Source organism: Microcaecilia unicolor, chromosome 3, assembly GCF_901765095.1.
Source record: "Microcaecilia unicolor chromosome 3, aMicUni1.1, whole genome shotgun sequence".
Lineage (NCBI taxonomy): Eukaryota > Metazoa > Chordata > Amphibia > Gymnophiona > Siphonopidae > Microcaecilia > Microcaecilia unicolor.
The window spans coordinates 232,346,555-233,499,987 of NC_044033.1; the positions used below are offsets into that span (position 1 = coordinate 232,346,555).

Genomic DNA, 1,153,433 nt, shown 5'->3' on the forward strand with positions numbered 1-1,153,433 from the left:
GTGGAAAAAAAAACATTAGGTAGGGAAGGTGAATTAACACAATCCATTTTTTACAAAAGTCCTGGCTGATGACCAAATGTAGCTACCTAGCAATAAGGGGGTAATGCATTTGGATATACCACCTTTCTGTGATGCAACCAAAAAAGGAAAACACAAAGTGGGAGAGAATTAAATAAGGTTCACTAAACTGTTATAAAAAATAGAAATATAATCCAGGAAAGCCCAGGAGAATAACCAGGTTGTGTGACTGATGCCCTCTGAGAACCATGGTATAGCTAGGTCACCTTGTTTTATTTGAAGACAAACAAAATATTCAGTCCTCACAAGTAGGAATTCCTTGCTAGAGGTTCTGCAGGGCATATGGCCTATACCACCATTTTATGTACATTGCAGAACCCAACCTGAATAAACATGCACTGCAAAGCCCTATGGAATTCTGACTAGAGGACGTAGGCTAGACAGCAATTTTGTCTGTATGTAAGGCCTGAGCACAATATAGCTTCTCTACTGAACCATGGATTATTACACTACAGTTGTATCAAGCCACTTAAATGTATAGAGGACCAAGGACTACGTTTCCTCATCCACCCTGAAACCAGAAAAATTCAGCTAGTTTCTCGTTTGGAAGAACAGACATTTTTTATGTTATTCCAGCCAGCTTGGAGACTTTCTGCATACATCGGTTGCATCTGAAGACTACATGGAGAATACCGTCCTGACTGGTGGTACTGGAGCAGATCAATTCTGCAGAGCCAAACAAAGACTATTTACAAAAGTTTGGGTAAACACTGATGCTGCAAATTTACTAACTGACTTTGCAGAACAAATTGGGCTTGTTCTTGTTTGCTCTCTTTTATCATTCTTATGCATTCTGATTTGGATGACAAGTTGCACTGCTACTTTAGCATCTGGTCATGTATTTATTCCTACAAGCATTTGCCTACAGGGTCGGCTTAACCATTGGACCAGGTGAGACTCTGGCCAAGGGCACTAGCGATTAAGGGTGCCAAAGTATCCAGCCTCTTACCTCATACGGTTTACAGGTTAAACCTTTTCTCCCGCCCCCACCCATTCTGGTCTCCCCTTCTCTCTCCACAAGTCACCAACACTGCTCCTTCACCCCTCTCATTCCCCCATGGTCCTGAAAGTTTACATCCATCACTAGCAGCAGCAGCACGACAGGCTGCCTTCAGCCAGTCTCTGGGTCTTCCCTCTACTGTGTCCTGCCTGCTCTGATGCAATTTCCTGTGGGCAAGAAGTGGCAAAGAGAAGGCCCAGGGGTTGGCCGAAGGCAGCCTGTTATGCTGCCACAGGCAACCAAGGTAATCTTTACAGGACCATTGGGGGGGGGGGGGGAACAGAGGAGGTGAGAAAGAGACAGGACCTGTGGGGAAAGATGCCGGGGGGGGCGGGCCAGAAGCAATGCAGTGGAGAGAGTCACCAAAGCAAGTTGGCTTAGGGCTCCATTATCGCTTCAGCCGGCCCCGTTTGCCTCAAACACTAAAGGGCATATGAAATATGAGCTGCCTTCTTAGTAGCCTGCCTGTAGTTAAAGATATCATTTGACATTTTACTTCTCCGCATATCTGCTCTTTTGCTTATTCCGGCACCTGTGCTCACTGACTAATACCAAGCCAGTGGGAGCCATGTTCCAGTCACCTTTGTGGGACCAGAGACATTCTTGGCTGCAGTGTTGGCACACACAGGTCGTATGACTTGGTTTTGTAAACTCCAGAGATCAGAGGATAGAGTCTCTAAGTGCGAGTCTAATGAAGTAATTATATGTTACTATAGAATATTTGGTTCTGGTTTTTGTTTATCTAAGATAGGACTTATATGGAACTGTTTGTAGAAATTTGATTCATGATTTATATTATTTATCTGCTATAATAAAATAAATCGCTATTTTTCCAGAAGCTCTGAATGTTTATTATCAACAGTTTATTATCAATAGCTAGTGAGCTCAGGGGCCAGGGAGGTGTGACCTGGATTGGCCACTACTGGAAACAGGATGCTGGGCTTGATGGACCTTCAGTCTGTCCCAGTATGGCAACACTTATGTACTTATGACAGTTACTTACTCTAGACCTGTATTTGCCATACCCTAATACACTTTCGTTTGCCTCTAACAAAAAAAGGGGGAAAAAAAAAAAAAAAACTGAATGCCAAGAGCAAACAGGCAAGTTTTTGTTGACAAGAGGCCCATTTTTACATAAGTCCCAGTATCATCCCCTACCATATGGACTCCATTATCAGTTGCCAAAACAGTTCTCCTTGTAAAGAGTCCAATATCTCCCTAGCTCAGGATTACACCACAGCCTGGATGTCTCAATCAACATCCAGCAATTTTATTCAGCTATAACACTCCCCCTTTTGTAGCAATTTAGCAGTTTCATTCTCTTTTCAGATAACACATCAGATCTGCCTAAGCCAATAAGAAGCTAGGAATCTCATAGTTCTTTGATCCTTCGCCACCAGGAAACTTGAGGGCTCCATACAGGAAGCCCTTTACCCAATCTGGAAGAAACGCATCTGAACTAATTTGCTATGTGTCCTTAGACTCAAACAAAACTGAGAAAGCTTCCTGATCAGGAGAAACACAAGAACTTCAATCGAGGGTGTTCTCCATTCACAGAACATCTTATTAGCTACCCTTCTGTCCTGTGTTCATTTATGATATTTTTACCCCACATTAGCCCTAGAGTAACTCAGGTTCAAAGTGGCTTACATAAACAATTAAATGAATGGTTCACTCTTATAATTGCAAAACTTGTTAGGAGAGTGTCCTCCACTGCCAGGTATGTGGCCGGTGGTCATCTTGTGTGAAATAACAAGAGTTCCACATCCTAAATCTCGCAATATAGGAGGTACCTTCTTGTTCCTCCCTACGTCGTCACATAAAACGCATCTGTGATTTCATTGGAACAGCTAGTCTTTGAAAGCCTTTAGGTCCCAGATCACCATTAGCTCTAGAAAATGGTGATCTTTCCTGAGCAGACCAGAGGCCCTGGGTGTGGTGTCCCTCTACACGATATTTCTTCCCTCAACATGTAATTAAACTAAAATTCATTGCCAGAGAATTTGGTAAAAGCAGTTTGCTTAGCAGGGTTTAAAAAAAAGGTTTGCACGAGTTCCTAAAAGAAAAGCTCATACAACACTATTAACATGTACTTGACAAAATCTACTGCTTATCCCTGAGATAAGCAGCATAAAATCTGTTCATTCTTTTGGGCTCTTTCTAGGTACTTGTGACCTGTTTGGCCACTGTTGGAAATAGGATACTGGGCTTGCTAGACCTTTGGTCTGTCCCAGTACAGGGATGGTTATCAGTGTTCCTCTCGGAAGAGATTCCTTGGAGAAGGGATGTCAGTGGCCTCATTCTCCTTGCTCCCTGCATCATCTACTAATTAGAGTCAATGTGTACACTTCATCAGCATCGAGATTCCTTCATGTCTGTGCCACAGAATCCTTTGCATTCATTGGGCAAGTTTGCCTTTATGGTATCTATTCATACTTCATGTCTATGGAGCCACTGAGCCTTTGGGGAATCAATGCTTCAGATGCTGAAGCACTAGTCTGGACATAATTAAACAAACAAGTTTTTCCTTCAGCTCGATGACCATGAAGATACATAGGAATCATGGATTATGATTGACAAGGATAATTTGTCTTTGATAAATTTGATTTATTGTTACATCCTACATTTTTCCTAATCTAGCTTATTTGTTGCAACCCGATATGAACTATATAAGGTGACACAATTAAGGGTGCTGTATTCATTCTCCAGGCATGTCAAGCAAAATTTATGAGTGTCAGTGAAACATCATCCTGCTATACCTTCTTGAAGCCTCTGGGATTCTTCTGTTTCTGGGACACTGGTAAAGACATATTTGATACTTGATGGTAAAAATCTCATTCAGTGCAAATGGCAGTCACGCAAAAATCAAGGATCTTAAAAAAATATGACTGAACACCCTCTCTAAGGAGTCTTCTAAGAGGAGGAGAAGCAGCAAAACTGAGGCAACCCAACATAAAAAAAGAAACTTTACACACCTACTCTACAGAAGAGCCCATGGAGAAGAAACTGTCTGGTGGTCTTTGTGAAAACACGAAGTAAGATATCTCCAAATGATGATGCCCTAAAGGGAGAACTTTAATATACACGTTATACCACCCTGGAAAAATCTTAAGAGCTTTGTTTATTTTTCTCTAGCCGGGCACTGCTCGGTGATATCACCCATGTATGAAAACTGAATATTGTGCTCGTCCTCAGAGAAATTCAAAATGTTCATTTACTTGTCTGTGTTCTCTACTGCTTCTAGTTTTATTACTCATATGTTGTCTGGGTTAACTGGTTTGAATGGGCAACTCTAGACAGCAGAGAAATGGAACCTGCCTTAGAGGCAATGGAGATCCAAAGCCAACAAAAGAGACCAGAAGTTACTTAGCCCTGGTTACAAGGGAGCACGATCTGCCTCTGGAAACACTGAGGACTAACACACTGATTAAAAGCTGTATAAAAGAAGAGCAGTAGAGAGATGCACCTAATAAAGCCTGTATCAGTCTTGCATTCCTGCTGCTCCACACCTGGCTCTCCATTCCAGTTCCTTGGTTTGCATGCCACCTTTGCTTCAGTGCGCCTGTTCTATGCAAATGCAGGTACTCCCAGACATCTAATCTCTAAGAAATGCTTTCCCTGAGAGTACTGTATAATTTTAATGAAAGTTCCCTGAGGGTTGCATTTTCAAAACCAGCAATAAGTGCCCAACTCAACTTTGGCCAGCTAAGTTAAACATTATCTCACACACCAACTAATTGGCTAGGTAGCAGCTGAAAAGGAACTTCAATCTACTATAGCTAGTCAAACTCTAACATCTAAAATTTAAGTCTGCAATTGTAGCTCTTAAGCTTAATATACATTTTGGGACGTGTAAGGAAAAGATTTATGCCTGCACTTTTTATACAAGCCAATATTCCCAAGTTTAATTCTACACTTTTCTGATTCCCTTTGTCAGCTATATTCTTCTTGTGAGTGATATCACATGAAAATTGGTACCCTCTCTAAATTTATAACAAGAGGGCGTGACCAAGGGCTTTCCAAAAATGTAAAATTGCCAAATATCCCCTCAGGACTGAAATAAAAACAGAAGGAATGCGATGATTTTAACTGCCATGTGAACTGTATAAAAACAGATATAACAGTAGCATAGTAAATGTCAACAGATAAAGACCTACACAGTCTATCCAGTCTGACCAACGAAGTGGCCAGAGTTGAATCTGGCACTCTGCACAGGTTCCACTTTTTCACGATTATGTCTATGTTTATTCCATACTTGATATACCATCTTTCTTCTGTAGATACAAAGTGGTTTACATATACTATTTTTGCAAGTACTGTCCCTAATGGGTTCACAATCTAAGGTTATTTGTACCTGGGGCATGGAGGGTTAAGTGACTTGCCCAGGGTCAAAAGGAGCTGCAGTGGGAATCAAACCCAGTTTCCCAGGTTCTCAACCCACTGCACTAACCAGACTGTAGATGTCTGCCCAGCGTGGTCTTACTTCCCAACCTCTGAAGTGCCATCAACACTCACTCCAGTTATGAGACCATTTAATTTTTGCTTTAATTGGATTCCATCCTTTTTCAATGTAGCGTTCCTCTGTGTTTATCCCATGTATTCTTGAATTCTGTCACCGTTTTTGTCTTCACCTCCTCCAACATAAGGGCAATTCTAGGCATCCACCACCCTTTCCTTGAAAAAGCATTTTCTGCTATTGCTTTTAATGTCATCCTGCAACCTCAACTCACGAATTCTAGTTATACCACTTCCCATCTCAGAGGGACACAGACAGACATGGAGCAAAGGGGAGGGAGAAGAGAAGGTTGACAGGGAGGGATGTGGGAAGAGATGGTAGACTGGGGGGGGGAGGGAAGAGAGGGAGAGGGAAGATAGGGGACAGATGTTGGACCAGCAGAAAGAGATGCCAGACCATGAAGGGTCAGAAGGAGTGCAGGGCGAAGGGAATCGAGAAGTTGGACATGAGGAGGGGCAGGGACACAGAAGACGTGCTCCTGGAAGTAACATAGGAACAACACTGGACACAAGAGGAGAGATAGGGACACAGAGAAGAGATATTGAACATGGGGAAGGATAGGAACAGGGACATTGGACAGGATGGATAGGGACATACAGAAAAGAAATGTAAAAAAATGACAAGAGAACCTGAAGAAAAAACAGAAAAGCAGGAGAGAGACACTAGGTCCAAAGCAATCCTCGGACAACAACGGTAGAAAAAAAAAGTTTATTTTTCTGAATTTATTAATTGTAATATGTCAGCTTTAAGTAATGTGCATTCTCCTCCTCCTCCCCCTCAGTCCCCACTACCTTGGGAGCAATGGTGTTATTTTCCACCCAGGGCTCATTCAGTCCTAGCTACACTACTGCGAGATACGTTGGTCCAAAACTTAACAAAATACTCCAAATTGGGCCTCAACAATGACTTGTACAGAGGCATTAACACCTCCTTTATACTACTGGATATGCCTCTCTCTACGCAGCCTAGTATCCTTCTGGCTACAGCCACTGCCTTGTCACATTTTTTCACTTTCTTAAGATCCTCCGATACTATCACCCCATGGTCCCTGTCCCAGTTTGTGCTTATCAACCTCTCACCCCCTAGCAAATAGAACTCTTTTGGGTTTCTACACCCCATGTGCATCTCTCTACACTTCTTTGCATTACATTTTAACTGTCAAACATTAGACCATTCTTCTAATCTTTTTAGATCACTTCACATATTGTCCACTCCCTCTAGGGTGTCCCCTCTGTTGCAAATCTTTGTGCTGTCTGCAAAAATGCATATTTTCCCTTCTAACCCTTGAGCAATGTCACGCACAAATATATTGAATAGAATTGGCCACAATGCCAATCCTTAGGGAACTCCAATTACTCACCTTTCTTTCTTCTGAGTGAATTTCATTCCCTACCACACTCTGGCCTCTGTCAGTCAACCAGTTTCTAATCCTGTTCAAAATTTTGGGTCTAACTTCAGTCCACTCAATTTGTGAACAAGCCTCCTATGAAGAACTGTGTTAAAGGCTTTGCTGAAGTCCAAATAGACCACATCTAGTGCATGCCCTCGATCCAGTTCTCTGCTCACCCAGTCAAAGAAAATCAATCAGATTTGATTGACATGATTTTCGTTTGGTAAAGCCCATGTTGCTTTGGATCTTGTAAGCCATTGGATTCTAGGAACTGTACTATCCTTTCCTTCAGCACCTCCATAATTTTTCCTACCAACAAAGTAAGGCTTACCAGCCTGTAGATTCCCACTTCTTCTCTGGCACCATTTTCGAGGAGAGGGACCACATCTGCCCTTCTCCAATCCCAAGGAACCTCCCCCATCTCCAAGGATCTATTACACAAATCTTTAAGAGGACCCACCAGAACCTCTGAGATATTGAAGGATCTCATCAGTCCCCATGGCTCTGTCCACTTTGTTTCAGGGACGTAGCCAGACCTCGCGGTGGGAGGGGGCTAGAGCCCGAGGTGGGGGGGGGGCACATTTTGGTCTGCTGCCCCGCCACTCCTCACCCACAACCGCAGCAAATACCTTGGCTGGTGGGGGTCCCCAACCCCCGCCAACTGAAGCATTGTCTAGCGCTGGTTTCTGGCACCACCGTGTTACCTGCCCTGCTCTGTCTTCCCCTCACGTCCTGCATGCTCCTTTTAGTGAAATTGAGCAAGCTCAGTTTCACTAAAAGGACCGTGCCAGACGTGAGGGGAAGACAGGGCAGGGCAGACAACGAAACGGCGCCGGAGACTTGGCAAAACCAGGAGCCCAGAGGAAATTTAGGGGGGTCCAGGCCCCCGTGGCCCCACTGCTTTGTTTTACACTTGTTCATAAACACTTTCTTCTGTGAACAGTGTGATATCTACTCCACTCCCATATATGTCAGTCAGCCAACAGAGGTCCTTCTCCAGAATTTTCTTCCATAAACAGAGAAGAAAAGTATGTGTTTAGTATATTTGCTTTTTCCTCATCACTCTCCACATATTGGTTCGCAGCAGTTTTCAGCCTCAATTCCATTTCTAGCCTTCCTCCTTTCCTTGGTATACGGCTGCTACCTGTGCTTTCATCAGTTGTATTTCTCTCTTCACTTCCTTGAATTTTATGTGGTATTTTTTCTATGTTCCTCTTTCTGCATTCTTCTGTACTTCACAAATGTCACTTGTTTTGCCTTTATTCCTTCAGACATTTGTTTGGTGAACCATATAGGTTTCTTATATGTTTCCTAGTGTTGTTTACAACTATTTATTTATATGGATTTGCATGCCTCATTTTTTAATAAATGAACCCAAGGCTATTATTCATAGAATTTGATTGGGAGGAGTGGCGAGATCAATTATTATACTGCCTCAGCTGGTGGTTAATATTGCTGTTACTATAAAAACTGCCCAGAAAACAACCCACATATGACTTGAAGGATGCTCAGCTGCCATAGCAGACATTTTTTATGAATGTCTAATACTGCGCACATACCTTTCATATCGGCTGCCTCCTTGGGACAAACAAAGTCTGGTTTCAGTACCTCAAAGCAGAGGAAGAGCTCAGCCAGAAAAGCACCAATGTTAACCTGCAAGAGAAAGATGGGAATGGAGGGGTTAGCAAGGTTTTGTAGTATTGAGCTCCAACCAAGGCCTGTACATCCAGGATTCAATGTCATTGCTGCCAGCAACTCACTGTGAACAAAACTGAAAACAGTGAGCTAGGACACCTGCAGACTAGCTTCAATACCTGCCTAAAAAGAAATATTAAGGTCTATGATAAGAAAGCTAGAACAATGGGTAAGAAGTTTCAAGAGCTAGTAGAAAGGGTTTGTTTTCAACCAGATACTAAGACCTGGAACAGTATAGACTCTCCTGATGAAAGATCAAGTGCTTGGCAAACAAAAGTGAAAGGGGGGGGGGGGGGGGGATGGTGGTGGTGGAAAACAAAAAACAGTACAGAGTATGGCAAATGGGTGCAGAAATCTAATGGAACGGTACACGATGAGGGGTAAAATACTGATTTTTTTTTTTTGTTACATTTGTACCCCGCGTTTTCCCACTCATGGCAGGCTCAATGCGGCTTATATATACAGGTACTTATTTGTACCTGGGGCAATGGAGGGTTAAGTGACTTGCCCAGGGTCACAAGGAGCTGCCTGTGCCTGAAGTATGAATTGAACTCAGTTCCCCAGGACCAGAGTCCACCACCCTAACCACTAGGTCACTCCTCCACTCCTATTCACCAAAACAAGCAAGAAATGATGGGATGACCATATCTGATCATCACAAGGTAGAAAAAAAAAAAAAAAAAAGAGTAATTTTGAAACAGATCACCAAGGTCAGGAAGTCAAATAGGCACCTATGTGTGTTTATAAAATATCAGCAAAAAAGCTGCCAAAATTGCAACTTTGGAAGCTGATGTAAATGATCACAGATGTATATTTATACTTTGTGGCTCCAGCAAACCTCCTCCCACAAACACACCTTTGGCATGTACTTACACATCTGGGGTAATTTTATAGGACAATAAACCAACACGAGCAAAATTATTCAGCACATGAAAATCAATAAATCTTAACTCATACGCATGTAGCGACATTCAATGAAATATAAGCCACAGAACACTATTCCTCAGTTCAAACTGACACAGTATTGTAATCCGCTTTGCTAAAGGCTGTCTTCATTTCTTCAATCAATACATCACATGAAGTTTATCTCCAGAGTCCAAAACTTGTCTCTAATAACTGACAGGGAATTCCCATTTCACCGAGGCTGCATCAGGGGTTATTATACTGTGTCGCGATCACTGCACTTTCAAACAGGGCAACTGGCAAAAGACACCAACTCAAAATTTAATAATATGGCTCCACTCCCAAAACAGAGGATAACTATCACATAAACATGCTATAAAGCAGACCTCCTAAGTTGTCAAATGATACAAGCTAGTCCTAAAAAGGGGAGACCATTCAATATGAATATTGAGTCCACTGGGCTCTACAGAATTAAAACAAAATAGATCCATTTTTGTTCTGACATAGAAACCTCTCAAAAATTGCCCCTATGATTAGAACAATGCAATTGTTCCACTACCGTACATTGTAGCATATCAAAGTGATGATTCATCAGCACACAATGTGTTAAAGGAGCTTCCAAGTTCAATTTCAAGCATGCTCAATAAGTTGGAGTCTTTAAACTCCTCGAGGTCTTCCCAATATATAGGAGATCACAAGGACACAATCAAATAAATGACACCATGAGAATTACAGAGTCATATTTTATAATATGCATTTCCTCCCAGACTTAGAATGTTCAAAGACAGTTCCCTCCAGCATAACACGGCATACTGAACAATGGCCACATTTTTTTATAGCCTCCTGGCCCCCACCCCCCACTGGTCGGTCCTCAATCCACTCGAGGTCCACACGTCATTACGGATCAACTGGTCTCCTATTCTGTTGATTAAAAAAAAAAAATTCTAACATTGTCAAATACGTCATGTACTTTCAACAATGCAACGTGTTTTATGATAACCTTACACAGCTTATCTGCAGCAGCATTATAAACCATAACAAAAGATACAATACCACCTTCTTACCGTATAGCTTTATATTGTAACAGAGCCTCCTGTGGACTATTGTCTGAACGTTTTACCAATTTTTCGGGATATCCCCGCTGTGTGAACCTCTGGCTTAATTCTTGCACCTGCACCTTAAAGTCAGCATCCGAAGAACAAATGCGACGATAGCGCAGAAATTGAGCATAAGGAATACTGAGTTTCATATGGGGAGGATGCATACTTGAAAACTGCAACAGCGAATTCCTATCAATAACTTTTGAAAAAAAAAAACAGTAGTTGCAAATCTATTTGACTGTAACTCCACCAAAACATCTAAAAATGTGATCTTAAACTTATGTTTTACCTCAAATTTAATCATTTGATGACAGGTGTTCAAATACAGTTCAAATTGTTTCAAAGCTTCAAACCCAGTCCGAATATAAAAAACATCAATAAAACAAACCCAACAATATATGTGTTAGTAGTTGGACACATACACCATTGTTCTTCAAAAGCTGCCATAAATAGATTTGCAACAGTGGGGGCAAAAGAAGCCCCTATTGCTACTGCAGAAACCTGCTGATAGAATCTGTCATTAAAAATAAAAAAATTAGACCCATGGCTATATGGCTAAGCTGAATCAAAAAATTAGATGGCGGCGGTATGGGGGGGGGGGGGGGGGGGGGTCACGTGATGCAACTGAGTTAGGAGGATGTGTTCTCTTTGAGCTCCTCGGTCCCCTCCTTTCTCGAGCATCTTTGCACTATAAACTTTACTCTTTTCCCTTTTTTTGTGGCGGAAGGCAGAATAACTCACTATCTACAGACAAATATTTTCTGAAATCTGGGGTGGAAAAGGCTTCTAAAGGCGCTAAAAAGGACAATGCTAAAGCACGCTCCATATCAGCGGGTGAGCACAAACAGAAGGCCCTGTGATTACTGATACACTAATCAAGAAACTTACAGTGGCGGTGGTATCGGTGTTGGGTACAAAGCTCGATGTGTTCACTTCCAGTGTTCAAAGCCTTTCGCAGGCAGTGGCTGAGTTTAATACCAGAGTGACCGAGTTAGAATCTAGAGTCTGCGCCACAGATGAAGGAGTTACTGGAGTACTGAAGGAACTTGCTAGACTCAAGAAAGAAGTGCTGGGCTGCGCTAAAAAGATGGATGATCTGGAAAACAGGGCGCACTGCAATAATATTCAAGTGGTGGGTATTCCAGAGACTTTGAAAGATAAGGACCTTAAGCATTTGCTAGAAAAATGGTTCACAGACAAGCTGCTGTCTGATTCAACGCTGGGGCCTATCTATATAGAACGTGCGCACCGCATGGGCAGACTAGTGGAAGGTCCAGCCCGATCTCGTATTGTGGTGGCCCGGATATTAAATCCTGCGCACAAGGAAAAGATTCTACAGAAATATAGAACGGTGTTCCAGGATTACTCGGCTTCTGTGGCACAGCTTCGGAAAGACTACTCAGAGATTTGCAGATGTTTGGTGGAAAAACAAATAAGATTTACTCTACAGTTCCCAGCACAACTTTGTGTAGTTAAGGATGGTAGAATCCATATTTTTGAGTCCAGTGAAGCAGCTAAGCTACAAGTGCGTCAGTGGTTTCCGAACTGATTCCGATATGGAACATCATTCAGGATTATTTTTCTTCTTCCTGTCAGGGTCGGCAGCTCCACTGGTTGGACTCTAATCACTATGGGTTTGATCGTTCAAAGTTTTTGTGATTATAACTGGAAACCGTGTGGGTATTTTTGTTTGGGCTTTTTTTCTCTTTTCTCTCCCTTTGGACTATAGTTATAACGTATTGATATTTATATTTTTGAAATACGTACGCCTTCAAGATTTCGGAAACTAGTCAGATTGTTATGTGTATATATGTGTGACTGTGGGGTTTTGAGTATTTGGAATGACTGGAGAGGGGAATGTGTGTGCTGGGGGAGGGGGGAGGGGACTGAGCATATCAAATGTTGACCTCTATGGCCACACTGTATTCTACTTGGGGAGAAGGGAACAGGGAGGGTCAGGAGGAGGGTACTTAAGAACTACTGGAAGCATACATGGGGTATCATAAGAGGAGTACGATTGTCACTGGTTTTACAATGCATATTTAGTTGTCTGTCTGCGGGGGGGAGGGGGGGTGTTATGCAAATATTTTTTCGGTAATTGTCCTTCTGAGTGATTATGATGGCACGTAAAGGTATGAAGTTAGTTTCGTGGAATGTGGTGGGTATTAACTCACCAATTAAAAGATCTAAGAGATTTTGCAATATTTCCATAGACAAAGCTAGTATTGTGGGTCTGCAGGAAACTAAACTCAATGATATTGAACATCAAAAACTGCAACATTCATGGGTTGCACACGAGCTCTACCTCACTCCAGGTCGGCCACTTAGATGAAATCACCCCCAATAATTCTTGGCTTGTCCGAAAACTGATGGGAGTTGCAACATCAACTGCTGATAAAATGATTCCCAATAGTCATTAGGGGCATAAACATTGCACAAAACTAAAGGCTGTCTGTCAATGGTCACTTGGGCTACTATAAAACGACCTGCTGGATCAGAAAAAAACTTTCTGTGTCTCAACATGTAATGATTTATGAAAGAGAATAATTACCCCCGCTTTCTTCTCTACTGCAAGTGCCTCTATATATATATTTACCCACCCACTATGTGAGAAGCTTTTTATGTTCCTCTAAAATAAGGTATGTTTCCTGGAGAAAAGCAATCTGAGCTTTTTTATGCAAAGTGTGAAGAATCTTCTTTTCTTTTTATGGGGGGGAAGAAATACCTCCCAAATTTCAGGTAAATAGTTTAACGGGCATTACGCAGCACCCCAGTAAAGTGTTTGCCAAGTGTCACAGCGAACAAAAGCAAATCTGGGGGATCCCATCCCAGCCTCCAGGATCCTCTTCTCCAAAGAAGTCGCAGTCACCTCTCTCCACCAAAACATCCACTCAAATAAGTCAAATCTTATTACTCCAATACTCCATAGGACATATAAACCCAAAGATCCCCACTGCCTCAAAAAGTACCTGGTAAGTCCCTCCCCACCCCCTTTCCAGAATCTTCCCATGCCTCCCACCATCCCTCAATCCCCCTATCAGAACCCTAGAAAACCCCATCAAAGAGGCCTGATCACTTAACGATCCCCCTCCCCATTCCTCTCGCCAGTGAATGCCACATCCAATATATATATCCTGCTATCAACGTTAATCCACAGCCCACTTGGGCCTTGCGACAGTACAAAAAACATGGTCTCCCTCTACTTCAGCTATGCCCCATCATCCGCCTAATCCTAAAGAAGGAGAAAGAGGAAGAAAGAAGAGACAAAAACAATTATTCCCTTTGTAAGTCGAAAGGTAAATCCTGTGAACCCAATGTATCAGATAAGTAACCATTCATAGGGAAGGAGAGTCCTGGGCTCAGATCAAATTACACTCATTGACAAAGTGTCTGAGCACAAAAGCCCAAATTTCTCCAGGGTAGATTACCATCCACAAAGAAATGACCATGGTGTCTCCAAGTATGAACAAATAGATTCTGGTGGACAGCAAATGGTGATCTGTGGGGAACAAACGCGCACACGCCATAGCGGGAGATACAAAGGTACACAATAGCGGTTACATGCACAAATATACACACATCCAAGTCACAGACATACAACCATTCAATCATATATACATACACACATATATATGTTAAAGATGGCACCCTGACATAATAGCCCCGACAAAACAGCCTTGTAATAAAATCGCCCCTCCCACAAAATAACCCTTGACAAAATAGCCCCTAGACAAAATAACCCCCTATAAAAAAATAAGACATCACAAAGAAAGATGATAAACTACAAGAGAAATCTTCACTGATAAAGGCTCCTACCAACATTGCATTGTACAAAGCATATATAAATAAACAAAATTCTATAGCTACCAATTGGTATTCATGATCTGTTCTGCTGTTTAAGAAACTATTCTTCCATCAACTTGCTAATTAAAAAAAAACAAAACAATATTGTCATCATATTCATAGTCTTACCTACCTTATCCCGTCTGGCAAGGTAAGATTATTAGGAAAAGAAATGGTGTCATATTCTCGGCAACCTGATCAGGCCCTTTTGTCAGGGGGCGAATTTGTCAAGGGCTATATTGTGGGTAGGCCGTTTTGACAGTAGCTGTTATGTCAGGGGTCATTTTGTCGGGGGCCGTTAAAGACTTCCCATTCCTATTGTGGACTTGAGGACCCGGAACATAACCACTTGTGGGACAAAGACCTTTGTCTACGATGTCAAATCTCTGTGGGTACTTTGATTCATCAACTCCTAGAGTGTGTGCGATTGCGAGACTTCTGGCATGGAGTGACAGCTGCACTGGAGCTGATACTTCGTCTTTCTCGAGTGGTCCTATCGGGCGCTGTTATTGGGTGACGTTGTCGCTCTTAAAAATCAGGGGTTCCATGAATATTAGGCTCACTTTATCAGCTTGGCCTTAGTACTAGCTAAGAAAGTTATCTTGGCCCATTGGGTAGCAGAGTGTCTACCACCATTATGGCAGTGGCATGCAGCCATGCTCCACAAATGGTTTCCGCATACCCATAACCTGAAATGCTGCCTGTAGTGCTCCTTGTGGCGATGATATGCTGATGCATTTCTGGGGACCCTGGGGGTAGGGGGAGAGGAGTTATGGTGCTTTGTTTGATTATTAGATGGTTTGTTTGCTTGGTTGTTGATACATAAGAAAACTTTGTATAAAGAGTGTTCGGCTATTGCCGTGACGGATCAATTCATGGCCTGCATGTTCAGCTTTTTGACTGCTGCTGCTTTCTTTCACTTTTCTTGCACGCTGCTGTATTTGTATACACATTATTAATATACTGTACAGCACGTGGACATTTTGTACTATAATAAAGATATTTTCAAGAAGAAAACCAAAACAAAGGTGGCTGTGTCAGGTCATCATTCAGTAGATACAGTCAAGAGACTGTATATATGGATTTGAATTAAATTTTGGTGGACTTCTATGGTTGGTTGTCACTTCTCCCCTATTTCCTAAAGTACTACAATGGTCATCCTTTATTAGGATAGGAAATAACCATGCAAACATGATGGGTAGCCTGAGAAGAATAAGCTCAGGTACTCAGCAGCACTTACTTCATGAACACGAGCAAGACTATTGTCCATAGAGAACAGTCACGAAAATGCCTGTAAATAATGTGGGATTACCACTTTTTCGATAAGGGGAACAACTGAGTTTATTAAAATCTGGAGCTAATTCAACTTTGTTGTTCTTTTCCAATTGCCTGAAAAACAGGTGGATAATAAGTGGAGTCGGGCAAATATAGAGGTGCTTGCTAGCAAGAAGTAATAAACTGAAGCCATAATGATAATTTTGGGGCTTCTTTCTCTTTAAAGATGATCAAGATAGAATGTCTGATGCCATTTGCTGAAGCAAAACAATAATGCCTTAACCCTCCCACCCCCCCCCCCCACCACATCAAGATCAGAGCAACCCTATGCAAGAGAAATACAGAATGGGCTGGAAATCTCCAAAGAAGTAGAACAAGGAGAAGAAAACTCCCTTATTGCTCATTGTTCCTCTGTGGGCCTTGTGGGCCCCTGTGTAGCTGGCAGCATATCAAGGTGACTGTCAACAATGATCCCCATATGACATGTTCGTTGGTGAGACACTGCTGCGGACAAAGTCACCGAGCTGGTCACGGTAATGGCAGAGTACTTCAAGTCTGTTATTTCAAGGGCTTTACACACAATAATTCAGAAAATTCAGCTTTCTGCATCATGACTTGACCCCAAGCAACCTTAGCAGAGCAGGAGAATATCCTCCATGTGGAAGTTTCCAGCCCAGAAGGCATGACCAAAGTATTGACATACTAAGAAAATATGTGCTTGAAAAAGATGATAAATACCAATAAATTTTAACATTACATGCTATAAAAATAAGAAAAAATAAGAACAATAAGAATTAAATTCTTTTGGGAGAGCTTTGCTACACATTTATTTGACAGAGTGGAAAAAATTAAATCGAGGAGATTTGAGACCACTATGCGGAAAGGTCCAAACATGTTCGGAGCTTTACACTAAAGTTCCAATTTTTGGTAGACCATTTCTATCCCAGCACCATCAGATGACTTTCCCCATTTGTACATCTAACTCAATCCTGCTAGTCGATAGAAAAAAAAAAAAAAAAAAGAGGATTTCTCCCTGTCACTTATGTGTGACAAGCACAAAGGGAGGGCACTCCTGCTATATCACTTAGTAGCAGTAACTTTGACTTCTATAATCAGGAAACCTATTTGCTGTATTGATTATGACAACATCACAAGGGCTATTAGTATACACCTGACAGTCAACTATTACTTCCAACTCTGCAGCTATCTTCTGCAGTAAATTAAAATTAGAAACCAAAGCATGTCTGTGACAAAACTCTATATTTTTAAATCTGTAACTTGTATTATTTCTTGAAGTGTATTTCTCTAGTTTGGCCAGCAGGTGGTGTATGTTTATGTTTAAAACTGTTACAGTGGAATGACCATTCCTTCTTTTAGTTAGCACACAGATAATAGGAAGTGTTTGCAGTGATGTAACCAGCTATTTTCAAATGTTGTTGTTCTGGGCTTTTATTGGCCTGGAGTTTGAAATTACCTAGGAGCCTGCAAAGAGGTGGTATAAGGTGGGATACAAATGCAACAAATAAATAAATAAATAAATAAATAAAGTACTGGCTTTTGCTCCTGTCTTAGCCAGGAAGAAAAGAGAGCAGGATCTCTTTGCTGAGGCTCAGTAAACAATTATATATCCCGATCTTCCCAGGTACTTTTTAGAAAGTAAACAAATGTTCAGATAGTTTTATAATTGATCCATATTTCAGATATCTGTTATTGTTCTGCTAATTGTACTTTTTCTGTTTCACTGTTCGATATTTTTAGGACAGTAAACACTTTTCAGTTTGTTGACTCTGCTGTATGGACTGATAAAGAATCCTGGTGGTTTGTGTGTTGGGTCTATGAGTGCTTTCTGGAAACTGTGGGACCACTAGGAGTGTGGCCCCAGTAAACTAGAAATCACTGGAGATAATTTGAGAGTGGGAGACTTGCCCAGAGGCAAGTAGGAGACTCACCCAGAGGCGGTTGGGACCCAGTCAGTGGGAGGAGGGTGCTAGTGTAGAGCATAAGTGACAGGAGCAGGCGGACCTGAGCTATGCTGGGGATAGACCCTCTAAGTGGCTGCGGAGTAACCCCAGGTGGGTAGCTAGGCATTTCGTGACAATGTCCATTCTTCAAGACCTCTTAAGTCCAGAGGTCCACAGTAAGAGTCACTAGCATCTATAGTTGATACAAAGCTAATGGTGGTCCTCCTTGCTTCCCAACGCAAATTTCCCAATTGCACTACACCTTCTGGGCTCATCAGGAAGACAGTAGTATTCTTACATTCTCTTCTGGTCCCTCTATGGACTGCAACCGAGGATGGGGAAAGATAACGCCCCTTATGAGGCTATTGGTGTTTTTGTTTCAACCATGCACATACTTCTGCTGGTGAAACTAAGTTCTGCCCCCACTACAAACACTTCTTTCAATCTGCTAGACAAATGGAAGTCTGTCAGTGGGGTCCATTGTTCAGCAAGCATTTCTGTTTCCATTGAAAAAAATATTAAATACCCCATTTAGGTTTAGGCTAACCAGATGTGCAAAAGAGGAAAAAGTTTTCAGAATTCTGCTGACAATAACAAGAATATAGGTGAAGAGATGTGGAGGGGCATAATCGAACGTCGTCGGCCAAATAGATCATCGGCGATCTATGTTGGCGGCAGCGCTACAGCTGGCCGGAACCATATTATTGAAAAAGATGGCCGGCCATCTTTTTTTTTCCTATAATACGGTTTAGCCCGGCCAAATGCCATGGAGTTCGCCAGGTTTGAGATGGCCAGGTTTGTTTTTCAGCGATAATGGAAAGTTATGTCGGCCATCTCAAACCCCGGCCAAAATCAAGGCATTTGGTCGTGGGAGGAGCCAGCATTTTTAGTGCACTGGCCCCCCTGACATGCCAGGACACCAGCCAGCCACCCTAGGGGTCACTGCGGTGGACTTCAGAAAAGCTCCCACGTGCATAGCTCCCTTACTTTGGGAGTTGATCCCCCCAAACCCACTACCCACAAATGTACTGCACCCACTAAAATTGCTCCAGGGACCTGCATACAGCCTCTAGGACTTATTGCTGCTGTGTAACTTTGGCACACCAGTTCACACCTGAAGACTAATCTCTCTGAAAAAGTCCTTTCTTGAAATAAGCATGTTTACTCACAGTTAACTGCAGATCAGAGGTTGTGCCCCATTGGCAAAGAGTCCCAAGGTACTAAGATTAGCAGTATGTCAGAGCTGGCACAATGGTGTACAATGCCCTCTTTCAGCACCATTCAAGGTAAGAACTACGTTCTCTAACGTGGGTAACACAGGAAAGGGAACTAAAACTGGCTTACAAAAATGGCCACTACCGCATGGACTACAACAGGATACAAAACAGGGCATACTCTGACCCAGTTAGCAGGGGGGATAAGCACCATGGGAGTACAGCCCAGTACCCTACACCCACCACAATGCATTGCTAATGTGACTCTGCAGGGCACCTAACAGAAAAGGTGTCACACTCACCCGAGAGCCACATCGCAACCAGGGAAAGGCTGTCGGAGGATACAACACATTCTGCTGTCATGGAGGTGGGTACGGCATTTGAGGCTGGCATACAGGCTGGCAAAAAAGGTTTTTAGTTTTATTTTTTTTTAGTTTGGAAGGGGATTGGTGACCACTGGGGGAGTATGGGGAGGTCATACCTCATTCCCTCCAGTGGTCATCTGATCAGTTGGGGCACCTTTTTGAGGCTTGGTCGTGAAAATAAAAGGATCAGGTAAAGCCGGCGAAATACTGTTTAACGCTGCTTTTTTATTTCCCCGTTATCGGCGAAAGCCGGCCATCTGGTAGCCACGCCCATGCCCACCCATGTCCCGCCTTCGCTAATCTACCGACACGCCCCCTTGAACTTTCGCCGGCGAAGCAACGGGAAAGCGGTGATGCTGTCAAAAATGCCACTTTCGATTATACCGATTTCGCCGCTTTTAAGAAATCGCCGGCCATCTCCCGATTTGTGTCGGAAGATGGCCGGCAATCACTTTCGATTTTAAGCTGGATAGTGTGCTGGGACTACATCTATAAAGTTAGCACTATCTTGCTCCTCCCAACACATATACACATTTTAGAGAGAATAAGATGGATTGGAGAGTCAAAAGATGAGCAGTACCAGACTGTAGCTTACCTTGAGCACTGGAGGGACATAGAGCAGGTCTTCCAGTGCCAGTGGACAGCTCCCACTCAAGTAGTCCCTGCAGAAATCCCGGATTAGCTGCAAGTTGTACAGACTATCAGCCACTGACATGGTCTCTTTCAGGCACACATCTGTGAAGGAAGAGCAGTAGTTAGTGGATACACTCCATACCTCCTCATCAGCACTTAGGGTTTCTTTTACAAAGCCGCATTAATGATTCCCACACGCAAATGAGAAGCCGCCCATAGGAACTGAATGGGCTTCCTCTCATTTAACACACCGAAAATCAGTAGTGTGGTGAGAGAGGCCCTTAAGTCATGCTCCCTCTTCTACTCTCCACCCCCAACATTAACTATCCATCTGAGCAGAGACAACAGGAAAACAGCCCGTTGTTGGAATCTAACCTTAAAATCCAAGCAGCTCCTTTGAAAAAGCTCCTTATTCCTTTTAATGCTGCCACCAAGCAGATTGAATTACTGGAGCAAGAATACAATTATAGACTTCACACAGGTCATCCATCCAATTTACCTTCTAGTTGCAGGACCTTAGGGCAGTAGTAGTGGATGGTGGCTGCAATGGCACAGCCATTGGCAAGGTCTTTCATGCTAGTAATGCCAGGGAAGCAGGGTGTCTGCTTTGGAAGTACTTTGTCCTTCCTGTATCGGATCTGCCAGGAAAAGAAGGAATTAAAAAAAAAAAAAGAGCTATCAGTGGCAACTTCTACGAGGACATTCAAAAAACACTGGGGAGAACAGGGAAGAAAAAAAAAAAAAGAGACCTGCCCTCAGGAAAAAACATGTCTCCCCACCCCTACCCCATGGGCTCATACACATTTCACAATCAAACCAAAACAATAGGTCAATTAAAAAGGGCAACTAAAAAGAGCAGTGATGTGTAACCTGGCTGATTCACTGATACTCAAACACTGTGGGTCGAGGTGGATAGTATCATTAGTCTAAAACCTCATATAAATATTTTTTTTTATAAAGAAGTGTTTCTTCTTGTTAAAGAGACTTAGGCTTGTAAGGAAATATTTTGATCCCCCTACATTTCAATTAGTAGTTCAATCTTTAATATTGTCAAGGATTGACTATTGTAATGTAGTCTTTCGCACGTTGTACTAAAGCTTCATTAAGAAGCCTTCAGATAGTGCAGAATCAGAATATGGCTAACACATTGATTTTGGGTAAATTTGATTCAATAACTCCATATATGTTAAAGCTGCACTGGTTTTCTGTTGAATCGCGAGTACGATTCAAACTTGGGGTTATAGTTTTTAAAAATATTTTATGGTATAGCTCCATCTTATTTGGGAAAGATAGGTAAATCTGAACAATTAAGTAATCAGGTTCTTTTAAGTCATCTTTCTGTGTGTAACATTAAGTACATTAGATTTTTGTCCATATCTATTTCATATCGAGCAGTTACTTTATGGAATTCTCTTCCTCTTGAACTCCAAGTAATTAGAGATTAATGTACCGGAAGTTATTGAAGACTTTTTTTTACTAAGATAATTTATCTGCTCTGATTCTTACTAAGATTTTTTTTTTTTAATTTTAGAAAGGTTGTCAAATGTATTGTTGATTAGTATGATCTATTAAGAGGTATTATGTGAATTTCTGAACTGGTTCAGTCTTACGTTATTGCTACCCGCAGGGAACCATAATATGGTATTTGCTGGCTATAAGACTTGTGTAATATAATGTACACAGGGTGAGCAAAACTTTTGATGAGAACAAACATTTCCCATTGGTGCCAACTATCATCATCTCTCTGTTCCCTCTTCATGTTAACTGTGTCAGAAGAAGTACAATGTCCTTCTGTGACTGATACATAGAAGTTATTAATAGTGAAACTCTTCTCTGTGGTTTCATCACAAATCATGGCAAGGAACCACAAATTCCTTCTATGGCTCAGTTAACACTATAACCTATTTTCCAACCTCTATTAACTGATATGCTGCTGTTTGAAATCCCCCTCCCCCAATATCTTCTCTCTCTACCTTATTCGTTGTCCCTCTTCTCTCTCCTTAGTCATTTTTCCACCAGATCTTCCCCTTCCCTCCTGCCTCTCTTCTAAGAGGTCAGAGAAGTAAACCTTGAACACAGAGTTTTTGCCAAACTTTTCACCACAGATGGCATTAACAAACAATAGCAGACATTAAAAAACATTAACACCCCACTAAAAATATGGTCAACATAACTGAATCTGAGCTAACAATGGAGAAAAAAAAACTGAATAACAATGGAGCACAACACTGTGCTTTCCAGTTTCAGTCATTGGCAGAAAAAACCTCCATGAAAGATCAATATCATCTTGGACCATGATCTATTGCCAACTATGATAGAGCTCACTTACCCACCCCTTTACAAAGCCGCGCTAGGGGCTGCCGGTGTAGTAATGCCAACACAGCCCATTCAAACAGCTTTGTAAAATAAAGGGGGGGGGGGGTGAGAGATCCTGCAATATCCTGCAGTAACCATGTGCAGGTAAGTTTAAGTATATTTTGAACCTTTTGGACACACAGCATATTTTTGTCATTTTGAATGTATTAAATTATACTGCTCATTGGATTCTTGATCTTTCACAGAGGTTTTTTTTCCTACCGATGACTGAAACCGGGAAGCACAGTGCTGTGCTCCATTGCTATCCCAAAACTTTTTTTCTCCGTTATTAGTTCAGATCTGATTATATTGAATTGTTTTTAGTGGAGTGTTATGTTTTTAATATCTGATATTTTTGTTCCTCACTCCTTATTGATTAACAATAGCTACAGCAATTCACAAGTCCAGATCCTTCTGTTTTTCTGTGAACAAGATTTCTAGCATGATCAGAAATGTATATGGGGAAATCAAACATCTGCTTCAGAGGTCTTTCAGCTCCCTTATATAGCAATAAGAGTTTTGTTATTTCAAAGTAAGCCCAAAGTTCACCAGTGTACATTATTGCACATCAGTGTGTATTATTTAATGCAGGTCCAATTATTTTCAACGAGGCCTATTTATTAATAACTTCGTTAATCACAATAACATGCATTAAGAGTCCTAGTTACTATGCTGTGGAAATAAATAATGTACAACAGCAAAATTTGTCACAAGCACCACTATCCTGCAGTACATGGCATATTTTCAAAGCACTTAAGTCTTCCAAAGTTCCATAGGTTTCTATGGAACTTTGGAAGGCTAAGTGCTTTGAAAATATGTCTCATAATCTGGTAGGCCCACTATCATTTAAAAAAGGGCTGTGCTTTGAAAGTATCTCCGCTCCCTCCCCCCCCCCCCCCAACTCCCACTGGTACCTACCAGAGGTCTCCTGGAAGGGTCAGGGGAGGAGAAATCCAATGCCTGTCCTCCCCCTTGTAGTAGCCTAACAGTACTACTATTAGGGGTCAAGCTTGCCAAATAAAGCTATGGAAGTATGGCAATACCAATAAGTTTATGAGTTCTGTGGAGTAGTAGCAGAGGAGCCAGCACACCAAGAGAGGTAACTGCTTTTCTGTCTGAGAAAAGATGACAATAGAGACTAAAACTTGAAGGAACGACATGACACCAGTGCATCCCTACACTGTGAACTGAGGACTCAGCACTATGCGTGTTTTCTTTAGTTCAGGCCTTGAGTTCAGCCTCCCCTTATCCTCCAGGACTACGTACATTTTAAATAGGTGCCCTGTTTCTCCACTTAAAGCAATAGGCACCTTTACAAAATATCTTTAGTACAGCTATCTTCACCCCTTTCAGCCCCACCCCTTTGAAAGAGGTCAGCTAATCTGTAAATGCAAATTAATGTGTGTCAATGGAGATTAGCAAATCTAGCCAGAAACTTTCATTTCACAGTGCTTTGCAGTGCAAACTTAAAGAGCAAAACCTAGGAAGACTAATGGAACTAGCAAACAAATGCATCTTTTCCTACACCTTCTGTGCTTGTTCTGGCACAGCAGGAAATTCCAAACCAAGGGAAGAACATGAATGGCAGAGAATAGAACCAGAAAGACACAGGCAGAGACAAAATGACTTTTCATGCATGCAATATGACAAGGAGAAATCAGCAGTACAGGAAAGCAGTCATTCAGCAAGCCCAAACCATGAGCAGGGGGGAAAGGAAAACAGTGACAGCACAGAAGAGTAAGCAACTAGTCCCCTCCCTTACCCCAAGCAAAAAAAACAAAACAAAAAATAAAAGGGTAAAATAAGTGACAGAAGTAGGCAGCTCCAATTCTTCTGCGAGGTGGGAAATTTCAAACTTTAGTAATTACAAGGTCTGTTAGATCGCAGGTCCATGGAGTTCAGCTTTCTTCTTAGCCTTTTTCTCTAATGGCGCAATGTAATAATCTGGGATGCATCATTAACACACACTAACACAAGTTATCAAATACTGCCTATGATATAAAACGCATGTTGGTGTCATAAATGGGTCATAAATGTTAAGTCAGTAAAAGTGAATACACACAACTGAATCCACAGTCAATTCTGCAACAGAATGGAAAGCTTCTATGAGGAATCAGTTTAAATCCAGGATCAGCACTTTTCTCAAGTCTGAATATTACATCAACAGACTTATAAAAACTGAAATGGCTTATTTACTCTGCCCAGCAAGGTTAGGACTGTAATTGAACTCCATGCTGTTTTGCATTGAAGGGCTCAATGCTTAGTTTCTATCCTCTTGCCTTTTAAGGGATCTTCTCTACATAACATACTCCACTAAGAAATTTACATGCTAACAGGATTTCCAGTTTACTTGTACATTTTGTAGGACAGAAGTTCCTAAGATCTCTTCCAGACAGACAAATAACTTCAAACAGGGATGAGTATAGTCTAGGAGCTAAGATCCCTATTAATATATGTTTAAATTGAACAAGCATAGCATAAAGCTTTTCCCCTAATTAGATGAGACTGAAAAAGTTCAATGTAAGAGATGGAACTTGTAAATACTGTGGTCAAAAGAACTCTAGTTGGTGCTCTTTCTGTGCAGCCGAGTGTGAGGGGGCACGTGATTCAGTCTTATAGTGCTACCCAGTTTATGCTGTGTCACATTTACAAGTCTTCTACTCTGTGCATCCCATGCAGTCTGAATAGTAGCACCGACATGCTATGTGCCGGATGCTCTAAGGCCAGGGGTGGACAACCTTCAGCCCACTATTGAATGTTATGCAGCCCATGAGATCATGGGAAATATACACAGAAAACGTTAACCAGAGAGTTTTATTGATTTGAAATACTGTATTTCTCAAATATTTTCATAATAGCCACTTTAGCAGATTACTACACTGGGCATGGAGCTCTGTGCATTTCTAGTTACATAATGTTGCGGCCTGCAAGGGGTAGTACTGACATTCATTCATGTGGCCCTCTGTATATAAAGGTTGTCCTCCCTTGCTCTAAGCCTATGGTGTCAGCTTCCCAAGCACCTCCAATACTGCCCTTACACACCCCAGGAGACCAATGAGGGAGTTAGGAGCTGCATCACCCGGCATGCATCATCCACCAACCATTCTAAGTGTGCCTCACATGTTCAGACTAGGTGTAAGCACAGACTTCCTAGGATTCACAATACATTAAAAGCAGCAGTATAGGTTGGTCCTTTCCTAGCTACCTTTATAAAGATGGGAAATTTGGGGATTTCCTTGTAAACAAGTGGAAGGATTATTCACATAATAATGAAGAGATGAAAGATAGGGCTGTTTTATTTTGGGAAGCTGCAAAAGCGGTACTAAGGGGAGACATAATCAGTTATGTCAGTCATCACAAGAAAGCCAGAGATAATGAAATTTTACGCTTGGAAAAACAGTTAACTGGTTTACGGAAAAATTTGGGGAACAGCCTACTCACCAGATTAGACAAAACATTATAAGTGCCCAGACTGCGTTGAATACTTTATTACATGATAGGGCAGTTAAGTCGCAGGCATATTACAAATTCCAACTTTATAGACATGGGAATAAAGGGGGCAAAATGCTCGCGAATTTGATTAATTCCAAGAACGTATCTAGACATATACTAACTATTAGAGATGATGCGGGTAAACTATGTCACGCTGATGAAGAAATAAGAGATGTTTTTCAGAAATTTTTCCAGCAACTGTATAAGCCAGGAGAGGAGAGTGGAATTAGCGAAGCCCTCTATTTAGAAAATGTCTTGCTACCACATATATCACAGGAAGAACGTAAGGCCTTGAATGCTCCTATTAGCAGCGATGAGGTGAGCTGGGCCATAGGCAGCTGCAAGATTGGCAAAGCTCCGGGCCCGGATGGCTTAAGGGCAGAATTTTACAAAGTATTGGGGGACTCTATAGTCTCACCTTTAACTGCAGCATTTAATTCCTGGGTAGAGGATGGCCAGTTACCAAAACATCTTAATTTAGCCCAAATAATAGTACTGCCTAAACCTAAAAGAGATCACACCCTAGTAACATCTTATAGGCCAATCTCGCTTCTGAACCAAGAGGTCAAGCTTTTTGCAAAAATCGTGGCGAACAGGTTGAGACGTGTGCTTCCAGGTATTATCCACGAGGCACAGGTGGGTTTTGTTCAAGGAAGGTCGGTAACTCGGAACCTTAGATGTATCTTAGCTTCCCTAGAACGTTTAGAGAACACGGGTGACCCAGCCATTATGATCAGTTTTGATGCCGAAAAAGCATTTGATCGGGTGGAGTGGCCTTTTTTATTTTCTGTCCTAGGAAAATACGGATTTCAGGGGTGGTTTATGAGGGCGATAACAGTTCTATACGAAGCACCGCAGGCTAAATTGTGGGTGAATGGGCTGCAATCTGAAGTATTTAAAGTTCAGCGGGGAACTCGGCAAGGTTGCCCACTCTCACCCTTGCTTTTTGCACTATACATGGATCCTTTGATCCGCGATATCTATTCGTGTAGGTCAATTGGTGGGGTGAGATTTGGTGATCAAGAATTTAAAGTGGCAGCCTTTGCTGATGATCTGCTAGTGGTGCTCACTAAACCTCGGGAATCACTGGCAGACTTATTGGAAATATTCTTAGAATTTGGAACATACTCAGGATTTAAAATTAATTACGACAAGTCAGAAGCACTGGCTATAACAGCAGAGACCCGTAGAACTTGGGTGGGACAGTTTCCATTACGTTGGGTGGAGAGCTCCTTTCGATATCTGGGTATACTACTGACTGCAAGGACGGTGGATATACAAAGAACCAACATGCAATGGCTGTTAGAGAAAACAAGGCAGCAGTTGGATGCTTGGAAGGCGTTGACACTGTCATTGTCAGGTCGACTGTGTTTGATACGCATGGTAATTCTTCCTAGATGGCTATATGTTATGCAAACATTGCCAATAAGATTAGTACAGAGAGATATACGACTGTTCTATAGATTGGTGACGAGGTTTTGTTGGGCTTATAAAAAGGCAAAGATACGGTTGCCCTTACTTTTGGGGGGATGGAAACAAGGTGGTATAGGATTGCCCAATATTAAATTTTATAACATAGCATGTAACTTGAGACAGGTGCGCGACTGGATTTGTCTCTCTGATTACTATACACCACTGGGCATAGAAAGGGAATTGTTTAAACCATACCATTTGGTCTCGTTGTTGCATGGGGATGGTCCATCATTGGCACAACTGGGAGGTAACTCTGTTCTTTTGGGACCAGTACGAGATGCATGGAGGTTTTTGGGGAAACTTCTGGGAGGAGACCCACAGGTGTCGGAACTTTTAACGATTAGAGGGAACCCGATGTTTGGACCCGGACAGGAAAATTCAGTTTTCGTGCGTTGGGAAGCACAGGGCTTCAATAGCCTGGGGAAAGTGGTAAGCCACACAGGAGAGCTTAAACTTTTAAATCATCTAATCCCTCAAGAGTTAATTCGGTGGGGTGACACTTTTGCACATTGTCAGTTGAAACACTATGTTAATTCTCTTAATAAGGTGTCACTTCAATTTTGTTTGGGAGAAAAAATTATAGACCTATTTGCTGAAGTTTCTAATGAGGCTCCCTCCATCTCGAATTTACAAAAGAAAATTTGGTCATTAGTACCTGGAAAAGAGCTGGCTCAGCTTAAGAGGCGTTGGGAGGTAGATGTAGGCCAAGATTTAGCATCTTGGGATATAGCAGCACATCTTAAGAATGTAACACACTTAATTACTGGCGCAGGATATAGAGAATGCGCGTACAGAGTTATACACAGAGCCTACTTTTCACAAGTGCAGCTATTCCGTGCAGGTGGAATAAGGACGCCCACTTGCTTGAAGTGTAACCTAGCCGACAATTCTCTATATCATGGGTTTTGGGGATGTCCGCTTATAAGATGTTTTTGGAAGAGGGTGGTGGCTTTTCTTTCTCTCATGATGCCAAATTGTATACAGGGTACACCGGCTCAGGTAGTGCTCGATTGTCCGGACGCATTTAGTGGGTTCAGAACAGGTGAAGCTTTGCTATGCCGTAAACTCTGCTTAATAGCAAGAAAATGCATTTTGCAACAATGGACCTCACAGAATAAACCAGAATACTGGCATTGGCGAAACCAAATACATCAGGTACTTACTTGGGAAGCACAAGAGGCCAGAGGCTCTTATAAACGTAAGCGGCGATTTCTTGGGATTTGGAACCCCTACTTGGCCAAGTTAACACAACGGGGAAGAAGCCTAATCCTTAATAAACTATGATTAATAGTACACTTAAAGAGGGTGCACGGGGGGGGACACATTAGTGGGGGTACATAAGAAGGGAGGAGGGAGTAGAAAAGGGGGGGGGGAAGGGGGGGGGGAAGTTATAAACAATTGATGGCTACACGAAGGTATTAATTCTGAAATGTTAGTTTATTGAGTTCTGTTGATTTGTATTGAAACAAGTTATGTTAAGATGGATTGTGCTTTTCTATGTGTCATCAATAAAAACCATTGAAACATAAAAGCAGCAGTATTAGCTAAACAAAATCATCATTAGCTTTTTTTTTTCTTGGTGTTTCCCTTTCTGCTCAGTGTAGTGATTTCAGCCTGCAGCTATACAATTCTCACTTTTTATACAATTCATTTAATGGAAGTTTGATGTCAAAAGAATGATTGTTTTGTGGTCTGAATCTCTTCTAATAGAAAATTGCTCTGAAATGCTCATCACTGCTGACATTCTTGTAAGAGACAGGAAGAGGAGAAAACCCATCCTCAGATTTGCTATGTGGGATGTATTTGCAGCATTTCAGGATTGCTCTGTTCTGTTATTGGAGAGAAAGCCTGCAATATAAAGTCTGCTACAGTCCCAGGCTTTAAAGTCCAAGCCAGAACAGAACAAAGCCAATTGCTGCTAATTTGTCCGATTCACTACGTCACATGTAGAGAGATGTGATGAATTTATTGGATTATTAATTTTGCTGGATCTAGGAATTACTATAAAAAAGGGGGAAACTTCTAGCTAAAACTTGTTCTGAGAAAGCAGATTACCTCTACCCTTCCCGACAATGGTTAAAATACACCTTCTATCAGAAAAGCAGAACTCATGAACAGGAGGGTCATTGAGAAATAAATTCCTTTTAAGTTTCAGGCCTTAACAAGATGAAGAACTTGGTTAGCATTACCACCATTCCCCAGGTACATGATATGCCTACCCCCAGATAATAGTCTTCAGCTCTAAGCATACTGACAATTAAAAAGCTTGAGTTATACCAAAGACAGTCTGTCCTGAAGTTCTCACATGTTTATCTGAGAACATGGCTGCCAGGAAATGTGACCAGCTAAACCAGTTCAAACTGATTTTTCCTCCAAACTTCCATTTCAATACCCAGAAAGAACCAGTTTCCAGTGTCCCTGAATTGTGACTGAATTTGCTACACATCAGGACCCATAGCCCAATGAGAAATTATAAGCAGACTTCACTTCTTTCTGGCTGGACCCTCCTTCATCTCTATCCGAGACAAGACCCACTTTATGTTCCCACCCATTCTACAAATAGAAAACTTTCTCTGCCAGAAAAAGGATCAACATCAGGCTTCCCTCTGCAAGCAAGAGAGCCTCTCTCTCCACCCTGACTGACATCAGAGAGAAGAAAAAATAAATCTGGACCCCAATCAGAGTGAGTTCATACTGATCCATATAAGTAATTCAGGGTTTCTATCAATATTTATCTTAATACACTTCTTGCGTAAGATCCCAAAGATGAGTGCTGTAATTAATGCATTGCCTGTAAATAAAACTTGTCCTGCACACAGAATAAGAATTTAGTCCTCCTTTAACTTTCTGAATATTTTCCCTTTGCACAGTGCAGGTTGGTGCTGTTCTGCAACACATTTATATATACTCCTCTCACATAAATGTAGAAATTAAGTCTTAACTGATAATTTCCTTCCCTTTAGTCCTACCAGACCAGTCCAGAACCAGTGAGATGCAGCATAGCAGTCCTCAATATGGGTGGGAAAAGAGAATTACCCAAAGAGCCTGTATTAGAGAGACAGTCTATGTGCCTTGTAGAATTTTCAAACTACAGAGAATCAAAGAACAAATGCATAGGATGACACTGCAATTAGTCAATGCAAACTGTGCATTAAGTCCCAGCATCTCCAGACCAGGAAGTTCATTGCCAGATAAATACATCTTGTATAAGGGGCTAAACTGACAGATTTCTTATGAGTATCAAAAATAGATTCTCTTGTAGAGGGAATCCGAACATATTGGAAAGATGAATATATACGCATTCTCCCAACACCAGCTCCTTGCTGTAGCACTCTAGATAAGAATTCTTTAGTCTTGCTTGGTCTCCTTAACTCAGGCTCTCATTAAAACCTGGTGAAACTGACAGCCAAAGTTATATAGTCACTTCCACTAGACTACAGCTTCAAGGCTAGATATCACCAGCTTCAAGTCCAGGAACTTGAGCTGTATTTTCTCATCGTTAGTGCTTAAGAATGCAGACTCATGTAGTTGGAACAGCCTCCTGTCATATCATGTTGACCTCTTCCCAGTACATCCATCGACCTAATGATGAAAACAGAGCGGTTGTGGGATCATCACCCTTCAAGACTAGGGCTACCAACCGGCTTGGTTTAAGCCAGCCTGGCTGGCTTTACAAAGGCCAGGCAGGCTGCTGACACACCCTTATTGGCACTCAAAAAGCTGAGGTCTCTTTTGCTGCTCCAGGCTCCCTGCCCCGCAGTCCAGCAGTGCTCTCTTTCCCTCCCACCTCTCGTTCCAGCGGCATCCCTTCTTCCCTCCTGGTCCTGGAAAACCAACGCACTGCTTCAGGCTGCCCTGGTGCTTCTCTCTTCTTGGTCCCACCCTTTTTTATGCAACTTCCTGTGCGTGAGACCAAGCAGAGAGAAGCACAAAGGCAGCTGGATGTAGCACATCCTTAGTACTGCCTGTGACTTATTGGTTTTACAGGACCCAGGAGGGAGGAAGCAATACTGACGATGAGGTGAGGAGCGTGACACTAAGAGAGAATAGTTGTATCAATCAGCCTCACAGCAAATACCATTAAGGCAAAAATAATGAACTGTATTTTGGCATTGAGTTCCGAGGCAGAGTCTGCCCATGGTAGAACTCTCCCCCCTCCCCCCTTGTTAATCTCTATATGTACAAGCCAGTGTTGAACCTGTGGCTACCTTACAACCTGAAGCTAGTTTGGCCTTTTTTTTTTTTTTAATGTTCTTAATTTTCAGTATCCAGAGAGCAGTATAATAGTCTGGCTGAGTTACTCTACATCACTAAAAGCCTGGGTCTGTAAGACCCCAACTCCATCTCCCCTGCCAAACCTGTAGCCCAATGTTAACAGTCACCATAGAACTGGAATTCTGGAATTGTAGAACTCCATGCACTCAGTAACACATTTCCCCAACACTACAAAGCTGAAAAAAGGAGTGAAAATACATCTTACCACAGACAAAGGGAGAGAAGGAAGGTATGGGAGGAGGAGGGGGAAGAGATTCAACATGCTCTGAGTAAATCCCAGAAACAGCATCCAAGCTGGCTCCTCTACGCTTGTTCAGTTTACAGCATTGAAGAAAAGACACCCTGCGAAGACTTCAGCTGCACCTCAATCCCAGTACAACACCTACCAGGGGATATGGGGAGATAGAGGAAGGGATCTGGAGGTCCAATAAACCACCAAAGTTTTCTCCTCACGCATCAGCCCTTTTCCTTCATGATTACAGGGAAAAAAAGGGACTGGCAGGGGAATTTCAAATCCTTAAGGAGCTCAAACCTTTTAGAAAGATACCCCCTGTTTATAATGAAACCCAGATGCCAACTGGCAGAGCTGTTATCAGTATCAGACCAGAAGCTGCATGGTGTGTCTGCAACCATCTACTGGAAACAGAGAAATACTGAACATTCTAAGGTGCATGGCACCCTTAAGGGGTGAATCATACAGAACTACTTTGTTTCTTTATCGCCACACACTGGTCAACGGACATAGCCCACTGGTTCTGTGCTGGTCTGGTACAGATGTTAAAAGAAAAAATCTTTTTAACATATATTCATCCTGTAGGACGTAAGTAGAGATGTCTACAGCATCTCTTATTTACAGGTCAAAGAAGTGCCAAAGTAGATGCATGAAAATTATTCCCAGTTTTTAATGGGCATGAACTGAATCATAGATTATTTCACTTGGCATTTCAATCACATAAAAACAATTTGGAACTCTCTTCCATAGATTGAGGGATTCCTGTATCATTCTTTTTGGGCTGAAGGGTAGGGAATACTGTGTGTGCATGTCTCTTACTGAGGACAGCTTTCAAAGCCATTTATGCAGGTAAATAGTTTTGCATATATTAATTGGGTGCATTGCCCTACATCAATGCAGCTAAGGTATATGTGATGTCTCACAAAATGTGTACTTTTATCCATAATTAAGGAGGCACTCCTCTGGGCGCTTTTAAGTACAGGGATAAAATTTACACATGTAGATTTCATTTTCAACTCTCCATTTTCTAGGCAAAGTAACGCATACACGAAAATGCGAAATGTCCTCAGGTTGTGTGTGTCTGTGTACACAAGTTGTTTTACAACAATTAAAGAGAAAATAAACAACAATTAAACATTACAATAATCAAATACATTGAGTACAACACATTGAATGCATAAAAACACTTAAAAGCCTTAACAAAACCCAGTCCCACTTTCATTAAAAATGAACAAATCACAACTCCAACAATTAAATCTAATATGTCACTAACCACTTAATGCAGTAAATCACCAACAGAAAATAGTAGGGGCAGACAATGCTCTTCCACATATACTGTAGAAGAAAATTCATTGAAAAGGCACCAAATATGTACAGATCCAACACGGAACCGTGTTTTGGCGATAAGGAACCACCTGCCTCAGGGATTACAAGTTGTGTGACCCCTGTGGCAGGCGGCTCCTTACCACTGAAACACGGTCATGTGTCGGGTCTCTATGCAAGTGGTGCCTTTACAATGCATTTTCTTCTATATGTGGAAGAACAATGTCTACCTCTACTATCCACTTAACACTAAGTCAAACCCACTCAATTTCCTCACGCTACTTAGCGGCCCACCCACTGCTTTATAAACTTCCCAAATATCGGGGGAGGAGTTTAGAGGTTCTTTGTGGGCTTTATGATGTACAGTTATGACTATGCAAAGTGTGCTGTTTTTCATATTTCAAAATTCAATAAAAACTTATTGTTAAAAAAACTTCCCCAAAATCTCAGTCTTCTAGTTACTTCCAAAAAAGGTGGCCTCCCTAGGTTTGCCCTTTCAGGGACAATTTGCCCTGTGATAACCCATCCAAAAACAGTGGGATACTTGCAGAGAAATTGTAACCAAGTGTTTCTCATTAGCTGAGGGAGCTGTATTCCTGTTTGACAAATATCAGGAGTGATACCACCACACTGGGCTCTAATGATCAGTACTCACACAGATCTCCAATTTATTTAGACCATAATGGCTGCAGCAACTATGTAGGAGCAGCTTTCAAAAATTGTTCAAAAATATTTTTTTTTCTGGAATAAAATAGTTAGAAAACAGGAAAGGAGGGGAAGCTCTAAAGTTTGTCTTGCTAGTACTGCTGCTTTGAATGTCTCTCTGTGAGGCTGGCACTGTTGACAATACAAAAGTGTGTGTTTTTATTATGAATGAGCCATAGATACTCAAAGCCTTATTCAGGATAGTTTTTAACCTTAATGTTATTTCATCCTACAAAGTTGGATAGATATGCTAAGTGTGTTTCTCCCTCCCCACTCCATCCATAGTGGTCTCTGATATTATGTACATAAAATTAAAGTGAGAAACCAGAAGCCGAAAAGAGGCTGAAAAGTCAAAGTTGGGGGAGGAAAAAAAAAAGGGGGGAGACAGACATGTACATTTTGTCTGTTCTGCAATCCAGGCAAGTGATACATTACCACAGGAGGCTTATTCCCAGACTCCTTCAAACAAAAAGCGATGGCATGCTGCGTGCAGAGCAAAAGAAAGAGAAAGCACAAATGTATCAAACTGAGCTGCCAAAGGGGAAAGAGAAAAAGAAAAATAGAACAAGAAGGGGTAGAAAACAGCAAGGAAGAACAAAGACAAGAAAGAGAGCAGGCAGAGTACTTTCATATGATTCTTGCATGCTGCCCTGGGACTGACTGCTCAGAAAGCAAGCAGCATTCTGACTATGTCCAAGGGCAAGGGTAACTAACCTTGGACCTCGCCAGGTCATGTTCTCAGGATTTCCCCAATGAATATGCATGAGATCTATTTGCATATAATGGAGACAGTACATGCAAATAGATCTCATCCATATTCATAACAACATAGTAAATGACGGCAGATAAAGACCTGTACGGTCCCATCCAGTCTGCCCAACAAGATACACTTATTTACATGGTATGTGATACTTTATATGTATACCCGAGTTTGGTTTGTCCTTGCCTTTCTCATGGCACAGACCACAGAAGTCTACCCAGCACTGTTCTTGTACTAAGTTTTGGGGCTAACGTCGAAACCCCTTAAAATTTACACTCCAGCCCATCCCTATCTATTCAGTGACAATCAGAGCATAGACCGAAGAAGTCTGCCCAGCTCTCATTTTGTTTCCCCAATTACCGGCGTCGCCACACAATCTCCGCTAAGATTCATTGGGGAAATCCTGAAAACTCAAATGGATTGATGCCCTCAAGTACCCTTCACCAAATAAGATGGCCCACTTAAACTAGGTTCCTCCTCTATATGAGGGGGGGGGGGGGGATCCTCAAGAGAGGGAAAGTTTGGAAAACCTGTGGCTTCTGTTGAGGAAGGTTCCCAGACCAATATCAGTGATATATATACACACATCAACTCTTGAAAAGTGTTTTACTGAGCTGGCCCACTAGCTTGGCGAAGTGCTGTGAACTGCAATGTAGTTCTCCAGTCTGATTTTACAATTGGGCCTCTAAGACAGCTGAGGATACTGTGAAGGTGACTTTCACAGCTCTAGAAAAGGGGTCCATGGGGTGGGGGGGAGGGAGGAGTATCAGTGTTATCACTGAGGGCAAATCCAAATAGTAAGACTAAGAACCAAAAATACAGGGTTTTTATTATGCGTGCAGCAGAGGGATGTGCATGGAATGTTCAGATTCTGTATGTAAATACATATTCTTGCAGACCTGCCAAGTCTCTCACATTAAGCGGAAAGTCCTCATTTTGGAAGACCATCTCTGCCCCAAATCAGGAATCTCGCATGGAATGCACAGGAGAAACAGCTTCAAACCTCACAGGCAGGGAGAATCAGATGTGAACTTTGAAGCTGTTCATAATTCTACAGCTAGCAGAAGTGTAAAGTGGGGGCAGGGAACAGGCAGAGCATGGGTTGGGAAGCCGGATCAAAATCTTCCACTGAAAAAATGCTCCCCCTTGGCATCTCTTGTACCCATTTTCTTTTTTTCTCTTTGTTGATGTGCAGCTTTTGCTCTAAGTGGGTGCACGTATATAAAAAAAGATTTAAGAATCTGCCAAATCCACCAAACACTACACCCTTTTTCCGGCGAAGAAAATAGAATCCTGCAGCTATTGATGTATTGGGACAGCAGAGTGTACAATTGGTAAGTCCAGCAAAATTAGCCAGTACTCAGAGGGGAAGGCCATGCGTAGAAATCAAAGCACCAGTGGGTATGGCTATTGTAGCTCATATAAATGCACTATGTGGTGGTGGAAGTAGCTACATAACATATATTAATATTGATAACTTCCACTGCTATTTGTAAAAAGGGATGGTATATGGTCACTTGTAGTTCTTAAGGTACAGAAGAATTTGTTCTTCTGATTCAGAGTATAAACAGCAATCAGGATCTCTACAAGTAACATTGGCTACCAGATGATATCCTCAGTATGTGATTCAGAGAGCATATCATAGAACCAAGTACAATTACCGCGTGCTGCTATTGGCAGCACCGACATGTGAGCAGGAGGAAGAAAGGAGCCTCACATATGTTATACAATATATGACTCATTCATCACGGATAGTGCATGCCATTCGGAAACATTGGCCGTGATAGAAACTATTTCAACATTTAAGGACTATTCAGTGAGAATTGAACACAGTAGGGGACGGAATCTGAAAGAGCTTCTATGTCCCTCTGCTCTTTCCCCTATCCCGGAGAACTTAGATTCATTGGAAGGAGGGGGGGGGGCATAGGAAATGCAACGATTGCTCTGTCATGTCATGACAGAAACAAGAACTTTCCAGCATCCAGACAATGCTAGGATTTATCATTTGAGGCATTTGACCACCTGTAAGACGACAGGAGTTATATATTGTTTGAAATGTCCCTGTAATAAATTATATGTGGGGCAAACAGCGAGGGCATTACACTTTCACCTGATAGAACATCGTAGCTCCATTGTAACTAGGAAAATGAACCTCCCTTTAGAAGTACACTGCACAAATCAGCACAGTTTTGACGATCTTCAGTGCTAGGTAATCCAGCGGGTTTTCCCTCAGAAAAAGGGCGGGGATTACAGGAGACTACTTTTACAAAGGGAACAAAAGATGGATTTTCTGTCTGGACACTATGGAACCGAAAGGGTTAAATTCATGAATAGAATGGAGCCATTTTTTGTGATTGGCTCGAACTTCCTCAGGCGTCTGACGTCATAGATTGAGAAGGTTCAAAAGCACCATTTTTAAATACATTCAGTGTTGCTGGTTAACCAGGCAGATGTCATTGTTCATGTAAGAAGTGCGAGTGGTTCTTGATACAGTTTAGGTGAATCTGACAATTATAGTTAGGTTTTCTATTTTTCCACAGTTATGCCATTGGTCTTCCTATGCGGATCCTGAAGCAGCTAGAGCTTGTTGTAAGCACAGCGAAACGCTGGCCAACGTCGGTCGAGGAAGAGGAAGCTGTGGAACGGTGTTGATGAAAGACCAACAAAGAAGCTAAGTGCTTTGTCATTCATCTTCTTGTTGAATTGTGTATGTGAAGAATTGATAGACACGGAGCAGCAACCTATACTGTGTTACAGACTTTAACGATGGACAGTAACGAGTGAGGATCAATTAGGGAGGTTCCCAGTACTTTTCCTCTTCTGTTTTTCATTTTTCCTTTGTTTTGCATTTGGAACTTTGGGGTGTTTTTTTTGCCCATGATGAGGAGCGGATCCCCTTAAGACTGAGCGATTGGTCAACAGGATCTATTATTGCTTGTGAGATCGTTTTGATCCAGGCACCTTGAGGCTTCCCCCCCCCCATAAGTTATCAATGATACAAGATATGTAGTTACACTACGTGACCATATACTATCCCTTTTTATAAATAGCAGTGGGAGTTATCAATATTAATATATGTATTGTAGGTCATAGTCAGGAATTTGATACAGACTCGCAACAGAGACAGTCACTTGATTTTAGAAACATATAAGATTGAGATCCCTGAACAGAAACGGGTATTGTCAAATGCTAAAATTTATTAGAAGTTATAAACTTTGCCAAAAACCCATTTCTCACATACACCATCAGTTGTCGTTTAAGTAGAATCAGGGTTGTAGTGAGAGCATTGCCAACTATATAGCTGAGGCATGGAAAATTGTGGGGCAGTACAGATTCAGAACTTTAAAAATAATATTCTTTGTTGTAGAAGTAGAAAAGGTTTAGGGAAGGGAGACCTGCCAAGAGGAAAGAACGATCTGGAAAAAAAAAAAAAAAGACTAAACAGATTAAGGATCATCAACTTGGAGAAGACAACAGGGGATACAATACAAGTTTATAAAACCATGGCGTGGTGTAGACATGCACAACAAAGGCTGATCGAAGCCATCAGTTTTGGTTCCAGCCAAAACTGAATCTGTAGATGAATTCCGCAGTTCTGTTTTTACCAACATAACTAGCCCTATTCCTGCCACAAGCCAGCCTCCCCCAACAGTAAAGGCTGTGGTGATCTAGTGGTGTCTTTGGGGCAGGCAGATGTATACACAGAAGAAACAAATCCTCACAGAGTAGGAAATATATATAGCACAACAGCAAAGATGACAACAACTGGCAGATGATGCTTCAGATGGTCTAAATTTTTATTGTAAAGCAAATGAGACTCGACACAGCTGTGTTTCGACCAAGAGGGCCTGCATTAGGAGTCTTATCATAAAAATACATATAAATAAATTTTGAAAAATAAAAACATTAAAATATAAAGAAATAATCATTAAAAACATCATGTAATTAAATATAAATATAAGACTATGACAGTAATCTAGAGAAATAAAAAAATATCTTACAAAAAATTATGTTTTCAAATACAGAAAAGAAAAATGTATACATCAAATTTTTCCAAGCAAAAATTTTTTTTTGCAAATACAGAGAGGAAAATCAGTATGTATGCTATATCGAATAAAAAATATATATAGGTAAGTACCTCTTAAATTGCACTGAAAAGTCCACTTGGAATGACTAGCAGAAAAATAAGTTAGAACGCAATGGGTCAAAAAACATGTCGTTAGTCATTATACAGTCACATGATGTGAAAAACAGAGTGGATGAACAAATGGGTGGAGTCCTCATTGAATGTAAAGCAAACGGGGCTCTTGTGTGTTCACAGAGATCAACTATAATTATAACGCTATCACTGTATGTGAGAGGGACATATGTTTCATATGAGAGAAACATATGGAAAAATACACAAAGGTCGCTTAAGAGTTGTGCCAACTATACTAAAGAAGTAAATTAGCAAATGGACTGTGATGTGAAAAAGGTTACCCTTGACCAAAACAAGTGCCTACAATCCAAGGATATTGCTGTGATCAAAGATAGTGTTGGTTAAATATGGGGAGAGAAAAATAACAAAGCACTAAAAGACTGCCTATTTATAAAAACAACTGACATGATGTGCACGAAAGGAATATGCAGGGGCTGTGCGAAGAAATATGACAGAAAATGAGAATACTTTCTGTCTGTATTCAATGTGGAAAAAACAAAGTGCACCATGCGCCAAAACAGGTGAAAGCTATATGTTAAAAGAAATATGGTGAATGAATAAAGATGTAAAAATGTAAAAAAGGAAAATTACAATCCTTAAGCTGGCTTACAAAATCTAAACAGCGGCACATCTACTTGTGCTATTGTTTTTTTAGCGCCAAAAGAGACGTCACTGGTGATAAGAGTGCCAATGGTGCTGTTTTAATGAAGTGATACTACATAAAAATATAGTGAAATGTTATACTGAAGTGGTGAGTGTTATGTGAGTAGTAAAAATGTGCAAGCCGTGATACAGACAAACAAGCACAAAGAAACCTTAGAACCACTTGAGTGTTTGATTTACTCCGGGTTCACAATTGATTGGTTTTTAGTGATGCCAAACAGAACCTGGAAAAAGAGAGCTGTGTGAAAACCAAGATAAACTAATCATCTTGTAAAAAATTGATAGTGTATACATGTTTTTCCTTTTCTGTATTTGTAAACAATTTTTTTGCTTGTAAGATATTTTTGGTTGATTTGGTGTGTCAGTCTTATATTTTATATTTATAGTTAATTACATGATGTTTTTAGTGATTATTTATATATTATTTATTTTAATGTTCTTATTGTTGAATTTCTATGTATTTTTATGATCGACTCCTGATGCAGGCCCCGTTGGTCGAAACACAGCTGTGTCGAGTCTCGTTTGCTCGCTCTCTCTCTCCCCCTGCTTACTACAGCCCCAAGCCTCAGTGGGCCCTCCCCAGTCCTATCTTGAAGGGCCCTGGTGATCTAGTGACCTCTGCGGGGGCAGGAAAGAACCCAACTCTTTCCTGCCTGCTGCTGCTACTCTCCCTGGCGCTGCCACGTTTTCAAAATGGCTGCTGAGACTTTCTGTGGCAGTCTCACGAGACTGCAGAGACCCACACGACTACCATGGAAAATCTTGGAAGCCATTTTGAAAACACGGTGGCGACAGGCAGATTAGCGGCAGTCAACAGGAAAGAGTGGGTTCTTTCCTGCCTCTGAAAAAGCTACTAGACCACCAGGGCCCTTCAAGGTAAGACCAGAAAGAGCCCATTGAGGCTCAGGGGTCTGTAGTGTGAGAGAAGAGGCGGCAGCAGTAAGTGCAGCGATGGGGGACAGAAGGCAGTGGCCGGGGGGTGGTGGCCCAGATTGTTTTTACTGCCCAGGGGCCCAGATCACTTGTCAGTCCTCCCCTGACTGTAGTCGACGACTGAAGACGCTCAATTTTCTCTACAAAAAATGAAGCAAGACATTCCACAGGGGGGAGCTACAACCTTTTTGCCTGTGCACCTTCAGAAAGAATTGGAACTACCAAAAATAACTTCCTTGCAGGACATACATATTGCTGCACGAAAGTAGAGTAGTAAGAACATTTAGCCATTTTTACCTAGAGCATATAATGCTTCTGCAGACTTATACACTGAGTATATGATTCAGCTATTTGGTATTTTCGCCATATGCGTTCATATCTCTGCATCTGATTTTTTCAAAAGCTTCAAGCCTGCCAAACAGTCACAACATACCTCAATTCTATATAAAGGTGCAACATCATTAAGAACATAACTTGACGAATCATTCCAGGAACGTGTCTTATCCACAAAGATGCTGAAACAGTGGCAGCACAGCTGACAGATCCACTCTCCCTAAACCCTCCTGAAATCGATCAACAGTATTTTTCACACCTTGCATCCTAAAAGATACTGCCATATGACCAGTCCAAGTTAGTGGTTTTACAAAACACCCAAAAAATAAACTCAGCAAATATATTAGAAAAAAAAAAAGCTCTTTATATTAAGTCTAGTATCCCTACTACCATAACAAGGTTTAATTAAATAACTCACCAATAACATTTAAACAACAGTCCAGCAAAAGGCACTATGTGCAGCACAAAGTTATATAGAATTAATACATGGCACTTTCCAGTTGCTTCATAGGCCTTAGCTTGCTTATAGAGGGACCCAGTTAAACATGGCCAAGGCTACATAACTGATGGGCCAATGATCAGAAGTAAACACAGGCGCTAGAGGCTGTTAGCGCCATACTAGCACCTGTGTTTCCTACCGCCCCATGATCAGAGCCCCCTAGTGCGTGAAACAACATGCTTGCGGGCTCTGAACGCAACTAGCATGCAGATGCAAAACAGGATCTCTAGCCCCCTGAAACTTTGTGTCGGGGGGGGGGGGGGGGGTTCGAGGGGACTGGAGGTCTTGGCTTGGCTCGGGGTACTTGGGTGTTCTGTCCTCTGACAGCCTTGAACTAGTGACCCTAAAATGTGTTTAATGCCTTTACTGTCATTCTCACTCCTAAGGATCTTCTTTGCTGCAGTTTCCACTGCAAAGATACGTGAGCAATGCATTGTGTGTAATTTAGTTCACAGGCAATGCAGGCACACTTGCCTATCTGTATAAGAACTGTTACCATTGGTTTGTGTCGCTGCATAGACCTCCTCTCCATCTCAGCCAAGCTTGGCTCCTTTGTCTATCTGCTATAATTTCCTGGTCATTCTTACTATCTCTGTCCTGAGAGGTCAGCCAGGTACGACCTTTCCTTCCAATCAAGGGCTGTCCTCTAGGACCACCCCTTGCTACCCGATGGCAGGTTCTGTCCCCATTGGTCCTCCTCCTCTTCCCTGGGCCTGGTGTGAGCCTTCTTAACCTCCCTGTCCTTCTCGCCACGAGGCATTCTCCATCTTGCTTCAGAAAAGCACTTATCCTGCTTCACTCCTTGGAACGAACTTGGTTTTTTACCTTGAAAATATCTTCCTAATGAGATATCGCACTCTCCAGTCACCCAGCTCTGAGTCACTTCTCTCTACTCAACTATTTCTCACCTCTGCAATAAAGCTGCCTCTCTTCAGATTTCTACCTCCAACCACTGCTACAGCTCTCAGAATTACGGAGTCTCTGTGCCCTGAGGCAACACTTCTGAACATCTGACTGTGAGTAAATTACCTGTATTTATTCAATAAAAGGAAACTTCAGAAAATACAGATACTTCAGGTGTGCCAAGGTTATACTTCAAGTTATTGAGACTTTAAAATTAAACAAGTCTTAAGAGGCTTGACAGTAAAAAAACAAAAAGTAACAACTAAATAGCTATTGAAGGAATTGAAGAAAGTTGCAGCAGGACAAGCATGCCTTTAAAAGAGACATCTGAACTGCATTTAAAGAAGACAGCAGAAGAGTTAAGTTGTGAAAAGGCAGATGTGTTCGAGTTAATCAAACCAGAAAGAGAAAGTGAGGCAGTTTTTCACGTAGGGGTTTTGCGCTTTCAAATCACGTTTTTCCAAATATAAGCCTGGCTGCCGTGTTTTGAGCGGTCTGAAGTTTCTTTTAAGATTTGTACTTTGCATCCCGCATAAATTCCATTGCATTAGTCTATGTGGCTTAGTACCATTGATTGTATCAAGATGCGAAATGTTTTCCTCGGGAAGAATGGTTTCACACATTTGAGTTTCCACATTGAGTGGAACATTTTCTTTGTTGTGGATTTCACTTGGCTCTCTAGTGTAAGGTTACGGTCCATTGGAACGCCAAGGATTTTCAGGCTGTCTGAGATAGGGAAGGTGTAATCTTGAGTGTTAGCAATTATAGAACAAGCTAGTTTTGATAATACAGTCTATGCTCTATGAAATGCTTTAACGTTATGGTACAGGATAACAAGCAGATCAGAAAACCACTAATGGTACTGATTAACAGTATTTATGTTGACTCAGTCATACTGCATCAATAGGAGTAGGAGAAAGTTCTTCGATGAAAGCTGCTGGGTTCCATGAAATCGGTTGTTCAAAGTAACTCTCATTCATGAGGGATAAAATTATCCGAATCAAGTGGAAGTTTCAGACGAAATTCCAGAAACTGTTTACAGATCTTTGCAGTATTCTTATGTAAATCTGGCAAAAACTGAAATTGTAAATCCATCTTTTTTAATCGGTGCGTGAAGATGAGCACACACTGCATTATGGTGACCACGTGGTTAAGTACATAAGTATTGCCATACTGGGACAAACCAAAGGTCTATGAGGCCCAGCATCGTATTTCCAACAGTGGCCAATCCAGGTCACAAATACCTGGCAAGATCCCAAAAAAGTACAAAATATTTTATTCTGCTTATCCCAGAAATAGTGGATTTTCCCCAAGTCCAATTTAATAATGGTCTATGGACTTTTCCTTTAGGAAGCCATCCAAACCTTTTTTAAACTCTGCTAAGCTAACCGCCTTTACCACATTCTATGGCAAAGAATTCCAGAGTTTAATTACATCATGCTCAGTACATGACAGTATTAATTTTCCACAGTTCTTCTCATTTTATTATAGTCTCCTTTTTCAAACTTAAACGCTAACGTATTTGATTTCCTATGTATACTTACTTCAAAGCTAATATCACTGTTATCAAGTGGCCCAAGCACCATTACCTCCCGCACCAGATCATATGCTCCACTAAGCACTAGGTCTAGAATTTTTCCTTCTCTCGTCGGCTCCTGTACCAGCTGCTCCATAAAGTAGTCCTTGATTTAGTCATGGAATTTTACCTCCCTAGCATGCCCCAATGTTACATTTACCCAGTCAATATAGGAGTAATTGAAATCACCCATTATTATTGTGATGCCCAGTTTGTTTGCACCTCTAATTTCCTTTAATATTTCTGCATCTGTCTGTTCATCCTGGCTAGGCGGACGGTAGTACACTATCCTTTTCCCCTTTACACATGGAATTTCAATCCATAGTGATTCCAAGAAGTGTTTTGTTTCCTGCAGAATTTTCAACCTATTTGATTCAAGGCCCTCCTTAACATACAATGCTACCCCTCCATCAATTCGATCCACCCTATCAATACGATATAATTTGTACCCCGGTATGACTGTGTCCCACTGGTTATCCTCCTTCCACCAAGTCTCAGAGATGCCTACTATATCTAATTTTTCATTTAGTGCAATATATTCTAACTTTCCCATCTTATTTCTTAGGCCCCTGGCATTCGCATATAGACATTCAAACTATGTTTGTTGTTCCTATTTACATCATGCTCAGTACTTGACAGTATTAATTTGCAATCTTTTGTCTGATGTTTGTTTTAAGGACACCTGATCTACTATGGTCTCTTTTGCTCCCCCTTCCCCAGAATATTGCCTAGTTCCTAACAAATCTAAAACCCTCCTCCCTGCACCGTCTTATCCACCCATTGAGACTCCAGAGCTCTGCCTGTCTCTTGGGCCCTGCTATTATGTAACTTTGTAAGTCTAAGTGCTTTGAAAATACACCTCTATATCATTCTTATTACATCATATCTTTTCATTCAAGCATCCCCATCATGTCATTTTGTGCAATCTTACCTGTACCTCTGCCTTCCTCAATTAAACTAGAAACACGTAATTCTGCCTTTTATTATACAGCACCTTAACTTTGGAAGCCAATACCACATGAGTTAAAGCACGAGACTGTTTGTTTAAATTTAAGAAGGGAATTAAACCCCAGCTTCATTTTTTCTCAGGCTTTCAAGGAGGGTGTGAGTTAATTTTAAGCTAATTTATGCCTTAAGGATGGTGTGCTTATCTTGGGTCCCATGCTCAAAGGTTTGCAGTAGAGTCTTCACACTATCGTGAACTTTGCGCAAAAAAAAAAAAATAGCTGAAGCAAGCTCAAACTAATCAGCATGAAATTACTGTTGCTTTAAAATCGTGGCGGTAATATGCGGTTTAGCATTAAATGTCAACTTTCCTGTCTCAATACTCCTGGCAGTGCATTCCATAAAACCAGCCCTGCAACAGAATAAGCTATCCTAGTTTCAGCACAGTGAATCCTAAACGTCTTGTGACTCGACAGTCACATAGCTGTCTCAGGTTGCCCTGACAGTTACGGGGCTGTACACGTTAGTTCAGGTAGTGTATGCCGTATGCTGTTTACTATGCACAGAAATCAGACAGTAATCTTTACGTTTATTTATCTCGATATACCACTATTTCTTTGAAAAGGTCAAAGCGGTTTATAGGAAATAATAGTAAATTAAAATTAGAGATGAAAAGAATGTCAATGATTGAAAAGAAACAAAAATACCAAGGCAGCACAATTTAACAAGGCAAGTAAAACTGAAAGGAAGCTCTGAAACAAGAGGGTATAGGACGAAGGCGAAAGGGGGTAGAATCAGAAGTAATTAGAGGAAATACTTCTTCACAAAAAGGATGGTGAATTCATGGAGTGGCGGAATGGTGGAAACAAGTACATAGGACCTCTAAGGGCATGACAGGGAGAGTAGATGACATAGATGGGGAGACTGGATAGGCCATATGGTCTTTATCTGCCTACTTTTTTCTACGTTTCTAAAGAGGCTAATCTGTCCACAATGTTTATTAAGTCAATCTGAAAAACTGAGTTTTCAAATGGATTTTAAAATTTTTCTAAAGGCAAGTTCCGAGGATAAAATGAATGTGCTCAACAAATATTTCTCTTCAGTGTTCACAGAAGAAAATGTGAGTATCTGGAAATGGAGTGGAAATTGTGCCATTCATGGAAGAAAGCTTTTATAAACAGTTTGAGAATCTGAAAGTGAACAAAGCTATAGGGCTGGATGAGATACATCCCAGGATACTGGGGGAGCTCAGAGAAGTCCTGGTGGGACCTCTTAAGGATTTATTTAGAGACGGGAGAAGTTCCTCAGGACTGGACACAAGCTGATGTGGTCCCTTCTTCACAAAAGCGGAGCCTTACATTGGTGGTAGGAAATATAATGGGGTCACTGCTGAAGGAAAAGGATAGATACCTTTCTAGAAGCCAACAGGATACAAGATCCGAGGAAATAACAGCTTTACCAAAGGAAAATTCTGCCAAACGAATCCTACTAACTTCTTCGACTGGGTTATCAAAGAAATGGATGAAGGATATGTGCCAGATGTAATCTACTTGGATTTCAGCAAAGCCTTTGATACGGTACCTCACAGAAGACTCATGAATAAGCTGAGAGTGCTGAACTTAGGACCCGAAGTGGTAAATTGGATAGGAAACTGATTGACCAACAGGCGGCAAAGAGTGGTGGTAAATGGAATCTGTTCGGAGTAAAGGAAGGTCAGTAGTGGAGTGCCTCAGGAGTTGGTACTGGGGCCGATTCTGTTTAATATATTTGTGAGAGAAAGGGTTAGAAGGAAAAATTTGCTTTTTTGCAGATGACACGAAGGTAGCCAATAGAGTGAATACCCTGGATGGACTAGAAACCATAAGAAGAGATCGCCAAATGCTAGAAGAATGGTCAAGGGTCTAACAGTTAAACTTTATTGCCAAGAAATGGGGTGCAGAAATCCAAAAGCGATATACCAGACAGGAGGGGAGAGACTGGTAAGTTCAGCTCAGGAGAGGGACCTTGGGGTGATGGAGGATCAGAAGGTGACAAGGCAGTGGCCATGGCCCAGAAGGATGCTAGGCTGCATAGAAAGGTTTATAACCAGTAGAAGTAAGGAGGTTTTGATGCCCCTCTACAAGTCATTGGTGAAGCCCTATTTGGAGTATAGTGTTCACTTTTGGAGGCCATATCTTACTAAGGATGTAAAAAGACGAAGTGGTTCAAAAAAAGCGACGAAAATGGTATGGTATTTGAGTTGCAAGATGTATGAGGAGAGACTTACTGACCTGAACATGTATACCCTGAAGGAAAGGAGAAACAGGGGTGATATGATACAGGCGTTCAAATATTTGAATGGTATTAATCCTCAAATAAACCTTTTCCAGAGATGGGAAGGTGCTAGAACTAGAGGACATGAATTGAGGATGAAAGGGGGGCAAACTCAGGAATAATGTCAGGAAGTATTTTTTCACGAAGAGGGTGGAAAATACCTCGAAAACCCTCCCGTGGGAAGAGGTGTAGCTGAAAACGGTAACAGAATTTAAAAATGCATGGGATAAACACAAAGGAATCATGTTTAGAAGGAATGGATCCAAAGAAGCTTAGTGGAGATTAGGAAGCAACACTGGTAATGGGAAGCAAAGCCAGTATTGGGCAAACTTCTATGCTCTATGCCCCGATTGTGGCTGAACAGATTTGGATGGGCTGGAGTGGAGCTTTTTGACGTTCACTTCAGAAATTTTAAAACAAGGACAGTACTGGGCAGACTTCTACGGTCTATGCCCTGAAAATGGCAAGGACAAATCAAGACCAGGTATACATATAAAGTATCACAATATCATATGTAATGAGTTTTATCTTTTTAGGAAGACTGGATGGACGGTATATTTATCTGCCGTCATCTACTATATTGATATATGTAACACCATAGCACAGGTTTTGGTGAATGGGGTGCTCTTAGATACTACAGAGATTGCCTATAATATCTGATGGACTGCCCTATGTCCCCAACATTATCTTTCTTGTGCTCTGCTTTCAACTGCCCTTCCTCTCCTGTGGCCTGTATGTTAATTATTTACCTAACCCTGTTCTTTCAAACAGCAAAGTATCAGAACTAGATGGTGCCTTCAAAATGTGGTACCAAAAACAACTGCTTATGTTGTCTGTGCTTAAATCTGGGCCTATACTTTAGGTAGCAGAAGTTACAGGGATAAGATTATACTTAATACCTCATTAAAATGCAGTAATCATTCAGTTTCACCAGAAGCGGGTCAAGTTTCAAACCCATTATCCCCTTCCCCCCCCCCCCCCCCCCCAAAAAAAAAAAAAAAAAATTCACACCACCAAGATGTAGCAATTTTTGAGAAAAAGTTTTCGTACACACCCTCAGTCCCACCCCACTCTGCCTGCTGTCTCCAGCCCCTGCTACACCTTCAGCCCATGGTTATTCCACAAAATACTTTATTCACACTGGTGACAACAGGTAACCATTTCCTGTACTCTTATCTGTATTCTCACAACTCATCTTAATTTAGCTTCCCTAGCAGTCGCTTTCCCTGTCTTATGATAGCACTGTAAAAATTAACCCAGGTCCTAGACACCTATAAAGCTACTATTGGGAAACTAGACCAAGCTAGACTGTTACAGATCTACACGCTAACAAAACATTTTGTCACACATACAGTACACTGGCATAAATTAGAAAAACAGGAAGACAAAAACAGAAATGGAAAACCCTAAGAAAGCCAGACTGTATAAGCAGTGCAGTACTGGTAAGGGAGAAACAGAAGTGCATTTCCTTCTGTATAAAACAAAAACACAAAAAAGGTACACTTTTCCCAAAGCTAACACATTCCAGTTCCTACAGCTTAATAAAATTTATTTTCTACCTTTGTCATCTTTATATTTTTCGAACCAGGTTGGTTTCAATCTCTTTTCCACTTTCCTTGTGCTTTTCTTCCCCTTTAAATATTTTTTTCAGTGTCACCTTTCCATTTCATCTCTCCCTTCTTTGTCAACATCTGATCTTCCCTTTCAGCTTTTTCTCAAAATTTTTTCTCTGATCTTCTCCACTCAAAATTAGGCTCATTTTCCCCTTCTTTCTCTTTCCAGTCCTTAGTCTCACTTTTCACACCTCATCTCTCACTTTTACACCATCTCCAGCTCTCACATATCTCTTTCCTTTACCAGTCTGTCACCCCACCAAGATGTTTTTCCTCTTACCACGCACCCAAATGATGCTCCTTCCCCCATTCTCAACCCCCCCCCCTCCCTCATTCCCTGTGGAGGCTTTTTCCCCCCTTAGTTCCTTAGTGACTTCTCTTTCTTGCATCCTCCACCTTTCAATCCATTAGCGACTTCCTCCAGACCCAAGTGAGCTGATTCCTCATGGTGACTCCAGTATGCAGTCTCATTCTGTATCTGAAGTGCTAAGATGTCGCCTCTTACTGCTGAGGCCTATTCTTGTGTTCAAGAGCTGTGAGATTTTGCAGCTTTTATTGCAAGACTGGTCCTGTGGCAGCTGGAGATGTCTCACTAATGCTTCTTCTGCTGCCAACAGAAAGGTGGGAAAGATAGAAGGGGCTGGGCTCCCTGCTGTACTGTACTACACCAGAATATGTGGCAATAACCAGGCCAGTCCTGCTGAGTGGAGTTTTTGCATGCTCAGTTGGAGTGTGGGCTAACCCACTGAATGGAGTAGACTTGGCAGGTCGGAAACAGGAAGAGCAAATGATCCTGTACCACGAATATTAGTTACAGCAACAACTAGTGGAAGGTAAAGAGGGAAAGTCTAGAAGAGACAGTATTATTGGGCCTATTACCAAACACTGACAGCACCCCAATCCCAGCGTCCTTCTCGCCACAGATTTTTATACATATATTAACCACATAACATGGTAAATAACGCAGCAAGAGACAAATAAAACCCACTTACAGGAACCAGCTTCCAGTACCAGCGTGTGGGGCACTGCCCATGAGACAGCATAAAGCACAACAGGAAGAAGAGGGAGAGAGAGAGAGGAGGAAAATAAGGAGCATGAAAAAAATCCAGCCTAGCAGCAACAGACATGGAACTCGAGACTTCTACACAGAGGCAAAGACAAGAGAACAGTTAGAGTATTTTCATGAGCATTTCCTGTTTCTGCATAGAAAGGCATCATTTTAAAAATGTTCCCTCTGAATTAATCTGAAATACAGTCATCTGTACTCCATCTCCCAGAGACCTCAAGAACCAAGAGGTTATCTGATGAGGGAGAAACAAGGACGGCAAACTGAGCTTCAGAAGCTATGGCCACTCTGTAGCACCTCAGTATGTAACAAGTTATGCAAAAATGTACTAGACACTATAATTGCCATTTACTCACCTTTCTTGGAGATCCTCCTCCACCCACAACTTAACATAGCTTTCATTTTCTCTTTCTTAAAAGTTTTAACTGATATACATGCAGCAAGGGTTCTCATCCCAAAACCTCATCTTGATAGTCACCATGTGCAAAATCAGGCATTTCAAGACTCACTTTTCATTAGAATGATACAGAGGAAAATTTCCTCCTTTGGACACAATTTTATAAGGGTTTTTCCAAAAGTAAAGCCCATTTTTAAAGCCCTTTTCTGCATGTAAAAAAATTATACAGTGGTGTATGCGCATAAGTACATGCCCTAGTGTTCCCAAAAGTCATAGTTGTGATGCATGCGCATACTTTATAAAACATCTAGGCACATTTACAACTTCTTCAGATAAAGTGTAAACGTGCAAGAGAACAGCATTGTTGCTCACCCATAATAGATACTTTCCATAGAGGATGACTGAGTCAGTCATACATGGATGATGTCATCACACATCACCAGAACCAACAACTCTCAAAGTTCAGAGCTTAGTCCAAAGATCTGAGTGTGCATGGCAGTATTCTCAGCTCCTCAAACAGTTCCAAAGTTCAAGAACTGATATAGCTCTCAAGGATGCAGAAAGGATCAATCCTGCTGTCTATGAGAGAGCACCTGTTACAGGTGACCAACCATGCTTTTTCCCCACAGACATGCAGGATTGAGTGTAGCACACAAGTGATGACTCCCAAGCAATGCTGCTCATCTCTATGTATTGTCCATTATTCAGGAGCAGCTTGCAAACAAAAACAGTGTGAGTTATCACTGCACAAACAGGTGATGCACAATCTTATTGTGTACTAGTCTGAGGAGTAGTACGACTTGAAAGTATGAAGCGAGGCCCAGGTAACAACTTTACAACAGTATCCTGCAAGATGGCTACTTCTAAATCACAGATGGAAAACTTTTTCTGTTTGAACATACAGTGGGGGAAATAAGTATTTGATCCCTTGCTGATTTTGTAAGTTTGCCCACTGACAAAGACATGAGCAGCCCATAATTGAAGGGTAGGTTATTGGTAACAGTGAGAGATAGCACATCACAAATTAAATCCGGAAAATCACATTGTGGAAAGTATATGAATTTATTTGCATTCTGCAGAGGGAAATAAGTATTTGATCCCCCACCAACCAGTAAGAGATCTGGCCCCTACAGACCAGGTAGATGCTCCAAATCAACTCGTTACCTGCATGACAGACAGCTGTCGGCAATGGTCACCTGTATGAAAGACACCTGTCCACAGACTCAGTGAATCAGTCAGACTCTAACCTCTACAAATGGCCAAGAGCAAGGAGCTGTCTAAGGATGTCAGGGACAAGATCATACACCTGCACAAGGCTGGAATGGGCTACAAAACCATCAGTAAGACGCTGGGCGAGAAGGAGACAACTGTTGGTGCCATAGTAAGAAAATGGAAGAAGTACAAAATGACTGTCAATCGACAAAGATCTGGGGCTCCACGCAAAATCTCACCTCGTGGGGTATCCTTGATCATGAGGAAGGTTAGAAATCAGCCTACAACTACAAGGGGGGAACTTGTCAATGATCTCAAGGCAGCTGGGACCACTGTCACCACGAAAACCATTGGTAACACATTACGACATAACGGATTGCAATCCTGCAGTGCCCGCAAGGTCCCCCTGCTCCGGAAGGCACATGTGACGGCCCGTCTGAAGTTTGCCAGTGAACACCTGGATGATGCCGAGAGTGATTGGGAGAAGGTGCTGTGGTCAGATGAGACAAAATTGAGCTCTTTGGCATGAACTCAACTCGCCGTGTTTGGAGGAAGAGAAATGCTGCCTATGACCCAAAGAACACCGTCCCCACTGTCAAGCATGGAGGTGGAAATGTTATGTTTTGGGGGTGTTTCTCTGCTAAGGGCACAGGACTACTTCACCGCATCAATGGGAGAATGGATGGGGCCATGTACCGTACAATTCTGAGTGACAACCTCCTTCCCTCCGCCAGGGCCTTAAAAATGGGTCGTGGCTGGGTCTTCCAGCATGACAATGACCCAAAACATACAGCCAAGGCAACAAAGGAGTGGCTCAGGAAGAAGCACATTAGGGTCATGGAGTGGCCTAGCCAGTCACCAGACCTTAATCCCATTGAAAACTTATGGAGGGAGCTGAAGCTGCGAGTTGCCAAGCGACAGCCCAGAACTCTTAATGATTTAGAGATGATCTGCAAAGAGGAGTGGACCAAAATTCCTCCTGACATGTGTGCAAACCTCATCATCAACTACAGAAGACGTCTGACCGCTGTGCTTGCCAACAAGGGTTTTGCCACCAAGTATTAGGTCTTGTTTGCCAGAGGGATTAAATACTTATTTCCCTCTGCAGAATGCAAATAAATTCATATACTTTCCACAATGTGATTTTCCGGATTTAATTTGTGATGTGCTATCTCTCACTGTTACCAATAACCTACCCTTCAATTATGGGCTGCTCATGTCTTTGTCAGTGGGCACACTTACAAAATCAGCAAGGGATCAAATACTTATTTCCACCACTGTAGGTGCATCTGTCAGCAGCGCTGGATCAACCATTAGCAAAGAATAGCAGTCACCTAAGGAAGCAAAGAGCAGCTGCAATCAAAAGAAAAGCAATAGTCTTGAAGCACAGGCTCAAAGGAACTGTCAGTCTATGCTTTTGATCATTTCTACCAAAAATGTAAAGAAGGACTTATAACACCTCTTCTTTTTCACTTGCTTTCCCTGCACCTTGAGGTTGTTGGGGAGCATAAGGTATGACAGCTTGTCTCATTTATCTTGATCTGCATTGTCTGGTATACCTCATGGTCTCTTGCTACTTATTCTTTACTTTTCTGTCAATTAAGAACATAAGTGTTGCCATACTGGGACAGACCAAAGATCCATCAAGCCCAGCATCCTATTTCCAACAGTGGCCAATCCAGGTTATAAATACCTAGCGAGATCCCAAAAGAGTACAATACTTTTTATGCGGCTTATCCTAGAAATAAGCCGAGGATTTTCACCAAGTCCATCTTAATAATGGCTTATGGACTTTTCTACCCCCCTTTTTTAAAAATTAGTAGTAGTAGTATTGTAAACTGCTCTGTTACGAATGGCTGTGTGTATATTTATATATTTTTTTAATTAAGGCAGATAAAGACCATTTGGCCTATCCAGCTTGCCTGGCCATCCATGCTATCTACTACCCAATCCTCTCCTTTAGAGATCTACATACAAGGCACGTCCAGAAAGTAAGAAATCGGTCGAATGTAAAACGTTTTAAGAAATGTTTTTAAATCACATTTATTCTAATATACTGGTACATATTTTTAAACCTGATGCAAACTATCTGGAACCTTAGAGCTTGTCCTGTCTCCAAATATCAGCCTTGAAAGAAGAGATCAACAAACTCAAGAAGGAATTAACTACAATTAAAGAAGCGTCCAGGATTACTCATTTCCGAGCTAATTTACCACCACCACTGCCTCACAGAATGAAACATCAGAGGAATAGATGGGTCACAGTAGGCTCTGGTAGACTAAAATCTGTGACACAGAAACACTCGCCCTTCCAAGCTTTGTTCCTGTCAAATTCTTTTGCAGCGTTGCATCATTATGATGGCGAAAAAAGAAGTACTGTGGTAGAACCAGAGGCAATGAAAAAAGCACAACCCCAGAAACATCCCTCAACTAATGACAGAATTGTGAAAAGCAGAAAATTATTACTGCTCGGAGACTCTATTATCAGAGGTATTAACTTAGGAGCACAGTTCATGGGTTCCAACGTAGTGGAATGTCTTCCAGGATCTTCAGCTACAAGATGTACCGACCAAATACTGAAAGTGATCCGAGAAGAGAGTGAGGCTTCTAACGCTGTTGTTGTAATTCACCTGGGGACAAATGACCTGGCCAACAATAGCAAGTTTACAGCACAGAGAGCATTCCAGAAGTTTGGGGAGGGACTGAAATCTGATTCGGCTGTGGCTTTTTCTGAAGTAATTCCTACGTTGGGGAGGGGAGAGGAAAGACTACGCAAAACAAAGGAATTCAATAAGTGGCTTGAGTCTTGGTGTAAAGAAGAAGGTTTTAGATACATAGAAGAATGGGGTAATACGTGGAAAAATAACAGGCTGTACTGTAATGATGGGCTACATCTTTCTGTGATGGGAAAAAGGATACTTGGGGAGAAATTTAGACAGTATGTTTCTAGACATTTAAACTAGAGAGTGGGGGTGACAAAAGGAAACGGGATTTCCGAAAGTCACCCCCAGAATAAACATGATGGCAGAGGGAAAGGTCATGTAAATATAAAAAAACACCCAAACTCACTAAGCACTTGGAAAGCTATGTGCACAAATGCTTGTAGTCTAAGTAAAAAGGTTCAAGAGTTGCAAGCCGATGTTTGAAGAAAACTTGGATATTGTTGCTATTAGGGAGACGTGGTTCAACGATTCTCATGAATGGGATGTGACCGTACCGGGCTATAATCTTTTTAGGAAGGATAGAGAGGGCTGAAGAGGTGGAGGAGTGGCGCTCTGTATGTTAGCGGCTGAAATGCAGGGAACCTGGGAAAAAAAAAGAAGCTTTATGAATCGTCCTGGAAAGAGAAGACGGAACCTGTATCCACACGTGAGTTATCTACAGACCTCCTGCGCAAACGGAGAAGTTAGAAAAGGATCTGATAGAAGATATTCAAAAGATTGGTATGAAAGGGGAGGTGCTACTGTTGGGAGATTTCAATTTGTCTGACGTGGATTGGAACGTCCCATCTGCAGAATCTGAAAGAAGTAGGGAAATTGTGGATTCTTGTCAAAATGCCTTGCTCAGACAAATGGTGACGGAAACCACGAGGGAAGGGTCGATGCTGGATCTAGTGCTCACTAATGGAGGTAGTGTTTCCGATATCCGGGTGGGTGCCCACCTATGTAATAGTGATCACACCGTATGGTTTGATATAAGGGCGGAGTGTGGAGGACACACAAAACTCAAAGTACTGGATTTCAGACGTACTGATTTTGATAAAATGGGGGAATACCTGAAGAAGGAACTGTTGGCATGGGAAGGCACAGGAGAAGTGGAAAAACAGTGGTCCAAGCTAAAGGCTGCTATAAATATGGCAAATGATCTTTTTGTGAGGAAAGTAAACAAAAACAAAAGAAGCAGGAAGCCTATATGGTTCTCCAAACAAGTAGCTGCAAAAATAAGGGCAAAAGAGGCTTTGTTCAAGAAATACAAAAGAGCGCAACAAGAGGATCACGAAAAAGATTATCGGATTAAATTCAAAGAAGCGAAGAGGGAAATACGGCTAGCGAAAGCACGAGCGGAAGAAAAAATGGCTAAAGATGTAAAGAGAGGTGGCAAGACTTTTTTCAGATATATTGGAGAAAGGAGAAGAGATAGGAATGGAATTGCGAGACTGAAAGATAATGAGAATGGCTATGTGGAGAGTGATGAAGATAAAGCAAATGTGTTAAACAATTATTTCTCTTTGGTGCTCACGGAGGAAAATCCTGGAGAAGGACCGCGGTTGGCTGCAGAGGGAATGTCTGGGAATGGAGTGGATACTGCGCCATTTACGGAAGAAAGAGTTTATGAACAGCTGAAGAATCTGAAGGTGAACAAAATTATTGGGCCGGATGGGATACATCCCAGGATACTGAAGGAGTTCAGAGAGGTCCTGGCGGGACCTCTTAAAGATTTATTTAACAGATCTTTAGAGACGGGAGAGGTTCCGCGAGATTGGAGACGAGCGGATGTGGTCCCTCTTCACAAAAGTGGAGACAGAGAAGAAGTGGGAAACTACAGGCCGTAAGTTTCACGTCGGTGGTAGGAAAAATAATGAAGTCGCTTCTGAAAGAAAGGATAGTTAACTTTCTAGAAACAGACGGGTTACAGGACCCGAGGCAACATGGCTTTACGAAATGAAAATCCTGCCAAATGAATTTTGACCGGGTGACCAAAGAACTGGATGAGGGACGTGCGCTAGATGTAATCTACTTGGACTTCAGCAAAGCCTTTGATACGGTCCCCCACAGAAGACTCGTGAATAAGCTGAAAGGGTTGAACTTAGGACCGAAAGTGGTGAACTGGATAAGAAACTGGTTGACCGACAGGTGGCAGAGGGTGGTGGTAAATGGAATCCGCTCAGAGGAAAGGAAGGTGAACAATGGAGTTCCTCAGGGATCGGTGCTGGGGCCTATTCTGTTTAATATATTTGTGGGAGATATTGCTGAAGGGTTGGAGGGAAAGGTGTGCCTTTTTGTGGATGACATGAAAATAGCCAATAGAGCGGATACCCTGGAGGGAGTAGAAACGATGAGAAGAGTGGAGGAGTGGCCTAGTGGTTAGGGTGGTGGACTCTGTTCCTGGGGAACTGAGGAACTGAGTTCGATTCCCACTTCAGGCACAGCTCCTTGTGACTCTGGGCAAGTCACTTAACCCTCCATTGCCCCAGGTACAAATAAGTACCTGTATATGTAAGCCGCATTGAGCCTGCCATGAGTGGGAAAGCGCGGGGTACAAATGTAACTAAAAAATAAATAAATAAATAAATAAAGGGATCTCCGAACGTTAGGAGAACGGTCGAGGGTCTGGCAGTTAAAATTTAATGCAACTGTTAGGGATCCCTAATATTCCAGCTGTTGCTGATCTTGTATAATAATGATTAAAGTTTCACCAGTAATGGTTAATCAAATCAAATATCATTCTCCAATCAGATAATTATTTTCATTTTATTTTTTAATATGCAGTGCTCAGACTACGCTATTGTGCCTTACAACCATGTGTCATGGAGTTGGCCAGCAGCATCCAACTATCACAGCACTGACCCTACCTACCATCCAGTCACCTTGGATGATATAACAGTTAAATCACTATGCTGGTATTTACTTGCAAATATATGCAGATAGGTAGAGGCCCTTATCTCAATCTGGCTGTGACGGATCTTATGTTTGTTCTCGCTGGACTCCTTCACCCTCTTTGTGGGTAAGAAACTGATTTGAGACACAGAATCATATATTTGCAAATAAATACCAGCACAGTGATTTTTACAATCAATTTTTCCTTCAAATCATTGTGAGCAAAGACAGGCACCCATTTCATTTGTTGTCATGCACATTTGTCCTGCCTTCATTAAACAACCGACACCATTTCCTCACATTCCCCTTGTTCATTGCATCTTCACCACACACACTTCAACAACCTGCCTGTGAATTTAGCGGTTGTGAAGATGACACTACTGCCTAAATTGCTATACTTATTTATGGCTCTACCAATTAGTCTACTACACTCATTCTTTAAGTCACTTAACAGAAAAGTCTTTGGTTTTTCTGGCGCAAGAGACCTCCAAGAGTAAATAGGAATATTCTTTATCAGACTAAAAAGGATGGTGGCATGGGGGTTCCAAATTTTGTATTGTATCATAGAGCAGCACTATTTCAAACAGTGGCTATATGGCGGAAAGGGTTTTTTAAACCTTGGACATACATTAAGATATCCCCCTTTGGGCAGTTCCTTGGCTCCCCTTGCCAACTTTGCAGAGGCTCCTGCCCCGGGTAGGAGGGCAAATGGGTGTGGTGTTGGAGGCCTGGGTGAAATGTAGATCACATATGTTTGCCAATTGGAGATATCACTTAACAACCCCTATCATGTATGCATTGGGTTTCCTCCCAGGTAAAACTGACTCTACATACCACATGTGGGCAGCAGCATCTCTTAAGGAATTGGGTCAGATCTGGGAGGAGGGAGATTGTATTATGTTTGAAGCATTGAAAGAGGAATATGGATTGTTAGATAGAGATAATTTTCATTATATGCAAATCAAAGATTTTGTACACCATTGAACTAAGTCAGATTTAATGTTAGCAGAGACGGAACTGGAAAATGCAATGCATTCTGGCAATGGCAGGGGAGGAACTTCTAGGATATATCTTGCTGTACTCCACAGATCTCAGCCTCTGCTTAGGTATCAAAATAAATGGGAATTGATGTTATCTTCTAATTATGATCCCACAAAATGGACAAAGACATTTAAGTATTTGTTGAGATTCTCTGTGGCAACCCCTCTGGTGGAAAATGGCTATAAGATGTTATATATATATATATATAAGCTTTCTCAAATATTTAAGTCGGGTTTGGCAGCATGCTGGTGCCAATGTGGGGAAACTGGTACTTTTTGGCATATCTGGTGGTCATGTCCTATCATTCAAGACTTTTGGACAGATCTTCATTCTCCATTGTTGAAAGGTTTTTCGGGGCTTCCAAGCCCTGTGCCTGATGCTTGCCTCCTGAATGTACAACAACCAGGCATTAAGAAGGACCTTCACTATCTTTTATCCCATATCTACACAGCAGCCCGGATAGTGATCGCGAAATAATGGAAGCAAGTTACAGTACCGTCAGTTAAATAAGTCTTCAATAAGGTGGACTACTGTTGTCTTATGGCTAAGCTTACAGCTAAAAAGCGTGGACATAAGGTGCAATTCTCTAAAATATGGGCTCCCCATATGAAATGGCAGGACATATCTGCCTGCCAGTATAGTATTGGCATAGTGATTGGTTTCTCTTGAGTCACCACATCTGATCTTATTGTTTTGCTTTGTTAACCTAGTTAGGGTAGGAAGGGGGGAGGGATTTCAATGGGTGGGGGGACATATGATAATGTAAAAATGCAACAGATGTGAGGGTTGTTGTTTTTTCTTTGTATACATGAATATAATGATTGAAGAGAATTAAAAAAAAAAAAAAAAAAAAAGCAAATTCACCTCTTAATCATGATCTCTTGTTAATTTGATATCCTAGGACCATGATGGCGAACCTATGACACGCGTGTCAGTACTGACACGCTTAGCCATTTTCGGTGACACGCGGCCGCATGTGGCCGCATACAGAGAAGCAGCGGCGTTCCCCGAGGCGGATCGCCGATGCGTCCCCCCCCCCGGCGAAATCACCCCCCCCCCGGTGCATGTTTACCCGCTGGGGGGGTGCCGTGTGCGCTCCTATTGGCTCCCTCAGAGTCCTCCGCTTGTTCCCTCCCTGCTGCTCCCTCTGCCCCGGCTCCTGCACGGCCGTTAGGGGATCTTTGACCTCACTTCCGGCCGGCGGAGCAGAGAGCAGCGGAATGCCGTGGGGGACGCATCTCTGGGGGCCCTGTGATCGCCATTACCACATAACCACAGCAACCATCATCCAATCTACTGTTCTGGGGTGTCGTGGATTTCTAATTGACCATCATTGCTGAGATAGGTGAGGGGGAGGCTGGGAGAGGCGAGGGCATGTGCTATGGGTGCCGTTTCCCGCCATTAGAAATAGCGGCAGCCATCTTAATTTACATAAGGTGGTCAGTTAGGCTAGTTAACCCCTAATTGCCTGCAGGGCTAACAGGCTATCTATAATTCTATCTTCTGTCACTGCCCCCCTGATGGAGAACCCAAAAAATAAAAAACCAAGGTTAAGTAAAGGAAGTGGTAGTAGCAGTAGCCGACCCTTTCGAGAGACATGGACCGAGATGTATGGCATTATAGAAAAAAATGGCAGATCATTTTGCGTTCTATGTACTGAAACGGTAGTAAGCAGAACGTGGAATATAAATAGACATTTTGAAACTAATCATTCCCAGCTCTTGAAAAAAAGTGAGGATGAAAGGAAGGAATACATTTCCAGGCAGCTACACTTTTATAAGAGCCAATCTAAGTCCATCCTTAAATTTGTAAAAGGTTCTACAAATTTAACATCTGCAAGTTTGAGCATTGCTCACTCCATAGCTCAGCATGGAAAAGCACTCAGTGAGGGAGAATTTATTAAAGAAACTCTCCTAAGATGTGCACCAGTTCTATTTCACGATATGCAGAATAAAGATGCAATTATTAAGAGAATATCTGAGTTACCAGGAAATTTGGAGTGCCTGGATCCGATTACCAGACACTTTTAGCACCCTGAAAAATATAGCAATGGCTTTACTCACAATTTTTCCCTCTACGTAGTTTTGTGAAACCTTATTCTCAGCGTTAAATAATATCAAAACCAACAAAAGAAACAGATTGAAAGATGAAGTTAGTAGTGCTTGCTTGGGCTTGAAGTGTACAAAATACCAACCTTCAATTGAAGATTTAGCCAATGAAATTCAGCAACAAAAAAGTCACTAATAGGCAGATTAGTTAAAGAATTCCCCCTCCCCCTCACTTATCTTAGTTCACGGCACCCCACACAAGTTAAATAATATCAAGACCAACAAAAGAAACCGACTGACAGATGAACAAAGAAGTCACTAAGCAGGTAAGTTAAATAAATAGGTTTTGGTTTATTAAATACAGTTATATATTACAATTATACATTTTTGTTATTTAAACTATAAATATCGCGAAATTATGGTTTTTTTCTCGAAGTGACACACCACCCGAGTTATGCTCGGTTTTTTGGCGAATTTTGACACACCAAGCTCAAAAGGTTGCCCATCACTGTCCTAGGAGAATGTCCTAGCACTACTACTACTACTTATTTCTATAGTGCTACTAGACGTCTTGTTATATGTAACCCATTAAGTTTAGGCTTTCCCACAGTTAAGAGTGTGTTACTTTAAAGATTTCATGAAAGTTCATTCAGCTATTAATCTAGTAGGCTGTGGAACATTCTCCCAGTATCTATATGGGCAACGCCAATTGCATGTTCCACAATTTGTTGAAAAACTTACTGATTACTTTGATTTTATAAAAACTTTTTTTCCCCAATAGTTCACCATAAGTAGGTTTTAATTTTGTGACCCACTTTGATTCTTATATTGAAATAGGCGGGATACAAATGCAAGGTTACATAAGAACATAAAAGTAGCCATATACTGGGTCAGACCAGTAGTCCATCTAGCCCAGTATCCTGTTTTCCAAACAGTGGCCAAGCCAGGTCACAAATACCTGGCAGAAATACAAATCATGGCAACAATCCATACTACAAATCCCAGGGCAAGCAGTTGCTTTCCCATGTCTGTCTCAATAGCAGACTATGGACTTTTTCTCCGGGAATTTGTCCAAACCTTTTTCAAACCCAGGTAAGCTAACCACTGTTACCACCTCCTCTGGCAAAGGGTTCCAGAACTTAACTATTCGTTGAGTGAAAAAATATTTCCTTCTATTTGTTTTAAAGCATTTCCATATAACTTCCTCGAGTGTTCCCTAGTCTTTGTACTTTTGGAATGAGTAAAAAAAAAAAAAAATGAATTTTCTTCTACACCAGTCAGGATTTTGTAGACCTCATTCATATCTCCCCTTATCCATCTCTTTTCCAAGCTTTGACAACCAGAACTGAATGCAATACTCAAGGCGCAGAAGCACCATGGAGCGATACAAAGGTATTATAGTATTTTTGGTCTTATTCACCATCCCTTTCCTAATAATTCCTATCATCCTGTTTGCTTTTTTTTTTGGCCGCCAACGCACACCGAACAGAAGATTTCAGCATATTATCTACGACGACACCCAGATCTTTTTCTTCAGCACTGACCCCCCAAGGTGGACCCTACCATCAGGTAACTGATTCGGATTATTCTTTCCAATGTGCATCACCTTACATTTGTCCACATTCAATTTCATCTGCCGTTTGGATGCCCAGTCTTCCAATTTCCTAAGGTCTTCCTGCAATATTTCACAGTCCGCATGTGTTGTAACAACTTTGAATAGTTTTGTATCATCTGCAAATTTACATAGTAACATAGTAACGGCAGAGAAAGACCTGCACGGTCCATCCAGTCTGCCCAACAAGATAAACTCATATGTGCTACTTTTTGAGTATACCTGACCTTGATTTGTATCTGTCATTTTCAGGGCACAGACCGTAGAAGTCTGCCCAGCACTAGCCCGCCTCCCAATCTCCGCTAAGCTTCTGAGTACCCATTCCTCAGAATTCCTTGGTGACTAAAAAATTTGATCACCTCACTCATTGTTCTGATTTCCATATCATTTATAAATATGTTAAATAGCACCGGTCCCAATACAGATCCCTGCGGCACTCAGCTGTTTACCCTCCCCCATTGAGAGAAATGACCATTTAACCCTACCCTCTATTTTCTGCCCAATAACCAATTCCTAATCCACACCAGAACCTTGCCTCCTATCCCATGACTTTAATTTTCTCAGGTGTCTCTCATGAGGAACTTTAGCAAAAGTTCTCTGAAAATCTAGATACACTATATCAACTGGGCTCACCTTTATCCACACCTTCAAAGAAATTAAGCAAATTGGTGAGGCAAGACTTCCCTCAGCTGAACCCATGCTGACTCTGTCCCATTAAACCATGTTTGTCTGCATGTTCTGTAATTTTATTCTTTATAATAGCTTCCACTATTTTGCCTGGCTTACCGGTCTATAATTTCCCAGAGCACCCCTAGAACCCTTTTTGCAAATCAGAATCACACTGGCCACCTTCCAACGTTCAGGTACTACGGACATATTACTAATAGGTTTAATATTACTAACAGGTTATCTATCTATATCAATTTTCAAGTTCCTTTCCTTTTCCTTGTATGCAGTGAGCAATAATATGGGCTACCCAGTTTACGTTTGATGCACCTATTTTTTTAAGTGCTTTAATATACTTTTGGTGACTAAAACCATCTCCTGCAACTTTGAGTTTTGTTGCAACAGAAAAGCTACTTATGATATTTCTCCACATATAAGATTTTTTTTTTCTCGCTGGAGAAAGAGAGGGATCAGAAGGAATTCCTGTAGAACATTATCTTGCCTCCTTAAAAGAACCCAGGTTGACAGTCATTGGATTCAAAAGCTAATATATTGGAGATATGTTCAATCTAGGAAAGAAGGAAGGTGAAGAATGTGCTGGTCCAGGCTTTGAATTTGAAGCAAATATTGTTGGATCCTGAAAAGATTGTAAAGCATTCTGGGCTGGAGTAATGCCTGTTGAACAAGAGCTATACTAGATTGCTGGTACAGAATGTTTAGGTGAACCCTTGGTCTTCCCAATATAATGAAACTAGGATTACTAGAGGGTAAAGAAAAATCTTTTATTATATAAAAAGGCCAAAGACTTAAAATCAAACAATCCAACACTACACCATGTGGCTTGCTATGATAATCTCTCCCCACCCCCCATCCATGCCGAAATGACAGCAGATACTGAGATACTCTCAGTGATATTGATATTCAATTAATCTGTACCTTGATTGAGGCAACTACAGAGGCACTCTAAGCCCTACTTTGAGACCCTCTAGATGTTGTGACGCCCGATGCAGGCATACTTGCCAAAACACGGACCCATATCGAGACTATCATAGCAAGCCTTAAAAGTACAGTGTTGTATTGTTTATGATTTTCAGCCTTTGGCCTTTTTATATAACATTTTTTTTCTTTATCCTCTGCCAATCCTGGTTTTCATTATATTGAGAAGACCAAGGATCCACCCCTAATCTTTTAGGTTTTTTGTTTTGCTTGATTTAAGTAGGGTTTTTTTCTTTTTCTTGCTTGGTACAGAATGTAGCAGGTCTTTGGTACAGAATGTAGCAGGTCTTTGAAATAATCTATGACAAACTTGTTAAACATCTTTTGTAGAAAGGAATGCGACTGCTTTGGAAGAGATGGAGAAAACTGATGGTGAAGATTCATTATCTTCACCAACACCAGAATTGATGAAAACAGGATTAGGTCTTCTGATGTTTTTGTGACATCTATGCATTCTGCCCAGAATGTACATTATAATTGCTGCATGGTTGTCTTGTTGATGGTGCTTGGCTTGAGAAGATACAATGTTGACAGGTTTATACTTTGCAAGCGGTTTGGAAGGGACTGAGCAAAACACCCTCACTTCAGGACTCTGCAGACATTGAGGTCGTGATTGTTCTAGGCCTGGAAACCTCATGGAAATGCAAACCAGTTTCACTGGTACCTGGCAAACCTTATAGGCACAGTGAATCCACTGTGCTGGGAGGTTAAGGGCCATTCTATGGATGACTCGACTCTAATGTGCAGAGCTCCAATACTTTTACACAGAGGAGACTTCTACAAACGGAATAACTTCTTTTTGGCTACATTAGAGCAGGGCATGGCAAACCCTAGGTGCCAGGTCACCATGGTGACTAAAAAATGGGACCTGGAACCCAGGTTTTGCAGTCCTAAGCCTATGGGCATTTCAGATGGGTCTGCAGGAAACAAAAGCGAGCAGTAGCAGCATCTCTACATTCCCCTTCTTCCTCCCCCTCCCCCAGAACTGCACGTCCAAAGCAGGGCATGCACACACACGTAGACCTCCCCCGATCAAGAGTGTAAGATGTAAGGAAAGAGTGCATCAGGCCACAGTATCCTCTTCTGCCACCTGGTACTGCATGTAAAATTAAACCATGTGTGTTGCTAAAGCAGTAGTGCAGGAGGATGTGGCCTGATGCCCAGCCGCTCCTTTCCTTACATTTCACATCAGCACCTGGGGAGAGGGGCGGGGCAGTGGAGTTCATTGAGAGAGCAGGAGGTGAGTGTCTGTATGATTGGGGAGATATAGGGGAGCAGAATGGAGCAAGAACTAGGCTGGAGGGGGGACCGCTGGGGGAAAAAGGAGGGAGCAGCTGTGTGCCAGTAGGGAGAGGGAGCAGGAAGGAGCAAGAGGTAGATGTCTGTGTGCAAGGGAAGCGAGAACTGGGTGTCTTTGTGCTTTGGGGGAGGGGCGAATGGAGCAAGAAGTAAGTGTCTGTGTTTTGGTGGAGAGAGGGAGACCTGGATGTCTGTGCTGTGGGGGTGGGATAGGATAGGGAGAGAGCTGTTGCATCTGTGTGTCACAGAGGTAGAGAGCAGATGCATCTGTATACAGACGGGGAGGGGGAATATGGAGGAAAGGAGAGATCTGAGTGTCTATGTTCTGGGATGCAGAAGCTGGGAAGGGATGTACAGATGAAGGAGAGACAAAGCTGGAGAGGGGTATGGAGAAATTCAGGTATGGGCGTGGTCATTAGGAGGCAGCTATGAATAAGACTGTATCCACAGGAGGGTATATGGTTGAGATACTCAATTCCGAATTTCAAGGTCCACAGGCAGGCCATGTTTTCATGACATCTGCAATGAATATGCATGAAAGATTTGCATACCAAGAAGGCAGTGCATACAAATCTCTGTCATGCATATTCACTGCAGATGTCCTGAAAACCTGGCCTGCCTGTGGACCTCAAGGACTGGAACTGAGAAGCCCTTGTATATGGTCTAGTGGCCATTAAGAGTATACTGTGGGGAATAGAGAGAGTGAGAGAGAAAGAGTTGCTCTCTGCCTTCCCCACAGCACTCTCTCTTATCCACTCCTTCCCTGCTAGTTTATTAAAAAGTTGCTGTGCATCACCTTGAGCACATTATGAATAAGTGATTTATAAATGTGCATAAATAAAAATTCCAGTAGTTACAAGGCTGGCTCCTAGATCCTAAGAAATTCGTTGAGCCCTGTCATAAAGGCAATTAAGGAAATCCTTTCATGCTTTAGGGAGCATACTAACAATGCTTGCATTCATTCTGATTCTGCTACACACCCAAGCATGCTTGGAGTGTGTAATGAAATTCTGATGCATTTGGGCACAGTTGGAATCTAGATTTTAGAGCCAAGAAGAAATTTATTTTAAAAATCCCATTTGACATACACACACACACACACACACAAAATAAATAAAAAAAATCAGAAGTAGTTATAATTTGAACACAGAAAAAAATTTGATGTTTGTGAAACACACACAACTGAGAAGCTGAGACCAAAACTGAGAAGCTGAGACCACTGCACATTAAAAGGGCTGCACATTCTAGCTCTGAGAGGATTAATCCATCCTGATGAAACGCAATAGACCTCACCCACTTGTGTGTCTGACTCAGTCCTGCTTGATGGAATAAGGAAAGATTCCTTTCCGTGCTTCAGTAGGGCTCTAATTTATATGCAGGGTTACTCAGGAACAGGCTGAGCCCAGTTCTGCCCCTACCAGATTCATATACTATTTCATTTACTAAAAACTAAAGAGATGCATGACCAATTTACACAGTATCTGACAACTTAACTAATGCTTAATAACGGAGTTCCCTGACCTAACCCAGAAGAGGAGCTACCACAGAAGGACTTACTGGTGAAGGGGACTGCCCATCAGAATCTGGTATATGCTTCTGGTTCAGATTTCTTTCTGCACTCTCCTGAAGTTTGCGGTTAATCTACAAAGGGGAAAGAGACAAAACAGCAGAATTAATTTATCACCATCCATATGAGAGCGACTGAGCACAAAGCATACTATAAGTGCCAATGTTAGTGCCAGGCATGGGGATCCACAATGCCTCCCCCTCTGGTTACATGGTAGGCAAAGACATCTGTATTTCCTGGATGAAAGAAAGTGAAATTACAATACGAAACATTTGGTTATTTTACAACCTTCAACAGGTGAAAATACCATAGAAAAGTAAATTCAGCCAACAAGGCACCATGATACGAAGTTACATGGAGGAGGATTCAAATTCCTTTACTGACAGGGTAGTAGATTTGTGGAAATAAGTGTCATGTTAAAATTCAAGTATGCTTTGGAGATTAACAGACGACGGAGGGAAGGGACAAGCTCAGGAGTACTGCAAACAATCCAGCCTTCACACCCTCAAGAATAAGAGGGGAACGGAAGAGACGATAGAACAAGTCATGGATAAAGGAATCATGAACTGCTGACAAGCCACAGTGAAGCTGAGACTGGGAGGGAGGGGGAGGGGAAGTGTACCACACTACAATTCTTAATTTGTATGGAAATGTGTATGCTATTCAGGATGTCACAATTGATTTACCTAGAAACATTAGAACTGCGAACACCCATCTAAAATTTCGAAACGACCTCAAGACTCACCTCTTCTGGAAAGCCTATCCAGCAAACCCGAACTAATACATGGAACAATGCATCACATCTTTCAATCTAAGAAATGACCATTACCCCTTCCACATAATCCTATTACTTCAAACTGTACGAATTTTACCACTGCAGTTATAATTAAGTGTACCTCAACCCTTATCCTACTTTATATTGCTCACTAGAAGCTGTAGTCCCATCCCCGGACACTTATCAGCCTCATTGGGATTACTTCTCTCTATATGCTACTATATATTCGTCCCAGAGTTGTATTCTCTTTTCCGGAACCTTATCAGCTTCCTTGCACCTACTGTTACTCTATTTTCCACTCTGTATATATTCCCGGAGTTGGTACTCTCCACTCCGGAACCTGTAAGCCACATTGAGCCTACTGGTATGTGGGAAAATGTGGGATACAAATGTACTAAATAAATAAATAAATACATTTGGATAGTGAGCAACATCCTCCCAGTGATCAGGCAGTTGGCATATATAACACAGCATTCACCAGATAACTGGGCAAACTGGATTGGTCAGTTGGTCTATCTACCTTCATCTGAAGCTTGCCAAAGAGACACCCCTCTCTAAGCAGAAGCTCTCACTGCCTAGCCACACTGCACTACAGGAAGTGCTACTTTGAAGATATTCGCAGTGATGAAACAGAGGTGCTGTAAGGAAACGCACCCTGCTGACTGCAGGTTGCACCAAGAGTAGTATTGCTATGAGAATGAAGCTTCAGGTGAGGATGCAGTCAATACATACATTTAAATAAACAGGAATACAGAATGAAGGGAAAGCAGTAAGCGGCAGTAGGAATATAGCAACAGACAAAAAAATAAAAAAAAAAGACAATTGATACCTTATCTATCCAGTGAAGGAGTTGAGGTTCCCAGCTGCCAGGACCCTGTTCTATACCTCCAGGAGCTCTCAACATGTTCATAGACTCTTTAGCAAAGGCATCCATCAACGAATCAATCACTGCCAAGTGTGATCCCTGCAGAAAGGAAACCAGAAAAATGCTGAATTAGGATAATAATATGTAGAAAACAGGGCTGGGAGATTTCCACACTTTCATAGGTAGAGATTTTTAACCTAGATTTGTGGTATATCAAAAGTGAAGTATGAGATGGGAGAAAGGATAGGGTATTATCCCTGATAGCTAACTGGCAAACTAAATGTTCATGAGCTATCATAGTTAAAACAAAAAAAAGGGGGGGGGGGGGACCTGTGCAGGAGCATTCAAGTCTTCACATTATCTTTGTATTTTTAGTTTGGTTCAATAAAAGTTAGAGAAACAGAGAAAATGGCAGTGGATAAAAACCATATGGCCTATCCAACCCATCCATCCATGCCAACCACTAAGTTCTACAGTCCCTTCCTCTCCCCTTAGAGATCTGTGCTTGTTCTCATCTCCATCACATTCACTGGAAGGATGTTCCACATATCAGTCATCCTTTCTATAAAGAAATATTTCCTTATATTACTCCCAACAGGCTCATTTTCAAAGCACTTAGCCTCCCAAAGTTCCATAGAAACCTATGGAACTTAGCCTCCCAAAGTGCTTTGAAAATATGCCTCCAAGTGTACTCCCTTTCACCCATATCTTATGATCCCTTGTTCATTTTCAAAGAACTCATTTTCAAAGTAAAGAAGGCCACGGCATATCCATTTGTGCCATGGAAGCATTTAAGCTTCTATCATATCTTCCCAAGGACAGGCCTGGTTCTTCCATGGATGGGATTTTTTCAGAGTATTCTTTTTGGGTTCCAGAAAGGGATCTGGAACTCGACATCTTCAGTATCTGTCCTTATTACACAGAACACAAAGGCCAAACAGAACATAATAGCATATAACCAGTGCTTTTTTTTTTTGTAGGAAAAAAGGTACCAGTACTCATTATAGGCGGTGTCACCATATATGGCTCCGCCCCTATGGTAGCCACACCCCTTATACCAGCCATGGTGAATATAAAGAGGTATCATTAAAAGTACTATATTGGTATAGGAGAAAAAAAATAACTTGTGATTTGTTTTCATTATAAATAATTTCTGTAAGCTGTTACAGCTCCAGTATACCCACTGCAAAATAAGACAGATGTAAATTCTCAAATTGGACTTATTCCAAACATGAAAAAATTAAAATAAAATTATTTTTTCTACCTCTATTGTCTGATGACTGTTTTTCTGATCATGTTGGTCCCAGTCTCTGATTCTGCTGCTCTCTATCTGTTCTCTTAACTCCATTTCCAGGGCTTCCTTTCCATTTATTTCTTTTTCTTTTCTTACCCTACATCCATAAGTAAAAGCTGGGTCCTCCGTGGAATTGACTGGAGGAGGCATAACGTGGATCCAGCTTTTGCCTATTTTCTCCATCCATGTGCAGTCCTTTCCCTCATTTCCATCCATGTGCATCTTCTTCTTTTCACTTTCCTCCCCCCTCCATCCATGTCCAGAATTTCTCCTCTCTCACATCTCTTGCATCCATGTCCAGCATTTTCCCTTTCACTCCATCCATGTCCAGCATTTCTCCTCTCTTTCCTCCCCTGTATCCATATCCAGCAATAATTCTCTCTCCCTTCTCCTCCACCTAAGTGCAGCAATTCTCTTCTGCCCCCTGTCCTTCCATGTCCAGTAATTCTCCTCTCTCTCCTGCTCTCCTCTCCATCCATTTCCAGCATTTCTCCTCTCTCCCCTCCCCTCCATGTCCAGCATGTCTCCTCTCTCCCCTGCCCTCCCCTTCTCCTCTCCTCCCTGTCCGCTCCTGCTATCCATGTCCAGCGATTCTCCCTCCTCCTTCTCCCGCTGCCTGCCTGCTTGAGAGTCCGGGCCCCAGCATCAGTCAGTACAAGGCCCGGCACAAGCACTAACAAGCCTTTGCGCCAAAGCCATGTGCTCGCGAAGGCAGTTAGTTCTGCCCTCTTTGACGTGTCACTTATGCGTCAGAGGGGTGGTACTAACAGGGCGTCCACGAGCGGATGGCTTCGAATGCTAAGTGTGCTGGTGCCGGCTGGGTCTTGTACTGACTAATCGGAGACCTGGACTCTCAAGAGAGGAAACAGGAACAATGAGAGGGGGACTCGGGAGTTTAAAAAAAAAACGATGCTGGTACACTGCACAAAAAAAGCAATGCATACAACGCATTTCACCTTGTCCTCAGACAACAATATAAATGGTTGGTATATAGCTTTAAACAAAAAAACAGCACCACAGGCCTTTAAAAATGGAACACAGTTCTTTAATGAATGAGCCTTGACAAAAAGACCCGACACGGGCCGTGTTTTGGTGACTAGCACCTGCATCAGGGGTCACAGTGATGACGTGGAAAACTTGGGGAATAACTCAAATATATTCCTCACCCCACGTCTCATATAGTAAAAGCTACAAAGCAACAAACGGATACAGAAAGTGAAAGTGCCCCCCCCCCCCCAATATTCAAGCCCTCTCTCCGTGTCTGCCACTTTTCTGTTTTCTATTGCCCTGTAGAAAAGTGGCAGACACGGAGAGAGGGTTTGAATATTGGGGGTTCGGCTCCTAAGGAAGCGATAGCAAAACAGGAGCTCACTGTAGAGCGAACCTACCAAAAAACGCCCAAAGAAAACGCCCAGTACAAGGTAAGTGCTAATTCCTATATATAAAAATATAAAAAAAATAGGAGATTTAGCATTTAACAGAGGGAGAAAGACTAGTGAGGATTCCTGCTGGTTACCGCACTGGAAATACAGAGATCCAGCGGTACAGCAGAACGGTGCTTTTCCATATGGAGTGAAACTGCCCCAGGAATCTGAAGTCCCTTATCTCTAACAACAATAAGCTATATGAGGTATAGCAGTTTGCAACTGTGTGGTCAAAGCTTGTATATTACAATAATCTAAGCACATTAACACCAGACTCTGAACCACAATCCAAAATCCTCAAATTGTTCCTATTCAAACAAATCCTCATAAAGAACAACCATATCTCAAACAATTAATTATTACCTGATTTGGTTGTTACTCTATTTGTCTTATAATATCTGCTTGTTATACTACTATCATGTTTTACCATTATAATGTTACCAAAATTACTAATCAGGGGATACTCTTAATTCCAGAGTCACTTTTAATATCGACTACACAAAAACTCCAGTATTTTTTATCACAAAAATATATTTTATTATATTGCAATGCCCGCTAACCTCACTAGCACTGGTGCCTACTATTAAAACCTCACACATTCACTCCTCCGCTCACCTTGCACACCTGTATTTAATTTAAATACAAAACAGTTGATTTTACATTTTAAACTGCATACTTATACTGTTTCGTATTGTGCATATGTTTTGCCATGCTTATACATTATATCATACTCAAATAATCAAAACTCAGTCCTGCCAGCAAAATAGTCCTTTTCCTACAAACGCCACACCTTCCGCATGGACGTAGTGAAAATGTTTCCACATAAACGCTGGATGACTGTTCTTCATGGATAAACTCTGTATGTCCGTTAAACCTCCGTTGGCTGTTCAAATACGCCACCTCCAATCATTTGTATGCATCACAATACAGGTGCTGTGTGCTCGGTGACTAACTCAACAGGCCACCATATCTGTTTCATGTTATGCCGGCTCCTCAATGCAGGACCGCATTTCACAAATCTTCCTCAGGAGGAACCACCATCAAATTTGTTCTACACCTCCAGTGGCTGCATGCCGGATTGAAACTCCCTTAGGGCTGAGCCACAGACGCCGCACAGGAAATCACTCCAGCAATTCCGAAATACGGTCGTCAGTTATCCCAGCCTTGGATTCCCATCCGGCTGCAGCCATACCCCTATGTCACTTGATACCAAAATTACTAATCAGGGGATTATAATGTTAACCATGATCCTTCTGTAATACTAAATGTCTACTTTCTTATATATTTCCACCATTCATGATGTATTGTAAGCCACATTGAGCCTGCAAAGAGGTGGGAAAATGTGGGATACAAATGCAATAAATAAATACCATTAACTTTCCCTTTTCTTCATATACAATTTCTCATTCATAATAGATTTTCTAAATGTTAAACTTCCATAGCTATCCCAGTATGTTTACGATACGGTATTGTAAATTTGAATTCTTACAACAAATTACTTTCCTATGTATTATTCTTGTTATATATCCTATACTGTTTATTGTAAGCCACATTGAACTCAAACTTGTTTGGGATAATGTGGGATATAAATGTCACAAATAAATAATTTATTGGCTTTCTTACCATGTTCAAATCAATTCAGATCACAATGGATTATGCCAACCTGGAGAGTCTGGAGATTTCCCCTCTCAACCTGAAGTTGTTGTAGGATTTTCTCATTATCCCTCCCCATGCTTATGACATTTCTCCAAATTCTTTATGGAAGACTTAAGTTGATCTATTTGCAAAAGATACTCCTCTTTTATTGTTTTTTGAGAAACTACCATTTTGTATTCCAGACGACATTCATTAAGCCTCCAATACTTTAATCCTTGGAGGCATATTTTCAAAGCACTTAGCCTTCCAAAGTTCCATAGGTTTCTATGGAAATTTGGAAGGCTAAGTGCTTTGAAAATATGCCTCTTGGTCTCCTGTCAATAAGTTTATGTTTTGCTCTACACAACCCCTACAAAATATGGTACAAGTGATATCAAAGTGGCAACAAAAGCAGCATGTCTTGATAAAACAAATATTTGTGTTTTCCTGTAGGACATATCACATTCACATCACATGCTACAACTGTGTGAACTGTGTATCAGAATCAGTGGTGTGCTGGTAAATTTTTAACAACAGGCTCTCTCCCCGGACCACCTCAGCGCCCCCCCCCCCCCCCCCCCCCGTCCACCACTGCGCCCCCCTGTCCACCTCTGCGCCTCCCCGTCCAACTCTGCGCCCCCCAAAATTGCAGAGCTGGCTATAGCCAGTGGGGGGGGGGGGGGGGGGGCAATGCATTACTCTCTCCAGGAAAAAAAAATTAAATGATCCCAGGTTCCAATCTAATTCATGTTTAATGTGGGATAAAATGCCATAAATAAGTAAATAAATATAAACTTTTAATGTTGAGCACCTGATTCTCAAAGTGAACATATTCCAAACACTATAATGAAAATAAAATGATTTTTTTCTACCTTTGTTGTCTGGTGACTGTTTTTCTGATCATGCTGGCCCAGTATCCAATTCTGCTGCTATCTGTCCTCCTAACTCCGTTTCCAGGGCTTCCTTTCCACTTATTTCTTTTACTTTCCTCCTTTCTTCTTCATTTCTGGTCCTCACCTTCTGCCTATTTTCTTCATCCATGTGCAGTTTTTCTCCTTTCTTCCTTTTCCCTTATCTTATCTCCTTCCTCACTCTTCCCTCCCCCCTCCATCTATGTCCAGCATTTATTCTCTCTCCCCTCCTCTCCCCCTGCCCTCCATTCACCCATGGCCAGCGACCCTTCTCTCCCCTGCCCTCCATCCACCCATGGCCAGCAGCTCCCTTCTCTCCCCTGCCCTCCATCCACCCATGGCCAGCAGCTCCCTTCTCTCCCCTGCCCTCCCATCCACCCATGGCCAGCAGCTCCCTTCTCTCCCCTGCCCTCCATCCACCCATGGCCAGCAGCTCCCTTCTCTCCCCTGCCCTCCATCCACCATGGCCAGCAGCTCCCTTCTCTCCCCTGCCCTCCATCCACCCATGGCCAGCAGCTCCCTTCTCTCCCCTGCAACCCCCTCCCGACTTGTTCCGCAAATTCTCCTGCTTCCTCCCTCCCTCCCGATCAGGTCCCTCACCGACCCTACCATGGCCATCAAATTCTTCGGGGCAGGCAGTGTTGCCTGCCCGCTGCCATCGCTGACTTTCCTCCGCTGCCCGATCGCGCTTCAAAATGGCCGCCGAGACTTACAGAAGTCTCGCGAGGCCGCCTCTGGAAGTCTCGGTGGCCATTTTTAAAGCGCAAACAGGCGGTGGAGGAAAGTCAGCGATAGCAGCGGGCAGGCAACACTGCCTGCCCCGAAGAATTCGATAGTCAAGGTAAGATCGGTGAGGGACCGGATCTGGAGGGCAGAGGGAGAGAGAGCCGGCTCGCCCTTTCCAACAACCGGCTCGCAAGTCCGGCCAAAATTTAACAACCGGATCTTGCGAGCCGCAGCAAGCCGGCTCCAGCACACCACTGATCAGAATGGAGAAGGGGAAGATATCGTAAGATTGAAATTGGTAAATAAAATGTTAGCAAATACTGTTAGATTGTTGGTTTAATCATGCATTGATAATGAATTTAAGTACACTGCAGCCATCTTTGGCTGCCTTGTTGAGCAGACTGGATAGACCATGCAGGTCTTTTATCAGCCATCATTTATGGCAGTTGAGATGTGGAGTACCTCAATGTTTGGCGTATCGCCTATCCTGTTCAATGTGTTTTTAAGTCCTATGTTGGTAGTGGTGCAGTCTTATGTTTATGCCAATGATTTGCTTCTTGTGGTTTCAATTTCACAGGTGGATGTTGCTTTGGTGCAGACACAAGAACGTGTGTATGTGATGGTTATCTGGTTACAAGAACATCGAATGGTCTTAAATACAAAAAAGATGGAGGTTTGTTGGATTACTGGTGGGATGGATCGTCCATACCTAGAGATAAAATTGCTGGATGAAATTGTTCCTGTGGTTGACAAGTTTAAACTATTTGGGTGGAAGCTTTAGTTCATCAGGGTTATATTGAGGTATATTTTCAAAGCACTTAGCCTTCCAAAGTTCCATAGGTGGAGGAGTGGCCTAGTGGTTAGAGTGGTGGACTTTGGTCCTGGGGAACTGGGTTCGATTCCCACTGCAGGCACAGGCAGCTCCTTGTGACTCTGGGCAAGTCACTTAACCCTCCATTGCCCCAGGTACAAATAAGTACCTAAGCCGCATTGAGCCTGCCATGAGTGGGAAAGCACGGGGTACAGATTTTAAAAAATATATATGCCTCATGATGTTGTGTAAATTGCGGGCCATTCAAGATTATGTTGATGAGAAGATTTGTGATTCTTTTTATATCCTAGCTTTGACTATGCAAATGTGGTGTATGCAGGGATGATTCAAATTAATTTGCTTAAGGTGCAAACCTTGCAGAATACTGTAGTTTGAGTTTTGGGACTTGCTCTTAAAGTCATTCTGCCATATGTTTATCATAATTTGTTGCCTGTACATTATAGAATTTTGTTTAAATTGATTCTTACTCATCGGGTATACTATGAAAAAATTCCACAGCCCCATGCAGAGTTCACACACCCTTATATTTCAGCTAAGAACCTGCGTCCCTAGGATTTCTTATTGTTGAGTATTTCTCCTGTGACTAGTTACTTGTTTGATGGCTACAAGGAAGTCTGCTTATTTTTACTTAGCACCTTTCTTGTGGAACAAGTTCCCAGTGGAAATTCAGAAGGAACAGTCTTTGAAACGGTTTAAACATGTACTTAAAGCCTATTTTACTCTTGTGTTTGGGGTTTCTATTTTAGAAAATGAGGGATAAAGTCTGTTTTAGATATTATTCCAGTGTTTTAATGAGTGTTTGTTTTATGTGGTTTTTTGTCGTATTGTTCGTCTTCTTTCCTATTTGAAAATTGTAGTTTTTATGTTTTTACTTTAACCTTGGACACCTTTGATCTCTCTGTGGTAGAGAGTCAAGCAGTACAGCAAATCTAATAAACTGTAACGGTACGTTAAAATATTCTCCAGTTCCCCAAAACACTGTATCCTGACATTCCTACTAGTTAACTTCACTGCTCTTTTCCTTCATTCTTCTCAAGAAGTTTCTTTTATCACAGTTTGTATTGCTCACAGTGCCTTAAACCATTTGGGGATACAATGGTACCTCAGAAGCCACAGGCTACAAAACTTGTATCATAAGTACATAAGCATTGCCATACTGGGAAAGACCAAAGGTCCATCAAGCCCCGCATCCTGTTTCCAACAGTGGCCAATCCAGGTCACAAATACCCAGCAAGATCCCAAAAATGTACAAAACATTTTATACTGCTTATCCCAGAAATAGTGGATTTTCCCCAAGTCCATTTAATAACGGTCTATGGACTTTTCCTTTCGGAAGACGTCCATACCTTTTTTAAACTCCGCTAAGCTAACCGCCTTTACCACATTCTCTGGCAACGAATTCCAGAGTTTAATTACACGTTGAGAGAAGAAAAATTTTCTCCGATTCGTTTTAAATTTGCTACATTGAAGCTTCATCGCATGCCCCCTAGTCCTAGTATTTTTGGAATTGCTGAGGATTCTGCCACAATCAATAAGAAAAGCAGACCAGAAACCCAGTCATCAATGGAAGACACAAAAATTAATCTGGTCATAAAATACTTAGGCAACCAAATGACCATGAATCTTGTAAGGATTTCCAATATATTTTGTGGGGGAAAAACTGCTCTGCTAGAGATCCTGAAATATGTTCTTATACAGAAAGGGTGGGGTGGAAATACCATTTTGATGGGCTTCTGCTTTAGATCCTCATCCTTCACCATTTTTTCTTGGTCAATAGGTGCCAGGCCCTGGTGACTCAAGAGATGCAGCATACTAGCATTGTCCCGTGGTGCAGCAGCATTATCCTCTGAAGGTTGGAGCATGTTTCGGTACACTCTGCAGTAGATATCAGAGGACAGCAGCAAGCGGATGACCGGGGGCTTGATGTGTTCCTGATCATACTGATCTGTGTAGTAGGGCTCCTTCAGTTCTTCAGGAATGCTCTCTGCAACAAAAGCCAAAATAAGAGATGTGGTTAAAATTCAAAGATATATTCATTTCTTAGCATTTTTATGCTGCTAAATTAAAAATCTGGGCAATTAACAGTAAACAGGCAGCAGCATAGTGAAATAAAAAAATATACAGACCTTTATATAAAATTAATATCGCTATATATACTAGAAAATACAGAAATCAGATTAGAAAGCATACATAAATTTATAGGCAACATGCTCCACATACATGGACCCTTCATAACAAATGGCAACACAAAAAGCAGAACAGATGGAAAAAAATATATCTATATAAAATTTATTCAACCAATGATATCCGACAGAGGCTGTGTTTCGCCCATACATGGGCTACCTCAGGGGCTATAAATAAACAAAATCATATCACCACATAATACAATAACAGGATAAAAAAAGAATAAATCAAAACATGAATAAAATACATATGAATAAAAATATATGTAAGTAGGGAGAGTTGGCTCTTCTCAAACAACGAAAGAGAATTACAGATGGATAAAGGTCTTTACTGCAAAATATCAAAATTGACTTGACAGCAGCTGTATTTTGGCATCTAAACACCTGCTTCAGGAGTTTACAAAATATACAGTAAACATAGAAAGATAAAAATACAATAAAATAATACATGTAAAGAGTGTACACACATATATAAAAGATATATAGGTTAAAAGTATACAAATGTATATATATTATATAGACCATGAATAAATATAAAAAATGAAATGTCATACGAATCAACATGAGATATATGTATAATATTGTACCTTTAGAAAGTTAATTTAATAAATTAATAATGTATTCCAAAAACACATTAAATTGGTGCTGAGAATTAAATTCTACTGACCATATGTATTGCTGATTTTGAAAAGAGATATTCTTATCGTAACTTTGTACATAAAGGGGAATCAACTTAACCCTATAAATGAAAAACAGAAAAAAAAACCCAACTCACCCATTATTGATATATAGGGCGATACCATTGAAAAAAAAAGAAATTTGATCTCAAATTCAACTGAGAAATGATGATTCACTGGGTCTGCAGAATCCCTTAGGGGTATACAGAAAGACTTAGATGTTGTTAAAAAACGTTACTACAAAAGTCCCTTATGGTGTAAGCACTAATAGTAATGTTGATATGGAAAAGAAATATCCTTGTCTAAGTTTTAAATGGGTTATCATAGCCCTATGAGAGAAAACGACATGAACCCTCTAAAATGTGATGATTATTCACGTGTAAAAATTCTCTTGAGTGGGTAGGAAATGCCTTTCAGTGGAAATCTAAAAAATGCCTTTGAGAGATTTTGTATGACATCACCACAAGAGGTAATGGTATCAAAAAATCCCCCTTTAGGTGGTTAACCAGTACCGTTCAGTGTGGGTCTAAAATGTGCTTTTGTATATGACATCACTGCTAAGAGTAATTTTATTTAAAAAAAAAAAAAAAAAAGAGAGAAAGAAGAGGTGACTTTTCAAACTCCAAAACAATCTTTGTGATCTGTCAAAATGGTCTCTATGAAGTATCCAAAAAGCACCCAAAAGCGCGCCAAAAAGAAATCGGTGCATGTCTCAAAGGTTGAAATATCTGAAGGGGAGAGTAAAGATATATCTGGATTCTCAAAAAAATGGGGAATGTATCTTAAAACATCTGTATTTTATTGTACTGAAGTATCTGGACCAAAAAAAAGGTTTTAATCAATTAAATTATGCATAAATATGAAGAATGACTGCCCTATGTTGTTTCTATTGAAATATAATCATGGTTGAAAACTTACGTTGTGTTTCAAAAGCAATTAAAATATATATATATATATATATTTGTTGCTTTTGTATCCCACATTTTCCCACCTATTTGCAGGCTCAATGTGGCTTACATATTACCGTTAGTGGCATTACGATCACGGTTAAAAAAAACTTGTCAAATTGTACCTCAGAAAAGCCTTAGCAAACAAAAATTTAAAAAGATAAGACCTTGAGGTTCTGTCTCAATCCCCACCTCGTCCCCATCCCCCCACCATGGGCTCTGTCCTCATCTACAGAAGCCTTGAACACTTATGATTTTATATTTAAATCTTTTTATTGAAGTATAAAAAGGAGCAATATGCTGTGCATCTGTTGCATATAAATTACAAATACAAAACAATAATAACAAAGAGCAGCTATAATAACCTCCTTCCCACCACCACCCTCTACCCTTCCAACCCCAACAATAGGTGATCTCTACTACACCAAGAAATCCTAATTCACACTGTTAAAATGTCCAGGGGTATAAAATACAATCCGTTCTATATACCCTAGAGGGGAAAATATGCCCTATGAAGCACTGCTATGTTTTTTTTAATCTGTGGATAAATAAAATGTCAACAATCTCTGGATTAAATCTAGCTCTCCTGTCTTCCACAGTCCTTCCTGGAATAGAAGTTGTCTTCTTAGATGTGCTGGTAGCAGGATGTATAGGATCCTCCATGCAAATTTTGCTAGTTGTGACCAGTATGTTTGCTTGTTTTTCCAAAAAATCAAAATATCTTTGTAGGCATCACTCAAACATAAATAACAGTCCAGTTCATTAATAGGCTTCAAAGTAGAAAATGGGCTCTGTCCCCATCCCTGCCCCGTCCCCATGGGATCTGCCCCATCCCCATGGTTACTGCGGTTGCCTGTCCCATTTTCTACCTAACAATCTATTTGCTTTCTTAACAGAAGGTTTCAACGTATCATCAACGACACCTAGATCCCTTTCTTAGTCGGTGACTCCTAACGTGGAACCTTGCATGACGTAGCTATAATTCGGGTTTCTCTTTCCCACATGCATCACTTTGCACTTGCTCACATTAAACATCATCTGCCATTTAGATGCCCAGCCTCCCAGTCTCGTAAGGTCCTCTTGAAATTTTTCACAATCCTCTTGCAATTTAACAATTTTGAATAACTTTATGTCATCAGCAAATGAGGTCAGAGAGATGGTTAACATATAGATAGATAAGAGAGAGTAAGTGGAGTTAGAAAATAAGGTGACTAATTTAAAGAAAGGTGCACATGAGGTCAGAGAGATGGTTAAATATTCTATCAGCTAGGGTAGGAGTGGATAAACATGTCCTGTTGTAGTGTGCGCAGCACGTGTCACTCCTTGTGTGTGTGAGTGAGACTAACAACTTAGTTACTTCTTCTATTAAAGGCTTGGTTGAAGGGTCAAGCTTTCACCTGCTTCCAGAAGTAGAAATAGTCTTGTGTTAAGTGGCGCCTTTCACGCAGTGCATTCCAGAGTGTGGGGGCTACTCCAGAGAAGGCTCGCTTGCAGGTATCACATCGTGCAATGTCTTTTGGAGAGGATATGGCTAGTGAAAGTCCTTGAGAGGACCTTAGTGTCCTTGCCGGTGTGTAGAGGGTCATCCTGTTCTTCTACTCAGGGCCATTTCGTTTAAGGGCCTTGAAGATCAGACTAAGTTTTAAATTTAGCCAATAAAGTTTTTATAAAAATGGTGTGATTTGGTCACGTCGCTTGCAACCTTCTTCTAGTCTTGCTTCAGCATTCTAAATCAATTGAAGCTGGTGCAGGCTCTTCGTAGTCAGACCGTTGTATAGTGCATTGCAGTAATCCAGTCTTGATGTTATCATGGCATGCACAACTGGGAAAAGATTTACCATCTTGATGTAAGGAGAGAGGCAGCTTAGCTGTCGCAAATAGTAGAAGCAGCTTTTAAAGTTTGCTTGAATTTGGGAAATCAAAGTGTTGAATCTAATTGTATTCCAAGGTTCCTGACTTGTAATTTAAGGGGTAGTTCGTACTTCCCAAAAGAGATTTTGATGTCAGGTATGTATTCACTTGTGTTAGGGACCCAGAGAACCTCAGTTTTACTTGGGTTCAGGCAAAGTTTGTTGTGTTTAGCCCATTCCTGAATTGATGTTAGACAGGTAATCAGTTTATTCAAGGCTGTAGGTAAGTTAGGTTCAATGAGTATGAGTAGCTGCACATCATCCGTGTAGATGAGTGTCCATTGACCGAATCAGCTCAGCTAGTGGCTTGAGTGTAGAAATGTACTGTAGTTTATGCCCTGCAAGCATGACCAGGTTTAAGGATTTGAAGTACTGAATAAAAATGGATGGGTCAACTAAGTTCCCATATGTCAACAGTCTGGCTAGCCGTGGGCAACCATGTGCTGGAGAGATAAGCTATGCTGGAGAGATAAGTGGTTAATAGCAAACAAGACAAAGGGATGGTCTGAAGAAATCTCTAGGGTATTGTGTGTAAGGAATCTAGGTGGTTAGAACAGAATGAGCCGAGTATGCGAAATGACACATACACATGTTTATGCAAGGGGGGAAGCTGATGTTGAGCAGGTGAGTGGAAAAGAAAGGTCCATGCAGTAATCATGCTATGAAGCCAACCAATGACAATGGAGGAAAACAATGGCAGGCTGGTTGGTGGAAATTATGTTTCCACAAAAGTCATGTAATATGGTCACGTACACACAGTAAGATAAACATATAAAATGAATGTTTTATTACTGCAGAAAAGGGAATCTTGCTAGCACTGCGTAACACTTTTGCTCCAGGCTGGTAATTCCTCCACAGGAACAAGAAAAAAAAAAAAAAAAGACTTTTTGTATATACTACTTATGAAATGTAATTGGCAAACCAGCAATTAGATGTCTATTTTCCTATTTGTAATAAATAACCTTCTATGATAAATTTATGATTGGCTAATGGTGTCTCTCTTCCTGTGTTCTTTAATCCAAATTATTTTATCCAGGGAATAATGTCTGAAAGTTTAGCCTTGCATCTTGCAGCCTGTCTGATAAGGAGTCATAGGTATAAGGTTAAAGACAGTCAAGGAGTTTTCCTTCAAGGAAGGAGAACTTCTCTAAGACTGTAGTCCCCTCCCAAGGGGCAGGGGTCAAGATTACATTAGATGTATATTGAACAGAATAGGTTACAATCATATGACTGCAATCATATGACTAAAAAAAAAAAAAAAAAACCTGAATATCACGGTCTAAAAACATGTCATTACATCGGTGTGACTAGATCATCTTTACACTATGAACAAGCAAACAGTCCACAATTATACAATACACAATACTTAGTTTAAACTACTACTACTACTACTATTTAACATTTCTAAAGCGCTACCAGGGTTGCGCAGCGCTGTACAATGAACAAAGAAGGACAGTCCCTGCTCAAAGGAGCTTACAATCTAAAGGACAAAAAGTGCAGTCAATCAAGATTGAGGCAGTCTAGATTTCCTGGATAGAGGTACAATGGTTAGGTGCCGAAAGCGACATTGAAGAGGTGGGCTTTGAGCAAGAATTTGAAGATGGGTAGGGAGGGGGCTTGGCATATGGGCTCAGGGAGTTTATTCCAAGCATAGGGTGAAGCGAGGCAGAAAGGGCTGAGTCTGGAGTTGGCGGTGGTGGAGAAGGGTACTGAGAGGAGGGATTTGTCCTGTGAGCGGAGGTTACGGGTAGGAGCGTAAGGGGAGATGAGGGTAAAGAGGTAGTGAGGGGCTGCAGATTGAGTGCATTTGTAGGTTAGTAGGAGAAGCTTGAACTGTATGCAGTACCTGATCGGAAGCCAGTGAAGTGACTTGAGGAGAGGGGTGATATGAGCATATCGGTCTAGGCGGAAGATAAGACGCGCAGCAGAGTTCAGAACGGATTGAAGGGGGGATAGATGGTTAAGTGGGAGGCCAGTGAGGAGTAGGTTGCAGTAGTCAAGGCGAGAGGTAATGAGAGAGTGGATGAGAGTTCGGGTGGTGTGCTCAGAGATGAAAGGGCGAATTTTGCTGATGTTATAGAGAAAGAAGCGACAGGTCTTGGCTGTCTGCTGGATATGGGCAGAGAAGGAGAGGGAGGAGTCGAAGATGACTCCGAGGTTGCGGGCAGATAAGACGGGGAGGATGAGGGTGTTATCAACTGAGATAGAGAGTGGAGGGAGAGGAGAAGTGGGTTTGGGTGGAAAGACAATGAGCTCGGTCTTGGCCATGTTCAGTTTCAGGTGGCGGTTAGACATCCAGGCAGCAATGTCGGATAAGCAGGCCGATACTTTGGCCTAGGTTTCCGCAGTGATGTCTGGTGTGAAGAGATAAAGCTGGGTGTCATCAGCATAAAGATGATATTGGAAACCATGAGATGAGATCAGCGAGCCCAGGGAAGAGGTGTAGATTGAAAAAAAGAAGGGGTCCAAGGACAGATCCCTGAGGAACTCCAACAGAGAGCGGGATGGGGGTGGAGGAAGATCCATGAGAATGTACTCTGAAGGTACGGTGGGAGAGATAAGAGGAGAACCAGGAGAGGACAGAGCCCTGGAACCCAAATGAGGATAGTGTAGCAAGAAGTAAATTATGATTGACAGTGTCAAAAGCGGCGGATAGGTCGAGGAGGATGAGGATGGAGTAGTGACCTTTGGATTTGGCAAGGAACAGGTCATTACAGACTTTAGTGAGTGCCGTTTCTGTCAAGTGTAGAGGGCGAAAACCGGATTGAAGCGGATCGAGGATGGCCTGAGAGGAGAGAAAATCAAGGCAGCGGCTGTGAACAGCGTGTTCAAGTATCTTGGAGAGGAAGGGTAGGATTTTAATGTGCATTACCAGAGGTCATCAGCTCTGTTTTCTTTTTTTATAATGGGATTGCAATGTATAAGCCTAACGTGGAATACATTATGGACTTTATGACATTTCTTTATATACTTTTTTTATTGATATACTGATGTTTGTATTTTTTTAAATGGAAGACTGGATTATCAGTATAAAGGAATGTTTTGTTTTATATAAGGCATGTAACTTATGTTAGACTGCAATTTCAATGCACACCACCAGAGGTTGTCAGCTCCCTGTCTCCTTTTTTACATACTGAAACACAATAGATTATGTGGAACACATTTATGTCATTCTTCCATTTTGGCATGTTCCATATATTTTTATTTCGTTGATTGAGGATTTCCAATGTTTGATTTTTTAATGCTACCACTTTATATTAGAGTATTATTTTATATATATTGTCTATATTTGAATTTTGGTGCGTACACATGGTGGCAGCGTTTAGCAAAATAGTACAATTTATTCACTATATATTGAAGGATTTTTTAAAAATATAAGACATTGGTTATTAGTAAACTGGTTATTGAGATGTATGTATTAATTCTCTATCGATTCATCACCTTTGACCTTCCTTGAAGTGCTATAATTGGTCAGTAACAGTGTATGAAATCAATGCGGTTCAGCAATGATGCTGGTGAATTCTCTGAGCCATCATATGGATTCCCTTGGTAAGTTAGCAGTATATATTTTATGTTACTTTGCTGCCATCTTCTGGATTGAGTAGATTGTTTCTTATGAACTATTTGGTCGACTTGGCTGTTGCACCACTTAATTTCAAACTGATGTAATGACGTGTTTTTAGACCACGATATTCAGGTTCTTTTTGTTTCTTCATTTTGTAGTCATATGATTGCAGTCATAACAGGTACCCTATTCTCAACATAATTTGGTAGACTTGATGATGCTTCTCTATACATATACTTGAGTAGCCGCCTAGTGGTTAGTGCAATGGACTTTGATTCTGGGGAACTGAGTTCAATTCCCACTGCAGCTCCTTGTGACTCTGGGCAAATCACTTAACCCTCCATTGCCCCTGGTACAAAATAAGTACCTGAATATATGTAAACCGCTTTGAATGTAGTTGCAAAAACTTCAGAAAGGCGGTATATCAAGTCCCATTTCTGGTATTCATGTGTGTCTGTTTTTTATTTTCAATTTTCTATTTGATATAGGTTAACATGCATGACTTTACATATAAGTTATTTCCGTATTCTTGTGATGCTATATGTTATGGTGTAGATATATTTTATTCATGTTTTGATTCATTTATTATTTTTATCCTGTTATTGTATTGATATATGTATTGTTGCTATGATGTTATTTGTTTGTTTATAGCCCCTGAGGCACCCCATGTCTGGGCTATGGGCGACATGGCCTGTGTTGGGCACTGTTGGTTAAATACATTTATATATCGTCCCCCCCCCCCCCCCCCCCTACGTCTGTTCTGCTTTTTGTGTCACCATCTTGGATCTTGCAGATAGACTATCATGTAGTTTTCTTGACCCTTCATAGTCAATACACATGACTTGTGCTTACATGGATGATTTTTGGGCTGTTCTGCATTGTTCTTTGCAAAGCACCATTGAAGAAAAAAAAGAGAGCTCACAGTTTGCGAATAGTGTACACTCAGGGTCGGATTAACATAGTAAATGACGGCAGATAACGACCTGTACGGTCCATCCAGTCTGCCCGACAAGAAACTCATTTTACATGGTATGTGATACTTTATACCCAAGTTTGATTTGTCCATGCCATTCTCAGGGCACAGACCCTAGAAATCTGCCCAGCACTGTTCTTGTACTAAGTTCTGAAGCTAACGTGTGGAGGAGTGGCCTAGTGGTTAGGGTGGTGGACTTGGGCCTGGGGAACTGAGGAACTGAGTTCGATTCCCACTTCAGGCATAAGCAGCTCCTTGTGACTCTGGGCAAGTCACTTAACCCTCCATTGCCCCATGTAAGTCGCATTGAGCCTGCCATGAGTGGGAAAGCATGGGGTACAAAAGCAACAAAAAATAAATAAACGTTGAAACCCCTTAAAATTTGCACTCCAGTCCATCCATATCTATTTAGTCACGATCAGGGCATAAACCATAGAAGTCTGCCCAGCACCAGTTTCACTTCACAATTACTGGCGTCGCCACCTAATCTCCGCTAACATTCCGTGGATCCATTCCTTCTAAACAGAATTCCTTTGTGTTTATCCCACACATGTTTGAATTCCATTACCATTTTCATCTCCACCACCTCCCGCGGGAGGCCATTCCACATATCCACCACCCTTCTCTGTGAAAACATATTTCCGGACATGCCCCCCCCCCCTTCAACCTCAATTCATGTTTTCTAATTCTAGCGCCTTCCCGTCTCTGAAAAAGGTTCATTTGCGGATTAATACCTTTCAAATATTTGAACGTCTGTATCATGTCACCTGTTTCTCCTTTCCTCCAAAGTATACATGTTCAGGTCAGCAAGTCTCTCCTCGTACAGTTTGCAACGCAAATCCCATACCATTTTGGTAGCTTTTCTTTGCACCGCTTCTAGTCTTATTATATCTTTAGCAAGATACGGCCTCCAAAACTGAACATAATACTCAAAGTGGGGCCTCAACAATGACTTGTAGAGAGGCATCAACACCTCCTTTCTTCTGCTAGTTATACCCCTCTCTATGCAGGCTAGCATCCTTCTGGCCACGGCCATCGCCTTGTCACATTGTTTCTTCACCTTTAAATCCTTAGACACCAACACCCCAAGGTCTCTCTTTTGGGTTTCTGCACCCCAAGTGCATCACTCTACACTTCTTGGCATTAAGTTTTAACTATCTTATAAATATATTGCCCAGTGGGGTAACAAAATCCGTTTGGTTTCTACCTGCTATTTCTAAAAATCAAACAAAGAAACTAATCCACTCAAAATAATCAAAAGTGCATGTAAGTGTGAAATATTTTTTCCTTTTTATTGCTAACAGTGCTCAGTAGGAGGGGTCGTATTCACAGAACCACCATATTCAAAAACGTTTCATTTTACCGATAACACTGAACTTGTGCTTAAGTTGTACTTAGCTTGTCTAGGAGTGCAAGGAGTCACTGTCGAAACAGAAGTCCTGTGGGGATATGGTGGTGATGTGGCAGGGAGGAAGGAGTGCGATGATGTCCTAAGGGAGTCAGCAATGATACACTGCATGAAAGTTCTGTGAACACGACCCCTCCTACCGAGTACTATTAGCAACAAAAAAGAAAAAATATTTCACACTTACATGCACTTTTGATTATTTTGAGTGGATTGGTTTCTTTGTATGATTTTTATTAAGTTTTAACTGCCAGACCCTCGACCATTATTCTAACGTTCGGAGATCCCTTCTCATCGTTTCTACTGCCTCCAGGGTATCCACTCTATTGGCTATTTTCGTGTCATCCGCAAAAAGGCAAACCTTTCCATCCAACCCTTCAGCAATATCTCTCACAAATATATTAAACAAAATAGGCCACAGCACCAAACCCTGAGGAACTCCACTGCCCACCTTCCTTTCCTCAAAGCGAATTCCATTTACCACCACTCTTTCCTCCAAGCGAATTCCATTTACCACCACTCTCTACCACCTGTCAGTCAACCAGTTTCCTATCCAGTTCACCACTTCCGGTCCTAAGTTCAACCCTTTCAGCTTATTCACGAGTCTTCTGTGGGGGACCATATCAAAGGCTTTGCTGAAATCCAAGTAGATTACATCTAACACATGTCCTTCATCCAGTTCTTTGGTTGCCCAGTCAAAGAAGTCAATAAGATTCATTTGGCAGAATTTTCCTTTGGTAAAGCCATGTTGCCTCACATCCTATAACTCGTTGACTTCTAGAAAGTTAACTATCCTTTCTTTCAGCAGCAACTCCGTTATGTTTCCTACCACTGACGTGAGACTTATCGGTCTGTAGTTTCCCATTTCTTCCTTGTCTCCACTTTTGTGACGAGGGACCGCATCGGCTCATCTCCAATCCCATGGAACCTCTTCCATCTCTAAAGATCTATTAAATAAATCTTTAACAGGTTCCACCCCACCAGGACTTCTCTGAACTCCCTCAGTATCCTTGGATGTATCCCATCCAGCCCCATTTCTCAAGCTGTTTATAAATGCTTTCTTCCATAAATGGCGCAATATCCACTCCATTCCAAGCTATTCCCTTGGCAGCCGACCTAAATCCTTCTCCAGGATTTTCCTCCGTGAACGCCAAACAGAAATAATTGTTTAGCACATTCACTTTATCCTCCCCACTCTCCACATAGCCAGCCATTCTCATTATCTTTCAGTCTTGCAATTCCATTCCTATCTTTTCTCCTTTCTCCAATATATCTGAAAAAGGTTGTCACCTCTTTACATCTTTAGCCATTTTTTCTTCCGCTCCCGCTTTCGCTAACCATATTTCCCTCTTCGCTTGAGTTTAATCCGATAATCTTTTCCGTGATCCTCTCATTGCTCTCATTGCTTTCGCTAACCATATTTCCCTCTTCGCTTGAGTTTAATCCGATAATCTTTTCCGTGATCCTCTCATTGCTCTTATTTTTTCAGCTACTTGTTTGGAGAACCATATAGGCTTCCTGCTTCTCTTGCTTACTTTCCTCGCATAAAGATCAGTCGCCATATTTATAGCAGCCTTTAGCTTGGACCACTGCTTTTCCACATCTCCTACGTCTTCCCACACCAACAGCTCCTTCTTCAGGTATTCTCCCATTTTACCAAAATCAGTACGTCTGAAATCCAGTACTTTGAGTTTTGTGCGTCCGCATTCCGCCTTTATATCAAACCATATGGTGTGATGATCACTATTACATAGGTGGGCACCTACCAGGATACTGGAAACACTTCCTCCATTCATGAGCACTAGATCCAGCATCGACCCTTTCCTCGTGGATTCCGTCACCATTTGTCTGAGCAAGGCACTTTGACAAGCATCCACACAATCTCCCTACTTCTTTCCGATTCTGCAGACGGGACTTTCCAATCCATGTCAGACAAATTGAAATCTCCCAACAGTAGCACCTCCCCTCAGTGGCGTACCTAGCATACTTGACACCCAGGGCCAACCTTTTTTTTAACCCCACCCCACCCCCACGAAAAAATTATTTTTAGCAATAATCATGAAATGAGATAAATGGTCAGAAAAGAAACAGACAGTGAACATTTTCTTTTATTGAAACTTGAAGACGTAATCATCATGCCAGACCAGTAAAAACAAAATAAATATTACAATACAAAAAAGGGAAAGTAAAGGATTAATACTTTTCAATTACATTAATGTATTTTTTGAAAAAAAAAAAAGTGAAAAGCCTACATATTGGTCTGTTGCAGCAACGAACAACATCATATCTTCCGTTTTCGAGCCTTAACTTCACCTCCTTTCTCTGCCCCTTTCCATCCAGTGTCTGGTCTGCCCTTTCTTCTCTCATTTCCAGAGCTGTCCGCCCCTCTGTCTGTCCCCTCCATCCATCAGCATCATGCCCTCTTTCTCTCTCATCCAGAGTAGTGTTCTTGCCCACCCCCACCCCCCGGTCCTTCCTTTTCACATTTTATGACCTCTCCTCCCCCCAGCTGCAGCTTGCTGCTCTTGTCAAACTAGCAGCAGCAGAAAATGCAATCAATTTTTTTTATTTTAAAGTCAAGGCAGCACAATTTAAATAAATAAATATTAGATTGCACCACAGGGCCTAATTACCTGGCTGCCGAGTACAGACCTGGAACAGAAGTGATCCAAGATTCTTCTGCCGACAATAGACTAGTGGCCAGCAGGGGTGGAGGAGTGCAATAGTGCAGGACGCTAGAAGCAGAAGGCGCTAGCTCGCGGCTGCACTGAAGAGGGCGAACAGCCGCAAGCTGGGACGGAGAGAGCAGCCAAACACCCGGAGACGTTACTGCAGCAGGAAGGCCGCAAGGCGCACTGGCATGCAGGGGGAGGAAGATGTGACGTGAATAGTCCAGATGGGCAGGACTCGAGAGAGAGAGAGGAGCCGCTGGGAGGAGTCAAGTGAACCGTGGAAGTGTAAGGCGTGCACCAGTGCAGCGTTAAAGGAAGGCCTGCCAAACTGACAGACGAAGCAGACATTAGAAGAGCACCCCCATTGGTTTGTGTGCGGGGCAGTCCGCCCCCACTGCCCCGCCCTCGGTACACCACTGCCTCCCCTTTCATACCTATCTTTTGAATATCTTCTATCAGATTCTTGTCTAACTGCTCTCTTCTCGGATCACTTTCAGTATTTGGTCTGTACATCTTTTAACTGAAGATCCTGGAAGACATTTCACTGTCCTGTTTGTCCTAATTAGAATGTAAGCTCTGTCGCTTCATGTTCAAGTGTACAGCGCTGCGTACGTCTAATAGCGCCATAGAAATGATAAGTACTAGTAGTAGGTTGGAACCCCTGAACTGTGTTCTTAAGTTAATGCCTCTGATAATAGAGTCTCTGATCAGTAAGAATTTTCTGCTTTTCACCAATCTGTCATTATTTGGGGGATGTTTCTTGGGTTGTGCTACTTTCATTGCCTCTGGTTCCACAACAGTACTTTTTTCAGCATCATAATGATGCAACACTGCAGAAGAATTTGACAGGGGCAAAGCTTGGGAGTGTGAGTGTTTCTGTGTCATGCTCTTAGAGCATGACACAGAAACACTCACACTCCCAAGCTTTGCCCCTGTCAAATTCTTCTGCAGTTTTGCATCATTATGCCCCTCAGCCCATCCATTGTTAACTGAGAACACATCAAGACTCAAAGTGTTGAGAAATATCACTGTGTGAAACAAAACATCATATATATTTATAATGATTAGAAAAATACAAATTTATGTTGGATAATGGGTGTGGCAGATGGCAGTGAAAAGAGTTAAGGGCATGATAGATAGGAGAGAAAAAAAAAAACTCTGGTGCCCCTCTCCCTTCCCTTATTTTGTTTAATGGTTAATTCAGGGCTGTGTACATTAACACTGCCCCCAAAACCAAAAGTTAAACACATACACACAATACTACAAATATAGAAAATTAAACAAAAATCTTGCCCTACACACCCCCTACAAAATACTGCACCTAAAGTACGAGTGATATTAAGTGGCAACAAAAGCAGCATGCTGTCTATAGGTTTTAGCTATAAAGTTGTACTTCAGGTATGCAGCACTATTTCCCATCCCCCATCTTTCTTTGATATCAGCCACATGCAGGAATTTCTGGCTGGTCACAAATTCTGATGGTGCCTCATGTTGCTGGATGCTCACCACAGCCTATAAAACCACGCTGCAGACAAAGAAACTCTGAAAAAACTAGGCATGCTTGGAAAGAGAGTTTCAGATCCGCCCAAGGTAAAATTATGTATAATCATACCTGATAATTTTCTTTCCATTAATCATAGCTGATCAATCCATAGACTGGTGGGTTGTGTCCATCTACCAGCAGGTGGAGATAGAGAGCAAACTTTTGCCTCCCTATATGTGGTCATGTGCTGCCGGAAACTCCTCAGTATGTCGATATCAAAGCTCCATCCGCAGGACTCAGCACTTAGAGAATTACACCCACGAAGGGACACTCTGCCCAGCTCACCACCGCCGAAACGGGGGAGGGGAATTAACCCAGCTCATCCCCACACAAGTGGGGGAGGGGAATCCGTCCAGCTCATCCCCGCGGAGCGGGGGAGGGACACCACACCCGCCGATGCGGGGGGATCTGGCTTATCCTGCAACCGCAACCGCGGGAGGAGCTGACTGACCCTAACACCGCCGAAGCGGGAGGGGTACAAAGCTGCCCTACAGCCGCACGAAGCGGGAGGGAGTGCCGGCAGAATTTATGTCTCAATCCAGCCCCGTAAAACGGAGGGGAGAGGAATGCAGCAGCTCACTGTAACACAAACTCGTCTCAACTCTTGAAGAATCCAAGTGAAAGAAGAACTTGAACACAAAGTCCTCCTGAAGTAACTGAAGGCTAAACTTGAACCTAAAATTCAACCAGAATATAAACAGTACAGATATCTGGGAGGGGCTATGGATTGATCAGCTATGATTAATGGAAAGAAAATTATCAGGTATGATTATACATAATTTTACCTTCCATATCATCAAGCTGATCAATCCATAGACTGGTGGGATGTACCGAAGCAGTACTCACCCAGGGCGGGACATAGAAATCCCTGACCTCAACACTGAAGCTCCAAACCGGGCCTCCGCCCGTGCAGCCACAGTCAAACGGTAATGCTTGGAGAATGTACAGTGGGGGAAATAAGTATTTGATCCCTTGCTGATTTTGTAAGTTTGCCCACTGACAAAGACTTGAGCAGCCCATAATTGAAGGGTAGGTTATTGGTAACAGTGAGAGATAGCACATCACAAATTAAATCCGGAAAATCACATTGTGGAAAGTATATGAATTTATTTGCATTCTGCAGAGGGAAATAAGTATTTGATCCCCCACCAACCAGTAAGAGATCTGGCCCCTACAGACCAGGTAGATGCTCCAAATCAACTCGTTACCTGCATGACAGACAGCTGTCGGCAATGGTCACCTGTATGAAAGACACCTGTCCACAGACTCAGTGAATCAGTCAGACTCTAACCTCTACAAAATGGCCAAGAGCAAGGAGCTGTCTAAGGATGTCAGGGACAAGATCATACACCTGCACAAGGCTGGAATGGGCTACAAAACCATCAGTAAGACGCTGGGCGAGAAGGAGACAACTGTTGGTGCCATAGTAAGAAAATGGAAGAAGTACAAAATGACTGTCAATCGACAAAGATCTGGGGCTCCACGCAAAATCTCACCTCGTGGGGTATCCTTGATCATGAGGAAGGTTAGAAATCAGCCTACAACTACAAGGGGGGAACTTGTCAATGATCTCAAGGCAGCTGGGACCACTGTCACCACGAAAACCATTGGTAACACATTACGACATAACGGATTGCAATCCTGCAGTGCCCGCAAGGTCCCCCTGCTCCGGAAGGCACATGTGACGGCCCGTCTGAAGTTTGCCAGTGAACACCTGGATGATGCCGAGAGTGATTGGGAGAAGGTGCTGTGGTCAGATGAGACAAAAATTGAGCTCTTTGGCATGAACTCAACTCGCCGTGTTTGGAGGAAGAGAAATGCTGCCTATGACCCAAAGAACACCGTCCCCACTGTCAAGCATGGAGGTGGAAATGTTATGTTTTGGGGGTGTTTCTCTGCTAAGGGCACAGGACTACTTCACCGCATCAATGGGAGAATGGATGGGGCCATGTACCGTACAATTCTGAGTGACAACCTTCTTCCCTCCGCCAGGGCCTTAAAAATGGGTCGTGGCTGGGTCTTCCAGCACGACAATGACCCAAAACATACAGCCAAGGCAACAAAGGAGTGGCTCAGGAAGAAGCACATTAGGGTCATGGAGTGGCCTAGCCAGTCACCAGACCTTAATCCCATTGAAAACTTATGGAGGGAGCTGAAGCTGCGAGTTGCCAAGCGACAGCCCAGAACTCTTAATGATTTAGAGATGATCTGCAAAGAGGAGTGGACCAAAATTCCTCCTGACATGTGTGCAAACCTCATCATCAACTACAGAAGACGTCTGACCGCTGTGCTTGCCAACAAGGGTTTTGCCACCAAGTATTAGGTCTTGTTTGCCAGAGGGATTAAATACTTATTTCCCTCTGCAGAATGCAAATAAATTCATATACTTTCCACAATGTGATTTTCCGGATTTAATTTGTGATGTGCTATCTCTCACTGTTACCAATAACCTACCCTTCAATTATGGGCTGCTCATGTCTTTGTCAGTGGGCAAACTTACAAAATCAGCAAGGGATCAAATACTTATTTCCCCCACTGTATGAGCCGAAGCCCACGTTGCCGCCTTGCATATCTCTTCCAAGGAGACGGATCCGGCCTCTGCCATCGAGGCCGCCTGAGCTCTCGTGGAGTGAGCCTTCAGCTGGATAGGCGGCACCTTCCCCGCGGCCACATAAGCCGCTGCAATGGCTTCCTTGACCCATCTTGCCACTGTAGGCTTAGCAGCCTGCAGACCCTTACGAGGACCTGCAAACAGGACAAACAGATGATCCGATTTCCGGAAATCATTGGTCACTTCCAAGTATCTGATGATGACTCGTCTCACATCCAGATATTCAAGAGCGGAGTACTCCTCTGGGTAGTCCTCCCTACGAAAGGAAGGGAGACAGAGCTGCTGATTCACATGGAAGCGAGAACCAATCTTGGGCAGGAAGGAAGGCACTGTGCGAATAGTCACTCCTGCCTCAGTGAACTGCAGAAAAGGCTCTCGACATGAGAGCGCCTGGAGCTCGGAAACTCTTCTGGCTGAAGTGATAGCCACCAAAAAGACTGCTTTCAACGTCAGGTCTTTCAGAGATGCCCTCGACAAGGGTTCCAAAGGCGGCTTCTGCAATGCTCTTAGCACCAGGTTGAGATTCCACGCAGGCACCACTGAGTGCAGAGGAGGGCGCAGGTGATTAACTCCCTTGAGAAAGCGCACCACATCTGGCTGCGAAGCCAGGGAAGCACCCTTCAGGCGGCCCCTGAAGCAAGCCAGAGCCGCTACCTGGACTTTAAGGAAACTGAGCGACAGGCCTTTCTCCAGACCTTCTTGCAGGAACGCCAACACTGAAGAAATTGGAGCAGTGAAGGGAGAAAGTGAGCCTGCTTCACACCATGCTGCAAAGATACGCCAAACCCTGGCGTAAGCAGTAGAAGTAGAGCGCTTCCTCGCTCTCAGCATAGTGGCGATGACCTTGTCTGAGAAGCCCTTCTTCCTCAGACGCTGCCGCTCAATAGCCAGGCCGTAAGACCAAAGGGAGAGGGATCCTCCATCACCACGGGACCCTGATGTAACAGGCCCTGCTCCACTGACAGCCGCAGAGGATCGTCGACTGAGAGCCTGAACAAGTCCGCATACCAGGGACGTCTGGGCCAATCCGGACCCACCAGGATTACCCTGCCGGGATGCTTTGCCACCCGGTCTAGCACCCTGCCCAACATGGGCCAGGGCGGGAACACATAGAGGAGCTCTTGTGTCGGCCACTGGAGAAGAGCATCTACTCCCAGGGATCGAGGGTCCCGTCCTCTGCTGAAAAAGCGCGGCACTTGGCCATTGGCCGATGACGCCATCAGATCTAGGCTCGGCTGGCCCCAGCGCTTCGTGATGTCCAAGAACGCCTGAGCAGATAGTTGCCACTCTCCGGGCTCCAAGGTATGGCGACTGAGAAAGTCCGCCTTGACATTCATGACTCCGGCAATGTGGGCCGCTGAAAGCTGCTCCAGGTTCGCTTCCGCCCACTGGCAAAGACTCATAGCCTCCTTGGCTAGAGGGGCGCTCTTGGTACCTCCCTGGCGGTTGATATAGGCCACAGCCGTGGCATTGTCCGACAGGACCCGTACAGGCTTCAACACCAGTACCGGGATGAACTCCAATAACACCAACCGAATGGCTCTGAGTTCCAGGAGGTTGATAGACCACTTGCCTCTGCAGGAGACTAGAGCCCCTGCGCTGTCCTTCCCAAGCAGTGGGCTCCCCAGCCCATCAAAGAGGCGTCTGTCGTGACGACAATCCACTCCGGGGTCACCAGAGGCAATCCTGCAGACAACTTGTCTGTCTGCGTCCACCAGCTCAGCGCCTTGCGCACTGCTGGGTCCACGGGAAGGCGCACAGCATAATCCTCCGACATCGGAGTCCAGCGCAGCAGCAGAGATAGCTGTAGTGGTCTCATATGAGCCCTGGCCCAGGGCACTACTTCCATCGTGGCCGTCATAGAGCCCAACAGCTGCACGTAGTCCCAAGCCCGAATAGGAGAGGCTACTAGGAACTAGTCCACCTGAGCCTGAAGCTTGACAATCCGATTGTCTGGCAGGAACACTCTGCCCACTTGGGTGTCGAATCGAACTCCCAGATACACCAGGGACTGAGTCGGGCGCAGCTGGCTCTTCTTCCAGTTGATGATCCATCCCAGGGAGCTCAAAAGAGCAACTACCCGGTCCATAGCTTCGCCGCACTCTGCATAAGAGGGGGCTCGGATCAACCAGTCGTCCAGATAAGGATGGACTTGTACTCCTTCCTTTAGCAGGAAGGCCGCTATGACCCCCATTACTTTGGAAAAGGTCCGCGGAGCAGTAGCCAACCCGAAAGGGAGGGCTCTGAACTGGAAGTGTCGTCTCAGGACTGTAAAACGCAGAAAGCGTTGGAGAGGAGGCCAGATGGGAATATGCAGGTACGCTTCCTTGATGTCCAAGGAAGCCAAGAACTCTCCTGCCTTCACTGCCGCTATAACAGAGCGGAGAGTCTCCATGCGAAAGTGCCTCACTTTCCAGGCCCGATTGACCCCTTTGAGGTCGAGGATAGGCCGGACAGAACCTCCTTTCTTTGGAACCACAAAGTAAATGGAGTAACGTCCCTTGCCAATCTGATTTTTTGGCACCGGAACAACCGCACCCAGGCGGATCAGGTTGTCCAAGGTCTGCTGCACTACCACAGCTTGACCGGAGACTTGCAGGGAGAGAGTACAAACCCGTCTCTTAAGGGTTGGCAGAACTCTAGCTTGTAGCCGTCTCTGATGACTTCCAGCACCCACGCGTCTGAAGTTATAGTGGTCCACTCGCCCAGAAACGAGGACAGCCGTCCTCCAATCTGCACTGGGGCGTGGACCAAGGCCCCGTCATTGGGTACGAGACCCTGGGGGAGGACCGGAGGGAGCACCTCCGGGACGGCGGTCTCTGCGAAAGGAATGCTGCTTGGGGGAGAAATTCCTCTTGAAGGAAGAGGGGGCAGAGGAACCCGACTTGCCCGGGCGGTACCGATGGGCTTCCTGCAACCGTCCTCTGGAGGTATCGGGACGAGTACTAACCCGAGCCCTGACCTCTGGTACTTTCTTGCCCTTAGACGTGCCGAGATCGGTCACGATTTTGTCCAGCTCGACCCCAAAGAGCAGCTTGCCTTTAAAAGGCAATCTAGCCAGGCGGGATTTAGAGGCGTGGTCAGCAGACCAATGTTTCAGCCAAAGCCACCGCCGCGCAGAGACTGTCTGAGCCATGCCTTTAGCTGAGGCTCTCCAGACATCATACAGCAAGTCTGCCAAATAGGCTAAGCCCGATTCCAGGGCCGGCCAATCAGCCCTCAAGGAATGATCCGAGGGGGAAGCCCGCTGCACCATAGTCCGGCACGCCCTGGCCACATAGGAGCCGCAAACTGAGGCCTGCAAACTTAAAGCAGCTGCCTCAAAGGACGACCTTAAGGCCGCCTCCAATCTTCTGTCTTGGGCGTCCTTTAGGGCCGTGCCACCTTCCACCGGCAACGCCGTTTTCTTAGTCACCGCAGTGATTAAAGAATCCACGGTAGGCCACAGATAGGCCTCACGTTCACTCACAGCCAAAGGATAGAGGCGGGACATAGCCCTAGCCACTTTAAGGCTCGTTTCCGGGACATCCCATTGAGCCGCAATTAAGGTGTGCATGGCATCATGCACGTGGAAGGTTCTAGGCGGGCGCTTCGTCCCCAGCATAATGGCAGAGCCAACAGGGGCTGAGGGAGAGACGTCCTCCGGAGAGGAAATCTTCAAAGTGTCCATGGCCTGTAACAACAGGTTGGGCAAATCCTCTGGGCTAAAAAGCCGCGCTGCAGAGGGGTCATCCGCTCCATCCGAGCGGGGATCTATCTCCTCCAAGGAATCCGCAAAGGATCGTTGGGAGACCTCAGACACGCTGCCCTCATCTACATCGGAGGAGACAAAAGTCCTCCAAGGCCTGGAAATCAACCCGAGGGCGTTTACCTCTGGGAACCTCAACCTCTTTATCAGAAGAGGGAGCAGGGGCAGCGTTTTGCATGAGGAAAGCCTGATGCAGCAGCAAAACAAACTCAGGGGAGAAACCCCCCAGACTGTGCACTTCCGCAGCCTGGGCAACAGCCCTAGACGCACTCTCAACCGGCGCTCGCAATAGCGGGGGAGAGACATGCTGCGCATCCAAAATGGCGTCCGGCGCGAAACTCCGTGAAGGAGCCGCGCGGGAAGAACGGCGCTTAACTTTAGCCGCTTTTGTGCCGTCGCCCACATTAAGGGCGTTCATGGCATTAATGTCTCCAACCTCAAGGGCGGCCCCGAAGAAGCCGTCCGAGCCGCGTGGCCAGCCAAGATGGCGGAGGCGAGGAGCGGGGGATGGGCGTTTATGGCGGGAAAAAACCGCCCCGCCGGAGGAACGACCGGGACATTCATCGGTCACTAAACTATCACCCATCAAGGGCGAATCAGGTTGTAAAACCCCCGCATCCCCTCTAGAAGCGCTCCAGCGATCCGGGGAGCGACCCTTTGCGCCCTCGCCCTCCGACGCCATTGCCACGAGAAGAATCGGGGAACCCCCTGCCCGCTATAAAAAGGTAAAATTACCTGCTTGCCGCTCCGAGCTGTAACGAACTGGTGTCCCAGTGAGTAGCTGCAATGAACGTTTAAAGAAACGTCGAATTAAACGCCTTTAAAGACGTTTAAAAATTTTTTTATTTTATTTTATTTTTTTTTTAAACGGAGCCAGCGGGAGGGGGGAGAAAAGGAGGGACCTGGCACCACCAGGTTTGCACTTGCTCAAAAGAGCCCTCAACCCCAGGCCTCAACAAAACCTAAGGATTAGGCTTGGAGGCCTAGCCAGAGCTGCTGCTGTGTGTGACCACCACCTGCTGAGATAGAGAACATACTGGGGAGTTTCCGGCAGCACATGACCACATATAGGGAGGCAAAAGTTTGCTCTCTATCTCCACCTGCTGGTAGATGGACACAACCCACCAGTCTATGGATTGATCAGCTTGATGATATGGAATGGCCTATTCCTTTTCCCGAAGGGGGTGCTCTCCCCCCTCCGTAGAAACTAATTCTTTACCGCTAAGAATCTGTATTTCATTCTCTTTCTTTCTTCCTTTCTCTCTGTTCTGTGACCTTTGTATGAGGGGGGGGGGGGGGGGGGAACTTTCCTTCCTTCTTTTTCTCTTCTTTATATAATTAGTCTGATTACTTATAATTACCAGAGGTACTGATGTTAGATTTTGTAAGTTTGTTATAACTTTACAACTGATATCTGATGCTAGTGGAGGAGTGGCCTAGTGGTTAGAGTAGTGGACTTTGGTCCTGGGGAACTGGGTTCGATTCCCACTGCAGGCACAGGCAGCTCCTTGTGACTCTGGGCAAGTCACTTAACCCTCCATTGCCCCAGGTACAAATAAGTACCTGTATATAATATGTAAGCCGCATTGAACCTGCTATGAGTGGGAAAGCGTGGGGTACAAATGTAACAAATAATAATAATAATGCTGGTGGGTGAGTAATAAAGGACTTGTAATTCTCTGATTCCTGTACAGTTTTTCTATTATATTTTGTAATATTTGTAAGTTGTTTAGAGAATAGCAAACCAAATGCGCAGCCTAGTACAATGTCTAAAAAATAAGGCTATTTGTGTTTTCTTGTAGATTAAGCATCAATTCATTAAAAGACAACTAGTTGGAAACCTTTGTTATTATATCCCCAAATCCAAAGTGGTAGAAACATTATCTTTTCAAAGAAGGTAGATCTTAACATCAGCAACATATAGTCTAAATGATATAACAAGCTTAACAAGCTCAGTACAGTAGCTGTAAATAACACAGAGGCAGAGAAATGACTCCTGCAGGACCCCACACAACAGCAGACCAATTAGAATTTTCAGTACCATGCTGAACACTCTGCACCCTCCCATTCAGATTCTGTAGACACTGCAAAAGGACCTCATGACTTCAGACCAAAGGCAACAGAGATAACACTACCAACACAGGTAAATGAAAGTCAATATGCATACAGCAGTCCACAGTGCTGACCAATAATGTATCAGTGCTGTATTATTTATTACATTTGCACCCCGCGCTTTCCCACTCAAAGCAGGTTCAATGGGGCTTACATAGTAATTGGGATTACAAAGTATTGATGGAGAGAAATAAGTATCATTCATGAAACCTATATTGGCGCTTATGAAATAAAGCCCAAGCCACATTATGATCTCTTAATTCACATACATACCTTTTCTGTCTGAGCTGATTGAATATGCAGAGTAGAAACATGGCTATAGAAAGAGAGATCCAAACCATCCTCCTTAGGCTTCAAAACAAGTTGAATAGCAACTCTCCTACGGAGATGGTAAATGGCCCTCATATAGCAAAAATAATAGACCGCAGGTAAAAATATCCTCTTTCATCAACATTAGTGGAACTAGAAATTACCTATAGTTGAGGAGGAAGTGACGTCACCTGGGTGATGGCAGCTTAGAAGCAGAGCTCCTCCAGACCCCGATGTAATTTGCTATAATTTGCGCAGTAGATGATTTAAGAATTGCAACAAACGCACTCTTTTGGTGTCCCTGAGGCTAGCAGTGATGGCAGGAAGAAAATCTAAAGTGGATTTAAAGGCATATGCTTACCACAACTTGGAACCAGGAGCTTGACTGTGCAGAGGAAAATGGCACAGCTGAGGCAGGTGAGCTTCAAGATTTGCAGCCAGCAAGCAGTGCGGAATCACAAGAATGGGTGGCGGATTTAAAATCCACCATGGTAACGATACAACAGGAACTACATAACAATGTCGAGGGTGTACGCAAATCCACTGAGGATATGGGTCAGCGTCTTGACAAATTCGAAGAGCGTGTCATAGACCATGATGGCGATATTATATCTTTGCAGACATGCTGTGCCAATCTGGAAGCTAAACAGGAGGATTTCCTTGCTAAATTGGAAGATGGTGAGAATAGAGCCAGACATAATAACTTAACAGTTCAGGGTGTACCAGAGGCACAGGGAGAAAAATCTGTAGAAACCCAAATGCGAAACATCTCCAATCAGTTTTTGAGTGCAGCTAATCCCAGGGTTGAATTGCTAGTGATAGACTATGAATGAGTGCATAGGGCCCTGGGTCCACAACCAGATCATCCACGAGTCATTGTGGCCTGCTTTCTTCACCACCCAATCAAAGAGTGCGTCCTACGAGCTGTGAGGCAAGTGGGTCATATCACTTGGGAAAATGCTAAAGTAGAAATCTTTGAAGATATCTCACCTATCACATTGCATAGGCGCAGAGATTTTCGTGAAGTGACGAAATGACTTACCTCCCATAATATTCACTATAGGTGGTTATATCCCTTTGGCTTATCATTTGCGATACAAAAATCAACTCCACAAGGTCACCACGCTGCAGGCGGTTCAGACAGTATTAATAGATGCAGCATTATGGAAAGAAGGAGAAGATTGCAGAAATCCAAGGAGCATCAAAGCAGGTGCCTCAGGGCAACGGTGGCACTGGGGTAACTCCAGGACTGGACGACTGAAGCAGCATTCTGTTGCTACATCAGGTGGTCCCACCTGAACAGATCTGGTGATTCAGTTTTGATGGATATCAGTATAAGTTTTTCCTAATATATCTATGAAGAGACACTTTTTGCTTCATATAATGCGATTTGCCGGTGATGAAGGAGGAGGAGGTACAGGGAAGTTGTATTCTCCTAAAAGGCCGGATTATGCTGGGCCCTTCTGTTGAAATGGGGGGTGGGGGGATGGAGAATGGTTGGGGGTATGTTATGGTTGGTGAGCAAGGGCAGAGGAATTTTTATGTTATATGCTGTTTGGGAAACAGGAGTCAGCTCTTTGACTTGGGATTCACAGTTTTTGCAGTTAATGCTGGTATCTTTTTATGTCATTATCAGTTAATCAGCTAGTTCTTTTCACCCTGAATGTGCGTGGCCTTAATGTCCCCCGCAAACAAACATCAACTGTTGTTTAAAGAGGTGAAACAATTACAGGCAGGCGTGCGGTTCATTCAGGAAACACATCTTCAGCTCAAACAAGAATACCTACTCCGCCATAACAAAATATCCCCATATATTTCTGACATCGAACAAATCCAATGCTAGAACTAATGGGGTGGGGATCATTATTGCGCGCTCTCTTAACTCAGTGGTGCGAGAGGTCTTACGAGATAAAAACGGAAGATATAGTCTTCTTAAAGAACTCTTGGGCAAATCCCTTCACACTCTGGTTAATATTTATGCTCTGAACTCGGTGCAAAAGAGCTTTTATTTGGAAATTGAGAAATGAATAGTTCCAAATTGGAGGGCCAACTGCTTTTGGGGGGGGGGGGGGGGGTGAATTCAATTCGACTCCTGACCTGATGTTGGATAATTCGGCTGAAACAACTGAAAAAAGTTGTTTGCTAACTGGAATTTGGTGTATCCCTGGAGACACTTTAATCCCACTGCACGTGATTATACCTGCTACTTAGGAGTCCATGATACCCACTCCTGTACTGATTACTGAGGGATAGATGCCTCGCTCATTCTTAGATTACAGGAGGCTGTCACTGAACCACATTAATGGTCAGATCATGCACCAGTCTGGAGTTTGCTCCTAGAGATTTTTGACTGCTCTGGCCAACAGTACTGGAGGTTTAGTGATGGCCTCCTATGAGACCCTCAAAATATAACCCAGATAGAAACAGCCATTAAAGAGTATATTGCATTTAATGACTTGCCCGACATATCTCAGGCAACCTTTTAGAAGGGATTGAAGATGGTCATACGGGGACAGGTGATCTCATTAGGAGCTTATAAACAAAAACAAAGATCCCAGAAGTGGGCAGAATTGATTCGGAGATTGGGGATTCTTGATCAGCAGCACAAGGTAGAGGGACTAAGACTACAGTGGACCAATTGGAGTCTATACGTCATTTCATCCAAGAATTAGACTTAGAAGATATAGGCCAAGATGGCGCCCGTATAGGACGGGTCTGTGCAAGCTCCAGGCTCGAGGGCAGAGCGGTGACTGATCCCCGACCTGGACGAGTCGCACCCACCTGGCGAGGCAGCAAGATTGAGGGCGAGACCAACAGTGCAAAAAGGCGAATCCTGGTGAAGCAGCGGACGGCCTCTGGCCACGGGTCTCGGAATCCACGTGGATCCGCCGGTGCTGGCAGTACGCCAACTCAACCCCCGCCCACCAGATGAGACCAGACACCCCAGCAGACGTAAGATGCCCAAGGTGAGCTAGGCCAAGCCACACAGAAAAGCTATCTGCGATCGGCAAGCGACCATTGCTGCTCGGAGCGGAGTCGCGCGGGTCCGTCTAATGCTGGCCACGGGAATCAGAATGCCCGAGAGAGCCAATCAGGTCCAGACAGAAAAAAGGCCGATGAACGACCTACTACCACCCCGGTACGAAGACCCCACGAGTCCGCCTGGAGTTGCCCTTTCACCGGCCCGGCCTCACCTGACGGTGTCGCCCCTGCACACACCAGATATCCGTGGGAACGCCGAGCGGACGGCCCCCTGACACAGCTGCAGGAGAGAGAGAGAGGCAGCGCGGGCGAAGTAAGGGAGCTGGCAGCAGTCGCAGGGCGCAGCCCGACGGCAGCTCTTGGGGCCAGGACCGCGTGTGGCCGGTGCAATGACCCCTAAAACCAGGGCATGCAGCAAGCATCCCTCTCATTCAAGGTACAGATCAGGATCCAAGCACTGCCTATCCAACAAAAACAGCGTTAGACAGTACTTGATACAGATGGACCGACAATAAAGAATGACAACGTGGATGCAGAAGCTCACAGACTCGCCACGGAAAGAGAGAATAGAGAATTGCAGCGCTGGGTTATGACTGGTGATCGCTGAAGCGTACTGTAGCAGCAGCGGCCTTCAACTCAAAGCCGTGCCCAGCCTTAACTTCGTACTTGATCCAGAAGATCCGGAGGAACCCGTAGATCTGGCTGGTTATGACATGATCGCTACAGCGTACTGTAGCAGCAGTGGCCGTCAACTCAAAGACATGTCCAGTCTTAAGGTCGTACCTGATCCAGAAGATCCTCAGGAACCCATAGATCTGGCTTTCACACCGTCCCCCTAGTACACGACCCAAAGATATGGATTGAACCCAGCACCCATGAGTAGCGGCGACCCGAGCTGCTAAACGACGTGACTCTTGTTAAATACCACGACTCCTCCTATCACCACTGAAGCAACACATACACCTCAAGAACCCCAGCTTACAACTCAAAGCTGCCAACTGTGATGGGTTGGGGACAGACAAGCCCCTTCAGACAGTCTGCCCAAATGTTTGTCTCTTTTGATCCCAACAGAAGGGGAGTCGCAGTCGAGAAACGCACCATCTCTAATTGGCTAGCAGATTGCGTTTCCTTCACTTATGCCCAAGCTGGGCTGAATCTTGAGGGTCATGTCACGGCTCATAGTGTTAGAGCCATGGCAGCATTGGTGGACCACTTGAAGTCAGCCTCCATTGAAGAGATTTACAAGGCTGCAACGTGGTTTTCAATCCACACATTCACATCTCACTACTGCCTTCAGCAGGGCACCCGATGCGACAGTCTGTTCGGGCAGTCGGTGCTGCAGAATCTGTTTGGGGTATAGAATCCAACTCCACCCCCCCAGGCCCATTTTTATTCTGTTCCAGGCTGCACTCTGTTAGATGTTCTAGTTCGTAGGTCAATCCTTGTTATGTCCTCTCCGTTGCGAGGCCCAATTGACCTTTCTTTGTTGTTTTGAGTGAGCCTGGGTGCTAGGGATACCCCAATTGTGAGAACAAGCAGCCTGCTTGTCCTTGGAGAAAATGAAGATACATACCTGTAGCAGGTTTTCTCCAAGGACAGCAGGCTGATTGTTCTCACATACCCACCCGCCTCCCCTTTGGAGTTGTCCTTCTCCTTCTTATTGCTTTGTTATCGAACTGATCGGGGCTCCCTAACTGATCGGGCTGTAAGATGTGCGCGCACCCCGCACGCTCGAAGGCTCTAGCAAACCTTTTGTTGCTATGGAAGATTTCCGTTCCTGGGCCGCCGTGGACGCCGACCCAGTCGTGAGAACAATCAGCCTGCTGTTCTCGGAGAATACCTGCTACAGGTATGTTGTATCTTCATTATTTCACAAATTGAAGAGTAGCAAATCTTTAAAATCAAGCATGGTACAGAAATTTTACAAAATACTGCAAGATCAGTGCATACCAGCTTTGGTAGATATGTATGACGTCTTACAGCATTTTGTTTTGTTAGCAGTATGTATGCATGATTTGTGATCTGCCTAGAACATTTGGATTGTGTGGAATAGATGATTTTGGGGTTTAAACATTTTTATTGAACATATAAAAAGTAATTTCCATCACAGAAACACAGGAGTTGTTCAATATTTGACAATAACATTCCCTACCCAAATTTCCACCACCCCCCTTTTCATCAACATGTACTACAACTTACTATTAATTTATACAGATAAAATGATAGCAACAATGTAAATGTGTACAGTTCAATCTTGGCTTCCTAAATACCTTATAAAAGGCTAAACTAAGTGTGGTGCTTTGTAGAAGTTTTTTTTAAATAAATAAGCACAGCTAATAACATTTGTGGGTTAGTTTTTAACATTATGAGGGATGACTATCGCCAGTATATTTAAAAATCTTAATATCATTGCACATTTCTGGTCAGACAATACAGAATTGTTGGCAGTGCCATCATAAAGAACTGCTAAACTTTTGCTCACTCTGTGGTGGGGTACCAGGCCTAAGTTTATTTTGAGTTTTCTTCCCTTCACTTAATTCATTTCATTATTTTATTTGGCTAAACGCAATGAATAAAAGCAACTTTGTCTCCCTGCACTTTACAAGCAAGCAACCTTTCTCTTTGCTTGTCATCTGAGCTGAATCTACAAAAAAAAAGCCTCCGTTGACCTACATCAATTGGCTCAAAGGACATCAGGATCAGAGACTGCAAATGATGAAACTAACTGCAACTCCATGAGTTGAGGTTCATAGCTTTAACTTATATTACCCCTACATTTCTGATAACCTGCTGAACCTCCCTCTGCATTAAACTTCCAAATAATTTCACCTGAGTTAAATATTGTCATTTGATCTATGTTTCTAGTGAACAGAAGTGTCTGTAGATATTAGATACTGGATCTTTAAATCTTGAAACAAGGTAAAATAGATTTTTAAAAGCATAAAATATAAATAGAATAAGCAGTTCTGCTGATGCCTTGCCACAGATCTGTTAGAGAATCTCAACTTTCCTAGTAAGCAAATACTTCAAAGGGACTCAAACCCTCATTAAGCACTGTCTGCATAATTAACACTCCACTATTAACTGCTGCCAAAGACAAACTGGCTTTTTTTTTTTTACATTAAATTTTTATTGACAAACTCACAATTGTACAGTCATTATAAACTTGACAAAATCTTTTATCCCTCCCCATCTCCCACCCCACAATCCCCCCTCCCCTCGACAACTGGCTTTTTGTTATACTGAATAGCTAGAGAGCTCTGTAATCTTACCTACTTTAAACAAGAATGTGCTTTCGCCTAGTAAACCAAAGATTCTATTCTATTCACTTAATTTGTATTCCGCCTTTAACTGCAGCTACAAAGCAGATCACACTACGAGTCACTTCAAATTAGAAGGGAATTACATTAATATATCTAATACTTAGCCCAACAGAGATATTACAAAATTGAATACAGTGAAAATAAATAAGCTTAAGAAATTATTTATTTGTTACATTTGTACCCCACATTTTCCCACCTATTTGCAAGCTCAATGTGGCTTACATGGTACCGTATAGGCTGTTGCCGGTTCGGTTGGTAACAGATACAAAGTTATGATGTGAGCAGATAAGGTGGGTTTGGATCAAGTATCGTGGGGTCAAAAAAAGGTGAAGATTAAATTGTCCAGTACAATCATTAGTTATGTTGTGTCGCTGGGTGCTGACGTTTTATGTTGGACTGTTGGGATAGGCTTTTTTGAATAGGTGAGTCGAGTGATTTTCTGAAATTTAGGTGGTCCTGGATTGTTCTCACTGTACTTGGGAGTCCGTTCCATAGTTGTGCACTTATGTAGGAGAAGTTGGATGCCTGGGTTGTTTTGTATTTTAGTCTTTTGCAGATTGGGTAATGTAGGTTTAGGTATGATCTTGATGATTTTGGAGAGATGGGACCCACCTATCTGAAATTATTAAAGTATGAAGCTGTCTAAATGTATATTGATCGGAACACTCTTCCAAATGTTAGCGCTTTGATACACAAAAGAGCATTGCCAGCGTTACTGTCAGAAAGATAGTCCAGAGCAGGCCAATGGCCTGGACAGACAACTAAGAACGAAACAGAGGATTGTGCAGACCTGGGCTGTCACATAAGGGGAGATGCACTAAAAAAAATCGTTAAAGCCCTTCCCGATTCCCTTAGCGAATCGGAAAGAACGGGCATGCATCAAGGAAAAGGAATGCAAATGAGCTGCTCGTTGTAACTCACTTGCATTCTCTATTCCATCAGTAAACAGTCAGCCAGTCGAGCATGCACAGGGCAGCCAAGCGTTATGCTGGCTGCTCTGCGCATGCCAAGGACTTCCTTCACTCTTTAAAAAAAAAAAAAAAAAGTTAGCAGCACATCCGATCCCGCTGCACAAGAGCTTAGCTGCCCCCCAGCACAGTCTCCGGTTTCCTGCCTGTGTATCTCTGTGACTACTCCTTGCCCCGCTCCCTCCCCATCTGTGACGGTCTCTTTCTCTCACTTGATCCCTCCCTTCCTCCTGCCCCCGGTGTCCTGGCTCCCTCCCTCCATGTGTGATCCAGTCCGCTGCCCAGAACTTTCAGCCTGTCAGCGGCTGCTGTAACAGGAGAGATTGCTCTAGTCCAGGGATCCAAGAAGGCACAGCTCCCTCCCTCCAGGTCTCTCTCAGCCAAACACAGTGCGTTTAGCTGTCACTGGTGTCAGCTAAACCCGCTGTGATTGGCTGAGAGAGACCTGGAGGAGGGGCATAATCGACAGGGACGTCCTTCTAAAGTGCCTAACAAGGACGTTCCTGATGAGCACCCCCGGAGGTCCATAGCAGAAAACCCTCCAACACTGATCCAGCAGTAGTGCAGAGCGACCACAAACCCCCCGTTTTATGACTGGGATGAATCGCCCCCTCCCCTCCCCCTTGTGTGTGCGTGTGTACAGGAGATGAGTGCTCTATTAGGGCTCTGCTGCTGCTGTCCTCATCCTGAGCTGTAAAGGACGTCCAAAAAGAACGTCTTTGGAGTGGGGTTTTTTTTACAGGTGAAGGATGTCCAAAAAGGACATCCCTGACGACACTTTTTTTCCTTCAGATTCTTTGGCCCAACGAGAGGTGTAGACCTCCCGTTAGGTTTTCCACGGTAAAGGGATCGGAAAATGGTAGTGCATCTCATTATAATAACCTTGCAGTAGCCTCTAGATCACCTGCATTCCGTTTTCGTTAGCTGCTACCGTGATCGGAAAATGGCTCGGTTTACTACTTGCTCGTTAATAGCTTGTTTTTAGTGCATCTGGCCCATAGTTTAAAAACATTAAAAGACACAACCAGAGACTAGGATCTTGGATCCAGTCTAGGTGAACTGCGACCGTGCTCACAGGCATACAGGAGTCATATATCCTTAACATTGCAGATGGCAACATTGTAAGCTCATATAGGATAGATAAGTGAGATAGATAAGATAGCTATAACGAGATAGATAAGATATAGAGATATATAGGATAGATAAGGGAGAGAGACTAAATGGAAAATATGTACTTTAACACTGTTCATTTTTAAGCTTCCATTTTAAGCACGTAAGAAATGAACCAGAAGAGGCCGAGAGCAGAAGAAAAAATAGGATGCTGCTAACTACAGAATGTTAGGAATTTAGAAAAAACAAACCTGTAGCTGTACGTGAACAGGAACAAGACAGAGGGTGAGAAAGATTGTTCTGGAACATGGGAGGGATGAAGACTAGGTGAGAGATGATAGGTGAAAAGGATTGATAGGCAGATAAGAGGGAAGGGATAAAGTAAAAGACCTATAAAAATAAGGGAACATCTTAAGCTCAAGGGGAGAGTCTGGTGGATAGTTGGAGTCAAGTGTCTGCTAGCCCCCACTTCTAATCTTTTCTCTTCTTACAAGTGAGTATGGAAGAGCTGAGCTCCACCCGACAAGACTAACATTTTTCAAGGCTAATCCAAAATTAATCTAGAGCTATTTCTAAGAGATGATCGTACTGGTGGAATAGATAGAAGATGGTCACATTCTCCGAACCAAAATCATAAAAAAACCTCTTATATACCAAGCAAGCTATCTTAAAATAGATACGCTGCTCCACCTTCAAGCAATGCAGCTTATACAGAAGTGGAGAACTTACTGAAATTTATCCAACTTAAAAAACAGCCTAGCTGATGTATTCTGTAAAAAAATTTCCTATGATCCATGATGTCATCAGAGAATACCACTTTAGACATCTTGGGAATAACTAAGACTTAGCTGGATGAAAGCGGAGGAGTACCATTGGCTGAACTATTACCCACAGGATTCACTATCCTGCACCAATCAAGACAAGGGAAGTGGATGTGGAAGGGTAGCAGTCATGATCCAAGAGACAATTAAACTGTACAGAGTCTGCATCCCCCTTCTGTGTGTCAGAATTCCTCCTAACCCAGTTGGGAAATAAGGAACCAGTGTGGCTGTTTGTGGTCTACAGAGCACCTCGCAACACATCTGTGCAAGAACTGCTGAAACTGGTGACTGAGGTAACCCTGAGCTACCCTAGGTTACTGATCATAGGAGACTAACCTACACATTGACACTCCAGACACCACTACTACCACCTTCCTTGATACATTTGGCAACTCTAGGATTCATTCAGGTGATCAAATCTCCAACCCACGAAAAGAGCCATATGCTATCTGCAGTGGCGTACCAAGGGGGGGTGCCGTGCGCCTGTCGGCTCTTCGTTTTCATGCTCCCTCTGCCCTGGAACAGGTTACTTCCCCCGGGGGGGGGGGGGCGGGGCGCATCGGCGATCCGCCCCGGGTGTCAGCGCCCCTAGGAACGCCACTGGCTATCTGCAAAGGGGTTGACATCATTGAATACAAGGCTGACGGCATCGAGATAACACCCATATCATGGACTGATCATTTTCTAATCAAATTTTCTGTTAAGGACAACTTAAAACAGATACGCCAATCAAAGTTTGGAAGGAAATCAGAGACATAAAAAAATCTGACTGCTGATAACTTCCTGGAGGCCTTTTCCTACCCCATGTGGATGAAAAGATGACTGTGTCGGGACAGATTGATATCTGGAATGCACGCTTAGCAATGGCATTAGAAAAAAAAAATAAGCCCCTCTAAAGAAAGTCCTATGTCCTACAAACAAGCTTTCCCTGTGGTTCTCCTCAGAACTACAGGTCCTTAAGCATCAAGGACGTCAACTCCAAAGAAAATGGCAAAAATCTCACCTAGATGAAGACAGGCTCAACTGTAAGAAACACATAGCAACTGTCACAAACCTGGAATGTCAAACAGAGCCAGATGTATGAACCTGAGACGCACTTAATACTTATGAGTATCTCCAGTTTGTGCACACTTACACTCTGGGTGCGCCTACGTCTGGGTGCGCCTACTCTAACGTCAGACACCTTCACTTTAAAACCAGGAACTTCTCACTACTTCATTGCCTCAGCTACTACCTTCCTGGTGTCTGGTGCATTTTTTTCCATTGCTGTTCTTACTTGCTGACCACTGCCTGGACCTGACCTCTGCTGGATCGCTGCCTGCCCTGACCTCTGCTGAATCGCTGCTTGCCCCGACCACTGCCTGGACCAGACCTCTGCTGGTTTGCCGCCTACCCTAACTACTGCCTGGTCCTGACTTCTGCCAGCTCTGAGCTCGCTTCCTCTTGTCTGAGCCTGAGTCCATCTCACCACCCGACTCCTTAAGTCCTGTTGGCCACCCAAAACCAGGGGCTCAACCGCTGGGGAACGGTGGTCACTGCAGGTGAAGCGTTGGGTTTCTGACTGCTGGTCTCCGGATCAGAACAAGGGCTCACTTACTTTTCCTGATATCTGTGACAGATAGCTGAGGCCATGAGCTCATCAGACAAGCCCGACCTACCTGACCTGGCACAACTGGTGCAGCAACAGCAAACTCAACTGCCTCATTTATCGGGAGTTCTCCAAGATGTTTGCTCCCAGCTCTCCACAATCTGGACGCAGCAGCAAATGGTAACATCACCGGCAAACGCCTCTGCACTGAGCCCTGTCCCTCCAGGTTCCTGAACCTCCTCATTTCAATGGCTCTCCAGCAGCCTAATGTGGATTCCTCAACCACTACCTCATGCACTTTGAGCTCCAGTCGTCTTTCCCTTCGGACTGCGCTAAGGTAGTCTACATCATATCCCTATTATCGGGTCAAGCCCTAGCTCGACCTCTCCCCTATGGGATCAACAGTTTCCTATCCTTATGGATCTCGCAGCGTTTCTTCATCAATTCAGGATGGTGTTCGACGAGCCTGGACGTCCTTCGGCCGCTAGTGAGCTCCCCTTGCTTCTCAGTTGTGCTGGAATCAAGAAGCTGTAACTGCCATGTTTTGGCAGGAATTAGCTGAGTGGATAAAGGATGAGCTCGCGGGGCGGAATGGGACAGACCGGCCATTCTCGACAAACTTATAGCCTTATGTATTTGAATTGACATTCGGTTCCAGGAGAGGGTTCAAGAATTAGCAGCCCAGCAGCGGCCCCCTCGCCTAGCTCCTCACTTTCAGAGGCCCCTGCTTTCACCTCTTAGTCCGGATCCCTCACTGGAGAAATCTGATGAACCCATGGTGGTTGGCCATTATCGCCTATCTTGCCGCAATCCATTCATCCCATAGTGCTAGGCCTTCCTTGGCTCCACCTGCACTCTCCTAGCATTGACTATGCAATGAGCCTGCTGTCTTCCAAAACTTCAAATCAATCAATCACATTCTCCAGGATCTTCTATATGCCTCTGTTGTAGTGTACCTGACAATATACTCATCTTTTCTTCGTCCCCTCAAGAACATCCGACCCATGTACGAACTGTGCTGCAACAACTTTGGGACAAACAACTATATGCTAAACTCGAGAAGTGTTCCTTCCATCAAATCGCCATTCCATTTTTAGGGTGCATTATTTCCGCTACTAGTCTACAGATGGATCCGGACAAAGTACAGGCGATTCAAAAATGGCCTCAACCCCAAACCCTGCGAGTTTTACAACATTTTTTGGGCTTTGCCAACTATTACAGACAATTCATCAACTGATACTCTCCTATCGCAGCACCCCTTACTGCTCTCACCGAAAAAAGGGCAGATGTTAAGAATTGATATCCTGAAGCCCTGAAACTGGCCTTTCTTTCTGCTCCGGAGCCCGGACGTGACTCGAACCTTCATACTGGAAGTGGATGCCTCTTCTCTGAGGGATGGAGCAATTTTGTCCCAACCCTCCTTGGCAGGGAAACTCCATCTATGTTTCTTCTTTTCCAAAAAGTTTACACTCACCAAACGCAACTATACCATTGGAGACCAGGAATTATTAGCTTTGAAGCTCGCTCTTCATGAGTGGAGTTATCTCTTAGAGGGAGAGAGTCATCCATTCACAGTCATAACAGATCACAAGAACCTCCTATATCTACAAGACGCTAAATGTCTGAATCCGAGACAGGCTCAATGGTCTTTGTTTTTTGCCTGCTTTAATTTCCCCCGGCGAAGAATACTCGGGCTGATGTCTTGTCCAGGGCCACTGAACCACAAGAAGACAACGAGGAACCTAGACCAATGCTAAATCCTGCATGTATTGTAACTTTGGCTAATCTCCCCATTCCTCCAGGTATTACTCCAGTTCCCTCCAGACTTCGTCGTTCTGTCCTGCAACGGGGTCACTTCACGTCTGGCTAGACATCCAGGGTTTTGTAAGACTCTGCATCTCATCCAACTGTACTACCAATGGCCTCAGATGGCTCAGGACATCCGACACTTCCTGCCCCACCTGTCCACGTAACAAAACTCGTGGCTAAACCCTGGGGGCTCCTTCAACCTTTGCCTGTTCCTAACCTTCTTTGGCAGGATCTCTCCATGGATTTCATCACCGACCCTTCCTGCTTCTGAAGGGAACACTGTAATCTGGATGGTGGTGGTGGATCATCTCTCCAAGATGGCTCAATTCGTTCCTAAGCCCTCTCTTCGGTCTGCAACAAGGTTGGCTCGGGCCTTCATCCGATATATATTCGTGAGTGACCAAGGCCCTAAGTTCACTTCTCGATTCTGGCTTCTGTGTGTACTTGGTGTTCTGGCAATAATCCTTGATTGAGCTCAGGCCTGCCTGAGGCTCTGCTAGATCCATCTGCTGTTTCCTTGTCAGGCTGTGGCCTGAAGCATTGCTGCAGCTTTCTCCTTCTTGCTGTGTTCCAGTGAAGCCTGCTTCCAAGCCTTGAAGTCCTGAGAGCTCTGTTCCAGTGAAGCCTGCTTCCAAGCTTTGGAGTCCCAAGAGCTTCTTGCCCTTCAGCCGAGTCCCCAACTGTCCACAGTGAGTCCCTGGTCGCTGGCTGCAGTGAGTAGGCCTGTGCTATGTTTTGGACTGTGTATACTGGGATGAGAAGTATCCCTGGACGAGGTGACTGTGCTTGGAGCACGGAGGGATCCGCATGGGCTGTTCCTGGTGCCTGTTTGCTGTGCTGTGCCTGTGTGTCTTTTGCCTTGGGAGCATTCGGCTCAGGCATTTCAGAGACTGATAATGACCTGCTTGCCTTGGAAGCATTCGGCTCAGACATTTTAGAGACTGTGTTTTCTTCTACAAGAGACTATTTTGAGTTCCTTTGCTTTGCTGCTGCTCATCTCCTGCTTCTGAGAGAGCTTGCCACGGAGATCCTGCTGCTTACATGAGAGTCCTGACAGAATGAACCTTTATCTGACCGCCAGCGGTCTCACTGCTTCCAGCTAAGTGCTACTGCTTTCTGTCACCTGCCAGGGCAGGCCTTTTGCTTAGACTCTTGTGCTATTTGCCAATATTGAATGCTTAAGGTTTTGTTTTGCTTTAGCTAGTGTTAGGATGTGCAGATAGGCTGCTTATTGTCCTCTCTTCCCTTACATTATTGCTGAGCCATTTGTTTGCCTTTTGCCTTGTGTTTTTTTGCTGCCATTAAAACTACCTTAGTTCACCTCCACTTGCAATCCAGTTCAGTTCTTTGGGATACTCTTGGGACTCCGTCTACCCAGAGGTGGTTGAGTGATCCTCACGCGGCCTCCTCTGGGCCAAGGGCTCACAAATGTCACAGCGCCTTCTCAGACGTCAGATGCCTTCACTTTAAAATCAGGAGCTTCTCACTACTTCATTGCCTCAGCTACTACCTTCCTGGTGTCTGGTGCATTTTTTCCACTGATGTTCTTCCTTGCTGACTACTGCCTGGACTTGACCTCTGCTGGATCGCCGCCTGGAACTGACCTCTGCTGAAATCGCTGCCTGCCCTGACCACTGCCTGGACCTGACCTCTGCTGGCTAACCACTGACTGGTCCTGACTTCTGCCAGCTCCGAGCTCGCCTCCTCTTGTCTCAGCCTGAGTCCGTCTCACTGCCCGACTCCTTAATTCCTGTTGGCCATCCGAACCCAGGGGCTCAACCACTGGGTAACGGTGGTCGCTACAGGTAAAAGCGTTGGGTTGCTGACCGCTAGTCTCTGGATCAGCACAAAGGATCACTTACTTTTCCTGATATCTGTGACAGCAACGTACCACCAAGCTTTAACAGCCAAACAATAATATTTTTCTCAACACAGAACAAGCCACAAATTCAACCAATAACTATTTAAAATAGTAAACAGCCTACTCACAAACCCCACAACAGAACCGGCCTTCCCAGTCACAACTAACCAGCAATGATTTTGCCACATACTTTGCCAACAAAATTAAACGTCTCCATCAAAGCTCGAAAGATCTAATGAAAAGAACACTCCCTGTTTCCCACCATGCACAGCCATCTCGGACTCAACCAGGTCACAGAGGAAGGTCTTGAAAAAATCCTGAAAGGCCTATGACCTACCACCTGCCCGCTTGACCACTGCCCAGCAAAGACAGTACAATCAGTGACCACAGGTCTCATTGAAGGGGGCCATTAAAATGTTAACACCTCTCTTGAGGAAGGGCACAACACTAAAAAGGGTTCAGGTGCGCCCTCTACTGAAAAAGGGCTCACTTGACTAGGACAGCTCAAAAACTATTGACCAGTCTCAAATATTCCTTTCCTGGCAAAAAAAAGTTATAGAACAGTCTGCATTCAACTAAATGCAGTGGCGTACCAAGGGGGGGGGCGCCATGGCGCGCGCCTGTTGACCTGCCTCCGAGTTCGCAATTCGCAGGTTACTTCCTGTTCCGGGGCAGACTCAGAGGGAGCAATGAACACATGCGAATTGCGAACTCGGAGACAGGTCAACAGGCGTGCGCCACGGCACCCCCCCCAGCAGCGTGCACCCGGGGGGGGGTGTCATTTTGCCGGGGGAGGGGGGAGAGGTGTCATTTCATCGGGGGGGGGGGGGGTTGCGCTGCACCCGGGGGAGGGGGGCACATCGGCGATCCGCCCCGGGTGTCAGCCAGCGTCGGAATGCCACTGACTAAATAACTAACTGAATAAGTGGCTAGATCCACCTGGTTTCAGACCTGGGTATGGAACAGAAGACAGTTCTTGTGTACCTTCTTGATGATCTGCACAGAACCCGTGACACGGGATCTGCCTCATATAACATACAAGTACATAAGTATTGCCATACTAGGACAGACCGAAGGTTCATCAAGCCCAGCATCCTGTTTCCAACAGTGGCCAGTCCAGGTCACAAGTACCTGGCAAAATCCCAAAATAGTACAATATATTTTGTGCTTCTTATTCTACAGATAAGCAGTGGATTTTCCCCAAGTCCATTTTAATAATGGTCTATGGACTTTTCCTTTAGAAAGCCATCCAAACCTTTTTTAAACCCTACTAAGCTCTCTCTGGCAACGAATTCCAGAGTTTAATTACATGTTGAGTGAAGAAATATTTTCTCCAATTTAATTTAAATTTACTATTTTGTAGCTTCATCACGTGCCCCCTAGTCCTAATATTTTTGGAAAGAGTAAATAAGTGATTCATGTCTACCACTCCACTCATTATTATTGTTGCTGGATTTCTCAATAGACTTCGGCACTGTGGATCATAATATCATGATTAAAAGACTGGCAAAAACTGGCATCAACGTCACAGTATTTACATGGTTCAAATCCTATTTGTCAGACAGACAACAAATCAGTTCTGTTCAGCAACAGCACATCATTACCTTGGGCAGTAAACTGTGGGGTGCCACAGAGATTCATACTGTCTCCCATTTTATTTAATATCTACCTCAAGTCTCTGGATAAGCTGCTTTGGTCTACAGACACAAAATTCAACATCTATGCTGATGATGTGCAACTACTCATTTTTTAGATTGTAAGCTCTATCGAGCAGGGACTGTCTCTCCTTGTCAGGTGTTCAGCGTTGCGTGCGTCTGGTAGTGCTATACAAATGTTAATAAAAATAATAATACTCTACGACTGCTGAATTTTCCCAGACAGACTACTAAACCTCCCCGGGAAATGTTGAAAAAATATATAATAGAGATCTTGGGAGTAAAAGAGGAATTAATTCCTCCTTTTACCCAAGTGTACTATCTTCCGCCTAAGGAGAGTAGTGAACAAAAAATTGAAGTACAAGAACAACCACTCAATGTTACTGAATTGCTTGAATTAACAGATCCTGAAGATGTGATTCCTACAACTCTGATGGTAACATTGGCATTGGCACCAGATAAACAATGGTTAATGTCTATGTACTTTAAGAATAAACATAAAACATTTCTCGGCCAGAAAATACAAATTTTTCCAGATATTTCCAGAGACACGCAAAAGCGTCGGAAATCATTTCTTTTAATGAAACCAGCTGTAATTCAACTGGGTGCAACATTTTACTTGCGATATCCATGCAAGTGTGTGGTGAGATACCAATCAAATAAATATGCATTTTTTGATCCGGCTCAATTAACAGCATTCCTTACCTCAAGGCAAAATCGGGGATCTTAGAACATCTATACCCTTTAAAATATAGTTTGCACTGATCAATGTTGGCTGTTACCATTTGTTGCTCTATTATTGATAAATTTCGTTATAATATATATTCCATTTCTTAACATCTTGCCTTCAAAATGTGGACTTGAGCAAGAAATTTCAGTACCTTCTTCTTTTTGTTTCTTTCTTCAAATAAGTTGAAATGTATTGCTTTTCAAACAAGTGTATTGCTTGATTTAAATGTTAAAAACTTGAAAATAAAACAATAAAAAAAAAAAAAAAATACTCATACCCACTGAACCAGATCTACCCACAGCTCTGAGTAAACTGATTGCCAACCTAACCACAACTCAGGAATGTGAAAACAACAAACTCTGCCTAAACCCAAGCAAAACAGAGATTCTTTGGGTAACTAACACAAATGGACACATATCTGACTTCAAAATACCTTTTTGGAATTATGAACTCCCCCCTAAAATTACAGGTCATGACTCTTAGGGTACTGCTAGATTCATCACTCAATCTGATCCTACAAATTCAAACCATCTTTAAAAATTGTCTCCATCACCTACAAAATCCCCTTACATATATTGAAAAGAAGAGTGACCACAGTGGTCCATGTTAACATCATGACTAGACTATTGTAATGCCCTGTACACTGGGTCAAATCAAAACGAGTTAGCATCAGCTCCAACTAATTCAGAATGCAGCAGTACGACTGATAGGCTACAAGCAATGTCAAAAACTACACTGGATACCAGTACCTTACAGGGCTAAATTTAACAAATTTGTGTTTGATTTTCAAGGCTGTCAGACAAAATGAGCCAGAATACTTAAAAAATGTTAGCCCTTTACACTCCTTTGAGATCTCTAAGATCCTCTCAAGGATCATCACCACCTGTCCCCTCATCAAAAGAAACTGTACGATGAGATACCTGCCAGCGAGCCTTAGGAGTAGCCCCTATGCTCTGGAATTTACTCCCAGAGGGGCTATGTATAACTGGAGACTACCTCTACTTCAGGAAGCAGGTGAAAGCCTGGCTCTTCTCCCAAGCCTTTAATATATTGGGTGACTGACTATAAATCATTCTGCACCTGGACTAGTTTGTAACACACTGTAACTTAGATCAGTTCCTTATATCTTGTTTAACTGTACAAAGAACTTGCCATGAGTTTAGCCACCCATTAATTTATCCCAACTGACTCTGGAGCATGCATCTTGTCCCTATATATATCTGCACTTGGCCCTTCAGCTACATGATAAGCTGTACTGTAGAAAAACATTAGTATCATAGCTAAGTTATTTGAATGTTCTAATGCATGCTTATTAGATATTTCATTAGTATTATGCTGACATATAATTTGTTATTTGAATTTCAGTGCTGTTAAATATGTTTATTTTTTATCCTGTTTCATGGTAGTTCTATTATTAGGTTTCAATATGCTGTTTTCAAGTTTACCTCATTTATTGTATTTATGTTTGTACTTGGTCATTTTATGATGTTATGCTGTTAACAAAATTGTAAATGTTAAAAACTGTACCTGCTGTATACCACCCTTGGGTCAATCTCTTCATAAAGGCGGTTAATAAACCCTGATAAACACATTCTACAGTTCTCTGTGGCTGCTCCAACACTAAGGAATAAGCTATCATTAGCTACTCAGACGGCGTTGATAGGAAGCAACAAGAAATGATTAAAAATGCTCTTGTTTTTAAAACAATCTTTTATGTTAAAATTAATGAATAGTGATAATGTAATCAATTTTTATTAAGGTTTTATTAGATGGTGACATTGATGGTTTGACTTGTAAGTTTTATGGGCGGGTAGCGATGTAAACTGAATGTTTTAAAATCAGTCCTGCATTAAAAGAAATGGGTTTTAAATTTAAAAAGTAAATAAATAAAAATCTCATTCTTTGGGATAGCCCACCCCTGGCATCTCTAGAAAATGAGATGTCTTTTCCAGAAGTCTTACCTGCTATAAAAGATTAACTAGATTATAAATGCCAGAGAAACAGCCATTGCCATATCAGGAATGTTGATCCTCCCTTCCTAGACCACATTAATACAATGACAAGATGCTTAAGAATGCCAAATCCTTTCCTCGGGGCATGAATGAAATAAATTACCCTGGTAATTAACCAGATAATATGCAACTCAATTAAATCTGGGCACATCTGTGCATTCTTTCCCATGTCAAGAGAGTCATACATGGGAGAGATATCCACAGCTAATTTTGGTATTAGAATCAAGAATGAGCTTCTAACCCTCACGTGACAGTCACAAGACACTAACTTCCTGTAAGGGAGACTCAGCAGTAAGCATGCACTTTGGCTGTAGTACAATACTAAGATTTATGGAATACTAGTAAAAAAGGTCCGTTTCTGACACAAATGAAACGGGCGCTAGCAAGGTTTTCCTCAGAGTGTGTATGTTTGAGAGAGTGTATGTGAGATTGACTGTGTGTGAGAGAGAGAGTGAATGTGCGAGAGAGTGAATGTGCGTGTGTGTCTGTGAGAGAGAGTGTGTGCGTGAGAATGAGAGTGTGTGCAAGTGCGTATGTGAGACAGAGTGTGAGAGAGAGTGTTTCACACAGATACAGTGTGTGCGAGACACAGACTCTCTGTGAGACTGAGTGTATGAAACCAAGAGAGTGTGTGACTGAGTGACACATAGAGAGTGAATGTGATACAGTGTGAGAGTGTGTGAGAGACAGTGTGAAAGAGAGAGAGAGAGAGAGAGAGAGAGAGATACCTCCCCCCTCTCTGGTGTCAGGCCCCCCCCCTCTCTGGTGTCTGAGCGTTACTGTGCAGGACGCTGAGCTCTGGCTGTGCTTCAAGGAACTGACCAATCCTATTTAATAAAATGCACCTCCAACATTCTGAAGCCGAGAAACCTCGTGTGGTTGGTCACTTCTGCTTGTGACGAACCCAGAAGTACGTGATGTCAATTCAGGAGATGGATACAGAGAGCAGGAATGCCTCAGCCATGCAGTCAGCTTCAGAATGTTGGAGGTGTGTTTTATTATATAGGATTTGTCAGTAAACAATGTAATTTTCAGGTTGCAATAACAGTTTATACAGTAAGAGAGATGCAGAACTCTTCATACTAAGATTAGTTTATGTATATATTACAGAACACACACGCAAAAGAGACTATTATCCACAGAAACCAATAGTCACCACCAGAGCACGAACGGATAAGAAAGGGCACACAATCTTATTCAAAAGCTTTAATGACATCAATTAAAAAATATATACAACCTGACACAGCCATGTGTTGGTATAAACCTGAACCAGTGGTGCATAAAATACATAGGGATCTGTTTACGAAGCAGCACTAGCAGCTGTCCATGCACTAGTGCCAACACTGCCCATTTAAAGTCCCTCATAAGTAGAGAGGTGTGATAGCCGTGTTAGTCCACTTTTAGAGGTAATCAATAGAAATCAAACAAAATAAAACATGGAAAAGAAAATAAGAGGATACCTTTTTTATTGGACATAGCGAATGCTACATACCTGTACAAGGTATTCTCCGAGGACAGCAGGCTGATTGTTCTCACTGATGGGTGACGTCCACGGCAGCCCCTTCAATCGGAACACTTTCTAGCAAAGTCCTTTGCTAGTCCTCGCGCGCCGATGCGCACCGCGCATGCGCGGCCGTCTTCCCGCCCGAACCGGCTCGTGCCGGCCAGTCTCATATGTAGCAAGACAAAGAGAAGGGAAGACACAACTCCAAAGGGGAGGCGGGCGGGTTTGTGAGAACAATCAGCCTGCTGCCCTCGGAGAATACCTTCTACAGGTATGTAGCATTCGCTTTCTCTGAGGACAAGCAGGCTGCTTGTTCTCACTGATGGGGTATCCCTAGCCCCCAGGCTCACTCAAAACAACAACCATGGTCAATTGGGCCTCGCAACGGCGAGGACATAACTGAGATTGACCTAAAAAATTTACCAACTAACTGAGAGTGCAGCCTGGAACAGAACAAATATGGGCCAAGGGGGGTGGAGTTGGATTCTAAACCCCGAACAGATTCTGAAGCACTGACTGCCCGAACCGACTGTCGCGTCGGGTATCCTGCTGCAGGCAGTAATGAGATGTGAATGTGTGGACAGAAGACCACGTCGCAGCTTTGCAAATCTCTTCAATAGTGGCCGACTTCAAGTGGTCTACCGACGCTGCCATGGCTCTAACATTATGAGCCGTGACATGACCCTCAAGAGCCAGCCCAGCCTGGGCTTAAGTGAAGGAAATGCAATCTGCTAGCCAATTGGATATGGTGCGTTTTCCCACAGCCACTCCCCTCCTGTTGGGATCAAAAGAAAAACAATTGGGCGGACTGTCTGTTGGGCTGTGTCCGCTCCAGATAGAAGGCCAATGCTCTCTTGCAGTCCAATGTGTGCAGCTGACGTTCAGCAGGGCAGGAATGAGGACGGGGAAAGAATGTTGGCAAGACAATTGACTGGTTCAGATGGAACTCCGACACAACCTTTGGCAAGAACTTAGGGTGAGTGCGGAGGACTACTCTGTTATGATGAAATTTGGTGTAAGGGGCCTGGGCTACCAGGGCCTGAAGCTCACTGACTCTACGAGCTGAAGTAACTGCCACCAAGAAAATGACCTTCCAGGTCAAGTACTTCAGATGGCAGGAATCTAATGGCTCAAAAGGAGGTTTCATCAGCTGGGTGAGAATGACATTGAGATCCCATGACACTGTAGGAGGCTTGACAGGGGGCTTTGACAAAAGCAAACCTCTCATGAAGCGAACAACTAAAGGCTGTCCTGAGATCGGCTTACCTTCCACACGGTAATGGTATGCACTGATTGCACTAAGGTGAACCCTTACAGAGTTGGTCTTGAGACCGGACTCAGACAAGTGCAGAAGGTAATCAAGCAGGGTCTGTGTAGGACAAGAGCGAGGATCTAGGGCCTTGCTGTCACACCAGACGGCAAACCTCCTCCATAGAAAGAAGTAACTCCTCTTAGTGGAATCTTTCCTGGAAGCAAGCAAGATGCGGGAGACACCCTCTGACAGACCCAAAGAGGCAAAGTCTACGCTCTCAACATCCAGGCCGTGAGAGCCAGGGACCGGAGGTTAGGATGCAGAAGCGCCCCTTCGTCTTGCGTGATGAGGGTCGGAAAACACTCCAATCTCCACGGTTCTTCGGAGGACAACTCCATAAGAAGAGGGAACCAGATCTGACGCGGCCAAAAAGGAGCAATCAGAATCATGGTGCCTCGATCTTGCTTGAGTTTCAACAAAGTCTTCCCCCTCCAGAGGTATGGGAGGATAAGCATACAGCAGACCCTCCCCCCAGTCCAGGAGGAAGGCATCCGATGCCAGTCTGCCGTGGGCCTGAAGCCTGGAACAGAACTGAGGGACTTTGTGGTTGGCTCAAGATGCGAAGAGATCTACCAAGGGGGTGCCCCACACCTGGAAGATCTGACGCACTACACGGGAATTGAGCGACCACTCGTGAGGTTGCATAATCCTGCTCAACCTGTCGGCCAGACTGTTGTTTACGCCTGCCAGATATGTGGCTTGGAGCACCATGCCGTGACGGCGATCCCAGAGCCACATGCTAACGGCTTCCTGACACAGGGGGCGAGATCCGGTGCCCCCCTGCTTGTTGAAGTAATACATTGCAACCTGGTTGTCTGTCTGAATTTGGATAATTTGGTGGGACAGCCGATCTCTGAAAGCCTTCAGAGCGTTCCAGATCGCTTGTAACTCCAGACGATTGATCTGCAGATCGCGTTCCTGGAGGGACCAGCTTCCTTGGGTGTGAAGCCCATCGACATGAGCTCCCCATCCCAGGAGAGACGCATCCGTGGTCAGCACTTTTTGTGGCTGAGGAATTTGGAAAGGACGTCCCAGAGTCAAATTGGACCAAATCGTCCACAAATACAGGGATTTGAGAAAACTCGTGGACAGGTGGATCACGTCTTCTAGATCCCCAGCAGCCTGAAACCACTGGGAAGCTAGGGTCCATTGAGCAGATCGCATGTGAAGGCGGGCCATGGGAGTCACATGAACTGTGGAGGCCATGTGGCCCAGCAATCTCAACATCTGCCGAGCTGTGATCTGCTGAGACGCTCGCACCTGCGAGACGAGGGACAACAAGTTGTTGGTTCTCGTCTCTGGGAGATAGGCGCGAGCCGTCCGAGAATCCAGCAGAGCTCCTATGAATTCGAGGTTCTGCACTGGGAGAAGATGGGACTTCGGGTAATTTATCACAAACCCCAGTAGCTCCAGCAGGCGAATAGTCATCTGCATGGACTGCAGGGCTCCTGCCTCGGATGTGTTCTTCACCAGCCAATCGTCGAGATATGGGAACACGTGTACCCCCAGTCTGCGAAGTGCCGCTGCTACTACAGCCAAGCACTTGGTGAACAATCTGGGCGCAGAGGCGAGCCCAAAGGGTAGCACACAGTACTGGAAGTGACGTGTGCCCAGCTGAAATCGCAGATACTGTCTGTGAGCTGGCAGTATCGGGATGTGTGTGTAGGCATCCTTCAAGTCCAGAGAGCATAGCCAATCGTTTTCCTGAATCATGGGGAGAAGGGTGCCCAGGGAAAGCATCCTGAACTTTTCTTTGACCAGATATTTGTTCAGGGCCCTTAGGTCTAGGATGGGACGCATCCCCCCTGTTTTCTTTTCCACAAGGAAGTACCTGGAATAGAATCCCAGCCCTTCTTGCCCGGATGGCACGGGCTCGACCGCATTGGCGCTGAGAAGGGCGGAGAGTTCCTCTGCAAGTACCTGCTTGTGCTGGAAGCTGTAAGACTGAGCTCCCGGTGGACAATTTGGAGGTTTTGAGGCCAAATTGAGGGTGTATCCTTGCCGGACTATTTGGAGAACCCACTGATCGGAGGTTATGAAAGGCGACCTTTGGTGAAAAGCTTTCAACCTCCCTCCGACTGGCAGGTCGCCCGGCACTGACACTTGGATGTCGGCTATGCTCGGCTGGAGCCAGTCAAAAGCTCGTCCCTTGCTTTTGCTGGGGAGCCGAGGGGCCCTGCTGAGGCGCACGCTGCTGACGAGAGCGAGCGCGCTGGGGCTTAGCCTGGGCCGCAGGCTGTCGAGAAGGAGGATTGTACCTACGCTTGCCAGAAGAGTAGGGAAAAGTCTTCCTTCCCCAAAAAAATCTTCTACCTGTAGAGGTAGAGGATGAAGGCTGCCGGCGGGAGAACTTGTCGAATGCGATGTCCCGCTGGTGGAGCTGCTCTACCACCTGTTTGACTTTTTCTCCAAAAATATTATCCGCACGGCAAGGCGAGTCCGCAATCCGCTGCTGGATTCTATTCTCCAGGTCGGAGGCATGCAGCCATGAGAGTCTGCGCATCACCACACCTTGAGCAGCGGCCCTGGACGCAACATCAAAGGTGTCATACACCCCTCTGGCCAGGAATTTCCTGCACGCCTTCAGCTGCCTGACCACCTCCTGAAAAGGCTTGGCTTGCTCAGGGGGGAGCTTATCCAACAAGCCCGCCAACTGCCGCACATTGTTCCACATGTGTATGCTCGTGTAGAGCTGGTAAGACTGAATTTTGGCCACGAGCATAGAAGAATGGTAGGCCTTCCTCCCAAAGGAGTCCAAGGTTCTAGAGTCCTTGCCCGGGGGCGCCGAAGCATGCTCCCTAGAACTCTTGGCCTTCTTTAGGGTCAAATCCACAACTCCAGAGTCGTGAGGCAACTAAGTGCGCATCAGCTCCGGGTCCCCATGGATTCAGTACTGGGACTCAATCTTCTTGGGGATGTGGGGATTACTTAATGGCTTGGTCCAGTTCGCCAGCAATGTCTTTTTGAGGACATGATGCATGGGTACTGTGGACGCTTCCTTAGGTGGAGAAGGATAGTCCAGGAGCTCAAACATTTCAGCCCTGGGCTCGTCCTCCACAACCACCGGGAAGGGGATGGCCGTAGACATTTCCCGGACAAAGGAAGCGAAAGACAGACTCTCGGGAGGAGAAAGCTGTCTTTCAGGAGAGGGAGTGGGATCAGAAGGGAGACCCTCAGACTCCTCGTCAGAGAAATATCTGATGTCTTCTTCTTCTTCCCACGAGGCCTCACCATCGGTGTCAGACACAAGTTCACGAACCTGTGTCTGCAACCGTGCCCGGCTCGACTCCGTGGAACCACGGCCACGGTGGGAGTGTCGAGAGGTAGACTCCCTCGCCCGCACCGGCGAAGCTCCCTCCGCCGACGTAGTCGGGAAGCCTTCCTGGGAGGCTACCACAGTCGGTACCGCACGCGGCACCGACGCCGGAGACCTCACCCCGGGCAATGGGCCAGCCGGCGCCTCGCTCGACGGTACCGGTGGCGCAAGCACCCCCAGTACCGGAGGGGTAGGGCGCAACAGCTCTCCCAGGATCTCTGGGAGAACGGCCCGGAGACTCTCGTTCAGAGCGGCTGTAGAAAAAGGCATGGAAGCCGATGCAGGCGTCGATGTCAGAGTCTGTTCCGGGTGTGGAGGCTGTTCCGGGCTGTCCAAAGGGGAGCGCATCGACACCTCTTGAACAGAGGGCGAGCGGTCCTCTCGGTGCCGATGCCTACTGGGTGCCGACTCCCTCGGCGACCCAGAGCTCTCGGTGCTGATACGGGAAGGGGACCGGTGACGATGCTTCTTCGACTTCTTGGGATGAAGCATGTCACCGGAGCTTCCCGGCACCGACGAGGAGGACGTAGAATCTAGCCGTCGCTTCCTCGGGGCCGAGACCGAAGGAGGTCGGTCTCAGGGAGCCTGTACCGCAGGAGCCCTCGGAATGGGGGGAGACCCACCCGAAGGCTCACCGCCACCAGCAGGGGAATGGACAGCCCTCACCTGCACTCCAGACGAAGCACCACCGTCCGACATCAGCAGCCGAGGAGGTCTCGATACCGACGCCGACGCAGCCTTCCGATGTCGCCCCGATGCAGAGGGCCGATGCCTCGATGCACTCGATGCAATCGGGGGCGAAGATGAAGGTCCAGGCGCCGACGACGTCGAAGCAGTCGATACTCCCGGTGCCGATGCCGACGAAGAGCCCGAGAACAAAACGTTCCACTGGGCTAACCTCGCTACCTGAGTCCGCTTTTGTAAAAGGGAACACAGACTACAGGCCTGAGGGCGGTGCCCAGCCCCCAGACACTGAAGACACGACGCGTGCCTGTCAGTGAGCGAGATTACCCGGGCGCACTGGGTGCACTTCTTGAAGCCGCTGGAAGACTTCTATGTCATGGGCGGAAAAATCGCACCGGCGAGATCAAAACTCGAAATGGCGAAAATGGCACCGCAAAAATAGGGGGAAGAAAAACTTCGACCGAGGCCTAAATAGGGCCTACCCCGACGACGAAAGAAAACTTACCGGGGCAAAAACTGGAAGTACGGGAAGGGAGAAAACCATAAAGGTCTCCTTTCGACACCTCTTTTTTTTTTTTAAACGAAGTCGATAAAACGACGCGCGATGTCAACTTTGGGGCGCGAACGGCGAAACACGACCGTACCGAGCGCGGACAAAAGAAGACTGGCCGGCACGAGCCGGTTCGGGCGGGAAGACGGCCGCGCATGCGCGGTGCGCATCGGCGCGCGAGGACTAGCAAAGGACTTTGCTAGAAAGTGTTCCGATTGGAGGGGCTGCCGTGGACGTCACCCATCAGTGAGAACAAGCAGCCTGCTTGTCCTCAGAGAAAACTTAATACGTTTCTTGATTAGCTTTCGAAGGTTGCTCTTCTTCGTCAGATCGGAAATAAGCAAATGTGGAAGATGACAGAATATATAAGTGAAACATCCAAGCATTTCATTGACAGTTATTAAAGTCCCTCATGAAAGACTCCCAAGGAAATTAAAGAGTCATGGGTCAGAAAACAATGGGCCTGATACACAGACTGCAGGGGGTAGCCACGTTGTCTCCCGTGATTGGCGCTGAGCCCGGATACCGAATGCCAGGCCGTTTCCGGTGACCAGCACTGAATATGCAGATGTATTTTGGCTGGTTTAAATTTAATCAGCCAAGCCGATATTCAGTGCTGGCCAATTAAGTTTAAACTGGCCAAAGATATACCTGCTATTCTGGCAGTCAAAGTTAGCTGATGCGCTAAATATTGGTGGATAGCCAGTTATAAAGTGCAACATAACTGGAAATCCACTAAGCGCTAACTGGCATTATTTAGCAGGAGATAACCAGTTAAGTGATTTTAAATAATCGGGCAGAATGTCTTATAGTGGTTTGGGAACTGATTAATAGAGAGTAGGACGAAACAGTCAATTTACTCGGTGCAGAAGAAAGATGAATAGTGGAGTGCCCCAGGGATCTGTACTGGGACTATATATATTTGTAAATGATCTAGAAACAAGTGAGGTGATCAAATTTTCAGGAAATATATTATTCAAAGTTATTATATTACAGGTGGATTGTGAGATATAGCAAGATACCTTGCAAGTTGAGAGACTGGGCATCCAGATGTCAACATTACATTTCTTTTGTCAAGTGTAAAGTGATGCACATGGGAAAGAATTACCTAAACTATACCTACATAAGCTACATTAAAAATCACCACACAGTAAGAGAATCCAGGTGTCATCACAAAACATAAGGCAAAATCCACTGCTAATGGTGCAGTGGCAGCCATTACATTCTGTTTGGATTTAGGAATTATTAGGAAAGGAATGGAGAATAATCACAGAGCTCTGCTTGATGAAGGGCCAATGTATTTGAAATCACTGTTACAGTTTTACGTGATTGGAAGGAATCTTAGGCCATCGACAGGTTCTTCTGGCAGTGTTATTTGACAGCTGAGCCTCAGAAATAGTGGGAAGGACTAAAGGAAAGAAAGTTATCAGGCAAGACCTAACTTCTCCTTTCATTATGTAGCTTCCTACTATTCCAGAACCTGTCAGATGTTCAAAAGCAATCCCTAGAGCAGATGGGATCCTGGCTCCACCACCCTGAGGGCTGAAGCCCCAAAACTGACTTCCAAGTACACCACAACATCCATCCTGTAGTGCCTGGCAAAAGTGTGCAGCATCAACCAAGTTGCTGCCTTGAAAAAAATATGCCAGAGACAGTAAGGTAGTCTCCACCCCAAGATGTCGCTGTACACCTCATAGAATAAGCGTGCAAAGCCTAAGGAGCCCGCTTCCCTGCGAGCAAATAAGCTGACATGATAGCGTTCAGTCATCTAGCAACTGTGGGCTTGGAAGCCATGTCTCTGTTTACCAAAAAGCACAGGCAGGCTGTCCAATTTGCAAACTCTTTTTTGACTTCCAGCTATCTAATGAGAACTTGACATACATTGAGAAGCTTCAAGGAAGAATACTGAGCCTCTTCATCCTCTCTGGGAAATGACAAAAGCTGTACAGTGATTGAGATGAAATGCTGGTACTACTTTCGGACAAAAGGAAGGAACCGTGCGCATGGAGACCCTCGCCTCCAAAACACAAAGAAAGGGATCCCGACAAGAGAAGCTGAAGCTCTGAAACCCTATGTGCAGACACAACAGTCACCAAGAACACTGTCTTTAGAATAAGTAGATCTTTCAAGACTACATTATTTAACAAAAATTGTACCAGTTTAATTTAACCACCAACTGCAGAGTTCTCTTTATTATATAGCCAGGAATATAAGTTACATCATTCGGGGTGAGGGGGGGGGGGGACTACCTGGCTGGTGTTCTAAGTAAGGGGACGATCCCTCCCTCCCTCAAAGTTCTGAGGAGGCTTTCCATTTTGTTTATTGGGGGGGGGGGGGGGGGGAGGGGAAGGCACATGGTTGAAGGTTACCTAGGATGTCAGATTCTTCTAGGACCAGCCCAAGGGTATGAAAACTATTCAACTTGTCCGGGAACCCAAAATCATTCAAAGGGAACAAGGGTGTTCTAGGAAAGTGTGAAATAAAGGATCAGAAACCCTTTTAAAAGTGTATCCTAGGAAAACTGCAATGATTCTCACATTTGCAGAGTTTTGCACTGAAGTTCATTTTCTCAACAAAGACTAAATTCTAAAACACCAAAACTGTGTACAGTGTCTCCTTGGATTGCTTATTTATATACCTTGAGCCCTAAAGGGCAGATCTCTTCTTCATATTGGGTAATCCACAACAGGGTTTGAAGTTGATAGGACTTAGGTCTAGTATCAAGTAAGGCCCTCTTTTTTTTTTTTTTTTACATATACAGTATGTGGGAAATTGCTACATTTTGAATTTAATAGACATGACTTTACAGTTTTCTTGCACTGAAGTACTGCTTCCAGACCCATTCTTCCTGTTTTTGCGGATCACATTTTATTTCTTCCCATCCCATAGTAGGTTTTTATGATATGGGCTAACAAGCATATTTTACCTTTAAGTCCTTTGAACTGTACCGTCCCCCGAGACAAGGAATTAACATATTTACATTTTAGAAAGACAGTGAAGACATGGCCTTTTTTACATCATTTTAAGGATGTGAGTTGTGTTGCTGGTACTACTTGGGTTAGTGGTTGGGGTGCCTGGAGGTTGAGTTTTATGGGTTATGAATTTTTCATTTTATATTTGTTGCAGAAAGTAGAATATCAAATGTAGATAAAAGTTACAGCATAGTGGATGCAACTGACTATCACTCTGAGTTCTGTTACTTAACTAGCAATTTTGACACAGGCTTACCAAGAGAAAAAAAATACATTATCTTTCCATCTACTTTAAAGAAGAAAAGGGCGATTGGGGAGGGAGATATTTATGGATAGTGAATGAGTTTCTGATCATGGAAATGGCAACAAGCTTAAATCTAGCACCAGTCCAAGGCCCTTGTGGCCCCACCCCCTCAAGACTTCCACAGGATTGGAAAAGAGAGAAAGGGAAATGGGACTTCATATACTGCCTTTCTGAGGTTTTTGCAACTACATTCAAAGCGGTTTACATACATTCAGGTACTTATTTTGTACCAGGGGCAACGGAGGGTTAAGTGACTTGCCCAGAGTCACAAGGAGCTGCAGTGGGAATCGAACTCAGCTCCCCAGGATCAAAGCACACTGACTAACCACTAGGCTACTGCTAGATATGATCCCTCTTCACAAAAATAACAGAGAAGAAGTGGGAAACTACAGGCCAGTAAGCCTCAATTTGGTGGTCAGAAAACTAACAGAGATATTGCTGAAGAAAAGGATAAAGAACATTAGAATCTAATGGGTTACAAGATCTGATAACACTGTTAATGAGCAGAGATGCTCTGTACTGAATGCTCTATTTTCCTGGGTGTTGGTAGTACCCTACCCCGGGTTTTCCACCTTAAGGAAAATGACAGGATTACACCTGGAGGTACTGTATCACCCCAGAAGCAGCTCAGCAGGGCGAAACACAGCCATGTTAGGCACCCTTTTACATGCATTTTACAATAAAGGTAGTCATTCATCTCTCACCACATCTGCTTCTGCATCTTCCATTCTACTGGAACTAGCAGACAGCTTGCCCACTTGTTGTCTAGGATCAAGTTGATGGTGAGGCCCCACTTGGAGTATTATATTCAGTTTTGGAAGCTGTACCTCACTAAGAACATAAAAAGGGTTTGAAGTGGTTCAGAGGAAGGCAAAAAAAAAAAAAAGCCAGTGTTTATACCAAGAGACGTACGAGAAGAGACTTGATGACAAGAATAATGCATACCCTAGAGGAAAGGAGGGTAAGGGAGATACGATACAGACATTTAAATACTTGAAAAGGTATTTTTCAGACACGGGAAGTGGTAGAACCAGGGGACATGAACTGAGATTGCAGGAGTACTTTTTCCACACAGAGAGTGATGGATGCCTGTGCTGTACATTGATCTTGATTTGTACTCGTCTAGACAGATGCAATAGAAACTGTTGAAAAGATATAGCCTTGTGATCTCACATTTTCACAGTGAGCACTCTTCTAACAAATTTACAGCAGGGCCAGAGCAGCAAGCCTGGTGGAATTTTTACAGGTCCTAGCAGTAAAAAACTAAAGGAACCACAATGGACAGTGCACAGAGGCAGACAAGGATACCAGGGATCAGGAAGAGAAAACCAAGACTGAAGCAGAGGAAGAAGCCTGTGCTACTACTTTCTTTTTGTCAGCATACCTCCAATATTAACATGCTGTGTGTTATGTTTGTTTTAACCCTTTATTATAAGCCACCTTGGTGTTACTCTTGATAATCCAGTTACAAGTTATGCAAATAAAATATAACATTTAAAAGCTAATAGTGTGCTGGAAGACAGAAGAAAAAGTGGTGAGAAACATAGGCATAGGTTCCCACCACTCAGGTAACCTGAGAGAAAGACAACTGGCAAATAAAGGAGGAAGAAAGAAAGAAAACAGGCAAGAGATGCATGTAGATTACTGTAGAAGTGGAGCACTTAACTGAACAAATGTGGAGTAAGAGACTAGAGTATCAACAGAGCAGGAGATAAATGAGTGGCTGGGACCTAAAGTTGAGAAAATGGTGCAGTAGAACCAGAAGCTCATCAGAAGTTGCAACAATAAAGTAACACAGTAACATAGTAGATGACGGCAGAAAAAGACCTGCACGGTCCATCCAGTCTGCCCAAGAAGATAAATTCATATGTGCTACTTTTTTTTTTTTTTTTCTACTGCCCTCTTCAGGACACAGACCGTATAAGTCTGGCCAGCCCTATCCCCACCTCCCAACCACCAGTCCCGCCTCCCACCACCAGCTCTGGCACAGACCGTATAAGTCTGCCCAGCACTATCCCTGCCTCCCACCACCGGCTCTGGCACAGACCGTATAAGTCTGCCTAGCACTATCCCTGCCTCCCACCACCGGCTCTGGCACAGACCGTATAAGTCTGCCTAGCACTATCCCTGCCTCCCACCACCGGCTCTGGCACAGACCGTATAAGTCTGCCCAGCACTAGCCCCGCCTCCCAACCACCAGCTCTGCCACCCATTCTAGGCTAAAGCTAGGCTAAGGAAAGAAGAAAAGTAAAAATGGCAGAAAAGGAGCAAGAGGAACTGGTACAGCTGGACTGGGTGTTGTCAAATTGAATAAAACCAAAGAAAAGTAAATATTACACATATGCTTTTCATTTGCAAAGCAATACAAACATGTCTATTTGGATTAAAACTCACATCACCGCAAAAAATCTCACTCTTAATGAGCGACACTGAAGCCTAACTTTTTAGGAAGGGCCACCTTGGTGTTACTGTTGTTCCTCTTTTGGACTTCCAGCCTAATCAAAACCAACCTCTGGTGTGCTAAGTACAACTACCTAGGGCGGATCTAAAAATAGGATGGGCTACCTTGGTGTTGCTGCTGCTGCTCATTTGGTCTTCCAGCCTGGTGAGCTAAGTACAACTACCTAGGGCGGATCTAAAAACAAGTGACATCTCTTTAATTCAGCTCAGCCATCACAATAGTCCTTGGCTAGGAATCAAACCATACCTCCTAGAATCTGGCTGACATGGACCCTAAGACTGGTCAACTGGTATCATTAAAGAGATAGCAGAGAATCACTGTATCCAAGGGCTGTGAATATAACCTCTGACTTCCTCAACCAGCTAGAGAGCAGAAGCCCATCAAACCCATGTCTTGTGCAGCATTGTGCTCACCTGGCAATTGAGCCATTAGGCCTAAGACTGAGCACTATAAATTCCTCACATTTAGAACATTCACATACTGAAGTGATTTATAACTAGTACTCCATAAGAAGTGCCATAATAAACATGTTTTGCAACATTTAACTGCGCAAAAGGATCAAGAGCCACTGGTAGGGTCGCACCTAGAAGATACACCTTGTACACCCTGCTTTTAACCATCTATATTCAAGAACTAGTAAAAAAGGCCAGTTTCCGAAACCAATGAAACGGGCGCTAGCATGTGGTTTTTTTTTTTGTGTGTGTGTGTGTGTGTGTGAGGGTGCGGTGTGTGTGGAGGTTGTTGATGTGTGTCTTTTTTTGTTTTATTTTGTTTTTTTGCTTGGGGGATGTGCTGTGCTGTGCTGGCAAAGTGGGTTGGATTGGTGTGTGGCTTTGAGGGTGTGTTTCTGTTGTGTTGTATTGTGTGTGTGTGTGGTTTTGTCTGTCAAGGAGGTTTGTGGAGGGGGGTCTTTCTGTTGGTGAAATGTAAATGTGGTTGTAGGGGGGTCAGCCTTTGTTGAGTGTTTTTTTTTTCCATGTTTTTTTTTTTGTGTTGTGCTGAGGCAGCAGTGTTGTTTTAGATGGGCGGAAGGTAGAGGAGCACGTTCTTTGTCTGTTGGTATTTTTTGGCTGTTTCAGTGCTGCTGTAGGGGAATGCTGGAAGAGAAATGTGCTGTTGGAAGCAGCGCCATCTTTTCCATTGGGCTGGGGTTCTGGGCATCCTGGAGGTGGGGTGACGGCTTGCCTGAGGAAGGGGATGGTTGTTTTAAGTTGGCGGAAGGGAGAAGAGCACAGTCTCGGGCCATCGGGGGGGGGGGGGGGGTGATCCGATATGTTTGGTCCATTTCAGGCCGGCTGCAGGGGACTGCTGGAACATTTATGCGCTGCAGGAATCAGCGCTGTCTTTTTCCGGGTGCTCGGGGGAATCCCCGAGGTGGGAGACAGCTTGCCTGAGGCTGGGGATGGTTGGGCACGTCCTGGCCGCTTCGGCAAAAGGGGAAGAGGAAGGGGGTGGGGAGTTACCTGCAGCCGCCTGAGAAACCATGTATTCTTTGTTTGCTTTGTATTATTAGTTTGCATTTCTGTTGAAGAAAGAGTGGATGCCTTTCGAATGATGGAGGTGGTGCGTCGGTGTGCGGTTGTTTCGTTAGTTTGGCCAGCCAGTCTCCAGCGATTCCTGGGCAGGGAAGGAGTAGGGAAACACGCTCCGCGTGTTTCCCTACTCCTCCCCCTTCTTGGTCGCTGTTTGCTGCTGGCTGGGTCGCCGGGTAATCCTTCCAGCTGGGCCGCAGCTTGTCCTGTTCGCCCACGTCCCAGATGGTGACGGGCACGTTGTTTCCAGCTCCTCTGACTCCATGTCAAGCGATCCCAAATATAGTCTGTGCTATAGGCCCTCTGGCACTCTTCAGTACTGGCATTAGGCATTTAAAAATTTCCCCCCCCCCCCCCCCCCCCCCCCCCCCCCCGGGTCTATTTTTGCACATACCCACAGCAGGAATATTCTTCTCTCGTTCCAGCGGTGGTTCTGTGCTCTCCGTGCTGCACAGATAATGAGCCATTCTGCTGGGGAATGCTCCTCCCTTATTGTCACGTAGTTTCCTCTGATTGGTCCGTCTTACGTTGCCTAGTGTTGCCTGGGAACGGGGTTGTGATGGTCCTTTGTTTCAGAATGTGAGTGTGTTTTTTCTGATTGGTCCGTCATGCGAGGGCGGGGCAGAGAGAGACATGGTCAGTGTTCTGGCTTCACCACCATGAATCCATGAACCCTTCAGTGAGTGACTGAGTGACTTCAGAACGTGTCTTCAGAACGTTGAGGGTGAGTTTTATTATAGTAGATGTATGAAAAAACCTGCATTGCTTCTCCTACCCATGGTGTATGAAGGCTGCCATTTCAATTTGGCACATTTCACCAGCATTAAAAACAAAATACTACTACTAATAAAGCAAGCTGCAGGAACACGTTGACAGACTAGTGTTTTGATTTCTTGACTCCCCTCTAATTAACTTGGGGCTTTCAACACTTTCCACTGCATACACCATGCATGTGCATGTGTTAGATAAACACTCCCCCATCTCACACCCAGTCACCTTCATATACTATGCACAATTCTACTAGCAATTTGCCAAACATTCATGATCACCAGCAAAGCAGATTCCACCCAGGCAAACCTAAAAGAAAAACATTTAAAAAAAAAATAGGGAACACACCAAAGCTCAATTATTTGAAGCAATCAGTTTCACTGCTTTCACAATTGAATCATTCTTCATCCTGCCCAAGACAGGACACTGTAGACCCACCCAATCTCTTCTAATAACATCTGAGATCATGAAGTCACCACCAGCCAAAATCAACTCCTTTCCCATTCTCTCCATTGCAGTCATTCCCATGTTACTTGATACCACATAGCGCACATTCAAACCAGAATATATTGGGATATAAAAAACACCAAACAAGAGCCTTTCCCAGTGGTGCACAACACACAATGAAGAGACAAAAACACCACACCAAAATTTACCCCTCTCCCATCCCACTAACCAAAAAACATCATCCGTCATCTCTGATTAACTTAAAAATACTATCCCACAATCATCCAGATCTCAGACAAGCAGCAATTTTACCTCTCAAAATGACTCAATCATATGTGCAGAAATAACCAGAAAAAGCATAAAACTGCAGACAGCATAAAAATAATGACCTACTTTCTCAGGATAACTCTAAAGGTTGTTAAGGAGAATTAGACCTTACCTGCTAATTTGCTTTCCTTTAGTCCCTCCGGACTGGCCCAGAATTGGACTGATGTGTTATGCACGCCTTCCAGCAGATGGAGACAGAAACTTCAGACTCTAGAGAGCCAATAAGAGCCCTGGCCATGTGACCCTAGCCTCAGTATTTGACTAACAGAGCAGGAAATAAGAGATTGGACTGATGGGAAGTAACAAAGCAGGTAGTCTTAAGGGAGGGACCTAAGTAAACCCACTGTGAGTACTCAAGTCGCAAAGATCGCCTCCTGATGACACTGGACATCCAGTCTATAGTGCTTAGAAAAGGAATGCAGAGAAGCACACGTTGCTGCCATACAAATGTCTGCGGGCGGGACAGAGAATCGCTCCGCCCATGAAGCTGCTTCTCCCCTTGTGCAGTGAGCCTTAACCCCCTCAGGGACTGATCTGCCGGTGAGAATGTAGGCAAAAGCTATCATCTCCTTGAACCACCAAGATATAGTGGGCTTAGACGCGGCAAAGCCCTTCTGCGAACCGGTCAGGAGTACAAACAGATGGTCTGAGCACCGAAAGTCAGCAGTCACTCTCAGATAGTGCTTAAGAACCCTTTTAACATCCAACTTACAAGACCCAAGGACAAGTAGAAAGACCGATTGAGATAGATGAAACCTTGAAACTACCTTAGGCAAGAAAGAAGGTACTGGACGCAAAACCATGCGCTCTTTAGAACTCCAAAAACGGAGGCCTATAGGAAAAGGCTTGGAGTTCAGAGACTCTCCTAGCTGAAGCAAATGGCCACCAAAAATAAGGCCTTAACTCTCAAGTCCTTAAGTGAACAAGAAGACAACGGGCCTTGAGACAGAAGATCCCTGTGAACAGGGAGACAAAGAGGAGGCGCAGATCGAAGACGCTGGAGGTCTGCGTACCACAGATGGCGAGGCCAATCCAGTGCCACTACGGCCACTGGACCCTCATGAGCCTCGATCCTTTGTAAAGACGATCCAGAGGGCAGGGGCGTAGCTACGGGTGGGCCTGCGTGGGCACAGGCCCGCCCAATCTCAGCTCAGGCCCACCCAGTTTAAAAGCAGCAGCCACTGTCTTTCTGCCTCGCGGCGGCGCGGCCCACTTAGCCACATCCCACCTGCGTTTAGTCTCAGGCGGCACTGGCATCTCTTTTTCTTAGTGTGGACTTCAATTGCCATCCCGCGTCGTCTCGTCCATTGCGTGTGCGCCACTCTAACGTGTTAAAAAGGGCTACCGGCCTTCCCCCTATGACGCAACCCGCGGCGCCGCCTCCTCTTGACTGCTTGCTTCGGTTCCGTGAGGGTGGGACGCCGACGTGTCACAGGAAGATGACGTCTGAATCCCCGAGGTAGGCCTGCTGTAATTAGTAAGATGGAGACCGCTACCAGCAGCACTTTATGCTCCAGACTAATCTACATCGTAGAAACGAAGCGAAGCAAGTATCCAGCGAGTCCGATTGCTTCTTTGGGGGAGGGGTTGGGGAGGAGCGGGACAGAGGGAGAGATGGAGCCAAGGAGGGAGGAAGGAGCAAGGAGTGGGACTGGTAGCATTCCACTTATATTTTTAAACGTGCCAGCCAGCTTGTGTAGCATGAGGATGTACATAGAGGAAGTATTGGTTTTATCTGTAGAGTACCCAATTTGTTCTAAATTTTAATTCATTGTGTCATTGGAGGTGCTGCTGGCTATAGGGACTCCCTGTATTTATGCAGAGATGTTTTCACTCAATAAAAGGCCTCCGAAACAGATATCATGTTATGAGAATCAGATGCTTAACAATCAGGCTATTTATGAGTATAATTTTAAAAAATATTAACTAGATGAAGGAGCCTACATCAAAAGAAAAGATGGCATTTGGGAACCTGCTTCTTTTGTTTTGTGGATTTTTTTTTTTGTTTTGTAGATTGCAGTGGTATATTATAAAAATCCACTTGCCTTTTTTATACTACTGTTTCACAAAGAGGTATTGAATAATGAGGGAAGGGCTTCCGTCATGCGGAACGTCTGTCGAGTCAGTCTAATGTGCCAACATTGTTCAGTTTAGCACACTATTAGCTGCCAAGTTCATTCAAAGTTAATTATGTTCAATGGAAAATAAATCTGTTGGCTCAAGCTGCTTGCTATGTGAATATTCCAGCACTGTTTCATTACTGCTATCAAGTATTATATATTAAGGGCATTTGCTTTAAACTTAGTTTAATTTGTTTATCCAGTCCTTACATGCAAATGGTTTTGCTTTTTAAACCTAAAGGTGAAGCCTAAGGTTGGTTAAGCAATGAGGTGTAAACTATGCCATTTCTGATTTTACTTGTTTTGGACTGCTTTGGGTCCTGCTCTGTACATCTGTTGTCTAGAATTTTGGAAGATAGAAATGAGAAAATAAAAATAGTTATGGATGTAAGCCCCGCCTCTGACCCTGCCCCCTTTAGCCTCCCCAAACAGCTGGGCTACAGACCGCCTTCTGCCTACTCCCTGCAGTGCGCATGGCACAATGGCGCCACGGCCACATGCAGTGCCGCATGGGAAATGGTGCTGCCAGCCTAGCTGTGCCGAAGGCTCACCTCCTCCACAGTGCCTGCCTGCCGGCCAGTTCTAGATTTAGTCTTTCAGTGCTGGTGCAGTTCTCCAGTGATCATCACACATCATCACAGCAGCAGCAACAACACTCCCCCGCCCAGTCCCACTCAACACTGGTACAGGACTGGAGCCAGGGTGCTCTGCAGTCTGCACCACGTGCAACTACAAGCAGCTGCCTAGCAGGTAACATATATTTATTTTAAAAAAATTTTTAACATGTAATTGTACTCAAAATGCTGGCTGATGGTGGTGGGCTTCTGGGTGGAGTAAGCATGTCACTGCCTACAGGGCAAAAAAAGGTATATTTATATACAAGAGTAATCAAAATGAGGCTCTGGTGGTGGGTTCTGGGTGGGGAGTGGACTCTTCATTGCCTAGGGCAAAAAAGAAAAAGATATATTTAATCACTAATATATCTCTTTGCTCTAGGCAATGAAGAGCCCATCCCCACCCAGAAATTCACCAACAATAATGTTAATAGAGCCCAGGTTAATTTTTAAAAAGCTGTCTATTTCTCATGTTGGTGGGTTTTGGGTGGGGATGGTCTCTATAGTGCCTAGGTTAAATTAAAAAAACAAAAGTAGTAGGCAGTTTCTCTGGGTGGACTGATGCGGTGGTGGGTTCTGCAGTGCCCAGGACATTAAAAACGTCTTATATTGATGCCATGGGGGGAGGATAGGAAGGCTGATGGTAGGCTACAGGGAGGAGTGGGGTGGTTGATAGAGCTGGTGCTTAGCTATGGGATGGATGGTGGGGAAGGGAAGGATTGATACTGGACTACAGGGATGGAGGGAGTAAGGTAGGGAAGGGTGTGCCAGGCTGCTGGGATGGATTGGGGGGGCGGTAGGGAAGAGAAGGTCTTTATGTTTATGTTTTAAAATTGTGTGTGTGAATTGTGATAGAACTGCAGAGATAGTGTGGCATAGAATTTAGAAAATAATAAATTTCTAATTTTTGGTCCTGTATTATGTAATTGATGAGGGTTGGTCTGTGGTCTGCATGTGACTGAGCAAGGGAGAGTTCTGCTGGCATGTGGTTTGTGTGGGGATCTATGAGTTGACTTGTCTGGCTTGTCCAATGGTATGCGTATTACTGTTGTGTATATTCACTGCTGCCTTTTAAAGGTACTTTTATTGGAACTGGTGTTATGGTTTGCAATATAGGCTCTAAGAAGTCTCTTTGAAGGATTTAGTGTTACTTCACAAAGTACCTGGCAGTGACGGGATTTTGTTGCTATTATTGAGGTGCTACCAGAATTTGAATACATGGTTATATGTCATTGCTGTAATTATAATGCAGGATCCTGTCATATGTGTTGAGATGTTTGACATTATAGTAGACTTATGTCTGGTCAAGTTTGATATGGCATAATGTAGCTATAATTACAAATACCGGTTTTTTTTAAGTATGTATGTGGTTTATATTGATGCAGGGCAGCATTCTAAGGCCTTATTTTGTAGTATCCCAAGAAACACTACACATACCTATATACATAGTGCCCACCCATATTAGCTCTGGGCCCACCCAAAAAGTCAGGTCTGGCTACGCCACTGCAGAGGGACCAGGGAAGAAACGCGTACAGAAGAACAGGAGGCCACAGTTGTAAGAGGGCATCTATAACCGCCGCTGCTCTTCCAATGACTGAAAAAGTGGGGCACCTTACTGAGACCGGAGGCAAAAATATCCAGAACCAGAACTCCCCACTGTTGCACTATCAATTGAAACGCACGAGTGCTGAGAGACCATTCTCCCGGATCGAGCGTGTGACGTCTGGAGAAAATCTGCCTGAACGTTTTTGACTCCTGCCACATGGAAAGCCGAGATGGCGGTCAGGTGAAGCTCCACCCATGCCATGAGGCTCGCTGCCTCCCTCTGCAAGAGTTGACTCCTCGTTCCTCCCTGGCAGTTGACATAAGATACTGCTGTTGGCATTGTCCGATAGGACTCGCACCGCCTGGCCTTTCAACAAATTGATGGACTGAGACATTTCAGAGGAGGACCATGACCCAGAGCAAGCCTCCCTAACAATAAGCTTCCCAGCCTCAGAGATGACATCCGTCATTAACACTATCACTGGGAGACTCCAGCAGTACCCCCTGGTGAGACTGTCCACCCGCAGCCACCAAAAAGGGCTGCTGTGCTCCGGAGAATGCAGAGGCAGCCTCACCTGAGGGAATCTGTCTGAGGAGACCATCTGGATAGAAGAGAAGATTGAAGAGGCACATGTGAGCCCTGGCCCAAGGGACCACCGCTACCGTTGCGGGACATGGAGCCCAGAACCTGAAAAATAATCCCGAGCAACATAGGACACATCTGTGAAGTAACCCCTGAACTTGAGACCGAAGCTTGAGCACTCTGCCCTGGGGAAGATAAACACGACTCCGCGCAAGTGTCGAAGGTAACTCCTAAGTACTCCAGAGACTGCAAATTAACCAGACGACTCTTGGCTAAGTTCAACCACCCAAACCGAGGGACTGCAGGAACAAACCACCCGACCCGTGTCCTGCACACTCTCCTGAAAAGATTTCGCCCTGATGAGCCAGTCGTCCAAGTACGGGTGGACAAGGATACCTTCCCGCCTGAGGGCCGCTGCCACTACAACCATGATTTTGGGTGACGTCTGAGGAGCTGTAGTCAAACCAAACGGTTAGAGTGCGAAACAAAGTGCTGGCCCAGAATCGTAAACCGCTGGAACTTCTGGTGAAAGGGCTTGCACAGGAATGTGAAGATAAGCTTCCGTCAGATCCAAGGCCATTAGAAATTCTCCGGTACAGACGGCCTATGATCACTGATCTAAGGGTTTCCATGCGAAAACTTGAGACTGGGAGCCCAATTGACAGCCTTCAGATCTAAAATAGGACGAAAGGAGCCCTCCTTCTTGGGAACCCACAAAGTAAATGGAATACTGGCCTTGTCTGTACTCCGAAGAGGGACCGGACAAATAGCCTGCAGATCCAAAAGCCTGCGTAGCGTGTCTCGTACCGCGGCCCACTTTGAGGCGAGAGCGACAGGGAGATTCTAGAAAGGCGTCTGAAAGAGGCTTGGTTAATTCTAAAGGCATACCCATCTCAAATAACCTCCAAGACCCACTGGTCGGTGACGACTTGGGCCCACTTGGAAAGAATTGGGACAAACGAGCTGCTACAAGAATCAGAGGCAAGACCCACGCACCTTCATTGGGACGGACGGGAAGGGGACTGGAAAATGGAACCTGAGGCAAGACCCATGCACCTTCATTGGGACGGACGGGAAGGGGACTGGAAAATGGAACCTGAGTCCCGACCTCCCTTACAGAGTTCTTTGAAAAAAATCTGGACCTCTGAATCTGAGCTCCCCCCGACTGGTGCGAAATCTACGGAAATCCCTTGAACGACCACGGCCAATGAAAGAACCCGAATAGCCAGAAGATGGCCTATCCTCCAGGAGATGAGGGACCTTCGTGTCCCCTAAACTACTAACCAACTTATCCAAGTCACTGCCAAACAAAAGAGAACCCTGAAAGGAAACAGACAACTTAGATTTGGAGGCCAGCATCCCCGTAGCCACAGGGACCTGCAAGGCAGCAACCCCAAAGCCAAGGACTTGGAGGACAGTCTGAGCAGATCATACAAAGCATCTGCCAGAAAATCAGAGCCCATCTCAATCTTGGACACCTCTGCATCAATAGAAGACAGGATCATCTGAGGTCCTATCTAGAACTCCCTCTGCCAGCGGAAACAGGCCCTGGCTACTAAGGAACCGCAGATGGCCGCCTGTACCGTCAGAGAGGACACATCAAAACTGTTCTTAAGGACAGCATCCAACCCCTAACCAGGATATCCCGGAGAGCTTTTCCGCCGTCCACTGAGACCGTATTACGCTTGGTAACCGCCGAGATCAGCGCGTCAACCACAGGAACCTTCAGGAGAGACCTGTCCATCTCTGGCACTGGGTAAAGATGAGTCATCGATCTGGCTGGACGAAAGGGAGGAATCGGGAACATCCTACTGCGCCTGAATAATATCTTGAATGTTCTGATGCATGGGAAAGGTTCTCCCAAAAGATCTGGTGCCTTTGACTAACAGGTCCACCTTGCGGACCTTGGAGGTTGGGGTCTGTTCCTCTTCAAAATGGAGAGTTGAGGAGACTAAGGCGATGAGTTCCTTTTAGATCCTCTTTATAAAGATCCTGCCCAGCAAGGGATCTTCTCCTGGAGGTAAGGGGTCAGCACTTGCTTCTGACAGACCATTGGTCCTCCCAAAGCCCCTCTGCCAACCCTTCCTTCTCCAAAAACAAGGCGGCAAACGATCTGCAAATTCCAACGTGGAAAAAAAAAAAAAACAGCAGATCAGTATAACATACAAAGATTTTATTAATGATACCAGAATGCCTGACACTGGCCATGTTTCGCCCAAAAGGGTATTGGCTAGCAGGCATGGAAAAACCAAGACTGTCCGGACATTCCTGTTTTGTTAGAAAAATGGAATACATCACTTAATGTCCAAACTTATTGCCCTGAGAAAAGGGAGCATGGCTCAGCAACAGAAAACCTGGGATCTTACACAGCCTGGAGGGCAACCACTGTAAATCCTAATGCCATTCACTTGCTAGGGGGGGGGAAGGGAGGAGAAACCTGAAAGGAATACCAGATGGCATATTACTGATATGATTTAGAACTGTACTGTATATATCTGATAGGATGTTGTATTCAGGAGAAACTTAATATTTGGAACACTGGTTTTGTAATACTTTGGAAAATGCATAAATAAAATACGAAAAAGAAAAGTGTGACAGGCAGAAAAATTGAGAAGTCATGGAGGAAAAGAAGGGTGATGTGGCAAAACAGGAGATTATGTCTGTGATTTATTATGTGGCTGTATGACATTTTTCCCAGTGCATTTCTCTTGTTTGGCCAGCAGGTGGTTGTCTGTCCTCTGCTTTAAGCTGTTGTAGAGGTGACTGTTTTCCTTCCAGCTTAAGCCTGAGGGAAAGAAATCTGCACTGCTATTGGCCAAATACCCCCCTCAGTGTTATTGCTCTGGGTTCTGACTGGCCCTGAAGTTCAAAATCCAGCCAGTATGTGCAGGAAATCCCCAGTCTCAGAGGGGGAGTGTGAAGAATAAGGATCTCTGCACTGAGACCCTGTTCAAAACCTGTGCGCAGTTATTTTCCTGAACCCCCTTGGTTCTACTCAGGTAGTAAGAAAAATGTCTAGTTAGTTTTACTGTTGATACCAGTTTTACCAGCTATCGTTTGCTGTTTTCACCTCTTTTCAATGTTCACTGCTCCACTTTTCTGATAATAAACCTATTAGTTTATTAGATCTGTTGTCCTGAACTAAGAATCCTAGCGGTTTGTGTTCTTTGTCTATGGGTGTTTTCTAGGATTGTAGCCCCAGTGTCCTTAGAAGCCACCAAGGAATTAACTTGCGGGTGGGAGACTTGCTCAGAGGCAAGAGAAACCCGGTGCAGTGAGGTGGAGAGTATGCCAGTGTAGAACACATGCACAGGTGCAGGCAGGCCTGAGCAGTGCTGGGACAGATCCTTTAGGTGACCGCAGGGTTACCCCCAGGTGGGTGCCAGGCATTTCGTTACAGGTGCGAAGTGAAACAAGCAAGATCTTACCACTTCAGAAAATTGCTTTTTTTTTTTTTTAAAGGACAATTGGGGATCAAACTAACACCTAGATATTTAAAGTAGTAACTGGGGGAAACTGGATAGCCATATAATCCAGGAACAAAAGTAAAAAAAAAAAAAAAAAAGGGGGGGGGGGGACGGGGACAGTGCACCGTAAATCCAGCACATTGTAATCTTACTGGATTCAAGACCAATCTTTTGGAAGAAAGCCAGAAAAGGGAAATTAGGTTCTTATGATAATTTTCTTTCCTTTAGTCATAGCAGATGAAGCCATTACGTATGGGTTGTGTCCATCAACCAGCAGGGGGAGATAGAGAGCACTCAACTTTTCACAGTGCCTCATGGCCAGCTAGCTTCACTGCCTCTTCAGTATTTGAAGCTTCCAAAGCAGTATGGCAAACCGCAATGGGAATAACATGAACTTTCCTCACAGCGAACGATGGCCACTTAACAAGGGCATAAAATCAAAAAAGGAGGGAATGAACTCATCCTCCTGGAGGGAATAAACTCATCCTCCCAAAACATGAACTGGAGGGAATGAACTCATCCTCCTACAACTGTAACAAGAATCCTGAAGACTGTCTTCCGACTCCCCAAGGAAGGAATATAACTTCAGGAAACAAGAACAGCACCTAAAATCAGAATCATTGCAATACAGACAATCATACAGGGAGGGCTCATGGCTTCATCTGCTATGACTAAAGGAAAGAAAATTATCATGGTAAGAACCTAATTTTCCCTTCCTTGTCATCAAGCAGATGAAGCCATTATATATGGGATGTAACAAAACAATCCCTAAATAGGGTGGGAACAAGCCACACCACGCGCTAGCACCTGTGCTCCAAAATGCACATCCCTCCTGGCAGCCACATCCAGCCTGTAATGTCGGGCGAAAGAGAGCTTAGAAGCCCATGTTGCAGCACTGCAAATCTCATGAAGAGATAGTGCTCCAGTTTCCGCCCAGGAAGAGGAAATCGCTCTTGTGGAATGTGCCTTAAAGGCTTCAGGCGGAGCCCGGCCAGACAGCAGATATGCTGAAAAGATAGCTTTTTGAGCCAACGGGCAATAGTGGCTTTAGACGCTGAAGACCCTCTGCGAGGACCTGCAAACAGCACAAAAAGATGATCAGAGGTCCTGCAACAGAGTCCTGCGCACATCCAAAAGGTGCAACTGCCCAAATGAATCTGGAAAATCCTCCTCAACAAAGGAGGGAAGAAAAACAGGCTGGTTTAGGTGAAACGCTGAAACCATCTTAGGCATGAAGGAAGGCACGGTCCGAACCGTGACCCCGGACTCTGAGAATTGCAGAAATGGGTCTCTACAGGACAGCGCCTGGAGCTCTGACACCCGTCTCGCCGAAGTAATGGCCACAAGAAAAACGGCCTTTAGTGTCAAATCTTTCTCCGATGCTCGCCGAAGCGGCTCAAAAGGAGAAGCCTGCAGGGCCTTTAATACTAACCCCAGGTTCCAAGCTGGACAAGGTGCCCGCACGGAAGGACGGAGCCGAAGCACCCCTCTAAGAAACCGTGCCACATCTGGATGAGCAGCTAAGGACACGCCTTCAACCTTGCCACGCAGGGAGGCCAATGCTGCCACTTGCACCCGCAGGGAATTATAGGCCAACCCTTTGAGTACACCATCCTGCAAAAAGTCCAGAATCGGCGAGACAGGAGCCTGCAACGGAAAAAGCGCTCGTGAAACACACCAGACTTCAAACTGGCGCCAAATCCTGGTATAAGCCACGGAAGTAGAGCGCTTACGGGCCTGCAGGAGAGTGGAAATTACCTTATTTGAGTAGCCTCTCTCTCTCAATTGCGCCCTCTCAATCGCCATGCCATAAGACCAAAGCGGCAGGCGTCCTCCATGGCCACCGGACCCTGTGACAACAGGTGCGGAACCAGAGGTAACGGAAAGGGAGCCTCCAACAGCATCTGTCAGAGGTCCGCATACCAAGGCCTCCTGGGCCAATCCAGGGCGATGAGCACCACTTCCCCTGGATGCAGCCGAATCCGCAGGAGCACTCGCCCTATCAAGGGCCACAGAGGGAAGACATACAGCAAGCCCAGGGGCCAGAGTTGAGCCAAGGCATCCAACCCGGCAAAGCGAGAATCCCTCCGTCTGCTGAAGAAGCACGGAAGTTTGGCATTGGAACTGGTCGCCATAAGATCCATCACTGGCTTGCCCCAGTTGGCACATATCTGCAGGAATACATCGTCTGCTAGTTCCCACTCCGCTGGATCGATCTGATGCCTGCTTAGATAGTCGGCTTGCATGTTGCTCTGTTCTGCAATGTGAGCTGCTGACAGGGACTGTAGATGCAGCTCGGCCCAGTGGCAAATTTGTTTGGCCTGCGCGGCTAGAGCTCTGCACTGAGTGCCACCTTGTCAATTTATGTAGGCCACTGCTGTCGTGTTGTCCGACATCACTCGGACAGCCAATCCTTCCAGGGTCACTTGAAAGGCCAGAAGAGCCAGAAACACCGCTTTCAACTCCAGGCGGTTGATAGACCACTACGACTCGTCGGGCGTCCACAGACCCTGGGCATGCTTCCCCTGGCAATGTGCGCCCCAGCCCTTCAGGCTGGCATCTGTCACCACTAGGCACCAATCGGGGAGTGCCAGCGGCATTCCCCGCCGCAACATGCTGTCCGAGAGCCACCACTCCATACTGAGGCGGGCCGCAGGGAGCCAAGAAAGTCTGCACTGATAATCCTGAGATACTGGAGACCATCGTTGAAGTAGAGAATACTGTAGAGGTCTCAGGTGCGCTCTCGCCCATGGCACCACTTCCAAGGTGGCTGTCATCGATCCCAACAGCTGGACAATGTCCCAAGCTCTCGGGCGGGGCATCCTCAGGAGCAGACGGACCTGATTCTGAAGCTTGCACCGCCTTTGCTCGGGAAGAAACACATAGCCCGAGGCTGTGTCAAACCTGGCCCCCAAATATTCTAGAGATTGCGAGGGGGTTCGGTAACTTTTGGCCATATTGACGACCCAGCCCAGAGATTGAAGGACTGAAATCACTCTGGCTGTAGCTAGATGACTTTCTTTTTCTGAGTCTGCTCTGATGAGCCAGTCGTCTAGGTACGGGTGAACCCGGATACCCTCTCGCCTGAGAAAGGCAGCTACTACCAGCATTACCTTGGAGAAGGTTCGGGGAGCTGTGGCAAGGCCAAAGGCAAGGCCCGAAACTGGAAATGTTTTCCCAACACCGCAAACCGCAGAAACTTCTGGTGCGGGGGCCAAATTGGTATGTGCAAGTAAGCTTCTTTCAGGTCCAGAGACATGAGAAACTCTCCTGGCTGTACCGCCGCAATGACAGAGCGCAGGATTTCCATGTGAAAATGCCGCACTCTTAAGGACTTGTTTAGCTCTTTTAAGTCCAGGATCAGACGAAAAGACCCGCCTTTTCGTGGCACCACAAAGTAAATGGAGTAGCGGCCTAGACCTTGTTCGGCGGGAGGCACAGCCCCTATCCGGCAAAGACTGTGCAAAGTCTCCTCTACCGCCACCCGTTTGGTGGCAGAACCGCATCGGGACTCCACAAACATGTCTCTCACCGGGGCATCAAATTCTATTCGGTATCCATCTCTGATCAGGTCCAAGACCCACTCATCTGCGGAGATTTTGGCCCACTCCTCGAAAAAGAGGGAAGTCTTCCTCCGATGACAGGAAACGAGGAGGGGGCCGGCGCACCATCATTGAGAGGGTCGCCCCTGAACTCCATGCCTTGAACCGGCAGCTGCGGAACGTTTGTCCGAGCGAAAGGAGTTTCTCTGCTGAAAGCGGGCACACGAAGTGAACCCAGCAGCATGCCCCGGGCGGTACCTTCTAGCTTCACGGAAGCGAGATCTGTAAGAGGAGCGGTCCGCCTGACCCTTAGAGGAAGGCTTCGGCCTATCTTTGGGCAAGCACTGAGGTTTGGAATCCCCCAGGCCTTTAACAATGTTTTCCAGCTCCTCACCAAACAGGAGAAGGCCTTGAAAGAGCAACTTCACCAACCTTTGCTTAGAGGCCATGTCCGCCGCCCAATGTCGTAGCCAAAGAGTGCGGCGAGCTGCCACTGCTACAGCCATTTGTTTAGCCGAAGCTCTGACCATATCATAAAGGGCGTCAGCCAAAAAGGACAAGGCCGACTCCATCCGCGGAGCCACTTCAGAAAAGGTCTCCGCTCCATCACCGGGCTGTTCCACTGCTTGCTGTAACCAAGCCAGGCAGGCTCTAGCAGCATAACAACTGCATGCAGACGCCCGAACAGCGAGACCTGCCAAATCAAAGGACCGCTTCAGAACTGAATCAAGCCTGCGGTCTTGAATATCCTTCAGGGCAACACCTCCTTCAACAGGGAGGGTAGTTCTCTTTGTCACAGCCGTGACCAGGGCATCGACTTTAGGCATTGCAAAGCGAGCCAAATGTTCCTCACTCAGAGGGTATAATTGCCCCATAGCCCTGGCAACCTTCAAAGGTTCCTCGGGGTCAGCCCACTGAGCCGAAATAAGCTCTTGGATGGAGTCATGCAAAGGAAAGGCTCGAGCAGGCTTTCTGGTACTAGCCATCCTTGGATTAACAGAGGAGGCTGTGCCACTCCCAGGATCTTCAATCGAGAGGGCTTGTAAGGCATCTGAAATAAGTGCTGGCAGCTCCTCGCGGTGGAAAAATCCTCACCGCAGACTGATCATCAAGCTCTTGTGGCAATTCTGCACCCGACTCTGGCTCCTCAGCCCAAGAAGTTCTGCCAGACCCCTCAGAATCCTCATAGCCCGACCACGGGGGGGGGGGGGGTGCCACACTCAGAAGGGGAATTAGCCCTTCTGCGTTTACCAGGAGGATAAGAAACAGGCAGCCAACTCCAAAAGGCCAGGATCCACCGGGGGGGGGGGGGGGGGGGGTGTGCCACACTCAGAAGGGGAATTAGCCCTTCTGCGTTTACCAGGAGGATAAGAAACAGGCAGCCAACTCCAAAAGGCCAGGATCCACCGGGGGGGGGGGGGCAGGCAGAGGGTCCGAAGATCCCTGTGGAAGAGCTCTTTTAAGCATGTATGCCCTATGTAGCATTAAAACAAAATCAGGGGAGAAAACCGCTCCCTGACCGCCCGGATCCTGCCCAGGGCTATCAGCTCTATTATTAGCCTCACTCAGAGGACCCCCCCCCCCCCCCGGATTCAGGGCAACAGAGGCCACGCCATGTGGAAAATCCAAAATGGCGTCCGCTGCCAGCTCAGAGCGCAAAAGATCGCCGCTCGCCATGCTCGGGCCGGCTCTACCATCTGTACAGCACGAATTACAGAGCCCCGCTGCTGATTTGCGCTTGCCACATTTAGAACAGCGCTTTACAGTCTCCGCAGCCATCACTGAAAACGGCGGTAAAATTCAAAAATGGCGGTTCGCGCCAAAAACGTCCCGATCGCGGGCCCAGCCCGGAGGAGTCAGAAAACACTCTTACCTCACTAGACCGAGTATCACAGCTCCAGTCCTGCAGAAGAATCTCAAGAAAAAAATCTCTTTTCCAAGATCGCTGCGCTAAAGCGCGATGCGACTAATTTTTTTTTTTTTTTTTTACACTGTGAGGAAAGCAGAGGCAAAAGAGGTAAATAAAAAACACTCCAGAGGCTCAGATAAGTGGCAAAGGCAGGGAAAGGTGAACCAATGTGCCTGCATCCACTGAGTGGGAAAGGACAGGGAAAAGCAAGCTAATATGTCCACATCCACAGGGGCATGGGTAAGGCAGGGAAAGGGCTGACCTATGTGCCTTCAAAGTGAAGCTGCTATAGCCTCTAACACCCCGGCTAACGAGCCACCCCCAGGCAGACTTTTGATGGAGCTCGAAGAAGCTGCAGCCACCCTTCTTGGGGAGATAGAGAATACTGAAGAGGCAGTGGAGCTAGCTGGCCATAAGGCACTGTGAAAAGTTGAGTGCTCTCTATCTCCCCCTGCTGGTTGATGGACACAACCCATACGTAATGGCTTCATCTGCTTGATGACAAGGAACAACATATTCAAACTACTAAATTGAAAATATTTTTCTACCTTCGCTGTCTTGCCATTTTATTGTTCTAATCATGTTGATCGACTCCGGTTTCTGCTTTCTTCCGTCTTCTCTTAACTTTCCTTCCAGGATCTCCAGTCCATCTGACACTACTTCTATCCCCTTGTGCTTCCTCACTTTCTCTCCTATATTCTCCTCAGACAATGACCTCTCTCGCTCAGCTTCCTTCCATTTAAGGTTTAACATTTTTTATTCAGGATCAAAAGAACTACATAGCAAAGCAAATGAACAACAAGTCTAAGCAATGACAGCAATTTGTGACATAAGAATAGGCAGGAAAAAAAAAAATAGTGATTAACATGCCTTACAAAACAGAACAAAAAAAAATCTTAAGATCCTGAGTTTATGAACCACCCCCCTCTTTCCCACACTTCCTTCCATTTAATTTTCTATCCACTAAAACTTCACTCCTCCTCTTTACTATCCACTCCTCAATCTCCCTCTTTTTACTGCATCTACCTACAAGCTTTTCATCTCTTTCCTTGAACCCAAATTTCAGTCACTTTGTAAATGAACGTTAACATCTTTTTATTGTTAATTGCCTTAAAGAATAGATAAGTTAGCAGATGAGAGTCTCTTGACCTAGAAGCTTCTCAATGCAGGAAGTATCACTAACTGAAATAAATTATCTGGAGTTAGTTACCATTCCCCATCTCTCTTCTGCGTCCTCCTCTATGTCCAGCATCTCTCCCCTTCTGTCCAAAATCTTCCTCCTCACTCTCCTCCATTTAGTATCTTCTCACTTTTGCATTCTCTCCCCTTACTTATGTCCAAAATTTGCCTTCAATCTCACTATGGCCCTTAAGCTCAGCACCTGCACTCTTTCCCTATCCCTCCCAATATCCAGGTTTCTGTTTCATCTTTCTGTGTCCCTATATCCAACATTCCCCCTCCATCTCTGTTTCCCTCCATGTTCAGCCAGCTCTCCTCAATCTCTTTATATTACCCTGTCTCCCTATTCTCCCCATGTCCAATATCTCCCCTCCATCTACGGGCCCCCATCTCTTTTGCCCTTGTGTTCAACATCTTATGCCCCCCATGTCCATGATCTCTCTTCCATCTCCCCACCTCCCCCTCCCCATATGTGGCATCTTCACTCTCTTCACATCTCACCCCATATCCAGCTTCTCTCCATTTCCCTCTCCTTTCCTCCACCTCTGGATCTGGGACCAGGTCCATCATCTCTCCTTCCCTTCCACCCTGGGAGAAGTGTTGGACCCGCCACCTTTAGTTCCTCCCTCCCGTTGTCCAACATCTCTCCCTCCCCTTCCCTCCACCTCTAGGTCTGGATTCAACATCTCCCTATTCCCTCCCCCCTCTCCTCTACACCAAGTCCAATATCTCTGCTTATCTTTCTCTTCCCTCCCTCCCTCTGTGCTCAGGTTGGGTAACTCCCACCCCCTTTCCCCTGGTCTACCTTTAAATGTGTTGCTCCCCTCCTGAGCATCGGCAACTTTTCACATAATATTCTGTGCCATCCCCAGGGTAGGCAGCATTATGTAAAATGTTACTGCTGCCAATGCTCAGTAGGAGATAAATGATCTAAAGGTAAACTGGAGGGCGGGAACAACTGAACCATGGGTAGGGGTAGAGATTGAAAGAAAGTAGGGTTTCCAGACCTGGGGACAGAGAAAAATGAGATAAGCTGGTGGAGTGGGCGATGCTAGTTCTAGCCAGAGGAGCAGGGACATGGGGAAGCTACTGATTTTCCAAGGATTGGTAGCATGAAATGTTGCTACTAAGGAGAAATTAGATCTTACCTGCTAATTTGCTTTCCTTTAGTCCCTCCGGACCGGACCAGGATTGGACTGTTGGGTTGTGCCCGCCTACCAGCAGGTGGAGACTGAGAAAAAACTCTGACTCTAGAGAGCCAATAGGAGCCCTGGCCATGTGACCTTAGCCTCAGTATTTGAATAACAAAGCAGGAAAGAAAGAAAGAACTTCTGTGCTGTATGGAATCCTAGCAGCCACAAATTCCTCGGCAAAACCGAGTACTAGAGCTCACCAGCAACTCTCACCAGAGAAGTGGTATGGCCCATTTGTATTAGAGCTCGCCAGCAACTCTCACCAGAGAAGTGGCATGGCCCATTCATATTAGAGCTCACCAGCAACTCTCACCAGAGAAGTGGTATGACTCACTTAAGGTTTCATATATATTCCATCAACTGAGCTCACCAGCAACTCTCACCAGAGAAGTGGTATGACATATTTAAGGCTTTATATATATTCCAGCAACTGAACTCACCTGCAACTCTCACCAGAGAAGTGGTATGACCCATTAAGGTTTTATATATATTCCAGCAACCGAGCTCACCAGCAACCACCAGAGAAGTGGTATGGACCACGCAAAGTCTTTTTTTTTTTTGTTGTTTTTGTTTTTTAAACATTCCACGTGTGGTAAAGGAACGAATACACTTCCAAACTTAATAAAAGAATCTAAAGAGTTGATAGAACATGGGAGGGGCCTGGTCCGGTCCGGAGGGACTAAAGGAAAGCAAATTAGCAGGTAAGATCTAATTTCTCCTTCCTTAGCATCCCTCCGGACCGGACCAGGATTGGACTGTTGGGAAGTACCAAAGCAGTAATCTTACGGGAGGGACAGACATTGAGAATGTGGTAGAGTCCCTGAAGACACCCAAACTAGGATGAATACGAAGCCAAAGCTTGACGATCCAAGAACCGCCAATAAACTAAATAGAATGACTACAAAGCAAAAAAGCTGAAGCTGAAAAGTCCAAGCGACTCTGAACATTGTCCCCTACCGCACTATCAGTGCAGCGCAAAGGACAGAGAGACTCGAGAAAAAACGACTGAAAGGATGACAAAGGTAGAAGCAGAGCCGCCTGGCAACAAAAAACTGCAATGAATCTACCTCAGCTGAGAAAGTGGAAACCAAAATCCTGAAGTACAATACTCCAGATATTGTAGACTATTGCTGACCTAGCAACAGATTGGAAGTATGTAAAGCCTGTCAGTGAAAAAGTACCTGATCACTAGAAGCTAAATAGGTAAAAACAAGAATGCAGTTAAATACTATGCAGAAGAAGAAGGTACCTAAATCCTTGCTGCAAATTAGACTGAAGGTCCAAATAAACTGACAGCCGCTGCAGTTACCCAACATGAAAAAAAAAAAACATATCTCAGAGCGCAATTCAACTGAGAGAGAAAGAATCATCTGTAGCTGTTGCCTCTGCAAGCCAATCACCTGAGACTCTTGTCGTAGACCCCAATTAGTGAAAACGGGAATAAATCAACAGTAGACACTTGTTAGTACCTTTCATCTGTTAGAAACATATAGAAGTCCATAAAACACTACACAGTTCCAGGAACATGTATAGAATGTTTGTACGTTTAGGAATCTAGCCAGGTGCTCATGGTCTGGATTGGCCGTGGACAGAAAGGTGGGCTCAATAGGACCTTTGAGCTTTTCCCAGTGTGGAATTACATATGTACTTATGTAGTAGAACTATAAAATATACATATATATTTTCACAGATGCAGCCACCAAAAAACTGGTCACTGTGTATATGCTCCCGGCATACCTGCAGGAAGAATGCTCAATCTCAACCACCAGACCACTAGTGAGAATACAGAGGCCAACTGAGCGGAGGGATTCCATCAGAGATAAATATCTGGATACGAGAGGGCATCTATCTCTGCCGCTGACAAGTCTTTTTAGCAAGAGAGTAAGCGAGGCACATGGAAGGTCAGAGCGAAAAGAAATAGTTGTAGAACTGGGACCTCTCCTTAAGGTACTATCCACTGAGAACTCTTTTTTTTTTATTTTTTTTTTCAATGGTCACGAAATTGACAGAGTGAAAAGCTGCCCAAAAAAGACTACCGAGACTCCAAAGCGAATGAAGAAAAAATTCCTTCTTGGGAGCTAGAAAGTAAAATTTTACTCTGCAAAATAGAGCAAGGTAATGGCCGAAGGCCCAAGAACATCCAGAGAAAACAGAAAGTGGGACGCTTGTAGAGAAGACAAAAACAGTCTGCGCCAACGACTAAACAAAGAGAGAAAAAATAGAAACATGCTATGAAATCTAATGAGATCACACGAGAGCTCAAAAGAGAGCTCAAATGACAGACCTGGCTACATGCACCCCATAACCTAGGGTGTGCCCGAAATGCACCACCCGTTGCTTGACCTGACAACTCTGCCAATAAGACTGTCTGTAATGAACCAGACATCTATGGAAAGGATGAAACGACGAGACGTAGTTTCATGAGCGCCGCTGCTACTACGACCATAACTTAAGAAAAAAGTGCGCGGAGCCGACACGAGACCGAAGAGCAGGGCAAGAAAACTGGTAATGAGGACCTTATCATCCTCGTATCACGGACATTACTCCTCCTATACTGAGATGTACTAAGATGTACCGACCCACATCCATAAGAAATGAATGTGGTACTTGCAACCTGGATTGACCACAACTGAGAACAGGATGCTGGGCTTAATGGACTCTTAGACTTTCCCCGTATGACCATACTCATATACTAATAGCAAAAATGCACAGGAAGTGAAAGAATCCCCTTCCAATTGAAAGGAAGGTCTGGAATGAGGACATATAGAATGAAAATGAAAGGATCACCATATGTTGAGCGTGGACTGAGACACACTGACCTTTAATTTTACCGGATCTCCTCAAACCTCGTATCATGTCATGCCTCCTTCCTCACTGAGATGTACAGAGATGAACAGATGCACACTCACAAGATATGAATGTGGTATTTGCAATCTGGATTGACCCCATCTGAAAACAGGATGGGGACTCTTGGCCTTTCCCATTATGGCAACACTTATGCCCTTATGGCAAAAAATGCACAGAAAATGAGTGAATCTCTTTCCAAGAGAAAAAAACTCTGGAGAGAGGAAGAATAAAATGAAAATGAAAAAGAATAGACTTGGAAAATACCTATTACGGAAAAGGTGGTGAATTTGTGCCACAGGAGACAAGACTGTACCTGACGTCAAGAAAGCTTGAAACAAGACCCTAAAATCTGTAAGGAAGAGAAAGGGATAGCAGATGTTATGGATGGTCATACTGGACAAAACCAGAATGTTTACCATGTGCCCAGGCTGAATAGATAGAGGAAACAAAAATACAAGTAGATGGCGTGAGGACCTCCCACTATCCTTAAGTGGGAGAAAATGCAAATTGACCTGATAACTTTACTCCCTAAGTGGACATATATCTTGTAAGTCCTAGAAGAAAACTAAGATAACACATGAGAAACTCCAAGACAGTTGGAAAGTAGAGAAGACGTGAATAAAACATGCCTTCTAAAGCAGCTGAGAAAACTGGGTGCTCAGTAGACAGGACTGAGTCTCCTAGAATATGAGAACCATCTGAACCATGTAGCCTATGCAGCTGTCATCTGCTATGCCAAAGAGAACGCATAGCCATGAAAGAAAAATGCTGAAAGGAAGTAAGACCTTATGTCTAGAATTGCAAAGTACGCAACAATTGAGTATCAGACAATGTATTTCATTGCACATGGCATCTGAACCATATAGCCTAGGCTCTAGAGAACGTTTGTTAAGATCTTAAAACACTGTATAAGAACATAGCCACGGAGGAAAATTTCCTGAAAGGAATTAAGATCTTATGTCCAGCATTGTAAAGTACCAAACAATGGTACCTGAACCAGATAGCCTATGCCATAGAAAATGTTTGTTAAGTTCTTAAAACTACTTCCTTTAAATTCCTTTCATTTGAATTATTTTTTTTAATTTTCTTTTACTTGATTTAATTCTTTAAAAACAGCTGCCTATTAAAAGTGGCTGCCTCTCCCAAAGACGGTACACCTTTCCAGAGAAAGGGACGGCCCTTCCCTGCTAAGCCAGAGAGATGGGGAGGAAGGGGGTGGACTCGAGACACCCGAGTTTAACACCCCAGAGGCTGTCAAAGAAAGAAAAGAAACCCTGTCAAGCCTCTAATTATGATTCCAGGCACAGAAAAAGTATTATAAATATATCTGTAATATCTTATAGAGAAAGAGAAAAAGAGAGAGAGAGAGAGAGACTAATGGGCTCACTTCCTACCTGCTGAGAGACTGAGAAAATACTAAGGTCACATGGCCAGGGCTCCTATTGGCTCTCTAGAGTCAGAGTTTTTTCTCAGTCTCCACCTGCTGGTAGGCGGGCACAACCCAACAGTCCAATCCTGGTCCGGTCCGGAGGGATGCTAAGGAATCGAGTTTTTGCCAGGCGCTTGCGACCTGGATTGGCCACTGCTGGAAGTAGGATACTAGGCTAGATGGACCCAGTATAGTTATTCTTATGTTCTTATAAGTTGGTTTCTGCAAAGGAAGCCAGAGAGGCTTGGCGCCCCGAGCCGGCCCTGCATACTGCTTTGTAGACTACCCTTTAAGTATCTTGTAAAGCTGGATGTACAAACAAGAAAACTCCTCCATACCAAAGGTAATTTAGTGTATGCATGGACTCTGCATTCCTAGAAGTGAGGAAACAACAGAATAGAAATAGATTATGTACTTTCACCTGTTTTCAACATAATCCATGGACTTCATTATATTGCATAATTCTTCACTATCTTTTTGTTATCTGTTGTTTCAAATGTTACCAATATGCTAATAACCTACTACTACAATATTTAATTATATTTTCTGAACCGTAGCCTACCCTACGGTTATGTGTAAGCCACATTGAGCCTACAACTAGTGGGAAAATGTGGGGTATAAATTTATTAAATAAATTATACATGCAGAACTACTATCACAGGCTTACACATATACTTACAAGCAACAACAGACAAACACATTTAAAGTGTGAAGTATCAAATGTCCAGAATCTGGTTCCACTCTTAAATCTGGACAAGCATTCTAATAAAAATGTTTGTCCAGATTTAAACAGCACACATAGGAAAGGAAGCAACAATCTGCAAAAACTAAATGGAACAAAAATCTTTTAAAGAACTAGACCAGCACCAAGGAAAAAACAAATGGCAAGTGCATAAATAAGGAATTACTGCAGGAGCAACATATGAATCAAAACTGTGCACATGAATGTCTACTGAGAAGTGAACCAAAAGCTTAAGGGTGGGAGACTAATAGTTGCAGCCCAGGACAGGTAAGATTAAGGGCAAGATGGGTCACAGCAAGTGCAGGAAAAAAAAAAAAAAAAAAAAGACTGGCGAAACAGATATACATATATTCTGTAGGAAAGAGCTAGTTTAATAGTTACTCGGGTCACAGCTGGCTCCAAAGTTTTGATCGGAGAAGTTACTATACAATAAAGGCACAATAAGGTGATACATCTTAACTTTGTAAACAACTACCACAAATCAATGTACTGGAAAAGCACTGATCAACCCCAACAGAATTATATAGAATGACAAGGTTATATTAACTGGACATAGGTAAAGGAGAGCAATCCTGTAAAAAGGAAAAAAAAAAAAAAAATCTTCAAATACCAAAAGACCAGAGAGCAAAAAAACCACAACAAAGGTAGCAAAGTACAGAAGTATTTCTCATCATACTTGGGACCAGCAACACAGAGACTCAGAAGGCTGCCTATACATGTTACATCCTATGAAGCTCCCTTTGGCACAATACAAGTACTGCTGCAAGCATTAGAAGTGAATTTGAGAGAAAGGCTCAGGAGTGCGGTTATTTCAGAATAACTAGCCCATTTGGAAAAATACCCCCCCAGAAACGTAATTACAACCCTGCAGAAGCAATGTAAGACTTAGGCTTTACCCTGCCCTTTGCAGCCACTGCCTGCAACCTCAACTTCAAGCACAGGCAGCTCCTTGTGACTCTGGGCAAGTCACTTAACCCTCCATTGCCCCATGTAAGCCACATTGAGCCTGCCATGAGTGGGAAAGCGCGGGGTACAAATGTAACAAAAAAAAAAAAAAATTTTGGTCTGTTGCTCCATGTGCTTCATGCTCTCTGCACAGCTCCTGGAGTGTGAGAGGAAGGGCACTTTGCATGGATGCATGCAATGACACTCAATTTTGTATGTCACATGCTCAATTCATGTGACTAGGTACCTCTCCAAAAATGCTATATACATCAGCTGTTGCTCTTCACAGCCAGCAGCAGCCATGACTTTTCTCCTCGGCCTCTTGGTCTACATGAACACTAGATACCTCTCCTGGATACCCAAGTGTCTCTCCTGCAAACCTAGGCACATTCCTAGGATGAGAGGAGAAGGGAAGACATCCCCCCTCCACCCACATGGGCAAAATTAGTTTTACCAACCCCACTTATATCACAACTCTATAATCCCTGAAGCCCACAGCTGCACCACATGAACTTGAGCTTAGTCAAAACAATACCTAATTTTCTGGTACCACATTTACAGATTATGGCTTCGTCCGGCAGCCTTGAACATGGTACAATACCCAGTCTTTGGAAATCTACCTTTACTTGTCCTCAATTAAAGAGCCCAAATGAAAAGCAGAACATTAGTATCCACAGTGGTACACACCATGGTATCAAGGCTGAATTACTGTAATACACTACTTTTGTCCAACTACAAATGGTTTGCATCAGCTCCAACTGATTGATAATGCCACAGCATGAGTAAGATTATATGATAACATCACACCATTTCTGCAAAATTGTCACTGTTACCACTACAATACAGGGCTAAATTTAAACCTTTGCTCTTCAAGGCCCTTAAAGGTAATGAGCCAGGGTGCTAAGGTCCTTCCAAGGAATATTCCTAACCACAGCTTCTTCAAAGAAAATCATACAACACCCACTCTGGAATACACTCCCAGAAAGATTTCGTTTAATGCAAGACTCATTATTTCAGGAAGAAGGTGAAAGCTTAATTGCCCTTTCTATAAAAGGCTTGTGAAAAGAGCCAACTAGCTAAACACACACACAGGGACTAACACCACCTGCTCATACTTGATTATCCACTAGCTGAGATCATTTTCATGCATCTTTTCTGACTCCACGTGCAAAGTTTTCTTTGAGTTAGTCATCAACCTTATTTTCTAGTTCCTGTTATTTAATCTATATGTTCCATTCTGTTTACACCCTAGGCTGTGTATTAAAGATTTTTTTAAATATATATTATGTTGTCATTATCATATTATGCCATATGTACAATTATTTTAACATTTTTACTGCTGCAATTGTCTATTGCTCATGGCCAGCTTATGACTTCTTGGTTTTAGTCTTCACAGAGGAAGATGTAGAGGACATATGTGTCCTAGAAATGGTACTGCATTCAATAGTGATGAGGTGTAGGAACTGAAAGAAATCTCTGTAAGGTTGGTAGCAAATCACCTGAACTGGATATACATTCCGGAGTACAGAAAGAACTAAAAAATGAAATCTATTAGATATTTCTAAATTATCTTTAAAATTAAGCATGGAGCTGGAGACCTGGAAGGTGGCCGATGTAACACCCAATTTTTAAAAAGGGTTCAAAAAGTGACCTGGGAAATTATAGACCAGTGAATCTGCCATCTGTGCTTAGCAAAACAGTACAGATTATTATGAAGAACAAAACTGATGAATATATACATAGGCAAGGATTAAAGGGATAAAGCCAACATAGATTTAGCAAAGAAAAACCTTAAATCACTACTCTGGAAAAATTAGACCTTACCTGCTAATTTGCTTTCCTTTAGTCCCTCTGGACTGGCCCAGAATTGGACTGATGGGTTGTGCACGCCTTCCAGCAGGTGGAGACTGAGAAACTTCTGACTCTACAGGGCCAATAAGAGCCCTGGCCATGTAACCCTAGCCTCAGTATTTGACTGACAGAGCAGGAAAGAAAAGAAAGACCAACCTTCTGTGCCCCCTGGAATCTAAGCAGCCACAAAAGCACTCATAAAATGTGTTTCAAGGATGGCAAAGCCGTAATACAATGCTCACGCGCAACTCCAAATGGAGATGAGGTATGGCATAACATTTTGAGTGATTTATTTATTGTATTTTGTCTTGTAAAGAACTGTAAACTAGCAGAGCAACTCCGTCGTAGGACTCTTTAAAAACTGTGCTCCGGAACTACGTATAACCACTGTTCAAAGAATACGGGAGGGACCTGGGCCGGTCCGGAGGGACTAAAGGAAAGCAAATTAGCAGGTAAGGTCTAATTTTTCCTTCCTTAGTGTCCCTCCGGACCGGCCAAGGATTGGACTGATGGGAAGTAACGAAGCAGTAGTCTTAAGGGAAGGACCCAAGTAAACCCGCTGTGAGTACTCGAGTCGCAAAGATCGCCTCCTGATGACACTGGACATCCAGTCTATACTGCATAGAAAAGGAATGCAGAGAAGCACACATTGCTGCCTTATAAATGTCTGTGGGCGGGACAGAGAACCACTCCACCCATGAAGCTTCTTGTTCCCTTGTGCAGTGAGCCTTAACCCCCTCAGGGACTGATGTGCAGGTGAGAATGTAGGCAAAAGCTATCATCTCCTTGAGCCACCGAGATATAGTGGGCTTAGACGCAGCAAAGCCTTTCCGCGAACCGGTCAGGAGTACAAACGGATGGTCTGAGCGCCGAAAGTCGGCAGTCACTCTCAGATAGTGCTTAAGAACCCTTTTAATGTCCAACTTACACAACTTCCTCTGACTCTCCATACCCGAGGAAGACCCAAGGACAAGTAGAAAGACAGATTGAGATAGATGAAACCTTGAAACTACCTTACGCAAGAAAGAAGGTACTGGGCACAAAACCACACGCTCTTTAGACAACTCCAAAAAACGAGGCATACAGGGAAAGGCTTGGAGTTCAAAGACTCTCCTAGCTGAAGCAATGGCCACCAAAAATAAGGTCTTGAGAGTTAAGTCCTTAAGTGAACAAGACGACAACAGCCTTGAGACAGAAGATCCCTGTGAAGAGGGAGACAAAGAGGAGGCGCAGACCGAAGACGCTGGAGGTCTGCGTACCATGGATGGTGAGGCCAATCAGGCGCTACTAGGACTACTGGATCCCCGTGAGCCTCGATCCTTTGTAAAAAAAAAAAAAAAAAAAAAAAAAAAGATGACCCAAGAGGGGCCATGGAGGAAACGCCCGACCACGGCCAAAGAAAGAATCCAGACTAGCCAGACGAGGCCTATCCTCCGGGAGACGAGGGACCTTCGTGTCCCCTAAACTATGAACCAACTTATCCAAGTCATTGCCAAACAAAAGAGAACCCTGGAAAGGAAACTAAGACAACTCAGATTTGGAGGCAGCATCCCCGTAACCACAGGGACCGGCGGGCAGCGACCCCCAAAGCCAAGGACTTGGAAGGCGGTCTGAACAGATCATACAAAACATCTGCCAGAAAGGCAGAGCCCATCTCAATCATGGACACCTCCGCATCAATAGAAGACAGATCATCCGAGGTCCTATCTAGAACTCTCTCTGTCCAGCGGAAACAGGCCCTGGCTACTAAGGACCCGCAGATGGCCATCTGTACCCGCCATCAAAACTGTTCTTAAGGACAGCATCCAACCTCCTATCCTGGACATCCCGGAGAGCTTTTCCGCCATCCACCGGGACCGTATTACGCTTGGTAACCGCCGAGACCACCGCGTCAACCGCAGGAACCTTCAGAAGAGACCTGTCCATCTCTGGCACTGAGTAAAGATGAGTCATCGATCTGGCTGGACGAAAGGAGGAATCGGGAACATCCCACTGCGCCTGAATAATATCTCAAATGTCCTGATGCATGGGAAAGGTTCTCCCAGAAGATCTGGTGCCTTTGACTAACAGGTCCACCTTGCAGACATTGGAGGTCAGGGTCTGTTCCTCTTCAAAATGGAGAGTTGAGGAGACTAAGGTGATGAGTTCCTGTAGATCCTCTTTATGAAAGATCCTGACCACCGAGGGATCTTCTCCTGGAGGTAAGGGGTCAGCACTTGCCTCTGATGGACCTTGGTCCTCCCAAAGCCCCTCTGCCAACCCTTCCTCCTCCTCCTCCAGGAAGGGCATCTCGACCTCGTGGTTTGAAGCTGGTTCCTCTTCTGGATCCCAGCAAGCTCGAACGCTTTTTGGAAGAGCTGAGGATCTGGAGGCGGACTCCCCCGTACCCCTGACTCCAACACCTGACTTGTGCATCAAGAAAGCCTGGTACACTTGGAGGACAAACTCAGGGGGGGAATCCCCCCCTCCTGAGACCCCCCCAGCATGTACCAGGGACACTGCCTCTGATTGCACAGAAGGCTGTGCAGGAGAAGAGAGCTCTCAGGCTGCAGGGACTGCCTGAGACAAAATGGCGGACTTCCCTGCCAAAACTGAAGGTCCAGCCACCTCCGCAATTAAACGGGCAGCTGCAAACATGGGCGGAGGAAGAGACACTGTAGGAGTATCAATGTTGGTGCAAAACGTGCAAGACCCGAGTGCTCCCACTTCCCTGCGCTGGCAAACAGATCATCTTTTGAATTTCTCTGCCATAGCACTGATCTGCAGCTCTCCGCGCCTCTTTGTCTTCGTTTTTTTTTTTCACTCAAACAACCGCTGCAGGACTGAAGAAAGAGGGAAAAAAAACCGCCGAAACTGCTTGCTAGTGCGAGTGTCGTGGAACTTCTTTTTTTTTCTCAAGAGCTGCTAAGAGGTGGGAGGAATCGAAGAGCAAGCAATGCCAACAGAAAACCAGTAGAGCACGATGGAGCTGACTGCTCATTTGTGCCTCGGTGATTTTTTTGTTGTTGTTGTTTTACAACTAAAGAAATGGCTGCCTCTCCCAAAGGCTAAAACACCTTTCCTCCAAAAGGGTTGGCCCTTCCCTGACAACGAAGGGAGATGGAGAGGAAGGGGGAAGGAACCTGGGAACCCCAGAGTTTACCACCCTAGAAGCTGGAGACCTTTATCTCCTAGCCTCCCAACAAGATTCCCCAGGTATAGAAGGAAACAATCCCTTCCCCCTCCCCCCCAGTAAAGAGAGAGAGACTAATGGACTCACCGCCTGCCTGCTGGAGACTGAGAAAATACTGAGGTTAGGGTCACATGTCCAGGGCTCTTATTGGCTCTCTCGAGTCAGAAGTTTCTCAGACTCCACCCGCGTGCACAACCCATTAGTCCAATCCTGGGCCGGTCTGGAGGGACGCTAAGGAAGCTACTTTTTTTTTTTTTTCCAAAGGGTGAGCATGAAGATAAAAGCGGGCCAGTTTACATTGTGTATCTGGTTTTATAGAAGGCATATGACAAAGTACCTCATGAACGACTTCTAAGGAAATAAAAAAAGTAATGGATAGGAGGCCATGTCCTATTGTGGATTAAGAATTGTGTGTGGGGGGGGGGGGGGTTATGTTGCTGTTATTGTTATATTATTTACGTATGCTTTATTGTAACCCATCTAAATAATAAAGTCGGGAAAAAAAAAGAAAATAGTATTAAATGGTCAATACTTTCAATGGAAAAGGGTGGTCCCCACGGATCTGTGCTGGACCTGGAAACAGGAATAATCGGTGAGGTGACCAAATTTGCTGACAACAAAGTTATTCAAAGTTGTTAAGTCACAAGAGGATTGTGAAAAATTGCAAGAATACCTTAAACTGGGAGACGGATTCCAAATGGCAGATGAAATGTAATGTAAGAAAGTGCAAAGTGATAATACATGAGACATACTTTACATGCTTTCCTTGTCTATGTAGCCCTTCCTCCAAGTCTCCTCCACATACCCCATTTCACAGATGGGGGGCAATGCAGGCTATTCCTGCTCACTTAATACTGAGGCCCTTGTAAAGTTGAGCACACAAGAATATCCCTCTGAACACCATGCCTAGGACCTATGAAAGTACCACTGTACTTACATACTAAATGCAACATACAATTACCCCTTTCTGGCCACACTGAAGGAACTTTTGAGCTCTCTCAATTTTAAGGGTGTTCGGCACCCATAGAGCTGGCTCCTATGTTAATGACTGGATTGAGGATGAGGACAGCCTACAGTAATACTGTAGTCCATACACAAAGACCCCCAGCCATGAGCACCAATGCTAGGAGCTCATGCTACAGCCACACCATGACAGTACAGCAGTTCAAAACACAGTTTCAGCCTTACTGAACTGGCTATAATTGCTATAATTCCACCTTTAGATCAACACTAGAGAATGACATGGGGACAGGGACAGACCCCACGGGGACAAACTTTGTCCCTGTGTCATTGTCTACTTTGAAGCCAGTTAATGAACTGGACTGTTATTTATGTTTCAGTGTTACAGACATCAAATATTTTGATTTTTTTGGAAAAACAAGCAAACATGCTGGCCACAGCTTGCAAAATTTGAATGGAGGATCCTGTACATTCCTGCTACCAGCACATTTTCTGAAAAGGCATCTTCTATTGCAGGAAGGACTGTAAAAACAGAGAGTTAGACTGAATCCTGAGATTGTTGATGACTTACTCATCTAAAGATTAAAAAATCTTAACAGTGCTTCATAGGGCATATTTCTCCCCTGCTAGGGCATTCAAAACAAGTTATATATTTTGTACCCCTGGATATTTTAACAGGGTGAATTAGGATTCCTTGGGGTGGTAGAAGTCGGCTATTGTTGGGGTTGGAAGGGTACAGGGTAGTGTGGGGGAGGTTATTATAGTTGCTCATTGTTGTTTTCTATTTGTGATTTATAAACAGTTGCATAGCATATTTTCCTTTTTATACTTTAATAAAAATATTTAAAATATAAAATCATAAGTGTTTTAAGGCTTCTACAGATGAGGACAGAGCCCACCCGGGGATGGGGCGAGGACAAGGACAGAGACAGGGCCTGCAGGGACAGGTCTGGGCTGGAGACAGAGCCCACGGGGACAGGGTGGGGAAGGAAACACACTTTGTCTTCATGTCATTCTTCAGCATTTCATGAATAGTCTGGCCTCTCCTACCCCTCATGGGCGCAGTGAATAGCAAGTGCCTCTAGTGGCTGAAGTTTGCTCCACCCCTGGCACATACAAGCAGGTTTCACTCAGTTTTATCATTAACTTGACTAGTAGTGACAGTTTCTATGTTACAGCAGAGCCATCCCTTCATTGTCTTGTCCCCAATTCTCCTCTTCTCCGCATGAGAAAAGGAAGGGTATATAAAAACGGAAGACAGCAGTATTGCCACACACTCCAAAGAACTGGTACAGCAAGGGCAGCAGCACTGTCAGCTCACCCTACCTCCACCCTAGGTATACAAGCAGGCACGGCACCAGCAATTGTGCAGATTTCCCCTCCAATACACGTGAACTTCCCCAAAACAGAACAAGTATAGCACACAGGCAAAGTTTTCAATTAAATACACCCATTCACTTTTTAATATGACACATTTCATCTGACTTCCTCCTCACTCTACCACACCTCCCTCCCACTCTCATTGTCCTTACCATCTGAAAAGCAAGGAAAAAGCAGCATCAGTCATCTAATCTCTTTGTACATATAATCCCTTTAAGTGTTTCCCGTGTAAATCCGCTCCCTCAATCCCAGCTTTGTACCAGCTAAAGTAACTTTCTAACCTTGTTAATACATACTGACAATGGAACAGCAAAATTTAAGATGTGGTCCTTTCTGTGGTCAACACCATAGCACAAATGCAGTAAGCTTGCATCAGTCATTCATTGATGGCTTTAGCACACAACTTCCAACACAAGTATAATGCCAAATTTCAGTGCACCAATGTAGTAAACAAATTATATGCAAATAGGACCTACACCAAACTCGTGTGCATCCGAGTTCTGCGCTAAGGGATACTAGTGCTCTGTGCATATCTGAGCAAAAAGCCATGTACAGCACCTTGATAGAATGCATAACATTTTTGCATTGCTGATTCAGCACATGCTTAGATTTTTTAACCTGCTCAAATCTGTAGAGCCCTGAGCACAGAACCAGCTATTCAAATAGACACTTCCCCCTGTTCTTCTTTATCCATGCCCTTCTTGAGGGGGGAGGAGGAGAACAAAAACTATACTTGAAGCAAAAAGCAGGTATTAAATCCTGAGATACGGGGGGCGTGTCAAGATGGCGCCGTGAGCGGTTGTGCTCGAAGCAGTCTCCTGCCTTCCTTGCCGAAATAACTATATATTCTTCTTTGAATTAGATATGCCGCACACAAAACGCAAAGGGACGGTCCGGGGAGTTCCCCTACCTTCCGGGTCATCCACTCCGGCGAGGATAGGTTTGGAGCGCTTCTTCCCCGCGGTTTCCCGTGTTAGCGGAGCGGAGTCCTTAGCGGGGGGAGCCGGTGAAGCGATTCTCCCGCTGGACATAGAAACATCATTATCCCCGCTATGCTCTACAACTCCTCCTTGCCCAGCAACGCTCGCCAGTCGAACGGGGTTTCCTCTTGGACCCGGAAAGGGTGAATTTGAGGAGCCCACAGGGGAGCTTGACTTGACGGGGAGATCCGAAGCTGCTGGAGAGACGGAGGTGAATCTAAGTCAGATCTGGCAGAAGCTATTAGAAATTGAAAGGACCCTGAAACAATCTTCAGATGAGGTAAAGACTCTTAATTTTTCGATACAGGAAGTGAAGAACTCTATGGAAATTGTTAACCAAGATTTCTCAAAGAAAATTGAGGCCTTACAGGCAGACTCTAAGCAAATGGAAGAATTTAAAGTGGCTGTGATTAAAGATAGTATGGAGACTAGAAGAAAAATGGAACAAATGGAGAACTATAATAGGAGATTAAATCTCCGATTACTAAATTTTCCTAGAATGATGGGAGTCTCTCCAAATGATATGTTTTGCAGACAAGAAAATCTGAATTTTCCCCAAGAAATATTTCCTCCTTTGAATAAAATTTATTACATTTCAAGAACAATGAATAAAGTACCAGGAGAAGACTCAGTGGATTTACAAAATGTCACAGCCATCTTGGAACAATCAACTACAAGTGCGAGTGAAAGAGGAACGTTGATAGTTTCTTTTGTTTTCCAACAGGATTTAAATGCAGTAATGAGACTTTACTTTAAGTCAACTAATCGTATTTTTATAGGCCAAAAAATCTGGCTTTATCCTGATGTGACTAAAATCACTCAGGAGAAAAGGAAAAAGTTTCTGTCAATGAGATCAAAAATTTTAGAAATGGGTGGTTCCTTCCTTCTTGTGTACCCTTGTAAATGTGTTATCAGGATAAATCAAACAAAATATATATATTATATGCCTGATCAGCTTCAGAACTTCTTAGATACTAAACAAGCTTAGAGATAAAAAGATAAGAAGAATGGGAATAACGATGTCATTATTTTTCTTGTTTAAATATGTGAAAATGTGTTAAAATACTTCACTAATTCCTACCCCCCCAAATTATTATATTGTGGTCTAAGGAAGCCAATAGCAAATAATTGAATATAATTTTATTTTTCCTAAGTTTGTAAAGTCATTACAATTGTGGCTGTATTACACTTTGCAGTTGTACTTTCTGTGTAAGTACCGTATTTTTCGGACTATAAGACGCACCGGACCATAAGACGCACCTAGGTTTTAGAGGAGGGAAATAGGAAAAAAAAATTTTTCCTCTTTCCCTCCTCTAAAACCTAGGTGCTCCGGTGCGTCTTGTCCGGGTTTTGGACCTCCGTTCCGTACTTACAGGATTCCGTGTTCCCTGGTGGTCTAGTGACGTCGGAGCAGGAAAGAGCCCCCTCTTTCCTGCCCATCGCGCTGCTCTCCATGCTTCTCAATGCTTTCCGACGGTCTCGGCGAGATTCAAAATGGCCGCCGAGAATCTCGGCGGCCATTTTGAATATCGCCGAGACCGTCGGAAAGCATTGAGAAGCACGGAGAGCAGCGCGATGGGCAGGAAAGAGGGGGCTCTTTCCTGCCCCGACGTCACTAGACCACCAGGGAACACGGAATCCTGTAAGTACGGAACGGAGGTAAAAAAAACGCTACCTTCGGACTATAAGACGCACCCCCCATTTTCCTCCCAAATTTTGGGGGAAAAAAGTGCGTCTTATAGTCCGAAAAATACGGTATATGATAAAATAATAAAAAATTCTTTAACAATAAATCCTGAGATACTGCTGCAAAAAAAATTTAACTTCTACACCTCCTCAGACTTGGTATTAGATCTCCAATGTTATGCTCAGCCTTGGAATCTTCTATCTAAAGTTCCTTCTTATTCTAGACACTAGGAGTAGCTATTACACACTGGCCAAGGCTTCCTCCAAGATTCATTTAAGAGCAGAAGCCAGGTTTGCGACTCAAATTAGATTGTGAGTCCTCAAGGGACAGGGAAGTACCTAGTCTACCTGAATGTAACTCACCTTCAGCTACTACTGAAAAAGGTGTGAGCAAAATCTAAATTAATAATTAAAAAAATAAAACAACATTCAGTTCTCCAAAATGGTCTGTGCAGAATAGCTAATAACCTCGTTACCATTGATTTAATATGATGTGTACTGGAGCCTTAACACAAAGCTTACTGCAGGGTTGCTTCTGGGCATCCATAAAATTGTATGCTAAAAACCACTCACCCTACACTAGTTCTGCACAAAGCCTTGCGCACTTTACTGCACTGGCCCCATAGTGATGGCTAATCCATTATTTAAATGAGACGGCTTACATGCAAACCACCTTGGCACACTTCATGTACTCTGTGCAGAAACAGCATGCATGTGACTGATTGGAAAGCTAAGCAGATACAAACTAGGGGTAACAGAACACACACATTCTTACACAGCAGCTCCTCACCAAATGTCCAATATTTGTGGCTAAACACTCCCCGCCTCATACCTCAACTGTTTACACAATACAAGAAGAAAGCATTAAAACAAAGGATGCCGCCTGGAGTCAGCCAAGTTTCCAAGTAACTATTTAGACAATGCACAGGTGGAACTGCCGAACATGCATCTCGTGTTTTACAGATGACAGAATGCACTTGACCACACGTGCCAGCTCAAGTAAACCCACAAAATGGAAAGATGATTGATAAAATAATATGGTTGATTAAAAAAAGTCCTATATATGGTAAATCTGCATATGATGTATATCCAGTGTGTAACAGTATCCATAATCACACATAGTTATAAAAATATCTCACAGAAAATCTGTATTATCATTTGTCAGACAAATCACTACTGCGAGACAGAATGGGCATTCGTTTACCATGCTGCTAAGCCTAGGGCCAACCTTTCAAAACAATGGAGGTTCCTGAACGCAAAACAAATAACCCCTCCCTGGACACTGAGGAGTTTACTCAATACTGGGTGTGCTCAAACACCCACAAAATTGGCACCTATGCTACTCAGCATGGAGTTCATGTAAGTGCCATCATTCTTTTCACAATGTAATGCATCATCATTGTTAAACATTTTACTATCGTTATAGCATAAAGTGTTCCAGCTTCCGTGGGACATCTGTTCAGATGACTGAAACAAAGAATTAAAAACTGGCTTTTCATTTAAAAATTACAAATGTCAAGAGTGACAGGCTGGTGGCACCTTAAGTCTAACCAATTTATTGAAGCATAAGGTTTTGATGATCAGAGTCCACTTTGTCAGATCACTGAAGTATTAAGTTCAAGGTTCATTAAATAAATACACATTAAGATGGAGTGGATACCTGGGTGTGGAGGACCACACTAGAATAGGCACTAAGAAGTGAAAACATAGTGTGGAAAGGAAGTGATAAGTAGCAGTATAATTAATCTAATAATGAAAAGGCATGAACTAAATCCAATTAAGCAAATTGACAGTTGTACTGGCAAGATGATCTAAGAATAGTTAAGTCCATTGAAACTCATAGTGAGCTTGACAACAACCCTTCCCTCCAATGTAGTGAGGACCCAGGGCCAGATGCACTAAACAATCGTTAGAGCCCTTCCCTTAGCGAATCGGTAAGGAACAGGCATGCATTAAGGAAAGGGAATGCAAATGAGCTGTTCATTGTAGCTCACTTGCATTCTCTATTCCATCGTTAAACGGTCAATCGGCCGGTCGAGCACGTGCAGAGCAGCCAAGCGTTATGCTGGCTGCTCTGCACATGCCAAATATGCCTCCCTGTGCCGCCCGAAGACGCCGTGCTGCTCACCCCCTCCGATGCGGCTCGATCCAGAAGACAATGCAGTTGGACGCCCATCCAAAAAAAACGTCCATTTTGGCTGTCATTCCCCCCTCTGCAATAATAAAAACATCTTTTTTGGCAGTGCTTCACTCAGCTGAGAGACCAGGAAGTCTCTGAGCCAATCACAGCGCGTTTAGCTCAGCTGAATGCGTTGTGATTGCCTCAGGGACTTCCAGGTCTCAGATGAGTGAAGCACTGCCAAAAAAAAGACGTTTTTATTATTAAGGGGGCCAAAATGGATGTTTTTTTTTTTTGGATGGGCACCCATTTTGGCCACCTTCCCCCCCTTGCAATAATAAAAACGTCTTTTTTGGCAATGCTTCACTCAGCTGAAGACCTGGAAGTCTCTGAGCCAATCACAACGCGTTTAGCTGAACTAAACGCGCTGTGATTGGCTCAGACTTCCAGGTCTCTCAGCTGAGTGAAGTACTGCCAAAAAAGACATTTTTATTTTTGCGGGGGGGGGGGGGGGGGGTGATGAGCAGGGAAACCTCTTCTTCTTCAGGGTTCAAGACTGCGGGGGGGGGGGGGATGACTTTTTTTGAAGCGGAGCGTTTTGTTCCCCGATTTTTTTTGTTACTTTGGGCCAAGTTTTATCCCGCGCAGCCCCAACGAGAGGCACAGACCTCTTGTTAGATTTTCCAGCGGTAAGGCAATCAGAAAAGGTTAGTGCACCTCATTACAATAGGGTTTCTACACAATTTGCTCATCTGCATTCCATTTTCGGCTTCACTAGCTCCCTGCTCCCTCTGCCCCAGAACAGGAAGTAACCTGTTCCGGGGCAGAGGGAGCAGGGAACCAGCGGAGCCAACAGGCACACGGCTGCTCTCTGCATCCTCCAGCAGCCAAGAATGCACCCGGGCCAAACCGCCCCCACCGCCCCGCCCTTCCTACGCCACAGACAGCCACATTAGGGAATCGGAGAATGGAAGAGTTGTGTTATGTCCATTGCGTGCTTTAGTTTGGTTGTGTTGCAGAGATTAGACATTTAAGTTGGATCCGTAGGGTATGCCTTTTTAAACAGGTTGATTTTAAGTGATTTCCGGAAGTTTAGGTGGTCGTACGTCGTTTTCAAGGCTTTTGGTAATGCGTTCCATAGTTGTGTGCTTATGTAGGAAAAACTAGATGCGTAAGTTGTTTTGTATTTAAGCCCTTTGCAGCTTGGGTAGTGCAGATTTAAATAAGATCATGTTGATTCGGATGTATGTCTAATTGGTAAGTCGCTCAAGTCTGTCATGTAACTCGGAGTTTCTCCGTAGATGATTTTGTGAACCCGGGTGCAGATTTTGAAGGCGATGCGTTCTTTGATTGGGAGCCAGTGTAGTTTTTCACAGAGGGGTTTTGCGCTTTCAAATCACGTTTTACCAAATATAAGCCTAGATGCTGTGTTTTGAGTGGTCTGAAGTTTCTTTAAGGTTTGTTCTTTACATCCGCCATAAATTACACTGCAATAATGTAAGTGGCTTAGTATCATTGATTGTCTATCAGGTTGTGAAATGTTTCCCTCAGGAAGAATTGTTTCACGCGTTTGAGTTTCCACATTAAGTGGAACATTTTCTTTGTTGTGCATGCCACTTGGCTCTCTAGTGTTACGTTACGGTCCATTGTAACACCGAGGATTTTCAAGCTGTCCGAGATAGGAAGGGTGTGATCTGGGGTGTTGATACTTGTGGGGATGTCCGCGCTGTGTTGGGATGAGGGGATGAGACAATAAGTTTTTTCTTTATTGAGTTTTAGTTGAAATGCATTTGCCCATGAATCCATGATGTTCAGGCCGAGCTTGATTTCGTTGGTGATTTCTGTCAGTTTGGTTTTGTAAGGAATGTATATTGTGACATCGTCTGCATATATGAAAGGGTTAAGGCCATGGTTGGATAAGGACTTGGCAAGTGGGGTCATCATTAAGTTGAATAAGATCGGTGATAGTGGTGATCCTTGCGGTACTCCACAGTCTGCTTTCCACGGTGATGATATGTTTGAATTTGATTTTACTTGATAAGTTCTTGTGGTTAGGAAGCCCTTGATCCAGTTAAGTATGTTTCCACCAATCCCGAACTTATCTAGTAATCTTAATATATTATGGTTTACCATGTCAAATGCACTAGACATGTCAAATTGGAGAAGGATGTTTTTGCCTGTTGCTATTTCCTGCTTGAATTTGGCTAGAAGAGTGAGTAATACTGTTTCCGTGCTGTGGAGGGGGTGAAAGCCTGACTGCAATTCGTGTAGTATTGAGAATTTGTTTATGTAATCTGTAAGTTGTTTGGTTACCATGCTTTCCATCATTTTGACCACCAACAGGTTAGATGCTACTGGACGGTAGTTAGTGATTTCGTTTGTTTTTTTCTTGGTATCTTTTGGTATTGGGGTGAGTAGGATGGGAAAATTAGGTTCTTACCATGATAATTTTCTTTCCTTTAGTCATAGCAGATGAAGCCATTACGTATGGGTTATGTCCATCAACCAGCAGGGGAGATAGAGAGCACTCAAACTTTCTCAGTGCCCTCTTGGCCAGCTAGCTCCACTGCCTCTTCAGTATTTGAAGCTTCCAAAGCAGTATGGCAAACCTCAATGGGAATCACAAGAGCTTTCCTCACAGCGAACGATGGCCCATCACAAGGGCATGAACTCATAAAGGAGGGAATGCACATCCTCCTGGAGGGAATAAACTCATCCTCCTTATTGTAGAAGTGGAGGGGAACACACGCACCTCCTGGAGGGAATCACACATCCTCCCAACACACTGGAGGGAATGAACTCATCCTCCTATTTATAGAACTGGAGGGGAACACAGGCGCCTCCTGGAGGGAATCAACACATCCTCCAAAAAAACATACTGGAGGGAATGAACTCATCCTCCTAAAGTTAAACTGAACATGAATCCTGAAGATTGTTTTCCAACTTTCTCCCAAGGAAGGAACTTCAGGAAATCAGAACAGAACCTGAAAAAACCCAATTTACAGCATACTGACAATCCAACAGGGAGGGCTCATGGCTTCATCTGCTATGACTAAAGGAAAGAAAATTATCATGGTAAGAACCTAATTTTCCCTTCCTTATCATCAAGCAGATGAAGCCATTACGTATGGGATGTAACAAAGCAATCCCTAGATAGGGTGGGAACAAGCCACACCACGCGCTAGCACTTGTGCTCCAAAACGCGCATCCCTCCTGTAATGTCTGGCAAAGGAGAGCTTAGAAGCCCATGTTGCTGCACTGCATATCTCTTGAAGAGAGAGTGCTCCAGTTTCAGCCCAAGAGGAAGAAATCGCTCTAGTAGAATGCGCCTTAAAGGCTACAGGCGGCACCCGGCCGGCCAGCAGATAAGCTGAAAAGATAGTCTCTTTGAGCCAGTGGGCAATAGTGGCTTTAGACGCTGAAGACCCTCTGCGAGAACCTGATAGTAAAACAAACAGATGATCCAAAGTCCTGAAAGAGTTAGTAACTCGCAGATACTGCAGCAGAGTCCTGTGCACATCCAAAAGGTGCAGCTGCCCAAAAGATTCTGGAAACTCTTCCTCTGAAAAAGAGGGCAAGAAAATAGGCTGGTTTAGGTGAAACGCTGAAACCACCTTAGGCATAAAGGAAGGCACGGTCCGAACCGTGACTCCGGACTCTGAAAATTGCAGAAATGGGTCTCTACAGGACAGCGCCTGGAGCTCTGACACCCGTCTCGCCGAGGTAATGGCCACCAGAAAAACGGCCTTCAGTGTCAAATCCTTCTCCGATACTCGCTGAAGCGGCTTAAAAGGAGATGCCTGCAGGGCTTTCAAAACTAGCCCCAGGTTCCAAGCTGGACAGGGTGCTCGCACGGGAGGTCGGAGCCGAAGCACCCCTCTAAGAAACCGTGCCACATCTGGGTGAGCAGCCAAAGACACGCCTTCCACCTTACCACGAAGGGAGGCCAACGCTGCCACTTGCACCCGCAGGGAATTATAGGCCAAGCCTTTTTGTACGCCTTCCTGCAAAAACTCCAGAATCGGCGAGACAGGAGCCCGCATTGGTGCAATGGCTCTGGAAGCACACCAAGACTCAAACAGGCACCAAATCCTAGCATAAGCTACGGAAGTGGACCGCTTGCGGGCTTGCAGGAGAGTGGTAATCACTTTATTGGAATAACCTTTATCCCTCAATTGCGCCCTCTCAATAGCCATGCCGTAAGACCAAAGCGGCAGGCGTCCTCCATGGCTACCGGACCCTGAGTCAACAGGTTCGGTACCAGAGGTAACGGCAGAGGAGCCTCCAGGAGCATCTGTCGGAGGTCTGCATAACAAGGTCTCCTTGGCCAATCCGGGGCGATGAGGACCACTTCTCCTGGGTGCAGCCGAATCCGAAGAGCAGGCGCCCTATGAAGGGCCATGGGGGAAACACATAAAGAAGACCCGGAGGCCAGGGTTGAGCCAAGGCATCCAACCACGCCGAGCGAGGATCTCTCCGTCTGCTGAAGAAGCATGGGAATTTGGCATTGGAACTTGTCACCATGAGATCCATCACGGGCTTGCCCCATTTGGCACAGATCTGCAGGAATACTTAGTCTGCCAGATTCCATTCTGCTGGATCGATCTGATGCCTGCTCAGATAATCGGCCTGCACATTGCTCTGACCTGCAATATGAACTGCCAACAGACACTGAAGATGCAGCTCGGCCCAGTGGCAAATCAGTTCGGCCTGCGCGGCTAGTGCTCTGCACCTTGTTCCGCCTTGTCGATTTATATAGGCCACTGTTGTCGTGTTGTCCGACATCACTCTGACAGCCAATCCTTACAGGGTCACTTGAAAAGCCAGAAGCGCCTGAAACACCGCTTTCAACTCTAGGCGGTTGATGGACCACTCCGACTCCTCGGGTGTCCATAGACCCTGGGCATGCTTCCCCTTGCAATGTGCGCCCCAGCCCTTCAGGCTGGCATCCGTTACCACCAGGCACCAAATGGGGAGCGTCAGCGGCATTCCTCACCGCAGCATGCTGTCCGAGAGCCACTACGCCATGCTGAGTCGGGCCGTAGGGAGCCAAGTGAGTCTGCATTGGTAATCCTGAGAAATAGGAGACCACCTCTGGAGTAGGGAATACTGTAGCGGTCTCAGGTGCGCTCTCGCCCAGGGTACCACTTCCATCGTGGCTGTCATCGATCCCAGCAGCTGGACAATGTCCCAAGCTTGCGGGCGGGGCATCCTCAGGAGCAGACGGACCTGATTCTTAAGCTTGCACTGCCTTAGCTCGGGTAGGAACACATAACCCGAGACTGTGTCGAACCTGGCCCCCAAAAATTCTAGAGATTGTGAAGGGGTCAGGTGACTTTTGGCCATATTGACGATCCAGTCTAGAGATTGCAGTACTGAGACCACTCTGGCTGTAGCTTGTAAGCTCTCTGTTGCAGAGTCTGCTCTGATGAGCCAGTCATCTAGGTACGGGTGAACCCTGATACCTTCTCACCTGAGAAAAGCAGCTACTACCACCATTACCTTCGAAAAGGTTCGGGGAGCTGTGGTGAGGCCAAAAGGCAAGGCCCTGAACTGGAAATGTTTTCCCAACACCGCAAACCTCAGAAACTTCTGGTGCGGGGGCCAAATCGGTATGTGCAAGGAAGCTTCTTTCAGGTCTAGAGACGTGAGAAACTCTCCTGGCTGAACCGCCGCAATGACGGAGCGCAGGGATTCCATGTGGAAATGCTGCACTCTCAGGGACTTGTTCACTTCTTTTAAGTCCAGAATAGGGCGAAAGGACCCACCTTTTCGCGGCACCACAAAGTAGATGGAGTATCTATCGGCTGCAGCCTTGCTCGGCGGGAGGCACCGGGGTCACCGCCCCTAACTGAATCAGACCTTGTAAAGTCTCCTCCACCGCCACCCGTTTGACGGCAGAACCGCATCGGGACTCCACAAACACGTCTCTTACTGGGGCGTTGAATTCTATTCTGTATCCATCTCCGATCAGGTCCAGAACCCACTGATCTGAGGAAATCTTGGCCCACTCCTCGGCAAAGAGGGAAAGTCGTCCTCCGATGACAGGCATCAAGGAGAGGGTCGGCGCACCATCATTGAGAGGGTCGCCCCTGAACTCCTGGCCTTGAGCCACCAGCTGCGGAACGCTTGTCCAAGCGAAAGGAGTTCCTCTGCTGACCACGGGCACGTGAAGTGAACCCAGCCGAACGCCCCGGGCGGTACCTTCTAGCTTCACGGAAGCGAGGTCTGTACGAGGAGTGGACCGCCTGGCCCTTAGAGGAAGGCCTCTGCCTATCTTCGGGCAAGCGCTGGGGTTTTGGATCACCCAAGCCTTTCACAATTTTCTCCAACTCCTCACCAAATAGGAGAAGTCCTTGAAAAGGCAACTTCACCAACCTTTGCTTAGAGGCCATGTCCGCTGCCCAGTGTCGTAGCCACAGACGACGGCGAGCCGCCACTGCTACTGCCATTTGTTTAGCCGAAGCTCTGACAAGGTCATAAAGAGCATCAGCCAGAAAGGACAAGGCCACCTCCATCCGCGGAGCCACATCCAAGAAGGGCTCCAGTCCATCTCCGGGCTGTGCCACTGCCTGTTGCAGCCAAGCTAGGCAGGCTCTATCAGCATAACAGCTGCATGCAGACGCCCGAACAGTGAGACCTGCAATTTCAAAGGACCGTTTCAATGCTGTTTCCAGCCTACGGTCTTGAACATCCTTCAGGGCAACACCTCCTTCAACAGGGAGGGTAGTTCTCTTTGTCGCCGCAGTGACTAGGGCATCCACTGTAGGCATTTGAAAACGAGCCAAATGCCCCTCACGCAGAGGGTATAACTGCCCCATAGCCCTGGAAACTCTCAAAGGTCCCTCGGGGTCAGCCCACTGAGCCGACACAAGCTCTAGGATGGAGTCATGCAAAGGGAAGGCCCGAGCAGCTTTCTTGGTACTAGCCATCCTGGGATTACCCGAGGAGGCCATGCCATTGTCAGGATCTTCAATCGAGAGGGCCTGCAGGGTATCTGAAATAAGCGCTGGCAGCTCATCACGGTGGAAAATCCTCACCGCGGAGGGATCATCCAGATCCTGTGGTAAATCCGCACCTAACTCCGGTTCCTCAGACCAAGAACGTCTGTCAGAGTTCTCCGAATCCTCACACCCCGACCACGGGGGGGGGGGGGGAAAAGGTGCACCACAATCTGAAGGGGAATTAACCCTTCTGCGCTTATCTTTGGGCCAATCATCTGGGAAAACCTCACTGGGCAGTCCCAGGCCAGAATCCATCGGGGGGGCCATCAAAGGGGCCTCAGGCGACCCTTGAGGGAGGGCTCTTTTCATCATGTATGCTTTATGCAGCAAAAGCACAAAATCCGGGGAGAAAATCTCACCCTGGGCACCCAAATCCTGTCCGTTGCTAGCCACTCCTGAAATAACCTCATCTCGAGGTGCCCCACCCGGCTCAGGTCTCTCCGTGTCCACGGAGACCGCGCCATGCAGTATAAGCAAAATGGCGCCCGCTGCCAGCTCAGAGCGGGAAGAAACATCGCTCGCCATGCTCGGGCCGGCTCCTACGCCTGTACAGCACGATTTACAGAGCCCTGCTGCTGATTTGCGCTTGCCACACGTGGAACAGCGCTTTACATTGTCCACAGCCATCGCCGAAAAATGGCGGTAAAATCCAAAATGGCGGTTTCGCGCCAAAATCGCCCCGATCGCGGGCCCACCCCGGAGGAGTTGGAAAACACTCTTACCTCAAAGGATCTAGCGTACAACTACGATCCTGCTGAAAATCAGGTCAGAAACCTCTGTTCCAGCGTCTCTGCGTTTAAAAACGCGACGCGACTTTTTTTTTTTTTTTTTAATGCTGTGAGGAAAGCAGAGGTATTGAAGACTCCGGAGGCTCAGATGAGTGGGAAAGGCAGGGAAAGGGCGAACCTATATGCCTGCATCCACTGTTGGTGGGTAAGGACAGGGAAAGCAATGCAATATGTCCACATCCACGGAGGTATGGGTAAGGCAGGGAAAGGGCTAACCTATGTGCCTTTAAAGTGAAGCTGCTATAGCCTCCAACACCCCGGTTAACAATTGGCAAGCCAGGAACCACCTCCCGGCAGATTTTTCTGGAGCTCGAGAAGCTGCAGCCACCCTGCTGGGGGAGATAGAGAATACTGAAGAGGCAGTGGAGCTAGCTGGCCAAGAGGGCACTGAGAAAGTTTGAGTGCTCTCTATCTCCCCTGCTGGTTGATGGACATAACCCATACGTAATGGCTTCATCTGCTTGATGACAAGGAAATTGCCATTTTCCTTAGGGAAGAGGCCTTTCTGAAGCACGTAATTTAGATGGGATGTGAGGTCTACTATGAAGCGGTCAGGGGCGGATTTCATTAGGTAGCTGGGACAGGTATCTAGTTTACAGTGAGTGTTGGAAAACCAACTAATTGCCTGCGTAACTGTTTCAACAGTAAGGAGAGCGAAGTTTAACCAGGTTTGATCTGCCGGGTATTCTCCAATGGTTGGGTCCAATTCATTAAGGAAGTTTTCAATGTCGGTGTTGTTCTGAGGTAGCGTGTTGCATAGGTTTACAATTTTTTCATTGAAGTACTTCGCAAGTTTATCTGCAGATGGGATGTCTGTATTCGTGGTAGTGACCAAGTTGGTGTCTAGGAGTTTGTTCACGAGTTGATATAATTTCTTCATGTCTTTGTAACCTGTCCCTATTTTGATTTTATAGTATGATCTTTTGGCCTGTCTTATTGCGTATTTGTATTCATGTGTTGAGTGTATGTTCATCTTTTGTTTTATTCCATGCTCGTTCGAGTTTCCTGGTTTGTGTGTAACTTTTTCAGTTCATCGTTGAACCATGGTGTCGAGTTATGCTTGCGTAGGGTTCTTGTTCGTAAGGGCGCAATTTCATCTAGTATGCTTTGCATCTTTTGTCCGATTCTATGAGGTAGTATATGGAGTCTGTTTGTGTTGCCCATTCGTTATTGTATATTAGTTGCCAGAATGTTTATAGGCTGCACAGACTTCCTTCCGTTTCTAAAATACAACAAAACCGTCTATTTAAAGTGAAACATTCTGAAGAAATGTTCTTTCCAAAACCTTCAATGCTATCCCTGAGCTGGCAGTAAGTTTCCAGCTTTAAGGGTAGCATACATCTCTGCACTGTTCTCCAAGCACTGGGAGGAAATATTAAATAACCTCATTAACATTCATTTGAGTACATTTAAATACAATTTGTGGCTATTTTTGGCATGTATGTTTCATGCAATAGAGTCCTTTGAACATTCTACACATACTAACATGCAGACAAGTCCAGCACTAATTGACTAATACAGATGTTAGGTTTTCAGCGTCAGCCCCCTGGTTCTCAGCCTGTTGCTCTATTAGGCTATGGCTCAGCAGAGCCCATCCAGTCTGCCCCACAAGGTGCACTACTCTTGCACCCCCCACCCCCACCATACAATTCTGTTTAGGGTTGTTAACTGTCATGTTATTCTTTTACAAATCTCAGTGTGTAGAATTTTCAGGTGAAGGAAAAACTAGACCGCGGTGAACCAGATGTTAATGGGGAAAAAGGAGGACTAGATACAGTTAAGTTGGAGTGGAGAACTGCCCTAGTGGTTAGTGCAGTGGACTTTGATCCTGGGGAACTGGGTTCGATTCCCACTGCAGTTCCTTGTGACTCTGGGCAAGTCACTTAACCCTCCATTGCCCCTGGTACAAAAATAAGTACCTGAATATATGTAAACATCAATCACAGCTTCCAAATTATGCACTCATGGGCGGATGCATTTCAATTGAAACTTAATGAAGTGAAAACACAATGTCTTTACTTACATCACAATACAAATAACTTCACCACTATATCCACACCAAACTTCACCCTTCCCATTTCAAATAACCTGAAAATTCTCAGAATAACCATTGATCGGAATCTCACACTGGAAAGCCATGTTAAGAATACAACAAGGAAGATGTTCCACTCAATGTGGAAACTCAGAGTTAAACCTTTCTTCCCTAGGGGAATCTTTCGTAATCTAGTACAATCAATGGTACTGAGTCACTTAGACTATTGCAATAGTCTTCTTGCTGGCTGTAAAGAACAAATCATTAAAAAAAAAACTGCCCAAAATACCGCAGCCAGACTTATATTTGAAAAAACAAAATACGAAAGTGCTAAGCCCCTAAGAGAAAACTTACACCGGCTTCCTCTTAAAGAACGTATAACTTTCAACATATGTATTCTGGTGCATAAAATAATTCACGGTGATGCCCCAACCTACATGATAGACCTCATTGACCTATCACCCAGGAATGCTAAAAGATCAGCACGCACATTCCTAAATCTTCATTTCTCCAGCTGTAAAGGTCTAAAATAGAGAGTAATATATGCGTCCAACTTTTCATACTTGAGTTCGCAAATGTGGAATGCTTTACCACTTGACCAGGAAATAATTCACAACCTAATTAACTTCCGTAAAGCACTGAAAACACATCTCTTTAACATGACATACCATAATGACATAATTGGAACCGTAATTCTCCATCATCTACTTAATCGGATTATTTTCTCCCTATTATCGTACTGCCTAATTTATCATGTAATCCATGTTCAATATGTGATACCAATTGCATGTTCTCCCCTTTTTTACCTGATTGTTCATCATATCACCTATGTTTCTATATATATTACCAATTGTATCTGTACTCTGAAATGGCATAAGTCATGACGGAAAATTGTAAGCCACATTGAGCCTGCAAATAAGTGGGAAAATGTGGGATACAAATGCAACAAATAAAAAAAAAAAAAACGCTTTAAATGTAGTTGCAAAAAAAAAAAAAAAAAAGAAATACAGAAAGGCGGTATATCAAGTCCCATTTCCCTTTCCTTAAAGGGGGAGGGGAAGAAGATAATGTACTGCTATTTTTAAAAATAGAGTTTTTAAACACAACATCAAGAGGTCAAGAGGTTAAATAAACTGGAGGCCAAAAATGTAAAAAAAAAAAAAGATGGATATTTTTCACAGTATAAACTCTGGGAAGTGGTAGTGGAAGCATTCTAAGGCTAGGTAGATTACCCTGATCTCCAAGCTGTTTACAGGCCAACATTGTTCCTCCAAGGTCCACAGTCCTGATAATGTGCTTCCTATTCCTGACCACTGCCTCCTATGGAAGAGGTAGTCTCTACAGAGCCATCATATAAAGCTCCATCTATCTATTCCCTTAGAGACAATATGCTCCATCTTACTCCACTCCATATGACTACTGAAACAAAAAGGTTTTTAAATCTCTTGTCCCATAGTGTGACCTCTCTAATGTTCATGGGCAGAGAATTCCATAGTCTAGGACCAATCATATATGACCTATACTCCTCCAATATGACCATCTGAAATTAACACATCTAACAAGTGATTATGTGCCAACTGTAATGATCTCGATGGTTGATAAAAGTTTAAGACTGGAAGAAACTTAAACAGTAGTTAAAACTTTAAAAGCAATAACAATATTGAAACAGCACTGTCAGTGGCAAGAATGTAAGTAGAGGACTATCGCATAGCTTAGAGAACTGGTTCTTCAGGAAGTCAGGTTTTTAGGATATCTTCAATGAATATTAATTCACTAACCCCCGAGTGAACTTAATTTATTAACTGTTATTCTTGTTAACTAGTATTTCCAATAACAGTACATACACCTTTTGTTTTCTTTTATTATTTATTCAAATTCTCCTGAATATATTATCTAATACATATTAGTATTTCATGCCTAGTGCTGTTATTGGAGATACTAGCAATGAATATTGATGAGAAATGTGCATGTAGTGGAAACCGTGTATGCAAATCTCTCTCATGAATATTCATTGTGGGTATCCTGAAAACCTGACTGGCTGGGGTCCCTCCAGGACCAGGTTTGGGAACCACTGGCTTAGAGAGAACATTGAATAGGACCAGCTTCAGTGATGCCATCATGGACCTTAACACCTAATCTGACAGTTCCTGAATCTGAAGCTACAATTTAGTTAACCTGATCTTGGTGAAATATTTTACCCTTACTGGAGTATTTTGAGGCATTCTTAGACACCAAAGTCTGCAACACTGGCTTGCTCTTGGCCTTGCTGGCCCTTCTTTTTCCAGGTTATTTCTTTTTTTTTTTTTTCCATATCTTTTTTTTTTTATTATTATAAACTAGTAAGAAATGCCTGTTTCTGGCAAAAATGAAACGGGCGCTAGCAGGGTAATCCCCACCCCCCGTCCTCCCTCCCGAGTTGCAGACACCCCCTCCGTGCCTCCGTTCAGAGTTGCACACCTCTCCTCTTCGTCCCTTCGTCCCTCAGTGATGTGGTTGCGAGGGCCGCCCCGCCCTCAACGTCATCGCGTTTTGACGCGAGGGCCGCCCCACCCTCAACATCATCGCGTTTTGACACGAGGGCGGAGCTAGTGACTGGAGCCTGCAGGCCAAACCGGATATCTCAGGCGCCTCAATTTCCGGCTTGAGGCCTCAAAGTGCCTTTTATATATATAGATTTTATGATACACATTAGTTAACCCTTAGATTACAACTTATCTTCTATCAATACAGCTTATGCATCTTTAACGTCCCTTACCCTCCCTCCCTCCCCCTCCCCATCATGGTGGTGCTGTAGTCTGTTCCTGAAATTGTTCATAAGGTTGCCACAGTTTGTCAAAGGCTCCCATTCGCCCTCTTCTAACAGCTGTCAGTTTTGTCATTTGGTACATAAAATCCGCTTTTTGCATCACTCTTTGCACATCTGGCGGCTGTTGCTGTTTCCAGTTTCTGGCTATTGCTATTTTAGCTGCTACCAAATATTGTATAGCCAGCCTGTGTTGTATCCCTGTCGTTGACACTGGTTTGAGATGTAGCAGACAGTGTTCTGGCTTACATGGATAGGGCTGTTGAAGCACTTTAGAAATCAGTAAAGTCACTGTCCTCCAGTATACTATAATTCTTGGACAGTCCCACCAAATGTGCATGAATGTTCCCCCCTAGCTCCACAATTCCGCCAACAGTCTGCTGATACCTCTGGGTAAATATGTTGCAATCTATCTGGCGTGTAATACCACCAGTAATAGATTTTAAAACCATTCTCAATTGCACTCTGAGCTATTGATGGTTTAAAAAAAGATATCGATACCCTCTCTTCCAACTCTCTTTGGGGATTGTGCTTTGTAGGGCTCTTTCCCATCTATTAACATAAAATGTCTGAGGGTCTGTGCGTTTTAGCAATGCAAGGTAGATGCGTGATATGCTTCCTCTACCCCCTCCTTTTCCCATCGCTAGTTCCAAAGATGTTTCCCCCAATTCTAGTTCTTCTCGTGCCTTGGTTAGCATATAATTACGCATACAACAATAGAATACTTGATCTCTAGCCTGCAGTCCATATTCCTTTTCCAGGTTATTTCAACAGTGAAGCACCCTTACTTCCCCTGTTACAGCATCTCCTTGTTCAGATGGTTCATACTGCCTTTCATCCAATTCAGATTTTTGTTCTTAACATTTTAAAAAAGTGCAACCTAGGAATTCCAATAAAATAAAAAGATTATAATGCCTCTGCAACCTCGCCTCGAGTATTATGTGCAATTCTGGTCACTGCAGAATTAGAAAAAGGTACAAAAGAAGGACAACCAATTGATTATGGGGATGAACTCTTTTCCTAAGAGAAAAGGCAGGCTAGAGAACTTGGGGTTCTTCAGCTTGGAAAAGAGATGACTGAGGTGCGGGATATCAGAGATCTTTGAAATCCTGAGTGGAGTGGAACAGAAACGCAAATCAATGTATTTTTCAAAAAAAGTACAAAGATTAGGGTACATGCCATGACGTTACATTCAAATGTCCTCCAGCATCCACAGCTAGCAGACTACCAAGTAAATACCGACCATAATCAGAGAAGATCAAAGAAGAGAATAAGAGTTCTAACACAGATATTGTTCTCCACCTGCGCACAAATTATGTAGCCAATAGTACTCAACTTGTAGCCCAGAGAGCTTTCCAGAAGTTGAGGAAGAGGATAAAACCTTTGGTGCAGACTGTAGCTTTTTCTGAAATTCTAGGGAGAGGAAAGATTACAAAATACTGAGAGGGAAAGGAAAAATTGCAAAATACTGAGAACAATAAGTGGCTCAAAGCCTGGTGTCACCAAGGAGGTTTTAAGTACATTGGAATATGGTGCAATACATAGAAAAACAAAATATGATACTGTAATGATGAGCTGCATTTCACTGGCAGGAAAAAGAATCCAGATATTTGCTTAGGCCGTGGTTCCAAAACCTTGTCCTGGAGGCACCCCAGCCAGTCTGGTTTTCAGGATATCCACAATGAATATTCATGAGAAGATTTGCATGCACTGCCTTCACAGCATAGAAATCTCCCTCATGAATATTCATTGTGGAAATTCTGAAACCCTGACTAGCTGGGGTACCTCCAGGACCCAAGTCTGGGAACCACTGGTCTAGGCATTTAAACTAGAAGCTGGGAGCGGCAGAATTCAGGTAGTCACCCCCAGCAAAAGCCAAGCAATGAAAACAATCTTAGCTATTCACTTGTTAGCAATACCACAGTAGGTGAGACTAAACAAAAAAAAAATACACAGAAGAAACAGCATAAGGAATGTCAAGTCAAATGCAAAGGAAGGCTAAGAGGGCCTTCGGGGAAAAAAAAAAAATTGCGTTGGAGGCAAAAACACATAGTAAAACTTTTTAGATATATTAAAAGCAGGAAGCCGCAAAAGAATCGGTTCTACCGCTAGATGACCGAGTAGAAGGGGCGATCAGGGAGGAGAAAGCCGTAGCTGAGAGATTAAATGAATTCTTTGCTTCGGTCTTCACCGAGAAAGATTTGGGTGGGATACCGGTGCCGGAAATGGTATTTGAAGCTGACGAGTCGGAGAAACTTAATGAATTCTCTGTAAACCTGGAGGATGTAATGGGGCAGTTCTACAAACTGAAGAGTAGCAAATCTCCTGGACCAGATGGTATTCATCCCAGAGTACTGACAGAACTGAAAAATGAGCTTGCGGAGCTACTGTTAGTAATATGTAATTTATCCTTAAAATCGAGCGTGGTACCGGGAGATTGGAGGGTAGTCAATGTAACACTGATTTTTAAAAAAAGATTCCAGAGGAGATCCGGGAAATTATAGACCGGTGAGTCTGACGTCGGTGCCGGGCAAAATGGTAGAGACTACTAAGAACAAAATTACAGAGCATATTCAAAAGCATGGATTAATGAGACAAAGTCAACATGGATTTAGTGAAGGGAAATCTTGCCTCAATCTACTACATTTCTTTGAAGGGGTGAATAAACATGTGGATAAAGGTGAACCAGTTGATGCTGTGTATCTGGATTTTCAGAAGGCGTTTGACATGAAAGACTCCAGAGGAAATTGGAGAGCCATGGGATAGGAGGTAGTGTTCTATTGTGGATTAAAAACCGGTTAAAAGATAGAAAACAGAAAGTAGAATTAAATGGTCAGTATTCTCAATGGAGAAGGGTAGTTAGTAGGGTTCCCCAGGGGTCTGTGCTGGGACCGCTGCTTTTTAACATATTTATAAATGACAAAGAGATGGGAGTAACTAGTGAGGTAATTAAATTTGCTGATGACACAAAGTTATTCAAAGTCGTTAAATCGTGGGAGGATTGTGAAAAATTACAAGAGGATGAGACTGGGAGTCTAAATGGCAGATGACGTTTAATGTGAGCAAGTGCAAAGTGATGCATGTGGGAAAGAGGAACCCGAATTATAGCTACGTCATGCAAGGTTGCACATTAGGAGTCACGGACCAAGAAAGGGATCTAGGTGTCGTCGTCAATGATACGTTGAAACCTTCTGCGGCTAAGAAAGCAAATAGAATGTTAGGTATTATTAGGAAAGGAATGGACAACAAAAATGAGGATGTTATAATGCCTTTTATCACTCCATGGTGCAACTGCAACTTGAATATTGGGTTCAATTCTGGGAATGGAGTGGATATTGCGCAGAAAGCATTTATAAACAGATTGAGAATCTGAAGGTGGACAAAGCTATGGGGTTGGATGGGATACATCCAAGGATACTGAGGGAGCACAGAGAACTCCTGGCGGGACCTCTTAAAGATTTAAGATGGGAGAGGTTCCATGGGATTGGAGATGAGCCGACGTGGTCCCCCTTCACAAAAGTGGAGACAAGGAAGAAGTGGGAAACTACAGACTGGTAAGTCTCACGTCGGTGGTAGGAAACCTAATGGAGTCGCTGCTAAAAGGATAGTTAACTTTCTAGAAGCCAACGACTTACAGGATCTGAAGCAACATGGCTTTACCAAACGAAAATCCTGCCAAACTAATCTTATTAACTTCTTTGACTGGGTGACCAAAAAACTGGATGAAGTACGTGCAATAGATGTAATCTACTTGGATTTCAGCAAAGCCTTTGATACGGTCCCTCACAGAAGACTTGTGGAATAAGCTGAGAGGGCTGAACTTAGGAATAAAAGTGGTGAACTGTATAGGAAACTGGTTGACCAACAGGCGGCAGAGGGTGGTGGTAAATGGAATCTGCTTAGAGGAAAGGAAGGTGAGCAGTAGAATTCTTCAGGGGTCAATGCTGGGGCCGATTCTATTTAATATATTTGTGAGAGATATTGATGAAGGGTTGGAAGGAAAGGCTTGCCTTTTTGTAGATGACATGAAGATAGCCAATAGAGTGGATACCCTGGAGGGAGTAGAAACCCTGAGAAGGGATCTTAAAATATTAGAAAAATGGTTGAGGGTCTAACAGTTAAAATGTAATCATCCACCTACTCATCAGGTTTTTATATTTATACAATCACTATAAAAAATATATATTTTTTTTACATTTGTTAGTGCTCAGTGTGTAAAGTGCATATCACCTCTTATCGCACATTTTCTTTACATCATTGCATCATCCGCCTACCACTTTTTGATTTTAATCTGTACTGTTATGTTTTTATTGTCCATTCTGTAACTTTCAGTAGAACAAACAATATCAAGTTCTTAGTTCAACTTCAGGATTATATTTTGTTTTGTGCCAACTAACCGTTATGATGCCTTCAAGGTAAGAAAACCTTTATACAGATTTTTTCGTAATCCTAGATTGTGGGTGTTTTTTGGGAAAGAGAACAAATGAATAAACAATGAGGAGGGTGATACTATCACCTCAACATTTATATCCAATCATCATTTGCCTTCAGTGTGGATGCCTCCTGGCCTTAATGATCCAGTACTATAAATATTTCAAAAGCTGGTAATGAGGGATGTAGAACAATTAGAAAAACACATAAAAACATGTTGTAAGAATTTGACAAAGGATCAACAGTCAGCCTTATTTGATTTACAGCACGATAACTCTATTATAATATCAAGAGCAGATAAAGGGGGAGGAATTGTGGTTCAAGATAAGGTGGATTATTATAGAGAGGCCCAAAGACAGCTAACTGATCACCGGTTTTATGTAAAACTAGAAGCTGATCCTACTAAAGAATATCAGAAAATAGTGCAGCATATCCTTATGGACATATATCAACATTACAGAGAATTCAAATATGTATCAATCATTTCCAGTAGTGCCAAGAATCTACTTTACTCCTAAAATACACAAGTCTAGGAACAGTCCTCCGGGGAGACCTATAGTAACAGGAAAACAGTCCATCTCTGAACCACTATCACAGTATCTTGATTACTATCTACAACTGTTTATTGTAAATATTCCCCTCATACATAAGAGATTCTACTCATTTATTGTATCTCTGTCTCTATTCGAGGGAATACAGACAACACATACGGAGACCCTGATGATGGTCACATTAGATGTACAAGCACTATATACAGATCTCTCTCGGAGACAGGCAATACAGATTATACAAAACTATATTCAACAATTGGATATATCTATACAAAAACCAACAATTTCTGAATAACATTGCAGAATTGATTATGAAAAACTATTTTAGATTTCAGGAACAGCTGTATTTACAAAGAAAGGGAGTCACCATGAGGGCTACAGTACACGGTGGCGTGTTTATACATGGCAGAGTATGAACAGAAATTTGTATATCCAAAGCAATAAGCACAGAATATAGTGCTATGGAAGAGGTTTAAAAAAATGGCGTGATTATTAATATGGTCGGGGGATCAGCAACAGTTGAGTTTATTTCTGGAACATTTAAAAGGTTGTGATCCTAATATAAAGTTTTCCACTCATATAGAAGTAACACAAATTGAATTTCTTGATGTGCAGATAACTTTGGGTAATGGAGGTATACACACTGAAGTTTACAGAAAACCAACAGATCTAAATGCTCCGCTGCATTATAAGAGTCATCACCCAAAACGGTTAAAAGACAGGAGGACAGTTTTTGAGACTTCGGCTGTACAGTACAAAGGATGCCTTTAAAGCACAAGCTAATAATCTGGTAGCTAGATTCAAAAGAAGAGGTTACCCTTCAAAAGTAATTCAACCCGCTTATAAGCGCGCCATAACGCACACAGATGCTGGTTAACTATGAAAAATAGAAATCAACAAACACAAGAAAGAATAATTAAATATATTCTTCCATTTAATCCCCAGGGGGTAGAATTAACATATATTATACGGAAACATTGGTCAATATTACACTTGCAAACCTCACTAATAGAACAACCACAAATAGCATTTAATAGAACGAGTAATCTAAGGGAATTGTCAGAAAGAACTCAAGGGCAACAAGAAGTTACAACGGTAAGAGGTCATAACCAATACCAACAATGTGTGTATTGCCAGTATGCTATAGTAACACAAACAGTCATGCACCCAAGAACAGGGAATCAATCCATTTCATTTACGGAACAGTACTGATTGTAACTCAGATCAGGTGATATATGGAATTGTATGCCCATGATCAAAATGATATATAGGCCAGACTCTAGTGGACTATTGGTCTGAATATAATCATATGGAACATGAGTTGCGATTCACAGTACTGTCACAAATTAAATGACAGTGGAGGGGAGATGTGTCAACAGCGTTGATACAAATAGAACAAAGGTTTATTTTTGATTGGGCAACTGTGGCACCCAGAGGACTGAATAAAGAGATTGAATGGCTCACAGTTGTCAAACAATTCAGGTTGAGCCAATCCCTGCGTATTTGCAAGGGTATAAAGGATAGGTTGGGAACCAATGAGTTAACAGGAAAAATAAAGTTATAACAGTGCATGTGTTGGCGTGCGAGTCGCCATTTCAAGTAAGCTGTAAGATTTGATTAAAAATAAGAACTTTAGATGTTGTGATATCTGTGATAGAAGTGGCAACAAAGTGTTTATGAATGGTAATAATAACATTAAAGGGGAGTATTATATTTCAGAATAACGTTCTTCTGAAGACAACAAAGGCCAGGATGCTACGCTGCATAGAGAGGGGTATATAACCAGCAGAAGTAAGGAGGTGTTGATGCCCCTCTACAAGTTGGTGGTGAGGCCCCACTTGGAGTATTGTGTTCAGATTTGGAGGCCATATCTTGCTAAAGCTGTAAAAAGACTGGAAGTGGTGCAAAGAAAAAAAGCTACAAAAAATGGTACGGGACTTGCACTGCAAACCGTACCAGGAGAGATTTGCCGACCTGAACATGTATATCTTGGAGGAAAAAAAAACAGGGATTGACATGATACAGACATTAAAATATTTGAAAAGTATTAATCCGCAAACAAAACTTTTCTGGAGATGGCAAGGCAGCAGAACAAGAGGATGTGATTTGAAGTTGAAGGGGGGGGGTGGGGGACGGGACAGACTCAGTAGTAATGTCAGGAAGTATTTTTTCTCAGAGAGGGTGATGGATACATGGAATGCCCTTCCACATGAGGTGATGGAGATGAAAACGGCAACAGAATTCCAACATGGGTGGGATAAACACAAAGGCATCCTGTTTAGAAGGAATGGATTCATGGAATCTTTGCAGAGATTGGGTGGCAACACAGGTATTTGGGAAGCAAATCAGTGTTGAAAAGACTTCTACAGTCTGTGCCCTGATCAAGACTGAATAGATATGGATGGGCTGGAGTGTACATTTTAAGGAGCTTCAACATTAACTTCAGAAATTTTAGTACAAGAACAGTGCTCGGCAGACTTCTACAGTCTGTGCCCTGAAAATGGCAATGACAAATCAAACTTGGGTATACATATAAAAGTACCGCATACCATGTATAACTAGTTTATCTTGTTGGGCAGAATGGATGGACAGTACAGGTCCTTTATCTGCTGTCATAGACTATGCTACTATATGTTACTCTTATGGTGATTCAAAATATATATTATTTTCTGCTTGTAATCAGGTTCTGTTTTTCTATTTAGCTGAAGGTGCCCCTGTTCAGTTTACTGAAAAAAAAAAAAAATAACTTCCTACTGTCCTTTTGTTTGTTAACTGGTTAGTGTTCAGAATCCGTCGTGAATATTAAGAGGCTTTTGTTGCTAAACATGTGACCGTTTATGACCAGTTAGACATTCGTGTGTTTTACAGTGACTCAGTAACAAAACAGGGAAAAAAAAAAGTCTACTTTGTACAAAGGATCAGGGTAGAACTTTTCTGTCATCACACCTGCGTAACGCGAGGCTTACAAAATACCTGGCTCTGAGTCACCATTACCCAGAATCCTTCAATACAATTTCATTTTAACTACAATTCCAATCCCAAAACTTTACGATCGTCAGTCAAGACAATTACAAAAAAAAAAATACAAATACAGCACGTCAGGAAACCTAGGCCAAGAAGTAGGAAAAACATACACAGTGATATTTGCACAGTAATTTATGATTAAGCTCACACTAGGTATTAAATAACAATGATTAGAACAGCGGCTAACCAGTCTAAAGATCATCGTTTATTTTCAATCGCCCCAACATCATGAAACAAACCAAATATCAGATGGATTATTTATAGCCTCCTCTCGGGAGTGGGGGGGGGGGGGCGTTTATTAGAAAACACATGGGAGCCGGGTCCAACAAGCATGCTTCCAGCCTGGGCACGGTATACGAAAGGTTGCAGTTGTAAATGCAAGAAAATAAAACACCAACCCATATGGGAACTCCCCTCCCCATGTACCCCCCCCCCCCAAACAATAAAAACCCCACTGTATCCAGGAAAAAATTACAACATCTATTACAAAGCAGAAGGAAAGACAAGGGGAATGTTTTTAACAAATTACTTTCTTTCAGTTCCCACCCCCATTTGACTCCGGCACATTTCAAACCCAAACATCCAATCCTAATCCATGTCCCCCCACCTCAAATCTCAATATTTTATTCATGCGCCTTTAGAACAAAGGAAAATCACAAGCAGCTACAGCGCCGAAGACTGAGAGGAAGACCAATAACGAAAATGAATTAGACGAATAAATCGAATTCAAGGAATAACGTCACTAGTCATGCCTGGCTGTTTCCTTATAACAAGGAAGGGCCAACACGGGGAGGGAGAGGGTGATACAAGGTGCAGCTGCAGGTGAATTGCCCTGAAACCATATAAGGAAGAGAAAAAAACCCCCCACAGATTCTATTACCCACCCCTTCTCCCCTCTACAGGGACCGCCAAATACCTCTCCCTAAAATACATTTACATACCTTATAGAAAATATATCAATACATCTTTAACTACTCGATGAGAAATTATATAAAAAAAAAGTGATTGCTAGTGGGAGTTTTTTTTATTGTACCACGACCTGAATCTATTTAAAAAGTAATCAAATGTAAACATTATGAAAGCAATTTAACCTTTATGCTCGCTTAATCCCTCTACATCCATTTCCAAGGATCGAGAGTGGAAGGACAGAAAACGGGAGAAGAAACATCCATATCCCAATCGAACCTATTACCAGTGAATCTGCGAGATTTCAAACATTTTACTCTAGCATTGAGATAAGATTCATTCTTGTGGCATGCGCAAAATAAAACCATTTGGAAATATTACCCGTCCCCGAGTGAAATAATTAACAACAAAAATTCAGGCCCCCTCAATGATCACACCCGCTAGTGCCCCCTCTGCATTAATCACCCTTTTAATCCCTTTGCAAAATAGCTTGTAATCCAACCTTTTTGCCCCTCCACCAGACGTGACATGAGGTGTGTGCCGGAACACAGATCATACAAACGTGAAGAAACTGGAAATTGCTTTCACCGTCCCCCACCCCCTATGCATTTCTTATTTCCTTCTCCCATCAAACATTTCATTTAATCCGTTCAGGCAGGCAGCCTGCCAGCCTGCCCTCCCCCCTACCCTGCACCGTTCAAGAGCACCTATGAAGCCAGCTCCTACCCTGTATCGTACCTGCTCCATAAGATTTGGCCAGCACCCATGTTAGGTTAGCTAAAATCTTAGCCCTGCTGAAGTCGTACTGGTCCAGCGGCTTGATCTCCGGCACAAGGAAGGATTTCTTCATTGCCTTTGTCGCATCCACCATAGCCCAGCCGGCAAGATCAGTGGTGCTCCATAACAGACAGCCAAGCTGCGTACACGACTCCTAAAGACATTGGTAGAAACCCTCCAGTATACTATTTTTTTCCTCCCTCAGAACCAGGGAAGGCCAGGATCAAACCTAAGGACACGGCGTCAAAAGCAATCACACACCAAACCCGACATTTAAATCCAGTATCTGAGAATTCCCTTCCTCTTCCCCACTACTCCCTGTTCTCAGGTGCTTTTCTCCTCCCCCTTCACATGTGATCGCTGCCATCACCTATCAATCAAGAGAGGGAGGAGGAACAACAACAGAAGCAGCCTCTTTGCAGGTGGTTATGTGAGCTAAGACTACAAAAATCATCAGACCTCCCTCTGCTGCTTTTTTTTTTTTTTTTTTAATTTTTAACTTGTTTTAGCAACGGTACCGATCTGACACGGACAGCTGCAATGATAACTTGATGCTGTATGACTGCTGTGTAGTCTCTGCATAGTCATGCAATCAAGAAACTCCCTGAGAACAGTTTACTGTATTTTGTCAAATACCATCGAGTGAGCTGATGCTCAGAACTCCTGCGGTAAAAGCCAACAGTGTAGAACCCATACCACCGGAATATTGCAGAAAACTAACGCGCCAACGCTCAAATGAAATTATATGGGCACTGTAAAAGTGAAAGCAAGGGGGGTGGGAGGGAGACATGCTTGGCGCATGCACAGAAGACCTTCAAGGTAAGCTCAGCTCTTGTGTGCCTGAAAAGTGAAGCACACACTAACGCCTGTTTTCTGCTCTTAAAAATATAAGCTTTTCAAACTTTTTATTTTTGCTCAAAAGGCTTATATTTAAGTGCAGAAACTGGCACCAATGTGTGCTTTCACTTTTGGGTTTGCTCAAACCAGTGGCGTAGCAGGGGGGGGGGGGGGGGCTGCCATCCAGGGCGGGGCGGTTCGCCGTTGCACCCCCCCCCCGGGTGCAGCACGATGACACCCCCCGACCAGCTCCCGCACCCTACCTTTAAAAGGAATATCGGGAGGCGAGGCGCAGCGCCTCGCACCTGCCCTGCACATAAAAGAAATGTGGACCGTCGGGCCTTCTCTCGCTCTGTCTGTCCCGCCCTTGCGGAAATAAGAAGTTGCATCAGCGGAGGGCGGGACAGATAGAGCGAGGGAAGGCCCGACGGTCCACATTTCTTTTACGTGCAGGGCAGGCGCTGTGCCTCGCCTCCCGATATTCTTTTTAAAGGTAGGGTGCAGGAGCTGGTCGGGGGGGGGTGTCGAATCGCCGAGGGGGGGAGCTGGCAGGGAGCACCCCCCCTGAGCTGACACCCGGGGCGGACCACCCCCCCCCCCCCCCCCCCCCCCCCCTTGCTACACCACTGGCTCAAACTTACACAAATGTATTTCTTAATACCAGCACTTACAGGCTTGCATGGGCTTTCCTCCACCCCCAAAATCTAAACTGGCAGATTTTAAAACAAATAGGAGGAAATATTTTTTCACACAAAGAAAAGTTAAGCTCTGAAACTTGCTACTGGAGGATGTGGTAACGGTGGTTAACTTATCTGGGTTTTAACAAAATTTGGACAAGTTCCTGGAGGAAAAGTCCACAGTCAGCTATTGATATAGACATGGGGAAAGCCACTGTGTGGTTTGGTAGCATGGAATGTTGCTGCTATTTGGGGTTCTGTCAGGTACTTGCAGGATTGGCCACTGTTGGAAGCAGGACACTGGGCTAGATGGACCATTGGTCTGACCCAGTATGGCTATTCTTATGTTCTTAAACAAACAAACAAAAAAAAGAATCATGAGAAATCCTCTCTTCAAACACCATAATGCCTGTTCCAAGCTGGCGTTAGGTTTTCACTGGCAAAGGCGGCTTTGTTTTGTGCACAGTTCTCTAAGCATTGGGAGGAAATAGGAAATGACCTAATTAACATCCATTCGACTACATTTGCATGCACATTGTCTCCTGCCCTCTGAGCATTCTGTGCTCACTAACGCCAGTGCTAGTCCAGCGCTAATTGCCTCTAGCCCCACCATTATGTTTTCAGCATCGGCCTGTAGGTCAGCTACTTGTCCAGTGATCCATCATGATGGGCAACACAAACAGGAGTGCAGTTTTACATCTGAAATATCTGACAGACATACAAAGGTGGACAGGCTAACTGCAATCACACTTACATCAGGGTTTTCCAAACCTAACCTGGTAACCTCATAGTACTACTACTACTACTACTTAACATTTCTAGAGCGCTACTAGGGTTACGCAGCGCTGTACAATTTAACAAAGAGAGACAGTCCCTGCTCAAAGAGCTTACAATCTAATAGACAAGTGAACGGTCGGTCCGATAGAGGCAGTCAAATTGGGGCAGTCTGGATTCAGTGAACGGTAAGGGTTAGGTGCCGAACGCAGCATTGAAGAGGTGGGCTTTAAGCAAAGACTTGAAGACGGGCAGGGAGGGGGCTTGGCGTAAGGGCTCAGGAAGGTTGTTCCAAGCATAGGGTGAGGCGAGGCAGAATGAGCGGAGCCTGGAGTTGGCGGTGGTGGAGAAGGGTACTGAGAGGAGGGATTTCTCCTGTGAACGGAGGTTACGGGCGGGAACGTAAGGGGAGATGAGGGTAGAAAGATAGTGAGGGGCAGCAGACTGAGTGCATTTGTAGCCAGTCATGTTTTCAAGATACATTTCTATACATTAGAGACGTGGAGGAGCATTTTTTAAAGAACATCCAAGTCAGAGTGTGGATGTCCTGCTCATAATAACATCCATAAGAAAAGTCCACCTGACAGCCATTTTCAAACAGAAAAAAGGATTTTCTGTTCGAAACATATGAGAGGGATGTTCTTGCTCTGAAAACCTCCAAAATTAACAGACGTTTTCCCCAAATTAAACATCCAAAATACAAATGCCAACAAAGCAGGCACAAAAACGTCTGTCTGGTATAATTTGTACAAAAAAATGGCCACACGGGAAAGGAGAAGGAGTTGCTTCAGCTGGCAAATTTAGGGGTCAGCAGCACCATGTCCCTGTAGTAGTTCCTGTATTTTGCTCCTAGCAAGCGAAAGGGGCAGCTGTCGCTACCAGCTTTCCCTCCATTTCTGATTGTGCTGAACATACCACACCTCCAGCTATACAACACATGCAGCAAGCGGAGCCCATACAACTTCGGCCACTGCTCTATGTCTCACCAGAAGTATACTCAAAATTTGTGGTTGGAAGTCACTGGAACTGTTCTCACAATTAATGTGGCCAGCCAAGGGGGAGGGGGGAGGAAACAAAAAAAAAAAAGGCAACAGTCTATCCTGAGAAGGAAGAGATGAGGAGAAGGTGAGGTGGGGAGTTAAATAAGATACAAAAGACTATGACAGGGGCAAGAGAGAAAGAGACCTGTCAGAGATGTTGATAGGGGAAGAGAAAGATAAATAACAGAGGGAGAGGCAGGGGGGCATATTTTTGGGGGGATGAGTAGTGACTAAGCAGAGACTTAGATAGGAGAATGGGCCTGGGAGATGTGATGGAGGAGAGGCGCCCCGGTATAAGAGGCTTGGACAGGCTAAGCCTCTCCTGCTGTGCTCTGAGAGGTTTAAATTGTTGATTTACCTCCATCCTCACAGCAGGAGCTGCAGTGAAAGCCCTCTAGCCTTGTGTAACCAATTGTAGAAATTGGTTTATGGTTTGTTTACCTTACTGCTGGGAGAGCAGGGGGAGGGGGGGGGGGTTGGCTGGGTTGCCAGGGAGATATTTAACGAGGATGACTTCCTGACCTGCACTGAGAACAGATAGCAGCAGAATCGGACAACCAGACAACAAAGGTAGAAAAGATCATTTTATTTTCATTATAGTGTTTGGAATATGTCCACTTTGAGAATCAGGTGCTCAACATTAAAAGTTTATATTTATTTACTTATTTATGGCATTTTATCCCACATTAAACATGAATTAATGAATTTGTGGCTCTATATGAGAATTGTGATGATATGATCCCTTGTTTCATATTGTTGACGGTCTGCATTTTCCGTATGGGTGGTATATTGGGTGTATTAGGTTCTGCCCAGTGTAATATTTATGGTACAGTAAGGTTCTGAGTGTGTTTTTGCACAAAGTTGTGCCTAGTGTTTTGCAGTTGAGCGATTGTGCTTAGAATATGCTTTGAGCAACCACTTTAATCTTTGACATATGATACATATCTAATATCTAAATTTAATAAAAGGTATTAATTGTGACTTTTATTTTTATTTATTTATTTTTTTCTGTGTGTTATCAGACAATTATGGATTTAAGCTCCACCCTGGCCCCACCCCCTAACCCCGCCCCCTTTAGCCTCCCCAAACAGTTGGGCCACCGACTGCCTAAGGAGGAGAAAGAGATGTCTAAGAAGATACTGAAGAGATTCAGAAACTGGGTGGGGGCATGTAGAGACCGGAGAAATTTGGGGGTGAGAACAGGAAAGAGACGGACATCAACTGTCAATGGGAGAGTGGGGACTGCTCTCCCATTGACAGTTGCCAAGCTATCCAGTTTCAGGAGGCAGACTTTTTGGTTTTGAACTTGCATCCCAAAAAAGTAGTGTGTTCTTTTTGTAGTCCTTGATTCTACCCATTTAAACCAATGCTACAGGTCCAACAATTCATCAGGATAGGGTTGACCGACATCCAGGAGCGGACCACAATCTTCCTATCGGAACTGAGTACCTTGGCAGCTCTCAGAAGAAAGAGAGGCCTGGAAATAGTAAAGCAGGAACTTAGTAATTGGGAGATGGGAGACTGCATGGAAAAGCAGTTCATGGAGACTGAGATGGTGAAAGAGATAGGAGAGAAAGATGCCTGGGAGAAGAGAGCACAGAATCAGGAACTGGATTTGGGGCAGAGGAAGAGGGGGTAGGACTGAATATGAGAATGAGAACTTGTAACCAAAATTAAAACTGTCATTGTAAGCCATCACTATAAGTCTCAAACGAACTGTAACATTTAAACCAATATTGTAACTTTTAACCAGAATGTAATTTGTAAACCACTTTGATACAAGAATTAATTAATACATAAATAAAGGGGGAGCAAGGACTCTGGGTCTGAGACAGAGAGAGTGTCTGTGAATGAAGAAGGGTTAGCAAAGATTCGGATTTGAGGAGGAGGAGGATAAGGGATTCTGGAATTGGGGTTAGAAAGAAAGTCTGACATGAAGAGAGTGGCCGAGGTAAAACTGGAGAAATAAAATGTCCAGACATCGAAAGTAAACGGCTTGCAACATATTCATGTTGGGACTGCTATACGTTTACATGATGAACAGTACAAGATGAAATATGTTTCTGTTTCTCTACTGTTGCACTGTATGTAGAGTCTGGTTTCTCAAGGTCTCCATTTCAGGCTTTGCCTGCACAATTTCTAATTCAGTGGTTCCCAACCAATTCAAACCCGAAGCACAGCTACATTTCCAAAGATATTGTGTGGTATACTAACATCAATGGAGCGGACTCATATGGCCATAAGAAAAGATATGTAGTAAACCAGTAAATCACAGCAGATGTCTAGAGTTGTACCTGGCACTCCATGCAGGTTACACCCCTCTATTATTTTGTTTAAGGTTGTACCTGTAGCTCTGTGTAGGTTACACCCCTCTTTGCCTTTGTTTAGGGTTGTACCTCCTATTCTATGCAGGTTACACACCTAAATTACATTCCTATTTCAAAGAAGGCTTAGAAATTTTGCTTTGATTCATAGTAACATAGTAGATGACGGCAGAAAAAGACCTGCATGGTCCATCCAGTCTGCCCAACAAGATAAATTCATATGTGTATACCTTACCTTGATTTGTACCTGTCTTTTTCAGGGCACAGACCGTATAAGTCTGCCCAACAGTACTTCCCGCCTCCCAACCACCAGTCCCGCCTCCCATCACCGGCTCTGGCACAGACCGTATAAGTCTGCCCTCCACTATCCTCGCCTCCCAACCAACAACCCCTCTTCCCCCACCTGCTCCGCCACCCAATTTCGGCTAAGCTTCTGAGGATCCATTCCTTCTGCACAGGATTCCTTTATGCATATCCCACGCATGTTTGAATTCCATTATCGTTTTCATCTCCACCACCACCCGCGGGAGGGCATTCCAAGCATCCATCACCCTCTTTGTGAAAAAATACTTCCTGACATCTTTCCTGAGTCCTTCCTTCCTTCCTTATCCAATCAGTTGAGTATGTCTCTCGGTCACTCTATGGATCAGTGTTCGCCATGCCTTCCAATCTCTCACAGCATCTTTCAGTTCTGCTACGTTCATTCTAGTATCTTCCTTGATAATATCTATCCAGTGAATTCTTGGACGGCCTCTTTTTCTTTTGCCACTAACCATTCCAAGCATGATGTATGACAATGTATATGCTTTGAATCCATCATCTTACTCTGTGTCAAAGTCAGTGTGTGTGGGGGGGGGGATAGGGCAGCTGCCCTGGTCCCTACAGCTCCAGGTGGCCCCGTGGTCCAGGCATCTTTTCCCTTTCTCCCCACTATAGTTCATCTCCTCCTCCCTTCCTGATCTTCTTTAAAAATGTATTTCCCTTCTCAGAGGGGCTCTGGCATGGCAGGCCATTCTCACAAGCTGCCTCTCTCTGTCCTGAAGCTTTCCCTCTCTTCTGCAATCCACCCCCTCTGATGCAATTTTCTGTTTCTGCCAGGGTGGGTCGCTGCAGAGAGGGAAAGCTTCACGACAAAGGCAACTTGTGAGAATGGCTGTTGCGCTGGGGCCCCTCTGAGAAAGGAAATAGAAATGTTAAAGAAGACTACTACTACTTAACATTTCTAAAGCGCTACTAGGGTTACGCAGCGCTGTACAATTTAACATAGAGGGACAGTCCCTGCTCAAAGAGCTTACAATCTAAGAGACAAGTGAACGGTCAGTCCGATAGGGGCGGTCAAATTGGGGCAGTCTGGATTCACTGAACGGTAAGAGTTAGGTGCCGAATGCAGCATTGAAGAGGTGGGTTTTAAGCAAAGACTTGAAGATGGGCAGGGAGGGGGCTTGGCGTAAGGGCTCAGGAAGTTTATTCCAAGCATAGGGTGAAGCGAGGCAGAATGAGCGGAGCCTGGAGTTGGCGGTGGTGGAGAAGGGTACTGAGAGGAGGGATTTGTCCTGTGAACGGAGGTTACGGGCGGGAACGTAAGGGGAGATGAGGGTAGAAAGGTAGTGAGGGGCAGCAGACTGAGTGCATTTGTAGGTAAGAAGGAGAAGCTTGAATTGAATGCGGTATCTGATTGGAAGCCAGTGAAGTGACCTGAGGAGAGGGGTGATGTGAGTATATCGGTTCTGGCGGAATATGAGACTGAAAGGTGAGGGGAAGAAAGGGAGATGGACTGTGGTGGGGAAAAGGGGAAGAGATGCCTGGACTGTGTAGTAGCCCTGCTCTGTGTTATCTCACATCTTTTTGAATTCCATCACTGTTTTTGTCCCCACCATCTCAGAGGGCATTCCAGGCATTCACCACCCTTTCTGTGAAAATATATTGCATGATATTGCTCTTACCCCTCTGGGCAAGTCATTTAACCCTCCATTGCCCCTGGTACAAATAAGTAACTGAATATACTATGTAAACCGCTTTGAATGTGTATGGTGTACAGCACTGTGTATGTGTGTATGCCTTGTAGCGCTATAGAAGTGATAAGTAGATAGAATTAGTTGCAAAAAAACACAGAAAGGCGGTATATAAAGTCCCATTTCCCTTTCTCTTATGTTTGCCTTCTTACAGCTTAATTTCCTTTACTCTAGCTCTACAGCTGTCCTGTCTTTTATAAAGATGTGTTCTTGTAACCGAGCTCTGCTATCCTGGGTTAGAGGGGTCTCAAGAGGCTGGCAGTCATTTACTTAGGTTCAGGTCCCGTCAGCTCATCCACTCAGGAACCACATGACACTCAGAGGATTAAAAGTAACTGGAACATTTATTTAACTGCTTAACTGATGGTTTCACTGCATTGAGATTTATATAGTTCAGATTTAATTAATAATTGCTTTCAAGGTGGTCACAAGCAAGGAGTGGAGGAGTGGCCTAGTGGTTAGGGTGGTGGACTTTGGTCCTGGGGAACTGAGGAACTGAGTTTGATTCCCACTTCAGGCACAGGCAGCTCCTTGTGACTCTGGGCAAGTCACTTAACCCTCCATTGCCCCATGTAAGCCGCATTGAGCCTGCCATGAGTGGGAAAGCGCGGAGTACAAATGTAACAAAAACAAATAGTACATTTCTGGGTTAACACGTGCACAACCGTATGCCTGTCCTGCAGTCTAATTGAAATCCAGAACAGATTTCACTCTCCCGATGTATCAGGCCCAGATTCATTGTGATATGTCTTCTCCCTTTGGCTGCCACCCTGAAGGTCTCGCCTCAGCCAGTGAAAGACCACATTCCACCTGATCCCTGGTTACAGCTGGACTCCCCAATCCAATGAGTTTCTGGCTCCTCAATTGTCTGAGGCAATGTAACAGCTCACTGTCTATAGCTTCAATCCACTGGCTACAGCACTGCAAGACCCCTCCTTCATTTCAGTGGGTCACCTGGCAGGTAGCTCAGAACTCAGGCAACCAAAGACATAGTTACTCTATCAAGAGGCAGAACCAGGGACAATTCTTTTCCTCTGAGAGTCCCTTTGCTCCAGTCACTCCCCTAATGACCTGCTACCCAGGGCTCACTCTATCATATTCTTAAACAAACCAAGGGTTACATTTGCTTATTAATAATGCCTTTCAAGTATTAAACATCTGTACTATATCTCCCTTGTCCTTCCTTTCTTCTAGATAAGTAGCCTCCTGTTAGAGCACCAGATTGATAACCAGTAAAACCAGGTTCAAATCTCATTGCTGCTCTTTGTGATCTAACTCTCTGTTGCCTCAGACACAAACTTAGGGGGGGGGGGGGGCGATACAGAAATCCTCGCAGTAGAGAGACAAAGTGCAAACCTCACAGCATACCCTGAAGAAAGCTTCAGCACAATGGCTGAAATGTTTGTTCCAACCAGCGCATCAATCACCTTGTTCCATTGTTTCACCACCTTGATAGCCTCAGACAGGTCACCCCAAGGTCCCTCTCCTGGTCTGTGCACATCAGCCTCTCTCCTCCTACTACATATAGCTCCTTTGGATTTCTATATAAAAAAAATCCATCATTTTGCATTTCTTCACATTAAAACTTAACTGCCAAATATTAGCCCATACTTTTAATGTTTACAAATTACTTTTCATGTTGATCACTCCCTTCAGATTGTCCACTCTGTTGCAAATCTTCATGTATGTGTGAAAAGACAAACTTTTCCTTCTAACCCTCAAGAAATATCACTTGCAAAAACATTGAATAGGACCAATCCATGAAGCACTCACCTTTCTTTCTTCCAAGTTAATTCCATTTACCACCACCCTCTGTTGTGTGTCAGTCAACCAGTTTCTAATCCAGTTCGCCACCTTATGGTTTGTTTTAATATACCATCTTTCATGGAAACAGCAAAGTGGAATTAAAATAGGTAACTTGAAATTAGAACGGGAACCACAAATTAAACAGGAAATAAAGTAAAGTAAAGAAGGAAGAAAGTAGGTAGGTAATGAAAGGAAAAGCAGTAGCAACATTATTGTTCCTGGTGGAGAGCATAGTCATCAGGGGATGGAAGGTTGGGAAAATCATGAGTCTAAAGCAGAAGAAAACAAGCATGTTTTAGTGCATTTTTAAATTTAGGTTAGGAAAGTTCTAGGCATAGGTATTTTGGGAGTGAGTTCCAGAGACTAGGTGCTGGACAGAACAGAACATGGCAGATGCGCAAGTTGACTCGAAGTGGGCGGAAGACACTTTAGGGTACAAAGTAAACAATCATCAAGGGATCCATCCTCAGGCTGTTCAGTTTCAGTGGCGTAGCCAAGGGTAGGCATGGGTGGGCCAAGGCCCATCCAATTTGGGCTCAGGTCCACCCAGTAGCAGCACACCTATGATGTGGCTGGCAGAGATCCCCAAGCCCTACTAGCCAAAAACTCCCAACAACTGTCCCTCCTGCATACTTTTTAAATAGCAGATCTTCACCTGCAGCGAGCAGCAACTGATACATACTGCTTGCACCGGCCCCACATCCTTCCCTCTGATGTATTCCCTCCTATGTGGAAACGGTAAGTTGCATCAGAGGGAAGGCTGTGGGGCCAGCATGAGCAGTGTGTATTCACAGACAGATTTTCCCAGTGAAAATCTGATATTTAAAAGGTATGTGGGGGAGGGGGTATATTTGAGAACTATATGGCATGCAGGTGAGAGAGGGAGAGACCAAATCACTTGTGGGACACGGCGCAGTTCTGCCAGCCACATCATAGGTGTGCTGCTACTGGGTGGACCTGAGCCCAAATTGGATGGGCCTTGGCCCACCCGTGCCTACCCTTGGCTACGCCACTGAAACTGAACAGCCTGAGGATGGATCCCTTGATGATTGTTTACTTTGTACCCTAAAGTGTCTTCCGCCCACTTCGAGACAACTTGCGCATCTGCCATGTTCTGTTCTGTCCAGCACCTAGTCTTGGGCCCAGATCCACCCAAAATTGGGTGTCTGGCTACACCACTGTTCAGTTTATTCATGAGCTTCTTATGAGGAACTGTACCAAAAGGGTTTGATGCAATCCAAGTAGACTGCACATAGCAGATGTCCTCAATCTAGTTGTCTAGTCACTGATAAAAACAAAAAAACCCACCGACATATTTTACCATTTTGTAAAGAAGGATTACATCTGTCCTTCTCAAGTTCTGTAGAACCTTTCCCATCTTAACCAAATCTTTAAGAGGACTAGCCAGAACCTAAGGAGAGGTAAAAGTAGGAGATTCTATATGCATTGTGTATGCAGCCCGAAGAGGTACCCTGTTATCTATGCCCCCACCCCCGCTGACTGTTAGTTCTCATATAGTGAAGCTCATGCTGTACCTAGGAAGGAGAGTAAGCGTTACTACCAGGGCTTTTTTTGAGGGGGTACTTGGGGGTACTGAGTACTGGCATCTTTTATTTCTTTATTTCTTTATATCCCACATTTTCCCACCTATTTGCAGGCTCAATGTGGCTTACACAGTTTTGTTATGACATAGTCATTCCAGGATATCAGATACAATTGGTAGTGTACAAAGATTAAGTAGGTGAAGAGAGAAGGAAAGTGTTTGGCAGGTTAGTATAGAAGGTGGACTTTCATAACTGGGTGCGTTGGTGAGGTAGTTTTGTAAGGCTATGGGTTCTCTTTGTAGGCCTTGTTGAAGAGATGTGTCTTCAGTGATTTGCGAAAGATAGTTATTTCGTCAATAGTTTTCAAGGCTGTAGGTAATGCATTCCACAATTGCGTGCTCATGTAAGAGAAGGTAGTGGCATGTGTCAGCTTGTATTTTAGTCCTTTACAGCTGGGGAAGTGCAGGGAACAGGAACGAAGAGAAGGCTTTGGGGCAGAGCCGAAGGCAGCGTGTACATCGCTACCGCTGCCAGGAACGCTGAAAAAGACTGCTGCCTGCGCCGGAGAGAGGGAGGAAGAGAGAGGGGCAGACGGACACGCTCCTCTCCGTCCGCTTGGCTTCCCTGCCCTCTCTGTCTGCGTCCCGCCTTCCTCTGACGTTAGAGGAAGGCGGGACGCAGACAGAGAGGGCAGGGAAGCCAAGCGGATGGAGAGGAGCGCGTGCCTGGATGTGTTTTTTTTTTTTAAACTAATGGCGCGGCGGCGCCTCGTCATCGTTTGGGGGGGCATTGCCCCCCCCTCGCCCCCCCCAGTCTACACCTATGGTCTGCATATATGTAGGGGTTGAGGTTTTGATTGGCTAGAAGTTTAGCTAAAGGTATCATCATTAGGTTGAAGAGAGTTGGTGAAAGGGGGGATCCTTGGGGAACTCCACATTCAGGTATCCATGGGTATGATATGTCCGCGTTCATTGTTACTTGGTGTGATCTTGTGGTCAGGAATCCTTTGAGCCATTTGAAAACTGTACCTCCTACTCTGAAGTATTCTAGTATATATAATAGTATTCCATGATTAACCATGTCGAAGGCGCTGGACATGTCGAATTGTAGGAGGAGTATGTTGTTACCAGTTGCAATTGCTTGCTTGAATGAGTTAATTGCGGCAGTGGCGTACCTAGGGTAGTTGACACCCGGGGCCGGTCATTTTTTAACACCCCCCCCCCCAAATCCAGTACTAGGCATGCCGAGAATACAAAACACTCAGGACCTATAGAGCAATTCTACCATATCATAAGCAGTCATTTCTATGAGTCACACAAGGAAAAGGAAAGCATCTTAAACACTACAGTGAGCACTAGAACATCAATTCACCTATTGTAAAATGAAACCAGACAGAATAGCAGATCCTGCACAGTCAATGCCAACTGAAAGCCGTCTTTTTCACAAACACAGATACACCCTAATCCACTATAGAATAAGTAATCATAAACTTTCTATTTAGACAAAAATTAAACTGAACCCCCAATGCCAGACTCTGCATACAATGCAACACCACAGAAACTGTCCCCTACTACTGTGCAAAATATAAAGACAGCAGATGTAAAATTGAAAAAAACTAATAAGTACCAATCACCACTTTACAAATTAACAAATAGAAATAAAACAAATATAGAAAGTAAAATAATACCATTTTATTGAACTAATACATTTAGCTTTCAGAGGCCAAAACCTCCGTCCTCGGGTCAGTACAGTATAGTGCTGTTACAGTATCCTATCCTGACCTGAGGAAGGGGGTTTTGTTCTCCGAAAGTTAGTCAAAATGTATTAAAATTAGTCCAATAAAAAGATTACCTTATTTACATGTTCTATTATAAACATTTAACACATCTACAATACTTTATCCTAAAGCAAAAAAAATAAAAAAATATATTTTATTTACAGTTTGTTGTCTCTGGTTTCTGCTTTCCTCATCTTCTTTTCACTGTCTTCCTTCCATCCAGCATCTGTCTTCACTCTCTCTCTCTCTGCCATCCAGTGTCTGCCCTCTCTGCCGTCCCTTCCATCCACTGCCTGCCCTTTCAATCCACCATTTGCCCTCCCTCTCCCATCCATCCAGGGTCTGCCCTCCCTCTCGCTCTCCCTTCCATCTAGGATCTGTCCCCTCTCTCTCTGCCCCTTTTTTTCAGCCCCCAGTTCCAGCCCCCTTCTCCCCTCTGAACACCCCCACCCCAGTCCCCTTCTCCCCTCCCCTGTCTGAGACCCCCACCCCAGTCCCCTTCTCTCCTCTGAACATCCCCACCCCAGTCCCCTTCTCCCCTCCCCTTCCCTTCTCCCCTCTGAGATCCCCACCCCAGTCCCCTTCTCCCCTCCCCTTTTCCCCTCTGAACACCCCACCCCAGTCCCCTTCTCCCCTCTGAGATCCCCACCCCAGTCCCCTTCTCCCCTCCCCCTCCTGTCTGAGATCCCCACCCCAGTCCCCTTCTCCCCTCTGAACACCCCCACCCCGTCCCCTTCTCCCCTCCCCTTCCCCCGTCTGAGACCCCCACCCCAGTCCCCTTCTCCCCTCTGAACACCCCCACCCCAGTCCCCTTTTCCCCTCCCCTTCTCCCCTCTGAGATCCCCACCCCAGTCCCCTTCTCCCCTGTCTGAGACCCCCATCCCAGTCCCCTTCTCCCCTCTGAACACCCCCACCCGAGTCCCTTTCGCCCCTCTCCTTCCCCACCTCAGTCCCGTTAAAACCGGCGAAGCAGCGTCGCAGGCAGCGCCTCGTGCCCTGCTTGTAAAAAAAAAATCAAATCTCCTTCCTTCTCCTCGTCTTGACATCGACTCGGGCCTTCCAATCAAATTGATTGGAAGGCCCGAGTCGACGTCAAGACGAGGAGGAGAAGGAAGGAGATTTGATTTTTTTTTTTTTACAAGCAGGGCGCGAGGCGCTGCCTGCGACGCTGCTTCACCGGTTTTTTTAATGTGCGGCGCCGCGGGAACGGCCACAGGAGGCGGCGGGAGCGGAGCACCCCCCACCCACTGGCACCCGGGGCGGACCGCCCCCACCGCCCCCCCCCTTGGTACGCCACTGAATTGCGGACACTAGAACAGTTTTGGTGCTGTGATTTGACTGAAATCCTGATTGAGACTCGTGCAGAATTGAGTGTTTATTTAGGTATTCAGTGAGTTGTTTCGTCACTATGCCCTCCATGAGTTTGGTTATGAGTGGAATAGATGCTACTGGGCGATAATTGGTTAGGTCCATTGTGCTTTTCTTAGCATATTTTGGCAGTGGAGTAAGTAAGATGTTTCCTTTATCCGTGGGAAAGAGACCATTTTGAAGCCTGTGGTTTACATGATTTGTGAGGTCTTTTTTGAATTGTTTGGGGGCGGATCTTATTAGGCTAGTAGGGCAAATGTCTAATTTGCATTGTACCTTGGCGTATTTTCCAAGCCATTGTGAGATTTCATCTGACGGGAGCTTGTCAAAGTTGGTCCATGATCAATCTGCTGGGCATTCCCCAGGTTTTCGGTCTAGACATTCAAGGATGTTTGTGTACTTAGTGAGGAGGAGTAGGCTCTTGAGCAACACCAGTAGGCGACGTAGATAGGAACAATCTCTTTATTTAAATATACACTCGACTTGAGTCGAGTGTATATTTAAATAAAGAGATTGTTCCTATCTACGTCGCCTACTGGTGGTGCTCAAGAGCCTACTCCTCCTACTCCCCCTTTCCTCAGATTCTACTTTTCGTAGGAATTTGTGTACCTCCACCCTTGTGGTGGTTTGGCTTGCTGTGTACTTAGTGATGCTGGTAGGTATCATGAGTCGGAGCTTTATAATTTTTTCATGGAAGTAGTTCGCAAGATTGGTTGCGGATGGGGTGTCTGTATTATTGCCTGCTAAAATTGACCGATAGTCCCTGAGTTTTAATAAAACAGCTCAAGCTCTACACACCAATTCTGCCTTATCATAGATTCTGTGACTGGTTGCAGGGTGCCTGGCTGTTGTGGGGTGGATCCCTCAGTGATCACCCCACCCCTAAAGGGTGGCCTAGCATTTGAGTACTGGCACCTTTTTCGCTAGAAAAAATACACTGGTTACTACACATGTATCAGAAAGGAGTTCTTGCATGCTTAAGAACTATCACTGGTGTCTTTTGTTGCTACAAAGCAAAGAAAAAAGGCACAAAACTGCTTGCACAAAAGCATAAATCTCTTGTAGACCCTCCAGGGAGGCCAATCGAGTCAGGTATCGGCTCCCTCTTAGAACCATTGTCAGTATTCACAGATACATTTCTCAGACCCTTTATTCCTCTCATCCCTTCCTATGTTAGGGACTCGTCGCATATTATCAATATTTTAGATAAACTGACTCCTGTTCGTAATGATATCATCTTAGTGACATTTGATGTAGAATCACTTTATACTAATATCCCACAAGATGAGGCTCTAATAGTGATCCAAGAAGCACTGATGAAGAAAAAACTATATCAAAGAATACCCATTGAATCTATCTCCCACCTTACCCTCCTCTCTCTATCACCTGTCTCTACCTACCTACCCATCCTATTACTACCTATCCATCCTTCTATTATGTTTTACTTAATTTCCTTAATTTCCATAACAAAATTCTGTGTTACCTATTACTATGTAAGCCGCATTGAGCCTGCTTTTAGTGGGAAAGTGCGGGATACAAATATAATAAATAAATAACTATGCAACTAATAACCATATCCCTAAAAGAAATTTTTTTTCAATTTGATGGTCATTACTATAAGCACGGATGGAGGGCAAGAAATGAAGAAGAAAGGAGGAAAGTAAAGAAGTAAATGGAAAGGAAACCCTGGAAATGGAGTTAAGAGAACATATAGAGAGCAGCAGAATCAGTGACTAGGACCAATATGGATAGAAAAACAAAATCACCAGACAACAAAGGTAGAAAAAAATCATTTTATTTCCATTTTAGTGTTTGGAATATGTCCAATTTGAGAATTTACATCTGCTGTCTTATTTTGCACTGGGTATACTGGAGCTGTAACAACTTACAGGAATGATTTATAATGAAAGAAAATCATGTTATTTTTTTCTCCTATACTAGTATAATATTTTCAATTATGTCTGTTTATATGCGCCATGGCTGGTATAAGGGGGTGTGGCTATCATAGGGGTGGAGTCACCCCGCCCATAATGAGTACCGGCACTTCACGATAAATAATTAGATGTTGGGTTGCTGTTTGGGCACTCGGTCTCTGAAAGGTTCGCCATCACTGGCATAGAACAACAATGATTAAACAGAGACAATAGCTATGGAACACAAAAGGAAGGGAAGGCACATTAACCCCAAAGCAAATGAAGAATGTCAAACAGATCTCCCCAGACACACTTAACAGGACTCAGTATAGGGGAAATTCTATATATGACACTGAAAAAAAATTGGTGCCAAAAAATCCACACTTAGCATTAATCTATAAGCCTTACCTAGAGTTAAGTGTTGTTTATAGAAAACTAGTAAAAAAAAGCCCGTTTCTCATTGAAATGAAACTGGCGCTAGCAAGGTAATCACCTTCTGCCATTAATGTTTTTAAGGGAAGTTCCAGCGTCCCCCCTTCCTCCCTCCCAGTTCCAGGTCCCCCCTCCCCAGTTCCAGGGTCGTTGTCCCTCCCTCCCTCCCTTCCAGTTCCAGGCCCCCTCCCTCCGAATTTTAAAAGTCATCCTGACTTACCTCATCGGGGTTACGGCGGCCGGCAGCAGCAGTAAAAAGCGTGCAGGCTTGGCACTTCAGTTTTCCCTTCTCTGTCTCTCAGCTCTGGCCCCGCCCTCATTTCCTGTTTCCGCAAGGGCGGGACCAGAGCTGAGAGACAGAGAAGGGAAAACTGAGGTAAGTGCCTAGCCTGCATGCTTTTTATCGCGCGAGGTAAGTCAGGATGACTTTTAAAATTCGGAGAGAGGGAGGGAGGAGGCCTGTAACTGGAAGGGAGGGAGGGAGGGACGACGACCCTGGAACTCGGAGGGAGGGAGGGAACGAACTTCCGGTGGGTGAATATTATATGCAGCCTTCCCTTCCCTCCGAGGGCGGGGCACTGAGAGCGAGTGCGAGGCCTGTGGTTGGTCCCTTCTTCTGATGTCGCGTTTCTTTCCCTGGGTGATTACGAACCCTACGAACACTACACAGCTTCACTGCCACGGAGTCAGCTTCAGAACGTTGGAGGTGTGAATTATTATATTAGATGTGTACACTCGTCCCCACGATTACAATTTTGGCATGGCCATTTATACCATTTATAACACTGCATAATTTTAGGAATGTTCACAGCCTCCCAATGCCCTCCTATAGCCACGCCTCCTTTTGAGATCCGCACTTTAGAATTTACATGCACCACTTTACAAAATACACTTAGAAAGTTGGCAACGTAACTGCTAATTAGTGCCAATTAGTATCGATAATTGCTTGTTATTACCAAATTATCTGCACTGATTGGCTTGGTAAATCAATTAAGTTGCACACACAATTTGGTCATACTGTCAAATTTGCATGCATAACTTCAGTTGTCATATTTAGACACTAGACACCAGGGACTTGTTTTTGTTTTGTTTTAAATCTGGTGGGGCGAGGCAGGAAGAGTGCCACTACATACCAGGGCAATAGGTTTGTCAGGAAAGAGAAAGGGAGGGGGCCAGTCATGTTGGGGGGGGGGGGGGGTGCTACAGGGGAACTTTTTATATTACGGGAGTGATGTGTGGGAGGGAACAGAGTCAGGTGATTTCAGGGGATGGGATGGTGCTGGATTGGGCAGAGGGGAAGGAGATTGATAACCGCAGGGGATCTTCACTAGCCTCAGACCTGAAGGTAGGTTTTTGGCATTGAGCCCCTGTGGTAGACATCAGCACACAGCCCTCTTTATTGCGAGATAGCTGATTATCTCTTTAGCATGCATTTTAGTTTAAATCTTGTTTATTAACAGATGTAATGAACCGTTTACAAATACTTATCAAAGAAATTACATTACAACAAGACGTCCTCCAATGTCATGTCTTCAACAAATGAATTACAATACTGCATTTTTATTTCCCTCAATCTCCCTCCCTCCCTCCCTCCCACCCTGTTATTATCAACTAACATTCTTGGGCAGTGTCACAGTTCCTTTAATTTCCAAGGTAGCATGTAGAACTTGTTTAGTACCATGCTGTCTATAAACTGTGTCTCTGCTATTACCCGCCTGTCCTACTAATCCTTCCCTCCACCCTTCCCTTAGAGTTCCCTTTAAGTCCAACAATAAGGAATAACTGGGTCTCTCACTAATATCAGATGGGGTATTGTCTATCATAGCAGCTTATCTGCCCTCATTGACTGTCTGTACATCAGAATATGATCCAGGTCTCTCCTTGCCGTAAAGCACTGCTCTGCTTGTCACTCTGTCCCCAGTCTACCCGACCAATGTGGTGCCGAAGAGTACCAGATAAGAGTCAGAAATTTAACAGTAAACTTCGCGCTCTAGGCGGGAGAGTGTCCCACAATGGCTCCCATTGCGCCCTATACCTATGGCCTGCTGTACTGTCCAGATCCTGCACTCCGCACCTGTCAATTCTCATTTGCTTTACTAATTGGGATCGCCATACCTGTAAAGGGGGAGCTTCTTTCGCTCTCCAATATTGCAATATGGCTGTTATTCCAAAATATATTGCTATCTTTGCAAATGCCCTGAATCCCTCTGTGGGGTCTGTGGTATACCTAAAGATATTAAATAAGATTGTAGGTTCCCGCACAAGGGTGCAGTGCCATAATTGGTCTATCCCCCCTATAACTTGTTTCCAGAATAGTTCAATACAAGGACAGCTCCAGAACATATGGCCAAGTGAGGCCGCCTCATGGCTACATTTAGGGCATGCCCCTGTAGTGTTAAATCCCGCTTTTTGCGCTCTATGGGGCGAAATGTGTGTTCTGAGCGTCCACCGATATAGCCGTTCCCTCTGCGGAACAGAAAGTCTCTGTTTGTAAATAGATTTCATATGCGCCCTATACTCTTCCTCAGTAAGTATACACCCTAAGTCCTTTGACCACTCCTGCGCTAGTCGCCGGAAGTCTATCTCCTCTGTGGAATCTTTGAGTTGCTGATGGTGGAATTTCAGTGGCACCCTAAGCTGTGCTCCCAGGGTGAACTCCTCTGAAAGAACTTCCACCACATCTTCCGTGAGGTCTGTCCAGTCTAGGGAGGCTACATAATGGTGTAACTGATAATATGCAAACTGATGTGTCTTGGGAATCCCATATCGTGACTGGAGTTCCTGGTACGTGTATATGTGCCCCTCCTCTGTAACTATATGTGCCAGGTATATGATCCCCTTTTTTGCCCATCTGCTAAATATACTGGACCCTTGACCTGGGGGGAAAGCAGGATTATCGCAAATTGACATCCAAGGGGACACTCGGGGGGAGAAGCGACGACGTCTACACACCCATCTCCAAGTTTCCCTGAGGGATCTCAATAATGGGTGTGTCTGAAATGCCATGGCCGGCAGAGGGGTTCCAGAGTGTAGTAAGTGACTAAAGTGGGTACCCCTAAACATCGAGGTCTCCACTGATGTGACAGAAAAATCCGATGTTCCCCGATACCAATCGTTTATGTGCCGCATGGAGCTCGCAATTGCCAAAAATTTTATATTTAAAAGTCCCATGCCGCCCCCCTCTCTCGGGGCTGCTATCTGGTGGTAAGGTATTCTAGGCTTTTTACCCTGCCACAGGTATGCTTGTATTAAACGCTGTAACAGCCTATCGTCTCTATTTTTCAAGTAAAGTGGTAACTGTTGGAAGACATAAAGCCACCTGGGGGCTATCATCATGTTGAATAACGCTATTCTTCCCCAGATAGAGAGCGGTAGTTCCCTCCACATTAATAATTTACTCCTGGTCATTTCCAACAATGGAGAAATGTTTTCTTTATACAGGGAGCTTCTATCACAAGTAATGTATACCCCCAGATATTTCATTTTCACTGCCTCCCATCTAAGTGGGGATTCCCCTTTCCATTTTAAATTAATCCCGGTGTCCATATGCATCGCACAAGACTTGGAAAGATTGAGACTAAACCCCGATAACGCTCCATACTCCTCTATCAGAGTCAAAGCTACTTTAAAGGACTTTTGTGGGTTAGTCAGCACCAGGAGGATGTCATCTGCATATGCCAGCGCGCGAACCTCCTGTTCTCCCAACTGCACACCGCTGATTCTAGGGTCATAATTTAGATGACGTAATAGTGGCTCTAACGTTAAATCGAACAGTAGTGGTGATAAAGGGCATCCCTGTCTTGTTCCCCTGCCTATCTGAAATCTTGACGAGAGCCCCCCATTCGCTGCTATTTGTGCATCCATATTAGTGTATAAAGCCTCAATTGCTAGTTTTACTCCTAAAGGAATCCCAATCCAGTCTAACATATAGAATAGAAAGTCCCATCCTACCCTGTCAAAAGCCTTGGTAGCATCTAAGCTTACCAAGATCCCAGGAATCTTCTCGGTTCGGCATCGTGCCATTGCGAGCAAGACTCTCCGGGTATGTAACACGGAGTGTCTATTAGGTAGAAAACCCACCTGCGCAGGCTCGATCACGCTAGGCAAACACTTATTGAGTCGTGTGGCCAAAATTTTCGCTAGCAGTTTAATATCAACGTTAATTAACGATATGGGCCTGTAAGACTCTGGTTCCTCCACGGCCTTCCCTGGTTTCAGCAATAATGATATGCATGCAGTATTTTCATGTATTGGGAATCTCCCTTCTTGAATTACCGCTTGATGATATTCAAATAGGGGCCGTATCAATTGGGGTTGCAACATTTTATAAAATTCCCCGGAATACCCATCCATCCCTGGTGCTGAATATGCTTTTAACCCTTTAATCGCTTCTGATAACTCTTTGGGCAGGATGGGGGCCTCCAGGGTAGCAATATCAGATTCCCTGAGCTTTGGCATTTGGGCTTTTCTAAGAAATTCCTCCATGCATGCCTCCCCAGTCGGCTGATCAGCAGTGTATAATTGTGTAAAATGCTCCTGAAATATTTGAAGAATCTTATCTGGACTATTAGTAATGCCTCCCGATTTTCCTTTCAGGGCTGATATAGTTCTGCCTCCTCCCCTTCTCCGAACCACCCGGGCTAACATGCTTCCTACTCTATCGCCGAATCTATGAAACTTATATTTTAGGAAAGTCCTATTTTTTACCGCTCTTTCCTGTAACAATGAGTTGACAGCAGCCTGTACAGATAGATATGCCTCCCTGTTTACTGTGGTTTGTTGCTCCATGTATCGACGCTTGGCTTTCTGCAGTTGCTTATTCAAATGTAAGAGGCTAACTGCATTCTTTCTCCGCTTTCTTGCTATATAGGCAATTATGTCTCCCCGGAGCACCGCCTTACCAGTGCACCAGAACAATTGCGGATCAGACTTATGTTCTTTATTAAATGAGTCATATTCCTCCCATTTTTTAACCAGGTATTTTAGAAAAGATTTATCTTTAGCTAGGTGATTGGGAAATCTCCATTGTCTGTGTATTTGAAAGTTGTATGGCGCCCCTAATTCTAACCATACCGGACTGTGGTCAGAGATCAATACCTCTTCAATCTTTGTGTCTCTTATACACTGGAATAACGCTGATGATATCAGCATGTAATCTATCCTACCCCAAGTCCCGTGTGCTCTAGACTGATGCGTATACTCTCTTGAATCTGGATGTAAATTCCGCCAGGCATCTATCACTGAGAGGGAGTTACTAAACTCTTTCAACATCCGTGTGCCCTTCCTGTTCTCCATTCCCTTTTGTCCCTCCCCTGAATAATCCAGTTTGGGGTCCATGAGCACATTCATGTCTCCTGTAATTATCAAGTGTTTGTTTTCATAGGGAAGTAACTGTCTGGACAGTGCAGGAAAGAAAGTACTATCAGGGGGGGTGGGTGCATATACATTTAACAGGTATAATTCCCTCCCCTGCAACCACATTTTAACCAAAATGAATCGACCATTGGGATCTTGCAAAACTGTCTCCGCTGTGCAAGCGAGTTTTTGGTGTATGCAGATTGCCACCCCTCCCTTCCGTCTATCGGAGGACGCATGGATCACCTGGCCCACCCATCCCTGCTTGAGTTTCTCATGCTCTGTAGCTGTCAATTTTGTCTCTTGCAGGCAAGCAATGTCTGCGTTGAGGCGTTTTAAATGCGCTAAGATCTTTTTCCTTTTAATGGGAGACGTAATGCCTCCTACATTCCAGGTAACTACTTTACAGTGTGTTACCGCCAAGACATACTAGTTTCATAGTGGTATACCAGAAAAAACTCAGCTCCTGGGTCCCAGCCCTTCCCCAGAGGCTGTAAATGTTGCACCTTCTTTTTGTTTCAATATTCTGATTTTGACATCCTACCCATTCGTTATTCATGTGTGTGATCTGAGTGAGAGACCTGCCCTTTGTGTTCCTAAATACCCCCTTCCCTAAGTGTTGAATCCCATTGAATCCCCACCTCCCCCCGCCCGCTGCCATTCTCATGATGAGAACCCTTTCCCTCTTGCCGTGAACTTCCTCCTACTTATGGGTGTAAAACCGCTGTGTGGCTCGTCCCCCCTCACCAACCCCTCCCCCCCCTTTATTAAGGGGATCCCCCCCTCCCCCCGGCGATACCATTAAAGCTATTCCGGCTCTTGCCGGAGAGGCTCTTCAAATAGATATTAATACAGTTATAACTTTTTAACCCATCATTTCTTAATCAACATTTTCTTTGTTATAAACAACTTATCTTGCATGTTGTATCCCCGTCACATGCAGGGAACCATAAACAAGGTAAAGTCACTGTGCCTTCTGTATACTGCAAAATATAGAGTCAAGTTGGTCCTTCAGCTGGTGCAGGTAATTCGGATTCTATAAATTGTTGGGCCTCCTGGACAGAGTGGAACGATCGCCATCCATTTTCATGTTGAATCTTCAGCACAGCTGGGTAGATCAGCATAAATCTTGTTTTTCTGCTTACCAGCGTCGTGCAGAGGGGGTGGAACCGGCGTCGTTGCTCTTGCACCCCAGCCGAATAGTCCTGAAAAATTTTTATTGGTGCGTCGTCGTATTTTAAGGTGTCTCTTTTCAATCGAAAGCCCCTCATGATTTCTTCCTTGTGTAAATAATTGTGTACTTTGATTATCACCAGTCTGGGTCTTTGTTGCCCTTGTTGCCGACGGCCAAGCCTATGGGCCCGTTCTATGCACAGTTCCCCATAGCTGTCCGATAGGGCAAGTTCTTTTTTAAGCCAGCTTTCCAATAGATGTCCTAGTGATTTCTCAGGAATTGCTTCAGGTAGACCCACAATTCGCAGATTGCATCTCCTTGCTCTATTCTCCATGTCCTCAATCTTGTCTTGCTGTGCTTTAAGCTGCTCCATCAAGCGTGTGACATCTTGAACATTCTGCGCTCTCCTGTCTTCTGCCGTTGAAATTCTACTTTCCGCCTCACCCATTCGTCTCACCGTGTCAGCCATGGTGGTTTCTAGACTGCTCATTTGGCGTTCTAACATGTCGAATCTTGGGTTCAGTGCGGCGCTGACCGCCATGGTGATCTGTGCAAGTTGTTTTTCAGAAAAATCACCAAGCTTCTCGAGTTTACCTTCTGCCATCTTGTTCCCAGTGGATGGCGGGGAGTTTTTCCCTTTATCGTATTTAATACCACTTCTAGTTGTTCCTGCTAATTTGGGCCTCAAAAATTGCTCCATACAGAGGGTGTTACAATTCCTCTCTGGCCTTTACGCCACTGGTCTTGTTTGTTCAGCCCTTTTACCCAGGGGTAATTCGGCAGTATTGTGGGTCAGGCTTTTACCCACTCATCAGTGTTATCATTCAAGTTCTAAAAGTCTAGTGAGCCATTTCCCCACGTTGATCCAGCCCGCAGTTTTATTCTCTGTATGGGTTCTCCCTCAGTTAGCTGCCCAGGCTGAGGCCGCAAACACTAGTTGGCCATTTGCACCCGGCGTCGCCCTCTCTCAACAGCCAGAGTGCTGTGGTAATAATTTTTATTTGACTGTCCACACTATGATAAAACAGCGCCTTTTGCACTCTGGAGCATAAATTAGTGCACTCGGCCCCTTATATTGAGTTATTGTCAGAAAGTCTCTCAGCGTTTCAGTCAACGATCCCGTTTCTGTTCGCCGGGGGTGGGGGGGGGGAGAGAAAATGGAAGCGCGGGCGACTTCTCCCGCTTCCTATTGCACTGTCGCGCCTCCGAACTCCCCAGCAATCATCCCCTTCGTGCCAGTTATACTCGCCCTTCTTCCACGGCGCAAATACACTGTGCGCACTCACTCTGCACCTTTGGCCGCCATCTTGTTTCGTGCCGCGTGTGTCGCGATCATTAGCCTTTCCCGCTTATGAAGCGTATTGGGCGTCCTTCGGCGGAGTCCTCCGGTTCTGGAGGGCTTTGGACATCGTCTGGATGTTGCGTGGGGAGTCCGGAGAGCGGGGGATCAAAGAGCCTGACAGCGGAGTTGCGGAGCTCCTCTAGACCGCGGCCATCTTGCCGCTCAGCTCCGCCGGAAGTCCTCTTTAGCATGCATTTTAATATGCAGTGCGCTTATTGAATGTGATGAACAAAAAAAAAAGTTTTAAACTTAGATTTAAATTTGATAAAAGAGGCTTCTGAGTAAAGATCAGTTGGAAGAACATTCCATAAGGTAGGTGCCAGACAATTGAATGCAGTTGTACAAGAAGAGTCCCAACTGAAATTTTTTTTTGAAAGAAGATACAATCAAACAATGTGAGTTCAGAGAGTTAAGTAAGCCATGTGTTGAGATCTTATACTGTATTCTATTATACATGGGAAGCCAGTGTTGCTGGACCAAAAGAGGAGTAACATAATTAGACTTGTGTAACCCTGGTTTACCCCCCCAATCAGGGCTGCTGGCTAAGCTCCTCAGGTCAGGTACCTGGGACCAGGATTCACAAGATAATTCAGGCAAGATAAGCGCAGGCCAGGGCTGAAGAAACTATGGCAGGGAAAAGAACCAGGAATCATAGGGAAGCTGCAGTGGGAAACAAATAAAATTCCCTTGTCTTCAGAGGCCACAGCCTTAACCCTTAGGCTACACCTCACATATACCATAAAAAGTTGTGTTCAAGGAGGACTCAACAAGGACAACAGAAGGCTATCCGAGCCCACAAAGTCTAAAGTAATGTATATTTCAAAGTTTTTATTGATGGCATAAGAAAAAGACAAATAACAGATTGAGACTCTCTCTTTAACAACCAAACCTTGTACATAACAACACTACACATTCGCGTTGAGTCTCGCCATCCAGTACCATTTTTCAATTAAACTCCCCCATCCCTCTCCCCCCCCCCCAAAGTTCCCCTCTCCACACACCCCTCCTCCCCCCAATAATTAGATTATAACCTTTTAATTAGTTATATTAGACCTGGTCAATTTACCAAACATCTCATTGACAAACACACACATTTCAATAACAATGCCCCTACCAATTGTCATACCACAACATCTATTAAAGATACTCCAGTATAGAGTACATGCATGATATTAACCAATTGATGTCATTATCATAAATGAAAAAAGCTTATCCTTACCCCTCCCCAATCCCAACCATCCACCCCCCTGCCCAGCCCCTTGCCACATGTCACTCTACATTACTTTTTTTTTTTTAAAGTATTTTTATTAAGTTTTCAACAAATAAAGTACAAATGCTCATAACAACATCTAGTTCACCTTCTTACATGTTCCAACCTCCCTCCCTTCCCTCCCCCCCTGCATATGTTATTGATAATGACCATAATGTCCACATATTGTTGTTTGGGCCCAGTTCGATATCAAGGAGTTACTATTATTTTTGGTGTGTCTAAATCCACACCCGCTGTCCGTCTCCATGTCGAATATTTGTCCCATTGTTTATAAAATTGCGTGATCCGTCCTGACTTTATCGCTGTCATTTTAGACATTTGATAAAGATAGTCCATCTTGTGTGTCACCTTTATCACTGGTGGCATCGTGGGCTGCTTCCATGCCGATGCCAATGTAATTTTTCCTGCGACTAGCCACATCGATGCCAGCCGGTATGTTTCCATGGGGATGTTTGCTGGTTGAAAATGTAGTAGACATGTCTCTGCCTTAAAATCATATGGTTTCCCTATGATTTTTTCTAGCGTTTGGATTAGTTCACGCCAGTAGTTCTGTGCCTTAGGGCATGTCCACCATATGTGAGTCATATCACCCTTCTCCTCGCACCCCCTCCAACACCATCCATTACCTTTCTTATACATTTTTGCTATTTTGTGAGGAGTCATGTACCATTGGTAGAGCATTTTATATCCATTTTCTATCAGTGAGCTAGAGATAGAAACTCTTAGCATATTCCTCAGTGCCTTATCCCACTTGTTGGTATCGTAGCTTATCTTTAAATCTTTCTCCCACCTTTGGGTGTAATATGTTAATGGATTATTATATGATCCCAATGCTTTGTATAGCCGAGATATGCATCCTCTTTGATAACTTCCTCCCATAGCTATCTCTAAGGCAGTATCTTCCATATTCAATTCCTTTTTAGCCCTCCTATTTATATAATCGTGGATTCTAGTGTAATGATAGTGGTGTGACCCTGGAAGATCATATTCTTCTTGTATTTCTGCAAATGGAATCATAGTCCCTTCTTCCCATAGTTGGTTCAAAGCCTCTAATCCCTTATGTTTCCAACACTCTACATTACTTTAAGCATTCAGTATTCTACTACGTGCCACTGCGGTCAATGATTCCCAAAATGGGGACCACCTCTGACAAACATTCTCTCCCCCGGAGGATGACAAGTCCCCTATACCTCTGCGTTCCAATGCACAAAGAAAAATCATGCTAGATCGCCACTGCTGTAATGTTGGAGACTCCACAGTTATTCAATGCTGAAGAATGGATTTCTTACCAATAACAATTGCCCTTTTTAAAAATGGCCTCAAACCCTTAGGCAAAAACGGGGACACCCTGAAAATGTCAAACAATTGGGGTGGATTCGGATGCCAAGTAATCCCCCCTCCCCCCCCCCCCCCCAAGAAAAGAGACATGTTGACATACTTGCCTCCAAAACTAAAAAATCCGTGGGCAAGTCCAAAACATGTGTCCTAAAACTGCTGGAGACTGAGCGCATTTCGCACATACATCATCTGCCTTCATAGCCGCCCGGTAGGCCCTATGTGGGGATATGTACATCCGCAGTAAAAATTTATAATGTGCTTCTCACTATGTCACATTTTCAGTTAACTTTTGAATGCCCAAGAGACATGTCTTCATGTCTCCCTGAAGATTCACTGCTAATTCTCTTTTCCAACTGCACACTAATTTACCATAATCAATTTCACCCAAGTGTTCCCGCAGAATTGAATGATAATATTTGAGAGGGATTAACAACTGAGCATCAAGCCCAAAAATGGTGAGAAACTTCTCTCATACCTGTGGTGTTAAAGAAGAAGAAGGAAGGGACCTTACATAGTGGCGCAACTGAAACATAGAGAAAAAGTTCACGCCCTCTAAACCATACTCCACTTGCATGTCCTCCAAGGACTTAAGAGTTCCATCCTCTGTATATAACTGGTGCAAATACTTTAACCCCCTGGACGCCCAAGTAGCAAAATTCACTGAGGTGGATCCTGGCGGGAAGTCCGCATTACCCTGTAACGGCAACAATGGAGAAGACTCTGCTGACAAGCCATAAAAATGACAAATCCAACGCCACACTCTCCGCAGAGGGAGTAACAGTGGCGCAAAAGCGGCAGGTGTACACAGATTCCTTGACGACGCATGCAGCCAAGCACTGAAATGAAGTGGAGCAAACAACCCTGTCTCAGTTGCAGTACACGAGAAGTAAGAGGAATTACGAAATCAATCAGTAAGATGATGCATATTGCTTGCCACCGAATATAACTTTACACTAAGTAGCTCCATTCCCCCCTGAAGACGAGGGAGAAAGAGTTGTGACGCCTGCAACCTAGGTCTCTTACCCTGCCACAGATAACTCGTCACCAGTTTATCATCTCCATGTTTAAGGAATATAGGTAACATTTGTAAAACATGTTGGAATGTAATTGTATTTTACATGCATTGCCTGTCACCTATTATTTCTCTGTGATTACTCTGTGACCTCTGATGTGAATTACTTAGAGAGGTCACACAGCTATGCAACTTCCTGTGGGGGTTAGATGCAGCACATGCAGCACATGGAGCTCATGATCTCTCCTAACCTGAGAGGATCTATGGTGGTGTGAGCATCCATTACCATCTAAGCACATGGAAGGAGCTGATAATACAAATGTATAGTAATATGTATATATAAGCCTGTCTGATTATAATCTAACTACAAACTGTGAGTAAACAGATGTTTTGTTACTTCAACTTTAAAGTGACTCAGCAGTGAATTATTCAGGGGTGAATGAGAGAGAGATGAAGAAAGAAATTAACATTTCTAAAGCTGAAGCTGTGTGTACTAAAATCTGCTAATTATTTACTACAAATAATCCAACAAAAGGGTTATGGGCCCAGGGTCCAGGAATTGAAAAAGAAGAGAAATATTACCAGGCAGAAAAAAAGGCCACATTTTTCTCTTAAGTTTTAAAGGAAAGATTCAGTCTGTCTCTCTCTCCCCCCACACAGCAGACAGAAGGCTAAGAAAATGGCTGAGGGAAGAAATTCACCCTTTTTCTATTCTCTCAAGGTGCCTAAATTAACTGAGTTTAATTATCAGCAGTGGGAACTAAGATTCATATGTCTCCTTCGAGCAAAAGGATTAGATATGTGCTTAGACCAAGACAGAACAGCTGAAAATATGGCTGAATGGGACAATGCAAACTATTATGTGAAGTGCATGCTTTTGGAAGCTCTCTCAGAGAAACAAGCCATATTAGTGGAGGGAAAAGATACACCAAAGGACATTTTATATAAACTGAGAACTATGTATGCAACTACATATGCAAAGCAGCAACCAATTTGGTTAGCAGAGTTGAATGAAACCAAATTAAGGGATAAAAGTAAATGTAATGATCACATTATGCATCTTATGTCTTCATTTCAAAAGCTAGAACTTTCTGGAATTCCCATGTGTGATGCATTGAAAAGAGCATTTCTTTTTACCTCACTATCAAAGAAGTTTGATGTTTTTAGGTCTGTAAATGAGGCCATTGAAGGGCAATCTTTTGAACAGGCAACATCAAAACTAAGGCAGGAATGCATAATAAATGATTCTGAGGAGATGTGTTCTCAAAGCAAGTCAGAGAGAAATGAAACAAATTTCTTGGCAAAGAACAGAGGAAGGCGGAGCTATGGGAAAACTCCACCCAAGGGCAAGCTGATTTGCTACTCATGTGGAAAGGAGGGACATGTATCTAAATGGTGTAAGGAAACACAAAACACTCCCTCTAGCTCACCTAAGCCAATGGATCTAAAGAATTTTCAAACCAGGAAATGTATGAAGGACAAAGATAAACACAAGGGCTTTCTAATGGCAGAAAAATCTTTGACTATGGTAAATAATAATTCAAATGAAAGTACTTGGATTTTGGATTCAGGGAGCACATGCCATTTAACCAATTGTAAGGATTTCTTTCAGGAAATGTGTCCAGAGGAAAGTATTCTTAAAACTGCAAACGCAGGGACTGCTAAGATCCAAGCAAAAGGTATTGGATTCTTAAAATGCAAAGTGTCTAATGAAGTTAAAGAAATTCCTGTAAGTGATGTCTTGTATATTCCCCAAGCAGTTTGTAATATGCTTAGTGTATCTACATTAGATAAGAAGGGATTTGCGATTCATTTTGAAAACAGTAAGTGCACAATCTCTAAAAATGATGAAGTGTATGCTGAAGCTTTTATGCATAATGATGTTTATAAACTGAGCATTTCAGGTGAAGCCTCACATCTGGCGCAAGTAAGGAAGAATGATGGTAAATGTAGTTTGGAAATCTGGCACCGCCGCCTGGGACATCGTGATTTTAAGGTGATCCAGGATCTTTACAGTAAGCAACTGGCCACCGGCATTCAGATAAGTACAGATGCTGGTAAAATGGAGAAATGCATAGACTGTGTTACTCAAAAAGGTGTAAGACCCTCATTTCCTGCATACACAGGAAATAGGAGTAATAAAGTGCTGGACTTAATACACAGTGACTTATGTGGACCGTTTAATATCCCATCATTGGGAAATAACAGATTTGTGCTAATATTCTTGGATGATTTCTCTAGATACTGTGTGGCCTATTTGCTGAAAGAAAAAAGTCAAGTCACAGACATGCTGAAGAAATACGTAGCCATGGTGAGCAATAAATTTGAAAGAAAACCAAAGGTTCTTCAGACCGACAATGGTGGTGAGTTCACTTCACAAAGCATGCGCACATTTCTAGAACAAGAAGGCATTCAACATATCACAACAGTAGCTTATACACCAGAGCAAAATTCTGTTGCAGAGAGAAAATTTAGGTCACTTGTGGAAATGACCAGATGTATGCTGTCAGATAGCAATCTCCCTAAAAGACTATGGGGGGAAGCCATTCTCACAGCAGTGTACCTACAAAACAGAATGCCAACTAAAGGCGCTGAGCGCACACCACATGAGACATGGCATGGTAGGAAGCCAAACCTGTCACACATAAGAACATTTGGAAGTACAGCATATGCTCATGTACCAAAGCAAAGAAGGCATAAGCTGGATTCCACAACAGAAAGGGGCATTTTAGTTGGCTATGCTCCAGGACACAAAGGATATAGAATTTTGAATCTGAAAACTGGCATTGTTGGCATAAGACATGTTACATATTTTGATGAAAACAAAAGGGTTGATAAAGGCTGGATTATCCCAGATGAGCCTTATCATCCAGAATATGAAACTAGACCCATAATAGACATGCCAGTGTATATAAATGCCATACCAAGGCAGATGTCTGAAAGCAACTCACCTGTATCTAACGAGGAACAGGCAGAGGAAGCAGACACAGAAAGGATCATTGAAGAAGACAGTACAGTTGGAGAAGGGGAATCAATTGGAGAAGGACTCTCAGATTTAGAGGATGCAGAAAGGTCAGACCAACCTGTTGTCAGACGCTCATCCAGGGAAAACAAAGGTGTTCCACCCCCAAGACTGTCTTACCTAACAAAGTCAGCAGAAGCTCAAGAGCCCTTAACATGGGATGAGATTGAGAAAATGCCAGCAGAAGAAGCTGCTGAATGGCATAAAGCTGCACAAGAAGAAATTGATGCATTGGATAAAAATAATACTTGGATTCTTACAAAATTACCTCCTGGCAAGAAAGCTATAGGATGCAAATGGGTATTCAAGTTAAAAAGGAATGCACAAGGAAAAGTGGAAAGGTATAAAGCCAGATTAGTGGCAAAGGGATATCTTCAAAAATATGGAGAAGATTTTGATGAAGTGTTTGCACCTGTAGTGAAACACACGACAATCAGAACACTTCTGAGCATTGCAGTCTCAAAAGGCATGCAAGTCAAACACATTGATGTGAAAACAGCATTTCTTCACGGAGATATAACTGAAGACTTGTATATGGAACAGCCAACAGGTTTCATAAATACAAAACAAAGACAGCTAGTGTGTAAATTAAACAAAGGTCTTTATGGATTAAAGCAAAGTGCAAAATGTTGGAATGACAAATTGCATGAAATATTAACAAATTTAGGATTTAAGCAAGGTGAAGCAGATAAATGCTTGTACACTAGGTGCACAAATGGACAATATGCATACATTTTAGCTTTTGTTGATGATCTGCTCATTGCAAGCAAAAGTGAGCAAGAGTACAAGGACATTGTAAAATGTTTAAACCTCAATGTTGAGATAAAAGAACTTGGAAATGTGTCATACTATCTTGGTATAGAAATTGAGAAACAAAATGATGGTTCTTATCTTCTAAGCCAGAAGCAGAAAATAAATGAGCTTATTGAAAGTTTAGGTATGCAAGATGCCCAAGTTGTAAGCACTCCCATGATCACTGATTTTCTGAAGGATGAAACAGTAAGAGAACCTTTACCAGATAACATCCAATATAGATCAGCCATAGGTAAGCTTTTATATCTAGCTACCACATACAGGGCTGATATAGCAAATGCAGTAGGAATTTTGAGCAGAAGGGTCAGCTCACCTACCAAATCAGATTGGACTGCAGTTAAAAGGATGGTAAGGTATTTAAAGGGTACCATTGATTGTAAATTAAAGATTTCAGCCAATAGTAATCCAAAACTAATATGTTACTGTGATTCAGATTGGGCAGGGGATCATTCTGATTATAAATCCACAAGTGGATATGTGTTTATGTATGGAAATGTACAAATTTCATGGGCCAGTCATAAACAAAGTATTGTGAGTTTGTCTTCTACAGAAGCTGAATATGTGGCCGTATCGGAAGCGTGCAGAGAACTGATGTGGATTGAAAAACTTTTGCTGGATTTTGGAATAGCTGAAAAGAGACCAATCCAGATAATGGAAGATAATCAGAGCTGCATCCGACTGTCACAGAATGACAAGGTTCAGTCACGCACCAAGCACATCGCAACGAAATACCACAACGTGCGAGAGTTGGCAAAAGAAGGGGTCATCAGTCTACACTATTGTCACACCAGTGAGATGACAGCTGACATCATGACCAAACCGTTACCCAGAGAACATTTTGTGAATCTGCGTATAAAGCTTGGACTTTGTATGAATAAATAATTGCATGACAGTTATGCATGAGAAGGGGTTTGTTGGAATGTAATTGTATTTTACATGCATTGCCTGTCACCTATTATTTCTCTGTGATTACTCTGTGACCTCTGATGTGAATTACTTAGAGAGGTCACACAGCTATGCAACTTCCTGTGGGGGTTAGATGCAGCACATGCAGCACATGGAGCACATGGAGCTCATGATCTCTCCTAACCTGAGAGGATCTATGGTGGTGTGAGCATCCATTACCATCTAAGCACATGGAAGGAGCTGATAATACAAATGTATAGTAATATGTATATATAAGCCTGTCTGATTATAATCTAACTACAAACTGTGAGTAAACAGATGTTTTGTTACTTCAACTTTAAAGTGACTCAGCAGTGAATTATTCAGGGGTGAATGAGAGAGAGATGAAGAAAGAAATTAACATTTCTAAAGCTGAAGCTGTGTGTACTAAAATCTGCTAATTATTTACTACAAATAATCCAACAAAACATAAGTCCACTTGGGGACCAATATCATATTATAAAGAGCTATTCTTCCCATAATGGACAGAGGGAGTGAATGCCAACTTTGTAAAGTTTATCTAGTACATACTCGAAAAGGGTCTATATTAGCTTCATACAAGCGTGACAGATCCAAAGGTATAAACACCCCCAAATATTTTAAAGGGTCTGAAGACCACGAGGGGGGAAACTCTCCCTCCCAAGTCTTCCTAATCTGAGCTTGAATAGGAAAGGCGACAGATTTCTGCAAATTAAGAATAAAGCCCGAGAAATAACTAAATTCCTCTATAACATTAAGTAAATTACTTAACGACTGCCGGGGATTCGTCAGGGTCAGCAAAATATCATCCACAAATGCCTAATGTCTTAACCAAAAATGAGGGCACCGTAATCCCCAAAATTTCAGGATCTATTTGGATGGTACGCAACAGGGGCTCCAAATAAAGAAGGAATAACAAAGGCGATAATGGACATCCCTGTCGCGTACCACTGGCTATGGGGAACGAAGATGAACGCAATCCATTTACTATAAGAGAGGCTCTGGGCTGAGAGTAAAGAGCTGAGATTGCACGCAAGAACCAACCCGTCATTCCCACATACTCCAATACCCCAAAAAGATAGTCCCAGCGTACCTTGTCAACAGTCTTTTCGGCATATAAACTGACCAATAATAAAGGCTCCTCGGTATTGTGACTATGCGCAATTGCCATACAAACCCTGCGCACATTAATAGATGAGTGGCGACCTCTTACAAACCCCACCTGACCCTCTCTAACCAGGGCAGCAATGTGCGGCGCCAAACGTTCCGCCAGGAACCTAGCCAGTATCTTTAAATCGACATTAATGAGTGAAATCGGCCTATATGATTCTGGTCATTCCAACAGCCTTCCCGGCTTCGGTATAAGTGTAATCAACGCCTCATTCGCATCTCTGGAGAACACACCCTCTGCTACTAAGACTTCAAAAAGAGGCTAAGGGGCCACAAATCTGTGGCAGCATAAGCTGATAGTATTCAGTTGTACCCATCTAGCCCCGGAGCAGTGCCCCTTCTGAGTGATTTTACCGCGCTCTGGATTTCTTTGGCTCTCAGCGGAGCATTCAACTGATTCACAGCTTCTGCGGGCAAGCGCGGCATTCCCGAGTCCTCTAGGTAATCCACTACCGAGGGCCCAAACTGTGCCTCCGGCGCTGCATATAAAGAAGCATAAAAATCATGTAAAATCTACAAAATACCCGCTGATTGATTCTCTCTTGTCCCGTCCGGCTTCAACAAAGAAGGAACAAATCTATTACCGCCCTAACTCTTCGTGACTCTTGCCAGCAATTTGCCCGACAACATCACTTCTCGAGATGATGGGGAGGGAGTCGCCAAATACGTGCGTTTTGCTACCTTATACTTATGTTCCAAATTAATTATCCCTCTCGCGATGTGCTTTGCCCGCGCACACATATAAGAGATTATTTCCCCCCTCATCACTACCTTCAATATTTCCCAATACAGTTGAGCTTCCGACTCATGACAAGCGTTGGCATCCGCAAACATCGACCACTTCTGACAAATATAATCTTGAAAGTGAACATCATCCACTAAATATGAAGGAAATCACCACCGATTGCCTCGGAGCCTTGCTGGCCCCAAATCCATATCTACCCATATCAAAGTATGGTCTGAGATCTCCAGGGGCCCAATATCCGCCTTCAAAATCTGTGGAAAAAGAGTAGCATCTGTTAAAATATAATCCAACCTCAACCAGGTGCCATGAGCTCTTGAAAGATGGGTATAGTCAACCAAGTTTAGAGCTTTACACAAATATTGCAGACCTCTGCTTCCGCCCATTGCCACCCCCGCTGAGGGAACTGACCTGTCCTATTGACCATCCATCACCTGATTGAAATCCCCCACAAGAATCCAGGGGGCGGAAGAATGTTGGTTGCCCAAGCACACTATATGCTGAAAGAAGGAGTGATCATATACGTTCGGCCCATATATTGTCAGCCGCCCCTCCCGGCCGCGTAATTGTCTCTCTCACTTATCCGTGCTGTCTGCTTCCGACTCAACACTCATCCGTGCAGTTCGCTCTCACTGCCACACAGTTCCGCTAGCACGGCGATGCCACACAGTTCAGCTGGCCGGTCTTTTAAACAAAGTTCAGCTAGTTAGACTTTAAACCCAGTTCTGCTAGCCAGGCTTCAAACACAGTTCGGCTAGCCCAGCCTTCCCACAAAGTTCAGCTAGTCAGGTTTTAAACACAGTTCTGCTAGCCAGGCTTCAAACACAGCTCGGCTAGCCCATCCTTCCCACAAAGTTCAGCTAGTCAGGCTTTAAACACAGTTCTGCTAGCCAGGCTTCCCAACAATGCCCTCTTCAGCAAGGCCTCAAAACCGTTCAGCTTAGCTAGGCTTTTTTCCCCAGCACAGCATAGCCAGGCTTTTAAAGATCCACCACCCTCACTTGTCAACACTTTACCTCTTGACAACCACCCGCCAGATCTCTCCTGACTATTACTCTTTTCTGATACTTTTGGGCTCCTCTAGAAGTCACTCTTCTTCTCCAGCCACTTCCTCTCCCACCTCCATTTCCTCTTCCACACCTTCTCCTCCTACCTGCTCCAACTCCTCCCATTCCATCCCCCCATTCTCCACCCCCTCCCTCAGGTGTTCCACCCTCGCCTCAGCTGATTCCATCTCCCAATCAGACCCCTCTCCTTTCCTCTCATGTGGCTCAGGTACTCGTTTGTCCTCCTCTCTCCTATTCTTCCAGGCAGTCTGAAATCTGTGTTCTCTACGCTCCTGCCTCCACCCCTCCCGCAATGCATTCTGGGATCTGTAGTTTTTCCACTCTGGCTTTTCTCTCTTCCCCCCTGCATTCTGGGCTCTGTGGCTTCTCTGATTCTCACAATATGTTAAGCAGAAAAACCTCTTCTCCCATGATATTCAAATGTAAAAGTATGTACCTCCCCTTACCATCCTGTGTTACTACACGTGCTTTGCACTGCAAATTTTTATGAATGAGACCTGGTACCCCACCTCTCCTTCCCTGTGCTGAAGAAAAAAAAACACTCACCTACCCATCTTTACCTACGTTTCAGGTGTTCAGCGTCCGACAATTTTGTCTCTTGAAGGCATGCAATGAAAGCCGTATGACGTTGTAGCGCCGCCAAAATTTTGTTCGTTTTACAGGTGAGCTAATACCTGATACATTCCAAGAGATTAATCTAGGGGCTTGCAATTTAGCCAGGGTCCCAATTCTCCAGCATGCGATAGATCAAACCATCCAAAGCCAAACGAACTCCCAGGCGCCCAGCCCTCACAGTCTCCCCACGTTCCACAGCAGCACGTAGGAACCTGATCCCCAATAGTTACAATTTCATGTGGCAAATACACCAACCCCACAACTTTCAAAATCACAACCATAAGCCTTACACACAACCTCTCCCACCCCTCCAAGAACCCCTCCCCCCCCCCACTACCCATCTACACATCCCTCCCCAACAGCCAACCCTCCACATTACTCCGCTAAGGATTGAGTGATCACGTTATAATGCTTTGGGGGGCACCCTCTCAAGTGTGTAAGAAAATATTACCTCAGTAGGCACAGAGAAAAATTTACCCACAGCACTTCACTATACACTCATAACCTGCTATCCACACTCACACCCTTATCCCTTTTTGGGAGCACCTTAAGCGGGAATGATCAAATCTTAAACATGCATAATATTCCCATCACCCACTGACATTACCCACAGCGTGGCACAAATCCTCTAACACATTATTAAGTGTAGACTAGTTTGCGGACTTTCCATTCAACCAGTCCAACGCGCTTTCTGACGAGTTATATGAACGCCACTGTCCATTACTGAAAATTCTCAGGATCGCAGGGTATCTCAGCTGAAACTTTTGATTTTTTTCCACCAGCTTCGCACACACTGGAGTAAACATCCTGCGTCGTGACGACAATGCTGCAGAGTAATCTTGAAACACCCTCACCTCTATTCATTCAAACCGAACCTCTTCTCTGTGTGCACGGTAATACAAAAAGGAATCTTTCTGTGCTGAGTTGTGAAACTTAGCAATTACAACTCTCGGCCTCCGCTCACCTGGCTGTCAGGAACCTAATCTGTGCGCCCTCTCTAGCCGTACCGGCGTTGTCCCATCTTCAGGCGGCAACAAAGCATTAAGCCACTTTTCCAACGCTAATCGCAAAGACTTTTCTGAAACTTCGTACGGCACACCTACAAATCGCAGATTGTCTCTGTGTGCACGGTTCTCCAGCTCTTCAAGTTTCACTTGCTAGGCCTTGACCATCTCCGACAGCCGCGTGAGCTCCTCGCCCCGGGTCTGCATCCCATCTTCCAGGTCAGAAACTCTGCATTCTAGCTCACCCGTTCTCCGAGCCAGCTCTGAAGTAAGCTGCGATATTCCTTCAATCTGTTCTGACAGCTGTTGAAAGCGGGAGTCTAAGGCCCGCACCACCGAAGCTGTGAGCTCTGTTATTACCTCCTCTGTACAGGTTAGGTGCGGGGCCTGTGTAGATTCTGCCATTTTGTCTTCCGCCTGTTTAGTACGGTCCAGATCTTTTTTTGCTGACTTTGACGCCATTGTGGCTGGCAAAATCAAGAATTTGTCCATAAAAGCTAATGCTCTTACTCTTATTTAGCGCGTGTATAATTTATTTATATAATCCGCTCATGAAAAAAGGATTGAGGAGCGCACCCCCGAGCAGTTCCAGATTAACACGTCCGACACTCCTCACTGCATCACGTGACCTCCTAAAGTAATTTATGTCATCCTGTGAAACATTTAACAATCATACCTTGCACTGTCCACATTAGGGGCCAAATAGGCTGCCCCCCTCTATAGCTAAGGCACAGATTTGGAGAAATACTCCCCCCCCCTTGAAAATGTCCTATTGCCAGGCCAAACATTATATACATGAGTTAATGGGTGGTGTCCAGGCACTGCATTGGTGAGGGGCCCAAACTAATTGTCCTAATGCTCTCACAGTAAGATCTTCCCAAACATATGTTTCTTACTTCCAATCCAGTATTGTGACTATAACAAGGAGGTCATATCTCGCTAAGGACATAAATAGACTTGAAGCAGTTCAGAGGAAGGCAACAAAAATAGTATATGCTTTGTGCCAAAAGATGTATGAGAAGCGACCTAGAGGAACTAAGGGATAAGGGAAATATGATACAATTAAATACTTTAAATGTATTAGTTTAACAATAAATCTTGTTTTTTATAGAAAGGGCAGCAGTAGAACTAGAGGACATGAAATGAGGTTACAGGATGGTGGATGGTAGATTTAGGAGTAAAATCAGGAAATAGTTTTTCACGGAGAAGGTGGTAGATATTTGTAATCCCTACAGGTGGAGGTGAAGACAAAAATAGTGATGTAATTAAAAAATACATGGGATGGAAGGATCACGTGATGTGTTGAGGAGAGCGGTTGTATGCCGGCTCTTCTCCAGGGTTCCCGCACACCATTTTGCATCTAAAAGCACCATTTGGATTGAAAAAAACAGATCCAAAAGGCCACACTTACTCAGGCAAGTTTTATGGACAAATTTTTATCACCAAATACATGATCTATGCCGGGAAAGGGAACAAAAATAGATAAAGAAAGGTCTCTGGGTAAAAATGACAAGATGGTGCATGTCTGCGCTCCTGTCTATTACCCCACGTAGTTGCAGCAGATAACAGCGGTGGGGCAGGCTTTGGAAACGCACCTGGGACAATTATCCAGACAGCTGGCTAATTTAGAATCCCTGTTGTCTGAAACAAACCACTGGTCCATCGCCCTAGAAGAGCGAGTATCGGAGGTAGAGGATGCTAGGACTATTTTGGAGAAACAGCTGTTGGCCTGCGCAAATGGATGACCTGGAAAATCATTCTAGGAGGGACAATCTCAGAATAGTAGGTCTCGCCGAGGCCTTACCAGAAGCTTCCTAGGGTGTGCTACTGGAAAAATGGCTGAGCAAGGAATTTTCTTTATCTGATAGTATCGTCCCTATGTGCCTTGAGCACGCACACCAGGTGGGACGAGCCCAAAATGGAGCGAGTCATCCACAAGTGATTATGATTAAGATTCACAATTACATTCACAAAGTGGAGATTCTTCAAGGACTGCGACAACAAGTAAATACTTTTAAGTACAAGGGTGCCCCGGTACAAATATTTCAGGATTATTCTCAGGCCCTGCAGGAGAATAGGTGCAAATGTTATCCAACCTGCACATCACTTTGCGATAAGCAGGTGCACTTCATATTTCTCTACCCAGCCCTGCACAAGATTTTATATGAAGGGAAGTGGCATAGCTTTGACACTCCAACGTGGGCCCAGAACTTTCTCCAATCCATCTCTACCTCAGTAGAACCACAGTCAGGAACTTGAACGTAAAATGTTAGCTAATATGAATGTCCTGCTCTTATACTATTAGAGCTCTCTATAGGTAGAAGAGTTTAAATTATTAAGATTACAGATACAGAAGACTCAGCTACACAGTGAGGTAGTGAGACATTCTGGGTTATTTGGAAAGGAGGGGGTGTTGAGGGTGAGGGGACAAAGGTAATGGGAGAGGGTTACAAATTAGATGTAGTGTGGATGTAGTGGCTGTGTTGTGTGGATGTGAGGGTGGGCATTACGAGGAGAGGGAGAGTTCCTTCTAGGTGAGGCTGGGCACCTGGAAACTGGAATGTACAAAGGCGGTTGCATGCATATGCTATATTTTACTGAGGGTAAGCATTGTATTGAGGATAAGTAGGAAACAAACTGGAGCAGTGCGGATCCTCTCATGGAATGTTTGTGGAATAGGCTAATCAAAAAAACAGAAGAAAGTCTTGGGGGCTGTCAGAAAATGCCTAGCCACCCATCTGTGGTTACCCCTTGACCACATAGAGGGTCTATCCCCAGCACAGCTCAGGTCTGCCTGCACCTGCTGCTTGTGCTCTATACTTAGCACCCTCCTCCCACTGACTGGGTCACAACCACCTCTGGGTGAATCTCCCGCTCTCAAATTATTCCCAGTGATTTATAGGTTACTGGGGCCACACTCCCAGTGGTCTCACAATTCCCAGAAAGTACTTACAGACTCAACACACAAACCACCAATATTCTTTATCAGTCCAGACAGCAGAGTCAACAAACTGAACAGGTTTATGGTCACACTGGAACAAAAAAATGTGCAATCAGTAAACAATAACAGGTAACTGAAATATAGATCAATTATAACACTAACTAAACATCTATATACTGTCGAAGCAGTACCTGGGAAGGTCAGGACATATAAATCACCGAGACTCAGCAAAGAAATCTTTTCTCCTGGGCTAAGACTGAAGCAACAGCCAGTATCTACTGGGTAATTTCAAATTCCAGGCCAATCAGAGCCCAGAACAGTCAAGTTTCAAATAAAAACTGGTTACATCACTTCAGGCACTTCCTATTATCTGTGTGCTAACTAAAAGAAAGAGAATTCAGGGGATCTTTTACTAAAGTTTAGCTTGAGTTATCCGATGCAGGGCCTGTTCTGTCCTCTGACAGCCTCGCACCGGTTTATAATGTGATCCTAAAATGTGTTTAATGCTTTTACTGTTATTCTCATTTCTAAGGACTTTCACTGCTGCAGTTTCCACTGCAAAGATACGGGAGCAATGCATTGTGTGTAATATAGTTCACAGGCAATGCAGCCACCCTTGTCTGTCTGTATAAGAATGGTTACCACTGGTTGTGAGGCTGCCCAGACCTTCTCTCTCTCTCTCTGCCAAGCTTGGCCCTTTTGTCTACCTGCTATCATTTCCTGGTCATTCTTTCTATCTCTATCCTGAGAGGTCAGCCAGGTATGACCTTTCACTCCAATCGAGGGACGTTCTCCAGCACCTCCCTTGCCACCCGGTGGCAGGCTCTGTCCCTATTGGTCCTTACCTGTGCCTCCCTGAGCCTGTGTGAGGCTTTTTTTACCTCTTTGTCCCTTCAGCCATGAGGCATTCACCATCTTGCTTCAGACAGCACTGTCTTGCTGAAACTCCCTGCAATGAACTTGGTTTTTTACCTTGAATATATATTCCAGATGAGATATTGCACTTTCCAGTCACCCAGCGCTGAGCTACTTCTACCTGTTCAACTATCTCTCTCCTCTGCAATAAAGCTGCCTTCCTTCATATTCCTATCTCCAACTACTGACCCAGCCCTCAGCATTACGGAGTCTCTGTGCCCTAGAGCCATACTTCTGAACATCTGACTGTGAGTAAATTACCTGTGATTTATTCAATAAAAGAGACTTCATAAAAATAATAGAGACTCCAGGTGTGTCTGGTGTGCCAAGGTTATACTCCAAGATATCATAGACTTTACAGTAACAAGTCTATGAGAAGCTTGAACAGTAAAAAAACAAAAAGTAAAGAGGAGAGCGGTGATGTCATGCTGAGCAATGGCGGTGTGAGAGAACAGCTCCACATGCCATTCTGGAAGATACATAAAATATAACTGCCTATTGCAATAAACAAGATTACGGAACCTGTACCCACCTCACGGAAGAACTATAGCTTGCAGAGATGACCGGGAGAGACTCCGCAGGACCCCGTAAGTCCCTAAAACACTTTACATATATACCGCAACCTAGTGTGGACAAGATGGCACCCACAGAGGAGCGTGGTAAGAGCGCTAGTGCAGGGCGGAATACACCGCCACGTGTGAGGTCGGAGGAAGACGAGTTCTCAGCTAAAGATTTTTGGGCGTTGCTGGAAGAGATTCGCTCTGATATTAAAGGCGTTCGAGAGGATTTCTCGACGCTAGCTACAGACCTCCACGGAGAGCTGACAGAGATGGGACGTCGGGTGGAGGTAGATGAACGTGTGGAGGAACAGCAGGAAACTTTGAGTGCCATGGAAACCACTCTGAAAGAACAACAAGCCCTATGTAAGTCCCTGTGGGATAAAGTTGAAGATCTTGAAAACTGGGGAAGGCGGTCAAATATCTGCATTTGGGGCATTCCAGAGCAGGCGGACTATCTAGACTGTGACTGGATCACTCGGCAAATTGCTAGTATGATACTGTCAGAAGAAGGACAGGAGGTGCCCCCAGAAACTATCAAAGTGGATCGGGCCCACAGTGATGACTCGTTTGAGATCCAATGCACCACAAGATATCATCGCTTGCTTTTACATTACAAAATGAAGGAAGCCATTCTTCGCAAGGCTCGCAAACGGGAGACTTTGCAGTGAGACTCCTTCCCCATTGAATTATATCAGGATTTAGCTCCTGCTACACTAAAAAGGCGAGCGGAGATGAGGAATTTTACTAGATACCTCCGCGATCAAGGAGTCGTATATCGCTGGCAACATCCATTTGCTCTGGCTTATAATCAGGATGGAAAATGGTGCCGGATCCAGGGCGTGGAGGAAGCACGTGCAACTTGGCTGGAGGTGTAGGCACCCTCGGAGGGATCAGATGTACATGGGAGATCGGAGTCGGGACCTCGCTCTGTGCGTCAACGCTGGACCAGAGTGGCGAAAGGCAAGGGTCACCTCACCAGGCAACAAACAGAACAGAAGCTGCCATCTTCAAATACTAATATGACTTGAGCTGTCCGTGTGAGAGACTCAGTAATAACTATGTCTTTAGAAATGCCTTTGAGAGGGTGGGTATGTATGTGGTTGGAATGTGGACAGAATGGGGTTATATTTGTAGAAATGGGATAAGATTTGAAGGCATGTGTTTGGTTTCCGTTCTCTATTTCTAGTGGTGGGATAAGTTTGACCCACTGGTTGGTTATGAGGGGGGGGGGGGGAGTGGATGGGGAAACGGAGTAACTCAGGAGGAGGCTAGGAGTAGATGCATGCGCTGGAGACCCTAGAGCAGACATTGGAAGGAACATAGTGCTGCATGCTTTGAACCCCCATGACTCAGATAACTTGTCTGTCTTTGAATGCACGAGGCCTTAATTCCCCCATAAAGCGCAAGAGGTTGTTTAGAGAAACAAAACGGGTGGGAGTGGATATAATGCTGATTCAGGAGACACATTTGCTGCCTAGGCATGAACATCTATTGCACAATTCTGGATACCCCCATCAATACTTAGCGTCTAATAGGAAGCAGGCAAACACAGCGAGAGTGGGGATACTTTTTAAACAAGGCCACGCGTGGGAGATTCAGGCGGTTAAATTGGATTCAGGGGGTAGAGGTTTGAAATTGTGGTAGTAAACCTAGGGGGACAAGCCTATACTATAGTTAATATTTATGCCCCTATTCAATCCCAGGGGGAATTCTTTTAATTGCTTAGCACTCATTGATCAAAATATGTGCAAGGGGAGGCCTTGCTTGGTGGAGACTTTAACCTGACGATAGACCCCTCTGTGGATAATTTGACTGGGACGGCTGGCTACGCACAAGCTACTCCAATTCCTTAATCAATGGGGGTTGGTGGATATTTGGAGGGTAATGCATGGGGACGAGAGGGATTATACATGCTATTTGACCCCACATGATAACTACTCGAGAATAGATATGTGGCAGGGCAGTGCAGAACAGTCCTTCAGGCAGATTCGACAGAGATTCACATGCGCTCCTGGTCGGATCATGCTCCAATTACTATAACACCACGGGGATTGCAAATGACCAGGGGGTGCAGAGGATGGAAGTTCCCTGACGGATTGTTGGATGATCCTAAAAATGTTAAGCGAATTGAGGGGGAACTTAGGGAGTTCTTGCAATTTAACGATACTCCAGAAATTGCGCCAGAGACCCTGTGGGAGAGTCTGAAAGCGGTGATGAGAGGGAAAATTATCTCATTGCAATCATATATACATAAAGACACTAGGGAGAAAGAAGCAGAACTTAGACAAATTGTGCAACAGCTAGATAAAGTTGGTCAAACAACAACAAGCTACAGCTAGCCAGCATGAGGAGTTGCATAGGGCTAGAGTACAGTTACTAGCTTTGGAGCTTACAGTTATTAAGGAACAAATGCAACGGGTGCAACAAGAACATTATGAATTCAATAACAAGGCCAGTAAGCTCTTAGCCTATATATTGAAAGAACTAACGGGTCGTAATGCTATTGGTAGGGTGAGAGACGAGGAGGGGCAAAGCTGGGATCAAATTGATGACATTCAGAGAGTATTTGCACAATATTATCAGAAGCTATATCAGCCGGAGGATCATCTATCGGAAGAGGCTATTCAGTCTTTCTTAGATGGGGTGGACCTACCGAATCTGAGGGGGACTGAGCAGGAAATGCTGTCAGCTCCTATAAAGCTGGAGGAGGTGGTCTCGGCCATCAAGGGCTTACCCGGGGGGAAAGCGCCGGGAGTAGATGGCTATAGCAACCGGTTACATAAATGTTTTAATTCAATTTTAGCACCCATATTGCTTAGACTGTTTAATGTTATTCGGTCAGATACTACTCTTCCTCTGTCCTGGAGGTTGGCGAATGTGGTCTTGTTACTTAAGCCGCATAAGGACCTGCAAAGTTGTAGTTCATACCGGCCAATCTCTTTATTAGGGACAGATTATAAAATTTTAACTACAATTTTGGCTGGCCATTTGCAAAAAGTATTACCCCGCTTGGTCCATGAGGACCAGACTGGGTTTATAGCGAATAGACAAACCTTTGACAATACCAGACATGCGCAATACATACTAGACCGGATTGAGAAGGTGGGTCAGCCAGCGGTCTCTCTCTCTCATTAGATGCAGAGAAAGCATTTGATAGAGTGCTGTGGCCCTTCCTTTTTGAATTGCTGAAGAGAGTGGATTTTAGCTGGTAATTTTTGAGTTGAGTTTCAGCTCTCTATCGACACCCCCAGGGCCGTGCCTAGGGTCTCTGGTGCCCCCCTGCAGACTATCAGTTGGCACCCCCCCCCCCCCCCATGTGGCACAAGATGCAAAGGAAATAGGAGCTGAAAGATGGAGTGCATCTTTGTGGGATTGTTGAACAAATAGAGGGTTTACAAACACTTAGCTTTTCGTGCTTTTATGTTCACGAAATTAGTAATTAAATCTTTGATATCTAACTGGGCACATATATCATTCTTAATAGCAATCATGGCAAGGCTTACAAGCCTTTCTTGCGAAATACTTGATCGCAAATAATTTTTTATGATTTTTAACCGTGAAAATGATCGCTCACCACTTGCCACACTGACAGAAATTGTCAGCAATATTCTTAGAAACAAATTGCTATACATTGCAAACTAAGATAGCAGATGTAAATTCTCAAAGTGAACATATTCCAAACACTACCTTTGTTGTCTTGGTGACTTTCTTTTTCTGATCATGCTGGCCCAGTATCTGATTCTGCTGCTATCTGTCCTCTTAACTCCGTTTCCAGGGCTTTCTTTCCATTTATTTCTTTACTTTCCTCCTTTCTTCTTCATTTCTTGCTCTATATCCATAAGTAAAAGCTGGGTCCTCCACAGACTTGACTGTCCAGTGGATCCAGCTTCTGCCTATTTTCTCCATCCATGTGCAGTTGTTCTCCTCTCTTCCTTTTCCCTCATCTCATCTCCCTCCTCTCTCTTCTCTCCCCTCCATCTATGCCCAGCATTTCTTCTCTCTCCCTTCCCCTCCATCCATGTGCATCTCTTTCCTCTGTCTTCCCTTCCCTCCCCTCCATCCATATCCAGCAATTCTCCTCTCTCCCCTCCCCTCCATTTCCAGCAATTTCTCCTCTCTCCCTGGGCCCTGCCCTCCCATCCATGTCCATCCTTGTCCCTCTCTGCCCTTCCCTCCGCCATCCATATTCAGCAATTCTCCTCTCTCCCCTCCCCTCCATTTCCAGCAATTTCTCCTCTCCCTGGGCCCTGCCCTCCCATCCATGCCCCTCTCTGCCCTTCTGTCCTCCATCCATATCCAGCAATTCTCCTCTCCCCCTCCCCTCCATTTCCAGCAATTTCTCCTCTCCCTGGGCCCTCCCATCCATGTCCATCTTTCATTTAAATTTACCTCCAGCCTTCCCTTTGCACTCATTCATTCCTCCAGTGTCCCGCCTTCTTCTGATGTCATTTCCTTGCGACGGTGGGACACTGAGGGAACGAACGAGCGCAAAGGGAACGCTGAAGACATCGTCAGCGCTTTCACTGATGCTGCTCAGCTGCTGCGATGTTGGAGGTAAATTTCGTTTCTGTCTTTCAATATTCTGTTCTGTTCTTTCTCACCCTCTTTTCTTTCTTCTATCCTGTCTATCTTTTTTGATTTGCGTGATGTGCGCAAGAGTGTGCTTGACTGTGTGATTGGTGCATAACAACGAATCCAGGCGACTGCGATTTGGAGTTTGCTGACTGTTTATATCACGCTCAATTCTTTGGATTGGTCTTGATGCGAGCATTCTGGCTCAACGATCCTTAGAGGTTGCGCGTTCTCTTTTTCTCTTTCCTGGCATCTTCTCTCCTCTTTTATACCCCTACGCTCTCTGTATGCTTTCTGGCTCACTACAGATGTTCTGCCTGCTTCAGATGCGTTTTTGTTCCCTTCCCATTCTATTCTCGGTTTTCCTTTGTTCTCACATCTATTGTCTCTACCTATGAGCTCCCCTACTTGTCCTTCTGACTTCCTCTGTCCTTTTTCCTGGTGCGGTTCCTTCGCCGCCTCCTTTCTGTTCTTAACTTTTTGTCTTTCCCTCAATACACCTGTATTCGTGGGATGCAGTGCTTTCTCTCTGTTATGTCTTCTCTGTATGTCTGAAGATCTTGGGTTGAGTCTGATCCAGACACAGTTCTGTTCCGTCTTACCCAGAATCTACTTTCTGTTCCTTCATGTCCCTTATTTAAGTTTTTTTTCTCCTACTCTCTATGATTTCACTTTTTCCCTGTGGTTATCTCCTCGCCACTTGCTCTTCCGTTATACTTTTCTATTACTGTCAGTGAACTTTATAACCTTCGCATCTCCTGCAGTGCTCTCTATGCTTTCTCCGCTCCTTTCTCCGTACTTGGTTTTGTCATCTGTTCTTTGTCTGCATCTATGCAGCCCATTTGTCATTGTCATTTTTGACCCGGTGGTCTTACCCTGGTTTGCACCTCTAAAATTCCTTTAAACACTATGCCTATTCTTTAAAATCAATTAACTTTTCACACACTCCTCAGAGCTGACAGCCCCCACTTCCCTGCTTCTGCTTTTTCCTTTTTTTTTTTTTTCTGCGACACCAACTTTTACGGAGAGTGTTGTCCACGAGATCTGGGTCTATTTCCTGTATGCCGTACTTAACCCTCTGAGAGGTACTTAACCTCCCCCTTTTACGCTCTCTAATTCTGTTTCTGGCAACTTACACCAATATTTAGTCTTTCTGATTTCCTTGTACCCTCTTGCATGTCTCCTCACTCTGTTTGACTTTTTATAACTTGCTTTTACCATCAGCTGGAAGCACTGATTTGGGTGTGCAGCTCTCTAGTTACTTATGGCCGTTTTATCTCTGCTTTTCCTTTTTTCTCAGTACGCCATAGATGAAGGAAAAGCCTGTTTCCTCTCTACGGCTGTTTTACAGCTCCGCTTTTTATGACTGAGATCTCTCGCTCTATCTTTATTCAACGCCTGTACAAAACCCTATTTGCCTATATTTTTTGTTCGCTATTTACCGTCCCATTTTTCTATATCTTTAGCTTCTCCTTTTCTAAATGCGTGTAATGAATTCCTTTTTAGATTTTGATGGTGACCAGACCTCTCTTAAGAGAAATGCAGCTGTCTCAAATGCCTCTCTTTCTTTCTACTTCCTCGCTTATATCTTTAGGATTATGTCACAGTTTCCGTTCATCCCTAGACCTTTGCTTTCTAACCCTTTGGATAAGGTACCGAATTCTATAATGCTATAGTGTCTGTCCTTTTAATGCATTTTCCTTCTAAAAATGGGTTTTAAATTGTGCTAAGTTTGATTGTTCTGCTTCTATAACAGAGGAAGGCTCAAGAGAGTGCCAAAACAAAATACTTCTTAGCACATAAATTCAGTTGTAATCGTCTAGGAAGCCTTAGTCCGGAAACTAAAAATTAACCCTTACTTCACAGAATCAAGCGATATACTGGTAGTAATGAAATTTAGATTGCCGTTATTTTAAAGACACAGTAGAAGACATTAAAAAGTTTTTGCTTTGAAGGAGCTGCCGTATCAAGTGTAGAATCGACAGTTTCAGCTTTCATATGAACCCAGAAATAACGGCGGTCTATCTGAGCAAGTAAAGTAGCAACGTAGTTAGAATTGTCATACTTTCTCAAACATTAACTCCCTGGTTCCTTACACAATAGTTTCTAAGAACTTCAATACGTTTGATCTGATAAAATCCTATCCTGATTAATTATAACAGCAGAAAGTTTTAATATGAAAAATTAAACTTACAGTTTTTATGTGCTGTATAGTCCTATTTTCAGTAGCCGTAATGTCCGATGCTTGCAGTGAGCAGTAAACTCAAATTAAGCACAGGAAGCACACTTCCCTTCTGGTTTTTATTTTCCTTTTCCTATAACATCTACATCAACATTAAATCCTTATAACAATTTTCTGTAAACCCGTATATATCCTTGATTTTTGAAATATGTTCTGGTTCTTCTTAAACTCTCTACAGTATTACTGCTAAATCATATTAAAAGCTGTACTTTCCAGAAGCAGTCTCTTAACCACAATGTTTCCTCAGACTGTGCTGACTTCCTGTACTAGCCATGCTGAAACGGCACAGAAATGTGTTTTCTGCCTATGGATAGAACGGTAACTTTTCACCCCCCCTTCTCTCAAATGCTGAGCCTGTTCTGTTCGTAATCATTAAGCATTGTATTTGGACTGCTTGATTCAATATGTTATATACTGTAAACTTGAGGCTTATGATGAAAGAATTACACGTTTTAATTTGCTTTTCTAACCTGCTTTGCAACACCCTTTCTGTCAAACAGGAACATGCAAGTTTCTATTACTAACTAAAACTGTTGTTATAACACAGCCTTATTAAGGAACCATATTCAGAGCTGTAAAAGCATTTCAGCCGTACAGCTGGAAACGGACAAAACATTAACTTATGTGCTTTTTCCAAATGGTTGCTAGTCTTGATCTGACTTTGAATAATTCTATAGCCACTGGAAACCACAGGAAACCACAGATAATTTATAAGTGCATAGTTTCCCCGTAGCCACTTTAGATGCTTCCGGGTTTAATTTTCGCTGCATAGACCCCGTCTCTGCCACTTTCGACACCTTTCTGTCATACTCACTATATATGCAACTATTACTACGCTCTACGTCTTCTACCTTTGTATTTTGTCTTTGCTAAAAGTCCCAAAAGTCCTGCACCGATCCTGACGATCCTGACAGTAAGCTCCCGTTGTTACTGCTTCTCTGAGTGAATTTGCCACTTTTTTGCAAAAGGTCTCTTGTCCATTATACAGTATTCTCCTGTCCCCTGGCTCTGTGACTTGTTTTTCTACTCTATTTGGACTTCAGAAGCATGCTCTTCTCCTTCATGCATTGTCAGTGCTTTATACTGTAACTTATGGCTGGCTGTCAAACTATACGGCCATCCTCCGGTCTGATTAATGCTTTTTCTTCTCCTTTTACAGTTGTAATTTTTAATTTGTATTTGTCTTACTAGCTGTTATCACACCCTTTTAATTTACAATTTGTTTTGGGACAATGTTATACTTTCAATTAATAATGTTTAAGATTTGTCATTTATTTTCCTATTTGACATTTGCTTTTGGTCATTTCTAGCTTGTGTAATCGGTTCTGAATTCACTTTTATATTAAGGTTTCCTGTTGTTGACAATGCCAGCAGATGTTTCTTTCTCCCAAGCTGTGCATAATTTCATATATAATTGCCTAGGTTTCCCTGAATTTGTAGTTTGATATAGGGCTTTATTGTGACATAATTAGGAAACATACCTTTGCAGTTTGCTGTTTAGACGCTATATAGATTATATCCTGCTCCCTTTATAAGCTAGGGGGCTATGCTGTCCCCGCCCATCAGCTTCTATTGCTTGCATTATCTATTTTACTGTTTGTGTTATACTGCGCTAGATATGAGGAGATCTTATTCACTCTCTAGATTAGATTCTCATATGCTTTGTATTTCCGATACTCATATAGTTCAGGTGCTCTATTTTAATGGTGTACTCGTTTAAAAGAAATATAAGTTACAGCCCCAGCACCGTACTATCGTGTTAGTTTTTTTTCAGGATGCTTTTTAATACTTTTTAATCATCGGTGAGCCTGACTATATTATAACGTTATCTACAGGAAATACTGCACCTCCTCGCTTGCATTGTGGTTTTCGTCCTCCGAGTGCATACAGCCTGGACTGGCTTATTTTAAACACTTGCAGTAATGACTTATGTTATAATGTTTCCGGATGAATATTTCCACGTCCTGAGAATGACAATCGCTTTTAAATAATATGGTTCTATAAAGAATTAAATTGTGTAAGTCTTTATAACAAGTTTTCTGTTTGTAATCGACAGCATTGTGAACTCGGATCCAACACAGAAAGTCATATGTAATTACAATGGTTTATTGTTTCATTAAGAGCTAGATAACCCCTTGTATAACTTATATGATAGTAGAAGTATTATGTACTATATAGCAGCATTTCTTTGCTTTTACCTTAACAGATATGCATATAAAATATGTTTTACCTTTCCGGTTGAGAAGATGATGGCTGCGTACCATGAGAATACAGCGTTGCTTAACTTCTTCAGTTATTTCCTGTTGGTTCTTTATAACCCAACCTTCTCTTTCCTTCTAATGCTGCAGCTGTCCTGCTTGTCATCGTTTAGACATATCATTTCAGTCACTGATTAGTATGTATGTTTTATGCCGTATCATTGGAAGTTCTTGGTGTAAGAATCACATGTTTTAATTTGTTTTTTTTTCCCCTTTCACCTGTTTAGCCACAAAAGCTTCCTGCCATCGCATTCGGGTTTATTTTATTTACTATGTTCCTTTTCGGAGTGTATGGGTATTAATTTGTCATATTTATGGGTATTAACTTGTCATTTTTGCACCACGATTCTAGTGTCCTATTTCACAATTTAATGAATTATATGATTCTCTTATATTTTCCTGTTTAGATGCTACTTCCAACCTATCCGGTACCCGCCCCAAAAGCATTTAATATGTATTTATTTCTAGGGGTATAGCTCCGGACTACACATGTTATAATGCCTTTTTTTTTAATCTACATTTTCTTGCCTTTTGTTTAAATCGGTGTTTCCTTTCACTGGATTGTTGGCTGCAAAATTCTATTTTCCATTGCTGCATGACAAATGATGTCTTTGGCATTTTTGGTTCTGGCTAATGTGTTCCAACTAATGACTTTTTTATGGTTGTACCTTCCCCGAAGAGCTTACATGTGTTCATAAATTTTTCTTTCAATTTTCTTTTAACTAGATTTATTTTATTTTCACTATCTTTGCAGCTTGTTTCAGGGGTTCTTCCCTTTTATTCTACTATTTGTTCCTACCTTTCTTAAAATACCAGTGTCACGTTATAATTATTGGTTTCGATACCGATGTCCGGGACTTACATCCATTAGAGGCCACTAACCCTTCAATGGATGACGGTATCTCAATTAGTAGGAGCAGACTTCCATTCCATTTTCGGAGTGGCCTGCGGATTCGGCCTTATTGCCCACATATGAGTTACCTAGTCCAGATGACCGTGGGAGTAATATAGAGACGTCTGACGCTTTTCATTGCGAGTTTGGACATGTTAACGAGGGCTTCTTAATATTTTTTGAACTGTTAGTAGTAGACGAGCCAAACTCCTAACTTTTTCAAAGTTTTAGGCAGGTTAGTGGTAGAAGAGATGACTCCTAACCATAAATTTTTGCTTGGTTTATGAGGTCCATTGGGGAGGTTAGTTGCAGAAGAGTAAACTCCTAATCAGCGAAAACCCTGTGAACCACTGCTCCTTGATTCATGATACCTTGTTCGCTGGTTTTCTGAGTTCTTTTTGGGAGTGTTCGCAATGTCCCTTTTTGGGGGCTCTATCATGGGTTGGAACCCATGGCCAATCGTAGCAGGAATAACTCCTGGCAGGCAGTAGGAGCAGGAATCGCTCCTGTCTTTAGAAGCACACTCTGGGGAGCAGTTTTTAATAATTAGGGGTAGAGTAGTATACACACTGACACTATTCTCTTAAACACTTTATTCATCTTTGTGACTTTCATATGTCTGTTCCTTTAACCTGCGGCAAAAGCATTGAGCTTTCCGCCAAATAGTAATCCCTGTTCTAGGTCCCGCCACCTGGACGCTCTTGAAGACGCGTGAGTATAACAATGTTTTGTATACGCATGATGCATGTTTTTGTTTAGATAATTTTTACTTGCACGTTATTGTTTGTATACTTTAGTTGCCCCTGTTATAAATCTCAGATATTTGACTTGTACCATCTCACTTTGCCAATACAATTTGACACAACCCAGATATCAGTGTTCTACCATACCTGAATTCTGGTACCCAATTCATTATGCTGCCTCTTGAGAGAGTGCTAAATCACTTCCCAGGAGACCACATAAATCTTATAAAGTTTTGCCAAATATGGCATTCCTGGAATAAGTTTCAGCCTGGACTCTCGTGGCCCCGTAAGGGCACCTTTAAAACCAAAACTCTGCAAAGGTTATTAAACTTTATTTACACATACACACCCGATTCCACCCGTCATTTCCACTATCAGATTCTCAGTAGATGGGTATCGACTATCACTGATTACGTGATCCCAGACACTGTCGATCTGACATCGTTATTGATACATGGTGAGGCCAATCTTAATCCGCGGCCTAGTAGACGGCCCCCTGCAAGAGCCGATTCACCCATTCCACATAAATTCAATGGTCCTAGTGCTAACAATCCGTGCCGGGACTATCACTCTCAGCCTACTCCCAGCCACCGAGCTGAAGTCCAATTGGGACATTACGCCATGGAATGTCCATGCTGGCACTTTTCTCATGGTCAATACAGTCAACCTCCTTCAGATCCCCCATCGCTGCGTGTCTCCCGGATGCAGATACGACAGCCACAGAGAGACCGCAGGCGACCGAGTGACCTCCCCTCGCTAGATAACCCACATCGCCAAGACTGTAGGAATGATTACCCTGATAATCGTGGCCGCCGGTCCCAACCTGAAGAAGACCCACCCATCACTAATATACGACCCAGAGACTACCATTCTGGCCCTAGTCCTGATTGCTATGCCAATGTCCAGTGTTATCGCTGCCAGCAATATGGCCATTATGCCTTTCAGTGTTCTCAACCACTACGGCATCTGCCCAGAGCTCAAGTTCGGGCAATGCGGCTATTACGCAGCCGTCTGTCCACGACCACGACTACGCGTACCTAGAAAACACAGGAAATAATTCAGATTCAGCAAAACCTCAACTGTCGTGTCGACGTGGAATGTTGCCGTTGCCATTACATCGACCATTCTGCATCGCTGCATCGTTCAACGCTAGCCCTGGAATCATACTGACTGGGGGTAATCCGAACCCGATCTTATTTTGTAGTTCACAGTTACTCATAGTACTCAGCTCCTCATTTAGTATCCAGAAACCATTTCTCTGTATATGTGTTGGTGTGATGTTTCTGTTTCTATTGCAGGTAACATGTTTTTATTTTATATTTTTCTAGGTTTAATTGCATATGTATATTTATGGTACCATACAAATGACCTAACAAAGTCAGCAAGTTATTTATTTGTTTCTATGCATACCTTCCCTGGGGAGTTCTTATCAACTGCAGGGATGAGCGATCCCCAGAGGATATTCATTTTATGTTTTTTTTATATATACCTGAACTGACTTATTTATGCCATTTTACTTTATACGGGATCCCTTTTAAATAAAAGCTGTGTATTGCTCATTGTTAAAATGTTTTCTGCTTTAACTGTTACGCTGTTTACATTCACTTCTTTAGTTTTTTCATGAATATAAAGCCTTCATTTTTGAAATCTCTCTATGGTATGTGTGATATCTGAAAGCTTTTCATTATTTCCTTGACTAAGAAAAAAGAAATATTTAATAACCATTATCCATTCTATGGAATAAATGCGAAAAATGTTCCCTTGAACTGGCCATTTGGGGGAGCATTTTGCGTTGCTCATAGATTTTGTAGTATTCTTGAACAGAGAATTGGTGAAGCTTTCAGACATAAATAAGGAAAATTATGCTTTCCACTTTCTGATTCCTTCCTATTTAAAACAGGTTATCACAATTACCCCTGGAATGCCAACTATTGCTCTTTTTATCTCTCTGTCTTTCACTGTGAGTGATTGTGAGAAAAACTGGTATAAACTATTTGTGTGCAGCGGTCCTGGACTTTATGCTTTGTGTATTTAACTAACACCTTGCTTCAACTAACTCTTGCCACGTGGTGATTTTGTCTTGAAGCGATATGCTTCTTCCTACTTCTTTAATTGATTGAAAAGGGTTACTTAAACTCTATGTGAAGGTCAATCAAGGGTGGCTGCATTTTTTTTGAAAGTTCTTTTCTTCAATTTATGTTTTTCAAGGAACCTTTTTCTTGCATTGCCCTCTGAATATGCCTTGCTGCAATTCAGATGTATAATATTTTGTTTTATTTTTATTTATTTTTATCCTATTTTTATCTTACACCCCTCAGGGTGGTTTTTTTTTTAATTTTTCATTTTCTATGCTTTTTTATTTTGGGACGCACTATACTTGGGATACACCTCACGGTCATCCCCTCTGATGGTCTACCGACTCTTGCACCTTTTTATTTTCTTCCCTGATGCTCTCCTCTTACATAATTTCTTTAGTTTCCTCCTTCCAATTGCCCCTCATATCCTCCTCCCTGGCCCTCATTTATACCCACGACCCGCCTCCTAACCCCATGCCTAATTCTTGTATTCACGCTATGGTTTTTCATGACTCCCGCTAGCATTATGACTTCTTCCAATCAATTAAGCACATAAATTGCACTACTGGTCTGTTTACGTTTTACCTTTCCCCAGATGGATACAGGAATCCCGTTGACGTCCCTCACCAAGGAGACGACTGCTAGCAAACAAGAGCTAACCGATAATATATCTGATCTGAAGGCTATATTGCAGCAAAGAATCGCTAGAATAAAGGACAGATGCACAGACCCCAACATTACCCGGTGTGAGATACGAGACATTATTGAGTGTGAGTTTCAACAGATGCATCAATTGGTCCATGAACGAAAGAGACAGGCTCTCCAATGACTGGAGTTGGGACAAGCTTTGGCCTCTACCCTTCTTTCTGAATCATCTAACTCGTAAGTCCTGCTGGCCTTCTGCAGCTGAGGGCTCAACCCTTGGTGAATGTTAGTCATCGCAGGTGAAGATTCCATACCTATTGGCGATCGATTTCAATGCATTGACTATTTTTGTGCACCATAATCCTAACCCTCCATACCTCAATAACTTGAACAATCGACATCATCTCTAAATTTTAATTTTTACTCTTATCTTTTGTTCCATATACTTAACCATTGTTATTTGATCATGTCTTTGTAATAATTACCAATCTGTCTCGCACATTATGCAAGCCAGAAGTGGGGATATATTATATAGATCCCAATTCCTAGTATTAAGAGGGTTGCAGTTGAAGCTCTGATCCCTACCAATCAGGAGATATAAATTCATATATACTGTTGCTATTTATGTAAATTGGCTTTTCATTATTGAACCCTTATGGTTTCGCTTTTGTTTTTGCACTTAATTAGCACTGTTTTCTCCATGTTTACATTGTCTTTCATGTCTCTTGACATCTATATATTATTTTTGCTTATTCAGTTTACGCTGATTATGCCCACCAAGATATAGCAATGTATCATACAGGCATACAGTCATTTTGCTTATTCCTTTGCCAAACTCTGACTCTTGATGGACAAATTATGATTGTGCATGCCTAGAATAAAGACATGGAAAGATCCAAGTTTGTACACCACAAGTAAGTCTTCAAGATCTATCCAGGCCCAAATGATGTTAGATCCCCCAAGGTTGTGGCAATAATCTTTACACCTTGCAAACTACTGGACCACAGGTTTTGGGTCCATGTGACAGATATACGGGTTTACTCAGCCGCAGAACCAGATGTTACCAGCCTAACCATCTCAAGTCTGGCCACTCCCTTCAGCAGGCCAGCCTGAAAATCCAGCCCTGTTAGATCTTCCAGATCTCCGTCCAGATTCTTCAGCGCTTCCACCGTCTCAACCATGATCGATGAAAGAGACTTTAGAACTGATACTTAATTTGAGAATTACTGTTGCTGTTTATGGACATTATAGATTCATATTTTGTTTTATTTTCAGTTTAGCAGAAATCCTGTCTATATATTGAAAAGGTTTTGTTTTTTATTTTCCTATTATTTCCTTTATTGTACAAATTGTTTTTCTAAGAGTTTCCCTGTTATTTCTGTTTATGTAATTTAAATTGAAGTTGATATTGCTCAGATACAAGGGTAACATCAAACCCTAATACTGGCTATGATATCATAATGTAGATGTAAACCCTGTTAGTATCAACCTGTTATGCAATTGCTTAACTTTGGTGTAGGCTTACTTAGGCTTACTTAAGCTGCATGTCTTTCTGTAAGTTTGACTAAGCTCCAAGTGGGGTAAAGGATATATAAAATGCTTCCCATACTTCCAGGTCATTATACATATGTCAAGTTCCATGTATGACCTTTGTTAAATATAAATTTTCCTAGGATTGACCCTTTTTGCTGTATAAGACAACCTCATACCTGTTTAAGGATTCTGAATACCTACAACCTTAAACAGCCTACAATCTGAATACTAACCGTATATTTGTTGAGCCCATAACAATGCTTAATCAAAACCACTGTTCCTTCCCAAGACCACTGAGATAGATACATTAGATTATCTCCCCATGCACTATGCAACAGATACAATAGAAGCCATAGAAAGACCTGAAAGTGTTTATTAGTACGATCCACCTTAAATTGCTATTACCCACATACCTATACTTCATGAGATTTTGCAGATGAACTCATGGATTTGTCCCATTCATAAAACCTCTCTCACTACAGGTTTGAGTAAGCCTCAAGAGGGGTAACATCAAGATTAAGGCCCAAGGGATTGGGTAATATAAAGGGAATTCCATATGCCCAAATAATATATCACCTGAGAATGAAGTTTCCTATCTTGCACCATACCTTCTAACAATTAGTAAGACCAAAACTCCCCCTCTCGTTTGATAGCTTACTACCTTCTGGAATGGATGATGACGAGCTTGACGAGCTTTGTGTCACCCCTCTCCAGAGGGGGTGACAAGTGGGGAATGTATAATTATACTACAGCAAGAGGCCCTCACTGGATGCCCACCGGAAGGGTGGAAGGCTAGATTTTAGGACTCAGGCTGTAAAAATACCAGCTAGGTTTAAAAACCTATGACTGGCTGAGCAAGGACTTGCTTTTCCTGCAAGTTAATATGCGTTCTAGTTTAAGATCTATCCACTGGAATAGTGGTGGCCAAGCTACATAGCTTTGTGCAGCTGAAAAGCACTGACTAGGCCTGATAACCTACTAATGGCCTTATAGATGAGTCTTAACAAAATCAGGTACTAATTGAATGTAGCACTTATTAAAATGGAGTTTGTCTTTCTATAAGATGAAACTTAGATCATAAGATAATAGAAAAAGGGGAAGTGAAACTGAGATGCTAAGAATAAGATGTTCTGGCAGAGGAGAAAACATGTTGACAAAAGAGGAAGTTGCACAATAATTTGCAATAGCTAGAACAGATATTTTTGGTATTAAGGAACAAGTTGTTTACAAGAACGGAAGCAGATGGCAGGACGTGAAAGTACAACCGCAGAAATTGAGAAATAACTGACAAAAATTGTACCTCACCATAGACTTCTATGGAGAAGTAAGGGTATAAAAGAAGAGAGATTTTGGCTTAATTTGAGGAGTCGTCGTCCGCACTTCTCAGACGGCAGAGCGCTGTGCTATTGAACCCAGAATCTGTCTGATGCCTGTACTTGATTGAACACTTGGTAAGATTAAAGCCTTCTTTCTGAAACCTATCTCTGTCTTTATTTCCAATTACTCTTTACCTGTCATTTTAACTAGAAACTAAGACACACACACACTTTTTACACTAAATTTTATAGATTTCTAATACCATATATTTATAGACACTTAAATGTACAAGTATCTACTTAGATCCTGATAGACAGAAGACTATGGTCATGGACAGTATCCTAGAATTATGCCTTCTGGTATCTACACAAGAGACATATCACTGGAATGGAATATCAAAAGGATTTAGGCAGGCGGCCCAACACATAGTGGAAGAACAGACCCTTTGGCCCTACAGAAGGGTATTCCTGGGGCACAAAGAGGGCCCCTAGAATTTACAATTTAGATAACAGATTTAAAGCCTCCAGGGTGGCGCGGAGGTGGGGTAAGCGGCAAGGGTAAGCACCGCGGCGGCGCCCTCCAGAGGTCGGTGCTTACCCCACTTACTGTGTTGGCACGGCCCTGGACACCCCATGTCTCAATTGAGGATTAATGGGACCAGCACTGTACCATTTGAACTTTTCAGAGGTATACGACAGGTGTGTGCTTTGTTCCCGCTATTGTTTGCACTATTCATGGAACCTCTGGCGATTTTAGTTAGAAATGATCCCTTGGTGCAAGGCATCAGAATAGGGAGACAAGAAACCAAACTTATGCTTTATGCAGATGATGTTTTGCTCACATTATCACATCCTAAGACCTCTTTACGAGGGTGATGGAGATTCTTAAGCTCTATGGAGTGGCAGCGGGCCTTAAGGTTAATATTAAAAAATCAGAGCTTCTACCTATACAATTCCCAGAGGGGCTACAAGATGAGTTACAACCTCTCTTCCCTTTTAAATGGTCCCTTAGAGCTATTCGATACTTAGGGGTTAATCTGACGCCAAAAACTGGGGATTTGTTTCGGGAAAATTTCATCCCTAAGTTACAGGAATTGTTTTACGAATTAGAAAGGTGGGGGGGGGGGGGGGGGTGGCTATGAATGTCATGGATGGGCAGAATAGCAGCGGTAAAGATGGTGTTGCTTCCTAAGCTACTCTACCTGTTTATGGCTGTGCCGGTTTAAATCCCGCATACTTTCTTTCACACACTTAAGAAAATGTTTGCCTTTATTTGGCGCAAGAGACCCCCCTCCCCGAGTGAACCGAATGATTCTATATCAACTCAGGAAGGATGGGGGTATGGGGGTACCTAATTTTGGGTTATACTATCATCCAGCGAGTCTATTTTACGTTTAATAGCATTACAAAACTCTCTTATACTGTATGCAGAGGCATGTAGATGTTGGAAGGATTTTGTGTAGTTATATTTATCCATTAAAATTAGCAGGCGTAGAGGACAAGGATTTACCAAAGAAGCTTCAAAGGAGAGCCAACTGGGTGTATCCTTAATGACATCCCCTCTATAACCAATGTATGGACAGTGATAATTTAAAGACTGCATGGTAACTTCTGAAATTCAGATTTACTCCTCCTTTTTTTTTGCAAATATTTTTCCCCCTCCCAGAGAAATATGGGGTGTTTTGTTGTTTCCATAAAATTTGTTAGTAAGCAAGTCAATCTAGACCATTTATGTGGGAACCACATACAATTAAGTAATTGGGTATATGGTATACTAACACCATAGATAAATCAATGAAGCTGAGTTCTAGTATATAACAATTAAATAAAGTTGGAAATTTGTAAAGCTGTTCAGGTTATACTGGGCACTTGAGAACTTGGGTCTACAAATCTACCTCATCAAAACTCTTCAGAAAACCACACAAACTATCGTCCCACCTCTAAAAACCTACCTCATCAAAACCCCTCAGATAACTACATAAATAAATAAGTAAGTAAGTATCGTCCTACTTCCTTCAAAACAGCCCCTCAGAAAATTCTATGGAATATCGAAGTCTTTTACATGTCATAACGGTGGAATACCAATGTAATTGCAACAGTAAATTGTAAGCTATTTGAACCAAAACTTTTTTTTGTTGGCTAACAGTGGAATACAAGAATGCATAAATAAAGAAATAAAGGAATAAATAGATGTGAATGTCTCATACGTACACTAGAGGGCAGTACAGACAAAGCTACATGCCCAAAGAATCCTAGAAAAAATATTTTACTGTGAAGGCCGTATATGTCTTGCACTGCGCATGTTCAGGTGTCTCTTACCATCAGCCCGAGAGAGGAAGATACAGCCAGGCAAAAGGAAAAAGCTACAAGTTAGAAGAAGAGTTGTTTTGTGTTGAAGAGGATCAGAGCTGCGCAAAAAGGTGTGTATTTTTGTTCCCACTATCTCTTTAGCTAAGATTTTGCCATTCTCCTTTTCTGAATCCTTTACTTACTAAGCATATTTGGAAACTTGCCCTTATCTGGAAATCAAGTAGTAGTGTTTCTGTTCAAAAATGATTTATATGCAGAACTGATATTTGTCGACTTAGAGACTAAGGTTTTAGTTTTCTCTGCAGCATTAACAGAAAACCTGTAGAACTTAGCTGAATAAATGTGTGTGTCAGGTTTCCACAAGTGTTTGGAAAAATCATGTGACTCCTAATGAAAAAGAGTGAATTAGATCATTTACTGATCTTGACCATTTTGGCAACAAAAGCAAGAACAAGAAAAAAAAAAAAAAGCTAGGATTGAAGGACAAAGCGCCCTGGGCAATGGGGAGTGAGAGAAGTGATCAGGTTGCTCTTCAGTGGTATTGCTAGTCTGGCTCCTAAGAGTACAGTAAAAGATTTGAGTACAACCAATTTAAGTTGACTGCATAAATCATAATATTTCTATGGGCATCTGCATGATTAGTGCATGTTAAAAATTCTAGCATGCCTTTGTAAACAGGGTCCATAGGAAACAAGCATCAGGTTATGCTTTATTCAGTGTACTCTGTGGTCAGATGTAAAATCTTGTGGGTTGAATATGGCAGTGTTAGCAAGTTGTCAGGTTGGTGCTTCTGTAGTAAGCAAGCAAATATTTGAGCAAAAACTAATACATTTAAAAGGCAATTCTATACCAGAGCATCCACATGTATGTGCTATTTGAGTGCATTTAAGTGTGCAGAATACTGGAGCTTTTGTGGGTAAATGTACATTTACATACATAAGTGGCACCAAAACACATTCTGCATGTATGCACGTAAAGTGGCATTGCATTTAAATACAAGGAAGAGTTCACATGAGTGGAGCATGGAGCATGGGAGGGTCTTAGGCGGGGCTGCCACTTTTGCTCGACACATACTATACAAAGTTATGAGTGCCCTTGTCACATTTGTATGCCCACAGTTACACACCAGTGTAACTTCAAGTGCCTAAATCTAAAGCATGCCGTTTCCAGGTTATGCTAATATTCTGTAACAAAATCTGGGTGTCCAGGTGCTGTTATAGAATAGAGGGCTCACAATCTAAGGCACAGAGGAAGGGAGAGAGGACTAGGACAGTGGATGAGGAAGGAGAAATGAAAAGAGACAGAAAGAGACTGGATAGGAAGGGGGTAGGGGTCCAGGAGAGAGAGGGTAAGAACTGATGGACTCACAGGGAGGGAGGGAGGGAAGGATGCCAGACTGAGGGGGAGGGAGAGACATGGAGAGAATCCTGCCAGGCCTTGGGGGTGTGGAGAACGGGAAGAAATAGAGAGGGGAAGGACAGGCACACAGAAGAGATGCTGGGCAGAGAAGATAGGGGTACAGAGGGGCAAAGATGGCAAGGGGGGGAGATAGAGGGAGAGGGGCAGTGACAAGAAGATTAGGAAAAACTACAGTGGAGGAGTGGCCTAGTGGTTAGGGTGGTGGACTTTGGTCCTGAGGAACTGAGTTTGATTCCCACTTCAGGCACAGGCAGCTCCTTGTGACTCTGGGCAAGTCACTTAACCCTCCATTGCCCCATGTAAGCCACATTGAGCCTGCCATGAGTGGGAAAGCACGGGGTACAAATGTAACAAAAAAAAGAACAAAAAAAACTAAAGAGACGCTGGCATTATAACAAATGGAAACCTAAAATGCTCAGATAAGGTAGAAAATATATTTTATTCTGTATTTATTTATTTGAATATGTCAGCTTTGGCAGATGTGTATCTCTGATATTTTTAATGTTTATATTTCTAAAATATTGCTGTACATGCAGAGTATGACTTCTTGAGGTTTCCAATTAATATTTGTTTGCCTTCATATATTTGTCACTGATGTGTGGCCCCTTCATATTTGTTGAGGGTTTGTCTGTACCAAGGTATGGTATTTTGCTAGGGTTTAGTTTCTTTGCAGGGATCTGTTGCGGTATGACTTTTTCCTAGGGCTTTTTAAAAATGTTTTGATTGGTACAGTTGTAGCTATTTGAGTCCTGGAAGTTAGTTATGACAGGTTTTCCATATAGATCTGAAGTATTGTTTTGTTGAAGGGTTTGGTAACTGGAGCTCTATTTAATTTATGTGACGATTGTTTTATAATCATAGAGTGTACATATATGTGAGAGCTTTTTCTTCTGAGATAGGTTATCAATAGAAATCAAACAAAATAAAACATGGAAAAGAAAATAAGATGATACCTTTTTTATTGGACATAACTTAATACATTTCTTGATTAGCTTTCGAAGGTTGCCCTTCTTCCTCAGATCGGAAATAAGCAAATGTGCTAGCTGACAGTGTATATAAGTGAAAACATTCAAGCATTACTATGACAGTAAAATAGATATTATTGGAGATTCTACATGTAATGTTGCTACTATTGGAGATTCTACATGGAATGTTGCTATTCCACTAGCAACATTCCATGTAGAAGTCGGCCCTTGTAGATCAGCAATGTGGCCGCGCAGGCTTCTGCTTCTGTGAGTCTGACGTCCTGCACGTACGTGCAGGACGTCAGACTCACAGAAACAGAAGCCTGCGCAGCCTTCTACATGGAATGTTGCTAGTGGAATAGCAACATTCCATGTAGAATCTCCAATAGTAGCAACATTCCATGTAGAATCTCCAATAATATCTATTTTACTGTCATAGTAATGCTTGAATGTTTTCACTTATATACACTTATATACACTGTCAGCTAGCACATTTGCTTATTTCCGATCTGAAGAAGAAGGGCAACCTTCGAAAGCTAATCAAGAAATGTATTAAGTTATGTCCAATAAAAAAGGTATCATCTTATTTTCTTTTCCATGTTTTATTTTGTTTGATTTCTATTGATAACCTTAACAGTGTGAGCCGCCGGGTTTTCCTTTCTTTTTTTTCTAGCGCTGCTGCCGCCGGAGCCAACCTGCAAAACCGGACTTCTCATTCAATTTTTCTTTCAAAGCTTCCATCCTTCCTCTTCGTGCTGTTGGGGTTTTTTTTTTTTCATTGGCAACCTCTCAACAAGGAAGTTAGATTGAGAACAGGCAGAAATTTATGGCCTGACGATCAGAAGCAAACGCAGGCACTATACTATACTATTGCCATGATCAGAGCCCCCAAATGTGTGAAACAGTGCGCTCATGGGCTCTGAACACAACTAGCATGCAAATGCATGCTAAACAGGGCTCTTAGCGCAAGTAGCATGCAAATGCATGCTAAACATATTCGTCCCCAGTGATCAACTAACAGCGCACCAAACATTGGCGTGCTGTCCAAGGCAAACCTTATGCCAGCTCGGAGCCCCCCCTTTCAAGAACCCCAATCCTCAGCCAACGACACTGGGCCACAGGGTTTTTTTTGGGGGGGGGATTTATGGGGCTAGAGACCCACTGGATCTCCAGCCCCCCCTGAACTTGTGTCAGGGGAGGTCAGGGGGATTGGAGGTCCACCGGACCTAGAGCCCCCGTGTCGTTCGGTTGGGGTGGAGGTTCGGTGGAGGCACTAGGCCACCAGGGCCATGTTGTTTGGGTTCTACCTCTGTGTTTGATAGGTCCAGACCTGTCAGACAAGTGCAGGAGGATTTGCTCAGGCGCAATCCTCCCGCACTTTATCCTATCATCTAATAGTTCTCATAAATTTGCATGCTATTATCTCTGATCATAGGGGCAGTAAAGCCCCACACTGTTCCAGCGCTGTTTTTAGAGTGCTGTTTGGAACAGTGCGGGGATTTTGATCATCTGGGCATTTGTGCAGGAGACTTTGCCAGTGCTTCGGCAGATGCACCTACACTATCCACTGAAGTGTTTGATATGGGCCCTGTGCTAATGAAAACCTTACTGCATCCTACTCAATATCCACTCCATTCTGATTCCCCTAAGGAAATCCCCCACAGTTCTTCAGTCTCATGGCATTAAGTGCAGTTACGCTATTGGTAGCCATGACAACCAGTGTATAGTACTGTCCCACACACTAGTGTCAGTGCTGACCATGTCTTATTCCTGCCCATGTTCCACTTGGATCTTGCCCTTATCCGTAAGGCTAGCACAGGATTTTTTTTACCATGCTAGCAGGTTTTAGTGTATGGCAGTGTGATGTGTTCTCTGCTCTGGAGTCCTCTCAACAGTAGCTGGCTGTGAATATCCTCCAGCTGACCAACAGTTACTGTGTCTGAAATCTGGCACTCACACATAAAAATGGATTATCAACAGTCACCCAGTTTACCTCCAACACTTGAGTCCAGGTCCCCTTCTGGACTTAGGTTTCTTTATGCCTTTTCCCCAGGGTGAGCCGTTGTGGGAAGGTGAAAAGATCCTAGTCCTCCATAGGTTGCTAAGGAATTAACGCTGTTCACATCAATGTCCAAAATAATAATTTTTAAAAAAGCCTATGGCAATAATCCTCCGGGTTGCTTGATTTAAAAAAAAAAAGTTTCTAGTTAACTACAAATGAAAAAGAAAGGCCGGGCTTGCTAGCCAGCCTGCCTGCCTGCCATCACCCGCATATCTCCTGGAACCTATTCCTCCTTCCAGGGATACGTTCTCCCATAAAACAAAAAAAATTTCTGGTTAAGACTAAATAGTTCCCAAATAGTCAGTCGTAATGTCATGGTTCAAAAGATAGGAACGCTCAAGACAGGTCTGTACCTTCTCAAGTTTACAGGTTTTCTGGGTAGGAGCTCTGCACTCTTTGGTCTCTCAAAACAGACTGAGCTCTGCTCCTGTCTCCTCTCTTTTATAGCTCTGTTGATTTCTCTTCTTCCTCTTCCTGCTTCTTCTCCCTCTGATTGGCCAGGTCTGTGTTCCCTCCCAGCTCTCCTTGCTGAGGCTCTAACCCTTCTCCTTCTGTGATTGGCTTGGAATCCGCCCCAGCTAGCTCCCTCTGCTGAGGTTTTAATTATGCGGTTCCCACCTCCCTCCTAGCTTTCCTTTTGTCTCTCTTCTGGGGATTAAATTCTGTAGTTAAGGTCTCTTCTCCCCGGGTTTCCCTGATTTCTGTGATGGAATATACACCCTATCACATACTTCCCCCTTTTTTCCTGTGATTCTTTCCTCCTCAGACATACCACTCCCCATATCAGGTAGTTTTCATTAATATATTCTTTCCCAGTTTTGTGAACAGCTGTAAAATCATAGGCCTGTATTGCCAAATACCATCTAATTATCCCGGGGTTACCATTCTTCATTAAACCCAGCCATTTAAGTGGGGCTGTCCTGTGGTGGGTGTTGGTGAGCCCGTAGGTTCCCTGAGGCCCGGGAAGACCTCCGAGGACCGCCGCGCACCCCGAATCTTCACCCGCGGTGACCGCCGTTCACCGGGGGTTGAGCCCCCAGCTGCAGGCGGTCAGCAGGACTGCTGGAACCGCGGGGTGACGGTCGGCCTGGCTGGTAGTCAGCAACTCAGTCTCTGAAGGGCCGCTAGCAAGGACGGCTAGCTAAAAGGACACAGTCTCGGGAGTTGGCTAGCAAGGACGGCTAGCTGAAGGGAACACAGTCTCTGGAGTTGGCCAGCAAGGACGGCTAGCTGACGAGGATACCGTCTCTGGCGTGGGCTAGCAAGGACGGCTAGCTGAAGAGGATACAGTCTCTGGGGTTGGCTAGCAAGGACGGCTAGCTGAAGAGGATACAGTCTCTGGCGTGGGCTAGCAGGGACGGCTAGCTGAAGAGGAGACAGTCTCTGGGGTTGGCTAGCAAGGACGGCTAGCTGAAGAGGATACAGTCTCTGGCGTGGGCTAGCAGGGACGGCTAGCTGAAGAGGAGACAGTCTCTGGGGTTGGCTAGCAAGGACGGCTAGCTGAAGAGGATACAGTCTCTGGCGTGGGCTAGCAGGGACGGCTAGCTGAAGAGGAGACAGTCTCTGGGGTTGGCTAGCAAGGACGGCTAGCTGAAGAGGATACAGTCTCTGACGTGGGCTAGCAGGGACGGCTAGCTGAAGAGGAGACAGTCTCTGGGGTTGGCTAGCAAGGACGGCTAGCTGAAGAGGATGCAGTCTCTGGCGTGGGCTAGCAAGGACGGCTAGCTGAAGAGGATGCAGTCTCTGGCGTGGGCTTCTGACGAACGAAACGGAAGCCCTGGACTCTTCCTGCTTCGGGGTTTAAATCCCCCGCCCGTCCATCCCCTGGAAGCAGCTGGAGCCAATCCCCCCGGCCTAGGCAGGCAAGGGAGGTCTGGATTGGCCAGCGTGCCCGGCGGGCGGAGTCTCCTTATCCACGCGCCAATCCGGCGCGAGTAGGCGGGGCTGGCTCGCTGTTCTGCCCCTCGCGAGGGAGACGACGATGCCGGCGCCGCCATCTTGACCGGTGAATCCCCTTCTCCGAGGCCGGCGCTCGCTCCAGCGGATCGCCGGCCTCGGAGCGGCCTGCGGCAGCGCCGGCCTCGGCGGCGGCTTGTCTTCGCCGCCCCGGATCCCGCGGCCTCCGTTGGTCTTCGCCCCCCCGCTGGGGGCCCCCAGGTACGGACCCGGAACGGGACAGGGGCATGGTTGGTTACTAGAGTGAACGGTCTCCTTACTAAATAGTACTGAAGTGTTTCAACAGCCTACTTGACTTCTAAACACTCCTCAGTAGTGGAATATTTCTGTTCTGTATCCATTAACTTCCTACTGAGATATGATACCTCTGGACCTTCCCTTTGACTCTATGAGAAACAGTGTATTAAGACTAGTAAATGTTCCATAGCGTGCCACAGATCATTCCAGAGACAAGTGGGTAGTGTCCCTCTACCAGCAGGTGGAGATACAGAGAACCTCAGAGGTTTACTATATGTGGACCTGTGCATCCATCTTAACCTCAGTATTTTATCTCAACATAGCAACATAGTAAACGTTGTATGATAAAGACCTCAGTGGTCCATCCAGTCTGCCCAATAAGATAAACTAATTTTATATGGTATGTGGTACTTTATATGTATACCCGAGTTTGATTTGTCCTTGCCATTCTCAGGGCACAGACCGTAGAAGTCTGCCCAGCACTGTTCTTCTCATAGGCGGTCGGTGGCCCAACTGTTTGGGGAGGCTAAAGGGGGCGGGGTTATGGGTGGGGCCAGGGGTGGGGCTTAAATCCATAATTGTCTGATAACACACTGAAAAAAAAATAAAAATAAAAGTCACCCTAATTCATGTTTAATGTGGGATAAAATGCTATAAATATGTAAATAAATATAAACATTTAATGTTGAGCACCTAATTCTCAAAGTGGACATATTCCAAACACTATAATGAAAATAAAATGATCTTTTCTACCTTTGTTGTCTGTGACTTTGTTTTTCTGATCATGCTGGCCCAGTATCCGATTCTGCTGCTATCTGCTATCTGTCCTCTTAACTCCGTTTGCAGGGCTTCCTTTCCATTTATTTCTTTACTTTCCGCCTTTCTTAGATAGATTGAAACTCTGAATGTTGAGCACCTGATCCTTATAATATGACATCTAAGCTTACAATCTAAAAAAATACAGATAGACAAGACAATTAAGGGTGAGGAAAGTACTGGGTGAGAAGGAACAAGGATATGTATTTAGTGTGAATATCATTTATGCCTAGTATATTTATACACATATAATATATAGAATATAAATGTTCGAGCCCAACCACACAAGAGAAAAATGTTTATATACTTGTTAGATTAGTTTTGCACTAAGTTTAGAAAACTTGTAGGGAGGTAGTGGGGGAGGGGAAGGAAAAATTCACTCAGCTTTTCTGGTACATAATAATGGCTCAAAAGTTATGCAGGAATCAATGTGCCTTTTGTTAAAGCAGACATCAGCAAGGTTTGGGGAAAGAAAAAGTTAGACACCGATCCTACTGATAAGCACTTACATGCAAAAGCAGGGATGCCTAGTACTCTGTCCCAGTAATGTTCTGCATTCTCACCCAAGGTTTTCTTCCTCATTTTTATTTTTTTTACTCTCCCTTCCCTCCACCATTTCTGCCGTACTGTCTCCTCTCATTCCTTTCATCACTAGTTTTCTTCCAAGTATTATGCTCTCTCCCTCTCCTGTTTGGATCATTTTATCCTTCACTGTAGCTAGACCTTTCTTGCCACCGCCTCTCCTTTGATGATCTTCTCTCCCCCCCCCCCCCCCCCCCCCACAAACCGTACTGCCTCAAAGCTCATATGGAAAAACAGGCAGAAAAGTGCTGCTTTCGAGCTCTACTGTTCCAGCCTCAACAAGCTGCAGAAGGCAGCAGCAGCAGCAGCATTTTTAACAAGAAATTATTTCCTGCGTATTCCTTCAAACTGCTCATGCTTGAGCCACAGAACAGGTCACTTGTTCAAATTACAGCTGGCAAGATGCAGACCTGAAATTTTGCATCACAAATTCCTTACTAAAACTGAACTACTCTCACTCTGTTTACAACTCACAGCAACGGAAACAGACCAGAATAAGAGCCAGATTTTGTTTACTGAATCTTTCCTAAGCAGCAAGGCTATTACTTTTAACTTCTAACAAGAAGAGTACCTGCTAACATTACTGGTGGAAGTAAATGCATTACTAGAGGTTGCTGGAGAGCTGAGCACACTGTCTAATTCTGCTAGAGCTGCATACTTGTCTGTAGATGCACTTGATAGACTTGGAGCCGACACAGTTGACCCAGCTGATGCTGTAACTGCAGCGCTGTTCAAACCTTAATCTTCCAGCAGCTCTAGTGGTGGTCACTCAGAGCCTTGTCTCTGCCTAGTACTGCCCGCTGATGCAACACGGGTGGGTGGGGGCTGGGGGAGGAGGGAGAGAGGAGGAGAAAAACCCCCCAGATGTTTGTGTGCTCCCTGCCTGACTTAACAACTGGCAAAAACCAATAAAATTCAACAACAGGCTCGTGGGAGCCGGTGCGAACTGGCTCCAGCACACCACTGACAATAAGTGGTGCCTCACCAGTGACTTGTAGAGGCTCATCAACACCTCCTTTCTTCTGCTGGTTATACCCCTCTCTATGCATCCTAGCACTGTCACATTGTTTCTTCACCTTCATATCCTCTGACACCAAGACCCCAAGGTCTCTCACCTGAGTTGAGTTTACTAATCTCTCCCCACCTATTCTGTATCTCTCTTGGGTTTCTGAACCCCAAGTGCATCGCTGTACACTTCTTGCCGTTAAATTTTAACTGCCAGACCCTTGACTATTCTTCTAACTTTTGGAGATCCCTTCTCTTTGTTTCTACTCCCTCCAGGGTATACACTCTATTGGTTATCTTGGTGTCGTCTGCAAAAAGGCAAACCTTTCCCTCCAACCCTTCAGCAATATCTCTCATAAATGTATTAAACAGAATCGTCCCCCTTACTGACCCCTGAGGAACTCCATTGCTTACCTTCCTTTCCTCTGAGCGGATTCCATTTACCACCTGTGGAGGACCGTATCAAAAACTTTGCTGAAATCCAAGTAGATTACATCTAGTGCACATCCTTCATCCAGGTCTTTGGTGACCCAGTCAAAGAAGTCAATAAGATTCATTTGTCATGATTTTCCTTTGGTAAAGCCATGTTGCCTCGGGTCCTGTAACCCATTGGCTTCTAGAAAGTTAACTATTGTTTCTTTCAGCAGCAACTCCATGATTTTTCCTTCCACTGACGTGAGACTTATTGGTCTGTAGTTTCCCACTTCTTCCCTATCTCCACTTTTGTGAGGAGGGACCACATCCACTCGTCTCCAATCTTGCGGACCCTCTCCCGTCTCTAAAGATCTGTTAAATAAATCTTTAAGAGGTCCCATCAAGACCTCTCTGAGCTCCCTCAGTATCCTGGGATGTATACCATCCGGCCCCATAGCTTTGTCCACTTTCAGATTCTCCAGCTGTTTACAAACACTTTTTTCCGTAAACAGCGCAGTATCCACTCTATTCCCAGATATTCCCTCGGCAGCCAACCGCGGTCCTTCATCAGGAGTTTCCTCCGTGAACACCAAAGAGAAGTAATTGTTTAGCACATTCATTTTATCCTCCTCACTCTCCTTAGAGCCATTCTTATTATCTTTCAGTCTTGCAATTTCATGGCTATCTTTTCTCCTTTCTCCAGTATATCTGAAATAGGTCTTTTCACCTCTCTTTACATCTTTAGCCATGTTTTCTTCCGCTTGTGCTTTTGCTAGCTATATTTCCCTCTTCGCTTCTTTGAGTTTAATCTGATAACCTTTTCCGTGATCCTCTCGTTGCGTTCTTTTGTATTTCTTGCACAAAGCTTCTTTTTCTCTTAATTTTTTCAGCTACTTATTTGGAGAACCATATAGGCTTCTTCTTTCTCTTGTTTTTGTTTACTTTTCTTGCGTAAAGATCAGTTGCCATATTTATAGCAGCCTTTAGCTTTGACCACTGATTTTTCCACTTCTCCTATGCTTTCCCATGCCAACAGCTCCTTAATTTTATCAAAATCAGTACGTCTGAAATCCAGTACTTTGATTTGTTTGCGTCCACACTCCACCTTCGCTCTTATATTAAACCATATCGTCCGATGATCACTATTACATAGGTGGGCACCCACCCGGATATTGGAAAGACTTCCTCCATTCGTGAGCAGTAGATCCAGCATTGACCCTTCCCTCATGGGTTCTGTCACCATTTGTCTGAGCGAGGCACTTTGACAGGCGTCCACAATCTCTCTGTTTCTTGCCGATTCTGCAGAAGGGAACTTCCAATCCATATCAGACAAGTTGAAATCTCCCAACAGTAGCAGCTCTCCTTTCATACCAATCTTTTGAATATCTTCTATCAGATCCTTGTCTAGCTTCATCGTTTGTGCTGGAGGTCTGTAGATAACCCCCATTTGAATACAGGTTTCATCTTCTCTTGTCATGGCTGTGGCCGTGCCTTTACGTCCAGACCTTCTGATTCTCTGTATCTGGCTCTGTGACCCCTCCAGACTCTTTCCCTGCTGTTGATGTTCCTGCTAGCCAAGCCTCGCTTTGGCCTTTCTGCTTCCAGCCTTCATTGATCTCTTCCTTGCCAAATCCAAAGGCCACTATTCCATCCTCATCCTCCTCGACCTATCAGCCGCTTTTGACACTGTCAATCACAATTTACTTCGTGCCACACTGTCCTCATTTGGGTTCCAGGGCTCTGTCCTCTCCTGGTTCTTCTCTCTCCCACCGTACCTTCAGAGTACATTCTCATGGTTCTTCCTCCACCCCCATCCCGCTCTCTGTTGGAGTTCCTCAGGGATCTGTCCTTGGACCCCTTGTTTTTTCAATCTACACCTCTTCCCTGGGCTCCCTGATCTCATCCCATGGTTTCCAATATCATATTTATGCTGACGACACCCAGCTTTATCTCTCCACACCAGACATCACTGCAGAAACCCAGGACAAAGTATCGGCCTGCTTATCCGACATTGCTGCCTGGATGTCCAACCGCCACCTGAAACTGAACATGGCCAAGACCGAGCTTCTTGTCTTCCCACCCAAACCCACTTCTCCTCTCCCGCCACTCTCTATCTCAGTTGACAACACCCTTATCCTCCCCGTCTCATCTGCCCGCAACCTCGGAGTCATCTTCGACTCCTCCCTCTCCTTCTCTGCGCATATCCAGCAGATAGCCAAGACCTGTCGCTTCTTCCTCTATAACATCAGCAAAATTCGCCCTTTCCTCTCTGAGCACACCACCCGAACTCTCATCCACTCTCTCATTACCTCTCGCCTTGACTACTGCAACCTACTCCTCACTGGCCTCCCACTTAGCCATCTATCCCCCCTTCAATCCGTTCAGAACTCTGCTGCACGTCTTATCTTCCGCCTCGACCGATATACTCGTATCACCCCTCTCCTCAAGTCACTTCACTGGCTTCTGATCAGGTACCGCATACAGTTCAAGCTTCTCCTGCTAACCTACAAATGCACCCAATCTGCAGCCCCTCCTTACCTCTCTACCCTCATCTCCCCTTACGTTCCTACCCGTAACCTCCGCTCTCAAGACAAATCACTCCTTTCAGTACCCTTCTCCACCACCGCCAACTCCAGGCTCCGCCCTTTCTGCCTCACCTCACCCCATGCTTGGAATAAACTCCCTGAGCCCATACGCCAGGCCCCCTCCCCCACCTCTTCAATGTCGCCTTCGGCACCTAAACACTATATCTCTATTCAGGAAATCTAGACTGCCCCAACTTGACATTTTGTCCTTTAGATTGTAAGCTCCTTTGAGCAGGGACTGTCCTTCTTTGTTTAAACTGTACAGCGCTGCTTAACCCTAGTAGTGCTCTAGAAATGTTAAGTAGTAGTAGTAGTATTGCCCAGTGCAACATCATCAGCCATCTCCTTTATAAGGAAAGGGGGAAGCTTTCCTGGATTGCCTTTGCAACAGGTCTATTTCCTTTTTCTTGTTATAGTTGTATCTGTGTTTGATTCTGAGGGAACTGGTCGTCCTGGTTAGCTGTGCCTCGGCACAGCCTTGGGTTCTGTTCCTGCTATTTAAGCCAAGCTCTGTTCTTGCTCTCTGTTTATTTTTTAACTTCATCTTTATTTGGATGTGTCACAAGTATAAATAAAAAACACTGTCCAAACAAATGAGAACTTTCTAATCTTCGTGCCTCTCATACAAAAGCAACATTATTATGAAACATATGACAGAACCCGATAAATAAAACAATAACTCATGAAACATCCATGACATTTTTCATATATACCCCCTACCCCCATCCCCTCTCCCCCGTGACCAAAACAATACTGCTGATCTCTGTTTCCTATAACAATCTGAAAATCAAGCTAGTTTGCCAGAGCAAATTTGTCTTAAACCCAGATTGCTCTTATTCCTATGAAACATTTGACTTGGATAGACTATGGGGGAGAAGTTAGATTGCCAAGGGGAGGGGAAACAGAAGAGAGAGGGGATATTGCTGATCCATGGAGAGGGAGGGGAGGGGGAAGAAGCTGAACTAAGGGAGAGGGAGTGATGAGATGCCAGATCGTAAGGGGAATGAGATTCAGAGGAGGGTGCAGGAATAGGGGTTAGGGTGCCTAATATCCTTGCACCAGCTCAGGACTGCTTCTCCTTTGTTGATTCTGAGAACTTGTCATGTCTGGAAGTTTATACTGACTGTGTGATATTGTACTATCACTTAAATCTGATAAAATATTTTTTTTCACTAAACGCATAATTAAGCTCTGGAACTCATTGCTGGAAGATACGGTAACATGTTAGGATAGCTTTGGTCAAATTCCTGGAAGAAAAATCCATAAACCACTATTAAGGTAGGCCTGGGGAAAGCCACTACTTATCCCTGGGGGTAAGTAGCATAAAATCTTGCATTTTGTTTTTTTGTTAAGGATGTTGCTAGGTACTTGTAACCCAGATTGGAAACAGGATGCTGAGATAGATGGACCTTTGGCCTGACCCATTATGGCAAGTCTTATGTTCTTATCAGCTTCTGTTCTTTTATTATGCTTACATAGAGATGAGATGTTAGCCATTAACCAGTGAACTGGTATAACCCATATCCTTAGACTCTCTGAATAAGTGCTATGTCACTCAGTGTAACTTGAGTAAGGCAATCAGAACAGTAAACCCATGCATTCCATGGAGCAAAATTAGGACTAGACCAGCCTATTAGTTTGGTGGCTGAATATTGCTGTTATCCGGATCATTTTTTTAAGCCTGTTCTCAATCTTTCATTATATGGCTAGTATCAGGCCATTTAGATGGATACTATGCATATAGCATGCAAGATTCTAGAATACTGTCAGTTACGCCTACAACTGCAACATTTGGTTGCAATCATTTACACCAGGCATTGTCCTGGCATGAGTGGCCATGCCTAAATGTTGGCACATAAATGCAGACTAATGTTAGTATTCTATAATGGCAATTATGTGCGTAATTGTGATATATAATTCACATTTAGCTCGCAGCATCCTAATGACCTGAAATTTCAGTGACATGCTTTGAATATCAGCCCATAAGTTTTTAGGCTGGATTTGAACATGGTCAGAGAGAGACAGCGTGACGCACTAACATAGAAAGTCTAGTTCAGGCACCCAGTTAAGCAAAGTGGAAAGCATGGAGTCGGGAGCTGATAATGGAAGAGAAGGGCACACATTAGAATAGACACAATGTTATCGATTTGGCATAGTTTGCTGAAAAATAGCTACACAGTTATTGGCCTTTTTGGAGGAGACTGGGAGTTCTGATCCTTTTCAAGCAGGCTTTTGTGAAGGCTACAGTACAGATACTATTTTGGTTTCAGTGGCTGATGATAAAGGAGATGGATACATAAAGGAGAATCAATGATTTTGCTCCTTTTGGATTTGAGCTTGGCTTTTGATTTAATTGACCATGCTGGCCTGCTGGATAGATAAAATTGGCTGGGGTTGAAAGCAGGGCTGATGTTAGACATGCTGTGGCTGAGGCTGGGAATTTGGAAAGGAAACCCATGCCTACTAACAGGTTGTGTTTAGAAGCAAATTAGTTTGTAAATGCTGAAAACACATTGTTTAAATTAGGAGCAATGATATGGATAGCCCCATTGTTAATGAGAAATCAAGTTGTGTAGGAATTTCTATGCTGATTAAAAAGTTTAGAAGTCCAGTTGGACTCAGATTATCCTATATAATAATTTGCACCTCCGTCTGGATGCCTGGGTTCGTAACAAACTTCCCATTGGTCTGCCCTGGCGATGACGTCAGAGGGCGGAACAATGGGAAGGGAAGCCAGCACCAGCCAGCGGAGGTGAGTACAGAATCGGCCCCCCTCTCCTCCGAGTTCCAGCCCCCTCCCCTCCGAGTTCCATGCCCCCCTACCTCTCCTTCATCCCTCCCTCCCTCCGAGTTCCACGCCCGGCTTCTCCTCCAACTTCCACATCCCCGTGTCTCCCTCCCTCTGCCCTCCGAGTGGAAGCACGATCTGTCCTCCGGCAGCTCCTCGCCTTCCTAAGTGCCGGCTGTAATTAAAAAAAAAATCTTACCTCGGGGTCCAGCGCTTCAGACAGGCGAATGGCGCTTCAGACTGCCTTCGCATGTGTCTCAGCTCTGCCTGTGGTCCCGCCCTTCCGGAAACAGGAAATGAGGGCGGGACCAGAGGCAGAGCTGAGACACATGTGAAGGCAGTCTGAAGCGCCGCTCGCCTGTCTGAAGCGACGGACCCTGAGGCAACATTTTAAAAATTACAGCCAGCACTTAGGAAGGCGAGGGGCTGCCGGAGGACAGGTCGTACTTCCACTCGGAGGGCAGAGAGAGAGAGAGAGGGAGGGAGTTGCAGGGGTGTGGGACTCGAACGTGAGGGGGGGCATGGAACTCAGAGGGGAAGGGAGGGGGTCCTGGAACTCGAAGGGGAAGATGGGGTCCTGGAACTCGAAGGAGAGGGGGGCAGGGTGTCCTCAAACTCGAAGGGGAGGGGTGCCTGGAACTCTGAGGAGAGGGAGGGAAGCAGGTAGGGGGCATGGAACTCGGAGGGGAGGGGGGCTGGAACTTGGAGGAGAGAGGGAGGGAGGGAGGGAGGTAGGGAGGGGGCCCTGGAACCTTGCTAGCGCCTGTTCCATTTCTGTTGGAAATGGGCCTCTTTTACTAGTTTTATATAGTTTGTGGTATAAGAAATAAAAGTGAACTAAACTATTTTTAGAATCCTGTATTTCACAGAAGAGTAGGAATGCTTCTTTATGTCAAGTGTAATACCAAGGCTTCATCCATTTCTGGGTCAGAAATCATTGGTAATATTGCAGCGGGACTATTTATATGATAGCCTATATGTGGGCCTCACTTAGTGGCTCATGCATAGGCTACAAATTGTTCAAAATATTGCAGCAAAAGGAGTATGAAAAAAAAAACGTATCTCAATTACTTCAATTTATAGGTCGCTACACTGGCTTCCAATTCAGGCACACATAAATTTTAGGATGTTATCTTGAATTCTGTGAGTGATAACTTGAAGTAGTATATGCCTAAACACCAGTTGCATTCATGCCAAGGAACATTGCGTATGGTACCTACTATGAAGAACATTCATACCATATGACTGAGAAGAATAGCCTTTCCATCAGTGGTTCCTAATAGTAGGAGTAGGCTGCTATTATAAATACAAATTGGAACAGAATAATTTTGCCTATTAGCAGTGCATCTGTGATTTTTGTGCTTAAAGGAATTGGATTGTTTGGGATGCCTTATATAAAATAGACATAAAATAAGCACCTTTTTGACATTCCATATAGACACACTGTTATAAATTCAAGCCCTGTAGAGGCAATTCTGTATCTGGACACCTCCATTTAGCTATCCCAGTGGTGTGTCGTACCTAGGCACTTAGGTTCCATCATAGAATACTAGCATAACCCAGTAAATAATTAAATAAAATTACTTAATCAAATCAACAAATACATAGTGACACAGTTTTCCTTGATGTTGGTAGTACCCTGCACCAGGTCTTCTACAATGAGGAAAGTGACAGGATTGCTCCTTGAGGGTATGTAATAGAATTACAATTGGCTTTCCAGACGTTTTATATATACTTGCTTGTATAACTGTGTCATTATGTATTTGTTGATTTGATTAAGTAACTTTATCTAATTAATTAATTATCCATTTGATGATGTATATGGTTTTATGCATATTTTAATTTATGTATTTTATGTTCATTAGTATTGTATTGCCCCTGAAGCAGCCATGCAGGGCAAATCCCCGCCATGTTGGTCACCCTTTTTTCCGCATTTTACAATCAAGGTTGTCATTTATCTTTTACCGTGTCTGCTTCTGCATCTTCCATTCTACTGGGACTAGCGGACTGCTTGCCCACATGTTTCTAAGCGCTATTCTATAAATATCCATGCGCAGTACTTATAGCGTGCAACTCAAAGGGGGACGTGACCATGAGAGAGGCTATGGTGTTCATTATAGATGTGTGTAATGTTGCTGAATAGTGGGGATCAGTGCCTAACTCACACGCCAAGATTTATACCAGGTTTCAGTTGGTGTAAATCCTTGGGCATGGATCCTGGTGCTACGTAATTTTCTAGAGGGTGCTGATCCTGGAACACCTATTATAGAATACTGTTCAGCACAAGTTTTTCGGCACTGAATTTAGAATTCCATTTACTGAATCCAGCCGTGTACTACTGGCAGGCAGTGCTGTGCCTCCAACAACAGCAAAACAAAATCAAGATTACCCTAATCCTTCAATTTGCCTGTGTTCTGGACCAGTTTAAGTCATTTAAGAGAAGACAAAGGTAAGTTGTTTATAAATCATTACAGATATTATGCTTCAAACTCACAAGAGTAAGAAGAAGTTTAGATTACGCAGAGCCAGCTGAGGCTTTATCACTAGAAAAGAAGACTGAACCACCATAGAAAGTTGAGGTCTAAAAGAAAGACTGGAGCCTACAATGAAACCAGCGATGTAGCCATAGGGTTTAAGGGTATAACATGCCCAAGGCAGACCTTCAGCCATGCCCCTCCAATGGCAGCTGAAGACCTTTTGTTCCTCAAGGTATCCAGCATCTCCCCTTCCCATCTTTGCTCACCCCTGCCCCCAGAAATGATCAGCATCTCCAGTTTACTCCCGTCCTTTCCTATTTCTAGAATATCTCCTTCTCCCCATTTCCCTTCTCCCACTGGATCTTCTTTCTACTTGTTTTTGCTGCTGCTTTTAAATTCAGAGTCAGTATGGCCAGTGTGGGACCTTGAGCCTTCTTATATCGGTGGCAGTAGGAAACAGCAGGTCTTGAGCATGCTCAGATACTCAAGGCCCTGCGCTGGCCACGCCAACTTTTTTTTAGTGGCTATGACTGTTCGGCTGGTGCTCAGTGTTGCCAACTTTTCCACTGGACGTTCATCAGCAAATGGGGAGTGGAAGGAAATGTAAAATAACATATTTAAAAATATAAATGATAAATCAGCTTTTTCAGTCAACTTTTTATTTGTACAGGCCTTTCATCAAATCCCAAATCCTGGTACAAAATTAAATCAATCAAGACTATCCATATAGGGACAACAAAGCAATAAAAAAAAACTCCTCTCAAAATATAAATAATCAACACAAGTTAAAGCTTTTACAAAGTATTAAATTAAAGCAGTAGTAAATTAGCTCTAAGCCAATCCCCATCATATACTCTCTTCCTTTTCCCAGCCAGTCCTCATTATACGCTCTCTCCCTCTTCCCAGAAGTGGAGCGAAGACAGGGAGGGAAACCTGAAGAGGGAGAAAGGAGCTGTGCTGAGAAAATCCAAAGATTCAATTTGAATATGGGCAGAGTGGGACTGGATTTATGGAAAATGGGGAAGCAGGATACATGGAAAGGGGGATCTGAGATGGAAGAGTTTAAAGGTTTTCACTTTTGAGGGTCCCTGGAAGGAAAATTCAAATGTTTTTTTTTTTTTTAAACATAATGATAAGTTGTGTGTTTGCATAATAATAATAATGAAAGATTTAAATGAGAACATCCCTAAGAGGACCTGCCACAATCTAAGCAAAAAAAAAAAAAAAAAAAAGAACAACCCCCCCACCACCACTTATAATGAGCATAGAAATAACATATGAAAAATAATACACAATCAACTACTCACTATTTATTTTTTTGTGTCTCCCCTTACCACAGTTGATACTCCGGGCTGCTCTAATCCTCACTCCTCAAGCAAAGTTCAGATCAGGTCATGAGCAAGGAGGGAGGAGGATGGGACAACAGCACTTCAGTCTCAGGACTACAACTATGTGGGAGGGAGGTGTGGCCTGGCTGATTGGGAAAGCAAGTGATTGATACTTGGTGAGCCAGGTTCAGTGGCGACTCAGTTGGCAGTTAGAGCCTTGCTCAAGGACAGGATGCGCTTACACCCTGCACAGTCAACCACTAGGCAGTAGCAAAGCAACAGGTTGGTTCAGGCCTCCCTGACCCTCGTCCCCTTCAGAGCCGTTACAGGAGGAGCAGTGGCGGTTGCAGCCACTGGAGGCCAGCTGGGACAAAGGAAGGAAGGTGGATCAATTGCTAAGTGCTTTTCCAGTCCAGACTTCTTCCCTTGGCTTGCTTGTGGCAGATTGCTCACATAAGTACACAAGTACCGCCATACTGGGAAAAGACCAAGGGTCCATCAAGCCCAGCATCTTGTCTCCAACAGTGGCCAATCCAGGCCTCAAGAACCTGGCAAAAACCCAAAAACAGGAATCTGTCCAAACCCCTTTTAAACTCAGCAAGGCCAACTGCTGTCACTACATTCTCCGGCAACGAGTTCCAGAGTCTAACTACGCACTGAGTAAAGAAAAACTTTCTCCTATTTGTTTTAAATCTACCACATTATAGCTTCATCTTATGTCCCCTGGTTCTATTATTGTTAGAAAGTGTAAACAAACGCTTCACATCTGTCCGCTCCATTCCAGTCATTATCTTGTAGACTTCTATCATATCACCCCTCAGCCGCCTCTTCTCCAAGCTGAAGAGCCCTAACTGTCTTATTCCTCATAGGGAAGTCCTCCCATCCCTTTTACCATTTTCGTCGCCCTTCTCTGCACCTTCTCCAATTCCTTTTTATCTTTTTTGAGGTGCGGCGACCAGAACTGAACACAATACTCGAGGTGCGGTCTCACCATGGAGCGATACAACAGCATTATAACATCCTCGTGTTTGTTTTCCATCCCTTTCCTAATAACACTCAACATTCTGTGCGCCTTCTTAGCCGCCACAGCACACTGAGCAGAAGTTTTCAATGTCTTATCCACGATGACTCCCAGATCCCTTTCTAGGTCTGTAACTCCTAACTTGGAAACTTGCATGACATAGCTGTAATTCAGGTTCCTCTTTCCCACATGCATCACTTTGCACTTGTCAACATTGAACTTCATCTGTCATTTGGACGCCCAATCTCCTAGTCTCTTGAGGCGCTCCTGTAAAGAATTCATTTAACTTCTCTGCTACGGCTTTGTCTTCCCTGATCCTTTAACAGCACTGTCGTCCAGCGGCCCAACCGATTCTTTAGCCGGCTTCCTGCTTTTGATGTATCTAAAAAAACTTTTACTATGTGTTTTCGCTTCTAACGCTAATTTTTTTTCAATGTCCTTTTTCGCCCTCCTTATCTCAGCTTTGCATTTGGCTCGGCATTCCTTATGTTTTATCTTATTGTTTTCAGTCGGTTCTCTTCTTCATTTTCTGAAGGATTGTTTTTTGGCTCTAATGGCTTCCTTTACCTTACTGTTTAGCCACGCCGGCTGACGTTTTTCCTCTTTTTCTAATGCGCGGAATATATTTGTCCTGTACCTCTAGGATGGTGTTTTTGAACAGCTTCCACGCCTGATGCAAGTTTTTTACCCTGTGAGCTGCTCCTTTCAGTCTTTTTTTCACCGTTCTTCTCATTTTATCATAATCTTCTTTTCTAAAGTTAAACGCTAGCGTATTTGATTTCCTAAGATCACTTACTTCAAATCCAATATCAAAACTGATCATATTATGATCACTGTTATCCAGCAGCCCTCGCACCGTTACCCCCCGCACCAGATCATGAGCTCCACTAATGACTACGTCTAGTATTTTTCCTTCTCTCGTCGGCTCCTGAACCTGCTGTTCCATGAAACTGTCTTTGATTTCATCAAGAAATTTTATCTCCTTAGCTGTACCGATGTTACATTAACCCAGTCTATATCTGGATAATTGAAATCACCCATTATTATTACATTGCCCATTTTATTCGCTTCCCTAATTTTCTTTGACATTGCTGCGTCCGTCTGCTCGTCCTGGCCAGGCAGATGGTAGTACAGTCCTATCACCATTTTTTTCCCTTTTCACGTGGAATTTCAATCCACAAAGATTCCAATAGGGGTTTTGTATCCTGCAGTATTTGCAGCCTATCCGAGTCAAGGTTCTCATTAATATACAGTGCTACCCCTCCTCCAATCCTATCTACCCTATCAGTACGATATAATTTGTAGCCCAGTATGACTGTGTCCCACTGGTTATCTTCCTTCCACCAGGTCTCAGAGATGCCTATAATATCCAGTTTTTCATTGTGTGCAGTGTATTCCAGCTCTCCTATCTTATGTCTCAGACTCCTTGCATTTGTGTATAGACATCTCAATGCATGCTTGTTGCTCAGTTTTATATCACGTTTAATACATGGCATTATTAATGTTATCTTCTGTCTGGTTATTATTAATTTTGCACAAGGCCATCTGATCCACTACAGTTTCTTTGACATCCTTACTTACAAGCTCTTTCATTTTGGCTGCTTGAGTCTATGGAGCTGCATATAGATTTTGTGCTTCACGGTGTGTTTGGCAGTTTCTATTTCCTCTTTCTATTTTACTTTCTCCCCCCTTCATTAAGTTACTGGCAGCTTTCTACCACTACCCACACTGCTGTAGCAGCTTCCTGATTTGCTCTTCCTGCAGCTGAAAAGTGCTTCTACCATTACTGTCACTGTCCGCATCCCTCCCTCCCTCAACCCTAGGGCCTCCCCAGTTCTACTACCTTGTCTCTTCTGCAGCAGCCAGGAGAGATAAGGAGCCAAAAAGAAAATGCAAATGTTATCACCAGTTTGCCAGCACAGATATCCTAGATAGTCTTGGGAGGAAGGGGACACCATTGACCAAAAATTTGTGCACCATTCTGCTTCTGGAAATGATGATAATTGCAAGTTAATTAACTTGCATTATTACTGCTTCAGATGGGAATAGCTGAAAGAAATAATTTTCAGCATGATATTGACATAAGTACATACGTATTACCATATTGGGACAGACCCAAGGTCCATTAAGCCCATCATCCTGTTTTCAATAGTGGCCAATCCAGGTTACAAGTACCTGGCAAGATCTCAAAACAGTACAATACATTTTATGCTGCTTATTCTAGAAATAAGCAGTGGATTTTCCCCAAGTCCATTTTAATAATGGCTTATGGCTTATGGACTTTTCTTTTGGTACTCTGATCTCATCCCATGGTTTTCAGTATCATCTTTACGCTGATGACTCCCAGATCTACCTCTCCACACCAGAAATCTCAGCCGAAACCCAGGCCAAAGTATCAGCCTGCCTGTCTGACATTGCTGTCTGGATGTCTCAGCACCATCTGAAACTAAATATGACCAAGACTGAGCTTCTTGTCTTTCCCCCTAGACCAACCTCTCCTCCTCCCCCATTCTCTATTTCTGTGGATAACATTCTCATCCTTCCTGTCTCATCAGCTCGTAACCTTGGGGTCATCTTCGACTCCTCCCCTCTCCTTCTCTGCACATATTCAACACACTGCTAAAACCTGTCGTTTCTTTCTCTATAATATCAGCAAAATTCGCCCTTTCCTTTCTGAGCACACTACCAGAACCCTCATCCACGCTCTTATCACCTCTCGCTTAGACTATTGCAACTTGCTTTTCACAGGTCTCCCACTTAGCCATCTCTCTCCTCTTCAATTTGTTCAAAATTCTGCTGCACGACTAATATTCCACCAGGGTCGTTATGCTCATAATAGCCCTCTCCTCAACTCACTTTACTGGCTTCCTATCCGTTTCCGCATACAGTTCAAACTCCTCTTATTGACCTACAAGTGCATTCACTCTGCAGCTCCTCAGTACCTCTCCACTCTCATCTCTCCCTACATTCCTCCCCAGGAACTGCGTTCACTGGGTAAATCTCTCTTATCTGCACCCTTCTCCTCCACCGCTGACTCCGTTCCTTTTATCTTGCTGCACCATATGCCTGGAATAGACTTCCTGAGCCGTTACGTCAAGCTCCATCTCTGGCCGTCTTCAAATCTAAGCTAAAAGCCCACCTTTTTGATGCTGCTTTTAGCTCCTAACCCTTATTCACTTGTTCAGAACCCTTATTTTATCATCCTCACCTTAATATTCCCTTACCTCTTGTTTGTCCTGTTTGTCTGTCCTAATTAGATTGTAAGCTCTGTCGAGCAGGGACTGTCTCTTCATGTTCAAGTGTACAGCGCTGCGTACTTCTAGTAGTGCTATAGAAATGATAAGTAGTAGTAGTAGTAGGAAGCTGGCCAAACCTTTTTTAAACCCCGCTAAGCTAACTTCTTTTACTACATTCTCTAGCAATGAATTTCAGAGTTCAATTACTAATCATAGTTAATCATAGTTTTTGTGATGAATGATCACCTATGTGTTTGTTTATGAGCTTTTTTTAATGTTAATGAAAGACTTATTGTGATCATCAATAATCGTTCCCTCTGGCAAACATAAAACATGTTTAGATAGAAGAAAGTCACTTTTGCTTCAGTATTTAGATTAATATTTATCATTTATAGATAAACTGTAGACGTAATGATAGCTATCCCGAGGTTAATGTCCCATTGTCAATCACACTGCACGATAATAGAACACTCGTGGTAGAACCTGAAGCAAAAGTACTTGGAGTATTACTGGATTCATTGCTATCGCTCTCCTCCCACATCATTGGAGTTGAATGTTCAATGGCAACGGTAGAGCGAGGGATTTTGACAGATTTAGTTTAAAGCCCGAAATTTTGCCATAGTCCTTCATCAGCTGAAGTAGATAGACGAGAGAATTTTGGGGCTCACTCAGCATAAGCAGAAGATCATCTGCGTAAGCTAAGGCTTTAATACACTGGCCCCGGACTTGTATTCCGTGTATGCTATTGCTTGCCTGAATCGTACACAAAAATGGTTCTAGCGAGAGGAGGAACAACAGCGGGAACAAAGGACAACCCTGCCTAGTTCCTCGACCAATAGCAAAGTCCGCTGTCCTAATTCCATTTACTAATATTGCTGCCCGAGGGCACGTGTATAGTGCTTGAATGGCCTGCAAAAACCAACCTCAGAGGCCCACCCCCTGCAGTGTATCAAACATGAAGGGCCACAGCACACGATCAAAGGCATGTTCTGCGTCCAGGCTCACCACTACACATTGAGTTTCTGTTCCACGGCTCTCCAACATGGCCAGTATCAGCCTGTGGACGTTGACCACCGACTGGCGCCCCCGCACAAAACCAACCTGATTGCCTGCTACCAAGTTGGGCAATAGGGGCACCAGCCGATCTGCCAAGACCCTTGACAACAGTTTGACGTCCACGTCTATCAACAAAATCGGACGGTAGGAGCCAGGCAGGACTGAATCCCACTCCAGCTTCAGTATAAGACTAATTAGGGCAGTATTGGCATGCAAAGGAAATTTTATTTCTTCCACTACGGTGTTATAAAAATCCAATAGTGGGCCCATTGCATCATTTTATAAAATTCGCTTGTAAAACCATCTGTCCCGGAGGCTGAGAATAGTTTTAAAGCTCCTATAGCCTTTTGTAACTCCTTGGCTGTCAATGGTTGATTGATGGACCGTGAGGCCTCCGCAGTAAGCCTAGGCATTCCTGAGGCCTGAAGATATTGCTGTATGGCTTTATTCAAGTCTATTGGCGAGGTCTCTGAGTCATACAAAGTGGCGAAGTGTTTGTATATTATTTCTGCTATATCCTCCAGCTTGGTGGTAATATGACCCTTAGGGTTATGTAGGGCTGGAATAAAATGTGATTTTCTGGTACCTTTAACTATTCGTACTAGTAGCCTTCTGGCTCATTCCCCATGCTTATATAGGCTATACTTTCTGTATATTAACGTTCTCGTTAGCTTATGCAACAGGATATTTAAGGCTGCTTTAGTTGCCACAAGTGAATCTAGCAGCGAGGCAGTTGGGCCCTGAGCACAACAGCACCTGATGGCCCTCACTTTATGCTCCAGGGCCACAATGCCCTGTGCGAGTTGACGATTTCATGCACTTACATATGCTATAATGTTCCCGTGGAGTACCACCTTAGCCGTGGGCCAAAAAAGTAAAGGGTCATCCCTATGTTTTGTATTCGAGGTAGCAAACTCTTGCCATTTAGTATGTAGATATTTAGTGAAATCTTTAGAGGAGAATAAATACGTCGGAAAATGCCAACCCGGGGTTTGCTGAAAGTAAGATGTGGCCTCCAGGTCTACCCATATCAGTGCATGATCACAGATCTCCTGTGGGCCTATCTGGGCTGCAATTATCTGTGGCAGCATTTGCTGCGAGGTAAATATGTAGTCTAGGCGTGAGGATGTCTGATGCGCCCTTGAGACATGGGTAAAATCTTTGTCCTCTGGGTACAACAGCCTCCACCGGTCCACCAGATTCAAATTGGAGCAAAATGACTGTAACACTGAGGGACCCAGGGACCACCGTCTCTGAGAGGGGCCAGATCTATCTATGCAAGGATCAAATACAAGGTTCATATCTCCAGCCATCAGTATGGGTAGACTAGGATATCTCTGGCAACAAGAGAGAAGCCGGGGATAAAAGGTTTTGTCAAATATCACTGGCGCATATACTGTCACTATCAGAACCTCCCTTCCCTGTAAATTTAACTTAAGGCCTAAATATCTACCTTCTGAATTGTTAAAGAATAGCTGAGCCTGGCAAGCCAACAACTTCCGTATCAGAATGGCCACACTTCCCCTACGTCCTGACGCCGGGGAACAATGGACCTCCCCCACCCATTGGTGCTGTAATTTTTTATGTTCGTTCACTGTGAGCCTAGTCTCCTGAAGGCATGCTATATCCGCCTTGTGGCGGTATAGGGCTGATAGTATTTTTGTTCTCTTGACAGGGGAAGTGATTCCACACACATTCCATGAGAATACACGTACCGAGTTTCCTAATGTTTTAGCCAGGGTGTTCTAGAAAAGGATCGCCGTAGTTAGTTGAAGTAGTTGCTCCGCCGAGAAAGGCTGTCCTCCCTGCAGGGACTTTCCGGCCATCTTGCCCTCCGCCATGCGCAGTTGTTCTTTCTCCTTTTTTGCACCTTTGCCTACCATTCCTGTTGGCGAGACTGCCAAATACTTATCCCTCTGGTAGGCAGCTTGTTATAGAACCAATTTTAAGATAAGCCAGGTTATCAATAGAAATCAAACAAAATAAAACATGGAAAAGAAAATAAGATGATACCTTTTTTATTGGACATAACTTAATACATTTCTTGATTAGCTTTCGAAGGTTGCCAATTTTTAAATTGTTTCATATCTGGTCAAACTGAGATTTTTGGGAAGCTCATTTTTAATTTGTATGGAATGTACACCTGATGATTTTTTTTTTCAAATGTCAACAAACTGCAAGCATCTGTTAATAAAGATCTTAAATCTGAAAAAAAAAATAGAACTAAAATGCAATAGTGCCAAAATCCCCATATCAGAACACAATCCCAGCCTGTCTCAACCCTGAAATTAGAACAGAACCTCTCCTCCTTAACCTCCCCATCTCCCTCCTCAAACTCTATGGTGACTATGCACCCAGACGTAGTTGGATGCCCCGCACCTCCCCATCCTAGTATCAGAACGGACCACAGACCAAGCAACATGAAATTATGAACGACCACCCTGGCACCTAGAATAATCTAGAGAACAAAGCCGCCCCCCTCCCCCTCCCCAGTTAAACATTGAGCATTGTACAGACCCCAAATGCAAATTAGAAAGGGGCCCCTCTGGGGAGTGGAGGAGTCGCCTAGTGGTTAGGGTGGTGGACTTTGGTCCTGGGGAACTGAGGAACTGAGTTCGATTCCCGACACAGGCAGCTCCTTGTGACTCTGGGCAAGTCACTTAACACTCCATTGCCTACCGCATTGAGCCTGCCATGAGTGGGAAAGCGCGGGGTACAAATGTAACAAAAATAAAAGACAAAAGAACAAAGTGCATGAGGATATCTGAGAAGCTTAACCCTAAACTTGGCGATAATGTCAAGCAGAAACAAGAGTCACTCAGGACACAGGAGTCAGATGATCCACAAAGGCCCGTGCTTCAGCCCCTGAGGTAAAGGTGATCACTTTTCCATCATGTCGCACCCTCAGCTTAGCATGGTCCAGGAGCTGAAAAATCACCCGTTGATTATGTAGTTCCACGCACACTGGCGCCATTTTTTTTGTCTCTCTGCACTACCTGTGCAGAGTAATCATTGAATAAAAGTAGTTTATGCCCTTGGTATTCCAGCAAGCCTTTCTTCCTGTAGGCTTTTATGACCCGTTCTTTATACACTCAGTTCACAATAATAGGTCGTGGGCGCTGAGATCTATCCCGGGTAGGGCAAACTTGGTGGGCTTTCTTACACACATGGCTGCTCAGGGATTTGACACTACTAGATGGTCCAGGAGCCAGGAGTCAAAACAGAGAACACAGTTCTGACTTTCCGACCTCCTCCAGGAGCTCCACCAGGCACATGTTGTTCCTTCTGACCCGGTTTTCTTGGTCTTCCACATGCTCAATGAGTTCATTCATTGTAAACAATTCTTGAAAAAATTGGCATGCAGTAGATTTTACATTGTAGACTCCTAGTTTAGAGCCTAACTGTCTGTGTGGCCTCTTTTCACAGTTCATTCTCATCTTTGTAATAATTACTTCTTCACAAACACTGACCTTGACATGCTAGCTTTTTTTCAAGCTGTTCAGTTTCTATATTTTATTCTGTAAATAAAATATTTTAACCCTTAATATAATTTTGCACCTGTAACAACGTCTCAAAGTGCAGCATTTCCCAAAGAATCACGCAGCAGGGCCTCACAGTGCCGAGCTCCCCATGGTAATATGAAGCAGGGTGTTGCATTTCTGGAGTCTCCCCTGCCTTTACCTCTTTCTGGTTTCCTTCCTGCAGGATGTTTTCATTTGTGGATCGGATGCTGGATTTTTTGCACCTAGGTCGGACTCCATTCCGAGTATACATCATCTCTGTGCTCCTTCTCATGGTGCTCCTCCTGCTCTTTCGCACTGTTCAACGGGTACTTGTCTTCATGCATCACTATGCTACCAACATCAAGCGTCTGCGTTGCTTTCCTGAGCCCCCACGCCGAAGCTGGCTGCTGGGACACCTGGGAATGGTATGAGCCTTGATTTCTTCTGAGTAATGTCTAGAATATGTATACATGTATAAATATACTAAGCCATAATATAAACACATTGAGGGCAAGCCAGTCAGTGGTAAATTTAGATAACATTATTCATTTAGCAGGACTTATTTGGATACATAAGTCGCTGAAAATATTTAAGTCATCTAGATAACTTTAGGACAGCCTTTTGTGTGAACTGTCTTTAATGTTGGCAATGAGTTGTAAAATTTGCCACACCCTAGGATAAAATGCTATAGTAGCCATGTTAGTCCACTTTTAAAGGTGATAAAAAAGAAATTAAAACAAGTTCTATTTATTGCCACACCCTAGGAATGCCTCCAAGGCAGACAAAATGTATTGAGTGAGTGGGGGAAGGGGAAAGAGGAACATTCAGATCTTGGGTTGTGTTTTGTTCAAATAATGCCAAGTTAGGTAGATAAACTCTTCAAATATCAGCTCCACTTGAGTACGTTAATTGTTAAATTAGCTGGTAATTGGCTTTAACAGCCAATAATTGGTTATAATTAGTTTTAATTAGTACTAATTTGCAATTATGCACATAACTGTCTTTAGTTGGTATTATACATATTGAGTGCACAAAATCCATAGTGCTCAACTGAAAGTGGGGCATGGACTTGAGGGGGTTAAGGGTGCGTCATGGGCATGCCTAGCATTCTATAACTTGCATGTAGAAGTGCTATCAGTTATGCACTCGACAGCAGTTAGGCGTGAGCATTTACAGCAGCCACTGAGTTAACGTTAGGCATGTTGGTTCGAACTTACACTAGTAGTCTATAATGCAACTTTAGATGACCTATAGAGAATTACCCCTTATTTCTGTATAGTTTGATTCTTGTGGTTGATAAGTGAAAAAGAAATAAGAAAAATATATTGGGTCAATATTAAGGCAACAAGCTGAAAAGTTACCTAGAAAACACTCATATGCAGAAGTTAAAACACAAAAAACAAAATTTTAGTGGCTGAGAGGCCCCTTTCCCAGCCCCCAAAATCTAAGAAAATATGTAGAAGTCACACTGTACCAATCCACCCTTCCCATCTCCTAGCTTGAAAGAAGTGTGCAACAAATTTATTTATTTATTTGAATTTAATTTACATCTTTTTAGTAGTAGCTCAAGGTAAATTATATTAGGTACAGGTGTTTCTCTGAACCTGGAGGGCTTACATTCTAAGGACCCTACTTGTATAATGCAGTGGATAGTGCCAGCTGCTGTTGTCTGGATAATTGCCTCTTAATGTCCTGAGATCTGTAGCATTCCTGTAACTGGGAGTTGAGTAATGTCATATAGGAACTTGAAGAGCATATGTTTGCTACACTCTGGCCAGAGTGTTCCAGCAAGTGTAGAGAGCAAGGTACCTGAGAATTCAGTGAAAAATTAGGCTTTGCTCACTCCATGGGATACTTTACTCGCAATGATATCACAACGATAGAGAGGATCAAATTGGAGGGTGGGGTTGCGCTATATGTTAAAGAGGGAATTGAGTCAAATAAAATAAACATTCCACATGACACAGATAGCAGCTGTTAGTAATGTGACACTGATTTTTTTCAAAGGGTTCTAGGGGTGATTTGGGAAATTATAGACCGGTAAGCCTGACGTTGGTGCTGGGCAAAATAGTTGAAATTATTATGAAGTATAAAATTACAGAACATGTAGACAAACATGGTTTAATGGGACAGAGTCAGCATAGGTTCAGCCGAGGGAAGTCTTGCCTCACCAATTTGCTTCATTTTTTTGAAGGTGTGAATAAACGTGTGGCTAAAGGTGAGCCGGTTGATGTAGTGTATCTAGATTTTCAGAAAGCTTTTGATAAACTTCCTCATGAGAGACTCATGAGAAAATTAAAGAGTCATGGGATAGGAAGCAAAGTTCTGGTGTGGATTAGTAATTGGTTATTGGACAGAAAACAGAGGGTAGGGTTAAATGGTAATTTCTCTCAATGGAGGAGGGTGAACAGTGGAGTGCCGCAGGTATCTTTACTGAGACCAGTACTATTAACATATTTATAAATGATATGGAAATTGGAGAGACGAGTGAGGTCATCAAATCTGCAGATGATACAAAACTATTCAAGGTTGTTAAAACACATGCGGACTATATGAAATATTGCAGGAAGACCTTAGGAAATTGGAAGACTGAGCATGCAAATGGCAGATGAAATTTAATGTGGGTAAATGCAAGGTGATGCACATTGGAAAGAATAATCTGAATCATAGTTGCCTGATGCTAGGGTCCACCTTGGGGGTCAGCGCTCAAGAAAAGATCTGGTTGTTGTTGTAGATAATACGCTGAAATCTTCTGCTCAGGGTGCGGCAGTGGCCAAAGAAGCAAATAGGATGCTAGGAATTATTAGGAAAGGGATGATGAATAAGACCGAAAATACTATAATGCCTTTGTATTGGTCCATGGTGTGTCCACAGCTTGAGTATTGCGTTTAGTTCTGGTTTTTGTATCTCAAAAAAGATATAGCGGATTTAGAAAAAGTTCAAAGTAGAGCGACTAAAATGATAAAGGAGATGGAACTCCTCTCTTATGAGGAAAGGCTTAAGAGGTTAGGGTTCTTCAACTTGGGAAAGATGGATGAGGGGAGATATGATTGAGGCCCACAAAATCCTGAGTGGTATGAGTAGAAGTAAATTGATTTTTTTCTCATTCCTAAAGTACAAAGACTAGGGGATGCTCGAGGAAGTTACATGGAAATACATTTAAAACATGGAAATATTTTTTCACTCAATGAATAGTTAAGCTCTGGAACTCTTTGCCGGAGGATGTGGTAACGGCGGTTAGCGTATCTGGGTTTAAAAAAAAGTTTGGACAAATTCTTGGAGGAAAGGTCCATAGTCTGCTATTGAGACATACATGGGAAGCAACTGCTTGCCCTGGGATTTGTAGTATGGCGTGTTGCCACCATTTGGGTTTCTGCCAGGTACTTGTGACCTGGCTTGGCCACTGTTTGGAAAACAGGATACTGGGCTAGATGGATCATTGGTCTGACCCAGTATGGGTACTCTTTTTTTTTTTTTACATTAAATTGTTATTGAAAACATAGGAAATACATGCACAGTATGCCCATTACAACTGAGCACAATTGATCTTTCAAACATACAAATAGTATATTAAAATGTTGAACAACATCAGCTCTTAATTACCCAGCCAATTCCAGTATGGCTACTCTGATGTTCTTATGTACTAGCCCAGACTGCTCCATGAGAGGCTGACATAAGTATTACCATACAGGGACAGACTGAAGGTCTGTCAAGCCCAGCATCCTGTCCCCAACAGTAGCCAATTCAGGCCACAAGTACTTGGCAAGATCTCAAAACAGTACAATACATTTTATGCTGCTTATCGTAGAAATAAGCAGTGGAATTTCCCCAAGTCCGTTTTAATAATGGCTTATGGACTTTTCTTTTAGGAAGCTATCCAAACCTTTTTTAAATCTTGCTAAGCTAACTTATATTCTCTGGCAATAAATTCCAGAGTTTAATTACATGTTGAGTGAAGAAATATTTTCTCAGATTAGTTTTAAATGTACAGGATGGCACAATCACCACCTCAGGGGGCAACTGAACAAGATGAGAACTTGGCTGACCATAGGAGGAGAGAATAATCTTATACTAGCTAAGAACTCTTTTGATGTTTCTTCCCCAGAGTTCGTTACTGTGTATCTGATGTGTGTGGTCTATAGGAGGCATTGGTATCAGCCAGTCAAACTGTTGATGTTTGTGTTCCTATGTGGTGTCATCATGTTGCCATCAATGGGGAGATAGTTTGCAAGCTGTGACAGGTGACATACCTGAAGCTATGACCAGACATTTGTCTAGCTTAAGAGCTCTGGACCATCTGATCATAGCCTGGGATCTCTCAGAGGGAGCAAGAAAGCTAGAAGATTCAGGTACAGGGGATCTCATTTAGAATGTTTCATGGATGCTCCAATATGATTTGCCATTATTGAGCTCTCAGATGATCAGTCATTGAAGAGTGAGGAACCATTATGGAGATCTGTTAAATGTGGGGGTCCAAGAAAGCACACAGGCAGACGGTCTGCAAACTCCAATATGGAAAACAAACAGAGCAGATCGTTGAAAGACAAAATATATTTTATTAATGAAAACCAATTAGAATACGTGTACAATAGCCCGACACAGGCCGTGTTTCGCCCAGCAGGGCTGCTTCAGGGGATTTTGATGTTATATATTTTAATATGATGTCATTTTTATTACGTTATCTGCTATTTTTAACATTTATTTTTAATGTAATTTTATTTTTTAGCCCCTGAAGCAGCCCTGCTCTGTTTGTTTTCGATCTGTTAAATGTGCCAGTTCAATTAGGTTTTGCTGGCAAGCATTAGTTTGAGAAGTAACACTGGTAGAGGGGGGTAGTTATCAAGGTATGTTATACCCCTGTGCATTATATTACTATAACATGTTACTATTAGGTACAGCTGATACATAATAATGAGATATAAACATACAAATGCAAGCAAAACAGCTCATTACTATGTAAATTAATAATGTGGGAATTTAAGATGCAGTAAAAGTCCAACTTTTTACGCACCTTAGTAATTAGCTCCCTAGAGTCTTTAGGAGGATCACAAACTCCTAACCCAGTAGCTAGTGATACTTTTGAGCCCACTGGTGTTTGTGAAGATCCTAAATAAAGTGAGGATGCTAAAAGCAAGTTATTGCCCTGTGCTATTTTCTTCCTGAAATTAACTTCGGCAGAGAAAAACTATACCATCGGAGATTGGGAGGTGTTAGCCATAAAGTTAGATGAGTGGCGTCTTCTGCTGGAAGGAGCTAAGCATCCGTTCACCTTGACCACGGATCACAATAACCTCCTGTATTTACAGGAGGCCCGAAGACTCAATCCCCATCAGGCTCGATGGTCTCTTTTCTTTTCCCGATTTGACTTTCGGGTGGTCTTTCGTCCTGCTGAGAAGAGCATCCAAGCCGATTCACTTTCCCAGTCATTTGAGCCTACAGATAAGAGTTCTGATCTTCAGGCTATCATGGACCCAGCCAAGATCCTTGCAGCCATCTCAGTACCAGTGCCGCCAGCATGACTGTGGTACCTAAATGACCCTGGGTTGAGGTATTGAATTAGGGCCACGATTCTAAATTCACCGACCATCCTGGAGTTCATGGGATGTTGGAGCTATCCCGAGCTTACTGGTGGCCCCTATTAAGGAAGGATGTACAGGACTATGCAACTTCCTGTCTTGTCTGTGCTCACCACAAGCCATCTCAGTCACATACTGGGGCCTTCTTACTCCCCTGCTCATACCAGACACACCATGGGCCCATATAGCCATGGGTTTTCCACCTTTTGGGTATTTGTGGACCAGTTCTCTAAGATGGCCCACTTTGTCCCTTTGCCTGGGTTACCATTGGCGCCCATAGTAGCTCGGCACTTCGTTAATGAAATGTTTTGGTTTCACAGCTTACCAGAAACCATCTTCTTTGATCAAGGGGTCCAATTCATGTCCAGGTTCTGGTGCAGTCTTTGTAAGACTTTACAGTTTTGATTAGACCTCTCCTTTCCAAATCATATTCAGGTGGCATCCAAGGATACCCCTACCTGTTTCTATGAGGTCCACAACACCTGCTTCTGAGGCTGTAGTTAAGTTGCTTACCAATCTTTGTAATGGGTCGGGCCACTAAGAAGGAGAAGAAACAGCACCCAGCTCCTCAATTCCACCCTAGGGATTTAGTCTGGCTCTCCACCCAGCACCTCCATCTCAAGGCCCCGTCCCAATTCATTGGACCTGTTGAGGTCTGCTTATGATTATCACACATTAGTTAATTACCCCGTTAGAGCTTACCCCAACTGATTATTGCTGGAATACCCACATTCTTAGAGTTTATTTTCTTACACTAATAAAACAAATAATACTTACATACTTAGAAGTGAAAGAAAAGAAAAGTATATTCTGGAAACAAGTAAACAGTAGCTCAAGCAGAGGCCATTACAAGTCTGAAATACAGAAAATAAATAATTAGAGAGACCACTTTGTTTCCAAACCAGTTCACTGCCCTGGGAACAAAGTAATCCCACCCTGCATAGATTTCCCTCATTTTTATACAATTGATTTAGCATAAATTAGACAATAACCTGGAAACTAGTTACCATCTTAGCACATCCTACTAATTATTCATCTACTTTCCTGTTCTAATACATCTCGCTTCTATTTTATCAATTATTAGTTCATATCTAATTCCTAAAATAGCAGTTACGCCTCCTGGGTCACGAGGTCATGTTATCTTCACCCACCATCTGGCTTCTGTGGCTAAGGAGTATACCCTTTTTTGTCTATCTCTTTAAAAACACTATATTAGAATCAATAACTGTTTGTATAAGTCATGCCTTGGGTCATGACCGTTACACATAGGCCCCATCAGCAACAAAAATTCATGAACGCCAGCTTTCTTTCACATCCTGTATGCTGTTCTTTCCCAGATCTTAAATTTCTTCCCTAGCCACCAGTTGCATGCCCACCTCTCAATTCCCATCCTATGACTGCCTAAGGTGTCACACTTGATGCATAAACATGTTTGTACCCAGTTGATAAAGGAAATGTGGTAGCTATAGTTATTTTAGGTTATTTCACAATTGCAGCCTGCAAGCCAGGGCTAAAAACAGCAAATAGAGTAATATCTGTTGAGCCTCAAATACAATAGGGCCATGTCTCTGTTACATCATCTTCACTGGATCTTGATAGACTTAAGAGTAAAATTCAAGGTTCTCATTTTGATATTTAAAGCACTTCATTCAGCTACCCCATCTTACCTTGCAACCTTAACTATTCCTTACACACTACCGCGAACACTCAGTTCACTCACAGACAGTAGATTAGTGATCCCTCCACCCTGAAAGGCTAGATGGGAATCTACCTGTGCTTCTGCCTTTTTCTTTTTATCTCCTGCATTGTGGAATTCCCTTCCAAAATCAATTAGGTTAGAAGAATCGTACCCCCTTTTCCGTAAAGCTCTGAAAACTTACTTTTACTAAACAGCTTTAGAAATATAACATTTTTGGAGTAGGAAGACCACACAGGAATGAAAAAATGCTTTCCACTATACAAGGACATACAAATCATTAGATAATTGTGTTTGATGATGATTGTCTATGTTATTATCTTCAGTATGGAAGTTCTGTCTGTACTGTCCTATCATATTATGGAGTTCCTAGTTTAAACTATATTGTATGTTCTCCGAGGACAAGCAAGCTTCTTGTTCTCACTGATGGGTGACGTCCAGCGGCAGCCCAGGACCGGAAAATCTTCTCTAGCAACAAAAGTTTGCTAGTCTCGCGCTTCTGTGCGTACCGCGCATGTGCGGCCGTCTTCCCGCCCGATCGCGAGCGTGCTCGTCAGTCTTCTTTTTTCCGCAGTTCGGGAACGCTGCTTTGCCGCTTCTCTGCCCAGGATCGACTCTTGCTCTGTTTTATTGTTTCTTCGCCCGCTTTCGGTGAATATTTTCTCTGTGAGTCTTTGACTCCTCTTTTTCTCTCTCTCTGTTTAAAAAAAAAAATAAAAAGAAATTCCTTTACTTTCTTAGTTTTTTTTCCCCTTAAGTTTCCCCGGGCGGGTCCCTTTTTTTCTTTTGGTGTGTTTTTCTCAGGCACCATCGCGTTCGACCTCGCCGGCGCGATTTTTTCCGCCCATGTCCTCGAAGCCTACCAGCAGCTTCAAAAGGTACATGCGGTGCCGCCGGACCATCTCCCTTACTGACAGGCACGCTTCGTGTCTCCGGTGCTTAGGTGAGAGTCATCGACCTGACGCCTGTCTTCAGTGTCTCCAATTGAAGAAGCGGACTCAGGCGGTGCGTTTGGCTCAGTGGAACGTCTTGTTCAGAGCCCGGTCCGGTTCTTCGACGTCGACGGAGCCAGCGGTACCGAGGTCATCGCCGGTATCGATGTCGGCATCGGAGGGTGCATCGTTCTCCGGAGCACAGTTAATGGCTGTCCAGAGACCCCATGCTGGTAGTAGTGAGCCATCGAGTGGGTCTCCACCTGCCTCGAGGACTCCTGCTGTGCAGGCCCACCGGGACCGTCCTTCTTTGGACCTGGCCCCGAGGAGTCGTTTGGATTCGACGTCCTCAGCACCAGGCGGGTACCGAGCTTCTGAGCGAAGGCTAAGAAGCATCGGCACCGGTCACCGTCCCGACACAGTGCCGAGAGCTCCGGGGCGCCGAAAGACTCGGCACCCGAAAAGTGCCGATGCCGGATGGGACCGCCTCACCCTCGATTCAGGAGGGTGTCGGTGCGCTCAATCTCCGGACAGCCCTGTACTGCCTCCACACTCCAGACAGGTTCTCACATCTTCTCCTGTACCGGTGCCTTTGCCTTTCTCTACAGCCACTCTTAACGAGAGCCTCCAAGCCGTTCTCCCAGAGATTCTGGGAGATCTGTTACGCTCATCTCTGGTACCGTCGGTGCTTGCGCCGCCGGTGCCGTCGAGGGAGGCAGCAGTTGGCTCATCGCCCGTGGTGCGGTCTCTGACTCCGGTACCGCTTGCGGTGCCGGGGACGAGTGCCACCCAGGCAGATTCTCCGCCGTCATCGATGGAGGGGAGCTTCATCGCCTCCGGCGCGGGAGTCTTCCTCTTGATGACATCACGATGAACAACGATCCTTGGAGTCAAGACAGGCTAGGCTTCGGACAGAAGTTCATGAACTTATGTCCGATTCCGCAGAGGAGGGCTCGTGGGAAGCAGAGGCGGATGACAGGTACTTTCTCGGAGGAGGAGTCTTGTGGCTTGCCCTCTGATCCTACTCCCTCACCCCAGAGGAAACTTTCTCCCCGGAGAGTCTTTCCTTCTCATCTTTTGTCCGGGAAATGTCTACGGCCATTCCCTTCCCGGTGGAGACTGTGGATGAGCCCAGGACTGAGATGTTCGAGGTCCTGGACTATCTATCCCCTCCTAAGGAATCGTCCACTGTTCCTCTGCATAACATCCTCAAAGAGATGTTGTTGGAGAACTGGACGCATCCATTAACTAATCCCCACATTTCCAAAAAGATTGAGTCCCAGTACCGAATCCACGGGGATCTGGAGTTGATGAAGACTCAGTTGCCTCATGACTCTGGAGTGGTGGATTTGGCTCTTAAGAAGGCCAAGAGTTCTAGGGATTATGCTTCGGCGCCCCCGGGGCGTGAATCTAGTACTATGGATTCTTTTGGGAGGAAGGCCTACCATTCTGCTATGCTCATGTCCAAAATTCAGTCTTACCAGCTCTACACGAGCATCCACTTGCGGAATAATGTGAGGCAGTTGGCGGACTTGGTTGACAAGCTCCCGTCGGAGCAGGCCAGGCAGCTGAAGGCGTGTCATAAATTCCTGTCCAGGGGTGCTTACGATACTTTTGATGTTGCATCCAGGGCTGCCGCTCAAGGTATAGTGATGCGCAGACTCTCATGGCTGCGTGCCACTGACTTAGACGGTAGAGTCCAAAAACGTGTCACGGATGCTGCTTGCCGGGGGATAACATTTTTGGCGAGAAAGTCGAAAAGGTGGTAGATCAGCTCCACCAGCGGGATACCACTTATGACAAACTCCCCCTTCAGCATCTATCTCAGCTGGTAGACATTTTTTCAGGGGTAGGAGGACTGCTCCCTACGCTTATAATAAGCGCAGTTACAATCCGCCTTCCCGACAGCCTGCCCAGGCTAAGTCCCAGCGCGCTCGTTCACGTCAACAGCGTGCGCCTCCTCAGGCCCCTGCGGCTCTCCAGCAAAAGCAAGGGACGGGCTTTTGACTGGCTCCAGCAGAGTATAGCCGAAATAAAAGTATCTGTGCCGGACGATCTGCCGGTCGGAGGGAGGTTAAAGTTTTTTCACCAAAGGTGGCCTCTTGTAACCTCCGATCGGTGGGTTCTTCAAATAGTCCGGCTGGGATACTCCCTCAATTTGATATCAAAACCTCCAAATTGCCCACCGGGAGCTCAATCTTTCAGCTTCCACCACAAGCAGGTACTTGCAGAGGAACTCTCCGCCCTTCTCAGCTCCAATACGGTTGAGCCCGTGCCCCCAGGGCAAGAAGGGCTGGGATTCTATTCCAGGTACTTCCTTGTGGAAAAGAAAACAGGGGGGATGCGTCCCATCCTAGACCTAAGGGCCCTGAGCAAATATCTGGTCCAAGAAAAGTTCAGGATGCTTTCCCTGGGCACCCTTCTTCCCATGATTCAGGAAAACGATTGGCTATGCTCTCTGGACTTAAAGGATGCTTACACTCACATCCCGATATTGCCAGCTCACAGGCAGTATCTGCGATTCCGTCTGGGAACACGGCACTTTCAGTATTGCATGCTACCCTTTGGTCTCGCCTCTGCACCCAGAGTGTTCACGAAATGCCTGGCTGTAGCAGCGGCGTCTCTTCACAGACTGGGAGTGCATGTGTTCCCTTATCTCGACGATTGGTTGGTAAAGAACACCTCCGAGGCAGGAGCTTTACAGTCAATGCAGACGACTATTCAACTCCTGGAGCTACTGGGGTTTGTGATAAATTATCCAAAGTCCCACCTTCTGCCATTTCAAAGATTGGAATTCATAGGAGCTCTGCTGGACTCTCAGATGGCTCGTGCCTACCTTCCCGAGCCGAGAACCAACAATCTTTTGGCTCTCGTCTCTTGGGTGCAGGTCTCTCAGCAGATCACAGCTCGGCAGATGTTGAGATTGCTCGGCCACATGGCCTCTACAGTTCATGTGACTCCCATGGCCCGTCTTCACATGAGATCAGCTCAATGGACCCTAGTTTCCCAGTGGTTTCAGGCCACAGGGGATCTAGAAGATGTTATCCTACTGTCCACAGATTTTCTCAGATCCCTGCATCGGTGGACAATTCGATCCAATTTGACCCTGGGACGTCCATTCCAAATTTCTCAGCCACAAAAAGTGCTGACGACGGATGCATCTCTCCTGGGTTGGGGAGCTCATGTCGATGGGCTTCACACTCAAGGGAGTTGGTCCCCCCAGGAAACAGGTTTGCAGATCAACCTCCTGGAGTTACGAGCGGTCTGAAACGCCCTAAAGGCTTTCAAGAATCGGTTGTCCAATCAAGTTATTCAAATTCAGACAGACAATCAGGTTGCCATGTATTATATCAACAAGCAGGGGGGGCACCGGATCTCGCCCTCTGTGTCAGGAGGCCGTCAGGATGTGGCTTTGGGCTCGCCGGAACGGCATGTTTCTTCAAGCCACCTATCTGGCAGGCGGTAAACAACAGTCTGGCCGACAGATTGAGCAGGATCATGCAACCTCACGAGTGGTCTCTCAACTCGAGAGTCGTATGCAAGATCTTTCAAGCGTGGGGCACCCCCTTGATCGATCTTTTGCCACTCAGATCAATCACAAGGTCCCTCAGTTCTGTTCCAGACTTCAGGCCCACGGCAGACTAGCGTCGGATGCCTTTCTCCTACATTGGGGGGAAGGCCTCCTGTACGCGTATCCTCCCATACCTTTGGTGGGGAAGACTTTGCTAAAACTCAGGCAAGACCGCAGAACCATGATTCCGATTGCTCCCTTCTGGCTGCGTCAGATCTTGTTCCCTCTTCTTCTGGAGTTGTCCTCCGAAGAACCGTGGAGATTGGAGTGTTTTCCAACCCTCATCACTCAGAACGAGGGGGCACTTCTGCATCCCAACCTCCAGTCCCTGGCTCTCACGGCTTGGATGTTGAGAGCGTAGACTTTGCCTCCTTGGGTCTCTTGGAGGGTGTCTCCAGAGTCTTGCTTGCTTCAAGGAAAGATTCCACTAAGAAGAGTTACTTCTTTCTATGGAGGAGGTTTACCGTCTGGTGTGACAGCAAGGCCTTAGATCCTCGCTCTTGTCCTACACAGACCCTGCTTGAATACCTTCTACATTATCCGAGTCTGGTCTCAAGACCAACTCTGTAAGGGTTCATCTTAGTTCTATCAGTGCTTATCATTACCGTGTAGAGGGTAAGCCGATTTCTGTACAGCCTTTAGTTGTTCGCTTCATGAGAGGTTTGCTTTTGTCAAAGCCCCCCATCAAACCTCCTACTGTGTCATGGGATCTCAATGTCGTCTCACCCAGCTGATGAAACCTCCTCTTGAGCCACTGGATTCCTGCCATCTGAAGTACTTGACCTGGAAGGTCATTTTCTTGGTGGCAGTAACTTCAGCACACAAAGTCAGTGAGCTTCAAGCTCTAGTAGCTCATGCTCCTTATACCAAATTTCATCATAACAGACTAGTCCTCCGCACTCACCCTAAATTTTTTGCCAAAGGTGGTGTCGGATTTCCATCTGAACCAGTCAATTTGTCTTGCCAACTTTCTTTCCCAAGCCTCATACCCGCCCTGCTGAGCGTCAACTGCACACATTGGACTGCAAAAGAGCATTGGCCTTCTATCTGGAGCGGACGAGCCCAATTATTTGTTTTCTTTTGATCCCAACAAGAGGGGTGTGGCTGTAGGGAAACGCACCATATCTAATTGGCTAGCAGATTGCATTTCCTTCACTTACGCCCAGGCTGGGCTGACTCTTGAGGGTCATGTCACGGCTCATAATGTTAGAGCCATGGCTGCGTCAGTGGCCCACTTGAAGTCAGCCACTATTGAAGAGATTTGCAAGGCTGAGATGTGTCTTCTTTCCACACATTCACATCTCACTACTGCCTTCAGCAGGGACACCCGACGCGACAGTCGGTTTGGGCAGTCGGTGTTACAGAACCTGTTTGGAGTTTAGAATCCAATTCCTCCCCCCTAGGCCCATTTTTATTCTGTTCCAGGCTGCACTCTCTGTTAGTTGTTTCATGTTAGGTCAATCTCAGTTATGTCCTCGCCATTGCAAGGCCCAATTGACCATGTTTTGTTGTTTTGAGTGAGCCTGGGTTCTAGGGATACCCCATCAGTGAGAACAAGCAGCCTGCTTGTCCTCGGAGGAAAGCGAAAGCTACATACCTGTAGAAGGTATTCTCCGAGGACAGCAGGCTGATTGTTCTCACAATCCCGCCCAACTCCCCTTCGGAGTTGTGTCTTCCCTTACTTTAGCTATGTACTGGACTGACGAGCACGCTCGCGATCAGGCGGGAAGACGGCCGCGCATGCGTGGTATGCACGGAAGCGCGGAGACTAGCAAACTTTTGTTGCTAGGGAAGATTTTCCGGTCCTGGGCTGCCGCTGGACATCACCCATCAGTGAGAACAATCAGCCTGCTGTCCTCAGAGAATACCTTCTACAGGTATGTAGCTTTCGCTTTATTGTACTTTTTTTTATTTTATTTAATTATTTAAATTTTCCAATATATCACCACTTAAAGTGAATATGCAATCGGCATTATTTAACATTAGGAAACAAAATGATAAGTATATATCTTTACAGCCCATTTGTCCACAAGTTGAGGAAATTTGATTGCAAGATTAAGGAAATTAAAAAAAGAAAAAAATGTACAAAATTAATAATCAATAGATGCTTCCTCTGGTTCGGACCCCAGCCTGCTAAATTAGGGAAGGTTTACTATATTCACATCAACTCTTGCATCAATAAACTCTTTCAACTGTTTTGGATCTACAAACTGAAAATGTTTACCCTCAAGCATCACATTACAAAAACAAGGAAATCGCAAAACAAAATTTGCTTCCCAATGCCACCACCCTGGGGCGAAGTTCCAAAAAGGCCCTTCGTCTCATCTGTGTAGGCCGTGAGAGATTGGAAAGATACGGACCTTTGAGCCCAAAACAGATTTTCTAAGTGTCTCAACGAAAGCCGTAGTACGGTATTCCTATCAGGCTCCAACGCAAAAGTGGCAAGCAGAGTTAACCTCTGAGTAACTATTTCTAATGAGCTTTCTAGGAATGAGGTAAGATTCATTCCCCTCCCTATTACGGGGGGGTTTCTACCACCACTCCAGTACTCCCGATGTAATGAGCCCTTGTAATGGGAGGGAGGGAGTCCTTGTCCATTCCAGGATGTCCACCAAATATTTTTTGACCATCTCCAAAGGAGAAATTAACGGCGATTTGGGAAAATTAAGAAATCTAAGGTTAAGTCTTTTAGTCTGATTTCAAGGTATTCAAGTCGTTATGTAGGAAATTATTGTCTTTTTTTTTTAATTTTTTTATTCAATTATTCAAATTATTACAAGAAACATCTTGTTTAGGAAGTATCTTCTAATACATTTACATAATCTTTCTCAGAAGAACATAATCAAGAAAAGTAAACTAATTCACTCTTCATAAGAAATTGACACTCAGTCCATAAATCAGGAATCCAAAATGTAGGAAAAATACTGGGAATAAACAACAGAAAAAGAATATAACTGGATATCGCACTACATTAAGTGGGGTTGCCTAATTTCTTTATCGCTTATCCAATTTTGCTGAGGCTATAAGTGCAGATACATGAGCAGGTTCCATAAATACATATTTTTTCCCCCCAAGCCTTATTATGCATTTGCAAGGGTATCTTAAAAAAAAAGGTGCCCCCCAAGTGCAAAACTTCAGGCTTTAGGAGTAAGAATTGTTTCCGCCGCCATCTAGTCTCCTTAGAGACATCCGGAAACAGGAGAATTTTAAACCCTAAAAAAGGTTTTTCTTTATTACGGAAAAACATGCGGAATATCCAATTCTTGTCCGGCAATAATGCCACAGTCGCCACCACAGTGGCGGCTGAGGCAAGTTCAGAGTCAATAGTTTCAAGCAAAAGAGAAATGTCTATCTGTTTTTCAGGTATCGATTCAGGTCTTTCCCAGGAATATAATAGACCAAAGTAAAAGGTGGAAAATTCTGTTCAGGAATGTCTAAATCTCACGCATATAGCGTTTTAGCATTTCCTGAGGGGTTACATTTTGTACTCTGGGAAAGTTGACAAATCTTAAATTATGACTTTTAGTATAATTATCAAAACCTTCAGTTTTCATCCTAAGATTGGTCAAATCTTTATCATCGTAGATTGCATTACTTCAAAATTCGAATTTTTTGATCAACTTTTTCCTCCAATTTTCCAAGTTTGCCTTCCAGGACTTTAAAACTCCTCTTCTTTTTTTTGAAGATCAGTCTCCCAAGATTTTAATCTTGGTAACATCTCATTATTTTGCTTAAGAAAGGTTTGTCCCAAGTTAGACACCAAATCCCATAGAGTATCTAATGTCACTTCCTTTGGTTTTTCTACTAACGCTTTAGGAATTTCAAACCTTACAGAAGTCTGCTCAAGAATCGACTCTGTTTCCTCATCTCCTCTCCCCTCACTCCGCGGCGTCACATTGGGCAAATGCCCTCCGTTCCCTTCTCCGATGTTAGCTGTGCTTCCGATCGACGCTCTACAGGGCCCTCTGTACCTTCCGGGGTGGACCCTGTCGATCCGAGGAGGAAAGAACTTGCGCCAATTGGCTGGGGAGGTGGTGAACGCGTAGCAGGGCTTAGTGTGGACAGAGGCCAAGGGAAGCCGAAGTCTCCAGTTCAACGGCGTTCCCAGCTGGCGACATCCCGCTAACAGAGGCAAAACCCGGCGGTCTAAAGAATCGGGCGATAGGACCCGGTAATGGAGGGGGTAGCAGGGAAGCTCTAGCCGCTACTCTCCCTCGGCATTTAGGCATTATTTCTCAAAGGTAAGATCCCGACCCGCAGCGTCTTAGTGGAGTGCGGCCATCTTGGATTTCGAAATTATTGTCTTTAACCAAAGCTGTTTCTATAGATCCCATTTCTTGAATTTTGATAACCACACATTCCAATTTTTGGGTTTGCTGTGCAGTCACTTGTGCTTGAAGCAGGGCAGCCTCAGAAAGAACTTCAATATCAGAAGAATTCTGCTTTAAAGTAGTTTGCATAGAGGTTTGGATATTGTAAACCATGTCCCATAGTGACTCCAGTGTCACAATTGCTGGTCTAATCACTCCACTAGCCACAGGAGGAGATTGAGATAGACTATCATCCCGAGCTAACTTGGAAACAATAGCTTGAGGCAATACCTTTGAAGCCTGTTGTAGTAATGTTTCCCGAAGTTGAGAATCTAACTCCATTGCTGCAGTCACACCCTCAAACAGGACCAGCTGAGCCACTTCGGCGTCTGTCTCTGTTTGAACAGCCAGCAACTCTCTTCCAGGCTGGGGAGGTGCAATTCACTCCACAGGGCTCAAGGAAGCCCCGTTTCCACTCTCAATCGACTCCGAAGGGCCGAGAGCTGCAGTGGGGGTCGAAGTTCCCTGAGGACCCGGTTGCTGCCTGGGAAATTGCAGGGTTGTTTGTTTCAACGTTGAGGAGGTCACAGGAACTGAGGGAAATTCCTTTACCTTCCCCCTCCGCTTCCCCATGGTTAACGAGGCTACAGAGGCACCGAGAGAAACTCACAAACACAGCAGCCTCCAGGAGCAAACACAGGTGCGTCTATTCACAGAGCCATCTTGGAATCTCACCCTTTATTGTACTTTTTGATGTGTAAACCGTTCTGACTTGCTATGAAATAAGTGACGGTATAGTAAACAGATAAATGATAATTATGGGGGAGAATAGTTATGGAGGGAAGATAAATCTTACAGGTCCCTTGTTTCGTTATCAGAGAAGTGCTCTGAATATACGATATCAGGGCCTGAGCCCCCCCTAAGCTCCCCACAGACCCTATCCTATCATCCACCAGGTGGGAGCAGCCTCTTTCAGCTGACATTACCCACCACTCTGCGCATCCACAACACATTTTATATATCCCTCCTGAAACCCCTCGTACTGAGAAGAAGAGACAGCGTACCCTCAGCACCTATCCGTTAATCTGTTTGTGAGCCTTGCGCCTAGGCCGAGGCTTAGGGAAGGATCTTGGCCAAGGCCTAGGGTAGACAAACAGGCGCTACACAATACCACAGCCACAAAGCCCCGCACACTCAGAACACTCAACTAGCACCAGCAGAAAAGGGAGATAGATCACTCAGGGTGGGCCTCACGGCCAAACGGGAACCCACTCGTACAGAGTCCAAGCATATGGGCCTCACGGCCGAACTGGAATCGAGTCATATACCAGGGAAGGGCAAAAGAACAACGAGGGGTCCCAAAAGGGACTGGAGCACATGCAACGCACACAGTGCTAGCTAGTGATGCAAGGGAAGGGCGGACAGACAAAAAGCTGGCAGGTACAGGCTACGACCAGAGGAAGAGAATGCAAACAAAGGCTACACAGAAACACAGGTAGCAAGGCAAAGCCCATAGGGGAAAAAGGAAAGCTGAGGACAGAATGGGACACAGACTTTACAAGAGTGAAGCTCCACAGGAATACTCAAGGCTGTACTATACAGCACTCAATTACTCTAGGCTGTGCCACACAGCACTCAAGGGGGTACAAATGTAACAAAAAAAAAAAAAGGGAAGCCACTCATAAAAATACACAAGGCTGGCCATGCAACATTCAAGGGTAAAGGGGAGCCAACTATAGGAAGACACTCTAGGCTGTACCATATAGCACTCAGAGAAAAGGCAAGCCACTCATAGGAATACACTAGGCTGTGCCACATAGCACTCAAGGGAAAAGGGAAGCCACTCATAAAAATACACAAGGCTGGCCACGCGGAACTCAAGGTAAAGGGAAACCACTCATAAGAATACACAAGGCTGTGCCACAGAGTCAAATAACAGACACTAGAGACAAAGGGGAAAGCAAGCAAACAGGGAGTGCTGCCTTTATATACACCAACAGATAAGGAGCAATGCACACAAGAATCAGGAGACAACACAGTAGACAAAGAGTTAAAGCAGGCTAAAGGGAAGGGCTGCTTTAACACACAAGTCAGGAAGAAGCAGGGCTTACACTGCTGACAAAGGAGAAAAACAAACATTGTTCTTACTAGAACTCAGCAGCACACAGAGACAGAGGCAAACAGAGTACCCACAGCTGCACGAAAGTAAGGTAATCCAGGAAAGCAGCTAGGTTAGAAAAACAAACAGTCAAGCATACGCTGGGAACAGCCAGCACACAGAGAAGCTACAAGCAAACAAGAAGAGTAAGCAAACTCCAACGGATTCAGTGTGCTACTAGCACAGAAGAGAGAGGGCAAGAGGCTCAGCTGACAGGAATCAACGCTAAAGCAAAGGCTGTAGGGAGAGGTAAGCAGACTCAGAAAAATGTCAGGAAGTATTTTTTCACGGAGAGAGTAGTGGATGCTTGGAATGGCTTCCCGCGGGAGGGTGGTGGAAATGAAAACGGTAACAGAATTCAAACATGCGTGGGATAAGCATAAAGGATTCCTGTGCAGAAGGAATGGATCCTCGGGAGTTTAGTCGAGATCGGGAGGCGGGGCTGGTGGGTGGGAGGCGGGGATAGTGCTGGGCAGACTTATACGGTCTGTGCCAGAGCCGGTGGTGGGAGGCGGGACTTTGGTTGGGAGGCAGGGATAGTGCTGGGCAGACTTATACGGTCTGTGCCATAGCCGGTGGTGGAGGCAGGGATAGTGCTGGGCAGACTTATACGGTCTGTGCCAGAGCCGGTGGTGGGAGGCGGGACTTGTGGTTGGGAGGCAGGGATAGTGCTGGGCAGACTTATACGGTCTGTGCCCTGAAGAGCACAGGTACAAATCAAGTAGGGTATAAACAAAAAGTTGCACATATGAGTTGTCTTGTTGGGCAGACTGGATGGACCGTACAGGTCTTTTTTGCCGTCATCTACTATGTTACTATGTAAGGTTTATGTTTCAACGATTTTTTATTGATGAGTTCACATGGTAAACAAATCCAGATCAATCAATATAAATCTGATAACAAATAATTCTATCACATATAATTAGCCTAGGACTTCTATCATCAAAGTTTTTCAATCTTTCTCCTCTGTCCCTTCCCTCTTGTGTTCTTATATATTTATGAGTGTGTACATGTACAGTTACAGGTCAATTACAGAACTATTAACCATAAACTTTTATCTTAAACTCTAATAATTGTGTCTCGTGTGTGGTCTATGAACTAAACCCAATCACCTTATAATTCATATGAAATGGAATGACAACTCTGTTTGAACCACCTTTCCTGTGACCAGCCTGCTTCTGTTAGCTACTAGGTAACAGAAAGGGTTTTCTCCTGTCCTCTTCCATCTAGTAACTGCTGGGGCAATCTTGTGTCTTCCTTTTTAACATGTGACTGATTGTTTGCAGGCCAAGAGCACAGAAGAGGGGTTGCAGGCCGTGAACCAACTCCTCATCCATTATCCACAGTGCTGCCTCTGGTGGTTCGGTCCCTTTTCTCCCCATATTGAGGCTCTTCCACCCTTTCGCCACTGTCCCTTTAATGCGAGCATCAGGTAGTTATGGAGGATGATGGCTCATGATGGTTGGGATTCAGGGACATGGGTTGTCTGTATTTTGTTTGACATATTATACTTCTTTGGGCACTTATTTTTGATAGGGAAAACAGGATATAAAGCATTAAATAAACAAACCTGTTACCTTCATTGCAGCTGAAGGAGCCCTTGGTCTCTCCCAGGATTTGAGGCACTAATAGTACCAGTACTTGCCAGCAAACAGTAATACAGGAATAATGCTATCAGGCAACTTTGAGGATATCAGAGTACAACAATCCAACTCTTTTTGCATCCATTTTCCTTTCTGTTAAAACAGCAAATCCTAACTCCTTTGGATGGGAAATGAAGACTTATAGTAGTCATATTAGTCCTAGAGAAAACTAGAATTTTCTATAGTGTGTTGGGCTGGAGATGAAGCTTTGTATCTACAGAACGCTATAGGGTAGAATTCCCATACTAGAGGTTTCTAGGGGGGGTGTCTAGAGGAAACTGAATTAGAACCAATGAGAGAACTAGTAGAGGTGTTAGAATGCCACCTCCTTTGGACTCAGAGAAAACCCTAAAGGGTTAAAAATGAGGGGGGGGGAAAAACCTTGTCGGGGGTGGCGATTGCCACTGCGTTGTCAGCGTCGGCGGATCCGGAGGGTTTCAGCTGCGTTTGTTGCAGCGGCACGTTTTTTTTTAGGGAGGGTGAAAGGGGCTGAAGCAGTGATCCGGGAGCAGGCTGAGAAAAGGCCCGACGCCTACAGTGGCCAGTATTCTGTGCCGGGACTGGAGCAGCGTTGATCAGCTGCTTGGCTGCACAAGGGGAAAGCCTAGAAACCTGATTGGCCCTGCGTCAGTGTGATGACATCAGACGCACGTTTTGACGCAGGGGCCAGGGATTCCTTGTGCTTAAGGTTATCAATAGAAATCAAACAAAATAAAACATGGAAAAGAAAATAAGATGATACCTTTTTTATTGGACATAACTTAATACATTTCTTGATTAGCTTTCGAAGGTTGCCCTTCTTCGTCAGATCGGAAATAAGTAAATGTGCTAGCTGACACTGTATATAAGTGAAAGCCTTCAAGCATTACTATGACAGTCTGACAGGGTGGGAGGATGGGGGGGGGTCGGAGGTATGCATGGGGACATCAAAGCATATCATTGATATTCTAACAGGATGGGTGTGGATAGGTGAGGGGTGGGGTGATCAACAGAGACATACAGCTTTATGGTTATAATGGGCTAGGAACCCCAGGTCCTTGTTAAGTCTTTTCTGTTGGGTGTTAAAATATTCAATCATTCTGACTTCAAAGGGTCTTATGTTCTTGTATGGTTTTAAAGTTACCTTTCAGTATTCTCACTGTGAAATCACTGGTACAGTGTCCTGGTTCTGTGAAGTGCTGTCCCACCGGGGTGGGGGCCCTACTGGCTGTATTGTTCATATGATGTCTATGTAAATTGAATCTTGTCTTAAGCATCTGGCCTGTTTCTCCAATATAGCATCCTTCGTTACATTTTTACACTGAATGATATATACCACATTGGAAGATGAGCAAGTGAAAGATCCCTTTATGTTGAATATCTTTCCTTTGTGGGTAACTGTGGGGTCCTGTGAAATATTTTGGCATAGTTTGCAACTGGATAAATTACAGGGACGTGTGCCTTTCTGTTCCTTTTCAGTCTATGATGGAAGTTTACTTCTGATTAGCTTGTGTTTTAAGTTGGGTGGTTGTCGGAAGGCCAGTACTGGTGGGGATGGGAATATCTCTTTCAGTAATTCATCCTCCTGGAGTATAGGTTGTAGATCCCTTATGATTTTCCTCAGTTTTTCCAGCTCCTCTACTTGTGCTTAAGGAAACCGGCTCTTTTTAATGAATAGAGTCAGTTTCGAAGAGAGGAGAGGACCGGCGTGGGACCAGAGAGAGTGGGAGAAGTGCTCCGGTGCACTCTCCCTGTTTTTTTTTTGTGTTACAGTCGGGTTTGGGGGTGGCGCTGCACGCGCTGAAGAGAGATAAGGTCGGGTGCAGAGGGGAAGACACGAGCCAGATGCCGGCTCGTGCCAGAGCTGGGCAGGAGGCTCGTGCCAAGAATTAAAAGAAGATTTTCGGGCTCTGAGGACCCAAAGGTACAAACCTTTATATTAATCTAAAAAGCTGTTTAAATGTGGGTGATTTCAAAATGTTTATTATGATTTTAAAATGTTATTGTTTTGTGTTTCGAGGGTTTATTGTGGTTGAGGCTCGTGGCTAGAGCTCGAGCTCAGGGAGTGATGTAAAAAGATTCTAAACTGTGTGTTTGGGCAGTTGGGAGGTAGGTAAAACGCTGAAAGGACCTGTGTTGATGGTCTCTGAGCAGCTGTTCGAGAAATCCTGTTTTAAAAACGCATGAAAGGGATTTAAAGAATTTATTGTGTGTTCTGAAGTGTGACTGTATTAAATTAATTTAATTAATGAGCCTCTCGTGTTTTTTTAAGGCTCTTAATAGTGTGGTTGAGAGCTGTGGGGAATAGCTCTTGTCCAATATTAAAATAATTTAATATTGTAATAAAATAATTGGCACTGTGAGATCTGGTGTGATTTAATCTGCCAGAAAAATTTGTCACACTGAGAATTGTTAACTTATGTGAAATCTGGTGTGGACTTTTAAAACACCAATGTTAGAGATGGTTTTTGGGAGAAAATATTAACTAAGATTTTTCTCAGAACCTTTGGATAAAATGCTTTTGAAACAGCTGTAGGCTGTTCTTTTTGAGAAGACTTTAAAGTCTCTGATGTTATAGAATAATTTCTGTGGTTCTATATTGAGAGAAAATTATTCTGAGACAACCAAACTTTTGGGTAAATTATTGGTGGGAAGGGCTAGCATAGGGCTATATAATCATATTTTGTTTTCACTGGGAAAGCTAGATAGGGAAGTGGTTAAGGTATTATTATACCACACCAATTAAGTGAATACATTAGTTAGGGTTTAGGTATTTGTTTTGTTGATTTTAAAGTTTAGTGTAGTAGGTACCCTGGACCTGGTTTCCAGCTCCTGTTCCCATCTAAAATAAGGTACCCAACGATACAAGAAAGGAGAAGAGTTGAAGAATACCAAGAAAGTTCAGAATCCAGCTAAGTTTACTCAGAGAAAAAAAAGAGAAAAGAAGGACTGAGATTTTAAAGAAAAAGGGTTTAGAACATTAAAACTATACTTTGACTTTGTCTCGTATAACTCCTCACAATGTAATCCATAACCGAGTTGTAACAAATCGTATTTCCATCATTTACAATGTATTGTAAGCCACACTGAGCCCGCAAAAAGGTGGGAAAATGTGGGATACAAATGCAATAAAATAAATAAATAAATAAATACCTGCTCCGTTGTGGAACACCTTTTAAACAAAGGGAAAGAAAGAGCGCACAAAGTATCATTTCTTTGATTTTGAATACATTTGAGTTATTATAAACACACTAAAATTGGTTTAAATGAAGTTTGTTTAATACATAAAGATTATACTTATCTGATTGGATGTTGAAGAAATTCTGTAAAGTGATAAATTGACGATCTGTTAAAAATATTTTTAATCTAAATAATAGTATCATTTATTGACTTCCATAAATTATAATCATTTGTTATCCTGAGTTTAAAAAAATAGATGTCATTTCCCCTTCTATTTTAGAAATAGAATGGCGAGGTTAGTTTAAATAATTGTATTTCACCTCTGTTTGTTTTACGAGAGTTTACCTGAGGTATTCTTTAGGGTATTGTAGGGTAACAATCGTTCCTAGAGGTGAGGTCACATGTAGTAGCAAAAATATTGGGGAGAATGATGGCACTTGTTCTGGAAAGGCTATGCCTCAATAAATTTGTTAGGGGAAGGTGCTACAGACTTGCAGTTCTTGAGCCAGTCTTTTCCTGCATATTTAACTTGCTTTTAGTGGGAAATGAGTAAAGATAAAGCCTGGAAGGTCCTAGTATTTACAGAACTATCTGTTCATCTACAGAAATCCTAATACTTTGGAGATAGCAACGCGAGAGCCCATTATTGCTCAATGGTGACACCTGCTAGCTGCAACCAGTGTGCGCAAGGGTTCAGTCACAGCCAAGGATTATCACTACAATGGCTGAATTAGGAAAAATTATAAAAATAATTATAGTGATCTGTTTAGATTGACAGGGGTGGCTCAAGGCAATCTGCTGCCTGTGGTGAAGGATATGGCAGTGCTTCCCCAAGGCAAAAAGGGGGAGCCCTCCCCTCTTCAGAGCTGTGTTTAAAGAGTAGTGTGAGGTCCTAGAGTAACTGAGGCAAACAGAGAGGTATACAGAGGGAACATAATAGAGAAGTCTGAGCTCCAGTCTTACATCCTCTGGACTATCATGGAGAAGAAAGTCCATTTGAATTGAAGCATCTGGTATGTCAGGAAGTAATCCTATGGCCAGGATCTGCCCTTTTGCACCAAGGATGTGTCTCCATGTACATAACATATGCCCAGGAGAGAAGGGTTAGGATTATGGTTGTGGGTGGCTGTTAGATGTGAGGAACTCTTGGTAACTTGCCTGCTTGATGCAAACATGGTGGACTCCATGTGTGCCACCTAGATAGGATATTAACCAGTGCTCCGGAAAAGCTGGCTAACTTGGTATGTGAGAGAATAAATTACATAGGGCAATGAAGGAGGTTTGGAAGACAAATTTAGTTTAGGTAGAAAGCTGAAATTGAGAACTTCCAGGGTAGCACTCTCATAAATGCTTCCCATTCCATGTGCAAGACCCATGAGGTAGGCAGAGCTCTAGAGTCTTAGAGTGTCTTTTACAAAGGTGCACTAGTGTTTTTAGCACACGCTAAAAGCTAGAGACACCTATAGAAAATTTAGCCCCCTAGGTTTTTTTGTTTTGAGTGTAAAGTTTCAGATGACTGCCTTTTGGAATCGACTTCGGTCTAGTTTTCATAATATCTGAAGGACTCATTAATTCCTTTAAATTAGAATTTCTTGTAAAAGCAAAACGGAGATGTTTCTGAAAAAATATGGGTGACATTTCCAAAATCTGCCAATGTTGCCTATTAATAATATGCACCTTGGCTATGCCTGGTGTGTGTTTTAAAATGCAAGTGATATGGGGAGGGAGAAAGGGGGGGGGAGGGGGGAAGAGTGCTCCAAGTTGGAACGATTTGTGTTAGGTGGCTAAATTTGTATTGGTGAGGCTAGCCTCACATTGAAGTGCTGATGTATACATGCTAACTTTACATGAGTGATATTTTCAGTGGACAAAGAGGAAGGGAATTGTTAATAATCGGAGAGGTGGGGAGGAAATTAAAAAGGTATTGACGTTATGGAACTGTCAAAAGATTGTTATGGTTTTATGATGACACTGTATATGTGCCTTCGTATTGGCTGTATTGTTATTATCGTCAATAAAATAGATTTAAAATAAAATGCAAGTGATACTATCTTCTGGTTCTTCACCTCTCTGAGTCCCGATCTGAAAAACGTGCCCTTGTATAGGCTTGTTGAATCACATCCTTAGGGTAACCTTGTTCTGTAAGGCGTGTTCTAAATGCTCTAGACTCCAAAGACCACAAAACATTGGCACATCCTACATAACCATGAATGTTTAAAAAAAAAAAAAAAAAAACCAGTGCCCTACCATTGTCTACACCCGTGAAAGGAACCTCAGTGATAGGTTGGTCCCTTCTACCCTTCCTGTGCTATCAGGATAATATCACCCATATAGTACATTCTCCCTGTGGATCATGTTCCATCTGCAGTCAATATTTGGTCCTTTCCATCTTTACCCAGCCCTCTACTGGTCAGACCTACAAGTTGAACTTCTCTATCTATTGTAATATATGCTCTGTAGTTTACATTATCATTTGCCCATGTAAACTCGTTATATAGGGAAGACCAAAAGGATGGTCAGGTTGAGACTAATTGAGCATAGAAGCTGTATCGATAGATGCATCACATCAGCTTCTGTTGTTGAATGTTGAATTCAGGCTGGTCATGTCATTGATGACATGAAATATTTTGTGATCAGAGCTATTACCCCTAAATGGAGGGGTACGTGGATACATGTTATTGATATTTGTACTTATGTTTTTTATGATGTTCCATTTTTTTACGTTCGCATCCATATTTTAAGAGCCATTGTCTTTATTTATGCATATATGTTTTGGCATATTTATATTTTATATATATTTTGTGTGAATAGTGTTTTGGCCAGTGTTCATGAATTGTCACTTAGTCCTTCCTTCTGGCCTCTCCTTTTTATTAGCATTGCATTTGGTGGTACATTATGCATTAACTCATGGGTTGCATTTATGTGTCTTGCAAGATACATTCTTGTCAGCTCATTATTCATATACAGTGTCTATTTAACAATTTTTTGTTTGTCATTGGTTCATACATTTAATGCTCCATTTTCATTATCTTGTTTGTTGTGTCTTACAAATTGTATACATATTGTTTCTTTTTTTTAGAGTTCATAATATATTTAATTCTATGTAGGTTCTGTTCTCATACTGTGCATTAGTACTTGGGCTTTATTTGTTCATTATTTCCTATATTTTTATTATTTTTCATTTTTACTATTTATTCACCTGTCAATTTTATTTATCACCTTTATTCATTTTATCTCTCTTAGGATGTTTCTCTTGACACGCATTCATTTTTGCAGCGCTCTATCAGAATTTTTGATCCACTGTTTTTTTTAGGAATAGCGCTTTTTAATTTGTTTAATGTTTTGGGGTTTTTTTTTTACCATAGTGTTTTGGTTTTTTTTAATCATTTTAAAATTTGATTATAGTTTTCACTGTGTGTGTAAGTTTTCTGGAATAGTGGTTTATTTATTTAATTTACACTTTTCTTAACTCATATTGCACCTCTGTAACCTGTGCTGGCGCCGGTGCTTTTTTTCTGGTTTAAATGGCAATTTGACATGTTTGCTACTAAGTATATTCTTCAGTCCCTTTGGAATAGATTATGCTTGTTGCACCATGATACTTTTGTGGTATCTTTTCATTTGCCATTTATGCTATTAGGTTTATTTAGACTTGAGATAGTAACGTGGAGGGGCATAATCGAACGGGGCACCCAAGTTTTCCTGAGGACGGCCTCGCAGGACGTCCCCGCGAAGGGGTGGGGAAACCCATATTATCGAAACAAGATGGGCGGCCATCTTTCATTTCAATAATACGGTCAGGGACGCCCAAATCTCAACATTTAGGTCGACCTTAAAGATGGTCGTCCCCGATTTTTGTTGATAATGGAAACTGAGGATGCCCATCTGAGGAATTACCAAATCCAAGCCCTTTGGTCGTGGGAGGAGCCAGCATTCGCAGTGCACTGGTCCCCCTGACATGCCAAGACACCAACCGGGCACCCTAGGGGGCACTGCAGTGGACTTCAGAAAAAGCTCCCAGGTGCATAGCTCCCTTACCTTTTGTGCTGAGCCCCCCAGGCCCCCCCCCCCAAATCCCACTCCCCAAAACTTTACACCACTACCAGCCTTAGAGGTAAAGGGGGGCACCTATATGTGGGTACTGTAAGCATAGTGTGTTTGTGGTGGGTTTTGAAGGGCTCACATTTACCACCATAAGTGTAACAGGTAGGGGGGATGGGCCTGTGTCCGCCTGCCTGAAGTGCACTGCAGTACCCACTAAAACTGCTCAGGGACCTGCATACTGCTGTCATGGAGCTAGTTATGATATTTGAGGCTGGCGTAGAGGCTGGAAAAATATTTTTAAAGGGTTTTGTTTGTTTTTTAGGATGGGAGGAGGTTAGTGACCATTGGGGGAGTAAGGGGAGGTCATCCCCGATTCCCTCCGGTGGTCATCTGGTCAGTTCAGGCATCTTTTGAGGCTTGGTCGTAAGAAAAAATGGATCAAGTAAAGTCAGCCAATTGCTCGTCAGGGACGGCGTTCTTTTTTCCATTATTGGTTGAGGATACCCATGTGTTAAGCACGCCCCCAGTCCCGCCTTCCCTATGCTTCCGACATGCCCCCATGAACTTTGGTCGTCCCCGTGATGGAAAGCAGTTGGGGACGCCCAAAATCAGCTTTTGATTATGCTGATTTGGGCGACCCTGGGAGAAGGACGCCCATCTTCCAATTTGTGTCGAAAGATGGGTGCCCTTCTCTTTCGAAAATAAACCTGAAAGTAACATAGTAAGTGGCAGAAGGTAAAGACTTGAATGATCCATCCAGTCTGCCCGACAGTCACATTCATTATCAATTCAAAATTAGATCAACAATAAACTTGATATTATATACTTGATCATGGTCTTTCTTTGGTGTCTCTGGAACATAGACTGTAGAAATCTGCTTGGATCTGTTCTTATGTCCCAACTACTGGAGTTGCCGTCAAAGCCTAACCTCTAGCCTTTCCTCATATGAGAGGAGTTCCATCCAGTTTATCATTTTGGTCGCTCTGCTTTGAACCTTTTCTAATTCTGCTGTAACTTTTTTGAGATACAGTGACCAGCACTAAATGCAATACTTGAGGTTAGGTCGCACCAGGGAGCGATACAGAGGCGTTATAGTATTCTCGGTCTTATTTACCATCCCTTTCCTAATAATTCGTAGCATCCTGTTTGCTTTTATGGCTGCCGCTGCACACCAGGATTTCAACTTATTGTCTACAATGATACCTAGATGTTTTTCTTGAGTGCTGACCCCCAAGGTGGACCCTAGCATCAGGTAACTATGATTCGGTTTATTTTTCCCAGCGTGCATCACTTTGATCTGTCCACATTAAATTTAATCTGCTATTTGATATTGAGGAGTTCAGACTTAGACTTGCACCTCATGCAAGGGAAGTGATCGAAGTGGACTTCACAGTCCATATTTGAAGCATCTGTAGTCAGGACATTCCAGCAGAGCACAAGAAACATGGGCTAGTGCTCCTGTTTTGGTTCTTTTTAAGTAATCTTACGAGCCACGGTCTTCATTTAGCATTTTATCTACATAGTGCTCTCATTTTTTCAGAGGTTTTAGTTTATTTTATTTTTTTAACTTAAAAGTGGTGTTGGGAGCAGTACATTTAATCTTAGGCTTTGGGGTCTTTCTGTTTTTGATATTTGCAGCACTACATTTTAATATCAAACGAGGCATCACTGTTGCTGTTGTCATTTTTGGCTACTGCCCAGTATGTTTCCCCCTTTCTTACGTTCATTATTGTGAGGAATGCTTGAAGCAATAGCTGTTATTTTAGCTTTTGTTTTTTTTCTTTGGGGTCAGTAGTATCTCGTTTTTATTGGCTTCAAGTGGAAATTCATTGTTGCTGCTACCTGGTATATTGCACATATTATACTTTTGATCTACACTTTTCATCCATTTCTTCATATACTAGCCTTTGAGCCCGTAAAAATGGGCTATTATAGGAAGGGGGGGGGGTTGAAAGGCCCCCCCCCCCGAGCCGTCGCCACCCACCTTCTACCTGGCCGGGCCCCTCCGCTATTGAAACAGCCGACGTCGGCCTTCCTTCTTCTTCTCTGCCTGTCCCGCCCTCATGTGACCTAACGTCGTCGAGGGCGGGACACAGGCAGAGAAGAAGAAGGAAGGCCGACGGCAGCTCAGCAGAGCTCAGTGCTGCGTTCCCGGACCCTCGCTGTTTCAGTAGCGGAGCAAGGGCCCGACCGGGTGGAGGGTGGGTGGCGGTGGCGACTCCGGGTGGGGGGAGCGTTAGCGACGGCGGTGTCCCTCCCTCGCAAATGCGCAGTACAGACCCTCTCTGTTCCGCCCCCGTCATCATGTATTGACGTGGGGGCGGGGCAGAGGTCTCTACTGCACATTTGTGAGTGAGTACGACACTTGCCTTTTATATATATTGATTGATGATTTCTCAAGCACCATATATTGTCCACGCTCATGTTAACGCATGAATTCACTTGTACCTGTCTTTATTCACTTTCTAACTGGATGTATTTTAGTCACTTATCTTTACCACCTGTTATTATCACTTCCACTATATTTATTGATTTTTATATATTCATTAGTGCACTGTTCACACACCTCATTTTATTCCTCTGTATTTGTTTTTTTATTTTAATGGGTTTTGGATTTTTATAGCGATTCATCACTCTTCTGTCCTTCTATTGATGTTGACCTTTGTATATTTCATATATCTCATATATTTTATACTTTTCATTCAGGATTTATTTATTGTATAGTACTATTTTGTATCTGTTAAGGACTCTTCACAAAGGCTCTGGCCAAAACACAGTGTAGAGTCCTATCTTCAGTGATTGTCTGTGACCCGGTTTGATTGATTCATACAATAAAGACTTTTTTTTAACCACCCTTGTTTCATCGCCTTGGTCTTTCCCACCCTGTGTCCTGCTTTTTGCTGATTCTTGTGGGACTGCTTGTCTTTCTTTTTTGGACTTCCCTCTTTGTTAGCCCAGTGCTCTGACTGCTAGATTACTCTACTCTGCTTTTCTCTGATCTATATCATACATTTTTGATTCAGCTTATGGTGAAATATGATTGTTGAATTGTAAACATTTTTTTGAGACTTTCTTGGGATGATGACAAAGCTGCCAAAGTTACCCTTTTCCAAGAGGAAGATTCAGGCCGGTCCTATATTTCAGGCAACCTTAACCTGATGCATTATGCGACCTGCAGGGTGGATTTTAGTGGGTGGATCAGGGACTACAAATACCTTTTGGGATGTAGGTTCAAAATTGGCCAAAAAGTCTCCATTCTGGAAAAGGATAACTTGGCACTTCTGTGATGATTACATGGATGGCTACACTTTTGTACCGTAGGCCAGGCCTTCCCAAACTTGGAGATTCACAAACTACTGAGTTTCCATGATATCCACAGTGAATGTGTGTCAGTATATGTAGACTGATCCCATGAATATTCATTGTGGATATCTTGAAACTTTGACTGGCTGTCTGATCTGCAAGACAAGTTTGGAAAGATATTTCCCTTAGGGGCCCTTTTACTAAAAGGCATTAAGCCCCAACTCGCACTTAGATGGTCTTTTACAAAGCTGCGCTGGCCTTTGTAGCTTGTGGTAAAAATCAGCTGGCAGTAAACGCCGAGATGCCCATTATATTCCTACGGGTGTCTCGGTGTTTATTGCCAGCTGATTTTTATTGCAAGCTAAAAACGCTAGCTCAGCTTTGTAAAAGGCCCCCTTATTGCATAAGAAAATGCTTACAGCAAAATGCTTTAAGACATTTTGCAGTCATTTCCCCTTTAGGAGGCGGTAGGTGTATTAATTTTGTGCTAATAAAAACTTTTTAAACAGGACCTATAAAAACAATATATTTTTTAATAAGTCCTTAAATGCTACCGCATTTAATCTTGGTTTAAAATAAAACATAGAAAAGAAAATAAGATGATACCTTTTTTATTGGCTAACAATACATTTTTGATTAGCTTTTGAAGGTAGCCCTTCTTTGTCAGATCAGAAATAAGCAAATTTTGACAAGTAACAGCATATATAAGTGAAACATCAAAGTACTTCAGTGACAGTCTGAAAGGATGAGGGGGGGTGGGCTAGGTGAGAAACAGAGAGGGCTGAGAAGATAAGGGACAGGGAGATATGCATGGTGATCAGAGGGTGACAAAGCAGTGAAATTTCATGGTTTATAATGGGCTAGAAAACCCAGATCTTTGTTAAGTCCGGTCTGGTGGGTGTCAAAATATTTAATCATTTTGACTTCAAAGGTCTTGCGTTCCTGTATTGTTTTAAAGTTTCCTTTAAGTCAGTGTATGGGCGTATTCAGTTATTTCATATGATCCTGTTTCCCAGATGGTTATATACGCTGCAACTACTGCCGATCAAACTTACTAGGAGGGAACTTAATGCTCTATACAGAATGGTATCACACTTTTGTTGGCAAGGGAAGAAACCTAGAACTCCATTTAGATACTTGATCGGTACGTGGCGGCAGGGGGGGATTAGGGCTGTCGGATATGCAGAGCTATAACTGGGCATGTCTGCTCCGGCACCTGGGAGACTGAGTATTGGAAAGCCAAATATACACACCTAGGAAGTTGGAGCAGGCCATGTATGGTAAATGGAACGTTTTCTCCTTGGTCCACTGCCCTGTGGCTAAACTTCCCGAGAAGTTGCACTCCAACTTTCTCCTAAAATCGATTCGGATGTCATGGAAGTACTTGATAACTTTGTTAGAAGGGAATCCGCAGCAGTCAGTTCGGATACCCTTGGTGGGCAATGTAGATTTTGAACCGGGGATTGATAATATCTGTTTTAGACGGTGGGAAAGCAGGGGGATTAAGTATGTTGAAGACCTTTTAGATGTGGAGGGGAAATTAATGACGTGGGAGGCGATGTTGCTGTCAGGGAAGGTGGACGGGCGTGATCTGTTTGCCTATAGACAGGTACAACACTATATCTGCAGCATGGATTTGGAGGCCACGTGGTTTCCCCTTAGACAGCGACTATTAAACTTTTTTGAGCCCATTCAAGATAGAGGGGTCTCGGTATCCACCCTGAAACGAGCACTGGAGGCAATTCAGATGAGACAGGAGAAGGGGGAGTTGCAGCAACGATGGAGTCAGGATTTGGGCATACCGGCTGCATCGATAGATCTAAATCAATTAGTAGGGCGAATATCATTGGGGTCGGTGAGCGCGGAGCTTAGAGAATGTAATTTTGAGTGTTGCACAGAGCTTATTTTACACAGGAACGCCTTTTTAAAACAGGAGGAATAGAATCCCCAATCTGCAAAAAATGTAAGACAAGTGAATTCATTTATACATGCGCTCTGGAAGTGCATATGGATTCAGGATTTTTGGAAGGCTGTAACCTCTTATTTAGAGAGCTTGGGGGATAGGCCAATTAAGCTATCTCCTACGGGATTGCTGCTAGATAAATATGAGGATTTGGCCCGCAAAATAAACATTTTAAATTGTTGATCAGGAAGGCAGGGATGCTGGGCAAGCGAACCGTGTTGGGGGCGTGGATCAGTGACCAAGCTCCATCATATTGGCAATGGAGGAATAAGCTACATGGCCTGATGCTGTTAGAATCACAATATGCTCGCTTGACATTTAAGCGAAGGAAACAGTTTTTGTCCATTTGGGATAAATGTCCTTGTCCCACAGAGCCCGCAGCTTGGTGCTGAATTCGTTTTCCTGAGGCAAGGAAGGGGGATTATTGGAATAAGATTGGGAGGACCCGGGGCGTAGCCTGTGGCGGTCGGGGGGGTGCCTGCACTTGGAGGGTACAGAGCCGAAGGGGAGGAACGGGAGGAAGGGAAGGGGGAGAGGGGGGAAAAGGGGGTTTAACACTAAGCACTTGATGAAGAATAGTACTATCGGGACACCGATGAGGGGATTAATCACCTTAACATAGGATGATGGTCCTACACAGAGTCACCAGTTATAGGGTTGAGTAGTACATGAGAGTGGTCGGGGGGGGGGGGGGGGAATGGGAGAAAAGGTTGATGAAAGATCGTATTATTGTTTTGTTGAGGAGGAATACAACTTCAGCTTTGATCTGCATATCTGTTGTTATTTGGAATGTTCTTTTTGAATTATCATAAATAAAAATGTTAAAACCTTAACGTTTCCTTTAAGTATTCTCACCCTAAAATCATTAGTACAGTGTTCTGGTTTTACAAAGCAAGTATGTTTTGTTAAACCAGGACACTCTAAGGAGCTCTTTTATTATAAAAGAGAACAATTTTCAACAGCTTGCATATTGCAAAGTCCATGGGTATTTTTGAGCTATGGATCTTCTAGCTAATTATTAAAGGGAAACTAGATTAGTAGTCTGAAACTGCCTACATTACAATGTGTGTAGGTCAGAAGTACCATGAATCTGTTTTTTCTGCAAACAAGAAAACAAAACATACTTGCAGCTTACAGATTTGATGATTAAATCTATGTGCATGCTTTCCTAATTCACGTTTCCTACTCTGGCATTGCCTATTCTCTGCCTACCAAAAACATGCATGTTATGACAGCCAACATATATTTTTAGTAGTGCAAAAGAGGATAATTTTCAGATAGGCAAACATAATCAGCTGAATGAGTCTGAAAATTGCCCTCTTGATTGCACTCTGAAACATTTTTGTAACTTTACACCGTACATTTCTCAAATTGCTAAATCTTATTTCAAGTTTCCTTGATATTAATTTCTTAATTTCAGATGGAGAACTCGAAGGGAAATTTGCTTGAACAGATACTAACTTTTCTGGATATTTCCTTTGTAACCTTAGATTAAAATCATAGAGAATGATTTTTCCAGATCTTATGCTAACATTTCTTGATGTTTTGTTGTCTGACTCAGATTCAGAACACAGAGGAAGGTTTGCTGGTGGTGAATGGCCTGGTGAAATCCCACATTTATATGTGCTCCTGGTGGTTTAGCATCTTTTACCCCCTAGTGCGGATCTTCCATCCTGATTTCACCAAACCCCTTTTCCAGGCTTCAGGTAGACACAGTGCCATCAACTTCCACAAGCTTTCACTGCTTGTCTGCTCAGCTTCAGTCTGCTAATGCCACTTCCCCCTAGAGCTGTGACAACTAACACTCCCCATTTTACTTGTGAGCTGTAGAGGCATATTTTCAAACCTATGGAACTTTGTAAGTCTAAGTGCTTTGAAAATGAGCCCCATACTGTTTTAGATAATTTTACCCTGGGAGCTGAAGTGTTTCCTGTCTCTTCATGGAGTTGATACTCTTCCTTCTCAGGAGGGCAGCAGAGCAAAGGAGTAGAAGAGGAATGCATTTAAAAAGAAGGGTCCATGTTGCTGTCCAGTAGAGAAAGTGAGAGAGGCGAGGCCAGAGATATATTAGCTAGGCATGGACATTATCATCTGAGGAAGTGATAGAAATAAGATTTGTGAGCAAGGCTAGAGAATCACTAAGCCCAGGGGTCCATCTTGGCATCCATGAACTGAATATGTGGGGAACTTGTACTTCTGTGTGATAGGATGAAAGCTTGGGAAGGTATGGGGTAAGGAAATACATTTTATAGAGTGAAATTCTATATATGGTGCTGCACATTAGGCACTAAATTCAGTGTGGAAAAGTGTTCTAACTAGGGCTGTTCACCGATTAAAATTTTTAATTGCATAAAGTGTCCCCCTCACATTTTCACCTGTAAATTCTCAAAACTGACATACTGTATTTCAGTTACTAAACTGAAAATAAATGATTTCTCTTACCTTTGTTGTCTGGTGATTTTATTTTTCTAATTACTTATTCCCTGTCTCTGGTTCTGTTCCTCTGTCTGTGCTCTGAACTCTATTTTCAGGGCCTCTTCTCTCCTCTCTATTTTTCTCTCTTCCTCTCTTCTTCATTTCTTCCCCTATAACATCTTTCACATTCAGCTTTCTGCCATTTTTCTTCCTCCTTATATCTGTCTTGTTTCTATCCCTTCCCTCCCCCTTCATCCATGGGTGCCATCTCCTGTCTCCTTTGGCATCTCCTCCAGTCTCTCCTTCCACCCTGTGGGCACCATCGCCTCTCTTCTGTCTTTCCCTTCCTCTCTAAGAGCACCATTTCATCTATCTCTCTTCTCTTCCCTTCCTCTCTATGGGCACCATCTCTCTTCGCTTCCTTTCCCTTCCTCTCTGTAGTCAGTATCTCATCTCATTCTTTCCCTTCCTCTCCTCTCCATTGGCACAATGTCATTTCCCCTCCCCCCTTGGAGCTCCTGCAGCTTTTTCTCTCCAGCTGTCCAGTATTCTCACCTAACCCCCCCCCCCCACATACACCGCCAGCCTTTTCTTTCCTACCACCCTGTGATTTTTCTTAGACTCTTCCTCCCTCCTGCATATATTTTTCTCTCCTACCGCTCTCCTTCTCCCTCCCAGATGCTCCTGCAGCTTATTCTCTCCTGTCCACTGCACATCGCATACTGCAGCCTTTTCTCTCCTGTCACCGCACTTTCGGGCATCTCATCCCAACCCCACCCCGCCGCACGTGGCTCGCCAAACTTCTCTACTCCACTCCTCTCTGTAACCAGAGCCCTCCCTCTCTAGCATCCAACTCTTGAGATGCCAGAGAGTGGGGTGGCAGGAGAGGAAAGGCTGCTGGTGTATGGTGGCAGATAGGAGAGAACAAATGCAGGCGCACCAGGGAGGGAGGGGGGCAGCGGTTAGACAGAGCAGCATGATGCGATTAATCTCGTTAAAAATGTTAACGCGTTAATCATGTTAAAACGCTTTAAATGAACAGCCCTAGTTCTAACGGAATGCAAGGCGCCAAAACAGGGCAGAAATGGCAGCTCTGTGCAAAAACACATGCACCCATTTATAAAATAGTGCATAAATGTTTCCACGCAGATCTGCAAAGGAGTCATAGCCATGGAGGGTCAGGGGTGTTTCCTTAAATTGCGTGCAGTTATAGAATTCGGAGGATCTGCGCCTAGCTCACATGCTGGGTTATACACTGGTTTCAGCTGGTGTAACTCCTCGCGCCCAAAGTTGATTGCAAAACCTGGTGCTACATACTATTCTATAAAGGATGCTAATCTCAGAACGCCCATTATAGAATACCACTCATTGCAATTTCGTTGGCACAAATTTTGATCACCATTTATAGAATTTTCCCCTATTTGTGCTGGATAATATCTTTGCAGGATTGAAGATGTTTGGTGATATGATGGGGAGGAGTTGAATGGGTGTCACTGTGAGCTTGATGAAGTGAAGGGATAAGATAGTGGAAAGTGGTGCGTTAGAGGGTCAAGTGCGTGAGTTAATTTTCAGTACTGGACATACCCCCCCTGCCACTCTGAAGAGGTTGAGGTACAGCAAGGCTTTGAGGCACACTTCCCACTACCATTGAGAGGAAGCTGTAGGGTGGGACTGAGGATTACATTCCACCCCACCACTAAGAAGAAAAAAAGACACTTAGGATGGCCGTGGCAACAAGTTTTGCTTTTGTTCTCCTTTGGACTTTCATTTTGTTCAGATCAATCAGGTCTATTAAAGCAATTTTGCACTCTTAAATAATGGGATTTTCTGTCCATTTCAAATCAAATTTGTTTAAAATGGGAGGTAACATTCCAAGACTTTAGACTTGGCATTAAAACCCAAAAGAGCCAAAAGAGGGACAAAAGGCACTAACAATGGTATGAAGACTCCAAGACACCATCAGTGAAGCAAAGTAGCAAAGAAAGTGTAATTTATTAACTGCCTTTATGAAGAGGAGCACTCAAGGAATGAAAGCACTGGGTATGAAGCTAAGCAGCATCAGAATTGGTATGGGAACCCCAAGGCACCAAGAGAAGGGTCTAACACCACCAACATTGTCAGAAATAATCCAGAGCACCAGGAGAGGGGTAAAGTGGCATCAGAATTGGCAGGAAAATTCTACTTACTCTGGCGTCCTGTATGTTCCTTCGTGCAGGATGACTCACACAGAAACAGAATCCTTCCATTCAGATCAGCAACGCGCCGGCCCAGAGACTAGCGCTGAAGAGGACTTCGGCTGGCGGGGGTTGGGGACCCCCGCCAGCACAGATACCTGACGGCGGGAAGGGGGGTCGAAAGCGTCGGCAGCAGGGGCGGGCCAGGTCCAAATCTGGGAGGGCCCATGCCCCCCTGTCCCCACGTAGCTATGACCCTGGTCAGGAGAGGCAGCAATCCAGGAGGCAAAGTCAGGTTCAGGCAGAGGTCACGTCAGAACAAGTCGGCAAGAAGAAATGCACCAGCACTATCCAAGAAGGCGTCTGATGTCACTGTAGGTGCCCTGGAGGAAAGGGTCAACAACGTCGTGGGCGTGTGTGTCCGATTCCACACATGACATCCAGCACGTATTGTTTTGTGCTTCAGGGCTCCCATCCTTCTCCCCATATGGATATGGCAACTAGCTGCAGGTTTACTTTCCTTACTTCTGTGTTTGGATAGGATTCTCCCGAGTGATCTCTCCTTGCTTCTCCTCTGGTCACCTGGTGCTGCAGGGGTCAGCAGTGGATCAGATTTCAACTCTTCCTACTTTTCCCTCTCCTTTCTAATGGGCCCCACTTCTAGCCTTTTCCTTCTCTCCACTCCTCCTCTTAGTCTATGAGTTAGAGGACCAAGGTCCTGATCAGTTCCCGGATGAGAAACTGACCACACACCGTGACCCCACTACATCTTTTCTGTGAAGATCCCAGGGACTTCCCTACACCCAGGATTTATACTTCCCTCCTGTTCCCAAGGAATGCCTACTATTGGGCTTTCACAGACTAGATCAAACTTTCAGTAGTTTAGCACTAATCTGGGGCAGGGCCCCCAAATGTTCCTCCTGTTACTCCAATGAAGGCACATTGGGACATTCTGCTATAAATACGTAACACACATATATACAAGTAATGATGTTAGGGATCTAACAGCTTAACTCTGCTTGTAGCTGTGTGGCTTTTAACACTATATATAATATAGTGTTGTAATCTGTGGCTATTTTTATGCAATATGCAGCTGTCCTACGCGGCACAGATGATATTTAACAAATGGCTAAAAGTATTTAACATGTGGCTATCATATGTGGCACAGATGATGGTTATGTTTAACAAATAGCTGTATGCAACATGGCTGTACCTGTATGATATAACTACATAACTGTGGTCTTCAAATTTATTTTCTAGTACTCCAGAGGAAATACTCCTTTCCCCAGTCACTTCCCACATGTTTTTCTCTCTATCACCATCAGTTGTCTTCTCTCACTACAAATACTCTCTACTCTTTCCCTCCCAAGATCAACCCCACTACCTTCAGGTTCCCTTTTTCATTCTCTCCCCTGAATGAAACACATGGTTAATTGTGTGGGACATGAGACTAACATATCAGTAATTATAAGAGATACATGACAAATGAGTTGAAACACATGATTTAGCTGTACTTGTATGTTACATGGCGCATGATTAGGTTAAAAAGTATACATGACTTAACTGTTTCTAATCTATGCCTGTAACTGTTCACAGCTGCTGTTGCCCCCAAAGATGAGCTTTTCTATGGCTTTCTCAGGCCATGGCTGGGTAAGTGGATTAATATTATTTTGCACACACAAGTTATTTTTCATACCTGTGTTACTTTCTATTGTCTCTAGGTGCTATCTCTGCCCTCTTGAGGTCAAATGTTCCCCGAGGATGTTGTGCTTTTGTGGATGATCTCATTTTCTTCTGTTTCAGGAGATGGCCTGTTGCTAAGTCATGGTGAGAAGTGGGGAAAGCATCGTCGCTTGCTAACTCCAGCATTTCACTTTGATATCCTGAAACACTATGTGAAGATTTTTAATCAAAGCACGGACATAATGCATGTAAGTTTTGCTGTGTGCCACCAGAATTTTGTAAAGTTTGTTCTTTGATGTTTTGCCTATGAGTCAGGGGCGTATCTGAACTGCGGCGGTAGGGGGGGCCAGGGCCAGAGTGAGGGGGCACATTATAGCCCCCCCCGCCGCCGCCGCCGCCGCCGCCATTGCCGATCCCCCTCCCCCCAGCCGCTACCATTGCCAACCCTCCCCCTCCGTTGCTCGCTTACCTTCGCTGGCGGGGGACCCCAACCCCCGCCAGCCGAGGTCCGCGTCCTCCTGCCGCTGCCGGCTGCCTTTGGTGCTTTCATTTGTCCATTGAAGCTGGCGCCAACTAAAGTTTCTTTTGACTCTGACGTCGCTGCACGTTGTACGTGCAGGACGTCAGACTCATGTTTCTGAGTCTGACGTCCTGCACGTACAACGTGCAGCGACGTCAGACTCAAAAGAAACTTTCATCGGCGCCAGCTTCAATGGACAAATGAAAGCACCAAAGGCAGCCGGCAGCGGCAGGAGGACGCGGACCTCGGCTGGCGGGGGTTGGGGTCCCCCGCCAGCGAAGGTAGGCGAGCAACGGAGGGGGAGGGTTGGCAGCGGTAGGGGGGTCCAGGGCGAAATCTGCGGGGGCCCAGGCCCCTGAGGCCCCACGCAGATACGCCCCTGCTATGAGTATAAGCATGTTCAGTTTCCAATTTCAATTTTTTATGTACATATATGTTTCCTAGTCAGTAGTGTTCAAAAATGTCCTCCACTGCTAACTCCAGACTCCGTTCCTTTTATCTTGCTGCACCATATGCCTGGAATAGACTTCCTGAGCCGGTACATCAAGCTCCATCTCTGGCAGTCTTCAAATCTAAGCTAAAAGCCCACCTTTTTGATGCAGCTTTTAACTCCTAACCCTTATTCACTTGTTCAGAACCCTTATTTTATCATCCTCACTTTAATATTCCCTTATCTCTTGTTTGTCTGTCCTAATTAGATTGTAAGCTCTGTCGAGCAGGGACCGTCTCTTCATGTTCAAGTGTATAGCACTGCGTACTTCTAGTAGCGCTTTAGAAATGATAAGTAGTAGTAGTAATTTAAAGTCTTCTAAAAACAATAAGGGAGAGCTGACATGACTCGTGTTTTGGCCTAAGTGGCCTGCATCAGGGGTCTAAGAAAACATCATTCAATACATATTCTTAGATTAGTCACCAAACGGCACAATCTCCACTTGCTGTTTTCTCTAGCAAGCAAAAAAAAAAACTGACACAAGTGCAAAAACATGCGCTGTATCTACGTGAGGTTCTTTTCCTTTTCTCTGCTTTTACCCGTTTGATGTTTTTCCTTCAAGTGGAGCAACTTGCCTTCTGTTCGTGACTGTCTTAGTCAGTAGTCACACACATGAATGCAGAATTTAGTCTCTCATACATGCAAACACAGATTTGATTCTGATGGCATGTTTGTATACTGTAGCTCTGCTGATACTACATGTGAGTATGGTATATTACATGTGATAAACTGCTGATTTTACCTCCTTCTATTCTATCCTATTTAAAAAACAAAATAGACCTGTCTTTTCACTTGCAGAGGGTCTGGACCACCTATCACAAACTATCCACAGATAATAACCTATTAATAACAGACATCAAATCAGTGGTGTGCTGGTAAATTTTTAACAACAGGCTCTCTCCCCGGTCCACCTCTGCGCCCCCCCCCCCAAATTGCAGAGCTGGCTATAGCCGGGGGGGGGGGGGGGTGGAGGGGGCAATGCATTACTCTCTCCAGGAAAAAAACTATTAAATGATCCCAGGTTCCAATCTAATTCATGTTTAATTTTTTTTTTTTTTTTTGTTACATTTGTACCCCGCGCTTTCCCACTCATGGCAGGCTCAATGCGGCAATGTGGGATAAAATGCCATAAATAAGTAAATAAATATAAACTTTTAATGTTGAGCACCTGATTCTCAAGGTGAACATATTCCAAACACTATAATGAAAATAAAATGAGTTTTTTTCTACCTTTGTTGTCTGGTGACTTTGTTTTTCTGATCATGCTGGCCCAGTATCCGATTCTGCTGCTATCTGTCCTCTTAACTCCGTTTCCAGGGCTTCCTTTCCATTTATTTCTTTCCTCCTTTCTTCTTCATTTCTGGTCCTCAGCTTCTGCCTATTTTCTCCATCCATTTGCAGTTATTCTCCTCTCTTCCTTTTCCCTCTTCTCATCTCATTCCTCACTCTTCACTCCCCTCCACCCATATCCAGCATTTCTTCTCTCTCCCTTCCCTCTCCTCCACCCATGTCCAGCAGCCCTGCTCTTCCCTGCCCTCCATCCACCCACCCATGTCCAGCAGCCCTGCTCTCCCCTGCCCTCCATCCACCCACCCACCCATGTCCAGCAACCCTCCTCTCCCCTGCCCTCCATGCACCCATGTCCAGCAACCCTCCTCTCCCCTCCATGCACCCATGTGCAGCAACCCTCCTCTCCCCCCTCTCCATCCACCCACCCACCCATGTCCAGCAACCCTCCTCTCCCCTGCCCTCCATCCATGTCCAGCAGCCCTGCTCTCCCCTGCCCTCCATCCACCCACCCACCCATGTCCAGCAACCCTCCTCTCCCCTCCATGAACCCATGTCCAGAAACCCTCCTCTCCCCTCCATGCACCCATGTCCAGCAACCCTCCTCTCCCCCCTGCCCTCCTCTCCATCCACCCACCCATGTCCAGCAACCCTCCTCTCCCCTGCCCTCCATCCACCCACCCATGTCCAGCAGCCCTGCTCTCCCCTGCCCTCCATCCACCCACCCATGTCCAGCAACCCTCCTCTCCCCTCCATGCACCCATGTCCAGCAACCCTCCTCTCCCCCCTGCCCTCCTCTCCATCCACCCACCCACCCATGTCCAGCAACCCTCCTCTCCCCTGCCCTCCATCCACCCACCCATGTCCAGCAATCCTCGTCTCCCTCCTGCCCTCCTCTCCGCCATCTTCCAGCCCTCTCCGCTCCCCTGGTCGTCCATCTTCCGTCTGCCCTCTGCTCCCCGATAGTAGCCCTGCTGGTTTCCTTTCTGCGCTGCCGCCGCCGCCACCCTGCCTTTAAAAAATTTATTTTCCCTCGAGGCGCGCCAGCGTTGAAGCGAAGGCAGCAGGCTCAGCTCGGTTCCTGCCTTCGTTCCGTTCCTTCGCCTCATGGCTCCGCCCTTGCGCAAACAGGAAATACGTCAGGCAAGGGCGGAGCCATGATGCGAAGGAACGGAACGAAGGCAGGAACCGAGCTGAGCCTGCTGCCTTCGCTTCAACGCTGGCGCGCCTCGAGGGAAAATAAATTTTTTAAAGGCAGGGCGGCGGCAGCGCAGAAAGGAAACCAGCAGGGCTACTATCGGGGAGCAGAAGGCAGACGGAAGATGGATTGGCGGGGCGGGGGAGCGGAGGCGAGCCGGCTCGCACGGGCCAACAACTGGCTCACAAGATGCCAGAAAATTTAACAAACGGCTCTTGCGAGCCGGCTCCAGCACACCACTGCATCAAATGGACAGCAACACCTTGGACCGATCATTACAGATTGAAGCTAACTTTAAAATGGCAGAAGAACGGTTCAAACCATATACCAGAGCGTACAACTTACACTACAAGAGGGCAAATTGATCCACAAGTATTCTGGCAACAAATATACGACAACGAATGGATTACATATACTGATTCCATACTTTATCTAAACCTCTGGGATGACAATCCAGAAAACTTGAATGAGCATGGAGAAAGATAAAAAGTATTTTCCTATCTCGTTGTAAAATACATATCGGTAGATGTCTAAGTACATACAACCACCGTGGGAATATGATCATACTATTTCTGCCACATAACGACAAAGGCAAGCTGTGCCAATAAGTCAACTGTCGACTAGTATACTGCAATAGTTGTTCCAGATTGTTCTGATGAAATGATCTAGGATCCGCCATAACGATTATGCGCAAATATGCAAATTTCTCCGTAGCCCACCTCAAAGGAAACTCCCCTAACATCGACATCGGAGTGTTGTGTTGGTAGGCAAACCTTCTGATTTTTGCATATTCAACTTAAATCCCGAAAAGGCCCATATTTAGCAAAACGTTTGAGCAGTATTGGCAAAGATCAGACTGGAGAGGTTAAGTGTACCAAAAGATCATCAGCAAAGGCCAATATTTTAAATTCAAATGCTCCCATTGTAACTCCCAAGATTTCTGGGCTCCCTGTAATCTCACGAATTAGTGGGTCTAAGGATAAAGCGAACAATAATTGGTATAAAGTACAGCCCTGGTGAATTCCCTGTCTAATCCTGAAAAAGGTCCCTCAATACCATATCTATGCAGCACCCCAAATAAGAACTCCCAATTGACCCTATCAAATCCTTTTTCAAAATCGAAGCTGATCATTAAGGGGTCCTGTTGTGTATTACTTACCCACTCCAAGGATGCCAAGATCGTCCTGATATTCTTATCTACTTGTCTCTCCTTAATGAATCCCACCTAAGGGTCTGCTATGATGAATGGTAAGACCCCAGCCAGCCTGTTTGCCAGTATCGTTGCCAGTAGTTTTGCCTCATAACTAATTAAGGAAATAGGTCTGTAAGATTCTGGATGAACAGGGTCTTTCCCCAGCTTAAGGAAGACCATAACATCTGCCATTTGTAAGGACGGAGGCAAACTACAGTTTTCTATATAGGCATTAAAGAAGGCCGCAAGCGGTAGTTTATGATCTGCTATTAAGAGTTTGTAAAACTTCGCTCTCTAGCCATCTGGGTCCGGTGTTTAGCAAAGTGCACTTTTCCTTACCACCAGGTGTATTTCTTCAGGATCTATAGGCCTATGTAGAGTTGCTGTCCGTGTCTCTAAAAGTTTCGGCAGATCTAAGCTGCCTAAATAGGTAGCAGGATCCAAAGTAGCGTTAGGGTCTGCCTCATACAGTTGGATATAATAATTATGAAAGATCTGTAGTATGTCTGAGTCAGTATGCACCACGCGTCCTGAGGGCTGATGAAGCGAAAGAAACCTCTACACACCCTGCATTCGCTGCACCAAGCGGGCAAGGAGCCGGCCAGTTTTATTGCCATACTTACAAAGTTGATACTTAAAATATAAGGCCGACTTCCCAGCCCTCTGATGCAGCAATTCATTAAGAGCTGTCTGACTAGCAAGAAGCCTTTCCCTCAGGTGGGTTGTTGGAGTTGCCCCATATGCTCTATGCATCTGTATCAGGTGCTGTGCTAACCGAAGGATATCTCGATCTCTACGTTTCTTCTTTGCGCAGCTATAGGCAATTATCTCGCCCTGCAAGACAGCCTTGGCTGTTTCCCAGTATAAAATAGGATCATGACTATGCTCCCGATTATGATATTTATAATCTGCCCACTTCTGCCTTATGAAATTCAAAAAGTTCTGATCATGATATAATTTTAATGGAAATATCCACTTTCTATGTAGTGGCTGAGGACCTGACACCAGCAACTCTACGAATATGGCCGCATGATCCCAAATTACTGTTGGATCTATGTCAGCAGCTTGAACTTTAGAGAAACACTCTCAGTCTACCAAAATATAATCAATACGTGATTGAGTTTGATGCGCCCTGGATAAATGAGTGTAGTCTCGAACTTCCGGATGGAGCACCCTCCAAACGTCCACCACCCCTAGGGTTTCACATAGTAAAGGAATCCCCTTAGTAGTATCAATTTGAGCTCTATGTGGGTTGTGCGTTTTGTGAAGATCCGGTTCAGCTACCGCATTAAAATCAACTCCAATGACAGTAGTAGAATGAGTATTAGGTTAGATTCTGCGGATGATATTTCTAAAAAACACTTTATATATTAGGGACATAATATGTAATAATAAGTAATATGTAATTTATGCTTAAAATCGAGTGTGGTACCAGAAGATTGGAGGGTCGCCAATGTAATGCCGATTTTTAAAAAAGGTTCCAGAGGAGATCCGGGAAATTATAGACCGGTGAGTCTGACATCGATACCGGGCAAAATGGTAGAGACTATTATTAAGAACAAAATTACAGAGCATATTCAAAAGCATGGATTAATGAGACGTGGAGGGGCATAATTGAACAAAAACGTCTATCTCCATGGGCGTTTATCTCCGAGAACGGGTCCGTGAAGGGGCGGACCGAACCATATTTTCGAAAAAAATAGACGTCCATGTTTTATTCGACAATTTGTGAGCTGGGCGTTTTGTTTTTCAGTTATAATGGAAAATGAAAGCGCCCAGCTCAAAAACGAATAAATCCAAGGCATTTGTTCGTGGGAGGGGCCAGGATTCGTAGTGCACATGCCAGGACACCAACCGGGCACCCTAGGGGGCACTTTTACAAAAAAAAAAAAAAAAGGTAAAAGAGCTGTCAGGTGCATAGCACCCTTCCCTTGGGTGTTGAGCCCCCCAAATCCCCCTCTAAACCCACCACCCACAAGTCTACACCATTACTATAGCCCTAAGGGGTGAAGGGGGGCACCTACATGTGGGTACAGTGGGCTTGGGGGGCGGTGTGGAGGGCTCCCATTTACCAGCACAAGTGTAACAGGTGGGGGGATGGGCCTGGGTCTACCTGCCTGACGTCCACTGCACCCCCTAATAACTGCTCCAGTGACCTGCATACTGCTGCCAGGGAGGTGGGTATGACATTTGAGGGTGAACATAAAAAGTTGTGAAACGACATATTTTTGTGGTGGGAGGGGGTTTGTGACCACTGGGGGAGTCAGGGGAGGTCATCCCTGACTCCCTCCAGTGGTCATCTGGTCATTTAGGGCACTTTTTGGGGCCCTATTCGTGGAAAAACAGGGTCCAGGAAAAGTGCCCTAAATTCTCGCTAAAAACGCATATTTTTTTCCATTATCGGCGAAAGGCGCCTATCTCTGATTGGCCGATAACCACGCCCCAGTTCCGCCTTCACCACGCCTTTGACACGCCCCATCAACTTTGTCCGCATCCGCGATGGAGTGCAGTTGAAAACGTCCAAATTCGGCTTTCGATTATACCGCTTTATTCGTTTTTGTGAGATAAACGTCTGTCTCCCGATTTGGGTCGCAATATAGGCGTTTTTCTTTTTCAATTATAAGCTGGAAAGTCAACATGGATTTAGTGAAGGGAAATCTTGCCTCACCAATCTACATTTCTTTGAAGGGGTGAACAGATATGTGGATAAAGGTGAGTCGGTTGATATTGTGTATCTGGATTTTCAGAAGGCGTTTGACAAAGTATTTCATGAAAGACTCTAGAGGAAATTGGAACAGGAAAGGTCATTTTCTACAAAAAAAAAAAGTCTTATCTTTTCCTTTTGAAAATACTGTTTGGAAAAATGTTTTGTGATTTGGATGTTTTATTTTTTGGTCCATTTTCAAACAAATACATCCAAATACAAAACGTACAAAATACACAAGAAAATCCACAATAAAGTGAAACCATTCACATGTTCTAAGTGTGGTAAAAGCTTTGGTTGTAATGTAAATCTCAAAGTGCATCAGAAAGTCCACATGGGAGAGAAACCATTTGCATGTATAGAGTCTGGTAAAAGCTTTGGTCAGAAGGTAAACCTCACAGTGCACCAGAGAATACACACAGGAGTGAAACTATTTACATGTCCTGAGTGTGGTAAAAGCTTTGGTTGGAAAGAAAGCCTCACATGGCATCAGAGAATCCACACAGGGATGAAACCATTTACATGCACTGAGGTAAAAGCTTCATTTGCATTGGGACAGGTAATTAGGGAATGTACACTCTTGCTATGAAGTATGAAAAAATAGCACTCTGGTATTTAGATATATGTAATGAGACCTCCTTTTCATCTATAGATCTGAATTCAAAGCCCAAATCTAATGATAAACAATAGACACAAGGCTCAGATGTTATAAAAAAAAAAAAAAAATAGAAAGCTTGGCATCAGGTAGGATAGTGGAAAAGTGACATCCCAGGAAAGCAATAGGGCCTCCTTGGGGGCATCTGCAGTGGACTTTATAAAATGCCCCCAGGTACACATCTCACCATTGCTCCCTTACCTTGTCTGCTGAGCCCCCCCAAAACCCACTACCCCCAACTGTACACCACTACCATAGCCCTTACAGGTGAAGGGAGCACCAATATGTGGGTACAGTGGGTTTCTGGTGGGTTTTGGAGGGCTCACAGTTTTCTCCACAAGTGTAACAAGTAGAGGGAGGTAGAAGTCTGGGTCCACCTGTCTGCCGTGCACTACACCAGTACTAGACTACTCCAGGGACCTGCATGCTATTCTAATTGACCTGAGTATAATATCTGAGGCTGGCAAGTAATATTTGTAATCACATTTTTTGGGGTGGGATGGGGATAGTGACCACTAGGGGAGTAAGGGGAGGTGATCCCTGAGTCCCTCCAGTGGTCATCTGGTCATTTGGGGCACCTCTTGTGTGGAGTAGAGGAGTAGCCTAGTGGTTAGTGCAGCAGACTTTGATCCTGGGGAAGTGGGTTCAATTCCCACTTCAGCTATTCGCTATAAAAACGATCTAACTCAAAACATCTAAGTTTTAGTCTTGGACATCTTTGTTTTGTTCCATTATTGCTAAAAGACGTCCGTGTCTTAGGAACGCCCAAATCCCACCTTCAACACGCTTCTGGCACGCCCCCTTGAAATTTGGACATCCTTCTGACGGACTTCAGAGAAAGATGTCCAAAAAGAGGTTTCGATAATACTGATTTGGATGTTTCTGTGAGATAGATGTCCAAATGCTGACTTATGTCACTTTTTGGACATCTATCTCTTTTGAAAATGAGCCTGATAATGTACTTAGATAAACTGCAAAAATAACCCTATTGTTTGCTAGGTATTAATGCAGAAAAGGCCTTTGATAGAGTCTATTGGCCTTTTTTGTTTAAAGCCTTGAGTGGTTTTGGTCCAAGTTTCATTGGATGGATCAAAGAATTTTACTCTGAACCTTGAGCATGTGTTAAATGGAAGTAATTCACTTTTATTTGACCTTCAAAGAGGTAGGGATGCCCCATCTCACCCCTTCTCTTTGCTTTAGTAATGGAGCCATTAGCGATTAAAATCAGACATATAACAACTTTGTCCTTTGACTTGGGTGCCTAATGCTTTGCGGTGCTTGGGGGGGGGGGGGGGTCTGTATTACTAAAAAAAAACCTTGAAGATCTGAACTCTGCTAATTATGTCCCCTTGATTAAAGAGATTCAGCAGTATCTAGATTGCTGGACTCCTTGACTTTATCCTGGTTTAGAAGAATTGCCACATTGCTTTCTTTCTTTTTTCCAGTCCATACCAATGCCTCTTTGTGGCCAGCTACTTAAGTCCTTACAAGCACATCTTTTGAAATTCATCTAGCAGGGGAAGTGACCTAGGATCCCATGCTCTATTTTATACTGTCGGATTCTCGAGGCAGAACCGGAATTCGTGAGCCCTTGGGCCACTGCTAAGGAGCGGCAGAGGCAGGCAAGACCACCCTGGAACTGGATACAAAGAAGAGCAGGACTGGAACTCTGGACTGGAGTAGTAACTGAGGCAGGCAACAAGAGCAGGTAGAACAGGAACAGCTTCACCTGCGCTTGACCACTGTTGCTCAGGAGTTGAGCTCCCAAGTGCAGGTGGCCGGCAGGACTTGCAGGACAAAGCAGGAACTGAAGATCCAGAGGACCCACCCTGGGTCTGGGAAGCACAAGGGAAGCGAGGCTAGATACTAGACTAGCACTGAAAGCTGCTATGCAGCCACTAAGCAAGAAACACAAGACAGACTGAGCAGATAGGATGTGCACAAAGACTTGGCAGGAGCAGGGCTAGGATATACATACAAGCTTGGCAGAGGCAGGGGGTCAGGAAACACATGCAAGCTAGGCAGAAACGGGGTTCAGGATAAACCCTAGCTAGGCAGAAGCAGGAGTCAGGATATACACTAGCTAGGCAGAAGCAGGATTCAGGATATACACTAGCTAGGCGGAGACAGGATACAGGGTATATACATAAGCTGGGCAGAAGCACACAGAGAGTATCAGGGTTCAGGCAATAGTCAGAGACAGGCAGCAAGCAGAGAATATCCGGGTTCAGGCAATAGAGACAGGCAGCAAGCAGAGAATAAACCAGGCACTAGCAGAGGTCATGGCAATGGCTGAAGCTCAGGAGCTAACAACCACTGACAGGGAACAAACTGTTGCGTTCTCGAGGGCCTTTGGATTCTGTCAGGTCCTCAAGGCAGAACCGGGAATCGTGAGCCCTTGGACCCCTGCCGAGGAGCGGCAGGCAAGACCATCCTGGAACTGGACATACTGAAGGACAGGATTGGAAGTAGGCAACTGGAACCGGCAGAACAGGAACCGCTTCACCTGCACTTAGCCACCGTTCCGCTGGAGTTCAGCTCCAGCCTGCGGGTGGCCGGCAGGGCTTACAGGACAAGGCCGGAACTGGAGATCCAGAGGACCCACCCTGGGTCTAGGAAACATGAGGAGGCAATACTAAATACTAGACTGCACTGAGCGCTGCTCGCAGCCGCTAAGCCAGAAACACAAGACAGACTATGAAGACAAGATGTACAAAAGCTTAGCAGGAACAAGGACTAGGGCATACATGCAAGCTAGGCAGAACGGGGATCCGGGAACACCCACAGGGTAAACCCACTAGCTAGGTAGAGGCAGGATACAGGATAACCCCCCAGGAAATACACACTAGCTAGACAGAGACAGGATATACAAGCAGGGTTCAGAATATACACTCAGGATATACGTTAGCTAGGCAGAGCGGGAAACCGGATAACACTAGCTAGGCAGAAACAGGATTCAGGATGTACACTCAGGATATACAAGCAGGGTTCAGGATATACACTCAGGATGTACGTTTGCTAGGCAGAGCAGGAAACTGGATAACACTAGCTAGACAGAAACAGGCTTAAGGGTTGACACACAAGCTGGGCAAAGCAGGGCTCAGGGTTAACGTAAAAGCTGGGCAAAGCAGGGCTCAGGGTAAACGTAGAAGCTGGGCAAAGCAGGGCTCAGGGTAAACATAGAAGCTGGGCAAAGCAGGGCTCAGGGTTAACATAAAAGCTGGGCAAAGCAGGGCTCAGGGTAAAGAGAGCAAACCAGGAATAACAGGCTAAGGGTCTTGGGCTGAAGCTACAGCAGCTCCACACACAGCCAGAGAAATAACCCCAGGCTGTAGCTGATTATCTCCAAACGGAGGCTACAAACACTGAGGAAAGCACTAGAAAGACTAGCAGTCCCCAGACACTCAGAGAGGCAGAGCCCACCCGGAAGGACTAGCAGTCCAAAGGTACAGAAAGCAGATGGGTAGGAACCCAGAGACAGGCTTAGTAGCAGCACAACAGAACTCTCACTAACCTGCTGACCTTAAGGCATGACACCATGCAAAGGCCCTGACTGCAAGCACAGCACTTCCTTATGAAGGCTCTCACCGATGAGTCACCAGCAGCAGGACAGAAGCAGGAAGTACACTGACCCCAAAGAGAGGCCTGACACACATAGGAAGTGAGCCCACAGGAAAGACAAGCAGGAGCCATCTTGGAAGCTGGCATAGAGCCAGTGGCAGCCATCTTAGATGCTGGCTCCCTAGAGAGGCAAAGCCCACACAGGTGAGGTCTAGTGGAGCAATCAGCACACAAAGCCAGAGCCAACACTAACACAAAGACAGACAGAAGCCAGCAGAGCTGCTGACCCCCAGAAAGAAGGTAAGGCTGAGGGTGGTCACGGCCACAGACGTGACACAAAGGCTGGAAGCTAAATAGCTCCAAACACAAACAGGGATGAAACACAGGCTGAAGCTTCAGCAGCTGCCAACACAGACAGAGAACACACAAAGGCTGAAGCTACAGTGGCTCCAAACACAGAGTGGAGCACCAGAAGGACTAGCAGTCCACAGACACACAAGCAGAAGGACAAAAGCCCACACAGAAGGACTAGCTGTCCACAGACACAATAAGCAGATGGGCAAGAGCCCCAGAGACAGGCTATGTGGCAGCGCAACAGTACACTCACTAACCTAACGACCTTGTGGCATAACACATGCAAAGGCCCTGAGTGCCAGTACAGCACTTCCTTATGAAGGCTCTCACTGATGATGTCACCTACAGCAGGGCAGAAGCAGGAAACACACTGACACCAGAGAGAGGCTTGACACACATAGGAAGTGAACACACAGGAAGAACAGAGAGGAGCCATCTTGGAAACTGGAATAGAACAGGCGAAAGCCATCTTAGATGCTGGCTCCCCAGAGAGGCATAGCCCACATAGGTGAGGTCTAGTGAAGTAATCAGCACACAGAGACAAAACTAACACAGAAACAGACAGAAGCCAGCACAGATGCTGACCCCCAGAAATAAGGTAAGTCTGAGGGTGGTCATGGCCACAGACGTGACATATACCTTGCTGGAAAGACGGAGTGGTCTAGGTGTCCCCCATTTAGGGCTATATCACAGAGCTGCTCAGGCTAAAGCAGCAGTTGAATGGTATCAAGCTCATATTCATAAGCTATGGGTGCATTTAGAGCAACATATGGTTAGGGGCCCTTTGAATTTAGGGCAATTGCTGTGGCTTCCACCCGGACGCAGACACTTATAACCTGCCTTGTGTCTGATCATCTTGCATACATTTTCCTGTTGGGACAAAATGGATAGATCTAAGGGATTCTATATGTTCTGGTTATCTCCTGTTGCATACAATCTTGTTTTTCAACCGGGCTGTACTTCAGTTTTCACTAGGTGGAGGTATTATGGGTTGACATATTGGGGACAGATGGTAGATGACAACAGTTTTTTTTTTCCTTTGCAGACTTAGCCAACACCTATCAATTACCTCCGAGTGATTTCTGTGCTTACCATCAGCTCATTCACTTCTTCAGTTCCTCTAATTTGAAAGACAAACTGTTTGGGGAGGAAACTTTCTTGGAAGGTGTGTGTGCTGATTGTAAAGGTACTAGGTTTCTTATCGCCATTTGCGGGATGCCTTGCCATCTGTGTGTAGACATTGTTGGAGATGGGAGACCGAGTTGGTACGAGGCTGAGGATTGTCAGGTAATGAAGATCGTTTCTGTTAAGGTCTCCCCGGCTGTGAACATACAGGAGAATTGTACCAAACTAATTTACCATTGATATTTGACACCTGTTAGACTTCATCATATGTTTGCAGGGGTATCCCCACTATGCTGGTGGAACTGTGGTCATCCTGGAAGCCTGGGCCATATTTGGTGGTCCTGTAGAAAGGTAATGGCCTTTTGGAAATCGCTTCACAGTTGGGTGCAAACTTGGCTTGGACATACAGTTTCCTGGGATCCTGCTGTCTTCTTATTTAATAGGATCCTTCCAGGAATTAGTAGTGCATGCCGGGTATTCGCGAGGCATAGCTTCAGTGCGGCGCACCTGGTGATTGCACGGTCCTGGAACCAGATAAGTTGCCCTTCAACACTTAAATGGTACAACTTATTATGGTATATCTGTGATCTTAAAAAGTTATTGGCCACTGAACGGAAGATGATAACTAAGTGGGAAAAGATTTGGGCTCCTTTGCTTCTTTCCATAGTGTAATCAGGGTTGACACTGGCTTTGTATAGTTACTGAAGGTAATGTGGAGGGAGACAGGGGTGGGAGTTTGAGGTGTCCTGACTTGATTTGTATTTTTTTCCTCATTAACAAAAAGACATTGCTTTGTTTTTGTTCAATAGAGCACACAGTTGGCTCTTGTTTGCTGTAATGGATTTGTATTTCATGTTTCTTGTTTGAAGTTGTCTGTTTGTTGATTCATTTAATAAAGCTTCCTGCTTAAATTAAAAAAAAAAAAAAAAAAGAACATTGTCTGCATCTCTGTATGCTTTTTCTATTGTTTTTCTTGTGATATTGCCTCAGCTCTACAAGGACTATTTTCAGTGTGTATATATATATATATATATATATACATACATATACACACAAACTGCTTATGTGCAGAAAAAGGCAAGCTGAAAACTATCTGCTCCTCATTGTGGGTAGAAGTGTCTACATTGATTCAGGTGCTTTTACCTATGTCCAAAAAAGGTGAATACAATCTGCATTTGTTTTAAAGCATGTGCAAATGAACATGGGGGGGGGGGGGGGGGGGGGGGGGAAAGCAGCCTGCAAGCCTTGAGGAGCTGTATGAATATTATTCCGTATATCATTTTACTATTTGAAGGCTTAACAGGGACATTAATATTAATTTATACTTTTTAATTATTCATGTTTTTCTTAATTCATTATTTTTTTAAATTCAAGTGAGATTTTTTTCTAGTAATTGCAAAGCTTTGAATAAAATTAAAAAATAATTCCATATATGAATATTGCACCTTTGCTGATCAAACACATTGAGCCTTGTTTACTAAGGTGCACTAGCGTTTTTAGCATGTGCTAAAAATATGTAGATGCCCGTAGAATATTATGGGTGTCTACACTGCTAAGCGCACGCTAAAAACGCTAAAGCACTTGGTAAACAGGGCCCATTGTGGGGATAACAAGGCATCTAGAATTAAACATGTGTAGGGTGTGTGGTAGGAGCCTATTTTATAAAGGAATGTAGGTGCCTACTTTCCTTTATAGAATACTAGCATAACTCTTGGAGCTTTTTCATGCTAACTACAAGGGGTTAGGACGGGACATAGCGGCGGATCTGGAAAGGTGGGGGGACATGGTGTTCTCCTGGTACGGACGGATAGCTATAGTTAAATGAATGTGTTACCCCCGTTTGCTATATCTTTTTCAAGTGCTGCTTGTATTAATGCCCAGGCGATTTTTGCCAGCATTGCAGGATAAAATAATGCGGTTCGTCAGGGCAGGAAAGCGACCACGCTTATTGCATGCACTCTTATACCAAGATAAACGAAAGGGGGGGTTGGGGGTCCCGAACCTCATGTGGTATTATAGAGCGGCCCCAAGGGAAGGTAGCGGTCAAGTGGTACCAAGATTATCCAAACAGGCAGTGGGTCCACTTGGAGCAATACTCAATAGGGCAAACCCCCCTGGGGGCGCTTATATGGATCCCAAAATCATTTAGGACACACGGGATGGGAGAATGCTCAACCATTAGCTTAACTCTCCACTATTGGGATAGCCTCTTTCCACAGAAGAAATGCGTTCTCACTAGTCTATCTCCGATAGCGTATAAACCCCTTTTCATGCCAGGAACTACACCAGGGGCATTTACTCGATGGTACGCCAAGGGTTTGAAAATCTGGTGCCAAATGTTCGAAGCAGAGCAACTGCTCTTTTTCCAAAGCTTGAAATCACATTATCCTGGAGGAGGACACATATGCATACCTTCAGCATAGGAAGAGCTGGAATAGGGAGCTGGGGGTTGTGTGAAAATCTCAGTTTTATGTGTACTGTAGAATGGGGCTGTACTACTTTATTCTTTTTGCAAAATTTTGTATTGAGCGAATGGCATGCAGATCTATGTGTTATGCTTAAAGTTAAATAAAGACTTCTTGAAATGGAAAAAAAAAAAAAAAAAAGAGTACTAGCATAACCAGATGTTAATGTGCCTAACATTTAGGTGCAATCACACATGCTAGCCATAGAGTGTGTACATGCAAGCACTTAAGTGCAGCAAGTATGTGTGCAGATTAAAAGTATTCTGTAAGTTACATGTGTAAGTGGAAACCCCCATCTACTGTATGTTTCAACCATGTTCTGCTGTGTACACCCCTTGCAATATGCACTATTTAAGTTAATTGGATATTTGCTGAATAGTGCTTAGGGCGTCTTGCTTATATATGCGTGTATAGCTGTATTCAAAAATGCATTTATTCTAGAATTCTAAATATCTGCACAATGGGTGAGCAAATGTTAGAGCCTGTGTTATAGAACTGCCTCCATATCTATGTGTAAGCACATATAAAATGATACAGGAGCTGAAAACATGGGTACTGTTTGAATTCTGATTAAGACACTTTCCCTTCTAGGCTAAGTGGCGTAAACTGGCATCAGGGGGCACAGTCTCCCTGGACATGTTTGAAAATATCAGTCTGATGACCTTGGACAGCCTCTTAAAATGCACCTTTAGTTACAACAGTGACTGCCAAGAGTAAGTAACAAAGAATAAGGGAAAAGTGTGTCTGAGCTAGAGAGAGAGCACTACACTCTCTTATGATGAATACAGAGAATCAAGTCTAACTGCAGCGCTTTGGGTGTCTCACACCAGTCAAAAATAAAATGTATTTGTATGCTGCATTCTGGCTCTTATCCTGAGCAGAGAGGTACGCTAATATCTTTCTCCACTGATCTTACCTCACCTTGCCCCACCTTCCTACCACTACCAGAAAGATACGTCTGAGTCCAGTGCTCTGGGAGGGTGCACCCAAGCAGAATTAAAGAGAGGTGTGTCAGTGCTGAACTCTAAGGGTTTTCATCACAATGAAAGAGAGAGTTATGGATAAGTTGAGGTCTCACCTATGGAAAATGGAGTGAGTGTAACGTTCCAGGGGTCTTTATCTAGAGCAGCAAATTCTGTGTATGACAGCTGCATTCTGAGGGTCTCAGCCTGAGCAGAAACAGATATGTGTAACTGCTGTGCTCCAGGGCTGAAATCCTTGATGCGAGAGAGACTGAGACATATATCTGAGCATGTGCTTCTGTGCGTCTCACCCCCATATATGAGCAAGGTGATCCGGGTCTGTAGGATGATTCTGAGAAAAGCGCTTGTGAAGGTATGAAGGCATGAAGCTTGTTCTTATTGGCAACTTCATACTGAGCAGAGTGAATGGTGAAGTCAGGGTGGTGGAGTTGGTCTTACCATGAGCAAGGGAAAGTATGTTTGAGCATCAGAATCCACATACAGAGAGGTGCATGTGAGCACTGCATTCCAAGGATCTCACAGCAGAGAGCAGTATAGCTGTATATTGCACTCTGGGATACCCATCTTGATCAGAGAAAATAGGGGTCCCCTTCCTGCCAGTCTTACCTTGGTCTATTTTGTGGAAAGACTGTGGCATTAACCATAAGGGCAAACTCACAACGAAGGAGACAAAATGATGATGCCAAAAAAACGTCTACTGGACTCAAAAAAGTTCACAGCAAAAGTTTATTGAAACGATCTGGACTTGACATGAGTTGTGTTTCGGCCACTCTGGCCTGCCTCAGGAGTCTCTTCTGAGGAGGAAACTATAGGAGGTGTCTCACATCCAGTGCGTTTTTTTCTAGAAACAAAGTTGCCGGTACTCAAAAACTAGGCCACCCTTCAGAAGTTGCTTGATCACTGAGAAACCTACCCCATAATAGCCAGGCCCCCTGCAACCAGTCACAGAATCTATGACAAGACTGAATTGGTGTGCAGAGCCTGAGCTCTTTCATTAAAACTTGGGGTCCGTTTATCAATTTTAGCAGACAATGGAAAAGGTGCCAGTACTCAGTACCCCCAAGTACCCCCTCAAAAAAAGCCTGCTCACATCATTTACATCCTCAGTATATTTCGGGCACATCTTCAGACCTTCTTTTCTTAATGGATAGTAGTGATAACGAAATTAAAAGTATATTGCTATAAAACACCCAACTGGTTTAGCTTCACAGTCTTCCTCCAGAGGAGTACAAAGTCTCTCACCCACCGATAGCTGCCCAGTTGGGTGTTATATAGCAATAAACTTTTAATTTCGTTATCACTACTATTCATTAAGAAAAAGTGGTGCTGAAGAGAAAAGAAGGTCTGAAGATATGCCCGAAATATACTGAGGATGTAAATGATGTGAGACACCTCCTATAGTTTCTCCTCAGAAGGGACTCCTGAGGCAGCCCAGAGTGGCCAAAACACGACTCGTGTCAAGTCCGGATCGGTTCAATAAACTTTTGCTGTGAACCTTTTTGAGTCCAGTAGAAGTTTTTTTGGCATCATCTTTTTTGTCTCCTTTGCTGTGACTTTGCTCTTTGAGTATCCAAGTGCGGAGGCTAGCTTTCTTCTGTGTTTGTCGTGATTATTTATTTTATTATTAGGTTTTACCGCCTTTTTGAAGGAGTTCACTCAAGGCGGTGTACACTAAGAATAGATCAAACATGAGCAATAGGCAATTATAGCAGTAAAAATATTCAAAACAATACAAAGTATGGCATGGTATACTAGCAATAAGGGAGCATGGAAATGGGAAGAAATTTGATACAGCTTTTACTCTGCTTTTAACACCTGTACTTAGGCTGTGGGCTTGTGCTTACAGGCATATCATTATCACTCCAAACAAGCAAACCTCATGACCTGGGAGTTAGTTTGGGAGATCCTCTGTAAAGCAGGCTTTCTATGACAAAAGGAGAGCAATTTTATAATAGGGTGGTAAATAGGACAGAAAGTTGCCTAGCATAGAAAGACACTATAGCAGCCTAGCATTAATCCAGCAGCAATGATACCACATTAAAGATGGCTACATTACATTGCTAAGCATTTATGTGTGTATATTAGGGTATTTTATAATCAATGCCTATACTTTGCAACACCATCCACACACTGTCTAGACTGCACCCTGGCTCTGCCAGCAGTAAAAGTACATAAGTACTCTACACTGTCAATTAAAATGTTCTATTACATATTATGTTTGACATTGTAAGCAGTATACCATGGAGCTAATTTTCGAAAGAGAGGGACGTCCATTCTTTCGACATAAATTGGAAGATGGACGTCCTTCTCCCAGGGACGTTCAAATCAGTATAATCAAACCTGATTTAGGATGTCTCCAACTGCACTCCATTGCAAGGGTGGCCAAAGTTCAAGGGGGCGTGTCGGAGGCAAAGCGAAGGCGGGACTTGGGTTTGCTAACACTTGGACGTCTTTCACCCATGATCGAAAAAAAAACAAGGACATCCCTGACGAACACTTGGATGTTTTCACCCGGACCTGTTTTTTTTATGACTAAGGCACAAAAAGGTGCCCGAAATGACCAGATGACCACCGGAGGGAATCAGGGATGACCTCACGTTACTCCACCAGTGGTCACTAACCCCCTACCCACGCTCAAAAAAACATCTTTCAAAATATGTCGTGCCAGCCTCAGATGTCATTCTCAGGTCCATGACAGCGCATGCAGGTCCTTGGAGCAGTTTTAGTGGGTATTGCAGTGCACTTCAGACAGGCAGACCCAGGCCCATCCCCCCTACCTGTTACATTTGTGGAGGGAACAGCGAGCTCTCCAAAACCCACCACAAACCCACTGTACCCATGTATAGGTGTCCCCCTTCACCTGTAAGGGCTATGGTAGTGGTGTACAGTTGTGGGTAGTGGGTTTTGGGGGGCTCAGCACACAAGGTAAGGGAGCTATGTTCCTGGGAACAATTTCTGAAGTGCACTGCAGTGCCCCCTAGGGTGCCCGGTTGGTGTCCTGGCATGTCCGGGGGACAAGTGCACTACAAATGCTGGCTCCTCCCACAACCAAATGGCTTGCATTTGGCCATTTTTGACATGGACGTCTTTGGTTTCGAAAAATCGCCGAAAGTCAGAAACGTCCATTTCTAGGGACATCCAAATTTAAGGATTTGGACGTCTCTGACGGTATTTTCGAAATGTAAGATGGACGTCCATCTTGTTTCGAAAATACAGGTTTCCCCGCCCCTGGATTTCGCCATTTTGCAAGGACGTCCAAATTGCAACTTGGACGTCCCTTTCGAAAGTGCCCCTCCATGCCATACTTTGTATTGTTATTTTAATATTTTTACTGCTGTGTCTATTGCTCATGTTTGATTTATTCTTATTGTACGCTGCCTTGAGAGAATTCCTTCAAAAAGGCTGTAAATAAACCCTAATAAAAAATGAATTTATAATATTTCCCCCCCAAGAAGTGTAAGTAATTCAGAAATGTTAAGGCAAACATAACCTTGGTTTCTCACCTCTTAGGGAAGGGCACAGGTTGCCCATCATTTTCTCCCACAGGTATATTTGCTTGTGGTAGGAGTCCCATCCACCTCTTTGAATGTTGCCAGATTCTTTTGCTAGCCTCCTCATGTGGAGGGGTGACTTCCTGCATCATTCCTAATTTTTGAGTTTTAAAACTATCAAAGCTTCTTCTGGGGACCCCTGGCTTTTCCTGTGGGTTCCTACTTTTGAGGCTTCTTGCATTTTATTCCAGTTTTACTTAGATGATAAGAGGAAGATTGCGGATAACAATGTGTTCCTGTGTTCTTTACATTTCAGGAAGCCAAGTGACTACATTTCTGCTATCTACGAGCTTAGTGCATTGGTGGTGAAACGGGAGCACTTCTTACCATATCACTTTGACCTTCTCTATCGTTTCCTCTCCTGAAGGACGCCGTTTCCAGAAAACCTGTACCATTGTGCATGATTTACAGGTGGTGTAGTGCAGCAGCGGCGTGAGGCCCTGACAAAACTTGGTGCTGATGCCTGGTTGACATCTAAACAGGGCAAGACCACAGACTTCATAGACATTCTACTTCTATCAAGGTCAGTGAAGTAAATCAGAGATTTAACAACCTCCTAATTGTAAAACTGAGAGATGCGGGGCTGTGCGTGAGGTGGTTCAAAACCACACTGATGCTAGGGTCCCACCTTAGGAGTCAGACTCAAGAAAAAAATCTAGGTGACATTGTAGACAATACGCTGAAATCTTCTGTGCAGTGTGCGGTGGCAGCCCAAACAAGCAACAGGATGCTAGGAATTATTAAGAAAGGGATACAAGATAGGACCAAGAATATATAATGCCTCTTTATCGCAGCATGGTGCGACCTCATCTTGAGTATTGCGTCAATTCTGGTTGTCGTATCTCAAAAAAGATATAATGGAATTAGAAAAGGTTTGAACGAAGAGTGACCAAAATGATAAAGAGGATGGAACTTCTCTCATATGAGGAAAGGCTAAAGAGGTTAGGGCTCTTCAACTTGGAAAAGAGATGGCAGGGGGAGGGGGCATATGATTGAGGCCTATAAAATACTAAGTGGTGTAGAATGGGTAGAAGTGAATCGATTTATCACTCTTTCAGAAAGTACAAAGGCCAGGGGACACTCAATGAAATTACTTGGAAATACTTTTAAACAAATAGGAGGAAATATTTTTTCACTCAAAGAATTGTTAAGCTCGGAACTCGCAGCTGGAGGATGTGGTAACAACGGTTAGCATATCTGGGCTTTAAATAGGTTTGGACTAGCTCCTTGGACGTCTTTCACCCAAAATAAAAAAAAAACAAGGACGTCCCTGACGAACACTTGGACGTTTTCACCTGGACCTGTTTTCTTACTACTAAGGCACAAAAAGGTGCGTAAAATGACCAGATTACCACTAGAGGGAATCGGGGATGACCTCCCGTTACTCCCCCAGTGGTCACTAACCTACTACTAACACTACTAACAAACATTTCTAAAGCGCCTACTAGGGTTTACGCAGCGCTGTACAAATCAAACCATAGAAGGACAGTCCCTGCTCAAAGAGCTTACAATCTAAAAGACAAGAGAACAATCTAAAGACAAGTGAACAATCTAGAGGATGAGTGAACGTTAATCTGATAGGGTGGATGGATTGGGGCATTTATATTTCTCGAGCGGTTAGGCGCCGAAGGCAGCATTGAAGAGGTGAGTTTTAAGCAGAGATTTGAAGATGGATAGGGAGGGGGCATGGCGTATGGGTAAAGGAAGATTGTTCCAGGCATAGGGTGAGGCAAGGCCAGAATGCGCGGAGCCTGGAGTGGCAGTGGTGGAGAAGGGTACTGAGAGAAGGGCTTTGTCCTGTGAGCGGAGGTTGCGGGCGGGAACATAGGGGGAGATGAGGGTGGAGAGGTAGTGAGGAGCCGCAGACTGAGGCATTTGTAGGTAAGGAGGAGGAGCTTGAATTGTATGCGATATCTGATCGGAAGCCAATGAAGTGATTTAAGGAGAGGGGTGATATGAGTATATCGGTTTTGGCGGAATATAAGACGTTGCAGCAGCGTTCTGAATGGATTGAAGGGGGGATAGATGGCTGAGTGGGAGGCCAGTGAGGAGTAAGTTGCAGTAATCAAGGCAAGAGGTAATGAGAGCATGGACAAGAGTTCTGGTGGTATGCTCAGAGAGGAAAGGGCGAATTTTGCTGATGTTGAAGAGGAAGAAGGCGACAGGTCTTGGCAGTCTGTTGGATATGCGGCAGAGAAGGAGAGGGAGGAGTCGAAGATGACTCCGAGGTTGCGGGCAGCATGGGACGGGGACGGATGAGGGTGTTATCAACAGAGATAGAGAGTGGAGGAAGAGTAGAAGTGGGTTTAGGAGGAAAGACAAGGAGCTCGGTCTTGGACATGTTCAGCTTCAGGTGGCGGTTGGACATCCATGCCGCAATGTTGGATAACAGGCCGATACCTTGGCCTGAGTCTCCGCGATGATGGTCAGGTGTGGAGAGGTATAGCTGGGTGTCATCAGCATAAAGATGATACTGAAACACCATGAGACCGAGATCAGCGAGCCCAGGGAAGAGGTGTAGATTGAGAAGAGAAGGGGGTCCAAGGACAGATCCCTGGGGAACTCCAACAGATAGTGGGGATGGGAGTGGAGGAAGATCCATGCGGAGTGTACCCTGAAGGTGCGGTGGGAGAGATAAGAGGAGACCAGGAGAGGACAGGGCCTTGGAACCCATAAAAGAGGACAGCGTGGCAAGAAGTAAATCATGATTGACAGTGTTCAAACCCGGCGGAAAAGATCGAGGAGGATGAGGAATGGAGTAGTGACCTCTGGATTTGGCCAGGGAGCAGGTCATTGCAAACTTAAGAGGAGTGCCGTTTCAGTCGAGTTGCAGAGGGCGAAAACCGGATTGAAGTGGATCGGGATGGCATGAGAGGAGAGAAAATCAAGGCAGCGGCTAGAACAGCGCGCTCAAGTATTTTGGAAAGAGAAGGGTAAAAGAGAGATGGGGCGGTAGTTGGAGGGGCAGGTAGGGTCAAGTGAAGGTTTTTTGGGAGGAGAGGTGTGACAACGGCGTGCTTGAAAGTGTCAGGGACAGTTGCAGTGGAGAGAGGAGAGGTGAGGATGCGACAGATGGCGGGGGTGACAGTATGGGAGGTGGTGTTGAGTAGGTTGGTGGGGATGGGATCAGAGGAACAGGTGGTGCATTTCGAGGAGGAAAGAAGGCAGGAAGTTTCATCCTCGGTGATCTCAGGAAAAGAGGAGAAAGAGACCTGGGTAGGTTGGATGAGGGAGAGGGTTAAAGGGTGAAGAGGAGGTGGTGGCTTGGTCGTGAACTCAAGGTTGATCTTTGCACTTTGTCGGGCAGGAAATAGTCGGCCAGTGATATGAGGAGAGAGAGAAGGGGGAGAGTAGGAGCGTGGGGCACTTTTAGGAGGGAGTTAAGGGTGGTGAAGAGAGCGACGAGGGTTGGAGCTGAGGAGAATTGTCAATTGGGTGTATAGTCCTGTTTGCACGGAATAGGGAGGAGTGGAGGGAGGATTAGCATGAATTTGTTAGTGGAGGAAGTCTGAAAGGGTACGAGATTTCCTCCAGAGGCGCTCAGCGGATCGGGTGCAGGGAGCGAAGGTAACGGATGCAAGGAGTCAGCCAGGGCTGGGGATTGGTGCGTTTTGTGGGACGGGAGATCGATGGTGCGAGGGTACTCCAAAGCAGAGGAGGAGAGCGGTATTGTAAGCGGAGACCGCTTTGTCGACAGTTGCGGAGGACGTGATGGAGGGAGGGAAGTTAGAGATAGTAGATGATAGGTGGAGGGGCAATAGCTGGAGGTTCCTGGAGGTGTGTTAAAGTTGACGGGGTGGAGGGGGGGGTGAAGAAGTGTGAATGTGATCAGGTGATGGTTGAGAGAGGAAGGAAGAGCTGAGACGTGAAAATTGGAGGGTGAGCCGGGAGGAGGAAAGGACGAGGTCAAGACAATGGCCTGTCACGGTGAGTAGGGTGGTGGGAGCACAGCTGGAGGTTGAAGGAGGAGGTTAGGGTGAGGAACTTAGAAGCATGGGGGTGCGGATAGGTAATCAGCATGTACGTTAAAGTCTCCGAGGAATGAGGGACGGAGATGAGGGTCAAGAAAGACAGAGAGCCAAGCATCAAAGTCGGTAAGGAAGGAAGGGAAGGATTTATCAGGGGGGCGGTAAATGACTGCCACTCTGAGTGGTAGTGGTAGAATAGCCGGATGGAATGGGCTTCAAGGATGAGAAGCAGTGAGACTGCGGAAGGTGGAGGGGTGGAAACTACAGGAGGGTGAGAGTAGTACCCCAACGCCTCCGCCGCGGCCAACTAACCACCTCCTACCCTCAAAAAAACAATCTTTCAAATATGTTGTGCCAGCCTCAGATGTCATACTTGGGTCTATGATAGCGCATGCAGGTCCCTGGAGCAGTTTTAGTGGGTACTGCAGTGCACTTCAGACAGGCGGATCCAGGCCCATACCCCCCTCCTACCTGTTACATTTGTGGATGGGAACAGCGAGCTCTCCAAAAACCCACCACAAACCCACTGTACCCATGTATAGGTGCCCCCCTTCACCCGCAAGGGCTATGGTAGTGGTGTACAGTTATGGTAGTGGGTTTTGGGGGGCTCAGCACACAAGGTAAGGGAGCTATGTTCCTGGGAGCAATTTCTGAAGTCCACTGCAGTGCCCCCTAGGGTGCCCGGTTGTGTCCTGGCATGTCAGGGGGACCAGTGCACTACAAATGCTGGCTCCTCCCACAACCAAATGGCTTGTATTTGGCCGTTTTTTACATCAACGTCTTTGGTTTCGAAAATCGCCTGAAAGTCAGAAACGTCCATTTCTAGGGACGACCAAATCTAGGGACATCCAAATTTAAGGATTTGGACGTCCTCTGATGGTATTTTCTAAACAAAAGATGGGCGTCCATCTTGTTTCAAAAATACAGGTTTCCCCGCCCCTGGATTTCATCATTTTGCAAGGATGTCCAAATCGCAACTTGGACATCCCTTTTGAAAAATGCCCCTCTAAGTCTCTAAAATGGAATAAGGCATCTGGTAATTAGGTATTGATTTCTACATCCATATGGCTCCATTCATTTCATCCAGCTTCTCAAATTCTTTTCCAGTTCTGTTACCAACAAAAGCAGCAAGGGCTCTTTTATGGAAGCTACACTTATTGTACTAGAGAAACCTGGTCATGTTCTGCTGCAAATTAAAAATTATCACCCAGTCTCTCTCCTTAATTACAACTGTAAGATCTATTTAAAATGCTTGCAGAAAGATCAGCAAAGGTAATTCCTATTATAATTAATCCATCACAAATTGGCTTTATTAGAGGCCAATTATTAGCTAACAGTACCAGAGTCTTCTACCATGTGATTCAAGGTGATGGCTAGGGAAATCTGCATGCATAATTTCTCTAGACACTGAAAAAGTGCTTGATTGTATCGAGTGGAAATTCTTCTTTGCAGTACTACGATGGTTTCAGTTGGGTGATGCCTCAATGATATGGGTGAATATTTGTATTCTAACCCCCTATTATGTTTTCCTCTATATCGCTTACTAGAGGTACCAAACAGGGTGCTCTCTGACTTCCTTATTATTTATACTTGCTCTGGAACCCCCTCTTAATCTCTGTCAGGCAATCACAAGAAATTGAAGGTATGAAGATTGCAGGTCAATCTGTTAAGCTTTCAGCTTACGTATGTTATGTCACCTGAGTCTTCTGTCCCCAAACTCTTCCAGTTAATGGAAACATTTGGTTACCCTATCAGGATACACTATTAAACTGGACAAAAACCAAAGTTTTACCTTTGAATGTCCTCTGTGTCCAAGCTGATTTTCCCATTCCTACCTTTATATTGGTGTAGAACAGGCCTTCAATATGTGGGTTTAATATTTACTGCTTCTGTATCTGAAACTATGGATATTAATATTTCAAATATTATTAAGAAATTACAAATCTCTTGTTCTAACTAAACCCCTCTCCATTATCCTGGTGGGGCCGCATGGAAAGTATTAAAATGGTACTTGCCGCACAAGTATTGTATATTCTCTCCGTGTTCCCTTACCAATTCCCAGCTGGCTTCTTTTGTAAACTTGGTAAAATTTTGACTTCTTTTTTTGTGGCGCAATAAGACCCCAAGGATAGCCCTCCATAAAATGAAATTATCAAGACAGCATGGTGGGGTTAATTTCCCTAACTTTGAATTTTACAATTGTGCTTTTCTTGCAAAGGCTGTAGCATGGTGAGCAGTTGGATCCTCCTTGGACTCCCTTCCTATCTGGATACCTATAGAAATTGCATTATATGACCCAGTACCTTTTAAAATGAGATTTGGCTCTATGATAGTGTCACAGCCCAGTTCTGGCTAAGATGTATGTCATAGTGCTGTCCTTACTGTGAAGGAGTTGGACAGTATAATGAAGGTTCAAATTAATAATTCTTTTGATATTCCCTTTGGATTAACCCTTTATTCCATATAAATAATCAACCTATCTATTGGTCTGAATGGATAAACAGAGGTATTTTTATTTTACGTGGTGTAATTAAGGATTGTAAGCTTGCTTTATTTTAGCGTTTACCAAGGAAATGTAATTTAGAATTGACTCAATTTTTAAAAATATTTACAGCTCCATTCCTGTATAATGTGAGCTAAACTGTCCCCTGACATTTTTCAGAAGCTGACTGAGATGCTGATGTTGGGAGGAACAATATACAAGGATCTTGTAGTTTTTTTTATTGCATGCCACTTCTAACCCTACAGTCATCTCGAACTACAGATACTACAGTATTCCTCTCTTATAAGCAATGGTCATTGTTTTGGTTGGCTGTAAACAGGCCTCTCTCTCTGTGGCTATCTCTCAGGCATTGGTTTTTCTTATGCACAGGACTATCTGGACTCCAGTGCACCAAAACAGAATTAATGCTTCTTTATCTATTATCTAATAGGAGTTGGTCATGTGGCAAAGATTTGGGGACTCTAGAACATTTAATTTTCTCCTGTCGTCACCTCCAGCCTTTTTGGACTAATGTAATGGGAACGCATCAAGGAAATTTGTATGAATCCATTCTCAGTCCCTATCTCTTATAGGATAGTAATTTTTCGATCATTGGGTTTTACTCACACCTTATCTGATGAACAGGCAAAACTATTAGATATTCTATTAGCAATCACTTTTATTTTTCCTTTAAGTATGTTTTTTTGTCTTTTGATTTTGATAATTGGTAGGAGAAGCTATCCTCTGGTGGTCTTGCCATTCTCAAAGTGAGCTTTGTGTCCAGTTGTGACATGAATATACAAACTGTAACAGGAATCTGAGAAAAGTGTACACACATCAGTTATGATGTGGGAGCAAGGACTTGCATTTAGCTAGGAGGAACGCTACGTGGCACTGGGGTTTTCACTTTTGTGGGGTTTTCAACAATACAAGAGAAGTTGTTCAGAACATAAGAAACACAGATTTAGGGAACAACAGTTTTCTTCTGACTCCATCAAATTTGTTCCCTTTGAGCACACTAGATTCCAAAAGAATCAGAATGCATGGAGGGCAGGGCATAGTACTGCCAGATTAGAGTTTGTTGAATGTTAATTGCCTGAGGTTAAGTTCTATAGCAGCGTTTAAGTTGGAAGTGTCAGAGAGAGGGCTCTGGGGTTGGCATGAATAGGCTGTATGAAATTGTGGCGCGCTGCCATCTTGCTAGATACAAGAAAACTTTTAAAATGTACACGGAGGTGGGGGGGGGGGGGGGGAGAGTAGGGAATCAAGAGAGATGCCTGGTCACAAGCTGGAGAGGGGACAGGAGGGAGAGATGCTGGACTATTTTTGTGGTGGTTGGGGGGGGGGGGAGAAAAGGCAAATGCTGGACTGTTTGTGAGGGTGGGGGAAAGAGATGGTAAATGCTGGACTATTTTGAGATTGGGGGGAAGAGAAGATAAATGCTGGACTGTTTGTGAGAGGGAGAAGGTAAAATGCTGGACTATGAGTGGGAGGGGAAGAAGGTCAAATGCTGAACCATATTTGTATGTGCCGGTGGGGGGGGAGGAAAGAAGGTAAAATGCTGGACTATGTGTGGGGGTGGGAGGGGAAGGGGGAAGAAGTGTTCCATGAGATGAAAAAGGTTGAAAATTTCTATGCTATAGCAAGTAAAATAAACTGTAACTGTATTGCTTCAGAGCAGTGGTCAGAGTCTGCTTGCTACATATGCCTGCTATTCCTTTTTCATCACTGTTTGTTGTTTCCATCTTGGCAGGACATACACAGTGTATCTGAATGTAACTCACCTTGAGCTACTACTAAATGTGAGCAAAATCCAAATAAATAAATAATAAATTTCATAGTATTGGGTGAAACTGAGGTGTAGCCAGCTGATACAAAATCAGCTTTTTTAAAGACCAGCAGTTGTTACGTTCAACCTCAGTGTAACTGGAACAAGCTTATGTTGAGCAATGGTACTATGAGCTTTCATTTGCAGCTTCCTGGGAGATTTCCTTCTCTTTTTGCATTCATTGCTTCTCTTAAGAAATTAGTTTAATCAAGGTTACTGAAACCTTCTGCATGTTGCAATAGTGAGTTTGGAAAGGAAAATAGTGGATTGTAGTATATTATATAGTGCTATGTATGGAAAAAGAGAAGATCCAAAGTACCAAAAAATGAAGAGAACAAGAAAATGTGGCAGAAAGACACAAACTGTCCCAGTTGTATTGGATGCCACCAGCATAATTGAAAAGAATATCCAAGCACACTGTATCTTATAAACGCCAGAAGGCGGTTCTCTTTGGAGCACTGCAAGTGTTGAGACTAGTATTAGCAGTGAATCTGAGACTGTGAGATAATCTTCAATACGCCCTTGCATATTCATGGGGTTCATTCTTGTCATGGAATGCACAAAATGAACCAATCTGGGCATATTATTCTGGGAAAAATGCATGTTTAACAAAATGTTAAATGTAAATAAGTGATTACGTTCTAATCTATCACCACCAAGATCGATTATTGTAAGCCACATTGAGCCTGCAAAGAGGTGGGATAATGTGGGATACAAATGCAATAAAATAATAATAATAATAAAGAGAGGGAGAGATTTGTCAAAGAAAACGCCAAGGTGGCAAGCCAAAGGGACAGGGAAAGATGGTGATTATCTACAGAAACAGAAAAAATGGGAAGGACTGGGGGAAGGGAGTGTGCATGCCACTATTCTGCCTTCTTGAAACCTGCTACATATTTATATTGTGTCATCTTTTGGCTTGGTTTTCTACACTTTTAGCTCTTTTGATGGTCCTCCTTTGAATTACCTCATCTAAAATCTAAAATGCTGTCGTTTTGCAGAGTGGAAGTTAGTGGTTAGTGCAGTGGGCTGAGAACCTGGGGATCTGGGCTCAATTCCCACTGTGGCTCCTTGTGACCCTGGGCAAGTCACTTAACTTTTCATTGCCCTAGGTACAAAAACTTAGACTGTGAGCCCACTAGGGGCTAGGGACAGAGAAAAATACCTGCATATAATAATAAATGTAAACTGCTTTGGTTGTAACACAGAAAGGCAGTATATCAAATCCATGATCTCTACAGCTGGACACAATATGCAAGGTGGAATCTTACCAAATATATGTATAAAGATAGCATATTCCTCATCCTACTAATTGTACATGCCCCTGTAGATCCATCTACACTTTTAGCCTGCTCTACTGCTTTACCACATTGATTTGCAATCTATAGGTCATAGGTCATTACAGATTATCACCAATAGGCCATGTCTTTGGTGACTGCCAGGTCTTTCCTCCCACGCTGTATGTGGCCATTAAACATCTGTATCCTAAGTGCATGATTTATATTGACCAAATATAAAGAAACACATGCCCATTCTTTCAACTGCTTAAAAAATAAGAGCAAAGGGAACAGGAGGAAATAGTTGACTTTGGAGTTGGCGTTATTTATTTATAGGCTTTATTTACCGCCTTTTTAAAGGATTTCACTCAAGGTGGTTGTACATTGTGTATACTGTTCGATTTTAGTTTTGCGTAGTTCATATCTGTGTGTATTTGTTATATTTAATAAAAATGATTTCAATTAAAATGATAAGAACATAGGAACATAAGAAAAGTACTGCCATCAAGCCCAGTATCCTGTTTCCAACAGTGGCCAATCCAGGACACAAAGTACCTGACAAGATCCTAGAAGATTAAAACAGATTTTGTTCTGCTTATCTGAGAAATAAGCAATGGATTTTTCCAAGTCCATCTTAATAATGGTTTATGGACTTCTCTTTTAGGAACCTATGTGAACTTTTTTTAAACCCTGCTAAACTAACTGCTTTTATCCCATTCTCTGGCAATGAATTCCAGAGTCTATTACATAAGTGAAGAAATATTTTCTCTGATTTGTTTTAATGTACTACTTAGTAGCTTTATTGTATATCCCCGAGACCTGTGTCCTTCTCTTAATATCTCCTTGATAATCTGCTGACTTTACCTCCATCTAACCTATTAAAAAAAAAAAACTCCTTCCTTTCTTTTCACTTGCAGAGGTTCTGACTCTATAGTCCCTCCATGCTCAACCCTCTCCCACCCACCCCTTGGTTAATGCCCTCTGTATAGGAATATCAAGAGATAAGTATCTTCAATACAACCTAATGGTAAATCCTACTCATTCATATCTTTTCACACTTGTGAATCACATCAACATGACCTTCATTCAGTGCAATAGATGTGCTTTAATCCTAAGGCAAACCTAGATCACGTGGTGTGATGCAGGAGTGAAGTCGCGTTGGAACTGAGCTCCTGCGATTCCCCCATCATCTTACGCTATTAACAGCCTCAAAGGGGAAAAAACGAACTTTAGTATCGCCAGCCTTACAACTTGGAGACCGGTGTGGTTTTTGTTTGCTAGCCTGTGTAGAAGAATGGCGGCGAAAACGCTTCGAAAAGATAAGGAGAAAGGCAAGATCGCAGAATCCAAGATGGCGCCCGGACAGCAATCGCCGAATTCGAGCGTTTGCTCAGTATGGACGGCAGAGAATTACCGCGGAGGTGACAGCTGCGGTAGAGGCGGCCCTTGATAAAAACTGCAAGCGTTGTTTGATCGCGCAGAATCTGCCCATGAACGGCTTGATGGGTCCACCTCGATCTGGACCACATGCAACAGCGGATTAGTGACCTGGAAGACCGACAGCGACATCTGAGCAACCTGTGGATGGCACTACAGAAGAAAATAGTGGAGCTAGAAAACAAACTAGAGACCTTAGAGAACAGGTCTCGTCGAAATAATTTACGACTAATTGGGCTCCCGGAAACATATAAAAGACTCAGAGCTGGCAGTTTCCTAGAAACCTGGCTTCAGAGCACATTAAAAATGAATAATCTGCCGGGCCCGCTGCGCATCGAGAGAGCGCATCGGCTGGGGCCGAGGCGCCAAGGCGCGGCGAGGCCGCGGGCGGTGATAATGAAGATTCTCCACTATGGTCACAAACAGGCGATTTTGCAGGCTGTAAGGGCAGGAGGAGAGCTTCGTTGTGAGGGCCAACGGATCCTTTGCTTCCAGGATTATTCAGCACGTGTAGCAGCGGCTGCGAAAGGAGTTTGCGCCCGTGGTGTGCGGCTTTACATGAGAGAAAATCAGGTTTGCATTGATATACCCTGCCAACTGAAGGTGCAGTATGAAGGGGGGAGATAAACTCTTGAAGAGGTGGCTGCAGCTAAAGAATTCCTCAAGAGTATTGCACAGGAACCTGCAACCTGATGGTGAAAAAAATGGCGTCTTAAAGAAGAAAGTCTTTGACGGGGCATGTGAGTTGAAAGAGACTTGGAGACATGGACTAGAAGACTGTTAAGTATGTTTTAGAGACTATGCTCCATATCTAAACTTTTGTCTCAAGGGAATAATTGGACAGAGGGCATAAGGTAAACACCCGGTCTCGATAAATGGAGACAGGCATAAATACTACATAATGGGGTTTCCCCATGGAGCAGATGGTAAATTGAAATAGAGGGGGAAAGGACACTATACGTGATGAGTTCCCTGTTGGAACTCAAGGGTTTACAGATTGGAGGGGGGGGGGGAGGGAATTCACGGGGGGGAGGGGAGGGGAGTGGGGGAATAAGGGAGGGGGCGGGGAGCAGGTCTGTTTGAGCATGGGCATGTGAATGGGGTAGGAGAAGACAACTAGGAAGTGTCCGAGAGTATACAAAAGCAGCAGAGGGAGGTGTAGGCTGGGACACCTTTCTCTTTATTACAGGTTTCATAACATACGTGAGCCACCTAGGATAGGCTATGGTTAAGCTAATATCGTGGAATGTGGGGGTATTTCCTCCCCAATCAAAAGAAGTAAGATTTTACAGACTTTAAATAGACAAAAGGCACATATAGCAATGCTACAGGAGACACATCTAACAGCAATAGAACACAAGAAGTTGTGTAAATGGTGGGTGGGAGACTACGTGGAAAGCCCGTCACCAAATAGAAAGGCGGGAGTTATTATCTTATTCCGCAAAGGGCTTCATATTACAAAAAAACGAGTAATTGTGGACCCGCTAGGACGATATGTTTTCTTAGAAGCCATGTAAATAATCACCCTTTTTTACTAATTAATGTATATGCACCAAACCAATATGACAGGAGGTTCTATCAGACCCTGGTGAGACATGTGCACTCCTTTGATCAGATACCTATAACTTATGGGGGGAGATTTTAACTCAGTCTATGACCCACTGCTGGATAGTACTGGAGTCTCTAGAGTAGGGCCAGTGAACTTGACAAAGGGAGTCCCACGGCTGTGCTCGATGTTAGATCTAGTTGATGCATGGCGCCTGTACCATCCGGGAGAGAGGGACTATACCCATTTATCTAGGGCACATGATACACTATCCCGAATTGACTATATCTTGGTTTCGGCAAATAGGATTCCTTGGTTACAACAGGCTGAGATAGGGCCAACACAGGTCTCAGACCACGCTTTTGTGTGGATCACAATTGGGTGTGATGGGGATAGAACCCAGAAGCCCAGGTGGCGATTTCCCACAGAACTGTTCTACGACCCACAATTTGCCTCCTATATACAATCCCAGTGGAAAGAATACTCAGAGTTTAATGAGAATAGTTATCATTTAGACCCGATATTATTTTGGGAAGCGGCCAAGGCCGTGCTGAGAGGAGCCATAATTTCATACCATTCCTATAAGAAAAAATCTAGAAAGGCAGAGATAGTCAGGATGGGGAAGGTAGTGGGGCAGGCCCGCCAGAGATTTGGAACCAACCCAACGCCCTTAAATAAATCAAGACTTTTAGAAGCTCAGTCATCTTTGAACCAGTTAATACATGCCAAAGCCAAAAAATCCAATTTTTATTATCGTTATCAGTTATACAAACATGCAAATAAGCAAGGAAAATTGATGACACGACTGTTACAGCAAGTGGGAGGCTCCAGATATGTGTCACAAATCAGAGATACACAGGGGAATACTCAGCATACTCTGGAGGGAGTGAATGAAGTATTCCGGCAGTTTTATGAAGCCTTATATTCCCCTCCAGAGGATCAGGGGCTTCAAGCCGAGTGTTACCTAGCAGGACAATCACTGCCCCAGATCACAGAGATACAACAAAGTAGCCTTAATAGATTAATAACAGAGGACGAGGTGAGCTGGGGTATACGTGCCAGCCCATTGCATAAGTCTCCGGGAGTGGATGGACTCTCCTCTGAGTTTTATAAACTCCTTAGCTCGGATATTGTACCCTGCCTGACAGAGGTTTTCAATAAATGTATAGAGATGGGGGGTCTACCAGAGTCTTTAAGGAAGGCACAAATCATAGTCTTGTTAAAACCAGGCCGCGACCCACTCTTAGCCAGTTCATATAGACCTATCTCTTTGCTTCCTTTTGAAACAAAATTACTGGCAAAGATTCTGGCAAACAGACTGGCACGGATCCTGCCGGAGATAGTGGAGGAGTCCTCAGGTGGGCTTTGTACGAGAAAGATCAGTAGCTCGAAATATGAGGCAGATTTTAGGAGCGTTGGAAAGCCTACATGAATCATCAACCCCGGCCTAATAATTAGTTTTGATGCCGAAAAGGCATTCGATCGGGTTAACTGGGACTTCATGTTTGCCTCCCTGAGGGCATTTGGGATGGAAGGGTTTTTCCTACAGGCCATAGAAACACTGTACCAGGGACCTGTTGCGGAGGTATGGGTAAACGGACAGGCTTCCGCGACGTTCGGGATCGCCAGGGGTACCCGACAGGGATGTCCCCTCTCGCCCCTTCTTTTTGTGTTGGTGCTTGACCCTCTTATAAGAGAAATCCAGAATATGAGGGAGGTGAGAGGGTACAGATACAGCAAACTTCCTTAAGATCTCGGCCTTCGCGGATGACCTCTTGACTATAATACAGGACCCCCAGGTGTCCTTACCGTCACTACTGGACATTTTTGCTGAATTTGGGGATTACTCTGGTTTTCGTCTCAATCTAGACAAATCTGAGGTTATGACACTTCACATGAGAGAGGAGCAGTGGGAACGTCTATGTTGTCCACTTAAGAGAGTGGGGGATGCGTTTAAATATCTAGGGATCCAGCTCACCAAGGACCCCAAGATGCTATATAGTGCTAATGTAGAATACTTGCTAGAAGACACCAAGAGAACACTGGGAAGATGGGCAGGGCTTCCGATATCATTGATGGGCCGCATCTCCTTGTTTAATATGGTGCTTTTCCCTAAATGGCTTTACTTTTTACAGACAATCCCATTATATCTCAAGCACCAGGAAGTGAGATCTTTACAAAAATTGCTCTCAAAATTTTTGTGGGCTGGGAAACGACCTCAGATACGATTTTCACAACTGGTGAGGCCTTGGAGAAACGGGGGGATGGGATTGCCGGACATTAAACGCTATAATGTAGCATGTTTATTGCGCCACCTGGGGGACTGGTATCTGCAGAGGGAGGATTATACCCCATTGGAGATAGAAAAAGCAAGGTGTAGCCCCTTAAACCTGATGTATGTCTTACATGGGGCATTGAAGGACCTACCTACAAGGTTGAGGACTAGTGTATTGGTGTGCCCCTTAAAGGCCATATGGAAGGACTTGGCTAGGCTGTGGTCCTTTGATCCTAGATTACTACCCCTCCTAGGGAATGAGGCTTTCCGCCCAGGGGATGAAAATCCTATAGTGAGATCCTGGGGAGAAGGGGATAATGTACTTATACATTATTGGTTGGAGCCCAGTGGTAATCTTAAAACAATGGCCGAATTAAACCTAGACGTAGCAGATTGGGGGGTATGTTTGCATACGAACAGCTTAGACACTATATAGCGTCACTCCCCCGAGCTGCACTTGGTGTTGATCTGCCCACTAAGATGGGGGAATTATTTGAGATGATATCAGAGGATCCTATCTCGATATCTATATTACATAAAAGGCTGTTACTGGCTAGGCCACAGGGAGACCTCACACGAGTGGCAGCAAAATGGTCAGCAGATACACAAAGAGGGATCACCCCGGGAGATTTGTTAAAGGGTTGGAGGGGAGTTTTGAAATGGACGCAAAACGCAAACCTTCGAGAATGTCAGGTCAGAGTGATATATAGGGCATATACCTCTCAGTCTCGACTGAATCAGATGGGATACATAGAATCTGCCCAATGTAGACGCTGTGGGGCGTCGGACAATAACTTTTACCATGCTTTTTGGAAGTGCTCAGCTATAGCAGCCTTCTGGACCAGGATAGTTAAATACTTAGAAAGAATAGGAGGGAAAAAGGTTAATCAGCAGCCTACGAGTATTCTTTTGGGTTGCCATGCCCCAGTGGAGGGGGGTACGAGATACCAGAATATAATGGCCCATAAGGCTTTTTTGGTGGGCATGAAGTGCATACTTGTTAACTGGACACAAGAACTGAACCCCTCCTTTTGGCAATGGAGGAATCGCTTACATGATTTACTTACGATGGAGCTCCAGGACTCTCTGCTTAACACTCGGTCACAAAGCAATTTTTTCCTTACCTGGGAAGGTTATATTAACACCTTGTCCCATAGGGCGAGGAGTCATATTATTAATAAACTTGGAGCATTGCCCAAGCTTCCCTTGGCAACTAATGGAAACTAAATGGGAGTAGAGTCCTTTTTCTACCACCTTTTAGGATTTGGAAAGACAGTAGAGCAGACTAAGGCGGGGGGGGGGGGGGGGGAGGGAGGGTTTAGGAGGGGGGGGTAGTGGGGGGTAGTGGGGGGGGGAGGTTTAATTAGAGTTATATTAGCCCTTCCCCAGCACGATATGGACATCTTCCGGAGAGGGGTAGGAGGGCCATCAGACCACAGGCCCCCTGGCTCTCTTGCGGAGGGGAGTAAATTCACACAATATGATTTGATTTTAATTCAAGGCTTTGCGAATGCACAGCTGACACCTGAAGGTGGTTATATTTTTGGGGGTCAAGCATTTGAACATATGGTGTCAATTGGTAGAAGGGAAAGATGGGGAGGAAGGGTTGTTGGGAAATTGTTGTTAATAGATCTTGTTGATTAAATGTTAGTTAATAGTTTGAAAAAGGGGGGGGGGATAAAAGTTAAAAGATTAATGGAGACGAGTAATATTGTACAATTTCAGTACTTGGTGTGTGTTGATTGATTGTAGAGACATTTACATTATGTAAACACCATTTTTGTGCTTCATTAATAAAAATTGTTGAAATTTAGTCCTAAGGCAAACCATCGGGAACCTTAGAACGTGCCCCATCTGTCTCCAAATATCAGCTATGAAAGATGAGATCAACAACCTCAAGAAGGAATTGGCTACAATTAAGGAAGCGTGCAGGATTACCCAGTTCCCATCTATTTTACCACCAGCATTGCCATAGGGAATAAAGCAACAGAGGAATAGATGGGTCACGGTAGGCTCAGGTAGATTAAGACCTAAGTACATAAATATTGCCTTTATGGGACAGACTGCAGGTTCATCAAGCCCAGCATATTGCTTCCAACAGTGGCCAATCCAGGTCACAAGTACCTGGCAAGATCCCAAAACAGTACAATACATTTAATTTAATTTATTTATTAGGATTTATTTACCACCTTTTTGAAGGAATTCACTCAAGGTGGTGTACAGGAAGGAATAGATCAAACATGAGCAATAGGCAATTACAGCAGTAAAAATATTCAAATAACAATACAAAGTATGGCATAGTATACTTCTTACAATGTCAACACAAAACAACATTTTAATTGACAGTGAAGGGTATAAACAAAAATGTAACAGATAGGTAAGAAGAGTTAGAAAGTAAGGTGACTAATTCCAAAGAAAGTTGCACATGAGGTCAGAGAGATGGTTAAATATTATCTCAGCTAGGGTAGGAGTACTTATCCTAGAAATAAGCAGTGGATTGTCCCCAAGTCCATTTATTAAATTCTTATAGATTTTTCTTTTAGGAAGCCGTCCAAACCTTTTTTTAAACCCCGCTAAGCTAACCGCTTTTACTAAATTCTCTGGCAACAAATTCCAGAGTTTAATTACATGTTGAGTGAAGAAATATTTTCTCAGATTAATTTTAGATTTACTACTTTGTAGCTTCATTGCATGTCCCCTAGTCCTAGTATTTTTGGAAAGAGTAAACAATTGATTCATGTCTACCTTTTTAATTCTACTCATGATTTTATAGATCTCTATTATATCTCCCCTCAGCCATCTCTTCTCCAAGGTGAAGCATTCACCCTCCCAAACTTTGCCCCTGTACAATTCCTTTGCTGCATTGGAGCATTATGATGCTGAGAAAAGAAGTACTGAGGTGGACCAGAGGCAAGGAATGTAACTCAGTCCAGGAAACATCCCCAAAACAATCTCAGATCAGTGCAAAGCAGAAACTTCTTACTGCTAGGAGACTCCGTTATCAGAGACATTAACTTAGGAACACAGTTCAAAGGTGAAATGTCTTCTAGGATCCTCAGCTACCAGAAGTAACAACCAATGTGATCCAAGAAGAAAGCAAGGATTCTAATACTGAACTTGTAATCCACCAGGGGACAAATGACCTGGCCAACAATAACAAGTTTAGAGCACAGAGAACATTCCAGAAGCTTCAGAAGGGATTGAAGTCTTTGGTTCGGACTGCAGCTTTTTCTGAAGTAATTCCTACATGTGGGAAGGGAGAGGAAAGAATACGTAAAACTGAGGAATTCAATAAGTGGCTCAAATCTTGGTGTAAAGATGGTTTTAGATATATAGGAGGCTGGGGTAATACATGGAAAAATAACAGGTTCCACTGTAATGATGGGCTACATCTTTCTGTGACAAGAAAAAGGATCCTTGGGGACAAATTCTCCACCCTCATCTCTCCCTACATTCCTTCCCTAGAACTCTGTTCACTAGGCAAATCTCTCCTAATTGCACCCTTCTCCTCTATCGCTAACTCCAGACTCCGCTCCTTCTATCTCGCCACACCTTATGCCTGGAATAGGCTTCCTGAGCCATTACTTCTAGCTCCATCCCTGGCTGCCTTCAAATCCGGACTAAAGGCCTACCTGTTTGATGCTGCTTTCAACTCCTGACTTGTAACTTTTATCTTATCTTATCCTTATGTGTCCTTCTGTTTGTCCTTCCCTTATCCTTTTTGGTCCTGTCTGTTTGTCCTGATTTAGATTGTAAGCTCTTTTGAGCGGGGACTGTCTTCTTCATGTTGAATTGTAAAGCGCTGCGTACGACTGGTAGCGCTATAGAAGTGATTTATAGTAGTAGAGTAGTAGTAGATATGGGGGTGACAAAAGGAAACAAGGGAATTCAGAAAGTCACCCCAGAAAAATATGATGGCAGAGGGAAAAGTCATGTAAATATAGAAAACCATCCAAACTCACTTAGCACATGGAAAGCAATGAGCACAGATGCCCGTAGATTAAGGAAAAAGGTTCAAGATTTGCAAGCCCTGATGTTTGACGAAACTTGGATATTGTTGTTATTACAGAGACATGGTTTAATGATTCCCATGAATGGGATGTGACCATTCCGGCTATAATCCTTTTAGGAAGGATAGGGAGGGCCGAAGAGATGGAGGAGTGGTGATGTATGTGAAAACCAATATCAGAGTGGCTGAAATGCAGGGAACCTGGGGAAAGGAAGAAACTATATGGATCATCCTTGAAAGAGAAGATTGAACCTGTATCTACATGGGTATTATCTGCAGACCTTTGGCACGAAAGGAGAAGCTGGAAACGGATCTGATAGAAGATATTCAAAAGCTTGGTATGAAAAGGGAGGTGCTATTGTAAGGAGATTGCAACTTTCCTGGTCTGGATTGGAACCTCTCGGCAGAATTGGAGAGAAGTAGAGAGATCATGGATGCCTTGCTCAGTCAAATGGTGAAGGATCCCACGAGAGATCTAGTGCTCACAAATGGAAGAAGTGTTTCCAATGTCTGTGTGGGTGTCCACATATATAATAGTGGTCATCACACAATATGATTTGATATAACAGCAAAAGCAGAGTATGGACATACAATACTCTGGATTTCAGGTGTGCTGAAGAAGGAACTGATGGCGTAGGTAGGCATAGGTGACATCGAAGCGCAGTGGTCCAAGCTGAAAGCTGCTCTAAATATGGCAACTGATCTTTACACAACGAAAGTAAAAGAGAAACAGGAAGTCTATATGGTTCTCCAAACAAGTCGCTGAAAAAATAAGGGCAAAAGAGGCTTTGTTTGAGAAATACAGAACAAGAGAATCGCAGAAAAAATGATTGGATTAAACTCAAAGAAGAGAGGAGGGAAATACAGCTAGCAAAAGTGCAGGCAGAGTAAAAAAATGGCTAAAGATGGTGACAAGATCTTTTTCCGCTATATTAGGGAAAGGAGAAAAGAATGGAATTGGTAGACTGAAAGATGCTCAGATTGGCTATGTAGAGAGTGATGAGGATAAAGCAAACGTGAAAATCCTGGGAACGAACCCTGGTCAGCTGCCGAGGAAGTATCTGGGAATAGAGTGGATATTGTACTGTTCACAGAAGAAAGCATTTATAAACAGCTAGAGAATCTGAAAGCGGGCAAAGCTATGGGGCCAGATGGGATACATCCCAGCAGTGCTTTTTTTGTAGAAAAAGGTGCCAGTACTCATTATGGGTGGGGGGTCACCACATACGGCTCCGCCCCTATGATAGCCACACCCCCTATGCCAGCCATGGCGCATATAAACAGACATCATTGAAAATATTATACTAGTATAGGAGAAAAAAGTAACGTGATTTTTTTCGCTATAAATAATTTCTGTAAGATGTTACAGCTCCAGTATACCCAGTGCAAAATAAGACAGCAGATGTAAATTCTCAAATTGGACATATTTCAAACACTAAAATGAAAATAAATGATTTTTTCTACCTTTGTTGTCTGGTGACTTTGTTTTTCTATCCATATTGGTCCCAGTCTCTGATTCTGCTGCTCTCTATCTGTTCCCTTAACTCTGTTTCCAGGGTTTCTTTTCCATTTATTTCTTCTAACGCCCATTTTTAAAAAAGGCTCCAGGGGAGATCCGGGAAATTATAGACCGGTGAGTCTGACGTCGGTGCCGGGGAAAATGGTAGAGGCTATTATTAAAAACAAAATTACAGAGCACATCCGAGGACACGGATTACTGAGACCAAGTCAGCATGGCTTTTGTGTGGGGAAATCTTGCCTGACCAATTTACTTCAATTCTTTGAAGGAGTGAACAAACATGTGGACAAAGGGGAGTCGGTTGATATTGTGTATCTGGATTTTCAAAAGGCGTTTGACAAGGTACCTCATGAAAGGCTACAGAGGAAATTGGAGGGTCATGGGATAGGAGGAAATGTCCTATTGTGGATTAAAAACTGGTTGAAGGATAGGAAACAGAGAGTGGGGTTAAATGGGCAGTATTCACAATGGAGAAGGGTAGTTAGTGGGGTTCCTCAGGGGTCCGTGCTAGGACCGCTGCTTTTTAATATATTTATAAATGATTTAGAGATGGGAGTAACTAGCGAGGTAATTAAATTTGCTGATGACACAAAGTTATTCAAAGTCGTTAAATCGCGACAGAATTGTGAAAATTACAAGAGGACCTTACGAGACTGGGAGACTGGGCGGCTAAATGGCAGATGATGTTTAATGTGAGCAAGTGCAAGGTGATGCATGTGGGAAAAAAGAACCCGAATTATAGCTACGTCATGCAAGGTTCCACGTTAGGTGTTACGGACCAAGAAAGGGATCTGGGTGTCGTCGTCGATAACACACTGAAACCTTCTGCTCAGTGTGCTGCTGCGGCTAAGAAAGCGAATAGAATGTTGGGTATTATTAGGAAAGGTATGGAAAACAGGTGTGAGGATGTTATAATGCCGTTGTATCGCTCCATGGTGCGACCGCACCTTGAGTATTGTGTTCATTTCTGGTCGCCGCATCTTAAGAAAGATATAGTAGAATTGGAAAAGGTGCAGCGAAGGGCGACTAAAATGATAGCGGGGATGGGACGACTTCCCTATGAAGAAAGACTAAGGAGGCTAGGGCTATACAGCTTGGAGAAGAGACGGCTGAGGGGAGACATGATAGAGGTATATAAAATAATGAGTGGGAGAAAACTAAGATGGCTGCCGCACCGGGTGGACATGAAAACGCTCTGTGAGAATTGAGCTGAACAGTTCCTTTTTTTCCCCGTTGAAATGCCCCATAAACGTAAGGGAGTTTTGAGGGTAGTGCCTCCACCTACCTCAACTCCCTCTTCGGGTCAAACATCGCTGGAGCGTTTTTTCCCCGGTGCTCCCAGGATTCGGGGAGAGGATCCCGCTGTGGGGAGGTCCGGAGAAGCGGAATCCCCACTGGGAGAGGAAGTCTCCCTATCGCCACCATCGCTTTCACTGATCCCTCCCAGCCCGATGTCAAAAGTGGCCCTGGTGGGAAACCCCGACGACCTGGAAGGTGTATCGAAAGGAGTTTCTAGTGAGGACCCAGAGGCACAGGCAACGACTCGGGGAGCCAGGGGGAATACTTCCCCTATGGCACAGACTTTGGAGGTGACGCTGCAAACGCTGAAGGTGATGTTAGACCAGATCACCACTACACTTCAGAAGACTTCAGGTGATGTACAAATATTGAACACTAAGTTTGAGGACTTAAAAAAGACAGTAGACTCTGTTAAAGATGATATAACTACACAAGTTAAATCTGTACAGAAGGAGGTTGAAGCCCTGAAGGCCTTTAAAATCACGACAGTGAAGGACTCTACAAACATGAGGCAAAAAATTGAGCAAATTGAAAATTTTAATCGGCGCCTTAATCTCCGACTTTTAAATTTTCCATTGATAGCGGGGGTATCTCTGGTTGATACCTTTAAGAAATACCTGATAGAGACTCTTCATTTTCCTTCAGAGGGTGTACCCCCGCTAAACAAAATTTATTATATTCCTAAGAATAGAGAAGGAGTGCAAGGCCCTGAAGAAGATAACCTAAATTTACAAAATATTTCTGATATATTGGAACAATCCTCAGATATTATAACTAACAGAGTCACACCGATTATATCTTTGGTATTTGAGCAAGACTACAACGCTATTTTAAAGCTTTATTTCAGAAGTATGAATGCTCAATTCTATGGTTCTAAAATATGGATTTATCCAGACATCACCAAGGCTACACAACAAAAAAGGAAATTATTCCTGACTTTAAAACAAAAGACTATAGATATAGGGGCTTCTTTTTTTCTTGCTTACCCATGTAAGTGTGTGGTGAGGTAACTTGGGACAAACTAAGTACATCTTTTTTACACCGGAACAACTAAAATCGTTTGTAGAGATGAAACAAGTGAAGTAAACTTACTGAAGGAAAATGTAGCCTGAATTACTATCTTAAAAATTGCTTGTATATAATCTTCTCTAACTCTTTTCTCCCCCTTTGTTTATAATTGGGGTCTAAGAAAGGTTGTAATTATCTTAAGTGTATTATTTTCTTTAATTATTCCATTCTTCAAATAATTTTCATTGAAAATTAGTTTATGTGAATCCTTTGGAATAATATGTTTCTGATTTCTACCTGAATTTCTGTACAAGGTTTATCCTTGAATATATATAATTTAAAATCATAAATAAAGAATTAAAAAAAAAATAATAATAATGAGTGGAGTGGAACAGGTGGATGTGAAGTGTCTGTTCACGCTTTCCAAAAATACTAGGACTAGGGGGCATGCGATGAAACTACAGTGTAGTAAATTTAAAACAAATCGGACAAAATCTTTCTTCACCCAACGTGTAATTAAACTCTGGAATTCGTTGCCGGAGAAAGTGGTGAAGGCGGTTAGCTTAGCAGAGTTTAAAAAGGGGTTGGACGGTTTCCTAAAGGACAAGTCCATAAACCGCTACTAAACGGACTTGGAAAAATCAAAAATTCCAGGAATAACATGTATAGAATGTTTGTACGTTTGGGAAGCTTGCCAGGTGCCCTTGGCCTGGATTGGCCGCTGTCGTGGACAGGATGCTGGGCTCGATAGACCCTTTGTGTTTTCCCAGTATGGCATTACTTATGTACTTTCCTCCTTTCTTCTTCATTTCTTTCCATATATCCATAAGTAAAAGCTGGGTCCTCCTCCATGGAATTGACTGGAGGAGGTATAACATGGATCCAGCTTTTGCCTATTTTCTCCATCCATGTGCAGTTTTTCTCCTCTCTTCCCTTTCCCTCATCTCTATCCATGCTCATCTTCTTCTTTTTTTCTTTCCTCTCCTCCATCCATGTCCAGCACTTCTGCTCTATCTCCTGCTCTCCTGTCCATCCATTTCCAGCATTTCTCCTCTCTTCCCTGCCCTCCCATCCATGTGCATCTCCTTCCTCTCTTCCCTCCATCTATGTCCAGCATGTCTCCTCTCTCCCCTGCCCTCTCCTCCCATGTCCAGCGATTCTCCTCTGTTCCATGTCCTTCCCTGCCATCCATGTCCAACGATTCTCCTCTCTACCCTTCCCTCCACTCTCATTCATGTCCAGTTCTCCTCTCCCCCCTGCCCTCCCCTTCCATCCATGTTCAGCGAATTTCTCTTCCCTTATCTCCCCACCCATTCATGTCCAGTATGTCTCCTCCTTCCCCTGCCCTCCCCTCCCATCCGTGTCCAGTGATTCTTCTCTGCCCCCTGTCCTCCCCTGCCATCCATGTCCAGCAATTCTCCTCTCTCCCCTGCCTTGCCCTCCCATCCATGTCCAGCAGTTCTCTCCCCTGCCCTCTCCTCCCATCCATGTCCAGCAATTCTCCTCTCTCCCCTCCATGATCAGTGATTCTCCTCTCTCCCCTCCATGTCCATGTCCAGCAATTTTTTCATCCCTGCCATCTCCTCCCATCCATGTCCAGCGATTCTCCTCTCGCCCATCCATGTCCAGCGATTCTCTCATCCCTGCCCTCCCCTCCCATCAATGTCCAGCAATTCTCTCTTCCCTGCCCTCCCATCCCATCAATGTCCAGCAATTCTCTCTTCTCTGCCCTCTCATCCCATCGAAGTCCATCATTTCTCTCTTCCTTGCCCACCATGATGTCCAGCGATTCTCCTCTCTCCCCTCCATGTCCAGCAATTCTTTCATCTCTGCCCTCCCCTCCCAACGATGTCCAGCAATTCTCTCTTCCCTGCCCTCCCATCCCATCGATGTCCAGCAATCCTCTCTTTCTTGCCCTCTCCTCCCATCGATGTCCAGCGATTCTCCTCTCTCCCCTGCCCTGCCCTCCCTTCTCCCATGTCCAGCGATTCTTCTTCACCCAGCCCATCCTCCTTCTCCCAGCCCGTCCTCCTTCTCCACTGCCTGCCAAAGTCGGACTCAGCAGTGCGAACGGTGCAGGCAGTGGTTGAGAGAGGCTGGCAGCATCAGAGCTTCCCTTTGTGAGTCCCACCTATGCGGAAACAGGAAGTTGAAACAATGTAGGTGGGACTCGCAGAGGGAAGGTCCGACGCTGTAAGCCTCTCTCAATCACTGCCTGCACTGTTCGTGTTGCCGAGTCCGATGTAGTAGTAAGGGGAGTGAAAGGAAGGGTGCAGGACTCGCCGGGGGGGAAAAGGTGCCGGTACGCCGTACGGGTGCATACCGGCACAAAAAAAGCACTGCATCCCAGGATACTGAGGGAGCTCAGAGAAGTCCTGGCAGGACCTCGAAAGGATTTATTTAAGAGATCTTTAGAGATGGAAGAAGTTCATGGGGTCTGGAGATGAGCTGATGTCCCTCGTCATAAAAGCGAAGATAGAGAAAAAGTGGAAAACTACAGGCTGGTAAGGTTCACATTGATGGTAGGGAAAATAATGGTTCCGCTGCTTAAGGAAAAACTTTCTAGAAGCCAACAGGTTACAGGATCCAAAGCAACATGGTTTTACAAAAGGAAAATCCTGCCAAACAAATCTGATTGACGACTTTGACTGGGTGGCCAAGAACTGGATGAAGGATGTACACTAGATGTAATCTACTTGGATTTCAGCAAAGCCTTTTGATAATGGCCCCTCACAGAAGACTCATAAATAAGCTGAGAGGGCTGATCTTAGGACCCAAAGTGGTGAAATGGATAGGAAACTGGTTGATTGACATGTGGCAGAGGGTGGTGGTAAATGGAGTCTACTTGGAGGAAAGAAAGGTGAGTAGTAGAATGCCTCGGGTTGGTGCTGGGGCCAATTCTGTTTAATATATGTATGAGAAACATTTCTGAAGGATTGGAGGGGAAAGTTTGCCTTTTTGCGGATGACACGAAGATAAGCCAATAGAGTAGATACCCTGGAGGGAGTGGAAACCATGAGAAGGGATCTCCAAACGTTAGAATTATGGTCAAGGAACTTTAATGGGTTATGTAAGAATAGCCCTCTGTTTATAAGAGTTAGTCCCCTTGTGGATAGGATAGCAAGGAAATTTAATGCCAAGAAATGCAGAGTGATCCACTGGGGGTGCAGAAATCCAAAAGAGATAGAAGTGGATAGATTTTTAAGCTTTGCTCAGGAGAGGGACCTTGGGGTGATGGTGTCCAAGGATCTGAAGGTGACAAAACAATGCGACAAGTTCAGTGGTTGTGGCCAGAAGGATGCTAGACTGCATAGAGAGGGGTATAACCAGTAGAAGAAAGGAGGTGTTGATGCCCCCTCTACAAGTCGATGATGAGGCTCCACTTGGACTATAGTGTTCAGTTTTGGAGGCCATATCTTATTATGGATGTAAAAAAGACTTGAAGCACTTCAAAGAAAAGTGACAAAAATGGCATGGGATTTGCGTTGCAAGACGTATGAGGAGAGTTACTGATCCTGAAGGTAAGGAGAGACAGGGGTAATATGATACAGACGTTAAAATATTTGAAAAGTATTAATCTGCAAACAAACCTTTTCCAGAGATGGGAAGGTGCTAGAACTAGAGGACATGAATTGGGGGCAGACTCGGGCATAATGTCAGGAAGTATTTTTTCACGGAGAGGGTGGTAGATACCTGGAATGTCCTCTTGTGGGAGGTAGTGGAGATGAAAACAATATTGGAATTCAAAAATTCATGGGATAAACACAAAGGAACCATGTTTAGAAGGAATGGATCTAAAGAAGTTTAACAGAGATTAGGAAGCAACACCGGTAACTGGGAAGCAAACTTTTACAGTCTGTGCTCTGATAGTGGCTGGACAGATTCAGTTTCAGAAGTTGGAGAACAGGGACCGTGCTGGACAGACTTCTATGGTCTATACCCTGAAAAAAGCAAGGACAAATCAAGATCAGATACACATATGAAGTATCACATATCTTATGTAATGAGTTTATCTTGTTGAGCAGACTGGATGAACCATACAAGTCTTTATCTGCTGTCATCTACTGTGTTACTATGTTACCTTGTATTTTTGGAAAAAGTAAACAACAGTTCATGTCTACCCATTCTACTTCACTCAGTATTTTATAGACCTCTATCATACCCCCTTCAGCGGTCTCTTCTCCAAGCTGAAGAGCCCTAACTTCTTAAGCTTTTCTTCATAGGGAAGTCGCCCCATCCCCTGTATCATTTTTGTTGCTCTTCACTCAACCTATTCTAATTCCGCTATATTTTTTTTGAGATGCAGTGATCAAAATTGCAGCTAGAATACACTTAGTTAGTTTGTCATATATGGAGCTTATAATTACATTCTAGGCCAAATACTGAACAAGACTCTATAACAGGTAAATCTCTAGATCGCATGTATAAGAAGACTTGACTGACTATCAGGGCTCTGTGTACTGGAAAGAAAGCCTAGCTAGAGACCCAGTGCACTGGAGAGGAGGCCTGGCTATAATATGGAAAGATCAATCATTTTCTAGGCCTCAGAGAAAGGGAACAAGGCCTGACTGAGTCTTCAGGCCTCAAGCTCAGGAAAGGAGGCTTGTGGCTATGAGACAGGCAGGTCCATTGATGGTTTGCCAAAGAGCATGGAAAAGGCGGCCTTTTTATTTCATAGCCAACAGGATTTCTAGGGCAGTGTTTCTCAAGTCATTCCTGGAGTATCCCCAATGAATATAATAGATTTACCAGCAATGGAAGCAGTGCTTGCAAATCTCTATTATGTATATTCATTGTGAATATTCTGAATACCGAACTGCCTAGGTGTATCGCACATCCAGCCTGAGAAACATTGTATTACGTTGTGTTTTATGGCGCATTCTGTTGCTTTAATTCTGAGAAAATGGTCGGTGACTTTCCAAGCCCCCAGCATAGGTGGCCAGGCTATAATTTGGGCTGATCAGTGACTTTTAAGACCTTGTACAAAGGAAGGAGGATACTGTTAAGCTAGCATCCCTTCAGTACCAAATACAAGAAGGGAGGCCTATCTATAACCTGGGCTGCAGGTCAGTGACTCTAGGCCTGCTCTGTGAGAAAGAATGCTGTTAGTTTTAGGAAAATAAGACAGCAACGCTTTCACTCACAAATGTTTTTCTACAATTTGTTGCAGGATGAGGATGGGAATGGACTGTCTGATGAAGAATTGAGAGCAGAAGTTGATACCTTCATGTTTGAAGGTAAAGATTACAAAGAAAAAGCCAGAAGTCCTGAAACTTGAACTTGTTGTTTTGAGGGAAGGATCTTGAGGGGCTAGTCAGGGATAGAGAAGTAATATAAAGGGACAGGGGATTGTGGAAGCTGGCTGAGTGATTGTGGAAATCGTGTTAGGTGAAAATGGAGAGAGGCAAAAGGAAGCTGGATACAGGTAAGAGAATAGGTGGATGCCAGTTGTTGTTGAATGACAGAGAAGGATCTAGGGCTGGTAAGGGAATGAGCAGCAGAGGAAGGTTTGGAAGGTGGTGAGTACAGAAGATAGCAATGGGGGCTAGGGAATGAGTGAATAGAAAATTGAGAAAAAAAAGGAGGAGATGGGACAGTGTGAGACTGAGGAGAAGAGAATGAGAGATAAAACCCAACTGGGTTTGTTCTGGCCCCATTGCACGGGACAGCCTTTACTGTATATATGGTAATGGATTTCATGTCTGTACTTTTGATTCATATAAAATGGAACAGGCCCCTGTATTATGGTAGTCCTCAGTGATGAACATTTGTGAGCACCTGTTCTGTTCTCAGTACTTGATACTGCTTGTTGCTGCCTGCCTCTGGGCATGCTGGGAGGAGCAGGTTTTCCCCCTTCCTCTGAGTGATCTCTGAAGAGAAAAGCAGAAGGACAAGGCAACTGGCTGTTTGAGCTATTCCTTATGAATTAATCCAATGTGTAGAGTGCTTGAACACTCCACAATGAGGCAGCATCTGGCTGGTTAGTATCCCTTTAAAACATAGAAAGACAGTGATTTTTCACCTGTTGGTGGTTGCCGCCGTTACTGTGGACTGCTGCTGCTCCTGCTCCTTAGGGCTACCATATGTCCTGATTTACCCGGACATGTCCTCTTTTTGAGGGCATGTCCGGGCAACCGGGCGGGTTTTGCCAATCTGCCCGTTTGTCCAGATTTCTGGACAAACGGGCAGGCTGGTATATCCGTATACTGTACAAGCTGGCATGTTTGAAAATGAAAGCATGTTTAAATACAAAGAAAAATGCTACCATCAAAGAACGACGACACGGGTGCAGCAGATCATAGGTATGTTTGCCTTGTTTTGAGTGTACGCAGAACGACGGTTGAGCGGGTAAGGGGAAACAGTGGCTTCAACGTTTTGACGTCATGCCGCCTCTTCTCAATCAAACCTCCTTTAGAAAAACTCAGCAGCCATTCTCCCGCTCGTTTCCATAGCGGCCCAATCTCCCTCTCTTTCTTAGTTCTCTCCCCATCCTTATCAGAGGGCAGACCCTTGTACTACTAGTCCAGCCCCTGGAACCATTCTGACCAATCAGCACTAAAAGGGGTACGGCCAAGAAGACAAGATTATCTTAGCACAAAAGCTCCGCCCCTTCCATTGTGATGTCATCAGTCTGTGCAAACGAAGAGATCGAGCGGAGTCTTTTCTTTTTCTACCCTTAATTTATAGATTAAAACTTCCATCAACAAATCTCAGCTTCTGTCCTTTTGTCCCTTCTCCCATTCAGCTTCTTTCCCCAAGAGTCCCCATTCATTTTGAATCCTGCAAACTACAAAAGCAGAGGGGGAAAATGCCTGCAGGAACTTCTGCTCAGGTAAGGGGATTGTCCCCAACTTCTTATTTTGTTGCAAACACTGCTGGGCAGACTTGGATCTAGAGAATGGTAATTTGGGACCCTCCTGAGGGGATGGAGAGAACCCAGGGGTCCTACAAAGGGAGATTAGATGTTGTGTGTTAGGTTCTGGTAGGGTTACCATATGTCCGGATTTACCCAGACATGTCCTCTTTTTGAGGGCATGTCCAGGCAACCGGGTGGGTTTTGCTAATCTCCCCGGTTGTCTGGATGTCGAGCCTTGCTTCGCATCTGGATATCGGGCCTTCCTCATCACCCATCACGAGACATTGAGCCTTGCCCTATCACCGGACATCGAACCTTGCTCTTTTGCCATCGAGCCTTGCTCTGTCGCCAGACGTCAAGCCTGGCTCCGTCGCTGGATGTCACTCAATTTGCCGCTTCATCACTGGATGCTGGGCATTGTTCCATTTTGGTTTAGCGCATCTTGCGCCATCTCTGCCGGTATTATCCTCCTGTAGCAGGAGCACATGAACCCGTCTCTAGGTATTGAGGTGAGTGCCTTTGCTTGAGGTCAGGGCTTGCGCCGTCTCTGGTTGAAGGGTTTGACTAGGTCTCTAGATATCGAGCCTTGCTCTGTCTCTGCCGTTCCACCCTTCCTTCGGAGACAGATGCCAAGACTTCACCGTCTAAGGCTATCGGGCTAGACCCGGTCAAGTTGTGCGGCTGTTTCTGATTTTTGGCTGCAGCTCTTCGCTCTGTCTTGGACACATAGTCTTGCTCATTATTGGACGTTGAGGCTGGCTCCGTCTCTGGGGGTCATCCGTACTTCTGCATCTGGATGCCAAGTCTTACTCCATTTCTGGGATTTGAGCTTGCTCAGCTGTTCCAGGTAGTGCCTGGCCCATTTTGGCAGGTTATGCCTTGCTTTGATTCCTAGGAGTCAACTTTTGCTCTGCCTCTAGTTCTGGGTCCTTCCCCATTTATGGAAGTCAGGCCTTGTTCGGTCTCTGCAGTCTAGCTGGGCTTTGTCTCTGTCACTCGAGCTTGCTTCTTTCTCTCGCAGTTGAGCTGAGCTGATCTCCCTTCCTTCCTTTCACATCTAGATCTCGGGTCAGCTGTCACACCTGGCTCCTCTTTTCAAGCCTTGCTACGTCTCTGGTAAGCGAGCCTAGCCTTCTTTCTAGAGGTCGTGCTGGAAGAGATCTCTGGCTGTTGTGCTGGCTTTGAACTCTGGTCTTCTCACGTGAAGTTGAGCTAGGAGTTATCATTTCGAGGTGGCTGACTGATGAGTCTTGCTCTGTCTCTGATGGGCAATCCAGGCATTTTCTCCGGCTCTCGAGCATTGTGCCATTTCTAACTGGCTGGCTCTGCAGCTCTGACCACTGTTCCTTCCCTTGTAGCAGACTAGCATGGCATTTGTCACCTCTGTCTTTCAGGCTGGCTCTCTCTCTGGCTCATGTGTTGCTGAACTTTGCTCTGTTGTAGCTTCCCCTTTTACAGGCTGATGCAACTTCTTTCGCCGCTGAATGCCAGACTCCCACAATTTTGGGTTCTTCTGTGGTTCAGCCTGAAGAGTTCGGGCCTTGCTTTGCCACCAGGTGTTGCCTTTTCGCATTCATTTGGCATGAGGTATTGAGCCTTTTGTAAGCGCGGAGCTTCCCCTCCGCTGGTTGAGTCTGACGCCTTTCTCGTGACTCTAGTCTGCGCTCTGTTTTCTTGGAACTAGACAGAGTTTTTGTGCTCTGTTTGGTGATGGCGAGTTCTTTTCTACCTCTTCCTATCTCAGGTTCTGGCTCCAGTGTTGACCGTCGGGGCTTGGCCTGTGTCTGAGGTCACGCCCCACTTGGGAACTACTTTGGTAAATCCCACTCATCTCTGGATTGATATGTGGGATGCTATGGAAGGTAAAATTAGTTCTTACCTGATAATTTTCTTTCCATTAGTCCCAACAGATCAATCCAGAGGCTGAGTGTTGTTCGGTTCTATTTTTTCTTCCTGTTTCTGTTCCATCAGGTTCCCTAGTTTGTTTTTTGTTGGGGGGAAAAAAAAAAAGAAAGAGGAAGAACCAACAAGCTGCATTTTACCACTATGACTGTTTCCCTCATGTGGCTACGGTGGAGGAAGAGCCTACATGGGCTTTACTGAGGCAGGAGAGGACTTACATGTTGGATTTCCTCATTCTTCTTCTACTGCTTTGGTATCATCAATACTGAGGTTAAGGTTGCTACACATGTCCACATATAGTAAACCTCTGAAGTTCTCTCTGTCTCCACCTGCTGGTAGAGGGACATAACCCACTCATCTGTGGATTGATCTGTTGAGACTAATGGAAAGAAAATGATCAGGTAAGGACTAATTTTACCATATCTTCTCTTGGTGAAGAAAAAGTTGATCCTGGCTCTGGGTGCACAGAGAGACCTGGATTCTGTGAATACGATATTTTTCTTTCTTATTCCTACAGGACATGACACTACAGCCAGTGGCCTTTCTTGGATTCTGTACAATTTGGCCCAACATCCAGAACACCAACAAAAGTGCAGAGAGGAGATTAAAGAATTAATGAAGGGGAAAGAAGAACTCAACTGGTTAGTTGTTATATAATCTAAAAAGAGGTCTAATAAGTAATAAGAGGTGGTGTTGGGCACTTTGCTTTTTGTGATGAATGCTTCCCATCTGTAACTTCACTTCAGGTTCAAATCTGGAACACCTCTTAGTTCCTAAATAGATTACGCTTATTATTACATAGAAATATTGAAACAGAGAAAATTATGGCAGATTAAGAACATACAGTGGGGGAAATAAGTATTTGATCCCTTGCTGATTTTGTAAGTTTGCCCACTGACAAAGACATGAGCAGCCCATAATTGAAGGGTAGGTTATTGGTAACAGTGAGAGATAGCACATCACAAATTAAATCCGGAAAATCACATTGTGGAAAGTATATGAATTTATTTGCATTCTGCAGAGGGAAATAAGTATTTGATCCCCCACCAACCAGCAAGAGATCTGGCCCCTACAGACCAGGTAGATGCTCCAAATCAACTCGTTACCTGCATGACAGACAGCTGTCGGCAATGGTCACCTGTATGAAAGACACCTGTCCACAGACTCAGTGAATCAGTCAGACTCTAACCTCTACAAAATGGCCAAGAGTAAGGAGCTGTCTAAGGATGTCAGGGACAAGATCATACACCTGCACAAGGCTGGAATGGGCTACAAAACCATCAGTAAGACGCTGGGCAAGAAGGAGACAACTGTTGGTGCCATAGTAAGAAAATGGAAGAAGTACAAAATGACTGTCAATCGACAAAGATCTGGGGCTCCACGCAAAATCTCACCTCGTGGGGTATCCTTGATCATGAGGAAGGTTAGAAATCAGCCTACAACTACAAGGGGGGAACTTGTCAATGATCTCAAGGCAGCTGGGACCACTGTCACCACGAAAACCATTGGTAACACATTACGACATAACGGATTGCAATCCTGCAGTGCCCGCAAGGTCCCCCTGCTCCGGAAGGCACATGTGACGGCCCGTCTGAAGTTTGCCAGTGAACACCTGGATGATGCCGAGAGTGATTGGGAGAAGGTGCTGTGGTCAGATGAGACAAAAATTGAGCTCTTTGGCATGAACTCAACTCGCCGTGTTTGGAGGAAGAGAAATGCTGCCTATGACCCAAAGAACACCGTCCCCACTGTCAAGCATGGAGGCGGAAATGTTATGTTTTGGGGGTGTTTCTCTGCTAAGGGCACAGGACTACTTCACCGCATCAATGGGAGAATGGATGGGGCCATGTACCGTACAATTCTGAGTGACAACCTCCTTCCCTCCGCCAGGGCCTTAAAAATGGGTCGTGGCTGGGTCTTCCAGCACGACAATGACCCAAAACATACAGCCAAGGCAACAAAGGAGTGGCTCAGGAAGAAGCACATTAGGGTCATGGAGTGGCCTAGCCAGTCACCAGACCTTAATCCCATTGAAAACTTATGGAGGGAGCTGAAGCTGCGAGTTGCCAAGCGACAGCCCAGAACTCTTAATGATTTAGAGATGATCTGCAAAGAGGAGTGGACCAAAATTCCTCCTGACATGTGTGCAAACCTCATCATCAACTACAGAAGACGTATGACCGCTGTGCTTGCCAACAAGGGTTTTGCCACCAAGTATTAGGTCTTGTTTGCCAGAGGGATCAAATACTTATTTCCCTCTGCAGAATGCAAATAAATTCATATACTTTCCACAATGTGATTTTCCGGATTTAATTTGTGATGTGCTATCTCTCACTGTTACCAATAACCTACCCTTCAATTATGGGCTGCTCATGTCTTTGTCAGTGGGCAAACTTACAAAATCAGCAAGGGATCAAATACTTATTTCCCCCACTGTATGTCCTATCCAATCTGACCATCTGTACAACCTACTGTCCCTTCCTCTGCCTTAGAGCTCATGTGCTTGTCCCATGCTTGCTTGAATTCAGATACACTGTGTGCAGGCGTGAGTGAAGTGCTCCTCCCCAGTACGATATGTTGAGAATATCCACATGCATACTACTGAAATTGGCCCATGCTAGTCTGCTAATTTTATAGCTGATGGCAGAAAAAGCTCAGATGGGCCCATCCAGTTTACCTATTTATTTCTACCGCCCTGTGAGGATAAATCGGACCTGATATTCAGAAAAAAAATGAGCTCCTAAATTTAGGATTCTAAATTTGTGCCCTAGTTCCAGCCCAATTTAGGAGCCTAAATTGCATGACCAAAAAGAGCCTACCTTCAGGAATCAACATTTTTCTTTTTTTTTCGCTTTTGAGAAAGTTTTGAACACCAGAGAGTGGAGCACAATTCCCTCTACCATCACACTTCCAAACCATAGATTCAAACGAGCAGATAACTATTACTTATGTATTCTCCGTTTCAGAAGAGGAATGCATATGTATACCCTTCAAGATCAACTTTAGGATTAACAGCTGCTCCAGGTGATATCTAGGTTAATTAAATTTGCTCAATTTGAGCAATACTTTATTGGAGAAATTAGAGGAGGTCGCTCCCTTAATTCCTCAGTAATGTTTGGTTCCTCCCCCCTCAAGAGCAATACTGATAGATAAGAGCATAAGAACATAATAGCCATACTGAGTCAGACCATTGGTCCTTGTAGCCCAGTATCCTGACTCCAACAGTGGCCAATCCAGGTCACAAGCAACATTCCATGCTATCAATCCCGGAGCAAGCAGTGGCTTGAACTTTGAACTTCTCCTCTAGGAACTTGTCCAATCCCCAACAAGTTCCAGAGCGTAACTATTCTTTGAGTGAAAAAAAAAATTTCCTCCTATCTGTTTTAAAAGTATTTCCATGTGATTTTATTGAGTGTTTCCTGGTCTTTGTACTTTTTGAAAGAGTAAAAAAATTGATTCACTTTCACTTCTACTGCTAGGGTCCACCTTGGGGGTTAGCACTGAAGAAAAAGATCTAGGTATTGTTGTAGATAATACGCTGAAATCTTTTGTTCAGTGTGTGGTGGCAGCCAAAAAAGCAAACAGGATGATAGGAATTATAAGGAAGGGATGGTGAATAAGACCAAAAATACTATAATGCCTTTGTATTGCTCCATGGTGCGTCCGCACCTTGAGTATTGTGTTCAGTTCTGGTTGCCGTATCTCAAAAAAGATATAGCGGAATTAGAAAAGGTTTAAAGAAGAGTGACCAAAATGATAAAGGGGATGGATCGCCTCTCGTATGAGGAAAGGCTAAAGAGGTTAGGTCTCTTCAGCTTGGAAAAGAGACAGATAAGGGGAGATATGATTGAGGTCTACAAAATCCTGAGTGGTGTAGAACGAGTGGAAGTAAATCGATTTTGTACTCATTCCAAAAGTACAAAGAACAAAGACTAGGGGGACACTTGAGGAAGTTACATAAAAATATTTTTAACATAGTAAATGATGGTAGATAAAGTCTGCCCAACAAAATAAACTCATCCCATGGTTTTCAGTATCATCTTTACGCTGATGATTCCCAGATCTACCTCTCCACACCAGAACTCTCAGCAGGAATCCAGGCCAAAGTATCAGCCTGCCTGTCTGACATTGCTGCCTGGATGTCTTACCACCATCTGAAACTAAACATGACCAAGACTGAGCTTCTTATCTTTCCCCCTAAAACAACCTCTCCTCTTCCCCCATTCGCTATTTCTGAGGATAACACACTCATCAGCTCGTAACCTTGGGGTCATCTTCGACTCCTCCCTCTCCTTCTCTGCACATATTCAACAGACTGCTAAAACCTGTCGTTTCTTTCTCTATAATATCAGCAAAATTCGCCCTTTCCTTTCTGAGCACACTACCAGAACCCTCATCCACGCTCTTATCACCTCTCGCTTAGACTATTGCAACTTGCTTCTCACAGGTCTCCCACTTAGCCATCTCTCTCCTCTTCAATTTGTTCAAAATTCTGCTGCACGACTAATATTCCACCAGGGTCATTATGCTCATAATAGCCCTCTCCTCAAGTCACTTTACTGGCTTCCTATCCGTTTCCGCATACAGTTCAAACTCCTCTTATTGACCTATAAGTGCATTCACTCTGCAGCTCCTCAGTACCTCTCCACTCTCATCTCTCCCTACATTCCTCCCCAGGAACTGCGTTCACTGGGTAAATCTCTCTTATCTGCACCCTTCTCCTCCACCGCTAACTCCAGACTCCGTTCCTTTTATCTTGCTGCACCATATGCCTGGAATAGATTTCCTGAGCCGGTACGTCAAGCTCCATCTCTGGCCGTCTTCAAATCTAAGCTAAAAGCCCACCTTTTTGATGCTGCTTTTAACTCCTAACCCTTATTCACTTGTTCAGAACCCTTATTTTATCATCCTCACTTTTAATATTCCTTTATCTCTTATTTGTCCTGTTTGTCTGTCCTAATTAGATTGTACGCTGTATCGAGCAGGGACTGTCTTTTCATGTTCAAGTGTACAGAGCTGCGTACGTCTAGTAGTGCTATAGAAATGATAAGTAGTAGTAGTAGTAGTAATTTTATATGGTGTGTGATACTTTATAAAATAAATAGGAGGAAATATTTTTTCACTCACCGAATAATTAAGCTCTGGAACTCTTTGCCAGAGGATGTGATTACAGCAGTTAGTGTATCTGGGTTTTAAAAAGATTTGAACAAATTCCTAGAGGAAAAGTCCATAGTCTGCTATTGAGATAATGAGTGGAGTTGAACGGGTAGATGTGAAGCGTCTGTTTACGCTTTCCAAAAATACTAGGACTAGGGGGCATGCGATGAAGCTACAATGTAAATTTAAAACGAATCTAAGAAAAATTTTCTTCACTCAACGTGTAATTAAACTCTGGAATTCATTGCCGGAGAATGTAGTAAAGGCGGTTAGCTTAGCAGGGTTTTAAAAAAGGTTTGGATGGCTTCCTATAGGAAAAGTCCATAGACTATTATTAAATGGACTTGGGGGAAATCCACTATTTCTGGGATAAGCAGTATAAAATGTTTTGTACTTTTTTGGGATCTTGCCATTGGCCACTGTCGGAAACAGGATGCTGGGCTTGATGGACTTTTGGTCTTTCCCAGTATGGCAATACTTATGCACTTATGTAATGCTATTACTGTGAAAATAAAGCCATATAAAACCTTGTCCCAGTTGACCTGTGTCACCATTACTTCAGTTCCAATTCAACCTATTTACAATCTCTCTATAAATGCCTTTTCCTACCCTGTCAAAACTGAAGGTTGGAGGCAACATAACATATTGGTGACTTTTTTTGTCACAAAACATTTTATTATGCTTGCAATGTACATCTATCACAGAGCACCTTAAGATACCAGAAACTAACTTCTATAACTGAGCATCTCACGTTGACTGTTTTCTTTTTTTTTTCCACAGGGATGATCTTTCCCAGTTGCCCTTCACTACCATGTGCATAAAGGAAAGCCTGCGGCTACACCCTCCAGTCACCGCTGTATCCCGCTGCTGCACTGAGGACATCAAACTACCTGATGGAAGGGTCATCCCTAAAGGTAACAGGTTTTCTTCTGTAGGTGAAAATTATACCTACAACAAAAGCAAAAATTCCTTAACTATGTAATACATGTTCTTCATGACTGCAGCACTGTAAATGTAATTGAGTGGAACACAGATGGAAATTTTATCAGAAATTCAAGATTACCTGTATCATCATGGTTGCACAGGGACCTCTTCAGTTCTATATTTTGGCTATATGTATAATAACTAAATATTTGAGGGGGGAGTCTTTTACCATGGGTGTCTTGGTCAGTTGATTTCTACACTACCACAGCTTAGTAAAAGACCCCCTTGGGGATAAAGGTGAGCCGGTTAATTTTTAAAAGGCATTTGACAAAGTAGATCATGAAAGACTCCAGAGGAAATTGGAGATTCATGGGATAGGAGGTAGTGTTCTATTGTGGATTAAAAACTGGTTAAAAGATAGAAAACAGAGAGTAGGGTTAAATGGTCAGTATTCTCAATGGAGAAGGGTAGATAGTGGGGTTCCCCAGGGGTCTATGCTGGGACCACTACTTTTTAACATATTTATAAATGATCTATAGATGGGAGTAACTACTGAGGTAATTAAATTTGCTGACGACACGAGACTGAGCATCCAAATGGCAGATGATGTTTAGTGTGAGCAAGTGCAAAGTGATACGTGTGGGAAAGAGGAACTTGAACTATAGTTACGTGATGCAAGGTGCCACATTAGGAGTCAACGGCCAGGAAAGGGATCTAGGTGCACAGCGCTGCGTATGTCTAGTAGTGCTATAGAGATAATAAGTAGTAGTAGGTGTCATCGTTGATGATATGTTGAAACCCTCTGCTCAGTGTGGAGCGGTGGCTAAGAAAGCAAATAGAATGTTTGGTATTATTAGGATAGGAATGGAAAACAAAAATGAGGACGTTATACTGCCTTTGTATCACTCCATGGTGCGACTACACCTCGAATATTGTATGCAGTTCTTGTCACCGCATCTCAAAAAGATATAGTGGAATTAGAAAAGGTATAGAGAAGGATGACAAAAATGATAAAAGGGAATGGGATGACTTCCCTATGAGGAAAGTCTAAAGTGGCTAGGGCTCTTTAGCTTGGAAAAAAGACGGCTGAGGGGAGATATCATAGAAGTCTATAAAATAATGAGTGGAGTGGAATTGGTAGATGTGAATCACTTGTTTATTCTTTCCAAAAATACCCTAGTATTAACTAGGGGGCATACAATGAAGGTACAAAGTAGTAAATTTAAAACAAATCGGAGAAAATATTTCTTCGGTCTATATGTGATTGAACTCTGGAATTGAAAGGTTTAGACAGCTTCCTAAAAGAAAAGTCCATAAGCCGTTATTAAGATGGACTTGGGGAAAATCCACTGTTTATTTCTAGGATAAGCAGTATAAAACGTATTGTACTGTTTTGAGATCTTGCCAGATACTTGTAAACCTGGATTGACCACTGTTGGAAATAAGATGCTGGGCTTCATGGACCTTCGGTCTGTCCCAGTGTGGCAACACTTATGTTCTTAGGTATTGTCATCCTGTTTCCCCAGTCTTTGTTAACTCTCATTGGTGGCTAGAATTGCTTCTAAGGTCTTGATAGCTGTATTTAAGTTGCTGTAGTGGTGTGGCTTAGATCTTGGATCTAGAATTGTGTGCCAGCTCATTCCCTACACTCAAGGATGTTTTTCTTTCTATTGCTCACAATCATTCATTTATACAAGCACTTTCATTTATTGTGGAACAAATCCCCATAGGTCTTAAAATTGCTTAGATACCACTTAAATTTCAGGCCTGTTCTCACTTTGACCACTGCAATCCAGAGATAGACCTGTAGCAATGGACTTGGAAGTGGGAATTCGTTGTGTTTTTTTTTTTTAAACTAGTGGCACCTTCATTTAAGGGTTGCAAAGTTGCCTTGTTACCCATTTCCAGGACAGAGATTTCAGGCCATTCCTGGATTTCTGACAATCCCATCGTGATGCATTATGAATCCCGCAGCACCGATTTCAATGGGTAAAATCAGTGTCTACAAATAGCATACTTCTTTGAGAAGTAAGTTCAAAACCAGGACTGAATAAAAAAATTCGCTCCTAGAACTGGGTAACTCGGTAGGTTTGGGGTTGGAGGAGTGTATTCATGTTTAATTGAGTAAAGATTTGAAAGAGCGAAGCCTCCTTTCGATTGTAAGATATTCTATCCTTTGGAAGTCATTAGGTGGCATTTGGGGGATAGGTGGTTTGTCTACCAGTATTGTTATGTCTTTGTTACGTCTCATTGTGATTTCTGTTTTTATAATATCATTTTATAATGATCTTATCACCCATTCTGGCGTCTTTCATAAAATTGGATGCCAGACTCTCAGTCCTCTTCTTGCATTTGCACTCCAGTGAACAAGGAAAAAATTAACAGCAGGGAAATCTCATAATGATGGGAACCAAATTGATCCTTTTCTTAGTGACCAAGTTAAGGAGGTAGTGGACCACTGATCTACCTTATAATACCTCTTGGATGTGCCCTACCGTCTACATCATCCTCTAGACCAGTGGTTCCCAAACCTGGTCCTGGAGGTACCCCAGTCAGATTTTCAGGATATCCACAATGAATATTCAGGAGAGAGATTTGCATGCAATGGAGGTTTGGGAACTACTTCTGTGGAATATACACTATGGGTGCAGTGCCATTCTGCCTTAAATGAGCTAGTGTGTGGCCGGTTTTAAAGAGCACAACAATGGATGCTTGACTCCTAGTTCTTATTGCCCTATTTCTAACTTACCATTTTTAGCCAGACTGTGTCATATTATTCCAACTGCAGGACTGTATAAGAGTCATATTATCCTCGACCTACAGCATTATGGTTTAGAGAACATCGTGATGTACAGACTTTTTTTGTACTTGGCACAATAGAGTGTTAAGTGACTTTCTCAGGATCACAAAGAGTTGAAGTGGGAAGTGAAACCAATTCCCCACCTAGTATACTAACCATTAGGCTACTCCTCAATTTTACCCAGGTGAACTCCAGAGTGAATTAAGGAGAAGAAAAATTGATAAGTAAATCTTGAACATTTATCTCCGTAACTTTTTGCCTGGTTCTTCTATTTATTTTTATTTTTTTGATTGAGAAATATGGTTGGAGGGGTGCCTCCAGATGGGGCAGCTGAACTGCAGCCCATGGGATCTGTTAGCTGGAATTGCTAAGAGCTTATTTCACAAAGAGCTAGAGCCACTGAGCCTTGGACTTAGCTGTGATGTAAGCCATGGCAGTGGATAGCCTTCCCAGACAGGAAGGCATGGCAAGATATTGGCAGGCAAAACAGAGGGAACAACAACTCAAAAAGTCATCAAGTAGAAAAAAAGTATCAGTCCACAGATGGAACAAATGATGGGGACTCAGAAGTCAAAGCAAGCAGTGTTTTATTCAGAACCTGACACAGCCCTTGTTTTGGCTGTTGCCTGCATCAGACAGGGCTGGCATTGTGTGTGTGGGGGGGGGGGGGGGGGGGGGGGGGGGGAGGAACAGGGCATCTGCAGCGATCCAGTCATCACTTCCTCTTCTCCTCACCACAGTCCATCTCTTCCTTTCCCAATCTTCTTTAAAAATTTATGTCCCTTCTCAGAGAGGCTTTGGTTTGGCAGCCATTCTCACAAGCTGCCTGTGACTACCCCAAAGCTTTCCCTTTCTGCCACGATCTGCCCCTGGCTCCCTCTGATGCAATATTCTGTTTCCACCTGGGCAGATTGCGGCAGAGGGAAAGCTTCGGGACAACCGAAGGCAGTGTGTGAGGATAGCTGCCACACAGGTACCCCTCTGAGAAGGGAAATAAAAATTTTAAAGAAGACTCTAAGGTGTGGAATAGAAGGGAGGGAGATGGACTGTGGTGGGGAGAAGGGGAAGAGGTGCCCAGACTGTGTAGTAGCAATGCAGGTGGGGAGATTGGTGGAGGGGGATCAGGGGTCCCCCTTAATGTCTGCTCTGGGCCCCACCAGGTCTAAAACCGGCCCTGGCATCAAGGGGTCTATCATAAAAACAGTATCATACATATAAAGGTTAAAACACAAATAATAAAACTCAAATCACAAAGATATCAAAAATAAATGTACAAATACAAAGATAAAAAATCAAAGACGTCAGTTTGTGGACTCCACAATCACAAACAAAATACAAGAAAATGCTGCAAAGAATATATATGTATATGTGTAAAAAATGTATAAATAATGTTACATACAATAAAAACTAAAGGTCATCCAAAGTGTAAAAAACATACAAGGTATGAAAAACACACATTGCAACTTCAAAACACAAACTTACAGTGCATTTAGATAGGAGGTTAATTCTACATAGGGTATATTGGATTCCTGACCCAATTGGCTTATATATCGTGTGTATATACAAAATCCAACTTGGGTGTGGGGCATCAAATTCATAGATGGAAAGGGGACCATAGATTGAAAACTTTTGTTTAACCCTAAAGTATTTACTGAAACATGCTGCACTGAGAACAGGGATTGGCCAGTGCCAAGGGGCATGAACAGCGACAGAAATTGGGATTGATTGACGAACAGCACACTGAAGACAGGGGTGGGCAGTGACAGAAAAAGAGCACTGAAGGCATTGGATGGGCACTGATGAAGACAGTGCAAGTGGAAAGAGCAATGGCTGACAGATGGTGTGCTGAAGACCAGCACTGCCAGAGAGGCAGGACAAAGGACAGTCAGTGACAGATTGGACTCTAAAGAACAATATATTGAGGGCAGTAGATGGGTAGATGCCAAGAGATACAGATAAGGAGGTGAAAATGTAAACCCATTTTACCTGAGGTCTCAAAGTTTTCTGTGACTTTTGCTTTGCAGGGAACACATGTTTGATCAGCATCTATGGGACCCACCACAACCCCACTATATGGCCAGAGCCTGAGGTATTAGATAAATTTATATCATTCCATTTGCCTGCTGTGTCTGCCATATTGCTAAGAATTAAAGTTTTTTTTTAAGTATCTTAGCTGTTTTCGATCTGCTCTGTGTTCATCTTTTCTGTTTTAGCTTTAAAATGCTATAAATTTTGGTTTATTTTAAATTCTTACCTCCATATCCCATTAAGGGACAAGAATTTTGGATCAGCAGAATATGAATGTATCAAATGTATTTATTTTATTTTACATCTTTTTAAATAAAATGTGTGTTCAGTACTGATGTGGGAATTAACACAGTGGGCCAGATGCACTAAACTTAACGAGCCATTAACATGGGTTTTAAACTGGTTCTAGCCAGTTTAACGTGCAAGTAGTAAACCAGGACATGCACAAAAGGGCATTTTCCTATCACGGTAGCAGCTAATGAAAACGGAATGCACATGAGAAAATTAGTATTATAATGTGTATAAATCGTATTGTAATGAGATGCACTACCGTTTTCCGATTGCCTAACCATGGAAAATCTAACGGGAGGTCTGTTCCTCTCGTTGGGGCTGCGTGGGATTTATTCGCCTCTAAAAACTTCTATAAATTTAACAAAAAAAAAAAATCGGGAAAAAAAACATCCAAGTGCTCGTCAGGGCCGTCCTTCTAAAGTGCCTAACATGGACGTCCTTCACACCCCCCCCCCCCCCCCCCAAAAAAGGACAGCCCTGACGAGCACTTGGACGTTTTTCCCCCATAAGTTTTTGTGATGGGTGTCCTTCTAGTGCTGAGGACGTCCAAATCAAAACACTATTTGGACGTCTCTTTCGATTATGCCCCCTCCTCCAGGTCTCTCAGCCAATCACAGCGCGTTTAGCTGACACCAGTGACAGCTAAACGCGCTGTGATTGGCTGAGAGAAACCTGGAGGAGGAGCATCGGACGTGCTGCTAACACCTCGGGGCAGACTGAAAGGAGCAAGGTGGCTGGAGCAGAAGCCGCCGTTAGCTGCCAGCAGCATCGGGAGCCTCCTCGCAGCCCTTTCATCTCCCTCCCGATTATGGGGACGACTTTTTTTTCTTTCAGTGAAGGACGTCCATAAAGGACATCCTTGGCATGCACAGACCAGCCAGTATAACGTTTGGCTGCTCTGCGCATGCTCAGCTGGCCGACTGGCTTGGAAGGAAATCCCATGCAACTGAGCTAGCAGCAACCAGCTCATTTGCATGCGATTTCCTTGATGCATTCCTGTTGCTTACCGATTTGCTAAGGAATCGGTAAGGGAAGGGCTTTAGCGATGGTTTTAGTGCATCTACCCCACTGTCAGGCAGGCGTTAACAGAACAGCTTGACAGTGAGCATGTACTAATTCTCATTTAACTGAATAGCATGTGTTTTACAGCTAATCCATGCTAACTTATCTTCTGCTTTAATAGTTAATCTGCAGTAACGTGGAGCAGTAAATGCCAGCATTAAGGGTATTCACACTATCTGCAATACAGTGAATGTGCAATGAGTGCATTAAGAGGGCAATTTTATGACTGGGCGCCACAATTAGGCGCCTAGATGCAGCATGCTGAATACTAATTCTGTAATGGCATCTGGGTGCCAAGATTCTTTTATAGAATACTAGCATAAATTTCCATCAACGCATAAATGTATGTGACTAAATGTGGCATTTTAGCATGTAATTTACTGTATTCTATAAGTTACATGCATAAGTGTGACCCTGCCTATATTCTACCCACATATACACCCCCTTGCAGTTATGTACTAAGTAAATTGTATGCTTAAATTGTAGAATAGCACTGTGCACTTTGTTAGCATTCACACGTGTAAGTGTACATTCCTTTTATTTATAAGGTTTAAATAACAGTCAAGCATAATACTTGTACAGATAGGTTACCTGGTTCCATTATACAATATATAAATAAAATCGAAATTTTACATTAAGGAAAACATAAGGAAAATATTTTCACCAGATTATCCTCAAGTTCACAATTTGGAGATTCAAAATGTTACATATATGGATATTTAATTCAAATACCTAGAAAACAGAACAGGAATTTGCAGAATCTGATTCCCAAAAAAGGTTCCAGTTTATATTACACTGAGCTATTCTCACCCCTCCCAATAGGCCCCTTAGCTGTTAAGAATGCAGTGAGTTGAGGTGGATCGAAAAAAAACATACTTATTCATTCTGGTATTTAACAACACACTTACAGGGTATCTTAAAAAAATGTCGCCCCCAAATGAAGAACCCTTGGCTTCATCATAAGAAATTGTTGTCTACGCTTCTGAGTGTCTTTAGTCACATCAGGAAAAACACAAATTTTTAATCCAAGGAAACTTTTTTCCCTATTCTGAAAGAATAGTCTCATTAGCCAGTTTTTAACTGGAGTTAATGCCACAGTTGCAAGTAAGGTCGACGGTATTACCGTTTCACTATCAGACGCTTCTAGAATCTCTGAGACATCAAATTCTTGAATCTGACTCTCTCTTATTTTTGTTGGCAAATAATATATTTAAGAAAACGGAGGAATGGCCTCCTCGGCTACTCCCAGAATGTCTCTTATATATTTCCTTAGCATATCCCTTGGAGAAGTCGCAAATTGTTTGGGGAAATTCAAAAAACGAAGATTATTATTTCTTATAGCGTTTTCCAAGGATTCAGTTTTTCTTCTGAGGAATATTAGGTCTCTAGTCATACATTCTTGATGTGATTGTGTCTTTTTGACTTCATTTTCATATTCCTTATTTTTATTTACTATTGTGTCCATTTTAAGCTCAATCTCTTTTGTCTTTTGCTCTAATATTGATAAATCTTGAGTCAGTTTTTTAGGCTGCGGAGATATTGCTTTTCCCAACTCTATTAATGTCCATAGACTATCCAGCGTTACTTCACTTGGTTTATCCAATGATATAGGGAATAAAGTTGTTGTTACCTCTGTGTTAGTAGAAGAAAATCCATGTTCCTCACTCACGGCTGGAGTCTTTTTTGATGTTCTGAGAGTAGCTGATACTACTCTTTCAGTCTGGTTGTTTAAGTCTCCGGTCCGAATTCCTCCGGTTAGTTGCACCTCCAATCTCTCTTCCCTCGTTCCACTTGTGGGCTTCGGGATAGAGGACGCCATCCGAGGAGTACTACAGCCCGATGGTTGAGGGGGAGGAGCTCTTACATCGGGGCTGAGTGAAAGTTCTAGCCCTGGGAACGCTATGGGGGTCTCCATTCACCCCGGCACGGACCAACGGGCTATTCCCCGGTGTCTCTGGAGCCTAGTTCCTCTGAAGAAAAGTTTGTAAAGTAGACTGGTTAGAGGGAAAGTTTTGCCGCTGAGGAGCAGTGGAGGAGGGCCAGCCCCTTCTTTTCTGCTTCGCTAAAAGATAGGAACCTCAGAGAAACAGCAGGTACGTCAGAGTCATGCAGCGGCCATCTTGAATCTCACATTCACAAAATTTAAGTGTGCAAATGATGCGGTGCTTAAATGTAAGTGTCTTGTTATGGACTGAGGGGGTAACTGTATGTTAAGATGTTGGGTACATCCTGAACAATCCTCAACGCAGTTAATAAATCCCAATAAATAAATAATGTTGTACTGCTTAAGTTGTGTAAATAAATATGATTGAAACATAAATTTGGATTAAGGGTTGTTTGAGGACTTTGACCTTTGATTCAACATGTCCTGGTTTTATCATTGTTCAAAACTAACCGATCTGTTAACCTTCGAGATATAGTGGCTAGGCCTTGATAGATCCTTATTTAATGGTTCAATCTTGGCCATAATTAAAATGCCATCTGCTAAACAATACACCTTCATCCAATATTATTGAATAGTCAATAGTGGTACAACATAAATATTAAAAAGTACAGGAGAAAGGGCAGAGCCCTTTGGCACTCCACACTTATGGCACAATATTTAAAAAGTTAGTTGGCAGATTAGTGGCCACATAAGCAGTTATATCCACCAAAGCCAGCCAAAGTTAATATTTAGCAGGCGACAGACAACTAGATATTTGTGAACACCGGCTTTCGCAAGCTGGCTAAGATTGAGGGTATGTTTATAAGTTTGGCAGTGTGTCCAGTCCGCATCTGTGATATGGCCAGCTATATATAGGCCTGGTTTTCCACAGGATATTCTGATAGAGCTCGTAGTGGCTAAATCCGGCAGTGGGTATGTGAAGCTGCTATAATTCAGATTCAAATGTTCTCTCACTTCAAAAACATTTTTTTTTACACTTTCTGCCATTATGCTTCTTTCTCAATAAAGTTTCAGAGTGACCTTCATTTGATTGGGGGGGGGCAATGGGGGGGGGGGGACATGTACATGAGGAATGTTGAGACTGTGGCTTGCTGGCATGTGACTGTTGGGTTTTTTTGTCTATTATTATGCAAGTATTTATTCTGTGAGGCAGTAGATTATAATAGCAAGACAAAATGATAAGGGGGGGGGGGGGGGAACACCATTTTACAATAACTGGTTATTCCTTATAACTTGCTAAGTATTATTCCCAGTTTTCATTTTTAGCCTGTTATATTTCATATACCTGGCTGCCATTCTCAGCCATGTCATTTCCTTGGTTGCAATACAATCGGCTAGACCAGACGGCAAGGGCAGCAGAGCAGAGGTGACAGAGAAGGCAGCCTTTGTGGCAGCTCTGCAGGCACAGCCCCAAGCACAAGCCCCAGCATCAGAAACATAGAAACATACAAGGCCCACAGTGTGTACAGGCTGAGGCTGAGTTACCTCCAGCTCAGAGGAAGAAGCATTTCAGCGAACCCGCTTTAATAGAGCCCCCATTGCTGACCTCTGTCAACTGTTGAGAAATGTTCTTGAGGTGAGGAGCCATGCCTTGCCAGTGGCTATGAGGTTTACCACAGACCTAACCTTTCTGGCTATTGGCAGTTTCCAGCATGTCGTCGGTGGCACCACAGGCATCACACAGTCTGCCACCTGCCATTATATAGACTCCTTCCTGTGAGCTCAGCTCAGCCACCTGTGCAAATATGTCACCTTTCCACGCACCCCTGAGCAGAGGCAGCAGACCATGAGGGAATTTTATGGCATCGCTGGTTTCCCTCAGTATTGGGGACAATAAGACTGCACAGACATTGCCCTAAATCCACCTGGATGGGATGAGTGAGCCTACCAGAACAGAAAGATGTACCATTCAGTGAACATGCAAGGTAGTGTGCAGTACTAGGCTTCTCATCACTGATGTGTGTGCCAGATTCCCTGGTTCCTGCCACGATACCTTCATTCTGGACCAGTCCAGGCTGGGGCAGGACTGTGCCAACGGTCTCCTGGGGGATGCCTGGTTGTTAAGTAAGTACCAGCAACAACATCACCATCTCTGGTCACCACATAAGGTTTTTGAATGCATGTAGACATATGGTAGTCTGGCAGGCCTGATGTTTGCACCACACCTATGCACATACTGTAATCACTATCCATCTTTAGAAATGTATGCGGGGGCACACACATGAGTTCGCAATCACACTTGCATGATTGTGAGCACTGTCATAGATGCAGCCTAGCACTGGGCCCCACTCCAGTACTGCCTGTATGACTTCCACTAATGCCCACTGCCCTCACAGATAATGGTATTCACAGTGCTGTTTTCTTGGGGAAAAAAAAGGTGGTGGTACCCATGCAGAATCAACCTTGCTGGGCAATGTAACCAGGTTTTTTGTTCAGCCTTTACTGGCCACCTAGCTATGTGATCCACAATAGCCTGATCTGCAGGGCAGCTGCCACCCAATGTAAGGGTCATGGGTTCAAACCTAGCTGTCTGCCTGGCCCACCAAGGGGAGGGGGGGATTTTTGATATTTTGCCTGTGAAATCAAAGGTCATGATGAAGAATTATTTAGAATGCTGAAAAAAGGTGTCAAAGTATCAGTGCATACCAGCTGCAAGAAAACCCTGGTTGTGCTCCACAGAACTTTACCCAGCTCAGAATCCTTACAAAGTTCTCTTCTCTAAACTCTCCACTGTAGGTGATATGAGAAGATGGCTACTAGCACTGGTACAATGTCCTCAGACATACCAGGAGGAGCGCTATAATGAGGCTCACCAGGAGTTATAGTTTATTAAAAATTTGCTAAACTACTCTTACTGACAGGCAGAATAAAGTGGTGTACATACTCTAGTATCAAGAAAAGGAAAGGAACTCCATTAATTGACGGGAAAGAAACACAAACACTGAAAGACAAAAAGAAGAGAACAGGAAAATAAAGAAGGCCAAGGGAAAACGTATACAAGCATATTAATGACATGACAGTCTCATTAGTTGGAACTCCCATAGGTCTGCTGGAGTAGCAAAGATTTCAACTCTGTCCTAAAGTTTTTAAACTCGGTAATATTACGAACACGAAGCAGTAGACCATTCCAGATATGCAGTGTGAGAAAGAAAAAAGCACTACGACTAGTCGACTCATAGTGAGCTAGTCTTGGTCCAGGAAGGACGAGATGGTCATTAAAGAAATGCAGAATACAAGTGAGTATATAAGGTATAATATTCAGGATAGCCAAAACGGTGAGCTTTAAAAGTCAAAACTGCTATTTTAGGGATGATCCTTTGCTCCACAGGTAACCAGTGCTACTGTTTTAATAGAGGTGTCGTATGATCCATGTGATGAGTGCAGCAGAGTAAACTGATAGCCACATTTTGAAGAGTTTGCAATTTCTTAAGAGAAAAACTTGGTAATCCCGCATAGATTACATTACAGTAATCCAAATGGGATGTAAAGAATGAAAGAAGAAGTGAATGAAATCTAGTAGAATCAAACAGGCAACGATGGTGAAAATTGATGAAAAACAACAAAATGGATTTTTTGTTAGGTGAGAGATCTTGGGAAGGAAAGAAGGGGAAGAATCCGGTATAATTCCCAGATAACAAAAACTTAACACAGGAGTAATTAGTGTTCCAAAAAGTGTTAACGGGAAAGAAGGAGGATTCATAGACCCAGATAACCAACAAGCAATTGCCTTATCTTTATTGATTAATTTATGGTCTAATAACCATTTGGAAATAGAATCTAGGCATAATTGAAGTGGGACAAGGAGAAAAAGGATTAGTTGGATATAGAAGAAGGATGTCATCTGCATAAAAAAATATGCAGAAATACCAGAAGCTTGAATAAGAGAAGCAAGGTGGCTCAGAAGTAGATTAAAGAGAAGTGGAGAGAGAATGGGACCCTGGGGGACATCATAGTGTAAATCATTCTTATCTGAGCTAGAGTTTGATGTAAGAACCCAAAACGAACGGTGAGGTAGGAAAGAAGAGAACCAAGAGAGCACATTCTCAGATATCCCCAGAGAACATAAATGAGAAAGAAGCAAAGAATGGTTGACTAAGTCAAAAGCCGCAGAAAGATCAAGAGATATAGCCAGAACTATATTGTGCTGTTCAAAATGACCATCTGTAGTAACTGTCTCTGTACTGAAATAATGATGAAAACCAGATTGGTGGGGATGAAGTGCTAACGTCTTATCAGCAAAAGACATCAGCTGGAGGATGACTATTTTTTCCAGAACCTTGGACATATAACAAAGATTGGAGACAGGATGATAATGATTTAAAACTGAAGGATCAAGAGATGATTTCTTCAAAACTGGATGAACTATAGCTGACTTCCATATATCAGGGAATTGACCAGATGATAAACTAAGGTGGTTTATGGAAAGGAGGGATGGAAGTAAACATAGTTTAGGGACCCAAAGCCAAGGAGAAGGAAAAGGGTCAATGGAACAGTATGTAGATCTCATAGTAGTCATTATCTTCTTTATTGATGACAGTGTCTGAGTTTCAAAAGATGACCAAATGGTTGAACCAGTCATAGAAGAGGTATCTTGAAGATCTGAATCAGAAAATGAGGCGGCAAAATTTGATTGTGAGGTTGGCAAGAATGGTAATGATTGCCATAAAGAAAATGCCTCAGCTGTGGGGACAGCATCCGACAATGGTTTTCTCGGATTCACAAAGCGCTGATAAATAGAATAGAGCTCTCTAGCTGGATTAGGGTTTTTTTGAAGCAGCATTGAAATAGGATTCAATTTTGCCTTTTTAAGATGGAAATTATATTCACGATGGAGCATTTTACATTTTTGTAGGTCAGAAGATGTCCTAGAGCAAAGTAGAGGGTATAGAAAGATTGAAAAGAATAAGGAAATGGTCTGACCAAGGTAGGGGAGTTGTTGAAAAAGACTTGGGACAAAGAGGAATATTGGAGAGTGAGAACTAAATCCCAAGTGAGTGACTGGCAGTATGCGTGGGAAGAGAGATACATTGCGAGAGAGATAAGTCTGCTAGAAAACTTAGAAAATATTTTGCTCTTGGGTCTTTAGGATTATCTACATGAACATTAAAGTTACCTAAGATGAGCAGGTCAGGTAACAAATAGTTGGATCAGCAACAGCCAGTAAACAGAGGTCCCAATAATTAAAGCCATAGGGCAATAAAACAATATGATATACAAAGGACGAACCAAATCTATCTTGATAATCGACAGTTCAGACTAGGAGAAAGGTTTCGGAAACCTTCGGATCCTTAGAGAAAATAATAGCAACATCACCACCCAGCCTAAAAGCCCGAGTAGCATAGTTATTTGAAAAGCTACAAAGTAGTAAATTTAAAATAAATTGGAGAAAATATTTCTTCACAACATATAATTAAACTCTGGAATTCGTTGCCAGAGAATGTGATAAAAGCATTTAGCTTAGCAGGGTTTAAAAAAGATTTGGATAGCTTCCTAAAAGAACAGTCCACAAGCCATTATTAAGATGGACTTGGGGAAAATCCACTGCTTATTTCTATGATAAGCAGCATAAAATGTATTGTACTGTTTAGGATTGTGCCAGGTGCTTGTAGCCTAGATTGGCCACTGTTAGAAATAGGATGCTGGTCTGTCCCAGTATGGCAACACTTATGTACCTGAAAGGCAAGCATAGAGATTAGCGTCCTCCAGCTCTAACCTGTGTTTCAGTAACACAGAAAAGTGAACAGTTACTCTGCACAATTTTGTCACAAATCAAACATGACTTACAGTGTAAGGACCTACAATTCAAGAGACCAATTGGAAGAGAAAGTGGAGAAATAAGGACCAGAGTGTCTTTAACAGATTGAAGTGGTACAATTACAGGAGGAAAACGGTATTCATGACTCAGGTGGATAGGGTGATAACCCCAAAATACAGGAATAGAAAAACAAGGCGTTATAAACCATGGATGCATTACTTTCTTGAAAAAAACAGAAAAAGAACAAAATGCACAATAGCATAGACTCACACATAGAAAGAAGCACAGTGTCAGTAAAAGTAGGCAAAATAAAGCGTTCAGGAGGAAATAAATTTGGTGTGCATCAACAGATAATGAACGAAAGTGCGAGTCCCTAATATAGTGTTTAGATTAAAAGAGTTTCTGGATTGTGAAGCCTTGCAGGTCATGTGACTTGGGCAAGCAGGAAACAGCTTAGGTGGAACAGAGTTCAGCAGGGGCCAAGTAAAATCCTATAACACAAGTTAACACGTGCATATAGCAAAACAGTAGGCAACAGATAATGAACAAAAGTGCAAGAGTCCCTAATAAAGTGTATCCTTCCCATCCATGTGAGTGTTAAGCCTTCCCATTGCTCCAGTTCAGCAAACAGTTGGGCGTGTTTAGCAAGGAAATTAGCCTGGTATAATCCCGTCAGTTGGGCTATCACAGAAATGTCCAAATATTTAATATGTTTCTTTGCCCACAAAAAGGGGAAATTTTTGTTGGTTGCTGGATTGCCGGGGCCCCCAAACTTAGGTTCAAAATCTCAGACTTGGTTATATTTACTTTAAAACCAGACACCTTTCTACTACTACTACTGCTTGACATTTCTAAAGCACTACTAGGGTTACACAGCGCTGTACAATTTAACATAGAAGGACAGTCCCTGCTCAAGGAGCTTACAATCTAAAGGACAAATGTACAGTCAGTCAAATAGGGGCAGTCAAATTGGGGCAGTCTAGATTTCCTGAAAGGTATAAAGGTTAGGTGCCGAAAGCAACATTGAAGAGGTGGGCTTTGAGCAAAGATTTAAAGATGGGTAGGGAGGGGGCTTGGCGTAAGGGCTCAGGAAGTTTATTCCAAGCATAGGGTGAGGCGAGGCAGAATGAGCGGAGCCTGGAATGGCGGTGGTGGAGAAGGGTACTGAGAGGAGGGATTTGTCCTGTGAGCGGAGGTTTCGGGCGGGAACGTAAGGGGAAATGAGGGTAGAGAGGTAATGAGGGGCTGCAGACTGAGTGCATTTGTAGGTAAGAAGGAGAAGCTTGAACTGTATGCGGTATCTGATTGGAAGCCAGTGAAGTGACCTGAGGAGAGGGGTGATGTGAGTATATCGGTTCAGGCGGAATATAAGACGTGCAGCAGAGTTCTGAATGGATTGAAGGGGGGATAGATGGCTAAGTGGGAGGCCAGTGAGGAGTAGGTTGCAGTAGTCAAGGTGAGTAGTCAAGTCAAGGCCAGTAGTCAAGTCAAGGCGACTATATCTAGTCAATAGTTAGGAGACCCCTGCCAAGGACTCTGTTGGTTCAGTCAGCAAGATATCATCAGCAAAAAGCATAATTTTGTGCTCTTGTTCCTCTCTGGAGATTCCCCAAATGTTTGCTGACGCTTGCACCAACTGTGCCTAAGGCTGTATGGATACATCAAATAGGAGGGGGGATACTGCGCATCCCTGTCGTGTACCTCGATGAAGCTTGAAGGGATCAGTATAACAGCCATTAATTCGTAGGCTTGCCAACGGGGCCCTATATAACAACCTAATCCATGCCATAAAGCGGTCCCCAAACCCCATTTTCTGGAGCACCGAGAACAAAAAAGGCCAATGAACTCTGTCAAATGCTTTTTCAGCATCAATAGACAATAAAATTGCCGGAATTCAAGATTCATGTACCCATTGTATGATATGCAGGAGAGAGCAAATGTTATCAAAAGTTTGTCTACCAAAGACAAACCTGGCTTGATCAACATGAATAAGCCGTGGGTAGTACCCTCTGCAGCCAATGGGCCAATATTTTTGTCAAAAATTTGTAGTCGGTGTCCAGAAGCTAAATCGGTCTGTAAGACGCACACTGAGCTGGATCCTTCCCTGGTTTTAATAAGACTGTAATGGCTGCTAGGTGCCAAGTATAGGGGAGTTCCTCCACCTCGTCCAGTGCTCGGAAAGCACTAAGTAACAAGGGGGCTAAGTGTGCGCTATATCATTTATAGAATTTGTTAGAGAATCCATCCAGCCCCGGGGTCTTGCTAGGAGGGAGGTCCCTTATGGCCCAGAGCACCTCATCCACCTCAGATAGCTGATCGACCTCCCCTGCTGTGAGAGTAGGAAGAGAAACTGAGGACAAAAAGGCCTCCATCCCGGACTCCAGCGGAGAATGTTCTGGCTTGTATAAAGTGTCATAAAATTGAAGAAACCTATTATGGATATCTACAGTCTGTGTTAATGTAATCTCATCCCCCCTTGAATAGAGAAAATATAATTACGCTAAGATTGCTGTATGAGCTTATGCGCCAGTAACTTCCTAGAGCGATTATCAAATTCAAAATAGGCCTGACGAGTTTTTTGTAGTTGATCCGCTATTTCAACCAATTGAATCTCCCTAAGAGATAAGCGTAGCTCATGTAGTTTGTCAGTATAGGCTTGGTTTTGAGTATCAGCTTTATAGGCTCCCTCCACCCATGAGATCTCGTGGTGTATATTAGATTCCTGGGCTCTCTTTGCTCTAGTGACATGGACCACGCATCACTACCTTCATTCCTTCCCATAACGTGAGGGGAGGAATGTCTGCCTCTGTCATTCAACTCAATATACTCCTTTAAATATTGCTCCATGGCCGAGACATACTGGGGTTCTAGCAATAAGGCATCATTCAGTTTCCAGTACCTTTGACCCAGAGGGCTTACGTCCCAATTAAATGTTAAAGTAACTGGGGCATGATCAGACCATGTACGTGTGCGTATCTGAACATCTTGTGTCTCCTTTAAGATCTGGGAATCTGCCAGCCATAAATCTATAAGCGAGAAAGACCTATGATGGGGTGAATAATAGGTAATATCTTTATCTCCTGGGTGTCTCTGTCTCCACAAGTCAAAGAGACCACATCGAGGCAGAAATTGCTGCAGTGTTGTACGCTCCCCTCTGTGAGTATGAAATCCCAGCTGCACTGTTATCTCACTCAGGGTCAAGAGTAAGATTAAAATCCCCCCCCCCCCCCCAATAAGGAGACCTTCTCCCAGGTGCAATAGGATATGACTCAGGTCTTGCCAGAATGCACTATGGCCTTCATTAGGCGCAAATATGCATCCCAATGTAAAAGTCACACTGCCCAACTTCACCAATACAAAATGATATGTCCCCTCCCTGTCTGACACATCCTTCAGTATCTGCCAGGGATGGAAGGATGAGAGCGCTATCAAAAACCCTCTAGTTTTAGTTTGTGACTTATTAGAGGCGAAAAAACATGTGAATATTTTTTATGAACCACGTAACCCTCATGACATGACTTCAGGTGTGTTTCCTGAATGAAAGCGATATCCACCTGAAGTCTAATAAGTTCTTTGAACAAAAGTTCTCTCTTAACTGGCGTATTCAGGCCTCTAACATTCAAAATTAAACAGTTTAAATGAGACATACCATAAAAAAGAAAATCTTTGGCAAATGCCCTCTATCCCCAGTCTCCCACCCTAACAGACATACCCTGCATAGTGAAATTACAGGCCACACCCCCACCAGGGTTGCCAGGTGGAAATTTTTTTTCCAGCCCAATCCAGCCCAAAAAATAGCCCAAAACCCGCCCAAACACAAACCCCGCCCCTGACACCCCCACCCCCGCGTCATCACCCCCGCCCCCGCCGTCATCACCCCCGCCTCCCACGTCACCGGCCCCGCCTCCCACATCATCGGCCCCGCCTCCCACGTCACTAACCCCGCCCAAAACGTCATTAACCCCGCCCAAAAACGTCACTAACCCCGCCCCCCCGCGGCCGAAAAAACCGCCCTGAAGGCCAAAAACAGCCCAAAAAACCGCAACCCGCCGCGGGCAAAAATTTCCCGCGGCGGGTCGCGGAAAACCGCCCAATTGGGCGGTAAAACCGCCCACCTGGCAACACTGACCCCCACCCCAGTAAAGCACTTCCTGTATAAGTCATTGTTGTCTAAGATACACAATGATTAAGCTATATAGCTGAAGAGAAACAAAAATAGAAAAGAAACAATCATTACATCACTGGTCATTAATTACTACATCCAAGCAAAGACAGCAGTCTTTCGAGCAGGAAAAGCAATAACAATACATCATAATATACATACATCACTGGTCACATATCACCCAGGGTTTTTACATCAGCTGAGAGAAGCCCCTTTTTCAGTGAAGCCAGAGTTTCATAACCAGGCAGTTAGGTTCCTATGCGGTGTGTCTGCCCATAGGTGAGCTTTTGGCTTCACTGTTCCAAGCCTCCCTTTTTACTAGGTTAAAACTTTTTTCAGAGCCATGGAAAATTACAAAGACATGCATGAGATAGTCACATGCTCTTGGTTTCAAGTAAACAAACCACTGGCCAAATGTCTTCTCAAACCTTAAACATGCTCCACTTCCCTTTTGCACATACTAAATCAGTCAGAGACATGACTTCAGCTTGTTTTGCAAGAAAACGTTACTTTCAGTCAGAAAACAGGAACTTACAAAGAATATTGTCGGTCAAGGCAGAGTTGAAAAACAATCTTTAAAATCTTCCATTGCACAGGCCAGCCCTCCGGTGCACAGGATAGAGTTGCTGCTCATGGTGGAGGACTAGCCTGCACAATTCCAGAACCTCTGCTCTGCTGAAGTTGGCCAGTCTCTTCCCCTTCAACGTCTTCGCTGTATTGTGGATCTCAAAGCCACAGAGGGCACTATAGGACAGATTGAGAAACACTGATATCTGCCTAACATCACCAGTTACGTCAGTCAGTATACCCGGTTTTTGCATATAACCGGTTCTTAGCGGCTGACATGACTGGTTAACATGCATTTTGTATCCGCCTATAATGGCAACAGCGGCCAAGGACGTGGTCAGTCAAATCTGACCACCTCGCCATCAGCCCCTGCATACAGGGGTGTAGGAGACCTCACCTACCTGGGGCTTTGTCTAAGTTTTGGCCTGTGGGTTGTGCAGGTTGCCAAATTGTTCTACTGTCACATATCACATAACTCATTACGATCCCAAGTGATATTCAAAACTGACCTGCCACCATATTGCCGTATCGTCTGTCATTTTCAAAACTGAGCAAATTTGAGTGTGGCGAGTCTGATATGTATTATTGCAGTTACCTTCATGTAAGCGGCCATGTTTTCTGAGAAATATCCGCCAATATTCAGTCAGATAGACGCTTATCTTTAGCTGCTGAAAATGCAGGGCTATAAATGTCCAGTTTCATGAGCTTCACTAAGAAAACAGTTCAGAATTGTTTCTGTGCTATGTCCTACCCGAAAGCCCACCTGTCTTGGGTGTAGTACGTTAGTATCTTCCACAGAGTTTAACAACTGCTTAAGTACAAGTACTACCTGCTCCAGGACTTTAGTTGGAAAACATATATTAGAAATAGGCCTCTAATTTTGTACTTCCATGGGGTCCACATTGGGAGATTTCAAAATTGGATGTATTAAGAAATTCTTCCGTAAGACAGGAATCATTCTTTCTACTGGACTAGGACTAATCATAGCCAACAGCAATGGAGTCAGCCCATGGGTAGGCATCTTTAGCCACTGCACTAGTACTGGGTTTAATTGCCCACATGTGTTTTTTTTTTTTAAATCATATTTCTTACTTTTGACAATATAGTCAAAGAGCATGGCTCAAGAGCCTCCATTTTAGACATCAGAATGATATCTGGTTTCCTATCTTTCTTCTCTCCAGGGATTCCTAAATCAGTGTCAAACTTCACTCTTAAAACACTTATTTTTAATAAGAAATAATCCGCTAAAGCTCTACTGATCGAGCTTGTATACTCATCTTAGACTGCTTCCGTCCTGTCAGATTGTTAACAATAGCAAACAGCTGCCTAACATTATTACTACTATTGACAATTTATTAAAATAACGTGTCCTTGTCAAGTTTATTCATCTTGATATACCGCTGAAGTTCACATGAAATCACAGCAGTGTACAATTAAAAAATAAACAGAAAAAGAAAAGTACTCCAATATATGATAATAAAGTACAGTCAAACATAAAATGAAAACAGTAATCAAAAATAATAAGTACCCAAAGCATCAGACCTCAAGGAGAGCAGTATAAAATATAGCTGTATAATAATGTGCTTATAAAAGACATTTAAAACACGGGAGAGACTTTAGATAGGAAAGTGTCCTAGTAAACACTTGGCCATAAGACAGAGAAATGCACATTTGTTCCAGATACAAACACACTGACAGAATGAGTTGTAGATGGTGAATTTGATAGGCTGGAAAAACTACTTAGCTTGAAGCAGCGTCGTACTTGGGCATCCCCAACGGACCCGTTTCGCCAATGGGGCTTCTTCAGGGAAAGGACGCCCTGTCGGGAAGCACTGCTCAAAGTGGCAAGTAGTGGTGTCTGTTTGCCAGGGCTGCTGGCGGATCAGAAATCAGGACAAAAGTCTACCAAAACCTGCATGGCTTAAGGGCACAGGTTGCCAAAGGACACCTGGGGAACAGTAGAATCTGAGAGACTTGGGGGTGAAAGCAGCAGAGGACAGAAAATGTGTGTAGTGAGCATTGAGGTGCCCTGCAAACAGGAAATTTTATTAAGGAGAAAAGAGGTAGGAGTCCGGTGAGCACGGGGGAACTGCTTTCTGATGGGATCACCAGAACATAGCTTATCCACAAGAGAGAATGACTGACATATGTAGTTGCCAGGTGATAAAATTAATGCAGAGTAGTTGGAGGATTTAATATACTACTACTACTACTACTACTTATCATTTCTTTAGCGCTACAAGGCATACGCAGCGCTGTACACCATACACAAAAAGACAGTCCCTGCTCAAAGAGCTTACAATCTAGATAAGACAGGTAAACAGACAGAACAATAAGGGTAAGGGAATGAAGAAGTGAGGATAAAAGACAAGGTAAGTGAGTAGTGGTTAGGAGTCAAAAGTAGTGATAAAGAGGTGGGCTTTAAGTTTGGACTTGAAAACAGCCAAAGACAGGGCTAGACGTACGGGCTCGGGTAGTCTATTCCAGGCAAGAGGTGCAGCAAGATAAAAAAGGGGTACGCAGTTCTGGGCCTTGAGAGCCCCAGGCAGGTCAGGTTTTCAAGATGTCCACAATAAACATGCATGAGATAGATATGCATACCAAGGGGTTTTCTGCCAGCAATAAGGACCCACCATTTGAAGTATCCATGCAGCAATCTCACAGGATGTCACAGCACTTCCAACAAGAAAGGCCCTCAAGCCAATGACTGTTGTATCCTATTGACTGCTCACCAGGTTCTGGTTCTCCTTCTCACTTGAGGTGAACAAACCAATTCAAAATCCAAACATCAGCAAAACACTGTATATTTTAAGATCAGTTTGTATAAATCATAAGAATAGCCATACTTGGTCAGACCAATGGTCCATCTAGCTCAGTATCCTGTTTCCAGCAGTGGCCAATCCAGGTCTCAAGTACCTGGCAGAAATCCAGATAGTAGCAACATTCCATGCTACCAATCCCAGGGCAAGCAGCGACTTCCCTATGTCTGTCTCAATAGCAGACTATGAACATTTTCTCTAGGAACTTGTCCAAACCTTTTTTGAACCCAGATATGCTAATCGCTGTTACTACATCCTCTGGCAAAGAGCTCCAGGACCACAAGAATAGCTCCAGCCCTGAACTCCTCCCCCAACAACTTGTAATCCAGGGATTTTAAGTGTCCCACAAGTCATATGCAAATGAAATCTCAGAAAAATCCAGTACCTTCTTTGTAGTCTCTTCCCTGGTTTGGGCTCTCCCAGCTTTAAGAGCTGTGTGACACCTGACATCTCCTCCCTTTGGGATAGTTTTCTCACATAACAGGCACTATTCCCCGCCCCATGGCTTTCAACCAGAAAGTTGTGAGTTTTTCCTGTAAAATGGAATTCCCTCTATCTTTTCATATTTCCATACCTTGTAGTTCTACGAAATTGTCTGCATCAGAGCAGTCCATAAAAAGGAGTGTGCATAAGAAGCAGGACATGCTCCTTTGTATGCTCTTTCAGACATTCCTAGGACACCACCCCGCTATGCAGTTCTTTTCCTAATCTTGTGGTAAAATTCTAGTATGCTATGCTTATTAGTATTAACAATGTGTTTTTCTCAGCCAATTCCTTTATTTCGGGGACTTGGTCTTTTTCTGCCTTCATCTACTATGTTACTTGAGTTACTTCCCAAACGCTCTTCTTTGGCTTACTCACAACCAAGTCAGTTTATCTCTGTTCTGTTAACCAATACTTTTACTTCTGTCTCCTTAAGCAATACACACAAACTTTCAGCAGGACTTTTGAACTGTCGCTATGCATGCCACAAACACTCCCTTCTTTATAACCTTATTACTACTTACAAACTTGATTTACTTTCTTTTACAGAAACCTGGTTAACAGATACAAATGCATCATATTTAAACCAGGCAACACCCCCCCCCCCCCCCCCCCACCTGGTTACTGTTACTTGACTTGTAATCGCACCACTCGAAAAGGGAGTGGAGTCGCTATTATATTCTAACAACTTATTGGTTTCTCACTTTACACACTCTGCTCAGCCTTTTCTTGAATATTTGCAATTTCGAATTAATACTTCTCCTGCTCTTGATTTTCTTTTGATTTTGTCATCATCCACCGCCCACTACCATATCATATTACTTTCTCCAGGCATTAATCTCTGACTTTTGCCTACATTCTACTTATCCGATTGTCTTTTCCAATTCTGGTCGCCGCATCTCAAGAAAGATATAGTGGAATTGGAAAAGGTGCAGCGAAGGGCAACGAAAACGATAGCGGGGATGGGATGACTTCCCTATGAAGAAGGACTAAGGAGGCTAGGGCTTTTCAGCTTGGAGAAGAGACGGCTGAGGGGAGACATGATAGAGGTCTATAAATTAATGAGTGGAGTGGAACAGGTGGAAGTGAAGCGTCTGTTCACGCTATCCAAAAATAGTAGGACTGGGGGGCATGAGATGAAACTACAGTGTAGTACATTTAAAACAAATAGGAGAAAATGTTTCTTCACCCAACGCGTAATTAAACTCTGGAATTCGTTGCCAGAGAACGTGGTGAAGGCAGTTAGCTTGGCAGAGTTTAAAAAGGGTTTGGACGGTTTCCTAAAGGACAAGTCCATATAGACTGCTACTAAATGGACTTGGGAAAAATCCACAATTTCGGAAATAACATGTATAGAATGTTTGTACGTTTGGGAAGCTTGCCAGGTGCCCTTGACCTGGATTGGCCGCTGTGGGACAGGATGCTGGGCTTGATGGGCCTTTGGTCTTTTCCCAGTATGGCATTACTTATGTACTTATGTAATATGTTACTGACCCCACTCATAAGGGAGGTCACCCCATTCTTGCTGTTCCTGATCCCAGAGTTTCAGTTCGTCTCATCAATACAACCTCTACCCTGGTCGGATCACTTTGGGGCCCTTTTACTAAGCCATGGCAAAAAATGGCCTGTGGCAGTGCATCTTTTGGGTGCGCTCTGGGCCAGTTTTTACTGCATCCTGGAAAAAATAGCTTTTTTTTTAAAGGGGTAAGAAAATGGACGGGCAGCAAAATAAAAACCAGCGCGTGTCCATTTTCGGCCTGAGACCTTACCGCCACTTAGCAGTAAGGTCTCATGTGCTACCTGGGCAGTAGGCATGCAGCATGCGCCCACTGCTGTTTACCGCATGTTTTCGGTGCATGCCAAATTCAGAATTACCGCCAAGGGCATGCGGTAGCTGGGCAGTAATGCCAATTTGGTGCACGCTGGATGCACATAAGCCCTTACGCGCCTTTGTAAAAGGGTCCCTCTCTTACTCTCTTTAATTGCCAAGTTCAAGCAATGATTTCAGCGATATTGACTAAACAGAGTTCTCATCGAGACTTGACAGTGTTTGAGCCTAACTCCTTGATCTCGAATTCCAATCTGAACCTAGATGATTTTAATGGCCTCCCTCTTAATGATTTAGTCTCAGCACTAAATAAAATCACTCCTGTCAAAATTCGGAACAGTACAACACAAGCACAGACTGCGTAGCCCATGGTATACTCAAGATCTCCAATATCACAAGTGCCAACTTTGTCAAGCCAAAAGAAAATGATGTCGTCACTCTTCACCGATTAACCTTTCTATATATAAAAGTACAGAACATGCTTATAAACTTACCATTCTAGCAGCAAAAAAGAAATACTACACGAACCTAATTGAACAAGCACCAAACACTTCCATTCTTTATAAAACATTAAAATCATTGACTACGTATAACAAACTACCCATTGACAAATCTCATATTCCAAAACCTCAGACTCTAGCAGACCATTTCTTGACTAAAATTCAGTCTTTGCAAAGTACCCTTTCTTTGGTTCCATCTGCAGGTTCACCTTCTCTGACATCATCCGCGACTACTAAGCAGTGCAGTAGGTTTGATAATTTACGTTTTCTATCTGTAGCGGAATTATGCCAAACTCAATGAAGACGACTACAGCACCCACTGATCCTATCCCATCAGGATTACTTAAGTACTCATTAGATTCTCTTCTTCCCTTTATTCGCTTCATGATTAAACAAAGTTTATCTTTAGAGATCTTTTCTGAAACTTGGAAACAAGCAACTATTTTCCCTAGGCTTAAAGATACCACTGGTTTGCTCTGTGATCCCTGTAACAGTTGTCCAATCGCTAATTTGCCTTTTATTTCTAAAATTGTGGAATCAGTGGTACATTCCCAACTTCACAGCTTCATCTCTAATACTTCACTTTTACATCCTCACCAAACTGCATTCCGTAAATATCACAGTACCGAAACATCTTTACTAGGTATTACCACTTTCATTCGCCGCAAACTTGACCAACGTAAATCTGTTCTCCTATCATTGGATCTTTCTGCCGTCTTCGACCTAGTGGATCACTCTATTCTACCAGGCCATCTCCAATCCATAAGCATTGCTGGCAGTGTCTTGAATTGGTTTACCTCTTGTTTGTCCGATCGATTGTAGACTGTCACTTCTCATGATTCCAAATCTGCACCATTTGCACCAAATTTTGACGTACCACAAGGATCTATTCTGTCACCAACTCTTTTTAATATCTTTATAGCCCCTCTTCTGACACTGGCTCAGACACTTGCACTTACAATGTATGTCTATGCATATGACATCCAAATACTTTACACTATTGATTCCAATGCAACTTATGAACTTTCCCTTTTTAATCAAAAACTTACAGCAATCACAGACTGGATTAAAGACCATAAGCTGTTCCTAAACCCCTCAAAATCTAAGGTTATCTTTTTTTCTAATACAAAAGTTACCTCTTTACCAACACCAGTGATTCAGGAATTCAAATTCCTCAGGTGGATTTTTTTTTTTTTAAATTTAAAGAAGTCTTTATTAAGCATTGATAAATAATACAATACATATGTAACTCAATGCAGAACCATGAAGTCTGGTACAAACAATGTACATAACTCTAGCATCCTATAGTTACCAACACAATATCAATGCTATAACAGAAACTTATTATACTTCAACATTTATCCATTTTTGTAATATATGAACCACCCTTCCCCCCTTCAGTCCCTCCTCCCCACCTCCCCCCTCCCCCCCATCTATCCCCTAAAACCACCCATCCATAAACGAGCACATCTCTCAACCAGAGCACCTTTGTAGAAAGAGTTCCCAAACTCTTTTCCATTTAGGCATGGTTTTCCGTTTCACAGCAGTCAGTCTCTCTATTTCACACATGTATCTTACTTTAGTAATCCATCTTCCCATTGGGGGCACCAGTGGGGATTTCCAACTTTGAGCTAAGTTTACTCAGGTGGATTTTTTAAGTATTTTAGGAATTTTATTTGATTCAGAGTTTACATTCTGACAGCAAATTTCTAAAGTTATTCGCAACTTTTATAAATTCTGGCTTATTCGCTCTGTACAATCACTGTTTTCACCTTCCACACTCAGCTTATTGATCCATTCATTAATCATTTCACAATTACCGGAGAAGCTATGTTCTCGGTACAAGGCCCTCGACAATGGAATGCCGTCCCTAGTTCTCCGAGACTGCAATCTTCTATGACTCAATTTAAATCTTTTTACAGAGGCCTATAAATACATTTTTTGTTTTGTTAGTTTTGTGGTTCTGGGTATCCTGAATGTACCAAGCAACCTTGTGGTTTATCCCATCCTCTTTCCTATTGATTTTGTTCTATCCCACCTCTCCTTTTGTTTCTTGTCTGTGATGCATCCTTTCCCAGTTTTTAAATGCTTTCTATTGTTTTTACGTTTTTATTGTGTTTTAGATTGTAAACTGCACTAAAGGAATCCATAGGGCGGGGTAGTAAATTTAAATAAACTTGGATCATTGGATATTTGGTCCTCGTCATATATCTCGGGTACCTCTGCTTCCATACGGTGGGTTCCTCAAGCCTTTCATGTCTTGCTGAGATCTCCTCCTCCCTAAGTCTGTTGGGAGCCAATATATATTGTCTACAGATCCAAAGCAGCTCATCTTCCCCAGTGCTCTTTCCTTTGCTAGCTCCTCCCCTGCGAAGTCTCCTATGCAATTGTGACCCCCTCCATCTTTCCCCCTCACCAAGAATGTTCTGGTTTTTTTTTTTGATATGCCCTGTGTTCCCTGCACAATCATATCCCTGGGGATAGGGACTTTGGGGTCAGGCTCAAAAATTGAGGCTCGGGCAGCCTTCTGATTATGACAATATTTATTGAGGATATACCCACAAACTGACAGACTTGTGGCTTGCGAGGACCAGCATTACCTATCCCTGCCGTATACGACAGGTTAAATTCTCCTACTAATTAATTCTATCACCTGGCAGCTACCCATGTCAGTTATTCTCTCTTGTGGTATAAGAGAGATGTACTTAGTCTGAGGTGTCCTACAGTAGGATAAGGAGGCTGGGGCCCTATTCTTCCTGTATTTATGTTCATCTCTGCCTAGATCCAGCATTGCCTAGATCATACAGGGGCAAGCTGGTTGAGATTTGTTCTCATATGGGAAAAGATGGCAACTTTATTGACAAAGGAGAGGAAAGAAAGAACATTCTTGATAGAAAGATACTTAGTGGCGAAAAGTTCTTTGACAAGATGAAGAGATGGCCTAGTGACTGGGGGAGAGGGATTCAAGATGAAGCTAAAACTGAGAAATGATTGGTCAAAGACAGAGGAACAGTTTCAAATGAGGAAGGGTCAAAAGAAAGGTCCCTGCCAGCACATCATCTAGGCAGTGCCCCTTCATTTGGGAACTACAAAGTCAGGGCCGTGCCTAGGGTCTCTGGTGCCCCCCCTGCAGACTATCAGTTGGCGCCCCCCCCCCCCCCCCTCCGTCTAGCAGAGCAGGAACAGAAGGGAGCAGGCAAGTAAGCCGGACCTCAGGAAAAAATAGCACTGTATGTATCCCTTATTGATAAGTCTCTGACTCTAAAGTTTAGCAATTTCATTAAAGCAAAATGTATTTTCATAACACTTCAAAGATTTCCAACTCAAAATAGGAATGCTAATTCAAAATGTGAGCAAAGTCCTCTTAGTTTCCAAAGATTCTTTTTCTAATCTCCTTTGCACCAAAGGATATAATTCAGATCAAACATTTATCTCTGATCAACTATCTCAGATCAAATATTTATTTCAGATCAAATATTAAGGTTTTCTTGCTTACAGTCACTTAAATCTACCTAGCCTTTATAAACCTTATAGGATTTAAACACTCAAACTGAAATTCACCCTTTTCTATTCTTCATAAACTTCAAGTAATCCTGAAATATTCAGATCCTTTTCTCACTAGAGAAACCTCAAACTTCAATCTCCACCAGCCTCTTTTCATTCATATTTTCTCATTTACCACATAATCAGGCACTCTTTTATAATTTCAGTCAACACACACAGGAACTCACAACTGCATGTCTCTCTTGGCCAAACCGACGGTCAGTTGCTGTCTGTTCCCTTCCCGGCAGATTTCTAACAGAAGCTGATCATCCAATCAGAGAGCTCTATTTGAATGCAGATTAACATACAGACACTGTAATGGGAATTTTTAGTCAAAAACACTAGATAAACCCTTCGTTTTTGGATCAAACTTCACACTTTTGATCAGAACCATGACCTAACATTAAGGCTGTAAACATTTCCATCATTTTTATCCATAAATATGCAAAATAAGAACCTCCCCAAAACGGACTAATTTGCATATGATTTAAACAAATCTGAGCATATGACCACCAAGTACAGACTCCCAGCACCTGAATTCTGCAATTAGATTTAATGCAAATACTTTTAAAACTTATTTTTAGCACTTTTAAAATTTCAGGTTCTCTTTAATTTGAATGCTGTTCAAGCTCTGAAGCTCACCCTGAGTGAGGAGTTATCCCCAAACCAAAGCATATATAGCAATCTGGTTGCATTTTCTCAAATAACTTGAAGAGCCTGTCTGCCTCAGTGAATACTGCTGCGTTGCTTTCACTTCCGGTTTGCCATGAAAAGGAGGGCAGGGGAGATAGGAGAATCGCAACTTCAGGTAAAAGATTTTGCAAGTGAGCGGAAGGCAGGGAAGGCAGGGCAGCGGCGCCCCTCGAAGGCAGGCGCCCCCCTGCCTTGCTTATCCCGCTTACCGCATTGGCACGGCCCTGTACAAAGTAGCAGTTTATGTGTTCATATCTCCCCTCATGTTTATAAAAAGAGCTGAAGACATGCAAAATGAATTTTTAAAGAGAAATCCTTTAGAACTTAATTTTATTCTTTCCAACCCAATGGTGATTGAAAAGAATTATACAAAAGGGGTAGTGAATATCTGGGGGCAAAATAACTCTCAAGAATTCAATGAAATGGGATGAAACCTGGCATGAGGGAGAAAACAGCTAAAAGACACATCAGATTTGAAAATGGACTAAATTGGATTGGGGTTTCCAGAGAAATAAGCCCTTTTTAAAAATGGCCCAGTGCGTGGAAGGAGTTCCAGCTTCTGTAGGACAGACACTTCCATATAATGAAACGTAGCAGTTAAGGGAACACAAGACATTGCTTGTGACATCATTGGGTTATGTGAGGGTGTCATCTGATGAATTTTACAGCAGCACTTTAGGAAAGGCTATGTAATAGTTCAAGGATGTTCTGCAGAATGCTGGAAGTTGTGGACTAGAACTGGGAAAAAAAACTGTGTTGGTCTTTCTCAGATGAATGTATCCCCTGGGAGGTGTGGACTATCAAGGTCAATGTGGTGGACTTGGTCAATGAGCAAGAATAACAGATATGCCAAGAAAGGTGACCGGGGGGGGGGGGGGGGGGGGAAGAAATTTGGTGAAAAGATAACATTAGGAAGTGCTGAAGAGGCATGAATACCTGCCACAGATGGCAATGTAGTGAGAAGTGGAGAATGTATTTTTAAATTATTTCCTGATTTTAGATTTGGATTATTTGATTTTTGTTTGTAAACCTTGGATGCTTGCTTTCCCATTTATTTTATTTTCCTATTTTCCTTTCTAACTATATTGTTTTATTTTGTACACCGCCTTGACTTGTCCTTACAAAAAAAAAAGCAGAATAAAAAATCTTAATAAACCATTAAGGACTTACTCCTTTTAAATTGTTCTGTGCTTTCTCAAACCTTAAACTACCCCCCTTCATAAAAATAAATCTCCACAACTGCCCCAATATACATGCACCCACATGCAGAAGAGTCAGAAAGATTTCCATGTTCTGTATGAACTGGAGACTTACCATAAGAAAATTGATGTTATGTTTATGAAGTCCTACCCATAGGATCTCCTCCTACCTTTGGGGGGGGGGGGGGGGTTTAACAAAAAACTCTCTTTGCATTTTCTGTAAAACCTCTTCTGTGTGCTTGTATTCTATAAATCGATAAACAGTAAAGATGGAAAATTAGTGGTTAGGGTGATGGACTTTGGTCCTGGGGAACTGAGGAACTGAGTTCGATTCCCACTTCAGACACAGGCAGCTCCTTGTGACTCTGGGCAAGTCACTTAACCCTCCATTGCCCCATGTAAGCTGCATTGAGCCTGCCATGAGTGGGGAAGCGCGGGGTATAAATGTAACAAAAAAAATTGGCTTTTAAGATACCAATATCACTTACATGTTCTTTGTTTTTCTAGGTATTCAATCCATATCGCTTTGACCCTGAGAAGTGCAAGCAGAGGTCCCCTCACGCATTTGTGCCTTTTTCTGCTGGTCCCAGGTAACTAGTTTGTCCATTTGTTCCTTATATTCTTTAGGAAGATGCAATCTGTACAAAAGGCAGAGTGATCAATGACAGGTGAGGAACCCCTAAGAGCTATAAGAGATTTGAAGGGATAATTAGAATAAGATGATGTATACTGAGCCCCTGAGAGCCCTCAGAGACGTCAGGAGGTAACTAGGTTCAGATCATGTGTGGGAGGAGAGATGTTAGGAGGCAACATATAAGTGTCTGTATGGGACAAAATTTCAAAGGATTGGATGCTTACTACTACAAAGCAGGTACCAAAATCAGTCCCTTTAAAAACTGACTAGGACTGCACAGATAAATTTAGGAGCATATATTCTCTAAGTACCTAAGTTTAGGTGCCTAAAAACCAGGCAGATGAAGCTAGGGCACTGAAATAAATAGGGGCTCAGTTTTGATTTTCTGCACTAGGTACCTAGCTTAGGAGCCCTTTTACAAAGGCGCGCTGAAAAATGGCCTGCGGTAGTGTCGATGGAAAACAGACAAAGCAGATACGTATATGAAAAAAACAGTATTTAATAGAAATTGATGAAAATAAAATTAGAAAGCCCGACACAGGCCGTATTTCGCCCAACTGGATATCTGTGTGATCATGTAATTTCCACTTAAAAATCTATTTGTTGAACTCACAAATGTAAAGTGGAATAAAAGGACAACTTAACCGAAGGCACTTCAAAGAGAAGACTGTGTCGGGCTTTCTAATTTTATTTTCATCAATTTCTATTAAATACTGTTTTTTTTCATATACGATTCTGCTTTGTCTGTTTTCTATCTTGGAGTTTGTAGATCGGTTACCCTGTTATTTTCTTGGACCTGCGGTAGTGTAGATGCATGTTTTGGGCGCATGCAGAATCATTTTTCAGCACGCCTGTAAACAATTCCTTTTTAAAATTTTTGACAAAAATAGATGTGTGGCAAAATTAAAATTGCCGCGCGTCTGTTTTGGGTCCGAGACCTTACCGCCAGCCCACTGACCTAGTGGTAAGGTCTCACGCGATAATTGGGCAGTAATGGTCTATGTGCGTAAAATGCCGATTACCGCCCGAGCACCAGAAAATAAGAATATTTTCCGGCGCGCGTAGAGGACGTGCATCAAAAATGAAATTACCGCAAGGGCCATGCGGTAGTGGGGTGGTAACTCAAAACTGACGCACGTTGGGCGCAGCTTAGTAAAAGGGCCCCTTAGACATCTAAATCTAGGCACAGGAATTGCAGATCAAAATTTACTGGTCTAACTTTTAAGTGCCTTAAGTTAGGAAATTTTCAGCCAAGAATTTAGGTCCCTAGATTTTTTTATACATTTACCACTACATGGGTAATTTTGTAAGTGACACGAACATGCAGAGCACTCTTAAGTAGGCACTTATAAAATGTGCATATAGGTTGGTGCTCAGAAAACATAGCACTTAATGCATTGCAATATGGGTGTACTTGTATCAGTGGACATTAACATTTACATGCCAATTGTGGATGGAAATAAACTGAATAATGGACTTTGTGTACGTATGTGTACACATACATGTGTAAATGCCAAAATTCCACCTAAGTGCTATTTTGTAAATATGTGCACATTTTACATAGCACATATTTTACCAGTAGGTATACTATACACATAGGCATGTGTGGGACTCACACTTAACACATGTAACTTATGGAATACTGTAAGTTATGTGTATATCTACAGCATCTTGGCATGAGCACTTAAACACTAGGTCTATGGCATTCCTCAGGCAGAACATAGGAGGAATGGCACAGGATACACATTTATGCATGAATTTTTTTTTAATATGCATATATGCGCAGACTTCTTATTCATATACACAAAAAGCTACTTCTGCTTCAGAGCAGGTATAACTTTGTACAGGAGCTTTTGGGGAGGCTATTTTATAAAAGCATATAGGTGGATATGTTGTCTTTTATAAAATAGGTACAGCCTATGTACCTATGCATGTTCCCTTCCCAGGCGCTCTGTTATAACATTACCTTATGCTTAGCTGATGTGATGGTTAAATTGATTCTATTGTTGATCTCTCTGTGATCCAAACAACCATAGATAAACCTCTAACAAATGCTGTTGAGATAAGGGGGGTGGGGTGGGGAAATGTCCTAAATCTGCTACCTCATATTCAATCGTTGGTTATTTTTTTTAAACCGCTTTAATCAAAAAATGTTTGTTAATTATTTTTATTATAAAACATATTTTATGAATTTTAAATAAATTCATTCAGTAAAGAAACAGAGAATATGTAGTCAGTGACATGGCAATGTGAACTAGCAAGGTTGTTGAAAAACGTTGTGCCATATAAATTGAAAGCTTATCCGAGTTAAAAAAAAAAATGTCTTAACACCAAAAACAAACTTTGACATTGGCCACCATTTCACTATGCTGCATCAGGGAACCCAATTTGTATCCATATTCAAAAAAATCTGTACACAATAAACTAAAACACATACAACTATTTTTCAAATCAATATAAATAATTTAAAACATGTATCAATGTCATGACATTTTGGGAAAGGAGTCAGTCAACATAGCATTGTGAAGTTTGCTGAGTAAGCTTGGGAAGCACTTATGTAAGGTGGTTGTATGACTACTTTTAGGGGTTCACTTTGCTTTTTACTCCTATTAGTTTTTTTACACCCGACGCAGCCTGAGGGCGAAACGTGGCCACGTCGGGTAACTTGTAATAAACCACTTCTTCTGTTACCCTCCTGTTCTATTTTTTTTGTCTTTTTTGATCTGCTTTTTTTTCTTTTGATTTGCTATTTCTGTGGCAGATCTTTGCCTTTTTTTGTTTCTATCAAAAAGATGGCCGGCCATCTTTTTCTTTCGATAATACGGTTTAGACCGGCCAAATGCCTTGGATGTCGCTGGGTTTGGGATGGCCGGTTTTGTTTTTCAGCGATAATGGAAAAAAATGTCGGCCATCTCCAACCCAGCGAAATCCAAGCCATTTGGTCGTGGCAGGAGCCAGCTTTTGTAGCGCACTGGTCCCTCTGACATGCCAGGACACCAATTGGGCACCCTAGACATGTGGGTACAGTGGGTTTTGGAGTGCTCCCATTACCAGCACAAGTGTTACAGGTAGGGGGGGATGGGTCTGGGTCCGCCTGCCTTAAGTGCACTGCGGTACCCACTAAAAGTGCTCCAGGGACAGGATTTTTTGCTGCTGTATAAGCTTGCCACACCAGTTGACACCTGAAGACTAATCTCTTTGAAAAAGTCCTTTATTTGAATAAGCACGTTTACTCACTGTGAACTGCAGATCAGAGGTTGTGCTCCACTGGCAAAGAGTCTTCCTGGTACTGAGATTAGTAGTAGGTCAGAGCTGGCAGAATGGTGTACAATGCCCTCTTTCAGCCACATTCAAGGTAAGAACTAAGTTCTCTAATGTGGCTAACCCATGAAAGGGATCTAAAACTGGCTTACAAACATGGCCACTACCTCATGGACTAATGGAAGTAAAACAGGGCACACTCTGACCCAGTTAGCAGGGGGAAAAGCACCATGGGAGTACAGCCCAGTACCCTACACGCACCACAATGCATTGCTGATGTGACTCTGCAGTGCACCTAACAGAAAAGGTGTCACACTCACCCGAAAGCCACACATCACAACCAGGGAAAGGCTGTCGGAGGATAGAACACATTCTGCCATCATGGAGGTGGGTACAGCATTGGAGGCTGGCATACAGGCTGGCAAAAAAGGTTTTTTATTTTATTTTTTTAGTGTTGGAGGGGGTTGGTGACCACTGGGGGAGTATGGGGAGGTCATCCCCCATTCCCTCTGGTGGTCATCTGGTCAGTTGGGGCACCTTTTTGAGACTTGGTCGTGAAAATAAAAGGACCAAGTAACCCCGGCGAAATACTGCTTATTGCCGGGTTTTTTTTTCCATTATCGGCGAAAGCCGGCCATCTGGTAGCTACGCCCACGCCCGTCCATGTCCCGCCTTCGCTTAGCCGGCGACACGTCCCTTTGAACTTTTGCCGGCAAGGCAACGGGAAAGCGGCGATGCTGTCAAAAACGCAGCTTTCGATTATACCGATTTCGCCGCTTTTCCGAGATCGCCGGCCATCTCCCGATTTGTGTCGGGAAATGGCCGGCGATCACTTTCGATTATAAGCTGGATAGTCCTCTAGACCCATTTATATGCTGACCTATTTATGCCTATTATTTACAGGAACTGCATTGGGCAGAATTTTGCTATGGCAGAGATGAAGGTGGTTCTAGCATTGACTCTGTTGCGGTTTTTGGTGAAGCCAGATAAGACCAAGACAGTTCGTCGGAAGCCAGAGCTGATCCTGCGGGCAGAGGGAGGCCTCTGGCTGAAACTGGAAGCTGTAGAGTCTACAGAGTGACTAAAAACCCTTGCAATTATATCTTCTGCTTGGGTTTCTAATTCTTCATGTAATTTACAATAAAAAGATGCCAATATGAGATTATTTACCCACAGCTTTTCCTAAATGTAACTTCAACCACCACTTTAAAGCTCATTTTAACAGCAAAGATTAACTTGCAGGAAGTGCAAAGTCTGTGCAGTAAATGCAGGGGGTGTGTGCCCTGGATCTACCCTGCATTTATTGCAGAAGGCGTACAGTTAGACCATGAGCACCATGTTACATGCATGGGCTGATAGCATGGGTCTGGGTTACATGTGTGGGCACACTATCAGTTCATACAAGAGCTAGCCTGTCAAAATGATAGCTTCCTAGTATGTTGCAGTGCATTCCTGGACCCCCCTCCCACCCCTTGACTACATTCTCTATGGCCTCCTTCGATTTGATCGTCCCCCAACACCCCACACATATCCAATACTCATGATCTTCCCCACATGCATCCAGATTCCCCTTGAACCCCCCTCCCACCCCCACACACACATCCAATACCCACTCCCTTGAAAGTCCAATCGCCCCATACACAAACTCTGCCTTCTCCCCTTCAACCTACCTGGGGATCAGTATTGGTGGTCCAGTGATCCCTGTTAGCTGTGATCTTCTTTGTGGTACTACTGATAGGGGGCATCTCCATTTTTACCTATATTCGGAACTGTTTTCTTCTTATATCTGTCTAATTTTATTATGTCATCCATGTTCTCTATGTAACACCAATTGTTATCTTCCAATCTGGATTGGCGAATGCCATAACGGTACATTGTAAGCCACATTGAGCCTGCAAATAGGTAGGAAAATGTGGGATACAAATGCAACAAATAAATATATGTGAGACTGCTGCTAAAGGTCATTGGTGCCATTTTGGATCCCAACAAAGGAGGCTTGCTACCACTAGGGAGCACTAGACCACCAATGCCGACACCTGAATAGGTCCCGAGGAGGGGATCAAGGTTTGGGTCTCTGATGGGGGATTTTGCTGTCAGGGGCCGGGGTTTTTCAAGGGGAGACCTTGGAGAGGAAAGGATTGGATGAGTGTGGAGGAGTTCGTGTGTGTGTCGGGGGGGGGGGGGGTATCTAGTGGGCTCATGTGTGTGCAGAGCTTTCATTGTGTGGCACTGGAGGTATATGGGGCCTTATTTCCTCAAACTATAGTAAAACAAGAAATCTAGTATTTTTCACTAATAATAACTTGGCTGAATGTGAATAAAACAGAAAAATGGTCACCTATTCCTGAAACCCTTAGGGCCCTCTTTATTAAGCTGTGCTAAGGCACGGTAGCGTTTTTAGCATGTGCTAAACATTAAAGTCGCTCAAACGCACCTCCAACGTTCTAATGAAGCCAGAACTTCCGTAGTTGTGTAGATCGCTATTGCCCATGAGTGTGTGCCCCGCCCTTGCGTTACAACGTGATGACGTTGAGGGCGGACCACTCACACTCACGAACTCACCATCAGAGGGAGAGAAGGAGGGAGGGTGTGGGATTACCTTGCTAGCGCCCGATCGTCATGACGTCGAATCGCATCGCTCAGATGCATAATGGACTCAATCGCCGGCGCAAAGAAGAGGAGAAATGTGGCTGTCAGCACAGGTATGCGACGGCGAAGGGGAGGGTTTTCTGTGGGAAGGGGGGGTCGACAGGGTCATGGCACGGGGGTCAAGGCGTCAATAACGCCGGGGGGGGTGTTGAAATCGGAGGGAGGAGGAATCTGGAACTCGGTGGGAGGGGTGGGAGGAGCGTGAGGGGGCCTTGAACTGGGAGGGAGGGACGGGCGTCAGGGGACCTTGAACTGGTAGGGGGGGTCTGCAACTCGGAAACAAGGAAGGGAGGGAGGGAGGGACGGAGGGAGGGGGTCGAACTCAGAAGGAAAGGAAGCAAGGGAGGGAGGGAGGGGGGGGGGGGAATACCTTGCTAGCGCCCGTTTCATTGCCTAACAAAACGGGCCTTTTATACTAGTAGGAATATATAGGTGACTCAAGAGTTTAGCGTCTTCTGATTTTAGCGTGCGCTAAAAACACTAGCACACTTTAGTAAACAGGGCCCTTACTTTGGTACAGATGTACTAAACTGTAAAAACATTTTGCAAAAGTGTGCCTCAAGCAAAAAAAAAAAATCCCACAAAATGCCAAATATGTGTTTTGTGCCTTTTTCTATGTGAAGTCCATATATGTTGTGACAAATCCACAGGCTCAGCGTTTCTTAGACCTCTGGGCTGTTGCCAAACTTACAGCTTAGCAGATTTTTATAACTCCAAGTAAAGGCCTCAAACAGGTTTGTCTCTTATTGGGACCCAAAATATTTTGATACTTTTAGGCAACAACACAAGTCGTCAAAATAAAAAAGGCACATTCCGGTAAACAAAAGGTTAACAGTCTCCATGGCTCCAAACATTTCAGGGAAAATCTTCTTAAACGATACCTTCATGGGGTTCCCCTCAAGCCCCTCTGTTACAGGCTGGGTCTCTCTCCACCTTTCCCTTCAGGCTAGGCTTGCTTCCCACCTGCCCTTGGTTGGTAGCCCATTTACTCTCTCCCAGCTGACCAGGTCCTAGGGAGTTCCCTCCATTCCTTCTCTTCTCACCTCTTCTCCCTTCCTTCTGTTGTCTGCAAAACCTTTTTCTAGAGCAGAGGACTGGCAGGTGCTTCTAGAACTGTGCCCTTCTTCTCCTCCACGGGATGACATCGCCAGCCCTCTTACTTTCTGTGGGGCTGGACTACAATTCCCAGAAGACCTAACTACATTCCCTAAGCTTTAGCTACTGTGGAGTCAGGAGGCTATTCGCCCCTCCTCCACTGATCACAGACAGCTTTCTCCTATTATACGAGCACTCCCCATATGTCCTCTTTCTTCCTTTTGGACTTCTTGAGATATGTCCTCCAGGTTTAATTTTTAAGAAAATGTCCTCTTTTTTATGTGCCTACAAACAGCACACCCCCCACACCATTTCTAGCCTATTAGTCTGTACACAGGGGGTGTTAAAAGAGAAAGGCATAGCTGATCTCCTCTCTGTTTACCTGCTGGTTGAATCTGTCAAAGGAATTTTGTTCATGCAGCACAACTTTAAGCATTAAAGACTTTCATATGTTTATTAGAAGCCAGCTAAAGCTGTTGAGGGATATCCACTCTTTTGACAAGTATGCTTGGGCTCAGACTCAGTCAAACTCAAATCCGGAAATTTTTGAAAGTAGATTCTCTACTGCTGTACTGTAAGTCAGTCATTGTTTGATGTGTGTTCACTAACTGTCTAAAAGCCATTTACATATTTGCTATGATTAAATATTTCTTTAGCAAAGGTAGCAACCATTTTTAGTTTTTGGGTCCTCTTTTTTGTCTCTGCGATTATGATAACCCTTCCCGTGGAGAACACGAAAACCCTACACTCTGCTTTGGGCAACAGACACACAGCCCCAGAGCTTCCCACGCTTGGTCATTCTTTCCAGGTAAAAGCTTGTTTGCTGATTGTATCCTTATGGCTCCCCTCCTACTTAATGCTGAGGTTTCCCTTACAGATTCTGAGGGAAACCACCCTGTTCCATTAAGGCAGCACCACTCCAGGTTTTGAGCTGGTGCTCCCAATGCCATAGGGCGCTTCCAGGGCCGCTGAGAGGAGGGGGCAGGGGGGACAAATTCCCTGGGCCCGGCGCCGGGGTCAGGCCAGCGGCGCTGCAGTCCCCGGTCTCGCCTGCTCGGCTCCGGGCCCCCTGCATTCGAAGCGGCAGTCACAGATCGCCTCCCTTCGGACCTTCCCTCCCTGTGTCCTGCCCTCGCGGAAACCGGAAGTTACATCAGACGAAGGCGGGACACAGGGAAGGAAGGCCAGAAGAGAGGCGATCTGCGACTGCTGCTTTGAATGCAGGGGGCCCGGAGCCATGGAGGCAGGCAGGTGAGACCGGGGAGTGCAGCGGTGGGGGGGGGGGGGGGGGGGGGGGAGGGACGGGGGGCAGCGGCGGAAGTGGGGTGGCCTTGCCCCGAGCCCGGCCTAGTCTCTTGGTGGCCCTGGGCGTTTCCCCACTCTTATGACAAGCCTTTTCTACTGCCTTGTCACAATGTGAAGTAACCTCATAAAAGTAGACAGTAAAGAGCTTTTTTTTTTCTTCTTTTTTTCATAGTCAGCTATGTGTGAAGATTTATGCATATTCAGCATAAATGTGCTTCTTTGATGCAAACTCATGTGAAGCATCTCATTTATGTGAGATTTTGCATAAACGGGTAGAAAAGCTTGTTTCAGAAAAATGAAATAATATTTACACCTCCTTTTGGCCATGTCACCCCAAGTTAAACTTCATGCACAGCAATATGGAAAAGGGAAAATGGAAATGTGTCAATCAGCCCCTTCTACACTCTAAGGGTATCACAACCTTGGTGGACCAGTGATCCCTTCGTCTCCTTCCTACAAGCCCTGGGTGGCACTTTCAACAGTGAAAAAAAAAAAGCAAATAATCTGTTGTAAAGCCCTGCCTTCTTTTTCAAGTTCTACCCTAGTTGAACCCTCTTTACTGATTGGGGACATAAGTACATAAGCATCGCCATGCTGGGATAGACCAAGGGTCCATCGAGCCTAGCACCCTGTCACCGACAGTGGCCAAAAGAAAAGCAATCTGTCCCGCCCATCCTAGAAGTACTGTATTCCCTCGTCCATTCAATAACATTTTATGGCTTTTTCCTCCAGGAAGCCGTCCAACCCTTTTTTGAAGTCCACTAAGTTAACCGCCTTAACCACCTTTTCCAGCAGCGAATTCCAGTTTAACTATGTGTTGAGGAAAAAGTTCCTCCGATTCATTTTAAATTTACCACACTGCAGCTTTATCGCATGCCCCCTTGTCCTAGTATTTTTGGAAAGCGTAAACAGACGCTCCACATCGACCCGTTCCATTCCACTTATTATCTTAGACCTCTATCATATCTCACCTTAGCTGCCTTTTCTCCAAGCTGAAGAGCCCCAGCCTCTTCAGCCTATCCTGATAGGGAAGCCGTCCCATCCCCTGTATCATCTTTGTCGTCCTTCTCTGCACAGGACTTCATAATGGGAATAGTTTTTTTTTTTTTAATTCTTGGGGGTATTACAGGGCTCTGGAGGGAGTGGAAGGATTGGGAACAGGATTACGGTCCCTTTAAATTTTTGATACTGCTGTGCAACGAGTACTGTTTTTGTGTGTGTAGACAACTGTACAAAATGATATTTTGCAATATTTAGGTATAACTGTTACTAAACAAAATACTCCATGTACATCCATAGCCAAGTATTGTGGAAAATTATCATCCTCTTAAAAAAAAATTGAGATTCTGGCTGAATGTTATCTCATGCAGAAAAAGGGAGGTAATCCAAGTAGTTACTGGGAAGAGAAATCTTAAATGATATGTTTATAACAGAATGTTGAGTGAAATCATAACTTTCTCAAATTTGTTTTAAATCTACTACCTGTTGGACTAGGGGACACTCCATGAAACCTACTATAATTTGAAGGTGTAAATAATTATTCCCTATTAACCAGTTCCATAGCTTCCATGCTACTCATTATTTTATAAATCTCTATCACAGGCAGTAAGAGAGTGCATCAAACAGTCAAGGAGCACAATCTGCATGCGTGTGGCTGTCAGCTTCCTGCCATTCTCCTGCCCCGTCTGACGGGTCAGGAGACCGGCAGAGCCAACAGCTGCACACATGTAGACTGTGGCTCCACAACAGCTCAGTGCACCCCCTGGTACGCCACGGTTCTTCTCCAAGCTTAAAAGCCCTAATTTGTTCAGGCTTTATCCATGAGGAAGCCATCTCAGCCCCTTTATCATTTTTGTCACTCATCTCTCTATCTTTTCCAATTCCTCCTTTTTTACAGATCTTTGGGCCCCGATGCTCAAAACGCGCTTTTCTGAATACTGCTTAAAACCGGCGGAACAGCGCAGAAGAACAATGCGCTAATGCTCAGTGCTAATGAGATTCAAACATAGGCGCGCTCATAGTGTCGAGCATTAGGGAGTTCAGTGGGAGGATTGTGCTTGGCACATGCGCAGAAGAGTTTTGCAGTAAGCTTGGCTCCTGTGCGCATGCGCCCGGTAAAACCCAAACTCTCAATTATATAATCTCATCCTGTCTATGCATAAGTCTACCTAGTGCGCAAAAAATTAAAGTGTACTTACCTAGCTGGAGATCCCTAAGAAAGCGAGGCAAGCCCCCAGATGTTAGCCATGGTCCCCAGATGTCAGATGTGCACTTTGGCTTTCGTCTGGTTCTGGGTCCACTTGCCAGGGGCAGTGGGTTTTTGTATTACAATAATATAGCACACAAATGTGGCTTGGAAAAGGGTATTTTATATAGAAATAGGCTTACAGTACTTAGAAAAGTATTGCAGCGCTGCTTCCTTGTGTCTGTGTTTGCCTGTCCCTCTCGTTCTGTGTGTGCTAGTCAATGAGTCCTCCTGTTGGGGCTGAGGAGGGGTGTGTGTATCCTGTGTCTGAATGTGGGGATATCTGAAGATGTAGGGGGGTGTCTTGAGTGTAGGTGTATGTATGTCTGTGTGTCCCTGTCCTGTCCCTCTGTGAGTTTAAATATCTGCATTCTCCTTTTTCCCAGCATTACCAAAGTGGTATGAATTCCTTTCAAGGCCCAGTTTATGGAATCAGTGGTCTAGCTTCTATTGTTCTTCCTGAGCACTGGTTCTCAAGACATGTAAACTAAGCCAAAAGTATAGGAGACATCCTATCTGTACTGACATCACCAGGGATCAGACCGGGGTGGGGGGGGGGGGGGGGGGGAGGAATGTCAGAACTGTTTGCCTGATCTCCTCAAAGCCTCTGGATAGGCCCTGGATCCTTAGGCTAACTCTCATGTTAAACTCATGTGGACAGCATGAGGTAATGCTGACACCAAGCTACTACAGAAAATTGTTGTTGCTCACCTTTCCACTGTCTTAGATAAAAGTTTCAAGTTTATTAAGATTTGATATACCATCCATTAGTGGCCTTTCTGAGCAGTTTACATCATTATCAAATTAATCAGAAATGTAGGAAAAAAGGAAGATAAGTGACAATCTGATAGGACAGAAAGAGATAGCAATCACACAGAACCAGTCTGGCTACTGTATCCTTTGTGATGTCACCCAGAAGGCAACAAAAGCAGGACTAACAAGGAAAAAGAACCATTGACCAATTGCATCTCACAAAAATAAAGTCTGTAGACCAATTTTGAATTTCTTAAAAGAATACTCACAGTGTGGGGCCTCTAACACTAAATATTCAGTTCAAATATGGGCTAAAAACAACAAACTTTGCCTGAACCCAATTAACTGAGCTCTTGTGGGTTTCTAACACAAGTGGGCACATACCTAACATCAAAATTTTGAAACTCATATAAACAAATAGAAACGCCATAATAACAAAGGAATGAATAGAAACATTGAGGGGTCTACAACAAGGTAAGAAAGAGCGGCGTTAACAGCGACAATAGCAGACACAGCTGGAGTCCATTTTAGTTATGTTTTACCCCTACATATTAAGCAGTCTGCTGTGGACAACATGTGAAAAGCTTCCATATGTGACCAATGGCCTGACCGGGCACAGTATCTAAGTCAGTAAAGTATCGTTCTGCAGTAGCTTGGTGTAACATATAGGCCCTCCATTGAGCAATGGTAGGTACATCTAATGTCAACCAACCTGAGAATACATTTTTTACCGAACAAGACAGTTCTCCGTAAAAAAACCCTGAAAGCCCTTTGGAACATGGGGCTCTACAGTATACAAAGTCAAAGATGAGTCTAGGTGTCCGTAATTAATGAAGACTCCACAATGTAGAGACGTGTGCAAAAAGTGCTGTCCAGAATTGCTGAATAGCAGCACAGTGCCAGAACATGGGTGTATGTGTGTATCCTGGTTGCAGTATGTATCCTGGTAGCAGCTAGTTGATTACATTTAGGACACAGTCTGGTTACAGAATAGCTTTATAAGCATGGTAAGGAGACACATATAGTCTCATCAACATCTTATACTGTGTTTCCCAACGCAGAACACTGTAAGGTGGTTTTGCATAAAGAGAAGCTGTGTTTAAGTTGTTCCTCAGAAACAGACATGTGTAGATCAAGCTCCCATTTATGACAAAGGGTAACTCGATCATAAGGCCAAATACGGTCCAGCAAGGATTGATGATGACACAGATCTGCGCCTCTAGAGATAATGAGTCTTTCAACTGTTCAAACTTGTCCATATCCAATGAAGCTAATGGTATCTAAGTAACTGTAAATAAGCAAAAGTGTCAAAAGGCTGAAGTTGAAATTCCTCTTCAGGTATTGCGAGACTCTGACTGTCCAGTATCTGTAAGCACGTCAGAGATTAAAAAAAAAAAGATGGGTGAAAGCCAGAGCTGAAAGGTGGGAGAAGTGGAGATGGGCTCAAAATCACCATTGCCTGACAAAGCCAGTGCCAGACCTGTTGAATGGGTCTACAGGGCATGTTAATGTAAGTAATTTCAAGCAACAGGCTGGTGCATGTAAACCATAATTAAAATGGCAGCTGGGGGAAAGCCCGTCTCCATGGGAGTGCATGAATAATGGCAAATACCCCGGAACCAGTCATTTATATGGCCCATTTAACAGGCCACAGAGAAGTGCCTAAGATCTAAAAGACCAAAGCCTCCCTTTTCCAATGGATTAGAAATAACAGAATAAGGTAACCATGTCTGTACACCTGCCCTTACATAAAGGATTTCTTTGGAGAGTCGCTGAGCATGGCGGGACATAAGGAGTATTGGTAACATTTGAAAAATGTAGCGCTAACAAGGGAGAATCATCATATTATACAGAGCTACTTTCCCTATTAATGACACGGGGCAGGAGGCCCAAATGTGCAGATTCACAGTCGTGGATTCAAGTAGAGGGGTGATGTTACAACTACACATTGTGGCGAAAGATCTTAAGGTATAATTACACCCAAATATTTAATAGGGCCATCTACCCATCGTAATGGAAAAAACACCCTTCCAGTAGGTAGCAACTTCTCAGAGTAGTGGAAAAGACACAATTTAGAGTAAAACTAGAGTAAAATCCAAACTCATCCACTGTACCCAAGAACGATTAACACAAGCCAGTACTTTAACATAAAAATTTGTAAGATTAAGCTTCGTAAGACTAAAAAGGAGTATTTTTCAAAATTAATTATGTCCTCTACAAACCCTTCCAAACAGCTTTTTTAGTTTTGCCATTGTCAACACAGACCCCTCTACAGCCGCCCTGGGTCAGTATTTTTTGTTCAAGGTATCATTGTTGGAATATTTGTTTCCTCCCTTACCAGCATTTTCCTCTTCCTCACCAGATGCAGTAACAGAAATTTTTACGTGGAAGGAATTTAATATTCCCACATTTCAATGCTTTTCAAAAATTTTTATCTACCTTGAATACGACTACCTCTAAGTTAGATCCGCTTCCTTCAACATGGATAAAATGTCCTAATCATGAGTTACTACCGGTTGCACACAAACTAGTTTCTAATGATCTCTTTCAATATCTAGTTCTTACGGCTTGGGAGGCGGCAGTAGTTCTCCCACTTTTAAAGAACTCCAAATTGGATCTTGCAGTCCCTGCTCACTATCGTCCTGTTCCAAATTTAAGTTTTCGTTCCAAATTGACTTGTGTCTTATATAGAGGCCTCTCATATTTTACATCCCCGAAAATATGGGTTCCAAGCAGGTTATAGCACCAAGACCATTATAGCGTTACTGAGTGAGATTCATAGCAGACTTGATAGTGGGAAGGTAACCCTAATTGTGTCGCTAAACCTATCTTCCGTGTTCAATTTATTTAATCATATTTTGTTACTGAACAGACTGCAGGCTATTGGAATTACAGGTAAAGTCTAGAGCCGTGCGGGTCTCTATCTGCTGTTATTGTGCTACATCCACATCAGTCCAGCTTCAAACCAGGCACTAGCACAGAAACTGTTCTGGCAGCATTAGGGAGTGAGCTCCGTAGTTTTCTCAGTAGTGGTAAGACGCCACTGGTGGTCTCCGTGGATCTGCAACTTTTGATTTGCTGGACCATGGCCTTCTCCTTGCTAGGTTGGTTAACAGTTTGCTATCTGGACAAGTCCTACAATGGTTTACTTCTTTTTAGCATTTTGATGCAATTTTACTGTTACTTTGGCTGCTTCTTTATCTTGTCCTTACATCAATCTGCATTCTAGTATTGATACTATTACTAAATGGCTGTATGAGAATGACTTCTATTAAATTCGATTAAGATCACTGCATCTTGGATTACTGGTCAGCTATTTCCTTCATCCAATGCTCCCCCTTTTGCTTGGTTCACTGATTGGTTTCAATTGTCAATCCCATCAGTATCACATGCCTTTTTCTGCACAGCACCAGCCATCTGGAATGCCTTACCACCCTTCCTACCCTTGGAACCTTAAAATAAAAAGTTCAGTCTCACCTTAAAAAACTACTTATTTATGTGAACATTTGTCGGACTTTAGATGCCACAGTATGCTTTTTGTCACAGATGATAACTTCTGTAAGGTTGTCTAAGCAGTGGTTTTGTCCCTTGATGGACTACTGCAATGGCTTTTTTTATAGGCATTGAGTAGTTCTATTGAGGGTTTTTGAAGTTGCTAAGAACTCTATAACAAGTGTTATTACAGGGAAGTAATGTTATTTATTTATTTGTAACACTTATACCCCGCGCTTTCCTACTCATTAGCAGGTTCAATGCGGCTTACATAGGGGCTCATTTTCAAAGCACTTAGACTTACAAAGTTCCATAGATTTCTGTGCAACTTTGTAAGTCTAAGTGCATTGAAAATATGCCTGATAGTATAACAGGTTTACAAAGTAACATGGAATAAATAACAACTGTAATATAGTGTATAAAGAGGTGGTCAATTAGATGTGGGTAAGTAAGATGGATAAGGGAGGAGGGTAGTAGAGGTAGTGAAGTGGGAGGAGGGAGTGTATTGGGAAAGCGTGTTGTTAATTAAGAAAGAATGTATAGTGAGGGGTTGGAAGAGGGATGAATTAGAAAAGATTAAGTAGGGGAGCATATTCCAGGTTCTGTCTTTATAGTCTGATCCGAGTAGCACAGATGGACTCTTAATTTAAGTCAGGTCATTTGTGTAGGCTTGCTTGAAGAGGTAAGTTTTTAGCAGCTTCCAGAAGGGTAAGTGGTCATTGACTATTCTAATAGCTCTTGGTAAGGCGTTCCAGAGTTGGCTGCCTATGACGGAGAAGTTGGCTGCATAATATGTTTTGTACTTAAGTCCTTTACAGTTGGGAAGATGTAAGTTTAGATAAGTTCAAGAAGATTTAGAGCCGTTTCTGGATGGAAGGTCAATCAGATTGTACATGTAGCCTGGGGATTCTTCGTAGATAATCTTATGAATCAGCGTATGGACTTTGAAATTTATTCGTTCAGTAATAGGGAGCCAATGAAGCTTTACAGGGAGATGTGTTGCGCTCTCAAACTGCGACTTACCAAAAGTAAGTCTTGCTGCCGTGTTTTGGGCGGTTTGAAGTTTTTTCAGGATTTGGACCTTGCATCCAATGAAAATACTATTGCAGTAGTCAACGTGGGTAAGTACAGTGGATTGAACCAAGTTGCGGAAGGTTTTTAGGGGAAGATAGGATTTCACGCGTTTCAACGTCCACATCATGCTGAACATTTTCTTTGTCGTAGCTTTTGCGTGATTTTCCAGAGTTAGGTATTTGTCTAATAATACTCCTAAAATTTTTAGGTTGTCAGATAGGGGAATGTTGACGTCAGGGGTGTTGAGTGTAGTCGGAGTGAGTGTAGAGTACTGGGATGTGAGAATTAAACATTGTGTTTTCTTCTTATTCGATTTCATCTTAAAAGCGTTGGCCTAGGAGGCTAAGATGTTCATTCCATTGATTATTTTATCGGAGATTTCTGTTAAGTTGGATTTGAAGGGGATAAATATAGTGACATCATCTGCGTAAATGAAGGGATTGAGGCCAAATTTAGATAGTTATGATCACATTACTCCCATTATGAAATCTTTGCTTTGGCTTCCCTTGAAGTTCCGTATTTGAGTTTAATATTTTGGTTGTAGTTCCCCGACAATCGGTTCCACTCTAAGGTGCTATCAACCGTTTCACTCTCTGAGATCCTCCCAAAGAGAACTGCATGAAGTTCCATAATTTCAGCAGGTTCAATTGGAGGAGTATAGATCTTCTATATTTTATGTTAAGGGTCCTAAATTGTGGAACGCTTTGCGTGTGGAGCTTTGCTGTGTTCAGAAGATTGCTCAGTTCAAGAAAGAATTGAAAACCCATATGTTTGTGGAAGCATATGGATCGTGAGACTAATGATGCTGGTTTGCTGTTTAGTAATGAATTATCCTGTACTAGTTTTGATTTATATTATTTTGTGTTCCATGCTTAGAATACTTTAGATATAATGGGTTAGAAATAAAGTTTTACAATTATTTGGGACCACTACCTGTAATTCCTTTGGCTTTTGACTGGTCCTGGATAATTTCTGTCTTTTCTTTTTCTTCTGTTCTATTGGTTTTTGGAGTTCTTTTCTATTCTTTATTATTTAGCTTGTAAACTGCTTTGATATGCTTGTCATGAAAGGCAGTATAGTAATAATAAACAAACAGAACAGTGTGTTGAGAACCAAGGGAAACCAGGTTCAATCCCACAGCTATCCCTTGTAATCTTGGGCAAATCACTTAACCCTCTATTTCTACAAGTACAAATTTAGATTGTATGCCTTCTGGGTACAGTGAAATACCCACTATACCTGAATATAACTCACCTTGAACTACTGAGAAAGGTGTGAGCATAATCCAAAATCCCAACCAAAACCCTGGGACAGGTGCTGTTGAGAATGTCATCACCCATTTGTATGACTACATTCCCCTGCTGTCCAATTCCGCACATATCCTCAACAATAACACTTGCTAATCAGATGTCACGTTTTCAAAGCAGGAACCGGGTTGTGAGCCCTTGGGCCACTGCAGAGGAGCGGCAGTGGAAGGCAAAACCACCCCACACCAGAGACTAGGCAGAACAGGACTGGAACTCCGGACTGGAGTTGCAGCAGAGGCAAACAGGCAGGACTAAAGCAGAGCACGCACACTTAAACTTCACCTGCACTTGGCCACTTTTCACCCAGAGTTGAGCTCTGGGCTTCAGGTGACCGGCAGGACTTGCTGGACAGGGCAGGACTGGATAACAGCAAGGCAGCACAGGGACTGAGGGTCAGAGGGGAAAGGGAGGAACATGGGCAGCAAGGCAGGAGACTGGGCAAGGAAGGGAAAGCTAAAGGGCAGAACAGAAAGCTGCAGAACAGCCACTAAACAGGGAGCAAACACTGACTAACAAGACACAGAACTAAGAGCTGCAAGCAGCCCCAAAGCCAGAACACAGACAAACAGAAACTAAACACAGAATTACAAACAAGAAACCAGGCAAGGAAAGCAAGTAAAACCTAAACTAAACACAGACTAACTAGAAACAGGCAAGAATCTCAGGCAAACAACCGGACTAGCAGAAGTGCAACAAGCACCAACATACCAGGGCCTTAGATGCAATGCAAAGGCAAAGGCAGAGAAGTTCCAAATGGCTAATAAGCCCAGCAGGCAGCTGAGACTCAGGTGCAACAATCACCAGGCAACTAAGGGTCAGGCAGCCTGGAAGATCCAGACTGGACTGAGCTGAAATCTGGAACAGGTGACAGCACACCGACAATCTAATACAGCCAGCACACAGAGACAGAACTAACTCACAAAGAACAAACAGAAGCCAGCTCAGAAGCTGACCACAGGAAATAAGGTGAGTCTGAGAGGGGTCACGGCCACAGACGTGGCATCAGATTTCTGATATGTAGTAGGTTCTGTGAAAAGCTGTAGTTTGTGACTCTTGGCTATGGACTGCCATGCTCTGGATAAGTAAGAGTTCAAACTGAGGCCATAGTCCCAGTATAGGCTACTTCTAAATATAGTGAAAGATATGGAAGAAAACTGCTGGGAAAAAAGAGGCTAGAAACAAAGAATTAAAATACATTGATACAGTTTATTTACCAAATTCCAGAGTGTACTGCAGTAAAAAAAAATTCTGCAGCTCAAATCTGGTCTTGCAAACATTATTTAAAAGATGATCATGTCCCATTTGCGAGAATCCTGTCTCTGAGCTGTAACATAGTGGAAAACCTTGCTCTTTAGATCAGTTTTGAGAAAATAAATCCTTCTGTGGCATCTGCAATCTGCTCCCTGGATGTGCTGCTTTGAGCTGCAGTTGTTGAGGGGTACAGGGCAGAACATTAGGACACTGTCCAGAACCTGGGTCAAGAAGGCATATTGAGTTTTGCGCTCCCAAGAAAGAACTGAAGTATCCGATCTATGAGCCAGGCCAGGCAGAAGTCAGCCAGCAAGACCTTCGTAATCACAATTTTAAACTACAAACACAAATAGAAGAAAACTTCATTTACACAGGATAAACATGTGTCATTATAAACCACCTCAGACATTAATATTAAATCAAAATTAAGGTACAAAGGTCGCATATCGGTTTGCACAATTCTGAAATGTGGTCTTAGATTAAAATGACCTTCAATTCTTGTAAAATAAAAAAAAAAATTGTTAAGACATAACCTGGAGAGAGCACTGCAAGACTTTTGGGATAGGAAAGAGGAGGAGGTTTCACTGTTTATATTTATGTAAAATACTTGCAGAAACACCAGCAATTGCCCCCCTTCTCTCTAGTCAATATCACCGGTGCCACTATTCGCTTCTGTTGCTGTTTTCCTATTGCTAGCTTCTCCAGCTGGTGTTGCATGATCCAGATGTCTTCTGGATTCTGCTGATACCCAAATGCTGGAAGAACCAGAAGTAAGAGAATAGCAGCAGGAAAACGAGGTTGGGGGCACCAATATCTCTTGCCAGGAGTGGGGGGAGCACTGGGGCTGCCTCAAAAGTTTAGTGGCTGGCTGCAAGACCTGAAGGGGAGTTTCTTGGTGGAACATACATTCGCACTTCAGCACTTGCTAGTAAGCATACTATACATAAAACAAAATATTTAGAATTGATTTCAAGAACTTCTTAAAAAAAAAAAAAAGTTATATATCTGTAAATGCCTGTAATCCATAGACAGCAGAATAATCAGTCATACAAGTTGGTGAGTCATTTAATGAAGCTGACGTACAGTGTATTTCTGAATGAGGCACTTGTATAGCATCTGATAACAGATGTCCCCACAGTCTTTAGCCGCTTAAGCAGATCAACTCAAAGTGGGAGTGGAATGAAATGTGTGACTGATTTTCCTGTTGCCTAAGAAGATCTAGAGCAAAACTCTACAATACATAGATCCACATGGAGTAGAGGCAGCCAAAAGAAGGAGACACAAAAGATGTACACACAAGAGTTAATCCACCAGATCTGAACAATGGTCTTGGTTGTAGCTTCTTAGCAAATTGTGTCTGTGTAAATAAAATTATCCATTACAACTAAAGCAACTTAGTATTTTCTGTCAATAAGAAAGATCAATAAGCCATACGAATACAATCTTTGGCTAACAGTAGTCTTTAAAACTGTGGAAAACAAAAAAACTTCAAAAGAACATTTCTTAAGGGTAAGGTCCATTACAATTAAAAAGTTATGTAAACATAATTTTTTTTTTTTTTTAGGAGAACCCCCCCCCCCACAGGAAAAAAAAAAAACCCTATAAAACTGGGCTCTAGATGAGGGGATGAATTTGGATTTTGCCTCTCAAACCCTGATGGAAAGATGAACCTTACTATCAGGTTGAGTATCTCTAAACAATACTGGGAAACACTGAATTCCATGCTGTAACCATAAAAATCTCAATGGAAGCCAATCGTTATTGAAATCTATGTCTTTTATTGATTTTTAACATGCCACAAGAATCACAATAACATAACATCCACAGAAGTCCAGCATAGCAAATATAAATCTCCTTCTAGCTCTTCTGTACCCACCCTGAATCCCATTCCTCCTTATACCCCCCCCCCCCCCCAATACTGCTCATCATCCCCTCTCCCCCTCTGTCCAGTACCTCTCCAACTTGGACCATTCTTCAACATCTGTACAAAATCTTTGATGGATGATATCTATAAATTTCTCCATTCACATTATAAATTCTAATTGCTCCATCCATATTTGTAGGCTGGAGTTGTTCTAGAGGGTGGCTACTAAAATGGTCAGTGGTCTTTTTCATAAAGTGTATGGGGACAAACTTAAAGATCTCAATATGTATACTTTGGAAGAAAGGCAGAAGAGGGGAGAAGGGATATATATATATATATATATATATATATATATATATATATATAAAGCACAACTCTTCATTTATAGTCAGTTATTATAATTAGGATAACAAACAAGGAGTGCTCTTACAGAGTTTTAAATACATTTCATTAACTTCTAAGAAGAAAACACTAAATAAATCACACAATAAACCATATAAACTAAAGACATTTTTATTTTAGTCTAAGATCCTTAATACCTTAGCAAGTTTTAAATTACTGAAAAACTAAAAAATACTAAGATGGAGTCAGCAGTCCATCAGCGAGAGGGGTGCTATCCAGTCTTAAGAATTGAGTGTCACATGTATGATTATCTCCCAGTTGGTGAGTGGTTATATGTGTGTGCCCAATGCAAAGAGCTCCTAGCTCTCAGAGAATGGGTCCGTTCTCTTGAGGCTAGAGTAGCAGACTTGGTGGAGCTGAGGGAGACAGAGAGGTACATAGAGGAGACCTACAGGGATCCCTGTGCTGCCTTGGATGAGGGAGGTCTCCTAGAAGGAGAGCATCACCCTGGTGAAGTGCTCCTGTAGCCAGGACCTGCCCACCTGGGGATGCAATATCCTCTCGCACCGAGGATATGTCTCCAAGAAGTTCTACCCAGGAGGGAAGGGTTAGGACAGCTGTTGTAGTTGGTGATTCTATCATATAGATAGCTGGGTGGCTGGTGGACGTGAGGATCGCCTGGTGACTTGCCTGCCTGGTGCAAAGGTAGCGGACCTCAAGCATCACCTAGACAGGATCTTAGATTGTGCTGGGGAGGAGCCAGCTGTCTTGGTACACATGGGTATCAATGACATAGGAAAATGTGAGGTTTTGGAAGCCAAATTTAGGCTCTTAGGTAGAAAGCTGAAGTCCAGATCCTCCAGGGTCATTTTCAGAGATGCTCCCAGTTCCATGCGCAGGACCCAAAAGGCAAGCAGAGCTCCTAAGTCTCAATGCGTGGTTAAGACAATGGTGAAGGGATGAGGGATTTAGATTTGTTAGGAACTAGGTAACATTCTGGGAAAGGGGAACACTGTACCGAAAGGAATGGGCCTCCACCTTAACCAGGATGAAACCAGACTGCTGGCACTAACTTTTAAAAAGGAGACAGAGCAGCTTTTAAACTAGAATGGGGGGAAAGCTGACAGTTGCCCAGGAGCGCATGGCTCGGTGTGGAGTATCCTTGGAGGATACTATCGAAACAGGACATTTAGGGAATCCCAGTAGAGAGGTTTCAACAATGCTGAAAGTAAGCCAGGTGTGCTTAATAAGAGAGCAGGATAAAGGATGCACATTATCCCCTTCAACTTCTAAGCAGCTTGTAGATCAAAGGAAAAAAACACAATTTGAAGTGCCTATATACAAATGCTAGAAGCCTAAAAAATAAGATGGGAGAGTTAGAATATATAGCACTAAATGATGAGGTAGATATAATAGGCATCTCAGAGACTTGGTGGAAAGAGACAATCAATGGGACACTGTGTTAACAGGGTACAAATTGTATCGCAATGATAAAGAGGATCAAATTGGAGAGGGGTTGTGCTATATGTTAAAGAGGGAATTGAGTCAAACAAAATAAACATTCCACATGACACAGCAGCGTGGAATCATTATGGATAGAAATTTCATGTGTGAAGAGAAAGAGTATTCGTGCAGGGCTGTACTACCTTCCACCAGGACAGAATGAACAGATGGATGAAGATATGTTTAAAGAGATTAGAAAAGCTGGCAAACTGGGCAACGTTATAATAATGGGTTATTTCAATTACCTATAGAACAATCACTCTCCTACCCGTATGCAACGTGTTCGCGGGAAACTAGTAACATAACACTAAAGTGGAGAAAAAAAGACCTCAGGTTACTCGGCTAATCCTCGTTTTTAAAGGACAAGCCTTTTATATAATGAGGAGGCCTTATCAGTCATGGGTCTCAAAAAAAACTCCACTATATGACTTATAAATTTCTAGTCCCAACAAACAGAAGCATAAGAGACTCTGTTAATAATACATTCAAGCTTGGCAAGAGTACTTATCTCCATGTGAGAATGCTTTTGAAAGTCCAGCCGTGTTCAATATATTCTTTTTTCATTCGAAAGGTCCCGACAGGGAAGCCCTGTTTCGCTAAATGTAATAGCTGCTTCAGGGGAATCTTTCACACTGTACGCAATCCCAAGCCTGTAAAATATCTCCGTCTCCAATCTCACTGGAACAGAAAATGGCGGACAGCTTCTCCGTAACCGTGGAAGGTTTAAATACTCAGCGTCTGATGTCATCTCATTACCCTCCAGTCAGACGGAGCACTGTTCAAAGAAACGCTTTCCACTCAATCGCCACATTTAAACCTTTGGGAATGACAGTCTGTAAATTAAATATCCAACGTTGTTCTCTTTGTCTTAACGTTCGTCTGATGTCTCCCTTCCTTTCAGTCATTTTAATTTGTTCTAATACAATGCACTTTAACGCCGAAAATTGATGTTGATATTTCAAACAATGTGTGACCATGGGCTCATGCACTTTGCCCGTATGTATGCAATGTCGATGTTCAATTAACCTAGTTCTTAAATTCCGTGATGTTTGACCCACATAACATAAACCACACGGGCATGTGATAACGTATATTACATGCGATGAAGCACAAGTGGTGGTGGCATGGAGCGTATACGTTTTCTTTAACTGAGGATCCATGAACGTATGAGATTGTGTCATAATGTTACATACAGAACAATGTCCACATGGGCCATGGCCACCCTCATCTCTTCGTCCAGCGGTGTCTCTATTCCAAACATCCGCAGGACATAACACATCATTAAAGTTACTATTGCGTTGGAAGGCAAAAATCACGCGTAAATCCTGAAGACAAGGATGGACTTGTAACAGAGATAAATGGCGTTTGACAATTTTGATCATTTTATTAGAATGAACATTAAAACGTGTGACAAATGTCAATGTTTCTTCTCTCTCCTGAGTTTTCGGTGGAGGGTGTAACAGCCAATCCCTATGATTATGTCCAGCTCTTTTTTTGGCCTTAGCCACCAACTGTTCAGGATAACCTCGATCTATTAATTTAGATTGTAATTGGGTGGCTTGTTGTACATAACCCTCTCGAGAAGAACAAATTCTTCTGTATCGAAGAAATTGTGCAAAAGGGATGTTGGTTCTGCAATGATACGGATGCATGCTGGTATATTGTAAAGTCGTGTTTCTGTCAGTGGGTTTAATGTGCACAGAAGTGTTCACGTGGAGTTGGTCTAGATGAACATCTACATCTAGAAAAGCAATTGATGAAACACTATGTTTAACCTCAAATTTAATCGTGTTATGACATGTGTTTAGTTCTTGTACAAATATGTTCAACTGATCCAATGTCCCTCTCCAAGCCATAAAGATGTCATCTATATAGCGGAACCAACATATGGCATGAACAAATGATTCAGAAGTATAAATCCACCGATTTTCAAAGTATTCCATGAAAAGATTAGCGATGGTAGGAGAACAAGCAGCTGCCAACAAGCAGAACCAACATCCCTTTTGCACAATTTCTTCGATACAGAAGAATTTGTTCTTCTCGAGAGGGTTATGTACAACAAGCCACCCAATTACAATCTAAATTAATAGATCGAGGTTATCCTGAACAGTTGGTGGCTAAGGCCAAAAAAAGAGCTGGACATAATCATAGGGATTGGCTGTTACACCCTCCACCGAAAACTCAGGAGAGAGAAGAAACATTGACATTTGTCACACGTTTTAATGTTCATTCTAATAAAATGATCAAAATTGTCAAACGCCATTTATCTCTGTTACAAGTCCATCCTTGTCTTCAGGATTTACGCGTGATTTTTGCCTTCCAACGCAATAGTAACTTTAATGATGTGTTATGTCCTGCGGATGTTTGGAATAGAGACACCGCTGGACGAAGAGATGAGGGTGGCCATGGCCCATGTGGACATTGTTCTGTATGTAACATTATGACACAATCTCATACGTTCATGGATCCTCAGTTAAAGAAAACGTATACGCTCCATGCCACCACCACTTGTGCTTCATCGCATGTAATATACGTTATCACATGCCCGTGTGGTTTATGTTATGTGGGTCAAACATCACGGAATTTAAGAACTAGGTTAATTGAACATCGACATTGCATACATACGGGCAAAGTGCATGAGCCCATGGTCACACATTGTTTGAAATATCAACATCAATTTTCGGCGTTAAAGTGCATTGTATTAGAACAAATTAAAATGACTGAAAGGAAGGGAGACATCAGACGAACGTTAAGACAAAGAGAACAACGTTGGATATTTAATTTACAGACTGTCATTCCCAAAGGTTTAAATGTGGCGATTGAGTGGAAAGCGTTTCTTTGAACAGTGCTCCGTCTGACTGGAGGGTAATGAGATGACGTCAGACGCTGAGTATTTAAACCTTCCACGGTTACGGAGAAGCTGTCCGCCATTTTCTGTTCCAGTGAGATTGGAGACGGAGATATTTTACAGGCTTGGGATTGCGTACAGTGTGAAAGATTCCCCTGAAGCAGCTATTACATTTAGCGAAACAGGGCTTCCCTGTCGGGACCTTTCGAATGAAAAAAGAATATATTGAACACGGCTGGACTTTCAAAAGCATTCTCACATGGAGATAAGTACTCTTGCCAAGCTTGAATGTATTTATTAACAGAGTCTCTTATGCTTCTGTTTGTTGGGACTAGAAATTTATAAGTCATATAGTGGAGTTTTTTTTGAGACCCATGACTGATAAGGCCTCCTCATTATATAAAAGGCTTGTCCTTTAAAAACGAGGATTAGCCGAGTAACCTGAGGTCTTTTTTTCTCCACTTTAGTGTTATGTTACTAGTTTCCCGCGAACACGTTGCATACGGGTAGGAGAGTGATTGTTCTATAGATTATAGATCCTACTCATTCCGGAATATTACAGTTATTTCAATTACCCCAATATTGACTGGATAAATGTCACATTAAGGAGTGCCAGGGAGATAAAATTTCTAGATGTAATAAACGACTACTTCTTGGAGCAGCTGGTCCAGGAACCGAAGAGAGGGGAAGCCATTTTGGATATGGTCCTTGGTGGTGTTCAGGGCATAGTGCAAGAGGTGGCGGTGTTGGGTCCCCTGGGAAACAGTGATAATATGATCAAGTTTGAGCTACTATCTGGGATGAACCCGCAAAGGAAATCTGCTGTAGCTGCATTTAATTTTCGAAAGGGCGACTGTAAAAAAATGAGGAAAATGGGAGGGTCACGTGACGCCATGATGCAGGGCTGACGCTGGATAGCTAGGCTCCGCGCACATTCGCCCAAAAATCAGCAAATTCGACGGTCCCGAGGAGAGAAACGGCGCTGTCTGGTGTATGAAAGAAGCGGGAATCGATAGCGATCGATAAAACGGCGCAGAGGCACGGCATGGCGGCGAAAACAGTTCGCAGAGAGAGAGACAAGACTAAGCCGGCCGATGCCAAGATGGCCGACCAGCGTGAGATCGGAGAGCTAGCTGTGGGATCCGCGTGGTTAGCAGAAATTACCGCGGAGGTAACTGCAGCGGTTGAGACAGCGCTGGACAAGAAGCTTCAACAACTTTACGATCGTACAGAGGAGGTTCATGAACGTATTGATAGCATGAGCTTAGAGTTGGATGAAGGCCTGCAGCGCATATCAGAGGTAGAGGAGAGCGTGGAGGCACAGAAGGAGTTAAACAAAGAACTGGAAAAGAAAGTGCAGGATCTGGAGGTTAAATTGGATGATTTGGAGAATCGTAGCAGGCGCAATAACCTGCGCCTGATTGGACTACCAGAGTCCTTATTGGATAGGGATCTGCCCAACTTCTTGGAAGGATGGCTGCCAAAGACTTTACATATAGAGGATAAAGTTCCACAATTCTGTGTGGAGCGGGCCCATCGGGTGGGGACCACGAGACAGTCAGGGAACAGACCAAGAGTGGTGATCCTAAAGACTCTTAATTTCAGGCATAAACAATACATATTGGATGCGCTTCGAGGTGGGCAAGCACTTACCTATGAAGGGAGAAAAATCCTTTGCTTCCAAGATTATTCACATCAGGTGCAATTGAAGAGGAAATCCTTCGCGCCATTATGTACGGAGTTATATAACAAGAAGATAAAATTTGCACTCCTATACCCTGCCAAGCTCAGACTCACCATAAATGGTGTAACTCAATTTTTTGAACAGGTGGAGGCAGCTAAAGAATATATACAACAACATGGAGAGCTTAAGTGAAGCAGAGGTAATGTGCAGGATGGAACAGTGGCTTAAAAGAGGACGCTGGAGATTATATTATAGCTTTATAGTGGAAAGCAGATTGGGAGAATATTGACCTGACCCTTTGGATTGAGAACATGACTGATGGACTCCTGATAGATTGGACTGATATATTTCGGGAGTGCGGGTGTTTTTGGAGTGCGCCCAAGACAGTATTCTGGATGTACCTAGCACGTCTCGACGCCATTTGACTGCAGGAGATGACGACATGGCAGAGCTAAATAAACTGCTTGGGGGCTCTTAGAAATGAAGTAGAAGCCAGAAGTCTACAGGGTCTGATTATATAAGAACTAAGTAACATTGTCCACCGGAGGAGCTACACAGGAATGGAAGTGTGAGATAACTAAGATATGATGCTAGAGATATAACACATAAAGTTTTGTATGTTGGGGAAGTTGGGGAAGCTGGGGGAAGAATTAGAAGGGAAGGGGGGAAGTGTGATAAGTTGGTGGGTGAGTGCAGGTGTTATAGCGTGACTAGTTCTGGGAACAGGAGGGCCAGGGGGGAAGGATAGGGGAATAGGGAATAGACAGGACACATATGGGAGGGAGGGGGGAGGGATTAGAGGGCGGGAAGTAGGGGAACGATTACCAAATAAAGATAGATGGAGATATGTGAGTGAGTGGAACGTTGAATGGCTGGGACACCATGTCTACCTGTCTTTAGATAAGAGGCATGAGCGGGGACATGTAAGAGATGATGGAGGTTGATGGGCCTTAAAGTATACTCCTGGAATGTGGGGGGAATATCCTCCCCCATTAAAAGAAAGAAAATCCTTCATAGTCTTAAAAAGAAAAGGGCGGATGTGGCGCTCCTTCAGGAGACACATTTATCAAAGCAGGAGCATGAGAAGTTGAGAACTTGGTGGGTGGGGACCATATTGGAGGCCCCGGCAGTAGGGAAAAAAGCGGGCGTTATTATTTTATTTCATAAAGCTCTACAGGTGGAGGTGGAACAGGTGTGTATTGATCCTGAAGGGAGGTATATAATAGCACAGGTAAAAGTGAATGGCAATATATGTCTCATTAGTAATATATATGCCCCCAATGTGTATTGTAAGAAATTTTACCATTTAATCATTAGTAAGATACAGCACTTCAACGTCAAAAATAAGATAATAGGAGGGGACTTTAATGTGGTGGCGGACACAATGTTGGATAGATCACATGGGACAGCAAGCACGATGATGGGGGCTGGTAAAGGCATAAAACTGCTATGTGAAACATTGGGAGTGGTTGATGTGTGGAGGGTATTGCATCCAAATACTAAAGACTATACACACTACTCAAGAGCCCATCACACTCAATCGAGGATTGATTATCTATTGATAGATGAAGAGAGCTTCACACACATAGCGGAGGCTGATATTGATCCTACGATTATATCAGATCATGCGGCTATATATATCAAATTTCAAGATAATACCTCACATAATAGACAGTATAGATGGGCATTTCCTATGGATCTATATAAGGATTCGGAGTTTTGGACTTATATTAGAGCAAAGTGGAAAGAATATTCATTACACAACGCACTTCACAGGCATACCCCGATATTGTTTTGGGAAGCGGGAAAGGCTGTCCTAAGGGGAGAGATAATAGTGTATAGCATCAGAAAAAAGAGACGAAGAGATAAAGAGATCATAAGATTAGGAGATAGCCTGATACGGTTGAGGAGAGCTTACGGACAGCAGTCCGCGGACCACCTTCGTGAGCAATTATTAGCCACGCAGACATCTCTGAATGAGCTATTACATCAGCGTGCTAATAAATCAGCAGAGTATTACAGATACCAATTGTATAAGTTTGGTAATAAGACAGGGAGGATGATGGCAGGATTAGTAAAAAGGGGGAAGGGACAGAGGAGAGTGTTAGCCATTCGGACACAGGAAGGGGGATTGGTGCATACTGATGCAGAGATACTAGATGTATTTCATGACTATTATGCTAAGTTGTACACTAAGAATGAAATGGAGGATTTGGATCCAGATATGTATCTTGAGAATGTTAAATTGCCGAAGATAACAGTGCAGCAGCAAGAAGAGCTAAACAAGCCAATAGAAGTAGAAGAGGTCCTGAGAGAAATTAGAGGCAGTGCATTACATAAAGCCGCGGGGCCAGATGGGTTTAGGGCAGAACTGTATAAGATCCTAATGCAAGATATAGGAGAACCACTGGCAGATGCCTTTAACAAGTCGGTGGAATTGGGGGAACTACCGCAATCCTTATGTCTAGCGGATATTATGGTTTTTTTGAAACCAGGAAGAAATGTGATCTTACCAGAATCCTATAGGCCTATATCACTTATTAGCTATGAAGCTAAACTATTGGCTCAGATCTTGGCTGCTAGACTGGCAACAGTGCTGACACATATAGTGGCGCCCCCGCAGGTGGGATTTATACAGGGAAGACAGAGTGGGAAGAATATTAGGTTGATATTGGCCACGATGGAGAGAGTGCGAAGAGAAGGAGGGGAATCCCTCTTGATCAGCTTCGACGCCGAAAAGGCGTTCGATCGGGTTGAATGGGAGTTTTTATTCGCATCGCTCAAGGCATATGGCTTTGAGGGATTTTTTACACAAGCGATATCCATTCTGTATAAGAACCCGACAGCAAGGGTGTTGGTTAATGGTACTTATTCACGATGTTTCCCAATAAATCAGGGAACTAGACAGGGTTGTCCTCTGTCCCCTTTATTATTTGCCATTACTTTGGATCCCCTGATTAGAGAAATTCTGGGAAATGTGGAGATAGAGGGGATTAAATTGGGACACCAAGAATTTAAAGTTTCGGCGTTTGCTGATGACATTTTAGTCCATTTGGCAAGACCGGAAGAAACGTTGCCGGTGTTGATGGAAGTATTTGCAGAATACGGGGCTTTTTCGGGCTTTAGTTTAAATTTTCAAAAATCAGAAGGACTACCCACTAGCAGCATGGTAAGGGAGAGGTGGAAGGGATCATTTCCATTGAAGTGGGCGGATCAGGAATTTAAATACCTGGGTATAAAATTAACGGGGGACTTGAGAAGATTATATAGAAGAAACGTTGATGAGTTATTAAACTATACAAAGAATCAATTGGATCTATGGGAGGGACTGCCGTTAACATTGAGTGGCCGAATTGGTATGTATGCCATGATGTTGTTCCCGAGATGGCTATATGTCTTAAGACAGCTGCCAATATTGCTACAGATCAAGGATGTAAAGAAACTTAGGAGAATGGTGACTAGATTTTGCTGGGGTGGAAAGAAGGCCAAAGTTAAACTGGAATATATGTATGGGAGTAGGAAAGAGGGAGGCCTAGGGATGCCTGATATCCAACAATATAATTGGGCATGTTTGACCAGACATTTAGCGGATTGGATATTAGATTCAGAGGAACATACGGCATGGAGTACGGAGTGTGTGCTGTTTGAGCCTTATCACCCCTACTATTTGATGCATGTTCAAGGAAAGTGGCTACCTAAGGGATGGAGTCAGCATCTCTTGTTACATCCAATGCGACGGGTATGGCGATATATTTTAAAGGGATTAAATAAGAATCCACATTACACAGATCTGCTTCCTCTGGTGGGGAATAGTGCCTTTGATCCTGGGAATACACAACTGAGATTCAGAAAATGGGCACGGGAAGGGATAGTATTAGTGGCCGATGTTCTGCAGGACTCGGGGAAGATTATATCTAGAGAGGCCTTAGAGAATATAGTGGGAGCTGAGAATGTGACATGGTATGATTATTATCAATTACATAGTTATATTAAGCAGCTAAATTCTGCTGGATGCGAGAGAGGGATGTATGACCTATTGGTGAATTTATTTCTGCCACAAGGTAGAGAACAGACCTCAATCTCAATACTTTATAAACAGCTGAGAATGATTTTCCCGCCCCGTGGATATGAGGAGGTTGCCCGGAGGTGGTCTGCGGATATGAGAGTGGAGGTTCGAAGCGGAGATATAGCCCAGGCCCTGAAGGAGATAGTATATAAAGTGACCAGTGCACGACATAGGGAGATTCAATTTAGAATTATTATGAGAGCATATTTCTCCCCTGTACAGGCCTATCATGCTGGTAGACTTACAACACCACAGTGCAGCAAGTGTAACTTTCAGAGAGCATCACTTTATCATATGCTGTGGGAGTGTCCGGACATTAAGGAATTCTGGGATAATATTAGGAAATTTTGTGAGACTTTAATTCACAAGACAATTAGATGGGCACCTAAAAATCTAATATTGGGTCCAGGGGGGAGAGGGTTAAATCTGAAACATACAGAAGGCATATTTATGTATAAGGCTATAATTATAGGGAAGCAATGTATTATGCAATTTTGGACCCAGGAAAGTGGACCCTCTTTCTGGCAGTGGAGGAATTCGCTTCATGCCTTGGTGCTGTTGGAGGCGCGTGAGGTGCATCGAAGCCCTAGGAGTAAACAACGATTCTGGGAGATTTGGGAGCCATATGTGCAGGCCCTGTCAGGTAGAGCCCGCAGCTTACTAGTAAACTCACTCGCATTGTAGCTTGGGATAGGGAAGAAGTCTGGGTAGAGTAGGTTGGAGTGGGAGGGAGGGGGGTGGGTGAGGTGATGGGAGGAATAGGGAGGAGGGAGGGAAAGGGGGGGATGTGTGCTGGGCCTATGCTGCAATTGATGAAACTGAGACCAGATAAAGGAATGTGATTTCTGAAGGAAGGGGGTTACATGCAATGAGGGGGGAAAGAGTGTATTATCGTATAGTTATGTAACTATTGGTATGAATGGAGGATTCTGAGAGTGATGTCCTGGGAGTATTATGGGGTGGCAATGGAACAGCTTGGTAAGCGGAGCCTGGACATGCAAGATGCAGATCAATTTAATTTATAACCAGTAAAGCATGTTGGAGATACTGACATAATGCAGGACTGCTGTGATTCTCCTGCTAAGGAGTGATGACGTGCTGGCTAACGGAGGTTGATATAATAGAGTAATGGAATGAAGCTAAGTACACAGAATGACATCAGTGATTTATATTTATTTTTAAAATTTTATTACATTATGAATAAAACCAAGCACACAGAATGATATCAGGGATTTACATTTATTGTTAACAAATTTCATTGCATAATGCTCTGATCACTAGTGGATATATTTCAGAAATCGCAGACAGAGATGTTGATAATAGCTATTATGACATTAGTGCTTGCATAAGCCAGGGTTAATTAATACAGTAATTAGAGGAGGGAGGGGGGAGGGGGGGAGGGAAGGTGGGGGGGGGGGAGAAAAAGAAAATTGATGATAGCGGTTTTGCTGTATTAGCGCAGGATGGCAATGTTAAATGCCTGAGTTGTTATGTTTAATATGGAATTGTTTGGGAGACGCATTCATCAATAAAAAATTATTAAACCTTAAAAATGAGGAAAATGGTTAAAAAGAAACTAAAAGGATCAGCTGCAAAGATTAGGACATTAAATAAGGCATGGACGTTATTAAAAAATAACATCTTGGAAGCCCAGTCCAGATGCATTCCACGTATTTGCAAAGGTGGAAAGAAGAGAAAACATCAGCCAGCATGGTTAAAAGGTGAAGTAAAAGAGCCCATTACAGCCAAAAGATTGTCCTTCAAAGAATCAAGAAAATAAGAAGCAACATAAGCACTGGCAAGTCAGATGCAAAGCATTAATAAAGAAGGCTAAAAGAGAATATGAAACTTGTCACAGAGGCTAAAACTCACAGTAACAACTTTTTCAGGTACATCAGAAGCAGAAAGCCTGTGAGGAAATCCGTGGGACTTTTAGATCACGAAGGAGCAAAAGAGGCGCTCAGGGAGGACAAGGCCATAGCAGAGAAACTGAATGAATTCTTTGCTTCTGTCTTTAGGGAAGAAGATGCAAGAGATCTGCCTGTACTGGAAATGGTTTTCAAGGGTGATGATGCGGAGGAACTGAAAGAAATCTCGGTGAACCTAAAAGATGAGTAAAACACCTGTACTGGATGGCATACAGCCAAGGGTACCCAAAGAACTCAAGCATGAAATTGATGCTCTGTTGTTAGTAATTTGTAACCTGTCGTTAAAATCGTCCCTAGTACCTGAAGATTGGAGGGTGGTCAATGTAACGCCGATATTTAAAAAAGGTTCCAGAGGAGATCCGGGAAATTATAGACCGGTGAGTCTGATGTCGGTGCCGGGCAAAATGGTAGAGACTATTATCAAGAACAAAATTACAGAGCACATTCAAAAGCATGGACTAATGGGACAAAGTCAACATGGACTTAGTGAAAGGAAGTCTTGCCTCACCAATCTGCTGCATTTTTTTGAAGGGGTAAACAAACGTGGACAAAGGTGAGCCGGTTGATATTGTGTATCCCCTCTGGGACCTCTCGTTGTTCTTTTCCCTTCCCTAGTGTATGAGTGGGTTCCAGTTCACGCTTGGACTCTGTATGAGTGGGTTCCCATTCGACCTTCTGGTTCACGTGAGTGGTCTATTTCCCTTTTCTTGTGGTGCTTGATTTCCCTCCAGTGTACAACCCTTTCTGCCCAGAGGCAATGATGAGTGTGACTTTGAGATCCTGGCCCCTTTGAGAGCTGATTTGATCACCGTGGAATGGTGAGGAAGCTGTTGCTTCTCAAATTTAGAAGCTCATGAATTCTGTACATAGAGTCAACCTTCTTGTTTTGCGGAGACATGGGACGGGGAGGGGGAATCCAACATTCTCATTTGCATGTCCTTGAGGATTCTGTAGATGGGCACCATTACAGCTTCCTTGGGAATTGGAAGATGCCCAATAATTCTACCCTGTGGTTCCTCTTCTGTCTCTGATCTCTGACTTAAATTTAGCCATTTCACTGAAGAAGTCAATGAAGATGAGTTCCTCATTTGGAAACGTTCTTCTTTCAGGTGGGGGACATGAATTTGACAGCAAGCCAGTCGAACCCTCCTCGTCAGAGAATCTGTCTAGTTCACAGAATCCTAGGAGTGATCTGTCTTAGGTCCTGAGCTATACTCGAGGTCAGTCTGTTCTTTACCTGTCTTCATCTCCGTTCATTGATGCGAATAGGCCTCAAATGAGAATGCTGAGATCCCCAATAATTTCTGATATCCGCTAAGTTTACTCCTCCTTAGTGACTGGAGATGGACAATTGTGCAGCAGGTGGGTCTGGAGGAATGGCTGGATTTCCTGATGCATTGACAACAATTTATTTGAGTTCGATATACTGCACAATTTATATTGCTGTGCAGTTTACAATAATAATATAAACATATTGGAAAAGGAAAAGAACTATAAAATTAATGCAGGAGTGGAGATGTAGCCTAATGATGACAGCAGCAAGCTGAGAACCAGAGAAGCCTGGTTCAAATCCCACTGTGGCTGCTTATAAGCTTGGGCATGTCACTTAACCCAGCATTACTTCAGGCACAAACTTAGATTATAAGCCCTCTGGAGACAGGAATGTAACTTGCCCTGAGCTTCAATTGAAAAAAAGTGTGAGCTGAATTCAAAATCTCTTCCACTTTTCCAATGTTGAAGATACAGCATTGCACTGAGGTAAGAATCATTCCAGCTACTCACCGAATTTCCTCATGAGCTGCTCTGTGAATGCTGTAGGTCAAAGGTTAGCCTCTCTCCTTTTAGTGCACGTTCTATTTTTTGGTTCAGCGCTACCTTTTCATTATATTTCATCCAGTTTTCATTTCCCAGACAGTAGCCACCGTCATCTTTAATTCAGACAGCGTTCGCTTTCGTTTTTTTGAGACTTGCGCATTACAATACATTTATTCGCCTTTTTATCTTCACCTTTTATTTTTGCATCATTTTTAGCACCATCACGACCCTCTGCAAATTAATTTTCGCATTTCAGTATGTTACGTCATCCATTTCTTTCCTTTTTTTAAGTTTGGTTCCTTTGCAAACGTCATTTCTGTTCCAGCGTTTTCTCTTTACCACACTTTTTTCAGTACATCATTTTATTCACATTTTTAATGCTCTATTTTGGTTCTTTTTGACATTATTTATTTTTTATTCTTTCATTTTTTCCTCAGTATCAACGGCACACAGTAGTGTGTGTCACTTCCGGTACAGAGTCATTGGCTTCCGTGTATTTCGGCTTTTTTTGTTTTTGGCACCTTTTTCTGCTTATAACGCTGGCTTTTTTTCAATGAACCTTTTTTCGAACTGCATTACGAACAGCACACGCAGCGCATCTGACGGCAACTTTTTCCCAAACACAGTCTTTTTAAAGGTTAGTATTGCAACTTCCTAAAGACCAACATTGCAATTGCTTCTACCACTTAACCCTTTCATGTTTTATTTCTCTGCACCCTTTACTTTAGTTGCTTATAAGTGTTTAATTTCTTTTTTCCATCTTTGTTTTTTTCATTGCTTCATGTTCACTTTCATTTATGTATCATCATATGACTGTATGCGAAGCTCTGTGCCATCCTAGTCTAACCATTGTCCCTGTTCCCTTACATTTCTGGCAACGTTTGAGTGCCCTGGTTCTCAACCCTTTGCATTCCCTGTTTTTTAAGCACATTCAGTTGTGTACATAATTCTTTATTTATTTTTTTCAACAGACTACAACGTTACGTCTGAACGATTATTTTCAACGTTATTTTGTAATATTTTGTCCCAGAGGTTAGTGTCTCTTAATAATATCATACAACTTTTATATCAAATTACCAGGTGTCATTCATTTTTATATTTCATGTTCCATATCTTCTGACAGTTAATTGTAAAACTTTAATAGGTCCATTGCTACGCAGTATAGCGCTAAGCAGTTTAGCTTTAAATGGAAATTTGGAGTTTTTGATCTGTAATTTCTATTATTTTTATTGTCTGATGCCACCCTCATCTTAGATATCTAAATTTGCCATTTTCTACATAATTTTACCCACCAACTTTGTATCTTGTCGCTCAAGTGACATCATATCATATGTATTTTATATCAAATAGTTTTAATATGTATGTTATTCTCATGCGGCATATACAATGACACCTACGTTTTTATGTTAAGATGTCAAGACTTTTCAATTTATTCGTTTTTCTAATTAACACACGTTTGCTTTATATTTATTTGCTATTCTTCGCTCAATTTTATGTGCGTTTTTGCATGGTGTTTTTTGCTTTAACACATCTATTACATTGCTATTTTACATATAGTACGTTTTTGTGATTGTGTATTTGTGTGCATTTTTTAAAAATTTATTTGAATAGATCTATATATATAAATTTTATAATTTATAAGTTTATTTAATTTACAAATCTATTGTTTTATATATATATTTTTTTTTTTGCGTGTATTATATTTTGTTGTTTCCATTTCTTTATATAAATGTATGTTTTTATAGACTCCTGATGCAGGCCTGACGGCCGAAACACGACGTTGTGTCAAGTCTTCAAATTTATCAATAAAATTGTTTATTATTCAAATTCCTCCAGTTTCTGGCATCCTTGGTCGCTCTCCCACTTTTTCTGTAACACTGTAGAATAGGAAGGCCATTTCCTCCTGAGCCATCTGAGGAGTATTGAAGGCTTGGTCACGGGTTCCTGGACACTCCTATGTCTCCTTTGGTATAGAGGAGGATGAAAAGCCTTCATTATGGGGATGCTTTGAGAACACCAGTGACCTCGGGGCTTGGATGCTTTTTGACATTGTGCTCTAATGAAGTGTGATGTTGACGCACCCTGGCTTCCATCCATCGCTGAACATTACAAGTCTCCATATTGATATAGATGGGGACAAATGATTCAGTTTCTTAATGAAGGAGTTTGAAGAAGATCTGCTCCTGATAGTCTCTACTGATGTTCAATGTTGAAAGTGATCAGTGCACTCTTGATGCTGATGCATCTCCAATGTCCAATTCAGCTCCTAAACTCATGGAGACCGATTCCTCTAATGCTGTCTATAGACCAGACTTAAAGGTGCCAAATATTCGTTCATGCTGTTTCTATTGATCATGACCACCTTGCTGACATCCATGACCTCAAATAATAATGAAGGCAGGGCCGGTCTTAAGGGGAGGCGACCGAGGCGGCTGCATAGGGCCCCGCCTCAGTCAGCCCCCTCCGCTCCCGATTCCTGGCGCTATTTCAATTTACCTTCCTTTTAAATTTACCTCTGTCCGGCAGCGCAGCGTCAGTGAAGGAGGCGGCGCTACTGGCGCTATTTCAATTTACCTTCCTTTTAAATTTACCTCTGTCCGGCAGCGCAGCGTCAGTGAAGGAGGCGGCGCTACCGAGTCCCAACGTCTCTAGCCTTCCCCCTTCCCTTCGCTCAGTGTTCCGCCTTCTTCTGACATCAAGGAAATGACGTCAGAAGAAGGCGGGCCCCTGAGTGAAGGGAAGGTTAGAGACGTCGGGACTCGGAAGCTCCGCCTCCTTCACTGACGCTGCGCTGTCGGACGGAGGTAAATTTAAAAGAAACAAAAAAGGAAAGGGATCTAGGGGGGGAGAAGAGGGCGGGCGGGCAGTTGGGACATGGAAGCGGGAGGGCAGGAGAGAGAGGAGCATGGATGGGAGGGCAGGGTTCATGGAAGGGAGAGAGAGGAATTGCTGGATAGGGATGAATGGAGGGGGCGGGGTACAGATGGGCATGGATGGATATGGATGGGACTGTGCAGGGCTCAGGGAGAGAGGGAAATTGCTGGATAGGGATGAATGGAGGGGGCAGGGGACAGATGAGCATGGATAGATGGGAGGGTAGGACTCAGGAGAGAGGGGCATTGCTGGATAGGGATGAATAGAGGGGGTCTGGGCCAGATGGGCATGGATGGATATGGATGGGACTGGACAGGGCCCAGGGAGAGAGGATTAATTGCTGGATATGGAGGGGAGGGAGGAGAATTGCTGGATATGGACAGATGGAGGAGGGAAGGGGAGAGAGGAACAAGGATGGACATGGATGGGAGGGCAGGGCCCAGGGAGAGAGTTTTTACAGATGGTAGACAGAACACATAAGGACACAGGAGGATGGTGGACATGGTGAGAGAAAAAATATCAAATGGAAAGAAGACACTGCATAAAGCAGAAGACACCGGGACCAAAGCGAATAGAAAAACTAAATGATCAGACAACAAAGGTAGAAAAAAGTATTTTATTCAGAATTTATTAATTGGAATATGTCAGATTTTGGAAATGTGCATCTGTGGTATTTTGCATGTAAGTTTCAATTTTTCTAGTATTGCTGCATGCTGAGTCTGACTTCTTGAGGTAACTTTCCAGTTCAGTAGTAAATTTAAAACGAATCAGAGAAAATGTTTCTTCACTCAACGTCTAATTAAACTCTGGAATTCGTTGCCAAGAGAATGTGGTAAAGGCGGTTAGCTTAGCGGAGTTTAAAAAAGGTTTGGATGGCTTCCTAAAGGAAAAGTCCATAGACCGTTACTTCTGGGATAAGCAGTATAAAATGTTTTGTACTTTTTTGGGATCTTGCCAGGTATTTGTGACCTGGATTGGCCATTGTTGGAAACAGGATGCTGGGCTTGATGGACCTTTGGTCTTTCCCAGTATGGCAATACTTATGTACTTATGTAATGCATGTAAGTGCTATTATAACATACATATGCACTTGACACCTAACATTAGGTACCAAGCTAGAAAACTGCCCTTATAGTGTATTCTCCTGGATAATGTAATCTGAACTCCTGTAACTTTGGAAATGGATAAAATGTGAAACAAAAGAAAGAAAATACTTCAAGACTGGATGTATTTGTGGTACTGTTGACACTGTTGTTACAGTGCATTATACTGAGTATCTCTCTTTCAACCTATAAAAATTTTTATGGAGGTTTTCAGCTTTTGTTTGGTCCTGGTGTTTTTGACAGGGGAGTTATTTGATGACTCAGGACTTTTGAAAGCAGTGTTTATCTTTTTAAAAAGACAAATTTAGGCATATTTTCAAAGCACTTAGCCTTCCAAAGTTCCAAAGGAAAGCTATGGAACTTTGGAAGGCTAAGTGCTTTGAAAATATGCCTCAAAGTATTCCTAAGATGTTGGTTAAAAAAGCTCTTTTACCTCGAAGGGAATGTCTACAAGTCCAAACTGTTCATTGAATTCTGGAGAAGAACCAGTCAGAAGCCCAACAATGGCTAGCCCAGATAAGATGATACTCCACAGAAGGGGCTTGTTCTCTCGCAGGCTTTCCATAAACGGATGGCCCTGGAAGAAGATGCAAGTCAATAGTGATTTTGTTTCTTAAAAAATATTTTATTCACTAACAAGTAGCAAACTATACTGTGAACATCCTGGGAGATGATATGAGAACATATTATGTCATTAGAAAAATCAATGGTTTGCCATATCTTGAATAATGTATTCACATCTGGTCACCCTAACATTACAACATACCTTGAAAAGGCACACAGAGGAACAAAGATGCATGGAAATATGGAAAACTTCCATATGATGTGAGCAACAAATGAGTAAAACACTTCAGCATATAAAAGAGAAGACTGAAAGGAGATATGCTAGAGTTATGTAAAACTGTTAAGGATGTGGACATGTAGGGGATAGTTATTCACTATGTTGCTTAAGATAAAAACTAGCCACAGGGACCTGGGCTGTCATGTGTTTGGTCAGAAGCCTCACTATATTTGGTAGCTGTATAGATTACAAAACTTGGTGGAAACATATAGGGTGGATGGTTGGACTAGGAACCTGTACGCTCAAGTACCCAGGATAGTGCAGAACCAGAGAGGAAGACCATATGTTGGTTAAAAAAAGCTTTTTTACCTTGAAGGGAATGTCTACAAGTCCAGACTGTTCATTGAATTCTGGAGAAGAACCAGTCAGAAGCCCAACAGGTAAAAGCTGAAATATTACAAAGCTATCAAGCTTCTATGTTTGGCAAGTGGGGATATTAATCAAATGGGCCAATTTTTCTTTACCTGCTATTATCTATCAGGCTATCAAGGAGTCTCCAGGATGGGGGTTTAGAAGAACTTAAAAAAATTAAAATCAATTATAGGCCATTAAATAGTACCATTGTAGATGACGGCAGAGAAAGACCTGCATGGTCCATCTAGTCTGCTCAACAAGATAAACTCATATGTGATACTTTTTGTGTATACCTGACCTTGATTTGTATCTGCCATTTTCAAGGCACAGACTGTAGAAGTCTGCCCAGCACTAGCCCCACCTCCCAACCACTAGCCCCGCCTCCCCCCACCGGCTCTGCCACCCAATCTCCACTAAGCTTCTGAGGATCCATTCCTTCTGAACAAGATTCCTTTATGTTTATCCCATACATATCAATGCAATCCTAAACCACAACTGCTCAGAACTAGAAGGGAATGGCACTGAATGGATAACTCTGTACAAGTACCTGTGCATTATACATTTCCTCAATGGGATGTTGAACAAGTGACCTTTTGAATTACGCAGCTTGGTGGTTCCTACTTTCTTATGAGGTCAAGTAGTTAGAATTCTAATAGGTCTGGATTCATAGACCATGCCAGTGATTTTTTTTAAGTTCTGCAAACCCACCCAGCAGTTTTCAGCTAAAGGTTTATAAATTATGGGTTTCTCGTTTTCTACAGCCCACAAAAGAAGTTGGTAGGAAGCAGTAAGGACAGAAAGAAAGATTGGGGGAAACCAGTGATAGTAGGAAAGATGAAATTATGAGATAGAAGTAATTAAGAGAAGGATAACACCACTACATGCTACTACCCTCTATATCACCTTTGTTTCTGATTTAGATAAAACACTTATTTTGAAATCTTATTTTAAGATAAGATTTAATATTTTTTTGAACAGACACTGCAAATATTTATGAATATAGCTACAACCACATTTGCTTCTTCGGCTAAAAGAGTAGGACCCTGGCACTGGTTTGAAGTTCTTGTGCAAGTGACTAAGTTTCAAGAAAACAATCATGATTTATTGAACCTACACAGCAGGAAAACCTTTTGGCACATAGGAATGCTCAATTGTATTCATAATTAGAGGACATCAGTAGGGTTAGTTAGAAGGGCTAGGTTTTTTCCCTTTTTTTTTTGCAAATAAGCAGTACAGGAGTTAAGTCTTTTTTCTTTTGATTCTTATTTCTATCTAATTATGTTATTTATTAATTTTATTATTTATTTAGATTTTGCTCACACCTTTTTCAGTAGTAGCTCAAGGTGAATTACATTCAAGTACACTGGATATTTCTCTGTCCCAGGAGGGCTCACAATCTAAGTCTGTACCTGAGGCAATGAAGGGTTAAGTGACTTGCCCAAGATCAGAAGGAGCAGCAGCGGGATTTGAACTGGCCACCTCTGGATTGCAAGACCGGTGCTCTAACCACTAGGCCACTCCTCCAGTTCACTTCACATGTTTATTATTGCTTAATATACTACCCTCAATGCTAGGCAAAGCAAACCAGTCAACAATACTATAAAGAAATGGTTGAAAGGAACTCCATTTTAAAACAGGATAGAGAGAAGAAGGGGAATAAGTGGACAAAAATGAGTTAGATACATCAAAGAGTTACACAAACACAAATGAACACCACTGAAGGGAATAATCCTGGGCTCATGCAAGGGGTGTTTAGCATGATAGAATACCTCTCCACAAACTGGTAGTGACAACTTGCAAAGCCAAAAAAGGGGACAATAAGTCTAGGCTACTATATGGTCACAACTATACTTGCTCTTAAATTAGCTCTATTAGGTTGAAGTACATATTCTGAGATACATGTAACAAGGACATTCAACAAACCTCTGAAATAATCTGCACTTCGTAGGAGATAACTTTAAAGTGTGGCACACCAATCTCCTGAAAACCATCATTCTTGCAGTGTAGGAGAAAGAATGGTGAGATCAGTGGTGTGCTGGAGCCGGCTCACACCGGCTCGCAAGAACCGGTTGTTAAATTTTGCTCCGACTTGCGAGCTGGTTGTTACTATGTGTGAGCCGGCTCTCCTCCCTCCCTCCGGATCCGGTCCCTCACCTGAGTCTCCTTGTCCATCGAATTCTTCGGGGCAGGCAGTCTTGCCTGCCCGCTGCTGGCACTGACCCTCCCTCGCTGCCAGTTCGCTCTTTAAAAATGGCCACCGAGACTTCCAGAGATGGCCTCGTGAGACTTCTGCTGAAGTCTTGGAGGCCGTCCTTGTAAGTCTCGGTGGCCATTATGAATAGCGATCTGGCAGCGGGGGAGAGTCAGTGCCGGCAGCGGTCATGCCCCAAAGAATTCGATGAACAACTCGGGAGGGGGTGGCAGGGGAGAGAAGGGAGTCAGTCGCTGGACATGGGTGGCTGGAGGGGGGACAGGGGAGAGAAGGGAGTCGCTGGACATGGATGGCTGGAGGGGGAGGAGGGGGCAAGGGAGAGAAGGGAGTCGCTGGGCATGGGTGGCTGGAGGGGGGGCAGGGGAGAGAAGGGAGTCGCTGGACATGGGTGGCTGGAGGAGGAGGAGGGGGGCAAGAGAGGGAAGGGAGTTGCTGGGCATGGGTGGCTGGAGGGGGGGCAGGGGAGAGAGGTCAATTGCTGGGTATGGGTGGTTGGAGGGGGGGCAGGGGAGAGAAGGGAGTCGCTGGGCATGAGTGGATGGAGGGCAGGGCAGGGGGAGAGAAGGGTCGCTGGACATGGGTGGATGGAGGGCAGGGGAGAGGAGGGGAGAGAGAAGAAATGCTGGACATGGATGGAGGGAAGAGTGAGGAAGGAGTTGAGATGAGGGAAAAGGAAGAGAGGAGAAAAACTGCACATGGATGAAGAAAATAGACAGAAGCTGGATCCACTGGACAGTCAAGTCTGCGGAGGACCAGAAATGAAGAAGAAAGGAGGAAAGGAAAGAAATAAATGGAAAAGAAGCCCTGGAAACGGAGTTAACAGGACAGATAGCAGCAGAATTGCATACTGGGCCAGCATGATCAGAAAAACAGTCACCAGACAACAAAGGTAGAAAAAAATCATTTTATTTTCATTATAGTGTTTGGAATATGTTAGTGGTTAGGGTGGTGGACTTTGGTCCTGGGGAACTGAGGAACTGAGTTCGATTCCCACTTCAGGCACAGGCAGCTCCCTGTGACTCTGGGCAAGTCACTTAACCCTCCATTGCCCCATGTAAGCCGCATTGAGCCTGCCATGAGTGGGAAAGTGCGGGGTACAAATGTAACAAAACAAAAAAAAAATCAGGTGCTCAACATTAAAAGTTTATATTTATTTACTTATTTATGGCATTTTATTGCACATTAAACATGAATTAGGTTGGAACCTGGGATCATTTAATTTTTTTTCCTGGAGTAATGCATTGCCCCCCCCCCCCAGGCTCTCTCCCCGGCTATAGCCAGCTCTGCAATTTGGGGGGGGGGGGGGGGGTGCGCAGAGGGGGACCAGGGGGGGCACAGAGGGGGCCATGGAGAGAGCCTGTTGTTAAACATTTACCAGCACACCACTGCCATACAGGTCTTTATCTGCCGTCATTTACTATGTTACTATGTAATTATTGAATATGCTGCGAGCTCCTCACTAGTCAAAAACCTCTGATAGGGTAATGAACTATGTCTCAAAATGGAAGAGGCATGGTTGGAGGAAGCACCCCTGATGCCAATGCACTCTGCTGCAGTATGCCTGCCAACTGCTTCTGGAACAAGGCCCAGATGCGCTCATCATGCTCATTGAGGACTGACACCAGGAAAGGCTGGGGTGTCGATTCAGAGACAGGCTGCTGAACTGCCAATGTCAGCTCAGGTACCATGTCCCGGCTGCATGAAGACCCCAATGTCAGTACCTCCTCGAGTGCTCCTCCTGGTGCCGATGCTTCTCAGGGACTGGATCTCTCAGTGCCCTGGCACTATGTGTTGAAAGCGATCGATGCTTGTGCTTCTTGGCCTTCACCCGATGCCTAGCATCAACATCCATCAGTGTCTGGTCCGATGCTGATCAGTCCTGGGGGCCCTGCACAGCGGATGGCATTAAGGCAACTGGGACTGATGAACCCAATGTTGGTGCAAGCACTAACACTGATGTCGACGTCAATATTTTGGACCTGGATCCAAAAATTTGAGCTTCTCTGGGCAGCCGGGGCTATGTTCTGGCCTTAAACACTGGAGACACCAGGAATGGGTGTCAGTTCCAGAGATGGTCTGATTGCACCGAGCACAGCGCCTGAAGCCACTGGAGACCTCTGATAACATGGAAGGAAAAACAGCCATGGGGAAGGAACAAAATAGCTCAAAAAGCAGCAATGCACCAGACATTGTGAAGAGCCAACAGCAGCATATTCTCTCCTCACAGCAGATGAAGAGATACTAATGGTCCTGTGCTCTCGCAGCGGGCGGGAAGGCACTGGCACATGTGCAGTGAGATGCTGTTGCGTGCTTTTAAAGCTGTAATATGCTGTGAAAGCGTTCTGCACGACATGGATGATGTCACCCACATGTGAGAATAACGTGGCCTGCTTGTCCTCAGAGAACACAGTATTACTATTAGGTGAAAAGGGATTGAGTAAGACGACCCTAATTTTGGAGGAGTATCAGGGAGCCACTCTTTATTTTACAAAGGGATCGGGGAATGTGAAGAGTAAGGGGCTATGTACTTGATTTTACTAAGCGATTGGGGAGTTATGTTTGTTCAACACACTGGCCCATTTACCCTGTTTTTGGGCTCATATGTAGCGAGCCAAATCTCCCACAGGAAAGTTAACTTTCCATGGCTAACACAGCTTACAAGATTTAAATACAGGCAGAATTATCCACTTTGCATACTAATGAGCTAATTTGCATATATGTACATGCTTCAGAGTTCATTATTCAACACTGAAGGAGTTGAGAGGGAAGAGGCTGTAAGATCACTATGGCTGATGATAGAGGAAGTATTGGTCAGAAACAGATACTGCATGTGCTGAAAAAAACGTATTTTAAGTTGAGGTTGGACCAACATTTCCATCCATATATAGTTGTACACTCTATGGTCGGAAGCACATTACATTGTTGAAAAGTGTCGTATGTGAGGGGAACTGGTAAGGAAGATAGTCACTACACTACTGACAGGGATTAAGAAAATAGGAAAATGCTAAGCAGAGTCCTGATTTCCCTTCTCTCCCCATAAATATGGTTTTGGATAACCGAATATCATTTGTGGTGAGTGACTTATGTAATTTATTTCTGTTATTGTTTCTCTGTTTCTATATAGACACTTTAAATTGTCATAATAAATAAAGAGAAATTTGACTATGGCACCAAAAGAGAAAGATTTATCTTCATTGTGTCATTACATCTTTAGAATGTTTTTGATCTTTAGGTCAATTACTGCATTATGCTCTTGTAGTGCAGATGTTGCCTTGAACTTGATTGAAATTCTCTTCAGACACTGATCAGACAATTATAATCAGCACAGCAAGATGTTAGAACTGATGGACTGCATGTTAGTTGTATATATGCTTTCATGATTCTTTTTTTTTTATTTGTAATTCAGGCTCCTTACCTATTTGCCATTCACTTTAAAGGATAGCGTAAGGAGATTATCTTTGCCTATGAAAAGCATTTTGTTTTGGTGCACTGATATTTTCATTTGGGAATGATGCTCTTGAGGTCAGGGAAGGCCCTAGAAGTTTTAGATATCTCTCACTCCTTTTTCAGTTGTAGCTCAAGGTAAGTTGCATTCAGTTACAATAGGTATTTTCCTGTCTCCGGAGGGCTTACAATTTGTACCCGAGGCACTGGAGGGTTAAGTAGCGTGCGCAAAATCACAATGAGCGACAGTACAATTTGAACTAGTCTTCTCTGGTTCTCAGTCTGCTGTTCTAACCATTAAGCTACTTCTTCACTCCATGTCTAGAGCAGCAGACTTTGGAGGGTTTGGTAATGCAGCACCAGTAAAGCTGGAAAGAATACAGAATGGTGGCAGGCTTTTAGGCACCCATGCATGCAAGCTCAAAGCCTGCTATGTCCCATCCCCTTCCACTCCAACAGGAAGCTTGTATCACAGATGCTGGACTAAAAAGGCCATGTGCACATACAGTGATCAAAGGCCTACATAAGTACATAAGTAGTGCCATACTGGGAAAGACCAAAGGTCCATCTAGCCCAGCATCCTGTCACCGACAGTGGCCAATCCAGGTCAAGGGCACCTGGCACGCTCCCCAAACGTAAAAACATTCCAGACAAGTTATACCTAAAAATGCGGAATTTTTCCAAGTCCATTTAATAGCGGTCTATGGACTTGTCCTTTAGGAATCTATCTAACCCCTTTTTAAACTCCGTCAAGCTAACCGCCCGTACCACGTTCTCCGGCAACGAATTCCAGAGTCTAATTACACGTTGGGTGAAGAAAAATTTTCTCCGATTCGTTTTAAATTTACCACACTGTAGCTTCAACTCATGCCCTCTAGTCCTAGTATTTTTGGATAGCGTGAACAGTCGCTTCACATCCACCCGATCCATTCCACTCATTATTTTATACACTTCTATCATATCTCCCCTCAGCCGTCTCTTCTCCAAGCTGAAAAGCCCTAGCCTTCTCAGCCTCTTAGTTTTGCTGAGTTGGCTCTAGTGAAGCCGGGGGGGGGGGGGGGGGGGGGAGCAGACGGAGATATTTGGCATTTTGGGGCGGGAGGGGCAGAAGGAAAGGGAATGCTGAACATGAGGCAAAGGGGTCGGGAAGGGGAGATTCTAGACTTCAGGAAGAGGGGGGAAGGGGCATGGCTGAAGTTTAACCTAGGGCATTAGAGACCCCTTGCACTGCCCTGCTTAGGCTTTCAGTGGCATTCACTTCATCATTAACTAGGAGAGATCCCACTATAGATCTTTGAACTTAGTAAGACTATTTTCCTTGGTGTGTGTGTATATATATATCTAAGGTGTTGTTGAGCTGTGACATGTTCAGAAAACAAGATTACTGAGCACACAGCATCTGAGGAGTGGGATACTGAAGCAGATTACTTGCAAACTTTCTATTCGCTGTTGTGCTTCTTTACTGGCAGGATGTTAGCATTCTCTTCTTACATTCCTTTGTTCACAACTGAAAACTAATCCCTTCTGCTTCACACAGCTATGTACCTTTAAAAGCTGAATGTCTGAGAAGGTTTCCACTTGCAGAGTAAGAAGTTCTCAATTCAACCATTTCTTCTTTATGTTTGTACATACATACAAATAATGATTGTATCAGATATCTGACTTATTCCTTTGCACACATGTTTAGAAAATGGAGAAAGTCAGAGCCCTAAACCTTACCTTGTAATTTATGGCAAAAGTGGCCATCTGCATAGCCATAGACATAATGTACACTGTACTATTCACCAAGCTGGGCTCAAATTCTTTATATAAATCCACAAATTCTTCTTTCCTGAGAATAAAGTCAAGAAATGTCTGGTCAGAAAGCAAAGCACTCTTCAAAAGCTCCCTCCCACAACTTTCATAAGAGACCATCATGTATAGCTTCCTTTAAGTTCTATATTTTTTCCTGTAAAATACTGTTTGCTATTAAGAGTTATTTCCAATGGTGTTCTTAGGAAGCTGTTAACTTGCCCCTTGAAGTCCTTCCCTAAATCCAGCTAAAAGTATGTGCAGTATGGAAGCTTGAATTTACTTTTAGCCAAACTGAGTGGGGCCAATTTATCAATGACTTTGAAAACTGCCTCCCTGCCTCACATGTTGAAGCATGCCATAACAATGCAATTAGTTAAGAAAACTGAAAATCCTACAATATGATAAAAATGCACTTAGAATGCAAACCGTTTTGATGGGCTTTTACTTTGAAAAGTAGTTAAGCAAGTTTTACATATAATTAAACAAAAAATATAGTCTTCTTAAAAACTAGCCCTCAACTTCCTTCTCATTTCCTAAACTGTTATTGCAACATAAACTTCTTGCTTTCCCAGTCTGTCTTTCCTGAACTCGACTCCCTACAGGGAGAACAAGATACATTTGGGGAGCCTGTATAAGGAGAAAAAGGTTATTATTGCTGCTAGAAGAGTTAGAAGGAAGCATTGTGAAACGCAGAGATGCCAGAGCAGAGGCTACAGTTACCAAAATGAGGACTGGATTACAGCTTTGGTTACACAGTAAAGGAGGAAGGGATAGATCTTGGCTGTGATATGAAGAAGTGCATAATAGCAGATATGAAAAGAAAAACAATCTGAGGTTCAAAAAGAAGAAAACAGGTGAGAGATGAGGGCTTTAAAGCAACACTAGTGTAGCCATTTTCAACAGAACTCTTATGTGGATGTAACCAACAAAATGGAAGAATAATGAAAATCCAAGGGATACATTATTGTCTAGTTTAAGCAAGAATTGTCTACATTGCAAAATGAGCTGTTTCAATACCAGGAATTGCCACAGGGAGAGAGTATGCATGCACTATAGGGTGCAAAATACCTGGAACGGCTAGGGCTAGGATACTGCAGTTGTGATAAACTAGGAAACAGCAGTGGTAAGAAGCTGAAGACAGACAGAACTTATGAACTGTTGGACCAGCAAGGGTATCTCTTCAGTACCTCCTTTTATTTTGATCTCAATTTTAGGACACTACTGAAAGTATGCCTATCTCACTCAAGTTCAGTGGATAACTATTTTCAGACTTCTTCATAGATTAGTGATCTTCATAGCTCTACTGCAGATCTCCTAGAGTCATAGGTTCAATCCCCACTGGTACTGATAAAATATCCCCCTCACTGACCCCTCCCTGGGCCTTAGGGTCTTATTTTTCTGGGTGCTTTCTGTGAAACCCGCAGGGATGGGAGAAGTCATTGCGGGGTTCCCATGAAAGTGTATTCCAAACCTTTGGTGATGGCAAAACAAAGCTTGGAATACACTGAGAGAGGCTACTGGAGCACTTGAGGCTTAGAACTGTGGTTTTTATGTTTCAACACTTTATTGACGACATTCAGTACAGAAATCTCCGCCTGCGTTCCAAATATCCAGTAATACAATCCAAACCAGATAAACAAATAAACAGTGTACTACTAACTGTCATCAAGATTTTCATATTATCTCCCTCCCACCCTCCCTCATTGCATAAATTCAATCATCTTTATTCACACAATCAATGATCACCAGCAGATATCATTTGCCATGACAAACATTAGCCATTGCCCGTTATCGTGTATTGCCTGATGATCTGGAGTATGAACTCCTTATTGTGCAATTCCTACACTAGCTAGCACTATTCACAAAGATGACCTACTGCCATATCTACTACCCCCCCCCTTCCACTCTCTCCTGCCCCCTACTCCCCTCCCCCCATCCCCCCCTCCCTAAACTGAGCATCACAGGCATTCAATCACAGTCTTGTCTGAACATGTGCTTGGATTTAAGAGTCTATTTTTTGCTTTGGGTTGTAGGGTATCCCAAAATTTCGCCCTGATTTTCTCCAGGTTCTTTCCCTCCCTTGAGGATAAATCTGTAACTCCACACCTCTCCAATCTCAGAAGTTCGATCATCTGTGTCCTCCAGACTCCAAGAGAAGGAGCCTCGCTCTCACGCCAGTGCAGCAGGATGACCTTTTTTCCAATCACTACCACTCTGTGCAAAAATGGAGTAAGTCCCGGAAGGACGGGCTTTGTGCATTTATATATCCCAAAGAGTAGCAATGGTTGTCTCTGTATTGTACCACATCCCCAACAGCGCTTAACTTCAGCCAGTATGTTGGACCAAAACTGCACGACCTTGGGGCAAAGCCAAAACATATGTCCAAGTCCTGCGAGAGAATGGCCACATCTGGGGCAAGCCCCAGTACTACCAAATCCTGCTTTAAATGCCCTTGCTGGTGAGATTTACAGCCTCAGCACAAACTTGTATTGAATCTCCCAATAACGGGTATAGACAAAGGTGCGCTGTGAGGAGGATACAAAGGACTGCAGCACCTCCTCCGACACCTCCACTGCCAAATCCGCTGCCCAAACCTTCGCTCTACCACAGTAATCAATGTCTTCTGTCGTATCCTGAAGAAATCTGTGATGGAATCTCAGGGGCACTGCATTCTGGGCCCCTAATGTCAATGTGGTGTTCAAAGTGTCTTGTACGCCCTCACTCAGATTAATCCACCCCAGCGCTGTCATATAATGTTGAATCTGTAAGTATGCAAAATGATCAGTCCCTGGCAGACTAAATTCCTGTTGCAGTTCCAAGAAGGGCCACGCCCTTCCATCATCCGTAAGTAGTTGATACAGATAACAAATCCCTTCACCGATGAGGATCCCTCAGGAAAATCCGGATTATGATGTAATGGCAAAAAGGGTGTCACTGTCCATTTGAAACAGTGCCTTTTGCAAAGCCATTTCCAAGCTGCCCTTGCCGATAGAACCAAAGGATTATTCCCCAATCTAGACACTATACCCCTGCCTGATGCATGTGTAGGAGTATTTGCTGTGATCTCACCCACCCGGTGTGCACATGAGAGCACCTTTACAGCCAACATGGACGCTGCAACCTTTCACCTATATGTCTGACTACCAACTGTGCAGAAGTCAGCATTTCAGCTTGTAATAGATTTACTGAAGCCTGCACCACCTCCAAGGTCACTCTGTATCGGGGGAGAATGCATGTCCCTGAGAGAGAGAGAGCTTACGAGATAAGACGGACAATGGAAGCTTCATACAGATGCTGGGAGTACATGGTGGGATTATTTCTGATTGGCTCCCAGAAAACTGATGGGTCGGAGAAGCGGGAACAGAAGGAGAAGAAAGTTAGTTGGCGGAAAGAACGGAAGGAGAGAAAGAACAGAAGAAAAGAAGAGAGAGGACTTGCATTTCTGCAAGCACCTGATTTACCTGAGAGACTTACTGATAATACCTGGCAAAGCTTTTCCCCAGGTTACAGCTGTCGACAGGATCTATACTGAGTCTGTATCATCTGTTGCTGAGCAAGACAAGTGCATCACCTAAGCTCGTGGGACCTTGCTGAGACATTCAGCTGAGGTATCGGAAGGAACCTGATCTGGTGACCGGAACGGTGAGATCATAGCTTACTTCCTTCAAGCTGGGTTAGATAATTGGTCTGTGCTCGGACCCCTCAGATGTGTGACGTCAGGATTTATGATCTCTACTCGCTGTTAGCCTAGTATAAGATTTGTGTGGTAATCATTAGGATCTTGGTATTGTGTTTATCTGTCATTACAGATTAGCCAATAGGATAATCATAGTTATTCTCTATATTTTTGGTATCATTGTGCATGCAATCAGGAATTGCTGATGCTATAAGCTGATAAGGATTTTTCTATATTTTTGTATATAACACTGTATAAATAAACTAATATATTCCATTGGTCTGTCCGTTATTTTCCATGTAGCTAATGTCGGGCGGAGGCCACACCCCCTAGACATAAGCGAGTACGTATGTAGGAATTGGCCTCTTACAAAAACTATATAACCACCTACAAATTGGGGGCGTTCGTCCGGGACAGTTGGTGCAAGAATAGCAGAAGTTAAAACTTTTCTGGGTCTTTTCAGAAAGCTGGTTTAATCTTCTGTTTCTCTTTGCACGATCTGCAGTTCCACCTAGCTGACGGCAGACCTTTGTTTATACAGCTGTGTTTTATTGCTGTAATTGGTTGACAGATTTATTACTCTGAGCTCCAAAAGAGAAATAAAGGTTTCGCTAACTCTCTGTCAGGAAGGAAAATAGGGTGTGTTTAGTCTTTAACATGGCGACCGGCACGGTTGGCACATTGCCTGAAATGCTTCTAAGTGAACAGGAGAAGGGCGTGCTGAAAATATTACTGCCACTCTCTCATAGTAAGACGAAACCAGCACCTCCTACAGTAGAGTCTGTACGTGCTTTATTTAGTAGCAGTTCACCGAATAGCTCAGAAGTATATGCTACGGTTTTAAATACAATTATAAAAGAGAAACAGCATTTGTCACAATGGATGCTTTGTGAACTGGGCGTGTCTCTTTTGGCAGTTAAAGACTCTTTGATGAATGAGATAAGAGAGGTATCTGTACCTCTAACAGATCGCATAGCGGATTTGCAGTTAGATTTGTCCCAGACTAGGGAAACTGTCCAGGAGCGAGACAGCGAGTTAGCTGCATTACGAGTTGATTTAGAGACTGCCAAATCTGCTTTAGCAGGGACCAATGTAAGCCCCGCCCCACCTCACTCCTCTGAAGAGATGTGTACGGAGTGCCAGACACTGGATGATAAGTGTAAAACTTTGCAGTGTGACCTATCTGATTGTGAAGCACGTAATTACACATTAAAGCAAGAAATTGCCCAGTACCTCGTGTCTTTTGATTCGTTGCAAGAGAAATTTTCTCGTTTGACTGGTGCTTTACACCACCAGACTAGGGAAACAGATAAGTTGCAGACATTATATCGGGAGCTAAAACAGGTCTCAGAAGGTGTTCAGAGTGAGTTGCGCAGGGAGCTAGTGACCACTCAAGAAGAATCTGTGTCTGTGTTTCAAGATTGGCACGCGGCCAAGCTAGAGTTGGCTGAGTTAAAAGAGAAGCAGGAAACAGTCTCACTGCAATTACAATGTACAGTGAAGGACAGAGATTCATTGTCTAAAGCATTAGATGAGTGCACTGTAAAGATTTCCACAATGCAGCAAGAGCTTACGCACATGGCGCAGGAAGAAGTACAGTATACCTTAGAGTTCCCCGACAGTTTTGCTGCGGGTCACCCAAGCCCAGCTCCCGAAATGAACCGTTACGTGAGCCGGGAGGGACCCGAGTTAAACACACCCATTGGGGGAATGGCTTCGGCTCTTTCCCGCCCCTCTGTACGATCCAGCCCCATAGTGGCTGGTGACCGAAGCAGCAGACCCGAGACAGTGACACACCCATTGGGAGCACGGGATCAGGGACGGCCTGCTGAAATCATCAGCTCACTTGGTCAGGTGCCTAGCTCAGGGTTTCAGCCTTCGGCAGATCCACCCAGTTTTAGCAATACACCTGCCCCGAGGTTCTCTACACCTGGTAGTGATCAGCGGCATGTCAGGCCGGAACCCAAGAAAGGAATGTCTATGGAGAGGCAAGCATATATTATAAAGATGCTACGCACCGTAATAGCGCCTTTTAAAGAGTCTGCCTCGGTATCCATAGAAACCCATCTTAAGGCAGTGCATGAACTCCTGCAGACCATGCACGTCTCTTCTGAGGATGACATCAGAGCCCTCCTCAAATGGACCTTTAGCACCGAGTGCCATGAAGTTCTAGATTTGATCATGTCCGATAACCCCGATTTACGGGCAGTGGAGCAAGCCTTAGCGAAGCGCTACGGTCTCTTTGCCAACTCTCTTGAAGCTAAGCGTGCAGCGTATACTATTAGTTGTAATCCGGAGGAGAGTCCGCGGGAGTGGGCCCATCGCTTGAAGCGTGCATTTTACCAAGGGGGGGTGCCGCCTGATTCTAAAGATCTTGAATTTGGTGATTTCAGGGAACTTTTTATACAGGGTCTGCCTGATCCGATAAAGATTCCCTTGGCAGGAAAAAACGCAGAACCCTATTCCAGCCTTCTAAAGCAGGCTGAAGGAATTTTTGAAATCTGCCGCGCCAAGCCAATCGCAGAGACTCCGAAACCGGCATCCAAGAGTCGCAACAGGGTGATACCACCCGCTGTTTGTGCGGTCACTTCCACGCTTTCTCTGGAAAACAAAGCGCCGAGACCAACTACGCCGCCGGGCTCTCAGGCCCTGCCGCGGGATGCAGCGCCTCCTATTGCACAGGAGGGACAGCAACAACCTAAAAAGAAGCGGTTTAATCAGAAGAAGTGGAATGCAGAGAAGATCCGTGCTATGCAAGCTCAGCTGGACCAATTGATGGCAAGATGTTCAATCGCGGAGTCTAGCAGTGTACCTAAGACACCTTCATCTCATAAAAAGGTCAAATTCCAGAAGCAGAAGGACCAGTCTTCTAGACCGCCGACCCCTCCGGGGCTGAGTGTTAAATCTGTTGAGGTGGAACAGCCATCCTCTTCGGAGGAAGAACAAGCATGACTAGACGTGGCCACAAAACCTGTTACCGCAAGCGTGGAGGCGTTGTCGTCCATCAGTGAGGAGTCCCCCGTGAACCATGCTGCGTCGCAGCCCTCGAACCCGGAAGGGCCTCTTTCAAAAGACTCATCCCAGGAAGTCAGGTATTTTCTAGGTAAGCTTATATCTAAAGGTTACAGATATACCGTGGAGTTGTTAATTCAACAAGTACTTTCCTGTGAAGGTCTCCTGGATACAGCATCAGAGGTGACTTTGGTCACCCAGGGCCTGTTTCAGAAACTCGAGGCATCTCTAGGGGGGGGTCAGGATGTGCTGCATGTCACACCGTGCGACTTGTCACTGGTGGCCTATGGCAATCAAAGTATTGGAACTGTGGGACAGGTTTGGCTATCTTTACAGCTTGGACAGATGACCGTCAGGCACCCTGCCATCATCACTACCAGTGAGGGTGAAGAATTTCTGATTGGAAATGACCTTTTGAAGAGATTTCGGCCTGTTTTGGATTATGACGAGGAAACGATCTGGTCTAAGGTCACTCGACCCCTTAAATATGTGCGAGGGAGATACTGGCGTACAGTCGGTGATGCCAACTCTGTGGAGCTACAGGACACTCCCCTGCGGACTGATCTCCGGTGTTCCGCGGATCCGCCCATGCGGGAGCCTCCGTTGACAGAGGCACCAAAAGGGGGTCAGAAGCATGAAGAGCTGGTGCAACAAGCGGACCATCTAGAGATTGTTTCACAGGACTCAGCATCACTTGACATCTCATCTCCTATCTCTGGTCCTGATTTTGCTCATCCTTGCAAGGTGACTGACATCACCCAGAAAGGTGATGAATTCACCATACCAGTTCAGGTGGCTAACACCCAATTGCTTCAAGCTACTTTACTGTTCACTAGTGATCTCTCCTACATCAGTGACTCGTTGTACAGCCAAATTCGTAAGTCTGTACAACTTCCCTTCAGCAGATGTTCCTCTACTTCGGTACAGGTACCGGGACAAGGCTCCAAGCCGCTTGACGGAATATGTGGCCTTCCCTTGACTGTGGGAAAGAAGACATTCACTCACCACTTCTCTATTGTCCGGGGCTTGAGGGAACCCTTATGTTTGGGGTCAGATTGCCTTGCACGACTGGGAGTTTATGTGGACCTGGTGAATCTAGTTCTGTGGAGTAGAATGCAGAACAACCCAGTGGAACTTGAACCTACGGCTGTTTGTTTGAAGTCTGGACAGACCATTCCCCAGGTCTGTGAGGTAGTCTGTGACAAGGATGTAACCATTCCAGGTAGGGTACGGGATTTTTCCCTCAAGCTTCGCCTCGCTCAAGGACAACGTCTGCTGGATGATGTAGTGTTCTTTAACCCACATGCCCACTTTCGAGACCTTGGATTGGCAATTGGTGTTCTGCCATGTTTGGAGGTCACCGGTACCACCTTATACCTGTTGGTCACCAATCCACAGTCTGCTGAAGTTGAGCTATCTGCTGGAGATTCTTTTGGCTTTCTGGTTGGCCAGTCTTTCCATGATGTCGAGGTAAGTTTGCCTATCCTTGGCAGGCTGCCTTCTTCTTGGGACACCTGCCAGGGGGGGGAGACGACTGACAGTTGGTTTACCTCTCCCAGGGGCCTCATATCTCTCGAGTTTGTTTGGCCCTATGATGCGACGTGTGCTCAGGTACAGGTGGAAGATGACTTCTTGTTTCTGTCCAGGGAAATGTCTGTACCTCAGAAGCCTCGAAGGGTGAATTCTGTGGAAACCTCAACCTTGCAGGAGGACATTGAAGAACAGGTGGAAATTTCATCCAACCAACCTTTCTCAGAGTTTGATGCTATGGTGAAAGAGCAAGTGGAACAGGCTGATGCTTGTACTACTCACACAGAGAAGAGGAAGTTGACTCAGTTGTTGTACAATTACAAGGACCTTTTTGCTGTAGATTCGTATGACTGTGGACTTACGAACCTACATGTCACCAGAGTGCCTACGGAACCTGGTAGCAAGCCTGTCTTTGTGCGTCAGTATAAGATTCCATTGGCTTCCTATGAGTCTGTACAAGAGATTCTCAACACTTTGGAGACCAGGGGTATCATCAGACAATGCAACAGCACGTACAACTCCCCTCTGTGGCCCATCTTGAAAAAGAATAACAGCTGGAGAATCGCTCTGGATTACCGTCAGTTGAATAAGCGAGTACCCTTGTCCCGGTGGCCTATGGCTCCACTGGATCAGAACCTTGCAACCATCAGGGGGGCTAAGTATTTCACCAGCCTGGATTTGGCATCAGGGTTTTGGACAGTACCAGTCCATCCCCACGATCAGCATAAACTGGCTTTTACGTTTGGGAAGAAGCAGTATACGTGGAACAGGACACCCTTTGGGTTTCTCAATTCACCTGCTGAATTCAACATTTTCCTACACAAAGCCCTACCAGATGCTGAAGCTCGAGGAACAGTGGTCTATGTGGATGACATTCTGATCAAGAGTCCTACCTTTCAGGAACACCTGGAGGAGATGGAGCATGTCTTCACACAGTTGGCAGATGCTGGAGCTAAACTGACTCTTGCCAAAGGACAATGGTGCAGGAAATCACTGAATTACTTAGGGTATGAAATTTCTGCTGAGGGTCTGCGACCCCAGAAGAAGCGAGTGCAGTCTTTACAACAGTTGAAACAGCCCACCAATATCACTGAACTTCGTTCCTTTCTAGGAATTTGCAACTACTCCAGACAGTTCATAGATGAGTATGCGGAGATCACCCGACCGTTGGTCAAGTTGTTGAAGAAAGATACACCTTGGGTCTGGGGGCCAGAACAGAAATCTGCTATGCAGGAGCTGAAAGACAAGCTTAGCTGCTTCCCATGCCTCGCATACCCCGAGGGAGGTCGTGAGTTCTACGTGGACTTGGGATATTCCCAACACTCTATGAGTGCTGTCCTATATCAGAAGTATGACACGGATAAGAGGGTAGTGGCGTATGCCAGTAAAGGACTAACGGATGTGGAGAGGAAGTATTCCGACTGTGAGAAAGCACTCCTGTCTACCGTTTGGGCTTTGCAACACTTCAGAAGTTACATCCAAGGTGAGAAGCTAATTGTGGAGACTTGCCACCAGCCCATCAGTTTCTTGGGTAGTGACCGAATTAAGACCGGTCGAGTGTCAAACAGCAAAATAGTCTCCTGGACATTGGCTCTTCAAGGCTGGCCTCTGGAGGTAAGGTATGCTCAGAAACATCGTAACGCAGTAGCCCAAGGTATGGCTGACCTACATGATTGTGCAGAACAGGATTCCATTGCAGGTATTCCCGAAGCAGATGTTCCCCCGCTAGAGAAAGAACCTCATCGACACCATCTGTATGATGAACAGACTTGTGCTACCATGCCTAAGGTCTATGTAGATGGTTGTGCTTACCGTCGTGATACAGTCAAGGAATTGGTTGCAGGAGTAGGAGTGGTATGGGATCCAACCAATCTTGAAGAGACCCTGAAGCACAGCTTGGGCTCGCGAACTAATCAGTACGCTGAGATTGTGGCAGCTCTGGTGGCGGTACAGTCTGCAATTCAGAAAGGAGTCCGACAGTTGGTCATATGTACGGATTCGGACTATGTGAGACAGAATTTTGTGTCCCATTTGCCCATCTGGAAGCAGAAAAATATGTTAAATTCCAAAGGAAAACCAGTACATCATGGAAACTTGATCCGGATTTTAGATCAACTGGTAAAGGACCATGACATGACCATCTATTGGAAGAAGGTCAAGGGTCATGCAAAAGTTGACAGTCCCGACAAGCTGGGAAACGACTTGGCCGATCACCTGGCCAAGGAGGGTGCGCTTACAGGAGAATTATGGCGACCCCCAGATGTGGAGACTGCGGCTGTCCATGCGGTCACCCGACGACAGGCGAAGCAGTCCAACGACACGCCGGTGGTCCAGTGGTGCAGGGAAGTCCCATCCTTTGATCTTGTCATGGCACAGAAATCCGACCCGGTGATCGGTAGATTTTATGAGTACATATGGAATCCGCAAGACTGTTCCCTGACGGAAGAACACAAGCAAGATGAGGAAATGAGGATACTCTACGCCTCCCGAGAGAAGTTCAAACTTCACAAGGACCTGCTTATTCGGACGAGTAAGCATGGCATTGAGCAATGGGTGGTGCCTAAAGAATATCGAGGCATTATGTTGCAGCATGCCCATGACGAACCATGTGCTGGACATCGAGGGGAGAATATCACCTATGAGACCCTAAAGCAAGTAGCTTATTGGCCTCACATGCGACAGGATGTACAGTTGTACACGCGAGGGTGTTTGACCTGTTGTCGTTTCCAGCCATCTTCACCATCTCACCGAGCACCACTTAGGAAGAAGGGTATCGCCATGCCCTGGTCGGATATCCAGATTGATTGGGTTGGTCCTGTAGTTCGATCCCCTCATGGTAACAAGTACTTGCTCACAGTCACCTGCTTGTTCACCAAGTGGTTGGAGTGTCTGCCTGCACCCAACTGCACGGCAGAAACCACGGCTACCTTACTACTGAATCATGTGTTCAGCCGGTGGGGTTTGCCTATGCGAGTGGATTCAGACCAAGGTTCTCAGTTCACGGCAGAGGTGATTCAACATATGTGGAAGATGCTTGGAGTAAAGAGTAAGTTGCACATAGCTTACCGACCTCAATCTTCGGGACAGGTGGAAAGAGCTAATCGCACCATCGTGACCATTCTGAAGAAGTATGTGTCATCCTCAGGTAAGAATTGGGACCTTGTCTTACCATTGGTCCTTATGGCGATTCGTTCCACACCCCACCGTTCCACCGGAGTGTCTCCTTTTGAGATGATGACAGGTAGGGAAATGACATTACCAATGCATTTGTTGTACAGGACTAATGATGTGAACTTGTCCAGTGCTACCTCCACTCATGAATATGTCACCCATTTGCAAAGTGCCTTTGCTCAGAAAAATTTGGAAAGTAGCGCTAGAGGTAGAAAAGCCTATTATGATCAAGGGACTACCTCTAAAGAATACCAAATTGGCGACAAGGTATTCTACTTCAATTTTGCCAGAAACAAGGTTAAAGAAAGGAAGTTTCTGCCTAGTTGGCGTGGTCCATTCCCAATAGTGGAAAAAGCTTCACCTGTGGCTTACCAAATTTGCCTCAAGAAAAATACTAAGGGTGAAGACACCCTTAAATGGGTCCACATCAATCAGTTGAGACCACGTCATCCCAGTCATTTGATTCCAGACGTATGTGTTGATGACACGAACTGTACTAACACCCCAACAGCATAGTCTGTTTTCTTTGTACCTTGCAGATGCAGAAAAGAACCCTGATGATCGTGTTCTGGATCTCCGCGCTGCTGGGATCGTGGTCCAAGATGATCGAACCTGGTCCCATGTCTGAAGTTGTTCTGCAAGATACCCCTGGCTTCCTGATTACCCAGTCCCAGATTGTTCCCCAGAAAGTAGTTGTGTCCCTTGACCCAATGCATGTACTACTGAAACATTTCAATATGAGTAACTTATCTCTGTCTGCTGTTACCCATTCCTGGTTTCTCAATTATATGCAAAATGCCCGTGCACAAGTGAAGAACATTTTGCATCAACTGGACAAAGTCATGGTACAACCTATGCAACCTTATAATTCCAGGTCCAGATCTAAGCGTTTTCTTGGTCTGGCCGGTGGTTTGATTTTTTCGGCCATTGGTTCACTTTTTGGTATTTCCATGTCTGTTGCCAACGTAGTTTCTGTCCAAAAGCTGCAGGCCAATATACAAGCCATCCAAGCAGACTTGAAAGCCATCGAGACCAAATTGGTAGTCCAACAGAGCCAACTTGTGGCCCAGGGTAAAACTATTGCTGATACGGTCACTCTTGTGAATTTACATACGCATAAAATTAGTGCTAACACAGCTGATTTGTTGACAATTAAAGGTACCATGAATGAAGACCGTGTGTTTATACAACCTGTTAAGGACCTTATCCAGGATTTATTTAGGGAAGTAGATACTAGTGTTAGTAAGCTAATGCAGGGACAGATACCAACGTACCTGATACCATCTGATGTTGTTAAAGATGCCTTTGCCAAAGTTACCCGTTTGTCTATTGAACCTTTTCAAATTCAAATCGCATTTCATTTAGGTACTGCCCTTCCCCTTTATTTGGATATGGAGCGTATGGAAATTGCCTTCATCCTTAATTTGCCATTTATTATGCCTGAGAATGTATACCAGCTCAAACAAGTTGTAAATGTAGGTACGTGGCATGAGAATTTGTACCTTAATGTTGATACACCTAAGTATGTTGCTTACCAACAGGATGCTCCGCAACATTATTTGGTCCCTAACTTAGACCTTTGCCACAAAACTAAAGATGTTAATTGGCTATGCCCTGGTAAACCTTTCCTGAAAGACACAACAGAAGCTCTTTGTGGCTTGTCCACAGAGAATGTCCAAGAGAAGTGTAAGGTTACCGTGTCAAAATATGACGATTTTTCTGATACCACTGTAGCTGTACTGGATACGGTATGGTTAGTTAGCACACCTAGTACGGAACTTACTGTCACCTTCCAGAAGCATGATGTAATCAACCGTTACACTCTTCCTTGCAATGTTTGTGTGATCGCTGTACCCAAGTATGCTGTTGCCCATGTAGGAGGAGTTTCCCTGTTTTATCTTGACACAGACCCGGTTGTTTCTGAGTTGGAAGTGCTTGATGTATTTCGTGGACATCCTATTGACTTTGCTATGGACCTTATACCATTTTTACAGTCCAAAGACTCTCACACTGTTGAATTATCTGTTGACCATGAGACTCTCGAGGTTGCAGATTACAAACGTCGTTCATCTGATGTCACCCAGTTCCACATGTCCACTCACGTTGTCATCCCACTTTTGACCATCTCGTGGTTCATCATGTTCCTGTGTGCTGTAGTGTTTTGGAGAGACCTTCGTCATTTACGCTATCGCGTAAACACTTTGTCACCTACGGCGATGAGATTGCAAGACTTTATGTAGTTACATCTGACCAGCGTTTTGCCAACAATTTATTCTGTTTTCACTTTTCTGTACTAATATGCTTTGCTTTGCATGATGTGATTATGGTTCATGATTTGTTTGATTAATTTTCATGTGTTAAGACTTTTAACTAACTGCACATGCGGGTTCTATTATTCAGTATTTTGCTGTATTAGCATTTTTGATTTCCTTGTGAACATTATTTTGCTTAATAGAACTGTTGGAAGTGTGTTAGTTTGCATTAGTTGAGATTTACTTTGAAACTTTTTGTAGTTGACCATGAAGTTGTACCTGAATCCTGACTGAACTGTCTGGCTTATTTTTGTAGTTAGGTTGGAGAAGGCCTTTACTCCTTTGTAGTAATTTCCATCTCCAAGGGGGGGAATCTGTAGGAGTATTTGCTGTGATCTCACCCACCCGGTGTGCACATGAGAGCACCTTTACAGCCAACATGGACGCTGCAACCTTTCACCTATATGTCTGACTACCAACTGTGCAGAAGTCAGCATTTCAGCTTGTAATAGATTTACTGAAGCCTGCACCACCTCCAAGGTCACTCTGTATCGGGGGAGAATACATGTCCCTGAGAGAGAGAGAGAGCTTACGAGATAAGACGGACAATGGAAGCTTCATACAGATGCTGGGAGTACATGGTGGGATTATTTCTGATTGGCTCCCAGAAAACTGATGGGTCGGAGAAGCGGGAACAGAAGGAGAAGAAAGTTAGTTGGCGGAAAGAACGGAAGGAGAGAAAGAACAGAAGAAAAGAAGAGAGAGGACTTGCATTTCTGCAAGCACCTGATTTACCTGAGAGACTTACTGATAATACCTGGCAAAGCTTTTCCCCAGGTTACAGCTGTCGACAGGATCTATACTGAGTCTGTATCATCTGTTGCTGAGCAAGACAAGTGCATCACCTAAGCTCGTGGGACCTTGCTGAGACATTCAGCTGAGGTATCGGAAGGAACCTGATCTGGTGACCGGAACGGTGAGATCATAGCTTACTTCCTTCAAGCTGGGTTAGATAATTGGTCTGTGCTCGGACCCCTCAGATGTGTGACGTCAGGATTTATGATCTCTACTCGCTGTTAGCCTAGTATAAGATTTGTGTGGTAATCATTAGGATCTTGGTATTGTGTTTATCTGTCATTACAGATTAGCCAATAGGATAATCATAGTTATTCTCTATATTTTTGGTATCATTGTGCATGCAATCAGGAATTGCTGATGCTATAAGCTGATAAGGATTTTTCTATATTTTTGTATATAACACTGTATAAATAAACTAATATATTCCATTGGTCTGTCCGTTATTTTCCATGTAGCTAATGTCGGGCGGAGGCCACACCCCCTAGACATAAGCGAGTACGTATGTAGGAATTGGCCTCTTACAAAAACTATATAACCACCTACACATGCAACCACCAACCCAAGTGCACAGTGGGAGAGAGAGTCCGCTCAATTTGTATGGTCGAGAAGTCCTGGCACCCAGTCAGCCAGTCTCTTATATGCCTCATCGCACTTGCTACTGTCAGATACCTTATATTAAGTAGGTCCATCCCTCCGTGCGCCCTCGGTTTTTGTATGATGTACAGGGGTAGCCTGGGTTTCTTCCCCTCCATAAAATTATCTGTATCATCCTACCCAAGGCCCTTTCCTCCCTCCTTCTGAGGTATAATGGTAACATCTGGAACTGGTAAAGCCATTTTGGTACTATCATCATGTTAATCAAGCCAATACGTCCTGACAGGGTAAGTGGGCATGCCCCCCCATAGTTGCAATAATCTCAGAGTATCAGCCAGTACTGGAAGCACATTGACTTCATATAACCTTCCTAAATCTGCGGGTATAACCACTCCCAGGTATCTTATCTGTCCCTCCGCCCATTGTAGTGGAAATGTGTCCCTCCAGTCACGCCGCAACCCCGAGTCTAATGGCAGCGCCAATGACTTCACAAGGTTCAGCTGAAACCCAGACAGCCATATTTTTCTTTGGTCTGGAGGAGGTGTTCCAATGAAGTCTTTGGATTACTCAGCAGCAGCAACAGGTCGTCAGCATAGGCCAACACCTTTATCTCATGTTTATGAAATCTTATCCCTTGTATTTTCTCATGCATGCGAATCTCACATAACAGCGGCTCCAATGTTAATAAAAATAACAGTGGGGATAGTGGGCAACCCTGTCTTGTCCCTTTCCTGATGTCAAACCCCTCTGTTCTAATCCCATTAACCAACACCATGGCACGTGGCTCAAAATATAACATGCTGATAGCCTGCATGAACCACTCCGGGAGTCCTATCCATCATAATGTTTCAAACAAAAAGGGCCACAGCACCCAGTCGAATGCCCGTTCTGCATCGAGACTCACTGCCATCCTTTGTGATTTAGTATCAGGGTCTACTAACATGGCCAAAATGAATATGCGCACATTTATAACCGACTGGCACCCCCGGACAAACCCAGTCTGTTCTTCTTTCACTAACTGTAGCATCAGCAGCGCCAACCTATCCGCTAGGATCCGTGACAAAAGCTTAGCTTCTACATTAATCAGTGAAATTGGCCTGTAGGAACTAGGGTGCAGTGAATCTCTCCCCTTCTTTGGTATCAAACTTATAAGGGCCGTGTTTGCATGCAAAGGGAATTGCCCAGTCTCTATTACTGTATTAAGATATTACGTTAGGGGTCCTAGTATCTGTGATTTCAACAGCTTATAAAATTCACCAGAGAGGCCGTCGGGCCCCGGTGCCGAATGCATCTGTCCCCCCTCTCCCCCTTCAACCCAGCATCTGTCCTCTTTGGCTCCCCCCTCCATCCAGCATCTGACCTTTCTCTCTCCCCACTTCCATCCAGCATCTGACCCCTTTCACCCAGCATCTGACCCTTCCATATTCCCACTTCCATTCAGAAACTCTCCTTTTTTTCTCTCCCTTCCATCCAGTATCTGGCCCTTCTCTCTCCTCACTTCCGCCCTGAGTCTAGCCCCCCTCTCTCTCTCCCCAGTTCCATCCAGCGTCTGCCCTCTTTCTCTAGTCCCTTCCATCCAGTGTCTGCCTTCTCCTTCCCCCCCATGTCATCCACTGTCTGCTCCCTCTTCCTCCTACATCTAGCATCTGCCATTTCTCTCCCCCCTTCCATCTGGCATCTGTCCCCTCTTCTCCCCTCATCCAGCATCTGCCATTTCTCTCCCCCCTTCCATCTGGCATCTGTCCCCTCTTCTCCCCTCATCCAGCATCTGCCATTTCTCTCCCCCCTTCCATCTGGCATCTGTCCCCTCTTCTCCCCTCATCCAGCGTCTGCCCCCTTTCCCCCTATATCTGGCATCTGCCTCCCTCTCTCCCCCTACATCTAGCATCTGCCCCCTTTCTTCACCCCCCTTAACATCCAGCATCTCCCACTTGACATCCCCACCGCCACTGGTGCACCAGGCTCTCCCATCCAACACCCTGATGCCATTGCCACCACTGCTAAAACAGCAAAAACAAAAACAGATCGTGGGGCCACATGTTTCTGCTCACAGCTGCTGGCTGTCCTGGAACAGGAAATTATGTCAAATGGAGCCGCGAACAGAAACAGTGTGCCCCCACGATCTCTTTCTTCATTTTTACTGCCACTGCTAAAACAGCAGCAGCAGTGGTGGCCATGGCAGTGGGGTATTGGGTGGGAAAGGGGAGAACCTGGTGCATCTCCTGCCCCCTCCAGATATTTGGGGGGGTGGGGGAGGATGCCGTGGAGCCCTTAGCTCTTCCTGTGTCAAAGGCTATGAATAGGTAGCCTTAAGGCAGGACTCACCTGAGCTGGCTCCGAGTCTGTGCTCCATAGTACAGGTACACTAGGCTAAGGAAATGCACAAGAAATTGCAGCAGCACTGTCAGGATAGTGTACAGGTTAAAGATATTTGGCAGTGGGCGCTCTCGTGACAGTACTTTCAGGGGCTACAAGGAGAGAAAAAGATACCATTTTAGCTTATCAGTTTATTTACATTATTTATATACCCCTTTCTAAAAGTGTAGCTAACTCAAAATGGTTTAAAACAAACATTTTATACAAAAAAGTTAATAATTAACATTACAATAGAACTTAGTTATTTATAATAAAACAAAAATAAAAATTAAAAAAATTATATATTCATGAATGAAGTTTAACCTATTACCTTCAGCTCTTATCATAAGACGAACTTTCCTCCTGTAACCTAACCCACTCTGTCCCTCTACCTCAACTATGTATTTCTCCTATCCGGAACTGGTAATCACCACTTACGGAACTATGTAAGCCACATTGAGCCTGCAAATAGGTGGGAAAATGTGGGGCTGATTCTTTTCAATATATTTGTGAGTGATATTAGTTAGAAAAAAACCATGCCTTTTGTAGATGACACAAAAATTGGCAACAGAATGGACATGGAATGCATGGGAAGTGAAGAGATCTACAAAAGTTAGAAGTTTCGGATAATGCTTAGCAGTTAAGCTTTAAGGTGAAGAAATGAAAGGTGATGCATTTGGGGTGCAGAAATCCAAAGGAGCTGTATGTGATAGGAAGGGGGAGGTTGATGTGCACAGAACTTGGGCTGACCAAGACAAAACAAATGTAATAAGGGAGTGGTCACCAAGGCCAGAAAGATGTTTGGTTGCAGTGGGAGGTGCATAACCAGCAGAAGTGAGTGGAGTAGCAGCCTAATGGTTAGAGCAGTGGGCTCTAACTAGGGGAGCCCAGTTCAAGTTCCACTGCAGCTCCCTGCCATCTTGGGCAAGTCACTTAATCCTCCTATTGCCTCAGGTACTAATTCAGATTGTGAGCCCTCGAGGGACAAAAAATACCTACTGTATCCTGAATGTATACTGCTTCAATAGATTTTGGGTTTGTAGGTGGTAAATAAGAAAATAAATAAAAAAGGAGGTTGAATGAATTCTTTGCGTTGGTATTTACGGAAGAAGATGTAAGAAATCTACCTATACCAGAAATGGTTTTAAAGGGTGACAATGTGGAGCAACTGAAAGAAATCTTGGTGAACCTGGAAGATGTACTGAGCCACATTGACAAGTTAAAGAGTGATAAATCACCTGGACCGGATGGCATACACCTCAGGGTACTGAAAGAACTCAAACATGTAAGTGCTGATCTGTTGCTAGTGATCTGTATCCTGTCATTAAAATCATCCGTAGTACCTGAAGCCTGGAGGGTGACCAATGTAATGCCGATTTTAAAAAGGGGTTCCAGGGGTGATCCGGGAAATTACAGACCGGTAAGCCTGACTTCAGTGCTGGGGAAAATAGTGGAAACTATTATAAACAATAAAATTACAGAGCACGAAGACAAGCATGGTTTAATGGGAGTCAGCATGGGTTCAGCCAAAGGAAGTCTTGCATCACCAATTTGCTTCATTTCTTTGAAGGCATAAACAAACATGTGGATAAAGGTGAGCCGGTTGATGTAGTGTATCTGGATTTACAGAAAGCTTTTGACAAAGCTCCTCATGAGAGACTCCTGAGAAAACTAGAGTCATGAGATAGGAGGCAATGTCCTTCTGAGAATTAGGAATTGGTTATTGGACAGAAAGCAGAGCGTAGAGTTAAATGGTCATTTTTCTCAATGGAGGAGAGTGAATAGTGGAGTGTCACAGGGATCTATACTGGGACCAGTGCTATTTAACATATATATAACTGATCTGGAAAACAGAACTAGTGAGGTGATTAAATTTGCAGATGACACAAAACTATTCAAAGTTGTCAAAACACATGAGGATTGTGAAAAATTGCAGGAAGACCTTAGGAAACTGGAAGACAGGGCATCCAAATGGCAGATGAAACTTAATATGGACAAATGCAAAGTGATGCACATAGGGAAGAATAATCCAAATCACAGTTACCTGATGCTGGGGTCCACCTTAGCACTAAAAGCACTCAAGAAAAAGACGTAGGTTTCATTGTAGACAATATGCTGAAATCTTCTGCCCAGTGTGCGGCGGCAGCCCAAAAAGCAAACAGGATACTAGGAATTAATAGGAAAGGGATGCAAACCAAGACCATGAATATTATATTGCTCCATGGTGCAACCTCACCTTTGAGCACTGCATTCAAATCTGGTTGCCGTATCTCAAAAAAAGATATAGCAGAATTAGAAAAGATTCAAAGAAGAATGACCAAAATGATAAATGGGATGGAACTGCTCCCACCTGAGGAAAGGCTAAAGAGGTTAGGGCTCTTCAGCTTGGAAAACAGAAGGCTGAGGGGGGATATGACAGAGGTCTATAAAATCCCGAGTGGTGTAGAACGGGTAGAAGTGAATCGATTTTACAAAGACCAGGGGACACGATGAAATTACATGAAAATACTTTTAAAACAATTAGGAGGAAATATCTTTTCATTCAAAGAACAGTTAAACAATGTGGTAACAGTGGTAGCATATCTGGTTTTAAAAAGGTTTGGACAAGTTCCTAGAGAAAAAATCCATAGTCTGTTATTGAAATGGACATGGGGGAAGCCACTGCTCAGTATGATGTGGCAGTTAAGAAAGCAAATAGAATGTTAGGTATTATTAGGAAAGGAATGGAAAACAAAAATGAGGATGTTATAATGCCTTTGTATCGCTCCATGGTGCGATACAAGTTCAATTCTGGTTGCCGCATCTCAAAAAAACATATAGTGGAATTAGAAAAGGTATAGAGAACGGCAATGAAAATGATAAAGGGGAATGGGACGACTTCCCTATGAAGAAAGGCTAAAGCGGCTAGGGCTCTTCAGCTTGGAGAAAAGATGGCTGAGGGAGTTATGATACAGGTCTATAAAATAATGAGTGGAGAGGAAAGGGTAGACATGAAGAGTCTCTTTCCAAAAATACCAGGACTAGGGGGCATTCGATGAAGCTACAAAGTAGTAAATTTAAAACAAATCGGAGAAACATTTTTTCACTCAACGTGTAATTAAACTCTGGAATTCGTTGCCAGAGAATGTGGTAACGGCGGTTAGCTTAACAGGGTTTTTTAAAGGTTTGGACAGCTTCCTAAAGGAAAAGTTCATAGACCATTATTAAAGTGGAAATTCCACTGCTTATTTCTGGGATAAGCAGCATAAAATGTTTTGTACTTTTTGGGATCTTGCCAGGTATTTGTGACCTGGATTGGCCACTGCTGGAAACAGGATGCTGGGCTTAATGGACCTTTGGTCCCCAGTATGGCAATACTTATGTACTTATGTACATGGAATGTTGCTATTAATTGGGTTTCTGCCAGGTATTTGTGACTTGGATTGGTCACTGTTGGAAGCAGGACACTAGGCTAGATGGACCATTGGTCTGACCCAGTATGACTATTCTTATGTTCTTATGATAGTGCTTATGATAATGCTAACATAGAAGTAGTTGGTGAGACCTTATTTGGAGTAGTGTTCAGTTTTGCAGGCTGTATCTTGCCAAGGATGTAAAAACCTCAAAGCTGTTCAGAAGAAAGCAGCCAAAGTAATATGGAGTCTGTATCACAGTAGATGACGGCAGATAAAGACCTGTACGGTCTACTCAGTCTGCCCAACAAGATAAACTTGTATGTGCTACTTTATATGTATATCTGACCTTGATTTGTCCTTGCCATTTTCAGGGCACAGACCGTAGAAGTCTGCCCAGCACTAGCTTTGCTTCCCAATTACCGGTGTTGCCACCCAATCTCCACTAAGCTTCTGAGGATCCATTCCTTCTACACAGGATTCCTGTGTGTTTATCTTATGCATTTTTTAATTCTGTTACTGTTTTCATCTCCAGCACCTCCTGCGGGAGGGCATTCCAAGTATCCAACACTCTCGCCATGAAAAAATACTTCCTGACATTTTCCCCCGAGTCTGCCTCCCTTCAACCTTCAAGATTTTATACATCTTTACCACAATGTGATTGTCTACAAGTACTGGAAGAAAGTTTGAATTCCAGACCTCGACCCCATCAAGTTCCAACAAAATTTTTGGTAGCATTGGCTCAAATAGCATTGACAAAAAATTATTTCGTGTTCAAGGACAAATTCTTTCAGCAACATCAAGGGGTAGCCATGGGAGCCACATTTGCCCCCTCGGTGGCATGTTTATATATGTCACAATTTGAACACCATTGGATAGATAATAACCCATGGTCGTCTCAGATATATACATGGAGAAGATATATTGACGACATATTTGTATTGTGGAAAGGAGAAAAAACAGAGCTACACGCCTTCCATCAATGGCATGCTAATTTAAAATTCACCTTACAATGTTCTCAAAATCAACTAAATTTCTAGACGTATTAGTAAAACAACAACGCACAGGATTTATAACGGAAATCTACACCAAGAAAACTGATAGAAATTCACTATTGTACTTCCAGAGTAACCACCCTTTAGCCACTAAACGCAGCTTACCCTTCTCGCAATATCTGAGATATCGAAGAATCTGTACAGATACAGAGAATTTTAAAAGAATGTCAAAAATTCTCACAGGAAAGTTAACAGATAGAAGATATCCAAAGCACATTCTCAAACAAGCCTATACCAGAGCAAAGTTCAACACAAGGGAAACTTTGTTGGCACCATGAGAAAAAACAATGGAATCCCAAGAACAACAAACTTTTGTCCTACAATACACCCAAAGGGCAGCCACAGCAACTAAAATTATAAAACAGCACTGGAGAATTATGCAGAACCACCCTGCATTTAAAGAACAAAACATACGAATAGCTTACTCTCGTAAACCAAATATCAGAGAGCTATTACAAAATGATACATATTTTTCGAATCAAAGATCCACAATGGAACATACACTTGTGGATCATGTATTTTCTGTTCATTAATGATGTGTACCAATACCTTCACGAACCCAGCTGACAGCATATGAAATAACCTGTGAAACTAATTGTAAAAGCAAGTTCATAGTATACATCTTAATGTGTCCTTGTAGAAAACTTTACGTAGGGAAAACTACAAGCACACTAAAGCAAAGACTCAGAGAACATAAACACAATCTACTGAATCAAAAAATGGAAGCCCCCATAGCCATACATAATAAAGAACATCAACACACATTCACTGACTATCGATGTGTAGTGATAGATCAGATAAGATCCACTATTAGAGGGGGGGATTAAATCGGAAGTTACTCCAAAAAGAACAACAATGGGTTTACAAATTAAAGTCGCTCAACCCCCAAGGTCTAAACAACAGAATAGAGTGGAAAGTGTTCTTATAAAATGAGGGTAGCACATGATAGAATATGGTCGATCAGATCTGTCCCCTTTAAAAAATCAACCAGACAAATAAATCAGCTGATCGGTCCACACTAATAAGCGTCTCTACAAAAGAAGATCAGTGCCATTTTGCATTGGGTTGTCAGCACAGCAAATGAAGAGGGAAGGCACTTAGACAAAGGTAGAAATTAAAACCATAAGTACGGCCCGAATTCCATAGCATTTTACTCACAGAAACTCTAATATTTTCTCCTGATTCAGGTCTATCTGAAATCATAACTTCGTAGGTGTAGCTCCCGACGAAGCAGAAAAGTGAAACGGAAGCGCTCTGTTGAGCTCACCGAATAAGTGGATAGATATATTCAGCTAAGTGCCTGTTTTATTCATTTATATGACAACTTCAATATAATAATTAGTGAAAGTGTGAAGAAGATAAATATTGAAAAAAAGAAAAAGAAAAAATAAGTACAAAAAAAGAAGGTCAATGGGCCAGTGAGGAAGTTTGCTCAGCGACTGAGGTAGAAATCAAACGCCACAGGCTGAGCTTCTGAGGTCTTTTCCTTCAAGGAGTAAAATAATTACTAGCTTGCTATTTTTGTAGTAAAGATAAAGACTGGAAGCAGTGCAAAGAAAAGCTACAAAAATGGTTTGGGATTTGCACTGCAAACTGTATAAGGAGGGTCTTGCCGACCTGAGTATGTATACCTTGGAGGAAAGGAGAAATGGGGGTGACATGATACAGATGTTCAAATATTTGAAAGGTATTAATCCACAAACAAACCTTTTCCAGAGATGGGAAGGCGGAAGAACTAGAGGATATAAATTGAGGTTGAAGGGGGACAGACTCAGGAGTAATGTCAGGAAGGGTGGTGGATACATGGAATGCCCTCCCCCGGGAGGTGGTGGAGATGAAAATGGTAATTGGGAAGCAAAACCAGTGCTGGGCTGACTTCTACAGTCTGTCCTGACCAAGACTGAATAGATATGGATGGGCTGGAGAGTAAATTTTAAGGGGCTTCTTATGTTAGCTTCAGAACTTTTAGTAGAACAACATTGCTAGTTAGACTTCTACAGTCTGTGTCCTGAAAATGGCAAGGACAAATCGAACTTGGGTATACATATAAAGGACAGTTATTTGGCTAGTGCATTATATTAATGTGAATAATCTTAAATACATCATCATCTCATCAATGACCTGAGTCTCAAACTCAGCCTGCTTCTGGAACCCTGCATATTACAATTACAATCAAACTATCCCGTTACTAACCAGATTACATACATAAACTTATATCCCCCGCTACTAACCAGATTACATACAAAAAAAAGAGTACTGGTTATTACAATAAATCATTATTTCAATTAAATCACTAAAATCATATAATAAAGCAATTATGACAAAAATTTCTGAAATAAAAACGCTCTGACCAATTTTCTAAATTTCAAATAGAAATGTTCTGATCTAATTTGTGAAGTAAGGGAGTCTCAATAAAATGCTGCTTGATAAGTAAAACAAATTATAAGTATTTTTAAAAGTAGGGAATTGCAGAGTATAATTCTCCTTTGAACGTAAAGCCAGACTAGAGGAACCGAACGTTAAGAGTCTTATCATACATTCCATTGCCACACAGATCCGAGAGCATTTTTAGGAATGTTGTCCTAAAGGTACTGGATTTCTATCTCCTACCTAGGAGTCTAAATTGGCTTCCAGAACCCCTCTCTTACACTTTCCTAATTTCATGGGCACCCTTATGTACTATGACAACTGGCTTCTCCGCAGCACTCTAAATTCTATCTAGGTGGTATATGAGATCTGTAACATTTACATTCAGCAGTTTAATAAGCCCAGAATGTCTCCCCTTTCTCATATTTGTGCACATGACCTGCAAAATTCCCGTTCCCATTGTAAAATAGCAAGATGCAATCCCAGCCCTGTGCCAGGAAAAGAGCATATCACTAGGAGTGGGAAGGAAAGGTGTAAAGCTCTCCTCTGCCCTCTTGCTCCCCATGAAATAACAATATACATAAGAAAGACTTAATAGAAACAGCAACAACTGGACAAGCTATTTTATGTAAACATTCACTTTCTATTTCTATTGTTTCTTCTAATTTTCTCTTAAAACTATTTTTCTTTTGTGTTAAGTATCATACATCTCCATACAATTCTAGTAAACAAATATGCTTCTTATTAAACACTACCTGTGGCTGAAAATCTAGTTCTTTAAGTAAGCTCTTCAACCATCTGTTTTATTTATTAAATCAGGGTGATGCCGTCATGACGATCTGATTACGGACCACCCCTTCATCTTACAATGCTATATTGATACTTTAAATGTATTAATGCAATGTCTGCATGGTTCCCTGAGGAAAATCCACTGTCTGCTGTATTCATGCTCGCCACACACGAGTGTGATGTGGTGTGAGGAAGATTATTCTTTAGCTAATGTTGCTATATTGATGTTTTAATTTATTTTTTACATATTAAGGTACCTGGGGATCTGATGAAGATCCACACTTCAGCTGTCTGTGCTGTGCTTCACACACACAGTATCATGCCCACATGAAATTCTGATGAAGGTCCATTCCTTCAGCTGTCCATGCTTATTCATGCTTTACATGTACCGCTGTGGTGATGACAGCATCCCGATTTATTTCAGTTCAGAACAATAAAGTGGATAAGCACTGGCTCATCAATGTTTCTAAGTGTTGATATGCTCAGGAATTAAATAAACGTAAAAATGAAAACATGGATCTAAATGAGTTTTGTTTGGTTTTCCTGACAGCTGAATTATATAAAATTGTTTGTTAGTAAAGACGCTTTAATTTATAGACCACTTTTTCAATTAGGCCTAAAGTAAAGTACAATATCCTTACCTTGGATCTGGAAATGAAGAGGAAGCAGCCAGCCAGTAACAGGCCTTGAAGGGTTGCCTGGAAGTCGCTGAACTTTACACCCTCCAAGTAAAGGACACTCTGACTGTATGCGAGAATCAAAGCATTCAATGCAAGGATCTTAAACATCTGCAGAGTTGTCACCAGTGTGCAGCGTCCCTGTTTAATTACGTGACAGACTGATAAAACAGAAAGAATTAATAAAAAATTAGTATTTTACCTCCTAAAATCCAGGAAAAGAACATGCACAAACAGGGAATCTCCCTAGTCCGTAACACTGTAAAATATTTTTTATTTTTATTTTTGTTACATTTGTACCCCGCGCTTTCCCACTCATAGCAGGTTCAATGTGGCTTACATATTATATACAGGTACTTATTTGTACCTGGGGCAATGGAGGGTTAAGTGACTTGCCCAGAGTCACAAGGAGCTGCCCGTGCCTGCAGTGGGAATCAAACCCAGTTCCCCAGGACCAAAGTCCACCACGCTAACCACTAGGCCACTCCTCCACTCAAACTGCTGTATAATAAATGTCCATCTGTACACATTATAATACTTGTAAAGGACCATGAAACAGTGAAGCTGATTATTACTACTACTACTTAATATTTCTAGAGCGCTACTAGGGTTACGCAGCGCTGTACAATTTAACAAAGAGAGACAGTCCCTGCTCAAAGAGCTTACAATCTAAGACAAGTGAACGGTCGGTCCGATAGGGGCAGTCAAATTGGGGCAGTCTGGATTCACTGAACGGTAAGGGTTAGGTGCCGAACGCAGCATTGAAGAGGTGGGCTTTAAGCAAAGACTTGAAGACGGGCAGGGAGGGGGCTTGGCGTAAGGGTTCAGGAAGGTTGTTCCAAGCATAGGGTGAGGCGAGGCAGAATGAGCGGAGCCTGGCGGTGGTGGAGAAGGATACTGAGAGGAGGGATTTATCCCGTGAACGGAGGTTACGGGCGGGAACGTAAGGGGAGATGAGGGTAGAAAGATAGTGAGGGGCAGCAGACTGAGTGCATTTGTAGGTAAGAAGGAGAAGCTTGAATTGAATGCGGTATCTGATCGGAAGTCAGTGAAGTGACCTGAGGAGAGGGGTGATAAGAGTATATCAGTTCTGGCGGAATATGAGACGTGCAGCAGAGTTCTGAACAGACTGAAGGGGGGATAGATGGCTAAGTGGGAGGCCGGTGAGGAGTAAGTTGCAGTAGTCCAGGCGAGAGGTAATGAGAGCGTGGACGAGAGTTCGGGTTGTGTGTTCAGAGAGGAAAGGGCGAATTTTGCTGATGTTAAAGAGGAAGAAGCGACAGGTCTTGGCTATCTGCTGGATATGCGCAGAGAAGGAGAGAGAGGAGTCAAAGATGACTCCGAGGTTGCAGGCAAATGAGACGGGGAGGATGAGGGTGTTATCAACTGAGAGAAAGTGGAGGAAGAGGAGAAGTGGGTTTTGGTGGAAAGACGATAAGCTCGGTCTTGGACATGTTCAGTTTCAGGTGGCGGTTGGATATCCAGGCAGCAATGTCGGATAAACAGGCCGATACCTTTGCCTGGGTCTCCGCGGTGATGTCTGATGTGGAGAGATACAGTTGGGTGTCATCAGCATAGAGATGATACTGGAAACCATGAGATGAGATCAGGGAGCCCAGGGAAGAGGTGTAGATTGAGAAGAGAAGGGGTCCAAGGACCGATCCCTGGGGAACACCAACAGATAAGGGGATGGGGGTGGAGGAAGATCCATGAGAGTGAACTTTGAAGGTGCGGTGGGAGAGATAGGAGGAGAACCAGGAGAGGACAGAGCCCTGGAACCCAAATGAGGACAGTGTGGCAAGAAGTAAGTCATGATTGACAGTGTCAAAAGCGGCGGATAGATCCAGGAGGATGAGGATGGAGTAGTGGCCTCTGGATTTGGCAAGGAACAGGTCATTACAGATTTTAGAGAGTGCTGTTTCTGTCGAGTGAAGAGGGCGAAAACCGGATTGAAGCTGATCGAGGATGGCATGAGAGGAGAGAAAATCAAGGCAGCAGCTGTGGACTGCGCGCTCAAGTGTCTTGGAGAGGAAGGGTAGGAGGGAGATGTGGCGGTAGTTGGAGGGAAAGGTAGGGTCTAGTGATGGTTTTTTGAGGAGTGGCGTGACTACAGCATGCTTGAAGGTGTCGGGGATAGTTGCAGTGGAGAGAGAGAGGTTGAGGATATGACAGATGAAGGGGGTGATAGTAGGAGAGATGGTGTTAAGTAAGTTGGTGGGGATGGGATCAGAGGAACAAGTGGTGCATTTTGAGGAGGAAAGAAGGCGGGCGGTTTCCTCCTCGGAGATATCAGGAAAGGAGGAGAAGGAGGTCTGGGTTGGTTGGTTGAGGGAGAGGGTGGAAGGGTGAAGAGCAGGAGGTGGCTTGGTAGTGAACTCAAGGTTGATCTTTTGCACCTTGTCGCGGAAGTAGTCAGCCAGTGATTGAGGAGAGAGCGAGGGGGTGGGGGGTGGGAGCGGAGGGCACTTTGAGGAGGGAGTTAAGGGTGGCGAAGAGACGACGAGGGTTAGAGCTGAGAGAATTAGTCAATTGGGTGTAATAGTCCTGTTTGGCAAGGAATAGTGAGGACTGGAAGGAGGATAGCATGAATTTGTAGTGAAGGAAATCTGAATGGGTGCGAGATTTCCTCCAGAGGCGTTCAGCAGATCGGGCGCAGGAGCGAAGGTAACGGATGCAAGGGGTCAGCCAGGGCTGGGGATTAGTACGCCTTGTGGGACGGGAGGTGGATGGTGCAAGGGTGTCCAGAGCAGAGGAGAGAGTGGCATTGTAAGCGGAAACAGCCTCGTCGACAGACTCGGAGGACATGATGGAGGGGAGGAGATTAGAAATACTAGATGATAAGGTGGGAGGGTCAATAGCCTGGAGATTCCTGGAAGTAGTGGTTAATGTTGGGCGGGGCTGAGGGGGAGGGTGAAGAAGTGTGAAGGTGATCAGGTGATGATCAGAGACAGGAAGAGCTGAGGTGTGGAAATTGGAGGGTGAGCCGGAAGAGGAGAGGACGAGGTCAAGGCAATGGCCATCACGGTGAGTAGGGGTGGTGGAACATAGCTGGAGGTTGAAGGAGGATGTTAGAGTGAGGAACTGAGAAGCGTGAGAGTTGGACGTGATTATCTTTATCAGGTGTTCTCTAAAAACAGTAGGATTTAATTCCTCAAAAATGGATAATGATGCCTGGAGATTAATTTACAAAGCTTACGTACAGATGATCAAAAACCCCGCACTGTTCTGAACAGCACTCTAAAATTAGTGCTGGAACAGCAAGGGGCAATAATGCCCTTATGAGCAAAGCTAACAGCATACAAATTCATGCGCGCTATTAGCTCTGATCATAGGGGTACTTCTGCGGAAGCTTGTGCCTGGGAATGCGCCCAAGGCACAATCCTTCTGCAGAAGTTGTTTCACAGGTCTGTGCTGTAAAAAAAAAAAAAAAAGCCCGGACCTGCCAAGCATTCCAAGCGGCTGGAGGTCCTCCAGACCCCCACCCCCGACAGAAGAGCCCCCCCCCCCCCCGGAAGATGATCAGACCCCACTTCCACCCCACCCCCCCGACAGAAGAGAGGGCTGGACCACTGAGGCTCAGGGGTCTTCGTGAAGAGGTTTCTTATAAGAAAGATAAACCCGGATTAAAAACATGGTTGCTCTGACAGGCATTTAATATGCAATTTTTAATTGTGGTTTTTTTTCTTCAGATAGTCTAATCTAAGATCAGATGGACTGGGACGTTTATGAGTTTGTTTACATTATTTAAAATGATGATGTACCATTAGTGCTGTTACCCTTTTGTGTCACAGAGATATTATTTTTGGATTGAATAATTGTCTTATACATACCCTCCCTTATGTTTCTGTACATTATGAGTCTAATTTTCTGTAATTTGTAAGTCTGATAGGATCCTGAGATATTATGTTTTTATGTACAATTTTATTGATAATGTAAACAACTCTTGACAAGTACAATGAAGAATGATAACAAATTCTTTTAAATAAAATAAGTGATGAGCCCTAGCAGCTCCGGAACCTTTACATGAAAACCTGTGAGAACACGGAAACACATGCATGCCCAGTCTGGGTAGACATGCTGACACCACAGCATGACATTTTGTAAATACTCAGGGGCGTGGGGGGGGGGGGGGGGGGGGGGTTGAGTGGATGCAAGTGGAGGAGTGGCCTAGTGGTTAGGGTGGTGGACTTTGGTCCTGGGGAACTGAGGAACTGAGTTTGATTCCCGGCACAGGCAGCTCCTTGTGACTCTGGGCAAGTCACTTAACCCTCCATTGCCCAATGTAAGCCGCATTGAGCCTGCCATGAGTGGGAAAGTGTGGGGTACAAATGTAACAACAACAACAACAAAAGGCAGTACATAATACAAATTTTCCTACTTGAAATCTGACACATTTTTTGAGGCCACATATTTGTTCAGGGCCCTCAAGTCTAAGATGGAACGAAATCCATCTTTTTGGGCACTAGGAAGTACTAGGAATAGAATCCCACCTTCATCCCCTGGTGGTATGGCTAGACTGTGTGGGCCTGTAGAAGGGAGGATACTAAAGCGAAAAAGATCCAAGATGGCATCGCTCTGTTAGGACGCTCTGAACCTCGCTCCCAAGATGCAGAAGCATAGGGGGAGATTAGCGGGCAGAGCTTCCCCGCCTCAACCTCCTTCACCGGGTCCAATTGACCAATTTTTGAGGCCACGAGCAGTTGTACCTGAATGCGGAATGCCACCAGTAGGGAACGTCGGCAAAAGGGAGATTTTGGCTTCCCTGGTCTTGAGACAACTTTGAGCCCCGCAGCGCAAACTCCGCCTCCCCAACCCCTCGGCGCAAGTTCTTTCCTCTCTGACCCGACAGGGTCCCCCCTTGGAAGAAGGCACGGACCCAGGAGAACGCCGGGGAGAAGCGTTGATTCTATCTGAGGAGGGAATGGAGGGCAGTTTGCCCACAGTTCCGGTGGGAAATGAAGGGAGAGAAACTGAGAGTCGAAGTGAAGATCGTGAGCACTTTTCAGCAAGGTTTGAACTTTCTAAAGAGTTAGCGGAAAAACCAAAGGAAGTGACTCTAGATGTTTTGTGGGACTTAATGTCTAACCTGGGACAGATTTTCCTTAAACAAGTTAATGAGGTTTTACCAAAAGTAAAGCATATTGAAATGGAATTGCAAAAAAAGGAAGAAGAGATTAAAGTTTTGAACGAAAAAGTAGAAAAAATTGATCAAAGGGTTATGAAGTTGGAAACAATACAAACTACGATGTTGAAAGATGTGACAAATATCAGGCAAAAAATGGAAATATTTGATAATTTCACTAAAAATCATAACCTGAGATTTGTCAATTTTCCTAGGTTACCAAATGTTCTTCCTTCGGATATGTTGAAACGCTATTTTTCTGAAGTTTTGAATATCTTGGAAAAGGATTTTCCACCCTTTTCACAAGTATATTATGTCCCAGGAAAAAATTTGGATCAAGAAAAATCGATAGACGTCTCTTTTGCTTGAGACCTCTGACTCTGACTTGGCGATGGCTGCTACTTTGGTGGCGACTGTCGCATTGATGCCTGATAAGAATTGGATTTTCCGTCTGTTTTTCCGAAATAAAGAGAAACCCTTTCTGGGTTTCAGAATAATGCTATTTCCTGATGTCTCTAAGGAGACAAGAAGACGGAGGAAACAATTTTTGCTCCTTAAGCCGGAGGTTTTGCACTTGGGGGGTACCTTCTTTTTAAGGTACCCCTGCAAGTGCATAATATGGCTTGGGGGTAAAAAATACATGTTTACTGAACCTGTTCACGTTTCAACACTGATAACCTCAGTTAAAATGGAGCGGGATGGGGGTGGAGGAAGAACCATGAGAATGTACTCTGAAGGTACGGTGGGAGAGATAAGAGGAGAACCAGGAGAGGACAGAGCCCTGGAACCCAAATGAGGACAGTGTGGCAAAAAGTAAATTGTGATTGACAGTATCAAAAGCGGCGGAAAAGGTCGAGGAGGATGAGGATGGAGTACTGGCCTTTGGATTTGGCAAGGAACAGTTCATTGCAGACTTTAGATAGTGCTGTTTCTGTCGAGTGTAGGGGGCAAAAGCCGGATTGAAGCGGATCGAGGATGGCATGAGAGGAGAGAAAATCAAGGCAACGGCTATGAACGGCGCGGCGCGTTCAAGTGTCTTGGAGAGGAAGGGTAGGAGGGAAATTGGGCGGTAGTTGGAGGGACAGGTAGGGTCGTGATGTTTTTTTGAGGAGTGGTGTGACTACAGCATGCTTGAAGGTGTCAGGGACAGTTGCAGTGGAGAGAGAGAGGTTGAGGATATGACAGATGGGGGGGGGGGGGGGGGGGGGGGTGACAGTAGGAGAGATGGTGTTGAGTAAGTTGGTGGGGATGGGGTCAGAGAAACAGGTGGTCCCCAAACAGATTATCTCCTTGATAGGGGACTTCTGCCAGCTTTTCTTCAACATCTGGTTTTAAGGTCTGACACAAACAGATAGGTGAGTCTCCAGAAAGCCTGGATACCACATCTAAAGCATCGTAGCTTGCCCAGCAGTACTTTTGGCACTCGTTCTGCTTGGGTAACAGCTTTTGGAGTTCTGCAGCCTTAACTGAGGGCAGAGAGCCTGCAAACTCCGACACACTGCACACCAAATCCCACAAATGCTCATGTAGAACTGGTAGGCTTGGTAAACCTTCATCCCAAAAGACTCTAAGGTCCTAGCATCTTGCCCCGGGGGCACTGAGATGTGGGTCCTTAGCTCTTTTGAGAGTGGATTCAACCACCATAGAGTGGTGAGGCAGCTGAGGCTTCTCGCATCCAGGAGCCTTCTGGACTATACATGGAGTCTGCCTTCTTGGGAACTGGGTGCACAGAGAAAGGGGTCTCACAATTCTTCATCTGCATCTGCCAAGGGCACTGTCATAGCTTCCTTAAGGGAATCAATGATGTGCAAAATAGCAGCCCTGGGCTCATCCTCGATCTTCAAAAGAAAAGGTGGAGAGGAATCTGAATGCAGACCCAGGAAGCCCTCCTTAGAGACTTCCTTTGGCTCAGACTCAGTGTAGTGCTCTTCTCGAGAAGGCCGAGTCTGTGTCTGATTCATGCGACTAGACTAATGTCTAGACTCAGGATGTGAGCACAAAGGGGAAGGTCCTGACACCAGAGGAGCTTCCTCCCATGGTGGACTAAAGAGGAGCACCGCCACTTCCAAGGCTGACCCCAGCGCCAATAGGCGTTGGTGTTGACCTCCAGAATTGGCTAGGGCAGAGCCATGGCTAATATCTATGCCCTTGAGGCCTCGGAATTCCGCCAGGCCAGAATTTTATTTTATTTTTGTTACATTTGTACCCCGCGCTTTCCCACTCATGGCAGGCTCAATGCAGCTTACATGGGGCAATGGAGGGTTAAGTGACTTGCCCAGAGTCACAAGAAGCTGCCTGTGCCTGAAGTGGGAATCAAACTCAGTTCCTCAGGACCAGAATTCACTCCAACTCCTCCTGCAGCATTGCTCTGACCATTTCTTGGAGGCAGGCATGGTGTTGATTCAGTGATGTAGGTGCCAAATTAGAAGGCTGGTCCCAGCAGTTAGGAGACTGTCACATCAGAACTGATTCCATGGAGGGGGAGCAGCCCTTGTGGCAATGACACTTCTCAAGTAGGGGGTGCTGATGAAATGGGGCTCATGGCACTGTGCTCTGAAGGGCCCAATGTTGGTGCTTCTTTGCTTTTGCTCGACATAAAATATTGAGGTCCCTACATTGAGAAGAGGTAAGAAAAGAGATCTTGTCATCACGGGGAAGAGAGGTGGAGAAGAAAAATGCTGGTCATCGTGGGGGGGGGGGGGGGGGGGGTCTTCCTAAAAAACTGAATCGCCTCCATTAATAGACTTAAGAAAACCCATTGCTTCTAATAATACCCTGAGCGTTTATTAGAAACAATATGGTTAAATTAATCGACAAACCTGTGCAATACCATTTAGAACAGAGTAACATCATTCCTAAACTGTGAACAGAAGTCTGCAAAGTAGTGATTTTACCATCTAACATACGGCCAAAATCATCTAGGATTATTCTTCCCTCCCACCACAACAAGATAGTTTATCAGTATTTAAGTGAGCATTCAGTCATCAATTGAGAAATCTTTGAAATGCAAACAAATTTGTATGTCACAACAGAGGATAGAATAAGAAACATAATTTGCACATCATCAGTATAAATGTGGAAAACCAAACCCGAGGATAGAAGTTCTCTTCCCAAGGAACTAAAAACAAACAAATAAACATTAAAAAGGATAGGGGACAAAGGAAAGCCCTGGGAGACACCAGTCTATGAACTATGATGTGGACAGTTCACCCTGTTTCTTAACTCTTATCAGTATCTCTCTCAGACACAAGTTGCATCATAATCATCAACTTTATCTGATATACAGCAAAATAAAATAAGGTCTAAGAGGTTTACAATTACAAAAACAATAGAAGAGAACATATGGACAAACTGGAATATATGAAAGGAGAAAAGTTCGTGTAATAAACTATGCTAGCAACTCATTAATAAGCAAACAAGGAGAAAACATTAGGGAGAAAGGAAGGTGAAGTTCATAAGACCTGTGTGCAAACAAGGACCCAGGATAAAGCCGTAGTAGGCAGATCCATGAACGCAGAAACACTCCTGATCAGCTAGTAGAGAAAGTCTGAGTATAATAAGTTTTAATGTTATTTTACATTTACAACAGGAGGACTGAGATTGGATGTAGATTGCAAACTAGTCCACAGCACAGGAGCCATAACTTGAAAACAAGAGTGACGGATGGATGCCACACAAATCTACATGTGAGTTAGAACAACCAGCAAATGATGCTGAGAAGACCCAAGAGAACAGGTGGAAGTAATGAACAGAATGAAAGGCTCAGTGGACATCTTTGGGACTTATTCTCAAGATCCTCGAGTTTGTCCCAAAGTTCCATATTTGAACTGAAGATTTTTCACTTGTCATTGCAAAGTTTCTAGCTCCTCCTCATGCTTGTCTATTTTATGTTCCACCAAGCTCCTGTATATCTCTTAAGCTCCTGCACCACTCCCTTAATATTTTCCTGCATTGTTTGTAATTCTGCTTTTAGTTCTCTCATTGAGAGGGACAAATAGTGACCAATTTCATAAGGGGAAGGAATACTTTGGACAACAAACACAGGGCCCCCCTTTACAAAGGCCTTAGCATTTTTAGTGTGCACTAAAAATTCACATCCGCTAAATGCTATAATGCCAATTATATTCCTATGGGCAACTTGGCATTTAGCGCACATGAATTTTTAACGTGCGCTAAAAACGCTAGCAAACCTTTGTAAAAGACCCCCAAAGGGTGGTAAATGTAGAACAGCTAATATGCAACATTCCCCAAAAATTCTTTGTCTTAATGCCAAAAAGGCATTTGATTAGGTCATATCTTTTTTGATTATTGGAGAAGCTTACCTTTGGCCCAACCTTCCAGAGAGTGGTCAAGGACCTTTACAATGGCCCCATGGCTCAACTGAAAAATGGAAAACTGAAATGACTACTCCTGCTGGGTGGGGGCACCCAGTAGAATTGCCTGCTTTTGCCACTGTTATTTGCATTATCAATAGAACTGTCTATTTTCTAATTTACTTCCACCATTCATGATGTATTATAAGCCACATTGAGCCTGCAAAGAGGTGGGAAAATGTGGGATACAAATGCAATAAATAAATAAAATAAATACAAAGCATTTGGAAAAATATGGATGGAGATTGGGGGACATGAGCATAATTACCCCTATAAACAGATGATATATTACTAATGCTCCAGCCTCACCTAGCTAGCTCAACAGCTTCTACTGTAAGAATTTTGATCCCATATCTTCCTCTAGATACAGTATTTTCCTTCTTGCAGCCCTACAGTGATATCTGAAGAAGGAACCTTTCTGGTTTTGACAAACTGTGTACATTTTTGTTGGCCTTTTAAAAAGGCATCACAAGATACAAAAACTCCAGTTTTCTCCAGGATCAATACAGTTACTAGAAGTGCACTACAATATCACTCCCCCACAGACGGAATCTTTGTAGGCATCTCATCCAGGTGCCAAGTCTCTGGCCTGAGTACTTACTGCATTGGATTGACGAGAGCTTTGATGTGAAAGGAGCAGCAATACTGGCATCACCTAGTTTAACAACTGGCATCTGGTCCTCTTCCAGATCCTTCAAAACCTGGTTGATTCTTTCCTATTATACAGTTTTAATTGAAGAAAAGATCCAGTTAACAACAAATACAATAAAATAATACACATATTTAAAATTGAGTTGGATAGAATTAATCAGCTATGGAGAATTTACACAACTTTCCTATTAAAATATTTTCTACAACAGACTATGTCACTACGTAATTGTAAACAGAAGTGTAAGAAGTTGTACAGTATTCAACCACAGCTAATATCCATCCTCAAATGGAATGGCCTGCATTTCCCAAAATGTGATTCTGGTTCATCCCAGCATTTTAAACACATAATAGATGTATAGACCCCTAAACTTATAAGACAGCTTTTTTCTTGCTGTGCTGAAGTAGCTGACTTTCTTTAATATGGCAGGCTAATTGGATTTTCTGTTTTCTTTGCCATTGTTTTTGTTTTTTTATTAAGGCATGCAAGGAAACCTCATTTAACAAACTGTATTCTGAGCTGCAGACATCAACTGAGCAGTTAAGGAGGCCAAATGATTATATTTGCAACTCAGAATACAATTTATATTAATGATAGAAGCACTGTGTTCCAGGAAATCAGTCTGAGGGACAACAGTTCAAAGTTTCAAAAAAAAAAAAATAAATAAATAAACAAAACCCTTTATTTTTCAAACTGTTTTCCTTCATGCGTTTGAAAGTAATATATTTTTATTTCTATTTTCACTCTTCCAACTTTTCATATGAGTACCTCCTGTTCACACATTTGATGGGTCAAGACTGTGTGTACTTTTGGAAGATTATTGAAAAATAAAGGTTTCTTAGAAACTTTGAACTGCTATCCCTCAGACTGATTTCCTGGAAAATGATGCTTCCACCTTTTTTGTCTCCCAATGAACACTGTGGGAGTTTGTTGTTCCTCCTATCTACTGCTTTGTGTGTTAGATGGCAGTATTATAAAGCAGTGGTTCTAAACCCAGTCCTTCGGGCACACCCAGTAAAGCGAAAATAGTTACCTATACTTACCTTCCGGAAATTACTAAAGACTAACCTGTTCAAAGAGACTTATCATAAAGATTCTTCATAAATGAACTGACATCAAAACTTTTAACAGAACAAATTATCATTTAACTCTTTTTATTTACTTTAACCACGTCATTATTGAACGTTACACATCACTTTTGTCCTCCTATACCTGAAATGATTTTATTTACTTCTAATTTATTTTATATTTTCTGTACTTTAAATGCAATAATACTCTGTATTTCTCCTTCCGGAAATGGCGATCGCCATCACGGCATAATGTAAGCCATACTGAGTCTGCAAAAAGGTGGGAAAATGTGGGATACAAATGCAGTAAATAAATAAATAGCAGGTATTCTCTGAGGACAGCAAGCCTTATATACTCTGAAGTGGGTAAGGTGGTGCTGCGCTGCCTGAACAAGAGCTTATAAAAAGCTTTACAGAGCTTTGTGGAGTGCGAGACATGCTCCATCACGCATGCATGAGTGCCTTCCCACCCACTGCGAGGGCGCGGTTACCACAGTTAAATACTAGGGGAGGTGGGAGGGTTTATGAAAATATAAGGCCTGCTGTCCTCAGAGAATACCTGCTACAAGTAAGTTTCTTTCTTCGCTTTCTCCAAGGACAAGCAGGCCTATCTATTCTCACAAGTGGAATATCCCTAGCATCCAGATACACTGAAAACAACAAACATTGGTCAACTGGGCCTCGCAACAGCAAGGACATAACTCAGATCAACCTGAAACTATATGCAAAATGATTGAGATTGCAGATTGGAACAGAATAAAAAGGGCCTAGGGTAGTGAAGTTAGATTCTAAACCCTAAACAGATTGTGCAGCACTATTTGCCCAAAACAACTGTCACGCTGGGTATCCTGCTCAAGGCAGTAATGAGATGTAAATGTGTGGACTGAAGACTACATTGCAGCCTTGCAAATTTCTTCAATGGAGGCTGACGTCATGGCTCTGACACTGTGAGCCTTGATATGACCCTCCAGGGTCAGCCCAGCCTGGGAATAAGTGAAAGAAATGCAATCTGCCAGCCAATTAGAGACTGTGCATTTCCCGATGGCGACCCCCATCCTTTTGGGATCAAAAGAACCACCACCAAGAAAATGATCTTCTAGGTCAAGTACTTGGCAGGAATTCAGTGGCTTGAAAGGAGCTTTCATCAGCTGGGTGAGAATGACACTGAGGTCCCATGACACAGGTTTGACAGGAGGCTTTGATAAAAGCTAACCTCTCATGAGTGAACAAGTTCAGAGATGGGCTTACCTTCTACATAGTGATAAGTACTAATTGCACTGAGGTGATCCCTTACGGTCTTGAGAACAGACTCAGACAGGTGTAGAAGGTATTCAAGAAGGGTCTATGTAGGGCAGGAAACAGGATCTAGGGCCTTGCCCTCACACCAGACAGCAAACCTCCTCCATTTGAAAGAATAACACCTCTTAGTGGGATCTTTTCTGGAAGTCAGCAAGACCCAGGAGACACCCTCTGGCAGACTCAAAGAAGCAAATTTAGGCTCTGAACATTCAGGCCATGAGGGCCAGGGACTGGAAATTGGGATGCAGAAGAGATCCCTCGTTCTGGATGATGAGAGTCGGAAAACATACCATCTCCACGGTTCTTTTGAAGATAATTCCAGAAGAAGTGGGAACCAGATCTGCCGTGGCCAGTAAGGTACGGTCAAGATCATGGTCTTGCTTGAGTTTCAGCAAAGTCTTCCCCACAAGAGGAATGGGAGAATACGCATACAGAAGACCTGTCCCTCAATGCAGGAGGAAGGAATCTGACACTAGTTTGACGTGAGCCTGAAGTCTGGAACAGAACTGAGGGACTGTGTGATTCAGTTGAGTGGCGAAGAGATCCGCTGATGGGGTGCCCCAAAATTGGAAGACCTCGTGGGCAATTCCCATGTTTGAGTGACCACTCATGTGGTTGCATAACCCTACTCAGCCTGTTGGCTAGACTGTTGTTTTTGACCAGCAGATAAGTGGCCTGAAGGCACATGTCATGCTGGTGAGCCCAGCAGCACATCTGGGTGGCCTGACACAGAGGGCGTGATCCGGTGCCCCCCTGCTTGTTGGTGTAATACACTGCAACCTCGTTGTCTGTTTGAATGAGCACAATTTGGTTGGACCGCTGCATCTCTGAAAGCCTTCAAAGCGTTCCAGAGCGCCAAAAGATTGATCTAAAGACCTGCTTCCTAAAGGGACCAGGCTCTTTGAGTGTGAAGCCCCCCAACCGAGGAGTAATACGTCCGTCGTTAGTACCTTTGAGGCTAAGGAATTTGGAATGGTAGTCCCAGAATCAAATTGTATCGAAAGGTCCACCAGAGCAGAGAGTGAACAAGCTCTGGAGACACTTGGATGACATCTGTTAGATCTCTTGTAGATTGACACCACTGGGAGGCTAAGGTCTATTGGGTGGATCTTATGTGAAGGCGTGTCATGGGTGTCACATAAACTGTGGAAGCCATGTGGCCCATGTGATAAACACAGGACTGTCCTAGCCTGAGGTCGCCAGAGGGCACTGGCCCAGGGAAAAAGTCTGGAAAATGCCCTGATCTGGTCACTAGAGGGAGCCAAGAGGGGTACGCCATGTATTAACCTGAAGGGACAGCTAGGGGGTGATCATGGTATAGGACTGGCCCTTCCCTGAAGAGCCCACCAGGGGGAGCCCTCAGAGTAGGTGAGGGACAGGTGGAGATAGTTATGGGCCTGTACCTTTCTCGAATCGGGGGGGGGGGGGGGGAGAGAGGCCTAAAGAGGTGGGGAGGATTATTAGCCACCCTATAAAAGCCCCTCTGAGAAGAGAAAGGCGAGAGAGAAGAGAAAGGGGAGAGAGACGAGATGGGGACCTGGAAGCCTGAAGCCTAATGGAGGAAATTCTCTGGGAGATGGGAGAGAAGGAGACTCTAAAAGCCATGAAGGTACTTATCAGGCCATGGACAAGTTATTGATGGATCTGTGTATTGTTTGTAAATAACTAACAGCCGTGGGGTGGAGGAAAATGATATATAGAAATGATAAGTAGTAGTAGTATAGTTAAAGAGAGTGAAGAACATCCTGTCCAGGGGAGGAGGCTGTTGACACTGAGACCTAGGTCTCCCAAAGTAAATGGGCTCAGTGAATGAACTTGTAAGTGAATAATAACTGGAAAGAAGTTGTTTCCACAAGACTGCAGAAGATTGCTAATGAAGTGAATTTGCATCTACTGGCTGTGTCTAATTTGCATACTTACAGAAGCTGGGGAACCCAGGTGAGTCTCAAGGAATGGATAAAGGGGCACCAGCAGAGACCCAGAAGGGTGCCCGGGTAACAGTGGCTATAACAGGGGAGGGGTCTCCAACGACGGTCATAAATAGGGAACAGTCACCCTGAGTGAAGGAGGAGCCCCAAACATTGAGACTGCGTGTATAAGCGGCCTCTCTGAGCCTTTCACAAATACCCAGTGTTAGTGAGTCCTGGCTGAGGGTATGTGAGGCTGGACAGGAGCTACCAGAGGGCTCCCTGCACACGAGAGGACCTTTAGGGATTTACAACTGTTTGTTTTTGAACTGCGTTTTGCTGGAGCTGCCTGGGATTTAAAACTGCTTTGCCTTTGAACTGCCTGTGGCTGAGCTGTTTGCCCAGCAGATTACAATATGTAGCTTGGCTTGGGAGCCGAGAGAACTCCAAGGAGGCTGGCAAGTTTGTTTAAGCTGCCTAGGGAGGGTGGTGATTATACTGAGGAGTTTTCCGTGACTCAGGCCAGCAGAGGGCTGCATTTCTGAATCACCCAGTGGTTGGGAGCTTTACACCCAATAACCTCAACATGTGCAGAGCTGTGACCTGCTGCGAGGTTCAAACCTGAGAAGATAAAGCGATTACAGCGTCTGCTCTCGGTCCTGGGAGAAAAGCTTGAACCTGTTGTGTTATCAAGTAGGGCTCCAATGAATTCCAATTGTTGAGCAGGATGAAGATGGGACTTGGGATAGCTTATAACAAACTCTGGTAGTTCCAGCACCCGAATAGTCCTTCGCATGGACTCCTGAGTACCGTCCTCTGACATGCTCTTCACCAGCCAACAGTCAAGGTAAGGGAACATATGGATTCTGTGAGTACTGCTAGACATTTGGTGAAGTCCTTGGGAGCTGACATCAGGCCAAAGGGCAACACATGGTACTAGTAGTGATATGTTCCCAGACGCAATTGTAGATACTTCTGGTGGGCTGGAAGTATTGGAATGTGATTGTATGCATCCTTCAAGTCCATAAGAGCATAGCCAATCGTTTTTCTGAATCATGGGTAGAAGGGTGCCCAGGGAAACCATCCTGACCTTTTCTTTGACCAGGAATTTGTTCAGGGCCCTTAGATCTGGGATGGGACGCATAGCCCCTATCTTCTTTTGCACAAGGAATTACCTGGAATAGAATCCCCGCATTTCCTCTCCTGGTGGAACAGGCTCGACTGCATGGGCCTTCAGAAGGGCAGAGAGTTCTTTTGCAAGTACCTACTCGTGCTGAGAGCTGAAGTAATGAGCTCTCAGTGGGCAAATTGGTGGGTTTTGAAGCCAATTGAGGGCGTATCTAAGTTGGACTACTTGAAGAACCCACCAGTCGGAGGTTACAAGGGGTCACCTTTTGCAGAAAAACTTCAGCCTCCCCCCGACCGGTAAGTCATCCGGTATGGACACTTTTACAGTGGCTATGCTCTGCTGGAGCCAGTCAGAAGCTCATCCCTTGCTTTGACAGGGGAACAGCAGGGGCATTAGGTGCATACCACTGACGAGAACGAGCACACTGTGGCTGAGCGTGAACAGGCTGGCAAGAAGAGGTGGCATACCTATTGTCTCTGCGGGTAGTAGGCACCCCTCCTAGACTTGCCAAAAGACCTCCTCGATGAGGAGGCTGATACCCGGCAGGAGAGCGAAGAGATAAGTATGTTTTTTTATTTGTCAGCGACCTCCTCAACCTTCTCTCCTACAAAATTTTATCCCACCAGCATGGGGCATCCGCCAACCTCTGCTGAACTGACTGTTCCAAGTCAGAAACACAACAAGATTTATTAATATAACCCAATTACAGTATATGTATACACGCACAAAAACAGCCCGACACAGGCCGTGATTCGCCCAACAGGGCTGCTTCAGGGGCTACAAAAGAAATAATACTATGTTATTGTATTACTTAGAATGTTCTAAGTAGAGGATTGTCATTCATACCTACACCAAGATATAATGCGTTCAAAACTAGAGTGGAATTTTTCAAATTCATACGGAAATTATATATCAATTAGACATATTTATTTATTTATAATTGTCTTTTGATTACATTATTTTTAACAAGACGTACATGTATACAACAAACCATATATATGTTGTTTTTTTATTCATTGTATTTTTTTAATTCATTGTATTATTTCTTTTGTAGCCCCTGAAGCAGCCCTGTTGGGCGAATCACGGCCTGTGTCGGGCTGTTTTTGTGCGTGTATACATATACTGTAATTGGGTTATATTAATAAATCTTGTTTTGTTTGCCTATGATCTGCTCCGTTTGTTTTCCACCTTGGAGATCGCAGACCGTCTGCCTCTGTGCTTTTTTGGACCCAAGTCAGAAACATGCAGCCATGAGAGTCTGCGCATTGGTATACTTTGAGCAGAGATCTTGGATGCCACATCACAAGTGTCGTAGGCGCCCCTGGCCAAGAACTTACAAAACGCCTTCTGCTGCTTGGCCAACTGGCGAACCGACGGTCTGCTCCCGGTGGAAGAGAGTCCACCAAGTCAAAGGTACACGCTCGTAAAGAGCTAGTAAGATTGTATATGGGACACCAGCATTGAGACCTGGAATGTCTTCCTTCAAAGAGTCCAAGGTCCTATCTTCTCTGCATGGGGATGCTGAGGCATAGTCTGTATAACTCCTGGCTCTCTTGAGAGCGGACTCCACCACCATGGAATTGTGAGGCAACTGGGGCCTATCAAAACCAGGTGTGCTGTGAATCCGATACATTGTGTTAATTTTCGTAGGCAGGACAGGGACCGACATAGGGAACTCTCAATTTCTATCGAGGACTTCCTTGAGCACCTCATGGAGAGGAACAGTCACAGCCTCCCTAGGAAGGGACACGTAGTCCAGTACCTTGGAACCTCCTCCGACTCCCATAAGCGTTCCTCATTGACTTCAGATAAAAACTCCTTCTGGGAGGGCTCAGACCGAGCCTGCCTCGACTTTGAGGAACTATGTCCCTGAGAGGGGCGTCCCGGACCCGACTCACTCCTCGACTCTGGCAAAGCTTCCTCCACTGACATCGAGGGGGTACCGGCACGGCTGGCAATTGATACTGGGGCCACACCGTGGCTGAGGGCCAAGCGGGGCAGCAACGGGTGGTAGGGCAGGCGCAAGCACCTCCGATACCAGTGTACACTATTTCAAAAGGCCATCCAGCAGCTCAGGGAGCAAGGCACAGAGATGCTCATCGAGGACTGACACCGGTAAAGACTGGGGGTACCAGCTCCGAGACAGGCTGCAGAATTGATGGGGCTAAGACAGGAGTCATGACCTGTATGATTGGAGACGGACACATTGGTACCTCCTGAATAGAGGGGCCGAATCCCTTGATGCCCTGGAGCTCCCAGCACCATGTGTCAAGGGTGGCCAATGCTTCTTGGCCTTCTCCCAAAGCTTGGCGTCAAGATGCCTTGGTGCTGACAAGGATGACGTCGAATCCTCAGGTCACCTTGGGGTCAGGTCCAACTAGGCCAGTCCCCAGGGACCCTGTCCAGTAGCTGACATCGAGACAGGTGGAGACTCACCCAATGCACTACTGCTTCCAATGACCAGGGGTCTTGCAGCAGCCATATGGACCGATGCTCCTGATGCCGATGCAGTCTTCGACGTTGCCGCCACCGATGACCTCAATGCTGATGCCGACATTAAGGACTCAGACCTGGCTCCAAAAATCTTCTCGCTTTGATCCTCTCTGGACACCTGAGTCCTCTTCTTCATTCGAAGACAAAGGACACAGTTGGCAGGGCTATGGTCAGGCCCTAAGCACTGAAGACACCAAGAATGGGTGTCTTTGCCAGAGATCAGCCAACTGCACCAGGAATAGCGCTTAAAGCCACTGGGTGCTTTAGTGGACATGGAAGGAAAAACTTCTGAAGCCAAATCAAAAGATGTGATGGTGCCTGAAAAAAAAGGGGCAAGGCACCACAAAAAAAAAAAATTACGGGGAAGACCAGACCGGACACTAGGCCTAGATGCAGCCTAAGTCACAGAAAATAAAGAAAACTTTTAAATAGGGCTGTTCGTTTAATGCAGTTTAACAAAATCGCACTAATAATTTTAACTTGATCGCATCATGCTGCTCTCTCCTACTGCTGCCCCTTCCTTCCCCGGTGCTCCTGCAGTTTGTTCTCTCCTACCCACCACCGTACACTGGCAGTCTGTTCTCTCTTGCCACCCCGCTCTCTGGCATCTCATCCCGCCCGCCACACTCCAAATTTGCCTTGTACATAGAGCAGCATTAAGCACGTACTGCTCCACTCCTCTCTGTAACCGGAGCCCTCCCTCTCTAGCCTTCTCTGATGAAACTTCCTGTTTCCTGCTGCAGGAGTCGGACGCTAGAGAGAAGACAGGAGATGGTGCCCACGGGGTGGGAGGAGAGGACAGAGGAGATGGTGCCCATGGAGGGGAGGGGAGGAGAGACAGAAGGCGAGAGGAGATGATGGGGAAGGGGAAAGAAAGGGATAGAAACAAGACAGATAAGGAGAAAGAAAAATGGCAGATAAGGAGAATGTGAAAAATGTTATAGGGGAAGAAGTGAAGAAGAGAGGAGGATTTTCAGATCCTCCTCTCTCCTTACTATTTCTTTTCTCTCCTCACTTCTTCCCCTATAACATTCTTTCACATTCAACTCTAGTTCAGAGCACAGACAGAGGAACAAAATCAGAGATAGGGAATAAGATGATTAGTAAAATAAAATCACTGGACAACAAAGGTAAGAAAAATTATTTTATTTTCAGTTTAGTAACTGAAGCACAATATGTCAGTTTTGAGAATTGACATCTGCAGTCTATATTTTGCACTATACAAATGAAAATGTGAGGGGGACACTTTATGCGAATAATCGTGTGATTACAAATTTTAATCACGACCAGAGAGCGAGTAAAAATTTTAATTGGTGGACAGCCCTACTTGAAAACCACCCCCAAAAAACTAAAAATATATGGGAAGAGAAGGGGACAAAGGCCTGAACAAGGCACAGTGAAAAATCACCAAAAATGATGCCGAAAAGGCACTAAAAAAGAATCTCTTCCGAACTGGGAGTGAAGAGACACTATAGACGAAGCTTCTTTCACCGCGGTAGAAAAACTGCGGTAACCGCGCCCTCACGGCAGGTGGGAACACACTCAGTCATGTGAGGTAGAGCATATCTCGTACTCCACAAAGCTCTGTAAAGTTTGTTATAAGCTCTGGACTGGGCAACACGGAGCCCCGTTACCCACTTGTGAGAATAGATAGGCCTGCTTGTCCTTGGAGAGCTGGATTTCCATAAGGATTTCCAAAAGAAACAATACATGCAAATGTATCTCATACTTATTTTGTTATTAGTATCATGCAAACCCAACTGGCTGGGTAAGCCCCAAGGACTAGTTTGAGAACCACTGTTATAAAGGGAAATGAGCAACATGTCACAAGTTGTACTCAAAAAGTCTCGTGATAAACATGGGCTGAAAAACTGTAAACCCTTCCTATATACTGAAAAGTTTGAGAGGTTGTGTCAGAGATTTTGTCATTCCTTAGCTTTCCCCCTCTTTCTGATTTTCAGGGTTGTTATCAGATTGTCATCTTATAAATTATTCCTGGAAGAATTTTCTTGGATAAAGGGTGGAGTCAATAGCTATGAATTTCTGGTCCTTTATTTTTTTTTCTTAATTCTTAATAAGCACTGCTTTTATTTAAAAATAAAAAGTAAGAGGTCTAAAACACACCCGCTGCACAGCTAACTGTTCCTCTCTTTGAGACATGAGGCGCTGCTTTGCAGCCCGAGAGTTTGGCTTCACAGTGCTGCTACCCAGCGTGGTCCCTGATGCTCTCCCATCATTCTGTATTTCCCGTGTTTTCCGTTTCCTCTCTGGAAGTCTCTCTGGAGCATTGGCCAGCAGTGCCACCCCTGAAAGACCAAAACGTGAACTGCAGGGAGAAAGATTGGAGAACTAAACTCGTTCTATGCACAGCAAACCATTGCATAATATTACATAATAGAAAGTACAAAGCAAGATGTCTGTATTCCTTAACCAACGGTCAACCATTAGTTGTCTATGGATAAAATCTTCCTTTCCTTTATTAACTGACAACTCGAGAACTGACAGTAATCTTCTGTCAGACTTTTGGACATAGAGCAATTTAGTTGTAAATTTACTTATCTAAAGGTAGGGATTCTTATAGCCTCTCATGTGCCGAGTAAATGTAGCCCAAACTTATACTTAAATTACACCTAAATAGTATCTGTGACATAGTTGCACTGGTTTTGAAACTGAAAGATAACCATAATATCAATATAATCTCAACTTTGCCTGACTCGCTTCATCAAATATCCCCTAATATTTAAGAAAAGGGCTAAAGCCAGGGAGAGGGAGTATAGGAGGGGTCAATTGGTGATTTAAATGCTAGGAAAGAGAAGGCAGCCAGGCAGTATGTCAATAAAATATTTCTTGATTTCTCAGTAGTTGTCAATCCCGCCACAATCCTGGAAAATCTGACTCATGCCTTACCCATCTCCAGCATCTGCCCCCTAGATACTGGTGGATGCAGTGTATGCACATGTAAACACATGAATGGATGGATAGAAGGGGAGGGAACAGAGGACAGAGTCCCACTCAGAACCCTTCCATATAACTCTCATTCCAGTTCTACTTCTTTCTCTTTTCTCAACCTTTTTCCCATCTCTTCCCTTTCTTCTCAATCCCTCCTTGCCCTTCACTCTATAAGCTGTACCCCTTCACTTGCATTCGCCCCTTCTTTTCTCCTCCCTCTTCAACTTTCCAACTTGTGTGTCTTCCTCTTCAGCTAACAGGGCCTGGCTGACTTCTCCACTGCACATATGGGCAAAAATATATAAATAAATCAAGGAAGAAAACTTATTTTGCATGCCAAATGTGACCACAGGCAAGAAAAATAAGACAGGTTGAAAAAAACTTGCTCTATAGGCTTGGGGCATTCTCCTGCACATGGGGAAAGTTAATGAAAAAGATGCTGTGTAAATCCAACAATGAAAAATATTCCTACCCGATGATCAGTTTTAGTCCCTGTATCAGCACTAATCCTTAAAATCTAACTACATCATTCTTCTCACCTGTAGCTTTTCCCTCTAAAACATGCTCAAATCTCTTATTATGTTATTACTCTTGGGGAAATTCTGTGTTGCTGTGCACTGCGGAATTTGCGCAAAACATCAGGAGGCACTGAAGACTAGCACTGTTTCCTCCCAGAATATCCTTGGCCATGTGCCCTCAGCTTTCCCCCCTGCTCTTCCACTCCCTGTTGGGTCGTCAACATGTATGCACCCTCCCCCCAAAATTTGTCCTCCTCTCCCATTTCTGATGCTGATCATCACAAATGGAAGAGGAGAAAAGTGGTAGTACATTAAGCCATGTCCTCTTCTGCTACCCAGCACTGAAAGTGAATTTGAATGGCAGAGCTCTATGGTAATCAATGAAGTTGAAATGCCAGAGAGGATGTTGCCTGATGTATTGCTGTTCTTTTCCTCCTCCGCGTGTGATAATCATCGCTGAACCTGTTTGAGGAAGGCAAGATGGGGGAAGGATGGGGAGAGGGGGGTTTTGTGCAGCAAGATGACAAAGAGCTGTGTGCGGATGTGGGTGTGCGTGAACGCTAGAGGTAGGGGCAGAGGAGGGGAAGCAGAGTTATCTGGGGGAGGAGATAGATCTGCAGAAGACAAATCACTGGGGGAATGTCAAGCCTCAGCAAGGAGAAAGCTGAGGGAGATCAGGCTGGGGCATGGAGGAAACATACTATATAATAAAAGATTTCTTTAAAAAAAACAAAGAACAACTGTAAATAATGAGATGCAAAACATGAAAATGCTCACCTCATCAGTATGTGAATTCAGTAACATGTTGAAATGAACACCAGGAAACCAATGAACACCAGGAAAAATATTGCTAACAAAAAGCTGGCGTTATTTTTCCGATCTGCGGCTCGATGCTCCTGGGCATTTCTTAACAGGGTCAGCCAAATTCAAAATGACCTAACCCAGATAGCCTCCCCATCACATGCCCCTCCCCCTCCAATTCTTGGCACCCATCCCAAGGGTTTTCCACCTGGAACACACTCCCCCCCCCCCCCCCCCCCCCCCAAATTCAGCAAATGCCACCTTCCTCCCTGGCCCTACCTTGAGTTATCCCTCATGTCTAATGGGTTGGGAAGGAACAAACCACAGTCTTTGTTCATAAGTATTGCCATACTGGGCAGGACCAAAGGTCCATCAAGCACAGCATCCTGTTTCCAACAGTAGCCAATCCAGGTCACAAGCACCTGGCAAGAAACGAAAACAGTACAATACATTTTACGCTGCTTATTCTAGAAATAAGCAGTGGAATTTCCCTAAGTCCATCTTAATAATGGTCTTTGGGCTTTTCCTTTAAGAAGCCATCCAAACCTTTTTTAAACCCTGCTAACTGCTTTTACTACATTCTCTGGCAACGAATTCCAGAGTTTAATTACACGTTGCGAGAAGAAATATTTACTCCGATTCGTTTTAAATTTACTACTTTGTAGCTTCATTGAGTGCCCACTAGTCCTAGTATTTTTGGAAAGAGTAGACAATCAATTCATGTCTACCCGTTCCATTCCACTCATTATTTTCTAGATTTCTATCATATCTCCCCTCAGCCGTCTTTTCTCCAAGATGAAGAACCCCAGCCGCTTTAGCCTTTCTTCACAGGGGTCGTCCTATCTCCTTTATCATTTTCGCCACCCTTCTCTGTATCTTTTCTAATTCCACCATATCTTTTTTGAGATGCAGTGACCAGAACTTCACACAATATTCGGGGTGCAGTCGCATCATGGAGCAATACAAAGGCATTATAACATCCTCATTTTTGTTTTCCATTCCTTTCCTAATAATACCTAACATTCTATTTGCTTTCTTAGCCGCCACCGTGCTCTGAGCAGAGGTTTTCAACGTATCATCAACGATGACACTTAGATCCCTTTCCTGGTCGGTGACTCCTAAAGTGGAACCTTGAATTACATAGCTATAGTTCGGGTTCCTCTTTCCCACATGCATCACTTTGTATTTGCTCACATTAAACGTCATCTGCCATTTGGATACCCAGTCGCCCAGTCTCATAAGGTCGTCTTGTAATTTTTCACAATCCTCTTGCAATTTAACAACTTTGAATAACTTTGTGTCGTCAGCAAATTTAATTACCTCACTAGTTAGTCCCATCTCTAGATCATTTATAAATATGTTAAAAAGCATCCTGTTTCCAACAGTAGCCAATCCAGGTCACAAGCACCTGGCAAGAAGCCAAAAATGGCTTTTCCACCAGGAAAATGGCAAGACTCCCAAATGCAACTTATGGACTTCATCTCGAACACATGTGTCTCTGCCTCAAACATCCTCATCATAGGAGACATCAACCTACACCTTGAAGACGACACCTCTACAGGCACACGAGAATGCAAAGAATTCTTAAAACTCTGGGATCTGCACGCACCTAACACGCAACCAACACACACAAAAGGACATACACTAGACATCATTACACACAAATTCGACCCAGACTTAAATATACTACTTACTGACACAAGATGGACACCTACACTATGGTCAGACCACCACAAAGCATGTGTCTCCCTCAACTGGCGAAGAACACATAAACACAATCAACAAACATGAACTAACAACATACACCATGAGAGGAAAAATAGACCCCACAACATTTTGGCAACAAATCTACCAGAACGAATGGTTAACAAATGCTGACACCATCCAATTCCTCCAAGAATGGGACGATATATGCACAACAACATTAGACAAAATCGCCCCAATCCAAACCAGAACATCACATAGGAAAAAATCAAATCCATGGTTCACCGAAGAGCTGAAAAAACTTAAAACACAAGTCAGGAAACTAGAACGTGCATGGAACAAAAAGAAAGATGAACAAACACTAAATGCCTGGAAACTACTTCGGAGGAAATACAAATATACCATAAAACAGATTAAAAGACTACATTACAAAACAATGATAGGACCCAACTACAAAGACACACACAAACTCTTCTACCTTGTGAATAAATTGCTAGACACCTCACCAGCTACAAACAACAGCAAAGACATACCAGATGTCGACAAACTTGCGAAACACTTTAAGGAGAAAATTATACAACTACGACTTAAAATACCCGCCAGCACTATTGAATAACCACACTTCTAGACTGTCTAGACCCAGAAGACAGAATTTACCCAGCAGACAGAACCTGGACCGAATTCGAATTATTATCAGAAGACCTAATCTCTGAAACACTTAAACGATTTGCTACATCCTACTGCAAACTAGACAAATGCCCAAACAACCTCATGAAATCAGCTCCTCGGCAATTTGTAATAGACCTAACGAACCACGTAAACTTCATGCTACAAAACGGACTCTTCCCAAAGGAAAAAGGAAAAATCTTACTCACCCCAATACCCAAAGATACAAAGAAAAGCGCAAGCGAAATAACCAATTACAGACCAGTAGCATCCATACCACTAATAACCAAAATAACCGAAGGGATGGTAACAAAACAACTTACAAACTATTTAAACAAGTTCTCAATACTGCATGATGCCCAATCAGGATTCCGATCGAAGCACAGCACAGAAACAGTACTAATTACCCTAATGACTAAATTCAAACAAATAATCGCAACCGGCAACAACATACTTCTCCTACAATTCGACATGTCAAGTGCCTTTGATATGGTCGACCACGGAATTCTATTGCACATACTTGAATACTTTGGCATCGGAGGAAATGTCCTAAACTGGTTCAAGGGGTTCCTAACCCTGCGTTCATATCAAGTCACATCAAACTCAAATACGTCCGATTCATGGATACCTGAATGTGGAGTACCGCAAGGATCACCCCTCTCACCAACCATTTTCAACATAATTATGATCCCATTGGCAAAACTCCTATCAAATCATAACCTCAACCCATATATATACGCCGACGATGTAACAATATACATCCCTTTCAAACAAGATATCAAAGAAATATCCAACAAAATTAACCAAAGTCTACACATCATGAACACCTGGGCAGATGCATTTCGACTGAAACTAAACGCGGAAAAAACTCAATGCCTAATACTCACCTCCCAATACAACACACCAATACTAAACCTTCCAATCTCAGAAACTTTAAAAATCCTTGGAGTCACTATTGATCGCCACCTAACACTCGAAACCCATGCAAACAACACAACCAAAAAGATGTTCTACTGCATGTGGAAACTGAAAAGAATAAGACCATTCTTCCCAAGATCCGTCTTTCGCATCCTAGTGCAATCCCTTGTACTCAGCCATCTGGATTACTGCAATTCACTATACGCAGGTTGTAAAGAGCAAATACTGAGGAGACTTCAAACAGCCCAGAACACAGCAGCCAGACTCATCTTCGGAAAACTGAAATACGAAAGTGCAAAACCCTTACGAGAGAAGCTACACTGGCTCCCACTCAAGGAACGCATTACTTTTAAAGTAAGCACATTAGTCCACAAAATCATCCACGGTGAAGCTCCAGCCTACATGTCTGACTTAATAGACCTACCACCCAGGAACGCTAAAAGATCATCTCGAACTTTCCTTAACCTCCACTTCCCTAATTGCAAAGGCATAAAATACAAGGCGCTGCACGCATCAACCTTTTCTTAGATAAGTACGCAATTCTGGAATATACTACCGCGCAACTTGAAAACAATCCACGAACTAACCAACTTCCGCAAATTACTAAAAAACTCATCTCTTTGATAAAACTTACTGTAAGGATCAGTACACATGAAGTCCACACTTACTGTTCCAGAAATACACCAATACATTCTTTTTTGAACTCTCATCTCCCGTAATTTTAACACACTAAAACCTTCACTCACAAAAAAAAGCTATACCGAATGTTCATTTGCTAAGGTTCTATTATCCTATTAATTTCCCGTTCTCTTTCCATTGTTCTTTTCCTTGTCCTATTCCCCAACGATACCTCGACTCTGCCTTCGCTTAAATTCTCACAATGTAATCCATAACTGAATTGTAACAAATTGTATTTCCATTATTTACAATGTATTGTAAGCCACACTGAACCCGCAAATAGGCGGGAAAATGTGGGATACAAATACAATAAATAAATAAATAAAACAATACAATACATTTTATGCTGCTTATTCTAGAAATAAGCAGTGAATTTTCCCCAAGTCCATCTTAATAATGGTCTGTGGACTTTTCCTTTAGGAAGCCATCCAAACCTTTTTTAAACCACCACTAAGCTAACTGATTTTACCACATTAACTGGCAACGAATTCCAGAGTTTAATTACATGTTCAGTGAAGAAATATTTTACTACTTTGTAGCTTCATTGTGTGCCCCCCTAGTATTTTTGGAAAGAGTAAACAAGCAATTCACTTTTACCCATTCCACTCCACTCATTATTTTATAGAACTCTATCATATCTCCCCTCAGCCGTCTTTTCTCCTAGCTGAAGAGTACTAGCCGCTTTAGCCTTTCCTCATAGGGAAGTTGTCCCATCCCCTTTATCATTTTATCCGCTCTTCTTTTTTTAATTCCACTATATCTTTTTTGAGATGCGGTAACCAGAATTGAGCACAATATTTGAGGTGCGGTCACACCATGGCATTATAACGTCCTCATTTTTGTTTTTCTATTCCTTTTCTAATAATACCTAACATGCTATTTGCTTTCTTAGCCGCCGCCGCACACTGAGTAGAAGGTTTCAACGTATCGTCAACGATGACGCCTAGATCCCCTTTTCCTACGCTATCTCATTTTTAAATGCCGCTGCCAGGAGCCTGGTCCCACCCTGGTTAAGGTAGAGCTCATCATTCCGGAATACGTTCCCCCTTCCCCAGAATGTTGCCCAGATCCTTACAAATCTAAAACCCTTCTCCCTGCACCATCGCCCCACCCATGCATTGAGACTCTGGAGCTCTGGCTGTCTTTTGGGCCCTGCTTGACCCCCCTAGTGGTAGTACTGCAAAATTACCTCTGTTTGTCACAGGTACCACTTTGAACCAGGCGCCGGTAAGGGTAAGAGCAACTGGGACTTTGATCGATCCTTTTAATACGTGTCCAGGAGCACTGGGCTATGGCTTTGTGGGATGCTAAAATAACACTGCTTATGAGGTTGATAACAAGCAGTACTATTCATGTACCAAGGAGTGAATAATCTGTGGTACTGAGCAACCAGAAGTTAGTCACTCCTATAGTAAATTAAAGTGTGGTAAAAGTCTGAATTTTACTACACCTTAGTAATTACCCACCCCCTTCCTTAGTGTTCATATTTTGTTAGTTAGCTTTATGTTCTTTTGTTCAGCCCTGGTACTGCTCATGTTTAGTGCTGTGTAACCCATATATTACATTGAAAATGAAATCATCTACCTATGTTATCTATCATTATTCCCTACCCTTTATCATCAGATACGTAGAAATTCAATATGCTTTGTACTGAATGGGAAAGTTAATACAAGCACTAAAGAATAGTGGAGAATGGGAAATTTCTTTTATTCACTGTTGTATTTACCAGTGGCAAATGGTATTTTCAAGTTACATTTTCACTTGGATCTTGCTCTCAGCTTTTACGGTTTTGAATAAATCTGTCTCTCCAATCATAGCAACTGTGTTAAAAATTTACCAGCGTTCCAGGACATTAAAATCAGTATTCAAAGCTCGTTTGGAGATGCCTTCTACTCAATGTATTAGACTAGAAGAGTACAGAAAACCAATATTCAAAGTAATTGGTACAACATTATGGAATGCTCTACCAACAAGTTTAAGGCCAACACAAAATTTGGACATTTTTAAGAGTATTGAAGATGATATTATTTAAACAGGCTTATGGACTAGAGGAAAAGACTGCTGCCTTATGAATTTTAATACACAGGATGTGTGTTGATGAAGGAACTGTATTTCAATATTTGTTGATTTTTAAAAATTGTCTATTTGTCAAGAACTTTTGAGATTATGATACTTTCTAACCTGCACAAATAAATAAAAATATCGACCTGATAATAATATCTTGATTAGGTCTCATCTTATACTGCCCCAGAAAAACTTGGGACTAACTCTGTTCTGCATATCATTGCTGCCTACTAGTGCTACCAGTTAGAATGGGGATTCTATAAAAAGCTAATAGAAATAGAAACTCCTTCTCCCTCCAAAAAACTGTATTTCACACTCACCTACATCAGCATGTTTCAGCGCTCCAACATCATTTGTGCCATCTCCACACATGAGGGTAATAAACCCCATACTCTTGAGACTAGTGATCACAAACTCCTACAATTACAAATTATAAGTTTACTTTTGAAGTGTACATTTTTCTTTAAATGTTATATTTTAATAAAGGAAATACCTGAGAAATCATCACTATGAAGAAAAACAATTTCCACATCACCTCTCCTCTCATAACTCCCTAAATGAATGCACATTTAAGAAAGTATCTTTGATTATTTATCTTTTTCTTCTTCTTGCCATGCAGGCTCTCCAAATTCAAGGAATGAAAGGAAAATCATGGGTTGGGGTGTCTTTTGGGCTACAAAGATGAGGATGTAAATTTGAAGATAAGATGTGTTAAGTACGAATTTACCAGTGCTTTTCTGCTGAAACACTATAGAATGGCTTCAGTACACACTTTCTCCAAATGTTTACTGCTAGCACCACCTCCAGAATGGCATTTCTGTTTTCTTCCAGCACAATGCAACTCAAGTTTGAGCTGCATGGTATCTAAACATTTGCACTATCACAAGACAGGAAAGTAAATTCATCTATCATAAGCAGTTACCTTTTGCTTTGGTGCCACTCTGGCAAACACCTGGATATGAGGAATAAGCTCTAATAGGAGTCGTCTATTTGCAGCCTGGAGGTATGTGATGCCCTCTCCAGTGACACAGAGATGTTGACTTCTGAAGAAGTTTTTTAGGGACCCAGGAATCACAGGAAGGGTGAAGCTGCCATCAATGGAGTGCCACAGCCATTCTGAGCCTAAAAGAGAGAAAAAAAAATACTACTACTTGAAATAAAATCCAAATATCCCTCCGGTAGAAACAAATGTGTGGGATGTCCCCAAATTTGCCAACAACAGATCCATCAGAAAAGAGAAAGGACACTGTGGGGGGGGGGGGGGGGGGGGGGGGGGGGGGGGAGGCTGGCTATATTCTTGTAATAAATATCCAACAGAAAAAAGTAGGAACTCTGAAGCTGCCACAAACCTTGCTACAAAGTGACGAGCTCTGAAACAGCTGATGAGAATTCCATCAAATTATGACCAAACCATGACCTTTACTTGAGATTTTACAACCTTGACTTCAACAGAATAAAGGCACTTCTGATGCTACAGTATTATGGAATTGCATAGACTTCCATGGAAGGAGAGGGCATATATGGTGAGAGGCCACCTGTGGACACTTGATAGATGCCGCTGAGAGGAGCCCGGTAAGAAGCAGCTCATTTACATCATCATTGCAGGTTGATCTCTGTATTGAAATTCCAGCAGCCCAATGGCATGGCCAAAGGGGTGTGCCCTAGGCCCTTTATGAGCCCCCCTTTAGAGCCTCAGTGGGCATAGGACTCTGTCAGACGGTGTGGGCAGTTATTTATATTCTATGGAGAAATGAAAAACAAAACTGCGATTTCCAACTATGAGTACTCCCTCAGCTCCAGGACCAATTGAGAAATATCTGGTTCCTTTGAATATGAAGCGTCCTATGTTTCCAACTTCTGAACTGGATTCTAGGGTTTCATTAAGTTCAGGGAAAGGCCTACCCCTAACCCATCTAGCTCTTACTTTCTCCTCCCTCATAAGGGTTTATCCTAGCATAGTTTTCCCCCTTGGAGGGATTCGGCCTACTTTGCCAAACATCTTTTGCACAAGTGCCTCAGTCTGGGTCATCTTTGAAACCAGTGTTTTACTCTTGCTGAATTGGGAGCAGCTGGGGAGGAACTCCCAGAAATTCCTATGCTTAAATAAATGGAGAGTGATTAAAAGGACTGAAGCAATGCTACAGGGGCCAGAGCAGCAACTTTGTGATTTTTTTCCAGCAGGTATTCTTTAAGGTATAGAGCATGGACACTATGTTGTCTCAAGTTGGATTACAATTCAAGAAAGTAGAATAGTTTATACTTTATTCAGGCTTACTAGACCAGTCTAGCTGGCGAGGCAGAGCAGTTTACAAAACTACAGTCATAAGAAATAGGAAAGGAACACCATTATTTGATAGTAAAGATATCCATTCATACAAAGAGCAGGATATTGAAGTAAAAAAAAAAATGCTACAGGCTATAGTCCCATGCTGGAAAATCTGTCACCCTGGGTCCCTGAAAACCTGCTGAAAAAGGAAAGCTTTCAGGTTTGCTTTAAAAGATTTCAGAGAGAGTTCACAGCTGAGTGAAAGTAGGAGAGAATTCCAGATAAAAGGGGAAAAGAAAAAGAACATGCTGTGTCTGGTAGATTCATAATGGGCAAATTTGGGGCTAGGAAGGACATTAATGGTGCGAAGGACCCTTGAGGATACTGAGATGTGCAAGATAATCTGGAAAACCTAATGCTACTTGAAGGTAATACGTTCTTCAATGGGCAGCCAGTGGTAGCAATTTATTAATGGGGTGGTATGGACTGAACGGCGAGAATGGCAAAGCATTTTATCTGCAACATTTTTAAAGGATTGTAGCTTTTTCAGAGAGGAGTGAGGCAGGCCAGCATAAACAACATTACAATAGTCAAGACAGGACGTAAAAATTGAGAGCATAAGGACATGAAAATGGTTATTACCAAAAAGATGACGCACGGTGAGAAATTGCTGAAATAGAAATAAAGAAATTTTGGACAACTGAGAAATTTCAGGAACAAAACAGAGAGAGAGGAGTCCCAAATGGTCCCAAGATAACGGAAACAGGAGACTGGGGTGATTTGTGCTCCAAAGAGGATAATGGGGAAAGGGGGAAGAGGGAGGAGTATGAGGTCCAGAAACCAGCAAGCAACTGTTTTATCTACATTGAGTACTAACTGGTGATGTGTTAACCATTTCACAACTGAGTCTAAACAAATCTGGAGAAGAGTAATTGATGGAGAAGAGGTCATAAGTACATAAGAATTGCCACACTGGGACAGACCAAAGGTCCATCAAGCCCAGTATCCTGTTTCCAACAGTGGCCAATCCAGGTCACAAATACCTGGCAAGATCCCAAAAAAGATCAATACATTTTATGCTGCTTATCCCAGAAATAAGCAGTGGATTTTCCCCAAGTCATTTTAATAATGGTCTATGGACTTTTCCTTTAGGAAGCCATCCAAACCTATTTTAAACCCCACAGCCTTTACCACATTCTCTCCAGAGTTTAATTACATGTTGAGTGAAGAAAAATTTTCTCCAATTCATTTTAAATGTACTACTTTGCAGCTTCATTGCATGCTCCCTAGTCCTAGTATTTTTGGAAAGACTTAAACAAGTGATTCACGTCTACCCGTCCCTCTTCACTATTATTTTATAGACCTCTGTAATATCTCCCCTCAGCCGTCTTTTCTCCAAGCTGAAGAGCCCTAGCTACTTCAGCCTTTCCTCTTAGGGAAGTCATCCCATCCCCTTTATCATTTTCGTCGCCCTTCTCTGTACCTTTTCTAATTCCACTATATCTTTCTTCAGATGCGGAGACCATAATTGAACACAATATTCGAGGTGCAAGGACTGATACAAAAGCATTATAACATCCTCATTTTTGTTTTACATTTCTTACCTAATAATACCTAACATTGTATTTGTTTTCTTAGCCGCTGCAGCACACTGAGCAGAGGGTTTCAACGTATCATCAACGATGACACCGAAATCCCTTTCTTGGTCGTTAACTCCTAATGTGGAACCTTGCGTGTGGGAAAGAGGAACCCGAATTATAGCTAAATTCAGGTTCCTCTTTCCCACATGCATCACTTTGCACTTGCTCACTTTAAATGTCATCTGCCATTTAGATGCCCAGTCTCATAAGGTCCTCTTGTAATTGTTCACAATCCTCTTTCGATTTAACAACTTTGAATAACTTTGTGTAGTCAGCAAATTTAATTACCTCACTAATTACTTCCATCTCTAGATCATTTATAAATATGTTAAAAAGCAGCGGTCCCAGCACAGACCCCCCCATTGAGAATACTGACCATTTAACCCTACTCTCTGTTTTCTATCTTTTAACCAGTTTTTAACCCACAATAGGACATTACCTCCTATCCCATGACTCTCCAATGTCTTCTGGAGTCTTTCATGAGGTACTTTGTCAAATGCCTTATGAAAATCCAGAAACACAATATCAATCAGATCACCTTTATCCACATGTTTGATCACCCCTTCAAAGCAATGTAATAGATTGGTGAGGCAAGATTTCCTTGCACTAAATCCATGTTGGCTTTGTCTCATCCTATATAATAATTTGCAGCTCCATTTGGCTGCCTGAGTTTGTAACATCTTTAACATCTGATGATGTCAGCCAGCCTCCAGGTTTAAAGGGGAGGGGAAGAAGGTTTCGGTTTCTGAAGTTGAACAAGCAAAGGGGAGGGGAAGATAATAGGTTTAACAGAGCTGTTCCGATAATACAGATACTGAGAGCAAAGCTTTGAAGGTGTCAGCATGGTCTCTCTCTCACACACACACACACACACACACACACTCTCTCTCTCTCTCACACACACACACTCTCTCTCCTAATGGTTCCCTTAAAAACATAATAACCATTACATGATAACCTTGCTAGCGCCCGTTTCATTTGTTTGAGAAACGGGCTTTTTTTACTAGTTAATCCATACTTTTGAATATGCTCTCTAATTTTGTTCTTTGTAACAGTCTCTACCATTTTGCCCGGCACCGATGTCAGGCTCACAGATCTATAATTTCCTGGAACCTTTTTAAAATATCGGAGTTACACTGGCCACTCTCTAATCTTCAAGAACCATGCTCGATTTTAAAGATAAATTACATATTACTAACAACAGTTCCGCAAGCTCATTTTTCAATTCTATCAGTAATCTGGGATGAATAACATCCGGTCCAGGAGATTTGCTACTCTTCAATTTGTCAAATTGCGCCATTACATCCTTCAGGTTTACAGAGATTTCATTCAGTTTCTCTGACTCATCAGCTTTGAATACCATTTCTGGCACTGGTATCTCTCCCAAATCTTCCTTGGTGAAGAGCGAAGCAAAGAATTAATTTAATCTCTCCACTGTGGCTTTGTCTTCCCTGATTGCCCCCTTTTACCCCTCGGTCATCTAGCAGTCCAACCAATTCTTTTGCCGGCTTCTTGCTTTTAATATACCTTAAAATTTTTTACTATGTGTTTTTGACTCCAACACAATCTTTTTTTCAAAGTCCCTCTTTCCCTTCCTTATCAGTGCTTTGCACTTGACTTGACATTCCTTATGCTGTTTCTTATTATTTTCAGTCAGTTCCTTCTTCCATTTTCTGACAGATTTTTGTTTTAACTCTAATAGTTTCCTTCACCTCACTTTTTAATCATGTCGTTTGGTCTTCCTCCCTCCTTTTTTAATATCAGGATGTGGCTCCTGGAGACACATCCTCAGTGTGAGAGGATATTGTGCTGCTCCTGTCTACAGGATTACTTCCAGCTGCACCAGGGTGATGCTCTCCTTTTAGGCTGCCTCTCTCTTCCAAGGCAGCACAGGGGCTGCCAGATTGGCAGCTGGACTTCTCTACAACATCCCTGTAGGCCACCTCTCTGTCTCCCTCAGCTCCTCCAAGTCTGCTACTTTAGCCTCAAGAGAATGGACTCTTTCTCAGAGAGCTAGGAGCTCTTTGCATCGAGCACACACATATGACATCTCACCATGTGACACTCAATGCAAAAGACTGGATAGCACCCTTCTTGCTGCTGGACTACTGTCTGTATCTTAATATTATAGAGTTGTTTAATTAAAACTTCTTAAGGCACTAGATGAATATAATGATCTTTTCACTGTTGTAATTTGCAATTTATTTAGGGTTTGCTTCTAAGAAACTAATTAAATGTAATTCAGACTAATGAAAATTGAAAATTCCCCTCTTGTTGTCTTAATTAGAATAACTGACTATAAATGAAGAGTTGAGCTAGGGATGGGTGGAAATGAGGACTGAACTGGGCCCTTCTGTGCCTTCTGGAGACTATCTGTTAATGCTGTGGCAGAAACTTCAAGTTTTAAACCTATGGAGACTGGCTAATAAAGTTTGCTTGTTTTTTTTTCATTATGATTTTATTTTAAAATTCTGTGTCTATCAATATTTCACAATTCCTCTTTTAAACCCTAATCTTTAAGCTGTGGCAGAAACTTCAAGCTTTAAAACTATGGGGAAAAGGCTATGGAAACTAGCTAATAAAGTTTGCTTGCTTTTTTTATTTTAAAAGTCCGTGTTTGTCAATATCCTACAATTCTTCTTTTAAACCTTAATCTTTAAGCTATGGCAGAAACTTCAAGTTTTAAAACTAGGGGAAAAGGCTATGGAGACTAGCTAATAAAGTTTGCTTGCTTTTTTTAACTTTAAAATTCTAACTGTGTTTATCAATATCCTACAATTCCTCTTTTAAACCCTAATCTTTAAGTTACCAAGCTCAGAACAGAATAATGTCACTTACCCACAGAGATGTCCTCTTCTCCTCTTCTCTCAGAACTTCTCAGAAAGAAAGTTGAGTGGGACCTTTCCTATCTATATAGTTTGGATTCTAAGCAGACTATTTCAAATGAACCCTTTGAAGCTAGCCCAGTAATCAAATTGCCCTTAGTAATCTTAGCAACTGTTCTACTTCCTCACACCTTAATTCACACCTAATTCAGGTCAACTGCTGTGCTACCTCTCCAACAGGCAAGAACAGAGAACAATATCTTTAGAACAGTTCAAGACTAGCTAGAGAAATTTTCAGTTTAAAACTATAGGGAACAGGGATTGTGCACTATGGAAACTAGTTAATAATACTTGCTTCCCTGTTTTATATTTTTATTTTCTTTCTAAGACTCAACTGGGCCCTTCTGTGCCTTCTAGAGACTATCTGTTAATGCTGTGGAAGAAACTTCAAGTTTTAAAACTAGGGGAAAAGGCTATGGAGACTAACTAATAAAGTTTGCTTGCTTTTTTTTTTTTTAAATTCTGACTGTGTTTATCAATATCCTACAATTCCTCTTTTAAACCCTAAACTTTAAGTTACCAAGCTCAGAATAATGTCACTTACCCACAGAGATGTCCTCTTCTCTCAGAACTTCTCAGAAGTTTGTCCTGGTCAAGGTTGTTTATCTTTAGCAAAGGGTGAACCACTGCCTTTTTTAATGCTGTTAGTAGTTGCCCATTAGAGAGGCATTCACAATTTTTCTGGTGCCTTTTATGAGGCCCATACTTGCCTGCTGCACTATCTTTGATGGGCAGGGGTCGAGGGAACAGGTAGTTGGTCGAAGGTCTCTTATGATTTTGTCAAGGTTCTCCTCTGTCATTAGGTTAAAAGTATTGTTACCTAAAATTAATGAATCTATTAATTTGACTCAATTTTTAGAAACTACTCAGGATAACACATCATGAGCCAACTTGTTGGTCACGTTCTCTTAGGAGGATAAAATTATTTTGAAAGCTTATTTTAAGAAGAAAGATTTCCTGTTTTGTGGGGTGAAACTTCAAGTATTTCCTGATGTTTTAAGGGTTACCCAAGAAAGGCGAAAGCAGTTTCTTTGGCTTAAATCTAGGGCTTTGGCTTTGGGGATCACTTTCTTTCTAAAAATCCTCTCTAAATGTTATCTCACATTTCCTAATGTTAATTGCGTATTCTTTGAGCAAGAACATTAGAATGGCTGCTGTTAGATAGGGAAGTGAAATAATGTACTTGTAGGCAGGAATTTATATTAGATCACCTTATGCAGTACCAGGAAGTTAATGGATATATTATCTGGATTATTTGTTAGTTTTCTTACCTCCTTTTTCTCCCATGACATGGGCTGTATTGTTTTCTTAAATGAATGTTTTTGTACCCATAATGTTAAATAAAATTTAAAAAATATATATATGTCTTGAATATATGCTGGAAGACCTAGTGCTGAGACAAGAGGTCAAAAAAGCGTCCGACCCTATTACTATCAGGATCATCTACATGTATGTTGAAGTCACCGAGTACCAGAATCAAGTTGGGACGTTGCCATCAGTGGGAATATCTGGTCTTAAGGATAGTTTGATTTACACATGCAGCTGGAGTTTTTGGAAAATAAGTCTAAAAGTCTCCACTTGAGATTCTTCAAGTGGAAGATGAAAATGAGAAAATACAAATTAAGGGAGTCTTTTACAAAGCCACACTAGTGATTGTAGCTCGCGGTAAAAATCAGAGGGTGGTAAACACCAACACCAAGACACCCATTTTTTTCCTTTGGATGTCTCAGCTAGAATTATAGCAAATAACTCCTTGTCTAATTACACATCATTAACCAGATGCAACAGACAAGGCTGCCTCCTCTAACCTAGTCCTAGAATCTCTCCTCATCACTCTTAGAGTTAACCCTAGTATAACAGTATAACAGGTTTACATTTGGATTCAGTAGAAATTAAAGCAGTAGCATATGCTGACAATAATCTATAGCCAATTTTCTCCAATTAGTAAACACAAAACACTCGATTTTCAAGAAATAAAATTAACACACAAAAAAAATGAAGTTATCCTCCTCAATGTACATGCCACCCCTGATACTGCATTTTCCTTTTGTCTACTGTGGTCTTCCAAAGGCCTTAAGTACCCAGGCCTTGAATTACAAACAGGTCTGAAATCCACTGAGAGGCCATTCCACAAATTCATCACCCTTTTCATGAAGCAGTATTTCCTAAGGTTTCTCCTGAGTCTCTCCTCTTTCACTTTCGTCCTATGTGCCTTCATTCCAGAGCTTCCTTTCAGTTGAAAGCACTCACCACTTGAGCATTTATGCCATAGATGTATTTAAATGTCTATTTTTTCACCCTTCTCCCACCTTTCTTCCAAAGAATACATATTGAGATCTTTAAGTCTGTCTTCACAGGCTTTAAGACAAAGAACTTTGACCATTTTAGTAGCCACCCTCTGGACTGATTCTATCATTCTTTTTGAAAGTGTAGTCTACAGAGTTGTACAGAACCATAATCACCTCCTTTTTCCTCCTGGCTCATTCCTCTCCCTATGAACCCAAGCATTACTACTGTGCCACTGCCCTACTTATTTGGCAACATTAAGATCATCACCCAAGTCCTGCTCCTCTGTTGTGCACACATGTACTTTACCATCCCCCCCCCCCCCCCCCCCCCACACACACACACAGCCCAGGTGCATAATCCTGCATTTTTTTTTAGCATTAAATCTTAGTTGCCAAATTCTGGACTATTCTTCAAACTTTGTTAGGTCTCTCCTCTTGTTATCGATACTATCAGGGGTGTCTACCCTATTGCACATTTTTTCACCATCTACAAAGAGGCAAATCTTACCACACAGCCCTTCAGCAATATCACTTAAAAATTTTTTATCTATTGGTGTTTATTAACCAGAAGATTTATAATTTTGTTAACAGTATAACAATAGTAAAATTTTCTGACAAACTATACATTCTGTATACTACTTTGGGTGAGCCTGGTTAATAAACACCAATAGATAAATAACACTGAAGAATGTTCCACAAATGGCCAAACACCAGAGATCTGCTGTAGAGGTAGTAATGGCACTATATTGAACTCCAACTGATGTGTGTGGTTCAGTACTGGAAACCAACTGAATCAATGGTAGAATGCATACAGTGCTATAATTTTGCTGAGGCTTTATGGCGTGACAGAAGTGGTGCAATATGGATTTGCATCCACATGTTGCCCTTATTGTTAACTGCACTACTATGACAGTGCTTCTCCAGGAATGTTGTATTTAAGAGTCAACTTGTACTCAGATCTACGCAACTGAAAAAAAGACATCTGCTTTTTAGGTCAAAAAGTCACAGCCCCTTTACAACTGAACTCTTGAGAAATCACTGTGCAGGGGAGTAGTGACCACATCTGCATAACAGGATCAACACGAGTGTGCTATCTGTAATTGTATTTTTTTCTTTTGTGCAAACAGAAGCCTCTTCTCCGACTTGTAATAACTGTGAAGGCAATTAAAAAGCTTCTTTTGCAGTGCTTTCATCCAGATTGGTTATGACGTGATCAAATAGATTAACACTAGGAATGGGTATCAAAGTTCTGGATCTCTCTTCTACACTGTGGACATGGCTAGAATCCCAACTTGATCTGTGCCATGCTCCATGAGAACAACAACAAAAAAAAAAACTATACAAAAACAAGAAAAAAAACAAATTTGTTTTTTTTTGTTTGAAAAAAACAAATGGCATGTTAGAACAGTGGTTTTCATCAACACAGCCCTCAGGGACCACCTGGCCAGTCAGGTTCTCAGGATATCCACAATGAATATGCATGAGATAGTTTTGCATGCACTGCCTTCTTCTTTATGATCCTCAAAACCTGACTGGCCAAGTTGTCCCTGAGGACTGGGTTGAAAAACACTGTTATAAGACAAACAAGAGTAAACTCTTGAAAATTATGGGATATCTATATTTTTGCCTCTGCTTGGCAAAGTGGAAACAACCGAGGGGACTAGGGAGACCACAGAATATGAGAAATGTCACACATGCTCACAACTTACACCAGTTCTGGGAGATCTAGTCCATCCTGGCACCATGCAGTGACATCACCCACTTGCAAACCTAGTTATATCCTGTTTGTGAATGGGAAAACAAAAAGCGTAACTGGAGGCACAAGGGGTAGGGAATGATAAACAACATGAACTCACAGGATAAATAGAATCTTGTAAGAGGTTAGATGTAACTGATGTCAAGCCTGCAGCACCTGAGTGCAGACTGATGACGAGAATACAGAATCAGGTGTAACCGTGAGTCTTAGGAACTTGTGTGCGAAATGGAGACCCATAGAGTATAGTGTTAATGGTGTTTCAGAATATTCCACTATGTGTAAAAAGTGCATTATCATCAGAGCCTATCATTAGTCTTATAATCACTTACCACCTGGGAGAGATGTTTGCAGGATTAGTGTACGCTCCTTCTGGATAAAGTGGAGTTCCTGAGCCACATGGCAGGCAGTGAGGGGATTGTCCCCAGTTATCATTACCACCTGAGAAATATACAAAGCAAGAACTTTACAACTACTGGATTGAAATTTTAATCTTAGCTGAAGATAGACAAAAACTTAAGCAATCAGTAATGAGACAAAATCATAAAATAACCAGAAAAGAGCAGAATGCAGAAGCTGAAGATATTTGCATAAAATGTTCTTAAAATGATAACAGAGATTTAATGCATTCATTCTAAACTACTGACAACATAATATATTATTTCTACAGGAATTCTGATCATAAATAGGATGCATTTTAAGACCAATATTCAAAACGTACGGGCTTTTAAATTTGAGAAATTAGAATCCCAAACTAGCCTTGCTAAAAATTTACTAGGGCTGAGTGCTTAATTTTACACTTCTGCTTTCACAAGGCTTCTAAATTTAGGGTCCTAAAAAGTGAGAAGCAATAACTTAGCTTCAATATCCAGGTGCAGATGTCTCCCCTGGATACTGAAGCTAAGTTATGCGTTTTTATTGCAAAATAAGCACAGCCTATGTAAAGATTTAAAGCCCCACTTCAACACAAGAGTGTATAGTACTTAATGTGTACGAATTGAATCTGTGATAAGGTCCTTCTTACGCAAACATAAATAATAGGATAAGAAGATAATAAAAACTAAAATAATAAAAAAAAAAAAGAAAAAAAAACAGAATATAGAAAATTTGGAAAAAAGAAGAAGGCGGAGGTGGGAAACGTCTGTGATTATATTTGTCGTAATATCGGGGTATGCCTCAATTGGCGGAGAGTGGTAAAAAAAACCCTACAACTGTATGAGACTTTCCTTGAATAAGAGTTAAAGTACTAAACACAGCAATAGGTTGCAAGTACATATACACATCATAACTTCTACTAATTCAGGTATTGTGTGTTTGATATAGTCATAGTAGAATTTTGCCATAGAATTTGATCAGTTATCCCAGAAATAAGCAGTGGATTTTCCCCAAGACTTTTTAATAATGGTCTATGGACTTTTCCTTTAGGAACCCGTCCAAACCTTTTTAAACCCCGCTAACTGCCTTTACCACATTCTCTGGCAATGAATTCCAGAGTTTAATTACACGTTACGTGAAGAAACATTTTCTTTGATTCATTTTAAATTTACTACTTTGTAGCTTCATCGCATGCCCCCTAGTCCTAGTATTTTTGGAAAGAGCAAACAGACACTTCACATCTACCCATGTAACGCCGATATTATAAAAAGGTTCCAGAGGGGATCTGGGAAATTATAGACCGGTGAGCCTGATGTCGGTGCTGGACAAAATGGTAAAGACTATTATAAAGAACAAAATTAGAGCCTCACCAATCCATTACATTTCTTTGAAGGGGTGAACAAACATGTGGATAAAGGTGAACTGGTTGATATTGTGTATCTGGATTTTCAAAAGGCATTTGACAAAATACCTCATGAAAGACTCCAGAAGAAATTGGAGAGTCATGAGATAGGAGGTAGTGTCCTATTGTGGATTAAAAACTGGTTAAAGGGTAGAAAACAGAGAGTAGGGTTTAATGGTCAGTATTCTCAATGGAGAAGGGTAGTTAGTGGGGTTCCTCAGGGGTCTGTGCTGGGACCGCTTTAAATGATTTAAGATGGGAGTAACTAGTGAGGTAATTAAATTTGCTGATGACACAAAGTTATTCAAAGTTGTTAAATCGAGGGGGGATTGTGAAAAATTACAAGAGGACCTTATGAGACTGGGAGACTGGGCATCTAAATGGCAGATGACTTTTAATGTGAGAAAGTGCAAAGTGATACATGTGGGAAACAGGAACCCAAACTATAGCTATGTAATGCAAGGTTCCACGTTAGGAGTCACTGACCAAGAAAAGGATCTCTGCGCCGTTGTTGATGATACGTTGAAATGCTCTGCTCAGTGTGCTGCAGCAGCTAAGAAAGCAAATAGAATGTTAGGTATTATTAGGAAAGGAATGGAAAACAAAAGTGAGGATGTTATAATGCCTTTGTATCGGTCTATGGTGCGACCGCACCTCAAATATTGTGTTCAATTCTGGTCACACACTCTCAAAAAACATAAAGTGGAATGTAGTCAGACTGTTGAAGAGGGCATTGCAGTAATCCAGTCTTGATGTTATCATGGTATACACAACTGGGATAAGATTTACCTTCTCGATGTACAGAGAAAGGCAGCATAACTGTCGCAAATAATAGAAGCAGCTCTTGAAGGTTGCTTGGATTTGGGGAATCAGAGTAAGTGTTGAGTCTAACTGTAATCCAAGGTTCCTGACTTGTGATTTGAGGGGGAGTTCGTACTTCCCAAAAGGGATTTTGATGTCAGATATGTAGCTACTTGTGTTAGGGACCCAGAGAAGCTCGGTTTTACTTGGGTTCAGGCAAGGTTTGTTGTGTTTAGCCCACTCTTCAATTGATGTTAGATAGGTAATCAATTTATTCAAGGCTGTAGGTAAGTCAGATTCAATGGGTATGAGTAGTTGTATATCATCCGCATAGATATAGATCTGAGTGTCCATTGACCAGATCATCTCAGCTAGTGGCTTGAGGTAGATATTGAACAGAATAGGTGACAGTATCAATCATTGTGGTATCCCACAGGTCAGTGTATATGGTGGTGGTGATGAGTTGCTGCAAACATTATGTATTGTTGCCTGATAGACAGGGTCTGAAACAGGCAAGTACTGTTTCTGTCACTCGTGCTAGCATGATATCATGAACCACAGTGTCAAAAGCTGCTGAGAAATCTAGCAGTACTAACATCGAGGCGAATCCCTTGTCTCAGTTTCTGTGAAGTAGAGATATGAGGACCATTTCTGTTCCATAACCAGATCTGAATCCAGATTGGCATGGATCTAGCCAGTTTCTCTCTTCTAGCCAATCATTAAGTTGAACACAGACTGTTTGTTCTATGAGTTTCCCTAGAAACCGGCCTGTAACATTCAAGTTTGTCCTGGTCAAGGTTGTTTTTCTTTAGCAAAGGGCGAACCACTGCCTTTTTTAATGCTGTTGGTAGTTGCCCATTAGAAAGAGAGGTGTTCACAATTTTTGTGGTGCCTTCTATAAGGCCCATACTTGTCTGCTGCACTATCTTTGATGGGCAGGGGTCAAGGGAGCAGGTAGTTGGTTGAAGGTCTCTTAGGATTTTGTCAAGGCTCTCCTCTGTCATTAGGTTAAAAGTGTCCCATCTGTCTCTGTCAGGAGGGGGCGAATTTGTGCACCCCTGGTTGACTGGTTGGGGACTGGGTGGGATTGCCTCTACATCCTGGTGGAGACTTTTAATTTTGTTGGCAAAGTGCGCAGCAAAATCACTGCAGTTCAGTTTAGACTGGGCAGGCTGGTTCTATTGTGGGGGTTGAAGTAGGCTATTTACTATACTGAACAACTGCTTGTACTTTGCCGCGTGCTTCCTACAGTTTAGCCTGTCTTCATCCAGACGAGATTTACGCCATCTCCTTTCCAGTTTCCGTCCTTCGCGTTAAGGATCCAAAGTTCTGCAGAAAACCAAGGTGAGCGTTTTTGAGTGGGGACCTCTTTTAGTGGTGCTGTTTTCTCTAAGGTCTTATGAAGAGTTCCTATAAATTCTAATTAAATTATAGGCACAAACTTTATTGGGATCATTTATGACAACCTCTAATGATTCTAACACCCAGATAGTTGTACCATAAGTGCCACGAGAAGAAAAAGAGTTTCTTTAGATTCTCATTCATGTTCCAGTCTCTTACTTTGGTTTGTGGACTTTATCCCTTGAAGCAGAATTTCCAGCGAAATAGGGAACCCTTGTCTGAGATTTTGTTTGAACGTAAAAAGTAAGTACTGTTTTCTTACAAGACTGGAATTTTTGTACGTTTTACATCTCTCTTCTAAAGTTATTGTATTGTTTGGGTATTTGAGAAAATTATGACTGAAAATTTGGAATATATGCATGTGGAGTTTTTTTTTATGACCAATGATTAATCTGAGCCACCTATATATTGAAGGCATTGTCCTACAAAGTATGTGTGGTTCCTTTGAATATTGAGGCCCTTTTTTCTCCATATTTTAGTTGTTGTAAGCAATTCCTACGATACAGATAATTAAGTTGAATATTATATATTTCTTGATGTTTGAATTCTACCGATTCTTTGTTAGTGTGTTTTTCTATACAAATTTGAGATGCTTCCTGTGATTTGGATGTATTATAGGTGGATTCAAGCTTTCTTTTGATCCAGGGAGCATAGTCAGTCTCTTTTGGTTGGGAGTGGTGGGGGGGGGAGAGAGAATTAAGATACCCAGGGGAAACTTTCTTGAACTTATTTTAGTTCTAGTAAGGGGTGGCATTCCACCAATTTCTTCATTTCTTTGGGATCAAAAAGCATGATTAATTATTTATTATTTGATATACTGCCTAATCTTCAATAGTCTTATCTAGAATAATACCCCTAACCTTCTGAACTGCTGCTCCAGGAAAAAAACACGTTGGTCTCTAAAAGGCAAGAAAGTTCTTTTAACAATGAATCCTGATGCTCAGAGTTTGAGTACGATACTCTTAGATGGCAATCTGCTGAGGTTTCCAATAGACAAAGTCTGTATCCATTCTGTATTATGGTGAGAACTCAAGAATCGATGTAATTACTGGGCCTAACGGTTTTAAATAACACTTTACTCTTTTCCCAACAGGAAATAACCAGAACGTTGTCTATACCTGTCCAGATTCAGTCAAACTTCTTTCCCAGATTCTGGTTTTGGGCCTCTGCTGTCTGGGGTGACAGTGAAGTCCCCTATTATGATGGAAATCCCTCAACGGGGCAGAGGATAAATCCTCAGCAGATAAAAGTCTCCTTGGTATCCCACTCGACTACCTCTGGATAGGGGTGGATGGCAGGTTGGAAATGGTTGCAGAGAGGTTATAATGCACCAAACAGTGCTCTTTGATCTGATCCATTATTTCCTTGACCTTCCCAACGGAGATTATCTCCTTCTCAAGCAGATTAGTGAATTTTCTTGCATTCTTATATGTGAGGTCAAAACCTGCTTGTGCGCCTGTCGGGACTCGTACCCCATGGCATAAGATCTCAGTGCTGTTTTGAAAACATCATGTGTTTGACACTTTTTCTTCCTGTACAATAGTGACCTAAGTCATCATGTTTCCCTTAAGGAAAAAATCTGACCCATCTATCTGAAATGTTTCACATGCTGGCCATGAAAAGCTAGAAGTTATATGGAATGTGCACAGAAAGGGAGGTCTCCTACATTCTCATCAATACATTCAGAAGATGCTGTGAATGATTGTCACACTTCCTTGGTACAAGGAGTGGGAGAGTTTGACAAGAAATTAGACATTTTCTAGTTTTCTGCTCTGGGCTCTCCAACCAAATTAAATGCAATGGTCCTCTGCCAATTCTAAGCCCTAACTGGTGAAGTAGACTCCTGATCAGAGTAGTTCTTCATATCTCTAAGGAGACACCTAGAACTGCAAAGACTATTACAGAAAAATTACACCACGGATGTCTGAGCGTAAACTTGGCTGGTAGGTAAGGTCACTATGATGTTTTCTTCTCTCTGTTGGGGTCCCGAAATCAGCACATGCTTGTGTGGCTAGCAATGCTATCACCCTATGCACTGTAGGACAGCAATATCCACTAACATCATGTATACAGGTATTACCACAGACTCCCAGATTGGCTAAATCTCTTTCAGCATCAATGTTGATACAGTCAATGCCAAAGCAGTGATTGTCACTAAATAGCAATTCAGTATCTCCTAGATTTTCCTGCCCAGCTAATGTTGTTTGGGGTGCAGAAGGAGAGGCAACATCCTTCTGGATCATTGAGGTATATCAGCAACTGGACTTCAGATGGCAGGAGACTGTTGCATACTTCTATTCCATCTGTCTGTGTGGAAACTTGGGAGAAGGGACGGCAACCTGCAAATCCTCCCTGCTCCTAATGTGTGCCAACAGGAGGGATGCTGATGCCTCCTTGCCTTCACTTGATATAGAGATCCCTTGCATTGTATTGATATAGAGGAAACCTTCATAAGTGAGACTTTGAAAATAGTTGGTTCTGATGGTGTCTTTCAATGCTTACAAGGGGAACAATGTCAGTGTATTCTCAGTAATGCATTTAAATTGGATTTAGATTCTTTTGCTCTTAATGTAGTAAACATTACTACTAGAGGGAATAACCTAATAGCTTTTCGTAAGGAAAAAAGAAGATGGAACCTGAGGTAGCCAACATGAAAAGAGAAGCCTCCTTTAAAAAAAAATAGAGTTGTGGTAAGCAATTTACATGATAATTAGAATGGGTTATTAGTGCACAACTGCGCTATAAGTTAGTACAGCAGTTTGAAATATGGTGCATATTAGTTCATGTGTTAAATGAAAAATACTTAGAGTGAGGATTAAGAGGAGACTGTCTTACAATTAATAAATGGTGCAGTACTACACATTGTTAATGTAGCAGATAATATAGATCAGTTAATGCCACCTCAGTAGGTGGGATTCAGTGCATACACAATATCTGCAATGTAGCTAATTGTGGTAAGTGTATTGTCTCTGAATTAACTATATGAAAGATGTTGGACATACAATTGACAAATGTTTTGTAGTTATCACACATAATTGGAGAATCCACCACTCTGAGATTGTAAGGGGCCACCCTTTCTTGGAAAAAAAATTCAGCATCACTCTTACAGTAGTCCGACCAGGACGGTCACTTTTAAGGCAGCTAGGACTCTCCTGTATCCACTCAAAAGCTCATTCTCTTGCTTTGACTGGAAACCTGGCTGGGTCACTAATGCACTATAATACAAAAGTTTAGCACTGCCTAAAGGAGCCTACATAACTTACAGAAAGGCCCACAAGAAAAGTGATGATTATTGTATTCCATGGAAAGAAAGTAAACAACAGAAATAGAATAGAATAAAAAATGGAAAAGAAAATAAGATGATACCTTTTTATTGGACTAACAATACATTTTTTGATTAGCTTTCGTAGGTAGCCCTTCTTCGTCAGTATCACAAATAAGAAATATTGACAGATGACAGTACTATATAAGTGAAACATCAAAGCATTTCAGTGATAGTCTGAGGGTGGGTTAGGTGAGAGACAGGGAGGGCCGGGTGGATGAGGGACAGGGAGATATGCATGGTGATTAACAGGGTGACAAAGCAGTAGAATTTTATGGTTTATAATGGGCTAGAAAACCCAGATCTTTGTTAAGTCCTGTCTGGTGGGTCGTCAAAATATTTAATCGTTCTGACTTCAAAGGCCTTACGTTCCTGTATTGTTTTAAGTTCCCTTTTAGTATTCTCACCATAAAATCATTGGTACAGTGTTCTGGTTTTGTAAGTGCTGCCCCACAGAGGTGACATCCTGGTTGGTACTGGCATTTTTCATATGATGTCTATGTAAATTAAATCTCTTCTTTAGCATCTGGCTTGTTTGTCTAATGTACTACCCTTTGTCTCATTTTTACACTGAATGATATATACCACATTGGAAAATGAGAATTTGAAGGATTCCTTTATGTTGACTATTTTTCCTTCATGAATGACTGTGGGATCCTGTAAAATGTTTTGGCATAGTTTTGCAGCTGGATATATTGTTGACTATTTTTCCTTCATGAATGACTGTGGGATCCTGTGAAATGTTTTGGCATAGTTTGCAGCTGGATATATTGCAAGGATGTGTGCGCTCTTTCTTTTTGAGTCTGTGTTGGGAGCTTACTTCTCAATAGCTTGTGTTTTAAGTTGGGTGGCTGTCGGAAGGCCAGCACTGGTGGGGATGGGAATATCTCTTTAAGTAATTCATCTCCTGGAGTAGTGGCTGTAGATCTTTGATGATTTTTTCTTAATTTTTCCAGCTCTGGGTTGTATGGTCACTAAAAGGGGGATTCTGTCTGTGGCTTTCTTTTCTTGTACTGTAGCAGATTTTCCCTGGGTGTTTTGAGGGAGGAGGCAAAATTCTTGGAGATTACTTTAGGGGTTGTAGCCTTTTTGTTTGAAGGATGCAGTCAGGATTCTGAGGTGTCTATCTCTGTCCCCTGGGTCAGAGCAGATACAGTGGTATCTTATGGCTTGGCTGTGAATAATGGATTTTTTTGTATGTGAAGGGTGGAAGCTGGAGTTGTGGAGGTAGCTGCATTTGTCTGTGGGTTTCTTGTATATGGATGTCTGTATATAGCATTGCTGATTGAGACTGTGGTGTCCCAAAAAATTGACTTTTTCTGGGGAGTAGTCAATTTTGAATCTGATTGTAGGCTGGTATGTATTGAAAGAACTGTAAAATTGTTTCAGAGTTTCCTCCCCCTCAGCCAAATCATAAAATGTCATCGATTGTACCGGTAGTATTTTAGGGGTTTTGGTCTGGTATGTATTCAGAAATGTCCTCTTCCAGTTCATCCATAAAGAGGTTAGCATTAGGGTGCTGTCTTGGTGCCATTGCAGTGCCCATGATTTATAGATATCATTGTTTAAAGCGGAAACAGTTGTTTTAGAATAAATTTGATTAATTTTGTAATGGTTTCCGGTGATATTAATGGTCCAGTGTGGATGTTTTTAGGAGTTTCTCACATACAGCTATTCATCTGCATGGGGAATGTTGCTATATAGTGATTCTACATCCATTGTAACCAGAAGGGTACCCAGTGGTAACAGCTTGATATTTCTTAATTTATTCCAGAAAGTCTGTGATGTCTTGTATGAAGCTGTTTGTCTTTTGCACGAAAGGTTTCAGAATCCCCTCTATAAGTCCAGATATTTCCTCCATGAGTGTGCCAGTACCAGATATTTATTTATTTATTTGTTACATTTGTATCCCACATTTCCCCACATATTTGTAGGCTCAATGTGGCTTACATAATACCATAAGGCATTTGCCAAGTCCGGTAGGGGATAAGTACAAAGATGTTATAGTGGGATAGGAAAGATAAGATTCAGTCAAGTTGGGTTAGAGGTAGAAGGGTTTGTTAATGTCCAGTACAATCTTTGATAGTGAAGTGTTGCAGGGTTGAGGCATTTAAGTTGGATCAGTTGGGTATGCCTTTCCGAATAGGTGAGTCTTTAATAATTTTCCGAATTTTAGGTGCTTGTAAGTTGTTTTCACCACATGTGGCAGTGCGTTCCACAGACGCGTGCTTATGTAAGAGAAGTTGGACGCATGGATAGTCTTACATTTTAGTCCTTTGCAATTTGGGTAGTGGAGATTCAGGTAAGACCGTGGATGAACTGGTAACTATTTCTGATTGGGAGATTGATCAAGTCAATCATGTAACTGGGACTTCACCGTAGACAATCTTATGGGCCAAGGTGCAGATTTTGAAAGAGATACAATCTCTGATAGGAACCAGTGCAGTTTTTCACGGAGTGGTGTGGCGCTTTGGAATCGTGTTTTACCAAATATCAACCTGGCTGCTGTGTTTTGGACCGACTGAAGTTTCTTTATGAGTTGTCTTTACATCCCGCATAGATTCCATTTGCAGTAGTCAACGTGGCTTAATACCATTGATTGAATAAATTACGGAAAACATCCCTTGGGAAGAAAGTTTTATACGCTTGAGTTTCCACATTGAATGAACCATTTTCTTTACGGTGGAATTGACTTGGGTCTCAAGTGTAAGATTGTAATCAATAGTAACACCTAGTATTTTAAGACTATCAGAGATGGGGAGGGAATGATCTGAAGTGAATAAAGTTGTGGGTTTGTAATTGCTGTACTGGGATGAGAGGATAAAGCAATGCGTTTTATCAGTGTTCAGCTTCAATTGAAATGAATTTGCCTATGAGTGTATGATGTTCAATCCACTCTTGATATCGTTGAAGATTTCTGATAAATCATGTCTAAATGGGATGTAGATTGTAACATCATCAGCATAGATGAATGGGTGGAGACCTTGAATTGATAGGGACTTGGCCAATGGGATCATTAATATGTTGAAGAGTATTGGTGATAAAGGTGAGCCTTGAGGAACTCCGCAATCTGATTTCCATGTTGATGACATATTTGTGTTAGATTTTACTTGGTATGACCTGGTGGTCAGAAACCCTTTGAACCAGCCAAGTACATTTCCACCAATTCCGAACTGATCTAGAAGTCGAAGAAGTATACTGTGATTGACCATATCGAATGCGCTCGACATGTCGAATTAAAGTAGGAGTATGTTATTGCCTAAGGCTATTTCACTCTTGAATTTGGCCAGGAGAGTGACCAGCACAGTTTCGGTACTGTGGGAAGGACAGAAACCAGACTGAGATTTCATGTAGTAGAGAGAATTTGTCCAAATAGTCAGAGAGCTGTTTGGTCACCATGCTCTTCATCAGTTTAACTACAAGTGGGATAGATGCGACTGGGCGATAATTGGTGACGTAATTTGTTTTTTTTCTTTGAGTCCTTCGGTATAGGGGTGAGTAGACTGTTGCCATGCTCTTCAGGGAAACAACCTTGTTGGAGCATGTAGTTAAGGTACAATGAGAGGTCTTCTAAGAAGCAATTGGGAGCAGATTTGAGAAGGTAGCTGGGGCAGGTGTCCAATTTGCAGTGTGTGCTGGAGAATCTGAGAAGAGCTAGGGTAACTGATTTGATGGTGAGAGGAGAAAATTTTAACTAACTATGGTCAGTTGGACATTCACCAGAGTTTGAGTCCAAATCACTGATGAAATTTTCAATGTCGGTATTATGCTGAGGAAGTGTATTGCGTAATTTTATTATTTTATCACAGAAGTATTTAGCGAGACTGTCTGCAGATGGAGTGTCTGAATTGGTGGCGGTAATTGGAGTGGTGTCTAGAAGCTTGTTTATTAGTTGAAACAGTTTCTTCGAATCATTGTAGCCTAGACCTATTTTGGATTTGTAATAAGATCTTTTGGATTGTCTTATTGCATATTTATATTTTTTATGTAACTGTTTCCAAGCGTTGAGTGAACGCTCATCCTTTAACTTTCTCCATGCTCTTTCAAGTTTTCTGGTTTGTGTTTTAGTTTTTTTAGTTCATCATAAAACCATGGGATCATAGGCGCCCGGTATAAGAGGCTTGGGGAGGCTAAGCCTCCCCAGTCGCAAGCCCCAAGCGTCTCTCTCTCTCAGTCATCTATCATACCTCGTGGTGTTAGAGCAGCAGTGAAAAGCATTGCAGGCTGCTGGGCTCCGTGCTTTGTTTTGCCTTCTCTCTCTCAGCTCTGGCCCACCCTCATTTTCTGTTTACGCAAGGGCGAGCCAGAGCTGAGAGAGAGAGAGAGAGAGAAGGCAAAACAAAGCACAGCGCCCAGCAGCAGCCTGCAATGCTTTTCACTGCTGCTCTAACACCACAAGGTATGATAGATGACGTTTAAAATTTGGAGAAAGCCTGGAACTCGAAGGGAGCGAGGGAGGGGGGACCCTGGAACTGTCTGTGAGGGAGGGGAGAGGGGGACCCTGGAACTGTCTGTGAGGGAGGGGGGACCCTGGAACTGTCTGTGATAGAGGGAGGGAGGGGGGACCCTGGAACTTTCTGTGAGGGAGGGAGGGGGGACCCTGGAACTGTCTGTGAGGGAGGGAGGGGGACCCTGGAACTGTCTGTGAGGGAGGGAGGGGGACCCTGGAACTGTCTGTGAGGGAGGGAGGGGGACCCTGGAACTGTCTGTGGTGAGTCTGACTTCTTGAGGTAACTTTCCAGTTCAGTATTTTGCCTTCATATCTGTTGTGTCCTGTGTTTTTCATGTGTGATCAAGATGCAGTATTCTGCTAGTGTGTAGTATTTGCAGCCCTTTTTGTTTTGTTTCACTAGGTTGTGTACTGGTGTTTTAGAGCCAGCGGTAATTATAGTGCTGCCTTTCCACGCATAAGGTTGTAGCTCATCCTGTCCTTGGTAAGGTTATGAGTGTGTTTTTGCACAAGTTTGTGTATAGTGTTTTGCAGTGGCGAGGTTGTGCGTTGGCCTTACTGAGGTGGCACCAAAACATCAGAAAGGGTGTAGAGCCTAAATCATGACACACTACACCTCTTGAAGGATCTACATATGGTCGTTAATAAAAGGAGCTCATTGTGAACACTAGCTACCCTAAAAGGGTGTTTTTTGGCTCTACACGTATCATGATATTATGATCCCTTGTTTCATATTGTTGACGGTCTGCATTTTCCATATGGTGGTATATTGGTGTATTAGGTCTGCCCAGTGTAATATTTATGGTACAGTAAGGTTATGAGTGTGTTTTTGCACAAAGTTGTGCATAGCGTTTTGCAGTTCAGCAATTGTGGTTAGTATATGCTTTGAGCAACCACTTTATTCTTTGACATATGATACATATCTAATATCTAAATTTAATAAAAGGTATTAATTGTGATTATTTTATTTTTACTTATTTTTTTTTCTGTGTGTTGTCAGACAATTATGGATGTAAGCCCCGGACCTGGCCCCACCCCTAACCCTGCCCCCTTTAGCCTCCCCAGACAATTGGGCCACCGACCGCCTATGCATGGGATCGAATTTTGTCTTCTTGATACTCTTAACCTTAAGGGGGCTATTTCATCTAATATGCATTTGCATCTAAGTCCCAATCATAGAGGAAATAAATGAAATCCGTTCGTGGTTTCCACTCCTGATCATATATCTGTAGCCAGAATACTATTGGGTCTATATGGCCTCTTGTGCTGTAGGTGGTAGGTTCTTGTGTATGATGTGATTCCTTCTTCCTCCAGGTCAGGGATAGATTTAGATGGTAATGATCAGACCATGGAATCTCTGACCATTTGGTGTTTGTGACTGATATGTTGTGTTCTGTGGACAGTTTGTAGGAGAAGAGATCCAATGTATGACCTTTAATGTGGGTATGCTGCATTAGTGGCCATATGAGATCACATGAATGTAGGAATTCCATGCAGTCACGAGCATGAGTGGAGTTTGGATCTTCTAGGTGGAGATTTGAGATTTATATCACCCAGTATTAATACATTTGAGTTGGTTACGCAAATGTTTGAGATTAAGTCCATTAAGTTAGACTGGCATTCATTCTAGTTACTGGGTGGTCTGTAGAACAGGACACAATTTAGGTGGTTGTGCAGGGATTTGTTGAAAATTCTGATTGAAGCAATTTCTAATTGGGTTGTTATTGATTCAGTAATAATTTCGGTGGTGAAATCGGAGCGGTAAATGAGTGCTATTTCTCCCCCTCTCCTTTCATTTCTGGTCCAATGAGTAATTTTGTATCCCGGGGGGGCAGAGATCGAGGATTACTAGAATTCAAGCACGCGTGGGATAAACATAAAGGAATCCTGTTCAGAAGGAATGGATCCTAAGGAGGTTAGCCAAGATTGGGTGGCAGAGTTGGTGGCGGGAGGCGGGGATAGTGCTGGGCAGATTTATATGGTCTGTGCCAGAGCTGATGGTGGGAGGCGGGGATAGTGCTGGGCAGACTTACACGGTCTGTGCCACGAAAAGGACAGGTACAAATCAAGGTAAGGTATACACATAAAGGAGCACATATGAGTTTATCTTGTTGGGGAGACTGGATGGACCATGCAGGTCTTTTTCAGCCATCATCTACTAAGTAAACAACTTACTGATTTTGAACAATTTCTCAGTACTACATGCATCTCAGTCTGGATTCCATGCTAATCATAGTACTGAAACAGTACTTATAACACTCTTAACTGAATTCAAACAAATAATTGCAGCTGGAAACAATGTTCTCCTCTTGCAATTCGACATGTCCAATGCGTTTGACATGGTTAGCCATGGTATTCTACTGAACATTTTAGAATATTTCGGAATTGGAGGAAATGTACTGAACTGGTTTCGTAGCTTCCTAACTACAAGAACATACCAAGTGATATCAAAGTCGGTGGGGGGAGGCGGGGGCTGGTGGTTGGGAGGTGGGCCTTGTTCTGGGCAGACTTCTATGGTCTGTGCCCTGAAAATGGCAGAAACAAATCAAGGTCAGGTATACACATAAAGTAGCACATATGTGTTTAAATTGTTGGGCAGACTAGATGGACCGTGCAGGTCTTTTTCTGCCGTCATCTACTATGTTACTATGATTATAGGATCTTTTTGATCATGGATCCAGGTTTCACTGATGAAGAGTAAATCTAGATTTCCAGAGTTGATCCAATCTGTAATAGATGTTGTTTTGTTTACTATGGATCTGGCATTAATATAACCCACTTGGACAGTTTGATATGGGGATTCTGTAGTTAGAGATATATGGATATCCAATAGTTGTCGCTCCCTAGTAACTGTATGTTTGTTATGGTTTCTCTTTCCAGTATGTTGATGAAGTCCCTTTGTAATACATCTTCCTTTAGTTTGGTGATTGTTGGGTTGGTGAGCTGTGGAGTATTTAATCTGTCTTTGATTATTCTGTAGGATAGGTATGATATTGTTAACTGCGGATGGAGTAGAAAATGTGAGGTGAAGCAAAGATGGGAAGTACATTACTAGGAAAAATTTGACTATATTCATTTTCGTGTCAATTGGAGAGGAATAAGTAAACTCACCGTCCAAATCAAAAGTGACGTCTTAGGTTAGAGTTCTGAGGTTCAAGCACAATGTTGTTGATTGGTGGTATTGTGCAGTAATCAGGGAGGTTATTGCTTAGGACAGGAGGATAACTTAATCACAGTCAATGTCACGTTTTCCAGGCAGGAACTGGGTTTGTGAGCCCTTGGACCAGTGCCGAGGAGCAGCAGTGGCAGGTAAAACCACTCCACACAGGGATAAGGCAGAACTCTGACAGGGCTAGCTAGACTTCACCTAAGCTTGACCACCGTTCCTCAGGAGTTGAGCCCCTGAGTGCAGGTGGCCGGCAGGACTTTCCGGACAGGGCCGAAACTGGATACCAGCAAGATACACACAGGGACTAGAACACACAGGGAGGCTACGCAGAATACTAGACTAGGACTCTCAGACAGACAAGGGACAGAACTGAAAGCTGTAAGCAGCCACTGAAACAGGGAACAAACACTGGTAGACAAGAGACAGAACTGAAAGCTGCCAGGCAGCCACTGAACAAGACACACAGGCAACCAAGAACTAGACAAAAACATACAACAAAAAAAGACTGGAAAATAAGCAATACAGTACAAGAAGCTACACAGAGTCTAAACTAGAATCAGGCAAGAATACAGACTATAATATGGACTAGGCAGAAGTGCAGCAGCACCCCAACATACCAGGGCCTTAGGCGATGCAAAGGCAAAGCAGAGAGTTCCAAATGGCTAATAAGCCCAGCAGCAGCTGAGATTCACTGCAGCAATCACCAGGCAGCTACGGGTGCTGTGCAGGCTCAAACAAGCCAAGCAAGTCTGGCAGGCCGGAAGATCCGGACTGGACTGGGCTGAAGTCTGGAACAGGAAACAGCACATAGCCAATCCAATGCAGCCACCAGGTCTGGCCACCAGAAGTCAAGAGGAACACAAACCAAAACACAAGCAGAAAGCATACTGAAGCACAGAGAGGCTTAACACACACAGGTGCAGTATAGTGGAAAAATCAGAGCCATGCTGGAAGCAGCCAGCACACAGAGACAGAGCTAACTTAGAAAGACCAGACAGAAGCCAGCTTAGAAGCTGACCGCCAGAAATAAGGTAAGCCTGGGGGGGGGGGGGGGGGGGGTCACGACCACAGACGTGACAGTCAATTGTTGTAATCAATCCAGTGATGGGAAGCAAGTTGAGTATGTAATGAGGTACCCTTAAATCCAGGATAGAGGATGCACATGAATCCAACTGTTGTTGCAATGATATGGAAGCAGATTGAATATGCAATGAGGTAGACTTGTACCTGGGATCAGCAAGCTGAATATGTATTGAAGTACTCAAGATCCTGGAATTAGTCACATATGACTCCTCTACTGCACCAATGATGGAGAAGTAGATTAAGTGTGCAGTGAATTAACCTTGATTCCTACAGTTAGGTCACACAGGAAAACCTTTGCTGTGGTATCATAAAAGATTGAGAGTTTTGCATTTGGTCTCTCAATGAAGGTGTTTAGAACTCAAAGTGGGTGATCTCTTTATTGTGGGGCTTTCAGAATAAGTAGCCTGGTCACAATGATCTTCAGCAGAGACATGAATCGGTCGCTACTGATGCGGCTAGTTGTGGACCACTCTCAACGGATGCCAACAATACAACCACCCGAATTGCCACGAGAAACAGTTTGAACTGAGTACCGTCATCCCACTCCTCGATGGCGTGGCTCCCGATCTTAACGCGATCCACCTGCTCACACACGTTCACTCAGGCGGGGGCAGATGCCACCGACACAACCGCACGATTTGCTGTGAAAAGCAGTCTGATAGAACACCGCCGTCTCGCTTCTCGATGATGCAGCTCCCAAATCTTGCCGTGTTCTACCTGATCGTCTCGCTCGTTTCCAGCTCTTGCCGTTATCCGCCTGATCGTCTCGCTCACTGATAGTGTGAATTGCACAGTTGTGCTGTGATCCGCCTTAATCGTGTACCCCCAGCAACTTCAATGCCATAAAAACAGCACTTTTCAACGCTGTCAATCTCGTGGCTCAGGCAAGTACTACAAAGATCGAGGCCGCCTCAACTGTAAATGGAGGCCACAGGTGGAAAGGATTAACGGTCGTACTTTACACGATATACCACGTCAGGAGGAGATGAATTAACTACTCGTCTGGCGAGCGAGGTATGATGGAATAATGCTGTTAATCTAGGGTAACGTGAAGGCTTACAGGTAGCCGACTTGGTTGTGAATGGTGGTGACCTGGAATATTCCGGTATTAGGTAGTTTCTTTAGTCAAAAGAGTTCTGGATCACCGATACAGCCAATTCGTTTTGGTAGTGGGAATGCTATCTGTCGGGAATTTGAAGCTGTCAGAGGTCTGAAAGGTCCCGTTATCGTTGAAAACGGTTTGGATCAACGGAGCTGCTTGCACTTAGGACCTACTCGTTGGCCATCTTGGTGTATGATTGGTCTGCCAAGGGTAGTATGTAGAATGTACCCATAGAAGGTTGGTTTGGTATGAGTTTCTTCGGATGTGGCTGTACTTGTTTTGGAAATGTTTTGATAAGGTCTTTCAGCTGTTTTACAAAACCAGAACACTGTACCAATGATTTTATGGTGAGAATACTAAAAAGGAACATTAAAACAGTAGAGAAACGTAAGACCTTTGAAGTCAGAATGATTAAATATTTTGACACCCACCAGACAGGACTGTTTCTTTCGCTGCTGCCACCGCTTTGATTTTGAGATAAAAGATTTACAAAACTTATGGCAGCAGAAACAAAAAGAGGGCTATGGGGGAGCTGAGGAAGGGCAGCTGGGGCTGGAACTGTGATGGCGGTAAGCATGGCTTGTGGTGCCCCCCCTGCCATGCTTACCGGGTTGTGCCAGCCCTGCTTTGCCAGGGCGCACCAGTGTGCTGCGGCGCACAATTTGGGAAACGCTGGCCTAACCTAGCCCCTCTCCTCAGACTAGTCCAAAGAAAGAAATTGGTCATGGACTATCCTCAACCCCATTGCTATTTTTGCATTGAAGAAAAAAGAAAAGAAAAAAAGAAAACAGTTCACCTGTTTATGTTCCTTTCTACTACTACTACTACTATTTAGCATTTCTATAGCGCTTACAAAGCGTACGCAGCGCTGTACAAACATCCTTTCAAGTATCATTCCTTCAGACATAGAAGCCGGTGTTGTGATGTTTAAGCACCACGAACAAATTGCTTAACTATGTCTACGGAGAGATAATTTCCATTGGGTTTACCACCCCCATGGATTTTGAAAAGTTGACTCCTATGCTTTCAGGCAAGTGTTCACCACTGCACTTCCCACTGGGTTTACCAAACTGTTCTACCTTCACAGGTTCTGCTTGCCAGTGGAAATGACAGACCCCTTTCAGTTTGCAAGCTGATATGACTCTATAAGAACTGATGTCTCTTCTCCACCGTGACTGGATCCCTATCCATAATAGGGCAGGGGGTGGGGAGTTTACATGATGACATTCTAGGAGTCTGTTTGAGAGTTCCCCTTCCCTCTCAAAGTGTCTAAGCACCCTGGGTTCCATTTTTACTTGTGTAGTAAAAGGTTGTCTTAGCTGCCTTTTATATCTTTGGCGCTCAAAACAATCTGCTGGGGACATTTCTTTACTCCTAGCTGTTGCTCCCTATCACAGTATATAGTTCATACCATTTCACAGAGACTATGTTAGAATACAGGTTGTGAACATTACCTTCTGAGAACTGGGCCTTAAGATTGCCATGTGGCCCTTTGTTCCTATTTGTAATGCAAACTCTTTTAGAAAATGAAAGGGTCCCCCATCCACACCCCACATGGAGAGATTATGTTATGCTTACATGGTGGGAGGCATACTGGATCTCTTTAATAACACTTTTTGAGTCTGCTTTCAGGGGACAAGAAACCACAATAAAGCCGGCAAATTTCAGGTCACACTCCAAAGCCTCACGTTTCATTTCTCGAATCTGAAGAAAGACGAAAAGTAAATCAGATGAATATTTTACACTATAATTCAACAAAACAATAAAGCACAAAAAAATGTTGGCACTATTTCCATATGTCAGTGCCCCACACATTATAAGTACACATAGTAGGAAAGCCCCAGAAGTCAAAACTGAAGCAGCACTCCAACAGTTTAATTTGCTGATAGCTCCAGAGAACCTGGTATATTCCTGTTGATGAATCAGGTACCTAAGAGTACTAGATCTCCTGTAAATAAAGATGCTTGCTACAGCAAAATGGAATAGATGGAGGGGAAAAATAATCTATGTTGTAGAATCAGCTGCCTATCAAAAAACAACTGTAGATATAGAGCAATTTTAAAAAAATTGTTGAAGAGTCATTTGTTTATTAGAGTTTATGGAATTCACACAAACAATGGAAATATGCTAATAGGCTTGACCAAGAATATGGTAGGGAATCTGAACAGGAGTATGAATCTTTTTTTTAATTATTATTTTTTTAAATTTTAACAAATTAAATCCAAGCAATTTCACTTGTACAGAAAAGTGTTTTTATTTTATTTTTGCTACACTTGTACCCCGCGCTTTCCCACTCATGGCAGGCTCAATGCGGCTTAGGCTCAATGCGGCTTAGGGCAATGGAGGGTTAAGTGACTTGCCCAGAGTCACAAGGAGCTGCCTGTGCCTGAAGTGGGAATCGAACTCAGTTCCCCAGGACCAAAGTCCACCACCCTAACCACTAGGCCACTCCTCCACAAGGTAATCTTTTATAAAGAGATTCTTACAAAAATAAAAATAAAAAAAGGAAAATTTAATTACACTCAAGTTCACAATGGATCCAAGACTTAATAAAGAGGGAAAATAAAATAAGAAAAAATTAAAGGCATATTATACCTGAAGGGCATAAGCTAGATTATTTACTTTATGAAGAGCCTATTCATTCTCCTGATGTTCTCTTAGTTGCCAAAAATGCTGACAAGTGAGATGACTCAAAGAAAACATAATTTACATCTTTATATCTAATGATACATTTACATGGGTATCTTAGAAAGAAGGTTCCACCTATTTGTAAAACCCTAGGTTTCAGCAAAAGAAACTGCTTACGTCTACGCTGGGCATCTCTTGATATGTAAGCCACATTGAGCCTGCAAAAGGTGGGAAAATGTGGGATACAAATGTAACAAGCACAAAAGGGGAAAACTCCGCTTTGGTTTGTGAAATACAACAATAGTCAATAAGCAAATCTATTCTAACAGAATGTAGGATATCAAAACTGAATGGAAGGGTGGGGGGGGGGGGGGGGGGGGGGGGGAAACCTCAGAAAGGTGACAATAAGCCAAACTGCTGAAATTACTCATAGAGAATCATTGTACTTCAATCATCGGTCATAACCCAACCTCCTCCCTTGGTGTGGAAAAATATTTTTTTAAGAAAAGTTTTATAAAGAAAATGCTACATCCACTGTGTCAATCAAAACTTTCAAGACATCAAATGCAAAAAAACACTTAGCTTGAAGCAGTGTCAGGAATGGGCCGCCCCGCCCAACGGACCCGTTTCGCCAGTGGGGCTTCTTCAGGGGAAAGGACGGCCAACTGAGGGTCACTGCTCAAATAGCAATGTCCTCCGTGAAAGCAGCAAGTTTGTATGCTGCATTGTATTTGCTGTGTTGGAAAGGTCTTATTTTTGTGTGTATCATGTGATTTAAATATATGAATGTATAATCTGCAATCCACATAGAATTTTTGGATTGTGTGGAAACTAAGTTATAAATAAATAAATAAAAAATAATCCGACAGCTTCCTGTTGATGTATTACACTGTAACCTAGTTGTTTGTCTGAATTAGAATTACTTGATTGGATAAAACAACGTGTGAAAGCCTTTAAAGACCTCCAAACCACTCTTAGCTCCAGGAAGTTTATCTGATTAAGTTTTTTCTCAGCAGATCAGAGACTCTTAGTGTGGAGTCCATCTATATGAGCTTGATGCAATCTGTTGTTTAAATCTTCTGAACTACAGAAATTTAGAAGGGAACACCGTTTGCCAAATGAGACAACTTCTACCAGCACAGCAAGTCACTGAGCAGAGTAGTGACAGAAGATGGCATTTCAAAGATTTACTGTGGCCTGTGTCCATTGACTTGATAGGGTCCATTGAGCTAACCTCAAACTGAACTATGGAGGGCATGTGACCTAGAATTCTCAATATATGACATACTGATATATGTCAACTCTGGTGCACTTCTGAAACTATTGATATGAGTATTGAAGTCCAATGATGTGGATGAAATGCAAATGCCTGAGTTGTGTCTGGCAGGACTCCTATGAATTCCAATTTCTCTGATGGGCTCAGCTGTGATTTTGGGTAGAGTTTATGACAGGGGTTCTCAATCCAGTCCTCAGGACACACCAGCCCAGTCACGTTTTCAGGATACCCAGAATAAATATGAAAGTGTATAAAAATTTCTCATATACATATTCATTGTGGATATCTCAGAAACCAGACTGACTTGGTGTGTCCCAAGGACTAGGTTGAGAACCTATGGTTTATGATGAACCCCAGTGGCTCCACCACCCAAATGGTCATGCACACTGATTCTTTTGTGCTTTCCTTTGACGTGTTCTTGACCAGCCAATTGTCCAGGTAGGGAAACATGTCCACACCCAGTCTATGAAGTGATGCTGTGACAACTACTAGGCACTTTGTGAAAACTCTTGGTGCTCAAGCAAGATCAAAAGACAATATGTGATACTGGAAGTCATGCTTCCCCTACTACAAATCTCAGATAATTCCTGTGACCCGGATGTACAGTATCTGTATATGGGAATAAGTATCATTTAAGTCCAGAAACCAATCTCACTTTTGTATCATGGATGCACAAGGAAACCATTCTGAACTTTTGTTTGGCCACATACATGTACAGGGCTCTTAAGTCTAAGATAGGACAAAATCTCCCCATTTCCTTTGTAACCAGACATACTCATTTCCCTGATTGAATGGGTTTGACCACACTGGTCTGTCAGAGGGAGGAGAGTTCTTTTTTAAGCAATTCCTGGTGCTGGGAACTTAATTTTGATGCTCTTGGTGGACAATTTGGAGGAATGCATTCCAATTGCAAATGGTAATCTACTCAATGTTCAGAACCCACTGGTCTAAGGTTATAAAGAGCCATCTTACTTGGAAAAAATCAGCATCCCTCCTACTGGAAGATTGTCTAGGATGGTTGCACAGACTGGGGAGCTGGCTGGGAGTTTTGGTACTCTGTTGTCTTGGCAGCAAGGTTCCTGAGCTCACTGGGAGGAGCTGGAGGGTGGAGGATACCTACACATTTGAAAGTAGTAGGATCTTCACTGTCCTATACTAAAATACCTCCTTGAAGGGAAGGCTGAGGCCACGGTGGACCTGAAGAGGGTGTTAAGCATGCCCAGGTGTTGTGAGTAGCAGCCTCCTGCATCTTTTCTCAGAAAAGATTATTTCCATGGTACGGCATATCCGTCAGCTTCTCTTGCACTTCTGGCTTGAGGCCCACAGCCATGCAAGTCTGTGGATGACAATCCCCATTGTGGAAGCTCTGGATGCCATATAGAAACTATAATAGGTCGATTGGACCATATATTTTCCACACTTCCACTCTTTGGCTGTTAGCTGATGCACAAGGGTGATGATACCATCGGTCTTTTTCTGGGGTGAATGTCAAATTCTGCCATGTTGCACACAATGTTCTACAAGTGCATGCTCCTGAATTGCTGGTAAGAAGATAGGCAGGCTGTAAGCAGAGCATTCAGTTAAACTTATTCCCAGAAGTTTCCAAGGTTCTTGCCCCTCTCTCTGGAGGAACCAAGGAGTGAGTCTTTGTACTGTTGGCTCTTTTGAAAGCAGATTCAACCACCAACGAAATGATAAAGAAGCTGTAACTTATTGACTCCCTGAGCCTTTTGAACTCTATATACAGAGTAGATCTTCTTGTTCACCCTACTGTACAGAGAAGGGGGTCTTCTACATCTTCACCTGTATTTGTCTCAGGACTCTGTGAACAGGCACTGTCACAGCTTCCTTAGGGAGATCATCAAAATGCAGGATGCCCCTGGATTCATCCTCTACTCGGAATTGATTGGATTAAGCCATCTTCCTGAAAAAAAATTGCTGAATGAGAGATCCTCAGGGAAATATTTAACCTTCACATATGATGAGGGCAGATCTGAAGGGAGACCAATCGACCTTTACTCTCCCTGCCTCAAACAACTGACATCCTGGTCAGGCCTGGGTATGAGGTGTCAAGGCAACAGGGATCTTCTGTGCACTGGGGAAGTTTCCTTCTCAGAGCCACTGGAAATCAACACCAGTGCAGTCTGAACTGAGCCCGATGACCTTCCAGGTTTTGGTATTTATGTATCCCCTGCAGGAAGTGGGGTATATTGGAAGCTACATCTCAGCTCCTTGGAGGCTGTTGCACTCTCTCCAATGCTAATGAGGATGCTATGAGGGCACCAATGACCTCAGCGCCTCCATGCTCTCAGCACACTTCAAAGGGGATTGATATCAGCACATAAGAACATAAGAATAGCCATACTAGGTCAGACCAATGGTCCATCTAGCCCAGCATCCTGCTTCCAGCAGCGCCCAATCCAGGTCACAAATACCTGGCAGAATCCCAATTAGTAGCAGCATTCCATGCTACCAATCCCAGGGCAAGCAGTGGCTTCCCTCATGTCCATCTCAATAACAGCCTATGGACTTTTCCTCCAGGAACTTGTCCAAACCCAGATACATTACCCGCCTTTAACACATCCTCCGGAAATTAGTTCCAGAGTCTAACTATTCTTTGAGTGAAAAAAATATTTCCTCCTATTTGTTTTAAAAGTATTTCCATTCAATTTCATTGAGGGTTCTCTGGTCTTTGTACGTTTTGAATGAGCGAAAAATTTATTCACCTCCAGCTGTTCCACACCACTCAGGATTTTGTAGACCTCAATCATAACCCCCCTCGGACATCTTTTCCAAGCTGAAGAGCCCTAACCTTGGCCTCCACCTGACATCGCACATGTTTGTCCCTTGGTGCTGAAGAGGATGAATCTTTCTTCTTCCTCAAGAGGGGTTCAGAAGATGACTGACCCTGGTGGACTCTATTGACATTTGATATTCAAGGTGATTGAAGCACTCCTAATACTGATGTGTCCCCAGCATGACTCCTGGAACCACGGAGACTGGTGCTTCTGATGTCAGTGTTGATAGATGAGACTTATTTGTGCCAAAAATAAGTTTGTGCTGTTTCTCTGAACTTTTGATCCCTCTTTTTAACATTTCTAAACACAAATTATGAGAGGAGGCATCATGATTGAGTCTGAGGGACTACAGGCAACAGTTACGGCACAACACGTCTTGGGAACTTTTTTCTGGGGCATGTAAGGGAACCTAAATACAAACTAAATGGGTCATGGAAAAGAAAGAAAACTTACAATAGCTGAAAAACCTTACTGGGGAAAACAACACTTGCAAACTGGAGGGCAGAAAAACACAAAAAAAACCATTGAAGCCAAATCATGATGTGAGCTGAGTGGAACACAGAAAAGTGCGACTGACTTTCTCTGTGGAAAAATGGTGAACGACTAGGTCCGCAGAATGGCAGCATGCAGGAAGATGCACATGCATGCATGGTGCCACAATATAAAAAGTTGTAAACAAAGCTAGAAAGCATTTCCATGTGAACTTTGTCAGATGATGTCACCCACTAGTAAGGATATTATATCCTGCTTGAAAACCTATTGACAATCCCTTATGATCTTGAGAAAGTCACGTCACCCTTCATTGCCTCAAGTAGAAAACCCTTTTGGGAAGAGACTTGAGCTCTGATATGGAAAGGCAAATAATCAAATTTAACTCTAAATCCAATATACACTAACGTCCTGCTGGTTAAGTATCCCTGGCCAGTACTACTCTCCCGGCTGGTTAGGTCTTCAAGAGCAGCATTGGATTTCTGTCTCCCTGCTTATCTCTAACATGGTTAGGATGTTCTCATGTGTATGTGTTTTTTTAAAACATTTGTTGATATATACCTTGAGCTGGAAGGCAAAGTCAATATATTTGTTAAAATAAATCAGAACAGTATTAGTACATTTACCTGTTGGTGAGAGAGGTGTCCCAACTCTTTGTATCCTAGGGCTAACACTCTGGCACCCTCACGGGAGATCTCGGTATGAACCATGTTGTAGTTTTCTGGATACTGGGAGAACTAAAAATACATTCACAAGGTTTGAAACTTTTCTTCAGGTTTTACTTACTATGAACAAAATACATTTCCTACATACTTCTGTAGTTAGCCCCACTTCTCTCCTGTTCCATACATGGAATTTCTACCCAGTCAAGTGAACACCCCCCCCCCCCCCCCCCCAATGCAGCCCTCTACTTCCTCCTCTGATAATCCTCCACAATGCAGTTCTCTATCTTTCCTGTCAGGACATTATTCAGGGTCAGTAACACTGCCTTATGCACATGATTTGCAGATAACAACAATTTTGGAGTTTACTAGATTATGTTTTACCTGTGGCAATGGGCATTGAATCTCTATATACACAGTATCCGGGAAAAAATGGGACCTCCCCCCAACATTTTTCCAAATAACCCGAAAGTCCTGCTATAGCAGAAACTTGCCTGAAATTTGAGATATGTCGGACTAGTTTATTTTTCAACAGGATAGAGCTCCAGTGCATTGAGCTTGTAAAACAGTTGAGCTCTTAATTAACGAAACTCCAGAATTCATTGAGCCAACAGCTCAGTGGCATCGAAGACTTCATGAATGTGTCAAGGATGAAGGAAGACACTTTGAACACAAATTATGAGTAAAGTGGTGTGGAAGCCGTGTTAGTCCACTTTTCTTCCTCTGATCAGAAATAAGCAAACATTGACAAATATCAGAATATAAAGTGAAATGCAGAGGCATTCCAGTGACAGTCTCGCAGGAAAAGGGAGGGGTAGGTTATGTGAGAAACAGGGAGAGTTGGGTGGATGAGTGAGAATGAGAGATGTATAGCAGATAGAGTGATAAAGCAGTAGAATTATATGGTTTATAGGATAGAAAGCTCAGATCTTTGTTAAGTCCTGTCTAGTGGGTGTCAAAATATTTCATCATTTTGACTTCAAAGGTCTAACATACAAACATAGATATATAGCTATCTCCACAACTCCAGCTTCCATCCTTCACGTATAAAGAAATCCATTATACACAGCACCACCATATCTGCTGTGACACAAGAGACAGAAATAAACACCTCAGAATCCTGACTGATTCCGTCAAGCAAAAAGGCTACAACCCCAAAATAATCACCAAGAATATTGCTTCTTCCCTTAAAATTCCTAGAGAAAACCTACTGCAGTACAGCCACAGAGATAATCCCTCTTGTAGTGACATACAGTCCAGAGCTAGAAAAATTGAGAAGAATCTACAGCCACTACTCCAGGAGGATGAAGTACTGAAAAAGATTCCCAGCCCCACTAGTGCTGACCTTCAACAGCCACCCAATTTGAAACAGAAATTAGTGAAAAGCAAACTCCCAATAGAAACTCAAAAAGAAGAGAATGGCATACGCCCCTGCAATATTCCCAGCTGCAAACTGTGCCAACACATTTCACAGGGTCCTACAGTCACTCACACGGGAAAAACACTCAGAATAAGGGTATCATTCACATGCTCATCCTCCAATGTAGAATACATAATTCTTTTTTTTTTTTTTTTAATACTTTTAGTTTTGAAAATTTTGTGGGATACAGCAAGTAAAATAGAATAGATTGACAAACATTGCATGAGGTAACATTTTCAACCTTATGATGAGTTACATAACAAAACACCAAGTAGTATTAGCACCCCCTCTTCCAACCCCAACTCCTCTTTCAGATTATATTTTCTGAGAATGCACGAATGTCTCATTTTAGAATGCATAATTCAATGTAAAAAGTGTTAAGAAGGGATACTGTAGAAACATGTTAAGTGTTAAGTTACATAATTCCAACCCCAACTCCTCTTTCAGATTATATTTTCTGAGAATGCACGAATGTCTCGTTTTAGAATACATAATTCAATGTAAAAAGTGTTAAGAAGGGATACTATAGAAACGCACGGCTCAATTTACACAGACACAATATTAAACACTCCAGTGCCAACCAGGATGCCACCTCTTTACAAAACCAGAACATTGTATCAATGATCTAAAAGGAAATTTTAAGACAATCTAGGTACATAAGACCTTTGAAATCAAAATGATGACATATTTTGACACCCACCAGACAGGACTTAAGAAAGATCTGGGCTTTCTATTCTATTATAAACCATAAAATTCTACTGCTTTGTCACTCTCTTATCTGCCATACATCTCTCTGTCTCTCATCCACCCAGCTCTCCCTGTTTCTCACCTAACCTACCCCTCCCTTTTCCTGTGAGACTGTCATTGGCATGCCTCTGTGTTTCACTTCATATTCTGATATTTGTCAACATTTGCTTATTTCCGATCTGAAGGAGAAGGGTTACCTTCGAAAGCTAATCAAAAGATGTATTAAGTTAGTCCAATAAAAAAGGTATCATCTTATTTCTTTTCTATGTTTTAACATATTATGAATTTACTAAGAAAAAAATGATACTAATATACTTTCAAAGGTCATACTAAATGTTTAAAAATTGAAAGTATTTTGAAACCATGTAAGGGGTCCTGTTTTTTCCAGACATTGTGTACAAACATTCTGCAGGAGGCAGCAGCAGAAGTCATTAGATCTATGTTGAATGCACACTGGTTTGAATATAAGGCACTTGTAGATTTTAATTGTGATCTTGCTTCAAGAGTGCTATTTAATAACTGCTTTAAATTGAGAATTCCTTTTTCTTACAAAGTAATCGGTCTGCAATGGAAGCAGTCATGGTCCTTGATGCAGCCAATGAATCAGAAGATTAACGGATTAAGGGACTTTCATTTTCTGAAACACTATTATGAAAGATATGGTTTTTTTTTTCTTTTACTATGGTCAGGTTTTTTGGTAGAACTGTTATCTTTCCAACAATAGCCAAACACTTGTACCTAATATGAAATTTAATTAAACTAAGAAATTCAGGAGATTGCTTTCCTGGATATAAAGAATCATCTGTAATGGGCCATTTCGTATATCTCTATTAAGAAAAGAGACTAACAATTTTATGCATTATCTGGGATCTTTTAAGAGATTCATGTCAAGCAGTTTTTCGACTATTCTGTTCTGCAACACCTTTTAAGAATCAAGCGATGGAGCATGTCAAAGGTTTATAGCTCATTAATACCCCTTTTTCTATATGCATCAAGCAAAAAATATGCTTTTCATTCACTGATTTCAAACTATTACCCTAAACTCAAACTTCTGTACATGTGCTGTAGTACTAATCATTGCCTACACTTATTAAAGAGAGATTATACAAAAAAAACATATTTGATATTGGGGCCGGGTGGGATACATCCCAGGATACTAACAGAGCTCAGGGAGGTCCTGGCGGGACCTCTTAAAGATTTAATAGATCTTTAGAGACGGGAGAGGTTCCACGAGATTGGAGATGAGCGGATGTGGTCCGTCTTCACAAAAGTGGAGACAGGGAAGAAGTGGGAAACTACAGACTAGTAAGTCTCACGTCGGTGGTAGGAAAAATAATGGAGTTGCTGCTGAAAGGATAGTTAACTTTCTAGAAGACAATGGGTTACAGGACGTGAGGTAACATGGCTTTACCAAAGGAAAATCCTGCCAAACGAATCTCATTGACTTCTTTGACTGGGTGACAAAAGAAATGGATGAAGGCTGTGCGCTAGATGTAATCTACTTGGATTTCAGCAAAGCCTTTGATACGGTCCCCCACAGAAGACTCGTGAATAAGCTGAAAGGGCTCAACTTAGGCCTGAAAGTGGTGAACTGGATAGAAAACTGGTTGACTAACAGGTGGCAGAGGGTGGTGGTAAATGGAATCCACTCAGAGGAAAGGATGGTGAGCAGTGGGGTTCCTCAGGGGTCGGTGCAGGGGCCCATTTTGTTTAATATATTTGTGACAGATATTGCAGAAGGGTTGGAAGGAAAGTTTTGCCTTTTTGCAGATGACACGAAGATAGCCAATAGAGTGGATATCCTGGAGGGAGTAGAAACGATGAGAAGGGATTGCCAAAAGTTAGAAGAATGGTTGAGGGTCTGCCAGTTAAAATTTAATGCCAAGAAGTGCAGAGTGATGCATTTGGGGTGTAGAACCCCAAAAGAGAAATACCGAATAGGACGGGAGAAATTAGTAAGCTCAACTCAGGAGAGAGACCTTGGGGTATTGGTGTCAGAGGATATGAAGGTGAAGAAACAATATGACAAGGCGACGGCCGTGGCCAGAAGGATGCTAGGCTGCATAGAGAGGGGTATAACCAGCAGAAGAAAGGAGGTGTTGATGTCCCTCTACAAGTCACTGGCGAGGCCCCACTTGGAGTATTGTGTTCAGTTTTGGAGGCCGTATCTTGCTAAAGATGTAAAAAGTCAGGAAGTGGCGCAAAGAAAAGTTACAAAAATGGTATAGGAGTTTGCGTTGCAAACTGTACGAGGAGAGACTTGCCAACCTGAACATGTATACCTTGGAGGAAAGGAGAAACTGGGGTGACATGATACAGACATTCCAATATTTGAAAGGTATGAATCCGCAAACGAACCTTTTCTGGAGACGAGAAGGTGGTAAAACTAGACGACATGAATGGAGGTTGAAGGGGGGCAGACTCAGGACTAATGTCAGGAAGTATTTTTTCACAGAGAGGGTGGCATATACGTGGAATGCCCTCCCATGGGAGGTGGTGGAGGTGAAAACGGTAATGGAATTCAAACGTGCGTGGGATAAACACAAAGGAATCCTGTTTAGAAGGCAGGGATCTACAGAATCTTAGGGAAGATTGGGTGGCAACACAGTAGTAGTAGTAGTATTTGGAGAATAAAACCAGTGCAGAGCGGACTTCTGTGCCCTGATCATGACTGGATAGGGATGGGCTGGAGTGTAAATTTTAAGGGGCTTCGATGTTAGCTTCAGAACTTTTAGTACAGGAAGAGTGCTAGGCAGACTTTTACAGACTGTGCCCTGAGAAAGGCAGGGACAAATCAAACTCAGGTATGCATATTGTGATTAGGCAGGGAACTACAAGGTCCAGAATGCACTGCAGCAGCAAAAGAATCAGAGTCAGGGGGAGGACTCTAGGCAGGAGAGTGAGAAGCCAACAGTTGATTGGGAAATTGAACCAGGTGTGAGAGGGTTGCAGGCAGCTTTATTAAGAGTAACGTGGAGGGGCATAATCGAACGAAAACATCTATCTCCATGGGCGTTTATCTCCGAGAACGGGTCCGTGAAGGGGCGGACCGAACCGTATTTTGGCAAAAAATAGAAGTCCATGTTTTATTCGACAATTTGTGAGCTGGGCGTTTTTGTTTTTCAGCGATAATGGAAAATGAAAGCACCCAGCTCAAAAACGAATAAATCCAAGGCATTTGTTCGTGGGAGGGGCCAGGATTCGTAGTGCACTGGTCCCCCTTCACATGCCAGGACACCAACTGGGCACCCTAGGGGGCACTTTTACAAAAACAAAAAAAAAAAGGTAAAAGAGCTACCAGGTCTATAGCACCCTTCCCTTGTGTGTTGAGCCTCCCAAATCCCCCTCAAAACCCACTGCCCACAAGTCTACACCATTATTATAGCCCTAAGGGGTGAAGGGCGGCACCTACATGTGGGTACAGTGGGTTTGGGGGGGGGTTGGACGACCAATAAGCATTAAGCAGCACAATTGTAACAGGTAGGGGTGGATGGGCCTGGGTCCACCTGCCTGAAGTCCACTGCACCCCCTAACAACTGCTCCAGGGACCTGCATACTGTTTGTTGCCAGGGAGGTGGGTATGACATTTGATGGTGAAAATAAAAAGTTCTGAAACATCATTTTTTTGTGGTGGGAGGGGGTTAGTGACCACTGGGGGAGTCAGGAGAGGTCATCCCCGATTCCCTACGATGGTCATCTGGTCATTTACAGCACTTTTTTGGGACCTGTTCGTGTGAAAAAAGGGTCCAACAAAAGTGTCCTAAATTTTCGCTAAAAACGCCTTTATTTTTTCGATTATCGCCCTAACGCGTACATCTCTCCTCGGCCGATAACCACGCCCCAGTTCCACCTTCGCCACACCTCTGACACGCCCCCATCAACTTTGTCCGCATCCGCGACGGAGTGCAGTTGAAAACGTCCAAAATCGGCTTTCAATTATACCGATTTATTCGTTTTTGTGAGATAAACGTCTATCTCCCGATTTGGGTCGAAATCTAGGCGTTTTTCTCTTTCGATTATAAGGTGGATAGTAACATAGTAGATGACGGCAGAAAAAGACCTGCACAGTCCATCCAGTCTGCCCAACAAGACAATATATGTGTAAACCTTACCTTGATTTGTACCTGCCTTATTCAGGGCACAGACCATACAAGTCTGCGCAGCAGTGCTTCCCGCCTCCCAACCACCAGTCCCACCTCCCATCACCGGCTTTGGCACAGACCGTATAAGTCTGCTCTCCACTATTCTCGCCTCCCAACCACCAACCCCTCTTCCCCCCACCTGCTCCGCCACCCAATTTCGGCTAGGCTTCTGAGTGGTGGAAAGCTGTAGGGAGTAGATGGAAACACTGGGGAAGCTCTCTCTGGAAAAGGTGACAGCTGAAAGCTCCCCAGTGTTTGAGACCGAATCCTGTGAGTTACCAAGATGGCGAGAGCCCAGCAGTGACCGTGTGTGAGGAGGAAGCTAAACAGGGTCAGCCCTGGCTGGAGTCTGGAAGGGTGACCAGCTCACAATATAAACATGCATGTCGGAAGCTCTAGAACCCCTGGTCCGACTTTTGTTAAGATAAGTATTTGAAGGAGGATTTTTACTAAAATGTATTTCATAAAAAACTGATGAAACTATTGCAATAGTAATCGCCAATGAAGAATTTGGTGCAAAGATGTATTTCCAACATTAAATAAAGATTCCCTGGAAGTTTAGCAGGCCAAATTTGATTTCCTCTTTAGAGCCTGTTTGAGTGCTTTCAGAAAGTGTTTTTACATCATTTGTTTATATTTTTTGGCTATGTAATGAAAATAAAAAGGGCAAAACAAGATGATGATTTTGAATTCCCTGCACTGAAAATATTGTTTGCCCAAGACTAAGTGATTTTATCCACAGTTCTATAGAAGCATTTTGATGGAAATTTATTGATAAATTTGTTACATTTCTTTATAGAAAAACAGGTCTAAAAATAATTTTTGACAGTCATTTTCTAACCTGTAGACTATTGGGTACTTTGAGTTTTGTTTAGGATTACTTTAAGTATATGTTAACATGGAATTAAACCAGAAACAGCATACAGGATTTTTAATTTTATATTTGAAAAGAAATTTCATGTTTGTAAAATTTACTTGCTGTATGAATTACCATTTGGTGCAATGTTTCCGGGGCTCCTTTTACAGCAGCAACACAACACAAGTCCATAGAGCCTGTCTTCTCATACGATGCCAAGACTGACATTCTTTTCAGTGCACTGGCAAAATGAAAACGCTGGTGTATCTTCAGACCCTGAGTTTTAATACTTCTAGGGAAGACCTTCTCATCTAAAATCAAACACATACAGGAATTCAATACTAATAGAAAGAGAAACAACTGCAACTTGAACTTAAAGCAGTTACCTGTAAAACATTTGCAATTGACAATGAAAGTTCACAGTAAAAGAAAACGAAAAACGCACATTAAAAATGAGTAGTCTAGTGGTGAGTCCAAAGGAAGATTAGTAGATTAGGAATTAGTTGCATCCAACTTCCTCCGGCTATTAGATGGAGCATTTTGCTTCGTCCGCAGCAGGCTGTGCGGAGTGTGCTTGTTCGGGGTTTGGTGTGTGTGTGGGGGGGGGGGGGGGGGGGGGGATCCCCTGATTACAGACCAGATCTTGATACAAGGCAATTTAGCCTTTGAACCAAGGATGGAAAACACCATTTTTGCTTTATGGGAACTCAAAGGAATATTTCTCTTGGAGCACCTGTTCAGCAGGGAGGGTGCACTGCTTCCTTTTGAGGACCTAAAGGCTCAGGTGGTGTAATACAAGTGAATTTTAAAGATTGTTTTTCAGCTCTGTCTTGACTGACCAGTGCACTTGGGGTCTGTATTGTTGATTAGAAGTAATTCTGTTTAAAAATGATTGTTTAACTTTGATTGTGTGAAAATAAGTTGGAATGCAGAAGATAAGACACAGCTCTAATTAATTTGGTATGTGAAGGGGAGGATGGCGCTTGCTTCTCAGGTCCAGCCTGGCCACCTGGAGTTGGAGAGCATGTGACCACGTTCCCACAGTATGGCTTGTTTACCTAAACAGAGAAGCATTCTGTAATTTTCCTCAACTCTGAACATGAGCTCTAAGCTTAATAAAAAGGGGGGCCTGTTACAGCAGAGTGGGGGCTCATCTGTGAGTGGACGCACTGTGCAAAGGATCTGTTCCTGGTCTAAAAATCTCCTGGTTTTCGCTGTAAAGGGCCCCCCCAGCTGATGTTAAGAGCCTGGATAATGTAGAGACCAGTGATGGATGTTGTATGTATGTATGTCTTCTTTTCCTGGTCTAAGAACTCTTACCATTGCTTAGATGTAGAGAGCAGTGATGTAATGATCATTATATATATATATATATATATATATATATATATATATATATATCAGTGTAGATTTTAGCTCCTCTAATACAGGTTTTTATTTGTTGCATTTGTATCCCACATTTTCCCACCTCTTTGCAGGCTCAATGTGGCTTACGTATTTATTTATTTATTACATTTGTATCCTGCACTTTCCCACTAACCAATTCCAGTGTGAACAAATACAAGGTGTGAACACTATCAAGGTGATATTTCAGTAGAATGAGGTACATGTATGGTAAAGACAATTGGGGAGAGCTTAGAGAGGGAGAGGAAGAGTTAGGATATGTCCATTATGGTCTTTGATTACGTTGTGTCGCAAGAAAGAGGATCTAGGGCCTCGCTTTCACACCAGAAGGCAAACCTACTCCATTTAAAAGAGTAACACCTCTTTGTTGAATCTTTCCTGGAAGCAAGACTCGGGTGACACCCTCTGAAAGACCCAAGGAGGTGAATTCTAAGCTAGATAAGTTTCATTTATCTAATACGAATCCAAAAGAATCCACAGTAATTACTGAGTAGTCTGCGTCAGTGAAGCAGGCTGTAAATCCATAGCACTACATCTTGGCGACGAGCGTGGGATTTGTACATAGAATGACACCTTTTTAAGAGGAATGCACGGGAGAGTTGAATTCCAAAGCTGAAATGAGGTACTATATGTTATTATAGCCACTGAGTGGGAGGAATAGGATTGCGGTTTAAAGGAATTACTTTTATCTTGTTGGGCAGACTGGATGGGCAGCTGTAATTTTCCTCAGCTCTGAACATGAGTTCTAAGCCTAATAAAAAGGGGAGTTTCTTACAGTGAAATTGGGAGCTCATCCATGAGTAATGTACGTACTGCACAGAGGACTTGTTCCTCCTGGCTTTCGCTGTAAAGGCCCCCTCCAGCTGATGTTAAAAGCCTGGATGATGTAAGGGCCAGTGATGTATGTATATAATGATTATTGCTTCTTTTCCTGGTCTAAGAACTCTTAGCTTTGCTTAGATGTAGAGACCAGTGATGTAATGATTGTGTGTATATAGCTAATCATTGTATATGTCTTAACCATTATATATATCCTAATCATTGTGTGTACAGATTTTAGCTCCTCTAATAAAGATTTCATTTATCTAATATGAATCCAAAAGAATCCACAGTAATTACTGAGTAGTCTGTGTCAGTGAAACAGGCTGTAAATCCATAGCAGTACAGGTGGGATTTACCTGGAGTAACAGGTTTGCTTATTGTCAGATTAAGCCAGTGCATTTTTTCTAACATAAAAGGTGCCGGTACTCAAATGCTAGGCTACCCTTCAGGGATGGAGTGATCACTGAGGGGCCCATCCCAAAATAGCCAGGACCCTGCAACCAGTCACAGAATCTATGACAAGGCAGAATTGGTGTGAAAAGCCTGAGCTCTTTCATTAAAACTTGGGGGTCCATGGGTCAATTTTAGCAGGCAACGGAAAAGGTGCTGGTACTCAGTACCCCCAAGTAATCCCTCAAAAAAAGCACTGGATTAAGAATTACATAGCCTCATTAGATAAAAGACATTTATGTCAACATATAGGGGGCCAAATCTGTGAATTTTTTTCAGGAGATATCCACAGAGGGAGTCTCAATTTCAGGCCTCCATAAGGTCCTTAATAAATAGGAACCCCAAAAGTATTACACTGAACTCAAACACAGGTGGGAGCGAGATTTGGGAACCCCATTGACTCGTTGGGATATTCTTTGCACTTTGAAGAGTAATCCAGCTCTCACAACTGGTGCCCGCTTAAGGGAATGTTCTTATTGAGTTTAGCACAGGGCCTATATGACCCAATCACAATTGTTCCACACGGGTGGGATACAAGAACCCCTTTGTCCGAACTCCTTTTATCACTCATTTTAGACATATTCCAAGGTTCAGTTCTTCTGAGGCCACATTTGAAGATTTATGGTATTACTGTCGGGAGAAGGGGTATTAGGTACAGTGGAACAATTCTTACTAGATATACCAGGAGCTTTTCGGAGGGGGGGGGGGGCACGAAAGGATAATGCTACGTTGTTTCGTAAAATGAGCTTGGTAGTGCAAAAATGCATTTTACAATACTGGACCTCGCCTGATCCTCTGGCTTACTGGCACAGGAGAAATCAATTGAACATGTCAATGACATGGAAATCTAGAGAGACAAAGGGATCATTTAAACGTAAAAAGCATTTCTTACTGCTCTGGGATCCTTACTTTAAAATCTTTCACCCATGGGGTCGGAGTTTGCTCCTCAACAACTTTCACCTATAATGCAGCCCTATCCTTATTGTGATGCAGGTGTGGGGGGGGGGGGGGGGGGGGGGGGAAGGTACTGGTAGGTAATCTTGTCCTGTGTGAATGTGTAGTACCCCCTAGGTTTTAGCGCTGCTTTGTTTCGCAACAATAACAAAACTTGCTATTGGTCACAGCACCAGGGGTAAGATGGTTCCCCTGAAACGAAGCACACTTCCACCCTTGTCACTACTGCCGCTAAAAATATCAACCAGTGTTGATTTGTTAGAGTGAGACCTCCACGCAGGAAACAGGCAATAAAAGACTTCCACAGGCTTTACAGGTATTTCAAATTTTTATTGCACATAAACATTTTTTTAAAAATAATACATTTCCTAAATAGTTTTAAAATAGTGCTAATACCACTAGCTAAAATGCATTTTTACATTTTAAGTCATTTTAAAATTCTTAAAACTCAAAGACATTTAAATACCTCAACTGAGCTTTTTTAAAGTGCAGTATTTATTCAAGTCAACAATTATTCTTTCTCTTGCAGGTCATTTGGTCAACACATCAGGTAAGTACTTTTTTAAAATATTCTTTTAACCTTTTTCTAAGCTTGCATGTATGTGTTACTAAAACTCTTCTTTTTCTTTACAGACTCTTAAACAGCTTTACTTCAACAGGAGTCTTCAAAATTAACTAGGCTTAAGCAGCCTTTGTGCTCCTGGCAGGAATGTGCTACTCCAGCTTTTCACTTGAGTATTGCTCTGCCCTGGTCCAATGTCCATTTATAATACCACCAAAAATTGACATTTGCATTTAAAAAGCAAACTGAGAGTGCACACCAAAAAAAAAAATATATATTAAAAAAAACTTCACTGGCTCTGGCGCTTTCTTGCGGTGGGTACCTTAGGTTCTCAGCAACTGGTTCATTCTCTGGGGCCCTCCTTGAATCTTTAGGGTGTCATCAGAACCTACTAACCTTCTTCTCAAAGAAATCAAAGAAGGAAAACCCTGGCTCCCTGTGTGTGCAGCTGAATTAGTGTCTTCTTTGGCAGAAAAGCCGTGAATACTAATTCAGAAAACAAAATATAATTATTTGTCCCTGTGCTAATGTTCCAAAATCCCATAAAACCTTTTAATACACCCTGAATAGTTCACTCTCAGCAATGCTCAACACAATGGTGCAGCCCACAAACCTTTTCCACTTAAGAAACCATAGATTCTACAACATGGCAAGTCTCAGATTTTGTCAGTCTCTAAGCAGCTTCTTTAATTCCAATGCAGCACTGAATATTCTATGCTGCTTCCAGCACTGCTCCCTATGCAGACCCCAACATTCTAAAGCTGCCTCAAGCTTTAGGTCACTGCAGCTTCTCTGCAGCACTGGACATTCTAAACTGTTTTCAGCTTTAATTTTCCCTTTCTCCCAAGAAACCCAGGAAAGTAATCAGAAATCACTTAAAAAAAAAAACACCACGGTTGTCACTAAAATTACTCTTCCCTGAATCTGGTTTTTAAAGGCTCTTTTTTTCTTTAAAACCAGCCTCTCAAGACACCAGCTTCTTTTTAAAAATGAAATCAGTATTGTGTTCAGTTTTGGAGGCCGTATCTGGCTAAATATGTAAAAAGACTGGAAGCGGTGCAAAGAAAAGCTGCGAAAATGGTATGGGATTTGCATTGCAAACCATACTAGGAGAGACTTGCCGACCTGAACATGTATACCTTGAAGGAAAGGAGAAACAGGGGTGACGTGATACAGACGTTCAAATATTCATGAAATGAGGTTGCAGGGGGGCAGACTCAGGAGTAATGTCAGGAAGTATTTTTTTCATGGAGAGGGTTGTGGATACGTGGAATGCCCTCCCGCGGGAGGTGGTGGAGATGAAAACGGTAATGGAATTCAAACATGCGTGGAATAAACACAAAGGAATCCTTTTTAGAAGGAATGGATCTATGGAATCTTAGCGGACATTGGCCCATCTTATTGTACCACATACTATACTCATACATTAAAGCCTGATTCTTTGTAAGAGACAGCTTTCTTAAAGCTGAAACAGTGTCGGATAACTATTTTGAAAATGTATTGGGATGACACAGGGTTTTGTGTAGCCCTAAGTTGATATCATGGATCACGGTGGCGGCGCCCACAGTACACCTGACAGCGTTTCCATGTTGCTAATTTTTACACTCATATATTTCTGATGGCATGCTAATTTTTGTAATGCAGTTTTCTTATTTCCAGCTGGTTACGGTTACATTCCTCCCTAATAAAAAAAACCCCACAGAGAACCATTTTATCTGTTGTAGCTTGCTTCTGAGGTTCATAAGTGACTTGCCCAGTATACTTCTCATATCAAGAGTAGATATGTCAAAATAGGAATAACTTTAGCAGACCTGATAACGGTGACTGTGCGAAGTGATAGATCATGCGGCAACCAGGGCAATTAGATAAATCAAATTTATTTAAATCATGATTTAATAAAATTGTTAGGAAAATTCTGCACTAATAATAGTGCCTGTTATTTTAACTGCATTAAAACAATAGTACCATAACAAAATTGGTTCTGTTCAAACATCAGAATTCAAATAGTAACTTTAGAAGTCCACACAACATATGGTCAGGGAGTATGGAGAGTGCTTAAGAAAATAATGGCATTAGAAAAAAGACCACCTAAACTTCCGGAAAAAAATAAAAACTAACCTGTTTAAAAAGGCATACCCTACCAATCCAACATAAATGCCTGATCTCTGCAACACAACAAAACTAAAGAGCGTTATGGACATAACACGACTCTTCCGTTGTACGATTCCCTAATGTGGCTGTGCCACATGAACCTTATCTTACCACAATATCACTTTGTATTTGTTTACACTGGAGTCTGCAAATGCTTCTCTATGTAAGCCACATGTAAGCCACTTTGAGCCTACATATAGGCGGGAAAATGTGGGATACAAATGTAACAAATAAAATAATCGAACAGGCTTTCATTGTCCTTCTGGACTGTTGCCCTACTAAGATTGTATGCACCTAATTTTACCTTGTTTGTGCCTCATCAGGACTTTTCTTCAAGCTGATTTTTTCTTACATTGGTTTCCAAACTTCACATTCACTTTTGGATTTTGACATTAACTGTGAGATTTGCTGTGGGGTTCCTGCCTGTGTTTTTCTGTTGTGTCCACATGCTAAATGCTTTTAAACTTTGTCCTGCAGTTCCTGGTTTACTTACAGTGTTTAGTTCATTAATATCTGTGTCACTATACCTTAGGTAGCTGAGGTTTTAGACACTGCCTCACAGGAAACGTAAATCTATATGAATGTTTAGATTAAGAAGTTAACATTTTCCTTGGGTGGGAAAATGTGAGATATAAATGCTGTAAATAAATAAATAAAATATTTTGCGTACCTTGCAAGAACATGTTTTATACTGCCCCAGAACAAGGACAGTACCTAGTTAGCCCCAATTGGTTTAAATTCCCTTTTCTTTAAATTTAATTACAAGAGATGTTTGTATACTGCAATATTAAATGTGTTTAATTCTCATGATAGTGTTATGCCTATGTATGTTCTGTATTCTAGGTCACTGAGATTTCACAGACATACCTCCCAGGAACATTGTACCTAAACAAGCTTTCAGCTTATGAAATTGTTTATTTGTTTATGCACTTTGCCTGACACTGTTTTGTGCTGCTCTAGTTTGCCTTAATTTCTGTTAAATTGCCTTCCCTTTCACTGCCAAAGAGCTACCTTGTTACCATGACCTGCTTGCCCACGTTCCCAGTTTGTTTTATATTATTTGCATCTGAAAACTGTTTTTCCTTATTATTTTAGCCACCAGAGGGAGCTACCATGATAGAGATTTACATTTGTGTTTTGCATTGTAGGGGGTTTGAATGTGAGGCACGTGGATGAAAATTCCCATTCATTCTTGGGTAATTCTATGTGAACAGTTACAGAAATGGTAATTCGATGTGAAAGGTTATAGAGATGTTTACATTGTAAAAGTTTTTAGCTGTTCATGTGCAATTTGAATGTATTTTGTACCAGTGCACATTGTTGGAAAGTCACATGGCAGAATATCTAGAAAGAACACTGTACGTTGTTTCGATTGTCAGCGAACGTGCATGTAGGTGTAGACGTATGTTGAAATGTATGGAAATACTCTTTTGCAATACGCTAGAATAGTAATACATTTAATATTCCAAATTACCTTCAACTACATTTACCTAAAGTATCAAACTTGAGCTTAGCGTTGTGCTAATGCCATATTGAGCTAATGTCATTATTGTTTAAGAACTGCCCAGACATTAAGTAGATTGTTTCACTTGTTAGGAACTGTGACCTTTATGACCTTATGCCTATAAACCACTATTAAGTCCTCATTACTCTGACCTGTTTACTTGTTTTATTGCTCTCATTCCAAGCACCCTTATTTCCTCTAAGTTGGCATCCTTTTAAAGCATGCTGCGAGAATAGTCTGAAAACAGTGACACCTACAGCTGCCTTGCTGGATGGAGAATTTCATTGGACTCATTAGTGTAATTTCAGACCTGCTCTAATTTGTTTTTTGTCTGAAACTTGATCTACTGCATGAACTGTTGAACTCTACCCCAGTGATTACACTCTTGCTCTGACTGCAGGATTTTTGTTTTTATGTAATTTATGTTACATTTTGAGTTATAATGCTTTCTGTCTGCTTCCTAGCTGTACACTCATATCTACTATAATAAAACGCACCCTGAACGTTCTGAGGACAAAGGTTCTGAACTCATAGCACAACGATAAAGGGTTTGTAAGTTCATGGTGGTGAAACCATCCCACTGACTATGACTCTGTGCCCCGCCCTCGCGTCAAACGTCATGACGTTGAGGGCGGAAAACATACAAGTCAACGAACGAATCGCAACCAAGCAGGGGGAGGAGTACTCCGCCCCCTGGATGTCCAACACCCACCCCCCCCCCCCCCCGCGCCGCCCCCTCCCAAGCCAACCAAGAAAAACCTAAGAAAAACAGAAGTGCCGCTTCAAAATGCTGGAGGTGCAACACCCACCCCCGCACCGCCCCCCCCCCCAAGCCACCCATGAAAATCCTCAGAAAAAAAAGAAGCCCTGCTTCAAAATGCAGAAGAAGCAACACCCACCCCCACCCCTACCCACCCGCCGTTGCGTAGCTTTGCCGGCGGGGAACCCGAAAACCCTGCCAGCACAAGTCCTGTCTTCTCACTCCGGCGTGATCTTCAGGATTGGTAGCCTCTGCAGGCACTTCTGTGCGTCTGACGTCCTGCACGTACAGGACGTCAGACGCACAGAACCCCACCCTGCACAGGCTAGCAATGCTGAAGATCACGCTGGAGTCAGCACAGCACACAACAGAGGACTTCTGCTGGCGGGATTTTGGGTCCCCCGCCAGCAAAACTACGCAACGGTAGGGTGGGATGGCGGAGGGGGGGGGGCATCGCGCGGAGGAGGCGGTGACGGCACACAACAAACACCCCTGAAATCAGCCTGCACTTCCTTCGTTCTTCTTCGAAGTACAATCCCCCCCCCCCCCCAACTGAACTATACAACACACACACACACACTCTCTCAACTGGCAGCGCTTCCTGAAACCCCTGCCCCCGCACACACACACTCACTCATCTGGCAGCGGTTCCTGAACCCCCCCCCCCCAAACACACACAAACACTTACTCACTCTCAATTGGCCACACTTCCTCAACGCCCCCCCCCCCCACCACACACACTCACTCTCTCATCTGCCAGCACTTCCTGAAACCCCTGCCCCCTCCCACACACTCACTCATCTAGCAGCCATTCCTGCCCCACCCCCCAAACACACACTTACTCACTCTCATTTGGCCACACTTCCTCAACACCCCCACCCCCAACACACACACACACTCACTCTCTCATCTGGCAGCGCTTCCTGAAATCCCTGCCCCCCCACACACACTCACTCACTTGGCAACCCCCCCCCCAACACACACACACACTCATTCTCTCATCTGGCAGCGCTTCCTGAAACCACTGCGCCCCACACACACACTCACTCACTCATCTGGCAGCGATTACTGAACCCCCCCCCCCCCCCCCCCCACATACACACTTACTCTCATTTGGCCACACTTCCTGAACCCCCCCTCCACCACACACACACACACACACACTCACTCTCTCATCTGGCAGCGCTTACTGAACCCCCCCCCCCCCACACACACACACACTCTCATGTGGAAACGCTCAATAAACCCCCCACACACAGATACTCACTCACTCTCTCAACTGGCAGCGCTTCCATACCCCCCACACCCCTCTTCTTCCCTGCTGAAACCCCCAACACCCCCCCCCCCACACACACACACTCTCTCTCTCTCTCACTCTGGCAGCGCTTCGTGAACCCCTCTCCCCCACCCCCCCCACTCACTCTCTCTCATCTGGCAGTGCTTCCTGAAACCCCGTACACACACACACACACTCACTCTCTCTCATCTGGCAGCGCTTCCGGAAACCCCTGCCCCCCCCCCCACACTCACTCACTAATCTGGCAGCCTTTCCTAAACACCCCCCCCACTCACTCTCATTTGGCCCCGTTACCTCAACCCTCCCCCCCGCACACACACACTCACTCTTCTGCAAGTGCTTCCTGAACCCACGCCATAATGAAGTATTTGCTTTTTATTCTTACAACTGTTTGTTTTTCTTCTATTTTTTTTATTCACTCTCCACCCTCAGTTTCTCTTCTTACCATTAATACTACTCTTAATATTTCTGCAGCTTCTGTTGCCTAGTCTTCTAATGCTTCGTTTCATCTGATGTCTGCTGCTATGCAAGTTAACTATTCCTGTTAATCCTTCTTGTGCTGTTTTTATATTTTTTTGCATTGTTCCACTTACTTATACCTATATATTACTGTGAATGCTTCTGTTACCTGTACCTATGTATGCTTGATTTTCTATTCCTGTTGATTTTTGTTTATTCTCTAGCACTTAACTTGATTCAGTTTCTTTACTCCTGGTTTGCAGGCCGCTACTACTGCTGAGTGGTTTCAAAAAGGTTTGATATTACATGTTGCAATTTATTAATTTAGTGTATCTCTGCTCATCCTGTTGTTTTTTCTGTTGATTGTTTTTCAGGTTTCTGTCCTTGTGTAAGACATATGCCACCATAGTTTTAATTGTTAATGGCCCACTTTTACTCATGATACCATACCATTGCTTTATGTTTCCCCTTAGACATATCATTCTCTCCAGGACCCCATTTTTGTCCTTAAATTCTATTTTTGTTTTCATCATTAGTGTTTTTTTCACAATCATCCCTTGTGACCTTGGGCATTTTTGGATATGACATCTAAGTCTGAATTTGGATGTTTTTTTTGTAAAACGTCCAAAATCAGAACAGGAAAGGTCATATTCTACAAAAAAAAGTCTATCTTTTCCTTTTGAAAGTGCTGTTTGGAAAAATGTTTTGTGATTTGGGGGTGTAAGAGGAGGTGATCCCCGAGTCCCTCCAGTGGTCATCTGGTCATTTGGGGCACCTTTTGTGTAGAGTAGAGGAGTAGCCTAGTGGTTAGTGCAGCAGACTTTGATCCTGGGGAAGTGGGGTCAATTCCCACAGCAGCTATTCATTATAAAAACAGGTCTAGCTCAAAACATCTAAGTTTTAGTCTTGGACGTCTTTGTTTTGTTCTATTATTGCTGAAAGACGTCCATATATTAGGAACACCCAAGTCACGCCTTGAACATGCCCCCTTCAGATCTGGACATCCTTCTGACGGACTTCAGAGAAAGACGTCCAAAAAGAAGTTTTGATAACACTGATTTGGATGTTTCTGTGAGATAAACGTCCAAATGCTGACCTATGTCACTTTTTGGACGTCTCTCTCTTTTGAAAATGAACCTGCTAGTCTCGTTATTATCATCCAAGGAAAATTCATTAGCACCTAACACCACACCATTTCTAGAATCTTCAATCCTTTACCTCCACCTGATGCAGAGGTCAGGATACCTATTTGCCACAGTCACACCATGCAGAAGCTGCCCCACTGAGCAAGCCCATAGCTAGATTGCCATCCAATACTGCTCTAAATGCGCAAGTTCCTCCAATGGTTTCAATTCACTTTTGGGGGAGTGCTTTGCAGCTCCAGGCTTTAGAAGTAGTCAGCTCCTCCCACCAGTACCAGCTCTCCAGTACCAGTTGCTTTCAGAGTCAAACCCTCTATCGTGTGTTTCACATAGAGGTCATGGTCTGTGGAATGGGGGGCCACAGAGGTATCATCCATAGCCGGGAAGGTACATTTCTTACCCTTTAGTCTCCCCATTAGGGCACAATCCACCAGCAACCACCACAAACCTGTGGAGATCACACCACCGCATGTACTCCCGACGCCATTTGGCTCCTATAATTTCATTTTTTAGTTCATCCACTACATTGGGATGTATACCATCTGGTCAAGGTTATTTGCTACTCGGACGTTTGTCAATTGCTTTATAATCTCTTCCAGGTTCAATGAAATTAATTTCAGTTCCTTTGAACTGTCGCCATTAAATGCCAATTTCAGTAAATCTCAGTAGAAAAAAATAAATAATTTATATAAAGGGCAATTCTATGATTACACACATTAGGGCCAAGAAAACTGGATCTTACATGTTTATGCACACTATGCATTATTCTATAAAACAGCATGTGCCTAATTGCAAAGATTGTACATGTGGGCAGTGCATATCTCTGTACATTTGCACTTAACTTATGATCTGTAGCATTTAGGCTAGTGTGAGTGCATATCTTTGGGCTTAAGCCAGTATTTTATAGTGTGCACATAGATGCCTAACACTGGTATTCATTCCCAGAATTGCCCCCTTAGTGTTTCCGATATGGCCTTTTATTCCCTGAATAGTTTATTCAAATTTGCTATACTCTAAAACATCAGAAAAGGAAAAGAATTACAATACATTGAATAGGAAAGAATATCAGTCATATTAAGAGAACAGACATACCAAGGAGGTAGATGGAGTTAGTGAAGAATGGGAACAAGGACAAATGATAAGGATGAGGTAGAAAGGCAGGTAGAGCAAAAAGGAGGCAGAGGTGGGTAAAAATCAAAGAAAATGCTCCTTTTACCCCTTAATCATCTAATGGTCAAACTCCCTCACAGGCTTCTTGCTATAAATGTACCTAAAAGAATTGTTATTTTATCCTCTATAGCAATTTCTTCAAATTCTCTTTCTGCCTGCCTTTTCAGTGTTTTGCACAGAACTTGCAGTGCTTACTGTATGCTTTTTTTTTCCATATTTTCTTCATTGAATCTGCTTTCCATTTTTTTTTGCCCAATTATAAGAATTATAAAGAACCAATTAAGTGACTCAAAAGTAGTCAAAACATTGATGGGTTAACATAATAAAATGCAGACAGCTTTATGTACAGCTTAGCATTGCTTCTGTGCTATCATAGCTGCTCTATGCTTGGACCTTGCACACAAGCAAACTGTACAGAAACACTCCCACTGACATCAGAACACTGCTCATTTAAATTCCATTGTAATGAAGGTTTATTAGCCATTAAAGCAAGCTAAGCATAGGGTTTTCATACTGGCTTTTTAATGCCAGGTCTGAAGAGGAGTGAACTGTTAACTTGTTCTTCTGCAACTAGAATTAGTGAGGAACTCAGGTTGATTTCTTCTCATTTCCGTGAGAAGACAGACCTGCAACTTTTTTTTTCTCACCCATGCACTTCAACAAAATAAAGCAATAAAGAAAGAAAATGGTAAGGGGTGAGGAACCAAGGAGAAGGCACCACGGCTATGAACAGTAAAATACTGGACTGCAGAAATTCCAATGATACCATACAATAATGTTAATGTGGAGAATAGCTTCCAGCTCATGCCAATGTATGCACATGCAATTCCACATGCCAATATGATTTATGTGTGCAAATTACATACACTGTTCCTAATGTAGACCCATGTACTCTCCCATGCTTGGAATATTTGGTGTGGAACGTATTACCATAATCTTTGATTACAGTATAGGGTGCAATTATTTTGGGTTACCCATTAAGAAACTGTGCGCTGTTCTTTATTGCATGGCTGTAATGCACTGGCCTATGAATTCTATAGACATAAGAAAATTTATCTCAAAAGCTGCATTTCTAATAATAGGTGACTTATGTCTCCATACCTTTGGTAAGAGTCCAGTCAACAGCAGTAAGCATGGCTTTCTCCAGTGGATCTCCCACCAATGTCCCATCATCCAACTGTACCAGTGAATGACAAGTCGCTATCACTCGGTGTGTGTCTATAGGGATATCTGACACGGGAGTCACCTCTTTCCCATCTCTAAAATACATAAAAATTGTCCCAATTACCAGGCTAAACTGTCAAAAATATCACAGCTGGGAAATGCTATAATATTCTATGGAGGCAAGAATATAAAGTTACTCACCTGAGGCAGGTCTTCTCCAAGGACAGCAGAATGGATATTCTTATTGATGGGCGATATCATCCAATAAAGAAAGAATGCTCTCCAGCTTACTTTCTAGAAGCTTTTGGGAGTGTTGCAATGTGCATGTGTGCACCTTCCAGCCTGCTGCTGTTGCACAGGTCCTGGCCAGTCTAATATGTACAGCTTATAGAATTCAACTCCAAAGGGAGGTGGTAAGTATGTAAGAATATTCATCCTACTGTCTTCAGAGAGCACCTGCTACAGGTGAGCACATTTGTTTTTCTCCAAGGTCAACCAGGATGTGATATTCTTATTGACGGGAATCCCTAGCTCCCAGGCTGCCTTAAAAACAATAAAACAGGGAATAACAAGGACCGCAACAGGCAGGGCTTATGAGGTTCTGCAACCTGGAACAGGTGGGTGGAATTGGATGCTAGATTCCAAATAGATTCAGAAGGATAATTGAGTCTGACCAAATTGACTGTTCAGGTTTATTTCCATTTAATACTCAAGAGTAATGATGTAAGTGGCTTACATCATTACATCTAGATAGCACAAAGGAAGCTGGAAGAGAAAGTGCTGGTTACACAGATCCCAGCCTGTCTCTGTAACAGCACTGCTCAGGATATTACAGCAAAACAAGAGATTGCAGTAGACTGAAAGCATCATAAAACAGATACATTTTTAGTCGAGCCTTGAATTGAACATATGATAGCTCTAACCGTAGAAAGGCAGGAGGCATTGGGCCTACAACACTGAAAACTGTTGTGTAAGTAGAATCATACAACTTGCCGAAGAGATGGTATAACCAACTGATTTTGAGAAGAGGACCGAAGTGTGCAAGATGGAGTATAAAGTATAAGTAAATGAAAAAGGTACAAAGTATACCCACTGTGCTAAACTTTATGAACAAGAGTCAAAATCTGAAAGGTGATCCTGTGATTAATAAGGAGCCAAACAATAAAGCTTTAGAGTAGTCTAATGAGCTGATGATGAATGCATGCATCAGAATATGAAGAGCTGCCTGATGCATTAACAATTTGGCTGAATAAAGCAAACTGTAGCTTAATTAGACATTTTGGAACCATACTCAAGATCTGCGACAAAAAAATTTAAACCTGAATCAATAATGACTTCAAGCACTTTTGCTGATTGATGTTTGATAGTGAAACCTCTGCTATAGATAGTGGTAAACATGGAACCCTAAGATCTTGATATTAAAGAAGTTCAGTGGAGTTTTCAGAAAAAGATATAGTGGAATTAGAAAAGGTGCAGAGAAGGGCAACGAAAATGATAAAGGGGATGGGACAACTTCCCTATGAGGAAAGGCTAAAGCGGCTAGGGCTCTTCAGCTTGGAGAAAAGGCAGCTGAGGGGAGATATGATAGAGGTCTATAAAATAATGAGTGGAGTTGAACGGGTAGATGTGAAGCGTCTGTTCACGCTTTCCAAAAATACTAGGACTAGGGGCATGCGAAGAAGCTATAATGTAGTAAATTTAAAACAAATCAGAGAAACTTTTTCTTCACTCAACGTGTAATTAAACTCTGGAATTCTTTGTCAGAGAATGTGTTAAAGACGGTTAGCTTAGAGGAGTTTTAAAAAGGTTTGGACGGCTTCCTAAAGGAAAAGTCCATAGACCGTTATTAAATGAACTTGGGGAAAATCCACTATTTCTGGGATAAGCAGTATAAAATGTTTTGTACATTTTTGGGATCTTGACGGGTATTTGTGACCTGGATTGGCCACTGTTGGAAAAAGGATGCTGGGCTCAATGGACCTTTGGTCTTTCCCAGTATGGCAATACTTATGTACTTATGGTTATCCATTTGAATGAGAATAATTTGGTTTTGTAGCCAATCTCCAAAAGCCTTTGAAGCATTCCAAATGGCCCCAAGCTCGAGGACGTTGATATGATAGGTCTTTTCCTGAGCAGACCCTGGAAGTAAAGCCCATCTAGATGAGCACCCCACCACAAGTTGGATGCATCTGTTGTTGACACCTTTTGAGGTTGTAGAATTTAGAATGATAGTCACACAGTCAAATTCGTTCCATTCCATCATCAGAGAAGAGCATTAGTCAACTCTGGAGGAATCTGAATGAAATCTGCCAGGTTCCCAGCCACCGGAGACCACTGGGAAGGTACAGTTTACTGGGCTTCTCTCAAATGGAGATGTGCCATGGGAGTGACATGCACTGTCGATGTCATGTGGCCCATTAATCTCAACATTTGCCGAGCTGTGACCCGCTTGCTGCTTCGGACCTGCGAGGCAAGAGTTATTCAAGGTCTCTGCTTTCAGCTGAGGAAGAAAAACCCAAGCTTGCAATGTTGAGGAAGAAAAATCTAAGCTTGCAATGTATCTAGCATGGCTCCTATGTATTCCAATCACTGAACCAGGAGTAGGTGGGACTTGAGGTAGTTTATCATAAATCCTAGCAGCTCTAATACCCGAATAGTTAGGCGCATTGACTTCATCGCTCTCTCCTGCGATGTGCGTGATCAGTCAATTGTCCAGATAAGGAAACACATTATTGCCTGGTATTATTATATCCCAGTAATAGTTCACTGTGAACAATGTCTCTGTGATCATCAGTTAATCCAAATTAGCTTCTTTTATCACAGCCTCAACATCTAAAACTTTATTTCCCATACTTCAGGCATTAGTATAAACTGCTATGATAAAGGGAAAGGGGAAATGGGACTTGATATACTGCCTTTCTGAGGTTTTTGCAACTACATTCAAAGCGGTTTACATATATTCAGGTACTTATTTTGTACCAGGGGTAATGGAGGGTTAAGTGACTTGCCCAGAGTCACAAGGAGTTGCAGTGGGGATCAAACTCAGTTCCCCAGGATCAAAGTCCACTGCACTAACCACTAGGCTACTCCTCCACTCCTTAATAATCAGGTAATAATCAGTACAAAACTATCTACGTAGACTCCTCAAACCACAATTCTGAACTGGAAAAAGTGCTGTAAAGTCTGATTAAAATTAACCTGGCCCCAGATAGTTTAATAACATAAGTTATTATTAGACTTATCACCACTTTGGCCTCTAACTTAACAATAAAGTGATAGACCAAACATTGGGGGGGGGGGGGGGGGCAAATATTAATCACAAATTCAAGACTAAGAGATAAACAGGCAGAGTGAAACAGAGAAGATGAGGTCTTCCTCAAGCAACGTTACCTTGACACTGTTCCATGTATGCTATTTAAGGAACAGAACTTAGTCCACCAAAATTCAAGTTTCCTTAGTAATCACAAATTCAGGTCTCTTTGGAAACTAAAAAGGATCAGACCCTACTTCTCATCAGAAACATTCAGACTATTGGTACAATCATTAACATTACCCCAATTTGATTATTTTAATGCCATATATGCTGGCTGTAAGGAGCACCTGTTGAAAAAACTCCAAACAGCTCAAAACACTGCAGCCAGGTTCATATATAAAATCTCTCGTTTTGAAAGTGCCTCCCCTTTATTAATCAAATTACACTGACTTCCCATCAAAGCGAGAATCACCTTCAAATTATGTACTTTTATCTTTCAAATACTAAATGGCACATCTTTCAAATACTAAATGGCACAGCTCCAGACTATATGGTACCATTAATAAACCTACCTCAAAGAAACACTAAATATGAGGCAAGAAACTATAGACTACACTTCCCAAATTGCAAAAAAGTGATCTACAAAACTGTTCACTCTGCAGACTTCACTTACCTAGGAACCAAATGGTAGAACTCCTTACCACCCAAAATAAGAAATATACAGGAATATACTAGATTCCACAAAATCCTAAATCGTTCCTATTCAAACAAACCCTCATAAAGAACGACCATATCTCAAACAATTAATTATGACCTGAATTGCTTATTACTACCATTAACTTTCTCTTTGCTTCATGTACAATTTCTCATTCATAATACATTTTTTAAATGTTAAACATCCATAGCTATCCCAGTGTGTTTATGATATTGTATTGTAAAATTGGATTCTTACAACAAATTACTTTCTTATGCATTATTCTTTGTTATGTATCCTATACTGTTTATTGTAAGCCACATTGAACTCAAACTTGTTTGGGATAATGTGGGATATAAATGTCATAAATAAATAAAATAAAATAGATTTAACACAAAATTCAACCTTCAAAAAAGAAAATACACCAGAATGAAAAAGAATACTTAAAAATTAAGAAAAACTACTAGATGCAAACAAAATGAGATATGAGAACTCCAGAGAGGGCTGAGGCTCCCTGCCTTGGAAATGAACTGAGATTGTGGCTCTCAGCTTAGTAAGAAGAAATGTTTCATAACAGACATACAGTGAAAGGTACAAGAAGTAGGTACATTGGTTCTTTACATAAACAAACTGAATAGTGTAACATTTCCTTAATTTATAAGTTCTGTAACATAAATGTTCAGTTTTCTGTCTGCTACTTACTTAAGACCAGCTACTCCTCGAACCACAAGGCTGTCACTGGTTAAAGTTCCTGTTTTATCAAAGCAGCAAACCTGAACTTTGCCAGCAAAGGGGATTCGGAATGGTTCTGTACAGTATACATCTACAAACAAACAAATCCAAATGAGGAATTTAGAAACAAGATGAGATAGTATGAAAGGAAAGGGGGTGTATGAGAAGGCATGGGAGAAAGAAGATTGTGTGACAGAGAGGAGATATAGAAAGGAGGTTGGCGAGACTGAAGGTGTAAGAAACAAGATATAAAGAGAAGATACAGGAGGTAAGGGACAAAGAAACAGATGGAATGAGCAAAGTGCTGGCAAATAAACATATATGGGAGAATGCAGAGACATGAATTGAAAGGAACTGGTGGTAGAACAAGGGAATATATATGAAAGTACTGAAATCTCAGAGGAATGAAGGGCTGGGGGTGGGAAGAGATGAGGAGGAATGAAACTGAGATAAGGAAAGAAGAAAAATAGTTATACCTCAGAATTAGAAAAACAAAAATTAAGCTAACATTTGTAGAAATAAGTGTTACTGGAAAATCAATAAAGAAAATACAAAAAGAAGGATGAATATGTGAAAAGCATGAGTGAATGACAGGTGGCGGGGAAGAAATTCTTGAAGGAAGTGAAGAGGAGCACCTAGGATTATATGGGAAAGAGATGTGGGAACTACAGGAGCAAAAGAAACGAGAAAGATTAGGGAGGCAAGAAACGGGAAGACCAAGAAACAGAATGATAAAGAAATAGGGTTGTGTGTGTGTGTGTGGGGGGGGGGGGGGGGGGGGGGGGGGGTAGTGTGGAAAAGAGAAAAGAACCTGATACTTACAGAGCTTTGCCAGTGCAATAAGAGACGTGTTGACAGCCAACGAGAGCTCAATTGGAAGTTCAGGTGGAACAACTGAAGTCAAAATTAGTGTACACTCCAGAAACAACTTGTAACGGTTCCTGCTTGGGTCCTTAGTGCCTAAAATAAACAGAACACACCAATTTTTTTTAGGTGAGAAAACTCTCCAAGTCAGAATCAAGAGTCTAATCTATAATAAGATGAAAAACAAACATCTATACAATGCTTCCAATAATCCACAGCCAATAATACAGTTAGCGGGAGGAAGAAAAGAAACAGCAAAGCAAAACTAATAATGTGTGCGTGGGGAGGGGGGGAGCATTTTAGAAAGAATGTCCACCTCAGAATGTCAGCGTCCAAGTCAGTATGTCACAAATGGACATCCAAGTTACATGTATTAGAACAGGATACAGTCTGTTCAAAAATACATGCTGTACTCCATGTGCTGTAAAAGGTCCAGTATGAACATCCATTTTACAAACATGCAAATCTCTCGCATGAATATTTATTATGAGTATCCTGAAAATCTGACTGGCTGGGGTGCCTCCAGGACCAGGTTTGCGAACCACTGGCCTAACGGAAGGAGGAGAACCAATTGTACACTGTGCCAGAGCAGTAGGCTATGGTCAATCAGGTCGAGTGCTGCTGATAGGTTCAGAGAGATAATCAAAGCATACATATCCTGTAATACTGGGTCAATTGTACAAATCATTGTTTTGCAGATCAACACCGCCACATCCTAGGGGAAGAGGAGTGGTATTCCACCCCCACCCAACCCCTTACAAGTTTCTTGTTCTCAGTTACACTTAATTTAGTCTCTTGGATACATACTATGTAAGCGTGATGTTGATTCAATTGCGCTAGGATCTTACGCCGCTTGATCGGGGAGGTGAAGATAGACGCATTCCAGGACACCAAACGCACAGAGGCCTACTGTCAAGAGGCATGAGATGCAACTTGGGACTTGGTAGCTTGCAAAAGGTTAAGTGTGGAAATCCCTGGGGCGCTCAGCCTCGCCCCCAGGTTCAAAGCCAAAAACATCAGTGAACTATGAACAACCACTGAAAAACAATACGACCTCCCCCCCCCCAAAAAAATAAACACCCAACCTTCTCCTCCCTCCCCACCCACTCTCTTGTTCATTGTTTCCCAATTCCAAACACCATTTCCCCTTGCGTACATCGAACCCAATCACTTATGGGATCTCAAATGGCCACAAATGCAAGCAATCCACATCAAAGGGCACACACTTGATCTCATCTCACACAAACTTTCAACAGACCAGAACTTAATAACAACAGATATTAAATGGACAGAAACACCCTGGACTGATCACTCCAAAGTAAACTTATCCCTACACTGGCGGAAGAAGGGATTATAACAAAAACAAGAACACACATCCTACAGCACAAGATGTCATGTAGACACAAAAACATTCTGGCAACTGATATACAACAATGAATGGACAAAACAGACTCCATATACTACCTCATGGAATGGGATAAAAGATGCAAATGCATACTAGATGAAATAGCACCCTTACGAACAAGAACCTCACGAAAGCATAACTCGATACCACGGTTCAACGATGAACTGAAAAAGCTAAAAACACAATCCAGGAAACTCAAACGAGCATGGAAAAAAACTAAAGACAAACACACACTCAACACATGGAAACAATCACTAAGAAAATACAAATATGCAATAAGACAGACCAAAAGATCATACTATAAAACTAAAATAGGGACAGTTTACAAAGACACAAAGAAATTATACCAACTCATGAACAAACTCAGACTCCAACTTGGTCACTACAACGAATACAGACATCCCATCTGCAGATAAACTTGCTATGTATTTCAATGAAAAAATTGTAAACCTACGCAACACGCTACCTCATGACAATACTGACATCAAAAACTTCCTTAATGAGTTGGACCCAACCACTGGAGAACACCCGGCTGACCGAACCTGGTTAAACTTTACCCTCCTTACCGTCGATACAGTTACACAGGCGATCAGCAGGTTCTCCAACACTCACTGCAAACTAGATACCTGTCCCAACTACCTAATGAAATCCGCCCCTGACCGCTTCATAGCAGACCTCACATCCCACCTAAATTACTTGCTTCAGCAAGGTCTCTTCCCTAAGGAAAACGGCAACATCCTACTCACCCCGATACCAAAATCCGTCCCTGACCGCTTCATAGCAGACCTCACATCCCACCTAAATTACTTGCTTCAGCAAGGTCTCTTCCCTAAGGAAAACGGCAACATCCTACTCACCCCGATACCAAAAGACACCAAGAAAAAAAACAAGTGAAATCACTAACTACCGTCCAGTAGCATCCATCCCGTTGTTAGTCAAACTGATGGAAAGCATGGTAACCAAACAACATACAGATTATATAAACAAATTCTCAATATTACACGAATCACAGTCAGGTTTTCGGCCCCTCCACAGCACAGAAACAGTACTACTCACTCTTCTAGTCAAATTCAAGCAGGAAATAGCAATAGGCAAAAACATCCTCCTCCTTTAATTCGACATGTCTAGTGCATTCGACATGGTAAACCATAGTATATTAATAAGATTACTAGATAAGTTCGGGATCGGTGGAAACATACTCAGCTGGATCAAGGGTTTCCTAACCACAAGAACATATCAAGTAAAATCAAACTCAAACATATCATCACCGTGGAAAGCAGACTGTGGAGTACCACAAGAATCAGCGCTATCACCGATCCTCTTCAACCTAATGATGACCCCACTAGCCAAGTCCTTATCCAACCAAGGCTTTAACCCTTTCATCTGTGCAGACGATGTCACAATATACATTCCTTACAAATCTAACCTGTTAGAAATCACCAACGAAATCAAGATCAGCTTGAACATCAAAGACTCTTGGGCAAATGCATTTCAACTAAAACTCAACAAAGAAAAAACACACTGTCTTATCCTCTCATCCCAACACAGCGCGGACAACCCCACAATTATCAACACCCCAGATTACACTCTCCCTATCTCAAACAGCCCGAAAATCCTCGGCATTACAATGGACCGCAACTTAACACTAGAGAGCCAAGTGGCATCCACAACAAAGAAAATGTTCCACTCAATGCGGAAGCTCAAACACGTGAAGCAATTCTTCCCGAGGGAAACATTTCGCAACCTGGTACAATCAATGGTACTATGCCATGCAGACTACTGCAATGGAATATATGTGGGATGTAAAGAACAAACCTTAAAGAAACTTCAGACTGCTCAAAACACGGCAGCTAGGCTCATTTTCGGAAAAACACGATTTGAAAGTGCAAAACCCCTCCGTGAAAAACTACACTGGCTCCGAATTAAAGAACGCATTACTTTCAAAATCTGCACTCTGGTTCACAAAAATATCTACGGTGATGCCCCAGGATACATGACAGACTTGATCGACCTACCAACTAGAAACACATCCAAATCAACACAAACGTACCTAAATCTACACTAACCAAGCTGCAAAGGACTCAAATACAAATCAACCTACACATCCAGTTTTTCCTACATAAGCACACAACTGTGGAACACATTACCAAAAGCCTTGAAAACTACATACGATCACCAAAACTTCTGGAAAACACTAAAAACTAACCTGTTTAAAAAGGCATACCCTGCTGATCCAATATAAATGCTTGATCTCTGAAACATAACAAAACTAAAGTACGTAATGGATATAACACAACTCTTCCGTTATACGATACCCTAAAGTGGCTGTGCCACATGAACTTTATCTTACCACAAAATCACTTTGTATTTGTTCATACCGGAGTCTGCAAACGCCTCTCCAGTACTATGTAAGCCACACTGAGCCTACAAATAGGTGGGGAAATGTGGGATACAAATGTAACAAATAAATAAATGTGACGCAATGCAGCAGGTCACACACCTCCCGGGCTTCCCTGTCTAACTGAATTCACTTAGGTCTAGTACCAAACTCCCACTGCAACAGACTAAAACAAATCAATTGTACCACTGCAGTAATTCTCTGCAAATATACAATATACTGTGAACTTAATCGAAGTAGTAACAGAGGTGGATAGCCACAGTCATCTCCAGCCACAATATGCATATTGGCAGGCCTGTCTGCACATCCCAATATGAGGCTTGCCATGACTCTGTTAGTTTACTCTTTGATCTTAATAAAGAAAAAACGTATGTCCCACACAGTGAAAAACTGGGAAAGATATTCTGACATATGCCTCCGATTAGCGATGAAAGCTCCTCCACAAATAAATGGTTTCATGTTCCCTCTTGTGAGGACTCTCCAAATTTCTGGGCCACTTCAATAGTGTTCATAAGTGTTCCAAGTGCCATTAATAAAGTCTTTTAATATTGCTGGATAAAGGAATTGTCACGGTCAGTCACGCTGGTCCTGGTGACGAACATCGGTAGTGAGCCCTTGTTCAGTACCAGGAGTAGACAAGAAGCATATGGATCCTGTTCCTGGAGTAGCAGTTGGAATGCCCAGAGCTTCACCTGCGATGGCCACCGTTCCCCAGCGGTTGAGCCCCTGGGTTCTGGTGGCCGACAGGACTTAGGAGGAACAGGGCAGAAGGGGAGCAAGGTCAGATCCAGGTACCAGTATGGGCTACAGGTCGGGCAGGCAGCACTTGGGAAAATAGTCAGGTACAAGTGTACCGGTCAGGCAGGGAGTGCTCAAATCTGGTTCCGGCTTACAGGTCAAGCAGGCAAGACGACAGCATTCAGGTCTGGTTTAGGCTTACAGGTCAGGCAGGCAAGAACACAGCATTCAGGCCAAAAGGAAAAGAAGTACACCAGTGCTACTTACAGGAAAGTAGCTGAGGCCCCGAACCAGAAGCCGGCCTTCCCCTAAGAGTTGAGGGCATCTGACATCACAGAGGACGTGCCCTCACCCAGGGGAGGAGCCAGGGAGGAAGACAATCAAATGACGAGCCCTGCTGCAGTAGCGCTACCCCCAGCACATGCTGGGCACGCGCGCCAATAGACCCCCAAACCAGCCGCAGTCGCGCCAGAACACGCAGATCATGCGCGTCGCTGGAGCCAGGTACGTGAAAGGAACATGAAATTTTTACCACGTTCTGCAGATTTAGCATAGACCGGGTAGAAGGCCTTGCACTTATCCTGTAAAGCTGCAGAAAAATCTTGGAATAGACGGACAGGTATCTTATCAAAAGAAAGACAGCCATGGCAGGCTTTATGCTGCTTCAAGGTATGAGCTTTATAAAGATAATTATGAAATTTTGCAATTACCACCCTGGGTCTTTTGTCGCCCACCTTTTTCTGACCACTGCGGTGCACCCATTCTCTCTACTAGTGGCAGATTAGTCACCAGCCAAGTTTCCAGTTCAGATATCATATTCATATCGGTAACAGTTTCTGGGATTCCCAGAAAACACAGGTTACCGCCTCAAACGATTTTCAAGATCTTCTAGTTTTGCTGACTGTTGCTGAATCAGGGCCTTCGGTGCTGTCACTTCTGCCGATGATCCACCAGTAAAGTTTTCCAAAGATGGGGACTCGAGATTCTAACTCGGTGGTGCGTTTGACCAGTTCTGTTAGTAGCGATTCAAACCAAGTAATCTGGCTCAAGAGAGATTTCAATTTTGGTCCCAACGTTTGCTTGATGGTGTGTTGCAGCTCAGAGACAGCAGAGGCTGTGAATTACATGACCATGCCTGCAATTGAGGACGCTGTCTTTTCCTCACTTTGCTTACTTCGAGCACGATCTGCCTGTAAAGGTTTCGCAGGTCAGGAGTTGCTCATTCTTTCTAAAAATTTGTCCACAGATTTAGTCAAAGTCAGGTTGGCAATCAATGGAAATAGTCGAAATATCTTCAAAAGTGGATGGGAAGCCTAGAAGCTCAGCAGGCACACAGGTCCCGCAGCTACAGCTTCATGTGACCTCCTTAAAGATTTGTTTAATAAATCCTTGGAGACGGGGGAGGTTCCATAGGATTGGAAAAGAGCAGATGTGGTCCCTCTTCACAAAAGTGGTGACAGAGAAGAAGCTGGAATCTACAGGTCGGTAAGCTTCACATTGGATATTGGAAAAATAATGGAAGCGATGCTGAAGGAAAGGATAGTGAATTTCCTAGAATCCAATATACTACAAGATCCAAGACAATATTGTTTTACCAGAGGTAAATCGTGCCAAATGAATATGATTGAATTCTTTGACTGGATGACCAGAAAATTAGATAGAGAACATACTCTAGATATAATCTACTTATATTTCAGCAAAGGCTTTGACACGGTTCCTCATAGAAGGCTCTTGAATAAACTTAGCAAAAAAAAAAAGGTGGGGGGTCCACTCCTTCCACAGTAACGCAAGCAAACCAACCACAGGGTGGAAGAAAACAAGTCCAAGTGACCAGCCAGAACACAGAAGTAAAAGCTCCAAACAAAGTTTATTACTTGGCTGTGTTCCCCTTTTGACGGATTCAGCATTACTATACTTGTGCTTTTCCTAGCACTCACAGATGACTTGATGTCCAGCAGAGGATCTATGGACTCCTGAAGAAGGCTTGTTGCCGAAACACGGACCGTGTAGGGTCCTAATAAACTTTGTTTGGAGCTTTTACTTCTGTGTTCTGGCTGGTCACTTAGACTTGTTTTCTTCCACCCTGAGGTTGGTTTTCTTGAATAAACTTGACAGGCTGGTTAGGACCCAAAATGGTGAACTGGATTAGGAACTGGTTGACAGACAGACACCAGAGGGTGGGGGTTAATGGAATTCACTCAGAGGAAGGAACAGTTAGTAGTGGAGTGCCTCAAGGATCAGTGCTGGGGACGATTCTGCTCAATGTATTTGTGAACGACATTGCTGAACGGTTAGAAGGTAAGGTTTGCCTTTCTGCGGATGATACCAAGATTTGTAACAGAATAGACACCCCGGAGGGAGTGGAAAACATAAAAGGAACTGCAAAAGTTAGAAGAATGGTCTAATGTTTGGCAATTAAAATTCAAAGCAAAAAAGTGCAGAGTGATGCACTTAGGGAGTAGAAATCCAAGGGAGCCATATGTGTTAGATTGTGAGAGACTGATATACACAGACAGGGAGAGTGACCTTAGGGTGATAGTATCTGAGGATCTGAAGGTGACGAAATAGTGTAACAAGGTAGCCAGAAGGATGCTAGGCTGTATACAGAGAGGAGTAACAAGCAGAAGGAGGTGTTGATGCACCACCTGGAGTATTGTGTTCAGTTTTGGAGGCCATATCTTGCTAAAGATGTAAGACAACTTGAAGCGGTCTAGAGGAAGGCAACACAAATGAAATGGGAATTGCACCAAAAGACATATGAGACTGGAATACCTGAATATGTATACCCTAGAGGAGAGGAGGGACAGAGGAGATATGATACAAATATTTAAATACTTGAAAGGTATTAATATAGAAACAAATATTTTCCAGAGAAGGGAAAATGTTAAAACTAGAGGGCACAATTTGATGTTGCGGGGTGGTAGACTTAGGAGTCATATCAGAAAATTCTTCTTCATGGAGACGGTGGTTGATGCCTGGAATGCCCTCCCGAGGTAGGTAGTGAAGAAAAACACTATGGCGAAATTCAAAATGGCATGGGATGAACACAGAGGATCTCTAATTGCCTCGTTGTTAGACAATATTCATAAGATTTTGGCAGAGGGCAAGAAGGCATTGGTGCTACAGTTCAACCTATTTAGCAGATTTGATAGACCACAATATTCTTTTACATATTCTGGACAGTATAGAAATAACTAGCAATGTTCATAAATGGTTTATAGGTTTTTTAAAAGATCGTTCCTATAAAGTGAAATTTGATGGTGATCATTCTAAGTGTTGGTGTAATCAGTGTGGGGTCCCACAGGGATTGTCATTGTCTCCTGTTCTTTTTAATGTTTACTTACATTCGCTGGCATTCATTTTGGAAAAGCTGGGAGTTTATCTTTTCATCTATGCTAATGATATTACGATTATAATTCCTATCACTCATTCAGTTACCTTGCATTTAGAGTTAACTCATCTGCATGGACGTCGGCACTTTGGAGTGCTGCTGGCCATCTCCTTGATTGCAGCACTATTCCTTCAGGCGTGGGAGCGTGGGGAGCCGGGAGACCTGGAGCAGCTGATCCCTAGGCCCTCGTGTTGATCCCCTTCCTCAGGCCCATCTTTCTTGTCCTTTTGACCCCTGCTGGCTCTGGTCCTTGCCTCAGCCCTGCTGCCCTGTCCATTTGCCATTGGTCCTTCTGTTCCTGCTTGCTCCTGTCCCTGGCTCCAGCCTGGTCCAGTCCGTCTATCCCAGCTTGTTCCTGTCTGTCTGTCCCAGTGTGTTCCAGTCCTGCTGCTCTGCTGTCTTCTGCTCCAACTTGTTCCAGTCCATCTGTTCCAGCTTGTTCCGGCTTGTCCCAGCTTGTTCCAGTCTGTTCCAGTTCTGCTGCTTTGCTGTCTTCTGCTCCAACTTGTTCCAGTCCATCTGTTCCAGCTTGTTCCGGCTTGTCCCAGCTTGTTCCAGTCTGTTCCAGTTCTGCTGCTTTGCTGTCTTCTGCTCCAACTTGTTCCAGTCCATCTGTTCCAGCTTGATCCAGTCCGCCTGTTCCAGTCCATCTGTTGCAGCCTGTTCCAGTCCATCTGTTCCAGCGTGTCCCAGCCCTGCTGCTCCGCTGTCTTCTGCTCCAACTTGTTCCAGTCCATCTGTTCCAGTTTGTTCCAAATTGTTCCAGCTTGTTCCAGGCCGCCCGTTCCAGCTTGTTCCAGTCCATCTATTCCAGCCTGTTCCTGTCCATCTGTTCCAAATTGTTCCAGTCCATCTATTTCAGCTTGTTCCCGTCCGTCTGTTCCAGCTTGCTCCAGTCTGTTCCAGCTTGTTCCAGTCCATCTATTCCAGCTTGTTCCCGTCCGTCTGTTCCAGGTTCCTCCAATCCGTCTGATCCAGCTCTTCCAGTCCTACTGCTCCAGTCTGTTCCAGTCCTACTGCTCCAGTCCATCCGTCCGTCCTTCTGGTCCAGCTTGTTCCAGTCTGTCCATTCCAGCTTGTTCCAGTCACATCGCATCTGCCTGCCTGCTATCAACCAACCTGCCTGTTTGTCAGCCCATCAACCTGCATGCTTGTCAGCTCACCAACCACCTGCCTGCCTTCAAGCCTGCACAACTACCTAACTGCCTCCCCGCCTGCCGGCTTGCCAGCCCATTCACCTACCTGCCTGCCAGCTCACCCATCACCTGCCTGCCTCCCAGCCCATCTACCTGCCCATTAACCTACCTGCCCACCTGCCAGCCCCTCTACCTACCTCCCCACCTGCCATTCTCCTCAGTCACTACTTATGGCCCCTAAACACATTCTCATCGCCCTATCCCTTCCTAATCTTTTCCCCCTCCCCCTACCGTTGTCTACCACAGAGACTCACTGCCCATCCATGTCCTCTCCCGTCCTGCTCACTACTGCAACACCCTACCCACCCCCACCCATCCCTTCTCCATCTCTCCTTTCTCCCTCCTAGTTCTCAACCTTCATCACTTCCTTCCTGCCATTAACCCATCCCCATTCCTCCTAAGCCCACCCCGTCTTCGTCGCCCTACCTCCCTCACCCTCCTCCACACTCTTTTGCTCCTTCTCCTATCTGCCGGAGACATCAATCCCAATCCAGGTCCCCCACACCTGCCCTCGTCTTATCCATGCAAACGTTTCCGTGATGTCTCCAATCTCATCTCTATTCCCCTCCTCCCCCCTCCTCTTCTCGTGTGCCCTGTGGAATGCCCGCTCTCTATGCAACAAACTTTCCTTCACCTATGATCTCTTCATCTCCCGTTCCCTTCAACTGCTCGCCCTAACTGAAACCTGGCTCTCCCCTGAGACTCTGCCTCAGTCGCGGCCCTATGACATGGAGGTTATCTTTTCTCCCATTCTCCCCGCCCAGTTGGCCGCGGTGGCGGCGTCGGGTTACTACTTTCGCCCACCTGCAGTTTTCAACCTCTCCTCCAACTGCAGTCTCACTGCTTCTCATCCTTTGAAGTTCACTCCATCCGTCTATTCTACTCGATGCCACTCAGAGTTGCAGTCATTTACCACCCCCCTGACAAGTCCTCCCCCTCCTTCCTTACCGGCTTCGATGCATGGCTCTCCGTTTTTCTTGAGCCCTCATCCCCATCCCTCATTCTTGGAGATTTTAACATACACACTGATAACCCATCCGACTCATACGCTTCTCAGTTCCTCACTCTGATGTAGTGTGACACTGACATCCTCCTTCAATCTCCAGCTGAGCTCCACCATCCCTACTCACTAATCTGGCCACTGTCTTGACCTCGTCCTCTCCTCTACCTGCTCACCCTCCAATTTCTGCGCCTCAGCTCTTCCTCTCTCTGACCATCACCTGATCACCTTCACACTTCATCACCCTCCCCCTCAGTCCCGCCCAACACTAACCACTACTTCCAGGAATCTCCAGGCTGTCGACCCTCCCACCTTATCCTCTAGTATCTCTGATCTCCTCCCTTCCATCTTGTCCTCCGAGTCTGTTGACAAGGCTGTCTCCACTTACAATGCCACTCTCACCTCTGCTCTGGACGCCCTTGCCCATCCATCTCCCGTCCCACAAGGCGTAATAATCCCCAGCCCTGGCTGACCCCTTTCACCCGATACCTTTGCTCCTGCGCCCAATCGGCTGAATGCCTCTGGAGGAAATCTCGCACCCATACTGATTTCATTCACTACAAATTCATGCTATCCTCCTTCCAGTTCTCCCTATTCCTCGCCAAACAGGACTATTACACCCAATTGACTAATTCCCTCAGCTCTAACCCTCGTCGTCTCTTCGCCACCCTTAACTCCCTCCTCAAAGTGCCCTCCGCTCCCCCCCCCCCCCCACTCTCTCCTCTATCACTGGCTGACTACTTCCGCGACAAGGTGCAGAAGATCAACCTCGAATTCACCACCAAACCATCTCCTCCTCTTCACCCTATAGCCCACTCCCTCAACCAACCAACCCATGCCTCCTTCTCCTCTTTTCCTGATATCACCAAAGAGGAAACCGCTCATCTTCTTTCCTCCTCAAAATGCACCACCTGTTCCTCAGACCCCATCCCCACCAACTTACTTAACACCATCTCTCCTACTGTCACCCCCCCCATCTGTCATATCCTCAACCTCTCTCTCTCCACTGCAACTGTCCCTGACACCTTCAAGCATGCTGTAGTCACACCTCTCCTCAAAAAACCATCACTTGACCCTACCTGTCCCTACAACTACCGCCCCATTTCCCTCCTACCCTTCCTCTCCAAGATACTTGAACCGTTCACAGCTGTTGCCTTGATTTTCTCTACTCTCATGCCATCCTCGATCCGCTTCAATCCGGCTTTCGCCCTCTACACTCGACGGAAATGGCACTATCTAAAGTCTAAACAAAAAAAACAGCACCACGGGCCTTTAAAAATGGAACACAGTTCTTTAATGAATGAGCCTTGACAAAAAGACCCGACACGGGCCGTGTTTCGGTGACTAGCACCTGCGTCAGGGGTCTACATAGAATACAAAACATAGAAATAATATATTAAAAAAAAATTTTTTTTAATATAATGAGTAAAACCAAAGATTAATATTTAGACTCATCAAGCATACATATATAAGCCTATATAAACACCTAAAGCATTTAATATTTTAACATTGCATTTAATATTTTAACATTCTCATATATTATTATATAGTAATTTGAAAATAAATGGATAATTAATCAAAACCAGTTTTTGCACTTTGACAGTTTTCATAGTAGAAGTCTCAAGGAGAATCTTCCACAATCACAGTTCCTACGGCTCCGGAGACTGTGTAGCCAAATAAATGATTTTGAAGAACAATCTAAACCTCTACAGAAAAAATTCCAGGATCGAGGTTACCCTTCAAAATGTATTACTAAAGGCTTTCAACAGGCTAGAAAGGGTATGATACATACCTGTAGCAGTTGTTCTCCGAGGACAGCAGGCTGATTGTTCTCACGACTGGGTGACGTCCGCGGCAGCCCCCACCAACCGGAAATAAGCTTCGCGGGACGGTCGACACGCAGGGCACGCCCACCGCGCATGCGCGGCCGTCTTCCCGCCCGTGCGCGACCGCTCCCGCCAGTTGAATGACTAGCAAAAAATATGAAATACACAACTCCAAAGGGGAGGAGGGAGGGAAGGTGAGAACAATCAGCCTGCTGTCCTCGGAGAACAACTGCTACAGGTATGTATCATACCCTTTCTCCGAGGACAAGCAGGCTGCTTGTTCTCACGACTGGGGTATCCCTAGCTCTCAGGCTCACTCAAAACAAGAACCCAGGTCAATTGAACCTCGCAACGGCGAGGAAACAACAGAAATTGACCTACGAAGAACAACTAACTGAGAGTGCAGCCTGACCAGAATAAATTCGGGTCCTGGAGGGTGGAGTTGGATTTACACCCCAAACAGATTCTGCAGCACCGACTGCCCGAACCGACTGTCGCGTCGGGTATCCTGCTGGAGGCAGTAATGTGATGTGAATGTGTGGACAGATGACCACGTCGCAGCCCTGCAAATCTCTTCAATAGTGGCTGACTTCAAGTGGGCCACTGACGCTGCCATGGCTCTAACACTATGAGCCGTGACATGACCCTCAAGAGTCAGCCCAGCCTGGGCGTAAGTGAAGGAAATGCAATCTGCTAGCCAATTGGAGATGGTGCGTTTCCCGACAGCGACCCCTAGCCTGTTAGGGTCGAAAGAAACAAACAATTGGGCGGACTGTCTGTGGGGCTGTGTCCGCTCCAAGTAGAAGGCCAATGCTCTCTTGCAGTCCAATGTGTGCAACTGACGTTCAGCAGGGCGGGTATGCGGCCTGGGGAAGAATGTTGGCAAGACAATTGACTGGTTAAGATGGAACTCCGACACCACCTTCGGCAGGAACTTTGGGTGGGTGCGGAGCACTACTCTGTTGTGATGAAATTTGGTATATGGAGCATGAGCTACTAGGGCTTGAAGCTCACTGACCCTACGAGCTGAAGTAACTGCCACCAAGAAAATGACCTTCCAGGTCAAGTACTTCAGATGGCAGGTATTCAGTGGCTCAAAAGGAGGTTTCATCAGCTGGGTGAGGACGACGTTGAGATCCCATGACACAGTAGGAGGCTTGACAGGGGGCTTTGACAAAAGCAAGCCTCTCATGAATCGAACGACTAAAGGCTCTCCAGAGATGGCTTTTCCTTCCACACGATAATGGTAAGCACTAATCGCACTAAGGTGATTCCTTACTGAGTTGGTCTTGAGGCCAGACTCTGATAAGTGCAGAAGGTATTCAAGCAGGTTCTGTGCAGGGCAAGAACGAGGTTCTAGGGCCATGCTCTCACACCACACGACAAACCTCCTCCACTTGAAAAAGTAACTCTTTTTAGTGGAATCCTTCCTAGAGGCAAGCAAGACCCGGGAGACACCCTCAGACAGACCCAACGCAGTGAAGTCTACGCCCTCAACATCCAGGCCGTGAGAGCCAGAGACTGGAGGTTGGGGTGCAGCAACGCTCCGTCGTTCTGCGAAATGAGAGTCGGAAAACACTCCAATCTCCACGGTTCTTCGGAGGACAACTCCAGAAGAAGAGGGAACCAGATCTGACGGGGCCAAAAGGGCGCGATCAGAATCATGGTGCCGCGGTCTTGCTTGAGCTTCAGTAAGGTCTTCCCCACCAAAGGTATGGGAGGATAAGCATACAGGAGGCCGGTCCCCCAATGGAGGAGAAAGGCATCCGACGCTAGCCTGCCGTGTGCCTGAAGTCTGGAACAGAACAGAGGCAGCTTGTGGTTGGTCTGAGAGGCGAAAAGGTCCACCGAGGGGGTGCCCCACGCTCGGAAGATCTTGCGTACCACTCTGGCATGGAGCGACCACTCGTGCGGTTGCATGACTCTGCTCAGTCTGTCGGCCAGACTGTTGTTTACGCCTGCCAGGTACGTGGCTTGGAGGAGCATGCCGAACCGACACGCCCAACGCCACATCCCGACGGCCTCCTGGCACAGGGGGCGAGATCCGGTGCCCCCCTGCTTGTTGACGTAATACATTGCAACCTGATTGTCTGTCCGAATTTGGATAATTTGACAGGACAGCCGATCTCTGAAAGCCTTCAGTGCGTTCCAGATCGCTCGGAGCTCCAGGAGGTTGATCTGCAGATCCTTTTCCTGGAGGGACCACAGACCCTGAGTGTGGAGCCCATCGACATGGGCTCCCCACCCCAGGCGAGATGCATCCGTCGTCAGCACTTTCGTGGGCTGCGGAATTTGGAATGGACGTCCCAGGGTCAAATTGGTCCGGATGGTCCACCAGAGCAGTGAAGTGCGGCAACTGGTGGAGAGGCGGATGACATCTTCTAGATTCCCGGTGGCTTGAAACCACTGGGAAGCTAGGGTCCATTGAGCAGATCTCATGTGAAGACGAGCCATGGGAGTCACATGAACTGTGGAGGCCATATGACCCAGAAGTCTCAACATCTGCCGAGCTGTGATCTGCTGAGACGCTCTGGTCTGCGAAGCCAGGGCCAAGAGATTGGTAGCCCTCGCTTCGGGAAGGTAGGCCTGAGCCGTCTGGGTATTCAGCAGCGCTCCTATGAATTCCAGAGACTGAGTAGGCTGGAGATGGGACTTTGGGTAATTTATCACAAACCCCAGCAGCTCCAGAAGTTGAATAGTGCACTGCATGGACCGGAGGGCTCCTGCCTCCGAGGTGCTCTTGACCAGCCAATCGTCGAGATATGGGAACACGTGCACTCCCAGCTTGCGGAGATACGCCGCCACCACCACGAGGCACTTTGTGAACACTCGTGGGGCAGAGGCGAGCCCAAAGGGCAGCACACAATACTGAAAGTGCCGTGCGCCCAGGCGGAATCTGAGATACTGTCTGTGAGCTGGCAGTATCGGGATGTGAGTGTATGCGTCCTTTAAATCCAGGGAACATAGCCAATCGTTTTTCTGAATCATTGGCAGAAGGGTGCCCAAGGAAAGCATCCTGAACTTTTCTTTGACCAGGAATTTGTTCAGGCCTCTCAGGTCTAGGATGGGACGCATCCCCCCTGTTTTCTTTTCCACAAGGAAGTACCTGGAATAGAATCCCTGCCCTTCCTGCCCGGGTGGTACGGGCTCGACCGCATTGGCGCTGAGAAGGGCGGAGAGTTCCTCTGCAAGTACCTGCTTGTGAAGGGAGCTGAAAGACTGAGCTCCCGAAGGACAATTTGGAGGCAGGGAGGCCAAATTCAGGGCGTATCCGCACCGCACTATTTGGAGAACCCACTGGTCGGAGGTTATGAGAGGCCACCTTTGGTGAAAAAATTTTTAACCTCCCTCCGACCGGCAGATCGTCCGGTACGGACACTTGTAGGGCGGCTATGTTCCCGTGGATCCAGTCAAAAGCCCGTCCCCGGCTTTTGCTGTGGAGGCGCAGGGGGCTGCTTAGGCGCACGCTGTTGACGAGAACGAGCGCGCTGGGGCTGTCCCTGTGCCTGACGAGGCCTTCGGGCCGGCTGGTTGTACCTACGCTTCGCAAAAGAATAGGGTGCAGCCTGCCGTGCCCGGGAAAAACGCCCACTCGTGGGGGCGGGTGCTGAAGGCGCCCGGTGGGAGAGCTTGTCGAGAGCGGTTTCCCGCTGATGCAGTTGGTCCACCATCTGCTCGACCTTCTCACCGAAAATGTTATCCCCCCGGCAAGGGACGTCAGCCAGTCTCTGCTGGGTGCGGTTGTCCAGGTCAGAGGCACGCAGCCATGAGAGCCTGCGCATCACTATACCTTGGGCCGCAGCACGAGATGCCACGTCACAGGTGTCAAAAATCCCCCTGGACAGGAACTTTCTGCACGCCTTCAGCTGCCTGACCACCTCCTGATAAGGCCTGGACTGCTCCGGCGGGAGCTTATCGACCAGGTCCGCCAGCTGTTGCACATTGGTCCGCATGTGGATGCTCATATAGAGCAGGTAAGATTGGATGCGGGTCACGAGCATGGAGGATTGGTAGGCCTTCCTCCCAAATGAGTCCAGAGTGCGAGACTCCCGCCCCGGGGGCGCCGAGGCGGTATCCCTCGAACTCCGTGCCCTCTTGAGAGCAGAATCCACGACCGCTGAGTCATGGGGCAACTGGGGCCGCATGAGCTCTGGGTCAGAGTGGATCCTGTACTGGGACTCTGCTTTCTTGGGAATGGTGGGATTAGTTAGTGGTCGCACCCAGTTCCGGAGCAGCGTCTCCTTCAGGACATTGTGCAGCGGTACCGTGGAGGACTCTCTAGGTGGTGATGGATAGTCGAGGACCTCGAGCATCTCGGCCCTCGGCTCTTCCACAGAGACCACGGGAAAGGGAATGCTTATAGACATATCCCGCACAAAGGAGGCAAAGGAGAGACTCTCAGGAGGTGAGAGCTTCCTCTCCGGTGACGGCGTGGGGTCCGAGGGAAGGCCCGTAGACTCCTCTGAGGAGAAATATCTCGGGTCCTCCTCTTCCCCCCACGAGTCCTCATCCTCGGTATCGGACATTAGCTCATGTAGCTGCGTCCGGTACCGGGCCCGGCTCGACGTCGAGGCACCGAGGTCTCGGTGTCGTCGAGCGGAGGACTCCCGCGCCGGCGGGGACGGAGCTCCCTCCATCGACGTCGACGGGGACTCCACCTGCGTGGCTGTCGAGACCGGCACCGCAAGCGGCGGCGGTGTCGACTGCCCCGGCGCCGGGCTAGAGCTCGCCGGCGCCACAGTCATCGGCGCCGAGGGCGCAAGCACCCCCGGCGCCGGCACAGCCTGGCGCATCAGCCCTTCCAGGATCCCCGGAAGGATGGCTCTGAGGCACTCGTTCAGGCCCGCTGCCGGGAAAGGCGGTGGGGCCGGTAAGGGTGTCGGTGCCGGAAGCTGCTGGGGGCCAGGAGACGGCACCGAGGTGCCGGAACCCCGACGCGTCGGTACCTCCACCACCGACGGAGATCTCTCCTCTCTACGATGACGCTTCGGCGTCGACTCCCCTTCAGGGTGCACCGAGGGCTCCCGGTGACGGCGCTTCTTGTCCTTTTTCCGGTGCACGTCACCGGCGCCGGAGGGCATGGAGGAGGAGGAGGTCGATCCCCCTCGGTCTCGAGGTACCGGGTCCGACAGGGTTCGGTCCCGTGGCTCACGAGTTGAGGGAGTGACCGGGGCCGACTGCCCACGCGGTCTCTCTACCCCACTCTCGCCGGCGGACCGGCGGGCCGACGGGACCTGTTCTCCTGGGGTCGCTGCCATCGGTGCCGATGTCTCGGGCATCGATACCGGTACCGAAGAACCGGTCTTCGATACCGATGCCGTCGAGGTCGACGTCGAGGGGCCGGCGCAAGTTCCAAAAAGACGGTCCCGCAGAACTTGCCTCGCAACCTGAGTCCGTTTCCGGAGACCGAGACACAAAACGCACGACTTGAGATTGTGCTCCGGCCCGAGGCACTGGAGGCACCAAGCGTGGGTGTCGGTCTGCGAGATCGGCCGGCCGCAGCGACCACACTTTTTAAATCCACTCGGGACCTTCGAGGACATCGACGGAAAAATCGCGTCGGCGAAGTCAAAGTCGGCAATGGTGGCTAAAATCACACCACGAAAACTGAAACCGACCGAGCGGCCACTAGGCCGCAACGAGGCGTCCCCGCTAGAAAGCGAGGGAAAAGAAGGAGCGCGTGCTCCACACGCGCAAAATTCTCTCTTTTTTTTTTTTTTTTTTAATAAAAGAGAAAGAAGAAGAAGAAGAGGCCGAACAGGCCAAAAGCGACGATCCGCGTAAACGCGGTCGAAAAAATCCGGCGGCTGAAACGAGAGAGAGGGGAAAACACAACTCTCTCAGTCGCGGAAAAAAAGTAACTGGCGGGAGCGGTCGCGCACGGGCGGGAAGACGGCCGCGCATGCGCGGTGGGCGTGCCCTGCGTGTCGACCGTCCCGCAAAGCTTATTTCCGGTTGGTGGGGGCTGCCGCGGACGTCACCCAGTCGTGAGAACAAGCAGCCTGCTTGTCCTCGGAGAACATCTGACAGAGAAAAATTACTCAAACCACGAGATGTTAGAAAAACACCAGATATTGTTTGCAGCCTACAGTTCTCAAACTATTCAAGAGATATTCAGAAAATTATATATAACAACTGGCATATCCTTGAAGAACACAGTTGCTTTCGAGATAAAAAAGTTACAATTGCACACACTAGAGGGAGGAATTTAAAAGAAATTATTGCCCCATCTTCACTGCCTCAAACTAACAATGATCAACGATTAGAACTGGATCATTTTGTTACTGGCCATCATCCATGCAAGAGTTGTTCGGTATGTCAGTTGTCAATGGATATTGTTTCCTTTGAACATCCACAGACGGGCAAAATTTATAAACTGCTGAACCACACTAATTGCAATACCACACATGCCGTATATGTTATTATGTGCCCTTGCTCATTACTTTACGTGGGTAAAACAAAGAGAAAAATCAAGACGCGCATAATTGAGCATAGGAGTAATATCAATCGGGGTAATCTCACTGCCCCACTTGTGCAACATTATAAGGAACAATCGCATTCCCCGTCTGATCTCCGGTTTTTTGTCTATCAAGTGGTTAAAAAGCCGTGGCGTGGTGGTGACCTTGATCTGCTTTTGTTACAACGAGAACAAAGAACTATTTTTGAATTTAATACAGTAACTCCTGCAGGACTTAATCTAGAAATAGACTTGTCTGTTTTTCAATGAATATTTAGACAATATGTTGTTTTCTTTCTTTTTAAACATTGGAAGGATGTTCTTTGCAGTTTATTTTAAGGAACATTTATATATGTGACTAATGGATGTATGATATGCTTGGTTTAAAGCATATATTTTTGATTGTTTGATGTCATGTATTTATGAACAAATGTTTCACACATGTACTTATTTAAGTTTAACATCTGATTGCATGGGTATATTCAACATAACATTATGATAAAACTACAGATTTGTAATGCCACTCACGTTTCATTCTAGTTTTTAATGTTTTTTAAGGTTTCAAAAAATGTTTTTCATTAATTTTTTAATTCATTTTAATTCATTTTTTTAAATAATCATTTCATATAGTAAATACATTAGAATATATTGGTATATTTAATGATAAAACCATATGTTTGTAGTATTATTTAAGTTTATATTTAGAATTAAATAATTAATTATAAATGCAATTTATAGACTCATAAGGTAGATAATAATGGCACAATATAAACATACAATTATAAGAATGAAGTGCTGTTTAAGCTCAATTTTAGCATTTATAAGCTTTTTTAATGACATAATAAAATAGTATATGAACAGTTAAATTTAAAATATAATTAATAGACAGTAAATAGATTAAAACTGGGGTATGGTAAGTTCATATTTGTTCAGAAAATCTTTTTAAATTTGGTCATTTAATATTTGATAAATATTCAATTTAAGAGTAGATAAATTGGCATATGAACAGTTAATTGAAGACACAATTTATAGATTTGCTAAATAGATTAAAATTGCAATATAGTTAGTCAATTGTTTTGATAATTACTCAATATCCTGTCATTTTATATATATTTTAAATAAATGGATATTTTAACAATGTAGGCTTTAGGACCTAGTAAATGGTTCCTGCATATCTGGCATGCTTTTAGACCCAGTAACCACCTAAATTCATTTGATAGGATAAAGGTTAATGCTTTGTGAAGATCAGGTGTTTTCACTTAAGTTAATTAAAAAATGTTTCCACCCTGTGTGACGTGGTATTAAAAGCAGAGCCTTTTGAGAGCACAGCTTTTCATCCATTTTGATACAGAAAGTGAAAGTGCCTTGGTGCTTTGTAGCTTTTACTACATGAGACGTGGGGGTAAGTTTTTGTCATGACAATAAATTGTAGGAAGTTTCTAAGTTAGGCACTATAGTATTTGCTGCCTCATGATTTGACAACTTTTATCAATTGCACAATCCTCTTGGTAATGTCTGTGGCATTATGGTTTGTTATACTTATTGAAACCCTTCTGTTTGGCAATACAGTCTGAGGTATACAGATTTTTTTCTTTTGACACTTGAGTTAAAATGAAAGTCAGTATTTTATTGCTTATGAAAATCATTTTTGCTATGTTCTAAAAGAAATATTGAAGACATTTTATTAAATGAATGCTGATGTGAGAAACATATGTATGTGAACAAAAGCCCTGTTAACCCTTTGTCACTATTCAAGATGCCATTTGTATAATTAATTGTGATTGGCAGATAACAAAATAAATGCAAATTTTAAAGGTATTTTGTCACTAGCTAAAATACCATTAGCAGTTACAAATAAAATGTATGTAATTAATTGTAATTGGCAGATAACGAAACAAATATACCCAGAGCTCCAAAAGATAATAGAAGCCCTGTTAATGCTACAATATATATGTGTGTGTACATGCACACACGCACATACATATGTATATGTGTATGTGTGTGTGTGTGTGTATGTATGTATGTGTATGTGTGTATATATATATATATATATATATATATATGTGTGTATGTGTGTGTGTATATGTATACATATACACATATAGTGACAAAATGTTGTTTTTTTAAAATTAAGATCAAGTAATGTCCACTAGATATTATAGTTTTGGCTTTTTTATATTTGAAGATGTATATATTTATTCATTTCTGTGCTGATTTGAATGTTTTTGAAGGTTTATGATATTATCAGTGTAATGTTTGAAATTTATTGTATATTTTAAAATGTTTTAAAAAATTATTTTTGACCTGTTAGTTTAAGCTTTTATGAATATGAAATTTAGTTATAGCCAGTATTATATAATATGACCTTTTTATAAAATATATTATAAATAATTAAAATAAGCGTTTTAAACATATAATATTAATATATGAAAATTTTTTTGTCCAAAAGTAAGGAATAATATATTGTAGAGGAATATATTCGAGTTATTCCGCAAGTTTTCCACGTCATCACTGTGGTGAGTTACCATTTTTGTTTTGATTAATTATCCATTTATTTTCAAATTACTATATGATAATATATGAGAATGTTAAAATATTAAATGCAATGTTAAAATATTAAATGCTTTAGGTGTTTATATAGGCTTATATATGTATGCTTGATGAGTCTAAATATTAATCTTTGGTTTTACTCATTATATTTAAAAAATTTTTTTTAAAATATATTATTTCTATGTTTTGTATTCTATGTAGACCCCTGACGCAGGTGCTAGTCACCGAAACACGGCCCGTGTCGGGTCTTTTTGTCAAGGCTCATTCATTAAAGAACTGTGTTCCATTTTTAAAGGCCCGTGGTGCTGTTTTTTTTGTTTGGACTTTAGTTTGTACTTTGTTCCCTCTCTTTTGTACTATCTAAAGTCTGCAATGACCTGTTCTTCGCCATATCCAAAGGTCACTACTCCATCCTCATCCTCCTCAACCTATCCGCCGCTTTTGACACTGTCAATCACAATTTACTTCTTGCCACACTGTCCTCATTTGGGTTCCAGGGCTCTGTCCTCTCCTGGTTCTCCTCTTATCTCTCCCACCGTTCCTTCAGAGTACATTCTCATGGCTCTTCCTCCCCCATCCCGCTCTCTGTTGGAGTTCCTCAAGAATCTGTCCTTGGACCCCTTCTTTTTTCAATCTACACCTCTTCCCTGGGCTCCCTGATCTCATCTCATGGCTTCCAGTACCATCTTTATGCTGATGACACCCAGCTTTATCTCTCCACACCAGACATCACTGCGGAAACCCAGGCCAAAGTATCGGCCTGCTTGTCCGACATTGCTGCCTGGATGTCCAACCGCCACCTGAAGCTGAACATGGCCAAAACCGAGCTTATTGTCTTCCCACCCAAACCCACTTCTCCTCTCCCTCCACTCTCTATCTCAGTTGACAACATCCTCATCGTCCCCGTCTCATCTGCCCGCAACCTCTGAGTCATCTTCGACTCCTCCCTCTCCTTCTCTGCGCATATCCAGCAGATAGCAAGACCTGTCGCTTCTTCCTCTATAACATCAGCAAAATTCGCCCTTTCCTCTCTGAGCACACCACCCGAACTCTCATCTACTCTCTCATTACCTCTTGCCTTGACTACTGCAACCTACTCCTCACTGGCCTCCCACTTTGCCACCTATCCCCCCCTTCAGTCAGTTCAGAACTCTACTGCACGTCTTATCTTCTGCCTGGACCGATATACTCACATCACCCCTCTCCTCAAATCACTTCACTGGCTTCCGATCAGGTACCGCATACAGTTCAAGCTTCTCCTACTAACCTACAAATGCACTCGATCTGCAGCCCCTCCTTACCTCTCTACCCTCATCTCCCCTTACGTTCCTACCCGTAACCTCCGCTCTCAAGACAAATCCCTCCTTTCAGTACCCTTCTGCACCACCGCCAACTCCAGGCTCTGCCCTTTCTGCCTCACCTCACCCCATGCTTGGAATAAACTCCCTGAGCCCATATGCCAGGCCCCCTCCCTGCCCATCTTCAAATTCCTACTCAAAGCCCACCTCTTCAATGTCGCCTTTGGCACCTAACCACTTTACCTCTATTCAAGAAATCTAGACTGCCCCAACTTGTCATTTCGTCCGTTAGATTGTAAGCTCCTTTGAGCAGGGACTGTCCTTTTTGTTAAACTGTACAGCGCTGCGTAACCCTAGTAGCGCCCTAGAAATGTCAAGAAGTAGTAGTAGTAGTAGTAGTTAACGCAAAACATTTTAAAAGACACAGAACACTGGATGATAACACAAGCTTAAATTAAATTCTGACAAAACAAAATTTAAGCTAATTAGTTGTAACCAAAATATGGATGAAGAGAGTATTATGATAAATCGATTTTCATCTTCTATTAAGAATCTGGGGGTATGGTTAGATAATAAATTATCTCTGGAGACGCAAATTAACACTCTTACTCAAAGATCTTTTTTTCTGTTGCGTAATTTGCATCGAATTCGGAAATATTTTGAGCCAGGAAATTATAGACAAATGAGCCTGACATGGGTGCCAGGCAAAATGGTAGAGACTATTATAAAGAACAAAATTACAGAGCATATTCAAAAGCATGGATTAATGAGACAAAGCCAACATGGATTTAGTGAAGGGAAATCTTGCCTCACCAATCTATTACAGTTCTTTGAAGGGGTGAACAAACATGTGGATAAAGGTGAGCCAGTCGAAATCGTGTATCTGGATTTTCAAAAGATGTTTGACAAAGTACCTCATGAAAGACTCAAGAGGAAATTGGAGATCAGGGTATAGGAGGTAATGTCTTATTGTGGATTTTAAAAAACTGGTTATAAGAAAGAAAACAGAGAGTAGGGTTAAATGGTCAGTATTGTTAATGGAGAAGAGTAGATAGTGGGGTTCCCGAAGGGTTTGTGCTGGGACCACTGCTTTTTAACAAAATGATCTAGAGAGAGAGGAAGTGACATCACGATCCAAGATGGCTGCTTGATCGAGGAGCTCCGCTGGGGCTGATGATTAATTGTGCAAATTTCACTGTCCAAGCAGACTATTGACCGCAGAAAAGGCGGGAGAGTGACGATCCCGGGTTATGCCGCCAAAAAAAGCCTTGAAGCAGTTCCGTTTTACCCCGGAAAGGTGCGAAAAATTGAATGGAGAAAAATCGGGGCTGGGGCTGCGAGAAAGAAAAATGGTGTCTCTGCAGGCTACCCCAGACAGAGAGAAAATCTCCGAAGGCACGGAGGACACTACATTTATTACAAAATCCAATGTGGTGGGATGGTTTCAGGACTTAAAAGCAGACTTTGCTGGGATCCGGAAAGATGTGCAAAATGCCCTAAAAAATATACGGGCGGAAATACATGAATTGGGGTCCCACGCTGGCAACATGGAGGAGGGTATGTTGACCCTTAAATCGGATGTGGACAAGCTTCGAGGGAAGGTGTTTGCGGATCAGGAGCAGCTGCACCAGCTCAGGGAGCAATTGGAGGACCTGGAAAACAGGTCATGTTGCAATAATTTGCAATTTAAAGGTATCCCAGAGCTGGACATTTTCAGTAATTGTGAAGCTGTAATACGAGAACTGTGCCTCCACATACTGGATCCAGGAGAAGGGGCCCAACAACTGGACATACGCATTCAAAGGGCACATCGAGCAGCAGGCCCAAGGAGAGATTCTAACCTGAGGGATGTTGTGATATGTTTTTTGGATTACCCCACCAAGGAAAAGATTTTGAACCAGGCCCGGCTGCAAAAAGAAATACTCTGGAAAAATTATAAGATCGGGGTCTATCAGGACCTGGCGTGCACCACATTGCAGAAGTGTGGAACGTTTTGAGAAGTCACAGGTTTCATGAGCTCCAAGGGGATCCGATACCGATGGCTCTTCCCATTTGCAGTGTGGATTACAGTGGATGGGAAGTCACACAGAGCCAAGATATCGGAAGAAGCGTGGATGGCGTTGCAGGCTATGGGGTGTCCGGATTTGCCGGCGCAGAAGCAAGGATTGAGGGAGTCCGTGGCGCCTAGAAAAGACTCAGCATGGCAGGTGGTGGTGGAGCGTAGGAAGCAGGCTGACAAGCAGGCTTCGTGAAACCTTGGTCTGTCATGTGATGTGGGAGCAATACTAAGCTGAGAGAATTGAAAATTGAAACATAGCACAGGATGTGTAGTTTGAACATGGGCGTTTTACAGATAAGCATGACTGTTGAAAAGGGACTTATTTCAGAGCTGGAAGAGATGGAGACGGATAAAGGGGAAGGGGTTTGTGTGGGACTAGGTTGGTTGGGGATGGGACAGGAGGGGGGCGTGTGGGGCATGTTGATGGGGGGTTTCAAATTGTGGGATGAAGTTTGGTGTGCATGCTGAGGTGTCGCGAGGGTGGAAGGACGGAGGTAATTGGTTAGACAAGGTGGAATTTGATATTGTTGCAAACGGTCTGAGCATCTGGGAGAGTGAGGTTGTTTCTCCGACCGTGGCTGATTCATTGCAACAGGGAACAGCACAGGGTGTGGGAGAGGGAAGGGAGGGTCGGGGAAGGGGATACTGTAAAGCTGGGGGGTCTGGAGGGGGAGGGGGGAGGGGAGAGGGTCGGGTTAGACTTTAGTGGTGGGGACCTGGAATGTAAATGGGCTCAATAATCAGGGGAAACGTAGTCGAGTATTTAAACAGCTGAGTAGATTGAAGTGGGACGTGATGATGCTGCAAGAAACACACCTGAGGCCGAGAGACACCCACTTGTTGCGGCAGAAGCCTTTTAGAGAGGTAGTAGTGCACCAGGGAGGGGGAGCGAAGAGGGGAGTGGGAGTGGCAATACTAGTGCGACAAAACTGTGGGTTGGTAATAACGAAGGAGTTTCGAGATTCTAGAGGGAGATGTCTGGGCCTAAGGCGGCTGTTGCAAAGTAGGGAGATTACGCGAATCAACATATATGCACCCAATGAGGGTCAGAAGCAATTTTTTCACACCTTGATGGAGGAAATTCATGGGTTCATTAAGGGTCAGGTGGTAGTAGGTGGGGATTTCAATATTGCCCCAGACGCCCGATTGGACCACTCCTCAGAGGGAGGGCAAGCTGGTGGCCCTAGACGTAAGGCGCTGCTAAAATTTCTGAAAGAGCATGAGGTGGTAGACTGTTGGAGACTGCTGCATGGGACACAGAGGAATTACATTTTTTACTCCCATGCGGCACAGACATACACATGTTTAGATAGTCTGTGGGTACATCGAAATAGATGGTATATGGTGGATTCGGCTGAAATGGAAGCAATTCAGGGTTCAGACCACACTCCAAAGTGGATTAAGCTTAAAGGATTGGGGGATAGGAAACGGGGCGGTATTTGGAAATTGAATGATACATTACTAGGAGATGAAAAAGTTAGGGAGGAGATTAAAGGGGCCATACAAGAATACTATCACATTAATGATAATGGTGAGGCTCTGGATGAGGTCCTATGGGATGCAATGAAAGCTGTGGTGAGAGGAGTATTGATCAAATGGGGGTGGACGTGGAAAAAAATGAGAACGAGGACAGCAATAGTTAGAGTTGCGCACACGCCTGGTCCATTTAGAAAAAGCACATAAACGTAACCCCACATTAAAACTTTGGGAGGAGCTTAAAACCGTAAGGGGAGCGTTAGAGCAACTGCAAATGGTAGACATTGAGTACATGAGAACTAAGCTTATACAGCAGAATTCTGAATTTTCTAACAAATCAAGCACTTTATTGGCCCGTCTGTTACGGGTCAGACGAACCAAATCTTTTATTCAAAAATTGCATGATGGAAAGGGAGGCTGGCATTACACTGACACCGACATAGCTCGGAGCTTTGTGACATACTATCAAGAATTATACAAGAACCCTGAGGATGACTCAGAGGTTGGGCTAGCCCAATATCTAGATCAGATAAAGTTAAATTGTCTGAGTGATTTGGAAAAGACCCGATTGCGGAAACCTCTTCGACTGGGGAAACTGCATGGGGTAATCAAGAGCCTCCCGAACGGGAAAGCCCACCCAGACTAGATGGATATACAGCAAGGTTTTATAAATGTTTTGTAGGAGAGCTAGGGCCTCAGTTAACACGGCTGGGTAATGGAGTGTTGGAGGGGGGTAGACTGCCAAGATCTATGTTGGAGGCAGGGATCTCAGCGCTGCCTAAACCGGGTAAAGACCCCACAATATGTGGTTCCTATAGACCCATATCATTGTTAAATGTTGATGCGAAGGTATTGGCCAAGGTCCTGGACAATAGGTTGGGTAAGGTTTTACAGAAATTGATACATGACGACCAATCGGGGTTTATTTCAGGAAGACAGGTGGGAGACAATATCAGACGTACTCTACACTTGTTGTGGGAGGCACAGAGAATACGCCCAGGGGCAGCATTGCTGGCCATTGACGCTGAAAAGGCTTTTGATAGGGTGAATTGGGGGTTTTTGAGAGAGGTCATGAATCGTATGGGTATTGGAGACAACTTTAGTAGGTGGGTGGCAGCCTTGTATGCAGATCCGAAAGCTTGTCTCCATATTAATGGCCAATACACCCCATTTTTTCCAATTGGTAGAGGGACTAGGCAGGGCTGTCCTCTGTCACCAGTTCTATTTGTCATTTATATCGAACCTTTGGCAGAATTGGTATGTAATCATCCTGATATTCAGGGCCTTATGGTGGGGAAGAGGGAGCACCGAATAGCTCTGTTTGCTGATGACTTATTACTTTATGTGACAGAGACAGAGTGGACTTTGGAGGTAGTGTTGGCAGTACTTGGGGAATTTGAGAAATATGCAGGATTGCGGGTAAATATGGAAAAAAAGTGAATTGTTGGGGAACTCCCTAACCCAGAGGGAAGAAAACAGATTGAGGAGCAAATCTGCTTTTAAATGGGCCAAGAGTCACATTAGATATCTGGGGATTCAAATCCATAGGGATCTGAGCTGCGTGTATAGACTTAATTATGGCAAAATAGTAGAGCAAATTAGGACAGAACTTTCTAGATGGAAGGGACTGTGGCTGTCCTGGTGGGGCGTATGGCGGTGGTAAAGATGAATGTATTACCCAGGTTGCTGTTTTTGTTCCAATCCTTACTGGTGGCGGTTCCTAGACAGACGCTTTGGCAGCTGCAATGCCATGTTTTGCAGTTTATATGGGGAGGCACCCTCGACTAGCTGGGCGGGTGATATGGGGAGAGATAGAGAGGGAAGGCAGAGAGTGCCAAGGATTGGGTGGTACTATATGGCTGCTCAAATTAAGATGGACTTGGATTGGGAACGGGGGAGGTTAAAGCCAGCAAGTCAGGTGGAGCAAACATACTGCCCCCCAAAGGGCTTTGAAAACTTTTTTGTGGACTACTGAGGGAATGGGAGAGACGCTGGCGGGAATGAATAATCCATTCCTTAGGCATCTTATGAGTATGTGGGGGGAACTACAGAAAAGTTGGGGTCAGTGAGAAAAGGTGTCCACCCCGGTGGCTATGAGATGGGAAACAAAGTTTGGGGCGGGGAGAGATAACACCACATTTATGAGATGGGAACAGGTAGGCCTTTTGAGTTTGAGATATGTTGCAGGGGGGTAAGATTAAGAGTTTCAAGGAGTTGAGGTCCAAGTATGGACTCCCTGAAGGAGACATTTTCTCCTACCTACAAATCCAACTTTTTGTGAGAGCGATTGGGTGAAAGGGAAAGGGTCCACAGGAGCAGGAGAGCTGGGACAATTTGTGGGGCTTGTTGCAGAGGGTGCCCAGACCCATCTCTATGCTGTACAAGTTCTTTAGGGGATTTGATCCCACCCCCTTTAGCTTTAAGGGGGCCTGGGACGCAGATCTAAATTGTTACTTTAATGACAGGGAGTGGGAGGTGATATGAAGGGAGGTCCAAAAGGCACCAACATGTGCATTAGTGCAGGAAAATGCTTACAAGGTATTCACTAGGTGGTATTATACCCCGGAGAGACTCAAGCGCATGTTCCCTAATGTTTCTGACCTTTGTTGGAGATGTGGGTCACACACGGGTTCCTTTATGCATATATGGTGGACCTGCCCGAGAGTGATCCCATTTTGGCAAGCAGTAATGAAAGCCTTAGTAACTATGATAGGGGAATCGCTGGTGTGCAGCCCCTCGGTGTGTTTGCTGGGATTGCATAATGAGAGTGACTCCTGGGAGAGGAGCAAATTGATAAGATGGGGGCTAGCGGCAGCAAAATGTCTTATAGCGCGAAGATGGCGGACCACTGATTCCCCGTCAACGGGGGACTGGAAAAATAGACTGGGACAATTTATAGCTATGGAATGCCTCATGGCGTATCATAGAGATGGCGAGTTACGGTGCGAGAGGGTGTGGTCCCAACTTCAAGACTGCTTAGCCAAACTTTTGTTCTGATTTGTTATGATTTGAGCCTATTCAGTGGAAGGGGGAGGGGGGGCTTGAGAAAGTGAAGGGAAAGGGTGCAGGGAAGGGGGAGTTACTTTAGAGTGTGTGTAATAGAACATTTAAGAGGACATGAAGGCACACGGGACCTGGTGTCAAAGTTTGAAGCACCTGCTGCTATGTATTTTATGACCATACTGGCTCTGGTCCAGTGCCCACCGTATATTTGTAAGCTTGTTTGCACTGCATTGCGATGTTTGTTTTGCATTACAAAATTCAATAAAATATTTAAAGTTGAAGAAAAAAAACGATTTAGAGATGGGAGTAATTAGTGAGATAATTAAATTTGCTGATGACACAAAGTTATTCAAAGTTGTTAAATCACAAAAGGATTGTGAAAAATTACAAGAGGACCTTACGAGACTGGGCATCTAAATGGCAGATGACGTTTAATGTGAGCAAGTGCAAAGTGACGCAAGTGGGAAAAAGGAACCCAAATTATAGCTACGTAATGCAAGGTGCCAATCTGACAACTCCTGTAAAATGCTGTTTAACGACCCTGTTTACTAAGCTGTGCTAGAGGTGTGCTAGCATTTTTATCGCGTGCTAAATGCTAAAGACACCCATAGGAATATATGGGTGTCTAGCGTTTATCACGTGCTAATTTTTAGCATGTGCTAAAGACACTAGCGTACCTTAGTAAACAGGGCACTAAGATTTTTTGCTAGGATTAATACAGATAAAAATGTTTCTGTTCCTCTAAATTTACATCTATCAGCAGAAAGTCTAGCTAATTTTTTCAAAATAAGGTTAGTAACATTAGCCAAGATCTTAAATTGGGTATTGAGGATTGCATGGACCATGCAGTGTCTGTTTCTGAACTCAACAATAATTTTTCTGGAGACAGGGTTTGGGATCCATTTTCTGTAGTTTCTTTGCCTGAGGTTGCAAAATTACTGAATAAGCTTTCAAAGAAATCTTGTACCTTAGACATTTGTCCTTCTTATTTATTTCAATTTGTTCCTATGAAAATAACTTTGTGGTTGACAAAGCTGAAAGGCAGCCAATATCCTGATTCAATCTCAGAAATTGTTCTTACCCCCATTCCTAAATCGTTGATTGCTGATTTGATAAGTATAGGCCTGTTGCTAGAATTTCATGTCTGGCCAAGTTGTTTGTAGTCTTATCAACAGCTTTCTGATTATATTTTTAACAATGATTTGTTTCATTCTCCTGGACAGGGTCCCCCTTGTCAAAGATAGTAGATTCTGTACTACCTGCCAAAGGTGATAAGAGTGCCAGAAGAGTTTTTTAATATTGGTAAAATTGCTTCTTGCTTCTCAAGTTTTGTTTGTTTAGTGATTACACATGGCAAAATATACCCATTTCCACATGTTTACGCAGTCATCTCACATCTTTTCTGTAATTTACCTTGAGTTTACTCTGTTCTATTTCTCATCAGCCTATATTAAAAGCAGTTTTCCCCTCATCTCCTTCCTTGATCTGAATGAGATTATATGCACCCCTAAGGTCCAATTTGGTGAAAATTTGGGTCCCTTGAAGGCTATTGAACAGTTCAGAAATGAGTGGTAATAGATATTTATCTTTGACAGTTATACCATTGAGGCCCCGGTAATCAATACACAGATAAGTCCCCCATCCTTTTTCTTCACAAAAAAAACCAAACCCCAGCCCCTGCAGGTGACTTAGAGAGGTGTATAAAGCCTCGAGAGAGGTTATCCTGGATATAGGCAGACATTACCTTCATCTCAGGTCGGGACAAGGGATAAACCATCTGGGTGGCATAGTTCTGGGTACCAGATCAATTACACAATCATTCGGACGATAAGGAGGGAGAGTTTCAGCTTGCAGTTTTGAAAAGATATCTGCAAACATGTTGTAAACCGGTGGAAGGCGCAGATCGACCTGCACTACCTGGAGTGACAGACTTCTAACAAGGTGATACAGTGTTCAAACAGCGCTCCCTGCAAGAAGGACTTTGAGCCGTTATATGACCCTGCTCCCAGTCAATTTGTGGATTGTGTTGTTGCAGCCATGGGAAGCCTAAAATGAAGTTCACAGCAGTCTGCAGGACATACAGGGTGATAGTCTCCTGGTGCAGTACCCCAACACAGATACCTAGTACAGTAGTTTTGGTTTTGAGGGCTCCTTGAATATGTCCATAAACTGAAGATACTGTAATAGAATGAGAAAGTTCTTGCGTGCGAATGTGATACCGTCGTACCAGTGCTTCGTCGATAAAATTACCTCCTGCCCCTGAATCAATGAAGGCCTCAATACAGATTTCTGGCTTGACAGCTTGTACGGCTGATACTAACATCTGTGAAGAGGGAGAGCCTTTACTGAGCCCAGGTCCTGCCTCCCCAGCCAGGATTTGGGCTTCCAGTTTCTTCGGGCATCGCAGAACATAGTAGCCCTTGTTCCTACAGTATAGGCACAGTCCCTGGGTTAGTCTGCGTTGCTGTTCCTAAGCAGACAGCGGGAGATGGTACACTTGCATAGGTTCCTCCACACCTCGGGCTGCCTCTGGTTGCGGAGGAGTGGGGCTTTTAGGATGATAAAGTAGCCCTCGTCCATGGCGGGCGATAACTAGCCTGGTGTTCTAAGGCCCATTCCTGAAATCGAACATCAACACGAGTGCACAGAAGGACCAGTTTGTCCAAGGTAGTAGAGAGCTCTGGGCCCACCAACAAATCCTTAATCACCGGGGATACTCCTTGCCAGAATACCACCATGAGGCTCTTATCACTCTAGCCCATTTCTGCAAATAAGGTGTGAAAACGTATAGTGTAACCCCCACGGTTTGATTGCCCTGCTGCAAGTTTAAGAGTTGGGCGGCAGTTGACGAGGCCTTTACCAGCTCCTCAAAGATACGTTGAAACTGGTTCAGAAATCCCCGAAGATCGTTCAACAATGGAAAGTTTCTCTCCCACATAAGCAAAGCCCATGCCAGGGCTGGTCCGATGAGTAAAGAAATAATATAAGCTACTTTGGCTCGGTCAGATAGGAAGTCCCGAGCTTGTAACTCAAAGATAATCTGACATTGGTTCAAGAAACCCCTACATGTTTTGGAGTTGCCATTGTACTGAGGAGGCGGGGCAACTCGAACTCCTGCTCCAGTGGGGAAATTCACTGGATCTGCACTGACTGAGGGTGCCTCTGCAGCTGGCGGTGCATTAGAGCCCACCAACATATCCATCCAATGGGTTAGTGTCTCTACCGCTGTCATGATCGGTGTAGTGAGCCCTCGGTCCACAGTAGGGAAACTGCAATAGACAAATCTCCAACTGTGCAGGGGAATGAGGCTCAAGAATATGCAGGAACCACAGGGTGGCCTAAAGAACTGAAGAGAGAGTCAGCAACAAAGCAAAGTCTCACAGCACCTCTGGAATAAGGCAGCACCTCATCTCTAGAACAAGGCAGGTCAGAAGCTTGGCAGGAACAAGGCACTGCTTCAGCATCTCTGGAAGAAGGCAGGTCAGAAGGTGCAAAGACACCGGAAGCTCGGGGTAATTAAAAACCCTGCTACAATGAAGTCAGGTCAGGTGTAGTGTGAATTGCTAGGGCCGGGGGATGTCTACAGTTTAGAACAGCCACCTTTGGGAAAAGTTATAAATATATAATGATTTGTTATCTAACATTTATAAACAGTACCTATATATATATATTTTTTCTTTTCTTTAACTACTGCTGGAATTCGGCAAGATGGCGGAGCACAGAATTTGTGCCGAATTCCACGTTTTCACAGAATCTGTGCTCCATGGCCTCCCCAGCCCAAAGCTCACTTGGCTCCCCTGCTCTCCCACGCCTTGGTTATCCCGCTGTCACTCTCCCAAGCCTTGGTCATCCTGCCACCGCCAGTCTAGAGGCCTCGTCAGAGGCAGGAAAGAACCCCCCTCTTTCCTGCCCGCTGCTCTGAGCCGATGCCACTGCTTTTTAAAAATGGCCACCAAGACTTCAAGTGGTAATCCTGCAAGACTGCCACTGGAAGTCTCGGTGGTATCAGTCCAGAGCAGTGGCAGCGAGAGGAAAGAGTGGGGTTCTTTCCTGTCCTGAAGAGGTACTCCTGTGAAGCTGCTCCTGCCTCACGGGTGGGTGCAGAGGCAGCTGGAAAAAAAAATGTAGAGGGAGGGAGGGAGGGAGCTGTAAAAAAAAAAAAAAAGAAAAAAAGTGAATGCTATATGTGTGGGGGGCGGACTGTAAAAGAAAAAGGTGGCTGCTGTGGGGGGAGGAGTCTGTAAAAAAAAAACGTGGATGCTGTGCGGGCAAAGGGGGCCGTAGAGATAAAAAAAGATGAAGAGAGCTGTAAAAAAAAAAAACTAGGTGGATGCTATGAGGTGGAGGAGACTGTAAAAAAAAAAAAAAGGGTGGATGCTGGGGGCAGAGGAGGCTGTAAAAAAAAAAAAAAACTGGTGAATGCTATAGGTGGAGGAAGGGCTGTAAAAAAGGTGGATGCTATGTGTGTGGATGGAGGGAGGCTGTAAAAAATGGTGAATGCTATGGGTGGGTAGGGGTGGGTGGAGGAAGGGACGGAGGGGGTCTGTAAAAGTGGATGCTATGTGTGGATGCAGGGAGGGGGCTGTAAAAAATATGGATGCTGGGAAAAATATGGATGGTATCTATGTACAGGAAGGGGGGCTGTAATATTGGTTAAATTATGACTAATAAATTTGCAGAATTTGCACATTTTGTGCACAGAATTTTGCAGAATTTGCAAATTTTGGGTTTTTTTTGGCACACAATTGCAGCAAGAGTAAAATATATACATATATTCAGTCAAATACAAATAATGGGCATTGAGCTTTAATATAATAAAAGAAGTGAACGGGCTCTGTTGGCATTAGTGCCGGGACAGTTGCTAGCGTGGTTTAGTAAATAGAAGCAGAAGTGTTTATTTCGGTAGGATTTAGCACAGTAGAGCCCCGGATTATTTGTATTTGAATTTCAATCACTATATGGCCGAATACGAATAAAGTAATCAGGGCACTATATAGGGCCGAATCTAATTGAATATGAATATTCAGTACAACCCTTATATACATATACTTATTATAAAACAGTAAACAAAACTCAGTTAAACAAAAATAAAAAAAACAAAACAAAACGTCTCATCAATCCTTTACTTGCCAAGGGATCCAGGGCCATGCACACACAGCTGGCTGGGAATGTGGCTCAACCTCAGGCTCCCCTTCTATCAAAGTGTAATTTTTAGTAGCAGTACTTAGCTTGAAAGTGTAGTAGAAATGATATTAATGAAATATTAACCTTAGCAAGGGGAAGTCGAGGGCATGAAGGAGAAACCTAACTGTTACTGAAAACCAGAGAAGGCAGAATTCAAATCTAACTTCTCCCACTGATGCTCCTTGTGACCTTGGACAAGTAATCCCCCTCCTCTAGCTCAGATACAAACAGACTGTTAGTAACTGAATGTAATCCCCCCTTGAGCTGTCACTGAAAAGGCATGAACTAAATAAAATAAACAGTTACCATACCTTCGATCCAAACATAGGCAGCTGCTGCAATTGCAAAAATGAGAAGGAAAAGGATGAATATAAACGTTTCAAGGTTGTTAGCCGTCACTCTCTTCACCCCAAAAAGGATTGTCCTCAGCAATTTGCCCTATGAGAGAAAGAATTCTTTACATATAGTGGAACTATTATGTGAACTTCAGAGATATGCTATGAACACTGGTATTTAAATAATTAGACTGAGCTTTGAACCTTTGCAATCTGCAGGCTTTGAGCTCCTGTTTTCACTTCATATTCACCCTGCCTCTTTGAGCATTTAGGAGACTGACTGACCCACATGAAAGGGTCTCCTAAACTTTAGTCAATTATGCTCTCAAGAGAGGTTTGTCAAAAACAGAATTGACCACAAGGGATTCTGTTCTTTGACAGCCCTGTTAAGAGCTGTTTTTTTGAGAATTCCAATTTCCATTTCCATTTATTAACTTTCTATACCGCTTTTGCTGACTCGCAGACCAAAGCAGTTTACAATCTAAAAATTACAACATAACACAGAGAGGGAAAGGAACTACAATAACAGATAGGAAAGAAAGGTGCAATTAAAGTAAGTAAAAGAGAACATTTATGAATAATGTATAATGTTTTGCCTAAAATACTGTTGTTGAAAGCAATGAATTGATTTTACTTTTTTTTATTTTATCTTTTTGTAAATTTATTGTTTTTCTGTTGACAAGCAGGATTGAGTCAGGCACAAATAAGAACATAAGAATAGCCATACTGAGTAAGACCAATGGTCCATCTAGCCCAGTATCTTGCTTTCAACAGTGGCCAATCCAAGTAACAAGTACCTGGCAGACACCCAATTAGAAGCAACATACCAAGCAGTGGCTTACCCCATGTCCATCTCAATAACAGACTATTGACCTTTCCCTCCAGGAACTTGTCCAAATTTGCTAGCTTTCCTAATTTCTGTAAATATTTGTTCATCTATCTGTTTGTTCTCTCCCAGTGGACGGTAGTACAGCACTACTACTACTATTTAACAAAGTGTACGCAGCGCTGTACAAACACAGAAGAAAGATAGTCCCTGCTCAAAGAGCTTACAATCTAACAGACAAAAAGTAAAGCATTTAAATTTAAAATATTTAAGCAGTCAAGCACAAGAGAACAGTCACAGAAGGACTCTTTCCCTTCACACACAAAATGCCTATCTACAAGGATTCCACGCTGCTATTTGTTTCATGTAGAATATTTATTTTGTTTGACTCAATTCCCTCTTTAACGTATAGTGCAACCCCCACTCCAATTTGATCCACTCTATCACTGCAATATAATTTGTACCCTGATAACACAGTGTCTCATTGATTGTCCTCCTTCCACCAGGTCTCTGAGATGCCTATTATATTCTCTCTCTTCATTTAGTACTACATACTCTAACTCTCTCATCTTATTTTTTAGGCTTCTAGCATTTGTATACAGACACTTCAAACTGTGTTTTTTCCTAGCATCTACACACAGCTTTGAAGTTGACAGGGATAATTTGCATCCTTTTCTCTCATTAAACACTCTTGGCTTTTTTTCATCATTATTGAATCCTCTCTATTGGGATTCCCTAAATGTCCTGCTTTGTGGATACTCCATACTGAGCCATGTGCTCCTGGACGACTGTCGGCTTCCCCCTCCCCACCCCCCACACCCCCCCATTTAAAAGCTGCTCTTTGTTCCATCCTTTTGGAACTGGCTCCCCCTTCCCCAGAATGTTATCCAGTTCCTAGCAAAACTAAATCCCTCATCCTTGTACCATTGTCATAAACAAGCATTGAGACTGCAGGCTCTGCCTGCCTCTTGGGTCCTGCTCATGGAATGGGGAGCATTTCCAAAAATGCTACCCTGCCTTGAGGATCTGTATTTCAGCTTTCTACATAAGAGCCTAAATTTGGCTTCCAGAACCTCCTTTCCACATTTCCTATGCTATTGGTACCCACATGTACCAAGATAGCCGGCTCCTCCCCAGCACTATCTAAAATCCTATCTAGATGACACGTGAGGTCCGTCACCTTCTCACCAAACAGGCAAGTGACCAGACGATCCTCACACCCACCAGCCACCCGGCTATCTACATGCAGATGCATGTGTTTCCTGGGCAGAAGCTCCTGGAAACACATCCTCAGTGTGAGAGAATATTGCATCCACTGGCAGGCAAGTCCTGGCTACAGAATTACTTCCTAATTCGCCAGGGTGACTTCTTCTGGGAGACCTCCCTCCTCTAAGGCAGCACAGGAGCAGCCAGACTGGAAGTGGGACTTCTATACAACATCCTCGTAGGCCTCCTCTATATGCCTCTCCTTCTCCCTCAGTTCCTCCAAGTCAGCCACTCTAGCCTCAAGAGAACGAACTCTTTCTCCGAGAGCCAGGAGCTCTTTGCATTGAGCACACACATATAACATCTCACCAACTGGAAGATAACCATACATGTGACACTCAATGCAAAAAAAACTGGATAGCACCCCCACTTGCTGCTGGACTGCTGTTGTGGTTCAAGTTTTGGAAACTATGGGGAAAAGGGTAGGGAGACTAGTTAATAACGTTTGCTTTTTTAAATTCTGTTTTTTTTTTTTTTTTTTTTTGTTACATTTGTACCCCGCGCTTTCCCACTCATGGCAGGTTCAATGCGGCAGGCAATGGAGGGTTAAGTGACTTGCCCAGAGTCACAAGGAGCTGCCTGTGCCGGGAATCGAACTCAGTTCCTCAGGACCAAAGTCCACCACCCTAACCACTCCTCCACTCAATAAACCTACCTTACCTCTTTTAAACCCCAACCTTTAAATCACCAAAGCACAGAATACAAAAAATATTCTCTTACCCAGAGAAGTGTCTCCTTCTCTCAGAGCTTTTCAGAAAGAAAGTTTCCTGGGACCTGTCCTCTCTATATAGTTTTGGTTCTAAAGAGATTGCCCCAAATCTGTTTTGAAACTAACACAGTAATCAGATTGCCCTATTCTATTCTGTGACTTGTATTCTGCTTTTATCTCAGCAATTCAAAGTGGATTACAAAAGATAACACATTCTTATCTGAAAGTAATTACATCAGAATAAAGAAACAGATACAATTCAAATTCTTTAACACACATAAACTTATTTATATAATGAAAATAAATAACTTTTAAGAGGTTTTCTAAACAAACCTTTACAGTGATTCTACCTTCCTCATACTTTAACACCTTCAGCAGCACTGCTACCTCACTTCCAGGCAAGAACAGAAAGTAACTTTAAGACAAAGTTTATGCCCTGCTACTATCCATTTTAATGTTCTTGGCTGTTACATTAAGTTTCTGCCTCTAAAAACGTTTCAGTTTAAAACTATGGGAAAAAGGATTGTACACTATGGAAACTAGTTAATAAAGCTTGCTTCTTCTTTTTATTTTTTAAAATGAAAACTGAACTAAGACCTGCTGTGCCTTCTAGAGGCTATCTGTTAATGCTGTAAGCTGTGGTTGAAGTTTTAGAAACTATGGGGAAAAGAAGAGAGACTAGTTAATAAAGTTTGCTTTTTAAATTCTGTCTTTATCAATAGATCTATCTTCCCTCAGGAAAAAAGTGGGTGACCTTAACTGATGGTGCCCAGATGGAACTGTCCTCATGAAGCTCAGAACCAAGTGTAACATTCTGAGCATTCTCAGCCCTTTCTGCACATAATTCCTCAGTTTAGTTTTTTTATTTTTCCCCCACTCAGCGGAATAGATGTGAAACAAATCTCTCCCATTGCTTTTGGTTTACGATGCTGGATTTTGGGTTTTTTTTTTTTGTCATGTCAGCCTTTGTTATTCATTTTAAAAATACATCTGGGGTCATGTGATGGACGCTTCCTGAACGGACACCTCGTGTGCTTCCTTTTCCCGCCCCCCACAAATCTAATTTTACTTTGCTGCATGATTGAGTTGTTTTCTCTTATGATTGAGTTGCTTTTTCTTATTATTGAGTGGTGATCCTTGAACTGTCTGGACTTCGCTGGTGGGATTGACAGGTGAGGGGGGGGTCTCAGTGGTATGCCGATTAAGACACCGCAGCTACAGAAGGATCGCATCAGGTCTACAGCGAGTAAGATGGAGACGGACCCTGCGCTGTCTCCTTTACCTGGGTCCACGTCGATCATGGAGATTCAGGAAGCGGCGATTAAAGAAATCACACAGCACATGACAGGGATCCTAGATGATTGCCTCTCCAGACTGCATGTGGCAACTGAAGACATTAAAGGATGTGTGGATAAACAGGCAGACCGACTTCAACAGGCCGAGGAAAGAATTTCCTGTCAGGAGGATTATGCTTATTTTATTTTTTTTTTTTGGGGGGGGGGGGGGGGGGGGAGGTTAATTTCCGGGGGGGGTTTGTTTGATTTTGTGTTTACTTTTGTATTCTCTGTATGACAAAACCTTTAATAAAAATACAATTAAAATAAGGAGGATCAAACACAGGGCTTGATGGCAGGGTCCAGAAGCTGGAGCAGTGATGCAAGGCCCTTGAAGACCAAGTCGAACACCATGAGAACAGGAGCCGCTGCAATAACCTGCATATCATAGGGGTTCCAGAATCCATGAATGACAAAATCCTATGGGATCTGGTCGAACTGTGGCTTCCCCATCTATTGTGCCTGGTCCTTGGTGGGTCACGTCTGAGGGTGGAATGGGTGCATCGCATTGGTGTTTTTTTGAGAGGACAGGGAGAGGCGCCGGTACGTCATTGCCCGGATCTTCCACTATGCAGGTAAGTTCCAGATAATGTCTTACTAAAAAACTAAGTGGGAAGCACTTTACAAGGGCACTAAGTTATTGCTATTTCAGGACTTCTCAACTAAACAGTGAAAAACGGAGGCTACTGTCCCCTTATTGAATGCAGTTGTTCTAACATGGCATTCAGTTTGCTTTGCAGTATCCTGCCAAGGTCCAAATTAACCCTGAGAACAACACCCTCATGCTGGAGTCCCCCGAGGCCCTGACTTTTTTTTTTTTTTTGGAACAGCATCCTGCCTGAATTCTTGATGTGATCTGACCTCCTTTGTGGAGTGGGTCCATCAGCTGGCAGCTTCTTGGCTGTGTTTATTTGAGGACCCAAGTAATGCTTCCTTTGCTTTTCTTTTCTAGCATGCCAAAGGCTTTTGGATGTCTAGCACTTCTGATCTAGCAGAACATTGTTGGCGTTTGATGGTTACAGTTCATGTTATACACTGTTTTTTTGCACTTGCCTTTTGGCACCCATGGAGGTTACTTTCTATGCTATATTGCCAGATCACCAAGATTGCAGCATGGTTTACTGTTTTTGACTGTTCATATCTGTGTCGAGGGGTGGATGGTGGGTGGGGATGGGGGGAGGTAAGAATGATGCTATATCTGTGTGGTTTAGAGGGTGAAGAAAGGGGAACAAGTTCTGATTGGAGTGTGTTTGTTGATTGCAGGATGGGATGTGTGTGCATGTTGTTTGGGGGTTGGGGCTGGGAGGGAGGGGGAGGGTATGGGGACCCCTTTACGCCAGCAGGTTCAGGAGGGAACTGTGAGCACAACATGGGTGATTTGCTGCTGCTGGGTAGGGTTAGCTGGGAGGCCTATTTGGTAACATCTTGGTTAGTCATAGGTATGTGTAGAACAGCTCTGATTGATTTTCTTACTGGCATCAACTGATTTAAAGTTTGTCACCCTAAATGTGAGAAATGCACTTGAGCAAGTCAGAACATTTGAAACTCAAGAAGGACTGGGTAGGTAAGCTCTATTATACTGCTTTTAACAACAAGCAGTGGGGAGCAGCCATACTGATTCATAAGAAGCTGGCATTTGTCCTACACACCCTTTATCAAGACCCGGAGTACAAATATGTAATGGTGGCTAGGGAGCTTCAGGGGGTGAAATAGCTTCTTGTAGTATATATGCCCCTAATGGGTACTCCCGTCATTTATTTTGCACAGTTATTAGCACGCCTTTCCCCTATACCCCAAATGATTATCAGCTTGTTATTGGGGGTGACTTCAATCACACGACTGTACCATTGACTGTAGACCTCCTGAGAAACCAACTAGGGACCAAGAAGCCAGAGGGGTTAATTTGATTATTAACTCCTTAGGGTTCTTGACGTATGTACAGTGTTACATTTGGATGAGATGGATTATACTATTTATTCCCACCCACATGGGGTTCATACCAGAATTGATTACATCCTTAACTCTCAGACCTCCTTTGCTAAGGTGCACACAGCCTATATAGAGGATGCAGAAGCCCTTTCAGATCATTTTCTGGTGGGGATAACCATTTGTCTAGGTTCTGTGAGTGGGTCTTCTCACTGGCGTATGAACCCCACATTGTACAGTACTTACAAGAGGAATTTCACACTTACTTGCGTCGGGCCTGAAAGGATCACCTGTTAAAAAAATGATGAGATGGAGGTGACACCTAGGAACTTTTGGAAGGCTGCCAAAGATGTTATTAGAGGGAAAATCATAGCCTATATGGGCAACCAGAGCAAGGCCCTGGCCCGTACTATTGTAGAGCTGGCCGTGAGCTTGCAAGACGCTAGAGGTACCTTCTTGGCCTCCTCGAGTGCTCTGGCTGATCGTGAATACATGCAAGCTAAGCACCAATTGCAGGCTGCTCTGGATCATCGTGCGCGCCAAAGCATTCGACTGTACAAACATAAGCTACACCAATGGGATAACAGAACAGGGAAATTATTGGCTCCTTAGTGAAACAGCGCTCAAGGAGTTTTATTAGCCACATACGTGGTGGGACTGGAGCACTTCTGACCAAACAAGGGGAGATTGCCCTTGAATTTGTTCGTTTTTATGAGTCCCTGTATGACAGAGGTCACTTCGATGTTCCAGAATTCGTGTCCTTTTTCTGTTCCTTGAGCCTTCCCTATTTGTCTGAGGACCAATTGCAGGTGCTCAATGCCCATTTTACTGGTATGGAGGTGCAGGCAGTCATTAAGATGATGAAGTTGGCTAAGGCCCCAGGGAGGAGGGGGTTTGTGTGGTTTGTTTTTCTATTATAAAATATGCCAATGGCTGTCACTGCCAATTGACTAGAACAACTTTAAAGCACTGTACTTAGCTATCACCAAGAGTATGAAGAGACAATTTAACAGCCTCAGAGAACATTTAGATGCTGAAAAGAAGCTGCTCCTCAAAAAATCTGGACAAAATGTTTCTGTGCAGAAATAATCTAGCCCTGCGCAGACTAAAGAATCTTCCATAGATAAGCCATCAACCTCTAGGTGCAGTGACTCTTAGAATCCAACTACCCAAAGAACAGAGAACCTTGAGGCATTCAGGCTTTCAGTACACCCACTCCTGGAGCCCATGCAAATCACTGAACAAATGGCTGCTTGCATCAACTTCAGCTAAAAAGCTGATGAAGTGAAGGTGGTCAATAGAGATTCTCCTACCAAGGAAAGGAAGCACTCAGCCAAGCACCCTGTACAGAAAATTCAGTGCAGTACCACCTGATACAGCAAAGATGTCTTCAACGGGGACCACTCCACCCCTATGCAACATCTGCCTATGCTGTTATCAGTTATGGCAGCAGCTCAGTATCTCTTTCACAGCTGAGCATCCCTACTCTTTTCTGCAAAAGAATGTTCACTATATGAAGAATGTCTCAGAGGTTCCATCTCCAATGTGAGCAGAGGAACCTTCCCACTCCTCTCATCTTACTCCTGCACAGAGAGAAATTCTGATCTGATTGCGTTCTGAAACCAAGGAAGACAGCAAAGAGACAAACATCCTTATCCCTTTCTCCATCTTCTCCAGATTTGCTTTGACCAACGTTCAGAGTCTACTTGATCCTTTTGAAATCCAATACCCTCTACCAAACATAGGGAGTTGGATTATATAGAGTTTCTGGAGATGACTTCTCCACTACCATCAAGGACTAAGTCTCCATGCCATTTAATATCCAAAGTTTATCAGTAAAATGGTTAAGGAAGCTGCTTTCTCCCTTCAGCAAGAATCTAAATCCATATCAGATGTATTTAACCTTCTTGAATACCATATCAGATGTATTTAACCTTCTTGAATACCAACAAGCCCCCCAAGACAACACCTGCAGTACCTAAGCAAGGCATCCTCAAAGACTAATCAGTTTCCATATGTGGTACAATCCATATTCTGTTCAGCCTGTTTCAAAAAGGTTAGACATCTTCATACTTTAAAGTCCAATTATCCCACTCATCAGTAGCAGCAGAAGCAGCAGCAATGTGCAAGACTTAAAAAAATGCAGGGGTTTTTCTAATATCCTCTCTGGAAAAGGATCTCATTTGATGGATGGCCCTGGCAAGGTGGTGTTTCAGGGAGCAATGCTGTGAATATAGCTGCTCACAGGCTCTATACGATTCAGTACATGCATACGATCTTCAACAAGGTGCAAGTTCTCTCTACTACTTATTCCACACAAGTTCAGGAGCAGCTTGCTTCCATTCTGGCAGAAGCCAACATGTGGTACCTCGACCTTACATAAGTATTGCCATACTGGGACTGACCGAAGGTCCATCAAGCCCAACATCCTGTTTCCAACAGTGGCCAATCCAGGTCACAACTACCTGGCAAGATCTCAAAACAGTACAATAAACTTTATGCTGCTTATCCTAGAAATAAGCAGTGGATTTTCCCCAAATCCTTTTTAATAATGGCTTATGGACTTTTATTTTAGGAAGACATCCAAACCTTTTTTAAACCCTGCTAAGCAAACTGCTTTTACTACATTCTCTGGCAACAAATTCCAGAGTTTAATTACACGTTGAGTGAATAAGTATTTTCGCTGATTCATTTTATATAATTTTGTGCAATTTTTAGTTTTCCATGGTACATATTAAGACGAGAACCAATCCAAAACTCTGCCCAAGATACAGTGGGGGAAATAAGTATTTGATCCCTTGCTGATTTTGTAAGTTTGCCCACTGACAAAGACATGAGCAGCCCATAATTGAAGGGTAGGTTATTGGTAACAGTGAGAGATAGCACATCTCAAATTAAATCCGGAAAATCACATTGTGGAAAGTATATGAATTTATTTGCATTCTGCAGAGGGAAATAAGTATTTGATCCCCCACCAACCAGTAAGAGATCTGGCCCCTACAGACCAGGTAGATGCTCCAAATCAACTCATTACCTGCATGACAGACAGCTGTCGGCAATGGTCACCTGTATGAAAGACACCTGTCCACAGACTCAGTGAATCAATCAGACTCTAACCTCTACAAAATGGCCAAGAGCAAGGAGCTGTCTAAGGATGTCAGGGACAAGATCATACACCTGCACAAGGCTGGAATGGGCTACAAAACCATCAGTAAGACGCTGGGCGAGAAGGAGACAACTGTTGGTGCCATAGTAAGAAAATGGAAGAAGTACAAAATGACTGTCAATCGACAAAGATCTGGGGCTCCATGCAAAATCTCACCTCGTGGGGTATCCTTGATCATGAGGAAGGTTAGAAATCAGCCTACAACTACAAGGGGGGAACTTGTCAATGATCTCAAGGCAGCTGGGACCACTGTCACCACGAAAACCATTGGTAACACATTACGACATAACGGATTGCAATCCTGCAGTGCCCGCAAGGTCCCCCTGCTCCGGAAGGCACATGTGACGGCCCGTCTGAAGTTTGCCAGTGAACACCTGGATGATGCCGAGAGTGATTGGGAGAAGGTGCTGTGGTCAGATGAGACAAAAATTGAGCTCTTTGGCATGAACTCAACTCGCCGTGTTTGGAGGAAGAGAAATGCTGCCTATGACCCAAAGAACACCGTCCCCACTGTCAAGCATGGAGGTGGAAATGTTATGTTTTGGGGGTGTTTCTCTGCTAAGGGCACAGGACTACTTCACCGCATCAATGGGAGAATGGATGGGGCCATGTACCGTACAATTCTGAGTGACAACCTCCTTCCCTCCGCCAGGGCCTTAAAAATGGGTCGTGGCTGGGTCTTCCAGCACGACAATGACCCAAAACATACAGCCAAGGCAACAAAGGAGTGGCTCAGGAAGAAGCACATTAGGGTCATGGAGTGGCCTAGCCAGTCACCAGACCTTAATCCCATTGAAAACTTATGGAGGGAGCTGAAGCTGCGAGTTGCCAAGCGACAGCCCAGAACTCTTAATGATTTAGAGATGATCTGCAAAGAGGAGTGGACCAAAATTCCTCCTGACATGTGTGCAAACCTCATCATCAACTACAGAAGACGTCTGACCGCTGTGCTTGCCAACAAGGGTTTTGCCACCAAGTATTAGGTCTTGTTTGCCAGAGGGATCAAATACTTATTTCCCTCTGCAGAATGCAAATAAATTCATATACTTTCCACAATGTGATTTTCCGGATTTAATTTGTGATGTGCTATCTCTCACTGTTACCAATAACCTACCCTTCAATTATGGGCTGCTCATGTCTTTGTCAGTGGGCAAACTTACAAAATCAGCAAGGGATCAAATACTTATTTCCCCCACTGTACCTATTGAAGATAATCCACATAAAAGAAGGGAATGATTGACCAAGTCAAAAGCTGCCGATAGATCTAATGATACCAACCAGAGCAACTGAGCCCTTGTCTAAATTGCTATGAATCTCACTGATAAGGGAAATCAAAATGGTTTCTGTACTATGTCCTGTGTGGAAACCCAATTGCCTTGGATGTAAGGGCATGAGTTGCTTCTACATGGGAAATAAGTTGGTTGGGCAAACAGTAGCAGTTTCCAAATGATAGGCAGACTGTATGAGATAATTTGAAAAGCCAGGGGAAGCAGCCCTAAAGTAGGAATTTTGAGCCAATGTGGCAGAATTGGATCTACAGATGACTGAAAGCACTTTCATAAAAGATTCAAAACAGGGAAGGTTGAAATTGTCCCAAGAAGAAACAAGAAAAGAAAGAGTAAGAGAAATTTAAAGAAAAGTCCTTCAAAGGAGGGAAAGAGGATTTTAGAGTAGAAACTTTAGAGAGAAATATTGTCCTAAACTATCTGCTGTAGGTGAAGAGTCTAATAAGGAAGATTTAGTAAGCTTTGAGAAAACAGGAAATAGCTGGAGAGATCCAAAAATGTTTTAATATCTGAAAAATAGTTCTTCTTGGCTTTATATAGTTGAGAGATGTAATTTTTTTTTTTTTTTTTGGGGGTGGGGGGGGGGTTATAATCTTGTAGAGAACTGGAAGCCCTACGTTTCTGCCATGTGTACTCTGCTCTGCATACCTGGCTTTTAATAGTCACAGACCTTGGTGATATCAAGGTTTATGTCGACGAGAGGAGGGTAGAACACACTTTAAAGGAGCAATCAAATCCAATGTTTTAGAAAGCACTGAATTCCAACATACGGCTTGGGCATTTAAAGTTAGATCTGAGAAATTGGCAAGAGAAGAACTAAATGAAGATCAAAAGAGTATCCAAGCAATGGAGCTGTCTTGTCCAATATCCAGTGCATAAGAAACCAATAGAAGTATAAGAGGTAAGGGAAATACAAAAGATAATTATTATTTGTTGCATTTGTATCCCACATTTTCCCACCTATTTGCAGGCTCAATGTGGCTTACAATGTTCCGTTATGGCATTCGCCATTCCAGAGTAGAAGTTACAATTGATGTTACATAAAGAGTAGGTTGACATGATAAAATTAAGCAGACAGGCATAAAAAGAAATCAGTCAAAATAGAGGTCGATAATGATCAGACCAGGGCAAAGGGAGGGTTCTGAAACCTTGTGGTTGGATGGGAAATTGGTCATGGGAAATTACCAAATCTAGGTTATGTCCTGCTGAATGTGTTGGTAAGTCAATCAATTCTGTAAGGCCCAGGTCTGTAACAAACACATTTAAAAAATCTGATTTGAGTAGAGCAGTTTTTCATTCTTTTGTTAACTTTAATTTTGAATAGTTATTAACCAAAGACCTAAAATAAATCCAGTGCAAAGTATAGCATATTTCTAAAGCTTTCCCTCAAGAGTATCAAAGGCAGAAACATCTCTTCTTTCCAGGGTCTTTTATATTTTTCAGAGCTGCTACAAGATTATTAAAAATTCTGAAGATCATACAAAACTCTCTTTCTTGAGTGAACTTGCAACACATTGTCAAAAGAAAGATTAAAGAAAATCATTCCTACCTGAGAGGTATTGAAGCCAGTCCGTAAAACGTATGCCACACATCCGTTGTCAACAGCTGTACAATAAAGAGACCAACAAAATGAGTCTTTAAGTACAGACCATGAACTTAAACCACAAGATTAGACTCTTTTCATACCCTACTTTATTTAGACACTTTTTGTTTTAGTACAAGCAAACCCAAAATGGGGGGGGACCCCAAAACAAAAATCTATCAAAAAATAAACCAAACAAAAAAAGGAACTCTGGGACACAAAACATAACACTATAGAAAAATGGACCATGGATTGTTGGCTGTGCTAGAGACCAGTCTGGTGAATACAGCCTTTATTAAGTTTAAATCCAGCATAAAAACTTTATTTAATAACTAACGTAAGAGGCCCGTTTCTCACAGAAATGAAACAGGCGCTAGCAAGGTTATCATGTAATGGTGATTATGTTTTTAAGGGAACCATTAGGAGAAATGTACTGTCCTGATACGTAATAATTTGGAAGGGTGTATAATGAGTAATATGCTTCAAGTTATGAGATACGGATTGTTTCATCTATGGTTTTTTTTTATTTGATTTAATCGTTCTTTTTTTGTGATCCTTATTTATAGTATTTTTTAAAAGATAAAGAGTACGCAGAAATTGTAACATTTTTATTAAAAATATAATGGTTCTTTACATTTGCAAGGTTTCTTTATAAACAATATTTTTAGTGAAAACTTTGTTACAATGAGGGAAAAGCTTTCCTTGTTCAGGACTATCTATGACTTTTACAATTGCATCAGAAGACTTTCGAACTCGTGAAAATGCTACATACAGTTGGCCATGTGGAAACACTGGTTCTGGTAGGAAAATGTCAACCTTTTCAAATGTTTGTCCTTGTGACTTGTTAATTGTCATTGCAAAAGCCAATTTCACAGGAAATTGTTTTCTACGTAATGTAAATGGGAGGTCAGCGTTAGATGGTGCTAGAACATAAGAGCAGCCATACTGGGTCAGACCAATGGTCCATCTAGCCCAGTATACTGTTTTCCAAACAGTGGCCAAGCCAGGTCACAAGTACCTGGCAGAAACCCTAATCATGGCAACACTCCACACTACAAATCCCAGGGCAAGCAGTTGCTTCCCATGTCTGTCTCAATAGCAGACTATGGACTTTTTCTCCAGGAATTTGTATGGGATAATCATGTTATTGGTCTTTCTTCTGAGTTGTTACCTGGTGTTCTCGTTTCATTTCTAGACCTTCTCCCCCACTTTAAAGGTCTAAGGATGAGTGAATTGTTTAATTGTATATTTGTTTCTTCCATATTTAGGGTTCTTTTTTTCTTTTTACTCTGTATTGCTTTAGCAAGTGATAACTTGTGAATTTGTAATTTCAAAATAACAACAATTAAAAAAAGTAAAACCTCAATTCCTAGTATGGTGGGTATTTCAATTTTAGAGAACACAATTGAGTCTTTAAATAAAATTACAATGCCCTCACCCTATCCCTCCTTCTTCTCACATGATTGAGACCTAACCATATAACCTGGTGGACAAAGTTGCTTCAAAAAAACAGAGTATTCAACAGTCAACCATGATTTGGTAAAACAAAATAAATCAGCATTACTATCCTCTACTAAATCAAATAAAATAGCGACTTTGTTCCACAATGACTGAGCATTAGGAGTAGCGCAATATGCAAAACCATGTACTGTATTTTGAATATTTTTAGTTCTATAATTGTCTATTGCCTATGCTCAACTTATTCTTACTGTACACCGCCTTGGGTGAATTTCTTCAAGAAGGCAGTAAACAAATACTAATAAATACGTAAACTGCTTTTGCAATACTACAGAAAGGTGGTATATCAAATCCATGACCACTAATGCAAAGTGATAAATACAGATATATGATGATCATTCCACAAGAACCTATGCAGACCTTGAGTCTCTCATAGTTTGGACCAAAAGACATGTCAGAAAAGGAAAGAAACGATCTGTGTCCAAATATTTCTTCTTGCTTGCCTTTCTCCAAATATCTTTTTCATCTTGATCCTCCAGAGTGAGGGCAGGATATACAATCAAACTAGTAGATCAGTAGGAAAACAATATCTTTTTGTCTAAGAGTAGTGGCTCCTAGCCTAGTCTGCAGAACATGCTTAATACTTATTTTTATAGTACTTACTACTGGATGTACAATAGTTGTATAGTGTTGAAAAGTATTCTGGAACACTCTGTCCCTACCTTGAAGATCTTAAAGTCTGAGTGGTATCTGATGCAATGGGAGGTACTTAAAATTTATTTGCCCAAGGTCACAAAGGGTGTCACAGTGTCAGAAGCGGGAATTGAATCCTGGCCTCCTTGCTCTAACCATTAGGCCACTGACTCCACAACAGGTTCTCAGAGTATCAAAATGAATCTGTACAAGATGAATGTGCATGCAATGGAGGCAGTGTATATTTATGGTAGATATCCTGAAAACCAAACTGGCAAGGAGTGTTCCAAGGACTGCACTGAGTAGCATTTATTCTACAGTAAATTGACTGGTACTCACATTTCAGCCCAGTGCTGGCTTTCTGAGGTGGAGTATGCTGGACAACTTTGGTCCCCCCAAATATGATGTGCAGCCTGGAATCTGTCTGCATGTCCAGCACGTGTGTAGGACTAAGATCCTCTACTGGCTCCTGAAACACAAAGCACACAACTGAAAACAATTCAATCCAGTCCAAAATCTAAGAAATCTGGTTAAAATTAATCAACAATCAGTCTCTCAGACAAAAAGTAATATATGAATTATAAAGTGCAGACTGTAGTATGTTTATTTTCAAATGTATAGACCATTATTCCCAACTATCAACAGGATACAGACAACATATACTATAAAAAGTATATAAGACAAAAACCAAACAAATAAAATGAAGCCTTGAAGATGTGAGACTCAGAGGCGTAGCCAGACTCGGTATTTTGGATGGTCCCAGAGGTAAATTGTATGGGCCCGTCCATGTGCACATGCAGTGAGAATGAATCGCGGTCGCTGTGGAGGAGAGGGGGAAGAGAGCACTATGGCATTGCAGCTTGGTGGGCTTGAGCCAAGACTGGGTGGGCCTGAGCCCACTCAGACCCACCCGTAGCTACAAACTGGTGAGACTAGCAGGAGAGTTGAAAACACCTAAAGGCTCACGCTCACTGCAAGCTGTGCAGTTTTGACACAAAGAAACAAGTTTCCAGTAGTGAAAGCCAGCAAAGAGTGAGGGGGTGGGTTCCTGGTTTGAATCAAGTAGGGTGACTGAAGCTGGCTAGTTGGTGAGGAGAAGGGGATTTGCAGCTAGTTGGAGGGGGGAAGACTGACTAGCTGAATGGCTGAGGAGAGCTGAGGAATTGAGACTGATCGGTTCAACTACTACTGTTATTACTTATTTTTATGGTGCTACTGAACGTACGCAACGCTGTTCACTTGACAGTCCCTGCTCAACAGAGCTTACAATCTAAATAGGACAAATAAAGGAAATGCTAAGGTGGGAATGATAAAATAAGTGAACAGGTGTTAGGAGAAAAGCAGCATCAAAAAGGTGGAATTTTGGGACAGCGGTGATGTCACATCTGGCAATGGCTGTATAATCGAGCAGCTCCGCATGTCCCACTGCAAAAATTAGCTTAAACCCAGCCGAAACAGTGATACTAGAGGCTAACCCACCTGCATCGATTACTATCAACTCATATGTAAGCTACATGGTTGGGAAAATGCAACAACCGCAAGTCTTTAAAAGAATTCATCTTTCAATCACAGACTCCTGCAAACAAGATGGTGTCTTCAACAGGCCCTTCAGGCACTGCGGCAGAACAAGCAGAGGAGCAATTACAATGTGGGGTGAAGGAGGCTCCAGAACTCCCTCTTTGTGAATTTCGGGAATTATTAGAAGAGATTCAAACTGATATTAAAGGCATTCAAGAGTAACTTTATGCATTGGCTAATGATCTCCGCGGCGAAATTCTAGAGCTGGGCCACCTGGTAGAGGATGTGGATAACAGGGTTGAAGATCAGCAAGAGACCTTATCACTAGAAACATCAAAGGCGGAATACCAGACCCTCCACACTCTCCTAGTAGACAAAGTGCAAGACCTAGAGAACAGAAGCCGTAGAGCCAACATACGTATCCGAGGAGTACCAGTACAAGCTGAATATCTCAATTGTGAACTGAACAGATTGCAAGTATGCTATTATCTTCAGAGGGTCAAAAGATACCTCTGGAGTCGATTAAAATAGAGCGGGCTCACAGAGTAGCTACTCATCCGAGAGCCAACGTTCCAAGAGACATCACAGCCTGTTTTCTGGAATACAAAGTACATAAGTACATAAGTAGTGCCATACTGGGAAAGACCAAAGGTCCATCTAGCCCAGCATCCTGTCACCGACAGTGGCCAATCCAGGTCAAGGGCACCTGGCACGCTCCACAAACGTAAAAACATTCCAGACAAGTTATACCTAAAAATGCGGAATTTTTCCAAGTCCATTTAATAGCGGTCTATGGACTTGTCCTTTAGGAATCTATCTAACCCCTTTTTAAACTCCATCAAGCTAACCGCCCGTAAAGGAACAGGTGCCAACAAAGACCCACAGGTCTGCTCCTATACATTGGGGAAAGTTCCCAACAGAGTTATACCAGGATTTGGCTACAATAACATTAAAATGGCGATCGGAACCGAGACATTTTACTAAATACCTTCAAGAAAAGGAATTCAAATACCAATGGCAACATCCGTTCGCTCTTTTTATATGGAGGGAAAGCTGCGGATACGCACATTGGAGGAAGCCTGTACCCTACTACCATAGGTGGATGCCTCTGGCTGTTAAATCTGGAGGAGAGCATTCAGCATACCTGCAGTGGGCGAGAATTACACGTGGCAAAGGCCTCCTTACTAGGCAACAATCAGGATTACAATTTTCATCGCATGGAAACACTTGACTTGATTACCTGGAGATCGGAGTTATTACCAGGAGATTGGATGGTGTGTGAAAATGTCAATTTACTGGTTCAACAGGAAGGTAATTAATCATACAGTAGTATGACTTTTTATGACTGTAATATAGGCTGGGCAATCTATATTCAGCAGCTGTCCCTAGGGTGGCACAAAGTTTGCATACTGTGGGGCATGTTATAGGAAGCCGCTCTCTTTACTAACTAGTGCAGTGGTTCCCAAAATTTCTCGGTCCAAGTCACCCTTAGTGTATCAGTAATTTTTCATGGCACCCCTAACTCTAAAAAAAAAAAAAAATACCGTAACAAAGCGTAACAGTTCTGCTTATTAAAGTAGTTAGGTCCAAACAATTAAATTGAAAGAAAAATAATATTTTATTCTTAAATAACCATAATTACTTACTAATTTCATTTCACTTCACATATCTATACTATCCAAAACAATGGGCACAGACTTCACATATACTGTCCAAAACAATGGGCACAGCAAGTTAAAAAGTACAATAAAAATTGTAATTCACAGCAAATCAAATACAAATCAAAAGTTATGAACATATAAACATGAATAATCATTCTACAACCCTAACTTAGTTACAAAACTAAAGCCCCATCCCATCTTCATCTCCACCCAAGGTACCAAACCTTGTTTAGTTCATACTACTGGCTCTCCTACTACAAGGTTCTGTATGTAGTTTTAGCCACAAATATGTGGGAAATTTTCAAAATGCTATTTAAGGTAAGTAAACATACGTTTACCTGTATAAAATCATTAGAAAATTACCCTTCATATGATTGACTTTATGAGGCAGTTATCAAAATTGTGCTCCTTTTTAGCTTCAGTGTAAAATTTAATCAAGAATTACTCAATGAAACTATCCCAATATTTTCAGTAAATTTCTGGAGCATTTTTGCACTGGTGAAAACTTTGATAGACGTCTCTTATGTTCTGAGCTGGTACTTAGAAATGTGCACTAATCCAGCAGGATTTGAACTGCTTCATCATGAGGTTGCTGATTCATCAAAGCTACAGCAGGTCAAGCAATGTCAATCTCAGTAAGTTAACCTTCTCCAGAATCTGGTCATGGCCACAGAGAACCAGAGTATTGTTTTCCTTTCATGGTTGTGAACTAACTAACACATTTGATTAGAGATGATGTGTGGGACTTCTCAACTTAGAAAGGGTTTGCCTTTCTCTACTCAAAAATACAAACATTTTAAGAAATTACTAGGTTCAATATTACTTGTTGTTTTATTCTCTCACTGGCGTCTCAAGTGCTCAGCATCTGCTCCTCTTCTCCCCCTCCACACCCAGCATCTGTTCCTCTCCCCCCCCCCCCCCCAGGCATCCATTCCTCTCTTCCTCCCCGGTATCCGTTCCTTTCTTTCCTTCCCCCCCCCCCCCCGCCATCGTCTGCTGCTCTCTCCCTCCCCAGTGTACTTGCAAGCCGTCACCAACAGCGATTCCAGCCTGAGCCAGCCCTGCAGGCTTCCCTCATCTACTCTTACTACATCAGCTGCCTTCCTCAGAATCATGCTTCTAAAGCTACCGATCACAGCTGTGCTTGGTTACAGAGCCTGTCTGGCTCCTAAAAGGGCAATCTTGATTGGGAAGCAAGGAGTGAGGCTCCTTGTTTCTCAAGCAGAATCGCCATTTTAGGCGCTAGACAGGCTCCATGACCGATCACAGCTGAGTTTGTCCCAGCCATGTGTAGCTAATATTGGTGCCGCTATAAACTAGGGTAGTGGGGATTATTGCAGGGGGAGGGGGGGGGGGTGTTGCACTCCCTGGCTACAAAACACTTGTTCCAGCACCGGTGGGCATGAACTCCCGTCTGTGCACTACGGCACTCCTGTGAGTTCGTCACGGCGCACAGTTTGGGAAACACTGAACTAGCGTGACCACTATGGTCTGCCTTTTGGCTGCTTGGAAGGAAGGGTGTGTGTGGGGGCTTGGGAGAATTTCCAGATTTAATTGGGGTTTGGGAAATTGGTGACAAGAACTTGGGAAAAGAGGGTGTTATTTGGAGATGGTGACAACCAACTACAATCTAATCTTAGATATTTAACTTTCTTTGACATAACATCATGACATTTATAACTTGTATGTCATTAAACGTACAAGGACTCAATACTCCCATCAAACGCAAAATGTTATTTAAGGAAGTGTCATGTGTGGGGGCTGATATTTTTATACAAGAGACGTATTTGCTTACCAAACACGAATATCTATTTAATAACAGTTCGTATCCACAGATTTATCTGTCCTCTAGTCGAGTACGCCCCAAGAAAGCTGGAGTGGGTATTCTCTTGAAAAAGGGCCACTCATGGATTGCACATTCCCAGAAGTCATATAATTAAGGTTGATTCATACTATTACTAATAGAATTTGGTGGGTCTGTTAATACATTGTTGAATATATACGCTCCCAATGAAGAACAGGGTGAATTTTATGAACTGACCATGAAACTGTCCAAAAGTATAAAGGAGAAGCTGTTGATGTGGGGGGGGGGGGGGGGGGGGGGGGGGGCTTCTATTAAACTCTGGATCCTGCACTAAATAACACCATTACAGTTTCATATGCTACAGCTGACAGGGAAAAGCTCCAAAGCGTTATTAATCATTAGGATTTGGTCGATATATGGAGGATCACACATGGAGCAGAAAGAAATTATACTTATTACTCAGCACTGCATCATATAGACCTCTGGATGGGAAGTCCAGGGATCTGTTCCCATACACAAGCAACTTCTATTCATACACGTACATGGTCTGATCAAGCCCAATTACCATCACACTTAGGGGGAAGGGGATACCCCTAAACTCCGGGGAGTGAAGGTTCCCTGATATTGGATGATCCCATATATGTTAAACGGAGTGAGGGTGAGTTGCAGGAATTCCTACGCTTTAATGACACCCCTGAGATATCACCCGATATTTTATGAGAAAGTTTGAAAGTAGTACTGAGGGGGAAATTGATCTCCATACAAGAACATTTTCATAAATCTACTAAGCAACAAGATCATGATCTCAGAAATCGTATTCACTACTTGGATACTCACTAAACACAAATAGGCCATACCTACACTGCTGGCGACATTACATAAAGCTAGGATACAACTCTCTGCTCTGGAGCTTAATATTATACAGGAACAGCTGTAGCACACAAGAATATTATGAATTTAATAACAAGGAAAAGCCGGCTTCTAGCATACAAACTGAAACAATTATCCCACCGGAATGTGATCCAGTGAGGAATAACACTGGGCAGCTTTGCAATCAGGTGGCTAACATCCAGAGGAAATTTGTACAGTATTACAAGCAGCTTTATATGCCAGAAGTGTTGCCCTCGCTAGCTGATATTCAATTATTTTTAGAAGGGGTGGATATGCCTATCTTAATCACTGCAGAACAGGACACACTGTCGGCTCCAATTAGGATTGATGAAATCTTTTGGCTGATTAAAAGTTTGCCCAATGGGAAAACACCTGGCTTAGATGGATATAGTAATCGATTCTATAAATGTTATAAAAATTTAATAGCTCCAATACTAGAGTTTTTAATTCTATATCAGACGAAACAACCCTACCACTATCGTAGAGACTGGCAGGTATTACATTATGTTTAAATCATTTTTATTAGAAAATAAAGTACAGAGTCACATGGTTCAAAAAGTCCTTAACAACATTTCTAAACAAGATCATGCATATCTAGCATTGAACTTTAACAAAATGTTTTCCCCCCTTTCCCAGTTTACCCCTACTTCACAGTTACAACCCTTATCCTAATTCGCTGTCCTAAAAACCTAACCTCTATGTTTCCCTTCCCTACCCCCTATCCCTCCCTTGCTTCCTCTTCTCTCCCCTCTTTCCCCCCAACCCCAAAAGATACAGCCTAAGAAGGACCCACAGAGTTGTGGCTCTTATCGGCCCACCTCACTTCTAAAGACTGATTACAAAATCTTCACCAAAATATTTAGAAGTGGTTTTACCATGTTTAATTCATGCTGACCAGGCAGGTTTTATTCAGAATACGCAAACTTTTGACAATGCCAAAAGAGCGCTTCACTTGACTGATAGAGCACAAACTCAAACTGAACCAGTGGTGTTTCTGTCATTAGACGCAGAGAAGATCTTTGATAGGGTCTTATGGCCCTATTTTTTCACACTCCTGAAAAAGGTAGGATTTTCTGGGCCTCTTCTGCATCGTATACAGGCCCTATATAACTACCCAATGGCCCAGTTAAAAAATCAGTAACACATATACTTCATCTTTTGAGCTTTTTAGGGCCACTTGATAGGGCTGTGCCATTTCTCCACTCCTGTTCATCCTCTCAATGGAGCCCTTTGCTTGCCTTGTCCAAGAATCCCCATTAGTTCAGGGGATCCGGGTGGGAGATCAAGACACTAGAATTAAGCTTTTTGCTGATGTGCGCCTCATGCTAGCTAACCCACAAATCTCACTCTCTGCAATTATGGATATTTTAACAACTTATAGTAAAGTTTCAAGATTCAAAATTAATCTCCAGAAATCTAAGGTATTACCTATAAGACTTCCCCCAGAGATGCAGCTGTCCATAAAGGCACAATTTCCGTTTCAATGGGCCCAGTGTTCTATTGATACCTGGGTGTTAATTTAACCCCAAAGGCAGCTGAAATATTTAGAGAATTTTCTACCTAAACTAAAAGAACTGTTTATGGAATTGGAGAGATGGGGTGGTTTACGTTTGTCATGGGTGGGGAGAATAGCAGCAGTGAAGATGGAATTATTGCCCAAATTGATGTATCTTTTCATGGCTTTGCCAATTAATATATACCACTCTCACTCTTTAGATCCCTTACTAGAAATGTTTTCACCTTTATTTGATGTAAGAGACCCCCCCCCCCCCCCCCACCAAGGGTAATCCGGAATATCCTTTATCAATCTAGGAGATATGGTGGAATGGGGGTCCCTAAATTTGCACTGTATTATAGGGCAGCCTTACTCCAAACTGTGGCAATATGGCAGAAGGGAGTCTCTAAACTATGGACATATATTGATCAACATTTGTTGGGGGATACCCCTCTTTGGGCCATTCCCTGGCTCCCTTTGCCGACACAGCGAATGCTACATACCTGTAGAAGGTATTCTCCGAGGACAGCAAGCTGATTGTTCTCACTGATGGGTGACGTCCACGGCAGCCCCTCCAATCGGAAACTTCACTAGCAAAGGCCTTTGCTAGTCCTCGCGCGCTCATGCGCACCGCGCATGCGCGGCCGTCTTCCCGCCCGAACCGGCTCGTGTTCGTCAGTCCCATATGTAGCAAAACAAAGGCAAGGGAAGACACAATTCCAAAGGGGAGGCGGGCGGGTTTGTGAGAACAATCAGCCTGCTGTCCTCGGAGAATACCTTCTACAGGTATGTAGCATTCGCTTTCTCCGAGGACAAGCAGGCTGCTTGTTCTCACTGATGGGGTATCCCTAGCCCCCAGGCTCACTCAAAACAACAACCATGGTCAATTGGGCCTCGCAACGGCGAGGACATAACTGAGATTGACCTAAAAAATTTACCAACTAACTGAGAGTGCAGCCTGGAACAGAACAAACAGGGCCCTCGGGGGGTGGAGTTGGATCCTAAAGCCCGAACAGGTTCTGAAGCACTGACTGCCCGAACCGACTGTCGCGTCGGGTATCCTGCTGCAGGCAGTAATGAGATGTGAATGTGTGGACAGATGACCACGTCGCAGCTTTGCAAATCTCTTCAATAGTGGCTGACTTCAAGTGGGCTACCGACGCTGCCATGGCTCTAACATTATGAGCCGTGACATGACCCTCAAGAGCCAGCCCAGCCTGGGCGTAAGTGAAGGAAATGCAATCTGCTAGCCAATTGGATATGGTGCGTTTCCCCACAGCCACTCCCCTCCTATTGGGATCAAAAGAAACAAACAATTGGGCGGACTGTCTGTTGGGCTGTGTCCGCTCCAGGTAGAAGGCCAATGCACTCTTGCAGTCCAATGTGTGCAGCTGACGTTCAGCAGGGCAGGAATGAGGACGGGGAAAGAATGTTGGCAAGACAATTGACTGGTTCAGATGGAACTCCGACACAACCTTTGGCAAGAACTTAGGGTGAGTGCGGAGGACTACTCTATTATGATGAAATTTGGTGTAAGGGGCCTGGGCTACCAGGGCCTGAAGCTCACTGACTCTACGAGCTGAAGTAACTGCCACCAAGAAAATGACCTTCCAGGTCAAGTACTTCAGATGGCAGGAATTCAGTGGCTCAAAAGGAGGTTTCATCAGCTGGGTGAGAACGACATTGAGATCCCATGACACTGTAGGAGGCTTGACAGGGGGCTTTGACAAAAGCAAACCTCTCATGAAGCGAACAACTAAAGGCTGTCCTGAGATCGGCTTACCTTCCACACGGTAATGGTATGCACTGATTGCACTAAGGTGAACCCTTACAGAGTTGGTCTTGAGACCGGACTCAGACAAGTGCAGAAGGTATTCAAGCAGGGTCTGTGTAGGACAAGAGCGAGGATCTAGGGCCTTGCTGTCACACCAGACGGCAAACCTCCTCCATAGAAAGAAGTAACTCCTCTTAGTGGAATCTTTTCTGGAAGCAAGCAAGATGCGGGAGACACCCTCTGACAGACCCAAAGAGGCAAAGTCTACGCTCTCAACATCCAGGCCGTGAGAGCCAGGGACCGGAGGTTGGGATGCAGAAGCGCCCCTTCGTCCTGTGTGATGAGGGTCGGAAAACACTCCAATCTCCACGGTTCTTCGGAGGACAACTCCAGAAGAAGAGGGAACCAGATCTGACGCGGCCAAAAAGGAGCAATCAGAATCATGGTGCCTCGGTCTTGCTTGAGTTTCAACAAAGTCTTCCCCACCAGAGGTATGGGAGGATAAGCATATAGCAGACCCTCCCCCCAGTCCAGGAGGAAGGCATCCGATGCCAGTCTGCCGTGGGCCTGAAGCCTGGAACAGAACTGAGGGACTTTGTGGTTGGCTCGAGATGCGAAGAGATCTACCAAGGGGGTGCCCCACGCTTGGAAGATCTGGCGCACCACTCGGGAATTGAGCGACCACTCGTGAGGTTGCATAATCCTGCTCAACCTGTCGGCCAGACTGTTGTTTACGCCTGCCAGATATGTGGCTTGGAGCATCATGCCGTGATGGCGAGCCCAGAGCCACATGCTGACGGCTTCCTGACACAGGGGGCGAGATCCGGTGCCCCCCTGCTTGTTGACATAGTACATGGCAACCTGGTTGTCTGTCTGAATTTGGATAATTTGGTGGGACAGCCGATCTCTGAAAGCCTTCAGAGCGTTCCAGATCGCTCGCAACTCCAGAAGATTGATCTGCAGATCGCGTTCCTGGAGGGACCAGCTTCCTTGGGTGTGAAGCCCAACGACATGAGCTCCCCATCCCAGGAGAGACGCATCCGTGGTCAGCACTTTTTGTGGCTGAGGAATTTGGAAAGGACGTCCCAGAGTCAAATTGGACCAAATCGTCCACCAATACAGGGATTTGAGAAAACTCGTGGACAGGTGGATCACGTCTTCTAGATCCCCAGCAGCTTGAAACCACTGGGAAGCTAGGGTCCATTGAGCAGATCTCATGTGAAGGCGGGCCATGGGAGTCACATGAACTGTGGAGGCCATGTGGCCCAGCAATCTCAACATCTGCCGAGCTGTGATCTGCTGGGACGCTCGCACCCGCGAGACGAGGGACAACAAGTTGTTGGCTCTCGTCTCTGGGAGATAGGCGCGAGCCGTCCGAGAATCCAGCAGAGCTCCTATGAATTCGAGTTTCTGCACTGGGAGAAGATGGGACTTTGGGTAATTTATCACAAACCCCAGTAGCTCCAGGAGGCAAATAGTCATCTGCATGGACTGCAGGGCTCCTGCCTCGGATGTGTTCTTCACCAGCCAATCGTCGAGATATGGGAACACGTGTACCCCCAGTCTGCGAAGTGCCGCTGCCACTACAGCCAAGCACTTGGTGAACACTCTGGGTGCAGAGGCGAGCCCAAAGGGTAGCACACAGTACTGGAAGTGACGTGTGCCCAGCTGAAATCGCAGATACTGTCTGTGAGCTGGCAGTATCGGGATGTGCGTGTAGGCGTCCTTCAAGTCCAGAGAGCATAGCCAATCTTTTTTCTGAATCATGGGGAGAAGGGTGCCCAGGGAAAGCATCCTGAACTTTTCTTTGACCAGATATTTGTTCAGGGCCCTTAGGTCTAGGATGGGACGCACCCCCCTGTTTTCTTTTCCACAAGGAAGTACCTGGAATAGAATCCCAGCCCTTCTTGCCCGGATGGCACGGGCTCGACCGCATTGGCGCTGAGAAGGGCGGAGAGTTCCTCTGCAAGTACCTGCTTGTGCTGGAAGCTGTAGGATTGAGCTCCCGGTGGACAATTTGGAGGTTTTGATGCCAAATTGAGGGTGTATCCTTGCCAGACTATTTGAAGAACCCACTGATCGGAGGTTATGAGAGGCCACCTTTGGTGAAAAGCTTTTAACCTCCCCCCGACTGGTAGGTCGCCCGGCACTGACACTTGGATGTCGGCTATGCTCTGCTGGAGCCAGTCAAAAGCTCGTCCCTTGCTTTTGCTGGGGAGCCGAGGGGCCTTGCTGAGGCGCACGCTGCTGACGAGAGCGAGCGCGCTGGGGCTTAGCCTGAGCCACAGGCTGTCGAGAAGGAGGATTGTACCTACGCTTGCCAGAAGAGTAGGGAACAGTCTTCCTTCCCCCGAAAAATCTTCTACCTGTAGAGGTAGATGCTGAAGGCTGCCGGCGGGAGAACTTGTCGAATGCGGTGTCCCGCTGGTGGAGCTGCTCTACCACCTGTTCGACTTTTTCTCCAAAAATATTATCCGCACAGCAAGGCGAGTCCGCAATCCGCTGCTGGATCCTATTCTCCAGGTCGGAGGCACGCAGCCATGAGTCTGCGCATCACCACACCTTGAGCAGCGGCCCTGGACGCAACATCAAAGGTGTCATACACCCCTCTGGCCAGGAATTTTCTGCACGCCTTCAGCTGCCTGACTACCTCCTGAAAAGGCTTGGCTTGCTCAGGGGGGAGCGCATCCACCAAGCCCGCCAACTGCCGCACATTGTTCCGCATGTGTATGCTCGTGTAGAGCTGGTAGGACTGAATTTTGGCCACGAGCATAGAAGAATGGTAGGCCTTCCTCCCAAAAGAGTCTAAGGTTCTAGAGTCCTTGCCCGGGGGCGCCGAAGCATGCTCCCTAGAACTCTTAGCCTTCTTTAGGGCCAAATCCACAACTCCAGAGTCATGAGGCAACTGGGTGCGCATCAGCTCTGGGTCCCCATGGATCCGGTATTGGGACTCGATCTTCTTGGGAATGTGGGGATTAGTTAAAGGCTTGGTCCAGTTCGCCAGCAATGTCTTTTTTAGGACATGGTGCAAGGGTACAGTGGACGCTTCCTTAGGTGGAGAAGGATAGTCCAGGAGCTCAAACATTTCAGCCCTGGGCTCGTCCTCCACAACCACCGGGAAGGGGATGGCCGTAGACATCTCCCGGACAAAGGAAGCGAAAGACAGACTCTCGGGGGGAGAAAGCTGTCTTTCAGGAGAGGGAGTGGGATCGGAAGGAAGACCCTCAGACTCCTCGTCAGAGAAATATCTGGTGTCTTCTTCCTCTTCCCACGAGGCCTCACCCTCGGTGTCAGACACAAGTTCACGGACCTGTGTCTGCAACCGCGCCCGGCTCGACTCTGTGGAGCCACGTCCACGATGGGGGCGTCGAGAGGTAGACTCCCTCGCCCGCATCGGCGAAGCTCCCTCCGCCGACGTAGTCGGGAAGCCTTCCTGGGAGGCGACAGCAGCCGGTACCGCACGCGGTAGCGACACCGGAGACCTCACCCCGGGCGATGGACCAGCCGGCGCCATGCTCGACGGTACCGGTGGCGCAAGCACCACCGGTACCGGAGGGGTAGGGCACAACAGCTCTCCCAGAATCTCTGGGAGAACGGCCCGGAGGCTCTCGTTCAGAGCGGCTGCAGAAAAAGGCATGGAGGTCGATGCAGGCGTCGACGTCAGAACCTGTTCCGGGCATGGAGGCTATTCCGGGCTGTCCAGAGTGGAGAGCATCGACACCTCCTGAACAGAGGGTGAGCGGTCCTCTTGGTGCCGATGCCTACTGGGTGCCGACTCCCTCGGCGACCCAGAGCTCTCGGTACCGATACGGGAAGGAGACCGGTGACTATGCTTCTTCGACTTCTTGGAACGAAGCATGTCACCGGAGCTTCCCGGCACCGACGAGGAGGACGTAGAATCCAGACGTCGCTTCCTCGGGGCCGAGGCCGAAGGAGGTCGGTCTCGGGGGGGGGCTGTACCGCAGGAGCCCTCAGGGTAAGGGGAGACCCACCCGAAGGCTCACCGCCACCAGCAGGGGAATGGACAGCCCTCACCTGCACTCCAGACGAAGCACCACCGTCCGACGACATCAGCAGACGAGGTCCCGGTACCACCGACGTTGACGCAGCTGTCCGATGTCTCGGCGCCGATGCAGAGGGTCGATGCCTCGATGCACTCGATGCACTGGCGGCCGAGGATGAAGGTCTGGACGCTGAAGACGTTGATGCACTCGATACCCCCGGTGCCGATGCCGACGAAGAGCCCGAGAACAAAACGTTCCACTGGGCCAATCTCGCTACCTGAGTCCGCTTTTGCAAAAGGGAACACAGACTACAGGCCTGCGGGCGGTGCCCAGCCCCCAAGCACTGAAGACACGACATGTGCCTGTCAGTGAGCGAGATGACCCGGGCGCACTGGGTGCACTTCTTGAAGCCGCTGGGAGACTTCGATGTCATGGGCAGAAAAATCACGCCGGCGAGATCAAAAGTCGAAATGGCGGAAAAGGCACCACAAAAACAAGGGGAAGAAAACTTCGACCCGAGGCCTAAAAGCGGCCTACCCCGATGACGAAAGAAAACTTACCAGGGTGAAAAAGCTGGAAATATCGGGAAAAAAGGACCGAAGTCCCTTTCCACACACAGAGCGTGTGTTTTTTTTTAGTAACACGAATAGAACGCGCGAGGTCGACTTTGCGGGGCACGACACGGCGAAAACACGACCGTACCGAGCACGGACAAAAGAAGACTGACGAACACGAGCCGGTTCGGGCGGGAAGACGGCCGCACATGCGCGGTGCGCATGAGCGCGCGAGGACTAGCAAAGGCCTTTGCTAGTGAAGTTTCCGATTGGAGGGGCTGCCGTGGACGACACCCATCAGTGAGAACAAGCAGCCTGCTTGTCCTCGGAGAATGTGTGGAATATTAGCACAGGTGGGAGGTCAGACTGGGGTAATGCTGGAGACCTGGGTGATGTATAGAACCCAAATGTTTTCTGACCGTCACTAACATTTAATAACCCCCATCATGTACACATCGGGTTTCCCCCCAGGTAAAACTGACCCGACATATCAAAGATGGGCGGCATCTTCCCTCTGTGGGTGGGTCAGTTATGGGAAGATGGGGAATGCATTACCTTTGAAGTTTTGAAAGAGGAATATGGTCTACTAGAAAGAGATTTTTATCATTACATGCAAATAAAAGACTTTATTCATCGTAGAACTAAATCTGAGTTAATATTGGTAGAAATGGAACTTAAAAGTGCACTGCGATCAGGTATTGGCAGAGGAGGGATCGCCAGAATTTATCAACCTCAGTTACATAGTTTTCAACCACTACATCCCCATCAAAAAAAGTGGGAATCAATGCTATCGTCTACATATGAACCATCACAATGGGCAAAAATATTTAAACACTTGTTGCCACACCCTTGGTGGAAAATGGATATAAGATGTTATATCAGTGGTACTTTACACCTCATAGATTGTCACAAATATTTAAGATGCGATCAACAGCTTGTTGGCGTCAATGCGGGGGTCCAGGCACTTTTTGGCACATATGGTGGACATGTCCTAAAAATCAAAACTTTTGGACTGCTCTTCATTTTCAACTTCTTCAGTGCACTCCAGGGCTTCCCACTATTAAACTGGATACCTACCTGTTGAGTGTACGGCTGCCGGGAATCAAGAAGGAGCTCCACCAATTTTTCTCTCACATTTACACAGCTGCTCGGATATTAGAGGCTAAGCACTGGAAATAAACTACAGTAACCTCAGTGGCTCAGGTTTTCAACAAAGTGGATTATTGTTGTCTTATGTTTAAGCTCACAGCTAAAAAACATAGGCATCTTTTGCATATGAACACCCTATGTGCGATGACGAGATATTTCAATATCAAGGGCTTTATTATAATAATTTACTTTCTTGGTTCGTCACCATTATTGAAGTCATTGCAGTGCTGTTCAAGTTGGGTTGGGGAGAGGGAGGGGATTTTATTTGTGGGATTGGAACTATGGAAAAAGGCATATGGCGCAGCAAGATAAAAGGAATGGAGTCTGGAGTTAACAGTGGAGGAGAAGGGTACAGATAAGAGAGATTTACCCAAAGAAGAGAAGCACTGGTCCATTCTGTCCATACACTCCCAGCTTCAAGGTATGCCTGTGTTTGCATATACATGTGATAGGAACTTGGGGGAGGCGTTATTTAAGTGTGAATCTAATGGTTTGAGTTCCAGTGATGGTCAGTCAGGGGGACATTATGCTTGTGAGCCCTGTACGTATTGTTAGTATGAGCTACAGGTCAGTGAAATTACAATACCACATTCTGAGGGCCGAGTGTTCAAATTGTATTCACACACGGATTGTAATTCGATCCAGTGTGTATATGGGATTCGAATAGCTCAACACTTAAGCAATCTGCGTGTACAGCGGATAGAAGCCCCCCTGGTGTCTCAATGGATGGAAACATGTCACTCTCTTCTTGCTTTGAAATTTCTAGTTTTGTGTCTAGTGGCAGGGCCTAGGAGAAATAGAAACAGCGATTTATTTTTGCTTGGAACACAGTGACACTTCATGGCCTTAACAAAGAAGTTGACTGACTGAGTGTGTAGGTAGTTTGTTGCATCTGTTATTTAAATGCTGGACTTACGGCAGGCTCCATACACATGTGCGAGCGTCTTTTGGATCGCCTGCTGTGTGGTATGTGAGCCTGGTGTGGAGTTTTCAACTGCCTGCTTGTCCATGAGATATTACAAGGTTTAGTTTGAATATTATATTTGCTGATTTGGGGGATTGTGTGGAATTGTATGAGGGATGGGGAATGTTATAGTGACTGTTATGTATTTATATATCTGATCTCCGATGACACCTTGATGAGCGAAACACAGACCATGTTGGGTTCGGTAAATGTTTAAGACTGGCTCGAGTGTCAAGATTGCCCTGGGTACATTTAGTAGAACACCGTGGCACCTGACTGTACACAGTATCTTGGGGATTGCTACAACTTTGAAGGTGACTTAACAGTGTGATATACTGACTATGGCCCACTGATTACGGATCACATTGTGGACAAATAACGGTTGCACCTTGTCAGTTTGGTGCGGAGCAAAGTGGATTTCACCTGATAAGTTGTCGGAAGACTTTTGAGACTTTCCTCTACTCTGTTGAGCAGAAGGGTTGCGGGCTATTATTAGTTTATTGTAAAGGGTATTTTGATGATGTTTATGAGGTGTGGGCAACAGCACTATATGTATGAGATTTTACATGTTCATAATATTTTAATATAAATTGTGTAGTTTGTAATAAAGATTTTGCAATAAATCATAGTTGTGGTAGTAGGTTGGTAACAGAATGAGATGCATTCAGTAGAGTAAATTTAGAGACGGACTGACCCAATATTTTTTTGGTGAAATGAAAGGAAAAGCTGTGAAGATTACCTATGTTGTTTTATCCTGTTGAGGTAGAAAAGGAGGGTCCTTCTGCAATCCAAAGTACGAAGAGTAGATTCTGCAGATGATGAAAGTGTTTTGGGGAAAAATATAGGTAGTGTAATATCCTGATTAAGGTGGAACAAAGAGACAACCTTAGGCAAACATTTTGAATGGAGTGGAGGAGTGGCCTAGTGGTTAGGGTGGTGGACTTTGGTCCTGGGGAACTGAGGAACTGAGTTCGATTCCCACTTCAGGCACAGGCAGCTCCTTGTGACTCTGGGCAAGTCACTTAACCCTCCATTGCCCCATGTAAGGCGCATTGAGCCTGCCATGAGTGGGAAAGCGCGGGGTACAAATATAACAAAAAAAAAAAGAAGAGGGAGTCGTATCTGCCGCAGCAAGTACAGTGAAATCAATCGTAGTTCCGCGGTCTTGCTTGAGTTTCAACTAAGTTTTCCCCACTAGAGATATGGGAGGATACGCATAAGGAAGACCTGTCCCCCAATTGAAGAGGTACAAAAAGAACTGAGGAGACTGCGTTCTCATGGCAGGCTGGAAGGCACATGCGCATGTGCGGTGGAGTATGTCTCGCTCCACAAAGATCTACGTATACTTGTTATAAGTCCAAGACCGGGCGACGCAGGTCGGTGTCACCCACTTGTGAGATTGAATAAGTCTGCTTGTCCTCAGAGAACTGTTTTCATGTTCTTATTTCTGTTGAGAGCCATGCCTCCTTTTCATTTATACCTTTAATGTTATACATATGCCACTATCTACACTGTCTCATCTTCCTTCCAAGGTTTAGATATTTAGACCTTTAAGTCTATCCCTATCTACCTTATGAGGAACTGCTAAAGAATTGGCGTTCCTGAAATACAGAAACACTCAAGAAGAGGAACATGGAGAGGAATACCAGATGAAACTGAAAGAAGCCAAGAGAAAGATATATCTGGCGAAAGCGCAAGCGGAAGAACAAATGGCTAGAAAGGTAAGGAGGAGTGACAAAAATTTCTTCAGGTATATTCGTGAAAGAAGGAAGACTAAAAAGCGAATGGTGAGGCTGAAAGATGCTGCGAAACGCTATGTAGATAATGATGAAGAAAAAGCAAATTTGCTAAATAGATACTTTTGTTCTGTTTTCACAGAAGAAAATCCTGGAGAAGGACCACGATTGACTGGCAAAAGTACATATGAGAATGGAGTGGATATAGCACCGTTCATGGAACAGAGTGTGTATGAACAACTTGAAAATCTAAAGGTGGACAAAGCCATGGGACCGGGCGGGATCGACCCCAGGATATTGAAGGAGCTCAGAGAGGTCCCGGGGCAATATCATTTTCTTCCTGCTGACCTCACTGGAGTTCTTTTCCTTTATATTTGTATTTTTGTGAAAACCGCCTAGACTTTTTCTATAAATTAGGCAGCATAAAAATTGCATAATAAACAAACATTCTGGCTTTTGCTGTCATCTTACCTACCTGTTCAGCCACCTTAAGATCAGATGTGACCACTACCATTCTTCCATTCTCTATCTCTGTGAATAACACTCTCATTCTCCCTGTCTCATCAGCTTGTAATCTTAGGGGCATCTTTGACTCCTCTCTCTCCTTCTCAACAGACTGTTAAAACCTGTCCTTTCTTTCTTTACTAGTAAAAAAGCCCCGTTTCTGATGCAAATGAAACGGGGGCTAGCAAGGTTTTCTTCAGAGTGTGCATGTGGGAGTGTGTGTGTCCCTGCCTTCTGCCCTTTCTCCCTTCCCCTCTGCTCTCCGTCCCCCCCCCCCCCCCCCCCCCCCCCCAGTCCTTCAGTGTTAAGTTTCCTGCTGTGCTGTGTTTGTTTGTGTTACAGAGAGAGTGAAGGCGTCTGCCCTCTCTCCCCTCCCTCCTCCAGTCCTTCACTGTTACAAAGAGAGCGATTTCCTGCTCTGCTGTGTTTTCCTTCACTGTGTTACAGAGAGAGCGAGGGCGGGGCAGACACTCATGGGGAAACCGGATATCTCTGCAGCTTCACACTTCCGGCTGGAGGCTTCATTAGAACGTTGGTGCTGCCTTTTATATATAGAGATATCACCAAAACTTGTCCCTTCCTTGCTAAGCACATTATCAGAAACCTTATCCACACTAATCACCTCTCGCTTATAGTATTGCAACTTGCTTCTCACAGGTCTCCCACTAATCCATCTCTCTCCCCTTCAATATGTTCAAAATTCTGTTGCACAACACATTCCGCAGTGTCGCTATGCTTGTACTAGCCCTCTCCTCAAGTCACTTCAATGGCTCCCTATCCGTTTCCGCATACAGTTCAAGCTCCTCTTATTGACTTATAAGTGCATTTTTTTTGTTACATTTGTACCCCGCGCTTTCCCACTCATGGCAGGCTCAATGTGGCATTCATTCTGAAGCTCCTCAGTACCTTTCCACTCCTCTCTCCCTAAACTCCTCCCCGAGATCTCCGTTCACTGGGTAAATCTCTCTTATATGCACCCTTCTCCTCCACTGCTAACTCCATTCCTTTTATCTCGCTGCACCATATGTTTGGAACAGACTTCCTGAGCTGGTACGTCAAGCTCCATCTCTGGTCATCTTCAAATCTAGGCTAAAAGTCCACCTTTTTGATGCTGCTTTTAACGCCTAACCCTTACTCACTTGTTCAGTACCCATGTTTTATCATTCCCACCTCAATAATTCCCTTATACCTTATTTGTCCTGTTTTTCTGTCCTAATTAGATTGTAAGCTCTGTCAAGCAGGGACTGTCTCTTCATGTCCAGTCTACAGCGCTGCGTATATCTAGTAGCGCTATATAAATGATAAGTAGTAGTAGCAGTACCAGGTTCCACTCTCCTTTTGTGTACATAACTTTATCACCTAAACGGTACTGTTCTCAAATGCATGACGATGCATTTTTTAGTTGCCATTCCTTAGGTTTTTTTAAGTTTGTACTCATGCTGTCCACACCTTCCAGTATGTGTTTTGTCATCTGCAAAAAGCCAGTCCTCTCCAGAGCCTTTTTGCAATATCACTCACAAAATTGTGAAAAGAACCAGACAAAAGAGCAATCCCTGAGCCTGTCACTGGAAATGCCCCTTCCATAAGCTTCTTAGACCTTCAACAAATTGCAATATCCTCTGTTTTGGCAGCGATTCCACTAATTTACTCACTACTAAGGTCAGACTAAACAACTTCTAGTTCCCAGCCTCCATGTTACAAATACAAAGTTTAAAAAACACAGGCCTTTTTGCATTTTGATGTCCCCCATTTTTTTCTGTTGAAGGAGATGAGCATAAAGTCTTACCTACTCAATAATGCATTGATTTTATCTGGCTTTCCAAATGTATGAAACATTAAACTGACATTCATGAGGACTACAAATGATATTAGAAGCAACATTATAATTTCTTGCCTTCATTTGTGGCACTGATTCACCAGTTAGCATGGCTTCATCTACGATGCACCTTCCCCGCAGCAGAAGCACATCACATGGAACCAGGTTCTCATGGGGAGATCGACCTGCAAGCAAGCCATTAAAAGACAGGAGTTTTAAAGACAGGGGTGATGCTATTCAATTCTTCAAAAATGTATTTTGCTGTAATTTTAAGGATTTTATTTATTTGCAAATTTCAATAAACATCAAAAGAATTTTGAATAAAGATACAGATGTTCAATAAATAATTCAAATAACCTCAGTCAGTCAATAGGTAATAAAGTAATAATAACTGAAACAATCAGACCACATTAGAGGGATAAATCACAATTCAATTTTTAAAAAGAGTACTATATATATTTTTTTTTTTGTTACATTTGTACCCCGCGCTTTCCCACTAATGGCAGGCTCAATGCGGCAGGCAATGGAGGGTTAAGTGACTTGCCCAGAGTCACAAGGAGCTGCTTGCGCCGGGAATCGAACTCAGTTCCTCAGTTCCCCAGGACCAAAGTCCACCACCCTAACCACTAGGCCACTCCTCCACTCCAAATTACTAAATAATATAACACAGTGGACGCCCCTGTATTATAAATGACTGAACTTCAAGAAGAAAAACTCTCTCACATCCATCATGGCACTGTTACTCCTCTACCTTCAAGAAAGAATTGAAGCGGTGAAGGATCATAGAAAACATATGAATGCTGATCCAAATAGATCAAGCATTTACACAGGTACCTTAATTGAAATTTAACCCCCAAGGAAATAACTTGCTGCTTCAAAGTCAGTGGCCTAGTGGAGGAGTGACCTAGTGGTTAGGGTGGTGGACTCTGGTCCTGGGGAACTGGGGAACTGAGTTTGATTCCCACTTCAGGCACAGGCAGCTCCTTGTGACTCTGGGCAAGTCACTTAACCCTCCATTGCCCCAGGTACAAATAAGTACCTGTATATGTAAGCTGCATTGAGCCTGCCATGAGTGGGAAAGCGCGGGGTACAAATGTAACAACAAAAAAATTTTTCTTCCTCCTAGTTTGAGTCTACTTGGAAATGTCCGGAAAGATAGGAATTTTCCCATAAAAAAAAGAACTTCAGAGGACCTAAAACAGAGGCGCAATAGTGCGTTCTTACCCTACTGAAACACAAAAGTCACAAGCAATGTAGATCTGGAAACAACTTCCTCAACCAAACTTTCAAAGACATTAGTTATAATAAAATTATCAGAAGACACTTCTATCAAAGAATTATCAGCAGGCAAACTAGTACATCTAGGAACTGGCAAATAATATATTTTATGTAATGGTGGAAGTCCAGAACCAGAGTACTTAACTTTTTCTTTCAAGAACCTATAAAATAAGTCTTTAGGTGTAACAGTCAAACGTTTGGGAAAATTTAAACGTCTAGTGAAACTGTCTAAATTTTCTATTTTTTTGCAGCAGTTTAAGTTTATCTTGAACCAAAGTCATCTGAATGCTCAGACTTCTGGATTCAAGAATCTAATAAATTCAACTTATCCGCCTGGGTCGTCATCACCTCTTCACACTTGGCAATCCTTTGTGAATGCTGCTGAACTTGAGAGGAAAATTCCTGTGCATACTTTGTAGATGGAGTCCAGCACTATCCAAGGGTCACCTCAGAGGGTGACATCAAGGGAGTGACAGCTGGAATAGCCCCTTCTCCCATCACACCCTCTATCAAACCTCCACTTGGCTGAAGGACTTGACTCACTTCCCTCAGCATGCCACTAAACATGTCAGGCATTGTAAATTTCGTAGTCTGGCGCAAGCCTGACACCAGAGGGTTTCATGGCTACGGAGGTGCCAGTCCAGCAGGGCTGAGCGAAACTTGGCTCCCAAGGCCCTTTTCCATCGGGCCAGCCAGTATGCCCCAAGATGAAGGCATCATAAAGCTGGTAATCGGTTCCTGCCGAACCCAGCCGGGAAAAAGCCACTTGCTTCCCCCTCCTCTTCGGTAATGAAGGAATAATACACCCACCAAAGGTAATAGGAAAGTAGATGTTTACAAATTGGAAACAAATCAATGGAATGAGCAAAGCTCTCAGACTAGGATGTAAAGCAGTGAAACTTATTAAAAAAATTATTTCTTGCATATTTTAATTTGCATTTCTTTCCCACCATTACACTTCCCCAAAGATATTCATCTTCCTTCTTTCACAGCTTTAAAGGTTTGTCACCGCCTGGCAGGCAGTTTAAGCTTCTAATCAGACTGTCATTCGTGCATACAAATGACATATGAACATATAAAAACACAGCTTCATATGCTGTGTAAAGATCTAGATTTGTTTCAACAGTACTAATCACTAATTTCTGACCATGCAATCTTCAGCCAATGGCAGCCATTGTTTTTGTTTTTTTAAATATGCTGGCTGCCATGGACTGAATTAGATCCAGATATTCAGTACTGGCCCACATCTAAGCACTGACATGGACTATCTTGGCTTTTGGCTTCTCCCAGAAGTTATCTGAGCACTACCGATATTCTAAGCACTGACATGGACTATCTTGGCTTTTGGCTTCTCCCAGAAGTTATCTGAGCACTACCGATATTCTAAGCACTGGCATGGAATATCTTGGCTTTTGGCTTCTCCCAGAAGTTATCTGAGCACTACCGATATTCTAAGCACTGGCATGGAATATCTTGGCTTTTGGCTTCTCCCAGAAGTTATCTGAGCACTACCGATATTCAATGCCAATACCTGTATAGCTATCTGGGAAAGTTAGGACGCTATAAGTGTGGTCAGTTTTCTAGGCACCGGCACTGAATATGAGCTGTGCCCGTATAACTCCCAGCTCCATCTTCTCTCCACTCCTGGCCCACTCACACATTAAAAAGAGAGTGCTATGGTGTTCTTTGCTGATATTCAGTGGAAAGTGTCACTGACTATCAACACAAGACCCACCCTGTTAGTGTGATTTAATCAGGTAGGAGTCCTCCTACCTGAATATCAATCTCTGGATCATTAAAATTTTTATCAATTGGTCATTTCACTTACATAGTTCCTTCCACTGCCCCACTGGTGATCCAGAAGCCCCTTCTCCCTTTCCAAACTACCACTGAGAAACCGTTGTCTTCACCTTTTTAGAGTACTTCAGGCAGTTATTTCTATCTCGTCCTCTTTTGTTGAATGGCACCACATAGTATTGTTCCTTTTCACAGACAGGCTTGATGGCTCTTCCAATAAAGCCAACTTCTCAAATGCATGAGCCATTCATTTTTCATTTTGTCCTGATCTGAACAAGAGTGTTTTAGCTCCAGAAAGCTGGTCAAGGTATGTACTAAGTCAGGCCAATATAAAGATATCACATTTTTGGTTTATTAGTCTTTATTTCTGTGCATTCATGTGGACTAATACAGCAACAATACTACTTTACTACACTGGAGTATTACCAAGATGAAACACCACAGACAACAGAGCAAGTATAATTAATTTAAAAAGATTAAAAATAATAGACAAGTGCCAAGAGTGGATCTGAGTTGCTCAATGTGAACCACCAGGCAGCACTGGTAAAAGCAGATCTATATAAGTAATAGGGCTTCGTATTAAGCCTGATGCAAGGATCAGCAGTCATGACCCCCAGACTGAAGAAGAGCTTACTAAGAGACAATTAATAAGAGAGTACTATCAAGGGTAGCCTGCAGTTTGAGAGATGGCTTACCCTGAAGACTGCCTAACAACATGCTACGGTACTGCATATGCCATCCTTTAACACCTGTACTGTCTATGAACTGGACTTACTGTTTGCGACCGGCACTAGGGACGGTCCAGCACAAATGATACCAAGAACTATTACTGACTCCATGTATCTTTATTTATTTGGATTTTGCTAACACTTTTTTCAGTAGTATCTCAAGGTGAGTTACATTCAGGTACACTAGTTATTTCCTTATCCTTGGAGTGCTTACAATCCTAATGTTGGTATCTGAGGCAATGAAGGGAAAAGTCGCTTGCCCAAGATCACAAAAAGCAGCAGTGGCATTCCAACCAGGCACCTCTGGGATGTCAAGCCTGGTGCTCTAACCACTAGGCTACTTCTCCATACATCTGTATACCCATTTCCATTCACCCTGTTAAATCCTGCTTAGAACCTAAAAAAAATCCAATGTGTTGTGAATATACCCAGGCTGGGAACCTTAACTTCATGTATGCCCTATTTCAGGGCAATTCTGTTGGTTTCTCAATTTCTGGAAGAAGTTGGCACTCAGGAGAGCATTCATTTCCAGAAGGTTGATTTAGCATCTGACATCTGAAGGGCCCAGAGAACCTAGATGTATGATTTCCTGAATGACATGTCAACCCCTGTTTTACTGTATCCGTGGGCAAAAAATGTTCAAGATTGAGAATCTGAAAAGGCATGACATGTATCAGAATGAAATAGGGCAGCCACCACACCATACTGATCTGCAGTCCATTTGTTCATTAGGGCCTAGATGTGATCCTGTTCCATCATCACTACAAAATCCATAGTCCTAGGCTCATTTGATGTGGACACTTCCTTTAGACTGGAACCTTGTTCCTCAGGGAAGCATGTTTCCTCTTTCTGCTGAACCACTGATGTTTACTTGGATTTCATGAAACACGGTTTCTGTAATCTAACCTAATATTAACATTTTTAGACCATATTTAGCCAAAACAAATTGAGTCCAAAGCGGTTCACAGCAGCAAGAAATACAACATTAAAAGTAAAGTTCCTTCAAATACAAGAAATCAATGCTTAGTTAAAAACTTTTGAAATGGAGAAGAAGGGATGTCACCGAAGGTGATGGCTGCTTGATTTCTGGGCTCTGGCAGAGTCGAAGCAATTCTCCCTCCCCCGCAGTGACACAGCTCTTCTGTTGAATCCCATCTAGAGCATATCGCAGGGCTATAAGAGCACTGGACAGGTGGCATTAAGAAATCGAAGCAGCAAGGGCTGAACTCCAGCTAAATTGAGAGAGAAGGGAGCAGCGCATGGGCCATGTGGATCTGCAACGCAGGAGGCAATCTCGGAGGTTACTGGTAGCACGTCACCAGATGGGGACACGACCCTTGCAGGGGTGACACAGTGGCAGCCTTGCACTCTTGGTTCAGGGAGTTAAAAATGGACATAGCTTCTGATCTTGCAAGCCTGTGCTCTCATATCGATCAAGTAGAAAAAAGGGTGGACCATTGTGAGAATAACATGGCGGCAGCTCAGAGGTCAGTGGCAGAACTCCAAGAGTTAGGATCTTTTATATAAGGTTGAAGATCTGGAGAACTGTATCCGGCACAATAATGTGCAGGTGCGGGACATCCCAGAAACGGAGGAGATTAAGGACCTGACCGCCACCATATAGCAGTTATATGCATGGCTGATGTCTTCTGTGAGGGAGCCCAGGTGAAGAATGGTTTCACATGTTTAAGTTTCCACATTGAGTGAAATATTTTCTTTATGGTAGATTTTGCTTGGTTCTATAGAGAGAGGTTCCGGTCGATTGTTACTCCGAGAATTTCCAGGCTGTTTGCGATAGGAAGAGTATAACCTGGGGTGTTTATGTTTGTGGGTTTATATGTGTTGTATTGGGATGAGATGATGAGACAGTGTGTTTTTTCTGTGTTGAGTTTTAATTGGAATGCATTTGCCCATGAGCCCATGATGTTCAAACTCAGCTTGATTTCACTGGTGATTTCTGCTAGATCGTGTTTGTAGGGGATATATATTGTGACGTCATCAGCATATATGAATGGGTTAAGGCCTTGAATGGATAAGGACTTGGCTAGTGGGATCATCATGAGGTTGAAAAGGATCGGTGATAATGGTGATCCTTGAGGTACTCCACAGTCTGGTTTCCAAGGTGATGATATATTTGTGCTAGCTTTCACTTGATATGTTCTTGTGGTTAAGAAACCCTTGATCCATTTGAATGTATTTCTGCTGATTCCGAAGTAATCTAGGAGACTTAGTAATATTTTATGATTGACCATGTCGAATGCGCTGGACATGCCAAATTGTAGGAGATGTATACTTTTACCTTTTGCTATTTCCTGCTTGAATTTAGTTAAGAGAATAAGTAATACTGTTTTGGTGCTGTGTAGGGGGCGGAATCCTGATTGTGATTCATGTAGTATTGTGAATTTGTCTATGTAATCATTAAGTTGTTTGGTTACCAAGCCTTCCATTAATTTGACTGCCAGTGGGATAGATGCTACTGGACGGTAGTTGGTAATGTCATTTGTTTATTTCTTGGTGTCTTTTGGTATTGGGGGTGAGTAGGATGTTGCCTTTTTCTTTTGGGAAGGTACCTTGTTGAAGCATGGAGTACCTCTTAATTGCCTGGGTGACTGTATTGGCGGTGAGGAGAGCAAAATTTGACCAGATTCGGTCCGCTGGGTGTTCCTCAGGGGATGGGTCCAGTTCATTGATTAAGTTATCGATGTCAGTGTTGTCCTGAGGTAGCGTTTTGCGTAGGGTTGCAATTTTTTCGTTTAAGTATTTAGCAAGGTTATCTGCAGATGGTATGTCAGTATTGGTTGTGGTGATCGGCATTGTGTCTAGTAATTTGTTCACGAGATCGTATAGTTTCTTCGTGTCTTTGTAATCTGGCCCTATTTTAGTTTTGTAGTATGACTTTTTGGTCTGTCTTATTGCGTATTTGTATTTTCTTTGTAATTGTTTCCATGCGTTGCGTGTATGCTCATCTTTTATTTTTTTCTATGCACGTTAAAATTTTCTGGATTGTGTTTTTAATCTTTTCAATTCTTCGTTGAACCACGGTATCGAGTTGTGTCTGCGTGAGATTCTTGTTCATAAGGGTGCTATTTCGTCTAATATGTGTTTACATCTTTTGTCCCATTCTGAGAGGTAGTATATGGAGTCCGTTTGTGTTGTCCAATCATTATTGTATATCTGTTTCCAGAATATTTCCGCGTCTATTTGGCCTCTCGTGGTGTAGGATGTGTGTTCTCGTATGTGGAGTGAACCTTTTTTCTGCCATTCTAGGGATAGGTTTAGTTTGTAATGGTCCGTCCATGGTGTTTCTGTCCATTCAGTTTCTGTTATTGTTAGGTTCTGGTCCGTGGACAGTTTATATGAGATGAGGTCGAGTAAGGGTTAGAAAGTCTATTCCAGGCATATGGTGCAGCAAGACAGAAGGAAGAGTCTGGAGCTAGCAATGGAGGAAAAGGGTGCAGATAAGAGAGATTTACCCAGTGAACAGAGTTCACGGGGAAAAGTGTAGGGAGAGATAAGAGTGGAGAGGTACTGAGGAGCTGCAGAGTGAATGCATGTGTAAGTCAATAAGAGTCTTAAGATAGTTGACACCTTTTAGAAAACAGACTACATCTGGATGAGCAACCAGAGAGGAATTTAAAAGATCCCCTCAAAAACAATTCAACGCAGCCACATGAACTCTAAGGGCATTATACGTTAGGCCCTTTTTAAAACCTTCTTGCAAAAAAACTATAATTTGAGGCAAGGCAGACAAAGAGAGAGATGGCTCTTTCTGCAAGCTTTGAAAACTCTCTAAATATGTGCGTATGCTGAGGAAGTAAAATGCTTCCTGTCCTGAAGGAGAGTAGTAATCACATCTTCAGAATAGCCCTTCAACTTTGACCTTTCAAGAGCCAAGCCATAAGACCAAACAGAGATGGATTCTCCATTCATACCTGTCACTGAGAGAGCAAGTCTTAAAGAAGTGGAAGCCAAAAATGCTTGTCTATGAGAATTTACATTAGATCTGCATACTAAGGCCGTCAGGGCCAGTCTGGAACTATCAGAATGATCCAGCTCAGATGAACCAGAACTCTGTGGAGCACTATCATTGACCAGGAAGGAAAGATGTAAAGTATATCTGTCCTTAGCCATGGTTGGAGAAACACATTGATCCCTTCTGAACCGAGCTCTCTTTTACTGGGAAAACAAGAAACGTTTGCATTGCAATGGGAGGCAATCATATCGATGACAGGAATTCCTCACTTCTCTGTAATCATCTAAAAGACTTTGGTCGACAACTCCTATTCTCATGGATCGAGAGAGTTTCAGCTCAGAAAATCTGCTTGCATAAGGTCCAGTAATATAAGCTGTAGAAATCATGGGTACATGTTTTTCTACCCATTGAACTAATAGGCAGCTCTCCTAAGTAGTCCAGAGATTGCAAGGGATCCAACTGGCTCTTGGAAAATTGATCACTTAGCCTAGAAATTACAGGAAATATATCACCCGAGATGTGACAGTGATACTTTCTTGAAGGACGAGGCACTGATCAGCCAGACATCTAGGCAGGGTTGAACCCCAATTCCTTCTGTTCTGAGGAAAGCAGCTACAACCACCATGACCAAATGGCATTGCTTGAAATTGAAAGTGCTTTTCTAGAACTGCAAACTCTAACAAACGCTGTGAGGGGGTCAAATGGGAATGAGAAAGTAAGCTTCCTTGAGATCAAGTAAACATGAGAAATTCCCCTGGCCACACAGCTGCTATACTTGAGCACAAGTTTTCCATGTGGAAATACTTCACTCGCAGAGACTTGTTCACCAGCTTGAGGTCTAGGATCGGCTGAAGAGAGTCCACTTTCTTCGGAATCACAAAATAAGTGAAATAACGGCCTTGCCCTGTTCATGAGAGGGAAAAGGAAGGACCTCTCCCAAGCTTTGTAGAGTGAATGCACTGCCCTTGTCTTTTGCAAGGCCTTGCACAGGGGACTCTAAAGAGAAAATCTGCAATTTGAGAGCAGAACTCTAATATATAACTCTCTCTAATAATGTCTAGAACCCACTGGGTCTGACAATTTTGGTCCACTCCTCGTAAAACTGGGAGAGAGACTACTACTACTCATTTCTATAGTGCTACAAGACATAACCAGTGCTGTACACATAATATGCAGGTGCTTTCTCTATTCCTAGAAGGCTCACAATCTTTGTACCTGGGGCAATGGAGGGTTAAAGTGCCTTCCCTAAAGTCACAAGTATCTCCAGTGCGAATCAAACACAGGTTGCCAGGCTCAAAGCCTCCACACCACTCCTCCTATGACTTGTTGTGAAGAGTGGATCGGCACCTCATCACTACGAAAGATGAGAGACTGGAGAAGAACTTGTGATCTGGGCATAATTTCCCTGATCAGAATGAAAAGACTATTTTTGCTGATATCTAGGTCTTTGATACACAGGAGCCCATTCAGGCCTATATCTTTTAGTCATAAGCATAGCCAGGTTGTGACATCGGGGGAAACGGAGAGCTAACTGCGTAGGCACGATGGACCGTGTGAAAAATAGGCGCTGGCACAAGTTTAGCTAGGGAAGCAGTTGCTCCCCCTTCTGCCCCCCTAGCTATGCCACTGCTTTTAGTGTCCTTTAGCCGAAGACAAGATTGGTTGGACCTAATTGAGACCTTAGGCTTGTCCTCCAGCAAGCGCTGAGTTTATTTATTTATTTATGCATTCTTGTACCCACTATTATCCAAATACAAGTTTTAGTTCAAAGTAGCTTACAATTTACATTTTGGAGTAGTTACAATAGTGTTATGCAATGTTGAGAGGGCATCTATTGTTCATGTGGTAATTCATAGAGTTTTTGAAGAGATAGATTTGATGCAGAAAAGGTAGTGGTAGCTTTTGTGTTCAATTGTACATTTTTGGTGAAATTTATTCATATAGTTTTTGGAGGTACATTTGAAAGTTCTTGAATCCCCTAAGTCCTTAACTAATATCACCAGATGTTCACAAAAAAAAAAACAGTTTTTCTCTAAAGGGCCGTTTAGTAAGCCGTTGCTTAGAAGCAGCATCTGCTGGCCAAAGCAGAGTTATAACAAACATCTGGCTATTATTTTATTTCTAAGGCTATCTGCTTAGCTGAAGCGTTAATAGGATCCCATAGTGAATTAGCCAGATATACCAAGCCAGTTTTCATAGCAGGAAAATCTAGGGATGCCTGACTGACAGAATCAGATAGCATCAATCGCTTTCTGAACACAAACACGCTCTAGGAGCACAAGAACTGCACAATGATGCTTGAAGAGATGAGGCAGAAATCTCAAATGATAATTTTAAGGCACACACATAAATCTTGAGAGCTGTATCTCCCTCTACAGGAAAGGTGATCTTTTCAGTTACTACAGCTCTTAAGGCATCCACCTTATGCAATTTTAACTTCTCCAATTCCTCAGGAGAAATAGGATATAGACACCCTGAGACTGGAATCTGGAGTAGCACATTGTACAGTAATTAAATCCTGCATAGCCTCATATACAGGAAAAGACTTTGAAGGTTTCTTCATAGGACTAGAAACAGAGGAAGATGGAGAAATAGGAGAAGAACTATTAAGCACCTCTGTTTTGTTTTGTTTTTGTAATAAACGCAGGCAGTTCATTTCATATGAAACATCCTGCTTCAGGATCATCATCTAAAAATCTCCCCTTCTTCCAGAACCTCAGGTAAGGCAGAGTGCAAAGAAGCTGCTGAAATGCCACCCTCTGAACCAACATAGGAGTCTTTGTGCTTTCACAACCTAAACACCCTGTTATAACATTTTCTTAAACTTGTAACAAGTCCCTCCTATATGGAATACTGCCATGTATATGAAAGATACATTACCTATAGACACAAGATCACCAGGTATAATCTCGTCACTGGAGACAGGTCTCCACTTTCTGTTTCTGTAGACCTAAGGAACAAGAAGGATTACAACAAATCAAACTCAGCAACAATAAATTCTCACTTTTAATCAAATGTGTTTTGTATGACCATGAAAGTCAAGCTTATCTCCTCAAAAGATCACTGTACATTCACCATGAAAACAAATCCAGTAACATAATCGCACTTCAACAGTAGTTAGTTGTGTTGGCTAGCCAGAAAAGGACTTTTCAGGCAGACTGAAAACCAAGATTTAACTTGTAGACAAAAATGAAGTGGAACTGTGGAACTGGGGGAGGTGAGCCAGACTAGGAGCAATAGAAGAGTGGCTAGATCAGGGGGCAGCTTGACTTATCTGCTCTGCTCCAGGCTCCTCTTCCCCACAGGTTGACTACTGTTGGGAAGTTTGAAACAAAGTGGTGGAACTGAGTTCTAGGCCATTCCCCCAGAAATCAAGCCCTGCTGAAAACTCAGGTGTGCTGCTATATGTAACCAGAGTTCTGTCTCTTTATCAGGGGAATAATCCTGACACCAAATTATGCATATTGTAAACCCACAGTATTTTGTCATCATTCTACTTATTCAGCTGCCAGAAGACAGAACCCTGGATCAAACTCTAAATATTCTTGCTTCGCATACACTGGAGAACAAATTTCAGAAAAATATTTGTTTTGTCAACAAATCTGGGTTAATCTGATATAATTTACAACCCTGAATCAGAATCAGCCCATGTGGGATCAGCGACCGGCCGATGAACCCTCGGAGCACGGAGAGGCAACTGAACCTCTCCCCACGAGGGACCGCAAGAAGCTCGCCGCACGCCCGGCTCTGCCCCCCGCCTGGAGCCTGGGCAGCGAGTAGCAAGCGGCGATCAGGGTCAAGCCAGCCAACGAATCCCATTCGTAGTCGGAGAGAGACACTGTGGCCGCCCTCGATGCAGGGAGAGGCAGTCAAACCCCTCCCCACGGGGGACCACGCGAAGATCGCACGACAGTGGTTGCGCATTCAGCTCTGCCTCCGCCCGCCCACCCAACCGGAGCAAGAAGAGGCAAACGAGCCTATCCCCTTCAGGGACCACACGAGACCGCGTGGCCACGGTCATGCGCCCGGCTTTGCCTCCTCGCCACCCGCCCGCCGGTTCCTTGGACAGCAGCAAAGAGGAGCCATGCCGGCGGGCCCTCCCTGAAGAACAGGAGCTGCGGAAGCGTGAAAGTGCTGTTAAGGAGGTCGCTGGGGCCGCCGAGGGCTTGGCCAACGTCACCTCGCAATCCAAGTGGTCGGGGCAGCGGCAATAGTGCAGGGAACGGGAGTGGCACGACAGATAAGTTCGGGAGCCAGATCCACGAGACTCAATGCATGGTGGCTCAATCTGAGGCTGTTGCCTCTCTCCTAGCTTCTACCTCCTACCACTAACACAGTTCCGGAGCTGTGGAGTCCCTGTGCCCTGGACAGCGCACCTGAATACCAGACTGTGAGTAAACTGTCTAATTTACCTCGAGATACTGAGAACTCACAACTGGCAAAGCCTGGGAGGCTTGACAGTGGATACCAAGGTAAAACTAAATATTTACTGAGGGAGCTGGGGACACTCTTAATGGGACAAACGTACCACCAGGAGACCCCAGTGCTGCATCTATCAAGCCAAGAAAGCTAAGCTTGCAAAGGGAGCATACTGTGCAAGCAGATCAGGCCAGTTAATCATACCCTAACTAAATAACCAGCATGGACTAGTTGAGCATGCAACCTTAATTTGAATCAAACTGACTATGACTGATCCGCACACAATTGAGCTTTAACTAATGACCAGCAATATCTGAGACCGCTGAAACATATTAAGAGAGATACTTGAGAAAAGGAAAAGACTTCATGGAAGTTTAAAACCAGCTTCATGCACCAGGATTCCTTGCTGACCACATTCCAAAGGCTAATTAAATCAAGTACCTTCCCATTCACTACGGTTATTGGAAAAGTAATGGAAGCGATGCTGAAGGAAAGGATAGTGAATTTCCTGGAAGCCAATAAGTTGCAAGATCCAAGACAACATGGTTTTACCAAAGGGAAATCGTGCCAAACGAATCTCATTGAATTCTTTGATTGGGTGACAGGAGAATTGAATCAGGGACGAGCTATGGACGTAATCTACTTAGATTTCAGCAAAGCTTTTGACACGGTTCCCCACAGGAGGCTCTTAAATAAACTGGATGGGCTGAAGATAGGACCTGAAGTGGTGAACTGGATTAGGAACTGGTTGACGGACAGACGCCAGAGGGTGGTGGTGAATGGAATTCGCTCGGAGGAGGGAAAGGTGAGTAGTGGAGTGCCTCAGGGATCAGTGCTGGGGCCGATTCTGTTCAATATATTTGTGAGTGACATTGCCGAAGGGTTAGAAGGTAAAGTTTGCCTATCTGCAGATGATACTAAGATCTGTAACAGAGTGGACACCCGGGAGGGAGGGGAAAACATGAAAAAGGATCTGAGGAAGCTAGAAGAATGGTCTAAGGTTTGGCAATTAAAATTCAATATATCCGAGTAGGGAATGTACTGCAAGTCCCAGAGCCAAAATTCACAATTTATTTCAAAACGACTCTAGTAATATTTCAAAAAACTTTTAATTGTTATAATTATATTAAAACATATTTCTCTACTTGTTATCACTGACTTCTTGCCCTATGCTGTTCTAAACCATATTTACAACAGTATTGAAAACAACACTAAAAGCAGCATTCATTGGGAATCATATACATGATTTTCCAATTATACAGTCATTATAGTTAATATCAGATTACTTAATCTCTGTACAATACTTGGTGAACGCCACGCCTTCCACGTGGCCAGTATGTAGTAATCAGTCAGTTGTATAAGTCCCAAATGTGCCGCTACTCAATTAGCCGTCCATGTTTTAACAGCATTAGATAGGGCTTGAAAGAACCAGTGAAAAACTCCTTTTAGTGTTGTTTTCAATACTGTTGTAAATATGGTTTAGAATTAAAAGTTTTTTGAAATATTACTAGAGTCGTTTTGAAATAAATTAAAATTCAATGCCAAGAAATGCAAAGTGATGCACTTAGGGAATAGAAATCCACGGGAGACGTATGTGTTAGGCGGTGAGAGTCTGATAGGTACGGGCGGGGAGAGGGATCTTGGGGTGATCGTATCTGAGGATTTGAAGGCGACGAAACAGTGTGACAAGGTGGTGGCCGTAGCCAGAAGGTTGTTAGGCTGTATAGAGGAGGTGTGACCAGCAGAAAAAAGGGGGTGTTGATGCCCCTGTATAAGTCGTTGGTGAGGCCCCACCTGGAGTACTGTGTTCAGTTTTGGAGGCCGTATCTTGCTAAGGATGTAAAAGGAATTGAAGTGGTGCAAAGAAAAGCTACGAGAATGGTATGGGATTTGCGTTACAAGACATATGAGGAGAGACTTGCTGAACTAAACATGTATACTCTGGAAGAAAGGAGAAACAAGGGTGATATGATACAGATGTTCAAATATTTGAAAGGTATTATCTGCAAACTAACGTTTTCCGGAGATGCGAAGGCGATAGAACGAGGGGACATGAAATGAGATTGAAGGGGGGCAGACAAGAAAAATGTCAGGAAGTATTTTTTCACGGAGAGAGTAGTGGATGCTTGGAATGCCCTCCCGCGGGAGGTGGTGGACATGAAAACGGTAACGGAATTCAAACATGTGTGGGATAAGCATAAAGGAATCCTGTGCAGAAGGAATGGATCCTCAGGAGCTTAGTCGAGATCGGTAGGCGGGGCTGGTAGTTGGGAGGCGGGGATAGTGCTGGGCAGACTTATATGGTCTGTGCCAGAGCCGGTGGTGAGAGGCAGGACTGGTGGATGGGAGGCAGGGATAGTTCTGGGCAGACTTATACGGTCTGTGCCAGAGCCGGTGGTGGGAGGCAGGGATAGTGCTGGGCAGACTTATACGGTCTGTGCCAGAGCCGGTGGTTGGGAGGCGGGGATAGTGCTGGGCAGACTTATACAGTCTGTGCCCTGAAGAGCACAGGTACAAATCAAAGTAGGGTATACACAAAAAGTAGCACATATGAGTTGTCTTGTTGGGCAGACTGGATGGACCGTGCAGGTCTTTTTCTGCCGTCATCTACTATGTTACCTTCCCATTGTCTTTCTAATACCTTTCCCTGACCAAGAGCCACCCTCCCCTCTCAGCCCACATGTTAGCAATTAAATACAGCCACTAAACTCAGCAAGAGGAACCTATCACTGTATTAACATAGGCAAGAAATGAACACAATAGCATTCTAAGCAGGCATAAGAAACATCAAGAACTGAAAGTAGCATATAGTGACTACTGTAGATCTGATCAGCAACCTGGAAGCAATATATCTGAGTGATAAGAATCCCTAAACAAGTTCCCTGTTGGCATGCATGTCACCCCCTGCTAATCACCCTAAGTCACTCTAAACTTAGAATCTTCCAACCTAATGGCTTACAGTTGTATCTGTGACACCTCCCTGCAAACTACCTTGAAAGTGCTCCGAAGGTTCCCCCTGTAGGGGTATTTCCCTGTGATCTTACCTGAGCTGGTCTGGGTTCATACAAGCCTATGCACAAACAAGATGGATGCTATACCCTTTGACCTGTGTCAGCAAGTTCCAGCTTCAGCTTGTGGAAAATCACTGACAGGCTTGCTGAAGCCAAGGACAGTCTGTGTTCCAACCACCCCCTTCTATCACCTTGAGAAGCTGAGAAGGGAGGCAGACATGGCACCAGAAGTTATCATTCTCCAAGGTCACAAAACAAAGAACTCTTCTTGCCCATGTACCGAACTGAACGAGATCATGATTGGTCCAGGCTATCACCTGATCGCGAGGTACTGGGAGAGCGGGAACAGAAGTAAGTTAGTAAGTGGAGACCCTCGGAAGGAGGGGTAACTGGTAAGAAGACCTGAGGAATCCAGCAAGGCTCGGAGTGAGCCAGAGACTGTGTATGATACCAACCTTGTGACCTGCATAAGTGGTGCAGATACCTGTGGCAGAGTTATTGGCTCTGAGATCCAACACGGAGAGACGGAAACCTGCTTGCTGCAGAGAGAGGCCCGCATTACATCTAAAACAGACCGCTGAGACAGCGTCTGGGAAGATTCTGCTCCGTTCTTATCTGAAGCCGTCATAAGGACAGTGGTAAGATCACGGTGATTTACTTCCTAGTCTGGGATTAGTTACTGGTGTTATCTAAGCAAGGAAGATTGGTTTATGTCATCTCATGGTCAGAGAGAATAAGCTGCTAATTTGTATTGTGCATAAGAGGTGAGAAGTTTTCATAAGGATTATTAGGATATCATTTGTACTGTTCTAATCGTTACCGTACTTAGTCTCAGGATAATCAGAGTGTAGTTTAGACAATATATTTTGGTAGTGCTCATATCAGTAAGAGATATTTTTATTGCATAAGCTATCGCAGAGTGTTTCTATTTTCCTATCTATAATAAAGCTAATATATATCAGCTGTGTCTTTCTTTTTCACTCTTCACACAAATACACCTGGAGAGGTGCCAGAAGCAAGATTCCTGTATATCACCCTAGACAGAGCTAGTGAGTCTGTTAGACAGACTTATGCATCAGGGAATCTTGGTATAAGTAATCTGGGGGTACCTGTTATCCTAAGAGTTGTTTATCTACACCTACAAATGGGGGCTCGTCCGGGATTTGAACCCGGGACCTCTGCCTCCCCTCTATCTCCAGCCAAAGCAAGAAATAGGTTCCTGAAAGTTCAATGGGCATGGAGAGTGGAAGCAATTAGCTGATAGAAGACAAATTAAAGGAGAATCCTGTCTCAGAGCTATTCTCCCCCCCCCCCCCCCCCATCTCCTCTGCTCACTAACGTATCACTAGACCCGGAGCCACTGCTGATCTCAACAGCTCATAAGCAAGCTGAAAACTACAAAAAACACAGAAGACCTGAACACCAGATTCCATACCAAAGAACAAAGTCCTATCACGCACCCTATCGAACATGGCCTACTAAGCAAGCCCACAGTGAATTGATACCAAAATGAATACCGTCAAACCACCCCTAGCGATCTACTCCTTATCATTGATCCACTGAACACTAACCACCCCACTCGCAGAAAGTAACATCATACCCATACTACATAATCATCTACATACCACACCTCATCAAACTGACAACAACCTAAACAAAGGAAGAACACCAACATGCGGACAACCACAACAGAAGGGAAAGAAAGGTCCTAACAAACTTACATTAACAAAGAAACGACAACTAACAAAAATCCACACAACACCAAACATAGAAGACCCATACCAAAATATTAAAGTGGGTTACATCAACACCAGATCCGTAGTAAACAAAACAACAATATTAACAGACTGGATCATGTCAGAAAACCTTGACCTACTTTTCATCAATGAAACCTGGATCCATGATCAAAAGGACCCTATAATCCTAGACCTATGCCCTCCAGGATACAAAATCATACACTGGACCAGAAAGGAAAAGAGAGGCGGCGGCATAGCACTAATCTATCGATCCCACTTTACCACAGAAACCACTGCTGAGTCCTTAACACCTCAACTTGAAATTGCCTCAATCAGAATCCACAACAAAACCCTGCGTGATCACGTGAACTGTGTCTTATTTTATAGACCACCAGGTAATTAGAACAAAGGCCAGACAAACTTCATGGACTTCATTTCAAACACTTGTGTAACCAACTCTCATATACTAGTATTAGGAGACATTAACCTTCACCTAGAAGACCCAAACTCTATCAATGCACGAGAATGCAAGGAATTCCTCCACTTATGGGACCTCAAATGGCCACATATGCAAGCAACCCACGTTAAAGGGCTCACACTTGACCTCATCTCACACAAACTGTCAACAGACCAGAACCTAATAATAACAGATGATAAATGGCCAGAAACACCATGGACCGATCATTACAAACTAAACTTATCCCTAAAATGGTGGAAGAAGGATTCATACTGTATACAAGAACACACAACTTACAGCAGAAGAGGTCACGTAGACTCGAAAACATTCTGGCAACAGATATACAATAACGAATGGACAGCACAAACAGACTCCATATACTACCTCATAGAATGGGATAAAAGATGCAGAAGCGTACTAGATGAAATAGCACCCTTACGAACAAGAACCTCACATAGGCATAACACAATATCATGGTTCAACGATTAACTGAAAAAGTTAAAAACACAATCCAGGAAACTCAAACGAGCATGGAAAAAAACAAAAGATGAACACACACTCAACGCATGGAAGCAAACACAAAGAAAATACAAATACGCAATAAGACAAACCAAAAGGTCATACTATAAAACTAAAATAGGGACAGACTACAAAGACACGAAGAAACTATACCAACTCGTGAGCAAACTACTAGACACTACCTTGGTCACTACAACTAATACAGACATCCCATCTGCAGACAAACTTGCTAAATACTTCAGTGAAAAAATTGGAAACCTACGTAACACGCTACCTCATGACACTACCGACATCGAAAACTTCCTCAATGGTTTGGACCCAACCCTTGGAGAATACCCAGCTGACCGAACCTGGTCAAGCTTCGCTCTGCTCACCGTTGAAACAGTTACCCAGGCGATTAGTAGGTTCTCCAACACTCACTGTAAACTGAATACCTGTCCCACCTCAGGTGTACTTCCAGATTTAACCCCATTACAAACAGCACTTTCCTCAGTTTCCCAACGGTTACTTTCCCACAAACTTGTCCTTAACCTAGCTAAGACCACCACCTGCTGGATTACAGGAGCCCATCCCAAACCATCATTAACCCCACTCTTATTTGATCTTCCAATTCAGTTGATTCAGTTAGATACTTGGCCATCTTGGCTTTATAGTAGCCTTTTGACAAACCAATCTCGCCGACAATATGTAATAGATTCTATTGGTTATGTTGTCTTCATTCAGTATCCCAGTATATTGATTTTTCATCTTATCACACTTAATCCATGACTTCATTATTTCACAGACTACTGTAATACTGTTGATAACGGTCTTCCTAATTTCCAATTACGTCACCTGCAAATGTTAGAAAATACTGCTGCCCGCTTACTCTTCAAAGATAAAATAAATGATCACATCACTCCGCTTCTCAAGCAAATTCACTAGCTCCTGGTAAAATTTCGATCCAATTCAAAATTCTTCTCCTTCTTATACAAAGTTTTACATACAGGAAGCTCCTCCTATTTATCTTCTGTAATCATGCCTTATACCCCATCATGTGCATTGCGTTCTATTGATTCTCCTGAGCAGACCCATTACAAGTCTACAAAGAAAGCAGCTTTTTATTTTCTGGCCCCAAATTTATAGAACAATTTACCACCTGAAATTAGATCAGAGCTCTCCCTGCCTCGGTTCAAAACTCTATTAAAAACTTACTTTTTTCAATTGGCCTTAACATTCACCTCTAGATGGAAACCTAGGAGTGGAGGAGTGACCTAGTGGTTAGGGTGGTGGACTTTGGTCCTGGGGAACTGAGGAACTGAGTTCGATTCCCGGCACAGGCAGCTCCTTGTGACTCTGGGCAAGTCACTTAACCCTCCATTGCCTGCCACATAGAGCCTGCCATGAATGGGAAAGCGCGGGGTACAAATGTAACAAAAAAAAAAACCTGATTCAATAGTGCAAGTGCATCATTATCTATGATGTTTTTTTAATAGAACCTGTTGTAGAAATGTACTGTAATTTATGCCATGTAAAGTCCAGCACGACCAAGTCTAAGGATCTGAAGTATTGAATAAAAATAGATGGCTTGTAAGTTCCCCTGGTGTGTCTGGCCAGCTGTGGGCAATCATATGCTGGAGAGATAAGTGGTTAACAGCAAATAAGACAAAGGGACTGTCTCTAGGGTACTGTGTGTAAGGAGATGGAGCAATCTAGATGGTTACAACGGAATGAGCTGAGTATGCGAAATGACACGTACACATGTTTATGTATTGTGTGTAAGGAGAGGGAGCAATCTAGGTGGTTAGAACAGAATGAGCGAGTATGTGAAATGACACGTACACATGTTTATGCAATGGATGAAGCTGATGTGGAGCAGGTGAGTGGAAAAGCAAGGTTCATGCAGTGATCATGCTGTGAAGCCAACCAACGACAATGAAGAAAAACTAAAAACAAGAGTCTGGTAGGCTGGTTGGTGGAAGTTATGTGAACTGGGACATAACACCACAGTCATGTGATATTTATTTTTGTTACATTTGTACCCCGCGCTTTCCCACTCATGGCAGGCTCAATGCGGCTTACATATTGTATACAGGTACTTATTTGTACCTAGGGCAATGGAGGGTTAAGTGACTTGCCCAGAGTCACAAGGAGCTGCCTGTGCCTGAAGTGGGAATCGAACTCAGTTCCTCAGTTCCCCAGGACCAAAGTCCACCACCCTAACCACTAGGCCACTCCTCCACTCGGATATGGTCATGTACACACAGTTAAACTTATAAAAGGAACGGTTTATTACTACAGAAACAGGAATCTTGCTAGAACTGAGCAGAACTTACAGACTGTTTGGGGCATGGCAATCACAAGCTACAGACTACCTGTGGGCCCTGACAGCTACAGCCCTGGTTAAGGCTTTGTTCTCTGAAGAAGAGACTTTACCTTTGTTCCTGGGCCTGTGAAGTAAAAGGCCTCAGATTTAAGTTTAATAAAGCACTTATTTCATTCTACAACTTTGTCCGACTGTGTTATTGGGAAGGCCCACCCTCTACCCTCACTCACAGTATCACACTCCTCCGTTTCTACCTCATCTACCTACTGTTTTTCCCCCATTTCCCTCTTATCCACTACTCAGTCATTCCTATTACTACTATTTAGCATTTCTATAGCGCTACAAGGCGTACGCAGCGCTGCACAAACATAGAAGAAAGACAGTCCCTGCTCAAAGAGCTTACAATCTAATAGACAAAAAATAAAGTAAGCAAATCGAATCAATTAATGCCTCTCTTTATGCACCCAAGCATCCTTCTGGCTTTGGCCGTCGCTTTTTCTACCTGTTTGAAAGCTTTAAGCTCGTCAGACACAATCACCCCCAAGTCCTGCTCTTCCTTCGTACACTGAAGCACTACACCCCCCTATACTGTACTGTTCCCTCGGATTTTTGTGTGGCCCAAGTGCATTACCCTGCATTTTTGCCAAATATCAGTCCATTCCTCCAGCTTCGCTAGGTCCTTCCTCATGTCATTCACACCCTCCAGGGTGTCCATCCTGTTGCAGAGTTTAGTATCATCCGCAAAGAGCCAAACCTTACCAGACAGCCCTTCGGCAATATCGCTCACAAAGCTGTTAAAAAGAGCCGGCCCTAGGACCGATCCCCACGGTACTCCACTGACGACACCCTGTTCTTCAGCACAAGCTCCATTTACCACCACCCCGTCTGCTACCATTCAACCAATTTTTAACCCAATCAGTTACTCTAGGTCCCACACTGAGAGCACTCAATTTATTTATCAGTCGCCTGTGCAGAACCATGTCAAAGGCTTTGCTGAAATCCAAATATACCACATCAAGCGCCCCTCCCACATCCAACTGTTTGGTCACCCAGTCGAAGAAGACAGTCAGATTCGTCTGATACGACCTGCCACTAGTGAAGCCATGCTGCCTCGGGTCCCGCATTCCATGTAGTTCAAGAAATCTCACAATCCTCCTCTTTAGAAGTGTTTCCATTAGCTTACTCACCACCAAGGTCAGACTGACAGGTCTGTAATTCCCAACCTCCTGCTTAATTCCACTCTTGTACAAAGGAACCACATCCGCCCTTCTCCAGTCCACTGGGACCACTCCAGTTTCTAAGGAAGCATTGAAGAGGTCCATCAGTGGAGCCAACAGAACTTCTCAGAGTTCCTTAAGCACCCTCGGGTGTATCCCATCAGGCCCCATTGCTCTGTCTACTTTTAGTTTGGCAAGCTCCTCACGAACACAATCCCCGTACACGGGTCTTGGTCTACCATACATTCATTCCCTTTAGCCTTTGTTTTCTGCAGCCCTACCCCCTGGTCTTTCTTTCGTGAACACAGAGCTAAAATAATCGTTAAGCAGTTCAGCTTTATCCTTATCGTCTTCCACATATTTCTCTCCTTCAGCTTTGAGCCTCACAATGCTATTATGGCTCTTCCTCTTGTCACTTACATATCTGAAAAAGGTCTTATCCCCCAATTTTACTGTATTAGCTATCCTTTCCTCCATTTGCCGCTTCGCTATCCTGATAGCTTTTCCAGCTTCTCTTCGCTTATTTAGGTAATTTCTCCTGTCTTCATCTTTCTGAGTTATCTTATAACGTGCAAAGGCAAGCCTCTTTTCCCTTATCTTTTCAGCTACTATATTCGAGTACCAGAGAGGCCTTCTTTTCCTCTTACTTTTATGTAATTTTCTAACATAAAGGTTAGTTGCCTTTAATATAGCTCCTTTCAATCTTGTCCATTGCTGTTCTACATCCATCAGCTGTTCCCATCCCGCTAACTGTTCCTTGAGAAATTCCATCTCGACAAAGTTAGTGGAGGAGTAGCCTAGTGGATAGTGCAGTGGACTTTGGTCCTGGGGAACTGGGTTCGATTCCCACTGCAGCTCCTTGTGACTCTGGGCAAGTCACTTAACCCTCCATTACCCCTGGTACAAAATAAGTACCTGAACATACTATGTAAACTGCTTTGAATGTATTATTTATTTATTACATTTGTATCCCGCACTTTCCCACTTATCGCAGGCTCAATGTGGCTTACGTAGTAACAAGAGAATACAATCTGTAGTATCAAAATCAACAAAGGAGGTATGTGGTAGGACAAATGTAGTTGCAAAAACTACAGAAAGACAGTATATCAAGTCCCATATCCCTTTTCCCCCTTTCCTTTGAAATACAGGACCTTCAATCTCGAATGAGCCCTCTCTTTTTAGTATTGAACCATACCATACGATTATCACTAGATGCCAAATGGTCTGCCACCTTGATGTCAGAAACGTACTCTCCATTCATAAGCACCAGGTCCAGAACAGCTCCATCCCGCGTCAGTTCCATTACCCATGCTGGAACAATTCTTCCTGCAGGGAATCTAAGATCTCTCTGCTTCTAGACGACCCCACAGCAGGGACACCCCAATCAACATCCAGCATATTGAAGTCACCTATCAATAGTACTTCCCCTTTCCTAGCTATCTTGCGGATGTCTTCAATTAAGTCACTGTCCATTTCTTCCGACTGTGAGGGAGGTCTGTATATCACTCCGATATAGATACATTTTCCTTTCCCTCTTTCCAGTTTAACCCACGGCGCTTCTTCCATACCCCACATGTCCTGCGGTTCTGTCACTTGGATATCATGCTTAGCATATGCCACACACCTCCACCCTTTTGTCCTACTCTGTCCTTTCTGAATAGATTATAGCCAGGTATAGCAACATCCCAGCCATGGTTTTCTGTGAACCACGTCTCTGTGACCGCCTCTAAATCCAAGTCCACTTCCATCATTGTAGCCTCAAGATCTATAAGTTTGTTTCCCATACTACGGGCATTGGTATACAAGGCTCTCCAGATTATACTCTTTTTATTCACTTATATAGATGTCCTAACTTCCTTGGGGTTAATTATGGCTTCGTTGCCTTTTATACCCATCCCCATCAATTTTAAAGCCCTCTTTAGTACTTTAGCCAGCCTGTTGCTAAAGACACTCCTTCCCTTCCTTGATAGATGGACACCATCACCGCTCAGTACCTCTTGGAAAATCATCCCATGGTCTACGAAACCAAAGCACTCTTGTCGGCACCAACCACGCATTTATCTCCAAGATGCGAGCTTCTCTCATTCGACCTTTACCTTCGACAGGGAGGATCGATGAGAACACTGCCTGCGCACCTAGATGCTTCACCCAAAGCCACAAAGTCTCGTATGAACAATAATAATCAAGATGGGACAAAATCATGAATTGGATCAAAAGAGCAAAATTAATTCTTCGTAAAGTCCGTATCAATCTCAACTGTTTTCAATTTTTAAAAGATTTTCCTCAATAAATGATTGATTTGGAAACCATAAGATAATGACGAATCAATAATCACTCCCAGTACCCGGAATTCAGTTCCAACAGGAAAAGTCTAATGAAAAAAGGTATGATATCTACTGATCTCTTAAACCATAAGATCTTAGTTTTACTAGGATTTAATTTTAATTTATTGAAGGAAGCCCATGCGTGAATTCTAGTTATAGTATCTGGTAGTTCAGTATTTATTTTTATTACATTTGTACCCCGCGCTTTTCCACTCATGGCAGGCTCAATGCGGCTTACATATTATATACAGGTACTTATTTGAACCTGGGGCAATGGAGGGTTAAGTGACTTGCCCAGAGTCACAAGGAGCTGCCTATGCCTGCAGTGGGAATCGAACCCAGTTCCCCAGGACCAAAATCCACCACTCTAACCACTAGGCCACTCCTCCATTAACTGGCAAAAGCAGTAAAATGTCATCTGCATAAGAAAATAGGTTCCGAGAGATCACGTGACGTCATGACTAGGAGCGGTTGAAAAAAGTCTCCGCTCCTACTAACCTGCCCGTTAAACCCTCGAAATCGCGGAAATTGACCTGAAAACAGATCGCTGAACTCACCACCACACACAAGAAGTTAAGGTACACAATCGGCGCGAAGCATACAGAGAATCAATGGCGGCGAAGAACGTTAGAAAAGAAAGAGAAAAAACACGAGCCGGTGAAGAAAAAATGGCGGCTCCGGCGAGCCCGACTGCGACTGCCATGAGCTCAGTGTGGGTGGCGGAAGTGGCGGCGGAGGTGACAGCCGCTATGGAACCCTTGCTTGAGCGACGATTAGGGCCAATAGATAACAAAATAACGGCAGTACAAGAAAATCTAGGGCAGCTAACCAAAGAACTGATGGAATATCAACAACGGCATGGGGCCCTGGAAGACAAGGTACTCAAGATGGAGGAGGAAAACACGAAGCTCAGAACCATGGTGGAAGGCTATGAAGAGAAGCTTGAAGATCTTGAGAACCGTTCCCGCAGAAATAACTTAAGATTTGTGGGACTGCCTGAAGCTTTAGAAACAACAAATTTGCGAGTGTTTTTAGAAAAATGGCTGTCAGAACAACTACAACTCCCAGAAGACCTTGGAGCCCTTCAGGTAGAGAGAGCGCATCGAGTAGGGCCTAAAAATGCAGAAGCAACACGCCCGAGAGTGGTAATTTGCCGCATCTTAAATTTTGCACACAAAGAAGCAATACTACAAGCTTTGCGGAAAGAACAAGAACTGCACTATGGGAATAAGAAGATTTTATGCTTTCAAGACTATTCTGCATCAGTGGCGATGCAGAGAAGGAAATTTTCTCCCATATGCTCAAAACTCTATGAAAAGAAAATTCGATTTGCACTCCAGTATCCAGCCAAATTAAGAGTCACTTACCAGGCGGCCACGCAAGTGTATAATACAGTTGAGCAAGCGCAAGCATTTTTGAACTCTGTTGAACTTCGTTAACTGGGAGGCCATATGCAGGAACTATAGATATATCATGGAAGACGGATAGAAGAAGGTAAATCACAACAGGCGTTGGATTATAAAGATTTAAGTGAATCTGAAGGATCTCAGAATCCAGAATGAGGATTTAGAATTGTTGGATTGGCAAGAGAGGCAAAATCTGGAGAAAAATCTTAGGAGAACACGAAGAATAACCAAACCCTCCGGACTTTATGTTGGATTGCATTTTGAAAGATAGGCCGGAATAATTGAACAAAATGCTATTGAGGATTGAGATAAATGTACAAGAGACCTGCAACAAAGTTATATTGTAGAACTGGGATAATCTGCTAGAAAGCCCTGGATGATCGCAATGTAACAAGGCTGGAGAAAGACCCAGAAGTGTCATTAAGGAGAGGCGCAGAGGAGCCAGCTTCTGGTTTGGAGGGACATTTGGAAACTTTGAAATGAGAGTTTTCTTTTCTTTTCTCCTTTCTTTCCTCTTTCTCTCGTTTCTATTTGAAGTTGTTACTGATGTTAACAGAATTAAGTTGATATGTTAAGCGCATATATGAGAAAGATATACTGGAGGGGGGAGGGGGGAAAGAAGAGTATATACATGCCTCCTAGATTGTAAGAGGGAGAGGGTAGGAGGCGTTATACGTGATGGTCTTATGTCGAGACCTAGACTCCGTAGAAGGGAAGTTGGGATTAAAGGGGGTAGAGGAATGTAGAAGGGGAGCAGCGGGAGGGAATAGGGGACGGGGAGGAAGGGAGACCTGGGAGAGACGATTAATTAGACCTAATAAGGATTACATATGGCTTAGGATGGAAAGGGAGGAGGGGTGGGGGCTGGGACACCCCTTATCCTTGAATAAGTGGTATACATATCAGAAACAGGGAACATATATGTTATGGGACCTCTAAAAGTAGTTACATGGAATGTGGGAGGGATCTCGTCCCCTATAAAACGCTCTAAAATCCTGCAACACTTGCAAAGACACAAAGTTGATATAGCCATGCTACAAGAAACCCACTTATCGACAGGGGAACATGCCAAACTTCGAACTTGGTGGGTGGGGGAATGTGTATCTGCAGCAGCACAGGGGAAGAAAGGAGGGGTCGCCATCTTGTTCCGAAAGGGAATAGCAGACAAAGTTAAAGTGCATTTTACTGATCCTGGGGGTAGATTCATACTATGTGAGGCTCATATCCAACGCCAGATGGTGCTGTTTGGTAATGTATATGCCCCGAACCAATATGAGAGGAAGTTTTACAAGATGATCACCTCAAAATTATTAACAAATAATTCGTTACCTATAATAACAGGGGGGGATTTTAATATGGTAATGGACCCATTGATGGATTGTACGGGAATAAGGAGACAAGAGCTTAATCAGACATCCAGAGGGCTGCCTAATCTTTGCCGACAGGTGGGACTGGTAGATGTATGGAGGATATTAAATCCACAGGGGAAAGACTACACACACCTTTCGCGGGCGCACAGCACACAGGCACGAATTGATTATCTGTTGATCTCAGAACAGATGTTTAGTTCAGTGACGAAGTCGGTTATAGGAGCAGCTGTGATATCTGATCACGCCTGGGTGGAGATGATTTGGGCGCCCAAAGAGGAGAAGGGAGGGGAAAAGAGATGGGTTTTTCCTGCAGAGCTATACCGAGATCAGAGTTTTAAGGCTGTTATACAGCAGAGTTGGCAAGACTATAAACAACATAATGTCATACATGCGGAAAATCCAGTTTTGTATTGGGAGACGGCTAAGGCAGTATTTCGAGGAGAGATTATCAGCTACACAGCACATAAACGCAAAACTCAGAATAGAGAGATATTGAGACTAAGTCAATTAGTGTGTAAAGCTCGGAGGAGGTATGGTCAACAGGCCTCCACCGAGAATAGACAGCATTTAATGCTTTTACAGACGAAATTAAATGAAATACTTCATTATAAAGCTGCGAAATCGCAAACATATTACAAATATCAGTTATATAAGCATGGAAACAAGTGCGGTCGTTTAATGGCGCGCTTGATTGCAGCTAAACAGGGCAAAGCTAGGATCTTGACTATGAAGAAGGGACAGGGAGAACAAATTCATACGGATAAGGAAATAAGTGAGAATTTCTACCAATATTACAAACGGCTATATGAGGCCCCACCTGATGATGGCCTAGAGGGTGGTTCATATCTAGATCAGATCAGATTGCCAAAATTATCTCCCCAAGAAGGGCAATGGCTTAACACACTTATCACGCCAGATGAGGTGTATCTGGCGATTAACCAAAGTGAACTGCTTAAAGCGCCGGGAGTAGATGGGTACCGAGCGGAATTTTATAAAATCATGGGAGAAGAAATAACAGAACCCTTGGCCGCAATGTTTAACACTCTAATAGAGAAGGAAAGGATGCCTCCGGATCTAAATACAGCTTGTATTATAGTAATTCCAAAAAAAGGGAAGGATCCGGAGCTAGCTGAGTCATATAGACCTATTTCGCTCCTGAATTATGAAGTGAAATTGATGGCTAAGATTTTAGCAAACCGATTAGCAAGATTCTTGCCGAAACTTATACATGACTCCCAAGTGGGGTTTGTGAGGGGACGGAAAATTACGAGGAATGTCCGCAAAGTCCTGGCATCATTAGAGGCCAGAAATCGAGGAAAGAAACAGTCTTTGTTAATAAGCTTTGATGCTGAAAAGCCTTTGACAAAGTAAAATGGAAGTTTCTATACGCGGTTCTTCAGAAATATGGAATCACGGATAGATTTTTGTCAGGGATAAAAGCTTTATATGCAGAACCGAAGGCCAGAATATCAGTCAATGGAATAACAACTAGAGATTTTGAAATAAATCGGGGAACTAGACAAGGTTGCCCTCTATCGCCTCTATTATTTGTCTTAACTTTGGACCCTTTGCTGAGAGACATTGAGGAGCAACAGGCGGTAGCGGGGATATCAATAGGGGGAGAGGTCTTTAAGGCGGCAGCATTTGCCGATGATATTTTGGTTCACTTATCAGATCCCCAGAACTCTCTGGAGGCTTTGCTGGAGATCTTCTCCGAATATGGAGATTATGCGGGCCTTAGTTTAAATTTAGAGAAGTCAGAGGCTCTGGCCTCTTCGGAGGAAGTATGGCAACAGTGGAGAGGCGAGTTTCCCTTGAGGAAAGCAAAAACTTTTTTCAAATATTTAGGAATACTGATGCCCATAAATCCAGCAAGGCTGTATGACCTTAATATCAATAGGCTGCTGCAGGAAACTCAGAAGGTGTTACAAGGATGGCTGGATCTACCACTATCAATGCTAGGTAGAGTGAATTTGATTAAAATGGTGTTATTTCCTAGGTGGCTTTACGTAATGCAAACCATCCCGATGTGGCTTAGAAGAAAAGACTTACAGAATTTCTATAAATTAGCATCAAAGTTTTGCTGGAGGGGCAAAAAACCAAGAATTCGCTTCGCGACCTTAGTAGGTACTTGGAGTCGAGGAGGGGTGGGTATGCCAGATCTAGAACTATATAACCAGGCATGCCAATTGCGCTATCTGGGAGATTGGTGCTTGGACACACAACGATACACCCCCACTGTGCTGGAGGCGGCACTCTGGGAACCTTATCAATTATTCTCACTCTTACATCACAAAGCAGGGGATTTACCAGAAGGGCTCAGTAAGTGTGTGCTGTTGCGACCGCTCAGGGAGATGTGGAAAGTACTTATACGACACCTAGGGGGAGACCCTAAAGTAACAGATCTATTAACCATACGTGGAAACTGTGAATTCTTACCAGGCTTGTCGAGCCGATACTTTGTAGCTTGGGCAAAGAAGGGGATTTCCAATCTGGCACATCTGGCGGATGGAGGTGGGCAGCCCCTTACAGAAGAAGAAATACTGGAGAAAGTGGGTGATTCCTGGGGTAATAAATTTGCCTTAAGACAGGTGCGACATTATGTGGCCTCTCTCCCGGGAGACCCATTGAGAACTCGGATGGGGGATAGGGTAACAAATTTTTTTCACTCTTTGGGTGAAAATGAACCTACGATATCCCTGCTCCATAAAACAATATCAGGATGGCGACCCCCCAGAGATTATAGCAATTTGAAGAGCGCATGGGAAAAAGAACTAGGGACTAGAGTAGTTTCATGGGACATTACTAAATCAATAGCAAGAATACCTTTGCTAGTAGCTGATGCTCGCTTAAGAGAATGTGCCTATCGTTGTATTCACAGGGGATATATAACTGCAGTCCAATTAGCCCATATGGGAGAGAATCGGAGACCAATGTGTCTTAAATGTGGAAAAGACCTTGGCACAATGTTGCATATGTTTTGGAGATGCCCCACCTTAAAAAGATTTTGGGCACAGGTCCGAAGGTTTTGGAAGGAGCGACTGGGGCTTCGGATTTTGGGGACAGCGGAGCAGTTGATTTTGGACATCCACGGGGCCTTCAGAGGGCAAAATAAATTTGAAACAATATTGCTCAGAAAGATGAGTTTACTAGCCAGGAAATATATTTTACAGTCCTGGACAAGCAAAGATCCTCCAGCATATTGGCACTGGAGGAATCAATTGCACCAGATGGCTTCTTGGGAGACTAGGGAATCCCGGCTCTCAAAGAACAAGAGAGTCACGTTCTTGGCTGTTTGGGGGCCTTATCTGAAAAATCTAAGCCAGAGAGGTCGAAGTTTGCTCTTAAATGAAGGATAATCCATAGATTACAATGAATAACTCCCAGGTCGCGAGGGGGTGGGAGGAAGGGAGGGAGAGGGAGGGGAAGGATAAATGGGATAAGAGCAATAAAATAAAGGCTGTATCATAACATGTATAAATGCCATAAGTTTATTGACAAATGGTTGTATAATCAGTTTGAGATATGTTAAAGGTTAACTGCAGAGCCTTGTATGGCTTTGATTATATTTGTTGCAAATCTAATAAAAATCGTTTAAATATAAAAAGAAAATAGGTTCCCCCGCGGCCCAACGATGACATGAAGAAATAGAATAAAACCGGAGACAGAGGTGAACCCTGAGGGACCCCACGTTCAGATGACCAAAATCTCAAAAACTCTATTGAAACCAGTACTTGTTTTGTGCCAGTACAGCATACCGGCACCTTTTTTCCCAAGGGCCAGCTCACCTGCCTGCCCTTAGCTCCCCAGCCCTGCTTTCTGTTCCTGCCGCCCGCAACGCGTTTAAATCTTTTTTTTTTTGCCTGAAGACGCAGCGCCAGCGTTAGTGTAAGGACCAGGCTCACCTCCTCCAGCCTTCCCTTCATTCCCTCTCAGTGTCCCGCCCTCGCGGAAACAGGAAACTACGTCAGAGGAAGGCGGGACACTGAGGGGGAATGAAGGGAAGGCTGGAGGAGGCGAGCCTGGTCCTTTCACTAACGCCAGCGCTGTGTCTTCAGGTAAAAAAAAAAAATAAAAGATTTAAATGTGTCACGGGGTGGCAGAAACAGAAAGCAGGTCTGTCGAGGAGCTAAGGGCGAGCACCGGGCAGGTGGGGCTGGGGTACTGGAACTCGACGGGGGCTTAAAAGAGGGGGGGGGGGTCGGTGGAGGCTGGGGTGAGTTACTGAACATGGAGGGTAAGATGGGGCAAAGGAGAATCGCTGAACATGGAGGGGAGGGCAGAGGAGAATCGATGGGCAATGATGGGAGGGGAGGTCAAGGGAGAGAGGAGAAATCGCTGAACATCGATGGGAGGGGAGGGCAGAGGAGAATCGCTGGACGTGGACGGCAGGTGAGAGAGGAGAATCGCTGGACGTGGTTGGGAAGGGAGGATGGGGCAAAGGAGAATCGCTGGATAGAGATGGGGAGGGCAGAAGAGAATCTGGACATGGATTGGAAGAGAGGGCAGGGGAGAGAGCAGAGTTGCTGGACATGGACGGATGAGGGAAGGGCAGGAGAAATGCTGGACGGATGGAGGAGAGGGAAGACAGGAAGGAGATGCACATGGATAGAGGGAAGAGAGGAAAAATGCTGGACATGGATGGAGTGGAGGGCAGGGAAGAGAGGAGAAATGTTGGAAGGAAGGAAAGACAGAGGAAGTAGTAGATGCACATGGATGGAGTGGAGGGAGAGAGGAGAAATGCTGAACATGGATGGAGGGAAGGGAAGACAGAGGAGGAGATGCACATGGATATAGGGGAGAGAGGAGAAATTCTGGACATGGATGGAGGAAAGGGAAGAGAAAGGGAGTGCGATGAACATGGATGGAGGGGAGGGGGAGAGGAAAAATGCTGGACATGGATGGAGGGAGAGAGGAAAAATGCTGGACGTGGATGGAAAGAGGAAGGAGATGCGTACTGAAGATGAGGGACAGCAAAAAGAGGGGAAAAACTGCACATGGATAAATAAAATAGGCAAAAGCTGGATCCACTCTATACCTCCTCCAGTCAAGTCCGCAGAGGACCCAGCTTTTACCTATGGATGTAGGGCAAGAAATGAAGAAGAAAGGAGGAAAGTAAAGAAATAAATGGAAAGGAAGCCCTGGAAACTGAGTTAAGGGAACAGATAGAGAGCAGCAGAATCAGTGACTACGACCAACATGATCAGAAAAACAAAGTCACCAGACAACAAAAGTAGAAAAAATCATTTTATTTTCATTTTACTGTTTGGAATATGTCCAATTTGAGAATTTATATCTGCTGTCTTATTTTGCACTGGGTATACTAGAGCTGTAACAGCTTACAGAAATTATTTATAATGAAAAAAAAAATCACAAGTTATTTATTTTCTCCTATACTGATATAGTATTGTCAATGAAACTGCTTATTTATTTATTTATTTATTGCATTTGTATCACACATTATCCCACCTATTTGTAGGCTCAATGTGGCTTACAGAGTTTGTTATGACATTGTCATTAATTGATATCAGATACACTTAGTGTTGTGTAGAGATTAAGTAAGGGAAGAGAGAAGAAGGTATTAGGTAGGTTAGTATGGAGGTGGACTTTAATAATTGGAAGGTTTGGTGAGGTATGCACCAAGGCTGGTATAATGGGTGTGGCTACTGTGGATGTGACTACCATGGGCGGAGCCGTAGATGGTGACCCCGCGCATGAGTACTGGTACCTTTTTTCCTACAAAAAAATGCACTCACTGAAACACACATTATAGGTGGGAAAATATGGGATACAAATGCATCAAACAAACAAACAAATAAATACGTATGATTCTTCAGAAAATCACTAAACCAATTATATATAAGGCCCGCAATACCTATGTCAGCCAACCTCCTCTCAAGTAATAGTGTGTTGTCTACTGCATCAAATGCTGCTGAGATGCCTCTTATCCTCTCTCCATTATTCCAGGTCATTCACACTATGTCTGAACCTCTTCCCACACTCCATCCCCTCTCTCTCTCAACCCTCATTCATTCTTCCAGCCTATCAACATAACCCTACTCATACCTACCAACTGCCAAGTACTCACTATCTCTTCAAAATTCCCACTCCATCTCTCCTATCCAAAATTCCTTCCTCTGCTCCCCAACAATCACCTAGTCATCTTCTGATCTATTTTCCTACCCTCGTCCTAGTCAGATGCTCTGTTCTACCTCCCCCCATTCCCATCCATCTTCTACTATGTTCCCCTTCTCTTCCCTATCCCCTAGTACCATCCATCTTCTACTCTGTTTCCATTTTCCCCCACCTCCTAGTAAAAGGATAAACTGGAATAGGATTTTTAATTCCTGGGTAAAATTCTGCAATGTGTAGAGAATGAAGGCGACAGGATTTATTCTCTTAGAGGAAAATTACTGGCCTGTTTGTTTAATTAAAGAAAAGAACAAACAAGTGTCATGTTTTCTGAGAATTGCTGAGGACATGACAAATTGGCCAGAGATGCACAGAGAAAAATGTAAACATGACTAGGCGATTCATGACCAGACAAGAACGGTCACGCAGACGGCCAAGGTATAGGGCCCACCCAAGGCTCACACATACAAAATGTCCCAACAATGGAGTTGGTGACTCTTTCTCTGCTCATGTAGCAATGTTTATCTGTCTGTCCAGGCAGAGCTGGAAAAACCCTGCATGAAGTTTAATGTAGAGAGTGGGCTGGAGAGGGGCAGAAGGGACTGGATTTTTGGAGGTGACTGACTGGAGACTAACTGGCAAGAGCTGGTGGTAGTGGCTAAGGAAAAGGTGGAGGGTCTTGGGAGTAACAGGCAGCACCTAATCTGAACTGCAGGCATGCAATTCAGCTTTGTCAGGCTCTGAATTTCCTAACAGTTGAGAGAAAGAGAGTCACTGACTTCTCTACCACCACCTCCTGGTGCCCATCAGCCAAATTGAACTTTGAAAATGCATGCAGTTTGTATTCTGGCAAAGTTTCAGAGGTTGATTTAGAAACTACAAGAAGGCTAGAATTTTGTTATCTGAGAGAATTGGGAGGGGTTGATACTTATATGGGTAACTGAAATAGTTAGAGGAAAGGGGTTCCCCCCCCCCCTCTTTCAGAGAACAGACCTCAGTGTTCACTAGCTCTGAACAATGTTGCATATCAAGGGAATTTATTTCATTATGCGAGTATGAGTTTTTGATTTTCCTGTGATGTAATTACAGAGTGAACTTATTGTAAGAATAATAAAAAACATTCATTTGCTTATTTGTGTACATCTCTGTGTGGCGGTATATCCTTTGTCTTTGCTAATTCAGAAAGAGTTACACTATCTTGCTGGTGGGGGGAAGCTCACTAGGAAGTTTTGCCATAACACTAGTGTCATCCATCTTCTACTATGTTCCCCTTCTTCTCCCCCCTACCCCAAAAAAGTCCTATCCATTTTCTGCTCTTTCCAGGGTCTCCTGACTGTTTTGATATTTCTTCTTTGTCCATATCCCTCTATGTCCCTGTCCCTCTCTGTGCTCCTATGCATCCCCCCCCCCCCCCCCGGGTTCAGCTTCTCCCCTTCTCTATCTTCTACATCCCTCACCCCAGTGCCAGCATATCTCCCCTGCCCCCTCCCCATGGTATAGCATCTCTACCTCTCTTTCCCCCTGTAGGTCCAACATCTTTCCCCAAAGACCCTTCCCCCACCCAGCCTCTTGCTCTTTTCTCTTGGCTCACTCCCTCCCACATCCCCACATCTCTCTCCTCCTCCCATCTTCTCTCTCTCTCTCTTCCTCTGTTGGTTGAGAATCTTTCCCCACTTTTCCTCTATATGTCCTCATTCAAACTCTTTCTTCCCCCCCCCCCCCCCAAACTGATCTGGCAATTTTTTTTCCTCCCTTCCCTCTTCTCCCCCCCAAAAGGTGAACCATACATCTTTCTCTCCCCCACCTCAGACCTCTCCCACATGGCCCAGTATCTGTCTCCTTTCCCTACACCTGCTCGTGGTCTGGCATCTTCCCCTTCTCTCCCTGTCCCCCAGCACTGCCGTCTTCCAACCTTCCAGCAGGATTGTTGCATGCTTGCACCAGAAGCATACCCTCTGCATCATCCTGCCTATGCAGGAACAGGAGGTTGTTCAGAGGAAAGACTTCCAGGACTGGCAGGAGATGAGGCTTCCTTGATCTGTGATGCTGTTGAAAGATCAGAGGACTGCAGCGCTGGGGGGCTGAGAAAGAAGAAAAAGAGATGTCAAACCGCGAAGGCAAGCAAAGGAACAGCAGAGAGAGGGAGATACCGGAGACACCAGAGACAGGGGTGGGGGGAATGCCAGACCAGAAAGCCTCTGCACCTGACTGGGGAGGGCCTGAGAACCTGAGCCCCCCCCCCCCATAACTACACCCATGCTGTGTAGTGATTATGGACACACACAAATACATAAAAGAAGGGCACAGGCAGCTCTCAGCCAATACATACTATACGAAACTGACTGAGGAATCCACACAAGATGATACAAAACAATTGAAAAATTGTATCAAGGCACTTCCAAAACAAGTACAGCCACATCTAAAGAAACTCATACCAAATCATCCTTTCTGTGGGCACATTCTACATGCTACCTAAAATCCATAAACATGGAAATCCTGGCAGACCAATAATATTTGGTACTAGAACAGAGGAAATATCTGGACTTATAGAGGGGATTCTTAAGACCTTAGTGCACAAGACAAACAGCTTTATACAAGACACCAGAGACTTTATGAACAAACTGGAAAACATCAAGCGGCTCTTCTGGTACTCTCCTGGCAACACTTCCCATAAAAATGGCATAGCTATATGTAATACGTTCCTAAAAACATCTATCCTGGACCACTAATACTCATTCAAAACTATTACAAAATTAATCAAATTCATTCTAACAACTATTTCCGTTCCAATAATGATATCTGCAAATCATAGGCAAAGCGAAAGCTACATACCTGTAGAAGGTATTCTCCGAGGACAGCAGGCTGATTGTTCTCACGAATGGGTGACGTCCACGGCAGCCCCTTCAATCGGAGATCTTCACTAGCAAAGACGTTAGCTAGCCCTCGCGTGCGCACGCACACCGCGCATGCGCGACCGTCTTCCTGCCCGAACGCGCTCGTGTTCGTCAGTCCAGTAAATAGCAAAGACAAAGACAAGGGAAGACACAACTCCAAAGGGTAGGCGGGCGGGTTGGTGAGAACAATCAGCCTGCTGTCCTCGGAGAATACCTTCTACAGGTATGTAGCATTCGCTTTCTCCGAGGACAAGCAGGCTGCTTGTTCTCACGAATGGGGTATCCCTAGGCCCCAGGGCTCACTCAAAACAACAAATATTGGTCAATTGGGCCTCGCAACGGCGAGGACAAAACTGAGATTGACCTAACATGCAACTAACTGAGAGTGCAGCCTGGAACAGAATAAAAATGGGCCTAGGGGGTTGGAGTTGGATTCTAAACCCCGAACAAGTATGGAGAAAAAATAAAAATGAACTAATAACCACATGGAAAGAAATACAAAAGAGGTATAAAATAAGACAATCTAAAAGGAAATTATATAAAGAACAAATAGGTTCCAATTATAAGGACACAAATAAACTATACAAGTTAGTAAACAATATACTATAAATCAAATCAGTGACAACAAATGAAGACCTCCCACATGTAGATAAATTACCAAATATTTTGAAGAAAAGATCATCGACCTACGTAAAAATCTACCCCAAGAAAATACCAACCTTGAAACCCTCATAGATGAATTAGATCCACACCCAGGAGAATCACCAGCGAACCAGAGTTGGACAAACTTCACACAACTTTCCCCTGGGACGGTAGCCCAAGCGATTAGAAAGTTCTCCTCCACTCACTGCTCACTAGATACATGAACTATATTATGAAAACATTCCCCAATCATTTCATTGAAGATCTAATATCCCACCTAAACTTCATGTTTCATGAAGGACTATTCCCACTAGACAAGGGAAATTTTCTGCTTACACCTATCAAAAAAGACACCAAGAAAAAAAACAATGATATCTCAAACTACCAGCCAGTTGCATCAAGATGATGGAGGACATAGTAGCCAAACAACCAACAGAATACATAAACAACTTTTCCATATTGCATGAATCTCAATCAGGCTTTACACCCTACCACAGAACTGAAATAGTGCTAGTCACACTCCTGGCCAAATTTAAACACAAAATCTCAATAGGCAAAAACATTCTGCTACTCCAGTTTGACATGTCAAATGCATTTGACATAGTGGACCACCAAATTCTACTAAGAATACTTGACAAGACAGGAATAAGAGGGAAGATACTCTCATGGATCAAGGGATTCCTGACTACCAGGTCGTACCAAGTCAAGTCAAATTCAGTAATCTCCCCACCTTGCAAAGTGGAATGTGGTGTCCCTCAGGGCTCACCACTCTCACCCATATTATTCAACCTAATGATGATCCCACTAACCAGGTCCCTATCCAAACAAGGCCTCAGTCCTTTCATATATGCTGACAAAGTCACAATTTATATACTGACGAAGTCACAATTTATATCCCTTTCAAAAATAACCCATCAGAAAGTCCCCAAGTACGTGGGAAGGGGAAGATGTATCAAGAAAGAAGGGAAGCCAGGACTCAAGGAAAAGAGACATCATAAATGACCACTACCCAGAGAGATAGTGTAATGAATAGGAGGAAGGAGTGGACTTCACAGGAAGCAAAGCAGTGAGACTGAAGTAAACTTCAACCTCTTCTTCCACAAGCTGGCAACTCATCCCGTTTAGGGCCTGCTATTTAAACATACTTATGTGGCAGAACCATAAGCCATTCACGGATTGCTGCTTGAGAGAGAGAGATACATACGTATATATCATGTATGTAGTTGAGATGTGACAGGGAGATATGATAGAAACATTTATATTCCTCAAAAAGGAATAAAAAATATATAAAAGACACAAAACCTATGTCAATGGAAAGTAAGTTCTAGAACAAAAGGTTCAAAGGAAGTAACTCAGGAATAATCAAAATATTCACAAAGAAAGAGGCAGATACTTGATATATAGTTTCCTCCAGGAGATGGAGGCAGCCTAAACAGCTACAGAATTCAAATATAGGATACATAGACATACATAGAGTGTTTAATTGTGAAGAGTGAAGAGATCCACTGATCTATGGCACTGCAAAAGGAAATTGGGAAGAAACAGATGGGCCTCGTGTTCTTATCTACTATCAAATTTTAAATATTTATGAGAACCTTGAAATATACAGTGTCTAAGGTTCCTACTGCCACCCTAAGGATTCAGGAATCCCAAGCAGCCAGTAAAACACAGAATGTAAAGCTGTTAATCTTATAAAATTGTCTTCAATTTTTTCCTTCTACTCTTCACAGTGAAGGGCTTCCATAATGTACAAGCCTTGACTTACCTGTATCATATAGGGTTTGTTCCCCATCTTACGAATCTCTGACATGTTTCTCATTTGTTGTTGGACCAGGGAAGCTTCAAAGGCCACCAACATGAAGAGAGTGAAGACACTATAATACCAGTACTCATCCAGGCACCACAACCCAACACAGAACACCTGCATAGGAAAAAAAATGCCAACATCTGTCACAACACATCACTGACCAGAGAATTCATTCCACTAGGAGCAAATTCTATAACCAAAGGAATACAACAAACAAGTATGCTCTGATAACGATTATTTTATTAGTGATACCATGGGAACACAATTCTTGCAATTACAGAAACTGCACCTTGGATGCTCAAGTCAAGTATAGTCGTCAATGAAATTGAAAGCTAATAATCAGAATAACGGAATTCACAACCCAAAGTGTTTTCTCAGCTGTAGCAATAACAGGTATGGTCCTAAGATCTCTCCCACCTCCCACATCATCCATGCATACCTTAACATTGAAAATAAATGTGAGATGAGTTTCATATACCCTTAAAACAACATCAATAGGAAAATGTAATGCAATTTACAAGAGCAGGACTTTGGACATAGTCAAGATAGATAACTGGGACCAAAAATGATGCTACAAAAATAAAGTTTGCCAGAGGAAACCTTCTTAATGTAAGGGATGAACTAAGATTACATGATTGAGAACACAAGCTCATAACAACATAATGGGGAATAATAGAGAGTCTATATATCTGTTTGTGTCTTGAATTTTTTTTCTCTTAGTAAGGTTCGATCCATCCATTCAATTATTGATTCAAACAAATTACGTACTCTTGTAACAAACAACTAAGGTTACTGCAATTGATTCTTGGTTGATTTAAAACACTTCTATCCAGTATCTCCAACCAGGTCTAAACAGTTTAAATGGAGCACGCAAATTTAGTCACATGATTCCACTGCTGAAAGAGCAACATTGGCTGCCCATTCAAGTGAAGATCTTACACAAAATTATTTTATTGGCACACCATGCTCTCTCTCAAATAAGAACATAAGAATTGCCATACTGAATCTGGGCAAAGGTCCATCTAAGCCCAGTATCCTTTTTCTAACAGTGGTCAATCAAGGTTACGAATACCTGACAGAATCCCAAAGATAGCAAGATTCCATGCTACTTACCATTAGGGATAAGCAGCGGCTTTCCCCAGTATTCCTTGGGAAATTCTGCGCACGTGCACAGCACAGAATTTGCACAGAATTCCCCACTTCCTTGCACAATTCTGCAAAAGCACTAGCATCAGGTCTCTCCCCCTCCCCAGCAGAGAACTGCAGTTGGACAGGGAACTGGGAAGGCTAGAGCCCAAGGAAGGACAAGATAGGATGCAGGCCGTATGATGAGGGAATTCTGTGCAAAAACAGTACAAACTATGCAAAAGTTTAAAATATTTTGTGCAGAATTTTCAAAGAATTTGAACAGAATTTTCAAAAACTTTGTGCAGAATTCCACCAGGAGTACCCCAGATATAGCTTAACTGTTTATTCCACCAGGAGTACCCCAGATATAGCTTCATCTCTAGGAATTGGTCTAAATCTTTTCTAAACATAGCTACATTAACTGCTTTTACCACATCCTCTGGCAATGAGTTTAAGAGCTTAATTATACACTGAGTAAAAAACTATTTCTCATTTATATTAAATGTATTACTATGTAACTTCATGAAGGGTCCCCAGTCTATTTATTTTCTGAAAGAGTAAACAAATGATTCATGTTTACCCATTCCACACCAGAGTGGTATCTCCCCTCAGCAGTCTCTTCTCCAAGCTAAAAGAGCCTTAGCTTCTTTAGCCTTTCCTCAGATACAATGATTACCTTAATCATTTTAGTCACCTGTCTTAGTTTGTACCATACAGTGGGGGAAATAAGTATTTGATCCCTTGCTGATTTTGTAAGTTTGCCCAGTGACAAAGACATGAGCAGCCCATAATTGAAGGGTAGGTTATTGGTAACAGTGAGAGATAGCACATCACAAATTAAATCCGGAAAATCACATTGTGGAAAGTATATGAATTTATTTGCATTCTGCAGAGGGAAATAAGTATTTGATCCCCCACCAACCAGTAAGAGATCTGGCCCCTACAGACCAGGTAGATGCTCCAAATAAACTCGTTACCTGCATGACAGACAGCTGTCGGCAATGGTCACCTGTATGAAAGACACCTGTCCACAGACTCAGTGAATCAGTCAGACTCTAACCTCTACAAAATGGCCAAGAGCAAGGAGCTGTCTAAGGATGTCAGGGACAAGATCATACACCTGCACAAGGCTGGAATGGGCTACAAAACCATCAGTAAGACGCTGGGCGAGAAGGAGACAACTGTTGGTGCCATAGTAAGAAAATGGAAGAAGTACAAAATGACTGTCAATCGACAAAGATCTGGGGCTCCACGCAAAATCTCACCTCGTGGGGTATCCTTGATCATGAGGAAGGTTAGAAATCAGCCTACAACTACAAGGGGGGAACTTGTCAATGATCTCAAGGCAGCTGGGACCACTGTCACCACGAAAACCATTGGTAACACATTACGACATAACGGATTGCAATCCTGCAGTGCCCGCAAGGTCCCCCTGCTCCGGAAGGCACATGTGACGGCCCGTCTGAAGTTTGCCAGTGAACACCTGGATGATGCCGAGAGTGATTGGGAGAAGGTGCTGTGGTCAGATGAGACAAAAATTGAGCTCTTTGGCATGAACTCAACTCGCCGTGTTTGGAGGAAGAGAAATGCTGCCTATGACCCAAAGAACACCGTCCCCACTGTCAAGCATGGAGGTGGAAATGTTATGTTTTGGGGGTGTTTCTCTGCTAAGGGCACAGGACTACTTCACCGCATCAATGGGAGAATGGATGGGGCCATGTACCGTACAATTCTGAGTGACAACCTCCTTCCCTCTGCCAGGGCCTTAAAAATGGGTCGTGGCTGGGTCTTCCAGCACGACAATGACCCAAAACATACAGCCAAGGCAACAAAGGAGTGGCTCAGGAAGAAGCACATTAGGGTCATGGAGTGGCCTAGCCAGTCACCAGACCTTAATCCCATTGAAAACTTATGGAGGGAGCTGAAGCTGCGAGTTGCCAAGCGACAGCCAAGAACTCTTAATGATTTAGAGATGATCTGCAAAGAGGAGTGGACCAAAATTCCTCCTGACATGTGTGCAAACCTCATCATCAACTACAGAAGACGTCTGACCGCTGTGCTTGCCAACAAGGGTTTTGCCACCAAGTATTAGGTCTTGTTTGCCAGAGGGATCAAATACTTATTTCCCTCTGCAGAATGCAAATAAATTCATATACTTTCCACAATGTGATTTTCCGGATTTAATTTGTGATGTGCTATCTCTCACTGTTACCAATAACCTACCCTTCAATTATGGGCTGCTCATGTCTTTGTCAGTGGGCAAACTTACAAAATCAGCAAGGGATCAAATACTTATTTCCCCCACTGTATCTAATTTCACTATATCTCTTTTGAGATGTGCCAACCAGAATTGTTTATGTTTATTCAGTATTTGATACACGCCTTTCAAAAAAAAAAAATCAAAGCAATATAAATAAACAGTTTGTAGGGAAGCACAAAAGAACTACATAACAGGACTGAAAAGAAGGCAAATAAGAGAAAGGGAGATGCAGAAAATGAACAGGAGCTACTGTCAAGTACAGACCCAACCAGTTCTATGACACCCCCCCCCCCCCCCCAGGAAAAGCCATATAAAAAGAGACAAGCCTTAAAGGAAGCTCTAAAATTTAGGGTAAGATTGTTCAGATCGGATCTGAAGTGGGAGGGATTTCTAGAGGGAGAGCGCGAGGCAAAAGGCAGCCAAGTGATGTATAAACTGAAGTCACAAGCTGAAGATGGGGGGGGGTGGGGGGGTGGGGAGACATTAAGATTCTACCTCTCAGAACAATGAAGAGCTCAGATGTACAAATAGGGGGTGATTAAGTAATGAGAGGTTGGGGGGAGGGTTTTCAGAATAAAGGGCATTATGAGTTAACATCAAAATTGTATCTTTGATATGATGAATGGGGAGTTAATGGTGATAAGCTAACAACGGAAAGACATGGGCAAATTGGCAGGCACACAAGAGTAATGGCCGTGTTGAAAAGAACACATGATAAGCCAGCATCAACAATTTTGCAAAAGTCTAATCATGCTACACGGGAATACAAATGTGTGGCAAGAGCATCTTCATCCAAAGGATTGCATATGGCATAGAGAGGTAAAGCAGAATCTAATGATAGAAAATACACAAGGTTCAAAAGACAGCTGCACGTCCAGGGTGACCACAGGTATTTTACAGATTCAACTAACTTTAGGAGAGTACCACAGAGTAAGAGAAACATGGACAGATAGATGGGAGGGACAGCCTGTGATCCAAATGGTCGATGTTTTAGAAAGATTCAGGACCAGATGGTTTGAAAACAGTCACCCATCTACAGCCTTCAAACAATCATGAAGCACAGATAAGTCAGGGTTTTAAGGGTCTTCAACGTAGAGGAGGAGGACATCATTTGAGTAAAAATAAGACTTGTTTATGTTAATTAACATGTTATGGATCGCTTTTTTTTTTAAACTTGTAAATCAAAGCAACTCACAGTATAAATAAGACCAGTAATAGGAAAATAACACCAGCATTTGACAGGAAAAAACAAACTCACAACAAGAACAGTTATATCACTGTATACTGGACTGCAAGATAATGTCCTGCCATTTCCGGCATCTTCTCTGCCTTAAGAACATGCCTTAGTACAAAATGAGTTTTTAAAATACACTTAAAATGAGGAGATCACGTGGTGTGATGCAGGAGTGAAGTCACGTTGGAACTGAGCTCCTGCGATTCCCCCATCATCTTACGATATTAACAGCCTCAAAGGGGAAAAACAAACTTTAATTTCGCCAGCCTTACACTTGGAGACCGGGTGGTTGTTGTTTGGTAACTTTGTGAAGAAGAATGGCGGCGAAAACGCTTAAAAAAGACAAAGAGAAAGGCAAGATCGCAGAATCCAAGATGGCGCCCGGACAGCATTCGCCGAATTCGAGCGTTTGCTCAGTATGGACAGCAGAAATTACCGCGGAGGTGACAGCGGCGGTAGAGGCGGCCCTCGATAAAAAACTGCAAGCGTTGTTTGACCGCGCAGAATCTGCCCACGAACGGCTTGACGGGTTCCACCTCGATTTGGACCACATGCAACAGCGGATAAGTGACCTGGAAGACCGAGCAGTGACATCCGAACAACCTGTGGAGGTACTACAGAAGAAAATAGTGGAGCTAGAAAACAAACTAGACGATTTAGAGAACAGGTCTCGTCGTAATAATTTACGACTAATTGGGCTCCCGGAACACATAAAGGACTCAGAGTTGGGCAGCTTTCTAGAAACCTGGCTTCAGAGCACATTAAAAATGAATAACCTGCCGGGCCCGCTGCGCATCGAGAGAGCACATCGGCTGGGGCCGAAGCGCCAAGGCGCGGCGAGGCCGCGGGCGGTGATAATGAAGATTCTCCACTATGGCCACAAACAGGCGATTTTGCAGGCGGTAAGGGCAGGAGGAGAGCTTCGCTGTGAAGGCCAACGGATACTTTGCTTTCAAGATTACTCAGCACGTGTAGCAGCGGCGCGAAAGGAATTTGCGCCCGTGTGTGCGGCTTTACATGAGAGAAAAATCAGGTTTGCGCTGATATATCCTGCTAAACTGAAGGTGCAGTACGAGGGAGGAGATAAACTCTTTGCAGAGGTGGCTGCAGCTAAAGAATTCCTCAAGAGTATTGTACAGGAATCTGCAACCTGATGGTGGAACAATGGTGTTTTAAAGAAGAAAGTCTTTGACGGAGCATGTGAGTTGAAAGAGACTTTGAGACATGGACTAGAAGACTGTTAAGTATGAATAGAGACTATATCTCCATACCTAATCTTTGGTCTCAAGGGAATAAATGGACAGAGGGGTATAAGGTAAACATAAGGTAAACACCCGGTCTCAATAAATGGAGACAGGCATAAATAATACATGTTGGGGTTCTCCCCAGGGAGCAGATGGTAACTTGAAAAAGAGGGGGAAAGGACACTATACGTGATGAGTTCCCTGTTGGAACTCAAGGGTTTACAGATGGGAGGGGGGGGGAGGGAATTCATGGGGGGGAGGGGAGGGGAGGGGGGGAATAGGGGAAGGGGTGGGGAGCAGGTCTGTGTGAGTATGGCATGTAAATGGGGTAGGAGAAGTCAATTCGGAAGTGAGGAGAGTATACAAGGCAGCAGAGGGAGGTGTAGGCTGGGACACCTTTCTCTTTATAACAGGTTTAATAACATACGTGAGCCAAATAGGATAGGCTATGGTTAAGCTAATATCTTGGAATGTGGGGGGTATTTCCTCCCCGATCAAAAGAAGTAAGATTCTACAGACTTTAAATAGACAAAAGGCACATATAGCAATGTTACAGGAGACACACCTAACAGCAATAGAACACAAGAAGTTGTGTAAATGGTGAGTGGGAGACTACGTGGAAAGCCCGTCACCAAATAGAAAGGCGGGAGTCATTATCCTATTCCGCAAAGGGCTTCATATTACAAAAAAACGAGTAATTGTGGACCCGCTAGGAAGATATGTTTTCTTAGAAGCTCATGTAAATAACCACCCTTTCTTACTAATTAATATATATGCACCAAACCAATATGACAGGAGGTTCTATCAGACCCTGGTGAGACATGTGCACTCTTTTGATCAGATGCCTATACTTATGGGGGGAGATTTTAACTCAGTCTATGATCCATTGCTGGATAGTACTGGAGCCTCTAGAGTAGGGCCAGTGAACTTGACAAAGGGAGTCCCACGGCTGTGCTCGATGTTAGATCTAGTTGATGCATGGCGCCTGTACCATCCGGGAGAGAGGGACTATACCCATTTATCTAGGGCACATGATACACTATCCAGAATTGACTATATCCTGGTTTCGGCAAATAGGATTCCTTGGTTACAACAGGCTGAGATAGGGCCAACACAGGTCTCAGACCACGCTTTTGTGTGGATCACAATTGGGTGTGATGGGGATAGAACTCAGAAGCCTAGGTGGCGATTTCCCACAGAACTGTTCTACGACCCACAGTTTGCCTCCTATATACAATCCCAGTGGAAAGAATATTCAGAGTTTAATGAGAATAGTTATCACTTAGACCCGATACTATTTTGGGAAGCGGCCAAGGCCGTGCTGAGAGGAGCCATAATTTCATATCATTCCTATAAGAAAAGATCTAGAGAGGCAGAGATAGTCAGGATGGGGAAGGTAGTGGGACAGGCACGCCAGAGATTTGGTGCTAACCCAACGCCCTTAAATAAATCAAGACTATTAGAAGCCCAGTCATCTTTGAACCAGTTAATACATGCCAAAGCCAAAAAATCAAATTTTTATTATCGTTATCAGTTATATAAACACGCAAATAAGCAAGGGAAATTGATGACACGACTGTTACAGCAAGTGGGTGGTTCCAGATATGTGTCACAAATCAGAGATGCACAGGGGAGTACTCAGCATACTCTGGAGGGAGTGAATGAAGTATTCCGGCAGTTTTATGAAGCTTTATATTCCCCTCCTGAAGATCAGGGGCTTCAAGCCGAGTGTTACTTAGCAGGACAATCACTGCCCCAGATCACAGAGATACAACAAAGTAGCCTTAATAGATTAATAACAGAGGAAGAGGTGAGTTGGGGTATACGTGCCAGCCCATTGCATAAGTCTCCTGGAGTGGATGGGCTCTCCTCTGAGTTTTATAAACTCCTTAGCTCGGATATTGTACCCTGCTTGACAGAGGTTTTCAATAAATGTATAGAGCTGGGGGGTCTACCAGAGTCTTTAAGGAAGGCACAAATCATAGTCCTGTTAAAACCAGGCCGTGACCCACTCTTAGCCAGTTCATATAGACCTATTTCTTTGCTTCCTTTTGAAACAAAATTACTGGCAAAGATTCTGGCAAACAGACTGGCACGGATCCTGCCGGGAGATAGTGGAGGAGTCTCAGGTGGGCTTTGTACGAGAAAGATCAGTAGCTCGAAATATGAGACAGATTCTGGGAGCGTTGGAAAGCCTACATGAATCATCAACCCCGGCCTTAATAATTAGTTTTGATGCCGAAAAGGCATTTGATCGGGTTAACTGGGACTTCATGTTTGCCTCCCTGAAGGCATTTGGGATGGAAGGGTTTTTCCTACATGCCATAGAAACGCTGTACCAGGGGCCTGTTGCGGAGGTATGGGTAAACGGGCAGGCATCTGCGACGTTCGGGATTGCCAGGGGTACCCGACAGGGATGTCCCCTCTCGCCCCTTCTTTTTGTGTTGGTGCTTGACCCTCTTATAAGAGAAATCCAGAATATGAGGGAGGTGAGAGGGGTACAGATACAGCAAACTTCCTTTAAGATCTCGGCCTTCGCAGATGACCTTTTGACTATAATACAGGACCCCCAGGTGTCCTTACCGTCACTATTGGACATTTTTGCTGAATTTGGGGATTACTCTGGTTTTCGGCTCAATCTAGACAAATCTGAGGTTATGACACTTCACATGAGGGAGGAGCAGTGGGAAAGTTTAGGTTGTCCACTTAAGAGAGTGGGGGAGGCGTTTAAATACCTAGGGATCCAACTCACCAAGGACCCCAAGCTGCTATATAGTGCTAATGTAGAATACTTGCTAGAAGACACCAAGAGGACACTGGGAAGATGGGCAGGGCTACCGATATCGTTAATAGGCCGCATCTCCTTGTTTAATATGGTGCTTTTCCCTAAATGGCTTTACTTTTTACAGACAATCCCATTATATCTCAAGCACCAGGAAGTGAGATCTTTACAAAAACTGCTTTCAAAATTTTTGTGGCCTGGGAAACGACCCCAGATACGATTTTCACAACTGGTGAGGCCTTGGAGGAACGGGGGGATGGGAATGCCGGACATTAAACGCTATAATGTAGCATGTTTACTGCGCCACCTAGGGGACTGGTATCTGCAGAGGGAGGATTATACCCCATTGGGGATAGAAATAGCAAGGTGTAGCCCCTTAAACCTGATGTATGTCTTACATGGGACATTGAAGGACCTACCCACAAGGTTGAGGACTAGTGTATTAGTGTGGCCCTTAAAGGCCATATGGAAGGACTTGGCTAGGCTGTGGTCCTTTGATCCTAGATGTAGTAGATTACTACCCCTTCTAGGGAATGAGGCGTTCCGCCCAGGGGCTGAAAATCCTATAGTGAGATCCTGGGGGGAAGGAGATAAAGTACTTCTACATTATTGGTTGGAGCCTAGTGGTAATCTTAAAACAATGGCCGAATTAAACCTAGACGAAGCGGATTGGGGGGTATGTTTTGCATACGAACAGCTTAGACATTATATAGCTTCACTTCCCCGAGATGCACTTGGTGTTGATCTGACCACTAAGATGGGGGAATTATTTGAGATGATATCAGAGGATCCTATTTCGATATCCATATTACATAAAAGGCTGCTACTGGCAAGACCACAGGGAGACCTCACACGAGTGGCAGCAAAATGGTCAGCAGACACACAAAGAGGGATCACCCCGGGAGATTTGTTAAAGGGTTGGAGGGGAGTTCTGAAATGGACGCAAAACGCAAACCTCCGAGAATGCCAGGTCAGAGTGATATACAGGGCATATACCTCTCAGTCTCGACTGAATCAGATGGGATACATAGAATCTGCCCAATGTAGACGCTGTGGGGCACCGGACAATAATTTCTACCATGCCTTTTGGAAGTGCTCAGCTATAACAGCCTTCTGGACCAGGATAGTTAGATATTTAGAAAGAATAGGAGGGAAAACGGTCAATCAGCAGCCTACGAGTATTCTTTTGGGTTGCCATGCTCCAGTGGAGGGGGGTACGAGATACCAGAATATAATGGCCCATAAGGCTTTTTTGGTGGGTATGAAGTGCATACTTGTTAACTGGACACAAGAACTGAACCCCTCCTTTTGGCAATGGAGGAATCGCCTACATGATTTACTTACGATGGAGCTCCAGGACTCTCTGCTTAACCCTCGGACACAAAGCAATTTTTTCCTTACCTGGGAAGGATATATTAACACTTTGTCCCATAGGGCGAGGAGTCATATTATTAATAAACTTGGTGCATTGTCCAAACTTCCCTCGGCAACTAATGGAAATTAATTGGGATTATAGTCCTCTTTCTACCACCATTTAGGAATTGGAAAGACAGTAGAGCAGACCACGGTGGGGGGGGGGGGGGCTTAGGAGGGGGGTAATAAAGGGGGGGAACCTATTTGGAGTTATATTAGCCCTTCCCCAGCAGGATATGGACGTCTTCCGGAGAGGGGTAGGAGGGCCATCAGACCACAGGCCCCCTGGCTCTCTTACGGAGAGGAGTAAATTAACACATTATGGTTTGATCTTAAGTCAAGGCTTTGTGAATGTACAGCTGATACCTGAAGGTGGTTATATCTTTGGGGGGCAAGCATTTGAACATATGGTGTCAATTGGTTGAATGGAAAGATGGGGGGGAAGGGTTGTTGGGAAATTGTGGTTAATAGATCTTGTTGATTACATGTTAGTTAACAGTACAAGGGGGGGGGGGGATAAAGTTAAAAGATTAATGGAGACGAGCAATATCGTACAATTTCTGTACTTGGTGTGTGTTGCTTGATTGTAAAGACATTTATATTCTGTAAACACCATTTTTGAGCTTCATTAATAAAAACTGTTGAAACCTAAAATACACTTAAAATTCTTAAGGGATTGTTCAGATCTAATATCTAGGGGTAGACTATTCCATAAAAAAAGAGGCCATTAAAAAAAGCAGTTCTTCATGTTAACCTCTCAGTATGCCTGTCACAGGTTAGGAAGAACTAGCCTAAAATCATTTAACAGGCACAGACTGCGCACTGGGATATAAGGAATATTAAGTTTTGCTAGATAATCCAGGAAGCCAGTGTGGATGCCTTGAAGGCCAAGAGAAGGATTTTAATTGAGTCCTAAAGCGAATGGGAAGCCAATAAAGTCTTTTAAATAATGGAGTAGAATGGTCTCTCCAACTAGCTGAACAAAGTAACCGGATCACATTGTTTTGAAGTGTTTGTAAGCATTTGAGTTTGGAGCTGGGGAGCCCTGCATAGATGACATTGCAGTAGTCTAATTGGGAACCTAAGAAAGCATGAAATAAACTATGTAAGACAGTGGAGTCAAGAATCCCCTTTACAGATCTCAACCTGTGAAGCACAAAGAACCCGTTCTTCAAGACTGAGGATATTTGAGCCATGAACTTTAAGTTGGAGTCCAAAATAATACCTAGGTAACTAAACTGTTTAACCGACAATCAGTGTGCCAAACAAAACCGGAGCAGTGGAGGGAACAGAAGTATGACCAGTGATCTAACAAGCTAATTGAGGACCATGAAGTGCACCGCTAATCATTTAGATACATTATCAAGACATTCTTGAAGAATGGAAAAAATCAGGATTAGAACTGGTAGTGTAATGAATGATCAAATTGTCAGCAGCATAAAAGTATGCACTGAGATCTGAAGCCTTTATAAGTGTTGCTAATGGACTAATAGGCATAAAAGTATCAGAGAGAGAATCAATCCCTGTGGTACTCCACAAAAGAATGTGACTGACCCTGCGGTGTGTAAATGTTTGATCTTGAAGAAAAGAGGCGGACTCAAAAAGATATTGAAGAAGACAGGGGACAACACTGAGCCTAGGGAAGACACCACATGATAAAGGACCATGGGTTAGATAAAAGCAAAGGTCTCAAGTATAAATCCTCGTTTGATTCCAACTTCTCCTTCAAAGGCAGTCAACTCTGGAACGCCCTACCTAGACCTATTCGATCTATTAAAGACTACCTACCCTTCAGAAAATCACTGAAAACCCATCTATTCAAGGAAGCTTATCCAAATGCCACGACCTAACCATACCTACCCACCTTTTCGTCACCTGCCCTGCGACAACGGCATTGACTCAGATCATACCTCCTCCTATTTTTCCCTATGCTTACCCCGACGTTATCCCTTGTTTTTCTCAATGTTGACTAAAACTAGCACCTCCCCCTACCTCCTCTCCCTTTTAATATTACCTAGTTACACATCTCCACTACTCTACTAGCTCAGCCTGTTTTCTCTGCACTATACTTTGTAATTTTATTACTACTATGTAAGCTGCATTGAACCTGCTATAAGTGGGAAAGTGCGGGGTACAAATGTAACAAATAAATAAGGAAGAATGAAGGGAAAACTGGAATGACTGGTAAAAAATGAGAACCACTTGAAGACCAATCCTGAGATACCAACAGAGGAGAGCCTGGAAAGCAGGCAAAAATGACTGACAAGGTCAAAAGCTGAAGTGAGATCTAGAGAGAAACTGCATCATCATGACCAAATGCTGAGTGAAAGTCATTAAGCAAGGTGGAGGGGACAGTTTCTGTAGAGTAACCTAGGCAAAAACCAGACTGGTAAAGGTGGAGCAGGCTGCACACTACACTCAACGAGTGTTGCACAATAGAGCGAAGCAGAGGCATTATCATATTCTCTGCTTCTTTCTCTATTTCTTTCCTAATAATACCTAATTGTTAGGGTTTTTTTTAGCTATTACTGCACACTGAACAGAAGATTTCAACATGCTGTCCATGATGACACCTAGATCTTTTTCCTGGGCAGTGACTCCTAGAATGAAGTAGCTATAATCTGGGTTATTCTTCCCAGTGTGCATCACTTTGCACTTTTCTATATTGAATTTCATCTGCCATCTGGATATCCAATATTCCAGCCTCAGAAGGTCTTCCTTCAATTCCTCACAGTCTGCATACAATCATTTAGCAGCTTTGGTGACTCTATCTCTGTCAGAATTCCTGAGAAGTCGAGCTGACAACGTGCCCCTTGACAAGTCTCCAGAAATACAGCATTGGAAACATTGCTTCTTTGTTAAAAGATGCAGTAGCTCAATCTCCCAGTACTAACACATTGGTCTGAACTTCCTGGTCATGTGACAGCCACAAAGTGATATCAACTACGAGCAACATGATTCTCCCACATCTAGTGGTATCCATGCAAGCTGTGCTACTTTCTAATAATATTCCTGTTTAGCTATTGGTTGAGCGATTGTTATTTTGTGTGCAATAGCCCTGTCTCCCAGAGTGCTGTACTAACACATTGGTCTGAACTTCCTGATCGGGCTACTGCACCTTCTGGAAGTCATGTGGTCTCACAGAGCACTGTACTGACATGTTGGTCGAGCTTCCTGGTCACATGACCTCTATAAGGTGAAGACAACTATGAGCAACATCTAGCAGTGTGTGCTCAAGGAGCAGTTCATGCTCTTTGGGTGAGCTCCTTAGGGTAACACTATTTTGGATAGCTATGCTTCCCTATCTCAGCTGGTATTTTGTTTCTTTTTTGGGTACCTTTGTCGGTTATCTTCTCATATGCAGCTTCTTTTTCACCATATATGGATACTTCTCTCGTTAATACCATTCCTGTTCACTGGAAGAAATTTTCTTAATGTCTCTCATACTTTAGATACCTTTTCCTATCTACAGTCCCTCTGGCCTTCATCTTTTGCTCTGCTCAACTGCAGATCTCTATGTACTAGTGTTCTCTAATTCATGATCTTAACACCGACTTTAACCTCAACTTCCTCTGTGTCACAGAGACATGGCTGCTTATCTCCTAATTATTCAGTCTATTTTTGTTCTAGAACATCCCAGAGAGGCAGAGGGATTGTTGTATTGTTTTTGCAAACCTTTTCTATTACAGAGCTACCTTACTTGGAACTAACTACTTCTTAAAATCATTCTGAATAACAAAACGGATCTTGCCATTCATTTACTTCTTGTTTACTGCAGAATATTGATAGATTCTATAGGATAGGGTAATCTTTGTCAATCTTCAGCAGATGCTGTTAAATATTCAAACCTATTCATTTTAGAGGACTTTAATATATGTTTTCTTGTCCCAGAGATGTTCAATTTTTGTCCCTATTATCAGACCTAACCTAAGATAACTAAAACTGGCTCCAACCTCAAAATGGTTGCTGCGACCTCCTACGGCAGTCTCGTAAGGCTGCCGCAAGTAGTCAAACTCGGGATTATTTCTGCCCCGAAGAGGCCACTAGACACCAGGGCTTTGTAGGCCGGAAGGACTTACGGATGGGCGGAGAACAGAATTGGTGGGTGGCCCAGGGGGATGGGTTTTCTGGCAGGGAGAGGGAATAGGCTGGTGGGGCAAGGGTTTCGGCCTACAGGTGGGGGTGGGCAGCACAGAGTGGTCAAGAGGGCGGTCAGCACTTGCATTTTTGGCCAAAACTGAAGCATGGCCGAATCCAGATTTCAGCCAGTTTTGGCATCAAAGCTAAAACTGAAATTTGGTCAGCCTCTACAGTATATTACAGCTCCAACTCACTTAGCAGGACACATGTTGGACTTAGTCCTGGCACACTCAGGTTCTTTGATAGTCCCTCAGAATTCTTCCCTGACACCAGTACCCTGGTCAGACCAATACCTTATAACCTTACTATCTAATTGCTACGTCTGTGCTCACCTCGCCCTCTGGTGGCCAGAACTGGTGGCTGCTATGGACTATCATCTGTTCCAGACTTTAGCCCAGTCCAGTCCGGATCTTCCAGGCTGCCGGATTTGTCTGTCTTGTTTGATCCTGCACAGCTCCCGTAGTAGTCTGGTGATTGCTGCAGTGAGCCTCAGCTGCTTCTGGGCTTATTAATCAGTTGGAAACTCTCTGCTGTGCCTTTGCATCGCCTAAGGCCCTGAGGTTTGTTGGGGTGCTGTTTGCACTTCTGCTCAGTCTGGTTTCTTGCCTTGATTCTTGTCTGCTTTAGTTATTCTGTGGGTAGTTAGATTAGATTGTTTGTTTGCTAGTCCTGTCTCTGGGTTCTAGTTTTGTGTCTAGTCCTTGTCTGTTTGTGTCTTTAGTGGCTGTTCTGCAGCTTTCAGTTCTGTGTCTTGTTTTTCAATGTCTTGTTCCCTGTTTTAGTGGCTGCTTGCAGCTTTCAGTCTTGTCCTTTAGCTTTTCCCTTCCTTGCCTTGCAGTCCCTATTTCTTTCCCCTCTGACCCTCAGTCCCTGTGCAGCCTAGTTGAGATCCTGTTCCTGCCCTGTCCTATAAGTCCTGCCAGCCACTCGCAGCCAGGGGCTCAACTCTTGGTGAAAGGTGGCCATGTGCAGGTGAAGTCTCACTGTTTGTCAGAATTCTGCCTTGCCTCTGGTGTGGGGTGGTTTTGACTGCCGCTGCCGTTCCTCGGCAGTGGTCCAAGGGCTCACAAACCCAGTCCCTGCTTGGGGAAACATGACACTAATCTAATACTAATCCAGTATGACTTAACGTGCTATTTTATTGACTAGAACACAAAACTCTTACACCATTTGGTACTTCTTTTCCAACGGGCTTTGACTCAATCACTTACTGAGAAGGTTATTTGTTGGAATAATACTTTAACTACTATACTGAACACACTTGCACTGTTCGCCACCACGATGAAGGATTATATCTATAAAAAGCAACAAACTAGAAGAGACATAGAAATATGACGGCAGATAAGGGCCAAATGGCCCATCCAGCCTGATCCTCCTCAATAGTCATTAACTCCTCCTTTTTCTAAGGGATCCCTCGTGCCTGTCCCATGCTTTCCTAAATTCTGATACAGTCCTCGTCTCCACAACCTCCACACCAGGAGGCCATTCCATGCATCCATCAGCTTTTCCATAAAAAGTATTTCCTTAGAATCCTCCTAAGACTATTTCCTCTTAACTTCATCCTATGCCTTCTCATTCCAGAGTTTTCCTTCATTTGAAAAAGGCTCATCATTTTTAAAACGCTATCCTTTTTGATGTAATTTTGTTTCTTTTATTTAGTATCCTTACCCTCTTATAAGGAATTGTGTATCAGTCTCCTTCTCTTTGTGGACTACAGCATAAAAATGAAAAAGTTGATTATGGAAAATTATTTCCCTTAGTACATTGTTTCTTTGAAATACTATGGCTTATTTCTTGACAAAGTTCGCTTTGGAATTGTATATAAAAATTATAAATAAAGAATAAAAAAAAAAAAAAGAAAAAGGCTCATCGCCTGTATATTAATGCCACAGAGGTATTTAATGTCTCTATCATATCCCCCCGCTTCTCTTCCAGGGTATACATGTTGAGGTTCATAAGCCTATCCCTATATGCTTTATGACAGAGACCGCTTACCAGTTTTGTAACCACCCTCTGGACCGTCTCCATCCTGTGTATATCTAGATGCAATCTCCAGAATTGCAGCAGTATTCTAAATGGGGCCTCACCAGAGACTTATAAAAGGGCACTATCACCTCTTTTTTCCTGCTGGTCATCCCTCTCCTTATGCACTGAAGCATGCTTCTGGCTTTGACTGTCGCCTTTTCTACCTGTTTGGCCACCTTAAGACTGTCAGACACAATCACCCCCAAATCCCACCTGTTTGGCCACCTTAAGGTCATCAGACACAATCACCCCCAGTTCTCACTCTTCTTTCGTACACAGAAGCACTTCACTCCCTGTATTGTACCTTGTCCTTGGATTCTTGTAACCCAAGTACATGACCCTGCATTTTTTAGCATTAAATTTTAGTTGCCAATTATCAGACCACTCTTCCAGCTTCACTAGATCCTCCGAGGTGTCCACCCTATTACAGAGTTTGATATCAACCGCAAAAAAACAAACCTTACTAGACAGTCCTTCTGCAATATCACTCATAAAGATGTTAAAAAGAGTCAGCCCGAGAACCGACCTCTGTGGTACACCACTCATAACATCCCTTTCCTCAGAACAAGCTCCATTTACCACTACCCACTCTGTTGCTTCCATTTAACCAGTTTTTAACCCAGTCAGTCACTTTAGGTCCCATACCAAGGGCACTCAGTTTATTAAATCAGTCGCCTGTGCGGAACCATGTCAAAGGCATTGCTAAAATCCAAGTACTCCACATCTAGTGCCCCTCCCACATCCAAATATTTGGTCACTCAGTCAAAGAAATCAATCAAATTTGTCTGACATGACCTGCTTCTAGCGAAGCCGTGCTGCCTCGGGTCCTGCAGTCCATTCAATTCAAGAAGCCTCATGATCCTCCGCTTTAGACACATTTCCATCACCACCAAGGTCAGACTGACAGGTCTGTAATTCCCAACCTCCTCTTTGCTTCCGCTCTTGTGCAGAGGGATCACATCCGCCCTTCTCCAGTCGTCTGGGACCCACTCCAGACTCTAAGGAAGCACTGAAGATTCTTCAACAGAGGTTTCACGGAATCAAATTAACAAGCACAACAAACTCTGACTGCTGTACTCTGTGGCGTTTGAAGATGTATAAGCCAATAAGGAAAAAGCTGAACTGCTTAACAATTATTTCTGTTTTGTGTTCACGGATAAAAGGCCAGGAGTAGGACCGCAGAACACAAATGCAAATGGGGATGAATGTATGGTAGATCAAGACCAATTCTCAGAAGACTGTGTTCGTTAGGAACTTGCTATATATGGCATAAACATAAGACACCAGCTATTTCACGCTTATGTAAGGTACACCAGAAGTCTTATTTTGCACAAGTATGGGACGCTAAGAAATAATAAACTATAATAAATTTTTGAGCGATTCCTTGAACAAACCAAAATATTTATTTTTCTCTATCAGAGCTTATCGGTGGTAAGACCTCTTTTGAGACTTCAGCTGTTCCGACAGGTGGGAATTCAGCACAATACTTCTGTTCATAAGGTTATGATTTTACAATCTACTTTTTCTGCCCAACCCTACATAACAGTCCTCTTCAGTACTGCCAGATACTCAGTCTGAATTACATACCCAGACTTGGGTTTTAATGATGTCAGATTGTGATCTTTTTTGGTCAATATCCCAGATAGTGACGTTGAAGACAATAAGCCTAGTGGTTAGTGCAGTGGACTTTGATCCTGGGGAACTGAGTTCGATTCCCACTGCAGCTCCTTGTGACTCTGGGCAAGTCACATAACCCTCCATTGCCCCTGGTACAAAATAAGTACCTGAATATACTATGTAAACTGCTTTGAAAGGCGGTATATCAAGTCCCATTTCCCTTTTGAAATCAAAACCAACCACATATTCCTCTTGACCCCATACCTTCCAAGTGGTTGAAACTTCTCTCTCTAGGGCTTTTACTTTTCATGGTATCTATTATTAAGGAGAGTCTCTCCTCTGGTTTAGTAACACTTCCTTAAAGTAAGCCGTTTTGAAAAAGCAGTTGGCTGAACCAGTCATACTATCTAACTATCAACTGACCCATCTGTACCAACTAACTACCAACCTAGACCTATCAGCTGCATTTGATTTAGTCAATCAGTATTACAATGGCTCAAGTCATTTTTGCAAGATCATACTTTCGCAGTATCATCAGCAACATCGTCTTCAGCATGTCCTCTATGGTGTGGCATGCCTGAGGGTTCTGCTCTACCGCCAACATTATTTCACATGTTCTTTAGTCCTCTGTTGACTGTAATACAAGATCTTGGTATCAGCATATTTTATTATGTGGATGATATTTTATTGGTCTATTACACAAACTTTAACTAATCCTGAACTTGGACCGCTCTAATATTGCCTGGATGTACTATATTGTCTTGTTCTGAACCTGTCAAAACCACTGCTTGCTGGCTCCCACGTCACTCTTCACACCCCATCTTTAGTTCCATTGTTGTTTGGCTCTCTGGTCCCAGTGGTTGGGACTCTTTCAAATGCTTAGGGATAATTATAGATTATTTGTTTTCTTTTACTGTTCATATTTCATCGATAATTCATCATGTGATGACTCCACTCTGTCAGATATTATTTTGATGATTCTACTCTTCGTACATTAATCCAGGCTCTCCTCATTTCCAGACTTGATTACTGTAACAATATATATACAGGCATAACCTCATGTAATCTGAAGCATCTTCAAACACTACAGAGTACAGCACTCAAGACTTTGTTGTGCTTGTTGATTTGATTCTGTGAAACCTCTGTTTATGTGATATCATTGGCTCCCAATTCAATACAGGATTCAGGTCAAGATATCCATCTTAGCCCATAAAGCACTTTATAGAGAGATTCCTTTATATTTATTATCTGTGATTGTTATATAAAGCCTACCAGAATACGCTGTTCCTTATATGAACATCATCTTGTCCTCCCTCCACCAGCTAGTTATGCTTATATTAAATCTTGTGCTTTCTTTTTCATTGCACCTACTTTATGAAATACGCTCCCTGAACTCCTTCGAATTTGTTTCTCTATTGATGGCATTCGGTTCCTTGTCATTAGCCTTCCTCTCTTAAAAATAATTTGAAGAAGTACAATTTAAGTGTTTTCTGAAATAGCAGGTAATCTGTTATCCATCTCACAGCTGTGGGTAGTGAGCTCCATGTCTTGGTTGCAAGGAAAGAAAATCCCGCAACGTACATGGATTTGTACAGTATTCACTTACAGTTTGGGAACTGGAGTAAGAGGAAATTCCAGGATCTCTTCAAGGCATTTCTTAATCGAAGATCAATTACAGAGAGCCCATGTTATTGGGTCGGGGGGTTATTCCATGTAGTATCTGGAAGACGAGGGAGTTTATTTTGAAGTAGATCCTGGCTTTCACTGGGAGCCAATGTAAAGACTGGAACAAAGGGGTTGCCCTTTGGTACCGCAAAGCCTTGAAAATCGGTCATGCTGTGGTATTTTGGGCAGTCTGAAGTTTCTTTAGGCTTATGGCCTTACAGTCTGCATACACCCCGTTACAACAGTCAATCTTGGATAAGACAAATGTTTGAACTAGGATGCGAAATGTCGTACCCGAGAAGAGATCCCTAATTCTACTTAATTTCCATAGTGACATAAAAACTTGTTTAGTTACTGCCAATATTGGTCGTTGAATGATAGATTTTGGTCTAGAACTGCTTCTTTCTAGGAGAAAAACGGTTTGCCCAATCGTGAAGTTGCTGCTTGTGGTCATACTATGTGGGCTTGTGATTTCCATGCATTTTGTTTTTTCCTTATTTAGTTTCAATCGAAAGGTTGAGGTCTATGTTTCCATTATCTCAAATCCTGACTGAACTTGGTCTATTATGCTCTTAAAGTCTCCTTTAAAGGGGATGTAAACCATTATATACTATCTATATATCTATATATTAAAAATGGTATATCAAGCTTAATAAACCTTAAACCATTGAATAATTTTGTCCCATCTGCAGATTCAATCACCTCACTCATCATTTCCATTTCTAGATGGGTCCCAGTTCAGATCATTGTGGTGCTCCAATATTCACCTTCCTCCATTGAGAGAATTGTTTCTGCCATTTAACGAGTTCCCAATCCACAACAGGACATTGTAAAAGCTTTATGGAAACCTAGACACACTACATCAGCTGCATCAACTTTATCCACACCTTCCAACATAGCTGATTAGTGAAGCAAGACTTTGCGTGGCTAAATCCATGTTGACTCTGTCCCACTAAATCATATTTGTGTGTTCAGAATAATGTTATTCTCTCTAATAGAATTTACCAGAAAATGACACCAACATCATACACACCTGTCTGTAGTCTCCCAGATCACCCCTAGAACCCTTCCATACACTCCCTCTCACTCACTCACCATATATCCTTGACTATAAGTCAATCTCATGTATAAGTCGAGGACAGTTTTAGGACTAAAAATGGCCATAAGTACTGTAGCCTGTAGTCAAGGTTGGGTCCACATTGCTCCCTCTCTATCACTTCCCTCCAACTCCAGGTCCAACATTGCTCCCTCTCTCTCTCCCCTCCAGCATGCCCCCTGCCTTTCCCAAACCCACCCCCCTCCCTATAGCCCATGGTTTCACAGATTTCAACAAGGGTCAGAATAGACAACTTGAGTATATACAGTAGATCCATGCAACATATACTCTATATTCTCTCCTTCAATTATATTTGTTTGAAGTGACATCATACTTTCTTCTATCAGGCCTTCTCTCTATTAGAATTCCCTCCCATCTTCTTTAAGATGAGAGTCATTGTGTGCTCACTTCAAAAATAGCATTAAACTGGCTTTTTCAACAAGCCTTTTCATGGAAGTCAAAATCAGAGACTGCAAATGGCGAGGTTAGGATCAGTGCAGTTTCCCTTCTCATCACTTTGAAGTTTAAAAAACAAATTACATCATTTTCCTCCAAATTTCTTTTCTTCCCCTATATTTATATTGTGAACCATTTTTCTACCTTATCACTGAAAAGTGGTATATCATATTAATAAAGACCAAAAGTAAATCTGTAAGTGAAACCAGACTTACATATGACAAAGGAAAGCCAGCCCAAAAACTGAAGCAAGACAACAGATATGAAAATACCATTTCAGGCAGTAAAGCAATTTAAGAGGATGAAGAATGGATTTAGTGTCACAAGAAATACCCCACTCACAGTCAGAGACATCTTAGCCTACACCACCAAGTATTTTGTAGACCTCTATCATATCCCCCTCAGCTCTCTCTATACTCTACACTGTCCTATACTCTTCAGCCTTTCTTCATATGAGAGTAGTTCCACCCCCTTAATCATTCTGGTTGTCCTTCTTTTAGCCTTTTCTAATTCTGCTATATCAAGGAAGTTACATAGCACTACTTCTAAAACAAACAGGAGGAAATATTTTTTTCACTCAACAAATAGTTAAGCTTTGGAACTTGTTGCCAAAGTATGTAGTATCAGCAGTTAGTGTATCTGGGTTTTAAAAAGTCCATAGGCTGCTACTGAGATAGGCATGGGGAAAGCCACTGCTTGTCCCTGGGATCAGTAGCATGAATCTTGATACTATTTGGGATTCTGTCAGGTACTTGTGACCTGAACTGATCACTGCTGGAAGCAGGATACTGGGCTAGATGGACCACTGGCATGACCCACTATGGCCAATCTTATGTTCTTAGCCTAGCAACTACGAGAGGCACATGCATGACCTAGACCTATCTCAACCCTATCATAACAGTAAGATACAAATCTGACCTAGTTTCCCTGTGCCATGTGAATAAACATAACTCTTTCAACAATATCATGAGTGTATACATTTCAATGATACATCAGTTCTGCACAGATTACACATACGGGAAACATTAAGGAAAACTATGAACTGGGCAGTTAATTTCATACCCAAATTAAACATGAAAAGTTTATTACCTGAAAGACAAAAAAAGGTGCTGTTGCTCTTTCTTTAAAAAGTTCCAAGAATTCTGGAACAACCATTTCAGCCCTAATGAAAAAAAAATGTTTGTATTAATTGTAATACTCTCTTTTTGAATGCTTCAGACATCAAAACCCTGACTGGAACCTATACTTCCAATGTATCCCCTGTACTTGGAAAATCAATAGGATAACAACTGCGTGGCTTCTTGCACTATCGTTTATCTACTAGTAAAAAAAGGCCCGTTTCTCACACAAATGAAACGGGCGCTAGCAAGGTTATCCTCCGAGTTCCTGCTTGGCCCCCTTCCTCCCCCCCTCTCATTCGAGTTCCAGGCCCCCTTCTCCTCCGAGTCCCAGGCCCCCTCCCAGTTCCAGCCTGGCCCAATCCCTCCCCACTCATCCGAGTTCCAGGCCCCCTCCCTCCCTCTCCTCCGAGTTCCAGGCTCACCTACCTCCCTCTCTCCCTCCGAGTTCCTGGCCCCCCTCTCCTCTCAGTTCCAGCCTGGCCCCCCTCCCTCCCCCTCTCTCCCTCTCCTCCGAGTTCCAGGCTCCCCTCTCCTCCGAGTTCCAGGCCCCCACCCTTCCTCCCTCTCCTCCGAGTTCCAGGCCCCTGCCCGCCCTCCCTCTCCTCCGAGTTCCAGGCCCCCTTCCCTCCCTCCCTCTCCTCCGAGAGCTAGCCCGACCTGTCACATGAGATGAATATGTACCCCAGACAGGCTCTAGGCCCTATAAAGCTCACTGCTCATGCCACTGGAATGACATTTAGGAACATCAACTATAATTTTGTGCTTCGTCTCCATCTGCTGGCAAGAGAATATATCCCCAGTGTCAGAGATAGAGTACAAAAGATTTTCAAAAAATACTTGCATTGCGAAAGTCATGAGCCCAGGATAATTTTGTATCCAGCCCTATCACATATGGTTCATTTGTAGCTTTCGCATACTTTTGCCCACATAAGGCACACTAAACATCAGTGTTATTCCAATTTGATATATCAGCTGCCTTCGAAACAGTGGACCTCTATTTATGATTGACAAAATTGATTGAGATTGGAATCCTGGATATTGTATTCAATCGGTTTAATGATTTTATTTAAAGATATTTTGTTATTAAGAATGAAGAATATTCATTTAAGGGTCCTTTTACTATGCTTCGGTAAAAGGGGGTCTGCGTTAATATCAACGCATGTTTTTGACCCACGCAGAGGCCCCTTTTACTGCAGCGGATAAAGGCTGTAATTTTTTCTGGAATGGAAATGGCTGTGCGTTAAGTGAACCACTTGCCATGTGGCCATGGGTGGGGGGCACACCACCATCCATTCAGGTGACAGTAAGGGCTCCCGTACTAACCCAATGGTAACCAGGCAGTGATAACCACAGGTAAGCACCAGCGCTACAAAAATTGAAAATATTTTTGCAGTGTTGGAAATGTCGCGTGTAGGGTAAGAACTACCCCAGGGCTCTTGCAGCAGCCCGGCGGAAGGTCTGGACTGGCGAGCAGCAAGCCTGTTTTAGTAAAAGGGACCCTTAATTGGTAACCACCATGTGGTATTCCTCATTCCCTGATTTTTTTCAATGTTTATATGAATTTTGAGCATATATATTTTGACCATCATTAGTAAAATATTTGATTCAGATATTCCACCAACTTCCTCATTAATAATTTTGAAATCCTGTTCTCCAGAATTCACGTTCTCTCCCAATAATTACAAATTGTTTGACATATTAGTTACTATAGCACAACGTATGATTCTAAATAATTGGAAAACCTCTTCAATGTTAAATGAACATTTCTGGTGGTAATCTGTTCTAATGTACCACAAGTTAGAATTGGCTTCCACCACTTTCACAGGATCTCCAATTGCTTCCTATCTTGATTCCATTACAAACGAAACTACATAAATGATAACAACTACTTATCTTAGAATTATTATTATAACTATAATTGTATAATTCCTTGGCACACTATAATCTAATATATATCTCCATAATGCATCTTTTTATTTCTTTTGGTTAATGTTATGTACTATTTACATTGTACTAAAACCAATAAAAAAATCTTGAAGAAAAAAAAGCATTAAATCTTAGCTGCCAATTTCTGGACTATTTTTCAAGCTTCACTAGATCCCTCCTCATCCTCCAGGGTATCTACCCTACTACAGAGTATCATCCGCAAAGAGACAAACCTTACCAGATAATCCTTTCAAAATATCACTCACAAAGATATTTAAAAAAGCTGGCCCAAGGATTGATCCCCACACACCACTGATAACATCTTTTTCCTCGGAGCAAATTCCATTTACTACTACCCTCTGTCTCCTTCCATTTAACCAGTTTTTAACACAGTCAATCACTTTAGGGTCCATACTGAGGGCACTCAGTTTATTTATCAGTCACCTACGTGCAACTCTCTCAAAGGCTTTGCTAAAATCCAACTACAACACATCTAGTGCCCTCCCATATCCAACTGTTTGGTCACTCAGTAAAAGAAATCTGATTTGTCTGACAAGACCTGCCTTTAGTGAAATCATGTTGCCTTGCATCCTACAGTCCATTCGATTCTAGAAACCTCAAAATCCTCTGCTTTACAAGCATTTCCATTAGTTTACTCACCACTGAGGTCAGACTAACAAGCCCGTATTCCCAATTTCCTCTGCCCTTCTCCAGTCCTTTGGGACCAACTCCAGATACTAAGGAAGCATTGAAAATGTCAGACAAATCTGCTGGAGCTGTCATAACTTCTCCAAGTTCCTTGAGTACCCTTGGATGTATCCCACCAGGCCCCATCGCTTTGTCTATTTTTAGTTTAGCTAGTTCCTCATAAACACAGTCTTCTGGAAATCAGTCCTGGTCTACCACACATCCATTCCCATTAGCATTTATTTTCTGCAGTCCTACACCAGCCTTTCATCTGAGAACACAGACAGAAAAGCGAAGATACTTACCTGCAGCGGGTATTCTCCAAGGACAGCAGGCTGATGATTCTCACAAGCAGGTCGATAATCTGCCTTGGCCCAGGAATCAGCATAATTAATAGCAACAACAAAAAATGAGTTTGCTAGAGCCTTCTGGTGTGTGTGCTTCCCGCTCTCAATTAAATCCAAAAGCAAGAAAAAGTGAAAGAGAAAATAACTTCAAGGGGAGGTGGGCGATATTGTCCACCACTGAAGAGAGCATACCAGCTCGGGGGAACACTAGGATGACATCTTCCAGACTTCCCATGGCCTGATACCACTGGAAGCCAGGGCCCATTGAGTAGATCTCATGCGAAGACGTGCCATGGGTGTAACACACACTGTGGAAGCCATGTGGCCCAACAATTTCAACATCTGCCGAGCTGCGACCTGCAGAGATGTCCAAACCTTGGATGCAAGGGAAAGAAGGTTGTTCACACATGCCTCTGGGAGGAAAGCTCGGACATTCTTCGTATCGAGCAGGGCTCCTATAAACTCCATCTGATGGACGGGATTGAGATGAGACTTGGGGTAGTTTATTAAGAACCCTAGTAGCTGCAGCACCTGAGTAGTCATTCGCATGGACTCTAGAGCACCTTCCTCAGAGGTGCTCTTCACCAGACAATCGTCGAGATAAGGGAACACATGCACTCCCAGTCTGCATAGCGATGCTGCAACTACCACTAGACATTTGGTAAATACCCTGGAAGCTGAAACGAGGCCAAAAAGCAACATGGGGTACTGAAAATTATGTTTTCAGCCGAAATCGAAGATACTTCCTGTGAGCTGGAAGTATCGGGATGTGTGTATAAGCATCCTTTAAGTCCAGAGAGCACAGTCAATTGTTTTTATGAATCATGGGAAGAAGGGTACCAAGAGAAACCATCCTGAACTTTTCTCAGACTAGGAATTTGTTCAGCGCTCTTAGGTCTAGGATGGGACGCATCCCCCTGTCTTTTTCCGCACAAGGAAGTACCTGGAATAAAATCCCTGCCCTTCTTCCCCTGGTGAAACGGGTTCAACTGCATGGGCCTTTAGAAGAGTGGAGAGTTCCCCTGCAAGTACCTGCTTGTGCTGAGCGGCTGCCATCCTGCCCTATATCCAAATTGCTTGGAAACATTTCACAAGAGCTGGGAGCCGGCAGCTACTTTAGATATTGCAGCATGCCATAAGCAGTATGCATGCAAATTACTGTTGTATTAAATTCACAGCAGTAATCTGCAGCTCATTAGTGGGAGGCGGGGATAGTGCTGGGCAGACTTATACGGTCTGTGCCAGAGGCGGGACTGGTGGATGCTGTTCAAAAACACCATCCTGGAAGCCCAGGCCAAATATATTTCACATATTAAAAAAGGAGGACGGAAGACCAAACGACAGCCGGCGTGGTTAAATAGCGAGGTGAAGGAAGCTATTAGAGCTAAAAGAAAATCCTTCAGAACATGGAAGAAGGAACCGACTGAAAATAATAAGGAACGGCATAAGGAATGTCAAGTCAAATACAAAGGGCTGATAAGGAAAGCTAAGAGGGACTTCGAAAAAAAGATTGTGTTGGAGGCAAAAACACATAGTAAAATTTTTTTTAGGTATATTAAAAACAGGAAGCCGGCAAAAGAATCGGTTGGACCACTAGATGGCCGAGGAGTGAAAGGGGCGATCAGGGAAGACAAAGCCGTAGCGGAGAGATTAAATGAATTCTTTGCTTCCTTCTTCACCAAGGAAGATTTGGGTGTGATACCGGTGCCGGAAATGGTATTCGAAGCTAACGAGTCGGACAAACTTATTGAATTCTCTGTAAACCTGAAGGATGTAATGGGGCAGTACTACAAACTGAAGAGTAGCAAATCTCCTGGACCGGTGGTGGGAGGCGGGGATAGTGCTGGGCAGACTTATACGGTCTGTGCCAGAGCTGGTGGTGGGAGGCGGGGATGGTGGTTGGGGGGGCTGGGAAAGTTCTGGGCAGACTTATGTGGTCTGTACCCTGAAAAAGACAGGTACAAATCAAGGTAAGGTATACACAAAATGTGGCACATATGAGTTATCTTGTTGGGCAGACTGGATGGACCGTGCAGGTCTTTTTCTGCCGTCATCTACTATGTTACTATTGGGCATATTTTCAAAGCACTTAGCCTTCCAAAGTTCCATAGAAACCTATGGAACTTTGGAAGGCTAAGTGCTTTGAAAATATGCCTCTATGTATGTTACTATGAATGAGCTCTCGGTGGGCAATTTGGAGGTTTAGATATCAAATTGAGGGTGTATCCTAACCAGCCTATTTGAAGAACCCACCAGGCTGATAGTATCAAGTTATCTTTTAGTATGAGCCTCTAAATCAGCGGGGGGCTCCACACATGATACTAAGCACATCAAGAATGAATATGGCATAGTTCTTAGAGATAGGAGATGGATAATCCTGGCTTAAACTAACCCACTGCCCACCAAGTGCTTTTCTCTGGCCCTCGGAAACTTGCCAATTCTTGTGGAGCTTACAGCAGGATTCCTGCTTCCCCACTATGACTCGGTTCTCTGTAAGCCTGAACCACGAAATGCCAAAAGTTTGGATTGGTAATGCGGTTTCTAGTCTCACAAGATTTGAAACTATGAGAGCAACCTGAACTTCCAGCACCATGCAACTCAACCTTGCAGAGAGCCGTGTTGCGGTGGGGAAGGAGAAATCCTGTTTCTTCTGCAGCTGAAGCCAGGTGAAGGGAAAGAGAATGGGTGAAGATTGGGGGACGAGTACATATCTCTGCGCATATCCAACAGACTGTATATCCAACAGACTGCCAAAACCTGTCGCTTCTTCCTCTTCAACATCAGCAAACTTCGCCCTTTCCTTTCTGAGCACACCACACGAACTCTCGTCCACGCTCTCATTACCTCTCGCCTTGACTACTGCAACTTACTCTTCACCGGCCTCCCACTTAGCCACCTATCCCCCTTCAATCCGTTTAGAACGCTGCCGCACATCTTATATTCCGCCAGAACCGATATACTCATATCACCCCTCTCCTCAAGTCACTTCACTGGCTTCCGATCAGTTACCGCATACAATTCAAGCTTCCCCTCCTTACCTACAAATGCACCCGGTCTGCGGCTCCTCACTACCCTCATCTCCCCTTCTGTTCCCGCCCGTAACCTCCGCTCACAGGACAAACCCCTCCTTTCAGTACCCTTCTCCACCACTGCCAACTCCAGGCTCCGCTCATTCTGCCTTGCCTCACCCTAAGCCTGGAACAATCTTCCTCAACCCCTACGCCAAGCCCCCTCCCTACCCATCTTCAAATCTCTGCTTAAAACTCACCTCTTCAATGCTACTTTCGGCACCTAACCTTTCGAGAAATATAGTATGCCCTATCAGATCGACTCTACACTTGTCTTTTAGATTGTATACTTGTCTCTAGATTTACACCTGTCTTTTAGATTGTACACTTGTCTTTAGATTGTACACCTGTCTTTTAGATTGTAAGCTCCTTGAGCAGGGACTGTCCTTCCATGTTAAAATTGTACAGCGCTGCGTAACCCTAGTAGCGCTTTAGAAATGTTAAGTAGTAGTAGTATATGAGAATGAGTGAGAGAGACTGGCTGAAGGCTGGAGAGGGGACAACACACTGTCATATTTTGCCACTATTTGACTAAACATGCAGCAAAATATGACTGTGCATGATTTGGTCCTCCGAATGTTACAAGATAAAAAATGTGGCCCCTGATAGAAAAAGGTTGGACAAGGCTGGTTAAGCTTTTAGACTTTTTTTTTTTTGGGGGGGGGGGGGGGTGCATTTATGTTTATTTCTCATATTTGGTTATGCATCTTGATTTCTGATACTAATGTCAAGAATTACTTTCTTGTTTTAATTGTAGATAATTAGAAAATATTTTGTGTATATACCTTTTTAATATCTTTTTATATAAGTAATTAATCTACCTTTAATAGGTTTTGATGGGTTTTAAAATTGGCAGCTTAACACTAATTTATTATTGTTTATACTTTTTGTTTTTATCCATGGTTCATTCAATTAGTATCTTTATGTTCTAGCATCTTACTTTGTAATTATACATATATTAGTAAAAAAGCCCCGTTTCTGATGCAAATGAAACGGGGGCTAGCAATGTTTTCTTCTGTGTGCATGTGGGAGTGTGTGTGTCCCTGCCCTCTGGCCTTTCTCCCCTCCCCCCTCTGAGTCCTTCACTGTTACAGAGCCAGCGATTTGATTTCGTGCTCTGCTGTTTTCCTTCCCTGACTGTGTTACAGAGAGGGCGGGGCAGACACTCATAGGGAAACCGGATATCTCGCCCCCTTCACACTTCCGGCTGGAGGCTTCATAGAACGTTGGTGTTGCTTTTTATATAGAGAGATTACTGTCATATCCATATATTTGTAAACTTCATTTCTATATATATTTCACTTTCAAGTATGTGTGCAGCACTATTACAATCAATAGTGCTTGAGTTTCCCCAATATTTCTAGGATGTGTTTTTCAGTTTACATGGTTCCGTGATGGGTTTTTTTTTTAAGATTATGACAGCAACTGTCATTTTTTTAAATATATTTTTTATTTTATTTCTTTCACGTACTGTTATCGTGGTTTAACATACTATGTGTTAATAACATTTGTTTTTAATGTATATCTGTAGACAACTTATAAAAGTAGTTGTCAAAACTTGGCCAAGTAGGGTCATTCTTCAATAAACGATTTTGTGTACCATTAGCTATTCCTCCTTCCTTGGACCGCTTCTGCTGCTATTGTTTGGCTTGCTGTTTCTGCAGAGGTTATACTAATGCTTTCTTGTCTTTATTCAGAGAAAAACATATACAAGAGAGATGGCTGTGGGTGGCATTTCTTACACCTAACAGCCATAATAGACAACCATTTTTAACAGTTTACAACCATGTCACTGAAAGATATGTGAACACAAGAGCATCTCAAACATATTACCCTATCCCAGACCCCCCCACCTACTCACCTGCTCACAAGCTACAGAATATCAAAAGAAAGCATCCAACCAAGTCAGCTGCATAACTATTCTTGTTAAGCTAAAAATGCAAATTGTCAGTTTAATGGAGAACTGCGGGGCCCTAACAGAGAGTTGATCAATAGGGCTCCCAACTGATTGAAATTTCTGCTATTGTAATTCATACTTATTCATCCACACTTATTCTCTCTAGCATAAACAAAGACACCATTTGTAATCTCCATTGAGCAATAGTGGGGGATTGTAGGTGATGTTCAAAGCAACAAGATGTATTTACAAACCAAAAAAAGGCTTTTCTCAGAAAAAAGTTTAGAAACCTGTTGTCACACCCACATCCAAAATTAAGGGCATTCTATGGTATATTGCAACAGGAAGTAACTTGAGCAGTTTTGATGAGCCTAAGCACAACAAAGGTTTGTAATCACTCACAAATTTTTTTTTTGTTATTTTTTGTTACATTTGTACCCTGCGCTTTCCCACTCATGGCAGGCTCAATGCGGCTTACATGGGGCAATGGAGGATTAAGTGACTTGCCCAGAGTCACAAGGAGCTGCCTGTGCCTGAAGTGGGAATTGAACTCAGTTCCTCAGGACCAAAGTCCACCACCCTAACTACTAGGCCACTCCTCCAACAAATCATCAGAATAAGGAATAACGTTTTCAAGGTATAGTACAGTATGTGTTTTTGAAGTTTTTCAGTATGCAATACGAAGTCAAAATTCAAAAGATTTGTCCAGCTAACACCAGCTTTACACTGGGTAAATCTGAAGAGGCCAATATTCAAAAGCATTTATGCAATGAGTAGCAGCACCAACCAAAAACACTGTGGTACCTGTATGGATAAATTCTGCCTTTTTGTTTACAGAATGGCCAAATTTCCCTGTCCAGAAAATGGGCGTGGGTTGGGATGATTCAGGGATGAGGATAACTATAAGTTGTGTGGTGAAATTCAGCTAGTGGACATATAACTCATCTAAGTTCCAGCAGATAATCAGCAGCAGTAACTTCTCAATGGGTATGTATCCATTTAGATGGCAATTCTGTAAGTTGGCCAATTCATTTAATTCTTTACTGCCTCAAGTACAAACAGAGTGAAAGCCCTTGGGGACAGGCAAACATCTACTGTACCTGAATGTAACATGTTTTGAACTACTACTGAAAAGACAGGCGCTAAATTCAAATCCCTTTGCCTCTCCCCTACACACTCATGTTCAGTACCACTTCTTCTCCCTTCCCTACCCCCCCTCCCACAAAGTATCAACCATCTCCCATCCCTTTCCCACCCCTGCCATGTACAACAACATCTCCCCTCCCTCTTTGTTTTTATACCTTGTTACCAGGCCTTCTTACTCCTGTTACCACCACTCTGCAGGTCTAAAACTGAGGGGGCAATATTTAGTTTGCGGCAGTCAGCTTTTCACTAAAAACACTGGCCGCCACCAACTAAACTAGACTGGATATTCTGCGCTGGCCCTATCCAAGAGCCAACACGGAATATCCAGGTTTGGGGCAGCCTGCCAGGAGTTACCCAGGTATCTAGCAGCAGTAGCCAGATAAAGTAGCTGATAAACCTCAGACCGCTCTTTTGCTAGATGTCAGTGGTGTCTGGGTAACTCCAATTCTCTAAATTTCTTTACATTTTAAGCTATGACCATAGGTCATATTTCCTTTGTAATGAATTATCCTTTGGTTCCTATATTTCATACTGATACCAATGTTATTTCATACTTTCGGATATATTTCATGTTGTCGATAGCAGCATTTCATATATTGACCTGGCATAGCTTCCCTATTTTACTGTACTTGTATAATACCAGTTTATAATATACTAGTAAAAAAGGCCCATTTCTGCTTTAAAGGAAACTGGCGCTAGCAAGGTTTTCCTGGGAGTGTGAATGTTTGAGTGAGTGTGTGAGAGTGACTGTGTGAGAGAGTGAATGTGCGTGTGTGTGACAGAGAGTGAGACTGGGTGCGAGTGTGTAAGAATGAGTGTATGTGCCAGGGTCCACCCTCCCTCCCAGTTCCAGGGTCATCATCCCCCCCCCCCCCCGTCTGTCTCCCAGTTGCAGGGTCCCCCCCTGCCTCCCAGTTGCAGGGGGGCCCCCCCTCCCTCCCTTTTTCCCCAGTTGCAGGGTCCCCCCTCCGTCCCTCCCTTCCTTCCTCCCTGTTTCCCCGTTGCAGGGTCTTCCCTGTTCCCCCCTGCCCCCTCCCCCCCAGTTGCAGGGTCTGTCTGTCTCCCCCCTCCTTTTGTCCTTGACGTTTTAAGGCACTGTCTATCAACAATTTTAAAAGGACAATGTGCAGCACCAGCTCCTAGGTTTGCTTGTTTTTGAGTGTATGCCAATGAGGGCTGCGCAAGGGAGTGGAAACAGAGATTAACCAATGGGCTTCCTTGCTTACCGTAGACTTGCTGTGCTCTCTTCCACTCCTGTCTATTAGACGTCCTGCAGCATCTCATAGGTTTGCATGATTTGTTGTGAGTGAACGGGGATGACGGATGCACTGGAGTCGGACCCGCTGGTCTTTCCCTCCCCCCTCTTCTGAGTGGACCCCGACCCACGCTCTGATCCCTCACCCGGCTCCTCCACATTGGACAGTCAGCGCAGCCTCTCGCTTGCCGTCTCGCCACCCTCCCTCTTCGTGCTCTCCGACAGTCTGAATCCGGACTTGGAGAGGAAAGGGAGGGCGGCGGCGTTTTTTTGAGGGCGGTTATTGTGCGCGTGTGGTTCGAGAGGTTGGCAGCCAGTCTGGTGCGATTCCTAGGCAGGGGGAGGAGTAGGGAAACACACGCCGCGTGTTTCCCTACTCCTCCCCCTGGCTGCTACTCCTCCCCCTGCCTGGGGCGCTGTTTGCTGCTGCCTACTCCTCCCCCTGGCTGTTACTCCTCCCCCTGGCTGGGTCGCTGTTTGCTGCTGACGTCACTGATCCACTCCATGAAGCAGACCACCTCCAGCGGAAACCACGGTCCCAGGCAGCCTCAGAACGTTAGAGGTGAGAATTATTATATAGGATATGGAACATGCTTTATATTGGTTAAAGCAGCATGTTCATGAGCTTTCCTGTCATTCACACACTTCATGAATTTGCTTTTGTTAGTTGGTTATGTGGCCTTAGTTTATTGTTTTAGTATTTTGCAAAACATGTTGTTTCATATTCCCTCTGCTCCATTATTTCTTTCAATACAAACTTTACACACAAATACAGTATCCAACATTGGTACCACCAGGTTTGTTTGGGCACCACCTGTCTGAAGTTTTTATCAAATTTTTTTTTTTTTTAATTTTCATTCCATGCTTCCTTCCTGTCATACCATTCTATTTTTGGGTCAGCCATTGTGCTGTTTTAGAACCACCACTTCACGCTATAAAAATTATGCCTATCTGCATATTTTTAATGGATATTTATGTGCAGTGGCATCGATGCATCACGAATCACTGACTTGGCTTTTTAACTACCTCTCGAACTGGCGCGGCATCAAACTTTTGTCTCCCACGATAAGAGAATTAATTGGTAAGCACCATTTCTTTAAATATTTTTATTGAGGTTTGCTTTTGTCATTTTTTTCAAAAGGTTTATTTATTTTACTTTTTGCTTACCTTTTCATTTTCTAGTTTTGCTACGTTTTAATCCTATTTTCACCCAATACCACAGTCAGTGGCTTTCTGTATTGACATTTGGTAAATTTATCATCTATTGCTGTATCACATAGATTTGTTTCCTTCAACAGTTGTTCACACACATAGCTCTTTGCCACTTATTACTTTGTTAAACTTTATATGCTTTCTCTTCCCTGTCACATTATTCCTTCCTTGTCACTTTATTTACCCAATACTATACAGTTTACTGTTGACAGCACTCCATTTAATGTAGTTTTCTGCATCACCCCACTGTGCCTTTATTTATCATTAATATGGATTGATTCTTTCCACAGTTTTGTTTTCACACTTTTCTGTCACTGTGCACCAGTCTTTATCTATGTTCTTTATAAATGTATGTTCTGCTTTCACTGCACCACTGCATGTTATTTTATTTTCAATATTTATATTGGTGACATTTCCAAGTACATACATCCAAATCTGTTCCCATATTGATAGTTACACCAATACATACAGTAAAAATATTATTACCTTCTGTCAACCATTTTTCAGATATAACTCCCCTCCCCCTTTTCCTCTCCCTCAAAGTATATTCTTCCATTTGTATATTAATAACGAGTTTAACCGTGTGTGCTTACTCATTAAACACTACAATCAACATCATCAAAGTTAAACTTTTGTCCCCCATTCCTCCTTAACCCCCACCCCTTTTATCCCTAGGAACCCTCCTCCCCTTATTCCCTCCCCCAACCCCCCCACCCGGGGCTTGTACTCTTAACCCCACCCCCCCCGGGAGCTTAGTCAAATCATTGCTCAAGAGAAATACCAGTCCCTCAGTAGTGCTCTTATAATCCTTCACAATAGGTTAAGGAGTAGACTACGTCCTCTAGGGCTTAGGTTGTAGATATACCTACTCCAAATTTACATAAAATTCTTTTTCCTCTTTGGGGATCCCCTCGCCTCTCTGGCCTCCCAAGTAGCTAATAAGTGTACTTGGTTTCTCCATTGCCAATAGGCTGGTGGATCCGGGGAAACCCAATTTTGTAGTATATTTTTCTTAGCCACTAGACATAGTTTACGGCACCAAAGCCTTGATCCCTTATCCTGTGTACGAAAAGCTGTTTGTGTATCTAGAATATATTGGTACCACTGCATGTTATTTTAAATATCAACTCACCAGGTTCGTCTCCCTTTTACATGATACCATATTCAGACAAAGTCATTTTTTCTTTATGTAAACTGCATACAGATAATGGTCCTGTTTACCATAGCATAGAGACGGAGCATCAATTATACTATCCAAAGTTTACATCGGTATGTTTCCTTTCTTTATTGCTGGTTTGTACTTGCTATTGCTCATCTCTTTTAATATCAGTTGGATTTACACTGGCAAATCTTTTAATTGATCCATTTTGGTTTTACTATTTATAACAATTATTTATATTTTAGATTCAGTTTAACTGTTCCTTTGTTGGTTAGCCTTTCCATGGATTGTTTTATGCATTTTTACCAAATTTTGTAGTTTTTATTGTCTGTTGGTATTGCTATTTATGCTGTTTTGTATTTATATATCTAGTTTTAGATATCCATAGTTTTATGGGGTTTCTTTTACATAGTCTTCATGTTTTTGAGATAAGTTATTTGTAAGCAACTGTTTGATTTATATGTAATGTTTCTACACTCTTGACACAGGCTTTTTAGCCAAAACATGGTGACCGTATTGGATTTTATTCACACACCATTTTTGTGTGTTTTTACTCCACACTTTGTTGGCTTTTTTTTTTTTTAACTCCATGCTCTTCTTCCCAGACACCACCTCCAGACTGCCCCAGCACTAAACAAATAGTGATGCAGTGTTCAGACAGGACATTGAGTGGCTTTACCTGGTTATGGGCTACTGAATACCCTGAGGAGACATGGTGTGTGCTATTTAACCGGGTAGAAGCCTCTCTTACCAGGTTAACTAGCACTAAAAAATTGGCCTCTAAATGCGCAGCAGGTGGCCTTTAGCACATGCTGGTGCTGATAAACCTTTTGTGTCCAGCACCTCCAATGCAAACTTCCAGTCAGAAGAGGGGTGTGGCAGGCCTTTGAGTATCTGGGTCACTCTGCCAAGAAGTTACTCATAGATCACCAATATCCAGCAGTGGATCCCAGATAAACTACCTGGTTAACCTCAGCAAAGAATTAAGTCAGTGCAGCAGAAGAGGTGTCCAAGAAACAAGAAGAGGTTCTGAGGCACCACTTTTAATTAGACCTAAATTTTTTTAAAACTATTATTATTATGTAGACATTTTTGGGTAGCTGTTATTACGGGACTTTACCCAAACCTAGGTGTCCTTTTACAAAGGCACGCTAGCATTTTTAGCGCACGCTAAACGCTAGAGACGCCCATATGGGCATCTCTAGTGTTTAGCACGTGCTAAAAATGCAAGCATGCCTTTGTAAAAGACCCCCATAATGTGTTCTACTAATTAGTTTATTGGAAAACTTTGTTGTGCAAATTCACACCCTTCGTACTGTGTCTTCATTGCAGGTCTTAATGTCTGTTATTTTATGTCAGTTAATTACATTTTTTTGTACACCGCTTTGATGATATTGTTTGAAAGGTGGAATAACAAATGAACCTAAATAAATTAAAATAAAATTTTAAAAAAGCAGCCACTGCATTCCCACTCTGTCCATTATAGATATACCAGAAAATCAATGACTCCACAAGCTCTGACTTTCTTCCTCTCTACAGCTCTGACAACTGGTCTGGCACACACAAACATAATGTTATCCCATGCCACACACAAATAGGTTCTTGCTTATCTGCCACTGCCACTGCCACCCCCTCCCTACCACGTTACTTAGGGGGCCTTTTACTAAGGTATGCTAGCGTTTTTAGCTTGCACTAGAAATCAGCTGGTGCTAAACACCAAGATGCCCATAGGAATATAATGGGTGTCTCAGCATTTAGCACCAGCTGATTTCTACTGTGAGCTAAAATCACTAGCACAACTTAGCAAAAGACCCCCTTAGTTTAGTTTAATTGATTTGCTTAATAACCTTTCATAAAGTGAACAAACCAGTTTACAAATTTAAAAAAAAAAACAAAACAAGGGTATTATAGAGTGACCAAAAAAACAGTAAAAATTGCTAAGCAGAAATATAAATTATACCCTAGCACACAGGAATATGTATTCCTCACTTTATATACTCCACTACATGTGGGCCCCTCTCATTGCTCAGTCACTCATATCACTCATACACAGTCCACACCTGTTTGTTCCATATTTCTTTTCAGCAGCTCGGATTTCGGCATCATCCTGGTAGCCTTTTGCATTCTGGTAGTAGGATAATGGATACTCCACAGGGAATGCCACAGGAATAAATTCTTTCTTCTCATTAGCCTCATAATAATACTTTATCTTCTGAAACTCAAAGGAGAGCACTTCTCGACCATCTCCTTCCTACAAAGAGAGAAAGCACAACAATCTTGCAGCACCAGATTTAAAAGCATCTTGACTGACAGTTTACAGCACAGTGACCAAGGCAGCAGGAAGAGGGGGGAAGGAAGAAAGAAAAATATAGCTAAACAGATTCAACTACCAAATAATAAAAAAAAATTACAAACACAAAACACAACAGCCAGACTTATTTTTGGAAAAACCAGATTCGAAAGTGCCAAACCCCTTCTCCAAAAACTACACTGGCTACCGATTAAGGCTTGCATAACCTTCAAACTCTGTTCCCTGGTGTACAGAATAATTTTCGGGCAATCACTGAGGAGGAGTGGCCTAGTGGTTAGGGTGGTGGACTTTGGTCCTGGGGAACTGAGAAACTGAGTTCAATTCCCACTTCAAGCACAGGCAGCTCCTTGTGACTCTGGGCAAGTCACTTAACCCTCCATTGCCCCATGTAAGCCGCATTGAGCCTGCCATGAGTGGGAAAGCGCGGGGTACAAATGTAACAACTAATAACTACATGATCAACCTAATGGACCTACCATTCTGGAACGCAAATTGATCAGACACTCCACTTCCCAAGATGCAAGGGCATCAAATACAAATCAACTTATGCATGCAGCTTCTCCTATATTGGCACAAAGATTTTGAACACACTACCAAAAGACCTCACACTCAAGGACAACTATCTTAACATCAGAAAACAACTGAAGGCCCATCTTTTCAGGAAATTCTAACCAACAGAACCAACCACAGTTTACCGAATTACATCACCAATGAACATTACAAAGGACAGAAAGGACACAAGACTCTGTTCTTAACCTATCCCATACACACATCACACCTAACTGAAATAAAATTAAATTCCATTACCCAGTCATTAACAAAGACATATGCTCTGCTCATAAACCTACCCAAATTCTACTCTGCTCTTCTCAAACAGCTATGAATCCTACACAATCTCTGTTTTATTCAAATTATAACCATGTTCGCAACACAATCTCTCGCTGTTTTATTCAAATTGTAACCATGTTCGACAACAAATATTGTTCTTCTCAAACCACTATGAATCCTACATAATCTTTCAATGTTTTACTCAAATTGTAATCATGTTTGAAAACAAATGTAACCATTTTACTCTTGAATCATGTAAGCCACACTGAACCTACCAATGGGTGGGAAAATATGGGATACAAATGCAATAGTTACAAAATAAATAAATATATGAGCATAAGGTAAGATAGACTACATAGGACAAATACAAGTGATGGAATAAAGGGGATGTATGAAGAACACAGTAGAGAAAAATGAGGATACAAACTGGAAATAGGTAGAGAGACAAATCAGAAATTACACATCGAGGTGGAAGAATCAGAGGTACAATAACTCAAACCTGAGAAAACATCTTCTTTCACTTTAACTTACACTAGTCTGAAATAACCATCATTAATTCATTAATTCATTAAGAGCTAGAAACATACAATATTGGGTCAGAAAGGGTAGTGGTTGAATGAACCAAACCATCCTATGGATGTGTTAGGGGAAAATGTGGATCAAAGTCTCTTGCACAGAGTGAGAGGTCTTATGTGTGCATTTGTGCAAAGCGCTCCTGGCTCTTAGAAAACATACATCTCTCGAGGTTAAAATAGTAGGCTTGGAAGAAATGAGGAAGACAGAGAGGTATATAGAGGAGACCTACAGGGACACAGGAGAAAAGTCCCGCCTCTAGTCTGGAAACTTCTGCACTGCCCTAGAAGAGACAGGTCACATATAAGAAAGTATCACCTTGGTGAAGCAGGAAGTGATCCTGTAGCCAGGACCTGCCCTGCAAAGGAGATGAAATACCCTCTCACACTAAGGATTAGGATGGCTCTTAGTTGGAGATTTGATAAATAAGAACGTAGAGTTGGATGGCTGATGAGCCTGAGATCACTTGGCCACTTGCCTACATAGTGCAAAGGTGGCAGATCTTACACATCACCTATTGGGCAGAGCTGGGGAGGAGCTAGCCATCTTGGTATACATGAGTACCAACAACTTACAGTGAAGGAAGGAGGTTCTGGAAGCCAAATATAGACTTTTAGCTACAAATCTAAAATTCCAGTACTCCAGGGTATTCTCAGAAATGCTCCCCATTCCACAGGCAGGACCCAAGAGGCAGGCAAATCTCCATAGTGTCAATGCATGGATAAGATGATGGTGCAAAGAAGAGGGATTTTTGATTTCTTAGAAACTGGGCAATGATATGGGCTCCACCCTAACCATGATGGGACCAGCCTATTGATACTAATGTTTAAAAAGGGAGACAGTGAAGCTTTTAAACTAGAACCTGGAAGAAGCCCAACAATTGCTCAGGAGTACTTGATTCAGATTAAGGTATCTTTGAAGGATATTATAAAAACAGAGAATCCCAGAAACGTTGCAACAAAGGCAAAATTAGGCCAGCTGTTTAAAGGGATGAGAAGATAGTATGGATTACAAATTATCCTTGTCAATTGCTAAGCAGGTTGTACAAAAATAAAATGGGAGAGAGTACATAGCTCTAAAAAAAGAGGTAGATATATAACCTTGACCAGGACAAACTTGAAAATTACCAGCCAGTAGCCAACATCCCATTTTTAGGAACACTTACAGAACAAACTGTCTGTGATCAACTCAATGATTGGCTAGAAGAAAGAAACTGGCTAGATCCATGTCAATCTGGATTCAGAACCAGTTATGGAACAGAAACAGTCCTTGTATCCTGAGACAGGGAACTGCTTCAGTGTTAGTGCTGCTAGATTTCTCAGCAGCTTTTGACACTGTTGATCACAATATTATACTAGCACAACTGGCAGAAACAGGTATCAGTGGAGTGGAGGAGTGGCCTAGTGGTTAGAGTGGTGGACTTTGGTCCTGGGGAACTGGGTTCGATTCCCACTGCAGGCACAGGCAGCTCCTTGTGACTCTGGGCAAGTCACTTAACCCTCCATTGCCCCAGGTACAAATAAGTACCTAAGCTGCATTGAGCCTGCTATGAGTGGGAAAGTGCGGGGTACAAATTAAAAAAAAAAGTACTTGTCCAGTTCAGAGCCTATCTATCAGACAGGCAACAGTCCATAGTGTTCAGCAGCACCTCATCACCACAATGGGCACTGACCTGTGGAGTACAAGGACGGATACTGTCACCTATTCTATTCAATATATCTATCTCTGATGGTCTGGAAAATCTGTCTGAGAATAGAGACCCCAGGTCCGGGTTGAAAATGATTATGATTAATGTAACAATTAAATCAGGGTAGACAAAAAGCTTGCAGCTAAATGATAAAGCTTACAGCAACTGCTGAATAATAATTTACTGGACATTGAGCTAATGTTGAAATAACTTGAGATAGATGCTAGACATAACACATTATTTCTAAATCAACAGCTGAAGGTAGCAGAATGATAAAAAAACACGGAACCGTGTCCCTGATCAGTAAATTTAATTATAGCTTGCTTTTGGGAAATCATAGATTTGTCAGCATTACGTGACTTGATGTGAAACAGAAAGATAAAATATAGGTCAGCTTGTTACTAATATGCTGGATGGACAACTGCTGACATATTCTGATATTACAACAATTTTCCATGATTCTGTTGAACTTTCATAAGAAAGGTAATGATTAGTGAGTAATGTTTTCATGTGATGCTGATAACATGTGATTCCTGAATCTAATGGATGATGTGGCTTTGACTGCTTACCAATAAAAAGAAGAGGGCTGAAGTGTATCTCTGAGCCAGTCCTCTAGAATCTCTACGGTTCAAGAGACTCAGGCCCAGATGCATCAACCATACGTAAAAAAATCTAAAACATAAAAGTCCTTACCGAAGTTGAAAAAACAAAGAATGCAGTAAAAAAACAAGTCCCACATGTTCGGTTCGGTATTCGAAAGTGGTTACTTACGTCAGAGGAGGGCGGACCCAGGAAGAACGGAGGGACATCGGAGGAGGCATCACTGATTGCCGATCAGCAGCTCTTGCCCGTGCAGTGCCTTCACACAGAGGTGAGAGGCGCTGCGCAGGCCCGGTAAGGTGGAGGGGGGGTCCGGTGGAGGGGGGGAGCAGCGGCAACAACCTCAGGGGGGCGGGGCACGGGGCGGAGGATGGCGGAAGGCGGAGCTGTGGGAGAAGGAGAAAGAGAGAGGAAGGGAGGGGGACCGGAGCTGCTAAACTTTTGATTTTTGTTTTGATTTTTTATTTAATACAGGCGGAAGCGGGGAGCAGCGGTGACCTTGGGAGGGGGGCCAAGGCCGTCCATACAGGACGCTCCTGATGAGCGCCTTTGCCCCCTCCCAATCCTTTTTCGATTTTTGTTTTTTCTATTAAAGCAGGGGGAAGCCTATGAAGTACTGCATCCATCTTGTCGTTCTTTATTGGTAGCGTTTTGATTTAATCTCACAAACATGCCAGCTTGGATTTTTATGGTGCAGGGGGAAGCGGGGAGATGACAGCTCAGCCCTTAACGACAGGTCTGACCTCACGTTAAATTTATCACGGTAAATGATTCGTTGCAATCGTCGGTATGGTTAGTGCATCCTGAATTGTCCACATTTCAATGGTAGTTACTCGTTTGCAATCCGTTTTCGTTAGCTGCTAGCGTCATCGGAAAATGGCCTTTAATGCATGCTACGCTTGAAAATTTCTTTGTTAAAGGGTCGTTAAGGTTTAGTGCATCTGGGCCTCAGGAGTTTGCTCCGCATTGGCCTTTGCTTTTATAGATATATATATATATATATATATATATATATATATATTTATATTTATTGTGTATGTGCTTTATTTCAATTTCACTTGACCGCTTCAGGGGAATCTAGGATAAAGAACTGATAGGTCCCCTGGTGGGGGAGGGCATATAAAAATCAGCTTAGCCCTATATGCTTTCAGCTTGTGCCGTGAGTCAGATTCTAATTCCCCAGGAGACGTCAACGGAAGACGATTCAGTTAGTAATCACTATACTTTATTATTATGGGGTCTAAGACATCTAATGATAAGGAAGTTCTGCAGGATATTATGGTATTATGTTAAAAAGTAATGGTGCAGCAGCTCACGTTCCTATCCCTAGGTGGCACCGTATTACTGCCGGTCTTCAAAGACTGCAGTTCCCCTTAATGGGACTTTCTCAGTAGAGAAACTGTCTTATCTGGCTATCCAATTACAATTGGAGTGTCATGCTAAGGATAGGAAAAATTATGACTGGAAGATTCTCTGCTGGTGGCAACAGACAGCACAGAATCAGGAGAGAGAGACAATCAGATCTTAGTGTAGATCTGAAACGAACAAAAGTTAGAAAACTTGAGGACAAGCCAACAGTTAACTATGTCCATAAGTCAAAAGGATAAGAATAATACCCCGGGGTTTCCTCCCCTTCCTCCCTTGGCAGTGCCTAATACACCTCTCAATTATACTGTATAGTAAGTGCAACGCTAAGGCATGCTGCAGAGGAATCGGGACAAATAGACAGTAAAAGAACACTTTTGCATGAACCTTCAGCTGTTTCAACTGATAAAATTAGGGAGCAGTTGATAAGCAAAATTAGGCAAGTAGCCCAGCTTTTGCCCTCAGCAAGAGCCACAGCCTTTACTGCTGGATTAAATCATAAATCTTTTCAAGAATTAGAGGATGTGAAAAAAAGAGTAGCTGTTAAAGAAAGAAAAGAAGCAGATGATTTAAAGGAGCTTATTGTAACTGTTATCTCAATACTGCCTCAGACTATTAGTAAACACTATGAAAATTGTAAGGATGCCAAAAGTAAAGCAAAAGAGTACTGGGAATGAAGTAAAGGTATTGTTGCCAAATTAATAGAGTTGGATTACACAGATACACTCTGTAAAGAAACCTAGTGCAGCTAATCACGCTGGCACTGCTGAAATGTTTCCTCAGAGACCGTCCCCGTCTGCCAAAGGGGGAATGGTAATGGTCCTGGTGAACTGGACTCCTCCTGAAATTTTTCATTTAGCTAAGTCTTTTCCAAATCCTCGGGACAATCCAGTTTCTTTTATTGAAAATTGGAAACAATTGATGGTTTCTTATAATCCTACTTGGGCAGACGTGAATAATCTCCTTAATACCTTATTTGTTAATAAATCAGATTACATTAAGATAACAAATAATGAGGAAACAAATACTAAATGGCCCACTGAGGATCCTATTGAGGATTACACAAACTCAGAAAATGTTAATGATTATATTGATCAAAGAAATAAATTGACAGCACAGAATAGATTGGCCAAAACTGAGGCAGGAGAAAGGGGAAGATGTTACAACCTTCCATACTCAGTGTGCTAAATCTTTTTCCCATTTTTCTGGCCTTCCTAATGAAGGAACTGGGAAGGGGATGGTTACTATGTTTGTAAATGGCCTTTTACCACCTATAAAAGATGTTAGAGAATGCAGTCCTCGATTGGCCAGCTAAAGATTCCAGTGCTACTTTGGTAGCTGCCAAATAGTGTGAGCGAAGAATCAAAGAAAACGAAGATCAGGAGGCCCCGGTCCTTATGAATCGCCAACTCCTTTGCTCAGAAGGAGCAGAGATTGAGGGGGAGTTGGAAGGAAGAACCTGCAGGTTCATTTTGGATTCAGGGGCAACTTATTCAGCTCTCCGCTATATGGATGCCTCCATGTGGGTGTTGGGGAGCACAAGTTTTACAGTGTGAGCTGATTCAGTCAATGGGCACTGGGTTCTACGTTCCGCTACTCATACCCACTGAACCTGACTTACCCACAGCCCTGAATAAACTGATTACCTGTCTAACATCAATTCAAGAATGGACTAAAAACAACAAACTTTGCCTGAATTCAAGTAAAACCAAGCTTCTAGGGGTCCCTAACATAAGTGGCCACATACCTGACATCAAAATCTCTTTTGGGAAATAAGAACTCCCCCTCAAATCATAAGTCAGGAATCTTGAAATAAAGCTCCATTCAACACCTACTCTGATCTCCCAAATCCAAGAGCAGCTTCTATCACTTGCAACAACTACGCTGCCTCTCTCCTTACACTGAGAAGGCAAGCCTTGTCTCAGTTGTGCATGCCATGACAACACCAGGACTGGATTATTGTAATGCACTCTACACTGGTCTGACTACAAAAGGTCTGCATAAGCTCCAATTGATTCAGAATGCTAAAGCAAGACTAACAGAAGATTGTAAGCAGCGTGACCACATCACACCACTTTTGCATAAACTTCACTGGCTATCAGTACAATACAGAGCCAAATTCTGGCTCGACTTCTGCATCTTTTGCGGCCTTGGTGGCGAGGGGGGTTCATTATTTGTATCAATTGTATACGGAGGAAGGCACATTGAAGTCGTTAGAAGAGTTGCAGTCGGAGTATGGGTTGGTAGGGGGGGGGGGGATTACCTCGCTTGGTTTCAGTTGCGGCATAATATTCGGTCGCTTCCTGCTGCTTCACTGGTACCGGCGGTGTGGGAGAAGTTTCTCACCATATTAGCATTAGATGCACAGTTGGCAGTCCCCCTCAAATATTATCATTTGTGCTTGAGGGAACAATTGGGGGAGGTGGATTATGAAAAGTTAGCTGTCAATTGGCCTTTCGGGTGAGAAATTGAAGACATCTTTTGGGTATTCAAAAGATAACAGAGAATGTGACGCTGAGGGAGACTCTTTATAAGTTTGTAATGAGGATGTATATTTCGCCACAAAGGGTGATAAGAGCAGCAATGCGGGAAGATGATACCTGCGCTAAGTGTGCGTACTCCCCAGCAGACCTTGGACACATGTTTTGGAGCTTCCCGTGTGTTTCAGAGTTCTGGCCGTGAGTGTGTGGGCATGTGTCGGTTCTCTGGGGGGTAACCTGGAGCCCCCAAGCATCACAATTGTTTGATCAATTCAAACTTTCGGCACCAGGTGTAAAAGAGCCTTTAAGCCCTTCTTAAAACGGGCGGTTTTTATGGGGGAAAAAAGGTAATTCTCCAGCAATGGATAGTTGTGGAACCGCCTACTCTTCAACAATGGAGGTCCAGGATGATTTTTCTATGTGCGTTGGAGCGTAAGGGGGTTGGGGATCTGTCCTTGTCCAAGAGAGATGCATACTATCAGATGTGGTCTCCATTTTGGGACTCTTTAATGGCAGTTGCACGTAGTAAAATATTGAATTCTTAAATATTGTATCATGGCAATAAGATGGGGTGGGAAGAGGGGGAGGGGGGTTGAGTCAAGTTGGATCTATATGGTTAGCGGTTAGGTGGATCAGGGGGTTGTAGTGGGAGTAAGTAAAATACATAATTGGTTCAATTTTGGCGGGGTGGGTGGGAATTATTCTACTAAAAACGAAAGGTTATGCTACGGCACAGGCAAGAGTGGGGTGGTCCAGTACAATGTATGGACTATGGTGTTGGTGGGATGCTGGATTAGTATCTAAGTGTTACGGTTGCAGGAATTCCTTCTGTGCTTTGCTTTCGGATTTAATAAAATCATTTAGAATAAAAGGTGGGGAGGTGGGAGGGAGAAAAATATAAACTTTTGATGATATAGTTGAAGGATGTATGTTTGTAAATTGGTTACGAAATTTTAATGTTTATATTTGGATACTTATGGATATGCTTTGTATGCGTAATCATCAATAAAAACTATTGGAAATAAAACTTTATGTTTGACCTTCAAGGCCCTTAAAGGAAATGGCCTACAGTACTTGAAGAACAGGATCCCCCTCTACACTTGAACTAAGGTCCTCCCAAGGAGTATGCCTAACCACACCCTTTCCAAAGGACATCATGTAATGTGATAATCGCAAGCAAGCAAGCGAGCAAGTAGCCCCCATACTCTGGAATGCACTCCCTGAAAGGCTTCGCTTAACACAAGACTATCTCTACTTCAGGAAGAAGTGCAAGCTTGGCTCTTCAACCAGGTCTTTAACAGAAGAAGTAAATGACATAGCAGGACATGTTTATCCACTCCTACCCAAGATGATGTTCAAGCACCTTTCTGAGGTCATTTGCAACTTTCTTTGAACTAGTCCCTTGTTTTCTTACTCCTGTTACTCTATTTTATCTATATATCTATATGTTCCACCTTTGCTTACACCCTATGCTATTAAAATGTTTGTGTATTGTGTCAACATTGTAATAAGAATGTTAAAATATTAAATGCTTTAGGTATTTATATAGGCTTATATATGTATGCTTGATGAGTCTAAATATTAATCTTTGGTTTTATTCATTATATGTTAAAAAAAATTTTAAAAATATATTATTTCTATGTTTTGTATTCTATGTAGACCCCTGACGCAGATGCTAGTCACCGAAACACGGCCCGTGTCGGGTCTTTTTGTCAAGGCTCATTCATTAAAGAACTGTGTTCCATTTTTAAAGGCCCGTGGTGCGTTTTTTTTTTGTTTGGAATGTAGCATACTATGCCATACTCTGTATTGTTATTTGAATATTTTTACTGCTGTAATTGTCTATTGCTTATGTTTGACTTATTCTTGCTGTACACCACCTTGAGTGAATTCCTTCAAAAAGGCGGTAAATAAATCCTAATATATAAATAAATAATATAACACGCATCTCAGAGACCTGGTAGAAGAGGATAACCAGGGAACACCTCAACACCTTGCCCCTCCTCTGGCCTGATCATTTCTTAGTCACTTGTCTTCTTTCTTCTAACCAACCCTTCCACCCTTTACCTCCTACAAAATCATCCCCAATTATTAATTTGTGGTTTCTTTTTCACCACCCAGATTATTCTGCCCCCATCCATTCTCTATTCCCCTCACACTTCCCATCCCTTTCCCTTGATGTGAAGGTACTTTGTTGAAATGTAACTCTTTCTTCATTCTTTAAAGGATCAATTACTTCAAGAGGTGCTCCTCCCAAAAAGCAGAACCCTTGGTTCCAACCTGGCTTGCACCTGCTTAGGCATCAGTTTAGGAGGGCCGAGCGTCTCTGGCGTAAACAGCGTTCTAACAGCTCCTCTCGGGCCCTCAGGGCCTGTCAGAATCTTTACAACACAAAATTCAAAGATGATAAATGGTGCTATTTCTCGACCCTCATTTCAAAATCAAATTCAATGAAGCCTCTTTTCTCGGCTGTTTCACAACTCATTTGGCAACCTTTCCAAGGGCAACTGTCCTTCTACATCCACTGACGATCTTGTGCAATACTTCTCCTCCAAGGTACATGCGCTGCTCGATTCTTTGCCTCCTAGTTCAACTCCTACCTCTCCCAGCATTCTTCCTCAGCCTCTACCTTCTTCTGTACCAGCAGTATACACACCCTCATGCACCTTACAATTTGACCTCTGGATCCGGTCTCCAAATGGTTTACCTTCCCCACACATGAACTTCTATCTCTTAACCTTCACATGATTACTCTCTGTCTTACTTCTGGCCTTCTCCTTTTACCTTGGAAGAAAGAAATGGTTACTCATTCTTAAAAAGCCTTCTCTCTCAATGTAACATGTCTAGCTAACCTTCATCTTGTTTCTAACCTTCATGTTTAAACTTTGTGAGAAAATTGTCTTCAACTAATTTCTCAACCATTGAACAGCTATCTATTCTTCACCCCGACAAACTGGATTTCGATCTTTACACAGTACAGAAACAACTGTTAACGCACTCCTTAATGAGCTTCATGTTATATTGTTATTCTCAATTGTGGCCATCACACTTGTTAATGAACTTCATGTTATTCTCAATCATGACCATATCGCTCTTATTCTATCTCTAGATCTGTCCGCAGCTTTTGATTTGGTCAACCATGCAATTCTCCTTTCTCGCCTTCATGACATTGGTCTTTCTTGTTCTGTCCTTTCTTGGTTCATTTCTTATCTCTCTGACCCCTGCTTCAGTTTCTGCTGAACAATCCCTAGCTTGTGGTGTTCCCCAGTTATCTATTCTGTCCCTCTTGAAGTTCAACATTTATCCAAGTCCTTTGATCACACTAATCCAAGACTACAATATCAGTTTCTTTTTCTATGCGGACAACATTCTGTGATTTATCCAACTTCCCATATATCTTCTGTTTTCACTCACCTTCAATCTTGCCTGGATGCTCTGGCCATCTAGCTAGCCAATCATAAACTTATGCAAAACCCCTCTAAGACCGCTACTTCTTGGATCATTAGTTTTCATCTCACCCCAGCTCTCACTCCTGTCTTTCATCAGACCCATCTCACCAGTAGACAGTTTCCGCTATCTTGGCATCCTTATTGACTGTAAATTATCTTTCAAACCTGAGATTGCTCATTACATTAAGCAAGGCTTCCTAACCCTGCGAAGACTACAGTCTATTCGTACTTATATCGAAACCCCCTCTCTTCACACTCTGATCCACGCTTATCTGATATCACAGCTTGACTATTGCAGTTCTATTTACTGTGGCATCTCTAAGTCAAACTCTCCAAAATTCAGTTACTTGTCTTCTTTTAAAAAGCATGCAAATTTGATCACATCTCCCCACTTTTGGTTGTACTGCATTGGATTCCAATTTCTTACCATCCCATTTTCAAAATTCTATGCCTGACCCATAAGGCTTTTCATCTGGGATCCCCGTTTAATCTTTCCTCTCTATATCCATATAACCTAACCGTAACCTTAGGTCCATAGATACCAACTGTCTTGTTTTTGTCTTCTCCCCGTACAGCCCACTAAGAGTCCACAAATTCTACAGCCTCTCTCAGATGGACCATTGTCCTGACCCAGTATGGCTATTCTTATGTTGTCTTATGAGTTTTTACAGTATTCCTCTCATTTCTCTTTCCTCCAGATGTTTGTCTCTCTATAGCCTCTTTTTGTGTAACATGTTTCATGTATTTTTGTGTTTGGATATTGTATCTCGCCCTGGGTAAGGGTGGGTCATAAATAATAAAATCTAAATCTAGATGAACCATTGGTCTGACCCAGTATGGCTATTCTTATGTTGTCTTATGAGTTTTTACAGTATTCCTCTCATTTCTCTTTCCTCCAGATGTTTGTCTCTCTAGAGCCTGTCTCTTTACCTTATCTCACTTCCTTCTACTCTCACCCCAGCCATTTCTCACCCTTGTCTCACATTCATGATCTCTCTTCTCACCTTTCTCTCAACTTTTTTTTCCAATCTCATACAGTTACTCTCCATCTCTTCTAAATCCTCTTCTCTCAGCGGATTGTGTTCCCTCTGCCTGCTGTTCTTTCTCTCTCCCAGAACATATCTCCACCCACCAGCTCCCTTCCTCCATCACAGCCTATGATGTCTCTCTCTCACCTAGCTCTACTCCTTGTCCCAATCACCCAGTCTCTCTTCCCTTCAGAGCTGCTTTCTACCACTTCCAGGCTCTAATAGCAGCATTCTCAGCCCGTCAATAACCGCTTTCAATACTCTTCCAAGCTCTAGCCATTGCCCTCCCACAGCTCAACTCCCAGTCCCTGCTCCTATCACCCAACCTCTCTTACCCTTACAGCTCCTTTCTGCCATCTCCAGCTCTTCATAGCATCATTCTCTCTCCCAGCTAGTGACCCCTTTCTATTCCCTTCACTCCTTCCTAGTCTCCTCTAATCCTCTCCTGTTACGTTATCTGCCTTTTTTTTTAACACCTTAACTGCTAAAATGTATTATGTTGGCAACAAATGTAAAATTATTGTGCCATTAAAGTTATAAAAATCAGTATTCTTCCTTTTCTTGCTCTCTGTCTTCAACTCATTCTCTCCCCACTGGTAGCTGTAGGCAGGAACTGCCTCTACTTAAGCTACAGCCACTCCTTCATCCCCCTGTAGCCCATCAGTCACACACAGTCAGTCAACAGGCTGCAGCAGCTCCCTCGTCCTTCTGCAGCCCATTGATCAGACATTAACAGCCAATCAGGGAGGTTAGATTGAGACAGGAGACGGCATAAGCCTATCCAGCCCATTATGTGGGCTGAAACCAGTAGGCAGAGCTTGCTGAAATTTTAATTCATCCAAAACAATAGTAAATGCTATTGAAAACAATAGCAAAAGATTATTAGAAATAACGGACTGCCTACACGTGGTCCATCTGTAAAAAGTCTAAAACTGTTCCAGTTGGATATTCAGTATCATAAAAGGTGGAGGATAAGGGGGGGGGGGGGGAGGTTGTTTTGTTTTTATTAACTTATTAGACAGCTTTTGTATTTATTTGAAAGCTTCCCATATCTAGACATATATTATGAAATTAAATTGAATATCACTACAGCTTAAAAAATTATTGTAGCTGGTAGAAATGGCAGTAATAAACTCTGTGCTCATTTTTCTACACTGTTCTACAGAACACAGCAATACATGGCCAAATTTAAGTGACGATATCCTGTTTCCTGATGGGTTCATCTTAACTGTTGTAATCTGCCTCGGGAAACCTGGTGTTATAAAGATGGAATAATTAATGGAAGTAAAAGTAAACTCTCGTTTCATTGGGACACATGGAGGCATATTTTCAAAGCACTTTGGGAGGCTAAGTTCCATAGGTTTCTATGGAACTTTGGGAGGCTAAGTGCTTTGAAAATATGCCTCATGGAATCACATCTTCGCCTCATCTGTTTCGTAGACGTTAATATTTTAGATATACAAATGGATTAATTTTGTTTTGAGCATGTTTCAGGGACAAGTAGGTTTTATAAATCAAAGATAATAAAAATATTTGGTTTCATGCGATCTCTCATTTATTGAAACATAACTAAATGAGCTTTAAGCCCGTATGGAGCCCATTGAGTTTCTTGTATCTTGTTCTTGTGCTGACCTTTTATTGTGCCAAAACTGAAAACTCTGTTCTCTTCTCTCGGTTCAATAATGAAAGGAGCTCAACGTGACACTATCCACCCTAAAAGGTTGTTCTGTGGCTGTAATGAGGAATTGTGACATTGCATAAGTGTGTGTTTGTGTTCCGCAGTCATGCATCCAAAGGTTATAAACCTTTCAAGAAAGCTAGTTAATCAGTTAACTTATTAGGGGAACATAACCACAAAGACAGGTTATTTGAGTTTAATCTTCACTAGACCAGACTTGCTTTCCTTATGCCATCACCATCCAGTTGGACAGATAGTGCCTTAAAATGTGGAGGATAAAGGATTTGTTTTGTTATTTTACATTTACATCCCACATTATCCCAAGCAAACTTGGGTTCAATGTGGCTTACATTTGAAAATATGAGACAAAATAATAGAATTCAGTAACATCATGGGAGCAAGTCAATGGATATGATAAACATTTAACAAAGATGATATTACCACATATACCCAACTGGGCATTTAAAAGTCTGTCCTTTTAATTATGACACTTGTTCAGAACTCATAGCCATAATTACAGACATTTATTCACACACCAGAAAAGGCATCCATACACACATTGCAAAAGTAAACAATAACTTCTACAGAGTACATTCAAAAAGCGAAGATAGTTACCTGTAAGCAGGTATTCTCTGAGGAGAGCAGGCCTTATGTTCTCCCTGATAGGTAACGCAATTCTTCGTTTCCCGGTCCGGAGCTTGTGACAAACATTTAAGAGCTTTGTGGAGTGCGAGTCATGCTCCACTGCGTATGCATTGGTGCCTTCCCGAAAGTGCGGTTACTGCAGTTGAATACTACAGCATAAAAAAGAAAAAATAGAGACAACTCCAAGGGGAGGTGGGAGGGCTGTGAGAATATAGGCTTGCAGTCCTTGGAGAATAAATGCTACAGGTATCTTCACTTTCTCAAAGACACGCAGGCCTATCTATTCTCACTGATGGAATCCCTAGCAACCAAGCTCACCAAACACTGGTCAACAAGGACAAAACAGAGATCAACATGAAACTATATACAAACTGAGTGACAGTGCAGCCTGAACAGAATAAATGGGCTTGGAGGGGGAGGAGTGGAGTTGAATTCTAGACCACAAACAGATTCTGCAATACTGTCTGCTCGAATCGACTATCACGTCTGGTATCCCTGCTCAAGGCAGTAGTGAGCTGTGAATATGTGGACAGAAGACCATGTTGCAGCCTTGCAAATTTCTTCAATAGAAGCTGATGGCAAGTGAGCTATCGATGCAGTCATGGCCCTAACATTGTGAGCCAAGACATGACCCTCTAGAGTCAGTAAACGCATGGGCGGAAGTGAAAGAAATGCAATCTGCCAGCCAATTAGAAATTGGTGCATTTCCTAATGGCGACTCCCATCCTGTTGGGATCAAAAGAAACAAAAAAGCTGGGCGGACTGTCTGTGGGGCTTAGTTCACTCCATATAATAGGCCAATGATCACTTGCAGCATAAAATGTATTGTACTGTTTTAGGATGTTGCCAGGTACATGTAACCTGGATTGGGCACTGTTGGAAACAGGATACTGGGTTTGATGGACCTTCTGTCTGTCCCAGTATGAAAATGCTTATGTATCTATGTTCTTAATGCGCTTTTGCCAGGATGGGCATTAGGTCAGGGAAAGAATGTTGGCAAGACAATCGACTGATTTAGCTGGAACTCGGACACAACCTTAGGAAGGAACTTGGGGTGTGTGTGTGATGAAACTTGGTGTAAGGTGCATCCACTACTAAGGCCTGAAGCTCACTGACTCTACAAGTTAATAGCCACTCAAAAAAAAAAAGGCCTTCCAGGTCAAGTACTTCAGATGGCAGGAATCCACTGGCTCAAAAGGAGCTTTCAACAGCTGGGTGAAAATGACACAGAGTTCCCATGGCACAGGTGAAAGTTTGACAGGGGCTTTGACAAAGCAAATCTCTCATAAAGTGAACAACTAGAGCAGTTCAGAGATGAGCTTAACTTCTACACATTAAGAGGTGTTACTCTTTCAAATGGAGGAGGTCTACCGTTTGGTGTAAGGGCAAGGCCCTAGATCTCTTTCTTCCCCTACACAGACCGTGCTTGAATACTTGCTACACCTCTGCAAGTCTGGTCTCAAAACCAACTCTGTAAGGGTTCACCTTAGAACAAGAACTTCCATTCTTTCCTGGAAGCCAGCAAGACCTGGGAGACACCCTCTGGAAAACCCAAGGAAGCTAATTTAGGCTCTCAACATCCAGGCAGTGACAGCCAGAGACAGAAGGTTGGGATGTAGAAGACACCTCTCATTCTGTGTGATGAGAGTCAGAAAACCCTCCAATCGCCACAGTTCTTCGGAGGATAACTCCAGAAGAAGAGGGAACCAGATCTGAAGAGACCAATAAGAAGCGAACAGAATCATGGTCTTGCAGTCTTGCGTGAGTTTCAGCAAAGTCTTACCCACGAGAGATATGGTAAAATTAGTTCTCACCTGATAATTTTCTTTCCATTAGTCCCTACAGATCAATCCAGAGACTTGTGGGTTATGTCCCTCGACCAGCAGATGGAGATAGAGAGAACTCCGAGATATGAGGACCTGTGCAGCCAGCTCAATCTGAGTATGATCGATACCAAAGAAGTAAAAGGAATCCCTTAGTTAACCAAGAACACACTCTCCTGCCTCTCCTGGCTGAACAAAACCATAACAGGGAAACCACAAGAGAGGATGAGCTGTAGAAGATTTCTTCTTCCACTCTTGATTCATTGTATTTTACTTTATTTTATCTTTTAACTGTCCCATAGACTAACAGAAGAACCTCAACGCAAGAAAAAAAACACTTATAAACAGAACAACCACAGCAGAAAACAACCAACTACAGGGTGGGCCTCTGGATTGATCTGTAGGGACTATTGGAAAGAAAATTATCAGTTAAGAACTAATTTTACCTTCCATTGCATCCCCAGATCAATCCAGAGACTTGTGGGATGTACCAAAGCAGTCCTCAAGTAGGGAGGGCCCCACCTACCCCCGAGGTCAAAACTGATGCTCCGAAGGCCACGTCCTGGCGCGCCGCCACATCCAACCAGTAATGCTTAGCAAATGTATGCACCGACGCCCAGGTAGCCACTCTGCAAATGTCCTCCAAAGGCACCAAACGAGCCACCACGAAGGACGCAGCTTGAGCCCTAGTAGAGTGTGCTCGCACTTGAATAGGTGGAACCTTTCCCATGGATAAGTAGGCTGCACTAATCGCGAGCCACCGTAGCCTTAGAACCCATAGCCCCTTTATTGCGACCCACAAACAGATGATCCGAGCGCCGGCAGGAATTCGTGGTCTCTAAATACCACAGAAGAATGCGCCTCGCATCCAAACAATGCAAGGCCCGGACTCACTTGGGTAAACCTCTCGCCGAAACGCTGGCAACATCAAAGCCTGACCCAGATGAAACCGGGTCACCACTTTAGGCAAGAAGGAAGGAACTGTCCAGATGCACACCCCCACCTCCGTGAAACGGAGGAAGGGATCCCTGCATGACAATGCCTGAAGCTCCGACACCCGTCTAGCTGAGGCCATAGCCATCAAAAACATCGCCTTCATCGTCAGGTCTTTCAAGGACACCTGACCCAAAGGTTCAAAAGGAGGTCGTTGCAATGCCCAGAGAACCAGGTTCAGATTCCATTCCGGAAGCACCGGTGCCCACAGGGGCCAAATATGATTGACTCCCCGGAAAAAAAAGAACCACATCCGGATGAGCCGCAAGAGAGCGACCACCCAAGCAGCCTCTAAAACAGGTCAGAGCTGCCACCTGCACTTCAAGGGTGCTCAAGGAAAGCACTTTATCGAGCCCCTCTTGCAAAAATGCTAAGATAGACAACAGTGGCACAGACTCCGCCGAAGCGCCCGACGAAAAACACCAAGACACAAAGGTCCGCCATACTCTTGCGTAGGCTGACGTGGAACGCTTCCACACCTGCAACATTGTGGCAATCACATTGTCAGGATAACCCTTACGCCAGAGGCGCGACCGCTCAATAGCCACGCCGTAAGCCCAAAGGGGGCAGAATTCTCCATGACTATTGGACCCTGAACCAAGATATCGCTGTGCTCCGACAGCCGCAGAGACCTGTCATCAAGTAGACACATGAGATCCGCGTATCATGGACGCCTGGGCCAGTCCAGTGCCACCAGAATAACCAGCCCTGGATGTCGAGCAATTCACCCGATCACGCGCCCCTATCATGGGCCACGGAGGATGGCTGGAAGAGTGCGTCTATGCCCTCGGAGCGGACATCTCTGCCCCTGCTGAAGAAGCAGGGTACTTTGGCATTCGAGGAACGCACCATCAGATCGATCACCGCCATTCCCCAGAGAGACATGATCTGATCAAACGCTCATTGGGAGAGTTCCCACTACCCCGGATCCAGCTGATTCGGCTGAGGAAGTCCGCTTCCACATTTAAGACCCCCGCTATGTGCGCCGCCACAGGAGGGATAGGTGCTTCTCTGCCCAAAGACAAAGGAAAGAGGCTTCCTTTGCCAGCGGGGCACTTCTGGTGTCCCCCTGCCTGTTGACATATGCTACCGCTGTCCGCATTGTCTGACTACACCCTGACCGACTGCCTCCAACAAATAGCCTCGAAGGCCTCCAGCGCCAGGCGGATGGCCCGTAACTCCAGAAGATTTATTGGCTATGTCGCTTCCACAGCGGACCAGGTGCCCTGGGCTGTCCGGCCAAGACAGTGAGCACCCCACCCCAATAAACTGGCATCTGTGGTCACCACAATCCACTCCAGAGATGCAAGGCGCATCCCCTTCAAAAGATTCTGTGGCAACATCCACCAGCGCATCGCAAAGCGCGCCTGCGGAGACCACGGGATCCGAATCGCATAATCTTCGGAAAGGGGGGACAAATGGGTGAGCAGAGACTACTGCAGAGGGTGCGTGTGGCTCCTGGCCCAAGGAATCAGGTCCAACGTTGCCGCCATGGACCCCAGAAGCTGTACATAATCCCTAGCTCTGGGAACAGAAGCCTGCAGCAGGGACGAAAGCTGAGTCTGCAACTGCATCCTGCGAGCTTCCGGGAGAAACACTCTGCCCTGCCGAGTGTCCAAGAGTACCCCCAGATAGTCCAGAGACTGTGACGGAGGGAGATGGCACTTCTGCAGGTTGACTATCCAGCTCAGAGAGCGTAGAAACCGCAACACCTCTTCTGTAGCCTGAACACTCTCTGCGTGAGACGGTGAGTGAATCAACCAGTCGTCTAAATACAGGTGCACCTGAATGCCCCGAGCCTTCAAAGAGGCTGCAACGACCACCGTTACCTTGGAAAGCATGCGGGGTGCTGTTGCGAGCCCAAAGGGCATGGCTCTGAACTGGTAATGTTGACCCAAGACTGCAAATCGCAGAAAACGCTGATGGGGCAGCCAGATGGGAATGTGTAGCCATGCCTCCTTTAGGTCGAGAGCGGTCAAGAACTCTCCCGGCTGAACCGCCACTAGGACGGAGCGTAAAGTTTCCATACAGAAATGCCGCACCTTCAGACACCTGTTGACAGATTTGAGATCAAGACTAGGATGGAAGGCCCCACCTTTTTTGGGAACCACGAAGTATATAGAGTAGCAACCCTGCCCAATCTCGGCGGGCAGCACTGGAACAACTGCTCCGAGACGTATCAGCTCGGATAGTGGTGTCCCAAATCGCCGCTTACTTGACAGCAGCCCTTGCCGAGGAAACAGTCCATCAAAGGTCTGGCAAATTCGAGCTTGTAGCCATTCTGAAATGACTCCAAGAACCAGTCGTCTAAAGTGACCCTGGCCCACGCCTCCCAAAAAAAAGGGACAGCCGTCCCCCAATCACAGGAAGGCAATGGGCCAGGGCCCCATCATTGGGTCCCTCTATTTCCTTGTTGTCCTCTGGGACCTGAGGTGGTCCGGTGGTCATCCCGAAAGGACTGCTGCTTCTGCTGAAAGCGCGGCTGCTGGAAGGTGTTAGACCTACCAGGCCTGTAGCACTTAGCCTCTTTAAAACGGGGGCGAACTGATCTAGACGATGCCCTACTCTAGTTCCTCCGGTAGCCGCTGACCCTTAGAGTGTTTCACAATTTGCACAAGTACATCGCCAAATTAGGAGCTTACCCCTGAATGGCAAACGCACCAAACGAGACTTAGAGGCGACATCAGCCACCCAATTGCCTCAGCCATACCCACCGTTGGAACCATCACTGCTACAGTTATCTCTTTAGCCGAGAGCCCGAAGAATATCATACAGCAAATCCGCTAGTACGCAAGCCTGGACTACAAAGCCGGCAGGCATTCAATGAGCTCCTCAGTAGAGGAAGCTTTCTCTACCCAGGAGAGATAAGTCCACGCCACGTAAGAACCACAGACAGATGCCTGCAGACACAAGGAAGCCACCTCAAAGGCTGACTTCAAGGCAACTCCAGCTTTCGGTCCTGGGGATCTCAAAGAGCTGTTCCTCCTTCCACTGGCAAGTGGTCTTCTTTGTGACCGCCATGATTCGGGAGTCCACCACCGGCATACATAGGGTATCCAGTTCTCTGACAGCAGCGTCCCGCCAACGCCATCTGAGCAGAATCCGAGCCTTCCCCTGCGGCGACGCACCGGCGCTCCCCGCTCTGTTTCCTGCCTGGGCTCCGACCTTAGTGCACTCGCCGCACGCATCCGACACCGCCCGCCTGCTCCCGCAGCGCGAACAGCACCAACATGACAGGTCCCCCCACAGCGGTCCTAACTCTCTGCGTGCCACCTTCCCCCGTGAAGGAGATTCGGCCCTGGCCCAGCGCTCTTCAAATTAGTCTGAGGAATAATCAAAAGAACTGCAAACGCTTGCTTTTTTTTTCCACCTGACAGAGCAGGAGAGAGAATCAAGCAAACTCACACCAAGTGCCAATGCGCCCAAAGGACTAGCTAAGGAGGCTGGCAGGGGAGGGAGGAAGGGACCTGGCTCCACCAGGTGTCCCCAACACCACCACACGGCACCTCAACCCCACAACAAGACTCAACAGCCCCCGAGGGAACAGGATAGGAGTCAGATCAATCAGAGCTGCACAGGGTATGTCCTCCACCTGCTAGATAGAAAGAATACTGAATTGAGCTGGCTGCACAGGTCCTCGTATATTGGAGTTCTCTCTATCTCCATCTGCTGGGTCGAGGACATAACCCCCAAGTCTCTGGATTGATCTGGGGACGCAATGGAAGGGAGGATACACATACAGAAGACAAATCCCCCAATGAAAAAGGAAGGCACCTGACGCTAGTCTTGGGCCTGAAACCTGGAACAGAACTGAGGAACTTTGTGACTGATGTGAGTAGCAAAGAGGTCCACTAAGGGAGTGTGCCACGTTCAGAAGATCTCCTGGGCAACGCCCATTTTGAGAGATCAATTTGCTCTGTCAGCCAAGCTGCTGTTTTTGCCTGCCACATAAGTGGCTCGAAGGTGCATGCCATGCAGAAGAGCCCAAAGCCACATCCAGATAACAGCCTGACACAGAGGGTGTGATCTGGTGCCCCCTGCTTGCTAGTGTAGTACATGACAACCTGGGTTGTCTGTATGAATAAGCACAATTTGGCAAGACAGCAAATCTCTGAAAGCCTTTAGAGCATTCCAAATCGCCCAAAGTTCCAGGAGATTGATCTGAAGATCTGATTCCTGGGCGGACCAAACCCTTGATGTGGAGCCCATCTACATAAGCTCTCAACCCAGGAGAGATGCATCCGTTGTCAGCACTTGTTTTGGCTGAGAAATTTGGAATGGAAGTCCCAGAGTCAAACTGGATTGAATAGTTCACCACAATAGGGAGAGAGCAAGCTCCAGGGACACTCAGATGACGTCTTCCAGACACTCCCATGGCTTGGCACCACTGAGAGGCCAGGGTCCATTGGGTAGTTTCTCATATGAAGGCACGTTGTGGCTGTCACAAACTATGGACACTATATAACCCAATAACCTCAACATCTGCCAAGCTGTGACCTACTTATTAGCTCGACCCGAGAAGCCAGTGTAACTAGAATATCTGCCCTCGATCTCGGAGGAAGGGCTCCAATGAATTCCAATTGCTGGGCAGGGTGAAGATGGGACTTGGGGTAGTTAAACAAACCCTAGTAAGTTCGAGCACCCAAACAGTCCTCTGCATTGACTTCCCACGCACCATCCTCGGACATGCTCCACAAACCAAGTGTCGAGATAAGGGAACACATGGACTCCAAGTCTGCGTAGCGATGCTGCAACTACTGCTAGAAATTTGTAAATACACTGGGAGCAGACACCAAGGCTAATGGGCAACACACAGTACTGGAAGTGCTGTGTTCCCAGCCGAATCAGAGACTTCCAGTGGCTGGAAGTATCAGGATGCGTGTATATGCATCCTTTAAGAAAAGAGAGAATAATCAATTGTTTTCCTGAATCAGGTGAGAAGTGTACCCAGGGAAACTATCCTGAACTGTTCTTGTCCAGGAATTTGTTCAGGGTCCTTACTTCTAGAATGGAACACATCCTCCTGTTTTCTTTTGCACAAGGAACTACCTGGAATAGAATCCCTTCCCTTCTTCCCCTGGTAGAACGGGCTCGACCGCATGGGCCTTTAGAAAGGCCGAAAGTTCCTCTGTAAGTACCTGCTCGTGCTGAGAACTTAAGTAACGAGCTCTTGGTAGGCAATTTGGAGGTTTTTGATGCCAATTAAGGGAGTATCTGAGATGGTCTATTTGGAAAACCCACCAGTCATAGGTTTAAAGGGTCCACCTTTCATGGAAAAACTGCAGCCTCCCCGACAGGCAAGTCATCCCGGACAGACACTTTGACAGCGGCTATGCTCTGCTGGAGCCAGTCAAAAGCTTGTCCCCTGCTTTGGAGAGCAGCAGGGGCCTTAGGCGCACAATGTTGGCAAAAATGAGCACACTGGGACCCAAGCCTCCTGCTTCCAACAGTGGCCAATCCAGGTCACAAGTACCTAGCAGAAAACCAATTAGTAGCAACATTCCATGCTACCAATCCTAGGGCATGCACTGGCTTCCCCCCTGTCCATCTCAATAACAGAGTATGGACTTTTCCTCCAGGAACTTGTCCAAACCTTTTTTAAACCCAGATACGCTAACTGCTGTTACATCTTCCTGTTACCGGGACTTATCTGTTTTAAACAGCACTCAAAAATGCGAGCGATGCCCCTATGTGACTCATATAATCATCAAAACAAAAAAAACAGCACCACGGGCCTTTAAAAATGGAACACAGTTCTTTAATGAATGAGCCTTGACAAAAAGACCCGACACGGGCCGTGTTTCGGTGACTAGCACCTGCGTCAGGGGTCACAGTGATGACGTGGAGAACTTGGGGAATAACTCGAATATATTCCTCTACAATATATTATTCCTTACCCCACGTCTCATATAGTAAAAGCTACAAAGCACCAAGGCACTTTCACTTTGGATACGGAAAGTGAAAGTGCCTTGGTGCTTTGTAGCTTTTATTATATGAGACGTGGGGTAAGGAATAATATATTGTAGAGGAATATATTCGAGTTATTCCCCAAGTTTTCCACGTCATCACTGTGACCCCTGACGCAGGTGCTAGTCACCGAAACACGGCCCGTGTCGGGTCTTTTTGTCAAGGCTCATTCATTAAAGAACTGTGTTCCATTTTTAAAGGCCCGTGGTGCTGTTTTTTTTGTTTGGACTTTAGTTTGTACTTCGTTCCCTCTCTTTTGTTATATCCAACTCATATAATCATCAACATAAAAACCCTTGACAAAGCGTTCAGCGAAACAGGAGCCTGTCAGGGTTCGGAGAGCGTGTAGAACGGACAGATAAGTGGGTTTATTGCCTCCACTGTTAATGCTCCATTGTCGGTCATTTTTATAGCTAGATATGTAATATACAAAATAAAAAATAAAATTATATATATATATATATATATATATATATATACACACAACACACACACACACATACATATAGTTGTTAACCATACAAAGAGTCAATTATTCGGTAGGAGGGGGGTTTTATGTCGATGATTATATGAGTCACATAGGGGCATCGCTCGCATTTTTGAGTGCTGTTTAAAATAGATAAGTCCCGGTGACAGTATGAGGCTTTTTCTCCCCCTTACACTAAATTACAAGTGAACTACTAGTTTACTTTTTCTTGTTATTGAGTTGAATATCTGTTAGTAGAGTACAGTCTTGTGGAATTGAATTAAGTTGCCACATACTCCAGCAGCGAGTCCCAGAACTTAACTATTAGTTGACTGAAAAAAATATTTCCTCCTATTTGCTTTAAAATTATTTCTATATAATTTTGTTGAATGTCCAGTGGTCTTTGTACTTTTGAAAAAGTAAAAAATTGACTTACTTCTACTCATTCTACACCACTCAGGATTTTATAGACTGCAATCATATCCCCACCTCAGAAAAATAGAAAATATAGCAGATAAAGACCACAGGCCCATCCATGCCATCTATTCTCCCTATCACCTCCTATAAAATAATTGGGGTATGTCTCTCTCCTTCCTCCACCCCATGGTATCTAGCATTCTTCTCCTCACCTCTACCTTGCAAGGTGTTGATTTCCTTACCTCCCTCCCCTGGGGCGGCGACACTGCAATCTGCGTAACTAAATGGCATTGAGCTGGCCAGCACGGCGCCTTGACTATCTGCTCAGAAGCTGGAAGGCCTTAAGCATGTGCAGTTGCTCAAAGTCCCACGCCAGGTGGCTGTGCAATATTCAGCACTTAACCGGCTAAGGGGCACCGCATAAAGACAGGACTGACTTTTATCTGATCCTATTTATTGTTTAAAAAGCTTGATGTACCACTGAAAATTTCACAAGAAATAACAGCAGTACAATCCAAAAATATTAAAATCTAAAAGAAACAGAACTCCAATATAATAGTAAAGCACATTCATACAATAGTTAAAAAAAGGAACAAAAGAATATAAAAAAAAACAATCATCCACTTCACACTTAACCAGCCAAATGCTGGCTTCACCCTTTGAACACCCCCAAAATAGTCAGTTTTGAGTCTGGCACTAAGTGGTCATTTTCAGTGGCACTAACTGGTTAAGTGCCGCTGAAAATGACCAGTTAGCCAGCCACAAGCTGTTTCTGGCCAGTTAGATCACTTTGAGTATCGACACCTTATCTTTTTAAAGATATAAGGTTTATGTTGATTTGTTCCCCTTAACAACTTATGCAGGGTCCAGCAAGCAAAATTACTATGGGCCCAGACCTATCTACTGAAGCATTCCTTGCCTCCATTGACTATGTTGCTCCTCCTTACTATTAGCATTAATTAGCTTTACCTAACTCCCTTGCCCAAATTCTATATGAAATGGACCATAACCTATCTTAGGATTTAATTCTAATCTTCTTTCATTTCTGTAGCTTCCTATATTTATTTGTGAATTGTGAACCATTGAGATGGAAACCTGATCATTGGTATATCACAACAAATGAACACAAACATGAAGGAAATCAACACCTCACAGAGGTGGCACCTGTGGCTCCTCCCATTCCAATGTATATGCAACATGGCCACGTTTCACCTAACACCTGAATCACAAATATATACAGTATGACGTACATTTGAGTCACTCTAATTGAATATCTATGATATCTCTCAATAGGATTAGCTTTCTAACCTTTCTGCCAATGAGCAAGCTTTTCAATAACAGAAACAGCTCAATTATATATATATATTCAATATATATAAATGGCGAGTGTCATACTCACTCGCAAATGCGCAGTAGAGACCCTCTCTGCCCCGCCCCCATGTCAATACGTGATGACAAGGACGGAACAGAGAGGGTCTCTACTGCGCATTTGCGAGGGACACTGCCGTCGCTAACGCTCCCCCCACCCGGAGTCGCCGCCGCCACCCACCTTCCACCCGGTCGGGCCCTCGCTCCGCTATTGAAACAGCGAGGGCACGCAGCACACAGCTCTGCTGAGCTGCCGTCGGCCTTCCTTCTTCTTCTCTGCCTGTGTCCCGCCCTCGACGACATTATGTCACATGAGGGCGGGACACAGGCAGAGAAGAAGGAAGGCCACGGCAGCTCAGCAGTAGAGCTGTGTGCTGCATGCCCTCGCTGTTTCAATAGCGGAGCGAGGGCCCGACCGGGTGGAAGGTGGGTGGCGACGGCTCCGGGGGGGGGGGGGAAACGAACTCGGAGGGGGAGCGGCAGCGGCGAACTCGCCGGCGGGGTGGAGGGCCTTTCAACCCCCCCTCTCCTATACTAGCCCGTTTTTACTGGCTGAACGGCTAATATATATATATATATATATATATATATATTACAATTGTTGTGTACTTTGTTCTGTAGTTAGAATTTATATACATCGTAAGGGAAAATTAGGTTCTTACCTTGGTAATTTTCTTTCCTTTAGTCATAGCAGATGAAGCCATTACGTATGGGTTATGTCCATCAACCAGCAGGGGAGATAGAGAGCACTCAAACTTTCACAGTGCCCTCTTGTCCAGCTAGCTCCACTGCCTCTTCAGTATTTGAAGCTTCCAAAGCAGTATGGCAAACCGCAATGGGAATCACAAGAGCTTTCCTCACAGCGAACGATGGCCCATCACAAGGGCATGAACTCATAAAGGAGGGAATGCACATCCTCCTGGAGGGAATAAACTCATTCTCCTTATTGTATAAGTGGAGGGGAACACCCGCGCCTCCTGGAGGGAATCACACATCCTCCCAACACACTGGAGGGAATGAACTCATCCTCCTATTTATAGAACTGGAGGGGAACACACGCGCCTCCTGGAGAGAATCAACACATCCTCCAAAAAAAAAAAAAAAAAAAAAAAAAAACATGCTGGAGGGAATGAACACATCCTCCTAAATTTAAACTGAACATGAATCCTGAAGATTGTTTTCCAACTTTCTCCCAAGGAAGGAACTTCAGGAAATTAGAACAGAACCTGAAAAACAGATTCACAGCATACAGACAATCATACAGGGAGGGCTCATGGCTTCATCTGCTATGACTAAAGGAAAGAAAATTACCAAGGTAAGAACCTAATTTTCCCTTCCTTGTCATCAAGCAGATGAAGCCATTACGTATGGGATGTAACAAAGCAATCCCTAGATAGGGTGGGAACAAGCCACACCACGCGCTAGCACTTGTGCACCAAAACGCGCATCCCTCCTGGCAGCCACATCCAGCCTGTAATGTCGGGCAAAGGAGAGCTTAGAAGCCCATGTTGCTGCACTGCATATCTCTAGAAGAGAGAGTGCTCCAGTTTCAGCCCAAGAGGAAGAAATCGCTCTAGTAGAATGTGCTTTAAAGGCTACAGGCGGAACCCTGCCGGCCAGCAGATAAGCTGAAAAGATAGCTTCTTTGAGCCAGCGGGCAATAGTGGCTTTAGACGCTGGAGACCCTCTGCGAGAACCGGATAGCAAAACAAACAGATGATCAGAAGTCCTGAAAGAGTTAGTAACTCGCAGATACTGCAGCAGAGTCCTGCGCACATCCAAAAGGTGCTGCTGCCCAAAAGATTCTGGAAACTCTTCCTCTGAAAAAGAGGGCAAGAAAATAGGCTGGTTTAGGTGAAAGGCTGACACCACCTTAGGCATAAAGGAAGGCACGGTCCGAACCGCGACTCCGGACTCTGAAAATTGCAGAAATGGGTCTCTACAGGACAGCGCCTGGAGCTCTGACACCCGTCTCGCCGAGGTAATGGCCACCAGAAAAACGGCCTTCAGTGTCAAATCTTTCTCCGATGCTCGCCGAAGCGGCTCAAAAGGAGATGCCTGCAGGGTTTTCAAAACTAGCCCCAGGTTCCAAGCTGGACAGGGTGCTCGCACTGGAGGTCGGAGCCGAAGCACCCTTCTAAGAAACCGTGCCACATCTGGGTGAGCAGCCAAAGACACGCCTTCCACCTTACCACGAAGGGAGGCCAACGCTGCCATCTGCACCCGCAGGGAATTATAGGCCAAGCCTTTTTGTACACCTTCCTGCAAAAAGTCCAGAATCGGCGAGACAGGAGCCCGCATTGGAGCAATGGCTCTGGAAGCACACCAAGACTCAAACAGGCACCAAATCCTGGCATAAGCCATGGAAGTGGACCGCTTGCGGGCTTGCAGGAGAGTGGAAATAACTTTATTGGAATAACCTTTATCCCTCAATTGCGCCCTCTCAATAGCCATGCCGTAAGACCAAAGCGGCTGGCGTCCTCCATGGCTACCGGTCCCTGAGTCAACAGGTTCGGTACCAGAGGTAACGGCAGAGGAACCTCCAGGAGCATCTGTCGGAGGTCTGCATACCAAGGTCTCCTTGGCCAATCCGTGGCGATGAGGACCACTTCTCCTGGGTGCAGCCGAATCCGCAAGAGCAGGCGCCCTATCAAGGGCCATGGGGGAAACACATAAAGTAGACCCGGAGGCCAGGGTTGAGCCAAGGCATCCAACCCCGCCGAGCGAGGATCTCTCCGTCTGCTAAAGAAGCACGGGACTTTGGTATTGGCACTTGTCGCCATTAGATCCATCACGGGCTTGCTCCATTTGGCACAGATCTGCAGGAAAACTTCGTCTGCCAGATTCCATTCTGCTGGATCGATCTGATGCCTGCTCAGATAATCGGCCTGCACATTGCTCTGACCTGCAATATGAGCTGCCGACAGACACTGAAGATGCAGCTTGGCCCAGTGGCAAATCAGTTCGGCCTGCGCGGCTAGTGCTCTGCACCTTGTTCCGCCTTGTCGATTTATATAGGCCACCGTTGTAGTGTTGTCCGACATCACTCTGACAGCCAATCCTTCCAGGGTCACTTGAAAGGCCAGAAGCGCCTGAAACACCGCTTTCAACTCTAGGCGGTTGATGGACCACTCCGACTCCTCGGGTGTCCATAGACCCTGGGCATGCTTCCCCTTGCAGTGTGCGCCCCAGCCCTTCAGGCTGGCATCTGTTACCACCAGGCACCAAACGGGGAGCGTCAGCGGCATTCCTCGCCGCAGCATGCTGTCCGAGAGCCACCACTCCATGCTGAGTCGGGCCGCAGGGAGCCAAGTAAGTCTGCATTGGTAATCCTGAGAAAAAGGAGACCATCTCCGGAGTAGGGAATACTGTAGAGGTCTCAGGTGCGCTCTCGCCCAGGGTACCACTTCCATCGTGGCTGTCATCGATCCCAGCAGCTGGACAATGTCCCAAGCTCACGGGCGGGGCATCCTCAGGAGCAGACGGACCTGATTCTGAAGCTTGCACCGCCTTAGCTCGGGTAGGAACACATAGCCCGAGACTGTGTCGAACCTGGCCCCCAAAAACTCTAGAGATTGTGAAGGGGACAGGTGACTTTTGGCCATATTGACGACCCAGCCTAGAGATTGCAATACTGAGACCACTCTGGCTGTAGCTTGTAAGCTCTCTGTTGCAGAGTCTGCTCTGATGAGCCAGTCGTCTAGGTACGGGTGAACCCTGATACCTTCTCACCTGAGAAAAGCAGCTACTACCACCATTACCTTCGAAAAGGTTTGGGGAGCTGTGGCGAGGCCAAAAGGCAAGGCCCTGAACTGGAAATGTTTTCCCAACACCGCAAACCTCAGAAACTTCTGGTGCGGGGGCCAAATCGGTATGTGCAAGTAAGCTTCTTTCAGGTCTAGAGACGTGAGAAACTCTCCTGGCTGTACTGCCGCAATGACGGAGCGCAGGGATTCCATGTGGAAATGCCGCACTCTCAGGGACTTGTTCACTTCTTTTAAGTCCAGAATAGGGCGAAAGGACCCACCTTTTCGCGGCACCACAAAGTAGATGGCGTATCGGCCGCAGCCTTGCTCGGCGGGAGGCACCGGGGTCACTGCCCCTAACTGAATCAAACCTTGTAAAGTCTCCTCCACCGCCGCCCGTTTGACGGCAGAACCGCATCGGGACTCCACAAACACGTCTCTTACTGGGGCGTTGAATTCTATTCTGTATCCATCTCTGATCAGGTCCAGAACCCACTGATCTGAGGAATCTTGGCCCACTCCTCGACAAAGAGGGAAAGCCGTCCTCCGATGACAGGCATCGAGGAGAGGGCCGGCGCACCATCATTGAGAGGGTCGCCCCTGAACTCCTGGTCTTGAGCCACCGGCTGCGGAACGCTTGTCCGAGCGAAAGGAGTTCCTCTGCTGACCACGGGCACGTGAAGTGAACCCAGCAGAACGCCCCGGGCGGTACCTTCTAACTTCACGGAAGCGAGGTCTGTACGAGGAGTGGACCGCCTGGCCCTTAGAGGAAGGCCTCTGCCTATCTTCGGGCAAGCGCTGGGGTTTTGGATCACCCAGGCCTTTCACAATTTTCTCCAACTCCTCACCAAGTAGGAGAAGTCCTTGAAAAGGCAACTTCACCAACCTTTGCTTAGAGGCCATGTCCACTGCCCAGTGTCGTAGCCACAGACGACGGCGAGCCGCCACTGCTACTGCCATTTGTTTAGCCGAAGCTCTGACAAGGTCATAAAGGGCATCAGCCAGAAAGGACAAGGCCACCTCCATCCGCGGAGCCACATCCAAGAAGGGCTCCGCTCCATCTCCGGGCTGAGCCACTGCCTGTTGCAGCCAAGCTAGGCAGGCTCTAACAGCATAACAGCTGCATGCAGACGCCCGAACAGTGAGACCTGCAATTTCAAAGGACCGTTTCAATGCTGTTTCCAGCCTACGGTCTTGAGCATCCTTCAGGGCAACACCTCCTTCAACAGGGAGGGTAGTTCTCTTTGTCACCGCAGTGACTAGGGCATCCACTGTAGGCATTTGAAAACAAGCCATATGCCCCTCACGCAGAGGGTATAACTGCCCCATAGCCCTGGAAACTCTCAAAGGTCCCTCGGGGTCAGCCCACTGAGCCAAAACAAGCTCTAGGATGGAGTCATGCAAAGGGAAGGCCCGAGCAGCTTTCCTGGTACTAGCCATCCTGGGATTACCCGAGGAGGCCATGCCACTGTCAGGATCTTCAATCGAGAGGGCCTGCAGGGTATCTGAAATAAGGGCTGGCAGCTCATCACGGTGGAAAATCTTCACCGCGGAGGGATCATCCAAATCCTGTGGTAAATCCGCACCTGATTCTGGATCCTCAGACCAAGAACGTCTGTCAGAGTTCTCCGAATCCTCACACCCCGACCACGGGGGGGAAAAAGGTGCACCACAATCTGAAGGGGAATTAACCCTTCTGCGCTTATCTTTAGGCCAAGCATCCGGGAAAAAAGCCTCACTGGGCAGTCCCAGGCCAGAATCCATCGGGGGGGCAATCAGAGGAGCCTCAGACGACCCTTGAGGAAGGGCTCTTTTCATCATGTATGCTTTATGCAGCAAAAGCACAAAATCCGTGGAGAAAATCTCACCCTGGGCACCCAAATCCTGTCCGGTGCTAGCCACTCCTGAAATAACCTCATCTCGAGGTGCCCCACCCGGCTCAGGTCTCTCCGTGTCCACAGAGGCCGCGCCATGTGGTGTAAGCAAAATGGCACCCGCTGCCAGCTCAGAGCGGGAAGAAACATCGCTTGCCATGCTCGGGCCGGCTCCTACGCCAGAACAGCACGATTTACAGAGCCTTGCTGCTGATTTGCGCTTGCCACAAGTGGAACAGCGCTTTATATTGTCCGCAGCCATCGCCGAAAAATGGCGGTAAAATCCAAGATGGCGGTTTCGCGCCAAAATCGCCCCGATCGCGGGCCCACCCCGGAGGAGTTGGAAAACACTCTTACCTCAAAGGATCTAGTGTACAACTACGATCCTGCTGAAAATCAGGTCAAAAACCTCTGTTCCAGCGTCTCTGCGTTTAAAAAAAGCGACGCGATTTTTTTTTTTTTTAAAGCTGTGAGAAAAGCAGAGGTATTGAAGACTCCGGAGGCTCAGATGAGTGGGAAAGGCAGGGAAAGGGCGAACCTATATGCCTGCATCCACTGTTGGTGGGTAAGGACAGGGAAAGCAAGGCAATATGTCCACATCCACAGAGGTATGGGTAAGGCAGGGAAAGGGCTAACCTATGTGCCTTTAAAGTGAGGCTGCTATAGCCTCCAACACCCCGGTTAACAACTGGCAAGCCAGGAACCACCTCCCGGCAGATTTTTCTGGAGCTCGAACAAGCTGCAGCCACCCTGCTAGGGGAGATAGAGAATACTGAAGAGGCAGTGGAGCTAGCAGGCCAAGAGGGCACTGTGAAAGTTTGAGTGCTCTCTATCTCCCCTGCTGGTTGATGGACATAACCCATACGTAATGGCTTCATCTGCTTGATGACAAGGAATCTGCCTTTATTTTAAGTAGAATGATTAAACCATAACCATATTACCACCACTGATTCCTGATCCACCCCTCACTCCAAGATGACCCCAAACTTCCAACTGCCACTCCACCATAACACATCCCACTCCCCCACCCCCAAACAAATTGCTCTGGTGTCTAGTGCAGTGGTTCTCAACCTCTTATTTCAGGGCACACTTTCAAGCTCAAAAGTCCTTACATGAGCTATTTCCTCTCTGCTGAGATATAATATTCATTGAGACTTGAGTCAAAGATACATCATATTGTATATATCCCTGATACAGGCACTGGCTAAAACACAGCTACTATGGGTTTTAATTAATTTTAGAAATATAAGTTACTGAAGGACCCGTCTTTATTATCAAATTAACTGATATTTATCTGTTCATCCATTTATTTTTCTGTTTTTGGCTAGTCTCCCCATAAAAGTGTGGGCAAAAGGGTTGCCTCTTCCTTGTTTTTTGGCCCTTCTCTTGGCAGCAGGAATCCCAAAAGACCTTTCCACAACAGCAATACATAAAAGTGTTTCCTTGAATATTAAGTGTATTCCTACCTTGTTCCGATGGAGTGATACCAATTCTGCAGAGCCATTGTTTGGCATTGGCACTACTTTAGCCAAGGTGGCTTTGGAGGGATCAAGTTCCTGAAAAAAAAATGATGTACACAATGAATCCACAGTACAAACAAGCACTGGATTCTGGCCCTGCATGATTACCATTTCCTGTACTTCAAGTTGTATGGAGGACTGAAAGCTCTCAGGGATACCGCTATCAGTATCTTTATCTGTATCTGTACTAAGGACACAAGTTTTCAGGAACACTTATTAGGGTATGAGAAATCCTTACAGGACTTAAATGCCAGGGACAAAGTACACTACTACCCACCCCCACCCCCCCCCTAAAAAATAATAATTTTCAGGATGCTGGGTAGCAGGAATGCATTTCTTCCCTAGGGAATGTGAACTTTGAGAACTTTCCATTTCCAAGCACGCAACCCTTCCCCTCTCCCCCCACACTTATTATCTCTCCCTAAGACACAAGATGAAATGTTGACTGCAGGGGAAAAAATCCACTCTATTCAGACAAGTGAATTTTTCAGACCCTTACTATTATTGCCTTTATCTTTGTGGGGTCGATGCAGAAAGCTCTGTGTTAGAGCCACTGAGCACATCGCTTTCAATGCAAGCTTTCCGCAAATATTCGATGCATGAAGTGAAATTCAGAAGTTGAGTTTTTGCCAGGTACTTGTGACCTGAATTGGCCACTGTTGGAAACAGGATACTGGGCTAGAGGGACGTAAGTACATAAGTAATGCCATACTGGGAAAAGACCAAAGGTCCATCGAGCCCAGCATCCTGTCCCCGACAGCGGCCAATTCAGGTCAAAGGCACCTGGCTACCCAAACGTACAAACATTTTTATACAAGTTATTCCCGAAATTGGGGATTTTTCCCAAGTCCATTTAGTAGCGGTCTATAGACTTGTCCTTTAGGAAACTGTCCAACCCCTTTTTAAACTCTGTCAAGCTAACCGCCTTCACTACATTCTCCGGCAATGAATTCCACAGTTTAATTACACGTTGGGTGAAGAAAACATTTCTCCTATTTGTTTTAAATTTACTACACTGTAGTTTCATCACATGCCCCCTAGTCCTAGTATTTTTGGAAAGCGTGAACAGATGCTTCACATCCACCTGTTCCACTCCACTCATTTTATATACCTCTATCATGTCTCCCCTCAGCCGTCTCTTCTCCAAGCTGAAAAGCCCTAGCCTCCTTAGTCTTTCTTCATAGGGAAATAGTCCCATCCCCGCTATCATTTTTGTCGCCCTTCGCTGCACCTTTTCCTGTTCTACTATAGGGTCATTCCATGCCAAGTGGTCTAAACCTTTCCACCATCATGTCTCCAATTTTGTTCAAATTTTATCTGTTGCGTGAGTCAGGTGTTAAACAAAGTTTCCCAAAATTTGAGGTCTCTAAACTGCAATAGTTGCAGATCTAGACCCCCTTTTCTGAAAGGTTGTCAGTCCATGAGCGCGAGACATTGACCAAAATGCCATTTTTGGGGTCTAATAAAATCCAAACACATTTATAAGAATGGCTAAAAAATTCAAATCCTGTACAGTTTTTGATGCTAATTCTGATGAAATACATTTTAACATTATGGATGCAAAATCCAGTCAAACAAGTTGACTCAAAGTGTGCATCAAAAGTGGTTGCGACTCATCGGAACATATTTGGACCAATATTCGGACCGCAACAACTTCCATGCAAACAAAGATACGGACTTGAAATTTTGAACAAGCATTATGCTTGTGCTGGACATAATACTGCCAGATTTGCAACTAACCGGCATCACCGCCCTGCAGGATCTCTTCAAAATTGGCACTGTCAGCGCAAATGGTAAAATGTACCAAAGTTCAAAGCCAATTATTAAAAAAGAGTCTGCCTGAATCAGCTTGTGAACAGTATCATCTGAAAGAGAAAAATGTGCTCTACAACACTGATATGTTTTTGTTTTGCAATGCCACCATTAAGTAGCCATTTACTCAGGTCAAAGGATGTTATATTTTGTGTGCGCGTTTTTGCTTGTACATCTTTGTTCCTGAAATTCTAACAGGCACACAGTCTTTCTTCCCTGGACAAAGTCTACTGAATTCATCATCTTCAAAAAAAATCTTGTACTTTCTGAACTTCAGATGAGAGCTTCTTTCCTTGGCGATTTGCTGGAACAGCTAAAATACCTTGCTCAGCCTTCAGTTTTCTGGCTTGCTTCTCGGAACTAAGGTCAATATTTGAATCGTTTCCTTATGATTTGATACTTTAAATTTTTCTTTCAAATCTTCTATAAGATTAGAGGTCTGCACAATTATTACATCCTGGCCCACTTTTACGTGGTTGTTCGTGGTAATTGATCCCCACAGCAGCAGCAATTTGGTTTCCAATTAAACTTTGTGCTTCAGAAATCTTTCTTTTTGCGTAGCTTGGCTTATCTCTGTCACTTAGTTGTCTCCTTTTCAGTGGTGAAGCACCAATAAATGATAAACTTTTGTTGATGGATGGTTCAGTTTCATCCATTGTGAAATCTTGTTCAGATTGGGATGATGATGATGCTGATGGTTGTAGCTTTTTATTTAGTGTCGACTTGCAGGCAAGGCAAGGCAAAGCTTCTGACCTGGTTTTATATTTATCACTTCTTTTTTATTTAGCTCACGAAGTTTGGCAGCTGTTTCAATATCAATCACTAAGTCCAGCTCTTACATTATGATTCTTCTTCTTGAATGGATTGAAACATTTCTTTTGCACTGATTGATATTCACTTAAGAAAAAGGATTCATGGTGAAAGCAAATGACGGAATCTTCATCAAGTTTTGCTTCTGAACGCATAAGCAGCAATTTCTGGTCACATTCTGTGAAATCCCCAAAAGGTTTGAATCCTGCCTTCTTAGCATAGAAGATTACGTGGCACTTTGATGTACCAGCATTTTTCCCAATTGAAGGCGCCAAGGATTCTTCATTTTTCTTGTCTTCTGACATCTATAATTAAATGGTACAACAGATGATAAACACACATTTTAAAAGATTTTATTAAGCTGGAATATTCACCTGAGATGGCACAACCAAACTGATAACAGCGCACAATAAACGACTGGACAATCAACGAATAAAATACGAATGAATAAATAATTATATCAATACTTTTAAGCGACTATTAAGACTCAATTTCCTAGAAATGAAGAAAAATTAGCGCATCAAGCGTACTAAATATAACATCCTTTGACCTGAGTAAATGGCTACTTAATGGTGGCATTGCAAAACAAAAACATTATCAGTGTTGTAGAGCACAATTTTCTCTTTCAGATGATACTGTTCACAAACTGATTCAGGCAGACTGTCACGTATACAAGCAGGAAACTAGGTTGTGAGCCCTTGGACCACTGCCGAGGAGCAGCAGTGGCAGGCAAAAACCCCCACGCTAGAGACAAGGCAGATCTTTGACAAACAGTTAGGCTTCACCTGTACCTGGCCACTTTTCACCAAGAGTTGAGCTCCAAGCTTCAAGTGGCCGGCAGGACTTACTGGACAGGGCAGGACTGGATAACAGCTAGGCAGCACAGGGACAGCAAGGCAGGGAAAGGATAGGCCAAAGGACAGGACTGAAAGCTGAAAACAGCCACTAAAACAGGGAGCAAAACATTGACTAACAAGACACAAAACTAAAAGCTGCAGAGCAGCCAGTAAGATACAAACAGACAAGGACCAACACAGAACTACAACTCAGAGACAAGACAAGCCAACAAACAACAATCTAATCTAACTATCCACAGACTAGCAAGAACAGACAAGAATCAAGGCAGGAATAAACTAGAAACTGGAAATAGCAGAAGTGCGCCAGCACCCCAACAAACCAGGGCCTTAGATGCAATGCAAAGGCAAAGGCAGAGAGGTTCCAAATGGCTAATAAGCCCAGCAGCAGCTGAGCTTCAGCTGCAGTAATTATCAGGCAGCTACGGGTGCAGTGCAGGGTCAAACAAAACAGACAAGTCTGGCAGCCTGGAAGATCCGGACTGGACTGGGCTAAAGTCTGGAACGGGTGATAGTCCATAGCAGCCACCGGTTCTGGCCACCAGAGGGCAAGGGGAGCACAGACATAACAGACTCTTTTTTAATAATTGGCTTTGAACTTTGGTACATGTTACCATTTGCGCTGACAGTGCAAACTTTGAAGAGATCCTGCAGGGCGGTTATGGTAAAATTATGTATCATACCTGATAATTTTCTTTCCATTAATCATAGCTGATCAATCCATAGACTGGTGGGTTGTGTCCATCTACCAGCAGGTGGAGATAGAGAGCAATCCTTTTGCCTCTCTATATGTGGTCATGTGCTGCCGGAAACTCCTCAGTATGTCGATATCCAAGCTCCATCCGCAGTACTCAGCACTTAGAGAATTACACCCACAAAGGGACACTCTGCCCAGCTCACCACCGCCGAAACGGGGGAGGGGAATTAACCCAGCTCATCCCCACACAAGTGGGGGAGGGGAATCCGTCCAGCTCATCCCCGCGGAGCGGGGGAGGGACACCACACCCGCCGATGCGGGGGGATCTGGCTTATCCTGCAACCGCAACCGCGGGAGGAGGTGACTGACCCTAACACCGCCGAAGCGGGAGGGGTACAAAGCTGCCCTACTGCCGCACGAAGCGGGAGGGAGCGCCGGCAGAATTTAAGTCTCAATCCAGCCCCGTAAAACGGAGGGGAGAGGAATGCAGCAGCTCACTGTAACACAAATTCGTCTCAACTCTTGAAGAATCCATTGAAAAACTTGAACACGAAGTCCTCCTGAACAGGAACTGAAGACTAAACTTGAACCTGAAATGCAACCAGAATATAAACAATACAGATATCTGGGAGGGGCTATGGATTGATCAGCTATGATTAATGGAAAGAAAATTATCAGGTATGATACATAATTTTACCTTCCATATCATCATGCTGATCAATCCATAGACTGGTGGGATGTACCGAAGCAGTACTCACCCAGGGCGGGACATTGAAATCCCTGACCGCAACACTGAAGCTCCAAACCGGGCCTCCGCCCGAGCAGCCACAGTCAAGCGGTAATGCCTGGAGAAGGTATGGGCCGATGCCCAAGTTGCCGCCTTGCATATCTCTTCCAAGGAGACGGACCCGGCCTCTGCCATCGAGGCCGCCTGAGCTCTAGTGGAGTGAGCCTTCAGCTGGATAGGCGGCACCTTCCCCGCGGCCACATAAGCCGCTGCAATGGCTTCCTTGATCCATCTTGCCACTGTAGGCTTAGCAGCCTGCAGACCCTTACGAGGACCTGCAAACAGGACAAACAGATGATCCGACTTCCGGAAATCATTGGTCACTTCCAAGTATCTGATGATGACTCATCTCACATCCAGATATTTGAGAGCAGAGTATTCCTCTGGGTAGTCCTCCCTACGAAAGGAAGGGAGACAGAGCTGCTGATTCACATGGAAGCGAGAAACAATCTTGGGCAGGAAGGAAGGCACTGTGCGAATAGACACTCCTGCCTCAGTGAACTGCAGAAAGAGCTCTCGACATGAGAGTGCCTGGAGCTCGGAAACTCTTCTGGCTGAAGTGATAGCCACCAAAAAGACTGCTTTCAACGTCAGGTCTTTCAGAGATGCCCTTGACAAGGGTTCAAAAGGCGGCTTCTGCAAGGCTCTTAGCACCAGGTTGAGATTCCACGCAGGCACCACTGAGTGCAGAGGAGGGCGCAGGTGATTAACTCCCTTGAGAAAGCGCACCACATCTGGCTGCGAAGCCAGGGAAGCACCCTTCAGGCGGCCCCTGAAGCAAGCCAGAGCCGCTACCTGGACTTTAAGGGAACTGAGCGACAGGCCTTTCTCCAGACCTTCTTGCAGGAACGCCAACACTGAAGAAATTGGAGCAGTGAAGGGAGAAAGTGAGCCTGCTTCACACCACGCTGCAAAGGTACGCCAAACCCTGGCGTAAGCAGTAGAAGTAGAGCGCTTCCTCGCTCTCAGCATAGTGGCGATGACCTTGTCTGAGAAGCCCTTCTTTCTCAGACGCTGCCGCTCAATAGCCAGGCCGTAAGACCAAAGGGGGAGGGATCCTCCATCACCACGGGACCCTGATGCAATAGGCCCTGCTCCACTGGCAGCCGCAGAGGATCGTCCACTGAGAACCTGATCAAGTCCTCATACCAGGGACGTCTGGGCCAGTCCGGACCCACCAGGATTATCCGGCCCGGATGCTTTGCCACCCGGTCTAGCACCCTGCCCAACATGGGCCAGGGCAGGAACACATAGAGAAGCTCCTGTGTCGGCCACTGTTGGAGAAGAGCATCTACTCCCAGGGATCGAGGGTCCCGTCCTCTGCTGAAAAAGCGCGGCACTTGGCAATTGGCCGATGACGCCATCAGATCTAGGCTCGGCTGGCCCCAGCGCTTCGTGATGTCCAAGAACGCCTGAGCAGATAGCTGCCACTCTCCGGGATCCAAGGTATGGCGACTGAGAAAGTCCGCCTTGACATTCATGACTCCGGCAATGTGGGCCGCTGACAGCTGTTCCAGGTTCGCTTCCGCCCACTGGCATAGATTCATGGCCTCCTTGGCTAGAGGGGCGCTCTTGGTACCTCCCTGGCGGTTGACATAGGCCACAGCCGTGGCATTGTCCGACAGGACCCGTACTGGCTTCAACGCCAGTACGGGATGAACTCCAAAAGCGCCAACCGAATGGCTCTGAGTTCCAGGAGGTTGATAGACCACTTTGCCTCTGCAGGAGACCAGAGCCCCTGCGCTGTCCTTCCCAAGCAGTGGGCTCCCCAGCCCGACAAAGAGGCGTCCGTCGTGACGACAATCCACTCCGGGGTCACCAGAGGCATTCCTGCAGACAACTTGTCTGTCTGCAGCCACCAGCTCAGCGCCTTGCGCACTGCTGGGTCCAAGGGAAGACGCACAGCATAATCCTCCGACATCGGAGTCCAGCGCTGCAGCACAGAGTGTTGTAGTGGTCTCATATGAGCCCTGGCCCAGGGCACTACTTCCATCGTGGCCGTCATAGAGCCCAACACCTGCACATAGTCCCAAGCCCGAAGGGGAGAGGCTACTACGAACTGGTCCACCTGAGCCTGAAGTTTGACAATCCGATTGTCTGGCAGGAACACTCTGCCCACTTGGGTGTCGAATCGAACTCCCAGATACTCCAGGGACTGAGTCGGGCGCAGCTGGCTCTTCTCCCAGTTGATGATCCACCCCAGGGAGCTCAAAAGAGCAACCACCCGGTCCACAGCTTTGCCGCACTCTGCATAAGAGGGGGCTCGGATCAACCAGTCGTCCAGATAAGGATGGACTTGTACTCCTTCCTTTCGCAGGAAGGCCGCGTTGACCACCATTACTTTGGAGAAGGTCCGCGGAGCAGTAGCCAACCCGAAAGGGAGGGCTCTGAACTGGAAGTGTCGGCCCAGGACTGCAAAACGCAGAAAGCGTTGATGAGGAGGCCAGATGGGAATATGCAGGTACGCTTCCTTGATGTGCAAGGAAGCCAAGAACTCCCCTGCCTTCACTGCCGCTATAACAGAGCGGAGAGTCTCCATGCGAAAGTGCCGCACTTTCAAGGCCCGATTGACCCCTTTGAGGTCGAGGATAGGCCGGACAGAACCTCCTTTCTTTGGTACCACAAAGTAAATGGAGTAACGTCCCTTGCCAATCTGATTTTCTGGCACCGGAACGACCGCACCCAGGCGTATCAGGTTGTCCAAGGTCTGCTGCACTGCCACAGCTTTGACCGGAGACTTGCAGGGAGAGAGTACAAACCCGTCTCTTAAGGGTCGGCAGAACTCTAACTTGTAGCCGTCTCTGATGACTTCCAGAACCCAAGCGTCTGAAGTTACCCTGGTCCACGCGCCCAGAAACGAGGACAGGCGTCCTCCAATCTGCACTGGGCCATGGACCAGGGCCCCGTCATTGGGTACGAGACCCTGGGGGAGGACCGGAGGGCGTACCTCCGGGACGGCGGTCTCTGAGAAAGGAATGCTGCTTGGGGGAGAAGTTCCTTTTGAAGGAAGAGGGGGCAGAGGAGCCCGACTTGCCCGGGCGGTACCGACAGGCTTCCTGTAACCGTCCTCTGGAGATACCGGGGCGAGCACTGGCCCGAGCCCTGACCTCTGGTAACCTCTTGCCCTTAGACGTGCCGAGATCGGTCACGATTTTGTCCAGCTCGACCTCAAAGAGCAGCTTGCCTTTAAAAGGCAACTTAGCCAGGCGGGACTTAGAGGCGTGGTCCACAGACCAATGTTTCAGCCAAAGCCAGCGCCGCGCAGAGACTGTCTGAGCCATACCTTTAGCCGAGGCTCTCAAGACATCATACAGTAAGTCTGCCAAATAAGCCAAGCCCGATTCCAGGGCCGGCCAGTCAGCCCTCAAGGAAGGATCCGAGGGGGAAGCCCGCTGCACCATCGTCAGGCACGCCCTGGCCACATAGGAGCCGCAAACTGAGGCCTGCAAACTTAAGGCAGCCGCCTCGAAGGACGACCTTAAAGCCGCTTCCAATCTTCTGTCTTGGGCGTCCTTTAGGGCCGTGCCACCTTCCACCGGCAACGCCGTTTTCTTAGTCACCGCAGTGATTAAAGAATCCACGGTAGGCCAAATAAAGGCCTCACGTTCACTTTCAGGCAAAGGATAGAGGCGGGACATAGCCCTAGCCACTTTGAGGCTCGCTTCCGGGACATCCCATTGAGCCGAAATTAAGGTGTGCATGGCATCATGCACGTGGAAGGTTCTAGGCGGGCGCTTCGTCCCCAGCATAATGGCAGAGCCAACAGGGGCTGAGGGAGAGACATCCTCTGGAGAGGAAATCTTCAAAATGCTCATGGCCTGCAGTAACAGGTTGGGCAAATCCTCTGAGCGAAAGATCCGCGCTGCAGAGGGGTCATCCGCTCCATCCGAGCGGGAATCCGTCTCCTCCAAGGAATCCCCAAAGGACCGTTGGGAGAACTCAGATACGCTGCCCTCATCTACATCAGAGGAAACAGCGTCCTCTAAGGCCTGGGAATCCACCCGAGGGCGTTTACTTCCGGGGGCCTCAACCCCGTTATCGGACAAGGGAGAAGGGGCAGCGTTTTGCATAAGGAAGGCCTGATGCAGCAGCAAAATAAACTCGGGGGAGAAACCCCCCAGACTGTGTATTTCAGCAGCCTGGGCCACAGCCCTAGACGCACCCTCAACCGGCGCTCGCAAGAGCAGGGGAGCAACATGCTGCACATCCAAGATGGCGTCCGGCGCGACACTCCGCGAAGGAGCCGCGCGGGAAGAACGGCGCTTAACTTTAGCCGCTTTTTTGCCGTCGCCCAAATCAAGGGCGGCCATGGCATGAACGTCTCCCAGCTCAAGGGCGGCCCAAGAAGAAGCCGTCCGAGCAGAGTGGCCGGCCAAGATGGCGGAGGCGAGCAGCGGGAGATGGGCGTTTATGGCGGGAAAAACCGCCGCGCCGGAGGAAGACCCGGGACACTGACCGGCCTCCAAACTGACACCCAACAAGGGCGAATCAGACTTTAAAACCCCCGCATCCCCGCTAGAAGCGCACACGCGGTCCGGGGAGCGATTCTTCGCGCCCTCGCCCTCCGACGCTATAGGCCACGTGGAGATCAATCGGGGAACCCCCTGCCCGCTATAAAAAGGTAAAAATTACCTGCTTCTCGCTCCGAGCTGTAACGACCTGGTGTCCCAGTGAGTAGCTGCAATAAACGTTTAAATAAACGCCCTTAAGGACATCCAAAAAAAAAAATTTTTTTTTTTTTTTACGGAGCCAGCGGGAGGGGGGAGAAAAGGAGGGACCTGGCGCCACCAGGTTTGCACTTGCTCAAGAAGAGCCCTCAACCCCAGGTACTCAACAAAACCTAAAGATTAGGCTTGGAGACCTAGCCAGAGCTGCTGCTGTGTGTGACCACCACCTGCTGAGATAGAGAACATACTGAGGAGTTTCCGGCAGCACATGACCACATATAGGGAGGCAAAAGGATTGCTTTCTATCTCCACCTGCTGGTAGATGGACACAACCCACCAGTCTATGGATTGATCAGCATGATGATATGGAAAGATGCTGGTTAGTTGCAAATCTGGCAGTATTATGTCAAGAAAAAGCATAATGCTTGTTCAAAATTTCAAGTCCGTATCTTTGCATGGAAGTTGTTGCGGTCTGAATATTGGTCCAAATATGTTCCGATGAGTCACGACCACTTTTGATGCACACTTTGAGTCAACTTGTTTGACTGGATTTTGCATCCATAATGTTAAAATGTATTTCATCAGAATTAGCATAAAAAACTGTACAGGATTTGAATTTTTTAGCCATTCTTATAAATGTGTTTGGATTTTATTAGACCCCAAAAATGGCATTTTGGTCAATGTCGCACGCTCATGGACTGACAACCTTTCAGAAAAGGGGGTCTAGATCTGCAACTATTGCAGTTAGAGACCTCAAATTTTGGGAAACTTCGTTTAACACCTGACTCACGCAACAGATAAAATTTGAACAAAATTGGAGAACATGATGGTGGGAACTATTTTTTAATTTTAGACCACTTGGCATGGAATGACCCTATAATCTTTCTTGAGATGCAGCGACCAGAATTGAACACAATACTCAAGGTGCGGTCGAACCATGAAGCGATACAACAGCATTATAACATCCTCACATCTGTTCTCCATACCTTTCCTAATAATACCCAACATTCTATTCGCTTTCCTAGCCGCAGCAGCACACTGAGCAGAAGGTTTCAGTGTATTATCAATGACGACACCCAGATCCCTTTCTTGGTCTGTAACTCCTAACGTGGAACCACTGGTCTGACCCAGTATGGATACTCTTATGCTCTTATGTATTTAACCGCGGAGATGCAAATAAATGATCATGCAAATTACTGCTCCATTAAATGCGTTCACTGGTAGAAGAGTGCATGCTGTGGGAGTAATCTGCAGGTCATTGCCAAAGCGTCTCTCTTCCTTTAGTGCATGAGCAGTGAATGGCTGACAAACTGACAAGAAGGGAGACTTTTTTTTTTTTATGTTGTCATGAGAAAACGTCACCTCCATAACCACCTCCAAAAAATTTCTTGATCCTCCAAATCCCACCTGATGCCCTAATCCCTCCAACCAACCACCATCCACATAATCCACAAAGAATAGTCATGTGCCTATCACCGAGGTCCTCCAAGATTTCTGTTCCACCCCTCCCCCCAGATGACCCCAATCTTCCAACTGTCCTCCCCTCCCCCCCCACCCTCAAAAAAAAAAAAAATAACCCTAATTGCTTTGGCTTCTAGTGCAGTGGTTCTAGTTTATTTCAGGATACACTTTCAAGTTCAACAAACCAAAATATGACAAAGTTATCATTTACTAGTCATTGAACACATGACTGTGAAGTGCCAAAAACAAATAAAACAAATATAAAGCCTACAACATATTTTGACAGGTAGAGATTTAGGAGAAGAGTTATGGGAACCATGGCATGAATACATAAAGCAGTAAAACAAAACCGTCCCCCTCTCTGTCCTCCAAATGCACAGATAGCCAGCCTGTCTATTTATCTGCCTCCTCTTGTCCAATGCATACTGCCCCCTCTTTCTGCTCAACACAGCACTGCGTACATCTAGTAGCGCTATAGAAATGATGAGTAGTAGTAGTAATAGTAATAATACAGCCAAGTTCAGTTCTCTTTCTCAGTTGTCCCGACCCCAAATTCATATGGCCAGCCAGTCCTTCTCTCCTGTCCCTACACCCCATGCACACTACCACAACTTTCTTTTCCACACACTCACACACCTACAGCAAACATGTCCTTCTCTGTCCCCACCACCACACATATGGGGAGAGGGAGTTGTTGCTGGACTTGCATGGAGTGAAGGGAGGGGGAGCTGCTGGATTCCCAAGGGGGTGAAGAGAAGCGGAGCAGGAAAGGGGGGGGAAGAAAAAAGAAGCATAAAAGAAACACTGATGCAAACTTGACAAAATAATAAAAGGATAAAACAAAGATGCAGCATCCACCACTGGGGAGCACAGAATCTTGTGAAGACATAAAAAAGGGTCTGGAGGTGGAGAGGAGATAGGTGACAGAAGGAGTTGGTGAGCAGTGAGGGGCACAGGTAGATAAGGCTCAGTAGGCAATGAGTACAGAGAGTGGAAATTAACTAGAAGGTGGTTGAAAGACAGGAATAAGAAACAGGAGGAAATAGAAGGACTAGAGATATAAGCATAAACATATAAATAAAATTAGCTAAAAGAAAAAAAAGGAAAATAAAAGAAATGGCAGGAAAAAAGATGAAAAGGAAGGATGTTTAATGACGGAAAGTGAGGATGGAAATGAGATAAACATAGTAAAAGAGGGATAATGTGAGATTGGATGAGGATAAGAGAGAAGAACTGGATGGACCAGGGAAAGGAGTTGGGGCTGGTGAGGAGATGAAAGGCAGATGAAGGTAGATGAGAACAGAAAGTACAGAGAATGGAAATGAAGGACTAAGAGTAGGTTAAATATATGGGGTATAGAACAGAGAGAAATGGGGGCAATGGGAGCTCTGGAGAAGGTGCGAGAGAGATGGAAAGCTAGAAGGTGAATGAAAGATGAAAGGTGAAGACAAGAATGAAAAACACGAAATGAGGGGTAAAATAGATATAAGGGGAAAGGGAAATGGCACTTGCTATACCACCTTTCTGTGATTTTTGCCAGGGCCGCCGAGAGACTGGGCCGGGCCCGGGGCCCCGCACCCGCCGCCGCTCCCCCTCCACCCCCCCCCCCAAGGTCGTCGCCGCCACCGCTCCCCCTCCCCCCCGAGGTCGCCGCCGCCGCCACCAACGCTCCCCCCTCCACCCCCCCCAAAGTCGCCACCACCACTCCCCCCCCCCCCCGTCTGCCACTGGGCCGAGCCCCCTGCATTGAAATCACAGCGCCTCTCACTTCCGTGTGAAAGCGCTGCAGGCAGCAGGGCAGCACATCGCCTCCCTTCGGCCCTCCTTCCCTCCTTGTGTCCCACCCTCACGAAAGTTACGTCAGACGAGAGCGGGACACAGGGAGGGAAGGAGCTCGAAGGGAGGCAATCTGCTGCCCTGCTGCCTGCAGCACTTTCACATGGAGGTGAGAGGCGCTGTGATTTCGTTGTAGGGGGCCCGGCCCGGTGGCAGACAGTCGATGACAGAGGGCAGGTGGGACTGCGGGCCCGGGGAATTTTGTCCCCCCTCTCAGCGGCTATGGTTTTTGCAACTATATTCAAAGTGGTTTACATAGTATATACAGGTACTTATTTGAACCTGGGTGTAATGATGAATAGTAGTAGTAGTAATGGAAGATATTTTAAAGATTGTTTTTCAACTCTGCCTTGACCGACAAGGTGCACTCGGGGGTCTGTATTTTTGATCAGAAGTAATTCTGTTTGAGTGAAAGATAATACACAGTTCTAATTAATTTGGTATGTAAAGGGAGAGGTGGAGCCTGTTTTGAGTTCAGAATGGCCACATGAACCGAGAAACATGTGACCACATTCCCATAATACGGCTTGTTTACGTAAAAAGAGAAATTCTCAAGCATTCTGTAATTTTCCTGAGCTCTGAGCCTAATAAAAAAAAGGGGAGTTTGTCAGTGAAATTAGGAGCTCATCTGTGAGTAACGTACGTACTTTGCAGAGAACCATATTTCCCGTTCAAAGAAACTCCTGGCTTTTGCTGTGAACAGGGCACCCCCAGCTGATGATAGGAGCCTGGATGATGTAAGGATCAGTGATGTATGTATAGTGTATGTATATTGCTTTTCCTGATCTAGAAACTCCTAGCATTGCTTGGACGTTGGGACCAGTGATATAATGATTGTTTATAGGTATTGGGGGTTTTTTTTTTTCAGTTATATAGCTTAATCGTTGTGTATATATCTTAATCACTGTGTATCTTAGAACCTCTAATAAAAAAAGTCTCATTTACCTAATATGAATCCAAAAGAATCCACAGTAATTGCTGAGTAGTCTGTGTAAGGTCTGTCAGTGAGCCAGGCTGTAAAACCAGGTCAGAACACTGGGGCAATGGAGGGTTTAGGGGGTCTTTTACTAAAGCTTAGCTCGAGTTATCTGCAGCAGGGCCCATAGGAATAAAGCTTTAGTAAGAGACCCCCTAAGAGACTTGCCCAGGGTCACAAGGAGCTGCAGTGAGAATCAAACCCAGTTCCCCAGGATCAAAAAACGCTGCATTAACCACTAGAATTGAAAGGCAGAGAAGAGAAAAATGGAGAAAAAAAGATGAAAAAGAACCATGACGGAGACATGTAGAGGACGAATGGAAGACAACAGTACTGTATATGAGAGAGAAGAAATGAAAGGGAGACAATGAAAAATATTCTAGAAGACTAACAAGAAAGCGAAGATACTTACCTGTAGCAGGTATTCTCCAAGGACAGCAGGCTGATTATTCTCACAATTGGGTCAGCGATCCGCGCTGGCCTGGGAACCGGCATTTCAGATAGCAAAAAATCTGCTAGAGCCTTCTGAGCATGCTGCGCGTCGAACTGCGCATACGCCAAATGTCTTCCCACCCGACACGCGGCCATGCTCAGTTCAGTGAAGAGTAAAAAAGAAAGAGATAAAGGAGACAACTCCAAGGGGAGGTGGGCGGGTTTGTGAGAATAATCAGCCTGCTGTCCTCGGAGAATACCTGCTATAGGTAAGAATCTTCGCTTTCTCCAAGGACAAGCAGGCTGTATTATACTCACAACTGGGGTATCTCTAGCATCCAGACTCACTCAAAACAACAAACGTTGGTCAACTGGACCTCGCAACGGCGAGGACATAACATAGATTAACCTGAGAGTGCAGCCTGGAACAGAACAAAACGGGCCTAGGGGGGTAAAGCTGGATTCTAAAACCTAAACAGATTCTGCAGCACCGACTGCCCAAACCAACTGTCGCGTCGGGTAGACTGCTCAAGGCAGTAGTGTGATGTGAATGTGTGGACTGAAGACCACGTCGCAGCTTTGCAAATCTCTTCAATGGAGGCTAAGTGAGCCACCTAAAGCAGCCATGCTCTGACATTATGAGCCGTGACATGACCCTCCAAAGCCAGCCCAGCTTGGGTATAAGCGAAGGAAATGCAAACTGCCAACGAATTTTCCGATGGCGACTCCCCTCCTGTTGGGATCAAAAGAAACAAACTGGCGGACTGTATGAAGGGCTTCCTCTGCTCCATGTAAAAGACCAATGCCTCTCTTGCAGTCCAAGGTGGGCATGAGGACGAGGAAAAAATGTTGGCAAGACAATGGACTGGTTCAGATGGAACTCCGACACCACCTTCGGCAGGAACTTAGGTGCATGCGGAGAACTACTCTGTTGTGATGAAACTTAGTATAAAGATGCATCCACTACTAAGGCCTGAAGCTCACTGACCCTACGAGCTGAAGTAAAAGCCACCAAGAAAACGACCTTCCAGGTCAAGTACATCAGATGGCAAGAATTCAGTAGCTCAAAAGGAGCTTTCATCAGCTGAGAATGACGTTGAGATCCCAAGACACTGGTGGACAAAAGCAAACCTCTCATAAAGCGAACTAAGGTTTACTTTCTACACGCTGATGATACACACTAATTGCAATAAGGTGAACTCTTACCAAGTTTGTCTTGAGACCAGACTCTGATAAGTGTAGAAGATATTCAAGCATACATAAGAAGATATTCAAGTGTACATAAGTATTGCCATACTGGGAGAGACCAAAGGTCCATCAAGCCCAGCATCCTGTTTCCAACAGTGGCCAATCCAGGTCACAAACACCTGGCAAGATCCCCAAAAAGTGTATGTAGGACAAGAAAGAGGATCTACGGCCTTGCTGTCACATCAGACAGCAAACCTCCTCCATTTGAAAGAGTAACACATCTTAGTGAAATCTTTCCTGGAAGCAAGCAAGACCTGGGAGACACCCTCCGAAAGACCTAAGGAAGCGAATTCTAGGCTCTCAACACCTAGGCCGTGAGAGCCAGAGACTGGAGATTGGGATGTAGAAGCAACCCCTGATTCTGTGTGATGAGGGTCGGGAAACATTCCAATCTCCATGGTTCGTCAGAGGACAATTCTAGAAGAAGAGGGAACCAAATCTGACTCAGCCAGTAGGGCCCAATCAGGATTATGGTTCCGCAGTCTTGCTTGAGTTTCAGCAAAGTCTTTCCCACCAGAGGTATGGGAGGATACGCATACAGAAGGCCTGTTCCCCAATGTAGGAGTAAGGCATCTGATGCTAGTCTGTCGTCGGCCTGAATCCCGGAACCGAACTGAAGGACCTTGTGATTAATTTGAGTGGCAAAATGATCCAACCCGTGCTCGGAAGATCTTGTGGGCAACGCCCATATTCAGCGACCACTCATGAGGTTGTATTACCCTGCTCAGCCTGTCGGCCAGACTATTGTTTACGCCTGCCAGATAAGTGGCTTGGAGAAACATGCCATGATGGCACGCCCAAAGCCACATCTTGACAGCCTCCTGACACAGAGGACAAGATCCGGTGCCCCCCCCCCCCCCCCCCCCTGCTTGTTGGTGTAGTACATTGCAACCTGATTGTCTGTTTGAATTAAGATAATTTGGTTGGACAGACATAGTAACATAGTAGATGACGGCAGAAAAAGACCTGCACAGTCCATCCAGATAAATTCATATGTGCTACTTTTTTATTTGTACTGTCTTCTTCAGGGCACAGACCGTATAAGTCTGTCCAGCCCTATCCCCGCCTCCCAACCACCAACCCCGCCTCCCACCACCGGCTCTGGCACAGACCATATAAGTCTGCCAAGCACTATCACCATCGCCCAACCACCAGCCCCAGCACAGACCGTATAAGTCTGCCCAGCACTAGCCCAGCCTCCCAACCACCAGCTCTGCCACCAGACGATCTATGAAAACCTTTAGAGCATTCCAGATCGCTCGGAGCTCCAGGTTGATCTGAAAACCTGTTTCCTGGGAGGACCAGGCTCCCTGAGTGTGAAGCCCATCTACATGAACCCCCCACCCCAGGAGATATGCATCCATCGTCAGCACTTTCTGTGGCTGAGGAATTTGGAGTAGTCATTCCATAGTCAAAATGGATCGAATTGTCCACCACTGAAGAGAGTTCCGAAAGTCAGTGGACAGTTGGATGATATCTTCTAGATTCCCCGTAGCTTCATACCACTGAGAAGCTAGGGTCCACTGAGCAGATCTCATATGCAGACATGACCGACAAAGTGAAACACTGCCCAACAAGCAGAGGTGAAAATACGCTCCACAGTCGGAGACTGAACTATGCTCGAGGGCCAGAAACGAAGCTGCGCTCATCAGGCAGAGTAGGATCCGTGCTCAACGAGAACAAACAGATTTGCACTCAAAGCACACAAACTGAGCCATGCACCACGGGCAGAGAAGGAGTTGCACAGCTCTGGCAAAGATAGAAATGCACTGAACAAGCAGAGAAGAAGCTGAGAGTAACAGAGGATGAGCAGTGCCCCACTGAAATTGAGCTGGATGTTAGAGGTACCTGCAGAACTGAAGCTGCGGTAGCGATGGAACTGTGTATAAAACGCAAACAAGGAGCTGTGTTCCAGATACCGGCAAGGAGCTATGCTTCTTACACAGACATGAAGCTGAGCAGCACCTGCAGTCATAGAGCTGTGCTCCACATACCACCCTGGAACTGTGCCCAATCTGCAGAGAAGAGTTGTGCTAAACACACAGAGATGGAGCTACACTCAACAGGCGGTGGAGCTGCGCTCAGCACGCAGACAGGGAGCTGCGTTCCATACGCAGAGAGAGAGCTGCATGCCACACACAAAGAGCTGCTTTCCACAGGCAGACACAAAGCTGTGCTCTACACACAGACACAGCACTGCGCCCCACACTGAACCTGCAGAGAAAGAACTACATTCAATATGCGACAATGCAGCTGCATTCAACATGCAGAGATAAAAGGTTGCAGAATATGAAGGGAAGGAACTTCACTCAACATGCCATGATAGAGCTGTCCTCAACATACAGCCATGGAGCTAAAGCCAACCTGGAACTGTGCCCAATATGCAGCGATGGAGCCGTGTCAAACGTGGAACATAGTAACATAGTAGATGACGGCAGAAAAAGACCTGCATGGTCTATCTAGTTTGCCCAACAAGATAAACTCGTATGTGTATACCTTACCTTGATTTGTACCTGCCTTTTTCAGGGCACAGACCGTACAAGTCTGCCCAGCAGTATTTCCCGCCTCCCAACCACCAGTCCCACCTCCCATCACTGGCTCTGGCACAGACCGTATAAGTCTGCCCCTCCACTATCCTCGCCTCCCAACCACCAACCCCTCTTCCCCCACCTGCTCCGCCATCCAAACGTGGAACAGCGAAACTGCATGGAACAATGAAGCTGCGCTCAACATGCAGCGATGATGGAGCCCCAGGGAACAGCCAGAGAAGAAGGTGCTGCCAGAAGGCCAACAAGAAAGGAGCACAACTTGTGAAAATGCAGACCTGGCACTGCACTCCCCTGGCCCAGAGGGACTAAAACTACAAGAAGAGAAGGCCCCGTGCCCCCAAAGACACTCTTGGCCCCCAAGTTATCTCTGAGCCACAATGTCCGCCCTCCTAGGCAACCGAGACGGAGCAGCAGTCAACGCAGAGAAAGAACTCCCACCAAAAGGGAGGTAAGCACCACAGATCTGGAAAACCTCAGACCATAGGGAGGAAAAGGCAGCCGTAAGGCAGTGAGGAAGAAACAACTCTCGCCATGCCAGGAACAAGAGGAAGCTGGCCACTAACACCAAAACCGAGGAAAACCCAGCTAAGGGACAGTCAAACTCCAGACCTAGAAAAAGCCACTTCCCTGCAGAAAAGTAGAGAAAAGCGCAGAGCTAAGAGGCGATAATCCAGATGTACAGCAGTAGATCTGATCAGCAGGAAAGAACTGCTCCCCTTACAGAAAAAGGAAGGAGTGCCAAATGTGCCAGGAAAGAGGCACCTGAAACTAGAAAAGGCAAATCCGCCTGCCAGGCTAAAATTCCTGCCCGAAAGCAAGGAAGAATTGTAGCAAACTAGTCCTAAAAGGCACATTCCCGTAAAGAGACACTGAACTGAGTCCAAGCAAAAGACTGGCAAGAATGGCGCTCCCGAGGGTACTCAGATGAGGGATTTGAGCTAGTAGTTGCACACCAAAGGCAACTCAGACCCCCCCGCCAGAAGGAAAGTACCCTGCGGACAAACCAGAGCAGACAGGAGAGAACCAGAACCTCCCTAAGGAAGGGAGGAAAAACTGCTGCCAAAACAAGAATCAACTAGCAGGGGCGTCTCAAGCAAGATGCCTAAAGCAGCAGAGACCGGATGGTCTGAAAAAGAACTGACCAACTGACCGCGTAAGGCTGTCAGGAAAGAAAAAATAGCCCTGGACTAAAAGGATCGAGCCTGCAGCCAAACAGACCCAGCGAGAGACTTTCACACTTTGGAAACAGCAGACTAAGACCTCCAAACCGCAAAGGTACAAGTTTCAGCAACGGGGCCGCCCTCTCAACCAGCTGCCATCTAGGACCGTGAAGAGGAGAAAAAACGACTGAGTTTCGTGATTCAGACAAGAGATGTGCTCCACAAAAAAAAAAAAAAAAAATCAAAGCAACTGGCACCAGCTCGGAAGGGTCCAAGATCAGAATCAGACACCGGCCAGCGAAATTCAGAGAAACTTCACAGGCGGCCCCCTAGAATACATTGCCAAAGGCAAGAAAAAGCAAAAACACCGCAAGGGAACAAAATGGCACAAAAAAACCTGAAAGAGCACAGAAGCGAAGCCGAGCGCAAGGACAGCGCCCACGAAAAACAAAGGAGGCCCCGAGAAAAAGGAACTAAAAATAAATCAGTTAATAGGCAAGAGAAAGAAGGAAAAACAAAGTTTCTTCTTTTTTTTTTTTAAACAATCTTCTTCACTAGTGACAGGAATAAGGTTTACCTCGGAGGCAGAAAAGGAGAGAAAAAAAATAAAGTTTCTTCTTTTTTTCATTTTTTAACAACCTTCTTCACTAGTGACAGGAACATATAAAGGTTTACCTCAGAAGCAGAAATTCAGATATACCTATCACCACATAAGAGAAGAACCCCACAGGAGAGACAAGTTACTCCATGCCACAATCAACCATCGCCCTACTAAAAAGACAGCCTGGGGAAGTAGGGGAGGGGAGGGAACCAGGGTCACTGGATATCACCCTAGCTAGCAGATGAGGAACTCAGGACCACTGAGTATCATCTAAAACTAGCCCCAACACGGCTACCAGCACACCCCTGGCTCCCGATCCGCTACCGTATACAGTTCAAGCTTCTCCTATTGACCTTCAAGTGCACTCAATCTGCAGCCCCCCATTACCTCTCTACCCTCCTCTCCCCATATGTTCCCACCCGTAACCTCCGCTCTCAGGACAAATCACTCCTTTCTGTACCCTTCTCCACCAACGCTAACTCCAGACTCCGCTCCTTCTGCCTCGTTTAACCTTATGCCTGGAACAGACTTCCTGAGCCCATACGCCATGCGCCCTCGCTGCCCATTTTCAAGTCCTTACTCAAGGCCCATCTCTTCTCCCTTGCTTTGGTGCCTAACCACCTTCCCATTCCTGATACCTACACTGACCACATAGTTTTTACCTTTAGATTGTAAGCTCTCTTGAGCAGGGACTGTCCTTCCCCATGTTTAAACTTGTACAGCGCTGCGTAACCCTGGCAGCGCTATAGAAATGCTAAGTAGTAGTAGAAGTATGAGGAACTCAGGACCACTATCATCTAAAACTAGCCCAAACACGGCTACCAGCACACCTCTGGCTCCACTGTCACCAGAAGAATCTGGGACAGGAGCTACCAGCCAGCAATCCAGAGCAGCGGCACAATCTGTCCACCATCCGCTAGGAGACAGAGAAATACTGAACATTCCAGGCTGCACAATACCCTAAGGCGCAGTTTACTTGGAACTATTTTCTCTGTCTCCTTCCACTGGTAGAGGGACACAACCCATTAGTCTGGACAGGTCTGGTATAGATGACAAGGAAATAAGCAAATATCTCATGCATATTCATTGTGAGTATCCTGAAAAACAGATTGGGTTGGGAACCACTGCTCTATAATCTACATACTTCACTCCCATATGGAAAAACTGAATGTTTTTATCAAATAATGAGTTCCCTGTATGGAAGGAACTGAAAAAAAGGTGTTTCTATGGCTTTTAGTATTGTTTATAACCAATTTAAAAGGGGAGGATAGGAGATGGAAGGGGTGTGATGTGATGTGCTGAAACGTCACTCTGACTTGCCTTCCCCAACAGATGGATTGCCCTGTGCCCTCCCACCCCAATACTCTTGTTTAGTGACGCCACTGATCCCACATTATAATCCATAGACCATACATGAACACAAGCAATCATGACATTTTCTTAAACTGATGTGCATCAACATAATGTGTAAATGCCAAAGCTGACATTACTGAGGTCCAGCAGGAAGATTTTTGGCTAATCCTGGATTTCTAAGCTACCCAATTTCTCTCTGCAGGAATTTTTTAACTGCATCTCCTTAACACCCAGCAGCCCCCAGTCTGCAACCAGTTTAATGCCCTGTAATACTCAAACCTGCTGATATATATATATATGGTACGTGACAGCTAGCCACAGACTCTAGCTTCATAGAAACTGGGGTCTACAAACAAGATGTAAGCGACATACTAAAGAAACTTGTTGCATTAGTGACCAGCTGTATAAAAAACGATCATTTACAAAGAACCGTTTGATGACACTGATGACGTTGCACATCCGGGTCCCTTACCTTGCTACAGGTTAGCCAAGCGTGCGCATGCACGGACCAATGACCCGAGAGCGCCGTGAGGACGTGCACGATGCCGATGGCCACCAATGCAATGAGCGCGGCTTCGGAGTGTTCAGCCAGAGCCCCTCCAGGCCCACAACAAGCCCAAAGCCAGGCCGGGTAGAGACCGCAGAGGAAGGGAAGTACTGTGCCATAGCAAAGCCAAGGACGTCGGCGATACAAAGTAACCGCTTGCACTAGTTCATCGCCAAAGCACACCCCGGACCCCGCTGCAGCCATCTTCTTCACCCGGCGTCCTACGGCGCTGCCGCTGCCACTTCCGTCTACGTCATCATTCAATCTTGAATCTTGACTACACGCGCTCCCCTGACGACGTCACACGACCACATTTCATTTCCGGAAACATTTCCGCTTTCCAAACTCTCCGGTTGGTGCAATTAAGGGTAAAAGCTCAACTCCGGGGGTTTTTTTTTTCTTCCGCATCATGCTTTGCAAAGTTCGACTGATCGATTCCCTTTGTAGTAGAAAATGTGTGCCAGCTTGGTTAGCAGAGGAGGGGGATGTAGTTGACGATGCCCGTGGTGTTCTCTTACTACTACTTGACATTTCTTTTTTTATTAACTTTTCTTTATTAATTTCAAATTAAACAAATATAAACCTCTTTGAATAGATACATCCAATTCAAACAACAGAATTAAAAGGAAATACTCTATACATTGATCTTATATTGAAAATGGATTTTATAGTCCACTAGAATGGTATAAGGAAATCAAGGTGGTTTGAAAAACCAAAGGAAGTTGGCATAAGCAAAGTAATTAAAGGAAAACAAGCATTAGTTTCTAAATTTTAAATTTTTTCAGGACTCAAGGTTTGGAGTGGAACCTGGTTCCTCTTCATATCAAGGAAGGACCGCAATTGGTCAGGTTCGAAGAATATATATTTTTTTCTCCTTAAATATCAGCATACATTTGCATGGGAATCGTAGCTGGAAGACCGCCCCTGCTACTACTTGACATTTCTAAAGCGCTACTAGGGTTACGCAGCGCTATACAATTTAACATAGAAGGACAGTCCCTGCTCAAGGAGCTTACAATCTAAAGGACAAATGTACAGTCAGTCAAATAGGGGCAGTCTAGATTTCCTGAAAGGTATAAAGGTTAGGGATCAGTTAAAGGAATCCTTATTTGCTGCTCCTTCGACTTGCCTCTGAACCACAGCTGGCCCAACCATTAGGTACGACTAGGCGGTTGCCTAGAGCAACAGCTGTAGGGAAGCCCAAGGGCAGTTATAATCAAAGCCAAAATAATTGGTCCCAAAAACCACACAAAGTAAAAGAAACAACAGAGGGTACTTTTACTAACATAGGAAGAGGCGAGGCAGAAAGGGCGGAGCCTGGAATTGGCGGTGGTGGAGAAGGGTACAGAGAGGAGGGATTTGTCCTGTGAGCGGAGGTTTCGGGTAGGGAGTGTAGGGGGAGATAAGGGTAGAGAGGTAATGAGGGGCTGCAGATTGTTGGGCAGACTGGATGGACCGTGCCGGTCTTTTTCTGCCGTCATCTACTATGTTACTATGTTATGTTACTAGCAGGAAGGGATGGTGGCAAGGTAATCGTGATCATTGGGGAGCCAAGAAACCTGAACATTAATTTGGAGAGGAGGGGGCACAAGGCTGAAGGTTTGCCTAGACCACCTATATAAGTATTGCCGTACTGGGACAAACCAAAGGTCCATCAAGCCCAGCATCCTGTTTCCAACAGTGGCCAAGCCAGATCACAAGCACCCGGCAAGATCCTGATACAATATGTTTTTCCCCAAGTCCATTTTAATAATGGTCTATGGACTTTTCCTTTAGGAAGCCATCCAAACCTTTTTTAAACCTTGCTAATCTAACTGCTTTTACTACATTCTATGGCAACGATTCCCACACTTTAATTACATGTTAAGTGAAGAAATATTTTCTCCAATTTGTTTTAAATTTACTACTTTCTAGCTTCACCGCATGCCCCCTAGCCTTGGTTTTTTTGGAAAAGGTAAACAAGTGATTCATGGCACCCGTTCCTAAAATACCCTTGCCCAAGCCCTGCTCTGCTGCCAATCCCCCTCTTCGCCTCTATGTGGTAAAGTGGTGTGGTAGCCATGTTAGTCACACTTTTAAAGATAATTAAACCTCCCCTCCCCCATTTGCAGACATATCTTCGCCATCTTTCTTACTCCCCCGCCTTAAATCCTTTCTAGTCAAAACCTTTGAAGTCAGAATGATTAAATATTTTGACACCCACCAGACAGGACTTAAGAGCCTGGGTTTCTAGTGCCCATTAAATCCATAAAGTTGTACTGCTCTGTTTGTCACCCTCCTGTCTCCATGCATATCTCACTGTCTCTCACCTATCCACCCCATCCTGTTAGACTGTCACTGAAATACTTTGATGTTTCACTTATATAAACTGTCATCTACCAACACTTGCTTATTTCCGATCTGACGAAGAAGGGCAACTTTTGAAATCTAATCAAGAAATGTATTAAGTTATGTCCAATAAAAAAAGGTATTCTATTTTATTTCCATGTTTTATTTTGTTTTATTTCTATTGGTTACCTTTAAAGTTGGACTAACACGGCTACCACACTTCTCTAGTCATTTTAGAAACTGCCTCAAAATGTACTGACTCGCCACAGAATCTATAAGTCACTCTGGGCTGTTTCTAAGAGGCTGGGGGATTAATACTCAGTGTTGAACAGTAAACAATCATGTTAACACTAGCAGTCGCATACAAAAAACTCCCAGTGGATTCAATAAATGCTTTCTCCGCATCAAAACTTATTAATAGCGAAGGAACCCCCTCCCACCAGTTACTGTTCTCCCCTGTATGAACCCCACTGAGATTCATGGATGAGAGCTGACAATATTCTGGTCAGGCAATTCGCCAAGATCTTGACTAGCACCAGCTGTATTTAAGGCATGCTTCTATCATTAAATTAAAGACCTTTGGCCAATGGAACCCCTATATCCTACCCCATCCTATATAATAATTTGCACCTCCAACGTCTACGTCTGGATGCCTGGGTTCGTAACATCCATAACCACTCATTGCCCCGCCCTCACATCAAACGTAATGACGTCAGAGGGCGGACAGTGAGAGGGAAGGGAAGCCAGCGCCAGCCAGCCAGAGAACGTTAAGGTACAAATCGAGGGGAAGGGAGGAGAGAATCGCCCCCTCCCCCCCCCCCTCTCCTCCGAGTTCCAGGCTCCCCTCCTTCCCCTCTCCTCCGAGTGCTAGCCTGACCCTGCGCTGCTGCCCTCTTCTCCCGTCCTTTGCCTGCTCCTCGCCTTCCTGCGTGTGCCACCCAGAATTTAAAATTCTTACCTCGTGGTCCGGCGGCAGCAATGAAAGGTGAGCAGGCTCGACGCTTCAGCCTGCCTTCCCTTCTCTCTCAGCTCTGCCTCTGGTCCTGCCCTCATTTCCTGTTCTTAATTATAGAAATCAAATATCGGCCCTCTGGATCCATTTGTAGGAGGTCCACACTATGACTCCTCCACTAGTCAGAAGGGCTACTCCTCCCTTTTCCCTTTGGCCAGTGCAGCTACACACTCCCCCACCCACCATCATTTAACTTTGTGCTTTCCACATCATTGAGATGTGTTTTCCTGGAGCAAAGCATGTCCTGCTTTCCGCATGCAACTGCTGTGGGATTTTTGTATGCTTAATGGGGGAACTAATTCCCCCTATGTTCCAAGTCACTACTTTATGGTACGTCCCATATAGAAATATTTTGTGTCTGAGGGTTGTTTTCCTCACAAGCCAAGGAGAGCTACTCCGGCCTACAGCCCCACCTTCAGTCCAACCTTTAGAAGCCCCCAAAAGGTGGTTTCCTCATTCCATATCCACTCCAACAGGGATGCCTTATACCCTACCCCAATGATTTGTTTCCTGCCCCCCCCCACCCAATGACCACCATTGTAATATTGAATCCACAAAATTTGAATGAAACATGGCAATGTTACCTACCCTGGTACTGATTTTCCTCTCCATTCCAATCCTTCCCTCTCCGATCACCAACCCCTACTACTACTATATTAAACATTTCTATAGCGCTACTAGACCTTACGCAGCGCTGTACAAATTAACATGAAAAGACAGTCCTGCTCAACAGAGCTTACAATTAGTCAAGATCGGAGGCAGGGCTGGTGGTTGGGAGGCGGGGGATAGTGCTGGGCAGACTTATACAGTCTGTACCAGAGCCGGTATAGTTTCTTTTCTTTACTACATCATCCTAAGGCCCACCTTCCACTGTGGTTGAGACTAGTATACTGCTGTGTCCGCTCCGAGAAGTTTAGAAGCTCCCTTGTTCGGGGTTTAGGGGGGAGCGAGTGGGTTACATACTTCTTATCAATAAGAGGTAACTTAGCTTTTGAACCAGGTATGGATAAACAAATCTTTTATGGCCTGGGAGCGTGTTGGGTGGTGGTTACTTGAACACCTCTTGGATTCTGAAAGTCACCTTCTTCTTTTATGGAGTTTCAACAGAAGCTAGAATGTGGATGGGGACATCGCTATGCTTTTTGTCAGCTAAAACAAATATATGGCCTTGTTAGATACAGAACAGCTTGCTTCACATCGGTCAACGAAACAGAGGTTTTCAGTAGTATTTCAGAGCGCTCAATTAATGTATCGGGGCACATAGGGCTCTTCTCTAATTTGAAAAATCAAAGCCATATAGGGTAATCAGGGCACGCTGGGAAGGGAGGAAGGGGTGGCATTAGAAGGTTGGATTGTGATTGACATGGGAGAATCCCCTCACCGCCAGTGTTTAGCTGAGGGAATGTTATTTTAGAGTTTTACTTAGAGCTTAAGGCAAACAAGTACAACTATTCAAGCAGGTAAACTCTCAACCCCCATCTGTCGTAAGTGCTCTAGAGAGGAAAATACATTTGCGCTTGCTATGTGGTATGTGTTAAGGTGGAGGGATTCTGGTCATCGCTGATACATTACCATTACACATACTTTAGGCTTCCCATGATAGGGTCAGTGGGTCCATAAGCAAGGTGCTTTGGGGGACCTAGGAAGACACACAATATTTTGTTGTGGAAAATGGCCTTAGTGGTAAGGAAATGCATACTGCAATCCTGGTTGTCTCAAGACGCTGCCACATATTGGCATTAGAGAAATCAGCTCCACCTATTGGCCCAACAGGAGGCAAAGAATGCTTGAGGGGTCCCCTAAGAAGAAAAAATGTTTTTACAGATCTGGGAACCATATTTATTCACCTTGCGTCCAAGGGGGCGTAGTTTACTCCTTAATACCCTGTGATTACAATATTTTATAAGAGTGGGTGGGTGGGGGGGGAGGGGTTGATTATGACAGGGTAGGAATACAGATTTGGGATTAGCTTTTGTTTTGCATTTTGTGGTTTTGGGATTTTTTTTTTCTTTAGGGTTCCTAATCCTTAACTACGGGGAGGGAAAACTGAGAACCAAGCTCTCTCCTCTGGTGTAGTTTGGGCTGATATGGGCGGAAGGGGGGTGGGGAGGCATCCTTTATTCAGGTAGAGGGGTGGGGGGGAGAAACATTATACTGTAATGGTTGACAGCGTTTTGACTGCATCCAATATGTTCTCTTATTGCTCTGTCACCAATAAAAATTGTTTAAAACTAAAAAAAAAAAAAAAACTTTCTCCCTACCTTTATTGTATGACCAGCCTTTGGTCCTGTTCTGCTTTTCAAAACTCTCTCCAGGGTCTCCTGTCATTTTGACATTTTCTTTCTATTTCCACCATCCATCTTTCCTGTGTGCCTCTGTCTGTCCTGTCCAGCTTATCTCCTCTGTGTCCCTGTCCTTAACCTCTCCCCATGTTCAGCATCTCTTCAATGAGTCCTTATCTTAGTCTGTCCAACGTACCCCTCTGTGCTCCTATCCTCCCCTTGTGTCCAGCATAGCTTCTCCGTGTCTGTGTCCCTGTCCCTCCACACATCCTGATTCTCTCCTGTCTCTTCCCTTTCCTTCTCCACCCCCACCCCTTGACCCTGTACCACCCTCCCTGGTCTGGCATCTCTATGTCGCTCGGTGCAGCATCTCACTCTCTCTTCTCTTGGTCCCCTCCCCCCATTCCAGCATCTGCCCCCTCTCTCCATACTCCCCTTTGGGTCCAGTTCTCCTCTCTCTCTCCTCTCTCTCTCTTCTCTCTCTCTTTCTCTCTGTTCCCTTTGCTTCCACCTTCCCCAATGCCTAGTATCTCTCCCCCTCTCTTACCAGTTTGCTTTGCTCCAGGTCTGTGCCCCAGTCTAGCATCTGTGTAGCTCCCTTCCCCCCCCATCCATCCTCCAAATGTTGCAGCCCAGGTCGTGGTAAAAGCGAGCTTTTCCTCTGCGTGTCCCACCTCAATGATGCAACTTCCTGTGATAGACTTATACGGTCTGTGCCCTGAAGAGCATAGGTACAAATCAAAGTAGGGTATACACAAAAAAGTAGCACACATGAGTTGTCTTGTTGGGCAGACTGGATGGACCGTGCAGGTCTTTTTCTGCCGTCATCTACTATGTTACTATGTGAGTAGGACGCACAGTGGAAAGGCTCCGCCAAGCAGATAGAGGCCGCTTTCACAGTAGCCTCTGCCAGTGATGTGCTGCAGCTTTTGGAGGACCAGCAGGGGGCTAGACAGATCCTGGACCTGGGCATGTGGTGGAGAGGGAGGAAGGGAAGGTGCAACTTCAGGCGGCCCCTACCATTGGAGGGCCCAAGGCATTTTGCCAGGCTCACTCAATGGTAGCAATGCCAACCATAGTGGGTGGGCACCAGGTACAGGAGAAACAGGAAGCAGAGGGATTGTTGCTGAACAACCTTTATTCAAGATATGGACACCAGGTGGAATTCTACCTTTCTTATAATGTAGAGGTTAGAGGAGCAGCAAACACCCTTTCATGAGTTGTTTATGGAGACCAGCTTTGATTGTAATCAGCCCTGGGGCATCAGGATTGGTTACACCACACAAGTGGTGCATGTCCTGAAGCTCTTAAAGGTTGCAGCAGAGACCCTGAGTTCAACCACAGACAGACTGGCTCCTACTCATTAGTCATATTGCTGGAGAAGTTACAGGATTTCTGATAGGGAGAATGGAATGCCTCCAAAATGTTTGGGCAGCTACAAAAGGAAAATTGCCTAAAAACCCTTACTTTGCTTGTTTCTTATATGTCTGTCATTCTTTATGAGCCACGGGTGAAAGGGAAGCTATCCAATGACTTTCTGGCTGATGCTGGTGGCTAAGATACAATGGGGCTCATTTTCAAAGGAGGAAAAAGGTCCAAAAAGTTGCATAAATCTGAATTTGGATGTTTTTCTCACAAAAACGTCCAAATTGGTATTTTAAAGACTAATTTGTATGCTTTTTTCTATGAAAGGACACTCAACTGCTTGAAAATACATTTAAACCAAATAGGAGGAAATATTTTTTCACTCCAAGAATAGTTAAGCTCTGGAACTCATTGCCAGAGGATGTGGTAACAGCAGTTAGTGTATCTGGGTTTAAAAAAGATTGGACAGGTTCCTGGAGGAAAGTCCATAGCCTGCTATTTAGAAGGACATGAGGGAAGCCACTGCTTGCCCTGGCATTGGTAGCATGGAATGCTGCTACTAATTGTGTTTCTGCCAGGTACTTGTGACCTGGATTGGCCACTGCTGGAAGCAGGATATTGGGCTGGATAGACTATTGGTCTGACCCAGTATGGCTGTTCTTAAGTCCATTAGAAGTGCCTTCAAATCACAAGGGGGTGTGCCAGGAGCATGATAAGGGCAGGATCTGGGCATTCCTAACACCTGGACATTTTTCTGCCATAAACCTGTTTTATTAACAAATTAATTACAAAAAAATCAAGACGATCAAAACCAACAAACCAAGCTAAACCATAAACTCACTGTAACAAACTTGGATTCGAAGTAAATTTATCTTTTCTATTTATACACTTAAAAGTGTTTTAAAATATTTTAAAGTGTTTAGAATGTGCTCAGACCATACCGTTTACACCCATTATATCCCCAAGAGGAATATGTGGTGGTGTCACAATGGAACCATCATTGCACATACGATGTTCCATCTCCTAATTGTGTATGTACATACAGCTGAGCCTAAATAGATCTTCACCACCAATATATACATATATCTATAACATGATGTATATAAATCATAAACTACTCAAATTGGATGCTATTAGCTTAAGCTCAAGCCTCTACCAATAAAAAAATGGTGCATTTTCTATTACCATCCAATACATAAATAATAGAACATACAATACAGCATTTGTTTGAACCTCAAGGAGATATATGCTAGTTCAAGACACCCTGATCTCAATTCCCCCCACATATCTACATACACCAACAATACATATTATACATATATATATATACACATATATATATATATATATATATATATATATATATATATATATATATATATATATATATATATATATATATCCACACAGTTATTACACTTCCTTTGGGGTATATTGTGCTCGTGCTTCATTAAAATTACATATCAATCATCCGTTCCATTCTTGCCATCACAATAACTGCTCCCTTTAACTCTGGCCGAGTTTCAAAAATCTTCATCAGAAAGGGAAACTGCAAGTAAATAAAACTCATTTACAAGCAAGCCACACATACAGGATAAAGTATACATTCGCAACATCTCAAACATACTCAATATTTTAAAGCAAAATAACTCACAATACTAATCCTTTAAACCCTTTTACAGGCATCATAAACCCCCGGGTGGGATCGCCTCTGGAAGCCTCCCTCACTCCACGGAGAGCGACTGACGTCACGCTCCCGTGCTCCTTAAGTACCCGTATTAACGAGTCAAAACAACCTTTGACATTAACATTATCCAGCAGGAACCACCTCCCCTTAAAGTACCAAAACTTACTTAAAACCTCCCGGTCATGTTATAGATATATGTATATATTGGTGGTGAAGATCTATTTAGGCTCAGCTGTATGTACATACACAATTAGGAGGTGGAACATCGTATGTGCAATGATGGTTCCATTGTGACACCACCACATATTCCTCTTGGGGATATAATGTGTGTAAACGGTATGGTCTGAGCACATTCTAAACACTTTAAAATACTTTATAACACTTTTAAGTGTATAAATAGAAAAAATAAATTTACTTTGAATCCAAGTTTGTTATAGTGAGGTTATTAACAAATAAGCCACACAAAATTCCCTGAAATGACCACTGGAAGAATCAAGGATGACCTCTCATTACTTCCCCAGTGAAACTGCAGACAGGTGGGCCTAGGCCCATACCTCCCCCTACCTGTTACACTTGTGGTGGAAACTGTGAGCCCTCCAAAATTCACCCAAAACCCTTTGTACCCACATAGAGGTGCCCTCTTCATCCATAAGGGCTAATGTAATGGTGTACAGTTGGGGGTAGAAGGTTTTGGGGGGGGCTCAGCAGACAAGATAAGGGAGCAACGGTGAGATGTGTACCTGAGAGCATTGATTTTAAGTGCAGTGCCCCATTACTCTCCTGGGATTTCTGTGTGGCCAGTCTATTAAGAATGTTGGCTCCGCCTACATTCCAATGTCTTGATTTTGTGCATTTTTCACTTTTACTTTTTTTTTTTTTAATGGACCAAAAAGATAAATGCACAGAGCACAAAACCATTTAGCAAATAGCGATTTAAAAAAAAGTTGTTTTGAAAATGGCTATATTCCCCACTTGAATTTTTAATGTTTTTAGCAAAACCTCCAAAGCTGGACTTAGACATCATATTGAAAATGCCCCTCCAAGTGAGCGTCAAAAGCAAAGGGACAGTGACAATGCAGTGGAGAAAAGAATGGTCTTTTGTTACAATATTGTCAGCATCAGCAGCACCCTCTCAGTTATTTTGTCACTCTTCTTTATCTGCTAGTAGCCACAGATAAGGGCTTAGCATCATTCCCACACCTCTTCACCCACCTGCCCTTCTATAATTGGCAGCAGATACCTTTATCTAAAGAAGACCTCTGCACAAACCTCAGTCACATAGTACTTTGCACAGCCCATTGAAATTACAGGAACAGATACTTTGACATAATGGGCTCACAAGGCTGAATTCTAGCCTGACCTCGCAAAGTCTGCCCAGCATTTTCTTTCCTGTCAACCAACCAGTGTGGCTAAGACATGAGTATTCTGAATTATTGGATACATTGCAAAATGACATAGTTCAAAATATGCACCAATGTTGGTACAAAATTTGGTCTTCATTAAGCTAAACCTCATTCTACTGCTTTTTTCTTGACTGTCCATCCAAGTAGTAGGTCTGAGTGCACCAATGACCAAACTGATTGGTGTTTACCTCCTCCCAGTACTCATACTTTTTGCACTCTGATTTATCACTTTTGCTGCTGCTTTCTTGGTTGCATTGAAGTACTTTAGAAAAGGTGAAAACAATAAAAGGAAACACTTCCTTCCTTTTCCTTTTCCTTTTCTGGATTAGATGCACTGGGATCTCAATACCACTCTGTTGCTGCTACTTAGTCTGCTCCAGCTGTTCAGCCAATTTATTTGTTTCACCAGGGTGTTTTGACCCCAAATTCTAAAAAAATAAAATTCCTCCCCTACTTCCATGGTAGGCTTTTCCTGAACCCTTATTAGTGCTGCTTTGCCCCTTTCTGCCTGCATTTGTCACATTTTCAGTCTGAGGCCAGGCAAAGTAAGGGGTGGTGATGGATCTGCACTGCCGTCCTTTGGTCCAAGATTACTAGGCATGGATCTAAATGTTCTTAAATAAATAGCGGACTTCAAGAAAACATTTCCCTTTATTGGATTCCTCTGTACTGGGTTTGTGTGACATGTCTAGAGCTACAGCTCCCTCTCTATGCAGTCTTAATAGCAACAACTCCAGCCCTGGAACTTGCAGCTCTTTGATAAGAGACAGCTTTCATAAGTGTTGAGATGCCATGAAGGTGGAATTTAAGTAATGGAATAGAGTTGCCACTTGACTCTGGGTATCCAGTGATAAAAACTGTGACATCCAACTTCTGCTGTATTAAGATGCCTAGTGTTGACTACCTGCTTTGTGAGGACAGTGCTTCAACATGCACTGCATTCTAAAGTGGTTGGATTTACAGCAAGTGCAGACACCTCATGAGGATTAGTTAGCATTAAGTGCACCCAACAACCTTGTCCTTTTTTCCCCAGACATTACATTACAAAATGTTGTCATTCTTGCTCCAGGTTTGTGACTGTCTGAGTCTTGGTTCAGTATCTCTGCAGCAAGAGATGAAAGTGGATCTTCGCTTGTGGAAGTTCTAATATCTCCTGGTCTCTTCAGCCCTGCCTCACATGGCAGGCAGATACATGGAGGTGAGGGCTGTCTTATGTGTGTGTGTTGTGAGGATAATGGATGGCTCCTTGTGAGCGGGGAAAGAAGGTACAGTCATCCTTTGTGTGTGTCTGGTTAGGCAGAAACAATACAAGAGATCCATCTTGTCCAACTTTCTTCTGATTGCTTACTGGCTGTCATTATATGATAATCAAGGAAACGATAGAAAATATTGTGCATCTGGAGCCAGTTCCTGACTACAGATACTGAGATTGGCTTGGATCTCCACAGAAAGGTCTCTAAGTAGGTTCGGTTGACTTTAACACAGGCCTCTGATTTGGTATATAACTTAGCCCTCCAGGTAATAACATTTTCCCCAAGGCCAAACTTCTGTAAAACGTGCAACGTAGAATACACTTGGGGCTTTATCAAATGCTTTCTGTGAGCATCACAGAAATAGTGGATTTTCCTCAAGTTCAATTTAATAGTGGTCTATAGACTTTTCCTTTAGGAAGCCGTCCAAACCTTTTTTAAACTCTTCTAATGTAACTGCCTTTAACACATTCTCCGGCAACGAATTCCAGAGTTTAATTACACTTAATAAACAAATGTGTTAAAGCATTTTGTGGTAATGTGACATAATGTCCTCTTTTCCATGTGCTACATTCTGTAACTGTATTTTTTTTTAAGGGGGCAGGGAATGGGTATTATTCAACTAGCACATTTTGATTAGCGCACACTTACTGGATAATACAGACTTCATGATGGAGCACTTAGCACCTCCTAAATAGGAGGCTGTAAGTGCTCCTGCATTAATTATTTGCCACCCCACTAATGTCCTATTTTACAAAAGTCTTATTTTACTGCTGCATTAAAAATGGACTTTACATATTTTTTTTTATTTATTTATTTATTTATGAATTTTGCATTTAACACACAAGCAATAACTTGCACAAGTAACATAAGAAAAATTGATTAAGGCATTTCTATAGGAAAAACAATTAAATTCTCTTCTTAGACCACTAAAAGAAGGGAAAGAGGAGGGCCCAGAAAGTTGAGAAGAACATATTATTCACAAAAATTCAAAATGAAAAAGAACAAAGGCCTGGACGTAAGCTGCGGTTATACTTTACTCTCAATTCTTCCACCTGGGGATCACTGGGCAATTTTCTTTAAATCAACAAAACTCTTAAGCTGTTCCGGATCGTAGAAAGTATACTTAATACCCTTATATTTTAACAAACATTTACAAGAATAGGATAATAGGAAACTAGCTCCTAATAGTTTAGTCTCTTCTCTCAATGCTAAAAATTTTCTACGCTTATCTTGAGTCGTTCTTGTTACATCTGGGTATATCCAAACATGAGCACCTAGGAATTCTTTTAAGGCATTTCTAAAGTATAATTTAAAAATAGAATTAACATCTATTTCAAAAACAAAAGATACCAACAGAGTAGAACGTGTTTGGACTTCCGTCAAAGTCTGTTCCAAGAATAAAGTCAAATCTTGTAATCCAGAAGATTGTACTACTTGTTTCTCTGATTTTCTCTTTTGCTCCTCTGTTTGCGGTATTGGGAGGTAATATAACTTGTTAATCGGAGGAATCATATCAGAGGAGAAATTGAGAATCTCAGTCAGATATTTTTTAAAAAGTTCAAGAGCACTCAATTCCTGGATCTTTGGAAAATTTACAATTCTCAAGTTAAGTCGTCTATTAAAATTTTCCAGTTGGTCTAATTTATTATGCAAGATAGTTTTGTCCTTGATCAAACTCTCCGTCACATTTTTTAAAGTATTAATATCTCGTTGAAAATCATTTCTTTGAGAGTTTACCTCTTGACGTACTTTTTCAATTGAGTCATTGAGGGAGTCAACTTTAACCACCAGGGAAGTTGTTTCAGAGGCAGTTTTAAGAGTAGTTTTATTCAAATGCTGCAACATTGCCCAGATACTACCCAGGGTCACCTCTGTGGGAGTCGAAAGCTCCTGATGTACTTCGACTGCAGCCGTTCCAGGCGAGGCGCCGTCCAAGGAGTAATTCTCGGCGCCACTTTCAGACGTCATTGAGAACTCCGTCTCAATCCTGGACTCTGCAGGGCACGGAGGGGGATTAAGATCGGGTGAGGAAAGAGTGGTTTCGTGCCCCAAGGGAATCGTCGCTTCACCGATCGTTCCCATTGCAGGGCTCCTCAGCTCCTTTTCCCGCGGCGTACTTGCAGTGAAGCTCTCGAGAGTCGTCTGGACTAATCGGGCAGGTCGAACTTCGGACGGCAAATGTTTGACCACCCCCTTTCGCTTGGTATGTGGCATTTTGGAGAATAAGGTAAGAAAAAGGAAATAGTTAGGTATTGAATATATCAAGCTAAAGGAAATCCAGGGAGCCTCGAGGAGCTCTAGCAAGCTACGTCCCGGACTTTACATATTTTAACGTGAGACATTGTTGCGTGGTAAACACAGGTTTTTTTAAAACACATTTTAGTAAAAGGGCATTGAAATTTTTAATTTTCTTGATATTATCAACAGCTTGCCTTCCAGGAATAAAACCTTTCGCTTCACCCTTCACTGATATCAGCAAGATTAATGACAATCTGGAGAATAATATTTTTACTAATATGCTACTGCTTTCGACTCCTAACCATGACTCTCTTACTCAACACCCTCACTTATCACCCCTACCACTGCAATTTCCCCACCCCTAGCTGTCTGTTCATCTGTCCAATTTAGATTGTAAGCTCTGTTGAGCAGGGACTGTCTTTTCATGTTAATTTGTACAGCGCTGTGTAAGTCTAGTAGCGCTATTGAAATGTTTAATAGTAGTAGTAGTAGTAATATGGGTCTATAAGGTTTTGAGTATTTTGTGCTTCCCTTCTTTTAAGTTCCAATCCAACCTGTATATTTATATTTTAACAACTCTTGATTTAAAGGGCAAAAGCAAATTAAAAATCAAATAACATAAAAAAAAGTTATATAGTTTAGACTGGAGGGGTTCAAGGTCTTCCTCATGAGCTTCTAGGCATTCCTCCATTTCGCCCACGTGGCGCCCGATTTCATTGACATCTTTTTTTAGCTCCTCTAGCGATTCTTGCAACTCTGATCTTACTAATGTTAAATCCGATTTGAGCTCCTGAAACCAGGTACGCATCTCTGCATGAAACACTGATAATTCCAAAGCCCGCTGAGTTCTAGGGCTGCCTCTCCTTCCGCCGTGGTCAGCTGTCTCATACCGCCATGACTAGACAATTAGCTGATTGTCGGAGAGTTTTACGGGAGTTGTATTTGGAGGCCATAGCTAATTAATTGCATCAAACGAGGCAGGAGTTTTTTTGAAGGAGGTAATAAGGCAGGCCAGGGCGCTTGCTGGCAGCTAAACTTTGGAAACGGCGGGATTGGAATATGATAATGCAGATCAGGGCTCCGGGTGGAGAGGTAGTATCAGGGGATTCCAGAACTATTCTCAACTCTATGGGGCGGGGGTTGGGCTATCTGGTCGGGAGGTAGAGGCATACCTAGATTCTGTCACACTTCCACAATTAACTGAACTAGCCACAGAAGATTTATCGGCTCCTGTTACCAGTGAGGAGGTATATATGGAGGTGTATTTTCAAAGCACTTAGACATATAAAGTTGCATAGAAACCTGTGGAACTTTGTAAGTCTAAGTGCTTTGAAAATGAGCCTCATGGTGATTGATCAGCTTCCTTTGGGGAAGGCCCCAGGCTTATATGGTTTTTCAAATTTGTTTTATAAGAAATTTGCCTCTCAGTTGGCAGATCCTTTGGCTTCTTATTTCAATTCTTTATTAGTGGAGTTACATCTTCCTCTGTCTATTCGCCAGGCTGGGGTGCCTTTGCTTCTTAAGCCTGGGAAAGATCCCCTTAGCTGTACTTCTTATTGTCCTATTTCTCTTAGAGGTCGACTATAAGATTCTCACTAGGAATTTGGCAATAAGGTTGCAACGATATCTTCCTGATCTGATCCATGGTGATCAGTCTAGCTTTATTCAAGGTCGGCAGCCTAAAGATAACATTAGACACTTACTGGATTTGGTTTGTTTGGCTTGTCGAGATAAGATACAGGCGGTATTGATGCGGAGAAGGCGTTTGACCAAGTTTCGTGGCCATATACAGTGGGGGAAATAAGTATTTGATCCCTTGCTGATTTTGTAAGTTTGCCCACTGACAAAGACATGAGCAGCCCATAATTGAAGGGTAGGTTATTGGTAACAGTGAGAGATAGCACATCACAAATTAAATCCGGAAAATCACATTGTGGAAAGTATATGAATTTATTTGCATTCTGCTGAGGGAAATAAGTATTTGATCCCCCACCAACCAGTAAGAGATCTGGCCCCTACAGACCAGGTAGATGCTCCAAATCAACTCGTTACCTGCATGACAGACAGCTGTCGGCAATGGTCACCTGTATTAAAGACACCTGTCCACAGACTCAGTGAATCAGTCAGACTCTAACCTCTACAAAATGGCCAAGAGCAAGGAGCTGTCTAAGGATGTCAGGGACAAGATCATACACCTGCACAAGGCTGGAATGGGCTACAAAACCATCAGTAAGACGCTGGGCGAGAAGGAGACAACTGTTGGTGCCATAGTAAGAAAATGGAAGAAGTACAAAATGACTGTCAATCGACAAAGATCTGGGGCTCCACGCAAAATCTCACCTCGTGGGGTATCCTTGATCATGAGGAAGGTTAGAAATCAGCCTACAACTACAAGGGGGGAACTTGTCAATGATCTCAAGGCAGCTGGGACCACTGTCACCACGAAAACCATTGGTAACACATTACGACATAACGGATTGCAATCCTGCAGTGCCCACAAGGTCCCCCTGCTCCGGAAGGCACATGTGACGGCCCGTCTGAAGTTTGCCAGTGAACACCTGGATGATGCCGAGAGTGATTGGGAGAAGGTGCTGTGGTCAGATGAGACAAAAATTGAGCTCTTTGGCATGAACTCAACTCGCCGTGTTTGGAGGAAGAGAAATGCTGCCTATGACCCAAAGAACACCGTCCCCACTGTCAAGCATGGAGGTGGAAATGTTATGTTTTGGGGGTGTTTCTCTGCTAAGGGCACAGGACTACTTCACCGCATCAATGGGAGAATGGATGGGGCCATGTACCGTACAATTCTGAGTGACAACCTCCTTCCCTCCGCCAGGGCCTTAAAAATGGGTCGTGGCTGGGTCTTCCAGCATGACAATGACCCAAAACATACAGCCAAGGCAACAAAGGAGTGGCTCAGGAAGAAGCACATTAGGGTCATGGAGTGGCCTAGCCAGTCACCAGACCTTAATCCCATTGAAAACTTATGGAGGGAGCTGAAGCTGCGAGTTGCCAAGCGACAGCCCAGAACTCTTAATGATTTAGAGATGATCTGCAAAGAGGAGTGGACCAAAATTCCTCCTGACATGTGTGCAAACCTCATCATCAACTACAGAAGACGTCTGACCGCTGTGCTTGCCAACAAGGGTTTTGCCACCAAGTATTAGGTCTTGTTTGCCAGAGGGATCAAATACTTATTTCCCTCTGCAGAATGCAAATAAATTCATATACTTTCCACAATGTGATTTTCCGGATTTAATTTGTGATGTGCTATCTCTCACTGTTACCAATAACCTACCCTTCAATTATGGGCTGCTCATGTCTTTGTCAGTGGGCAAACTTACAAAATCAGCAAGGGATCAAATACTTATTTCCCCCACTGTATGTTGGGGACGTTACGTCGATTTGGTTTCTCAGGCAACTTTATGACGTGGTTATCTCTCATTTATGATTCTCCAGTTGCGAGTCTTTGTGTCAATGGGACATATACAGAATTTTGTCCGATATCAAAGGGCACTAGGCAGGGATGTCCATTATCCCCACTGATTTTTGCATTAACAATAGAACCATTGGCCCAAACGGTACGGGAATGTGATGACATTGAGGGGATTTGAGTAGGTAGTCAAGAACATAAAATTATGCCCTACGCAGATGATATACTCTTTGTCCTAACTGAACCTCTTCAATCCTTAGTAGCTGTTCCAAATAAGTTCATACAGTATGGACATTTCTTTTTTTTTTTTTCATTTGTACCCTGCGCTTTCCCACTCATGGCAGGCTCAATGCGGCTGGGATTTACGGTTAATGTCTCAAAATCTGAGTTGCTTAATCTCACTGTGGTGGAACCTCAGTTGTCAGAATTGCGTAACCGCTTTCACTATCGATGGGCACACCGATCTATTTGTTATTTAGGGGTTCAAATTCCAGCTGATCTGGATCAGCTTTATGAATTAAATTATCCACCTTTGCTCTCTAAAGTAATGGATGACCTTAACCAGTGGGAGGGTCAGGAAGTCTCGTGGACAGGCCGTATTAGTGCTGTGAAAATGAATGTGCTCCCGAGATTTCTATATCTTTGTCATGGTTGTGCCCAGGTTCCTGGCTCACAGTCACCGCGGTCCCCGGTGGTTAGATCTGGGGAATGCGGTGAATTGATGGTTTACCGTTTCCCATGTTCCAGAAGATATGCTGGTCCGGTCCGGATCTTCCAGCCCACCAGATTGTTTTGGGAGTTTTTTGGAACTAAGCAGTACCCGTACCTGGTGAACTCCCTTGTGGGCTGCCTTTATTAACCACCTGGGAAGGTTCCTAGTTGCCTTGCAACAGAGGTCCTCAGAGGAGTTTCCTTTGGTGAGAGTTTGTTGCACTGCTGCTGTGATATTTGCTGATTCTGGCTTTGACCCTGCTTGTCTCTCAGTTTATTCTTCTGTCTGCTGCACGCCCTGACCCAGCTTGTTTTCTGATTTATTCTGCTGCTTGCCTGGAACCCCGGTGTGTTTCTGGAAGTTTCTTGCTGTTCGCCAGCTGGCTGCTGCTTCCTGCAGTTCTGCCTTCCAGCCCTGTCTGGTAAGTCCTCTCGGCCACCTGCACTCTGGAGCTCAACTCTTGAGGAACGGTGGCTAAGCACAGGTGAAGTTTGGGCTGAGTTCCTGTCCTGTCTGCTCCAGCTTGAGTTGCCTTGGCTGCTGTCTCCGCCTAGAAGTTCCAGTCCTGGATTTGCTGATACGCCTGTGTTGCCTTGTCTGTGTTTGGGTGATTCTCCTGCCACTGCCGCCCCGCAGCTGTGGCCCAAGGGCTCACTAACCCCGAAGATCCTTGGGAGACGTGACAATCTTTTTGCTTGTCTCCCACTGCAAGCTCCTAAAGGATTCTTACTTAAGCTTCAACGTAAGGTGTTTCATTATATTTGTCAACATAAGCCTCCGCGAGTATGTTGGGCTCGAATGCATGCTGGTCGGGAACAAGGAGGAATGGGGGTCCCGGATTTTGCTCAATATTATCGAGCTGCGCAGCTGACTTTTCTTTTTGATTGGATTATATCCCCATTGAAATGCTGGGTGCAATTGAAACAATCTGTGGTGGGCAAGATGCTGTTGACCTATTTACCTTGGTTTCCATTATCACAGTTACGTATGTGGATGGACTCAGCGCCTTATAGTATGGTTTGCATATTAGCAGAATGGTATGCTAAGAGACGGACGCTGTTTCCAAAACAATGTTATTTTTTGTATACTCCCATTTTATATTCATCTGGGTTTTTAGCACCTACTCTTTCGGGAGTGTATAGAAGATGGGAGTCCAAGGGGTAACGGACTCTGGGACAATTGTAAGCTCCTTGGAGCAGGGACTGTCCTTTATGTCAATTTATGTTAATCTGTACAGCACTGCGTAACCCTAGTAGCACTCTAGAAATGTTAAGTAGTAGTAGTAGCTTTATCCCCTTTGAGGGTTTGAGAGAATGGTATGAGTTGTCTGAAGCAGATTACTTTTCATATTGTCAATTACAGGATTTTATTCATAGAAAGGTACTGCTGGATTGGTGACAGGGAGACCAGGCCGTACTGAAGCTCTTTAAATTGGGAGTGGGGAAAGGGCTAATTTCTAGTTTATATAAAGCACTACTACTACTACTACTACTATTTAGCATTTCTATAGCGCTACAAGGCGTACGCAGCGCTGCACAAACATAGAAGAAAGACAGTCCCTGCTCAAAGAGCTTACAATCTAATAGACAAAAAATAAATAAAGTAAGCAAATCAAATCAATTAATGTGAACGGGAAGGAAGAGAGGAGGGTAGGTGGAGGCGAGTGGTTACAAGTGGTTACGAGTCAAAAGCAATGTTAAAGAGGTGGGCTTTCAGTCTAGATTTAAAGGTGGCCAAGGATGGGGCAAGACGTAGGGGCTCAGGAAGTTTATTCCAGGCGTAGGGTGCAGCGAGACAGAAGGCGCGAAGTCTGGAGTTGGCAGTAGTGGAGAAGGGAACAGATAAGAAGGATTTATCCATGGAGCGGAGTGCACGGGAAGGGGTGTAGGGAAGGATGAGTGTGGAGAGATACTGGGGAGCAGCAGAGTGAGTACATTTATAGGTTAGTAGAAGAAATTTGAACAGGATGCGAAAACGGATAGGGAGCCAGTGAAGGGTCTTGAGGAGAGGGGTAGTATGAGTAAAGCGACCCTGGCGGAAGATGAGACGGGCAGCAGAGTTTTGAACCGACTGGAGAGGGGAGAGGTGACTAAGTGGGAGGCCAGCAAGAAGCAGATTGCAGTAGTCTAAACGAGAGGTGACAAGGGTGTGGATGAGGGTTTTGGTAGAGTGCTCGGAAAGAAAGGGGCGGATTTTACGGATGTTGTAAAGAAAGAAACGACAGGTCTTGGCAATCTGCTGGATATGAGCAGAGAAGGAGAGAGAAGAGTCAAAGATGACCCCAAGGTTTCGAGCTGAGGAGACAGGGAGAATGAGAGAGCCATCAACAGAAATAGAAAACGGGGGGAGCGGGGAGGTGGGTTTGGGGGGGAAAATGAGAAGCTCGGTTTTGGTCATATTTAATTTCAGGTGGTGTTGAGACATCCAGACAGCAATGTCAGACAAGCACGCTGAAACTTTGGTTTGGATGCAAGGTGAGATATCAGGGGTAGAAAGGTAAATTTGGGAGTCATCAGCATAGAGATGGTAGGAAAAGCCATGGGATGAGATTAATGAACCAAGGGAAGAAGTGTAGATAGAAAAGAGGAGGGGACCAAGAACAGAACCCTGAGGTACGCAGACAGGCAGAGGGATAGAAGTAGAAGAGGTTCCACCAGAGTGAACACTAAAGGTGCGGAGGGAGAGGTAGGAAGAGAACCAGGAAAGGACAGAGCCCTGGAATCCAAGTGAGGACAGGGTATCGAGAAGTATGCTGTAATCGACAGTGTCAAAAGCAGCGGAAAGATCAAGAAGAATGAGGATGGAATATTGACCTCTGGATTTAGCCAGTAATAGGTCATTGGAGACTTTAGTAAGCGCAGTTTCGGTTGAGTGGAGAGGGCGAAAACCAGATTGTAGTGGGTCAAGAATAGCATGTGAGGAGAGAAAATCAAGGCAGCGGCGGTGAACAGCACGCTCAAGTAATTTGGAGAGAAAAGGAAGGAGGGAGATGGGTCGGTAATTAGAGGGACAAGTAGGGTCGAGTGAAGGCTTCTTAAGGAGAGGTGTGACCGCAGCATGTTTAAAGGCAGCAGGGACAGTTGCAGTGGAAAGTGAGAGGTTGAGAATGTGACAAATAAAAGGAACAAGAGCAGGAGAGATGGCATTAAGAAGGTGGGTGGGAATGGGATCAGAGGAACAGGTGGTACATTTTGAGGAAGAAAGGAGAAGTGTAGTTTCCTCAATAGTAACTTCAGGAAAGGAGGAAAGGGAATGAGGGGAAGGAGAGAGAGGGGAACGGACTAGTGGAGGGAGAGGTGGTGAGGTAGAGAAAGCAAGATTTATCTTTTGAACTTTGTTGTGAAAGAATTCAGCAAGGGTCTGAGGAGATAATGAAGGGGGAGTTGGGGGAGGGGGCACCTTGAGGAGAGAGTTCAATGTGGTGAATAGAAGTCGAGGATTAGAGCCAAGAGAGTTGGTCAGTTGGATATAATAATCCTGTTTGGCACGTAAAAGAGCAGATTGGAAAGAGGTCAGCATGAACTTAAAGTGTAGGAAGTCAGCAAGGGCCCGAGATTTCCGCCAGAGGCGTTCGGCGGAGTGGGTACAGGAGTATAGTAGCACAGTTGTATAGCAAACCTAGCACTCAAAAATATGAGCATCGCTGGGAGGAACTGTTGGGAGTGCCTTTATCTGAATCACAGTGACAACTGATTTACACAAGACTCACCAAAGTTATACAATTGCTTCCAAATATATAGAGCATGGTTTTAAGATGCTTTTTCAGTGGTACTATACTCCAGCACGTTTGAAAAGGATTTTTGACTCCGGCTCTGGCCTCTGCTGGAGAGAGGGAGGATTAGAGGGAACTTTTGGACATATCTAGTGGACTTGCCCTAAAGTCCAGAAATACTGGGAGATGGTGTCACAATTCCTACACCTTCTATTGGGAGGAACATGTGTACCTTCTGTTCTTGTTTTGTTTTTTTTGTTTTTTTTGCTTAATGGCTCTTCTTCATCGGAGGACATGAGAATTACCAGATTGATATCAAAAATACAGAAGAAACCTGTCTTCGCAAAAAACAACAATAGTCAAAAACAGCGAAGATGACGCAAAAAAACGGAAAAAAGAAAGAACAAAAGAAAAAAAACGAAGGTAAAAAGAGAACAGTGGAAAATAAAAAATTATGAAAAGTGAAAAATACAAATGCACAAAAAGAAGAAACAACTATAAAAAACAAAACTATGAATGAAATATAAAAATCAAAAAAAGGGGACGACACAAGCAAAATGAAAACAACTAAATAAATTTATTTAGTTGTTTTCATTTTGCTTGTGTCGTCCCCTTTTTTGATTTTTATATTTCATTCATAGTTTTGTTTTTTATAGTTGTTTCTTCTTTTTGTGCATTTTGTATTTTTCACTTTTCATAATTTTTTATTTTCCACTGTTCTCTTTTTGTCCCGTTCCCCGGTCCTACCTGTGCTCCAGGTGGAGGGGGCGCTGTTCTGCGACCCCCGCGACGCCCGGGGTGGCGAGGGGGAACCTCCGGGAAGACCGACGCGGTCGCGGGGACCGGCGACCCGCTTGAGCGAGCGCCGGCCTCGGAGAGCGGGGCGTTGCGCCAACGAAGATGGCGGCGCCAGCATCGACGCCTCCAAGGGCGGACCAGCGCACAGGCTCCGCCCATCTCACGCGGGATTGGTGCGCCGGTCCGGAGGCCCCGCCTGGAGAGCGGGCCGACCAATCCCGAGGCCCATTGCCTCCTGGGGTCGGGTTGGTTGGTTCCTCTCCCGGGGAGGGGGCGGGACGGCGCGATATTTAAACCTGGAGACAGGGGAACTCACTGCTTCCGGTTCGTTGGTTACTGAAGCCGTCACAGTGGTTCCCTGTGCTAACTTGCTAGCTGTCCTGCTAGCTCTCCGCCAGAGACTGTGACTTTTGCTAGCTGTCCTGCTAGCCCTCCTGCGGAGATTGTGCTTTTGGCTAGCCGTCCTGCTAGCCCCTCCTTCAGAGATTGTGCCTTCGGCTAGCCGTCCTGCTAGTCCTCCTCCAGAGACTGTGACTTTTGCTAGCTGTCCTGCTAGCCCTCCTGCGGAGATTGTGCTTTTGGCTAGCCATCCTGCTAGCCCCTCCTTCAGAGATTGTGCCTTCGGCTAGCCGTCCTGCTAGCCCTCCTTCAGAGACTGTGACTTCTGCTAGCCCTCCTACAGAGACTGTACTTTTGGCTAGCCGTCCTGCTAGCCTCTCCTTCAGAGATTGTGTCTTTGGCTAGCCGTCCTGCTAGCCCTTTTCCAAAGACTGTGCTACTTGCTGGCCGCCCTTGCCAGCTATTCTCCAGAGACAGTGTCTTTCCCTCTCGGAGTGCTAGCCGCCCTTGCTAGTCCTCCCTTAAAAAGACTGCGTCACTGACTACCAGCCAGGTCAGCCGTCACCCCGCGGTTCCAGCAGTCCTGCTGGCCGCCTGCAGCTGAGGGCTCAACCCTCGGTGAACGGCGGTCGCCGCGGGTGAAGATTCGGGGTGCTCGGCTGTCCTCTGGGGCCTCGCGGGGCCTTAGGGAACCTAAGGGCTCACCAATAGAAACAGGACACTTTTTTACCTTCGGTTTTTTTCTTTTGTTCTTTCTTTTTTCCTTTTTTCCGTTTTTTTTTTTTGCGTCATCTTCGCTGTTTTTGACAATTACCAGATTGACCCATATGGTGGTTACTGCTGCAAGGCTGTGTTTGGCAGCGGCTTGGAAAAAACCTGAAGTGCCCAGCAAGGACCAGTTGATTGCAAAATTGGACCATCTTTATTTAATGTCAAAATTAACTGCCATTAAGCATGGTCGGATGGGCTCCTTTTTTGCAGTGTGGACTCCATATAGAAAAATGTTAGGCCATTGTTAGCAATATGGTGTGTGATTTTGGGGGAAGTAGCTGCTCATTGGGCTTTATCAAGCTAGATTAAGCGACATGTATAAATTACTTTTTTTTTCTTGAGGGGGGGTAGGAGTGGGAATAGTGGGAATTGATAACTGTGTGAATGGACCATTTGTTGGCACTCAGCCTGTGTATACATTGTTATTAATAACATTTATAAATTTGTAAAACAAAAAACATGTAAGTAAAGCTAAGATTTTTTTGTTGTTGTTAAATCAGTAGACTAATTAAAGAGTATATCCCTTTAAAATTGTCAGTCCTCTGAAACGAGATAGAAAATCAATACAATTCTTGTCATAAAAGTAAACAGACTGTAGGTTATCTCTTCACAAGGTGAATGTTCTTCTGATTCCCAGCAAAGAAGTAAAGGTACAACTTTCAGACATTAAAAGAAAGAGATGGGCAGAACTTTACTGTGGGGTTTATATGGTAAGCATAAGTATCTGTATGGTTTTTTTTTTAAGGCTATTATGCTTAGATAGGAATTCAGAACTGAAAAAAGTAAAAAGCTACAGATTCTAGGGGAAACATATGCTGTAACTATAGCAGATGAATGAATAAACTTAAAGAGGGTAGTGTTCAAAAACACTGGCTTCTGGTGAAAGCAAGAATTAAGAACATAAGAATAGTCATACTGGGTTAGACTAATGGTCCGTCTAGCCCAGTATCCTGTTTCCAACAGTGGCCAATTCAGGTCACAAGTTACCATACTACCAGTCCCGGGGCGAGCAGTGGCTTCCCCCATGTCCATCTCAATAACAGACTATGGATTTTTCCTCCAGGAACTTGTCCAAACCTTTTTTTAAAACCATCCTCTGGCAGCGAGTTCCAGAGCTTAACTATTCCATGTGTGAAAAAAAAATATTTCCTCCTATTTGTTTTAAAAGTATTTCTATGTAATTCAATTAAGTGGCTGCCGTGTGCTAATGCAGACAACAGCCCATTCACATTGAATGGGCTGTGTTGGCATTGTCATGTGGCTTAGTAAATGGGGGGGGGGGGGGGGGGGGGGAGGGTTATTAGTTACAATGTTAGGAGCTGGCAGAGATTGATTTATTTATACCATTTATACCCCGCTCTTTCCCGCTCGATAGCAGGCTCAGTGCGGCTTACAATGTCTAGGTACATAGTATCACAGGGATAACACAATTTAAGGGTACAAAGTATCACAGAGGCACTACAATGTATGGGTAAAAAGTGTCATTAGGATAATACAGTTGACCTGTACTTAATTTACCCTGCCAGTTCCCTAGTTTAGAGGAATTAAATTCAAAAGCATTCAGGAGAGGTCTATGATTTTTCAAATGGCAAAATTTTGGAATGTACTTCCAGCAGAAATTAGATCTTGTTCATCTTACATTAATTTTCAGAAGCTGCTGAAAAGTCGCACACATTTCATGAATATCTGTCTTGAAAGGATTGGTAATTTAATTGTCATATTGGATTATTGTTATTTATAATATGATTTGCTGTTAACCTGTATTGAACGAACCTATTTTTGGTAGAGTGGTGAGCTATAAGTACCCATCGTCATCATCATCAAAAGAACTTCCATTTGTAAAACATTGCTTTACCAGTGGAAACAGGCATTTATAACATTTCTCACTCCTCTTCTTGGATGCATTTGGCGTTGAATCAAATCTTAATGTAACAGTCCCTCTTTTATTCCTGCAAGGCCTAGTGGTTAGAGTGGTGGACTTTGGTCCTGGGGAACTGGGTTCAATTCCCACTGCAGGCACAGGCAGCTCCTTGTGACTTTGGGCAAGTCACTTAACCCTCCATTGCCCCAGGTACAAATAAGTACCTAAGCCGCATTGAGCCTGCCATGAGTGGGAAAGCGCGGGGTACAAATAAATAAATAAAAAACCTAGTTCATGGTGGCTTGGAATGCATTGTCAGCAGGGTCAAGAAATACACATCTGCTGTCCTTTTTCTCTTTTCTAATTTTGAATCTGTAATTTTTTGTTTCTCTGTTTCCTCTCTCTCTCTGTTTTTGTGTATTTTAATTTTGTTTTTGTATTGTAAACCAACAATAAGCTATTGGTAAACCTACGTATGTGCAGCCTGAATGCATGTAAGTTTAGAAAATATACAAAGCAGATCGTTGATGGATAAAAAAATGATTTTAATAATATATTAAAATATGCATACAATAGCCTGACACAGGCCGAGTTTCGCCCCACTGGGCTGCTTCAGGGACTATAAATCAAAATTATATATAATAAATAATCAGAACAAGAAATTAAAATTAAAAAATTCAATCTAAATCCCACAGAATTAACATATATATAAAAGAACAGGTAAATCAAAACATACATATATATATACAGTGGGGGAAATAAGTATTTGATCCCTTGCTGATTTTGTAAGTTTGCCCACTGACAAAGACATGAGCAGCCCATAATTGAAGGGTAGGTTATTGGTAACAGTGAGAGATAGCACATCACAAATTAAATCCGGAAAATCACATTGTGGAAAGTATATGAATTTATTTGCATTCTGCAGAGGGAAATAAGTATTTAATCCCTCTGGCAAACAAGACCTAATACTTGGTGGCAAAACCCTTGTTGGCAAGCACAGCGGTCAGACGTCTTCTGTAGTTGATGATGAGGTTTGCACACATGTCAGGAGGAATTTTGGTCCACTCCTCTTTGCAGATCATCTCTAAATCATTAAGAGTTCTGGGCTGTCGCTTGGCAACTCGCAGCTTCAGCTCCCTCCATAAGTTTTCAATGGGATTAAGGTCTGGTGACTGGCTAGGCCACTCCATGACCCTAATGTGCTTCTTCCTGAGCCACTCCTTTGTTGCCTTGGCTGTATGTTTTGGGTCATTGTCGTGCTGGAAGACCCAGCCACGACCCATTTTTAAGGCCCTGGCGGAGGGAAGGAGGTTGTCACTCAGAATTGTACGGTACATGGCCCCATCCATTCTCCCATTGATGCGGTGAAGTAGTCCTGTGCCCTTAGCAGAGAAACACCCCCAAAACATAACATTTCCACCTCCATGCTTGACAGTGGGGACGGTGTTCTTTGGGTCATAGGCAGCATTTCTCTTCCTCCAAACACGGCGAGTTGAGTTCATGCCAAAGAGCTCAATTTTTGTCTCATCTGACCACAGCACCTTCTCCCAATCACTCTCGGCATCATCCAGGTGTTCACTGGCAAACTTCAGACGGGCCGTCACATGTGCCTTCCGGAGCAGGGGGACCTTGCGGGCACTGCAGGATTGCAATCCGTTATGTCGTAATGTGTTACCAATGGTTTTCGTGGTGACAGTGGTCCCAGCTGCCTTGAGATCATTGACAAGTTCCCCCCTTGTAGTTGTAGGCTGATTTCTAACCTTCCTCATGATCAAGGAAACCCCACGAGGTGAGATTTTGCGTGGAGCCCCAGATCTTTGTCGATTGACAGTCATTTTGTACTTCTTCCATTTTCTTACTATGGCACCAACAGTTGTCTCCTTCTCGCCCAGCGTCTTACTGATGGTTTTGTAGCCCATTCCAGCCTTGTGCAGGTGTATGATCTTGTCCCTGACATCCTTAGACAGCTCCTTGCTCTTGGCCATGTTGTAGAGGTTAGAGTCTGACTGATTCACTGAGTCTGTGGACAGGTGTCTTTCATACAGGTGACCATTGCCGACAGCTGTCTGTCATGCAGGTAACGAGTTGATTTGGAGCATCTACCTGGTCTGTAGGGGCCAGATCTCTTACTGGTTGGTGGGGGATCAAATACTTATTTCCCTCTGCAGAATGCAAATAAATTCATATACTTTCCACAATGTGATTTTCCGGATTTAATTTGTGATGTGCTATCTCTCACTGTTACCAATAACCTACCCTTCAATTATGGGCTGCTCATGTCTTTGTCAGTGGGCAAACTTACAAAATCAGCAAGGGATCAAATACTTATTTCCCCCACTGTATATAGTAAAATATCACATTAAAAAGTCAAAAACAATATATTTTTAGAATCAATGTTCCAAATAATATTATCATAATTCTGTTATGCGTGTAAATATAAACAAAAACTGAATGGAATGCATAAGACACCCACCTACTCAATGTTTCTCCACTACCAAAGGAGGAGTAAGATGATAAAAGCAACTGTAATATACTAAAAAATGAAAAATGAAAAACAAATAAGAGCAATAGTGATAGCCAGCATGAATAACTATTATATTAAAAATAGAATAATCATCAGCTCATGGAATAAAAAATTGATTATAAAGTATAAAACAAATGATCAATAGCCTGCATGGAATAGTATCACTCATAAGTATGTAGACATGCAGGAATAGCGATATATAGATAAAGAAACAATTCTTATGACAGAAATGTGGTAAAATATATAGCAAAATTCACTAGAGATTTGCGATAGTGAATTTTGCTATATATTTTACCACATTTCTGTCATAAGAATTGTTTCTTTATCTATATATCGCTATTCCTGCATGTCTACATACTTATGAGTGATACTATTCCATGCAGGCTATTGATCATTTGTTTTATACTTTATTATCAACTAGTAAAAAAGGCCCGTTTCTGACACAAATGAAACGGGCGCTAGCAAGGTTTTCCTTGGAGTGTGTATGTTTGGGAGAGTGTATGTGAGAGTGACTGTTTGAGAGTCAGAGTAAAAGTGTGAGTGTGTGAGAGAGAGAGTGAGTCTGGGTGTGAGTGTGTTTGTGAGAGAGTGTGTGTGAGAATGAGAGTGTGTGCAAGTGTGTATGTGAGACACAGTGTGAGAGAGAGTGTGTGTGTGTGGGCAAGAGAGAGAGTGTGTGTGAGACACATTCTCTGTGAGAGTGAGTGTATGACACCAAGCGAGTGTGTGAGTGACTGTGTGGCACATAGAGAGTGAATGTGATACAGTGTGAGACAGAGTGTGTGAGAGTGAGAGTCAGAAAGACATTGTATATGAGAGAGAGAGTGTGAGCCGTGCCCTCCCAATCCATGGCCATCTGTCCCCTGCCCCCTCCATTCATCCTTTTCCAGCAATTCCCCTCTGTCCCTGAGCCCTGCCCTCCCAATCCATGGCCATCCATGTTTGTCTGTCACCTGCCCCCTCCATTCATCCCTATCCAGCATTTCCCCTCTCTGCCTGAGGCCTGCCCTGCAATCCATATCCATCCATGCCCATCTGTCCCCTCCATTCATCCCTATGCAGCAATTCCCCTCTCCCTGAGTCCTGCCCTTCCAATCCATGCTCCTCTGTCACCTGGCCCCTCCATTTTTCCCTATCCAGCATTTCCCCTCTCTGCCTGAGGCCTGCTCTGCAATCCATATCCATCCATGCCCATCTGTCCCCTCCATTCATCCCTATGCAGCAATTCCCCTCTCCCTGAGTCCTGCCCTTCCAATCCATGCCCATCCATGCTCCTCTGTCACCTGGCCCCTCCATTTTTCCCTATCCAGCATTTCCCCTCTCTGCCTGAGGCCTGCTCTGCAATCCATATCCATCCATGCCCATCTGTCCCCTCCATTCATCCCTATCCAGCAATTCCCCTCTCCCTGAGTCCTGCCCTTCCAATCCATGCCCATCCATGCTCCTCTGTCACCTGGCCCCTCCATTTTTCCCTATCCAGCATTTCCCCTCTCTGCCTGAGGCCTGCTCTGCAATCCATATCCATCCATGCCCATCTGTCCCCTCCATTCATCCCTATCCAGCAATTCCCCTCTCCCTGAGTCCTGCCCTTCCAATCCATGCTCATCTGTCACCTGGCCCCTCCATTTTTCCCTATCCAGCAATTTCCCTCTCTCCCTGAGTCCTGCCCTCCCAATCCATGCCCATCCATGCTCCTCTGTCCCCTGCCCCCTACATTCATCCATTTCCAGTAATTCCCCTCTCTCCCTGTGCCCTGTCCTCCTAATCCATACCCATCCATGCTCCTCTGTCCCCTGCCGCCTCCATTCATCCTTTTCCAGCAAGTCCCCTCTCGCCCTTCCATGACCCCCCCCCCTCGCATCCATGCTACTCTCTCTCCCATGTCCCAGCCTGGCCCGCCCTCTTCTCCCCCCCCCCCTTCGCATCCATGCCTCGCATCCATGCCCCCCCACCCCTTCGCATCCATGCATCTCTTTTTTTTTTTTTATTCTTTTTAACTTTACCTCCGTGGCGGTTCGTGCAGCGAAGCGTCAGGGAAGGAGGCGGCGCTCCCGACGTCTAGCTTTCCCTTCGCTGTGTTCCGCCTTGTTTTGAAGGCGGAACACAGCGAAGGGAAGGCTAGACGTCGGGAGCGCCGCCTCCTTCCCTGACGTTTCGCTTCCCGATTTGTTTGTTTTTTTCGCGAGGGCGGGGCAGAGACGGCTGGCTGGCTTGAAGGCTTCACACCACGAATCCACGAACCCTTCAGCCTCAGTGACGTCAGATGGCTTCATGGCTTCACAGAACGTTGTCCTCAGAACGTTGAGGGTGCGTTTTATTATATTAGATTTTTTATTGCATGAGCTGATGATTATTCTATTTTTAATATAATAGTTATTCATGCTGGCTATCACTATTGCTCTTATTTGTTTTTCATTTTTCATTTTTTAGTATATTACAGTTGCTTTTATCATCTTACTCCTCCTTTGGTAGTGGAGAAACATTGAGTAGGTGGGTGTCTTATGCATTCCATTCAGTTTTTGTTTATATTTACACGCATAACAGAATTATGATAATATTATTTGGAACATTGATTCTAAAAATATATTGTTTTTGACTTTTTAATGTGATATTTTACTATATATATATATATATATATATATGTATGTTTTGATTTACCTGTTCTTTTATATATATGTTAATTCTGTGGGATTTAGATTGAATTTTTTTAATTTTAATTTCTTGTTCTGATTATTTATTATATATTATTTTGTTTTATAGCCCCTGAAGCAGCCCAGTGGGGCGAAACACGGCCTGTGTCGGGCTATTGTATGCATATTTTAATATATTATTAAAATCATTTTTTTATCCATCAACGATCTGCTTTGTATATTTTCCATCTTGGAGTTTGCAGATCGTCTGCCCCTCTGTTTCCTTGCATGTAAGTTTATACTGACTGAGGGTAGACATGTCCATTTTAAATTGTTCAACAAACAAGCACAGTCTGGTTCACCTGAGTTCTATGTTCCCTGAAGTCTCTTTTGCTTTCTGGCATTTTACAGTGAGTGTAGCTGAGCCTCAGGTTTGACCAAAATAATCTCTTATTGGCCAGAGAGTGGAAGTAATGTGCATATTCACTGTATATACATTCGTAGCATACATGTATATGTTTCAGATTGTGTGTGTACATATATGATCTGATATTCAAAGGATTTATGCTTCTCACTTTGAGAGTTATGCTCCCTATTTGGCCTCTTTGAAAATTTACTAGAGCTGTCTCTGAAAATGTACTAGGGCTGAGTTCAAAATGTTACTAAACTCTTAAGTTTATATGCAAGAAAGTGAGTGGCGTCAGGGACAAATTTAGGATGAAGAAAAAAAAGTTAGGAACTTAGTGCTGACTTTCAGTACTAGGCTCATTAATTTAGGCAAATGAATGGTTCCTGACCATTTAAATTGTTTGTACTCTAAAGTAACTCCCCCTTCCTTGCACCCTTCTCCTTCACTTTCTCAAGCCCCCCCCCCCTCCACTGGACAGGCTCAAATCATACCAAATCAGTACAAAAGTCTGACTAAGCAGTTTTGAAGTCGGGACCACCCCCTCTTGTGCAGTAACTCGCCATCTCTACGATACACCGTGAGGTGTTCCATAGCTATAAATTGTCCAAGTGTACATTTCAAGTCCCCCATTGACGGGGGATCAGTAGTCCGCCATCTTCACGCTATAAGACATTTTGCTACCGCTAGCCCCCATCTCATCAATTTGCTCCTCTCCCAGGAGTCACTCTCATTATGCAATCCCAGCAAACACACCGAGGGGCTGCACTTCAGCGATTCCCCTATCATAGTTGCTAAGGCTTTCATTACTGCTTGCCAGAATGGGATCAATCACGGGCAGGTCCATCATCAAACATATAAACGGCAAGTGACTGACTCACCTGCAAATGCGCAGTACAGTCGGAACACTGAGAGTGTAGAAGTCCAAGCCTCGCCTCCACCAGCAGTACAGCCCAATAGGGAGGAGGGCTTGGACATGGGCGTGGAAATCGGAGGAGGAGGGAGCAGGGAGGGAAGGAGGGGGTGGAACTGAGGGAAACAGACGCTGGGGGAGGGCGGGGGAGAGAGCAGGGTTGGTGGACGGGGGGAGGCCATAGGAAAACAAAAAACTAGCCCGTTGTTACCGGCTTAACGGCTAGTATATGCATAAAGGAGCCTTTGTGCGACCCACATCTACAACAAAGGTCAGAAGCACTAGGGAACATGGGCTTGAGTCTCTCCGGGGTATAATACCACCTAGTGAGTACCTTGGAAGCATTTTCCTGCACTAATGCACATGTTGATGCCTTTTGGACCTCCCCGCAGATAACCTCCCACTCCCGTTCATTAAAGTAACAATTTAGATCTGCTTCCCATGCCCCCTTAAAGCTAAAGGGGGCAGGATCACTTCCCCTAAAGAATTTATACAGCACAGAGATGGGTCTGGGCACCCTTTGCAACAAGCCTCACAAATTTTCCAAGCTCTCCTGCTCTTGCGGACCATCTCCCTTCCACCCCATCGCTCTCACAAAATGTTGGATCTGTAGGTAGGGGAAAATGTCTCCATCAGGGAGTCCATACTTGGACCTCAACATGATGACCTGAACATGTATACTCTGGAAGAAAGGAGAAATAGGGGTGATATGATACAGACGTTCAAATATTTGAAAAGTATTAATCTGCAAAAGAACCTTTTCCGGAGTTGCGAAGGAGGTAGAACGAGAGGACATGAAATGAGATTGAAGGGGGGCAGACTCAAGAAAAATGTCAGGAAGTATTTTTTCACAGAGAGAGTAGTGGATGCTTGGAATGCCCTCCCGCGGGAGGTGGTGGAAATGAAAATGGTAACAGAATTCAAGCACGTGTGGGATAAACAAAGGAATCCTGTTCAGAAGGAATGGATCCTAAAGAGCTTAGCCGAGATTGGGTGGCAGAGCCGGTGGCGGGAGGCGGGGATAGTGCTGGGCAGACTTATATGGTCTGTGCCAGAGCCGGTGGTGGGAGGCGGGGCTGGTGGTTGGGAGGCGGGGATAGTGCTGAGCAGACTTACACGGTCTGTGCCCTGAAAAGGACAGGTACAAATCAAGGTAAAGTATATACAAAAAGTAGCACATATGAGTTTATCTTGTTGGGCAGACTGGATGGACCATGCAGGTCTTTTTCTGCCGTCATCTACTATTGAAGAAAAGGCTAGACGAATTTCATATTCCATATAAAAAGTTTATTTACAATTCTACTGGATACCTTTAATGAGGTATTCAGGAAGCATGTTCAGACAAAGCAGTCAGAATGCTTACTACTTCTTTGTTCCACTCTGTTTTTATACCGTTTTTCTTTGGCATCTGACTAATTCTCTCATACAACATTCCTGTGCAAGTCTCTGAATACCACAACGCTGTTAATCATGTGCAGAACATGCTACATCTGTTTTCCCTTATTGCTCCCCCTTCTTTACAGACTTTGTGGAGCCGTGCCTTTGGCTGATGTTTAATGTCCGTCACCTTCTTCTCATGCCTCAGGAGATTTAGTGTTGAAACAGCTTGTTGTAATCATGGAGCTTTCCACTCCCCATCTTTCATGCTTTTATTCAACACTATGTTACTATTAGGCATATTTTCAAAGCACTTAGCCTTCCAAAGTTCCATAGAAACCTATGGAACTTTGGAAGGCTAAGTGCTTTGAAAATATGTCTCTATGTTACTCAACTCCTCAAAATTTTTAATCTTACCCCCTGTACTGCTGTGAATTTACAGCCTCCTTCAATGACACAGACTACTCAGTAATTACTGTGGATTCTTTTAGATTCGTATTAGATAAATTAAACCTTTATTAGAGGAGCTAAAATCTATAATGATTAAGATATATACAGTGATTAGCTATAAACAATCATTACATCAATGGTCTCTACATCTAAGCAATGCTAAGAGTTCTTAGACCAGGAAAAGAAGCAATAATACATACATCACTGGTCCTTACATCATCCAGGCTTTTAACATCAGCTGGGGGGGCAGGTTCACAGCGAGAGCCAGGAGCTTCTTGGACCAGGAACAGATCCTTTGCACAGTGCGTCCACTCACAGATGAGCCCCCACTCTGCTGTAACAAGCCCCGCCCCTTTTTATTAGGCTTCGAGCTAATGTTCAGAGCTAGGGAAAATTACAGAATACTTCTCTGTTTAGGTAAACAAGCCATACTGTGGGAACGTGGTCACATGCTTTCCAACTCCAGGTGGCAAGGATGGACCTGGAAACAAGAACCATCCTCCCCTTTGCATACCAAATTAGTTAGAGCTGTGTCTTATCTTCTGGATTCCAACTTATTTTCACACAATCAAAGTGAAACAATCATTTTTAAACAGAATTACTTCTAATCAACAATACAGACCCCGAGTGCACTGGTCGGTCAAGACAGGGTTGAAAAACAATCTTTAAAATTCACTTCCATTACACCCCCCCCCCCCCCCCACAACAGATCTTGAAAACTCGATAGGCCTACCTGATCCCATCTCACAAATGTAGCATTATCTCTCCCCACCCCAAACTTTGGTTTCCATCTCATAGCCACCTGGGTGGACACCTTTTCTCCCTGACCCCAACTCTTCTGTAGATACCCCCACATACTCATAAGATGCCTAAGGAATAGATTATCCATTCCCACCAGCTAGTCCACAAAAAAGTTTTCAAAGCCCTTTGGGGCCAGTATGTTTGCTCCACCTGACTTGCTGACTTTAACCTCCCCCGTTCCCAATCCAAGACCATCTTAATTTGAGCAGCCAAATAGTACCACTCAATCCTTGGCACTGCTCTGCCTCCCCTCTCTATCTCTCCCCATATCACCTGCCCAGCTAGTCGAGGGTGCTTGCTTCCCCATATAAACTGCAAAACATGGTGTTGCAGCTGCCGAAGCGTCTGTCTAGGATCCGCCACCAGTAAGGATTGGAACAAAAACAGCAACCTGGGCAATACATTCATCTTTACCACCGCCATACGCCCCCACCAGGATAGCCACAGTCCTTTCCATCTAGAAAGTTCTGTCCTAATTTGCTCTACTATTTTGCCATAATTAAGTCTGTACACGCATCTCAGATCTCTAGGGATTTGAATCCCCAGATAACGAATGTGACTTTTGGCCCATTTAAGAGCAAATTTGCTCCTCAATCTGTTTTCTTCTCTCTTGGTTAGGAAGATCCCCAACAATTCACTTTTTTCCATATTTACCCGCAATCCTGCATATTTCTCAAATTCCTCAAGTACTGCCAACACTACCTCCAAAGTCTGCTCTGGCTCTGTCACATAAAGTAATAAGTCATCAGCAAACAGAGCAATTCGATGCTCCCTCTTCCCCACCACAATACCCCGAATATCAGGGTGATTCATATAACCTCTCACCAGCTGGAAGCTAATCATCATGTGACACTCAGTGTAAAAGACTGGCTAGCACCCCTCTTGCTGCTGGACTGCTGCATCTTAGTATTATAGAGTATTAGAACATCTTAAGGTACTAGGGATATCAGATGAATATAAAGAGCCTTAATATTTTATGATATAATATGTAATTTACTTAGTGTTTGCATCTCAGAAACTATTTAAAAGTAATGAAAACTCTCCTCTTATTGTCCTAATGTAGAGCTGAGGTGGGTGGGAGCTGGGGAGGTGGGAATAAGGACTGAAGTAGGCCCTGCTGTGCCTAGAGTCTATCTGTTAATATTGTGGCAACAAATTCAAGTTTTAAAGCTATGGGGGAAAGGGTATGGAGACTAGTTAATACAGTTTGCTTTTTTTTTTAATTCTAACTATGTTTATCAATAACCTACAGTTCCTCTTTTAAACCCAATCTTTAAGTTACCAAGCACAGAACAAAATAACAAAATAATTGTTACTTACCCGGTCCTCTTCTCTCGGAACTTCTTAGAAAGAAAGTTAAGTGGGCCCTGTGCATGGAACAGGGAGCATTTTCCTCTCTATATAGCTTTGAAGGTAACCCAGAGTGTCCTTAGTAAACTTTGTAAATATTCTACTTCTTGACACCTTAATTAACACCTAATTCAGGTCCATAGCAATGCTACCTCTCCAGCAGGCAAAAAAAAAATAGAAAATAATTTTTTTTTTAGGACAGAGTTTGAGCCTTGCTACTATCCTTTTTAATACTCTTGGCTGTGAAGTTTCTACCACTAGAGAAAGTTTCAGTTTAAAACTATGGGGGAAAGGGTTGTACACTATGGAAACTAGTTAATAATGCTTGCTTCTCTTTTTTTATTTTTATTTTTTTTAAGACTGAACTGGGCCCTGCTGTGCCTTCTAGAGTGCTGTGGCACAAAATTGGGTATGGAGACTAGTTAATAGTTTGCTTCTTTTTTTGTTATTCTATGTTTATCAATAACCTACAAATCCTTTTTTTTTTTTTTTTTAGTTTGAAAGGTTTTCATTGAAAAATCAATTCACCTACAACACTATCCTTGAATATATCTCTAGTACTATGTGGGTCATGCTGTCCTTTATTTATTGGCTATGTAACTGTGGGAGATTGACCATATATGTATTCTCCTCAGAAGCCGCACTTGATCGCAGTGATATATATTTACCCCACACTTTACAAAAAGAGTTCAATTGTCTATTTTTAAGTGCTGTCAATTCTGCCGTAAGATGCAGATAGTCCAGTTTCCTAAGGCACATAGCCATAGAGGAAATCGCTGCAGTTCTCCACAAGGCCGCCAAAGCCAAACCGGCCTTACACCAAAAGGTTTATGATTTAACGAACAATATTCTGCATTTATAGGGTATGATACCCCTAGTAGCTGCTGTGCCATGGTGGTGAAATCTCACCAATATTTTTGCACTGTAGGACAAGACCACCACACATGATACATATCTCCTGGCAATCCACATTGTCACCAACATAGTCCTGTTCCCACTTTGTGAGTATAGTACCATCTATGTTTCATTTTATGACCATTTTTCATATAAGCTCTGCTAAGAGAGGACTTAAATAAATACTTATAACTAAGTTCCCATTTCTTATCGTCAAACTCCTTTCCCAGATCTTTTTCCCATCTTTGTGTGTATGGAGCAATGGGCGTATAAAACATCAAGCAAGCGTGATATAGTCGTGACACACATCCCTTGCCTCCACCTCCTCCTATTGCCCTTTCTAGGAGAGTCTCAGATAATTAAACTCTGGAATTCATTGCCAGAGAATATGGTAAAAGCGGTTAGCTTAGCAGAGTTTGAAAAAGGTTTGGACGGCTTCTTAAAGGAAAAGTCCATAGACCATTATTAAATTGGACTTGGGGAAAATCCACTATTTCTGGGATAAGCAGTATAAAATGTTTTGTACTTTTTTGGGATCTTGCCAGGTATTTGTGACCTGGATTGGCCACTGTTGGAAACAGGATGCTGGGCTTGATGGACCTTTGGTCTGTCCCAGTATGACAATACTTATGTACTTATGTAAGTTCCTCTTTAGCTTTACGTACTATATAATCACTGATTCTTCAATAGTAAAAACTATGTTGTGATGAAAGATCATATTCTCATTGGAGATCAGTATAGGAATGCAAGGTACCCTCGTCCCGTATTTGTCCTAAAGTGGCAAAACCCCTGGTCTTCCATTCTTGGTACACCTTTTCCTCCTGCCCTGCGCAGAAACCTGGGGCATATCTAAATATCGTGTGAAGAAAATGAGATCTGGAGGGAAAGAAGTTTTTCCGAATTGTATGCCAAACTTTAATAAAACTGCCACCCCAAAAGGTGCTCGTCTCATGCAGCTCCAAAAAGTCATCTTGTGGAAGCCAAGGTACTGCTCTCAAGGGTACCGGGTCTAGCCATTTTTGCTCCATTCTGACCCATATCTTGTTGGAGCCAGTGACCCAGTCCGCCAATATCCTAAGCTGGGAGGCCTGATAATATAACAGGAAATCAGGAACTGCCATACCCCCCCAGCTTCCCCGGGTGGCACATTGCACAAGCTTGCACTCGTGGTAGACGTTTATTCCAAATGTAATGGAAAACCCTTCTCTTTAACTATAGAAAAGGTGATTACGACAAAATGAGAAAAATGGTGAAAAAAAGACTGAAAGGAGCAGCTCGCAGAGTAAAAAACTTGCATCAGGCGTGGATGCTGTTTAAAAACACCATCCTGGAGGTTCAGGACAAATATATTCCACGTATTAGAAAAAAGGGAAAAAAGACTAAACGTCAGCCGGCATGGCTAAACAGTAAGATAAAGGAAATCATTAGAGCCAAAAAACAATCCTTCAGAAAGTGGAGAAGAGAACCAACTGAAAGTAACAGGATAGATCATAAGGAATGCCAAGCCAAATGCAAAGCGGAGATAAGGAGGGCAAAAAAGGACTTTGAGAAGAAATTAGCGTTGGAAGCAAAAATACATAGTAAAAATTTTTTTAGATACATTAAAAGCAGGAAACCGGCCAAAGAGTCGGTTGGGCCGCTGGACGAAAATGGTGTTAAAGGGGCGATCAAGGAGGACAAAGCCGTAGCGGAGAAATTAAATGAATTCTTTGCTTCGGTCTTCACCGAGGAGGATTTGGGGGGGACACCGGTGCCGGAAAGAATATTTGAAGCGGGGGAGTCGGAGAAACTAAACAAATTCTCTGTAACCTTGGAGGATGTAATGGGTCAGTTCAGCAAGCTGAAGAGTAGTAAATCACCGGGACCTGATGGTATTCATCCCAGAGTATTAATAGAACTAAAAAATGAACTTGCGGAGCTACTGTTAGAAATATGCAATCTGTCCCTAAAATCGAGTGTAGTACCGGAAGACTGGAGGGTAGCCAATGTTACTCCGATTTTTAAGAAGGGTTCCAGAGGAGATCCGGGAAATTATAGACCGGTGAGTCTGACGTCGGTGCCAGGCAAGATGGTGGAGGCTATTATTAAGAATAAAATTGCAGAGCATATACAAAAACATGGACTGATGAGACAAAGTCAGCACGGATTTAGTGAAGGGAAGTCTTGCCTCACCAATCTAATGCATTTTTTTGAGGGGGTAAGCAAACATGTGGACAATGGGGAGCCGGTTGATATTGTATATCTGGATTTTCAGAAGGCGTTTGACAAAGTGCCGCACGAAAGACTCCTGAAGAAATTGCAGAGTCATGGAATCGGAGGTAGGGTATTATTATGGATTAAGAACTGGTTGAAAGATAGGAAGCAGAGAGTAGGATTGCGTGGCCAGTATTCTCAGTGGAGGAGGGTAGTTAGTGGGGTCCCGCAGGGGTCTGTGCTGGGTCCGTTGCTTTTTAATGTATTTATAAATGACCTAGAGATGGGAATAACTAGTGAGGTAATTAAATTCGCCGATGACACAAAATTATTCAGGGTCGTCAAGTCGCAGGAGGAATGTGAACGATTACAGGAGGACCTTGCGAGACTGGGAGAATGGGCGTGCAAGTGGCAGATGAAGTTCAATGTTGACAAGTGCAAAGTGATGCATGTGGGTAAGAGGAACCCGAATTATAGCTACGTCTTGCAAGGTTCCGCGTTAGGAGTTACGGATCAAGAAAGGGATCTGGGTGTCGTCGTCGATGATACGCTGAAACCTTCTGCTCAGTGTGCTGCTGCGGCTAGGAAAGCGAATAGAATGTTGGGTGTTATTAGGAAGGGTATGGAGTCCAGGTGTGCGGATGTTATAATGCCGTTGTATCGCTCCATGGTGCGACCGCACCTGGAGTATTGTGTTCAGTACTGGTCTCCGTATCTCAAAAAAGATATAGTAGAATTGGAAAAGGTACAGCGAAGGGCGACGAAAATGATAGTGGGGATGGGACGACTTTCCTATGAAGAGAGGCTGAGAAGGCTAGGGCTTTTCAGCTTGGAGAAGAGACGGCTGAGGGGAGATATGATAGAAGTGTATAAAATAATGAGTGGAATGGATCGGGTGGATGTGAAGCGACTGTTCACGCTATCCAAAAATACTAGGACTAGAGGGCATGAGTTGAAGCTACAGTGTGGTAAATTTAAAACGAATCGGAGAAAATTTTTCTTCACCCAACGTGTAATTAGACTCTGGAATTCGTTGCCGGAGAACGTGGTACGGGCGGTTAGCTTGACGGAGTTTAAAAAGGGGTTAGATAGATTCCTAAAGGACAAGTCCATAGACCGCTATTAAATGGACTTGGAAAAATTCCGCATTTTTAGGTATAACTTGTCTGGAATGTTTTTACGTTTGGGGAGCGTGCCAGGTGCCCTTGACCTGGATTGGCCACTGTCGGTGACAGGATGCTGGGCTAGATGGACCTTTGGTCTTTCCCAGTATGGCACTACTTATGTACTTATGTACCCTTTTAAAGAAACTCGCTGGGACCTGGAGGGGCAAGGCCATAAACAAACAAACATGATATGTTAAGACCCTTCCACCTATCCGTGACTCAAAATAGTTTCTCTGGCAAATTGGCTTCATAAAGGCCCTGTACCTCAGAGGTAAGCTTAATTCCCAAATATCGAATACTCTGACAGGCCCATCTGTATGGATACTTTTTTTTTAGCTTAAATATCACTCTCTCTTCCTGAGTAATGTTTAAAATTTCATGATTTTGGTCATATTTATCTTAAACCCCGGCAGAGCCTCATAATGTTGAAGTTCCAGCATCAGTTGTTCAAGAGACTGCTCCAGGTCTGACAGTGTAAGTAAAATATCATCTGCAAACAGTTGTCTCCCCCCCCCCCAATTAAAGCCCTTAATATGAGGGTGATGTCGAAAAAAGCTTGCTAATGGCTCCGCCTCTAAAGCAAAAAGCAATGGAGATAAGGAGCACCCCGCCTGGTCCCTCTGCCAAGTCTAAATGTAGAAGTATATGATTCATTGACTCTAAGGGTAGGCTCCGGAGGACAATATATTTGTGTTAGCCATGTCATGAACCTACCAGAAAAGCCCAGGCATCTCAGCATTGCAAACAAAAAGGGCCAGTACACCCTGTCAAAGGCTTTTTCAGCATCCAATGATAAGAACATCAAGGGCATTTTGGTTTTGTGTGCCTGTTGGACAAGGTGCACCGCCCATCTAACATTGTCATATGTCTGCCTTCCCGCCACAAAGACAGACTGATCCTACACCAGCTTGGGTAGCACTCTCTGCAAGAAATTTATAGCCTTATGCAGTCAAATACTTCCCAAAGCATTTATAATATTTAATTATAAACCCATCAGGGCCCGGGGCCTTCCCATTTTTTAAAGATTTAAATGCTCATTCAATCTCTTCCAAGTCTATAGGATGGGATAGTTCATCACCCTCTGTCCTTGTGAGTCTAGGCAACTGCCTGGATAGCAAATAGGTTTCTATCTCTCCCACCTCCGGATCTACATCTGGCGTGTATAATGTTGTATAGTATTGCTGGAATGCCTCTTTAATGTCCAAATTCGTAGAGGACAATTCCCCATTTCGGATATGAATAGCCTGAATTTGGGTTAGGGCCACTTTCTGCCTCAATTTATGAGCTAATAAGCTGCTTGCTTTATTTGCAAATTCAAAGTGAGTTTGTTGAACTTGTAGTTGAGTGGCCACCTCCACCAATTGTAAGTTATGTAACTCCAATCGCAAAGCATGCAACTCCTCTCCCTCCAGATCCGCATCCCTCTTTTGTTTCCTATTCCATTCTATTTTAGAAATTTTCTTACAGATATCATATTCTGCTCTTGTGTGCTGAGATTTCAATTGGGCCTGGAGCGCTATAATCTTTCCCTTCATTACTGCTTTCTGTCCCTCCCAGAAAGTCAATGGATCCACCTCCCCATTATCATTAAGAGCAATATACTCTTTCAAATCTCTCTCCAAGTGAGATACATTATTAGGATCTAGTAGTATAGCATTGTTTAACTGCCAGTATCTGGGACTTGCTGTTCTAGCCCTATAAATACGTCCATCTGCAGGGGAGAGTGATCTGACCATGTTCGCACTCCAATATGAATAGCTTTCACCCACCTCTGCAGAAAGGCATCCCCAAACCAATAATCAATACGTGAGCTAGTGTTATGCACCTGTGAATAACAAGTATATTCTCTATCCCATGGATGAAATTCCCTCCAGATATCCACTAGACCCCAGTGCGCCAGGAACCTCCAGAATTCCTGTCTCTCTTTAGTGCTATAGGTGGCATCTTGTGCAGAATTATCTCTCCTTGGGTCTAATGTCAAATTGAAATCTCCCCCCATAACAAGTGTACCCTGCATGTGTGATACTAGTTTTTTGGACAGCTCTTGTAGAAATGTCCCTTGATCTGTATTTGGAGCATAGACATTGCATAATGTGTAGGACACTGAGCCCAATATTACTATTAAGATAATGTATCTCCCTTCTTTATCCCTTATTATTTTTTTAATTGGCCACTGGTGCTTCCCTGATAGAGCTATCAAGACTCCTTTAGTTTTCCGTTGTAAGGTATTAGAAGCAAAGCACATGAGGGGAAATTTTTTTGTGATAACATAATTGTTCACGATTTGGTAATACATGTGTTTCCTGAATGAAAGCAACTCCCGCCTTGGTTCTTGCTAATTCTTTAAATAAAAGATGTCTCTTAGTTGGGGAGTTCAATCCTTTAACATTGAAACCAACAAAAGGTACCACTGTCATCTACATACATGCACACACTATCAGATATACCAGTCTATACAAAATGAATTGTGCCACCTCTGTATCTTCTTTTTTTTTTCTCAATCCCTTCACTGTGATTCATAAGTATGCCACACGTACACCTTACATTAACCTTCCCATCCCCCTTTTTATCCCCTCTCCTCTGTATACCTATATCCCCTCCATCTCCACCCCCCACCCTGAACCCTGAAGCCATCAACAGGATCATTTCTGACCTCCCTATCTCTATAGAGGCCTGTCGATCCCAGGAGGAATGTGCTCACCCTCATGCCCCCCCTTCATTATTTACTTTAACAGACACAGCACTAACCGATAGCTATTTCTGACATTTTACATTGCTGAGTGAACATTACATAATAACCAAATAAACAATACCCCTGACAGTTATACTCTCTTCCATGTTAGCTCGCAAATATCATACCATCCAGTTCCCCTGGCAGAAAGTTCAGGGCCCCCCGCGATGGCATTCATCTCTCTGGCGGAGGTTTACCATTTCAGTTGTCCGCTACCCTTGTACACTTGCTGCCATTTTGGCCTCTCCGCGGTGGCCTTCTGAGCCAGCTTCGGGCACAGAACTGTGCTCTTCGCAGTAGTTTTCGGAAAAGATTATTTGGCCTCCTCCAAATTACGGATTTGATGCTGTTTCCCATCTTTGTAAAACTGCAAAGCAAACGGGTAGCGCCATTTATACGGGATTTTTAGTTCCCTCATTTTTTGAGTGACCGGTCGCAGTTCCATCCTGCGCTTAAGTGTCACGCCCGCTATATCCTGACAGATTTCAAACGGATAAGAATCCGTTTACAGCTTTCCTTGCAGCTTGCAAAAGTTTTTCTTTTTCCTTATAATATGTAAAGCAGGCCACTATATTCTTCGGTTTATTGTTGTGTGGCACTCCCAAGGCCTTATGTGCTTTATCCAGCTGCACTAAAGTTTCTTCCAACCCCAAAAGAGTCTGTGCAATGGATCACACTACCTGCTCACAGTCCATATATGCTGGCATTTCAGGTATCCCACGGAATTCAAATTATGCCTCCTGCTTCTATTTTCGATATCTTCCAATTTGTCTGAGAGGAAGAGGTTGGCCCCTTTTAAATCTTGGAGCAGGGAGGATAATTAATTCAAAGTTTAATCGTGGTCATTCCACTCTATGTTCCATATGCTCCACTCTATGACCTAATTCTGCTATCTCACAATGTAACTCCACTCGCAGAGTCGATCTCTCCTCCCGGACTGCTCTCAAGTCTTTTCCAGTTTTGTGGAGTCAATCATTCTCCTATCTCTCGGAAGGCTTCTCTCGAGAGCTCCTCGGTCTTCTCTTGCTCCAAAAACAAGTCCAGTGATAGTTCCGCATGGGCTGGATCCGCCTCATGAATTGAGCTTTGTGTCTGCGGAGTCTGCCGCATGGTGGCAGGCCCCTGCATTCCCGGGTAAGCAAAACTGGATAAGTCTATGGCACCGTTTGCCTTACTCATTCCAGCTCTAGGAATATGCCATCTCGGGGTTATCACACTCTATATAATCAGCTTCATGCCGCCAAAGTCTGCAAATATATGTTAATTTATGGGGGTAAGCACCCAGAGCAGATCTTTCATGCTGCCATCTTATGCAGTGACATTACTTCCTGCCAAATCCTCTTTTAAAATCAATCTTTAAGTTACCGAGTACAGAGCAAAATAATGTCACTTACCCAGTGAAATGTTTCCCTGGGCACCCTTCTTCCCATGATTCAAGAAAATCATTGGCTATGCTCTCTAGACTTAAAGAATGCTTACACACACACCTCGATACTTCCAACTCACAGAAAGTACCTTCGATTTCGGCTGGGAACACAGCACTTTCAGTACCGTGTACTGGCCTAGCGTCTACAACCAGAGTGTTTACAAAGTGTTTAGCAGTAGTCACAGTGTCGCTACGCAGACTGGGAGTGCATGTGTTCCCTTATCTTGACGATTTGCTGGTGAAAAGCACCTCAAAGGAAGGTGCTCTGGAGTCCATACGAATGACTATTCAGGTGCTAGAGCTACTGGGGTTTGTAATAAATGACTCTAAGTCCCATCTCAATCCTGTTCAGAATTTGGAGTTCATTGGCGCACTACTGGACACGAAGACAGCTTGTGCTTATTTCCCTGAGACAGCAACCTCCTGTCCCTGGTGTCCACAGTTTGAGCATCTCAGCAGGTAACAGCTCAGCAGATGTTGAGACTTTTGGGGTACATGGCCTTCACAGTCATGTAACACCCATGGCACATCTTCATATGAGATCAGCTTAATGGACCCTAGCTTCCCAGTGGTATCAAGCTGCGGGGTATCTAGAGGATGTGATTCAACTGTCCACCGACTTTTGGAATTCTCCTCAGTGGTGGACAATCCAATCCAATTTGACCATGGGACGATCATTTCAAATTCCTCAACCACAAAAAGTGCTGATGACGAATGCATCCCTCCTGGGGTGGAGAGCTCATGTAGATGGGCTTCACATTCAGGGAGCCTGGTCCTTCCAGGAAACAGGTCTTCAGATCAACCTCCTGGAACTATGAGTGATCTGGAACTTTCTGAAGGCTTTCAGAGATCAGCTGTCCAACCAAATCATCTTAATTCAAACAATCAGGTTGCGATGTACTACACCAACAAGCAGGGGGACACCGGATCTTGCCCTCTGTGTCAGGAAGCTGTCCAGATGTGGCTTTGAGCACACCGTCATGGCATTTTTCTCCAAGCCACTTAACTGGCAGGTGTAAACAACAGACTGGCTGACAGACAGAGCAGAGTAATGCAGACTCACGATTGGTTGCTGAATATGGTAATAGCCCGCAAGATCTTCTGAGCGTGGGTCACCCCCTCGGTGGATCTTTTTGCCACTCAAATCAATCACAAGGTCCCTCAGTTCTGTTCCAGGCTTCAGGCCCACAACAGACACGCATCAATTGCCTTTCTCCTACATTGGGAAACAGGCCTGTATGTGTATCCTCCCATATCTCTAGTAGGGAAGACTTTGCTGAAACTCAAGCAAGACCATGGAACCATGATTCTGATTGTGTCCTACTGGCCGCGTCAGATTTGGTTCCCTCTTCTTCTGGAATTGTCCTCCGAAGAACCGTGGAGACTGGAGTGTTTTCCGATCCTCATCACCCAGGACAAGGGGTCACTTCTACATCCCAACCTCCAGTCTCTGGCTCTCACGGCCTGGATGTTGAGAACTTAGAATTCACCTCCTTAGGTCTTTCAGAGTGTGTCTCCCGAGTCTTGCTTGCTTCCAAGAAAGATTCCACGAAGAGGTGTTACTCTTTCAAATGGAGGAGGTTTGCCATCTGGTTTGACAGCAAGGCCCTAGATCCTCTCTCTTGTCCTACACAGACCCTGCTTGAATACCTTCTACACTTGTCAGAGTCTGGTCTCAAGACCAACTCCGTAAGGGTTCACCTCAGCACAATTAGTGCTTATCATTGGCGTGTAGAGGGTAAGCCTATTTCTGGACAGCCTTTAGTTGTTCGCTTCATGAGAGGTTTGCGTTTGTCAAAGCCCCCTGTCAAACCTCCACCAGTGTCATGGGATCTCAATGTCATTCTCACTCAGCTGATGAAAGCTCCTTTCGAGCCACTGAATTCCTGCCATCTGAAGTACTAGACCTGGATGGTCATTTTCTTGGTGGCTGTAACTTCAGCTCATAGGGTCAGTGAGCTTCAGGCCCTAGTAGTGGATGCACCTTATACTAAGTTTCATCACAACAGAGTAGTCCTCCGCACGTACCCTAAGTTCCTGCCAAAGGTGATTTCAGAGTTCCATCTGAACTAGTCGATTGTCTTGCCAACATTTTTTCTCCCTCCTCGTGCCCACCCTGGCGAAAGCAGCTTGCACATCTTGGACTACTTGAGAGCACTGGCCTTTTACGTGGAGTGGACGAAGCCCTTCAGACAGTCCGCCCAGTTGTTTGTTGCTTTTAATCCCAACAGGAGGGGAGTCGCCATCAGAAAACACACAATCTCCAGTTGGCTAGCAGATTGCATTTCCTTCACTTATGCCCAAGCTCGGCTGACTCTGGAGAGTCATGTCACAGCTCATAATGTCAGAGCCATGGCTGCGTCAGTGGCTCACTTAAAGTCAGCCTCCATTGAAGAGATTTGCAAAGCTGCAACGTAGTCTTCAGTCCACATATTCATATCCCACTACAGCCTTGAGCAGGATACCCAACGCGACAGTTGGTTTGGGCAGTCAGTGCTGCAGAATCTGTTTGGGGTTTAGAATCCAACTCCACCCCCCTAGGCCCATTTTATTCTGTTCCAGGCTGCATTCTCAGCTAGCTGTATATAGTTTTCAGGTCAACCTATGTTATGTCCTCGCCATTGCGTGGCCCAATTGACCAATGTTTATTGTTTTGGGTGAGCCTGGATGTGAGATGGTATATGTTCCTTCACCCAGAGATATTTGCTCATGCGCTCCAACGTCAATCAGTATACAATTGTGCACTCACTGATCGACCCCTGATGAAGGCTTTCTAAAGCCGAAACACGGACCGTGTGGGCTCCAAATAAAGTTTGTTTTGGAAGCATTTTACCCTGGTGTTTGGATTGATCTCTTGAAGTTCCTTTTCCACTTTTTTTGTAGTCACATTCTCATAACATCAATAATATTTACTGAAGCCAATTACAGCTCTCCCAGCTTAGGCAATAATCTAAAAATGAAGAAAGTGAGGTCATATCACCTGCCCATATAAGAAAAATATCATCAATAAAGTGTTTTAATGCAATGATATCAGCGTAATTTGCAGGGCTTTTTTTGTGCCGGTACGCACCGGTACAGCGTACCGGCACCTTTTTTCCCCGGTGAGTCCTGCACCCTTCCTCTCACTCCCCTACTTACTGTTTTTTTACAGACAGCAGCGCGAACGGTGCAGCAATTGAGAGAGGCTGGCAGCGTCGGAGCTTCCCTCTGCAACTCCCACCTACTTTGTTTCAACTTCCTGTTTCTGCATAGGCAGGACTCGCAGAGGGAAGCTCCGACGCTGCCAGCCTCTCTCAATCGCTGCACCGTTTGTGCTGCCGAGTCCGGCGCTGGCAGCCTTTATCGCTTCACTGGCTGGCAGGCAGGCATTGGAGAAGGAGGATGGGCTGAGGGAAGAAGAATTGCTGGACATGGATGAGAGGGGAGGGCAGGGGAGAGAGGAGAATCAATGGACATGGATGGGAGGGGAGGGCAGGGTAGAGAGAATTGATGGACATGGAGGGGAGGGGAAAGAGAAGAATTGCTGGACATGGATGAGAGGGGAGGGCAGGGGAGAGAGGAGAATCAATGGACATGGATGGGAGGGGAGGGCAGGGTAGAGAGAATTGATGGACATGGAGGGGAGGGGAAAGAGGAGAATTGCTGTGTATGGATGGGAGGGGAGGGCAGGGGAGAGAGGAGAATCACTGGACATCGATGAGAGGGAAGAGCAGGGAAGAGAGAATTGCTGGACATGGATGGGAGGGGAGGGCAGGGAAGAGAGAATTGCTGGACATGGATGGGAGGGGAGGGCAGGGAAGAGAAAATTGCTGGACATGGATGGGAGGGGAGGGCAGGGAAGAGAAAATTGCTGGACATGGATGGGGGGGAGGGCAGGGGAGAGAGGAGAATTGCTGGACATGGATGGGAGGGGAGGACAGGGGGCAGAGAATAATTGCTGGACATGAATGGGAGGGGAGAGAAGGGCAGAGAGGAGACATACTGGACATGGATGGAGGGGAGGGAAGAGGAAGGAGATGCACATGGAGGAAAGGGCAGGGGTGAGAGGAGAATCGCTGGACATGGATGGGAGGGGAGGACGGGGTAGAGAAGAATCGCTGGACATGGATGGGAGGGGAGGGCAGGGGAGAGAGGAGAGAGGGTGGCCAATGTAACACTGATTTTTAAAAAAGGTTCCAGAGGAGATCCAGGAAATTATAGACTGGTGAGTCTGACGTTGGTGCTGGGCAAAATGGTAGAGACTATTGTTAAGAACAAAATTACACAGCATATTCTAAAACATGGATTAATGAGACAAAGCCAGCATGGATTTAGTGAAGGGAAATCTTGCCTCACCAATCTATTAAATTTCTTTGAAGGGGTGAACAAACATGTGGATAAAGGGGAGCTGGTTGATATTGTGTATCTGGAGTTTCAGAAGGCGTTTGACAAAGTACCTCATGAAAGACTCCAGAGGAAATTGGAGAGTCATGGGATAGGAGGTAGTGTTCTATTATGGATTAAAAACTGCTTAAAAGATAGAAAACAAAGAGTAGGGTTAAATGGTCAGTATTCTCAATGGAGAAGGGTAGTTAGTGGGGTTCCCCAGGGCTCTGTGCTGGGACCGCTGCTTTTTAACATATTTATAAATGACCTAGAGATGGGAGTAACTAGTGAGGTAATTAAATTTGCTGATGACACAAAGTTATTCAAAGTCTTTAAATCGTGGGAGGATTGTGAAAAATTACAAGCGGACCTTACGACACTGGGAGACTGGGCGTCTAAATGGCAGATGACGAGTTCCGTTGGTCAGATCGTTGTTTTGGGCTTTGTTCAGGACCTCAGAAAGGTAATGCATCTTGCAAAACCACACTAGCTCGCTGGGTCAAGGAGGTTATAGTGTCCGCATATTTACTAGCTGGTAAACCACTTCCTGCTGGATTCTGGGCACCTTCTACCCGAGCTGTCATGACTTCTTGGGTGGAAGCTCATCTGTTCTCCCTGGAGGAAATATGTAGAGCAGCGGCATAGCCTTCCTTGCATATCTTCTCCAGACCACTACCGTTTGGATGTCTCTGCTCGGTCGGATGCATCTTTTGGAGTACTGGTGCTATCTGCAGGAGCTTTAGGTTCCCACCCTATTTCAGGACTGCTTTGGATTCATCTGCTGCTGACGCTAAGGAAGGACAAATTTATTTCTTACCTGATAATTTTTCTTTCCTTTAGTCGCAGCAGATAATCCAGAGGCCCACTCTGTTTTTCTGGCGGTTCCTATCGGTTAGTTCTCTCTGTTGGAACTTGTTGCTGCATTTTTATATTTTTGATGGACTGTGTTTGCAGTTCTTGGTTTAGCACTTTCCCTCTGGGGAAGGAGAAATGTTACAATTCTACTACTACTACTACTTAACATTTCTAGAGCGCTACTAGGGTTACGCAGCGCTGTACAAATTAATAACTAAGGACGGTCCCTGCTCAGAAGAACTTACAATCTAAAGGACGAAATGTCAAGTTGGGGTAGTCTCGATTTCCTGAGTAGAGGTGTTGTGATTAGGTACCGAAGGCGACATTGAAGAGGTGGGCTTTGAGCAATGATTTGAAGATGGGTAGGGAGGGGGCTTGGCATATGTGCTCAGGGAGTTTGTTCCAAGCATGGGGTGAGGCGAGGCAGAAAGGGCGGAGCCTAGAGTTGGCGGTGGTGGAGAAGGATACTGAAAGGAGGGATTTGTCTTGAGAGCGGAGGTTACGGGTAGGAACGCAAGGGGAAATGAGGGTAGAGAGGTAAGGAGGGGCTGCAGATCGAGTGCATTTGTAGGTTAGTAGGAGAAGCTTGAACTGTATGAGGTATCTGATCGGAAGCCAGTGAAGTGACTTGAAGTGACTTTTCTGCTTTGTTATGAGAAATACTGACCAAGGAGCATTCCATCCTATAAGACACTGCAGTTCAGCGCTGTCTATCTCCACCTGCTGGTAGATGGTCACAACCCACAAGTCTCTGGATTCATCTGCTGCGACTAAAGGAAAGAAAATTATCAGGTAAGAAATCATTTTTCCTTATTATACTTCCTCTGTGTACACTGTATGCTGCACAAGCTGGCATGTTTGAAAGTATAAGTGAGATCAAATAAAAATGCTACCAACAAGAACGACAACATGGATGCAGCAACTCAGTTGATTTGCTTTGTTTTGAGTGAAAGGGGATGACAGTTGTGCTGGGAAGGGGAAACTTAGACTGACCTAATAGGTTTCAGCATTCTGACGTCACTTCATCTCCTGTCTATTAAACTTCCTTGATGCTGCCTCTGTTAGTGCTCCAAAGGGGAAAAACATATTGGAACAGGTATTGGGGGGGGGGGGGGGGGGGGAAGAGAGAAGCTCAGGACAACTACCGGTGGAGGCAGAGGCAGCGGGAGAGCAGCTCAAAGTCAAGACAGTTGCAGGTGAAAAAAAGGTGCCGGTATACTGTACCTGCACAAAAAAGCCCTGCTAGTACTACATATCACAGTCAATATTAGCAGGAAGCAGTACTTACAAAGATTCTCTTTTTCTGTTGTAGTCTATACCACAGGATTCGTGCTGGTAGGTAAGTACCTCATTCATAAATGTTTGTTTGTTTGTTTTTTTAATTCTTATCCAAAGGAATTTTGGAAACAAAGTGCAGCTGCAGTGAAAGGAGGCCTTGGCATGTGTCAAAAGCACACGCCAGCGCAGGCCCCCTTTTGCTGTAGCTTGGTAAAAGGGGCTCTTAGTGCTTCCTATTTAGGAGGGGGTAAATGGTCCCGCATTAACTGGGTCTTAGCACATGGTTAGTGCCTACTGTCTGCCCATGCCATGTCCCCTGACTAACTGCTAAATTACTGCAAAGCCCCTTGAAATGGTGTTCCGTTCCTTTTTCCCTGGCCCCTTTTGGGGGGGGGGGGGGCATAAGAAAGTGTCCTGATTTAGAGCAGCTCTGCAGCTGGGCTGAGAGCCGACCTGGGGTGACCTTGACCAGATCGTGTTCTGTGCTGACGCCGTTCACCACAGCAGCAGCAGAGCAGGAAGACAGCGACCCAAGAGCCGAGATTCCCGAGAGCAATTGAGACAACCGGATTGCTAACAAGACCCATTCATGGCTGTACTTCCTTGGACTCAGCCACAGTTTCTTCAAGTGGCTGATCTGCTACAGAAGTGCAGCTATAATTGGTCAGAGAGCCCTGTCTGCCTAAAAGGGTGCTCCTGATTGGCTGGATGCTGGAAGTAACTCAGGCTCTGAGTTACTTCTGGTGTAAGGCCAATCCGTAGTGCCCTTTTAGGTACCAGACGGGAGGAGCAGTTGGTTGCCATGCAGCAAAGGTAAAGACATTCACAATCTAACCTCCTTGGTAAAGACAAAGTCGACTGAAGAAATATGGTATGGCATGGCAGACGGGGGTATTACGAGGGGGGTTTGGCAAGACAGACTGAGAACAGATACTTCCATAGTGTCAGCAGCAGATGAATCCAGAAACTGGTGGGTTGTATCCATGTACCAGCAGGTGGAGATAGAGAACACTGAAAGAAGGCAATGATCCTGGACGTCCAGCCCCTCATTCCATAAGTATATCTTCAGCAGGTGGTGTACGGATTCCCTCCAGCTCCTGAATTCAACCGTTGAGGAAGGCTCTTGGGCCATCTTGGCCAGTTGAGCGTGGGGTGGGGTGGGGGGGGGGGTGGCTAGTGGTGCCAGCTTTGAAGGCATACTTGTTAGGTCCCTGCCTTACCCCACAGTTTCCCTTTAGTCCAGGATGCTCCCTTAGGGTTTCTGGCTGTATTGCTCTTGCCTTCCTCACAAAAAAAAAAAAAATCAGCCTTTTTGGATTGACAGGAACCTGTGCCTGGACGACTTTTGGGAGCTAGGAGTGCCGTTGGGCTCCTCCTGGAACCCGAGCTAGGATCGGAGCGCCTTTCTCTCCAGGGTGTGTTTGTTTTTTCCCTTCTTTTGACCCCATGATTTAACACTGTTCCCACTGTGAAACGAGGCTCTCCATTTCAGGCCTTGGCTGTGCTATGGGGGTATGAGCAGCGTGGGAGCTATGGGTGTTTGGTGTCTCCTGATGGGGGTGTGTGTCCCGCACAGATGCAAGGACAGCGCCTCTCATCTGTTTGTCTTTGATTGTGTGTCTGGAGAACTAAGCAGGCGGTGGCTCCAGGATGGTTGGTGCAGCCTTCGGGGGGTGGGGGGGGGGTATTCCGGCAGGGGCAGCGACAGCAGGGATGTCTGGCGATTTGTTCTCCCCTGACTTTTCTTCTTGCTTCAGCTTCTTTGTTTAAGCAGGTTTGCCTTCAGTCTCTTCTGGCTTGGTGGCCTCAGGTTCCCCAGGCTCTGGGGAGCTTGTCCAGCTGCCTCAGTCCATTTTGGTGGACCATAAGTGCATAAGTATTGCCATGCTGGGACAGACCAAGGGTCCATTGAGCCCAGCACCCTGTCACCGACAACGGCCAAAAGAACAAGCAATTTGTCCCGCCCATCCTAGAAATACTGTATTATTCCCTCAGCCATTCAATAACATTCTATGACTTTTTCCTCCAGGAAGCCATCCAAACCTTTTTTTCAAGTCCGCTAAGTTAACCGCCTTAACCACCTTTTTGGGCAGTGAATTCCAGAGTTTAACTACTCATTGAGTGAAGAAACATTTCCTCCGATTCGTTTTAAATTTACCACACTGCAGCTTCATCACATGCCCCCTTGTCCTAGTATTTTTGGAAAGCGTAAACAGACGCTCCACATCGACCCATTCCATTCCACTCATTATCTTATAGACCTCTATCATATCTCCCTTCAGCGGCCTTTTCTCCAGGCTGAAGAGCCCCAGCCTCTTCAGCCTATCCTGATAGGGAAGTCGCATGGCCTTAATGTCTGAATGGGTGTCGTTTGGGCTCTTTCCCCTTCAGTTTCACGGATGGCAGGCTCGGGGGAACCTTCTAAGTATTTCGGCTGGTACAGCAGGAGGAAGGTGAGCCCCTCAAAGAGAAACAGCTTGACCCCTTGGGTGTTCGGGTTTTTTTTTCTCTATGAAGAACTTCTGTTCTGTTTTCACTGAAGAAAACCCTGGGGAAGGACCGAGAGGGACTGGCAAAAGTACACCTGAAAATGAAGTGGATAGAGCGCCGTTCACGGAAGAGAGTGTGTATCAACAACTTGGAAAGCTAAAGGTGGACAAAGCCATGGAGCCGGACGGGATCTACCCCAGAATACTGAGGGAGCTCAGAGAGGTTCTGGCGGGTCCTCTTAAAGACTTGTTTAATAAATCCTTGGAGACGGGAGAGGTTCCGAGGGTTTGGAGAATGGCGGAGGTGGTCCCTCTTCACAAAAGTGGGGATAGGGAAGAAGCTGGAAACTACAGGCCGGTAAGCCTCACTTCGGTTATTGGAAAAGTAATGGAAGCCATGCTGAAGGAAAGGATAGTGAATTTCCTGGAAGCCAATAAGTTGCAAGATCCGAGACAACATGGTTTCACCAAAGGGAAATCGTGCCAAACGAATCTCATTGAATTCTTTGACTGGGTGACAGGAGAATTAAATCAAGGACGTGCTATGGACGTCATCTACTTAGATTTCAGCAAGGCTTTCGACACGGTTCCCCACAGGAGGCTCTTAAATAAACTAGACGGCCTGAAGATAGGACCTGAAATGGTGAACTGGATTAGGAACTGGTTGACGGACAGACGCCAGAGGGTGGTGGTGAATGGAGTTCGCTCGGAGGAAGGAAAGGTGAGTAGTGGAGTGCCTCAGGGATCGGTGCTGGGGCCGATTCTGTTCAATATATTTGTGAGTGACATTGCCGAAGGGTTACAAGGTAAAGTTTGCCTTTTTGCGGATGACACCAAGATTTCCAACAGAGTGGACACCCCGGAGGGTGTGGAAAACATGAAAAAAGATCTGAAGAAGCTAGAAGAATGGTCTAACGTTTGGCAATTAAAATTCAATGCGAAGAAATGCAAAGTGATGCACTTAGGGAGTAGAAATCCAAGGGAGACGTATGTGTTAGGCGGGGAGAGTCTGATAGGCACGGACGGGGAGAGGGATCTTGGGGTGATAGTATCTGAGGACCTGAAGGCGACAAAACAGTGCGACAAGGCGGTGGCAGTAGCTAGAAGATTGCTAGGCTGTATAGAGAGAGGAGTGACCAGCAGAAGAAAGGAGGTTTTAATGCCCCTGTATAAGACGTTGGTGAGGCCCCACCTGGAGTATTGTGTTCAGTTTTGGAGGCCGTATCTTGCGAAGGATGTTAAAAAAATGGAAGCGGTGCAAAGAAAAGCTACGAGGATGGTATGGGATTTACGTTCCAAGACGTATGAAGAGAGGCTTGCTGACCTGGAGGAAAGGAGGAACAGGGGTGATATGATACAGACGTTCAAATATTTGAAAGGTATTAATCCGCAAACGAATCTTTTCCGGAGATGGGAAGGCGGTAGAACGAGAGGACATGAAATGAGATTGAAGGGGGGCAGAGTCAGGAAAGATGTCAGAAAGTATTTCTTCACGGAGAGGGTGGTGGACGCTTGGAATGCCCTCCCGCGGGAGGTGGTGGAGATGAAAACGGTAACGGAGTTCAAACATGCGTGGGATATGCATAGAGGAATCCTGTGCAGAAGGAATGGATCCTCAGAAGCTTAGCTGAAATTGGGTGGCGGAGCAGTTGGGGGGAAGAGGGGGTGGTGGATGGGAGGCGAGGATAGGGGAGGGCAGACTTATACGGTCTGTACCAGAGCCGGTGATGGGAGGCGGGACTGGTGGTTGGGAGGCGGGAAATACTGCTGGGCAGACTTATATGGTCTATGCCTTGAAAAGGACAGGTACAAATTCAAGGTAAGGTATACACATATGAGTTTGTCTTCGGCAGACTGGATGGACCATGCAGGTCTTTTTCTGCCGTCATCTACTATGTTACTATGTTACTATGTAACTGTCATCTCTCATTTTGGGTACCTGGGAGGCGTTGATTTTGCTGACTTTCAGATATAGATAGCAGCTACAATCAGTCTGCAGTTGGTCACTTCACGGGTGCCTTCTAGGGTGTTTCCTGTGCCCGTCACCATTCAGGGTCTGATTTTAGAGCAGTTGCCTGCTTCTGATACGTTTTTTTAGGTGGAGAGGCCTATTTCCCAACCCTGTGGGTGCTGTCTTTTTTGGCAGATTTCTCTCCCTCATGTGGGTGCTCTGGTGACAGCGGTCACCAAAAGTCCACTCTGCTGGGGGAAGGTAGATTGGTACCTCCTGGATTTGCAGGGCTGGCTTCAAAGGCTTCTTTGAAACGTTTATCTGAGGTTTTCGCTCTGGCATTGCAGGCAACAATTTGGAGCTCTACGCAGCCAGAGCATGCCTTAGCTGGTTGTAGTAATTGCTGGAGCAAGACCTGAACTTGCCCAACATGTTGATGCTTGCAGCACCATGCTTGGAATCTGGTTGACGTTTTTTGGGCTGATGCTCTATATGGTTTCACGCAGGCTTTGGTCGAGCAGATGGCTCCTGGTGGTGACCTTGTACCAGTTATAGTGGTTGTGTCTTTTGGCAGCAGACAGGGCGTCGAAGCTACAGCTTTCTAAGCTCCCTTTTGGGGGAAGCTTCTCTTCAGGGAGGACCTGGAAAATATCTTTATGATTTGGGAGTTTCCATTCCAGCGCCTTCCTAATATAGGCTATTTCGGCACCTAGGACAGGAGCTTTGCAACCTCAATTTAGTGAGGCCCGCCAGTTCTGCCCAGGTTGGTCTTCTGAGGCTCCTTCTATGCGCCACTTTCCAACTGTGGCTGTCAGGTATGTGGGGGCAGCGGCCTGGTGGGAGTTTCTGGCCGTTCCTTGCTATGATGGGGCATCGGTCCTCTGTGTGTTGGATAGGGGGTCGGCTGTCCCTTTTTCTTCGAAGCGTGGAACAAGGTAATTTCGGACCTCTGGATTCTCGAGCCTTTCTGAGCCAGTTTCAGGTTAGAGTTCTCGACTTCAGTCAGAGATTCCTTCTTGGAGTAGCAGTGCGCTTCTGTCACCTAGCGAGTAGCGATCGATGATTCAGTTAGGACACGCCTCAAGAGGGAGCTATGGAACTGGTGCCACTGTCTGAGGTGCACACAGGTTGGTACCTCTTTTACTTGTGGACCTCGGAAGAGGTTCTGTCTATTTTGTGCTCTATTTCCAGTAAGCCAACAAGTTCCTGCGAGTGCGCCTTTTCCGCAAGGACACCTTGAAGTAAGTGATGTCTGTGATGCAACTGGGGGTGTTTTCTGACAGCTCTAGATTTATTGGAAGCCTATTTGTTCTTGCCTATTTGGTCTCCGCTTTGCGGTCCTGGGACATCCGTTTTAGTTTTGCCCCTTGTCTTTTGGACTAGCTACGGCTTCTTGCACGTTTTTCACGGTTGTGGTGGTGGCGGTGATTTTTCTGTGTCTGGAAGGGGTCAGAGAGCACCCTTACCTCGATAATTGGCTGTTTTGCGCTAGTCTGAATAGGAGAGTCGCTTGGCCTCCAACTGGGTTCTCTCTTTCTCTTTCTCTCTGGCTAGCACAGCCTTTCGACGGATCGCTTGGTTCTTCCCAGGCACTGCACTTTTTTGGAGTGCATGTCGAACGGTATGAAAGCGGGTCTTCTGGCTGGAAAGCTGTACAATTATACTCCTTCCTCAGTTACATGGTCTCTTTAGATGGCCGAGCCCTCAGTCCCGGGATTATGTTTTTGGTGCTAGAATCCAAGGCAGCCACTCTAGAGGTTGTGCCATGGGCGTGAGTGCACTTGCACCTACTGCAGTTCTTGCTACTCTGCAAGTGGGCATCAACGTGCCAGGACTTCCATCGCCACCTGCAGTGGCTACCTCAGACATGGCACAGCATGAGCTGGTAGCTTTGCGACACCATCTCTGGCTAGGGATTCCGTTAGTGGTTGCACAGTGGATGGTGGTGGTCATGGATGCCACCCGCGCAGGGCAAGGGGCTCTTTTTCCCCTCTGGTTTGCCCAGGAGTGAGGGTCAATAATTGCGGTGGCGTGGCCCATCAATCCTCTGGTGCTGCAAGCTGTGAGGTGTCAGGCAGGTGTGGAAGGTCAGGCAGTTAGCGTTCTTTTGGACATCACGGCGGCAGTGGCCTACATGTACTGCTAGGGTGGCATGCAGAACATGTTTTTAGGCTTGTAGCGAGTGGACTTCTGAACTGCCAGAGAGACACTTGCTCAGCTTGTTGATGAGTGTCTTGCGGGTCGGAACTATCTTCCTGTGGTTTTTCTCAGTTGTCATCTTGTTTCGCCAGTATGGTGTTGGAGATGTTTTCCGGTTCTCTCAGAACTGAGGTTCACAGCAGATTGATCCGCAATAGATTCATCAACAGGACCGCCAAGTTGTCCCAGTTCTTTGTAGAAGGAAGGGACTTGGCTCCCTTGGGCTGGATGCTCTTCTACAGCCTTGGCCAGTGTCGGCATTTCATTTTCCCTCCATGGCCATTGATCGAGGGAATCTTTCTCCAGATTAGGCTGGTGCTCTTGGTGTCTCCAGATTGGTCACACTGTCCTTAGTACGCGGATTTGATACAGCTTCTTGGGGACGAGCTTTTTGGTGTCCTGTTGTGCCGGATCTTCTGTACCAGTGACCAGTGCTGATAGCTGATCCCTCCCGCTTTAGTCTTACGGCTTGGCTCTTGAGAGGGCTAGATTGAGGAAGGGGGGCTATTCTGATGTGGTGATAGCTACGTTGCTTTGGACTGGAGCACTCAGTTTCTACAGCATATTCCCGTGGGTAGCAGTCTTTTAAGGCGTGGTGTGTGAATCACGCTTGGTTGCCCTTGTGGGTGTCTGTGGCACTACTGTTGGTTTTCTGCTGGATGGGTGGCAGAAAGGGCAAGCCTACAGCTCTTTCTGGGTTCTGCTTGTGGCGTTGGCGTGTTTCCGGGGTCAAACCTTGGGCTCTTCCGTGGCGACGCATTTGAAATTGGGGTGGTTTATAGAAGACATGCTTCATCTCATGCCTCCTTTGCGCAAGCTGTTAGCATCCTGGAACTTGATTTTCATTCTGGGGGTGATGCTGAGGACACTGTTTGAGCCACGGCATCTTGCTTCTGACAGAATCTTCCCTGCAGATGGTCTTTTTGATGGCTATTGCTTTGGCTCATTGAGCCTTAGAGATCCAGGCGTCGTTGGGTAGAGTCCGTCCCTGCAGATTTCGGATTCTGGGGTGCCTGTTTGGACATTTCCATCTGTCTTTTGCAGGTCGTTTCTGTTTTTGTTTTCTTTTTCCTCATTTGCGCAGGGAAGAATTTTCTTCTGCGTTGCTCAGCTCAGACTGTTAGATGTTCACAGAGTCTGCCTTCGTTTTTTTTTAACATGTATATAACTTCCATTATTTGGATTTTCTCGTGCTTCTGTCGGGTTCCAGACGGGCTCTGCTGCGTCTCAGCGACTATATCTTGGTGCCTGTAGGACGCGTTTGCTTCCATGTACTTCTTGGCAGGGTGGTCTTTGCCTGAGGAATGGTGGGCTCCTTTGGCTCGGGTGCAGTCTGCATACTGGGCAGAGATCGATGTGCTTCCTCGGAGGAGTTTTGTAGAGTGGCCACTTGAGCATCGTGTCATTCTTTTTTGCCACATTTTACTGTCAGGTTAGCCGTCAGTGGTTCTGTCACAGTGAGCAGTGGCTTCCCACCCTTGATAGGGGATTGCTTTGGTACTTCCCACCAGTTTCTGGATTCATCTGCTGCTGACGCTATAGAAGGAAAAATTATGTCTTACCTGACAATTTTCTTTCCTTTAGTAGCAGCAGATGAATCCAGGATCCCTCCTGTTCATTCTGCCGTGATTTGTTCTTTCCCTCAATATGGGTTTTTCTTGTTTAAAAAAAAAAGAGAGAGAAAATACATTGAAAAATACGAGCAGAGCAGATAAAGCTGTGCCATGGATTGTTGATGTTTTGCTTTGTGAGGAAGGTTTGCAGTTTGTGTTATCTCATGTTATGCTTTGTGATGTGACATATACTGAAGGAATGAGGGGCTGGGGGTCCAGGATCACTGTCTTCTTTCAGAGTTCTCTATCTCCACCTACTGGTAGACGGATACAACCCACCAGTTTCTGAATTCAACTGCTGCTACTAAAGGAAAGAAAATTATCAGGTAAGACTTAATTTTTCCATCATGATGCTGATGACGATGTGCCATCAAGTCAGGGCTGTACGGGGCACCTAAGAGCACAAGGCCCTGTGCAGCCACCCCTGTTGCCCCTGGCTAAGACTGTCCCTGCTTTTGTCCCTACTGGGCTTACAATCTAAGCTTTGTACCTGGGGCAATGGAGAGTTAAGTGACTTGCCCAAGATCACAAAGAGTTGCTAGTCCTCCACTCCTTAACTATGCTGAGGAGAATAGGTTTTCTCTTCCTTTTAATTTTTTTTTTTTGTGTGTGTGGTGGTACAGTCCCTTCATTACACATAAGATGCTGCTGCTGTTGATGGCTTCTGAAAACGTTTTGTTATTAAATATGTTTTAAAGCTTAGCAAACTCAGGTTTTACAGACAACTAGATAGTCATTAATCATTATTCTAAAATGCTATAGGACCAGGTCAAATTATTTCCCATTCAATATACAGTTTTATGACTGGATAAGTAAGATATTATTTTTCCTGATAAAAGGTTTAAAAATAATTATTTTTCCTTTGATTTTTTTTTTCAGATAGTCTTCAACTTCGACTAGTAGATGGGCCTCATAATTGTGCAGGGAGAGTAGAAGTATATCATGAGCACCAATGGGGTACTGTGTGTGATGATGATTGGACCTTGGCAGCAACTGCAGTAGTGTGCAGACAGCTTGGCTGTGCACTGCCCACTATACAAGCAGGAAGTCCAGCCTTTGGGTCTGGGACAGGCCCCATTTGGCTAGATAATATACGCTGCACGGGGTCTGAAACCCTGCTCACTCAGTGCCAGCATAATGACTGGGGACAAAACAACTGCAACCATGCAGAAGATGTTGCTGTTATATGTTCGGGTAAGTCCCTAACTACGATTTTAAAGAGGAAATACTTGCTTATTAGTCACAGGAAGGGCAATTTACAAAAGATATGCTTGAGTAGAAAAAGAGTTACCCAAGTAAGCTCTCATGGGTGAAAACTGCTCTCCCTCCAGCATGTAATAGGGTCAAAGGGGTGTCTTTCGGTGGGAAGCATGGATTAGAGTGGGAAAAGAAAAGTATATATAAGGATTTTATAGAGAAGCCCCTGTTGTTTTGCATAAGCACTGTTTTGCACACATAAAAGTCCACAGTAAAAAATAATGCACGATGACAAGACAGCACATACTTTTACATGATACAGTTGTAGGTGGCTTTGGGGGTATAGCTTGCGTAGACCACAGGCAGAGTTATGATGCATGTAGATGATCAAAAACAGACCATCACACTTAGTTCAGCTGCATATATTTAGATCAACTCCCAGGCAGTTGTAAATATACTTGACTGCATTGTAGCTGTGATTTTGGTTGTTTTTATGCTTCTATTTCATAAAGACACATAGGTACCTGGGTGTTTTTATAAAATAGCCTCAAAATAGGCACCTATGTGGCTACCTAACCTAGGCAGCCTGTTATAAAATTTGGCTTGTAAAAATTTGTAATGGCTAAACAAATTTGTCTGGTTTGAAGTATGACACAGAAACTTGAAATTTACAAAAAAAGCTGTTTGCTTAACCTATTTTTGTTACATTTAGTACAATTTCTTTAGGAGTTGATATATTTTTAACCCTGGTTCTTCTGTGAACAGCTTTCTAAGGAATGGCTATCCTTTGAGACTGAAATAAAAAAGAATGGGGGTAATATGCAGCTTGCAGCGGTCAGCATTTTTATAAATATTGTCACTGGCTACATTAGCCCCAGTTATTCACTGTCCAGCCACCAGCACTGAATTCTGAGGGCTAAATCTGGTGGGGCTAGCTACCAGAGCTTATGCAGGTCCTGGCTGATATTCAGCCGGTGCCTGCATAAGACAGTTTCTAAGCAGGCTTGCTTATTCTCACAAGTTGGTAGACGCCGATCCGTGTCACCCTGTCCGGTATTACCATAGAAAATACTAGAGCTTTGAGGAGCGCGATTTGCATTCCATAACAAATACGCGAGTGCCTTCCCGCCCTCCGCGTGAATGCAATTCCCTCAGTTTTGCTTTTTCTGCGTGAGGAGCAGCTGCTTTTGTAGTGTCTCCTCACATGCCCGGTTTAGAGCGATTGTGTTTGTTTTTTAAGTGCCTTTGGGTTCTTTTGCCTCATTTTGTTTTTCTTTAAAAAAAATTTAAAAAACCTATATTTCTTAGTTGTTTGTCCCACGCCTAAGTTTTCTTTCTTTCTTCGTACACAGGTCGGTTTTAGGTCTGTCCCGGTTGGGTTTCTTTGGGTTTTTTTGTGCCTTTGCCCTTTTTTTAGGCACCATTGCATCATTTGATTTGGCCGGCGCAGTTTTTCCTTCGATGTCCACAAAGACTCCCAGTGGCTCCCAGTGGCTTCAAGTGTTGTACCTGGTGCAACCGGATCATCAAGAATGGACACCCATTCATGGTGTCTTCAGTGCTTTTGACCCTATCATAGCCCTGCCAACTGTGTACTCTGTTTTCTTATGAAAGAGGACCCAGGTTTCCCGAGAGGCTCAATGCGTGAAGATTTTTGGAGCCAGGTCTGGTTCCTCAGTGTCGGTGTCTAACCGGCATTGGGAATCAAGGTAGGAATGGCTGCTTTGAGACCCTGCGACACTGGGAGCAGTGAGGCATCAAGTGTTTCTCCACCTAGCTCGAGGCCTCCTGCTATGCAGGCTCTCCGGGACCGTCCATTTTTGGAACCGACCCTGAAGTGACAGGAGGATTCGAAGTTGTCCTCGTCAGTGACGTGCATCGGGTGAAGGCCAAGAAGCACCGTCAACGGACTCCTTTGATCCATGATGCTGGGAGCTCTGGGGTGTCAAGTGATTTGGCACCCAAGAAGCATCGGCGCCAGGAGGATCACTGTCCCTCCATCCCGGAAGTGCCGCTCGTGTCTCCAAGCAGCTGAGATACTGCTCCCGCATCGGCCCCAGCAATTCTGCAACCTGTGCCTCAGCCAACACTAGTCTTTTCCGATGGCGGTCCTCAATGAGTGCATCTGGGCCTTGCTCCCTGAGCTTTTGGATGGCCTCATGCAGTGATGTGCATCAGTATCGGGGGAGCTTGCACCTGCCATATCTTCCAGTGTGGCCCCGTCTGGCCCTCAGCCTGTGGTGTAGCCTCCGGCGCTGCTTGCGGCCCTGATGTCAACTGCCACCTAGGCTGGAACCCCCTCGACATCAGTGGAGGAAGCTTCACCTGAGATGGGAACCGGTCTCTCAACGCCACTCTCAGGGATGTGGGTCCTTGGTATTGAGGCAGGCTCGGCCTCAGACATCCATGAGGAAGGTTTTATCTGACACTGAGTAGGAGCGCTCATGGGAATCAGAGGATCCCCAGGTACTCTTCCTCCGATGAGCCTATGGGATCTCTTCTGAGCCATCCCCCCCCCCCCCCCCCCCCCCCCCCCCCCCCCACTGAGGAGACTGTCTTCACCTGAGAGCCTCTCTTTTACATGTTTTGTGAAGGAAATTGCTGACGCCATTTAATTCCCTGTAGAAGTGGATGATGAGCCCAGAGCCAAGATACTTGAAGTCCTGGACTATACCTCCCCTCCTAAGGAGGCTGTGATGGCTCCTTTCCATGAGGTACTCAAGGCAGGAACTGGGTGTCCTCTCTCTCTGTTCCTGTGATCCCCAAGAAAATTCACCCAGTATCGGATCCATGGTGAACCTGGATTTGTAAGGTCCCAGTTACCTAGTGATTCCATTGTGGTGGACTCCGCTTTCAAAAGAGCCAGGAGTACTAGGGACTATGCCTCGGCTCCCCCTAGTCAGAGAAGCTAGAACCCTGGATTCTTTTGGGAGGAAGATGTATCAGGCCGCTATGCTCATCTCCAGTATCCAGTCATACCATCTCTTCACGAGCGTGTACTTGTGGAACTCAGTGAGGCAGCTGTCGGACTTGGTTGATGTGTTCCCTCCAGAGCAGGCCGAGCCTCTTCACCAGTTGGTCAAGCATCAGAAGGTGTGTTGCAAGTTCTTGGCCAGGGGCACTTAAGACACTTTTGACGTGGCATCCAGGATCTCTGGCCAAGGTATAGCGATGCGCAGACTCTCATGGCTATGTTTCTGACCTGGAACATTCTGTTCAGCAGAGGTTGGTGGATGCCCCTTGCCGGGGGGACAATCTTTTTGCAGAGAAAGTTAAGGAGGTCGCTGACAAGACCAAGAAGCATACTGATGCTGCATCTTCTGCAACTGCGTCCTCACCTAGGAAGTATTTTGGTAAGTCGCAGAGTGCTCCTTACTACTACTCAAGGCGTAGGTACACTCCTGTGGCCAGTCAGCCTGCTCAGGCTCAGCCCCAGCATGCTCGTTCACAGCAACAGCATGCGCCCAAGGTCCCTGCCTCTCCCCAGCAAAAGCAAGGGATGGACATTTGACTGGCTCCAGAAGAGCATAGCCGCAGTTAGTGTCTGTCCCAGACAAACTTGCCGGTCGGAGGGAGGTTAGAATTTTTTCACCAAAGGTGGCCTCTCATAACCTCTGACCAGTGTGTTCTTCAAATAGTCTGGCTCGGATACACCTTCAGTTTGATTTCCAGACCTCCAAATTGCCCATCGTGAGCTCATTTTTTTAAGCTCATCACAGGCAGCCACTTGTAGAGGAACTCTCTGCCCTTCTGAAGGCCACTGCGGTTTAACCCGTTCCACCAGGGGAAGAAGAGCAGGGATTCTATTCCAGGTACTTCCTTGTGCAAAAGAAAATGGGGGGAGGGGGAATGCGTCCCATCCTAGACCTAAGGGCCCTAAACAGATTACTAATCCGAGAAAAGTTCAAGATTGGCTATGCTCGCTGGACTTGAAGGATGCATATACTCACATCCCGATACTTCCAGCCCACAGGAATTATCTTCGATTTCGGTTGGGAACACATCTCTTACAATACTGCCTGTTGCTTTTTGGCCATGCATCAGCTTCCAGGATCTTTACCAAGTGTCTAGCAGTAGTCGCAGTGTCACTACACGGAGTGGGAGTCCATGTGTTCTCATATCTTGACAATTGGCTGGTGAAGAGCACCTCAGAGGGCGGTGCTCTGGAGTCCATGCGGGTGACTATTCAGTTCCTGGAGCTACTAGGGTTTGTTATAAACAACCCCAAGTCCCATCTCCACCCTGTTAAACAATTGGAGTTCACAGGAGCTCTGCTCGACATGCGGACGTCTCAAGCCTATCTCCCGGAGAGACAAGCAGAGAATCTTGTTTTCCTAGTGTCCAAGGTTTGAACTTCGCAACAGGTCATCTCTGCAGATGTTGAGATTGTTAGGCCACATGGCTTCCACACTATATGTTACACCCATGGCACGCCTGCACATGAGATCAGCTCAATGAACCCTGGCTTCTACTACTACTACTCATCATTTCTAAAGCGCTACTAGACGTACGCAGCATGAAGAGACAGTCCCTGCTCGATAGAGCTTACAGTCTAATTAGGACAGACAAACAGGACAAACGAGATAAGGGAATATTAAAGTGAGGATGATAAAATAAGGGTTCTGAACAAGTGAATAAGAGTTAGGAGTTAAAAGCAGCATCAAAAAGGTGGGCTTTTAGCTTAGATTTGAAGACGTCCAGAGATGGAGCTTGACGTACCGGCTCAGGAAGTCAGGAATCCTTTAAACCATTTCTGGACTGTGCCACATATGCCAAAGTTGATCTACAGAGCCAGTGGTGGGAGATGGGGCTGGTGGTTGGGAGGCGGGGATAGTGCTGGGCAGACTTATACGGTCTGTGCCCTGAAGGGGACAGGTACAAATCAAGGTAGGGTATACACAAAAAGTAGCACATATGATTTTATCTTGTTGGGCAGACTGGATGGACCGTGCAGGTCTTTTTCTGCCGTCATCTACTATGTTACTATTCCAGGCATGTGGTGCAGCAAGATAAAAGGAACGGAGTCTGGAGTTAGCGGTGGAGGAGAAGGGTGCAGATAAGAGAGATTTACTCAGTGAACGGAGTTCCCGGGGAGGAATGTAGGGAGAGATGAGAGTGGAGAGGTACTGAGGAGCTGCAGAGTGAATGCACTTAAAAGTTAATAAGAGGAGTTTGAACTGTATGCGGAAACGGATAGGAAGCCCGTGAAGTGACTTGAGGAGAGGGCTAATATGAGCATAACGACACTGGCGGAATATTAGTCGTGCAGCAGAATTTTGAACAGATTGAAGAGGAGAGAGATGGCTAAGTGGGAGACCTGTGAGAAGCAAGTTGCAATAGTCTAAGCAAGAAGTGATAAGAGTGTGGATGAGGGTTCTGGTAGTGTGCTCAGAAAGGAAAGGGCGAATTTTGGTGATATTATAGAGAAAGAAACGACAGGCTTTAGCAGTCTGCTGAATATGTGCAGAGAAGGAAAGGGAGGAGTCGAAGCTGACCCCAAGGTTACGAGCTGATGAGACAGGAAGGATGAGAATGTTATCCACAGAAATAGAGAATGGGGGAGGAGGAGAGGTTGGTTTAGGGGGAAAGATAAGAATGGTACCAAGCCACGGAAGATCTAGATGATGTCATCCAAGTGTCCCCGCTCTCTTCAATGGTGGACGATTCGATCCAATTTGACCTTGGGACTTCTATTCCAAATTCCTCAGCCGCAAAAAGTGCTGACGACGGATGCATCTCTTCTGGGATGGGAGCTCATGTACATGGGCTTCACATTCGAGGAGCTTGATTCCGCCAGGCAATGAATCTCCTGGAACTTTGAGCCATCTGGAACGCTCTAAAGGCTTTCAGAGATCGGCTGTCTTGTCAAATTATTTTAATTTAAACAGACAATCAGGTTGCAACGTATTACACCAACAAGCAGGGGGGCACCGAATCTCGCCCTTTGTGTCAGGAAGCTGTCTAGATGTGGCATTGGTCTCGCCAACATGCCATGTTTCTTCAAGCCACTTATCCTGCATAAACAACAACCTGGCAGGGCCGCCGAGAGACTGGGCCAGGCCCGGGACAAGGCCACCCCCCGGGCCCCCCCCCCCCGAGGTCACCACCGCTCCCCCACCACCCGCCCCCCCCCCTCCGCGCACCAGCGGGCCCCTGCATTGAAATCACAGTGCCTCTCACCTCCATGTGAAGTCACTGCAGGCAGCAGCAGATTGCCTCCCTCCTTCGGGCCTCCTTCCCTCCCTGTGTCCTGCCCTCATCTGACATAACTTCCGTGAGGGCGGGACACAGAGAGGGAAGTAAGCCCGAAGGGAGGCGATCTGCTGCTGCCTGCAGCGCTTTCACACAGAGGTGAGAGGCGCTGTGATTTCAATGCAGGGGGTCGGCCTGGTGGCAGACGGTTGACGATGGACAGGGCCGGTCTTAGCAACTGCAGGGAGCTGTGCAGACCAGTTCTCAGAGCCCACCCACCCCTCCCCAGTATACCCAAAATGACAGAAACCAAATTAGCATACAGATTCTGCATGCAGCACAATACCAGAAAAACAGAACATTGCTATACATTGCAAAATAAGACAGCAGATGTAAATTCTCAAATTGGACATATTCCAAACACTAAAATGAAAATAAAATGATTTTTTCTACCTTTGTTGTCTTGTGACTGTATTTCAGATCATGTTGGTCCCAGTCTCTGATTCTGTTGCTCTCTATCTGTTCCCTTAACTCCACTTCCAGGGTTTCCTTTCCATTTATTTCTTTACTTTCTTCCTTTCTTCTTCATTTCTTGCCCTACATCCATAGGTAAAAGCTGGGTCCTCCACGGACTTGACTGGAGGAGGTATAGAGTGGATCCAGCTTTTGCCTATTTTCTCCAGCCATGTGCAGTTTTTCTCCTCTTTTCCCTTTCCCTCATCTCCGTCAGGATGCATCTCCTTCCTCTCTCTTCCCTCTCCTCCATCCATGTCCAGCATTTATCCTCTCTCTCCTCCCCTCCATCCATGTTCATCTCATGTCCTCTCTTCCCTCCCCTGCATCCATATCCAGTATTTCAACTCTCCCCTCTCCTCCATCCGTATCCAGAATTTCTCCTCTCCCCTCCATCCATGTGCAACTCCTTCCTATCTTCCCTCACTTCCATGTCCAGCATTTCTCCTACCCTCCCCTCCATCTATTGCAACTCTCCTTGCTCCCCTGCCCTCCCTACTCATCCCCAGTGATTCTCCTTTGCTCCCTGTCCTCCCTCCCTTCCCCTCCATGTCCAGTGACTTGCCCCAACTTACCCCCCTTTTCACCTCCCTCCCCCGAGTTTCAGTTCCCAGCCCCAGCTATGCCCTCAGGTTTCCAGCACATAAGTGTCATAAATAAGCAGATAAAAACTAAGTGTTGAGCACCTGATTCCCATAAATGATGTCTGTTTTAGTGACCCCTTTACCAGGAGAAAAAAAAATGTCTGCACGAATACAACACGTGCTAGGGAGTCGCTATAAACAGCCCCTCCAAATGACAAATTACTACCAAAAGTTGTTCCGTTATTATACTTCCCCTGTGTACATTCCCATGCTGCACAAGTCGGCACATTTGAAAATATAAGTGAGAATAAATAAAAAAAAAATGCTACCCACAAATGAAGAGAACGAGGGACAGCCCTTCCTTCCTTCCAGGTCAGCCGCCCTGCATTTTAAAAAGTTGCAGCGGCGGCGAAAACGCAGGCTCGGCTCGCCTCTTCTTTTAGCCCTCCCCCTTCTCTCTCAGCGTGCACTGTGCCGCCTTCGCGGAAACCGGAAATTGCATCAGTGCACGCTGAGAGAGAAGGGGGAGGGCTAAAAGAAGAGGCGAGCCGAGCCTGCGTTTTCGCCGCCGCTGCAACTTTTTAAATGCAGGGCGGCTGGGAAAAATGAAGCTGAGAGCGTCGCAACGAGGAAGGGAGCGCCAGGAAGTGCCGCAGGGCCCCAGGAGGTGCGAGGTCCTGATAACGGAGGGCGGGGTGGGACTCCGGCGCCGGGCCCCCCTGGAGGCCCGGGCCCGGGGAATTTTGTCCCCCCTGTCCCCCCCTCTCGGCGGCCCTGCAACCTGGCTGACAGGCTAAGCAGGATAATGCAACCTCAAGTGGTCTCTAAATATGGGCGTAGCCCGCAAGATCTTCCGAGCGTGGGGCACCCCCTCAGTGGATCTTTTTGTCACACAGATCAACCACAAGGTCCCTCAGTTCTGGTCCAGGCTTCAGGCCCACGGCAGGCTAGCGTCATATGCCTTCCTCCTCAATTGGCCTTCTATATGTGTATCCTGCAATGCCTCTAGTGGGAAAGACTTTGTTGAAACTCGAACAAGACCGCTGAACCATGATACTGATCGCTCTGTTCTGGCTGCTTCCGATTTGGTTCCTTCTGGAACTGTGCTCCAAAGAACCGTGGAGATTGGAGTGTTTTCCGACCCTCGTCACACAGAACGAGAGGTCACTTTTTCATCCCAACCTCCAATCTCTGGCTCTTGGAAAGATTCCACTAAGGGGTGCTACTCTCTTAAATGGAGGAGGTTTGCCATCTAATGTGAGAACAAGGTCCTATATCCCTTTACTTGCCCTATACAGACCCTGCTTGAATACCTTGTACACTTATCAGAGTCTGGTCTGAAGACCAACTCAGTAAGGTTTCACCTTAGTGCAATTAGTGCTTATCATCAACATGTAGAAGGTAAGCCTATCTCTGGACAGCCTTTAGTTGTTTGATTTATGAGAAGTTTGCTGTTGTCAAAGCCCCCTGCCAAACCTCCATCATGGGACCTCATCGTTGTTCTCACCCAGCTGATGAAAGCTCTTTTGAGCCGCTGGATTTCTGCCATCTGAAGTACTTGACCTGGAAAGTCGTTTCTTAGTGGCTGTTACTTCAGCTCGTAGGGTCAGTGAGCTTTAGGCCTTAGTAGTGGATGCACCTTATACTAAGTTTCATCACAACAGAGTAGTCCTCTGCACACACACCCTAAGTTCCTGCCGAAGTTGGTGTCTGAGTTCCATCTGAAGCAGTCGATTGTCTTGCCAACATTTTTTCACTGACCTCATGCCCATCCTGGCAAAAGCAGTTTACATAAGTACATAAGCACCGCCATTACTGGGAAAAGACCAAGGGTCCATCAAGCCCAGCATCCTGTCTCCGACAGTGGCCAATCCAGGTTTCAAGAATCCGGCAACCCCCCCCCCAAAAAAAATTAATTCTTAATAATATTCAATGGACTTTTCCCTCAGGAATCTGTCCAAACCCCCTTTAAATTTCGTAAGGCCAGCTGCTGTCACTACATTTTCTGGCAACGAGTTCCAGAGGCTAACTACACGCTGAGTAAAGAAAAACTTTCTCCTATTTGTTTTAAATCTACTATATTTTAGCTTCATCTTGTGTCCCCTGGTTTTGTTGTTGTTTGAAAGTGTAAACAAATGCTTCACATCTGTCCGCTCTATTCCGCTCATTATCTTGTACACTTCTATCATATCGCCTCTCAGCCGCCTTTTCTCCAAGCTGAAGAGCCCTAACCTTCTCAGCCTTTCCTCATAGGGAAGTCGTTCCATTCCCTTTATCATTTTCGTCGCCCTTCTCTGCACCTTCTCTAATTCCTTTATATCTTTTTTAAGATGTGGCGACCAGAATTGGACACAATATTCTAGGTGCGGTCGCACCATGGAGCAATACAATGGCATTATAACATCCTCGTGTTTGTTTTCCATCCCTTTCCTAATAATACTCAACATTCTGTGTGCTTTCTTAGCTGCCGCAGCACACTGAGCAGAAGTTTTTAACGTCTTGTCAACGATGACTCCCAGATCCCTTTCTAGGTCTGTGACTCTTAATGCGGAACCTTGCATGACATAACTGTAATTTGGGTTCCTTTTACCCACATGCATCACTTTGAACTTGTCAACATTGAACTTGATCTGCCACTTGCACGCCCAATCTCCCAGTCACACTTTGAACTGCAAGAGAGCATTAGCCTTTTACATGGAGTGGACAAAGCCCTACAGACAGTCCGCCCAGCTTTTTGTTTCTTTTGATGGGGGTCGCCATTGGGAAGTGCACCATATCCAGTTGGCTAGCAGATTGCATCTTCTTCACTTATGCCTAGGCTGGGCTGACCTTTGAGGGTCATGTCATGGCTCATAATTTCAGAGCCATGGCTGTGTTGGTATCCTACTTGAAATCAGCCGCCATTGAAGAGATTTGCAAGGTTGCGACATGGTCTTCAGTCCATACATTCACATCTCTCTACTGCCTTGAGCAGGATACCAGATGCTACAGTCGGTTTGGGCAGTCAGTGTTGCAAAATCTGTTTGGGGTCTCCACCCTCCTAGGCCTGTTTTGTTCTGTTCCAGGCTGCACTCTCATTCAGTTTGTATATAGTTTCAGGTTAATCTGGGTCGTCCTCGCCGTTGCGAGGCCCAAATGACCAATGTTTGTTGTTTTGGATGAGCCAATGTTAGGGATTCCCCACGTGAGAATAAGCAAGCCTGCTTATCCTCGGTGAAAGTGAAGATACTGTAGCAGGTATTCTCCGAGGAGAGCAGGCTTCTTATTCTCACAATCCTGCCCACCTCCCCTTTGAGTTGTCTACTTGAATGTTTTTATTTGGTTTTTGCTTTAGTATTAAACTGAGGGAGTCGTGTTCGCATGGCAGGCAGGAAGGCATGCGCGGTGGAGCGCTGTTCGCGCTTCTCAAAGCTCCAGTTTTTTCTTTGGAGAATACCTGCTACAGGTAAGTATCTTCGCTTTATGCGGGCCCAGGCTGAATATTGGCCAGGACCCGAATAACTTGTTTTGCAGTCCCCTTGATTTCCCTCCTGGTCCTCCCAAAAGAGACCCCTCCTTCCTAACCTCTGCCCTAGTCTGTGAGACTCAAACCCCTCCTCCCGCAACAGTCCCCAACCCCTCCAGTCTAGATAGGCCCCCTAGGCCTCCCTGATAGCCCTTGTGGTCCTAGTGGGGGTACAGGTGGCAAAAGCGTATCCCACTTACTGCTGCTCCTTGTGGCTGCCATTGGAAAGTGGTTGCAATGATCTCATTGCCCCCAGTAGGACCATCCCCCCACCCCCACCCCCCAAATGACTCAAAGCATTTCTAAAGGAGAAGGAGTTCCAGCTTCTGTAGTACAGCAAAATTAATTGAATGGGATGAAACTTGGTATTTGGAGAAAAGCCAGTAAAAAGACACATGAAATTTGAAAATGGGCCAAAGAGACCAGGGGTTCAAAAGAAATTAACCCCCCACCCCAGCATATAGTCCTATGCATTTCTGTGGGGAAAGGAGTTCCAGCTTCAGTAGGCATAAAAACTTAAATAGAATGCAACATAGTAATACATTTTATGATGCTTACCCCAGAAAAAAGCAGTTGATTTTTCCATGTCAATTTAATAATGCTCTATGGACTTTTCCTTTAGGAAGCCGTCCAGTCACTTTTTAAACTCCACTAAGCTAACCACCTTTATCACATTCTCTGGCAACGAATTCCAGAGTTCAGGTGGAACTTCCTACTCTTTCAATCCCCCAAACTGCCGCTATACTCCCAAACTTTAACCCCCCCCCCCCAACAGCTGCTACACTACCCTTCAAACTGCCCCATCTTTAAAACCTATGCCTTCTCCAACTATCCCACAACCCTTCAATCTGCCCCATGCCAATAAACTACCCCAATTACCTTGCAAACTACCCTATCTTCAAAATCTAGTCCCCTGTTAAAACACCCCTCAGTCTTCCCCATCTCAATAAACTATCCCCTCACAACTTCCATACCACCCTGCAAACTACCCATCTCCCTAAACTACTCCCTGCAACTGTCATATCACCCTGCATACAGTATCCGCACCCCAAAGATATCCCATACAACTGTCGTACCACTACCAAACTACCCTATCCCATAATACTGCCCTCTGTGAACTCCTTTACTCCAAAAACTACTCCACCACAACTGTCTCACCATCCTGTAAACTGCCAGACTCTTCCCCCAGAACTAACCCTACTACCCCATCTTCCACAAATTACCCCATTTCCCAAACCACCCTACCTGCTGTCACGCCCCCTCTCCTGTTTTCTGTGGGCTTCAGTAGCATTCCATGCCAGAAGAGTCTGATTTACTTCCTGGAGAGTCTGCACTTCCTTTATAGTCTTAGCAAGAGGGTACTGAGTGTCATCTAGCCTGGTGTAGTGTGTGTTGCAAAATACCCAAAAACGTTTCATCTGCAAAAACGTCCAAATTGAAATTTTCGAAAGTCAGAATTTAGATGTCATACACTACAGTTCATCCAAATAGCAAAGAAGCATGTTGTGAGCATGTTTAGGGCAGGACTAGGAAGGGCCCAAATTTAGGGCATCCAACAGTGATAATCAAGCGGGAAGAAAAATTCAAGTCAAAAAAGAAATGTCCAGGGTGTCTCGGCAACCGCCCCGGATGAGCTGGAGGTTCGTGAGTGCAGCGGCTGAGGTTGAGGGATCGCTGCCTGGTCAGTCGCGTCTGGGATCCGGGCGAGTGGTCGGCCCGACGGGAGGCAGTCTACTTTTTATTAACGGCTGACCTGAGGGGCAGAAAGACTTGGAGCTCAGCTGGGAGATCCCCGGCCACGTGTAGCTCGGAGGGGTGGTGGAGACATCGCGGGTGAAGGGGAGACATTGTGTGGAGGAGGGCACGCGGCCTGGACTGGGGTGTGCTTGAACGGGCTCCCACGGGGGACAAGGGGATACTCTGCAAGTGATTCCCCAGCAACGTCAGCTGCAAGCTTTTGAGAAGGAGGCCAGGGAGGTGGATGGCAGAGAAGTAAGCCGGGATAGTGGATCTCACTTGGATTTTATCTACTACTACTACTACTTATCATTTCTATAGCAGATAAGACTTCAGCATACCATGCAGGAATTGATGTCACAGACAGGAATGGGAGCTTAAGTGTGAAGCGTGCCTTTTAGGTTTCAGCTTTAGCCATCAAAGCTTCCATTGGCAGTTCTTATGCGGCCCGGGCTTCTGTTGATTGGCTTCAGCTGGGTGCAGATCAGTAGCAAGAGGCGGCTTCCTTCCCGGTGTCGGTCATACCTAAGGTGGAAGCTGCTTTGGCGTACCTGGCAGATGCTTTATATGATCTAGTGCGTGTTTCAGCGAAGCTGATGGCCTTGACAGTCATCTCTCGTAGATTGCTCTGGCTTCGTCATTGGTCCGCGGATATGGTCTCTTAGCAGTGCCTTACCAGGTTGCCCTTTCGGGGCAAGCTCTTGTTCGGAGAAGACCTGGAAAAGATTGTGAAGGATTTGGGGAATTCCAAATCTCAGCGGCTACCGGAAGTCAAGCCTAAGTCCTTGGCTTGAATGTGTACCGCAAGACCTCAGTTTCGAGAGGCCAGACGTTATAATCCGGGTAGATCATCATCTTCCTTTCAAAGGTCTCGATTTCAGCAGAGATCTTCCTTTCTTGGTGATAAGCGGGGATCAAGTACTGCGACCCGTTAGGGTGCAGCCACCCGCCCTTTGCAATGATGGGGCGCCAGTCCACTCTCTGGGGTTGGACATAGGGTGTTGGCTGACCCGCTATTACCAGGAGTGGGCTAAGATCACTTCGAACCAAAGGGTTCTGATGTTATCATAGAAGGTTACAGGATAGAGTTTGCTGCTTCGGTCAGAGATTCTTTCTTGGAGTCCCCGGTGCACTACTTCGTCAAAGCGGGAGGTTGTGCTAAGTTCTTTGCGGGATCTGATGTCCATTGGGGCCATCGTTCCTGTGCCATCTCTCGAGAGGCGCATGGGTCGGTATTCTATTTTCTTTGTGGTTCCGAAGAAAGGAGGCTCTTTCAGGCCGTTCTCGACCTCCAGAAGGTAAACCAATTCCTCAGGGTTTGCCATTTCCACATAGAAACTCTCCAGGCAGTGATAGCGACGGTACAGCCTCAGGATCTCAAGGAAACTTTCCATATCCCAATTTGGCCTCTGCATCAGAGATTTCTGTGGTTTGCGGTATTGGGATACCATTTTTTTTTTTTAGCTTAAATTTAATTGGCTTTATTGAATTAAGATACAAATGCAACTGACCTTATTCCATAACTTGTATATCCAAAAATAAACATAACACACTGTGAAGAAACAGTGTGTTTTAAGCATGTAAAATGTATTGGATATATTCCTTCATTATGTTCTGAAACGTATTTCTCCTGTTTGGCCAGCAGATGGTGCATGTTTTTTTTTTTTTTGTTCAATCATTTTTATTAAATTGGATATAACAATAAAAAAGGAAATTAAGTACCATTGACTTAATAACAGTTTAACAAGTTAGAACATGTACACTGACTTATAGAAAAATTATGGACAGTGTTTACATCATCTCTAGAATCCCTGATGATGTTACATTACAGGTAATTATAACTATAGGAGTAAACATATTATTAAATGTTAGAGGTGAAGAAAAGAAATTATTCTTATATTTGTAATTAGTACCCATTTATAGATGCTTGAATTATAATAATTAATGTTGATTGGATGAGTAATTGAGTATGGGAGACCAGGTTTTATTAAATGCTACAAGGGAACCGCATTTCTCAGCAGCAGCTTTTTCATATTTAGCGTAAAGACATACTGTATTCCACCACATATCATAAGATAACTTCGTAAAGTCCTTCCAGTTTTGACATATCAGTTTTAAAGCAACTTGAATCAATATACGAAGTAATTTGGCTATGTGTGGTTGTAGTATCGTGTCTAAACCAAATTCTCCCGTGATTATGATTTTGTATGTTAATGAGATCTTAAAATCTAGAATTTGAGAAATAGTTTCCTCTATATGAGACCAATACTCATCCAGTATATGGCAATGGTAAATTAAATGGTCTAATGTGCCTACATGGTTGTTACAAGACCAACATCTATTTGAAATTTCTTTAGATATTTTGGAAAGTTTGTAAGGTGTCCACATAGCTCTATGCAAGATGTAGAATGATGATTGGGTAAGAGCAGATGATTTTGAAGATTTATATAATAATGTCCAGATTTTTTCCCATTGTTCTTCAGTAATTTGAGAATTGAGTTCTTTGTTCCAAATGTTTTGTAAAGCTGAAGGATAATGAGAAGAGTGATCTTGTAAGATTTTGTACCATGTTGATGCCGTTTTTTTCCCATTAGCCAACTGATGGCATAATGTTAAACAACTTGGAGTTTCATCCTTTAATGAGTTAATATCAAAGTTTGCAGAAATGCAGTGTTTTAGTTGTAGCCATTGAAAGTAGCACTGATTGTGTAGGTTATACTTTGCCTGTAGTGTAGAGAAAGGTAGCCATTTGTATTTGTCCAATAGTTGATGTAGAAACCATATTTTTGCTTCTATCCATTTAGGCCAAGCAAAACATTTACCATTGATTTTTAGTTTTGGATTATTCCAAAGTTGTATCTTAGTAGTCGAATGGATAGATATTTTAACACATGAGTCCAATGTGTTAATGGTCAATATTCACCTCCCTTCCGGCCGACAAGAGGTACAAGACAAGGATGTCCCCTCTCCCCATTACTATTTAATATCGCCCTGGAACCTTTACTTTTAACTATCTTACAGTCAGAACATACTAAAGGTGTAGAATTGGGAAATATATCAGCCAAACTTTCTGCATATGCCGACGATGTATTAATATATACAACTCCTTCATCTATACCTCACATCCTAGATGTAATTAACAATTATTCACGAATATCTGGATACAAACTAAATCCCACAAAAACAGAAATATTACCACTAAACATGGCATCTAGGTCATACCAATTTACTATGACCCATTTTAAATGGTCTCCCACGTGCCTGAAATACCTGGGTGTATTATTTGGTTCTAATATTAATGAAACTATCAACCTCAACTCTACATACCTTTTGAATTGTGTGACGGAGATGTCAAATAAGTGGTCCCCACTTAAACTATCTTGGTGGGGAAGATTAGACACCATAAAAATGATGATAGCACCGAAAGTGAATTATATTTTAAGTATGTTACCGGTCATGTTAAATGCCAGTACATATAAAAATATGGAAAAAATATTGTCAAAATTTTTATGGTCTAATAAACCTCCTCGTATTGCGTTGAAATATCTTAAATTCCCCAAACATCATGGAGGTGTCAATTTTCCAAATTTTCTGGACTATCATAAGGCTTTCTTACTAAGACAAAGCTCATTATGGATCACCTCAAAAGAAGAACATACTGACCCACTTTGGATAAAATGGGAAGCTGAGATCTTTAAAGCAACTCCAACACCTCTCTTACCATGGTCTTCAATACATAAATCGGATTATAATCCCATCATATCCGCTTCTCAATCATCATTCAACACATTGGGATACCATTTTCAGTTCCGGGCATTACCCTTCAGTCTGGCCATGGCGCTGTACACTTTTTCCAAGGTAATGTAATGATGGCAGCGGCGTTATGGAAAGAAGGATTGCGAGTACATCCCTATCCAGACGACTGGCTCATTCGGGCGCTGTCGGAATCAGAGAGCCGTTTGGCTACACAGTGAGTGGTGGAGATGCTTCAGTCCCTCGGATGGGTGATCAACTTCTCCAAGAGTCATCTGATCCCTTCCCAGACACTGGAATACCTCAGTATGCAGTTTGACACAGCTCGGGGTATTGTCTCCCTGCCGGAAGGCAGGAGACTGAAGTTGGTAGCCCAAGTGTGCAGTCTCTTGTGGCTGCCGAGGCCCAAGTGTGGGACTACGTACAAGTGCTGGGGTCGATGGCAGCCACTCTGAAGGTGGTGCCTTGGGCCAGAGCACATATGCGGCCATTACAGCTATCTCTTCTGAGCCGCTGGTCTCCAGTGTTGTAGGATTATTCGCGTCATTCTTGCGTGGTTGCCCCGGGCGAGAGGCAGTATGGCCTGGAGGCTCCTCCCATCCCACTTAAGACGAGGAATGCCATTAGCAGTCCCTCAGTGGGTGGTGGTGGTGACCGATGCCAGCCTCTCCGGTTGGGGGGGGGGGGGCTCATTGCTTCTCTTGTGCACAGGGCTGCTGGTCGGCGGAGAAAGTGGCATGGCCCATCAATCTAGAGTTACGAGCGGTGATGAATGCCCTGCAGGTGTTTCAGGAGATGCTGTGGATGTCCACTGTGCGAGTATTTTCAGACAACACGACGGCAGTGGCCTACATCAATCGGCAGGGCGGAACCCAGAATCGGGCTCTGCAATCCGAAGCAAGCAGAATTCTGGCTTGGGCAGAGGAGCGTCTTCAGCTTCTATCGGCGGTTCACATTGCAGATCAGAACAGTGTGCAGGTGGATTTCCTCAGTCGACATCTTTTGGATGCAGCGGAGTGAGAGTTGTTGGACAGCACGTTTCGGCAGATCTGCTGCCGGTGGGGTTGGCTGGAGGTCAACTTCATGGCATCAAGTCAGAATGCCAAAGTGGTACGATTCTTCAGCAGGCAAAGGGAAGTTGGATCTGCAGGACTCAACATGCTTCTTCAGCTGTGCCCGCATGCGAGGCTGTTGTATGCTTTTCCTCTGTGGCCTCTCATTGGCCGGGTTTTGCACAGGATCAATGGACACTGGGGGTTGGTGATTCTAGTGGCTCCGGATTGGCCTCGTCGTCCGTGGAATGCGGACTTGATCAGGTTACTGGTAGGGACTCCTTTTCAACTTCCTCTGTTGCTGGACCTTCTCCATCAGGACCCGGTCCTGATTGAAGATCCCTCCCACTTTGGTCTTACGGCTTGGCCTTTGAGAGGTTGAGATTGAGAAAGAAGGGCTATTTGGACGCTGTGATAGCTACTTCTTTGCAGGCTTGTAAGCAATCAACAACTTTGGTGCATGTTCGAGTGTGGCACACCTTTGTAGCGTGGTGCGCACTTAGGGGATGGCACCCCTCTCAGGCTTATATTTCGCAAATGTTGGATTTCTTGCAGGATGGCCTCCAGAAGGAATTGCATATAATTCCCTCAGAGTTCAACTGTCGGTGCTTTCCTGCTACTATGGTCATCTTTCTGGGTTCTCCTTTGCAGCTCACCTGGACGTTGCATGCTTTTTGCAGGGGGCTCTCCATCTTCTGCCTCCCTGTTGGCGTCCGTGTCCAGACTGGAACCTCAATCTAGTGCTCTGGGCATTAGGACGGACTCCCTTTGAACCACTACGTAAGGCATTCGAGAAGGACTTGACCCTTAAAACGGTGTTTTTGGTAGCTCTGGCTTCAGCTTGCAGGATCTTAGAAATCCAGGCATTGTCATGCTGGGATCCTTTTCTTTGTTTTTCGGAGGCCGGCGTTACTGTGCAGATGGTACCATCCTTTCTGCCTCAGGTAGTGTCAGTGTTCCATCTTAATCAGGATCTCTTCCTTCCTTCTTTTCGACAGGAAGACTATGCAATGCAGTTTGCTTCTCTTCGACTACTTGACGTTCAAAGGGTCCTCATACAGTACGTGCAGGAGTCCAATCACTTAAGGCGTTCGGACCATCTCTTTGTTCTTCTTGTGGGTCCTTCACAAGGGAAAGCAGCGTCGAAAGCCATAGTTGGTCAGTGATTCAGCTGTTTAGGGATACTAAAGTGGGTGGGGATAGATCATAGGTGCCCTGTATAAGAGACTTGGGGAGGCTAAGCCTCCCCAGCCCAACTATGACCTTGGCCTGGCTGCTGCCCCCCAAACGCAGGGCTGCCTTGCGCAGCAGCGCTGCAGCCAGGCAGCTCTTGGACGGTCCCTCCGCTCCTTCCTGCCCTCAGCTCCCCGATCGACAGTCCTCTCCGTTCCCCCCACCCCGTGCGTGTTTAACCCTTTTACTTTCAGTCGCAGTGACGTCAGTGAAGAAGACAACACAGCGGGCTCGCCTCCAGCTTCTTCCTTCCCTCACACAGTGTCCCGCCTTCTGCGATGATGCATTTCCTGTTTCCGCGAGGGCGGGACACTGTGTGAAGAGGGAAGGGAGAAGCTGGAGCCAAGCCCGCTGTGTTGTCTTCTTCACTGATGTCTCTGCGACTGAAACTAAAAGGGTTAAATATGCGGGGGGGGGGGGAACAGAGAGGAGGGCTGTGGGGGAGCTGAGGGAGGGCAGGGAGAATTGCTGGACATAGATGGGAGGGGAGGGCAGGGGGAGAGAAGAGATCGCTGGACAAGAGAGGAGTGGAGGGCAGGGGGACAGAAGAGATCACTGGACAGGAGGGGAGGGCAGGGCAGGGGGAGAGAAGAGATTGCTGGACAGGAGGAGAGGGCAGGGGAGAGGAGAATTGCTGGGCATGGATGGATGGAGGGGAGGGCAGGGGAGAGAGGAGAATTGCTGGACATGGATGGATGAATGGGGGCAGGGGATAGAGGAAATTTGTTGGATATGGGTGGATGGAAGAGAGGGCAAGGGAGAAAGGAGAATTGCTGAACATGGATGGATGGATGAATGGAGGGGGCAGGGGAGAGAGGAAATTTGCTGGATATGTGTGGTTGGAGGAGAGGGCAGGGGAGAATGGAGAGTTGCTGGACATGGATGGATGGAGGGGAGGGAAGTCAGGAAGGAGATGCACATGGATGGAGGGGAGGGAAGAGAGGAGAAATGTTGGACAAGGATGGAGGGAAGGAAAGACAAAGGAAGGAGATGCACATGGATGGAGGGGAATGGAGAGAGGAGAAATGCTGGACATGGATGGAGGGGAAGGAAGACAGAGGAAGTAGATGCACATGGATGGAGGGGAGGGGAGTGAGGAGAAATACTGGATATGGATGGAGGGGAAACTGCTGAATTTAAGGGCTGGATCAGAACACTTTGAGGGCAGATACTGAAACTCAAGGAAGGATAGGGACAGGACTACAGATGGTAGACAGGACGCATAAGGGCACAGGAGGATGGTGGACATGGTGAGAGAAAAAATATCAAATGGAAAGAAGACACTGCATAAAACAGAAGTCACTGGGACCAAAGTGAATAGAAAAACTAAATGATCAGACAACAAAGGCAGAAAATTTTTTTATTCAGAATTTATTAATTGGAATATGTCAGCTTTTGGAAATGTGCATCTGTGATATTTTGCATGTAAGTTTAAATTTTTCTAGTATTGCTGCATGCTGAGTCTGACTTCTTGAGGTAACTTTCCAGTTCAGTATTTTGCCTTTATATCTGTTGTATCACGTGCTTTTCATGTGTGATCAAGGTGCAGTATCCTGCTAGCGTGTAGTATTTGCAGTCCTTTTTGGGGTTTTTTTCCACTAGGTTGTGTACTGGTGTTTTAGAGCCTGGTGTAATTACAGTGCTGCCTTTCTACGCATAAAGTTGTAGCCTGTCCTGTCCTTGGAATTAGTGCTGTTATGGTTTGGTAAGGTTTGATAAGAAATTGGCAGCACACCACTAGCTGTGTAAAAAATTGACCAACACGGTGCCTCTGTTCCAAGGCAATAGGTATAACAATGTTTCTCCGCCACCAGGAGGTTGTACACATAGCAACCAGAAGGAAAGTACATGATTCAGTCACTAGGGGCTTGATTTTAAAACGAGATAACTAAGTGAGAATCCCCAAAAGGTGACTATTTAGAGCCTATTTTATAAAGGTAACATAAGCGCCTATATGATTTTATAAAATAGATTCCCAGAGACCAGCCCCAATAGCACAGAAATATACAGCTTTTCAAAAAAAAAAAAAAAAAAACCAACCGATGTGAATTTGTGTGTGCAATGTATGTGGGCACAGATATATTTTATAATGTACATTTATATATCATAGCTTAGTCACCTCTCCCCTCTCCAGTCGGTTCAAAACTCTGCTGCCCGTCTCATCTTCCGCCAGGGTCGCTTTACTCATACTACCCCTCTCCTCAAGACCCTTCACTGGCTCCCTATCCGTTTTTGCATCCTGTTCAAACTTCTTCTACTAACCTATAAATGTACTCACTCTGCTGCTCCCCATTATCTCTCCACACTCGTCCTTCCCTACACCCCTTCCCGTGCACTCCACTCCATGGATAAATCCTTATCTGTTCCCTTCTCCACTACTGCCAACTCCAGACTTCGCGCCTTCTGTCTCGCTGCACCCTACGCCTGGAATAACCTTCCTGAGCCCCTACGTCTTGCCCCATCCTTGGCCACCTTTAAATCTAGACTGAAAGCCCACCTCTTTAACATTGCTTTTGACTCGTAACCACTTGTAACCACTCGCCTCCACCTACCCTCCTCTCTTCCTTCCCGTTCACATTAATTGATTTGATTTGCTTACTTTATTTTTTTTTTCTATTAGATTGTAAGCTCTTTGAGCAGGGACTGTCTTTCTTCTATGTTTGTGCAGCGCTGCGTATGCCTTGTAGCGCTATAGAAATGCTAAATAGTAGTAGTAGTATGAGTGTGTTTGTGATTGCTATGATATTCTTATGCTCCTATCTATATCTTTATTCTGAAATTCTTATTCTATAATGTGTATATGTCGTTGTAACATTTTGTAAGCCACATTGAGCCTGCAAATAGGTGGGAAAATGTGGGATACAAGTGCAGCAAACAAATAAATAAATAGTGTTTTGCAGTGGAGAGATTGTGTGTTGGCCTTACTGAAAGGGTGTAGAGCCTAAATCATGACACACTACCTCTTGAAGGATCTACATATGGCCGTTAATAAAAGGAGCTCATTGTGAACACTATCCACCCTAAAAGGGTGTTTTGTGGCTCTACATGAGAATTGTGATATTATGATCCCTTGTTTCATATTGTTGACAGTCTGCATTTTCTCCGAGGACAAGCAGGCTGCTTGTTCTTACATGTGGGTCAGCGTCCACGGCGGCCCAGGAAATGGCAAATTTTTCTACAGCAGAATTTAAAAAGTTTTGCCAGAGCTTTCTAGCACGCGAACCGCTCTCCCTGCTCATGCGTGGATAACTTCCCACCCGTCGCGTGAGCGTTCCTGCTCAGTTTTTTCTTGTCCGTGGTGAGGTGAAGAGGTTTTTCCCTGTTCCCTTCACTGGCCCAGGAAGGAGAGTCTTGACGATTCTTTTTATATTTTCTTCTTTTCTTATTCGTTCTTCTTTAACAAAAAAAAAAAATGGTATTTTTTTTCCTTTGTTTTTTGACACTTTCTAAGTTTTCTTTCTTTTCAACGTACATGGTCGGGTTTTTCCCTTTACTTTTTTGGCACGATTGCGTCGTTTAATTTCGCCGAAGCCATTTTTCCTTCCATGTCATCGAAGACACCTAGCGGCTTCAAACGTTATACTCGGTGCAACCGGACCATCTCGGGTACTGATACCCACACTTGGTGTATCCAGTGCCTTGGGCCCGATCATAGCCCAGCCACTTGCAGTCTGTGTCTTCGCATGAAGAAATGGACCCAAGCACCTTGAGAAGCCAATATCGGTACCGAGGTCGGCGGCATCGACATCAAGGGACGCATCGACGTCGGGAGCGAAGGTAATGGCTGCGGAATGACCAACTCGTACTGGGAGCAGTGAGGCATCGAGTGGGTCTCCACCTGTCTTGAGGCCTCCTGTTATGCAGGCCCCCTGGGACCGACCTTCGTCGGACCCAGCCCTGAGGAGACATGAGGATTCCACGTCTTCCTCATCGGTATCGAGGAGTCTCGATGACGGGCGTCGAGCGAAGGCGAAGAAGCACCATCATCGTTCTCCTTCGACACACAGTGCCGGGAGCGCTGGGGCGTCGAGGGATTCGGCACCCGAGAAGCGTCGGCACCAAGAGGATTCCTCTCCCTCTATTCAGGAGGAGCTGATGCGTGGGTCTAGCTGCCCGGTACCTGCTCCCGAGCCTCGACAGATTCTGCCACCGGCTCCTTTACTGACCCCGCAGCCTTGTCTGACAGTGGATCTTGACGAGCGCATCAGGGCCCTGCTTCCAGAGCTTCTGGAAGGGTTGCTGCGCCAGTCTGCTTCGGTGTCGAGGTGCTTGCGCTTTCCGTACCGTCTGCTGCAGCGGCATCTGGCCCTTCGCCTGTGGTGAGGTCCCCAACCTCAGTGCCACCTGGGGTCGACTCCCCTTCGACATCAGTGGAAGAAGCGTCATCAGAGTCCAGGCGGGCGTTGACTTCTCGGCACCGCCATCGAGGACGTCGTTCCTCGACGTCGAGGCAGGCTCAGTTTCGGACTGCTTTGAGAGATGTCTTGTCTGATACTGAAGATAAGCGTTCGTGGGAGGAAGAGGAGGATCCCAGGTACTTTTCTTCTGACGAGTCCTATGGGATTCCTTCTGAACCTTCCCCTCCACCAGAAAGGAGACTGTCTCCATCGGAGAGTCTATCCTTTACCTCCTTTGTCCGGGAAATGGCTGCGGCTGTTCCCTTCCCTATGGAGGTTGAGGATGAGCCCAGGGCTGAGATGCTCGAGGTCCTGGATTATCCTTTTCCGCCTAGAGAGGCTGCAACGGCTCCTTTGCATAATGTACTGAAGGAAGTCCTTATGCGAAACTCTGTCTCATCCCATGATCCCGAAAAAGACTGAATCCCAGTATCAGATCCACGGGCAGCCTGGATTGATGAAGCTCTCAAAAGAGCCAAGAGTACTAGGAACTATGCCTCGGCGCCCCCAGGCAGAGAATCTAGAACCTTGGACTCTTTTGGGAGGAAGGCATATCAGGCGGCTATGCTCGCTGCCAAAATCCAAACATACCAGCTTTTCTGAACACTGCTAAGAATGAATCCTTCACTGTGTGGTGCTGGTGCAGCTCTATCAGCTGTCTCCCCAGTACCTCTCTAATATGCACACTGAATACATTCCAGGAATTATGTGCCAAAAAATGAATAAAGTGAACAAAATAATACAACATATTAAACAGGACAATATTTGCAGTGTTCTGGAAATATATACAATTATTTAGCACAGATTTGTAAGTCCTCCAGAGATAGGAAAATACCTACTGCATACCCCACTGACCCAACTTAAGTGCCTAAATCCATCAACACAAGAAACCCTGAACTTGTAATGAACATTCTCCGAGGACAAGTAGGCTGCTTGTTTTCACGATTGGATCTTCATCCGCGATGGCCCGGGAGACCAGCAAATCCCTAAGAAACAAAAAAACTTCTAGAATGCACTGGTGCACGGGCAGAGCTAACCACATATGTGTGAACGGCTTCCCACCCGCGGCGCAAGTGTGCCCTCCTCAGTTCTTTTTATCTGCGGCTTGAGTGACACATTTTTTCGCTGTACTCATTTTTGCCCAGGAGACTTCGTCTAGCGTTTACCGTTTCTCTCTTTTCTTCTTCGTTTTTGTATTGTATTACAAATATTTAAAAAAAAAAAGTTAGTTTTCCCCTTATTTTCTTAGTTTTTTTTACACTTGTTTAAGTTTCCTTCTTTTTTCGTCGCGGCTGGCTTTTAGGCTGCTCGGACGGGTTTTCTTTTCCTTTTTTGTGCCTTTTTAATTGGCATGATCGACTCCTTTAATTTCGCAGCTGCCGTTTTTCCGTCCATGTCATCGAGGACTCCCAGCATCTTCAAACATTGTACTCGCTGCAACCGGACCATCTCGGGTACCGACCCTCACGCGTGGTGTCTCTAGTGCCTTTGGCCCGATCATTTGCCAGCTGCTTGTAAGATGTGCTCTTTGATGAAAAAGCGGACCCAAGTGTCTCGGGAGGCTCAGCGTGAAAAACATTTTGCTAATCGGTCCGGTCCTTCGGCATCGACATCGGTACTGAGATCGGCGGCATCGACGTCGAGGGAAGCATCGAGTTCGAGAGCGCAGGTAATGGCTGCCAAACGACCACATCGTGCTGGGAGCAGTGAGGCATCGAGTGGGTCTCCACCTGTTTCGAAGCCTATTGCTATGTAGGCCCCCCAGGACCGATCTTCATCGGCCCCGGCCCCGAGGAGCATGAGGATTCTACGTCCTCCTCTTCGGTACCGAGGAGTCTCGATGACGGGCGTCAAGCGGATGCTAAGAAGCACCGTCATCGTTCTCCTTCCTTTCATGGTACTGAGAGCTCCGGGGAGCAGAGGGATTCGGCACCCAAGAAGCGTCGGCGCCAGGGGGGACTGCTCACCCTCTATACAGGAGGTGCCGATGCATCGGTCTTCTGGCAGCTTGTGTTTATTTATTAGGTCTGCCATCTCTGTTGCACAGCGGAGCCATGGGCTTTCTACCAGCCTGGAAGGAACTGCATATCCCCTCTAGATCCTTAATTACCCCAACCTGGTATCTGCTCATGACAGTGTTACACAATCAAGGCAGTATAAACCCTTGTAATTAGAAAGGAACCCAGTATTTAATAGGTAAAGAAATATAGTTTATTAACATTGATATCTCACCCAAATGTAGTACAAGCAGTTCAGTCACTCATATGGTTGAGCAGCAGTTCAGGACACGTCTGTCACTTGCCTTCTCTGGTAGCCTTCCTTCTCTTGTCTGATTTAATACCCCTCAGACTGCTGCTTATATACAATTTTGGCCCCACTGATTCCAACAGACCCTAGCTTTCTCACCAGGGCTCTTGGCCCTTATCAGTTGATCAAAATGACTTCATATGTTCCCAAACCTTCCTCTAGCACCCCCCCCCCCCCTTTGGATGTTCTCACCCAGGGTGCAGCTGACCCAGTACTATCTCTACATAACCATAACAACTCTTGCTCATGACGTCTTGTAGGTGCCAGTCTCAGGATTGTTTACAAAGTAGATTTCCCCCACCCTCTGTCAGCTATCAACTACCTCATTTCAGCACTTGCTACAGTGAAATATATTTTGTATCAGAGATGATTTTTGATTTTTAAGAGAGGCCTAGCTCCTTAACCTGAGCCATTGGCCTGTATTTTACTGAGAGCAAGGGCTACCAAGGCTAACATATTTCTTCACTTGGTACTGGCTCTCGAGCCCCCTCAGATTCTGCCACCGGCTCCTGCACCAGCCCCGCAGCCTTTTCCTATGGAGGCTCTTGATGAGCTTATCAGGGCCCTTCTTCCAGAGCTTCTGGAGGGATTGCTGCACCAGTCTGCTTCGGTGCCAGGGGTACTTGCGCCTTCTGCATCGACTGTGGAAGCAGCATCTGGGCCTTCACCTGTGGTGAGGTCCCTGGCGTCGGCCACCACCCGGGTTGATTCTCCCTCAACGTCGGCGGAGGAAGCTTTGCCGCAGTCCAGGCAGGGGTCGACTTCTCGACATCCCCCTCGAGGTCGTCATTTCTCGACATCGAGACAGACTCGGGTTCGGGTTGCTCTTAGAGAGATTTTTGTCCATTACTTATGAGTGCTCGTGGGGGGAAGAGGAAGATCCCAGATACTTTTCTGAAGAAGAGTCCTATGGGGTCCTCTCTGATCCTACTCCGCCAGTTGAAAGAAGGATGTCTCCCCCTGAGAGTCTTTCTTTTTCCTCCTTCGTTTGGGAAATGTCTAAGGATATTCCCTTCCCTATGGAGGTTGTGGATGAGCCCAGGGCTGAGATGCTCGAGGTCTTGGACTATCCTTCTCCACCCACAGAGGTTGCAACGGCCCCCTTGCATAATACACTCAGGGAAGTTCTTATGCGAAACTGGTCGTTCCCTCTATCTAATCCAGTGGTCCCCCAAAAAGCTAAGTCCCAGTATAGAGTCCATGGAGAGCCAGTGTTCTCAGAAGAGCCAAGAGTACTAGAGACTATGCCTCGGCGCCCCCAGGCAGAGAGTCTAGGACCTTGGATTCTTTTGGGAGAAAGACATATCAGGCTGCTATGCTCACAGCTAAGATCCAAACATACCAGCTCTACATGAGCATCCACTTGCAGAACTCGGTGAGGCAACTGTCTAGTTTGGTTGAAGCACTTCCTCCGGAGCTTGCCGAACCTTTTCACCAGGTGGTCAGACAGCAGAAGGCATGTCGTAAATTTCTGGCCAGGGTACTTACGACACTTTTGATGTAGCATCTCGAGTAGCTGCTCAAGGTATAGTAATGCGCAGACTCTCATGGCTGCGTGTTTCTGACCTGGATCATAAGACCCAGCAGCGAATGGCAGATATTCCTTGCCAGGGGGATAACCTTTTTGGAGAAAAAGTAGAGGATATAGTCGATCAGATCAAAAAGCACCATGATGCTATGGATTCTCTCTCCCGCTGGGCGTCTTCTGCTACCACCTCCTCATCTAGGAGGTTTTTTGGAGGGAAGAGGAGTGCTCCCTATTCCTACATTAGGCGTACATACACTCCTGATTCTCGGCAGCCTGTCAAGGCTCAGTCCCAGCACGCTCGTTCCCGTCAATGGGATGCGCCTAAGGCCCCTGTGGCCCCCCAGCAAAAGCAAGGGACGGGCTTTTGACAGGCTCCAGTGCAGCATAGCCTCAGAAAAAGTGTCCGTACCAGATGACTTGCCTGTCGGAGGGAGGTTGATATTTTTTCACCAAAGGTGGCCTCTTATAACCTCCGACAGGTGGGTTCATCAAATAGTCCCGTTAGGATACACTCTCAATCTGGAATCCATGACTCCAAATTGTCCACCGGGAGCTCAGTCCTTCAGCTCCCAGCACAAGCAGGTACTTGCAGAGGAACTCTCTGCCCTTCTAAAGGCCAATGCGGTCGAACCCGTTTCACCAGGGGAAGAAGGGCTGGGATTCTATTCCAGATACTTCCTTGTGCAAAAGAAAACAGGGGGGATGCATCCCATCCTAGACCTAAGGGCCCTGAACAAATTCCTAGTCCAAGAAAAGTTCAGGATGGTTTCTCTGGGCACCCTACTTCCCATGATTGAACAAAATGATTGGCTATGCTCTCTGGACTTGAAGGATGCCTATACACACATCTCAATACTCCCAGCTCACAGGAAGTATCTTCGATTTCGGTTGGGAACTCAGCACTTTCAGTACTGTGTGCTGCCCTTTGGCCTCGCGTCTGCACCCAGGGTCTTCACAAAGTGCTTGGCAGTTGTCGCAGCATGCTACACAGACAGGGAGAGCATGTCTTTCCTTTTCTCGACGATTGGCTGGTGAAGAGCACCTCGGAGGCAGGTGCTCTACAGTCCATGCGGATGACTATTCGAGTGCTAGAGCTACTGGGGTTTGTAATCAATTATCCCAAGTCCCACCTTGTCCCGGTTCAGAAATTGGAGTTCATTGGAGCTCTGTTGGACACACGGACGTCTCAAGCTTATCTTCCCCAGGCAAGAGTAGACAATCTCCTGGCCCTAGTGTCCTTGGCTCGAGCGTCTCAACAGATCACAGCTCGGCAGATGTTGAGACTCTTAGGGCACATGGCTTCCACAGTTCATGTAATTCCCATGGCATGCCTACATATGAGATCAGCTCAATGGACCCTAGCTTCCCAGTGGTGCCAGGCCACAGGGGATCTGGAGGATGTGATCCATCTCTCCACCGACTTTTACAGTTCCCTTCAGTGGTGGACTATTTGATCCAATTTGACCTTGGGACATCCATTCCAAATTCCTCAGCCACAAAAAGTGCTGATGACGGATGCATCCCTCCTGGGGTGGGGAACTCATGTGGATGGACTTCACACTCAAGGAGCTTGGTCTTTTCAGGAAAAGGATCTTCAGATCACCCTCCTGGAATTACAAGTGATCTGGAACGTTCTCAAGACTTTCAGAGATCGGCTGTCCAACCAAATCATTCTAATTCAGACAGACAATCAGGTTGCTATGTATTACACCAACAAGCAGGGGGGCACCGGATCTAGCCCTCTGTGTCAGGAAGCTGTCTGGATGTGGCTTTGGGCAAACCATCATGGCATGTTTCTCCAGGCCACGTATCTGGCAGGTGTAAACAACAGTCTGGCCGACAGGTTGAGCAGGATAATGCAACCTCACGAGTGGTCGCTAAACATGGCCGTTATCCACAAGATCTTCCGAGAGTAGGGCACCCCCTCGGTGGGTCTTTTTACCACTCAGATCAATCACAAAGTCCCTCAATTCTGTTCCAGACTCCAGGCCCACGACAGACTAGCGTCAGATGCCTTTCTCCTACATTGGGGGACAGGCCTTCTGTATACGTATCCTCCCATACCTCTAGTAGGGAAGACTTTGCTGAAACTCAAGCAAGACCTTGGAACCATGATTCTTATTGCGCCCTTTTGGCCCCGTCAGATCTGGTTCTTCTTTTTCTGGAGTTGTCCTCTGAAGAACCGTGGAGATTGGAGTGTTTTCCAACCCTCATCACCCAGAACAAGGGGTCTCTTCTACATCCCAACCTCCAGTCTCTGGCTCTCACGGCCTGGATGTTGAGAGCTTAGAAATTGCCTATTTAGGTCTTTCAGAAGGTGTTTCCCGAGTCTTGCTTGCTTCCAGGAAAGATTCCATGAAAAAGTGTTATTCTTTCAAATGGAAGAGGTTTGCCGTCTGGTGTGACAGAAAGGCCCTAGATCCTTTTTCTTGACCTACATGGACCCTGCTTGAATACCTTCTACACTTATCAGAGTCTGGTCTCAAGACCAACTCCATAAGAGTTCACCTTAGTGCGATTAGTGCTTATCATCAACGTGTAGAGGGTAAGCCTATCTCTGGACAGCCTTTAGTAGTTCGCTTCATGAGAGGTTTGCTTTTGTCAAAGCCCCCTGTCAAACCTCCACCAGTGTCATGGGATCTCAACGTTGTTATCACCCAGCTGATGAAAGCTCCTTTTGAGCCACTGAATTCCTGCCATCTGAAGTACTTGACCTGGAAGGTCATTTTCTTGGTGGCTGTTACTTCAGCTCGTAGAGTCAGTGAGCTCCAAGCCCTGGTAGTGCATGCACCTTATATCAAGTTTCATCATAACAGAGTAGTCCTCCATACTCACCCTAAGTTCTTGCCGAAGGTGGTGTCGGAGTTCCATCTGAACCAGTCAATTGTCTTGCCAACATTTTTTCCCCGTCCACACACCCGCCCTTGTGAGGACAAGTTGCACACCTTGGACTGTAAGAGAGCATTGGCCTTTTACATGGGGCAGACAAAGCCCTATAGACAGTCCGTTCAGTTGTTTGTTTCTTTTGATCCCAACAGGAGGCGAGTCGCCATTGGAAAACGCACAATCTCTAATTGGCTAGCGGATTGCATATCCTTTACTTATGCTCAAGCTGGGTTGACTCTGGAGGGCCATGTCACAGCTCATAATGTCAGAGCCATGGCTGCGTCAGTGGCTCACTTAAAGTCAGCTTTTATTGAAGAGATTTGCAAGGCTGCAACGTGGTCATTAGTTCACACATTCACATCTTACTACTGCCTTCAGCAGGATACCCGACGCGACAGTCAGTTTGGGCAGTCGGTGCTGCAGAATCTGTTCGGGGTATAGAATCCAACTCCACCCTCCTAGGCCCATTTCTCTTCTGTTCCAGGCTGCATTCTCACTTAGTTGTGTTTCTTTTCAGGTCAATCTATGTTATGTCCTCGCTGTTGCAAGGCCCAATTGACCAATGTTCATTGTTTTGAGTGAGCCTGGGAGCAAGGGATACACCAATCGTGAGAACAAGCAGCATGCTTGTCCTCGGAGAAAGTGTAGATACATACCTGTAGCAGGCATTCTCCAAGCAGGCTGATTGTTCTCACAAACCCACCCTCCTCCCCTTTGGAGTTGTTCTAATTCTCTGTTTTTGCTTTTTATTAAACTGAGGAGGGCACGCTCGCGCCGCGGATGGGAAGCCATTCGCACATGCGCGGTTCAACTGTCCGTGTGCCGGTGCGTTCTAGAAGTTTTTTTTCTTTCTTAAGAATTTGCCAGTCTCCTGGGCCGTCGCGGACGACAACCCAATCGTGAGAACAATCAGCCTGCTGTCCTCGGAGAATACCTGCTACAGGTATGTATCTACACTTTATGAACTCTATAACCTTTCTCTTTATGTTTCCCTAATGTGTCTGTACATAATTATTTCATCGATAATAACATTACTTTGTATTTGTTTCATCACCGGAGGTAGCTAACGCCTCATGGTACTATGCAAGCCACATTGAGCCTGCAAATGGTGGGAAAATGTGGGGTACAAATGTAACAAATAAATAAATATAACTCTCACTGAGCTACAATTGAAAAAGGAATGAACTAAATCCAAATCCAAAATCTAGTACCAGGCGTATTGTGAAGTAATACAAAACCCAACAAAAATCACTTAGTATCTATAAAGCAATTCTACCATAACACCTTCAGGAGTCACTGTAAATTGTAATGGGCAGAACATCATCAATATACCTACTGGAAAGCTAAACAAGCGGGATTAGTACAGATCAGTCCTACACAGACACTCAGTGCTAACAGAATACCCAGCCTTTTTCAAACATGATTACAAGTAGACTCTTATCAATAAGTAACCACAAACTAAAAATAGAAATATGTAGACAAAAATTAAACTGAACCCCAAGAAGCCATACTCTGCATACAATGTAAAACCAAATAAATAGAAACAGCGACACATCCCTTTGTACTGTGGAAAATCTAGAGAGCAGATGTAAATTTCCAAAAACTAACATAATTCAATTGCTACATTAAACATTAGCAAATAAAACAAAACCAAAAAATAAGGTGATATCTTCTTATTTGACTAACATAACATTTGTGGCTAGTTTTCAGAGGCCAAAAACTCCTTCTGTAAGTCAGAACGAGCATACTGTCCTGACCTGGAGAATTAGATTTTGGTTTCCGAAAGCTAGTCACAACAATGTATTTAATCCACTATAAAGGTGTCACCTTATTTTATTTTTTTAATTTTATAACTATTTATTAACTTTTAAATAGGACTAACATGGCTACCACATTACTTCATCCTAAATTAAAAATAAAATTCTTTTTTCTACCTTTGCTGTCTGCCCATTTAATTTTTCTAATTGTGTTGGTCCTGGTCTCTGGTTACTGCTTCTCTATTTTCTTTTAACTCTCTTTCCAAGTGCCATTTTTTCTCTTCTTCTGTCTTCATCACCTCTTCCATAATAACTAACATCAACACTAATCTGTTCCTTTCAGCCTTCTTCCATTTTTTGTTACCTAGCTATTCAGATTTCATTCATATTATCCTGTCTTCCATCCCCCTCTTTTTATTGCACCTACCTACAGCTTTTCATCTCTTTTCCTCACTCTGGCCCTCCCATTCTCCTGTCTCTTATTCCTCAGTCTTTCACTAGCTTTTTCCTCTCTCCCACTGCCATCCAGCATCGCCTCCTTTTCTGTTTCTATCACCTGCCATCCAGCATCTTCTCTGTCTCTTTCCCACCACTATCCAGCATTGCATCTCCCCTCTGTACCCCTGCCATCCTGCATCTCCTCTGTTTCTATCACCTGCAATCCAGTATCTTCTCTCTCTCTCTCCCACCACCATCTAGCATTATCTCTCATCTTTCTATCCCACCTGTCATCTTGCATCCCCTCTCGTCTCTCTTTCTCATCCCCCCCCACCGCCAGCTAGCATCCCTTCTTGTCTCTCTGCCCCTACCACCATAAAGTATCTCGTCTCTGTCTCTTTCCCTTACCCCGCAAAGCAAACACCCACAGAAGGTGAACTCTCCACAGGAAAACCAATGAAAGGCAAAACACACAGTGGATCCAAAAAAGTCCTCTCACAATGACTCATTGGGTTGAAAAAAATCATACAATTGAACATTTAAGATTTTTTGTATTCAAAAAAATATCTATGTCCTGGAGAGGTGGTAATATGGATGAGAAACTGCTAAGGGAAGAACAGAGAACTATATATACATTAGGTACAGCCACACCGCATGGACTCAATATGGACATGGATTTCAGTCCTTTTTTATGATCATCCTTGTTATTTTCATTTTTGCTTTTATTTTTATTTTTGTTCAGTGTTCCCAGTCGCCTGTCTTTTTTCTATTACACATTTTTTGGTTTTTCATATTCTTTTTTTCCATTTCCATTATTATTATTTTGTTCCATTGTTTTGGTGTAGTGTCATCATTCAGGATTACTACCATTTTTTATTTTTATTTTTATAGCATATACATTGTATACGAGGACCTATATATATGTTTAAAAAAAATTTTTTTACAAAATTATTTGTCCATGTCGAACAATTGAATCGCTATTTTGATTTTTTACCTTTTATTTTTCATTTGTATTCTGTAGTTAGCTGGAACCACATATGGGATCACATGGTTTATATAGTCCAATCTCTTGTTTTATTGTTGTTAGATTCCACCTATAGCTTTATGTGCGCCCCATTGTATTCACTAACCCTTTTAGCAGTGGAGTCTCTTATATCGATCATACCATTAAGTATCGACCCCACCACTCGCATGTGCTATATCTCCTTAGTAATGGTTCGTTCCAATCACAGGGGAAGTGATGTCATCTTTACTTCCGGTATAAATCCTTCCCTTGAAGGCAGTGTTGCCAGGTGGGCGGTTTTACCGCCCAATTGGGCGGTTTTCCGCGACCCGCCGCGGGAAATTTTTGCCCGCGGCGGGTTGCGGTTTTTTGGGCTGGTTTTTGTGCTTCGGGCGGTTTTTTCGGCCGCGGGGGGGCGGGGTTAGTGACGTTTTTGGGTGGGGTTAATGACGTGGGAGGCGGGGCCGATGACGTGGGAGGCGGGGCCGATGACGTGGGAGGCGGGGCCGATGACGTGGGAGGCGGGGCCGATGACGGGGAGGCGGGGCCGATGACGGGGAGGCGGGGCCGATGATGTAAGAGGCGGGGCCGATGACGGGGAGGCGGGGCCGGTGACGTGGGAGGCGGGGCCGGTGACGGCGGGGGCGGGGTTTATGACGGCGGGGGCGGGGGTGATGACGCGGGGGTGGGGGTGTCAGGGGCGGGGTTTGTGTTTGGGCGGTTTTTGGGCTGTTTTTTGGGCTCCAGTGGGCTGGAAAAAAATTTTCCACCTGGCAACCCTGCTTGAAGGTGGTTTCATGTTTTGCCATACATTTCGTTTCACAAAGCAGCACAGCGTTTTCTTGTGTACGGTAAGCATTTTAATTGGTTTTTTCATTAGTCCTGTTAGCTTTTATTTAACCAGTGCTAATTCAATGCAGTTATAGCGGTTTGCATTGTGCCTCACACAAACGAATTTGCTTCCCAGTACTCAGCAGTCATTTAGGCGCTTTTATGGCTTGTTCTTGTGCAATGCCGATAGCTATGCAGTCTGTTTTAGTAGTTTATAGCATGCCCCACACCGACTATTCCATTCATTTTCATTGTTATATATTTTATCTGCAATAATCCCCCCCTTTTTTTATTTATACCTAGGGGAGCTACGTCAGTATTCCCTTGGGCACAGTTTTAGATATTTTTAGATGTTAATATACATTTTTAGACTCATTCTTTTCAATATTCCGTGTTGATAGTATTGTTTCATATTGTCTTCATATGCTCTCATATGTATTAACGGGTTCTTGTGTATGATAAGCATTTTTATCGATTTCTCCTCTGCCTTTCCAACTTTCATTAAGTCTTCACTTAAACTAGTGCTGATTTAGTGCAGTTATTGAGTTTAGCATGGTGCCTAACAGAAACTAGCGTACTTTTCAGTACTCAGCATTAACTTTGGCGCTTTCATGGCTCGATCGCATTGTATTGCTGATAGCTATGCTGGCTGCTGTAATAGCTTATAGCATGCCCCACACCCATTATTTTTTCTTATTTATTTTTTCTCATTTTGATTGGCATTTACCTTTTATTTGTAATTTTGCCTCCTTTTTGATTTACACTGAGGATATTTATGTCATCATTCCTGTGGGCACAGCTTTATTTATCTTTACATGCCAATATACTTTTGCTGACTCTTATTTTATATTTTTCATGGTGACAGTATCGTCTAAACATGGCCTTCAGGTGTACTCTGCCAGCATGTTATGTGGTTCTTTTTGCACTTTTGCAAAGGTAATATTATCTTTCAGTTAGGTGGTTCCCCTATGTTATGGTTCATTTTTCTTAGTAGTTTATGGTCTTCTTTTTTAATATATGCTATTTTTCACAGTAATATCAGGTAATTCTTTTTTCTGTTTCTCCCATCCTTATCATTTTATGGTTCACCACCTTTGACATTTGCTGATTCATTTGGCAGCCGTGCCTTGTTTTCATTTTCATTTTTTTATTTTTATTTTCATACCCATGTGGTCTTCTTCATTATTCTCCATCATCAATACATTTTTTTGGGGATCCCTGTCCATATATTCTATGTTTCACTTTTTTTAGTATCATTTCATTTTGTTGTATATGTATGTAAGGAGAGGATGTAGTGATTTATGCCTTCGTTTACATATTTATTATAGATATCGTTGTTAGCAGCTTTAGTGCTATTTTTTTCATCTGATCTACAAGGTACTTTTTTCTACAGATAATACTAGGTATGTCCTCTATATTTATACTTTATTATGTTGTGTATTTTATTCCATGCCTTGTCCTCATTATCTCTATGTGGTATAATTTCATATCTTTATATAATTCAATATTCTTTATTCCTTTAAAGTCATATACTCTTATATTTTTATCATATTTTTTATTATATATATTTTGCATCTTTCATTCTGATGTTTTATTTGTCTAAATTTGTACAAGAAATTATATATGGATGTTCATGTTTTTATTCATGGTTTTAATTATAATTGTATTTTTATGCATGTCTTTGTATATTATATTATTTTATAGACCCCTGACGCAGGCCTCACGGCCGAAACACGTCACGTGTCGGGTCATTTCTGCTACTGTCAATAAAGACCTTGTTCAGGAAGACACTCATTGTGAGAGGACTTTTTTGGATCCACTGTGTGTTTTGTCTTTCCCTTACCCCACCATCATTGCCCCTTTTCTCCCCTCATGCAGTATTGCTTCTGCCACTCTCACCTCATCTCTGTCTCTCCCTGCAACCAACATCTCCTCTACGTTTCTCCACATACCCCATACCCCTATCATCCAGCAATGCCTGTTTGTCTCTCTCCCCCAGCATGTAGCAATGCCCATTGTCTCTCTCTCCCTTCTACTCTCCACACTATTCATCATCGTTCCTACCTATCTCTCTTTCCATCATCCAGCATTGCCCCTATTTCCATCTCACTCCCTCCTATGCAGAATTTCCTCTATCCACTGTCTCAGATACTCTCCAGCTCATAGCCTCTGTCTCTCCCCCACTTTTATCCAGTATTGCACCACACTTTCTCTATCTCCCCCACTCCCGCTCATCCAGTCATGCTTCTTTTCATTTTCCCTCCCCACCTATTCACTGCCACCCTGCAGCACAGTTTCATTCTTCCTTCTTGTACCTCTGCCGCGCTAATAAGCAATGATAGAAGAGCGCAGGACCAGACTCTCTACAGCGCCGCTAGCGCTAATGCTTCCTGTGATGGTTCTACCTCTTCCGATGTAAACTTCCGGGACTGGCATAAGAAGCGCTAGCGGTGCTGCAGAGAGCTGGGTCCTGGGCTTTTCTACCACTGTTTATGAGCGCAGGTCCGGTAACAGCAGCGCAGTGGGAGGGAGCCAAACTGTTGCAGAACAGGGGTGGATGGGAGGAGAGAGGCAGTGGGTCCAGCAGGCAGGGAAGGTCGTGGTTCAGGTTCCTCCCCAAGCCTCTTATATAGGGTGCCTATGTCGAAAGCTGCCATTGCACATTGGCTTAAGGAAGCCATTACTTCGGCGTATATCCTAGCGTGTCATTCCCCTACGGCAGGGCTCCATGCTCATTCGACCAAGCCTCAAGCTACCTCTTGGGCGGAAATAGGGGTCCTGTTGTTGGAGGAGATTTGCAGGACAGCAACGTGGGTGTTGTTGCATTCCTTTTCAATGCATTACAGAATTGATGTAGCGGCGCATGCAGATGTGCGATTTGGAGCGGCTGTGTTGTCGCAGGAAGCGGCGGCTTCCCACCCTATGTAGGGAGTGCTTTGGTTCATCCCACTGGTTTCTGGATTCATCTGCTGCTGACGCTATGGATGGTAAAATTATGCCTTATCTGATCATTTTCTTTCCTTTAGTTGCAGCAGATAAATCTAGGATCAGACCCGGATTCTTTTCCTCAAATTTGTTCCTATACGGCTTTCGTTACCGGGAATGGTCATGTGGTTTTCCTTTCAGATTGTAATTCCCATATGAAAAAAAAAATAAATAAATTTGGTTTTAGTTGCTACGGTTGAGGTACAGTATTGCTGTGCGGGCCATGCTATGGTGGTTCACTATTTGTGAGGAAGTTTTCAGTTTTGTCATTTATTGACTTGCTACTGCTTTGTGATGAGGCATACACTAAATGGTTTAGGGGCTGGCAGTCTGGTATGGTTCCCTTCAATTTAGTTCTCTATCTCCACCTGCTGGCAGACTGATACAACTCACTGGTTTCTGGATTAATCTGCTGCGGCTAAAGGAAAGAAAATTATCAGGTAAGTCATTATTCTACCTTTTTGGACATTGGGAGCGGGACTTTCCAATTCAAAACTGTACCTTATTTCGAACCACATGTATTGCAACTTAACATCTGTTGTCATAGGCAACCTAGATAAGAGGTTTGGGGTGGCTAAGCCTCTCCAGTCACAACCATGACTTTCCCTGCCTCCTGGACCCCCTGCCTTCCCGGTATTGCTTCTTTCTCTGTTCCCCTTCCATTTTGTATTGCTCCTTTCTCCCCTACCCTGTCTGCCTGCCCCATGCTGCATCTTTGATTTCTGCCTCCTGCTGCCATCTCCAATAGCCCGTGATAGTAAATACTAAAGATACACAAGTCCACTGCTTTCTGTGCACTGCTGTTGCAACTTCCTCTGCCAGTCCCACCTCTTCTGAAATAAACTTCCTCTTTTGGAGGAGGCAGGGTTGGCAGGAAAAGCAGCAGCAATGAGCAACGGTCTTTGTGGCAAGGAAATCAATGGTGCAGTAAGCAGGCAGGGTAGGGGAGAGGGGCAATACTGAATGACAGAGATAAGAAATGGGCAATACTGAATGGGAGGCAGGAGAGAGAGAGAGAAAGAAGGGCAATGTGGGGGGGGGGGGGGGGGAAGAAAGACAGGTCAATGCTGGGGAGGGGAATAGATGGGGCAATACTAGATGGGATGGGGAAGAGAGATAGGGGCAATGTTGGATAGGGGGAAGAGAGAGAGAGACACACAGGGAGAATACTTTATGATGGGGAGACTCGGGGCAATGCTGGATGTCAGATAGAGAGAGAGAGTGAGAGAGAGACAATGCTTGGGAAAGAGAAGGATGCAATCATGAAGTGGGAGAGAGAAATGGGGCAGTGCTGGATGGGGGGATGTGAGAGAGACAAGAGCAATGCTGAATAGTGTAGAGGAATGAGAGAGAGGGGGGGCAATGCTGAATATTAGTGGAATATATCTAGACAGGTGGACATTGCTGGATGGTGGGGGCAAGGAGTGAGAAATGGATATAAGATTCTGGATAGCAGGGGATAGAGAAAGAGAAGATGCTGAATGGCAGGGGTGAGGGAAGACAGGAGATGTGGGATGGGAGAGTGGAGGAGAAGGAGAGGAAAGTGTAAGTGAAAGATGGTGAATTAAGAGGAAGGAAAATGGAAGGACCATGATGAGGGAAAGAAATGGAAAGCTTAGGTAGATACAGTATAAAGAGGAAGATCAAAGAGTGGATAATAAGATTGAATTAAATCTGAATTGAAAAAAGTTGAAAGGAACAGATCAGTGTTGGAGCTGGATGCAATGGAGGAACAACAAACAGTTTGAAATGTCTATATGCGAATGCCAGGAGCCTAAGAAATAAGATGGGAGAGTTAGAATATATTGCACTAAATGAAAAATTAGATATAATAGGCATCTCTGAGACCTGGTGGAAGGAAGATAACCAGTGGGACACTGTCATACCGGGGCACAAATTATATCGTAGTGATAGGGTGGTTCGAATTGGTGGAGGGGTATTTTATTTATTTTTAGTTATATATATATTTTTTGTTACATTTGTACCCCGCACTTTCCCACTCATGGCAGGCTCAATGCAGCTTACATGGGGCAATGGAGGGTTAAGTGACTTGCCCAGAGTCACAAAGAGCTATGCCTGAAGTGGGAATTGAATTCAGTTCCTCAGTTCCCCAGGACCAGAGTCCACCACCCTAACCACTAGGCCACTCCTCTACTCCTGTATATCACTGTATATTAACGATAGCCTTGAATCAAATAGATTGAAAATTCTGCAGGAAACAACACTTCTTGAAATCATTGTGGATTGAAGTTCCATGTGAAAGAGGGAAAAGTATAGTGATAGGAGTGTACTATCGTCCACCTGGCCAGGATGAACAGACGGATGCAGAAATGTTAAAGGAAATTAGGGACGCAAACAAACTGGGCAACACGATAATAATGGGTGATTTCAATTACCCCGATATTGACTGGGTAAATGTAACATCGGGGCATGCTAGGGAGGTAAAATTCCTTGATGAAATCAAGGACAGCTTTATGGAGCAGCTGGTACAGGAGCCAACAAGAGAGAAGGAAAAATTCTAGACCTAGTCCTTAGTGGAGCGCATGATCTGGTGCGGGAGGTAATGGTGCTGGGGCCGCTTGATAACAGTGATCATAATATGATCGGATTTGATATTAGCTTTGAAGTAAGTATACAAAGGAAATCAAATACGTTAGCGTTTAACTTTAAAAAAGGAGACTATGATAAAATGAGAAGAATGGTGAAAAAAAACTTAGAGGCGCGACTGCGAGGGTCAAAAATGTACATCAGGCGTGGATGCTGTTCAAAAACACCATCCTGGAAGCCCAGGCCAAATATATTCCGCGTATTAAAAAAGGAGGACAGAAGACCAAACACACAGCCAGCGTGGTTAAAAAGTGAGGTGAAGGAAGCTATTAGAGCTAAAAGAAAATCCTTCAGAAAATGGAAGAAGGAACTGACTGAAAATAATAAGAAACAGCTTAAGGAATGTCAAGTCAAATGCAAAGCGCTGATAAGGAAGGTTAAGAGGGACTTCGAAAAAAAGATTGCGTTGGAGACAAAAACATATAGAGGGGCATAATCGAATGAAAACGTCTATCTCCATGGGCGTTTATCTACAAGAACGGGTCCGTGAAGGGGCGGACCGAACCGTATTTTCGCAAAAAATAGACGTCCATGTTTTATTCGACAATTTGTGAGCTGGACGTTTTTGTTTTTCAGCGATAATGGAAAATGAAAGCGCCCAGCTCAAAAACGAATAAATCCAAGGCATTTGTTCGTGGGAGGGGCCAGGATTCGTAGTGCACTGGTCCCCCTCACATGCCAGGACACCAACCGGGCACCCTAGGGGGCACTTTTACACAAAAAAAAAAAAGGTAAAAGAGCTCCCAGGTGCATAGCACCCTTCCCTTGTGTGTTGAGCCCCCCAAATCCCCCTCAAAACCCACTGCCCACAAGTCTACACCATTATTATAGCCCTAAGGGGTGAAGGGGGGCACCTACATGTGGGTACAGTGGGTTTGGGGGGGTTGGATGACTAATAAGCATTAAGCAGCACAATTGTAACAGGTAGGGGGGGATGGGCCTGGGTCCACCTGCCTGAAGTCCACTGCACCCCCTAACAACTGCTCCAGGGACCTGCATACTGCTGCCAGGGAGGTGGGTATGACATTTGATGGTGAAAATAAAAAGTTGTGAAACATCATGTTTTTTGTGGTGGGAGGGGGTTAGTGACCACTGGGGAGTCAGGGGAGGTCATCCCCGATTCCCTCCGATGGTCATCTGGTCATTTAGAGCACTTTTTTGGGACCTGTTCGTGTGAAAAAAGGGTCCAACAAAAGTGTCCTAATGTTCGCTACAAACGCCTTTATTTTTTCGATTATCGCCCTAACGCGTACATCTCTCCTCGGTCGATAACCACGCCCCAGTTCCACCTTCGCCACACCTCTGACACGCCCCCATCAACTTTGTCCGCATCCGCGACGGAGTGCAGTTGAAAACGTCCAAAATCGGCTTTCGATTATACTGATTTATTCGTTTTTGTGAGATAAACGTCTATCTCCAGATTTGGGTCGACATCTAGGCGTTTTTCTCTTTCGATTATAAGGTGGATAGTAATTTTTTTTTTAGGTATATTAAAAGCAGGTAGCCGGCAAAAGAATCGGTTGGACCGCTAGATGACCGAGGATTAAAAGGGGCGATCAGGGAAGACAAAGCCGTAGCGGAGAGATTAAATGAATTCTTTGCTTCGGTCTTCACCGAGGAAGATTTGGGTGGGATACCAGTGCCAGAAATGGTATTCGAAGCTGACAAGTCGGAGAAACTTAATGAATTCTCTGTAAACCTGGAGTATGTAATGGGGCAGTTCTACAAACTGAAGAGTAGCAAATCTTCTGGACCTGATGGTATTCATCCCAGAGTACTGACAGAACTGAAAAATGAGCTTGCGGAGCTATTGTTAGAAATATGTAATTTATCCTTTAAATCGTGCATGGTACCGGAAGATTGGAGGGTGGCCAATTTAACGCTGATTTTTTAAAAAGGTTCCAGAGGATATCCGGGAAATTATAGACCGGTGAGTCTGATGTCGGTGCCAGGCAAAATGGCAGAGACTAACAAAATTACAGAAAATTACAGAGCATATTTATCGATTAACGAGACAAAGTCAACATGGATCTAGTGAAGCGAAATCTTGCCTCACCAATCTACTACATTTCTTTGAAGGGTGTACAAACATGTGGATAAAGGTGAGCTGGTTGATATTGTGTATCTGGATTTTCAGAAGGCGTTTGTGAAAGACTCCAGAGGAAATTGGAGAGTCATGGGATAGGAGGTAGTGTTCTATTGTGGATTAAAAACTGGTTAAAAGAAAACAGAGAGTAGGGTTAAATGATCTGTATTCTCAATGGAGAAGGGTTGTTAGTGTGGTTCCCCAGGGATCTGTGCTGGGATTGCTGCTTTTTAAGATATTATAAAATGACCTAGAGATGGGAGTAACTAGTGAGGTAATTAAATTTGCTGATGACACAAAGTTATTCAAAGTCGTTAAATCGCGGGAGGATTGTGAAAAATTACAAGAGGATCTTACGAGACTGGGCGTCTAAATGGGAGATGACGTTTAATGTGAGCAAGTGCAAAGTGATGCATGTGGGAAAGAGGAACCCAAATTATAGCTATGTCATGCAAGGTTCCACGTTAGGAGTCACGGACCAAGAAAGGGATCTAGGTGTCGTCATTGATGATACGTTGAAACCTTCTGCTCAGTGTGCTGCTGTGGCTAAGAAAGCAAATAGAATGTTAGGTATTAGGAAAGGAATGGAAAACAAAAATGAGGATGTTAGATTGCCTTTGTATCGCTCCATGGTGCGACCACACCTCAAATATTGTGTTCAATTCTGGTCACCGCATCACAAAAAGATATAGTGGAATTAGAAAAGGTGCAGAGAAGGGCGACAAAAATGATAAAGGGGATGGGACGACTTCTCTATGAGGAAAGGCTAAAGCGGCTAGGGCTCTTCAGCTTGGAGAAAAGGCGGCTGAGGGGAGATATGATAGAGGTCTATAAAATAATGAGTGGAGTTGAACGGGTAGATGTGAAGCGTCTGTTTACGCTTTCCGATAAAACTAGGACTAGGGGGCATACGATGAAGCTACAATGTAGTAAATTTAAAACAAATCAGACAAAATGTATCTTCACTCAACTTGTAATTAAACTCTGGAATTTGTTGCCAGAGAATATGGTAAAGGCGGTTAGCTTAGCAGAGTTTACAAAAGGTTTGGACGGCTTCCTAAAGGAAAAGTCCATAGACCGTTATTGAATGGACTTGGGGAAAATCCACTATTTCTGGGATAAGCAGTATAAAATGTTTTGTACTTTTTTGGGGATCTTGCCAGGTATATTGTGACCTGGATTGGCCACTGTTGGAAACAGGATGCTGGGCTTGATGGACCTTTTGTCTTTCCCAGTATGGCAATACTTATGTACTTATATGTACTTATGTACTTATGAGGAGGTTAAGAAAACAGAAAGAGAGTTAAAAAAAAAGACAAGAAAGCAGTAACCAGAGATTGGGACAAATACAGAAAAATAGATGACCACACAGACAACCAAGGTAGCAAATAGAATTTTATTTTTAATTTAGGATGAAGTAATGTAGTAGCCATGTTATGTTCATAAATAAAAATGCAAGAAAAATGGAAAATGAATTGATAACAGTTTTCTAGCTTTCAAAGAACCGATATACTCATATCACCCCTCTCGTCAAGTCGCTTCACTGGCTTCCAATCAGATACCGCTTCTCCTCCTTACTTACAAATGCACTCACTCTGCTGCTCCACCCTACCTCTCTACCCTCATCTCCCCCTACGTTCCTGCCCGTAACCTCCGCTCACATGACAAATCCCTCCTCTCAGTACCCTTCTCCACCATTGCCAATTCCAGGCTCCGCTCATTTTCCCTTGCCTCACCCTATGCCTGGAACAGTCTTCCTGAATCCCTACGCCAAGCCCCCTCCCTACCCATCTTCAAATCCTTGCTTAAAGCTCACTTCTTCAATGCTGCATTCGGAACCTAACCTTTCGAACATATAGGTTGCCCCAATCTGTCTGACCTATATGATTAACTGTACATTTGTCTTTTTAGATTGTAAGCTCTTCGAGCAGGGACCGTCCTTCCATGTTAAACTGTACAGCGCTGCGTAACCCTAGTAGTGCTTTAGAAATGTTAAGTAGTAGTAGTAGTAGCAAAGGCCAAAACCTCCCCCTCCTGATTGGGACAGTATACTGTCCTGACCTAAGCAAGGAGATTTTAGCCTTTGAAAGCTAATCAAAACACTTATTAAAAATAGGTGATACCTTTTATTTGACTTATTTTCCATTCTTGTTTTGTTTGTTAAATTGGAATATGTCCGTTTCTGAGATTTACATCTGCTGGCTTCTTGGGGGTTCAGTTTAATTTTTATCGACATATTTCTATTTTTAGTTTGTGATTACTTATTCTATACTTCTGTTCGTGTGTGAAAAAGGCCAGGAATATCTGTATAGGATTGATCTGTACTAATTCAGCATGTATAGTTTTCCAATAGGTACACTGATGTTCTACTGCCCACTGCAATATGCCCTTTCTTTGGTAGGCTCTTCTTGTGCGACTCTTGGAAGTTAATGTTGTTAGAGTTGGTTTGTTTGTTTGTTTGTGTTTTTTAGTTTGTGACATGGGTTATATGTCACATTCCTTAGCTTCAGCAGCAGATGAATCCAGGAACTGGTGGGATGTATCCGTCTACCAGCAGGTGGAGATAGAGAACACTAAAAGCAGGCATTGACCCTCTGTGTACCGGCCCTACTACCTTCAGTATATTTCTATCTCCAGCAGGTGGTGGACGGAGCTTGCCAGCTCCTGGATTCTCTGCTTAGGGGGCTCCTGGGTGTTCCAGTTGAGCTGGGGTGTGTGGCTGACAGTGCCCACTTTGAAGGCATACTTGTGGTTCAGGTCCCTGCCTTACCCTCTTCTCCCCTTCTCCCAGTCTGCTTACCAGTGTTGCTTGTTCTGTGCTTTCCTGCTTCCTTGGCTCACAGTAAAAAAAAAAAAAAAAGACACACAGACAGAGCACGTTCCCTGACCGGGTGCTGGAGCACTGGGATGCCGTCTTCAGCTCCTCCAGGGATGGGGCTCCACTTCCCTCTCTGCTAGGGTGAGTGTTTTTGATCTTCCTGGATCCGCGCCATTTCACCCCATTCTGGACACTATTGCGTTATGGCAGCTGAGACGGCCAAGCGCTGCTCTCGCTGTGGTAAGCGGCGCAGCGTAGTGGGACTCTGCAGTGCTGGCTGCCTGGAGGACTCGGGGACTGTGAGTCTGCCAGCGCCCTCCGATGGGGTTTCCCACACTTCGCAGCTCGTGATGGGCGCCATTTTGGATTCACCAGAGGAAGCTAATGGCGCGGTTCCTGAGGCAGAGGAACGCAGTGTGCTAGCGAAGAGACTAGCAGCTGGCCGCCAGATGTCACAGGAGTCTTGGGGGTTAGTAGCTACGGATGCTTTGGCCTCTCAGGGACAGGGAGACCCATTTCCCCCGAGTTTATTTTACTGATGCATCTGGCTTTCTTGTTGAAGAGGGCTTCCCCGAGTTCCCTTTGCTCCCCCTGCAGTCGTCGCTCCCTTCAGGTCATCTTGGCCCTTTGGGGGCAGGTACATCTCACTCATTTCCTCCAGACCCACAGTCTTTGAAGCTCAGACGGGTGACTTCCTTGCCTGAAGCGGGCTCCATCGCTTCCCATTCACACCAGCCATCCCTGTTTGAGGGGGCAGGAGGGTCCTCCAGAGGCACACAGAACTCTTCCATTCCTTGCATAGGGGCCGTTTGACCCTGTTTCAAGAAGAGTGGGCCAAAATCACAACAGACCTATGATCAAGCACGGCTATAAGTTGGAGTTTGCGGCACCCATTGGAGATGCCTTTTTGGAGTCCTGCTGCGCTACTGCCATCAAGCGGGCGGCGGTGATCGACACTTTGCGCTCTCTGTTGCAGCTAGGAGCGGTGGTTCCCGTTCCCTGGTCCGAACTTCAAGGAGATCGCTATTCCATCTACTTCGTGGTACCCCGGAAAGGGGGGGGAGTCTTTCCGGCCAGCCCTTGACTTATGGAAAATGAACGAGTCCCTGAGAGTGCGGCACTTCTGCATTAACACACTACATTTGGTTACAGCAGCGGTGCAGCCCAGGCAATTTCTAACTTCATTGGATCTCAAAGAGGCGTACCTCCATATTACAATTTGGCCACCTCATCAGAGATTTTTACGGTTTGCGATCTTAGGCCAGCATTTTCAGTTCCGCGCCTTACCATTTGGGCTGGCCACGGCACCACGCACCTTTTCCAAGGTGATGGTGGTGGTGGCGGCCTTCTTGCGGAAAGAAGAGGTCAGAGTCCATCCTTATCTGTACGATTGGCTTATCCGAGTAGATTCGGAGTTGGAGAGTCGACAAGCCACATCACGGGTTATCGAAGTTCTCCAATCCTTCAGTTGGGTCGTCAATTTCCTGAAGAGCCATCTAATTCCCTCTCAGTCTCTAGAATATTTGGGGGTTTCCTTCGACACGGAACTGGGTTGCGTATTTATTCCCAACAGCAGGCGCCTCAAGTTAAAGTCGCAGATTCTACGATTAATGGGACTTCCTCGCCCTCGAGCTTGGGATTATGTCTAGGTGCTGGGGCTCATCGCAGCCATGTTGGACATCGTGCCGTGGGTGAGGGCTCACATTTGGCCCCTGCAGCATGCCTTACTCAGTCAATGGTCTCCGACATCTCTGGAGTATCCGTGTCAGTTTCCTTGGACTCCAGCAGCCAGAAACAGCATGACTTGGTGGCTATCCGGAATCCATTTCAGGCGGGGAATGCCGCTTGCTTCCCCTCAATGGATCCTAGTGACTACAGATCTACAGATGCCAGTCTTTCGGGATGGGGGGCTCACTGTCTTCACTATTGTGCGCAAGGCCTATGGTCGAGTATGGAGTCCAGTTGTTCCATTAATCATCTGGAGTTGAAGGCCGTTTGTCTAGCCATTTGGCGTTTCACAAGATCCTAGAGGGGCGAGCAGTGCGGGTTCTGTCAGACAATACGATAGCGGTGGCCTACATCAGCCGTCAAGGCGGCACACAGAACAGAGCGTTGGCTTACGAGGTGGCCGTCATTCTGAATTGGGCGGAGCGTCATCTTCTTCTGTTATCGGCAGCCCACATCGCCAGCCTGGACAATGTGTGCGCCGACTTTCTCAGTCACCACGCCCTCGATCCGGCGGAATGGGAATTAGCGACGGAAGCGTTCTGGCAGATTTGCAGCAAGTGGGACACCCCAGGGATCGATCTAATGGCGTCCAGCTCCAGTGCCGAAGTCATCCGATTCTTCAGCAGAAGAAGGGAGCACGGGTCCGCGGGGCTGGATGCCCTGTTGCAGCCGTGGCTGCCATCTACACTTCTGTATATGTTTCCACCGTGGCCCTTGATCGGTCGAGTTCTTCAATGAATTGACCTTCACTCGGGTCTGGTGATTCTGGTGGACCTAGACTGGCTTCGTCATCTGTGGTTTGCAGATTTGTGGTGACTTCTGGTGGGGGATCCATTCCGTCTTCCTCTCCTCCCAGACCTTCTGCATCGGGGACCAGTGGCTATGGAAGATCCTTGCTGTTTTGGTCTTACGGCTTGGCTCTTGAAATGGCAAAGTTAAGGAAGAAAGTGATGAAGTGATAGCTACTTTGTTGAGAGCTCGCAAGCGATCCACAACTACAGCTTATGCTCGGGTCTGGTGTACTTTTGAAGCATGGTGTTCAGCACATGCGTGGTCACCAATGCAGGCTTTGGTTTCCCAGATGTTGGCTTTTTTGCAGAAGGGTCTGCAGAAAGGTCTAGCCTACAATTCTCTTCGAGTGCAAGCGGCAGCACTGGTGTATTTTCGAGGCTGAGTAGTTGGTTTTTCGATTGTGGCTCATCCGGATGTGGTACGCTTCTTGCGTGGAGTGTTGAAGCTTTGTCCTCCGTTGCATAGCCCGTGCCCTTCTTAGAGTTTGCGGCTTGTTTTGTGTGCTTTGCAGTCGGCACCCTTTGAGCCACTTGGTCGGGCTTCATAAAAAGATCTTACCCTTAAGGCATTTTTTTTGCTGGTCCTGGCGTCGGCGCGTAGAGTGTTGGAGATTCAGGCCCTGTCTTGTCGGGATCCCTTCTTGCAGTTTTCAGAATCCGGTGTCACAGTTCGCACAGTGCCCTCATTTCTTCCTAAAGTGGTGTCAGCATTTCATCTGAATCAGCCTCTTTTTCTTCCTTCATTTCGGAAGGAGGACTGCCTGGAGTCTTTTTGGCAGCTGCGCCTTTTGGATGTCCGGCGCGTTCTTTTGCAGTACTTACAGATATCAAATGAGTTTCGGTGCTCTGATCACTTGTCCTATTTTCGGGTCTGCGATGAGGTTTCCCAGCATCTAAGGCCACAGTTGCACACTGGCTAAAGGAAGCAATTGTTTCGGCTTACCTTTTGGCTGGCAAATCTCCGCCGGAGGCTTTGAAAGCGCATTCCACACAGGCACAGGCTTCTTCTTGGGCGGAGACTTGTCTGTTTTCAGTTCTGGACATCTGTCGGGCGGCGACGTGGGCGTCACATTTTTCATTTGCTAAACATTATCGTCTGGATGTTGCGGCATGGGAGGATGCATGCTTTGAAGTGGCGGTGCTCTCTCGGGGAGCTGCAACTTCCCGCCCGGTTTAGGGAGTTTTTGGGTACATCCCACCAGTTCCTGGATTCATCTGCTGCTGAAGCTAAGGAAGGAAAAATGAAGACATACCTGATAATTTTCGTTCCTTTAGTCACAGCAGATGGAATCCAGGATCCCTCCCTGTTGCAGTCTGTGTTCAATTTCAGCAAAATCTGCATTAGATAGTTCTATTGCTTACTCTGTAATGAGTATTGTTCACTCCGGTTGCGTGCGTTTCTTTTATTGTGAGTTAAGTCATGTTCCTATTTCTTTTCTCTGCTTTGGAATTCTTGTTATACTAAAGGTAGGAGGACCAGTACACAGAGGGTCAATGCCTACTTTTAGTGTTCTCTATCTCCACCTGCTGGTAGACGGATACAACCCACCAGTTCCTGGATTCATCTGCTATGACTAAAGGAAAGAAAATTATCAGGTATGTCTTAATTTTTCCATCAAGAGTTCAGTTCATTGTTGCCAACTATGGTTTTGCAGTAATAATAGTAAATTTAATGTGTTTCTTTCTCTTGCAGATGATGATTTACCAAAACCTACAATCAGTTATTTGCCCACAAGCATTAGATTTGAGAAAGGAAGTACTCTGAAGTTAAAATGTGTAATTTCCAAGCTATTTGTCAATAGCACTGTCTATTTTTATAAGCTGAATGATTCAAATCCCATTGGAATGAGCATACTAATGAGAGAAGAGGACACAGCAACCCATGAATTGACAGACTTAGACACTTTCAATGAAGGTGGTTATAGATGCATCTATAAAGTTGATATCATGGGAAAAATCATCAAGTCTCAATTCAGTGATCCTGCATATGTTGTCATTGGCAAGTCATTGATCATTTTCTTAATATATTTTCTTATTAGTTGATAGCATTAGTCTCTGAATCTGAATCCTCCATAAGCATTTATGCACTACACTGGGCAAAGGGTCAAATCCCACTATTAAGGACAAGCTTGAATGTGTATAATGCTGAACCATGGAATCATTTCTTCCAAAGCCAGTAATAGTATTGCAGAGATACACTCTAGAAATTCTTTACCCCATATTTGCTATAAGACTGGATCATAACAATTATTTTCCTTATGGTCAGCCATTGAAATGCTGCTTCTTAATATATCCCAATATCTGAACAGTAATGGGAGGTAGACAAAGAGATGATGCATTTACAGATCCCTTAGCATAAAAAATAACAAATACCATACTAAGTCAGACCAATGGAAGTACCCAGAAGATCTTAGTGGAGCGATCTTTTTCCCCTATTACTCCCAAAAATAAGAGCTGGCAATCCCCATGTGTGTCTGGCTAATAATTATTGATATACCTGTTCTATAGAAACTTGTCCACTGAAATTCCAATTTTTCATTCCATCTGGGTACCTTTCTGGAAAAAGGTAAATCGTAGAGTACACCAGGAATCTGTGCTAGAACCAGTGTTTAATTTATTCATTAACCCTTTAGTGTCCAATATTCCCGTAATAAGCCATATGGGAACAGATTGATGGGAACACTAAAGGGTTAATGATCTGCAAAAAGGGGCAACAAGTGAGGTGATCAAATTAGCAGATGTCACAAAAATATTAAAAGTAGTTAAAACACAAGCAGACAATGAGGAAGAAATATCTCACAAGCTGGCATATATTTTTTCAAATTGAATGCTGCTATTTGTCTCTTTATTTTAACTGTGATTTGATTGTTTTAACATAAACAGCCAGTGCAGTTGTGAGAAAAATATTACACAGGCACAATTAGATTATTTAAACAAATTAAGGGCCCTTTTACTAAGCTGCATTAAGCGCCAGTGCAGGATTAATGCAAGAAAAATGGCCTAATGCAGGCCATGCTAAAGCATTAAGTTTTGCTAGTTGCTTGCACTTGGCATGCAGCATTTACTTATTTATTGGAGGTTGTGTCGGGGTGCAGAATGGGTGGGGAAGGGCTATTCAGCTAGTTAGTGTGCTGAATAACGCTGACTTTAACGGAGGAGCCCTTCGTACCTCCTATATAGAAGGCAGTAAGTGCTTCTGTGTTGTTGTTTTTTTTAAATGGCCACACAATAATGCTCAAAAACCCTGGATGTTGTAACTTCAACAATAAAGCTTTCCAACTTAGCTCTTTACAATTTTCAACAATAAAGCTTTTCAACTTAGCTTTTTTTAAAGTGTGGTCTTGAACTTCACGTCTACACCGTAGACATTGGCTGTGAACGTTGGTTGTGATCTACGGCGGCCAGCGTTTCGAGTCCTCTCTGCATCAGGATCCCACGCCAAATTATCTGAAAAATCAAAAGTATATTTCAGTGAAGATCACCAATAGGATTAAATCCTCACAACACCATGCTCCCCCATTGCACTAAGGGAGGACCGACCCACAGAGTTATTTGTGGGACACAGAAAGTGTAATGCTTGCACTATGTGTGAATTAATGACTGAAACAAATGTTTTCACACACCCCTTAACTAAAGACACTTTTAGTTTGAAGATCAACACCACCTGCATGTCAAAGTTTGTAATCTGTTTAACGTGTCCCTGCAACAAGATTTATGTCGGACAGACATCCAGAACCTTGTTTGTCAGACTAATTGAGCATAAAAGTGCGATCAACACCATTAAAAGCACCTCTGCCTTAGCTCTACACTGCCAGGAGTTTCAACATCAGTTTCAGAGCTTACGTTGTCTAGTATTGCAACAGGTCTTCAGACCCAATAATGCTTTAAAACAACAAGCCTTACTACGGAATGAACAAAAGTGGATTTTTAAACTTAAAGCTTCAGTGCCCAATGGGCTCAATTCAAGACTTGAATTGTTCATTTTTTGTGAGGTTGCCAGTATTTTAGCATCTATATGGTACCGTATACAGGAGGGGCGTATACTTCATTACGTATGACGTATGTTGTTCTATTTAAACCGGCCATTTTCTAAGATGGGCATCTTTTTCGCGACCACCAGCAATACTGAGCGGACGTAGGCACGGTTTTGTGAGGATTTAATCCTATTGGTGATCTTCATTGAAATATACTTTTGATTTTTCAGATAGTTTGGTGTGTGATCCTGATGCAGAGAGGATTCGAAACACTGGCCACCATAGATCACAGCCAACGTTCACAGCCAATGTCTACAGTCTAGACGTGAAGTTCAAGACCACATTTTTAAAAAAAGCTAAGTTGAAAAGCTTTATTTTTGAAAATTGTAAAGAGCTAAGTTGGAAAGCTTTATTGTTGAAGTTACAACATCCGGGGTTTTTGAGCTGATGATGAGGAAGTCCAACTCTGATTAAAGCAACGAGTTTGCATATATGAGGAGTTTCTCTAGGCTTTTCCCCGAATAACACACACTTGTGCCACAGTATATGCCAACCCTGATATTTTTCTTTAAATCATTAGAATTTGTACAGTGGTCGAACCCTGAGAATAATTTTGAATCCACACAATAATGCTAACATTAGCACACAGCCAGAAATTCAACAAATAGAAAAATGCCAATGTTATGGCCGTGATAGAAATAGGTTTAGCATGCAGGAAGTCCCATGTTAGGACACACTGAGCCCATTTACTAGCGCAGCTTTGTGAAAGGGCCCCTAAGCAAACCTATGCCAAAAAAAAAAAGAAAATGTTTAAATTAATTCTCAGATAACACTCAACTTTTCTGGCCCACATAATCTGTCTCTACATTTTTGGTTAGACTGTATCTTAAAGAACTGAATCCACCCATTCCAATCCTCACTGTGATTGATTATACATTTCATTAATAGCAATCACTACAATACAATAGAAAAAAAACATTTAACTCTTTTCAGATCTGTTCCCCATTAGGTTGGTGAATGGTTCCAATCGCTGTGCTGGAAGGCTGGAAGTATTCCAAAACAATCGGTGGGGAACTGTGTGTAAAGATAACTGGAGTAAAAATGAGGCTGAAGTAGTATGTCGGCAGCTTGGTTGTGGGCTTCCTCTGCTACAAATGACAACTGATTTTGGGGAAGGATCTGATCCAATCTGGTTGGACAATGTGGAATGCAGTGAAATGGAGATACATCTGGCAAAGTGCAAAGCCAATGCATGGGGTTTTCACAACTGTCATCACCATGAAGATGTTGGCATTGTTTGCTCAGGTAGTATTAATATAATCTCTAAATTGTTTAAGCATTTATGTCACGGTCTACCTCTGGTTTAGCTTATTCCTGGTTTTGTTCTTATTCACACAATTGCACATTTTGGCCCCATTCTATTTATTAATGTAGCTAGCTCCTCTTTCTCCGAGGACAAGCAGGCTTACCATTCTTACAAGTGGGTAGACGATCCGTTGTCGCCCGGGATTCGGCATATTAGCCAGCATAGAAAAAACTTTGAGAGCTGTCTGGGCGCGAGCTGCATCCCACGGTGTATGCACGGAGCGCCTTCCTACCCTGCAGCACATCCGCTTGTCTTCAGTTTTTTTCTTTCCACGTGAGGAAGTGGCTGTGTACCTACGTTGCTCCTCACATGCCCGGGAAGAGCCTTACCGCTTTTTCAGTGCCTTTTTTTTCTCTTCTTTTTTCTTTTGTTCCTCATTTAAAAAAAAAAAAGTTTTCCTTTATTCTATTAGTTTTGTTTTCAGCTGCGTTTAAGTTTCCTTTGTTTTTTCATCGTGGGCCCCCATTTAGGCCTGCTCAGCCAGATTTTTCCCTCTTTTGTGTCTTTCCCTCTTTTGTGTCTTTTCCTCTTTTTCAGGCACAATCAAGACTTCTGATTTTGCCGGAGCCATTTTCCCTTCCATGTCATCGAAGACTCCCAGTGGCTTCAAGCGTTGCTCCTAATGCAATCGGACCATCTCTGGTATTGATACACATTCTTGGTGTATTCAGTGCCTCAGGCCTGACTATAGCCCGGCAAATTGTGTCTTTTGCCTTCGTATGAAGAAAAGGACACAAATTTCCCGAGAAGCTCAACGAGAATAACTTTTTGGACCTTGGTCCAGTTCTTTGACGTCAGCATCGACATCAAGGCCAGTGATGTCGACATTGAAGGAAGCGTCGGGAGTCGAGGTAGGGATGGCTGCTTTGAGACCCCAAAACACTGGGAGCAGCAAGGCATCGAGTGGGTCTCCACCCGCTTCGAGGCCTCCTGCTATGCAGCCCCCCCCCCCCCCCGGGATTGACCATCATCGCATCCTGCTCCCACACCCCAGGTGGTTCAACAACCTGACCCTGCACCAGCCCCCCAGCCTTTAACGATGGCGGCTCTTGACAAGTGTATCCGGGCCTTGCTCCCAGAGCTCTTAGGAGGGATCATACAGTGATGTGCATCGTGGGTGCCTGTGCCTACCATGGCTTCCGCTGCGGCTCTGCCTGGCCCTCAGCCCATGGTGTGGCCTCCGACACCTGTGCAGCCTCTGGCAGTGGTGCCCATTGCCACCCAGGCCAGTTCTCCTTCAACGTTGGTGGAGGAAGCTTCGCTGGAGTCAAGGTGGCAGCTGACGCCTCAACACCCTTCTTGAGGACATAGATTCTCCATATTGAGGTGGGCTCAGTCTAGGACATCCCTGAGGGAAGTGCTGTCCGATACTAAAGAGGAACACTCATGGGAATCAGAAGAGGACCCTAGGTACTTCTCTGAGTCCTATGGGATCCCTTCTGAGCCTTCCCCTCCACCTTAGAGGAGACTGTCTCCACCTGAGAGTCTCTCCTTCTCCTCCTCCTTTGTACGGGAGGTGGCAGACACCATTCCTTTCCCCGTAGAAGTGGAAGATGAGCCCAGGGCCAAGATGCTTGAGGTCCTGGACTGCACATCTCCACCTAAGGAGGCAGTGACGGCTCCTCTCCATGAGGTACTCGAGGCAGTCCTTGTATGGAACTGGGCGTCTTCTTTGTCTGTTCCTGTGATCCCCAAGAAAATTGATTCCCAATATTGGATCCATGGGGAACCTGGGTTGGTGAGGTGTCAGTTACTCCACAACTCCATGGTGGCGGATGCTGCTCTCAAAAAAGCCAGGAGTACGAGAGACTATGCCTCGGCTCCCCCAGGCAAAGAATCTAGAACCCTGGACTCTTTTGGGAGGAAAATGTATCAGGCCGCTATGCTCATCGCCCATATCCAGTCATATCAGCTCTTCACGAGCGTTTATTTGCAGAACTCGGTGAGGCAGCAGTCGGTCGATGCGCTCCCTCTGGAGCAGGCCGAGCCTTTTGCCAGTTGGTCAAGCAGCAGAAGGCGTGTCACAAGTTCTTGGCCAGGGACACTTAAGACGCTTTTGACATGACATCCAGGATCTCTGCCCAAGGTATAGCGTGTTTCTGACCTGGAACATTCTGTTCAGCAGAAGTTGGTGGATGTCCCTTGCTGGGGGGATAACCTTTTTGGAGAGAAGGTTGCTGACCAAATCAAGAAGCATACTGATGCTATGTCTTCTCTCTCCCGCCGGGCGTCTTCTGCAACTGCCTCCTCATCTAGGAGGTATTTTGGCAAGTCACAGAGTGCTTCCTATTCCTATTCTAGGCGTAGGTACACTCCTGTGGCCCGCCAGCCTGCTCAGGTTCAACCCCAGCGCTCTCTTTCTCGTCAACAAAGTGCTCCAAAGGCCCCTGCTGCTCCCCAGCAAAAGCAAGGGACGAGCTTTTGACTGGCTCCAGCAGAGCATAGCCGTAGTCAAAGTATCTCTCCCAGATGACTTGCCGGTTGGGGGAGGTTAAAGTTTTTTCACCAAAGGTGGCCTCTCATAATCTCTGATAGGTGAGTTTTTCAAATAGTCTGGCTCGGATACACCCTCAATTTGTTTTCCAAACCTCCAAATTGCCAACTGAGAGCTCATTCTTTCAGCTCTCAGCACAGACAGGTACTTGCAGAGGAATTCTCCACCCTTCTCGAGGCCCATGCAGTTGAACCCGTTCCACTAGGGGCAGAAGGGCACGGATTCTATTCCAGGTACTTCCTTGTGCAGAAAAAGATGGGGGGGGGGGGGGGGAATGCATCCCATCCTAGACCTCAGTGGAGGAGTAGCCTAGTGGTTAGTGCAGCGGACATTGATCCTGGAGAACTGAGTTTGATTCCCACTGCAGCTCCTTGTGACTCTGGGCAAGTCACTTAACCCTCCATTGCCCCAGGTAAAAATATGTACCTGTATATACTATGTAAACCGCTTTGAATGTAGTTGCAAAAACCACAGAAAGCCGGTATATCAAGTCCCATTTCCCTTTCCCTTCCCTAGACCTAAGGGCCCTGAACAAATTCCTAGTCTGAGAAAAGTTCAGGATGGTTTCCCTGGGCACCCTTCTTCCCATGATTTAGGAAAACAATTGGCTATGCTCTCTGGATTTGAAGGATGCATATTCACACATCCCGATACTTTCAGCCCACCGGAAGTATCTTAGATTTCAGCTGGGAACACATCACTTTCAGTACCGCTTGTTGCCCTTTGGCCTCGCGTTGGCTCTCAGGGTCTTTACCAAGTGTCTAGTGGTAGTCGCAGCATTGCTACGCAGACTGGGAGTGCATTTGTTCCCTTATCTCGGCGATTGGCTTTTGAAGAGCACCTCGGAGGACAGTGCTCGGGAGTCCAGGCGGATGACTGTTCAGGTGCTGGAGCTACTACAAAGTAACAAAGTAAATGACGGCAGATAAAGACCTGTACAGTCCATCCAGTCTGCCCAACAAGATAAACTCATTGTACATGGTATGTGATACTTTATACCCAAGTTTGATTTGTCCTTGCTATTCTCAGGGCACAGACTGTAGAAGTCTGCCCAGCACTGTTCTTGTACTAAGTTCTGAAGCTAACGTTGAAACCTCTTAAAATGTACACTCCAACCCATCCATATCTATTCAGTCACGATTAGGGTGTAGACCATAAAAGTCTGCCCAGCACTGGTTTTGCTTCCCAATTACCGGTGTCATCACCTAATCTCCGCTAAGATTTTGTGGATTCATTCCTTCTAAACAGGATTCCTTTGTGTTTATCCCACACATGTTTGAATTCCATTACTGTTTTCATCTCCACCACCTCCCGCGGGAGGGCATTCCACATATCCACCTCCCTCTCTGTGAAAAAATACTTCCTGACATTGCTCCTGAGTCTGCCCTCCTTTCAACCTCAATTTATGTCCTTAGTTCTACCGCCTTCCTGTCTCCGGAAAAGGTTTGCGGATTAACACCTTTCAAATAGTTGAATATCTGTACCATGTCACCCCTGTTTCTCCTTTTCACCAAGGTATACATGCTCAGGTCAGCAAGTTTCTCCTCGTATGGTTTGCGATGCAAATCCCATACCGTTTTTGTAGCTTTTCTTTGCACCACTTCCCAGTGACGTAGCCAGACTGACAATTTTGGGTGGGTCTGAACCCAAAGTGGGTGGGCACAAAATTTTCTCTCTACCCCCCCCCCCCCCAGCAAAATTTAGTCACACTCAGATGCATTTGTCACACAGGTACTGCTGCTTTTTAGTGCATCCGATTTCAGACAATTTATTTAATAGCCTAATCCTTTTCAGTGAGCTTTCAGAGGCCAAAACCTCCTGCCTCAGGTCAGTATAATGCTGTTACGGTATCCTCTCCTGACCTAAGGAAGGAAGTATTGGTCTCTGAAACTTTATTAACACCATATTACTTTATCCTAAATTAAAAATAAAATTATTTTCTTTACCTTTGTTGTATGGCCATTTACTTTTTCTCATTGTGTTGCTCCCAGTCTCTAGATTCTGATTTCCTTCGTTTTTGCTTAACTCCTCTGCCAGGGTTTCCTGGCCATTTGTCATTTTTCTCTCCTTTTTCTTTGCTTTCTTCAATATTTTTCTGCCTCTCTCTGTGTCCAGATTTAATTCATTCTTACTATCCATTCTTTAATTTCCTTCATCTACTTATGGCTTTTCATCTTTTTCTCACCCTTGTTCTCCCCATGCCCCTTCCTCTTATTCTCCAATCTTTCACTACTCCCCCTTTCCATGCAGCAGCTCTCCTCTTTCTCTCCCCATCCTTCCAGTGTCTCCCCTCTCTCTCCCCATCCTTCCAATAGTCTCCCATCTTTCTTTCTGCATCCTTCCATCGTGTCACCTCTTTCTCCCTACCCTTCCATCCAGCGTCTTCCCTCTTTCTCTCCCCATCCTTCTACCCATCTACCCTCTCCCCTGATCCTTCCATCTATTGTCTCTCTCCCTCCTTCTAACCAGTGTCTATCTCTCTACCCTTTTCTGTTCAGTGTCCTCTCTCCACATCCTTCCAGTCTCTCCCCTTTTTCTCTGCATCCTTTCACCCATCTCCCCTCTTTCTCTGCCATCCTTCCATCTGTTTTCCCTCTTTCTCTCCCCATCCTTCCATTTTCCCTCTTTCTCTGCCATCCTCCCATCTGTTTTCCCTCTTTCTCTCCCCATCCTTCCGTTTCCTTCTTTCTCTGCCATCCTCCCATCTGTTTTCCCTCTTTCTCTCCCCACCCTTCCGTTTTCCCTCTTTCTCTGCCATCCTCCCATCTGTTTTCCCTCTTTCTCTCCCCTTCCTTCCGTTTTCCCTCTTTCTCTGCCATCCTCCCATCTGTTTTCCCTCTTTCTCTCCCCTTCCTTCCGTTTTCCCTCTTTCTCTGCCATCCTCCCATCTGTTTTCCCTCTTTCTCTCCCCATCCTTCCGTTTTCCCTCTTTCTCTGTCATCCTCCCATCTGTTTTCTCTCTTTCTCTCCCCATCCTTCCATTTTCCCTTTTTCTCCCCATCCTGCCATCCATTTTCCCACTCCCGATTCAGGCCCACCAGCCCCAGCTCCCATTGCCGGCCACTGCTGCTTTTCCTGATGAGCAACAGGGCCGGCGCTACAAAAAGAAGAAGCACTCAGCTGACTGAGCTGAGCGCCAATGCAAACGACGACTCGACGAGAAAAAATGTTTTTTAAAAAATGCGGCACCGCAGGCAGCCTCAAAGCATTGGCTGGTGGTTCTGCAGGCTCCTCCCATCTCTTACGTCACTGCCCCTGGAGTGAAGCAGGGGCAGTGACGTAAGAGACAGGCGGAGCCTGCAGAGCCAGCAGCCAATGCTTCGAGGCTGCCTGCGGTGCCGCGTTTTTTTAAAAACATTTTTTCTCATCGAGTCGTCGTTTGCGTTGGCGCTCAGCTCAGTCAGCTGAGCGCTTCTTCTTTTTGTAGCGCCGGCCCTGCTGCTCATCAGGAAAAGCAGCAGTGGCCGGCAATGGGAGCTGGGGCTGGCACGGGCCTGAAGGAAAAGTGGGTGGGCGGGCCAGAGCTGAAATTGGGTGGGCCTGGGCCCACCCAGGCCCACCCATAGCTACGCCCCTGCCACTTCCAGTCTTTTTACATCTTTAGCAAGATATGGCCTCCAAAACTGAACACAATACTCCAAGTGGGGCCTCACCAACAACTTGTAGAGGGGCATCAATACCTCCTTTCTTCTGCTGGTTATACCCCTCTCTATGCAGCCTAGCATCCTTCTGGTCAAGGCTGTCGTCTTGTCGCATTGTTTCTTCACCTTTAGATCCTCAGACACCAAGGTCTCTCTCCTGAGTCAAGCTTACTAATCTCTTCCCTCCTATCTGGTATCTCTCTTTTGGGTTTCTGCACCCCAAGTGCATCACTCTACACTTCTTGACATTAAATTTTAACTCACTACTATGTCTCAGAATACAACAGATTATCCAAAACAAACACCTCACAACTAAAAAATTCTCACAAAATAATATGTGTATAAATGTGCTCAGTCCATACCCATTCCAACCATTATATCCCCAAAGGAATATGTGGCAGTGTCACAGATGGAACCACCATAACACATTAGGTGTTCCGCCTCCTTATATCATGTATGTACATACAAACAGGCCGTACTTGGCTCCCTTAATGATTAACAGTTCAAAATTGTTGAATTCAACACTAAGTGCACATGTATACTATGATCTATAATAAATTCAAGTGTCTATATACTCATTTGTACCCATAGTAAACAACATTCAGTATATAAAGCACTAAATGTATGGGACTGCTCAAAATACAGATGACCAACGTATCTTAACATTTAAACATAAGGATATGCATTACATTATATGCTAGATAATACTGCATGTAGCACCACATATACATAGGCAGATAACAATACAATACATCTAAATCTTAATGATTCGAAAAGTTGCATATGAATTTCACTTCCCTTGAGGATATATCGTGCTCGTGCTCGTGCTCAAATTCCATTCATAGTCCATTCACCCTATGCATTCTTACAGGTTCAAATAATGTTTCCCTTTAACTGTGGCCGAGTTTCGCATCGCATCATCAGAAAGGGAATCTGAAAACAAAATCAACACACACGCACTAAGAACATACAGTTTACCTTGAGCTACCAAACACATACTTCAAAAAAATCAAACAACTTACAAAACATTCAACAAATACAATACCGGACACAAAACCCCAAGCGGACCCCAACCGGAACTCCACCTTCTCACAGCTCTGGGCGTGTGACATCATTTTCCCCGCGCTCTTTAAATATGCAGTTAAACCCCACCCCTCAACTCCTATTGGTTGAGCGGTGAACCTATCTTCCAATCACACAAATCCTTAGGACTCTCGCTCCCTTGCCCCGACATATCCCTCTGAATGTGCACCTACAGTAACATGGAGACCCAAGGGGTCCAATACCAACCCTCACCTACTCACAGCCACTCAACCTCCCTATTCAGCCCACGAGGTTGGACTGTGTCCCAAGAGAAAATGAAGCGTTGCTCCTTCTGAATAAGTATGTTACTCAGTGACCCCCCTCTTCCCAGTTCAATATGTAGGAGAACTGTGTATCTCAGGTCTCTGATGTCATGATGATATTCTTGCCAGTGAGGTCTTGAGATCAGTTCGGTCTTTCTTTGACCATGATACCTTTCACTGTTTAATTCTATTTCTTTTCATGATACTGTTGGATTACTGCAATATTATCTACTTAGGTATTTCCAAATTTTTCTTACAAGACATCAAACATTACAAAACACAGCTATTTGTCTTCTCTGTCACTTGCAAAAATTTGACCATGTTACACATGTCTTATGAGGTCATCAATGGCTACCAATTCCCTACCGTAATAAATTTAAAGCATTATTATTGGGCTTTAAGGCTTTCAGTAAAGGTACACCATATCTTAATTAACAATCTGTTCATCTGTATGGGTCCTGCCAGGACCACGCTTGGCTCAACTGGAATCTACTTGTCAGAGTTCTTTTTCCTTTGTGGTTCCCTATCTCCGGAACTCTTTACCTCTGTTTTTACGTGGTGAACTTAGCATAAAGAAATATAAATCCTTGTTGAAAGTGTGGTTATTTCAATAGGTTTATACTAGCAATTGAGAGGACACATTGGGCATCTTGTGCCTGGGAGCGAGAGAGTATACAGTAAAGAGTAAAGAATAAACTGTACAGATGTTACTTGGTATGATTGTGTTTTAATGTTTCACTTATGAATGTATGTATTACATTTCCTGTCAATTTATTGTAGTTCCTTTCTGCTACTTTTTGACAGTTACAAATAAAAATAAATTACATCTTCCAGGCTTACAGAGATTTGTTTCGGTTCCTCCAACTTATCACTATTAAATACCATTTCTACATGGATATCTCCCCCACATCTTCCTCAATGAAGACCAAAGCAAATAATTTTTTTCGCTATGGCCTTGTCCTCCTTCAGTTTCCCTTTTATCTCATGATCATCTAACAGTCCAAATGATTCTTTTACTGGCTTCTTGCCACAGGAAGACTTCCTTGATGCTGATGTGTCCCTAGTGTCAGATGTATCTCTGGGAGCCACAGGAAATGATGTTTCTAATGTTGATGGATCGTTCTTGTCGGTTCCAAAAATATTTCTGCGCTGCTGTTCTAGACTCATAATGCTTCTTGTTGAAAGCAGTGAACACATTTTGCAAGAAGAAGGATTATGGTTAGGCCCCAGACATGACATTCACTGTGAAGGACATGGTCTGGGCTCTAACTTAGCATGAAAAACTGGCTTAATTGCCAAGTCTGTAGCTCAGTGGGAGAATCTATTCTCGCATTGGGAATGTTGGAAATGACCTACCAATGTGGGAGTCTCCTACTGAATGGGTGAGACTTGGCAGGTGTGGACCTACTGGATAGAGGTGCGACTATGAATGAGTCTGCAAGTAGTGTTTTCTCTGTTGTACAGGAGATCCACTCACCAAGATCCATTTGAATGATGTGCTGCAGCTATTTCAAAGCTTGAACCATGATGGACCTCCAAGTTTTGCCTGGTTCAAATTGTAAAATGGTTACAGCATGCCCAAGGATGGTATGTAGGTAGTGGATCTTTTTTTAGAACATTGTAAGATGAACAGTTCTGATGAGGTAAACGTGCTGTTCCGTACATTAATCACCTGTTCTGTAAAGTATGCTTTCTTACAGTCTTTGCAAAATCATGACAACATCATGTTTGTAATCCTATTGTAAGCATAATGAAAGTCTTTGATATAAAAATACACCAGCCTCATTGTTTCACTGTTTTTATTATCAGATTTATCTTTAAAAGGTGGACCCAGTCGTTGTTCTGGGCAGGTGGCAGTGGCTTATGGAGGTCAATGGGCAACTGTCTGTGGAAGAAGTTGGAATATGGAGAATGCTCAAGTGGTTTGCAAGCATTTGGACTGTGGCTCAGCAATATCAGTACAGAGTAATGCTCAGTTTGACTACAGAACTAGAACTATTTGGTCGTCAGATGTGCATTGTGAAGGAACAGAGTTGCAGCTTCTTGACTGTCCAGCCAGAACTGGAAACAAGCAGAACTGCAGTCATGCAGAGGTTACAAGTGTTGTATGTTCAGGTAATTTATTTAGTCAATTTCAAGCTTGCCTTTAATTACCCTCCATTCTCTTCACTTTGTTTGGTTTCTCTGTTTACTTTTGCTTTGGCTAGCCCATTCCTTTCGATTAGTATTTCTGTAAAGAAATACAAGTCTTCCTGAGTCTAGGCTCCTCAAACCCATATAATGAAATCCAAGTTCAGATTTTTTATTTTACAGAAAAGTAAGTGAGCAGTATGTATTATGGGCCTGATTTTATATGTAAGAAGTCCATAAGGGCTCATATTTTATAAAGGAAACTTCTTTGTCACTGGCAGCAGATGAATCCAGGGACTGGTGGGTTATGTCCATTTACCAGCAGGTGGAGATAGAGATAAACAGAACTGAAGGGAGTAATACCAGACTGCCAGCCCGTCTACTACTACTAATAATAGCATTTATATAGCGCTACCAGACGCACGCAGCGCTGAACATTTGACATAGAGAGACAGTCCCTGCTCAAAGAGCTTACAATCTAGGTAAAACAGACAGTATATCTCAGTTAGTATATCTCTATCTCTAGCAGGTGGTAGACGGCTTGTCTTCAGCTCCTGGATTCAAGGCCACTGAGGGTGCTCTTGGGCCTCTGGCCAGTTGAGCTCAGGGGGGTGCCTGACTGAGGGTGTCAGCTTCAGAGGCATACTTACTTGTTAGGTCCCTGCCTCACCCCATATCCCTCTTCACAGGCTCTCTCTCTGTACCTTTCTCCTACCTCCTCACTTAAAAAAACAAAACTCAGAGCTGTTCCAGTTAGGTGCCTATCTGATTCTGCCTCTCTTAGAGCCAGAGTTCTTTTTCTCGGCTCCATTCTGGATGGTCCCGTGCTTATATTTTTCTCTCTGTAGCAGGTAAGTGTCAGTTTTCTTCTTCCCGGTTGGGTTAATGGTAGCGGAGACAGTCAAGCGCTGTTCCCACTGAGGGAAATGGTGGTCAGCAGTGGGTTTTTGCAGCTAACTTTTCGGAGGCAGATAGGGTGGCTAGTTCACCAGAGAATGCATTTCCCCACCTGGAACTGCAAGGGCCGCACGCCATTTCTAAGAATGCCGCTGAGGCAGCTCTAATGATGGTTCCTGGTAGTAGTGCTAATGCAGCAGTGGGAGCTCTTTAGGAGAGGGTGGAAATTTCGGCTCCTTCCTCTGTTCAGGCTCAGGGGGCTCTTGCTACTTCGGGAGAGTTTTTCCCCCGGAATTTGTTCTGTTAATGCACCAAACTTATTTGCTTGAACGGAACCACCCCTCTTCTGGCCCGGTTCCTACTCTAGAAATTTCTGCAGGGTCGGGAGGTGAGACAGGTCTCTTGGGGGCAGTTCCAGAGGATGGGACTTCTATTAAAAGGAGATGGACCTCTGCAGTTCCTGAGGAGGGCTCCTTGATTCCAGTGTCAGCTACTCCATCTCTCATAGCCCCATAGGAGGGCTCTTGGAGACCGGCAGCCCTGGAAGACTTAGAGGAGACTGATCCCACTCAGGATCAGGCGGATGACCCTTCAGCGGTTCATCTCCTTCATAAAGAGGAGTTGTCCTCTTTCATCTCTCAAGTCTTGGAAGCCTTAAATATTGAAGACCTGGAGGGGGTGACTTCTCTCAATGTTAACCCTAAAATGGTTAGTACTAGACGACCGTCCAAAGCCTTCCCAGTGCACAAAGCCATTGATGAGTTAATTTTGGCACAGTGGACTGATCCTGATGGTGCCCTTAAGTTTGCCAGAGCCATGGCTCACCTTTATCCTGTCGCGGCTACTCGATTAGAACAGTTTGCCCTTCCTAAAGTGGATGCCTTGGTGACGGCTGTCACTAAAAAGACTACCTTGCCGGTAGAAGAGTGGAGGAGTGGCCTAGTGGTTAGGGTGGTGGACTCTGGTCTTGGGGAACTGAATTCAATTCCCACTTCAGGCACAGCTCTTTGTGACTCTGGGCAAGTCACTTAACTCTCCATTGCCCCATGTAAGCTGCATTGAGCCTGCCATGAGTGGGAAAGCGTGGGGTACAAATGTAACTAAAATAAAAAAAAAAGGTGAGGTAGTACTGAAATATATGCAGGACCGCCGTCTGGAAGCTTCTTTAAAACGTTCCTATGAGGTGGCTTCATTGACACTTCAGTGTGTAGCTCCTGTGCGGTGAGGGCCTGACTTAGTTGGCTCCATACGATTCAGGAGTCTGTTCAAGACTCTCAGACAGCTGAGGTTCTTGCGTTTTCTCACATGGACGTAGGTCTCGCCTACTTAGCAGATGCTCTGTATAATTTGGTTCATTCTTCAGCTAAACTTATGTCTTTGGCTGTTTCCTCTCTGCACCTTTTGTAGCTCCAGCATTGGTCCGCAGATATGGCATCCAAGGAACATCTGATATGTTTGTCTTTTCGAGGTAAATTATTGTTTGGAGAAGATTTGGGAAAAATTGTTAAGGACTTAGGAGATTCCAAGTCCCAACGCCTCCCTGAGGATAAACCTAAGCCTTCAGCTAGGCAGGGGCCCTCAAAATCCAGGTTTCGAGAGGCGTGCCGCTATCGCTCGGGCCGTTTCTTGGGATCCTTGCAGCATCCTCGCTTTCAGCAACGATCTTCCTTTCACAATGACAAGCGACACTCTGCATGCCGAAGAATTGGCGACCAAGAACACTGCTTGTAAGTTCCTAAGCAAAGCATTCTGCAAAGGAACAAAAGGAGTCCGAAGCAATGCTCGGTAGACAAGGAGCCCCAAGCTAGACTCAGAATACGAATAAGGTTTCAGGGAGAAGAAGGTCACAGCAGCGGAGGAGCAAAGCACTCTGCAAGAAATGCACCACCTCCGAGTGCAAGGCCAGACCAGGCCAGACCAGGCCCTTCTGCAACCCATCCTGCAGAAAGAACTCAATCGCTGAGGAACAGACGCCTGCAATGAAAACCAAGTGTGGGCCACAACCAGCCTCAAAAAATCCTCAACACCCGAGAATGCGTGGTTGCAGTGGACCGTGGACCACATACAAGATCGCAACAGAACAGTAACCATAGCGTCCAAAGAACTCTGTTCCTCAGAGTCGGCCTCTCAAAACACCAGGCCGTAAGACCAAAGCGAGAGGGATCATCCACTCAGGAGCGGACCCAGAAGAAAGAGCCCGGAGTTAAGCGGATCCAAAACGAAGGCACCACCAGGAGCCTCACCATATCTGCATACCAAGGGCGCCGTGGTTAATCCGGAGCTACCAGAATGACTCAACCCCAGTGGAGAGTGATCCGAAAAGAACTTGGCTGCAGAGAGGCCACGGTGGAAACACTATCGAAGAATGTTCTCCAGCTAAGGAAGCAACAGAACAACCAGCCCTGCCGAATCACCCTCTCTCTGATGACAGAAGAAAGAAGGCACCTGGGAGTCCAGCCAGAATGCCATCAGGTCTACCTATAGAGCTCTCTACCTGAGGCCATGTTGGAGAAGCATTGGTGAGGAATAACCATTCTGCCAAGACCAGAAGACGGCAGAAAAGAGAACTCATCATAGGAAAAGCCCGCAAAGTGGGCCGCATAGAAACGGAACACGAGGTCCTCTGCCCACACCATGGGGGTGACATGCCCTGATGTCCACAATCTGACTCCAAGACCCACTCTGTCAAAAAAGCAGCCACCGCCTCATCTTCTCTGATGGCACAAGCACCGCCTAGCCCACAATGTGTCCTGAAGTGCTAAAAGACAGCACCAAAAGAAGGTCCAGGCAGGGGAGACAGCACAAGCACCGCCTGGCCTGCAATGTGTCCTGAAAAGCTAGAAGACGAACAGCACCAAAAGCAGATCCAGGCGGGAGATCAATTTTAACTACTTTCTTTTATTGGGACGGTCTGTTCGCTAGGCCGGATGCGGTGTTGTCGCCGATAGCAAATAACCCACTCTTTTTGCCTGGTGTTTCTCCAGGGCCCTTTCACAGGTGGCGTTCTATAGGTTTGGCATCCTGGGGACAGTTATACTATGATGGTCAACTGCTCTCGTTTGAATCATTGATGGGACAATACCCAATTTTACCAAATGAGGCGTTTGCTTATTCCCAGTTGAGACACTTTCTTGGTTCTAAGGAGATCTGGACTATCATAGTGAGAGACAATTTGTTCCTTGAGGATCTCTGTGAGGATTCTAAATCTACCATGGGTCTTATTACATGTTTATATTCATTTATATGTGGACAGTTGGGTTCTAATCCTATGCATAGGGAGCGGTGGCAATGGGAACTGGGGGTGATTATTGATGAGGCTGACTGGGCAGTATTTGAGAACAACTGGTCTAGGATATCTATTTCAGTGCCTTTCCAAGAGAATGTACTCAAAGTGCTTTACCGGTGGTATTGGACTCCGGTTAGGTTGAATCATATGTTTCCTGGAGTTTCACCATTGTGTTGGCGTAGATGTGGTCAGAGGGGTACAATGGGCCATATTTGGTGGACTTGTGTTAAAATTTGGGCCTATTGGAAAGCAATACAGCATAGACTGCAGGAATGGATTCGAAGGCCTGTTAAGTGGTCCCCTGAGTTCTTTATATTTGTAAAAAAACCACCAGGTCTTACAAAGTCTCAGGCATTGTTGGCCAGGCATGCAATGGTGGTGGCGAGAGTGGTGATAGCTGGGTGTTGGAAGTCCACAACTGTTCCTCCTTTGACGAGATGGCTCAATAAATTATGGAAAAAGAGAAAAAAAAACCCAGACGCAAAAAACTCACATTTAGTGAGAAAAAGCAAATGAGATGAAAACTCTCTTACCTTCTTTTATTATAACTAATAAAGGGGCACTTACCCAAAAATGTGAGTTTTTTGCGTCTGGGGTTTTTTTCTCTTTTTCCTTCTTAGGGAACCAATGATATTAACCTACTCCTGATAAAACAAGGATATAATAAATACTTTTGTATTTTTCCTGTTTGGAGGTTTGAGGTTTCAATTGTTTTGTAATATATTTAAAGTGGAGGTTTTTCCACAATTAAAGGGACACTCACAAACTAACTATATATAAACTTTGCAAACTCCTTTTAGAGAGTTAAAATATTCCAATAGAGTTTGTTTTTCTCCTGTTCAATATTAGAGTGTTTCAATAAATTATGGTACATATGCGAAATGGAGAGACTTCGGGCTGTGCGAGGTTGTACTGAGGTGAAGTGGGAGGCGATTTGGGGGCCCTTTTTGAAGCATTGTGAATGTTAGTTGGGGGAGGGAGGATGAGGGTTGTGAGGGTGGGGGGGTTGGGAGGGGAGGATAATTGAGTAGGTTGGGAGGGGTGGAGGAGTGTAGCTTGTGGGGGGGGGGGGGAACTACAAAGACAAATTTCAAAAAAAACAAGAACAACTTTGAAGTCACTGTTTGTATGGTTGGAAATGTTGGATTTCTGGTTGTTATTTCATTGATTCCGGGTTTCCAAAAGTGGGCTATGTTGTGTTCTCTTTGGTTACAGTTTTTTACAGTGCTGTAAACTGTTTCATATATTTGTGTAGTAATCTTTGTACAGGGTTTACACAATATTCAATAAAGACTTCACTCAAATTAAAAAAATATATATATCTTTTCAAATAATAATTATTAATCCTTAAAAAAATAGCCTGGCTAGAGGTTAAATCTTTGTCATGTAATAAGAAATGATCATTAAAAAAAACACTGCCGGTAATGGCACTCCCTCTGTTGGTGTAGGGCCAGGGTTCCCTTCAACAGCAGCTCTGCCCCGCCTCATTGCTCCATGGGGATTGGATCCCCGTGACTGGTGTCCTGGTTGTCCATCTTTCAGCCCTTAACCTATGGGCTCTCCCTTGCCTCCTCTGCTCTTTCCCTATTGGATGCCTGGCTGCTTCCCTTACTCTCCTTCTCAGCTGTTTCCAGTGAATGCCTGATACCAGCACTATTTCTGTGGAACCCTTCCCTGCCTCAGTGCTTCGGCTTCTACTTTGGTAGGTGTTTACTTGCTCTGTTGTTTGCTTCTTTCTCTCGTTGCTGACTTTGCCTGTACCTGGAGTACTCTCTTGCCTGCTGCCTGCCTATTGACGTTGCCTGCACCTGGATTACTCTCTTGCCTGCTGCCTGCCTATTGACGTTGCCTGCACCTGGATTACTCTCCTGCCTGCTGCCTGCCTGGCCAATATAGTCACCACCCCACTTCCAGCTCCATCTCGTAAATCCTGCAGGCCGCCCGCACCTAGGGGCTCAACCTCTATGGAACGGCGGTCATCACAGGTGAAACCCGGGGTTGTCCGGCCGCCAAGCAGAATCTGGTCCGAGAACCGGGCTCAGCAGTGCTCTACTTGGTACAAGAACTCACAAGTCTGACAACTGCACATCATTTAAAAAATGATCTTTATAAATCACAAATTCATAATCAGAATTCCAAAGCAAATTAAATAGCCAGCTGGAATTGCGAAAAATTAAATCCAAGCGATATAAGAACATTGTCTGTATATTGCATTTTTGATATAGCACTTATTGGCAACAGCATTAAAATGGTTCAAAATTTATATTAAAGAGTAAGGAGTTAAAAGAGGGAGAGGAAGAAAAAGAAAAAGATGAGCATTGCAAATTTACAGAATCATTTGACAATCAAGGAAGGGAATGATCAGGTTTGTGTACAACTACAATACATACACATGCTTGAACAGCAATGCATTTATGTTTAAATCATATTTATTGGCTTAATGATCACAACAGTACAATGCAAACCAATGCCGGGTGTAAATATCATTTACAGCTTGAGTAAAATCCATTTCTTAGTGAAAATTCTTCATCTGGCTTCCAATTGCCAACTATTTCATCCTTAAAAATAATGCTTGTTTTTTTTCTGTTTTACAGGTGATTCACCCAAACCTGAAATTGGCCATTCTGCACCTTTGATTGGATATGAAATGGGGGACAGTCTGCAGCTGTACTGTGTGATTCCCAGATTTTACCTAAACAGTACAATATATTTTTATAAAGATAATGTCTCCATCCCCACTGCATCAAGAATGCTGTCACCTAGGGAAAATCGTGCAGTATACAATGTGAGTATGCTGGACGAATCCCATAACGGCAGCTATACCTGTGTATATGAGCTGGGATTTAAAGGAAGATCATTCATGTCACCACACAGTGACCCAGTATTTATCATGGTTGGTGAGTTGTGTTTTTTCTTTTTTTCTTTTGTTCAAGCATTATCATCAACAGTAAAACTTTATTGTATCATTTAGACAAAACAGTAAGCTGTGAAACGAAACATACTACTTATGTTTCATTCCTAGGGATATCATTACTTAACATGCAGGGGTTGATATTCACAATGATTTAACTGGCCAGAAACAACCGGTTAGCACCCAACTCAGAACTGGCTATTTTGGGGTCATTCCGGGGGCGGAGTCAGCACTTGGCCGGTTAAGTTCCAATATTTAGCACTAAACTGGCCACGGTAAACACATAAATAGGACCGTATAAAAATTAGCCCTATCTTTAAGAAATTGGCCATAGCTGGTTAAGTGCTGAATGTCACACATTGTTGCGTTCTTGAGGGCCTTGGCATTCTGTCAGGTCCTCGAGGCAGGACTGGAGTTCGTGAGCCCTTGGGCCACTGCCAAGGAGCGGCAGCGGCAGGCAAGACCACCTCGGGACTGGAAACACAGAAGAGCAGTACTGGAACTCTGGACTGGAGTAGTACAAGGCAGGCAACTAGAACAGATGAGACAGGAACAGCTTCACCTGCACCTAGCCACTGTTCCTCCGGAGTTGAGCTCCGAAGTGCAGGCGGCCGGCAGGACTTGCAGGATAAGGCAGGAACTGAAGATCCAGAGGACCCACCCTGGGTCTGGGATACACGAGGGCGACAGGGCACGGAACTAGACTCAGACAGTGTGCTGCTGCACAGCCACTAGCAAGACCCAGAAGACAGACCAAGGAACACAAGGCATACAGAAGCTAGCAGGAGCAAGGACTAGGGCAGCAACACACTAGGCAGAACGGGGATCCGGGAATACCCACAGGGTAAACCCTCTAGCTAGGTGGAGACAGGATACAGGAATAATCACCCAGGAAAACACACTAGCCAGACAGATACAGGATTCAGGATAAACCCTCAGGATATACAAGCAGGGTAGGCACACAGGCTAGGCAAGGCAGGGTTCAGGGTAAAGAGAGCAAACCAGGAAAAATAGGCCAAGGGTCTGAAGCCACAGCCGTTCCACACACTGACTGGGGAACCCACAAAGGCTGAGGACAGAAGCAGGAAGTACACTGACCCCAAAGAGAGGCTTGACACACATAGGAAGTGAGTCCACAGGAAAGACAAGCAGGAGCCATCTTGGAAGCTGGCACAGAGCTGGTGGCAGCCATCTTAGATGCTGGCTCCCTAGAGAGGCATAGCCCACACAGGTCTAGTGAAGCAATCAGCACAGAGACTAGAGACAAGACAAACACAGACAGAAGCCAGCAGAGCTGCTGACCCCCAGAAAGAAGGTAAGGCTGAGGGTGGTCACGGCCACAGATGTGACACACATAACTGGCTACAGTTTCATTGGCACGGTAAACCCAGAATTTAAATTAATTGACTTCCCGGGTATAACGCCGGCAGCAGTCTTCAAATTGCTGAGTGCAGTTGGCTGAATAGCGACCCTGCCAATTTTTAGCCGTAACTGAGCTAGAATTAGTCCAGTCAATATTCAGCAAGTAGTAAAGAGGTTTTTTTTAAAACTCCAACCATTGCTGACTAAATGGGCCTCAATATTCAATGCCAACATAGGATATCGGCAGCAGACCAGACTCGGGGCTTATGCAGGTCCCAGATGATAATCAGCCAGGACCCACGTAAGACTAGATGCCTTGAAGGATGTGCCAGGGTGGGTGGGAAATAGGGGATCACAATGGTTCTCTGCAGGTTGGGACCTGGAAGTTATGCTGAATATTGGTGGTTAGGTGATCTACATGCTTAAATCTCTTTTTGAATAATGACCAGAGTGTGTTCAGTCTTTAGCCACCTAAGCTTAGCCAGCTATCACTGAAAATCAGTGCTAATCATCGAAGGAGCCTTTTTACTAGAGTACAAAGGCATTGTGGTAGAATTTGGGGACATGACCATCCGCCTTATTTTCAAAAGTGATGGGCGCCCAGATTTCGACCCAAATCGGGAGATGGGCGCCTTTCTCCCGTGGGCGCCCAAATCGATATAATCAAAAGCCGATTTTGGGCGTCTTCAACTGCAATCTGTCGCGGAAACGAGCAAAGTTGACGGGGACGTGTCGGAGGCGTGGTGAAGGCGGGACTGGGGCGTGGTTATCGGCCGAGGAGAGATGGGCGCCCTCGGCCGATAATCGAAAAAAGAAAAGTGTTTTTACCGCGAATTTGGGTCATTTGGACCCTTTTTTTTCCACGAACAAGTACCCTAAATGACCACATGAGCACCAGAGGGAATCGGGGATAATCACCCCTGACTCCTCCAGTGGTCACTAACCCCCTCCCACCATAAAATAACACACTTTAAGAACTTTTTTTTCCAGCCTGTATGCCACCATCAAATGCCATACCCAGCTCCATCACAGCAGTATGCAGGTCCCTGGAGCAGTTGTTAGTGGGTGCAGTGCACTTCAGGCAGGTGGACCCAGGCCCATCCCCCCCTTCCTGTTACACTTGTGATGGTAAATGGGAGCCCTCCAAACCGCCCCCAAAACCCACTGTACCCCCATGTAGGTGCCCCCCTTCAGCCATAAGGGCTATGGTAATGGTGTAGAGTTGTGGGCAGTGGGTTTTGGGGGGATTTGAGGGGCTCAGCACCCAAGGGGTGGGAGCTATGGACTTGGGAGGTATTTAATTTTTGTTTTTAATTTTTACAAGTGCCCCCTAGGGTGCCCGGTTGGTGTCCTGGCATGTGAGGGGGACCAGTGCACTATGAATCCTGGCGCCTTCCACGACCCAATGCCTTGGATTTGTTCGTTTTTGAGCTGGGCGCCTTAGGCTTCCATTATTGCTGAAAAACGAAACCGCCCAGCTCAAATCCACAGAAATCCGATGCATTTGCCGGGCACAAACCGTATTATCGAAAAAAAAGATGGGCGCCCATTTTTTTTCGAAAATACAGTCTGTCCCGCCCCTTCACGTACCCGTTCTCGGACATAGACGCCCATGGAGATGGGCGTTCGTGTTCGATTATGCCCCTCCATATGTCCTATTGATTTACCACACTGAATTTTTAAAAAAAAATTTTTATGTTAAGACTATTTGCAATTAGTGTGGATGCACTTATTCCTTCCTCTTGAGAAGATGGTAAGTGCAGCTGCACTAACTGCACAAGTGACAGCAAGTACCATGTGCTTACTGCAGTGTGCAGTCCACAGCCATTCTTTGCCTATAACCTGCCCATTTCCCATTCTCTAACACAGCATACATTTAACATGCAAATTAGCATATCGTTTATCATTTTTTTATTTACTATACCGTTTCTTATTGCGTTCGCAAAACAGAACGGTTTACATCATAATAACTAAAGTTTATATTAAAAACATATAAGAAATCCATTAATTTGATAGAAAAGCACTGCAAAACACTAACATCCATATTAAAAAGTATGTAGACAACAGACAACCATCCACACCAAAAATAAAACATATTACTAGTTAATACATATTTCCCTTTCATCCCAGATTATTATCAAACGTATTTTGAAACAAATATGTTTTCAGAAACTTACGGAAATGAATATAGGACTCTTCTATTCTAATAGAATGCTGTCATGCTACCACAGTAACAGTTACTGTGCTTATGTTAACTGCTTAACACATTTTGGTAGAAGGGTATCCAATTTATCTTCCACCAGAAGGCATCCAGAATAAATTAATGCTTTCAGTATGAGCCCTAAAGTGGCTGATTGGGTTAGAAATTGGTTAAGTGGAAGGTGACAAAGGGCGGTAGTAAATGGAGTTTACTCTTGAGAATGGGGCATTACCAGTAGTGTGCCCCAAAGATCAGTTTTTGGCCTGGTTCTTATTAACATTTTTGTAAACGATACTGTGGAAGGACTCTCTGGTAAGGTTTACCTCTTTGTTGCTGATTTCAAAATCTGCAATAGGGTAAGCACCCCAGATGGTGGGATATCATGAGGTGAGATCTAATTGAGCTTGAAGAATGAAGAATCTAGCAGGTAAGATTTAATACTAAAAATACAGGGTTATGCATTTGGGCTCAAGGGGGTGAAGTACTTCTGTGCACAGAAGGATGGGACTTGGCAATGATCACAACTACTACTACTATTTAACATTTCTAGAGCGCTACAAAGTGTACGCAGCGCTGTACAAACACAGAAGAAAGACAGTCCCTGCTCAAAGAGCTTACAATCTAATAGACAAAAAGTAAAGCATTTAAATTTAAAATATTTAAGCAGTCAAGCACAAGAGAACAGTCACAGAAGGACAGAAGATGTTGAAGGGTGGTCAGTGTGATTAGGTGTAACTCTGGTTGGAGTAGTGGGAGAAGGTGATAGAAGAATAGAAATTGATAACCTTAAGGTAGCCAAACGGGTATAAAAGGTGATTGTAAAATCCAGAAGGATACTTGGGTACATAGGGAGAGGATTGACCAGCAGGAAAAAGAAGAGATAATGTCTTTGCTTTAAGTCTCTGAGACCCTAGTTAGAGTACTGTGTACATTCTGGAAAATGCACCTGCAAAAAGATATAAACAGGATGGAGTTAATCCAGTGAGCAGCTACTAAAATGGTCAGTGGTTTTTGTCATAAGGCATATGGGAATAGACTTAAAGATCTCAATATGTATATTTTGGAAGAAAGGCAGGCATGGGGATATAAACGCACAGACATACATACATAACATACGATTTGGCTTTATTTACTGCCTTTTTGAAGAAATTCACTCAAGGTGGTGTACTGCAAGAATAAGTCAAAACATACCTCTGCAGAATTAATGCTGCAACAGAGGCAAGGCTCTTTCAGTTGAAAGGAAACTCTGGAATGAGGTGCAGTCTGGTTCATCCTCCCTGGGTGGTTTCATACTCATTTGAACTTTGTCTTCAACATTCTTTTCAAAAATTCCCTCACAATACCTACTGACTATAGGCCTTATCTGGTATTTATGGTCTAGTGGTTAAAGCACCAGTCTTGACATCTAGAGGTGACTGGTTCAAATCTCACTGCTGCTCCTTGTGATCTTGGGCAAGTCACTTAACCCTCCATTGTCTCAGGTACAAACTTAGATTGTGAGCCCTCCTGGTAGCTAGTGTTCCTGAATTTAACGCACCTGAAAAAGGTGGGAGCACAATCCAAATAAATAAATAAAATGGGTTTTAACATCCATTTAGGAGCAACCCAGCTAGATGAAGACCTAATCCTTATGTAGTGTGGAACACTATTGCACCAATACCATCCACAGTCTCATCCTCAATAAGAACTTAAGCCCCTGTGTTACTTTTACCCCTGCTTCTGCATTCTTGATGTTGTAGTACAAAATGGAATATAAACCTGGATGAACCCAAGTTTCTTTTTTCCTGTCAGCTTTTGTATTACTGTATATTAGTGCTGAATTATATGCATACTTGTTGATCTGTTTCAGGTCCCTTACAAGTGAGACTGGTCAATGGTTCCAACCACTGCTCAGGAAGAGTGGAAGTGTTAAAGGACAATCAATGGGGTACTATTTGTGATGATGACTGGGACCACCATGAAGCTCAGGTGGTTTGTAAGCAATTAAGATGTGGGCTATCTGCATTACCTTTTAGAAATGCCTATTTTGGAGAAGGAGCAGGTCCAATTTGGTTAGACAATGTTAACTGTAATGGGATGGAGCATCACCTTGCTCAATGCAAAGCGAGCCCATGGAACAGCCATAACTGTGGCCACCATGAAGATGCTGGCGTGACATGTTCAGGTAAACCTTCATCATCTGACAGAAACTTTAAAAAAAAAGCTGATATTCAAAAGATTTGTCTGGGTAACTGAGGGAAAATCTCTCCTCTCCTCTGTGAACAACATGTAAGGCAGATTCTGGATTGGTGTACTCTTAAATATTTACATAAACAGTATTCATTTATTGGGACCAGTGCCAGGACTGGTGTTCACTTGGTGGCTATAAGCAGCTTCTCATATTCTTACCTCCACTCCTACAATAACTCAGGCAACCTCACTGCTGCTGTTCTGAGCCAACTGTTTATTGAAATTGGTTTCTTGGAAAAACAATTACACTGTGGCAGAAGCAGGTACAAGGCAAAGGCAACAAGTAGCAATGAAATTATTTGCAATGTCTCTGGTTCTTTATACTTTTAACTCCAATCCCCAAAAGTCCAACTTCTTCCTTCCTTAAGCCTACTGCTAGTTATAGCAGAGGGTCAAAACAATTTAAGAACAATTCTACTTAAAGATTATTATTATTATTATTATTTATTACATTTGTACCCCACGCTTTCCCACACAAGACTCAGGGATTCTGAGACTCAGATGCGGGCCCTTGTAATAAGGGTCAGATGAGATGGAGTTGGATCCTTGGATCCTCAGGAACCCTTTAGATTTAGTTATTAATGTTTCCCCTTCAACCCAATAGATATTCCTGGACTACCAATCTCATCAGTTTCTCAGAAGGGATATAAACAGTTCCCGGTTCCTTCAGGTACCCAACAGGGCAGATGCTTAAATGGTTTCTGTCTCCCATGTACTCCTGAACTACTCCTTGACCTTTTTATACCAGCTAGTTTAGCCTTATATACAAGTCTTTGGTATTTCTGATTCTATATGGCTAGAGATTTAGGCTTGAAGGGCTCTCCCATCACATGCCGGGCCAGAGGCAGGAGAGGCAAAAAAGCTAAAGACAGTTTATTTATTTATTTATTAGGATTTATTTACCTCCTTTTTTAAAGGAATTCACTCAAGGCAGTGTACAGTAAGAATAGATCAAACATGAGTAATAGATAATTACAGCAGTAAAAATATTCAAATTAGTGGAACCATGCCCGTTTCCTCAACAATTAAATGGGCCCTAGGTAGGCTGTCCTGTAAGCTTTTTTTCTCTGTCCCCTGCCCTCCCCTCCGTGTCCAGTGATTCTTCCCTCCCCTCCATGTCCAGCGATTCTCCTCTGCCCTCCCCTCCCCTTCCTTCCTTCCTCCCTCCCTTCCCTCGATGTCCCGCGATTCTCTCCTCCCCTTGATTTGTAACCTGTTCCGGGGCAGAGAGAGCAGGGAACCAGCAGAGGCGACAGGCAAGCGGCACCCCTCCTGCAGCGTGCACCTGGGGCGGACCACCCCCCCGCCCCGCCCCCCTTGGTACGCCACTGGAGCTTATCTTCCCGAGTCAAGGGCAGATAACCTCCTGTCCCTGGTGTCCATAGCTCGAGCGTCTCAACAGATCACGGCTCGGCAGATGTTGAGACTTCTGGGGCACAAGGCCTCCACAGTTCATGTGACTCCCATGGCACGTCTACACATGAGATCAGCTCAATGGACCCTAGCTTCCCAATGGTACTAAGCTGCAGAGAGTCTAGAGGATGCAATCCAACTGTCCACCGACTTTCGGAATTCTCTACAGTGGTGGAAGATTCGATCCAATATGACCTTGGGATGTCCATTCCAAATTCCTCAGCCACAAAAAGTGCTGACGACGGATGCATCCCTTCTGGGGTGAGAAGCTCATGTAGATGGGCTTCACACTCAAGGAGCCTGGTCCTTTCAGGAAAAAGGTCTTCAGATCAATCTCCTGGAATTGAGAGCGATCTGGAACGCTCTAAAGGCTTTCAGAGACTGGCTGTCCAACCAAACCATATTGATTCAGACAGACAATCAGGTTGCCATGTATTACACCAACAAGCAGGGGGGCACCGGATCTCGCCCTCTGTCAGGAAGCAGTCCAGATGTGGCTTTGGGCGCGCCATCATGGCATGTTTCTACAAGCCACTTATCTGGCAGGCGTAAAGAACAGTCTGGCCGACAGATTGAGCAGGATAATGCAACCTCACGAGTGGTTACTGAACATGGGCGTTGTCCGCAAGATCTTCTGAGCATGGGGTACCCCCTCGGTGGATCTTTTTGCCACTCAGATCAATCACAAGGTCCCTCAGTACTGTTCCAGGCTTCAGGCTCATGACAGACTAGCGTCGGATGCCTTTGTCCTACATAAAGAACAGGCTTTCTGTATGCGTATCCTCCCATACCTCTTGTAGGGAAGACTTTGCTGAAACTCAAGCAAGATCGTGGAACCATGATTCTGATTGCTCCCTTCTGGCCGCGTCAGATTTGGTTCCCTCTTCTTCTGGAGTTGTCCTCTGAGGAACCGTGGAGATTGGAGTGTTTTCCAACCCTCATCACTCAGAACGAGGGATCGCTTCTTCATCCCAACCTCCTGTCTCTGGCTCTCACAGCCTGGATGTTGAGAGCTTAGAATTCGCCTCCTTGGGTCTTTCACAGAGTGTCTCACAAGTCTTGTTTGCTTCCAGGAAAGATTCCACAAAGAGGTGTTACTCTTTCAAATGGAGGAGGTTTGCCGTCTGGTGTGACAGCAAGGCCCTAGATCCTCTTTCTTGTCCTACACAGACCCTGCTTGAATACCTTCTACAGTTATCAGAGTCTGGTCTCAAGACCAACTCCGTAAGGGTTCATCTTAGTGCGATTAGTGCTTATCATATCAGCATGTAGAGGGTAAGCTTATCTCTGGACAGCCTTTAGTTGTTCGCTTCATGAGAGGTTTGCTTTTGTCAATGCCCCTTGTCAAACCTCCACCAGTGTCATGGGATCTCAATGTCGTTCTTACCCAGCTGATGAATGCTCCTTCTGAGCCACTGAATTCCTGCCATTTGAAGTACTTGACCTGGAAGGTCGTTTCTTGGTGGCTGTTACTTCAGCTCGTAGGGTCAGTGAGCTTCAGGCCTTGGTAGTGCATGCACCTTATACTAGGTTTCATCACAACAGAGTAGTCCTCTGCACGTACCCTAAGTTCCTGCTGAAGGTGGTGTCTGATTTCCATCTGAACTAGTCAATTGCCTTGCTAACATTTTTTCTCCGTCCTCATGCCCACCCTGGCAAAAGCAGCTTGCACACCTTGGACTGCAAGAGAGCATTGGCCTTTTACATGGAGTGGACTAAGCCCTTCAGACAGTCCGCCCATTTGTTTGTTGTTTTTGATCCCAACAGGAGGGGAGTCACCATCGGAAAACGCACAGTCTCCAATTGGCTGGCAGATTGCATTTCCTTTGCTTATGCCCAAGCTGGGCTGACAATGGAGGGCCATGTCACGGCTCATAATGTCAGAGCTATGGGTGCATTGGTGCCTCACGTAAAGTCAGCCTCCATGGAAGATATTTGCAAAGCTGCAATGTGGTCTTCAGTCCACACATTCAGATCACACTACTGCCTTGAGCAGGATACACGACGCGACAGTCGGTTTGTGCAGTCTGTGCTGCAGAATCTGTTTGGGGTTTAGAATCCAACTCCACGCCCACCCCCCAGGCCCGTTTTGTTCTGTTCCAGGCTGCACTCTCAGCTAGTTGTATATAGTTTCAGGTTAATCTATGTTATGCCCTCACCGTTGTGAGGTCCAATTGACCAACCTTTGTTGTTTTGGGTGAGCCTGGATGCTAGGGATACCCAAGTTGTGAGTATAATACAGCCTGCTTGTCCTCGGAGAAATTGAAGATACTTACCTGTAGCAGGTATTCTCCGAGGACAGCAGGCTGATTATTCTCACAAACCCGCCCGCCTCCCCTTGGAGTTGTCTCCTTTATCTCTTTCTTTTTTACTCTTCACTGAACTGAGCACGGCCGTGTGTCGGACAGGAAGACACTCGGCGTATGTGCAGTTCGACGCACGGTGCGCTCAGAAGGCTCTAACAAATGTTTTTGCTATATGAAATGCCGGTTCCGGGTGGCACAGAAATACGAACTCCCCCTTAAATCACAAGTAAGGAACCTTGGAATACAGCTCAATTCAACACTTATTTTGATACCCCAAATCCAAGCAACCGTCAGGAGCAGCTTCTATGACTTGCGTGCGATGATAACATGCCGTGATAACATTAAGACTGGATTATTGTAATACGCTTTACTGTGGTCTGACTACACAGTGGTTTGCACCAGCTCCAATTGATTCAGAATGCTGCAGCAAGACTAATAGAAGATTGTAAGCGATGTGACCATATCACACCCTTTTTGCATAAACTTCACTGACTACCAGTACAATACAGAGCCAAATTTAAAACACTTACTTTTGACCTTTAAGGGTGTGAGGAGACAGTGTGTTTTAAGCAGTGGTGTGCTGGAAAATTGTTAATAGCCTCTCTGGGCATAGCTAGCCGTACAATTTTTTTTGGGGGGGGGCATGCATTCCTCACTCCCCCCCCCCCCCCCCCCCGATGCGGGTATGCTAGGCATACCTTTTCTGGCAGGGATGCCTGACTATCTTTCTCTTTTGATCTAGGCACAGGAAAAAAAAGATTTTAAATGCTCCCAGTTTTCAACCTAATTCATGTTTAATGTGGGATATCCAAACAAAAAAACAGCACCACGGGCCTTTAAAATGGAACAAAGTTCTTTAATGAATGAGCCTTGACCCGACACGGGCCGTGTTTCGGTGACTAGCACCTGCGTCAGGGGTCTACATAGAATACAAAACATAGAAATAATATATTTTTAAAAATTGTTAACATATAATGAATAAAACCAATAATTAAAAATAATATTTAGACTCATCAAGCATACATATATAAGCCTATATAAACACCTAAAGCATTTAATATTTTAACATTGCATTTAATAATTTAACATTCTCATATATTATTATATAGTAATTTGAAAATAAATGGATAATTAATCAAAACAAAAATGGTAATGGTAACTCACCACAGTGATGACGTGGAAAACTTGGGGAATAACTCGAATATTTTCATCTACAATATTCCTTACTTTTGGACAAAAATTTTTCATATATTAATATATGTTTAAAATGCTTATTTTAATTATTAATAATATATTTTATAGAAAGGCCATATTATATAATACTGGCTATAACTGAATTTAAAAATAATTTTTTAAAACATTTTAAAATATACAACAAATTTCAAACATTACACTGATAATATCATGAGCCTTCAAAAACATTCAAATCAGCACAGAACAAATAAATATATACATCTTCAAATATAAAAGCCAAAAATATAATATCTAGTGGCATTACTTGATCTTAATTTTGAAAAAACAGCATTTTGTCACTATATGTGCATATATATATACATATATATATATGCACATATATATATATGTATCTGTGCATATGTATACATATATATTATAGCATTAACAGGGCTTCTATTATCTTTTGGAGCTCTGAGTATATTTATTTGATTATCTGCCAATTGCAATTAATTATGTAAACTTTATTTGTAACTGCTATAATGGTATTTTAGCTAATGACAAAATACCTTAAAAATTTGCATTTATTTTGTTATCTGCCAGTCACAATTAATTATACAAATGGCATCTTGAATAGTGGCAAAGGATTAACAGGGCTTTAATTCACATATATATGTTTCTCACATCAGCATTCATCTAATAAAATGTCTTCAATATATCTTTTAAAACATAGCAAAGATGATTTTCATAAACAATAAAATACTGACTTTCATTTTAACTCAAGTGTCAAAAGAAAAAAATCTGTATACCTCAAACTGTATTGCCAAACAGAAGGGTTTCAATGAGTATAACAAACCATAATGCCACAGACATTACCAAAAAGATTGTGCAATTGATAAAAGTTGTTAAATCATGAGGCAGCAAATACTATAGTGCCTAACTTAGAAACTTCCTACAATTTATTGTCATGACAAAAAACTTACCCCCACGTCTCACGTAGCAAAAGTTATAAAGCACCAAGGCACCTTCACTTTCTGTATCCAAATGGATGAAAAGCTGTGCTCTCAAAAGGCTCTGCTTTTAATACCACGTCACACAGGGTGGAGACATTGTTTGATTAACTTAAGTGAAAACACCTAATCTTCACAAAGCATTAACCTTTATCCTATCAAATGAATTTAGGTGGTTACTGGGTCTAAAAGCCTGCCAGATATGCAGGAATCATTTACTGGGTCCTAAAGCCTACATTATTAAAATGGCCATTTGTTTAAAATATATATAAAATAACAGGATATTGAGTAATTATCAAAACAATTAACTAACTATATTGCAATTTTAATCTATTTAGCAAATCTATAAATTGTATCTTCAATTAACTCTTCATATTCCAATTTGTTATCTACTCTTAAAATGAATATTTATCAAATATTAAATGACCAAATTTAAAAAGATTTTCTGAACAAATATGAACTTACCATACCCCAATTTTAATTTACTAAGTCTATTAATTATATTTTAAATGTAGCTGTTCATATACTATTTTATTATGTCATTAAAAAAGCTTATAAATGCTAAAATTGAGTTTAAACAGCACTTCATTCTTATAATTGTATGTTTATATTGTGCCATTATTATCTACCTTATGAGTCTATAAATTACATTTATAATTAATTATTAAATTCTAAATATAAACTCAAATATTACAAACATATGGTTTTATCATTAAATGTACCAATATATTCTAATGTATTTACTATATAAAATGGTTATTAAAAAATGAATTAAAATTAATTAAAAAATTAATGAAAAACATTTTTTGAAACCTTAAAAACTAGAATGAAACGTGAGTGGCATTACAAATCTGTAGTTTTATCATAATGTTATGTTGAATATACCCATGCAATCAGATGTTAAACTTAAATAAGTATATGTGTGAATCATTTGTTCATAAATACATGACATCAAACAATCAAAAATATGCTTTAAACCAAGCATATCATACATCTATTAGTCACATATATAAATGTTCCTTAAAGTGAACTGCAAAGAACATCCTTCCAATGTTTGAAAAGAAAGAAAACAACGTAGTTTAAATATTCATTGAAAAACAGACAAGTCTATCTCTAGATTAAGTCCTGCAGGAATTACTGTATTGAATTCAAAAATAGTTCTTTGTTCTCGTTGTAACAAAAGCAGATCAAGGTCACCAACACGCCACGGCTTTTTAACCACTTGATAGACAAAAAAACGGAGATCAGACGGGGAATGCGATTGTTCCATATAATGTTGCACAAGTGGGGCAGTGAGATTACCCCGATTGATATTACTCCTATGCTCAATTATGCGCGTCTTGATTTTTCTCTTTGTTTTACCCACATAAAGTAGTGAGCAAGGGCACATAATAACATATACGACATGTGTGGTATTGCAGTTAGTGTGGTTCAGCAGTTTATAAATTTTGCCAGTCTGCGGATGTTCAAAGGATACAATGTCCATTGACAACTGACATACCGAACAACTCTTGCATGGATGATGGCCAGTAGCAAAATGATCCAGTTCTAATCGTTGATCATTGTTAGTTTGAGGCAGTGATGATGGGGCAATAATTTCTTTTAAATTCCTTCCTCTAGTGTGTGCGATTGTGACTTTTTTTTATCTTGAAAGCAACTGTGTTCTTCAAGGATATGCCAGTTGTTATATATAATTTTCTGAATGTCTCTTGAATAGTTTGAGAACTGTAGGCTGCAAACAATATCTGGTGTTTTTCTATCATCTCGTGGTTTGAGTAATTTTTCTCTGTCAGATGTTCTAGCCTGTTGAAAGCCTTTAGTAATACATTTTGAAGGATAGCCTCGATCCTGGAATTTTTTCTGTAGAGGTTTGGATTGTTCTTCAAAATCATTTATTTGGCTACACAGTCTCCGGAGCCGTAGGAACTGTGATCGTGGGAGATTCTCCTTGAGACTTCTACTATGGAAACTGTCAAAGTGCAAAAACTGATTTTTGTCAATCGGTTTCTTAAAAATTGTTGTATCAAACCTGTCCATATTTTTAATGATATTTATATCCAAAAAAGCAATAGAGTTCTGATGGAGTTGCATTGTAAATCTGAGATTGGGATCTAGGGAGTTGAGCCAGGTATAAAAGGTTTGCAATCTTTCAAGATCTCCCTTCCAAAACATCAAAATATCATCGCTATAGCGTTTCCACAGTTTAATTTCATCTTGAAATGGATTTGTTTCCAAAAATTCTTTTTCAAATTGCGCTACATAGAGAATAGCGATGTCTGGGGCCATAGTTGCACCCATTTTATTAGATGAATGCTGATGTGAGAAACATATATATGTGAATTAAAGCCCTGTTAATCCTTTGCCACTATTCAAGATGCCATTTGTATAATTAATTGTGACTGGCAGATAACAAAATAAATGCAAATTTTTAAGGTATTTTGTCATTAGCTAAAATACCATTATAGCAGTTACAAATAAAGTTTACATAATTAATTGCAATTGGCAGATAATCAAATAAATATACTCAGAGCTCCAAAAGATAATAGAAGCCCTGTTAATGCTATAATATATATGTATACATATGCACAGATACATATATATATATGTGCATATATATATATATGTATATATATATGCACATATAGTGACAAAATGCTGTTTTTTCAAAATTAAGATCAAGTAATGCCACTAGATATTATATTTTTGGCTTTTATATTTGAAGATGTATATATTTATTTGTTCTGTGCTGATTTGAATATTTTTGAAGGCTCATGATATTATCAGTGTAATGTTTGAAATTTGTTGTATATTTTAAAATGTTTTAAAAAATTATTTTTAAATTCAGTTATAGCCAGTATTATATAATATGGCCTTTCTATAAAATATATTATTAATAATTAAAATAAGCATTTTAAACATATATTAATATATGAAAAATTTTTGTCCAAAAGTAAGGAATATTGTAGATGAAAATATTCGAGTTATTCCCCAAGTTTTCCACGTCATCACTGTGGTGAGTTACCATTACCATTTTTGTTTTGATTAATTATCCATTTATTTTCAAATTACTATATAATAATATATGAGAATGTTAAATTATTAAATGCAATGTTAAAATATTAAATGCTTTAGGTGTTTATATAGGCTTATATATGTATGCTTGATGAGTCTAAATATTATTTTTAATTATTGGTTTTATTCATTATATGTTAACAATTTTAAAAAATATATTATTTCTATGTTTTGTATTCTATGTAGACCCCTGACGCAGGTGCTAGTCACCGAAACACGGCCCGTGTCGGGTCAAGGCTCATTCATTAAAGAACTTTGTTCCATTTTAAAGGCCCGTGGTGCTGTTTTTTTGTTTGGACTTTAGTTTGTACTTTGTTCCCTCTCTTTTGTTATACCCAATGTGGGATATCACCATATAAATGTCATAAATAACTTAAAATAAATAGATAGAAACTCTGGATGTTGAGCACCTGATTCTCATAATATGATGCCTGTTTTAGTGGCCCTTTACCAGGAGAAAAAAAATCTGCACAAATACAACACGTGCTAGTGTCCCTATAACCAGCCCCTCCTCAAATGAAACACTAATTAAGATTTATAACAAATTACTACTGTACCTAGGAAAAGCTGGCATGTAAGAACATATAAGTGAGATAAAAATGCTGCCAACATTAAAGAACAACATGGATGCAGCAGCTTAAAGGACTGTTTGCTTTGGGGGTCTTTTACTAAAATTTAGCTCGCGTTATCTGCAGCAGGGACCATTTTATTCCTATGGGCCCTGCTGCACATAACTCGAGTTAAGTTTTAGTAAAAGACCCCCTTTGTTTGGGATGATAGTTGCGCGGAGTAGGGAAAAGAGACAAACATCCGTGGAATCTTGACTTCATGCGTCTCCTGTTCTCACTCTAACCTCATTCAGCTGCAGCCCTGCACATGCTTCTGCCAGCTTCCTTTCTTCTCCCGGGCCCGTACTGTGGTGGCCTGAAGCAGGAAGCACGAGCTGCGATCCTCATGCTGGTGGCGGGCAAAACAAAAAAACAGCATGAAACCGTGCGCAGGGCCGTAGCCCTGTGTGCACAGTTGCCGGCTTCCTTCAACCTTCTTCCCCTCAGGATGTAACTTCCTGTTTTGGAGAGGGAGGAGGAAGGGAGCCGGCAGCAGCGCGTGCAAGGTTACGCCCCCACGCACGGTTTCCTGCTGTTTTTTGTTTTGCCAGCTTCTGTGTTCAAATATCAACACGCCACCTGACACCAGGTTACTTCAATTATCTTCACCGATCGTGTATTAGTAGTATGATGTGCATGGAAATGTGAACAGTGATTCCTCAGCCACGCTCAAATTTGAAGATAATTGAAGTAACCTGGTGTCAGGTGGAGTGTTGATATTTGAACACAGAAGCTGCTTTGATGTAATCCAGTCTCGTACTATAAATGCATCAAATTGGAGTACAAAGATAAGTGAATCGTTGGACATTGAAAAGGTCTAAATTAACGATTGTTGGATGCACACAGGATAGAACATTACAGAATATACAGAGACGACGGTCACATTATATGTGGCAAAAGAACTTATAACTAAGTCTGAAGCAGTGGCATATATATATATGTCTGTTTATAAATGACCATACTTAGCTTGTGTCCAATTGCAATATATGTATTATACTTATACTTACTCTCAGCCGGTGACATCAATCCCAATCCTGGCCCCCCTCACCAACTATTATCCCAACTCTACAGATCTCACCGCGACCTCTCTAACCTCATCTCTATTTCTCTACTCCCCTCCTCTTCTCTACCCTTCTCTTGCCCGCTCTATCTGTAACAAACTCGCCTATATCCAGGACCTCTTTATCTCGCGTCACCTCCATCTGCTCGCCATAACAGAAACCTGGCTCTGCCCTGATGACTCTGCTTCAGTCGCAGCCCTGTGCCATGGCGGTTATCTATTTTCACATACTCCTCGCCCTGCTGGCTGTGGGGGCGGTGTTGGACTACTTCTCTCTCCCTCCTCCAGATTTCAACCCCTTCTTCCACCTCAATCTCACTGTTTTTCCTCCTTTGAAGTCCACTCTATCCGCCTTTTCTCTCCTCTGCCTCTTCGAATAGCGGTCATTTATCGTCCCCCTGATAAGTCCCTTTCATCCTTTCTCAGTGACTTTGACGCCTGGCTTGCCTTCTTCCATGATCCTTCCTCCCCATCCTTGGTGACTTTAATATTCCTGCTAATGATCCTTCCAACTCTTATATTTCCAAGTTACTCGCTTTAACGTCCTCCTTTAATCTCCAACTATGCTCCACCTCCCCCACTCATCAAAATGGTCACTGTCTTGATCTCATCTTCTCCTCCAACTGTTCACCCTCTAGATTCCTTGCCTCTGATCTTCCCTCCTCTGATCACCATCTTATAACTTTCACACTTAAATCTCCTCCCTCCCAGTCCTATCCTATCTTATCTAATTTATCTAGGAATCTTCACGATATTGACCCTTCATCTCTATCCTCCCATGTTTCAAACCTCCTCTCTACTGTGGCACCATCCACGTCTGTCAACGAGGCTGTTTCTTCTTACAACAATACTCTATCCTCTGCCTTAGACACTCTTGCCTGTAAGGCGTACAAAACCCCAACCTTGGCTGACTTCTAATATCCGCTACCTACGTTCCTGTACCCGCTCCGCCGAACGCCTCGGGCGGAAATCTCGGGCCCTTGCTTACACTTTAAGTTCATGCTGACCTCCTTCCAATCTGCTCTTTTACATGCCAAACAGGATTATTATATCCAACTGACCAACTCTCTTGGCTCTAATCCTCGACTTCTCTTCACCACATTGAACTCTCTCCTCAAAGTGCCCCCTCCCCCAACTCCCCCCTTCATTATCTCCTCAGACCCTTGCTGAATTCTTTCACAACAAGGTTCAAAAGATAAACCTTGCTTTCTCTACCTCACCACCTCTCCCTCCACTAGTCCGTTCCCCTCTCTCTCCTTCCCCTCATTCCCTTTCCTCCTTTCCTGAAGTTACTATCGAGGAAACTACACTTCTCCTTTCTTCCTCAAAATGTACCACCTGTTCCTCTGATCCCATTCCCACCCACCTTCTTAATGCCATCTCTCCTGCTCTTATTCCTTTTATCTGTCACATTCTCAACCTCTCACTTTCCACTGCGACTGTCCCTGCTGCCTTTAAACATGCTGTGGTCACACCTCTCCTTAAGAAGCCTGCACTCTCCCCTACTTGTCCCTCTAATTACCGACCCATCTCCCTCCTTCCTTTTCTCTCCAAATTACTTGAGCGTGCTGTTCACCGCCGCTGCCTTGATTTTCTCTCCTCACATGCTATTCTTGACCCACTACAATCTGGTTTTCGCCCTCTCCACTCAACCGAAACTGCGCTTACTAAAGTCTCCAATGACCTATTACTGGCTAAATCCAGAGGTCAATATTCCATCCTCATTCTTCTTGATCTTTCCGCTGCTTTTGACACTGTCGATCACAGCATACTTCTCGATACCCTGTCCTCACTTGGATTCCAGGGCTCTGTCCTTTCCTGGTTCTCTTCCTACCTCTCCCTCCACATCTTTAGTGTTCACTCTGGTGGATCCTCTTCTACTTCTATCCCTCTGCCTGTCGGCGTACCTCAGGGTTCTGTTCTTAGTCCCCTCCTCTTTTCTATCTACACTTCTTCCCTTGGTTCATTAATCTCATCCCATGGCTTTTCCTACCATCTCTATGCTGATGACTCCCAAATCTACCTTTCTACCCCTGATATCTCACCTTGCATCCAAACCAAAGTTTCAGCGTGCTTGTCTGACATTGCTGTCTGGATGTCTCAATGCCACCTGAAATTAAATATGACCAAAACCGAGCTTCTCATTTTCCCCCCCAAACCCACCTCCCCGCTCCCCCCATTTTCTATTTCTGTTGATGGCTCTCTCATTCTCCCTGTCTCCTCAGCTCGAAACCTTGGGGTCATCTTTGACTCTTCTCTCTCCTTCTCTGCTCATATCCAGCAGATTGCCAAGACCTGTCGTTTCTTTCTTTACAACATCTGTAAAATCCGCCCCTTTCTTTTCGAGCACTCTACCAAAACCCTCATCCACACCCTTGTCACCTCTCGTTTAGACTACTGCAATCTGCTTCTTGCTAGCCTCCCACTTAGTCACCTCTCCCCTCTCCAGTCAGTTCAAAACTCTGCTGCCCGTCTCATTTTCCGCCAGGGTCACTTTACTCATACTACCCCACTCCTCAAGACCCTTCACTGGCTCCCTATCCGTTTTCGCATCCTGTTCAAACTTCTTCTACTAACCTATAAATGTACTCACTCTGCTGCTCCCCAGTATCTCTCCACACTTGTCCTTCCCTACACCCCTTCCCGTGCACTCCGCTCCATGGATAAATCCTTTTTATCTGTTCCCTTCTCCACTACTGCCAACTCCAGACTTCGCGCCTACTGTCTCGCTGCACCCTACGCCTGGAATAAACTTCCTGAGCCCTACGTCTTGCCACATCCTTGGCCACCTTTAAATCTAGACTGAAAGCCCACCGTTTTAACATTGCTTTTGACTCGTAACCACTTGTAACCACTCGCGTCCACCTACCCTCCTCTCTTCCTTCCCGTTCACATTAATTGATTTGATTTGCTTACTTTATTTATTTTTTGTCTATTAGGTTGTAAGCTCTTTGAGCAGGGACTGTCTTTCTTCTATGTTTGTGCAGCGCTGCGTACGCCTTGTAGCGCTATAGAAATGCTAAATAGTAGTAGTAGTAGTAATTTATGGTTTGTTCTTCAACGGAATGAATGTGGAGTGAGTGTGAGTCGATTTGACTCCGGTGATTAATATCATATCCCCTTGCATTTATCATTAGTTAAAATTTAATGCCAAGAACTGCAGAGTGATGCACTTGGGGAGCAGAAATCCGAAAGAAAGATACCGAATAGGAGGGGAGAAATTAGTAAGCTTGACTCAGGAGAGAGACCTGCAAACAAACCTTTTCCGGAGATGGGAAGGCGGTAGAACTAGAGGACATGAATTGAGGTTGAGGGGGGGCAGACTAAGGAGTAATGTCAGGAAGTATTTTTTCACGGAAAGGGTGGTAGATACGTGGAATGCCCTCCTGTGGGAGGTGGTGGAGATGAAAATGGTAATGGAATTCAAACATGCGTGGGATAAACACAAAGGAATCCTGTTTAGAAGGATCTATGGAATCTTAGCGGAGACTGGATGACAACGCCGGTAATTGGGAAGCAAAACCAGTGCTTGGCAAATTTTCTATGGTCTACGCCCTGATCGTAATTGAATAGATATGGATGGGCTGGAGAGTATATTTTAAGGGGCTTCGATGTTAGCTTTAGAATGTTTAGTACAAGAATAATGCAGGGCAGACTTTACAGTCTGTACCCAGAGAATGGCAAGGACAAATCAAACTCAGGTATACATATAAAGTATCGCATGCCATGTAAAATTAGTTTATCTTGTTGGGCAGACTGGATGAACTGTTCAGGTCTTTATCTGCCGTCATTTACTATGTTACTCTTATTTCTTACTCCTGTTACTCTGTCTTATCTATCTATATGTTCCATCTTTGCTTATACCCTATGCTGTCTATTAAAATGTTTTATTGTGTATTGTGTTGATATTGTAATGTAGCACATTATGCCATACTTTGTATTGTATTGTTACTGCTGTAATTATCTATTGCTTATGTTTGACTTATTCTTTGCTGAGGCAAAGCCAACATGGATTTAGTGAAGGGAAATCTTGCGTCACCGATCTATTACATTTCTTTGAAGGGTGAACAAACATGTGGATAAAGGCGAGCCGGTTGATACTGTGTATCTGGATTTTCAAAAGGCGTTTGACAAAGTACCTCATGAAAGACTCCAGAGGAAATTGGAGAGTCATGGGATAGGAGGTAGTCCTATTGTGGACTAAAAACTGGTTAAAGGATAAAACACAGAGAGTAGGGATAATTTTTTTGATTATTCTTTTTATAACAGGTGTCAGTTTCTTTGTTTACACACATATAGGGTGTAAATCAACAATGGTCAGTATTCTCAATGGAGAAGGGTAGATAGTGGGGTTCCCCAGGGGTCCGTGCTGGGACCGCTGCTTTTTAACATATTTATAAATGATTTAGAGATGGGAGTAACTAGTGAGGTAATTAAATTTGCTGATGACACAAAGTTATTCAAAGTTGTTAAATCACAAGATGATTGTGAAAAATTACAAGAGGACCTTACGAGACTGGGCGTCTAAATGGCAGATGACGTTTAACGTGAGCAAGTGCAAAGTGATGCATTTGGGAAAGAGGAACCCTAACTATAGCTACATCATGCAAGGTTCCATGTTAGGAGTCACTGACCAAGAAAGGGATCTTGGTGTCGTTGATGATACATTGAAACCCTCTGCTCAGTGTGCTGCTGCGTCTAAAAAAGCAAATAGAATGTTAGATATTATTAGAAAAAGAATGGAAAACAAAAGTGAGGATGTTATAATGCCTATGTATTGGTCCATGGTGCGACCGCACCTCAAGTATTGTGTTCAATTCTGGTTACCGCATCTCAAAAAAGATATAGCGGAATTAGAAAAGGTACAGAGAAAGGCGACGAAAATGATAAAGGGGATGGGATGACTTCCCTATGAGGAAAGACTGAAGTGTTTAAGGCTCTTCAGCTTGGAGAAGAGACGGCTGAGGGGAGGTACGATAGAGGTCTATAAAATAATGAGTGGAGTGGAACGGGTAGACGTGAATCGTGTACTCTTTCCAAAAATACTAGGACTAGGGGGCATACGATGAAGCTACAAAGTAGTAAATCTAATACGAATTGGAGAAAAAGTTTCTTCACTCAAGAAATGTATTAAGTTATGTCCAATAAAAAAGGTATTATCTTATTTTCTTTTCCATGTTTTATTTTGTTTGATTTCTATTGATAACCTTTAAGAGTGGACTAACACGGCTACCACACCTCTTCACTCAACGTGTAATTAAACTCTGGAATTCGCTGCCAGAGAATGTGGTAAAGGCAGTTAGCTTAATAGGGTTAAAAAAAGGTCTGGATGGCTTCCTAAAGGAAAAGTCCATAGACCATTACTAAATTAACTTGGGGAAAATGCACTGCTATTTCTGGGATAAGCAGCAGGTATTTGTGACCTGGATTGGCCACTGTTGGAAACAAGATGCTGGGCTTGATGGACCTTTGATCTATCCCCGTGTGGCAATACTTATGTACTTATGTACACTGCCTTGAGTGAATTCCTTCAAAAAGGTGGTCAATAAATCCAAATAAATAATTAAACACAAAAAGCTATTGAGGTAAAATCAAACTATCAAAAAGATGAAACCACAGGCTTGCACATAACATTCCAAATGACAGTTTATACACCATGAACTACAATTATGCACTTAGAAAAGAGAATGCAAATGTGCCATGTTACAATAACCTGTAAATATTCTATTCTATTCTATTCATAGCTTATATTCCACCATAGCTCCAAATGTATTTACTTTTTTTGTTTCAGTTTAAATTTTTTTATTATAATACTAGTAAAACATGCCCGTTTCTGGAGCAAATGAAACGGGCGCTAGCAAGGTTTTCCTCCCGAACCCCCCCCCCCTCCGTACCCACCGCTTCGGCGTTGTGAAGCCACGTCAACGCACGCCACCTTCATCTCCCGAGTCCTTCCATGTTGGTTGTAAAGCCACTGATGCCATTGCTCCGCCCTCGACCTCATCACGTTTGACTCGAGGGCGGGGCCCAGACACAGCGATTTCGGTGGCTTCACCACCACGAACCCTTCGAACCGGAAGGAAGTGCCCGCAGGAACTGTCAGTGATGTCAGTGTCCTCAGAACGTTGAGGGTGAGTTTTATTATATAGGAAATCTGCAACCATCAAAATTTTCACAAAGAGCACATCCTGCTCACATTTGCCCACGCAGGGGCCCATAAATACTGAACTACTACATCTGGAACTCTCTTATCCGCTATACATACTACTCCCCAACTCAGGAGATCAAAATAGTCCCATAAACAGTATCCACTTCCCAACTAAACCGTGCACCCTAATATACAACATCCCCTTCCCCACCCCTCTAACCCTATCAAACCCCCAACTCAACTTAAGAATGCTCCCTGTTCCTTTGGGACACTCTCACACCCCTCCCCTCCCTCTCCCACCCCCCCAACCCTCCCCCCTCCTATAGTACTCCACAATTCTAAATAGATGTCAGTCGCTGTTGCAATCGAGCCCGTCCTCCCTTGTGTCGTATTGCTCCCTCCATGCGGTATGCCGTTAGTCTCCAATTGTATTAACTGACCCAATTTACATTTCCAATCTCCCAATGTCGGGGGGGGGGGGGGGTGTCTACCCTCTTCCAATACTGTGCTGTAAGGCACTTAACTGCCACCAACCCCAGCTGCAACCATTTACGCTCCTCCCCAGAATCCCTTTCATTATATAAGCCCAAGAGGCACACCAAAGGATTGCACACCAAAGACGATCCAATCAACTTCACTAATGCTTTCATTACAGCGTGCCAAAAGGGCACCACTTTGGAGCATGCCCACCATATATGTATAAATGAACCCCTTTGTAAGTTGCACCTCCAACATAAGTCTGATGTACCAGGGTACATCCGCTTCAATCTCTCCGGTGTGTAATACCATCTGGATAAGACTTTATATGCATTTTCCTGCACCAAAACACATACCGAAGCTTTCTGAACCTCCCCACAAATAACTTCCCAATCCTGATCAGAAAAGTGGCAATTTAAATCTTCCTCCCAAGCCCCCTGAAAACCAAATGGTCTGGGATCTTTTCCCCTAAAAAATGTACATATCACCGATATTGGTCTAGGCACCCTCCTCAGCAAAAGCCACAAATTTTCCAGACTTTCCATTTCCTGAGGGTTCCCCCCCCCCTCCACCCCATTGCCCTTACAAAATGTTGAATCTAGATATAGGGAAATCTGTCCCCCCCCCCCCCCCCCCGGCAAACTATACATGGAACACAGCGTATCAAAACTCTTCACCCTCCCTTCCTGCAGCACTGCACAGAAATTTACAATGCCCACTTGTTCCCACCGCACAAAAATGGCATTTTTTCTCCCTGCCCCAAATTTAGGCTCCCATCTCAAAAGCGCCAAAGTCGACACCCCACCAGACTGTCCCAACTTCCTCCTCACTCCTCCCCACAATTCCACCAAATGTCTCGCATATGGATTCTGTATCCCAGCCAAGATCACTCCCTCAGTAGTCCATAAATACGAGCTCATCGGCCTATGCGGGCTATATGATTGCTCCAACTGGCTAGTGGGCTTGGTTATCTCCCTCTCCCAGTCCATAATCATCCTCAGTTGGGCAGCAACATAATACCATTCAATATTAGGCACTGCTCTACCCCCCCCCCAGGAGCGCCCCATAACACTCGTCCAGCCAAACGGGGGTGCCTACCCCCAAATAAACTGTGACACCAAACCCTGCAGTTGTTTGAATATCCGTTTCGGAACCACCACTGGTAGCGCCTGAAACAAAAGTAACAATCTAGGCAGCACATTCATCTTCACCACTGCCATACGCCCCCACCATGAGAGCCCAATCCCTTCCACCGGGCCAGCTCCTCCCTAATTTGGTCTATTATCTTCCCTTAATTAATACTATACACCCTACCCAAATCCCTAGGAGTCTGAATCCCCAAATACTGAATATGATACTTGGCCCACTTAAACGCAAACAATGCTCTCAATCTACTTTTTTCCACATGTGTCAGAGAAATCCCCAATAGCTCACTTTTATCCATGTTCACCCTTAGGCCAGCATATCGTTCAAATTCCCTAAAAATCTCCAACGCCGTTGGTAATGTCTGCTCAGGGTCCACCACATAAAGTAGCACATCATCCGCAAACAAAGCAATACGATGTTCCATCTCCCCAACCCTAATACCCCGAAAATCTGGATGCTGACGTACCATTATTGCTAATGGCTCTATGTACAGTGCAAAAAGGAGGGGGTGACAAAGGACAACCCTGCCTAGTTGGGAAAAAGGATGTATATCCCCCATTGATGTTAAGGCATGCCTTAGGAGCTTTGTACAAAGCTGCCAACCAAGCCCCAAAGTTGTCTCCCAAGCCCATGCGATTCATCACTTCATGCAAAACCCCCCAACTTACCCGGTCAAACGCCTTCTCTGCATCTACAGCCAGCAAAACTGTACTAGACTGGGATCTCTGTGCCTCCCATATTAAATGAAGAGTACGCCTTATGTTATCCCCTACCTGTCTCCTCGGGATAAACCCAGATTGATCTATATGGATCAATTTCAGCAACACCCTATCCAACTATTAGCCAAGATCTTGGCTAATATCTTTACATCCACATTCAAAAGTGAAATAGGCCTTTATGCCCCACACACCACAGGATCTTTCCCAGGCTTAGGCAGAACCGTTATCCCAGCCTCAAACATAGATACCGGAAGCCCACTACCCTCCAAAGCTCCATTTCCCACCCTCACCAAGAGGTCTCCCAACTCCTCCACAAAGCATAAACCTTGCCGAGTATCCATCTAAACCTGGTGCTTTACCATTAGGGAGCCGCTTTATCACACCCTGTACCTCCCCTAATCTAATGGGTTCTCCAAGCTCAGCTCTTTCAGACACATCCAAGCATGGTAAAGAAATCTGATCCAAAAACCGAGCCATATCTACCGTAGGTGGTTCCTCAGAAGTACTATAGAGTTCTTGATAATATTTCACAAAACAATTTCCAATGTCTGAATCAGCATAATCTTCACAAATCCAAAGACAAGAACCGTGTGTGTGCAAACAGCCTGTCTACAAAACAGATTTCTTAAATTTTTGATTGTGGTTTTTATAGAAGAAATATTAGTTATATATCTTTTAGGAGCCCTCGGTAGAAAACACTTTAAGGCAACTTCATTGTATTTTGCCTAGTGGCATAGTCTCTCTTCATTGGGTCATCCTTTAATTAAACTATTTAAAAGTGCTGTTGCAAACACTCGCTACAAGGTGCTAGAAAATATATATACGTGCTCTCAGTGAAAAATAAATAAAATAAAAACTTAAACTTATCTTAAATGCCACTGCATATCTCTTGCTGTTGGAGTCCACTTAGGCTTCCCCTAAATTGCGCCCGACGCCGCGGGTTTCACTGCTTTCATCAGGGACTCGGGTTAGAATGGCCCGTTTTGAATTCTCAACAGACTATGCACGCCGCTTCTCATAGCTATGGCTATGAGAAGCGGCGTGCATAGTCTGTTGAGAATTCAAAACGGGCCATTCTAACCCGAGTCCCTGATGAAAGCAGTGAAACCCGCGGCGTCGGGCGCAATTTAGGGGAAGCCTAAGTGGACTCCAACAGCAAGAGATATGCAGTGGCATTTAAGATAAGTTTAAGTTTTTATTTTATTTATTTTTCACTGAGAGCACGTATATATATTTTCTAGCACCTTGTAGCGAGTGTTTGCAACAGCACTTTTAAATAGTTTAATTAAAGGATGACCCAATGAAGAGAGACTATGCCACTAGGCAAAATACAATGAAGTTGCCTTAAAGTGGTTTCTACCGAGGGCTCCTAAAAGATATATAACTAATATTTCTTCTATAAAAACCACAATCAAAAATTTAAGAAATCTGTTTTGTAGACAGGCTGTTTGCACACACACGGTTCTTGTCTTTGGATTTGTGAAGAGCGTGATTATATTTACCAAAGATTCTTTAGTGTGGAGATTTAAGTGGGTTCAGGTTTTGAATCAGCATAATGCCATCTTCCCCTCTCATCCTTCAACTTTTGAATAAGGGAAGGCCCTCTCCACGCCCGCAAATAACGGGCCCACATTGCACTGGATCTATTGGCAAACTCAAAGTGCTGTTGCTTAAGCTTTGTTCTCATAAATTCCACCTCCGCCATCTGCAATTGTGCTATTTCCCCCCTCATTTGCTTAAGGTCTGCCCATGCCTGTGTTGTAGGGTTCCTTTTGTGCAGCTGTTCTAAATGCAATAACGTCTTCTGCAAAGTCAGATTGCTGCCCTTTTTCCCTTTTCTTGCGTGACCCCCACTTAATCAAAACACCCCTCACCACTACCTTCAGCGCATCCCATAACACCCCATCTGTTACTTCTCCATTGTCATTAAAGCGTCGGAATTCTTGAATAGTAAGCTGAATATCTTCCCGCACTTTTGCATCTCCAAGCAATGACTCATTGAGTCTCCATACTCCGTGTCGCCTGCATTGACCCAACCCAGTTAATTTAATCCACATTGGCACGTGATCAGAAACACAAATGGTCTCTATCTCAGCAGCCCCCACCATATGCCATCCATTTTGATGTACCCATAGCCCATCTATCCGAGAGTAAGTCTGTGCTGCATGCAAGTAAAAGGTGTAATTCCGTTGCACCCCATGTAACAACCTCCAACAATCCACCACCTCCAACCCCTTCAAAAATTGTAACAATGCTTTCCTCCCTGGGCCACTCTGCTGCCCCCCTCCTGCTGAATGATCTAGCCTTGCACCCGAGGCAATATTAAAATCCCCCCCTACCACAATCTGCCCTCCTACAAATCCTGAGATTTCTTCTTTTAATGTTTGAAAGAAAGCTCTTTGCTCCACATTTGGAGCATAAATGTTAATCAATGTCAGCTCCTTCCCCTGCAACCACCCTCTAAGGCCCACACACCGCCCACTAGTATATCGAAACACCTCTTTAATCACCATTCCACAATTTTGTCTTATCAAAATAGCCACTCCCCCCATCCTTTTTGGCCCTATTCCCTGATGTACCACCACTTCCTGAAAAGGCCTACGACGCAGCAAGTGAGCATCGGTCTTAAGTGTGTTTCTTGCAACAACGTTACATCCCACTTCAGCCTACCCAACTCCTTAAACACTCTACTGCGTTTCCCCTGATTATTTAACCCGTTTACATTCCATGTACCCACCAATAAGGTCTCCCCCTCCCCTTCCTCCCCTCCCCTTCCCCACAGACGATCTCTGCCCTCCCCCCTGCTCCAAACCCACACTCCTCTGCTCCAACTTATCCCCAATCCCTCCCCCATCCTTCCCTTCCCTGTAGCTGATCTCTCTGTCAGTAAATCAGCCATCCCACAAGGACATTGCGGAGAGACTGAATGAATTCTTTGCTTCGGTCTTCACCGAGGAAGATTTGGGTGGGATACCGGTGTCGGAAATGGTATTTCAAGCGGACGAGTCGGAGAAACTTACTGACTTCACGGTAAACCTGGAGGACATAATGGGGCAGTTTGGCAAACTGAAGAGTAGCAAATCTCCTGGACCGGATGGTATTCATCCTAGAGTACTGATAGAACTGAAAAACGAGCTTGCGGAGCTACTGCTAGTGATATGCAACTTATCCTTAAAATCGAGCGTAGTACCGGAAGATTGGAGGGTGGCCAATGTAACGCCCATTTTTAAAAAAGGCTCCAGGGGAGATCTGGGAAATTATAGACCGGTGAGTCTGACGTCGGTGCCGGGGAAAATGGTAGAGGCTATTATCAAAAACAAAATTACAGAGCACATCCGAGGACATGGATTACTGAGACCGAGTCAGCATGGCTTTTGTGTGGGGAAATCTTGCCTGACCAATTTACTTCAATTCTTTGAAGGAGTGAACAAACATGTGGACAAAGGGGAGTCGGTTGATATTGTGTATCTGGATTTTCAAAAGGCGTTTGACAAGGTATCTCATGAAAGGCTACAGAGGAAATTGGAGGGTCATGGGATAGGAGGAAATGTCCTATTGTGGATTAAAAACTGGTTGAAGGATAGGAAACAGAGAGTGGGGTTAAATGGGCAGTATTCACAATGGAGAAGGGTAGTTAGTGGGGTTCCTCAGGGGTCCATGCTAGGACCGCTGCTTTTTAATATATTTATAAATGATTTAGAGATGGGAGTAACTAGCGAGGTAATTAAATTTGCTGATGACACAAAGTTATTCAAAGTCGTTAAATCGCGACAGGATTGTGAAAAATTACAAAAGGACCTTACGAGACTGGGAGACTGGGCGGCTAAATGGCAGATGATGTTTAATGTGAGCAAGTGCAAGGTGATGCATGTGGGAAAAAAGAACCCGAATTATAGCTACGTCATGCAAGGTTCCACGTTAGGAGTTACGGACCAAGAAAGGGATCTGGGTGTCGTCGTCGATAACACACTGAAACCTTCTGCTCAGTGTGCTGCTGCGGCTAAGAAAGCGAATAGAATGTTGGGTATTATCAGGAAAGGTATGGAAAACAGGTGTGAGGATGTTATAATGCCGTTGTATCGCTCCATGGTGCGACCGCACCTTGAGTATTGTGTTCAATTCTGGTCGCCGCATCTCAAGAAAGATATAGTAGAATTGGAAAAGGTGCAGCGAAGGGCGACTAAAATGATAGCGGGGATGGGACGACTTCCCTATGAAGAAAGACTAAGGAGGCTAGGGCTACAGCTTGGAGAAGAGACGGCTGAGGGGAGACATGATAGAGGTATATAAAATAATGAGTGGAGTGGAACAGGTGGATGTGAAGCGTCTGTTCACGCTTTCCAAAAATACTAGGACTAGGGGGCATGCGATGAAACTACAGTGTAGTAAATTTAAAACAAATCGGAGAAAATTTTTCTTCACCCAACGTGTAATTAAACTCTGGAATTCGTTGCCGGAGAAAGTGGTGAAGGCGGTTAGCTTAGCAGAGTTTAAAAAGGGGTTGGACGGTTTCCTAAAGGACAAGTCCATAAACCTCTACTAAACGGACTTGGAAAACTCCAAAATTCCAGGAATAACATGTATAGAATGTTTGTACGTTTGGGAAGCTTGCCAGGTGCCCTTGGCCTGGATTGGCCGCTGTCGTGGACAGGATGCTGGGCTCGATGGACCCTTGGTCTTTTCCCAGTATGGCATTACTTATGTACTTATGTACTTATAATTAACGCCCTCTTCCGAGACTTGAACCTCTCCAAAGCTAATCCCTTTCCCGCCCACATCCATTGCATTCATGCATCCCACACTCCTCCACCCAACCTCCCCACTAAGTAAAGCAATTCACCACACCAATCTGCGTTCCTTCAGGAAGCTTGCTTGTTAGAAGTCTTCCCCCGATCCACCACCTTCTGCCACACTGAATCCGCTCTGGGCTCCCTGGTGGTCTCCCGTAACTCCTTCTGACCGGGAACATCTCTGCACCCCAAAGAGCGCAACGATGACCATGCCTCATCCGGGGTCTTTACTTTATGCGATTTACCGTCCACTGTTAGCCACATCCCAAATGGGAAGAGCCACTTGTACCGGATCCCCTTTGACCGCATAAATGTCGTAACTTCTCGGAAGGAGAGACGATTTTGCAATGTACTCTAGGCCAAATCTTGAAACACTCCAATCCTACAGTTTTTCCAAATAATTTCTTTTTGCTGCCTTGCTTTGGTTAATATCTTCTCCTTCATGGGGAAATCAGCAAAACACACCACAATGTGCCTTTGACGAGTTTCCCGCTGCGGACCAGTCACTATGTGCACTCTCTAGATATGAAGGTCCGGCAATTGGTCTCCATCCGCGGAATTCAAAATGAACCCACACAGCTCTCGAATCACTGCTTCACAATCGCTAAAGATGTCCAATTCAGGGATTCCCTTAAATTGCAAGTTATTGTGGCACGACCTATTCTCCAGGTCCTCCATCTGCTCCCTGAGTTGTTGTAATTCCCGCGTGTCCACATTCACCACTTTATGCAGTTTCCCCATGTCCTGCTTGATAGTCTTCATCCCCTCCTCCATCTCACTGACACGCATTCCCAAATCACGAACTTCAGCCCTAATTTCTCTCAAGGCAGTTTGTATATCCTGTCGGACCCCTGCCAAATCAGCCTTCAGGTCCTGAAACCAAGCCATTACCTCCACCTTCGCAATTTTGCCAGTCTCAGGGCCCTCCTCAGCGTGATCCTCCCCAGCCACCGCCGGACTCACCGCCATCTTTGCTCAACTCCGCTGGCTCCACCTGCGTTTTCTTGCCTTGCTCCGCTGAAAAACGGAATCGCTCCAATCCCTTCTTCGGTGGCATTCCTCAGGGATCTTTCTCCTTCGATACACACTTCTGGATGCTGATTAATTCTATGGAATTCGCTCGCTCTAAACCATGCCCCAACCAAGCTCCACGTCTAAGCCACCATCCCGGTCCATGACGTTATTTCCTTCACGTTGTACTAAATTCTTATCAGTCAGATAAAATCTGGTTGAGACACACTGTCCAGGCTTAGGGCTCTACCAGCCTCCGCCCTGAGCTCCTTCCCAATGGCCCGCAGTGGCAGATGCTGATGTAATGTGTTCTGAGTTTCCCCAGCCGCCCGCAGGGGCCCCTTTCATCCACTCCTCGACCGGCCTGCACTCCTTCCTCCACTCTTTACCTCTCCTTCTCCCCTCACTCTGTCTTGGGCCTCAAATAGCAGGACTGGAACTTCTGAAGAATATTAGGTCCCCCCCCCCCCCCCCCCGCAGGCTGGCTGCACATTCGGAGTGGGCCTAGCAAAGCACCGGCACTGCAGCCGTAGCGACAGCAGACACAATACCTCCTCTCACCAATGACGGCTGCCGAGGGGGGATACGCAGCTCCCTACCCACCACCTGCTGTCTCCATCGCAAGCCTCCACTGTGGACCTCCGATAAGCCACGCGTTCTCCTCCAACAGCGCACAGCCTTGCTCCCAAACTCAGGCCGGTCCGTGCCTTCGTGCCTCATACAGCCCTAGCTGACAGGCTCCTGTAGCCGCAAGAATACAAGCCTGACCTCCCAAAGCTCCCGATTGCCCCCGGGGAGGAGAGATGATGGTTTTTTTTTGTTTGCTTTATTTTATTTTCGATGTAGCCCTTCCGAAGCTTCAGCCCCAAGAAAGCTGCCATTCCTGGAGCTGACGTCACTTCCTCCCCTCCAAATGTATTTACTTATTGCTGTTATTAGTATTTAAAATCCACTTTTCTGACAAACCCTTCTGTCTAGCATGACATCGTCCCATATACCCCATCTAGAGCTCTTAGATCCATACAACTTCACTTCAATGTACCATCTTACAGAGATCCACCATTGAACACATTAGGCAACTGATTTTTTTCAGTACGAGCTCTGAAATTCTGCCACATCACCTGCGACATTCCCAATCTCTTGATCAATTCAAAACTGATCTAAAACATTTCTTTTTCAAGACATCTATTCCACTAATCCTTAATCTATATATTGAAGCTCAGTTGGACTGCTGGAAGACTGGAAGGCAGGATAGGATACAATATGTTTTTACCTACCCCTTGATTTAATATTACAAAATGGTGTTCTCTCCCACCTTTCCTAATGTGTACAGTGTGTTTCATCAGGAGTTGTCTACCCTTTAATTTTAGACTTTCTTCTTTTTCTTCTAGTTTTAGATTGTAAACTGCCTAGATGGAACTTCCTTATAGGCAGGATAGAACGTTTTAATAAACTTGAAACTGATTACAAGGCAAGAAGCATCTCGGTTAGATAGAATTCCAGGCATTAATTAATAACCTAGTTCAAACCATACTTATCTTTGAAAATAATGGAGACTTCATAGCTGCTTTCTGAATGGAAAATAAAGTTGAATAGACATAACCAAGATATTGAAAATAATTAAGCAAATACTTGTTCTTCATAATCCCCCTAAAACTTGAAAATAAACTAAGGGCCCTGTTTACTAAGCCATGCTGTAGGTGCGCTAACTTTTTTTAGCGAGCTAAAAATAGTGCGCACTAACAATAGAGATTATACAGGCTATTTTTAAACTTTATACACCGGAAGCCAATGTAATCTTTCAGAATCAGTCTAGCAACAGTATTCTGAAACAACTGCAGTTTGTGCAAAAGTTTTATTATTAATCCTTCATATAAAGAATTACAATAATCTAAATATGGTAAGAGGACTGATTGAGCTATAGCCCGAAAGAATTTTATGCTTAAGCTAGACCATATTGCTCTTAACTGGCTCAATCTGAAACGATTTTTTTTGCCAAAGCTGCAAATTGATCATCAAAAGATAAATTTGAATCAAGTATAACACCTAAGATCTTAGACTTATTAGTTAGCTTCAAAACTCCTGTAACCAATTTCAAAAATTTAAGTAATAAATCTTAATCACCAAACCACACATATAAGTACATAAGTAATGCCACACTGGGAAAAGACCAAGGGTCCATTGAGCCCAGCATCCTGTCCACGAAAGCGGCCAATCCAGGCCAAGGGCACCTGGCAAGCTTCCCAAATGTACAAACATTCTATACATGTTATTCCTGGAATTGTGCATTTTACCCAAGTCCATTTAGTAGTGGTTTATGGACTTGTCCTTTAGGAAACCGTCTAACCGCCTTCACCACGTTCTCCGGCAACAAATTCCAGAGTTTAATTATGCGTTGGGTGAAGAAAAATTTTCTCCGATTTGTTTTAAATTTACTACACAATGTTTGTCTTTTGTTTATTCAGCTAGCCCACAAATCAAACAAATTAATATTATCAAGTAGCATAGATGCAGTTTTCAAAAGTATCCAAACCAGGACATAGCAAAAAGATGTCATCTGCTTATGTCATTATTTGTAACCCAAGAGATGATAACCAAGCACCTAATGGTCTCATATAAACTTTAAACAGTGGGGACAATGATACTTTAAAACAAAACATAGGCTAGAAAACATAAAGCTAAGTATGTATTGAAAAACTGAAGTATATGATATTTCAAAAATATGTGGCATGTGCATAATTAGTGAAAATGAAAGATGTCATAAATATATACCATATTTATGAAATATAAACATATGATCCAGAACATATCACTGGATAGAAACCCTATGTTTGGAAAAAAGCAAGCAAATCACCCTCTGTAGGTCAGTCAAACAAGTTCTGTACAGTTTAATGCACGAATGTCTGCAGTTATCATAAAGGGCACTGCAAACTGAAGAAGAGAGAGAGAGTGGGTAAACCAAAGATACCAAGAGGATTGGACATATATTAAAAATGAGAAATGAAAATGGGTGAAAGCTAGAGAAGAGAGGAATGTAGAAGAGATTTAAAGAGAGACATGAAAAAAAGCACTAAAAGGAAAAGTTTGAGTTCAATGTGGCTTACAATAAACAGTATAAGATACATAACAAAGAATAATGCATAAGAAAGCAATTTGTTGTAAGAATCCAATTTTACAATATAATATCATAAACATATTTAAAAAAAGCCTGCAGTGAATCACCGGATAAAGTGAAGAATAAAAACATGGCGTGAAAAAGTGACAAGAATAGAAAAAAGGAAAACAATAAACTATTATAAAAATGTCTTTATAAAATAAGAAATAATATAGCAAAAGTAGATACCTCATTTAAAACGGAACATAAACATTAATCAGCGTAAGATCAATGGTCAAAATAAATACAGTAATATGGGAAAAAAATCACAGCCAAACTAACTGCGCACCTAGGTTATGTAACTTATTAAAAGAGTCTTTTGAAAGACATAAAAGTTAATCTTTCCAGATTTGAATTAAACAAATGTGAAGTGTAATGAAAAAGACCAACTATTAAAAGAAAGTAGTTGTGTTTAACTTCCTTGGGGGCCCTTTTACAAAGCATGGTAAGCCCAACGCAGACTTACTACATGCTATTGTGGAACTACCGCTGGTCCAACATGGCAGCCGGTGGTAGTTCATGTTCATGCTCAAGCGTGCTTCATCTCTGGCGTGCTGGAAAATATTTTTTAATTTAATAGTGTGTCCCATTGATTGTCCTCTTTCCACCAAGTCTCTGAGATGCCTATTATATCTACCTCATCATTTAGTGCTATATACATTCTCCCCCATCGTATTTTTTAGGTTTCTAGCACTTATATACAGACACTTCAAGTTGTGTTTTTTCCTTGGATCTACAGTATTTTTGTGAAAACAGATTAGTCACAGCTTGGACACTGAATAGGTACAGTATATCCCTTCTCCCCCATCAGAAGATCCATACTAGGTTTTCCGGTGAGCAGAAGTGAAAACATGGAAACCCAAGAGCTTCCCCATTTATACCTCAGAGAAACAATATGTGGTGGGGTAGGGGGGAACTTACATAAAGAGAGAAAAGCTATAATTATGATTCACACCTCATAGTAACATAGTAACATAGTAGATGACGGCAGAAAAAGACCTGCATGGTCCATCCAGTCTGCCCAACAAGATAAACTCATATGTGTATACCTTACCTTGATTTGTACCTGCCTTTTTCAGGGCACAGACCGTACAAGTCTGCCCAGCAGTATTTCCTGCCTCCCAACCACCAGCCCCGCCTCCCATCACCGGCTCTGGCACAGACCGTATAAGTCTGCCCTCCACTATCCTCGCCTCCCAACCACCAACCTCTCTTCTCCCACCTGCTCCGCCACCCAATTTTGGCTAAGCTTCTGAGGATCCATTCCTACTGCATAGGATTCCTTTATGCATATCCCACGCATGTTTGAATTCCGTTACCGTTTTCATCTCCACCACCTCCACCATCTCATCTATGATTCACACCTCATCTGTACTAAGTGCAAAAGTCTAGTCTCTAATTAGAAAACCTTGCGAAGAAGCATGCTACTTTATATACAAATGACAAAAGTCTAATTTGCTTTCACAGTTTTAATACTTATCTTTTCTTCTGCTCCTGATTTTGTTTTTCTACAGATGTGAGGTTAACAGGAGGTCCTAATCAATGTGCTGGCCAAGTGGAAGTGGCTCATGATGGCCAGTGGACAACTGTATGTGGGCGTACCTGGGATTTTCATGATGCTACAGTTGCATGTAAAGAACTGGGTTGTGGAAATGCAGTTTCATTGGGTTCGGGTGATTATGGACATAATGCTGGAAACATTTGGTTGTTGGATGTGAATTGCAGGGGAACAGAGTCTCGTCTCAGTGACTGTGAAACTACTACGGTGGATAAACAGAGCTGCAGTTATGTAGGAAAAGATGGAATCATGTGCTTAGGTAATCATTTTTTTTCTTATAGTACATATGTAATGGGAATAAAGAGATTGTGGGAAATAGACTAGAATACAGAGGGACACCTGTCTAGTAGAGTGAATAGAACTGCTTATTTAGCTCAATATTGGAATCCTCGGTTTGGATCCTGACTATGTAGATCAACATTGTTAATATAAGACTACTGGCAGACTAATCCATGCTCTCTTATCTGTGGAAAAGAGCAATGGAATGTTTTCATTTTCACACACATCAATATGATTATTTACAAATGTATGTTTTGAAGTACTAATACATTAAAACTATTGTACACACATTTTAAGGTATCATCAACTACTGAAACATATTTGCTCACTATCCTTGCATTTCACTCAGACCTCTACAGAGGTACCCTCATAAAGTGACATGTGATTTAAGGTTCTTAAACAATCCTTTTTAGGAGAAACTAAGGGAGGGAAGCTATCAACATGGGCTACCATTACGATGGGTTATTTTACAGTTAACCCCAGTTATTAATAACCCTCATTGCTAAAAATGGGACTTGTGCTAAAATATCACGAGTTAGTGGTAACATTACCCATTTTAATGTTGCCCATGTTGATAACTATACCCCAAGACTTGTTATTTTGCCACAGGTCCCATTATGAGCAGTGAGACCTTGTTACTAACGAGGCCTCACAGTAAAACAACCTGTCTTAATGGTAGCCCATATTGATAACTTCTCTCTAAGTTTCTTAGAGCAATTTTCAGATGGCTCAAAAGTAGTGAACACTTAAAATGTTCAATGGGAGATCATGTGACGCCATGACCGAAGGAAGCCACTAATGTGAGCAGCTCTGGACCCCCAGCTGGTTCCCCTGAGTTTTAAAGGAGAATCGGACCTCACAAAATTCTTTCTTTCGGGCCTGTGCAACTGGTGAAATATAATTCTACCTTAATAGCCTGTCTGATGACCTGGCGATGGCGATGAGGGTGACTCACAAGGAAAAATCCCACAGTAAAACCAGGGAAGACAAGACAGCGGTGTCCCTGAGCCCTGCCGGCCCCACGGTCTCATCGGCATGGGTCACAGAAATTACAACAGAAATGACCACAGTTTTGGAGGACTTATTGGAGCAGCATCTAACCCCCCATCGATTCCAAGTTGGAGAGCTTACAAGCCCAATTGGTGGAACTGTCTAGAGACTGTATGGCCTTTCAGACTCATACAAACGCTGTGGAAGACCAGGTCACTACTGTGGAGGAGTCTCAGCGCTGGAGGCCAAGGTGGAAGACCTGGAAAACAGGTCGTGGAGAAATAATTTACGTTTGGTGGGCCTCCTGGAATCCATAGTGGAAAAAGAGTTAATTGGCTTTTTGGAATGGTGGCTCACCAAGGAACTACATCTCCCAGACTGCTATGGACCCCTGCGAGTGGCGCAAGCTCATAGGGTGGGGCCTCGACAACCTGCATTGTCTAAACCCAGAGTGGTTGTCCTCCGAGTTCTGCTCACAAACAGGTGGTCTTACAAACGATACACTCAGGCAGATCTTTGACTTACTAGAACCAGAGGATCATTTGCTTCCAGGATTACTCGGCTGGATTGGCAGCGCAGTGCAGGGCCTTCTCTCCTTTCTGCTCCAGGTTATTCTCCCTAAAAATAAAATTTACCCTGATGTACCCTGCCGCTCTGAAGGTCATTCATAATGGGTCTACACGGGTCTGTGTGACAGTAGAGGAGGCTCGAGTGCTATCACTGGTTGAAGGTATGGAGACAGTGGAAGCCATGATCGCAGCTGCGGCACGCTGACTGACACTTTGATATCTGTTCCTTTTTGTATCTTGATGGAACATTGTTATTTGTTTTATTTCATGAAACGCTTCGCTTTCTTGGGAGGCCTGCACTGGGACTACTGAGGTATTTTAGCTAACAGGCCTCAAGGCTGCTTAGAGACCCTCGTGCTGCAGCAGCCCTGCTGTTTTGATTTGGGTAGGCCACTGGCCTGGATGGATTGGTAGTTTATCTGACACAAATTATTGAACACTGTATATAAGCAACTAATTTTTTTTTAACTAAAAGGCGGGGTCTGATGACCACAATTATTATGTATTACTGTAAAGGGGGGAATGCTAGGGAGGTGTTAGACGTGAAAGTTCTCATGGGGGGAACTCTAGTTTATGGGGTGGGGGGTTTGGGGGGGCAGGGGGATGGAGTTTACTGGGTCAGCAGCTGACTAGACTCTTTTGGATGGGTTTTTGTTTGTGGATAGAGGGAGATGGGTGGTTGGATAAGCTCTCTTTGGGCTATGGTGATTCTGAGGCATTGATCTGGGGGGGGGGGGGGGGGGCGGGTGCTGGCTGGGATGTCCCTCTTGGACCCAAGAATTAGGATTAGCTGTTGTAGGCACTTTACTAGCACATTTACAATGGTGAAATTAGTAACATGGAATGTTGGGATTAACTTGCCTATAAAAAGGTCCAGAATTCTACAACACTTACATAGACACAAAATTGACATTGCCCTGTTAAAAGAGATGCACTTCAATGCTTTGGAACATGCTAAACTTAAAACCTGGTGGGTGGGGGAATGCGTGGCAGTGGCAGCCCAGGGGAGAAAGGGTGGGGTTGCAGTATTATGTAGAAAAGGAGTGGCGGAGAAGGTAAAACTCTTGATGGCAGACCCCGCTGGAAGAAACTTCCTAGTCAAGGCTGTTCTCAACCATCAAACCTTACTCATTTGCAACCTGCATGCCCCTAATCAGTATGACAAAAAATTCTATCAAACTGTAATTAATCTTCTCATACAACGTCAGCACACTTCTCTGGTAGTGGATGGGGACTTCAACGCAGTTTGGGACCCTAATGTTGATAGATCCTTTTCAGGGCACACCATTTCATATCATACCAACAAAGGACTGCTCCAGGTGAGCCACCTATTGGATCTCATTGATGCTTGGAGGGTGTTGCATTCCTCGGAAAGGGATTACACCCATCTCTGTCAAGTGCACTCTGCTCAAGCCCGAATAGACTACCTCTTGGTCTCGAGGCAGGTATTTGAGTTGCTGGTGAAAGCAGAGAAAGGACCTTACATCGATAGGACCTTACATCATATTGGATCACGCCTGGGTATGGATGGATTGGGCCGTGGGCTCTATCGAGACTCGTGTAGATGTTGGATGTTTCCTCTCGAGTTGTACAAAGACCTTGTTTTTCAAGAGTGACTCAAGCTGCTGGAGGACCTATAAGACTCACAGTGCTGCTCACAAAGCAGATCCCATACTGTACTGGGAAGCCACAAAGGCTGTATTACGGGGGTGGGGGGGGGGTGGGAATTATAAGCTACTCTCACTTTTTCAAAGTCACACGAGATAGAGAGATATTGCGATTGGGCTCACAGCTTTGTCGTGCCTGGCAACACTTTGGAGTGACCCATGCAGGAGCACATTGTCAGCAAGTGTTAGACCTTCAGGTGGTGTTGAATACACTTCTGTATCAGCAAGCTCTGAAGTCTCAGAAGTGTTACCGCTATATGTTGTACCGGCATGGTAATAAGGCGGGGCAGTTACTAACTCGATTGATCTGGCCTAAGGGGGGCCACCAACAAATTGTAATGGTCTGCAATGACAAGGGGGTCAGTGTTCATGCGGACGAGGCTATCTGCAACATTTTTCACAATTATTACTGAAACCTCTAAGCTTCGCCTCTGGATATAGGACTCTCAGGGAGGTTATACCTGGACAATGTGTTTCTGCCCTCTATTGGGCAGGAAGACAGGGATTTTTAAATTCACCGATACAGGAGAACGAAGTTGCACTGACGATAGACTGTAGTCCCTTACTTAAGTCCCCTGGTACAGACGGCTTACGAGCAGAGTTTTGCAAATTCATGGGTGCGAAATTATACCCCCACTCACCAACTTATTTAACATAGAATCTCTGCTCCCTATGCTTGACATCGTCTTACCTAAGCCAGGGAGGTGACCCTACAGTGCCAGAGTCCTATCGCCCTATCTCTCTTTCGAATTACAAAGCCAAATTGTTTGCGAAAATAATGGCTAAACATTTAGCTCATATCCTGCCTGGGCTTCTCCATGTATCGTAGGTGGGCTTTATCAGGGGCCACTCAGTAGCTAAGATTGTTAGGAAAATACTGGCCACTTTGGAGTAAAGGCACCAAAATGACTTACAGTTGTTGCTGATTAGCTTTGATGCTGAGAAGGCCTTTGACCGCATGCAGTGGGATTTTCTTTTTTCCTCCCTGTCTGCATATGGTTTCACGGGTCGCTTTGTATCAGTCGTTAAGGTGTTATATTCCACACCCTGTGCTAAGGTGTTCGTCAATGGGTTGGAGTTCCAGGTTTTCCCTGTACTACAGGGGATGAGGCAGGGCTTCTTTTTGTGCTGTCGCTGGACCCTCTCCTTCGGGATATTATGGTGAACCCCTCCATTCAGGGTGTTCAGATATGTCCCTATTGCTTTAAGGTTGCAGCCTTTGCTGACGACCTCTTGGTACAGCTCACAAATCCAGGGGAATCCCCCGCAGCATTGCTTGACAGACCCCTGGGGAACCCCACTATCTACCCTTCTCCGCTGAGAATACTCAGGGTGGTGGACTTTGGTCCTGGGGAACTGAGGAACTGAGTTTGATTCCCGGCACAGGCAGCTCCTTGTGACTCTGGGCAAGTCACTTAACCCTCCATTGCCTGCCGCATTGAGCCTGCCATGAGTGGGAAAGCACGGGGTAAAAATGTAACAAAAATAAAAATAAATAAAATACTCTATGTTTTCTATCTTTTAACCAGTTTTTAATCCACAATAGTACACTACCTCCTATCCCATGACTCTAATTTCCTCTGGAGTCTTTCATGAGGTACTCTGTCAAACGCCTTCTGAAAATCCAGATACACAATATCAACCAACTCACCTTTATCCACATGTTTGTTCACCCCTTCAAAGATATGTAATAGATTGGTAAGGCAAGATTTCCCTTCACTAAATCCATGTTTTTGAATATGCTCTGTAATTTTGTTCTTTATAATAGTCTCTACTATTTTTCCCAGATCACCTCTGGAACCTTTTTTAAAAATCTGCATTACATTGGCCACCCTACAATCTTCCAGTACCACACTTGATTTTGAAGATAAATTACATATTACTTTCTGCAAGTTCATTTTTCAACTCTATCAGTACTCTGTGATGAATACCATCCAGTCAAGGAGGTTTGCTACTCTTTTAATTTGTCAAATTTTGCCATTACATCTTCCAGGTTTATAGAGATTTCCATCAGTTTCCCTGACTCGTTAGCTTTGAATATCTTTTCTGGCACTGGTATTTCTCTCAAATCTTCTTTGGTGAAGACCGAAGCAAAGAATTCATTTAATCTCTCTGCTATGGCTTTGTCTTCCCTGAGTGCCCATTTTACCTCTCGGTCATCTAGCGGTCCAACTGATTCTTTTGCCGACTTCCTGCTTCTAATATATCTAAAAACATTTTTACTATATGTTTTTGCCGGCAACACAATCTTTTTTTCAAAGTCTCTCTTTGCTTTCCTTATCAGCACTTTGCATTTGACTTCATTTGTTATGCTGTTTCTTACTATTTTCATTTGGATCCTTCTTCCATTTTCTGAAGGATTTTCTTTTAGCTCTAATAGCTTCCTTCACCTCACTTTTTAACCATGCAGTCTGTCATTTGGACTTCCTTCCTCCTTTTTTAATACATGGAATATATTTGGCCTGTGCTTCCAGGATGGTATTTTTGAACAGCATCCAAGCCTGATGTAAATTTTTGACCTTCGCAGCTGCTCCTCTAAGTTTTGTTTTTTTCCACCATTCTTCTCATTTTATCATAGTCTATATTTTCAAAGTTAAATGCTAACGTATTGGATTTTCTGTATGTATTTACTCCAAAGCCAATATTAAATCTGATCATATGTTATCAAGTGGCCCCATCACAATTACCTCCTGGAGACACATCCTCGGTGAGAGAGGATATTGCATCCCTTGGTGGGCTGATCCTGGCTACAGGATTACTTCCAGGTGCACCAGAGTGATGCTCTCCTTTTAGAAGACCTCTCTCCTCCAAGGCAGGGTCTGCCAGACTGGAGGTGGGAGTTCTCGACATCCCTATAGGCCACCTCTATGTACCTCTCTATCTCCCTCAGCTCCACCAAGTCTGCTACTCTAGCCTCAAGAGAATGGATTCGTTTTCTGAGAGCTAGGAGCTTTTTGCATCGAACACACACATAACTTTCACCTACTGAAAGATAATCATACATGTGGCACTCAATGCAAAAGACTGGATAGCACCCCTCTCGCTGCTGGACTTCTGTCTGCATCTTCGTATTATATTCAGTCATTATGACATTACATTCAGACAGTATATTTCAAGACATTTAAACTAGAAGGCAAGGGTGACAAAAGGAAACAAGGGAATTCAGAAAGTCACCCCCAGAATAAACATGATGGCAGAGGGAAAGGTCATCTAAATATAGAAAAACACCTAAACTCACTAAGCACATGGAAAGCAATGAGCACGAACGCGCGTAGTCTAGGTAAAAAGGTTCAAGACTTGCAAGCCCTGATGTTTGAAGAAAACTTGGATATTGTTGCTATTACAGAGACGTGGTTCAATGATTCCCATGAATGGGATGTGACTATACCGGGCTGTAATCTTTTTTAGGAAGGATAGAGAGGGCCGAAGATGTGGAGGAGAAGCGCTATATATGAGCGACAAAATCAGAGCAGCTGAAATGCAGGGAACCTGGGGAAAGGAAGAAGCTTTATGGATTGTCCTGTAGAGAGGTGTGGTAGCCGTGTTAGTCCACTCTTAAAGGTTATCAATAGAAATCAAACAAAATAAAACATGGAAAAGAAAATAAGATTTCCGATCTGAGGAAGAAGGGCAACCTTCGAAAGCTAATCAAGAAATGTATTAAGTTATGTCCAATAAAAAAGGTATCATCTTATTTTCTTTTCCATGTTTTATTTGGATTGTCCTGGAAAGAGAAGATGGAACCTGTATCCACACAGGGGTTAGTTACAGACCTCCGGCACAAACGGAGAAGCTAGACAAGAATCTGATAGAAGATATTAGAAAGATTGGTATGAAAGGGGTGGTGCTACTGTTGAGAGATTTCAACTTGTCTGATGTGGATTGGAACGTCCCCTCTGCGGAATCATAAAGAAGTAGGGAGATTGTGGATGCCTGTCAAAGTGCTTCACTCAGACAAATGGTGACGGAACCCATGAGGGAAGGATCGATGCTGGATCTAGTGCTCACGAATGCAGGAAGTGTTTCCAATATCTGGGTGGGTGCCCACCTATGTAATAGTGATCATCACACGATATGGTTTGATATAAGGGCAAAGGCGGAGTGTGGATGCACAAAACTCAAAGTACTGGATTTCAGACGTACTGATTTTGATAAAATGGGGGAATACCTGACGAAGGAGCTGTTGGCATGGGAAGGTGTATGAGAAGTTGAAAATCAGTGGTCAAAGCTAAAGGCTTCCATAAATATGGTGACTGATCTTTACGCGAGGAAAGTAAACAAAAAACAAGAGAGACAGGAAGCCTATATGGTTCTCCAAACAAGTAGCTGAAAAAATAAGAGCAAAAGAGGCTTTGTTCAAGAAATTCAAAAGAATGCAACAAGAGGATCATGGAAAAGATTATCGGATTAAACTCAAAAGAAGTGAAGAGGGAAATATGGCTAGCAAAAGCGGAAGAAAAAACGGCTAAAGATGTAAAAAGAGGTGACAAGTCCTTTTTCAGATATATTGGAGAAAGGAGAAAAGATAGGAATGGAATTGCAAGACTGAAATATCATGAGAATGGCTATATGGAGAGTGAGGAGGATAAAGCGAACGTGCTAAACAATTATTTCTCTTCGGTGTTCACGGAGGAAAGGACCACGATTGGCTGCTGAGGGAATATCTGGGAATGGAGTGGATACTGCACCATTTACGGAAGAAAGAGTTTAAGCAATTGCATAAAGTTAAGCAAAACAGCTGCCCTAACTTGTTCTGAGTTAATTGGGCACCAGTCTGAATTGCCCCCCACGGGGGACCGCACGAAGCAGCAGGCGGCGCTCAGGGAGCCTGTGCGGGTCTGGCAAATGGCACTGCTGTCACCCTCGGAGCAGGGGGAGGCATCCGAACCTCTCCCCAAGGGGGACCGCACGAGGCTCAAGGGACAGCGACCGCGCACCCGACTCTGCCTCCTCACCCACCTGCCCACCCAGAGCAGGGACAGACGATCAAGCCTCTCCCACGGGGGACAGCACGGGCTGTGTGGAAGCGATCGTGCGCCCGGCCCTGTCTCCTCGCCCGCCCGCCGGTTCCTCAGACGGCAGCAGGAAAGGGGAGCACTATCCGGTGAAGCTGCCCCAGGAGCATGGGAGTTATGGAGGCGTGAGGACGCTCTCGGAGAGAACCGCCGAGGCCGCTGAAGGCTCAGTCGACAGCACCGAGACCAGAGCGCAGCGGCAGCAACAAGAGGAGAAGGGGCAACAAGGCGGAGGCCCCGAAGACAGGCTCCGAGGGGCTCAGAGCAAAGCAGTAGCGACAGCCTGAGACTGCTGCCCCCCTCTGGTGTCTACCTCCAACATAGACACAGCTCCCAGGGTTGCGGAATCTCTGTGCCCTGGGCAACGCGTCCGATCACCAGACCATGAGTAAAGTGCCTATTATATTTCAAGATATTGAGAGTTTACAACTGACAAGGCTTGAAAGGCCTGACAGTAAAAACCAAAGTAAAAACTGAATAATTATTGCTAGTGAACTGAAGACACCTTCAGCAGAATGGGCGTGCCTGAGAAGGAGCCTTTTGCATTGCATTTGATCAACCGGAGAAGGCAGGCTTGTGAGGACAGCAGATTGTGGCAACACGGTCTTAATAGTAACCACAGGAAATATATACCATAATGAATACCCTCAAACTACTCCTAATAATCTACTCCTTAACACTGATCCACTTAACACTAACCACCCCACTTGCAGAAAACAACATCATACCCATACTACACAATCATCATAGATTGATCAAATACACCACACCTCACCACACTGATAACAACCTAAACAAAGGAAGAACACTAACATGCGAACAACCACAACAGAAGGGAAAGAAGGGCCCAAACAGACTCACCTCAACCAAGAAACGACAACTAACAAAAATCCACCTAACACCAAATACAGAAGACCCATTCCAAACAATCCAAGTGGGCTACGTCAACGCCAGATCCGCTGTAAATAAAACAGCAATACTAACAGACTGGATCATGTCAGAAAATCTCGACCTACTCTTCCTCACTGAAACTTGGATCCATGACCAAAAGGACCCTATAATCCTAGCAGTGGCATACCTAGGGTAGTCACACAAGGAAAAGGAAAGCATCTTAAACACTACAGTGAGCACTAGAACATCAATTCACCTATTGTAAAACGAAACCAGACAGAATAGTACAGATCGTAGATCCTGCACAGTCAATGCCAACTGAAAGCCATGTCTTTTTCCACAAACACAGATACACCCTAATCCACTATAGAATAAGTAATCATAAACTTTCTATTTAGACAAAAATTAAACTGAACCCCCAATGCCAGACTCTGCATACAATGCAACACCACAGAAACAGAAACTGTCCCCTAGTACTGTGCAAAATATAAAGACAGCAGATGTAAATTTGAAAAAAAAACCTAACAAGTACCAATCACCACTTTACAAATTAACAAATAGAAATAAAACAAATATAGAAAGTAAAATAATACCATTTTATTGGACTAATACATTTAGCTTTCAGAGGCCAAAACCTCCGTCCTCGGGTCAGTACAGTATAGTGCTGTTACAGTATCCTATCCTGACCTGAGGAAGGGGGTTTTGTTCTCCGAAAGTTAGTCAAAATGTATTAAAATTAGTCCAATAAAAAGATTACCTTATTTACATGTTCTATTATAAACATTTAACACATCTACAATACTTTATCCTAAAGCAAAAAAAATAAAAAAATATATTTTATTTACAGTTTGTTGTCTCTGGTTTCTGCTTTCCTCATCTTCTTTTCACCGTCTTCCTTCCATCCAGCATCTGTCTTCACTCTCTCTCTCTCTGCCATCCAGTGTCTGCCCTCTCTGCCGTCCCTTCCATCCACTGCCTGCCCTTTCTCTCTGCCCCTTCAATCCACCATTTGCCCTCCCTCTCCCATCCATCCAGGGTCTGCCCTCCCTCTCGCTCCCCCTTCCATCTAGGATCTGTCCCCTCTCTCTCTCTCTGCCCCTTTTTTCAGCCCCCAGTTCCAGCCCCCTTCTCCCCTCTGAACACCCCACCCCAGTCCCCTTCTCCCCTCCCCTTCTCCTGTCTGAGACCCCCACCACAGTCCCCTTCTCCCCTCCCCTGTCTGAGACCCCCACCCCAGTCCCCTTCTCTCCTCTGAACACCCCCATCCCAGTCCTCTTCTCCCCTCCCCTTCCCTTCTCCCCTCTGAGATCCCCACCCCAGTCCCCTTCTCCCCTCCCCTTTTCCCCTCTGAGACCCCCACCCCAGTCCCCTTCTCCCCTCTGAGATCCCCACCCCAGTCCCCTTCTCCCCTCCCCTGTCTGAGACCCCCACCCCAGTCCCCTTCTCTCCTCTGAACACCCCCACCCCAGTCCCCTTCTCCCCTCCCCTTCTCCTGTCTGAGACCCCCACCACAGTCCCCTTCTCCCCTCCCCTGTCTGAGACCCCCACCCCAGTCCCCTTCTCCTCTCTGAACACCCCCACCCCAGTCCCCTTCTCCCCTCCCCTTCTCCCCTCTGAGACCCCCACCCCAGTCCCCTTCTCCCCTCTGAGATCCCCACCCCAGTCCCCTTCTCCCTCCCCTGTCTGAGATCCCCACCCCAGTCCCCTTCTCCCCTCCCCTTTTCCTCTCTGAGACCCCCACCCGTCCCCTTCTCCCCTCCCCTTTTCCTCTCTGAGACCCCCACCCCAGTCCCCTTCTCCCCTCTGAACACCCCCACCCGAGTCCCTTTCGCCCCTCTCCTTCCCCACCTCAGTCCCATTAAAACCGGCGAAGCAGCGTTGCAGGCAGCGCCTCGTGCCCTGCTTGTAAAAAAAAAATCAAATATCCTTCCTTCTCCTCGTCTTGACGTCGACTCGGGCCTTCCAATCAAATTGATTGGAAGGCCCGAGTCGACATCAAGACGTCAAGACGAGGAGGAGAAGGAAGGAGATTTGATTTTTTTTTTACAAGCAGGGCACGAGGCGCTGCCTGCGACGCTGCTTCGCCGGTTTTTTAAATGTGCGGCGCCGCGGGAACGGCCACGGGAGGCAGCGGGAGCGGAGCACCCCCCACCCACTGGCACCCGGGGCAGACCGCCCCCACTGCCCCCCCCTTGGTACGCCACTGAATCCTAGACCTGTGCCCTCCAGGATACAAAATCACACACTGAACCAGAAAAGAAAAGAGAGGCGGAGGCATAGCACTAATCTATCAATCCCACTTTACCACCAAAACCACTGCCGAGTCCATAACACCTCAACTTGAAATTGCCTCACTCAGAATCCACAACAAAACCCTATGTGATCACTTGAATTGTGTCTTGTTTTACAGACCTCCAGGTAATTGGAACGAAGGCCAGACCATCTTCATGGACTTCATTTCAAACACATGTGTAACCAACTCCAATACACTAGTACTAGGAGACATCAGCCTTCACTTAGAATACCCGAACTCTATCAATGCAAGAGAATGAAAGGAATTTCTCCGTTTATGCGATCTCAAATGTCCACAAATGCAAACAACCCACATCAAAGGGCACACACTTGATCTCATCTCACACAAACTCTCAACAGACCAGAACCTAACAATAACAAATACGAAATGGACAGAGACACTCTGGACCGACCACTACAAACTAAACCTATCCCTACAATGGCGGAAGAAGGGTGTACAACGAATACTAGAACACACATCCTACAGCACAAGAGGTCAAATAGACACGAAAACATTCTGGCAACTAATATACAATAACGAATGGGCAACACAAACAGACTCCATATACTACCTCATAGAATGGGGCAAAAGATGCAAAAGCATACTAGATGAAATGTGCCCTTATGAACAAGAACCCCACACAAGCATAACTCGACACCATGGTTCAACGATGAACTGAAAAAGTTAAACACACAAACCAGGAAACGCGAACGAGCATGGAATAAAACAAAAGATGAACATACACTCAACACATGGAAACAAATACAAAGAAAATACAAATACGCAATAAGACAGGCCAAAAGATCATACTATAAAACCAAAATAGGGACAGATTACAAAGACATGAAGAAATTATACCAACTTGTGAACAAACTCCTAGACACCAACTTGGTCACTACCACGAATACAGACATCCCATCTGCAGATAAACTTGCGAAGTACTTCAATGAAAAAATTGTAAACCTACGCAACACGCTACCTCAGAACAACACCGACATTGAAAACTTCCTTAATGAATTGGACCCAACCATTGGACAATACCCGGCAGATCGGACCTGGTTAAACTTCGCCCTCCTTACCGTCAAAACAGTTACCCAGGGATGATAGTATCTGAGGACCTGAAGGCGACGAAACAGTGCGACAAGGCGGTGGCCGTAGCTAGAAGATTGCTAGGCTGTATAGAGAGAGGAGTGACCAGCAGAAGAAAGGAGGTTTTAATGCCCCTGTATAAGACATTGGTGAGGCCCCACGTGGAGTATTGTGTTCAGTTTTGGAGGCCGTATCTTGCGAAGGATGTTAAAAAAATGGAAGCGGTGCAAAGAAAAGCTATGAGGATGGTATGGGATTTACGTTCCAAGACGTATGAAGAGAGGCTTGCTGACCTGAACATGTACACCCTGGAGGAAAGGAGGAACAGGGGTGATATGATACAGACGTTCAAATATTTGAATGGTATTAATCCGCAAACGAATCTTTTCCGGAGATGGGAAGGCGGTAGAACGAGAGGACATGAAATGAGATTGAAGGGGGGCAGACTCAGGAAAGATGTCAGGAAGTATTTTTTCACGGAGAGGGTGGTGAACGCTTGGAATGCCCTCCCACGGGAGGTGGTGGAGATGAAAACGGTAACAGAGTTCAAACATGCATGGGATATGCATAGAGGAATCCTGTGCAGAAGGAATGGATCCTCAGAAGCTTAGCTGAAATTGGGTGGCGGAGCAGGTGGGGGGGAAGAGGGGGTGGTGGTTGGGAAGCAAGGATAGGGGAGGGCAGACTTATACGGTCTGTACCAGAGCCGGTGATGGGAGGCGGGACTGGTGGTTGGGAGGCGGGAAATACTGCTGGGCAGACTTATATGGTCTGTGCCCTGAAAAGGACAGGTACAAATTCAATTCAAGGTAAGGTATACACACATGAGTTTGTCTTGGGCAGACTGGATGGACCATGCAGGTCTTTTTCTGCCGTCATCTACTATGTTACTATGTTACTATGATTAGTAAGTTTTCCAACACTCACTGTAAACTAGATACCTGTCCCAGCTATCTAATGAAATCCGCCCCTGACCGCTTCATAGTAGACCTCACATCCCACCTAAATTACATACATCAGCAAGGCCTCTTCCCTAAGGAAAATGGCAATATCCTACTCACCCCAATACCAAAAGATACCAAGAAAAAAACAAACGAAATCACTAACTACCATCCAGTAGCATCTATCCTGTTGGTGGTCAAACTGATGGAAAGCATGGTAACCAAACAACTTACAGATTACATGAACAAATTCTCAATACTACACGAATCACAGTCAGGCTTTCGCCCCCTCCACAGCACGGAAACAGTATTACTCACTGTTCTAGCCAAATTCAAGCAGGAAATAGCAACAGGCAAAAACATCCTTCTCCTCCAATTCGACATGTCTAGTGCATTCGACATGGTAAACCATAATATATTAATAAGATTACTAGATAAGTTCGGGATTGGTGGAAACATACTTAACTAGATCAAGGGCTTCCTAACCACAAGAACATATCAAGTAAAATCAAATTCAAACATATCATCACCGTGGAAAGCAGACTGTGGAGTACCACAAGGATCACCGCTATCACCGATCCTATTCAACTTAATGATGACCCCACTTGCCAAGTCCTTATCCAACCATGGCCTTAACCCGTTCATATACGCAGACGATGTCACAATATACATTCCTTACAAAACCAAACTGCCAGAAATCACCAATGAAATCAAGCTAGGCCTGAACATCATGGATTCATGGGCAAATGCATTTCAACTAAAACTCAATAAAGAAAAAACTCATTGTCTCATCCTCTCATCCCCTCATCCCAACACAGCGCGGACATCCCCACAAGTATCAACACCCCAGATCACACCCTTCCTATCTCGGACAGCTTGAAAATCCTCAGCGTTACAATGGACCGTAACTTAACACTAGAGAGCCAAGTGGCATCCACAACAAAGAAAATGTTCCACTCAATGTGGGAACTCAAACGCGTGAAGCAATTCTTCCCAAGGGAAACATTTCGCAACCTGATACAATCAATGGTACTAAGAGGCTCATTTTCAAAGCACTTAGCCTCCCAAAGTTCCATAGAAACCTATGCAACTTAGCCTCCCAAAGTGCTTTGAAAATATGCCTCCAAGCCACTTAGATTACTGCAATGGAATTTATGCCAGATGTAAAGAACAAACCTTAAAGAAACTTCAGACCGCTCAAAACATGGCAGCTAGGCTTAGATTTGGTAAAATGTGATTTGAAAGCCCAAAACCCCTCCATGAAAAACTACACTGGCTCCCAATCAAAGAACGCATCGCCTTCAAAATCTGCACCCTGGTTCACAAAATCATCTACAGAGAAGCCCCAAGTTACATGACAGACTTGATCGACTTACCAATTAGAAATACATCTGAATCAACACGATCTTATCTAAATCTGCACTACCCAAGCTGCAAAGGACTTAAATACAAAACAACTTACATATCTAGTTTTTCCCACATGAGCACACAACTGTGGAACACATTACCAAAAGCCTTGAAAACGATGTACGACCACCTAAACTTCCGGAAATCACTAAAAACCAACCTGTTTAAAAAGGCATACCCTACCGATCCAACGTAAATGCCTAATCTCTGCAACACAACCAAACTAAAGCACGTAATGGTCATAACACAACTCTTCCGTTCTCCGATTCCCTAATGTGGCTGTGCCACATGAACTTGATCTTACCACAACATCACCCTGTATTTGTTCACACTGGAGCCTGCAAAGGCCTCTCCGGTACTATGTAAGCCACAATGAGCCTACAAATAGGTGGGAAAATGTGGGATACAAATGTAACAAACAAACAAACAAACAAATAAATAAATAAATATACCGTTTGAGAATCTGAAGGTGGACAAAGCTAGGGGGCCAGATGGGATACATCCCAGGATACTGAGGGAGCTCAGAGAGGTCCTGGCGGGACCTCTTAAACATTTATTTAATAGATCTTTAGAGATGGGAGAGGCTGCATGAGATTGGAGACGAACGGATGTGGTCCCTCTTCACAAAACTAAAGACAGGGAAGAAGTAGGAAACTACAGATCGGTAAGTTTTTTTTTTTTTTTTTTTAAGATTCAGGTCGGTGGTAAGAAAAATAATGGAGTCGCTGCTGAAAGAAAGGATAGTTAACTTTCTAGAAGCCAACGGGTTACAGGACTCGAGGCAACATGGTTTTACCAAAGGAAAATGCTGTGAAACGAATCTTATTGACTTCTTTAACTTGGTGACCAAAGAACTGGATGAAGGACGTTCGCAAGATGTAATCTGCTTGGATTTCAGCAAAGCCTTTGATACGGCCCCCCCACAGAAGACTCGTGAATAAGCTGAAAGGGCTGAACTTAGGACCAGAAGAGGTGAACTGCATACGAAACTGGTTGACCGACAGGTGGCAGAGGGTGGTAGTAAATGGAATCCACTCAGAGGAATGGAAGTTGAGCAGTGGAGTTCCACAGAGGTCGGTGCTGGGGCCTAATCTGTTTAATATATTTGTGAGATATTTCTGAAGGATTGGAAGAAAAGGTTTGCCTTTCTGCGGATGACACGAAGATAGCCAATAGCGTGGAAATGAGAAGGGATCTCCAAAAGTTAAAAGAATGGTCTGGCAGTTAAAATGTAATCAGTGCTATACTTTAGGGATCTCCGTTAATTCAAACTGGTGTAATGAGCTAACAATAAAAAACAATTTCACCAGTATTTATTTCTATGACATTTAATTAAAAAAAAAATTTATTTTTATATATGCAGTGCTCAGAAATTGCTCATGTGCCTTATGCCATATGTTGTGCAAACGGCCCGCAGCATCCAACCATCATTGCACTGTTCCTACCCTCCTCCTAGTTAAAATGTAATGCCAAGAAGTGCAGAGTGATGCACTTGTGTTGCAGAAACCCAAAAGAGAGATACCGGATAGGAGGGGAGAGATTAGTAAGCTTGATTAGTAAACTGACACCAACACCTTGTTGGTGTCAGAGGATATGAAGGTGAAGAAACAATGAGACAAGGCAACAGCTGTGGCCAGAATGCTAGGCTGCTTAGAGAGGGGTTATATCCAGCAGGAGAAAGAAAGTGTTGATGCCCCTCTACAAGTGAGGCCCCACCTGGAGTATTGCGTTCAGTTTTGGAGTCTGTATCTTGCTAAAGATGTAAAAAGACTGGGAGCGGTGCAAAGAAAAGCTATAAAAATGGTATGGGATTTGCATTGCAAACTGTATGAGGAGAGACTTGCCGACCTGAACATGTATACCTTGGAGGAAAGGAGAAACAGGTGACATGATACAGACGTTCAAATATTTGAAAGGTATTAATCTGCAAACAAACCTTTTCTGGAGACGGGAAAACAGTAGAACTAGAGGACATGAATTGAGGTTGAAGGGGGGCAGACTAAGGAGTAATGTCAGGAAGTATTTTTTCATGGAAAGTGTGGTAGATACGTGGAATGCCCTCCCGCGGGTGGTGGAGGAGATGAAAACGGTAATGGAATTCAAACATGCGTGGGATAAACACAAAGGAATCCTGTCTAGAAGGACTGGATCTATGGAATCTTAGTGGAGATTGGGTGTTGATGCCGGTAATTGGGAAGCAAAACCAGTGCTGGGCAGACTTCTACGGTCTATGCCCTGATCGTAACTGAATAGATATGGATGGGCTGGAGTGTAAATTTTAAGGGGCTTTGATGTTAGTGTCAGAACTTTAAGAACAAGAACAGTGCTTGGCAGACTTCTACGGTCTGTGTCCTGGGGATGGCAAAGACAAATCAAACTCAGGTATACATATAAAGTATCACATACCATGTAAAATGAGTTAATCTTGTTGGGCAGACAGGATGGACTGTTCAGGTCTTTATCTGGCATCATTTACTATGTTACTACTATATATAGTTGTTTAATTAAAACTTATTAAGGTATTAGAGCCTTAAGATTATATGGTGTAACATGTAATTTATTTAGTGTTTGCTTCTCAGAAACTAATTAAATGTAATTAAAACTCTAATGAAAACTCTCCTCTTGTTGTCCTAATTAGAATAATTGACTATAAATGAAGAGTTTAGCTAGGGGTGGGTGTGAATGAGGACTAAACTAGGCCCTACTGTGCCTTCTAGAGTCTATCTGTTTATGCTGTGGCAGAAAATTCAAGTTTTAAAACTATGGGGAAAAGGGTATGGAGACTAGCTAATAAAGTTTGCTTGCCGTTTTTTGTTTTTTAATTCTAATTATGTTTATCAATATCCTACAACAGAACTTGACAAATTTTCTTTGGATCTAGGAACCAGCCCAAAATTCTAGGCGCCAGACTAGGAATAACCAAATTTATTTATGCACATTTACAAGTCATAGTAATATAGCAGCACTAACTGATTAGCACAGAAATTCCCACACGTCCCCTCCATTGAAATATTACAAATAATTTTTTAGTGCCTGGGTAGCACACATTGATTGGGAACTTACCACAAGACGCCTGAGCGTATCCCATAATAAGCCTTTTAAGCTGTAGTAAGCATGCATTAGCACTTACCGCAGCTTAGGGAAAGAATCTCGGAGATAATAGATGTCATATTTTAAATACCAAAGTGAAAATAAAATGCTTTCTTCTACCTTTGCCATCTAACCATTGTTATTCTAACCTTGATCTTGGTCTCTCCTCTTTTTGTAGATTTTTACTCCTTTTTGCAGGGTCTACTGTTCATTTTTTTCTCTCTTCCTCTCTTACATCTGGACATTAATCTTTCACTTTTTATCTTATTTTACTCATTTCTCTCTTCTCACTACTTCTTTTTCTGTACCCCTACCCTCTCTATCTACTTATGGGTTCAGTCATTCCCCACTCTGATTCTCCCTTTCTAATCACTCCATTTCACTATCCACCCCTTCCAGCAATCTCTTCTCATCCCCAGTTACCATTTACCTTTCCATCCATTCCATTTCTCTACTTCATCTTGCACTATGCTTCACCCATTCCCATCTTTTATTTTACTCCCCTAGCCCATCTCTTCATATCTTACCACCATATTTTCATTCCCAGTCTGTAATTTTCTTTTTTTACCCCTTGTCTACCTATTAACTGTTTTCCACTTTCTTACCCTTCCCAGCCCATCTTCCCCTCTGTTTACATTTTCTCTTCCTAGTCTCCATTCTCTGCATCCCCACTTCACTCATATAATCCCTGCTCTACACTCTACCCAACAATTGTTCTTGAATTCCTTATTCTCCCAGTTGCTGAGCCTGCCTCACCTTCCTTCCCTAGATGCCTAATAATAAAGAGCCCACTCCCTACTTCCCTTCTCTCATTTTTCCAGTTCCCCTTCTGTCCTCGCAATCCCAAACATCTAAATTCCTGCTTATACCAGGCAAAAATCCCAGACACCATGCTCTCATTCCACTGGTATTTGCAGCTCCTCTCCACTTCTTGTCCAGCATGAGCTCTCTCTTTCTCCTCCATTCAGCACTTGCCATCTCTCCCACTCTTTCCCTTTTCTCTTCCCATTTAGCATTCTGTTTCCCTTTCTCCTCCCTCCTGCATCTGCCTCATCTTTTCTTTTTCCCTTTTTTTCCTCCTCTTTCTTCTCCACTCTAGTATATGCCATCTCTCTCAACCCCCACCCATATCCACAATCTTGTAGGTGCAGTCAGCACTCTGACATGGGCTGGGTCTGCAGTAATAAAAGTGCAGCATGCAGAGCCTTGGTCACAGCAGATGCATGCATTGAAGGCACTGCCAGGGCCGCCGAGAGGGGGGCAATCCCCGGTCTCACCCACCCGCCCTCGGTTCTGTTGACAGCCCCCCTCCATCCGCCACCGGGCCAGGCCCCCTGCATTCAAATCACAGTGCCTCACCTCCGTGTGAAAGCGCAGCAGTGGCAGATCGCCTCACTTCGGGCCTTCCCTCCCTGTGTCCCGCCGACACAGGGAGGGAAGGCCCGAAGGGAGGCGATCTGCTGCTGCTGTGCTTTTCACATGGAGGTGAGGTGCTGTGATTTGAATGGAGGGGGGCTGTTGACAGGGCCAGTGGGCGGGTGGAGACTGGGGACTGCGGCGTGGCAGCCTCGGGGTGGGTCACTTGGACTGGGCCCCAGGGGTGGCCTTGCCCCGGGCCTGGCCCAGTCTCTCGGCGGCCCTGGGCACTGCCACATTTCTGCTCCCTCCTCCTGTGTACAAGGATGGGGCAGGGATGTAGCATTGCCTTCAGCACATACATTTGCTTCCCAGTTCCTTCAGCACATACATTTGCTTCCTGCTAGTCCCTATCTCTGCCTTTGCCTGTACATATGCTCACTGGTAGACACTGACCTTTGCTCCTCTCTGCACTTTATCTGCACTGGAATCAGGGACAAGTGGTCACAGCAGATGCTTTAGTTTGGGACAATTGGGCATCTGATAACCTTATCCCTCCCACCCCCCCACCCCCCAGAACATAACACCCACTGCTTTTCCCTCTATCACCTTACAGGCAGTGGGAGGGAGGGCGAAAGAAAAGCAGCAGCTTCATCTTCTGCCTCTCAGTGCTGAAAGTAAAATCTGAATTCTGCGGTTCAAATTTTACTTTCAGTACTGAAAAGCAGAAGATGAGGCTGCTTGACATGCAGCAGCCTCTTCTTCCACTGTCTCTAGGGTGGGCCTGGGCTCAGGTGAATGGAAGGAATGAGAGAAAGAGATATGCCTGTACATGTGCATTTCAAAGGTACCGCATTGGGAGGTAAGAGGCAGAAACTTTTGCTGTTCTTTCTGCAGTGCTGGCAAAACCTAGGTGCCAGATCTGATTTTTCAGTTGCTTTGGCAATCTGGCACCTGGGGTTTGTAGAGCCCTGTCCTACAATTCCTCTTTTAAACCCAATTTTTAAGTTACCAAGCACAGAGCAAAATAATGTCACTTACCAGAGAAATATCCTCTTCTCTCAGAACATCTCAGAAAGAAAGTTAAGTTGGACCTTTCCTCTCTAGATAGTTTGGATTCTAAGGATACTGCTTCAAACAAACCCTTTGAAGCTAGCCCAGTAATCAGATTGCCCTTAGTAACCTTAGCAAATATTCTACTTCCTCACACCTTAATTAACACCTAATTCAGGTCAGTAGCAGTGCTACTTCTCTAGCAGGCAAAGTCAGTGGCGTAGCCAGACCTGACATTTTGGGTGGGCCCAGAGCTAATATGGGTGGGCACTATGTATATATAGGTGTGAGTAGTTTTTGGGGGGGATCCTGAATAAATTTTAATAAACAGTCTGCCCAACAGCTGTCCTACAGCAACATAAACCACATACATATTCGGAACCTATGTTGCAAACCTTAAAACCACCATACTGAGAATACAAAACACTCAGGACCTATAGAGCAATTCTACCATACCATAAGCAGTCATTACTATGAGTCACACAAGGAAAATGAAAGCATCTCAAACACTACAGTGAGCACTAGAACATCAATTCACCTATTTTAAAACGAAACCAGACAGAATAGTACAGATCGTCGATCCTGCACAGTCAATGCCAACTGAAAGCCATGTCTTTTTCACAAACACAAATACACCCTAATCCACTATAAAATAAGTAATCATAAACTTTCTATTTAGACAAAAATTAAACTGAACCCCCAAGATGCCAGACTCTGCATACAATGCAACACCACAGAAACAGAAAATGTCCCCTAGTACTGTGCAAAATATAAAGACAGCAGATGTAAATTTGAAAAAACTAACAAATACCAATCACCACTTTACAAATTAACAAATAGAAATAAAACAAATATAGAAAAGAAATACCATTTTATTAGACTAATACATTTAGCTGTTAGAGGCCAAAACCTTCTTCCTCAGGTAAATACAGTATAGTGCTGTTACAGTATCCTATCCTGACCTGAGGAAGGGGGCTTTGTTCTCCGAACGTTTGTCAAAATGTATTAAAATTAGTCCAATAAAAAGATTACCTTATTTACATGTTCTATTATAAACATTTATTAACACAGCTACAATACTACTTTATCCTAAAGCAAAAAAATGAAAAATATATATTTTATTTACAGTTTGTTGTCTCTGGTTTCTGCTTTCCTCATCTTCTTTTCACTGTCTTCCTTCCATCCAGCATCTGTCTTTGTTCTTTCTCTGCCATCCAGTGTCTGCCCTCTCTGCTGTCCCCTCCATCCAATGTCTGCCCTCTCTCCCTGCCCTTTCCATGCACATCTGCCCTCTCTCTGCCCCTTCCATCCACCATCTGCCCCTGTCTGACTCCCAGCTCTTATTAGGACTGAAAATTAAGTATTATTTCTCTGTAAAGAAATATAAAGTCCTCCTCTGCGGGTGGGGAAAGACATTTTGGGTGATTCCGGGCACTTGCTGCACTGTGGAACAGTGGAATCCATCCATGGTAACAGGGGCGTAGCTACGGGTGGGCCTGATCTCAGCTCAGGCCCACCCAGTTTGTCCTGCTCCTCCAATCGGTGCCGGTCCTCTAGGCGCTGATTAGGCTGCAGCGGGAGGGAGAGTGCAGTGCACAGCCGACAGAAAAAACAGCAGCTCACCTGAGTTTAGTCCTCCGACAGATTTAGAGAGCACTGCAGACTGTGCTTCCACTTCGTGCCTTCCTGCCCCCCACGTCGCGTGCGTTTAAGCCTTTTATTTTCCTTGCCGCAATCAGCAGTGGCTTACAGAGGGCGGGGCGGTGGGGGCGGACCGCCCCGGTGCAACCCAATGGGGGGGGGGTGTTCTAACCTCTACTCCGTCGTCAGTTCGGCCTGCCTTCACACCGGCGCGCGCCTAACATCTCTACTGCCTGCCACTCGCTGCGTGCGTCTCCTCCTTCTCTCTTCCATCGAGTCCCGCCCATCTCGACCGATGACTGCTGAGCCTTCCTTCCCCTGCGGCACCTTGGCCCTTGCACCTTGCGTACTGATGTCTCTTCCGATGGCTGGCTCCTCTCTCCCTCCTAGCTCGCGGCTGCCCACCATCATCAGTGCAGCCACGAGCCTGCGCTTTCCGCTGCCTGCTATGCTTGCACTCCATCCCCGCTGGGCCACCTACTGTATCAGCACTCAGCAGAAGAATCTTGGAGGCCACTTCCATCCCAGGTCCGGAGCACAGCCAGGTAATTAGGCCCTGCAGACTTAGGGGAGAGTCCAAACTATGGGGAGATGGGTAAAGGGTAGGACAGGGCTAACACTAGACTACGGGGAAGGAGGGATGGGGGTAGGGTAGAGAAGGGAAGGACTGATGCCAGGCTATGGAGATGGGGTTAGGGTAGAGAAGGGAAGGGAAGGGAAGGGCTGATGGATGGGGGGGGGGGGGTAGAGAAGGGAAGGGCTTATGCTGGGCTATGTGGATGGATGCTATGGGGTTGAATGAGATAGGAGGGAGTAAGGTAGAGAAGGGAAGGACTGATGTTGGGCTACAGAGATGGATGGGAGGTAGGAAAGGATGGGTAGGGCTGATTCTGAGCTATATGAATATGGGGGGGGGGGGGAGGTTAGGAAGGGAAGGGTAAAGCTGATGCCAGGCTACAGGGATAGATGGGTGGTAAGAAGGAATGGGTAGAGCTGATATCAGGCTACAGGGAGGGATGGGGGGGGGGGGAACAAGGCTGATGGGTAGGGCTGATGCTGAGTTACAGGACAATTTAAAAGTTTTGGTCCTTTATTCTGTAATTGATGAGGGTTGGTCTGTGTTCTGCATGTAACAGAGGTGAAAGATTCTTCTGGCATGTGGCTGTGAGGGGATCTATATCAGTCTGACTTGTTTGGCTTTTCCAATGGGACACGTACTGCTGTTGTGTATATTCACTGCTGCCTTTTTAAAGGTGCTGTTATTGATATTTGTGTGTTCAGAATTGGTGGTGGTAAGGTTTGCAACATAGGTATTTATTTGATTAGTGTTTATGCAGGACACTTGTTGGGCAGGCTGTTCATTAGAAATCCTTCATCAAGGCATTATTTAGGAGTATCCCAAGAAATGCTACTCACTCCTATATACATAGTGCCCACCCATACTAGCTCTGGGCCCACCCAAAATGTTAAGTCTGGCTACGCCACTGCATGGTAAAGGGCAATTAAGCAGCGAACCACTGTGAACTTTCTCGCAAAGGGAAATAAATGCTAAATATAAGCAAATTCTACAGTTCACATACAATTATGCTGCATTAGAGAAAAAAAAGACTAACATGCAGCCATTCAGACCAGTGGATCCCTTGAAACAAACTCTGCACCTACCTAGGACCCAAGCCCATTAAGAGTAAGATTAACTGAATGCACCATCCTAATGTTGAGCTTTACATGTCAAGAGGGTGCTAATTGCTTGAAAGTATTTTTCTGAAGGCTTTCGAGAGCCACAGGCTTCAGTTTCATTTTTGCTCCGGTTACCGATTTCAACTGCAAACAGTGCAAAAACTATTCTTTTACCCAGCTGCTCTTAAACAAGCGGCTCAGACCCTCGAAACAGCACAGTAGCTGTTTCTTTACCTGACCTTTTCACAGCCGTGCTCAGTGACCCCTTTCAGAATAACAGTTAATATATGGTGGTTAATTAAAGCAGTACAAACACTGCTTTAGACCTGTCCCTGCCTGGAAGCCCATCTCTCTCCTACAACTTCCCGCCTACACGGGAACAGGAAGTTGAAGGAGAAAGAAAGGCTTTTAGGACAGTTTGAGCCTTGCTACTATCCTTTCTAATACTCTTGTCTGTTAAGTTTCTACCTCAAGAGAAAGTTTCAGTTTGAAATTATGGGGGAAAGGGTTATACATTATGGAAACTAGTTAATAATTCTTCTCTCTTATTTTTTTTTCTAAGACTGAACTAGGTTCTGCTGTTCCTTCTAGAGTCTATCTGGTTTATAGTTTACAGTACTTGGTTTATATTTTTATTATATTAATACAATGTCTTGGGGGTTAAAATGTAAAATATTTCCTGATTTTTCAAGGGATACACAGAAAAGGAGAGATGAAGTCTTGGCCTTTAGACCTAGAGTTCTCTCCTTGTGTGCTAGTTTCCATTTAAAGTTTTCATGTGTACATTTTGGAGTCCTTTTACCAAGCCGCACTAAAAAGTGGCTGGTGCTGGTGTCAGCATGTGGGTTTTTGCACGCTGTGGTCACTTTTTTAGTGTGTCGGTAAAATGGCCATTACCATGGGAGCCCTTACTGCCACCTATTTAGGAGGCGTTAAGAACTCCCGCGCTATTCACATGCAAATAGGGTAGTGCACGGTAATGTGCCTGCACTATCCAATTAGTGCAGACATGCCTACTCTTCACCCATGGGCAAGCCTCCTGTGCTGGGAAATAAAAAATATATATTTTCCAGTGTGGGATTAGCATGTACTGAGCGGGAAACTACTACAGGATACCTTAAAGTGTCCCGTAGTAGTGCCCTTTTAGTGAGCGATAGGCCCTCATTTGGCCTACTATGCCTTAAAGGTAAAAGGGCCCCTTTCAGTGGCATTTTAGAAAGGACGTCCAACAGAATATGAATGTCCACCACATATGGACATCCATTTCTCACGTATTTTAGAACAGGATCTGCTCACATACACCCTCTGCTTTAAAATACGTGAGAAATGGATGTCAAGGTACTGGCTATGTGCAGTATGAGCATCCATTTTATAAACTAAAATGTCCAAACTGTGACTGGGGCAAAACAAGGGACATGGACATCTTTGTGGCAAACATGTAATAATATAAAAAAGTCCACAGAGACATCCATGTGGAGAAATAGCCTAATGGTTAGGTAGCTAGCTAAAACCAGTGCAGAGAATGAGAGGATGCCATGTCAATGCCACTGCAGCTGTTGGTAATTTTCTTTTCCTTTTTTTTTTTTTTTTTTGAAGTGTGAGCCCTCCAGGGACAGAAAAATACATACTGTGACTTCCCCTACTCCATCCAGTGGAGAATTGCTCAATTGGAGCACCTTTCTGTAACCTGGATTTGCCAAGTACCAGGACTAAGCATCTTTTTGGACATGGACATCCCTTCCACTTCTGCAATTGTAGTCTGCCTAGTCCTACCCAAAACATGCCCAGACCACACCCCTTGCTATATGGATGTTCAGCAGTTTTAGATGTCTGTATCCTGGCTTTATAAAATCAGAATTTGGATATCCATGCAGTATGAATGTCTAAATGTCAGCTTTCAGACGTCCAAAACACAAACCAAGCTTCTGCAATGACCTCCTTTGTCTCTCTGGATGGTAATATTTACCCTTTTTTAACCCACAAAATTGTTGGATTTTGCTATTGTGAAAGAAGGAATGCATCCTTGGATGTGCCTGCATGATTAAGAATAATGCTGTAAACATTGGCTATGGTTGTTAGATTTCTTTGTTGGTCCTAGCTTTTTTTTTTTCACTTTTCCTTTTGATGTTTTGCTTTTCTTTTTATGGCTCCTGTGGATTAATTTGAGTGATCTAATTTTCCATTCGTTTTTTTTCTTGATGGCTATATTTCCTTAAATTCATGTGATTTGAATTGAAATGTGTTTAATATTATTTGAAAATTATAAAATAACAATTAAAAAAACAAGGTGATATCTGATTATTAGATGATACATTCCTTGACTAGTTTTCAGTAGCTAACTCCCTCTGTTTTTAAATAAAAAGCATTCCAAAGATTGAACAGGAAAGGTGGGTATAGTGGTGCTGTGGGGGAGAGCAAAGTTAGGTTGACAAATATCAACATGAAATTGGTTGCACAAATATTCATTGTGGGCAGTTTGAAAATGAGGCTACCTAAGAAGTAGTCAAGGGCATGATTGAAAATCACTGTTACTATAATGGCATTAAGATACATAACTATTGGCTTCTAATCTAATATCCAGATGTCAATTTATTTTGTCTTCATATTAAATTGTCAAACTTTTGAATGTTCTATTGCATTCTGTACTGAGAGAAAGCTTGGTTTGAATTGTTAGTAAAAAACCAAAACAAACAAATAAAAAAATTAAATTAATAGAATATTTATTGATAATCTCAAAAAAGATATAGTGGAATTAGAAAAGGTGCAGAGAAGGGCAACAAAAAATGATAAAGGGGATGGGACGACTGCCCTATGAGGAAAGGCTAAAGTGGCTGGGGCTCTTCAGCTTGGGGAAGAGATGGCTGAGGGGAGATATGATAGAGGTCTATAAAATAATGAGTGGAGTGAATTGTTTATTTACTCTTTCCAAAATTAGTAGGACTAGGGGGCATGCGATGAAGCTACAAAGAATTAAATTTAAAACAAATCAGAGAAAAGTTTTCTTCACTCAATGTGTAATTCAACTCTGGAATTCGTTGCCAGAAAATGTAGTAAAGGCGGTTAGTTTAGCAGAGTTTTAAAATGGTTTGGACGACTTCCTAAAGGAAAAGTCCATAGACCATTATTAAACTGGACTTGGGGAAAATATTTCTGGGATAAGCAGCATAAAATGTTTTGTACTCTTTTTTGGGATCTTGCCAGGTATTTGTGACCTGGATTTGCCACTGTTGGAAACACGATGCTGGGCTTGATGGACATTTGGTCTGTCCCAGTATGGCAATACTTATATTTTATGTTCTCAATGTTGCATCTGAACAATTCTTGTCTAAAAATTTTATATGCACAAAGAGGTGTAATCGGGATGATAGCCCATGAGTTTCCAAAAGGAAAACATAGAACTCAATTGTACTGATAGGAATCTACCCCCCCACCCCCGCTGTCTAGTAAGCATACTATTTAAATTCTATTAGTAAACAAATATGATGGGTTAACCATAGCTCATTGTGGCTGTCAATTAGCATTCCTAAATATTGCCTCCATTAATATAGAAAAAGTAGAATTTGCATGTCCAATTATAAGTGTCTACTTTGTTTGATGACTTCTTGTTGCTGATACTTTTCATGTTTTTAAGTTCACCAACTTTCTCTTATTTTCAGTAACTTAAGTTAATCCACTGATGTTTTTCAGAGGAACTTCCAAAACCCACCATATCTTTTGAAGACATTTTCATTGGGTTTGAGAAAGGGGACAGCCTGAAGCTGACATGCACTTTGCCTCAATCTTTTATAAATTACACTGTCTACTATTATAAGGAGAATAATATAAATCCCATTGGAATGAAGATAATTATGGGAAGTGAGGACCATGCAGTCCATATAATTCAGGGATTAGACTCTTTCCAAGAAGGAAGATACACATGCCAGTATGAACTAATGTTGCAACAAGGTCCCCTCACATCAGTGCACAGTGATCCTGTATATGTCTTGTTCGGTGAGTAATCTCACAAATTTTCACCAGATTTCAAAGTGAAAGCGCACATGTGAAGCTTACCTTCAGACTTGGCAGCTATATTAACAGCATGAAAATTGTCCTCTAATCCTCATCTGTAACCCATACCCTCAATAGCATTCTTTGATTAAGGAGCCTTCCATTGTGTCCCCAGATCAATCCAGAGACTTGAGGGTTATGTCCCTCAACCAGAAGGTGGAGCTAGAGAGCACTCCGAGATTTGCTATACAGTATGTGGTCCTGTGCAGCCAGCTCAATCTCAATATTCTCTCTATCTAGCAGGTGGAGGGTCATACCTGTGCAGTTCTGTGTTGATCTGGCTCCTATCCCATTCCCTCGGGTGCTGTTAGCCTTTCTTGTGGTGGTATTTGGGGATACCTGGTGGGACCAGGTCCTTCTCCTCCTTCCCCTGCCAGCCTCCCTAGCGACAGTCCTTTGGAGCGCATGGTCTGAGTCTGCCAGTTACAGCTTCTCTCCTGCCTCTCTGTCAGGTAAAAAAAAAAAAAGTGTTTGGGCTGTAGTGCAGGCTTCTTCCCTCAGACTAATCAGAGGGGCGCTGGGCTGTGGCTGAGTAATCAGTGCGGGGGAGGACTGAGTTATTACCGCTTCAGGGGGGACAGTCATGTCGGCACTGTCCGAATCAGCTAAGTGCTGCTCTCGGTGCGGGAACTGAAAAGCAGCGTCAGGTTCTTGTGAGGAATGCACTAAAGCCTGGCCCTACAAGCTCTCACAGTAAAGTGCACAAATCCAGCCCACAAACACTCACAAGTCAGTGAGTGTACAAATCCAGCTCACAGAATCTCACAGTCATGCCCCAGAGTCTAAAAGACCGCATTTGGAGCTCCTGAGCATTGAGGAGGATTTGTCTGGGCCATCTCAAACCGAGGAGGGCCAGTTGTCAGTGTATACTTCTGACTTGTCTCTGGGACAGAAGTAACCTTCTGAAGGTCTCCTGGGGGGGTTGGATCCTCGAGTAAATCATTACCCCCCCCCCCCCCAGGCAGAACTCCAGGCAAGAAAAACTCTGGCTACTAAATAAGTATTAGACATAATAAATGTTTATTCAAATTGTCAAAGAAGCCAATCAGTAATTATTGAAATAGTAACAAATAAACTCCCAATACAGTATAATATGTAGCAAATAAAAACAGAGTTTTCCCTGGGAGCTGTCAATATGTCCACCTGCTAGTGTAGGCACATTGAGGCTCGTCATCCTTAGTTCTGTTTCCTGTTGTATACTTTTTCCTTCCTTCCTTCATTATCTTAATTATAATTACCCTTCCTACCTAATAAATATGCATCTTTACAGAATATTCTGTTTCCTGTTGTGACATATCAAGTTCCAACATGTATCAAATGCTATCATTTATTCCCTTATTATATTTGGCAGTTAGGGCCTCTCATGCATATAAGCATAAGTTTTTATTTCATATGAGTTGACCTAATGTCCTTGGTATGCCCAGTCATCATACCAGCCCCCTCCATCCTTTAGTTTAACCTACAGTGTTACCCACACCCCTTACTGCTCCCTCTGATTGTTTATCTGGATACAGCAGGCGTCCTTAGTCATAAAAGTCTCTGGCTCTTGGTTTCTGACCAGCAACTTATCACAAGTTAGCATAGGTCAGACCACAGCCTTAGAAAGGTATTTACCAGAAAAAGCACATTTATAATTCTCTTAAGTCTGTTCTCAGCGCAAGGAGAGCAAAACAGCTTATAATAAAAACTAGAAGTATGTATGGTTTGCACCTTTTCATGGCCTTTATGCTACAGCAGAGGCTCTATTGGCTAGCCGTCAGGGCCCCCGGCCTGTCATGCCCTAGAGTCTCCCTAAGAGACCGCATTTGGAGCTCCCGAGCATTGAGGAAGGAAGGAGATACCCTCAGGACCGAAAGCTGGAGTCGGCCTTGAAGTCAGCCTTTGAAGTGACTTCCTTGTGCCTGCAGGCGTCTGTGGGTCTTACACAGCACGGGCTTGTGTTTCCTGAGTCCAGAAGGCTTCCTCTGCAGACGAGCTCATTGATTGCCTGCCGGCTTTGGAGTCTGGGTTAGCGTACCTAGTGGATTTGCTCTACAATATTCTTCAAGCTTTGGCTAAAGAGATTTCCCTAGCGGTGTCGGCCCAACGATGGGTCTGGTTGAGGCATTGAGTGGCAGATGTCGCTGTCTGGCCTCTCAGGCAGTGGCAGGCAAAACCCCCCAACTAGTACTGGGCAACACACCCACATGGCAGAAAACTGCAGACGTCAATAAGCAGGCAGGGATACAGGACTGGAACAGACTTCACCTACACTTGACCACCATTCCCCAGGGGTTGAGCCCCCAGGTGCAGGTGGCCGTCAAGACTTACAAGATCCAGGAACACACACAGGGGAAAGGACTCAAGAGCAAGCTTGACTAACAGGGCCACAGAACTAGGGAAACCTCCCCAGGTAACAGGACTCAGCAACAAGCTTGCACAAACCAGGGCTGGAGGGAAAGGCAGAGGGAAACAAGAACACAAAATAGACAGACAAGGCTAAACCCAAAGCTGGGCTACAACTACCACCTAATACCAGAACACAACAGAAGGCTGAACACTAGGCAGCCACCAACACACAGGGAAATAAAACAGAAAGCCCACAAACAGACAGAACACTGAGGCAGAAGGCAGAAGCCCACAAACCAACATACGAAAGCAGAAGGCAAAAGCCCACAAACAAACGCACTAAAGTAGGAGGCAAAAGCCCACAACCAGACACACTAAGCAGAAGGCAAAAGCCCACAGACAGAACAGAGAAGCAGAAGGCAAAAGCCCACAGACAGAACACAGAAGCAGAAGTGCAGAAGCATACCAACTGACCTATAGCGATGCAAAGGCCAAGCCTGAAAGTTCCCAGGTGCTTAATAAAGGCACTACAGGTGAGGTCACCAGCAGGGTGGGGCTCAGCAACACAAGAGCAGAGCACAGCCTGGCTGGAACAGGATCCCGGAATGGACTAGCCTGGACTGGAACGGGTTTCAGGATTTCCACCCAGGCTTCAGAATTTACATTCCGACTTAGCTTGGCTGGAGGAACCCCAAAGCAAGTCCAACAGGAAATATAGTCACAGTCGTGACAGTCGACTCTGTCTCACTTGGCCCGGTTACCCTTTCGAGGTAAGCTCCTCTTTGGCGATGATCTCGCATAAATTGTGAAAGACTTAGGGGATTCTAAAGGCCAGCATCTACCGGAGGACCGGAGTAAGGCATCCTCTAAATCTGCCTGCTCCTGTTTCCGGGAGGCCGTTGATCTAGAACCTTCCAGCGACCTCGTTTCCAGCAGAAACAGCAGTCCTTTCAGGGTGACCGTCGTGCGGTTACCTCAAGCCCCAGAATACAGCAGGGAAATAGAGGGGCTCAATGATGGGGCCCTGGCCCATCACCTTCCTGTTATTGGGGGATGCATGTTCCTTTTTTGGGAGGTGTGGGCCAGGGTCACTTCAGACGAATGGGTCTTGGATGTTATTCAAGATGGCTACAATCTCAAATTCACTCGCCCCTTACCAGATATTTTCTTGGAGTCTTCCTGCAAGGCTGCTGTCAAGCAAGTGGTGGTGCTGGAGACACTCTCCGAGCTGCTGTGATTGGGAGCAGTCATCCCAGTGCCGCCTGCTGAGATCGTCCAGGGTCGCTACTCCATCTACTTCGTAGTTCCCAAAAAAGGCGGAACTTTCTGCCCTGTTCTCGATCTCAAGTCTGTCAACAAGGCTCTGCGGGTACGGCATTTCCGTATGGAAACTCTGCACTCTGTCTTGTCAGCAGTTCAACTAGGGGAGTTCTTGACCACTCTTGACCTCAAGGAGGCATATTTGCAAATTCCTGTTTGGCCGCCTCATCAGCATTTCCTTCGCTTTGCAGTTCTGGGTCAGCATTACCAGTTCCAAGCCATGCCCTTCGGCCTGACAATGGCACCACACACATTCTCCAAGGTTATGGTGGTAGTTGCTGCCTTTTTGAGGGCTCGGGACATTCATGTGCACCCGTATTTGGACGACTGGCTTGTTTGCGCGCCGTCACATGCAGAGAGTTTTCAGGCTACGGAGGCGGTGCTACGGCTGCTCCACTCTCTGGGTTGGATAGTCAATCCGTCACAGTTTTTGTAATATCTGGGTGTCCGTTTCAACACCCAGGAGGGCAGAGTGTTCCTCCCAGAAGCTCACAGGCTGAGGTTACAGAATCAGCTTTCTTCTCTGCTTCAGACTCCAGCTCCCAGAGCATGGGATTACATGCAGGTTCTGGGTCTGATGGCTGCAATGTTGGATGTGGTGCCATGGGCCAGGAGCCATATGCATCCTCTGCAGTGGTCCCTGCTCAGCCGTTGGTTGCCCCTCTCCAAGGATTATGCAATTCGAATCCCGTGGTCTCCGTGAGCGCGCTTTGCCATGCACTGGTGGCTCCTACCGAAGAACCTGAAGAGGGGGGTTGCCCCTTGCGACATTGGATTGGATTGTGGTGACCACAGACGCCAGTCTATTGGGTTGGGGTGCCCACTGTCTCGGCCGGACGGCCCAGGGCACCTGGTCCCCAGTGGAGGTGATGCAGGCCTTCAAGGCCCTTCTGGGGCAGTCGGTCAGGGTGTTATCCGACAATGCGACAGCTGTAGCATATGTGAGCAGGCAGGGGGCACCAGAAGTGCCCGGCTTGCAAAGGAGGTCTCCTCCCTTTGCCTTTGGGTGGAGAAGCACCTCTCCCTCCTGTTGGCGGCGCACATTGTGGGAGTCCTGAATGTGAAAGCGGACTTCCTCAGCTGGAACCAGCTGGATCCGGGGGAGTGGGAACTCTCCCAACAAGCGTTCGATCAGATCACATCCTGGTGGGGAGTTCCAGAGATCGATCTGATGGCATGTTCCTTGAATGCCAAAGTGCCCTGCTTCTTCAGCAGGGGCAGAGAGGCCCGCTCCGAAGGCGTAGACGCACTTCTCCAGCCATAGCCAGAAGGTCTCCTTACGTATTCCCTCCATGGCCCATCATAGGGCGTGTGATCGGGCGAATTGCGCGGCATCTGGGACCAATAATTTTGGTAGCTCCAGATTGGCCCAGGTGACCCTGTTATGCGGATCTCATCCACCTACTGGCCGACAGTCTGCTGCGACTGGTGGAACACTGCGATCTCCTGGTTCAGGGTCCCATAGTCATGGAGAATCCTGTCCCCTTTGGGCTTACGGTGTGGCTCTTGAACGGGCACTCCTCAGACATAAGGGTTATCCCGACAACGTGATTGCTACAATGTTGTAGGTGCAGAAACGCTCTACGTCCTCAGCTTATGCACAAATATGGCGCATCTTTGTCTCTTGGTGTTCCTTATCGGGCATTTCGGCTCCACTATTGTCTATCCTATCCTTTTTACAAGAAGGTCTCGATAAAGCACTTTTCTTGAGCACCCATAAAGTGCAAGTGGTGGCTCTGGCCTGTTTTAGGGGTTGCTTGTGCGGGCGCTCCACAGCAGCTCACCCGGATGTGGTGCGGTTTCTACATTGAATCAACCGTATTAGGCCCCCGTGGGCACCGGTGCTTCCTGAATGGAACCTGGTTCTCCGAGCAATGCTATGATCTCCGTTCCAACCCCTGGGTCAGGTGTCCCTGAAGGATCAGACTGTGAAGGCGGTGTTTTTGGTGGCTATGGCCTTGGCAAGGAGAGTGTTGGAGCTCCAGGCATTGTTATGCAGGGATCCCTTCCTCTGTTTCACTGAGGCGGAGGGGGTGCATTCTGATGTTTCTCTGTATCTAGCTCTGTGACATCTCCAGTCTGCCTTTTTTCCTGTTGTTGTTCTTCCTGTTAGCTAAGCCTCGTTTTGGTGTCCCTGAAGCCAAGCCTCGCTTTGGTCCCCCTGCTTCTGCTTCATTTCCTACTTGTGACATCATCAGCCTACTCTTTTATAAGGATCCAGGCAGCTTTCCTGTGTTGCCTTTGCAACAGGTCTATTTTCCTTTTTCTTGTTATACTGTTGTTTGATTCTGAGGGAACTGGTCTTCTTGTTAATCTGTGTCTTCGGGCACAGCCCTGAGCCCTGTGTGAGTGGTTTTGGTTTGTATCTGTATGGATTACTTTCCTGTTAGGTTTGCTTTCAAGCAAAACCCTCTTCTGTTTCTGTGTGTGTGTGTTGTTCTGGCTTAAATCTGTATGGATTACTTGCCTGTTAACTTTGCTCACAAGCAAAGCCCTGTTCTGTTTTTTTGTTTGTATGTGGTTCTGGTTTGAACCAGAATAGATTCTTTCCTTGTCATCTAGGCTCTCCAGCTTAAGACTGTTCTGTTTCCTTGTGCGGTTTCCCTTGTTACCTTTCACTGTTCAGAGAGCCGGTTGTTGCCAGCCCAGCTGCTTTCCTTGATTACTTTGCTTGCCCAGCCTAGCTGCTTTCCTTGATTACCTTGCTTCCATGCAGCTGTGTGTACTCTGTTCTGTCTCTGTGTGCTGGCTGAGTTCTGGTAAGACATTGTGTGTTTTTCCCTTTGTTTGCTTTAAACCTTTGACTGCAGTGTAAGCCCTGCTTCTTGCTGACGTGTTTTAGAAGCAGCCTTTCCCTTTAGCCTGCTTTTAACTCTTTGTCCGTTGTGTTTGTCTCCTGATTCTTGTGAGCTTTTCTCCTTATCTGATTTATATGTAAAGGCAGCTTTCCCTGTTTGCTTGATTTTCCCTTTGTCTCTAGTGTCTGTTATTTGATTCTGTGGCACAGCCTTGTGTATTCCTATAAGTGGCTTCCCTTTATCCTTGCGTGCTGTGTGGCACAGCCTTGTGTATTCCTATAGGTGGCTTCCCTTTACCCTTGAGTGTTGTATGGTACAGCCTAGAGTGTTCCTATGAGTGGCGTCCTGCTCCCTTGAGTGCTGTGTGGCATAGCCTTGTGTATTCCTATAGGTGGCTTCCCTTTACCCTTGAGTGCTGTATGGTATAGCCTAGAGTGTTCCTATGAGTGGCTTCCCTTTTCCCTTGAGTGCTGTGTGGCATAGCCTTGTGTATTCCTATAGGTGGCTCCCCTTTACCCTTGAGTGCCTGGTGGCGTACCCTTGAGTATTCCTTTGAATGGCTTCCCTCTACCCTTGAGTGCTGTATGGTACAGCCTATTCCTGTGAATGGCTTCTCCTTTTCCTTGAGTGCTGTATGGTACAGCCTACAGTATTCCTGTGAGTGGCTTCCCATTTTCCTTGAGTGCTGTATGGTACAGCTTAGAGTGTTCCTTCATGAGTGGCTTCCCTTTTTCCTTGAGTGCCTAGTGGCACACCCTTGAGTATTCCTTTGAGTAGCTTCCCTCTTCCCTGACTGCTGTATGGTACAGCTTACAGTGTTCCTTCATGAGTGACTTCCCTTATCGTTGAGTTCTGTATGGCATAGCCGTGTGTGTTCCTTTGTGTGGCCTTGTCTCGAGAGTTCCCTGTGTGATTTTTCTTTGAGTACTCTGTGAGGTTTCTGTTTTGAGTTTGAGTAGTTTGCTCTTCCTATTAGCTGTGACTACTAGCGCAGCCTTGAGCAGTCTCTCTGTGTGGCATAAGTGGGCCGTTCTTCCGTTTAGCTGTGCCTATTAGCACAGTCCTGTGCATCCTTTCTGGTTCTGTTTGAGTGGGTGGTTCTTCTGTTAGCTGTGACTACTAGCTCAGCCTTGAGCTGCTTCTCTGTGCGGCATGAGTGGACAGCTCTTCCGTTTAGCTGGGACTACTAGCTCAGCCCTGACCTACCTCTCTGTGTGATTTCTGTTTGACTTGGTTAGGACTATTCATTTATAGCTGTAGTTCTAGCACAGCCCCAAGCTTCCTCTCTGTTTGATTCTATTTGTGTTTGAGTGGGTGGTTCTTCTGTTTGCTGTGACTACTAGCTCAGCCTTGAACTGCCTCTCTGTGTGGCACGAGTGGACAGCTCTTCCATTTAGCTGAGAATACTAGCTCAGCTTTGAGCTACCTCTCTGTGTGATTTCTGTTTGACTTGGTTAGGACTATTTATTTATAGCTGTGGTTCTAGCCCAGCCCTGTGCTGCCTTCCTGTGTGGTTTTCTTATCTTTTACTCATGGTTTCTACCATGTGAGTCTAGTAGGGTTTTCTCTCCCCCTTTAGTTTCTCTGTGCCTGTGTGTAGGGTCTTTTGACCCCTTGTCTGTGGCTCTGTTTAGTGCAGTGTGTGTGTGCACTGCTTGAGTAGTACTTGCTCAAGAGATTCCATTCTGTTTCTTTCCCCTTTCCTCTGGTATGATTTGGTTCCAGTTCGGCCGTGAGGCCCGTACGCTTGGACTCTGTATGAGTGGGTTCCAGATCGGTCGTGAGGCCCGCCTGAGTGGTCTATATCCATTTTCTGGCAGTGCTTGTTGCTTGTCTTGTGTGCTCTGTCTATTTGCCATGTCTGGTATCCTGTTTGTATTCAGTGCCTGGTTCACCTCTGCTCTGCGCCTCCCCAGAGGACTTGTCTGCTGCAGTCTGGCTGCAGCCCAAGCGCTCACCATCCCAGGTTCTGTGACACCTTCTTGCTTAAGGTGATGACTCATTTTCATCTTGATCAGGCTCTGGTATTGCCAGCTTTCCGGTGAGAGGAGTACCCAAATGAGTTCCAGGCCCTGCATTGTTTTGGATGTGAGGCACGTTCTTCTCCACTATTTGGAAGCCACAAACTCCTTCCATTGCTCAGATCATCTGTTTGTGCTGTTTGCAGGCTGCAATACAGGGAGTATGTCCTCTAAGGCCACAGTTGCCCAATGGCTTCGGGAAGCGATCATTCCGACCTACTTGTCAATCTTCAGGTGCGGGTGCACTCTATTAGGGCCCAAGCTAAATCCTTTGCGGAGGCTCATTTGGTGTCGTTGGAAGACATTTGCAGAGCGACTACCTGGGCATCCTTGCATACGTTTACTAGGCATTACCAGTTGGATGTGGCAGCGCGCCAGGACGCAGCCTTCAGGGCATTGGTTTTGACCTCGGGGGTACTTGGATCCCACCCTACTTGAGGACTGCTTTGGTACATCCGACAAGTCTCTGGATTTATCTGGGGACGCAATGGAAGGTAAAATTAGTTCTTACCTGATAATTTTCTTTCCATTAGTCCCTATAGATCAATCTAGAGGCCCTCCCTGGAATTTATTACTATTCTGCTATTGTTGTTTTCTTGGTTCCGTTCGGGTTCCTCTGTTTGGTCTTTGGGACAGTTACTTAAAAAAAAATAAAAAATAAAAACAGAAATCTTCTGCACGTCAGCAGTATAGGAAGGCTTCTCCTCCAGGTGGTTTTCCTACCATGGTGTATTGCTCTCAGGAGAGGCAGAAGAGTGTGTTCTTAGTTAGATAAGGTATTCCTTGTACTACTTTGGTACCATTCATACTGAGATTGAGCTGGCTGCACAGGACCACATATAGCAAATCTCGGAGTGCTCTCTATCGCCACCTGCTGGTTGAGGGACATAACCCACAAGTCTCTGGATTGATCTGTAGGGACTAATGGAAAGAAAATGATCAGGTAAGAACTAATTTTACCTTTTTACCAAACGGTGGTAAAAGGTGGCCTGCAGTTTGTTGGCATGTAGGATTCCCACCGACAAAAAGGCTTTTTCTTTAAAGGGCCAGTAAATGACCATGCAGTAATTAAAAAAATTGCCACGCAACCATTTGCTGCTGGAGCCTTTACCATCACCTCCTATTTGGTAAGGGCTCCAGCGGTAACTCGGCGGTAATCGTGCATCGCATGGTAATCGTGCCGGGCACATCCCCAGCACTAGAAAATTGTATTTTCTAGCACGGAAATGGCGTGCAGGAGACCTGGAACTACCACTGGGCTCCTGGGCAAGCCCAGCAGTAGGGCCGCATCACTGCACCCCAAGCCAGTGCAACCCCTACTACCCTTTGATAAAAGGGCCCCTAAGTTTCCATTCATAGTATGTTTCCTTTATTTATTTTTTTAAGTTTTAAATATATACCAGCAAGACAGACCTGACAAAAAAAAAAAAAAAATCAGCTAGACCCTTCTAAGTCAAGATGAAAAATGAACATAACAACAACAAGATAGTCCACAATAAAATACAGGATCCTAGAAAAATTAGGAGTAGAAGTTGTCCTGGCATTTATTATAATCCAACACATTCCAAACCTCTACTTTCAGAACCAGGGTCATAAGCTTTTATGAAAAAAATCTAAGAAAATATCTAAGATGAGGGTTCTTAATAATGGAGCCAATATTCAGTGGAAGATAATCATGTAAGAGAGGTTCTTACTTAGGGGCCCTTTTATTACAGTGCATAGGCACCTATGAACGTACAACACAGATCAAATTGGAACTACTGCCCAGCTACCACATGCCCCCCTGGAGGTAATTTCATTTTTGACGCACATCCAAAACACACGGTAGAAATTTTCTACCACATGGCACTTACTCTGCAGTAATTGGGCAGTGTACTCGTTCTGACGATTACTGCCCGGTTAACGCATGAGATCTTACCACTAAGTCAATGGGTGGCAGTAAAGTCTCAGGCCAAAAATCGATGCGTGCTGATATTTATTTTGCCGCAAGTCCATTTTCAGTCACAAAAAAAGGCCTTTTTTGCAGACCTGTGAGCTACCAAAACACGTGCCTACACCAGCGCAGGCCATTTTTCAGCACACCTTAGTAAAAGGGCCCCTTAGTTCCTCCCACTGATCAGATGACCCCCAGATTTTCAACGGTACATAACCAGATAATTTCTCTGAAAATCTGGGGACACCATTATGAGGTGGTCTGGGGTATAGTCAGAGTGGATCCTGAAGTTCTCCAAGGACATGCAGGCTTGCATATTCTCACAAGTGGGTAGACGCCGATCCACGTCGCCCGGCTCAGTAAATTTGCCATAGAAAAAAATAGAGCTTTTAGGAGTGTGAGCCACGCCCCGGCACATATGCGCGAGTGCCTTCCTGCCCGCCATGTGAATTCGCCTGCCTTAGTTTTGTTTTTCCCACATGAGGAGCAGCTGCTTTTTGTGGTTGCTCCTCACACGCCCAGTTAGAGCATTTTTGTTTTTTGGAGTCCCTTTGGCGGTTTTCTACCCACTCCCTTTTGCCATTTTTTAGTTTTTGCCCTGCGTACGTTTCCTTTATTTTTCGACGCAGGCTGTTTTTAGGTTTGCCCAGTCCAGTTTCTTTTTCTTGTGCCTTTTCCCCCCTTTTCAGGCACCATCGCGTCTTTTGATTTGGCCGGTGTGGTTTTTCCTTCCATGTCCACGAAGACTCCCAGTGGCTTCAAGCGTTGTACTGAGTGCAACCAGACCATCTTGGGAAAAGACACCCATTTTTGGTGTCTTCAGTGCCTTGGGCCTGACCATAGCCCTGCCAACTGTGTCCCTTCCTTCATATGAAAAAGAGGACCCAGGTTTCCTGAGAGGCTCAGTGTGCAAAGATTTTTGAAGCCAGGTCCGGTTCCTTGGCATCGGCATCAAGCGTCGCACCAACATCGGAAGTCCAGGTAGGGATGGCTGCTTCAAGACCCCGTGACACTGGGAGCAGTGAGGCATCGATTATGTCTCCACATGTCTCGAGGCCTTCTGCTATGCAGGCTCCCCGGGACTGTCTATTGTCAGACCCAACCCCGAGGAGACAGGAGGATTTTACATCGCCCTCATCGGCACCAAGGAGCATGGGTGACGTGCATCGGGTGAAGGCCAAGAATCACCGTCACTGATCTCCCTCAATACATGGGGCCGTGAGCTCCAGGGCGCCGAGGAAATCAGCACCTAAGAAGCATCAATGTCGGGAGGTGCCGATGTGTGTGTCTCCAAGCAGCCAAGATCCTGCTCCTGTACCAGCCCTAGCGATTCTGCAGCCTGTGCCTTTTCCTGATGGCGGCCTTTGATGATCACATCCGGGCCTTGCTCCCTGAGCTTCTGGATGGCCTTATGCAGCAATGTGCTACGGTATCAGGGGTGCTTACACCTGCCATACCTCCCACTGCAGCCCCACCTGGCCCTCAGCCTGCGGTGTGGCCTCCGGCGCCATCTGTGGTGCCGGTGTCCACTGCCACCAAGGCTGGCATCCCTCCAACATCGGTGGAGGAAGCTTCGCCGGAGTTGAGGTGGGAGCCAGTCTCTCAACACTGCTCTCGGAGACATGGTTCCTCGGCATCGAGGCAGGCTCGGTCTCGGTCATCTTGTAGAGCAATTTTATCTGACACCAAGGAGGAATGCTCATGGGAATCAGGGGAGTATCCCAGATACGTTTCTTCCAACTAGTCTTGTGGGATCCCTTCTCAGCCCTTCCCACCACCTGAGAAGAGGCAATTTCTACCTGACAGCCTCTTTCCCATCTTTTGTGAGGGAAATGGCTGATGCTGTTCCATTCCCTGTAGAATTGGAGGATGAACCCATGGCCAAGATGCTCGAGGTCCTGGACTATACCTCCCCTCCTAAGGAGGCTGTGACAATTCCTCTCCTTAGAGAGTCCTCGTTAGGAACTGGGCATCCCCTCTGTCAGTCCCTGTTGTCCCCAAGAAGATTGATACCCAGTACCGGATCCACGGTGAGCCTGGGTTTGTGTGGCTTCAGTTGCCTCACAACTCCATGGTGGTGGAATCCGCTCTCAAGAGAGCCAGGAGTACTATGGATTATGCCTCTGCTCCCTCAGGCAGAGAAGCTAGAACCCTGGATTCTTACGGGAGAAAGATGTACCAGGCCTCTATGCTCATCTTCCGCATTCAATCATACCAGCTCTTCATGAGCGTTTACTTCTGGAACTCGGTGAGGCAGCTGTCTGACTTGGTCGATACGCTCCCTCCGGAGCAGGCCGAGCCTTTTTTCTAGTTGGTCAAGCAACAGAAGGCGTGTTGAAAGGTTTGGACATTGGAGCATTGTGGAGGAAGCCAACCACAATGCTCATGGTGACTGAAGTTTATTCTCCAAATAATTGCTGATAGAATGACCCAACATGGGCCATGTTTCAACAAGCACTGTCTTCATTAGGGGTATCTTTCAAATCAACATGTTATATTGTCATATTCAGATTTTCATAATAGCATTCCTATTGAGATGTAGCATGGCAAGGTTCTCCTTGGTCACCTTTCACCGCAGAAACATGGCCTCTCTTGCATGGTTCTACCATTCCTAGCATATCCTCTCCCAGTCCGTTGCTGCACCCTTGTAGCACAGTATCTCCTCCCTTATCTTCCTCTTTCACACCCTTGAAACCTGACATCTCCCTACCTTTTCTCCCATCTCTCTCTCCCTCCCTCATTTCCACCCACATCCGAGTGACATCTCTCCTTCCCTCCCTTCTGCTCCCATTCCCTGAGTCTGACTCTTTCTTTCCCTCCCCTTCCCAAGTCTAACATCTCTCACTCCCTCCTTTGAGTCTGACATCTTTCTCTCCCTCCTTACTTCCCCCGTCAGACATCTCTCTCCCTCCCCCTGAGTCTGATATCTTTCCCTGACTTCCCCATGTCTGACATCTCCCTCCTTCCCTTCCACCCCCTGAATCTGACAACTCTCTCCCCCTCCCTTTCAGCCACCAGTCTGACATTTCTCCATCCCACCCTTCTGCCCTATTCCTCAAGTCTCACATCCTTCCATCCCTCCCTCCCTTCCTTCCACACAACTGAAATTTCTCTTTCTCTCTTCCACTCCTGTCCAACATCCCCCTCCCTCCTTTCTACCCCCCCCCCCCCCAGTCTAACATCCCCTCTCCTTTCCTCCTTGCTGGTTAAATTGCCTATTAAGGACTAGCTGGTCATTTTCAGCAGCACCTAACTGGACAAGGTGACTGCATAAATAGGACTGCATTTAATGTCAGCTTTATCTTTATGCAGTGCTGAAAATCACATTTAACTGCTATGGTGTAGCTGGCTTTGAAAACCTGGAAATTCAATGCTGAAGCCCAGACATGGCCCAGTATTGAATTTCTGGGCATAACAACGGTGGTGGCTGGCAAAACGCAGAGCACCGCCAGCTGAATATTGACTCCAAAGACAGAGCTATGTGATGTGGAAAAAATATGACAAAGTAAAGGTGAATCTTACTCTATGGTTACATCAGAATGTATCCATGTTAAGTATCCTGATTAAATAATAATAATAATAATAAGAGCTTGCAGAGATAGTAATTTCTAGGATTTTGCTCCACTCACTTTCTGCCATTATACTTTCTTTATTCTACTGGGTATTGTATTGTATATTAATATTTGAATAACACTGTTGCCAAATGATTAAACCGCTTGCTTGAACATTTCAGGGCAACTTCCCATCAGGTTGGTGAATGGCCCCAATCGCTGTGCTGGAAGAGTGGAGGTTCTGCAAGGGAACCAGTGGGGCACCATTTGTGATGATGACTGGGATATGGATGATGCCCGGGTTGTGTGCAGACAACTAAACTGCTCACTTCCTCTGTCTGCACTATCAAGTGCCCGGTTTAAAGAGGGAACTGGACCAATCTGGCTGGATAACGTGCAGTGCAATGGAAATGAGTCTCATCTGGCCCAGTGCAAAGCCAATGCATGGGGCAAACACAACTGTAAACATAGTGAGGATGCAGGAATTATGTGCACTGGTAATTTGCTAATCTTAAATTTTCCTAGTAGAGTCTTGAACTGACAACTGGCAGTGATACCTACAAGTATTAGCACATTACCCTACTATTGTGACTCAACATACTTGGAGAAAGAGGGTAATTTAAAGGGAAAGGGGATGGGACTTAAGAACATGAGAATAACCATACTGGGTCAGACCAATATCCTGCTTCCAACAGTGGTCAATCCAGGTCACAGGTCAAAAGTACTTGGCAAAAACCCAGTAACAACATTCCATGCTACCAATCCTGTGGCAAGCAGTGACTTCCCCGATGTCTAACAGACTAAGGACTTTTCCTCCAGGAACTTGTCCAACCCTTTTTTAAAACCCAGATACGCTAACCACTTTTACCTCATCTTCTGCAAAGACTTCCAGAGCTTAACTATTCTGTGAGTGAAAAAACATTTCCTTCTATTTGTTTTTAAAGTATTTCCATGTAATTTCATTGAATGTCCCTTGATATTTGTACTTTTTGAAAGAGTGTAAAATGGATTCACTTCTATCCATTCTACACCACTCAGGATTTTATAGACCTTAATCATATCCCCCCTCAGCCTTCTCTTTTCCAAGCTGAAGAGCTGTAAACTCTTTAGCCTTTCCTCATATGAGAGGAGTTCCATCCTTTTTATCATTTTGGTTGCTCTTCTTTGAACCTTTTCTAATTCCACAATATCTTTTTTGAGATATGGTGACCAGAATTGAACGCAATTCTCAAGGTGAGGTCGCACCATGAAGCAATATAGAGCAAAATAGAGTCATAATAATCTTGGTCTTATTTTGCATTCCTTTCCTAATAATTCTAGCATCCTGTTTGCTTTTGTGGCCACCGCCACACACTGGGCAGAAGATTTCAGCGTATTGTCTACAATGACACCTAGATCTTTTTCTTGAGTGCTGACTCCTGAGGTAGACCCAAGCATCAGATTATTCTTTCCAATGTGCATTACTTTGCATTTGTCAACATTAAATTTCATCTCCCATTTGGATGTCTAGTCTTCCAGTTTCCTAAGGTCTTCCTGCAATTTTTCACAGTCTGCAATGTGTTTTGAACAGTGTTGTGTCATCTGCAAATTTAATCACCTCACTCGTGGTTCTGTTTTCCAGATCACTTATAAATATGTTAAATAGCACCGGTCTCAGTACAGATCCCTGTGGCACTCTACTATTCACCCTCTTCCATTGAGAAAAATGGCCATTTTCTGTCTAATAACCAATTCCTAATCCACAGAAGGACATTGCCTCCTATCCCATGACTTTTAATTTTACTACTACTAATCATTTCTGTAGTGCTACTAGACGTACGCAGTGCTGTACACTGGACATAAAGAGACAGTCCCTGCTTGACAGAACTTACAATCAAATTATGACTTACAATCTAATTATGACAGACAAACAGGACGAATAAGAGATAAAAGAATTACTAAGATGGGAATGATAAAACATGGGTACTGAACAAGTGAGTAAGGGTTAGGAGTTAAAAGCAGCATAAAAAAGGTGGGCTTTTAGCCTAGATTTGAAGACGGCCAGAGATGAAGCTTGACGTACCAGCTCAGGAAGTCTATTCCAGGTGGAGCCTGGAGTTAGCAGTGGAGTAGAAGGGTGCAGATAGGGAAAGATAAGAGTGGAGAGAAGCTGCAGAGTGAATGCACTTGTAAGTCAGTAAGAGGAGTCTGAACTGTATGCGGAAATGGATAGGGAGCCAATGAAGTGATTTGAGGAGAGTGCTAAATATGAGCATAGCGACACTGGTGGAATATGTCGTGTAGCAGAATTTTGAACAGATTGAAGGTTAGAGAGGTAGCTTAGTGGGAAACCTGTGAGAAGCAAGTTGAAATAGTCTAAGCGAGAGGTGATAAGTGTGGATAAGGGTTCTGGTAGTGTGCTCAGAAAGGAAAGGACGAATTTTGGTGATATTATAGAGAAAGAAACTACAGGTTTTAGCAGTCTGTTGAATATGTGCAGAGAGGGAGAGAGAGGAGTCAAAGATGACCCCAAGGTTACGAGCTGATGAAACAGGGAGGATGAGAGTGTTATTCACAGAGGTAGAGAAAGGGGGAAGAGGAGAGGTTGGTTTAAGGAGTGGGGGAAGAAGCTCAGTTTTGGTCATGTTTAGTTTCAGATGGCAGTGAAACATCCAGGCAGCAATGTCAGACAGGCAGGCTGATACTTTGGCCTGGATTCCTGCTGAAATTTCTGGTGTGGATAGGTAGATCTGGGAATCATGTGTAAAAGTGAGATGAGAAAAGATCCACCAGAAGGTGGAAAACTCAAGAACCCCACGGTAAAAACAAGAATGTGTAAAAAGTGGGAGTACGACCAAGGAAACCAGAAAGTGGAAGATGTTCTTAAATAAAAGACTTTATTAAAAATTTGAAGACTCGACACGTCGTGTTTCGGCCGTCAGGCCTGCATCAGGAGTCTATAAAAAGTACATTTATATATGATATGTGTAATAAAAAACAACCAAAAATATTTATAACAAAAGAAGTAAAAACAGTAAATATAATAAATTGTATTAACTCATAAACTTATATAAAGATGATAATAAAAATAAAAATGAGACACATATAATAAAACGTATTGTAAAAATACTGTATATGAGTTTGTGAAATAATAATGCAATACAAAAACATGTCATATATAAATAGAGTCATTAAACAATTCAGGATGTATATGCACACAAAAATTTGAACAATAAAAGTGAAATAATAAAAGTTGCACATACATATTAAAATAAAAACAGACAACCATTTAAACTTTGAATTAATAGTAATAATATTATATGTATATGCATGCACATACATATACTATATGAAGATAACTTACATTTGGAAAGTATAATAATATTAGTAAGGAATATGGGGAAACCATAGAATAAAAATTTAGAATAAAATTTTTTTTAATTTACACAGTACATAACCGCATTACTTAGAGAAAGAGAGTATGTGAGGAAAAATAGCAAATTTGAATGAACGAGGAAGATCACAGAGTTGCTTGTTTTTTATTACACATATCATATATAAATGTACTTTTTATAGACTCCTGATGCAGGCCTGACGGCCGAAACACGACGTGTCGAGTCTTCAAATTTTTAATAAAGTCTTTTATTTAAGAACATCTTCCACTTTCTGGTTTCCTTGGTCGTACTCCCACTTTTTACACATAAAAGTGAGATGAGTTCAGAGTACCAAAGAGGAAGTATAGATGGAGAAAAGAAGAGGTCCTGGGTCCCTGAGGTACACCAACTGATAGCGTGGAGGAGGACCCACCAGAGTATACACTCAAACTACGATGGGAGAGATAACCAGGAAAGAACAGAGCCCTGAAATCCAAGTGAGGACAGCGTATCAAGGAGTAGGTGGTGATCAGCATTGTCAAAAGCAGCAGATAGATTGAGAAGGATGAGGATAGAATAAAGACCTTTTGATCCGGCCAGGAACAGGTCATTGGAGATTTTAGCAAGTGTTGTTTCAGTTGAATGAAGAGGGCAAAAGCCAGATTGAAGTGGATCAAGAATAGTTTGAGATGAAAGAACGTCAAGACAATGGTGGTGAACAGCATGTTCAAATATCTTTGATAGCAAAGGGAGGAGGGAGATGGGGCAATAGTTGGAAGGACAGGGAGGAGCCAATGTTTGTTTTTTAAAGAGTGGTGTAATTACGGCATGTTTGAAGGCATCAGGAACAGTTGCAGCATAGGCGCCCGGTATAAGAGGCTAGCCGCAAGCCCAACGTGTCTCTCTCTCTCTCATCCCCCCCCCCCCCCGATGCACCGTTTATCTCTCGCACTTCCTCCCTGCAGTCCCTATAATTTGATTAGATCGCCGCTACTCTCTCACCCCCCCGATGCGATGCAGCATCTCTATCCCTCTCACTCCCTCCAATGTGATTCAGATCGCCCATTGCTGCCGGTAGCGGCAAGCCAACATCGTATTACAACTTGCTTCGGGGCTTCGGCCTGACGTGCCCCACCTCCTTTGACCAACCTTCCTTATGATTCGTCCAGCCCTCACGGAAGCAGGAAGTTTGGTCAGAGGAGGCGGGCACGTCATGCAGTGAGGCCGAAGCCCCGAAGCAAGCTGTAATACGATGTTGGCATGAGTAGGAACTGAAATGTGAATTTTTCCTCACAAACACTCAGTATACCAGTATCTCTCTGCTGATCCCCCCACTCCAAACACACCCACTATATTTGTCTCTGTTGCCCCCATACGTACACCAAACTTGTCTTATTTTTCCACTGCCACAGATTCTCACATTCTGTACTGCTTCCAGCAAGCTTTCTGAGCAATTAAATTATCACCTTTTTAGCTGCTAAACTCAGGAATGAATAGAATTGGTACATAAATTATGGAGACTACAATAGAAAGCTTGTCTCTTTTCAGTACTGTCATGAAAGTTTTAACCCCCCCCCCACACACACACACACACACACACAAAAGAGAATGCAGAGCCAAGAGGAAGATGGAATGATATAGAAAATCCCAATTTCTTTATACAGTATATAGGTAGATTGATAGATCTATATCTATCTATATATCTACTGATCTATATCCAACTCTACATATACATAGATATAGGTATCTTTATAGAGGGATTGGAGATGTTAACAATAAATGTGACTCAAACATAGATGTGAATACACTTCCACACCCCAATAAATTCAGATTACAAATGCACAATCCATAACACAAGATACAAGATAATTATCAATAACAGACACTAAAATTTAATATTGAACAAAGAGGAGAGTAAATGAAAAAGGTCCCCAAGCTTAAGCCAACCCCCTTAACGTTGCTTTCCATTATATGCCCCTTGAACCCCCCTCCCCCCTTTATTCCCACATGCACACACTTTATAGCCACATGGTAATGTCCATTTTCCATATCTATCACAGTTCCTCTCACACTCACACTTTGAGCCTTTTGCCAAACGTTAGCTTTCTCGCCAGGGGTAGTACCTGCTCAGATCAATGGAATTAGCCTTCATAAAGCTGAATCACTTTTCTTTATACAGCATCTATTATGGCTTCATTTTAAATTTGCACCCAGCACTGTGGGGGTGGGTCCCTTTCTTCTAACCAGAATTTTAGAATAACTCTTCACAAAGAGGAGGGCAACATAAAAAAATAATTTGTGTTTCATCTCTGGAATATTTTTGGCCAATCCAAGCAGTTGGCTGTAACTCCAGTCTATTCGAACCTGTACAATCAACCTCTCCTCTCCCTAAATTGACCCCCCTCCACATACCTTCAATTCTTTCACAGAGCACCAGCAGTGCAGTGGTACACCAAGGCTGCCTGAGGTCTGCTCCAGAGAGCACCCTCTAACTCACTTCAACTTCCTGTTGAGGCATGGGAGGGACATGTTGGAGGACACGCTCTTGAGCAGACCTCAGGTGGCCTTGGTGTACCGCTGCACTGCTGGTGCTCTATGGAAGACGGTCTGCATTTTCCATATGGGTGGTATATTGGTGTATTAGGTTCTGCCCAGTGTAATATTTATGGTACAGTAAGGTTCTGAGTGTGTTTTTGCACAAAGTTGTGCATAGTGTTTTGCAGTTGAGCGATTGTGGTTAGTATATGCTTTGAGCAACCACTTTATTCTTTGACATATGATACCTATCTAATACCTAAATTTAATAAAAGGTATTAATTGTGATTATTTTATTTTTACTTATTTTTTTTTCTGTGTGTTGTCAGACAATTATGGGTTGAAGGAGGGTTGAGAGAATGGACTAAGGGAAAGAGAGGTCAAGGTGACTTGGTTGAGAATTCAAGCTTAATCTTGTGAACCTTATCATGAAAGTACTCAGCCAAAGTCTGGGGAGAAAGTGAAGGGGGGAGTTGGAGGTGAAGGCACTTTGAGGGGAGAGTTCAGTGTGGCAAAGAGACGTTGAGGGTTTGAGCAAAGGGAATTTGTCAACTGGATGTAATAGTCCTGTTTGGCAAGTAAAAGAGCAGACTGGAAGAAGGTCAGCAAGAATTTGAAATGTATGAAATCAACATGGTTACGGGATTTCAGCCAAAGGTATTCGGCAAAGCGGGCACAAAAACGCAGGTAGCTGATTCTAGAGGTCAGCCAAGACTGGAATATGGTACACTTTATAGAACAGGGAATGGGAGGAGCGAGAGTATCCAGAGTGGAGGAGAGAGTAGGAAAAGGAAGAGACAGCATCATTGACAGACTTGGAAAACATAATGGTTGAGAAGAGATTTGAAACACTGGAGGACAGAGAAGAAGGGTTAATAGCCTGAAGATTCCTAAATGTACTGGTTGAGATTGGACAGGACTCGGGAGGGGGGGAGAGGGTGTTTAAATGTGAAAGTTATCAGATGGTGTTCAGAGAGGGGAAGAGCTGAGGCCCAGAAACTGGAGAGTGAGCAGTTGAAGAAGACAAGATTAAGACAGTGGGAGTAGTGGAGCACAGTTGAAGATTGAAAGATGATGTTAAAGCGAGAAATTGAGAAGCAGAGTCAGAGGGATCAGTAGCATGAATGTTAAAATCCCCAAGAATGAGGGCAGGAGATGAAGGTTCAAGAAAGAAGGAGCCAGGTGTCAAAGTCAGTGAGAAAGGAAGAAAGGGACTTATCAGGGGGTCGATAAATGACTGCTACTCAGAGAGGCATAGGAGTGAATAGATGGATGGAGTGGACTTTGAAGGAAGAAAAGCAGTGAAACTGAGGTAGAAGAAGTTGGAATCTACAGGAGGATGAAAGTAGTAGCCCGACTAGGGCCGGTGCAACCCAGTAAGTGAGGTAAGCATGGCAGGGGGGCGCCGACTTCTGGAGGGCGCCACAAGCCATGCTTACCGCTGCCGGGAGAGGTCCTCACCTGCCCACTCTCAGCTTCCCACAACAGCCCTCCTTTACTTCCTGCCGCCCTGCCTTTAAAATTTTTATTTTACCTAAAGTCGCAGCGGTGAAAGCATCAGGCTCGGATCGGCTCGCTTCCAGTCTTCCCTTCCCTTCCCTCTCAGTGTCCCTCCATCAGAGAAAGAGGAAATTATGTCAGAGGAGGGTGGGACAATGAGAGAGAAGGGAAGGCTGGAGGCGAGCTGATCCAAGCCTGCCAATTTCGCTTCCGCCGCTGCGACTTCAGGTAAAATAAAAATTTTAAAGGCAGGGCGGCAGGAATGAACGGAGGGCTGTTGTGGGAGAAGAGGGCGGGCAGGTGAGGGTTGGGGTTGAACTCGGATATGATTGGGAGGAGAGGGCAGAGGAGAATCACTGGACATGGAGGGGAGGGCAGGGGAGAGAGGAGAATTGCTGGATATGGATGGAGGCGAAGGCAGGGAAGAGTTGCTGGACATGAATGGATGGAGGGGAGGGCAGGGGAGAGAGGAGAGTTGCTGAACATGGATGGATGGGAGGGCAAGAGAGAGAGAGGAGAGTTGCTGAACATGGATGGAGGGGAGGGCATGAGAAATGCAGGACATAGATGGAGGAGAGGGAAGACAGGAAGGAGATGCACATGGATGGAGGGCAGGAGAGAGAGGAGAAATGCTGGAAATGGATGGAGTGGAGGTCAGGAGAGAGAGGAGAAATGTTGGACAGGGATGGAGGGAAGGAAAGTCAGAGAAGGGAGATGCATATGGATGAAGGGAAAGGGAGAGAGGAGAAATGCTGGACATGGATGGAGGGAAGGGAAGACAGGAAGTAGATTGACATGGATGGAGAGGAGAGAAGACAGAGGAGGAGATGCACATAGATGGAGGGGAGAGAGGAGAAATTCTGGGCATGGATGGAGGGGAGGGAAGAGAGGAAGTGAAATGAACATGAATGGAGGGGAGGAGAGAGAGGAAAAGTGCTGGACATGGATGGAGGAGAGGGAAGAAAGAGAAAAGAGATGCATACTGAACGGAGAGGAGGGAAAGGGAAAAGAGGAGAAAAACACATGGATGGAGAAACTAGGCAAAAGCTGGATCCACTCTATACCTTCTCCAGTCAAGTTTGCAGAGGACCCAGCTTTTACCTATGGATGTACGGCAACAAATGAAGAAGAAAGGAGGAAAGTAAAGAAATAAATGGAAAGAAAGCCCTGGAAATGGAATTAAGAGAACAGATAGACAGAAGGAGAATCCGAGACTGGGACCAACATGATCAGAAAAACAAAGTCACCAGACAACAAAGTTAGAAAAAAATCATTTTATTTTCATTTTAGTGTTTGAAATTTGTCCACTTTGAGAATTTACATCTGCTGTCTTAGTTTGCAATGTATAGCAATGTGTTTCTTTCTGTTTTTCTGGTATTGTGCTGCATGTAGAGTCTAACTTCTTAGGATTTCAGGTTAAATTTGAAGAGGGGCTATCTCTGTTCTGCATGTGTAACTGCAAGGCCAAGTGTCTGAATAGACATCTGTTAGGTTCTGAGATTTTTATAACATATTGTTTCAGGTTTGGCAAGACTATTCTCCTAATTCCTGGTCTGTATGCTAGTTTGGTTTGTGTTATTTTGGGTATAGTGGAGCTGTAACAGCTTATAGAAATTATTTATAATGGAAAAAACAAGTTATTTTTCTTCTCCTATACTGGTGTAATATTTTCAATGATGCCTGTTTATATGCGCCACGGCCGGAAAAAGGGGTGTGGCTACTTTAGGGGCAGAGCCATAGTAACCCCACCCCTGGATGGGTAGGGGGCGCTAACAGGCTGCACCAGAGGGCACCAGAAACCCTAGCTCCGGCCCTGAGCCCGACACCATCTCTGTGGCCAACCGGGTGAGGAATATGGGAGAAAAAGTAACCTCCATGACACAGGGCCACAGCTGAAGTAGAGTCTTCAGGGCAAAGCCAAGTCTCAGGGCAAGCAGATGAAGAGTACAAGAGATAAAGAGGTTGTGGATGTAGGAAACTTTGTTGCAGACAGAGTGGGCATTCCACAGAGCACATTAGAAAGGCAGGGAAGAAGGGGAGAGGAGAAGAGCAGAAATTAGATTGGAGACATCACAGTGTGATCTACACAAATGGGATGAGAGCTGATGTGGAGGACCAGGATTGGGATTGATATCCCCAGCAGAGAGCAGGAGAAGGAGCAAGAGAGTAAGGAGAAAAGTAGGAGAGGCTTGACGACAGTGAAGAAGGCAAGATGTACTCAAGATGATGAAAGCAGAAGGTTGGTATTGTGTTCCTGCAGTATACAGTGGTTTCAGATGGAGAAACAGATTAGGAAGGGACAGTACCAAGAACAGAAAGTGTACTGGAGCCATAAGAAGTAACTGGGAAAAAATATAAAGTGTATAGAGAAAATGCTCCGGCGCTTGGCAGCTGAAGTGAAGGCCCTGGGAGGATCGGGGTGGACCTGTGAGTCACCCTGGAGAAGGCTTTGAGGATATGCAGATGGGCTGCAAGTCGAAGGCAGCTGGTTAGAGCACTGGGCACCCAGAGTGTATCGGAGTGGACCTGGGAGTCAGCCAGGAGAAGGCTGTGAGGATATGCAGATATTCTGCAAGTCCTCCACAGCACCTGGAAGGTAGCAGGTGGGAGAGTTGGGCACTTCCCAGCCAAGAAAAGGCTTACCAGGGGTTAGTCCGAAGCCAGCATTCCTTCCCCAGGTTTAATTTTCTCAGCAGTCTCTCATGAGGAACTTTGTCAAAAGCTTTCTGAAAATTTAGATACACTACATCCACTAGCTCACCTTTATCCACATGTTTATTTACGCCTTCAAAAAAATGAAGCAAATTGATGAGGCAAGACTTCCCTTGGCTGAACCCATGCTGACTATGTCCCATTAAACCATGTTTGTCTATGTGTTCCATAATTTTATTCTTTATAATAGTTTCCACTATTTTCCTTGGCACTGAAGTCAGGCTTACCGGTTTGTAATTTCCCAGATCACCATGGAACCCTTTTTAAAAATTGGCATTATATTGGCCACCCTCCAGTCTTCAGATATTAAGATTGATTTTAACAACAGATTACCAATTACTAACAGCAGATCAGCAATTTAATGTTTGAGTTCTTTTGGTAACCTAGGGTGTATGCCATCCAATCCTGGTGATTTATCACTAACTTGTCAGTTTGGCTCAGTATGTCTTCTAGGTTCAGAGATTTCTTTCAGTTCCTCCGTATCATCACACTTGAAAACCATTTCTGGTACAGGTAATGACTGAAGCAAAGAATTCATTCAATCTCTCCGTTATGGCCTTGTCCTCCATGAGTGCCCCTTTTGCTCCTTCATGATCTGGCAGTCCCACGGATTCCCTCACAGGCTTTCTGCTTCTGATGTACCTGAAAAAGGTGTTACTTTGAGTTCTTGTCTCCACAGCAAGTTTCCTTCATATTCTTTTTTTTTTTTTAGCCTTCTTTAGCAGTGCTTTGCATCTAGCTTGGCACTGCTTATGTTGCATCTTATTTTATTTATTCAGATCCTTTTTCTATTCTTTGAAGGATGCTCTTTTGGAGTGGAGGAGTGGCCTAGTGGACTTTGATCCTGGGGAACTGAGTTCGATTCCCACTCCAGCTCTTTGTGACTCTGGGCAAGTCACTTAACCCTCCATTGCCCCTGGTACAAATAAGTACCTGAATATACTATGTAAACCACTTTGAATGTAGTTGCAAAAACCACAGAAAGGCAGTATATCAAGTCCCATTTCCCTTTCCCTTTCATAGCCTCTTTTACTTCACCTTTTCATCAAGTTGGCCGTTGTTTACTCTTCTTTCCCCCTTTGTTAATACATGGAATACATCTGGTCTGGGCTTCTATGGTGGTATTTTTAAACAACAGCCATGCCCGAATTAAAGTCCTAACCTTTGTGGCCAACCCCAGCTTCTTTTTAACCATTTTCCTCATTTTGTCATAGTCACCCTTTCGAAAATTGAATGCTGTTACAGTAGATTTCTTTAGTGACTTTACTCCAGATAGCAGCTCAAATTTGATCATGTTATGATCACTTGTTTCCCAGCAGATCCAGCACCGTTACCTCTCGTACCATGCCACACATTCCACTGAGGACTAGACCTGAACTAGCTCCCCTTCTGTTGGTCCTTGGACCAGTTGCTCCAAGAAAGTCATTTATTACATCTAACATAGTACATAGTAACTTGGAGGGGCATAATCGAACGTCGCTGGCGAAATAGGTCGCCGGCTATCTATTTTGGCGGCGGCGCAATAGCTGGCCGGAACCGTATTTTCGAAAAAGATGGCCGGCCATCTTTTTTTTCGATAATATGGTTTAACCCGGCCAAATGCCTTGGATTTCGCCGGGTTTGAGATTGCCGGTTTTGTTTTTCAGCGATAATGGAAAAAAATGCCGGCCATCTCAAACCCGGTGAATTTCAAGGCATTTGGTCATGGGAGGAGCCAGCATTTGTAGTGCACTGGTCCCCCTGACATGCCAGGACACCAACCGGGTACCCTAGGGGGCACTTCTAAAAATTAAAAAAATATATACAAATAGCTCCTAGGTCAATAGCTCCCTTACCTTGGGTGCTGAGCCCCCCAAATCCCCCCAAAACCCACTCCCCACAATTCTACACCATTACCATAGCCCTTATGGGCGAAGGGGGGCACCTACATGTGGGTACAGTGGGTTTTGGGGGGGGGGAGGTTGGAGGGCTCAACACTTAGCACTACAAGTGTAACAGGTAGGGGGGGATGGACCTGGGTCTGCCTGTCTGAAGTGCACTGCACCCATTAAAAACTGCTCCAGGGACCTGCATACTGCTGTCAGGGAGCTGGGTATGACATTTGAGGCTGGCATAGTGGCTGGCAAAAAAGTGTTTTATTTTTATTTTTTTACTGTGGGAGGGGATTGGTGACCACTGGGGGAGTATGGAGAGGTCATCCTATTCCCTCCGGTGGTCATCTGGTCAATTGGGGCACCTTTTTGAGGCTTGGTCGTGAAAATTAAAGGACCAAGTAAACCCGGCGAAATACCGATGAACGCTGCTTTTTTTTCCATTATCCGCAAAAGCCGGCCATCTGGTAGCCACGCCCATGCCCGCCCATGTCCCGCCTTCACTAAGCTGCTGACACGCCCCCTTGAACTTTCACTGGCGAGGCAACGGCGATGGTGTAAAAAACGCTGCTTTCGATTATACCGCTTTTGCGAGATCGCCGGCCATCTCCCGATTTATGTGGGAAGATGGCCGGTGATCACTTTCGAAAATAAGCCTGTTAGTAAACAAGGCCCTTAGTCAACATATCCATGCAATCTTTAATTCTGACTGCAAATCAGTAAAGTGACCAACTATGGAAGTAGATATTTAAGGGGGATGTTATCGACTTGGGCTACCGTTAAGTTGGGTTATTTTACCACAAGTTGCATAAAATGGGACTTGAAACAACCTGACTTGTGGTAAAATAACCTGGACTCCTGCCTATTAGGAATAACTGAGAACCTCGATTTACAGTTTTTCTGTTGGTCACTACTGTTCTGATTCATGTTTAAACCCTGTTCAAATTCTTGAGCCTATCAGAGATAATGATAAAAGGTTCCATTAGCGTCCAGTTCTTCAAGGGGTCCTTTTTCCAAAAGCACGCTAGCATTTTTAGCGCATGCTAAAAATAAACATGAGCTAAACGCTAGAGACTGGGTGTCTCTAGTGTTTAGCGTGCACTAATCATTAATGCACACTAAAAATGCTACCACGCCTTTGTAAAAGACCCCCCAAGTGAATTATTCTGTTTTTCTATTTCAGTGCCCTATGTTCTGAAGGGGTGTTAGCTGCCAAATGTTAGTTAGGAAATAACCAATAAGAAGGTATCATTTTTTGTTTTAATTTTTTAACCTTTATTTCTGTGCATTCTAATGGACTAATATGGCAACCACATTACTTTATCATAAGTAATTCAGGGGCCCTTTAACATAGCAGTGGCAAGCCCAACGTGGGCTTAATGCACACTAGTATGGAGCTACCGCTGGCCCAATGCAAGCGCTGGTGGTAGTTCTAGCCCCGGTGCGCACTATTTCCCGCACTAGGGAAAATTGGCCTCTATTTTGTAGCGTGGCGCTAACCCGGTAGTAATAAGGAAGCACTGCGTGCTACCTGATTAGCACGGGAGCCCTTACCACCACCTCAATGGCTAAGTGCTCTCCCTGCATGGCCATGTAGAAAGAGCAATCATACCACATGGCCTTGTCTTTTTTTCAGCCTTTTTACCCGCTACGGTGAAAAGGACCTCAGCGCAAGGCAGAAAAGGCCCCCACCACTATCACAGGGCCCTTTTTACCACAGCTTGATAAAAGATTTGTACCAGACTCATAAAACCATTGAATCTGAAAAGGCAAAAGTGAGAATTCCAGTAACATCTACTAATTTCACATTTCAGTGTTTGCTTTCACATTCGCATGCGTTGGAAAGAGATTTCTGTATGTTTTTCCAGGTTTTTGTCTGTTTGAGAGAGTAGTTTTCAAAGCTATTTACCTATGTAAAATTGTCCTCATCAAATGCAGTTTAAATTACACATAGATTGTATAGCATAAGGTATTTCAGTGGCCATATTTCGTTTAGGGGAGCACAACAGCATGTATCAGGGATGGGCTGTCATTTACGTAGGAAATGTTAGTGACATATCAAATGTGGTTCACAGATGAAACAAACAGAAAATAACATTTCATTTTGTGGGGTTTTTTCCCCTCCGGGGACAAGCAAGCTGTAATATTCTCACAAGTGGATTGACGATCCGCGTCGGCCCATGAATCAGCATAGTAGATAGCAAAAAAGTTGCCAGAGCCTTCTGACACACGCACCGCACCCCACCGCGCATGTGTGAGGTGCCTTCCCACCCGCCGCGTGCCCCATGCTCCTGCTCCTCAATTCTTCTTTTACCGTGTGAGGCGTAGCAGTTTTCTCTATAGCTCCCTAGTAGTCAGGGAAGAGCCTTTTTGTCAGTGCCTCTATGTCATTTGGTTTTTTCCTTCGATTTTGTTTCTTTTACAGTTGTTTAAAAAAATATATTTTGTCCTGAGGACTTCCGGTTGGGGAATAGAGTAGTGAGGCGGAAGGTGAAGCTGCTCCTGACACCAATTAATCTGCGCTCGTAATCAGCGTCTTTAATCATAACAAGACGATAGACTGAAAGTATAAAAGCATCCAGTATAGAAATATGGCCGGAAACAGAGGGCCTGAGGCGATGGCGACAAAAACGGGATGGAAAGAGCCCAAGGAGCAAGCACGCCCAAGAGATAACAAAATGGCGGATAAAGGAGCGCCAGACTCACCCTCGCCCAGCTCACTGTGGGCCGCTGAAATCACGGAAGAAGTGAAGGCGGCGGTGGAGCAAACAGTAGGGCAAAAGTTATAACTGATCCTGGATAAGCTGGACGGGATGGAAGAGAGGCAGGCTATGCTGATCACAGAACTCCACGAGGTGCAGCAGCGACTGGGACAGACGAGGAGGAGATCCGGAAGGTGGTAGAGGAGCGTCCGAAATTAATCGGCAGGCTGGAAGAGTTGGAGTTGCAGATGGAGGACCTAGAAAACCGCTCAAGGCGGAATAACCTGAGGCTTGTGGGGCTGCCAGAAAGTGTGCCTGAAAAGAATCTAGGCGCGTTTCTTGAAAAATGGCTGCCGGGAGAGTTGGAGAAGCAAGATCTCGCTAAAAAATTGAAAATTGAGCGAGCACATCGATTGGGGCCCCGGCAAGAAAATATGGACAGACCAAGGGTAGCAATACTAAAGGTCCTGAGCTATGCGCACAAGATAGAGATTTTACAAAGCATGAGAGCGGGGAAACAGCTGGAGTACCAAGGCAAGAAAGTTTTATGTTTCCAGGACTATTCGCTGAAGGTCTCCTCAGCAAGAAGAGAATTTGGGCCCATCTGTTCTAAATTGTTTGGACTTAAATACAAATTTAGCCTCCTGTACCCAGCACAACTGAAGGTGATAAACAATGGACAAGTGGTATTCTTTGACAAAGTGAGGGAGGCTAAAGAATATGTTGACAAGTTAACAGAGGGCAGCGAGCAAGGAGAAAGCAACAGGTGAAGGAAATGGATCCAACAGAGCCAGACGGTTCTGGCGTTGAATTCACAATAGCAGGAGGCTGAAGGAGGTTTCAAGTTGGATATTGCACACGTTGGTGCTGGTTTGAAGTTGAGAGTCATATGAGTTTTCAATTGATGTTAAACAAAGACTGAAAGTGTAATAAGAACATTCAAAGGGCCGGAGCCCTTAGTGCAGTAAGAGAGTGTCCTAATCCCGTGGATACAGAAGTCACAATGCCTACGGGCATGTTTAGGGTAAAGTATGTAAGAGGGGTTGAAAGTGGGTGGGGGAGGAGGGAGAGGGGAAGGGGGGATGGTAGGCCTAGGGGGGATGGACGAGGGGGGGATAGTAGGGAGTGACGAATGTGGATGCATGAGGTGTATGAATGTTGGATATGGACGAGAGGCAGCGGAGGTGGGAAGTATGAGAAGGAAAGCTGGGAAGATTGCCCGGGAGGTGGAGGCTGGGGCACCTCTTGGGTGGCGATAGATTGGAAGCAGAGGATGGAAGGTCAAACTACTATTGGGAGTTGTCAAAATTAAAGATTGTGACATGGAATGTTGGGGGTATACATTCCCCAATAAAGAGACAAAAATTTTTAAAAGTCCTAAATGACCAGAAAGCAACAATAGCCTTCTTACAAGAAACACATTTAACGCGAGAAAGCACGAGAAACTGAAGCGTTGGTGGGTGGGAGAAATCATGGAGTTCCCGGCAGTCAATGGGAAAGGTGGGGTGATAATCCTGATACGCAAGGGGATGCATGTGAAAGTAAAGAAACTAATCTAGAAATGTTAAGTAGTAGTAGTAGTAATCAAAGACAATAGAGAGCGGTATGTCCTGGTGGCCCTAGAAATAGAGAGACAACCTTTACTGCTATGTAACATATACACACCCAATAACTTTGAAAAGTTATTTTATAGACAAATACTGCGTAGAGTGCAGGATATGGGAGAGGGACTGATTATACTGGGGGGAGACTTCAATGAGGTAAGAGAGCCGAAACTAGATAGATCTAATCCAACGGGAAGAGAGTTGTCCAGGAGCCAAAGGGGCTTGGGGATGCTGGAAGAGGCCCTGGAGGTGGTAGATGTATGGAGAACCCTAAACCCATTAGAACGAGATTACACCCACTTGTCCCGAGCCCACTCCACACTATCACGCATTGACTACATACTGATTGCACGGGAGCTGTTAACACAAGTTACGGGGACCAAGATTGGACCAATAGTGGTTTCTGACCATGCTTGGGTTTCAATAGATTTGAGGTTGGAAAGAGAGTCACAGGGAACCTTCTCTTGGCACTTTCCTGCTTACCTGTATAGAGATAGTCAATTTCAGTCGCAACTACTGAATAGATGGGCACAATATCAGGAGGAGCATGAAGCCCATAGGGAAGATGCAGTGCTTTTCTGGGAAGCTGCAAAAGCGGTCCTCCGAGGAGAAATAATAGCTTATAACAGTTTCAAGAAGAAGGCGCGGAAGCGGGAGGTGCTAAGGTGGGAAAAGAGGGTGACAACACTGAGGAGACAATATGGCCATAATCAGATGCCAGAAATGTGGGCTCAGTTACTAGAGGCGCAGCAAGCCCTTAACGAGCTATTGCAGCAACAAGCCCAAAAATCAGCAGAATTTTATAAATACCAACTGTATAAATTTGCTAATAAGGGAGGGAATTTTTTGGCGAAGTTAATAAATAAACAGGTAGGCTCCCGGAAAGTAATCTCACTAGTAAATAGGCAAAAAGAACTGAAACATAAAGATAGCGAAATAGCAGAGATTTTTAAACATTTCTACAAAGAGTTGTATAAGCCACAAACTGAGGTAGTGAAGCCTAGTGCGGCATACCTTGGGAGTGTTGATGTGCCAAAGGTGCTTACCGCAGACCTAAAGATCTTAAATGCTGCAATAACAGAGGATGAAGTAGACTGGGTGTTAAAGCAGAGCTCTCTTGGTAAGGCGCCAGGTCCTGATGGGCTCGGTAATGAATTTTACAAAATACTCTGACCGGAAATTGGAAACATACTTTTGGAGGTATTCAATTTGGTGATTAGATGGGGACAGATGCCCAGGCACTTGAATCAAGCTAATATAACAGTCATACTAAAACCGGGCAGACAGGCACATCTACCGGAGTCTTACAGGCCTATATCTTTGCTGAACTCAGAAACAAAATTCATAGCTAGGATAATAGCAAATCGGCTGGCTCGGTTTTTGCCAGCTTTGCTGGAGAAATCACAAGTGGGTTTTGTGAAAGGCCGGAAAGTAGTTAAAAATCTGAGACGGATAATTGGGGCATTAGAAAGAGTGCAGAGAGAGGGTACGCAGGCCATGCTAATTAGCTTTGATGCCAAAAAAGCCTTCGACAGAGTGGACTGGGGCTTCATGTTTGTGACATTAAAGGCCTATGGCATAAAGGGGTTCTTTGTGAAGGCAATAGGGATGTTATATAAAGATCCCAGGGTGAGAATCAACGTGAATGGGCCTTGCTTAGAATGGTTTATCATAGGTAGGGGAACAAGACAGGGTTGCCCACTTTCGCCACTTTTATTCGTGCTGAGTCTGGACCCACTACTGCGGGAAATAGGCAGCAATACAGATATCAAGGGGATGCGAATTCAGGATCAGGAATTCAAAACTGCAGCTTTTGCAGATGATTTGCTGGTGTTGATCACAGAGCTACCAAAAAGACTCTAGTGAAACAAATGTATAAAAAAATCTGATTTTATTGTTCCAATATGTCACCAAAGTGACATCTACTAATAAGTAACCACTCTCATTCAACACCATTCGTACCACTTATATACCATGCTACAAATATGAAAAAGTATATGTGAGCTCTATCTAATTTCCATGCGATTATCTAATATTGTTCAACATCCTATGATATCAAAACATAGAACTTATATCATAGACATTTCATATAGACAAAATATTCAAATGTTGTTCCTTGCTTCAAAAAGGACTGTAACAGATAATGTCCAAGCTAATATCTCTCACTGTCACTGGTAATACATCCCAAGAGTTAGTGAGTTTCTTTTCTCCGTTGTTATATTCCAATTCCAATCATGGACAACGCTGAAAATGCTTAAATATGTAGCCACTTTGTAGCTTCAGGAAGAAAGCGGCACGAATAAACACCTTATCAGTTAGAAAACTTCATTTCATGTGCAGCACAGTTCCTCAATGCTGGACCGCATTTCACTAAAATTAGATAGAGCTCACATATACTTTTTCATATTTGTAGCATGGTATGTAAGTGGTATGAATGGTGTTGAATGAGAGTGGTTACTTATTAGTAGATGTCACTTTGGTGACATATTGGAACAATAAAATCAGATTTTTTATACATTTGTTTCACTAGAGTCTTTTTGGTAACACTATTCAGGATTGACTCTAGTTATTCGGATAGTGTCCCCCTTTTTTCTATAAGTGTTGATCACAGAGCCCCAGAGATCACTGGAACAGCTGATGGAAAACCTTCAGGAATATGGAGACTTTTCAGGGTTTAAGTTGAACCTAGAGAAGTCGGAGGCCTTAGCTAGCGAGGGAATAGGATGAGAGGTATGGAGCCAGACAAAGTTGCGCCAGGCAAATACGGTATTTAAATACTTGGGGATACATATGCCGATGGACCCTGTACAACTGTATAATGCCAATGTCCCCCGCTTGCTCAGGGAAACTAAAGCACAACTGGCAAAATGGGTATCTTTGCCGCAGTCATTTATGGGCAGAGTGCATTTATATCGAATGATTATATTCCCAAAATGGCTGTATGTGCTACAGATTCTACCTATTAAATTGTTGATTAAAGATCTGAAGATTTTGCAGAGGCACGTAGCGTGGTTTTGTTGGGCGGGGAAAAAATCGAAAATGAGGTGGCGATATGTCTATGGGGCGCAGTGTAGAGGCGGTTGGGCATGCCTGATTTGAAGGACTATAATCAGGCTTGTTTGATAAGACATGTGAGAGACTGGGTCTTGGGCTCGTCCACATATACCGATATGAGGTGGGAACAAGCATATTTTAGACCCTGGTCCCTGAGCTGTTTATTGCACTCAAAACGTGTGTGTGTGTGTGGGGGGGGTATACCACTCCCGGTGAAAGATAGTGTGTTATTGCGACCTTTGAGACAAATCTGGAGGGTGTTACTAGGTCACTGGGGACAGGACCCGGAGACTAGTGTGCTATTGTTGATAGCTGGCAATGTAGAGTTCCCAACGGGAAGGGAGAATCGAGTTTTTAGGGACTTGGAGAGGCAAGGGGCGACACTCTTGGAGAATTTCCTTCAAGCGGACGGGTCGTTGTTGTCCTATGACGAATTCGAAAGGAGATGTGCGGGAGGGCCGCTGACAAGGCTGGCCTACTTACAGCTGGTGCATTACCATAGGGGATTACCCCACCCAGTCTGCGCTCACATTGGCTTTTGGGGGGAAGGTTTGGGACTTCCTAAGGGGAGATGCAGTGGGGCAAACATCCATATCTTGGTTTCATAAGGCACTGGGAGAATTCAAACCTAAAAAAGGAATTGGTGAAGTAGTGAGGAGATGGGAGCAAGAGGTGGGGGGGGGGGGGGGGGACAATAGCAGAAAGGAAGGTGTTGTCTGCGCTCACAGGGCTAACAGGGGTAGTACATAGTGCGGAACTGCAGGAGTGCCACTTTCGAACAATACATAGGGCATATTTCTTGGGCAAGCAAGCATGGCATGCAGGGGTGGCGGGGGCAGATAGACGCCGAAAGTGTGGAGTGGGCTTGCCCTCATTGGCACATGGGATGTGGCAGTGTCAACCCATTTGGAGGTTCTGGACAGCTCTCGCCCAGTTTGTTTCAGGGATTTTGGGTTATAGGATACAGCTCACATTTGAATGGATAATGTTTAGTTCATCACTGGTGAGGGCAGTAGGGATGAGGGAAGAGAAGTTGTTCCTAAGTAAATCCTGCATTCTGGGGAAAAATGTATATTGAATCACTGACTGATGGACATACCGCCCTCATACTGGTATTGGAGGAATAAACTGCATATGCGTATGCTTTGGGAGGCAAAAGGTGCTCGATATACACCAAAATGGAGGCAACAATTTATTAAAACATGGGAGGCATATTTAAATGTTATAGCTCCTAAAGTTAGAAGCCAGGTGTTAAATGAATTGGGATGACTGTGGAATGAATGAAGGGGATGGGGGGGAGGTAGTGTTAAAGGGGCACGGGAGGGGGGAGGAGATTGCGGTGGAGTATCACTAAGTATATTGTAAGTAGTGACAATAGAGAACTCAAGTTGTGGTCTCACAGTTCCTTACAATCATATCATCCCTCATCCGTCTCTTTTCCAAGCTGAAGAGCCCTAAGTTCTTTAGCCTTTCCTCATATGAGAGGAACTCCATCCCCTTTATCATTTTAATCGCTGTTCTTTAAACTTTTCTAATTCTGGTATATCTTTTTTGAGGTATGGCAACCAGAACTGAACACAATACTCAAGGTGCGGATGCACCATGGAGTGATACAAAGGCATTATAGTATTTTTGGTCTTATTCACCATCCCTTTCCTAGCCTGCCATGTATGGGGAAAGCGCGGGGTACATATCTAATAAATAAATAATTCCTAACGTCCTGTTTGCTTTTTTGGATGCCACCGCACACTGAGCAGAAGATTTCAGCATATTATGTACAATGACACTCGGATCTTTTTGTTGAATGCTGACCCCCAAGGTGGACCCTAGCGTCAGGTAACTATGATTCAAATTATTCTGTCTAATGTGCATCATCTTGCATTGTCCACATAAAATTTCATCTACCATTTGGATGCCCAGTCTTACTTCAATATTTCACACAGTCCGTACATGTTTTAACAACCTTGAATAGTTTTTTATCATCTGCAAATTTAATAACCTCACTCATCATTCTGATTTCCATATCATTTATAAATATGTTAAATAGCACCGGTCCCAGTACAGATCTCTGCAGCACTCCACTGTTCACCCTCCTCCGTTGAAAAAAATGACCATTTAACTTTACCCTCTGTTTTTTTTTGTCCAATAGCCAATCCCTAATCCATACCAGAACCTTGCCTCCTATCCCATGACTCTCTTAATTTCTCAGGAGTCTCATGAGTAACTTTATCAAAAACTTTCTGAAAATTTAGATACACTACATCAACTGGCTCACCTTTATCCACATTTATTCATGCCTTCAAAGAAATGAAGCAAATTGGTGAGGCAAAACTTCCCTTCACTGAGTTCATCCTGACTCTGTCCCATTAAACCATGTTTGTCTACGTGTTCTGTAATTTTATTCTTTCTTAGTTTCCACTATTTTGCCCGGCACCGATGTCAGGCTTACCGGTCTAAAGTAAAGGGATTTGGATTAATTAACAAAGAGATTTGGTTCCTTGAATTTTTGGAAAGGTTCTTTCCCTGTTTTGGATTTGTATTTTGTTTCCTTTTTCTTTATGTCTACTTTTCTTTCTTCTTGATGTGGACTTTATGAAAAGTTTGTTTAAAAATCAGTTATATTTCCGTTTGTTTGGAGATCTTTGATGCTCCTTTCTTATTCTACAATTGATTTTAAATTAAGATAGAAACTTTAGTTTAAAAAATATAAATAAATGTAAAAAAGAACAAAAATAAAATAGAGGTCTAGAGGAGGAAGTGACGTCACGCAGAGTGATGGTAGCTTGAAAAAGAGCTCCATCAGGGCAAGGGAGTCAAAGAGCTAAAACCCCTTCCCTTTTGAGTCCCAGAGGGGGAACAAAGAGGCGATACAACGTGGCAAGATGCCCCCGAAGAAGGGCTTAGAAAAATACAAGTTTACTGCAATCCACGGAGGGAAAAACTGCAAGATTGGGGTGTATCAAAACTTGGCATGGAGCACATTGCAGAAACGCAGATCCTTTAGGGAAGTTACTATTTTTATGAGAGCTAAAGTGATATGTTATAGGTGGCTGTTTCCCTTTGCTATGTGGCTAACAGTGGAAGGCAAATCCCACAAGATCAAGACCCCGGAAGAGGCGTGGTCTGCTCTGAGGGCCTTGGGATGTAAAGGAATTCTGAATCGCTCGGAGATGGCTGAACGGGTTAATGAGTCTGTTCCGGTCATGAAATGGCAGACGGCGGTGGTAAAAGGGAAGACAAATGTGAAACCCACTGGTTGAAGGGCAGAGGAGCAGTGTTGTGCTGCATATGATGGATATCCAGAAAAGAGGACTGGGGTAGATTAAAGGGACTGGTTGGAGGGGTTCTAGGGAAGAATTTGAAGGGGGGTTGGAGTGGGAGGGGTGGCTTCAGGGGTGGAGATGGAGGAGGGGGGAGAGGGGGGATAGAGGATAGTAAGGGCTTGGGTTATTAGTAAGAGGAGTCTTAGGCCCTGGGTCTGCGGGTCAGGTGATGGCTGGTCTGCAGGTTGGCAGGTCCGGCACTAATGAGGGGTGGGAGGGGGGTTGGGGAGGGCAGTGCGGGGTGGGGGAAGGGGAAGCGGGGTTTTGGGGGGAAGGGGGGAGTGGAAGGAGGGGAAGGGGAAGGGAGCATCTTTGGTGGTAGATACATGGAATGTGAACGGACTAAATAATCATGGGATACGCAGTAGAGTGTTTAAAGAACTGGAGAGGCTGAACTGGGAGATTACATTTCTGCAAGAAACCCATCGACCAAGAGACATTCACATGTTACGTCATAGGCAGTATCAAGAAGTGGTGGCATATCAGGGGGTGGGGGCGAAGAGGGTGGGGGGGATAGCTATCTTGGTTAGGCAAAACTGTAGGTTTGTAACTAGACAGGTGTTTAGGGATAAGGAAAGGAGGTGCGTAGCCCTTAGAGTTTGGTTAAAGGGTAAGGAACTCATGCTGATTAATATTTATGCGCCAAATGGGAATCGGGAATTTTTTCAAAAGTTAAAGGAGGAGTTGTTGGGCTTTGTGGGGGGCCACATAGTGGTGGGGGTGATTTTAATTTGGGCCCAGATGCCAGGCTGGACCACTCAAAAGGGGGAGGTTATCATAGTGGACATGGGAGAAAAGCCTTGTTGCAACTCATGAAAGGGTTATAGGTGGTGGATTGCTGGAGATTGATACATGGAGCTCAGCAAGATTATACCTTTTACTCCCATGCTGCGCAGTCATATTCTAGGCTGGATGGGATTTCGATCCATCGCAATGCGTGGCATATGGTGGAGGGGCGGAAATAGAAACAATTAGTATTTCAGATCATGTGCCAACCTGGGTTAAGTTGCAGGGTCTGGGTTTGGAGGATTGTCAGGGGGTCTGGAGACTGAATGAGACTCCTTTGGGTGATGAGGATATTAGGGAGGATGTCCGACAGGCTATTCAAGAATTTAGGCACTTTAATGATAATGGAGAAGTGCCAGACGGTACTCTCTGGGATGCTTTATGGTGGTGTGGGGGGTCTTGATAAAATGGGGTGCCCGTCAGAAGCAAGAGCTGGGGAAGTGTTCTTTAGAAATGCGGATGCGGTTGCTGCATCTGGAACAGCTGCATAAGAGGAATCCTGACACACGAGTCTGGAAAGAGTTAAGGGAGGTGAGAGGAGAATTGATGCAAATGCAGATGGAGGAGGTGGAGTTTATGCACTGCAAATTAAAGCAACAATTTTTTGAGTTTGCAAATAAATCTAGCAAAATGTTAGCCAGATATTTGAGGGCAAGAAAGGGGCGTTCTAACATCCAAAAGATTCAGGGGAGGAGGTGGAAGTATATGGATAGGGAGATAGGGGAATGTTTTTTGAAATATTATAGAGAATTGTATAGGGCAGAGGGGGGCAATAGAGAGGAGGGTTGGACACAGTATTTGGACAAGTTCCCCCTGCAGCAGTTGGACGAGGAGAAGAGGGCTAGGATTGGGGAGCCTATTAGATTGGGAGAGGTACAGGGTGTGATCAAGAGGTTGCCAAATGGGAAAGCCCCTGGATTGGACGGATATTCAGGGAAATTTTACAAATGTTATGTAGATGAGGTGAGTGATTTATTAGTGAGGGTGGGAAATGGAGTTTTGGAGGGGAGAGGTCTTCCTAGGTCTACAGTGGTGGAAATAAGTATTTGATCCCTTGCTGATTTTGTAAGTGTGCCCACTGACAAAGACATGAGCAGCCCATAATTGAAGGGTAGGTTATTGGTAACAGTGAGAGATAGCACATCACAAATTAAATCCGGAAAATCACATTGTGGAAAGTATATGAATTTATTTGCATTCTGCAGAGGGAAATAAGTATTTGATCCCCCACCAACCAGTAAGAGATCTGGCCCCTACAGACCAGGTAGATGCTCCAAATCAACTCGTTACCTGCATGACAGACAGCTGTCGGCAATGGTCACCTGTATGAAAGACACCTGTCCACAGACTCAGTGAATCAGTCAGACTCTAACCTCTACAAAATGGCCAAGAGCAAGGAGCTGTCTAAGGATGTCAGGGACAAGATCATACACCTGCACAAGGCTGGAATGGGCTACAAAACCATCAGTAAGACGCTGGGCGAGAAGGAGACAACTGTTGGTGCCATAGTAAGAAAATGGAAGAAGTACAAAATGACTGTCAATCGACAAAGATCTGGGGCTCCACGCAAAATCTCACCTCGTGGGGTATCCTTGATCATGAGGAAGGTTAGAAATCAGCCTACAACTACAAGGGGGGAACTTGTCAATGATCTCAAGGCAGCTGGGACCACTGTCACCACGAAAACCATTGGTAACACATTATGACATAACGGATTGCAATCCTGCAGTGCCCGCAAGGTCCCCCTGCTCCGGAAGGCACATGTGACGGCCCGTCTGAAGTTTGCCAGTGAACACCTGGATGATGCCGAGAGTGATTGGGAGAAGGTGCTGTGGTCAGATGAGACAAAAATTGAGCTCTTTGGCATGAACTCAACTCGCCGTGTTTGGAGGAAGAGAAATGCTGCCTATGACCCAAAGAACACCGTCCCCACTGTCAAGCATGGAGGTGGAAATGTTATGTTTTGGGGGTGTTTCTCTGCTAAGGGCACAGGACTACTTCACCGCATCAATGGGAGAATGGATGGGGCCATGTACCGTACAATTCTGAGTGACAACCTCCTTCCCTCCGCCAGGGCCTTAAAAATGGGTCGTGGCTGGGTCTTCCAGCACGACAATGACCCAAAACATACAGCCAAGGCAACAAAGGAGTGGCTCAGGAAGAAGCACATTAGGGTCATGGAGTGGCCTAGCCAGTCACCAGACCTTAATCCCATTGAAAACTTATGGAGGGAGCTGAAGCTGCGAGTTGCCAAGCGACAGCCCAGAACTCTTAATGATTTAGAGATGATCTGCAAAGAGGAGTGGACCAAAATTCCTCCTGACATGTGTGCAAACCTCATCATCAACTACAGAAGACGTCTGACCGCTGTGCTTGCCAACAAGGGTTTTGCCACCAAGTATTAGGTCTTGTTTGCCAGAGGGATTAAATACTTATTTCCCTCTGCAGAATGCAAATAAATTCATATACTTTCCACAATGTGATTTTCCAGATTTAATTTGTGATGTGCTATCTCTCACTGTTACCAATAACCTACCCTTCAATTATGGGCTGCTCATGTCTTTGTCAGTGGGCAAACTTACAAAATCAGCAAGGGATCAAATACTTATTTCCACCACTGTATGTCTGAGGTGGGGGTGGTGGTTCTCCTCAAGCCAGGGAAAGACCCAATGAGGTGTGGATCGTATAGGCCCATTTCGTTATTGAATGTAGATGTGAAGATAGTGGCGAAGGTGTTGGCTAACAGACTGGCTAAGGTATTGCCCAGATTAGTGAATGTGGATCAGGCGGGATTTATCCCTAGAAGGCAGATGGGGGACAATATTCGGTGTACTTTACACTTGATATGGGAAGCACAGAGGGGAGGTAGCAGGATGGTTTTGTTGGCTATAGATGCAGAAAAGGCCTTTGATAGGGTTTGTTGGGGATTTCTGAGGGCTGTGTATGGTGTATGGGCTTGGGGGAGAATTTTTGTAAGTGGTTGGCAGCCCTATATGATAGTCCAAGGGCTTGTCTTAGGATAAATGTGGGATATACAGGTTTCTTTTCCGTTGGGAGAGGGACCAGACAGGGTTGCCCGCTCTCTCCTCTTTTGTTTGCGTTGTATATGGAGCCCTTGGCGGAAGTAATATGCTTGCATCCAGACTTGCGCGGAGTTAGGGTGGGGGGGGGGAGGGAACATAGAATAGCATTATTTGCTGATGATGTGTTGATGTATGTGGTTGATCCAGAACAAACGCTGCCCAAGATATTGGAGATTTTGGATGAGTTTGAGGTGTGTGCGGGGTTCAAGGTCAACATGGATAAAAGTGAGATATTGGGAGTATCGTTATCCCCAGAGGAGGCAATAAGACTGGGCGGGAGATTTCCCTTTAAATGGGCAAAAAGTAAACTCCGGTATTTGGGGATTCAAATTCCGTGTGACCTTGATAGGGTGAGCAGTATTAATTATGGCAAGATTGTAGGTCAAATCAGGTCTGAGTTGTCTCGATGGAGGGGGTTGTGGCTGTCTTGGTGGGGACGTTTGGCAGATGAATGTTTTGCCATGGTTGCTTTTTCTGTTTCAGGCTTTACCAGTGGAACTCCCTAGAGGAACAATTAAGCAGATACAGGGACTGATAACACAGTTTATTTGGAATGGGAAACACCCTAGATTAGGGAGTCGGGTTATGTGGGGGGGCACCTGAGAAGGAGGCAGGGCGGTTCCCAATATTGAATGGTACTATTATGCGGCCCAGGTAAGGATGCTTATGGGCTGGGAGAGTGAGAATATGAAGCCCGGTTGTCAGGTGGAAAGGTCCTACAGCTCTCGTAGGGAGCTTCATTCTTACTTGTGGACTACGGAGGGAGCGGGAGGCTTATCTGAGGGGTGGTCTAATCCATATATGAAACACTTGATAGGAGCGTGGAGGAGAGTTCGGAGGAGATGGGTGAGGTTTCTACACTGACGCCCATGAGGTGGGAACCAAAATTTGGGGCAGGGAGGGTGAATGCTCGATTTGGGTGCTGGGAGAGGAATGGGCTGATAAATTTCCGCAATGTGCTGCAGGGTGGTAAAATGTTGAGTTTTGAGATGCTGTGCTCCAGGTATGGTTTAACAGAGGGGGATAGGTTTGCGTATGTGCAGGTCCAACATTTTGTGGGGGCAATGGGATGGAGGGGGACAAATCTTCAAGAGAGGGAGTGTTTAGAAAATTTGTGGATAATTTTTAGAAGGGTTCCCAGACCTATATCAGTGCTTTATAGATTCTTCCAGGGAAGTGATCCTAGATCGTTTGGGTTTCAAGGGGCATGGGAAGTAGATTTGGGATGTAAATTTACTGACCAGGAATGGGAGACTATTTGTCGAGAGGTATATAAAGCATCGATGTGTGTCCTGGTACAGGAGAATGCATATAAAGTTCTTACCAGATGGTACTGTACACCTGAAAGGTTGCAGAAAATGTATCCGGGAACGTTGGATAGATGTTGGAGGTGTGGGATGCACAAGGGATCCTTTCTTCACATCTGGTGGACATGCTCTAATGTGGTGGAATTTTGGCACGGGGTGATGAAAGGGTTGGTTAACTGACAAATATTTCTTTGGTGTGTGGGCCTTGGGGAATGCCTTTTGGGTTTATACAATGAGAGGGAATCTTGGGAATTTGGTAAATGGCTTAGATGGGGTTTTGCGGCAGCCAAATGTCTTATAGCCCACAGGTGGAAATCTCCGAATTCTCCTACATTGGAGAAGTAGGACAGATTGGGACAATTAATACACATGGAGTACCTTACAGCGTATAGAAGGGAGGGGACCTTGAAATGTAAAGGGGGGTGGGCTTGGTTAAAAGCAGGGGTAAAGAGTATATAGGTGCTTATTACTGGGGGTGAAGGGGGAGAAAGGGAGGAAATAGTGGGGGGAGTAGGGAAGGGTTTGGGGTCTGGGGGTGGCGGGGAGATGGTTGGGGGGGACTGGGATGTTTTGGTTTGGGGAAAAGGAATATTATACATAAAATTGCACACATGTATATTCTTGACTTGTGCTTCACGGTGGCGGAGGCTACCCAATTTTGGACTAACTTCACTTACGGCCTGGGTCCTGGGGGCAGTCGCCTTGCCGGCCCATGGCTCCATTTAGCTCCTAGGAGCCGGGTTTGTTTCTAACCTTGATGTTTCTAAGGTGTTCGTAATATTTGTAGGGGGGTGGGGGGGGGGAATCTGGGGGAATGCAGCTGTTTTTTGTTGGGAGGGGGTAATGGAGGTGTGAACAGGGGGAGCTCAGGTTATATATATTGTTATTATCAATATATATACCTTATCAAGGTAAGGTATACACAAAAAGTAGCACATGTGAGTTTATCTTGTTGGGCAGACTGGATGGACCGTGCAGGTCTTTTTCTGCCGTCATCTACTATGTTACTATGTTACTATGTTGTTATTATTAGGTTACAGGTGTTTGTAGTGTGCCGGTGTAATAGATGGCTCCTGCGTGGGCCGTGGGGGGGTAACTTGTGTTAGTGGGTTAAAGTTTGTTATGAAGTATTTGCATTTCAATAAAAATTTAAAGTAAAAAAAAAATAGAGGTCTCGTCCATTTAATGGCTGAAGACAAAATATTACTTCACGTATGTTAGGGTATCATTGTAGCGAATGAGTCATTTATTTAAAAAATAGTCAGGTTCAGTTTTCTCACACACCTTATCTTATGTTTCACTTTTGTCATTTTGTTTCCTAACAGATCTGATATTAGTGGATGGTCCAAGTTCCTGTACTGGACGAGTGGAAGTGGCTCATGGTGATCAATGGGCAACTGTGTGCAGCCAAGGCTGGGACTTGCGGGATGCTCAGGTTGTGTGCAAGCAACTGAACTGTGGCTCAGTGTTATCAGCATTGGGAAATTCTCAGTATGGGCATGGGAATAGAACCACATGGTTTTCAGATATGAATTGCAAAGGCACAGAGGATTCCCTCAGCAAATGCTCAACCAGCACAGGGAATATGAACTGCAGCCGTGCTAGAATTGCTGGTGTGGTGTGTTCAGGTAATTTTTTTAACATTTCTATATTGACCTGACTTTAAAAAGAGACAATAAATGAAGTGGCCTGTGCTACAGTGTAGAGATTTGTTTACTTCATTAACCAGCCTCCTGCATGTAAGGTCTATCAGCATAGGAGCCAACTTTTCACATTTATTGGGGGTGCTAAGCACAATGGAAATAACCCCTCCCTGTACACATACAAGGAATTTTCTCAATATTGGAGGTGCTCAAACAACCACAGAGTCGGCTCCTATGTCAGGATTGAAGAAGTTGTTAAATAGCATTTATAGCCTTGAAGTGATGGAGTTTCAACCGTTGCTCAAAAGCAACACCCACTAGCCAATCAGGGTGCATTCACAGTGGAGGTCTCATAGCATAAAAATGGGACCTGTGCTAAAATGCCATGTTCTAAACTAATATCAGCCTTTGTTGATAATTATGACCATCCCACGATATTTTCTGGGGGTTCTTAGTGAGCTTTGACAAAGACAGCTACTTAATCCCTTTGGTCTCTCTTTTCCCCAAGAAAAGATGTAAAGTTGAGGAGATTCAAATGACAGAGACTCTAAATGCTGTGAGCAGCATTATAAACTTTTTGGGATCCTGCCAAATACTTGTGACTGGCTGCATAAGTAGAGACCTTCAGTGAATTTATGAATTACTATGTATGTGACCTTTTTATGCTACCCAGTACTTTCCAGAATTAGGAGAGCTCTTCTTGCCAGTGAGATAATAGTAGGAGAAGAGGTCTTGGTGAGAAAACTGAATAGTATTAAGACTAAAGGCAGTTTCCTGTCTGGCTGACCAAGCCATTGCACCAGAAGAAGTCTTTGGATGGCTAAACCATTGTACCGGCACATGAACAGTGCATACATAAGAACATAAGCGTTTGCCATATTGGGATAGACCAAAGGTCCATCAAGCCCAGTATGCTGTATCCAACAGTGGCCAACCTGGCAAGATCCCAGAAGAGTAGAATACATTTTATGGTGCTTATCCTAGAAATAAGCAGTGGATTTTCCCAAGTCCATTTTAATAATTGTCTATGGACTTTTCCTTTAGGAAGCCATCCATGCCTTTTTTTAAAAACCCTGCTAAGCTAACTGCTTTTACAACATTCTCTGGCAACGCATTCCAGTGTTTAAGTACACATTGAGTGAAGAAATATATACTCCAGTTTGTTTTAAAATGACTATTTTGTAGCGTCATTGTGTGACCCTAGTCCTAGTATTTTTGGAAAGAGTAAACAAGTGATTCATGTCCACTCATTATTTTATAGACCTCTAACCCATCTTTTCTCCAAGCCTAACAGCCCTAGCCACTTTAACCTTTCCTCACAGGGAATTTTTCCTATCCCCTTTATAATTTTTGTTGCCCTTCTCTGTACCTTTTCTAATTCCACTATATTATTTTGAGATTCTGTAACCAGAATTGCACACAGTACTCGAGGTACGGTCGCACCATAGAGTGATATAAAGGCATTATAACATCTTCATTTTTGTTTTCCAGTCCTTTCTTAATAATACCTAACATTCTATTTGCTTTCTTAGCCGCTGCCACACACCGAGCAGAGGGTTTCAACAATGACACCTAGATCCTTTTCCTGATCAGTGACTCCTAATGGGGAACCTTGCATCACGTAGCTATAGTTCAGGTTCCTCTTTCCCACATGCATCACTTTGCACTTGCTCACATTAAACGTCACCTGCCATTTGGTTGCCCAGTCTCCCAGTCTTGTAAGGTTGTCTTGCAATTTTTCACAATCTTGTGATTCAATAACTTTGTGTCAGCAAATTTAATTACCTCACTAGTTATTCCCATCTCTAGATCATTTATAAATATGTTAAAAAGTAGCGGCCCTAGTAAAGACCCCTGCAGGACCCCACTATCTACCCTTCTCCATTGGGAATACTGACCGTTTAAGCCTACTCTCTGTTTTCTATCTTTTTTTTATTATTATTTTTTATTTGCAGAGTCTTTATTGAAAATTGAGAGATATTACACAAACACAACGACTACAACCAATAGCATCTGCAAGCATTGTATAACTTTTAAATCAGTACAACAAGATTGCACTAAGCTTGAATTAAACAGTAAGGTAGACTCCCAATGCGAATACAAGAACTAACACAGTACTCCTAGATTTTTGAAACACGAGTTTACAAATTCCCACCCAACCCACCAAAGAGAAAATAAACTAATAAAATAAAAAAAAGGGGGGGAATCCCTCCCCTCCCTTCCAACCCCAGGTGCTTAACATGAACAGTGGGTCACAAAAGGCCCCCAAATACCTTCCCACTTAGGAACAGTTTTGCGACGAATCGCCCATAATTTCACCATTTCACAAATATAACACAGCTTGTTTACCCATTTTACCAGAGAGGGAACACGAGAGGATTTCCAATGGGCAGTCAAAGTTACCCTAGCCGCAGACATAGCATGGCGAACTAATAAAGACTGAGAAGTGGCAAGGCCAGGAGGTTTTAGGAAAATGAAAAAATTCAGGGGACCACTTAATAGGCTTAGAGAGCCAATACTGGAGTCTGTGTTGTACTGCTTTCCAAAAAGCACAGACCTTTACATAGGACCACCAGAGATGACCCATTGTACCTTGCTCCCCACAACCCCTCCAGCAAAGTGGGGATATTGTCGGGAACATGTGATGAAGGCAGGTGGGAGTCAAATACCATCTATATAGGACTTTAACAGCATTTTCTTTAAAGGGCACTGAAATGGAAATCTTCGTTAAATCATTTTCCATCAGAGTCCAATCATCATCATCCAACGTCACTCCCAACTCCCGATGCCATCGTAAACGATGCTCCACAGGGGGCTTCACCTGCCTACACTGATAAGTATATAGACAAGTGATAAGACCCCTCGTTGATCTAGATTCCGCACACAAATCCTCCAAATAGGAGTCCTCTCGAATTACCTTAGCCTTGATCGCTCCTGAAGAAAGAAAATGTTTCACTTGAGTATAAGCAAACATATCTTTCGGAGGAAGTGCATAGGTATCTGCCAATGTATTAAATGGTATAAAGGCCTCCTCATCAAAAAATTGACCCCAGTTCTCTAACCCCACAGAGAACCAATGAGAAAAAGGCCCTGGTTCAAGACCTGGTGGAAACAGGGGATTGTGTGTTATCGGTGTAAGCTTGGATAATACTACATCCGGTTTAGCAAACAGACTATCCCAATAATAAAAAGTTGTCAATATGGAAGGGCAAACATCCCTGCTCACTGACCGAAGTCTCCGAGGAAGCCACATTGACGAACACAAGGGACAGGAGCCCACCGAGGCCTGTTCCAACCCAATCCATCTCTTCTGGGTACTTGCGTGAAACCATTCAATAGCAGCCCTAGCCTGAACAGCCCTATAATACCAGTACACATTAGGAACACCCAATCCTCTGATCTCGATACAGCAATACACGAGAAAGACGTGACCGCTTATTGAACCAAATGAAGCGAAGAAGGCAGTTTTGAATCCCGGAGAGGAATTTACGAGACAAACGAAGGGGAAGAACCTGAAAAAGATACATCAGACGAGGTAAAACATTCATTTTCAAAGTAGCAATTCGCCCCAAACCAAGATATCTCAATGGAGCCCCAAGCCTCTAAGTCTTTATATAATGCTCTCAAAAGGGGGAGATAATTAGCCTTGAATAGATCAGAAAAGGTCTTAGTTAGGAGAATCCCTAGATACTTAATACCAAGCGATACCCACCTAAAAGGAAAGGCTTGTTGCAAAGATTGCAAAGTCAGATTCGAGATATCGATAGCCATGGCTTCTGATTTAGTCATATTAAGCTTGAATCCCGAAACCAAAGAATAACTTTCTAGAACCTTAATTAAATTAGGCATTGAAATTAACGGTTTGGTTAAAGAAAGCAAAATATCATCAGCAAACAAGGCCAATTTATATTCATGACCACCCACCAGAACACCCGAAATATCAGGATTAGTACGAATTGCACTAGCAAGAGGTTCCATTACCAAAGCAAAAAGCATTGGCGAGAGAGGACACCCCTGGCATGTCCCCCTAGACAAAAGAAATGTAGGTGAATTACCCCCATTAATATGTACACATGCCCTAGGAGAGTTATATAAAGCTTGAGTCCAATCCATAAAACCAAGGCCAAAACCCAACCGCTCCATGACACTGATCATGAAAGGCCAATGGTCTCAGATGGGTTTCTTGCAGAAATGTAATCTCCCAGTTCAGTCTCTCCAGTTCTTTAAACACTCTACTGTGCTTCCCATGCTTCTTCAGATCAATCTCCTGGAATTGCAAGCAATCTGGAACGCTCTAAAGACTTTCAGAGACTGGCTGTCCAACCAAGTCATATTGATCCAGACAGACAATCAGGTTGCCATGTATTACACCAACAAGCAGGGGGGGGCACCGGATCTTGCCCTCTGTGTCAGGAAGCCGTCCAGATGTGGCTTTGGGCACGCCGTCACGGCATGTCTCTTCAAGCCACTTATCTGGCAGACGTAAACTACAGTCTGGCCGACAGACTGAGCAGGGTAATGCAACCTCACGAGTGGTCACTGAACATGGGTATAGTCCGTAAGATCTTCTGAGCGTAGGGCACCCCCTCAGTGGATCTTTTTGCTACTCAGATCAATCACAAGGCCCCTCAGTTTTGTTCCAGACTTCAGGCCCACGACAGACTAGCGTCAGATGACTTTCTCCTGCATTGGGGAACAGGCCTTCTGTATGCGTATCCTTCCTTACCTCTAATAGGAAAGACTTTGCTGAAACTCAAGCAAGACCGGGAAACCATGATCCAGATCGCACCCTTCTGGCTACATCAGATTTTGTTCCCTCTTCTTCTAGAGTTGTCCTCTGAGAAACTGTGGAGATTGGAGTGTTTTCCAACCCTCATCACTCAGAACGACGGGTCACTTCTACATCCCAACCTCCAGTCTCTGGCTCTCATGGGCTGGATGTTGAGACCTTAGAATTCGCCTCCTTGGATCTTTCAGAGGGTGTCTCCCGAGTTTTGCTTGTTTCCAGGAAAGATTCCACGAAGAGGTGTTACTCTTTCAAATGGAGGTTTGCTGTCTGGTGTGACAGCAAGGCCCTAGATCCTCTCTCTTGTCCTAAACAGACCCTGCTTGAATACCTTCTACACTTGTCAGAGTCTGATCTCAAGACCAACTTTGTAAGGGTCTACCTTGGTGCAATTAGTGCTTGTAGAGGGTAAGCCTATCTGTGGACAGCCTTTAGTTCACTTCATGAGAGGTTTGCTTTTGTCAAAGCCCCCTGTCAAACCTCCACCAGTGTCATGGGATCTCAACTTCGTTCTCAACTAGCTGATGAAAGCTCCTTTTGAGCCACTGAATTCCAGCTATTTGAAGTACTTGACCTGGAAGGTCATTTTCTTGTTGGCTGTTACTTCAGCTCATAGTCAGTGAGCTTCAGGCTTTAGTAGTGGATACACCTTATACTATGTTTCATCACAACAGAGTAGTCTTCTGCACGCACCCTAAGTTCCTGCCGAAGGTGGTGTCGGAGTTCCATCTGAACCAGTTAATTGTCTTGCCAACATTTTTCCCCCGTCCTCATGACCACCCTGGCAAAAGCATCTTGGACTGCAAGAGAGCATTGGCCTTTTACGTGGAGCGGATGAAGCCCTGCATACAGTCCGCCCAGTTGTTTGTTTCCTTTGATCCCAACAGGAGGGGAGTCGCCATCGGAAAACGCACAATCTAAAATTGGCTAGCAGATTGCATTTCCTTCACTTATGCCCAAGCTGGACTGACTCTGGAGGGCCATGTGACGACTCATAATGTTAGAGCCATGGCTGTGTCGGTGGCTCACTTAAAGTCAGCCTCCATAGAAGAGATTTGCAAGGCTGTAATGTGGTCATCAGCCCACACATTCACATCTCACTGCTGCCTTCAGCAGGATACCTGATGCGACAGTCGGTTTGGGCACTCAGTGCTGCAGAATCTGTTTGGGGTTTAGAATCCAACTCCACCCCCCTTAGGCCCATTTTATTCTGTTACAGGCTGCACTCTCAGCTAGCTGTATATATTTTCAGGCCCAATTGATCAATGTTCATTGTTTTGAGTGAGCCTGGATGCTAGGGATAGCCAACGAGTGAGAATATACCCTGCTTGTCCTCGGAGAAAGTGAAGATACTTACCTGTAGCACGTATTCTTCGAGGACAGCAGGCTGATTATTCTCACAATCCCTTCCACCTCCCCTTTGGAGTTATTTGTTATGTTTTTTTGATTTAACTGAGGTATGTTCTCGCCTGGTGGGCAGGAAGTCAGTCAGAAGACTCTAGCAAACTTTTTTGTTTTTGCTATGGCAAAATGCCACTTCCTGGGTCGACGCAGATGTCAACCCACGTGTGAGAATAATCAGCCTGCTGTCCTCGGAGAATACCTGTTACAGGTAAGTATCTTTGCTTTCTCAGAAGATAAGCAGGACATTACTTTCTCACATGCAGGTGATGTCTTCCACGGAGCCCCGGTGCAGATGCTGTGCAACGATCAATTGGTTCTAGAAACCTTTGGCAGGCCCCCACTGCACGTGCGCGAGTGCCATCCCACCTGCCAACTTCAACGGGACCCGCAGTTTCGTCTTTTCTTCGGAGCAGTGAAGACGTCTCGTCAGTAGCTGTTGCACAGATTTTTTGCCTCAGAGTTTTTGTTTTGCTTTCTAGTGGGGGACCCCTATTTTCCGTAATAAAATTTATTTTTTCTAGTGTTTGCTGGCACTTTTTATTCTATGTGGTTCGCAGCCTCCTTAAGCCTGAGCTCCTGGTCAGGTTTTGTTTAAAAAAAGTCTTCTCTGTTTAACAATTGAGTTGTTTGATTTCACAGCAGTTACCTTCCCTGCAATGTTCCAGAAACCTTCGTGTGGGTTCAAGCTGTGCACAAGACTGTGTTAGGGCCATTTCTGTGACTGACCCAACCCACATGGTGTATGCCTTAGTTGTCTGGGCCCTGATGATAATTTCTCTCACTGTTCTCTTTGTGCTCAAATGCAGAAGGGAACCCAGAAAAGTCATGAAGCCCTGTGTGAGATACTTTTTGAACATAGAAGTCCAGTCCATTGATATCAGCATTGAGGTCATCGGTCCCCGTGGCTTCAGGAGCTGTACCGGACACTGAAGATGCATCAATATCAATGTGGTCTTCTCCTGCCTCAACATCAGGCACCCATTCGGGCCGAGCATCCTCAGACCCAACAGTGAGTACTTGTATGGATTCTGCTTCATACTCATCAGCACTGAAGGACACCCGACGCTGGGCATTGAGTGAAAGTGAGGAAGCATCAGAATTGGTCCTCTTGAAAGCATGGTTCCCAGAGCTCTGGAGCACTGGCATTGCATGTACACAAGAAACATCAGTGCCAGGAGGACCGCTGCTCCTCCTTAGAAGGTCAATGCCCAATTTTTCATGAAGCTGGGTCCCCACCTCCAATTCTGTGCCAACATCTTCACAGGCTGTCTCCACACAGGCATCGGTTCCACTTTTACTGATTTCTTTTTTTTTTAAGGATTAGGGTCATATTCTAGTCCAAGTACATCCTAATGTGTGGGAGTGCCAGTTGCACTGGTCGTGCACAGGGTGGAGAGGGGAGTGCCGGTCTCAGTAGCTAAAAATGCACTGCTGACTGCCCCGGGGATGAGACTGCTTGGAGGAACTCCAGAGAGGACTCTTCAGGTGGTAGGTCCAAGGATACCTGCCAGCCATATTAACGATGTGTGCCACCACTGGGTAGGCCTGAAGCAAAACTGGGTGGGCCCACCTGTGACTATGCCATAGGCCCATCCTGGTGAAAGTGCATTGGAGTGGACTAAAGCCAATAGACGGTCCATCTTTTGGCTTAAACAGCATGTGAAGGCAGCCATCAGTAAACTTACTTTGTTCAATTGTCTACATCTCCTTTACTTATACCCAGGCTGGGCTGATTTTTGAGGGCCATGTCAGTAGCTCATTTGAGGTCAGCCTTCATTGAGAAGGTTTGCAGAGCTGCAATGTGGTCTTTCATCCACACATTCACATTTACTGCTGCCTTGAGCAGAATACCTGATGTGATAGCTAGTTTGGTCAGACAATTCTGCAGAATTTGTTTGGAGTATAGAACCAATTCCACCCTCCTAGGCTCATTATATTTTGTTCCAGGCTGCACATTGAGAACAGGGCTGTTTTTGTTGTTAGTGTTATTAGGTCTTGTTGGCCTTGCTGTTTCATATCCCTATTGAACATGGTTTGTTGTTTTCAGTGATCCTGGTAGCTAAGAATTCCCATACGTGAGAACGTAATGTCCTTCTTGTCCTTGGAGAAAGTGAAGTTACTCAACCTGTAGCAGTTGTTCTCCAAGGACAGTAGGACGTACCTTTTCACATAACCTCCCACCTCCCCTAGGAGTTGCATTCTTTACACTTTTTTTTTTATCCAACTGCAGGTCCCGCATGAGTTGGGCAGGCAGGAAGGTACTCACACATGCACGATAGGGTCCTGTCAAAGGCTTCTAGAAACAAAACAATAGAACACTAGACAGCATCCGCACTAGGGCTCTCTGGTGAAAATGTATGTCATGTTGTCCTCAGAGAACACCTGCTAGAGGTGAGTAACTTCACTTTTCCTGAAGAATATCTTTGATTTTGCTGTAACAACTTCCTAAAATACATTTGAGATAATGGCTCCATATTTATCAACTTTTTTGTCTTTGCAGATCATTTACCACTTCCCAGTCTTACCATATCATCATCCTACATGTTGTTCAGCAGAGGAGAAACACTACAAATCATCTGTTCGGTTCCTCCACTCCATATGGAGTCCTTAGTTTATTTTTATAATATAAATTTGCCACACCCCATTGCTGTTAAAACACTATCTACAGAGGAGAATAAAGCAGTCCACCACTTTCATAAACTAGAAAACTCAGATGGAGGCAAATACGTCTGTGTATATGAGGTGGGACCACCTGGAAACACATTCAAGTCACAGAAAAGCAATACAGTGGAAATCATTCTCGGTAAATATCCTTTCAGTTTTGTTTTGATTTTTAACTGAAAATTTTTTAATTACTCTTCCACCACATATAATGTTGTTTTCCAGTTCTCAACTGACTCAATGTCATAAGTGTCAAAATGAGCCATTCCTGGTTCCCTACTTTACCCCCACCCCCTCCCCATACACATCTAACAAGGGAAAATTCTAATTCCTTTATGAAAATTAGAAATCACAAGACTATGGATGCAATGTAGCAAAATTAGGACTGACTCAGTCTGTCCCAATTGGTATTAAGGGGCCTCATCACTAAAGCACATTAAATTCAGAAATTAAGCTGTAGTGTATCTGTACTTTAGGTGCCAAGTAAAAGGTTAAAGCAATGATAAGTGAGTGCAGAAACTTTGTAAATCCCATGTTCCCATGCAGGGCCAGTCAAACCCGGTAAGCGGGGTAAGCACCGCAGGGGGGCACCTGCCTTCAAGGGCGCTGCCATACCGCGCCGCCCTTGGTGCTTTAAATCTTTAATTTACCTCAGTTCCAGCAGCCGCATCATTTGAAAGCCCTGCCCTGTCTCTAGCCTTCCCTCCCTTCGTTAGTTCATTCCGCAGTCCCGCCTTCTGATGTCATTTCCTCGAGGGCGGGACTCTGAGGGAACAAACTCACGAGGGAAGGAAGGCTAGAGACAAGGCAGGGCTTTCAAATGACGTGGCTGCTGGAACGGAGGTAAATTAAAGATTTAAAGTACCAAGGGCGGCGCGGTATGGATGGGGATAGGGCAAAGGAGAATCGCTGGACAGGGGCAGGGTGGGAGAGGAGAGAAAGGAGATTTGGGGGGGTTCCAACTCATAGTCTGCTGGGAGGCGCCAGAGACCCTAGAACCGGCCCTGTTCCCATGGCTATTAATACAGACATTTACTTATGCAATAAGGAGCTGAATATCGGCACTTAACCTGACTCTGCCCCTGGAATGCCACAAGTTAGCCACCTTTTGACTTCTACGCTAACCAGTCATTTTCAGCTAAGATAACTGATTAAGTGCTACTGAAGATGACCAGATAAATTGAAAATTCTGGATAATCTAATTACATTAAGAAAGCTGGGATACCTCTATCCATTAATAATCTCAGTGCTAGCAAACACATTTCTGTGCTATAATATTTCTGAACCCTAATTGCATACGATCCAAAATGTCAAATTGATTAAGATATTCTTGCAGTAGAGCTGTCAAAATTGTCTTGGAAGCTTTAGCCTAAATAAGGAATACTGACTGGGGGTCTATAAATGGAGTATAGCTCCACTGATTTTTTTTTTTAAAGTATAACATAGTAACATAGTAGATGACAGCAGAAAAAGATCTGCACGGTCCATCCAGTCTGCCCAACAAGATAACTCATATTTGCTGCTTTTTGTGTATACCCTACTTTGATTTGTACCTGTGCTCTTCAGGGCACAGACCGTATAAGTCTGCCCAGCACTATCCCCGCCTCCCAACCACCAGCCCCTCCTCCCAACCACCGGCTCTGGCACAGACCGTACAATTCTGTCCAGCACTATCCCTGCCTCCCAACCACCAGTCCCGCTGCCCACCACCGGCTCTGGCACAGACCGTATAAGTCTGCCCAGCACTATCCCCGCCTCCCAACCACCAGCCCTGCCTCCCGATCTTGACTAAGCTCCTAAGGATCCATTCCTTCGGCACAGGATTCCTTTATGTTTATCCCACGCATGTTTGAATTCCGTTACCGTTTTCATTTCCACCACCTCCCGTGGGAGGGCATTCCAAGCATCCACTACTCTCTCCGTGAAAAAATACTTCCTGACATTTTTCTTGAGTCTGCCCCCCTTCAATCTCATTTCATGTCCTCTCATTCTACCACCTTCCCATCTCCGGAAAAGGTTCGTTTGCGGATTAATACCTTTCAAATATTTGAACGTCTGTATCATATCACCCCTGTTTCTCCTTTCCTCCAGAGTATACATGTTTAGTTCAGCAAGTCTCTCCTCATACGTCTTGTAACGCAAATCCCATACCATTCTCGTAGCTTTTCTTTGCACCGCTTCAATTCTTTTTACATCCTTAACAAGATACGGCCTCCAAAACTGAACACAATACTCCAGGTGGGGCCTCACCAACGACTTATACAGGGGCATCAACACCCCCTTTCTTCTGCTGGTCACACCTCTCTCTATACAGTCTAACAACCTTCTAGCTACGGCCACCGCCTTGTCACACTGTTTCATCGCCTTCAAATCCTCAGATGCTATCATCCCAAGATCCCTCTCTCCGCCCTTACCTATCAGACTCTCCCCGCCTAACACATACGTCTCTCGTGGATTTCTATTCCCTAAGTGCATCACTTTGCATTTCTTGGCATTGAATTTTAATTGCCAAACCGTAGACCATTCTTCTAGCTTCCTCAGATCCTTTTTCATGTTTTCCACTCCCTCCTGGGTGTCCACTCTGTTACAGATCTTAGTATCATCCGCAAATAGGCAAACTTTACCTTCTAACCCTTCGGCAATGTCACTCACAAATATATTGAACAGAATCGGCCCCAGCATCGATCCCTGAGGCACTCCACTACTCACCTTTCCTTCCTCCGAGCGAATTCCATTCACCATCACCCTCTGGCGTCTGTCCGTCAACCAGTTCCTAATCCAGTTCACCACTTCAGGTCCTATCTTCAGCCCCTCCAGTTTATTTAAGAGCCTCCTGTGGGGAACCGTGTCAAAAGCTTTGCTGAAATCTAAGTAGATTACGTCCATAGCTCGTCCCTGATTCAATTCTCCTGTCACCCAATCAAAGAACTCAATGAGATTCGTTTGGCACGATTTCCCTTTCGTAAAACCATGTTGTCTCGGATCTTGCAACTTATTGGCTTCCAGGAAATTCACTATCCTTTCCTTCAGCATCGCTTCCATTACTTTTCCAATAACCGAAGTGTCAGGTTCTCAGGTTCAGAGCCCGCGGGCCGGGCTCTGGAGCAAACGTGAGCCCTTGGGCTACTGACGAGGAGCGACAGCAGCAGGCAAAACCCACCAACCAATGCTGGGCAAGCACACCGACACCGGCAGGGCACAGGACTGGAACCCCGGACCGGAACACTGGACGGGAATCCCCCGGACTGGAATACTGGGCTGGAATCCCCCGGACTGGAAGACACGGGACTGGAACATTGGACTGGAGCACACCGGACTGGTCCACACAGCTTCACCTGCACTTAGCTACTAAGCCCCCCAGGAGTTGAGCTCCTGGGTTCGAGTAGCCGGCAGGACTTACTGGACAACACAGGGACCAGGACTAGAACAAGCTGTAACTGAAGTGCACCTAACTCCTAAAGTGACCAAAAGTGTTCCTAAGCCCAGCACCAACAGAAAAGCTCCTAAGCCCTCCACTAACAGCAGTGCTCCTAACAGAAACTAACAGGGGTGCCCCTACGCCCTACACTAACAGAAGTGCAGGGAAGCCACAAGGGAAAAGGAAGGGAAGACAAATGCCAGACCTAACACTGGTGCTTCCTAAGCACCAAGCTGCAGCAGCTAAACACGGGTTCTCACCCCGGTGCTTCCTAAGCACCAAGCTACAGCAGCTAAACACAGGTCACGAGGAAAAGCGGGGAAAGCACAAGGAAACAAGCAGGAAAGCCAAATACCCAAACAACAAAAGGTGCTTCCTAAACACTTACTAACAAGGGTGCTCCCAGCACCAAACTCCAGCACTGCACTAACAGCAGTGCTACACACCATAGCAAAAGGGAAAGCAGAGGAGCCAAAGGGAAAAACAGGGAAGTCAAACACACAAGTCACAAGTGCACACTGACTGCACTAAACTAACCTGGACCTAAAGCAAGTAGCTAGAAGCAAACATTGCGAAGACCCCGAAGGAAAGAACACCACTTCCTTATCAAGGCCCTCCCTGATGATGTCACACTCCCTAGACCCAGGCAACAGCACACTGACCCAGAGAGCACACTGAAACCCATAGAGGCCCAACCCACACCAATGCAACACCATGAAGCACTTGAAGCCAGTACACCCAAAGAGAGTTAGAGCAACTCAGACTACACCCACAGCTGCAGTGAAGTGAGACAATTAGCCCCATGCGGGCAGCAGCCGGCACAGAGAAAGAGAGAGAGCTAGCTCAAACAGGACAGAAAAACAGAACAGAAGCCAGCTAAAAAGCTAACCCCCAGGCAAAAGGTAAGTTTGAGAGGGGTTCTGACCACGATCATAACACGAAGTGAGGCTAACCGGCCTGTAGTTTCCAGCTTCTTCCCTATCACCACTTTTGTGAAGAGGGACCACCTCCTCCGTTCTCCAATCCCTCGGAACCTTTCCCGTCTGCAAGGATATATTAAACAAATCTTTAAGAGGACCCGCCAAAACCTCTCTGAGCTCTCTCAATATCCTGGGGTGGATCCCGTCCAGTCCCATGGCTTTGTCCACCTTTAGCTTTTCAAGTTGTTGATACACACTTTCTTCCGTGAACGGTGCTCTATCCACTTCATTCTCAATTGTATTATTTCCAGTCCATCGTGGTCCTTCTCCAGGATTTTCCTCTGTGTAAACAGAACAAAAGTATCTAGTTAGCAAATTTGCTTTTTCTTCATCATTTTCCACATAGCAGTTCGCAGTATCTTTTAGTCTCACAATTCCCTTTTTAGTCATTCTCCTTTCACTAATATACCTGAAGAAATTTTTGTCACCCCTCCTTACATTTCTAGCCATTTGTTCTTCCGCTTGCGCTTTTGCCAGTCGTATCTCTCTCTTGGCTTCTTTCATTTTCATCCGGTATTCCTCCATGTGTTCCTTTTCTTGAGTTTTTTCTGTATTTCTGGAATGCCAACTCTTTAGCCTTTATTTTCTCAACCACTTGCTTGGAGAACCATATCGGTTTCCTTTTTCTCTTGCTTTTATTTACTTTCCTTACATAAAGGTTCGTGGCCCTATTTATAGCTTCTTTCAGCCTGGACCAATGTCCTTCCACTTCTCGTATTTCCTCCCAGCCCATCATCTCCTTCCTCAGGTATTCCCCCATTTTACTAAAGTCAGCACGCTTGAAATCCAGGACTTTGAGTTTTGAGTGGCCGCTCTCCACTTTAGCTGTTATATCAAACCAAACCGTTTGATGGTCACTGCTGCCCAGGTGGGCACCCACTCGGATATTTGACACGCTATCCCCATTTGTGAGCACCAGATCCAGTGTCGCTCCCTCCCTCGTGGGTTCCATCACCATTTGTCTGAGCAAAACACTTTGGAAAGCATCCACGATCCCTCTACTTCTTTCCGATTCCGCAGATGGAACCTTCCAATCTACATCCGGCAGATTGAAATCTCCCAGCAACAGCACCTCTCTCTTGCTTCCCAACTTTTCAATATCTGCGATCATGTCTTTATCTAATTCCTTCAATTGTGTCGGAGGTCTGTAGACAACACCCATGTGGACAGAGGTTCTATCATCTCTTTTTAAGGTGATCCATATCACTTCTTCCTTTCCCCAGGTCCCTGTCATTTCAGTCGCAGTGATATCATTCCTCACATATAGAGCTACTCCGCCACCTTTACGACCCTCTCTATCCTTCCTAAATAGATTATAGCCTGGTATGTTTGCATCCCATTCATGGGAACCATTTAGCCACGTCTCTGTGATTGCAACAACATCCAAGTCTGCCTCCAACATCAGGGCCTGAAGGTCATGAACTTTATTGCTTAGACTGCGAGCATTTGTGGTCATCGCTTTCCATCTACATTTCCTGGTATGCGTTTCAACATTAGTGATTTGGGGGTTTCTTTTCTCTTTGGGTACCTTCATATCTTTTTGTTCCACTTTTATTATTTTTTCTTTGGCTTCCGTTCTGTTTTCAAGAACATCACAGTGCTGTAATGGAGTAAAAGAATTTTGTAGGGGTAACACTTGTGAGGTCGGATGTTTTCTTGTCACATAACGAAGTCTGCCTGAGCCTACAGTGATCCATCTATTTTTAGGTGGTTTTGTGGTAGTGGTGATAATTTGGTATGATTCTGTGCAGTATGATATTGTGCGGTCCTAGATGCTGCTTTAAGTGCATCTAGTTCCTGTTTTACTTTACTGAGCTCGTGTTTTAATCTAGTGAGTTGCAGACAGATAGGACAAGCCTTAAGTCTCCAGATAATTGGTCTTGAAACTAAAGCACCACAATTATTACAGAGAATAAAAGTCATCCTGATTGATTGAAATGGGTATGAACAGGTATGATATAGTGAGAACAGCAGCCTATGGGTCTGTCGGCTGAGATTCTTATTATTAGAGCAGTAATCCCTAGTAAGTCCATGAAACACGTTTTTCAACCTGCATGTTGACCAGTGGTCCTGACAGTTGTGATTGTGGTTGAGAGCAATGGATATTAGTTTTGTTCATGTGAACATATATTGAGCCTTGGAATCTTGCTTTCTCCAAGGACAAGCAGGCTTCCTTCTTCTCACAAGTGGGTAGACGCCATCCTGCGTCTCCCGGTTCGGAAAATTTGCCAGAGGAAAAATCTAGAGCTTTCAGGAGCGTGAGCCATGCTCTAGTGCGTATGTGTGAGTGCCTTCTGTAAAGAGTATGTAGGAAAGGCCCCAAAGGAACCCAGGGATAGGCCAGAGTACCCCCGTAATAGGCAGGCATTCCCCAGGGAAAAACTAGAAATAAAGAACTACAACTCCCAGCATGCCCCAAGGGAGCCTGGGGATAAGAGAGACTATATGCATTCCCAGGAGTCACCAGAGGGGGGCCGCAGGGGAAGGAGTAAGGCTGATTCTCCAACCTGGTGGAAGAGGTGGTGGAACAAGTGGGTGGAGAAAGAAGGGACTCCAAAGAACTTTAATGAAGAAAAGGGTGAGCAGCTGGGAGAAGGGCGGGGTGAAGAGAATATGGATTGGGCTCCTGAGGAGAGGGAGGAGGAGAGTGAGCCTTGCCCTATGGAGTTGACTGAACCAGAGAACACCCTGGAAGAGCCGATGGACTTTTCAGCTCTGGCTCAGAGAAAGCCAAGAAAGTAGCGGGGCCAAGCCGGGTCAGGCGGGAGGAGGTCAGGTAGGAAACGGGACTGACCAAGAGGGTGGGACCCTAGGCTTTGAGCCCGCGCAAAGCCATTACTGTGTTTTTGAAAGCCTAGCTGAACTGAGCTGTATTTGAAGCTTGGCTAAAACTTGAACTGTGTTTTTGAAAGCCTAGCTGGACTGAGCTGTATTTGAAGCTGGGCTAAAATTGAACTGTGTTTGTGAAAGCCTAGCTGGACTGAGCTGGATTGGAAGCTTGGCTCAAATTGAACTGTGTCTTTGAAAGCCTAGCTGGACTGAGCTGTATTTGAAGCTGGGCTAAAATTGAACTGTGTTTTTGAAAGCCTAGCTGGACTGAGCTGTATTTGAAGCTTGGCTAAAATTGAACTGTGTTTTGAAAGCCTAGCTGAACTGAGCTGTATTTAAAGCTTGGCTAAACTTGAACTGTTTTTTTTTGGAAGCCTAGCTGGACTGAGCTGTATTGGAGGCTTGGCTAAAATTGAACTGTGTTTGTTTTGAACCCAGGACTGAATTGAGCCGTGTGTGTGTTTTTTTTTTTTTTACTGCTACGCTCCAGGAGTCCGGGAGAGGAAGCAGGGGTTGAAGTCTGCACGCTGCAGCATTGTTTGTTGTTTTGGGAAAAAGGGGAGCCATACAGGAGTGGGTTTTTGGGTAGTTTGTTTTTTTGTGAAAGAGCTGCAACCCAGGAGAAAAGAGGATCCACTTTACAATTGGTGTCAGAAGTGGGATTTCTTCGCGAACCTGTCGCTCGAGGAGGCCAAGACCAGCAGGACAGAAAAGCCCGACGGAGGGGCCAACGCTGAGAAAGGCGCAGACCCGTCTGGGGTTCCGGTAAGCGGGGCCTAGATTGGGGGAAATAAAAGGGATCCTAGAAAAGGGGAAACATACATAAGTAGTGAAACCGCACTTGGAGGTGTCCTCTGTTTTTTTTTTCACCAGGAGTCGCTGGATGGACCCCAAGGAGATCTTCGCGTGGATGACGATGCAGTTCCAGAAACAGCAAGAACTGACGGGGAAGATGGTGGAAGACTCCTTGACGGCGGCACGAGAGCAGCAACAACCGGTGCTGAATATGCTCCAGGACTTTTTTCAGCGAGGGATCGAGGCTCCCAGGGGCGGGGGAGCCGGAGCAACTGGACCGGGACCAGGCGGAAGCGGTGTGGTAGGACCTTATTCCCTGAACTCACTTACGTGGGGAAAGTTGTCTGAGCAGGATAATGTAGATGATTTCCTGACCGCCTTCGAGAGGGTGGCAGTGGCCGCAGGATGGCCCCAAGAGCAGTGGGCCATGCGGTTAGTGCCTTCATTATCTGGGGAGGCTCTAGGCGCCTTTAGAGACTTGGCTCCTGGGGACGCTGCCAACTATGAGAGGTTGAGAGAGGCTATTAAGGACAGATATGGACTAAGTACCCAGGCTTATAGGCGTAAGTTTCGGTCCACTAAATGGGAAAAGGGGGAAACCCCTAAAGCGGTGGCCACTAGACTGATGGACCTGGTAAAAAAATGGTTGGAACCGGAGCGCCACACCACGGGAGAGATTCTTCAAGAATTGGTAGTGGAGCAGTTCCTGCAGGGCCTTCCCAGGGAGATTAGGGCAGGATTGGTCCAAAGAGGCTGTAAGACGGTGGAGGCCGTGACAGCCGGGCTAGAGTGTTATTTGGAAGCCCAACAGTGGGAAGGACCCGATCTGGAGGGTGGTAAGCCCCGTCCTGGGGGAGGCTGGGGGTCCAAAAGTTCCTTCTTGAGGTCAGATCCCCACGGAGGGAAACCCGATTACGGCTGGGGGGGTAAAAAGCCCGTAGTGCCCGCAGGCCCTGAAAAAAAAGCCCCCTCGTATGAAGGGAAATTCTGTTATAGGTGTGGGAAGGTGGGGCACTTCAGGAGGGATTGCCCAGGTCGAGAGGGATGGACCTCGCAGGTGGCCCAAGGGTTTAGGCCTCGGTATACCGCCAAGGTGGAGGTGGAGGGTTTACCTGTTGTAGCCATGTTAGACTCCGGGGCTGACCAGTCCATGATCTCTAGGAGGTTATGGGAACAAATAAGAAAGAGGAGGACAGGAGGTAAGGATACCTATGAGGGAGCAGTGACTATTCAATGTATACATGGGGCCAGTACTCGTTATACCCTCCATAGGGTTTATGTGAAGGGGCCCACAGGGGAGATAGAGATAGCCATGGCCGTTCTGCCCAGACTGCCGCAGGAGATGATTTTGGGAAGGGACTGGGCCCCCTTTACCAAGTGTATTAGTGAAAAAAGAGTGTTGGTCACTACCCGCTCACAGGCTCGGCGAGTCCCTGAGACTGAGGAAGAGGGAATAGGAGGTATTTTTCCTTTTCAGGGGGAGGTCTTAGGGGAGCCGGGAAAAGAGAGAAAGGGAAAAGCTTTGAAAAAAAAGGAGCAAAGGGGCAGACGGGAGGCCTTGGAGCAGGCCAGAAAGGAAAGTTATCTGCCAGTAGCCCCGAAAGAATTGAGGGAACAGTTTCCCCAGTTTCATAGGGAGCAGGCCACGGACCCTACTTTAGAATATGCCTGGGAAAGGGCACGCCAGGGGGAGGGCAGGGAGGCCCCTGGCTTCATGATAGAAGGGGACATTCTATATCGCAGGGTACCCAATTGGGAGAACTCGGAAGCTGGGAGACAGTTAGTGGTCCCCCAAGCTTTTCGTCCCCTAGTAGTGAGGCTCGCTCACGATCACCCTTTGGGGGGGCATAAGGGCTCCCAAGCTACCCTGACTCAGATATTGGGAAGGTTTTATTGGCCAGGAGTTTATGGGGAGGTGGAGAGGTATTGCAAGTCCTGTCCCAACTGTCAGAAGGTGGCAGACCGGCTACCGCCTAGGGCACCTTTAACACCCCTTTCTAGAGTGGAACAACCGGGGAGGAGAATCGCAATGGATATTATTGGCCCGGTAACAAAATCTCGAAGAGGCTTCCTCTATGTGTTAGTGTTAGTGGTTATGGATATGGCCACCCGGTACCCCTGGGCCATACCTTTGAGAAGCATATCAGCGAAGGTCATTGCCAGGGAACTGATAAAGATCTTTTGTGAGGTGGGATTCCCCCAAGAAGTTTTGACTGACAGGGGGTCCAACTTTATGTCAAGTACCTTAAGGCAAGTGTGGGAGGCTTTTGGGATACAACATATACGAACAGCCGCCTACCATCCTCAAACTAATGGTATGGTGGAACGTTTTAATAGAACCTTAAAGGGGATGTTAAAAAAAGCATTAGGCGAGGATAGGACAGGTTGGGACCAACTGTTGCCCTTCATGCTATATGCCTACAGGGAGAAGGTGCAAGACTCATTAGGAGTTGCGCCTTACGAATTGATGTTTGGACGGAGGCCCAGGGGAATTTTAGATATTTTACAGGAACACTGGGTACCCCCGGACACCGCCGATCAGTCAGTGGTCGAATACCTACAGGATCTGAGGGCCAGGTTAGATAATGTAACCCATAAGGGGTTAAAATAAACGTACCTGGGGCTGCTTGTGGAGGGAGATCCGGCAGCCACGTGTTTTGTTGGGGTGCGCTGGTATCGGGGCCGTGGCGGGGGAAGGGAGTGCAAGGAGAGAGCGGCGATCAGCTGTTCAGCTGTTCGGAGGTTTTGGAAGCGGCGGCGGCGTCTGGAGTGACAATTTGTTTAGTGGCCTGGCGTCACTGGCGGGATCAGGCGGCAGCAGGGACATCGGGTGATGTTTTTGGTTGCGCTCCTTGTAGCGCCGGGTTTTTTTTGGAAATATGCGGAGTTCGGGCGGTGGGGCACGAGGAAGCGGTGGCCTGACCGGCATAGACGCTGCAAGTTACAGCGGAGCAGGAGCGGGGCGGAGCGAAGGCGAAGAAGGGGGAGTCCGAGCGCTGATTGGGTCTGCGTCGGCGTCTGACGTCGCGCAATGACGTCAAACGTACACAGCCGACGCAGGGCCCAGGAAATCATTTATTTTAAAGGGGAACCGGCTCTATTTAGCGGGAGAGCTGGTTCTGAAGATGAAAGAAGTCGGGAGTGGGACTGAAAATGGCGGGGAGAGTGCTCCGGTGCATTCTCTCAAAGTTTTTATTTGTTTGTTGTGGCGGTTCCCGGCGGAGAAAGTACTGCACGCGCTGGGGAGCGCGTGGGAAGTAAAAAAACAGCTGATGACACGAGCCAGCTGTTGTCGCGTGAATGGAGCGGCGAGGGGCTCGTGCACGGACAGAAAAGGGACGTTTGCAAGCTTCAGGGAAGAAAAAGGTACATAATTTATATTGTTTTAAAGTGCTGGGTGTTTGTATATGTTTAAAAGATGTTTATTTTAATTTGGAAATGTTTTGTTTATGTGGTGGGATGGTTAGAATGCAGAGCTCGTGCTAGCAGCGTGAGCTAGGGTAAGGGTTCTAAGTTTGACGGTTTGTCAGTTGGGAGGTGAGTGCTGAGCAGGGCAGAGCTGTGTTTAAGAGCTGTGCTCAGCTGAGGGGGAATTTGGTGTAAAAATAGAGTAAAAAGTATTTAAAAAGGGACTTGATGAGTGTGCTTTGAAAGGTGATCAGTAGGTAATTTAAATTGAAAGCCTGCCGCGTATTTAAGGGCTTTAGTGAGGAATGTATGGCAGTGAACTGGTACTGGAAATAAAAGGATCTAATAAATCTTGATAACATATCAATGTGTGTTATAGTAAAAAGGTCCTGCTCCAGTGATAGCTGTAGAACACTTTAGACTTTTAAACCTGGATGGTTTTCAAAAGAGCTGAAAAGTGAAAAGCTATCCTGACAGACGAAATTCCTAAGTGATTTTAAAGAAAAAGGGGATTTCTGAAATTGAGAATTTGGCCAGTAATTCTTTAAAAGAAAAGAAAATATTATTTAGCACAATCTTTGAATTAATTAAACTCTGGGGAAGGGAAATAGAATAGGGATTATTAATTATATGTTTTTTTTGGAAGCTAGATAGGAGGTGTGAGCAGTAGGCACCTGAAAATTGTGTGGCTTAGTTAGGTTTTAGGGTTATTGCTTTATTTATAGATTAGAGTAGTAGGTGTCTTCAGTTCCTGATTCCTGTACCCTGGCCAGGGTTCAACTTTGCAGCAAACTTATGGTACCCAACAATTGAGAAAAGAGAGAAGATACAAAGCCAGCTGAGGGAACATAAATAAAAGTATCCTTTTGAACTTTAATGGAATAAAGAGAAAAAATAGTATACTTACCTTGAAGTCTCCGGAGGAAAAACCAAAACCTGAAAAAGAAGAAAAGAAGCAAAGAATCAATTCTATATATAAGGGACTCATATTAATATATAATCATTTGCATGCATGTTTAATTTTTAGTTTAGGAAATTGAACAGATACTTATCTGATGTGCAGTTTTTCTGAAGTTGAGTCTGATAAAGAATAGAGAAACCTATAGGAAGTAAATAAATGTAATGTTAATGTTACTGAGGGGTGAAATATATTGTGTTCATTTAAGTTCATATTAGAATAAAGTGAACTTTTATTAATCAATTGTGATTTATAAGTTTTTTTTGTGCCCTTCTTCTGCCCTGGGTGAAACACTCGGCTCAGACTATATTCTATTTGAACCCAGGAGTGGGGGAGGGGTCACAATAAGTTACAGGAATATTCCCAGGATAGGCTGGAACAGAGCCAAAATCGTCAAAAGGAATATTATGATAAGGGTACTCGGGAGAGGGAGTTTGTAATAGGGGATAGGGTCCTTATCCTAATATCAGAGGATCCTCATAAGTTTGCCTCTAGGTGGAAGGGTCCCTGGGTGGTGAGGAGGAGACTTGGGCCTCTTACATATGAGGTGGCGAACGAAAAGGGGCGGCTCCAAACTTTCCATGTTAACCTGATGAAACCCTGGGTGGCCAGAGTAGGCTTTCAGACCCGAGGGGAGGAAAAGGAGGGAGAGGAGTTGGGACCGCAAATAAGGGATATTTTCAAGCCCGGGGAACCAGGGGTTAATCCCCGGTTGACACAAGTACAAAAGAAAGAGATAGGAAGGCTCCTAAAAGGGTTTGAGGATGTGTTGACGGCCTGCCCTGGAAATACTCACCTAGTAGAGCATGACATCATAACAGGAAGGGGTAAAGTTGTTCGGCAAAAGCCATATAGGCTGTCCCCCATGAAAAGGAGGGAGGTGATAAAACAGGTCCAGGAAATGTTAGACTTCGGGGTGATCGAGGAGTCAAATAGCCCCTGGTCAAGCCCAGTGGTGTTAGTACCAAAACCCGAAGGGGAGTGGAGATTCTGCATAGATTTCCGCCAGCTTAATAATATCTCTCGGGCAGATGCCTATCCTATGCCCTATATTGAGGAGCTGGTGGACAGGTTAGGATCTGCACAATATCTCACCACCCTGGACTTGACAAAAGGGTACTGGCAGATTCCCCTTACATCAGGGGCGCAAGCTAAGACCGCCTTTAGTACACCCATAGGCCTGTACCAGTTCAAAAGATTGCCCTTTGGCCTTAATTCAGCAGCTGCAAGCTGTCAGAGGCTGCTGGACAGAGTTCTCCGACCACATCAGGCATATGCCGCCGCATATATGGATGATGTGGTAATACATAGTGGAGACTGGAACACCCATTTAAACCAGGTAGAGGCAGTGCTGCAGGCTTTTAGGGATGCAGGTCTCACCCTGAACCCAAAAAAATGTTATTTTGCGCAGTACCGGGTGAAGTATTTAGGGTATAATGTGGGAAGGGGAGAGGTCCGGCCCTTATTGAATAAGGTTAAAAGCATCCAAGCGTTTCCCAGACCAAACACTAAGAAACAATTGCGTAGATTCCTGGGGATGGTAGGGTATTACCGCAGGTTCATCCCTCATTTTTCCGCAATGGCCACTCCCTTAACTGACATGCTGAGAGGGAAGAATCCAGACCACTTGAGGTGGGGAGCGGAGGAGTTGAGGGCATTTGAACAGATGCAGAGGGCCCTGTGCCAGGAACCTGTGCTGAAGGCGGTGGATTTTGAAAAGCCCTTTGTCCTTCAAACAGATGCTTCGGGGAGGGGGTTGGGCGCAGTGCTGTCCCAAGAGCATGAGGGGGAGGAACATTCGGTGCTTTATTTAAGCCGGAAGCTCCTGCCTCATGAGGAACATTACTCCACCATAGAAAAGGAGTGTTTAGCCATACGTTGGGCAGTGCAGGAGTGTAGTGTCTATTTAGAAGGGAGAAAATTTAAGTTGGTAACGGACCATGCTCCCTTGAAATGGTTGAATGTGATGAAGAATAATAATGGGAGACTGATGCGGTGGTACTTAGCATTGCAGCCTTTCCAATATTCTGTGGAGCATCGATGTTTAGGTAATGTTGATGCCCTATCTCGGGTGGAGGAGGAGGAGGAGGAAAAAGAATGCGGGGGTGGAAATTTAAGGGGGGGGGTATGTAAAGAGTATGTAGGAAAGGCCCCAAAGGAACCCAGGGATAGGCCAGAGTACCCCCGTTATAGGCAGACATTCCCCAGGGAAAAACTAGAAATAAAGAACTACAACTCCCAGCATGCCCCAAGGGAGCCTGGGGATAAGAGAGACTATATGCATTCCCAGGAGTCACCAGAGGGGGGCCGCAGGGGAAGGAGTAAGGCTGATTCTCCAACCTGGTGGAAGAGGTGGTGGAACAAGTGGGTGGAGAAAGAAGGGACTCCAAAGAACTTTAATGAAGAAAAGGGTGAGCAGCTGGGAGAAGGGCGGGGTGAAGAGAATATGGATTGGGCTCCTGAGGAGAGGGAGGAGGAGAGTGAGCCTTGCCCTATGGAGTTGACTGAACCAGAGAACACCCTGGAAGAGCCGATGGACTTTTCAGCTCTGGCTCAGAGAAAGCCAAGAAAGTAGCGGGGCCAAGCCGGGTCAGGCGGGAGGAGGTCAGGTAGGAACAGGGACTGACCAAGAGGGTGGGACCCTAGGCTTTGAGCCCGCGCAAAGCCATTACTGTGTTTTTGAAAGCCTAGCTGAACTGAGCTGTATTTGAAGCTTGGCTAAAACTTGAACTGTGTTTTTGAAAGCCTAGCTGGACTGAGCTGTATTTGAAGCTGGGCTAAAATTGAACTGTGTTTGTGAAAGCCTAGCTGGACTGAGCTGGATTGGAAGCTTGGCTCAAATTGAACTGTGTCTTTGAAAGCCTAGCTGGACTGAGCTGTATTTGAAGCTTGGCTAAAATTGAACTGTGTTTTGAAAGCCTAGCTGAACTGAGCTGTATTTAAAGCTTGGCTAAACTTGAACTGTTTTTTTTTGAAAGCCTAGCTGGACTGAGCTGTATTTGAAGCTTGGCTAAAATTGAACTGTGTTTTGAAAGCCTAGCTGAACTGAGCTGTATTTAAAGCTTGGCTAAACTTGAACTGTTTTTTTTTTGAAAGCCTAGCTGGACTGAGCTGTATTTGAAGCTTGGCTAAAATTGAACTGTGTTTTGAAAGCCTAGCTGAACTGAGCTGTATTTAAAGCTTGGCTAAACTTGAACTGTTTTTTTGGAAGCCTAGCTGGACTGAGCTGTATTGGAGGCTTGGCTAAAATTGAACTGTGTTTGTTTTGAACCCAGGGCTGAATTGAGCCGTGTGTGTTTTTTTTTTTTTTACTGCTACGCTCCAGGAGTCCGGGAGAGGAAGCAGGGGTTGAAGTCTGCACGCTGCAGCATTGTTTGTTGTTTTGGGAAAAAGGGGAGCCATACAGGAGTGGGTTTTTGGGTAGTTTGTTTTTTGGTGAAAGGGCTGCAACCCAGGAGAAAAGAGGATCCACTTTACACTTCCTACCCACCATTGGAACGCGCCGCTTCAGTTTTGTTTTTTTTCTGAGTGAGAAGCAGCTGTCTTTTCTGCTCACACACCTAGTAGAGCGATTTATCTGAGTGCCTTTCGGCGGTTTTCGGCGGTTTCTCGTACCCGCTTGCCTTCTTGTTCTTTTTATTATGTTTAATATATATATATATATATATATATATATATCTTTTCCTTTATTTTCTAGTTGTTTGCCCCACATCTCCTTTCGTTTTCGACACGAGCCATTTTTAGGTCTTCCCAGTCAGATCTCTCTCTTTCTGTGCCTTTCCCCTTTTTAGGCACCATTGCGACTTTTAATTTCGCCGAAGCCATTCTTCCTTCCATGTCCACGAAGACTCCCAGTGGCTTCAATCGTTCTACCTGGTGCAACCGGACCATCTCAGGAAAAGACACACATTCTTGGTGTCTTCAGTGCCTTGGATCCGACCATAGCCCTGTCAACTGTGTCCTTTTGTCTTCGTATGAAGAAGACCCAGGTTTCCCGGGAGGCTCAATGTGAGAAAAGTTTTGGAGCCCGGTCCAGTTCTTCAATATCTGCATCAAGGTCGGAGGCATCAGCGTCAACATAGTGTTGCATCGGGAGTGACAGTAGAGATGGCTGCTTCGAGACACTGGAAGCAGTGAGGCATTGAGTGGGTCTCCACCTGTCTCGAGGCCTCCTGCTATGCAGGTCCACCGGGACTGTCCATCGTCGGACCTGACCCTGAGGCGACGGTAGGATTCGACATCATCCTCATCGGCATCGAGGAGCATGGGTGACATGCATCGGGCAAAGGGCAAGAAGCACCGTCACTGATCTCCACCAACACTTGGTGCCAGGAGCTCCAGGGCACCGAGTGATCCGGCACCTGAGAAGTGTCGACGCCAGGAGGACTGCTCCCCCTCCATGCAGGAGGTGCCGATGCGTGCATCTCCTAGCATCCAAGATCCTGCTCCCGCACCGGTCCCAGTTCTGTAGCTTGCTCCCCAACCGGGTCACAGCCTTTCCCGATGGTGGCCTTCGATGAACACATCTGGGCCTTGCTCCCTGAGCTTCTGGATGGCCTCATGCAGCGATGTGCTTCGGTATTGGGGGTGCTTGCGCCTGCCATACCTTCCACTGTGGCCACACCTGGCCCTCAACCCCCGGCGATGCTTGCGGCCTCCGTGTTGACTGATACCCAGGCCAGCACCTCCTCGATGTCAGTGGGGTAAGCTTCACCAGAGTTGAGATGTGAGCTGTTTTCTCAATGCCATTCTCGAGGGCATGGATCCTCAACATCGAGGTGGGCACGGTCTCAGACATCCCTGAGGGAAGTGCTGTCCGACTCTGAGGAAGAGCACTCATGGGAATCGGAAGAGGATCCCAGGTTCTTTTTCTCCAATGAATCCTAAGGGATCCCTTCTGAGCCTTCCCCTGCACCTGAAAAGAGACTGTCTCCACCAGAGACCTCTTTTGTGAAAAAAATGGCTGAGACCATTCCATTCCCCATAGAAGTGGAGGATGAGCCCAGGGTTAAGACGCTTGAGGTCCTGGACTACACCTCCCCTCCTAAGGAGGCAGTGATGGCTCTTCTCCATGAGGTACTTGAATTTTTGGGTGAATTTATCCTTCTCCCCAAATACCAATGGGCCAGCCACCCTTAATTTGTGGAAATAAATCACCCAAAGCTACGTGTAGTTGAGAAAGGAATCAAATTCTTTTAATAGTAACTTATCAAATACAGGTACAATTGGTAATTGCTTTGGGGAGAGCAGTTGCTATACAAAAGTATTTGCTACCTAGATCTCCCCAGAAGTAGGAAATACAATCATTTTTATACCTTCATTATGCAAACAAATTATTCATAGGAAATACAACAATAATCACACTTATTGGCTATGATAATATTGTGGTTAGCACTTATTGGATATATTATAATAAGTTGGTTAGTACTCAGAAAGGCTAATAATAATCCTTACCTAGAAATGCAGTTGCAGAGTTATCTGGCTCTGCAACTGCAGAACATCTGTAACCACCATGTTAATTTATCTTTCCACCAATGCCCGTTCCTCATTCTGGCTTGTACCAAGGTGTCTCAACAGATCATGTGCCCTGGTACTGTACTGAAGGTTAAGCCAGTGTCACACTAACCTAGGGCCTGTCATTTTAAAGGAGGATTTGAGCCCTGAACCAAAGTACTGTCAATGGTTCATAATACACATACTCAAGGCAGTCCTCGTTAGAAACTGGGCGTCCCCTCTGTCCCTGTGGTCCCCAAGAAAGTTGGCACCCAGTATTGGATCCACAGAGAGCCTGGCTTGGAGAGGTCTCAGCTGACTCCATGATGGTGGACACTGCTCTCAAGAGAGCCAGTAGTATTAGGGACTATGCTTCAGCTCCCCCAGGCAGAGAAGCTAGGACCCTGGACTCTGGTGGGTGAAAAATGTATCAGGCCTCTATGCTCATCGCCTATATCCAGTCATACCAGCTCTTCACAATCGTGTACTTGTGGAACTTGGTGCGGCAGCTGTCAGACTTGGTTGATGCGCTCCTTCCGGAGCAGGCTGAGCCATTTTGCATCTGCGGGTGGTGATGGGGTTTGATACGCCGGGGGGGGGGGGGTGGGTGTTGATGTTCAGTTGGGGGGGGGGGGGTTGGGTGATGCGCCGAGGGGGGGGTTCTGTGGTGCCGCACTTGTAGTTTTTTGATGTGCCGCTCCCTGACACTTGCTCCGAAGTGGCAGGGAGTGGCACACTGACAGCTGATTCCCAGGCAGGGGGAGGAGTAGGGCCCGGAGCCGGTTGTTAAATTTTTGACCAAAATTTAGCAGTTGGCTGCCAGCATATGGATTACAAGATGTATTAATGCTGATTATTTGGGAAGGGAGGGTGAGGGAAGGGAGGGAAGGGAAGGAGTGGATTTACAGATGTTATGAAACACTGTTTGTACTCTTTCACTTATGTTTTGGTTAATAAAAAGATTGAACTATAAAACTGTGATTTGGACACCCATGAACCATTCATATTTAAATGCCAGTTTTCAGACATCCAAAACAAGAATAGATCTTCTAAAATAACCACCATAGCTATAGTATGAAGAGAAAATTATATAGATATGCAGATGGAATTTTGTTCATTTTTGTGCACATGTGCACTAATTCCCATCACCCTTTCTTCAGCCCCAAAAGTAGTCAACCAATAGTATAGTTTGTATAGCATTAGCAGTTTGTTAGGGAATTGTAATAAACATATTTATTAAATGCCTGTGTTATTTATAGTAAACCAACATTTCATAAGTGACTTTTCATATCAGAAGGAATAATGGGATGTGAATTAGGACATTAAACAAGTATTTTGCATCTTGGAATGGGACATGTATAATCTCCTTCACTATACACTCACTTATGTGCGTACAGCTCTTCTCTAGTCGTGCACCTGAGTTCACCGATTCCCATCACCCTTTCTTCAGCCCCAAAATTGATGAATTCATTCTAGTAAGAACTGATGGCTATTATACTAAGAGAAGCCAGTACTACAGTAACCAAATGAAACAAGTATTTCAATAATGAGTTTGGGTTGGAGGACTGGAGTAATTTACAAAAGCAAATTAAAATGAGGTACAGGTTGGCTTATCCTGTGTTTTGAAATAGTTATAACTGAATCAAATTAAGGACAGCATTTCAGATGATTATTCTGGATGCCATAAGAATGCTCTTCTCTTTAATAATTTACAATAAAAAGGGAAAACAAAAATTTCTAATTGTTACATCTCAAGTGTAATTTTGATAATTAAAATAACTGATTAATTTAAATGCTCAGGCTGATTTAAGGTGAATAATTAACATGTTTGATAAATATTAAGAATGATGTATTACAATTGCTTCTCACCTGTCTTTTAGGTGATTTGCCTATTAGGTTAGTGAATGGCCACAATTACTGTTCTGGGAGATTGGAGGTTTACCATGGCAATCAATGGGGAACAGTGTGTGATGACAACTGGGACTTAGCAGATGCCGAGGTCGTGTGCCGACAGCTGAACTGTGGACCTCCTTTGTCAGCAATGGGTTATGGACATTTTGGACAAGGCTCTGACCCAATTTGGCTGAATGAAGTTTCCTGCAGGGGGACAGAAACCCTCCTTTCTCATTGTCAAGCAAAAGCCTTTATACATCACAATTGTTACCACTGGGAAGATGCTAATGTTGAGTGTTCAGGTAATTCATAATTTATTTTTGAGCATGTTTCACCAAACATTTTTAGTCCCTGGAAAGTAAGGAGATCCAAATAGCAACAGTTATGAAAGTAAATATTCATGAGACATTGCTGCACTTTGCCCACATATATATTTATGCAGACTGATTTATTCCAACATTACAAATCTTTTATTCATCTCTAGAAAATCTTAATAAATATATTTATTTAATGGAAGCAGTACCAGGTAGAGGGAACTTGGGAGAGGGAGGAGAAGGAACACTCCCCTACTCCTTACATCCCAGCATTTAAAAAAACGCCTCAAATTGCTAGGTTGAATTGCTAAAGCTAGTGAAGCAGATTAGCAGAATCAATTCTGTTGTTTTTAATTCATTTTTTAAAACTTATGTACATAGATTCTCAGAAATGAGCACAATTGAATAATATTTGGTGAACTCCCCCGATTTGCTTTTTCCAGGGGTATGAACATAGGTATACTACTACTACTACTTAACATTTCTAGAGCGCTACTAGGGTTACGCAGCGCTGTACAGATTAACAAAAGGACAGTCCCTGCTCCAAGGAGCTTACAATCTAATGGGCGAAATGTCAAGTAGGGGCAGTCCAGATTTCCTGAATAGAGGTATGATGGTTAGGTGCCGAAGGCGACATTGAAGAGGTGGGCTTTGAGCAAGGCTTTGAAGATGGGCAGGGAGGGGGGCCTGGTGTATGGGCTCAGGGAGTTTATTCCAGGCATGGGGTGAGGCGAGGCAGAAAGGGCGGAGCCTGGAGTTGGCGTTGGTGGAGAAGGGTACTGACAGGAGGGATTTGTCTTGAGAACGGAGGTTACGGTTAGGAATGTAAGGGGAGATGAGGGTAGAGAGGTAGGGAGGGGCTGTAGATCGAGTGCATTTGTAGGTTAAAAGGAGAAGCTTAAACTGTATGCGGTACCTGATCAGAAGCCAGTGAAGTGACTTGAGGAGAGGGGTGATATGAGTGTATCGGTTCAGGCGGAAGATAAGACGTGCAGCAGAGTTTTGAATGGACTGAAGGGGGGATAGATGGCAAAGTGGGAGGCCAGTGAGGAGTAGGTTGCAGTAGTCAAGGCGAGAGGTAATGAGAGAATGGATGAGAGTTCGGGTGGTGTGCTCAGACATAAATGGAGAATGGAGACATAAATGCTCAGGTATAAATGGAGAAACTATGCTGCTACCTGATTACTTGATGCCCTAATCTTCTTTGTTTTGCAAGCTATTAGTTCACCCTAGGCTACTGCTGTAATTTTTATTTTTCCCTAATTTGTTTTTCCATAAATGAAATGTGCCTATCTAATGCTTTTGAGAGACTTGTTTATAATAGCCCTATGATAAAGATTTAAAATTATGTCTTGAATTGTATGGAATACAATTGTGCAGAAGTTGGAAGCATTCTCCCATTCATTTTTGGGAACATTTTATGAAGAAAGTTACAGAAATGTTTAAACAAATGAGAAAGGCTATTTGTAATGAGACCTGAAAATATGCACGTGTAAACTAAATCTATGTAGAAATCTTTGTACAGGGACATGTATATGACTTATGATATCCTCAACTGTGTTGATTTGATAGGTAGACAATCCTGGCATCGATGAATTGAGAGAGGTCAGTGTACATAAGTACATAAGTACATAAGTAGTGCCATACTGGGAAAGACCAAAGGTCCATCTAGCCCAGCATCCTGTCACCGACAGTGGCCAATCCAGGTCAAGGGCACCTGGCACGCTCCCCAAACGTAAAAACATTCCAGACAAGTTATACCTAAAAATGAGGAATTTTTCCAGTCCATTTAATAGCGGTCTATGGACTTGTCCTTTAGGAATCTATCTAACCCCTTTTTAAACTCCGTCAAGCTAACCGCCCGTACCACGTTCTCCGGCAATGAATTCCAGAGTCTAATTACACGTTGGGTGAAGAAAAATTTTCTCCGATTCGTTTTAAATTTACCACACTGTAGCTTCAACTCATGCCCTCTAGTCCTAGTATTTTTGGATAGCGTGAACAGTCGCTTCACATCCACCCGATCCATTCCACTCATTATTTTATACACTTCTATCATATCTCCCCTCAGCCGTCTCTTCTCCAAGCTGAAAAGCCCTAGCCTTCTCAGCCTCTCTTCATAGGAAAGTCGTCCCATCCCCACTATCATTTTCGTCGCCCTTCGCTGTACCTTTTCCAATTCTACTATATCTTTTTTGAGATACGGAGACCAGTACTGAACACAATACTCCAGGTGCGGTCGCACCATGGAGCGATACAACGGCATTATAACATCCGCACACCTGGACTCCATACCCTTCCTAATAACACCCAACATTCTATTCGCTTTCCTAGCCGCAGCAGCACACTGAGCAGAAGGTTTCAGCGTATCATCGACGACGACACCCAGATCCCTTTCTTGATCCGTAACTCCTAACGCGGAACCTTGCAAGACGTAGCTATAATTCGGGTTCCTCTTACCCACATGCATCACTTTGCACTTGTCAACATTGAACTTCATCTGCCACTTGCACGCCCATTCTCCCAGTCTCGCAAGGTCCTCCTGTAATCGTTCACATTCCTCCTGCGACTTGACGACCCTGAATAATTTTGTGTCATCGGCGAATTTAATTACCTCACTAGTTATTCCCATCTCTAGGTCATTTATAAATACATTAAAAAGCAACGGACCCAGCACAGACCCCTGCGGGACCCCACTAACTACCCTCCTCCACTGAGAATACTGGCCACGCAATCCTACTCTCTGCTTCCTATCTTTCAACCAGTTCTTAATCCATAATAATACCCTACCTCCGATTCCATGACTCTGCAATTTCTTCAGGAGTCTTTCGTGCGGCACTTTGTCAAACGCCTTCTGAAAATCCAGATATACAATATCAACCGGCTCCCCATTGTCCACATGTTTGCTTACCCCCTCAAAAAAATGCATTAGATTGGTGAGGCAAGACTTCCCTTCACTAAATCCGTGCTGACTTTGTCTCATCAGTCCATGTTTTTGTATATGCTCTGCAATTTTATTCTTAATAATAGCCTCCACCATCTTGCCCGGCACCGACGTCAGACTCACCGGTCTATAATTTCCCGGATCTCCTCTGGAACCTTTCTTAAAAATCGGAGTAACATTGGCTACCCTCCAGTCTTCCGGTATTACACTCGATTTTAGGGACAGATTGCATATTTCTAACAGTAGCTCCGCAAGTTCATTTTTTAGTTCTATTAATACTCTGGGATGAATACCATCAGGTCCCGGTGATTTACTACTCTTCAGCTTGCTGAACTGACCCATTACATCCTCCAAGGTTACAGAGAATTTGTTTAGTTTCTCCGACTCCCCCGCTTCAAATATTCTTTCCGGCACCGGTGTCCCCCCCAAATCCTCCTCGGTGAAGACCGAAGCAAAGAATTCATTTAATTTCTCCGCTACGGCTTTGTCCTCCTTGATCGCCCCTTTAACACCATTTTCGTCCAGCGGCCCAACCGACTCTTTGGCCGGTTTCCTGCTTTTAATGTATCTAAAAAAGTTTTTACTATGTATTTTTGCTTCCAACGCTAATTTCTTCTCAAAGTCCTTTTTTGCCCTCCTTATCTCCGCTTTGCATTTGGCTTGGCATTCCTTATGATCTATCCTGTTACTTTCAGTTGGTTCTCTTCTCCACTTTCTGAAGGATTGTTTTTTGGCTCTAATGATTTCCTTTATCTTACTGTTTAGCCACGCCGGCTGACGTTTAGTCTTTTTTCCCTTTTTTCTAATACGTGGAATATATTTGTCCTGAACCTCCAGGATGGTGTTTTTAAACAGCATCCACGCCTGATGCAAGTTTTTTACTCTGCGAGCTGCTCCTTTCAGTCTTTTTTTCACCATTTTTCTCATTTTGTCGTAATCACCTTTTCTATAGTTAAACGCTAGCGTACTTGATTTCCTAGTTTCACTTCCTTCAATGCCAATATCAAAACCGATCATATTATGATCACTGTTATCAAGCGGCCCTCGTATCGTTACCCCCTGCACTAGATCATGAGCACCACTAAGGACTAAGTCTAGTATTTTTCCTTCTCTTGTCGGCTCCTGAACTAGCTGTTCCATGAAGCTGTCCTTGATTTCATCAAGAAATCTTATGTCCCTTGCGTGTACAGATGTTACATTAACCCAGTCTATATGCGGGTAATTGAAATCCCCCATTATTATTGTGTTGCCCAGTTTGTTTGCGTCCCTGATTTCCTTTAACATTTCCGCATCCGTCTGTTCGTCCTGGCCAGGCGTGTAGGTTCTGGTATTGTGAAGCAGCAGTCTGTACACAGTTGCAAGGTTCACACAGGCAGGGGTTCACATGGAAGGCTTCCACTTAGAGGGTATCATGGTTTCCAGCAAGCTAAACAATCCACTTAATAGTTGCTCAATTCCTTATCAACATGCCATTAACTCAAGGGTGTTCTCAGATTTCATTGTTTACACAGTTCAAGGTATATGTAACATACAATAAAAATCAATGGCCATGCTGGTCTGACCAAAAAGAGGATATCATAAGTCATATACATGTCCCTGTACAAACATTTCTACATAGATTTACTTTACACATGCATATTTTCAGGTCTCATTACAAATAGACCTTCTCATTTGTTTAAACATTTCTGTAACTTTCTACATAAAATGTCCCCAAACATGAATGGGAGAATGCTTCTAACTTCCGTACAATTGTATTCCATACAATTCAAGATATAATTTATATCTTTATCATAGGGCTATTACAAACAAGCCTCTTAAAAGCATTAGAAGGCCCATGACAGACTAGCATCAGATGCCTTTCTCCTACATTGGGGAACAGCCTTCCATATGCATATCCTCCCATATCTATAATAGGAAAGACTTTGCTGAAACTCAAACAACACCGTGGAACCATGATCCTGATCGCGCCGTACTGGCTGCGTCAGATTTGGTTCCCTGTTCTTCTGGCATTGTCCTCCGAAGATTGGAGTGTTTTCCAACCCTCATCACGCAGAATGAGGGGTCGCTTCTGCACCCCATCCTCCTTTCTCTGGCTCTCACGGTGTGGATGTTGAGAGCCTAGAATTTGCTTCCTTGGGTCTTTCGGAGGGGGTCTCCCGAGTCTTGCTTGCTTCCAGGAAAGATTCCACTAAGAGGTGTTACTCTTTTAAATGGAGGAGGTTTGCCGTCTGGTGTGACAGCAAGGCCGTAGATCCCCTTTCTTGTCCTGTACAGACCCTGCTTGAATACATTCTACACATGGGAATAGTTTGACAGTTTCATTTGGGGGGGCAAAGGGTGGGGTTTATCTCTCTCCTGCTGCTCCCCCGCCACTGCCATTCGCCGCCCCCGGAGTCTTCCAGTGGTGCATCACCCACGCCAGTCTTCCAATCCCCCGAGCCACCAGCAGCTTCAGCGAAAGAAGCATGCACGCTGCTTTAAACCTGCCCCAGAGGTCTTTATCTCTGCAGCTTCCTGCCTGCATGGGAACAGGAAGTTGAAGGGAAAAGAAAGGATTCCGGATGCAAGTCTACAGCAGCATGCATGCTGCTTTATCGCAGAGGCTGCCGGCGGCTCAGGGATTGGAGGATGGGGTGGAAGCCCCCTAAACTATACCCATGCTTCTATACTTGTCAGAGTCTGGTCTCAAGACCAACTCCGTACAGGTTCACCTTAGTGCAATTAGTGCATATCATCAGCGTGTAGAAGGCAAGTATCTCCGGACAGCCTTTAGTTGGTGACTTCATGAGAGGTTTGGTTTTGTCAAAGCCCCCTGTCAAACCTTCACCAGTGTCATGGGATCTCAATGTCATTCTCACCCAGCTGATGAAAGCTCCTTTTGAGCCACTGAATTCCTGCCATCTGAAGAACTTGACCTGGAAGGTCATTTTCTTGGTGGCTGTTACTTCAGCTTGTAGGGTTAGTGAGATTCAGTAGTGGATGCACCTTATACAAAATTTCATCATAACAAAGTAGTCCTCCGCACACACCCTAAGTTCCTGCCGAAGGTGGTGTTGGAGTTCCATCTGAACTAGTTGATAGTCTTGACGACATTTTTTCTCCATCCTCATGCCCACCCAGGCGAAAGCAGCTTGCACACCTTGAATTGCAAGAGAGTGCTGGCCTTTTACATGGAGCGGACGAAACCCTTCAGACAGTCCACCAGTTGTTTGTTGCTTTTGATCCCAAAAGGAGGGGAGTTGTCATCGGAAAACGCACAATTTCCAATTGGCTTTCAGATTGCATTTCCTTCACTTATGTCCAAGCTGGGCTGACTTTGGAGGGCCATGTCACGGCTCATAATGTCAGAGCCATGGCTGCGTTGGTGGCTCACTTAGTCAGCCTCCATTGAAGAGATTTGTAAAGCTGCAATGTGGTCTTCAGGCCACACATTCACATCATAGTATTGCCTTGAGCAGGATACCTGATGCGACAGTTGGTTTGGGCAGTCAGTGCTGCAGAATTTGTTTGGGGTTTAGATTCCAACTCCACCCCCCTAAGCCCATTTTGTTCTGTTCAAGGCTGCACTCTCAGCTAGTTGTATATGGTTTCAGGTTAATTTATGTTGCTTCCTCGCCATTGCAAGGCCCAATTGACCGTTTGTTTTTTTGTGTGACCCTGGATGCTAGGGATACCCCACTTGTGAGGATTATTTCAGCCTGCTTGTCCTCGGAGAAGCGAAGATACTTACCTGTAGCAGGTATTCTCCGAGGATAGCAGGCTGATAATCCTCACAAACCTGCCCACCTCCCCTTGGAGTTGTCTTCTCTATTTCTTTTTTGGTTGTGACCGAACTGAAGAGCACGGCCATGCGGTAGGCTGGAAGGCACTTTTTTGCCATTTCAAATGCTGGCGTGGATCGTCGCCCCACTTGTGAGGATTATCAGCCTGCTATCCTCGAAGAACACCTGCTACAGGTAAGCTTTTAGAAAGCACATCCAACACAGAACATGGATGCCCAAGTCTGTACATCACAGTATCTAAGTTCAGCATGAAAATCCATATTACAAACTGAAAAGTCCAAACTGTGAATGGGGAAAAACAAGTAACTTGGACGTCTTTGTGGCAGCATAGGTGTCCATGAGGAGGAATAGCCTAATGGTTAGAGCAACTGGGCAAGAACCTGGGCAGAGCCAGAAATTGTTGGTTCAAGTACCACTGTAATTGTTTATAACTTTCTTTTCCTTTTTTTGTGCTAGTTTTTAGACATCCAAAACACGAATAGAGCTTCTAAAATAACTATCATAATGTGTGTGTTTATAGGGAAGGAACACAAGTTGGACAAAAATGGGAAGGAGAGGTATAGAGAACACTCATCTCACTCACTCTCACACACACACTATTGAAACAGCATTATTTATTTTGTTTTCTATGCATGTATTACTGAAAACTTATGTGCAACTATACTCAGGTATCAGAAAATTAGTAAACTGCAAAATCTCAAAGAACATATATTATAATAAAACAGAATAATTCCTAAGGGATTAATGCCCTGTACTGCATCCAGTTTGACAGTATGAATTGGAACAGAACTTTATTCATGTTTCTTTTATATGCAGTGGTAAGGCTCATGGGTGGTCCAGGTCGATGTATTGGAAGAGTTGAAGTATTACAGGGTAACCAGTGGGGGACGGTGTGTGACAACAACTGGGATCTGCAAGATGGAAATGTGGTGTGTAAGCAATTAAAATGCGGTCTAGCTTTCACGGCACCAGGAAGTGCTTATTTTGGACAAGGAGAAGGTTCCATTTGGCTGAATGATGTTAACTGTAGAGGGACAGAGTCTGTCTTGAGTCACTGCCCAGCAGCCCTAAAAATTAAGCATGGATGCAACCATGGAAGAGATGCCAGCATTGTGTGCTCAGGTAATATCCATTCATACTATATCCCCCAAATTAAAACATGGTAACTATGTATTAGCCGCTGTTGACTGGGCAGATCATCAAATAATAATTTTGGATCAATAGTCAAAAACACTAATATAGCCATCAGTGAGTGAATTGTAAGGTGCAAATGAATTCCCCTTATCCTTAGATCCAAGCCCACTGTTCCAAAATAATAGAAGGAATTAACTCCACACCCAAATATTAAAAATAGAGCAATTATTTTATGTACAACAGCAACAAATATAAAAAAGGCAAGAATGAAGACAAAGCCAATCTCATTACAGAAATAGCTTAGATTATATGCACTTTATCCTAGATGGAATTCTAAGCTAATTGTAAGCACTAATACAAAGGTGCATGGCACATATATGACCTGATGCAGATCTCTAGATAGCAATGTTCTTCAGATGGTTAGTCTGGTCCAATGCAGGTCTTGCTCCTCGGATGGAATGTAAACACAGCAGCTCTTGTCTCTACGAGACACTTTTTATAGAGAAATCATGGACAGCAATATCAATAATGCACAAACATATAACTTTGTTTACCCCAAATATTGTGACTTCAGGGGGGGGGGGGGCACACAATTGTCTCACTGACACCTTGACCAAGAACCAGGGTTATATAACAATGTTTAGTTTTGCCAGCCACAGCATCTTTCCGGCTGCAAGGATAAGTTCAAGATTCCTTGGGTATCCTAGACATGAAGTCAATTCTGATAACAACCATGTTTATTTATTTATTAGGATTTATTTACTGCCTTTTTGAAGGAAAAGGTGGTGTACAGCAAGAATAAGTCAAATATAATCAGTAAACAATTACAGCAGTAAAAGAACCCAACCAGAGGTAGACAACAACAATAAATTAATTCAATAACACATACCACCCGAGGATAAACACTTCATGAAAAACTGGGACGAAACTAGTGAAAACACACCAAACAAAATAGCACCTCTCAAAACAAAAAGCTAACGGCTTTTAGTACATTCTGTAGCAATGAATTCCAGAGTTCAATTACACAGAGTGAAGAAAACTTTTCTCTGATTCATTTTAAATTTACTACTTTGTAGCTTCATTGCATGCCCCCTAGTCCTAGTATTTTTGGAAAGAGTAAACAAGTGTTTCATGTCTACCCGTTCCACTCCGCTCATTATTTTATAGACCTCTATCATATCTCCCTTCAGCCGTCTTTTCTCCAAACTGAAGAGCCCTAGCCGCTTTAGCCTTTCGTCATAGGGAAGTCGTCCCATCCCCTTTATCATTTTTGTCACCTTTCTCAGTACCTTGTCTAATTCCACTATATCTTTTTTAAGATGCAGTGACCAGAATTGAACACAATATTCGAGGTGCAGTTGCACCATGGAGCGATACAATGTCCTTATTTTTGTTTTCCATTCCTTTCCTAATAATACCTAACATTCTATTTGCTTTTTTTAGCCGTCACCGCACACTGAGCAGAGGGTTACAACATATCATCAATGATGATGCCTAGAATCCCTTTCCTGATCAGTGACTCCTAATGTAGAACCTTGCATTTCATAGCTATAATTTGGTTTTCTTTTTCCCACATGCATCACTTTGCACTTGCTCACATTAAACGTCATCTGCCATGCAGGACTTCTGGTGAGGCCGCCAGCCAAGATGGCCGCTTTTAGATGAGCTCCAGCAACCCCAACTGCAGACCCCCGACTTTAGCAACCAGAACCTTTTCCCACAACTCTGCCCCAGGTCTCATCCTCCATTCTCATCTGGAGGAGTCAGGTGCACTCCGACTTGGAACTTGGGGGCGCCGGGTGAGGCTGTTAGCGGCATGAGCCATGCCCTCCCACACCAGAGCTGCAGCGGTGGTCTGGAAAGCACATCCAGCAGCCTAGCATGGCAGGGTGAAGCAGCCAGTTTCAACGGAGATCACGGTGCTGGAAGAGGCAAGGAGACCCTGTCTGGTGGCAGCCGGCACTGCGGAACAAACTGGGTTGTATTGTCGGGGTGGCATATGGTGTGGTGCCCCACGATTTACAAATCCTGCTGTGGGCTCTGAGACACGTGTCTAGGCTGCATCTGGCCTGAAGGTTACCAAGGTTCTGCTCCATTAGCCTTGACCAGGCTGCTTCTTTGACTGATCTTCGCATGGACTGTCAGCAGTGCTGGGAAGGGTGCCCCCTTTTTTGTTCTCCTTCCTTTTTGCCTGTCGGAGATTTTGACTGAAGAGAGGCACTGGAGTACTGGAACTGCATAGGGAGAGCAGTGTTTCCGAATGGCTGCCCGTGGGTCCAGGAAAGACACGGAGAAAAATCGCGGAGGCGGAGTGAAGATGGCGGAGAAAAGTGCCCCTCCCTCACCTAGAGTAGGATCCTCCTGGGCGTTGGAAGTAGTGCCGGAGGGTCGCCAGGCTGTGGAACAGGCAATGGGAACCCAGTTGCAACAAATAATCAATAAATTGGACGGCATGGAACATCGATTTGCTACTTTATTTATTATTTATTTATTACATTTGTATCCCACGCTTTCCCGCTCATCGCAGGCTCAATGCGGCTTACATAGTAACAAGAGAATACAATCTGTAGTATCAGAATCAACAAAGGAGGTTTGTGATAGAACAAATAAACAAGGAGTAGATGGGATAGAAGAGGTGTGAGAGAAAGGATAGGGATAGATATGGAGGTGGGGTGATAAAGGAGAAGTTGGGAAGAGCATGGAGGGTAAGAAGATCTTCACCAAAGATCTTCAGGAAGTTCAACAGCAAGTCAGAGAGGTGGAAGCTTTAACTCAGGAATCTTCATTGGAAATCAAGAAACTTAAAGACAAGGTTGCTTCCTTGGGAGAGAAAGTTGATGAGTTGGAAAATCGTTCTCGTAGGAACATCCTGAGACTGGTTGGATTGCCGGAATTGGTTCACAATGCAGAATTACATGATTTCCTGTAAGCCTGGTTCCCTAGAATTTTGCAATATCAGAGTATGGCTGGCCCTTCGCACACAGAACGTGCACATCAACTGGGTCCCAAGAAACTATACAGAACGTCCCAGGATAGTAATTCTTAGACTGCGTCATTATTATAAGATGGAGATATTGTCTGCCCTCTTCAGCATAAACAGTTCTCCCTGCTACGTGGCCGCTTACACAAGTTGCAAATATGTTTTAGCTTGCTATATCCGGCTAAGTTGCGGATACATCACAATGGAACCTTCCACTATTATGATACAGCTGAGGCGGCCCAAGCTTTTGTGGATCAGCTGGAATGAGACAGGCCGAGCACATCCAAATGACTTCTGAGACTTACAATATTCCACCTGGGACTTCTCAGGCTGTGACATTCTGTATTGCTTCTGTGTTAGCATTGCCCCTTCCTTTTTTTTCCCCACAGGTTAAGTCTACTGTCCGTGCTGGTATACTTGACTGGGAGGAAGACTGGGAGCCAATAGACATTTTTCTTTTTATTTTACAAGATAGGGTTTACAGTTGGGGGCCCAGAAGTCATGCACCATATGGTGCTCTTTAGGAGAGGGGATGGATTAGGGGAAGAGGGGAGGTAAGACGTGCTGGGATGAGTGGGGATTTTTATGAGGGTTGGAAGAAAGCAAGGAATCATGGACTGTTACATGGGAGTATTTGGTTGTGGTGGTGGGGGCACTGGCTGGGATGCCTTCATCGCTCCCATATGAATAATCCTATTTTCTCCAAGGACAAGCAGGATGTAGTATTCTCACAAGTGGGTTGATGATCCGCGTCTGCCCGGGAACTGGCATTATCCATAGCAAAAATTTGCAAGAGCCTTCTTAAGCATGTTGGGCGTCCGACCGCACATGAACGCAATGCCTTCCCACTCGCTGTGCAACCACATTCCTCAGTTGTTATTTTTCCAATTGAGGTGTAGCAGGTGTTTCTGTGGCTCTGTTTTTCGCCCAGGAAAGCCTTCAGTGCCGCCTTTGGTTTTGGTGGCATTTTTGCCTCTTATTTTTCTGTTTTTTCTTTTAGTTTGTTTAAAACAAAATTCCTTTATTTTCTTAGTGTTAGACCCATGTTAAGTTTCGTTTCTTTGTAGTTGCAGCCATCCTTAGGCCTTCTCAGCCGGGTCTTCTCTTTTTTGTGCTTTTTTTTTCCCCAGCATAATCGCGTTTTTTGATTTAGCTAGGGCAGTCTTCCCATAAGTATTGTCACACTGGGACAGACCAAAGGTCCATCAAGCCCAGCATCCTGTTTCCAACAGTGGCCAATCCAGGTCACAAACACCTGGCAAGATCCCAGAAAACTCAATACATTTTATGCTGCTTATCCCAGAAATAAGCAATGGAGTTTCCCCAAGTCCATTTTAATAATGGTCTATGGACTTTTCCTTTAGGAAGCCATCCAAACCTTTTTTAAACCCCACTATGCTAACTGCCTTTACCACATTCTCTGGCAACGAATTCCAGAGTTTAATTACATGTTGAGTGAAAAATTTTCTCCAATTCGTATTAAATTTACTACTTTGTAACTTCATCGAATGCCCCCTAGTCCTAGTATTTTTGGAAAGAGTAAACAAATTATTCACATCTACCCATTCCACTCCACTCATTATTTTATAGACCTCTATCATATCTCCCCTCAGCTGTCTCTTCTCCAAGCTGAAGAGCCCTAGACATTTCCGTCACCCTCCTCTGTACCTTTTCTAATTCCACTAAATCGTTATGAGATGCGGCGACCAGAATTGAACACATTATTTGAGGTGCGGTAGCACCATGGACCAATACAAAGGCATCATGACATCCTCACTTTTGTTTTCCATTCCTTTTCTAATAATACCTAACATTCTGTTTGCTTTCTTACAAGCCGCAGATCCCTTTCTTGGTTGGTAATTCTTAACGTGGAACCTTGCATTACGTAGCTATAGTTTGGGTTCCTCTTTCCCACATGCATCACTTTGCACTTGCTCACATTAAATGTCATCTGCCATTTAGATGTCCAGTCTCCCAGTCTTGTATGGTCCTCTTGTAATTTTTCACAATCCTCTTGTGATTTAACCACTTTGAATAACTTTGTGTGGTCAGCAAATGTAATTACCTCACTAGTTACTCCCATCTCTAGATCATTTATAAATATATTAAAAAGCAGCGGTCCCAGCACAGAACCCTGATGAACCCCACTAACTACCCTTCTCCATTGAGAATACTGACCATTTAACCCCACTCTGTTTTCTATCCTTTAACCAGTTTTTAATCCACAATAGGACAACACTACTTCCTATCCCATGACTCTCTGATTTCTTCTGGAGCCTTTGATGAAGTACTTTGTCAAATGCTTTCTGAAAATCCAGATACACAATATCAACCAGCTCACCTTAATCCATATGTTTGTTCACCCCTTCAAAGAAATGTAATAGATTGGTGAGACAAGATTTCCCTTCCCATGTTGGCTTTGTCTCATTAATCCATGCTTTTGAATATGCTCTGTAATTTTGTTCTTTATAATAGTCTCTACCATTTTGCCCAGCACCAACATCAGGCTCACTGGTCTATAATTTCCCGGATCCCCTCTGGAACCTTTTTTAAATATCGGCGTTACATGGGCTACCCTCCAATCTTCCGGTCCCACGCTCAATTTTAAAGGTAAATTACATATTCTCCAAGGACAAGCAAGCTGCTTGTTCTCACATATGGGTCAACATCTGCGTCGACCCGGGAATCGGCAATTTTGCAAGCAAAATATTAAAAATAGTTTTGCTAGAGTCTTCTGGCGCGTTTGCAGTGCGCACCGCGCATGCACAGCCATCTTCCCGACCGTCGCGTGAGCATTCCCGCTCAGTTATTTTTCCTCCGTGGTGAGGGGCGGTCGAGTTTTTCCTCGCTCCTAGCAGGGCTGGGAAAGAGTTTTCTGACAGCTTTTTGACCTTCTTTCTTTCTTTCTTTTTTTGTGTATAATTTACAGTTTTAAAAAAAAACTCCAGTAGTTTTCTTACTTTTTTGCCCCTTTTTAAATTTCCTTTTTTCGACGCGGCCGGCTTAGGCTGTGCAGTCAGGTTGCTCCCTTCTTTTCGTGCCCTTTTTTCTTTTAACAGGCACAATCGCTTCTTTTGATTTCACCGAAGCCGTTTTTTCTTCCATGTCATCGAAGACACTCAGTGACTTCAAACGTTGTACTCGGTGCAACTGGACTGTCTCGGGTACCGATACCCACGCTTGGTGTATCCAGTGCCTTGGGCCCGACCACAGCCCAGCCACTTGTAGTCTGTGTCTTCACATGAAGAAACGGATCCAAGCGTATCGAGAGGCCCAATGAGAGAAGCTTTTTGGTGCTCAGTCCGGTCCTTTGACTTCGACATCGACATCGGTACCGAGGTCGGTGGCGTCGACTTCGAGGGACGCATTGACGTCGGGAGCGAAGGTAATGGATGCGGAACGACCAACTCATGCTGGGAGCAGTGAGGCATTGAGTGGGTCTCCACCTGTCTCGAGGCCTCCTGTTATGCAGGCCCCCCGGGATCGACCTTCGTCGGACCTGGCCCCGAGGAGACATGAGGATTCCAAGTCTTCCTCATCGGTACCGAGGAGTCTTGATGACGGGTGTTGAGCAAAAGCGAAGAAGCACCGTCATCGTTCTCCTTTGACACACGGTGCCGGGAGCTCCGGGGCATCGAGGGATTCGGCACCCGAGAAGTGTCGGCGCCGAGAGGATCGCCCTCCCTCTATTTAGGAGGTGCCGATGCATCGGTCTAGCAGCCCGGTACCTGCTCCCGAGCCACGACAGATTCTGCCACGAGCTCCTATGCCGACCCCGCAGCCTTGTCCGACGACGGCTCTCGATGAGCGCATCAGGGCCCTGCTTCCAAAGCTTCTGGAACGGTTACTGCGCCAGTCTTCTTCGGTGTCGGGGATGCTTGCGCCTTCCGTACCATTGGCTACAGCGGTTTCTGGCCCTTCGCCTGTGGTGAGGTCCCCGACCTCGGTGCTGCCTGTGGCATCGGTGTCAGCTGCCACCCAGGTCGACTCTCTCTCGACGTCGGTGGAGGAAGCTTCACCAGAGTCTAGGCTGGCGTCGACTTCTTGGCACCGCCATTGAGGACGTCGTTCCTCGGTGTCGAGGCAGGCTCAGTTTCGGACTGCTCTGAGAAATGTCTTGTCCGATACTGAAGATCAGCGTTCGTGGGAGGAAGAGGAGGATCCCAGGTACTTTTTTTCTGACGAGTCCTATGAGATTCCTTCTGAACCTTCCCCTCCACCAGAAAGGAGACTGTCTCCACCGGAGAGTCTATCTTTTACCTCCTTTGTCCGGGAAATGGCTGTGGCTATTCCCTTCCCTACGGAGGTTGAGAATGAGCCCAGGGCTGAGATGCTCGAGGTCCTGGATTATCCTTCTCCACCTAGAGAGGCTGCAATGGCTCCTTTGCATAATGTACTGAAGGAAGTCCTTATGCGGAACTGGTCGTTCCCTCTGTCTAAGCCCGTGATCCCGAAGAGAACTGAATCTCAATATCGGATCCACGGGGAACCTGGATTTATGAAGTCTCAGCTACCTCACAATTCCATGGTGGAGGACTCCGCTCTCAAAAGAGCCAAAAATACTAGGGACTATGCCTTGGCACCCCCAGGCAGAGAACCTAGAACCTTAGACTATTTTGGGAGGAAGGCATATCAGGCCGCTATGCTCGCTGCCAAAATCCAAACATACCAGCTCTTCACAAGCATCCACTTGCGGAACTTGGTGAGGCAACTGTCTAGCTTGGTTGATGCGCTCCCTCTGGAGCAGGCCGAGCCTTTTTGCTAGGTGGTCAGGCAGCAGAAGGCGTGTTGAAAATTCCTGGCCAGGGGTATGTTCAACACTTTTGATGTAGCATCCAGAATCATTGCCCAAGGTAGAGTGATGTGCAGACTCTCATGGCTGCGTGTCTCTGACCTGGATCATTCAGTCCTGCAGCAGATGGCAGATGTTCCTTGCCGGAGGGATAAACCTTTTGGTGAGAAAGTAGAGGATCTGGTTGACCAGCTCAAAAAGCTAAATGATGCAATGGATTCTCTCTCCCACTGGGTGTCTTCTGCTACTACCTCCTCATCTAGGAGGTTTTTTGGAGGGAAGAGGAGTGCTCCCTATTCCTATGCTAGGCGTAGGTACACTCCTGCTTCTCGGTAGCCTGTCCAGGCTCAGTCCCAGCGCGCTCGTTCTTGTCAACAGCGTGCGCCTAAGGCCTCTGTGGCTCCCCAGCAAAAGCAAGGGACAGGCTTTTGACTGGCTCCAGTTTAGCATAGTCTCAGAAAAAGTGTCTGTACCAGACGACTTGCCGGTCGGGGGGGGGGGGGGGGGGAGATTGATATTTTTTCACCAAAGGTGGCTTCTCATAACCTCTGATCGGTGGGTTCTTCAAATAGTCCGGTCAGGATACACCCTCAATCTGGAATCCAGACCTCATTTATTGTATTTATGTTTATATCTGGTCATTTTTACAATTGTTATGGTGTTAACAAACTTGTAAGTTTTATGTTAAGCTGTACCTGCTATACACCGCCTTGGGTGAATCTCTTCATAAAGATGGTTAATATCTTAAAATCTACACTTTTGCACATATATGTCTTACATAAAGTTTATAGCTGCTTTATTCATGTTTTAGGTATGTAAGCACTTATATAGATTTGGCTCATGCATTTTTCAGTTGTAGTTCAAGGTGAGTTGGCCTGCAACTAGGTTTTTAGTTTTTCTGCCTAGTTCCTGCTAAAATCAACTGTTAGAAAATGTTTGTTTTCAGACCTTAGACATCTTTTCTAATTTAGATTTTATCAGTTTGATATTCACTCTGAGCAATGATACCTTTGAATTATGTGAGTGAGTTTTGTAGGGTTCACAGTTTCAAAACACTTCCTGCATTCTCCCTTGTAGATGATAATATAGCTTTTTTTCACCCAAATAATATGTTCTTTGCATATTTCTCTAGGTGACCTTTTGCATCCAGTTATTTCCATGAAACCTCCGCCTGACCAGGTGACTCTTGGAAACACATTTGTGATCACCTGTACTGTTATCGAGGTATACCCAGAAATGAACTTCTTCCTTGTTCAGTCCGCCAATAATCAGACTTTCTCGTCTTACACTGCAATAGCTAAGAGCTCTGCTGTGTTTACCCTGACTGCTGTGAATACAAGTTCCTATGGAAATTACACATGTCACTATGAGATCTACATGCATACAGAGTATTTCCGCTCACCGGATAGTGAGACCCTACAGATCCTGAAACTGCTGCCTCCAAAAGGTTAGGTTTTTATTATATGAGATTTGCATTTGTCAACAAATGTTTTGATTGGACAAGAACTAGTTCTTATATTTATTTATTTTAGTTATTTTAGCTGGTGTAAGATTGATTTGGAACTGGCTATATAAGTGAATACATATATCAGTATACTAGCACAAATATCTCAAAATCAATACTGAAATAATCTTCAGAAACCTTAGTGGTGACTCATTTCACATGTGGGACATACAGCCCAGTGTCATCTTTATTATAAACAGGTTTCACTAATTATTATCATTTACTTTTAACAAAAAAATTTTGAAAAGAGTTTTTACTTAGTTTAAAATAAAGGGCCAGAGCCAACATGGGCTATGTTTTGCTCCAATAGAATGAGGACAGGTCCTATTTCATACAGTTACATAATTACATAAATATTGCCATACTGGGACAGACCAAGGGTGCATCAAGCCCAGCATCCTGTTTCCAACAGTGGCCAATCCAGTGGATTTTCCCCAAGTCCATTTTAATAATCCAAACCTTTTTTTAAACCCCTCTAAGCTAACTGCTTTTACTATATTCTCCAGAAAGGAATTCCAGATTTTAATTACATGTTGAGTGAAGGAGTGTGGTAGCCGTGTTAGTCCACTCTTAAGGTTATCAATAGAAATCAAACAAAATAAAACATGGAAAAGAAAATAAGATGATACCTTTTTTATTGGACATAACTTAATACATTTCTTGATTAGCTTTCGAAGGTTGCCCTTCTGGAAGAGACATTTCTGAATACACACCAGACCAAACCTCTAAAATACCACCGGTACATCGATGACATTTTTATGATTTGGACGGAGGGTGAAGAAACTCGGAAACAATTTTATTCTGCTTTCAATACATACCATCCTATAATCAGATTCAAAATTGACTACTCCCCAGAAAAAGTCAATTTTTTGGACACCACGGTCTCAATCAGTGATGGCTGTATACAAACATCTATATACAAGAAACCCACAGACGAAAAAAAAACAATCGATCCAAGATGGTGTCCTAAGCAGAAGTGCGTTACGATAGCTCCGGACTGCCAGAGAAACGCTAACAGCCTGGGGCTTTCTTTAACCCAAATATGGGGAAAAGGAAGGGAAAAGCTGTCATGCCTACCTCCTCAGGCCGAACAGACTCCTCAACCATGCGACAAGCGACTCTGGACTCGATGGTGCTAAGGGCGCCGGCATCTATATTGAACTCTTCGGTGATCCTATCTCAAGATCTGGAACATAGTATCGAGGCTGTGACGTTGAGTCCTCCCTCGAATACAGCTCCCCCGAGACCCGGAGGTGAAAGAGAGGCATCGGAGGAGCAGCAACCAGGAACGTCCGATGGTGGTTTAGCCCTGGTAGCTGAAGCAGGAGGCCCCGTAGCCACTTCCTCTCCTGTAAATATAACTGATGCGGGAGGACAGGGTAGGAATTCCATACCCTCACCGTTTCCACGACAGGATAATCCCACCGGTGATTCTCGAGGGTTAATAAGACCGTCTGTAATAACCCTAGAAACTATATGGGAAGCAATTCAGGGCTTGAGTTTCACCCTGCAACAAAATATGGCTTCCATAAGAGCAGAAATGGCGGAGATGAAACAGGTACAGCAACAGAATATTGTTCGATTCGAGACTATGGACACCAAATTACAGGTACTGGAAAATGATATACAGACTTTAAAAAATTTTTCATCGGCTGTTTCTAAGGATAAAACTTTCCAGTATCGAAAATTTGAGTATTTGGAAAATCAAATTAGAAGAAATAATTTAAGGATATTAAACTTTCCAAAATCACCTTTAATTTCCCCACTGGAGATGTTTAAAAAATATCTAACAGAAGTCCTATTGATTTCCTCAGACAATTTTCCACCCATTACTAGGGTCCAATATATTTCGGGTGTTAGAAATGTGAGAGATTCTACCTCAAATCAAGTGAACCTGACTGATTTTCTTCAAAACTCATTAGAAACAATAACAGAAAGAACCACTATGCTGGTAACATTTCTCTCGAACTCGACCGTAATAACATTTTCAAATTGTATTTCCGTCATATAAATGAAAACTTTCTTGGCTCAAAAATTCAAATATTTCCTGATCTGTCCAGAGACACCCAGAAAAGAAGGAAAGAATTTCTTCAGTTGAAATCTAGGGTACTTAATTTAGGGGGAACTTTTCTGCTTAGGTATCCCTGCAGATGCATGATTGTATATAATTCTTCAAATTATCTTTTCTTTGACCCAGGAAAGTTACTTGAATTCTTATCTGGTAAAGAGTGAGTCTCTAATCCCTGAATGATAATACTATGCATCGGCTGAGCTCAAATATATATGCTTCTGCCTTTATTAATTATTTTTTCCTTTGTTTATTGTTGAATTTCTTTGTACTTGGATCATATTGTGGACTAAATGTGAATGATTTTATTTTTCTTCTTTAATAATATTTGTTTTTGGAATATTTCTGCATTACTATATGTTTATGTTTAGGCATGAATGTAAAATGAAAATTCATAAAATAAAAAAAAGAAACCCACAGACAGATGCAGCTACCTCCACAACTCCAGCTTCCATCCTTCACATACAAAAAGATCCATCATTTACAGCCAAGCTACAAGATACCACTGTATCTGCTCTGACCCAGGGGACAGAGACAGACACCTTAAAAGCCTGACTGCATCCTTCAAACAGAAAGGCTACAACCCCAAAATAATCTCCAAGAATATTGCCTCCTCCCTCAAAACACCCAGGGAGAATCTACTACAGTACAAGGAGAAAAAATCCACAGACAGAATCCCCCTTGTAGTGACATATAATCCAGAGCTGGAAAAACTGAGGAAAATCATAAGAGATCTACAACCTATACTCCAGGAGGATGAATTACTGAAAGAGATATTCCCATCCCCACCAGTACTGGCCTTCCGACAACCACCCAACTTAAAACACAAGCTAATCAGAAGTAAACTTCCATCACAGACTGAAAAGGAACAGAAGGGCACACGTCCCTGTAATTTATCCAGTTGCAAACTATGCCAAAATATTTCACAGGACCCCACAGTTATCCACAAAGGAAAGATATTCAACATAAAGGGATCTTTCACTTGCTCATCTTCCAATGTGGTATATATCATTCAGTGTAAAAAATGTAATGAAGGATGGTATATTGGAGAAACAGGCCAGATGCTTAAGACAAGATTCAATTGACATAGACATCACATGAACAATACAGCCAGTAGGGCCCCCACCCCGGTGGGACAGCACTTCACAGAACCAGGACACTGTACCAGTGATTTCACAGTGAGAATACTGAAAGGTAACTTTAAAACCATACAAGAACGTAAGACCTTTGAAGTCAGAATGATTGAATATTTTAACACCCAACAGAAAGGACTTAACAAGGATCTGGGGTTCCTAGCCCATTATAAACCATAAAGCTGTATGTCTCTGTTGATCACCCCACCCCTCACCTATCCACACCCATCCTGTTAGAATATCAATGATATGCTTTGATGTCCCCATGCATACCTCCGACCCACCCCCATCCTCCCACCCTGTCAGACTGTCATAGTAATGCTTGAATGTTTTCGCTTATATACACTGTCAGCTAGCACATTTGCTTATTTCCGATCTGACGAAGAAGGGCAACCTTCGAAAGCTAATCAAGAAATGTATTAAGTTATGTCCAATAAAAAAAGGTATCATCTTATTTTCTTTTCCATGTTTTATTTTGTTTGATTTCTATTGATAATGTTGAGTGAAGAAATATTTTCTCCGATTTATTTAAAATTTACTACTTAGTAGCTTCATTGTGCGCCCCTAGTCCTAGTATTTTTGAAAGAGTAAACAAGTGATTCACGTCTACTCGTTCCACTCCACTCACTATTTTATAGACTTCTATCATATCTCCCCTCAGTCTTTTCTCCAAGCTGAAGAGCCCTAGCTGCTTTAGCCTTTCCTCATAGAGAAGTCATCCCATCCTCTTTATCATTTTCGTCTCCCTTCTCTGTACCTTTTCTAATTCCACTATATCTTGTTTGAGATGTGGTGACCAGAATTGAACACAGTATTCGAGGTGTGGTCACACCATGGACCAATACAAACACATTATAATGTCCTCATTTTTGTTTTCTATTCCTTTCCTAATAATACCTAATAATAATAATAAAATATTCTGTTTGCTTTCTTAGCTGCCGCCGCGCACTGAGCACAGGGTTTCAACGTATTGTCAACAATGACGCCTAAATCCCTTTTACGATCCCTTTCCTGGTCAGTGACTCGTAATGTGGAACCCTGCATTACATAGCTATAATTTTGGTTCCTCTTTCCCACATGCATCACTTTGCACTTGCTCACATTAAATTCCATCTGCCATTTGTAGGCCCAGTCTCCCAAGGTCCTCTTGTAATTTTTCACAATCCTCTTGCAATTTAACAACTTTGAATAACTTTGTGTTGACAGCAAATTTAATTACCTCACTAGTTACTCCCATCTCTAGATCATTTATAAATGTGTTAAAAAGCAGCAGTCCCAGCACAGACCCCTGGGGAATCCCATTTTCTACCCTTCTCCATTGAAAATACTGACCATTTAACCCTACTCTCTTTCAACCAGTTTTCAATCCACAATAGAACACTCCATGACTCTCCAATTTCCTCTGGAGTCTTTCATGAGGTACTTTGTCAAATGCCTTTTGAAAATCCAGACACACGATATTGACCGGCTCAACCTTTATAAAGCCAGCAGTGTATGGGAATTACTGCCACCAGTGACCTAGATAGCAAGCAAGGTAGACCAGGAAGGAGAGATGAGACTACAATGGAACGGGTGGAAAGAGAAAGTGGGAGATTCTGGACCGCAGGCTGGGAGTGGGGCAGGAGGGAGTGAAAACAGAGAAATTGATGTGGCTGTGGGAATACTAGGGTGAGAGATGCAGTACTGGGAGGTTGGGAGGGGCAAAGGGTGAGTGAGATGCAATACTGAGAGGGAGGGGAGGGGTAAAGGGTGACAGATGCAGTACTGGGAGAGAGGGAAGGGGTAAAGGGTGAGTGACAGATGCAGTACTGGAAGGTAGGGCTGCTGAGATGGGGGGCAAGATTCCCAAGGCTCAGCCTCTGGGGGGGGGTGGGGGGGGAGACTGGTGCCAGCAAGGTTTCAAGCTGAAGCTTCTTCATGCCTGCTTGCTTCCAGGTCTGTCTCTCTCTCCTGCTCCTCTGTACAAGGACCCAGATGATTGCATTAACGTAATAACCCAGGTTCCGGCACACAGGAGTAGGAGACAACAGACCGAGCAGACACAGGAAGGTAAGGGGGCATGTGGGTGGCCCGAGTGTGGGTAGGGTGGCAGCCAAGGTAGGGGGGGGGGGTCCTGCACTGGGCCCTGCTATCACTCCTGGCAGCCCTGGTGGGGAGCAAAGGGTGAGAATGAGATGCAGTACTGGGAGGGAGGGGGCAAAGGTTGAGTACGAGATGCACTGCTGGGAGGGAGGGAGGGGAAGAGGCAGGGTGATGTCAGGCTTCAAGAGTGGTGTGAAGGATAGGGAGGGAGAGGGTATGCCAAGAATGGAGGAACCATGTGGAAGAGACTGTAGAAGGATTGTCAGAGATGAGTGAGAGGAGGGCAGTGAGTACAAATGGTAAAAATGTGGAAAACAGATAAAAAGGAAGAGGATGCTGGCGAAGAATTGAGCTGGGAAATGGTAGAGGGTAAGAGCAGATTGAAAGTTGATAAGTAGATTGAAAACTGAAAAGTAATAGAGAGGGTGAAATTTGAATGCACAGAGAGGCTAAAAGGAAGGGAGGAGAGAGCTTTAAGGGAAAAATCTGAATGTTCAAAAGAAATATAGTGAGGGAATGGAGGGGAGGGGCTACTGGAAACAGAATTTGCAGAAAGAAAGAGAAATGCAGAAAAGAGAAACCGAGCAACATGATGGGAAAATAAAACATAAGACAACACAATGTAGAAAAAAGTGTTTGAATTTATAAACGTTTCGTTATTCATTAAGTAAGGGCCTAATGCAGTATTTATAGTGCTACTTATTCTTAGGTTACTCTTGGGAGAATTCTGCACCACTGTACAATGCAGAATTTTGCATGTGCCTTGCACAATTCTACACAGGGAACAGAAGGAAGGCAGAAAATTAGTCAAGTTTCTGATCCCCTCCCCTCGCAGCACACATCCACAGAGCACTTGAACAACCCTGTCTTTATTAGTGTGCCTCTGGACTGGCCCAGGATTGGACTGATGAGTTATGCACTCCTTCCAGCAGATGGAGACTGAGAACTTCTGACTCTAGAGAGCCAATAAGAGCCCTGGCCATGTGATCCTAGATTCAGTATTCTCAGTCTCCAGCAGGTGGAGGTGAGTCCTTAGTGTCTCTCTCTCTTAGCTTTGGGAAAACCCTTGTCTTCTGTGCACCGAGGAACGGTCTTTTAGAGGCTGCAGTTACTAGAGGATTTTCCCAGCCTCAGGGGTGCTACAGTCGGGGGTTCCTGGGTCCCTCCCCCTCTTTTCTCCCCTTTCTCCCGCGGGTCTCGCAGGAAAGAGCTCACTCTTTCAGCAGGAAGGTGTTGTAGCTTCAGGGAGAGGCAGCCACGCTTGGAAAAAAAAAACACACCCCAAAGCAAAGGAGGTTTAAATCTCTTTCTTTCCCCTCGGCACAAACGAACAGGTCAGCTCTGTCAGTGTCTTGAGTGGCGCACCTTGTATTTCCTGTTTGTGGTGGTTACTGCGGTTCATCAGCAAAAAAAAAAAAAAAGCATGACAGTGCTCCAGCACTATGGCGGAGAAACTGAAATGTTGTGCAGTCTGCCAGCTGCGTAATGTTGGCACACTGGGGATTTGTAAATTTTGCATGGTGGTGGCAGTGGCTCCCTCACCTCCAGCCTCCTAGTCAGCTACGAGCCAGTCGGCGTTCTCAGTTCCAGCTGCGGCATTACCAGTGCCCTCAGTTTTGGTGGGGAAATCTGCCATTTTGTCAGCACCGAGCACTTCTGAGGACTGGGTGATTCTGGTGTTTTCTCAGGCGGTTGGTAATGCTGCGGTGTCCCTGGCATATTCTGGAAGGGTGCAGAAGGGTAGTTTTCCACTTGAGTTTGTCCTCCAGATATACCCAGGCATTTTTATTGAAAAAGTCAGGTGCTGGGGCGGCTTCTGTGGGGAATCATTTGTCTAGGCAATTGGCACCTGCTAAGAAGCCTAGGGTCGCCTGGGACCCAGAGGAGGACCTTGGTTCAGATCCAGATTTGAAGATTTCCTTCCTGGAGGAGGAAGAGGGCCTGGTAGATAAGCACTTAGAGGATCAGCTGTCTTCTGAGATAGGTACAGACCCCTTACCTCTGGGAGAAGATCCATCGGTTGTCCGGGTCTTCCAAAGGGAAGATCTTCAGGAACTCATTTCCTTGGTGACCTCCACTCTTCACTTTAAAGAGGAGCAACCCTCGGTACCACAGGTCTGTAAGGTGGACTTGCTGGTTAAAGGTATTAGGCCCTCTGGGAGAACCTTTCCTATGCATCAGGACATTTGGGATATCATTCAGGCTCAGTGGGATGTTCTGGACTATCACTTTTGCCCAGCCAGGTCCATGGCTCGCCTTTTACCCTGTCCCAGATGCAGACAGGTCCCTTCCAAAGGTGCTAGTGGTTGATGTGGTGGTCTCGGCAGTCACCAAGCGCAATACAGTTCTGGTAGATGGTGGCATGGCTCTTCGGGATGTCCAGGATCGGAGGTTGGATGCTCTCCTCATGAGTAGTTTTGACATCTCTGCTTTGGCTGTGCAGGCGGCCATCTGTGGTTCCTTGGTGGACAGAACCTTCTTCCGCTGGGCTGAAAGTCTTGGACAGGACTTCGGATGATCTGTTGTCCACAGATGCAGAAATGGCCAAGATTGAGATGGCGGACGCCTTGTATGATTTGCTGAGAGCTTCCTCTAAGTCCATGACTTTGTGGGTTGCAGCTCACTCCCTTTGGTTGCGGGGTTGGTCGGTGGATGCGGCCTCCAAATCTGAGTAAGTTTCCCTTCAGGGGTTCCTTTTTGTTTGGAGAGGAATTGGATAAGTTGATGCATAGTCTGGGTGATACTAAGGTCCCTCGCCTCCCGAAAGATAGGCTTCGGTCAGCTGGTTGGGGTTCCCTGTCGGTACGGGGAGGGGTGCGTGACTTTCGCCATTTTCAGTACGGCCATGGGGCTCAGGCCCAGAGGTCTAGGTTTTTTCAGAGGATGCAATCCTTTCAGGGCTATCGCCATGGGGGATGGGACTCCGGTGCTTCTTTCCAGCCCATTCTTCCCAATTAAGGTACGCAGGCCTCTTCTCTGATTCCCGTGAGAGCTCGGCTGTCACAGTTTCTTCAGAGGTGGGCCCAGATTACTACCGATCAGTGAGTATTGGAGGTTATTCGAGACTGGTATGCCTTAGAATTTGTGTGGCCTCTTTCTCGAGTCTCTCTGCGGTCTCAACTCAAGCGGGAGTGGTCGGGGCAGAACGGTCGGGAGAATTTCTGACGGCATTGGACCCGACAGAGGCTTATTTGTTCATTCCAATCCACCCTATTCACAAAAGGTTCCTTCAATTTGCAATTCTCCACCAGCATTTCCAGTTTTGAGCACTTCCCTTTGGTCTGGCCAAGGCTCCTCGCACATTCACAAAGGTCATGGTTGAGGTGGCGCTCAGAGGAAGGAGGGCAACTTGGTGCATCTGTACCTGGACTGGCTAATCTGGGCAAAGTCATATCAGAAGAGTTTGCAGGTCATGGCTCAGGTGGTCCAGTTCTTGCAGTCCCTTGGTTGGGAGGTCAACTTTGCCAAGAGCCATACCTTCGCAGTCCCTGGAGTACTGGGGTGTATCCGACACAGCTCAGTGGCGGAGTTTTCTTCATCCAAGCAGAATTCTCAATTTACAGTCTCAGATCCAGGGACTGTTGCACAAGCATGTCCCCTGTGTTTGGGACTATCTGCAAGTACTGTGCTCCATGGCAGGGACGATAAAGATAGTACTGTAGGCCAGGGTGTACATGAGGCCTCTCCAAGTTTTTCTCCTGTCCAGATGGTCTTCCCAGATGGACTCCCGTCTAGTGAGGTTGCTGCTGCAGTCCCGGGAGTCTCTTCTGGTAGCTGACGGCAGGCAATCTCACCAAGGGGGTGTGGCTGGATATTCCCCAGTGGATAGTGGTGATGACGGATGCTAGCCTCGAGGGCTGGGGAGCCCACTGTTTGGGGAGGTTTGCTCAGGGCCTTTGGTCTTCCCTGGAGCAGTCCCTGTCAGTCAACTTGTTGGAAACCAGGGCAATATGGCTGGCTGTGGAGGTGTTTCGTCCCCTGTTGGTAGGTGTGGTGGTTTGAATTGTGTTGGGCAATGCCATGGCAGTGGGTCATGTCAATCGCCGGGGGGGGGGGGGGGAGGGGGGCGAGAAGTCACCTGTTGCAGGTGGAAGCTGCAAAGCTTATGACCTTGGCAGAACGTCATCTGACCACTATTTTGGCCTCCCATGTAGCGGGAGCGGAGGATGTACACGTGGAGTTCCTCAGCTGTCACACCCTTGACCCAGGGGAATGGTCTCTAAGCCCACAGGTGTTTCAGCTGATCGTGGACCACTGGGGTCTTCCGCTAATGGATTTCTTCGCCACTAGCCGCAACATAAAGGTCCCCCACTTCTGTTGTAGAAGAGATCCCAAGGCAGAAGGGATATATGCTCTTCTTCAGAAGTGGCCTCCTGGTCTCTCTTGGGGCGCCTCATTCAAAAGATAGAAGTGCATGGGGGACCGGTGATTCTCGTGGCTCCAGAATGGCCTCACAGACCGTGGTTCGCAGATCTCAAGCGTCTTCTGTCCGCAACACAAAGGTCCCCCACATCTGTTGCAGAAGAGATCCCAAGGCAGAAGGGATATATGCTCTTCTTCAGAAGTGGCCTCCTGGTCTTCTCTATGCTTTTCCTCCGTGGTCTCTCTTGGGGCACCTCATTCAAAAGACAGAAGTGGCTTCCTGGTCTTCTCTATGTTTTTCGTGGACCGTGGTTCACAGACCTCAAGCATCTTCTGTCTGCCCCTCCTGTCTTCTGGTTCAGTACGACCTTCTGGTACCAGGTCCGATTCCTCATCCAGACCTGGCTCGATTTTGTCTTACAGCCTTGGCTCTTGAACAGGCTCATTTGTTGAAGAGGGGTTACTCTCCTCAGATGATTTGTACAATGTTTAGGTCGCGGCGTCGGTCTACGTCTCTCAACTATGTTAGAACCTGGTGGATTGTTGAGGCGTGTTGTGCGGACCGTGACATTTCTCGGAGATGTTGGATTTTCTGCAGCTCGGTTTTGATAAAGGCTTGGCTCTCACTTCCCTTAAGGTGCAGGTTGCAGTGTTGTCTTGTTTTCGGGGTCAAGTACAGGGTAAGTCGCTGGCAAGTCATCTGGACCTGGCTCATTTTTTGAAGGGGGTTGGTCTCCATCCTGCAGCTAGTACTCTCTTTCCATCTTGGGATCTCAACATGGTATTGTAGGCCCTGACAGGGCGTCCCTTTGTTCCTTCAGTGCTGATCAGCTTTGATGCTGAAAAGTCATTTGACAGGGTGGTGTGGGACTTATTATTTGGGGTCCTGGATGCTTATGGAATACAAGGGTTTTTTCAGGCAGTGATTTGGGCTTTGTATTTTCTTCCTCCCCCTTTTCAATATATCATGGTACCAGACAGGGCTGCCCACTATCCCCGCTTTTGATTGTCCTTACATTGGATCTCTCTCTTCCATGACATTCAGAGGAATCCAGAGTACAAGGCTTTCAGTTAGGTGCAGAAACTCTTAAAATAGTACTGCTGATGATTTGTTGGCCCATGTGATTAATCCTCAAGTATCAATGCATGATTGAATTTGGGAATGTTTTGGGCTTTAAATTAAAGCATGAAAAAAGTATTGTCCCCCCGTTGACATTTAGGACATTGACCACCAACGGGGGGACAATACCTTTTTTCATGCTTTTTGAAGTGGTGGTATTCAAGCACTTTGGAGGTTGCTGCATCGATACTTAAAGTCTCTTCTTGGTCAATATGTATTCCTTTCTTGGGAGTGTTGCAGAATAAATGGGAGGTATATGGGGTCTTGATAAAAATTTACGCTTACTACTATGTAAAACTTTTGCGTTAGGGAAGAAGTGCATTCTTAAGCATTGGATACAGGAGGAGCCTCCCTCTTATTTGTATTGGAGAAACAGACTGCATGCCCTCATGTTATGGGAGGCCAGAGTTGTTAGGAATACCCCAAAAGGTGACAGAGCTTATGTCTGTATGGAACTGCTATCTGCAAACTATGTCACACAAAGCAAGGAGTGCTGTATTGAATAGGTTTCAGAATGTTTCCCAAGTTGGTTCTGTTTTATAAGAGACTGAGTTGGGGTTCTCTGCTTGGGTAGGGGAGGGTGGATTGGCCTGGGGTCATAAGAGTCCAGATGCCGGGTCATCTTAGTGTTTGAGTTATGGGTTATGGTAGGGTGGAGGAGGGTGATCTTGAATATAACTGGATGGAAACCATTATAGTGAGGGTGGAGGGCAGCGGGAGGTTTTTCATAAAACTTTAAAAAAAGGAATCATGCATTACACAGTTTTTGCAGTAAGATGTCTTTGCTTATTATTCTGTTATGCTTGCTCATTTTGCTTGTTGTCTTTATCTGGACTTGTTTACTTGTTCGATGTTGGCTTTGTTTGATTCTGAATAAAACCCATTAAACCATAACACTAAAGACGTATTTTTGGTAGCCATTGCCTCAGCAAGGAGCATGTCAGAGTTGCAAGCTTTCTCCTGTAGATCTCCTTGTTTGGAATTTTCTAAGGAGTGGGTAGTTTTATATCCGGTGCCTAAAGTGGTTTTGCGTTTTCATCTTTCTCAGTCCGTGGTCTTGCCAATTATGGGCTCTTCCTCAGGTATGGAACACCAAAAGAAGTTGCACAAGTTGGATATTAAGAGGGAGCTTAAGTTTTATCTGAAAACTATGGAGGAGTTCCAACACTCAGACCACCTCTTTGTGCTTCTTGGAGGTTCTCGCAAAGGTTTGGTGGCTTTGAAGCCCACTATTTCAAGGTTGCTTAAAGAAAGATAGCTTCCACTTACCTGCTTGTTAGCAAATCTGTCCCGAAAGGGATCAAGGCTCACTCCACTAGGGGACGGTCAAGGCTCACTCCGCTAGGGGGCAAGCAGCTTCTTGGGTGGAGAGGTTCTTGGTGCCACCTGCAGACATTTGTAAGGTGGCGACTAGGACGTCCTTATATTCCTTTCCTAAGCATTACAGGCTAGACATGCAGTGTCGACAGGAAGCGGTCTTTGCAACAAGGGTTCTCATGGCTGGCTTGCTGGGATCCCTTCCTTAAGTCTACCTCCCATCAGTCCAATCCTGGGCCAGTCCGGAAGGACGCTAAGGAAGGAGAAATTCACGTGTTCATTGCAGAGCGGTTCTTTGGGTATAGTACCAGTGAGTAATTCATGTTTGGATAAGTGTTCTATGATGGAGTTGATCTGCGCGTTTACAGTTGAAAAAAAACTAAGAATCAAAGGTGAAAGTGGATTGCCATACAACTCGGGTCGGGATATGTTTGGCAAGATGTGACTTGGTCCTCCTGTGGTTGTGTTTGCATGTTAATTGCAGTGCTTTCGTGGCTGCTCTGATTCCCGGTGGCACAGAAGGTAGTCTTTCTCTCTTTCCTCCTTAGTTAGTCATGTACCATCTAGGGTCACATAGCCAGGGCTGTTATTGGCGCTCTAGAGTCAGAGTTCTCAGTCTCCACCGGCTGGAAGGAGTGCATAATCCATCAGTCCAATCCTTGGCCAGTCCAGAGAGACTAAGAAACTAGATTAGCAGGTAAGACCTAATTTCTCCTTACCCTGTGCTCCTCGATTATGTAGCATAACAGAAAAGCAAGCCACTGAATATCGAACCACTTCCTCCTCCTCTGCTGGCCTGAGTCCACTGCTTATTTGAGCCACATGGGAATCTGTACAGCTACACAGTTCAAAGAAATTGGGCCCACATGGTGGTCCAGGACGAAGATACAGTAAAGGTGGAGGCAAAGAGAGAACGAAAAGGTAAAGGTTGAGGGCTAAAGGGAGAAGAGAACTAGGAAGCAGAGGAGTGGCAGTTTTTTTTATGTGGCTCCTCTTTCACCTGAGAAAGTGCCTTTAGTGTCTTTTTTGCTGTTTTCGGCATTTTCAGTGGTTTTTTTTCTTGTGCTTTGTTTCTTTACAAAAAAAAACAAAACTATATTTCCTTTAGTGTTAGACCCGTGTTTAAGTTTCCTTTCTTTTTAGTCGCGGCAGGCCTGCTCGGCCAGATCTCTCCTTTTTGTTGTGCTCTTTTCTTCTAGCACAATCAAGTTTGATTTATCCAGAGCGGTCTTGACATCCATGTCAAAGACTCCCAATGCCTTCAAACGCTGTACCCATTCTTGGTGTTTCTAGTGCCTTGGGCGACTTGTGCCCTCTGCCTTCGTATGGACACAAATTGCCAAAGAGGCTAAGAGAGAAAAAGTTTTGGAGCCCTGCCCAGTCCTTCGACGTCAGCATCAAAGGGAGTGGAGGTAGGGATGGCTGCTCAGAGACTCCGACACACTGGGAGCAGTGAGGCATCGAGTGGGTCTCCACCTGTTTCGAGGTCTCCTGCTGTGCAGGCCCCCCAGAACCGACCATCGTCTGACCCGAGGCATTGTGAGGATTCCACATCGACCTTGGCAGCACCAAGGAGCCTTGGTGAGATGCATTGGGTGAAGGCTAAGAAGCACCGACACCAATCTCCTTTCACGCGCAGTGCCGGGAGCTTCGGGACATTGAGAAGTCTGGCTCCCAAGAATCATCGGCATAGGGAGGAGCGCTCCCCCTCCATTCAAGTGGTGCCTGCATGCACATCTCCCAGCAGCCAAAATCCTGCTGTCATGCCTCATGCAGTAAAGCAACCTGAGCCCACACCGGCTCCACAGCTTTTACCAATGGCAGCTCTCAACGAGTGACTCAGGGCCTTGCTCACAGAGCTTTTGGAGGCCTTTAAAGCAGCGATGTGGATCAGCATTGGGGGAGCCTGTGCATACCATGCCTTCCACTGTGACCCTGCCTGGCACCCAGCCTGCGGTGCAGCTCCTGACACCCCAAGTCCCATCTCCGTTCTGTCCAACAATGGAATTCATGGGAGCCCTGCTCAATACAGTTCAAGCTTATCTTCCGTAGACACGTGCAGACAACCTTCTGACCCTCGCATCCAAGGTTCGAACATCGCAGCAGGACACAGCTCAGCAAATGTTGAGGTTGTTGGGCCACAGTGTATGTTACACCCATGGCATGTCTACACATGAGATCCGCTCAATGGACCCTGGCTTTTTTTTTGTTACATTTGTACCCCGCGCTTTCCCACTCATGGCAGGCTCAATGCGGCTTACATATTGTATACAGGTACTTATTTGTACCTGGGGCAATGGAGGGTTAAGTGACTTGCCCAGAGTCACAAGGAGCTGCCTGTGCCTGAAGTGGGAATCGAACTCAGTTCCTCAGTTCCCCAGGACCAAAGTCCACCACCCTAACCACTAGGCCACTCCTCCACTTCAGTGGTATCAAGCTACGAGGAGTCTAGAAGATGTCATCCAAGTGTCCCCCAAGCTGGTGCGCTCTCTTCATTGGTGGACAATTCAGTGCAATCTGACCTTGGGATTTCCAAAAAGTACTGGCAAAGGATGCATCACTGTTGGGGTGGGAGCCTGGTCCCTCAAGGAAACAGGTCCTCAGATCAACCTTCTGGAGCTCCCAGCGATCTGGAACGCTCTAAAGACTTTCAGAGATCGGCTGTCCAACCAAATTATTTTAGTTCAATCAGTTTGCGATGTATTACACCAACAAGGAGGGGGGCACTGGATCTCACCCTCTATGTCAGGAAGCCGTCCAGATGTGGCTCTGGGCACACCGCTATGGCATATTTCTCCAAGCCACGTATCTGGCAGGCGTAAACAACAGCCTGGCCAACAGGCTAAGCAGAGTGGTCTCTGAACATGAGCGTAGCCTGCAAGATCTTCCAAGCATGGGGCACCCCCTCGGTGGATCTTTTCACCATTCAACTCAATCACAAGGTCCCTCACTTCTGTTCCAGGCTTCAGGCCACGACAGACTAGCGTCAGATGCCTTCCTTCTTCATTGGGGGAGCCTTCTGTATGCGTATCATCCGATACCTCTAATGTCAGATTTTGTCCCCCTTCTTCTGGAATTGTCTTCCAAAGAACTGTGGAGATTGGAGTGTTTTGAGACCCTCATCACTGAGAACGAGGGTCACATCCCAACCTCCAGTCTCTGGCTCTCATAGCCTGGATGTCGAGAGCCTAGAATTCGCTTCCTTTGTTGTCTTGATACCTTGCTTGAGTACCTTCTATACATCAGAGTCTGATCTGAAGACCAACTCTGTAAGGCTTCACCTTAGTGCAATTAGTCACCATCGGTAAACGAACTATTTCCAACTGGCTAGCAGATTGCATTTCCTTCATGTACGCCCAAGCTGGACTCTCTAGAGGGTCATGTCACTGCTCATAATGCCTGGGCCATGGCTGCATCCATCGGTGGCTCACTTGAAGTCAGTCTCGTTAAGGAGATTTGACATCTAGTGCAGGATACCCGACAAGACAGTCAGTTTGGGCAGTCAGTGTTGTGGAATCTGTTTGGGGTTTAGAATCCAATTCCACCCTCTTTGGCCCATTTTGTTCTGTTGATGGCTGCACTCTTAGCTAGCTTGTATGTAGTTTCAGGTTAATCTACACTACGTCCTCGCCATTGCAAGGCCTAATTGACTAGTGTTTGTGGTTTTGGGATACCCCACTTGTGAGAATACTACAGCCTGCTTGTCTTCTGAGAAAGCAAAGATACTTAGCTGTAGCAGGCAGATCATTCTCACAATCCCACTCACCTCCCCTTGGAGTTGTTTCTTTTTCAGTCTTTACTTGTTTTTTTGCTTTTGCATTAAAATGAGGTACGCAGTCATGCGGGCAGGATGACACTGCACATATGAGCGGAGCGCTGCTTGCGCTCCAGAAAGTTCTCGCAAATTTTGCTGCTTGTGTTTTTGACCCGGGCAACAGGGGATTGTCACCCACTTGTGAGAATGTGAAGCCTGCTGTCCTTGGAGAATACCTACTACAGGTAAGTATCTTTGCTTTCTGTGTAAACCACTTAGGCTTCATATCTATCTAGAAAAATCAGTCCCTTAGCAAAACACTTTCTTGGCAGTGAAGAAGTAGGGTAGGAAAATAGCATCAGGGAGTTTTTCATACACAATGTTTATTCTGAAAAGTACACATTATAGACTCGACATGGAACTGTGTTCTGGCACAAAGTGCCTGCCTCAGGAGTCTGTGTTTTAGTATGTATGATATAGGTAAAATGTATGTTAAAACTAATGTGGAGAAAATAGGAACCTTCATTGACTAAAATGCGCATCATATTCAAGCAGCAAAACTGTTCTGCTATATATATATATATATATATATATTTATATATATAGTTTCTCCACTCCTGTGGTCAATCCCCCAATTTATTCTGTAGAGCAGATGGGGCACAAGGACAAGAGAAACTACTTCCATCTCAAAGCATGGCTTAACAAGAACCTAAGACAATAAAAAATTAATATGTTCTGTCATGTGACCATAAAAATAATTGTGTGTATTTTTCCTACAGATTCCACATTTGTATTTCCCTTGATTCTGGTTCTGATAGTTATGATTATTTCTGTGTCAATCATATTCATCAAGAAGAAGAGATCAAGCAGACAGATATTACAGACTATGGTTCCTACAGGTAAGCATGAATTTCACTTAAAAGTAGTGAAAATGGATAGCAGATAAATTAATTGCAGATTTATATTCCAGGTAGCAAAAATTAGTAGAATTTCATGTTATATAACTAAGCCTTTATAAGTTTCATTCTTATAAAATAGAATTTCTGTTTCTTAAAGTTTTGACTAGTGGTGTTTTGGATCCTGAGTGTTGCATGGGTGGGGGATGGCCCTGGGTGAGAAAAAAATAAAATCTTTCTATATGTGGATAGTAAAAGAAAGGAAAACAATATCTCTAGAAAAATGTGATGGGATCCTCTGTTACGTTTCTCTATTAATCAAAAACCTCTCCTCTTTTGACTTTTCATTTAAATCTCTGAATCCCTCATTCCTCTAATTCTCTGGAATGAATGAGATCATACCACACATACATCCCATCTTCTCTGCCATGGCTCCATGATATGGTCTAATGTTTTTGCAGCAGTATAGTTCCTTTTTTTCTTTTGTAGAAAACAATCCAAATGAATTGGAGAAATTAAACTCTGGAATTCATGCCAGAGAAAGGCGCTTAGCAGTGTTTAAAAAAAGGATTGGATGGCTTCCTAAGGGAAAAGTCCATAGACCATTATTAAATTGGACATGGAGAAAATCCACAATTTCTGGGATAAGAAGTACAAAGTTTTTTATACTTTTTTGGGATCTTGCCAGTTATTTGTGATCTGCATTGGGCTTTGTTGGAAATAGGATGCTGGGCTTGATGGACCTTTGATCTGTTCCAGTATGTCAGAATTTTGGGGCTGGGCTCTCATCAGTAGATTCAAAGGCCTAGGAAAAGTGTTGGCTGAGACCTTCTTTGCTGGAAATCAAAGCGGGAGACAATTAGGTCTAGTGGGGATTGAACCTTTGAGGTTCTTATGAGCTATGGGGACATGAACAGTTAGGCAGGATTTGCTTTTGACTGAGAGAGAATGGCACCCGCTCCCACAGAGGATGCGGTAGTAGTTAACGAAGCCCAAAAACATAAAGCTCAATGTCTCTGATGCCAAGGCCGGATGTTGTCGCCAGGCCCATGCTAAAGCCCCAATTAAATATGATATTATCTACACCCCCCCCCCCCCCCACCTCCAAAAAACAGTAGTTCTTACTGCTTGAAGATGTATTTTGCTAGTTCGGTATGTAGAATATCTGATTATCCTTGACCTGTGGGCCGAACATCTTTGTTGCCACGCAATCCAGAATGTTCTGTAGCATCAGTCTCGGGGATGAAGAGCAGTTGGCCTCTTGCTGGTTAAAAGATTATGAGATAATTGTATTCCTTTGGGGAGGAAGAATTTGGCGTTGGCCATGTAGACCAGAGGAAGGTCGGGTGGACTCCATTTACATGACAGCTAAGGATGCTACAAGGCCTTCTGAGTCTAAGCAGCAATGTTGCTCCTCACTAGCCCAGTACTCAATATGACTTATTTAACTGGCAACAGTCAGCGTTATTGAATTTAATTGAGCATGACAAACTTGATCAATATGACTACTAAGAGATTCTATTGGAGAGATCTCAGTGCTCCAGATGGAATGTATAGGATGAGGTATCAGAACAAAGATGAAAGCGATCCTGTTTTTGTGCCGCTTTGAATAATGTAATAGCAGTATTTTAGAGAATTTGACAGTGTTTTAGAGTATTTGACTATCAATGCTATCATTTTCCATTTTTTGCCTATCAGAGATAATTGTAAAATTCATTGGTGTCTATGGACAGCTTGAAACATTCTGGAATAGATAACTTTTGGTTCAAGTTTTTTTTTTTTTTTTGAGAGACTATGAACAGATTTTGAATCTTTACTTTAAATATAGTTTTGGAGTTCGACTATGGCTTTTTTCTAGATTTGAAATGGCTACCCAAAAGAGGAGGCAGCAATTTTTGCTTCTGAGGCCTGAAGTTCTTTTTCATCCAATTAATAAAGCTCTGGAATGCTTTGCCGGAGGATGTGGTAATAGCGGTTGGTGAGCTCTGGAATGCTTTGCCGGAGGATGTGGTAATAGCGGTTGGTGTATCTGAGTTTTTAAAAAAGGTCTGGACTTTCCTGGAGGCGTCCTAACAGAGGGCATGATGAAGTGCTCCACTGCTTGTTCCAACATGATTGACATGAGCTTCCCTTTCCAGGAGAGATGCGCCCATCGTCAGCACTTTTTGTGACCGAGAAATTTGGGATGGAAGTCCCTGTCGAATTGGATCGAACTGTCCAATATTGTAGAGAATGGATAGGGTGTAGATGGGGCATGGGGTAGTTTAAAGAGCTACATGGACTCCCGAGCACCTACTGTGAGGTGCTCTTTACTAGCCAATCAGGAACACATGGAGCCCTAGTCTGTGTAGCGATACTTCAAGTACCACTAGATGCAACTAGATGAAGACCTTGGGAGCTGACTCAATGCCAAAAGTCAACACATGATACTGAAAGTGATGTGTTTCCAGCCAAAATCAAAGATACTTCCAGAGCGCTGGAAGCATTAGAATGTGAGTATAGGCATCTTTTTAAGTCTAGAAAGCATAGCCAAATAATCTTTTGAATCATTGGGAGAATGATGCCCAGGGAAACCGTTCTGAACTTTACTTGTTCAGTGCCCATAGTTCTAGGATGCATCCCACCTGACTTCTTCAGTTTGGCACCTGTCTTCCTACTCACACCTGTGGGGGCTCCTCCAACCACTTCCAATACCTGCAATGTCATGGAGACGTATAGCCATGGATTTTATTGCAGATCTCCCAGAATCAGAAATTCTCCATCATATGGGTCATTGTGGATCGGTTATCAAAGATGGCTCATTTCATTCCCAATCCAGGGTACAATTTACAGGTACTCTTACGAAGCCAAGTGATATTAATGTAGTCTCGATAACATGGAAAAAAATTACTTCCAATATTTATAGAAAAGATAATATTTTCAAACATGAGTAAACCACCTCCCCTTACATCCCACTACCCCAGAGGCCCTACCAAACCCAGAACCACCCCCGAACACCCTCCCTACCCAACCCCACCCATCTACTCAATAAAGCAGCAAAGAGAAGAGGAAGGAGGGAAAAAAAAAGGAAAGATCCTCCCCCCAGTAACCCCCTGCCTTTATAAGAAGGTCTGCTGCCTACATAGGTCTTCCGCCTACACATAAAAGTAGACACCTCCATTTAAGTCCCCCGAGGACAGCATGTTGAAGTCCTATTCTGGAATGGCAACTTAACACAAATAGCTTCCATAGAATACAATTATGACCCATTATTAGAGCACCTTTCATTTATGCATGCACAGTTACACCTGGCAAATCTGTGAGTGCTTAAATGTAGCAGAAATATATGTAACTTACACTATTCTTTAACTTGCATGCAAAACCGCCATGTGTATATCCCATTGTAAATGTCCGCAATAGCACTTAGGTATAGCTATACTGGGTCAGTATCCTGCTTCCAACAGTGGCCAATCTACGGCTACAAGTACCTAGCAGAAACCCAAATAGTAGCAAAAGCCATATTTATGTAACTGAAGGTCTGTGGCTGGTATAACTGCAGGCATACTTATAACTGAATCTGTGTGCACAGCTATAGAATTGTCCCCTAAATGAGGTGTCTGCCAAAGGCTCTGGCTATTGGTGTAAAGATGATGTAAAGATTTTGGTGCCGCAATAGTATGGACTTCTGGGCTCCATCATACAAGTCAGCATTATTGTACCTAAAGTTAGATGCCAACAGTTATGCCAAGTCAATGGCAATTATAACTACTAGCATGTGCCCTGAATTATATGTAACTTACAGTATTCAATAAGATACACAGGCTGAATATTGCAGAATGACCAGCTCAGTGGGGTTTAACTGGGCAGGAACCTCGTGCCCAGTTAAATTCTTTTGAATATCGGGTTCATTGATTATAAAATTTGCTAATATACATATATGCTTGTACAGTCAAGATGCAGACATTTGTACATCACGTAAGTTGACATCTAGTTGCCCTCTTCATCCTTGAACATGGATAGTGTTTCTTGCCTGATTAGAAATAGTGCAAAATAATGTGACAGCTGTTAGTGTGTAGGAATCTTTCAATTGATTTATGTTTCTTATGCTCATGTAATGAACTTAATTTTATAGTTATGAATAACAGTTCACATTCATTGCTGGCAATAGGTATGGCTTATAGCATTGAATAGTTTATTATTCATTTTCCAGCATATATGAATCTCAGAGATACAGCTGAGCTTGAGAATTCTAATTTGGTGGATGAAGATTCCTATGCTTCAGAACAAGAATACAAGCGAAGAGAACAGATCTGAAACACATCACCATCAAGATCAGATGCAGGAAAAGATGATAATAATACTTGATATATTTGCCAATGATAGGACTGCAGAAGACCATACAATCATAAAGCTCAACTGATTCTTTGATGGCTTATCTGAATATAGTCAACAAGGAAGGTGTAAAAATAATGTTGCATCTTTTGTCTATGCAGAGTTGTAATAAATCTGTTCCTATACCAAATGCAAAAGCATATCCTTTACTTATGCCCAAGCTGGGCTAACTCTAGAGGGCCATGTCACGGCTCATAATGTCAGAGCCATGGCTGTGTCAGTGGCTTACTTGAAGTCAGCTTCTATTGAAGAGATTTGCAAGGCTGCAATGTGGTCATCAGTCCACACATTCACATCTCACTACTGCCTTCAGCAGGATACCAGACGCGACAGTCGGTTTGGGCAGTCAGTGCTGCAGAATCTGTTCCAGGTTTAGAATCCAACTCCACCCTCCTAGGCCCATTTCTGTTCTGTTCCAGGCTGCACTCTCACTCAGTTGTGTTTCTTTTCAGGTCAATCTGTTATGTCCTCACCGTTGCGAGGCCCAGTTCTGTTTCTTTTCAGGTCAATCTCTGTTATGTCCTCGCCGTGGCGAGGCCCAATTGACCAATGTTCATTGTTTTGAGTGAGCCTGGCAGCTAGGGATACCCCAAGTGTGAGAACAAGCAGCCTGCTTGCCCTCGGAGAAAGCAAAGATACTTACCTGTAGCAGGTATTCTCACAAACCCACCCTCCTCCCCTTTGGAGTTGTTCATTGTTCTCCTCTTGCTTTTGGACTACACTGAGGTCCTTCCGCGACAAGCGGGAAACCGGTCCGTGCATGCGCAGTGCGCGCCACTCGCACGCCAGAAGACTCTGAAAGGTTTTTGAAATTTTTGCTAGCAAAACTTCCGATCCTGGGCCAACGTGGATGTCGACCCAAGTGTGAGAACAATCAGCCTGCTTTCCTCGGAGAATACCTGCTACAGGTAAGTATCTTCACTTTATGCTTTTTATCCTCTTGTTTTCCATCTACTATTCCATAAGTATCTATAGACTCTGCATATTCAAAGAATGCTCCTCTGCACATCTCTCCAGGATAATTCATTGTAAAGTGAAATCATGCTTTGTAACCTCTAGTACTCCATAAGTATCTACAGACTATGTATATTCAAAGAATGCTCCTCTGCACTTCTCTCCTGTATAATTCATTGTAGACTGAAATTATGCTTTGAATCCTTTGGGTCTCTATGGAGATCTACAGAGCCCAGGGGTGTTCAAGGAGCTGTCAGCAATATAGAAAGTAGAAGTGTAACCATGTTTAACTGCTCCTCTGCATTTTTTCCTTCATAAATCAATGTAGTCTGCAATCATGCTTTGAATCCTATGCTGCTCTAATGGAATTACACAGAACTGGATTCTGACAAACAAAACTAATTTGGAAGTGTAACCACGTTTAACTACTCCTCAGCATTTCTCTCCTGGGTAATGCACTGTAAAGTGAAATCATGCTTTGTATCCTCTTGTTCTCCATCTAATACTCCATAGGTATCCACAGACTACACATGGGTCATAGAATGGTCCTCTGCAATTCTCTCCTGTATAAGTCATGGTAAAGTGAAATCATGCTTTTTAACCTCTTGTTTTCCATCTAATACTCCATAGGTATCCACAGACTATTTATGTTAAAAGAATATTCCTCTGCACTTCATTGTAGACTGAAATTGTGCTTTGAATCCTGTCACAGAATTGCAAATTATATTCTTGTTGCACTGAAACTACAAAATTCACAAAGTTGCTTACAAGTGATGAATCAGAATTCGACTTAAGTTTATTTTTAAAAATACAATTCTGAGGAGAAGGAACACACATGTTGTTTGTGAGTAGTGGGCTTGGTTAAAGAAGATCCGTGCCCAAGATATCAAAAATAACTCCCCCTGTAATCACAATATTACAGTAGTATGCTGAAAATTTAAACAATGCTAAAGGCCTGAAGATTCTTGTTTTATCCCCAGTGCTAGGGAATCCTCTCAGCGCAGAAAGAAAAGAAAACCAATGTGAAAATCTTGGTGCAGCTGTACATCGGTTGAGCCAGTTTTCAGCAGACACGGTGCGGTAGTCGTGCAGATGCCGATCTCTCAACCACAAAGGCATAGCTATACTAAAAAAAATAATAATAATAATAATGCATTTAAATATTAAAACTGCAAATACAAAACATTACCATCAACAGTTTCCCATCAGTGAATTTCAAACTGTAATAGAATAAGTGACATAAAGAAGACCTTCAGTTAGCAGCCTCTTCAAGTTTGTTGCTTTACTTCTCTGTTATTAGCCGAGGATAAATCTGACCACTAGGTGTTAAGCTTTATTTCAAGTTCAGAGTAAGAGCCCTGATTACTAAGTTGCTCTTTTTCATAAGGTCAAATGTTATACACAGTATCTTGCCAAATTAAAACCTGATTCCGATTGGGTGACCATAGACCTAATTCTTGTACTGAGAGGAATATTTATCGATATCCATCAGTTCCATCTGTGGCATTGGACTTCTCAAACAAAATTATTAAGATGAAAAATTGAGTACGTCCTGTCTTACAAGCTGTTACTGAATTTTCTGTTTCGCTAAATAACCATGCCATTTTTGTTGGGATTCCTTTCAGTTTATGTTTCAACATTTTTATTGATGGTTCAATATATCAGACATAACCAGCCAGAACATTAAGTACACAACAATGTAAACTGCAAGCTATAGGCAATGAAAGATATAGAACATCCATTCCATCATCAGATTTTCCCCATTTTCTCCCCCCCTCCCCCCATTGTCATATTTCGCCTTGCCCACTACTGACATCCTCAGCAAAATAAGTATTCACCCAAACGACTACATTCGAACTGTCTCCCCCCCCCCCCACATACCCCCCCCCCCTTATATCTCATTTGTGCTAACAAACAAAACCCTGAATCCTTTCAGCTTGTTAAAAGGGAGCAGATTTTTGTTCACATTTGCTGCTGCTTCTGATTTATTGGACAGCTGTCCATCCTATATTACAAAATCTTCTTTTAGTTATTGATTGGCTTTTTTAAAAATAATTTTTACTTCTAAAATAAACAAACAAAAAACCCCCCACTGCAGATCCCCACTTTAAACTAGGACTGTGAAAGGATCACTAAGCAGGAGAATAGTTCTGCTACTGAAACTAGAATTTTACCTACTTTTTTTTTCTATCAACAACCATATACATTCATTCAGAGCAAAGAAATCATCATCATCTTAGCTCAGACCAAGGGATAGAAAGGAGTCCTTTTACTAAGCAGCGGACTACTCAGAGCTCATGTCTTAGTAAAAAAGGGCCCTCAAATATTCTTTGCAGGTCGCATCATCTTATTATTACCTTCTTAGATAATAGAATTTAACTAATTACCTCGTTCTCAATGTCAGTGAGAGATTTTATACGCAAGTCTGCAAAGGAGGATGACAGTACCTAGAGAAAAATCATACAAACTTTTATTGATCAGTAGTCAACTAGTGTGGACATGGCAAAATGTTTTTGTAAGTAAATTAATAAGCACTGAATATACAACTGTGATGGCTAGGTGGCTGTGATCGGAGCTGGATCTTTATTTACATCTAACTCTCCTCCTCATCAACAAAGAAAAAGTCTTCAGCAATCTGCATCAGGACCATCCAAAGATATCAGAACCAGAAAATCTAAAGTTCATACCTGCAATCCATGAGTTAAAAAAATTATTTTAACTGAATAATCTATTTCTAAAATTCTGAATGTTAGACCCTTAAAACTAAAGGCAACTTATCAACCCCTCTGCAAAGAAGTTCACACAGACGTGCTAAGTACAGCCATTTATTTCTCTTATTGCTTGAAGCCTTTGATCTCACAAGCCTGGTCTGAATTTACAACTTAAAAAGGTCTGCTCTTTTAGATTATTTAAAGCCTTAACCCTAGTAAGATTGTTGATCTACAGGGTGAAAGCCTTAACCCTGCAGTTCCACCCACTGAATTTTTGCCTACTAGCTTCTGACACAAAAAAAATGTACATTGGCCCCAAAGACCATGCGAGCATCCCACCTCCCAACCAAAGAGAAAGCAAGCATGCAATAGATCAAATAACAGTACACCAAAGCTACCCCAGCACCCCAGACCACCCTTTGGAACTATATAACTGGTGAAGGGATTCACCTCAATGTTAATACTGCTAGATTTCTCAGCAATGTGACAATGTGGATCATGATATCATGCTACCATGACTGACAGAAACAGGTATCAATGGATTCAGATCCTATCAGACAGGCAACAATCCACAATGTTTGGCAGCAACTCATCACCACCATGGACACGGACTTGCAGGGTGTCAACTATTCTGTTCAATATTTACCTCAAGCCACTAGCTGAGCACCATCAGCTCTAAGGACAATGACATTTCAGCAGCTATTTAAAAGGGTTTAATTTAGGATGGTTCTTTTGTTGACTTAAAGGCTCTACCTTGGCTGTGGCCATCTAGCAATTGTGGACTTGAAAGACCAATGAAAGAACTGTATGCAGGGAGACAACTGCCTCTGAAATGCGAAGAAAGGGGTTCTGACAAGCGAGAGCCTGAAGATATTTTATTTTTGTTACATTTGTACCCCGCGCTTTCCCACTCATGGCAGGCTCAATGCGGCTTACATATTCCTTGGAAACTCTTAAAAGGAGGAGGCTGAAGAGCCCCAAGTACTGGCGTATGAGAAGGGTGGGGGGAGGCCACAAGCAACCTGCAAGGATCTAGTGATATCCGGGTGAGATGTAAGAAACATCTTCTGTAATTCTTGTTGTCCCAAATTGGGGATATAAAAACTTTTAGCCCCTGAATGTTTAGAGAACCCAAAGCCAATCCTTTCTGAAGATGTGCCTGGAGAAATACTAGGTATGTGCGATCTAAGTAAAAGAGAAAATCTGCACTTAGAACACCAGCCCTTACATGTCCTCCATACCCTCACATATGCCAAGGATTTAGAGCACTTCCAAGTCTGAAGCAATGACAAATAAGAACCTCCTTTTCATCACAACTGAGCCTTTTCAATGGCCGAGCATGATCCAGCATGTCGAATCAGGTACATGTACCATTATGTTGCTACAAGAATTATTTGACCCCGGTATAATGCAAGTCTTATCAACATGTGGCCTGCCATGGGCCAAGGAGAGAAGACATACAGTAACATGGATCTGGCCAGGGCTGCAGTAGACATCCTTTGAACAGTTGAACTTGGGAACTTTAGCATTCATTTTTTTGTCACCATCGTCCACTATCCTGGCTGGATAGTTCCCATTTTTCCTAGGTTCAAGGACTGCTTACTAAAAAAAGTCCACCTCCACACTCAGCGGTGTGATTTAGCAACAATCAGAGAAGATTTTTCTCTGCCCAACTCAGAAACGATGATGCCTCCACTGTTACTGAATGGCTGTGGGTGCTTGTTGATATAAGCCACTGCTACCACATTGTTGGAGGAAACATGGAGCAAGACCCCCACCAGAAAGGGAACAGTCATTTTGCACTGCCCTGAGCTCCAAATTTATCTACCACTGAGACTCCTGTTTCATCTATGTGCCAGACGCAATTTGTAATGAGCTCCCCAAACCGACTTGCTGGTGTCTATTGTCACCACCTCCCAGAAAAGAAGCTCTTGAAAAGTCAGCTTCCTGCATGCTCCATCGTGCATACAAGGAAGATGAAGTTTGTTCTTCTGCGAGACTGGAGACCAATGGGTAAGAAGAGATTCCTATAATGGACACTTAGGAACTCCTGTGACGTTTGTGAGCCCTTGGCCCAGAGGTGGCCGCGTGAGAATCACTCAACCCCCTCTGGGTGAACAGGAAAGGTAAAGTAGAACAGCTTAGCTGTACGGGGAAATCAAACACAAGCAGCTTAGCTGCACATATCAATACTAGCAGAGCAATGCAATACAGTAGGAAAAGGGACCGCTTTAGCAGGTTAAAGACAAACAAGCAATATTTGGCTGACAGAGCCACCGCTAGTGGTTAGGGAAAGGGTTCATTCCGTCAGTACACTCAGATTAGACGCTGAACAACCATGGCAAGCTCCCTCAAAACCAGAGTGGAGCAGAAGCAAAACGAAGGAAAAAGAAAAAGTCTTAAGGACCTGCATCACAGGTAGAGGCAAGAGTGGGTCACTCTGCTCACAACACAAAAGAGCCAAATGCTCCCAAGGCAGGCAAGGTGAAGAAGCCAAACCTGACTGATGCTCCCAAGGCAAGCAAGGTGAAGAAGCCAAACCTGACTGATGCTCCCAAGGCAAGCAAGGTGAAGAAGCCAAACCTGAGCTGCTCTTAAGGCAGAAGACTCAATGGCCCTGCACAGAACCCAAGGGCCAGGATCAGCCCACGTGGACCACTCCGCGCTCAAAGCATCGCTCCCTCGTCCAGAGATACCTCAAGACGTGGCCTCAGCTGCTGCACCTGCACCACTCCCCATCATCCAGCACAGTCCCAAGCACAGCTCAAAGCCACTCGCTGCATACAGCGACCAAGGACTCACGGTGGGTGACTGGAATCTCAGCTGAGGCACGGAAGGCTCTGGACTCACAGGCTTGGCAGCAGGCTTCACTGGACCCAAGCAAAGGTGAAAGCTAAAGGACTACCAAGCTTGAAAGCAGGCTTCACAAGAACAAAGCATTAGCTGAAAGCTTTACATCTCAGGGCTACCAGGCAGACTTCTACTGGAACACAGCATAAGGAGAAAGCTGTAGGCAAAGCTTCAAGCCACAGCCTCGCAAAGAAACAGAAGTTGGAACTAGTAGAGCCCAGGCAGGCATGGGCCCAATCAATGGTAAGAACCCTGAGCCCTCTCAGAAGCCAGCTTAAGTGCTCAGTGCTGATGCCATCACCAGCTTAGCCTCCACAGGTCACTGACTGGAACTGCAGGTAGTTTTAGAAGGTTTAGGAGAAGGAACAGGGCACTGACGAGTGCCCTGACGAGCACGGCAAGGACGTCACCGACTGTGACAACTCTTGCCCATGACATTACTTCCACCACCTCTGTCATTAACCCCAAAACCTGGACATAGTCCCAGACCCTAGGGCATGCCTTGACAGATGAGAAGACAAATCTGTTGAACCAGCTTCAACCTCTTGCTTCGTGTCGAATAGAATGCCCCAGATACTTCAGCGTCTGCTCTTCTTGAAATTGATCGCTGCAAAAGATGGACAACTTTGTCCGTCGTTGCGATACTGTCTAAATACAATGATGCATGAACAAGCCAGTTGTTGTGATATGGGTGGTAAACTCTGATTTCCTGACCCCCGCCACCACCATAATCAAGGAAAACATTTGTGGAAAGATTGAAGGGAAAAGCCCTCAACTGGAAGTGATGTCCCTGCATCATCTCTAATGCAAGGGTGGTGAGAAATTCTACTGCTTGAAACAAGGCTGTGTCTATGTTTAGTCCTTTGAGATCTAAGACCGGACAAAAGGTGCCTTCCTTCTTTAGGACACTGAAGTAGACGTCTCTGTTCAGCGTGGACTACCGGTGGCCAAAACCTCAACCACCTTTTGACAAAGAGACTGCAAAAAGAGGGGAGTGACTGGGCTGGAGCACTCCCAACTTGTAACCTTCTGTAAGAACATCCAGAATCCACTGTCCTGATTTTGGCCTATTCCTCCTGAAACACCTGAAGATGTCCTCCCAACAGACTTGAATCATTGCTAAGCTCTGGAGACATTGGCCACTCTAGCCGATTGAGAGGAGGACTTCCTATCTGCATGAAAGGAAGATTGGCATGCCTGAAAGTCGGACTTCAGACTATATTGCTAATGACTAGGCCAGTACAGTCTGCTGTCTCGAGATCAAGATTGAACACCCCCTGAGATGGGCGACCAGAGGCAACTGCTGTGGATCCCCCAATTCTTTCACCAAGTTACAAGCTTCTGAAAGGGCAATTTAACTAGACATGACTGGTACTGCATCCACTGCCCAGTGCCAGAACCAGAGTTGCTGATGTGCTGTGACAGCAAAATACATACTGGAGGCCATAACATGTCATAAATAGCATCCGCTAGCCATTACAGCACCCGCCTTGTGTTGACAACTGCTTATGCCACTTCAGGTATGCCATGAACACACATGCTTGAAAGTTGAAAGAGGCCACTAAAAAGACTTGTTTCAGCAAGCCCTACCTTCCTATCCTGTATGACTTTTAGGGCAATGCCCCCTTCCACCGGGAAGGTGGTCATCTTAGTACACCCTGGAAAGCTACAATTTATCTTTCTTCTCCAAAGCTTCGGGAAGCCCGAAGATCCAGGCATATCGGGATGCTGTGCCAAATCTGAAGATATTCAGATCCGTTGATTGTTTCCTGTGGGATTCCCGGCTTGCACGCACCATGCGACCAGACTGTCACCAGTGCAGCACAACGTGTCCCAAGCAGTGAGCCAGGATCCCTCCCCTGCATTCAGTAAAAAAAAAATGCAGCCCTCCAAGCAGTTCTGAATCAAACTTTATAGTCAAAATCCACCCGCTGGTTGATGAGACACAACTATCCCACAGGTTCTGAAGGAGTAGAACGGTACATAATAAAATAACCACCTAAATAAGCTAGGTGCGCTGTTAGAGAATAGCACATAAGCCCCTGCCAAAATGCATGTTAGTATTCTAGACATCCATGCATGCAAGTGGCATGTAAATTAAATGACCCTTTATCTGTAAAATTCCACTGAAAATTCACAGATGGGGGACTTTATCCAAAAGCCAGTGAATGCAGTACAGGTCATTTTTTTTGAATACCTGGTCTTTAGTATCTTGGACGATGCTGAGAAAGAAAGCATGCGATAACATTGCTTCAAACAGAAATCCCTTTTTTCAGACTTGGTGACATGGGGCCTACAAAATCTCACCTGAAGTTATTCCATCTCCCTAAGGGCATTGTGGTCTCTGATGCTGTAAGGACACCATGCTTTCAAGGAGACCTCCCCTATTCTCCCACTGTGTTTTATGCAGCATATCCAACTTCAAGACAAACCTTGGGGGTAAAATGAACCTGATTAATTCTGACACTGGGACAGGGGTATGTAGTACATACATTTGTGGCAAGATTCTTGTTTTCAAACTTTGGATGCAAAGTGAAGGGCACACCATCCATAGCTAGAAAGAGAGAAAACAGATTAGAAACACATTAAACATTTGGCCTTTTTTTTTTAATCCTCATTAATCATCATGCACTTTAATTTTTACCAAGTAACTCTGTGTCTAATATTACAGAAAGAAATAAGCATATTTGGGAGCGTACGCAGGACTACGCTGTTGTGTTGAAGATTAATATAAGTATAAGCTAAGTATAAGCTCACTGACTCTACAAGTTGAAGTAACAGACACCAAGAAAATGACCTTTTAGGTGGCATTATGCTCTTCCTTCATAAACAGAGCTACTTCATCCCCTCCCTATACTATACTGTTCCCTTGGATTTTTGCAACCTGAGTGTATGATCCTGCATTTTTTAGCATTAAATCTGAGTTGCCAATTCTTCAAGCTTTAGTACCATCCACAAAGAGATACCTTACCAGACCTTCCACAGTATCACTCAGAAACACCCTTTTCCTCAGAACAAGCTCCATTTACCACTACCCTCTGTCTCCTTCCACTTAAACAGTTTTTAACCAGTCAATTAGTTTGGGACCCATACTGAGGGCACTCAGATCATTTAATAGTCACCTGTGTGGAAGTGTGTCAAAGGCTTTGTGAAAATCAAAGTACACCAAATGGAGCTACCCCTCATATAATTTTGGTCACCCACTGGCCTGCCTCTAGTGAAGCCATGCTGCCTCGGTTCCTGCAGTCCATTTGATTCCAGAAACCTCAAAATCCTCCACTTTAGAAGTGTTTCCATTAGTTTACTCGCCACCAAGCTCAGACTGACAGATTTAATTCCCAACCTCCTCCTTACTTCCATTTTTATACAGAGGCTTCTCCAGTCTTCCAGGACATCAGACTCTAAGGAGGTCAGACAATGGAGCTGCCAAAATTTTCCGAGTTCCTTAGAACTCTCATCATTGCTTTTTCTATTTTTACTTTACTTAGCTCCTACTGAACAGTTGCTTATCAAAAAACATCCATAGACTTCCATCTGTGAAAACAGAACAGAAATAATTTTTTAGTTTAGTTTTATCCTCATCAGCTTCTACATATTCTTCCTTTTCACCCTTGAGCCTCAACAGGTAAAGTATTGCCATACTGGGACAGACCAAAGGTCCATCAAGACCAGCATCCTGTTTCCAACAGTGGCCAATCCAGGTCACAAGTACCTGGCAAGATCCCAAAACATTACAATACATTTTATGCTGCTCAAAACACGGCAGCCAGGCTTATATTTGGAAAAACACGATTTGAAAGCACAAAACCCCTCTGTGAAAAACTGCACTGGCTCCCAATCAAAGAATGTATTGCTTTCAAAATCTGCACCCTGGTTCATAAAATTATCTTCGGCAAAGCCCCAGGATACCTCATAGACCTACCAACCAGAAACACATCCAAATCAACAGGAACATATCTCAATCTCCACTACCCAAGCTGTAAAGGACTTAAATACAAATCAATTTACGCACCCAGTTTCTCCTACATAAGCACACAACTGTGGAACGCACTACCAAAAGCCTTGAAAACAATGTATGACCACCTAAGTTTCTGGAAATCACTAAAAACTAACCTGTTTAAAAAGGCATACCCTACCGATCCAACTTAAATGCCTGAACTCTGCAACACAACAAAACCAAAGTAAGTAATGGACACAACTCAACTCTTCTGCTCTACGATTCCCCAATGTGACTGTACCACATGAACTAATCTTACCACATCATCACTTTGTATTTGTTCATACCGGAGTTGGCGAACGCCTCTCTGGTACTATGTAAGCCAAATTGAGCCTGCAAATAGGTGGGAAAATGTGGGATACAATAAATAAATAAATAATGGTCTATTGACTTTTCCTTTAGGAAACCATTCAAACCTCTTTTAAACCCTCTCTAGCAACGAATTCCAGAGTTTAATTGCATGTTGAATGATGAAATATTTCCTCCGATTAATTTGTAGTTTCACTGCATGCCCCCCCCCCCTAGTTCTAGCATTTTTGGAAAGAGTAAACAAGTGATTCACCCATTTCAATCCACTCATTATTTTATAGACCTCTATCATAGCTCCCCTCAGCCATCTTTTCTCCAAGCTGAAGAGCACTAGACGCTGCAGCCTTTCCTCATAAGGAAGTCATCCCATCCCCTTGACGAAAATTCGTCACCTTTCTTTGTACCTTTTCTAATTCCACTATATCTTTTTTAAGATGCAGTGACCAGAATGGAACACAATATTCGAGGTGCAGTTGCACCATGGACCGATACAAAGGCTAATTTTTGTTTTCCATTCCTTTCGAGGTGCAGTTGCACCATGGACCGATACAAAGGCTAATTACTATAAATGCCTAACATTCTATTTGCTTTCTTAGCGGCCGCAGCACACTGAGCAGAGGGTTTCAATGTATCATCAACGGTCACTCCTAAAGTGGATCCTTCCATTATATAACTATAATTCAGGTTCCTCTCTCTCATATGCATAACTTTGCACGTTCACAGAAACATCATCTGCCATTTAGATGCACAGTCTGTAGGGGTATTTATCTGAGATCTCACCTTTGCTGGTCTTGGCCTATACAAGCCTGAACCATTCTTATAACAATATGGATTCACCAGCCTGTGATCTGAATACATCTGTAACTATCAGAATCCAGCTTTCTTGCAAAGGAAAATTACTGCTGAGCATTGCAAGATTACTTCATCCAAGGACATATTCTTTGTTGCAAACTAGACCTGGAGGAGAGAGAGACACGGCTCCAGGAGTATGGCCTCAGATAGGGAGTTTGCATGCCATCTATAACAAAGGCTCTCTTCATGACCATGAAACTGGCTGGACATTAAGTCATCGTATGTGATGTCATCTGACCCTTGGATACCAAAAGGGAACACCGGAGGACTGGCAGGTGGATAGAAAGCTCTGAAGAGAGCAAAAGACTGATTTTCCTAAACATCAGTGAACTACATGCCTTGTAACAAACTCACAGGGTTTGCTCAGCTACAACAAGGCCTTATCTACTGAAGACTGTGTAATCTACATTCAGATATACAAATCTTGGACCTTATTCCTGGACTGGGAGGCTCGCTGAGGTTTTCAGCTCGAGACTGAGGAACTCCGCTTCTCCACCATTGGGAGTCTGTGACAGACAGCAAGGTGAGATAACAGGATATATTACCTATGGTCACGGGGATAATTAGTCCTTAGTTTGAGACAGGTTTACGTCAGGACCTCTGGTCTGTGTATTCAGCTGCTAACTGTATTTTGCATAAGACTTGTGATAAGTTCTCATAATAATCATTAGGATATCAGCTGTGATTGGTATAATCACTCGTTTAGTTAGTCCGTTATTATAATCATATTGTATTATCTATTCTGGTGATAATCTATTTTTATAGCAAATTATTTCTGTATTTTGCTTGGCATTTTGCTTCAGTTTTATATATATATTTTTCTTTACATAATAAACAATAATATATTCCTTCTGTGGCATGGTTTATTTTACAATAGCTAGCTTGTCATTCAGGCTATAGAGGTATACCTCTCTAGACACGAGTCCAGAGTATTGCTATCTGGTAATGTTCTCTGATATATAAGTACAACTAGCATGCCTACAAGTCTCCCAGTCTCGTAAGGTCATTTTGTAATTTTTCACGATCGTCTTTAACAACTTCCTCTACAGCAAATTACCTCACTAGTTACTCCCATCTCTAAATCATTTACAAATACGTTAAAAAGCAGCAGTCCCAGCACAGACCCATGGGGAACCCCACTAACTACCCTTCTCCATTGAGAATACTGACCATTTAACCCTACTCTCTGTTTTCTATCTTTTAACCAGTTTTTAATCCACAATAGAACACTACCTCTTACTAACAATAGATCCGCAAGTTCATTTTTCAGTTCTATCAGTACTCGGGGATAAATACCATTACATCCTCTAGGTCTATAGAGATTCAGTTTCACCGACTCGTCAGCTTTGAATACCATTTCTGACACCAGTATCTCTCCCAAATCTTCCTCGGTGAAGACCGAAGCCAAGATTTCATTTAATCTCTCTCTCTCTCTCTCTCTCTCTCTCTCTAATGGACACAATACCAAAGCCCATTCTACCAGTAGGCCAAATAGAATTATATTTTGTCTTTTTTTTTTTTGTTAATTAGAAATGATGAGTAGTAGTAGTAGTAGTAACCTGAAAATGAAGAAAAAGGGGCTTAGTAGATAGAGTTGGATTGGACCAAACCATAATGAAGGCCAGAGAGTCCCCAGAGGGGTCTGGTAACACAGATGATGTCTTGGAGCCTTCTAAGTAGCCTGAGTCCACCTCATCTTTAGACATGCCAAAGCAATTACATCCATAGTTAAGCCTGTACAGTTCACCTTCTCAACATGCCCCCTGGTGATGTCTGCTGATTCCTCTAAATTTCCTTTACCACAATTACCAGACTGGTGATCCTTTTCCAGCAGAGAAAAAACTTCTGCCTGAGATGATGGGCTTGAGACTTGGGATAATTTATGATGAACCCCACTAACTCCAGTACCTGGATGATGATACGCACCTATCCTTACCTATCCTTGAGCTTGTTCCTGAGATGTGTTCTTGACTAGTCTAGATCTGCTGGAACAGCAGTGAGACATTCCTGATATCTCTTCCACCCATTGCCCAGAATCATTATCCCTCAACCTCTCTTCTTGTTCTGCCTTGCCCATATGTTGGGGGGGGGGGGGGGTAAGAGGGTGCACTGGTGTTGATGCACCCTGCGTTTCCATAAAAGTCAACACAACAAAGGCTGGCCCTGTCTCTAGATATAAAAACTTGTCTTTTACAGCTCTATAGTCACATCTGAAGATCAAAATTATGAAAGCTTGAAAGGTCCTATGCTAGGGTTGGTCCTATCTGTCACAAATGCTTTCACCAGGACCAATAAGGCTACCATAATTTTAAAAACATTTTTCATATCTGTGCTAATTCATCTATTAAATACAAAATGTGTTACTAATTTTTTTATCTAAACATCTGTACATATTACAGTGCATCCAGTAGGTGTCCGTACATTTCACTTATAATAGCCTCTAACCCCATACAATTTAAACTACCCCAACACTATTGTGTGGTAAATACCTGAGATGCCATAAACATTGGATGAGTCATGGAGGGAGGTCGTCCGCTCTAGGGATGGTCTCCCATTAGATTGAGAAGACACAGCTGCAACCTTTGTACTTTAAGCAAAACAAACACACAGTAAACTGTGAATGATTTGGAAACATCTAATCTAGAAAATCTGAATGGAAAAATAGTTTTTACCTGATAATTTTCTTTGCTTAAGTCCCAAAGGATTAGTCCATATTTATGGATTGTGCCCATCTAACAACAGGTGGAGACAGAGAACAAATTAAACATTTATGGATTGTGCCCATCTAACAACAGGTGGAGACGGAGAACAAATTAAACTTTGCCACATAAGGCATTTGGTATTCAGATAGCCAAGCAGTAAGAAGAACTCTGTCTCTGAAGAACAAAACACAAACAGGAACAACAAATAATCCAACAAAACAGAAGGAGAAGGGACCTGGATCAATCCTTTGGACTAAAGGAAAGACAATTATCAGGTAAGAGCTGATTTTTCCTTCCTTAGTGTCACCAAAGGATTAGTCCATATTTGTGGGATGTTTACAAGAAGCCCTCAAGTTAGGAGGGAACGTGCTAACCCACAAGCTCCAAAGAAAGTTTCTGCCCCCAGCTGCCACATCTAGAAGATAAAGCCGATATAGTGTACTTTAATCAATGAGCTATAGTCAATTTAGAAGCACACAAACCCTTTTTGGGTCCGAAGAGAAGAATTAAAAGATTAACTGAGCATTTAAAATCTTTAGTGACCTCTAAATAGTGTAAAAGAGTCATAAGGAGGAAAATTCTTATCCACGATCCTCTTCAGAAAAGTAGTGTTGATTAACACGAAAAGCATAAACCACTTTAGGGAAAAAGGAAGGGAGTGTATGGACACCCCAACTTCAGTAGAACATAGAGCTTCAAGCCTTATCTTGTAGAGACCCCTTTCTGAGAGCCTTCTGGCCAAAGACATAGCTACTAAGAAAAATGTTTTCAAAGTAGCTTTGTGTAGGGATTCAAAAAGGTTTTTTTTAATTTCTTTTAAAGGGCTTAAAGAACAAGATTAAGGTTCAGGACAGATGTGTCTTGATCAAGTCCCAAGGTGATTGATATCTCTCAACTAATACACATCTGAGTATGTTGACAAAGAATACAGTTGGATGACTACTAAAACAAGTAAGAGCTACTACCTGAACTTTGAGAGAATTGAAAGACCTCTCTCATGCCCTTCTTGAAGAAAGGTTAGAATTTGTGGCAGTGACACTTTAACTGAACACCAAGATTCAAAGGTTTCTCTATACCTGAGCATATATAGTAGTAGATGTAGATCTTTTGGGGGGGATTGCAGAAGAGTAGAAACAACTTCTTTCAAGCAAACTTTCTTCCTTCAAGACCAGAAAAGGAGGGATCGTCCATTGGAATCAGAAGGTCTCTTCAATTTTATCAGATTGCCAATCCAGAGCTAGATGGATCATTTTCTCTGGAAGACAGACAGCTAAACAAGTTTTCTGCTCAATATTGGCCACAGAGGAAAATCATATAGGTGGTCCGCTTGCCACTGTTGTAGAAGCGCATCCAGACCCGCCACATTGGGGTCCTTCGAAAGGCTGAGGAATCTGCAGACTTCGGCCATCTTTCTGGGTGTCATTAGATCCATCCCCAGGACTCTCCAATATGATGTAACTGCCACTTCTCCAGATCCAGAGAAAGCTTGAGAAAATCCGCTTGCGTATTTGAAAAGCTGCTGAAAAGTGGACCTCAACCCAACAGAAAAGAACCTTTGCTTCTGTGGCTCCCCGCTGCCTGATAAAGAAAATGAGCAAAAGAAAAACAAGGTTTTTTTTTAAATGGCTCTGAGCTCTATACAATTGATGTACCAAGAGGCTTCAGTTGGAAACCATCAGCCTTGGACTAATGGAAGCAAATAACTCTGCAGCCCAATAAGCTGGCATCTGTTGTGAAAACAGTAGAAACTATTATCAAGACAAAATTACAGAACATAGTTTAATGGGTTCTGCCAAGGGAAGTACTGCCTCACCAATTTGCTTCATTTTCTTTGTATTTTCAGAAATTAAAAAGTCACAGGATAGAAGGCAATGTCCTGTGGATTAGGAATTGGTTATTGGACAGAAACAGAGGGTAAGGTTAAATGGCTATTTCTCTCAATGGAGGAGGGCATGCTGCAGGGATCTGTACTGGAACCAGTGCTATTTAAAATTATCTGGAAAATGGAATGAGCAAGGTGATTACATTTGCAGATGACACAAAACAATTCGAAATTGTCAAAAAAACATGCAGATTGTGAAAAATTGCAGGAAGACCTTAGGAAATTGGAAGACTGGCATCCAAATGACAGAAGACATTTGATGTTTTCAAATGCAAAGTGATGTACATTGGGAAGAATAATCCAAATCAATTACCTGATGCTATAGTTCATTGTAAGAGTCAGCACTCAAGAAAACGATCTAGATGTCATTGTAGATAAGACACTGAAATCTTTCTGCTCAGTGTGCTATGCTGGCCAAAAAAGCAAACAGGATGCTAGGAATTATTAGATTAAGTATGCAAAATAAGACCAAGAATATTATAATGCCTCTGTATTGCTCCATGGTGTGACCACATCTTGAATATTGCATTCAACTGTGGTCGCCGTATCTCAAAAAAGATATAGCAGAAGAGCGACCAAAATGATAAAGGTGATGGAAGTCCTCTCAAATTAGGAAAGGCTAAAGAGGTTAGGCCTCCTCAGCTTGGAAGAGGGTGATATGATTGAGGTCTATAAAATCCTGAGTGGTGTAAAACGGGTAGAAGTGAACTGATTTTTCACTCTTTCAAAAAGTTCAAGGACCAGGGGAAATACTTTTAAAACAAATAGGAAGAAATATTTTTTTCACTCAAATGAATAGTTAACAACAACAACAACAACAAAAAAGCTTTAAAAAAAAAAAGGTTAACTGCTCTCTGTCAAAAAAAAACAAAACAAAACTTGAGGGGACTCAAAGCTCTCTAAATGAAGGTAAAAAAGAATAGAGGAACACTAAACAGGCACTTTCAAAAGACTGTGCATAAACTGAGTTGTGGCAGCCTTCATACAGCCAAACAAAAAGGGAAGTGAAACAAAACAACTACTGAAGCCTGTTATCCCACAGGTACAGTGAATACAGAATAGTCTCTTTACCTCATAGGCAACTTTACACAGGCTTAAGATTCTCATCTATAAATCAACAATAGATACACATATACCACTTACATTTGCCAAGTTTTACCACACAAGTCTGCCCTCCAGCCAGACCTCAAGAACAAGATCCTTATGAAGCTTAAAGTCAAGTTTAGTTTACCTTATATCAGGTTCGGGTAGCTTACATACAAGCTGTGGAGATCAATACTCCAGAGCAACTTCTCTCTTCCCAAGGGCCTCCCTGTTCTGTCCTGCTAGAGGGCTTTTATGTCTGGCTCACTGTAAATGTCCTTGGCACAGAATACTCCCCAATGAAGTCTCTAAAAAGAGAAACTGCAGGATCAGATTTAAAAGAGATAAGAGAAGCCGTGGAGGGTAGAAGTGGTGGAAGGAAGGGGAGGGATCTGGCATCACCAGGTTCACAACGAAAACACTGATGAAGAAAGCCTTTGCCTTACAAGCTCAACTGAAGCCCACCACAGGAAAGGGGAGAGGTGCTGGAGGGATCTGGCTCCACCAACTTTTCACCAAGAAGGCCAATTTAAAAAGCCTTTACCCCAGCTGAAATGAAACATCAGAAAAGAAACAGGAGCCAACCACAGGAACCTGCGACGGAGCTGCACAGCAAGATTCTACCTCTTACAGGTGATAGAGAGATACAGCGAAGATACTTACCTGTAGCAGGTATTCTCTGAGGACAGCAGGCTTCTTATTCTCACACGTGGATTGATGCAGTCCAGCGTCGCCCGGTTCGGCAAGATTGCCAGAGGAAAATTCCAGAGCTTTAAAGGAGCGTAAGCAGCGCTCCAACGCACGAACGCACTGCCTTAGTTTAATATAAAAGCAAGTAACTAAACAACTACATATGAAAAGAACTCCAAGGGGAGGTGGGCGGGAATGTGAAAATAAGAATACTGTCCCCTGAGAATACCTGCTACAGGTAAGTATCGTCACATTCTTTGAGGACAAACAGGCTTGTTATTCTCACAAGTAGGGAATTCCCAGCATCCGGGCTCACAGAAAACAACAAACATTGGTCAACTGGGCATCAGAACGGTGAGGACATAACAGATTAACCTGAAATGAAATACAACTACCCCGAACAGAACAAAACAGGTCTAGGTGAGTGGAGTTGGATTCTAGACCCCAAGCATATTCTACAACACTGACTGCCCAAACCGACTATCGGGTATCTTGCTTAAGGCAGTAATGAGATGTGAATGTGTGGAATGAAGACCACGTTGCAGCCTTGCAAATCTCTTTAATGAAGGCTGACTTCAAGTGAGCCGTGACATGACCCTCCAAAATCAGCCCAGCCTGAGCATAAGCAAAGGAAATGCAATCCGCTAGCCAAGTGGATATGGTATGGTACGTTTACCGATGGCGACCTCTCCCTCTGGTTGGGATTTAAAAAAAAAAACAAAAAAACACTGTACGGACTGTCTGAAGGGCTTTGTCCATCATGTAAAAGGCTAACACTCTCTTCCAGTCCAAGGTGTGCAAGCTGCTTTCGCCAGGATGGGCATGAGGACGGGGGAAAGAATGTTGGCAAGATAATCGACTGGTTCAGATGGAACTCAGACACCACCTTCGGCAGGAACTTAGGGTGCGTGCGGAGGACTACTTTCTCTGTTGTGATGAAACAGTATAAGGTGCATCCACTCCTAAGGCCTGAAGCTCACTGACCCTACGAGCTCAAATAACAGCCACCAAGAAAACGACCTTCCAGGTCAAGTACTTAAGACGGCAAGAATTCAGTAGCTCAAAAAGGAGCTTTCATCAGCTAGGTGAGAACAACATTGAGATCCCATGACACTGGCGGAGGTCTGACGGGGCCTTTGACAAAAGCAAACCTCTCATGAATCAAACTAAAGGCTGTCCAGAGATTGAGCAGATCTCATATGTAGGCGTGTAATGGGTGTAACATACACTGTGGAAGCCATGTGGCCCAGTAATCTCAACATCTGCCTGCTGCAATGTCCAAACTTTGGATGCCAGTGAGAGAAGATTGTCTACATGCGCCTTCGGGAGGTAGGTTCAGACATTCTTCGTATCGAGCAGGGCTCCTATGAACTCCAATCGTTGAACTGGGTAGTTGATAACAAACCTTAATAGTTCCTGACTGATTCGACCACATGGGCCTTGAGAAGGGCAGAGAGTTCTTCTGCAAGTACCTACCTGTGCTGAGAGCCTAAAGAATGGGCTCTCGGTGGACAATTTGGAGGTTTGGAAAGCAAATTGAGGGTGTATCCAAGCCAGACTATTTGAAGAACTTATCGGTCAGAGGTTAAGAGAGGCCACCTTTGGTGAAAAAATATTAACCTCTCCCCCACTGGTAAGTCGTCCAGGACGGACACATAGTGGCTATGCTATGCAGGAGCCAGTCAAAAGTTCATCCTTTGCTTTTGCTGGGCAGCAGCAGGGGCCTTGGGTGCACACTGTTGATGAGAATGAGTGCGTTGAGGCTGATCCTGAACAGGCTGGTGAGCTGCAGGAGTGTACCTACGCCTAGAATAGGGAGCACTCCATGACGTACCAAAATACCTCCAGGATGAGGCAGTAGCAGAAGACACGCGGCGGGAGAGAGAAGACATAGCATCAGTATGCTTCTTGATTTGGACAGCGACCTCCTCAACCTTTTCCCTGAAAAGATTATCCCCCTGGCAAGGAACATCCGCTATTCTCTGCTGGACTGAATGGTCCAGGTCAGAAACACACACCCAGGAGAATCTGCGCATTGCTACACCTTGGGCAGAGATTCTGGATACCATGTCAAAAGTGTCGTAAGTGCCCCTGGCCAAGAACTTGCAACACGCCTTTTGCTGCTTGACCAGCTGGCGAAAAGGCTCAGCATTCTCCAACGGGAGTGAATCAACCAAGCCCAACAGCTGCCTCACCGAGTTCCGCAAATAGATGCTCCTGAAGAGCTGGTATGACTGGATGCAGGCGATGAGCATAGTGACCAACATCTTTCTCCCAAGAGTGCACGGTTCTAGCTTCTCTGCCTGGGGGAGCTAAGGCATAGTCCCTAGTACTCCTGGCTTTTTTGACAGCAGCATCCACCACCACCATGGAGTCGTGGGGTAACAAACCTCGCCAACCCAGGTTCCCCATGGATCCAATACTACGTATCAATTTTCTTGGGGACCACAGGAACAGAGGGGACGCCCAGTTCCTAACAACGACTACCTTGAGTACCTTGTGGAGAGGAGTCTTCATTGCCTTCTTAGGGGGGGGGTGTAATCCAGGACATCAAGCATCTTGGCCCTGGGCTCATCCTCCACTTCTATGGGGAATGGAATAGCCTCAGCCATTTCCTGTACAAAAGAGGTGAATGAGAGGCTCTCAGTTGGAGATAGGTGGAGGAGACGGCTCAGAAAAGATCCCATAGGACTCATCGGAGAAAAAGTACCTGGGATCCTCTTCTGCTTCTGTATCGTGAAGCACTTCCCTCAGGGATGTCCGAGACCCTCCTTGACGTCGAGGACCCATGTCCTCGAGAACGGTTTTGAGGACCCAGCTCCCGCCTCGACTCCGACGAAACTTCCTCCACTGACAAAGGGGTGACTGTCAACACCGGGGCCACAAGCAGCGCTGGTGTGGAAGGCCGCACGTAGACTGAGGGCCAGGCGGGGCTGCAGCTGAAGGCATGGTAGGTGCAAGCACCCCCCAATGCACATTGCTGCATGAGGCTGTCCAGATGCACTCAGAGGACCACCATCGGTAAAGGCTGCGGGGCCGGTTGGAGCTCAGGATGCAGAACCGCTGGGGCCGCTGCGGGAGCAGGATCTCGGCTTCTGGGAGATGCATGCATCAGCACCTCCTGGATGGAGGGGGAGTGCTTCTCCCAGCATTGATGCTTCTCAGGTGCCGAATTCCTCAGCGCCTCGGAGCTACCGACAGACACTGAGTGTTGATGAAGATTGGTGATGGTGCTTCTTGGCCTTCGCCCGATGTACGTCACCTCGGGGTTGGTTCCGATGATGGACAGTCCTGGGGGCCTGCATAGCAGGAAGCCTGAAAACAGGTGTAGACCAACTCGATGCCTCACTGCTCTCAGTGTCTTGGGGTCTCGCAGCAGCCGTCCCTACCGTGACTCCCGATGCAGCACTTGATGTCAATGCCTCCGACCTCGATGCCGATGAACTGAACTGAGCTTCAAAGAATTTTTTCACGAGCCTCCCCGGAAAGCTGACACAGACGAAGACACAGGACACAGTTGGCAGGGAGATCCGCCAGGCAGGCCTAAATGCGGTCCACGTTGAAAAGAAAGGAAACAGACGCAGGGCAGACCAAACTAGAAAGGAGGATTTTTTTTATTTTAAATTATAATGAAAAACAAAGAAATAGAAAACAGAGTGAGCGGTACAAAAAATACCAAAAAGGTACTCAAAGCTTTACCAGACGTGTAAGCGGAGAACAAAGAAAAACAACTTCTTAAGTGAACGAAAAGAAACTGTGGCGGTGTGTTCGCATGTCAGGCGAGAAGGCACTTGCACATACGCATTAGAGCACTGCTCACACGCCTTAAAGCTCTGGATTTTTCCTCTGGTAATCTTGCCAAACTGGGCAATGCTGGACCGCATCAACCCTTCTCAGAGAATGAATGGAACCTAGTGTATAACAGCTGTATTTGGTAACATTTTAATCTGCTCTCTATCTCCACCTGCTGGTAGATAGGCACAACCCACAACTACTGACTAATCCTTTGGTGATGCTAAGGAAATCAGGGTTTCATGTATAAGACCCCAAATAATGGTACCACAGGGTTAATTCTGTAAGAAGCTGTCTAGATTTAGGCAGTGAATACACACATAAATGCTAGTATTCCAGACATTTACACATGTATGTCAATACATCTGCACATAAATGACAATCCATCAACATGCCATTCTGTAAGTATGCACCAATGTTTGATGGTGTGTACTTTGCAGGTGGGCATTCTCATGGTTGGAGTTTGGAATGGACACCATACACAGTTACAAATAAACTATATAATATTAGGATTTATATACATGCTTCTTCAATCTAGGCACGAGTTATAACACCAACTCTACGGCTGGCATAAATGCTTTGCATATTACTTTTCTTAACAGAATAAGCTCTAAATAACATTGAAAATTTCAACATGCAGAAAACCAGCAAAAATACCAAACTAAATTAAACAGTACTTTTTTATTTCCTTTATATTTAAACAATTTTTATTGATGATCAAACATTTGGAACAGAGTTATAAAAGACAAACATAGTAATACATCTTATGCATTTATGTACATCTTAACTGTACCATCAATTTTATTCCATTAACTCCCCCTCAACCACCCCCTCCCATAACCTCTACTCTAAACTTCTTACTTCATGGTATCGTTCCTTCAAAATCTAACTGCAGACTTTACCTAAGTAACACAAGGAGCATACGTCTACTGGGTTCTCCGCAAGTTAGGGTTTACCCAAATTATTAAGTACCGCACTTCTTGCTTTATGAGAGATATTTTGCAAGTATGGATTCCATATAGTAATAAATGCTTTCTTCTCTTTGGGCTGCTAAAGGCCGATCTGGCCTCCCAGAGCATTAGTTCATGGAGTCTATTCCTCCAGAACCATACTGACGGTGGTTCCGCCTGTATCCAGTGCCTTCCCCACTGCGCATGCCTTACAGAAGAGTAACTCCAAATTTTTATCTGAAATCCCATATGCATTACTTTTATTCAAAAGTACTCCTCTCCAGGAGGGGAGCATCCTTTGCCCCGATAATTTTTCAAGGTATTTCTGTACTGCTTTCCAAAATGATTTTATTTTGTCGCATCTCCAGAATGCATGCATAAAGGTATTCCTCTCTCTGCCACATTTAGGGCATTGCGCATCAGATATCCAACCAGCCCTTGCTGCCTGTGATTGTGTTATGTATCCCCGATGTATGATCCTATATTGACTCTCCTGCAGCTCCGCCCCACCCACTTGTTTGGGTACATCTTTGATCAATTTAGCAAGATTTATTCCCTTCAACTCATATCCCAAATCTTTACTGCATGTATCTTTAAGCATCTCATATGCTCGAGGTGGACTGAGCGACATTAAAACTCTGTGTAGGCACGATATTGACACCTGTACATATGTTAAACAGTACTTTTATACCACAGTTTGCCAATTCTATGCAGTTTACATCAAAAAGAACCAGGCATACATGGGGAAATAATCAAGAAAAACAAAAAAAGACAAAAAAATCAAATAAATTATGAGAGAATCCAACATTAAACGTATTTTAAAAATTTCTCAAATAACCATGTTTTTAGGGTTTTTCTAAACAGCAACAGACTACTGAAAGATCTACAGGTATCCAGAATTTCATTCCAGAATTTTATTCCCATAAAAATGCTCATTTCCACAGCAGGGAGTAGCCAGAACTGTCTATTCCTATACAACTCTGTTACCTCTCATCTACTTAGGAACACAGAGGTAACTACCAAGGATGATTGCGGGTCAGCAGTTGGGTCTATGAGAATTGTGCATCCAATCAGAGGTACACTAGTTCGACTAGTAACATTTGGTATATGTATATTCCTTAAAGCAAATTATATAACCCTAAAAAACTACAGCACATTAGAATCTTTTTCCTTTACCACATAAGGGCCTCCAGTCAACAGGCAACGGTGGCAATAAAAAGAAGCAGAAAAAGACAGGGGTGAAACAGTAAGAGAGGAGAGATGGTGAGATGGAGCAGCCACAGACTGAAGATAAGACATGAATAATACTCACTTTGCCTGATTTGTGCTATCCAGGGAAAGTCCTCTCATTTCCATGCTAAGGTTTCTAGGTTTAGGTTTAGGTTCAGAAATCTTTCCCTTCTTACACCAGATACAGAAGCCACCAATTTCCCTAGAAGAAAATAAACAATGTACGAGAAAGTAAAAAAGGGAATAGAAGGAAATCAAAACAGACTGCACAGACTAATTGACACTGCCTATGGATCTAGGAATGGTATACCGCTAGTCAGACCCCTCTGCAGAGAAAGAAGGATCCAGCCCATGATAATTTGTCCAGACTGCATATCACAATGGCTCAGGGTAGCATGAGTGACATGGAGGTCAATTTTTAAAAGATTTAACTAGCCAACTTCAGCAGTTAGATGGTCAAACCTGCCAAATTTTTTTTTAAACCCCACTCTGACTGGATAAATCTGTGTGCACAGAATCAGGAATGCCGACAGAGCCGGGCCACCCCTCCCCCCAATGAGGCCACAGCCACCCCGCCTCCCCACTCCCATTATCGTCGTGCGTCTGCTCATCTCCTCTGTCTGTCACTCTCCTGCTCCTGTGTGCCAGAACTTGGGTTATCACTATAATGCACTCGGGTCCCCAGGGCCGGTGCTAGGGTTTCTGATGCCCCTACCCAAACAGCATCTCCTTTCTCCTCCCAACCCCTCCTTCCCTGTCTAGCACCTTCTCCCCTCCCCTCAGCGAAAGCAACACAAACTTCTCCACTACCAGACACCTGCTCCCAATGCTCCGCCCCTTTTACCAGCCATGGTGCACATAAACAGGCATCATCATTGAAAATATTACACAAGTATAGGAGAAAACAATTTGTGTGTTTTTTTCATGATAAATAATTTCTGTAAGCTGTTACGGACTACAGGAATTAGGAGAACGGTCTTGTCAAATCTGAAACACAATGCGTTATCAAAATCTCAGAACCTATCAAACAGATCCCTCTTCAGACACTTGGCCTTGAGACACATGCAGAACAGATAGCGCCCCTCTTCAAATTCTTCAAAAGTTAACCTGAAATCCTAAGAAGAATGCAGGACAGTACCACAAAATCAGAAAGAAACATTGCTATACATTACAAAATAAGACTGCAAATGTAAATTCTCAAACTGGACATATTCCAAACACTAAAATGAAAATAAAATGATTTTTTTTTCTACCTTTTTGTCTGGTGACTGTTTTTCTGATCATGTTGGTCCCAGTCTCTGATTCTGCTGCTCTCTATCTGTTCTCTTAATTCCTTCCAGGGCTTCCTCCTATTTCTTTACTTTCCTCCTTTCTTCATTTCTTGCCCTACATCCATAAGTAAAAGCTAGGTCCTCTGTGGACTTGACTAGGGGAGGTATAGAGTGGATTTTTTGACTCCATCCATGTCCAGCATTTTTCCTCTCCCTCTCCATCCATGTCCAGCATTTTTCCTCCCCCCCCCTCCATCCATGTTCATCTCCTTCCTGTCTTCCCTCCCCTCCCCTCCATCCATGTGCATCTCCTTCCTGTCTTCCCTCCCCTCCATCCATGTCCAACTCCCCTCTCTCCCCTGCCCTCCCCTCCCACCATCCATGTCCAACTCCCCTCTCCCCTGCCCTCCCCTCCATCCATGTCCAACTCCCCTCTCTCCCCTGCTCTCCCCTCCATCCATGTCCAGCAACTCTCCTCTCTCCCCTGCCTTCCATCCATGGCCGGCAACTCCCCTGCCCTCCCCTCCATCCATGGCCAGCAACTCTCCTCTCTCCCCTGCCCTCCCCTCCATCCACCCATGGCCAGCAACTCACCTCTCTCCCTTGCCCTCCCCTCCCATCCATGTCCGATTCTCCTCCCCTTCATGTCCAGCAATTTTCCTTTGCCCCCTATCTTCCCCTCCATGGTCTGCGATTCGTCCCAGCCCCATCTGCCCCTTTTCAACCCTCCCCAATCCCCCACACCTGCCTGTCCTCTCCAGTAAAAGCCCCCTTTTTATTCCTGCCCATAGTTTAAATCTGTTTTATTTTACCTCAAAGTCAAAGCGGCAGCAGTGAAAGTAGCCACCACAGGATCACCTTCAGCTTGCCCTTCCCTCACAGTGTGTCCTGCCCTCGCAAAAAACAGTAAACTACATCAGAGAAAAGCAGGATACAGAGGAAAGAGCTGGCTTGAGGCTGCCACTTTGACTTTGAAGTAACACATGTTGGAATCCCTATGGATTGAAATTCCATGTGTAAAGGAGAAAAGGAGAGTGATAGGAGTGTACTAACATCCATAGAGACAGATGTAGGAGTGTACTAACATCCACCAAGACAGATGTAGAAATGTTATCAGAAATTAGGGAGGCTAACAAATTGGGCAACACAATAATAATGGGTGATTTCAATTACCCCGATATTGACTGGATAAGCATAACATCAGTGCATGCTAGAGAGTTGAAATTCCTTGAAGGAATCAAGGGCTGCTTTATGAAGCAGCTGGCTGTAATGGAAGATTTTAAAGATTGTTTTTCAACTCTACTTGGACCGACAGTGCACACGGGGGTCTGTATTTTTGATTAGAAGTAGTTCTGTTTGTGTGAAAATGAGTTGGAATGTGTAAGAAGATAAGACACAGGGGGGAGATGTAGCATGTTTTGAGTCCAGGCTGGCCACCTGAACAGAGAAAAATGTGATCATATTTCCACATGTCTCAAGCATTTTGTAATTTTCCTTAGCTCTGAACATGAGTTCTAAGCCTCAGAAAAAGGGGAATTTCTGCCAGTGAAATTGGGAGCTCGTCTGTGAGTAACGTACGTACTGTGCAGAGAACTACATTTCCTGGTCAAAAGAAACTCCTGGCTTTCGCCTCCCCCCCCCCCCCAAGCTGATAAGAGATTCCCTTAGTGGTGGCCAGCTTGGATGCGGAGCAAGTATTTGACAGGGTAAACTGGCAATTTTTATTTTACACTCTCACATACCTAAGGGTTGGTACTTTAGGGCGGTAACGGCATTATATGCGGACCCCAGAGATGCCTTGTTAATCAATGAGCAGCAAACTGACATGTTCCCCATCCTTCGTGGTACAAGACTGGGTTGCCCTCTATCCCCTTTATTATTTATTATCATGCTTGAACCGCTACTCTGCACCTTGCATAACACTGGCATTGGAAGAAGTCACGATACTGCATCAAGTGATTAAAGTTATGGCTCTTGCGGACGACATACTTTCTTTTTTAATTTGTAAGAGGTCTTCATTAAGAATTAAAGAATCCCTGTACAAAAGGAACTACTACGCAAAGAGCATCATACAAATGTTCAAACATAGTTATGCCATCGTACCTCTCGTACTTTGCAACAGAACAATAACAGCAGAAATGCCAACTACTGCAACATCACAAACTGTGACCCCGTGTGACCTCCCTTACTATGCCCAATGCTCCCTCCTCCCCCCCTCTGTCTCAAGCCCCCTCCCTCCCCCCCTAATATTGACAATGTTTCAAGAAAGGCTCCCAGATTGCCTTCCACTTGGCCTCCGTATGACCTTGCACTGCCCGAAGTCTCTCCATTTCACTTAAAAACCATAGCTTGTTTAACCATGGACATAATTAGGTTCCAACTTTCCGCGTAGGAAAGAATACAAACAAGTAATAAGACCCCTGGTAATTTTAGAATCTTCATAAAGATCTTCAATAAACGCATCTTCCCTCTTTATGGAGGCCTGGATCGCCCTTGAACTAAGAAAATGTCTCAATTGACCATAAGCAAACAACTCATTTGGTAAAATAGCGTAGTTTTCCTTCAAAGGTTCAAAGAAAAGCAAACTACCCTCCTCATACAACTGACCTCATATTGCCAGACCCAAGGACCTCCAGCAATGAAAAGGTCCAGCAGAAACACCCAGAGGAAAGAGAGGATTATTTGCAATCGGCGATAGTTTAGATGACACCGCGTCCGACCTAGCAAACAGGCCGTCCCAATAAAAGAAGGTTGAAAGTATCAAGGGACACAAATCTGTACGCAACACCCTATGTTTACGGGGGATCCACATCAGAGCTCGGAGCGGACAAGAGCCTACCTCAGCCTGCTCCAGTTTTACCCACAACTTGTTGAGGATGATCCTGATACCACTCAAATGCTGCTCGTGCCTGGGCCGCCTTAAATACCACATAACATTGGGGACCCCCAAACCCTCCTCTTCCTATCCTTATAGAGTAATGACCTAGGCAATCGAGGGTGCTTACTGGCCCAAACAAAATGAATCAGTTTGTCCTGCACACCTGCCAGGAAACCCCTAGAAACTCGAATTGGAAGAACTTGGAACAGATACCTCATGCGCGGTAACACATTCATCTTCAAAGCCGCAATTCTACCCAGCCAAGACAAATCCGTAATATCCCACCGCTCTAAATCTCTATAGATGGCCTTTAAAAGGGGCGGATAATTAGCCGAAAACAACTCTGAGGGGTGAGGAGTAACAGTAATACCCAAGTAAGCTATACCTCCCGTTACCCATTTGAAAGAAAAGGAATGCTGGAGCGATTCCAAAACCTGACTAGATATTCCAATAGCAAGAGCCTCTGACTTACTGACATTCAATTTGAAACCTGAAACTGCAGAATATAACGATATGCCTTTCATCAGATTTGGCAATGAAATCAAAGGTTTAGTTGAAGAGAGAAGCACATCATCAGCAAACAATGCCAACTTATAGTCCCTATTTCCCACCTGAATACTTGATATATTAGAGTCTGACCAAATGTACATGGCAAGAGGTTCCATAACCAATGAAAAAAAGCAATGGCGATAGAGGGCATCCTTGTCTAGTCCCAAGAGACAGAGAAAACATCAGAGAATTACCTCCATTGACCCTAACACAAGCCCTAGGTGATGTATACAGTGCCTGGATCCATCTGATAAAACCAGAACCAATTCCAAAACGATCCAACACCTGGAACATGAAAGGCCAATGAACTCTGTCAAAGGGCTTTTCAGCATCCAGTCCCAGTAAACAAACAGGAAGATTATGTTTCTTAGCAATATGAAGCAAATTAACCATTCTGCGAACATTATCCATTGCCTGTCTATAAGGAATAAAGCCTGTTTGGTCTGGGTGTATTAAATCCGGCATAACGTTTGCCAGTCGATTGGCCAAGACCTTTGCTAAAATTTTTATATCAGAGTTTAATATGGAAATAGGACGATATGAGGCGCATTCAGTCGTGTCTTTACCAGGTTTGGGTATTACTGCTATCCATGCTTCCATCATAGAAGCAGGGAATTCATCCCCCCCTAAGATCTCATTAATAATTTCTGTCAAAATGGGAGCCAATTCCCCCCTAAAGGCCTTATAAAATTCGTTGGGTAACCCATCCAGACCAGGCAACTTTCCCGTTGGAAGGGCCTTGATCACCTTAGCAACTTCCTCCACTGAAACCCTTCCATCTAATGCCTCGCGCTGACCTGCTGTTAAGTGTAGGAAAAGAACAGGCCAACAAAAATTTATGAGCCACTACTGAACCACACACAGTAGCAGAAGAGTACAGCGATTGGTAAAACAACTGAAATTGCTCCCTTATCTGCTTTGAATTGGTCACCAACCTACCTTCCCTATCCCGCATTTTCAAAATAGTTCTATCGACCCTTGACTGTCTCAATTTAACCGCCAGTGCCCTACTCGGTTTATTACTAAAGACAAACCGGGAATGGCTCTGCCGATCGTTAAGGAACTTCAGCTGATATGAATATATCTGGTCTAGTCTTAAACGCAACGCCTGAATTTCCCACAAGACTTTTACAAAGTGAGAGGATTTGTGTCTTTCAGATAGAAGAGACAATTGCGTTAAACACTTTGCAACCTCAGCACTTTGCTGCCTAGTCCTAAAGCTGGCCTTTTGTAGAAAATAGCCCCGGTGACCGCCTTAAGCGCATCCCAAACCACCCCCCAGGGAGGGTCCGGAATCAACATTTATCTCCAAGTAGTCTTTCAAAGTCTGTCTATAACCAGCTATGATCTCCTGTTCTTTTAGCAGAGTAGTATGCAAGGACCACCTTCTCTCCTTCTCCTCCCCACTGAGCGAAGGAATACTAACCCAGACCGGCGCATGATCCGCCAAAGTAGCTGTTCCAATGTCTCATGTCCATCCAGCGTGAGTCAAAGATACATTAACAAAAATATAATCAATCCGAGAATAAGTATCGTGAGAATGAGAATAAAACGAATAGTCTCGGACCCCCGGGTAAGAAACACGCCAAACATCTAATATACCCAAGTCTCTAGCAAACCTATTCAAAGCCTGAGAAATCGTGACATCAACCCCAGATGGCGGACCTGATCAATCCAAGGCCGGGTGTTGCGTAGCATTGAAGTCCCCCCCACCAATTAATTTCCCCGGGAAACAAGAAAGAAAATGCCCCATCAATGTGGTTAAAAATCTGTTTTGTGCTTCGTTAGGTGCATAAATCAACGCCAATGTGACAGACAGATCACCCAATAACACATTCAACAGCAGAAATCTCCCCTCTCTATCTCATTTCACTTTCTCCACCTGGAACTGCAATTAGGAATGAAGTAAAATGGCCACCACCCCGTTTCTTAGACCCATCAAACGCAGAAGCACAGAAAATGTGGGGATATTGAGGATGGAATGGAAACTTTTCATTGTCCCGTCTCAGATGTGTTTCCTGGAGAAATACCACTTGAGGTTTAAGCTGTATCAGTTCTTTAAACAACTTCTGGCGTTTTTGTGGAGAGTTCAGGCCTTTCACATTATAAGACACAAATTTTAGGTTAGTAGTCATAGCAAACATTTAGCTAACAAGCATATATATAGCAAAACACCAAGCCTGGGAGCCCCCGATAGCCACTAATACTAACCCTCCCCCCCGGTAGACCCCAAACACCCCTCCTCTTCCCCTCCCCTCACAACCCACTCATCACTCATACCCTCACCAGACAGCACCCTTAGGCCCTGAATGGGAATCACTGGACGATCCCCCCCTGAGGCTAAACTGATCCCCTCCCAACTCACATTTGCCCCATCCACACACCCCCACACACGCTTAAGATAGCTACATGTATATCATCTATCCATATATCGGAACCCATGCTTCACACCTCTTCCCCCTATGACAACTGAACTAAGAAAATGTAGAAACAATTCTATAGCAATCATTTCTCCTTGGAAGCTAGCACAAACAAATAAAGAAACCAAATAAAGCAAAGTCATGTCTGGGCCCTCTGCTTTTTGGCCTTCGGAGGAATCCTTTTCCACTTCTTCAACTGCGCCCTCGTTGAAGGAGCCAAGTCACCCAGCAGTTCTGCCGCAGCAACCAGATCCACCTCATGCAGAAACTTCCATGCCTCCGCAATCCTGCGGAACTGGACCCGTTTCCCACTGCAGTTAAAACACAGTGCAAAAGGGAATGACCATCTGTACTGACTTTTCTCTTTTTGCAGGATTTCTAACACTGGCTTCATTGCTTTCCTCTGGGCCAGGGTAAACGACAAGTCCTGAAAATCCATCACCTTTGCTTCGTTGTAATCCAAGGGAGGTAATTGGCACGCTTTCAGCCACAGCTTGTCTTTAAAAGCAAAAGAGGAGAATCGCACTATTATGTCTCAAGGTCTATTATCTCGTTGCCCCAAGCGCCCTGTGTGCACGATCAATCTCTACAGCCTCAGTGTCCAAGGAGTCACCCATAATTTTCACACATAACATACGGACCACTGCAGGGACGTCCTCCATGTTTCCATTTCCGGCACCCCGCAGAACCTGAGGTTATGTCTCCGATTCTCCAGGTCATCAGTTTTGTATTGCAGCTCCTCGGCTTGTTCTGAGAAATGCAAGAGGTGGGTGTCCACCGCAGCGAATCTCTCAGCCTGCTCATCTGCGCGCTCCTCTACAGCCTCAACCTGACCGCCTAATTCGCGGAGGTCTATACTAATAGAATCCACATGTTCTAAGATCTCAAGCTTAGACGCTTTGATTTCAGCTCTGATTTCCTCCAGGCACTTAGTCAGTTCCTTCGGAATACCTTTTTTAGGGGTCGGGCGTCTTATATCAACATGAGAAGAGGCCGAGTCTGAACCAGACGAACGGCCTGGTGCAGGTCACACGGGTCTTGAAAGGCCCTTCGCTAACTTCCTCGTCGAACAGCGCTCGCCCTCCCGATTCTGCAACCCGGAATTTCTGCACATTTCAATCTCTGGCTCACCACGTGCCCTCCCCCTTGCAACTCGAGAGTAAATCAGGGTCTGATATCGGCAGATAATGCCTCGTGACGTCACTTCCTCCACGGACGACTTACTTTAAACCCTTACTAACCCTCAGGCTTCTATTCCCCATCTAGTACAATTGATTTCTTTCTTTAGTGCCCATTCAGGGTTTAAACTGAACTTTACTAAACTGTGGCTATTCCATCTTCTCCTACAATCCCAGGCTCATGGCATGGGGTTTTCCCATTCAGCTTGGCAGATGGTTGGATCAAATATTTGGGAGTTATCATACCAGCCAATTTGTCAACATTATATGCCTGCAATATTTGCCCATTGGTGTCCTCCTTACAGCAGACTCTTACTTTATGGCAAACTTATCCGATCTCTTTGTTGGGGCGTATAGTGTTTGTTAACATGATCTGTGTCCCAAAGTGGTTGTAAGTTTTTCAGATGTTTACCTTTGTACTTACGTGCTAAGGACAAAAGTGTATTAAACAAAATATTGTAGGCATATCTGTGGCAGGGTTTTTTTTTTTTTTGCAAAAACCCAAATCGCATGAGGGATTGGGCCTGTTAAACGTGAGGTACCTTATGGTGGCTTGTACAATGAGACATATTGACTAGTTCAGGAATGTTAATGATTTTTCTCTGTCCAGACTGGAACCTAACCTATTTGCAGACTTCACTTAATTTGGCAGATTCACACTATACCAAAGCGCTCCCCACCGCATCTTCGACTTAATATGTTTGTCCGAGCAGCAAGAGCGGTTTGGAGATGGTTGTGCACACATCATCACTTCTCGGCAGCAGTGTCCCCCTTTTTGGCAATCCGGCACAACCCGGACTTTCTGGCAGGTACTGACTCGTTGGTGTTTGCTTGATGGGATGCCCTTGGAATTCATTATCTGTTCCAGTTGCTTTCAGATGATGGTAAATTGCAGTCTTTTGAGGTACTTTGCACTCAATATCAGGTGTCCCTCAAAGAATTTTTTGCATATCCTATATAATAAAACGCACCTCCAACATTCTGAAGCCGAGAAAGTGAAGCCTTCAAGCCTTGAAGCATTCCTTCAACGTTCCGGAACTATGTGTCGTCAATTGAGATGGAACCTTACAGAGCGCACGAATGCTTCAAGGCTTCACTTTCTCACACACACACTCACACTCTCTCTCAAACATACACACTCCAAGGAAAGGGGGGGCATGGAACACGGAGGGAAGGGGAGGCCAAGAACTCGGAGGGGAGGAGAGGAGAGAGAGGAGAGGAGGGAGGGAGGGGGGCCTGCACCTCGGACGGAAGGAGGACCTGGAACTCAGAGGGGAGGAGAGGGAGGGAGAGAGGGAAGGAGCGGGTCATGGAACTCGGAGCCCCACACACACACACACTCTGTCTCTCACATACACTCTCTCACACACTATCTCTCTCTCTCACACACCCATACACTCTGTCTCTCACACACTCTCTCTGACACACACACACACACTCTGTCTCTCTCTCACTCATTCTCTCTATCTCTCACACACACTTTCTCTCTCTCTCACGCACACACTCTCTCTTTCTCTCCAACATACACACTCTGAGGAAAACCTTGCTAGCGCCCGTTTCATTTGTGTCAGAAACGGGCCAGTTTTACTAGTTTTCAATGCAGCACTATGTCAACAGCTTGCCCTGGGAGGACTTGTGTGAGGATGCACAAGACTGAGTGAGGCTTTCACACTGAATTCTCAAAATCATGTGCCCTTGGCCTTTCGTCATAAGTACCTAAAGATTCTTCATCTGATTTGGATTATGCACGTTTTGCTAGACACTGGAACTTGGATTTGTCAACACAACTGTCTGCACAGCACATCCAACCTGTCTGCAGCAGGTATATAGAACCACTTGCAATGCACAACTGTGGGAATTACAATAAAAGTTTCTTCTGAGACTTTATATAGCACCTCATCAGGCATACAAAGCAAAAACTGCAGGATCAGAGGTGTGCCCGAGGTGCCTTGGTACCCCTGCTTCGCTGGGTCACATGTTTTGGCTGTGTCCTAGGCAGTGGCGTACCAAGGGGGGGGGGGCGGTCCGCCCCGAGTGCACGCCACTGGGGAGGTGCCGCGCGCCTGTTGGCTCTTCGTTTCATGCTCCCTCTGCCCGGAACAGGTTACTTTCTAATCCGGGGCAGAGGGAGCATGAAAACGAAGAGCCGGCAGACGCGCGGCCTGCACCCGGGGGGGGGGTTTCGCCGGGGGCTCGGGGTTTTTTTCACCGGGGGGGGGGGGGGTCGCTGCACCCGGGGGATGGGGCGCATCGGCGATCCGCCCCGGGTGTCAGCCCCCGTAGGAATGCCACTGGTCCTAGGATACAGTTCTTCTGGGCAAAAGTGTTACATGAGATTGAGATTCAATGGGGCTGTGTCCTTCACAAGGGCCCACTGAGTTTGTTTGAAGACTATCAATTACCTTCACCTGCACCTCTAGGCCTTCTAGATTTCTTACGCAGACTGGTGTTAATGGCAGAAAAGACCATTTTACAACAATGGAGAGAACCATCAACTCCTACATTCTCATCTTGGGGGACTCAAATGATCACTGCTGGATCTGGAGGGACAGACTTTTTCGGGGACCTCCTCTTCCTTACGCAAAAGATTTATAGTCATTGTTGGGAGCGCTTCGGGTCTACTTTACAACCCTGAGCTAGAAGTCGTTTACTCCAGTGACTGATAAGATTGCTTTCTTTTCCATGCAGCATCAGGGTGGGGGGGAGGGAAGGGGTGGAATTATTGGGATAAAATGGTTGCAGTCTGTTTTGGATTCTCTTTGTGTGGACAGTTGGGGACAGAATTTGGGATGTGACTGTGTGAATTCCTGCTGTCGTGTTTCAATAAAAATGACTTAACATAAAAAGGATTCCAGAGGTGATCCAAGACATTACAGACTGGTGAACTCGAAAGTCGGTGCCGGGCAAAATGGTAGACTGTTATAAAGAACAAAATTACAGAGCGTATTCAAAAGCACGGATTAATGAGACAAAGCCAACATGGATTTAGTGAAGGGAAATCTACATTTCTTTGAACAGGGTGAACAAACATGTGGATAAAGGTGAGCCGGTTGATATTGTGCATCTAGATTTTCAAAAGGCATTTAACAAAGTAACTCATGAAAGACTCCAGAGGAAATTGGAAAGTCATGGGATAGGAGGGTAGTGTTCTATTGTGGATTAAAAACTGGTTACAGGATAGAAAACAGAGAGTAGGGTTAAATTGTCATTCTCAATGGAGAAGGGTTCTGCAGCGGTCTGTGTTTGGACCGCTGCTATTTAACATATTTATAAATAACCTAGATCTGGAAATAACTAGTGAAGTAATTAAATTTGCAGACGAGACAAAGCTATTCAAAGTTGTTAAATTGCAAGAGGATTGTGAAAAAATTGCAAGACGACCTTGTGAAACTGGAAATACAAATGGCAGTCGGGAAGGGCAGAGCCCACACAGAAGGACTAGCAGTCCACAGACACAAATAGCAGATGGGCAAGAGCCCCAGAGAAAGGCTAAGTAGCAGCGCAGGCAGTTGCACTCACTAACCTGACGACCTTTTGGCATAACACACACACTATGCAAAGGACCTGAATGCCAGCACAGCACTTCCTTATGAAGGCTCTCACTGATGATGTCACCTACTGCAGGACAGGAGCAGGGAACACACTCACACCAAGGAGAGGCTTGGAACACATAGGAAGTGAACACACAGGAAGGGCAAGCAGGAGCCATCTTGGAAGCTGGAACAAAACAAGCGGGAGCCATCTTAGATGCTGGCTCCTCAGCAAGGCATAGCCCACACAGGTGAGGTCTAGTGAAGCAATCAGCACACAGAGACAAGACAAAACTAACACAGAAACAGACAGGAGCCAGCACAGATGCTGACCCCCAGAAATGAGGTAAGTCTGAGGGTGGTCACGACCACAGATGTGACAGGCAGATGATGTTTAATATGAGCAAGTGCAAAGTGATGCATTTGGGAAACAGGAACCTGAACTATAGCTACATGATGAAAGGTTCCACATTAGGAGTCACCGACCAGGAAAAGGAGATAGGAGTCATTATTGACGATACTTTGAAACCCTCTGTTCAGTGTGCTACAGCAGCAAAGAAAACAAATAGAATGTTAGGTATTACTAGGAAAGGAATGGAAAATAAAAATGAAGATGTTATAACGCCTTTGTATCACTCCATGGTGCAACCACACCTTGAATACTGTGTGCAATTCTGGTCACTGCATCTCAAAAAAGATAAAGTGAGAATATAAAAAAGTTACAGAGAAGGGCAACGAAAATGATAAAGGGGATGGGATGACTTCCCTATGAGGAAGGCTGAAATGGCTTGGACTATTCAGCTTGGAGAAAAGACGGCTGAGGGAAGATATGATAGAGGTATATAAAATACTGAGTCGTGAATCGCTTGCTTACTCTTTCCAAAAATACTAGGACTAGGGGGCACACAATGAAGCTACAAAGTAGTAAATTTAAAACGAATCGGAGAAAATATTTTTTCACTAACGTGTAATTGAACTCTGAAATTCGTTGCCTGGGAATGTGGTAAAAGAAAAGTCCATAAGCCATTATTAAAATGGACTTGGGAAAATCCACTGCTTATTTCTGGGATAAACCGCATAAAATGTATTGTACTGTTTTGTGACTTTGCCAGGTACTTGTGACCTGGTTTGGTCACTGTTGGAAACAGGATACTGGGCTTGATGGACCTTCGGTCTCTGTCCCAGTATGGCAACACTTATGCACTTGTAATTTTAAAGTGTAGTAGACCAAGACCATCAGGGTCACAATAGCTGTAACTTGTATAAAATGTTTGTACGTTTGGGTAGCTTGCCAGATGCCCTTGACCCGGATTGGCCGCTGTCAGGGACAGGATGCTGGGCTCGATGGACCTTTGGTCTTTTCCCAGTATGGCATTACTTATGTACTTATGTCATTAGTTGGTAAAGATGGGCCAACTCAGACCCTGAATTTGAGAAACTGTATTGTAAATTTCAGTGCTGATGTTTTGCCCCAGTGACCAGTCTATCACTGACTGCAACTGTATAGTAACACGACTGGGAGGGTCAAGAGCATAATAATCTAGGTAAACGCAGCTACATAATAGAAATAGGAGGCTCAGGCCATATAGGCCTGGGTCAACGTTAAGAATGTGAGTCGCTGTGGTATTATGGTACGAACGTGACAACTGAGAATACGACTGGGAGGGTCAAGTGCATAATAATCTAGGTAAACGCAGCTACATAATAGAAATAGGAGGCTCAGGCCATATAGGCCTGGGTCAACGTTAAGAATGAGAGTCGCTGTGGTATTATGGTATGAACTTCACAACTGCAGATTATTCTCAGTTGTCACACAATCATTATATCCTTCCACACTATCCGAATTGCCATTCCTCTCATTACTCACCCTATGCGTTCATAGGACTGCAAAATCTGTTTGCTTTTCCCAGTCAACTTGATGTCAAATACTGCAGTATCAGCTGCAGTTATAGATGTTAACTTCACACAGATTCGCTTCTTCTTAAACACAGATGTTTCTAATCAAAACAGAAAATATTCCATTAATTAATTTAACAAAGCCTACTTACATAGCAAATGAAACATACCATACAAACTACAAGCTATCAAATTCAAACAAAATAAATCCTGCACAAAAACATCATGCAACGTACCAAAAGCTTCACAAAAGGGACAAAGTGCCTCCAGCAGCAGACTGGCTAACCTACAGAAGAGGGTTTTAAAGTACAATCATTGGGGATGGGTGAACAAAGCCCCTAAGCATGTAAAACATTAAATACCTCTTTAGAAATGGGGAAAAAAAGACAAAATCTGGAAAGCCAAATATATGAATGCATGTACTAGGGGAAATAAGGCTGTGATGGAAGAAGAATTTGATTTGTATATATGGCAGTCAAAGAAACATGGTTCATGGACAAACATTCATGGACAAACACAACTGGGAGTTCCTCTGCAAGTACCTGCTTGTGTTGAGCTGAACGAAATGAGCCCGCGGTGGACAATTTGGAGGTTTGGATACCAGATTGAGGGTGTATCCTAACTGAACTATCTGAAGAGGTTATGAGAGGCCGTCTTTGGTGAAAAAAATTTAACCTCCCACCAACCGGTAAGTCGTCCGGCACGGACACTTTTATGGTGATTATGCTCTGCTGGAGCCACTCAAAAGCCCGTCCCCTGCTTTTGTGGGAGCAGTAATGATCTTAGGCGAATGTTGTTGAACGAGAGCCGGAGCATACCTATGCCTAGAATAGGCGTAACAAGTACTACGGGACCCACCAAAACACCTTGTAGATGAGGAGGTGGTTGCAGAAGGCGCCCGGCGGGAGAGAGAAGACATAGCATCGGTATGCTTCTTGATCTGGTCAACCAGCTCTTTGACCTTCTCTCCGAAAAGATTATCCCCCTGGCATAGGGCATCCGCTATTCTCTGCTGAACCGAATTGTCCAGGTCAGAGATACGCGGCCATGAGAGTCTGTGCATTGTTATACCCCGTGCACTGATTCTGGATGCCACGTCAAAAGTGTTATTAAGTGCCCCTGGCCAAGAACTTGACATACCTTCTGCTGCTTGACCAGCTGGCAAAAAGGCTCAACCTGCTCCGGAGAGAGAATATGAACAAGTCAGACAGCCGCCTCATCGAGTTCCGCAAGTAGACAATCGTGAAGAGCTGGTATGATTGAATACAGGCGATGAGCATCGCGACCTGATACATTTTTCTCCCAAGAGTCCAAGGTCCTATGCTTCTCTGCCTGGGGGGGCGCCAAAGCATAGTCCCTAGTACTTTTGGCTCTTTTGAGAGTGGCATCCACCACCATAGAGTTGTGGGGTAACCAAGACCCTCACCAACACTGATTCCCTGTGGATACTGGGTGTCAATTTTCTTGGGGGGGCCACAGGGACAGACAGGGGATGCCCAGTTCCACACGAGTACTGCCTTGAATACCTCATGCAAGGGGGCTGTTACTGCCTTGTTAGGTGGTGAGGTGTAGTCTAGGACCTCGAGCATCTTAGCCCTGAGCTCATCCTCCACTTCTACTGGGAAGGGTATAGCCTCGGACATTTCCCACACAAACGAGGTGAGAGGCTCTCAGTTGGCGAAAGCCTTCTCTGAGGTAGAGGGGAAGGTTCTGAAGGAATCCTATAGGACTCATCAGAGGAAAACTACCAGGGATTCTCTTCAGACTCCCATGAGCGCTCCTCCTCGGCGACAGACAGCACGTCCCTCGGTGATGTCCAAGACCGTGCCCACCTTCACTTCAATGACCCATGGCCCTGAGAACGGCGTTGAGGAGTCTGTTCTTGCCTTGACTCCAGCGAAGCTTCCTCCATCGATGTCGGAGAACCAGCCAGCCTGGGTGGCAGTCAACACTGGAACCACAAGCGGTGCCGCGGGCCAGGTGGGGCTGCAGTGGAAGGCTTGGTAGGCACAGGCACCACGATGCCGATGTACATCGCTGCATAAAGGCCTCCAAAAGCTCTGGGAGCAAGGCCCGGAGAAGCTCAAGAACCGCCTTCGGTAAAGGCTGTGGGGCTGGTGCGGGCTCAGGTTGCCTAAGCGCCTGGGGTGCGGGAGCAGGATCTCAGCTGCTGGGAGACAGGCACACTGGCTCTTCTTGAATGGAGGGGAAGTGCTCCTCATGGCGCTGATGCTTCTCGGGAGCCAGATCCCTCGCCATCCCGGAGCTCCCGGCACTGTGCGAAGGAGATCGGTGTCGGTGCTTCTTGGCCTTCGCCTGATGCACCTCACCGAGGCTCCTCGGTGCAGACGAGGACGACGTGGAATCCTTATGATACCTTGAGGTTGGATCCGACGACTGTCAGTCCCTGGTGGCCTGCATAGGAGGAGGCCTCGAGACAGGTGGAGACCCACTCGATGCCTCACTACTCCCAATGTCCCTGGGTCTCGCAGCAGCAGCCATCCCAATGTGACTCCCAATGTAGATGCCTCCGTCAACGAAAGCCCAGACTGAGCTCCAAAAAGTTTCTCTCTCTGAGCTTCTCAGGAAATTTGCGTCCTTTTCTTCATACGAAGACAAAGGATGCAATTTGCCGGGCTATGGTCGGGCCCAAGGAACTGGATATAACAAGAATGTGTATCAGTACCCGAGATGATCCAGTTGCACCGAGTACGCTTGAAGCCACTGGGAGTCTTCGATGACATGGAAGGGAAGACGGCTTCAGGGAAATCACAAGGCTTGAGTGTGCCTATGAATAAAATAAAGGCACAAAAATAGGGATTACCGCAATCGAGCAAGCCTAAGTACGGCCCACAATGAAAAAAATAAAGAAACAAGGCAAAAAGAACTAAAGAAAAATAAGGGAACTTTAAAAAAAAAAAAAGAAAAACAGCTAAAAGATAGCCGAAAGACACAGACCAAAGAAGGAAAGCTCTTTCCTAGGCAGTAGAGGATCCGCAGAGAACACCTCTATTCCTCATGCGGAAAAAAAAAGTTTGCGCAACTTGTGAGAAGGATACAGCCTGCTTGTCCACAGAGAATGTATTGTACTCTTTTGGGATCTTGCCAGGTACTTGTAACCTGGATTGGCCACTCTTGGAAACAGGATTCTGGGCTTGATGGACCTTCAGTCTGTCCTAGTATGGGAACATTTATGTAATATATTTATGGTGCAAAGGTGGTGGACCTCACACATCATCTAAATAGCACTAGGGAGGAGCCGGCTGTCTTGGTACATGACATAGGACAATGACATAGGACAATGTGGAAGGGAGGTTCTGGAAGCCAAATTTAGGCTCTTAGGTAGACAGCTCAAATTCAGAACCTTTAGCATTTTCAGAAGTGCTCCCCATTCCACGTGCAGGGCCCAAAAGACAGGCAGAGCTCCGGAGTCTCAATGCGTGGATGGGGTGATGGTGAATGGGTTTTAGATTTGTAAAAAAACTGGGCAACATTCTGGAGAAGAGGGATCCTATTCCAGAATGATGGGCTTCACCTTAACCAGGATGGGACCAGGCTGCTGACATTGACATTTAAAAAGAAAATAAAGCAGCTTTTAAACTAGAAACTGGGGGAAGGCCGACAGTTGTTCAAAAGTACATGGTTCAGAACAAGGTATATTTCAAAGATATCCTCAAAACAGGGAAGATAGGGTATCCCGATAGCGAGGTTGCAATAGAGACCATAGTAGGCCAGGAGGGGCATAATCGAATGCAAACGCCCATCTCCATGGGCGTCTATCTCCGAGGACGGGTCTGCGAAGGGGCGGGCCAGACCGTATTTTCGAAAAAGATGGTCTAGACATAGGTTACCTGTGTCCTGCTCTTTGTATCTTCCTGATAAACTATTAACTCCTTTATTCTATTTCACCCCATTTTTATTCTATTCTATTAACACAAAACAAAACAAAAAAAAATCTGGCCTTTCACTTGCAAAGAGTCTGACCACTATACGTTCCTTATCTGTCTCTATCCTATTGCCTATATTGCACTATGATTTTATATTTTTATGCTGGTATTGTCTTAAAGGGATTTTAGAGAATTGTGCTTTGAATATCTGTGCTAGTGATTTCATCTTTTTATGCTGAGGAGTGTGGTAGCCGTGTTAGTCCACTCTTAAAGTTATCAATAGAAATCAAACAAAATAAAACATGGAAAAGAAAATAAGATGATACCTTTTTTATTGGACATAACTTAATACATTTCTTGATTAGCTTTCGAAGGCTGCCCTTCTTCGTCAGATCGGAAATAAGCAAATGTGCTAGCTGACAGTGTATATAAGTGAAAACATTCAAGCATTACTATGACAGTCTTGACAGGGTGGGAGGGCAACCTTCGAAAGCTAATCAAGAAATGTATTAAGTTATGTCCAATAAAAAAGGTATCATCTTATTTTCTTTTCCATGTTTTATTTTGTTTGATTTCTATTGATAATCTTTTTATGCTGGAATTGCCTTAAAGGTGTTTTCATTGGAACTGTGTTTTAACCTGTGCCAAGTGTTTTAAACCTGTGACTTAATCTGGTGACATTGAATCTGGTGTCTGTTTTCATTAGAATTGTGTGTTGAATCTACATTGCCAGAGACTTAATTCAATCAGTTTTGGTTACATAGCATCTGGTGACTCATAGTTCTGGAGGTGCAATTTTGTTTTGAGCTGGGTAGTAGAACCTAAATTTATCTTGTGAGCTGGGAGCTGCGCTGGGCATTTTCAGACTTGGTTTGATTGGTAACCGAGGTTACCTGTGTCCTGCTCTTAATATCTTATAATATCTTCCTGATAAACTATTGACTCCTTAATTCTATTTCACCCCATTTTTATTCTATCCAATTAACACAAAAAAACACCTGTCTTTTCACTTGCAGAGGGTCTGACCTCTATAAGTTCCTTATCTGTCTCTATCCTATTGCTTATATTACACTGTGATTTTATATTTTTATGCTGGTATTGTCTTAAAGGGATTTTAGAGAATTGTGTTTTGAATATCTGTGCTACTGATTTCATCTTTTTATGCTGGAATTGTCTTAAAGGTGTTTTCATTGGAACTGTGTTTTAACCTGTGCCTTAATCTGGTGACACTGAATCTGGTGTCTGTTTTCATTAGCATTGTTTGTTGAATCTACACTGCCAGAGACTTAATTCAATCAATTTTGGTTACATAGCATCTGGTGACTCATAGCTCTGGAGGAGGGGCAATTTTGTTTTGAGCTGGGTAGTAAAACCTGTTTATCTTGTGAGCTGAGAGCTGCACCGGGCATTTTCAGACTTGGCTTGATTGGTAACTGAGGTTACCTGTGTCCTAGTCCCACCCACCCATCCCTAGGTAAACTCCCTTTATATAGGGCAATCAAGGGACAAGTATCTTCATTACACTTAATTGGTCAATCCTAATTCTTGTTATTCCCTCTCATAGTTCACCTTTTCACACTTGTGAATCACATCATTATGACCTTTATTCAGTGCAATATATGTTCTGCTTTAATTCTAAAACAAACTATCTGGAACCTTAGAGCTTGTCCTGTCTCCAAATATTAGCCTTGAAAGGAGAGATCAACAAACTCAAGAAGGAATTAACTACAATTAAAGAAGCGTCCAGAATTAGTCATTTCCCAGCTAATTTACCACCACCACTGCCTCAGAGAATGAAACATCAGAGGAATAGATGGGTCACAGTAGGTAGGCTCTGGTATACTAAGGGCTAGATGCACTACGTGGGTTTTAAACTGGTTTTAGCCAGTTTAACGTGCAAGTAGTAAACAGGGACATGCACAAAAGGGCATTTTCCGATCACGGTAGCAGCTAACAAAAACGGAATGCAAATGATCCAAAGTCTATTATAATGAGATGCACTACCGTTTTCAGATTCCCTTACCGTGGAAAACCTAACGGGATGTCTGCACCTCTCGTTGGGGCTGCTGTGAGGGAATCGGAAGGGAGAAAAAAAGTGCTAGTCAGGGACGTCCTTCTAAAGTGCCTAACATGGACGTCCTTCACTCACAAAACCAAAAAAGGACGTCCCTGACGAGCACTTGGACGTTTGCAGCTTTCTGCAAGGGAAGGACTACCCGCTTTAAACGGGGGGGGAGAGCGACTCAAAAAAACAAACAAAAAGGAGGCTGAAAAGGAGAAGCGCTAAGCAAGACGCGAGGCATGGAAAAACAGACTGGCTTCTCAGAGTGTCCAGGAAGGGGGGGGCGTGGAGGCTGTCGCGTCTCGCAGCCTCCCAGCTCCAGGAATAGCAGCGCGCACTGGCTCTCAGGTGGACAGGCAGGTAGCGCTGCCGCATTTCCCGGGTGGGGGGGAAGTGGGGAGCCGGTCAGTTTGTGCAGGTATTTTGGTGGCTTCTTGACTGCATAGAAGCGCCTCCGGCTGAGGCGGACAAAGGTGACAGAGAGAGAGAGCTCGGGCTAACGGAGAGCAACGTTATTGCAGCAGTTGAAAACCTGATGGGGTGCAAGCAAAAAAGATGCCCCCCCCTTCCTCACGCCCCGTGCTGCCGGACTAAAGAATGCAAGGCTGCTGCAGTTTTAACTCTTGTGGGTCTGCAAAGAACAAAGGAGGGGCGCTTTGCGGTCCATTTCTTGGGCCCTGCTCATCAGATACGTCCTTTTTTTTTGGGGGGGGGGGGGCAGTTTCAGTGAAGGACGTCCTTGGCTGCTCGTCAGAGACATCCTTTTGTTTGTTTTCTTTAGTGAAAGACGTCCATAAAGGATGTCCTTGGCATGCGCAGAGCAGCCAGCATAATGCTTGGCTGCTCTGAGCATGCTCAACCGGCCGAGTGGCTTCCGAGGAAATAGAGAATGCAAGTGAGCTACAACGAGCAGCTCATTTGCATTCCATTTCCTTGATGCATGGCCATTCCCTACCAATTCGCTATGGAATCGGTAAGGGAAGGGCTCTTCCGAGGACCTTAGTGCATCTGGCCCTAAGATCTGTGACACAGAAAAAAACACTTGCCCTTCCAAGCTTTGCCCCTGTCAAATTCTTTTACAGCGTTGCATCATTATGATAGCGAAAAAAGAAGTACTGCGGTAGAACCAGAAGCAATGAAAATAGCACAACTCCAGAAACATCCCCCAACTAATGACAGAATTGTGAAAAACAGAAAATTATTACTGCTCGGAGACTCCATTATCAGAGGCATTAACTGAGGAGCACAGTTCAGGGGTTCCAATATAGTGAAATGTCTTCCAGGATCTTCAGCTACAAGATGTACAGACCAAATACTGAAAGTCATCCGAGAAGAGAGCGAGGCTTCTAACGCTGATGTTGTAATTCACGGGACAAATGACCTGGCCAACAATAGCAAGTTTACAGCACAGAGAGCATTCCAGAAGTTTGGGGAGGGACTGAAATCTTTGGTTCGGACTGTGGCTTTTTCTGAAGTAATTCCTACGTTGGGGAGGGGAGAGGAAAGACTACGCAAAACAGAGGAATTCAATAAGTGGCTTGAATCTTGGTGTAAAGAAGAAGGTTTTAGATACATAGGAGAATGGGGTAATATGTGGAAAAATAACAGGCTGTACTGTAATGATGGGCTACATCTTTATGTGATGGGAAAAAGGATCCTTGGGGAGAAATTCAGACAGTATGTTTCTAGACATTTAAACTAGAGGGTGGGGGTGACAAAAGGAAACAAGGGATTTCGGAAAGTCACCCCCAGAATAAACATGATGGCAGAGGGAAAGGTCATGTAAATATTTAAAAAAAAACCCCAAACTCACTAAGCACATGGAAAGATATGTGCACAAATGCTCATAGTCTAAGTAAAAAGATTAAAGACTTGCAAGCCCTGATGTTTGAAGAAAACTTGGATATTGTTGCTATTATGGAGACGTGGTTCAACGATTCTCATGAATGGGATGTGACCGTACCGGGCTATAATCTTTTTAGGAAGACTAGAGAGGGCTGAAGAGGTGGAGGAGTGGCTCTGTATGTGAGAGAATATCAGAGCGGCTGAAATGCAGGGAACCTGGGGAAAAGAAGAAGCTTTATGGATCGTCCTGGAAAGAGAAGACGGAACCTGTATCAATATGGGAGTTATCTACAGATCTCCTGCGCAAACGGAAAAGTTAGACAAGGATCTGATAGAAGATATTCAAAAGATTGGTATGGAAGGGGAGGTGCTACTGTTGGGAGATTTCAATTTGTCTGACGTGGATTGGAACGTCCTGTCTGCAGAATCGGAAAGAAGTAGGGAGAATGTGGATGCCTGTCAAAGTGCCTTGCTCAGACAAATGGTGACGGAACCCACAAGGGAAGGGTCGATGCTAGATCTAGTGCTCACTAATGGAGGTAGTGTTTCTGATATCCGGGTGGGTGCCCACCTATGTAATAGTGATCATCACACCGTATGGTTTGATATAAGGGAGAAGGTGGAGTGCGGAAGCACAAAACTCAAAGTACTGGATTTCAGACATACTCGTGATAAAATGGGGGAATACCTGAAGAAGGAGCTGTTGGCGTGGGAAGGCGTAGGAGAAGTGGAAAAACAGTGGTCCAAGCTAAAGGCTGCTATAAATATATCACTGATTTGATAGCTAGTAGATTGTTTTACTAGTTCTATAGTTTCTGTCACGGTCTCAGGCTCTAAACAAACAGTCACGGACTCTGGAACAACGTGAGCCCTTGGCCTACTGTCGTTGAGCGGCAGCAGGAGGCAAACCCCCCTCCCCCAACCAGGACTGGACTAACAAGCAAGTATGGAGCTGAAGCTGTAGGCAGGCAATGCTGGAACAGACAGGACTAGAGCTGAAGGTAGAGGGGACTAGAGCAAGCAAGGCAGACTAGGCAGAACACAAAGCTGACCCACACAGACAAACAGAACTAAGGCTGAAGGCTGATCCTAGCATACAAACAGAGAAGAACAGAAGCAGAAGTGCACATAGGCACCCTAAACAAGAAATCAAGACAATAAGTGCTCACGGGCACACAGAATATGAACAAGGCAGAAGTGCTTCACTGCACACGGACTAACCTGGAGACCTTTGGCATTGCAAAGGCACTGAATGAAAGTCCACCACTTCCTTATAAAGGCCCTCACTAATGATGTCACACCTACAGGACAGAGGCAGGAAACACACTGAACACCAAAGTGAGGCTTGAAAACACAAGAAGTGGAAACACTACAGGACAGAGGCAGGAAACACACTGAACACAAAAATGAGGCTTGAAACACTACAGGAAAGAAACAACAATGCAAGGTGAAAGAACAGACAGGAGCCAGCTCAGAAGCTGACCATCAGGAAATAAGGTGAGTCAAAGAGGGGTCACGACCACAGTCGTGACAGTTTGTTTGTGTCCATATAATTGGAACCTATTTTGTTCTTTATAGAATTTCCTTTTAGCTTGTCTTATTTTGTGTTTGTACCTCTTTTGTGTAGAATTGTGGAAAAGGTGATTTAAAGGAAATATTGTGGAGTGGGCAGAGATTTGACATTAAAAGATTTCAAATCCTTTTTACTAGGCATCACTTGGAAATGTGGGAAGAATTTTTGAACTTAAAAGGTTTGTTTTTGAAAAAATGTGATAGGATAGTTTTGTTTATGGAGGATAACCTAGTTGGAGAAGGTGACTGTTTCAACGGTGGACAGAAAAAAGATTAATAAGGTTTAATCGGTTTATAAAAGACAAAAAGTTCATTCCCTTATGTCAGTTGAGGGAGCAAATTGGATTGGCTACAGTTGATTAGCTAGCTGTATTACATGTTCATTGTTGTATGAAAAGGGTTAATGGTGTCTGATAAGGCTGTGGAGTATTTGCTAGTTATGTGGGACGTATAACAAAAGGGGCCCTTTTTACTAAGCTGCATTAGGTACTAACAGTGTCACACGGCAATCCTAAATCTGCATGCAGTATTTGTGTGCTAAAAAATGTTTCTTATTAGTTTTGAGAGGGTGTGTTAGGCATTCCTGCGCTAACCAGTTAGAGAATCTACATAACTGCACACTAACTGGTTAGTGCAAAGATACCGTGTGAGCCCTTATCGCCTACAAAATGGGTGCTCAAGCAGTAATTTAAAAAAAAATGGCCACTCACCAATGACATTAGAACATAGCAATTAATGATAAAAATAAAAGCCATTTTTACAGCTGCTGTAAAAATGGCCGTAATATATGGGAAAGACCCGCATAAGGGTGTACTAAGGGGACACATCGCAGCTTAGTAAGAGTACCCCAAAATTATATAGATATTTAAGAAGGCGATAGGATAATTATTTGTAAGTTTATGGAAGCTTGAACAGTGTGATTTGGGAGGGCATTTTACTGAACTGGAATAAAAAAAAAAAAAAAAAAGATTTTCAATGAGGTGGGTAAAGTTTCCATTTGTACAACTATTATGCTTATAACATTTTATAATCAGTGGTATTTGACTCCAGTTAGATTATGCAAAATGTATTCAACCGTTTCCGATTTATGTTGGAGAGGATGTGGTGAAGCTGGGTCATACTGGCATATTTGGTGAGAGAGTGCACTAAAATTCAGGCCTTTTGATCTTCAGTAGGGCACGGAAAAGGTGGTGGTGTAATTAAGGTAGGTGTGTCGTTGCGTATTCACTTTGTCAGACCCGGCCTCCAGCCCCACCTTAAAATCCTCTCAGCTCTATTCTTCATCCAATCAGCAACATTCATAGGCTGCCTACGGCCTGCACCGGACTTCCTCCTGAATTATCTCGCCCTTCACAAAACAGGAAGTTGTGTCAAAGGGGCGGGATGGTTCAGGAGGAAGTCCCGGTGCAGTCTGAAGGCAGCCTATGAATGCCGTTGCCGCAGCATGGGTAAAGACTAGAGGGGGAGAGGGGAGATGCATCACCTGTAAAGAAAAATTTCTGGCTACGCTATTACCTCCTGGTGGCGACAAACTGTACATGAATTCAAGAAAGCTTGGGATAAGTACAACATAGGCTCTCTAGGGGAGTGACAACAGATGGTCTTTATCTGCCTTCATTTTTCTCTGTTTCTATATTTCCATTAGTAGTTTCATTAAGATGCAATATAATAGTAGGACAGTAGATTCTAAAATTTATGTTATATAATTTATTTAATAAAGATTTACAATATTTTAATAAAAGGTTTTTTTTAATGTACTGTTCTCTCCTACTGTGCATTTCCAGCTCAATCAGAAACAGGACTGGGATCTGGCCCAATAAGTCTTCATTTGCAATTACCTGTAGATTTTTTTTTTTTTTTTAATATCCTCTCCTAACCTACATTTATCCAGTCCTTAGTTGGGGACCATGCATCTGGGCTCCTTGCAGGAGCCTGCGATCATAGGCTCTAAATCCAGCCACTAAGGAGCAATTCTAGAATTAGGCACCCAATTTATGTGCTCATTTTACGTGGGCCATGTCACTGATCTGCATAACTGCAGTTATAGAATACTAGCATTAGTTGAAACTAAAGCATCTACATTTAGGCACTAACATTTGCAACATTTAAATGCCCTATGTTTATTAGGATTTATTTACCACCTTTTTGAAGGAATTTGCTCAAGGCAGTGTACAGTAAGAAGAGATCAAACATGAGCAACAGGCAATTACAGCAGTACAAATATTCAGATAACAATACAAAGTATGGCATAGTATACTACTTAGAATGTCAACACAATATGTAAGAACATTTTAATTGATAGTGAAGAGTAAAGCAAAGATGGAACATAAAGATAGGTAAGAGAGTAAGTAGAGTTAGAAAGTAAGGTGACTGATTTAAAGGAGGTCAGAGAGATGGTTAAATATTATCTCAGCTAGGGTAGGAGTGGATAAACATGTGCACAGCCTGAGCCATTCCTTGTGTGTTTGTGTGAGTGAGACTAACAAGTTAGTTACTTCTTACATTAAAGGCCTGGTTGAACAGCTAAATTATATAAGCGCTTTTTCTTGCAAAATCATATCAAAACATCTAACACTTATTTACGATTTCCCCAGCCAACAGAAGAGTATTTTTCACATCCATTAAGGATGGCTATAAGATGGTTGGATTGAAGTGAAATGATCACTTTTGTAAAAGATTAATGATGAAAGATACACAAAAAATTATTTTTTAAAAAATGATAAAAAAGATGTGTCCCCTAGACCTATGACAAGGTAGGGGGCGTGAGTCTAGAATTTAAGTGTGCAACATATGCATAAATTTAGGTGACCTGTTATATAGTACGAAGGGGTAGGTGTCACAGTTGCAGGATGACAGACTTCCTCAACTCCAGGTTTACAAATGTTAATTCCACAGCATCTTCAGCCCTAGCAAATCACAGCTGAGAATCTCAAGATCCCTTAGCATTCCAGTGCACAGCCTGCTGGGCTAAACCTCATTTCTGTGCTTTGGTATATAGCAGTGGTTCCCAAACCTTGTCCTGGAGGCACCCCAGCCAGTCAGGTATTCCGGATATCCACAATGCTTGTCCTGGAGGCACCCCAGCCAGTCAGGTATTCAGGATATCCACAATGAATATTCATGAGTGAGATTTGCATGCACTGCCTCCACTTTCACTCCATCTTTGAATGCAGTCATGATCCTCTCAGCCATAGACTATACCTTGGGCCCCAACTCCTGTAGCCATGTCCTGCAACCTTTAATTTCAAGACACATTCCTGTGAGTAAAGGCCCCATTGCCTGCAGTTCTCCTTCCTGCCTCTGCTCCTTTCCCTCCCCCCTCACAGGCAGTCCCAGCTCTGCAGTAGGTAAAGCAAAGCCCTTTTGGAGCAATCATGCAGGACTTGAACATTTAACACATATGTACATAAAGTGATTGATTCAAGATAATTTAACCGGTACAGATATGAGCGTGAGAAGGAAAATTTGAAGGGAACTCACTTGGCTCCAAGAACTCCCCTATGTAGGAGAATCCTGCAGGCAGTAGAGACCTCTCATTCAGGATTTGAATGTCCGTGACCACATTTCCTGTAGAGCTCTGGAAAAAGAAAGGTGTAGCACTCATGTAATTACTGGTGAATGTTACACAAAGTGCTGCATAGATGCAGTCCTATGCACCACACCCTCCCATGAAGAATGTAACTAAAAGGGTGAGGAGTTCAAACCATTTCCTTTAACAGATACAATTTTGACCAATTTCTGTTCTGTCAGAACATTCATCTGTCACAATATACATCCAGGTCGCTCCTAAAACATATTCTAGACAGTATTCATCCCAAAACTGGAATTTTTTTTTTTTTTTAATGTTGGCTGCTAGGGGCATTTTATACCCAAAAATTCAATGCCGGGCTGTCTTTGTACACTGATGCTAAATATCTGGGGTTGGACTGCACCAAGACTTATTCAGAACTGGTGCTACTCACATTGGTACCTGAACAACTACCCAGATAAGAACATAAGCCTTGCCATACTGGGACAGATCAAGTACCTGGCAATATACCAAAAAGTGTAAAACAGATTTTCTGCTGCTTATCCTAGAAATAAGCAGTGAATTTTCCCAAGTCCATCTTAATACTGGTTTATGGACTTTTCTTTTAGGAAATATCTAAACTTGCTAAGCTGCTTTTACCACATTCTCTGGCAACGAATTCCAAAGTTTAATTACACGTTGAGTGAAGAACTTTTTCTCCGATTTGTTCTAAATTTACTACTTACTGGGGGGGGGGGGCTTTTACAAAGGCGTGCCCAAAGTGGCCTGTGCTGGTGTAGGCGCGTGTTTTGGACACATGCTGGTCCATTTCCTGAGAGTGCCTGGAAAAAAAGGGATTTTTTTTTTTTAAATGTGCCGGAAAATAGACGTGTAGCAAAATGAAAACCAGCACGCGTCCATTTTCGGCCCAAGACCTTAACGTCACCCACTGACTTAGTGGTAAGGTCTCATGTGCTAACTGGGCCGTAAGCGTTCAGCGCGCACCAATTGCAGATTACCACCACGCGTTTTGGGCACATGCCAAAAATGGAATCACCGCTCAGGACACACAGTAGCCGGGTGGTAGTGCCAAATTTGATGCACGTTGGAAGCGCATAGGCACCTATGCACCTTTGTAAAAGGGCTGCTAGATTCATAGCATGTCCCCTAGTCCTTGCATTTTTGGAAAGAGTTAAGAGTAAGAAACTGATTCCACCATTTCCACTCAATATTCTATCATTTCTCTCCTCAGTCATCTCTTCTCTAAGCTCAAGAGCCCTAGCCTCTTTAACCTTTCCTCATAGGGAAGTCGTGCCATCCCTTTATCATTTGTCACTCTTCTCTGTACCTTTTTAAAATTCTGATAAATCTTTTTTGCTGTCCTAACAAGTGCAGATTGATTTGTCATTAGTATAGAGGATCTCTCTTTTGGTTGAACAGAGTGGGCGCTGTAAAGATTAACATAGTGCCTATATACCTTTACTTGCTTCAATCCCTCCCTCTGCCTATTCCAAGATGTCCACTTAAGCAGTGACAATGTGATAAACCCCGACCTAGAATATTTCAGTTGGGGATATCCTGAAAACCCCCAACTGGCTGGGTGTGCCCCGAGGACTGGGTTGAAAACCTCTGTTTTAGATTCATCCGGAAGGGTAAACCTCCTCGAATTGGGCTACATATTCTCTGAACACATAAAACAGAGGGCGGTTTGGGTATACCCAGCCTCCGGGTGTATTATGAAGCTGCACAAATGCGTACATGTGGGATTGTCAGTCTGGGACTATCACTAAGCAATATTTAGTGGGCAACAATAAACTGTCCCATATGCCATGGGCTCGGAGGGAGCTACAGGCAACTTGCGAGATTGTTAACCCATTCACAAAACATATCTTATCCATGTGGTGGAGGATATGGGAGGGTAGCAGGGGAAAGCTAGGACATGATAAAGCGTTATTGACCTATCTTTTTATATTATTAAAGTTTATTGTAGCAAACAAAAAAACCCCACAAAGATCAAAACCAGAACAGCAGTTGAAATGCTACAAGGCTCTAACCCCCACCCCCATCAACAAAGTAAAGCTCTCCCTACCCTCAGGTAATCAGCCAACAAAAGCTGCTGTCCATCTCCCAGCCATGGAATCAAGAAGCACCCCCATCCCACTGCAGGGGACTAGGGTGCAGAGTGGACCTCCGTATTTGTACGCGGCTTCCAGTCACAATAAACATCCCATACATTGGGAAGGATCTGACCAGTTCGTATCACTGTGAGCTTTGTCATCCGGTAGATGTAGTTCACTCTGCACAACACAACTGCCATAGAAGGGAGAGCATAGGCTGTTTCCAAGAGCGGCTAATACTAGTTTACTTGCAACAAAAATACTGGTGGCTAATTTATGGTTCCAGCTTTACCCTTCTCAGCTTACAATGCAGTAAGCAATATTCCACCTTGACAGGATATGGAGCCTGAATCATTTGATGAACCAACTGCAAAACTTCTGTCCAGAACTGTAGGGCCAAGGGGTAAAGCCACCATGTATGGTACAAGTCTCCTAATGTGCCATAATTTCTACAGCAAAGACATATCCCATGACCAAACATTTTAACAAGGTGGTGTGAAGTACCAATGATACAAAATTTTACACAATCTCTCCTGAAGATTATTGGCAAATTGAAACCTTAAGCAAGTACATAAAACATTTATTCCATTAGCAGGGTTCATATGTGGCTCCCAAATCTTACTCCCATTTAGCCACAGTTATTGTATGAGAGAATCATAAGATAACAATGCATTATGTAACCATGAAAAACATCCCAGTCCACTCCCTCCCCACATCGCCCTTTCCAACTGAGTCTCAGTAAGCTGGAGTTCACCCCAAGCTCTACAATGAATATAGTTCCTAATCTGTCTGTATTGGAAAGTGTGATTTTTTTTCTTTTTTTTTTTTTTTGGGGTGGGGGGGGGGGGAAGAGCCCATATTCCATATTCTTCCTGAAGATCTGAAAAACGTAGAATTTCCCCTTCTTCCCAAATCTGATCCAAATACTGAAGCCCATGTTGTTCCTAACAACAATATGTGGTATTAAATCCATCCAGTCGAAACCCTTGTGCAAACTGAACTGCCATATGTAAAAAGAACCCCCCCCCCCCACACACACAAAAGAAAATGGCACCCATATGGCACCCCAAATTTGTAAAGCGTGAGAACTGGTGGAGCTCGTCTGATCACGTTATGCAGTTTTCACATAAGAAGTGTAGAATATTGTTATTACTTGCCTTCTGGGAAAAACAGGTCAAGAAGCTTCTAGCAGCCAACTAGGCCTAAAATCATAAACTGTCTCTGACCTAAGATTTAACAGAATTAGTGCAACACAGAATTGCACAGGATTGTGACAGCCTGAAGGATAAGTGAAACTTGCAAGTTTGCAAAAAGAGCTGAGCTGAGGTAAAAATGGCAAGGTGCAAGAAAACAGAACTTTAAGGGGGGCTGGTCGAAACTTGGAGGACAGAATAGTCATCTTGGTCGAAACTAGGACTGCCTAATCATCGCGATCGAAACTAACATGTGTTTGCTAATGTAAAAGATAGTACTTAAAAGGGTAAGCCCCACCACAGCTCACGTAGAGTTCCCCTGAGGACACACAGCGCGAAACATGCTGAGCATGTAGGGAGCCAGGGAACCAAAAACACTGACTTGAAGAGAGAACTCCAGTCCCGCATTAAAGGGAACCAAGGAATGATTGGATTTTAATTTCACCCAGGATGGGGATCCCCACAGGACATTAACATCTACATAGCTGAACAGCACAGACTCCGAAACGAAGCTAAGTAGCAATACTTAATATAAAGATATTATATATTAACAACAATGAGATAGGAAGGAAGGAGTTGTGCAATGATGTTTATTTGAGAGTTTCGCAGGGAATACTGCACGCGAGTCCTGTGGACGATACCCCCTCCACTGAGCACAGCATATTTAACAATAATAAAAAATTAGTTTTGCACAGCACATTGGGAATAGGTATAATTGGGTTTTAAATGAAAAGGAAAAAGGTTTCTCATTACAAAGTCTTAGAAAGAAACAGGTAGAAACCGGACGATACTCAGCTACCCAGAAAGAGCGTAGTAAATTCAATTTTAACTGCCAGACCCTCAACCATTCTTCTAACATTCGGATATCCCTTCTCATCGTTTCTACTCCCTCCAGGGTATTCACTCTATTGGCTGTTTTCATGTCATCCACAAAATGGCAAACCTTTCCTTCCAACCCTTCAGCAATATCTCCCACAAATATATTAAACAGAATAGGCCCCAGCACTGACCCCTGAGAAACTCCACTGCTCACCTTTCTTTCCTCCGAGCAGATTCCATTTACCACCAACCTCTGCCACGTGTCGGTCAACCAGTTTCCTATCCAGTTCACCACTTTTGGTCCTAAGTTCAACCCTTTCAGCTTATTCACGAGTCTTCTGTGGGGGACCGTATCAAAGGCTTTGCTGAAATCCAAGTAGATTACATCTAGCGAACATCTTTCATCCAGTTCTTTGGTCACCCAGTCAAATAAGTCAATAAGATTTGTTTGGCAAGATTTTCCTTTGGTGTCTAGAATTTTTTCCTCCTCTTATCGGCTCCTGTACCAGCTGCTCCGTAAAGCAGTCCTTGATTTAAACAAGGAATTTTACCTCCCTAGCATGCCCTGATGTTACCAGTCAATATCGGGATAATTGAAATAACCCATTATTACCTTGTTGCCCAGCTTGTTAGCCTCCCTAATTTCTGATAACATTTCTGCATCCATCTGTTCATCCTGGCCAGGCAGATGGTAGTACACTCCTATCACTATCCTTTTCCCCTTTACACGTGGAATTTCAATCCATAGGGATTCCAAGATGTGTTTTGTTTCCTGCAGAATTTTCAATCTATTTGATTCAAGGCCCTCCTTAACATACAGTGCTATCCCTCCACCAATTTGATCCACCCTATCACTACAATATAATTTGTACCCCAATATGACAGTGTCCCACTGGTTATCCTTCTTCCACCAGGTCTCATTGATTATTATATATAATTTTTCATTTAGTGCAATATATTCTAACTCTCATTTTATTTCTTATGCTTCTGGCATTCACATATAGACATTTCAAATTATGTTGTTCCTATTTACATCATGCTCAGTACTCGACCGTAATAATATGCAATCTTTTATCTGATTTTTATTTTTATTTAAGGACACCTGATATACAATGGTCTCTTCTGTAACCTCACTATCGGGATACCTTTAAAAGATACCTTATTCTGAACCATGCGCTTTTGAGTGACTGTCGGCCTTCCCCCAGTCTCTAGTTTAAAAGCTGCTACATCTCCTTATTAAATGCTGATGCCAGGAGCCTGGTCCCACCCTGGTTAAGGTGGAGCCCATCCTTTCGGAATAGGCTCCCCCTTCCCCAGAATGTTGCCCAAGTTTCTTACAAATCTAAAACCCTCCTCCCTGCACCATCATCTCATCCATGCATTGAAACTCCGGAGCTCTGCCTGTCTTTTGGGCCCTGTGCATGTAACGGGTAGCACTTCAGAAAATGGTACCATAGAGGTTCTGGATTTGAGCTTTCTAAGAGCCTAAATTTGGCTTCCAGAACCTCTCTTCCACATTTTCCTGTGTCACTGGTACCCACATGTACCAACACAGCTGGACCCTCCCTAGCACAATCTAAAATCCTATCTAGGTGACACGTGAGGTCCGCCATCTTCACACCAGACAGGCAAGTGACCAGGTGATCCTCACGTTGCATCACACTTTCAAATCTGACTCCTGGAAAAAATGAATTTATATTAGGTTTTACATTTTTTGTCCTGATCTAAAGTACTGGTAAATTTAACATATTTACTAGTACTTCAATCCAGGCAAAAAAGTCTATATAAATATACACTGATAAATTTACCATATATTGCAATGTTACAACTTTTTATTTTGAAAATGGAGTGGGAGTTGGTACATTTTTATCGACTCCAATTCTGACACGGAGGGGAAACTGTCCTCCCGGCGTCTACGCTTCTCAGGTGCCAAATCAGTCGGCGTCCTGGAGCTCCTGGCACCAAGTGACGGAGATCGAGGACGGTGCTTCTTGACCTTCGCCCAATACATGTCACCCATGCTCCATGGTGCCGACAAGGACGTTGAATCCTCCCATCGCCTCAGGGTCGGGTCCGACAATGGACAGTCCTGGGGGCCTGCATAGCAGGAGACCTTGAGACAGGTGGAGACCCACTTGATGCCTCACTGCTCCCAGTGTCTCAGGGTCTTGAAGCAGCCATCCCTACCGTGACTCCCGATGCAACACTCAATGTCGACATCGAAGAACAGGATCAGGCTCCAAAATCTCTTCTCTGTATGAAGACAAAGGACACCGTTGGCAGGGTTATGGCTGGGCCCAAGGCACTGAAGACACCAAGAATGGGTGTCTTTCCATGAGATGGTCCAACTGCACTGGGTACAATGCTTGAAGCCACTGGGAGTCTTCGTGGACACGGAAGGAAAAATGGCTTCGGCAAAAGTAGTCATGATGGTGCCTAAAAAGAGGAAAGGCACAGAAAAGACCTGACCGGGCAAGCCTAAAAGCGGCCCGTGTCAAAAATAAAAGGAAAACGGACACGGGGCAAACTTTAGTAAAATAAAGGAAAATATATATATAAAAACACGCCGAAAGGCACTGAAAAATTGCTCTGCCGAGCGTGTGAGAAGCGAGCAGAAAAAGACTGCTACTACTCACGCAGAAACTGAAAGTTCACGCGGCGGGCGGGAAGGCACTCACGCATGCGCACTAGAGCGTGGCTCACACTCCTCAAAGCTCTAGATTTTTCCTTTGGCAATTTTGCAGAACCAGGCGACGCAGGATGGTGTCTACCCAATTGTGAGAAGAAGCAAGCCTGCTTGTCCTTGGAGAAAAATAAAATACCCAAAGGTAGTAAAAAATGGTTTTATTTCTAATTTATTAGGTGGAATATGTTAACTTTAGAAATGTGCATCATGGATGTCTTTGTATTTTGTTGTGGAAAATGAGCAAGCAAATCAGTATATTATCCAAAACATTTTATTGAAGATACCGTATCTAAGACAGTTGCCCGACACAGGCTGTGTTTTGTCCACAAAAGGGCTGCATCAGGGGCTACAATAAACAAACATATTAAATTATAGAATCTAAACATTATAAAAACAAATCAATGATATTTAATATTAAAAATTACAAATTAAACCAACCATAAAACATGTAAAATAGACATGAATTGTTAACAATGAGAGTCACTTTCAATTTTAAAAAAGGATAATATACTGATCTGCTTGCTCATTTTCCAAGTTGGATTTCGCAGATCGTTTGTCTTGCTGTTTTCTGGGACCCACCTTTGTATTTTGTTGGACATGAATTCTGTTTTTATTTCTCTATGTTTACTGATTTATTTATCGGGATTTATTAACCACTTTTATGAAGAGATTTACCCAAGGCAGGTACAGTTTAACATAAAACTACAACTTTGTTAGCAGCATAATAGTAAAAATTCTCAAATATAAACATGAGGTAAACTTGAGAGCAGCAAATTTAAACCTATAAAGCTGTTAAAATCGCAAGAGGATTGTGAAAAATTGCAAGAGGAACTTATGAGACTGGGCATCCAAATGGCAGATGATATTTAATGTGAGCAAATGCAAAGTGATGCATGTAAGAAAGAGGAACACAAATGATCTCACCAATTACCACCCAGTGGTATCTATCCCATTAGTAACCAAAGAGAGCTTGGTGACCAAACAGCATGGACAAGTTCTCAATACTACACGACTCACAATCAGGACTCCACCCCCACCACAGCACTGAAACTGTATTAGTCACTCTCCTGGCCAAATTCAAACAGGAAATAGCTACAGGTAAAAGCATACTTCTCCCTCCAATTCGACATGTCGAGTGCACTCGACATGGTAAACCACAATATATTACTAAGACTCCTTGGCCACTTCGGGATTGTTGGAAATATACCAATTGGTTCAAAAGGTTTTCTAACCACCAGAACATACCAAGTAAAATCAAACTCAACCATATCAACACCGTGGAAAGCAGACTGTGGAGTACCTCAAGGATCACCATTATCACCAATACTCAACGTAATGATGATCCCACTGGCAAAGTCCTTATCCAATCAAGGCCTCAAACCGTTCATCTATGCAGATTATGTCACAATCTATATCCCCTTCAGTCATGATTTGACAAAAATAACCAATGAAATCAATGAAGGACTGAACATCATGGACTCTTGGGCAAACTCATTCCAACTGAAATTGAACACTGAAAAAACACACCGTCTCATCCTCTCACCTCAATATAACAAGTACAAACCCACCGTCTCATCCTCTCACCTCAATATAACAAGTACAAACCCACAACCATAAACACTCCAGGACACACCCTCCCCACCTCAGACAGCTTGAAAATACTCGGTGTCACAATCGACCGCAACCTTACTCTTGAGAGCCAAGTAAACTCCATAATAAAGAAAATGTTCTACTCAATGTGGAAACAAACTAATAAAACCTTTGTTCCCGAGGGAAATGTTTTGAAACCTAATACAATCAATGGTCCTAAGCCATGCAGACTATTGCAACGGAATTTATGCAGGATGTAAAGAACGACTCACAAAAAAACTACAAACCGCCCAAAACACAGCAGCCAGGCTGATATTCGGCAAAACACAATTCAAAAGTGCTAAACCCCTCCGAGAAAAAATGCATTGGCTCCCAACCAAAGAATGGATCATCTTCAAAGTCTGCATCCTGATCCATAAAATTATCTATGGCGTAGTCCCAGGATACATGACAGACCTTATAGACCTACCAACCAGGAACAGAACCGGATCATCAAGAACATACCTAAACCTACATTACCCAAACTGCAAAGAACTCAAATACAAAACAATTCATGCATCTAACTTCTCCTACGTAAGCGCACAACTATGGAACGCACTTCCAAAAACTGTGAAAACAATCCATGACCACCTAAACTTCAGGAAATCACTAAAAACCAACCTCTTCAAAAAGGCTTACCCCACCGATCCAACATAAACCCCCACACCAAGCAACACATAATGATCGTACTGGACAATATACAATCTTCACTCCCTCCCTCCTCATTCGAAAACATAACCTTGTATTTGTTTCTTAACCGGACTTGGCGAACACCTTTACGGTACTATGTAAGCCACATTAAGCCTGCAAATAGGTGGGAAAATGTGGGGTACAAATGTAACAAATAAATAAATAAATGATGCACGGTTCCACATTATGAGTCGCCGCTCAAGAAAAAGATCTAGGTGTCATTGTTGATGATACATTGAAACCCTCTGCTCAATGTGCAGTGGTGGCTATGAAAGAAAATAGAATGCTAGGAATTATTAGGAAAGGAATGGAAAACAAAACTGAGAATGTTATAATGCCTCTATCACTCCATGGTGCGACCACACCTCGAATACTGTGTGCAGTTCTAGTCACCGCACCTCAAAAAAGATATAGAGGGGCATAATCGAATGGAGACGACCATCTCTAAGGACATCCCGGCAAAGGGGCGGGTATTATCGAAACAAGATGCGCATCCATCTTTCGTTTCGATAATACGGTCAGGGACGCCCAAATCTCAACATTTAGGTCAACCTTGGAGATGGTCAACCTAGAGATGGTCGTCCCCGGTTTTCGGCGATAATGGAAACCGAGGACGTCCATCTCAAACGACCAAATCCAAGCCCTTTGGTCGTGGGAGGAGCCACAATTCGTAGTGCACTGGTCCCCCTGACATGCCAGGACACCAACCGGGCACCCTAGGGGGCACTGCAGAAATTGCTCCCAGGTACATAGCTCCCTTACCTTGTGTGCTGAGCCCCCCAAAACCCACTCCCCACAACTGTACACCACTACCATAGTCCTAAGGGGTGCAGGGGGGCACCTACATTTACAAGCAATAAAATAACTTGCCAGAAATACAGAGAAACTAATACACAAGAATTATTTCAATCAGGTAATTCTATACTCTTCCTTAGACCACAAAATAGGGAGAGTGAAACAAGACAAGGAGATCAATTAAACAACAGTAAACAGAAAGAACATGGTATTAACCTGATTATCCCCAGTTATTATTTATCTGAATCATTATTCCACATTGATCGTCTGGTTGGCTTCTTCAAGCCCAAAACGGTGTATATTCAATTAATTTTGTTGGAAACATACTTATTGTCCAATATTAGTAGAAATAATACACCTAATTTCATTTTTTTCTCTTTTAAAACCAGAAATTATTTAACAATGCAAACACAAGTCTAATCCAATTCCCACTGATTAAGATAATCCCAGTTTCACAGGCTTCACGCCTTTTGAATTTAAATTACTAAGTAATAATTTATATTACTAAGAGGAATCATTATAAAGGAAAATAAAATTTTCAGGAAATATTTCTGAGGAAATCTTTAGGAGTCATACCTGGAACTCTGGGAAAACAGCACTCTCAATATTAATCATCTGTAATAATATTCATTTTGTTCAAATTTCTGGTCTATTATCATTTTCAAAATCTTAACCGTTTCCTACTCCTATAGAACTTCATTTGCTGTATCAATTTTTCTTTCTCAAAGGGTTCGATTAGGTTATCCATGTAGCTTACTAATAAGATTATATCTGAAGTAAAGTTATTTACTACCACCGTTAGGTCCTGGAGCGCCTTCCAGATGATAATCAATGTAACCTCCACTGGAGCCAAAAACTCCAAGCTGATAGCTCTTACGGGTTTAGAAGAGGCACCGCCAACTCAGGTACAGCTGTAAACGACTTCCATTTCAGCATGGACTCCTAACTCACTCCTCCACTCCTTTGGACATGGTGGTTAAATGATTCAGGAGCGATGAAGTTGTTTCCAGGTCCAAGAGCGTCGACACTCCTTCGCCGGCGCTAATCAAAGGACTCACTAACCCAGTCATCTGTGAGCAGCTCGTCGCACAGCTGTCCCACAGTTGCTGCACAGGGGACAAAACTCTGGCCATCGGCGGCTGACCCACGATTGTCCCCTTCCTCTCAGTTAAGGTAACTGCAGTTGCAGAGAGGAAATTTCAAGTAAACAAAGACAGAACTTCAGAGGACAGCTGGGCCGTTGAGCGTACAAGTTTCAGGTCGTCATCTTTCCACTCTCCCTAGTTTGGGACACTCTTTGTCTGGTTTCTCCTCAGAGGCCTGTCTGATATGGATAACCCTTCAGCATAGCCCTCTGAGTCACTGAAACACAGAAGCCCCTCCACCACTGCAAGGTGGTGTCCCTCGAAGGGGTGGAGTTAGCATTTTATCAGGTTTTCCATTATTTCAGTGTGTCTGGTAGTGGAAAACTTTACACTGCTATTACTCAGATGGCATGATAACTTCCATGGGAAAAATGTGCTAGTAATGGTCTGCATTTGCTGTTGAAGGTTACATTTAATTCATAAGAACTATCATACTGTATTAGACATGGAGGATCATTTTCAAAGCACAAAGCTTATGTAACTTTGTAAGTCTATGTACTTTGAAAATGAGCACCTAAAGGCCCATGAGGGTCATATATGACGTGTGTCACGTATGCGAACACTGTCCTAGAGATGGGAGGAGTTCTCATCCTCCTGCAGGGGGGAAGGTAGTTCTCATCTTCCTACAGGCCACTTTGTTCAGGGAGGCATCCCCCAGGAAAGAACCACAGTCCTCCATGTTGTTCATATTCCATATGTACCCACCCTCCATGAAGAAGAGACAAGATTAGCTCCTGTTCATGATCAGAGCACTCATTGAGCTGCCTGGCTCGTTGAGAACCTAGGCTGGGCACCTTGAGAACCTTGGTCCTCAGAGGGACCCATGAAGGCCCTGAAACAAAATCTTTAAATTTCTATAGGGCACTTTGAAAACAAATTAGTTAGGGCTTGTAACTTTGAGGTTGAATTGTCTTCCCCGAATCCCCCCCCCCCCCCCCCCCCCACACACACACACAGGAAAGAGCCCTGCAGCCCCAGCCCTGAAGGATTCAGAAAGAAACTGCACTGGGCCCAATTCCGAAATAAACTACCATCAGTTGCAGCCCATCAAGCATTTCTTAAAACTAACATTTACAGAAGCAACCCATACTGCTCCTTGTAGATAACACACAAGCCTCTCTTCCAATCCAAATCACAAGAACATGCCATAATTCTCTTCCTAGACCAAAGATGTTAAATCTATATATATAAAACTCACCCTCAACGTTCTGAAGACAGTGAAGTCAGTGAAGCCAAGCCCTGACTTCCCTCAAAAAGGTTCGAAGGTTCGTGGTGGTGAAGCCAAGCCACCAAAATCGCTCCGGGGCCCGCCCTCGAGGGCGGAGCAATGGCAGAACAATGAAGGGGTTGGCAGGGAGGGAGGCAGGGAGGCAGGGGTGGGTGGGAAATCGCTACGGGCCCCGCCCTCGCATCAAACGTCATGACGTTGAGGGTGGAGCAATGCCACAACAACGAAGGGATTGGCGGGGGGGGGGGGGGGGGTTGCCGACGAAAACCTTGCTAGCGCCCGTTTCATTTGCTCAGAAACGGGCCTCTTTTACTAGTAATCTATAATTCTCCTTTAGAAACAAAGTTATGGAGCAGCCCAAAAGCATTACCCAGAAAGACAGGATAGTGTACTGTTCTCTTAACCCAAAGCTTATGCCCATTTAAATCCCACACTTTTTTTTTTTTTAAGATATCTAAGATCACCAAAGGGCCAACTATCTTGCCTTACCTCAGTGGTCACAGATGAAGTAAAACACAGGTAATAACCAGACTTTTGTCCAAACCCTTTCACAAAGTTAGCAGACGTTCCTTCAACAGTCACTTGGATCTAGAAAAACAGTTAAACATGTATGTATAAACAATGCAGACTGAGCAATATCTTCCTTAGCCCTCTTGCCACCTTAAAGTCCCTAGTTTGTGGAATCAGCTTCCGCTTTTCCTTCAGTCTGAGCCAACTCTTATTAAATTCAAGGATTTGATTAAAATGTATTAATAGTGTACCTCACCGGCTTTTGACAAAGCTAATCTGCATGTTTTTGACAGGTGGCCATGCCCACTTTGTTGTGTCAGCCAACCAGAATAGAGGATCCACCCAAGCCACACCCACTCCCCTGACCCCTTTGATGTCACCAGATGTGACATCATAGCCCTGCTCAAGCCCCACCCCTATTGAATAACCAAGTTCCTAACCTCACCTTATTTCCATAACCCCACCCCTTCAGCGACACCACTCCACCCAGGCCATACCCCTTTTTCAGGATGGCAAACAATCACTGGATGCCTCCATATCACTTCCTGTTTCACAGTACTCATCCATCTTGAATGAGTTACGTGACAGGAAATTATGTCAATTGCCGTCCCCTCTGACAACACCCCTTATAGTCCCAGCGTAACATTTTATCTCTGAACTTAAACCATTTTTTAAAAAATCCATTCTCTCCCCCCCCCCCCCCCCCCACAGCTTGTTTTTTTTCAGCCCTCTGTTATTTTACAATACGTGGCAACAGGCAGAGTGTCCATTACAGCTAAAATTTTCATTATACAGACACAAGGGCATCACATTCCTTTCAGAAAAAAACAATCGGCACAAATTAAGCTATTTTAAGATAACTTTCACAAAGCTAATACAGGTCTGGCTTTCGCTGATTGTAGTTCCTTATTATACTGCAAACCACGTTAACTGATTCTTCTGTTGCACTGTAAGACATTGAACCAAACTAGATTTGGATAATGTGGGATACAAGACTAAATAAATGGAAATGCTCTCTCTCAAATCATGCTGGCTTTATAAACAGTTCAGAATTAGCAGCAAAAAGGCTTGTTCTTTTAACAAAACACTGAACAACCGTGCCCGAAAAGCTGTTTGATTTTGACAGTAAGCCCTAAAGTATGTTTATTTGTGGTGCATGCCAATAACCCCAGACCCCCTCCCCCTGCTGACAAAGTGATATGCTGTATTGTATGAGCGAGAATCTCCACCTCCTCACCTTCACCTCTCTTTCTTTCTGTAGTCAGGTAGTTCAAAACTAGCTCCTTTAAACTGAAAAAATTTACTCATCAGATATGTTTTTTTGCAAAATGCTGTGTAGTGTGTGGCTGTAGATATTGTTTAGACTTCTATGAATTAAAAAAAATAAAGTATTGTTTAGAACTCTCTTGCTGAATCAATTCAGAGATAAAGCATGCAGTCCACTCTTCTCAATCCCCCATATCTTAGCAGCCACACACACACAAAAACTAATGCGAGTTGTTAGTGTTGAATTTTAAAACATAAGAACATAAGAGTAGCCCATACGGGGTCAGACAAGTGGTCCATCTAGCCCAGTATCCTGTTTCCAACAGTGGCCAAGCCAGGTCACAAGTACCTGGAGGAAACCCAAAACAAGGCAACATTGAATGCTACAAATCCTAGGGCAAGCAGTTGCTTCCCCATGTCTGTCTCAATATCAGACTATGGACTTTAATCACCTCACTCATTGTTCCAATTTCTATATCTTTTATAAATGTTAAATAGCACTGGTCCCAGTACTGACACCGTTCACCCTCCTCCATTGAGAGAAGTAACCCGTTAACCCTACCCTCTTTTTTCTGTCCAATAACCAATTCCAAATCCACACAGAACATTGCCTCCTATCCTATGACCGACATTGTCCCATTAAACCATGTTTGTCTATGTTTTGTAATTTTATTCTTATAACAGTTTCCACTATTTTGCCCAGCACCGACGTCAGGCTTACTGGTCTGTAGGGAAAGGGAAATGGGACTTGATATACCACTTTCTGTAGCTTTTGCAACTACATTCAAAGCGGTTTACATAGTATATACAGGTACTTATTTGTACCTGGGGCAATGGAGCGTTAAGTGACTTGCCCGAGTCACAAGGAGCTGCAGTGGGAATCTAACTCAGTTCCCAAGGATCAAAGTTCACTGCACTTAGGCTACTCCTCCACTCCCTTATCACCCCTGGAACCCTTTTTAAAAATCAGCATCACACTGGCTATCCTCCAATCGTCAGGTACTAATGACAGGTTACATATTATTTATTTATTTCCTAACAGCAGATCAGCAATTTCATGCTTGAGTTTTCCAAGTACCCTTGGATATATGCTCTGTAATTTGTCAATTTGGCTCAGTACATTTTCCAGGTTCACCAAGGTTTCTTTCCGTTCCTCCGCATCATCACCCTTGAAAACCATTTCTTCTTCCGTAAAGACCAAAGCAAAGAATTCAGTTTCTCCGCAATGGCCTTGCCCTTCCCTGAATGCCCCTTTTGGTCCTGCATAATCTAACGGTCCCACGGATTCCCTCGCAGGCTTTCTGCTTCTGATGTACTGTAGGTGTATTTTCCTGCCATCTCACCTTTGCTGGTCTGAGGTCTATCCAAGCCTGAACCAACTAATATGGATTCTACTGCCTGTGGCCTGACTACATCAGGAACCATCATTAACCAGCTTTTTTACAAAGGAAAATTACTGCTTGGCATACCCATGACTTCATCCAAGGACACGTTGTTTACTGCAAACTAGCCTTTCATGCCCTAGAAACGAATCCAGAATAATTACTATTTAGTAATTTTCTGCTAGTCCAAGTACTTAGCCCTACAGTACCTGAAAAAGTTGTTACTGTGAGTTTTAGCCTCTGCAGCGTTTCTCTTCATATTCTCTTTTAGTCTTCTTCATTAATGCTTTGCATCTGACTTGCTAGTGCTTATGTTGCTTCTTATTTTCTTCATTTGGGTCCTTTTCCCATTCTTTGAAGAACAATCTTTTGGCTGCAATAGCCTCTTTTACTTCGTCTTTTAACCATGCTGGCTGTCGTTTTCTGTTCTTTCCACCTCTGTGTCCCCTGCTAGCCAAACCAGAGGCCCCAAAGCCCTGTGTCTGCTCCTCCCCAGCCTCTAAGGAGGGGGCCAGCGCTGGAGTTCTCTCTCCTGCTCCTGTCGGGACGCAATCACCCAAATCCCGTCAGGAGCAGGAGAGACAAACCCCTGGCACCAGAACCCCCTTGGAGGCTGGGCCCGGGGGAATCTTGCCCCCCCCCCCCCCCTCAGCAGCCCTTGCTAGGTACCAGGCTCACAGTAAAAATGTATTCTACTAATTGTGAAGAGTGAGCCTGGTGGAAAAAAATGGGCCAGTAAAAAGATTCTGCATAACTGCTTGTTGAAACCGGCTATCCTACATGGAATGCTGCTCTGGACCGTAGTGAGTCATGAAGGTGTGAACAGAAGATCAAGCAGCTGCATTGCAAATGTCTTGAATAGGAGGTAGAACGGAAATGGGCTACTGAAGCTGCCATAGCTCGTATATTACAGCAGGGACACGGCCATGGAAGGTCAGCCCAGACTAAGCATGCACATAGGAGATTCAGTCAGCCAACCAAGTAGAGACTTTGTGCATTCTAGAAAGTATGGTACATACTTGCAGTCTAAGGTATGCAGTGCTTCTCCAAAATGAAAATGCGGGTTAGGAAAGAAGATAGGTAGAACAATGGATTGATAGATGGAACAACCTTTGGAAGCATGAATCTAGCCATCAAGGGATGACGTGAAATTGATTTATTATCAAATTTAAAATGAAATGCACTGACGGTACTCAAATGTACTCCGAGTTAGTTCTCAGTCCCGAATTGGATATATGGAGGAGTTACGCCATCAGAATTCGTAGAGAACATGTGATAGGGTTGAGTGTCTTAGATGCACACCAGAGTGAAAACCTTTTCCACTTTAGATGGTAAAGTTTTCTTGTGGAAGGTTTCCAGGACGCAAGTATATATGAGAGATTGCATGTGGAATGTTTAAAGAATGCAACTCTATGTCATCAGATACCAGGTCATGAGGGCTTGGACGAAGGGGACTCTTTGTTCTGAGTTATGAGGGTCAGGAATGGATCCAACCTGAATGGTTCCCTGGATGACAACTCTAGAAGTATAGGAAACCAGATTTGCTTGAGGCCAGTAAGGTGCAACTAGACATAGTGAGAAGAGTTTTCCCGATTAAGGGCAGTGGGAGAAAAGTGTAGAGGTGGTTCTTTCCCCAAAGTCTTCTGAGGCTATTAGGCATATTTTCAAAGCACTTAGCCTTCCAAAGTTCCATAGAAACCTATGGAACTTTGGAAGGCTAAGTGCTTTGAAAATATGCCTCAACGTGGCTGGGAGCATAGAATCTGGAACAGAATTTGGAGAAGTTTGTTGTTCTGAGAAGCAAAGAGGTCTATCTGCAGTGTTACCCGCTGCTGAAAGATTTGGCAAACAACTGAGGCACTGAGAAGCCATTTGTGAGGTTGAAGAAATCTGCTGAGTCTGTCTGCCACAGACTTCTGTTTTCTAGGTAAGTAAACAACTCTGAGGAAGATATTTCGAGCAGCTGTCCGAGTCCAGATGTGGATCACTTGCTAACAGAGCAGGTAAGATCTGGTTCTTCCCAGTTTGTTCAGGTAATATATTGCTACTTAATTGCCTGTGCATACTATTATTACTTGATTCAGAATTTGATCTTGGGGACCAGAAACCTTGTGTATGGAGACAGTCAAGGTGTTGTCCCCAACTTGTCAAAGCATCTATAATAAGAACCTTTTAATGAGGAAGGAGCTGAAAGGTAGGCCTTGTGTTAGATTGGACTGAAGTGAGTGTCATAGCTATGGAGTTACTTGAACCTGAGCAGAAAGTAATCCCATGGCCTGAGACCAATGGGAGGAGAATGTCCATAGAGGAATTCAAAAGTTCAGACGAGCCAATGGTGTGACATGGACTGTTGAGGACATGTGACCACCGAGGTAGAGCATCTGACATGCAGATATGAGAGTCGCTTGGGATTCTTGAGTGGCAAGATACAATATGTTGTTCACCCTCAGCTGAAGAAGGAATGCTCAACCCTGAGTTGTGTCAAGAAGAGCTCCTATGAACTCAGAGGTCTGCACTGGTTGAAGATATGATTTTGAGTAGTTGACTAGAAAGCCAAGGTGCTCTGCGACCTGGATTGTGGAGTTCAAAGCAGCTGTGGATTCCTGAGTAGCTTGATTAATCAGTTGTCCAGATAAGAGAAGACATGGATGCCCCGTTTCCAAAGTGCTGTCACTACTATCACCATACACTTCGTGAACACTCGAGGAGCCAAGGCCAAGCCAAATGGTAAGCCCTTCTACCAATAGTGTTGAGACCCACAGCGGAACTGAATAGGTATATGCTTCTTTGAAATCTAGAGAGCAAAGCCAATCATTGAGTTGTTTCATGGGGAGTAATGACCCTAGAGACACCATGTCAAACTTTTCTTTGTTGAAGTCACGTAGGTCGACACAACATGCAGATTTTTTCTTTGTTCAAATCTCGTAGATCAAGAATTGGACGTAGTCTTCCTGTCATTTTGGGGATTAGAAAATACCTGGAATAGAATCCTTAACCCCTGTCCACCAGAGGAACTGGTTCTATTGCATTCTGCTGGAGAAGAGCTGAGAAACTCCCATAGTAATGAGAGGGAGTTTAAATTACTCTTTTGGTGGATGATCTGGGGGTCCTTGCCAAAGCAGAGTGTAGCCGTGCTGGATGGTATGCAAGACTCTGATCTGTAGTAGTGAGAGCCCACTTCTGATGAAACAGAAGAAGTCTCCCTCTGACAGGAAGGTTTGGTGGTATTGAGAACTGTACAGTGGCAATGCTCTCTAGGAAGAAGTCAAAAGTTTGACGGAGACAGTATCTGGGATTTCTGTCCTTGTTGTTGCCTTGGTCAGGAGCGTTGAGGTGAAGAATGCTGAGGTGGAGAAGCCATAGGGGTATAACAATGCTCAGAAGAAGAAGAATTAGAACATTGGTAGCCTCCTTGAAACCTTCTAGCAAAAGTGGAAGGTATAGTATTTTGTGGCCAAGATCAGGTTTTTATTGTAGTTGTATGTTTTTTAATCCTTAACTTTGTCCCCAAACAAATTCTCTGCATAACAAAGAACATCTGCAAGATGCTACTGATCAGCAGATTTAAGATCAGAGACTCTGAGCCAAGAGAGGTGACGCATAGCAATTGCTAAAGCAGAGATGTGGGAAAAGACATCAAAAGCAAACTAAGGAAGTTCAGAAGCTTTCTGTGAACTTAGTGGAATTCTTGTTGCTGATCAGAAGGATGAAATTCCGCAAATGAGGAACTCTGTAGGAAAGATTTTAAATAGTGAAATAAAACTGGTAGTCCAAAATATGAATGGTTATTTTTTATTTTAGCATTAATCTTGTTTATACTAGAAAAGTGTAAGGTAATTATCATCATGTATCTTTTCATACTGCTACTCCCGATGGTACTATAGCCAAAGCTTTTGCTTTAAAATTCTGGTATTGGCACCACTTAGACTGGATGGTTAGAAGGCATCTTTGGAAAATTGAAGGACTTCATACTCTCAGGTTTAACCACTATGGTCATAGTCATTCCTGTACTTATACTTCTTGGTTGCTGTATAATACCTTGTGTTAGGGGTTTGGTATGCTTGATTGAAACTGCTTTAACCAAGAAAGATCCTATAGCGTAAGCATATGCGCTGTATGAAGAACTACAAGTTGATGAAAATGATGATATGTATACTCAACTGCAGGGTCCATATATGTTAATGCACATCCCAACCCATATGCTAACTATGCTGAGGCTTATGCAACCTGTCTAGACCCTCACCTTACCACATTCCACAGTCACCCTTCTTGGGAACTGTACAAATGAAATAGCTGCTGTTCCACGCCCTGTGTCTACCCACTTGCTTCCTCACTATTCCATGGCACATGGCCTGTTTCACCTTTTGGAAACACACCCCCCTGACTTCCCTTTATTGCTGGAGTGATAATGCCTTCCCTTTATGGTGATCTCACTCTGCACTGTCCACCTCTTGGTGCTCACGAGGCCATACGGCCATGACGGGTAAGACAGGGACATGGGTCCCACCCTGCTAAGGGACTCTAAGACCTGCAACCTAGGGGCCGGGGCACTAGTTATGATTACAATCGTCAAAATCTGAGGTGTGAGCACAAGTCAGGGTGCAGGACCTGATTTGATGCCTAACACTATTATCAAGCGTGAAGCCCTCCCTTTGTGAGGCCTTCAAGGGGGGAGATGTATATTATGAACCATTCTCTACACTTTGGTTCAGGGTATGAAAAAGACAGTAGAACTAACAGGCCCAAATCTGAAGTGACACTAACTTGAACTCCAGCAACGGAAAGAGTTGAGACACCCTTGCGGTGATGAGAATGAGAAAGGGGGGGTTGTAGGTGCAAGGCCTGCAAGTATAGATTAGCATTGTGCAGCAACCTGGTGGTGCAGGTGTTTCAGAGAAATGCAGAACTAGGACATCCCCCTGAAAGGTGACAGTGCTTACTAGGAACAGTAAAGCTAATTTAGACTTTCTCAGAAATAATAACCAACATATTAGCCTAGCCAATTAGTAAAAAACACTATATTATACTATCCAATGGGTATTAACCACTGCATTATAATATGTATTAACTGTTACCTGTATAAAACTGCATGTACCAGATCTTATCTGGGGGAGTTTTCAGATGCAAGCATCACGGTTGTGTTGTGGCTCTGTGACCCCTCCCCCCCATGAGAAATTAGCATTTGTAATTGTAACTTTCTCTTGGTAAGTAATACAATTTCTAGCTTCACTTTCTCATATATGTGACCTTGTATTTTGTCTCTCCAAAACTGTTATATTATATATGATAGTTTGGAGAGGGGGTGAAAATACTAAACACCACTGATCTTTCAGCACTCCACAATACTGAGTAGTGGATATTTGGGACACTGGAGTTTAAGTGGAAAGACAGTGATAGTCCTAGAGTGGAAAAGGGGAGCCCATTATTAACAATAGTTAGGAAGAAAAAAAGAGCCTGAAAAGAGAAGGTCTTGGGGTCATTTTTTGACTCCTCTCTCTCCTTCTCTGCTCACATTCAGCAGATTGCCAAAACCTGTCGTTTCTTTCTCTATAACATCAGCAAAATCCGTCCCTTCATCTCTGAACACTCTACCAGAACCCTTATCCACACTCTTATCACTTCTCGTCTTGATTACTGTAACCTACTTCTCACCGGCCTCTCTCTTAGCCATACGTTCCTCATCAATCAATCCAAAACTCTGTTGCTCGACTCATTTTCCGCCAAAGTTGCTATGCCCAAGTTAGCCCTCTCCTTAAGTCACTTCACTGGCTCCCTATCTGTTTCCATATTCAATTCAAACTTCTCCTTTTGGCCTATAAGTGCATTCACTCTGCCGCTCCCCAGTACCTCTCTACTCGTCTCTCCCTACGCCCCCCCTCGAGTACTCCGTTCTGTAGATAAATCTCTCGTCTGTCCCCTTCTCCTCTACTGCTAATTCAAGACTCCGTTCCTTTTATTTTGCTGCACCTCACGCCTGGAATAGACTTCCCGAGCCTGTAAGTCTAGCCCCGTCTTTGGCCGTCTTCAAGTCCAAACTCAAAACCCACCTCTTTACCACTGCTTTTGACTCCTAACTCACTTGCCCTGTCTTTTTATCCTCACCTCTTTATTCCCTTACCCTTAATTGTTCTGTTACCTGTCTTATCTAGATTGTAAGCTCTTTGAGCAGGGACTGTCTTTTTTGTCTGTGGTGTACAGCGCTGCGTATGCCTTGTAGCGCTATAGAAATGACAAGTAGTAGTAGTAATAGAAGGTACCAAAAGGCGAAAAGTTTTACACTTGCTTACCTGTAACTTTTTTTTCCAGTCAATAAAAACATTCAGTAGTACAAACAAAATGCTTTTTCCAAATCCCGGAAGCTGCCATACATTTCATTCACATGATCTATTTCCCTTTCTGGCTGACTGCTGCCTGCCAGATGAGGGGGGGGGGGGGGGAGGAGGCTGGGGTAGCCTTTGTGAAAGGAACTCCTGTACAAAGCTTGTCTGTGTTCTACATAAATTGTACCATAGCCCCTTACATGTTGAGGGGGGGGGGGGGGGGAAGACCCTGAAAAAGTAGGCTATGCACATGTCTGACACAAGGCTGGATAAGATGTATGGCACTGTTCTGCTGTAGAAACAGCTTAAATAATTTTTTCTTTCACTGTGGCCACAGAAAGGGGGAGTGATGGGAGATGGGCTGACAGGTGGCCCTCTCCCTATCTCTCACAGACAAGAACAGACGGACGCAGTTTAAAACCAGCATCACTGCAGCTCTGTGTATGAGGTTGGAGAAAGAAAGAAAGAAAGAAAGAAAGAAAGAAAGAAAGAAAGAAAGAAAGAAAGAAAGAAAGAAAGAAAGAAAGAAAGAAAGAAAGAAAGAAAGAAAGAAAGAAAGAAAGAAAGAAAGAAAGAAAGAAAGAAAGAAAGAAAGAAAGAAAGAAAGAAAGAAAGAAAGAAAGAAAGAAAGAAAGAAAGAAAGAAAGAAAAGACCTGGAAAAGCAGAGGCATAAGACACACAACAGAGAATTCTGCCAAAAAGAAACAGCCATCTGCTGACACAGGGGCTGGATAAAATAAGAAAATAAATTTTTGCAGTCTAATGAAGCTACTTTTGAATTACCTGGCTGCAAAAATGAGGGGAGTAAGGGTGAAGAGGTGGAGATTCTCTCACAATATACAGCACTGCTTGCTCTGGGAAGAGGAAGAACAGGATAGGGAAGGGGGAAAGGGTTCTAGGATTATTGGCATGCACCATAAATAAGTACACCTTAGGGCAGGGACTGTAACTGAAGTTAAGGAACGGTAAAATCCAAACAGATTTAAAATATCAGGCATGCACAACTAGGCAAGGAACCTTGTTGCAAAGACAAGGCATGAAAGTCCCATGGTTCCTTTATAAAGGCCCTCACTAATGACTCACAACCTCTAGTGTCCTGGCATGAGGCTTGGAATGCACTGAAGAACACAGCAAGGTCACCAGAGATACTAGAATACTGGAACATCGGACTGCTGCTTGGATAGTCTCTGGAATGAGGCTAGAATGCTGGATCATCAGAGTGAGGCTTGAATAATTTCTGGAATGAAGCTTGGGTATTTGGATTTTCAGACAGTGTTTGAGTCACTCCCAACTTTTCCATAGTGGATCCATCGGTCCTTCCTCCCATTAGCTCATTTTTTTTTCCTCAGGATTTTGTCACTTGCACCATTTCTGCACAGTCTGCTCATTCTTCTCTACATTTGTTTGTTTCTTCTTATATTCCTACGTGTACTAGGATCATTAGGCCCTCCCACAAACCCTGGTATACAGCTGACTTTAGAACTCTACTGTTATGACAGCTCTATGATCTGCGTGCCATTCTTGACCATGGTCATTTCACCCTGTTAATTTCATTAGAATTGAGTGCAGCATTCGATTTGATAAGTCATTCTGTTCTTTAGAAAGGTTAGCTTCCCTGGGACTCATTCTTGGACAGGGGTGCCTATAACACCTTCGACGTGGCTTACATAAGTATTGCCATACTGGGAAAGACCAAAGGTCCATCAAGCCCAGCATCCTGTTTCCAACAGTGGCCAATCCAGGTCACAAATACCTGGCAAGATCCCAAAAAAGTACATAACATTCTATACTGATTATCCCAGAAATAGTGGATTTTCCCCAAGTTCATTTAATAATGGTCTATGGACTTTTCCTTTAGGATGCTGTCCAAACCTTTTTTTAAACTCCGCTAAGCTAACCGCCTTTACCACATTCTCTGGCAACGAATTCCAGAGTTTAATTACACATTGAGTGAAGAAACAATTTCTCCAATTTGTTTTAAATTTACTACATTGTAGCTTCATCGCATGCCCCCTAGTCCTAGTATTTTTGGAAAGCGTAAACAGCCGCTTCACATCTACCCGTTCAACTCCACTCGTTATTTTATAGACCTCTACCATATCTCCCCTCAGCCACCTTTTCTCCAAGCTGAAGAGCCCTAGCCGCTTTAGCCTTTACTCATAGGGAGTCCTCCCATCCCCTTTACCATTTTCGTCGCCCTTCTCTGTACCTTTTCTAATTCCACTATATCTTTTTTGAGATGCGGCGACCAGAAATGAACACAATATTCGAGGTAAAGTCCACCATGGAGCAATACAAAGGCATTATAACATCCTCATTTTTGTTTTCCATTCCTTTCCTAATAATACCTAACATTCTATTTGCTTTCTTAGCGGCTGCAGCACACTGAGCAGAAGGTTTCAACGTATCATCAATGACGACACCTAGATTCCTTTCTTAGTCTGCGACTCCTAATGTGGAACCTTGCATGACGTAGCTATAATTCGGGTTCCTCTTTCCCACATGCATCACTTTGCACTTGCTCACATTAAACGTCATCTGCCATTTAGACGCCCAGTATCCCAGTCTCGTAAGGTCCTCTTGTAATTTTTCACAATCCTCCCGCGATTTAACGACTTTGAATAACTTTGTGTCATCAGCAAATTTAATTACTTCACTAGTTACTCCCATCTCTAGGTCATTTATAAATATGTTAAAAAGCAGTGCTCCCAGCACAGACCCCTGGGGAATCCCACTACCTACCCTTCTCCATTGAGAATACTGACCATTTAACCCTACTCTGTTTTCTATCTTTTAACCAGTTTTTAATCCACAATAGAACACTACCTCCTATCCCATGACTCTCCAATTTCCTCTGGAGTCTTTCATGAGGTACTTTGTCAAACGCCTTCTGAAAATCCAGATACACAATATCAACCGACGTGGGGGAAGTGTGCTTGTTTGAGAAGCTGCAAGAGACTCATGGGTTGCTCCCTTCTGATGTCTTTCCATATTCACAATTAAAGCATTATACGTGCAGTCAGGGGTGGTTAAGAAAGGACCCAGATTAAACTGAACACTTCGAAAACTTGTGGGGGTCCTTGGGGAAAATAAAGGGGACAATCTCTCTCATCTACAGATTCTTTAGAGGGTCTGAGTTTATTAAACATCCTTATATGAGGGTTTGGGAGAAGGATTTGGGATGTGAATTAAGTGTGAATGACTGGAAGGCAGTACGTATGGAGGTAAAGAAATCTTCCATCTGTGTATTGATAAAAGAAAATGCATTTAAAGTTCTGAGTAGGTGGTATTATACACCGGACAACATTAAAGCTATGTTTCCTGGAACCACAGATATATGTTGGAGATGTGGCAAAGAAGTGGGTTCATTTTTTCATATTTGGTGGACTTGTCAGTTAGTGCGGGGGTTTTGGCAGACTATTACAAAGCGCATGTCTACAGCTTTAGGTATTCAGTGCCCATGTGATCCACAGTGGTGCTTGCTTGGGCTGGGCAATTGAGGAGCTTAGAAATGGCAGCATAGGCTTAAACACCTTTGTTTTGCTGCAGCAAAGTCTGTAATAGCTGCCCATTGGAAAAAGGATAATGGCCTTACACCATTTAGTTGGAGCCTGAAGTTAAAATTGATGGGAGAATTACAAAAATTAACAGATCGCCGGGTGGGTAGGTTTGATCCCTTGGCAGACAAGTGGTCTCACCTGGATCAATTAGTACAAGATCTTTGAAGGGCAGGGAGGGATATTATGTTAAAATGTGTTGTTTGCTAGGTCCATTGAATATTTCTTTGGTGTTTTGCTGTCTTGCATTGAAGATGGACAAATTTATTCTGATTATTCTTTTTCATATTCATTAATAAAAATGTATTGTACAAAAAAAACCTGTCAAGTAAATAAATAAATACTACTCTTTTGTCCTCCACCTTTTAAGGCACTGCCTATCCAACTGGAACAGCTTTTGGCTTTTTATAGATGCTTTCACTAACATTTGCTATTGTTTTTGGTGAACCAGTCTGGCAGCAATCTCCACCTACTGGCTTTAACCCATTGGGCTAGACAGCCTTGTATCGTTTCCTGTTCTCAATCTCCTTGCCCTTACCAAATATTTTTCCTCCTCACTTTTTACAGCCCCCTCTCTCCTATCCACATACATGACTGCATCCACCTCCCCTCGAGCCCTCGGTGCCCTCTCCACACATACCTCATCACCCTGTTGGGTGCTTGCTTCTCGGCAAGAAAGAACCCCACTCTTTCTTGTCCACTGCCGCTGATCATCTCGCTGCCGCCACTTGTTTAAAATGACTGCAGAGACTTCAAGCAGTGGCCTCACAAGACTTCCGCATCTGACCGCTAATTGCATGCAAATACATACAACGAAGGTCTCCTGCATTCCTCCCTTATGTTCAGCAGGTAGCATGTCAAACAAGGGTGCTGCTCCTGGTGAAAGCGAATGCTACATACCTGTAGAAGGTATTCTCCGAGGACAGCAGGCTGATTGTTCTCACTGATGGGTGACGTCCACGGCAGCCCATCCAATTGGAAACTTCACTAGCAAAGGCCTTTGCTAATCCTCGCACGCCCATGCGCACCGCGCATGCGCGGCCGTCTTCCCGCCCGAACCGGCTCGTGTTCGTCAGTCCCATATGTAGCAAGACAAAGACAAGGGAAGACACAACTCCAAAGGGGAGGCGGGCGGGTTTGTGAGAACAATCAGCCTGCTGTCCTCGGAGAATACCTTCTACAGGTATGTAGCATTCGCTTTCTCCGAGGACAAGCAGGCTGCTTGTTCTCACTGATGGGGTATCCCTAGCCCCCAGGCTCACTCAAAACAACAAACATGGTCAATTGGGCCTCGCAACGGCGAGGACATAACTGAGATTGACCTAACAACTTATCCAACTAACTGAGAGTGTAGCCTGGAACAGAATAAACATGGGCCTAGGGGGGTGGAGTTGGATTCTAAACCCCGAACAGATTCTGAAGCACTGACTGCCTGAACCGACTGTCGCGTCGGGTATCCTGCTGCAGGCAGTAATGAGATGTGAATGTGTGGACAGATGACCACGTCGCAGCTTTGCAAATCTCTTCAATAGTGGCTGACTTCAAGTGGGCTACCGACGCTGCCATGGCTCTAACATTATGAGCCGTGACATGACCCTCAAGAGCCAGCCCAGCCTGGGCGTAAGTGAAGGAAATGCAATCTGCTAGCCATTTGGATATGGTGCGTTTCCCCACAGCCACTCCCCTCCTGTTGGGATCAAAAGAAACAAACAACTGGACGGACTGTCTGTTGGGCTGTGTCCGCTCCAGATAGAAGGCCAATGCTCTCTTGCAGTCCAATATGTGCAGCTGACGTTCAGCAGGGCAGGAATGAGGACGGGGAAAGAATGTTGGCAAGACAATTGACTGGTTCAGATGGAACTCCGACACAACCTTTGGCAAGAACTTAGGGTGAGTGCGGAGGACTACTCTGTTATGATGAAATTTGGTGTAAGGGGCCTGGGCTACCAGGGCCTGAAGCTCACTGACTCTACGAGCTGAAGTAACTGCCACCAAGAAAATGACCTTCCAGGTCAAGTACTTCAGATGGCAGGAGTTCAGTGGCTCAAAGGGAGGTTTCATCAGCTGGGAGAGAACGACATTGAGATCCCATGACACTGTAGGAGGTTTGACAGGGGGCTTTGACAAAAGCAAACCTCTCATGAAGTGAACAACTAAAGGCTGTCCTGAGATCGGCTTACCTTCCACACGGTAATGGTATGCACTGATTGCACTAAGGTGAACCCTTACAGAGTTGGTCTTGAGACCAGACTCAGACAAGTGCAGAAGGTATTCAAGCAGGGTCTGTGTAGGACAAGAGCGAGGATCTAGGGCCTTGCTGTCACACCAGACGGCAAACCTCCTCCATAGAAAGAAGTAACTCCTCTTAGTGGAATCTTTCCTGGAAGCAAGCAAGACGCGGGAGACACCCTCTGACAGACCCAAAGAGGCAAAGTCTACGCTCTCAACATCCAGGCCGTGAGAGCCAGAGACTAGAGGTTGGGATGCAGAAGCGCCCCTTCGTCCTGTGTGATGAGGGTCGGAAAACACTCCAATCTCCACGGTTCTTCGGAGGATAACTCCAGAAGAAGAGGGAACCAGATCTGACGCGGCCAAAAAGGAGCGATCAGAATCATGGTGCCTCAATCCTGCTTGAGTTTCAACAAAGTCTTCCTGACCAGAGGTATGGGAGGATAAGCATACAGCAGACCTTCCCCCCAGTCCAGGAGGAAGGCATCCGATGCCAGTCTGCCGTGGGTCTGAAGCCTGGAACAGAACTAAGGGACTTTGTGGTTGGCTCGAGATGCAAAGAGATCTACCAAGGGGGTGCCCCACACCTGGAAGATCTGTCGCACTAAACAGGAATTGAGCGACCACTCGTGAGGTTGCATAATCCTGCTCAATCTGTCGGCCAGACTGTTGTTTACGCCTGCCAGATAAGTGGCTTGGAGCACCATGCCGTGACGGCGAGCCCAGAGCCACATGCTGACGGCTTCCTCATACAGGGGGCGAGATCCGGTGCCCCCCTGCTTGTTGATGTAATACATGGCAACCTGGTTGTCTGTCTGAATTTGGATAATTTGGTGGGACAGCCGATCTCTGAAAGCCTTCAGAGCGTTCCAGACCACTCATAACTCCAGGAGATTGATTTGCAGATCGCGTTCCTGGAGGGACCAGCTTCCCTGGGTGTGAAGCCCACCGACATGAGCTCCCCACCCCAGGGGAGACGCATCCGTAGTCAGCACTTTTTGTGGCTGAGGAATTTGGAAAGGATGTCCCAGAGTCAAATTGGACCAAATCATCCACCAATACAGGGATTTGAGAAAACTCGTGGACAGATGGATCACGTCTTCTAGATCCCCAGCAGCCTGAAACCACTGGGAAGCTGGGGTCCATTGAGCAGATCGCATGTGAAGGCGGGCCATGGGAGTCACATGAACTGTGGAGGCCATGTGGCCCAGCAATCTCAACATCTGCCGAGCTGTGATCTGCTGGGATGCTCGCACCCGCGAGACGAGGGACAACAAGTTGTTGGCTCTCGTCTCTGGGAGATAGGCACGAGCCGTCCGAGAATCCAGCAGAGCTCCTATGAATTCTAGTCTCTGCACTGGGAGAAGGTGGGACTTTGGATAATTTATCACAAACCCCAGTAGCTCCAGGAGGCGAATAGTCATCTGCATGGACTGTAGAGCTCCTGCCTCGGATGTGTTCTTCACCAGCCAATCGTCGAGATAAGGAAACACATGCACTCCCAGTCTGCGAAGCGCCGCTGCTACTACAGCCAGGCACTTCGTGAACACTCTGGGCGCAGAGGCGAGCCCAAAGGGTAGCACACAGTACTGGAAGTGACGTGTGCCCAGCTGAAATCGCAGATACTGTCTGTGAGCTGGCAGTATCGGGATGTGCGTGTAGGCGTCCTTCAAGTCCAGAGAGCATAGCCAGTCGTTTTCCTGAATCATGGGAAGAAGGGTGCCCAGGGAAAGCATCCTGAACTTTTCCTTTACCAGATATTTGTTCAGGGCCCTTAGGTTTAGGATGGGACACATCCCCCCTGTTTTCTTTTCCACAAGGAAGTACCTGGAATAGAATCCTAGCCCTTCTTGCCCGGATGGCACGGGCTCGACTGCATTGGTGCTGAGAAGGGCAGAGAGTTCCTCTGCAAGTACCTGCTTGTGCTGGAAGCTGTAAGACTGAGCTCCCGGTGGGCAATTTGGAGGCTTGGAGGCCAAACTGAGGGTGTATCCTTGCCGGACTATTTGAAGAACCCACTGATCGGAGGTTATGAGAGGCCACCTTTGGTGAAAAACTTTTAACCTCCCCCCGACCGGCAGATCGCCCGGCACTGACACGTTGATGTTGGCTATGCTCTGCTGGAGCCAGTCAAAAGCTCGCCCCTTGTTTTGCTGGGGAGCCGAGGGGCCTTGCTGAGGCGCACGCTGCTGACGAGAGCGAGCGCGCTGGGGCTTAGCCTGGGCCGCAGGCTGTCGAGAAGGAGGATTGTACCTACGCTTACCAGAAGAGTAGGGAACAGTCTTCCTTCCCCCCAAAAAACGTCTACCTGTGGAGGTAGAAGCTGAAGGCTGCCGGCGGGAGAACTTGTCGAAAGCGGTATCCCGCTGGTGGAGCTGCTCTACCACCTGTTCGACCTTCTCTCCAAAAATATTGTCCGCACGGCAAGGCGAGTCCGCAATCCGCTGCTGGATCCTATTCTCCAGGTCAGAGGCACGCAGCCATGAGAGTCTGAGCATCACCACACCTTGAGCAGTGGCCCTGGACACAACATCAAAGGTATCATACACCCCTCTGGCCAGGAATTTTCTGCACGCCTTCAGCTGCCTGACCACCTCCTGAAATGGCTTGGCTTGCTCAGGAAGGAGCTTGTCCACCAAGCCCGCCAACTGCCGCACATTGTTCCGCATGTGTATGCTCGTGTAGAGCTGGTAAGACTGAATTTTGACCACGAGCATAGAGGAATGGTAGGCCTTCCTCCCAAAGGAGTCTAAGGTTCTAGAGTCCTTGCCCGGGGGCGCCGAAGCATGCTCCCTAGAACTCTTAGCCTTCTTTAGGGCCAAATCCACAACTCCAGAGTCGTGAGGCAACTGAGTGCGCATCAGCTCTGGGTCCCCATGGATCCGGTACTGGGACTCGATCTTCTTGGGAACGTGGGGACTACTTAGAGGCTTGGTCCAGTTCGCCAGCAATGTCTTTTTTAGGACATGATGCATGGGTACTGTGGACGCTTCCTTAGGTGGAGAAGGATAGTCCAGGAGCTCAAACATTTCAGCCCTGGGCTCGTCCTCCACAACCACCGGGAAGGGGATGGCCGTAGACATCTCCCGGACAAAGGCCGCAAAAGACAGACTCTCGGGAGGAGAAAGCTGCCTTTCAGGGGAGGGAGTGGGATCAGAAGGAAGGCCATCAGACTCCTCGTCAGAGAAATATCTGATGTCCTCCTCCACCTCCCACGAGGCCTCACCAGCGGTATCAGACACAAGTTCATGAACCTGTGTCTGAAGCCGTGCCCGGCTCGACTCCATGGAAACACGGCCACAGTGTGAGCGTCGAGAGGTAGACTCCCTCGCCCGCACAGGCGAAGCTCCCTCCACCGACGTCGTCGGGGAGCCTTCCTGGGAGGCGACTGCAGTCGGTACTGCAAGCGGCACCAATGTCGGAGACCTCACCCCGGGCAAGGGGCCAGCCAGCGCCTCACTTGACGGTACCGGTGGCGCAAGCACCCCCAGTACCGGAGGGGAAGGGCGCAACAGCTCTCCCAGGATCTCTGGGAGAACGGCCCGGAGACTCTCGTGCAGGGCGGCTGTGGAGAAAGACATGGAAGCCGATGCAGGTGTCGAAGTCAGAGTCTGTTCCGGGCGTGGAGGCTGTTCTGGGCTGTCCAAGGTGGAGCGCATCGACTCCTCCTGAACAGAGGGTGAGCGGTCCTCCCGGTGCCGATGCCTACTGGGTGCCGACTCCCTCGGCAACCCAGAGCTCTCGGTACCGACGCGGGAAGGAGACCGGTGTCGATGCTTCTTTGACTTTTTCAAATGAAGCATGTCACCGGAGCTTCCCGGTACCGACGAGGAGGACGTTGAATCCAGCCGTCGCTTCCTCGAGGCCGAAGAAGGTCGGTCTCGGGGGGGCTGTACGGTAGGAGCCCTCGGGGTAGGGGGAGACCCACCCGAAGGCTCACCGCCACCAGCAGGGGAATGGACAGCCTTCACCTGCACTCCAGTCGAAGCACCACCGTCCGACATCAGCACTAGTGGAGGTCCCGGTACCACCGACACCGACGCAGCCTTCCGATGTCTCGGCCCCGACAATGCAGAGGGTCGATGCCTCGATGCAATCGATACGGTCGCGACCGAGGGCGGAGGTCTTGACGCTGTCGACGTCGATGCACTCGATACTCCCGGTGCCGATGCCGACGAAGAGCCCGAGAACAACACGTTCCACTGGGCCAATCTCGCTACCTGAGTCCTTTTTTGTAAAAGGGCGCAAAGACTACAGGCCTGCGGGCGGTGCCCAGCCCCCAGACACTGAAGACACGACGCGTGCCTATCAGTGAGCGAGATTACCTGGGCGCACTTCTTGAAGCCGCTGGGAGACTTCGATGACATGGGCGGAAAAATCACGCCGGCGAAATCAAAACTCGTAATTGCGGTAAGGCACCAAAAAGAGAGGGAGAAAAAACTCGACCCAAGGCCTCAAAAGGGCCTACCCCAAAAACGAAAGAAAACTTAACGGGGCAAAAAACTGGAAATACGGGAAGGGGAAAAAGACCGAAAGGCCCTTCACCGAAATCCCTTTTTTTTTTTTAGAAGCGAAAGTCAAAAGATGCGCGAGGGTCAACTTAAGGGGCATGAACGGCGCAAACACAACCGTACCGAGCGCGGACAAAAGAAGACTGACGAACACGAGCCGGTTTGGGCAGGAAGACGGCCGCGCATGCGCAGTGCGCATGGGCGCTCGAGGACTAGCAAAGGCCTTTGCTAGTGAAGTTTCCGATTGGAAGGGCTGCCGTGGACGTCACCCATCAGTTAGAACAAGCAGCCTGCTTGTCCTCGGAGAAAGCCCTACGTCAGCTCGGAACTGACATTAGGATTTGGAGGAATGGGCAAGACCAACAGAAGAGATTTGACAGGTCCCGGATTTTTGCCGGGACCTGTCAAACCTAAGTCCCCCCCCAAAAAAACACTTTAGACCCTGGTGGTCCAGTGGGACCACTAGCCATCCGCACCTGCACATCCCCCCCTCATGGCCTACCTCAAACTTGGAGAAAGGAGGAACTAGCACTCCCTCCCCCTGTTCTGCAGGAGCCTCCTAGAAATGGTGGCACCTTGCCTGGTGCATCCGAGGATGCGATGGGCAAGGCTTAACCCTTATATAGAAGTTAAGCCACACCCAGTGCACCAGGTCTTCATTGTTCGGGGGGGGGGGGGGGGGGGCAGGCTTAGGTTTCACAGATCTAGGAGAAAATTCCAGACCTGTCAAAACTCTTCTGCTGTTTGACAGGCCCAGGATTTTTTTTTTTCCCCACACCCCGGACCTGTCAAACAACTTCTGTGGGAGAATTGTGCCTTGGGAGAATACCCAAGCTCAACCCTCCTGCAGAAGTACCCCTATGATCAGAGCTAATAGCGAGCCTAAATTTGCATGCTATTAGCTCTGATCATAGGGGCGTTAATGCCCTGCACTGTTCCAGTGTTAAGTTTAGAGCACTGTTTGGAACAGTGCAGAGCTTCTGATCATCTGCATCAAAGTGATCCAGCATTAATTCGGCTGTTATCCAATTAACATGGGCTACCTAGAACACACTAACAGAATAACATTTCAATTCCTATGACATGTCTTCTCCCAGAAAAATTGCCTAATGCATGTGCTAGCAGGTGTATTACCACTGAACACCTTAACAATCTTATGCAGTACCCCTGTTAGCACGCATTAAGGGCTTAATGAGCTTCAGTAAATATGCCCCTTAGTTTGCAAGTCCTCCCAGAACAAGAAAATACTTCCATATCTGAATTTACTTCACCTTGAACTACTACTACTGAAAAGACATTATTTCACCTTGAACTACTACTGAAAAGACATTATATACATTCAAATCTAAATTTTAAAAAAAATACATAAGAGACTCCTTCCTCACCACT

General features: G+C 44.2%; 5 protein-coding genes across 8 annotated transcripts in view; 2 read left to right on the forward strand and 3 right to left on the reverse strand.

Moving 5' to 3' along the window:
* The window catches only part of CAMSAP3 (calmodulin regulated spectrin associated protein family member 3), a 272,719-nt gene extending 81,600 nt beyond the window's left edge, over positions 1–191,119 (reverse strand). The window contains exons 1-7 of the mRNA XM_030197560.1: positions 190,758–191,119; positions 76,245–76,510; positions 67,669–67,803; positions 66,055–66,138; positions 20,473–20,611; positions 19,936–20,075; positions 8,544–8,637 (exon numbers count right to left, since the gene is read on the reverse strand). Of these exons, the coding sequence (XP_030053420.1) occupies positions 8,544–8,637; positions 19,936–20,075; positions 20,473–20,611; positions 66,055–66,138; positions 67,669–67,803; positions 76,245–76,510; positions 190,758–190,890 (991 nt within the window). The 5' untranslated portion in view covers positions 190,891–191,119. The remainder of the gene's footprint in view (positions 1–8,543; positions 8,638–19,935; positions 20,076–20,472; positions 20,612–66,054; positions 66,139–67,668; positions 67,804–76,244; positions 76,511–190,757) is intronic.
* A 60,051-nt stretch (positions 191,120–251,170) lies between these two features.
* LOC115466370 (cytochrome P450 4F22-like) lies at positions 251,171–410,213 on the forward strand. Its single transcript, XM_030197561.1, is given in 15 exon segments — positions 251,171–251,260; positions 278,803–279,025; positions 312,517–312,661; positions 317,141–317,194; positions 317,348–317,475; positions 333,370–333,491; positions 337,569–337,668; positions 337,670–337,712; positions 337,715–337,834; positions 365,129–365,197; positions 369,236–369,359; positions 374,656–374,789; positions 379,624–379,688; positions 404,982–405,064; positions 409,273–410,213. Coding segments are annotated over 14 exon segments (1,587 nt in total). The 5' UTR covers positions 251,171–251,260; position 278,803; the 3' UTR covers positions 409,451–410,213.
* Positions 410,214–423,475: 13,262 nt separating this feature from the next.
* ATP13A1 (ATPase 13A1) lies at positions 423,476–766,793 on the reverse strand. The gene is made up of 26 exons (XM_030197562.1): positions 766,473–766,793; positions 744,704–744,793; positions 712,000–712,190; positions 697,211–697,283; positions 675,020–675,175; positions 647,703–647,772; positions 637,125–637,231; positions 617,516–617,645; positions 614,993–615,048; positions 602,907–603,033; positions 568,573–568,710; positions 567,721–567,841; positions 563,009–563,166; positions 549,368–549,543; positions 542,032–542,142; positions 535,793–535,918; positions 517,442–517,550; positions 507,200–507,399; positions 506,598–506,694; positions 498,104–498,285; positions 488,037–488,151; positions 477,905–478,101; positions 469,631–469,773; positions 452,138–452,249; positions 444,001–444,144; positions 423,476–423,877 (listed from the first exon to the last, which is right to left on the reverse strand). The coding sequence occupies exons 1-26, from the start codon at positions 766,749–766,751 to the stop codon at positions 423,767–423,769; spliced, it is 3,519 nt and encodes a 1,172-aa protein (XP_030053422.1). The 5' UTR covers positions 766,752–766,793; the 3' UTR covers positions 423,476–423,766.
* A 23,717-nt stretch (positions 766,794–790,510) lies between these two features.
* On the forward strand, positions 790,511–1,069,498 carry LOC115466373 (deleted in malignant brain tumors 1 protein-like). Of its 4 annotated transcripts, XM_030197563.1 has the most exons (18): positions 790,511–790,590; positions 817,135–817,161; positions 826,232–826,546; positions 874,974–875,279; positions 878,248–878,559; positions 887,911–888,216; positions 895,009–895,311; positions 900,737–901,051; positions 930,718–931,020; positions 958,407–958,709; positions 972,900–973,214; positions 1,001,873–1,002,175; positions 1,010,881–1,011,183; positions 1,030,803–1,031,117; positions 1,038,672–1,038,977; positions 1,047,894–1,048,208; positions 1,064,881–1,065,000; positions 1,069,187–1,069,498. In XM_030197563.1, exons 1-18 carry the CDS (start codon positions 790,560–790,562, stop codon positions 1,069,288–1,069,290), a joined length of 4,602 nt encoding a protein of 1,533 aa, XP_030053423.1. In that variant the 5' UTR covers positions 790,511–790,559; the 3' UTR covers positions 1,069,291–1,069,498. The 4 variants fall into 4 exon arrangements, with proteins under 4 accessions (XP_030053423.1, XP_030053426.1, XP_030053425.1 ...); XM_030197566.1 differs by lacking the exon at positions 887,911–888,216; XM_030197565.1 differs by lacking the exon at positions 874,974–875,279.
* Positions 1,069,499–1,071,096: 1,598 nt separating this feature from the next.
* MVB12A (multivesicular body subunit 12A) overlaps positions 1,071,097–1,153,433 on the reverse strand; it is a 97,292-nt gene continuing 14,955 nt past the window's right edge. The window contains exons 2-10 of the mRNA XM_030197567.1: positions 1,153,430–1,153,433; positions 1,132,758–1,132,856; positions 1,119,939–1,120,035; positions 1,107,064–1,107,193; positions 1,093,453–1,093,572; positions 1,083,531–1,083,628; positions 1,078,376–1,078,437; positions 1,072,710–1,072,769; positions 1,071,097–1,071,448 (exon numbers count right to left, since the gene is read on the reverse strand). The exon at positions 1,153,430–1,153,433 is cut by the window's right edge and continues 85 nt beyond it. Coding sequence (XP_030053427.1) covers positions 1,071,386–1,071,448; positions 1,072,710–1,072,769; positions 1,078,376–1,078,437; positions 1,083,531–1,083,628; positions 1,093,453–1,093,572; positions 1,107,064–1,107,193; positions 1,119,939–1,120,035; positions 1,132,758–1,132,856; positions 1,153,430–1,153,433 — 733 coding nt within the window. The 3' untranslated portion in view covers positions 1,071,097–1,071,385. The remainder of the gene's footprint in view (positions 1,071,449–1,072,709; positions 1,072,770–1,078,375; positions 1,078,438–1,083,530; positions 1,083,629–1,093,452; positions 1,093,573–1,107,063; positions 1,107,194–1,119,938; positions 1,120,036–1,132,757; positions 1,132,857–1,153,429) is intronic.

What these genes read in the sequence shown, in the direction of transcription:
- ATP13A1 (XM_030197562.1), bottom strand. Translation starts at nt 766,751, where the DNA reads ATGGCTGCAGCGGGGTCCGGGGTGTGCTTTGGCGATGAACTAGTGCAA. An exon ending in CGAGGAGTAGCTGGTCTTAA is followed by an intron (nt 563,167 to 567,720) that starts GTAAGTAGCAGA and finishes TATGTATTTTAG; the next exon opens with AGATGGGAAAGAGGTGACTC. An exon ending in TCCAGTATGCCTCCCACCAT is followed by an intron (nt 517,551 to 535,792) that starts GTAAGCATAACA and finishes TATATTTCTCAG; the next exon opens with GTGGTAATGATAACTGGGGA.
- LOC115466373 (XM_030197563.1), top strand. Translation starts at nt 790,560, where the DNA reads ATGGGCAGAACTTTACTGTGGGGTTTATATG. An exon ending in CACAGGATTCGTGCTGGTAG is followed by an intron (nt 817,162 to 826,231) that starts GTAAGTACCTCA and finishes TTTTTTTTTCAG; the next exon opens with ATAGTCTTCAACTTCGACTA. An exon ending in TGTTGGCATTGTTTGCTCAG is followed by an intron (nt 878,560 to 887,910) that starts GTAGTATTAATA and finishes TTTTATTATCAG; the next exon opens with ATTTATCTTTAAAAGGTGGA.